Source organism: Eschrichtius robustus, chromosome 16, assembly GCF_028021215.1.
Source record: "Eschrichtius robustus isolate mEscRob2 chromosome 16, mEscRob2.pri, whole genome shotgun sequence".
Classification (NCBI taxonomy): Eukaryota; Metazoa; Chordata; class Mammalia; order Artiodactyla; family Eschrichtiidae; genus Eschrichtius; species Eschrichtius robustus.
Genome location: NC_090839.1, coordinates 36,920,234 through 38,011,894, shown reverse-complemented (window position 1 = coordinate 38,011,894; position 1,091,661 = coordinate 36,920,234). Strand labels below are relative to the sequence as shown.

The window sequence follows — 1,091,661 nt, the reverse complement described above, 5'->3', positions numbered from 1 at the left end:
ATGGATTATTTTGTGAAAATAAAGGTTATTTTGCGTCATGGTAAAGTGAATTCCTCAGTGTTTTATGCAAAACTGCAAATAAAATTATGAAATATTTCTGGATAAAAAAGGGTTTTTCCCAAGTAAGTCAAAGGACAATTAAATTATTTTTTTCTGATGCCAAAACATTTGTAATCTTTTTCTTGAAGTGTAGGGAATATGTACTGTTAGATTTAAATTAGAAAGCTTCAAATATGGATGTCAGCATTTAACCTATGGGATATGGTTTATAAATGAGTGCACTTGTTCCCACCTACCTGATGTTTATGGCAAGATTAAATAAAATGAAATGAGAGCGTATGGAAAATATACACACCACTTAATGAGGCTGCTAAACCGCTGGCCTAATTGCATGGTTTTATGTTTCTCTCCATTCTTTCAATGTTAACAAATCAGCTTTTTAAAAAATACAGTGATTTGTTCCTACCATGTCTTATGCAGCAACAAGATTAGAAAAATACATTAACTTACAATATAAATATCAATTGCACATTCAACAAGGCTCAATGTTCTTTTCTTTCCTTCACTGACTCCATGTGGTTGGAATCACAACAAAAGCACAATTCAGTTAAATTGATTGTTCCTCCATGTCTCAGGAAGACCAAAATTTTCACCCACATGAAAAAATAAATTTCTTTGATCTCCCTCTTTTAGTCATTTTTGCCATTGTGGTTCATGCTAGCCAAGATAAAAACAATGGATTTTTACAACTTTCCACCCAGAAGTGATTTAGAGGATCATGTGATCCAATCACTTCAACTAATGGATGAACATTTTAAATCTCAGAGAGGCTCTTGTGACTTGCTCAGGTCCATGGCATACCGGGACCCCAACCTCTGTGTCCTGTCTGCTAACATGTCATTGCCCCAGCTGAGTCACTGGGTTGGGTCCCATGTTGAGGGACAGGACAGGGTGATCTGTCCATGATGGGAGGGTGCTGCAAAGGGAAGGGTGAATAACTGAGGCCATCATAGCCATCTGCCACACTGCTTCACATTCTTTGAGGGTAGGGAGCATTTCTTATCTAACTTCTAATCCTCAAGGCTCAGCATGGTGCTTGGAACACAGTGAGGTAGTAATAAATGTTTGCTGAGCTAAAAATGAATGGCCCTGCAAGCCACCGAGTGGCTGGAACCAGAACCAGTGAGTCATTTTTTACTTCTTTTGCAACCTCACATTACACCGCAAGCGGTCACTAAGCGGTCATTCTTCTTTCCATTCAAGACTCAGCTTCTCTAACCCCTCCAGGAGGAATTAAGCTTCTTATGTTTCCCCAAAGCACCTTGTACATTTCTATTTTATAGCACTTGCCTCATTGTTTACAGTTATCTGTTTGTCTGTTTCACCTTAAAGGAGTGTGAAACTCCGGAGGGCAAAAATCAGGATTCCAACTCTTTTTCTTGCAAAAGAAATAGCAGTATATATTTTTAAAATAGGTAATACAGGCACAAGATACAAAATTCAAAAGTAAGGACTACTTCCCACCCACAAGGCTTCAAGTACCAGGAGGAAATCATATTCCTGTGCCTATGAGTCTTTACCATACCAACTTATATACATGTATTCTTTCTACTTCTTACACACTATACTGCTTTTTAAATTTAGTCTATTTTGGAAATGATATACACACTTGTAGAGCAGCCTTAATCTTTTTAATGATTTCATATCATTCCATTGTATGGATGTGCCATAATTTATATCAGTACAGTTAATTACTAGTCCTTGCTGTAAGCAATGTTGAAAGTAATATGTTTTCACTTCTTCCCCATTCCTCTTCCTCCTCTTCACCACCCAAAATTTAGTTACTTATGTTATTTTGTTTGTGTTTATGTTTGTAGCTTTAAATATATCTTCACTTCTGTTACTTGCTTTATTGGTCTATAATAATATCTTTGACACTGGCTGTAAAGATTATCAGTATATTTATACTACTTTCCACCTTTTCTCCTTCTTCCTTTCCTGAATGTTACTTATATTATTCCTACATTTTCAGGGTTTGGTTGGCATTTGATTTAGTCTTACTCTTATGATTAAATGGATTCCCTCGTCGTCCATTTGCTCTATTTTCTCCATTTAAAACTTGGTTTGCTGAAATTTGTCCTCTAGTATCTTTTAAACGGATTGTGGGATTCATAGTTCCTAATGATTGCATGTCAAGATGTCTGTTTGTTCACTGTATACTTGAATGATTGATTGGCTTTACCTTGGTTTACCTTGTCTTTCCTTCAGGACCTTATAGGACTTGCTTCTAGTATCTAATGTTGCTGTGACAAAGTCTGAGGCCAGCCTAATGTTTTCCCCCTGAAAGGTGATTAATTTATGTATCCACATCCACAAAGAATTCTTTCTTTATCTTTCAAGTAAAATAATCCTACTAGAATATTTTTGCATCAGTGGTAATATTTAGTGGTGAGAGATGGCATGCCTTTTTAAGCTTTAGATTCAAAGTTACAATGTCTGGAACATTTTCTTGGGTATCATTAAATATTTTATGTTCTATTATTTCAGTTCTCTATTTTATTTATTTAAAATATTTTAATTGCAGTATAATTGACTTACAATCTTATATTAGTTTCAGGTGTACAACATAGTGATTTGATATTTTTATACATTATGAAATGATCAGCATTATAAGTCTACTTATCATCTGTCACCATACAAAGTAATTACAATATTATTGACAATATTCTTTATGCTGTGCATAAATCACTGTGATGTATTTATTTTCTAACTGGAAGTTTGTACCTCTTAATCCCCTTCACCTATTTCATTCATCCCCCCCACCTATCTCCCCTTGGGCAACCACCAGTTTGTTCTCTCTATCTATGAATCTGTCTCTATTTTGTTATGTTTCTTCTTTTGTTTTGCTTTTTAGAATCCACATGGAAATGAAATCATATGGTATTTGTCTTTTTCTCTCTGACATTTCATTTAGCGTAATACCCTCTAGGTCCATCCATGTCATCAGAAATAGCAAGATCTCATTCTTTTTTATGGTTAATATTCCATTAACCACATCTTCCTTATCCATTCATTTATCAATAGACACATGGGTTGCTTCCATATCTTGGCTAGTGTAAATAGTGCTGCAATGAACATAGGGGTACACATATCTTTTAAAATTTGTCTCTTTATTTTCTTCAAAAAAAATCCCCAGAACTGGAATTGCTGGATCATACAGAAGTTCTAAATTTTAAAATAGGAGAAAGAACAGCAATACTTTCAATCTTCTAACTCAGTTTTCTTTTCATTTCCAATGTCTAATATGCTTAATAACTATTTGCTAAAAGATAAAGAAGGAAGGGAGGAATATTAGTTTCTTATTGCTGTTGTATCAAATTACTTATAATCTTAGTGGCTTAAAACAACATAAATGTATTATCTCACAGTTCTGTAGGTTAGCAGTCTGAAATGGGCCTCCCTGAGTTAAAACCAAGGTGCCAGCAAGGCTATCCCCCACTTCTGAAGGCTCCAGGGGAGAATCCATTCCCTTGCCTATTCCACCTCCTAGAGGCAGCCCACATTCCTTGGCTCATGGCCCCCTTCCTCCATCTTCAGAATCAGCAACAGAAAGTAATGCACTTTTCACATGGCATCATTCTGACCTTCTTTTCTCCCTCTCTTTTCCACCTTTGAGGACATCTGTGATTACATTGGGCCCATTTAGATAAGTTATAATAATCTACCAAATCTCAAAAAATTTAATTTAATCATATCTGCAAAGTCCCTTTTGCCATGTAAGGAAACATATTCATAGGTCCTAGAGATTAAGACATGGACTTCTTGTGGAGGGGACATTATTCTGTCTACCACAGAGGAGGAAAAAGCAGTGTAGGAAAAGGTAAGTCACCTGTTCTTATGCAAATTTAATTCTATACTGCAATAGTGAGTTCCTATTAATAAGAGCTTTAAATTTTCACAGTGATCAAGCACTTGGACTATCTGTGAGAAAAGTGAAAATCTTGTACCTTTCAGAGCAAGGTTGAAAATTATATTGTGGCTCAAATAAGCAGGAAGATGCCTTGATTAATCTTGTATCTAGGAGGAATAAAATATATGATTAAAATATATTATTTGAAAAGTCTGTTAAAGCATTTCCTAGATGTTCTGGTTATCAATGTAGTAAGTAGTATAAGAGGTTAAATATAAAATTAAGTTTAAATTTAAAATAGCATATATAGTTTAAATATAAGAATAATATGTGAATTAAAATATACCATATAATAGAAAAGCAGATAGATATAAAGGATTGGTAAACACTAAACTTTGAGAGGAAATGAGGAAATGTTTCAAATTTATGAGATGAAAAGAGGCTTTTCTAAACTTAGTTTTTGAAATCTATGTTTATCATGGGAAATAAGATGAAACAAATGGGAAACTTTTATTTTCACATCTTTATTGGAGTATAAATGCTTTATAATGTGTTAGTTTCTTCTGTACAACAAAGTGAATCAGCTATATGTATACATGTATCCCCATATCCCCTCCCTCTTGAGCCTCCCTCCCACCCTCCCTATCCCATCCCTCTAGATCTTCACAAAGCATCGAGTTGATCTCCCTGTGCTATGTGGCTGCTTCCCACTAGCTGTCTATTTTACACTTGGTAGTGTGTATATGTCAATGCTACTCTCTCACTTCATCCCAGCTTCCCCTTCACCCCTGTGCCCTCAAGTCTATTCTCTACATCTGCGTCTTTATTCCTGCCCTGCCACTAGGTTCATCAGTACCACTTTTCAAATTTCCATATATATGAGTTAGCATATGGTATTTGTTCTTCTCTTTCTGACTTACTTCACTCTGTATGACAGATTCTAGGTCCATCCACCTCACTACAAATAACTCAATTTCGTTCCTTTTTATGGCTGAGTAATATTCCATTGTACATATGTGCTACATCTTCTTTATCCATTCATCTGTCGATGGACACTTAGGTTGCTTCTATGTCCTGGCTATTGTAAATAGAGCTGCAATGAACATTGTGGTACATGTCTCATGCCCAGTAGTGGGATTGCTGGGTCATATGGTAGTTCTATTTTTAGTTTTTTAAGCAACCTTCCTACTGTTCTCCATAGTGGCTGTGTCAATTTATATTCCCACCAACAGCGCAGGAGGGTTCACTTTTCTCCACACCCTCTCCAGCATTTATTGTTTCTAGATTTTTTGATGATGGCCATTCTGACCAGTGTGAGGTGATACCTCATTGTGGTTTTGATTTGCATTTCTCTAATGATTAGTGATGTTGAGCATCTTTTCATGTGTTTTTTGGCCATCTGTATGTCTTCTTTGGAGAAATGTCTATTTAGGTCTTCTGTCCATTTTTGGACTGGGTTGTTTGTTTTTTTGATATTGAGTGGCATGCGTTGCTTGTATATTTTGGCGATTAATCCTTTGTCAGTTGCTTCATTTGCAAATATTTTCTCCCATTCTAAGGGTTGTCTTTTCGTCTTGTTTATGGTTTCCTTTGCTGTGCAAAAGCTTTTAAGTTTCATTAGGTCCCATTTGTTTATTTTTGTTTTTATTTCCCTTACTTTAGGAGGTGGGTCAAAAGGATCTTGCTGAGATTTATGTTACAGAGTGTTCTGCCTAAGTTTTCCTCTAAGGATTTTATAGTGTCTGGCCTTATATTTAGGTCTTTATTAACCCATTTTGAGTTTATTTTTGTGTATGGTGTTAGAGTATGTTCTAATTTCATTCTTTTACATGTATCTATCCATTTTTCCCAGCACCACTTATTGAAGAGGCTGTCTTTTCTCCACTGTATATACTTGCCTCCTTTATCAAAGATAAGGTGACCATATGTGCATGGGTTTATCTCTGGGCTTTCTATCCTGTTCCATTGATCTATATTTCAGCTTTTGTCCCAGTACCATATTGTCTTGATTACTGTAGCTTTGTAGTATAGGCTGAAGTCAGGGAGCCTGATTCCTCCAGCTCTGTTTTTCTTTCTCAAGATTGCTTTGGCTATTTGGGGTCTTTTGGGTTTCCATACAAATTGTAAAATTTCTTGTTGTTGTTCTGTAAAACATGCCATTGGTAATTTGACAGGGATTGCGTTGAACCTGTAGATTGCTTTGGGTAATATAGTCATTTTCACAATATTGATTCTTCCAATCCAGGAGCAGAGAATATCTCTCCATCTGTTTGTATCATCTTTGATTTCTTTCATCAGTGTTTTATAGTTTTCTGAGTACAGGTCTTTTGCCTCCTTTTGTAGGTTTATTCCTAAGTGTTTTATTCTTTTTGTTGTGATGGTAAATGGGATTGTTTCCTTAATTTCTCTTTCTTATCTTTCGTTTTTAGTGTATAGGAATGCAAGAGATTTCTGCGCATTAATTTTGTATCCTGCAACCTTACCAAATTCATTGATTAGCTCTAGTAGTTTTCTGGTAGAGTCTTTAGGATTCTCTATGTATAGTATCATGTCATTGGCAAACAGTGACAATTTTACTTCTTCTTTTCCAATTTGTATTACTTCTATTTCTTTTCTTCTCTGATTGTGTTGGCTAGCATTTCCAATACTATGTTGAATAAGAGTGGTGAGAGTGGACATCCTTGTCTTGTTCCTGATCTTAGAGGAAATGCTTTCAGTTTTTCACCATTGAGAATGATGTTTGCTGTGTTGTCGTATATGGCTTTTATTATGTTAAGGTAGGGTCCCTCTCTGCCCCCTTTCTGGAGAGTTTTTTATCATAAATAAGTGTAGAATTTTGTCAAAAGCTTTTTCTGCAGCTATTGAGATGATCATATGGTTTTTATTCTTTAATTTGTTAATATGGTGTATCACATTGATTGTTTTGCATATATTGAAGAATCCTTGAATCCCTGGGATAAATCCCACTTGAACATGGTGTAAGATTCTTTTAATATGTTGTTGGATTCTGTTTGCTAGTATTTTGTTGAGGATTTTTGCACCTATGTTCATCAGTGATATTGGTCTATAATTTTCTTTTTTTGTGATATCTTTGTCTGGTTTTGGTATCAGGGTGATGGTGGCCTCGTAGAACAAGTTTGAGAGTGTTCCTCCCTCCGCAATTTTTTGGAAGAGTTTGAGAAGGATAGGAGTTAACTCTTCTCTAAATGTTTGATAGAATTTGCCTGTGAAGCCATCTGGTCCTGGACTTTTGTTTGTTGCAAGATTTTTAATTACAGTTTCAATTTCATTACCTGTGAGTGTTCTGTTTATATTTTCTAATTCTTCCTGGTTCAATCTTGGAAAGTTGTACTTTTCCAAGAATTTGTCCATTTCTTCCAGGTTGTCCTCAAATGGGAAACTTCTGATACAGAGAGACTGTACAAAAAATATTAAGTTAACACAAGTGCCATTCAGGAATTATGCAAAGGAAAACATCTAGACTGTAGCTGTAACCTGTATTTCAAGAGGCAAGCTACTGATTACTACTTGGATTAACTCTCTGACATCTTAATGAAATAAATAAATTCATTATTAAAAAAAAAAAGAGAATGAAGAATAGTCCTGAGAACTATCATGTGGATTACTGAAAATCCCAAAGCAAATCATTTCTTTGAAACTGCTTATAGCATGGGAAAAGGTTTTTATTTTTGCTTAAATCTTATTTGAAATGTCAGTAGCTTCTGTGTTGCTTCTTAAGGTGGCCCTATTGCTTCCAGACCCAGAATGCAGATCTAGAAGCTTGGAAGTGTCATTCAGGATGGATAGCATCTATTGCCCACTGTTTCTCACTATTTTTAATACCACATTGATGCTTTTCCAAGGAAGCATGGCTCTAGTTTCATCTTCTTACTGGAATGAACGACTTTGGGCTCATTTTTCTCTTTCCTACTTTAATGTCATTTCCGTGAGGGCATAGCCACACTTTTTCAGTGCGCCAGACCCATCTCTTTATGGGCATTAAAACTGGGTTGATTCAGCATTTGGGTTAATATTAGAAAAATAAAAATAAATAGAAGCAGAAATGAGTTAAGTAAAATTAAATGTAGGTACATGAGGGACTCACCAGTGCAATGGAGTTTTCCACGTGCAGTTTCAGTGAATTTAGGTAGTGCCCATCAAGGTGGCTTCTCTTACTCCAGTTTCTCCACAATTTTGTTAATATCAGGAAAAATATTGGTTCTTTATTAGATGCCCAGACTGATGTTGAGATCTATGGGGGCTGTACAGAGCATGCCTCAGCAAGATTTTATCCTCAAGACAATCTTTATTTACATATAACTTATTTGACTTATTTTTTTCTTCTTGTAATCTATTGCAGAAGATGGCATAGTGTCTTTTTTTCTACTTACACAAGATTTCCCTCCCCAGCATGACTCACTGTAAGCTTCATAGGGACCTCAGGCAGGGCAGTCTCCTAGAATCCTTGGTATATATATATATACATAAAGATATTTATGCAAACATATATGTATATATACACATACATACATATATATATAAAGGAATTTATTATAAGGAAATGACTCATATAATTATAGACACTGAAGTGTCCCGAGATCTGCAGGCAGGAAGCTGGGGACCAGGGAGAACCAATGTGTAGTTCCAGTCTGAGCCCAAAGACCCAAAAACCAGGAGGGTTGATGGTGTAAGTAAGTTCCAGTCCAAAAGCAAGCAGGTTTGAGACCCAAGCTGATGTTTCAGGCTGAGTCTGAAGGCTGGAAAGGCCAATGTCCCAGTTCATAGTCAAGCAGGAAGATTCCTTCTTACTCACCCTTTTTGTTCTGTTCAGGTCTTCAGCAGATTGGATGAGGCCTACCCAAGTTAGGGAGGGCCATTGGCTTTACTCAGTCTACTGATTCAAATGTTAATCTGATCCAGAAACGCCCTCCCAGACTTACTCAAAATTGTGTATGGCCAAATATCTGGGTACCTCATGACCCTGTCAAGTTGAGACATGAAATTAACCATCACAAGTGCTTAACGCAGTACCTGGCACCTCTAAGGATTCAGTGAATGCTAACTCAGGAGCTCTTTTGGACTACTTCTAGTTCTCATTAATCTCTTTCTTCCTCTGAACTTCTAAATGTTTTAGTGGTAGTACTATAAAGGAATAACTCTGTACAGTAGATATAACTCTGTAATCCCCTTATTGATTGTTTATGTCCATTTTGTTTTCCTAGATAGATTGGGGAGGGAAAAAGCAAAAGAAATCATTGGCAACTTCAGTCATGGAGTAAGTAAGGCAAACTGGGATTTTTACCCCCTTCCCATCTAACAGAGAAAGGAGAGGGGTTCTTTTCCCACATCAAATCAAGGAAAGGATGATGCTCTGAGAAAACCATTCCTAAAAATTTGAGTTTGCTCATTAGAAGGGAAGACTGACATCTTATTTGATGTCAAGTTGGGCAACAGCTGGACTACAAAACCTGTAGCTCACTTTGTGCTAAGTGGGTCTTGAGGATGAAGTTCTTGGGAGAGCCTGAGATGTAGTCCCACAGTTTGGGAGACTGAATGAACATTAAGTGCAATGCCTACTTCTCACATGGACCAGTCTGAATTCTTTTAAAATGATGAAGCATGGGAAGATACCACTATCAGAGAAAACCACTAATAACAATTCTCTTCTGGGCACACAGAAAAATTGCATTTCTCATCCCTCTAAAGGGTATACAGAGCTGTGATTTAATTCTGGCCAATGGACTATAAGCAACAGTGACAAGTGTCATTTCTGATCTGAGAAAGTTAAGATCCTTGGAGACTTCCAGTGTGTTCTTCCTTTGCTGTGGTCCTCTGAAAGGTACGTATTACATTAAAACAGTCATAAGATGGAAGCAGGCTGGATCTCTGAGCCACCTCTTAGAAAGGAGATGCCATGGAGTTCTGCTGGTCCCACAGCAGATTTTCCGTAAGTAAGAAATAGACCTTTGTTGAGGTCACTGGGGTTCCTGGTTCATTTAACCAGGATAGGATATGTTGTAATAGGATAACAACCTATTCTGATGAACGTAGAAGCTGAAACTGGAAGTGGGGTGTCACCACAACAAAAACTTAAAATACTTGGTAGAGGCTTATCAGTCAACAGGTGGGTGATAAGGTAATATGTATCTGAATCTGGAGAGACAGTTATGCATGTGTGCAGGAGCAAAATATTTGTTAAAATGCTTGTTAGAGACAACCTTGGAGATATTTTAGATTTCTATCACTGATGAAACAAACTTCCACAAACTTAGACTTAAAACAACAAAAATTTATTATTTTAAAGTTCTGTTAGGTCAGAAATCCTACACAAATCTCACCAGACTATCATCAAGGTGGCAGCAAGCTGTATTTTGCTTTTCAGATCACATTTCCTTGCTTAGTTGGGTTATTGGCAGAATCCAGTTCCTTGCAAAAAAAAAAAAACAAACAGAAAACAAAAAAAAACGGGAATTCTAGTTCCTTGTAGGATTAAGGTTTACATTTCCTTGCTGAATGTGAACTAAGTGTTATTCCCAGTATTAGAGGCCTCCACATTCCATGACCCGTGGCCCCCTTCCTCCATCACCAAAACTAGCAAGGGCAAGTATAGTCCTCATGTCGATTGTCTTTGACTCAACTCTTCTGCTTCCCTCTTTTACTTTTAAGAACTCACATGACTAGATTGGGGCCATCTAGATAGTGCAGGATAATTGCCCAGGTAAGGTCCAGGATTAACAATGTTGTTCCATCTACAATCTTAATCCCCCTTTGCCATATAAAATAGCATTTTCTCAGATTTCCAGGATTAGGGTATGGACATCTTTTGGAGTCATTAGTGTGCCTAAGACAGGAGGCGTGTGAGCCTAATGGGCTTGTGCTCCAGGGGTAGAAACTGGAAAATAGAACTTTAGTTGTTGATTGCTGTTGGCTGCATTTGGTAAATGTGTTACAAGAAAGAGAAGAGCTCAGAAAACAACTGCCAATTTGCAAGTAGAAATGAGAAAAACTAGAGAGATTCCTGAAATTCAGAGCCTTGAAGGTTTGGAAAAGTCTTCTGTTTCCAGTTCCCAAAGAAAGAGATGGGTTCTCAAAATAGATCTCACGTAATAAAAAAATACCAGGATAAACTCCAATTGATTAAAGGACCTTAAGGCAAAGACTGAGTACATAGCACCCAGTAAAACTATTGAGCTTGACAAAATGACTCAAGGCAAAGATTAAAGTATGTGGGCACAGCTAACATCATACTCAATGACGAAAAACTGAAAACCATCCCTCTAAAATCAGGAAAAAGACAAGGATGCCCACTCTCACCACTTCTATTTAACACAGTATTGGAAGTCCTAGTCAGAACAGTTAGGCAAAGAAAAGAAATAAGAGTAATCCAAATTGGAAAGGAAGAAGTAAAACTGTCACTATTTGCAGATGACATCATTTTATATGTAATAAACCCTAAAGACTACACACACACACACACACACACACACACACACACAAACCTATTAGAAATAATAAACAAATACAGTAAATTTGCAGAGTACAAAATCAACATACAAAAATTAGTTGCATTTCTATATACTAACAATGAACTAGCTGAAAGGGAAATTAAATAAGCAACCCAATTACAATCACAACTAAAGGAATAAAATACCTAGGAAAAAAATTAACCAAGGAGGTGAAAGGCCTATAAACTGAAAACTGTAAGACATTCTTGGAAGAAATTGAAGAAGACACATATAAATGGAAAGATATTCCACACTCATGGATTGGAAGAAGTAACACTGTTAAAATGTCCATACTACACAAAGCAATCTACTATCAAATCCTTATCACAATCCCTATCAAAATTCCAAGGACATTTTTCATAGAAATAGAATAAAAAATTCTAAAATTTATATGGAACCACAAAAGACTTTGAATAGTCAAAACAATCCTGAGAAAAAAGAGCAAAGCTGGAAGTAATCATACGTGCAGATTCCAAACTATTTTAAAAAGCTATAGTAATCAAAATAGCGTGGTATTGGCAGAAAAACAGATATGTAGATCAATGGAACAGAACTGAGAGCCCAGAAATAAACACATGCATATATGGACAATTAATATTCAATAAAGGAGAAAAGAACACACAATAGAGAAAGGATAGTCTCTTCAATAAATGGTTGGGAAAACTGGACTACTACATGCAAAAACAATGAAACTAGATCACTATCTCACACCATGCACAAAAATCAACCCCAAATAGATTAAAGACTTGACTATAAAACCCGAAACCATAAAACTTAAACAAAAATTTTTTTTATTGAAATATAGTTGATTTACAATGTTGTGTTAGTTTCAGGTGTACAGTAAATTGATTCATATATATATATATATGTTGGCCAAAAATTCGTTCGGTGTTTTTCCTAAGATGGCTCTAGTAGTGCTTAGTTTTCTCTAACTTCATTCGAAACAATTTTGTTAGATTGTATTGTGACAACTGTCATAGCAGCATGCATTTAAAAAAAAATCAAAATTGGTGAATTTTTGTGTAGCCATTTTAATATTGAAGATGGAAGAAAAAAAGCAACATTTTCAGCATATTATGCTTTATTATTTCAAGAAAGGTAAAAACACAACTGAAACGCAAAAAGAGATTTATGCAGTGTATGGAGATGGTTCTGTGACTGATCAGACGTGTCAAAAGTGGTTTGTGAAGTTTCGTGCTGGAGATTTCTTGCTGGACGATGCTCCACGGTTGGGTAGACCAGATGAAGTTGATAGTGATCATATCGAGACATTAATTGAGATCAGTCTACATTGCACCACGCGGGAGATAGCTGACATACTCAAAATATCCAAATGAAGCATCAAAAATCATTTGCTCCAGCTTGGTTATGTTCATCGCTTTGATGTTTCGGTTCCATATAAGTTAAGTGAAAAAAACCTTCTTGACTGTATTTCTGCATGTGATTCTCTACTTAAATGTAATGAAAATGTTCCGTTTTTAAAACAAATTGTGATGGGTGATGAAAAGTGGATACTGTACAATAATGTGGAACAGAAGAGATTGTGGGACAATGAAATGAACCACCACCAACCACACCAAAAACCAGTCTTCATCCAAAGAAGGTGGTGTTGTGTATATGGTGGGATTGGAAGGGAGTCCTCTATTATGAATTCCTTCTGGAAAACGAAACGATTAATTCCAACAAATACTGCTCCTAATTAGACCAACTGAAAGCAGCACTCCACGAAAAGCATCCGGAATTAGTCAACAGAGAACACATAATCTTCCATCAGGATAAAGCAAGACCACATGTTCCTTTGATGACCAAGCAAAAACTGTTACAGCTTGGCTGGGAAGTTCTGATTCATCTGCCGAATTCACAAGACATTGCACCTTCGGATTTCCATTGATTTCAGTCTTTACAAAATTCTCTTAATGGAAAAAATTTCAACTCCCTGGAAGACTGTAAAAGGCACCTGGAACAGTTCTTTGCTCAAAAAGATAAAAAGTTTTGGGGAAATGGAATTATGAAGTTACCTGAAAAATGGCAGAAGGTAGTGGAACAAAACAGTGACTATGTCGTTCAATAAAGTTCTTGGTGAAAATGAAAAATGTGTCTTTCATTTTTACTTAAAAACCGAGGAACTTTTTGGCCAACCCATATATTCTTTTCTAGATTCTTTTCCATTATAGGTTATTACAAGATATTGTATATAGTTCCCTGTGCTATACCGTAGGTCCTTGTTGGGGAAACCATAAAACTCCGAGGAGAAAACATAGGCAGTACACTCTTTGACAGTGGTCTTAGCAATATCTTTCTAGATATGACTCCTCAGGCAAAGTAAGCAAAAGCAAAAATAAACAAATGGGATTAAATCAAATTAAAAATCTTCTGCACAGAAAAGAAAACTATCTACAAAAGAAAAAGACAACCTACTGAATGGAAGAAGATATTTGCTAATGATAAATCTGATAAGGGGTTAATATCCAAAATATAAAGAACTGATACAACTCAACAACAACAACAAAAACAACCTGATTAAAAATTGGGCAGAGTTGTTGAACAGACATTTTTCCAAAGAGGCATGGCACTGAGTGAGTGAAGTGAAACAGGCTTAGGAATCACAACCAAGAAAACCTCAATTGTGGTCACCAGTCACATGGAACTGATTGCAGGCAAATAGATATAAGCCTGCTAGTTTTTTGAGAGAAATATATTGTCAAGAAAACATAAATCTTTGACTATTTCGGATATAAAGCAACTTTTGAGCCCCTAAGGAGAGTCTTTTCTCAAATGCCAATCTCAAATGTGGCTTAAAAGGATGAGGGGATAAGAAGAAGTGCCAGAAGTCAGAGCTCATGGCCGCAGACCCCAGGAACAGGCTGCTGAGCAAGGAACATTATCCACCCAGGGCAGGGCTGACACTTGTTTCAGGCACCAAATTTGTACGGCTGCCCCCAAACTCAGTAAAGACTTATGTTTCAAAACATTTATGAATATTTAAAATTAATAAAATTGATATTTTATTATTAAAATTTAATGTTTAAAACCTTGTTTTAAATATTTCAAAATTTTCTTAAAAATAAAAAGTCATGCTGAGGAACCCATGACAAATATCAGCACTTTAAATTAAGACAGAATCCATGGACTGAGATTAGGGTGGATGAATGAAGCACTCGCTCTCAGAGTTGTACAAGTCTCTCTTCTCTGTTGGAAGCCGTGAGCTAAGATGATGAAGCCACAGTGTGGAAGCGGACACCACCTGGACATATGCTGCCTTGAAGAGTCACCAGATCCTTACTAGAGTTCACATGAGTAAAAGATACATTTTTGATGTGCTAGACTACTGAAATTTTTAAAGCTAATTTGTCACCTTGGCCTAAGCAACCCTATCCTGACTAGTCAGAAAGTAGCCAGTAAGTTTTAGAATATTTCCAGGCTGCCATTAGGAGTGGGGGGAGCAAATCAGCCCAGAACATTTGAAGTTGCACCTGGAAAAAATGGAAATCATTTCATGTTTGTACGCCTCCTCTTTGAGACTGTTCAGTTACATGTGTATATTTTTAAGAGACTGGGAGGAAAAACTATAAAAATGAACATTTGCACTTGTTACATAATGTTTAAGAAATACAGTGATGCTGAAGAAATAAAATGGATTCTAGAAGAAGGTTCTCTTACCTTGGAACCTTTCCAAATATAGTCAAGTTTCTTTGTGAATAAATCAGACGAGGTATTGCCAAATATCAGCCTTCTAATTAGTTATAAAATAAACTATCTATTTTACAGAATCTTAGTTTGAGCAACGTGATGGCCCAACATATTGTTTCATGTTGCGATGATTGAGAAGGAACACAACAAAGGCTGATTTTCCCAGTTTCTCACTGATTTCCATTTTATAGATGATTATCTTTTGAGATTCACTAATTAGGTACTAAACTCAGTGTGCAATTAACCTCTGTCATCATCCCTAAATTTCATTCCACAGGTGTAACTCACTTTACTCCGTGATATATTCCTGAAGTTCTATAAAATGTGAATTTTTTGCTGTCAAACATTTATTTATGTTTTAGAGCTGTTTTATCTTCTCTCCTATTAATCTTTAAATGGTAGCATCTTTTAAGCTAATAAATTTCTCTAGCCCCTGGTTAATCTGCTCAGGAGTTAAGGATCTAAATAAACATTTAAGTATACTAGGATGGTTCCTCTTTAATCATTATATAGTGGAATCACTGATCACTGCTGATTGATGATGATGATGATGATGATTTTTTGTTTTCATTTTTGTATATCCACAAACTTCTTAAGAACCTTTGGTATTCAGAAGCCCAGGAACAGAAAGAATTGGGAATGGTCCTTAAATATTTGGGCAGCTGCCCATGCAACTATCCAAAGCAGTTCCTTTTTAAAGTTATGCCTCTGAATTCAAAAGGGAAAAAACCTCAGTGAAGGCCTGGCTTCTCTTGAATACACTTTTCCAACAGTTTGTAGCCTTGGAAGATCTACAACTGAGGAGCCCTCAGGAAAATATATGTTATGGTCTCAAAAAAGGATAGGAATAGACAATTTACAGAAGAATTAGACAAAGAGAAAATGTTTGGCCCCACTTGTGGTAATTGAATAAACGTAAAAATTTAAAACAAAATAGTATCTTCCACTCATTGACCTGGCAAAGACTTCCTTAAATGACCATACTTAATATAGAAAAAAACAGACACTCTCTAATCTGGTTCGTGGGATTATAAATTTTCCTGAAAATAATTTGCAACACTTATTATACTCTGTCACTGTAAGTTCACTTATAAAGTAGTCTCTTCAAAATACGAGGACAATGTCTAATATTCTAAAACATTCATTTCAATGAATAATGAGTTCTGCAAAGTAAAAAACTGAGCCTATAAAGGCTAACAATAGAAGCATGCTTTTATGCATTTAAAGCAGTAAGGATTCCTTGAAAAAGCTGAGCTTTTGATGTCTCTGATCTGGACAAGTTGTAAAACCTTGAGCAAAACACTTTGTCTCTCTGAATACTAGTGTCTCATCTGAAAAATAGGAACAATAATACCTAAGAATCATAGATGTTGCATGACAAAGAGCTTCTTACAAAACTCTCTCCACTTTTGGTTTTCTCTAAGCAGGCATATTTTTATGTTCTAGAGTTATACATCTAATACAGTAGTTATTAGACATATATAACTATTTCGATTAAATTTATTAAAACTAAATAAAATTTGAAATTTAGCTCCTTAGTCACACTAGCCAGTTTCAAATGCTCACTGAGTTGGAGAGCATGCATATAGAACATTTCATTATTTCAGAAGGTTCTTTAAGATCACGTTATTATTCTAGAGCCCTATTTTGTTTAAAATACAAAAACTAATTGAAAATACTAAGGCAAGAAAAAGATAGTAGTACATGACAAGAATGCTCCTAATGTAGATAAATGTAGGCACTCAGCACACATTGTTATGCACATGTATTTATTTTATTTTATTTTATTAAAATTTTTATTGGAGTATAGAGTAGTTGATTTACAATGTTGTGTTGGTTTCAGGTGTACAGCAAAGTGAATCTGTTATACATATACATATATCCACTCTTTTTTAGATTATTTTCCCATATAGGCCACTACAGATTATTGAGTTGAGTTCCCTGTGCTATACAGTAGGTCCTTATTAGTTATCTATTTTATATATAGCAGTGTGTATATGTCAATCCCATTCTTCCAATTTATCCCTCCCCTCCCTTATCCCCTGGTAACCATAAGTTTATTTTCTACATCTGTAACTCTATTTCTGTTTTGTAGGTGAGTTCATTTGTACCCTTCTTCTAGATTCCACATGTAAGTGATATCGTATGATATTTGTCTTTCTCTGTCTGACTTACTTCACTCAGTATGACAATCTCTAGGCCCATCCATGTTGCTGCAAATGGTATTATTTCATTCTTTTTTATGGCTGAGTAATATTCCATTGTATATATGTACCATATCCTCTTTATACATTCCTCTGGTGATGGCCATTTAGGTTGCTTCCATGTCCTGGCTATTGTAATAGTGTTGCAATAAACATTGCAGTGCATGTATCTTTTCGAATTATGATTTCTCTGGATATATACACAGGAGTAGGATGGTTGGCTCACATGGTAGCTCTATTTTTAGTTTTTTTAGGAACCTCCATACTGTTGTCCATAGAGGCTTTACCAATATACATTCCCACTAACAGTATAGGAGGGTTCCCTTTTCTCCATACCCTCTCCAACATTTATTGTTCCTAGATACTTTTGACGATAGCCATTCTGACCGGTGTGAGGTGATACCTCATTATAATTTTGATTTGCATTTCTCTAATAATTAGTGATGTTGAGCATATTTTCATGTGTTTTAACCATCTGTATGTCTTCTTTGAAGAAATGTCTATTTAGATCTTCCACCCATTTTTTGATTGGGTTGTGTATTTAGACACTATACTTTGATTTCTAGAATTATTCCTAAAATTTATCTAGGAAAAAATAGTAGGTTTGATTATAGCAGAAGAATGATAATATTATAAGCACTAGCACATAAATGTGATTATGAAACTTTCATTGCTTGCCAGTAGAGCTTCTTCATTTGTCTTAAGTTACTTTGGATAGAAGTTATTGCTCAGTTACTTATGATTGACTTAGCTTAAAATACGTTACTAAGTTCTTATTGGACATATTACCCTGGTTGAATAACCCTATGAATTTGGTTCCCCAATTAACATAGAATTTTCTTTTTTTTTAAATTTATTTATTTATTTATTTATTTATTTATTTATTTATTTATTTGGCTGTGTTGGGTCTTCGTTTCTATGCGAGGGCTTTCTCTAGTTGTGGCAAGGGGAGGCCACTCTTCATCGCGGTGCGCGGGCCTCTCACTATCGCGGCCTCTCTTGTTGCGCAGCACAGGCTCCAGACGCGCAGGCTCAGTAGTTGTGGCTCACGGGCCCAGTTGCTCTGCGGCATGTGGGATCTTCCCAGACCAGGGCTCGAACCCGTGTCCCCTGCATTGGCAGGCAGATTCTCAACCACTGTGCCACCAGGGAAGCCCAACATAGAATTTTCATGTCACCTCAGTGAATAAAATTAGGTTCAATAGGGAAGTTTTTGAAATTATAAGGATATTTAAGTGTGTACCATATTTGGATGACTTCTTCCATGTTATCGACACAGACAGTATAGGAGTTATTTATATATTGGAGTTATATGTTGCTCACCCATTTTTCCATGTCTAGGTCTACCTCCAGGTTTTCCATGTAGCCAGAGACACTAAGTTTGGTTTCACAGACTCACTTACCTGGATTTGAATGGCTCAGGCTCTTTCTAGTCTGAGGATCTGGAGAAAGACTTAAATTCTTGGAGCCTCACTTACTCACCTGCACAGGGGAAAAATGAAAGCAACTCATCTGTAGATTGTTTTAAGGGTTAAATGAGAAATAAACTGCTCAACATTGTTCCTGGCACCTACAAGTATTCAATCTTCGCTGTCAAGACTTTCTTCACCCCCCCCATTTCCACCACTCATTTCCATAGCTACCATCTAGCCACTGATTTGGCTTCCCTATGATTCTGATTCTAACAAGCAGGTGTGCTGACAGTGTATAAAATATGCACACTAGAAAGACTTACCTCTCATACTCTTGTGAGTTTGAGAGCTAAGAGTCAGTCCTTTGAGGCTGAGCTATTGCATGTACCAGCAAAACTGTAAGTTCTGAAAATGCATATTTTGGACCAGCACCTAAAATAGAATGACCAAATAAGGCACTCACTATACTATCAAGCAGAGTGATCAGCCTTCCTAGATAAACCCACTCTCTTGAGTTGTCTTAGCTACAGTTGACACAATAGCCAGACAGTTTTGTGATTCATTTATATCCATCATCCTATATCCTGACTGATTTTTATCATAAGGATGCATCCATATTTACCACTAATCTTTTTGCTTTCCAAATATTTTGTATCACTCCACCACAGAAATGACCCAATAAGAGTTAAATCTCAAAAAGAGCAAAGCAAAACAAAAAAACTTTACCCATCGAGGTTAAAAGAAGCACCTGGAACCATTATCCACATTAAATGCCCCAGACAAAATTGTGGACCAAAATTTCCACACTTGTGTCCTTTCCCTGTCTCCACAATCATCTTTCTGACCCTACATCTCTATTTGGTGATTATGCTTTCTCTACTTTTCCCCTTCCCCCATCAAAGACTGCCTTAAAGGGGGGAAAAATCCAATAACCTCACTCACATTAAGATGTAAGTTAGTAATTCCCTGCAAGTCTTAATAGGGTCTCTCCCATGGGGGATTTATATTTTAATGTGGACCAAAGGACCGCATCTATAAAAGTATAATTTCAGGGATCAGAAAAGTCATTCAAGGAGGCTGTAGGTATTTCTTGGGCTTACATGTGTCAGGTCCTGAGCTGTGGGGCACAGCAAGGTCTGTGAGGAGCAGCCAGGAGCTGAGGACCAGGCAGAACATTGTGGATGCTCCTGCATGAGCCAGGGCAAAGTGGGGGGTGGAGCATGGGATGGGATGGCTCAGTGACAGGGGGAGGTCAGTGGTCCAGCTCCTCCAGGGGTGTCCTATAGAGGCACAAGAAGACAGAGCCTGTTGGGCTCCTGGCAGACAGGATGGGAACCTGGCAACAGGCAATATGCAGACATGCAGACAAGGAGACAGCAGTGTCAGAAAGCATGGACTCAACTAGGGATTTGGAATTTAAGGCAGGCTCAGTTTTTCAGAGGAACAGGATGAGAAATTCTGAAGTTGAGTCCAAGAGACATGGGAGCAACAGCCAGGAAACCAGAGTCAGGAATCACTGTGGTCTTTGTAGTACCTGAGACCTTGGCTCTAGTGCTCACTCAAAAGCAGCTAGATCCAGTTCAAATGGTTTGGAACAAGTGGGCCATGGTTTTGATCCAGACAGACACTTAACTTGCCTCATTTGCACACTCCAGTCCTCATCTGTTCTCCAGAACTGACCTCCACTCACTTCTCAACTCAGGATTTTTGGAGCATCTTGCTGCTGACCTTTCTGTGCTCTGGCTCCCATTTCTGTGTCTCACCAGCTGACTTCCATGCATTCTCGATACCTGGCACTAGTTCCAGCTTCTCAGACTCACTTCCCTTAGAGTAACTTACGTTGCACACAGAGTAATCAAGAGATGCCTCTGACAGTGTCCAAATCCTTTCCCTATTCCCAAACCAAGCTTAGCCTACTTCATCTCAGTTACCTTCAATGGAAGCCCTGAAGAAACTTACTGCAGGAAGAACCTGCTCCATGCATGGTAGTTAAAGATGTGATGAGGAAGTCTATCTAGTAGCCTGAGCCTTTTACCACTAAGAAGATAAGATGCAGAGCCCCAAATCCACTGTCTCAATCAGCCTTTCTGCTATGTCAGGGTCTACTCCAGATGCCATAGGTCTCCCTGGACCAGGCAGCAAATTTGGGGAACACTCTGAGGTTCTATTCATTTAGGGGCTTAGGGGCTGTAGTAGTCAGTTTTTAAAAACTGCAATAATGCTGCATAATAAACAGCCCCCAAATCTCATTGACTTAGAGGAACAAACATTTTGTGCCCAGATGCCTGTCCAGGAGCTTCCTGGACCAGCTCTGCTTCAGACTGAAGTATAGGATTAGATCTGCTCCCATGTCTTTCATTTTAGGACCCAGGCTGAAGGAATGGGGACTACTTGGCCCATGTTATTCTCATGGCAAATGACAGGAGTGCAAGAGAACAAACCAAACTATATGAGTACATGCAAAACCTTTGACATACATGGTATAGATTGTATCTGCTCACATTCCATTGGCCAAAGCAGCACATATGGTCAAGTCCATACAGTGTAGAGTAGTATTCCCTGCTCATAGTGAACCATGGCATGTCCCCAGAGCAAATATAGAATTGTGAAAAAAAATTAATACAATCTACAACACTGGACTATACAGTGATAATAACAACAATTAAAATAATAGGAGGAAGAGGAGAAGGAGGCATAAAAAGAGGAGGAGTATCTTTTGACCCTTTGTCGAGCACTTACTTTGGACTAGCCGGTGGCCTAAACACTCTGTATGCATTATCTCATCCATCCTATCGACAAATCAAAAAAGTAAACATCTTTTCATCCTTCATTTAATAGATGAAGAACCTAAACAACAGAGAGGCCAAGTAAACAAGTAACAACAGCAACAGAAATAATGATGAGTTCATAATTATTGAGCATTCCATCAATTTTAGACTTTTTCTGCTATAAGTAATAGAAAATTGAACTGACATAGCTTCAATGATACCATTAATTGTTTACTGTGCAAAAAATCCAGAGGTAGGGGATTCTAGGTTTGGTGAGCTCAGTGATTCATTAGTATCTGCAAAGACCCAGGGGCTTCCTTGTTTCTGTCTTATCACCCTCAGCATGGTGATATTGCTCACCTCATGTTACCAAGATGGCTGCAGCAATTCCACACTTCACATGCAGATGACAACTTCTAAAACATCTGTTATCATGTATCCCATTATTAAAGCCTTCACAGAACACGTCCCCACATATCTCGTTGGCCAGAATTACATCACATACCTATGCCTAAATCAATCACTTGACAAGAGGTAAACAAATCAGACTGATTTAGACAAATTATTTATCCCTGTAGGCTTAGGAGAATCCTGGTCTTCTAATGGTCATGGTCTTCTGAGGCAGGTGAATAAAACTGGGGTTCTGTTAATGAAGGAGAAAGGGAAGAAAGATGGTTGGATAGGCACCCAAAATATCTCTCACTATCTGTTACCATGTACCAGCCACTGTGCAGAGCATCCCTCTGTATCAACTCATGAAATACTCCCAAAGACTCTGTAATTAATAAGCTGTTATTAGACTCAAGTAGATTGCTTTTGTTGCTTGTGCTTTTGGTGTCATACTCAAAAAATTATTGCAAGACCAATGTCAAGTAGCTTCTTCTATGAATTTTATGGTTTCATGTCTTATGTTTAAGTCTTTAACCTATTCTGAATTAATTTTGTAAGTGATATAAGATAGAGATCCAATTTTATTCTTTTGCATGTGGTTATCCAGTTTTCATAACATAATCTGTTGAATAGACTATCCTTTGCCCATTGAGTGTTCTTGGCTACCTTGTCAAACATTAACTGATCACATGAGAGCTCAAATTTTGTTCCATTGGCCTCTGTGTCTATTTTTATGCTGGTACCATACTATTTTCATTACTGTAGCTTTGTAGTATAGTTTGAAATCAGGAGATATGATGCTTCCAGCTTTGTTCTTCAGTATTGCTTTGGTTATTCAGGGTCTTTTGTGATTCCACATAAATTTTAATGTTGTTTGTTCTATTTCTGTGAAAAAGTCCATTGGAATTTTGATAGGGATTGCATTGAATCTATAGATGGTTTTGGATGGTATGGACATTTTAACAATATTAATTCTTTTGATTCATGAACACAGGATATCCTTTCACTTGGTTGTGACTTCTTCAAGTCTTTCATTCCTTTGGTTAAATTTATTCCTAAGTATGTTTTATTGTTTTTGATGCCATCGTTACTGAGACAATTTTTAAAATTTCTCTTTCAGTTACTTTGTTGTTAGTGTATAGAAATGCAACTAATTTCTGTATGTTGATTTTATATCCTGCAAATTTACTTAATTCATTGATCAGTTTCAATAGTTTTTGGTTGAGTCTTTAGAATTTTCTATATGTAAGATCATATCATCTTCAAATAATGATAACTTTCCTTCCTCCTTTCTGATTTCAATTTCTTTTATTTCTTTATCTTGCCTGATTGCTCTAGCTAAGAGTAATGAGAGTGGCCACCCTTGTCTTGTTACTGATCTTAGAGGAAAAGCTTTTAAGCTTTCACTGTTGAGTATGATATAGGGACTTTTTTATGGTGATGGATGTTTCTTCTGTACCCAATTTGTTGAGGATTTTTATCATAAATGAATGTTGAATTTTATCAAATGCTTTTTCTGCATCTATTGAGATGATCATATGATTTTTAGCTTTGTGAACTTGAATGTTCAAGTTTCTCCTCCAGCTTGGGAAGTTCTCAGCTACTATTATTATTATTTTTTTTAATAAACTTTCATTCTCTCTCTCTCTCCCTCTGGAACTCCAATGATTCTGATATTTGTTTATTTGATGGTGTCCTATAGATCATGTAGGCTTTTTTTGCTTTTTAAAATGTTTTTCTCTGTTCTCCTCTGACTAGGTTTTTCAAAGTTCCCATCCTCTAGATCTTTGATTCTATCTTCTGATTAGTCTATTCTACTGCTGATGCTCTTTATTATATTTTTCACTTAATTCACTGTATTCTTCAGCTTCAAAATTTCTGTTTGGTTCTCTCTTATGTTTTCTATGTCTTTCTCAAAATTCTCGTTTTGTTTGTGTATTGTTTTCCTGATTTCATTGAATTATTTTTGTGTTCTCTTGTAGCTCTTTTAGCTTCCTTAAAACAGCTACTTTGAATTCTTTACCAGGTAAATTGCAGATCTCCATGTCTTTGGGATTGATTACTGGAAGATTATTGTAATCCTCTGATGGTGTCATATTTCCTTGATTTTTCACATTTCTTGAAGTTTTGCCTTGCTGTCTTTGCATTTGAAGTAGTAGTCACCTCCTCCAGTAGTTACTAACTGCCTTTTGGAAAGAAATGCCTTCCGTCAGCCCTGCTAGGGATTCTGAGGCTTTCCCTGACCTTCTATGGCTATACCTGCTCCACATTTCTTGCTCCCTCTTGTGGAAAATTCTTAAGCTTGTAAGCCTCCTTTCATTTGTGCAACACACCACGCCGTGTGCTGACAGCCTCCCTTTTGCCTTGCCAATGGTGGTGTCACTAAAGCTCAATATTGTGGTCTCTCCTTGACCCACATATTTGGGTTGGCTTTCTGCACGTGTTTACTAGCCATCTGCCAAAGCTTGCTCTCATCACCACCCCTATGAGCTCACACAGGGAGCTGGCCAGAGGGTGGAGATGTGTATGGATGAGGTATGTGGAGTCCTGGGGTCGTCCATGTGCCAGTTGGGGGGATCTGCAGGTGAGGTGAGTTCAGCGGCTCATAGGTGGGCTTTTTGATGGGGTCTATGATACAGTTAGTAGTATCTGTGTCACTTTAATGTCCTCCAGAGTCCTATCTGTTGCTCTTCCAGCCACTCCCTCCCAGCCAGTCGCAATTCAGCACAAGGGAAATGGGCCTCTTTGGCATCACCTGACACAGCTGGAGAAGTTGGACACTCACTCACATGCTCTCACTCCCTGCCTTCCATACCCCATGGGAGAAATCACAGGCAAAAAAGATCTCTCTGGACTCTAAGCTGTGCCACTTTGGGGGAGGGGTGATATGGATAAAGTCAAGCTGTCCCTCTTACCCTTTCCAATGCATCCAAACTGATATATATATACATATATTTTTTTGCTCCAATGGTGTGCTGGAATTTCTCCACTGGAAACCTGGACTTCCACAAAGGCTCTCTCATCTGTGGGTGATTGTCTGAGATAACGTTCTTTAGAAGTTCCCATTCCATGGCCAAGAAGGGCTAGAGCTGGTTCATGGGCCACTGCAGTGTCCACAGCCTAGACCAAGACATCTATGCCTATTACCCAATGAACACATGGGTCAGATTCCTCCTGAGTCCCTTGGCATATGGTTCTGGATCCCACAGCTCCCATAAAGGCACTTTTGACTGTGGATCGTTGCCAGATTGTTGTTGTTGGGGGTGGCAGTGTGGCACGATTGAGGGACATCTTATTCTATTGTGTTGCTGATATTTTCATTTCTCCACTAATCATTTCTCCCTAAGTCAGAGTTTTTCACCAAAGTCTAAATACTCCTGCATTATGTTGGTTGTAAGATATATAGCTTTTCACATCTTAATATCTCTGAAATCTGAATATAGCTGACAACCAGTGATGTGCTAATGTTTCACTGCGAGCATTTCCTTTCCTTTAAAGTTACAATTAAAGGCATAGCTGTGAAAAAAATATTAGACATTCAGTTCAAGACAGGGTTTCAAAAAGTGATACCAAATTTCCCAATCCATGTATCCAAGTACCAGTACCCTGATTAATCACAGCTGGGAATATATGGGAGAATTTCCAAGGACCTTTTGGCTTGTCTGTTGCCTTTCATTGATGGGGCATGGGAAAGTTCAGACACAAGTCAGCTATATAACCTAAGGACATATTCTTCCTTTTATGAGTTCCAATCCAGGATGACATCCTCCCATGGATAGTTATCTCCTACTTTATAACTAATCCCTGAAACCCCCTGGGGGAATAAGACAGGGAGCCATGAAAATACCTGCTGTCCCCAGCTGGTCTCACCAGCCTTGAGACCATGGTGCCTTTCACATAGAACCTAACCCTGATCAGGACCTGAGTACACTCTAACAGAGTCACCTACTGCCACCATGTTCCTGCCACCTGATCAACACAGGAGAAGAACTGGCTCCCATCTTCCTATATAGTAAAAGCCATCTCTGCCCATGAGTATATTGTTAGGCTCCTGCAAATCAGGACCTCTTTCTAATTTACCCTTTTCCCTATCTCCTTTGCGCCTACAATGACCATAGCTTCTTGAGGTGAATTCATCTCAACTGATCCTTCTGCTCTTCTCTGGGCTGTTGTGCCAGCCCTGCTATGGCGGAATTTAAAGGGTCTTAAGGATGTAGCTAAGGCATCCCCACCAGTGCATATTATTGGTTTGCATCCTGAAAGGAAAATTAAGAAAAACACTTTAGGGGCACATGGATGAAAGATAAGTTGTATGTACACCTTGAAAGGTAGAGGAAGAAGGTAGTTTCAATTGAAATGAAAAGTAGGAAATAGATAAGACATATTAAGGGACTAAAGATGGTGCCTTAGATGAGATTCCAGAAGCAGAACCTGAGTTGTTCTCAGGAGAAACCCTCAGGACAGTACCAGGAAAGAAGCTAGAGAGGATCACCTTCAGCTAAAGTTTAGACTCAGCCTGGTCCTACAGGGAGCTCTGGAGCATGAATGCCACTGCAAATGTTCTCCCTTAAAGCAAGGGGGGGTGGGGATTTTTTTCCGTTTTATCAACCACTGATTGGAGGCTCCTCCCAGGAAAAGGCACAGCTTCCCAGGCCATTCCAGGTAAAGTGGTTCCCATAGGTCAAGGGCAATTCTCCAGAGAATGATGCATCTGTGAACTATGAACAGCCATCACTTATGTCAACTGAGTGTCTGGGTGAGGCACCAAATTCTTAAATAGAAGAACTTTGATAAGACTTAGTGGCACACTGGATACTGATTTTTTTAAAATGAGCTTTTTATGTAATGCCTCCTTTTTCTTTCTCCCTTTCTTTGTTTCTTTCTTTGTTTCTTTCTTTCTTTCTTTCTTTCTTTCTTTCTTTCTTTCCTTCTTTCTTTCTTTCTTTCTTTCTTTCTTTCTTTCTTTCTTTCTTTCTTTCTTTCTTTCTTTCTTTCTTCCTTTCTTTCTTTCTTTCTTTCTTTCTTTCTTTCTCTTTCTTTCTTTCTTTCTCTTTTTCTTCCTTCCTTCCTTCCTTCTTTCTATCTTTCTTTCTTTCTTCCTTCCTTTCTTTCTTTCTTTCTTTCTTCCTTTCTTTCTTTCCTTCCTTCCTTCTTTTTTTTTTTTTTCTGGCTGCGCCACGGGGCTTGCAGGATCTTATAGTTCCCCGACCAGGGATTGAACTTGGGCCATGGCAGTGAGAGCACCAAGTCCTAACCACTGGACCACCAGGGAATTTCCATCCATTTCTTGTTTTTACTTATCTCTACAATGAATACATGTGTTTTAAAAGTATAAAAAAATACAAAAAAAAGGGAGTGAGAAAGGCTTACTTGCTTCATACTAAACGAAATTGCCTTTCCCCTCCCTTTCCATTCTAGTAGAGACGTTATAGAAGAATGTCTAGGACTCGATTATAAGCTACATCAGGAAAGAAGTCAAGCATCTTACCAAGGCTGTATATATGAGGACTCAATTCAAACTTGCTTAAAGCAGAGGGACCTTATTGGCTCAGGTCACCATAAAGGATGAGTTTGGAGCTGACCTGTGGAAAGTTGAGCAGACAACTGCGGTCTTCAGTGCCAAGTGTTAGTTAGTTACTAGCTCTGATTAGACTCCAATTGATCATGCTTGTGTCACATGTCCTTCCCCATAATAATTGTTAATGTCATAGATATAGATTACCAGATTCAGCTGGGCCTGAGTCATACACCTTCCCTTTTGACCAAAGGCATGGAATTCCATGATTGACAGACAATAGTCCTGGGGCCACACAGAATGGGGAAGAAACTGATCCCAGAGGAAATAGGAGCATCTTCAATGACATCATCTAAAGTGAAACCATTAATGCCCGCTGTTTGCACAGAAGAACAGGATTATCTTCAAAGAGCCTGTAATTCTTACCTAAAAATTTTTATTCAGGAAAAACCAAGTTGAATTTCTCAATATCTGAAAATAATCACCTTAACATATTGGGTGATTGCCCCTCTTTCTTTTTATGATTTTGTGTTATTCTACCACCACCATTAACTCCCTGCTCCAACCATGTAAGTTTCCACCTGTCATAACACGAAAGGCCCATCCCTGTAGCCACAGAGCAATGGTTCTCAGTTTTGCTGTACATCAGACTCACCCAGAGGGCTTGTGAAAGCACAGATTCCAGGGCACCATACCTAGAGTGTTTGATTTGGTAGATCTGGACTGAGAATTTGCATTTCTAAAAGCCTTTCAGGTGGTGCCCACTCTGTTGCTCTGGGGACCAAATTCTGAGAACCGCTGCTCTAGCGAAAGTAGATGGAAAAGTGAGCAAGTTTGTGTGTTAGCAACTGCAGATAGATTTTAGCAAGATGTTAGAAGATCACAATAGGCTTAGACAAGTAATAGCTGGTTTCAATGAAAATATCAAAGGAAATTGAAAGAATCCCTATTACAAGATTGGACTTTCACGTAGATAAAACTGGAAAGGTTTTGATTCTGAAAGTTCCAGGAAGACTTCATCATTGAACAAAGAGATTCGGCCAGAGACAAAGATCAGATAAATGGCCTTACCTTCTCACCTCGAGCCTATGGTTTCACATGGCCTCAAAGTAGCTGCCATTAGCTAAAGAGAAAGGCATGGGGGCTAGGACAAAAAGTAATGAAAAACAGATTTGAGATCTATGTTTAGGTCCAGAACTATGTAATGACGTGAGTGTACTAAATTTTTTAGGCAACTGCATTGCCAAAGAAACTGTGAGCCAAGACTGAAAAATTTTGTAGCGTTTGAACTTTAAAACAACATTCAGTCTGTCTCCTTCACTAGGAGGTAAGATACATGAAAAGAGGGACTTTGCCTGTGTTTTTATTTAATTTATGTTTTTAATTTTAATTCTAATTTTTAAAAATTTTTGTCTGTGTTGGATCTTCGTTGCTGTGCATGGGCTTTCTCTAGTTATGGCGAGTGGGGGTTACTCTTCATTGTTGTGTGTGGGCTTCTCATTGCAGTGGCTTCTCTTGTTGCAGAGCACGGGCTCTAGGGCGCAGGCTCAGTAGTTGTGACGCATGGGCGTAGTTGCTCCGCTGCATGTGGGATCTTCCTGGACCAGAGATTGAACCTGTGTCCCCTGCACTGGCAGGCAGTTTATTAACCACTGCGCCACCAGGGAAGTCCCTTGCCTATGTTTTTAAACCGCTGTACCTGTGCCTAGCATGGGGCCTCATGCAGAGTATAAGCTTATTAAGTATGTGTTGGGAAAAACAAAACAAAACAAAACATTGTTCAGAGACCTGAAAGTTGCACCAGCTAGAATCTGGCTATGAAAGCTGTGTATCCCCAGGGAAGGTATACTCTCTGGGCACCTTGGATATGGCCATGGATGTTTATGGACAAGAAAGAGACTATTTACAGATGTAGAAAACAAACTTATGGTTACTGGGGGGAAAGTGGCGGGGGGGTGCGGGGAGGGATAAATTGGCAGACTGGGATTGACATATATACACACTACTATATATAAAATAGATAACTAATAAGGACCTACCGTATAGCACAGGGAACTCTTCTCAATACTCTGTAATGACCTATATGGGAAAAGGATCTAAAAAAGAGTAGATATATGTATATGTATAACTGATACACTTTGCTGTACAGCAGAAGTTAATGCAACATTGTAAATCAACTATACGCTAATTAAAGAAAAAAAAACAAAAGAAAGAAAGAGACTCTTTGAGGGCAGATCCACGGACATGGGACCATGGACATGGGGGTTGTCCCCAGAGGGCAGAATCAAGGTCTATCAAGTACTCCCCCAACCCTCAAGGTACTCATTGCGGGATGGGGTTTCACCATGCCTGCTGAGCAGGATCTCATGATCTCTGTGTGTGTCTCCCAGTGTCCCTTTCATGAAAGGGACATTTATTCGGTCTCTCCTGGATCATTGATTAGCGTGTGTTGTGGGAGTTTGCAGATAACTTGTCTTTTCAGATAATAGGTCATTTGATTATGATAGGTCATTGGGTTCTGAATGGCGTGGTCTCTGCCATCACCTGTGATCTTGGAATGCAGCTGGCTGTAGTGATTGAATGGAGCTTTGAGTTGTCTTCCTTGGGGAGGGAATATGTTCTTGTGTGGGAAGAAAATCAAAGTAAATATTTGAGCACCAAGAGAATGATGGTGTGTTCTCCAATCTGTTTCCTCTTTTCTTTCTGGGCTCCCAGATGGCCTACATTTCCCAGTCTCTTTTGAAGTTACGTGTGGCTGTGTGACTGAAATGTAGCCAGTTCAGGCTGTTGTAGCAAAGTACCATGACTGTGTAGCTTATAAACAACAGACAGTTATTTCTCACAGTTCTGGAGGCTGGAAGTCTGAGTCAGGGTGCTAGCGTGGCCGGATTCTGGTGAGAATGCTCTTCCAGGTGGCAGACTCCTGATTTCTTGTCACGTCCTCACATGGCAGAAAAAGAGCAAGCTAATTCTCTGGCCTCTTCTTATAAAGGCACTAATCCCATTCGTGAGGGCTCCATCTTCATGACCCAACTAACTTCCAAAGGCCCCATCCCTAAATAACCATCATGTTGGGGATTCCATTTCAACATAGGAGTTTGGGGAGAATACAAACATTCAGTCCATAATAATAGACAATGGAATGTTCACAGAAGTTTCAGGTTGGAAACATAAAGATTTCCCATGTGGGTTTCTCTATGCTTTTTTTTTGTTGTTGTTAATATGCTGGGCAACTCTCAAAGCCATGTGCTGGAAACGGCAGTGCCTCCATCAGCATGAGCCCCTCAGGGACTGAGTGAAGCACCCACCACGTACTGACTGCAACACCTGCACTGGATTCTGTGAGACGGAAATAAAATTTTAAGGTGTTAAGCCATTGAAATGTTAGGTTTATTTGTTACAGCAGCTAGCATTACTGTAATTTATACCCTTATTATTCTCCTTCAAAGTTGTAAACTTTTGCTAATGTGAAAGCTATCCATCTCTGCATGGAATGAACCTTTAACATCTAACCTAACAAAATATAACAATTACCTCAAGGTGAAGTTCAAATTCCACCTGTTTCCTGAATATTTTACTAATAATTGAGGAAACATAGACCTTGTTTTTTTCCTGCCTTATATTAGTTTCCTGTGACTGCTGTGACAAATTACACAAACTTGGTAGCCCAAAATGTATTCCCTCACAATTCTGGAGGCCAGAAGTCTTTAATCAGTATCACCTTAGTCAAGGTGTCTGTAGGGTTGCCCCCCCTCTGGAAGCTCTAGGGGAGAATCTGTTTTTTGCCTCTTTCACCATGTGGTGGCTGCTGGCATTCCTTGATTTGTGGCCACATCAATCCCACCTTCAAGGACAGCATCTTCAATTCTCTCTCTGATCTGTCCTCACACTGCCTTCTCTGTGTGTGGATAATCTCCTTCTGCTGCCTCTTATAAATAAGGATTCTCGAGAATGCGTTTAAGACCTACCTGAATAATCCAGAATAATCTCCCAATCTCAAAATGCTTAATTTTATCACAACTGCAAAGACTTTTTTTTCTTTTTTTGCCTATAGTACATATTCCTCATAGAATACAAGTTGGAAACTAACTTCATTTAATTCAGAATTTCATTGTATATATCACATTGTATTGAACTCTATTGCATGTGTTTCTACCATATACAATGCTGATACCATTTAATCATGTATTCATCCAACATTTATCAAACATGTTGTCCATGACAAGACTATAATATAAGACAGTAAAGGTAAAGAGTAGGCAATCACACCATTTTAAAGGAGTTCATAAAATTGTAGGAGATACACATGACTATGCTAGACTAAGGAAATATGATGTGGTGCCCAGTCAGGGGTGAGTGAAAGATACAATACATAATGGAACACAGGGGAGGGATTTCTAACACAGACAATACCAAGCTGAGACCTGAAAGAACTACTCTGTTTTGGGGAAGTGAGTGGGAGAAAAATGTATACAGGGTGAACAGAATGTGCAAAGGCACAGTGGTTTCCAAGAGCATGTATTTGTACAAGGAACTTCAAGCAGCTCCTGATCCAGCTGAAACACAGAGAGAAGGGGCAGGAGGGTCACAAGAAATGAGGCTGGATAGGCAAGCAGAGGCCGGATCATGAAGGGAGGTCTTTGTAAACTGTGATAAGGATTTTGACTTTATTTCAAAAGCAAAGAGAGGCATCTGAAGGATTTTAAATTGAGAATTATGTGATTAGCTTGGCGCCTTGGAGACACCACTGTGGTATGATTTAAAGAATGGATTAGAGTTAGGCCATTATGGTCTCGGGAAGAGCAATGAGTGGCTGCTACCAATGACCCAGGAAAAGAATGAAGGTGGGTGAGTTGGTATGAATGTGGATTCAATAACTATTTATCCTCCTCTTCCAGCTTCTTCTCTCTAGATACTTCCTGCCATGCTCCATGTACTGCTAAACATAGAATAAGTACTCAATACATTCTTGTACAATGGGCCATTGTAACTGTTCAAAATCTGCCAAATTCCAGGACAAATTCAGTCCATTTAACATAACCCCCTTATAGATATACCAATTCAGTGTATGGTTTTACCCACGGTATTATTCAAGGTAGACTTAGTTATAATTTAAAACCCTTAAAGTCTCAGTGTCTTAACCCAAAGAGGTTTATATCTTAAGGGAGAGAACCACCATTGCCTAGGGTCTTGGAGTCCTTCCCTGGATCCTTTGCACTTGGCTGGCAGATGAGGGAAGCAAGACAACATGGAAGATATTCATCCGTTCTTCACTACCTTAGCCCATAAGTGACCTCCATTACTCTGCTCACATTCCATTGGTGAAAACTAGTCACAGGGATCCACCTGGTTGCAAGGGGGCTGGGGAGTGCAGTGTGTCTAGAAGGAAGAGGAGAACATGGACATCAGTGAGCCCAGGCTGTCTTGGCCATAATATGCATGACTCCTAAGATGACACTCATTTGATAATATAATATTTAATTAAATCACATATTTCTTTTGTCTTGAATGTTTCATATTGAAGTAGTCACAGGATGGAGTGGGGAGAGTTGCTTGTTTTCTGAATATTAATGATTTACCTCCCTGCAGTTACAGGAACCCAGGTGACTACATATAAAATTAATTCTGAATCAAACATTTCTCTTTGCTTAACATTATCTTCTACTCTCAATCATGTGGTGGATGACATTCAATAATATTATGTGACTGGATTACAAACAATTGCCAAAGGAATTAAAAATCTGGTAAAAGATGCCAAATATTATGATATCAATAAATGTGATATTGATGAATTTTGACCCCCTCTCCCAAATCTGATAAATGAGATGTTCACAGGATTAACAAGAAGAGAAATGAGAACATGATTTTGATCAAATATGTACTTTAGAGGTGAACAATTAAAATAGCAAGTTAAGAGGACCCAATGGAAAAACTGGTGAAGCCCTCAATTAAAAAAAAAAAAAAAATAGCCTTTTTATGATCATGCTACAAAAGTCAAATGTGATTTGAATGCTTAATCACACATAATTCTTTATAACTACTTATATGCTAAAGTTAGAATTTGATTTATTCACTTTCTGCTCTAAAACTAGCACAAAACTAGCATTTTAACCTGTTTTTAAAAATATATGAAATACATTTATTTTCATGACTTTTTCCCTTTCATTTCTCAGGCTTATGTCAATATCAAGCCCTTTCTTCAGTACTTCCTATGAAAATGTGGTCACTACTTTAAGTGGAATTAAGTTTTTCAGTACCAAATCTGTTCAAATAGCAAAAGCCGCCATTAATGGAAAAGCATTGTCCTTGAAGTGAATTCAGCAATTTCAAATAGAGCTTTCTGTGATGATGGAAATGTCCTGCTTCTGCTTTGTCCAACATGAAAGCCACGAGCCACGTGTGACCTTTGGTATTTGCTGGCCCATTTACTGAGTTGTAGAGGTTAAGTCACAGCTAACCTTGGTTTAAACTATCCAACACAGAGGTAAACACACGAGTCCATGCACAAGTATTCTTGAATGTTATGATATATTGCAAGGGAAGCAACAGAATCGGCTCAGGTACAGAGAAAGTGGAGGCTGATTGGGGGAGACCATGGGGCCAGGCCGGAAGCTGGGGCAAGGACCAAGATCACCCCTCCATGGGTCAATCAGCAGACCAACAGGCCTCCTTATTATACCTTGAAAATGTGGAGATGTTTAATGTCCTGACCATGTATAGTAACATGTTCCCTACAGCAGTTGTGAAGATGAATATATGATGTCAGAATATATGTAAACTGTAAAGTATTATACAAACCTTAGGTAGGTTTTAATCATTACTTTTATCTTGGAGTTTGACGTTAAAAGATTCCTCACTTGAATTCCTTTAGACTTCTACTTTTATCAATCAGTTTGAAATCTCTTTAGATATCCACTGTGATTTTTCTTTGACTGATGGGTTATTTATAAGTGAGTTATTTATTTGAATTTCCAAATATTTGAAGTTTTTCTAGCTATTTTATGTTATTAATCTAATTCCATCATGGCCATAGAACACACTCTGTAGGATTTAAATCAGTTGAAATTTATAGAGTTTTTTTTTTTTTTTTTTTTTTATGCCCAGAATTTAGTCTATCTCAAGAGATCTATGGCTTGCACTTGAAAAGAATATGCATTTTGCAGTTATTGGGTAAGATGGTTATAAATATCAATTAGGTCAATGTGGTTGATACAGACTCTTTCATTTTAGAAAAAAATTAAATGCCCAATCATTTGGGGAATGGAAATTAAATATGGTAAATTCACATATGAGATTATTTGATTCCTAAGTACTCATGAACAGTTTTACCCTGTGGATACTCTCAAACTTGGAAAGTTCTCTTACCAGCTCAACATTGCTCACTGCATTTTCCCTTCGGACAAATTTCCTGAGTAGATTAGAATGACTGACAGTATTGATGCCTAATTTTGCACAGGTCACAAGTATTTATCACCAGAACTTCTGAAGCAACAGAGCACTTTAAGCCTCAGCTTTCCAAGTATTTCCCTAAAGGGCTTTTCAAAGCTAGAATGACCCAAGAATCTGGAAATCGTTACATTTTGCTTTTCTTAATCATTGAATGCACAATCAATTGATTCAGCTAATTCCTCTAAAAGAATGAGAAGCTTGAGGGTCTGAGCAGTTTATCTTCTATGGCTACTGTTCAGCTATAAGCAATAGCTTCCATGGATGCCAGAAAGATGGCCTGATTTTCAAGGTTCAGTATAAATCCAAATACCAGGAAACATTCATTTAAAATTAAATGAAGTTTAATTTGATTGGTGCATTTGATTAGTCAGGATTTTTAGCTGAAGGCAACAGAAATGAACTCTGGCTGATGTGAGTCAAAAAAATTAGGAATAGTAGGTAGCTCACATAGATTGGAGGAAGGACAGATAGTTGGGATTTGAAGATGAACAGGAAACAGTGGGAATCCCAGGGCAAGGACAGTTCCACCACACTGCAGTTACAGGGGCCTGAGGGAACGTAAGGAGCTGCTACGTATCTTTTTGTCTCTGAAAAGTCCGTGGTAGGAGCATCTGAATAACCAAATCCACCGCCCAGCCACCAGGTAAAGGAGGGGAAAATATCCATCTGGATTTTTTTGGCTAGAAAGCTCTGCATTAACCAAACCTCCAGCAGGAAGAAATACCTATCAAATAAGAAAAGGGCTCAGACAACAGCAGGAAAAAAAGAGACAAGTCCCCACTTAATAATCCCCTCTTTCTTTGTTATTGAATATATTCACACCAGAAGGAAAAGGGAGGGTTTTTTTTTTTTTTTGGTTTGGTTTCATATTTTTATTTGTCAAGAGAAGTAAATTGCACTTCAATCTCTTGCTTATCTGCACATTGGTCTGGGGAATCAGAATGGGGTTTAATACTGGATTGCTGTGAACTAGCTGTGTGATCTTAGTCACATCACTGGTTCCTTGATCCTCAGTTTCCCTTCCTGTAAATGAGGGAATTTGAGTCCATAAGCCCTACATTATCTATCAAGAAAAAAGTCTCTATCAGCCTGTCTAACAGAACTCCTGTGAGGCTGCTTCTCCACATCTGGTCGGTCCAAACTGGAAGCCACCAGGCACGTGAGATTAGTGAACACTTGAAGTGTGGCTAGTGTGATTGAAACACTGTATCTTTCATTCTTCTTAATTTTAACCAGTTTAAATGTTAACAGCCACATGTGATTAGTGACTACCGTATTAGACAGTTCAACTCTAAATTATTTTCCCTGTAAAAGCAGGTGCCATGCCTATCTTGCTGATTTATTTATTCTTAAGGCTGAGTGTTTGGCAGGGGCTTTGTTATTTAAATAGGGAGATCAGGCAATAAGACGGTGATATTTGAGTAAAGACTTGCTGAGGCATGGAAGTCAGCCATACAGATATCTGGCAGGGAATATCCTAGGCAAAGACCCCAAGGTCATGAGCTCATGCCTGGGATGTTCCAGAAAGAGCAAGAGGCCAGTGTGGCTTAGTTTTGGGAGGGAACAAGTGGAGGGATGATAAGTAAGGAGGTTAAAAGAGTAAAGTGGTATATGAGGGGGTGGGGGAAGTGGTTCCCGTAAGGCCTGGCAGTTTTTTTAAAGACCGAAGGGAATTATTGGAGGGTTTTGAGCAGAGGACTGTGATATGATCTGATTTATGTCTTCAAAGGATCACTCTGTCTGCCCTGTTAAGAGTGCCTTGGGCCAAGTACAGAAGTAAGGAGATGCTCTGGCAGGGAGATACCCATGTAGGGAGAAACCCCAATGATCCAAGCAAGAGATGGTGGCAACTTGGGCCACAATCATGGTAAAATGGTGTGAATTACCAGATTCTGGTTTTAGAAGTAATGCCAACAGCTTAGCTAATGGATTGGCCATGGGCTGTGAGAAAAAGAAATGAGGCAAAAAGATGACTGAAATTATTTTGGTCTGGGCAGCTAGACTGGTGGAATGGCTCTTCACTGAACTGGGCAGGATTGGGGATGGGGCAGGATGGAGAGCAGACCAGGAGTTCCATCTGGCATCTGTTAAGTCCCAATCTGGAATGAAGAATGAATGTGCTTCTGAATCTCCAGCTCCAGGGATACAGATGTCTGTCATTACAGCAGAAGGTAGCACTGCCCACCTTAGGGGACACAGAGAAGCCTGAAGATCTCCTGCTTTGTCAGGATGTGGCAGTTCTCCCGAGCCGCCCCCTCCTCCCGAGGCTTCAGCTGTGTATGTACAGCCCATTTTCCAAAGAGTGAAGCATCCAGCTGGGCCCGCCACTGTTTATTCTGCCTGAAGGAAGCTGTCTAGACAATGTATTTCACTCCTTACTAATAGAGTTCTGCCTTTTTTTAAAATTTAATTTTAAGGTGGTGAATAGATTGAATACATTGTGTTTGCTTGCCAAGGTACTTACATTCCAAGACTAGAAAACATTACACAATTTTAGCACAGAAACGATTTTCAAAATGTGTATATCCTGGGGACAAAACACTGCCTATTGTTAAGTCATTTAAAAATAAATTCTCCCTTCTTTTACACAAGTTTGTTTAAAACTAGAAAGGTATGATATAGAAAATAAATGCAATTCACTTTAAAATGCATAGACACTGGGTTAAAAAAATAATGTAAAGAGTCTCTTTCTTTTTTTTCCTCCCAGAAAAAAACCCTGGAAAGGATTTTCTAGGTTTTGGAATCTTTCATTTAAGAAAGTCTGGGAGACTGGCATTTGCTGGTTCTTGGGCTGGTACCAAGAATATAAAATGTTTGTCATGTGATAGGACAGAAGTCCTCTTTGATTTCCTAGGAGAAAACAAACTGGGAGAAGGTGAAGCCAGCTAAAAGGTAACGTGAAAGGAAATCCCCACAGAAGGCCCACAGCTCTGCCAAGCTTTCTCTTGGGGAAGTCTTTGCAGAACAGGGACTTCATTGTTTTGCCAAGAGGAACTCAGGGCATCTCCCTATTTCCCCGAGTTCCTGGCTGGTGCTCCAGATTCACTTTTGGGTCCTAAACATACCCATGTTTCTTGTGTCATGAACAAGGACTCAGGCTGCCCTTTGCTTGTCTCACATCTCTCTGGGTCTCTGGTTGCCTCTAACTTCAATGTCTTTGGGGAAAATTCTGAACTGAAGCTATCTGTGTCCACTGGTGTCCAGCTCACACCCCGTTTTACCATCCTGTACACTCATCCCGGTGGTGAGAGCTGCTGATAATGACCCACAGCTGCACCCATCTCTGGAGAACTGCCCTTGGCTGATGGGAGCCCCCTTGCCCGGAGAAGCCTGGCAGGTTAACTCTCCCACCCTCAAGTGGCCAATGACTAGCCAGAGAGCACAAAAGCTCGGTCCCTTTGCCCCACGGGCAAACAACTCTACGGTGCAATTTATGCTCCAGAGCCTCACTAATGAGATTCAGGCTATGGGTCTTGAGACCACATCCTTGTTCGGTGCCCTCCCCTTCTCTAGCCTGCTTCTGGTTCTCTTACAGGTGTCTTCCAAGAGTACTCCCTGGATAACTTATGTGCAGTCTGGCTCAGGCTCTGCTTCTAAGGAAACTAAGAGAATGCTCTCCTGATTCCAGAGTGAGGAGCATTTGCTATGACATCTTACCTTGTGGGGTGGGAGACCACTGCCCTTTTTGTTTTGTCAAGCAAATTCTCTTGGTGTGTAGAATATCACAGAGAGTGACAGAAGACCACTGGCAACCATCTGTTGTCCCTCCAAGAGAGGCTTCTTGGTATTTGGCGCTCACTTGATTGCCATGGACTTGTTTCAAGGCTGAATTTATAGACAAATGCCACCTAACTATGGCCACAACATAAAGAGGGCAACATACGTTGCAAAACAAGGTACCAAGCAATCACAAGGATTTCACAGAAGACCATTACAATCTGCAAAATGTTTGACCTTTAGGAGTGTCCACTGAATCTCTGCATAATATCTTATTTTTAACAAAGTCAAAAACTGGTCTGGGTGGAGTTCTCCCTTGAAAACACCCTAACACCTTACCTTTCAAATGTGACCCACAGACCAACAGCATCAGCATCACCTGGGAGCTTGTTAGAGATGCAGAATATTGGACCCCACCCCCAGGCCAGCTGAGTCAGGATTTGCATTGTAAACAAGATTCCTCAGGAGATTCTTATACACATGAAAGTTTGAGAACACTTGTTCAAAGATGTCCTATGGGTGAGTTTTGCATGGTGGATAACTGTAAAAATTTGAAGCTATAGTCAGAATCCACAAAAATGAATGATCAAGATGGAATAAAAGCTGATTTAACTACAGGTCATTTCTCCTCTGCCTTGTACTGCCAAGAAAAGAGCCTAGAACTGGGGGTATTAGTTACCTGGTTTTAAAGTCTACTGGAAGTTTGAGAGCAATTAAGAGGGGGAAAGTGATTTCCTGGAGCACTGGATCTCCAACTACAATCCTGGACCAGCAGCATATGCATGCCCTACGGACTCGTTAGAACGGCAGAGCTCCTATCCAGCTCCGTGCACTGGATTTAGGAATACGGAGGATGGGGATCCAGCATTTGGCAGTTCAACAGGCCCTCCAGGTGATTCTGATGCAAGCTCAAATTTTGCTTCCACTGTCCTGGAGAAATCAAAGAGCGAAACAGAGGACAACAGAAAATATGGGGGAAAATAAACAAACACAGGTCCTGAGCAGGCAGAGAGAGGTCTTAGGATCATTTAAGTGTGACCTAAAGGAGTGAGAAGGAGTATGTCAATGAAAAAATTAATCAATAGTCAATCTAAGAGAGAAATGAAAATTTTTATTTGAGCCAACGTGAGGATTATAACCCAGGAGAGTCTCTCAGAGAGCTCTGAGAACTGTTCCAAAGAGGTAAAGGGGGAGGTCTGTATGTATGTGATTTTGGCAAAGGGGTACGTGCAATCAGGTACTCATCTTGGTAGAAGGTTGCCGCTATTTGCGAGGAACAGATATCTTAGTTAATGGTTTTAGTGCCTTTCTAAGTATGGGAAGATGAAAGACACTGGGTTCATAAAATTTTCTCCTGAAAATATCTAACTATCTGAGGGCCAGTTCTGTCAGTTTTCCCAGAGCACAAAGTGCCTCATCTTAATCTTCACCTTGAATTCCTTTCAGGGTGTATTGTAGGTCAGTGACTGCAGTGCTAATGCCTTGATCCTTGTAGAACTGGATGGTGGGCAACATTCCTTATCTGACAATCCCTTCCCTTTTGGTCTTAATTTCGACCAAGATTTGGGAGTCATTTCTTGACCGATTTGTCCTGTGGCGCTAAGAATGCTCATTCCCAGGTCAGGCAAGGATTTTGTTGATAGGTCACTCAATGTGCTATTGCTGGACTAGGCCCTGTTAACAGTGGCCCAAAGTCTCTGGACCACCTGTCTTATGTCTGTTATGGTCCAGGAAATCGTTCCCTCTTGTTGCTTCTTCCCATATCTAGAGTTACACTTAGAATCATTGATCTTATAGGAATATATATTTGGTCAAGTTGCCTAATCATCATTAATTTTATCTGAGGCTCAGTCACACATTTGGTAATGCAAGAAACAATAGGCAGAATACAAATAACATAGCAAGTATCATTAATAAGGTCATAAGTCAGTATCTAAGCTAAAAACTTCCATTAGGTGCAACCCAGCATCTCCCCAGGTCATCTGGCCTGTCTGTTCTCCACCAATCACTATCTTTAAGGGAAATGATAAATTGGCATTGTACATAAAGTTCACCAAAGATGTCTGCATGCACAAGGTGAGTGGTGAATCATTGTGAACATTTACAGGATTCAGAAAGGAATGCTATCTTTTAAGGAGGTAAGTGGCTGGCTCCAGAAAAAGAAAAATTGATCTTCATGGTTGAGCAGGTATTTCTGCCATTGGGGAAGTCTGGTTAATGCATAACACAGATGCACAATGCACACTAGAGGGAAGGGAGGAGGTCCAAATGGGCAGAGAAAAAAAATGATGCTTAAATTTTTCTTGTCTTGCCTTAAAATATGAATTTCATTTCATCAGGTAGACTTCAGTAAGAGGTGCCTGTGTTAATAAAGATACAGAATCATTAAACAATTGCATGGCTGGGGCATAAAGTATGGTAGAGAAGATACTAGAAAGACAGTAAAGGGGTCATTGTAGGATATATCAGGAGTTCAGCCTTTTTACTTCCAAGTAATATGGAGCCACTGAGACTCTGAGAGGTAGAGTAACATCATTAAAAAAGAAAAAAAAAAGTCTTGTAGTTGAAAGGGAGAGGATTCCATTATCTAAAGATTTAGTTTACCCAGTGATGCAGAATGAATGAGGCAATTTTATATTCAGTTAAATCACGAATATTGCTCCTAGGATAACCCGGAAGTCACTGACACAAATTTCTAAGGTAACAGGATCTGGTTGGACGAGGTACGGGGTGCCTCGGACTTTATTTTGAGACAGTAATCTTTGCAGAAAATGGAAATGGTCATGTGTCTATTTCCGGGTACCTTTCCCTGTTACATAAAGATAACTACATCTTTCTTCAAAACACTCTTCAATTTTGTTCTAATGGTATTTCCACAAAGTAAAATTTGCTTTCCCACTTTCCCTTCACACCTTTGTGTTTCTACCCATGATTTTATTATTCATTATAATACTGAATAAGAAAATGAAACCACAATTTTAATATGCATATAAACCACAGTGGAATTCAGCCCATGAAACACACTTACAGGTCAGGATTTTCTTTTACTTTCTTGAATTTTTCTCATTTCTTTTTAATGAGTTAGTTATGTAGACTGACACAACAGCACACACCAATGTTGTTCTGCCTAGCAGATTGCTGGGCAGAAATACTAGAATAAGATGCCCAAAACATCCTTCAGGATGCAGAAATACAGTGGATACATTAAAATATATAATTCTATGAGCTGCACTGCTCATAGAATTATTCAGTAGTTGCACTGCTTGGTGCTTTATGATTAAATTATCAAGCAGTAAAAAAACCTAGAGGATGTCTTAGTGGCTTTAAGAAGTTAAGGGATATCCTTTAAACCCCAGTGTCATAGGGAATAACGTTATTTTAAGACGGTCATGCTAATTTGAGGTAGACGGCAGCCAGGTTAAATGAATCCCCACACTGCAAGGGTGGGAGAGCATACTTTTACACCTATTGGGGTTTCTGAGAGAGATTTCAGTCCTGATGACTAGCACGGTCTCAGACTCATCTTAGTTTTCACTGGTACAAGTTTTATCGCAACAGAAAAGAAAGATGCAGTTGCTTTTGATGGCCTTTGCTAAAACTTTAAAAAACATTCTTTAAAAGTTCACAAAATGTTCTCAGTAGTTTCACTATCAATGTGGTCTTTTGTTGATTGCAAAATAGAACGCCCACTTGTATAACTGAAACAAATTAAAAACACATTGCTGGAATTTTTTTAGTGGTTGTATATAGCCATTCAGGGATAAACAAAATTGTGCCTTTTGAACAAGGTTACACAGAAACATGATGGATGTTTGTTTCATAATGTAAAAAAGAATATTTATATGAGTTATGGTGGGGCAGAATATATAGATATCCCTACAAAGGTATATGGGTGTGTATATATAATTACATATATATATATCACCTGGGTTTGGCCTCAGGCGTTGACATGGTGTTAAAATTCCCAAAGATTTTAAATAATTAACTCATGGGCATAAACACACATCTAACACACACACAGATGTGAAATATCACATCTTAAAGTGTTGTATTCTAGAAATAAGGAGGAGAAAAAGGAATAACCATTTCATAATCTTTATTATTCCGACATCACTCCAAAACAAGAGGGTAGTAGTTGCTAACTTTATTGAATCCAATTTAAAGTAATGGGCACATATATTCAAAATATTTTTAAAAATTTAACTTTTTTTTTTTTTTGTACTGGAAGAGAAGTGCCTGATTCTTATGCTGCCCTCTTTAACTGGACTCTTTTACTCCTCCGAAACCTGCAAACCCTCAGCTTCTCCTCCATAAGTTAAAGTCTTGTCTTCCCAGGATCTCTGATTGGAGGTCACCTCCTTCAGAATGTCTTTCCTGATTTCCTTTCTCCGGAACATCTGAACAAGGAGCTTCTCCTTTATACTCCCATGATACACGCCCTCTTAGTACTTATGACCCTGTATTTAAATCCTCAGTTTATCAGTCTGTCCTCCCTGGAAGACTGAGTCCCTCTGAGAGTTGGAAGGAAGTCTTATTTAGTCTGGTGTCCTCAGGGTCCCTCACAGTTACTAAATAAGGATTGAATTTTTGAATGAGTAAATTCCTTTATTATTAGGAGGTTCCATTTGGACTTTTTATACTCTGGTCATTTTGTTCAGACATAATCTACCGAATAATCTACTGCATGTGGCAGTTCATGGTGTTTGATTCATCTGTTTCATGGATTTACAATGAAAGCTTTGCCAACACACCTACAGAGATTAAGAGGACAAACTCTGGAGCCGCAATGCTAGGGTTTAAACCACAGTTCTGTGAGAACTTGGAAAATTTACTTATGCCCTTCATATCTCATTGCTGAGGATTTAATTAATCAATAGAGGGTTGTTCTGAGGATTTAATTAATTTATATGTGTGCAGCAATTAGAACTGTGTCTGGCACAGAGTAAGTGCTGCGTAAGTGTATGTTGTTATCTTTACTATTATTATTATTTGTAAAACAACTCAGTGGCTAATAAGACAGTTGAATATATTTTGACAAACTAGTTCTCTAAATATATACATTTATTTTCTTTACCCTTTTTATTCTGTTTCAGCTGGGATGTAAAAATACAGACTCTGGAATCAAATTTATGATCTTATTTACAGTTCCTACCTTTCAAGGGCATTTTTCGCTTAATTTTCTGCAACCATAAAATCTAAGCCCTCCCTTGTAATCCCCTTTGTACTGAAAAGACTCTTGTGCTTTGAGACAATTTGAGATTCAAACTTGACACGGGTTCCACTGTCATTTTCTTGAGCTGGAGTACTGTAGGGTTTGAAGAAAGAGGACCTACCATGTGTCAAATCCTCAGATGAATACAGTATATGTCTCCTCTGAGTCCGGTGTTGGACAATGAGGCTTGTTATCGTGATGGATAAAGTACAAATAGAATATTTTGCACGTAAGTTGTGCCTGTCCGATGCATGCTGTCCTGCATAAGGCATTTTCCTGCGGTCTCTTTGACTTGATATTCATATGAGGAGGTGTCAGTCAGATGGTTCAAACATCAAAAGTATCCATCTTTTAAATTTCCCTGTATAGTCCTATCCCGAAAACACTTAGATACCTCAGTAACATTGTATTTAAACTTTTATTCCCCTTTACATATCACCCATTGACAAGCTCTCAGAAAACTGTCTCCTGATACAGCAGCACATAAAACCACCTCTCCTGTATCCTGTCATAGATAAAACACGGCTCCTGCCATGAGGAACATGCCATATGTCCATGTGTAATGCCTATAAAATGACTGTACAAACATCCACCATCCTAAAGCCCTCATCCCAGGGTATCAACGTTTATCAGCTCCCTGCAGAGAAGCCATTGTTCCCACTTGGTACACTAAGAAGTAAGAAAGAGGCAGCAAGACAGGGAGACAAGATTCTTTTTCTCGAAGTCACAGAAAGAATTAGAGGGAAAGAAAGGTCGAGAGAAGGGCACTCCTGGGGCTTCCCTTTGTTGAGTCACTTCCTTTGTTCATCTACTTTGTCAGTTTTCAATAGTAGCATTGTTTTTTTGTCTACAAGAGGAATAAAGCTCGAGCCAAAAAGTAAGAAATAAACCTTGAACATTGAGAAGAATAACTTAAAAACTGATTTCACTTAGAGATATGAAGCTATAAGCTTACCAAATATCTAGGTATAGCCCCAGGGTTAAAACACTAAATGCACATTCAAGAGTTGCACCAGTGGGACTTCTCTGGTGGTGCAGTGGTTAAGAATCTGCCTGCCAATGCAGGGGACACTGGTTCGAGCCCTGGTCTGGGACGATCCCACATGCCATGGAGCAGCTAAGCCCATGAGCCACAACTACTGAGCCTGCCCTCTAGAGCCTGTGAGCCACAACTACTGAGCCTGCATGTCACAAGTACTGAAGCCCGCATGCCTAGAGCCTGTGCTCCGCAACAGGAGAAGCTACCACAATGAGAAGCCTGCACACCGTAATGAAGAGTAGCCCCTGCTCGCCACAACTAGAGAAAGCCCGCATGCAGCAACAAAGACCCAATGCAGCCAAAAATAAATAAATAAATAAATTTATAAAAAGAAAAAGAAAAGAGTTGCACCGTTAATATTTGTGCGCTCCTCCATTCTACCATGAATGTATGGCAAAACTTAAGAACAACACATATCAGAGGGCCACTTAAATCTGAAGCATAATTTGAGTAGAGCAAAGCTTTATAATCTATTCTTACAGGGCAGAATTCTAAAAATTAATGTTCTGTGGCTCTGATTTCACTAGTTTAAATGAAAGAATTTAACAATAGACATACATTTTGTTCCAGGAAAATGAACATTTTCATGTAATTCTCAAAGAGTTATGAAGTGCAGGGAGAAAATTCACAGCCAGAAGAATGTGACACAATGAGAATACCAACTTGGGCAACAACAATATTATCCAATAAAAAACATAATAAAAACATGCTATAGAATGTTAATTGTTACCTTAGGGTAATTTAGGTATCCTCATATGGCATCTGCAGGCCATTTTATCAAGCACACATTTTATTTGTGGACTGTCATCTCCAGGTGACAGTTTGGAATTAATGAGGGCTGGAGTGGGTGGGTCTCTATCTCTCTCCTTCATGAACATATCTCATGGTTCAGAAGTCCATGGCCATTTGGCCCAGGAGGTTGCTTTTGCTTGGTTGTAAATTCCCAGTACAATAATAGCTAATATTTACCAGGCACTGTTTTCCAAACATTGGGCTACGTTTATGTGAATTATTCAATTTCATGCTTATTACAAAAAATACCTTGAGAATTCCTGCTTTATGAGAAAATTGAATATTACAGAGGACAAGCAGCTTATCTGACGTCATGCACTTAGGAAATAACAGAGTAAGTTTTGAAGCCGAGTGGTCTGTCTCCAAAACTGGTGACCTTAACCATTGGGCTACATTGTCTCACACCTGTTACTTTAAATCAAATATGCAGAGTATAAAGCCAACTCTAATTTATTTACAACAACTGGGAATTACTCCTGAAGATAGCTAACCCTAATATTTGCCCCCTTTGTTTGGTACCTACTATACACTCTGTTCTGAGATGGTGATATGTGGTTAATGATTTATACTTTAAAGTTGTTATTTACTGACTACCTACTATCCAGCCAGTATTCTGATTATCTATAAATTGCTCCGTGTCAAACCGACTCAACCTTCGTGCCATAAAACAACAACTGTTTATGATCATTATCTCCCCTGGTTCCGGGCGTTGACTGGGCTCAGCAGGACGGTTCTGATTGCCGCCTCTCAGGCAATTGCAGGCTGACGGTGGCTGCAGTCAGGCTTCGGACAGGGTGGAGTCAACTTGAAAATTCGTTCACTCACATGCCTGGTGCCTGGACCAGGAGGATACAGACAGTTGTGGGCTGGAGCTGGTGGGTCTCACTCTCTTTCCATCTCTCCAACACGGTCACTTGAGGTGGTCAGACTTCCCAGATGTGGCTCAGGGCTCCAAAGCTGTGTTACCCCACATGGAGAGTCATGCAGGGTAATTTCCACCATATTCTATCCTTTAGAGGGGAGTCATTAGAAGATCCAGCCCATCTCTGAGGGAGAGGAATTAGTCTCCGTCTCACGACAGGAAGGGAGACAAATAATTTGCAGACTTGTTTTAAAACCACCACAGAACAATAATAAACACTTTGCATCATTACCTTATTTAATTATCAAATTATCAGCGCAAAGTAGACATTATCTTCATGTCCTGTGGAGGAATCAGACACTCAGGTAGGAAGTGATAGAACTTGGATTCAAACTCACATCTGTCTGAATCCACAGATTAATCCTATTCTCTCATCCACTGCACTCTAATACCTTAGTCCAAAAATATGCGAAGATTCCAACAGAATTAAAACAGAAAATTTCAGGATAAAAAGCAGGACCGTTCCAGGCAAGTAGAGTAAATCAATAGAATCAATTATTCATTCAATCATGAAATATGTATTAAATGCCTACTGTATGCCAGGTGCTAGGGATACAGGGATATACAGATAGGATTCAAGCAGAATAAGAATATAAAATTCTGGGGTATGTATCAGTAGCAGAATATTTCCCACATTTTCTACTTTCATGAATGTTAGTTCTAGAGGAACTGGCAGTTAACAAACAACTAAGACACAACAATATTTTACGAGTTGTGATAAGTACTCAGAAGTGAGTAAAGGGTATGGTGAAATTTGTGTTCTTTATTCTAGGTGGTTCTTTGGAATTCACAATCATATTACCTCACCCACCTTCATACAGAAAATAATATAGATCAGGCCAGGCCAAAAATAGTGCCCCATTGCTCTGGCAACAGGGATGGGTCCAAAAAATGGACATGTGACTTAAGAAGGGCCCATCAGAGTGTTTCCTGGATTCACACATGCACAGAGCAAAAAGATGTTTTCTTTCTACTAGGGTTGCCAAACGGGCAAGATGCATATGGGCAGTGGGTGGCCATACTGAGGAAGCATATCTGACTAAAGAGGAAATGATGCTGACACACCAAGAGGGAGGAATGCCTTGTGGGGTCAGGGAGAGGAGAGCAGAAACAGGAGAGGGGAAGGAAGGAAAGGAGGAGAGGCAAGGAGAGAGAGAGAACTGATAACACCCCCGGAGCTCAGTCTGGGCCACCAGGTGCCTTTGCCTTTTCCAGAGCAGTCTACTTACTCTCAGGCTTGTGCTGCCTGTTGTCTGTTACCTGGTCTGCAAAACCCACTCAAGCATGAGACTGGGACATGCTCTCTCTTGTATCCCTTGGTACAGCCTCTGGGACACACTTGGAGCTCAATGAATGAAGGGATGGTGGATGAGTGAGTGAACGACTTTGAAAACAAAAAGAAAAAGAATCTCACAGAGGAAATCTGTCTTCCTCGATCTAACTACAAGGACAGTGTCTAGTTAAGCTGAGGAGTCAGGGAACACTTTAGCATTTTCATATTTTAAAAAACTTTAATTAATAGAAAGTTTCCTCAAAAAATTAAAACTAGAACTACCAAATGATCTAGCAAACCCATTTCTGGGTGTATATCCCAAAGAAATGAAAACAGAATATCAAACAGATAGTTGCACCCCCATGTTCATTGTGGAGTTAGTTACAATAGCCAAGACCTGGAAATAACTTAAATAGTTAAAGATGAATAGTTAAAGATCTGGTATATATATATATACAGTGGAATATTATTCAGTCATGAGAAAGAAAGAAATCCTGCCATTTGTGACAACATGGATGGACCTTGAGGACATTATGATAAGTGAAATAAGCCAGACAGAGGAATACGAATAGGGTGTGGTATCACTTATATGTGGAAATCTGAAAAAAAAAAAAAAAAAAGAGTCAGACTCACAGAAACAGAGAGTAGAAAAGTGTGCCGGGACTGGGGGGGGGGGGGGGGGGTGTAGAGAAATAGGGAGCGCTTGGTAAAAGGGCACAAACTTACAAACTTTCAGCTGTAAGATGAATAAGGTCTTAGGATCTAATGTAAAACATGGTGACTATAGTTGACAGTATTGTATTGTGTAACTGAAATTTGCTAAGAGAGTAGAACGTAAATGTTCTTACCACTGTCCCCCCACCTCCCCGTAAAAAAAGATAAACATGTGCGATGATGGATATGTTAATGAACTAGATGGATGGAATCCTGTCACAATGTGTATGTATATCAAATCACCACAACATACACTTTAAATATCTTACAACTTTATATGTCAATTACACTTCAACAGAGCTGAAAAGAAACATTAATTTAAAAAACACATAGTATTGATTCAAATACTACATTATCAACAGTCATCAATTAATGGCATACAACATACAATCAGAAAAGAAGCTGTAATTTTTCTTCTACATGGACATGAATACAAGTTAGGTAATAAAACCAAATATCCCAAACCCTTAAAATACGTACATACTAAGGATCAACTTGGCTTAAGGATACTCAATACTGACAGGTAGAGGACAAAGTCATGAGAAAAGTAAGGAGTTAAAATGTTCATAATTCCTAGCTTTCTACCAGCATAGGCTTTAAGCCTGTAAACATAATGGAATTTCCTTCAGAATCAAATAATAACAACTTGAGTTAGTACAATCAGAGAAGAATCAGGAAGCTAGGGCCTCAGGACCAAAACATTACCAGATTGGATATGTCTTTGTGAAACCTCAGAGGTATAATTTAAAAATTACTGGGTTAATTTGCTTTTCTATAGCAAATGGTCCCTGAAAATGAAGGTGTAATTTATCATCAGGCATGAGGATTAAAAGTTCCTGGTGGGTAGCCAGGCCTTGTCTGGTCTCATAAATTCTGGCGTTGTGAGATTTCCTCCATGCCTGGTGAGTTTATGGACACAGTACATTTCCACGTTATCACCTTTCATTTCCAGTTCTGGCAATCCAGACCTTTTTATTAAAAAGACATCAAAACAAACATAAAAGCCAATAAACATTCAACAGTAAAAACTCATAAAGAATCCAGACATAGGGGAATTTAGTATCTGATGTTGCTGGTCATTAAATTCTAAAGTCTTTCTTCTTTTCCACCCAACTCAGGAGACTACCACCCTCATGCTCCTTCCCATCCAAACCCCTCCTAAACTAGCCTTCACTCATCCACACTCAGGAATGTATGACAGTGAGTAACTAAAGCTATTCCTCTTTCAAAGTGCCTTGGTGACTTAAGAGAGCAAAGCTTCAAGATAGGACCATGAGTTCTGACGGTGAGATATCCAGTACGAGTGAGAAGATAGAGGATGCATTTTGGGGCCCCACAGGTCTTTCCAGATACCTTTCTGGTATCTCTGGGAGAGCAGGTTTTGCAAATCAACTCAGATAAGAGTCTTATTAATCATAAAATAGAGAATAATCTCTCTACATTGATATATTTATCCTTTCATACAATTGTTTTTTCATTTTTCAATAAACACCTGGGGATCATTCTTTTTCCATCCATTCCTAGATGAATACATTTGGTAATTACTTAATTACTTTATGCATCAGTTTCCTCTTATGTAAAGTGGGGATAATGATAATGCTTGCCTGCAGGGTTATGGTGAGGGTGAATTAAGTTAGTTCACATAATGGTCTCGGACTTGTGCCTGGTACCTGGTGGTAAGTGTTCTGGATTCATTTTAATTATTATTATTTTTTAAACATCTTTACTGAAGTATAATTGCCTTACAATGGTGTGTTAGCTTCTGCTTTATAACAAAGTGAATCAGTTATACATATACAATATGTTCCCATTTCTCTTCCCTCTTGCATCTCCCTCCCTCCCACCCTCCCCATCCCACCCCTCTAGGTGGTCACAAAGCACCGAGCTGATCTCCCTGTGCTATGCGGCTGCTTCCCACTAGTTATCTATTTTACATTTGGTAGTGTATATATGTCCATGACACTCACTAACCCTGTCACATCTCACCCCACCCCTTCCCCATATCCTCAAGTCCATTCTTTAGTAGGTCTGTGTCTTTATTCCTGTCTTGCCACTAGGTTCTTCATGGCCTTTTTTTTTTTTTTCCCTTAGATTCCGTATATATGTGTTAGCATACTGTATTTGTTTTTCTCTTTCTGACTTAGTTCACTCTGTATGACAGACTCTAACTCCATCCACCTCATTACAAATACCTCCATTTCATTTCTTTTTATGGCTGAGTAATATTCCATTGTATATATGTGCCACATCTTCTTTATCCATTCATCTGTCGATGGACATTTAGGTTGCTTCCATGTCCTGGCTATTGTAAATAGAGCTGCAATGAACATTTTGGTACATGACTCTTTTTGACCTATGGTTTTCTCAGGGTATATGCCCAGTATTGGGATTGCTGGGTCGTATGGTAGTTCTATTTGTAGTTTTTTAAGGAACCTCCATACTGTTCTCCATAGTGGCTGTATCAATTTACATTCCCACCAACAGTGCAAGAGTGTTCCCTTTCCTCCACACCCTCTCCAGCATTTATTGTTTCTAGATTTTTTGATGATGGCCATTCTGACCGGTGTGAGATGATATCTCATTGTAGTTTTGATTTGCATTTCTCTAATGATTAATGATGTTGAGCATTCTTTCATGTGTCTGTAGGCCATCTGTGTATCTTCTTTGGAGAAATGTCTATTTAGGTCTTCTGCCCATTTTTGGATTGGGTTGTTTGTTTTTTTGTTATTGAGCTGCATGAGCTGCTTGTAAATCTTGGAGATTAATCCTTTGTCAGTTGCTTCATTTGCAAATATTTTCTCCCATTCTGAGGGTTGTCTTTTGGTCTTGTTTATGGTTTCCTTTGCTGTGCAAAAGCTTTTAAGTTTCATTAGGTCCCATTTGTTTATTTGTGTTCTTATTTCCATTTCTCTGGGAGCTGGGTCAAAAAGAATCTTGCTGTGATGTATGTCATAGAGTGTTCTGCCTATGTTTTCCTCTAAGAGTTTGATAGTGTCTGCCCTTACACTTAGGTCTTTAATCCATTTTGAGTTTATTTTTGTGCATGGTGTCAGGGAGTGTTCTAATTTCATACTTTTACATGTACCTCTCCAATTTTCCCAGCACCACTTATTGAAGAGGCTGTCTTTTCTCCACTGTATATGCTTGCCTCCTTTATCAAAGATAAGGTGACCATATGTGTGTGGGTTTATCTCTGGGCTTTCTATCCTGTTCCATTGATCTATATTTCTGTTTTTGTGCCAGTACCAAACTGTCTTGATTACTGAAGCTTTGTAATATAGTCTGAAGTCAGGGAGCCTGATTCCCCCAGCTCCATTTTTCGTTCTCAAGATTGCTTTGGCTATTCGGGGTCTTTTGTGTTTCCATACAAATTGTGAAATTTTTGTTCTAGTTCTGTGACAAATGCCAGTGGTAGTTTGATAGGGATTGCATTGAATCTGTAGATTGCTTTGGGTAGTAGAGTCATTTTCACAATGTTGATTCTTCCAATCCAGGAACATGGTATATCTCTCCATCTATTTGTATCATCTTTAATTTCTTTCATCAGTGTCTTATAATTTTCTGCATACAGGTCTTTTGTCTCCTTAGGCAGGTTTATTCCTAGATATTTTATTCTTTTTGTTGCAATGGTAAATGGGAGTGTTTTCTTAATTTCACTTTCAGATTTTTCATCATTAGTGTATAGAAATGCAAGAGATTTCTGTGCATTTATTTTGTATCCTGCTACTTTACCAAATTCATTGATTAGCTCTAGGAGTTTTCTGGTAGCATCTTTAGGATTCTCTATGTATAGTATCATGTCATCTGCAAATAGTGACAGCTTTACTTCTTCTTTTCCAATTTGGATTCCTTTTATTTCTTTGTCTTCTCTGATTGCTGTGGCTAACACTGCCAAAACTATGTTGAATAATAGTGGTGAGAGTGGGCAACCTTGTCTTGTTCCTGATCTTAGTGGAAATGGTTTCAGTTTTTCACCATTGAGGACAATGTTGGCTGTGGGTTTGTCATATATGGCCTTTATTATGTTGAGGAAAGTTCCCTCTATGCCTACTTTCTGCAGGGCTTTTATCATAAATGGGTGTTGAATTTTGTCGAAAGCTTTCTCTGCATCTATTGAGATGATCATATGGTTTTTCTCCTTCAATTTGTTAATATGGTGTATCACATTGATTGATTTGCGTATATTGAAGAATCCTTGCATTCCTGGGATAAACCCCACTTGATCATGGTGTATGATCCTTTTAATGTGCTGTTGGATTCTGTTTGCTAGTATTTTGTTGAGGATTTTTGCATCTATGTTCATCAGTGATATTGGCCTGTAGTTTTCTTTCTTTGTGACATCTTTGTCTGGTTTTGGTATCAGGGTGATGGTGGCCTCGTAGAATGAGTTTGGGAGTGTTCCTCCCTCTGCAATATTTTGGAAGAGTTTGAGAAGGATAGGTGTTAGCTCGTCTCTAAATGTTTGATAGAATTCACCTGTGAAGCCATCTGGTCCTGGGCTTTTGTTTGTTGGAAGGTTTTTAATCACAGTTTCAATTTCAGTGCTTGTGATTGGTCTGTTCATATTTTCTATTTCTTCCTGGTTCAGTCTCGGCAGTTTGTGCATTTCTAAGAATCTGTCCATTTCTTCCAGGTTGTCCATTTTATTGGCATAGAGTTGCTTGTAGTAATCTCTCATGATCTTTTGTATTTCTGCAGTGTCAGTGGTTACTTCTCCTTTTTCATTTCTAATTCTATTGATCTGAGTCTTCTCCCTTTTTCTCTTGATGAGTCTGGCTAATGGTTTATCAATTTTGTTTATCTTCTCAAAGAACCAGCTTTTAGTTTCATTGATTTTTGCTATTGTTTCCTTCATTTCTTTTTCATTTATTTCTGACCTGATCTTTATAATTTCTTTCCTTCTGCTGGCTTTGGGGTTTTTTTGTTCTTCTTACTCTAATTGCTTTAGGTGCAAGGTTAGGTTGTTTATTCGAGATGTTTCTTGTTTCTTGAGGTAGGCTTGTATTGCTATAAACTTCCCTCTTAGCACTGCTTTTGCTGCGTCCCATAGGTTTTGGGTCGTCGTATCTCCATTGTCATTTGTTTCTAGGTATTTTTTGATTTCCCCTTTGATTTCTTCAGTAATCACTTCGTTATTAAGTAATGTATTGTGTAGCCTCCATGTGTTTGTATTTTTTACAGATCTTTTCCTGTAATTGATATCTAGTCTCATAGCGTTGTGGTCGGAAAAGATACTTGATACGATTTCAATTTTCTTAAATTTACCAAGGCTTGATTTGTGACCCAAGATATGATCTATCCTGGAGAATGTTCCATGAGCACTTGAGAAAAATGTGTATTCTGTTGTTTTTGGGTGGAATGTCCTATAAATATCAATTAAGTCCATCTTGTTTAATGTATCATTTAAAGCTTGTGTTTCCTTATTTATTTTCATTTTGGATGATCTGTCCATTGGTGAAAGTGGGGTGTTAAAGTCCCCTACTCTGATTGTGTTGCTGTCGATTTCCCCTTTTATGGCTGTTAGTATTTGCCTTATGTATTGAGGTGCTCCTATGTTGGGTGCATAAATATTTACAATTGTTATAGCTTCCTCTTGGATCGATCCCTTGATCATTATATAGTGTCCTTCTTTGTCTCTTGTAATAGTCTTTATTTTAAAGTCTATTTTGTCTGATATGAGAATTGCTACTCCAGCTTTCTTTTGATTTCCATTTGCATGGAATATCTTTTTCCATCCCCTCACTTTCAGTCTGTATGTGTCTCTAGGTCTGAAGTGGGTCTCTTGTAGACAGCATATATATGGGTCTTGTTTTTGTATCCATTCAGCCAGCCTGTGTCTTTTGGTGGGAGCATTTAATCCATTTACATTCAAGGTAATTATCGATATGTATGTTCCTATTCCCATTTTCTTAAATGTTTTGGGTTTGTTATTGTAGGTGTTTTCCTTCTCTTGTGTTTCTTGCCTAGAGAAGTTCCTTTAGCATTTGTTGTAAAGCTGGTTTGGTGGTGCTGAACTCTCTCAGCTTTTGCTTGTCTGTAAAGGTTTTAATTTCCCCATCGAATCTGAATGAGATCCTTGCTGGGTAGAGTAATCTTGGTTGTAGGTTTTTCTCCTTCATGACTTTAAGTATATCCTGCCATTCCCTTCTGGCTTGCAGAGTTTCTGCTGAAAGATCAGCTGTTAACCTTATGGGGATTCCCTTGTGTGTTATTTGTTGTTTTTCCCTTGCTGCCTTTAATATGTTTTCCTTATATTTAATTTTTGACAGTTTGATTAATATGTGTCTTGGCATGTTTCTCCTTGGGTTTATCCTGTATGGGACTCTCTGTGCTTCCAGGACTTGATTAACTATTTCCTTTCCCATATTAGGGAAGTTTTCAACTATAATCTCTTCAAATATTTTCTCAGTCCCTTTCTTTTTCTCTTCTTCTTCTGGGACCCCTATAATTCGAATATTGGTGTGTTTAATGTTGTCCCAGAGGTCTCTGAGACTGTCCTCAGTTCTTTTCATTCTTTTTTCTTCATCCTGCTCTGTAGTAGTTATTTCCACCATTTTATCTTCCAGGTCACTTATCCTTTCTTCTGCCTCAGTTATTCTGCTATTGATCCCATCTAGAGTATTTTTAATTTCATTTATTGTGTTTTTCATCATTGCTTGGTTCCTCTTTAGTTCTTCTACGTCCTTGTTAAATGTTTCTTGCATTTTGTCTATTCTATTTCCAAGATTTTGGATCATCCTTACTATCATTATTCTGAATTCTTTTTCAGGTAGACTACCTATTTCCTCTTCATTTGTTAAGTCTGGTGTGCTTTGACCCTACTCCTTCATCTGCTGTGTGTTTTTCTGTCGTCTCATTTTGCTTATCTTACTGTGTTTGGGGTCTCCTTTTCACAGATTGCAGGTTTGTAGTTCCCGTTGTTTTTGGTATCTGTCCCCAGTGGCTAAGGTTGGTTCAGTGGGTTGTGTAGGCTTCCTGGTGTAGGGAACTAGTGCCTGAGCTCTGGTGGATGAGGCTGGATCTTGTCTTTCTGGTGGGCACATCCACGTCTGGTGGTGTATTTTGGGGTGTCTGTGGCCTTAATATGATTTTAGGCAGCCTCTCTGCTAATGGATGGGGCTGTGTTCCTGTCTTGCTAGTTGTTTGGCATAAGGTGTTCAGCACTGTAGCTTGCTGGTCATTGAGTGATGCTGGGTCTTGATGTTGAGATGGAGATCTCTGAGAGATTTTTGCCGTTTGGTATTATGTGGAGCTGGGAGGTCTCTTGTGGACCAGTGTCCTGAAGTTGGCTCTCCCACCTCAGAGGCACGGCCCTGATGCCTGGCTGGAGCACCAAGAGCCTTTCGTCCACACGGCTCAGAGTAAAAGGGAGAAAAAATAGAAAGAAAGAAAGAAAGAAAGAAAGAAAGAAAGAAAGAAAGAAAGAAAGAAAGAAAGAAAGAGGCTATAATATAGTGAAGTAAAATAAAGCTATTGTAAAGCAAAGCTATACAGACAAAATCTCACCCAGAAGCATATACATATACACTCACAAAAAAAAAGGAAAAGGGGAAAAATTAATATATCCTGCTCCCAAAGTCCACCTACTGAATTTGGGATGATTCGTTGTCTATTCAGGTATTCAACAGATGCAGGCACATCAAGTTGTTTGTGGAGTTTTAATCCGCTGCTTCTGAGGCTGCTGGGAGAGATTTCCCCTTCTCTTCCCTGTTCGCACAGCTCCTGGGGTTCAGCTTTGGATTTGGACCCGCCTCTGCGTGTAGGTCGCCTGAGGGCGTCTATTCCCCGCCCAGACAGAACGGGGTTAAAGGAGCCGCTGCTTCGGGGGCGCTGGCTCACTCAGACCGCGGGGAGGGAGGGGTACAGAGGAGGCGGGGCGAGCCTGCGGCGTCAGAGGCCGGCGTGATGTTGCACCAGCCTGAGTCGCGCAGTGCGTTCTCCCGGGGAAGTTGTCCGGGGATCACGGGACCCTGGCAGTGGCGGGCTGCACCGGCTCCCGGGAGGGGCGGTGTGGAGAGTGACCTGTGCTCACACACAGGCTTTTTGGAGGCGGCAGCAGCAGCCCCAGCGTCTCACGCCCATCTCTGGGGTCCGCGCTGATCGCCGCGGCTCGCGCCCTTCTCTGGAGTTCGTTTAGGCGGCGCTCTGTATCCCCTCTCCTTGCGCGCAGCGAAACAAAGAGGCAGGAAAAAGTCTCTTGCCTCTTCGGCAGCTGCAGACTTTTTCCCGGTCTCCCTCCCAGCCAGCTGTGGTGCGCTAACCCCTTCAGGCTGTGTTCACGCCGCCAGCCCCAGTCCTCTCCCTGCGATCCGACCGAAGCTGAGCCTCAGCTCCCAGCCCCGCCTGCCCCGGGGGGGGGGAGCAGACAAGCCTCTCAGGCTGGTGAGCGCTGCTCGGCGCCGAGCCTCTGTGCGGGAGTCTCTCCGCTTTTTCCTCTGCGCCCCTGTTGCTGTGGGATCCGCGCTGTTAGCTGTGGCTCGCGCCCATCTCTGAAGTTCGTTTAGGCGGTGCTCTGAATCCCCTCTGCTCGCGCACCAGGAAACAAAGAGGGAAGAAAAAGTCTCTTGCCTCTTTGGCAGCTGCAGACTTTTTCCCGGGCTCCCTCCCGGCTAGCTGTGGTGCGCTAACCCCTTCAGGCTGTGTTCACGCCGCCAACCCCAGTCCTCTCCCTGCGATCCGACTGAAGCCCGAGCCTCAGCTCCCAGCCCCGCCCGCCCCGGTGGGGGAGCAGAGAAGCCTCTCGGGCTGGAGAGTGCTGGTCGGCACCGCTCCTCCGTGCGGGAACCTCTCCGCTTTGCCCTCCACACCCCTGTGGCTGCGCTCTCCTCCGTGGCTCCGAAGCTTCCCCCCTCTGCCACCCGCAGTCTCTGCCCGCGAAGGGGCTTCCTAGTGCGTGGAAATCTTTCCTCCTTCACAGCTCCCTCCCACTGGTGCAGGTGCCATCCCTATTCTTTTGTCTCTGTTATTTCTTTTTTCTTTTGCCCTACCCAAGTACAGGGGGAGTTTCTTGCCTGTTTAGAGGTTGGACGTTTTCTGTCAGTGCTCAGTGGGTGTTCTGTAGGAGCAGTTCCACGTGTAGATGTATTTCTACTGTGTCTGTGGGAAGGAAGGTGATCTCCGCGTTTTACTCTTCCGCCATCTTCTCTCCTCCCCCCAATTTTAATTATTGAGTAACTGCTGTGTGCCAATGACCCTGCTAAGTACTAGGGATATGGAGAAGGAAAACAATGTTACTGTCCTCAAATGTCTTCCATTCTAGTCAGAAAAACAGTTGTGCTGACAATGACAAGAAGTGCTTTAATAGGATGAAGGTTAAGACTGGAAGCAAGGAAACCACGTAGGTGTCCATGGCAAGAGTGAAAGAGACTAATGCTACAGGTTTGAACTAAAACAATGGATAAGGAAGTGAAGGCTTAGTGGGGTAGAGGAGAGGATGGATATGCGAGCTTTTTAGGAAGTCGAATAATGAGACGTGGAAACCAACTGGATATGGGAGGTGAGAGAGATGAAGGCCTATTGGGTCACTGCCTTGGGCAACTGAGTAGATGGTGACTGTTCCCCATGGATACAAATAAAGGAGGAAGAAGGGAGAGAGGTTCATTTGTGGATATATTGTGTCTGAGGTAGAGATGTTATTAAGGAATTGGATATAGGGATCTGAAAAGGTTTAGGTTGATGACTGAGATTTGGAAAATTGTCAGCTGATAGGCAGGAGAGGACACCAACTAGATAAGTGGCCTAAGGACATGTCCTTCCTTTATTAGACAAGCTGCGTGTGTCATTTTAATTAACACTCATAACAACCCTGTAAATTAAAGGTATTAGTTAGAACATGGTTCTAGCTATGTGTGACTGAGACCAAACAACACTGGCTTAAAGGAGATACACATTTATTTTTCTCTCATGTAAAACTTTGAGCTGGATGTGAAGGCCTGGTTCCAGATATGATGTTCCATGGTCTGAGGGACCCGGGGTCCTTCTCTTTTGTTGTTCCATCATCCCTAAACTCACTTCCATGCCTACATCCAGCCAGAAGAAAGGGGATGAGGACAGAAGAACACATCCATTCCCTTAAAGGTATGACCCGAAGTTGGATATGTCACTTCCACTTTTGACTCATTGATAGGAATTTAGTCTGTGTCAATATATGGTTCCAAGGAAGGCTGGTCTTTATTCTGAGGGATCCTTTAGCGCTATCTATAAAAACAACATCAGAGACAACACATATATCCATCAAAAGGGAACAGGTAATTCTACATAGGGAGTACTATGCAGCTGTAGAAAGGAATGAGAAAAAGCTCTATAAACTCTTAGAGAAGAATATCTGGAATGAGTGTGAAAAAGCACAGTAGAGAAGAGTATGCTACCATTTATCTAAGAAAGAGAAGGCATATACATATACATATACATATACATTTGCTTTTAAGAAGTTGGAAGATGAACAGTACAATTTAAAAATTAGTATTCTGTAGAGGGAAGAAAGGGACAGGTGGAAGAGATGAGGCTAGAAGTTGACTTTTCTGAATAGATTGTATGCTAGTTTGGAAACTTGTAAATATTTTACATAATTATAGAAGAAAATTAAAAATTAAAAACTAATTCCTAAACACCAAATGCAAAATGAAACAAATCTGATTATAAATTTATTTGGTCACATACCACCCTATTTTGAGTAACTTTAAAACACAGGAACTTGATAGTACATTCCTAGTGAGCTGTACCCTATGGACAAAAACAAAATTGTAATAAAAAGTTTTTTTAGTAATCATATATTGATGGTGGTATTGATTGTTATTCTGAGTCTGTGGACAGTGGAATAAAGCAGTGAATAATTTTGCTCAGTGTTATTAAGAACCAGGATTTTTAGACAGAAAGAAAAGGCATAGGAAGGTAAAAATCAATAAAGTTAAGACAAAAAGTCTGTAGTTCTGAATTTGAAGATTTATTAATAATTAATGACACATTTTCTTTAAAAAGAAAAAGATGTATGTACACACACACACACACACAAATATTTTCTAGATCTCTCCACTGAAAAGGCCTGGCTGGATACAATGACAAACTCAGTTAAACAAGTACCTCTTATGTAAGAGTGTTATCTGTAAATGCTGTTGCTCCACTAAAGGCACCTGGAAAATGGTTAGTTCTGGGTCCAGCGCAGGAAGTGTCCAAGATGTGCCTGGAACAGGGAAGTTATCAAAGTTACTAAGTGCATGTCAAAAGTCTCAGGAATGAACTTGGAGAGTCACTGACCAAAAATGGGAAATTCAGACCTTTAATAAGGTTAGTAACTGCAATAGATTGAAATATACCAATTAGTTCAAAATCCAAAACCAAATAATAGCAGAATAAAACATCTATTTGCTTACCTTTGGAGGACGCCAGGTAACAAATGAATATTTTGAAAACAACATAATATAAACTATATTTCAGGTCGCCAAACAGTTGATTAGAGGAAGTTTATCTTTGTAATGAATTCTAGTTAACATTTTCTAGCTAAGAAATGAAGAAGAAAAAATAGAATCAGAGTATTGTCACTTCACAATTCCTAAAAATTAGGTACATATTGATTTAGGCAATGATCCTCAGTACTTGTTAACATCATAAAAAAGCAAAGTATTATGTGCTTCCCAACCAAATACACACCACCACTGTGAAGAACTCTTTTTAAAAACTCAAATCTATTTTTATTTAGTCTTTAAACCTAACTACCAATTCATAGGAAATACAGGGAACAAAGGAACATACCAAACAACATCTAGGTGATACCCATCATCAGACTCAAGACTGTGGGAAACCAAACAGGACAAAAAAACCTGGTTTACTCAATAAAAAATGTCAAGGGCCAAAAAATTCAAGGAGTAGATTATGTCAACCAAATATAATGTGTAAACCTTATCTGGATCTTGATTTAAATAAAGAAAGTTAGGAAACATTGAGGGAAAGTCAAAGACTGATGGATATTGGAAGATATGAACTATTATTACTTTTTAAGTGTGATACATTACAGAAAAGTCATTATCTTTTAGAAATACATACTGGTATATTTCTGAATAAAATGACAGAATGGATGATATTTCTGTGATTGGCTTCAAAATAATATGGCAAGGTTCGGATGAGAGATACAGATGAAACCAGATTTGTCATGAGTCAATAATTGTTAAAACTATGTGATAGGCACATAGGGGTCATTACACTAATTTCTATCTTTTAGTATATGTTTTAAATTTTCAATAATTAAATTTTTAATTGCTATCTATGGAAGATAGAAATAATGAATATTGGCAGGAAACTAGAAATTTCAACCACAGTATATATAATAATGTACATTGATTTTATAGACGAAGAAACTGTGACTTAGAAGAGAGACATGGATGGCATCCTAGGTTGGTACCTAAAATGGGCAGATTTAGGAAAAGGAACACAGGAGTCAGAGGAGAAGAGGGGCCAGTAGGAAGGTCAAGAGAGAACAGTGCTTCAGAAATGAAGTTAGAGGGAGTTTGAAAAGGAGGAGTCTCTGTGCTCATAAAAATGTGCTGTTTTTTTCTTTTTTAAAGAAAATTTATTAATCAGGCATTTATTAAGGACCTACTGTTAAAGCTCACTGACTGTTAAAGCCCTTCTGGAACACATCCTGAGTCAAATAAAATGAGCCTGAGTTAATTTGCAGCAGCAAAGGAGACCCCGCCTCCCTGAGGCGTTATGGGGAGTATCTTATGGGATGTGGGTTCATGGTGGATGATTCTACAATGGGTTTAAGGAAACAGGGGCCAGTTTTGAGGGGATGTTGTCCAAGCTGGGGTATCTGAATAATTTTTCTCTGAGAGATGGGAAGGTTAAACAGAGCTAGATGTATTGTTGGTAGTCAGGAGGGGGCCATGGTTAATGGTTTGTTGAGGGTGCCAAGCAGCCTTGCCCCTGTCCTGTTTATGTGCTTTGAGAGTTGTTTATGTTCAGTGAGAAATGTTGTGGCCTAGTTGTCATGAGGGCCATTCTTCACCTTCTGAGTCCTTCTGTGCAGAGCTTTATGCTGGGGTTTCAAACCTGAGTAGCAAGGCTCTGGCCCCTGAGGGTGTCAAAGTCAAGGCTAATCACACGGGGTGTAGGGAGAACATCTTAGCACCTTATATGTTGAGCAAATTTTATTTTGAATTTTGCTCTTTGAGAAGTACACACACAGGCATCTGAAATGATAAGGGGGAAGCAACAGAGATAAAAATGGTTCCCAAATGGTGTGAACAAGCCTCAATCTCACAGCTGAAAAGTGGAATGAAAATAATAGAATCAATTACCCAGGAAAGTCCCATGTAGAGAGAATAGATAACCCATTAGAAAAAAAATTAAAAGGAGTCTCATTAATGGTTACAGCAATCGTCTAGATTGTTTTAGAAACTATTAAAGGAAAAAAGAATTCAAGTTGTTTTTCTTCAACGCACTTCACACTATTAACTTTACATAAAGAGCAGTATCACAAAGAAATAAATGAAACAATTCAACTGGCACTGAGTGCAAGATAATTCCAGAGAATCATCACTTAAAAATAAAACCCTTAGATTCTTTAGCATTTATATTTCAGTATTGGCCATAGAAAACAATTTCAGCCAAAAGAAGAAAGAGTAAAGTAATTAAAGTAACTTCCCTTGATTTTGTAGGTTAAGTAGGTGCAGCTGCTGGACGTTTTTATCTTGAGTAGAAATGTTTTTCAAATCACTTTTGTTCTTTATTTCTTGGTATTTGGAATATAAGTTTTTTAAAAATACTTTATTTTATTTAAGTAGAGTTGATTTACAATGTTGTGTTAATTTCTACCGTACAGCAAAGTGATTCAGTTATGCATATATATACATTCTTTTTCATATTCTTTTCCATTATGGTTTATCACAGGATATTGAATATAGCTCCCTGTACTATACAGTAGGACTGTGTTGTTTATCCATCCTATATATAATAGTTCATATCTGCTAATCCCAAACTCCCAATCCATTCCTTCCCCACTCCTCTTCCCCCTTGGCAACCAGAAGTCTGTTCTCTATGTCTGTGAGTCTGTTTCTATTTTGTAGATAATTTACTTTGGGTCATATTTTAGATTCCACATAAATGTGATATCATATGGTATTTGTCTTTCTCTTTCTGATTTACTTCACTTAGTATGATAATCTCTAGGTCCATCCATGTTGCTTCAAATGGCATTATTTCATTCTTTCTTATGGCTGAGTAGTATTCCATTGTATATATATATATATATATACCATATCTTCTTTATCCATTCATCTGTTGATGGACATTAAGGTTGTTTCCATGTCTTGGCTATTGTGAATAGTGCTGCTATGAACGTAGGGGTGCATATATCTTTCCAAATTATAGTTTTGTCCAGATATATGCACAGGAGGGATCCGTGGATCATATGGTAGCTCTATTCTTAGTTTTTTGAGGAACCTCCGTACTGCTTTCCATAGTGGTTGCACCAATTTACATGGATTTTGTAATGGAACTTCTGTTTGTGGATATGACATTGATTCTAGAAGCCCCAAGTCTGGAAAGGAGAGCCCCTCTTGTTCCACTTATCACCATGGTGTGAAGCCGGCAGTAGGATTTGGCTGCAGGTGGGGGTGGAGGCAGGGCTCATTCTAATCCTGGAGGAAGCAAGGTCCTTTCTAAGGAGTAGAAGCTGAGCACACAAGTCCTCGAAGTGTGAGCCCTTCAGGCAGAGGCAGGAGAGAAAGAGAGGAGAACCATGAGGAGAAAGAAAGAGGAGAGATACAGGATGAAAATGGGGCAGAAGAGAAATGAACAGAAGAGAGAGAAAGATGTAGGAAAAATGAACCAGGATAGATTGAGTACCTTCAATGTGCCAGCCACTCTGCTATCCACTGAAGACCTGCTAACCCCATTCATTCTCACAAAACCCCTTACATTAGATGTTACTGCTTATAATTTAGAGGAAATAGAGACAGAGAAGAGGCTGAGTAACTTGTTCATCCAATGTAGGACTGGGGCTGTTGGGATCTACAGCCTGCACTGTCTAAGGCAGCAGTCCCCAAACTTTTTGGCACCAGGGACTGGTTTCATGGAAGACAATTTTTCCATGGACTGGGGAGGTGGAGGGAGGGGTTGGTTTTGGGATGATTCAAGCACATTACATTTATTGTGCACTTTGTTTCTATTATTATTACATTGTAATATATAATGAAATAATTATACAACTCATCATAATGCAGAATCGTGGGAGCCCTGAGCTCGTTTTCACTTGCCACTCACTGATCGGGTTTTGATATGAGTCGGCAAGCAATTGATTGATTATGGTCTCTGTGCAGTCAAACCTCTCTGCTAATGATAGTCTGTATTTGCAGCCGCTCCCCAGTGCTAACATCACAGTCTCAGCTCCACCTCAGATCATCAGGCATTAGATTCTCATAAGGAGTGTGCAACCTAGATCCCTCGCATGCGCAGTTCACAGTAGAGTTTGTGCTCCTATGAGAATCTAATGCTGCCACTGATCTGATATGAGGCAGAGCTCAGGCGGTAATGCGAACGATGGGGAGCAGCTGTAAATAGAGATGAAACTTTGCTCACTCGCCTGCTGCTCACCTCCTGCTGTGCGGCCCAGTTCCTAACAGGCCATGGACCAGCACCGGTCCATGGCCTGGGGGTTTCGGACCCCTGGTCTAAGGTGTTGGATTCTCACTTTAATTGCTTCTCATCAACAACCAGGGATTGCAAACTCAGATTCTGAAAGAAACCAAATAGGTAACAGGAAGGTATAATTTGGATTGAGGGTTAGAAACTGTGGCCAAACAGAGAATGTTTGCCACAATTAAAGATGTTCCATTTAAAAAAAATTAAGTATTGTGTTGACTTTGTAAAACCATTCTGAGTGCCCACTGGTAGAACTTTAACACCTGTGGACCACGCTGCTCATCCTGTGTCTATTTCCTGTCACTTGTGCTCTCAATACTCTCCCTCCCTACACTCCTCCCATCCCTGTTTCCCTCTTTGTCCACCTCTCCTGCCTCTCAACTCCAAAGGTTCATTCTCAGCTAGAAAAATTCATTTTATTCCCTTTAATCCACCAGAATGTCTGGGCCAGTTAAAATTCTATCTACTTTCTTTTTTAACTTTGTTAACATAAGTAGTAAATTTTAACTTGTTCCAGTAAAAGACCAGTTAATTTAGAGTCTGAGGAATAGAAGAAATCTTAGGAATTTTCAAATCTAGTTAAGAGGAAAATAAATAATGTGAGAGGATATGATGAAGAAATTATTGCCCACGACAATTTGATGCTGGCCTCTGCTTAGAACAGTGTTTCTCAACTGTTTTTATATTACTGCCTCCCCTAAGGAGACTTTTTAGACTTTTTTGTATATTAAGTCACCCCTCCCCTCCCCCAAGGAATTCTAATATCATGGATATACTATATATCTGTTTATGTACTGTAGCTCTTTGGAAGGCCACATGCCATTGTAACATCTAAGTTTTTTTGCCCCCCAAGAACCAATTTCCTTTCTTTTGGGGGCCATACTGCCCCCAATAAGAATGTGCAACTTAGCATAATAACTCTTACTCCACTCTATATTCTGGGCCCATTCCTTGGGAACTTTTGGATTCCTTATAAAGAGATTTGAAATGTATGAATCAGGGAATTAAAAGTTGTTTTAGTGAAATGACCAGGTACTTTTAAAACAACCCACCCACTGCTATTCATCAAAATATTAACAGCCAGGTAGGTTTTATATTTAATGGTATTCAGCCAATTGGCACAACCAACACATCTTCAAATTACCTCTGTACACAGAGATACACCATCAATCTACCAGGCAGGTGGGGGCTTCCCTGGTGGCGCAGTGGTTGACAGTCTGCCTGCCAATGCAGGGGACACGGGTTCGAGCCCTGGTCTGGGAAGATCCCACATGCCACGGAGCAACTAGGCCCATGAGCCACAACTCCTGAGCCTGCACCTCTGGAGCCTGTGCTCCGCAGCAAGAGAGGCTGCGATAGTGAGAGGCCCACGCATCGCGATGAAGAGTGGCCCCCGCTTGCCGCAACTAGAGAAAGCCCTTGCACAGAAACGAAGACCCAACACAGCCAAAAATAAATAAATAATTTTTAAAAAAATTTAAAAATCTATCAGGCAGGCAAGCAGTTTTGCAACTTAAAAAAAAAAAAAGTTTAGTGTTTGATTTGGAAGTCAGATTCCAAATGTATTATATTCTAAAACCAACTGAGTAGTTGGTAGAAACTGTGGTAGTTTGTCTATGTCAAACCTGTACTGCCAGTCCCTAAGACAAGGCTTTGCATCATTTAGCTACTGCTGCATAACAACCCACCCCAAAATTCAGTATCTTAAAGTAATAAACATTTATTATTGCTCACAGGTCTCCAAGTCAGCTGAGTGTACTTGTAGCCTTGCCTTCTCAGGTAGTTATAGATCAAGGAGGCAGCTCTGTTGATCTTGGCCAGGCTCTCTCACATATTTGGGAGTTACCTGGCTGAAGGCTAGTCTAGGATGGCCTCAGCTGGTACAAATTGGCTCTTTCCCATGTGATCTCTCTTCTTCCAGCAAGCTAGCCTGGGCTTGTTCACATGATAGTGTCAGGGTTTCATGAGAGATAGAGGACACTGCACTAAGGATACTGAGTAGTTTTTTTGATCATAAAACACAGTAACAGCAAATTAGAAGAAAAAGAAACAAAAAGAAAACAACATTAACTCTCAAAATATTAATTTCTTTATGAAAAAGAGAAACAGTGACATGTAGCCTTTAATACTCCTGGTTTCTGTTTTCCAATTTCATTCAAAATGAAACCCATCTCTCCTCATTTCTGGAGTAACTTCCAGAGTAGAATCCTTGCTAATATTTTCATCATCACCACCATCATTAATTATTTACTTTTTGTAAGGAGCCACTAGCAAACACTCTGTCTGGATAAATATATTCCATCTGCCACAGAGTTCTCTATCCTTGTTACCATGGAGTTCCCGACGATACAAGTCCTTTACACCTGGCTGATTTAGCAGCAGGTGTTAGCTAAAACAGCTGATTGGTGTACCTAGATAAGGAGGTAATAGAGCATTTTTATACTGTGGTCTACTGGGAGAGGCAAGAATTTCTACTAGAGTTAACACTCTGGCCTCTCTCCATCCCCTTACCCCTTACCCTGCAGGGAGCAACTAATAGGTGAGGTCCGAAGAAGCTAAGCATGCTTGACTCAGGTCCTGCTCTGTGGGATCAGCTTGCCAGCAAAGAGCATGCATTCCCATCTGTTCTTTATGTAAGTTTTTCAGGAACATGCCCCCGTGGGGAGGATGGTATTTCCCCAAGTACCTGTAACACATATGTAAGTTCCAAAGGAGCCATATTGGATAGCAGATAGAAGATACTTTCTTGAACTAGCCTTTTTCAATCATAAAAGTTATTCTTTGATCTCTGACTGATGCCTACATCTATCAGTTAGTTGGCTGCATATTTCAATGGGTAAAAAGATGGGTGCTAGACATTTGCTTCCTTAAATCTGCACATGAATTTCCCTTAGAAGAAGTTTTTCTAATGTTGAGATAACTTTCTCAGGTTCAACTTCTATACACTGCCCTTCAGTTAGACCATAGAATGGCTGGATTCCATAATTTATACCACCTACATGGCTAACCCCACACCCTGTGTATGAAACGCACAAACCATGGACTTCATTAGGAGTGCCACAAATGGGTCAGGTGTGACAATTTTTAGGCTAAATACCTCTGTAGGGTTCATGATTTGAGAGTCCAGGATCCTTAAAGGGAGAAGTTTTATCTTCTTTAATCTGAAATGCAATTCCCTCATACACTTATTCAACAAATAACGCATGCTGCACACATAACAACAACTCTGCATCTGCTGCCCTATACTCTTGCTGCAAGGGATGCCCATTAGACACATTTCTAAATTATGAGACTTAAACAAACTTCTGCTGTGCAACTTCTGGAAAGACTCTTGCTTTCATAGGAAAATAGTATAAACCTTGCTGGTATTTCTTCTTTTTTTTCCTTTTCCTGAATTAACTGTAGACCCGGAAGCACAGCAGCTATTTTGCACCCATGAAGATAAAAGTAATAATAAGGGTGAAATGAAATCAGTCATGAACTAAGCATGTTGAAGCAGGAAGATAGAAAGAGCCAAAATTCCTGTTGGCAACTGAAATGATAGGAATCAAAGCCACCAAGTGCATTCCTCCAGATTCCTTTTCAGTCTGTGGGGGTAATAAATCTTACTTATTAAGGCTCTGCTAGTCAGGTTTTTGTCACTTGCAGTCAAATGCTTTCCTAATATATGATACACAACAGTGGATAAGATATACTTCCTACTCTGAAGCTGTTCATAGTCTAGAGTGACCTCAATATAGGTGAAAAGCCTTATTATAAAAGGTAAATACAGGAAGGCTGCAAATAGAAAATAGGCCACTAATTTAGTCTAGGATGGACTTTTTGGAATAGTTAAATCCAAGATAAAAAAGGAGTTAGGTACAAGGTTAAGTGGACTAGAGCAAAAGTAGAAACAATAGCAACAAGACAGTAGTTAGAAGATGGGAAAGGAGTAAAGCCAAATGAGGATAGAGAGAGAGCCAAGGGCAAGATATGAGTCAAATCAAACCTCCCCCAACCCACACTGCGGCTAAAATATCACTTATTCTATGCTGAGTGGCAGAAGAGTATTGCAGCCATGATGCATTATAGACAAGAGATTATGTTCAGTCATTTATTTCCTACTTGTCTCCTTTTTGTCAAGAAATACATCTCCTTACACGTACTAAAAAATTCTGGGATGATTCAAGATACAAATCTCATAAGCTTTCCTTAATCTTAGCTGTGGGTAATCCAGAAACCAAGCTTTATCTCAGATGCTTAACAATAAATATTCTATTCAATATTCTCTTTTAAAAACATGATTTGGACTCAAATTTGTGCTCTATTTTCCTTGAAATTCTCCAAACTCTTTATGCTTTCATGGTCCATTTTCCCTTTTACCTTTGGTGATAGCTGAGTGAATCAGGGGACTTGTGGAAGGTACTGGTAACTGGGCATTCTTACTTGAAGGGGAGAAGGAGGAAGCTCAGAGTGGCCTGGTGAGCTAAGCCACACAACCCTCAGGCTAGGGGTGTCTGGAATGATCTCCTCGGCTTGATGATTCACTTTCCAGGAGTCACCATTTCATTGACTGCAAGCGTTATCTTCTACCTGACCATGATTGCTTAACAAACCTCCCCAAATCTTAGTGGCTTAAAACAACCACTACTTATTTAGCTCACTATAGAAGATCAGTTCTTGGCTCAAGTCTGGCTTATCTTTGTTGGCCTTGCTCACACATTTATGGATAGCAAGTGGGCTGGGACTGGCTGCGTTTCTGATGTTCGTGGTTGTTACAGCTGGACCACTTGGGTCTCTTATCCTCCAAGCTGGATTACACGGTGTCCCATGTTCCAAAGCAACAAATGAATAAGCACTGATGAGTAAACATGTTATAAGTCTCTGCTTACGTTATGTTTGCTACCTGTCCAAGGTCATATTCCTCCTCTTGATGGGAGGAGCAAGGAACGACAAAGGCACATTACAAAGGATACAGATACCAGGAGGGATATAATTTGTGGCCATTTTTGGCAACCAGACCACTACAGCTGCACATTAAAGTCAACTGCGGATATGTCTGACGCCTGGATAGAACATCAAACCGATTACATCAGAATTTCTGCGAGTAGGATGTGGTATCAGTGTTTACTTTTTTAATTTTTATTTTTTGCCAATGGTCTAGGGCTCTATCTCCAGCTCTGGGACACCAGTTTATAGAAGAGTTAGGCCTCCTGAGAAACTTTATTTATTTATTTTTCAGTAGGGATACAAGATTTTTATTTTTATTTATTTATTTTTTTAAAATTGAAGCATAGTTGATTTACCATGTTGTGCTAGTCTCAGTTGTACAGCACAGTGATTCAGTTTTATACATATTTTTTTCACATTCTTTTCTCTTACAGTTTATTACAAAATATTGAGTATAGTTCCCTGTGCTATATAGTAGGTCCTTGTTGTATAGTAGGTCCTATTTTATATATAGGAGTATATATATGTTAATCCCAAACTCCTAATTTATCCATCCTCCCCATCTCCTTTGGTAACCATAAGTTTGTTTTCTATGTCTGTGGATCTATTTCTGTTTTGTAAATATGTCCATTTGTATCATTGTTTTAGATTCCACATATAAGCAATATCATATTGTATTTGTCTTTGTCTGACTTACTTCACTTAATATGATAATCTCTAGGTCCATCCATGTTGCTTCAAAGGGCATTATTTCATTCTTTTTTATGGCTGAGTAGTATTCCATTGTATATATGTACCACATCTTCTTTATCCATTCATCTGTAGATGAACTTTTAGGTTGTCTCCATGTCTTGGCTATTGCAAATAGTGCTGCTATGAATATAAGGGTGCATGTATCTTTTTGAATTATAGTTTTGTCAAGATATATGCCCAGGAGTGGGATTGTAGGATCATATGGTAGCTCTATTTTTAGTTTCCTAAGGAACCTCCATACTGTTTTCCATAATGGCTGTACCAATTTGCATTCCTACCAACAGTGTAGGAGGGCTCCTTTGAGGAACTTACTTTATAGTTAGTAAACTTTTCAATAGTTCAGAACTTTTTAATATGCAAACACTATTTTGGTCCAGCTAACTTGACAGGCCAATCCAGTAAAAACAGTTAAAATTGGTCTCCGTAGCTCAGACGTCCTCAAACTTTAGTGTGTATCAGAATCACATGGAGGGCTTGTTAAAACACAGATTGCTGAACCCATCCCCAGAGATTCTGAATAAATAGTTCTGGGGTGGGGCCCAAGAATATGCCTTGGAAGTTCTCAGGTGCTGCTGCTGCTGCTAATCGGACAGGACATTTTGAGAAACCATACATGTAGACATGGCCTTAGCCAAACATAGCATCTAACCAGCAAGGCCTCATTGCCCTCTAAAAGGTCCGTGGTTATCACCATGAGCCGAAGCAACTTTTGCAGGAGTTCTCAAAATCTTTTACTCCAGGGCATTTAGATACAGCCAGAGAGTAAGTCATCCTGCCACAGGGGAAGGGTCCTCTGCTGGGACCAGAGACTGTTCCAATTGCCTGAGACTTTTCATGGACCTCTCCAGGGCACTCACTTGACTAACAATCCTTTTCTATGTCTTCCCTTCCAGCTCTCTATTAAATGATGAGAAAAGATGAGGATTTGGAGCAGCTGCAGCAAAGTAGCATGAAACCTCCAGTCCCAACAATGAAAGTCTGAGACTTTACAGTGAACTCACTCATCCAGTGAACAGTTTTCAATCAGAACCCACAAAAGGTCTCAGATGAATCCCTGGGGAGTCTATGAACCGCACCCTCTACCAACAGAGAATTAGTATAATAATAACAGAGAAAAACCACTCGCTCTTTCCAAGATAAGAGCCAATGCTTTTTAAGTGCAGTATTTGCAGCTCATGCCCTGAGCACAAGGAACAAAACACTCTGGCTTATCCTGATAATTGCAATGGAGAGTGAAGGGGCTCTTATCAGCACTGGCCAGAAAATTATTTTCTATTCTTTAATGTAATCACCCATCTAGGTATAAAATACACACTCTGTCTAAGTATTCCCACCCAGTTCTAGGTGAACCCAACTTCAAGAGTTTGTTGGTCACACAGTCCACTCTCTGTAGGAATCTGCAAAGTGAGAAGGCTGGTTTTATATAACATATAAGCCATTGTTTGATACTCACAGTGACATTACCAGCTTTGCCAGAGCTCGACATTTAACTCTAACCCCAATCTAACCAATGCTCAGCCTGGGCCCCTGAAGTGGTGCCCATCTACCCTTGGCCCCCTGCAATCATTTTTTATGCTTGGGGCTCCTGCTTTTCCTTATCCCATGTGCCCCTGAATCTCCTGGGTTTGTTTCTCTCTGTGATCACTCAGGACACACTTTCTCCTAAATTCCTTCTTTTTTTAAAATTGGAATATGGTTAATTTACAATGTTGTGTTAGTTTCAATTGTACAACAAAGTGATTCACACACACACACACACACACACACACATATATATATATATATATATACTTTTTCAGATTCTTTTCCATTATAGGTTATTACAAGATATTGAGTATAGTTCCTTGTGCTATTCAGTAGGTCCTTGTTGCTTACCTATTTTATATATAGTAGTGTGTAAGTGTTAATTCCAAATTCTTAATTTATTTCTCCCCCTCCCCCCTGCTATCCCCTTTGGTAACCATAAATTTTTTTTTCTGTGTCTGTGAGCCTATTTCTCTTTTGTAAATAAGTTCATTTGTATTATTTTTTAAGATTCCATATATAAGTGATATATTTGTCTTTCTTCTTCCCTTAATATGATAATCTCTAGGTCCATCCATGTTGCTGCAAATGGCATTATTTTATTCTTTTTTATGGCTGAATAATATTCCATTGTATATGTATACCACCACTTCTTTATTCATTCATCTGTTGATGGACATTTAGGTTGCTTCCATGTCCTGGCTATTGTAAATAGTGCTGTTATGAACATTGGGGTGCATGTATCTTTTCGAATTAGAACTTTCTCCAGGTATATGCCCAGGAGTGGGATTGCAGGATCATATGGCAACTCTATTTTTAGTTTTTTAAGGAACCTCTATGCTGTCCTCCACAGTGGCTCCACCAATTTACTTTCCCACCAATAGTGTAGGAAGATTCTTTTTTCTCCACATCCTCTCCAGAATTTATTAATCGTAGACTTTTCATAATGGCCATTCTGACTGGTGTGAGGTGATACCTCATTGTAGTTTTGATTTGCATTTCTTTAATAATTAGTGATACTGAGCATCTTTTCATGTGCCTGTTGGTCATCTATCTGTCTTCTTTGGAGAAATGTCTGTTTAGGTCTTCTACCCATTTTTTGATTGGATTTTTTTTTTGTCAGGACACACTTTCTCCTAAACTCTTTCTTTTTTGAGACTAAATCCCGATAGCAGAGATGTTTGTGCCTCAATTAATATGGCTATTTCAGTTTTACCATGAGCTCTCTCTTCTTCCATGTGCATATAGGAATGCCCCAGGGGCACCAGTTCAAGTGCATACTTGTGTAATGAGAATTATTATTAGGGAACAGTAAATTCTTACTGGTCATCACTATTTATATTGAATTAATTTGTATAGTCTAAGAGTTAGAGATTATTATTTCCATTTTATAGATGAGGAAACTGAAGCACAGAGAGACTCCTTGTTTTCCCGATTTCCTGTTTACATTAACCACTAAACCTAGGCCCGCTGCCTTTTTCTATATTCAGGACCTGTTGAGTGTAGATTATGATCTCACACTCTTCCTCAATTAAGGAAACTTTCCTCTCTAGGTCCCTTGTGGATGTCATGATGGAATGGTGGTGTGGGTAATGGAAAGCTGGCAACAAGCTCAGTTAGAAGATGAGCTATTTCTTTAAAGGCAAAGAATATGGAAACCCATGGAGATGGTGACCCAGACTTCTACAATCCCCAAGTCTGCATAAATATTTTCAGCTGCTGCTCTGGTCCCCAGTTAGGGAGGGTTCCACCAGGACTCAGAAGTTTACCTTTGCTCTTCCACCCAGCATTTTTATATATTCCTGCATTCTTCCTTTGGCTACCCCACCTGCTTTTTTTCTGGAGACTGTTTACCAGCTGTAGTAAATGGGACAAAATACATCAACTCATTCCCAAGTATTTAAGGTTTGGGCAGAAGAAGGAAAGATAAAGTTTCCCGGCACAGCACCCTCAGCAAGGCCAGGCTTAGCCTCCTTTAATTTTTTTCCATTCCTGTAGCACTCTCCCACCATTCATCTTTCACACCAACTCTGTTTTTTTCCCTCTCTAATAATCTCAAATACTTGCCTCTTTCTTAGTTGGGAAGTTTCAGTCTAGACAGAGTTTATATTATTCTCTTCATGGTCACACTGGTTCACGTATATATTAGGAGGTGTGGTTAGATGCCAGAGATGATAATGGAGCAGAGTGGAGGGTGACGGGGATTAGACTGCTTACTCCATCTTACTGTCACATCTAATCCCTGGTCTGATGCCACCAGAAACCCCATGGTGGTATTTTCTTTAAAAAATGTCAGTCCAATAAAATGTGGGTAAACCCAGGAATTAAGCTAATTAATAATATTAACATTATTTACTGTACACACTGGATAAGTGGCTGTGGGTGAAATGACCACTTGTCCGGGGACTACAAAAACAAATTTGCTGTGGGTGGATAAATAAACAAACATGAGCCACACAAACATGTTTATCTCAAGCTGGTCAACTTGGAGCTATTTTGAGTTTCATAGGAACCACACTGCATAGAACAAAACATGGAGATTGAGAAAATTGTTTCAAATGGGTTTTCCAGTTCAAAATTTAGTCAATTTCTCAAAAGAAAAAAATAGATTCAGTAATTTGGAAGATCTACCTTTACCATACCTTTCTTTCTAGGATTTCAAATTCCATATTTCTTCTTTGTCCAAAGCAAACTCAGAGGAAATCAATTTGAATATTTGATTTAAAAATTTAGTAATCTTTTAAAATATGCTTAATATGATAATATTTGTTTATTACCTGGAGATTTAGTTCATTTACATTTATTGTCATTACTGATGTATTTAAACTCACTTATTCCAATTCATTTTGCCCTTTCTACTTGACCTATTTTAAAAATATTGCTTTTATGTTCTCCTTTCTTATTTTGTTTTGAAATAATGTTCACCTAATTCTAACTTTTTTCTCTGTACTAATTTTCTCTTTCCTAAAAAAATAATTAGTATTCTTTTGTTTTAGAAAATACCCTGGAAACTTTAATATCACTGTTTAACCTAATAATAGCCTAAAATGAGTATCAGTATATTTACCTGCCTCCTGAACAATACAATAATTTTAAGACATTTTAATAATCCACTCAAATTATATGTTTTGTTGTTCAGGATTTTGGGTCTATCTTGAATTCTGTGTGTTTTCTTATTATTTTGTGAATAATTGTTTGGCTTTTTGCATCTTTTATCCATTTTTCTGGCTGACAATTCCTTCTCATATCTCAGCTCTATCTTTCTAGAATAATTTGCATTCTTCCTAGAGCACATTCTTTAGAAGATCTTTAGAGGGGAATTGTCGTGAGCAAACCCACTCATTTTGTGTATGTCTTTCTTTCTGTCTGTCTCAAGAAGTATGCCATGAATGATATAATGAAAATGTGTAGTTTAAAGTATAATATCACAAAAAACACCCACCCAGGTTAAGCTTTCTCAGTTTCTGTTTGTCTGAAAATGTCTACATTTTGCCCTTGTTCTTGACAAAGATTTTTATTGAGTATATAATTCGAGGTTGACCAATATCTTCTCTCTTTGAATTTATCATCACACTTGTTTCTCTCATCCATTATTTTTTAGAAGAAATTGGCTAAGTTTTATTCCTTTGTAAGTAATGTGTCTTTCCTTTCTGGTTGCTTTTAGATCTTTTCTTCTTTGCTTAGTAAAGTATGTCGAGGTGCTAAGAATTTATTGCACTTCATGAACTTTGATCAATTTTGGAAAATAATAGCCACTATCTCTCAGATATTGCTTCTCTCCTCACCCCCACATTCACTTGGTTTTCTCCATCTGAAACTGAGTAGATGTGTATTGGAAATTCTCACTCTACCGTCCACATCTCTTAACCTCTCTTTCATAATTTCCATCTTTTGCTCTATGAGTTGCATTTTAGATAATTTCTTTATATCTACCTGACTCCTCAATGTTTAATCCCTCCATTAGACCGGATTATTTTTCAAATCTTCCTGATAAACAGTCTCTTGTTTCATTGTCATTATTTCAGTATCCTTTTGGATTTTTAAAAATAATATTAAAATTTTCTTTCCTATTCCACATCAGTTAATATAAACATCAGCTGTTTTTGTCAGTCTTATTCTGGTGACCTCTCATCCTGCTTGGTCCTTCATCCATCCATTAAAACCAAAGATCTAAGATTCTGCTCCATCCCATAAATTAAAGACCTCTTCACCTACAGTACAGATCTACCTGTTAACCTGAGCAGTGGCAGGGCAAGAAGCCAGAACAGAGAGAGAGTACAGATGGTCTCCTTAGATAGACCCTGTCTGGTGTCCCTGCCATGACTAAACTGGGGAATGCAAGAACAAGCAAGAGGACCAGCTGTGCCTGAGTTTAACCAGGTGGTTAAAGAGAGAAAATACAGATGAGGCTTTGGGGACACAGTAACTTGGCCCAATAAAGATCAGTATACGCCCAGTTGGATTAACCAACTCTCTCCTTTGGGGAGAAGCAAATGAGGGGGAGGGAGTATTGGCAGAAGTCCCCTCCTGAAAGTGGCCTGTAGAAGACACTTCCCGTTTCCCATGTCACAGTCTCTTGGCTCAGCTCTGATTCCGGCTGCAGCTGTTGCGGATGGTTTTGTGTGAGCTCAGCCACCTTGGTGACAGCATTACATCTGAAACAAGTCTTATCTTAAGCTCTTTGCTTTGGAGTCTTGTCTTAAGCCTCAGGAAGCTGCTCAGCCTTCCAGCAAATGGTAACACTCAACCCACAGGGAGGCACAGCTGGTGGAGAATCTGGCTGTTTCTTTGGGAAACCCCCAGTGATGGTGTTTTTTGGGTCTTTTCTCCTGAGCTGCTAATATTCCCTAAAGACTATCTTCTGGTAGCTAAAGTGGGAAGAAGGCAAAGTTCTCCATATTGAATATGTGTTTATGTCATTTCCTGTTTTCAGCTGGGGAATCAGTCACAGTGATTACAAAAATCTTTCATGTCCTCAACAGTCTTTCAATACCCATCCATGGCCAGATCAGTTATTGAGCATTTTCTAGGTGGAAGTTACAGTATTAGTCTTGGTGTTTTTGTGCAAAGCAGCCCTGATTTTGAATAGCTGGCTGTTTCTTTTGAGCTTAGTTCATCTACTGGAAAAATGCAACACCTTTATTATAATCGTGGTGGAGGGAAGTTTAAATTAAACCCAGATACATGTGAAAATATCTTAGTAACATTTCTCTAGCATCAAAATTAATTATCAACTGTGCTTATATTTAAAAACCTTTTTTTTTTTATTTTGAAAAAATTCAAATGTTCAAGGAATAGTACAATGAACTTGCATATATCCTTCACTTAAATTCACCAATTAACTCTTTGCCACATTTGCTTTTCCTCTATTTCTCTGTATCTTTCTGTTTCTCTGTCTGTCTCTCTTCTCTCTATATATATGTGTTTGTGTGTAGTATGTATGTATATATGCATATATACACGTATATTTGATGAACCATTTGAGAGTAAGTTGCTGACATCACCTTTTTTCCTGAACACTTTTGCATGTATTTGCCCAGACAAGTGTATTCTCTTACATAACCACAGTACAATGATCAAAATCAGAAAATACAACATTGACACAATATTATTATCTAATGTAGAATACATATTCAAATTTTGTTAATTGCCTTGATGTGTTTAACAGCAATATTTTCCTCCATCCAGTGTCTATTATAGGATCAGGCATTTTATTCAATTGTATCTTTTTAGTCTCTTTGAATTTGGAAAACATCATCAACCTTTTTTTGTCTCTCGTGACATTGACATTTTTGTAGTGCACAGGCTAATTTTGTATATAATCTGCTGACATTAAAAAATAGTTTTAAAAATGGCTGGTTTGAGAATGGGTAGTACTTCAAATCAATAGACACAGTTGCAGTTTCTTTAGATTAAGTCAGTTTGTGGTTTGATTTTACAAAATCCCTCATCCTTTTGCCTTTAAACTACTCTGTTCTATGTGGAGACACACACACACACACACACACACACACACACACACACGTTTCAATTAGGAGAATATAAATGAATTTAGGGCTTTGAGACATTCCCTGATAAAACTGCATAATTGGGGTCAATGCTGTGGTACCATAAAGCTGTAGTTAGGAATCAGTGGTCTATTGTGAAACACAGAACATATGGATCTGAACACGTTTGGCAGATCAATGATCTCAAAAACGTTTCTTAAGAAGTCACACATCTGGAAATAAAACTTAAGGTAATATATAAAATTAAAATTGTTTCAAGAAAAGGAATAGTAAGGTCAAAAATTATTTGCTTGCCTGCTTAGAGAATAAGACTGGTGATTCTATACAGTTCACATGAACAATGATAAATGGTAACCTACTTTTTATATGATTTCCCTTTAGAACTAAAATCCCAGTTATGATGAAGAAAAAGGATATTACTTATTGGAAGAACATTCCAACACCCAAGCACAGAAGGTAAGCTACATTTCCACACAGCAGCCCAGCTCCCTGTGCTTTGCCAACCAGTATGATCCAGTTGAACCAAAGCTCAATTGTTGCAATGCCTTTGAGGAAAAATCTTCAGAAGGATTTCCCCTTAAGGATTTTGATTTTCAGAACAAAGTGAAAGACAAATATGAAACCAAAGTGGGTAAGGAAGACAAAGAGCTGCCAGTGGTGCTTAGTCTCTGGACTCCTACAAGTTAATGGACTGGAAAGCAGGAACAGGTAAGTGATAATGATTCTATAAGCCTACAAGTGTGGAGTTTCCTTGTTTGCTCTGTGTTTTGTGTAAGTGTCATATAATGCGATTAAAATCAAGCATTCAGTCCTGTCTTTGAGTAATATCGAGCTCCAAAGTAATTTTTCAGACACAGTGATTTTGAACGTTTTAAATATTTCTACCCTACTCCTCCATCGACTGTACTCTCTTAATGACATTTTACCAACTGCATTATAATTATGTCTAATTTCAGGACATTTCTGCTTTGTTTTAAAACTGTATTGATTACTCAAGGCTCTGCACTGAGTGGCTCAGAATTTGTTCCAATTGCTGGTACTAATGTCAGCAGCTGAATTAACCCAATGTCTGTCAGAAACAGGGAAATGGAAACTCTCTCGATAATCTGCACGGCATTCCAGATCAAAGGAGGGAAGGAAACTGTTGTTCACAGCCATTTCTCAAGGAGCGTTATTATTCATTTTGGATTGAAGCCATAGGAAGATGCTATATAACATATGTCTGTAGAGTGTGTAATTTTACATGAGATAGTATCATAAAAAGGAAATTACAAAGTTGAATTCAGCTTGATGTTCTTATTAATCTTTGTTACCCTTTCTTTTACGGTTGAGTTGGTTCTCTACTGGGAAGATAACATTGTTCTCTTTCTATTTTTGATTTAAATGAAAAATAGTGAAACCATTCAAAACAATTTAACATTTTTTTATGTGTGACCCTTACCTGTAGAGACAGTGCACTTAATTTAGTAAGAGACTGTGGTCACATAAGTGAATAATTCATTTGATTACCTCATGCCTGTCCTTCCCTTTACAATTTTAATGGAATTGTAGAAACCGAAATGACTTTTGATCCAGTGGATTTAATGCCTTTGAGTGAACTAAAAATACAAGTTATCTATAAAATATTTTTGGTTTGTTTGAATGGAAGGATAAAGACAGGGGAGGAACTGAAATTGCCTTTTTTCTTGAGAGCTTGGGACATGAAACTCAGAAGCATTGCAGGGTTTTAGATGTATTGCAAAGATAGCATCAATAACAGAAACTCCAAAGCCTCCCTTTTTTCCCATGAAATGTTCTTGTTTTTGGAGCCACTTTTCTCCTGTGATAGCAGTAGCATATAACTCACAATAAGCTTTTCCATCAGGTTTGGAAACTGAAGCTTTAGGAAAGTGTTCATGCACTAAAACCCAAAAGACTGCCATCCTGGAAAGGTTGTGTGATCCCCAAGTTAGGAGTAGGAAAAAACAGCTGGAGGATGGGGGAACATTGAAAAGATGTTTTCAAACCTTTTAAATACCTTTTACAACTAAGAGATGTTTTAGTTTGGGGCTCAGTTTGGTTAGTTAAAATGGTTTTTTCCTTGCTAATTCTCTGTCTTCTTTTCTCACTAACCTCTCCTGTTTTCCATTCCTGGTGTATGATAATATTTTGACAACACTGTGAAAGTACACACACACACACACACACACACACACACACACACACACACACACACACACACACACACACACACAAAACCACGCACACACATACCCTGGTGAACAAGATGGGCCTATTGTGGCTGAAACCCAGTGTAGAATAATGGAAAATGAGAATAAAAATCTCACCTAGAGACACTTTATCCCAGAGGTCAGAGGTTGGTATAGTCCACTGGCCAAATCCTGCCCTTGCTTTTTTTTTTTTTTTGATACATAAAGGCTTACTGGAATATAGTTACACCCGTTTATTTACATATTGTCTGTGGCTGCTTTCAGGGTACAATGGCAGAGTTGAGTAGTAGTGACAGAGACCGTATGGCTAGCCAAGCCTAAAATATTTATTATCTGGCCCATTACAGAAAACATTTGCTGACCCCAGCCAAAAGCCAAACATTATTTTCCAAAGGGTGGTCCCAGACCAGCAGACTCAGCTTCTACTGAATCTAAGAATTTGTTAGAATGCAAATTTTCCAGCCCTATCTCAGACCCAAGGAATAGAAGTATCTGGAGATGGGGCCCATGATCTCTGTTTTAACAAAACTTCTGGGTAATTCTGATGCATTCTCGAGACTCCTCTGGGTCAGAGCATCCCAACCAGATGTTGCTAATGGGTTGCAGGTGTGCCAAAGATATTAGTCTATAGGCCATGTGGCTGGCATCATGTAGGATCCCAAAGGATCACAATCTGGGCAGGACACAATTAAAATTGTACTTTACAAATTAATTTGGGCAGATTGATTATGATTTTCATACCGAATGAATTTCCTGTCACTCTCAGAGACCATTTTATAATAACAAAAAAATAACATTTTGATAACACTTTTTAGCTTACAAAGTAGTTCAGGGTGGTCTCAAAAGACGTTTACAGCTTGCAAATGTTACTGCACAAGAAGTAGAAGGCATGTGTCTATGTGTCTGTTTTTGTGGATTTAATACCTTTTTCTTCAAGAAAGATAATATCTTTAAGGTGGATTCAGTAGAGGGATATATAAATTTATTTTTAAAATAGCCTTAATGCAATCCTGTTATATCACTCTTTAAACATTATATATGAAAATCCAGAGTAGATAAATTAGCCCAGTTTCCCAAGATATTCAGTAGGTAATTTACTTGAAATAATAATCTCCCTGCTTACATCTAAATGGGATTCTACTGACAATAATTCATTGCAAGTCTTATTTTCAGAACATTTTTTGTTGCTTTCAGCAAGGCATGCCTATAAGCTAGCATTCATAACTGGAAAGTGCATGCTTGAATGCAAACTAACAAGCAGTAAAAGTGGCCCTCTGCCCATCCATCATAAGGATAGAGAATGTGGAATCTTTAGTGATTTGAAGAATAGGGCCAGAATAGAACACTGACCTTGGGAATTGGGCCTATAGCTTACTGATGCTGGGTCTTCACATTCCTTTCTGTAAATCTCTGCCCCTGAATTTAGGCCTGTTCCAGGATCCCCAGAACTATCTCAGGAGAAGTCAGATTATTTGGGTTGAAGATGCTCTGAAAACCTCTGGTGGCTTTTGGCTATTTGGGGATTTCTGCAGCATTCAGAGTCTTGCCCAATGGGTGGCTATTGGTCCAGTTTTGCCTGAGACAATATTTGGGCTGACACACCCTGCAAAGCCTATCCTCACCCACCAAGTACACACATACACACACATCAACATGGAAGCATGTGGGCATGTAGACCACCAGTACCTGTGGGGCTGTGAGATGGGGCTATAGGCTCTCCACAAGATAAACTGGTCAGGCCCACTTCAAACAACTTCATAGCTGGGCCAAGGTAACAAATAGAGTTTAAAGCCCCGCCATGTCTTTGCTGAAGCTCTTCCCCTCACTGTGAGGGGCTTTGTGTACACCCACCTCAGCCAGCATGCTACTTGTTGCACTTAGGGGTACATGTACTACCAAGTAGGTCTGCTTCTTTTTTTTTTTTTTTTAAGAAATTCACGTTCTTTTATTTATTTATTTATTTATTTATGACTGTGTTGAGTCTTCGTTTCTGTACGAGGGCTTTCTCTAGTTGCGGCAAGTGGGGACCACTCTTCATCGCGGTGCGCGGGCCTCTCACCATCGCGGCCTCTCCCGTTGCGGAGCACAGGCTCCAGACGCGCAGGCTCAGTAATTGTGGCTCACGGGCCCAGTTGCTCCGTGGCATGTGGGATCTTCCCAGACCACGGCTCGAACCCGTGTCCCCTGCATTGGCAGGCAGACTCTCAACCACTGCGCCACCAGGGAAGCCCTAGGTCTGCTTCTTATATTGACATTTGCAGTCAGATAATTCTTTGTGGTGGAGACTGTCCTGTGCCTTGTAAGTTGTGTGGCAACATCCAGGACTCTACCCACGAGCTGCCAATAGCACCCCAGTTGTCACAACCAAAAATGTCTTCAGACAATGTCTGTCAGACTTGGCCAAGTGCTCCTCGTTGAGAATCACTGTTCTACTCCAAATACCACTTAGTCTCAGCATGTGTGGGTCTCCCTTGATTGACTCAGAACCGGATCCTCCTTCACAGGGCTTTTAAAACAAGAATAAAATGCAAAGTGAGACAGCTCCTTTACATTATGTTCTGTATCATCATTGTGCAAAATGGTGGTTCCTAGCCTTGTTTGTTCACAATTACAATGGAAGTAAAAGTCGGAAATATGGTATTCTCAAATTTTATCAGCCTGACATTAGAGCCAAAACCATCATGCAGGTGGCCACTATTTCAGAGCCAAACCTCCAAGAAAAATCATCGTCTCATGCATTGATTCTATCAAATGCTTACAATAAAAACACAGACTTTGATTCCATTAACTCAGAAGAAAATCTATTTGGTCTTACAAGTCCAAAATTGAGAGCAGAATGCAAATGTTCAGAATAGAAATGCTCCCCACCAAAATATATCAAGAATTACGGACATTACATGCCATGCCAATTTCAACATGTAGCTAAATCACATAGACTAGAGTTCACTCGAAATCATGTTTCTATCATCCCCCCAAATAAAATAATATAAAAATAATTAACAAGCTGCCTGCTATTCCAAGCCAACCAAATTTATATTATTGAGTTTTGCTTGTCTTTTTTGCTTTTATTTATTTATTTTTTCTGTGAACGTGCATATTAAAGAAGAAATTCTGCTTGAATTAGGCAGGAAAATATAGAAAATTACACAGGACAGTAGTTAGCAAATTATAGCCTGTTGTCCAAATCCAGCCAGCCCCTGCCTTCTAAATAAAATTTTATTGGAACACAGTCATGCTTAGTTATTTACATATTTTCTAGGGTCGCTTTCATAGTACAATAGCTGTCTTGAGTAGTTGCGACCAATTCAGACTCTATGAATGCAAAGTTGAAAATATTTATCTGCCCTTTACATGAAATATTTTTTGACCCCCTAGTATAGGAGTGACAGTGGGGTGTCCCTTCAGAGGACTGCCAAATATTTAAATGCATGCATAAGTTACTTCCAGCCTCAGTCCCTTTTTCTGAATGTGAACTTAAGTCCTCATGTCATGTTGATGAGTGTTACGTAATTATTTTTGAGAATTTTCTGGACATGCCAGAATGTAAGTGATATGATTTTTGTTTCAGCTACTTGGGCACCAAACCATTGGTTGGGAAAGGGTAGGGGTATGCTGTGTTTCTCAGTGGATAAATAAATCCAGGTTCTTTATGCCCTAGATAGTTGTCATGGGGGTTTTGGTAAAACTTGTTGCTGCATTCTGATAAAATCATCTCAGATCCAATGAAATCTCCTTAAATGAGGTGTCCAACAATGTCATCGAGTGCTGAGGTGGACTTTGGAATCGGCGAGGCTCTTTCTCTCTTTTTCTTAAAAGCTCTCCTGATATTTACACACTGCTTATATTTTCTTCTTCGTAGCAAGAAATACTTTCAGATGGGTTCTTTGATGTGCTCGTGTGGAAGGAGGACAGATGGCTATTTTGAGGTCACCATTTGTCACAAGACGATTGTCCTGTTATTTCATGGCGTTTTTATATTTTGATTTTTCTTTTCCGATTCAGGGAAAGTCAGTGATAAAATTCCATTCTGATGCCTTTGTGCACTTACATTTATCTCAAGTCTTCTACAGGCTTTTGTGAAGGCTGTGCTTGAGAGGACTGAAAAACTGTAGAAAACACAAATCTCAGGGCCTCAGTCTACCTGATAATAGATATTATATCATACTTATGTATCATAGACATATGGCTCTTGTGTACTTAATATATATCACACCATTGGTATTATCGTATGCAATAAAATATTAAGTAGCCTTAGTGTATATGTGTGTGGTGTGTGTGTGTGTGCATAGACTCTGTGTTTGTAGGTGTGTGAAGGTGTGTGTGTGTTGTACAGTGTGTGAAAAGCAATAATCTACAAAGAAAATGGAGGGTGAGACCTTGAAGCAGGAAACCGCTTGCCAAGCTCAGATGTTTCTTGACGTAACTGAAGTTGTTTATACTGACTTTGCTATCTTGGCACAGCTTAGAAAATGCTGATTATGTAAAACGAAGCGTTCTTTACTGCTCTGTCTGCTTTTCACTTTTAGAGACAGATTTCTTCCTTTTCTTTTACGTTGTATTCTTCACTGGATATTTTTCTTTGGCTAACTTCCCTAAGTATTGTTCATGGTCCCCGAGCCCAGCTGTTCCTTCCTAACTCTTTCAATGGCGTCTCTACAAACCTGGCCTTCAAGGCAGCACCCTGATTCCCTGGTTGGAGATGACACAGTTCAGGCCTCCCCACACCTGTCCTTAGGTCCCAATCCCTTCTTTCTGTCTGTAGACTGTTCCTCAATAAACCACAGAGAGCTTGTCTTAGGTCACAAGAAGGGCAGAAAACATGATGAGAGAGAGTAGTTAGACCAGCCCAAGCTCACCCCCACTGACGGAAGAGAGTTCCTCCAGCGTGAGCCAAGCATTGATGTCATCTTTGATGCCCTGGTAGAGAAAGCACTTCCCTCAAACCTCAGCTCAGCTTCTCTACCCCTTACGTTTATCTCCTCCCTGGCTCCCAGACTGTGAGCTGCTGTGTGGAAGAACCGCATCTAAATGATTTCTATGTTGCCCAGAGGAGTATCTCTGGGCACAGTCAGTGACAAATGAATATTTATTGCATGAAAAAAAATTTTTTAAAGTAGTTTTAAGCAGTTTACATTAGAAATAGAGCATAAGTAAACAGTGGATTCTGTTCCATGCCAATTGAACTGACCCAATCTCTGATACTAAAATGTAACAGAGGTCATGGAATTTCGTAGCTGGAGAGAAAACTTAGGCCACACGTGCAGTCACCTCAGCTGACTGTGGAGAAGCGTGAGGCTCAGAGAGGAAAGGACAAGTAAACATTTATAGGGCACCAACTGTATGCTGGACCAGTACTTTGCAAATATTGAATTTTCACAGTAACAGCTTGTATACTCAACATTTGCTGTGAGAAAGAGGACCACACTGTGAGAGATCATGGCACGACAGACTTCAAGTGACAAGGTCAAGTCCATGAAGGCTGAGCAAAGCTGGTTTTGCTGACCTCCAAAGCCATGCTCCTTTCCTTACACCCAACCCAGGCAACCCCTAAGTGCAAGAATTTTGCATTGCCTGATACTAACTTAGAACCATGTAATAGCTATCTAACTATTTACAAGAAATACAGAGTTAGAGAAATATGTTACAAGATATCCCAAGGAAACCATCAGCCTTATACAGAATTGGGGAAATCTTATAGGGCAAATGACCCCATTTCTTCAACAAATAAATGGCATTAAAACAACAACAACGGGGAAAGGAAGGGACTACTATATAGTAAGAGACATATAAACCAGATGTGACCTATGGAACTGTGGTTGGATCCTAATTTCTGAACAAATGGTAAAAAGAAGAAAATTGAGAAAATGGGAGAAATTGAACACAAACTAGAATTAGAAGATATTAAGGACTGTTGTGCATTTTTTTTTGGTATGAAACTAATATTTTGGTTATGTTTTAAAAAATCCTTGTGGTAGAGATTCAGACCTAAGTAATTATGAGTGAAAAGATACAATGTCTGGGATTTACTTTAAAATGTTCCAGATGCATGCATATACTAGTATGCAATTAAAAGGTATGTTTTTAATAAAAGCTATAATACATAGAGCCATTAATTTGGTTTGGCTCTAAGGTCAGATATCAGTTCCACTCTGAAGTCTAAGGCAAGATTACAATTCTTCATACATGTTTACTATGACTCCATGTTAAAACAAAACCAAACTTCTGCAAAGTCAAAAATGTATGCAGCCTGATAAGCTCAGGTATTGATATAATTGAAACCATCACTCTTCCCTTGTGAGGAGACCATCATTGTGGGATCAGGATGGACCATGTTCCCTGTAAACCCTCCAAGGTCATCTGACATGTTCCACTTGCAGGCATCTCTTCAAATCAAAGCAAGGACATCTCTATACTACAGTCCTCAGGGTTGGCAGCTCTGAAGGGAGCAAAATCTGTGGGCAAATGACAGCTCTTTCGAGGATTTTTCTAGGCCTCCTTTGCACAGCTGAGGAAAGTGAGACTTCACAGCTCATTTACCCAAATGCTGACTACAGCCCCTAAGAACTGCCATCTCTTTCCCGATACTCCTTTTGGAGAGTCAGTGGGGAAAGGAAGGAAAGAAAGTGTTCACCTCCTTGCTGGCCTCTGTTCACAGACGTCCTCTAGTTGGCCAGCTCCTGTTGGAATTTAAAGAGAGGCAGGAGTTGAGGGAAAGGAGACAGACCTTCTAAGGCCTCCACAGTTTGAAGGGAGACTAGAACCTTCTCTGTCAGGGTAAAGAAAGGATATCCTCAATTTCTGCACCAAACAACCTTTTAGTGCTCTAAGGACCGGAGCCTCTCAGTCTGCAATGTACCCACAGAAAACCCTGGGGATTTTGTTAAAATGCAGATTCTGATTCAGCAAGTCTAGGATGGGCCAGAGATTCTGCATCTAACTAGCTCCCAGGGGATGTGCTGCTGCTGGTCCGTGGACCACACTTTGAATCGTGGCCACATGGTCACTTTTAGAGTCAGGAGAGCATTTTCTCATTTGTCACTTTTAGAGTCAGGAGAGCATTTTCTCATTTGTCACTTTCTAGGGTCAGGTCTTTATTATACATCATTTGTGATAACTCATCTGTTACCCACAAGAGTTCTGAGAGTGAGTCTAATGAAGACTTAATGTTAAATAATTGGTGACTATTCAAAACCAAATAAATTAGAAATCTTTGGAAAGGATTGGAGGAGGAGGTGGTGAATGGGGATCGGAGATGAACATTCTTCAACCCCTTTTCACCACTACGCTCTGGGATTTTGTTCATATATTTTTCTCACTTAAGCCTTACAAAAATGCTCTGAGGTAAGTGTTATTGTCCGCATTTTATAATAATAAGGAGCCAGATCACAAGCTTACAACCATCCAAAGCAAAATGTGGGGAATTCTACAGGAAAAATGACCTCATTTCTTAAAAACAATAAATGACATGAAAAAAAGAGGAGGGGCAGGAACTGTCACAGATGAAAGAGGCTTAAGAGACACGGCAAACACAAGTAACATCGGGATCTTTTTTGGAACCTGATTTTACCAAAAAACAAAACAAAAAAACCCATAAATAGACAAGTTTGAGACATTGGTAAAATGGATTATGGACTGAATATTAGTTACTAAGGAATTCGTACTAACTTTGTTAGGTGTGGTAATGTTATTGTAATTATGTTATAAAACAGAATTCTTATCTGTCAGAGGCTGACTGGTGAAATTATATCCTGTCTGAATTTGCTTTAAAATACTCCAGCAAAAAAATAATAAAATAAAAACAAGTAGAAGAAACAAGACTCAAGAAAAGAATCAAGAGTGGCAGAATGTTGATTAATATTATTTTTTAAAACTCTATTTAGAAACAATTTTAGATTTAAAGAAAAGTTGTGCTATTTTTAGCACAGCGTCCTGAATATATATTGCCTAACTTCCCCTAATGTAAACATCTTATGTAACTGTGGAACGATGATCAAAACCCAAAAATTAACATTGATATAACATAATTAACTGACCTACAGATTTTATTCTAATTTCTTCTGTTTTTTTCCTACCAAGTCCTTTTTCAATTGCAGGATCAAACCCAGAGTCCCACATTGTATTTAATTGTTCTGTCACCAATTGTCCTTGGCTCTTTGACAGTCCCTCAGTCTGTCCTGTTTTTCATGCCCTTGACACTCGAAGAGTACTGGTCAGTTATTTTGTAGACCATCCCTCAGTTTCAGTTTGCCTGATGTTTTCTCATGATTAGATTGATGTTATGTTGATAATTATTGAAGTTGGGTAATGTAAATCTACGTTTTCAGTATGCTGTTCTACTTTGGGGCATGTTTGAAAATTTCTTTACTAGGCGTAAAATTAAAAAAAAATAAGGCAGGGGGAGGTTACATAACTTTTTAAAATTAACTTAGTTATTAAATGAGCAGAGCTAGAATTAGGACCCAGATTAGTTTGACTGAAAAAATCTGTGACATTTACATTACGAAGAGTAGGAAGCAAGATAAATTATATCTGGTTGTTAAGGTTATTTTCATGGGTGAGCCCTGCAGACAGATTCTTTTTTACTGCTCTGAACATAATTAATCAAGCCCCATTTTCTAGGCATATACCAATAGTGGCTATATTGGATCAAGATTGAATTATCTTGCCGGATGCCTTATTACATATGAGAAATTAAAACCCAAACAAGTCAGCTAAAATAGATATTGAATAAATGGTGGAGGGGTGGTTCATGGAATTCAAGGTAAGGAGAATAGCAGGCTTCCCACAGGACAAGGATTGGGAAAAAGAAAACTATAAATATTCACTTCTCTATCTATGTCTTTTCTCTGTCTCTCTTTGGAGACATGTGAAACAGGTGATTTTCTGCTTCTCTCTGTGTCTGCTTCATTGTCCTGCTTTTCTGTGTAATCATTCTTCATCACATGTGGCCATAAAATAGTAAATGGATGCTTCATCTTGAGTCTACAGGACCTTAGATATAGGGATTCTCAACTCCCAGGCTTCTTCATTCAAACCCTCAGTCATATAATCCAATTTCCCCAATTTGGGGGGTTAAATGACCATTGAGCTAGTCCAATGAGCTGTGACCACAGAGGACACATATAGTACTCATGGTAACAAGAGCCTGTGTACTGCTTCATCTATGGCTATACGATGGGGTGGGGGGTGGGGGGCAGGCTAAGCTAAGAAGAAGCAGGCAAAGTAATATCTCAGCTCTGCAGAATCAGGCATTGATGAGTTGTGTCCACTTTTTCTTGATTCTAAACCCTCAGAAGAGGTTACAGTTGCCGATTCCTGGTTTTCATTGTTCCAGAGGGAAGAAATAATTTACTAACACTAGGTGATTTGACTTGAAAGCCACACAATTTTATGCTAAGGAACTGGCATGGTAGTAAGCTCTTTGGGTAGCTTGGCACTATTCTTGACCTTGAGGATATCAGAGGCTAGTAGAAGAGAGAGAGGTATAAATTAAAAATGACAATGTAGTGATATTAATGCTACAGTGGAAGTACATACAAGATTCATAGGTATGATATGGAAGGATATGATTAACCATATCTGGAGAGGAGAGGATGAGAAAATCTTCAGAAAGAAGGGAACATCTGAGCTGGAAGTTGAAGGCCAAGTTTGGAGGTGAAATACTTTTCTAAGATGACTCTTCTTGCAGAGTCAGCTCTCGGTCCACCATCTTGGATCTGGAAGGAGAGCTTCTGCTGTCTTTGCTGTTCAGGATTAAGTTGTAGGCATTTATATGTGTCCTGCTTTACTGATTGCTGAGGCGTTTGAGATTCAACCTATTGATTAGGCTTTTTCCTTGACTTCTTAAAAGCACTAAGTTTATTCAGCCATGAGGCACTCTTGGAGGGCATCACTGTGTTGTCTGGTTTAGGGCCACTGTGAACAGATTGTCTGAGCAATCCTGACATTTGCAGTGGAGAGAAAGGCAGCGTGAGTTGAAGAAGACCCACTGGTGATTTTATCTCTCTTGCTTACATTGTGAAATTTAAATGGGTAGGGTGGGAAGAGCTCTTCATAATTAGGTAGTTTCATCAACTATCTTGGTCTTAGCAAAGCAGATATAAGAAGAAAGCTGGGTATGGAAAAGTCTGAGCCTATGAATTCTAAGAACCAGAGTGGTTGACATGAATCTTTCATCATGTCTCAAAGCATCCATTTTAACCACAAGGCTGTTGAATTTCAGGGTGGAGGATGGATTTGGTTACTTACCAGGAATGTTGGGTAGAGGATCTGTGTGTGTATATATACCTACTACCCTTGTGGTCAACCTGTGTTTAACCAGAAGTCACAATATTTAGAGTGACTATATGGATAAAACACAGCAGGATTTATTATAGAACAATGTAATAGCTACACTTTTTCCCCCTATAATATGCACAAGTGATGCGAGAAAAGTGCTAAAGAAATTAAGTCAAAATTTTAAATGGTCATGTCTATTTACTATCCTAGGATCCACTGGCCATCTGGAAGATACAATAAAAGGAAATCCATTAGAAGGAAACATTCAAACATTGTACTTGGCTTTGGAAAGTTGAAAGACAAGGACGGCAGAACCAGTTCCTACTTGGACTGGAGTTTGTTTGTTTTGCTTATTTGAAATCAGAGCCAAAGGCCCTAATGGTTTTGACTAACTCTGTTTCTTTGTTTCGGTATATTTGGGCTGGCCCGGTATCTGCAAATGAGCCTTTGCAGATGGCATAAGACCTTCCCCTCTAGTTTTAAGGACCTTCAGAATTTCTGGGAAATCATGCTTGAAGTCATGTCTTCTCCAAAAAGCTGCCTGTGTGTCATGAGAAGAAAAAGCATTATTTAATGTATAACCATTTACAGAGTCCCTGATGTGTACAGGTAGGATTGTTGTTGTGTTGTGGAAAAGAGGTGTGAGGTGTAGGCATGGGGAGAAATAAACACAAAAAGAGTAACCCTTTCCCTCAGAAAGTCTGTGCTCTACTAGGGGAGACAACTGTATGCCTGAGTCCCTTGACTTTGCCAAGGGAAGGTGGCAGAGAAGGGCAAGGTGGGAAACCCAGCAGTTTAACTATATTACAAACAGTGCATGTTTCCATCTCATCCCAGGGACATGGTTGAGAGCAGAGAGCCTTCCCCAACTGAGTGCAGGCCACCACCGGGCCAGGTCGAGGCCCCATCATGCATTTCATCCCTTCAGTATGGTCAGCGATGGGAGGGCCTTAGGACTTAGGGTCCTCGACAGACGTTTGCCTGTGATGGTGGGAGGATGTCCAAGATGTCTTGGCTAGGAAATGGTAGAGTTGGGATTAAAAATCCAAATCTGGTTAACTTCAAATCCTATAGCTCACGTCTTGGCACAGATACAAATCAGCAAGGCATTTACCCTCTGACCCCAGATTCTTCATTGGCAAAATAAGATACTTGGAATCAATAGCTTGCAAACTCCTTTTTTTAAAGCAACGGAATACTTCTTTCAGATAAAATATTACTCAAGCCCAGGATAGAAAACAGATCAAAGTAAACTACTTTGGCTGAAGCCTGGGTGGGAGCCAGAGCCCTAATCTCCATCTGTCCCCAGAGGAGTTCTATGTGTTCTATTGCACTGTTGTTCAGAAAATACTTCCTCTCTCTTACCCCTTCCATGGGAGAGTATACTTTACTACCCCATTGAAGTTGTGCTTGCTTATGTGACTTGCTTTGGCCAATGAAATAGAAGCAGACATGACATCCTTCACATTCAAAAGGAGCTTCCATAATCAAGATGGCTTGGCATGTTGCACTCCTGGGCTCTGTTGTGAGAAAAGTATGCCGCAGGCAGTCAGTGCTCCCTAAGTCTGGAAGGAAAGATAGGTAGAGCATATGTGCATTTTACTCTTAGTCTGGAGCAGAAACTCTGTGGCCAAACTGCAAACCCATGAATGAGAAATAAAGGTTTGCTTTTGAAGAGCACTGAGACTTTGGGGATGCTTGTTACACAGCCTAATCATAGCAAAGGCTGACTAATGTAAGGTCTTAAAATATATTCTCAGAACCTGTGTGGCTCAGAGCATAGATCTAATTGGTGCAGAAAAGTGAGAATCTAAAACATTAAGCAAAAAACACAACAATAAAAACAACAACAAAACTCCACATTTATTCCACTGATAGTGCCCATACCAGGTAATGGAGTAGTTTTGCTGCTTTGATGCCTACTGTTGGCCTATTTCCCTGTCCTGTTTCCCAGCCTACTTCTCCTACATCACTCAAATGAGTCATTATTTAATGAGTTATAAAGAGTCGGTTTCTGTAGCTTGTAACAGAAGATCCCTAATTGACATATATGTACCTACTGTTTTGTTCACTACTGTATCTATATCTATATATCCAGATTATATGTAAAGAAAAGTAAGTTCGGAGGAGAAAGGGTGGTCATATTAGCTCATCTAATTAGCAGTTTCATTTCAGCAAAGCTTGAAAAGCTCACTGTTGGATACTGTTTGTGCTCTGCCTCCATCTCTGTTACCAGGCCTTGGACCCTCTCCTGAAGCTTCTGTGACAGTTCACTAGTAATGGCTCACCCCTGCCTCTTCTCTAGAGATTTGCTCTGGGTCTGATGGGAGAAAATCCTTTGCCTCCACCCCTTCACTCTACTTCTACAGCCTGCAGACAGTGACTTGCTGACACAGGGATACGTGTGGCCAGCCCCTGTCCTCCAAGTGGACTAACTCTGTGATGCTGTTCAAGGTCCAGAGCTCCTGCAGGATTGGGTTGAAGCTGCATTCCAGTGAGTCCACATCCTCGCTGCGCTCTCTCTTCTACCCTGTATCCTAACCCCTATCCCCCTTCCCCTGAGAACACTCTCTCAATAAATCATAGGCTCCTCAATCCATGTCTCAGGCTCTGACTCTAGGGAAACAAAACTAAGGTACTTTCCCTCCCAAGTCCCAGCTCCTCCTTCTCTCCCTTTACTCATGCTGCCTCTGGGGCTATAATAATATTTATGGTGAGTAAGTCCTCATTTTATTTATTTATTCATATATTTCAAAAAATTTAATTAAATTAATCAATTAATTTATTTATGGCTGCGTTGGGTCTTTGTTGCTGTGTGCAGGCTTTCTCTAGTTGCGGCAAGTAGGGGCTACTCTTCGATGCAGTGCTCAGGCTTCTCATTGCGGTGGCTTCTCGGCACATAGAACGGGCTCTAGGCATGCGGGCTTCAGTAGTTGTGGTGCACAGGCTTAGTTGCTATGTGGCATGTGGGATCTTCCCGGACCAGGGCTCAAACCCGTGTCTCCTGCATTGGCAGGCGTCTTCTTAACCACTGTGCCACCAGGGAAGCCCAGTCCTCATAGTGAAATTTTGGGGGCAAAATGGGGTGAGGGACCATAGAGACTGTGCAAAGTGATGGATGGCCCTTCATCATTCTGATGGCAGCATCTAGGCCACTGCCGCCAAGGAAAGGTGGCTTCTAGGAGACTGAGTGAGGAGCTGAGGAAGGGTGGTTGTGTTCGCTCATTTAATGGGCACCTTCACTTCAGCAAAGCTTGAAATGGGTCAGCACTTAGTGGCTTTCACACTTTGAGGCCAAGAAGCTCTTTCCAGGGGGCTTCTATTATCCTGCCTCTGAGGGCTCAGATTTTCTCAAATATGTTCTAGAAACTGGTCCCTCACCGGCATCTCAGCAGACTAGAAGGGGATCTGCCATTTCCCAGAAACATTTATAGAGCACCTACTGAATGTAGCAGTGTGTTCAATAATGAGGATGCAGCCATGAACCCAACCCAGACTTGCTCTGGGAAAGTTATGGTCTAATGGTATGAAGATATTTTAGTTTATTTTTTAAATTGCAATGAAAATAAGGGCTTCCAAAGAAAAGGACCAGAGACTGTATCATGGGGGCTCTGGAGTTCTATATGGTTCACAATCTATACTTGGGTCTACAGCATTCTCACCTTATTGGAATCCCCACTGTGACAGCCCGTGTAAATTTTCCACAACAGGGACCCACATAACGAGTACATGTAAGTATAGCCTTTTCATTTAATATTTATATTTAGCCTTTTAATATTGAACACTGTACTTAGAATTCTTATCAAAGCATATTTTCCAAACTGTAGTGTCTTTGGACATACACTCTGCTACTGGGAATTCCTTTCACATTCTTTTCTGCCTTCCAAACTCGTACTCACATTTCAAGACATAGTTCAAATAGTACCTACTCTGAGAGCTGCCACCAACTCAGCTAGGTGGATACACCATAATTTGTAATGCATTCCCTAGACGTTTTCTTCTTTATGTGTCTCACCCTAAAAATACACTATGAGTTTCTCCAGGACAAAGGTCAGCCCAGAGTATAGAAATTCAAATAATAATGAAAATAGATAATGTTTACTGAGTACTTGCTACAGAAATACACTATTTCAAGAATGTTACAGTAACTCATTTAACCTTCTCAAGCATTTTATTATCCCTGTTTTGCAAATGAGGGACGAGGCACAGAGAGGTTAAGTAACTTGCCGGAGGTCACACAGCCAGGAGATGGCTAAAACAGGTTTCAAATCAGGCAGAGTGCCTAGTGTGGCTTCCAAGTCCAGCTTTTAGTCTTATCAGGGTTTCCTCATCTGGAATCCAAAGACCCCCGAGTCCATGAATAGAATCAAGGGAGGCTGTTATACACGGATGGGGAAAATTCTGTCTTTTAATAATTTTTAACTGAATTGTAACACTTCCTTCAATCGTGAATGTAGGCAGCATACCACAGCAGTGTTTGCAGAATCTGGGAATTTGTCACCAGGACACATCACAGATATTTTTTTTATTACATGAGAGTTGTGGCTGCTCTCTCAAAATATTGTTTACATTCTCCTAATTACTTAGTAATTATGGTGGTTATTATACCCACCACTACATGCTGTTGTTTAAAGTATTAAGATATTTTAACTGTTTTAAGAAATTGTTTTCCTTTGTAATCCTATGTTTCAAATTTGTGCATTTAAAATATTCTTTTTTTATTTTTATTTTATATTGGGGTATATTTGATTAACAATGTTGTGTTAGTTTCAGGTGTACAGCAAAGTGATTCAGTTATACATATATGTGTATCTATTCTTTTTCAAATTCTCTTCCCATTTAGGTTATTACAGAATATTGAGCAGAGTTCCCTGTGCTGTACAGTAGGTCCTTGTTGGTTATTTATTTTAATGTCATTCTGAATGAAGCACTGATACATGCTCCAACCTAAGTAAACCTCAAAAATATCATATGAAAGAATCCAGTCACAGAGGACCACATAATATATGATTCCATTTATATGAAATGCCCAGAATAGGCAAATCCATAGAAACAGAAAGCAAATCAATGCTTGCCAGAGGTTGGAGGAGGGGAGATGGGGAGTGACTACTAATGAGTGTGGGGTTTCATTTTGGGGTGAAGAAAAATGTTCTAAAATTAGATTCTGGTGATGGTTGCACTCTGTAATTATACGAAAAACAATTGAATTGTACATTTTAAACACATGAACTTTATGGCATGGAAATTACATCTCAATAGAACCGTTAAAATGACAACACCGTTATTCTGATAAGGGGGGTTATAGGCTTCCCCTGAGTCTGGTGCGGTCCATCGGCAGGAACACAAACTTCAGAACCCCTGCCCGCGGCTGTGCTTGAAAAATATGCAGAGAGGTTCTGATTAAGGTTTCTATGAAGAGCTAACTATCATGAATTTAAGTAACTGACTTTATATCATGAAGTAAAATAAACCACTACGTAGAACTGACAGGATGATGTGAACATCAGGGAAAAATCTCCTAGATCACTTTAAGAGGACAAGGGGCCTGGTGTCCATTTGACCCATTGCTCCTTATCCGGTTATCAAGTTTCCTTCCACTTTTCCAATTAAGACCCTGCTCCTCAGGAAACCCTAGGGGCAGGAAACAGCGAATTCCTTTTCTTTCCAGCCTTCCCCCACCCCACAAAGATGCCTCTGTGTCCAGTGCAAAAAAATAGTCCTCTTCTGCCCCTTCACGGAGCCATCATCTTTGCTGGCAGAGTTGACTTGTGTGGCTTGTTTCCTAGGAGGTCGGTGTTGAGTCCTGAACAAAAAAATAGTTGTTTTTGTGGTGACTTTGCTTCAGGCAGCTCCAGGCAGGGGCCTCGCCTCCTCTGAGAAGATTCTCAGTGCCCATGGCCAGCCTGCCCGGGCCTGAATTTCATCCTCCTCTCCCCCTTCAGCTCCTGTCTCACTGCAGCAGCCGTGGTTGGTGAGCTGCCCGAGGTCTGCTGTAGCTCTGGGGACATGTTCTGTCCATGTGGATGGCTCCCTAGCTCAAGCACCTGCTACACAATTGGCCTGAAGGGTTTCCTCGGCCCCAGAAGGGTGCTCAGGGTGGCTGTGCTCAGCCTGGACCAGCCAGGGATTTAACGAGCTCAGAAGAAATCTGCAACCAATCAAGGACAGGAATTGGTAGATAAATAGCCCACCTTTTTCAGCCTCCAGGGGGATTATTCTGTGGTATATTCTCAGACGGAATGATCCCCAGGTGTCTGAGTGGTAATCTGCTCATCAGTACATCTTTTACCAGCTTTCCTTCCTTCCCTGTCTCACTTTGCCGTCACCACCCCTACTCGTGTTTGTTGAGAATATCTCCCACACAAACTCCTTGCACCCATGGTCCTGTCTCAGGGTTTGATCTGGGGGAATCCTAGCTTAGGCAGAGGGGCCCACAGAGTAACAAACCCAGGGTCAAGCAGACTCATCCAATGTGGGCTCCTTGGACCATTAATGCTGCCATTGTTCAGACATTTGTGGAGCTCCTATTTTGAACTGCCTTTGGCTCCCACAGAATAGTGGATTCAGAGCTCCAGAAATTTTACATGTTGAGCATTAAGCGAATTGTTTTAAACTGCCAGAAGTTAATTCAAAGTCCAAAAAGTAAGGTTGATTCAGGTAAGGTGATAGAACTCTCTTTCCTTCTGTGGATCAAAAATGGATCTGAGGGGGAGTTCCAAGAATGTGTTGTCCAATTCATACCGTCCATAAGGTAGAAACAACCCAAATGTCTCCCAAGTGACAAACAGATAAACAAATGTGGTTTATCCATACAATGGAATATTGTTCAGCCCTAAAAAAGAATACTGACTGGTATATGTGACAACGTGGATGAACTTTGAAAAAATTAAGTGAAAGAAGCCAGACACAAAAGGTCACATACTGTATGATTCTATTTATATAAAACATCCAAAAGAGATAAATACATGGAGGAAGAGAGCAGATTAGTGGTTGCCAGGAGGTGGGAATGGGGAGTGATTGATGAATGGTTATGAGGTTTCCTTTTAGGGTAATGAATATATCTTGGAAACAGATAGATATGATGGTTATATAATGTTGTGATTGTACTAAATGCCACTGAATTGTACACTTTAAAATGGTTCATGGTTAATTCTATGTTACGTGAATTTTACCTCAATTTTAAAAAGGTATGCATTGAAGATTTTATTACTCAGATGGTAATGTACTTCTCACCTATTCCTGCAGTCAGGGTTGATATTCTAACTCTTTAGCAACCTTAATATGGACCAGCCATGGTGCAGGAGGGAAGGTCTGGAGAGGCCTAGAAGGCAGGTCTTCTGTGGATGAATCAGGGGGCATTCTGGGGGTTCAGGACAGTGGTTGTTTACCACTCAGTAGGGAAGTGTCTCAAGATCTTAACAACTAGACAGTCCTCCTAAGGTACACTGGCTGAACGTCTGTTCTGCTCACAGGAGACTATTGAGAGATTGACCTCTACATTTGCCCAGTGGAGTCTTTAATTTTTTTAATTGAAGTATAGTTATGTATTTATAATATTCTATAAGTTACAGGTGTACAATATAGTGATTCACAATTTTTAAAGTTTATACTCCATTTATAGTTATTATAAAATATTGGCTATATGTGGAATCTAAAAAATATGACAACCTAGTGAATATAACAAAAAAGAAACAGACTCACAGGTATAGAGAACAAACCAGTGGTCACCAGTGGGGAGAGGAGAGAGGGAAGGGAAGAAGGGCAGTACAGGGGGAGGGGATTAAAAGGTACAAATTATTATGTATAAAATAAGCTACAAGGATATATTGTACAACCCAGTGGGGTCTTGGACTGAGAACAATTCCTCCTTCCAGCCCCATGGTCCAAAATAAGGGTGTGGCTACAGCCTGGCTGTGTCTGGGGAGGGGCAGGGCTCACACGGGAGATCCCACCAGTATCTCACACAGTGGCCACGAGGGCCTAATGTCAGAAGGACAGGCACTTTGGAGCAGGATGTTCACCTCCTCTCCACCCTCATCCCTTCTCTACAGGCTGGGGAAATCCATGTTTTGAAGCCCAGTGGAAACACAGATGGGAGGCTGGGCTCTACAGCTTTGCTATTCTGTGTTCTGGGACCAGCAACTTGGGTATCACCTGGGAGCTTGACAGAAATGCAGAAACATGGAGCCCACCCCAGCCCTGCTGCATCAGGACCCCTGGGTGATTTCTATTCACATTACAATTTCAGAAGCTCAGCTTTAGGGAACAGTCTCCTAGGACCACTTACTATTTTGGCTCAAATTGTAGGCTTATGTCTCCCTCTCTTGCTGATCTCTTACAACCATAATTTGGAATGGACATGTTTTATATCTCTTTGGATACTGTCCAGAGTTTTTCTGGACAGAACCAAAAGCAGCTCATAGAAAACCCATACTTTCTTTAACGTCTCTTGTTTCGTCATAGAAATTCATGTGAATGTTGCACTTTATTCCATGTATATTGATGCTTACCTTAACCTAAAACAGTCTTTGAATGAAATTGAGGCTTCAGGAGGATGCAGCATATTTTTATTCCCTATGGCTTTGTATCCCTAGCATTACGTGTGTGCTGCAGACTGCAAAGCAGATGTAAAGTGACTCAGGAAGTTAGTGATTCAACAGGGGAACCACTGATCATTAGGGCAAATATAAGGATGAAGAAATACGATTAGACTTTTCTTTGAATTTCTTTGAATTCTTAACTTTGGGTAGTGACCACAGGATAGAATCAAAAATTTATGTGAGGTCTTCAACTAAAGCAGGAGGGATTTAGAATAGCTCCATAAAAGATTTCTAGACTCAGTGACTGTCTTAGGTTGGCTTCCCTGGAAGCTGAGCCTGAGACAAGGGTTTGGGTATGTGTGATTTTTTGGGGGGGCCTCTCAGGAGATGGGGAGTGAAGGAAGCAGGATGAGGCTGGGACCCGAGCAAGGATGTGTCCTTAAGGAAAGTCTCAGCTTGGCCTGATTCACAGGGAGCTCTGGCGCATGGGTGGTACCACGGAGCTGTCTCACCTTGAGACAAGAGTGCTGGCATTTTGTACCCAAGTGTCATCAACTATGGGCTGCTCCCCGAGGGGATGGTGCATGTGGGTAATGAACGTGATCCCTGTTCATCCCAGGGCAATTCTCTGGAGAAAGGAACTTTCTTTGTTAGCAGCGAATCCTCTTAGCAGCCAGTAAGGAAATCTGGGTGGGCAAAAGCAGCACCCACTACTACCTCTAGTAGTTAGATACTACTACTATCTAACACTGATATTCCCATAATGCCATTCTTTCACTTAGAGATTGCCTCCTGTTTGATTTAATCCCTCCAATATATATTGATGTCATTTTCTTTTCTAAACTATTGCTGGACATGACCAGTGTGGACAGGCACTGGTTTCTGCTCTTGAAAACAAAATTCCCAACGGATCCTGGTGATTCCCACCCAGTGCCTTGCTCACTTGTCATTGCATTCAGGTGAAGTTCCTGAGGTGGCTCCCTTCCTTCCCACTTTTGATTTCCATGTGGTCCTGCCCTGGCCACACCCATCAGTTCAGGGGAGCTTTTTCCTGAGCACAGAGTCCCAAGGAAATAACAAAAGGGCAGCCCCGGCCTTATCGTTCTAGCTGATTATTTAAACAGCTGCTAGAGAGCGGCAGCTGCCTTGGCAAGAGTCCCAGTGAGGAAGGGAGTGAACCTACATGATCGAGCACCATCGCTGCAGTTACCACGAAGGGAGGCCCCGTGAGTGTACTTTAGATTGCAAGGGTCTTGCTATCACCTTGAGTGATGGGGTGTTGGGGAAGGTGGCCTACTTTCAAACTGTACAAAATCTGGAAATGGTTTAATCAGTGTATGAGTTAATCAGGATTCTTGTGTCAAAATGATCTGGAGGCCGGCGCACTGCTTTTCTTTGCCCCATTCACCCCACTTGATTTTTCACCGCACTTTCCTCTCTGCAGTCTTTCCCCTCTCCCCAGGCTGAGAATGCAGGCGTCATGACTGGTCCATGTGCCATGAGTGGACCCTACAGTAGTCTAAGCAGGCCCCAGTAGTTCAGAAGTAATTCCTGAGAATTTACAATAGAAATTATTCCCAATGCAACAGTTTTGTTTTTAAATAAATTTATTTATTTTATTTTATTTATTTATTTTTGGCTGCTTTGGGTCTTCCTTGCTGTGCGCAGGCTTTCTCTAGTCGCGGCGGGTGAGGGCTACTCTTCGTTGTGGTGTGTGGGCTTCTCACTGCGGTGGCTTCTCTTGTTGTGGAGCACAGGCTCCAGGCACACAGGCTTCAGTAGCTGTGGCTCACGGACTTAGTTGCTGCGTGGCATGTGGGATCTTCCCAGACCAGGGCTCGAACCCATGTCCCCTGCCTTGGCAGGCAGATTCTTAACCATTGCGTCACCAGGGAAGCCCCCAGCAATGCAGCAATTTTATTTCTTATTGTTCTAAGAACTCACTCTAAATGATATGCAGTATGTCTGTTAGATATGTAGATGTCTTTTCTAAGAAGATCAGCCTTTTTTTTTTTTTTCTAATTATAGTGTGTTCCAGGTTCTTTGCTATGTTGACTGATAACACTTGACCAGAGAGTTCTTTTTCCATGGAGTCTCTCATGAGTTTACTGCTTCAGAATGTATTTTGGGAAGGCTCAGATTTTGTATTCATCTAGGTTCTCCATAAAAACAAAACCAGTAGGAGATGCTAGATGATAGATAGATAGATAGATAGATAAATAGATAGATAGATATAGGGATGTACTATATGGAATTGGCTCAGGATTATGTTGGCTGAAAAGTCCAAGGTCTACAGTGGGCAATCTGGAGACCCAGGAAGGCTGAAGGTACAGCTCCAGTTTGAGTCCGAGGGACTGAGAACCAGGAGAGACCATGGTTTTGAGGTGAGTCTACGTCCAAAGGCAGGAGAAGACCAATGTCCCAGCTTGAAGACAGTCAGGAAAAAATGAGAATTTTCCCTGACTCAGCCTTTTATTCTATTTAGGCCCACCCACACTGGGGAGGGCAAATGGCTCTCTCAGTCTACCAATTCAAATGCTAATCTCATCCAGAAACACCCTCACAGACACATCCAGAATAATGTGGGACCCAATATCTGGGCACCCCATGGTCCAGTTAAGTTGACATGTAAACTTAACCATCACACATCTATTCCAATCTCCCTCAGGTTCTAGTACCCCAGGTCTGATCCTAATCATCTCCGTACTCCATGGACATGAAAATCCACCTCTTGGGGCCACAGTTTGTTCATATGTGAAATGAAAAGTTTGAAGAAGATAATCTATGAGATTCTGACTATGTGATTTCATATTCTTTCATAAAATTTAAAAAAAATGCAGCCAAAATCACATTTGATTTTTCTTTGGTATATAAGAATTTGACCTTGTTTTATATCTGGAGTTGTGTGTATTTGTGTGGAAGAGGGTCTGGAACTGTGGTGGCAGAGAAAGTAAGTTGCCACTCAATAACTGTAATTTTAATCCAAGCAAAAGACTGTATTCCCAAACCTCTCTTAAAAACTATGGGAGACCCCAAAATATAAGTAGGAACGGTTGGGTTGGACTTCTGGGAAAACTCCTTTAGAGAGATGTAAACAGATAGAATGGACCTTACTTTCTTTCTCCCTCTTCCTCCTGCTTCTTGCCTGGAACAGAGGTGTAATATCTGGATCTCCAGCAGTCATTTTGAACCACAAAGTCATCTCGAGAATGGAAAACATACACTAAGGATGGCAGGGCAGAAAAATAGAAAGAACCCAGGTTTCCTCTGACACCATGGAGCCTTCATACTAGCTCTGCACATCCACCTCTGAACTTCTTTTATATGTTGGAAAAATGAACTTCTACCTTGTTTAAGTAACTGTTATTTTGAAAGTCTTTAATGGGAGCTGAATTCACTGAACTGGTACCAGAGAGAGCTTACCTTCTGATTTTCTCAGAACAGCATTTCTCAAACTTCAGCATGTATCAGAGGGATTGTTAAAACATGGATTACTGGGTGCACCCCTAGAGATTCTGATTAAGTACATCTGGGGTGGAATCAGATAATTTATACTTCTAATGAGCTCCCAGGTGTTGCTGGCGGTGATGGGCCAGGGACGACACTTTGAGAACCACTGTCTCAGGACATCTCCAATTCATTAGAACAGGAAGAAAGAAACCTCTGCCTCTTGGCAAAATGGTGTTACAACCTAGATTATAGGGTGTCAGCAAAATGCTGTCTTACAAAACACATTTAAATTTTACTTCCAAACTCCTGATGAATGGCCTCCTGGGAAGTTTTCATTTAAATGAACAGGAGAGGATGGGTAATGAGTTCTTTCTCTGAGATCAAAATGCTGAGAAGCCAGAGTTGACATTATTTAAGCTTTAAGTTCGTGGCAGAGAAATGGCTCCATGGAAGGTTGTGTGTTGTCATATTCAATGAGTGGTGTTGCTGTTTTCTGTTACCCTAAACAAATGTCCATCAATGTTTATAATAGTCTCAAATGTTCTCTTTATTGATATCAAGATCCAGAGGGACATGTTTTCTTCCGGAAGAAAGCTGAAGAAGATAAACAATCAAGCAAATTTAACCCAGTGTTTTGGAAAGTCACCTCAGGAAGTCCTCCAGCCTGAGGAAATGTCATTTTCCCAAGTCTCCTCAGGGCAGCCTCTGTCCCTGTGAATCGTTTCCCAGGCTTAGCATCACATCAGCATCAGTCACAAGCACCTTCCACGGGGAAGTCCTGGGCTTCAAGATCGTGGGTTTGTGTTCAGGTTTTTAAGGAGAAAGGGAAGTGTGAGCACAGGTGGATTCAGGTCTCAGGAACCCCCATCCCTGCAGCCCACATGCCCCTTCATCCCCTCTTCAGACCTTTCCCAGGAGGACAGCCCCTTCACCCCCAGACAGAACTAATCCCGCCAGGTCTGAGCCCTGTGTACTTATCTATTCACTTCCACTTTTTCTCTCTGGCCGCTTGGCACAGACCAGGTGCTCAATAAGTTTGTGAAACAAACAGGCGGCAAATGTGTAAAGTGTGTGACTCAGCTGTGACAGCTCGGGGTAAACAATTGGTGACACTTTTATTTCTGTCTTTCCTTCCTCCATCCCTCCCTCCTTCTTCCTTCCTTCATGGGGTTCCATCGGAGCGCCAAGTCAATACTCTACTGAGACATAATGTACGTACGGTGAAATGGACAAGCCTTCACATACAGTTTGATGGGGGCATAACCTTCGCCTGGGTCAAGAGAAGAACATCTCTATCACCCCAGAAAATCTCCTCATCCCCTCTTCAGTCACTTGTCCCCTCCTCCCTGCCAGAGGAAACTGCTGTTCTGATCTTTATCATCATAGATGTCCCTGTTTTTGAACTTCGTATAAATGTCTGGCTTCTTTCCTTCAACACAGTGTTTTTGAGACACAGATGGCACCTTTCTTAATTTTCTTAAAAATCAAATCACCTGACTCTGAGCCCCTGTGACATTAGGCTGCTGGACATTCCTCTGAATTAGTATGAGGGCCTTCACCCCCACCTCAGCTACAAGGTCACGGCAAACCTGGAGTAGGGAGGAGGGGAGGTCTCAGGCACAGAAGCATTTGGTGAGGCCCCTCCCTTCCTCGGTCCATGATGGTTGGCCAATTGTCTGAGCCTATGTGGAGCTTTGAAACCACTGGGCTTCCAGGAAACATGGGACCTCTATGAGGCCCAGGGCCTCAGTGCCGGAAGGATGTCCCAGGCGTCCTTGCAGCAGCCCCTGGGGGTTCTTCCCCTTCTCAAGGCTCCGTCTTGGATCCTCAGAACTGGGGGCCGCCAGCCCTGCCTTTGATGCCCAGTCTCGGGGAATCTCTCCCTTCTTCCTCTCCTTCCCCTTTTCCCAGACCCAGGAATCTGCCTCCACAACCTCATCCCTTCCTTTTACAAAAGTCAGGAATAAGATTGTTTTCTTCCAGCAACTTCTCTGTACCCTGGCCTGGGTCGGAGACATACAGGCCGTGTCTGATGGGTTCTCCTGAGACTGGTACTCTCAGGCTCCACTCAGCCACTCTCTGACCTCTCAGCAAAATCTCCAATCTACAATAAGTTGCTCACTTTGGTGAATTATTAAAGTCACTCCTTGCAATCTATTTTAATTCCAGCTTCTTCATAGTCACTTGGCAAGAAAAGAAAAAATAAATAACCCAACACAAAACCCCTCTTAAAGCTAAATACCTGCCCAGTCCACACCAGCCCCAAAACCACAGAATGTTTGTGAAGGAAACATACAACCATGCTGACTGGTCTTACTTCAAATTTAAGCCACTTATATCAAATGGGCCTGGAATCCTTTAATACTTCCCAAGACTATTCAATGTCCTGGTTTCCCAAGTGACTCCTCCACACCTTCTCATCTCTTCTCTAACTTCCTACTCAGTCCCTTCCCCATCCCCAACACACATACATCTCCACCCCCTCAGCTGATGACCTGCTTTAGATTCCTGTGAGAAATCAGAGTGTTGGCAAGACTATACTCCCTCCAATGTTTCCGGGGGAGAATCCTTCCTTACCTCTTTCAGCTTATGGTGGTCCCAGGTGTTTAGTGGCTTGTGGCAGCATCACCCCAAACTCTGCCTCTTGTGTGTCTCCGTCTCTTCCCCTTTTCTTATAAGGACAACAGCCATACTGAATTAGAGACTCACCCGACACCAATATGATCTCATCTTAACTAAGTATTACATCTGCAAAACCCTATTTCCATATAAGTCCACATTCACAGGAATCAAGAGTTGACTTGAATATATCTTTTGGGGGACATGATTCAACCCAAAGCACCACCTCTCTCCCTCCACCTGTTGTGAAATGTCTCTATTCCCCTTCGTGGACAATGCTTCATTGTGTCCCCTCCTTGAATGCAGCCTCCTCACCTAGTCCACACTTGCCCCCAGTTCTGTGGAGATTGCTCTTGTTAAGGTCACCAATGACCTTGGTATCCATAACTCTTGCTATGTGATAGAAGACACTAAATCCACATCTCGTTAATGAATGAATGAATTATTCTTTCACAGAGAACAAAAGAAAAAAAATGATATTTAAAAAAGAATTACCCTGGCACAAGTAGTTGTAATACCACAGTCCAAATGAAAGATTCTTAACTGGAGTACAGTACACAAATCACACAATAGTAAGCAGTGGCTCTAGGCCATCACGGCTTAGGACAACTTTCTGTATTTAGCGTAGTTTGTTGGCTTGACTGGGGCTGTGTCTGGGTTTTTGAATACCCTCATTCTTCTACCTTAAGTGTGGAGTCTCACAAGCTGATTATTTTTTTCCATATCTATTAGAGGAAGAAAGTGGAGATTCATTCCATCTGGAAAACACCCAGCCTCCTGATGGGTCTCCTGGGGTGACTTCTTCCCAAGTTCTATCTGGAAATCCACCTACATCTTACTGTGGCCCTAGGGAGGGGATTTATTCTTTGAGCCCTGGACATAAATCAGTTTGCCTCATTCTGAGGTAGTGTCTTTGGACCAACGCCAATCCCAAATGAAACACCAAGGCAGACACAGCACCAAGGTAACACTAATCAAACAAGATGGCACTCACTGGCCTCCCTAACTGCCCCATCTGTTTAAACCATTTTTTACACATTCAAGAAGTCTCTAAAATGGCTGATCCTTGTTTGGACCAAGGGATGTCTCATTCTTAGGGAGGTGGTTTCTAACATATTTCTGTAGACATCATAAATGGTGTAAAGGGATTGTTTTCTCATTTATAATGAATAGGTTTTTGAAAACTACCGTTAATATACTCCTTTCAAGGCTTCAAAGGGAAGGAAATTCGAACCACGATAATAGTGCAAAAATTGGTGTTTCAATGAATATGACTCTCTATCTTTCCATGCATTAAAAAATTAAATTATATCATAACATCCTTCCTTTAAAATATTTTCTTACTTTCTTTGACAAGAAAAAGGAAAGAAAATTAATATCACCAATACACATACCAGCTAGATCTACCATCTGATTTTCATAGTATTAAGTATTAACATTTCTCTAAATGGTATTATTTCCCCTCATGGCCCTAGAATAATTATGGTTATTGATTATTCAGGAAGAATCTGGGGAGCCACAGGGAATAACTGTTTTAAATGTTACATGAAGCAGCAAATTATGAACTGAGTTCTCTAGGGTCTAGTGCTGGATAATGCATTTATGGACAACTTTTCATAAAGGAAGACAAAGGTGCTGGTAAGATGTGACTTCAAAGACACAGCAGCTCTATTAAAATTTCCATTGCTAATCCTGGGATAGTCAACCTAAACCCTTTTAGGTTATTCTAAGTGTCCAGTGGCCTGGAATACCTTGTCTGTAATTCTAATGTTGCTGATTATTGTAATTTGTTAGAGACTTGACTCAGAGAGTGATCTGAAATCAGGGAAGAAATGACGGACTTTCTGCTTCACGGATCACTTTTGAAAAGAGACACAAGCGGTGCAGAAAATAATGATAGAGTTTGTCCCAGTAAAACTTCATTTCTATTTTATCTCTGCAGAATTACAGGTCATTACCAGCAACAATCCATGTGATTGAATCTTCAATAGAAACACTCGGTCTAATAGCTGTACTATTTCATAGTACAGTTTTTCCAAGTGACATAAAGTAACTGAGTTATCATAGAAAATCAATCTGCCCAGTCAATCTTACTTCTTCTAAACTCAGAACAATCTTCATGACAACTTGTTTCTAAACTATTCCATCAGCCATCAGAAGCAGATTCTTATAGATTTGGAGTTAGCAAAAAATTTTTGGTAAAGAGCCTGATAGTAAATATTTATATTTTTGGCTTTCTGGGACATATGGTCTCTGTCTTGACTACTCAAATCTACCTTTGTAGCCCCAGAGCAGCTGTGGATAATATGTAAATGAGTGAATGATGCTGTACTCCAATACAACTTTATTTACAAAAACTGGGTGGCCTGTAGGTCTTTGACCATAATTGCAAATTCTTTCAGAGTCCTCCAAGCAAATGGCCAACCTTGATTGTTCTTAGCGGGGGAAACTGAGTTAGAGAATATCAAGGTTGGAGAAGCCAAAGGTAAAATTTTTGGAAAATAACCCCCCCCACAAAACAACCCAAAACCAAACCAAAAAAAAAAAAAAAGAAGAAAGGAAAACCAACCCAAAATGTATGCTAGCTTTACCTGAAATATAATGGTGCAAACTTTTTTTTTTTTAGGTCAAGAAAATATATTTTTTTCTCAAATGAGCATTTATAGGATATCTCAGTGTATAAAAGAGGTTAAAAAGGAGTTGCTGTATTTGAAAGGGGAGATCTGACTATTCATCTTCCCTTTTGCCCTCTCAGCAACCTCCAAATGTATTTCTAGAAAGTTCTAGGATCTCTTGAACAGAATTTAAAATCCACTGCTCCAGTATAATAGAAAACACACCTTGCCTCTAATTAGGGTTACAAGATTCAGCAAATAAAAATACAGGATGCCCAGTGAAATTTGAATTTCAGGTCAACAACATGCCCTTTTTTTAGTATAAGCATATGATATGCCATATATGGAACATACATATACTAAAAAGTTATTCGTTGTTGATCTGAAATTCAAATTTAAATGGTCATCCTGCAATTAACTGGCAAGGCTGTCTCTACTTCTTTACTTAGCCTCTCTGTGCCTTATCTGTAATGAGATGAAAATCTGTAAAATGGGGAAATTATAGTACATACATAACAGGATTTATTAAAAATGAAATTAATACAGTATTTGAAAGCACATAGAAGAGTTCCTGGTGTGTAGTGAGTGCTATATTACCACCTATTAACTAATATTACTTATGTTGTAAGCTAATTAACTATTATTAGTAGTGATATTGGTTATAAATGGTTGTAATAATACTTACTGACTGATGTAATTGTTATGGACTGAATTGTATTCCCCCCAAAATTCATACATTGAATACCTAAACCACCCTCCCCCTTGTGACTGTATATAGAGATAGGGTCTTTAAAGATGTAATTAAAGTTAAATGAGGTCATAAGTGTGAGATCCTAATGCAGTATGACTGGTGTCCTTATCCTTATAAAAAGAGGGAGAGATACTAGTGATGTGTACACACAGAGAAAAGTCCATGTGAGGACACAGCGAGGAGATGGCCATCTACAAACCTGGGAAAGAGGCCTCAAGAGAAAAGAAACCTTCTGGCACCCTGATCTTGGACTTCCATCCTCCAGAACTGTGAGGAAATAAATTCTGTTGTTTCAGCCACCCAGCCTGAGGTATTGTTATGGCATCTCTAGCAAACTATATAGTAATCAAACACATGACTTTAAAAATGTATTTCCATTGGCCATTTCAGAAGTTGAGATATTTAAAATATGAGTTAAAAATAATATTTTAATAAATTGTTCTGAGGATTCCTTTTATTAAACGCACTGAAATATTTCTCATTGTTGTACTTAAAAATCTTGTCCTCCTTTGACATTTGTAACACATTTGAAGTTTATTTTTGTAAGTGTCCAGTATTTTAAAATGTTCCAATAGATGAAAATAAAGTGTCTTGAGGAAGTGAGGTTTTGGCCAAAAGCAATACAATTCTAGTCCACAGATAAATTAACTTTGGTTTGCATCTTAAAATTCTATTACTTTAAATTTTCTTTTTTTCTTCTTCCTCCTCTTCTGTCACTAGGGTTCATGAACTAGATAAAGAAGAGGTGTTTATTTTAGGTATTTTTTTTGTGCTATTCATTATTCCAACTAGACCAGGCAGTTAAATATAAAACTCATCAATATTCAGTGTAAACTGCCCATGACAGCATCTTGGAATCAACTCTCAATATTGTTGAACATGTTCTTGTGCTTTATTTCATATCAAGTTAACTTACCAGTAAATCCCTTTTATTGTTTTATAAACTCTTTGAGGCCTAAGTAATCTCACATGTCCTGCAAAAATATAGATTCACTTTCTTCCCTTAAAAGGCACTCATAATATCCAGGATTTGCTTCAAAATAATGAGGGAGTGAGGAGGAGTGAATCAAGATTAGTAGTGAGAGGGTTGTTGTAGCTGTATGATAGGTACATTGGGAATTATTATGACATTCTCTCTACTTTTGGATACGTTTAAAATTTTCCATATTGTGGTAGATTTCTAATGCTTCACTCCCTTTGAGTAATAGAATTACACGTGCACACCCTTTGCTGTTTGTGCTGCGCCTCCCACTCTACTGGGCATAGTATACGTCCCGTCTCCTCAGATACTGGACTCAGCCCAAGAATATTCTTTGGTCAATGAAATGTGAATAGACTTGACATGGGATGTCCAAACAGGGCCTTTAAATGTGCCTGCATGGTTTGCCTTAGCGTCTCACGATCCTGCTCTTGACCCTCAGAAGAGTGTGCCCTGGTTAGCTGTTGTTCCTTTAGCCTCAGACCTGGAGAGAATGTAGAGAAGACCCCAACTTAACTCAATTTGGGGTCCAGCCCAGCCCAGTGCAGCCCAAAATGGCTAAACCACAGTCAGCCAGCAGACCTGTGATAGTAAAACAAATGTTTGTTGTTTCAAGCTGCTGAGATTTTGGAATTGTTTGTTATGAGCATTATCATCAGAGAAACCTGACTAGTACACATAATTTTTCTAAATAAAGAGAAACACTATTAAAAATCTATATTCTATGTTAAGAATTATATGCACCTGAATTAGTTCATATAATTAAAAATTCGTTTAAGTTATTTAGCTCGATTCCTATCTAGAATTCATCAATATCCATTTAACAAATTTGAAAACTAGTAACTGATTTCACCATTGGCCCTGAGGGTCCTGCCCTGTCCATAGTAATTGAGAGAGGTGACAGAGGACTTTTTTGTTATTGGTCTAAGGCCAGAGACCCACTCAAACTCTGTTTAAGGACAGAAAGAATGCAGTGAGAATTCTCACCAGAATCTGAGATTAGGAACCTGACCTAGCTGATCCATAGGGGAACACGAATTGACATTGGAACCAAGGTAAAACCAGAGTCACTACATCTGATTGTGAAAGCTGGGTGCTCAGTGTTAGCCTTGCACATCTTATGTATTATACATTTTGTATTTATTATGACAATTTTCTGGCAGATGACATTAAAAGTGCCTTGTCCTATATTACAAAATGTTTCAGTAAATGAAAGTAAAGTGTCTTGAGGAAATGAAACCTTTCTGAAATTTGCAAAAGGTACCGTATAGGCTTGTAGTAGTTATGATAACTTGATTTCTCTCCTGATCTCTTTGATAAACTGGCTTTCTCAGTTTATTCAGGTGGGCTGAGGCAGCTTCTGAGGCTCTGGCGAAAGCCCTCAAACAGTGAAAAAGCGAGAAGCAGATGCTTCAGGTTAGGAGCAGATGAAGCGATCAGGAACTGTCCCCACCACAGCTGCGGATGACTCAGGGGTGGGCTGAGGGGCCGTGGGGAGAGGCATACAGCTGCTGCGATAATTATTTGTTTAGACCCAGAATGACTGTATGTAGGGAAAATGCTCTTGTACCCAGTGTTTCAAATGAGTTAACATTGAGGCTTTATAGTCAACCACGCTCAAAGGATATCTCAAGCCCCCAGGGAAAGGGAAGAAGAACTGAAACGTCAAAAAACCAACATGACAGCATTCCATCCCCTTTGCTCCCTTCTCCCTCCCAGACATCCCTCTGCCGGAAGGAACAAAGGAGCAAAAGGCAGGTCTATGTAGGAGAGGCCTGGCTGGGAGCATATCCCACCCCCAGTCTGCCATTCCTCCTCTCTAATGGGGGGACCAAATGTATGCTATCTTACAGTAAGTATATGGAGTTTTATCTTGTTCTCCCTCAGTTTTAAGGTTCCTTAGCATCTGCAGCTGCCTTGACATTTTCTTGAAACAAAGAGTGCTCTGGACATGTTAATATTCCCCAAAGCAACTTCAAAATCTTTCCCACAAAAAAATACAGTGTTGCCAGTAAACAAGGAAAGGGGCACAGGACTGTCTAGATTATTTTGTGAGAAGATTGCAGAAAGGTAATGTTGACTACATTTCTCCTACATGTGTTGCACTCAGGAAGGATAGCATCAAAACATAGCGGGATGTTTAGTCAATGAAATGGGTTCCCTGGGCATACCTCATGAGTCTATTCATCATTGGAACATGGGTTGCATTCGCCAGGTTCTTACTCTGCTGCTCACTGCCTTAGTCCCTCTGTTTACAAATCTGCATTTCCAAGAATTGAATCTCACTGGTCTACTCTATGTTATCAGGCTGGGCCACACAGGCTGCTGAAATGCCAACATGGGCTGCTTTGGATCAGGATGGATGCAATAAGCTATGGTCTGGGAGACAGGGTAAGGAGGCATCTCTATGAGACTGTCAGTGGGGATTTTTCCCCCAGAGTCTTCACCCCAAGACTCATCGTGGAAACTGATTTTACTGGGGAGATGGTAAAGAAAGCCGATTCGTAATAACAGGTCTTGAGGTGGACGTCTTTGAGCATTTGACCCAAGCTGTCTACAAGGCTTGTAGATGGTTATAGTTCCACCAGGCGTCTTCCACAGCCCACACAGATTCTTCTAGTTTCCTCTTTGTTTTAGGTTAGGTTTCCCACAAGCAGATCCTGAGATAAGGATTTGTGTGCAGTGATTTTTTTTCAAAAGGCAGCATGCTCAGGAGAAACCAGAAACGGTGTGTGTGGGGGGGTGCATGACAGGGAAGGAGAAGAGTCCAGAGAAGATGTGGTTTCTGGTGAGGCCCCAGCCTCAGGCTGATCCTGCGAGGCAGCTCTGGAGCATAAAATACACACACCTCAGAGTCTGTCCCCACTGGAGGGAAAGGAGCTGGCTTTTACATTACATATAAGTCAGTCTTAGACTGATTGTCACAGGGGGCAAGGAGAGGGGTGAATGCACAGACTCTAAGGCACTTAACACTCTCGGGAGTAGGGGGAACAGCAGCTCTAGTGGCCCAAAGCACGTCTATGAATAGAGTGACAGGTGCAGGTCATTTGAATCAAAGCACGTAGAAGCCAGTGGGAAGGACAGTGGGAGGTGGAGGTGGGAAGGTACATCCAACTCTTCATATTGTGAGGAAAGTTCCAATGTTGGTGTGAAGTAGGCAGAGAACACAGTGGAGGTGGGGTACCCTATGTGTAGGGGCTCTCTAGGGACCACAAATAGTCAATAGCTGGTTTATTCTGAAAATGGTTATTAGAAAGGGTTGGAAACTTGCATAACTATATCTTCTTATTTTCTGTATTCTTGATGCTCTGGCATCTGGGACCCTGCAGATGGGGAAAGACTGCTCCTCCCAGGGCTGGCCAGTTCTTAGAAATAGCAAACAACTTACCTCTAACTGTACCTTTCAAATGCAAACCAACCTATCCAAAGCCTGTAACTGCAAACTAGCCCCTTTATCTAGCTTTGACACTCCAGACCAACATTCCCCTGCACTAATCACTGTGGGCCAGGCACCAGACAACTCAGGACAGCCCCTACACCTCAGAGCCCACGGAAATTATTCAAACTAGCTAATCCTAAGCCTGCTTACCCTGCCTTGCTCATGTCTTCCTATGGAAACACAAAAAAGCTCTCACCCACACTTTCTCCTCACTCCCTTTGCCTCCTGACTGACTCTGGTGCTTCCCCATGTGGCCCTGTGGTGTGTAGCATGGCCCCTCCTCTTAGAAACTGTGAGCAATAAACTCTTTTCAATGGCAACCTTCTCCTGATCTGTTGACCTCACCATAACTGGAAAACAACAAAACCTACATTTAAAAACAAAGCTCAGCTAGTTAGTTTTTCACCATGAGAGTAGAAATTGAGGCTGGCATCAGGAAAAACCAGTAGGATGAGGTGATTGGGGGTAAAACTCCAAATACAGAGAGGAGGTGTTCTATGTGGAGGTGGGATTGTGGTTCTGTCACAGAAATTGTAAGTAACAGAGGTTAATATCCTGTAATTGTGAGGAATATTCTACTGTCTGATTATTCTTTCCATTTGATGGGAGACAGTAAGTATAAGAAGAAGAGTAAAGTGTAGCCCTGTTCATAACCAAAACCAAAGTGAGGGTCTCAATCACATATTATCTGGTCCAGCAGCCCATACAGCCAGGTGAGCTATGAGCAATGAAGGAAGCATGTAACAGAATTGTCAGTCTAGGGAGACCCAGTCATGACATGGCAGGGATGCTATTTTGGTGACTGTATGCATAGAGTTCTGGTCCTGATGAAGAAGAGTCACGTCCATGTGAATCAGTATATTGAAGGAGCAGAATCACTGCAATAAATAAAGATGTTATAGAAATGGATAATAGATGTTACAGAAGATGTTATATACACCTCCCCACGTATATACACCTCCCCACGTCCCTCAATTTAGATGATTGTGGAAAATGTCGTTCATCAGTCTAGGGAACACAATTGGCTCTACTTTGAAACACAAAAAAATACAGCATAACCTCAATAGGCCTGAAAGTCTTTATTTCATCTGCTTCTCTACTCAGACTGAATGATAGGTCCAGTACATCCAGCTTAGTAGATGATCTGGGCAGCCCAGAGCTGACCCTGAAGGGCAAGGACCAAGCATACAAGAATCTGATCAAAAAGGCTACAGCACAAAATGGCTCTTTCAGTAAGGAAAAAGTGACTGGAATGGAAAGTCCTCACAGGCCAAGGCCTTGTGCTGGTCACATCAGGGGTTTTGCTTATGAATGTACAGCATGGTCTACAACTTCTCTCACCTTGTGATGTCATTAATGGGAAACTTTTGGAAAGAGCAGCCATTTAACAACCATTTTGTTGATTTATACAGATGGAATTGTTAGGCACCCTGACCTCTCTGAACTGCTTCTGGAGGCTCAAAGGGCAGAGTGTGAGGTCTATGGGGTCAGGAAAAAAGACTACTTAGGTCAGTAGTTCTGTTCTCATGTCTGAGTCATTCAAAAGTGACCTCAATTCTTCACTCTCTCCTGTATCTACCTCCCTGTGGAGCAACAGCCATCCATCAAATTTACTTCTCCAACTCTTGATTCTGGGCTGGTCTTTTGACTTTCTTTGGTCTATAGCATGCAATGAAAGTAATGTGCTAGTTCTGACCAATGTTTCAAAAGGTCTTACACACTTCCAGTTTCTCCCAGAACTGTATCAAGCTGCCTTATGAACAAGCCCAGGTTATCCTGCTGGAGGATGAGAAACACATGATTCATTTGCCCCCATCACCCCAGCTAACAGTGAGTCAACCATAAGATATATGAGTGAGACCATCTTAGATTAGCCAGACCTTGAAGACATAATTTGCCAGCTGATCAGCTCCAGTCTGTAGATGCCTGAGCCAAGACATAGCACCGGAAGAGCCACCCAGCTGAGTCCAGCCTAACTGCCAACTCAAAATTGGGAGGTAAAATGTTTGTCATTTTAAGCCATGAAGTTTTGCATGGTTTGTTGCATAATAGATAACTGATAGAGTTAAGGAAAAAAAAGCTTTCTGAGGAGTATTTTCCTCTCCATGGTGCTTTCTTTGCAGAGTTTATGGTTCTTCCTTAGCAGAATTCAGAGATGTTCTGAGAACTCTTTCTTGACCCCCAGGTGAAGAGGGCAGTGGGATAAATCTGGGTAAGAATGGGGTGTGAAATTTCCCTGAAATGTCACTTCCGGTCAGGTGAGTGTTAGAAAGAAGGCAAAGGGTATGAACAACTATAGTCACCAAACTGGACAGCCTAGAAGAAATGAAAAAATATTCTTAGAAATGTGTAACTTAATGAGACTGAATCAGGAAGAAATAAAAATTCTGAATAGATCAATTACTAGTAAGGAGATTGTTTCAGTAATCAAAAACTCCCAACAAAGAAAAGCCTAGGACCAGATGGCTTCACTGTGAATTTTACCAAACATTTAAAGAAGAATTAACACCAATCCTTCTCAAACTCTTCCAAAAAATCAAAGAGGAGGGAACACTCCCAAACTTTTCACAAAGACAGCATTATTCTGATACCAAAATCAGAAAATGACACTACTGGAAAAGAAAACTATAGGCCAGTATCCCTGATAAATATAGATGCAAAAAATCTCAATAAAATACTAACAAACTGAATTCAGCAGGACATTAAAAGGATCACTCACAATAACCAAATGGGATTTATCCCTGGGATGCAAGGATGGTTCAACACAGGCAAATTAATCAATGGAATACATCACATTAATAGAATGAAAGAAAAGAACCATAGGGTCATTTCAGTAGATGTAGAAAAAGCATATGACAAAATTCAACATCCATTCATGATAAGAACTCTTAACAAACTTCGGCATAGAGGTAACATTTCTCAACATAGTAAGAGCTATATATGATAAGCTACAGCTAACATCATACTCAATGGTGAAAGAATGAAAGCTTTTCCTGCAAGATCAGGAACAAGACAAGTGTACCCACTCTCACCAATCCTATTCAACATAGGACTAGAAGCCCTAGATAGAGCAATCAGGCAGGAAAAAGTTATAAAAGATATCAGAATTGGAAAAGAAGAAGCAAAATTGTCTCTATTTGTAGAGGACATGATTTTATATATAGAAAATCCTAAAGACTCAACCAAAAAATTGTTAGATCTGATTAATGAATTCAAAATTTCTGAAAAAGAAATAAAGAAATCAATCCCATCTACAATAACAGCCAAAAAAATACTTAGGAATAAAATTAAGGAGGTGGAACATCTCTACTCTGAAAATTGTAAGACCCTGATGAAAGAAATAAAAGAAGACAAAATAAATGGAAAGGTATCCTATGTTCATGGATTAGAAGAAATAATATTGTTAAAATGTTAATTTGACCAAAAGCCATCTATAGATTCAATGCAATTCCTATAATATTCAAATGGCATTTTTTTTTTTACAGAAGTAGAAAAAAAACTTCTAAAATTTATATGGAACTACAAAAGACCCTGTGAAGCCAAAGAAATTCTGAGAAAGAAGAACAAAAATCAGGAGGTATTATACTTCCTAATTTCAAGCAATACTATAAAATTATAGTCATCAAAAGAGTATGGTACTGGCATAAAAACAGAAAAATAGACCAAAGAATGGAGAGCCCAAAATAAACCCAAACATATATGGGCAATTAATATTTGACAAGGGAGCCAAGAACACTTAATGGAGAAAAGACAGTCCCTTCAATAAATGGTGCTAGGATAATTAGACATTCATATGTAAAAGAATAAAACTAGACTCATACCTTTCACCACTCACACAAATTAACTCACAATGGATTAAAGACTTAAATGTAAGACCTGAAACTATAAAACTCCCAGAAGGGGCTTCCCTGGTGGCGCAGTGGTTGAGAATCTGCCTGCTAATGCAGGGGACACGGGTTCGAGCCCTGGTCTGGGAGGATCCCACATGCCGCGGAGCAACTAGGCCCGTGAGCCACAACTACTGAGCCTGTGCGTCTGGAGCCTGTGCTCTGCAACAAGAGAGGCCGCGATAGTGAGAGGCCCGCACACCGCGATGAAGAGTAGCCCCCACTTGCCACAGCTAGAGGAAGCCCTCGCACAGAAGCGAAGACCCAACACAGCCAAAAATAAATAAATAAATAAATAATAATTAAAACTCCCAGAAGAAAACAGGTGTAAAAGTCATTGATATGTGTATTGGTAATGATTTCTTGGATATGACACCTAAAGCACAAGCAACAAAATAAAAAATAGACAACTGGGACTACATAAACTAAACTAAAAAGCTTCTGCACAGCAAAAGAAACCACCAACAAAGTGAAAAGACAACCTACAGAATGGGAGAAAAAATTTGCAAACCATATATCTGATATGGAGTTCATATCCAAAACATATAAAAAACTCATAAAACTCAATAGCAAAAAACCCCAAATAACCCAATTAAAAAATGGTCAAAGGACCTGAATAGAGATTTCTTCAAAGAGGATATAAGAAAGGCCAACAGGTACATGAAAACATGCTTAGCTTCACTAGTCATTAGGGAAATGAAATTAAAACCACAATGAGATATCACATCATACCTGTTAGAATGGCCATTATCAAAAAGACAAGAGATAACAAATGCTGGCATAGATGTAGAGAAGAAGAAACCCTTGTGCAGTGTTGGTGGGATTGAAAATTGGTACAGCCTCTGTGGAAAACAGTATGGACGATCCTCAAAAAATAAAAATAGAACTACCATATGAGCCAGCAATTCTATTTCTGAGAATATATCCAAAGGAAACAAAAACACTAACTCAAAAAGATATCTGCAACCCCATGTTTATTGCAGCATTATTTATAACAGCCAAGACATTGAAACAACCTAAGTGTTGATTGATGGATGAATGAATAAAGAAGTGGTATTACATAAAATGGAATATACTCAGCCATAAAAAAACAAGGAAATCTTAACATTTGTGACAAAATGGATGGACTTTGAAGGCATTATGCTAAGTGAAATAAGTCAGACAGAGAAAAGACAAACATTGTTTATCTCACTTATATGTGGAAGTTTAACAACAACAACAAATCAAACTCATAGAAAAAAAGATCAGATTTGTAGTTACCAGAGGCAAGGGGTGGGGGAGGGGAAACTGGAGGAAGGTGGTCAAAAGGTACAGACTTCCAATTACAAGATAAAAAAGTACTAAGGATGTAACGTACAACACAATGACTATAGCTAACACTGCTGTAAGATAGATACACAAGGAAAGCTGTTAAAATAGTAAATCCTAAGGGTTCTCATCATACACAGTGGTGTACATCAATTATTTCTCAATAAAACTGAAAAAACATACATTTCAAAAAAAGAAAGAAGGCAATGGGGAAGCAGGCCGAAGAGGAGAAAGCTGAAGATGCAGTGTTAACAAAAGAAACTAACTTCTAGCTCGGGTCAAGCCAAACCAGAAGCCAAAGGGTGAAATGCAGTGAAAGGCATTCGAAGGCACAGATCCAAAGGTGAGTTCTTACTGAGAAGAAGTTGCCCAAGGAATGTCTCTTGAGTTCACCTGAGTGCTATCTCCTACAGTTATGCATTCTTCTTCCTCTGAATTGATGAACTGATTTTCTTCAAGACACTACACTTGGCAATAATTCTTTCATTTCTTCCTTCTGAGCCCACTGCTTTCTGCCTATGTGTAGATAAATATTTGGAAGCGAGGCTGTACCGACATGCTCTACACAGGAACTTTCCAAGAAACTTCCCGATCAGGAGGCTTAATCAAGCCACTCGATGAAGTCTGTCTGCAGGTGGCAGGACCAGCAGAGGCACAAGTACCAGCCTCCCCAACAAGACCACCAACATCCGCTGCCAGCTGGTTGGAAGGAAAGCTGCATTTAAAGCCCTTCTGTCAGTGCCTAGACAGTGCCCACATGAGGTGTTCTTAAAATCTGTTCATTATTTTGGGGTCTAGGCTCTGCTTTTAATTTGAGAATAGTTAGCTAAATTATTCAGAATGTACCATAGGCAGAAGTGCCAAGTTCTTTTGCAGCTCTTGATTGATTCTGCTTCCAGCTCCCAACCAAGGGGTCCTGAGGCTTCCCACTGTTTAAAGTCTCCAGTGGGGAAAGAAATTGCTCTGCAAAATACATGCACACTCTGAATGCCACCTGTTCTGGAATTCCCGAGTCAAATTTCTAGAAAGGTATTTTACCCAGAGTCAAGATGGCAGGGCCTCAATTTTCTACTGTGCACAGTGATTACCAGTAAAGATCCTACCTAAGTCAAAAAACAGTTTTGAGAATCAAGTAAGTTAAAGGGAGAGAAAGCAAACTGAAAAGTCCAAAGTGCTGGGAAAAAATGAGATCACATGGGATTTACTCTCCAGAGGAGTCCTTTGAGAAGGCAGTGTCTTCCCCCTAGAGTGATTCAGCAATAGTAGAACTTCAAGAGCCTGGAAATAGGGTGGGCCCACAATTCTTCAGATTGTGCCTTATACCTGAATTTACCTGTTCCACCTGTTTATTTATGAGTCTGTTCTCCTCAGGGATTAAAAGCCCACCAAGATGTTGGTTAACTCAAGAGAAGACAAACCAAGAGCTACACCAGCAGGCGCTGGTCTGCTTCACAACAAAAACTCGCATACGGACTCCACTTGAATCCGGCAAACATTTTTTTAAGCACACACTCAATGCCAGATATTATTCAGAGCTATATGGGCTTAAAAGTCAGGGGTGGTTCTCAATGATCTTTCCCTTCTGGCTCAATGTGGGTTCCTACCAAGTCTGTTAGAATAAAAATGAGTCAGATAATGTCTCATCAGACTGGAGGTGCGAGAAGAGACAAAACAGATGCAAGCACCAGCCAAGGTAATCTTATATTCAAAACTGTAGCCTTAGCCACCATAACGAGGACTAACCTGCCCCCACAAATCTTATTCATAAGATAGATCAGACGTGCTTTTTGTTACATGTAGCTGCCAGTTATCCTTGGCAAGAGTGGCCAAGGCTCGGGGGGTGGCTGGGAAAGTCTAAGCTCAAGGTGATGCTGAGTGTGCTTTACGTTTGTGACAGCAGTTGGAGTTCTTTCCCTATCAGATCTCTTGCCACAGATGCTAATAAGTAGTCATATTGGGCAGACCTTTTCTTTCACTGCCTTTCATTGACTCTGCCTTTATTTCTTGTTCCATGGCAAAATAGGGCATGCAGAGGAGGGATGCGGCAGCAAGGGACTTACATAATTCAGAGCCTTCGAGAAGAGTTGATGGACTAACATGACTCGATCCTAATTATTTCCCCCTCGGGCTCCAATTACATGTCAGGAACTTTCAGGCTCTCCACACATTTATCATCTTCAAATTCCCATGGATTATAAAAACCAAAGGGCCTGATCCCAAAGATTAACATTGTTTCCAGTGCCAGCAGAAGGCTTAAAGGATTAGATCACGAAGAGCCCAGAGAGGATAGTTTCTGTCTTAAGTGGGTAAATAATGGCCTCAAATTTGGCTGGGGCTCTCTTGCTGGAAAATCTCCCTTTTCTCATCACTGTGAAAGGGCCTACAGCGTTATTATTTCTTATGATGACACCATGATCTCTGAACACAAGGCAAAGGTTGCGAGTGATTAAAATTATTATTGCTTCAAGTGCAGTAAGTATTACTAGTACTTATTGCATCAAGTGGCCATACACAGGTATGGCCACTTGATGTTAGTGTTTTGCAGGGTCCTAACTTTCTTATCCTCTTTTGATATGTTCCTGGAGAATTTGGGAAAAGTTGGGATACCTCCCCTCAGTATATTTTCAGTGTGGAGGTCCTAGACATTTTCTATGAAATGGCACAAATCTAAAACAAAGTTTCACTTGGATAATATTTGGCTTCTGTTTATGGAATGCTTCTCTAGGGCCAGGCATTATTTTAAGGTTCTCCGGTTAGGACCCCAGTGTAAAACACAGCGTACACTCAAAAGGAATGGTGGAAAGGTGTTTAGTGAAGGGACTATTTTGGGAAACTAACAGGGGAAGTTGTCCTGCTAGCTGCAGTCTTGATCACTCATTGGCCTGAAGGAGGTGGGGTTTTAATGCTAATAGGATTCTAGAAGATGGCGACGAGACAGGAGAATGTGGGCATTGCCTTGGCTGTCCAGTCTCCTGGAATCACTTCCCATTGGTCAAATCCAACCAGAAGTCAGAGGGCAAGGGAGCTGGGTGGTACAGTCATTAGAGATCAGAGTCCCGGGGCACAGAGCTGAGCTAGGCTGGTTCTCACATTCACTCTCCTGTCATCATCCTTGTTTTACAGAGAGACAGAGGGGTTAAATAACTGGCCTATAGTCATTCAGGTAGGAAGTGGTAGAACTGGGATTCGAATCCAGAGAGTCTCCTTCTAGATTCTGAACTCCTGGTTACCTTGCTATCTTGCCATTGGGTGCCTCTGGGCACAAAACACTGAAAAAATCTCAGAGCTCCTCTAGATCAGTGCCGTTCTGCTTATCACTCTTAGCAATTGTACATTTATCTGAGAGAATACCAATCCTCCCAGCAGACTCTCTGTTCCAGGAAATGACCTTAGGTCTATTTCATTCAGGGCTGAATTCCTAATACAGAGCACATAGTAAACACCCACTCAGCATCTTTTCTAAAGAATGAATTAATTTATGGAGAACCTCTCATGAACCAGGTTCTGTGCCAGGTGCCACCTTGCCCCTTTCTTTAGGTTGGCTTTCAGTAACCCACTTCTCTCGACTTGCCTCCAGGAATCATCTTTTTTTTCAAGTAAAAGTTTCTCATGTCAGTTCTCCAGGATGAATGGGCAGGAGTTTGGAGTTTCAGGCCACAGCCATGAGTGGCTGAATAAACGGATCAAAGAGGCACAGAGTTCTCTCCTCCTTCCCTCTGCTCATCCTTTGTGCTAACCTCAGGCAGCCGTGCCCTCTCAGGGATGGAGGGAGCATCTTCTCCTCCTGCTGCCTCTGGAGTGGAGAGCACGTGTGCCTTAGAGAGGATCTCCTTGTTCAGTTTGCTGGAGCCTTTGTTTTCTGCCTCTTTGTTTCCAGTTTCCTTTTCTTGACATCAAATATGCAGCTGAAAAGTGATACACTCTGACTTTGGCTAGGCCATATCTGGTTTTTATTTCTCCCATTTTTTCCAATCTGGAAAAACCCCAGCTTTGCAGAGCAACTGGACTCAAAAGAGGTTGGTGGCTGTAGTTGCGGAAGGAAGCTGGCCAGGGCAGCATGGAGAGTTTTCAGGGGCTGATTTATCCACCACCAACAGAACACTCGAAGACACAGACACCAAATCACTCATTTCCACTGGCATCTTATGTTGGAAAAAGAAGAAATCAGTAATGTGATTCCCTCTCCCACCTTGAGACTTAAGGAAATATTGTGGTTCTTTGACACATGCGGGTTATTGATGATTTTCTAAGTTTTCTCAGGCAGGAGAATATCTTGGCTTCTGTTTTGGGAGAAACACTTCAGTGTCCAATATAGTGTAATAGAGCTGATAAGCATGTGTGTGTGTGTCTGTGTGTGTGTGTGTGTGTGGTGGGACAAGGGACCCTAAAGCATCTTTTGGTCCATTGCCCTGTTTCTGGGCCAGTCCACATCATTCGAGACAGATATCTCTCACTTTTTTTTGGCAAATAAATTGTTCTAAAGCTTTTTTTACAAGCAGGCATGATGAACTGGCTTTTTGGAGCTGTTGTCTAATCAACTTAGTATATTTAAAATCTAACGTTTTTAACTCTAAAATAATTTAAATATTTTTTCTATGAAATGTTCTAATATACACAAAGTAGAACAAATAGTACAATGAACTCCCATATACCCATCTCTAGATTAGACAATTACCAAGATTTTGCCAAACTTGCTTTATCTATTTTTTTTTAAGTTTTAATATGGATTTATTCTGAAGCAAGTCCCAGAAATGTCATTTTGTGGCTACATACTGCAGTATAAACTGTACTACTCTGTACTACAGATGCATCTATAAAAGCTTTGGCCATTGAATTCCACAGCACTAATGCCAATTAATAATAATAAAAAATAATAGCAACCACTACATTATTGAACAACAGTTATGATCTGGGAACTACATAATGCTTCAGTCAGGGCATGTTTGTGACAAGAGACCGAAATTTCTTAGAACTAGGGTTTTTTTTTTTTTAATATTTATTTATTTTTTTGGTTGCGTCGGCTCTTCGTTGCAGCACGCGGGATCTTTCGTTGCGGCACACGGGCTCTTAATTGCGTTGCATGCACTTCTCTCTAGCTGTGGCATGGGTGTCTCTCTAGTTGTGGTGCGTGGGCTCCAGAGTGCATGGGCTCTGTAGTTGTGGTACATACGGGCTCAGTAGTTGTGGTGCACAGGCTTAGCTGCCCCATGGCTTGTGGGATCTTAGTTCCCCTACCAGGGATTGAACAAGCATCCCCTGCATTGCAAAACTGATTCTTAACCACTGGACCACCAGGGAAGTCCCAGAACTAGTTTTAAAAGCAGGATTTGTGGGGCTTCCCTGGTGGCGCAGTGGTTGAGAATCTGCCTGCTAATGCAGGGGACACGGGTTCGAGTCCTGGTCTGGGAAGATCCCACATGTCGCGGAGCAATTAGGCCCATGAGCCACAACTGCTGAGCCTGCGCGTCTGGAGCCTGTGCTCCGCAACAAGAGAGGCCACGATAGTGAGAGGCCCACGCACCGTGATGAAGAGTGGCCCCCGCTTGCCGCAACTAGAGAAAGCCCTAGCACAGAAACGAAGACCCAACATAGCAATCAATCAATCAATAAATAAATCTTTAAAAAAAAAAAAAAAAAGCAGGATTTGTGGGAGGCAGGTGGGAGGGTCCCTCTGGGAGGAGTGGGAGAGAAGTGGAGGGCGATTGCCCCTCCCACTCGGGCACGGGGAGACTGCTGAACTCCTAGGCGGGTCCCCTGCCCTCCAAGGCCTCCCTTCCCCCTCCCCTGTGCACATTGGTCCTGGGGGTAAAGGAGGGAGGCCTGGAAGATCAGAAGAGGCAGGTGGGAGGGGCCCTTCCAGACCCCAGACCAGAGGAACAGGAGAGGAGAGGAGGGCGTTTGCCCATCCACTTGAGCCCAGGAAGCCTGCTGGGCTCCCAGGTGTGGTCCCCTGCCCTCTGAGACCAGGGGTGGGGGGCACTCCTGAGTCCCTTCTGTTCCTTGAGCCTAATCCCTACACCCCACAGCCCCCAGGACCTTTTCCACCCTGTGGGTCCTGAGCATTGGCCCCACCCACCACCCAAACCTCGCCCTTGCTTAGGTCCTGCTCTCCACAGCCAATGCCTTTCTCCCCCCTCCGGCTCTTTTATTTTCTTTTCTTTTCCTTCCTCCTCTTTTTTACTATTGTGGTACTGATGTACTTTCTGGTTGTTGATTCATCTATATTTTTATTTTTACATTCTTTCTAACATATCTGTTAGTTTCCTAGTATAATTTTATTTTTTACTTTGTTATTGTTCTCTTTTTTTTTTTTCTGCTGTCCCATGCAGATTGTGGGATCTTGATTTGCAAACCCAGGGTTGGGCAGAAGCTCCTGCAGTCGGAGCTCCAAGTCTGAACAACTGGACAAACAGAGAACCTCAGACCCCAGGGAATATTCATCAGAGTGAGGTCCCACAGAGTTCCTCATCTCAGCACCAAGACCCAGCTCTACCCAATAGCCTACAAACTCCAGTGCTGGAAGCCTCAGGCCAAATAACCAGTAAAACAGGAACACAATCCCACTCATAAAAAAAAAAATGAGATGGCAAAAAAATATGTCACAGATGAAGGAGCAAGGTAAAAACATACAAGACCAAATAAATGAAGAGGAAATAGGTGATCTACCTGAAAAAGAATTCAGAGTAATGATAGTAAAGATGGTCCAGAATCTCAGAAATAGAATGAAAACACGGATTGAGAAAATACAAGAAATGTTTAACAAAGATCTAGAAGAACTAAAGAACAAACAAACAGAGATGAACAACACAATAACTGAAATGAAAAATACACTAGAAGGAATCAATAACAGAAAAACGGGGGCAGAAGAACGAATAAGTGAGCTGGAAGACAAAATGGTGGAAATAACTGCCGAGGAGCAGAATAAAGAAAAAAGAATGAAAAGAATTGAAGACAATCTCAGAGACTTCTGGGACAACACTAACTGCACCAACTTTTGAATATAGGGGTCCTAGAAGAAGAAGAGAAAAAGAAAGGGTCTAAGAAAATATTTGAAGAGATTATAATGGAAATTTCCCTAATAAAGGAAAGGAAATAGTCAATCAAGTCCAGGAAGCACAGAGAGTCCCATACAGGATAAACCCTAGGAAAAACACACCATGGCACATATTAATCAAACTAATAAAAGTGAAATACAAAGAAAAAATATTAATAGCAGCAAGGGAAAAACAAAAAATAACATACAAAGGAATCCCCATAAGGTTATCAGCTGATTTTTCAGTGGAAACTCTGTAGGCCAGAAAGGAGTGGCAGGATATACTTAAAGTGATGAAAGAGAAAAACCTACAACCAAGCTTACTCTACCCAGCAAGGATCTCATTCAGATTCGATGGAGAAGTCAAAAGCTTTTCAGACAAACGATAGCTAAGAGAATTTAACACCACCAAACCAGCTTTATAACAAATGCTAAAGAAACTTCTCTAAGCAGGAAACGCTAGAGAAGAAAAGGACCCACAAAAACAAACCCAAAACAATTAAGAAAATGGTAATAGGAACATAAATGTCAATAATAACCTTGAATGTAAATGGGTTGAATGCCCCAACCAAAAGACACAGACTGGCTGAATGAATACAAAAACAAGACCCAAATATATGCTGGCTACTAGAGACCCACTTCAGACCTAGGGACACATACAGACTGAAAGTGAAGGGATGGAAAAAGATATTCCATGCAAATGGAAATCAAAAGAAAGCTGGAGTAGCAATACTCATATCAGATATAATAGACTTTAAAATAAAGACTGTTACAAGAGATAAGGAGGGACAGTGCATAATGATCAAAGGATCAATCCAAGAAGAAGATATAACAATTATAAATGTTTATGCACCCAACATAGGAGCACCTCAATACATGAGGCAAATGCTAATAACCAAGAAAGGAGAAATCGACAGTAGCACAATAATTGTAGGGGATTTTAACACCCCACTTACACCAATGAACAGATCATCCAAACAGAAAATAAATAAGGAAGCACAAGTTTTAAATGACACAATAGACCAGATAGATCTAATTGATATTTATAGAACATTCCACCCAAAAGTGGCAGAATACACTTTCTTCTCAAGTGCACATGGAACATTCTCCAGGATAGATCACACCTTGGGTCACAAATCAAGCCTCAGAAAATTTAAGAAAATTGAAATTGTATCAAACATCTTTTCTGACAACAATGCTATGAGATTAGAAATCAATTACAGGAAAAGAAACTGTAAGAAACACAAATACATGGAGGCTAAACAGTGAGCTACTAAATAACTAAGAAATCACTGAAGAAATCAAAGAAGAAATTTTAAAAATACATAGAAACAAATGACAATGGAAACATGACCACCCAAAACCTATGGGACACAGCAAAAGCAGTTCTAAGAGGGAAGTTTATAGCAATTCAATCTCACCTCAAGAAACAAGAAAAATCTCAAATAAACAATCTAACCCTACACTTAAAACAACTAGAGAAAGAAAAACAAAGAAAACCCAAAGTCAGTAGAAGGAAAGAAATCATAAAGATCAAAGCAGAAATAAATGAAATAGAAACGAAGAAAACAATAGCAAAGATCAATGAAACTAAAAGCTCGTTCTTCGAGAAGATAAACAAAATTGATAAACCCTTAGCCAGACTCATCAAGAAAAAAAGGGAGAGGACACAAATCAATAAAAATAGAAATGAAAAAGGAGAAATTGCAACTGACACTGCAGAAATACAAAGGATTATAAGAGACTACTACAAACAACTATATGCCAATAAAATTGACAAGCACGAAGAAATGGACAAATTCTTGGAAAGGTACAATTCTCCAAGACTGAACCAGAAAGAATTAGAAAATATAAACAGACCTATCACAAGTAATGAAATTGAAAACGTAATTAAAAATCTTCCAACAAATAAAAGTGCAGGACCAGATGGCTTCACAGGTGAATTCTATCAAACATTTAGAGAATAGCTAACACCTATCCTTCTCAAACTCTTCCAAAAAATTGCAGAGGAAGAAACACTCCTAAATAGATTCTACAAAGCCACCATCACCCTGATACCAAAATCAGAAAAAAAATCACACAAAAAAGAAAATTATAGACCTATATCACTGATGAACATAGATGCAAAAATCCTGAACAAAATACTAGCAAACAGAATCCAACAGCACATTAAAAGAATCGGGGCTTCCCTGGTGGCGCAGTGGTTGAGAATCTGCCTGCTAATGCAGGGGACACGGGTTCGAGCCCTGGTCTGGGGAGATCCCACATGCCACGGAGCAACTGGGCCCATGAGCCACAACTACTGAGCCTGTGCGTCTGGAGCCTGTGCTCCGCAACAAGAGAGGTCACGATGGTGAGAGGCCCGCGCACTGTGATGAAGAGTGGCCCCCGCTCGCTGCAACTAGAGAAAGCCCTCACACAGAGGCGAGAACCCAGCACAGCCGAAGGTAAATAATTAATTTTAAAAAAAAAATAATACGTCATCCCGATCTGTAAACATCCATCAACATTTAAAAAAAAAAAAAAAAAAAAGGATCATACACTATGATCAAGTGGGATTTATCCCAGGGATGCAAAGATTCTTCAATATATGCAAATCAATCAATATGATACACCACATTAACAAATTAATGAATAAAAACCATATGATCATCTCAAAAGCAGAAAAAGCTTTTGACAAAATTCAACACCCATTTATAAAAACTCTCCAGAAAATGGGCATAGAGGGAACCTACCTCAACATAATAAAGGCCATATATGACAAACCCACAACAAGCCTCATACTCAATGGTGAAAATCTGAAAGCATTACCACTAGGATCAGTAGTAAGACAAGGATGTCCACTCTTGCCACTCTTATTCAACATAGTTTTGGAAGTCCTAGAGAAGAAAAAGAAATAAAATGAATACAAATTAGAAACGAAGTAAAACTGTCACTGTTTGTCAATGACACGATACCATACATAGAAAATCCTAAAGATGCCACCAGAACACTATTACAACTAATCAATGAATTTGGTAAGGTTGCAGGATACAAAATTAATGCACAGAAATCTCTGGCATTCCTCTACACTAATGATGAAAAATCTGAAAGAGAAATTAAGGAAACACTCCCATTTACCATTGCAACAAAAAGAATAAAATACCTAGGAATAAAGTTGCCTACAAAAGACTTGTACTCAGAAAACTATAAAACACTGATGAAAGAAATCAAAGATAACATATACAATTGGAGAAATATACCATGTTCTTGGATTGGAAGAATCAATATTGTGAAAATGACTATACTGCCCAAAGCAATCTACAGATTCAGTGCAATCCCTATCAAATTACCAATGGCATTCTTCACAGAATTAGAACAAAAAATCTTACAATTCGTATGGAAACACAAAAGACTCTGAATAGCCAAAGCAATCTTGAGAAAGAAAAACGGAGTTCGAGGAATCAGGCTCCCTGACTTCAAACTGTACCACAAAGCTACAGTAATCAAGACAGTATGGTACTGGCACAAAAACAGAAATATAGATCAATGGTACAGGATAGAATGCCCAGAGATAAGCCCACGCACATGTGGGCACCTAATTTACGACAAAGGAGGCAAGAACATACAATGGAGTAAAGACAGCCTCTTCAATAAGTGGTTCTTGGAAAAAAGGACAGCTACAAGTAAAAGAATGAAATTAGAACACTACCTAACACCATACACAAAAATAAACTCAAAATGGTTAAAGACTTAAATGTAAGACCAGACACTATAAAACTTTTAGAGGAAAACATAGGAAAAACATTCTTTGATATAAACCACAGCAAGATCTTTTTTGACCCACCTCCTAGAGTAATAGAAATAAAAACGAAAATAAACAAATGGGACTTAATTAAACTTAAAAGCTTTTGCACAGCAAAGAAAATTTGCACAGCATTTGTAAATGAAACAACAGACAAAGGATTAATCTCCAAAATATACAAACAGCTCATAGAGCTCAATATCAAAAAAGCAAACAATCCAGGTAAAAAATGGGGGCAAGACCTAAATAGACATTTCACCAAGGAAGACATACAGATGGCCAAGAGGCACATGAAAAGATGCTCAACATCACTAATTATTAGAGAAATGCAAATCAAAACTACAATGAGGTATCACCTCATGCTGGTCAGGATGGCCATTATCAAAAAAGCTAGAAACAATAAATGCTGGAAAGGGTGTGGTGAAAAGGGAACCCTCCTACACTGTTGGTGGGAATGTAAATTGATACAACCACTATGGAAAACAGTATGGAGGTTCCTTAAAAAACTAAAATTAGAACTACCATATGACCCAGCAATCCCACTACTGGGTATATACACTGAGAAAACCATAATTCAAAAAGAGACATGCACCACAGTGTTCATTGCAGCACTATTTACAATAGCCAGGACATGGAACCAACCCAAATGTCCATCGACAGATGAATGGATAAAGAAGATGTGGCACATATATACAATGGAATATTACTCAGCCATAAAAAGAAACAAAATTGAGTTATTTGTAGTGGGGTGGATGGACCTAGAGTCTGTCATACAGAGTGAAGTAAGTCAGAAAGAGAAAAACAAATACTGTACCTAACACATATATATAGAATATACAAAAAGAAAAAAATGGTACTGATGAACCTAGTTGCAGGGCAGGAATAAAGAGGTTGATATAGAGAATGGACTGGAGGACATGGGGTAGGAGGGTGAAGCTGGGGTGAAGTGAAAGTAGCAACAACGTATATACACTACCAAATGTAAAATAGTTGGCTGGTGGGAAGCAGCAGCATAGCACAGGGAGGTTGGCTCGGTGCTTTGGGGTGGGGTAGGGAGGATGGGAGGGAGGCTCAAGAGGGAGGGGATATGGGGACATGTGTATGCATATGGCTGATTTGCTTTGTTGTGCAACAGAAACTACACAGTATTGTGAAGCAATTGTACTCCAATAAAGATGTATTTTTTTAAAAAAGCAGGATTTGTGGATAATTATCTCCCTGAACCAAGGGCAAAAGGTATCAGGTTGAACCCAAGGGCATGAAAGTAGGAAATGGAAAGTTGTTAGCAATAGAGGGTTTTCTGAGCTGCCATATGTTTCTCTGACAAATTTGTAGCAAGAGAAATCTCTGGCTCCTTTGCTTCTGTTTTTTCTTATAAATTCCTGCATGAATCCCATTCTTAAGCAATCCTCAGACCTTGAGGGTGTGCAGTCAGGGAGTTGTTATGACAGCCTCTATCTGAAGCTCAGTTTTTAACAATATGTTTTGGGAACACCATTCCTGAGACTCACTGGTCTTGATGCTCAAGTTCCAAAGCTCTGGTTTTATGGGATTGGGGTCACCTCCCTCTCTGGGTGCAGTTGTTTTCTTTCCCAGTCTCATGTCTCTGATTCCAAAGGAAGGGGTCTGCAGTGAATGTTTAGGATAAATAGTGGAATATAAGGGACACTTTATCGCCCGTGTTTCTGTGACTTATCCATAAAGTGGTGTGGATGCTTGAGGGACCGAGATGAGTATGCAGCTTGGAGATGGAGGTGGGCATGTCTCCATGGGCAGGATTTATGACTTCAGCCATGTACTCATGAGCAGAGAATGCCAGCTGCCATGGGGAATGGTGCAGGAGGGCCCCATCCCAGCAGGAAGAGATTATTTTCATTCTCTCCACATAAATAGCTTGCTATGTGTTCATTATGCCCAGTCCTCCCACCAGTTTCTTCCACCTTTGCTTGTGGCTCAAACAGGTGGCTCAAGTCCAAGTGCCTCAAATGAACGAACTGGAATTTCTATGTTCCATTTTCAATAATTCAGGGGAAAGGATTCAGCTGGCCCAGGACAGACTTTGTATTAGTTGTCCATGCTTTGTCTAGTCAATTGTGCCCAGAGGAGAGGAGGTCGAAAGAGGCTGTATAGGCTGCCCCTGCAGTTGGGGAAACAGTTCTCAGAGAAGGACTTTTGGACGAGCAAACATACCTAGAAGGTGTCTATCTTATCTAATTTAATCACCGCAGCCTCCTACAAGGAAGATAATTTTATTCCCATTTTACAGAAAGGTTAGTTGCAGCTTAGAGAATTGCCCAAGACTACATCTATAGAGGATATGAACACAGCTCTCCATGACTCCAAAGCTCATAGTCTTGTCAAACCCTAGTCTACATGATTCTCAAACTTTAATTTTTAATTCAATAACTGTTTCCTTAATTCTAGAGAGCTGAGCACTTCCTTTCTTATAACCGTCATCTTATTAGAAAAAAAAGAGTGACTATTTCTACGGTTCAAAATGGGGACCATAAAAGTCACTTTGTTCGGTTTCAGCCAAAAGCTTAGGAATATGTTCCCCATAGATGGAACATATTTGATGAAAGCAAGATTTTATCAGAGGTTCAGCAATCTTTTCTGTAAAAAGCCAGGGAGTAAATGTTTTAGATTTTGTGGGCCATAGGGTCTCTGTTACAACTACTCAGCGCTATTGTTTTAGCACAAAAATCACTAAAGTGCAAAGGCTACATGTTACATAGACAATATGTAGATTCATGAGAATGACTGTGTTCCAAGAAAACTTTCATATAATTTTCATGTCACAAGATACTACGCTCCTTTTGATTTTTTTTAACCATTTAAAAAAAGTAGAAACCATTCTTAGCTTACAAACCAAACAAAAACAGGAGGCAGGCCACATTTGGTTGGTGGGCCATAGTTTGCTCACCCATGGTTTAAATTATTCTCATCCTAATATTAATCTATTTATTCAATAAACATTGAGGAGTCACCAGCTATATATTAGGCACTGTGGCGGACACTGCATACAGGATGGAAATAGATCTAGACCTTGCTTTTGTGGAACTCACCATTAGTGGGAAGACAATATTAGTCAAACAATCACGCCAAAATTAAAAAAAAATTCAATGGTGATAAGGGCCACTGAAGAAAAGACAGAGGAACTTTGAGTATGTATTACAACTGTGGGTGATCTAATTTGAGGGAGTCAGAGAAAGCCCTTATGTATTGAGGTAATATTTCTGGTCTCTCCCATGGATTCCACAGCTGAAACTAATATTGCTGACTGCCACCACCACCCCACCCCCATCACATGGTGCCTGTTGGCTCTGGCACAGACAAGTATCTACCACGCTTGTATCCAGAGAGTCTTATCCACTTTTGCAGCTAAGTGGATTTTCACTGAGACAAGCCATCTCCTACATTTGTTTCCACTGTATTTTATCTCATTTCTAACCAGCTGCTTTTTAATTTGTCTAGGATCACATTGAATTCTAGTCTTGTCCCTTGAGCCCTTAGGAACTCCATCTAGTTTCATCTTGCTTACCATTTTAATCCTTATTAATCCTCAATTCCTTCAGCTACGCAATTGATAAAGATATTCTACACTCAGAGTAAAATATTCTTCCCTCCTGGGTGCATAGGTCTGATGCAGTTCTAAACATCTAAAGATTGTTTATTCCATTTTCTTTGCTCAGAAGAGCAGCAAGTACTTTGCTCAGTTGGCACTAGTACAAGGTCCAGCTTAAACAAATGGGTCAGAATATCCCAGGATACAGTGCTAGGAAGTAAGATATACTCATGTCCAAAGCGTCTAGGGGCTTGGTGCAGAATATGTCCCTGAAATGATTGACACTCATGTAAACTCTATACTCTCAGGGTCATAGCCGCAAATATTGAACTTAGAGTCAGAAAACGTAAGTTCAGATTTTAGTCCTGCAACTTAACAGCTAGGAGACTGTGAGCCCTTTTAGGTTTTAGTTTCTTCAAATGGAACAAGTTGATAACAATGCTTCTCCTACAAAATTATAGGATCAAGGATCTGTTTTCATTAAATGGGAGCATCTTGTTGTTTCTTTGATAATGAATATTGAAGAAATTTTGTTAGTTGTTTTGCATTTCTATGACTACTTGTAACTTTCTAGATGAAGACCCCAGAGAACATCAGTATAAGGAAGCAATCAATTAAATTTAATATGGTTATTTCCCTGGTCACATACTGTGACAGCTTTAGAAAATAATTGAAAATTCATTGTTATTCCTCCCCTACCATGGTGGGGTCTAATCCCCTCCCCTCTAATTTGGGTGGGTTTGTGTCTCACTTGTAACCAACAGAATGCAACAGAAGCAATGTTGCACATCTTCTGAGGCAATGTCAGTTCCCCTGGGTTCTCAGGGAACACTCACTGCGGGGAAGCTAGAAGTTAGGCACCCTATAAGAAAACCGACTACCCAGAGATCATCATGCTGGGCAAGCACTTGTCAGTGCTCCGGTTATCAGCCCCAGCTGAGCCCAGCTGACAGCTTGCCTCACTGGCCAGCCATCTGAGTGAACCATCTTGGATGTCCAGCCCAGTCGAGCCTTCAGATGACTGCTACCCAGCTATTATATGATTGCAGCTGCATGAGAGATCTCAAGAGATAACTGCTCAGCTGAGCTATTCCTGAATTCCTGACCCACAAAACCAAAAAAACTGAAGCTGCTATATTTGGGGGGTAACATGTTATGTAGCAATACTGCCAGCAATAAAAATCAGAAGGTACAGACAGTCACAATACCAGGTGGATATGACTGTAACCATATCAGTATGCTTGGTAGAGATGTTGGGAGTGGTGGTGAAATAACACAGCTTTAAAATGTTTTACACTTACTGATTGTGACTTAGTTGTGTCACTAGGATAGACTCAAACAAAAAGCATAATGGAAGTACTGGGCTGAGGTCCAAGCCTTGGTTGCCTCCCATTCCCATTGGGGTATTAGTGATAATGTTTTAATTGCAGTATTGACTCTTTCGATCATATAAAAACCATGACTGCTTCACACTGTCAAGCAAGGTCTGGTTTTACTTCCACACATTATCTATGAAGCACAGACCACATTTGAACCTTAGTCACCACTATAAAATGTGATGTTTGCTTATAATAAAAAACTGCAATAGGTGAGAAGGAAGAAGAGGAGTCCAATTACAAAACATCTGTCCAAACTCCACTTTTGTAAAACGGTTTTAACCTGGTTGAATGTAATTGATGACATATGACAAAATCTAAGATGCATTTTTTTAAAAAGTATATGGGGAGTAAGGTAGTGATTCATTACCTGAGATCTCTAAACTTTGAGGGATCTCTACAAGGGTCTTTAAGGGTTTTGTTTGATTTTTAAGTAAACATTTTATTGAAGTATAAAATATATATAGAAAAATGCAGTAAATATGGCTCAGTGAATTTTTTACAAGCTCAGCACACCTGGGGAACGAGAGCCCAGGTCTGAAAACAGAACATTATCAATTCCTTAGGAGTCCCTATGTATCTTCCTCCAGTTTCTTCCCATACTTGAAAGGTAACCACTGTTCTAACTTTTAACACAGTAAATTAATTTGCCCTATTTTTTAACTTCATATAAAAAGTGTCATAAATCATGCATTGTTTTGTGCGGGCTTCTTTTGCTCAATATTATGTTTGTGAAATTTGTACATGTGGTCAGATGTAACTGAATTTTGTTAATTCTCATTGCAATATGGTATGCCATTGTGGCAATATACCATAATTTACCATAATTTATCATTTATACCATAATCCATTCTTTTATTGATAGTCTCAGTAAATTTATAATATTTCATTTAGCTTAATGAAAAATTTGCAGCTCTAGCTGGAATCACTCCACTGAAGATCTTGAGCATTTGATGTGGTAGATTTTTGGAATATGGGCTCACAGTGATCTTATTATTGATCGCCCACTATGGAGACTTATGGAATGGCAACCATTGTCTTTGATAAATTAGTTTAATGGCAAAAAAATACAGAGTTGGCTCTATGTGTACCATGTTAATGATCCTGGTTGAGATACTGTAGTCCTTTGGGCCTCAGAATCCATTGGGATACAGCTCTAAAAATGTCTGTGCTTCCTGCTGAGGGTAAGTTTATGGCATGGAAAACATTGAGCTAAGGAAATCATTGAGCTCATGAGGCTTCACAAGAATAACCAAATCAAAATTTTGAACTGCAGTTTGCAGTGTTAGTGGGCTTATGAAGGAGACGTTCACGTTAGCTTCAGAAGCCATGCCGTGAGGCAACTCTCTTTATGTGAAAATATCAAGTGACACTAGACTCATATTAGGAAATAGAATCCATGCAATTCACACCTGTTGGAAAAAAGCAAGCTCATTAACACTTTCCAACAGCAACGATGACTGCAATAAACACAGATCTTCCGGCATCAGCAAGGGTTTGGGGCAGGAACAGGCTGTGATAGGTACCTACAACTTGGACCCCCATCTGACTAGTTGACTCTTCTTTTGTATAAAACTAGGGGACATTGTGTTAAACCTAAAGATTATCTTTACTTAGACTCCTTAACACACACCTTTACGCAGTGTTATTTTAGGAGGAATTCTACTCCTGAAACCTCTAATTAATCTAGCATTAACTCTACAAGTTGCCACAGGTGAATTCCTTCTTTCCAGAGTTAGTTTTTTAAGATCTACACATTGCTTTTTGGCTTGGGTCATTTTGTGATTTGCTGGGGTGATTTTGTATTAACTGGAGTAATATTAATTGCTGTAACAAATAAGTCCGCAAACGTCAGTGGTTCAAGATAAGAGGCATTTATTTCTTGCCCACATAGTAGTCTAATGTAGGTGTTCCTGGTCAGCGGGTGTCCTTGCAGGTGACATCTAGGAGTTCAGTTTCCTTCTATTTTGTCTTCTGCGTCCCCAGAGCCTCAGAGTCCTCTGCAATTTAGATAGCAAACAAGGAAAGAGAAAGTAGGGAAGGTACTTCAGTCTGGAAAGGACACACATCACTTCAATCCACTGGTGGGAACTAATCACATGACCCTGCTGAGATACAGGAATTCTGGGAAATGTAGTCTCTTTGTGGGCAGCTGCTTTCCAGTTAAGCACAATATCATAGAGTAGGGAGCACAAATTTTGGTGACGAGCTAGCCATCTCTTCTATAGAACGTGTGGGATATTACATTTTACCTTATTTTATAAGAACCAATTATAGTAACAGCTAACATGGGTTTTAAGTAAAATGAGAATCTAAGACTTCAAAATTGGGTGTGCAAAAATATATCATTTTATTTTCTATAAGTCAAAATAATTTGCATTTTGAAGGTCTATCCCTCTAGTATAGCAAGGTCGTTTAATTGGGGTGGGGGTGGTCTCCAAGGTATTCCCTCCCCAGAATTTATGCCAGCGTTCTAGAATGAATTACTGCTATGTTAGGGAGCAGGGCTGGAATCTTATCATTGATTCATCTGTCGACATAGATCTTTGTGAGATGTCCACTGTAGCAAAAATTATTCCCTTTAGTTCCAGTGATTTTGTTCTTCTCAGGGCATGGGAATTTTCATGGATCTTCTCATAAATGAATCTCCTAGAAAAGAAATATTGAAGGGATAGTGTTCTGTTCCTCTTTGCTCTGAGATCCCAGAACCCTCTCAAGCACTGTTCTCTTAATCCTAATTCCAAATGGAGGAGTTTAGCTCAAAATCTTAGCAAGAGAAACTCTTCTTCTTTCAAGTTTCTGGCCAAGATGTTTTGTCTAAACCCAAATCCTCCCCTTTTTCTGAAGTTTAGGCTGTTCCTCAAACTTGCTGGCTATATTACTCCCTCTGGACCTTAGCACTTTCCATCAGTAATGGATCTCCAACACTTAAAAACAGTACTTGGGACATAGTCATCACTCAATAAATATGTGGGGAATAAATTACCTTCAAGACAGGTCATTTAATTAGCATTTTACAGAAATGAATTCTGTGACTTGGTAAGACTAAGAAATCTGCAAAAAGTTCTAAAACTAGTAAATGGAACGGCCAGAATTTTAACCCAGACAGTCAATCTGTATTCATATTTATTTTAAAAATATGATACAAATATATTTTCTTCTCCCAATTCATCTATAGTGCATTAGAGAGATCCCTGGACTTGGAGTATGAAAAGTCTTTGTCTTAGTATATTTGTGATTTGGGGAAAATCACTTAATCTTAACTCTGTCTCAGTTTCCTCATCTGCAAAGTAGAAATAATAATGCATCTCTTACAGATGATTCAGAGGTTTAGATGGTGGTAAATTAAGCACTGAGAAGGTAGGCAATTATGTCAGTGACCTGTGGTTGCAACAATGTACAACAGTGTAACAGACAACCACAAAACCACAGTGACATACAACAATAAACTGATTGCTTACACATATGGGGTCAGCTGGGGTTCAACTGGGCAGGTCTGCTACTGACTGGACTCATTTATGTATCTGGGGTTAGCCTGGCTGTCAGCTGATCTAGGCTGGGTTTGGCTGGGATGATGGGGTGATTTGGTTCTGTTCCATTTATGTCTCATCCTCTAGCAGATTAGCCTGAAAATGTCATCATGCTGATAACAAGGGCACAGAGGGCAACAGAAATGCATAAATTCTCTGGAGCCAAGGCTCAGAAGTAGCATACTATCACTTCCACTGCATTCTGTTAACTGAAGCATGTCATACAGCCTAGCCCAGATTTAAGGACTGGGGTAACTGACTCTGTCTCTTTAGCAGAAGGAATCGAATAGCAATTCACAAGGCAAGAGGCTTGAATATAGAGAGGAAAAATAATTGGGCCATTAACACATTCAGTCTTCCACAGTGATCAATAAAGTTTAGTTCAATCCGAGGTGCATTTAGGCATATTGAAACTTAAAATTCATGTGACAGTCCCTCTGGAATCAATTTCATTAATTCACTTTAGCCTCTTCCTTTTCTGTTCCATAGGGTGAATTTCTAGCTACCTCTGGAAAGGGGAAAGGAGGGTAGACACCTCTCAGTGGAGAAAGACCTGCTCATCTAACTGGAGACTGTCCCTTACTGCCCAAATGTCCACAATGGGTAGATTACCAATGTCTATCTCACTCTCTCATCTCCCCTGGTGAAAGGAAAGTCACTCTCTTGTTTCTAACTAAGCTTTAAGCATTTCTATATTCAGAGGGCTGGGCAGAAATTCCATCAGCATAGTTATCTAGGACAGTTCCCAAGCTCTTTCTTATACTGTCTCAGGGTATAGTGAGTACGTCCTGGGTATTCTAGTGGACTTGCTCACTTCTTGACCTTTCTCCATTTTGCTGGTTCTGAAGATGGATATGGGGTTAGGTGAGCTCAGAAGTCACGGGATGATGAGAGAGGCAGTGAGGGACTTCTACTCTGGAATCCTGTTTGTTCTCTAACAGAATATCTGAAATAAAACGCACCCCACATTTCAAGGCTGATTTCCTTCTGAAATCCGTGCCTGGGTCTGTTTGTAATCTTTCTGTTTGTCCCTGTTTGCAAAAAGAGCATTTGTATCTTACCTGTTCTGGGCATCATTATGAAGTTTTTGTTATGCTGACTTGATTTTCCTTATTGACTTGAGGTCAGTAGGTGAACAGTCCTGGTTTACAGTGTCAATGAAAATAATCAATAAACAGTCAATAATAATAGAAAAGAGTTTTATCTGAGCCAAACTGAGGACTATAGCCCGGAAGCCAGATTACTCCCAGATTACTGTGAGAAACTGCTCCAGAGAGGCATGGTTTTCAGCACAGTTTTGTATCTTTTCAGAACAAAGAATAATAAATAAGTCAGGGAAACATTTCTTCAAGGATTAAAAAAAAGCAGACCAGAATGTACACAGTGAGTCAGTATGGCCTTGGCACCTGGGAAGGGAGTCTTATTATCAAAGAAGTGCCAGCACTTCTTCCCAGGAAGAGAGGCATTCAATCTTTATTTTTAACATGGACATTATTTACTTCTGGTCAATGTGCTCTTTTCTTTAATAGTTAAAGCAGATGTACAATGTATGTTTGATAGGCCACAAACAGGCTGTTTCAGTTAGCATAAAATTCAAGTTAACTCGTGTATAAGCCAGGATGACTTCCCCATAACTTAAAATGTGAAAATTTCTTTTATCAATGGCCTGCTCCCCAAATCCCTTTCCATACAGCAGGACATCAATAGGTTAAGTTTAAAACTTAACCACATCTTTTTTTTTCCCATACATACCCCACCCATGTTATATATAAAGCTGTGTTTTTATGAGCCTGCTTTGTTGACTGTAGGCAACAAGCAATTTCCCTTTCCATTAAATTTCTGTCTATAATGTCCTAACAAAACATCCTTTTGCACATATGGAAAGAAATTCATTTAATCAAGTCTTTCTGTTGAGCACTTAGATGATTTCTGGTTTGTCATGATTGTAAACGAAGGAGAAAGTGCTGGGTGTCTTATTCCTGCAACCGATTCTTACAGATGAGTTATTGTAACTGCATTCGATATTTCCACCATGCAGGTGACAGTTTAAAAGCTATTAAACCAGACACCTGGTTACTATCCCAGAGCCTCGACTTATCCTAATGAAGCCAGGCTAAAATCCTCTACACAGGGGAGTCTTGAAATCCTATATTCACAGGAAAAGGACCTTGGGAACTCTCCAGCCTATTTCTGTTGATCAGGATTTTAATAATTATACCTCACCCATCCCATGGTGTTATGGAGAAGGGGAGACAGATACCGCTATCCCCATCTTGGAGAAGGGGGTTCTGAAAAGGTCAATGCTTGGGCCAAGTCACACTCCTCTCAAGTGGTGGGATCTGTCCTCAAGCTCAGGCTTTCTGACTCCCAGGCTGGGGTTTTCCACTGCGATGTGCTACAAGAAGTTATTTGCAATAACAATAGTTGTAATAGGTAACTTTTATTAGGCTTGTATTATATGCAAGATGGTGTTCTCAGTGCTTTACATGTATTAATTCACTCAGTCTTGAAAACAACCATATATAATGGGTGTTATTACTATTACTGTTGTTGTTGTTGTTATTTCCATTTTCCTGAGGTGGTAACTGAGAGAGATTAAACAATTTTCCAAGGTCACATGGCGGATGAGTAAAAGAGCTGCAACTCGAACTCAATTAAGAGCCCAAGCTCTTAACCCCTGTGACCCATGGATAAATATTAACTGATAAATATAACTCAGGGTTATCAAGAGGTCAACCTGGAGTTTCACCTATTAATATTATTGCCATGTTAAATCCCAGGAAATTCCTCCTCCTCCTCTTCTTCTTCCTTTTCATAATTCTCCTGTGAGCACACACACACACACACACACACACACACACAATTGGAATATTGCTTGACCTACCTTCAGATCACAACCGGAGGGAGGAATGTTCTTATCATCAAAACAAAGTAATCCCTTTTGGTAATCCTTCTCTCCCCACTACAAATCCCTTCCGGGCCAAATCTCCTTCAGTCCTATTGTCTTCAACCATAAATGATAAATTAATTGCTCATCTGGATTTTATTTCTTCTTGTTTAAAATAATATTTATTGTTTTCTTCTGATTGCAAAAGTAGTATACATTTACTAAAAAGAAAATAGGGGAAATAGAAATGTATGGGAAATAAAGTAAAACCACCCATAATCTCTCTGCTCCTGAGAGATAACCCCTGTTAATATTTTTTTCCTATCTTCTTCCACACGTCCTCCATAGAAGTAGATCATACCATAGTGCTATTTCGTGCTGGCTTTTTTCACTTAATGTATCATGAACATTCCCATGTTTTATTAACTATAATGTGACTTCTAACAACTGCATAATATCCCATTGTATTAATTAATATGGTAATTTAATTAATACACATCAGTGAGCATTCTTTTGCATACATCAGTGTCTCGTTCCTGATAATTTCTTTAGGAACGATTCCTAGAAGTGGAATTGCTGGATCTAAAGTGTATACATTCAGGCTCTTAGTAATAGTCGTCAAGTTCTTCTCTAGAAACATATACCAATTGGCACTTGCATGAGGATTTAAAAAGAATGCCAGAATCCTTTTTGAGCCTGCCTCTAAAGGACCACAGCTGCTGTGTACTTTCCAGATCTACAACTGGCCCTTCCAAGGCATGGGGATCACATTTGTAGTTACGGTGGGGCCACTTACACATAGGTCCCCACAGGCAGATAGACTCATCTCTGCTCACTCTGAGGTTGTTATTGATCCCATTTCAAAATGACAAAAGGAGACCCACCTGTTAGGCTCAGGGAATCAAACCCTCTTTTTTTCTAGCCACCTGCCACTCTACTTTGGAAGAGGCCAGGTGAGGCTATCTCCTCTGATTCTATCAGTGCCACCCAACCAGCCTTTGATTTTCCTAAGAACACATTTCATTTCTCACGATTCAGCTTTTTGACAAGTTCAGAAATACCTACGTAATTAGTTCTTAGAACCTGCCTCATCAAAACTCTTCTAAAATGAAAACTGGCAGTAAAAGTTTCAAGGTAAATGAAATCCCAATCTTAACTGGTCTGTTCACTGAAATATTTATTGATATGTTAGATGCTGGATGGTAAGACAAAATGTCTGCCTTCAAGGAGGTCTCAGTCTGGAAGGGGAAACAGACAACTAGACCCATACAGAGAGTAAATTGGGGCATCTACAATAAGCAGAGTGTTACCCAGGACTTTTCCTGTTGTCTTTGAATGGCAGGTGGTAGGAGGTAAACACTATTGATACACAGAAACTGAAGAGATGCCAGACACATCTCAGAGGGTCAGGACCAGCATTGCTCCTCCAAGCATCTTCTCATCCCTCCCTTACTGCCAGCCTACATAAAAAGACTTAGTGGAATTTGTTGGAGACGTCAGGATTGAGTTTTCAGGTAGAAAGCTACTCCCTCCTTTAAGACGTGGGAAGAGGATGCTCTTTCCTCCCCACAGCCAGGTGAGAAGGGCCCAAGAGACTGGTTACCTGGAAGGAAGAGGTACTTGCTCGCTGTGACTGACAGCTCCATGCATGTGTTGTTCTGGTTGCCGAAGCTTTTGCACAAGTGAAAGTAATTGGCGAAAGATGGAGGGGAAGTGGAGCAGCCCCAAGTCCACTTTGGGCACAGAGAAGGTTCTTAAGTTTCTGGGTGGGCCGGTTGCTCAATGAGGGCCTGATCTGGAGCCATCTTTTCATTACCCCAAGCAGATGGGTGGCAGAGGGACAACAGTGGAGGGAGGTTGTGAAGTACACTGTGGGGGGTGGAGATGGAGAGATAGAGGGGTGTCTGATGAGGCCCCCTTGGAGCAGAGCTTCTTCCTTTCAGGGAACTGTGCCCTGAGAAACATCTTCAAGGGTGCCCCAACAGGAGGTAAGCATTTGCACAGCTAAGCCATTAGGGCGGGGTCAAAGCAGCACCTGTGAAGATACCCTCCCTGCCCCCACTTCCCTGGGTGTCCCACTCATTGGCTATATTCTCAGTCATTTTTATGAGCAAGAATGACTCATCTAAATGATGTATTTCTATGTCTTATCCAAAACTGTGACTGGAGACATTATCCCCTCTATAAATATGCAGTTAAAAGTAGAGTTTGGTTCCTGGGAAGAGTTTGCCTGAAGAGACACATCTGAGATCAGGTCATAAAACCAATGTTTTCCTTCTTGACTGACTGTAGCCTCAGGACCGAGTCCTTGCCCAATGATGGCAATTAGCCCATCTGCTGTATCTAGAAACGTCAGTCTTTGCTCCTTTTAAGTGGCTTCTGCCCTTCTGATTGTGCTATTTGACAATTTGTTTTATTTTGCTAACTGCCTCAGCCACTTTGTCTGCATTGAGGAAAATTTCAGTTGTGTGTGAGGGTGTGTGTGTGTGTGTGTGTGTCCCAGTGTGAGGTGTGAGGAGTCACACACTCTGACTGGGGACCTTAGATCTACACCAAAGGGGGTGTGCTGTCTGAATAAACAAATGACTACAGCTGACAGCAGGAGCGTAAACATGACTAATCATCAAGCATAGGTCTGTATTTAAGAAATTAGCCCCAGATTACTCTTACATATAGGTTTATGTTCTAAGGTCTCTGTAGTTAGTAATAGCCCTAATTTGCAATACCTGTTTTAGCTATAATCAGAAAACATTACCACCTGAAGTCAGTCAGGGACTCAGTAAAAATTTATTTATTTCTATGATTTTTTAAAAATAATCAAAGCTAATTTATTTGAAAGTACAAGAGCAATAAAACATTTTCCAGATTTCTTATGGGCACCTGCTATGGGTTTGACCCTGAGGATACAAGAGGGAACACAGTGGATGTGGTTTTGCCCTCAGAGAGCTTACAGTCTGGCAGAGCTCTTTGCTTGTAGTGCAGATGGTTATTCCTGTTACTATTAACTCATTCCCCAGGATAACTATTTTGTCTCAATAACTCAGGAATAAATTACCACAAAATGTAACAGCCTAACATTCACTTAATTTTTGCTCACAATCTTGTGGGTCAGAAATTTGGAAAGCGTTCTCTTGGGGTCTCTCATATGGCTGAAGTCAAACATCCGTGGGGCTAGAGTCATCCAATGGCTTTTCTGGGTCAGATGTCCATGGTGGCTCACGTGCTGACAGTGAATGCTGGCTGTCAGCCACCAGCTCATCTAGGTTGATGATGGGAGCACCTCCATATGGCCTTTCCAGCATGGTAGTCTCAGAGTAGTTGTGTTTCTTACAAACTGGCTTCCCCAGAACAAGTGTCCCGAGCGAGGCAGCAGGATGTATGACTGTATGACTGTATGACTTTTTCCTACCCAGCTTTGGAAGCAGTGTCATTTCTGCTGTATTCTATTGATTTCAATCAAGCCACCATGATTGGCTCAGATTCAGGTGGAGGGGACATAGAGCCCACCTTTTGATGGGAGGGATCCCAAAGTATTTGAGGTCATGTTTTAAAACCACTGTAATCATAATCTGGAAGACAGATTTTTCAGGTGGTGTCTGTTCTCGCAAAATCTATATGACCAACTATTTAGGAGACTTATTGCAGACGAGGCTGAGGCCATACTTAGATAGGACTGGGGTTAGAATCTGCACTAACAACTTAGTTAACTTAGGATTACTTAGTTAACTTAGGATAACTCTGCTATCCCTCCCTCTACAGTTTCTGCAAAGCTAACTGAGGCAATGATTTCTCTACTTATTCCATTTAATATCAGGCTTCTTAATAGCTATTCTGGGACAAAAACCTAGGCTGTCACAACCAGTACTGGCACTAATACCTGTAGCATGTTGGAAAAGGGAAAGTTTTGCCCTGCTGAAACAAGAGCTTTCTTGTTCGGATTTGCCAATACAAAGCCCAAATGAGCATATTTACTCTTTGTCCTAGTATAAAATTACAAGCAGAGAACTTATGGTTATTAAGGACAGCAGGTGTCACATGCATGTCATATTTCAGAAACCACCCCTGAGGTCACTGAGTCAATCTACTTCTACCTGTAACCTTTCTGAGTTTCTTAAGTGTAGACTTTCTCACTGCCACTTGGCTCCTTCCACTCATGAAATGACTTTTACTGGGAAACAAGATGTTCTCTGACACAATTTTGAGGGTTCTGGTTTCTCTTTTAGAAAACCTTTTGTGACTAATATAACCTTTTGAACTACATGAGGGTAGAGATATTATTACATCACGTTTGCCAAGGTAGGAGTGTTTTGAATAATTTGGTTTCTTTCTCTCTTGATAAACTCTGGTCTATGTCATTCTAGACTCAGAGAATCTCTAATGACTTAGAATGTCCAAAGACACAGATCATGTCTAGATAATCTGTCTTTTAGAATACTTCTTGGTTCCCAGTCAAATCTTCCCACCTCTTCTAGGAAAAACACACTACAAACCAAAGGATTGAGGAAAGGGCAAACTTTGTCCGGCCAAAAGGAAATAATGATAATAGTGATGATAATAGTAACAAATAATATGTATTATCTGTTTACTATGTGCTAGGCATTGTTCTATGAACTTTATATTCCTATCTCATGACATTCTCACAATGATCCTTATCTTACAGGTGAAGAAACTGAGACATGAGTAGGGCAGTTGCTCGCCCATGGTGACATTGTTAGGAATGTCACTGGGACGTGAACCAATGTATTCTGGCTCCAGAGTCCAGGTTGTTACCACTAAGATGCACGGAATCCTTTAACAGTGGGCAAAATGTGGTCCATGGACCTGCGTCACCAGTAGGACCTGGGAGCTTGTGAGAGGTGAAGAATCTCAGGCCCTTCTTAGGCTGCTGGGTCAGACCCTGCATTTTAACCACAGGTGGTTTGGGGGCAAATTCATATTGGAGGAGGCTGCTCACCTTAAGTTTGCAGACCTCGGAGTCATCCTTGACTTCTCGCCTTCTGTCATACCTGGCATCCAAGCCATCAGCAAATTCTGGCAACTGTTGCTTAAAATATATTCAGAATCTAACACTTTTCACCTTCTCCACTGATATCACCCTGTTCTCAAGCTCTATCTCTACTCCCTGGATTTTGTCAGTAGAACCCTATGTCCACTTCTGTCTTTCTACAGTTTATCTTCCACCCAGGAAACAGCCTGTGAAGAGAGGGTATCGTTCCGCTTGAAATCATCATATGGTTTCCCAGCCTACTCAGAACAAAACCCGCAAGACACTGCATGATGGCCCCTTGCTCTCTCCTCTGTGACCTCAATACTTCACCCCATTTACCCCTGCTCACTCTTCTCCAGCCACACTGGCTTCCTTGATCTTTGATTAGGTAACAAACCACACTGAAGCTCCTTTTCACGTTTGCGGGAACCATCTTTCCTGCACATATCTGCACAGCTTGTTTTTTCATGTCTACCAGGTCTTGGCTTGGATACCTCTTCAGCCTTCCTCAGCCATCTTACATACAATAGCCAGACTCCCCCATCTCAGCTTTCCTGTCCCCCTTATTCTGTTTGCTTTTCCTCCATTGCATTTATCGGCATCTGGATACTACAACACTTAACATTTTTATTTATTATCTCTTAGACCCATTGTGATGCAAGGTCCATTCATTGCTATGAATGGTCCTGCATACAATAGGTGCTCAGTTAAATTTGTTGAATGAATGAGGGAATGAATTAATGAAAGAGGAGATACTTAAGTATCCAGGTGAAAATTAAAAACAAGTCGGAAATAGCCGCTCCTCTTTAAAAATTTAAGAAAAAAATTTCTTCCCAAGGTTCTCCATAGCAAAAAAACAGCAGATTTCATTTTAGAGAATATTGTTGGTCCCTTGGAAAATAGCAGGCAATAATAAATAATGAAATGTTTTTTCAAGGCCAGATTAAATGAAACAATTAACCCTAAGGGTCTGCCTCCTAAACTAGATGGCTCATATGGTGGTACAGAAGGCTTTGTCCTGCTTTTTAAATTCAGCTCACCCAGGGAATGCTCTGGCGGGCTGTGGTTGTTTCATCTGGAGCAGGCCCAGCAGCTGGTTACTTGTGACAATGTTTACTGGCCATAAGCTAGTCTTGGTTTCAAAATACGCCAGAGACCATGCTGCAGCCTTCACAGGGTTTTTTTGTTTAGTCCTCACCACAACTTGGTGGGGAGCATGCAATCTCTGTGTTAAAGATGAGACACTTGAGGGTGTAGTGCATCGTGAGTAACTTGGTATAAGAGTCAGGATTCCCCCTTTTGCAGATCATTTCCCATGTGCTCTTACTCGAGTCTTGTGATGCTCTGTCGGATGCCAGGGACATGTCCCCTTATCCGTGATTGAAGGTGGGAGACTAAATGGTTCCTAAAAAGTTAGAGACTGGGCTGAGATTCAGCACCATATCACTTGAGTTCTAATAGCTCATCCTCTCTCCATATACTATACCTGAAGCGCTACCTCAACAAGGAGGTGAACAGATACTACTGGAAATACTGCGCTACCAGCAAACAAGTAAAATCCGGCTGCTCCCCAAAGATCTCAAATGCAAGGCATTTATTACTTTGGAGAATTTAAAATGGCTCTGGGCTCTGAGGCTCAGACACCTGTGCTCAGCCAAGGGTGGGCTTCACGTAACCAAGTTTGCTAGTTTAAGAGGCACAGAGATCTGAACATTGTAAATTAGCATTTACTAACTCCTGCTTTCTCCCTGTGTGCAGCGACTGGGGGCTACATGCCTGGAAGGATGGAATGTCCCTGTGTCATCAAACACATCTTGTGGTGCCCGCAAGCAGTTTCCCAGAATGCAGTGCTTACTCAGGGGTTGGCAAACTATATCCAGGAGGTCAAATCCAGCCATACCTATTCCTTTAGGGACAGTTTATGGCTGCCCTCTGCTGCAAAGGTAGAGTTGAGTAGTTGTGACAGAGACCATAAAGCCCACAAAACTTAAAATATTTGCTTCTTTTAGAAAAATTTCCTACCCCTGCTTCAAACCTCGGAATGCCATAGTAGGTAGGACTTAGGCCACCTCTCTTCTCCTCCAAGGCTCCATGCCCTCTAGTGTCTGCCCAGGGGTCATTGCATACTTCCAGCTTTACATATGGAAATTTATGAGAAATCATATCTCCCAACTTCACGTCATACCAGCATACCAGATTATGCTGGAGGCAACATGCTTGCAGCACAGAAGCTGTCCTTGCTGAGTCGTTACAGGGGAGAGAAGCTAGTGCAGGGGGAGGGGTTCTTGCTTCCATATTAGTCTCAAGTGACAATGTGTGGCACCAGAGTAGCAACTCTGATAGTGGCCCACCTCTCAGCTGGGGGAAGTTTAGGGCAGGGAGCTCTCAGCCAAGCTGACTGAAGCTCCTTGGGTTCAACCCAGGATCAGGGAGATGGGCAAGGATGTGGTGCTTCCTGCCTCGTAGGCCAGGATATGTGAGGGCTGCCCTGGGTTATTTAGGAACAAGGTTGGGGGTGGGTTGTGTGTTGAATTTCTCCAGTGAAGGCTGGCCCCAACCTTGCTGGCAAAGCTGTCCATAATTTTGGTTCATGAAGTGTTGGTGGTGGTACCTAATTCCCTGTTGCCCAGCATCGAGGTAGAGCTTATGTTTCTCAGGCCAAGAAGTACATGGGAGAGAGTGGAACTCAGGTCTAAAACCTGAGATCTTAAGCAGAGACTATGAATAAGTTTTAGGGATTTAACAAAATTGTATACAAACCCCTGGATTTGTATGAACATTTCTTTAGGGACGGAGTCTGGATTTAACGAGATTCTTAAAGGTGTCAATGACCACAAACCATTTAAGTTTATAGGATTTTGTTTCTTTTTATATAGTCTCTAATCCACTGGGTATGTTGTGCTGCTTCCTATATAAAACTCTATAAGAATCAACTGAAATAATCACAGAATCATATGGAACCTCTAAAAGTGATTTATTAAGCATTAATCGAGTACATTCTGAATGCCATTCATAGTACTAGTGTTTTAATCAGTTTGGGCTGCTATAACAAAGTACCACAGACTGGGTGGCTTATGAATAACAGAAATGTATTTCTCGCAGTTTTGGAGGCTGGAAGTCTGAGATCAGGATGCCAGCTTGGTTGGGTTCTGGTGAGAACCCTCTTCTCGGTTGTGGACTGTCTACTTCTCATTGTGTCCTCACCTGGTTGAAAGAGGGCAAGCTAGCTCTCTGGCTTGTTCTTATAAGGGCACTAATCCCATCTGTGAGGGCTCTACCCTCATGACCGAATTATCTCCTAAAGGCCCCACCTCCAAATACCATCAAATAGGAGATTAGATCTCAATATATTGCAGGAGGGCCTGCATTATACCTGCTACATGATTTGTGAGGTTCAGGGCAAAATGAAAGTGTGAGGCCCTATATTCAAAAATTATTAAGAATTTTAAGACAATGTTAGTAAAGCATTAAACCAAGCCTGGGCCCTAGGTGACTGCACAGGTTGAACAGCCATGAAGCCAGCCTGCAGGAGGGAGATCTCACCAGGTGCATTTTCTCATGGAAATAGGAAGAAAGTCAAGTTACCAGAGTAGCTGAAATGAGGGAATGGGTGGAAATATGGAATTGCCCTCGAGTGAAACTGAAGACAGTACTGACTATTGACTTGAAAGAGAATCACTAGGCAGGGATAAAAGCCCAGCATTGGTCAGAGAACCTGAATTTGTAGTAATATGATTGTGATTTTTCACTATTGGATTTCAAAAGATTAGTTACAGGGCTTAAAACAACCTGAATAGTAGGAGTGAGGTGTTTTCTAGGCAAATGTTATTGAAGATCAAAAGAGCAAAAGAATCAAAGTTAATGATTAGACTGACTGGAATTACTAAATCCCCGAGGATGGGTTAGGGGAATTACCATGCATAGAAGGTGCTTATATAATGCCTGAGAATTGAACGGCCTATGGGTCAAGGTGTAAAAAAAAGTACAAGTGTAGAAAAATGAGGAGAAAGAAAGTTGAAAGATTGTGGACCGAGATGGGGTGATTGGGATTTTAGATTTTAGGTGTGGAGTTCTGGGTTTTGATAGGTCCAGGATCCAATTCTGTTGACTCAAGGCTGCTTGGAATGATCATGACTTGACTCACAGAACATCAAGCTTCAAAAATGTTCATCTTAAGATCTAAATGAGGCAAGTTATTCTCCTACATGGAAGGAGCGTCCTCAACTACACACAGCAAATTGGGTGTTGATAGATGCTGCCGCATGTGGTGTGACAGATGGGGAAAGTCGGGGAACGTGTTTTTCTCTTGTCACAGAAGGGTTTTCTCTTGATGGCTTTGCTCCTTTATGGGCATGGTTGTCCTTCTCACAGTTCTCACCCTCCTCCCCCCTCTGCTGCAGAGAAAGGACGTGCCAGGCATGGCACTCAGAGGGAAACGAGGAAACTGGCTGGAGTACAACAGTCCAGGGAACGACAACACCATTTCTACTCTAATTTCTTTAAATACATTTTTCATAAAAGTTTATAGAAGTGCTACAAGCCATGAGTTTACACACGATGGAGTCAATACAGAAGGCCCCTATGTCCCTTTCCCATCAAAACTCCTCCACAAGGGTAATGACTTTCCTGGTTTCTAACAGTGAAAATTAGTTTCTCCTGTTTTGTATTTTATAAATAAAATCATGCTTTATGTATACTTCTGTATTGACTTCTCTTGCTCAACATTGTATTTGTGAAATTTATCTATGTTGTTACATTAACTGAAGTTCATCTGTCCTCACTGCTGTATAATATCTCCTTGTATAAATACACTACAACTTAACTACTGTTGGACACTTGAATTGTTTCTAGTTTGAGGCTACTAAGAAGAGTGGTCTCTTGTATGTCTTTTGTTGAACTCTATTTGCATTTCTATTGTGTCTGCACTTAGAGTTGGCATCTCTGGGTCCCAAGATATAGCTATATATTCAGTTTTACTCAATACCAAATAGGTTTCAAAAATGGTTGTGTTAATTTTCATTCTCATGAGCACTGTGTGAGCATTCCAATTGCTCTTCTTTGCCAACACTGGTACTGTTTGTCTATTTATTTATTTTTAATTAATTAATTAATTTATTTATTTATTTATTTTTGGCTGTGTTGGGTCTTCGTTGCTGCACGCGGGCTTTCTCTAGTTGCGGCGCGTGGGCTTTCTCTAGTTGTGGCGAGCAGGGGCTATTCTTTGTTGTGGTGTGCGGGTTTCTCATTGCAGTGGCTTCTCTTGTTACAGAGCACAGATTCTAGGCATGAGGGCTTCAGTAGTTGTGGCACATGGGCTCAGTAGTTGTGCCTCGCAGGCTCTAGAGTGCAGGCTCAGTAGTTGTGGTGCCCGGGCGTAGTTGCTCTGTGGCACGTGGGAGCTTCCTGGACCAGGGTTCGAACCCGTGTCCCCTGCATTGGCAGGCAGATTCTTTTATTTATTTATTTATTTATTTTTATTTATTTAATTTTTCACATCTTTATTGTAGTATAAATGCTTTACAATATTGTGTTAATTTCTGCTGTACAACAAAGTGAATCAGCTATATGTATACATATTTCCCCATATCCCCTCCCTCTTGAGCCTCCCTTCTACCTTCACTATCCCATCCCTCTAGGTCATCCCAAAGCACCAAGCTGATTTCCCTGTGCTATGCAGCAACTTCCCACTAGTTTTCTCTTTTACATTTGGTAGTGTATATATGTCAATGCTCCTCTCTCACTTCATCCCAGCTTCCCCTTACCCTCGTGCCCTCAAGTCTGTTCTCTATGTCTGTGTCTTTATTCCTGCCCTGCCACTAGGTTCATCAGTACCACTTTTTTAATTTCCACATATATGCGTTAGCAAACGGTATTTGTTTTTCTCTTTCTGACTTACTTCACTCTGTATGACAGATTCTAGGTCCATACACCCACTACAAATAACTCAATTCCGTTCCTTTTTATGGCTGAGTAATATTCCATTGTATATATGTACCACATCTTCTTTATCCATTCATCTGTCGATGGACACTTAGGTGGCTTCCATGTCCTGGCTATTGTAAATAGTGCTCCAGTGAACATTGTGGTACATGGCTCTTTATGAATTACGGTTTTCTCAGGGTATATGACTAGTAGTAGGATTGCTGGGTCATATGGTCGTTCTATTTTTAGATTTTTAAGGAACCTCCATACTGTTCTCCATAGTGGTTGTATCAATTTACATTCCCACCAACAGTGCAGGAGGGTTCCCTTTTCTCCACACCCTCTCCAGCATTTATTGTTTCTATATTTTTGATGATGGCCATTCTGACCGGTATGAGGTGATACCTCATTGTGGCTTTGATTTGCATTTCTCTAATGATTAGTGATGTTGAGCATCCTTTCATGTATTTGTTGGCCATCTGTATATCTTCTTTGGAGAAATGTCTATTTAAGTCTTCCTCCCATTTTTGGATTGGGTTGTTTGTTTTTGTGATATTGAGCTGCATGAGCTGCTTGTATATTTCGGAGATTAATCCTTTGTCCATTGTTTCATTGGCAAATATTTTCTCCCATTCTGAGGGTTGTATTTTCATCTTGTTTATGGTTGCTTTGCTGTGCAAAAGCTTTTAAGTTTCATTAGGCCCCATTTGTTTATTTTTGTTCTTATTTCCCTTCCTCTAGGAGGTGGGTCAAGAAGAATCTTGCTGTGATTTATGTCATAGAGTGTTCTGCCTATGTTTTCCTCTAAGAGTTTTATAGTGTTTGGCCTTACATTTAGGTCTTTAATCCATTTTGAGTTTATTTTTGTGTATGGTGTTAGGGTGTGTTCTAATTTCATTCTTTTATATGTAGCTGTCCGTTTTTCCCAGCACCACTTATTGAAGGGGCTGTCTTTTCTCTTTTGTATATTTTTGCTTCCTTTATCAAAAATAAGGTGACCATTTGCATGTGGGTTTATCTCTGGGCTTTCTACCTTGTTCCATTGATCTATATTCCTGTTTTTGTGCCAGTACTGTACTGTCTTGATTACTGTAGCTTTGTAGTATAGTCTGAAGTCCAGGAGGCTGATTCCTCCAGCTCCATTTTTCTTTCTCATGATTGCTCTGGCTATTCGGGGTCTTTTGTGTTTCCATACAAATTGTAAAATTTCTTGTTCTAATTCTGTGAAAAATGCCATTGGTAATTTGATAGGGATTGCATTGAACCTGTAGATTGCTTTGGGTAGTATAGTCATTTTCACAATATTGATTCTTCCAATCCAGGAGCATGGTATATCTCTCCATCTGTTTATGTTATCTTTGATTTTTGTCATCAGTGTTTTATAGTTTTCTGAGTACAGGTCTTTTGCCTCCTTAGGTAGGTTTATTCCTAGGTATTTTATTATTTTGTTGCAATGGTAAATGAGAGTGTTTCCTTATTTTCTCTTTCTGATCTTTCATTGTTACTGTATAGGAATGCAAGAGATTTCCGTGCATTAATTTTGTATCCTGCAACCTTAGCAATTTCATTGATTAGTTCTAGTAGTTTTCTGGTGGCATCTTTAGGATTTTCTATGTATAGTATCATGTCACTGACAAACAGTGAGTTTTACTTCTTCTTTGCCAGTTTGTATTCCTTTTATTTCTTTTTCTTCTCTGATTGCTATGGCTAGGGATTCCAATACTATGTTGAATAATAGTGGTGAGAGTGGACATCCTTGTCTTGTTCCTGATCTTGGAGGAAATGCTTTCAGTTTTTCACCATTGAGGATGATGTTTGCTGTGGGTTTGTCATACATGGCTTTTATTATGTTGAGGTAAGTTCCTTCTATGCCCATTTTCTGGAGAATTTTTATCATAAATGGGTGTTGAATTTTGTGGAAAGCTTTTTCTGCATCTATTGAGATGATCATATGGTTTTTATTCTTTAATTTGTTAATATGGTGTATCACATTGATTGTTTTGCATATACTGAAGAATCCTTGCATCCCTTAGATAAATCCCACTTGATCATGGTGTATGATCCTTTTAATGTGTTGTTGGATTCTGTTTGCTAGTATTTTGTTCAGGATTTTTGCATCTATGTTCGTCAGTGATATTGGTCTATAATTTTCTTTTTTTGTGATATCTTTGTCTGGTTTTGGTGTCAGGGTGATGGTGGCCTCGTAGAATGAGTTTGGGTGTGTTCCTCCCTCCACAATTTTTTGGAAGAGTTTGAGAAGGATAGGTGTTAACTCTTCCCTAAATGTTTGATAGAATTTGCCTGTGAAGCCATCTAGTCCTGGACTTTTGTTTGTTGGGAGATTTTTAATTACAGTTTCAATTTCATTACCTGGGATTGGTCTGTTTATATTTTCTAATTCTTCCTGGTTCAATCTTGGAAGTTTGTACTTTTCCAAGAATTTGTCCATTTCCTTCAGGTTGTCCATTTTATTGGCATATAAAGCAACTGCTTGTAGTAGTCTCTTATGATCTTTTGTATTTCTGTGGTGTCAGTTGTAATCTCTCCTTTTTCATTTCTAATTCTATTGATTTGCATCCTCTCCCTTTTTTTCTTGATGAATCTCACTAAAGGTTTATCAATTTTGTTTATCTTCTTAAAGTACCAGCTTTTAGGTTTTTTTTTTTATCTTTGCTATTGTTTTCTTTGTTTCTATTTAATTTATTTCTGCTCTGATCTTTATGATTTCTTTTCTTCTACTAATTTTGGATTTTCTTTGTTCTTCTTTTTCTTGTTTCTTTAAGTGTAAGGTTAGATAGTTTCTTTGAGATTTTTCTTGTTTTTTGAGGTGAGATTGAATTGCTATGAACTTCCGTCTTAGAACTGCTTTTACTGCATCCCATAGGTTTTGGATCATCGTGTTTTCACTGTCATTTGTTTTTTTCATTTCCTCTTTGACTTCTTCAGTGATCTCTTGGTTATTTAGCAGCACATTGTTTAGCTTCCATGTGTTTGTGTTCTTTATTGTTTTTTTTTTCCTGTAATTGATTTCTAATCTCACTGTATTGTGGTCAGAAAAATGCTTGATACGATTTCAATTTTCTTAAATTTCCCAAGGTTTGATTTTTGACCCAAAATGTGATCTATTCTGGAGAACGTTCTGTGTGAACTTGAGAAAAAAGTGTATTCTTCCGCTTTTGGGCGGAATGTCCTAAAAATATTAGTTAAGTCTATCTGGTCTATTTTACCATTTAAAGCTGTGTTTCCTTGTTTATTTTCTTTCTGGATGATCTGCCTATTGCTGTAAGTGGGGTGTTAAAGTCCCCCACTATTTTTGTGTTACTGTCAATTTCCCCTTTTATGGCTGTTAGCATTTGCCTTATGTATTGAGGTGCTCCTCTGTTGGGTGCATAAATATTTATAATTTTTATGTTTTCTTCCTGGATTGATCCCTTGATCATTATGTAGTGTCCTTCCTTATCTCTTGTAACAGTCTTTATTTTAAAGTTTATTTTATCTGATGTGAGTATCGCTACTCCAGCTTTCTTGTGATTTCCATTTGCATGGAATATCTTTTTCCATCCCCTCACTTTCAGTCTGTATGTGTCTGTAGGTCTGAAGTGGGTCTCTTGTAGACAGCATATATAAGGGTCTTGTTTTTGTATCCATTCAGTGAGTCTGTATCTTTTGGTTGGAGCATTTAATCCATTTACATACAACATGATTATCGATATGTATGTTCCTATTACCATTTTCTAAATTGTTTTGGGTTTGGGTTTGTGGGTCTTCTCTTGTGTTTCCTGCTAAAAGAAATTTCTTTAGCATTTGTTGTAAAGCTGGTTTGGTGGTGCTGAATTCTTGTAGCTTTTGCTTGTCTGTAAAGCTTTTGATTTCTCTATCGAATCTGAATGAGATCCTTGCTGGGTAGAGTAATCTTGGTTGTAGGTTTTTCCCTTTCATCACTTTAAATATGTCCTGCCACTTCTTTCTGGCTTGCAAAGTTTCTGCTGAAAGATCAGCTGTTAACCTTAGGGGGATTCCCTTGTATATTATTTATTGCTTTTCCCTTGCTGCTTTTAATATTTTTTCTTTGTATTTAATTTTTGATAGCTTGATTAATATGTGTCTCGGCATGTTTTTCTTTGGGTTTATCCTGTATGGGACTCTCTCCGCTTCCTGGACTTGATTGACTCTTTCCTTTCCCATGTTAGGGAAGTTTTCGATTATAATCTCTTCAAATATTTTCTTAGACCCTTTCTTTTTCTCTTCTCCTTCTGGGAGCCCTATAATTTAAATGTTGTTGTGTTAATGTTGTCCCAGAGGTCACTGAGACTGTCCTCAATTCTTTTCATTCTTTTTTCTTTATTCTGCTCCCTGGCAGTTATTTCCACCATTTTATTCCAGGTCACTTACCTGTTCTTCTGCCTCAGTTATTCTGCTATTGATTCCTCCTAGAGTATTTTTGATTTCAGTTATTGTGCTGTTCATCACTGTCTGTTTGCTCTTTAGTTTTTCTAGATCCTTGTTGAATGTTTCTTGTATTTTCTCCATTCTGTTTCCGAGATTTTGGATCATCTTTACTATCATTACTCTGAATTCTTTTTCAGGTAGGTTGCCTATTTTGTCTTCATTTATTTGGTCTTGTAGGTTTTTACATTGCTACTTCATCTGTAACATATTTTTTGTCGTTTCATTTTTTTTTTTTTTTATGGGTGGGGCTGTATTCCTGTCTTACTGTTTGTTTGGCCTGAGGCCTCCATCACTTGAGTTTGCAGGTAGTTGGGTAGAGCCAGGTCTTGGTGCTGAGATGAGGACTTCCAGGAAGCCTCACTCTGATTAATATTCCTTGGGTCTGAGGTTATCTGTTAGTCCAGCGGTTTGGACTCAAAGCTCCCACCACAGGAACTGGGGCCCGACCTCCCACCTCAGAACCAAGATCCCGCAAGCCATGTGGCATGGCAAAAAAAAAAAAAAAAAAAAAAAGCCACACAATAACAGAATAAAAATCAAAACAAAATTAGAAAGATAAAAAATATATTAGGAGAAATAAAAATATAATTGAAACAACTACAACAAGGTAAAATAAAACAACAGAAAAAAGAAAAAAATAAAAGGGAGGGGAACAAGCCAAAAGGAGCAGAACAATAACAAAGTATAAAGAATAAAATAAAATTAGAAAAATAAAAGATTTATTAGAATAAATAAAAATATAAATGAATCAACAAGGTAAAACAGAACCCCAATCTAAAAGAGGAAAAAAAAAAAAAAAAGCCTTGGTTATGGGAGCAGAGTTTAGGTAGGGGTGGAACTAGGCAGGGGTGGGGTTTTGGGTCGGGTGGGACCTATGCGGATGGAGGGTGACATTCAAGCATGGGATGGAACCTCCAAAGGAGGGCCTCTTGAATGTGGAGTTCCAGAGTTTGGAGGTAGGGCCCTGAATGAGGGTGTGTGGGTGGGGTTTAGGCCCAGCTCATGGAGGGGGTCTCCAATTGTAGAGGTAGGGTCCTGGGTGGTGGTGTAGGGGCGGGGCTTGGGCTCTGCATGGTAGGAGGGAGGCTCTGAGGGCAGAGGATTAGGCCCAGGAACCCAAGAGGCTCCTTGGTGCCTAAGTGGAAAGGGAAAGCACTGGCCACATCCCCTTCCATTCCTCCACATCCCCCCCATGGTCTTCCCCAGGGTATCACCCATCCCTGCTGGACCCCTAACCGTGAGTGGGTCCCACTGGGTGTAGGAACTCCTCCCTTCCCCCAGCCGCCCCTCAGGGGTGCCATCCTGGAGGTCCAGCCTTTACTTTTGCTCCCCCTTCCCTCCCTCCCACTCCCTCAGGACCCACGTGCTGGAGGGGGCCTTGGTGAGCAGAGGATCAGGCCCGGGATCTCAGCAGCCTTCTGGGGGCCCAAGTGGGCAGGGAAAACCTGGCCAAGCTCCCTTTTGATCCTCTGCCCTCCCAATGTTTCCCTAATTTCCCCCTTCGGGTGTGGGATCCCTTCCCCTCCCCCAGCCGCCCCTAAGGGGTGTCAGTCCTGTCCCTCTTCCACTTCTCCTCCCCCCTCACTCCCCCCATGCCCCACATCCTACCTGGTCGCTGGGGGTTCCTCCCATCCCCTTAGCTGTCTGTGGTCCCCCACTGGTGCCTGGTAGGTGCCCTAGTTGTTCAGAGACATGAATTCCATGTCCTCCTAGTCTGCCATCTTGAGTCTGCCCCCCGGCAGTCAGATTCTTAACCACTGTACCACCAGGGAAGCCCCTGTTTGTCTATTTAAAATTTAGTCATTCTTTTAGGTTGTGTAGTATCACATTGTATTCCTTTCTATATGAATTTAACATGTATTTATTAAATAACCAGTTGTGGGCCTAGGACTATGCTGGATTCTGAAGGATATTCCTAATGTATTTGTCAGGACTTCTCTGCTTGCAGATGAGAGAAACTCAATTTGAACTGGCGTAAGTGGAAAAGAGAGATTTGTTGTCTGTATAACTAAGGTGTGGCTGAAGTAGGGACTTGATCAGTCTCAGAACTCTGTTAGTCTTTCGTTTCTGCTTTTCTCTGAGTTTGCAACACTAGTTTAAGTAGCATGAATATTTTGGGGGATTTGGGGGCCGTAGAATGACATGATAAATGGAATTTTAAAAAAAGTCTGTCTGGTGGCATTGTGTAGAACTGGGAATGTGGAGACAGGAGGCTAAGGGGTTAGAGACATTTTAGCATAAGGGATTTGGACAACATTGCAAATATAAAGTATCTGAAGACCTTGATAACTGAATGGTTAATCATGATGAAAATGGAGAAATTAGTCAAATTAGTTACGAGGGTGGAATGATGTTTGGTTTATAAGCAAAATCCAATTGCTCCCTTAGGAAATGAAAGCTATTACAGTATAGTCTAAAATTAATAGCATATACTTCTAATGATGAATTAATTATTCAGGACAGAAAATTCAGTTGAGCATGTAGGACCACAGCTTATTCTGTCCTAATAAACACAGGGTGTTAAGTATTTTTTCCATTGCTGTGTAATAAATAATCCCAATATTAGTGGCTTAAAACAACTGTAAGGATTTTCTTATTATCTCTCATGGTTCTGAGGGTTGATATGGCTCAGCTTGGCAGGGTTTCTCATGGGGCTGCTGTCATACTATCACTGGGGCTGGTGTTATCTGAAGGCTTCCTTGGGCATATGTCTGGTGATCAACATTAGTTGTTGGCTGGGAGCTCAGCTGACGTCAGCTGGAACACCTACAAGTGGTCTTCCCATGTATCATGGACTTCCACACAGCATGGCAGCTAGGTTCCAAGATCAAGTGTCCCAAGAGACCAAGGCAGAAATAAGTGCCATTTTTATCATATAGTCTTTGAAATCTTACAGTGTCACTTCCTCTATATTCTGTTGGTAAAGGTCTGTCCAGGTTCAAGGGGAGAGGGCACAGTCCCACCATTTGATGGGAGGAGTGTTACCATCACACTGTAAGAAGAACGTATGGGATGGGATTTGGTGGCCATCTTTAGAGAATTTCATCTGCCACACACCTATAGTAATAACAATTCAAAAATGGAATAATTCCTCTTTCTTCTTTTTTTTTTTTTTTTTTGGTGTGTCTAAGAATTGACAAGATCATGAAACAGAGTGAGGGCAAAATGAATGGAAAATGGAAATATCACAAGTATGGGTTTGTTATCAATACAACTTAACTTACCAAGTTTGTGATTCTGAACTGACACAGCCTTCTACTTCAGTAATAGAAAAGTAAACTCAGAATCATAGAATTGCTGTAGTGGAGTAGGTCACTAGGGAATATCTAGCACATTCATATGACTCCAGACAAAACTGAGTTTAACACATTCCAAGGAGACTTTTAAAAATCACCCTGTCCAGAATGTACCCATACAAGGAGACTCTTTTATGGAATTTCTCAGTTGTGTGTTCCAGGTTCTTTAAAGAATTTGGGACCTTTAAAATTTTTTAAATGTTATCAATATTTGTATTTCCCTCATCATAACATCTCATGGTATTGTTGAAACCTAGGTATGAATCTGAAATATGCAAACAAATTCTATCAACCACCATGGACTGAAAAATCTCTCCAAACTAAAATATATTTTTTCATTCTCTTAAATGCTTCTCTTTCCTTTCCAGAAATATCTTACTACTAGATATTCTAAGACCTAATAACTATACAACCACAGCAATAATTGAGGCCAATGACTTGTTTTAAGAGGAGAATCTTATGTTCAAATAAAATTTATTTGCAAAGAAATGGTCAGTCTTTAATATAGAAAAACGATCAGTGCAAAGATGCTCACCTATCCTCTGGATATTAACCTCAATCTGTGTGGGTTTGCCAAGCCAGCCAGCTGCTTCCCCCTTCTACCCTCCTCTCCCTCTCTGTTACCATAAGACTGAGGGCTCCATAGAACTTGGTTCAAAAATCACGGGTTCCTTAGAATTCTGAGCAGATCGGTGAGAATGATTAGGAGGGAGTTTTTGAAGTACTCTCAGCATGTCATTACCATCACTGTCATCATCATCATTGTCATCATCTTTAGAAACACGAAAAACCTACATGTTCATAAGCTCCATACAAGGTCGAATGGAGAGTATGTAGACAGTTACTTCATTCTAAGAAAAATAGCCCAGGCTGACAAGGCACAGAAAACAAAGCACAAGATGAAATAATCTCACAAATTCATAAAGAATTAATATTTTTTTTTTACCCATTCTATCCAAAGTACTTAATTTCCACAGCCAACAGTTCTGAGAGAAAGGAATGGGTCTGGGAGTGACCAGCCTCGCATCTATTTCAAATCCAAGGAGAAAGATGGAAGAGATGGGAGGGGCTGGTTGGGGTCTCCTCTTTGTTAGAAGTCGAACTTCCTTGTCTTAGGCATTGGCTACCTCTCCAGGTATAGTGGGGCAGTCCATCACAGAGGCCTGGAAACTTTTGTTTAACCATGGTCTGCCAGCCCCAAATCGTGTTAAAATGCAGATGCTGATTCAGTAGGCCTGGGGCAGAGACAACATTCCACATTTCTAACAAGCTCCCAGATGATGTTCACAGACCACACTTGGGGAGAAATGGTCTAGAGAAACATCCTCATTGTGGTTGAAAGCATGGATTTACCAGTTTATGTCTACCTGGACAGGAAAAGGAATACTTGGGAACTTCTGGCTCATCAATTGGAAACAATGACAAATTCTATCTACTTCTTAACACTTGATGGTGGCTAGACAAGGTTATTTAAGTGCTGGTAAAGAAATGGAAGATATTCTGTATTACATAAATGTGTGTGTTATATACATATAGAACATATATATACACATATACATATGAAGAATATACTACATAATGTTTAATATACCAAAAAACCACACATTTCGGTGTATATATAAAACTTTTTTCAATCAAAAATGTGCTATTTGTACTTTCCTGTTAGACTAATGTAGAACAAGTTTCACATTGGGCTTTGAAAAGAAAGACAATGCAAAATAACTACATCACTTTAGTCCCTTCATTCATTAATCAGACACTGGGTGTCTATTTCATCTCAAGCATTGGAAGTGAAGTAAGATTATGTCCTTACCTGCGGAGAGGGGGATGGTGATTCAGAGTCTAGTGCGAGACAAATATACATTTCTAAGCATTGTGTTAACTTTTATAAAAGATATCTCCACTGAAGTTCTCTTTCCATATTGAAGGAAGAGTCTTGACTCATTATCAAGCCCGAGAAGACATTTCTGTTTACAAACTTGTTATTGAAACTTTAAACAATTCAGGTACAAAATGAGAAAGAATTCTTGTTCCGGAAAGCATATGGCTCCAACAGATGGCTGTTTTCTTAATGGAGGGGACTGTCTAACAGTGAGAAGAAGTCAGAATTCCTGTTATGTTAAATAGCTTAAGTGACTGAAATGAAACCACCAATTCTTGACAACCTGCCAGATTGACTCGTCTGTGAAAGCCGACTTTTGTTGTTTTGAAATGGCATACTTCTTTCTCTTTTTCTGAGGCCCTCTACTCAATATGTGAGTTTGGTCTGTGTCCATTAGCTAAGTTTTCTCTCTCCTTGGTAGGTAATGCCTTCCATGAAAAGTCCTGAAAGCAATTAAGGATCATGTCCACATAATAGCATCTTTCCTCTAATGAGTTCTGATAAGTTTCAGTCTCTCCCTAATATTCTTAGATCAATAATCAGAAGGTTTATCAAACTCTCCAGGACTGTGGCCAGCACCTACAGAACCTCGGTGAGAATTACTTTAAAAATGCAAGCAGTCGAGTTATGGAGACGACATCTCTTCTGCTGAGGTTATGACTCAGGGCTTCATTTCATCCTCTGTTACCCCCTCGGTGGGTCCACAGACTGCGCAAGCCCACGTAGCCATCCTGAATTGCCTCAATTCAGAAAACCTCCTCTTGGATTTGACACCAAGTTGGATAAATAGCAATCTATTCTGTACTCCGGATAGCTTGGTTAATGCTCTCCATGGGCCAGACATTTCAGGCACTGTTTAGATAGTAAAAGGAGACAGAGACAAACTAAAACTCAGTGAAGTTTATAAGGGCCACCAACATAGCAAACCTCTGAGTGGGACAGAGGGGTACACGGAGAGTCTCAGAGAGCAGGTACCTGGCTCCTTGGAGTTTGTTCCTCTGTCCCAAGGATGAACCAGGGAGTCTAATTCATATTCCACCATCTTGTTAACTATAACTGTACTCTTAGTACATGGGGAAGAACTCTCAACACTAGATGTCCTGCCCTGTGAAAGCTGTACCACTTCCCAAAGACTGCTTCAGTGGACTGGCGCTATATTTCTCAGGAAGCTCTAATATTTTTCTAGGGTCAGGATATAAATGAGGAAACAAGTTTGAGAAATGGCTTATCTAGGTGATCTTTCCCACCTGGACTGTCTCACAGAATCAGCACAGGTTTGTAGAGTGCCCATTTGTCTCAAGATTTCATGTTCATTGTATCATTTAACCTTGACCATGATACTGTGAAGTAGGAATTTTTGTTCCTGTTTTGTAGTTGAGGAAAGAGGTTAATTAAAACAAATGAACTTGTCAAAATCAAACAGCTAATTAAGTAATGGGACAGTTTTGACCCAAGGTCTTCAGGCTGCAGTTCTGTTTTCTTAATCACACAGTCTGGTGTTTTTTGTTTTTTTTTTTTAATTTTTATTTTATATTGGAGTACAGTTGATGTTGTGTTAGTTTCAGGTGCACAGCAAAGTGATTTAGTCATACATATACATATATCTATTCTTTTTCAGATTCTTTTCCCATATAGAGAGTATTGAATAGAGTTCCCTGTGCTATTCAGTAAGTCCTTGTTGATTATCTATTTTATATAACACAGAGTATGGCTTTGAATGTGGCATCTGACCAGAGAAGCTCTGGGCCCGGTGTAAGAGCCAACAGTGGTCTGAGGTGTGGAAATTGACCAGAACAAGTGTGAGCAGGGCATACATTTCACTGATATGCATCCATTGCCTCTCTACCTTCCGGGGAATCCCTTGTTTGGCTGCTTAGGTTCTGGTTCTTTTTTTTGTGTGTGTGCATGTGATTTTTGGAGAAATAGATGGGAAAAATTGGAGGAAACAAATATGGCTAAATAGTTGCTGTGATATGCAGGACTTCAAGAAGCTGGTGATGGGGAGACAAGTGTGTCTTATTATGTGATCATATTTACCTCTAACTTTGACACTACTTTGAGTATTATTGGAAGATTTAAAATAATGTACTTTTAAAAAAAAATTAGGGACTTGTATTTCTTTGGAATGTGATCATGTACCAAGATTGGCCAGGAGGTGGTCCAGTTATCTCTGGGTTCTAAAGTGAATAAGGAGTCACTGGGGCGGTCCATCCTATCTGTCAATCCACTTCTGACTAATATTTCCTTCAAGGGTTTTGGGCACCTTTGTTCCAGGGTCTGCTATGAGACATTAGGTAATGTGTGTGTGTGTGTGTGTGTGGTGTGTGCGTGTGCGCTTTCACTGAGGCTCGAATTGGCAATAGGTTCACCTTGGTCCACAATTTCTTTAGAAAAAGACATCTTAAAGGAGCTTGTGCCCTATGTTCCAGTCCCATGAGGCCCTGCCTTAGTGAAATAATACCATGAAAGTGGTTGACTTTTCTCCTTAGAAGGCATCATGAGAGCAGACTAAGTAAGCAATATTCATATCAAAGAAATCCCCCCAAGGTACCACCTAATTTCAGGTTTCTTACATTAGGTTGGCATCTGTTAATGTGCCCAAAAATTTGCCTGCACAGATTACAACTGCAGAACCGGCCAAGGATCATGTTCTGTGCAGAACAGGCCACCTGGGAACAAGGACCCAAGACAACAAGGGGAACGAGAGACCTCAGAGGCAGGGCACAGACGGGATGGAAAAACCTTATGGTAACTGCTCCCAAGAAATTACTTGAACATCATATATGAGGCATTTGAATGTCTTCACCAAGGTCGTTAGCTGTGTATGGAGCAAAGGCTTATTTTTAAAGTTTGACGTAGTCCGAGGAATGCTTTGTTCCTAATTTAGAGCACTTGTACTGAGAGCTTCCAAGCCCTCGGCATCTGCTGCCACCCACCACATGTTTTGCAGCAGGCCAAAGTCCACTGTGGTGAAGTCCAAGAGTTCGTCAGCTCCACAGGGAGCCAGCAAAGCCTGGGAGAGAGGTTGTTTGGGGAGATTATTTAGAAAGAAAATGAGTTTTTGGAAAAGACCTCTTGGGTATGAGAGTTTGGATTCTATTTGATTAAGTATTCACTTCTCTCCCCTTTCGGTTGTGGGTAGAGTATTCTTCTCTGCTCTTTTGATTTTGGGGTTGGCCATGGGGTTTGCTTTAGCCCATCAAATGTTAGCAGGTCTAAGGCAGACAGAGGCCTTAACTGAACTTGTGCAGTTCGGCTTGGCTCTTGCACTCTGGTGATCTGCCAGAGAGCGTCTGGGTAGCTGCCTCTCCTACAAAGATCAAATCTGAATTCAGTGCACAGTCTAGTGGACCCACAGCCTAAAGTAGAGCCATTCAGCTGAGCCCAGCCCAGATTTGTGATTGTGGTATTAATGCTTGTTGTTATAAGCTGTTAGGATATTTGTTACATAACATTATGATAGCAATAGCTGACTAATACATGGGGTAAATGATTTTTATGTTTTTTCTGCACCTGAGTGGACATTTATGTAAACTGATATGATAGAGTTAAAACTCCTTTTACACAAGGTATAAAAAGGGAGCTTCGATCTGGAACTATGAGACAAGAAAAAACAGTGGCTTGTGACACAGTGGGCTACGCTCTAACAAAGATGACAGCTGTCCCCAAAGTGAGCCCATAGAGAGCCAGGATTAGCAGATACTGAAAGGTGGCAGCAGGATATTTAAGTTAATTTGGTCCATAAACCTGAAGAATTCATTGAAATTGTCTAGCTCATAGAGGCCACCTTAAAATTGCCTAAAATGTTTTGAATTAAGTTGAAAATTTTAACTTAGATTTTCAGATTCCTAACGTCTCTTGAAAAAAAAAATCAGAATGTCAGAAAATGGTGAGCTCACATTTCTTCCTGATAATAAATATGGGAGCTGAGTTGTTCCCTCTAGTTGTGCTTTGCAGCTTGCTGAAGTCCCTGCCATGTTCTGTTATTCATTTTCAGCTGTCTCGTGTGAATTGGTTGCTTGTCTTATCCTTAAGCACCAGGAATTGGGAATTGTGACAACTACTAGCTCAACAACCGTCCCCCCAATTTTAAGGAAATCTAGAGGTAAAGAGACACCCAAGTGCTTAGCTCAGAGGCGATGCTCAGTAGGGTAACCATACATCAATTTTGCCCAGGACAGTCCTGGTTGATGCCTATTGTCCTGGGCTAATTTATCAATTTGCATGAAAAATTCTGGAGGTCTATCTGGCAGGTAATACTGGCTTTTAGTACCTCAGGTGCACCACACATGCCTCTCCATTCAGTCTGGGTTTGCTCACAGCATCGTGGTCTTTGGTAGTTCAAAATCTTATATGGTGGCTCAGGGTGTCCCAGGGTTACAAGGCAGAAGCTGTATCACCTTGTTTGAATTGGCCTTGGAAGTGATGCATCATTACTACCATCTCATTCTATTGGTCACCATGCCACTCAGATTCAGGGCAGGGGACTTAGATGCTGCCTAGTGCTGAATGACTAGGCAGTTAGTGGCAAAGTGAAGACTAGAGCCAAGTCTGTTACTCCACCCAATGTGTATTCTTTCATTCCAAGAAGCCCTATCTGCCTGTATTATCCATTCCACTTTTTACCTTTCCACCTGTATTATACTATTACATATATTATATTATTAATGTATGAGCACCTATCTATTCTAAGAGAGCTAAGCCATGAATGGTCTTTGGAAAATTGTACAAAATCTTGGAATTATGTGGAAAATCTATTTTTTATGTGTGTATCAGTCAGAGCTCTCTGTTGCACACATAGTTTAAGAATTTATTAAAGGGCTTTAGATAGTTTTCACTGCATCCCTGAAAGTCTGAGAACCAGGCTTGGAAGCTACAGAGCTAGGAACATCTCCAGCATTATATCGCAGACTGTTCTGGGGAAGAACTACTGCCGCTACTCCTGGACAGACTCACCACACCTCACCAGCTGCCACGGAGCACAGTGCTAGGACCTCTACCCACTACTGTTTCTGAAAGCTCACAGTCTTTGCCTCTGTCCTAGCCAGAAAGAATCTGTGCTACACCTGCTTCCAAATGTCTTGTGCATTTGTACCTGAAAGGTTGAACCTAGGCCATGTGTCTGTACCATAGTTGCAACTACAGGAAGTGAATTTGTAGCGTCTATTCTAAGGATAAGGTGGAAAAATCTTCAAGCACAAGAACCGTGTTTATAAGGTGCTGAGAGGGCAAAAACACAAAAAAGTCCATCACGTGAATGTGTACATACGTGGGTTTTCTGAATCAAGGCTTCCTAGTTTTCATCATATCTTCAGAGAGGTTCCTAATCCTTACACATTAAGAATCACTGTTACATGGACTTCCCTTTTATAGACACAGATCTGTGTGTTTGTGTCCATTTGTGTCCATGAATCCATTATGCTTTTCAGAATTGAGGACTGTGAGGTCCAATTTTCTACATCTCTCTACTCCAATAATATAATCAATTAATAAAAGCCAGATGGATAATAAAGTGGTATTTTTGTTCCATTGCTAAATCTGTTTTGTGTCCCGCTTTGGGATGATGGTATAGTATAAAGTTCACTAAAGCCTTGATTAACAAGGATGCTTATTTTAATAGATTTTGTTTGTTTGACTTCTACTTTGAGAATGGAATGGCAAAATCAAAAGAAAACAAAAATTATAGGCAGCTTCCAATAAGGATTTGTTCTAAAAATATACTTTCAGGGGTGGGCGGTGGTGGCTTAGAGTAAGAACACATTAAGCTCAAGTTCCTACAATTTCCAATACTTGATACAAGCAGATTCCTTGGGGACTCGATAAATGCTAAACTATTTTAAAAAAACAACTTTTCTCACCATTTAGGCAAAATATAGAGTAAAGCATTTGGGGGGATTCCACACAATACATAAGATTAGAACTTAAAGGAACATCAAATCTGAGGCATAGAGAGGTTGAAGTGTTTTGTTCAAGATTAATAAGCTTGTGGCAGAGACTGAACTGGAACTGAGGACTTCTTATCCCAATGTTGTGTCCTCTCCTCTAAAACACCTTCGGATGTCTTGTAAAAAAGATTTTGTATCAGTTAGTTACTGCTGTGAAACAAACCACCTAAAAATTTAGCTGCTGAAAATGAAACCATTTATTAATGTTTGCAAATATGCAGGTTGGCTGGGTGGTTCTGCTGCTTTGGGCCAGCTCTGCTACCTCAGCCGGGCTCACTCATGGGTCCATGATCAGCAGCTTGTTGGCTAGATGGCTTAGCTAATCTTGGTCGGGCTCTATCACACACCTGGTGTGATGTAACATCCGGTGCTTCAGCTGGGAAAATGAGGTCAACTATGCTTCATAAGTTTCAATCCTCCAGTAGGCAACACAGACCTGTTCTCATGGTGATCTCAGAGTTCCAAAAGGTAGAGTTTTAGTCTGGGAACTGGATTATGGGAGTCATCTCACTCTACTAGCCAAAGCCCAGATTCAAGTTTGGAGACAAGACATCACCCCCTTGATAGCAGAATCTACTAAATCACATTACAAAAATATAGACAGGCTGTAAAGAATTAATGCCATTTTTTTCAATCAATCTGACACAAGTTAATTAATTCATTCAACCTTTATTGATTGTCTTCCTAGTGCTACAATAAACACTAGAGATACAATAAAGAATAAGAATCAATTTTGTGCTTATTTCTTAGTGAAAAATATCATATAACCAAAACATCTCTTTCCTTAGGTAATCTGGTGATTCAGGATCAGATTTCTTAACACTGTCCTGAAAGTCATTAGTCCTTAAATTTGATATTACACCTTCTATAAAAAAAAAATCACACAAAAAATTCAGCAGTAATTTAGTGTGCATAAATTAAAATTGGCCTTGGTGAGAATAACTGACTTCTCAGAAGTACATCCAACAGGGAACTGTCAGGCTAGATGAGTTTTTACAGATCTCAGGGAGAAACTGGAGCTCTAAATGCTAAATTTATCTTACAAGGATATCATATGTACATTTGACAATTTGAAGGTTTTTAGATTACAGGGAGAGTTTTTGCCATCTCTATATAATATTTCCCTATCTAATTGTTATTTCAGCTGAGATGTCTAAGGCAGACTGAAGAGTGTCCCCAAGCAATGAAAGAGTCACTTGATTTTTAGACTCTGATTGAGTACTTTGCCAGGTATTGACAGTAATATTTTCATGTTATCCAGATGCAGGACCTGGTCTAGTCAGGATCAAAAGTGTTCTTCAGGAAAATAGTTTAAAAATTTCAAAATATACCCAATAGAAACTAAGTAACTGTCCTGCAGAGAATAACTAAAATGCTAGATAAAGTAGAAACCAAAATATTTTCTTAGAGGTAATGAAGAGTTGACAAGGTAACAAGTCGTTACTGGGCCAAAATATAAGGGAAAGCTGGAATCTAGGGAAGTAAGCAGAGCACTGAAGCCAGTTTTATCCTAAGAATACTTACCTATTCAGACAAATGTGGACTCCAATTTTGATGGCCTCATTGGATGAGACACATAAAAATTAAAGCCTAAGAGTCCATTCAAAACAGAGAGTCTTAACTGTACGCCCTTCACCCACTAGGCTAGTGCCCCAAGGTGTTCAATGTTAGAATAAAGGAGAATCAGAAGTAATCCTAACCCTGTATTTATTATAGGACCTGCAAAAAGTTTCTTTGATTCTTGGCTGGAGGAAAAATAGTCCCAAAGAGATTGTGTCTACAAACTAGCCTTCCAAGAATTTTCATCCTTAAAATAGACCATCACATACATTAATGGTTCAGAAACATTAAAAAAAACACTCAGAAAGTACTTGGGTTGGATACTCCCCTAGACACCACGTAGAAAAAAACACCAATTCTTTCTGTCAGAATGTATCTCCATTTTAGGTCTCAGAGAATGTTCATAAATGACTTTTCAAGGAAAATAAATACTATACAGTAAAAATTAATTAAGCACAGAAGAAGATAAAACATAAGAAAGACCCAGCAGGAACCAAACTGGGAAACTGACAGATATAAAACAATTTAATATACCTAAAGGAAAAAAGACAAGTAGAAATAATCTTCAGAGAACAGACACTATGGAAAGTGACCTAACAGTTTTAAAAGAGTACCAAGTAAAACATGTAGAAATTTTAAAAAATACAATAACTGAAATAGCAAACAAGCAACTCAATAGATAAGGTATCAGTAGTTTAGACATAGCTGAAGAGAGTATCATGAATGGAAAGATGGGTCAGAAGAATCATGAAGTAGGATTATTAGTTGAAAATGATAGTTTTCTCAGAGGCCACTATAAAATCAATGTTCTGAATGGACAGGGAAGAACTTGGGATGAGCAGAGAGGATTTGGGAGGGCATGGACAGCTGGAATAACTAATTTAAGCCACATGGCTAGCCAATCTCCCTTGGGTTATGTGGGGCTTAGGGAGGTAATAAATAAAGAGCATGGCCTTATATCCCCAGAATTAGAATCTAGCACATAATAAGATAGAATAATTCATATTATTGAACTTTTTTTTCCATGAAAAGAGTACATTCTCCTATTGTTTTTGTTCATACATGTTTGTTTCAACTTTCAGTAATAAAATTCAATAAATTTGATTCCTTAATCATAAAAACTTGCTTTCACATTATTTTCATGTTGCCAAAGTCTACAGCCATTGGAATAGAAAAAGCAGAGTGTGGCATCCAGCATATTCAGGTGAAAATTCAGGTATGCCCATGTCTGGGACTGCCCTTTGCTGCAGGTAACTGGGGACTTAGGGTAGCAACTCTTGGAGGATAAAAAGGTATTAAATGTCATTTTGATGCTGAAGACCCTCTGTCCCCGTCTGGGTGAGTGTGCATACACATGCATGTGTGTAGCACTCTCATGATAAAAGAGAAGTAAACCTTTCCTTTTTAACTGTGTTGGGGTACAGACACACAATATGATTCATTTTGAGGGAGTAGCCTTAAAGATATACTTATTTGGGCACAATTATGACCAAGAAACCTGGGCTTCTAACCCAATTGAACCTGGGGTAGAACCAGTGCCTGGAACATAGTAGATGTCTATTGAATTGTATTGACTGAATGTATTACTGGAAAAATGTTGATATTGGACTATTTACAGTCTCTCCCAGTGTAAGAATAATTCTATTTTTGCCAGCTTCACTTATTAGCCTTTTGGGAGCTGAATTGGGCAACACTAGAGCATTCAGGAAGGCGAGAATGATTTACATTGGAAAGGTTAAAGGATTACTCAGAAGGTTAAAGAAAATAGAATAAATCCAAAGATGAAGTTTGGGGGGAGAGAAAGCAAGAGCTCACACAGACTGGTGTTTGAAGGAGATTTGGGGGGAAGCTCCTTTTTTTTTTGAAATTTAAATTGATTGATTGATTTACCACACAGCCCGTCTTGCGGGATCTTAGTTTCCTGACCAGGGATTGAACCCTGGCCACGGCAGTGAAAGCACTGGGTCCTGACCACTGGACCACCAGGGACCTACCAAAGCTCCTTTATATATGACAATCACATACAGAGAAACAAGAAGAAATGGGAAAAGCAATTTTAAGAGATATTGTAGTATGCTATGAATCAAATCTTATTTTGGTACATTTTATAGACATTTCAGAACAAATTTATTTTCTTTTCAACTATTTTTTGGGTCTTGGACTGGTGTTACTTTGAATACTGTGCTCTCTGGAGACTGGGCTTTCTGATGATTTTAAATAAATGAAATGTACAACCCTAGGTTCTTATGAAGCAGATACTTCTTTGAAATAAAAAAAGAAAGGAAATTATGATACTTTATTGGTTCTAAGATACACCTTTACTTTTTAAAAAATTGTTAAAAATTGTTTTAAAAATTGAAGTCTAATTGATTTACAGTATTATATTGATTTCAGGTATGCAGCATAGTGATTTGGTATTTTTACAGATTATACTCCATGAAAAGTTATTACAAAGTAATGGCTATAATTCTCTGTGCTATACAATAGGTCCTTGTTGCTTATCTATTTTTATACATAGTAGTTTGTATTTCCAAGTCCCATACCCCTATCTTGCCCTTCCTAACTTTCCTTTCCCCACTGGCAACCACTAGTTTGGTTTCTATATCCGTGAGTCTGTTTATGTTTTGCTATATATATTTGTTTGTTTTATTTTTTAGATTCCACAAATAAGTGATATCATAGAGTATTTGTCTTTCTCTGTCTGATTTATTTCACTAAGTATGTTATTCTCTAGGTCCATCCACATTGCTGCAAATGGCAGAATTTCATTCTTTTTAAGGCTGAGTAATATGCCACATCTTCTTTATCCATTCATCTGTTGATAGACACTTAGGTTGTTTCCATATCTTGGCTACTGTAAATAATGAGGTTATGAACATTGGGGTGCATGTATTTTTTTGAATTAGTGTTTTCTTTGTTTCTGGATATATACCCAGGAATAAGACTGCTGGATCATACGGTAGTTCTATTTTTGTTTTTTTGAGGAACGTCCTTACTGCTTTCCATTCCCACCAAGAGCATACAAGGCTTCCTTTTTCTCCACATCCTTGCCAACATTTGTTATTTGTAGATATTTTGATGATAACCATTCTGACAGGTGTGAGGTGATATCTCATAGTTTTGATTTACATTTCTCTGATGAAATGTTAATGAGTGTAACATTCTCTCCTTGTATTGATACTTTTGTCATTATATAATGTGCTTCTTTGTCTTTTGTTAGCGCCTCTGTTTTAAAGTCTATTTTGTCTGTTATGAATATTGCTACCCCTGCTTTCTTGTCAATTCCATTTGCATGATGTATCTTTTTCCATCCCCTCACTTTCAGTCTCTTTGTGTTTTTAGCCCTGAAGTGAGTCTCCTATGGGCAGCATATAGATGAGTCTTTTTTTTTTTTTTTTTTTTTTTTTTAATCCAATAAGCCAGTCTATGTCTTTTGATTGGAGCATTTATTTCATTGACATTTAAAGTAATTATTGATAGGTATGTACTTACTGCCATTTTATTACTTTTTTTCCCATTGTTTTTTGTACTTCTTCTCTGTTCATTTCTTTTTCTTTTTGTTTCCTCCCCTGTGGTTTGATGATTTTCTTTAGTAGTATGCTTGGATACACTTTTACTTTTAACCTTTCTGAAATTGGGATGTGCCTTTATGTTTGATGAAGAGTCAGGGTTTAATTGGCAAGATCTTTTCTTTGTTATTGATATATTTATTATTGACACATTAAGCTTCTTGACAACGTAAGTCTGATAGCATGTTATGTAATTCACTTCAATTCTTAAAGGCTATGTGGCAAATATTTCCATGGCAATATCCCATGCCACTTGTCCTTAATAAATTTCCTTCCATAAAATGTCACTGAATCCCAGTGAATTCAACCCACATTTATGAGACTTATTTTGCAGCTTGTTTTTAAAAGGAAGAAGTGAAATCTGGGAAAATAAACAAATATTCGATATTTAGTTAAAAAAAAAAAAAGCAGACAAGTGACTTTCTGACTTCACATAAAAAATAACCAGCACCGTTTTCCAAATAACCTCCAGCTCTTCAGTGGCCCAGGGAAGAATGATAACTGAGAGAGGTTTCTTAGACTAAGCTTTGAGGTAGACAGATACAAAAGGGACTGGAGGACAAAAATCAAGAAATGGGACACAGATTTTAAGATAAGTATCCACCCAATTAAAAATGCACGAAGGATTTGAATAGGCATTTCTCCAGAGAAGATACGCATATGGCCAAGTCACATAACATCATCAGTCATTAGGAAAATGCAAATCAAAACTGCAGTGAAATACTCTTCATATCCACTAGGATGGCAATAATCAAAAAGGCAGAAAACAACAAGTGTTGGCAAGGATGTGGAAAGATTGGAATCTTCATATATTGCTGGGGATGTAAAATGGTGCACTGTAAAATGGAAAACTGTCTGGCAGCTCCAAAAAATTAAACAGAGTTACCATTTGAACTAGCAGTTCCACTCTTAGGTATATACCCAAGAGAACTGAAAACATATTTCCATGCAAAAACTTATACATGAGTGTTTATAGCACCATTATTTATAATAGTCAGATAGTGGAAACAAACCAAATGTCCATCAAGTGATGAATGAAGAAATACAACGTCTACACAATAGTGTATTATTCAACTATTAAAAGGAATGAAGCACTGATCCATGTTGAAAACTGAACCTTAAAATTTTTATGCTAAATGAGAGAATCCAGACACAAAAGACCCCATATTGTATAAATCTAATCATTTAAAATGTCCAGAATAGACAAATCCTCAGAGACAGAAGATAGATTAGTGGTTTCCAGGGACTAAAGAGAAGAAATGGGGGAAAAGAAGGAATGGGAAGTGACTGTTGATGAGTATGGTGTTTCTTTTTGGGGAGATGAAAATGTTCTGGAATTAAGAGTGGTGATTGATGAGCAACTTTTGACTATACTAAAAACCATTGAAATATGTACTTTAAGAATGTGAATTTTATGTATGTGAATTATAGCTTAATAAAACTGTAATTAAAAATATATGCAGAAGGGTCAAAGAAACAAATGAACAGTGCAGGGACTCCAGGGGGCAAAGAATGGCTCCTGAGTTCTTGCTTGTGGGCAGAAAGAGGCTGTTGGTATGCCTGGAATCCAAGGTGAGCCTAGCTTTCTCCATCTGTGATCCAGAATCTACTATTTGGTGATTGACCTAATTTCATCTGTCATAAGCAGTTTTGTGCTTTGGGGTTGGTGCCATAAGTAAAAGTCAAAGAACATGGCTCTGTGTGGTCTAGCCCTATTATCAGGGTGCTGCTGACTCATGAGGTGCCTAAACAACACTGTAGCTTTGAGTTAATGACATTTATTATTCACATATCAATTGTTATTTTTTTCTACCTTAGTACTAATAGCTGGATGGATTAACAAATTTATTCACTGTAAATGTAGTATTTATTGAGAGATTTCACTATGGTGGGTTTGGGGATTCAGTAGTGAATGAGACATGACCCTTGACATCAAAGGTGTCAATGGAGGATGTATTTAAGTAAGAGGGCCAGTATGTTGTAGTTGGTATGTACTCTATAAGTGAAAGAATGTACATGGTGTTGATGGATTAATTGTATTAGTAGCCACCCTGTGTCCACATCATTTTCCCTATAACACCATAGTATCCTTTTAATCTTGATCAGGGCTGGTCTTGTCTCTTACGTTCACCAATAGAATGTGGTGGAAGTAATGGTGTATTAGTTCTGAGTTTAGACTTCAAGAGGGCTTGAACGCTTTTGCTTGTTCTCCAGATCCTGCCTTGGACATGTGAAAAACCCATGGCTAGCCTGCCAAAGAGTGGAAAAAGCACATGGAGAAGAACCAGATCAGCCCAGTTGTTCCAGTCAAGGCCCCAGACACGTAAAAGAACCCAGGCAGGATCAGCTACCAGCCAACTCCTAGCTGACTACAGATGTACAGATGAGCCCAGATGAGATCAGCCCAGATCAGCAGAGCCTGGCACTTATCTGTAGACTCACAATCAATGGAACATGGTTGTTTACACCACCAAGTGTTGGTGGTGTTTGTTATGCAGCAAGAAATAACTGATGTAGGATGCAATGGGAGCACAGATGATGGGGAGCTTGGGTGGATCAAAGAAGTCTTCCTAGAGGAAGTGACATTTAGTCTATAAACCTAAAGATGAATAAGATGAATAAGAGACAAGGAAAAGAGAGAACATGATTGTGTGTATAAGTGTGTTTTCAGGAGTGGTTCAAGGGAAAGAGGAACAGAAAGGGTCTAAGTAGTTGAGGGAATAGTATTTAAAAAGCCCAGGAGGTGAGATGGTCCATAAGGCAGGAGTGGAGAGTTATGTATGAACCAAATCATGTAAGATCTCAAACAATTATTAAGGGATTTAGACTTTATCCTGAGGACCGCTGGGGTCCATTAAAGGCTTTTAATTCCATTTTTGCTCTTGTATGATCAGTCTTGCTCCAGTATGGAGAAATGGTTACATGATTTAGGACTTGAAGCATGGAAACCGTTTAGAACCTTGGTAGGTGGTGGGGGGGATGGTGGCTGAACTTGAGTATTAGCAGAGAGGATAGAAAGTGAATGAAGCTGGGGGCTATTCCACAGGGTCAGAATTGACCCAGGTTGGTGAATTATTGGAAAGGGATGATGCAGAGCCAGCTGTCAGGGATGATGCCCACCTTTTGGCTTGGGCAACTGAATTGATATTGGTTTTATTCACTGATGAAGAAAACAAAGGATGTGGAGCAGGTTTGAGTGTAAGGAAATTCAGTTTGGTGTATACTGTATGTGGCAGATTACATTTTCCAAAGATGCCTATATATTCATGTACTTCAGTGTGAGCCACACTGCTCCCAAAGCGATATGGGGTCTGTATTTGTTCCCTCCCCTTGAATCTGGGAAGGGGCTTGTGACAACACCAATGAACGGGGTCCAGCAGAGTGATAGTATGCAATGTAGAGGTTCAGTCATAAAAATTTTGATCCAGTTTCTGCCTGGCTCTCACTTGGGAAGCTCGTACTTGGAGTCCAGCCACCATATTGTGAGAAAGCCCAGGCCATGTGGAGAGGACACATGTTGTGGTCCAGCCCGGAGCCCCAGCTAGTCTCTCAGTGATGTATCATCAACCACCAGATATGAAAGTAAATTAGTCTTTGGAAACTTCCAGCTCCCAGCCTTCTAATCTTCCAGCCGAAGCCTCAGACATCATGGCGTAGAGACACGGCATCTCTGCTCTGCCCTGTCTGAATTCTTGACCCATAAAAACTATGAGAGATTAAGAAATAATTCTTATTGCTTTAATCCACTAGGCTTTGGAGTAATGTGTAACATAGCCATAACTAACTAACATATTGCATTTGGAGACACCCTCATAACTCAAATGTATATTTCTTTTTCAAAAATCAGTGTGGCAGACTCTTTTTTTATCTGTTGTATAAGGAAACTTGCATCAAATACTCTGTCAGTTCTTGTCACATCCACTATTTGTCAAAAAACTTTTGACAATTTTGCCTTCCTTAGCTTTGGTCAAGGAAGGAGGGGAGGAAGGGAGGATCCTGAATATGGGAGCAATGGGCAAGTTTAACGCCATTCCCGGAAGGAGGTGGTGGACTGACGGAATGATGACAACTGTGCCCTCCAACACAAGTACTGCAGCCTCCTGATTTCCTGCACAGGCACTGATGTGCCCCATCAGGGTGGGCATTACTTCCCTAAAAATTGGCATCAGTGCTGCTCCCACCTTCCTGCCCGTCAGAAGAAGTTTGGCCCCAACACCACGAAATAACAGCTGGGTTGTGTTAAGAAATTTTTATTGTTTCCTTTGGATTTGTGGTGAAAGCACATAAAATTACAAGTGGAAGAAACATCATGCCACAAAATTGCATAGAATTATTACAAAAATGTGAATTACGCATTTTAAATAATTTGAGATAAAAGAACCAAAATATGTACATTTTAAGAGCGTCAAATACTTTGTCCTATCTTTTTTTCTTCTGAAAAGGCAAAAGTCACAATGTCCAATCCATCACAAACAATATTTATACAGTGCACAAGCACAACATTAAATTCAAAGTAATGCAAGCAATGGCCCTTTCTTTCGAAATTATTTAATGACAGCTTATCTATCATAGGAGTATTAATTAATGTATGGTGATATTGAAATGGTAAAATGAACTGTTAAAAACCAAAAACACATGGCATGTCATTAGAACTTTGAAAATTCTCAGTACATGGCCAAAACCACGCTATTCTCAGTAGTGTAAGGGTATCATAGGGGCATAGTCTAATTTAATACACAGCTCTACTCTCTATTATAGGAAAAACCACAGTACAGAATTCCACACATTCAACAAAGAACAAGGCAAATACAGAAAGGCACAAAACTGCACATCATAGAGACCCTTTTTCTTTATCTTAGTCTATTTCAAGTAATATTAATATTATTAAATGATAGTATCACTGTAGTAACTTCAATGATGCAAGATGGACAGTGTTACACGCTACCCCCACAACTGCAAAAAGTGTCATTGTACAGATATAAAAATGTGATTACAGGAAATGGCCAAATACAAACATATTGCAAAATGACTGGAGTCACTAAGATAATGAAATCCAACTACCAGAACAGTTTTGTGTAAGTCAAGGTTATTCAACTTTAGTCTATCTCTGGACTAAAATGTGATACAATGTTCTGTAATAATCACCATTGCGTTTGGTTATTAATGCTATTATTAGTTCATTCTTCTGCAATTTTAGCCAGTCTGTAATTTTGTTTATAAAAATGCAGCATTCTATTTTGACCATTCTTGCTTCCTTATGATTAATGCCTTTCTTTCAAAGTGCAAAAGTAGAATGATTTACAAAAGATTTCTCATTCAGTGGAAGTTAAGTTTTATTAAGTGTCTAATTAACACCCTAAATCCTTTAGATCAAAATATAATCATCTCCAAAGGGGATGGGATTTTTTTTTCCCCTTGTGTCTCCCTAGATGTGTTTTTTAATCAAACACTCCTTCCTAATGTTTGAACTAAGCCCTCATTTTGATTAAAACTTAATTGTGATCCCTAGTTATTGCTTAAAGTTAAATAGAATAATTTCCATAAAAATATTAAATTCTTAAAACACAATTTTCAGGACACAGCTAGTTTTTGCGTTTTAAAATGTTTTGCTAAGCTACAATCAGACAGGTTTAAAGTAAAATAAAACTGCACATCTTGCTTCAGGGCTTTAACTTCAATGTTCTTTGTGTTACTCTCTAAGTTATATTTTCCTCTATATAATTATTCTCTCTTACTTAAGACCTTTCAATAATGTTTTTAATCAGTTTTACCATAATATAATTTGTTTTTCCTATGCCATTTAACATAGGAACTTAACAAAAAGACAGTTAAGTGAATTAAATGTACATAGTAAATATATAATGAAAGATTTTTTTATGTGAGAAATAAATTGAAATCTGTCAGATTTAAAAATTATGGAAGATACTAATACATTTCCATATTGCTGTCCTATATATTTTTGTATATTCTGACCATTAAAACAAGCTTAAAATACTTAAAATCCAGTTTTTGATCTTACAAAATATACATCAAAGTCATATTCTAAGTTCTCAATCTACCTCAACTTGCATCAAAGGCTCCATCAATTGTTTCTTAGAATTTTAATGTAATTTAATATCCACATAATGTAGATATTTGACCATTTTCTTCTCTATCGTTGAATTTGGTTGTACGTCTTGTGGAAGAGATCTGGGTTATTGCCAATTAAGAAACTCATATCCACACTCATATGAATGTGTATGTGTGTATGTGTATGTGGTGTATATGTATGTACTTATATGGCTGAGTGTGTACATATATACATAGAGATAACATATACCATTTATATGTGGGTCTGTGTAGTCTCTAGATAAATATTGAATCTTTATCTCTATATTAAAAATAAATGAACCATAAAGAAAGTCAGACAGCAAAATAACTGCTGGAACCTATTCACTCTGATTGAATCTCTGCTCATCATACATCGGCTCAACTATTTTTATTCAATTAAAAAGATCTTTGTAGTTGTTTAATGATTTTAGGCCAATGACCAATGAATACCCAGACTTTGAGTGCAAATAGTCGACTCAGATAACACACTGCCTGGAAGTGTGTGGCCAACTTGCTCACGCAGCCAAATGTACAAGCCATGTTGCCAAGTCTGGGGATGGCTTCACTGGACAAGGACACAATCAAGGCAGAAAACCAGCTTATTTGAGTCACTATGGTATCCAATAAAGCCATGTCAGCAACAAATACACTGATGCCTCTGTGATAAATAAATTAGCAAATTGCAAGCCGCCAGTGCTTGCAAAGCAAAGGATGAAACAATTTAATATGCATGTTAACTCGATATGGTAGTTGAGGGGCAGTTAGGAAAAAAAATGCTCAAAGTTGGCTGTTCAATAGTGTTAAATAGTGCTATGCATTTCTCAACTATTTCTATTACTTTGACATACTTTACACCAGAGCTTCAACTAAAAACATGAGCTTGCTTTTCTTCAAAGAAGACACTGTCCTTCATTAAACGTTCCATGGAGCCTGGAAGTTGCCTGCTTTGAATTTATTACTGGAAAGAAAACCAAAATCCCATCACATACATGCACTCTTCACTAGTAGACCTGCAGTAGTTTCCACATAACACATGGAGCCTGGGTATGGGGAAGCTGCATGGATCCTTCTGGAACTCTCCCTCCAGTGTGGATTTTAATCTAAGGGATGCTTCTCAGGAAGATGTTCCTGGGCAGTGATCTTTGTAAGAAGAGAGAGTCCGATGGAGCTGGAGTGGCCATGCGTGTTCTGAAGGCCAGGCAGAAACAATCACAGGGGAGTATCAAATTCTTTTCCTGGGTTTTCTCCTTCCAGCTTCTCACTGGAAGGAGGCTTGTGGTTCAGTTTTCCAGGGTCTGAGGTCAGCAGGGGAGGGGCAGAGCTGTGATTGCTGTCTTCACTGATCTTCCCTTTCATGGCTTCCTGCACGAATTCCAAAATCTCCAGGGGCAGCCTTTTGAACTTGTCTTGGTACTCCTGCTCTAGCTCCACCTGCAGCTGGGAGACAGCAAGAAAGAGGATGATTTTATGTCATTTAGGTTTCTATAACCACCCATGTAGAAACTCCTTGAAAGAGATGTACAAAGAGGGGAGGAATCAATTAATTTTAATATCATGATGTAAAACTGAGGTTAGTTGGACATGTCATTTGTCCACAGCTAAAAGTCAAGTTCAGGTTATATGTGGCATAATAAAGCTAAAGACTTGATGATAATATAAATAAATACACACACACACATGAAGAGGTGGGTCTGTTGAAAAAGTTTACAGAAGTAATATGCAGCGATGTGAAGTTCTTAAGCGTAGAGATTGGCAACTACCAATAGCTGAGTGTGTCAAGGTCAGCCATGAATCAGGCTGGGAGAGCCACAAAGTAAATTGGAGTGGACAGACGGTCAAGGTGTGGGCTTTATGAAGTGCAGCCTCACTCAGAGGCTGTTTCTAACCAGGAGCTAAATGCATTTTACAAACTGAGCATGCTCATATAGCCAACCTGAACTTCTATCTTCATATCACCTGTTTATTCTGATTCCTTTTTTTCTTTCTAATTTTTATTTGCTTCATAAACTGTTTTACCGACCTTTTAAACTGCTTTCAAATTTATCTGTTTAATGCTCTGGAGAATTTTCAGACTTTTAAAAGTCACAGAACCCTTTCTTCAAATGCAGACTTATAGTGGCCTCAGCCATAAAACAAGTAAAAGCTGGGCATCTGGTAGAAGTGGGGTGAGGGGCGGTGGGTGCTGCCTGCTAGGACGCTCTGCTGCTCAGAGCCCAAATGAAACCCAGGATTTTGAATAAAATTCTCTTTGCTTATTGAATGATAAGCAGGGAGCTTAATCTTAGAAACAGCATGAGAGACTAAATGCTTTTCCTAAACGCCCAAGATCTTGCATTTCTCAGCAGCTCCCGGGTGATGGTGATGTGGCTGGTCTACTTTGGACACACTGATGATCTTCCTGTCCTGGTTCTACTCTGAGCTCCCAATTCTACTTTTGGTCTCGATCCTGGCTGTATGTCCTCTATCTGCAGCTTCAGTGCAGTCTGACCCCTGACCATCTGGGATGAAGACAGTCCTCAGGTCATCTGCCCTGTAGTGTCCTGACCCCCCTTTCTTCAGTGCCAACGGCTTGAGAACATCCCCTTTAGTTCAATTCCTTTTTGTTCTCGCTTCTATGCCAGAGAAGTTTTGCCAAAATTAGTACAGATCAGTAATCCCTTATTATTATGTATTAAGTATTATGTATTAACTTTGCCAAACTTAATAGAGATCAGTAATTCCTTATCTGCAATTCTAAAATCCCCCAAATTCTGAAATTGAGAAGCTTTTTATAAATTTGTAACAAAATCATTGACTTTAATTGATATAATGCTATTTATAACCCTTATTTAATCCCACTTCTGTGAATGTCCATACATGGTACTGTAGACATATTAATTTGTTTGATTATGAGGGTGACCTGGGCCCCCTTGGGATATAATGCTTATGGTATATGCATCATATTCCTTTTCTAAAATCAGAAAAATTATGACTTCTGAAAAACAAGAGGCCCTAAGAGTCTCGAATAATGGATTGTGGATCTGTTTGAATGAGCTTTTTTTTTTCCCACATCAAAAAGTGCCTGATAAAAATGGCTTGGCCTGAGTATTGAAAGTCCTCTATTCTCAACAAATATCAAATATTGGGTATTTATGAATATGTTGTGCTGGCATGTGAATTCCAATAAACCAAGAAGGAAACACTCTATGAGAGGGATACCCACAGGGCCTAAGATTCATATTGCCATGATGTGGTAAAGGCACCTTCACACACAGCTCCACCCTCAGCACTGGGGACAGCCCTCCGGAGCATCAGATATAAGAAGACAATGGCCAGTTTCTCCCCAGGTGGGGCTTTTACACTGACACACTCTGGCATAAGTGAAATCTCAGCCTGGTGTCGGACAGTTTCCATTTACCACCATTCAGACCTCGTCATGAATTTGCCTCAATTTTAGGTCAGCAACCCATGCAGTTAAAGTTTTATTTCCAAAAAATGTAGGGAAAGGGAGAAAAGCATGGGGCCCTATGTTTAAGAAACAGCGGATTTCATTTAGGTTAGACTGGGGAACCTTCAGTATAGGTATATTGCACCTGACCTAGACACAGATTTCTCTTAGGTCATTGGTGGACAAGACCCTATGGTGCTTGATAGGCTGTTTCCTTTTATAACTTATGAAAAAAAAAGAAAATATGAAATGTGAGAAAATGCCAAACACTTAAACTAACATTTTCTGGTAATTTTTAATAATCTAATTTTAATAATTATGATTTTGCACCCAATTCAGATATGGGTGTATTTTTCCCCACACCACCAAGCAATTTTCTGTGACACCAGCTGGGTGTCCTACAATTGAACTCGATTCTGACACTATATACCTGGAGATAGCGTCAGATCCCCCAGGTTAAAGGCTCAGTCCTACAAGACTGCCCCACACACCCCCCCCAACTTTAGAGGCCAACTGCAAGTCCAGGTTGTCACCTGTGCTTCTGCCTGACTGGCTATAGTTTGGAGGCTCCTATGATCCCCTCACTTAGATTAGTTTGGTAGAGTTGCTCACAGAACTCAGAGAAACATTTTCTTACTAGATCATTGGTTTATTATAAAAGGACAGAACTCAGGAACAGCCAGATGTACAGGACAAGGTATGGGGAAAGGGCACAGAGCTTCCATGCAAGGTCACAGAGCTTCCATGCCCTCTCCAGGTGGACCCCTCTCCCCAATCTCCGTGTGTTCACCAATGTGGAAAAGCTCTGAACCCTGTCCTTTTGGGGTTTTGTGTAGGCTTTCTACGTAGTCATGACTGATGTAACTCGTTGGCCACTGGCAGTTGAACTCAATTTGCAGCCCCTGCCCTCTCCCAGGAGGAGGTCAAGAGGATGGACGTGAATGTTTCAACCCTCCAATCATTAGCTTAGTTCCCCTGACAACCAGCCCCATCCTGAGGTGCTTCCCCAAAGTCACCTCATTAACGTAACAAAAGACACCTTTATTGCTCTTAACACTTAGGAAATTCAGGGGTTTCAGGAGCTCTGTGCCAGGAACTGGGATGAAGACCAAATGTATATTCCTTATTATAAATCACACTATCACAATAATAACAATAATAATCTAATTTTATATTTTTTTAATTTAAAAATTGACCCAGTTGTGGTTAAATTATAACTTTGGTAGGTTCTTCCTTTTATCATGGATTAGTAGTAAATTTTATCATACTCTAAACTATTTTAATACATTAATATGATTAATTTATATACTAAATTAAATGTATATTAAATGCCATATATTTCACTCTTTTTAAAAAAGTCTTTATTAATGAATGAATTACAAAGGTGCATTTATTTGAATTTCAACTTAGAGATTTTCTCTTTATTTTTTTCCTCTTATAAATGGAATACCTGTTCATTATAAGAAAATATGAAAAGTATGCAGGGCAAGATCTGGCTCTGTTTCTAAAAAGCTCCATCTATTAGGAGTCTAGAGCCCAACTAAGATCAGCTATGCTCAGCCCAGATCAGCTGAACTCTGTAAAGTCGTGAACTAAATAAATATTTATTATTGTCAGAGAAGTTTTGTGTTTTTATGCAGTATTATTGTAGCATTTCCCCCATGACTCCCATAATTTCTCTCAAAAATGTTCATGAAATTCTGTGGTGAGGGCATCCTCACCAAAATCTGAGGATGCTCAAGTCCCTTATATGAAATGGTACATATAACGTATGAGCATCTTCCCATTAAATCACCTCTAGATTACTTATACTACTTAATACAATGTCAGTGCTATGTAAATAGTTGTAAATTCAATGTAAATGCTAAGTAAATAGTTGCTGGCATGTAGTAAATTCAAGTGTTGCTTTCTGTAACTTTCTGAAATTTTTTTCAAAGATTTTCAACCTGAGGTTGGTTGAATCCATAGATATGGAACCCATGGATATGGAGGGCTGACTGTATACTAAAACATAAGGCAATAATTATGCTACTTGCTAAGCCACTTCATCCCAGCTAACGTGTGCCTTCTAGACCTTGAAAGTTTTGTGTTAGAGCTGGAGTACTCTCTCCTTATAGATGCCTGCTATTAAGGCCTAGTGAAATCGAGTCCCCCTAAAACAGAGTTCCCCCGCCAAGTTTATGACTAACCTCTCTATCCAAAACTTTATTCCCTTTCTTATCCCACCCTGGTTCCCCTTAGGATTGAGGAGTATCAAAGAAAAGGGGAGATTGAAACTGAGCAGAACCCTGTGGGACCCTCCTGGGTACAAAAGCCCCTCCATGTCCCCTGTTTCTTGTTTGAAGAAAAAGGCTTTTAGTCTCCTAGGCCTTCCCTGAGTTTCAAAGAGCAGGCACAAGCAGTTACTAATTAGGGAAGTGAAGGAATGCAGAAACAAAGGAAAAGCAGTTAAGCAAGAAAAGTAATGACAGCTTAAACAATAGTCAGTGATAAAACAGAGTCCTAGTTTCCCCTCAAGAGATATACATAACAGTCTGACACATATCTCTGAGTTATTCTACAGAAAGTAAGATTCCCCCCACCTAGGTGGAGGATGGTGACTACATGCTGACCACAAGCACATAGACCCCAAACTGGTTGGAACCAGAAGGTTGATGATTAAGATTCTGAGACACCACCCTGTTACCTCAGCACCAACCAATCAGAAGAAAGTCATGCACCCTGCAGCCCTCACCTCAAATGTTGCCTTTAAAAACCCTTCCCTGAAAGCCATTGGGAAGTTCTGGTCTTTTGAGCATGAGCTGCTCATTCTCCTTGCTTGGGGCCCTGCAAATAAATGCTGTACTTTCCTTCACTACAACCCAGTGTCAATAGATTGGCTTTGCTGTGCAGTGAACGAGTGGATCCAAGTTGGGTTTACTAACACTAGGAATTTTCTATTTTTAGTTTGTGCTTTCTGTAGGAAGACTCAGCAGGGGACTATCATAGCTGGGAATAAAAATGAATGTGAAAGAGAAAAACAATTTTGATTCTACCAAGATGATTAATCATGGTCCAGAGACACGTTGTCAAACTGAAAGTTGTTATTGTACTTAAAATACCAAAAGATGGTCGAAATCTTTGAAGACCTGTGCTCTGGGCTAAGGAAGCTAAGGGACTTGAGTGAATACACATTCTGCACATTATTAACCATTATTTGTTAAATAAGGAAACTGAAGCTTACCACCCAGGTGGTTTAGTGCAGAATCAAGATCTGAACACCAAACTCTTGCCCCCTAATCCAGGCTCCATCCCCACCATTTCAGGCCAACCCCTTCCCTCTGTAAAAACAGGATTTGTGAAGATCTTAAAAACCTGATATTCTGTGTATTGATAGAAGAATAACAAATAACTTCAGTGTATTTTCCCTATGTGTCTAGGATATGAAAGTTGCTGTCACAAATAACTGGGAAGTGTCTTTTAATGAAAAGTGATGCTGAGGAGGGGTTCCATGGCATAGGGTCTTACTGACATGCCCTCTTAATAATAGAGTACAGGCATACTTTGGAGATACTGTGGTTTCAGTTCCAAACCACCACAATAAAGTAAATATGGCAATAACAAAAGTTACATGAATTTTTTGTTTCCCAGTGCATGTAAAAGTTACATTTATACAATACTATAGTCTACTAAATGTGCAATAGCATTTTGTCTAAAAAAACAATGTATATAACTTAATTAAAAATATTTTATTGCTAAAAATACTAGCAATCATCTGAGCCTTCAGTGAGTTGTAATCTCTTTGCTGGTGGAGGGTTTGAAATATTATGAGAATTACCAAAATGTGACATAGAAACAAGAAGTGAGCAAATGCTGTTGGAAAAATGGTGCTGATAGACTTGCTTGACATGGGGCTGCCACAAACCCTCAATTTGCTTAAAAAAAAAAAAGCGATATCTGCAAAGTGCAATAAAGTGAAGCGCAGTAAAACAAGGTACACCTATTCAGACTCTTGGAAAACAAAAGGGGCTCTAATCCAGCTGCAGTTAACCTGGTCTATTTCTAAGCCTTCACTGGACTTTTATGTTTGTGTCTGTCATGCTCGGAAGACACTGGCTGTTCATTCCCCCTATGTAATTCTTCAGTTTAGGATGTGTTTATTTGGTCAGCTGACTGTTTTCCTGTTTGCCATTAAGTGCAGTCTAATTTAATTAGACAATTTCTGTAAAGAGTTGGATACTCCAAGAAACGATAAGCAAATGGAAAATTGGAATCAAAAAATCCAGTTTGAAGTTAAAAGAAAGATCTCTTGGGATAGAACTAATCTAGTAAATATTGGTAGTAAATTGCAATGAAATATAGAACCACAAAAATAATGATGGTAATACAATGAAAGTAGTAATTGCAATTTACTGTGTGTTTACTGTATGGCATGCACTGTTCTTAAGACTTTTCATGCATGAATCAATTTAATACAGGAATATTAATTTCAAAATCTCTAAATTCAAATATCCATGGGGACCAAGAAAAAACATAAATCTGTGAATTAGGTTTGGTATAAGGCAATAGAGGAGTGCCAACACCTGTGGCCAACTGGAATTGTATTTCATGTTTAAAACACTCAAATTCAAAAATGTTAACAAGTACCAAGTAACAAGTAACAAGTAACAAGAGTCAAATAAAAAGTTCAGTTTAGTTTGCAGTTTGTGGCTCCTGATTTAGCTGCTCCATCAGAAGCAAGGGTATGACAGCAAAGCTTGATTTATGTCCATTGGACGGAGGCTAAGAAGGCAATACCAGAAGAATCCCATTCTCTCAACCACAGAAACCCTAAAAGAATCAATAAAAAGCCTCAAGTCAATGGAAATAAAAGCCATGCAAGGGCTAATAATTTTTAGATGAAGTGTGTATTTTTTCTCCATCAAGTGGAATACCACCAGCAGGGAAGAATTGAACTTACATTATGATTTCAGTTCCTATGCTGACTCACATTAGAAACAAATGTTTACAGTGCAGATGGTGCTGCAATAATCTCAGAGAAGTGGAAGTCCCAGGGAAATGTCCTCCTAGGAAAGTCTTGGGCTGGGAGCCCTTCAGACCTGCCAGAGTGGCCTCCCAAGACTTATTCTCAAGGAGGTCCTGCCCTGATGTGGGCCTCTCTTCAGATCAGTGTCCTCACCTGCACACACCTGTCTTAACTCCTTTTAATTCTTAATTACCCACACTTGAGCCCCAGCCAAAACTGCTCTCCCTCTTGATTTAAAGCCTGTGCATTTAAAAAGCAAGAGACAGGCTGTGTTGTGTCCTAGGATGAACTCAGCCACATCCCTAGAGAATGCTCTTCTCCCAATCACCTAAAATTAGTTTTGGTTTTTCTTTTTCTTTTTGTAAATGTGTATTTCAAGAGTGGTTAGCCATACTCGGGTTTTATCAGGATAATTGATTTTGATGTTTAGGGAGCGAGTATTTTCTAATTAGACGGTCACTCCTTCTAAACATGATGTTTACGTCTTCTGCTTAAATTACTGTGGTTTTAGGTTGACCGTTTACAACTCAGTCTGAGGGGAAACTAGACATTTGATCTCTTGGCCTTGGAGGGGTTTGGAGCAGTCTGGTTTTCACTCCTGAATTCTCCATCTCAGGTCAAGTTGGCAACTATAATGAATTTTCTCAGAGCCAGAAAACTGAAATGGGACCAGGTAGAAAGGTAAATGAGAGACTGGGGCCAGGCGAGAACTGTGCGATTGCAGAGGGTGGTCCTCGGGTCCTTGGTTACAAAGAGGAGCCGCCCAAAATTGCCAACTAGATTGCTGCCACATACCTGCCCAAGGTTGCCGCATCTGATTTTTTAAAGGAAGCTAGCAATATGGATTTTCATGTTAAATCTTCTGGTTTGTCAGTGTTAGCACCTAAATTAGAAATTAAAAAAAAAAAAAAAAGCCACCTTGCAGGTCAATTTGCAACTTCCAGAGTATCTGGGTAATATATTCTATAGGTATGTCTTTGGACGTGATAGGCAACTACCCAGAAGTCTGCCGAGTCCTCCCAGCTCAGGGATTGGCTGCCATCCTCTTTGCTGCATGAATGGAGACATAACCACATCGCACTGGTGTTCTGAATCTGTGGCAAGGCGCTCCTCACTGGGAAGAAAAAGACACTTATACCTGGAATAAGCTTTTGACCCTATTCTAGGCAGCTCCTCTGGAAGGGACTTGCTAAATAATTTGAGATGTCTATTTTCCTATTTCCTCCTTTATCAAAATTTGGTGATGTGACTGCTAAATCCACAGGGTTTGGAATGGGGAATCTGATAAACCCAATTACAAGGTGTTTTATAGAAATGCTCTTTTTTAAGTCTTCAAGGCTGAATCCTTTCTCTGATGGATCTCTTTTTTTCATGAGGTCTGCAGAGGTGATTTGGAACATAAAGTGGTTACTCTGCTGACTTATCTTTGGGGTCTTACATGAGTGGCAGTCAATTCAGAGTAATTCTAGGTATAGCAGATTTGAATCCCATTATCTTGGTCTACATGGTAAAAAATGACTAGTTATCCCCCGAATTTACATTCACCCTTTCATAGTGTCTGCTATGCCTGGATGGCAGCTGCCTAGACAAGAACAATGTTTACAAGCCCCCTCACTATCTTTGCACCTAGGGGGGCACTTGACCAGTTCTTGCCAATGAAATGTCAGGGCCAGCCTGTTAAAAGGCATATGGGGGCATCTCTACTGTCTCTTTCCCTTTTCCAGCAAAGTCCTAGAGGATGATGGAGCCACATTATGAAAAGAATATGGTTCTCTAAATTACCATGTGGAAGCATGTTGTCTACCAACCAGAAACACCCACAATGGACTGTTATATGAAAAAAGAAATAGAATTCTATTGTATTTAGGTGCTGTTTGTTACACAGCCAGTGTTATGTTAAACAATACATTCTCAAATATATAATTTGTGTTGCATGATTTATGTTAAGGTTAAAGGAATATGTGTAGTTATGACAAGTGTTTCTCCAATTTATGATTCATCTTTATTAGGCAATTTTATGCCATAAAGATGGTCTCTTAAGGTTGCTTGGGGCATATTTGCTATTCTGGATTTTAAGTAAAATTAGAGAATAATCCTAACAATAAATCTTGAGTACTTTATAGCTATTTTATAGCTATAAGAAAGAGCTAGTGTTATGAATCCCAGGGGCATTATAATTTTCCATCAATCTTTATTTCTCTTCTACAAGAAAAGTGTTGGGTGGAAAAAAACCTCCATTTTCTTCCATTGTTATCACTGGATTAAAATGTATTGGGTTGGCCAAAAAGCTCGTTCAGGTTTTCCATACATCTTATGGAAAAACCCGAAAGAGCTTTTTGGCCAGCACAATATATAGTCTATGGCTATCATGAAGCTATTCTTATAAGGACAGAAATGGGAGACTTCAATTAAGTAATATTGCAAAACAATTTTAAGACATTATTCCTTTTTCTTCTGCTTCAAGAACAAACCTGAACTAGTCAGCTAAATCTTAATTTCTGCTTCCAACTTGCCATCAGCTGACCATCTCCTGGTGTGGATAACCCCAAGGCTGCTTCTAAAAACCTGGGTGACTTCTTCAAATCACCCAATCTAGGGGATTGAAAGCCCTTCTAATGGGTCATAGGCAACCTTACTTATACAGGGATAAATGACTTTAGGAAAAGCTACTGGTGACAGAAAAGTCTACTAGGTTCTACCAAACCTGTTCTAGTTCTCAGGTGACTTTGCTGGCCAGAAAGCCATCCTAATCCCAAATTAGGGAACATGTCCCAATACTTGCAATACTGGGCTGGATGGCAAACACCATTGATTCATGGTTCATTCTCTACATTTACTCACTTTTTTGCCTTTATTCCCTCATGAATTCTTTGATTTATTCATTCATTTATCCAAAATTTACTGAGTGCCCTTCTGTGTACCTGGCACTGTGACTAATGCTAGACATAGAGACATGAACGAGACACAGCCCTGGTTTCAAGGAGTCCCCAGGCCAGTGGGAGATGTGAAACATAAAATAATAATGTGATATGCTGAGATAAATACCATGATAAAGTGATAAGCAACATACAGCAGTAGCACAGAGGAGGAAGTGATCATCTCTCCTTGGTATCCCAGAGTAGGAATTACCTAAGACCAGAAGTACTGGACATCATTAAATTCCTGTCCCTTTGCACACTTGTTCAGGTGACTGCCACTTAAATTTATCAAAGGCTCACCCATATCATTTCCCTCTTACTCCCTGTGGCACATCCAATTACATTCCAAAATAACTGAAAAAGTAACAGCATAAGAACTCCAAATTATATTTTTAAAACATGACTATTTTGTCTAATTGTAGGCTAAGTAAAATAAAACACTGTAAAAGTTGGAAATACCCCAGAGATCAGTGGCCAAACAATAATAAAAACATTATTAAATGCATAATTTTTCATAGTGCTAAATGAAATCCCACTCAGAAAACCTATCAATCTAATCCTTACCTATGAATGACCATCTTTCTATACATGTCAATCAAATAAATATTATAGAATTTTCAACTGTGGATAGAAGATTCCAACCATGACTTCTTCGAGGTGGAAAAAACTTACTCTGCTTAACATTTCCAGTTATTTGGAAAGTGTGTTTCAAGGCTTCCTAAAATTTCCTTTCTCTAAAATGTATAGTATCCTTTTGGTATTAATGGTAAAACAAAAATGATTAGACCTGGGGCTTCCCTGGTGGCGCAGTGGTTGAGAATCTGCCTGCCAATGCAGGGGACACGGGTTTGAGCCCTGGTCTGGGAGGATCCCACATGCCGCGGAGCAACTGGGCCCGTGAGACACAATTACTGAGCCTGCGCGTCTGGAGCCTGTGCTCCACAAGAGAAGCCGCGACAGTGAGAGGCCCGCGCACCGCGATGAAGAGTGGCCCCCACTTGCCACAACTGGAGAAAGCCCTCGTACAGAAACGAAGACCCAACACAGCCATAAATAAAAATAAATAAATTAATTAAAAAAGGAAAAAAAGAATCCCCAGAATTGAAGCTTTAAAAAAATAAATAAATAAATAAATAAAATTTTTTAAAAATGATTAGGCCTGGGGCAAGTGAAGTGGGTGAAGTTACATAGAGCATCAGCATCACCTGGGATCTTATTAGAAATGCAAGTTATCAGGCCCATGCCAAACGTATTGAATTAGAACTCTGGGTGTGGGGGCTTAGTGATCTGTGTATTATTAAACCCTCCGGCTGATTCTGATACATCCCAAAGTTTGAGAACTACTGATTTAGAACTTAAGGTAGCTTTGCAGGAGAGTCTTGTATACGTGGATTCTTGAGAACCATTTGTATATTTAATGATTAAGTCCTGCCAAAAAAGTAGCGTCAGATTTGGGAAGTATTTTGTAAACCTAAACAGATTTGACTATTGTCAAGGTACATATATCAGACGTAGAGTACTGGATTCAATGACATTGAAATCTGGATTGTTGAGGCTGTAGCATTATAATCTTGGGTGGCGGGGAGGCTTCTCATTCAATTCAGAAGTAGCTATAGCAGTGATAGTCATTGTTCAGCCTAGAGCCCTTTGGACTAACCATTACAATGTAGATAGACTGTCCTATTTCCAACTGCCTGCTTTCTCTAGTAGAGAGCACAGCTGCCTGGAAGTGCAGCCCAGTAGTTGGCATAAGCATATACTCTAGCTCCCTTACCCTTTAGATGGAATAACTCTAAGGTGCATCTTCTACATAGTCTCCCAATAGGGTTAAGCACCAGTTGCCCATGGTTGTAACTTGCTTGATAACAAACACACTTTTTACTGCTGCCTTCCCTTTCCTGCCTCCCTTCCCTACCCTCTACTAGTTTCCTTGGATCACTTCTCAGAATCACTGCGTGTACTCAAATCCTTGTCTGAGGGTTTGCCTCTGGGGGCACGCAAACTAAGACATTCACTTAGTTTTTGAATTTATTAGCTGGCATATATTAGGTGTAAAAATTACAGGGATTTACTTATAGTTTGGGGATTGATGTGCCCTGACGTATAATGCAGGTTGATATTATTTGACTTGCTTATAAATTACTTGAGCTGAAGATCTACCATAAATTGTCCAATGCCTAGATTTAAGCTGAAAAACAGTCATTCCTTTCTGAATCTACACAGATCTATTTGGCCTTGAAGCACATTAAATTCAAGCAGCAGTCCAAGTAAATGTGAATTTGGATATCTTTTGGTCTCTGCTATATAGACTGTAACCTCAGTGGTCATATATAATGTAGCAAGAATCTAAAACTGCTGTGAAATTATTTCTGTGGAGAAGAGACATTGATGTACAGGAGAAAAGATAGGCTGTGTCTGAAATGTGCCCAGCAGAGTGATGATGTGTGTTTATTTCCCTCTTCATTCAGCAGCATATGGAACAGAGGGATAAACTCAAATGCCAATTGGTTTTGGTGTTTTTGTTACATAACATTTCAAGTGAAAGAAAGGCTGTCAGGAAAAATTATGCTGAACATTGAGATGAATAAATAATGTATGATGTACTGAGCATATTCAGAAACAGTTTATCCCATCAAAAGAAGATCAAATGTATTTTGCAAGAGGAAATATGTTACTGCACTGAATTTAGTAGCAGAAATATAATGATACCTTTAAGAAAATGGCCTTTGCATTAAATAATAATTGAGTAACAATTCCAGAGGTATAATGTATGTTTAAAGGAAAAGCTTTCTCCTTTAAAATAAATATCTGTTAAAATGTTTATTTTCAATGTTTCTCTAATAAATCAAGCTGATACTTTTTTCTCTTTAGCTTGCCTTCTAACCAAATGCTCTGTCTCAAAGAAAATGACCCACCTCACCAATTAATAAATTATCCTTAGTTATATTTCAAACAAACATAATAAGTGCATAATTCTTTACTAAGAGTTCCTGTGCCTTGATCACATGTCATTAATACAAACATACAAACTAAACTTGTTTGCTTTATGCAAGTATGTTAGCCGTTCAGACTTGGGAGCCAAATGCAATCAACATTTTCAAGGAGAAATGCCACTAATCAACACATGGTACCTGATTTAAAATATGGTCTTTTGGATTAAAATATAATCAGGAATAGAATTGGTGATTTGGCTTTCTTTCACCTTTACTCAGCCATAAATTTCTATTTACTCTTTTTTTAAAATGTATTTTATATTGGAGTATAGTTGATTAACAATGTTGTGTTAGTTTCAGGTATACAGCAAAGTGATTCAGTTATACATATATCTATTCTTTTTCAAATTATCTTCCCATTTATGTTATTACAGAATATTGAGCAGAGTTCCCTGTGCTATATTCAGCAGAGTTCCCTGTGCTATAGGTCCTTGCTGGTTATCTATTTTAAATATAGCAGTGTGTACATGTCAATCCCAAACTCCCAATCTATCCCTCCCCCCATTCACTTTCTTATCCTACTCCTCTAAAATATTTATTTTTATGTCTAATATTTACTTAATAAATCTGTAACCAACTTCTTTGGAAAGCATGTAACAGAATAAAATTGCAAATGCGTCTGTCATGGCCACCATGATTGTATGGACTCTTCTGAGAAAGTTGTGTCTACTATGAGGTCAAAATGATGAGTTGAAAGCCAAGCAACTGGTTGGAGTTATTTAGTTTGTCATTGAACTTGAAAATTAATGAATGGTTATTCTATTAGTATAGGAATTCTTCCTGTGAATTCTCTTAAGACATCAGGAAAATTATGTTCAAGAAACAAATGGGAGCACACTGATAATATACTAATTTCTCAAAGATAACAGCCTTAAGATGCTTTTCCTGCTTTACCCACTTAAGTCCCTATGGAGGTGTATGAATTGCTACAGTTAATCATTGAATTGACTAATGAATATTTATTGAGCACTTACTAATGTAAATGGCTGGCTCTGTGGTAGTTGGCTTGGGGAATCCTGAATGGTGTTTAACATTTGTCTCTTAAGGGTTAAGAACTTAAAATATAATTGGTGAGCCAAGGTAAAGTTACACAATAACATGAGCTAGTCATACAAAATGAATTGCCAAATCAGTACGTATTATTGATTTGGAAACTGTAAATCACTGTGGGGAGACTTGCATCTGAGTTAATCCATGAAATCAAAGCCTCCAATTACCAATCATGAAAATGAACTAATCACCAGTGTCTTAAGCACAAAGGTTTTCTTCCACTAGGCTTTTAGTAATTTATCTGTCATAGCTGTCAAATAACAATGACTATTACTATGAATATTTATTAAGCATTTATAATATGCTGGGCACTAGGTTAAGTGACTGGCATGAATTATATGCATGGATTACCTCTTTGAATTCTTACATTATTCTATGAGGTAAATACTACTATCATTTAGTGGCTATGTCACACAGCTGGTAAATAATGAAGTCAGAATTCAAACTTAGTTATTCTTACACCACAGTTTCTACTTACAATAAACTCCTCTTCTATCAAGCATTAGCAAGAAGCCATATATTTGTATTCCCTCAATGATTCACTAAAGCAGAAAGTTGGTAGACGTTTTTATATAGAATAGTGGAAGAACAAAGGCAAAATTGATATACATTGTCATGGTAGGTAGAATGGAGAACAGGATATTATGCTATTTTTTTCTTCCCTCTCGTATTCCCACTGTGTTATCCAGGTCTTACCACATCCAAGTAGACATTTATTCAGTTGAATAGTCTATACCTTTGAAAATATATGACATGGTCTAATAGACTTAGAGTCTACACTGAAAAAAAAAGACTTCAACAAGAAATATCTGACTGGGCTTCCCTGGTGGCGCAGTGGTTGAGAATCTGCCTGCCAATGCAGGGGACACGGGTTCGAGCCCTGGTCTGGGAAGATCCCACATGCCGCGGAGCAACTGGGCCCGTGAGCCACAACTACTGAGCCTGCGCATCTGGAGCCTGTGCTCCGCAACAAGAGAGGCCGCGACAGTGAGAGGCCCGCGCATCGTGATGAAGAGTGGCCCCCGCTCGCCGCAACTAGAGAAAGCCCTCGCACAGAAACGAAGACCCAACACAGCCAAAAATAAAATTAATTAATTAATTAATTAAAATTAAAAAATATATATATATGTGTGTCGGCTGAAAAAAATTGCATAAAAAAAAAATAAGAAATATCTGACCAATCCTCAGAATTAGGAAGGGATCCTGAAAACGTCCAGAGAGATTTAAAAAAAAACCCAACAGTTTCTTGAATTAATAGAAGTATGAGGTAAAAAGTTCAAAAGGTTTTCCAAAGATAGCCAGAATGCCATCTCTAGAAGGAAAAGTTCTCCGACTCAGTTGTGTGGGATAAAATCACTTTATAAAGCACTGGTACTCAAAGTACCAGGATGAGTAGTATCACATCAGGCTTACCCCAGACCCAGTGAATCAGAATTTACATTCTTAACAAGATCTCTAGGTAATTCGTATGCACACTGAAGTCTGAGAAACGGATTTAAAGATATTTGTTATTAATTTTTAAATGTGCATATGAAGGGTTAAACTGAAAAAGTTTAGGCTGTGCTATTTTGAAATATTTTCTATTCTCAGCAGATGTTATTTATAAGAAAGTTACAGATTTGGTGCTTCTTTGAGATGAATTCAAGGTATTGAGCCAAATAAGACTGAGCTCACTCTTTCTAAGTACTGGCCTTAGACGTGGATGAACAATTAGCAATAGGAAGGGGTATCTTACCAGACACAGGGTGTGTTATGGAGTTATAGTAATCAAGAGATTGGTGCAGACACAAGGATAGACAGGTTAACCAATGGAATGGAATAGGTGGCTAAGAAACTGGTCCATGCATGTATGCAAATTTTATATATGAGCATGGTGGCACGGCAGATCAGTGGGAAAAAGAGGAATTATTTGATAGATAAAGCTTTAAAATATGGTTATCTACATAAATAAATATGAAATTAGATCCTCACCACAAACCATGCACAAAGATAAACTCCAGATAGATGAAAGATTTAAAAGCCAAAACCAAAACTCTGAAACTTTTAGAAGGCAATATAAATAAATATCATTCACACCTTGGGGTAGTTAAGTATTGCTTAAACAAGCCTCAATAGCTAATGATAAACATTAGGGGCTTCCCTAGTGGCACAGTGGTTGAGAATCTGCCTGCCAATGCAGGGGACACAGGTTCGAGCCCTGGTCTGGGAAGATCCCACATGCCACAGAGCAACTAGGCCCGTGAGCCACAATTACTGAGCCTGCGCGTCTGGAGCCTGTGCTCCGCAACACGAGAGGCCGCGATAGTGAGAGGCCTGCACACCGCGATGAAGAGTGGCCCCCACTTGCCACAACTAGAGAAAGCCCTCACACGGAAACGAAGACCCAACACAGCCATAAATAAATTAAAAAAAAAAAAATTAAAAAAAAAACATTAGAACAAAAATCTTAACACTTAAAATTATGAAGTCTGTGAATCATATGATACCTTCAACAAAGTAAGAAACAGGTATGAACCTGGCAATGATGTTCACGACACACACATCTGACAAAAATGTAGTATCGCGAATATACAAAAAAATTGCTATAAAGAAATTAGATAAGAAAAAATAACCCAATTTTTTAAATGAACATAAGATAGAAATAGGCATTTTACTTAAGAAACATGTGTGGCCAAAACCAGAGACACAACAAAAAAATAGAAATGAAAGGATGGTCATTCTCTTCACTCATCAGAGAAAGGCAAAGACCACAATGAGTTGCTATTTTATTCCTGTTTTATTGGGAACTCTTAGGAAGTCTGACTTGAATATTGATTGTTGGCAAGTGTCTGGATCAAAGGGTCTCCTAGGGAAGTATAAAGTGGTAGAGTTACTTTGGAAACCAATTTAGCATCTTCTTGTAAAACTGAAGATTCATATTCCTTATGACATAGAAAATCCACACTTTGGTATACAGTCAAGAAAATCTCTTGAACAGAATTTCTGTATTAGGGGACATGTGCAAGAATGTTTGTAGCAGATCCGCATGTCACAGCAATAAACTGAAAATCCCTAAAATGCCCACCAAAAGGAGAGCGGATAAATAAACTAATATATTCATGGTGTAAAATGTTAGAAGTCAAAACAAACTAGAGTCACATCCAACAATATAGATAAACTGTATATAGATATAATTAATTTTATTAAAAATTTTTATTAGTATGCATAGTTAAAAGTGCATTATATCACAAGTGTGGTAGATTGATATTTTAAAAGACTACACTTATTCACTCCTCACTTGTGACTTCTTTTTTGTCAAGAGACTATGACAAAGGTGACACTGTCCTAGTTCTATTTCTCAAAAGGCCTCCTGTGCTTCCACTCTTGCTCTTTGAACCCTGCCACCAGCATGTGAATAAGCCTGGGCTTGCCTGTTGGCAGATGAGAGACCAGGTGAAGAGACCTGATCTTGCTGAGGCCATCCTAGACCAGCCTAGAGCCAGCTGACCCCTAACCATGAAAGAGGGTAAGGCCAAGATCAGCAGAGTTCAGCTGACACATGAGTGAGACCAAGCAAGACCAGAAGAGTCCCAGCTCCCCAACTTGTGACTAATACTAAATGTTTATTGTTTCAGGCACTGAGTTTGGAGTGGTATTTGTTATGCAACAACAGCTGATACAATAAGTGTACGGATTTGTGTTTTTTCTTTCACAAAGTGAACACACCCATTTAACCAGCACCCAGATCAGGAAAGAGACCATGACCAGCACTCGAGAAGTCCCCCTTTTGCCACCTTCCAATCACCTCATCCTGTCCCCAACCCAAGGTAGCTACCCTTTTAGCTTCCTATAAATGTAATAATACTGTGTATACTTTTGTATCTAGATCCTTTCATGCCATGTCTTGTTTGTGAAAAGCATCCATTATGTTGTGTACCGTTGTGGATTGTCCATTCTCATGGCTGTACAGTATTCAATGGTGTGAATATATTACGCTCTATTTATCCATGTAACACTTGATAGACATCAGGCTGATTCCAGTTTGGGGCTATTACAAACAGTGCACATTCTTGTAGGCGTCTTTTGGTGAATACACGTGCTCATTGCTGTTGGGGTTAGTCATATATTTTTAGTGAAAAACATAGGTCTCAAGAGATTATATACAGTGTAATATTTCATTATGATACTTTTACCTATGTCATCATAGTTCAGTATGATACTTTTAAACTCATATTTTATGAAATTAAAAACTAAAACCAAAAAAAACTGTTATAGGAATATATGCATATGATGTAGATAGACATGTGCATATATATGTATATACATATACATACATTTATGTGTATAATGCATGTATGTATATCTATACCTATGTAAATATAAAAATACAACAATTATATATACAAGATTCAGATTCATGACTACCTTGGAAGATTGAGGGTGGGGAAAAAGAGGCAGCGGTACCAGAGGGGGAAAAAAACCAGTGTTCTAGTTTTTGTGTTGTGTAATTATTTCAAGGGTATTTATTATATTATAAATAGACCAATATGGTCTTGTACAAACCAGTGAGAAGGGTGTGCCATGAACTAAAGATTATTATTTATACAATTCTGTACACCTGATATAATATCTATTAAAAAGTAGGTAGAGCTACCTAAAATGAAGTAGGCGGTTAGAACTGAAGGGTCCTGAAAAGTCACCAACCCATGTGGCAATTTTATATTTGAAAAGACCAAAGACCATGAAGTTTAAGTGACTTGGCCAAAGTCATTCAGATATTTTCATGACACGAATCCAGCGTGAAAAAGAACATTTCAAAGGTAGGTTGATTTTTTTTCCTCTATGGTTTATGCTTGGTATGAATTCTATTTCCTTACAAACGCCAACTTCTGGTCTTGAAAATGTTGCCAATGTAATCTAGCATCGTAGGTCTCAGTTGCTTCTTAAAATGTTCCTGCTTTCTTTCATTTGAAGAATATTCTTTCTTCAGATAAATTTTCTGAACTTTCCTATTAAACTTGCTGGAATGAAGAATGAGGAAATTAGAAAAGTGGGTTGTTTTGTTTTGTTCTGTTTTGCCAGTACTGTCATTAATTGCAGCATATTTCTTACATTTCTTAGAAGTTGGAGGCAATCCTGGGTGGGGAAGCATTGGTGATTTGGAGTAAGTTCTGTTGCAGCTGGGTGAACTTGGCCTTTATAGACTTCCCTCTCAAGTTTAAATCAAGAAGATTTGTCCACAGAGTTACAATGGAAAACTGGCATCGTTTTCCCATTACTTATTGCTTACCTAAAAGCACAACTCAAAATATACCCTGGCCTTCATTTCTCTTATCAGACAATCCCCTAGAATTGGTGGGGGTGGGTTGGGGGGAGGACCTGACCCCCCCATCCCCCTTTTCTGAAATGTTTGAATCTTTCTCTCTTCTAATCACAAGCTCAAGAACGTCAATAGGGAAAGATTTCCAGATCAATTCTACATTTCGGTCACATCCTTACTTAATCAGATGTTTTTGCTACTTCCAAAACAGACAGAAATTCTAAATTTCACCATGCACACATCATTTAAAATTTCCCCCTCCCTGTTAAGTTATTTAAACTTTTCCTACATATCAATTAGTTTGAAATAATAAGTCTTTAGGCTATCCATTAATTGCTACACTGTAGACATGATCTGTATTTAAAATTACGCCAGGAAAATTAAGCTGCAGCACAAAGGAGTCTTGGCTAACAGAAAAGGCTTCTTAGCCCTTCGGAGAAGCAGAAGGAGATAACCGGGACAGGGAATACACAAGGGGGCTCCTTTCTGAGTTTGTCATTCGCCAGCGTGAGATGTGAAAACAGACTGCTCCAGCTGTAGGCTCTTCTTCCTTGCTTTTCAGTTTTCATTTTGAATTCTTACTGTATTTGGTCATGCGAAGGCAGAAGAAAACGGTTGTCAGCCAAACGTCCTTTTCTAGTAGAAATTTATTATAAATAGTCTAAAGGCAACTCGCCTTCATAATTAATTTCCCAACCTTTCCTCCCCCTGCAAAGACAACACATCTCGGTCTGTGTCCTTGGTTAATTTTGTAGGAGGTAAAGGGGATGGAGAGAGGAGAGGTGTGGGCAGCTGGCAACCTTACCCACCAGTGCCTCAATTTTAGTAAACACTGTGGTTTCATTGGAAGAAATATTACTTATAAGGAAGAGGAGGTGGCAGGATTCCCTGTTGCTTGCTGAGAACCCCTAGTGCTCTGTGGGTTATGTAAACTTCCCCCTGTCCCTAATCAAGACTCTAGGTTGTGCTGAAAATGCCCTTTGAGATCTGACTCACTCCCACCCTATTGAGTGGTAGTTTCAACAACTGAGGACCGTGGCATCGATTTTTAAAAAACGGAGGGTGAAAGGAAAGACGGAAAGAAAGTTAGAAAGTGACTCACGGGTGACATTTTTTAATATCCTCCCTACCCAGGAAAGTTTAAGTGTATGGGTGTTTATTTTGCCTTCGAGTGCTCACCCATTTTCTCTCTGGCTTCTTGTTTTTTGCCTCCCCGTGATTAATCATTTTGACTTCAGGTCTGGCAAAGGCAAGTGCTGTGGAGTCATTCTTGCCCTCTAGTGGTGAAATGGTACCTTAATGGGCAGGTCTCCCCGAAAGTAGAGCGGTCCTATGAAACCTTTGTAAGCAGAAATGGCCTAAAGCGAAGAAGCTTAGGACACATCTTGCTAACAGATGCACAAAATAAACCGAGATAAAGCACAGATGCTCACAGAGTTCACATCTCTGGCAGCCTGACGCTGAGAAGCTGAGAGTAGTTCCCGGAGAAGGAGCTTGGTGGTGCCCCTCTCCTGGCTTGGGGTCCGTTGTAAGACAGATGTTGAATGCTATTCTCGCCTTTTTTCAAAGTGGAAATCCTCTTCAGATTTCTTTTTGTTAGCAAAACAGGTCCTAATATAGGTCTTTCATAAAAGTGCAGTGGCATAGAGTGAACTTTCGAAAAACAGGGCATTCTTTACTAGAAACGCTTTAAGACAAGTAATGTTTAGAGCTTGGGTGAAGCATTTTCTTTGTAGAATAATGCTTTGGGCAGAGCACACTTAATCATATAAAATGTCTCAGCACAGGAGATTGTTGAAGGGGCAGAAACATACCATTCTGGGTGTCATTGTTTAGGAGATTCACATAGAAGTAAGATAATATTTCTAGGGAAATGTTTTCATTCCCTTTCTTGTATTGAATTTATAACTTAGAGGCAGTTATCCTTAAGTCTTTACATTTTTCTCTGCAGTACAAGGGTTCACAGCAGCTCTACTTATAATAGTCAAAAGCTGGAAACAACCCAAGCGTCTATCAAGAGTGAAATGGGTAAGTAAATTGTGATGTATTCAAATACTGTATAACAATGAAATAAATCCAACTATGGCTACATACAACAAATAAATGATGCCAGATGCAGAAGACTACAGACTATGAGTCTGTTAATATAGAGTCCCAAAACTTCTAGATAAAATAATCTCTATATTGACTGAAGGTGGAATGGCCGTTACTTCACAATGGAGGTAGTATCAATTGGACTGGAGAATGAGGGAAACTTCTAGGATGCTGATAATATTCTGTATCTTGATATAAGTACGGTAATTTCATAACCATTTAAATTTGTCAAGCTGTTCACTTATGACCTGGGCATTTAATGTTTTCTCCCTGGCTTTCACCTATGGACTAATAATGTATTTTACTTCTTATATGCCCATCATTTCTTTCAAATGTTCTTTTTCTTCTTTTTTTTCTGGATAAGCTACTTTTCAGAAACTTCAATATGTATATGTTGTTGTGCCATCTTGAAACTCATGCGGTTGGTAGAGGTTGTTATTAGGGATATTTCCACTCACCAGCTGGGTGATGCTCACCTTACTTCCCTGGTCCTCATCTCCCCATTGGTCTATGGACTGTTGCACTGTAAATGACAGTGTAATTTCTGGCCACCCAGGGGCCGTGATAAAACCAGAGCTCACTTTCAGGACACTGGGGGGCTGTCTGGGGGCTGCTTAGATGTAATTGTGTTGTTGTATTAAGCTTCCTCTGACTGTGATATCTAGCACTAGGGAGATGGAAATGGCAGGTGAAGAGTATAAGAAAACAAAAAACATTACACAGAGGGGAAAGAGTGGAGGAAATCAGAAAGAAAACAATGCTTTTGGAGGTTTGTGGGGACTTCTGGCACTTTCCCATCTTAGGCTGTAAAAGTGACCCTTCTCACACTTAAACAGTCAACCCCAGAAAAAGGAAGTGCCTCAACTCGCAGTTCGCTGTTTGTCTAGGACTGAGCCTTGGCTGATATGACTTGAGAGCGAGGGAAAAGTGAGGAGAGGGGATTGCCTGGACCCACAGGCTTACCCTGAGAACACTGGGATACAGCCAGCTGGGGTCCTGCATGGGTGAGGATCTCCTCCACTACTTGGGACACGGCTGTGATGTCAGTTCCAGAGTAAGTGGAATAAAGTAATTGAACAAAGTGGGCAGTGGAGCTGTTTTCATCTCTAGTGGAATAGTCCTAGGCTGGCATTAGACCCTTGCTTGGTTAGAGGCAGTTGGCCTTCCTCGGTTTTGTCCTGGAGGATGGTTTTGTTGTTTATGAAGAGGAACAGTCTGCAATGGGACAATTTTCTCAAGTTCTTTAATTAGCAGTTAGAAAAATAATCATCCTTTCTTTTGGGAGACCTAATGAGAAGACACTCACTAATGTCAGTAGCTACTGTTTAGAAATGACACTCAGAATCCCAGGTGTAGCTGAAATGACAGAATAATTAAAAGGCAGAGCAGAAACACAAAATAAAGAAAAAAAGCATAGGGCCAATGGCTCTAATAGACAGCAGCCACTATGGTGACCATGGCAGACATCACTAATCAATTGTGTCAGTATTCTTGGGTCAGTCTGGATGCCGTGGAATCCTTATCAACATAAAGTGCCAGACATCTACCACCATATGTGGGAAGTGGCAAGCAAAAAGCAAACCATGCCATTAGGGTAGGAAACTTGGGGACTAAAGTTTGGATGGGCACTTAGTGTTACTTTGCAACCCATTATAACAATGAACAAGCAATGACTATCTCTTAGGCTAGTGTGACCTAGTTGAAGCAAAGTTTATATAGAAGCAAATACACATATCATAAATGACAAGGGATCTTCAACAACAGGAAATTTGTAGTTATTAAATGCAAATGCATATAGAAGGAAGAGATATAAAGTTAGGAGTACAAAGCAATGGTGGTGGTGGTGGTATGTGGCTGTAAGGCAATAATGAATGATGGTGATTGTGGCTAAAGGGAGCACATGCTCATCTAAAGGGGGAACCCACTCCTCTGGTCCAGCCAATTACTGCCAAGTGGTACCATTGACTCAATGCAGCTATGACTTCCAGTATTTCAAAAGAAGCCAGAAAATATTTTAAAATGAAAAATCACCTGATTTTTAAAAGTTAGAGACCAATCAAAAAGAAAATTATAGGAAAGAAAAAGCACTATAACAATGTGTGAGTCAAATAAATTGTGTTTGCTGGTTATTGCAGCCTGGTTGTCTGTTTGCAATGTCTGGCTTATGGAGTTTGCTTGGAAGAGGATTGTCAGAGACAGGCTCCAAGAGTAGGCTGGGGAATTTTTATTCCAATTTCTTCAGATACTTAGGATGACATTCACAAATCAGCTGCCCTGGGAAGTTTAGCCTTTTATCTCTTCCTGACCAAGTAAAGGGAGTCCAGCCTGGTTTCTAAGGAACGTTTGCCCCAGGAAGTTCCTGTGCATCTACAATTTGTGAGGACTATGGTACAACTACAGCCTCTTGAATGCCGATCACGTTTCCTGGTTCCATAAGCACAGTAGAAAATGTTCCTGTGGGTATTTTTGAGCAACTTGGTTCGCCCTGAAGCTACAAGGTCTGCTCTGGCTGCAACAAACATTAACCTTCACAGTGTCATCTCCTTTGGACTTTGGGAACAGAAACTCTGCTGGGAGTCACACAGCTCCCAGCTGAAAACGGTGGCACGTTTACACATGTGTGTTTTGGGGAGGCAGTGGATGGTGGTGGTTTGGAGAATGTGAGTTCCAGGGCCAGGTGCCTTGATTCACATCTCAACTCTGCCAGTGAGGAGCTGCAGGGGCTTGGGCCAGTGGCTGGTCTCTGTGTCTCAGTTTCTGTCCAGAACGTGAGGATGCTGAGTCAGCCCTGCAGACACTGTAGGGGATCACAGGAGATGGCTCAGTGCTTGGGCCCCTCAAAAGAACTCACTCAAATAAGCTCTCATTATTCAAAATCCTGAAGCCAAGGAGGACTTTACTTTCCAGGGGAACATCCAGATGAAGGCAGAGCCCACTTGGCTGTTTGGCTTCTCTTGTATTTCTAAGTCCACACATGACAACAGCATTCTAGCAGAAAGAACTCCCAGAAGCAGGGAGTGTAGCCAGCCTAAATCTCTAATTTTTTCGAGGCCTGTGGCCACTCTCCTCAAATAAACTGTTTGGAGACTCTAACTCTTTGGCTTCAAAGCCCCCAAAGCATGATCCATCTGCAAAAGTATGATGAATTCCTGGTTTGATATTACGAGTGTGGTTTCCAGGATCTGATTTTTACTGAGGACTGTTGGGCAGAAAAGAAAAAAGAAGGAAAGCTGTTCTTCTTTAGCTCTGATTCTCTTGCAGAGTTTGTCTTTCCCAGTGTACCCCGTGGACCAGCTGCTTCAGAATCCCCTGGGAGAGACTATGTGAATAACGCTCAGACTCATCCTAGACCTCCCACGAGAGCACCCTTAGTTCTGGGCAGAGGGGCCCGTTCCTTGGCCTTCACGACTCCTTCTGGCCCTCGTTTACGCATGTGCTCCTCACAGCACAAGCTCATCTGGAGACATGGCCTCCCCAGTGCTGGAATACGCAGGTGGGTTTTTGTCTCTGGTTCTTGCACAGAGCTCCTAAAACCCTTGGAATTTCCTAAGTGATAGGAGTGTCTTTACACCTGACTTAATGATAATGAGGTGACTTAGAATAGAGCCCTGGATAATCTCAGGATGGGGCTGAAGGACCAATTGATGAGACAGTTGGAAATTTCAGCCCCCAGTACCAACCACCAGGGAAGGAAGGACATAGCTGGAGACTGGGTTATAAAAACTCTTGAACAGCAGTGTTCAGAGAGTTTCTGGGTTGGAGAAATCTTGCTGGGAGGATGGCACACCCCTAGATCCTGGGCACAGTAGGTCCTGCACTCAGGATCCTTCCAGACCTCACCCCATGTGCCTCTTTATCCATTGTTCATTTGTACCCTTTTTAATAAACTGATAAATGGAAGTGAAGTGACTTTCTGAGTTCTGTGAGCTATTCTAGCAAATTATCAAACATGAAGAGGGGGTTGTGGAAACCCCCAATTTATAGCTGGTTGGTCAGAAGTACAGGTAGCCCAAGACTTGTTGTGAGCGTCTCAAGTGGGGGCAGACTTGTGGGACTGAACTCTTAAGCTGTGGGGTCTGTGCTAACTCTGAGTAGTGTCAGAATTGAATTGTAGGACACCCAGCTGGTCTCAGAAAATTTTGGTGTCATGAAACACACCACTGGGATACCAGGATTCCCTTCCCAACAGGCCCCCAGCCCCCTTTCTAGTCCCTTACAGTCTTCTTTCTCCAGTCAGTCCTCCTGAGAGCAGAACCTTGCTGCCATTTTGCATACACCTAAGTCTAAGGCATCACCAAGGGGGGGGATGTTTGATGGGAGTAAGGACAGATCTTGGACACATGTGCTGGGGTGTCCACCTCTATGTACAGAAGATCCTCTATGGTGCAAGAAGAAATGGGGTGGGGTGGGGCCTTGGAAGGGAAGGGAGAAGGTCATGTGCTCAGAATTTCCTTTTGTCTTAGGTCCTGCAAATATTAGGAAATAGGTTGTCCTGACCTTCTGAATCAGAATCTGAGGATGGTGGCTGAGAATCTTGCTGGAATGTTTGCTAAATTTAAACAGAAGTTCTCAACCTTTGCTGTACATCAGAATCAACTGGAAGCTTTTAAAATCACCAGGCCTCATGAATTCCCTGGCAGTCCAGTGGTTAGGACTCCACACTTTCACTGTTGAGGGGCTGGGTTCAATCCCTGATTGGGGAACTAAGATCCCACAAGCCACACAGTGCGGCCAAAAAAGAAAAAAAAAAAAACAAAACAAAAGACCAGGTCTCACCCAAAACCAATGACATGAGGATCTTTTGGGATGGGACCAAGGCATCAGTAGTTCTTGAAGCTCCCCTGTGATTCCAATATTTAGCCAAGGTTGAGAGCCCTTGAGGTTTGGAAGGCAGATGAACAATGCGAAGGATCATGGGCAGGGGGTCAGTGTCACAGAGATGGGGATTGTCACAGAGATGGGGATTGTCGCAGAGGGTAAATCATGGCATCCCTAAAGTGACAGCCTCTACTTGGTTCCAGCTGACTACTGCCATGCAGGTAAGAAGGCTCACTCTGGCCAGCTCTTCCCAATTTTCAAGGAAAGCTTCAGATGCTCATATGAAATTTCACACTTTGTATACGTTAGTAGCTAATTCCACACAGTAGTAGTGAGAGAGCTACTGTCATGACTTGGTGTTTGGGCTGCCAGTTTGTGCTGCTGAGTTAGTCTTCCTACTCACAGTGTGGTCCATGGACCAGCAGCATCAACATCACCTGGGAGCTTGTTATAAAGTCATCAGACTATAAAGGTAGACTTGTTATAAAGTCTACCCAGACCTACTAACTTAGAGCCTGCATTTTAATAGGATTCCCCAGGTGATTTGCATCTATATTAAAGTTTGAGAATCACTGATTAACAGGTTAAACAGTATGGTGCCAGCAAAACCCAAACTGTAGGAGTGTTTCTTTTCTGTGCCACCAGTTATTCTGAGTTTCCTGATTGTAGAATTACATACCTCCTGCTGTGTGACATCAGCAATCAATGCCTGCCCTGTGGGGAGACCTGGCATCCAACTCTACCTACTGCTCTGCCCTGTCTCTTCTATTAAAACTAATATTCATGGTCTGTTGGTCAAGTCCTCCTAGCTGTCTGAAAGGTGAAATAGAAGAGAAGCTCATTTTCATCTTTAAAAAATTAATATTTAATTGTTCTTCCTTCCCCACACTGTCCATTGAGGCCGTTAGAAAGACTTGTTTTAAATGTCACGCCCCCTGCCCTCATCAGGTTCACAGATTTACTCAGCATTCTTTCCTCTCTCAGCACTTTTGTTATCCTGATTATGCTTTTATCATTATGATTCAACTTAACTGATGAAAAACAGGCTTTAAAAAGCTGTCATAATGGAAAGAGAATTGACTTGAATGGAAGTTTAGTAAATTATAATTTCAAAGTAAACTTCTTTGTATCTGGGCAACAAATGCAATTAAGTTCCTTAGAGAGAAATCAGTCTTGGAGGGGGTGTTTATCAATTTTATTAATCATGTTAGACTAATAAACCAAACCTTTATCCCTATAGACTTTCTCTAATATTGCCTGTTTTCTGTTTTGCTGATTTCTGTTTTCATTTTTTGTATTTGCTTCCTTTTACTTTCTCTAGGTTTAAGGTGCTGTTTCCTTTCTACTTACTTGAGATGGAAGCTTAGAGCTTGAGTTTCTTCCTTTCTTCTTTTCTAATATACGCGTTTAAAGTTATGCATTTCCCTCCAAACACTGCATAAGCTTCATCTCATATGTTTTGGTAGGCTGTTCAGTTCAAAATATGTTCTCCTTTTAAGTTTGATTTCTCCTCTGACCTCTAGGTTATTCAGAAGCATGTTGATTACTTTCCAGGTATTTGGAGATTTTCTAATTATCTTTCTGTTATTGATTTTCCAACTTAATTTCCACAATGGTCAAATAACACACTGCATGATTGAAATAATGTGAGGTTTTGAGACCTGCTTTATGACCTGGCACATGGCCCATGTTGGTAAATTTTCTGAGTGCTTAAGAGAGTATGTATGGTACTGTTGTTGGATGTACTGAATTAGACCATGCTAGTTAATTGTGTTACTCAAATCCTCTATATGCTTATTGATTTTTTTCCCTGCTTGTTCTGTAAGTAAAGGAGAGGGGTATGTTAAAATCTCCATCTGTGATTGCAGATTTGTCTAATTCTCCATGTAATCATCAACCAAAAATAACGCTGCATGGTTGTTTTAATACCAGATGAAGTAGCTCTAAGATAGACCTGTCCAACAGAACTTTGTGAGATGATGGAATTGTTCTTTGCCCTATCCCATAGGGTAGGCACTAGCCATGTGGCTATTGAGCATTTGAAACATGAGTAGTACAATCGAGGAACTGAATATAAAATGTTATCTTTAATTAATTTAAATTTAAATAGACACACATAGCTAGTGGCTTCTCTATTGGACAGTATTACTTTAAGGCAAGAAAAATTACTAAAGGGGGGCATTTCATACTGATAAAAGCATTAATTTAATAGGGAAGCATAACAATACTAAATATGTATGCACCCAATAATTCTACCCTCTAACCATATAAAGCAAAAAATTGACAAGCCTAATAGGCTTAGATATGGGAACTTCTAGTATATTTCTTGCCTACAAAATACCAGAACTCTCTAGTTACCAAAAGAATTCATGATCTGTTGTCTTGGCAAGAAAGAAAGCAATTTAATGCCCTAAACCTGTGGTCTTCAAAGAGGCATGTGTATGCTCAGAGGAGAAATGATCCATTGCAATATGGGAAAAGAGTACCAGAACTTCCATTTGCAAGAGCATTTAACTTCATTTATACCTTGTATAAAGTTCAACACTGGTACCATATTGGTGTTTGTCTGATGGTTATGGACGCCACATAGTGCTGAAGGCCTTCTGAGGAAAGAGGAGGGTCTCACATCTTGAAGGCTAGACAGTGGTGCCCTTGCTTATACATTCACTTTTGGCTTCCTGCAACATGTTCTGTTCACATGTGGCCAAGTTAAGTGGATTTACAGGCTACTTTACCTATTTTAACTAACAAACCCTCACCAGAAAGACTAAATCCCTGCAAAGAAATGGAGATGAACCATATTAGGAACAATGCAAGTGGTAAAGAAAAGGAAACCGAGTTTTCATGTCCCCCTTTCATACATTAAAAGGTGAAAATAATCAGGTATCACAGGAGAATCAGTTTAAAAAAGAAGACTCTTTGAAATATAGATTTGCTTCCTCTATAGCTAACAACAAACCTTGCCTTAAGCCTATAACATGTTAATGAAAGTGCAAAGCCATTGTAATTAACAGAGCACTTAAAAATTAATCATCCACCATAAAGTCAAACCTTGACAATTGGTGAATGGAATTGAATAAAAAGGGTATAATAATGCAGTAAGCACAGCAAAGGATGCACTTCTTCCATTTCAATCTTCAAATCTATGTGAGGGATCTTTTTATTTTTTTTTCCAGCAGTGAGGGACGTTAAAGCCAAATATTGAAAAAAGCTAAACTTAGAGCCAGAGCTTTGGATTTCTGAATCAAAGAGTCAAACCAAGGGTTTTGAAAATAATGAAGTCTATCCAAACACAACTACTCTCACTTGGAGAGCAAAGAGGCATTTTGAATCATTAACAAATAAAATAAAACATGATTTTCATCTTTACCTCATCCTTTTTCACTATTTTTATTTCATTATAATTTTAAAATATATTTATATATTACATGCATTCATTTATAATGAATGTATTATAATGAATGTGTTATTCTAAGCATACAATAACTAACTAAATATGCCTGTGTGTGAGCGCTCAGTTTCTAGGGGTATAAAGTCAAAAAATTTGGATGTCACTAAACTACTGTCCTTAACATCTAATTCTGTTCCAGCAGGAAAGTAAAAGTCTTTGGATTGCCAATGTCTAACTTTAATCTTCACAAAATGAAATTTTCCAAAGCCAGGTCCTAATTTTGAAATATTGCCTTACAGAGCTTCTATAGAATTATAATGTGGAAGTTTCTCAAAATTTATGTCTAGATGATGCCATCAGGCCATGACTTATTCACAACTTGGTAAAATAAAAATGGGTGAAATATTGTCATTATCCAAATTCAAATACTCATAGTTTCATCACAGTAAACTTTATATGTTTCCTGATATTTTAAAAACTTACTGTGCAAGTTAACATAAATTAAAAAATACGTATTTAGAATTTATGATTTCTTCTCTTCCATATTTTTGCCTGTTGTTATTCCAAAATCATTTCACTGTCAACTCCAAGAATTAAACCTGATGGATGGATAAAGAAGATGTGGTATATACATACAATGGAATATTACTCAGCCATAAAAAAGAATGAAAATTTCATTCTTGCCATTTGCAGCAACATGATGGACTTGGAGGGCATTACACTAAGTTAAATAAGTCAGACAGAGAAGGACAAATACTGAATTATATCACTTATATGTGGAATCTAAAAAAATACAACAAATTAGTGAATTTATATTTTTTGTTATCAAAAAAGCAGACCCATGGATATAGAGAATAAACTGGTGGTTGCTGGTGGGGAGAGGGAGGAGGGACGGGCATGATGGGGGAAGGGGAGTAGAAGGTACAAAACTCTGGGTATAAAATAAGCTGCAAGGATGTATTGTGCAACATGGGGAATGTAGCCAGTATTTTGTAATAACTAAAAATGGAGTTTAACCTTTAAAAATTGCAAATCACTATATTGTATACCTGTAACATATAATGTTGTACAGTAGCTATACGTCAATCAGAAAATAGGGGCGCAGAAAACAAAATGCTTCAGTAGAAGATTTTGCATTGCCACAATGCACTTAATATGAGTCAAAACCACATTTCTGACTAAATTGTAAGACAAAACCTACAGATGGTCAAAACCAGTACTTATTAGCAAGTAATGATAACAATAAATAACTCTGTTTATTTGATATAAGGTTGACCAAAACCACCAAGATTCATAAAATATTGAAAATTCATATTAAAGATCTCATTATTTACTTTCTATGTAAGCATTTTTACTGATTGTTTGCCTATCCTTGTGCATGAGGCAGCTGGCCCTGGCCATTTTCTCCATGCTTTGAGAATGTTGTAAAGTAGGGTATTTCCAGTGGTCAAATTTCATTCTATTTTACAATGATGCCATCATTTCCTTGTTTTATCCTAATTTTATTACATTAGGCAACAGTGGCCACACAAGCCAAGATGCTTTCAAAACTACAAACAAAGGGTATTCATTCTAACTATGAGAAAGGTTGGACAATGTTAATGTCTTATTTACATTTACCCCCTTATTACTCCAAAACAGAGACCACATCAGATAACTAGCTCTTTGCACGAAGCAAAAGAATCTAGTTAAAGCCTCTCCAAACAAGTTCAGCATCCCTATAAAATGACTCCAAGGTGTTACCACAAGTATGAATCACACATTCAAGGACATAAGCTCAGTCAGTAGAGAACTTGAATTTGGAATTGTAGAACCTGATAGCCCCATGCATATAGATACAACCAATAGAAATCATGGCCTGCATAGTTCAGATTTATTGCCTTCATTGGCATTTACCCTGGAATTCTGATTTTAATATCTACCAGCACAAGTTTTAAGAGTGGAGATTACAAACCAGGAGTTGCCCATGTGCTGCTGGAAAGCCCCTGCCAGCAAAAGGATTTGTCTTATGGAAGAATAGAGCTAGGAAGGCAGAAAAAAGTCGGGATTCAACTGAACACAGAATCAAGAGAACTGTTGATCCCAATTCCTATGATTGAGCTGATTTCTTGTTAATAAAGATTGGTTTTAGAAGGGAAAAGGCAAGCACATTAGCCTCATGATTACCACAAGGGGAAAAATAATTTGTCTGTATTTATAACAGTGATGAGAAGACGTTCTGTTCTTTAAAATACAGCCACAGCTTAAGGTAATTAAGGTAACGTGACAAAGTGTATTATTTTAGAAATGACTCCATACAATGACTTAATTGCCATTACTCACATATTTTAAGAAAATTGCCTCATGAGATAACACCAGGCTACTTCTGCATATAAATTGCAATCATAGAAAATGCTGACGGAAAGGTTTTTATTCTTTTTTTTTACTTGTAATTGTTGTGGGATGCTATGCCTGCATATAAAATAAAAACTGATTTCAAATTTAAAAAGAAGGGGAAGTCATTCAGTACAATGGGTGGCTCAGGTCACATTATTCTTGATAAGATTTAGTCCAAAGAGGTCTCTGCTAAATTAAAAAAGAAAATGAAATCAACCAACGGTTTCATGTTCAATTTGCTCTTACAGCATTTGTGAATTTATTGCCTCCAAAAAAAAAAAAAAAAAAAAAAAAAGAAGCATACTGGCCAAAGTTATTGGGAAGTTATTATGAAGTTATGAAAGTTTAGAACTTTAAAAGAGGGAGTCCATCTTTCGCTCTGAGATAATTTGCTCAATTGCTCCGACCCTTTGCAGACTTCCCACCTTCCCTAGATCTTTGCAATATCCTTCTCCACTCAACTCACGATGTCCTTTCTCCTGTGCAGCTTCCACAGACTAATCACTCTTTTTTGTTGTTATTGAATTTTTGTCTACCTAAGGTCAATGTCACATAGCCTGGCCCTTATCTCATCTCATCATTTCACTTGGTTATATCACCCTAATGAGATGACCAGCGAACTGAAAGCAGGGATCACGTCTTTTCATCTTTATATGCTCACGCTATTTTTTGATTGGCTGATTGAGGTGCAGAGTTGTGTGTGGGCTCAGATAGGAGGAGACCTATTAATGCTGCTTCAATTCAGTCTGCGAGGTACTTTCAGGCCTTATGGCAGTGCTGCAAATGCTGGAGGATTCTCAAAAGTTCTATGAAATGTGAACAGAACACTGGGGAAACTATGTAGGAAAAACAACACACAGATCAGCCTTGGATATTTTGGAGTCCACAGCTCTAGTAGTTTCTTTCAGAAGTATGAAAAAAATCTAATAAAATAATGGAAAGAAAGTAGGCTTTAGAATCTGCCATAATCATGCCTGAAGCCTGGTTCTCTTACCTGTGTGTTGTAAGACTAGCCACTTAGCTGGTTTGAGCTCTTTGTTTCTTCATGGTGTGTGTGTTTGTGTGTGTGTGGTGGTGGTAATAACTATTTCCCAGGTTTATTAGGACATGATACATAATGTTAAACCTAGATCCCATTGGATCATCCAATCAGTTGAAGGCCTGAATAGAACTAAAGGTTGACTCTCCTCCAAGTGAGAAAGAATTTTCCTGCCTAATGGCCTTTGGACTGAAGCATCTTCCAGGTTCTACAGCAGCTTCTGGCTTTTGCACTTGAACTGGGACATCTGCTCTGCAGATTTTGGACTTGCCAGCCTCCATAAGCATGTGAACCAATTCCTTATAATAAATCCTTTTGTATCTCCTATTGGTTCCGTTTCTCTGGAGAGCCACCTCCTCAAGGTTGCCGTCTCAGTTACACCTTCCCCAACCATCCTAGTAAGGATGGAGAACTTCTACTCCCCATCCCTCCTCTTCCTTTAATTTTCTCTGTAGTTTTTGTTTCCACTCATCATGTCATAATTTTTGCTTCTTTATTTCACTTATCGCTTGCCTATGAACACTTCAGGGGAACAGGGATTTTTGTCCATTTTCTTCCCCAGTGTATCCCCACCACTCAGGACAATGCCTGACACATAATAGATGCTCAACAAATATTTGTTGAATGAATGAACTTGAGAAAAAAGCAATTCACTTGTTCAAGAGTTGCTTTTGATCAAATATTGTTTTTTGAGCTCTGCAGATTTCACACATACAATCTATAAGAAATGTGGTTGTAATGGCTTAGACTACTGCCACAGAGAATATTCCAGATGGGTGTGCAAGATCATGGAAGGGGAAAAGACCTTCAAGATAACCTCACCCAGAAAAGCAGACATTAGGGAGGGTACAAATAAATAGAGGGAACAGAATGCACTGGTAGCATATTAGTTTCTTGTGCAGGCTGTAACAAATTACCATACACTGGGCAGCTTAAAACAACAGAAATTTATTCTCTTACAGTTCTGGAGGCCAGAAGCCTGAAATCAAGGTGTTGGGAGGACCATACCCCCTCCAAAGGCTCTTGGGGAGAATTGGTTCCTTGCCTCTTTCAACTTCTTGTGGCTGCCAGCATTCTTTGACTGGGGCCTATACCACTTCAATCTCTGCCTCTGTGGTCACATTGCCTCCTCCTCTTCTCTCTGTATCAAATGTGTCCTTGCCTCACTGTTTGTTTTGTTTTGTTTTTTTAATTTTTATTGGAGTATAGTTGATTTACCATGTTGTGTTAGTTTCAGGTGTAAATTCACTTTGCTGTACCCTTGTCTCACTCTTATAAGGACACGTGCTATTGGATTTAGGGACCACTTGGGAAATCCAGGTTGACTTCCTCATCACAAAATCCTTCACTTAATTACTTCTTTGAAGGCCCTTTTTCCAAATAAGGTAATATTCATAGGTTCAGTGAATTAGAATGTGGACATATCTTTTAGGGGACCACCTCTCAACTCACTAGAGTTCTGAAAAGAACTAGAGTTCACTATGATTCTACAACGACAATTCTTGATTGTATTTCCAGCTGCCAACAGGGGGTGCCTTCTGAGGGACGTGGGCCTTTGTTCTCATCCTCTTGGGTTTCCCTAGGGACTAAGATTAATCCATGTGGCTAAATTTTAAACAATTACTTATTAAACATCTTTGCTCAGGAAGCCATGTGCTGAAAGCAAGATCAAAAGTTTTCTTTAAAACAGGGAGTCATGTGTGGGTCAGGCTTTCAATCCGGATTTTTTCCTCTCATTTCCTATAATCTTATGATAGGCATTCTTATAATCTGGCCCAAGGGCTATCATGTGCTTCAGTCCATGGAAAAGGAACACATTGCACTTTGCACTCAAGTTTATAAAATGTCAGTGGTCATCAAGATCATCTTTTAAGCAATGATGCCGTACAAGGACATGCAAAGAAATCTAAGTTCATAATTTCTGGCTGTATTTCCTGGTGCTAGCCTTTATATCCCCTGACTGCATTTTCACCTTCCCCTGACATTCAGGAGACCTGAAACTTTTAAATAAAATTTAATTTGTTTAAAGTATTATAATGGGCACTTTTTAGGACCAAGTGTTCCACAGTTTATTTAAGTATCCTATATAACTCTCCATTTCCCTGAGTAAGTATAAACAACTGTTCTATTTAAATTTTAAGACCACTAAATTTTATTATAGCCAGAAATAGTTTCTTTTTTACTATTAGAAATGGAACCACTTAAGTCTCAGTCCTTACCATCCCTAGGTCAATAAAATGTCTATTAAAAGATCATATACAAATGGTAAGTAATAGCTACTAGGTGAATTCATTAGCCTGACTTTTAAAACCCCATGAGAATTACGTTTTAACTGGAAGAATGGGGAAGTATTCATGAAATTTATTTCACAAAATTCATTTATTAAAAAATAAATTGCCATTTAAATTCTTTTATTTCGGGGCTTAGCTTTCAAGAAAAAGAGGCACATTATAATAAAAGGAACTGGTGGGATTTATTCAACATCCCAATATCTAAGGTATGTCCTGGGGTCATTAGTGATGGACACCACTCTTTTATAATGACCTGACCTTCCTGTTGATAACCCGAAGGCACAGGAAGCCAAGGTCAAATCATGCAGTGATTTGGATAAATAGCAGGGATATTCTAAGTTTTGAGAGAAGGAAAGGTCACTGGTTAGCCTGTGGTCAACATCCTAATGAAACCTGATGGGATAGCTTATCATGTGGCAGACAGTTGTGTGGGCCAGTGAAAAAGCAGGGCTGCCCTCACCCAGGCTGCTCTGAACTTGAGCAGATGTAATATACTCTGAGAGTAGTGGAGGCCCCCACCTGTGGAGAACAGCATTGCTTCTAAAGGTTATGTCTGGGACTCTGGTGTCATCCATGTGAAATCTGGGCTAGAATATACACGCTGCCTAGGTATATTGATGCCAGCCTTTGGATAGGTTTGATTACAATGAATACATGGAGATTTACATTCAAGAGGTAATCATGAGACTCAAATATTTTTTAAAAGTAATGATAAAGTTTAGTTTCATTTAGAAAGAGTGCTTGAGCTGATACATAAAGGAAAATGGAGGTAATGAGTTAGCAGTCTCCTAATTGTGTTCTTTATCTTCCTTCATGATTGGTTGTGGAATATTCTACCAAACATACATTGGGTGATCCTTACCTGTGCTTTCTTCTCAAGGACATAAACACAGAATATCACCATTTTATGGATTATAGGAATAGCCTTTTAATAAATCTCCTGGTTCTTTTTTCTAATTCATTGTCCAGTTCACAGAGAGATTCTACTAAAACAGAAATTAGACCATGTGTCTTCAATGGCTGCTACTGTCCCGTGGATAAAGCTTCAAGCCCTTATCGCTTCTTGCAATGATCTGCCTGTTCTGGCCCCATGTTCCTCCTCAGCCTCATCTCTATGGTAATGAACTTCCTCCATTTCCTCCAATGATCCCCTTGCCTCTGGGCAGCCACACCTGCTGTCCCTCTGTCTGGAACCTCTTCCCACAACTTCTAGAGTTCTCACTCTTACTCACACATCTGTTATTGCCTTAGCACTCACATCCTCTAGAAATGATGCATGGTGAAGCTAAGACTCTGTTTCATTATTAACAGGCCATTTATTGGTCCAGTAGTTATACATCAAAGACCACTGATCAAATAAGCAGTTAAAAAGAGACTTAGGATTATAGATGTAGACAATTTGAAATAATTATCAAAGACAGGTTGGCTTCATGATATTTTCTGACAAAGCCATCCATCTGGCCTTAGGTACTCTAAGTGGTGAAAAAAGATCTAGTGCTTCCAAAACTGCCACTGTGTGCTCTAGGCATCTCAATAATAATTTCAAAATCCTTTCAGTAATGAAAATTTTTACTCTAGGTTTTTTTTTGGTTTAAAAACCAAATGGCTGAAAAAAAAAAAAAAAAAAAAAAAACAAATGGCTTATCCATTTCCAAACAGTTTGTTCTACTCTCCTCATTCTTTAATATTAAAGAGAATTAAATAAATCAGTTGCATGTCAATGAGAAATCTAAATGTCAAAATGGATGATTTTTACTACCTCCTTTTTGCTATTGAAGTGTTGGTCCAATGACTCCTTCTAGGAGTGCTCCTCTTAACATTCCAACAAATCAGTGTCCTCAAATCCACCTACAAGACACTCAGAATACATCTATTGGCCAGAGGATGTAAAGAAAGAGTGCAAACTAAGGTAGGTATGTAGGGATCAGGCTCAGAAATCCTAGAGACTGAAGTATAAGTGCTCACGTTCTTTCCATTGCACAGTGGTCTTAACCTGAATTCCCCCCAGCAGCCAACAAGTGGAAGGTCAGTGGGCACACATTCCTGAGGAGGGGACATGCACTTGTGCCTGAACCTGAGCCATGCCCAGGAAAACCTGGACAGCAATCCTTTGGGTCCTGGACTTTTCCTGATGATTTATTCCTTTGAAGTCAGTTAGGCTTAAAGCTAATGCTGAGGGGTTAGAGGCTTAAACTAGAAATGCATTTGCTGAGGACTTCACCCCCCTCCCCAGATATAACCTTGTCCAGCAGCATTATCAAATGGATTGGCTGGGCTCCCTAGGGTGATCTGTCGTGGACCAGTCAATTCACAGGTACAGAAGATACAATCCTAGTCCTACAGAAATTCTCAATAGCCTTGTGGCATTTCTGATGGAGAATGACTTCATGAAGTTCTTGCATGGATTTAAGCCTGGCCCAATAAGAGACAAAATATTCGTAGTGAGCCCATTCTCAAGAGATAGGGAGGAATGGTAGAATGAGAGCAGATGGATGCTGAGTTGGCTCAGGTCCCACCACAAAATAATTTTTCATTTTCTCAGCCATTAGTCTAAGAGAAGGTTAAAAAGATAATTGGCATTGCTGTCAAGAGGGTAACTGAATTTCCTTGTTTCTTATTGTCAAGCCTTTGAGAGAACTTAATTTGCCTTTTGACAATGAGGAGGAGAGTGAACCACAGAGAGTAGTGAGCTTTAGACAGTATCTTAAAAAAATTACAAAAAGACACTGAGAAAGCTGAGGGTTCAATGAAGCCCTTTGGATTCATGTTAAAGGCGGCCTCCAGCATTTCTGGAGCCTTCACTCCCGTCCACCATCAAATCCTAAAAGACAGGGGGATGTCCCACAGCAATCAAATCAGGGCAGGAGCTCTGGACACACGTTCTCTTCCCCTGATTTCCTTTTCCAAACCACACAGAACAGTCACCAGTAAAGTGATTTGTGACCTTGCTACATTCCATCCCTTAGCTCAAAGGTGGGCAAACTTTTCTATAAAGAGCCAGAGAGTAAATATTTTAGACGTTGCAGGCTATAAGGTCTCTGTCACTACTACTCAATGGGGCTGTTGCAGCGTGAAAAGTCACAGATAGGATGTAAAGGAATGGGCGTGTTCAACAAAACGTTATTTAGTAACACTCAAATTTGAATTTCAAATGATTTTCTTGTGTTTTAAAATATTATCCTTCTGACTGTTTTTCAATAATTTCACAATGTAACATCATTCTTAGTTCATGGGCTATGCAAAAACTGGCCACAGCCTGGATTTGATCCCAGCTTCAGTTCAGAGCTGTTCAATAGAACTTTCTGTGATGGTGGAAAAGTTGGATATTGGCACTGTCCAATACTGTAGACACTATTGAAATGTGGCCGGTGTGATGGAAGAACTTAATTTCTAATTTTATTTAGTTTTAATTAATTTAAACTTGAATCACCACTTATGGTTAGTGGCTTCCCTGTTGGACAGTGCAGCTCCATAATATTCTTTCATATTATCTTGAAAAACATTCTTATTTCTTGCCTACATTAAAACAGACAGCAAAAAAAAAAAAAAAAAAATCCTTCTGTTTGCTGCTTAAGTTATATAGTTACTGCTCCTTCTGGGGAGATCACAGTTGATGTCTTGTTTTAATTACATAGTAAACATGGGCAAACACACAGAGAACATGCAAATACCCATAGTGCACATGTGCACCCATGAACACAATGAAGTTCTTCCTTGGCATGCCATCACTACCCAGTGAATAAATAATCATGGAAAGAAAACCATGCTTATCAATAAGGATCTTTCCCTCTTATGCAATGTCTACTATGAAAACACAATATTGGGCAATAATATGAACTTAAAATTTTCTGTTGTTTTCCTCAATTATCTGTTACAAAAGCCTATACTTTCTTTAGCCATTGTTTGCAATAATGAACTTGCAAAACGGACTGAAGGGATGTCCTCTTCTAAAATATGCATAGTGATCATTTCTAAGTAAATGATATTGCAAGCCCTAGGTCATTTCAAATCAAATCTCAGAGCATCTCTGGGCAGCACCTCATGCTGATCTCACAGATCAAGGACAGAGTAACTGACCATTAAAAGACAAAAGCATAAAATCACTAACACTTAAATAGTTTTGGTAACAAGCATCGTTTAGCACACATATAAAGTTCTATTCATTAAACTCTAATCCAATTACAAAGTATTCTTCATTTTAATTAAGCCCTTTTATGGTGAAACTTCTCCTATCATCCCTGGCAGAGGCAATTCAGGGTTAACAAAGGAAATTCTAGAGTGAGAGATGGAGGATAGATGTCTATCCTTGGTAAAACAAAACAAAACAAAACAAAATAATAGGAAAGAAGTGTAAGTTAGTGGTGGAAAAAAAAAGACTTGACCCTACAATCTTAGTACTGTTTTCAGAACAATGTCAGGCCAATTAGCTCCTTGAAAGCTCTTCAAGGCTCCGTCTGAGGGCTTTTCTTTCTCTTGTTATAGTCTTTCTCTTGGGAACTTCATCCATGCTTGTACGTTCCTCCATCTATATCTATATCTATATCTATATCTATATCTATATCTATATCTATATCTATATCTATATCTGATTCACAAATCTTTTTTCTCTAGAAGACTTCTCTCAATTCCAAATTGGTATATCTCACCATCTACATGACTTCTCTACTTAGATGTCTCAAAGACATTTCAGTCACGCCATGTCCAACACTGCCCTGCCCTCATTCCAAGTTTGGCTGTCTTCTGCAGTGATAGGTGACAATACCCATCCAGTTGCACACACTACACATCCAGGTCATTCCTTGACTCCTCCCTTGCCCTACACCCTATCATCAACCCAGTACTAAGTCCTACCTCTCACCTCCTTATACTTCTCTCCATCTCCAAGTCCATGCTGTGACTGTCTCTTGCCTGAACTAATATAATACCCCTAACAAATCTCTTGCATCCTGTTTTCCCTTTCCTCCCTTCTATTTGTTCTCCACTGCAATCAATAGAAATCTTTTCAAAACTTAAATCTGGTCATATCACTACTTCCACTGTGGATTAAATCTTGTTAGGATAAAAACCAACATTGCTAAGGCAGCAACCAAGGCTGTTCGGGTTTCACTTCTGTCTAACTTTCTTTCCCCATCGTATGTTCTCTTCCTTGTTCTCTGTGCCTTATCTACCATAGGGCAGTTCAGTTCCTTGAACACACCACGGTCCCTGCTTCCACACCGTCTTTGCATGTACTATTTCTTCTCCCCTGAAGGGCTTCCTCCATCCATACACTCCTTCTCACTCCACTGGACCCCACATCATTTACTCAGTTATTTCCTACTCAGCTTCAGCTCTCAGTTCAAACATTACTTGCTCCAAGAAGTACTGCCTGATCTTTACCTTTCTATACCTACCCCATCCAGACAATTCTCGATTTTTCTTCCTGGAACCATGTTCCTTTCCTACAGAGAAGGTATCTCAGTTTTTAGCTACACATTCATTTATGTGATTATTTGTTTTTTGTCACCCCTGTCACTTATCTGTAAGCTTCACTAGATCAGGGACCATGTCTACTTTACAAACCATGGTTTCTCAAGAAGCTGGCACGGTGCTGGCACATTAATACATTAAGAAATGTTTGAATGGATGAATGAGTACAACAATGAGGACTGGGGATAGTATAAGTACATGGAGGCCTCTGGGTATGGGAAGGTATATAATGTCAACCTTCTTTGCAAGCCCAAACTACTCCAAGGATTTTGCTCCTCTACAGCTAGTTTTGGCCTATAGACTCTGTGGCCCAACACCAACTAATATACAGGCTATTATGGGGTGTGTGTTGTGTGTGGTTTACTAACTCACTCCTTCCTGCCTCTAAGTTACTTTTCTATTCTTATTTTCCCTTGATCTCATTTTCCTCACTTATTCTCTATTGATTTTTATCTTTCTATTCTGCACACACTACTGTCATCTGTGTTCCATCAAATTGGAAACATTTATAATTATACTTATTAATCCCAATCCTAACTGTACCAGTAAAGCTCTGAAGTCCAAGTTGGGAACCAGTTCCGGTGGTTATGTGACAATCCAGTAGCCAGTTGGATACACAAGCTTCACTGTCTCAGTATTATTATTATTATTTTTGCCCTTGAGGCTACTTGTAGTTTCTATCACACACTCTTCCTCATTCGCTCCCTGCTGTCCTTGAATTCCCCTGAATTTCTGGGCATGCAATAAAATTAAGGTAAATGAAATAGAGATAGAGCTTATTCAGACTCTTAGCATCCAATGAAAATAATAGACAGTGAAATCATGCGGCCAGTATTTAAACCTGTGCTGTGATGTCTTTGGATTTACCTTGAAAGCATTCTTCTGGGAGCAGGTAAATGTCCTGGGGTCTGTGCTTGGTATATCAGGACTGTTTCCCAAGGTCCCCTCTCGGAGATATATTTGCATCCATCTGACATTGATTCATGTAGCCAGATGGCAGAGGACGGAGCTGGATCACTTAATACAATGTGTGACCTACTTAGAGGTCCAACAATCTGTGGTTTAATATTAAATGAAAGAATTGAGGTTTTGAGTTAAAAAATACAGATTGATTTGTTGGTTATCTTATGCTCAGCATGAACAGTCTGAATGCTGAATGCATCAGTTTGTTTTGTTTTTTTTTTTAACGTCTTTATTGGAGTATAATTGCTTTACAATGGTGTGTTTGTTTCAGCTTTATAACAAAGTGAATCAGCTATACATATACATATATCCCCATATCTCCTCCCTCTTGCGTCTCCCTCCCACCCTCCCTACCCCACCCCTCTAAGTGGTCACAAAGCACGGAGCTGATCTCCCTGTGCTATGTGGCTGCTTCCCACTAGCTATCTATTTTACATTTGGTAGTGTATATATGCCCATTGAATGCATCGGTTTTAACAAGCAAGGAGGTAAGATGCAAAACTGATTCCCCAAGGATGGGTGATGAGATGTGTTGGTAGGTGTCATTGCCAACCTAGTGTGGTGGTAACAAAAGCCATTGAGAACCAGGATTGCCCATTTAGGCACCTAAGGAGCAAAAGGTCACTAGCAGACAATTGGGATGACCTTACGACATGGTCAGAAGTGTCCCATGGTAGTTAGAATGTGCAAATTCCTCAGGGTTTTCTGAACTATCTCAGAGAGATTGTAGAGGATAAGTGCACCCCTTATATAGAAAGCCTTCTTGCTTTGAACATGTTCTCTATTAGAAATGGTATAAATCAAAAGAATATGAATGAATCAGAGAGTCCCATAAAAACAAAGATACAACTGGGGCATGTGCCCCACATCAAGACATAACTGGTTCAAAATGGCCTTGTTCAAAACTGGCCACAAACATGTCAAATCAAATATCAATATTTCAGTATGATATAAAACTGGGTAAAGTGTATATTAATTGATTAGGAAGCTAATATAACATTGTATCCGGGAATATTATAGAGAATCTCTGTTCTCCCCAGGTCACTTCTCATTTTTCTTTCATTTGGTCTTTCTTACAGACCAAAAGTAGAAGCATTATTTCATTAATGAGTCTTGGGATTCAGAAGGGTTTTCCCAGCTGGGGTTTTCCATGACATTTACGAGGAAGTATTTAGGGAGATGTAGGACCATTGTTTCAGAAACTGATCCAGTGACTCATGTTTTGTTGCCACTTATTTTTGCTTTCTGCTGGAAACTGGCATTGATGCAATGATGGCCTTTTTGTCCTAAAGCTTTCCTTACCTCTGATATTTTCATCCTTTGATCTTCATGCTGTCACTATAGAACTAGTGAAGAGAAATACCCATAATCTTGCCCTTAGCTCTTCAGTATCTTGGTCTCCAAATTACTCCATTCTTGATTTTACTCTAACCTTCATAAGCCCCTGCACCTAACAGCTGGAGGTCCGTCCATTCCCAGGATGAGGTTACTGGTTACCTAACTGTTCACTCTGCATGCCGGCATCTAGCACAGGGCCTAACACATAGTAGACCTCAATAAATACTTGCTGAATGAATGAATGAAGTAAATGGCTCTTTGAAATTTATTGGTTTTCAAATTAAAAAATATATATATACAGAGAAAGACAAAAATCATATGATATCACTTGTATGTGGAATCTAAAAAAAATGGTACTCATGAGCTTACTTACAAAACAGAAATAGAGTCACAGATGTAGAAAACAAACGTATGGTTACCAAGGGGGAAAGAGGGATAAATTGGGAGATCGGGATTGACATATACACACTACTATATATAAAATAGATAACCAATAAAAACATACTATATAGCACAGGGAACTCTATTCAATACTCTGTAATGACCTATATGGGAAAAGAATCTTAAAAAGAGTGGATATATGTATATATATAACTGATTCACTTTGCTGTGCAGCAGTAACTAATACAATATTGTAAATCAACTATACTCCAATAAAAATTAATAAAAAAGAAAAAATAAATAAATGCTAGTTTTTTCCCCCAAAATATTTAGGCAAAAAATATTAATTCATTCCATTAATTTTAATTGACTATATGTCAAGTACTTAGGGCAAGAATAAAAGGGATGTGGCCCTTGTGTGGAAGTGGGACAGGCAATAAACAAGTAACCACATGAATAGGATATTCTCAGAGTGAATGGTGCCACAAATAAAAGAAAACAGAGAAAGGAGGTTAGAGTCTATTCTGTAGTCTGGGAAGGTCTTTATATGAAGTTGATATTTGAACTGAGGACTGAAGAAAAAGGAAACCGCCACAGGGAAATCTGGAGGGATGGTGGTTGACAGCAGGAAGAGCAATCAAGAGTAGGACTTGATTTTTGTGTATGGTGCGAGGTAAGGATCCAATTTTGTTTCTTTTCCATATCAATAACCAATAGTCCTGACAGCATTTCTCAAAAAGCCTGACTTTCTCCACTGATTTCCAGTGCCAACTTTATCATAAGTGGAGTTTTCACATCTCTGCATTTGCTTATGGACCATCTATTTGTGCCAATGTTCAATTTGCCAATATTCCACCAATATCTTAATTACTATATTTTCATAATGGTTCTTTTAAAAAATATTTTATTGAAGTATGGTTGATTTACAATGTTGCATTAATTTCTGCTATACGGCAAAGGGATTCAGATATGTGTGTGTGTGTGTGTGTGTGTGTGTGTGTGTGTGTGTGTGTGTGTATTCTTTTTCATATTCTTTCCCATCATGATTTATCACAGGGTATTGAATATAGTTCCCTGTGCTATACAGTAGGACCTTGTTTATCTTCATAATGATTCTTTATGTGTGTTAAGTCTTTACACTCTGTTCTGCTTCAGGAGTGTCTCAGCAATTTCTGGGCCTTTGCTCCTCCATGTAAATTTTGGAATCACCTTGTCAAATTCTACAAATGTTGAGGGGATTTTTAAGGCATTGCATTTAATCTATAGATCAATTTGGAAGAACTCATTTTTATGCTATCGACTCTTCTAATTCCTTAGCATATTATAACAGGTCTTTGATGTTTTTCAAAAAAATGTTATGTATTTTCCCATAACCTTCGATACATGTTGCTAAAGTTATTAGTGGGTATAGTATATCTGCTATAATATTGTGAATTTTAAAGTTATGCTAGCTGCCTATTATTTATAGAAATGCAACTGATTTCTGTGTATTGATTTTATAGTCAATAAATTTGCTAAACTCATTAATTAAAATACTTCTGGAAAACCCTTCTAATAGAGATTCAGAGCATTTGCAAATTATATTTTTCTTCACTTACTATCTAAATGTTATACCATTTTTTTCTTTTTCTTGGATAGAAGGGAATAACAGGGGGCATCTTTGTCTAATAGGAATATCTTAATTATGAAGTTTTCCTTGGATTTGCTTTCATTTTGTTGTACACACACATATACATATGTATGCACAAACATTAGTGAAGTTTCTAATTGTGTTGTCTTATCCAAATCTCATATACTTTGATGATATTTTGGGGGGGTCGGCTTGAAATATTGATTACTGAGAGAAATATATTTTCTAGGAGAGGTAGATTCAATACTGTCAATATTTTTGCTTTAACCATTGTAAGAGTACATTATCACGTGCACATAAGTTTATATTCTGTTTGAGAACTGAACATTTTATCATTACATAGCAGCCCTCTTTGCTTTTGTTTTAAAATCCATTTTATTTAATGTGAACATAGCTAAAGCAGGTTTCTTTTGGTTAGTATTTGCCTGATACATTTTTTCCTTTACTTTCCTAACCCTTATTCTTCAGACATGTTCTTATTAAGCAAAGGAACTAAATAAAACAACATTTTTTTTTAATAAAAAAAAAAAACAAGTTGAGCTGACAATGTCTGTTATTTGTAAATGGAACATTTTGATGTATGTTGTATTTATTTAATTCCTCTGACTAGCATATAGATTTATTATTTCCTTTAGTGAATGTCTACTTGTGGCAAACTCTCAGCCCTTTCTGCCATACTCTCCCCCCACCATCTCCAGTCATCCTGGGCAGGGCTGAAAATGCATTTATTGCTTTCACTCTAAAGTGATACTTTCTCTGGGTATAAAACTCTAGATTGGCAAATATTTTCTTTCAGCACATTGTTGATATTATCCCACTATCTTCTTCCTTCCACTGTTACTGCTGAGAAATCAATTATCTATCTAATTGTCATTTCTCTAAAAGTAAATTCTCTTTAGTTGCTTTTAAGATATTTGCTTTTTCCTTGGTCTTCTGAAATTTTGATATGATGTATTTAGATATAGAATTGTTTAAAATGTATCTTGCTTAGGATTCCTGAATCTATGAGTTTGTGTCTTTCATCAATTCTGAAACATAACCTCTTCAAATATTTCAAATATTTTACTGCCCTCATTTTTGCTCACCTCTTCTCACTCTACCCTTCATACCTTTCAATCTCTCTATCATATTTTCCATCTCTTTGACACTCTGCTATATTCTGGGTAATATTATAGACCTTTTAAAAAATTTACTACTTCTCTCTCTTTTGTTGGAATAATGCATTGAATTTTAAATGTAGTTATATATTCATTTATAGAACATCAATTTGTTTTCAAATATACACCACTTTTTTAAGTCAATTAATCTTTATTCTCATTGTCAGTCTTAAAAATATCAATACTTGTTTAACATTCTTTTTCTCATAATTCCAAAATATTAAGTTTTTACAGGGCTTTTAATACTATCTTTTGTTTCTGCTGGTTCTCACTTATGGACTTTCTTTATATTCATTGTAATTGTTTTGATGAGCTGACATTTCTGGGAACTTTAAATGTAGTAATAGTTTAGGCCCTGATTTGAAGACAGACTCCTTTATAGACAAACTAATTATGCCAGGAGACCAGAGGATTACCAGGATGAGATAGATTTACACTAACTTCTGAGTTTGTCAGGTGGTGTGAATTGAATTCAGGCTTCAAGCCCACATGAGGGAGAGCTTGTAATCATGAATTCTCAGGAAGAATTTTTTCTACCTCTATTCGACATCTAGTTTTGAGATCAACAATTTTCTTGCAGTTCTTTGAGATGATGGGTTTATTTTTTTATTCATGACTGCTCTGAGGTTGTGTGGCCCTTTGTGGTTCCAGGTTTATGTAGTGGGTCTCTTAATAGATTCCTCACTTTACTTCACTTTCTGTTTTCCCACTACCCACAATCATGAAAAAATCTAAGCTCAATGTCAACTTGACAGATACTTTTTTTTTTTTTTAATCATTTTTTAAATCTTTTTTTTTTTTTTTTTTTGAGATTTGGAAGCATAATTGAATGAGTTTTTTATTTTTTATTATTTATTTATTTATGGCTGTGTTGGGTCTTCGTTTCTGTGCGAGGGCCCTCTCTAGTTGTGGCAAGCGAGGGCCACTCCTCATCGCGGTGCGCGGGCCTCTCACTATCGCGGCCTCTCTTGTTGCAGAGCACAGGCTCCAGACGCGCAGGCTCAGTAATTGTGGCTCACGGGCCTAGTTGCTCCGCGGCATGCGGGATCCTCCCAGACCAGGGCTCAAACCCGTGTCCCCTGCATTGGCAGGCAGACTCCCAACCACTGCGCCACCAGGGAAGCCCGACAGATACTTTTAAGCTGAAAGACAGCTTTACTGCCCTCTGGGTTCCTGCTTTCACTTGGAAATTGTCCTTTGAGCATTCCTTAATTTCTTTTCCATGGCTTGACTCATTTAAACATATTTTAAAAGTTATACAGAGTCTTTATTTGTTTTCATTGGAAACTCAGGTCTCTCCAGCTTGCTTTTTGATGTTTTCACATCTTAGATCCTATCAGCAACAGATGTAGGTTTTTATATGGCTGAGGAAAACAGGTGACTTCAGAATCACAGTAATTCTACTAAAAACCAATCAAGTTTGAAGGGCTCATTAGCAGAGATGCAATGATATCCAGGAACCATAATGGCTCCTTTTAGACTAAATTGGCTTTTTTAAAGCTAGAAATAGAAAGAAAGAGGGCACTTGAAAGAAGTGGATCCAGATGAACAGTTAGAGAAAAGCTTAAACTTTCAAACAATCTCCCATTTAGAACTAACTTTTAGCAGTAATGGAGACTTTTACATTAAAATTCAGAATATTTTTGATCACCCAGGTAATATAGAGATACATTATTTCAAGAAACACATGCAAACACACAATATAGAGAGCTGTATAGTACCCCTTGACCACCTTTCCAATCCCAGCCTCAAGTTTACCCACAGTTTAAAAGTTTGGTGTGTAAATGTCCAGAACTTCTCTATCTATTCTTCATATTCATATCTATGCATATACACAGAGAGAAACATAGAGTTTGTTCTGCATTTTAGAAAAATATATAGGTGGTATTCTATTTTGCATGTCTGCACATGTTTTTCAGTTCTACTCTCTTGCTTAAGAGTCCAGATATACAATTCTGCATTAAATCATTTAATAGAGACATTGTTTCACTCCCTCCAATTTTCCAAAGTTTCTGTAGAGAAGCTTGACCCCATTCTGACTTTCAACTTGTGACCTGTAGTTTTCTTTCTGGAAACATTTAGAAGTTTCCCTCTGTTTCTGATGTTCCAAAACTTCGCAGCTTTGGGACTTACTGTGGATTCTTCCCTTCTTGTTGCTGAGCCTTTCGATCTGGTAACTAATGTCCTTCAGTTGTGAAAAATGTTTCTTATCATATTTCTTTGATAATTTGCTTCCCTCAGTTTTCTTTCTGGTGCCCCTCTCTGCTGGGATCCTGTGCTCCGAGCACTTAGCTTTCTCCTTCCTTCTTCTGCAAAATCAGTTACCTCCCTCCCATTTGCCTTCTATCTTCCAATTTTATATTGATCTTCTAAACACCGCTATCTCCTCTTTTGTATTCTTGGACTCTTTTTTTTTTCCACTATCATTTTATGAGAAATCACTTAAATATCACTTCTAGGAATCTGTCCCACAGAAATCCACAAGACTCCTTAAGAATATCTATACTTAGTTTACATAAATTTGTTTTTAAATATATATTCTATATCTTATGGTTTCTGTGGTTTTATTTTTTACATAATTATTATATGTATATATATTATATATATAGGAGAGATTACTGCTGCTATAGAAGAAAACTTTTGACTTTTAAAATTCAAATTTCATCCAGTGTCTAATAAAATTCTTTTTTCTTACATAAGTTTTCAGGTGTCCACCTGTAAGTGGACCTCTCTGGGCCTCTTTTCACATCAGCTAAGTGAAGGTGTCAGCTCAGTTTCTTTCAAAACTCCTTGCAATTCTTATTGTTTATGTAATTTTCTAAAATTTTGTACCTTAGGATCACCAGGGTTAGCAATAGTTCTTTTATCCCACCTTTGGATGATTATAAATTTAATTTGTCCACAGCCCATCAACACATTTTTGTGTGATAATGAGAATAGCAAAGCATGACACCAGAGTCTGAACACATGATGTTGTCAGACCAGTGGAAAAATCCTCTATTAAGTCAGGGCAGATAAATCAATCAGGGGAAATGCCATTCCTGGACACGCAAGCAAACCCTCAAGGTTATGTAATCAAGTTTTCAATTAATATGCTTCCCTCCCCCTTGAACTGTGTATAAATTAATAGCAGCTGAAAACGAATAAAGAAAGGAACACAGAGGAAAGAAGACTGGAACAAACAATGCAATACAGCAGAAATCACATTTATCTGACATCTGCACAACAGAGAAGGGAAGCACATGATCTGAAATTAAAGGGGACTGGATTTTTAAAATAATGGACATTATACCTGGATAGCCAGTGCAGAGATAGCTGTGAAGCAAGCCACAGAGAGGTGTGCTCATTTGAGGATCTGTTTGTTGGTGTCATAGTAGAGGATGTGTGTAATAGCATTTACATGTGTTTTGGGAAAAAAATCAATGGATTAACAAATTTAAGAGATAGGTAATGCACATGGTGCAAAGCTCAAAGTGGGCAAGAGGCTATTTAGGGGCATTCATACCCTTATTGTATTGCATTGTAATACAATTTCACTGACAAACTATTAAGTACCAACACAGGCTTGTTTAGATTAGAGATATGTACCAAAACAATGAGTAAGTCTGCCTTTTAAATATGTTTACGTATATATCAATATATGCAATATAGATAAAATATATATTTTAAAATATATATAAAATGTTTACATATATATATGCAAGTATGTATCATAGATGGATGGACAAATGGACAGATGAAGGACTGGAGAGCTACTTTCAAACCCACTGCCCTCCAGTTTCAAGAGATAAAGAAAATTAAAAACAAAACCTATTTTCTATTTTACTCCTTGATAAGTACTATAATTTCAAGATTAGAAATCTACGTGATAAAACAGTTCTCAATATACAATCTCTAGGTTTTCCAACTAAATTAGCTTTAATCCCTAGATAGAATGTTCCTGAAGGCCAGAATTCTGGTAACACAATGACAGCAGTGCAGTGCAGTTGAGGACCATCCTAGGTGTCTTTATTCTTCATCTTGGGCTCTTGTAAAATCTCACATAATAGCTTTTTCACATTTTAGTTTGCCAGTAGGATTTAAATATGCAGGAATTGTAGTTATGTTAATGATCATGATAAACTCTGCCAACACACTGAACAATATATTTAGGCACAAGGTTTAAAGAAAAGGAAGTGATTATTTCTGAAAGCCCCAGCTGAGCCTCAGTTCTAGGGGTCATGTCAGCATGGAGAGGAGACTGGAAGGTCGCACGGAAAGCTTCGCTGGCTCTGTGCTCTCACAGGGACACACATTCACCTATGGATACACCTGTGGGATAAATCCATTGAAACAACACCAGAGCAGTGGCTGTCAAGAGCCAGTCTAATTAATCTGTCTATTAGGAATATTTTATTTTAGAGCTCCTCTTAACAGAAGGATATTCTGAGCTCTTACATGTGAAACGGACATTAAAAAACAAATTTCTGGTTATAGCTCAGCAGAACTGAGCATAATTTTCAGCCCTGAAACAGCAAAAAAGTATTCTTCTAAAAATGTGCATTTAAAGGTTTTGACTAAAAATCTTGCTGAAGTATTTGATCAGAGTTCAGTTTGGTAGAGAAAATGATAGGAGAGAACAGGAAAAGGCAGGCGCCACCAGGGTAAGGGTGCCTTTTCTTCCCATGTGACCCAATCTCCACAAAACTGTTTGTTATTCACCTCATTACAAACATCTGTGTCACAGCAGGTGTTGGGTCAGGAGAGGACACGGTGTCCAGGAAACCTGCAATCAGGTTAGAAAACTCCCAGGCGACCCATTCCCTTTCAATTGACTCTGAGTGGCTGGCACTGCCTACCACAGTCCCTGAGCTTCCTGCCCGTGAAATGGTTGTCATTTAAGTCACAGTGGAAACACTTCCCCAAACCACTCTCCCTGGAGGTGTAGGAGCTGCTTTTCCAATGACAGCAAGGGGAGCTGTCCTAGCCTTTCTAACTATTAAAGGAAATAGACAATTTCCTTAGAGTTGCTTAAAAATTCCAGCTCCCTATAGGGTTGGTCTTAAAAGTTTCTTGCATGAATCAGTCTCTTTGGGTAAAGTGCAATCTTTCAAAGATGTCCTTCCCATTTTTAGCTTCCCAAGATGGTGGCTAAGTCTCTATAGAATTCTGTGTCTTCAAAGTGGGAGAAGAGAAGGTGGCAGGCTTCCCTTACACCCTCACAGGTCTCTGCTATGAAGGGGCTGTTCTAAAATTCTCCATGGACAAATGCCTACTGGCCATTTGGGGTGATTGATTGGTAGCCACTGCTTGAGTCCATGGTCTGGGCCAATGGACCTGGTGGGACCTCTTTCTTGTTCTTAGGCTTCCACCAGCTCCCTCACCACCACCGTTTCCCATCACTGGGGCACTCAGGAATGCTCCTGTCCCTTCTAAGGCACACATGATATGGGAGCCGTGAGCCTTGTCCAGAATCTTCCAGATTTTGGCCCAGAGAGTAGAAGTCAGAGAGGTACATACAAATCTCACCTCCTGCTTTATCCTCTCTCCCTTCTTTTCCCCACATTTCCTAGGGATGGAAAAGGCAGGCTCTCCTCTTCCTCTTGTCACATCCTGAGTGTTAGGGTGGGTGTTTAGTAAGGCTTAGCCCTTCAGGTCTGGAGTTAAAAGAAACTAAAGAAATTTGGAGAAATCCTTTCCTCTCTTGAAATCTCACTTTTGCAAGATTTCTGCCCTGCTAATGAGGGTCTTCTCCTTAAGGGAATCCCAGCCTTGCCTTTCCTGGAGCCATGACTCCGCCAGGGCGGGGTGGGGTGGGATGGATGGCAGAGAGGGAAGGAGGAAGCTTAAAAGGAAAAGAAAATATATCAGCTTATCATGTGCAAAATAATTTCACTGCTACACAAGGCGGAGTGAATTCTAATTACAGGATGGTAAATGCGGAAGTCTCTTGATCTATAGATGCTTTCGTGTGGCAGCCATGCATGCTCTGTGCCCTTCTGGACCAGCTCTGAAGATCACAATCAATGTACTAAATAGCAAGAGAAAACAACCTAACCTTTAAACAGTGTGTAGGGAAGCTCCTTATTGTTCTTGATAGTTCTGAATAATTGATGCTGCACACTCATTAAGATATTGTCCTTCTGCTGAATGTTGATTCACCAGAGGAAAACACAACCCTGCCAACCAATAAATGGGTGAAATCTCTTTTTCCCCATTCTTCCCTGGCAATCATTTTATTTAGTAATCTCATGATAAACTAGACTGGACCATAGGTTAGAAGTACTCATTCACCTCTCTTCAAATGGGTTTTCCCCCGATTCCTGACATCCCTCATTACTATTTCAGATTTCTGCTTCTCTTCAAGCCTGGGCTTCGAGAAGAGTGGTAGGCAAGCTACCTCCTATTCCTTGCCTCCTGCTCATTCCACCCTTGTTTTGCTCCGCTCCCACATTTCCCGTGACCCCTCACTCACACCCAGGGCACCAATAACCTCCTGGTCACTAAAGTCAAAGGACACGTGGTCACTAAAGTAGCGTCTACTGAGTCCTGTAGACACTATGGATCATTGCCTTCATAGGAATGCCTTTTATTCTTCTTGGTTTTTCCCTCCCAACTCACAGGTTGTACCTTTTCTGTCCCTTTCAGGCTTTTTTTCCTCTACCAGACTTCTTAAAATGAAGAGTTATCTGGAACTAAGTCCTGGGATCCTTTCTCTTCTCCCTCTCTATGCCAAGGATTTTATCCATCCTATGCCTCAATTCAACCTAGATTCATGATTCTCAATTTTTTGTGCATGTAAGCTACACCTGGAGAATGGGTGAAAACTTCAAGTCACTTAATCTTTTCTGCTTGAACATCTTCTTCTCTCATCACCCTCATAACAGCCTCATACAATATGATGATGATAAAAGAAATCATAAATGAACATGGTTGTAGTCAGAAAGCAAGAGGTACTGGGGTGTTAATTTGGAGTGAAAGATCTGGGCAGGCACTGAGTGCTGCCCCTCTGTGACCTCAGACAAGTCACTTTCACCTCCTGGGCTGCAGAGTTTAGAGAACACAGGTGTGGCTTAACTGTAGTTTTAATAAAAGGTTGAATGAGAATTGGCATTTCATTTTCAAAGCCTGAGCCAATTCTTACTTGTTTGGAATAAAAGAGCAACCTTGGAGAGAAATATTTCCTACAGAAAATAAAACTTCATCTGAAAACTGTTATTTACCCCAGCAGTTTTCTATTCTACTTCATTTATTGTTACTTAAAACTTAGCAGAGAAAAAACATGGCCTCTTTAAAACGAACAAGGAAAGTGTTAGCTTAGTATTCGCTGTGGGGTAGTATTAGCAGTGGGAGGGATATTATGTTACAGCTGAGGCAATTTTCGGATGGAAGACATTGCTGAATGGGTTAGAAAAATGATGTCAATGCTAGGCTTAGGTTTGAGGAGACTTTTCTGTTGCCCACCCCCGAAATATTTTATATATGCAGGGCTTGAGAGTTCATAGGTCAGCAAGGCAGCACTGACTCTTTCTGGTGGAAGAAACCTAGAAAAAAAGGTTTAAAAAAGGTAATAAATTATGTTTCAGTAGAAAGTTTTGTTTACAAAGGACGGGTAATAATGTTTGCAAAAGGAACTCTGCACAATTCTGGGAAAAACCTATGCCATAAAACAGTAAGGTTTGTGCCAGTGGTGTACTGGTGAATGTTGAATACGCTGTTCTCCTAGGGAAAAAAAAGAGCCTGGTTTGTGGCATTTGTTGATTTCCATGGTGTAAATATACTCACTGTAGACAATTTCAAGCTACAAATGTGAGGACCCTGAACAAAGAGTTAGGAAGAGGTGTGTGGTAGGAATCCATTGCAGTGACCCTATAGGCACCACAGATGTAACTTACCTCCAGGGCACAGGCAATAGTGAAATGTCTTAATTAATTAGCAGTGGTGAGTTTGGGATATTTGTTACCTTTGTTTTTATTTTTTGTGTTTTTTTTCTTTTTCTTTTTTTTTAAATTGAAGTATAGTTGATTTACAATGTTGTGTTAGTTTCAAGTGTACAGCAAAGTGATTCCGTTTTATATATATTCTTTTCCCTTATAGATCCCTTTGTTTTTAGTATGATTTGTTTAATTGTAAATCTATATAATTTACTTTTCAATAGTGTCTGTGTTTAACAACTGGCTCACAGAATTCCTGGAAAATTTTAAATGAGTTCCTCTGAGCTAGTATGACCAGCTCCAGCTCATCAATGGTTTGTCCTCAGAGAATAAAGGAAAATTATTACTATTTGCTTAAGCAATATTTAATTACATTCGAGTTCTGAGAGGTGGACACTTTGCTTTAGATGTTTTTTTACTTGTTAATTTTCCAGAACTCTATGTTATCTATTAATAGACAAATAAAAAACAAGGATTAAAATCATTGGATGGGGAGGAGAGAAGATGGCGGAAGAGTAAGACGGGGAGATCACCTTCCTTCCCACAGATACAGTAGAAATACATCTACACGTGGAACTGCTCCTAGAGAACACCCACTGAACGCTGGCAGAAAACGTCCGACCTCCAAAAAGGCAAGAAACTCCCCCCGTACTTGGGTAGGGCAAAAGAAAAAAGAAATAACAGAGACAAAAGAATAGGGACGGCACCTGCACCAGTGGGAGGGAGCTGTGAAGGAGGAAAGATTTCCACGCACTAGGAAGCCCCTTCGCGGGCAGAGACTGTGGGTGGCAGAGGGGGGAAGCTTCGGAGCCACGGAGGAGAGCGCAGCCACAGGGGTGCGGAGGGCAAAGCGGAGAGATTCCCACACAGAGGCTCGGCGCCGAGCAGCGCTCACCAGCCCGAGAGGCTTGTCTGCTCCCCCGCTGGGACGGGCGGGGCTGGGAGCTGAGGCTCGGGCTTTGGTCGGATCGCAGGGAGAGGACTGGGGTTGGCGGCGTGAACAAAGCCTGAAGGGGTTAGCACACCACAGCTAGCCGGGAGGGAGCCCGGGAAAAAGTCTGCAGCTGCCGAAGAGGCAAGAGACTTTTTCTTCCCTCTTTGTTTCCTGGTGCGCGAGGAGAGGGGATTCAGAGCGCCGCCTAAACGAACTTCAGAGACGGGCGCGAGCCGCAGCTAACAGCGCGGATCCCACAGCAACAGGGGCGCAGAGGAAAAAGCGGAGAGACTCCCGCACAGAGGCTCGGCGCCAAGCAGCGCTCACCAGCCCGAGAGGCTTGTCTGCTCCCCCGCCGGGGCGGGCGTGGGCTGGGAGCTGAGGCTCGGGCTTCGGTCGGATCGCAGGGAGAGGACTGGGGCGGGCAGCGTGAGCACAGCCGGAAGGGGTTAGCGCACCACAGCTGGCTGGGAGGGAGACCGGGAAAAAGTCTGCAGCTGCCGAAGAGGCAAGAGACTTTTTCCTGCCTCTTTGTTTCGCTGCGCGCAAGGAGAGGGGATACAGAGCGCCGCCTAAACGAACTCCAGAGAAGGGCGCGAGCCGCGGCGATCAGCGCGGACCCCAGAGATGGGCGTGAGACGCTGGGGCTGCTGCTGCCGCCTCCAAAAAGCCTGTGTGTGAGCACAGGTCACTCTCCACACCGCCCCTCACGGGAGCCGGTGCAGCCCGCCACTGCCAGGGTCCCGTGATCCCCGGACAACTTCCCCGGGAGAACGCACTGCGCGACTCAGGCTGGTGCAACATCACGCCGGCCTCTGACGCCGCAGGCTCGCCCCGCCTCCTCTGTACCCCTCCCTCCCCGCGGCCTGAGTGAGCCAGCGCCCCCGAAGCAGCGGCTCCTTTAACCCCGTTCTGTCTGGGCGGGGAATAGACGCCCTCAGGCGACCTACACGCAGAGGCGGGTCCAAATCTAAAGCTGAACCCCAGGAGCTGTGCGAACAGGGAAGAGAAGGGGAAATCTCTCCCAGCAGTCTCAGAAGCAGCGGATTAAAACTCCACAAACAACTTGATGTGCCTGCATCTGTTGAATACCTGAATACACAACGAATCATCCCAAATTCAGGAGGTGGACTTTGGGAGCAGGATATATTAATTTTTCCCCTTTTCCTTTTTTTTTTGTGAGTGTATATGTATATGCTTCTGGGTGAGATTTTGTCTGTATAGCTTTGCTTTACAATAGCTTTATTTTACTTCACTATATTATAGCCTCTTTCTTTCTTTCTTTCTTTCTTTCTTTCTTTCTTTCTTTCTTTCTTTCTTTCTTTCTTTCTTTCTATTTTTTCTCCCTTTTACTCTGAGCCGTGTGGACGAAAGGCTCTTGGTGCTCCAGCCAGGCATCAGGGCCGTGCCTCTGAGGTGGGAGAGCCAACTTCAGGACACTGGTCCACAAGAGACCTCCCAGCTCCACGTAATACCAAACGGCAAAAATCTCTCAGAGATCTCCATCTCAACATCAAGACCCAGCATCACTCAATGACCAGCAAGCTACAGTGCTGAACACCCTATGCCAAACAACTAGCAAGACAGGAACACAGCCCCATTCATTAGCAGAGAGGCTGCCTAAAATCATAATAAGGCCACAGACACCCCAAAATACACCACCAGACGTGGATGTGCCCACCAGAAAGACAAGATCCAGCCTCATCCACCAGAGCTCAGGCACTAGTTCCCTACACCAGGAAGCCTACACAACCCACTGAACCAACCTTAGCCACGGGGGACAGATACCAAAAACAACGGGAACTACAAACCTGCAATCTGTGAAAAGGAGACCCCAAACACAGTAAGATAAGCAAAATGAGACGACAGAAAAACACACAGCAGATGAAGGAGCAGGGTCAAAGCACACCAGACTTAACAAATGAAGAGGAAATAGGTAGTCTACCTGAAAAAGAATTCAGAATAATGATAGTAAGGATGAGCCAAAATCTTGGAAATAGAATAGACAAAATGCAAGAAACATTTAACAAGGACGTAGAAGAACTAAAGAGTAACCAAGTAATGATGCAAAACACAATAAATGAAATTAAAAATACTCTAGATGGGATCAATAGCAGAATAACTGAGGCAGAAGAAAGGATAAGTGACCTGGAAGATAAAATGGTGGAAATAACTACTACAGAGCAGGATAAAGAAAAAAGAATGAAAAGAACTGAGGACAGTCTCAGAGACCTCTGGGACAACATTAAATGCACCAACATTCGAATTATAGGGGTCCCAGAAGAAGAAGAGAAAAAGAAAGGGACTGAGAAAATATTTGAAGAGATTATAGTTGAAAACTTCCCTAATATGGGAAAGGAAATAGTTAATCAAGTCCTGGAAGCACAGAGAGTCCCATACAGGATAAACCCAAGGAGAAACACGCCAAGACACATATTAATCAAACTGTCAAAAATTAAATATAAGGAAAACATATTAAAGGCAGCAAGGGAAAAAAAAACAAATAACACACAAGGGAATCCCCATAAGGTTAACATCTGATCTTTCAGCAGAAACTCTGCAAGCCAGAAGGGAGTGGCAGGATATACTTAAAGTGATGAAGGAGAAAAACCTACAACCAAGATGACTCTACCCAGCAAGGATCTCATTCAGATTCGATGGAGAAATTAAAACCTTTACAGACAAGCAAACGCTGAGAGAGTTCAGCACCACCAAACCAGCTTTACAACAAATGCTAAAGGAACTTCTCTAGGCAAGAAACACAAGAGAAGGAAAACACCTACAATAACAAACCCAAAACATTTAAGAAAATGGGAATAGGAACATACATATCGATAATTACCTTGAATGTAAATGGATTAAATGCTCCCACCAAAAGACACAGGCTGGCTGAATGGATACAAAAACAAGACCCATATATATGCTGTCTACAAGAGACCCACTTCAGACCTAGAGACACATACAGACTGAAAGTGAGGGGATGGAAAAAGATATTCCATGCAAATGGAATTCAAAAGAAAGCTGGAGTAGCAATTCTCATATCAGACAAAATAGACTTTAAAATAAAGACTATTACAAGAGACAAAGAAGGACACTATATAATGATCAAGGGATCGATCCAAGAGGAAGCTATAACAATTGTAAATATTTATGCACCCAACATAGGAGCACCTCAATACATAAGGCAAATACTAACAGCCATAAAAGGGGAAATCGACAGCAACACAATCATAGTAGGGGACTTTAACACCACACTTTCACCAATGGACAGATCATCCAAAATGAAAATAAATAAGGAAACACAAGCTTTAAATGATACATTAAACAAGATGGACTTAATTGATATTTATAGGACATTCCACCCAAAACCAACAGAATACACATTTTTCTCAAGTGCTCATGGAACATTCTCCACGATAGATCATATCTTGGGTCACAAATCAAGCCTCGGTAAATTTAAGAAAATTGAAATCGTATCAAGTATCTTTTCCGACCACAACGCTATGAGACTAGATATCAATTACAGGAAAAGATCTGTAAAAGATACAAACACATGGAGGCTACACAATACACTACTTAATAACGAAGTGATTACTGAAGAAATCAAAGGGGAAATCGAAAAATACCTAGAAACAAATGACAATGGAGATACGACGACCCAAAACCTATGGGACGCAGCAAAAGCAGTGCTAAGAGGGAAGTTTATAGCAATACAAGCCTACCTCAAGAAACAGGAAACATCTCGAATAAACAACCTAACCTTGCACCTGAAGCAATTAGAGAAAGAAGAACAAAAAAACCCCAAAGCCAGCAGAAGGAAAGAAATTATAAAGATCAGGTCAGAAATAATTAAAAAGAAATGAAGGAAACAATAGCAAAAATCAATGAAACTAAAAGCTGGTTCTTTGAGAAGATAAACAAAATTGATAAACCATTAGCCAGACTCATCAAGAGAAAAAGGGAGAAGACTCAGATCAATAGAATTAGAAATGAAAAAGGAGAAGTAACCACTGACACTGCAGAAATACAAAAGATCATGAGAGATTACTACAAGCAACTCTATGCCAATAAAATGGACAACCTGGAAGAAATGGACAGATTCTTAGAAATGCACAAACTGCCGAGACTGAACCAGGAAGAAATAGAAAATATGGACACACCAATCACAAGCACTGAAATTGAAACTGTGATTAAAAACCTTCCAACAAACAAAAGCCCAGGACCAGATGGCTTCACAGGCGAATTCTATCAAACATTTAGAGAAGAGCTAACACCTATCCTTCTCAAACTCTTCCAAAATATTGCAGAGGGAGGAACACTCCCAAACTCATTCTACGAGGCCACCATCACCCTGATACCAAAACCAGACAAAGATGTCACAAAGAAAGAAAACTACAGGCCAATATCACTGATGAACATAGATGCAAAAATCCTCAACAAAATACTAGCAAACAGAATCCAACAGCACATTAAAAGGATCATACACCATGATCAAGTGGGGTTTATCCCAGGAATGCAAGGATTCTTCAATATATGCAAATCAATCAATGTGATACACCATATTAACAAATTGAAGGAGAAAAACCATATGATCATCTCAATAGATGCAGAGAAAGCTTTCGACAAAATTCAACACCCATTTATGATAAAAGCCCTGCAGAAAGTAGGCATAGAGGGAACTTTCCTCAACATAATAAAGGCCATATATGACAAACCCACAGCCAACATTGTCCTCAATGGTGAAAAACTGAAACCATTTCCACTAAGATCAGGAACAAGACAAGGTTGCCCACTCTCACCACTATTATTCAACATTGTTTTGGAAGTGTTAGCCACAGCAATCAGAGAAGACAAAGAAATAAAAGGAATCCAAATCGGAAAAGAAGAAGTAAAGCTGTCACTATTTGCAGATGAAATGATACTATACACAGAGAATCCTAAAGATGCTACCAGAAAACTCCTAGAGCTAATCAATGAATTTGGTAAAGTAGCAGGATACAAAATAAATGCACAGAAATCTCTTGCATTTCTATACACTAATGACGAAAAATCTGAAAGTGAAATTAACAAAACACTCCCATTTACCACTGCAACAAAAAGAATAAAATATCTAGGAATAAACCTACCTAAGGAGACAAAAGACCTGTATGCAGAAAATTATAAGACACTGATGAAAGAAATTAAAGATGATACAAATAGATGGAGAGATATACCATGTTCCTGGATTGGAAGAATCAACATTGTGAAAATGACTCTACTACCCAAAGCAATCTACAGATTCAATGCAATCCCTATCAAACTACCACTGGCATTTGTCACAGAACTAGAACAAAAATTTCACAATTTGTATGGAAACACAAAAGACCCCGAATAGCCAAAGCAATCTTGAGAACGAAAAATGGAGCTGGGGGAATCAGGCTCCCTGACTTCAGACTATATTACAAAGCTTCAGTAATCAAGACAGTTTGGTACTGGCACAAAAACAGAAATATAGATCAATGGAACAGGATAGAAAGCCCAGAGATAAACCCACACACATATGGTCACCTTATCTTTGATAAAGGAGGCAAGCATATACAGTGGAGAAAAGACAGCCTCTTCAATAAGTGGTGCTGGGAAAATTGGAGAGGTACATGTAAAAGTATGAAATTAGAACACTCCCTGACACCATGCACAAAAATAAACTCAAAATGGATTAAAGACCTAAGTGTAAGGGCAGACACTATCAAACTCTTAGAGGAAAACATAGGCAGAACACTCTATGACATACATCACAGCAAGATTCTTTTTGACCCAGCTCCCAGAGAAATGGAAATAAGAACACAAATAAACAAATGGGACCTAATGAAACTTAAAAGCTTTTGCACAGCAAAGGAAACCATAAACAAGACCAAAAGACAACCCTCAGAATGGGAGGAAATATTTGCAAATGAAGCAACTGACAAAGGATTAATCTCCAAGATTTACAAGCAGCTCATGCAGCTCAATAACAAAAAAACCAACAACCCAATCCAAAAATGGGCAGAAGACCTAAATAGACATTTCTCCAAAGAAGATATACAGATGGCCTACAGACACATGAAAGAATGCTCAACATCATTAATCATTAGAGAAATGCAAATCAAAACTACAATGAGATATCATCTCACACCGGTCAGAATGGCCATCATCAAAAAATCTAGAAACAATAAATGCTGGAGAGGGTGTGGAGGAAAGGGAACCCTCTTGCACTGTTGGTGGGAATGTAAATTGATACAGCCACTATGGAGAACAGTATGGAGGTTCCTTAAAAAACTACAAATAGAACTACCATACGACCCAGCAATCCCAATACTGGGCATATACCCTGAGAAAACCATAGGTCAAAAAGAGTCATGTACCAAAATGTTCATTGCAGCTCTATTTACAATAGCCAGGACATGGAAGCAACCTAAATGTCCATCGACAGATGAATGGATAAAGAAGATTTGGCACATATAGACAATGGAATATTACTCAGCCATAAAAAGAAATGAAATGGAGGTATTTGTAATGAGGTGGATGGAGTTAGAGTCTGTCATACAGAGTGAAGTAAGTCAGAAAGAGAAAAACAAATACAGTATGCTAACACATATATACGGAATCTAAGGAAAAAAAAAAAAAAAAGGTCATGAAGAACCTAGTGGCAAGACGGGAATAAAGACACAGACCTACTAGAGAATGGACTTGAGGATATGGGGAGGGGGTGGGGTGAGATGTGACAGGGTAAGAGAGTGTCATGGACATATATACACTACCAAATGTAAAATAGATAACTAGTGGGAAGCAGCCGCATAGCACAGGGAGATCAGCTCGGTGCTTTGTGACCACCTAGAGGGGTGGGATGGGGAGGGTGGGAGGGAGGGAGATGCAAGAGGGAAGAGAAATGGGAACATATTGTATATGTATAACTGATTCACTTTGTTATAAAGCAGAAGCTAACACACCATTGTAAGGCAATTATACTTCAGTAAAGATGTTAAAAAAAAAAAAATCATTGGATGATAGATCAGTAGGTGATAGTTTTCTACATATGTGTGTGAGCTAAGTGTGAGGTATATGTCTCCTTTTCTAGGGAAAAAGAAAGAAAAAGAAAAAGATATTTGCTTATTGAAACATGTTTTATGAACTGAATTGTGTCCCCTCAAAATTCATATGTTTAAGCCTCACTGTATGTGACTGTTTTTGGAGATGGAACCTTTAAGGAGGTTAAATGAGGTCATAAGGGTGGGGCCCTAATCTGATAGAACTGGTGTCCTTATAGGAAGAGGAAGATACACCAGAGTTTCTGTCTCTCTCTCCCTCTCTGTGCATGACTGCAGGTCAAAGGCCATGTAAGGACACAGCAAGAAGGCACCACCTGCCAGGAAGCGAGAAGCCTCACAGAAACCACCCTGCTGGCACATTGATCTTGGACTTCTGACTGCACAACTGTGAGAAAATAATTTTCTCTTGTTCAGGCCACCCAGTTGGAGATATTTTGTGATGAAAGCACAGACTAACTAATACAACATGTGAATTATGAAATTACATGCAATTCTGCAGCAGTAATGTGATCCTTGCACCTCGGGCTTTGTCACAATGTCATGAGGAATTCCTTCCTACCTGCTCCTCTGCTGGATAAACTTCCACTTCCTCCTGTAGGTCAAAGGTTACCAGCTCTGGGAAGCTTTCCTTGGTTTCCCCAAGAAGAGTCAGCCCTTCCTCCCCTGTAAAGAGCTCTATTATAATAATGATCATAGTGTTTGGTCCCAACACAAATCCTTTGTAGAAAGGTAGATCATACATTAGAAATTTAGATTCAGCATCTTATCTTCCTGGGCTGCCCATATGTTAGCCATACCACTGTTATGCTTAAATTTAAATGAAATTAAATATTCAATTCCTCAGTTGCACTAATCACATTTCAAATACTAAATAACTACCTGTGGCTACTGCACTGGACTCTCAGACATGGAACATTTCCATCACTGCAGAAAGTTCTATTGACAGGGTTGCCCTAGACAGTAATTTGAGGTGGGGGGTTGGTAAGGTTGCATCTTTTTTTTTTTTTTTAATTTATTTTTATTTTTGGCTGTGTTGGGTCTTCGTTTCTGTGCGAGGGCTTTCTCTAGTTGTGGCAAGCGGGGGCCACTCTTCATCGCGGTGTGCGGGTCTCTCACCATCGTGGCGTCTCTTGTAGCGGAGCACAGGCTCCAGACGCGCAGGCTCAGTAGTTGTGGCTCACAGGCCTAGTTGCTCTGTGGCATGTGGGATCTTCCCAGACCCGGGCTTGTACCCATGTCCCCTGCATTGGCAGGCAGATTCTCAACCACTGCGCCACCAGGGAAGCCCAAGGTTGCATCTTTTTACATCCTTTTATTTCCCCAGCATGCAGCCTAGTGCCTGCTATGCAGTAGCATTCAATAAATATTAGTTGAATTAAAGGAAAAAATTAACACTATTTATCTAGTTGTAGCTACTTAAGCATTCATGGTTCCTAGAGACCACAGAAATGAACACACATATAAAATTTTATTTTTATTACTGACAAGTAAAAGAAAACTGAGCAATTTTCATTTTCCCTGGGATGAGAAAACCAACATGCAGCATTAAGATATAATTATAGAATTTCTCTCTCAGGTGTTCATATAGCAATCTATAGTTGTTAACTCAGAAGCACAATATCGATTCTAATTTATTTTTTCTAGGTCATCTATGCTCCATTGTTCTATAACTGACCCTATGGACTCATTAAATCTTTCAGCATGATATTTATGCAACCTTATTTAATGAGTCCTCCAACACCTTGAATTCTCTGGATCTCATACCTATTATTTTAGTGGCAAACTTCTGAGTTTAATTAACCGTATTCTTCATGGACTAAAGGAGATCATAAAAAGGTCACCCAGTCGGTACACAACTCTCTGCTTGCAGACAGCCTCTTTGTTGCCACAATTAAAGATCTTCAAAGAGACACAGAATAACCCTTGGGAATCCCTTTAGGTATTTAGATTTTCTACCTCTCGGAAACTTTTGTTTCTTGCTTAAATCTTTCACAATTTAGTCCAAAGCAGTTCTCCTCACTCTAACTCCAGAGCAAAAGGAGAACAGGGTCATCTGTCACATGCTCTGGAGAAGCCCCTTTCTGTGCTTTAACTGAGACGTAGATACAATCTAAAAGGAGATGTTGCTTTTCCAAATGTTCCTTTGGATTTTCTAGTAACCTCAGGGTAAATAGTAGGGCTGAGTAAATATTCTTTGAATGAAAAAACAAAAGCCATAAAAATAATTCCTTAACAAATACATATAGACCATGGCACAGAGCCTAGTGTGGACCCAAACTTCTTTCTCATAATCCAGGACAGGACTTTTCAAGTGGGAGAAGTAGGTGTTAGTTAACAAGGATGCTCTTCTAGACCTGGAGGAAGAGAAGGATTTAAGAGGGGAGAATGTGGAGAGAAAATGTGGAGGGAAGGGGATCTCAAGGGAAGAAAGCCCACTGGGTCTCTGGTTGAGCTCAGCATGTACATGTAAGCTGGGTGCCTGTGAGTGGAGATGTGAGGGGAGAAGGCAAGTCAAGGTTGGGAGGAGGTGAGGGTGTCTGACCTCAATCCCAATGCTTCACACAGGGGAGCAGTGCATGTTAAGCAGCTAGGGAAGAAGGTTGTGTCAAATCCTTTGAACCCACCCATGCAGGCACCACCGCACCTCAGAGTTCCTCCTCTGCTTGGCAGTGCTTTCCCGCTGGATGCAGTGAACACAGAAAATAGCTGCCCACCTTTCAAGTACAGATTTCCTGGAGGTGAGGTCTGTTTTCACTGGGCTGGAAGTTTTCTAACATCTAGTCCTAGGAGATGTTCTTCTCCCAGATGTTTGTTAAAAACAAGCGATTTTGAGAAACTTGAACATCCTGCCCATGATGGTTAATTCCTTTGCTCCTGTGACCAGTTTGGGGGCTAAATCCTTGGCAAGATTTGGTCATGATCTTGTGGAGGCCGGGGTGTGCCACCAGCAAACGAAACAGGCTTTGTTATATGTGACAGGTGTCTACCCCTTCTCACCACTCAGAGACCTGCTTCCTTCAACAGAGAGGCTGGGAGTCTCTCCACTCTACATATGAGTGTACTGAGGCACAGACGGTGGACCCTTATTGCTTGCCTGCCCACGAAATGTGAGAAAGTGATCTCACACCCCTGACAACTAGATCACAAAATCATAGCTTCTGATATTTACTGAGAAAACTGAAGGATACAAAACATGGGATCTCCAAGGTTTGGCACTTCTTGTATGACTTTAGTAAAGTAATTAACCTTTAAAAACTTTAGTTCCCTCAACTGCACAATGGCAAGAATAAGATGACACATGTAATGTGCATAGAAGGTGCTTGTCAACATAGTAAGTGCTCAGTAAATGCTAGTTGTTCTTGTTTTTATTATTTAAGTGTCAGGAAAAAATGTTAATGTCCTTCTATGGCCTTGAATTGCTCTTTATTTGTTTTACAGATTGTAGGAACTGTGGTTTTCATGCATTTGTACTCCCTATTGAAATAGGTATAGTTTAGAATAAAGCAAGCACTTAATACTTGACATAAATTTATGATTCTCCAAAGCTATACCATTAGCATTTTTAGAAATTGGTCATTTTATTTAATTAATTTATTTATTTTTATTACCATTATTTTTTTAATTGGTCATTTTATAGCTCTTTACCTAAAGGTTAATACATATGCACAATGAGCAAACATCCCTTTTTGTTTTTTTTTAAATCTTGCTCTACAGTAATTTGTATTTATTAAAAAATAGAAGTTACCAGAGTTAAAAGTATGACTAAGCTGTTCAGCTTCACCTATTTATCTTTAGTTGATAACAAGGAATATATTTTCATCCCTGAAGGTTTGCATTCACAAATTAAAAAATGTGAAATTTCAAGTATTTATATGATGAGTATTCTTATAATCAATTTTATAGTAAAAACTCATTATTTCCTGACAAACGTGCGATGGCTTTATGTGCAATTACATTTTATTCATTCATTTTGTTTTCAGCTTTAGTCTATCAATGGAGATGTTTAAGGTGTGGAAGGAACCTTTGGGGAAATATTAAATTTGGTATGAAATATACTTTCCTTACACTGCTATAAAAGAAGAATATTTTGTTCTTTTTCAAATACAAAATAGTGCAATTTTTTTTCTATTTTAGCAATGAGACCTATTTTTCCATGGAAAATGTGAAATTGGTTTATTTTTATGTTGTCTTTTTATATGTGGGAAGCTAAAGGGGTCAAACTAACTATGTGACTAAAGAATTTTTTATAATGTCCAGGTATTGTGGGAATATCTATCTCTTTTGAAAATAATTTTTTGCTAAGTAAGAAGGTCAGTTGACATTCTGAACGGAAAACAAGTTGTGAACCAGCCATCACAAGCCTGATGGAGTACAGTGACACAAATGTAACCTTTACGTCTCTATTGCATTTGTTTTGAAAGACAAAACCCAAGTCATGTGTCTGAGCTCCACTGTCATTTACCTCTTCTGAGAGAATTCAATACTCTACCTGGGTTGTTAAATGTTTCACAGTAACTCTCAAAAATACCAGGACGGGAACAGCAAGTGCAACAAAACACAATCCGATGATGCTTATAATGGATGACTTAAAAGGTAGCCTAAACATTGATAGCCCAATGAGGAAGACATCTTCAAGGTCCCCCTGACATCTTCCTGGGGAAATTGATAGTACTCGCCCCTCCTCCACCCCACCTTCCAATGTGAGTTTTATCACAAGGTCATCACAGGGACGAGATCATCACCGCTGGGAGGACATGGACAGAATTCATAGCTAAAAGCTAAGGGCGTGTCTTAGCTCTCAAATGACATTCTCTGCTTCTCTTTCTAGTATAACAATCAATAGTGCAAAATAAAAAGATATCAAAGGGTCAGGCTCTTAATTAGGCAAAAAAAATTAAAATACAATAAAACACCATGAAGGCAGCTTAAAGCTTTTCCTTCCAGGTGCTCCAGCCGGGAGGAAGGAATGTACTAGATCCTTGCTAGTCAAATGTGGTCCCTGGAGATGTGGCATCCAGGACATTCCCTGGGAGCGAGTCAGAAATACAAATCTCAGGTGCCATCCAGACCTCCTGAATCAGAATCTGTATTTTCATAGGATCTGCAGGTAATTCATTTTTTCATTCAAAATGAAAATAATTGAGCTAGAGCATCACTGTATGTGGCAATTGATATAAAGGATAAGAAAGAATTTACACCTCTTTCTCAGTAAAATTGTTGTTTTCACTAATTCTTCAACATGTTTCTGACCTGCACTGCTTCACAAGTCAACAAGTGCTTGAAGACAAAAACATTATAAATCTCACTACAACCCTGTTTTCATATATCAGAAGTTTTTTTTTTTTTTTTTTTTTTTATAATCACTATAAAGCCTCTTTTCTCCCTGAAATATACACCCATTGCAATGGCATAGTCCAGTTTTCTTATTAGCAAAGGAATCCAATAGATTTCATGATGTATTTCCTCTAGCAAGTTAAAGTCGTCTTTAATTTTCAAGCTTCAATTTGCTCTAGCCAGCAGCCCCTGGCCCAAGCATCCCTATTGGTTAGATATTTTCAAGAGCTCTTGATTCTAGAGAATCAGGAACTCCTGAGCTATCCCCTTAACTCAAAATACCGTGTAGGAATGCAATGACTTTTACTGTAGTTTTAAAAGGAAGGGTGTGGTAAATTGAGTGGAGTGAGTCAAGAAGACTCCCTGAGAGTTAATTTAATCCCACTGGATTTTAAGGTAGTAAGATTGGAAACCAGTACTGTGAGAAGGAGGAATTTTTTTAATGTTTCAGAAGTGGAAATAATAGTGTGAGTGTAAGAGAGAAAGATCAAGGTCAAAGGGGAAGCCAGTTCAGCAAAGAGAGAAACAAAAAACAAATGAAGAAGAAGAAAATATGGAAGAATGGAATTTATGTAAGGAGGAGAGAGAACAATGGTGAAGCAATAAATACCCGAGGAAGGCACGTAAAGATGAGGGACGCATCACCCACCCGAACTATAGCAGGAAAAAGATGGGAATGTAAAGAGAGGGGGGGTGAAGAACAAAGGAGCAAGTCCACGATGCCTGTAAACTGGATGGCTACACGCCACCCTTCTCTCAAAAGCGACCCCTCCCATCCTGTCCTACCTGGCCGGAAGGACACCGGTCTCACTGGTCATCACTTGAGAGCTTGAGGGTTGGGGGGAGTAAAGTTGGGGGAAACAGAGGGATCCTCATGGCAAGTTTCCGACAAGAATGAGGAGGAACCGTCCCCCTGTGTGGAAAAAAAGGGAGGCTGTCATTTTTGTGACATTGAAACTGATTTCTGAGTCATCTTCTGTTTCAAATTATCTGTCTGGGAGTTCTCTTGGAGTGCCTTTTAGAATGGAGATTTAAAACCTCAAGCTCCTTTATCTACTTCAACATTTCCCATCACAAATGCAATGGAATTGGCAATTGAATTCTCTTTGGTTCTTCTCTACCTTTGTAGGAATTAGATGTTAAATATGATCACAACTACTACTTTTGAGAAATTCTCCACAAAATCCCACTACTGTCAAGAAACCTGAGAAAAGACTGCACTCAGTCAAGGACAGCAGTTGAACAATGCAGCCCAATGAGTCTGAGCTTAATGGCTTTACTTTTCTCTCTCCAAGAGAGAGAACTATTTTTTAACACACAAAATTAGTTTTGTTAGCCCTCGACATGTTTCATTCAAAAAATATGTATTGAACACCAACTACGAGCCAGGCCTTGTTCCTGGATGCTTAGAACTCAAGAGCACCAGTGAACAAAACAGTCAAAGCCCCTGCTATCATGGAGCTTACATTCTAATGGGGAGGGACCAACGCTGAGTGACACACTTAAGAAAGAATTCAATGACCTAATGAGAGGCAACAAATGCTATAAACACCAGAAAGTAGAGCAGAATAAAAGGGAAAGGAGATGCCAGGGATGGGAGAGTGGTGGAGGGTGGTGTAAACTTAATAGTGGTCATGGAAGGCCTTTTTGAGAAGACAGATTTGAGCAAAGACTTGAAAGACAGGAGAGAGTTGCCCAAGCATACACTTGGGCAATGAACATTTCGGGCAGAGGAAAGAGTCTGTGCAATAGCCCAAGGTGGCACTGTCCTGGCTTGTTGGGGCCCAGCAGGGAGCCCAGGATGGCCTGAGCAGAGAATAGGTCAATGAGGAGATAAAGAGGGGCTGCAGCTGAGTGGGGTCAGATCATGTCAGACCTTGCAGACTTTTATTCTGAGAAATATGGGAGCCATGGAAGGGTCTTGAAGAGAGGAGTGGTCTGATTTATGTTCTCAAAGGATGACTCTGGCTGCCACCTTGGGAATTGATTGTGAGTGGCCACATGTGGAAGCAGGAAGACCCCTTAGGAGGCTATTTAGAAATCCAGGTGAGAGATGGCGGTGGCTTTGGCTAGGATGGTTTACCTGCAGTTGGCAGCTTAACAATTATAAAGATGTCCTAACTGCTTCATAATATTTTGCAAGTCCTAGGGTTGTTTTGATTCCATTGAAAACAAAGACCCCTGTAAAAAATTTAAGAATTAAAACAGCTCATTTTGTATTTCCCAAAACCTAGTGAAATCCTTTTCAACTAAAGCTAGAAGTTAACATATTTCCTGTTTTCTGTATGTCACAGAAAAACATGTACATTCTGCTGGCTACTATCTTAGATATGATTTTCCATATACTAGCATGATTAGCTAGGTCAAAATCTATTTTGATGCCCAAATGGTTAAACACTCTAAGATTCCCCCCAAGTGTATCAAGTTGTGTGTTTGTGTGTGTGTGTGTGTGTGTGTGTGAAATGGCCATAGAGAATATGTAGTGGAGAATCTATCTAAACTATCAGAAATGTGATGAACTATTTACTATTCTATCATAAATATTAGCAAAAGATAAAAGCAATTCTATTGATAAAACTCTTTGAAATATTAAAATATTATTTGTCTTGGTTTCAGCTACAAATTCAAATTCCTGTCAAATTCAAAGATTATCCTCAGCAAATGATTATAATAAATGCAGAAGCTTGTGTCAATTGATTTTTGTTGACAGAAAATGTATAATCAGGACTCTAAGTGGTAGATTTGTTACATTAATTTGGCTTTAGGCATAATACATGGAAAATAGAGAAACTGACTCTTGCTCTGAGAAATTGCTTTCCTATTTTGAACTGAAACTTTCATCAGCATATGCCCTTTTGCATTAGACTTTTCTCTAGTCTCCACATACTGCTTCATCAAATATTTCAAAGCACTAATACATTTCCTCTTTAGATATTCCACAGGTAAATATTTCTTGGTTTGAGTTTGGACATTCTTCCCCTTAAAATGTTGAGGGTCATAGAAAAATCAGATAGTGGTTTCCTGAGATCAATTAAATTTTTACATTTAATAATGTGTTTGACTATTTTTGTTATGCTGGTTATACCAAAGCAGGGGTTTAAAAGCAAACTAGAGATACATTTGGAACAAAACATCTAATGCGTGTTGGTAAAATTCATATAAATTGTGCACAATGACAGGCACACGGAGTAGAAACAGAAGTAAATCCCAAAGGTTTTGAGGGCTATCCATGGTTGTGGACTTCCATTTTATGGTAGGAAGGCAGATGAAAGTCAGTGAGATTGAAGTCCATCTCATCCTATCCCTGATGCTAAACTCAGTGCTTGTTGGGAAGACTCAACTCCATCAACACAAACATTGGCTACTCTAGCAGGTTGTGGGGATTGTCTTTGGATCCCCTCCCCTCCATCCAATACGCCCATCACCATACTCCCATATTTTCTCATCTTTAGCAAAGGAAAATAAAGACAAAAGAAGGGGAAAGAAAGTTAATGGGATGGAGAAAAGGGGGAGGAATCAATGGCATCCATGGGAATCTCAGTTCCAATTCTATTTAAATCTCAAACTCAGTTGTCTTGCAGGGACCAACAGATAACAGAAATCCATGAAGCAGCCTGGGGAATGCCCTGCAGGCCTAAGGAGCAGCCTCCTCTCCACTCTAGAGATTTGTTTCCATGTTGGATCCCTGTAATCATATAATCTAATTTTTAAAAAGAAAAAAAAATTAATAAGAAAATTTCTGATTTAAAAATAATAGTGTGATGATTTTGTAGTGTGCCAACTTGGCTAGGCTGGACATATGCCAGGGTTTCCTTCCTGTATGTTCCCAGTTAGAGTGGGTTACAAGGAAGACTCTCCCAAGAATTGTAGGGCTGATGAGAGAGGCAGCAGCCACTTTGTAATACACATGCACTATTGCTGATCTGTTGACTTGTCTTGTTGGGGTGCAGCAGCAACTGGGCCTGTAATCACGTTTCCTTCTCCTTGGGTCTTCCTTTAGTTTTTCTGACTCCTGGGTCAGGTGCGTTTATGTGTGTGTGTGTGTGTGTGTGTGTGTGTGTATTCAGCTCTGTGACAGAATTTCAGCTTCTGCAGGTTATCCTAGTTGCCAAGCCCATGCATGGTCCTCTCTTCCAGACTGCCTGCCTGCCTGCCTGCCAGGGTCCAGCATTAGATGGAGAGATGGCCTTGTGGAGATTTCATAGCCTGCCCCCACAATTACATGAGCCAATTCCCTGTAACACACACACATAATCTGCTACTGGCTCTGCTTCTCTGGTTGAACCCTGACTGATACAGATGTTCAAATGATGTCCAAACTGATACTAAATCAAACATTTTAGAAACACTATGTGGGAATTTTATATTTCTGTTAATGGCTGGTTAGGTTATTTGGGCCATCTTTCTCACTGAAAACAACTAGAAAAGATGAACTTGATATTAAAAACTATATTATTTAAAGAAACTAAGAATCACAAAAATTTAAAGAATGATCACGCTCAAACTCCAAGGAACATCAAACCTAGACAGGTAACAGGCAGGGAAGCTGCTTTTGTCCTGAGGGGCTTTTGCTAATGCTGGATATTTTGAATTCATCTTTTGACAGCCTTCTAGGATGAGGACAAGATTCATAGCCTGTGGCTGGCCAGGAATGAGGAATCTCACAGGAAAATTTCCTTACTATAGGCCAGACACACAAATTGTAGATTTGAAAATAAACCAAATAGAACTTCTAGAATTACATAAAATACAAAAGGTATATATAATTAACTCAGTGGATAAGTGAAGTAGCAGTATAAACAAAGAATTAGGGAATTAGAATAAAGGTCAGAAAGAAAATTGTCCACAGGTACCATAGGGAGACAAAAAGATGGAGTATACTAGAATGAGTTAAAAGAGGAGATAGAATAAGAAGGTCCATTTTATTTTATATGTAAATAATGTGATGGAAGGAAATTTTTAGAAAGTGTGATGGAAGCCAATTTGCTGACATAATAGCTGAGTTTTTACAGAACTGATGAAAGCTATCCATCCAGCCACCTCAAATGCATATTTAGATACATTATAGAAATTTGCATAAAACATAAGAAAAAATTCTAAATGCAAGCAAAGGAGGAAAAATACAAGTTATCACCAAAAGAATTACACTAAGACTCACAATTAGCTTCTCAGTAACAAAAGAGACCAGAGGACAGTAGAATCTCATCTTCAATGTGCTAAAAGAAAATAGCTGCCAACCTAAAATTTTATACCCAGTGAAAATATCATTCCAGAATAAAGGTAAAATAAAGACATTTTTCAGAAAGAAATGAAAACAAACAAACCAAAAAACCCAAGGAGTTTACCACCAGTAGACTGTATAAAAGGAACTTCCAAAGGATGTAGAAGATAATGATCCCAAATGGATGATCTGAGACACAAGAAAGAATATCCAGCTAAGAAGCTGGTGAATGAACACTGCCTGTATAACATAGAATAATAATGTCTTATGGGTTTAGAAATCTATAGAATTAAAGTAAATTTCGAAAATAAATCAAGAGGAGAAAAATGGAGTTAAAAAACTGTTTTAATATTTGAGTATTGCCCGAAGGAAATCAAGCATGTCTAAGTTTTATTTTCAAGAAAATAGTGAATGACTATATATTTTTTAAAAGGCAATTCTTCACACTGAAACAAAGGAGAAGGAAATTTCTTTCACACACACACACACACACACACACACACACAAGCAAAAAAGCAAACCACTGGCTAGGTCAGCCAAGCCTTGACAAAGAGTAAAACATAACAGGTAAGCAGCCAGTTAGCACTCTTTGGTCTGGCTTTTAAGAGAGGGTCCAATGGTTGCTGGCAGGGAGAATGCACATTTCCCCATCAAGCAGCAGAGGATTAGAGGAGGCACAAATGAATCACGGAAAAGAGAAGCATCTACTTTAAATCTCCAAGGTAGTCTCTTTCTCCCTGAGCACTGGGAAGGCAGGACTGAAATAGCTGCATTTAGGGTTGTCTCAGGACCCAGCGGTGGGTCTGACAAGACTAACTTCATGCAGAGGGATGAGTCACTCATCCTGTTACAAAGATGTAGGCAGGGAAAGGAGGAAGATCAGTCTATATTCCCCTGGTGGAGGAAAAAATAAAGCCAGTAGCTACATGATGAAATGTTTTTTGGGTAGAAATTAAAATGCCCTAAAGCTTCTTGGTATTCTCTCTTGCTGATGAGCTATATTAAAACAGAAAACCTGTGTGCTAAGAAGCATCAAAGACAAATTAAGTGTCAGAGAAAAAGTAAATTACACATTTATCGACTGTTTTACGAGGTTATGGAGACGGTTCATTAAAAAGTCCCCTCAAAAGATGATTCTTCTTGTAATGAGAGCCCGTAGCTGCAAAGTGATCAATAGACATTGGAATAATCGCAGCAGATTCAGGGCAACTCCTGATTAACGATGTTTCAACATGTTAAAATAAATCTCTTTGAAGTGTTCAGGAAAAAGGCAGAACGTCCTTTTTATAATGAATCAATTCCGAGTTGAACACAACCACAAAAGGTGTTTTTCTTTGCAGTGGCAGTTGGGTCCTTCAGTTTTTTCTAACACCATTTGTACACATAAACCCTTTCCTATTGGCTTTGGCAAACCCAGGTATGGAAATCCCAAGGAAACCAATTATGTCACTGAGTTGAAAGACTGGTTAGAGTTTATTGCGTTCATCTTAAGAACTCTGAAGCTATGGATTTCATAGCTTTGAACAAAGCTGAAAACAGCATACATTCAGGGACTGAATCAAATATCTCACTGCTAAGAAACATACAGCTGAACATTTCTCCAGGATTTAGAACTCTACTGAAAAGGAGCTGAGTATTCTCTTTTAAGGACTTTATAAATTTCAGTGGGACTTATGTACGGGAATGCACGACATAATTTTATGTCAAATTGAGAGCCAAAATGTTTATCTATTGTATAAGTTGCCTCTAAGGATCACCTACTTCCAATTTCTTCAACTCCTTTAAAAATTACATACAAAAGGAAAAGACTCACTGAATCTCTTTTTCAATGGGAAAAATGGACTCTACACAAAAACTTTCACATTGTGGGGCTGGCCTAATTTGGTCCCCTACCAAATACAGACCAGCAGGATGGAAGTTCTTCATCCATGCGTGTAAATGAAATGGACTTTTAACCTGGTTTGGATTGAGGCACATTGTTCTGTTCTGTAGCATGATGGTAAAAACGTTTGGAACTTGAGTTGATGCTTCCAGATCATAAGTATGGTTGAGTAAAAAGCTACTCTTTCAATTAATCTACATCTGTTAACTTGCTCTAAATCTAGCCAGAACTCCTTGCCACTGAAGAACTATTGTCTTTCACCAATTGGATTGTCAAATTTCTTTGTTTAAAAAAATTTTTTATACTTGTTTGTTCACTTTTAAACAAACAAGTTGTTTGGTTACCAAATGCTTGGAAAATCACACAGATTGTGATTGGGGTTCAGGACAACTGCAAATAGTGACACTAGGAGAAAACAGGAATGGAAAAAGAGCACCCTCCCTGTTTAAGAGGAGGTTAGGAACATAAAACACATGATCACATTAGTTAGAATAAGTGGATAAAGAGGAAGTAAATGTTATAATCGACAGTAAGGTGAAAGACACTGATGAATGGGAAGAGACATGATGCCATATAGTGTATGTTTTTGCCATAAGTGAAAGATTAGCCTTTCTTGGTTTCTAGTTGAAAACTGCTTATCCCACCTAAAAAACACTTGAAGGAGGAACTCTATTCCCCTCGGCTACTTCTGGCAAAGTTTGGCATGCTTTCCTCTTCATATGAAGACTGCAACTATCTTTAATATTACCTACTACAGTGTCAACTCAATTTCCTTGTCCAACACTGAGTGATGGAACAGTTCATAAATTTCTAGATGAAATAAAATCACCCTGTCTTCTCATCCTTCTGACTGAATGGAACTCACTCAGTTAACCTCTTTTATAGATACTTCTGGTCATTCATTTCCTTGAGTGGCTCCTCTTTCTATTTTGTTTCTACTTTTGTTAATTTCCCTCATATCTATGTCAGGCTTCAAAGGCTACTCCAATACTGATGTGAAGAGGGATTATTTCAAAGCCAGTGCTGTTCTATTTCTGGTCCACATCCAGTAATTATAGGAGCACAGATAACTGCTCTGCTGGCCTGGCCTTTCATTTGCTCAGTTTGCCATCCCGTGTTTTGGTCTTTCTCCACATGACCTACACGTGATCTTATTGTTTTATTCCACTGTTTATTATTGCTCTTTCTGGTCACGGTCATTTCCCTTTATTAGCCACTGTGTCTTACAATATTAACAGTCATGGTTTCTTATTATATTATTAAAGTCATGGTTCCAAAGCACAAAATTTTTAGGCCCTGAAGAAAACCTCTCAATAAATGCTTTAGTTTGACGTGGAACCAACAATCTTCAAGGGCAACCTTCAAATCCAGACACAATAAGATGGTCATTAAAAGCAGCCTCATGGGTGAAAAGCAAAGAGAAATCATTGTGGTACCTATTTACAGTCAAAAATAAAGGCAACAGAATGACTAAAAATTCATAGAAACACTTCAGATCTCTTTCTCAGGGGCCAAAAAAGAAATGGAAAATTGCTATACATATGGTAGGGTGCACACTGTTAATTACCTATCCAACTATTATCTCTCCTCTATTTTTTTGATAAGAAAACATCAGTTTTGTTCAGGTACCTGGTGATCGTGGAATTGAGGAGAAGGTGAAATCCCTCTACCCTTTTGAGTAAGTCTTAATTACTCTAAGCCAATCATGAAAATTACATTCTTATGCTCATAATTGGTTTAGGAATGGACATGGACACAATTCTAGCCAATGAGGGGAGGTCTGTTGAGGAGATTTAGGAAAGTTTTCCTCAAACCTATAATCAGTTACAAGATGAAGACACTCCTTTTTCTGGCTTTGAATAGTTTTCTGTAAGGTTATGATGCATGGAGCTAAGGCAGCCGTCTTATGACTGTGGGTTTACAGCCTGGGGATGAAAGGCAATAAACTGAGATAACACTGTGGAAATTCTGAAAAATACCCTGATTCTTGATGAGGTTATTGAACCACTAAATTAACTATTCTTCAAGTTTCAATACCTCTGAACTCCCAGTAATGTGACTTACTAAATGATATTATTGCTTAAGCCAGTTTTAATTGGGTTTTCTGTAAAGCTGCTGTTGAATACACACTGACTGATAAACTATCCAACAGTTATTAGTTCTTCTAATGTTTGGTTATATCCAATGAAGAAATTTACTACTAAATTTGATTTTAATCATGGTGAGCTAGAGCAGTAACATAAAATCTTTGTAGGGTTATTTATACTGAGATTTATGTAATTTAAACACATTTGTGATTACATTTTATTTATGAGTAAAGTAGTTGATATTTTTGGACAAAAATGAAAACAAAACAAAACTGTGTGGGAGTAACAATATTTTCCAAGAGAGATGTTTTAGAAATATAAAAATTGGATTATGAAATATCAACCATAAGTTAAGTATACCATACCAGTGTACAAAGTAATGACAAATTGAAATTCAGACAACATGGATTGAAAATGTATGTATTTGAATATATCACTCATTATTCTTAAGGTGTTTCTGAAATTTCAGTCAAACCTGGATCTTTGGCTCCAAACATTTGAGCATTTAAAAAAAAATCAATCCTAAATGGAAAATACTGCAAAGTCTAAAATTATGTTAAAATGTACTCTACCTTACTAATGCATAATCAACTTGAGAGGGTGGCTAAGAATATTTAAATTGTATTTATAAAAAAACATAAAAAACATGTATTTTTTATATAAAAATTAAAAACATAATTTTTATTTATATAAAAAACATAAAAATGAGCAGCATATCTCAATAATTATTAATTCTTAGATTTTCACTACTGTTTGAGAATCTATATTCCCAAGCCTAAAAACTTTGTGTTAAAAATATTAAATAAATGTTCTGCCCAATAAATAAGAGCAGAAACAACCACAAAAAATATATTTTAAATTAGCCACAAGCAATCTATAAGAAGTATATTGAACAGACTATACAATGAAACAAAACTAACATTTGATCTTTGCAGAAATGTAATACCAGTGTCTTTTAGAGTAGATATTTTAAACTACAGATTGAAGAACAGGAAAACTGAAAAGCACGTTTTTCACAACAGAAAAATATTCAATGATGAATCAAAATGGATAGAATGATCTAAAACTGAGATTATGCTAACCTGAAAGTATTTGATTTACAGATATTCAGTAGGTTTAAAGTTAATATTCATGGAATGATTGATTTTGACCAAATAAGCATAAGGTAATTTTAAAGTGGAGCCCCAATAAACTATTATAATGGGGGAAAAAACGTTTGTTTTTTTCTGGTTTATGAAAATATTTTGTTAGATTAAAAACCAGGGTGACTTTGGTACAAGACATCCTCTGCTGGACAGAGTCTGCCATTACAATATTACATCATCTATTTAGAGCTGAAGAAACTTGTCTAATTTCTCTCTTTCCTGGTGGGGAGGTGGTAGTGGTGGGGGGGGGAGGTGTGCTTTAAAAATATCCATGCCTGAGCTACATCCCAGACCAACTGAAACCAAATCTCAGGATCTGGGTTTCATGCATTTGCAATTTTTAAAGATGACCGGTGATGAGTGCTTACTGAATATTGTTATCAAGATTTTTACCATCATTGAGAAAGTTACATGAGTTTCACATGCAAGAACTGGTCTGAGACTGTGTGAGACATACCTGAACTAGGGAGGTTTTATTCTAATTAAATGGAAAGAAAATGAAATCACTGTGTATTATTATTCCGTTCAGTTTACCTTGGGCTTTTCGTCCAGGATCTGCTGACGTATCTCTTTGTGTTTCTCTACGAGTTTTTCTTGCCGTTTACTTTGTGCCTCTTCTAACTATAAGAAAGTTACAAAGAAAGTCATTTTCATCTAAACATTCAAGTGAATGTTTTCAGAAAAAAAAAAAAGCTTTTCAGATCTGTGGCATATGTTTATTTCATATCCTGGTCAAGAACTGACCTTATAAGGGTAGGAGACTGCAAGTATTAAAGCTGGGTGATGGGTACACAGGGGGTGGGAGTGAGGTGATCAATGGATTATACCATTCTCATATTTTTGTTAATGTTTGAAAATGTCCATAATACCAATTTAAAAATTAATGAAAAACCTTTGGAGGTTGCCACCTCGCTACCATTGGTGACAACTAAAGGTTCTTTTGCGGAAGGTCCCCTTGACATCATGTTTCTGGGTTCCTGACTCTAGAAATGATTCTTAACGTCTATCTTCAGATGAACCTTTCTACATAGAGGTTTGCAATTAAACTTGCAGAAACACTGATTACAGACTGGCTGCTCTGGGAAGTAGCTCTGCTGGGTGTTGGTGAAAAAGAGTTACAATGAAGCATGGCTTTTCTCTCCATAGGCTCACATGGTATTTATCAAACATTCATACATGGTTTGCAAAAGAGAGAGAGATTCATCGGCATGACATACCCTCTTGATGTACTGCACTACCTCCTGGATGTATGACCGGATCATCTCTGTCTTTTCCCTGAAAGCAAATGACAAAGAGATCATTATATGAACTCATCCATCATCGACAAACATGGGAACCTCAGGCTTCCAGATGAAAGTTTACAGAACTCTCAACATCATTCTTACTGCTGCAAGGAAGGTACCAATCTGCCAGCTGTGAACAAAGGTCAGGTTCCACCCAAGGCACAAGCTCTGTTTTCACTAAATGCCAGGAGGGTTGTCTGACAATATCAGAAGTGAAGATTTAGCCTTTCCCTTAGGCTGGGTTTTTACTCAGCCTTTACCTACAGGCCCTGTGGGCACCTCAATCCTTTATTGAACTGCTCTTTGAGTTCACTATGAAAAACCTTATAAAAGGGATCTTCAAAAAGGTTAATTAGAGGAGAAATTTCACAGATGCGTCTTTGTATGATTGGAAGCTGTTATTCTGCTATAGAATAATCCCCAGGTAAAAGATGGGAGAAAGGGGGTTCTTTCTACTTACTCTTCCATTTGGCTTTTGTCTTTGGATTTAGCTTCTGTTATCTTCTCCTGCCTCTTTTTATCCATTTTCTTCTTTAATTCCTTCTTCTCTCTGAAGGCAAAATGGAAGTAAAAGGGAAAAATGGTCAAGAAAATAGCAATTGGTGTTTAATACATTTACATACACAAATACATTGTAATGAGAATGAAGGCTTACTTCTCACAAATTTCTTTAAGCTTCTTTAACTGATTATTCTGACATTCTTCAGCAACATCTGTCAATTTTTGAATAAGCTGAGGAAAGAAAATGCAAGTTGGCTATTTTACATTATCACAAACAAAGCACCTTTTCCCTTCCTCTCCCTCCACATCAAATAACAGTATCTGAGGTTAGAAAATCTGATGTTTAACAATAGTTAAGGGACTTCCCTGGTGGCGCAGCAGCTAGGAATCCGCCTGCCAGTGCAGGGGACACGGGTTCGAGCCCTAGTCCGGGAAGATCCCACATGCGTGGAGCAACTAAGCCCGTGCACCATAGCTACTGAGCCTGCACCCTGGAGCCCGTGAGCCACAACTACTGAAGCCCACACGCCTAGACCCCATGCTCCACAACAAGAGAAGCCACCGCGATGAGAAGCCCACACACCGCAATGAAGAGTAGCTCCCACTAGCCACAACTAGAGAAAGCCCGCACACAGCAATGAAGACCCAATGGAGCCAAAAATAAATAAATAAATAGATTAATTTTTTTAAAAAACAAAAAACAATAGTTAAAATCATCAGACATCTTACATAGGCAATAAGGACATAATTTTCAACCATTACATTATCTAGGTTTTAATATGAAATTCTTCTTCTTATCTGTTGCTAATTAAACAGGATTTCTTAAATTATTGGGTTAGTTACTGCAGCTTGTCTTTGCCAAGTGCAAAGACAACGAACCGTGTGGACCCAGGTACCAATCCCCACTCTATGACTCACTACAACTATGACTTTTGTCATGGAGCCTATATTTTCTGAACCTACATTTTCTTGGTTATAAATGAGATAATCAATGCCTTTATATCTTGGAGGTACTATGAAGCTTAAAATAAAACTGAGTGTGATACAAATGTAAGATGTAATCAACGGTAAATTATAATTCTTGGTTTCCAGCTTCCATTCCTTGTTTAATTGCTTCAAGAATGACATGAGTTACCCATCTTAGAAACTGATGTTTGTGTCCTGTGTGGGTAACTTCCAAAGAACATTGGAAATTCTCTTCTGTGCTACCATTTTGAATTTTGAATACATTGCCATGATAGCAATTCTTTTATTGTCTCGCATCTATTTTCTTATCAGACCAAGCTTCAAGAGGGCAGTGACTGTGTTTTCATATCCTCAACCCTCCACACAATTTCTAGCCTTCAGTAGGTGTTCAATAAATGCTTGTCAATTATGTGAGGGTAATTGTGCCCTCCAGTCACTTCTCTTTCTTTATTCTACATGAAGAACTTACAGAACCTTCTGCCATTGCTCAGGCAGCAATAGCAACTGGACTCAACCCTTCCTACTGGAGCATCAAATAGATGGTGTGGGCTTCCTATGAAAGGTCCATTCTGTTCCCCAGAGATGGAGATTCTCAGATACAGCAGACTGAGTTAACCAGTATGGTAGCTATGATAGTACCAAGGCAATATAATCATAACACTAGCAAACTTTCATTGGTAATTTACACATGCCAGGCATAGTTTGAAGAGTTTTAAATGTATTAACTTATTCAATCCTAAGAATTGTCCTGTGAGGTAAGAGCTATTGTCCTCATTTTACATATGAAGATACTGACGCACGGGACTCAAGTTCTGGGCTCGCGTACTTGGTGGTACTTGGCAGAGCTGGGTACAAACCCAGATAAATCAGCCTCCGCAGCTTGTGGCCTTCACCACTCTCCCAAGCTGCCTTTTGTTGTGATTTTAGAAATTGTTTTAAAAACCTCTTCTTATCTAAGAGAATAAAAGAAATCGAGGGAGAAATTCTCTCACAGAATTACCATAAAGAATCCACATTAACTTGACATTAACATGAAATTTGATGCACTCATCTGTGAAGTGGATTAAATCTGAACAAATATAACTGGAGCTTGGGCCAGCAGAAAGCCTATTTGAAATCACTGAAAATCATTCAAAAGAGGTTGCCTGATCATGACTGTCACAATTAAAGAAATCATGAAATACTGCAGTTTAGTAATGCCATTTATCAAACCGTCTAGATTTAAAATCCCGCTGTGCAAAGACTCTGGCCATTTCCTTGAGGATTCCCGCAGCACCTCTATTCTAGCTGAGGGGTACACACAGGGCCTTCGCCTCCCCAGAAGACCTTTCTCCTCCGCCGTTCAGCCTAAGGAGTTACAGAGGGTTATCAGGGGAGCCCCAATCTTGGCGGCAACGTCAGAATCCCTTGTGAGCAACTTCTTAAAAATACACATTCCAGGACCTGTTCCTAGGCCTATGGACTCCACATGTCTAGGGGTAGGGCCTGGGAATCAGTGTTTTCAAAATCTCCTCAGATGATGTGGATTCTTTGCCAGATTTAGGGAGTCTCAGTGAGCTCGCCCTCCTTCTATAGCCACTGCTAGGTCTCCCAGCAACACTTCTGAATTCAGTGACATTCATGCTTCTATTTCCGTGTTCTCATCTCCATCATTCACCCTAGTCCAGAATCGTTTCTTGATTATGGCAGCATCTGTTCACATTTATAGCTTTCCTCCCCACTCCTGCCCTCTTCCTCAGCAACATCAACATCCAGGCAATGAAGCCACTGAGCTTGAGATCTCCCAGCCCTTCTACCCACTTGATTCTGAGTTTTATTTCCATTTGTTTTCAGCCCCCACACAACTGCCAGCACCAACTTCCCTCAAGGTTCTGCAAAAGTTTCCTGTCTGCTGCATCCCCTGGCCTTCCTTTTTGCCCCTCCCTTGCACCATCTTCACTTGTTTTTTATTCTTCTCGGAACTAATTCCCACCTCCTTTGCTCCCAGAGCACACACCTTTATCTAAACCATTCAAGTTAGCCACAATTCAACAAATATTTATCAAATGCCTACTAAAGACCTGGTATCATTCTAGAAACACTGAGCTGATGAGTTGGCTTTCTAGATCTTGCTACTCAAAATATGGTCCAGGAGCCAGCAGCATTGGCATTACCAGGGAACACAGCAGAAATGCAAATTCTCAGGGCCTGACCCAATGGACTAAACAAAAATCTGCGTTTTAACAAGATTCCTAAGAAATTCATGTGCACGTTATTGGGGAAGATGGAGACAGTTTAGAAGAAGCCCTCTGTTATGCACTGAATGTTTGTGTTCCCCCAAAATAAATATATTGAAATCCTGAACCCCAGTGTAATGGTATTAGAATGTGGGACCTTTGGGTGATTAGGTCATGAGGGTGGAGCCCTCATGAATGGGATTAGTACCCATAATTGTAAAAGAAACCACAAGAGCTTTCTCACCCCTTCCACCATGTGAGGACACAGTTAGAAGAAAGCTCTCTATAAACTGGGAAGTGGGCTCTCACCAGACGCCAAATCTACTGGTGCCTTAATTTTGGACTTCTCAGCCTTCAGAACTGTCAGAAATAAATATTCGTTGTTTAAGCCTCCCAGTCTCTAAGGCACCCTCTCAAATTCCCTCTTTTCTGTCTCAAAAGAGCTGCAGAACTTTATCTGCATTGTCTTCATTACCCCAGACTCAGCTTCCTCACCTCTGAGACAGGGATAATGTTTCCTTCCTGGGGTGGTTGTGAAAGCTGGAAGAGAAGACACGTGTGGGATTCCTAATAAACCAGGTCATAGGTTCTTAGCTTGGTTTCCTTACCCTTCCTTCCCAGAGGAAGGTTTTCCTTTGCTTTTTGTCCCATCTTCTTCTCCCTGTGGAAGGATCACCATTTCACTTTCTTGTCTCAAACTTTCTTCTGCACTGGATACATTCATTCCCTTTGCCTAAAAACACATCTCTATTTTCTTATCCTCCCAGAACCCTGAACTTTTGTTCCACCTTTGACCTTCCTTTCCTTTCCATCCCTAAAATGGAAGACCAACGGCTGCTTCCACAGCTGCAATGCCCCACTGCCACAGTCTTCAACCCCACCACCTTTTCCATTCCAACTACCAGCATTTACCTGATTTTGCTTTAAGATTACAAAAACTTTTTTGTTACTAAACTCACTGGCCATGTCTCAGGACTGAACTTTTATTATTCTAGAGATTCATAAGTTTTCTTAGCTCATTGTATCCTTAAGATCTCAGTAATTTTTTCAAGGCACCCCCTAGGCCAAAAGAAATAAAGGAACAGTTCCATTTATTTATTAAATGGTTAGGTCCAAATAACTTAATAGTAGTACTTTGCACAGAATCCAACAGATGTTGCTCTGTTTCCTTCAAAAACATAAAATATCCCACAATGCCCCTGTGAGTTCAGTGCGGTGCCTAAGAGTGACGTGGCACATGGTTTGGGAATCGTGACTTTATCCTTTTGAAAGGATGCCAGCTGCCAACCACTCTCATAAGAAGCTCTCTTTCCTTCATTTACAGTATCTCCAGCAATTCCCACAGTCACTCTTCTCTGATTCTTTTAAGTGCTTCAGTTCGTTTCTGCATCAACTGCCTTTGACCATCTCTAGCTGAGGCTCACCAGCATCTCAACATCTTTCACAGAAGGCAAGTCATCGTATTTTCCCATTAAGTATCATCACTCAGGTTAAAAGTGTGCATTACATTTGACTGCCCTCTTGGGTGCTTTCCCCATCTGTTGAGTCCTGGAGAATTGTTCATTTCTCTTGTCACCATGTTATCTCTTGGCTTTGTGTTAACAGCGCTCTGGTGTAGAACCTCATTAACTCCTGTCTGGACTTGGCAAGTATTCTCTCCCTGCCCTCAGTCTCTCCTTAGTCCTTCTGCTCCATCTCAAATAGTATTTTTTGTATCTCCCGAGCATTAACTGGCTCTCTATCTTCAAATACATTACACTCCAGCTCTAAATTTCCTTTCCTGATTAGCATTCAGCATACTCAATAAACTAGGCAGTATTTTACTCTAAGACTGTCTGGGCACATACCTGCTTCTATACTTTTTCTCATGTTATTTTTCCACCTGGATGATATTCCCATTTGAATGAGAGACAGCACAGAGGTAGGGCATTCCCATGGTTGCAGAAATTCCATTGGACTGTGCTGCTCAACTCCTGATAAGGGAGTAGGCACCAGCCAGTGTCTCCCCTTGTCTATGCCCCTTTCCTTTTTAAACCAGCCACTGGTGATTGCCCTTTGATTGCCCAGATAACTCTAGTCCTTAGTCCTTCACTGGCTTTTTCTATATCACTTATACATATTTGTCTTTGTGTGTATGTACATTATTATTGCTCTCAAAAAGGATGCCACTAATGCATCCTTTCTTAATATGGTTTTTTGGACACCAGGCTCTACATAAAATAGGCACTCAAAAATTATTGTGAATCAAATCTGTTAAGTTTAAGAACCACATTGACCTGGACCTTGGTGTTGGTTATGGTGTATCATGTCCAAGCCATGGGCTGTCTTATTGAAAATACTTCTTAAACTACATAATTTTGATATTTAACAAGCTAAGTTTTGTTCCTTTAAGAACAAATGCCTTATTGTGAAATCCAGGTATGTGTTTTTTTTTTTTAATGTGGCTTTTGCATGAAACTAATGAAAATAGTGTCTCCATAGAATCCCAAACGTGTTTAAAAAAGGACAATATCTCTGTGTTTAATATGACAAATGTTCTTCCACTCTGCTCAGCTCCCCTTGATCTCCCCAACTCTCACATACAACAGACCCCTCCCTGTAACATTCTGCCTTTTTCAGCTATTTTCAAAAGATCACTCTTACTAAAATTCTGCCCTTAAAGCATTTACTGTTTTCATTTAAACTTCCTCTGCTTAAAGTCCAGGAGGCAGAGTGATTAATATTATGACTTTGTTAATAATATGCCACTATTGTCAGACTCACATTAAACTGGCAATGAGATTACATATAGGCATTAATAATTTATCTCTTTCTTACCCTAGAAAGAGAGAGTGTGGGCCTCAACTATAGTTTTCTCTACCCAACACTACTTCAGAAAGACCTTCCTCTGCTTTCTGAGAACTGGCTCTGTGCCTAATGTGGTTTCCATGGAGCTGCTGTGTTCTTTACGCCCATCCCTGTGCCAAGGTAACTGGTCTGGGGAGGCATAGATCCAAGTAGGACCAGTCATACCCTGTCTCTAGCCATAGGTGATTGGTCTAAGGTTGCAAGCTTGGCCAATCATATCACACTAACAAGGCTTGCCCCAAGATTTTACCAACCTGTCATTAGCGAAAGAAATATAACTTGGAAGGGGTTGATGCCTATATTTTCTGACAAGGGGAAGCCTGTGTGCTGCTTTGGACAAAAATAATACTGACATGCAGAGAAAATTAGGAGAGAAAGGGAGAGAGACAGAGACAGACAAACATAGGAAGTGCTGTGAGTGGTTTCTGGTAGGCGTCTCTTTATCCCTTCCCTTCTCCTGTGTGGATGGTCAACCCTCCCTTACATGACCTTCCCCTATGTACTTTTCTAGTATATACTATTCTTGTCTAAGTTAGTCCAATATAGGTTTCTGTCACTTGTAACCTAGGGAATCCCGACAAAAACAAAAATAAAAAATTTTACTCCTTAATCCCCAAATAAGATGAAAGAACCTGTGAGCATTGGGTCCAGGGTTTCTATTTCATGAGGTGTGAAAATCGGACCCAGAAGAGGGATTTTTCACACAATAATTGAAGTGCCTTTTAACTGACCTAAGGGTACTCTCACTTTGGTGTATTTATTAGCAGACAGGCTCTACTCAAAGAACCGTTCAATCATATATTAGCCGCAAGACTCACTGAAGATAGAAAAGAACAAAAAATTAGTTTAGAATTCCTAGGGGGAAAAAAGTCGAGAGTACATGGTAAACTGAAATGCAGTAAACAACATTTAATTTTAACTTTTAATATGACTTCTTTTTCTGGCCCAAAGGAATAGACATTTCAATTATTTTGCTTGTTTGTTTACCACTCATGACAACTCTCCTAGTTAAATGTTCCAAACCTTTTATGGAATGAAAAAGAAAAGCTCTGGGGAATATAACTTCATGCTTGTTCTCAGCTCCATGCTGAATTTCACTTGGTTTAGTCATTTGAGGGTGAGGGAGTGGTTTCCAAGGAAGAGACTAATTCCTTGACTCTAACTTAAAAGGGATAAAAAAATATGTGGACAGAAATTGTCATGTTTAGAGCCTCTTCTAAGAAGGACAATTTGGGAAAATGTGCAAAGAGCCAAGTGTAGAGTGTACATACTTCAGGCAAACTCATCTTCCTTCTCCCTTCACTCATAAGTGGAGAAGATAGCACCCTCTTTTCTGCTAGTCAAAGCATCCACTCTGAGTTTTCACCATAAATTGCTTGTTTTTCTTCTACAAAGAATTAATTTATGATGCTTCTAAACTAAGAAATGATCTACTGATTAAACGCATTACTGATAATTTAAAAACTAGGTGGATTTTTATAATGGCATGTTTCCTGTCCATTCAAATTGAAAAATATTCATTCATTCATTTCACCAATATTTACTGAGCACCTATGATGTGCTGGATACTGTGTATTGATGGTCCAACTGGGAGTCGGCAGACAAGTCCTGTCCAGGTGGAGCTCATGTTCCCAACCAGCTCACTTCTTTCTCAGAAGCAGCAGAAAGTCTTGGGCTAAAAGACCAACCACCTTGATTCTTTTCTGAGATAGTCTTTCATACCTATGAAATTCATTTCTTTTTAAATTCCCATATCTAAACAGAATTTATAGCTGCTTATTTGAATCTAAAGGTTTAAAGAATCCTTGAAATTTTCTTTTTACTTGCTGGGCAAAGCAATAAATGAAAGTGAAAATCTGAGCATGACTCCTAGTCAATGTCAATAAGTTGGCCCAATGAATCTACAGCATTTAAAATTGTTTTTCACTTTTAAAATATGCCAAAGTAAATGTCAGCTTCTTAGCTTTCTGGGAAATATAAATGGGTCAATGTAGCATACTCCCTTGAATGATATTTCTGGTATCCTTTTATAAGGCTATCAACCGGAAATATCTTCAAACCTTAAAAAAAAAAATCAAGAAATTTGATAAACGAAGCTCTAGTAAAGGTGTTTTATCATCTTAGATGATGCCTGGGTTTTGCCATCTTAATTCTTGGGCCTTGTTTCCTGATTAGTAAAATATAGCAAAATTGTAAAATTATATTTATGTGTGTTTTTAAAGTTTTTAAATTTTTTAAAAAATTCAATGATGATTTTAAAATGTCCTGATAATCATAAAAAGTAGATATTTATGGCCATGAAATATTTATTTTAATGATAAATGGAATTCATTTTTATGATAAGAGAAGTTTCACTTAAAATGATTCATATATAGCTTTAAGTACAAATTTATAACAGGCAAAGAATTACCCCTTTGTAATTATAAAAGGTTAATGAAGTTACTCGTAAGAGTTTTTGAAAAGTTGGTGTAGTATCACATATGACACAATTATGGATTTTTGATTAAATTAAAAGAAAATGAGAAAATGGTTGTATAGGATCAAGTTAGTTGAGATCATTATATCTGATTAAACCAATTGGAAACAAAAATCCAAACCACCAAAATTTTAGGATCAGGCTTCATAATTCTGAAAGATATCAAGACCATTTAATTTAGAATAGATGAAATAAATATTGCTTATCACTCAGATGTGGGAAAATAACTATACTGTTCAAACAGGAGGTTTTCAAATAATTAAGAAAGGAGACCTGACTAAAAGAGACATGATTTGTCCTGCGGTTTGTAACTGAAATAGTGCAATACATCAAGGGATTAATATTTCAATAGTCTGTTTGAAAGCTAGAACCAGAAGAGCTGCCCATGAAGATAAGTAGCACAGCGTGTCAGCTTCTTTTTTCCTTAATGCAAAACGTATCGTTTCAAGCATCTCTCACTTACCAGATGGAGTGCAATGAGTCTTGTAATTCCAGAGGGCACAAACTAAATTGTCAGACTTGTGAATTCTATTTTGGAATTTTCCCTTCAGCAGAATTTCTTCTGTTCTTTAAGCTTCTTTAAGTTGATGCAAGTCAAAACTATTATTTTCTTTGCCTTTGGGGATTGGTTCTGTTTACTGACTCTTTTCCCTCAATCTTACCTAAATAGTTATCAATTAACACAAAAAATATACTAAGACATACTATGTGCACACAAAAGTAAAAACAAGATTTTTTTATTGCTTTAAACTGAAATCCTTAATTACCATTTTAATAGATCTGAGAGTTGAATCATCTCTGCATTCTATAAACAAAGTGAAACTAGCATTATAGTTAGAGGGAAACTTTACAAGCACTCTTGTACAAATTTTTATTTAGAAACAAGGATACAAACACTCAAAGAGGTGAAATGATTTAGCTAAAGTTATGTAACTAAAAGTGAAAGTCATGTCTCCTCACTTTAAATCCTGTACAAATTGTCCTTTGGTAAAGAATGATGACTGTGTTCTAGGCACTGTGTTAAGTTTCCATGGATTATTTTATTGAATCTCACATCCAAACTCTGAGGGCTATGTGTTGATTTTTGCAAAAAAAAAAAAAAAAAAAAGGCCTAATTCTCCACCATTCCCTGCATTCACTCTCTTTGCAATGTGACTTGTGGTTCCTCTAAACAAGAGATAGAGTCTATTTCCCTATCACTTGTATCCAGGCAAGTCTTACGACTTGCTTGGAGGAAGAAATTGTAAGATCTGTCGAGACTTTACCTACTTCTCTTTGCTCTCATTTGGAGTCCTTTCAAACTTCCACATGGACAAGCGCAGGCTAGCCTTGCTGGATGACGAGAGATGTGTATCAGTTATCTGCCTTGACCAGTTGACAGTCAGCCAACCTTCAGGAGCAGAGCCTCTAAGTAACTGGCAACTGAACCACAGACACATGAATAAGCCCAGCCAGGACTAGAAGATCCATTCAGTTGAGTCAAGCTCATATTGCTACACATAGAAACATGAGCTAAGTAAATAGTTGTTGTTTTAAGGCAATAAGTTTTGAGGCATTTGTTATGCAACAAAGCTAATGGATAAAGATGGGTATACTATTACTAGGTCCATCTGACTTCACAACCTGTGTTCTTAACCACAGTAAGCCCTTGAGGGCAGAGACAACATTTGGCTTGGTCCACAGGAATCCCCCCACCAGTATGAGGACCACAGTAGGCCTTCAATAACTTTGACTTAAACAATTATATAAGCATATTTTATGCTCTCTAAATTGCCCAACCTCCCAAAAATAATAAACTAAAAGATAGCATAAACTCTGTGGGTCAAAAGAACAAGACAATCCAACAGAAAAGTAGGCAACGGATATAAACAGTTTGTAGAAAAAAGGAATACAAATGGGCAATACACACATGGACATATGCTCATTTTTTTTAAAAAACATTTTTATTGGAGTATAATTGCTTTACAATGGTGTGTTAGTTTCTGCTTTACAACAAAGTGAATCAGTTATACATATACATATGTTCCCATATCTCTTCCCTCTTGCATCTCCCTCCCTCCCACCCTCCCTATCCCACTCTTCTAGCTGGTCACAAAGCACCGAGCTGATCTCCCTGTGCTATGTGACTGCTTCCCACTAGCTATCTATTTTACATTTGGTAGTGTATGTGTACACTACCACTCTCTCACTTTGTCCCAGCTTACCCTTCCCCTCCCCGTGTCCTCAAGTCCATTCTCTAGTAGGTCTGTGACTTTATTCCCATCTTGCCCTTAGGTTCTTCACCACCTTTTTTTTTTTTTAGATTCCATACATATGTGTTAGCATCCGGTATTTGTTTTTCTCTTTCTGACTTACTTCACTCTGTATGACAGACTCTGGGTCCATCCACCTCAATACAAATAACTCAATTTTGTTTCGTATATGGCTGAGTAATATTCCATTGTATATATGTGCCACATCTTCTTTATCCATTCATCTGTCAATGGACACTTAGGTTGCTTCCATGTCCTGGCTATTGTAAATAGAGCTGCAATGAGCATTGTGGTACATGACTCTTTTTGAATTATGGTTTTCTCAGGGTATATGCCCAGTAGTGGGATTGCTGGGTCATATGGTAGTTCTATTTTTAGTTTTTTAAAGAGTCTTCATACTGTTCTCCATAGTGGCTGTATCAATTTACATTCCCACCAACAGGGCAAGAGGGTTCCCTTTTCTCCACACCCTCTTCAGCATTTATTGTTTGTAGATTTTTTGATGATGGCCATTCTGACCGGTATGAGATGATATCATATTGTAGTTTTGATTTGCATTTCTTTAATGATTAATGATGTTGAGCATTCTTTCATGTGTTTGTTGGCAATCTGTATATCTTCTTTGGAGAAATGTCTATTTAGGTTTTCTGCCCACATATGCTCATTTTTGATCATGATTAAATCAATAAAAATGAAGATAAATATCATTTCTATCTATATATACATATCTATCTATCTATCTCTAGAACAAATCAATCCTATTAGGGTTACCCAATGATGATTAGGAAAATTAACAAATAAGAACACATTTTGACAAATTGTTTCATTCTTTATTTCATTACTAAAGTCTTGTATTATTTGTCATTTCTTGTTTGGTAGAGAATGTAAAGTTTTCAGAAAAGCTAAATCATTTATTTCTCAAGAAAGATGATCCTGCATTAAAGTCAGAATATTGGAGGAAGACAGATCACACTACCGTAGAGTTAGTTACTTCCTGACACTGCAATTACTCCTGGCACATATACTTCAGCTGAGCGACCATAGAAGTGAGAAAATTCAAGGTTGGCTCTCAGACAGGCTGCAGCAGCAAATGGTGCTAATAGAAATCATCAAAAAGGAAGATGGTGAGCACCCTCAGGCTGTAGCAGGACGTCAAAAACTGCAAATACACATTTATATTCGAACTCAAGATTTCCTAGCCAATTCATGTATTGTAAGAAAAAAAGTGGAGGGGGGGGCGGCTTTCATTAAAAACAATGATTTGTGCACATTATCTCATTATTCCTCCTTACAGTTCAACAAAGTGAGGATTATTCTTATCTTCATTGGAAAGATGAGAAAACAGAAATTCTGAGTGGTCACACAGCTACTCTGGGGGAGCAGTGGCCAGAAATGAGGACATTTGACTCCAGACCCTCACTCATCACCACTCGCATCTGATGGGCCATTCCATTAGTAGCTGGTCAGTACCCACCCAGAGCTTTCACTGTGAAACACAACCTTCATTCCCCAGGATTGGCAGGGAATTGGGGGCACTCAGCTCAACAGGTACTAGTGTTGGTTTGAGGCCCAGGAATGATTGCTGGTGGGACAGGCAGGAGGATGTATAAGAAGAATCCCAACCATTAAGGTCTATGTGAAGGAAAGGAGAAATGAATGGGCTTGGAACACGTGGGAGACAAAATACGAGAAAGAGGAGAAAAGGTAGGAAGTAAAGCAAAACAAAACAAGCCTCTGCAGTGGATAAAGAGTATGGTGCTGTGAGAGAGAATGAGGAAATCTTTTCTTGACGCCACTGAAAAGGAGAAAGAAGAGAGACGACAAAATGGCGGGTCAAACCCTGTGGCAACTGAGAAGCGACCCCATGGATGTCACCACAAAACCTCCTCTCCCTAGGCAGTGGATGTTGAGCCTTGAACGTGATGTTGGGGTTGATTCTGAGAGTGATCGAGAGCCCTCAGAGGGACCCCCTAAGAATTTCTATCACTTACCAAACTCACATTTAAAATTAAGACCTTACCCTAATGGTATGACAATACCCAGGGTCAATCTATGGCAGTTGATGAAAAACAGGTAAGTTAGAGTAGATTCCCCAACCATAGAGCTCTTTCCTGGAACAGAGATCCTTCACTGGGCTCCACAGACCCCCAAGATATCTATGAAGAGGTTTCAGGGGGTGCAAGGACTTCAGTGGGGTTGGGGAAACTACATCTTTATTTTCACTCACACTTAACTGAAAGTAACGGTTTCCTTCTATAATGAACACAGGCAGGAAATCACAGGAGTGATTTCCATAGGACCTCTGCCTTTGTCACCAAGAGATAACCATCCAGCTTGACGGTCAAGCTATGAAGAGTGGAGAGTACGATGTATTTCCTATTTCAACCAAGAGGAAATTTACACTTATTTTAAAATGCATTTTGAACAGAGATGAGAATCAATGGCTCTAAAACCTGATTCTTCAATGTGAATGTGGAACACGTGACCTGTGACTCCTATCAAAATGCGAATTGTGATTTAGCAGGTCTGGGGTGGGACCTGAGACTCTGCAGGTCTAACAGGCTGGCTCTCAGGTGATTTGGGGACCACACTTTGAGTAACTAGGCTGCAGAGCTGCTTGGATGTAGAGTTTTAAAGATGATGATTCTTATTTAGACAGATAGAACAAGTCCTTTGAGTCCTTTCAGCTATAGAGTCTATGAAGCTTGGTGTGCATTTGACACCTCCTATGATAACATGAAAAGTTATCTCAAAAATATTCTCTTGGTGTTTATTAATTTCTGTGGTTAGGCAAATTGTTCCCACATCTGTGTCTCCATAGCAGTTTGCTGATAGCTGTCTATGGTTTCATTTATCACATGGTATTAATGACTGTAGTACATGCTCCCTGTGCATGTGCTGACCACGCCTTCCTCATCTTTACCTCCAGTGTCTATCAGAGGGTTTGGCAGATATTAAGTTGTAATGCACATTTGGCAGGGAGTTTATTGATGCCATGGTTTCTTTCTCAATCCTTGAACTGTGGGTTCACATTTGCATTTAATTCCCAAAGCAATTTTGGGAGATAAAATATCTTCTGCCTAATTTTCCGCATCACCCAAATACTCCTTTTTACCTGGGGCCTACATGCTTTTTAATTACACTTCCACTTGTCTAATTTAGCCTAAGAGGCCTGTTTGTAATTCAGAACCACAACCAAAGATAGAACTGACACTTCTAGGTGCCTTTCAGTCAAAAGACTTCCTGGCAGAACAATTTGTAGTTATTACAAATGGGGTTGATAGAAAGTTCTGCCACATGTTAGCTAAAGGCATGTAGTGTAAGTTGTGGATGCCCTGAAATGGCCATAAAATAAACTCTGTGTGGTTCTAAATTCCAGGTGTTTGGGTCTTAGCCTTCTTAACAAAGGCCCATACAGGTATGTTCAAGGGCACTGGAACTTTATCTAAACCCAAGTCCACAATCACAGTGGCGAAGGATGGAGCATTTTGAGTAGGTTGCTTATATTTGGCTTGAAAGGGCCAGGCTGGCTTGGATGTATATGTATGTTTCTGAAAACACTTTCAAGCTTTCATTGTGGACACATTCATTCCTTCTTGGGGAAAAGGAGGCAGAGACACATGTTCTGAGATTGTCACCTCGAGTGGCAGTTCTGCCAGCTCTCCTGCTCCACTGGCCCTTCGGGTGGGATTTTCCCACCTATAAGTTCAGCTTGGTCTTCCCTAGTTCCCCGCCAACTTCCTGCTTCAGGGGAAAATCTGTTGCGCAGCTTTCCATGTCCCCATCTGGTGGGATTTGATGTGGTGCTCACCCTCACGTATGCCTCCCAGAACTTTGAGATTGTGTAGCTGTTGCCTGTGATTTCTGCCTCTAATTTCTGAAGCTCAAGCCTCCTTCTTCCCAGAAGGCCTTTCTGGGATGTCTGGGCTTCTTTGTTAATTCACACTCTTAATTCTTGTTTCGGGAATGTTCTGTGAGTACTGGGCTTCCCTCTTATTCTACCATGTCTCTTATGAATTGCCATGTTTCTTTCCTTGGGGAATGGATCTTGCCAGAGGTTGGCACTCTGAGGAAACTTCAGATGATTATGGCCGGATTGCCTCGTCTTTGAAGTAACATTGACCCTGTTAGTCAACTTCAGTCATCTGTGGGAGAACTCCAGGACTTCTAACCCTCAGGCTGCTATTCCTCTGAGCTGTGCTTCTGGATGGCACTTTCCTGGAGCCCCATTCCTCACCATGTACTCCCAGCTCAGCCCCAGAGCCGTCCTTGTGAAAGTACCTCAGATCACATCACTCCTCCGCTCAGAACCCTCCACTGGCTCCCATTGCGCTCTGAGTGGAACACAGAGGCCACAAGGGACCTATAAGACCTGAGAGATCTGTCTCCAGCCCCAGAAGTCCCATCTCTCTGACCTAAGACCCTACAGTCCTCCTCAAACACGGCCACCCTACTGTTCTTCCAACACACAGGCCCATTCCCAACCCAGAGTGTTTGTGTTTGCTAATCCTTCTCCCTGGGAAAATCTTGCCCCACATGTTGGCATGGGCCCATCCTTCTCCTCCTCACTCAAATGCTGGCTTCTCAGTGAGTACCTCTCTGGTTACTCTATGTAAAATTTCAAACCACGCTCCTCATCCTTCCCCCACACCCACTCCCTAGTTTTCCACTTGGGATTGATTTGTTTTTCCTAAGCCCTTATTACCAACTGACATATTTTACCAACTTATTGCGTTTACGCTCTCACCCCCACATCTAGAATGTAAGCTCCATAAAGGCTAGGATTGTAATTTTTATCCTCTACTATTTAAAAGTATTTGCTGAGTGGCTGTCTATTAAGTATTTGTTGACTAGATGAATGAATGAATCAGGGTTTCTTTCTGAGGTGATGAAAATGTTCTAAAATTGGTGATGGCTGTACATATTTATGAATATACATAAACTAAAAACCATTAAACTGTACACTTTAAATACATGAATTGCAAGGAATGTGAAATAAAGCTGTTTAAAAAGAGAGAGGCATGGTATCTCAGCCATCCTAATGCAGGAGTTGGCTTGTGTGTGTTCTGTGCTCTGTGTGAGTAGATGTGAAGTCGTCTGAGAACATTGGCGTGAGATCTGAATTAGGAGGCATCTGAACAATGGTTATAAAGTAGGAGCTCTAGAGTCTGAGGACCAAGTTCAATCCCAACTACTCCATTTTCTGGTTGTGGAAACTTTGGAAAGTCACTACATTTCTCTGTAAGTTTTTAATCTGCGAAATGGGCTGAAAAGAGTACCAAATGCCAGTGTTGTGAGGATTAAATCAGACAATTTCTGCAAATGGTTTAGCACAGCATATGGCCCCATGGGGTGTGTTCAATACACAGTTGCTACTTTAATTTTTATTATTGTTATTATTTTCTGGAGTCCTAGGGATGGGGTACTGAGAAAGGAAGATGGCAGTGGTTGTAGCTCCCAAAGCTATTATCTCCCATTAAAATTCACTTGGATTTTCTCAGGTCTGTCAAGGCAATCCCCGGTTTACACTAAACCTGACCTCTGCCCACATATTCTTTCACTGCTTGATCTTACTTCAGTGGTTCACAAACAAGGCAGCCCATCAAAAGCATATGGAGCTTTTAAAAATAAGTCCTTGAGCCTCACATTTAGGTATAGAGCAGTGGGTCTAAAAGTGTGGGCCTGGGACCAGAAGCATCAGCATCGCCAGCCCTACACAAGGCCTGTTGAATTGGAAATTCAGTGTAGGGCCCAACAATCTGTGTTTTAACCAGCCCTCCAGGTGCATGCTCAAGTCGACACTACCTGACCAAGTGGAATCTGATTTTTGATAAGCTCCTCTTGTGATTTTGACCTGCTCATTTGCATACTGTCATTGGGAACAAGTACTACAATGACAGCAATACCCTGATCCATCTATTACATAGTCTTGACTAAGCCATCCACTGTTTGCAACCTATAAGCAGAAACAGCCTCAGAATTCTCTTATATGGACAGGACTTCAGCAATGAAATGAACAGGTCATGTAAACACCTTTGGGAACCCATTTCCCCTGGGTACACTACTTTAATTTCTGTTAAGCTTACTCACTTGTTTTTGGCACAAGCTTGTTTTCAAGGCTACTTTATCGCTTGATTCATTTAATTTATCTGTCACCAAACATTTTTCATGTCCCTACTCTGTGTCAAGCCATCAACACCAATGCAACGTATGTTGGTGCAGCCACTATGGGAAACAGTATGGAGGTTCCTCAAAAAAGTAAACGTAGACTTGCCATATGATCCAGCAATCCCATTCCTGGGCATATATCTGGACAAAACTATAATTCAAAAAATTACAGGCACCCCTATGCTCATAGCCGATGGCTATTGGCTATTCACCCAAGACATGGAAGCAACCTAAATGTCCACTGACAGATGAATGTATAAAGAAGATGTGGTACATATATACAATGGAATATTACTCAGCCATAAAAAGAATGCAATCACACTATTTACAGCAAAATGGATGGACCTAGAGATTATCATACCAAGTGAAGTAAGTCAGAAAGAGAAAGACAAATACCATATGATATCACTTATATGTGGAATCTAAAATATGACACAGGGACTTCCCTGGTGGTCCAGTGGCTAAGACTTCGTGCTCCCAATGCAGGGGGCCTGGGTTCAATCTCTGGTCAGGGAACTAGATCCCACATGCTGCAACTAAGATTTCGCATGCCACAACTAAGACCCGGCACAGCCAAGTAAATACATAAATGAAAATATTTTTTAAAAAATAAATAAATTAAATAAATAAATAAATAAATAAATAAATAAAATACGACACAAAGGAACCTATCTATGAAACAAAAACCCACTCACAGACATAGAGAACAGACTTGTGGTTGACAAGGAGGGGTGGAGAAGGGGAGGATTGGGAGTTTGGGATTAGCAGATGAAAAGTATTATATAGAGAATGGTTAAACAACGAGGCCCTACTGTATAGCACAGGGAACTATATTCAATATCCTGTGATAAACCATAATGGAAAAGAATTTTAAAAAGAATATATATATATATATATATATATATATGACTGAATCACTTTTCTGTACAACAGAAATTAACACAACATTGTAAATCAACTATATTTCAATTAAAAAAACAATGGATTGTCACATTTCCTGAGAAAACATTTTGGAGGACAAAACTGATCATTCATGGAGATGATGGCATTTCCTTTCATAGGGAGCCTCAGGAATTGGGTAGACAACATTCCATACAGGCCACTTAAATACTGACTTTTCTAAATGTAGGAGAGTGGACTGTACAGTTCTCTTTGTATCACTGCAAAGCTACACTACTACATAAAAAGTGAACATTTATTTGCAGCATGTTCTTAATTTTCTTAAAGATAAGTGTGTAATTATCTTGTATGATTTCAAAAATCCAAAAAAACTACTATAGCCCAAACATGAGTTAGTGAAAATAAAAATAATAAAACATAGCTTCATTGGAGAACAGAGAGGAACTTAGTAAAGATACTGGAATAGTGGGGCTTGTAAAATATCAGTATGGTGGATACTATTTGGCCTATGCAATTTCCATTTCTAAGAAATGATGATTTTGTTGCTTTTTAAAACCAAAGTACTGGGGTTTGATCCTGCTTTTAAGTTAAGCACGTGTTAAATCACATGTCACAATATGGATCTGAGAAATGCCTCTTATCTCCCTCTACAACCTGGCATCAAAATAAGATTATTCAGTCAGGAAGCGAAATGAAAGTGCCAGCCAGACTTGCTGCTGTCTCCTGTTATGTTATCCAAGGGCATCAAAAATTTTCTGTAGAAAAGAGGGCTCCAGCTATAGAAACAGAAATCACATTTTTCAGGCTTACCAGTTTAATGTGTTCTCGCTTCTGGTATTTTTCGCTATAATACTGTTCTTGTCGAAGATTAAGCAGCTGCTGCTGTTGTTTGTCCTTCAAGTCTGTTGACTTTTGGGTCATTTCGGCATCCAGGGCAGCAAGGTCTTGCTCAATTGTTGATGAACCATGGTCAGGGCTGCTGGGTTCTGATCTGCAGAGACACAGAGCTTGACTCACAAAATATGTAGGTCAGAGCAAGGTGGAGGGAGGGCTGCACACCAGAGTCCCTCTTAGAGACTCTGTTTGGAAATAAATATTTCGATAAACCACTTGAGACAGAGGCTGATACCCCAAGGACAAGCTTAGCAGCAGAAGGTCTCCAAACACAGAAAGTAGATGAAATTTGTGCTGCTCTAGAAAGAGGTAGTGGCAGAAAAGGAAAGCCAGGAGGCTGGGGGCCCTGGCAGTGGTGGTGGAAAGAATGACAATCCCCCCTTGGGAAAAACAATGTCTAATAAGGACTTTTTGAGGCTTTTATTTTTTATTTTTTAACGTGGCATGTATAATGTAATTTCCAGCTACATTCCTCCTGTACACTCTGCTGCACTGATGATTCTGTAGGGGGAGTTGAAAAGGTGATGAATTTTGCATCTGAGCAGTGTAGATTGACAACAGAGAGCATGTGCGGACGTCACGGGCCAGCAACACTCCCAGCTGACACGTTCTGTTTCTTGACATCTTTTAATAGCAAGATTTGTTATTAAAATAAGTTTCTTTGGGGGCTGAACCAACTTCATTGATATCTCCACCCAAAATGGCACTTTGGTTCCAAGAGAAAGGAGGATGAATTGGGTTCATTCTAAAATATTTATCAAGTGCTCACTCTGTGCAGGGGGACTTTCTTTGAGTTATTCATAAAGAATTATACAGATATTTTGACGTTTAGGACTAATGTTGAATCAAAACAAAGCAATTCTCACTAACATTATTGTGTTAAAACATACGGTGTGATTCCTTCAAATTTTGTGCTCTTACTTCTTGTAGGACAAATAGAATGAGAGACAGTGTTGGTAATGGGGTACCAAGAGCAAGTCTGTTCTTTTCATTTATATGGAAACCGCTGCAGAAAGAACCACCTAAGATACCCAGCACATCAGATTCGGTCTCCATGTTTTCACTTGCGGCCAAGTGGAACGAGTAGAAGAGGTTTCTTGAATCAGCTGGTGCTAATTCCTCTTACTTTCTCTTTGAATTAGGCCAACACAATGGTGCCACATGGAGAGGCAGTTGGTAGAAGCTAGTGTTAGGATCCTATTTTGTCAAATAAGGGATGCAGAATTTCCTCAAAGGTTTCTAAACATCAGAATCACATGGCAGCACTGATGTGGCCCTCCATCTTGGCATGAGTACAAGTCTATTTATCAACATCAGAGGAGAGGAGCATTGGAGGGGTGACCTCTGTCTTGGCATGAACACGAGATACATTTACAATCTGCTGTAGCAGGAAGTTGGTGTAGCCAGAACATAACGTGTTGCTTCAGTGAGCCACAACCACCATAGCAGAGGCAACAGGGCAACATTTCTTGACCACTCAGCAGGTGCCAGGGACGTTCTGCTTTACTTCTGGCTTTCACAACAACCCAGCTAGCAGGTGTGACCATCTCCTGTTTACATTTGAGGAAATTGAGTTTCAGTGAGACAATTTTCCTAAGGACACAGTATGGGGGAGCAGCAGTGCAGCTTACCCAAGTACAGACATCTAGAAAACAGCAAAGTCTGTGCTCTGAGAACAACACAGTGTGTGACAGAAACCATCTTTGAATGATCTACTCTTCACATTATGTGAAAACTCAGTTGAGACTATGGATATTTGAATAAGAAACTGATCTAATATAACGTTGTACATATGAAACTTATAATGTTATAAACCAATGTTACCTCAATAAAAAATAAATCTAAAAATTATTTATTAATTCATTAGAAAATATAAGTCCATTACATATTAATATATTTTGTGAAAAATAACTATACTTTCAAAACAAGAAGAAAATCAGTGAGATTAAAAAAATCTCACTGGCAAAAAAAAAAAAAATGAATATAATGGACATTATGTCCATTTATTACTCTGAGGAGTTTTCAGGATTTTAATGTGTATCATTGGGGGATGGGAAATGGACAGACATAATCAGACCTCAGTGTCTTTGCCTCTTGAAGAAAAGTTTCTCCTGATGTATTTTTTGATACAAGATGCTTAGGGATTTTTGTTTGCTTTTTGAGGGAAAATAAAGAAAAATAACCAAGGGACGAATGTTTCTGCATCTTCTCCAAAAACAGGGTTGAAGATATTATCCCCTGTTGCCTAATGTTGCCTGTGTATGATCCAAGAGATGAATTCTTTTGTAATTTAATACCAGGAAAATGTTTGTCCCTCTTGGAAAAGCAAGTTTCCTTTAATCAGATAAGGAGAATTATCTAACCCGTATTTCCTTTTCTCAGAAGCTAAGAGCTAACTTTAGTGTTCAAGGACAGAAATTACATTAAATGGTTACTTCTGTCCAGTCGAAATACAACACGGGTCACATATTTGATTTTTGTCCACATATGTGATTTGAAATTTTTAGTAGTCATCTTAAAAAGTAAAAAGAAATGAGTGAAATTAATTTTAATAATATATTTTACATAGCTTGATTATCAAAAATATTATCATTTCAACATGTAATTAAAATCAATATACATCAATATAAAAATATGAAATTTTTTTTTTTTTTAGTGAAGCCTTTGAATTCTGGTGTGTTATTTTATACTTGAAGCACATTTCAATTCCAATGAGTCACTGTTTGTGGTTAGTGACTCATGTATTGGACAGCAGATCTGGTAACTGGTAGACAGTCTGTGTGCATATGCATGTGTGTACGGTTTTTTTTTCTATTTTTATAGGATTTTTATACATGTCGTCTATGATAAGTTACTTGAATATTCTACTGGAAGTTTGCAGGATATGACATAAATAAATGAATACAGGAATAAACAAATGACTACATACATATCACTAAGATCAAAATTTAGAAGTTTTAGGCCAAGCTTTGCCTGAACTATTTTGTAACCGTGGGTAAATGTTAAGCCTTTCGTTTTCAGATTCCTCCTTGAAGAAGTGATAACAGTTCACCTAGATGGCTTCTAAGGCTGCTCCAGGTCTAAAAAATGATGATTTTGCTGCTTTTAAAAACCCAAGTACTAGGTTTTGATCGCGCTTTTAAGTCAAGCACATGTTAAATCATATGTCACAAGATGCATCTGAAAAATGCCTCTTACCTTTCTCTTAACCTGGCATCAAGATCGGATTATTGAATAAGGAAGTGAAGGGAAGGATGGAAGGATGTGGTACAGCCTGCCTGACTCTTAGCTTCTATGCTCACATAGTTTCCCCACAATACCATGTTAGGCACTTTGGGGTGATAACTGAGTAGGTCGTGTTCACTGCTGTGTCCCCAGGGCACACAGAAAGCGCTCAATAAATATTGGTTGAATGAATGTGTGAGAAACGCTTCTCCCCAGCACGGTCTGAGTACATGGGGCTGTGGGGACTCTTAGGCCCCAAACAAGGATTATCTGTACAGGGCTTTGTGGGTTTCAGATAGGGCAGCAAAGGGCAGTAGAGGTTCTCTTTTCAATAAGACAAGTTGCCTCTTCAGCTTGGTTCTAGCCCACAGCAAAATGCCACACCCCCCAGATTGGCAGCTGCAATATGGCAAGTCAGCCAGTTGGTCTTGGGCCTACAGGCTAGAACTCAAGGGTAGGACTTCCCGCATATCTAGTCTCAGAATTTGGTCAAATAAAGAAATTCAGTCTACAAGCAAAAGTGAGCTGAGAGGACACAAAAGCTGTAGAGAGTGGAGGGAGTTGGGTGGCTTTCCTTCTTTCAGTGGTGTAGATCCAAAACGTGGTGCAAAACACTGAAAATCCATCAACTAAACTTCAATTAAAAAAAAAAAAAGAGGGGCTTCCGTGGTGGCGCAGTGGTTGAGAGTCTGCCTGCTAGTGCCGGGGGACACGGGTTCGGGCCCTGGTCTGGGAGGATCCCACATGCCGCGGAGCAACTAGGCCCGTGAGCCACAACTACTGAGCCTGTGCGTCTGGAGCCTGTGCTCCACAACAAGAGAGGCCGCAATAGTGAGAGGCCCGCGCGCCGCGATGAAGAGTGGCCCCCACTTGCCGCAATTAGAGAAAGCCCTCGCACAGAAACGAAGACCCAACACAGCCAAAAATAAATAAATAAATAAATAAATAAATAAATAAATAAATAAATAAAAAAGAACTATCAAGCAAAGACTGTGATATGACAATTTGCGAAGGAATAAATATAAATTGACAATAAATATGCCAAAAAATTCAACTTAATAAGGAAATGCAAATTAAGATACTAATGACATCACTTTTTTCTCCATCAGTTTGCACTTTCATATCTTGCTGATAGTTACAAACTGAAACAGAAAAGTCTTTAAATTGATCTAGGGATCCCACTTCTAAAATTTTAAGAAAATAGGAATATATGAAAAGATTTATACATACATATTTATTAATACATTTCTTATAATAACAAATAATCAAAAACAACACTTACGTTCATCAATAAAAAATCATTTAAGTTAATTGTAGTTTGTCCATTCAAAAAAAAAAAAAACACTGAAAATCCATATAAATGACTCTCCTCCTTTATACTATAAAACAAACAAAAATTACCCCTTCAACTTACTTTTTCTTACTATCCTTTTTGGCTGTCTTTTCCAAAGCTGCCCTCCTTCGCAAGTAGTCATTCTGGATTTCATTATATTTTGTAGTGTGTTCTTTGATAAGGTCAGTGGTTTTCTTGTGGTGTCTCTTAACCAGGTCTTTCATTTCTTTGTAGTGCTTCTTTTGAAGTTTCACAAACGACTTCTGTTGCTTTAGCTCTTCAATTGTCTGCGCTTCTACTTCTGCAACAAATGGGTATGAGAGCTGAGAGGCCTGGAAGGGCTGAGAGGACAGAGCAGTTGCTGTTGAGCAGTATTTTTCTGACCCCAGCCCACTGGATCTTGAGAGCAGAGCTTGGAAGTCAAACGTGTGCTCCAGGCTGGCTTTATGACTTGCTAACTTTGTGACTATGTTACCACATTTCTCAAAGACCCAATTTCTTTACTCATAATTTTTTAAAAAGTTTGGGTTCCCTAGAAACAGAGCCCAAGAGAGGGATTCAGGTACATGTGATTTACCAAGGGGGGCTCTCAGTAGGAGGGGAGTGAGGGCAGCAGATACAGAAGAAGAAGTAGCTAAACAAGGATGTGGCCTTGGCTGGAGTCCGGCTTCTGCCTGATCCCAGGGGGAGCTCTGGAGCATGAACTGTACTACAGAGTTAGTCTCACCTTGAGGCAAGAAAGCCAGCCTTTTGCCTATTTGGGAATGTCAGTCGTAGGGAGGCATCAGCTCCTGGAGATGGGGCTTCCTTTTGGCTGAGGGCAATTTTCTTTCTTTCTTTCTTTCTTTTTTTTATAAAAGATCTCCCGCACAATCTTCAGCTATCCCTGTGGTTTGCTAATATGTTTGCAAATGGCACTGCACCTGCTTTTGTATAAATTTTGGATGCCTAGAGCATCAAATGTATCAGGGCATTGTCAGAGACATTGTGTCATAAATAGCTCAAATGGATATAATGAGATATGCTCCATGATCGACAGAGTAGCAAGATATTTATCAGATAAGAAATCCCTCTTCATGATCAGTGTGCCTTCCATGAGGGCAATTTTCAAAAGCAGAGGAAGCTATGAGCTGTTAGGAGTCAAACTTTACTACAGCTGGGAGCTGGGTGTCACAGATGGTAAAGGGGATTTTGGTGGGCACTAACAGGATCCACTTTAAAGATCACACAATTTCTACTTTTTAGGGTTGTTATGGTGATGATGAAATAAAAGAATTAATGCAAAGTTTTTAACATAGTTTCTGGCAGTGTGCCTGTTAGAGGCTTAACAAATGATTGTACAGGTTCTACAGCACCATTTCTAAGGGGCACTATTCACAGTATAGGTATTGTAGGTTTGTATATTTATCACAACATTGCTCCAGTATAGATCATTAAGGTGAGGGAAGGTCTTTCTTTGCTGTGATTTGCCCAAAGGTACCATAAGGGTTGGTGGTAGTTTATATCACTACATAGTGTTTTATTTAATGCCAAGAAAACATTTAATGTGACAGAGCTTGATTTTAAAACAGTCTGTGTTTTACTGACTTGTTTAATCAATTGTAAGAATATGCATTTAAAAAATATGTTAACATTTCTAAAACTAAGCTGCATCGTGTAGTCAATGGAGTGTCACAATTTGTTGGTGCTTTTCTTTCTTGGCCATCCATGAGTAGTGGGGTACCTTAAAAAGGATGGTGCCTTAAATTCAATGAATTATCTTTTATTTAGACCTAGATTAAGCCATAGTTCACATGTTTTCATCCTTTGATGTGAACTTTCTGCTTCTGGAAACAAAAATAAGTTATGATAAATATTTAGAACTGTCAAGAGATTCAGAAATAATATATGCCATGAATAACAACAGACCTGAATAGCAAATGATATATCTAGTGGATAAACATTGAAATCAGAATAACAATTTATGTTCTTAAATGATAAGGTCTTTAAGCAACTGAAATATGTTTCCCTTTTTAATAATGCATCTATTCTCCTGACATTTGATTCCTTTTGAGAAAGAGGCCAGGGAGAGAATCAGGTACATTTATTTAATGGTTTCCCTCAGGCCCAGATGGACTCATTATGGTTGCATAATGACTGATTATATTAAAATTTATAATCCTAAGGAATTGCTGCAGTTTTGGTGACAGATTCAACCTCACTTCTTTAAAAATGGTGTGCAGCACATCAGCTGTGGCAAGTTTAGCAACAGGGTTCAAGATGTACCAACCTATGACTAAAAATAATTCCACGGAAAGTATTATTTTTTAAAAAGCTTGTGGATGAAAGGCTATTGTTTGAATATGTCCTTAAACATAAAGGTAATGCCCATTTATATAAGGAAACAAATACCACTCATAAATCACCCAGAGATAATCACTGCTAATATATTGATATAGACACCCACCTTTCATCTATGCATTTGCGTATTTTTAAATAATATTGGAATCATGCTCTTATTTACACTTCTGTCTCTTGTTTTATGTGTGAACATTGAATTGTTTCCCATGGAATTAAATCTTTAAACACATGTTTTCTTTTCATACATTCCTAAAGTAATTTTTGGATGCATATTTTATGTATTATTTTGGTGAAAACATAAATACACATCCCTCTCAATTTTCACAAAGTGAAGAGGTTTCTGTAGCCACCACTTAGATCAAAATCAGAATATTATCAGCGCCCCAGAGACCCTCTTTTCGGTTCCAGCCCTCCCTCCCACCCCTAAGTATAATCCAAATCCATGTTTCTAAGAACACAAATTACTTTTGCCTGTTTTTGAACTTTGTGTAGCTGGAATCATAAAGAATGTGCTCCTTGGTGTTTGTCCTCTTTTCTTCAACATTATGCTGTGAATTTTATCATGTAGTTGTGTGTAACTGCAGTTTATTTATTTCTACAGCTGTATCTTATTTTATTCTGTGACTATACCACAATGTATCCATTCTACTGTTTATGGATATTTAAGTTGTTTACAGTTTTTGGTTCTTATCCATAGTGCTGTCTTTTGTGTACACTTCTGTTGTATGTTGGGCCAACATGCTACACACTGCTACATACTGCTAATTGTGTTAAAGAAAGCTTGTACCAATTTTAGTCCCACTAGTTTAAGAAATTAACCAAATATAAAATATTCCCAAACTGTATCATCATTCTTAAACTCTGTGTAGTCTATGGTCACAAACAGTTCATATTCTGCATTTCTAAAATATGCTTTATTGTGGGCACTTTGGGAAGATTGCATTCCTGTTCACTGGGTCACATTTCCAGTATGAAACTATTCCTTGATTCCAAAATAGATCTTGTGAAATTATGTTATTTTTTTATTCCAGTAGGGTCCTATTTGCCAAGTATGGTTGCTTCTCTGTGATTATATTGTGTAGCATGGCTTGAAGTAGGATGTATCTGTAGGTGGCTTTAGAAGAGAAATATTAATGATGTTATATTTCAAAGATGAAATCTCCTCCCCTCTAAATACTTACCCTGCGTAATATTCAGCTGCCTAATTCCATAGGGAAAAAAGGTGGTATTTACCTGTTAAAACACTCTGAATAAGATCTTCTGTTTTGGCAGGTGCCTTTACAGAGCCTGAAAAAAAAAAATAGCCTCTTTTAACTTTTAAAATTGTTTTCTTCCTGTAAAACAATGTTTGGCGCTTGACTCTAAGTCTCTTTATGGAGAAATTACAAATTGCGGGAGAAAATTATCCTAAAAATATTCTAAGAAATGTCTTCAGTTTGTAACTTTGGGGCAAACCTAATTAAATGTGAATCTATATCCTCCAGTTATAGAAAGGCCATTCCTCCACTTTGAAGCAAAACTTTGTCAACAAATTCAGTTTAGGCTACTGCTACCTTCTGGCCATAACAGGAATGACAAGTGATCTTTTAAAAATCAAAGGCTGACCAGCAGGCAGGAATAAGGTTGCAGGCAAGATCCATTAGAGGGTGCCAAAATCACTGGACAAACGTTTAAGGAGAAACAGGATAGTTGCATAGTCTTAAAGTGTCTCCACTAAGATATCAATTAACTATAAAGGGGAAAATTGCAACTTTCAGTGGAGAAACCTGGCAGATGGCACCTTAACCAAGTGATCCAACATCACTGATGATGAGACACAGCAACGTCAGATACCCCCGACATAATGCTCTCAGAACAGCATTGCTTCTGTGACGTTCTTGCCAAAAATGCGTAATTTTAGTTTAATCATGAGAAAACATCAGGCCAACCCAAACTGAAGGATAATCTACAAAATAACTGACTCTTCAGAAGTGTCAAGGGCATGAAAGACAGGACAGACTGAGGGACTGTCATAGATTCAAGGAGGCTAAGGAGACATGACAATTAGTACAATGTGGGATCCTGAGCTGGAACCTGGAACAATCAAAGACATTAGTGGAAAGCAGGTGAAGTTCAAACAAGGTCTGTGGTTTAGTTCAGGGTATTGTGCCAATGTTAATTTCCTGGTCTGACTCTGACAGATGTTAATGCCAGAGAAGAGGGGTCCAGTTTTGCAATGTATTCTGTGCTATTTTAAAAATTATTCTGTAAGTCAAATGATTCCAAAGCACTCAGGTAAAAAAATAAAATGCTAAAATGCTAAATTCTCTTTTACTCTCAAAAGCACAAGGTTATATTCACTATTTAAATTAATTATTCATATTCTAGAAACACACTAAATGTTTGTATTTGGCATATAAACACTTCATTTGAAAATATCACTTCTTTTTATACACAGGTTATCTCCTTATTACTATTAATCTCAACAACCTCCTTTCTTAAGTAGTCTCAGTAGGAGCATAGAAGCTAAAGGGAAGAATTTTAGGATCGTGGAGAACTGGTGTCAGTCTTGCCTTCACTCTTCATTAGCGACTTGGCCTTCAAGAAGTACCTTGTCATTTCAAAACTGCAATTTATTCATCTGCACCATGGGGGCAGTGGTAGAATCGACTCTCAGAAGCCTGGTTTAAGAGTTAAACGAGATAATCCACGTGAAGCATTTAGCAGCGTGCTCAGCACATGATAGGCGCTTAAAATTGGTGAAAGGAAGTGGAGAAAGATGCGAAGGAATTCTTGGCAGAAACGTAACTTAGTAAGGTAGAACTAAGAATGTGCTTCTAAAGCATAGCTGCATATAAGGTGCTTGAAGAACCCTTCACACACCCTGCCAGCAGATGGACCATAATCCATCACTAAATAAAGACATGGGAAATCTGGGTGATATTTTGTTGTGGCTTCATAAATTGTCAGCAGAGCCAGATGAGCACTTATGAGTCTCTTGGCCTTCCTTCGTTCGTTCCTTCCTTCCCTCATTCATTCCCTCATCACACATTTCTGGAGCATCTCCTAAGTCCATGCATTTTTGCCCATGTGATGTTTTCGCTAAGTCAATCATGCTACCTCTTTCAGTGGTACATATAAACTAGAGGCTCCTAGTCATGTAGCACAGCTCTCTCATCAGAGTGTTTACCTGGAGCTGGTTGGTTGTGGAGAGCCTGGGAGGGTGGTTTGGGTGTCAGGGATGTAGTGTGATTCATCCCGTTTTCTGCTGGAGTTGTCCTGGCTTCACTTGGAGCTTCTGACTGTGTTTCCCCAGGATCAGCCTAAAATCATAAACATCCTTTAATTTTTCACACTTCTTATGGTTATTTTGTGACCTTCCTAAACCCACAAAGCTACATCTGATAGCATTTTCACAACTCATTTGGACTCTGAAATATCACATCTGAAACTGTGCGGAAAGCAAGGTAAAAACAGCATGGTATTGAACCATGATTTTGGCCAGTTAATTGTATTAAAGGCCCTGATATTTACGCTTTTCTATGCCCACTGCTCTTGGACGTGTCCTCCAGCACTGACTCTGGACCTGAGCATGTGATTTGCTTTGGTCAAATGAGAAAGTAGCAAACTTGATGTAAGCAGTGGATTGAAAAGCCATTTGCAAATGTTTCTTCTCTTTCTCAGACCCCTGCTATAGCCATGGAGGATGAGAGCCCACATGGAGGAGAGCTAAGTCATGTAGACAAGGATGTCCTGGACCAGCCAGCCCTGAGCTGACAATGTACACTTAAGTGAGCCCACCTAAGATTAGCTGAACCTGGTCCAGATCAACAGAACTGCTCAGCTGACCAAATGACTCATGAACAATAATAAGTAGTTGATGCTGTAAGCCACTAAGTTGGGGGATTGTTTGTTATGCAGCAGTAGTTAATTGATACACTGGTTATAAACATCGACTTTGGAGCCAGACTTACCTGGGTTCAAATTCTGGCCCTGCCACTTATTAGTATTGTGATATTGGGCAAGTCACTTAACTGTCTGTCCCTCACTTTCCTCATCTTTATAGATGGGGATATATATGTACTGGGGATCATAATATTATCTATATTGTAAGGTTGTTTAGAGGATCAAATAAGTTACTATTCATAAAGTGCTTAGAATAATTCCTGGCACAGAGTAAATTTGTGCATGTTATATAAATAGATAAAACATTTAAGCTTGTATAATACTACCAATAAATAATAATAAGATACATTAAAACTTATGAAATCTCTACTCCATTCCCTCCAGCAGCTAGTCTGCTATGCCCTGTGCAGAGCAAACATTTAATGTTTGATGAGTAAATGTCGATCTTTATAAAATAATTGCCTCAATAATTATATACCATTTTAGCGATGCTTTTCAGGGTTCTGCAACTCTTGTCTCAGAATTGCCTTCTGAGTCCAAGGCAGATTTTACTGACAATGAGGCTCTCCCAATGCTCTACTTTGTTGTACATTAAAAAAAAAATATATTAGGAAATGGCCAAGAGTCATTTGGAGCTCAATGTTGTGACATTTTGTTATGTAATTACAGACAGCAGATTGCCTTATGATAACATTTTTAGAAAATGTAAGATGAGAATGAAAATAATGACACATTGTCACAAGTGGCTTTTAATCTGTCCCCCCAAAGCATCTTTAAAACATAAGTTCCAACACTTCTTTTGGTGATGGCAGAACTTATTTTGATTCAACAAACAATCCCTGTTTACCTACCACAGCCTGCTCTGCTCAGAGCTGATGGCATTGAGATGTAAGGGATGAGCCTGGGGTCAGTGGCAGGGAAGGGGGCGGAGTGGGGGGTAAGGAACCTAGGCCAGTGACCTTGGCAGCCTGTAGAACTCACGATGCAGAACTCTGTCTTCTGAAAAATGGCTACTTCGAATGGGGAAGTTCTGGTATGTTTGTGTTGTTCAGTTACATCCATCAGGAAAAGTCTCCCTAGAATCATTATGCCAAGGGGAGGGATTGCATATATTTTGTTCAGCAAGAGATTGCAAACTGGAGGCTTAGGGTCCAAATGGAGTGCATCGAAATGTTCACCTAATGCTGCCAGATTTTAAAAATAAGGAGATTTTACATTAATAAAATGGATCTCTTGCTTCAGTTGAAAAATCAGATTGGGCAACACTGGGCCTGCATTCCCGCTCTGGATGAGAACGGAGGGGTTTCTGACTCTTTAAGGACACTACCCTTTGACTCATTTAGACTTTACCTGTCTCAGTCCTGTAGGCATTTGGGTTTGCAGGAGATACCTGAGAAGACTGAACTATCATAGATGTTTGACCACACAATTCATAAAGGAAATGCATTTACATTGAACAGGAGAGATTGAAGTAAAGGGAGTGCTGGATAGAGCACTGGGTCATTAGCAAAGTTATCCATTGGCCTTGGTCCTCTGGCTTGAATACAGTGGGGGTAAAACTTCCCAGCCTCCCAGCCATAGGGGGTGCCCATGGTCACCAAACTCAGCTGCCGGGAAAACAGGGACAGAAGGTGCTCTTGTTCCATGGGCGGCTGATCTTGCCCATTTTTTATATCCAGGCAGGTTTCTGGAAACAGGTGGGGATGAATCAGATTCTTCCCAGTGTGAGAGCTGGCTGAAATTAGCCCTCTGGAAGAGGATAGGGAAGAAGAAAATTTTGATGGAGGAAAGAATGGAGGTGATGGAAAGCCGGCTTCCATGAAGGCAATACTGCGTAGCTTCTTTTTGGCAACTAGGTGTAGTGCCCTGGGGGTCTCAGGCTGGAGGTGTATTCAAAATGAACCCAGCAAGCTTATTTTGTCTGTATCAGGTTTGCAGGCATTCCATGGGGCTGTGTGCCCTTGGGAAATCGAGTTCAATCATTAACTTGAATCAAGATGCAGGAAATAGAAGCTCTGCTTATCAAGGGTATGTAAGACAAAGCCCTTACATTCCAGAAACTGATATAATGTATGACTTCAAAGACATTTTTAAAAAAATAGATAAATGTTGAGGAAACACACTGGAAAACACTTTGTAGTTACAACTGAGGATCAAGAGATCACCAAGGTTCGGTGCTGGATTTGAGGTAAGCTTTGGAGAAGTGCTTGGTCCAGGGGTCCTGGGGATGCCTCCAGGCAGGGTGGACGGCACCACATAACCCTGGGGGGTACGGGGGCACCCTTGGCACTGTACAGTAACAGGCAGTCAGTAGAAACGATGGAAATGAGCGAAACGGACTAGATTTCACGCAACAAGGCAAAGCGAGGCTGTGCCCAGACCTGGAGGGGGAGCTCCTGGGAGGGGCGACTGAATTCCAGCCAATTATTGCCTAGGCTGCGAGGAAAGCTGGGAAACTGACTTTTTGGTGTGATATCTCCCAATTTAAAACCACTGAGAGGCCAAACAAAGCACATCTTCAGAGCGCACGTGGCCCAGAAGCTGCCCATCTGTACCCTCTGCTCAGAGGAGAGAGTTTGCCTGTATTTCCGGGATTGTGTCAGTCAACAATGTACCCAGAGCCACTGCAGGAAACGCAGTGGGCGGGGCCAACTGGTCTGCAGCCCCGCCCCGCCCCGCCCCCCACCTCCTCGCCCCAGGGACCCAGGAAAGGTGGAGAGAAGAGAGCGGGTAAGGAGGACCCTGAATGCTGGGCTAAGGAATTTGCGGCTCCTTGTGTAGACTGACCCTTGTCAGGGACCTCTTAGGATTTTCTGGAAACAGATTTTATTAATTTAGTGAGAATCTATAGTTGCAAATATATCGCACTGTTGCTTAAAATATGTTGCTAGCGGAGGGCAGTATATACAGATTTGAACTGGCAGTTCCCTATTGGAGACTGACCATAGAAGCAGCTGTAGATCACCGTGTGCCAGACACCGTTACACACGCCAGCTTCGTCTCAGCCAGACAGCGAAGGCAGCCGCTCAACTCCATTATACAGCAAAGAAGTCAGAGGCGTTATTAAAGTCTTTACTAAAGACTTGCTAGAAGCCACACCGTTAAGGGTGCGACTGGTGTTTGAATATATGTCATAGTTTAAAGTCTGAATTTTTCTACTGCACTAGTTCACCCTGTATTCTATGATAATAGCAACTTAAGGAACCACAATAGTAACTTACGTTACTGCGGAGATACAGAAATGTATAAATGTAAAGACCATTCTCAAAGAGCTTACTCCGTTGCACTAAAAAGGCATTCAGAAAAAAAAAAAAAAAAAGGCATTCAGGTATTAAAAATTAAATTTTTGATATCATCACTGAAAGGTCGAATAAGTCCCACTCTGTGGATATGTGAGATGAAATGCAAAAAACAAATTTCTTGCCCCACTCACAAGCATCAGTGGAAGTCAACACTTGTGACTTGATTTCTCCCCAGTCTTTGTCCAAATATTCTTTTTTATGCGCTTGAATGAAATAAGCCTGAAATTCTTTCGCATTGCACTGGAAATTACAATAGAAACAAAAGAACTAGAAATATCAGTTTTCTCGATTTAATGGTGAGACTCTTGGGATCCAGTTAAACAAATTTCAAGGAAAGAAGGTTCAGAAATTGATATTTCACTTGCACCAAGTTTTGCTTAGCTGGGTAGAGAAAAATCAACTACAGCAGAAGTAGGTCACTGCCCTCCAGTGGCCAAATGAAAGCATTACACTATTTTTCCTTCAAAACATGAAACAGTGGACTTTTTAAAGCCAAGATTTTATTAAAAATAATACTTATATCCTTCCTATATCAAAAATAAACAGAATGGCCTTAAAATATAACACAAGTGGATCAGTAAAAGTATAACTGGAAAGGCCATTTTTACAAGTTTTAGAGAAGGAGGAGATGCCATTTGGTATACTAGTTGAAAAGATTTCTATCCCAGGCACTGAAAATTTGGATCTGATGATGAAGCAAGAGAGAACTCAAATTTGGGGAATTTAGTGGGGTGGTTAAGATGGTAAGTTAAGGGTCTTCCAAACACCAGAATGTGTTGACTGAGCTATTGGAGGTGTCAGTGTCCTGCCTGAGTCATCTACAAAGTACAGTCCCTTCCAGATAGTGGTTAGGATGACAGCATCTTGACTCAGATACTAGATGGGTGAGGGCAAGGTCAAGGTCATCAGTGTTTCCAGAATACTGAGGGCAAGACTCATAATTTCATCATGCAGAAATTCAGTCCACTCAGGACAAATGTGGGCAGTGGATGTGGTTTCATCAAAACTAGCCTTTCCCTTAAGAAAGAGCTTGCTTAAACACATGTACAATTGGTACCTTAAATTTATATTACCTGAATGAAATTAGATAATATATCTACCCCACATTTCTAAAAATTTCAGAACATTTCTAAAAACTATATCTTGATGTATGTGTTCTGAAGCATTGAGGGATGAAGTATGCTAATATTTGCAGCCTACTTTGAAATGCATCAAAAATCAGTTGCAATAATGAAAGGATAGAGGGATTTATAGATGGATATATATGTGATAAAGAAAATGCATCAAAATTGGAATTGTGGAATCCAAGTGATTGATATACGGGTGTTCTTTTTCAACATTTGTGTATGTTTGAAAAATTTTATAATAAATTATGACAAAACTCTGATATTTTTAAGAGTTTACCAAAGTGAGTTAAAGCAAAAGACAGCTTTAAGGAGCTGAATAAATTCATCTGTTGACTTCAGTTTTTGTCATCATATATGTCATCATACAAAGAAATCATCAGCATTCACATGGTATCTCTTTGTTGAAGCCTTAGTGACAGCTGCAAGTTACATGCATATGTGTAAATTTTTATTACAGTCTTTCTCCAGACTTTAAGGACTATGAGAGCATCTGATTTTTCTCATCATTATATCTCTATATTGCCCAGCATGGTGACTGATGCAGCGTGTTAAAAAAAACTTTTATTAAATGAATGCATGAAGACATCCACAGTTTGTTTCCTCCTCATGTATAATCAATAGATGTAGTATCAGTGACAAAATCCTGAAGCTAAAGAACCATCTAAATGTTATGTTAAAAAATTTTTTTGAATGAATGAATCAATGGGTGAAAAATATGAAGATGCTGCTCTTTCTGTGTCTGTGGCTAGAGAATCTGCATTTAGTTCATAATTGCAACAGCTTATTTAGAAAGAGATTAAAGGGTGACAGGGCATAGCTCTGCTGACTATTTTGTGTTGCATATGTTACCATTCCTACCAGCTTTAATTTGTTGGAAATATTTTGATACAGTCTCCAAAGAAATCAGAAGAAATGAATTCTTTGGGTTAGGCAGAAATCAAGGATTCCTCCTTTAAAGAAAACATGGGCCAAACACCCTTCACATTCATCTTTTGGAAATGTATCTTTTATATTAACTAAGCAAATCATTTGTCAAAGACAATCATCAATCACTCACAGAACAGATTCTGGACAATTCCCCAAGGAGAGTTTCTCCTGTAGCTCTTCCCAGGTTCCTGAGATTGAGCTGACATTTTAGAGTGGATGGAATTAATGGCTTTTCAGTTCCATGTGGGGAGAGCCAGGTGCTTGTGAGAGAGAGATGTAGGGCTCCAAAGCATTGGTTCTCAATGTGTGGTCCCTGGACCAGCAGCGTTAGCATCCCTACAGACTTGTTAGAAATGCCAGTTCTTGGTCCACCTCACACCTACTGAACCAGAAACTCTGGGGTTGGGCCCAGCAATCTGTGCTTTTAGGAGCCATCCAGGTGATCCCGATACATACTAAAATCCGAGAGCTTTGCTACTCAAAATATGGTCCAGCCCAGCAGCGTCAGCACCACCTGGAATCTTGTCAGAAATGCAGAATATTGTGCCCTGCTCCAGACCGATTAAATCTGAATCTGCATTGAAACAAGATCCCTGGGTGATCCGTATGCACATTAAAATTTGAGAAACCTTGCTCTAAAGCAGAGTGAAAAACTTTGTCATTTAGTCATGCTTTTATAATCCCTACGGTATTGGTCATGGCATGGATTCTGGATTCATCGCTGTTTTAGGCAGATGAACCCAAAGCCCCTCGTTAGAATCCATTGAAATTTTAAAAATTGTTATGGAGGAGGTTTGTAAAAGCAGTGGAATTGAACTGTTTCATTGAGTAGTTTTAACTCAAGTGAATATATGGTCTTCTCTTGAGATCTCATTTAAAAAGACCCTGGTTCCTCCATTTATTGGCCATTGATACTAAGCAAGTCACTCTATCATTATAAGCAACTGTTCCCTCTTTTAAAAACGGGGACTATATGTTTGTCCTAGTTAAGGCCCAGTTTTACCCAGGGTATCCAATCAAAGTGCCTTGTCAACTCCAAAACTGTGTAGAAATGAAAGGGACAGGGTCATTATCTGAAGGCCATTACCTAAAAGGCAAACTTTCTCTTCCTATTTTATTGGATGCTTTAAAGTTCAGGGATGGTGAGAGACTATTGTTTCTGTAAGGTGGTATTTTTTTTTTCTTTTCTTTCTAATTTTTATTTTAGATCATAGCACATATGTATTTGACTTAAACCTGGAATACTACACTTCTGAGTCTTTGCAGAAAATAAATTCATGTGACTCCATAAAAATTTTCTTAAAAATGACATGACATTACTTCTGTGATATATGTGGCATATTTTTATACACATGCAAGTGAAAAGTTAGAGTGAAATGGTCCTTGATCTATAATTTAAAAATATTAAAAGAGAAAATTTCTTAATATTTTTTTATCAAACTATGGGACTATCACCATCATTATCAAGAAACATTTATTTAGTGTATGTATTTTTCTAAGTACAGAGTTTTTTTGAGGTATAATTGACATATAACATTATATTAGTTTCAGATGTACAACGTAATGACTCCATATTGTATATATTATGAAATGATCACCACAATAAGTCTAGTTAACATCCATCACCACATATAGTTACAAACTTTTTCTTGTGATGAGACCTTTTAAGCCCTACTCTCTTGGAAACTTTCAAGTATACATACGGTATTATTAACTATAGTCACCATGCTGTACATTACACCCCCAGGACTTAGAGCTTTTTTACAAGCCAAAGTATAACCCCTGCCACCTCCCCAACTACCTCTAATATCTGTCTCTCTTTTATGTAAGTTGGTATTTTGCTAAATCATTATTTGAGGAGGAAGAGAATCCAAAATGACCACTAAACCTCATCTTTGATTTTAGTGCCAAGTTCTTGGTAAAGCGTCAAGCTCCCATCTTGGAAAATTTAAACGACACCCAAGGCCTTATTAAGTTTAAACACTCTAACTTTTTGAGAGCACCACCTTGGATTTTTTGCTGTTGGATTATCCTACTGGTAAAGTTCATACCATACCATAGGATCTTTTTCTTTTCAAATAATCAAATCCCATTGAAGATGCCCACAGTGCCATACACAGAATTAGGAAATAAATTATTTTAGATAAATTTCAGCTCACTTATAAGAGCATATGAATCTGACAACTTAAAAAAGTAGGCCTCTTGGAATAAATGAAATTTGAATACTACCAAACAGCTTTCTCTTTTCAACATCAAAAGGATGTGAAGACCACTCACACACCTTCACTTGTATCATGAACACACAGGTGATAGAGGGACAGCAGGCAGTGTACAAACTAGCCGAATAGACCCCACATATATAAACCTAACTTACTGAAGAACAAGTTCTAATAATATCCAGTGATTTAAAGGGAGAAATCTTGACATTTGATTCAATATAAAATTCAATTCAAAGGATTATTATTTAAAGTAAAGGTCTTATATTCTGTGGTCAGTCATCCAGGTGACCTGCTACAGCGGACAGAAAGATGAAAAAGGGCTAGTCCTTATTAAAGGTTAGTAGAAAATTACAGTTTTGTTATTGAGGTAGTGCGATGTGGTGTAGTGTAGACCCTTGCTACTCAAGGTGTGGACCCTGGGACAGTGTTATCCCATCACCTGGGGCTGGTCAGAGATGCTGAGCCTCAGGCCCTAGCCCAGACCCATGTTATTAGATGGGATCAGCATGTTATTACGATGCCTTGGTCTGCACATTAAAATTCTAGAAGTGTTGGTGTGGAACATGAGTTCTGGAGCTAGATTGCTTGGATTTCAATCCCAGCTCTGCTCCTTAGTAGTTGTGTGGCACTGGACAAGGAACAGAATCTCTCAGTGCCTCAGTTTCTTCAACTGTTAAATGGCAATAAAAATAGTCGTTAAGAAATATGGATGTTTTAGGACCTAACGTGTTAATAAACATTAAAAGGCTCAGAATGGTGCCAGGTACATTGTAAGCACTCAGTAAAATGTTTCTGCACTCCTTGACGTGCTAAAAACAAGTCATGTTCAAATATTGCATTTGGAATATCACATAATATTTTGCAGTCAATACATTGGATATTTACTTTATTCTCTTCAGAGGTGTATTTTAAAAAAAAAATAAAAATGTTACTGATGTCTCATTAGTCATCTCTATTAACCACATTAAACTATTAGGGGTGTGGAACATTTTTTTTTTAATTAAGAACTTTTGTAAAGAAAAATATATATACATAGAAAACATGCTAGAAGGACATACACCAAAATGTTAACGCTCTCTGCAAGATTACTGAGAGGGCTTTTTGTTTCTTTGTTTATTATGTTTTTAAATTTTTATACAATATTTTATTTAGAGAAATAACTATAAATATTATAAAGCCTTTGTTATGATTCAGATTAGGCAACCTTCTATGACTTTACTAACACATCATCCTGAATTGTGACTTTAAAAGAGACAAAATAAATCCAGCAACTCAAATCTCTGTTACCCCTTAACTTACAATTATATACTGGAATTATATATATATTTGTAATTCTATCTACCTATCTATCTATCTATCTATCATCTATCTATCTATCTATCTATCTATATCACATGATCTGAAACAAACGTCTGCTGTTCAAAGCATGGGGGAATTTTCAACTTTCCTACTTATTTGGTTTGCAAAGTACTCTATGAAGATAATTTATTAGACTGTTTCAATTCTGGGAATATTTTGTAGTCCAACGAAGTCTTTCATTTTCAAATAGAAATGACCTTTATAACTACCAAGTTAAAAGGATTATACTAAAAAAGTCTTTGCTGCTAAAATAGTGTCTCCAGTGCCTGCCATGTCCTAGATAGAATTTCCTTTTGAGAAAACCACAGTTACTTATTTTCAGTGGCCTCATTCAAACAAACTTACATTATTACAAGGCAAGATAAAGGGCATACTTGTGTTCAAAGGTGTTAAATGACTTTCCTCTCCCAGCATTACATGGTAAGGGCAAATGATTTTTTTCTCAAGCTTTAAAAATGAGGTCAGTTAAGGGTTTAGACATTTCAAAGGAAAAAATTGCATTTTCTCTATTGCCATATGGAATCTATGTGATTCAGTGCCTCTAAAATTATTTCTAAAATTGAAAATGTTCAAATATTCTTTGAGTTTAATCAGCATTACTGAAAATCCTTATGACCATCATTTTTAGAGGAGAAACAAAAATAATGTTGACCTAAAATTCTACTTCTGTATTTTTATAACCATTAGTATTACATTCTCCCCAAATAGCTTTTTTTTTTAAAAAAAAAAAATTGAAGTATAGTTGATTTACAATGTTGTGTTAGTTTCAGGTGTACAGCAAAGTGATTCAGTTATACATATATATGTATATGTATATATATATTCTTTTTCAGATTCTTTTCCATTATAGGTTGTTACAAGATATTGAATTCTCTGGGCTATACAGTAGGTCCTTGTTGATTATCTATTTTGTATATAATAGTGTGTATCTGTTAATCCCAAACTCTTAATTTGGAAGTAAATTCATGTCTACCATTAGGCATAATTTTCCAGCAGTGTAAAATTTCCCTATAATACTAAATACAACAGAAAGCATTATTTATAAAACTTTCCAGTCTAACTTTAAATTTCATCAGAGAGGATGATATGTATTTATTGGTTCTATAGGATATGATGCCTGCAGTGTAAATAAGAGCCCAGAAAATTTTACTCTGATGTTAAATAGTTTTCTTTTTTACATTTCATTTTCTCTCATGTTCAATTAACTCAACATCTTAGATCAAAAATTTCTAAAATTCTATACAAAAAACAAGGAAATAATCATAAATGTGCTCAAAAACATATTTACGTGATGTTCACTGAAGATCTGTTTAAAATAGTGAAGCATTCAAAATATCCAACAATAGGAGATTGGAAAAATAAATTATGTACATATGTATGATAGAAGATTATGAAGTTATTAAAAGTCATGTCGTAGAAGAATATTTAAGACGTGCAAAATGTTTGCATTAAGTGAAAATAAAAGGTTAAAACACAGATTGTGAATATTATCCCATTTTATGAAAAAGTACTAATTGTGCATAAAAAGATGAGCTACATATATACCCCATATTTACAGTGTTATCTCTGGGTGGCTTGGGTGTTTGGATTATAGGTGAATTATTTGGGATTTTCTTTTCTCATTTTTATTTTAAAAATTTTCTATGATAAGTCTAGTTTTCTTTACTCTTTTGGAATAAGAAAAAGATGATTTAATAAATAATGTCAACTTTAACGGACTTGCTATTAGTTATAGTTACCCAAACAATTTTCAAGGTTTTTTTTCTATACTGATAACTCTTCATTTTTCTCATCTGCTTCCCTGAATTTATCCTCTGAATATTCAAATGAAATATGAAAATAGCTAGTTTCTATCACTATTTGTAATATTGCTGTCATCTCCAATAATCATTAAATTCTATTTCAGTCTACACAGAGGCTTCATATTTTTAAACTTCTAATATTTCTAGACCCTTCCTTAATTATTCTTTGCATATTGACAACTAATTTAGAATAATACACCAATTATTTTGGGAATATGTATTATAATACATAAATATACAGTAATAATAGTAATGACTTTATAGCTCACACTACACACCAGGCACTGTGTTAAGTACCTTATGTATTGTAAGAAATCACAAAAGCACTTTGAAAACCCTGTACTTTAAATTAAAGACAAAAGAAAATACCAAATAACTTGATGATCATCTTCTTTTTTAAGTGCCTTATTCACCTTTAATCAACATGAAATTATCTAGAAACTTTCCTCTGAAACAGCAAGATGTGTACTGTTTAATGTGGTCACAAAATAAGGTGCTGATGGTGGCCACAGAATGCCAAAAGAGAATGAAATACGAAAAATTCAGGGTATCATATAGATGTTTTGGGAGATGAGGCTGAACTCCATCAAAGTGGTTTTCCAATGTGCTCTTTTCTTCTCCTGAGGGGTGATGTTATGTAGGCAAAGCCAGCAACGAGATGTGGTAATCATGCTTCACGCTGTGCCCAAAACTAGAACACCCTCTCACCTCTTTCTTTACTTCTTCTTCATCTTCCAGCGTCAAAGCTGCCAGTTGTTTAGCTCTCTGCTCCATCAGATTCACATATCGGATTGGATTTGACAAAGCTTCAATCACATCTAAATAGGGAAGAGACATTTTAGATCCAAGGTCCTGGAGATATTGATTATCCACCATCCATCAATCCATCCATCCATTCAATCACCCATCCATCCATGCATTTGTTCATCATCTATTTACTTACCTATCCATTTACTGATTCACCATCCATCTTCCATCCTTCCATCTACTCATATGACTATCTACTTATCCATCCAACATTTTGGAAATGGACAAGAGTGAGGACCCTTTGCTGAACCCTCAGGAAGAGAGAACTCAAAGGAGGTCATCTCTGCGAGCCAAACTGGACAAGCTCCAACTCAGGATGCCTCAATACTCCAAATTTTATAGTTTATTTTTGACTGTTTCATCCATTCCAGCAATGACCCACACACCTGTCTTATTTGGGCCAAATGGTGTTTCATAATGGAGACATTTCACATAAAAAGACTGCTTTCCAAACTGTTGAAAAACTCAATGACTTGGCAATATGGGTCTCATTTGTACATGATACTGTCTAGCTGGAGTGAGTTATGACTGCCATCTTTGGATGGGGCATGTGCTCCAAGATTGCCAGAGTCTCCACCACTCCCCCGTATCTTGCACTCAGGCCACTTGACAGTATAAGCATTTAAATTTATGATTCCTGGTTGACATCATCATAAGTTAATTCCTCTAATTTAGGATTTCACCCATGGAAAGGATCAGGGTTCTAAAACTGGCTGAAGGCAAATTCATTGCACAGGCCTAGATAGACTGTATAGTATCAGGTAGCATTGGTTAGAAAGTACTGGGCCCATGAGAATAATATTACCCAATGGATAAAAATGGTCAATACTTTATGGGGACTTAAATTAAACTAAAATTTATTCACAAAGGCTTGATCAATTTACCTCTAAACATGCATACAAACATAGAGGTAATTCTGAGGCCAGAATCTCCTGCTTTTGTTTGGTCCACTTTGCTTTCCACTAAGTCTCAAAAATATGGATGACCCCAGATGGAAATATCCTTTTGAGTTGTTAGGTTGTTTACCTGCATATGTATCTGGGACATAGTCCTTCACCTCTATGTAGACAAAGAGAGCTGGCAGCATCAGAGGCTGGTTCCTTTCATTCCTCAGACAGATGTAGTGATAGCCTGGAGGGTGACATCATACCGTGCATCATATTTTCTTGTAACACAGGAACATCTATTTGACATGTGTGTTTATTTTAGGTGACTTTGGGTGACAAACAGCTCACTTCTTTCTCATTTTAATCATATGGTTTTGAGTGGTAAGGTACTATTTTTCTCATCAGACAGGAAAACAATGTTGATGCTGATTTTTTTCTTTTCACCATGTTTATCCCCACAAGAGAGAATTTGAAACCGTATGTCATACATTGAATTATTGGTCCAAATTTATCTCTTGTATGTGATTTCTTGACTTGGGGCTTAGCCTGCTTTGGACAATGGGATGTTAGTGATGTGGTACAAGCAGAGGCTTAAAATGCACTTGCAGAAACAGGTGTGCCCTTATGCATTCCACTGGGCTGCCGTGAGATGTCTGTGGGCGCCACTGCTCCTTCAGCTGGGGCCCCTGAATGAGCAGATGTGGGAAGACCTAAGCCCAGCCCAGATCCTAAAGCACAGCTACATGGCTGAGACATGCCCAACCCCGCCACACCACAGACCTGTGAGCATGAAGATAAAACACTTGTTATAAGCCTCTGAATCTTCAGATAGTTTGTTACACATAATTAACTGGCAAGAGTTGACTTGCCCACTGATCATAGCATGTCACAAAAATATAAAACTGCCAGATTTAAATACTTAAATTTATAGTCCTTTTTATGTAACACAACACCAAAGCAGCAAATAGCTTCCTAGATCATTCTTTAACAATCATGTAAGGCAGTGATGGTTTTCTCGACAACTTTGATAAAAAGTTTCTCACCACGCTATCCATACCTGGTCGAATTGCTTGTACTGGCAAGATTCGGTGACCAATAAATTTACCTCCTTCTTCATAAACTGCTATCCTCAAACAGGCCAGAGAAGGAAGAACTACCTATAGGACATTAACAATACACGTGGTTACAAGAAGTAGCAACTGCAAGAAAGAATTAGAAAGGTATTATTTAAACTGGCCCCACTTTTCCAAATCCAAGAAGTTTCTACTGAGCAAATTGATAAAAAGTTAAGTTGTTGGTCTATAATTTAGATTTTCAAAAAGAGAAGGATTACCAGAGATATGGCTTCATCTATGTTTCATCACCTTGTCCAAATGAGGAATCAACAAATAGACCATTTTCTTTTGACATGAACATTCTCAAGGTAGAAATGACAAAAGTTCTATGTTTAAATACAAAGAGTTGGTGGTTTTATCACCATTTGAGCATTCACTATTATATTTTCAAAGCAAATTACTTTTATACTTTGGAGCAAAAGCAAAAATTAAAAAGTAGCTTTCAAGGATAACTTTCAGAATGGGATTGATTTATATATTTGTAAATTCCCAAATTAGCCAAAAGTATTGCTCACTTTTTTTCCCCTCAGTGTAAAACATATGGAGTACACATATCCCATGTCAAGAACATGAGGCCAATTGTATCCTTAAATATTTATTTCTTTGGTAACATAAACAAACTAACATTTATTGACTATTTTCAGTGTGTTCGATATTTTCTAAATGTTTTCAGTGTATTAGGGAATACTTATAATAACTCTATGAAGCAGACAGTATTATTAAATCCAATTAGCATATTTAAAAAAACCCTGGAGCACAGAGACCTTTACCATAGATATTCTCTCCACAAAAGACTGCCTTTGTAGATATTTTGGCCAGATAAAAGCAAAGGGTATGGTAAGTATCCACTCTACTTTCTACTGGACTTAGCATCTTCCTTTGTGTGTGAAGCATGTGTGAAAAAGATTTGCTTTCTGGTGAAGGCAGAGGGAAAGCCCAGTTGAATATAAAAGATTTTAACTCTATCAGACAGACTCCAGACAAGCTACAAAGAGCAGTGCCAGTGGCTGGAGATTCTATGGAGTTTAATTAATATACTTTTTAAAGGAAATATGGACTTCCTTTCTCTTGGCTACTATATTATTCTCTACTTCCCACTCTACTTCATTTGAATTATAGTGAAAACATATCATTTATCACTTGTGTTATGAGAGGCTATGAGTTAAATTTATATGTTATTCTGGCCTTCCAAATGATGTATCCTAGAATTAATTGATTTACAATGCAATTATGAAAAATCCAAAAAAGTGACTCATGGAAAGCTTGAATAGTTTTTAAGATAGCTTTGAAAATGCTATTGCATTATTAATGTGTAAATTCCCAAATGAAGCAACACATAATTCCTCATTTTACTTTTTTCCCCAGTGTAAAACACCTAGAAGATGCAGTAACATCTCATGTTAAGGACACTAGACCAACCTTTTTGAACACAATGGGTTCTTCTTCCCAGACAGGATTTACAGCATTTCCTTGTGATGTCTTTGTCTTAAATGCCTTCCTCCTTGTGTCCACAGGCAAACCAAACATATCCACTTCCACATAAGTCCCGACTTTCTTATCAGAGAGAAACTGACCTGAAATAATCTAGAAAGTAATAAAAAAGGAACTCTTGATAAATGAATAACAATGATAGAATACTTTAGGGAGGTACAAATGCTGATGGTGAATGTTGAACCATAATCAAAATAAAATAGAAACCAGAGTACAAACGGGATTTCTTTTTCGTTTAAAGAATTTGTAGAGGAATACTGAAAATGCTGAGGTTAGAAGTCAATTAATAAGACAAAGTTTTATAGGAGGAAATAAATGAACAAGTATCAAAAGTTTGATGAGATTACGCCTTTGCATTTGAGAGATACATCTATTAAATGTTAAAGATTGATCTGTAGAGCCTTTATCTGAATATAAATGTTCTTCTAATACTTAAAAATGTTATAAGAGAAAAAAATTCTCATTTTAGCATGATTGTAAATGAAATTAAAAGGCCATTTAAGAGTACAAATTTAAAACATAACACACTAGAAAGTTTAGCATTTAAAAAACTTCCTCTTGCTCATAAAATTCAACTTGAAAGAGTGGTTATAACATCATGCTATTCCAATTCTCAAAGCTGTTACACTTTAAATAAAAAGCCACAATGATGATAAAAAAATATGAAAACAAATAATGACCTTAAACCATTAAGCCCGATTTATCATCACTCCTAACCTCACCTGGTTAGCCATCCACACAGTTGTGGGTATCCTTTGCCTAGCTATAAAATTAATGAATATTGTGGAGTTAAATGAGATTTTAAAATTACATGTTCATAAAATGTCTCCCACGTCTGCCTCTTTTTCTATCCCAATTTTCAGACTCTGAGGTGTCCTCTGCTTTAACAGAGAGGGGAGCAAGAAAGCAAGTGCTGATGGAGCAGACCCGGAGATCTGATCTGGCTTGTCTTGTTGACAGACCTTCGCTTTCTGACCTCTGGTTGGTGAAAGGGGACAAAATTACCAAGATTGTGGCTGGGCCAGAAATGAGACACAATGGTGGCCTGAGGATGGCCATCAGAGGCTGAGTGAGGCCAAAGGTGGTCAGAGGTGCCATACAAGATAGAGAGAAAGCCATGAGGAAGAGGCTGTCTGAATTTACCCTGGGACAACTCATTTCTCCTGAATGTTCTCTTTGCCTGGGTGCATGAGACCTGCAGGCAACAATCTCTTTGTTTAATTTCAGGTTCTTCGTAAGAACAACATAGCTGACATTTTACAACATGTTTGAAACTTCCAAGTTAAGCAAGTCACAATGGGAATTCAGATGCATCAAAGATGTTGTGTACTTAAGATTTTGATTAAAGCAGAGTCCTTAACTAAATTAACGACACTGAGCTTCAATGTTCTCATCAGTAAAATAGGATGATGGAACACCACTGGAGCTCACAAGTCCATTTTGGCACAATAAAGTCTATGTCAGGGGTTCAAAACAAAGTTAGTACTAGGCGGAAGTGAGCCACATCCTGGCTCCAGATGTAATGTTGAAGGCAGGACTCAGCTGCAGGTCTCTGATGCATCATGGCCTGTCCATTCAGAGGACACTGACATCTCCAGAACACTGTCTCCATTCTGTACTCAAGCAGCAGTGTACACTTGTCTGGGACTCAACTGTTTCCCCTCAACTTCTCTATGTCATTGTTTATAATCCTGTCCCTATGTCATTGTTTATAATTGCTTACATTGTCATGGTGGAATTGTCAAGAAAAAATAAATATGCAAGCAAACATATAAAACAAGATGAGCTGACAAACAAGGACAAAAGATTATTATTTTGTCAAAATATTTTTAAGTTGACTCAACTATAACTACAATTGACAAGGATTCTAAAAATAACATTTTATCAGTGTGTGATACTTAAGAGTTTATCTTAAACTTGACAGGAATTAAACAGCCTCTGCTGAAAACAATTTCCTAAACTAAATATAATCTTGAAGCTCTGATTCTGCCAAGTTCACTCTGCAGATATACAGTGTGAAATAATTTCAAATGATATCATTGTGAGACACTTCATTGCAATTTTATTTTTAATCGTTGGTGTAAATGACATAAATTTTAAAGTAAAATGGGCTCAACAAGATTAGGGTAGATATAAATTAGTGAAATTGTGACAGAGCGTTTTTTTTTGCACAGTTTTTTATATGCCTTTAGTTTAGGGTCAACTGGAAAATTGCATTTATGCCCGATTAAAAAATGTTTCTTAGTGCTGCACTTATCCAGTTAAACAGAAAAGAAATGAAACTTTAAAATGTAAATGAAACTTAAATACAACAACCACGGGCTTATAGGATTCACATAAAAAGCTCTTTATAAAAATGATTTCCCATTCATAGTATTAAAAATGTTTTCTCACAACTAAAAAAAAAATTGTATCTCCTGTAACATCAATTTCAAAGACTGCAGAAATCACTTGGAATTAATTTTTTGAGGGTCAGATGTATGCTTAATGACATGATTCTTGTATTTAATATAATTACTACATGTTATAAATCCCTGAATACGCTGATAGATTTTCAAAAGCCATGCTATGGTAACTTGAGAGCTTTTATTCAATATTTAACAATTTACTGAGAGAATACTTTTTTCTCTAATTTTGCTCAGTGTGGCTATTTTCCTAGGACTAATGGGGGGAAAAAAAAGACCAGAAGATTTCTTCAATATAAGTCAGTAATTTTCGTGGTAAATTTCACCATGGGATCTTTACACCAAAAGAAAGGACAAGCCATGGTAAATCTCACCTACTTGTTTTATTAATTTTGGGTCTGATTTTTATCCTATTAAAAGGGGGGCTTAGTCCCTTTACTTCATGCATGTAGCTTTTGAAAACTGCTAATTCAGATTTAGTCCTTAAAGAAAAAAATGTAAGAAAGAAGTGAAGACTTTGCTGGGAATTAAATTCTTCATGACTGAACTACTTTACACAAAATAGGTGATGTTGAAGACTTTTGCTGGGTACAGTTGTGTGATAGGGTAGCACATACCTTAACAGATAAAGTGTTGGCCACGATCCCATCCACAATGCCTTCGGTGAATGGATCAAAGTGCTTGTCAGGTCTCCTCATGAACTCTGGCTTCAGTCTGTAGCCACTTTTCCCATTGTATTCATACATCCCCATGTTTATTTGCATAGCCAGGTCTGCATATCAAAAACACAAACTTTATTGGGACTGTATTTATACTCGGAGCAAGAAAGCAAGATTGTATTACAGTCCACTTTTGTTCCTCCTTTAAAAAGAAAGATTTAATCATTATAGAAACTTAGGAAATACAGACAAGAAAAAGAAATTGAGCTGTCATCTCCAAATCCAGAGGTAAACCACTGCCAACAGGTTGGTATATATCCTGTTTTTCTACTTCAAATATATTTTGAAAACGCAGTATGTCCATTTCATGAAATATTCGTCTGCTTTAATTTTAACAACTGTATAAACTTCTTTTGAATAGATATATCTGAATACACGGTTTATAACAGCCCCCTCTCTTCCAAGTTTTTATCATTACGTATAATGTTTTGATGAACATCGTTGTGATGAAATCTTTGAAGCCATCATTAACGATGTTCTTAGGAGTGAAATTTCTAGGTCAGAAAATATGCATATTGGAAAAGCTTTTTGATAATTCTCGCTAAGATGCCCTTTAGAAAGTTTAAATCACTTTAAACCTCCAATCCATGTTTTTGAGGATGGACTTCTTCATACTTCACCAACAGTGGTGAAGTGGTGAAATTCTTCTTTTTTTAATTTATAAGAAAGAAAAAAGATTTTCTTTTAAAATTGTTCATTTCTTTGATTATTTACTACCAGTATCTAATCACACACTGACTAGTTTCTAATAGACAAAGATTCCTGGTCAAAGTTTTGCTAAGACTCAGTCAATGTATGAAATAAATGTCTACATTTGTTGCAATTGCTAGAGCTTAACAAACAAAAAAATACTTTCAAGTCATAAGGAATCTGGGAAACTGTCAATTTCCTCCATGTTATCTGAGTCTATTTAGGTGGACAATAAAGAGGTGATGGTAGAATCATTCCAATGTTCCATGTAACAAACCATTTTTAGAGCAGGGAAAATAAGTGAAATTTTATCTCTCATTTTTTAAGGTATTATGACTATGATACCAAAATTGGACAGAGTACCAAAAAAAGAAAATGATGGACTTATCATACTTAAAAAAAAAATTAACTTCAAAAGTCTAAAAAATTAATTAGCAAAACATATGTTCTAAAAAATAATACACAAACAAGTAGAATTTATCCTGGGAACAAAAGGATACTTACATATTAGGAGATATATTAATATAATTTATCACATTTCTCACAAAAGAAGAAATGAACATATGATCATCCCAATAGATGTCAAAGAGACATTTAATAATATTCAACATAAATTCCTAAAACACTGTTGTCACTTAAGGCAAGTGTAGATTCCTTTAGTGTGTAAAAGACTATCTGTCTCAAAGTCACAGCCAGCATCTACTCATTGGTATCACAATGTGAAATTCCCATTAGTGTTAAGATGAAGAGGAAGTGCCCACTCTTAATACTATTATTTAATATTATTTTAGAATGGTCAGTCCAAGGCACTAAGAAGGGGGAAAAAGTAGATGTGATTAAATTATTATAATTGTGTATATGAAAAAAACAATAAAATCTACTGGCAAAATAGGCTATTATGAGTTTAGGAAGATGATCATTTATAAAATACATTTATTTATGAAATAAATATACAAATATCAATATCCAGAAACAATCTGTGAAAAATGTAATGTTAAAAAAAGGATTTCATCTAAAGAAACTATACCTCTAATGAAGACGAGTGATTTTGTTGAGAAACTTGATATAATAATTTTCTGTGATTAAAAAAAAACACTAAAAATTAGAAGTTGTCAGTTTTCTTCAGATGAATTTATAAACTTAATGGGATTTTAATCAAAATCTCATTTTTTCCAGTGGGGGAGAGGGGAACATAACAATTAAACTAATATAAATTTAATGTGAGTTTAATCAAAATCTCATTTTCTTTTCAGTGGGGGAGATAATAACAATTAAACTAAATTCACTTGGAAAAAGAATCCCACTGGCAAGGAAAGAAGAATTGAACGTTAATAGCCATGAAGAATTTCCACTTCTACGTATTAAACCATATTATTAAACATTATAATAATAACAATAAGTTATTGGCTCCAGGAAGGTGAAAAATTTATTAATGGAGAAGACTATACATTGAAAAAATGTACCCAAATTAACAACTAAAAAGGCTACATTTAGGGGCTTCCCTAGTGGTGCAGTGGTTAAGAATCCACCTGCCAGTGCAGGGGACACGGGTTGGAGCTCTGCTCCGGGAAGATCCCACATGCCGTGGAGCAACTAAGCCCGTGTGCCACAACTACTGAGCCTGTGCTCTAAAGCCCGCGAGCCACAACTACTGAAGCCCATGCTCCTAGAGACCGTGCTCCTCAACAAGAGAAGCCACTGCAATGAGAAGCCCATGCACTGCAACGAAGAGTAGCCCCCACTCTCCACAATTAGAGAAAGCCTGCGGGCAGCAGTGAAGACCCAACACAGCTAAAAATAAATAAATTAATAAATAAATAAATTTAAAAAAAATAAAAAGGCTACATCTAATAAATTGTAATTTCAGTTTGATCTCTTACTGAGATTATACATGAAAATTAAATTTGTATGGATGAAAGGGTTAAATTACAGATAAAAAAGAAACTATGAAAGAAATAGGAGTAAATATGGATGGATCCTTGGGTGTGGAGCCTGTAATCATGAGAGTAAACCAAGATTCCATAAAATAAAACATTATTCAACCTGATCTCATCTGTTTCACAAAATAAGACAACATGACCTTTATATAAAAAGTACTGTTATAAATGAATAGAAAAATTGACAAGAGTCCTGAATAGTCAGTTCAGAAAAGCAGAAATCAAAAGTAAAGGAAAAGTAAAAATCAAAACACATAATTAAAATGTTCAGCCTCAACAATAATCAAAGAAATGAAATAAAAAAGAACAAGGAGGTATTTTTCTGAATTATTATTATTATTTAATGATAATACTTAACCAAGATCTCAAGTGAGAGGGAACAACTTATACATTGCTGATGGAGGAGAAATCTAGTGCAACATTTTTGATGGACAATTTGGCATTGTGCACAAAGGTTCTTAAAACTCACTTCTTTTAATTCTATTTCAGGAACTGTTCCAAAAGAACATTAGGAGATAGACTTGACAATTTATATTCAAGGCTGTTCTCAGGGCACTATTTATAGTAGGAAAAAAATACCTTAATATTCAGTGATAGGAAATGGGTTTTAGTGAATTGTGAGATGTGGTTAATATACAGCTATTAAAATTCATGTTTCTGTATCACATTTAAATATATATAAAGATATATATATTTAAACAAGTTATTAAGTGAAAAAGCTTGTATATGCATATCCCAAAAACCTTACAGATAACAATGCCAAAAGTTAACAATGTTGAATCTCTGAGTGGTAACATTCCTCGCAGTTTTATTCTTTTCTTTATAGTTTTTTTGAATTTTTTACATTTTCTATAATAAATACATATTACTTTAAAAAGTATAAAAGTTTTTGTTTGAAAATAATGCAAAATGAGTAGAAATAAAGACTTGTTTATAAACCATTGAAGACAATTTCTCAATTTTCAAAATTCACTTTTTTTTGCAATGATATTTCCTTTATGAAAATGTGCTTTTGTTTGTTTTTTCAGTCAAGTCTGGCAGTTTTTTTCTCCTTGGGAATGGTTTTTGGACATGAGGAAATGTGGCTTTATAATAGAAAGAAAATGAACATTAATTGTGCTACTTACCCACTGTTTGGAAATTAAGTGCAACCATTTGGCAGCCTGCATTCCAGAAGAGCTGGGGCATGTAGTTGGATGAATCCACACGTGTTCCTTTTGGATATATCCTGCTAAGCTGCATTTTGTTATATCTGGACCATCATGTTAAGTAGTGAATACAATTATAAAAAGAATTAGCCAATAATATTAGCTGAGAAGCTGCCTTCCATCTTTCTCCATTGGGGAAATGAATTAAAGATAGATGATCTCATTGGGCTGGTGGGTGAAATAGGTAAAAAGCTTTCTGAACAAACAGAATAAATGTGCTTTTATAATAGAAATGTAGCATCACCTTTGCAGAGCCCTGTGGGTAAAAACTAATGAGGTGCAAAGATGGTTGAGTCAATGTGATTTTGTGGAGATTATTAAGGACTGGCTTAGCAATTAAGGACACATGAGGAAGTCCAAGCATAGCAAGTCACGTGACAGGATGATATTGTGCTTGGCAGAAGCAGATATCATGAACTGTATGGCTATTTTTGAAATGCTCTCTGCTCATTTTCTTAACCTTCTCAGGGAATGCTATTGGCCAAGACTGTGGTACTCTTTATGATTGATAACAAGGTAAATATAGCACAGAAGGTTTTGACCTTGTCTCATATTTTGGTTCCTACCGTCATCAGTTTTCCATCCTGAGAACCTTTTAGTTATTGAAGGATGCTATGTCTTTAAAACACAACTGACTATTTCTATTACCAAGTTTGGTAGAGGTTAGCTCAGGTTCTGAGCTCGGCAGGGGAGTTAGGCCAAATAGAGTTTGAAACTTAAATTCTGGAACTTGTTAGCTGTATGATTCAGGACAAGTTATTTCCCTTTTCTGTGCTTCAGTTTCCTCATCTACAAAAGATGTGAATACCTACATTATACAGCTATTGTAAGGATTAAATAAGACATATAACAAAAGGTCTATCACGTAGTTAGTACTTGATGAATACTAATGATCATGATATACTGTCACTTTGCTTATGGAGTTTACACTTGTTTCCTCTATTGTTGATGAGTTTTAAAGGTGACTTTTTTATTATAGGACTTTCAGGAAATTGGGCTGTTTGGGACATTTAATAATTGTTTTATGAAAAAAATTTAAAGATCTGTGTCATTTCATTTTGATTCAGGGATAAAATTTAAAAATTTTGGTTGTCAGGACTATCAAATGAAGCCATTATTAGTAATATATATTTATATTCTCATCATCATCATCCCAACTATTTTTTGATTGGACATCTATTACATGTAAGGATGTGAGACACCAAAAATGTGTCTATATTATATACATATAATATATACACTTTATACCTATCATATTTTACATATGTACAAAGCATACACACACATTTTACATATGTTGTCCATAACCCAACAGCAAGCCACAAAGCTGGTATCATCATTTTTGTTTTACAGGTGAGAAAACTCAGAAGGATTATGCAAATTACCAAGGGATAAAGAGGTTGATGGTCTGAAGGTATCCTGGAAATCTGGACTTCCTTTACTCCAAGGCCAGTTCTCTTTTCCACATGCCAGACTATCCCATTCACCATTACATATGAAACCTGAAACTATTTATTACCCAGCTGACAGACTTAAGCCATCTCATGCACCTTTCTCCTTTATTAAAGACAAAAAATTAAACAAATAGCACAACTTCACTCTTGTCAATTCAGCAGACGTCCGTCAAATCAAGGATACTCTACAAATTCCACTGGAGACTTTGTAAGTTGCTCAAGTCCTTTGGTTTCCACAAAGGAAGACATTTCGAAGCTTCTGTTTCTTTCTGAGTTAACAACAACAACAACAAAAAGTGAGAAATAAAATTCAATATTATAAATGATAATAAGATGTAGGCAAATGTTCTGTGAAGTTGAGGGCAAAGAATCCTCAAATAACTTTTATATTTAATGTTGTTTTCAGTGGACTATTTACCTGTAACAAAAGTCGAGTCTTAATTTTGTCTCTTCTAATATTTGCTACCTGGGTCAGGTGTTGGGCAAGTTAGGGACATGGTGGCGTTAGGGTGGGAAAATGAATTTTAGACTTGGAGAGTGTGGCCAGGAAAGCTGTTTTGTCAAAAGAGCAGGGGCCCTGTGGGAATCTGTTGCTCTAAATCCATTCATATTGCTTTCTGGAAGCCATCACTGAGAATTAACAATACAGACCGTGTGTACATTCCTGCTAGATGCTGACTCTCTTTTATACCCACACTGTCATTGCCTCAAGTTTGTAGAGACCCTTTTGGTTGAAACAAGTAATTTGACATAAGAATTTTGTTATTTTAAAGCAGAAGGATCCTTGGACATTTTCCAGTCTGATGGCCTCATTTTCAGATTAGATGACAGAGGCTGTAGAGGTGAATGTACTAGAGGGCTCAATATTCTTGGACACAGAGAAACATCTTGAAAGTGAAAGCTAAGCTTCCAATTAGAGTGAGAGAAACGAAACAAAGTTATCTTAGTTTAGAAAGACTAAGAGTCAAACAGCTTCTCTGTCCTCTTCCCAACTAGAAAGACATCACACTGTTACATACAGACTAAGATGTGTTATCTGGAGCTTGGTGATTTAAACTGAGTTACCTTGAGGCATCTTTCCTCTTTGATGCCCACTTTCCATAATTAAAGCCTCATTCTTCTTCCTAGTCATTCCCAGATTTCTCCTTTATCCACCTCGTCACCTTCCCCAATTTAATCGACTCTAAAGGAAACCCTTACTTCTCTTATTTTGGTCCATCAAAATTTTACTTTCATATGACTATCTTAAGCATGACTGCTAATTAAAATTAAGTCAATTTAATAGGTTCTTTGTGAAATATGTGCAGTGTTCTTTTGAAAAAAGTGAGAAAATGATATAAAACACAGGGAGAAAAGTACTTGTTTGTAAATCTTTGGCTGGTGATGTTGTCACCAGGTTCTTAAGGACCTACATGTATCAGCTCCTTCTCAGTTTAGCTACTTGTCTGGGAGCTTTTGACTCATGAATTAGGAAAACTCGTTTTACAGCCAAAGGAAGTTATAGTAATATAAAAATAACTACTTTATAGTATGTTTCACATCGAACAGCTTGTAGTAAGAAGCACCAGTAATTATAACATCAAACAAACTGTTGAAATCTTTATGTATAAATCTTATTGGAAGTTAAATTCTTTGTTGTAGAGATCTAGATACCATATGTTATTAAGTTAAGACTCTTTGGGCAAAATTATACAATTACACATAACTGTGTTAATGTAGAGGCTTAGAGTTTGGTATATCTATAAAACTTTCCTTTATAAGAGGCTGCTGTGTTTAAGAAAAAATTCAGCTTTTAAGAGCATATGCTTATAAAAGTAGCTAAACTGTCCCAAGGATTCTCTTAACCTAATAGTATTTTACAGTTCATGCAAACACAAAGGGCAATTTGATAAAAGGGCTCCTTTCTCTAGGATGAGGAGAGATAATGTACATATATAATTTGCATCCAGTATGGATGGGTAGTTGGATGAGCGGAAAACACCAAGTAATGTGAAGTTAATGATATATTCTCCTAAATATATAAAACATAGGCTGAACAAATGGAATGTGGATGAACTGGTTGATTTGGTTCTATTTCTATTCAATATTGAGATTGATCAAGTCTCTGATTGCTTCCTTTCGAGGGGATGGTTAAATAGTTTATTTCAACACTGTCATTTATGTAATTGATGGAATGCCCATGTGGTCACAAACGAAAAATAATGTAAAATCCTCAGTTAGCTGTACTCTGGTCTAATATCTTTTAGATAACCACGTATGGCCTGTAGCTCTATTAAGAATTTTGGGAAAACACATCATGGAATACTTTCTCACATGGCTATGTGTATATATATATATATATATATATATATATATATATATATACATAAAATATACTTTTATATAGTTATATATATTTATTTAGATATATAAAAAACAGATAGTAAATTCACACATATATTCAAGACTTCATAGAATTGTTCTAATAAGGGTCTCATTTTTTGGTCTAATAACCTTGTGTTTAAAATATACTCATTATATGCTACATTAGGGGTTTCTCTCCAGGGAAAACTTACTTTTTGAAATTTCGAATGACTCGAACTTGACTGGCTGAATATAGTTCACCAGATTAGACATCTCTTCTGTGGCCATGGCCTCGCTCCCAGCGGTCCCCTGGAAGCAGGAGTAAAAATAACGTTCCCAGAGTCAGCATTATGTTTTCCCAGGGCAATGATCAAAGGACCCAAGAGAGCAGAAGATTATCACGCCTCTTCTGAAAACGATTATCGCCAACAGAATATGGAGATGGGAAGAAAGGAAAAGCAACACCTCACGTTACACAGTGAGGGGTGGGAGGAGGGAGGTTTAGGGGCAGCTCCCAGAGCACTCTGGGACCAGCAGCATCAGTACCACCCGAGAGCTTGTGAGAGATGCAGCCTCTCAGTCCCCTGTGCAGGCCTCCTGAACCAGAATCTGCATCTTACTGAGGTGATTCAAATGCACAGCAAAGTTTAAGAAGCCCTGAGCTGTGTCTCATCTGCCAAAGCAGGGAGTCCACAGGTGACGTCTGAAGTTAACATACCAATAATTCACTGTATGATACGAAAGTGAGTATGTAGGTAACCACTGGCTGAATCACGAACTGTTATAAAAAAAGGTTGCCGGTGGAAGTGGGTGGGGGTGGACAAACATATATTGCTTTTCTTTACAAACTTTCCTCTGTCCCTCCCTTTCTGGCTCCTGGGCACCTATTAGGCAAGCAGCCCAATACAGTGTAGGTCAGTCGCTCAGGGTCTAGAGCCAGACTGTCTAACTTTTAATCCCAAGCCCACCACTTAGAAACTGTGCATTCTTGGGCAAGTCACTTAACTGTTCTGTGCCTCAGCTTGCTCACCTGTAAAATTATGATAAAATCAGTCCCAACAGCATATAGGGTTTTTGTGATTATTAAATGAATTAATTTATGTGAAAGCTCAGAACGGTGTCTGGCACATAGTAAAACCTCGTGTTACTTTAGCTACTATTATGTATTACATACCACTTTGATAAAGTATTTAATAAAGAAGAAAGCCAATATTGCAGTATTCGTGTGGACAGACCTCTGTAGGCTGATCTAATATTTTCTCCCATTTTTAGAAGAAAAAATACATGGAGACATGGTTTCTTTTGAAAACTTCTGTAGCAATATTAAGGTTAAATGTTAATTGGGAAATATTCATTTGCAAATGGCCATCCAGCTAGTAAGATAGTTTTAAAATGATCAAAAATCACTGACAAAAAGTTTACACAGTTGAAATAATTCTGGAAGAACTACTCTGTAACAGTTTTCCTTCTGGATATTGAGTTGAAATTTAGTGGGGAAACATAATTAATCAAAAATTTAGACTATATTAAAGGAAATAATTATAAGAGGAAGAACATTATGTGAGAACAGCTTATTATTTGTTATTTATCTTTATTAACTAAAATGTGAAGATACAAATACTGAAACAGATACTTTCCAATATATTTGAAAGCAGATTCAGTTTAAACTTTTTGAACAAGACTAAAACAAAGTTTTAAAATTCCAATTGACCTATCCTTGATTTGCTTCTGGATTCTGTGCAATTAATATTTCTGAGCTGATGAAGATATTTGGGAAGCTTGAGCTTATGTCAGTAGATACCTCTAGTGGTTCCAAAATTACAACGGGGAATTCCCTGGCGGTCCAGTGGTTAGGACTCTGCACTTCCACTGCCAGGGACCTGGGTTCAATCTCTGGTCGGGGAACTAAGACCCCATAAGCCAAAAAAGGGTCAAAATTACAACAACGAAATTAATGTCATGTTTATAAACATTTCTCCAAACCTCATGTCTTCTCTGGATTCTGGACCATTGACAATCCATTTAATTGCCTCAAAAATTGAAGCAGGCAGTTGGAGGTAGCAAATTTTGAATTCATTCTTAACATACCACATTTGATGGAAGGCAACGCTTGTTCCTCTAGCAACCAGTTTGCATCTTCATTTTTCAAACTCTTTTTACCACTAGATGGCAGAAGGCGACCAGGAACTACATCCAGAGGGAGCAGTCTGGATGGGCAAGTTAGCTGAAAGCTTCTGTGACCAGAAGTCAAGCCCTAGAAACCTACCTCATCCATCGAAGACTTTTTACAGTCATCCTCATCGTCATCATCGTCACTCTCCGTATCAGCTTCTCCTGTCAAATTTTAATAACAGATCATGAAGTAAATAAGCATTTACAGGTTCGAAGCACATGTGACATGTGCATTACCCAAAATTTCCTTGGAAGTTGGCCTTTCACTGCTCTGAAGTTATTCTTTTGTTTTTTTTTTTAAATTTTATTAATTATACAGAATTATACTGACCTTTTGAATATGGATTTTTTTTCTAAATTTGATTTGTGAATACCATTTGAAATTTCCAAGCTCTGTAAAAGATGCTTGTCTTTACATTTTTATCTATATGTTTTACAAAACATATGGCAGCTTATACGGTTAGCTCTCTCTGGTGTACATATCCTATTTTGATGTATACCTTCTATTTTAGTGTCTCCATGACCCTAAAACAGATACACTATCACTTTACCACCTTACCCTCTTCTTCTTGGTCCTGACTCTTCTGTGTGATGCTTGGCCAGAGCTCAGTGACCTTGTAGCTATTTTTCCAAGGCCAGAGAGGACATCACAGAAGTCGAGGTAGAGGACAAGAGCTGGGACAGGAATGGAGGCTAGAGTAGCACACCTGATTCTACAAAACTGTAAGGTACCACCTGTATCCTATGATTTGCCTGCAGGCTTATTTGATGGAGGCATTGTCATCTAAACAATGCACATATCTTTAAAAATGGAGATATTCTGTTTAAGACGGCAGGATAAAATGGGTGAACTCTTAAAATAATTATGCATGTAAATCTACCTCGGTCAGATATAATGCAGCTTCATATGTAGCCAATATACAATCATTTCAATAGATGGTTTTTCTCTCCAAAGTTTAGGTGGATGATTCCACCAGCTTAAATAGTCACATTGGTATGAGGCATTACATTCTTCTCAGCTCTGGGATTCAGTCAGACCCAGTAATATCAGTTATGTAAAAAGATTTTCAAGTATAAAGTACAGAAAGCATACTTTTAAATTGTTTGATTTGACTTCTTTCAGGGTCCATACAATGCAATAGGATAATAAGCCCAGAAGATGGCAATATTGGTTCAACAATGAGGCAACTTACACGGGCCAGTACCTCCCCTCCCCGCCTTCTATAAATTAGCTGCCCTGCGCAATCTCTATCAAAGACACTGCCCACAGCACTGCCTCCAAGAAGCTTATAAATGTTTTCATTTGGCTGACAAAGTTCAATCGATTACTAATGATAGCAGTTAGCATTAATGAAGTAACCTTTAGAGGGAAAAGATGTCTGGGACCAATACGGCTTATTATTTGCAGCTTGTTTATTAAAGAAAGCCACATACAACTGCTTTATGATGTTAATATTGTGTTAGTTAATAAGGGGAATCAGTTCCACTTTGAACAGAAAACATAGCTTATCCTATTAGAGACATTCTTTTAGGAGGTTGACACAAAATTGTTTAGAGTCAAATTTGTTGCCTCAAGTTTTTGTAACTATTTATTGTTTTTGTTAATTAGAGAAGGGGTTCTTCTTATTGAGTAATTTAAGAAGTTTGGCAGGACAGTGCTTCATGTTACATTAACAACACACCAGAATTTCAAATAATCAGGCCATTCTCTAGTTTATGTGGGAAGGAAAGAATTTGTCATTCTTTGCTCTATGAGCAGGGACCTGATTTCTCCCTTACAAGTTTCTGGAGGAATCTTGTTGAAAAATAAAATTAAAAAATTATCCTAGTTCTTTAAGACAAGTGTACAGGCAAACGACTGGATCTCTTGGGGGAAGATCTGGCCAACAGACGCCATGATAAGTAGATTAGTTTTGATATAAGAAACATGTTTTTCAAGTTATTTGAGTTCCCAATACTGAAAACATCTACAAACCAAATGGTAAATTAGCAGTGCTCTTTATTCAGGGCCCTACCTACATATTTAAATGTCCAAAACTTTCCATCGAAATAAATGAAAATTGCACAACAGAGTATGGGGCTAGCTTAGGAAATCTACCAGATTAGTAACAGATTGCTGCTCTTTCTCTGAACTAAGCAATAATGTTCACTGCCTGTTAAAAATTGTTATTTGTGTTACGCATTCGGTTAATAAGAGGGAAGAGAACTGGGGAAGGCAGATGATAAAACGACAAGCTCCCACATGCAAAGGAAGATACAATTTACTCGCTAACACTCAGATAGAATCGTGCTGAGAAATAGGTGGCCTGTTAGTGACTTTCGTTCCAAAACTTCACATAGAACATTCTCACTGAGAACAAAAGTTAGTTTTGAAAAAAGAATCAGAATTGTGTAATAACGTTTGACACACACATTTAAAAACTACCAAAAAAAAAATCTTTCAAGGAATCACATAACGTCTGTGGACAAGGATGTTAATCTAAACAATAAAAGTAATTCCCTGGTGATGCAGTGGTTAAGAATCCGCCTGCCAATGCAGGGGACATGGGTTCGAGCACTGGTCCGGGAAAATCCCACGTGCCGTGGAGCAACTAAGCCCATGTGCCGCAACTACTGAGCCTGTGCTCTAGAGCCCGCGAGCCACGACTACTGAGCCCATGAGCCACAACTACTGAAGCCCGGGCGCCTAGAGTCCACGCTCTGCAACAAGAGAAGCCACCGCAATGAGAAGCTCGCGCACCGCAACTAACAGTAGCCCCCGCCCGCCACAACTAGAGACAGCCCGCGTGCGGCAACGAAGACCCAACGCAGCTGGGGGGGGGGCGGGGGGGGCGGGGGGCGGGGTGGGGGGGGAGAAAAAAGTAATTGGTAACTGTAAGGGAAAAATACAGGAAAAGATAAATCAGAGTCTTGGCCATCCTTTTTTTTTCTGATTGCCGTAGAGTTTATATTTTAATTTTTAAAAATTATTTTTAAATCTTTTAATTGACATGTGATAAGTATACAGAAAAGTACACATACCATACGTGTACAGTGCCTTAACATACCAAACAGACCTTAGGAAACAGTACCCAGATCAAGAAACAAAATATAACTGTGTCCAGAAGCCTCCTTGGGTCCCTTTTAGTCACTTTTTCACCAGGGGTAACCATCTCCTGACCTCTAATAGTGCAGGTTAGTTCTGCTGTTTTTGTACTTTATATAGATGGAATCAGACAGTGGATACTTATCTTTTGCATTTGACTTCTTTATTCAACATTATGTCTCTAAAATGAGAGTCATCCATATTGTTGTGTGCACTGTAGATCATTATTGCTACATATTCCATGGGGTGGATATAGCACATGTATTTCTCTGTTGATGGGCTATTCTGAATAGTGCTGCTTTAAGCAATTCTTCACCAATGTCTCTTGGTGAACATCTACATGCATTTCTGTTGGGTATATACCTAGGAATAGAATTCTCTGGGGCAGAGGGGGTTCATATGCATATGTTCAGCTTAGCTTTTGTAGATGCTGCCAAACAGTTTTCCAAAATGATTATTCCAAGGTTAGCTAAACTTTTTATTGAAGAACTTTCTAGATTTAAGCTTAAAGTTTCCTTTACTTGTTCACCCTCCAATCAGGGTGAACATATCTGTAATGCACGTTTAAGATTGCCAAGACTCTGACTAGAGTTGGAAAAGAACTTAGACTAAATGACAAATAATTCAAAGGAAATGGGTGACCACTTTGAATTCTTTTCTCATCAATCACAAAAATCTATTTCAACTTAAATCTAAACCGAAAATTAGTGACAGTAAATATCACCTAGTAGCTTTGATAGATCATTCAAGTAACTTTACCATTTCACATTTTAAAAGAGCTCTGTAGAATATGGATAAGTTGAATGGCCCAGAACTCTTCAGCACATCATCAATGAGAATCAATTTGATGAACATCTTGTGTCCAGACCTGTAGTTAATGTCAAGGGATCCCTGCCCTTGAGAAGCTTAAAATAACATGGTCACGCCAAAGATTATTTGGCTTATGTGGTAGCCAGAATTATGGCCTCCCCCAAAATGCCCATGTCCTATGAATATCTCCTGTGTCCTGTGAATACACTGCAAGAGGGACTTTGCAGATGAGATTAAGTTAAGGACCTTGAAATGCAAGAGATTATTCTAGATTATCTGAATGGGTCCAATGGAAAGACATGAGTTCTGAAAAGCAGAGGACCTTTTCCAGCTGTGGTCCAAGGGAAATATGATGGCAGAAGAAGTGAGATGAGACATTCCTGGCTTTGAAGCTGGAGGAAGGGGGCCACAAGCCAATGAATGTGGGTAGCCTCTAGGAGCTGGAAATGCAGGGAATAATATTGCCTAGAGCCTCCAGAAAGGAAAGCAGCCCTGCTGACACCTGGAGTTTAGCCCAGTGAGGCCATGTGGGCCTTCTGTCCTGCAGAACTGGGTGTTCATATGTTTGTGTAGTTTTAAGCCTTCAGGTTTATAACAGAAGTAAAAAAAAACAACACGTTCTAAAACTGTGCCAGGTAGAAATGTTAAAAGTCCTTCTAAGTTAATTCCAGGGCAGCAATTCTTAAATCCATACATAATAGGGGAATGAGAGCCCGCCAGCCCCTCACCAGCTCCCGGGGACGAGGGCTCAAACACACTGGAAGAGTCGCTGTACGTGTTGGAGGTTTGTTCTGAGAGCTTCTTTTTGCCGCTTCCTTCTGATGATTTGTGGGATTTCTTCTTATTTTTCACCAAAATTTTGTACATTAAATCCAGAGGGCTTGGAAGAGGAACTCCAGATTCCAGCTAACGGAAAGAAAAGACACATTCTTTAAAAACACTGTCCCTTCCTTTCAAGTTCCTTCCCCAAAACAAACTCCCAGAACTGCATTAGATACCAAGGGCTTCTAGATTATTCTTTACTACCTTCAACACAGCTCATTAAGCTGCTCTACGGGTGTCTTATGTAGGGGCTAGTTCATAGCTCTTGCTTTTTTTCACATGAAAGTTATATTTTAATTACTGTACTGTAATTATTTTTCCATGAGAAATCTACATGAATAAGACCATAGAAATGTACTGGGTGATTTGGCATGTTAACCCAAAGTTTCATGACTTTTCTGATGGACCCTCTGAATCCAACCATCGTGATTTAGGACAGATAGGACAGCCTTGGCTTGGATTTTCAAAGGATGGAAGCCAGTTAGAGTGTGGCATCTGCCAGGAGGATGGTAAAGACAGGCAGGCGTTTCCAGGCAAGCCCTTAGAATCAACTTTTCAGATGCAGTTTGCAAACAGCAAAATCCTCATCCTGGCACGAGGTAGTTAAGTGGCACATCTTAGCATCAGCAGAAGTGGACCAGGTGGCTTTAGATTTCCTGGCTGCCCTGAGGTTCAAGCTATTTGCAAGCCTTCTTTCTGGTGTGTCCAGCTTGTACATCTATGGGAAAATCAGTTTCCCTCGAGAAGGTTATTATATATTGTAACAGTGAGCATGCATGCAAGTCCCAAAACAGGTTATTTTTAGAAATCTATGAACTCCTGTAAGCAGGCCCTCTATTCTTCACTTGTAACCAGTCCGGGGACTGGTATGAAATCATGCAAGGATGTGTGGAGACTGGGGAAAGGGTTGAAGACGGAAGAGGCTACTTGACGATCTTTCTGCTGCTTTCCTTCCCAAAGCAAAGATTGTTACCACGGCAATAGGAGGTCCGGATTCTGCTGGGGGATTGCAAGGAAGTGAGGGGTGGCCAGCAGGGATAGGCAGGAATGTCATTGTGCCACCTTCAATGTCCCATTTTGCTGACCCATTTCTTTCAAAGGGGTGTGAGGAGGTTCCCTGGGAGGTGGCCAGAGCCTGTCCCTTGGGACTACCTCTGTGGGCTGATTGTGATTGTGGGAATTCTGCAGTCCTGACTGGCTCACATAGGGCAGTGAGGGAGGGAGAAAGCTGTGGGCAGAGGAAGAGGACAGATGCAGGTCTGTCCCCCTCAGGAGGTCTCTGCCGGCCTCCCCTGGTCAGAGGGCTCATTGTCAACTCATACCAAGAAACATAAACATGGAAAGGATGTAAGGAAGTCTCTCCCTAATCCAATCATAAAGAAGGTGTGCGTTCCTTCGGCATGAGACTCAAAACTGCTTACTGGGTACTTTTCCAGGGGCTCCATAAGAAGGGCGTCCCCGAAGATCAGTCGGCAATACTCTGCCATCTTGGCCTGCTGCTTTGGGCTGAGGGGAGAGAGAAGGAAAGCAAACAAGCAAGAAGGTTATTCAAAGAGGCCGGACAGGATGACTTTGTGTTATCAATTACAGAGAGAGGTCATTTCCTCCTCCTACCTGTCAGGACTGTTTTTATTATTCTAAATCCCTGTTTACAAGTCTGACTTGTGTGGATTTGAATGCCACACACAGGTGGGCAGGGGAGGCTCTTCACAAAGCTGAGCGGCATGGACATAGATGGAGAGGACAGAAGGTCATCTGCCTGTCACTGGATGTTTGAATGTCCCAGAGTTAGAGACTCAGTCCCTTTTGCTTAATTTCCTGATTCTAAGTCAAATGCCAGATACTTGGGGGGTGGAACTCATTCAACTCTACGTGAATTCTTGGGTGAAATTTGTCTAACGGACAGAGCTGCACTGCAAAGAAGTGTTTACAAGGAGGTGAGGGAAGAGAGGAGAGGGAGCTGGACAGAGAGAGGGAGAGAGAATCTCAAAATGCAGAAGAGAAAAGGCTGACAGGCAGAAGTGTGTCCACTTGGGAGGGGGCCCTGGAGGAAAGACAAGAGAAGCAGGCACCTTGGGGAAAGGTGTCTGTAGCCCTTTTGTGCACTAGAGGAAAGCAAAGGTGGTGTTAGCCTGACGAGGTGCCAGTAGGAACCTGGTTTGATTGGAAAAGGTTGGAGCTGCTGGGTTCACTGAGCTGAGCTCCAGGCTCTCAACCACTCGGGATCTATAAAACGCAGAGGAAAGTAATTGTTCCTGGAAAGGGGCAGAGGGTGCTGAGAAGATGAAGTGAAGTAATAGATGAAAACACTTTGAAATGTAAGATGATTGATCCTAGAGATGCAAGGCAGCCTCCTCCAGCTAGACCAGACAAACGAGGGTCCGCTCACATGTAAACACAGTTGATATGAGGGAACATCCTTAGTCTTTCAAAACTCCTGCTTCCCTTGACCTTTTAGAAAAGCAATTCTCATTCTGTAGGATGTTAAATATCATTATAAAGGTGTCCAATTCCATCGGGTTTTATGGACTGTGGTTTTGATCTATAGGCTGTCGGACTTGATTTCCAATAGTTGTCTCTATGTGCTGCAATGTTAATATGTTTTAGCAGAACTGGGGCTGTAGTAAGAATAGGTAAGTGATAAAAATCCTTCTTAACTACAATTCAAATCGATTATAAAATGTGATTCTTATTTTCATTCCTTCTACCATGACTGTTAAACCTGGATCGTGAACTGTTTTTTCCTGGGAAGGGGGGTGCTTTGGGGGTTCAAATCATACTGCAATGGTCCACAGGGAAAAGCACTCTTTATACCACCCTTTTTAAAAAACATATATTTTGGGGATCAGATGAATTCTCTGGGCTTCAAATATGAGCCCAAGGTCACTGCTTTCTTGGAACTGCAAGGGGAGGCAAAGGAAAGATTCAGAGAAGCCCTACGTGACAAACTCCCAAATTCTCATCATGCCTTTTTTGACCTGTAAGAGATTTTACTGGGCAGCTCATGTAGCCCTAAGAATATCCTGCAGCTTTCCCCAGCAGTATCACCGAGGGAGGAAAACCTACCAATTGGAGAACTGATCCTGGAAAGCACTGGGACTGGTTGTTTAGGAATGATGTGTTATAGTTAGGGAACTAGCAGAAAAGTGACTGAGTTAGCAGAGTAGCCCTGGGCATCCACAATTCAGACACCCTTGCTCAAAAGACAGCTGGCCCTGGGGCTCCACCAAGCCAGAGAGCTCTGTGTCTGTAGCTGAGACAAGTCCATTTGTGCTGGGCCTACACTTTCCAGGTTGCACAAAAGAAATTGTCCAACCCTCCCATTTCACTTTCATGGAATGATGCTATTAAATAGAGCTTTGCTATTCCAAGTGTGGTCCATAGACCAGCAGCATCCACAGGGCCTGGAGCTGGTTAGAAAGGCAGATTCAAGGCCTCCTAGGAAGGCAGGCAAATTGAGTAGAAATCTCTGGGGAAGCAGGGTTCAGGTGTCTTAAGAGGCCCTCTGGGGGATTCTCATGCATACTCAAGTTCGAGAACCACTGTGATGGATGAACCAAGTCACCAGGTGCTTAAGTAGATGACACTTTTCTTGAGGGTTGGAACTTGAGAGCCCCAAGTTCCTTTGATCAGAGGCCTGGAGGGAAAAGGAAGGATTGTACCCCAACACCCTACTTTCAGGATTTCTAGTGGAGCCATAGGCCCACCAGTAGAGGGATTTCAGGGTGGTGTTCCAGGTGTCCCTAAGCAGGTGACAGGCAGAGTCCTCTGTCCTCTGTCAAGCTGTCCCCAAATCAGGCCCTGAAAGATTTTGCTGGAGCAAAATCTTACTCGATTCCACTAAAGAATCAACTGGGCTGTTAATGCTGCAGGTGGCAGGGCCCTGTGCCCAATCCCCTGATACACTGAGCTGGGAGCAGAGCCCTGGAACCTGCATTTGTAACAAGCCTGCAAGTAATTCTGAGACAGGTGGTTAATGGACTACGGTGTTTACAACTGTGCTCTGACACTTCACCAAATCACCTGGGGTCTTAAGAAAATGAAGAGTCCAAGGCAAAGTCTGAGGTGGGGCTCGAGACTGCATTTCTAACAAGCTCCCCATCACGCAGATGCTGCTGGTCGATGGATCAATGTCACTTTGAAGAGCAAGCATCTGTGTCTGATCTAGACTTCTAAAAACCTGCTTCAGCATCAACCGAGTTGGAGAGAACAAGAGGCAGGTGTCCAAGGAGAAAGGAAAATGTGCTATTTGATAATCAGGCTCTTCGTGTTCTCCACAAACACACATGCCCACCTGACAGGGAACTGAATCAGAGCAGAGAGCAAACTGAATAGAAAAAGAGGAAAACAAAGCAACTTTAATTGTGGGGCCAGAACTGCAGAAACAAGACATTGCATTTGCCACGAGAGAGCAAAAAAAAAAATGCTGAAGCATTTGGAACCTCAACATCAGCTACCATGGAGATGAAGCGAGAGGAAAATATTCACAAATACATTTTGAGCTTCAGGCCACAGCAGACCCATCTGGACACATTTTAACACCTGGCAAAGTAGTCAGTTTTCTGACCGAGGAACAGGCCCACATCCTCCAAGTTGAACTAAACCAACCTCCTTCTCTATAGATGAGGGATCTACAACTCACGGCTATTAAGGAACTTGTCCAAAATCTCACATTCTCTGTGGCTGAACCAGAGCTAGTGGTTTCTGCACTTGAATTCAGTGGAGAACTCCTTTAGTGAAAATGCTAGTTCACACACTAGGTGGCCCATCAGTTAATTAGGACTTTAAAACAATTTATTTGCGGAAATTCAAATAAGGTACGGGGGTGAAGCTCAGGAATCTGCATTTTATGGGGTTCTGATGTAGCAGGTGGAGGAGGATAAGTCACCAGTGGCTCATGGCAGCTTTCTCTTTGCTGTCCATGGATAGGTGATTTCAAATATTTGGAGAGAGAAACAGAAAATTAAGAGGCTTTCTTCCTTTCTTCTAGTGTGGGTTTGTTTTGGAGTACAGCTCAAGTGGGCTGGAGCCAGGGTTCTGAATCTGGTATTTTGTATACACAGCACAAAGGAGAAAAAAAAGAACTGCTGCTAGAGGTAACATATAGGTTTCAGATATTTTGGGGGCTGTGTCCCTGTGTCGAGTAGGATTCTGAGGGTGTATCTAGTTTCGTGGGGAAGACTGCTGTTACTGATGAATGGTGTCTGCCACTGGTTCTTTCAGCAATGAGGTGGGATGGCCTGCAGGTCAAGCACAGGGTTTTATCAGCAAAGGAAAAGCTTGCAGGTTTTCTTTGGGTGTGTGATAGTCTACCCAGGAAAGAACTGTAGCTGAATGATGTTGATATGTGTGTGAGGCTCAAGGACAATGGAAATAGGAAGCAAAAACTTCCTTCCACAATAGAATTCAATATATCAGTATTTCACTGCCATTCGGTTATCTCAGTGGTTTGGGATCAATATCATGGCATCCAGGGAAGGTTGTTATCCTGTTTTCTTTTGTATTCATGCATTATTAATGAACTTTTAACAGCTAAATTTCTCACTTTTAAACCAGAAACGGCTGCATTATGGTACAATCTTTTGGTACAATTCTCTCTGTAGAATTGAGGCTGAAGACTGAAAAAACTATGCTGTGGTTAAGGGTCACGAGCCACAGAAATGTGACCATTCACAGGCAGTTGCCTTGTGGGATGCTCTGGTTGTCTTAATTCAATATTTGGAAGGCTGTGATGCTTTTGTTTAGGTGTGGGGGATGGAATTGGTTAAATAGGTGAGTTTTGAAGCCGTACTAGCCAGCTTTGAACCCCTGCCACATTTTAGCTGCATGACCTTGGGGAAGTAACTCACCCTCTTTGGGATTCAGTTTCATCATTTGTAAAATAGGGATAATAGTAATAATATTTATTCTTAGGAGCACCTGGCTTTGTGGTGAGGGTTACATGAGCTTACGCTTGGAACGTTGCTCAGCACATAATATATATTCAATAAATATTAGCTGTCATTATGTTTGTGGTAGTGGTGGTTCTTGATACCTCTCTGGCTGCATGGCAGAGTCCAATGTAGCAGGTATGACTATCAAGAATGGAAGCAGAGTTTTTCATTTTGTCTAATTTATATAGAAACATTTCTTGAAGAAAATAAATGTGCTAGATTTGGAGATATTTCTCCAAAAAGGAAATGACTGATTGTCTAGGAACTAGAGTGCCTGAAAAAAAGGTGCTAAGGCGTTGTTAGAGCCCAATTACAAATGGACAGGCCAAGATGAGGAAAGTCACATGCAAATCAGAGCTGTCACAGCAAACGAAGTACTAAATACAGTACCTAAAGAGGTTCTCCCTTTAGTTAGAAAAGACATAGTAGTGAAACAGAATACATTCTTGTCTCTTCAGTTGGCCCTCAGAAGTGGTAGAAAAACTATATGCCAAATGATTACATTATTCACTGGATGATTGTTTCCTAATGAAACAAAGTAATGAGCTGGTAAATGTAGTATGGATTTCCTGAGGGCAAACTAGAAATACAGATAGTTATAATTTGGTTACTTCAAAATAAGGTCTTTCTCCACGTATACATTAACAAATGATCACATTAAACTACTTTGAAATTCCTCAAGCTGAAACTTGGTCACTACCTAACTGGTTCTTTAAGGTTTAGTAAATCCTTTAAGAATTAGTGAATTGAAGCATGTGTTGCAAATTAGCTGGACAAAGGGAATCAGTCACCTGGGAAAGATTTTTGATAGGAAGGAGGATAAAAAAGGATCTAAGGAACTTGTGAGCCAAATTAGGATAGGTGTTGTAGGCTTTTAGTTGAGAAAACTGGCTTAGGTGTTTGAATGAAACAAAGGCTTCCCAAATGCTCTTTTGAGCAGTGATGGTCACTACTACATAGTCTTCAGACATTAATTCCAGGGACTAGAATTTTAGTTTCTTGAATTTTGATTCAGTATTGATGAGAATCTTTCATGTTGAGGCTCTTTAGATTGAATAACTACATGATAAACTAACATCCACGTGTCTGATGTAGATGTGTCTTACTCTGATCCTTTGTCATAAAATGTGTACAAGAGTTAAGTCAAAATTACCTATTATTTGTGTAGCTCAGCAAAAAGTGCAGGCTATTTTGAAATAGGAAAATATTTACAAATACTAACAAACAGGGGAAACCAACGAAAACAAGAAGGAGGGAGAATTTGGTGGTCTGAGTTCTATGTAAGTTCAAAGTGGCAGAATAGAATTTCTTTAATTTATTTAGCTTTCTCTACACCAGCTCCAGCGTGTACAGAACTGGCCATTTTAGGGTGGCAAAACGGACTATAAATCTGCACACAATAGAAGAAGCGAACGAAGGAGGATTATAAAAGTGGTCCCCTGAAATAGACACACCTGTTATACAAGGAAATGGGTTTCACTGCATTGTAAAAAGAGGAGTCCTTAATTTAAATCCTACCATGGCATGAAAATAGATTCTACAAGTCCAATGGATCTTTTTAATGTAAATGAGATTTAAATGAATGAATTCCATTATATACAGATGAACACATGCCACTTAATATATAGCATAATTGAGGAACACCATTAGTAACATCAAATAATCTTAAATCTGATGAACAATGACTAAACATGACTAAACTATTTGGGGAAAAGACTCCCTATTGAATGTGCTGAATACTTACGAATCCACGTGGTTCTCAAATGAAAGCAGAATTGGAAAAGGTGAAGTCTTAAATGCACACTCAGCAATGGCTTCTATCACTTCCTAAAAATGAGAACACCTATATTCAATAAGCCAGAATTTTAATGTGTATAGTTTTTTCTTTTGGGTTCCACCCTTTAATATCACTGTCTTTTTCATTCATAGAATTTTATCAAATGGCCTAAAATGGCTAGAAGCAGTTTTCAGGCTGCTGGATTATAAATTTTCTTACTCTTGACTTAGGAAGAAAATAGAAAGAAAACTGGATTTGAGTGGAGGGGGAGTCATAACTGTGAGGGTGAATGGTTCTCCTCTTTGGTAATTATATCTACTTTTTTTTTAATAATGAAAGAAATCAGATCACATTATAAAAATTTTGGACAAGAGAAGGCAACATTTTTCACCCATAAATTCACCCTTTGAATCAAACCACTGCTGGCATTTGGTTATATTTATTTCTAGTTTGTTTTTTGTATATCTGTATAACTTAGTTTTAATTACAGTAAATACTCTATTTGTATTTTTAAACATCGTTAAGACATATAATTCACCCACTTAAAGTGTACAGCTAAATGGTTTTTAATATTCACAGGGTTGTGCAACCATCACCGCAGTCTAAGTTAGGACATTTTTATCACCCCCCCAAAAAGCCATGTCCCCTTTAACAGTCACTCGCCATTTCCCCAACCCCACCCCACAGACTCAGACCTAGGCAACCACTAATCTACTTTCTGTCTCCATAGATTTGCTTACTCCTAACATTTCAAGTAAATGGAATCATACAATATGTGGCCTTTTATGTCTGGCATCTTTCATTGAGCCTGCTTTCAGGGTTCATCCATGCTGTAACATGTGTCAGTACTTCATTCCTCAATCTGTATTTAGAAAAAATGTATAGGTCATAGTTTTAGTATCTGTATAAAATCCTAGGGAGTGGCAGTATCATAATTGATTTAACCATTACCCAATTGTTGGACAGACATATTTTAAGAGCTATCATTCAAATAATTCTCCAAAGAACCTCTTCATTTTTTCCCCTGATATTTTGAATTATTTTCAGGGAATGAATTCTTCGAAGGGGAATTATTAAATTAAAGAATAGGAATATTTTTACAGTCTCCTCTGTTTCTCCAAATTACTTTTCATCTTAGATTGCCTAGAGTAATATATGAAGGTCCAGATTTCAATGCATATTCACCAGCTTTAGGCATTAGTGTTTCAAAATGTTTTCCTTACTGAACTGGTATTAAAGGATGATCTCATTTATTTTTAATTATATCAATGCCAATACCCCTGTGGCTTCATATCATTTTTATTTTATTTTATTTTTTTTAGTTACATGTATTCTTTACATCTTCTCCTCTCAAGTAGGAATTTTCACTCTGATTCCTTATGCCTGAGGCTTTTCCATTATCTTCTCTACCTTCCTTACACAATTCATAGTTTGCTTTCTATCCATGCCAGAAAGCTATTTCTCCAGCCCCAGAGTATAAATAAGGCTTTCTAATTCTGTACTACATTTGCATATATCCTCTAAGAAGGATTTGCCTGCATGGAGCAAAAGAATCACTCACTAAAAGTGAATCCACAGATTGCCTTTCATACATTTTGATAGTTGATACCATCAAAAATAAGTACACTATAAAGAGTAAGCAATGCCCAGATTTTAAACTCTTTATTTGATATTTTTGAGTACAGGCTTTGGAGTCCAACAGGCTTGTGTTTGAATCCTTCTTCTTATCCTTACAAGCTGTGTGACCTTGAGAAAAATAATTTAATGCCTATGTGCACTTGGCTTGCTGGCCTGTAAAGTAGGAGTGATAAGCTTCATTCCACAAGCCTGTTGCAAGGATACAGCGAGAGGAGGTAAAGGACACAGCTCATGATGGGCAGATATTCTCAAAACAACTAAGGTTACTCAGCTTGCTGGTGCTCCCCTCCCCATTCACCCTAAACCCAACTAATACAAATAAGAGCTGCCATTAAATGAGCATTTGCATTCCAGACACAGATCTTATCTCCTGCTATAAACATTACCTAAGGAAAATATTATCTGTCATCTCACTGATTATAAAATGGAAACTCAGAGATATTAACCAATTTGCCCAAGGTCACAGAGAGGAGAGTCCAGGAAACACCAGGAAAGTTTGTCTGACTCTAGAGTTTATTCTCTTAACCATTTCAGTAACTCCCATGCAGCTTATGACCTTAACCAACTAAGATCAAAGCCCTCAAAAGAATTGCACAGCACTATTCACAGTAGCCAAAACATGGAAACAACCTAAATGTCCATCAACAGATGAATGGATAAAGAAGGTGTGGTACATATATACAATGGGATACTACTCAGCCATAAAAAAAGAAAAAAATAATGCCATTTGCAGCAACATAGGATACAACTAAAGATTATCATACTAAGTAAGTCAGAAAGAGAAAGACAAATACCATATGATATCACTTACATGTGGAATCTAAAATATGGCACAAATGAACCTACCTACAAAACAGAAACACACTCACAGACATAGAGAACAGACTTGTGGTTGACAAGGAAGAGGTGGGTGGGGGAGGGATGGATTGGAGCTTGGGATTAGCAGATACAAACTATTATATATAGACAATGGATAAACAATAAGGTCCTACTGTATAGCACAAGGAACCTTATCCAATCTCCTGGGATAAACCCTAATAGAAAAGAATATTAAAAAAATTTATATATGTATAAAACTGAGTCACTTTGCTGTACAGCAGAGATTGGCACAACATTTTACATCAATTCTACTTTGATAAAAAGAAAAAAAGAATTGCAAATAGATACCTAAAGGAAGTGGGTAGTAAGTATGGGGAGAAAAGGGGGGCTAGATTTTGTTTATTTCCTAAATTTGGCCCTGTTTTATTTGCTACTGGCAAAACATATGAGAGCCATTCTTGATTCCTCTTATTATAACATCTTTCAATTCATCCGTAATCCTGTTCAAAATATATTCAGAATATAACCACATAGCAGCACCTCCACCTCTATCATCCCGACCCAAAAACCCTTGCCGTAACTGCTGGGATAGATTCTGTCGTCATTCCCACATATTCACTACCCTTCCTGTGAGATCTGTTGACCATAGGCATGGCCCTGTGTTTTGTTTTGGTTGCTGAAATGCATGTGAAAATGGCACATGGTTCTGTTGAGCAGAGTCTTCAAGAGCCATCTTGGGTTCTGCCACCTTTCTTTCCCCACTGCTGTGAGCCTGGTGATAGCACAGATTGGGGCTGTTCTTTCTGTATGGATTGCAGACAATATTGATGGCAGCAACAGTCAACATCTAACCTGAGCAAGAAATAAACCTGTATGGTTCTAAACCACTGAGATTCTGGAGTTTCTAGTTTTTGCAGCAAAACCTAGTGGAGGCTGACTAATAAAGCTTTTACCTGCTTCTATGTTTGCCTCCTGTACCGCCTACCACAGCCAGAGTGATTGCTCCTAAACATGAGTCAGATGATTTCGATTTCATTCCTTTGGAGTAAACTTTCAATGGCCTCCAATTTCACAGAGTGAAATCCAAGTTCTTTATCAGATCCTGCATCTGCCATCTCACTAAATACATCTTCTTTTCCATTGCTCACACTGCTACAGTCCACTGACCTTCTTGCAATAGAACAAGCATTACTTCATCTCTTTGTTCATCTCTCATTTCTTTGTTTATCCTTGTTACTTCTTTCAGGAATACTCTTATGTGACAGCAAGGCTTACTTCCTTAATTTTGAGGGGTGGTGATCTCTGCTTAAATGCCACATTACCAGGGTCTTCTCCCACCATCCTGCTGAAAATAGCATACCTCTAGCCCTTCTTTGCCTTCAATACTGATTAACGTTGTCTTAAAGGGTTATTTCCACATGCCATGTGGTGTGTTTATTTTGGTCTATTTCTCCACACTAGAATGTAAGCTTTTTGAGGGTAAGCACTCAGTTTTCTCCATTGCTCTGCCCCTAGGATGTAGAAACTACTATGGAGCATTCTAGATGCTCACTAAATATTTCCGAATGAATAAATGGACTCTTAAAATCATTAATAGAAGAGACACAATCTGCCTACTTGTGTTCCCATTTATTTCTCTACTGACTCTTTCAGAGGACAGCACATTTTTTTCCATAAAGGGCCAGGTGGTGAGTATTTTAGGCTTTGTGGGCTATATGGTTTCTGTGGCAAATATTCAACTCTGCCTTTGTAGCCCCAAAGTGGCCACAGATAATATGTAAACATGTGGATGTGCCTATGTTCCAACAAAACTGAATTTACGAAAACAAGTGACAGGCTGAATGTGGGCTGCAGAAGATAGTTTGTCAGCCCCTGGACTGGTCTGATCCTTGGCCTAAGCAAATCTTAAAAGTTGACTGTAACCAAAGGTAAATGTAATTTTGTATTATAGAAATTTGAATGTTGATTCCATACTCAATAGCCCGGTTAATTTTAATAATTTCTTGGACAAAATTTCCAATCAAGATCAAGTCTTAAATTTAAAAAAGTCTTTCAAATGATAGTGTAATTAGCCTTTGACAACTTTGGCTATATGCAAACTGCTCCAGTTGCTTTTAATAATGAATATTGATCGTAGACCCGCCCCATCACCGTTTGGGCCAGTGAGAGTCAGGCCCGAAGGTGAGTGAAAACCCAAGGGCCTATCTCTCTTTATCTTTAGCCAATGAAATGTCCATGTTTTTCTGGGCCTCCTCTTACAGACACCTGTAGAGAGTTTGTGCCTCTACCTGTCTTCCTAACTCTCTGGGTGGGGTTCTGTCTTCCCACAGCAGGGATGCTGGTGTGCCCTGAACTGCCACTGGGTTCTGGGGTTCCTAGACTTTCTTGACTGATGTATCCTATTTCTTCCCTTTTCCTACCTCTGACATTGTACATGTTTGGTCTTGTGCACTTGACCAAGGACCCTATGTTTGCAATGGAGCCTCCAAGCTCATTGGTTACACTCTTCCCAGCTCCCACTGGGCCTCTTACCAAGGCTGGGCTGTGTTTTCACTTGTCACATGGTTTGGGCTTCTGGCCTCTTCCTAGTGGTAAAGTGGATGCCAGGGGTTGCGCCTGGGTGTCACCCACATCCTCTACCATGGCAGCTTTACAAATGACTTCATTCAACTCCCTTCCCTCACCCTGACTTAACAGCTCCTTGCATATATAATACCCTACCATTATATTTCTAGAAGGAAAGCTAAAGGGTGGCTTTAAATTTTTCAATTATAATATCAGTAGCTAACATTTATAGAGTACTCACTGCATGCCATGCATTGTTCTAAGCCATGTCTGTATAATAAGTAAGCTCACCGAATGCTTAGAACAACAGCATTCAGCGACCCTACTTAATATGCAGACATGGCTTAGAACAAGAGGCTCGGCCTGTAAGGGAGCTTCTCCTGGCCTTGCAGCCAGTCAGTGCTGGTACTGGAACCCTGGCAGTCAGCTCCAGGGCTGCATTCTAAACTTCTATGGTCTCCCTTCTCTCTTTCCTTCCCAGCCTCTCCCTCCCCCCTCTCCCCATCTCTACCACAACTCTAGTCACCAGCTTAGGAAAGCTTTTGGAACCTTTAAAGAAAACATTTACTGAATTTCATCTAACAGTTTTAGTTGGGAGCACCTGAAAACTCTGGAAGTTCCCTTTTGGTTTTTCATACCTTTCTAATACTTTGCATGGGGCACCTGATCACTGAGGATGAGAAGGCTAGTATAGGTTTTAAGTTTGGTTCTTTCATATAAGCTGTCCTTAGTGGACAATGGATTTGAAAGTACCTTACTGCTCGACTGCTCCTCATTAAGCCAAAATCATTTTTTCAGAGACCTCTAACACTGGATCCAATAATCTATAAACCATATGGCTCAGTTACTAACCTCCAGGGGGAAAATCTGCCCTTGAAATCTCTTATCCTTGACTGACAACAGCAGGGTGTATTTGGATATCCATTTTATGTGAGCATGTATGTGGCAGTTAAATTGCATCCTAAATTATTACTCTCTCAGAGAATGACACTTTATTTTCGGAAATGCTCCATTTAACCACATACTCAAATTTAATATATTTTAATTATATATTTTATCACTTTACTCAGTTTTCCATCTTATGCAATTGCTGGTTACAAAGGAGCTGCCTGAGGGGTGAGAAAAAGGAGCAGTTCGGGGATGGAGAAGGTAGGTGGGGATCGGTGTGGGGAGGAGGAGATTGAGTGGGAGCAGAGAGGATGCAGACCACGTGCTGAATTGCTATATGTCATGACCATCGGAAAGGCTCAGGCAATGAGGCAAAGAAAGTGAAGAGCCGATATATGGGATATATAATAAATAAATCCAGAGTGCAAAATAAAAAGTCTTCCATAAAGAGGCTGAATTACAGCATGTCTGCTTTCCCAGAACACAACTTTTTATTTTGGCCCAACAATAAACAGGCGGTAAATGCCAACAGGAACTTTTGCTTTTGGGGATTTATCATAGATCGCATGGAAGCTTTCCAGATTACATAGACTCAGAGAAGATAAACTGTGTGACATAAAAATGATGAACTTTTGCAATTGGTTTATTTTGCTGCTACAATACACGCTGTGGCTATAGAATATAGTCTAATTACACTGTGAAGATCAGGTCCAAATCTATAGGATAGCCCAAACTGGCAAACATTGGGAGAATCTTTTCACCGCTTACTGATATATGGAATTTCACAGCAAAACCGGAGAAAGACAAAATTCATTTATCTGATGCACAGAGGCAAGAAAGACTAAAAATGAAGGCTATACTATAATTTGTCTATTTTCCTGGGGATGGAAAAAGTCATTAAAAATTTATTGAGCACCTACTATATGTCAGATTCTTTTTAAAGTGCTTGGAACAAAACAAAGATCCCTGTCTTTTGTGGAGCTCAATGCTCTTATTGACAGAAGGACACAGACAATAAAGAAGGAACATAATAACTGAGTAAATTAAGCAGAGTAGTAGAAAGTGATAAGTGCCTCTTGGTAAATAGAAGGAATAAAGTGGTGGGGAGCCTATCAGGAGTGTGGGAGTACTGGTTACAGTATTAAATATGTCCCAGGAGGCCTCCTTGAGAAGGTGGCATTTGAGAAATGCTCCGAGGAGGTAAGAGGTAAGCCATGCAGATACCTGGGGGAAGAGTGTTTCAGGCAGAGGGGCAACCTTGCAAAGGCTGTGAGGCAGGACCTGCCTATCATGGTCAGGGGACAGCACAGAGCCCAGCCATGTGAGTGAGGGGGAAAGGGGTGATGCGGGGAAGAGAGATCACATAGAGCTTTGTCCCCCATTTCTCTTCTCATCCTTTCTTACAAAGTCATTTTACACAGTAGTTTCTGGAAAAGCAGACTGCCTGCTGATAATCAGGCAGAAAGGGCTGGGACTTGGGTGAGGCAAGTGAGGCGCGTAAGTGCAAAATTTAAAGAGACACTATCTCAGGTGCCAAGTCCGCATTTATATGTCAGTGAGAATAAGCACCTCCTTAAATTTTGCATGATAGATGCTTCACTTGCCTCACTCTAGTCCTAGTCCTGATGCAGAGAATTCCTGCTCCGTGTATTTGTCCACAAAACAGGCTGGCATTTCTACTCCTCACACTCATTCCCACCCACCACCACCACCCCCACACACACACCCACATCTCTGCCAGAATTAGCTATCCTGCAAATGCACAATAGCAGGAAGCAAAGCTGCACCAACCAACCACCAGGATGACGAGTTTCCTGCTCTTTTTTGGCTGCCCCCCCACCCCCAATTCCAGCAGGCAGAGAGAGGAAGCAGAATTCTGGGCTAGATTTAGTCTTTCAGTTCCTAAATCTGTCAGCAAGTGTGTGTATGTGGTGGGAAGTTGTGCTTCCGGAGCCCAGGAATAGATGCTCAATCGGCCCATGACTCTGGGATCACAGATGTGATTGAAGGACCACTTGTACGGTCGAGTGCACAGGGAAAGTCACTCTAAGCTGACTTGATGGCCAAGGCCAAGAAGCCAATGCTTCACACAAAATAAACATGCCTTAGAATGTGCTTGGAATGTGCTTTATCTTCCCTCCCCACAGTCTCCCCTTCCCCCAAAGTAAATCAAAGAACCTCGAGGATTATAAATGTTTAAGAAAATATAATTGCTCCTCACAGGGACTCTTGAGGGGTTGGTGGGCGGGGTGTGGGTGGCCCTCCTGGCAGCGGGTGTGTGCACAAGGCCATCGGTCCCCTAGCTCAGCAACGGCTCCATCAGGATGTGCTGTCTCCCTTTCCAGGACCCTGTCCATCCATCAACAGACGGATGAGCACAAATTGCATCCACTCCACACAAGGGTCGCATGTCCCCCACTTTTTCAAAAGAGCCCAACAGGTTAGGCTTGGTATCTTAGCTGACGAGGGATCATGGCAGGAGCTGGGAAGGTGGGGGACTATGGAAATGGAAAAGAAACCCATTGATTTTCCATTAAAGAAAAACCAAATAACATTAAGAGTGCTCAACTTCAGAAGCAGATACAAAGATTTTGATCAGAATTAAGGTCAACCCCATATTAAACTTTGTTGAAAAATTTAATGAAGGGTGCTATTTTTCACTAATTGCTATGTAATAGCCTAAGTTTCAGAAATCATGAAAAGTCAACTTCACAACATAGTAAATATATTTTAAGGTGCTAATATTCCTTCTGAACACATTTTTATTGCTGTCAAGTATAGTACCTTTGATGAGGAAATTCAATTGTCTAAACTGAAACCTGGCTGTCCCTTGAAAATCTTGCCTCTTTTTGCGGCCCTCTCAAAAGACAGATGTTTATTTTATCACATTCCAAGTGCTCCAGGGCTAAAAGCTGGATATTGGAAATTTTTTTGCTCCCAATGCTACTTCTGAAATATTACCTTTCGATCTTCTTATCTTAAAACAAAACCAAACCAAACCCAGTTTTCATGCAGCAGCCAACCAGCTTTTACCACTTCTTCACTTCTGCCATCTACTGAATGTCACCTCATTAAGCAAAGACTTTGGAAAGTGGCTCACTTTTTCTTCATCCAAAGCTTTGTCACCAGTCTTGGTGATGTTAACATCTAACTCATCCAATATTCTGGCCTCTCAGCACTCCGACCTCCTCATTTTCAATGGCCTTGTCCCCATTCCACCTTACCTACCACCCACCTGAGCTCTGTTTCCTTGGTTACTTAAGGCAAGAGTTAGTGACCCAGAGCCAGTTCTGCCCTGAGACCCAAGTAACCCAGGTAATGGAGCTCATGCCTTGGGACCCTGTGCTCTAGAGTTATCCTCTGGTCCTTCTTTTCTGATCCCTTCCAAAGAGATGAGAAGCCTGAGTCAGTCAAGAGAACATGTCCCCAAAAGCCCACATATCCTCTTTCTAGATCTCTCTCTAGTTACCTAGGACCCCAGATTTCCCCAGCCCAAATGACCCCAAGCTCCTGTGGATGGCTCTTTGCAGGGGATGTGAATAGAATCTGGATATTTGGGCTTGGGTGTCCATATGCATGAATGCTAGGCCCTTTATGGTGTAGGATGGAAACTTGGGTGGAGAGACAAGGGAGATGACCAAATATACCCTCATTCCTGACTAATAAGAGTAGTTGATGCTTCTTTATCAATTACCACTTTAGTCTTGCCTCCTAGATAGGATTTATCAAGATACCCAATCGTAGGATTATTTCTGCTTACTGACAGCATCCAACCTATAGCAAAACCCTGTCTCCTTGAACTCTCACCCAAATCACCTAATACAGGCCAAATCCTGTAAATCCTCTCTAATACAATTTTACTGACAAACACAGTTCCCCATGACATGTGTACTCCCTTGTTGCATAAGCTGGTAAAGCCAACTTTGACCACTGGTGTATTCCTAGGGGTCTTTGACTGATAGGTATCAATGTGTCAAAAGCTGGTTATAATAGTCAATCTCCTGTATTGACTATTATATAATATTCCACAGAATGGAATAGTATGTAATAATTAAATAGTGGTGATTAATATCATCATCATCATCATCAAGAAAGCAACGAAGCTAGAGAAACATGCAATAATATTGTTGAATCTCCCAAAGAACATGGAGTTCAAAAAGCACAACACAAAATAATGCATACTACAGCATGAATCCACTTAAATCAAGTTAAAACAGCGGTGAAACTACATTGTTTAGAGCTGCACATAAACTAGTACAAATCTGAAGAAAAGCAAAATAGTGATCACTATAATGGTCAGGAAAGTGGTCATCTCTGGAGGTAAGGAGATCATTCTAATGGGAGTAGGTACATGGGTGTTTCTGGGGTGCCAGTAATTTTCTACTTCTTGCTTTAGGTGGTAAATACATGAGTGTACACTTTATATCCATTGGTTAAACTGTACGAATAAGTTGTGTGTGTTCTTTATGTATGTTATATTTCACAACGATAAAATGCAATAAAAAGAATGAGTGTTAAATAGACAAATAAATTGATATTTCCTTTAATAAGACAGTTTCTTTAGATTTTGGTTAGCAGTTCACCTGATGCCAGTTAATCATGGATGAATTGCTAAATTTTAGCCTCTGAAATTGCAAACATGATTAATAGCCTATGGACTTAATTGGGACCACTGGGACTTTCAACCTTAGCAGGCTTTACCCAAAAAGGTGTCAGGTCTCCCCAGCTTCCTCTCTTAGCAATATTCATTCACTCTACCTTGAAGGATATCTCCGTGGTCATGGTGAACCCATGGGTGATGACTGGCTCCTCTTCTGCGGTCCGTCCCTTCCAGCAGTCCAACTCCACACAGCGACAACCAGACAGGAGCACTTGGCGATACATCTCGACGGAGGAGTTTCCAGCCAGCTGGCCAGCTGTAAAACGCCAACGAAATGAAGCTCAGACTCCCACAAAGCAAGGAAGACACTGGTGGCTTCCTAGAAAAGCTCGTCAACAATGGGAAAACAAAGAGTTCAAGACCTTGAGCAGTCCTCAGTCTTTCTTCTGCCTCAACATACCAGAAGGTAGTGGCACAATCCCAGATGGAATTGTGGCTCCCTAGCAGTGGTTTGGGGATGAGAGAATAGAAGGAGGAGAGCATTGTAACAATAACAATAACTCATGTTTATTAACTGCTTACCATGTACCAATTATAGTTCTTTGGACTTTACGTATATTACTACATTTAATCTTCATAAAAATCTACCTGGTATAACTACTTTTACTTTTAAATGTTTATTTTCTGATAATGAAAATGGCATAGAGCATTTTATTTGCCCAAGTTTCCAAAGCTGGTAAGTGGAAGATCAGGATTATAACTTCAAAACTCAGTCTTTTAATTCTGACCCTCCCTATGAAGGGGTATTGTTGACAGGGCATTCTATTATATAAGTCAAACCTTCTGTCATGTTTGTCCAAGGCACAAATGCTTAGGATAGCTAAACATTCTCTTTGAAAAAGTGAAATAAATTTGTAGGAATAAATTTAAATTTGACAAATAAAGTATAAAACTTATAATTACAAGACACTGTTAAAGAAATTAAACAAGACCTAAGTAAATGAAAAGACATCCCATGTTCATGGAGCAGAAGACTCAAAATTGTTAAGATGGCACTACTCCCCAAATTGATTTACAAATTCAATTCCTATCAAAATCATATCTGGCTTTTTTTGGCACAAATTGACAAGCTGATCCCAAAATTCATATGGAAATTTAAAGGACTCAGAATAGCCCAAATGATCTTAAAAAATAAGGAAAAAGTTGGAAGACTCACACTTCCCAGTTTCAAAACTTAGCTACAAAGCTCCAGTGATCAAGACAGTGTGGTCATATATATGGAATCTAAAAAAAGAAAGGTTCTGATGAACCTAGGGGCAGGACAGGAATAAAGACACAGACATAAAGAATGGACTTGAGGACACAGGGAGGGGGAAGGGTAAACTGGGACGAAGTGAGAGAGTAGCACTGACATATATACACTACCAAATGTAAAATAGATAGCTAGTGGGAAGCAGTCGCATAGCACAGGGAGATCAGCTTGGTGCTTTGTGACCACCTAGAGAGGTGGGATAGGGAGGATGGGAGGGAGACACAAGAGGGAGGAGATATGGGGATATATGTATATGTATAGCTGATTCACTTTGTTATAAAGCAGAAACTAACACACGATTGTAAAGCAATTATACTCCAATAAAGATGTTAAAAAAAAAAAAAAAGACAGCATGGTACTGGCATAAGGTTAGACACACAGATCAATGGAATAGAATTGAGAACCCAGAGAGAACCCCTCACATTTATTGACTTACAACAAGGGTGCCAAAACAATTCATTGAAGAAAATCATCTTTTCAAGAAATGGTGCTGGGACAACTGGATTGCTAAATGGAAAATAATGAAGTTGGATCCCTACCACATCATATTAAAAAAAATAACTTGAAATCAATTAAGATCCTAACTGTAAGAGCTAAAATTATAAAACTCTTAGAAGAGAATGTAGAGGTAAATCTTTGTGACTTAAATTTGGCAATGGTTTCATAGATATGACACCAAAAGCACAAGTAGCAAAGGAAGAAAATAGATAAAATTTATCAAAATTAAAAACCTTTGGAAGCAGAACTGAAATCCTCTAGTAAAGTGATAAGAATTGTAATAATCAAGGCACCCAAGAAATCTGAGGGTGGAAAGAGAAGCCAAGCTATTTCTGTTTCATTAAGAAGTCGATGGAAGGTACTAATTTTTTGATAAGTTATTATTATTATTATTTTGTCTGCATCATGTGGCTTTCGGGATCTTAGTTCCCTGACCAGGGATTGAACCTGGGCCACGGCAGTGAAAGCCCTCAGTCCTGACCACTGCACAGCCAGGGAATTCCCTTGATAAATTATTTTTAAAAGATTAATAATAAATAAGTTTTGAGACAAGCCTAACATCAAACACACAAATAGAAGTTTTTGGTTTTCCATATTAAAGATTTTCTGTGACTTATACGCTATAAACGTCCATCATTTTTTTTTAGCAGTCATTTAAAAGATGACATATTGATGAAAACTGTCAAAATGACTTTGAAATGGACAAGATCTGTCCAGTGGAGACACACAGGACAAAGAAAATGGGATTAAACCTATTGGCTTAATTTTATTTTTATATGCATGTCACAACATCTGATATCAGCATAACAAAAGGGTGACATTTTTCGGTTCTATAGAGCCCTAGTAAATGCACTGAAAGGCTGATTAAGTAGGTTTGCATAATCACTTTTCTTTACTGGAAAAAATAGGACATTTTAAATACACAAATGTTTGCAAAAGCAGAAATGCTGACAAAATAATCTAGAAAGTTCCTGATGCTAGATAATCAATTTGCCATTTAAAATTGCTTCAGAGTTTGTTGTAATAAAGGTCTTTGCTGCATAAAGGAAAAATGGAGAGTGGTAGTGAAGGGGAAAGGATGATCATTTATATGTTATTCCTAAACTTAAAGGAGGGCTACTTTAGCTAAAGAAGTGAAGAATTCAAACAATTATCAGGTTAATTCTTTAAAAATGCTAGCTCCTTCAGACCACTGCACAGCTATTCAAGAGTGGAGCAGATTTTCTTGTGTACTACCTAGGAAATTGTTTAAGTGTATTACTGACTATATCCAATAATGTGCAATTTCATTAATATTCTGTTAAGTGTTACTAACTTCTGTAAGGGAGTTGCCAGTAAAGAAGTTGCCAGTAAGCAAGTTGCTTCAATCTAATGATAGATTGAAGGTAGAAAAATATCTAACCCACACTAGAGTGTTCTGTCATAAAAGATTCAAGAAGTTTCCAGAAACATTTCTTTGAATTTGCTTGCAATATATATATAGAATATATATAGAATAGAAGCAATTTGATGTACTTTTTGAATGTTGATCAGTTAATGTTTTGAAAGACATGGTAAGGCATGGGGTTAGAGATGGAAATGATTCTGAAAAACAAAAGAATGGGGGAGGAGGGTGTATATGAGTGTGTGTGTGTGTGTATGTGTGCGTGTGTGCCTGTGTTGTGTTTATTGCCCAACATCTAAGCCCAAAAGAATTCCTCTAAGGTAAATTTGTTCATTACTAAAATGAATAACCTTTATTAGAAAAGGAAATCTTCCAAAGAAAGCATTAGAAAACACACATTTATCCATAACTGTCCTATTGCTTGGAATGCATATTAGGTTTTCTGTATGTTTTCCTTCATTTATGGAGATTTTTTCCAAATATGTGAATTAATATTCTCCACTACTCTCTCCTTTTCTGCTTAAAGCCTCAAAGCTGGTTTATTTTTCTTGCCTAAAATTCCTAACTCCTCATTATTATATCCCATCCAACCATTATATCTCCATTTGATTAGATCCAATAAATAAAGCTTCTGGGGCCAGGGGATTGCCACAGGTTGGGATTAATGATATGTCATGAGTCCCTCAACCCTTGTTGTTTCTGAAACTAGTATCTGGCATCATCTCTGCCTGGCTGTGAACACCCTCTGGAGTACATTACAAGCCTATGATTGAACTTTGGAGCTGAAGCTCCATCTCAGATTAATTCATAATACTGCCCCGAGTCAGAGCTCTGCAACTTCTCACTTGACTGCATTCATTTTGGGCAGCTGGCTTCATTCACTTTAGCTTTGTCTCAGATTACCCAAGGCATCCATGGATGGAAGAGACCAGAAAATTGAAAATAACAATCCGTCTATTAACACAACCTTCTGAGAAATTTCTCGTCTTGTGGAGTGTGATGATTAATTGCCTATATTTATATTTATCGTTATTTATTGTCTTCTCTTCAATCTTCAGGGTAAGAAGGTTCCAGATTGTGAAACTTTTGTTAATTCAGTGGCTTTCTTCAATAAACACTGTCTCCTTCAATAAATGGATATGGGGAACCATTTCTCCTTGCCTTCAATGCTGTGAAACCAACAGCTACACTTGAGGGAACTATCCAAAATACAGAGGATGTGTTGTTAATCTTGACCGTCTCTAGGGCCATCAGTTTGATCTGATCTCTCTCTTCTACATTATCTGTCTGCTGCCCCAGTAAGACCATGAAGGTCTTTTTTTTTTTTTAATTGAAGTATAGTTGATTTACCGTGTTGTGTTAATTTCTGCTGCACAGCAAAGTGATTCAGTTTATATATATATATATATATATATATATATATATATATATATATATATATATACACACACACACACACACACACACACACATTCTTTTTTATATTCTTTTCCATTATGGTTTATCACCATGAACCTCTTTTGAACATAGATCCAATTGCCATGGGATGGCTTAGGCAAGTGAGAAAAGAACTTTAAGCATATGCCTTACTGATTACAGGAGCCTCATCCCTAGGGTGTATGCATATTCTCAAATATTCTCTGTGGGAGGCAAAATACTGGTTGCTTTGGATACAAAAATGACACAAGACATCTTCCTTACCTTACCATTTAGGTAAAGAGGCAAGTACAAACAAAGGAGAAGGCTCTTATGTGCCAGGGAGTTTACACCCTCACTGCACTATTACACTTCTGGCTGTCATTTCTTTCTCTTTTTCCTTGTCAACAGAATAATCTATTTAGGTTCTGATATGCTTCAGGGTCCCCTCTCCAGCCCTGGGATAAATCTTAATTCTTCTCAGCCAGTCACAGTGGTTCTGTGGTCCACGTTAGTGCTTATTGTAGGGCATTGCTGTATGGTGTAACTCTGGGCTACATCTAATAGGGTGTAAAGGAAAGTCTGCTGGGTGGGTTGGGGAAAACCTCACTCATACAAAGGGCCACAAGATGCGGATGTTCCCTGGGCCACATGTGGAGCTTATTTCTTATGGAGGCAATGCTCAGGGTGCACAGTCATCTTGAAACAATAAGAGGATGGGACTTCCCTGGTGGTCCAGTGGGTAAAACTCCATGCTCCCATGCAGGGGGCCCGGGTTTGATCCTTGGTCGGGGAACTAGATCCCGCATGCATGCCGCAACTAAGAAGTCTGCATGCAGCAACTAAGAAGTCCACATGCTGCAACTAAAAGATCCCACGTGCCACAAGTAAAGATTGCACATGCTGCAAAGAAAATCCCGCATACCGCAACTAAGACCCAGCACAGCTAAAATAAATAAATAAATATTAAAGAAAAAAAAGAAGGAAAAGAAATAATAAGAGGAGCAAAAAGATAGAAAGCATCTGGGTCTCTGATGGCATCAATTAATTCCTGATTTAATCAACCCTCAACCACTCTGTTTCTGGACTTCTTGCTGCGTGAGATAGTAAATTTCTTAATGTTTAAGCCATTAAGTAATAGTATCCTCTTATGCATAGCCCAAAATACCCTGGCTGTTTCAATTTACTTTCATTTTCACATGAAGATATTAAGGCTTAGAAGACTTAATTTACTGAAAGGCAAATTGAAACTTGGTCTGTTTATTTGCTAAGCTCAACTTCTTTCCATTCTACCACCCAACTTTCATAGGTCTGTGTGTACTTTAAGCCAAAAATAAATTATAAAAAGTTGCATATGCTAAGGACTAAATGAGTAGGAGAGAAGTAAAGGGAGGGAGTGACACTAAGCTTGAGTTGGTAGTGGATTGGCAAGGGAAAAACTATACCTTAAAGGATAAAACTATACCATTTTTTGAACTTTTCTGCAGCCAAGAACATACACCTTAGGAGAGGAATTGAATAATCAGATAGTTTAATTCATCAGAGGGATAACTAAAACCTCCAATCTAATGTTTTACTTCCCAAGCTGAATAAAAATGTTAATTATTCAGAGATATGCCACTTTGCTTTTTCTGAGTATATGGAGCCATTATCTCCCAAATGGTTTAGAGTATGGAAAGATTTACGAAGAGCTGAAAAAGTGTAATTGAAATGAATGCACACTGTTCAGTCCTGAGAGAATCTTGTTTTGAGTCATAAGGGTAGATTCCTCAAGGAAAAACAGTAACTTAAACCATAACCACTACCTGGTGTACTGCCAAGTCTATCCAAAACCCTAGAAAATGACCATCGTAATTAAACATCAACTCATTCTGTGCATGTATTTCTCTCAGTGATTGGATTTTATTTTTCCTTCTGGGTGTCTTGATAGTTAACAAAGGGGCAATAATGAGCAGAGAAATAGACATAACAATAATAATGCATTGTTAAATTGATTGGTTTTTATACTGTATATTTAATCTTTATGGTCCCTTTGAATGCTCAAAAGAAAACATTCCAAATATTGAAGTTCTCCTTATTTGAATTTAGACTGGCATTTCTCAGGAATACTTGTTCTTAAAATGTTCCAAGGAAGTACCTAGCGTGGTCATGGCTGGGGGAGGAGGGTTGATCATAACCTTAGTGTGAGTGAATCTGTAAGCTTTTTTTTCCTATATTCGAAACATACTGCAGTAGATGCCAACCTTTGTTTGAATCTAGCATTTTAAAAACTCATTTGAATAGGAAAACTTTTCTTTTTCCACCACATACCCCTTCCATGAAATAATGTTTCTGTAGAAAATATTTCTACTTGTTCTGGAACTGCTTGTAACATATAAAATCTAACTCATGTTCTAGGTATTGATTTTAACATTTAACTGGATTTTATCGGGTTATACCTTGGTTATAATTTTATTTTATAACATTCTTAATAGGCTTTGGGAAGTTTGAATTTCTATATTATAAATGTTTACCCAAAGGTCTCTGAGAGATAAGAGTTCTGACTCTCTATAATTAAAACAAGGACACTAATAATATCATATGAAGTAAAACCAAATTTTACCTGTTAGAAGAGGATTTTAGGCAAAACCTCAAGAACCTATATTAGAATTTATATGTAATTTTTAAAATTAATTATATGGAATTCTTGTTAGTTCCCCTGCAGAAAAATAAGAGATTTTGACTGGTATTGGGACAAGGTAATATTGTAAGAATGGAGATTTACATAATGCAAACCCTGGTATGAAAATACATGGCTCAGAAACGTGAGGAAGATAAGTTTAAAAAAAAACCTTAAAGATCAGAACATGGTCTAACATAGGTAACATAGCTTTAAAAATTGAATATTTAAAAAGATGTGAATTCTAATACTACTAGAAATTTAAAAATTGGGGACAGAGTTGGTTTACTTGGTCAGAAATCATGTATATCAGATGGTGGTAATATGAAATCATTGTACAGAAATTTGGAGACAGCTCTTTGAGTTCTTTCTTCAGCAAAAAGTAGAGTGGACCCTTCTCTTTAATAGTAGCTGAAAGCTCTACTTTCTGAAAACTATTGGCCATTAATATGGTAACACCCCAAACCCAACTGACACAATGGAGCCAAGTTCTCTACCATATTTGTGCTGACCAAGTTAATCAGAGGGAGGGCAAATGAGTGACCCTGGAAGAAATTAATTGGACTAAAAATCCTTAGTAAAATGCAGTTAAAAAACAAAAAGAACTGCCGAGAAAAATTGAACAGTATTTTGTAGTTCTATTGTTTGTGTTGATATTGAATAATTTTCTTGGAGCTATTATTGTGTTGTCAGTAAAGCAAATGAGTAATTATGTATAATTTGCTAGGTATCAAGATTGATATAAGAAGCACAGCTATAGAATCAAGAATTTAAATTGGAAGATAGGAGTAGAAATCTTTATGTGAATTCTTGTGCCTTAACAAGAAGAAAAATGTATCTTTTCTTGCTTTGTTCACTGAAATGGTCCAGAAACAACATTCCATAGCACAGGGTTCAAATTGCTGTTACCCATAGGCATATTTTTCACACTAAAAGGAACAAGGGATCATTGGGGGAAAAGTCTGATTCCATGCGTGGTGCAGAAAGATGAGCCTGGAAGATCTTTATGTGCCAGAAAACAAGGACATTTTTCAAAGATCAATGGGTCATGTCAAGAGGAGAGAGAAGCCAGCCTAAAAAATGTTTCCACTGACCAAAGCTGAGACGATTTGAACATCAAAAGGAGAATAGTGTCTGTGGTTGAGTGAAGCTATGTAAACTCTGAAAACTTTGTCCATAATGATATGCAAAAAGGGAAAAATTAATATACTCTGGAAGAAGGTAAAAAGAATAGAACGTATATATACCCAATCAGTCTTGTCATTCAGTCATTTTGGTATCATTGCCTGATTTGTTATATGGCAAATAATACAGATACTAACAGATGTAAATATATTCATTTTTGGACTTAAAAAAGACTATTGGTAAAATTATTGCATAGTGTGACTTCCAGATAGATAAAACAATATGCAATGTCCAAAATTTAACCGAACATATGTTTAAGTATTTCTAAGCATTTTGGGGTCCCAAGTACAAGATAAATGCAAGATTCAATCATGTGTCAAAGTCTTTAAAGTTGTATTTCTTAGGATCCTATCAAGTCAAAGATCTAGACTTTTACTTGAGGTTCTATAGACCTCCTCAAACTTGGATGAGAAAAACGATTACATCTTTAACGCAAATCACTATGTGCAATTTAACATTCTCTTCAATTATGAATGTAGGCCACAAATCACTGTAGTACTAGCAGGACAGTGACTTTGTCACCAGTAGAAATCACAGATATTTTCATATCATATTCCAATTGTTGCAAATATCACACGTATTATTTATACAATTTTTAAAAATTGTGTTAATAAAATATATACAATTTTATCCAAATTTGTTTTTCAATATTTGTTCAAATTATTTCAATGGAAGTTTTTCCTCTTTAATTCTATGTACATTATTTTATGCGTTTAACATTCTTAGAAGGGTCCATAGGCTTCACCAGACTGCCAGATACATCAATGATACCAAATAAGATTAAGGACTTCTGGGAAGGAAAAAATCCTTTACAAATGCTTAGCAATTTGAGTGGGAGCTGCAAAATTTTTGTAGTAAGTCTAAGAAACTGAATCCAAGAAAGTGGGTTAAGTGGACACTCTCTTCTTGAAGCTATGAAACCTGTAGTAATTTTAAAACAGGGCTAAGGGGCTTCCCTGGTGGCGCATTGGTTAAGAATCTGCCTGCCGATGCAAGGGACACGGGTTTGAGCCCTGGTCTAGGAAGATCCCACATGCCACGGAGCAACTAAGTCCGTGCACCACAACTACTGAGCCTGTGCTCTAGAGCCTGCAAGCCACAACTACTGAGCCCACGCACCACAACTACTGAAGCCTGCATTCCTAGAGCCTGTGCTCTGCAACAAGAGAAGCCACGACAGTGAGGAGCCCACGCACCGCAACGAAGAGTAGCCTCCACTCGCCGCAACTAGAGAAAGCCCGTGCGCAGCAACAAAGACCCAATGCAGCCAAAAATAAAGACAAACAAATAAATAAATAAATTTATAAAAAATAATAAAACAGGGCTAAGAATATTCTGACATTCCTCCCATTGAGAGCTGTGGTCTATGTCCCCTACCTTGAAGCTGGGTAGGTTTGTGACATTTTTGACAAATAAAGAAAGAAGTGACCGTATGGAACTTCAGAGGCTAAGTGCAAAAGGGCAATTAAGCTTCCTCCATGTTTTTTGGGGACACTTGTTTTTGCAGCTATAAGCTGCCATGTAAGAAGTCTACCTACCCTGGGGCTGCCATGCTGTGAGGAAGCCCAAGCCACATGGGGAGGCCAATTTTAGGCAATTAGGTCAGCAGTCTTAACTGAGCCCAGCTGTTGGGTCACTAGCCCAGGTCCAGACATGTTGGTGGTGAAACCTCCAGATGATTCCAACAACCAAGCCTTTTGTGTCATCCCAGGCATTCACTTCCCATCTGTAGCCCAAGACACCTGGGAACAGAAACAAGCCATCTGCTCTGTGTCCTGTCTGAATTCCTGACATATAGAATATGGTCAAAATAAAATGGTGGCTGTTTTATGTCCTTGTGTTTTGGTGTGATCAGTTATGCAGCAAGAGATGATAAGAATAGGGTTTAGGATGAGCCAAACACGAATCTAATTAGTTTTATAGCATGAATCTCTCTTAGTAGGTATGTAGTTGAAACAAAACAGGCCGCAAGTAGCATGAGAACAGTCTGATTTTCATGAAGAACATGCAAGTTGCAGTTCAACTGCCTGTAGAACTCAGAGTGTATGATTCTGACAATATGTCTCAGATGATATGGAGTCATCCTGAAATAGCTCATTCTAGCTGTCCAGGGGCCACATTGCTATCTCTGTCCAAGAGTCATTTATATTCTAAGCTATTTTTCACCAAGTGTGGGATACCAGGCTAATGCTGGATTCGACGCTAGCGCAACATACATTTGTGCCTAGAGGAATGGATCCCCTTAAGGAATTCAGAAGGCAGAACTGCTTATTTGCCAGATGGCTGAACCCTGTGAAATTCTCTTGAACACTCTCATGAATACCTAGTGCCTGGACCTCCCTGCCATTATGTGCATGGCATCGCTAGTCTATCCTGCCACACAAACCACACACCCCTAGGCAATGAGCCACAAGCACATCAAAACCTCCCCCCAAGGCACGGCAAGTACCTATAACTTACAGATACCAAATGAGACCCCAGACTTTGGTTGCACTGTGGGTCTTGAGGTCTGGCAATCTTATATTCATTTGGGTGATGGATTGTATGAAGCAAGAAAGTGATAAGGGGACTTCCCTGGTGGCGCAGTGGTTAAGAATCTGCCTGCCAATGCAGGAGACACAGGTTCGAGCCCTGGTCGGGGAAGATCCCACATGCCACGGAGCAACTAAGCCCGTGTGCCACAACTACTGAGCCTGCGTGCTAGAGCCCGCGAGCTACAACTACTGAAGCCCGCATGCCTAGAGCCTGTGCTCCACAACAAGAGAAGCCACTGCAATGAGAAGCCAGCGCACCGCAACAAAGAGTAGCCCCCGCTCAACACAACTAGAGAAAGCCCGCGCACAGCAATGAAGACACAATGCAGCCAAAAAATAAATAAATAAATTTATATATATATATAAAAAGAAAGTGATAAGGTTTTGAAAAGTCCTTTTTTTTTAACCAGTAGGCTTTTTTTTTTTTTTTTTTACAAAGTCTTTCTAAGGCTGGTAATCAGAGAGTATTCTGCAAGAAATGTATTTTGATTATAAAAACATTTTTAGTTTATTGAAATTGGTATTTATTAAAATTTTAATTCTAAACTATGTTGAGATAATATATATTATATATATGTTTTAATATTTTTTCTATTTAACAATCTACTAAAAACCATGGCAATACTCAATTTAGGGTCAAGTTAGGAAACACACTCCTTTATTATAATATTTACAACAAAGTATATATAAGTTGTCACTCACAAAGAAATTTGTTTATGTCTAAAGCCCTGTCCACCTGAGCAAAATTATTAATTTGCCTTGAGTGGAAGTTATTTAGGGCAGAACTTTCCTGTAGATGAAAACAGTCCAGAGAACTCGGTGGCTTTATAAGTGGCTTGAAGTCTATTGCAGAAAGAATTCAGTTATGCAAAAATTCCATTGGTCTGAAGATACCAGACATGAATACATTTTAGATGACTTGAAAACTTAGGAAGAGATGTGAAGAAATTATATTGTTGCTTGTGGGCAGAGCCTCTGGTCATGGAACCCCAGTTCTCAGAGGCTTTTCACAGGAAGTGAAAGGAAATACGCCTCCACTTCTGAACAACAGTAAGCAGAGGTTGGTGACATTTGGTGAGACTGGCTAAAATAATTGTCAAAGAACTATGAACTCATACCTGTGAGGTAGGTGTTGTGTGAGGAATTAATGAAATAGTGAGAAAGTGGCTGAGACATATCTTCATTCAAATCCAGTTTCTCAGGTGGAACGACTCCATTTTCTTCTCCACTCAGATAGCGCATAAATCCATCCACTGATATCTGTCCTGGAGGAAATGAAGAGTTAAGAAAAATGTGAATGTATTATTTTCATGGGTTTCTGGCATCATGTTGCTTTAACTTTTTTTTTTTCCAGAAAACTCTGGTAGCATCCAAGATGGAAGACAGTAGCCCCAATTGCAATTTAATATGGATAAACAGTAGTCTAGGATCATGCTATTTCACTACATTCATCTCCAAATGCCAGAAATAATAGAGGAAAATGTAGTTACATGAGTATCACAGACTTTCAGAGGAGTTAAATACCTGAACACTGATTTCCTGTTTTTAAATATAAGAATGCTTATCATCTTTGTGTATGGACACCAAAATGTTATTAGTGCTTATCTCTAGGTGTTAGAATTAGGAGTGCACTTCCCAATGTTCTATCATGAAAATATGTTACTTTTATAATCAAAAGAGTTATTCACAAGTGGTTTTATTATTTAAAATAAAGTGAAAATGTTTTCAAATAATGATCTTTTTTCTCTGAAACAGAAAATAAAGATGACCATACTGAGGAATAAAAATTTGAATGCTCATAAAAAAGAAGGTCTTTAAATTTCTTATTTAGAATGACTTTACTTCAAATGAAAGAAATATGACTCACACTTTATTTAGTTTATTGAGATTGTATTTAGAATTTTTCTTTTGTTGTAACCTTTCTGAGGTGACTAATACTAAATACTGAGATAATTCTTTATGAAAGTGAATTTTATATAATACATAGAGAGGGCCATCTTCATGATTTTGGTTCATCATTACAGTTTGTTTCTTCAACCTTAACAATCAAAGCCACAAACAAACAAACAAACAAAACAAACACAATCACCAGTGCATTTGTGAGCAGTAAAGATCTTGCTAGTAAATGTTAGAGGGCAGTAATTTTTTTTCCTCGTTGAAAAAGTTTTGTATTAATATAAAAGTGGTATATGTTTATGTAAGAAAAAATAGGAAATGAGACAAGCAGAGAGGAAAAGTAAAACTTTTCTGAACATGCCTAACTCTTCCTTCAGAGACAATTACTATTAAAATCTTGTTGTATATGCTTCCAGAAAAAGAAAAGTGTGTATGCGTGTGTGTGTGTAATTCTTTTATGAAGCTGCAATCCTATATATCTGTATATGATTTAGAAACTTTTGTTTATATTAACTGAACAGTATATTATGAACACTGTCATATAATTATATAATATTTATGTTTTATATATTATAAAATATATAGACATCACATGACTAAGTAATATTCCATTATCTTTGGAGTTGTCTCTCATTTTTCACTAGTATAAATGACACTGTATGGAACACTCTGGTAGTTGAATCTCTGTACAAACTTTTAATTATTTCCTGAGAATGAATTTCCAGAAATAGAATTGCTGGTTCAAATACTATGCATATTTTTAAAGCTTTTACTACACACAACCAATTTGCTTTCTGTTAAAGTTCTAGCAATTTACTCTTTCACCAGTGGTTTGCCTTCTCTTCACCCCTACGCCAAACTCATAGGTAAAAACACGATATCTAATAATTCTATTTTTTATTGATTTGAGCATTGTTTATTCTTGAATGGTAAGAGATGTGTCATCTGCAAATGGAAAAGCTAGCACTGACTGTTTCCCCACAGTGTAAATCTTTTTACATTTAATAAGTTTCTCAAAATAACTGATGAGTATGTCCCATAATTCTGGAAACATTATAGCTAAACCACCTTTAATATTTTCCAGGAATAAATAAATAGAAAGAAGTTTGGTTATTGGCTTTTGACGAGTGGAGCTGTATCTTACAAAAAGAAAAATCTTATAGATGCTATAGTTTATACCTCCAAATAACCATCACCTACCAAGGTGATCGTTCCAATCACACTGTCATTGATGAGAACACTTTGGTTATTGCCTTTGAAGCCTTCCTTTGAAATTCATTTATGGTGGAATGCATATACCCTTTCAGACCGGTTTCAATTTTTGGAAACAAACCAAAGTCAGTGCCTCTTAGGGCCAAAGTTATCTCAATAGATAGCTTTCAACAATATTTTGGAGCATGAAACATTTAGAGAGAAAGTATTTTTTAAAAAAATCTAATTTCTTCACAGTCTTCCTTTTCGTTCTTTTCATTAGTAGGAACGAAAATCATAGAGCAGGTATACAAAAGATGAAGATCTGGGATGCTTAAATTAAGCTTTAGAAGCCAGGGTGGCCGGTCCTCTCGAGCATCAGTGTTACTGGGGTCCCGGGTCCTGGGTATTTCCATGCTTTGGCACTCGAGAGCTGGCACTTTTTAAAATCGAAAAATGGGTGTTACTTTATTTACTTTTTTGTTAAGTGACGTTCAGTCTTCTGTTTGAGGTTTGGGGTGATCCTTCGTCTGCATTGTGAACAATAATCATTTTACTCTGATTTATCGCCATCTTGTCACCTTCTTCTCAAACGAGTGTCTATTCCTCCCTTCCTCTTTCCCTTCCTTCTCCCGTCTCTTTACCTTCCACTCACTTAACAAACATTTATTGAACGCCTGCAATGTGATGAATATGCAGAAAAATAAAGCAGAGCAAAGCACAGAGTATGCCTTCAAATAGCTCATAATCTAATAGAAAATAAGACCATTCACCCCTTGAACAGCAGGCATGCGCTCCTCCAGAGCAGGATGTGTGTTTCTATCTTTGTCATCCTTGGAATCTACCACGATTCTCTGTGCACTGTAGCTGTAAAATCAGCACTTACTTTTGACAATTAGTGATTCAAAAGAGAAAATAAATGGTTTTGAAACTGGGAGATCACCAAAGATGGCATAATTTTGATTCTTTTATCTGATTAGGTCAAATCATATGAAATTATTAATATTTGGTGTTTTTAACCTATGCAAATGACAGTTTCATACATCTCAATTTCTAACCACAGTTGTTCCTCAAAGAACAGACAATAAATGCAAGTGGCTTTAGGGGCCAACAAAAGAAAATAATGTGACTCCTGGAATAAAGTGTACTCCAAGGAAAACTCACAAGTATACACTCCTTCTAAAGGCATGCAAATGACAGCAATACAATATGGTGTGACCAAGACATACCACCTTTATGGTGCTGGTGGAGGCTGTGTTTGTGTCTGGTATCTTGGGAATAAATATCCCTTGGTGTGATCAGCAACTTTTAAAAGCAGTCAAAACAAAACATATGCCAATATGGCATGGATGACAAATTAATTTTAACTTTAGCATGGATTTCCATTATATTGCCTCCAGTGCCTTCTGGGCACTTGTGTTGAGAAAGATTCTGAACCATGCTTGTGAATAATTTTGATGTTGGTCATGGATGCATGACAGAAAAGTGGGGGTATGCAAGCTATATATTTGTTATTCTCAAACGAGGATATTATAATTAAGTTATGCTCTGCAACGTGCCAAAGAACATGTGTAAAAGTTTTATTTAATTCATTAATGAGAAAATCAGGACGATGACAAACCCATTTCAAAGAAGGCTATGAGATATTGATACATACATATATGTGTGTCAGGAACCTCCCCCCCCCCAAAAAAAACCCCAAACCTATTAAAATATTGCTAAATTGAATATAAACCTGCTTGAAGTCCTATAGGTCAATTAACATAATCTTTGGGTTACTTTCTCTACCTTTACTGTTTCCTAGGAGTCGAAGATTTTAACAGAGTTTTTAGCATAGATTAAAATTAGTAAAAACAAGAGTTAGGTGAATCAGTGTTTGTAAGCATTATTTACAATTAATTATATGAAATAATTTAAAAATCGCCAGCTGAGGAATTTACCTAACTTTGAATAGGAACAATATATGAGTTTGGAGGACAGTTCAGAATATGATTGTAGACTGCAAGTAGGCAGAGCAACTTTTCAACCCCAAAGCTTGCCGTGCTAACTAAAGGAGCAAATGTGCAAGACTTTTGATACATCAAATGACTAGGCAGATATACGTCAAAGTCAAGAAAAGCCAATGAAAAAGTAAAGATCAGGAGTTGGAGGTTTATAAGTTGCAAGGCATCAGATGAGGGGTCAAGAGTTCATTTGCAAAAATGTAGATGTTTTTGGCATAATGAATTAGCCTAAAAATATAGTTCTGACCAGTAAAGGCTTTTGGACGAAAACAGACCCTTAGAGGATTTTCCTTTGTTGCATATAACCTACAGCTGGAATACTGTTGTTGCTGTTGACTTAAATGCATCAGTACTTTTCCACCAACCAGTCACTGTTTTTGCGAAACTGCTTACGATTTTTTTCAGGTCCGCTGAGGCACATAGAAAAATGAAAAGCCTTGAGAACTAAGATGGGAAAAACACTGTTTTTCTAAACAAATCAGTCAAATTAGTAACAGTACAAGAAATGTGGCTTCCATTCCTGCCAGCAGTAATTGATCAACGACAAACTCTTCAACCATAGGATGAGAAAACTAGATGGGCTCTTATGTCTCTTTCAGCTCTAAAGTTCTATGAATTCAAGTGGTTTAATACACTCTGGGTGATTACCAGCTAAATTAAAACAAAATGTCCCATATTAGAATGAGATTATGAGACATCAAACCACAATTAAAAGCAATGTGATGATTTTCTGGAATAAAAACAACAGGAAGAAAAGTTAAGTTCAGAAGGATAATGCCAGATGACAAAGGCTAAAAATAAAGTCCCTTCTATACTTTCTTAATAAAAGATTGATATGCTTCCAAGTGGACATGCCACTCATATAATGACACCTAAAGATCTTTATAAGCATTTATATTGTTTGAACCACTTAGAGCCAAAGTAGGAAAAATATAAGTCTCAAGGAATGGAGAAAACACTGCTCTATGAAGCTTTTTCGTTCAAAAGAAGTTCTGGTGTATATTGAAAAAGGAAGGCTGGTGATCAATTGTGAAAAGATCTGACTTCAATGGGGAGGAACCATCTTCAAAGGGATACGAGAGGGAAGTGGCATGACAAAATGATGGTCCCCAATGGCCATTTATATGGCTTGTCATTCTTCAGCAATATCTTTGCTGCAAAGAAACGCTCAAATGTCAGGTGGCTGTACACATATACCATGACCAGGAACTGTACCTCTGCCTCCTTCTGCCTCTCTCCTTCCCGTGGGGTAGACGATGACTGAGGCTCCAATGGTGTCCTCTTGAAAATGTCAGGAAGACAGAAATTTGAAATTTTGTTGTGACAAAATGAGACCTTCCAGGGATGCTTTTAAGTCTTGCGGTATATCCAGGGACATTCAGCTGGATGCATTTCATGCTTACAAGTGCATGCCAAGACCTTTGAATATATACTGGGGAACAAGCTACTCCCTTACCTTCTTTAAACCTGGGACCATCGCATGGTCCTTGGGAACAATTAATTTATTTATTTTTATATTTTTGGCTGTGTCGGGTCTTAGTTGCAGCACGTGGGATCTTCGTTGAGGCATGCGGGATCTTTTGTTATGGTGCACGGGCTCTTCGCTGTCGTGCGGGGGCTCCTCTCTAGTTGAGGCACGCGAGCTCAGTAGTTGTGGCGCATGGACTTAGTTGCCCCGTGGCATGTGGGATCTTAGTTCCCCAATCAGGGATCAAACCCACGTCCCCTGCATTGGAAGGCAGATTCTTTACCACTGGACCACAAGGGAAGTCCCAGCTCTTGGGAACAATTAAGAAGAGGAGGATCTGTGTCCAGAAAAGGGAGCTCTGGCGAACAGAATGGAACAGTCTAAAGAGCTTTGTGGGCTGGTTCTCCCATTTTCTTAGGTCCTGACCCCTTTTATCAATTGACTTCTTGAAACCTACTTCCAACAGAACTTTCCAACTTGACCTCCTGTTCCAGGCATCTAAGAAAAGATGTTTCAGCTTAAGTCTCTCCAGGAAGAAGACACAGTTATCTAAACCTCTTTGCAATATGTTCAGGCACAAGTGTTCTCCCAGTTTCATTTTCCCGATGAAGCCTTTCCTAGAGTCTTATTACCTACTCCATTTTAGATTAATCAATTAACATTTTTTTTACTTCTATTCTTTGTTTAATCTCTTTTATTTTTTGTAAACCACGTCTTCCTCCTTCATAGTTAGCTTTTCATTTTAGTGGGAGTACATTTGTCAGTAGCTTCCTGAGAAAGGGTTCCTGAGTGTTAAATTTTTTGAGGCTTGTATGTCTAAAAATGGCTTTATGACATTTGTATACTTTATTGCTAGTTTATCTGGGTATAATATTGTACGTTAAGAAAATTTTCTTTTAGATTTTTGTGAGAAAATTTGCTTCATTGTCTTTTAGCTTCTAGTGGGCTGTTAAGAGATTTGAAGAATTACTATTTCATCATCCTAAAAGCATATGTGGCCTGTTTTTTTTTTTTTTTTTTTTTTATTTTGTCTCTTTGGAAATTTCTAGCATCTTATTCAGTTCCAGTTTCTGGAAACTTCACAGTGATGTGCATTGGTATAGGTTTATTTTTATCCCCTGTGCTGGACACTCTTGGAGCCCTTGTAGTCTGAAAGCTATTATTCTTCTATTTGGAACATTTTCATAAATTATCTCTATACTAATTTCTGTTCTCTGTCTTCTGGAATATTATTTGATCAAATTTTACATTTTCATACATTCTCCCTCCAACTTTTCATTTTATTTGTTTGCTCTAATCTCTGGGAGCTTTCCACACCTGATTTCCAACTCTTCTTTGAGTGTTTTGTTTCTGCTACCCTCTATTTAATGTCTAAGAGCCAGTTTGTGTTCTCTGACATTTCCTTAAAAAATAGCATTGTTCTTTTTTCAGTGGTTCAACATGTTCTATTATCTTTCTAAGGATATTAATGATATATGTATATTTAAAGTTTTCTTCTAACTACATAGTCATTGTTTTCCCTAAGGTTACTTTTATTATTGCTTACTTCTACTTTTTAAGTAAGTTTTCCTCATATGTCTAGTGATTTTTAATTGTCTGTTCATATTTCAAATGAGTGGACTAAAAAGCTGATTGGACTTTTCAAAGCATCTGTATATCTGATATGAACCTGCAAAGTATAAGAGTTAATAAGGCATCATTGTAGAGGGATCAGTCTTTGTCTCTTTGGAGTAACCCCTAATGTCAATACCTTTAGTTCTTCCTTCTTGAGCCGATCAAGTCCTGAGAGAAGATCTGTTTAATCACTTGCCAGGAAATAAAGGCCTGGATGCCAGCCTTCCAGAGCCAAACGGGGTAAGGGGCAGAATGTTTATGATCACTTTATCTCTTTGCTTTCAAATGGTAGCCCTGCCTTCACCTGGGATTGTGTTATCCTCAGACCCTCTGCTTTCTTGTCTCCAGAACGTAAACCTTTAGTTTTCTCCCAGGTGGGGGTTCTGACTATTCCTTAAACAGCTGTCAACCAACCCTCCTTATTTTAGGCTGTAACTCTAAACCTATGATCAGTTTTCTGAGATGCGTTATAGCTGTAAACCTATAGGTAGTTGCCAAAATTGTGTAATTATTGTCTCTTACCCTATTATCTCCACCCTTGCCAGATTATGCCTTAAAAAAGTACAATGCAATTTTAGTGTGATTTCAAGAGAGAGTTTAATTAGTTGAATATGTCTAGACTATTCATTCTATTTATCCTGATGATCCATGATTTCTCTACTATACCAGACTGCAGAATTTTGTTGATTAAGTTGAAAAAAATCAGATTTCACATGCTTTATCCTTTTGATCCTACTATTTTTAGGTAAAATGAATCAGATGGGAGAAACTGAAGGTCTTCTGCTATAGACCTGCTTTGCCTGGTCAGGGACTTATCGTGGATCTCCTTAGTTGTCTTTCATTCAGATCTTTTTGGTGAGAAGTGTGCAGTGACTAATATCTCACCATAGATGGCACTATATGGATAATTTGTCAGTCAAGTTTTCCTTGCTGTGTCTTTTCCCAGGTAGAATGTAGTCAGAGTCACAGAGGCAGCCTGAGCTCCCAGGTATTTATCAGGCGGGAGTATTTAACAGACAAGATATTTCCTCCCTTATACTTTCCAAGACCCTCTCACTCTTCTCCAATACAGGCAGCAACACAGCATTCTAATTTTGTCTCAGGGAATGGAGGGATGGAAGAGAAGGGAGAACTTAAGAGTACCATTTCGGCTTGGTTCTGAGGGCACTCTTCTACCAAGGTTTCCTTGTCCCCAAGCCTAGGGGAAGTCCCAAGTCCTGAAGAGAGAAGCCTGTGGCTCCTTTCCAGGAGATGCTCTAGAAAGTTCCAAGCCCTGGTGTTCCCCAGTGGCTGGAACAGCAGGAGAGTTTTATCTTTACTCTCTTCCTCTGCCTAGCCCCTGGCAGAAGCACTAATCACACAGCATTAAATGTCTAAAGCCATCAAAATAGAAATAGGGGACTAGGATAATTCACAACAGAGCAAATCAATCCTTAAGCAATGAAAGAGCTGATTGTCCTTCATGACACTGACATGACAAGTTACCTGCCCTGTCAATACTTTCTCCTTCTAACATCTTTGCTCAGCAATGCTAGAATTTCTTTTGAAATTCACAAGTAAGAAGTTTATTTGAAATAAATCCATAGCCCTCACCTTCTACCTAGAAGCTTATGAAAGTGACTTTCAATAAGGTTATGTAAAAAAGCTGATGCTCCTCATCGCACAGATGAGGAGCCTGATGGCAAGTCCTCAGCACCAGACTCTCACATGACACTTTACATGGGCTCTGTGACCAGGAAAGGGAAAAGGACGGCAGGGCATGGTCGCAAGCTAATCTCTAAATAGAATCATGGCACATTACTAAGGTGACTAGAAAGTTTTGAAAGTCAGGCTCTTTCCTGTTCAGTGTGTGTTTTTTACTGGGATGGTTACCTTGGAAATGACCTCATCATGGCATCAAAGCACCAACATGGAACTGCTACTTAGTTCGTCGTAAAAGCAGATGTAAGGTAACAGGGACGAAGTGCTAAAGTGAAAAATAATGCTGTGGAGAGTCAAAGAAAGAAAATGTGGCTGGCTGTGTCTACAAACATAGTACTTTAAAAAAAAATAGAATGGATTCTGACTTGAAAGGAAGTATATTTACCTATGTGCAAGCAGGATGGTAAAGGAAGAGAGAGCCAGCCTTTGAAGAGCTTCATGAATTTAGTCTATCTCCCATATATTATTTTATAAACATTTATATACTATTTACTATATGCAAATATTAACTCGTTCCATCCTCATAATGACTCTATGAAGTGGATACTATTTTTATGCTTATTTTATGAATGAGAAACTCAGGTAGCTTGCCCAAGATCACATGGCTTACAAGTGGATAAAATGGGATTTGAACCCAAAGTCAGGCTTTGTGTTCCATGCCATTAACTACTATGCTATCCTGCTGTACAGCACATAATCTAGTACTAGGAGAAGGTAAATCATCATCATCATCATCATCACCATCATCATCATCCTAACAGGAAGAGCTAGCATTACCTGTGCATTGACCATGTGGCAGGCACAGAAATCCTATAAGAGAGGTACTTTTTACTTCCCATTTTCAGATGAGCAAACTGAGGCTTAGAGAGGTAAGCAACTTGTCTAAGATCACAGGGGTACTCAGTGTGAGAGCTGGATCTGGAGGTGGTGCCAGGGCAACGGGAAGGCAGATGGTGATGAGTGCGACTGATGGTGTGTATCCACATAACTTTCCCAGCACTGGCCTGGATGAGGAACAAGGATGATGAAAAGGAGAGGATCCTGCCTCTGTAGCCATTGGCTTCAATTGAGGCAATGTGGATTAGTCCTAAAAATAGCCCTGAATGAGACCAAGGAAGAGCTTTTTCCCATGATTTACTTATTTCTTTAAAACATGTGACTTTAATCTTTTTGTTAAAAGAAGCTGGGCTCCGGCAGGACAAATGACCCATCTAGCAGAGGCATGAGCATTAGCTCTTTGATTTGGATTTGTCTATCAAGATCTAAAATTCTTTTCCAGACTCAATTTACATTCTAATCTCCACAAGTAATTCAAAGGCACCCTCTAACATTTTTATTCTCCAATCCATGAGTCTAACTTGTAGGAAGAAAAATAAAATACAACAAAAAAAAATGTGTCATGCCAATGTGAGGACAACAGAAATGCTAAACAGAAAATGTGACATTGTTTTGTGGGTTTTGCAAAAAATAAAAAAAATAAAAAATATGCAGGTTACCTTTTAAAAGGGATAGCCAAACACATGCAAATAACATGTTTCAAAGCCTGGAAGCACAGAGGAATCTTGACAAATTATGCCTTGGAAGACAGATGGCCTATAAATCCTTACAGAATCATCACACAGTTAGGATGGGCAAACTGAACAATGTGTCTGCCAGCTAGCATGGCCACCAGCCTCACTTTGTTGAGCCAAATGCCAATTAGGCAGGATCTGGCACCCACATGTTTGGATGTCACTGGGATTAGGTGTTTGAGAATCCATTCATCACCATTCAATCCTCAGTCCTAATGTAATGATACCAGGGCATGTTGGAAAGCTACTGGTCCAATGGCTTAGCACCTCCTAAAATCACTTGCAAGCACAGCTCTGAGAAGGTATGTCCTTGGCTCACATTTATTCCTGGTGCTTTGACCCTTATGTGAGCTCTGCTAGACCAGCTCAGAGAAAGCAAGTGCAGATGGCTCTAATATCCCATGGCTCACCAAAATCTATTTGCCTGCTTACAGAAATAATCTATAAAATGTTCCCTTTTCAATTCTCTTTGCTTGGGTACAGACTTTCCTATTACATTTGCCAATTAACTGTGTTTTTGTATAGTGTATAAAGTTTGCTGGTTTCTTTGCCTATTTTATCCATTTCTTTTCAATCTTGGAGTTAGTATATTCTATACATGTTCTCAGGCATTATTATTTTATCTTAGGCTGAAAAGTGTCATGCATTCTTATTCCATCTTGATTGCAAAACTGTTCAATTACCATAACTGTACAAATACAAGTCCAAGATATCGTGTAATAATCTCCACTAAATGAATATGTGCTCTTCTCAAAAGCCTTTGCAGATCAACCCCACGACCCAGCTGTCATGGCTTTTTGTGCCCCTGTAGTTCTCCCTGTATTCAGATGAACTTGTTAATGTGTTTTTGTGTGAAAGTTTTTAATAATAGCACCTAACTTTGATTTAGCACTTTCCCTTTTTCAAAGTATTCTCACATCTGCAATTCATTTACATCACACTGTTCTGTTTGGTAGGTAAGAGAGCATTTTATTATTTAACAGGACAGATAAACTTTGACCCAGTGAGATTAAACAGTCCTTTTAAGTTGACATGGCTAGATAAAAACAGAATCCAGATTGGTACCCTACTCTCTTAAACATGGGCTTGGAGTCTTTTTCACTAGATTTATGTAACGGCTGATTGATCATTTAGGGCTAGAGGTTCTCAGAGGGTAGGGAACAAGTCTGTCGCATTTTATTAGTGCACCATCACATTGTTCCATGAGAGGAGACCCTTCACAATGGTTCTTGACCATAACACAAAGGAGAGCAAAATGTTCTAGATCCTTAACGAGAATGTCATGTTCCTTGGGTAAGATGGACATTAGTTTTGCCCAGGACTGAGAGATGATGCAACATTTAATGGTTGCCTACCGTTCCTCATTCTTACTTCCTAAATTGCCTTACTGGTGCTACCTGGGATCACCTTTCAAATAAACTCTTTATATTTGGATTCTTCTCCCAGGGTCACTGTTGGGGGAACCTAAACAAAGGCAAGTAGTGTAAGCAGATAGGTTAGGGGGAGTCCCTGGAGGAGAAGGAGAACCAGGCATGGCTTTTTTTTTTTTTTTTAAACTTTGGGTTTATTTATTTATTTATTTATTTATTTATTTATTTATTTATTTATTTATGGCTGTGTTGGGTCTTCGTTTCTGTGCGAGGGCTTTCTCTAGTTGCGGCAAGTTGGGGCCACTCTTCATCGTGGTGCGCGGGCCTCTCATTATCGCGGCCTCTCTTGTTGCGGAGCACAAGCTCCAGACGCTCAGGCTCAGTAACCGTGGCTCACGGGCCTAGTTGCTCCGCAGCATGTGGGATCTTCCCAGACCAGGGCTCGAACCCGTGTCCCCTGCATTGGCAGGCAGATTCCCAACCACTGCGCCACCAGGGAAGCCCCAGGCATGGCTTTCTTGACATAAGAGAACCCATTTTGGTCTAAGCCATTTAGTGATCTAAGCCTGGCCACAATGCTTACCCTTGAACAGGTCTCAGGAATCAAGGGTATTAAGGGAACAAAGGAATGCAGGAACAAAGAAATGGCAGTCAAAGGGTAGTGCAATGATAAAGCAGAGTCCTAGTTCTGCAGGAACTAAGGCCCCCTCCCAGGTGGAAGATGGAATGATGATGTTGACCCTCCTGACTTCAGTCAATTAAAGCTTGGACTCTCTCGACTTTTGCCTCAACTTTATGCTGAATTCTCATCTGCTCTAGCCCCTTCATGAATATGCAAGTACCCTTAGCTTAAAACTTCCCCAATTTTGCTGTTAGGGGAGACACTGCTTTGGAAAAGATCCCCGGTGTTCTCCTTATTTGCTGCAAGTAATAATCCTTCCTTCTCCCGATCTTTGGCTTGGCTGTGTCTATTGGTTCAATACCCACCAAGAGGCTAACCCAGTTTTTAGGTAACAGTAACAACATTAATAAGAAGCATTTTGGACTCCTTTTCTACACGTAAGGTAGGGTGTTAGGTGAGAAATTTAATTTTTTCAAACATCCTCCGTTAAGTCTTCCTCTTAAAATGGTGCCATCCCTACTATGCAGGTAATTCTGCTTTTGCAACTGGAGTCCTACAGACTGCAGTGGTTCAGACAGGGCTCCTAGAATCTCTATAATGAATGAATGAAATTATTGGTCATTCTCAGCTTCCTGACATTTCACCCATTGCCACGGTGCATTTTTCAGCTTTTCTGTGAAGTGTTAGGTTAGACAGTCTACCCCTCACCTCATCTGGCTTCCTTGTGGTCACCGTATGTTTTCCATGGAGTTGATTCTCTCTGCATTCAATCAGCTTCCTTCCCACTTATTTGGTGTAAAATCAACTATCAACAAAACTCAGCTCTGGGAAAAGCAGATGTTGGGGTCCAATGCCTGTGGCTTCCTGGCTTTTCTGCAGCACAGTGCAAGCTGCTAAGCCGTTCCTTCTAACTGAGCCATAGCCTGTCCCCTGACCCCTGCTGGCAAGGGAAAAGGTGTAACAGTCAGTGATTATTAATGCTTTGTTCTGATGGGAGGTTACCTCTAGGAGAAAATAGCCATTATTTGCTTTGTCCCAATAGTTCTCACCCACAACGGCAAGGCATCTTGGGAAGGTATAGTCTGATGAGGGAGAGAGGTTTTAAAAACACTCAACAGACTGGGGTGGATTATGCTACCAAGTTCACTCCTGCACCTCTTTAAAACTTGCATTTGTTTTTTGCTTTTACTATATATATATATATATATATATATATATATATATATATATATATATATATATTTTTTTTTTTTTTTTCCTGACTGGTTGTTTTCTGAACAAAAGCCATTTCAGCTTTGAATGGACATGGTTGTGGCTTTCTGGCTAGATCTGTAATTCTGAGTGGACACTGAGGTCACAGAAAGAAAGGATGCAAGAGAAAATAACCAGGACTCCTGCGCCAGGCATTTGCTTTCCTCAAGCCCAGTTCCTCCCTCCTGGGAAAGGAGGAAATGCAATCAAGAAAGGAAATTCAAGGAAGTTATCAAGCCAACTGATGAACAGTGACATAATGGCTATCTTGAAAATATTTTTTTTTTTCATTTTTGTCAGTCTCAAATACTTCAGAGAAGTCTATGAATAAACAAAACACAGAGTTAAGAGGAGCCTGGAATATACTCACAGATGCTAATGTCATTCTTCTATGACCTTCCACAGAGGCTAGCAAGTCAATAGGTGGGATTTAAATGGGATTGTAATCAATAAAATACTAGAGTGGCTTTTTGGCAGCTTCCTTAGTGAAGTAACTTAAGATATGAAAAGAACTGGCTACATCGTACAGCTTTCATCTGTCTTTGTCTCTTGGGAAGAAAATCTATCTCATTTGAGTTGCCTCTGTTCACTCATTTCTGTTATTTTATTTCTTTTATTGCTACACAGGTCATCTATATAAAAATATTTAAACGGATGCCATCTTAATGGTGAGGCAGATCATTAGGCCAGTGAATATCTCCTTCAGATGTGTGGTTTTTAAACTGAGCATCTCGAATCTCCTGGGGTTTGGGCAGAAGTGCCTGCAGAGAATGGGATAGAGCAGGAGAATAAACAGGAGTAGGGCAGCCATCACCAGCTACAATGCAGGCTCCACTCATTCAACCAAAATAGTGCTTCTAAAGGTTCTTCCTACACATTGACCAATCCAGTGAGACACTGTGAGATGAAACAAACACAAATAAAAGGATGCTATGTCAAGGACAGTCTGAAAACCACTGCTATGGATGCAAATTGCTAACTTCTAAATAGCTGACATTGCATTTTTTGAGCAAGGCCTAATGGAGGGCTCCACGTGGGAGTCTGGAGTGGTGCAAAGAACTGGGACACAGAAAATACAGTCCTACTCTCAACATTGTCACTTAGCTGCCTCTTCTATGACCTGAGAGTTGGGGCTAAATGGCTAAGTCCCTTGTAGACAGGAGATCCCTTGATTTTGAGGCTACCAGCCAGGACTTCAGGAATGGTAACAGCTAAGACAACATGTGACATGTTGGAAGGGATGATCCTTGGGCACAGCCCTTCCATTTTTTTTTTTTTTTTCTCTCAATGCTCAGCTACTCTGACCTTACCCATCTTTCACTTTAGATTCTGTTAAGGCCATTTATTGAGAAGTGCTTGTTTTAGTTTTGGTTCTTCTAAAAGTAGGCTTTGAGATAAGCATTTGAGTGCAAGCAGCTTATTTGGGAGATAACCCAGGAACTAACAATAGGGGAGTGGAGAAAAGCGAAGGGAAGAAAAGCCAGCAAATAAAGGGAACCTTATCAAGCAGGTTGCAGTTGTGGGAAACTGGGGCTCAATCATACATGGGAACTCTGGGAGAATGTGAAGAACATGTATCAGAAATGTCCCACACAAGGGGCAAGGAAGAGAGGTACTACCACCTGAGTGAAAATTACTCCTGGGGCCATGAAGTCCTGGGCACTTGTAGGCTTGCTGTGGTTGGGCTGAGAGGAAGTCTCAGAGATTTGCAGAAGATGCTGTTGACTGTGTTGGAACCATGTATGCCAAGGGATACAGGATCAGCCCTGATGTTTGCTAGAACTGGTATCATCCCATTTTACAGATAAGGAACCTGAAGTTCAAGCAAGTCAAGTCACTTGCCTGAGGTTAATTGGCTTAACCATAACACAGTGCTAGTCTCTTTCCTTAATTACGGCATGTTTGATGTCTCAGGAATGCATAATACACAGTAATAAAAATAATCATTATTTTTTATAACTTCTACCTAGTAAAGGGAAATGGTGTTGGGAAAATAACGATTTTAAAAACTCTATTAGGAAAATTAAGTGATAAAGTAAATAGTAAGATTCCAGTGTAAATCTTTACATTTTAAACTATAATTATAATTCCATTTTAATAAAAATATAGATAAAATATTGATCGAGTCAGAAATGAACATTTGTGCACAGATATGACTCACCATATTTTTTCAGGTTTCATCACCAAATGAGTCTATTTTTTTATTAATTGCAATAAGTAAAATAAGCCTGTTAGCCAAGAGACAGCAGCATTCAGAAATGCCTCTGCCCAGTGCTCTGAATCTCACTTCCAGACTCATAAATAATTTGGCACAAATGCCAATTCTCATTTTTCATTAGTTCAGATCAACAAGGGTTCAATAGGCAACAATTAATACATGCAACATTCTTATCATAAGCAACTTACTTAATTCTCCCAGAAATTCTCTCAGAATATTTTCAAAGATCAGAAAACTAGGAGGTGGAACTGGTCAAAGAGATTAAATGGCTTCCTAAGGTAAGGTAAACAGAGATGATGAATTGTTGATTTGTGACCATTTTTAGTGGGATCTGCTGTTTTTATCTGCCTGGTGACTAGTCCTCCTTTTTCTAGGTACACACCCCAGGTGAATTTCAGGGAACCACCCCTCTCCCACTGTCAGTCCACATGGTTCAGGTAGCTGACTCCTTTTTGGCTCGAGGGAGAGTCATGTGACCAAAGTCTGTCCAATTGGTACATTCCATCCTCCAGGCCACAATGATCCTAGTTCAGGAGTGGTCCTGGGTGGCTTAAGCCATGTTCTGGTTTCTGGTATTTCGATGGAACTATGAGATTGGTAGGCCTGGAGCTGCTGGTGGCTTTCGTGTCACTTCAGGAGAGTCTGCCCAAGAATTACAGCCAGTGCAGAGAACATGATGGGAGATGACAGGTCTTGATGACATCATTTGAGCCCCTGGATGTAGTCATGCCTGAAGTCATTAACACCCTCACTTTTTGCTTATATGTACCTGTCAATTCCTTTCTGTGCTTCAGTCTGAGTTAAGTTTGTCATTTTTCAACTGAAGGAGTTCCACCTAATACTACAGGTTGCAAGTTTCCAAGTCCAGTGCTCTCTCTAGCACACTCTGGGTGCTTCTTGTTGTTGATAATAATGACACAGTATAATTCACTTGCATAAATATTTTAAAATAAAACAATATTAAAAATACAATAGGGTTATTTCTAGTATGCAAATCATTGTTAGCTTAGGTCTATTTGGAGCAAATATGCTTGCTATACCTGAACTTCTATTTGCTTTGCTTAAAAACAAATTGTTCTGCTATTATTAATTTTGAGTTCAACTATTAAACTATTAACTCATGGAGTACTGATCAAATACTAAAAGTTTTAGTTTCATCTTAATTGCAACAAAGCAGGGAAGCTTTTTTATACCACACTGTATAAAAATTTAAGAGGAAGAACTGCTGATAAAAAAGAAACGTAGCTTGAAACATCTGCTAATATTATGATGTTATATTAATTCAATTGCTTAACAAATTCTCATGAACACCTGCTCTTCACAGAAGAATAAACATATGAACAAACTTAACTCTTTTCTTTCAGTTTGGCAGTTTAAGCATAATTTGGCCTTCTTTTACAGACAAAGCTGCTGAATCTAGAGGTCTGCAGCCTGTTACCTAAGGCACCAAAAACTATTTCATTTTTCATGCTGATTTTACTCAACGCCTTTCTTCTAAAGAGTTTAAATTGTAAACAAAATAACTCTAAGAGACATGAGTCTTCAAACGGACATTCGTGACCCTTTTGTTTGGAAGAGGCAGGAGTCATTGTGTAGCCCTGTGTTAAGCACAGTTAGGCCTACAGTGCAAACAACATGGTAAGGAAGAAACATTTGCTGACTTGGGGCCACAGCATTTTTCAGTGTGTGATTTTAAATTGTAAAAATAAACCTAACTCCCTTGAGAATAGTATCTTCTGCAGCAAGATTCCAACTCTGTGAAACCCAAACATGTGAACATTTGGCCTTAGACTGCACAGAAACCTTCTGATTATTTATAACCAATACATACATCCACAGAAACAGAAATTCCGGCGTGGAATGTGGGTAACGTCCTCATGACAGGGGGCCAACAGAGCATCACTGTTGGTCAGCTCTTCTGGGTTTTCACTTCACACTTCCAGCTGCTATGCCATCAGTCAGCTCATTTACGCTCAGCTTTAGCCATTAGGCTTTTAGCCACATTGAAAATTTTTCATTAATTTAAGATTACCTTTTATGTCAAAATTATAGCAAATGCATATAAAAACTAAACATTAGCATAGGTCAATTTTGTGTATTGTTTATTTGTTTAACACCTACTTTAAAATATATTTCTTATATCAGATAGTATATGTATATTTATGCTATTATATATGGATTTTCTGTATGTATCTTATTCCCATGATTTTATATCAAATATAGGCAGTATGGAAGTGTCTTTCTCTGATAAATGAAACTGAGTTTGTGGTCAATTTAATTAATGCTTGGGCACATTTGAAGAACTAGTAAAAATGTAAGGTGCCACAGAAAAAATGATAATGTAATATTAAACTTCCCTACTTATTTTCTTATGTGTTTATTGATTAAAACATATTAACTAGTTGACTGAAAGTTAAAAACAGTGCTTTCTTGAAGAGCATCTTGGTATGAGATCTTAGGTAAGTCATCTGACCTCAAAGCTTTGGTCTGCTTCTTTGTAAAATGATAATGCACATTTTGAAAGTCACATGATAAGTGAGAGCTAATTTCCTTGCATATCAGTCATCATTGAAGCCATATAATAAATACTTTCTTAAATTGTACTTTGTTGCATATAAAAAGGAGTTCCTGTAAAGATCTTAAAGTCAAACATCAGATATTATAAACTGCAAAATCAAGTAAAAAATGATTTTCATCCTTGGAAAAAATATTTCAAACTTTTGATTACTAAACAATTGAGGTCTAACTCAACAATTTCTTATTCCTACAAATAAAGATTTCAAAATTGTTATCCTTTTGACTGTGAAACAACAATTGCTAGAATAAAACAATCTTCTCTAATCTTCTTTGTTCACATAAACAGAGCCAAAGCAGCAAACAAAATGACTTGGTGTGAGACATCTCAAGTTTATCTTCCTACTGGAGTTTTGGGGTTTAGAAATGAATACTGTGATTTTAAAAAATCACATCAATGCTGACAGAGAGGCTTCATGATCAATATCATATTAAGTTGTAGGAAAATAAATTAAGTTGCTATTTTTTAAATATACCTGAATTTTACATGTCTGCATGATTATGGAATTCACACCTAGTACAGCTCTAAGATGGAACTAAATACTCATGCAAATGTTAAGAGATATAGTCTTAATTTCCATTAGAATAAAAATCAGTTCTTCCAGGATGATAGAGTTTTACAATAACCTATTGTAGTATTTTCCTTTGTATCCTCTACTTTGTCCAAGTCATCAGAGTATGATATATGGGGGCATCATGTACTAGATGAAGCCTGGACCACCAGCAAGGTGGTATGAAGGGAGGAGAAAAGGGCAAAGTTTAGGTTCTGAAGTGCCTCATTGGTTTCCCAAAAGCTTTTTGTTTTCCTGGTGTCATGGGCTAACTGTTTTTAGAAGTCTTGTCAGAATTGTTAAAACACTGTGTTAGTTATTTTTGGCGAAGTGTGGATTTCAGAAGGGAACTGTCAAGCTATCTATGAGAAATCTCCAAGGAGTTCTTCTGGTTTAATGAAAGGAGAAATCCCATCTCTGTGACACCAGGGAAGAAAGGGTATCATATCTGAGGGGGCTGGAGGGGCAGGCCTGGCAAGGCCAACATGTACTGTTGGGTCAGTTGTTTCCTTTGACCTCGGCAACAGTAAGAATGATGACAACAACAAAGGCAGAGTGCCTGACGAAGAAACTAAGACTAAAACTAAAATATGTAAAATGATAAAACTAAAAACTAAAATAATTCATCTATAAATTCCCAACTAATAACATGTAAGATAGAATTAGTGATAAGATTTTACTTTGATATTTAATAAATACTCTCATTTTTCATTTAGAGGATGGTTTTAAGATAACCATCTTATTAATGACCACAAGCTTGCCAGAGTTATTTGTTACTTATAAATTACTTGCATATTAACATGCAATTTATTTCTTAATAGTTGGTTAATTGCACTTTATTTTCCTCCCTATGGAATAACTAGTCAATTTACAATAACATCAGTAATAACACACTAATATTCTCAGTGAAGGTATTTCAATCCAGATGACACTCGGTCTTAGTGGTAAAGGATGATCCAGTTTAGAGACCATGATGCCACATATAGTTGAAAACTCCTGGCAACTGAATTTTCATGATCTTATTTTGGCAAGTCATTTCTCCAGAATCAAAAATATAAATTTCTCAATAACTTTCAGGCATCTTAGTGCTGTCTTTCTGATACCAGTTGTTGTTTTTTTTTCTACAAACACTATTTTTTTTTTTAACACAGAAGGCCAAAGTTTAAAATATCTTTTCAAGTGGAAAAATTCATCAGTAGTGTAAACTAGAAACTACTATAAGATAAGGGTCTAATGGACTGAATATTCTCTTCAGTTTTAGAGATTTAGAAAAATCTATGGGTCATGTCAAAGAGCTAGAAACAGACCCAAAAGAGCAACCTTTAAGATAATGAATTTCCTGTCTGAAAAAAAGATGCATTCAGTCACTGGGAAAATTTAAAACAAAACAAATGATTAGACATTTAAAAAACAATGTTACACACACACACACACACACACACACACACACACACACACACACACACACATATATATATACATAACAACAACAAAAACATCACATACCAAACTCTAAAAAAATCTTCTGATTAAACCACCAGTGATTTAAGTCAGAAAGAAAAGCAGGCATATAAATGTGGGAAACCCTCCTGAATAATCCTTGATGTCCATGACTACCAAGGGTGGCCCACTCACAATTAGAACTCGAGCTTTGCTCTGGTGTGGGAAAAAGTGGACTGACCTTTTCTGGCAAGACTGTTGTTGGGTTCATACTTCTCAATCAACACTTGGACTTGCTCTTGCTTTAAAGGTGGGTAAAGAATTTCATTTAGCCTGGGATCTCGCTGCTTGAGGTTGATAAAATCCATCATCTGATCAACTGTAAGGTATGGTTTGCTTTTGGCACCACTAAAAACAATTAAAAACCAGGAAATTAGAAGGTTTTTCCACCAAGTCTCATTCATATATTTGCATTTAGCTATGTGGAAACAAACTCCTGCCATACCTGGCAAGAGCATGCTATACTGGAATTCCTATCTTGCCCTAAAAACATTGTGTTGTTCCATCACAAACTTTTGCAATCACTGCCACCAAATCCCAATGCCCCTGAACTATACCAAATGCATAAGAAAACCACAATAGGGAAATACTGTATCTTGTGTGTGAAGATGCACCACTCTAAATGGAACACAGATTATGGGTTGTTTTTTGATTATGATGCTAAACTTCTGGTTTAGTCATCAAATTCTCATATCCCGCTTAATCATCTAAAGATGTATTTATTTCTCATTACTAAAAATACCCAATATGTTTGGGCACATTTTTCTTTTCAATAAAATTATGCTTCAGCAAGAGTCTATAACTCTGCAATATAGTGTGATTCAAACTTCCCATTTCAATCCTGTTGACAACCCAAAGACAAGTTCAATAGTACAGATATTGCAGATGTTCAATCAATAGTCGATGGCAATTAACATGACAAAGTGAGTACATCTGATATTCTCAGCAGCACTGTTTGCTTGTTTTTCATATGAAGAAATCTTTATTTAGTCTGTCAGTTTTGGATTGATCTGTCATCACATAGATTTCAGTATATCAAGAAAGGTATCGATAAACTGCTACTTCCCCATATTTGCCTTGGTGTTTTGATTTGTTTTTCTTTTTTTTTTTTTTCATTCATTTTTTAAAAAGTAATGCCTATATGATTTCTAACATTAAAAACAAATAATTTTCAGCTGAGAAGGTTCTTAGTAATTCAAACTTCTCATTTCATTAATGTGATGCAAAGAGGTAATATGATGGGTTCCCAGGTCAGCATTCTTTCTACAACAGTCTATCTCCACAAAGTAAGCCTAGATGCTTCTCTGTTCTAGCCATAATCTTCAAACCACACAGAGCCCCCTGAGGATTCTAAAACAGAGACACCCTGCAACAAATCATAGCCAACTTCACTCATTAAAAGTGGTGGTTGAGGGCTTCCCTGGTAGCGCAGTGGTTAAGAATCTGCCTGCCAATGCAGGGGACACGGATTCGATCCCACATGCCCGGGAAGATCCCACATGCCATGGAACAAGTAAGCCCGTGTGCTACAAATACTGAGCCTGCGCTCTAGAGCCCACAAGCCACAACTACTGAGCCTGCGTGCCACAGCTACTGAAGCCCGCGCGCCTAGAGCCTGTGCTCCGCAACAACAGAAGCCACCACAATGAGAAGCCTGCGCACCTCAACGAAGAGTAGCCACTGCTCGCCGCAACTAGAGAAAGCCCGCGCACAGCAACGAAGACCCAACGCAGGCAAAAATAAAAACAAATAAATAAATTAATTTAAAAAAAAAGTGGTTGAACCTCAAGGGTAGGAATGCGTGATTGTCTCCATCAAATTATACAGAATCACTGCTATTATTCATCGTGTACAAACAGGTTCTGCCATCTCCCTCTACTGCTCAAAATCCTGCCCTAGCTAGCACCCTGAGTACCATCGCCAAGGCAGAACAAAACGAGTTAAAATGTGTTCCCTTACAATTCGGAAAAGATGTTATCAATTTCAGGTCGAGGACAAAGGTTGTTCAGGAAAACTCTGTACACTTCTGGAGTGAAATCTTCTTGAGGTATCGAATCATTCTGGGGAATAAAACAAGAGGGTCAGTAAATGGTCTTTTTCTTTGTTATCTTTCATCCTCCCAGTTTTGTCTCTCTCTCTCTCTCTTCCCTCCCTCCCTCCTTCCTTCCTCTTTTCTTTCTTTTATTGGGTTGGCCAAAAAGTTCTTTTGGGGTTTTTCCATAAGATCAATAGGAGGTCAGGGTGAACATTCAGAAAACATCTATGAGGCCAGTGGTGGAGTTCACCTGGACACTGGCTTTGAGTTATCAAAAGCCTTATTTTCTGTTTTTTCATTATATTTTAAGCTTAAGAGTTTTCTCCTTCTAAAGGGATGTTAAGGCAATTTCTGAAGTACATTCAATAAATAAGGTTAGACCTAGTGAAAACAGGGTCTGTTCAGCAGATTTTTTTTTTTTTTTAGGTTGCTGTTTTTGGTGACTTCAATCTCATTTTTAATTGTGATAAAATATACAGAAGATAAATATAGCATTTCACCATTTTTAAGTGTACAAATCAGTGGCATGAAGCACATTCACATTGTCTATGTGCTGTTTAGCAGACTTTTGAATGAATGTATTTTTTTTTTAAAGTAAAGAACCTGGAGAAAGACATTTTCAAAATGAAAAGATAAAATCCCAATTTTGTGTCTTTTTTTCAAACAACGTTCTTTCTGGTTTAAGTAATCTGGTAAGTTGCAAAACAGTTTTCATAAGTAGGACATCAGTCATCATTTCTCACTGATTCCTCTTGGTCCTATTGTTTGGAAAGCAAGTCATTGATATAAAAAGTGACTTCTATGACTTATTTTTCTGTTTAGTCGGGCTGCCATGGAAACCGGAAGCATGTATTCAAGCCTTTGTTAACAGGAAGAACATTCTTCATGCCGTTTTTCCTTTTTCAGGTATGTGTTTATATGATTATTTTTATTTTCAAGTCCTTAAAACAAAGAAAACACCCTTCCTTTTACCGTATTCTTATTTTTGGAAATGTACCTTTACAGAAATATCTAAAAATTATTGTCTGAATTATGGTCTGAGACTACACTGCTTGCTAACAGATAAGAAAACTTAGCTCACCACTTGGCAAACAGCAGGAGTCTCATATTTGAGAAATGAACGAATAAAACAATATTTTCTTTACTAAATCGATTTATAGAGCAGAAAAAAAAAATCCATTTTGCAAAACAGCATTTTGAGACAACCAAACAACACATGTATCATTTATATATAGCAAGATGCATTACACCATTAAGTTCAGTTACCTGGACACCAACTTTGAAATCATGAGCACAAGTGGCCAATTCCTAGAACAATGGGAAATTCCCATAAATTGTTTCATGGTGTTTTGTCACTCAAAAGATGGGGACAAGTATAACCTATAAACAGGGTTCCAAAATTCCGTTTAATTTACTGATACAAAATGAAAGAAAACCTTTTGGCTGGACAATGCACACTTTTTTTAGTGCCACCCTCTCTCGGAGTTAGACACCCATGTCTCTTTTAAGTAGTTTTTAAAATAGCCAGAAATGAGCCTCTCTATCTTACTCTTTGGCTGAGAGATACAGGGAAGAGAGATTTAAAAACAAATCTCAAGGAAATAATCAGTGGCTCTGTTGGCCAACTCAAGCATCAGACTTTATTGGATTTGATGAACCCCAAATTTGTTCTCCCAGTCTCCTTACTGTATAGTTACTATTTAGAGCTCACTCTACCTCCCCCTCCCCCCAGCATACAAATAAACAGATTTTTGTCTAAGGATATCAATCATTGTTTTCCGTTTCTTATTGACTTCTTTTTTTTCTCCCTTCTTGTCTTAGCTTAAAATCTCTTCCTCTTAGACCAGGTTTTGTCTTCCATTCTGTGCTACCATCACACCACACTTATCTCATATTTCAGTACTTATTTAACTGTTTTGTGCTCCCAACTGTACAGTTCTCTGTATTACTTGCTAACCTGCAGATCAACACAAGCTAGGACTTGTGTGTTGCTTGTTAACTGCTAAATTTGTAACATATAGCAGGTCCACAATAAATATTTACTAAATGAATGAGTGTAATTTATGACAAAAGTGGAAGTTGACAGCAAGTATGCTTCCCACAGAACATCAGATTCAACTAAAGCCATTTGCATAATATTCCATAAACATAATTTCATAGAGCAATATGCTTTTCTAAAACTCTAACCATGTTTACTTACCAGCTATGAATTAGAACTTCCTATTAGAGAGGACACATTGATGAAATAAGCTGAATAAATACAGTATTATATTACCAGTTGGATGTTAGCACATAGAAAATGGACAACATTTCAATACAGCTTAATTTTTGTCTTGCCCAACTTGACTGATGAGGATACCCTTTAGGGTCAGTGGGTGAAAATGGGAGAAAATATATTTTGGAGAAAAAAGTTAAAATGAGCACCACTGAAAACTCAAGTGAAAGAGTATGGGGGAGATAATTAGGGAAAAGCTACAGGCAATTACCAATTCTGAATATTTTAAATAAGGCTGAAATTCACAAAGGTCATTCACCTATTTTCTTTTCCTGGACCTCATGATTTGGTGAAGTGGATAGAATAGATTCATTGCCCTGTTTAAGCAGGAGGAAACTTAAAGTCCGATACTCTTAAGATTGTACCCAAAGTTCAAATACTCTTCTGTGAACCCTTCCTTACCAAATCAGGTAGAGATGACACATTCTTTTTTTGTGTCCAAAATCCACCTTTATATACCTTCCTTAGAGCATCCATCACACAATTTTTCCTTTATTTTTTATATTTCTGATGATCTACTAGACTGTGTTTTTGAGCAAAGTGACTATCTCTTATTTAATTCCTTTGTGTCCCAAGAATGATGTCCGGCATATAATATGCACCTAATCAATATCTGTTGGGTGAACCCGGGTATGGGACCAGACCTTAGGTCTTCGGTCTCCTAGTCCAGGACTTGGTTCACCACATCATGGCTCGAATACAAAACAGATTGTCAGTGATTATTTGTTGCCATTGTTATCAAAACTTTTTGAGGGAGAATTAAGAGACCAATACAGTCAGAATCAGGCCCATTTATTCCAGAAACTACAAAGAATTTCCATACTTTAAAAACATAGTTGCTTCAATTCCATGCTTGTATACAAAGAATCTCAAAAGAGAAAAGATTAAACAAAAAACTTGATGATAGTACTGGTGGCATTTACATTTCCAGATTCCAAAGACCAAGTTATGACATATCCACATGCCAAATTAAAAATAAAAAAAGAGAAAAAACTCACATATATGTGCATATAAAAAAATACTCAGGATAATAGGAATTGATATTTATTGAGCACTTACTGTATGTCAAGTATATAGTTCTATGAGCTTTATTTGAATGTTTTCAGTTAATCCCATGTCAACTCTATGAGGCTGTCATGGTCAGGGACCCCTTTTACAGATACATACACTGAAGAGATGGGAGGTTACAAAACTTGTCTAAGGCATCAAATTGACGGGGGGTGGGGGGCGGTTGCTACGTTCTGAAGTAAGGTCGCTTGATTCCTCAACTCACACTGTAATCCAGAAAACTAAATTGCATATCAGTTTTTGGATACTGTTTGTAGTTTCTTCTTTATACATTTGTAGATTTAAAAAACAATTCTATAATAAGCAGGTATTTAACATTCAGAGACATTATTCAAAAACATATTAATTTAATTCAGTGGACTTTAATGAATAAGGAGTCCACATACAGATTTTATCTTGACAAATCAATGAATTATTTTCTGGTAAATTCAGGATTTCAACCTATTCTCAGTATTTTTGTTCTAAAGTTATAAATCAAAAGTTGAGACAGCCAGAGAGTACACGAAATAATTACAAGTAAACTACTGATAATGAACTGAATACATAATGTGGTTTTAAAATGGAATTGTGATATTAGTGATTTTAAGAATCACAGCTGAATGAATAACTATATTTCTGATTTACATTCTGGGTATAAGGCATAGGAGAAAAGCAGCCTATTACAGTTATCCTGGGAGAAGTTCTTTTGTAAATTTTGTTCATAGCATTCTTTAGTAAAATTTATGGAATTCTTTAAATCCAAAATAATCGCTGTTTTCTTTGGTATTACATGTATGTTGATAACTATAGTAAACTTTACTTTATTAAAAAAATATGGATTTATTCTTATCTTCTTCATTAAAAGGTCAGTGCTATGCCAAGACTATAATATGATTCCAAATGTCAGTGAGCTTTTTTTTCAAGTTAATAAAGCCTTAAATCAAAGGGAATTTGGTGCATACACACTATTTTCTGTTCTCAGAAAGTTTGTGAGTAAAGTAGTAGTTTTCTGAATATGGAAAAGTCTTCAAAGCTCTCACTGGAAAATACGTTTGGATTATTAAAGAAGACAGTAATTGCTTTGTCTCTCTTTTTAGATATAGTACTACTTTTTAACAATTAAGGTAATTTTAGCAAGCATTTGAAATCTCTAAAGGAGTACCCTTTAAGGAATGTGTTATTTCAATGGATCATGTTGGTCAGGATACAAGTTCAAGTGCATTAATTATCCCTAACAATGTGCACAAAGATAATGTTTAAAAAATCTCAACAGGATATCCACAGTATTTCTGGTAATGTATCTATTTACAGAACACAATTAAATCTAGTTTGAACAACCACTGGCTATATAAGGCTCCCAGATATGTACTATTGTCTACCATTTACGTAACGTTTTCTTCTGTGGAGTGTTTAAAACACCTCTTGTCAGTATATCTTTGCTAATTAGTGGATATTTTCTAGGGCCACTGTTCTGTAGATATGAAATTACAACAAGGATTTAAAATATAGTCAGTTCAATGAAACATTTATTTCCTAGCTCTGAAACTGACTTTGGTTTTTAGATCTTTTTACAGCATTGTAATTCTACGAGTCCTCCAACTAAAGTATACTTTACTGTGAATAATGAGCTTTCAAAACTTTATGATGGAGGTTGATTATAGTTTTTAAAAAATCTCCAATTTGTTTTCAAAAAATTGTCATAACATTTAATTTACTAAAGATAATTATTTTTTTTCAATTTAAACATAACTCCTGTTATTTGAATCTCATTTTCCTTTAAAAATGTCTCCAGTTGACATTGGTTTGAAAGTGTGAACCTATAATAGACATAGTGGATTGTAAAAACTCAATTTGTATTTATCGACTGAATTGTCAGAATCCAATTGTTTAGAAAATTGCAATTTACAGAGAATCGATTGATGGATTTGATTTTCTATTCAGCTTCATTTTTTTATTCCTTCTTTCCCTTAGCTAGTTTTATAGTAATAAGTTAACATTTTTGATCTTTTTTATTTTTCACAAGATGTTATCCAGTAAAGGTCAATTCAGGAGCAACTGCAGAGGAAAAAAATTCTTTGCATGTCTTTCTAAATTTGTGTCTCACTTTCTTTTCATGCTTAAATGCAGTGGTCTTTTTTCAGTTACTCAAACCAGTAAATTTTTTCCAGCCTCAGGGTTTTGCACATATTGTTTTCTTTTTCTGGAATGAACTTCCCTTATTTTCAGTGGCAGTGCTCCATTCCTTTTGTTCATGGCATTCCCCCCCAATTTACACATGTCACTCAAAGTGTTTGACGAGCACCTCCAGAGATTATATGGTCCTTGAATCCTGGGACTGGGACATCATTTTGCTCACTACCATATTCTCAGTGATGGAGGGCACATAGTAAGAGCTCAAGAGATATCTGTTGAGTCTGAATGGATAAAGAAGATGTGGTACATATATACATAATGGAATACTACTCAGCCATAAAAAAGAACAAAACAATGCCATTTGCAGCAACATGGATGGACTTAAGATTATCATACTAAGTGAAGTAAGTCAGAAATAGAAAAACAAGTACCATATGATATCACTTATATGTGGAATCTAAAATATGACACAAATGAACTTATGAAACAGAAACAGATTCAGAGACACAGAAAACAAACTTATGGTTACCAAAGGGGAAAGGTGGTGGGGGAGGGATGGACTGGGAGTTTGGAATTAGCAGATGCAAACTACAATATTATATATAGGATAAATAAGCAACAAGGTCCTACTGTATAGCACAGGGAACTATATTCAATATCCTGTGATAAACCATAATGGAAAAAAATATGAAAAAGAGTGTATATATATATACACATGTATATACATATATATATAACTGAACCACTTTGCTATACAACAGAAATTAAGACATTGTGAATCAACTGTACTTCAATTAAAAAAAGAAAAAAAATAGGCCAAATAAAAAAAAAATATTTGTTGAGTCAAGGACAAGACCTTAACAGTTATATCTTTCCTGCTCTAAAGCATCAAATGAAAGAGCAATAATAAACAAGTTTGATCATTTTCTTTTGCTTTATTAAAGTGAAGGTTAAATGTTTGGGGGCCTTTCCACAGCTCTGCCCAGTGTTTGCAACATCAGCAGCTTTTTCCACAGATAGCAAGAAACTGATAGCGGAGAGTGACTTTTTTTTTTCTTTTCTGTTACCGACAAAAGTCGTTAATAAACTTCACTTTTCTGAAAAATATTCACAAGAATTGGCTAATGCAACTGATGCAACAGCTCTCAATACTTTTCATAACTTAACCATACATTTAAGAATGGCTTCTCAACTTCATTCAGTGCAACTTCAACGTTGCCAGCATGTTTCAAGAGACTCAACGGTTCTTCTTTGGGTATAAGTGTTATTCTTGCTTACTTGTTGCTTAGATACTGGGATAAAAATAATTCATAATAGAAAGGAGTGTTCTGCATATAGCACAAGAAAATGGTTTTATGAAACAGACCCAGCTATCCCAGAAACAATGGTAATTAGAGCCAGGTATGTAGAAATGCATTGAAATGAAGGCGAATTACTTTATTTTAAGTGGTCAATGTATATTGTGCCTCGAATGTATTGGGAGAAAAAAAAAAAAAGCATCTTACAAGCTTATCCTCTCATCTACTTGACTACCATAGAAGCAAAGTAGGCAATTTTCAAACTGTTTTGATCCTGTATTCCTCTTGCAAAAGCCTTTTGAGAACCACCCTGCAATGTACATAAATATATTTATTTATAAAATGTACTACCATTCTAATTGCTTATTAACTTATAAATATTAGACCTAGACATTAAAAAAGGGGGAAAAGACGAAATTAATATTTTAAAATACTACTAATCATAATCTATAATCATTAGCTAGTATCTCAAGGGACATCAAGAAAGGATTTATAATTACTAAGAAGCTTAAATTCTTAGTAATGTTAATATATTTTGACCAGTACTTTTTTTGTATTAATTGGTTTTTTTTTTTTTTTTTTTCAATTTGCAAAGGGTCTTTCTAATTGAAAATGTTGGAGTTATGGGAGTGAAAGAAACTAATACAGTGACCCCGTATATTGTACATATTAACAAATAAGTCCTATGGACTTCTTAGTTTTAAAAATGTTTGGATAATATTGGAGCAAGATATGTTTTAGTATGATTATTCAGGGCTATTTAGCAGTGCTAGTTTTAGGAAGGCAACATGCTCACCCGTGAAGATGGAAGACTACAAGCCTCTAAAGCAGTTTCAACTCGCTTCCGGTCTGCTGAGAACAAGCGGTATACGCTGTGAAGTGAAAGCACACCACGTGAGAGATGCTTAAAAGGCATTTGGATCACACTTGTAGATGACGCCAGCTGAAACATTCCATTCAGTCAAACCTCCTTATAATTCATCTTTAGAGAATTAAAAGATACTTATTGTTCAAGCATCAGCATATGTGTTCTGGAAGATCTATGTGTGTGCTTTTTAAAATTAAAGTGCCTAAAATAAAATCGATATTTTGAGACAATGGCGATGACCCAGTTAAAAAACATTGCACTAAATAGCCTCTGGTATTGTATTAAGCACTAAAATCAACATCCTTGACAACTCTGTCTCCTTGCTGCTACTCACTGCTCTAAAGGTGTACGTTGCTAATATTATTAATAATAAACAATTAATTAATAGTGTTAATTATTATTAATAATGTAACATTTTTATGAGCAGAAGCCCACTGGTAGCTAGTAAGTCAAAGGTTAAAGGCTTTTGACTGAACATGGTCTAGAGATGTGCTTTTGTTGGCCAGTAATTTGGTTTTAAAAAATATAACTTAAGTACTGAACAATTTAATATAACAATTTGGATTTATGGGTTCTATTGAAACATTAGAAAATCTAGCGTCCAGAGCCCACCAGTCCCACAGGGAATATGATGGAGTTGAGTTGTCCTTATCTCCTTGAGACAGGGTTTCACTCTTCAGTTTTCCTTCCTGTTCCTGGCCTGCTTCATCATGCATGTTCCCTGCCTGGCTTCTGTTGACATTTGAGTTTGCAACCCCTGCTTCAAGGCTAGTGTCATCTTGGAAAAAAGAGGCATTGTGGTTGCCCAATTTCCATTCCTAGAATAGATCTGAGTCTCAGATGGTCTTCTGGGTTTAACAGCAAGGGTCCCCCATCCCCTCCACCCCCTTCCTGCTTTGGTGTTTCTTGAGAATGATGCCACAGGAAGGGGGGAGGCCCAGGAAATCTCTATGAGAAAACCAGCTGCACTGATGTGCATATGGAGTGTGTGGGAGAACAGGGTTACCACACATTTCCATGCTCCTACTTGGACCAAAACAGAGCCATGGCACGGATTCACATCTTTGAGGAAAAAAAAAAAAAAAGAATAATGGGAAATGCTCATGAAGCTTACTTTTTGAGAGGAATGCGTCCTTCTGGAGTGACTTGCAGCTTAAGTTTAGTATAGCTGTTGGAGAAGCAGAAAACAAGTGTTTAGTTTTTTTAAAAGCATTTTATTGAAGAATAAAATGCATAGAAAAGGGCTCCTGCATATGTACAGTTTGCTGAATTTTCACCAATCGTCCAAGTTTCTGCAATCAGCACCCAGGTCAAGAAAAAGAATATTATCACCTTAGTAGCATCCCAGAAGCCCCTGTCATGCCCCCTTCCAGAGTCTATCCCCAAAGTGGGAACCATTATCCTGACTTTAAACAACTCAGATTCTTTTTGCACTTTACATAATGGAATCACATTCTTTTGTGTCTGGCTTCTTTCACTCAGTATTATGTTTTTGAGATCCATCCATATTTTTGCTTTTCACTGTAGATCTTTCACTCTCGTTGCTGTATGGTATTCTATTGTGTGAATATACAACCGCATTTTTCTCTTCCACTGCTTCTGAACATGTGGATAGAGAGAAGGGGCAGGAGAGCTTACAAACTCTGCTGATGGGTGTGTAAACTAGGACCATCAGCCGCTCATGCTATGACACAACAATCCCATACCTAGGTGTAGATGCAACAGAAATGCTTACAGTGTGTTCACCAAAAGGCATGTTCTAGAATGTCCATAGCAGCTATTCATAGGGAGATGCCTATTTGAAATGGACATTTGCAGTAGATATTATTAGCCAACTAGATGTTTTACGAGCTATAACATGCTATGTTTCATGCAAACGGACATTTGCAATAGATATTATTGGCCAACTAGATGTTTTACGAGCTATAACATGCTATGTTAAGATAAAACATCTTATCTATCTCTGTGTCACCTTCCACCAACATTGTGTGGCAAAACAGATGTTCCAGAAATGTCTGTTAGATGAAGAATGGTAAGATCAAAGACAATTTTTTAAAAATGAGGAATAAAGGAAGAGGGGAAGGGGGAGCCACATAGGAAGGGTCTTGAAGGTGACAAAGTAAGGAGATGAGATGATGACACGAAAGAGCATTTAAGTGAAGACCTGTGAGTACTGACTAACAGTAAAAGGATTTCATAGAAGAGTATGAAAGAAATGTGGTCTGGAGTCTTTGGTCTGGAATGATGGGTATGTCTTACAGAAGAAGAGAGAAGAAAGTTATTAAATAAAATAGAGGGCCACCTAGTAATGTTTCCGCTTGTGGTTTTCATTTCAAGGCTTCCCAAAATCCTGGATACCCACTGTTTCCAAACAGAACACAACCAGCTTTCCTAGCTGCTCATCTGGCAGAAATCATTATTTTCCTTGGTCAAATAAATTTCAGAAAGACTGTAATTTGAGAGCGACTGGGTAATCCTGATTTGCTTTCTTTCCTTTTCCTTTTCATTCTGCTCTTTCCTCTACATCCTCTTTCTCTTTTCTTACTAACAGTTGCTGTGATTGTCTATAAGGACAGGAATCAGGACATCAGCCTATTGATTTAAGTAGCACCTATCAGAGATCTTAGACTCTAGAGAATTGAGTCCCATATGTTGTTCATTATCTTCCTCAAATTAATAATTGATACAACACAGACAGATGTAGGGCTGAAGACTCCCTGAGATGAAAAATTTTTGGTTCTGAGCACAGCTGCCAGGATTTAGAAGTATCTGCTTACTGTGTGTCAAAGGCATTGACATTCAGGCGAGCTCAGCGTAACCCGGATGTGTGGCTCAGAGGAAAGAACGATCTTTCTTGGAAGTCTTCCAGTTTGAAACGGTGGATGTATCAGTTCTCTAACAAGTCCCAGAGGGAAATTTATGTTTATCAATGTGAGAAGCCAGTGCAGCATAAACAAAAGACTCACAAAGGAGAAAGGAAACTGACTCGAAGCAGCACCCTTAGCAATAAAATTAGAGCTACTTACGCTTTTTGCAGAAATGCATCCCTGGACATGTTTTGGGCCAGCAGGTTTGTTGCCAGACTGAAAACTTCATTTGTCCATTCCTGAAAAATGTAAATCACACTTGCATTAGCTTAACTACTGTACAGTCATTAGACACATGTTTTTAGCTAAGCTACTAGGAAGACAAATTAGTTCAATTTGTATGCCTAAGGGTTTTATTTTTTCCCCGTTTTTATCCTGTAAAAATAACATAATTAAACTCAAATCCCTGAGCGATTACTCCTTTCCTAAGGAAATATTCTTTACCCATAAACAAAATGTTATCTGCTTTTTAAAATCCCTACAGATAGAGACCTGGTATGTTGCCTTTAATAATCAAGTATATTTTATTCCTTTCCTTGCATTATAAACAGATAAAGAGTTTAAAATATAGTCAATTATCTTTTCAACATACCTGCAAATAAGATCTTCCTATTTTACTACTCAAGTCAAAGCAGCTATACCAGGAACTCCTTAAATGTTAATTACAGTTCTAGAAATTCTCTAAACTAGTTGCAGTCACAATGTCATACAATATCCAGTACTGTCTCTCCCCTGCCCCCCACCCCAGAGCTGAGTTCATTCCTTACTGCTGACCTAATCTCAATCCCTACCTCACACCATTCACCACTGATCTCTCTTGGCTTCAAGAAAATGGGAAAGAACAAATCTACAAAAAACAGTTGAAGTTCCATTGTGGGTGATGATTTTGAACACACAATTAACATTCCGGGCTGAAAAAAAATAAGAGAAGATGACATAAGAGCTAAGTAATGTAATCATCTGATGTTGTAGTTGACTTGGCTCCCTCCTCAATGAAATCATGTTTTTTTAGTTCAACAGCTTTTCCACCTAGGTTTGTTATTTCTACTATAGCTTTGTTGGTCTTTTGTGTTTTGCCTCCTGATTTAAGGCCCTGATAATATGCCGTCGTGTAATACCGTAACATTTGAGGTAGAACTTGGGGTAGAGAGTGATGGGAGAGGGAAGAGGGCACTCTAAGCAGTGTTTTTTGTTTGTTTAGGTGTTTGTTTTACCTTAAAATATTGAGTTTATTTGAAAAATCAGCACAGTAAAAACTCACACAAATTAAAGACCTTTACTTTCCCTTGAAGTCTTTTAAATTCTGAGGTTATATAAAATTAAGCAGGAAAACATTCACATTAAATGCAAATCAATTTTGCACAAATAAGTGTGATCAAGCAGCTTACATTATCACCTGAAATACTTGGACTTTAGAGAAAAATCCCAGATGACAACACTCTATGTGCTATAAGAAGATTTACATTATTCTGTGGGGTATGTTTTAGCGGCAGGACTTAGTGGCAGGACTTAGTGGGAATGGGGAGTAGCCTAAAAGGAATTGGAAGAAAGAGGGGAAGTTGCAACAAAAAACAGTAGAGCTGGGGTGAGAGTATGGAGAGCATTTAATGTCTGTTCAGTTTTCTGGAGAGAATTTGGCAAAAAAATATAATATCACTGAAGGCCTTTCTTTTAGGGTGAAGGTAAGGAGAGCCAAGGCTAGACGGTAGGTTAAGGAGGTTATCTGGCAGCCAAATGCAGGGTGGATTTGAGGCTGAGAAACCAGACGGGGGAACTCAATTAGGAAGCTGTCACAGTCCAGGTGAGATGTAGTGAGGCTTTGGATGCTATGGACTGTTGGTGGAGGGCTTGGGGAAGACAGCACAGAAGAGCTGTCAGTGAAACAAACTTGATGGACACACAGAAAAGCTTTGGAATAACTTTATAACAGATTTAAAATAAAATGTCCTCAAATTAGATTATTTTAAACTAAGAGTAATAACTACTGGCACTGATTTTCAAAATATGTTTCTGGTATAATATTTTCCAGGCTAGAGGTCGAACTTTAGACTTTTCCTGCTCCATGGCAACCTTATGCTTTGGTAAAAGTATTTATAATTGGGGGCAATGTACCATTTTGTATGTTTACTGGGGCCCAATTCCACAACAGAAATAGGTACAGAGAAGGTATTATGAAGAGCTGGGGAGATTTAATTGGGTCTGACCTTTTAGGTTGAAAGATAAGACCTCTATTACATCTAGTCCAGCAGAAATATAATGTGAACTACACATATAATTTTAAATTTCCAGTAGCCACTTTAAAAAAAAGTAGAAATAAACAGGTGAAACAAATTTAATAATATATTTTATTTAATCCAATATTTCAACATTGTAATATTATTAGTCATGTAATCAACATAAAAATTATTGAGCTGTTGTATAATTCTTTTTATGTGCTTAGTCTTTGAAATGAGGTGTGCATTTTGCACTGACAGCCCGTCTTAATTTGCACTGGCAGCCTTTCAAGTGCTCAACAGCCACACATAGCTGGGAGCTGTGGCTGCAGCATTGGTCAGTGCAGGTCTTCTAGATCCCTTGTTCTTTCTATGGGTCCTTTATAAAGCCAGCTGAAGGACTGCATCATCACCACCTTCACTGCACAGCCACAGCTGTTTCAGAAAGTAAGGCACAATTTATTTTACTACATTCTCAGAATGTGAGCATCTACATTTCCAAGTGTGAATCCATTGACTTCCTGCAGCCTTTTGAGATACGCAGAAAATCTGACCCAGGCTGAATCAAAATTCAGGGTCTAAAGCAGTAACCAAAGCAACTTGAGAAATAACTCAATCCTTGGTGGGGTACTGGTCTCAGTCTATATTACACTGAGCTAAAACAGCATGTGTCTTACTTTGAGCTCCCCAGAAGCAGACCCTGAGACAAGGATTTATGAGAAATGGGTTTATTACAAAGTGTTCCCTGGCAATATTATAAGGGAGTGAGCAGGACTGGGAAGCGAAGAAGGCAGAAAGTTGAGATACCAAACAAACTCCGCAGATGGTAATTTTGGCTTAATCTTTCCCTGTGTAGATCACTCCTGAAACCTGAGTTTTCTGATGAGCAGAAAAGGAGCTGGAGTATGGTGATCCCTGTGTCTGTTAGTCTTGGGTCAGGGCTTGCTGGAGGGGATGGAAATCCCCAGGTACTTCCTGCTTTCCTTGATAGTAGGCAAAGGGGGTTCCAGCATCCAGAGGGTGCAGACAACAAAGAGACATGGGTGCTGGCTGTTGGAAGTGAAAGCCCATCCCCATCGAGGTGTTGTATAGGAAAATGGTGAATGAATTGGAGGGGATATGGGAAGAGCACCGTTAGAATCAGAAGGATAACAAATTTCAGGACTTTTGGGGACCAGAAGTAGCTATATTGTGTAAATAGGGGATGTGCAACCAAAGTGTTGGAGAAATTGGTTCACATACATTCTAGAGCAGGGCTTCTCAAACTTTCATGTGCATACAAATCACTGGAGGTCTTGTTAAAATGCAGATGCTGATGCAGATGCTGGGGAGGGGGTGGCAGAGAATCTGTATCCCAAGTGAGGGCTATGTCAGATGATGCTATGAGTAGCAAGAGGACTTACAGCATTGACGGAAAGCTTGATAGAAATGTAGGACTTTAAGCTCCACACCAGATCTCTGACTCAAAATCTGCATTTTTTTCCAAGAAACCTTTATATATTTTATGCATGTTTAAGTGTACTGCTGGGCCAGGGGCAGAACTTTAAGCATTACTCTAATCTTTGTCTACTTGCTTCCCAAGCAAATAAATAAATATTTTGGTCGTTTGTTTTAGAATAACCAAAAAGCCCTTACAGCTGTATTAAGAACAACATGGCTAAGAGATGTGGCCAGGGCAGCTTAAAGCAGCCTCAGCCTCCGCTCATCATGAGATTATGACATATGCTTTGCTTCAGGGTAGACGGCTCCCAACCTGGCAGTGCTCTCATAAATCCAGCGCTGGGCCCTAGTTAGTATGGCATTGGAAGGACAGCTTCTTATTTAATCTGGAGGATTTGTTTTTCTACTTTCAGAGGCAAAGTTCTGATGATTGCTACTAAGCTTGGTTCAGCCCCTGCTATTTAAACCCTGAAGCTTCTTAAGTGACATTTTCTGCCTTAGGATCGATCTCTTCTTGTGATGGGGATTACAGAGACCTGAACTAGAGAAAATGGATCTAAAGATCAACATCTGTGGGATTTCTTCTGGAGTTTAAATGCACGTGTTCATATCTTCCATCTGCAAGATGATTTCTGCAATTCCCTCACCCCGGCGTCATTACTGAGATCCCAATCTTGACACCATTAAGTTTTCCAAACATGTCACAAAGTTAATGTACTTTTATTTCTAAAGTTATTTAAGTTCTGTCATTCTTGCCACAGGATTTATGTGTTTGCTTAATATTACTAACAATTATTTTACAATTTTCAGTTACTCTCATAGGTATTGTTTGAGTTTTTACTAGGTACTGAGCTAAATTCTTTGCATCCAACAACTTAATTAATTCTTACAGTAATTCTCTAGGAGGCAGGTACTGTTATTAGCCTCATTTTACAGATGAGGATTCAAAGTTTCAAAGCACTTATAAAATTTATTTATATCCTCAGAGTTAATAAGATCACAGTTTGGGGTTAGATCACTGGTTTCTTGGACTCCAAAACCTGTACTCTTAGATACTGTGCTTTCTGTCATTTTGTCCTAGAACATTTTAAGATGTCTGCTACATACAGTTCAAAAAGATAAAAAAGATAAATAAATCCACTTAACTATGCTGTGTTTAAAACACTGACTTAGCACTTACTATGGGCTACGCACTGTTCTAAGCATTTTGTAAGTAATTAACTTTTTAATACTCACAACAACCTTATGAGATGTACTCTGTTATTACCACCCCATTTTGACAAATGAGAGAACTGAGGCACAGAGGCATGCAATGACTAGCATAAGGTCCCACAGCTGGTTAGAGACACACCTGAGGTTTGAACTCAGGAAGTTTGCCTCTGGAGTCTGAACACCTTACCATTATGTTACAGTGATGAAACAAAGTGTGAAGTTCATAAAGTATACACCTTACCACTATGCTACGATGATGATGGTAGAGGAAAAATGATAAGATGGAGAGAGGGGTGAGGTCCGTCACAAAATGCAGCTCTAAAGTCTTAGAACTTTGATAGAGGAAGTCACAGATTCAACCTGAACGTGACTGAACTAATGTGAAGAGAGAGATTCAATAACTTGTAGATCTAGTTGCCTTAGATCCAAATACCATTCATAATTCTGAGAACAGAGAGAAATTTCTCCTATCGGCAATTCACACCTCTTAACTTTTTGGCTCAACTTATGAACGCAAGGGGTATACAGACTAAGACAGAATCTTCTGGAAGAAATATCATTCTTGAAGATATTTCTGTTTCCCATTGTTCTGATGCATGCTATCTTTAGTATTTTAATGTAGTTTTTAATCTTTCCTTTTTTCTAGCATTACCTATCTCTGTTACACCTGAAAATGCAGAGAACAGTGTAACTAACACATATCCAAATTTAACAAATGTTACCAATTTGTGATATTTGCTTCGGTGCTTTTTAAAAATTATATACTTTTAAGACACTGCAGTGCAGACTCATTCTATGTTGTGTTTCTCCCTGATTCCATTCTTCTCACTTTCCCAGGAGCAAGTTCTATTTTGAAAAGCAGATATCAATACCTTATCTATTTTCATGTGGATTCTGAGGACAGTGGTCTTTATCAGGGTTCAACAAACCCCTGACGGCTAAATCCAGCCTGCCACCTGTTTTTCTAAATAAAGTTTTACTGGAACACAGCCATGCTCGTTCATTTATGTATTGTCTATGGCTGCTTTCATGCTATAGTGGCCCAGTAGAGTAGTTGCAACAGAGACTCCCAAGGGGCAAAGTATTTACTAGCTGGCCCTTTACAGAAAAATGTTTGCCAGTCCCTGGTATGGACTCCTATAGTTTATTTAAAGTATTACATAAATCATATCATACTGTATGCATCCTTTGGCCAATGGCTATTTGCAATCAACATTATGTCTTTAAAATGTGTCCTTGCTTCTCATGTAGATCTAGGTCATTAATTTTAACTACTAAATTATTCCACTATAAGAATGTATAACTAATTCATTCTTCTGTTGATGGACATATGTGGTTTTTTCCTTCAAAAATGTTTATTTGCACAAACCTATTTCTTGTTGCCTCAAGCCACATCCAGAAGTTTCTCTAGGGTGATTACCATGATGTATTCTTAGGATCCATGCATCTTCAGCAGTACTAGAGGCAGCTGCTTGCTCACCAAAGCGGTAAGGACACTCTGTGTTCCTTTTTGCAGTGTAGGAGAGCTTGTATTTTCCTACATTTTCAAACACAACTTGCTATTATCAGCCTTTCAGAAAATTTTTGCAAATCTGATGTATGCAGTGTGGGACCTTGGATTGGTCTTAATTGGCATCCCTGATTCACCTGCCTGGTTGAGCCTTGTTTTATATATGTCAGGGTTGTTCCACTTTTTCTTTTCCGCAAATTTCCTGTTTACATTCTTAACCCATTTTTTCTTTGGGTATTTGTGCTCATTGTCTTTAAAAAGGGGAGGGTTTTGTTTGCTTGTTTGAGGTTTGAGCTCAAGCACAAGGTGGTGGTCAGTCTTAGTCCTATTGATAGAAACAAAATTACACATAGTAACTGTGTCTTGTAAATGTCACCCATGATCGTGGCATGCCAGGCACCCAGTCCACGGCTGTGACCTGATACCAAGCATCTAGAGTCACAGAGAAAAGGCAGAGTGTGAACTCTGTCCTCAGAAACATGTATTTGTTCAGTGAGTTCTTTGGGGAAATGAGAATATTCTAAAAGGAATACCAAATCTCTTTCTCTGTGTGTGTGTGTGTGTGTGTGTGTGTGTGTGTGTGTGTGTGTATATATATATATATATATATATAATTATAATCTATAATTATATAAGCAATTATGAGTCAATGGTTACCCTAATGAAGTAAAAGGAGTGACAGATGACAATAATCTAAAAGCAGGTATTTCCAAAGTACCTTATTTGGAAGCCTCAATCTATTGTATTTTTTAAATAAAAGGTTCCTGGAATAAATAATAGTTTAAAACAGGGTATTTTAATATTTGTGAGACATATGAAAGTCCTAACAATTTTTAATAGCTTTCCATTTATTTTTAATTTATTGGCAAACCCCTATTGCCGTCATTGATAATGGTGTCATTCCCATTACCTCTGCTCATCAGCAGGTAGCAGGTTGGGATTTGAGTAAGAAGGAACAATGCACAGCTCATTCAGGGTTGAGTTGCCTGGCTGAGCACGTTTCTCCCACCTGCTGGCAGGCATCAGAATTCATCTTGCCGTGCATTTGTCTTAATGGCACAGTAAAGAATCTTTTCATGGTGAAAGATGGTATACGAGCTGCAAAGACTTTCATTAAAAGCAGAAAAGACTGTCTGAGAAGTAACTACGTTTACAGGTCTATGTGGAGCATTTAGAATTTTGGCAAAATTTCCGGCTCAGTTCCTCTGTTTTGGGTGGCAGTGAAGATTTATATTTTATAGTCAAAATGTTGATCTCATATTCAAAGAGAAATGGTTGTCAAATACAATATAATTACCAAAACCAGGAAGCATATTACAACCCAATATTATCAGCACTGGGACACTAGAATCCATATTACTCATATAATGTAATATCAAGGAAAGGTGCATGTGATTCAAATGTCTTTAGGCTACAGTTGCCAAAAGCACAACTCAAACTAGCCTAGGAAATAGGAGAATTTGCCAAGGACACTGGGTATTTCCTGTAACTGAAGGAAAAATTTGACAAACTGCAGTTTGCAGAGCATCAGGAAACTGTGGTCTGGATACCAGGGAGGATTTCTTCATTGCTTTTTCACTGTTCTCTCTTCCTGATGTCATTACTTTTTTCCTGACTGACCAACTTCTTCCCCATGGCCACCAACTGCACTGAGTTGTCACATATGGCACCTCCTACCACCAGAGAGAGTCTGATTGATTTCTTCATATCCAGTATGAAAAATCCTGGGAAAGGTCTCTGATTGGTCTACCTCTAGAACAATCTATTTGAGTAAGAACCTAGCAGTGTCCATGAAAATCAAATTATCGTAACTGGAAGAGTATAGAAAACACTACATATAACCATTCAAAGGAGTAGCGAAGAAAAGGATGTGCATCATGCCACAACTTGTGTGAGATCTTACAGTTCTGCAGCCAGTTTTTTTTATACACTGGGGAATAAATCCATACTTGTTGACCTGAGTTGACTGCATGAATGAATGAATGTGTAAATGAAACAGAATTACATCCATGCTTTGTAATTTATTGTTTGTGAAATTAATTTTTAAGTCTTCTTCATTGTCATAAGTATTCGTTCACCATGGTTTGCTACAGGGTTTTGGATAATAGCTTTACACATTTCCTATTGTAATTTGAACTATGCTGGAATAAGTTATAAGAACTCACAGTCCTGTGTGTAGCATGGGGCTGAGGGGACTTTCCAATTAATAAAGTACAGAAACTTTAATTTTAGGGCTTAGAGCATCTGCATTGGCTTCACAGATAAGCTTTATGCTTTGTTTTATGTTTTGGGCTGTATTCTGAAGATTGTTGCCCAATTATCTTTCCCTGGATAAGTGAAGCACTGCTCTATCTTGATGGTCTAGGGAAGAGTTTACATGCCTGCAACTGCAGTGTACAAGATGTGGATGCAAGGATCCACGTTTTGAGCGCTAACTATCTAGTATATCCCTAGCCCTGTTCTAACACCTTTTGACATTCTCCTGCCCAATGGGAAAAGTTTAATGTGGTGATATCAAGTTAAAATGAACTTTAAGAGAATTCTTCAAATGGAAAGAAATAAAACACCCAAAAGAGCAACATCCTTGGCACAGAGTGGAAGAAAAGAGAAAAATGTTTGCTTTGGTTACGTTTTCATGATGAGAGGTTTTCAGTTGTATCTTTGTGAGTCTCACGTATTTTGAGCATCAGCTGAGGAGACACCCACCTCTCTCTCCAGCGAGTTTCCTGAGGCATTGCTAATTTGCACAACTGAGAAAATGTCCATCAAATGCCCCAATATGAAATCCCCAAAGCATCCTTTCCATAGCGTTCATGTCACTCAACCATATTCTTAAAGTGGTTCTGTCCAAAACCCTCATGTCACTTTCTTTTTTTTTCTTTTTTAAAATAAATTTATTTATTTATGTTTGGCTGCATTGGGTCTGCGTTGCTGTGCATGGGCTTTCCCTAGTTGCGGCGAGCAGGGGCTACTCTTCGTTGCGGTGCATGGGCTTATTACTGCAGTGGTTTCTTTTGTTGCAGAGCACCAGCTCTAGGTGCACGGGCTTCAGCAGTTGTGGCAGTTGGCCTCAGTAGTTGTGGCACACGGGCTCAGTAGTTGCGGCACACGGGCTTAATTGCTCCGCAGCATGTGGGATATTCCTGGACCAGGGCTCAAACCCGTGTCCTCTGCCTTGGCAAGTGGATTCTTAAGCACTGCACCATCAGGGAAGTCCTTGTTCTTTTCTTAAGGATAAAATATATTTAAAATTCTCTCTGAAGATACTTTCTAGTTGTTTTTTTTTTTAAATTATTTGTTTCTTTAATTATCCTTATGTGTCTATTATTCTCTTTTTGTTCACCTTGGTTTCCTTTGTCATTCAGTATTGTAGCATTTCTCTATAGTCTGTGGATATTTTATTGTTAGTTCACATCTTTGATGGGGCAGTAGGAGGGCTGACTGGGAGCTCTGGGTGTGGGAGTGGGAATGGCCAGCTTGCAGTCTTCTTTCCCAGTGAGCATGTGGGTGCCAGCCACCATGGTGTAGTATCCACAAATACTAGAATGAGAAGAGCTTCACTCTGGATCCTGAACTCCAATGCTAGCCACCATAATATTTTTCAAATAGTTTGTTCAATTTCATAAAAGACAGACACTCTGCTCTTTGACCCAGGAAGTAATTGGTTATTGACTATTCTACATGAGGATCAGGAGGAAGGAGTGGAAGGTTATTTTTTTCACCCCCAATTCTTACTCCATGTTCTGCTGGGCTGGTAGAACTCGAGTCTAGAGAATGTCTCAATTGCTCCTGAGTAGGTCAGGAGCTTCCTTGGCTGTAACTTTCTATGTAACCTAGACTGTTGTCTTCTCGACTCTATCTTATCAGACACTTTCCTCTTTCCATTTTCTTCTCCTGCAAACTTACTAAAATATGTCATGTCTTAGTGACCCATACATTCTCTTCATCATTGTGTATTTCTATTCCTTTATCACCATATTCACAGTAACTCAAGAGAGATAAGAGATCACACCTGTGCTCATTTTGCTGTTTTTGGGCTAACACTGCTTTAAATTTTATGTCTAAAGCCAAATTTCTGATTTTCCCTTCCTAACTCACTCCCTCTCTCAATAAATGAAATTCCAAAAGGCCCTGAGATCATCCCTAGCTCTCTGTTTCTCTCAGTTCATGTATCTGGTCCATTCAGTAACTCTTTTGGCTTCACATTCAAAATACATTCAGAACCTAACCATTTCTCACCACCTCTATCCCAAGCACTCTGCTCTCCTTGTTTCTGTTTCTATACCCCTACTGTGGCTTTTCAACAGAGCAACCAGAAAAATCCTGTTAAAATACGTCACCGCAAATCCATCACTTGCTCAAAATGATGTAATAGATACCTGTGTCACTGAGAGTAAAACCAAATTCTCTCAGTGGCCACCCACCACTATTTGGGTCACCTGTCACATCCCCCAGCCTCTTCCTCTCACCTCTCCCTGTTCTCCTTCCTGCTTATCACTCCCTTCCACCAACACACTGGGTCACATCTATCTCAGCATCACTCTCCTCCATGATAACCACTTGACACTCTCCAACATCTTCAAGGTTTGCTTCATCATATCAGTGTAACCTTATGTGACCAACTTATTTAAAATTGAAATAGCACCCCCTCGCAACACTTCCTATCTCCCTTCCCTGCTTTATTTCCACCTGGCACCTATCACCATCTTATTTATTTTGTTATCGTCACCCTACACCCACCATTAAGTAAGCTTCATGAAGACAATCATTTTCGTCTATTTAGTTTATCCCCAGCACTTAACATTGTACCTGGTACACAGTAGGCAATTAAGTATTTGTTGAGTGAATGAATGAATGATTATTATTATATAGCCAATAGGAAGATTATTTTAAAGTATTTTCAAAAAAAAATTTTTTTTTTTTAATTCTTAGGAGCAGCTTATTCCTTGGGAGCATTTGATGCATTGGAAACATAAGCATAACAACTGATATTAAGGCATTAGATGAAACAGATCAACATGCCACTTTCAAAGGATAGCAGGTATTTTTCCACAGTAATTAAACACGGAAGCCAAATTTTCTTAGATTTCTTCTTCCTTTCAAAAAATTATGGTGATTTTTAAAAATTTTATTTATTTATTTATTTTTGGCTGTGTTGGGTCTTTGTTGCTGCACACGGGCTTTCTCTAGTTGCAGCGAGTGGAGCTACTCTTCATTGCGGTGCACGGGCTTCTACTGCGGTGGCTTCTCTTGTTGCGGAGCACCGGCTCTAGGAGCGCAGGCTTCAGTAGTTGTGGCTCACGGGCTCTAGAGCGCAGGCTCAGTAGTTGTGGCACACAGGCTTAGTTGCTCTGCAGCATGTGGGATCTTCCCGGACCAGGGCTCGAACCCATGTCCCTTGCATTGGCAGGAGGACTCACAACCACTGCTCCACCAGGGAAGCCCATGGTGATTTTTTATAAACTTTTTTTTTTTTCTAATTTATTTAATTTATTTATTTTTCGCTGTATTGGGTCTTCGTTGTTGCACATGGGCTTTCTGTAGCTGCGGTGAGAGGTGGCTACTCTTCGTTGCGGTGTGCGGGCTTCTCATTGCGGTGGCTTCTCTTGTTGTGGAGCACGGGGTCTAGGCGCCCAGGCTTCAGTAGTGGTGGCACATGGGCTTAGTAGTTGTGGTTCACGGGCTCTAGAGCACAGGCTCAGTAGTTGTGGCGCACGGGCTTAGTTGCTCCATGGCATGTGGGATCTTCCCGGACCAGGGCTCGAACCTGTGTCCCCTGCATTGGCAGGAGGATTCTTAACCATGCACCACCAGGGAAACCCTGATTTTTTAAAATGTATCTTTGTGCCTGCTTTAAGGTAAGGTACGCAGATAATACAATTAGGGCTTTCTCAGCTGCCAGGCTCAGAAGACGGGGAGGCAGAGGAACGAGTGGGAAGCAGCTTATTTCTGTGTTATGGAGTGGATGGAAGAAAAGTGAAGATGCTGCTGCTTGAGCAGTTTCCTGTCTTTTTTCCCGGGAAAAGTGGACTAACAGTAACCCACAGTCTGAAATCACGATCATTTCTGTGTCCTTGCGTATGTACTTTCCCTTAAGTTAAGCATTAATTCCTTTTCGTGGCACCCTTGAACAATGCCTGGTTCAAAAGAAGCTCTTGTTTAAGGAATGAGAAAAGACAGTAGGGGAAGGTGGGCGAGGGTGATTTCTTCCACAGTCAACAGAATTGCAATTGCTGGTTCTTATCTGAGCGTAAGAAGAGATTACCATCTGAGTTGCCTTTTGTTTCCCCTCTATTTTTTTTTTTTTTTTTAAATGAATGTCTTTTTTATTTTATTTTATTTATTTATTTTTACTTTTGAACTTTTAAACTTTTATATGGATGTTCCAGACGGGTAACAGTTGCACAAGGTGAAAGTTTATAATGTACATCTTTCACCTGCCCCACACTCATCCAAAACTCAAGTGCAGAACGTGGGGTAAATGTCATTTTCCAACAAAGGACATCCACAATTGTAAAATCCCAAGACTAACAGTGCAATGTATTGACCTGGCAAGAACTTGGTCCTTATTTATGATTGGGTGGGGGGACTATCCTAAGATGACATAGGCATATGAGAAGGCCAGGAATAGCAGTGAATGAAGATCTCATAAAACACAATAACCAAGAGGGCTAACTTTTCACATGTGTAAAAAGCAATATATATTCAATATGGCAATATTTTTGGCACATATATTCTACCCACAAGGAGATCAGCACAGTTTTCCATTATGTACCAAAATACATTGCTGAAAAGAATATATGGTACCTCATTCTCTTTTTCTTAATCATTTTCATTTAAAGAAAAGCCAAACATATCCATTGCTCACTTACCATAAGTTGGTGCTAAATACAAAAAGGAAATGAGATCAACTTCACATTTTGTACAGAATATCTGTTAGTGTTTGAAAATTATTATCTCAATGTACATGTCCCAGAATAAAAAGAAATGTAAGAACTTTGTGTCTATTGAGGTCAGTTTTAAATATCTATATTATTAATTTGGAGGACAGTCTAAGAAAAGTCCCAAGGTTTTTGAGGAATCAAGTTCTATAGCAGGAATGGCCAGAGGAGGCTGTGGCAGGACCCTTCGCTAGTCCCTCTTTCTCTTTTCTATTTCATTTAGTAGACTATAATTTCTTTTTCTTAAAAAAAGCCCCCCCCCCCTTTGTGGCACCTTCTCTTATTCCTTCCCCTAAAAGGTTTCAATTATTTGGCCAGTTGAAGATATTTTCTCTTTTCTCCAGAAAACATGTGGTAGAGGGGGATGACAGTGACAATGACTCTGGTGGGAACAAGGTTGGGATCGGGAAAGATGAAGAGGATGGAAGCCACCAAGAATCCTGGCAAACATTGGGGAGAGTTCTGTGCTGGGGGGAAGGGATCTTGGAGCAACTAGCTCAGGAGCCTCAATTTTTTGAACTCAAAAATGAGGATATTGAAGTATATGATGTTCAAAGTCTCCATGGCTCTACAATTTTTCATGATCTATCAATTGCTTTCAAGAATTCATAAGCTTCTTTCTCCCTTTCTTGCTCCTTCCCTTCCCCTCTCCCTCCTTTTTCCTTTCTTTCTTTTTCTTTTTCTTTTTTTCCGCCAAAACACACATTTATTGAGTGCCTAATACCGGCTAAGCACTAAGATAGATCTTGGGAACACAAATGACTAAGCTATATTTTCTGATTTTAAGCAGCTCACAAATCCAGGGTTATGGTGTCAGACACACTGACAGATAATTAAAGTGTGAGAAATGCAATAGCAAATATGCATGGGGTTCATCAAAGAACAGGAAGGAACCATCAGTTGTTCATGGAACGCATGAAACAGAAGGGAGATGGATGAGTAAGCTGAGTCCCTATGGAGGCTTGGAAATTCTCCTGGACAGAATGGAGAAGGGACATCTAGGAAAGCACACACTTCTGAGGGCAAAGGATTACCATTATAAAGGAAGAAAGAATCACAGGTGGTTAAGAACAGTTGAGGCAGAATGGTGTTAGGGTCCAAGTGGTGATTCACTGGCACCTAAGGGCAGAGGCTGTTTGTTTTGGTCACGGATAAATCCCTAGTACTTGGCACATACTACACCCTCAATGAATATTTTGTTCATTAAATGAATGACTGAATGAAACGGGCAGAAAACTTCATTTTGTGGGTAATATACAATGAAAATGATTTGAAGCATGATCAGGTTTGAGGTTTTTTAGGATCATTCCTAGCAGATAGACACACAGAGTTGGAGAGCAAAGAGAGGATTCTAGGAAAGGAGGTAGAAGGCGTCTACAGATGGGACCCATCAAGAACTTGAACAAGATGGGAGGGGGCAGCAGGATGAGGAAAGAGATGTGAGAGCTAATTAGGAAATTCAGAGAGCTTGCAAGTTATTTGGATGTGGGCAAGCAAATGGTGTGGATGCTGTTAAGGCAAACTTCCAGGAGATCCCAGATCACACTCCCCAAATAAGTAAACTAGATTGTCTATGATATTCATACCTGCAGAGGTGACAGAGGTTACCCCCAAATTCTGAAATAGCTACTGAAAACTGATGTCAGTTTACAGAAAATATTTTTGGAGAGCACATTTATTCTGTGACAGTTACTTCAAAATCTAATAATTTAACAGACAGAGATCCTCTGTTAAAGAATTGTTTTTTCATGAGTGAATTAACATTTAGAAAACTAACTGGCTCAACCAGTTTGGGAAATTGGCAATATCCATCAAGGCTGGACATAGGAAGACCTATGACCAGCAATTACATACCTCACAGAAAGGCATATGTTTATAACAACACTGTTTGTTTTTATTTTTAAATTGAAATATAGTTGATTTATAATGTTGTTTTAGTTTCTGGTGTACAGTGATTCAGTCATACATATATATATACATATTCTTTTTCATATTCTTTCCCAGTATGGTTTAATCACAGAATATTGAATATAGTTCCCTGTGTTATACAGTAGGACCTTTTTGTTTATCTATTTTATATATAGTAGTTTGTATCCGCTAATCCCAAACTCCTAATTTATCCCTCCCCCACCCGCTTTCCCCTTTGGTAACCAAAAGTTTGTTTTCTATGTCTGTGAGTCTGTTTCTGTTTCGTAAATAAGTTCATTTTGTATCATACTTTAGATTCCACATATGATATCATATGGTATTTGTCTTTCTTTTTATTTTATTTTATTTTATTTTTTAAATTTTTGGACGCACTGCATGGCATGTGGGATCTTATTTCCCTAACCAGGGATTGAACCCATGCCTCCTGCATTGGAAGTGCAAAGTCTTAACCATTGGACCACTGGGTAAGTCCATGTCTTTCTCCTTCTGACTTACTTCACTTAGTACGTAATCTCTAAGTGCATCCATGTTGCTGCAAATGGCATTATTTCACTCTTTTTTATGGCTGAGTAATATTCCACTGTGTGTGTGTGTGTGTGTGTGTGTGTGTGTGTGTGTGTGTGTGTGTGTGAATATATATATATATAAACACATCTTCTTTATCCATTCATCTGTTGATAGACATTTAGGTTGCTTCTATGTCTTGGCTATTGTAAGTAGTGCTGCTATGAACATTGGTGTGTATATATCCTTTCGAATTATAGTTTTCTCTGGATATATGCTCAGGAGTGGGATTGCTGGATCATATGGCAACTCTACTTTTAGTTTTTAAAGGAACCTTCATACTGTTTTCCATAGTGGCTGCACCAATTTACATTCCCTGTAGGAGAACACTGTAGGAGAGTTCCCTTTTCTCCATACCCTCTCCAGCATGTGTTATTTGTAGACTTTTTAATGATGGCCATTCTGACTGGTATGAGTTGATACCTTGTTGTAGTTTTGATTTATAACAACACTATTTGTAATAACCCTAAACTGGAAACTGCCTGAATGTCCATCAACTATAGAATAGATAAATAAATTATGGTATACTATTTAGCAAAGAGAATGAACAAAGTACAACCACATGCAAAATGTAGAAGAATCTCATAAATATAAATTTTAAGTAATAGAAGTCAGATCAAAAAGAAAACGTAGTCTATGATTTCATTTACAGAAGTTTTAAAAACAGGTAAAACTAATTTATAAAGTTGCAGATCAAAATAGGGTGTGTTAGTAGGGTAGACACCTGGGGTGTTGGTGATGCTCTGTTTGTTGATTGGGGTGCTGCTCACATGGGTGTGTGCTCTTTTCAAAAATTCATCAAGTTATATAGTCACAGCTTGTGCACTTTTCTGTGTATATTATATTTCAGTCAAAGTTAAAAAAAATCAGGCCAAGTCCCTGCGAGCAGCATGGCTAAACAAAAAAAATAAATTTTTTAATTTTGTTTTTCCAATTTATAAATGCTCAAGAGAATTTAGTGTGTAAAAAATTAAGGATTAGAAGCAATGGCATCTTTCAATTCTTGTGCAGAGAAGTGGACACAAAATTTCCCCTTCATGGCTCTGTCATTAGGCATCTCAATCTTAACCCCCTGGATCCTTGCTGTCATAATCCACTGCATTTTAATACACTGGAACAATGTCTGGGCTGAAATTTGCCAAACTGGGTGGTGGTTCAACAATGTGTCTACCCAGGGGACCTATCAGAGTATCTAACCAGTTAGAACTGAATATCAGAGCTGGAATCTCAAATCCTGTCTCTCGGGGTGATAGGCCATCTCGCTATTATATTGGATTGAACAAGGATCTGGGATAGGAATTGGGCAGGTGGGTGGCTGCGTGAGCCTCCAGGAACCAGAACCCAGAGGGAAGACATGCTGAAAATCATTTTAGATTTCTAAATCCAAACAGGGAAGGCTCCACCTCTGTTGCTTTTGCACACAGAGATTCCTCTTTACTAATCCTGAGACAGATTCATTTCTTACTGAAATTCTCTTGATGAAGAGTGATCTCCTATGAGTTACACACTGGATCCCTGAGACCTGACAGTAAACACCAGCATATGGCAATCCTGTGAACCCTGCTCCTGGCTCAGAGCAATCTGTTTTCCAACCTACACAATGGTGTTTAGGTTGCATGGCTGCAGGAAGAAGTAGGCACAATTAGACATCTCTATGTAGCCTCCCACCTCAAAGGAAAGCACAATATTAGAAAGAGGGACTAGAACCGGGCAGGAAGAAGACAATTATTTTATCTTCAGACTTCTTGGCCAATAGAAAAATTTGCATTGACCTGATAAATCAGTTAACTTGTCCAAATGACACTGTTTTTTGGAGCTGATGTAAATGATCTGTCTTTTGCAGTCCATGTTAACCTTACCAGTCAGATATTTAAAGAAATTTGCCAACTGGTGTGGAAAAAAGGCTTGAGGATTTAATAGTCCTTACTCTCAGCTACTGACTTCTGTCTTCTTTGGCAATGAGAAAACAGAAGAAATCAAAAAAACATCTACAATTCCCTCTACTACATGGACGATTTACCAGCATCTCTACTGATGGACTCCACTTTTCCTCCTCTTATTGATTAAATGTCCTTGTTCCTGTCTGAGCACAGCCCCTCTATTTGTCAATAAGAGAGAGTCAACAATTTTTTTTTTTTTTTTTGTAAAGGACCCGAGAGTAAATATTTTAGGCTTTGTACTCCATATGGTCTATGTCATAACTACTCAACTATGTCTAGTGAAAGCAGCCATAGACAATATGTAAATAAATGGGCACTGTTATGTTCCAATAAAACTTTATTTATAAAAACAAGTGGTGGGTCAGACTTGGCCTCAGGCTGTAGTTTACTGAGCCTTGTACTAGATCCTACCACTCTCTCGCCTGCTTAAGGACATGCTCTAGCAATTCTCTGACTCGCTTACATTGTTTTCCCTCCACAGTATCATTCCCACAAGCATACATGTATTTTGTTGTTTCTCCCATCGTAAAAACTATCTCTTGGTCTCACTTTCCCCTTCTAGCAGCTTTCTCATTTTTCCCCTGCCCTTTACATCAAAACTTCTCACAAGAACAATCTCTTTTGGTTTCTTAATTTGCCTCCACTGATATTCCCCAGAGCCCCCTCCAATAGACTTTGACCCTGCTACTCCACTGTAGTTGCTCTAATCAAGGTCACCAATGACTTCTATATCCTTAAATCCACCAGTCAATTATTGGCTGTCATCTTAATTGACCTATGAGTAGTATTTGATCCTGTTGATCACTCTCTTCTTCTTGAAACACTTTGCTTACCTGGCTTCCAAACACACATACTGGCCTCTTTGCCACCTCACTGGCTACTCCTTCTCAGCCTACTTTTTCTGATTCTTTCTTATCTCCTCAATCTCTTCATGTTGGAGTATCAGTGACTCAGGTCTTGGACAACTTCTCTATCTACAGTCACTTCCTGGCTGAGCTCATCCTGCCTCATTAAATACTATCTATAACCTGATGACTTCCAAACTGTTGCATTATAATTGGCATTGAACCCCAGGTTCATATATCTAACTGCCTACTCAACATGTTTCCTTGGGTATCTAATAATAATCTCAAATTGAACATAATCAAAGCTGAAGCCTTGTTGTATACCACCAAATGTGTTCTACTTTAAACTTTCCTTATGAAGTAAGTGGCATTTCCATCCTTCCTGTCTCTTGGACCAAAACTCTAACATCATCCTTGATTCTTCTCTTCCTCTCACATGCAACGTACAATTGCAATTGTTTATGCTCTGGATTCTTCCTTTATGTAGATGTAGATATGGATATTCAGACCCCTTCTTATCTCCTACATAGCTCCCCCTTGGTCCAAGATACTAATAACCCACTTAAAATATTTCTACAGTTTTTTACCTGATCTCCCTGCTTCCATTATTGCCTCTGTCCTTGCAGTCCATTACTGACTAAAGAGTTAAGTCAGACCAAGCCCACCATCTGCTCAAAGCCCTCCAATGGCTTCCATCTTCCTCAAAATAAAAGCCAAAGTCCTTCAAAAGCCTACATCACAATACAAGAAATCGACTTCTGTTGCCTTTGCTGGTACCTCCACCTTTGCCAGGATTCACGTAGCTGTGCGTGGAGGACTGTTGGGAATTAACAGTGGGAGAGTAAAGGGAAGGATGATGGTATTCACCTCCCCACTGCAGCTCTGAGGAGGGGTCAGGGAATCCTGGAGAGGGGGACTGAAGTCCAGGAGTTTCAGGGGTAGCAAATGTGGATGTGTCCATTGGTCCTCAGGGCAGCAGGAGATGCAGGGAGAAGTGTGAGACTCAGAGGGCAAATGTGAAACAAACCACCCATTTTCCAGGTATATTAAAGGGAGGTATCCCTCGAGGGATCAGGGAAAGTCGATCTTTAGGACACAGAGAGTTGGCAAATCATGCTGCATAACAAGAAGAGTGACTTTTACTTAATGGCAAAAGATACCACTCTTTTAGTCTAACTACAGAGGGAAAAATTGAAAGACAGTTTTCTCCCAATCCACCTTTGAAAGGAGTCACTTGTCTTAAAGAATAAATAAAAAATTCAATCTCAGGTGATTTATGTAAGAAAGAAAGCACGCAAATCTGGAATAATGTATTTAGGAAAGCTGAAGTCCTGGTTCTGATGAAAAAAATTTTAATCGACTCAAGAGATTTCTCAGGAATCTATGATATTGTTGCAATTGAGCAACTTCAGATTTTTGCCTTCTCTGAGCACTCCATGAAGAAATAATCCCCTTCCCCCATCCTCATGCCCTCTCCTCCTGCTATATCCTTCCACACAGACCTCCATCTGACCCACAGTAAGTGTACCTCATCATTGTGATTTATCTATTTATTTCCTCCAGAATGCTGTGTCCCTGACCCTGGAACACAGAAGGCACCTGGCAAATGTGTGTTGAATGAATGAATGAGCCAGAATCCCTTGGTAAACAATTTTTTCTGGAGACATTTGACTTTCAAAGAAGCTCAGGTTCCTGTCGGGTGTTCTATATAATGAGGGAAACTGTTTCCTTTGGTGCTGGCGCTATGCAAGGTACTAGGTATGTTGGCTCCGGAGACTAAACAGAAGGTGTGACGTTATGAGACAGTGCTGACTATTAGAAGGGTGGAAATTAAGTTTTCAGAGTACATGGTGTTTGCAAATTTTAACCTTCTGGTTGAGCAATTTCAATGGAGGAAAAGTATCCTATAGAATATCACAGTCTGGGAAGGCAAAACATATTCTGTATCTTCATTAATTATATTAAGCAAGTAGCTGCTGGAAAAACATCTATAGATTCAGTTCTGACAGGGAATACTACAGGGCTCAGTAATCAAAATCCCTAGAGACAATTAATGAGCAGACACCTACAGAGAGGAGGAAATTAAAATGTTTTCAACTCAACCGCACAAAGGTTTAATGCAATATAAGATATGCAGATTGGTTTGTAATATAAAACTACATTCACTCACAGTAAAAGCCTCCCTGAAAGTCACTGTCATTTAGTGAATGCTTTTAACTGAGAGTTAATGAATATCATGAATTGGTCATTTTTTTAAAAAACTGAATATGACTGTATTTCAGGAATGATATTTTTTAAATATTTTAGAAATATTTAGTATTTGTTTATCTATATTCATCCATCCATCTAACCAACAATACACATATTGAGAAGTGAAGTGTGTACACTCAACAGAATACCAGCAGGTACCAGAATAAGAATGATTGCAAGGCAAGTACAATGCTGTCATGCAGACAATGTTTCATTGAACTGAAGTCTCTCTCCAAGCATAAATTATACCATAGAAGTAAACGGGTGACTTGGTTCTTAAAGAGAGAAAATAGATGGGGTTTGTAACACAGTCTTGATGAGTAGTTTCTAAAGACCCCAGCGTGTCAAAACTAGTTGGCATTTTATTTATTCCATTGTAAGAACTGAAGTTGATGTTATGCAACTTTTGGAAAAAAACCTCTACCGTAATCACTAAAGAATTAGAGGCCAGGTCAGATTATCTGGTGTAGCTCAAAAAAATGTCAGAGCACTGAGGCTTAAAAAATTATAGATCATAATGCTCAGGCAATGAACACTGGCCTGACATGACTCCATAGTTCTGATCCATGATGTGAGAAGCTGTTTCAGGGCACAGACATGATATGCAGACTTCAAAGTTTTCCTAGATTCATATTCTTAACTCTGGAAAGAAATTGTATGAAGGATCAGGATCATCACTAGTATCTTATAAACTATGAACATGAAAAAGGAAACCTTTTCTTTCAATATGTTCATTTCAGTTCTCTTCTAACGGCAGTTGGACATTTTTAGAGAAAGCATCAGACTTGAGTCCAAGGTTCCCAGAAGTTCATAGCTTCTTGTTTGATATATCTTCCCTTTGTTCTAGTTATTTCTGTATGCATCTGAAAGGCCCACTGTCTTAGTAAACTAGCAACTCCTTAATGGAGAAGGCCATGTCTAATTCATCTTTCTAGTCCATGGTTGAATAAATATTTATTACTATTTAAAATTGTTGTTTAAAATTTTTCATTCTTTCTCATATTAATTGAGCAGCTACTATGTGCGTAATCATGGGTTAAGTGTGCACATGGTGAAAGAAGTTAAATAGGTACTGAAATGTCTGCCCTCTAGGAGAGGGATGGAAAGAAGATGGTAAGGCTAAGAGAAAATGGGTTGGGATAAGATGCTTAGGTGAAATAGAATGTGGTTTCATCTATATTTTCTTTTGCAAAGAAATTATATCAAATGCCTTATTTCTAATGTAAAATATTCATTATTCTAAGCCAATGCCATTACTTGGAAGTGTTTGAATTACACTTCTACTTGGCAGCAGAATGATTTTTAGATGGAATTTTAACACATGCTAAATATGACAAAAACTCAGTCTTTCATAGGAATCAGGACAATATCATACGGATTCAGATAGAGGTGACAAGCTTCAGAAGTTTCAATCCACATACCTTGGCCACTTCTTCTTGGAAAGCCACGAGGTTCAAATGGGAGATGTTAACTAAGTCAGGCCCATACACCACTGTTATCATGCGATGTTCCAGGCGCCCGATGTTCCCCACATCCAGAAGTTCACGTAATTTGGGGTCCTGGATAAGAATAAATGTTGAAAAATTTAGTCTTAGCTAGAGATTTTAGAGCATAATTTCAAAAGAATTAGAGTTAGAATGCCTTCAAAACAAAGTTGACTTTTATTCTTTTTTTTAATTTTTTAAATTTTTATTGAAGTATAGTTGATTGACAATCTTGTGTTAGTTTCAGGTGTACAGCAAAGTGATTTGGAGATATATATGTATATATATTCTTTTTCAGATTCTTTTCCTTTATAGATTATTACAAAAACTGAGTAGAGTTCCCCATGCTATGCAGTAGGTCCTTGTTCATCGTCTATTTTATATATAGTAGTGTGTATATGTTAATCTCAAACTCCTAATTTATCCCTCCCTCCTCCTTTCCTCTTTGGTAACCATAAGTTTGTTTTCTATGTCTGTGGATCAATTTCTGTTTTGTAAATAAGTTCATTTGCATCACATTTTTAGATTCCATATATAAGCAATATCATATGATATTTGTCTTTCTCTGTCTGGCTTACTTCACTTAGTATGATAATCTCTAGGTAACGTTGCCTTTTATTCTTACTAGAAACTGGTATGAGTTGAAGTCCTTCAACCCAGAAAGGCCCAGAGAGGTGAAATAACTTGCCCAAAGGTTGTGAAGAGAGAATTTCTGCATCAAGATTTATGATCCTCAGATCCTCATGGTGTTTTTTTTTTATATTATATTATATTAATTTATTTATTTGGTTGTGCTGGGTCTTAGTTGCAGCAGGTGGGCTCCTTAGTTGTGGCATGCATGTAGGATCTAGTTCCCTGACTAGGGTTAGAACCTGGGCCCCCTGCATTGGGAGCGTGGAGTCTTAACCACTGCACCACCAGGGAAGTCCCGATCCTCATGGTATTATGCTAAGTGAAATAAGTCAGAAAGAGAAGGACAAATACTGCATGATATCACTTATATGTGATTTAAAAAAAGCTGAACTCATAGTAACAGAGATTAGAGTAGTGGTTACCAGGGACTGGAGGGTGGGAAAAATGGGGAGATGTTGGTCAAAGGGTATAAATTTACAGATATAAGATAAGTTATGGGGATCTAATGTATAGCATGGTGATTATAGTTAATAATATTGTATTATATATTGGAAAAATGCTAGGGGAGTAGATCTTAAATGTTCTCACCACAAAAAAGAAATGATAATTATGTGAGGTGATGGAGGCGTTAGCTAACAATCTGGTGGTAATCATTTTGCAATATAAAAATGTAACAAATCAACATGCTGTGCACCTAAACTTACACAATATTGTATGTTAATTATATCTCAGTAAAGCTGGAAAAAAGACTTATGGTCCTAAGTCAAGAGCTCTTTCTGTCATACTGTCATTCAGTAACACATTTTTATGTGTCACAATTCTCCCTTTATTTCCTCCAATCATCCCATGAATCACATACTGAAATGCAAAATCTCATCCCTCTCCTCAATTCATGAACACATTGAAACGAAGAGGGTGGTTTGGCAGAATCAAAACGCAACAATGCCACCTAGGGCTGGGGCAGAAATCTAGCTGAGGGTCACAGCATGGACTTTCTCCACACTGAACACTGACAGAGAGGACTGTTAAAGTGAGCCAAATGACGGTGCCTGCCATGAATATGTTATTTCAGTTCTATCCTCAAAAAGTACTGGGATTTGGACATAGAGAAATTCTGCAGTCTTTTCAGAGCAAGTTGCCTTCTTTGGGACATCATAAGTATGGATCCCTTGGAGATCTAGTCCTGCTGGGCAAAGGAGGTTTCCACACTTTCTGAATTCAAAACAAAATCTACATAGGGCTCCGTCATTTTGGCTGAATTTATTTTCCTTTCATACAGGCCTTGAAGAAGATAAGAGCTTCATGCAGAAAATTAGCATCAAATCAATCACTTAGCAAATTTTCAGCCAGCTTCTGAGCAAGGAATAAACTTACATTCTTATTTATTTAGCTAAATGCTGGGCCAACAGGGCTTAATGACTTAGGCTGGTTATTCTGATCTCCCTTCTGAGGTTTTTATATACAGCACCCTTATAAAGAAAAACGAAACCTGAAAAAACCAAGAAAGAAACAGCAGAAACTTTCCAGCTGAGTTATTTGATTTGGTGACATTAATTCTCTCTTTAGTTAATAAAACTTTCTCCTCTGTTCAGCCGAATGAAGAGGAACATTTTCAGGTAAGTTATGATGAGAGGAAATCCCATTTCAAAGCTGTGCCCAATATAATCAAAACTTCAACTTCTAACAAGCTGAGAATTTATCGAGAACATCAGGCCTCCTTGAAAGATCAAATGCTATCACAAAAGTATCAATTTGCATGATCTAGAAAAGGAGAGGAACACAGTAAAAAAATTATTAAATAAACAATCATAGCAAAAAGGGAAATGTTTAACATTTTACCATTAATGAAAGATTAAAGGAGAATGTTCCGAAAGAATGGACTTTTTGTGAAGGCTAATTAAAGAATGATACCAACTGTTCTGTGAAACAATTAACTGCCTCTCAGGTTTTGATCACCATTGAGGCAAGTTTCAAAGAGAAAATACATTTGATCAGTACTTAAAATTTTCTTGTGTGTACTTAGAAGAGAAAAATAAACTTCAGAAACCACCTGAAACTTGTAATTATAAATCCCTAGTGTTAAATCAGTGATTACAAAGTCCATCAATATCTTCAGTTCTACAACATTTAAGGGGAAAATATTTGGGATTGAATGCGCTCTATACTTTGTGTCATTTCTTTCCTTCCATTGACAGCCATGTGACTCACCCTCTGGCTCTTTTCTCTTTCAAGTATTTTCCTTCTATACTACTTTGCTGCCTAATTCACATATCCATTAAAAATACTTTTGCCCACTTATTAAATAGTTGATGGATTAAAGAGTGTCACCTCTCAGAACTTCAGGGAATAGGTGTGGGGCTCAGGGATTCATTTGAGTTTTCCTTGAGAAATAGGAAGCCCGGGCAAGTAGGGAGGACCGAGGGAAGGTGCCCAGAATAGAAGATAATTCTGGAAGAGGGATTCTGGGATTCACACTGTCCCTAACAATACTGTTAGGTAGAGTCAACAGGAAGTTTTGAGAAAGATGACCAACTCTTTGTGGCAGCTCTGTTAAGTTTTCCCACTAATCGTTTAATGGTTACATGTATATATATATATATATATATATATATATATATATATATATATATATATATATATATATATATATATATATATATATATATATATATGTATGGGATTGGGAAGATAATGCAGGCTGGCAAAATGATGATGATGATTGAATCTGAGGGGTAGGTATTTGAGGGTTCATTGTTATATATCTCTCTACATCTGAGATAGTTAACATTTATATATCAATAATAAATTTTTAAAAAGTATTGAGCATGAACTGGAGGAGCAAGAAATTTTAGAAATAAAATTTAGAAATTCAAGAGAAACCACAATATTTTAAAGTTATGTAGTTCTGAAAGCAAACAAAGAAATCATTTAAATATATAACAAGCAACTTTCTTACTAATACCTTTTCTTGGTGATGGATCATACTAATTTTTAAACTATATTTTACTTTCTTTTCCATCATTGATCATTTTATTTCTCTTTAAAATTGTACCTTTTCTTCATCTATTTCATTTTTATCAACACCAAACATGGTTATGTTAGAAATCTCTCTTAAGACATGACTTCACTTTTCTTTTTACCTGTATTCTGTTTTCTATTTTGAACACAACATCCCAAGCTGATGTGGTGGCTTCAAATCTCATTCCTCATTACTGAGCAGATTGTTATGTGAAGGGTATACTTGGAAAAGATATCTGTCCTTTCAAGTACCAAAAGTTGCCCTCAGTTGTTTTCAGCAAAGGAGACCCTCAGAGAATAGGCAAAAGGGGGAAATTATCTAGAAGAATAAACAGCAAAGGCACCCAGTGTTTGGAGAAACGTGTATGTGGAAGGATTTAAAGTAAACATGTCTAGGGAGTTCCCTGGCAGTCCAGTGGTTAGGACTCGGTGCTTTCACTGCCCGGGTTCAGTCTCTGGTTCGGAACTAAGATCCCGCAAGCCACGTGGGATGGCCAAAACAAAAACAAAAACAAACAAAAAATAAAGTAAATATGTCTAAAAAATGGTTGTCTCTCGGGGGTTGTTTCTCAGGTCTGGGGATATGAGTGGTTGCATTTCAAAAACAAACAAAATCAAAATATGTTGTAACAATAAAAAACACCTATAGACAGTTTGCATAAAAACCACCCTCTTCCCAAAATCTATTCTACTGAAGGATCTTATTTCTGTTTCTCATTGATTGAACCTCCTGACCAGTTTTCAGAAAAGGATTTACCTACGTAGGTTACTACCAAGTTCAAACATATTTCTTGGTCCCTGCAATGATATAAATTCTTTGAAAATTTTACAAAGAAAACAAGCTATCCCCACAACTCTATAAAAATGTCCAATTTCTCTGTTGCAGAACACTAAAGAATATAGCTCAGAAAAAAAAAAAAAAAAGAGGTGAGGTGAACTTGGAATTTCATAGTTTCACTAAACTGGCACTAAGGCCTGCTTTCCCCAGAGAATATCCTACATGTGTCTCCACCATTGGAATTAGCCAGACCAACTAAGAATCCTGGCAGCTATAATTTAAGTGTAATTTTAATGTTAAGTGCAGGATCATCTCTATTCATTCCCATAAGAGTTACAAAATAGAGACTGTCTGACTAAATAAGTTCATTTTCTCTTAATCATTGGGATTCGTGATTAAATTACTTCAGTTCTGCTGCAAAGAAAGCAAAGTTGCTCAGATTAATGATTCCCATTTCCAGGTAATAGGCAACTGAAGAAAGTCAAGACCCGTATACACCTGAGACACAGGTCTGCATTACTATAATTATAACATATCATTCAACAAAATAGAAATTAATAAAAAGGATAATCACATGCTAAAAGATGCTTTTTAAAAGAGTCAAATCCCAGTTTCAACCTTCATTCCTTAATATATATGACTTTCAAAGAAAAGCTATTTTATTTGTATGTCAGATATACGCAAAATAAAAAAAAAAAAATCTTTCAAGACCTTAGATTTCATTTTGATACCAAAAACATTCTTGGTGCAGAAAATATACCTCACTCACTTTTCATCCCCATAAAATATATCTTTACTGGATGTTAGGCTTATTGAACAATTTGCATATTAGGTTAATCTTATTCCCAGCACTTAATATAATATTTTTGATCTGAATTAAAATTATATAGATGTAACTTTAATCCATCATTCAGATAAAGAACAGGGTATATAAAAGTCTTTCTATTAACACTCATTACAACAGCCAGAAATGAAAGAGATAGATTCCTTGTTAGATTAAAATGACATTAGCATGTTTATGCATTATTTAAATTTGTTGTGAAGGAAAGATATAAACTTATGTCAAGGGTGGTTTTCCCATCAAGGTCTTGAATTTAACATTTGCCTTTTGGAAAATAAAACATAGATGAACAAACCCCTTGGGATCAATACTTATTCTCACACCTCTCATTGCAAAAGTTTTGCTCTTTCTTATGAACGTCATTAGGAATACTATTCTCTTCTTCAGGATATACCAGTAGTTTAAGCAGCTCACACAGCCAGCAAGCCTTTTTAGATAAAACAGTTTCCACTTGCATGGATTTTTAACTCTGAAATGCGGTGCCATGAACATTCTCCTACACAGAGGAGAAGACTCGGAGGACGTTGTTTATCCATTTTTTCCTGTAAGTGACGACGGGGGTAGACTGAATATTTTTCAGCTATTTCTTTAGATGGAGGGAAGAACAAAGTGAGAACAGACTGACTATGACAAAGCAAAGTGACTATGGGCAAATACTAGACAGAAAAAGAGCAGTACAGTCCTTCATATCTCACAGAGGCATTATCATAACAAGATTATTTATACTTGTTTGGATAGAGTGGTGATAAAGTTGTATACACAGTCTTCACTGCACTCATGGGAAGCCTCCATGTACAAGTAAAAAAATATATTGGAGAAGAAGAAAAAGTTTAGTTGGTCTGGCTATGCATCTCCATCCAAAATAAAGTGGCTTGAAGATGCCAGACATGAGTTTATTGAGCTAAAAACGAAGACTGTTCAAATCTAAAAGAAAAAAAAGAATAGTTTAGAAGAAATGTAAATGCAATCACCCTGAAAAATATTCCCCTTGATCATAGACATATCCATGCAGCTAAAATTTTGTTTATCCTTGGGAATGGCTACAGAGGAGAGAAATAAATTCAAGGAAAATCTCCAACTAGCATTCTAGTGATTAACGTAAAATTTAACTGCTTGAGGTTTTCCTCCTTTCAGTGAACAATCTCAGAGTGTGGTTTTAACCTAGTTTCAAAGCTACATAGTTTCAAAGAATGAAAAGAAAGAGGAAGTGGGTGCTGGAGGCGTTCAGCCAGCTGACACTCAGAAGTAGAAGAAAAAGGGGATTAAAATAAGGTGTCTAGATTCCTGGGAACAAGTAAGTCCCAGAATGTAGAGATGTCCAAGTGATACTTGTTAGAGCTGCACAAATGCTGTAATTTCAAGAAGTTGCATTATCTGAGCTAGGTTCCTAGGTCGCAGTACACATGCTCAGCTAATAGGATGCTTGTCTTGATGCTTCAGAAACAGACCTGAGTCAATGATCTGGGGGCAAGTATTGATACATTACTTTGGAAGTGATCACAGGAAGTACAATGAGAAAGACAAGGAGGAAAGAAAGCCAATAGATAGCATGTTTACAGTATGTAGGATATAGAGCAGATTACCACTTTGGGCAACTGAGGCTCAATCCAACCAGCCCCACACTAAGACAGTGTGAACACACCCCCAAGGATCCTGGAAAATGGAGTAACGATCTGTCAACTCCCATCTCTTGTTGATGAAGCATCTCTCCTGGGATGCCCACTCCCTTGCATTACGGCCAGAAAACATTCTCAGGACTATGTAGGAACTCTACAGGTAACTGCTGGGGTGGGTCAGTGGAATATGAGTGCACAGAAAATGTCTGTTACACTGTTGAAGGAATGACTGTAAGAAATAAAATTTGGTCCTGATATTGATTAATCTTCATGTATTCTATGGGATCTGCATTTGAAGGAATTTCATTAGGGCAAATAGATTTAGATTCCTAACTGATCAGTTCTCTATAAAAAATAATAAATATAGCCGCAGTAAGTTCTAATTAGTAATCGTTTGTCAAGCACCATCCTAGCTGTTCTATATTTTTCCCTCTGTTTCATCTGCAAACTAATGCTGAAAGGTAGCTATGTTTTTCTTCCCCTCAGTTTGCAAATGAGAACTCTGAGGTTTGGGGGGTTGGGTAAAGTAATCTGCCCAGTTTTGTAAAATGGGGGAAGGAAGATTTGCCACCAGGTACAGTGGATCATAAAGTCTAAGCCCTCTCTGTATCACGTTGTTTTTAAAAGCGTAGCCAATTTGATGGAGTTGATATAAAAATAGTGCAAATATTTCAAATGGCAGAATAAACTTAAATAAATCAGCATCCATTCAAGTCATCTCCCTTAGTGATATTTTAGGCAGTTCCTAAAAATACAAAATAATCCAAATGTGAAATTAAAATAGGAAAGAAATATGGTCTAGTGGTACCACTTGTCTTGCTAGGAAAGAATGGAAGCCAAACAGCCAAGTTCAATCATCATTTGTACAGTAATCTTCACTGAAAGTCAAAGTGCATGAAATATATAGCAGTTTTTTTAAAAAGTCAATGGGAAAAGAAGTGAGCTTCCTCCTCCTCATCGAGTCAGTATTTGTCAAACTTAAAAATTCTAAAGTATAGATAGCTTGTCATTCATGTTTCAAACTCTCCCCCTGCCTTCTGTGACACATGCAACCACCTAAGCCAGCAAAATTCTTATGCAGTCATTTCCACTCCAGTGCATAAAAAGCCACATGTCCTGAGGGCTAGCGGTGTGTGCAAAGCAGGCAATTAGCCCTCGTATGTTCCTTCCTGGTTAAAATCCCCCACAGAGCGGGTGACATGCATTACATTTTGGGGGGTGGGGTGGGTTGAGGGGGAGCGTGGTGCTTCTGGGTAAGTTTCATTATCATTGTTTCCAAGTTTTAGAATAATGAGGACTGTTTGTTAAAAGAATGCAGATACTATTTACTAAGTTCTCTCTGGTCCATGAGTCCTTTAATTGGTGAGATACTTTTTTTCCTATTTTGTTGTGGGATCTGCCTCCTTATACGGTATTTGATACAATTAGAGGGCACCGAAGGGGCTTCTGAAACCTCAGAACAGAAGTGAAAATCAAGCATATTAAAAAAAGAAGGCCCAACAATTCCTTAGCAATGACAAACACAAACAATGCTCCCTTTGCAGTTTCTGGAAAATCCATGTGCTTAGCGTAGATGCTAAGGACTTCTGATACTTTGAGGGAGACAGCAAAAATTGTATCCTGCCTATCTGACTCTGAGTTTCAGATGCACCAATTAAAAGCAATGTAACCTCGTGAGTTTTCTTAATTCTTCTATGACTCAGTTTCTTTGTTACAGGAATAAATGAATAATTACATGTGAAGTGCTCAGGGCAGCACATAACAAGCTGTGAGTATGTGAAAAATAAATCAATAGCCTGAAAATGAAAGACAATATAGGGGCATCTACTGAATAATTTAATTTCTTGTGGACACCAGAACATATTACTACAAATATATATATATATGTATGTATGTATATACATATATATACATACATATATATATATATATTTACTTACTTTGTGACTTATCAAGACATATATTTGTATTTACATTTGTATCTATTTATTATATTATATTTAAACACACACACTTTTCTTTTATATTTTCCTTAATTTGCTCTTCCATGGGAAGCATAATTTAAAGAGTGCTACAAGACATTTCTAGAACTTTTATGTTTCTGACTTCTGTGTTCAACTAGCTTTGAAAATTAGGCAACTTTTTTCTCTGAGTTTCAGCTTAGTTTTTACTCACTATGGATGATAATAATGTCTTCTCACCTTAAAACATTAGTGTGGTAATCAAAATTGAATCTGCAAACTGTACTGTGTCACGTGTAAAGAAAGAATTCACATATTTTTGTGGTGACTGATGTAATTAATGTAAGTATGACATGAAAAATAGCAGTGAAAAATTGTCAGCTGTTTATCTTTTTCTTATTAAAATTATAAAAGGGATATAGGAGCTTAAAGGAAAGAAATTTTCCTGTCAATTTGCTATAGGTAACTAAAGGAGTTTGAAGTAAATAGATAAGTTATCTAGCAGTGTCTAAATATAGATATGAATGTGTGTCTACTAAACGTTCTAAAAATATTTCAAGATTAAATAGTATTTGATTTTCACATTTATCTCTGTTTTATTTATATCTCGTTTATTTTCCGTTACTCTAGATAAATAAGTTAACTATATTCCATAATGAATAAAGGTCAATAATGTATTATTCCTTCAGAAACACAGGTATATAAAGCTCTTTATAATTCAGAGTCTGGAGGAGGTCTGATGTCTACTTTTATAAGAAATAACAAATAGCATCTAAATAAGCCCTGTCTTAAATATGCCTTTTTATGTGTGTGCTTCTCTTTGAAAGTAAGAAAATGTCTTCTAAAATTCTTTGCTATCCATCCATTAAAATAATCCAACATTACACATGAAGACCAAAGTTCTCATCTCTAAGGCCTCAACTTTCCATGAGAAAACAATTATCTTCAGAGTTATTTGAATGTGTCTAGTCAGTAAAATCAGGCAGGTTAATAATATCTCCATGCCATTACGGTATCGCCAAGATTGCTAGTACAATTCTAAACAGGAATGTAAAAAGAATTCAATGAGTATGAAGCTCTCAAAATTTTACAAAAATTGTACAAAAAAACAAGTAAGTATTCCCAGGACATTAGTAGCCAATTCTTTGCATTTTACTTGTCGACCTGCACTAATCCGTTTTGAAGTAATTTATTTTAACTTTGTTCTCAAATATCATTTACCCCTCTTTTCACCTTTTCCCTCCTTCCCACTCAGTCATCTTTTCTCTCCCCTACCAAAGTATTCCCTGGGGGATTTTGTAAAGCCTTTGGAAACTGGCAAACTAAATGTTTTTATATCATCTTAAGAAGACAACATTTAAGGCATGGACTGTTTTAGGATGAACTGTAATGTAACCCAGTTTCATATAAAGAGAAATCATCCTACTGTCAAGGATCAACTCAAATTATTCCACTTCTTGAGTTCTCCAATTCATTCAAATACTTGCTTTATGATTAATTCATAGCAAACACTGACTTAGGGACTCAAGAAACAGAGTAGTCTACAAAGTGGGAGTAAGAGGATTCATGCACTTTCCTTTCTTTCCTTTAACGATTCCCACTTGATACCTTCTTGCGAAATATACTGTAGAAGATATTGGAAGATTCGCTCAGAGTTTCACTTCAATCTAGTGATTTCCTAGCATTGTCGGCTAATTTCAACAATTAAGTACAAAAAATGGATTCCACTGAGCCATGAATAGGTTGCCTCTCATGGTATGCTGGTACATGTTTAAGGCTTTCAAAGGAAGAAAACCCCAACAAAACCCAAAAACCCAAGCAAACAAACAACAAGAACAAAACCCCCCATATCCCTGAACTGTAGCACTTACCACTTTTCATGATGTAAAAACTGCCACTATAGCCAATTTCAAACTACCCAAATAACATCATTGGATTCAGAAGTGGAAAGAGATGTACAGATGTGCTACAGATGTAGCACCCTATTATATAATATTTCACTGTACAGATACAAGAGCTATAAATAGCCTCAAGATCATAGATAATCATAAAATATAACAAAATAAATAGAAAGTGATGAGTTTTGAGTATTTATTACCTTTGTTTTTAATATAATTTATTTAGTTGCAAATTCATCTTATTTAATTTATAATAATGGCTGTGTTTAACAACCAGTAGCACATTTACCAAAAATTTAACAATTGACTATCATGAACTGGTATGAGCTGGCTCCAGCACATCACTGGTTGTGTTCAGAGGTGGTCTGTAAAAGTTAAAAGAGACTGCTATGCTTCTGGGAAATAGGGAAACATGTCCGTTTGAACAGCATCACCCCCAAATCTCTATAGGCATCAATTTATCTATTTTAGCTTCTTTCTGGTTTTCTTCCTGGCTGGAGATTGCTTCGCAATTGCTTTATTGTCATAGATCGCTCTCCTCGGGCCTTATCTGACACATGAAAGAGGACCTCACTCTGGGTCCTCCCCTAGAATGGTTCTGTTGGGTAGATCCCAGCTTCCTGGGCTCTATACCTATAGGGCTGGGTCCTGGACTCTCACTTTCAAATACAATTATAGTCCAACGCAAAGTGAAATGTAATAAGAGCATTTCACTCCAAAGTACAATGACTAGCATGGTTTTCTCCTCATTAGAGAGTCTGGTTGTCTAGAGACACTCTGCTATTGACAGATGTTCCAAAGGCTCCTTTGTGGAAGAACATTTAGAGTGTTCCTAGTGTTTGTGGGCATCTGCCACAAGTTCTTTATTCATCCCATGAACAAATGCTTATAAGTACCTGCTATTTACCTGGCATGGTGCTGGTTGATGAAGCTACATTAGGGAAAAAAACAGATACTATACACCCTGGTGATAATCTGGTGAAGACACAAGCATTAAATTAATCAAAGAGTCTCTAAGTAAACAAGACAGAGCTTGTTATGATATAATTAATGGAATAAGGGAAGGCTTCCTTAAAGAAGTATTAGGTGAACTAAAATTTGAAAAATGAGGAAGAGTCTTAAGCAGGTGAAGGAAGAGTAGTAAGAAGCCCGTCAGTCAGGGGAAACAGCATATGTAAATGCCTTGTGGGTGGAGGAAGACGATCAAATAAGACAAAGTTCAAAGTAAGAGAAAGTTCAAAGCGGGAAGGGAGCTTGGGTGAAACGAACCTGGAAGATAGGTAGGGAGCCAGACTAAACTAAGAGGTATGTATGGTCTGTGCTGCTTAGGGAGTTCTAAGCCTTTGAACAAAGGGGAGCCATTGAATGGGTTCAAGCAGAGGAAGAACAGGGTGTGATTTGCTAGAATATAGAGGACAGATTGGAAGGGAGGCACTTGCAGCATTTCAGGGGCATCGTGGTGTAGCTGGACAGATTTGAAAGACACAGAAGAGGCAAAACTAGCTTGACCTGATGTTGGATTGGGTATTGGGATTGAAGAGATGGAGGTGTTAGCAGGTTCTGAACAACTGAGACGTGGTGTAGCCAAGAGACACAGGGACACCTGGAGAAGGAATAGGTTTGGGGGGAGTAGATGGTATGGTAATGAGTTTGGTTTTTAATACGCTAAGTCTGAGGTGCTTTGGAGACTATTCCTATTTGCGGATCATAAATCCAGTTGCAAAAGTCTTATCTACCAGAGAATGGCTACAGAAACAGAGCCCCTGATTTCAGTTTTATTCTGGATAGAATTCTACATACAGCAAAAACAACCTGCAGAGTAAGATGCCAAATGGATTTGTTACACTTTCTCCTCTTCCATGGATTTTGGGTCATTGTTCTTTAATCCCTCAAAATTTTTTTCCCTTTGATTCACATCATTAAAATCATTCTATATTTATCAAAATGTAGCCCCAGGAAGCCAAATGAAGTATGTACATTTAAAGAACAGCTTCTATAGGACTTAAAGAGAGGTGATACATTTTGGATAAGTCTCCACAGAAGACAGATGTTAACAAAGATTTCTGTGCATTGTTACATTCATTAGTGGAAGTGGGTGATTGAATTATAAAGGCACTTCATCAAAAACACTGATTTCTAAGGCTATTATGTTTTATGAGGGTGGTTTTGAATAGTGATTTAGAACAAAAAAAGCATCTTCGAAGTGTGATATATTAGATGTTTATGTAACTATAACAAAAGAACTATGAATTTCATTATGAATTTGATTTCCCCAAATCCAAGTGATTTGCAAAACTCTTAAATATTTTAGTAATATTTTTTAGGGCAACATATAAAACAAAAATCACTTAAGCACATAGGATGGAATTTTATGCAGCTTTTAAAAATCATGTTGATGGTATAATATTAGGTATAAAAGCAACGCTAAGAACTTGTACACATGGTGTTAATTCTGTGCAACTATAAGTACAGAGAGCACTCAAAGGAAATATAACAAACTATTAGCAACGCTCATATCTACATTGTAAGATGCTGGTTTTTTTTCCAGATGAAAATAACTTCTGAATATGAAGATGTTGCATACACTTATAAAAAATTCAAATAATTTAGAAAAGGATAATGAAACAAAGTTAACCCTGAATTCTACCACCCAGAAGCAACCACTGAAAACATGTTGGAAAACATCTTTCTAGATCAGTGTTGCCTAATACAAATTTCTGTGTTGATGGCATTGTTCTGTATCTGTGCTGTCCAATATGGTAGCCATTAGCCACAAGTGCCTATGGAACGCTTGATATGTGTCTATTGCAAGTGAGGAAGTTAATTTTTAACCTAATTTAATTTAATCTGATTTAAATTAATTTAAATTTAACTAATCATGTGAGGCCACTGGTTGGCAAGTTGAACTGCATAGTTCTAAACATTTCTCTAAAGGGAACCCTCCTGCACTGTTGATAGGAATGTAAATTGATACAGCCACTATGGAGAACAGTATGGAGGTTCCTTAAGAAATTAAAAATAGAACTACCATATGACCCAGCAATACCACTACTGGGCATGCACCCTGAGAAAACCATAATTCAAAAAGATACATGTACCACAATGTTCAATGCAGCACTATTTACAATAGCCAGGACATGGAAGCAACCTAAATGTCCATTGACAGATGAATAGATAAAGATGTGGCACATATATACAATGGAATATTACTCAGCCATAAAAAGGAACGAAATTGAGTTATTTGTAGTGAGATGTATGGACTTAGAGTCTGTCGTACAGAGTGGAGTAAGAAAGAGAAAAACAAATACCGTATGCTAACGCATATATATGGACTCTAAAAAAACGGTACTGATGAACCTAGTGGCATGGCAGGAATAAAGACGCAGACATAGAGAACAGACTTGAGGACACAGTGGGGGAAGGGGAAGCTGGGACAGAGCGAGAGAGTAGCATTGACATATATACACTACCAAATGTAAAATGGATGGCTTGTGGTAAGCTGCTGCATAGCACAGAGATCAACTCGATACTCTGTGAGGACCTAGAGGGATGGGATAGGAAGGGTGGGAGGGAGGCTCAAGAGGGAGGGCATATGGGGATATATGTATGCATATAGCTGATTCACTTTGTTGTACAGCAGAAACTAACAACATTGTAAAGCAATTATACTCCAATAAAAATGAGAAAAAAATAAACATTTCTCTACTTAGGCACATACCCAAATATCCAAATAATTGTATATAAATGGGACCAAACTACATATATTTATTTTTAACTTGGCCACTTAATATATTAATGAAATGTTTATATAAATACAGGTATATATTGCCTTTTTAATTGATCCTGCAACCTCCCATTATAAAGATGTACCACAATTTATTTAATATATCTTTCGTCATTGGACAGGTTTTTATTATAAATGACGCTTTAACAAACATCTTTGTATCTACATTATCATGTACTTGACTGAAGATCTGTTTGAGATAAATTCCTAGGCAGGGAACTGCAGGGTCAAGGGTATCCATGTTTAACTTGTGATACATATTGCCAGATGCTCTCTAAAGAGTCTTTACTAGTTTACAGCCCCACAAATAGCAGATGAGGTCACAAACATGGGTTATTGGCCATTTTTTCATTTTGGCAGTCTACTGGAAGAAAAATAATATCTTTTTACTGTTTTTATTTGTATTAAAAATTACTTGTGAGTGTATCTCTTTATTTATTGGCTATTCACATGTCTTTTATAGTATGAACTGTTTGTTCAGGCTGTTACCCCTCTATTCCGGTAGGATATTTCTCTGTTTCTTATTAATTTATAAGAAGCTTTTGCTTTTATTGACCCTTTGCCTGGCATATATGTTGTAATATTTTTTTCTAAATCATTTGTCTTAAATTCTTGTCATGATGTATTTTTCCCCTACAGAAATTTAAAACAATTTTATATTCAACTCTGTCCGTCTTTTTAATTATTTTCTGATTTATTGCCATGTGTGAAAGACTTTCCTTATCTTGACATTACAGAAATATTCAATTTATAAGCATTTATTTCTTCAATATCCTTTATGTAATTTGCAAATGTTTACAAGGACCATGCACTTTTAATGCATTATTGTAGTATCAAGAAAAATATAATGAGGAAAATGCTTTTTAAAACAACTAAGAATCAAGTTTTCTTTTAAATGGGGACTTATGCTACTAGTTTCTTTTCAGTCTATAGATGAGCATTTACTAATGCTAGACTTTGTAAGAGAATCTTATGATATTGACTGAAGGTTACATCCTAGCACAGAAGGGAGCCAGCACTAGCCTATGTTCTGAATTTCCCCTTGTGAGGTTATTACAATACCCATAGGGATGCTTAATGAGTACAGCTAATGTCCCTGAAGTCAGTACCCAAATATTGCCATTGTTGAACTTAACACTCTTAGAAGACCTTGAAATGGCTCTGCAATGATCATGCTCTAACACCTGAGTACTTGAAGAAAAGTGTACATACATGTTGGCACATATATAGCTTTCAAGGAGAGCTGTGGGGTTTAGTGGGTCCATGATAACCCAATGCACCCAGGGAACACAGGGCATGTAATGCTTCTGTGTAAGCAGAGGGTAATGGACCTCCTATTGCTCTAGAATTCCACTTGGTCATGGTAGAGGAGAGGACTGAAGGGTGCAGGAAAATAAGGCTATGAGAAGATGGGACCTGAAATGTATAGGGCATTGGGTTGAGGAGAGACAACTAGCTCACATTTATATACCACCCTTTCCCTACTTTGCCCATCCAGTGAACAACAAATATGAGGCCTTAAGGTCAGCCTTCTTCAAAATTGCTTTTTGGATCTTTATATCACAGAATCCCAGGAAAACTGTGAATGTTTACTTAGGTGACATTTAGTACAAGAATTGATTCACCTATGTACAATTGAATATTCTGAGAGCTTTACAAATACTATAAAAATACTTTTTTTTCAGGTGTTCTTTCATTTGTACTCACCCCCCACCCCACTTTAATTCAACAAACTTTATGCTTGTATTTCCATTCTCTATACTAGGGGTATGTTTATTACCGAGGTATAATCTTTGCCCTTAAGGTTCTAATGATCTGGCAGAGGAGATATGTACATAGATCCTTAGTGTGTAATGGGATAAATGCTTTGGGAGCATTGAAGAAGGCCACCTACTTGTGTTTAAGGAAGTTAAAACCAGCTACAAAGCTGGTAGAAAAGTTTTCTTAAGACTGTATCTCTTAAGAGTTTGCAGACACATGAATAGTGCAAAGGAAATGTTCTGAAAATACCAGTAGAAATACTAGGAACAGTGATCAAAGAGTCAGTATTTCCTGCACACTCAGCCAATAAAACTCCATAAACTGTATTCGGCCAATAAAATTTCTTCTAGTTCATGTTATTAGCCCTCCTGGTAATCCTAGTCCTCATGAAAAAGTTGTTTTTACAGCTTCTACAAATGAAAAACATATGAAAATCATGTTTTCAGGGATTGAGTAACTCATAATTTTATTTATTATTAAAATATAGTCTTAATAGAGGCTTCTAACATTTTCAGATCATCAGACAGCAGGTAACTTGATGTGAATGAACTGCGTACAGTGGAAATCTCTCTTGGTAATCCCTTTGTTAAAGATACTGATGTAGTTTTAAATTTTAACCTTATATAAGGACTTTTAACACTAAGGCTTAACCTTATCAAAGCCAAAGTATTCCTCTGTATTTCATAACTGATAACTCAAGAAGATGGGGCCTGATGAGGTCCGTCTTGCATATGTGCTTTCCTAACCTTAAAAACACAAGGACTTTAACTTTAAAATAAAATTTTGTATTCACACAGAGCTTGGCACATATATGTATATGTATATATACTCCTCTATTCCATCCTAACCCTCTATAAATTAAAATAAAAGTAAATAAAAGTCAAAATTTAAGTATAAATTCCCTCAGTAATATGGAAACTAGATTGATTTTTTCTAGAAAGCCTGAAAAAATATGGCACATTTCTTAGATGCTTACAGTTTAGCATTCATTTAGGGTTTTTATTTTAGTTGTCAAATTTCTTAATTAAAATACACTAATTTAAAATGAAACTTCTTATCATTATCATAATGAAACTGGACCTAAACCTTACACTATATAAAAAATATTAACTCAAAATAAATCAGAGACCTAAATGTAAAAGGTAAAGCTACAAAGATCTTAGAAGAAAACAGGTGTAAATCTGTGTGACCTTGGGTTCAGTAGTGGTTTCTTAGACACTGAGAGCACAAACAACAAAAGAAAAAAAGAGATAAATTGGATTTCATCAGAACTGAAAACTTGGTGCTTCAAAGGACACCATAAAAAAAGTAAAAAAAAACAACTGATAGAATGAGAGATAATATTTGTAAATTCTATCTGATAAGGGACTTAATAGATACACTGCCAGTGGCCATAGAAAATGGTGCAGCTACTTTGGAAAACAGCTTTGCAGTTCCTCAAGGTGTTAAACATAGCATGACCATGTGACCCCGCAATTCCACTCCTAAGTACCTAGTCAAGTGAAATGAAAACATGTCCAAACAAAATCTTGTACGTGGAAGTTCATAGTAGCATCATTCAAAACAGCCAAGAAGTAGAAACAAGCCAAATGTCCATGAACTGGTGAAGGTAGGAACAAAACGTGGTCTACCTCTACAGTGGAATAGTATGCAGCAATTAACAGCAACAAAGTACTGTTACATTCCACAACATGGGCGAATCTTAAAAATGTTAAGTTATAGAATCCAGTCATGAAAGACCACGTGTTGTATGATTCCATTTACATTAAATCTCTAGAATAGTCAAATCGATAGTGACAGAAAGTAGATTAATGGTTACCAGGGTCTGAGTGGAGGTAGGAAAGGGAGTGACTGTTAATGAATAGAGGACTTCCTTTTAGAGTGATGAAAATATTCTAATATTGTATAGTGGTGATGACTGCACAACTCTGAATATACTAAAAGCCACTGAACTGTACACTTTGGAGGGGTTAACTAATTGGGGTGTGAATACAAATGTTCACTCATGCACCCACTAAAGCATCTGTGTACCACCACCTCCCCCCACCATACTGTGAAAAATTTGCTCTATGTCTCAGACAGAAGACATGGGTGAATCATGGAATTCAGTGTTTTTGGAGAAAGCTTCAAAATATTTTTATACTTGGTAGGTGATGAGATTTTCTTGGCCTAATGATAGGTAGTGAATTGAAGGGGAAGGAGATGCTTAGAACAGCAGAGGCCGACTAGGTAGATGGCTTGGAGTCAGCAATTATAACATGCACAGTTTTTGAAGGATACATGTAGCCTGGCTCAGTGACTTAACTCCCTTTGGCTGAACCTCACCTTGCCCACTTCTTCCAAATGCTGGGGAATTTCTAAACTTGTAATCTCCTCATTCTTATGCTCTAAGCCACAAATATAAATGCTTGAACTAGGTCTAGCTTCTTTGGGAAATGTATAGTTACAGTATATGTCTATCTAAAATCAGGAATCTAATCCCCAGTAACCAACACCGTTTTTGTTCTACTGACCTGCCTGCCGTGTAAATGAGTAAAATAATGCAAAAAAGTTGGAGGAAAAGAACACTTTCCAATCAGTAAAGTTTTTCTTATTGGGCAGGGAATCAGAGAAAGGTATTTAACTTCACCTGAGCTTAAAAGTCCCAGAAATTCTGGGGCCCGTTTTTTAAGGTACACTTAAAAGACTAGGGTGTCTGTATTTATATGTCTCAAACATTTTAGGAGCTAATATTACTGAATTACACAGCCCGTCACTTTTGTACAATTAATTGACAATTGTTGCAGTCTTCCAATTATGATAAAGTGAAAATTGAATTCATTCAAATATTAAGATCTGTAAATAAAATAGAGGTTTGTTTGGAACCTAATTACCTCTAATTTTTTATTTTTTATCCCCATTCACTTATTTATTCAGAAAAGATTTGAGTTTCTACATTGTGTGTGTCCCTGTGCCAAATGACTCATGTGAAATTCATTTATGAGACGTCTTATGAACAGCATTAGTGTCTTATGCAAGAAACCACTCTATAAATCTAAGTATCATTTTTTAAACATCAGGGATTATTTCATTTGGATATTTAACAAACATCACATGGTAATGTAAAGCTATCTAATTTAGATGGGCATGATAAAATGCTTTCTGGGCTGAAACAAGTTTGCCCTGTGGGCATACCCTTTTCTTTTAAGCCAGAGATGATTACCAGCTCATTATGAGGTCCACTTACTACCTTGAACAAAGCGAGCAATTTTGTTTATCATCCTCACGGTAGAGCCCCAAATCTTTACAAAATCCCCAACCTTATTCTCAAATAAATGTTTAATTTGCACAGGCTGTTATGTCCTAAAGTATGTGAAAATGGAACCTTCTGAGTTGGGCATATTATTTAAGCTTTGTGCTTTCTCTAGCTATTTTAAACAAATATTCATGGATTTATTTTAAGGGATAACACATATGTATTAAAGAGTACAGAGTGCATTAATTTTAAGTGTACGGCTTAATGTACATATTTTGTAGTCATTTTTATATCTAACTTTTAAATATTCTCATTCTTCAGTCTCTTAAATTCACCTGTTTTATCATCCTGACTGCATTCATTCATTCACGCATTCCCTCAATGCATATTTATTGAAGGCAAACACCTGCCAGAGATACATAAACAACACATTATCATGTTTATAATGTAGAAGAGCAATAAACAAACAACTACAATGAACAAGAAAATTTCAGAAAGTGGTTAGTCTATGAAGAAAATAAAATGAGAGAAGGTAGAATCGTGAGTGGATTGGGGATAGGGGGATACCTTTAGATGGAGTGGCAAGGGAGGTACCCATAGAACAAAACCCAGATGGCAGAAGGATGAGGCACACAAAAGTCTGGAGAAGGATGTTCCAGGCAGTGCTAATGCTCTGAGGTGGGAATGCTTTGGCTTCTTCAAGGAACATAAAGACCAGAGAGGCTGGAACACAGCAAGAGAAGGGGACAGTGATCTATGATGAGGTGGATGCGGGCTGAACGCTGGACCAAGTCATCTGGGCTCTTGTAGGGATGGAGTCTGGATTTGTATTTGAAACACAGGAAAGCTGTTAGGTTTAATGCAGGGAAGTGACATGATTTGATTTATATTTTTGGAAGTTCACACTGCTGTGTGCAAAGCTGGAAACACGGAGGCCAGTTAGGAAGCTATTTCAAAGTCTATTTCATGGTGGTTGGATTAACGTGGAATCAATGGGGATGGAAGTGGATGCATTCTAGATGTGATCTAGATACGAGGCAACTGGCCTTATTGAGGGATGGGATGTGGGGATGGTGGTAGGTGGTACTGCGGAAAGGAAGGAATTAAGGGGGCTCCCAGGGAGTCTGCTGATAGAGATGAAGGTGTTGTCATTTACTGAGCCTGAAAGTACTAAGAAAGAGATGAATTTAGGAGAGGGGACCAACATCTCCTGCCTACACTGTTAGAAAAACTTCCTTACTGCTGTCTACTTTCGGGCATGTTCCTAACAATTCATTCTAGACAAAAATCTTACCAAAGCTGATCCAAAAGAAGAGGAAGTTTTTAAGAGACCCCAAATCAAAGAAAACCCTGAAATGGTTTTCAAAGTCTTGTCTTAAAGAAAGGTTCAGGGCTCATAAGAGTTTGAGAGGAATTCTTTCAATTGTAATGTAAATGAAATGCAAATGTAATGTAAAATAAATTTTACATTTATAATATAGAAAAAAAAGTGAAATTATCAAGTCCCTATTCAACGCCTGACAAAGTTAACATAGACACAAGAAACACAGACCACTCACTTCTGAATACACATGTAAATGTCCTAGAAAGAATAGTAGCATGTTGAGCTGGAGAGGGCAATAATAATTAAATATTACATATCATGGCAATAGTGGTAATCTAATGCTGATCAAGTGTTTATTCTGTGTCAGACACCTTTTAAATTCTTCCCTTATATTAGCCTTTTGAGGGAGGTGCTGTGTCTTCATTTTGTCAGAGGAAGAAACTAAGGCACATTTGCTCTATTTTACACACCTAGTCTGTTAAGCTTTTTTCCAAATCTGTGATGAAAGCACTGTATCGTTCAATAAATGGCAATTAAATACTTTTCAATTATTTGGAAAAATTAATTTACATCTTTTTACCATCTCACAGATCATAATGATGTTCAAATAAAGTGTTAAATGTAAACAACAAAACCATGATGATGAAACTACAGGTATCTTATATAATATTGGGATAGGAAGACAATATCATGAAAGAAAATGTTGAACATAAAACAGACATTAAAACCAAAATTAAAAAGAATATGACAAACTGGGAAATATATTTGACAGATAAATAGAAAGGCTGACATTTTTAGTATAAAAAGAGATCTTACGTATCAATGTAATGGAAAAATAATCAGCAAAAGCACAAAAACACATATGTAAAGACGTTAGTCATAGTGATGCAATTATTATATTCATTTGTGGGGAATTAATCAATTAATCAAGTAAATTAAGTCCTTAGGTTGGAATACTATGCAGCCTTTAAAATTGTATTAATATTGTGGAAGAGCATTTCTTGTCAAGGGAAATATGATATGCTAAGGAGAAAATAGGTTTCAAACTGGAATATGCTGTGTGTTATTGACTGTAATCTGTGCATGCATGTGTGCTGTGTGCTCACACATACACACTTTCATGAGATACAGCAGATGTTATTTCTCAGTTGTGAAGATTCAGGAAAATTGTTTTTTTAAATATTTTTCATATTTTCTAATATTCTAAATTATAATGCATTATATCTATAAATATAAGAGATAGATACATAGATAGTTGGGAGGTGAGGTTATAGGGTTATATAATAAAATAAAATGTTATTTTAAGCCTTAATTGATTTTTGTTTTTCACATTAAGTAAATCTCCACAGAATTTTTTTTATTTACTGAAAAAAATTCCTTAATGAAACACATATGTTCAGTAGCTAACAAATCCTTTACCCACAAAAGAAAATACCCCAAGAATTTTGTGATGCACAACTGCAGGGGACACTCTCAGAGCATATTATAAAAGATAATATTCTTTACTAGATTCCATAAAGAGGATAAACAAGGTCCTACTGTATAGCACAGTGAACTATATTCAGTATCCTATCGTAAATCATAATGGAAACAAATATAAAAAAATGTAGACTCCATAAGGAATAAAACTCTACTCACAGAATAAATGAGTCATAGGGTGGAGGCCCTATAAGACATTTCCTGAAATTTAATTTTAAAAGCCTCATTTTTATTCTTTCTACCTCTTTTCTAATCCTCACACTAACAATGATAGGCAAGAAAAAATTTCCCTTGTTCTGTTTATAGTTGAAACTATGGTTTGACTCATGAAGAAATGCAAATAAGAAACTTCCATGGCCAGCACTCAAATCACAGTTTTATGGATACTCTATGCTCCATGTACACATAGTAAAATTTAGTAATTGCTCAATTAAAATATCTCATATGTGTCTAGGAAAAAATATTAAAATTAGGATGTACCCCAAATCACATGATTATAGGCTAGAGAATTTTTTAATCTGTAGGTTTATTGTCTAGACTGGCATTCCTGAAGAAGTTGCGTTTCAAAATGCTTTCATTTATATTACATCTTTTAAAACATTGTGGTAAGATTCACATAACATAAAATTAACCATTTTTAAGGTGAAGAATTCAGTGATATTTAGTACATTCACAGTGTTATGCAACTACCACCTCTATCTAGTTCCAAAACATTTTCAACAACCCAGAACAAAACCTGGTGCTCTAAGTAGTTGAAATTGGTCAGTTTTACTTGTCTAACATAAATGATCATAAAAATGAAAGCTGCTAATTCTAAATGGTGGAATTATTGGTTAGTATCAAGTTGAAACAAGTATCTACAGGGACTTCCCTGGTGGTCCAGTGGTTAAGACTCCATGCTCCCAACACAGGGGGCACGGGTTTGATCCCTGGTCAGGGAACTAGATCCTGCATGCCACAACTAAGACCCAGCACAACTAAGTAAATAAATAAATGTTTAAAAAAAAAAGAAAGAAGCATCTACAAAAGTGGTTCTCAAACTTTGGTGTGCATCAGAATCACTTATAGGGCTTGTTAATACACATTGCTGAACCTCATCCCAGAAGTGTTGATTCAGTAGGTCGGGACCTGAGAATTTGAATTTCTAAAAAGTTCCTAGAGGATGCTGGTCTAGGGACCGCACCACTGTGATAACCACTGATCTATGAATTCAGAAACAGCTGAATTGACAAGCTCTGACCCTTGTTTAAGTGTTTAAGACTCCCTCCTCTTTGTAGAGAGAGCAAATGGCCCATTTGGAGCCAGCTGGTGATGCTAAAACCCACTAGGGAGGATTACCCAAAAGGTTGTTTGAACTGCATCTCGGAGTCCCACTTCAGGGAAAGTGCAAATGTTAACCTCATTTTGGATTAGAGCCACTTTCAAAACCTTAAACATTGGGCTTAGTCATAGATTTAGAGGGGTGTATACAAAAAAAGGGCACTTGATTCTTGAAATGTATTTTTAGTGACAGATTCCTTTCATAATGAGTTAAGGTCAATGAGCAAAAATAATAATAATAAACAAATAAAAGCATCTGGAGCATTTCATGTTTTTAAATAACAGGTGAAAATCAAAATTTCTTTTTTGCTAGAGCATTTATCCTGTTTATCATAGACAATAAATCTTCTTTCATTCTCTATAGTTTCAGAATTCTTAATATAGTTCAAATGATCCTAGTACAAAAACAATGCAGTGCTTTAACAGTGAGTTTTATATATCTGGGGCTTTCTGAAACCAAGGTGTGCTGAGGACAAAAAACAAAACAAAACAAAAAATGCTGGATGCTGGACCTCTAACAGGAGCTTTAACTGCCTTTGGACCCCGGTTCTCCGACAGCAAGCCTTTAGAAAAATTCTACTGTTTGGGAAAAGCAGAAAAAGTTCTCAACAGATATACCAGCTTTTAAATGTGCCTTCAGTTTCTCTCACTTTCAGAAGGCATAGAAATTAAGCTCTTTATTTAAAAAAAAAAAAAAAGACCTACATATTTGACATGACTGTAATTAATGTAGCTTAACTTGCAGCACACAGGTTTTCTACATCATCAAGAACAATAGATCAAGAAGAGAACAATTAAGCATATTTCTAGCACTTCTTTAAAGACTCCCTCTGCTTGCCCTTTCAGTGATGGAAGCTTTTCTGTTAATGTTCTTTGACCTGAATGCATTCCTCTATTAGAATTCTGAAGAATTTGATTGGGTTTCAGCTAGAATCCATGACCTCTGATTAATTGTCGTGTATTACACATTTTGTGGATAAAATACCTTTGGACAGAGATAGATAAGTCTATTCATTTTAATTCACCATTGATATTCAGTAATTCAATTTTCAGAAGTGATGATATTCCTGGCATTTCAGTTAAGTCCGTTTTAATTAATATCTCTACACCTCTTTAAATACCATTTTGTATTTTATATGTCTGCTTTAAATTAAGGCTGTTTAAGGTCTGTTATATAGAGCTCCTCTTCTGGGATTTGCAAGAGTCAACCTTGCCTTTGTTTGATTAAAAATAAAAGCCCACAAAAGGTGTCAAACACTCTCCTATATATAGAACCTCCTTATGGATATTAGAAAATTGTTCTTTGTCTCTTATGATCAGCTTTCAAACTAGTCTCATCAGAGAACTTTAATTCTTGTCTGATCTGAATCTACAAAAGGTGGTGCCCCATGTGAAAATGTGTTTAAAATGTGTTTTTAAGAATGTGACATTAGAAGAACTTCAGGTCTCCTTAAACCTGGAACTCATACAGTCCTAGGAGATAAAATGGTGGTAGTGGCGGAGGTAGTGGTGCTAGGAAGAGGGAGGGAGGATGGGAGGGATAAACAGAACTGTGAAAGTAACAAGCCTTCCAGAACAAGCCTTGTCTCAAAGCAAGGGGAGAGCACACCAGTTAACATTAGGAGGTTTGGATGATTTTTCCTTTCAAACATGGCACTCCACAACGTCTAAAAGCTTCGGAACGAGTATGAACCCCTCCACTTTACTCCGGTACAAAGAAAACTAGCTCAGAGGCGTCTAGTTTAGAAATGAACACCTGAGTGTGTCTGGCTTTGCCCTGTACGAGCTCTGTAAGTGGGGTAAGCTCTTCCACTTCTCCATTTCCTCATCTGTACAAGCGGTCAGAAGGCACTTGCCTAAGAGGCTTATTGCTTTGCCTACTGATTAGTACATAGGTTAAAAAAGAAAGTGCTCATTAAATGTGAGTTTTTAACGTTGCTTTTGACAAGACTCCCTCCTTGACCTAACTCCAGTCAGGCTCCTCAAGCCCTGTGGGCCTCGACCTTGGCCTCCTCTTAAAGGGTCTGCATCACCCAGTTGTAGCAAAGATGGTGCTAAGTCAGTTTGGAGAGAGCCCCCCACCCTTCATGTCTGGCCACCTCAATATCCGATCAAATTCCTCATCCATACCCTTGGTATCTGACCATCCTGGCCTGCCTTCAGCAAGAATCCTGTGAAATCAGTTTAGACAACATTCACCCTTACCGCTGATGTTGACTTTTAGGAATTTTCCATCCACTGCCCCAACCCTGCTCCTTGGCTCTAAATCCCCACCTGCCCTGCTGTATTCAGAATTGAGCCCAGTCCTATAACCATGGTCTCCTCTCCCCTATTGCAATGGTTCCTGAATAAAATCTGCTTCTATCACTTTAATTTTTGCCTGGCTCTGGTTTTCTTTAACATTGCTGTTATTACCAGTATTATTTTAAAATCTGTGGTTTATATACATTTCACATTGGGAATCACAACTCTGGGAAATGAATTAAAAATGAGGTCAGTTTTATTTTTTCTCTTGTTTGGTACATTTAAGTTAGTTTTAGTCTCATTAAAAGTCTTCTTTTTCTCCTTGTATTTTTACACGGTTATGAATTGCCTTAAAAAATCTGTATAAAAGATAAAAATCTTGCACCTAGGAGTACATCCTCTTGAATGAAAATTCACAGGCACATCCTAAAAAAAGTACCAAGGTGCTAGAATATGGAATATAAAATGTAAGACCCACTTTAAAACAAATCAGAGATTAAGATAATATGTTATTCCTTTAAGAAATGCCTTTTTAAGAACCCAGTTTGGGTGAAGAACTGTTTTCTAAGAATAAAACAGACATGGGTTTAATGTATAATGGGTAAAAGATGTAGTTGATTAAATGTTTTATTTCTAGAAAAGGTAATTTATCTGTTGTTCTAGTTATAAAATTCATTTAAAGCACTGAGCTCTTAGTGATCCCATTGTCTAAAAAGTGCCATTTTTTTTTTTTTTTTTTGCTTCCTCAAGGACATACTAGGGGATTCTTGCAAATCAATGTATGAGAAAGATGCAACAATGAATAGAGAGTAAGTGTGGTTTGTGGACCAGCAGCCTCGCATGCCCTGGGATCCAGGTAGGGATCCAGAATCTCAGGCCCACCCCTGACCTACTCAGTCAGGATCTGCATTTTAATAGGATCCCTGGGTGTCTTGTTTGCACGTGAACTTCTGAGAAGCCCTGACCTAAGGAAATACAGTTGACCCTTGAACAATGTGGGGGTCAGGGGCGCCCACCATCCATGCAGTTGAAAATCCACCTATATAGTCTGCCTTCCCTATATGCAATTCTTCCCTATCCAAGGTGCTGCATCCACAGATTCAACCAACTTCAGATCGCGTAGGACTGTAGTATTTACTATTGAAAAAAATCCTCGCAACTCAAATGCCCCATTGTTTAAGGGCCCACTGTCTTGTCATGAGGTGGTCTATCCCTGGAACACCACTAGCTAATGCATATTTTCAGGAAGTGAACAAGTTGCTCAAGAAAGATTTATTAGCAGTCAGTTTTGGAAAACTAAGGGGAGGGTACAAGCTGATGTTCTGAAATAACACAGTCTGGTCTTGAATGTCACCCCCTGGAGGCAGTGTCACTGAGGGTCAGCCTCCCTTCACTCACAATAACAGAACCTTCCCCAAAGTGTCACAAGGCCATGTAAAGTCCATCAAAATTTCTGGTATATAAAATAACGTGGTAAATTTCAAGCTATTATAATTAATTTTGCAAAATACTAGTACTGTTAATGATAAAGATACCCCCTCCCAAGAAAAACCCCCCAAAATTCCAAGAAGAGTAAGGTGTATTTTAGGTGAAAGCAATGTCATATGGTCACTGGGATCATACTAAAGACTTCAAGAATGTTCAGCTTGTGTGAAGCGGGCAAGAATCTAACTGGGAGTAGAAGGGTCCATGGCAGAGAGTGGCAAGCATCACAATGGGGATGGTGGGGGCAGAAGATGGGAGGGGCCTGGGCAGTTGGCTTACTTGGCAGAGGAAAGTATCTGGGCTTGGGATCCAATATATTAGGACCTAGGCTCAACCTTGGCTGCATGTCAGAATCACCCAGAAGCTTTAAAAAATAAGATGCCTGGATCCCACCCTCGGAGGCTCTGATTGGTTGGTCTGCCTGCAGTCTGGGCTTCCGGAGTTTTACAAGCTGCCCAGGTGGCTCTAATGTGTAGTCAAGGTGAGACTGGGCGTGGTGGTACCTTCCCTGTGGCATTGGTGTCACCTTTAAATGAGATAATATATGTCTAGCACTTGGCACAGAGTCTTGGCCCTTAGTTAGTAACGGTTCAGTAAAAGGTAGTGGTTATTGTTACCATAAAGTTTTGGGTGACTAGAAGTTGCATATAATGAAATGTGTTTTAGTCACCCACCAAAATATGTGAAGAACTGTGCACAATACTGATACCTGCCTCTGAAGTGTGTACAATGTGAGGTGAAGACAGGCAAGAAAAGTGTGTAACAGCAAATGCTTCTCAAGTGGGAATTCCCATGCAGCTCTACAGTGTAGAGCACATCTACTGCAAGTGCTCGGAAGATAATGTCTCATTATCACTGACACCACCCGCCCCATACACACAGGTGGACACTACTTGAGGGAGCACTGAATCTGAATTGTGCCTTCAGAAAAGGAGTCTGTCTTCCTTTATCTTGCCTTCTAAATTATTATCTTGTCAAAATGATTAAAATGAAAAATAGAGCTCTTTGATTTTCTCTGCTCTCTAGGGCTGCAGGGTAGACAAAACTTTTTTCTTTCAGTTGGTTTCTTTTATGTTTATTACTTACTTTTTTTCCTGGTGATCAGAATATATGTAATACACTAGAGTGGTAGGCAGAGTAATGGCTCCCCAGAGGTCTCTATCTCTTAATTGCTGGAACCTGTGTATGTGCTAGGATACAAGGCAAAGGGATGTTAAAGTCAGATGGAATTAAGGATGCTAATTAGCTGATCTAGGGTGATTATCCTGAATTATCCCAGCGGGCTCAATGTACAGTTCACCCTTGAACAACGCGGGGGTTACGGGCAGTGACCCTCAGAGCAGTTGAAAATTTGCACAGAACTTGACAGTCAGCCTTCAGTATCTATGGTTCCACATCCGCTGATTCAACCAACTGCAGATCCTTTGTATACAATCTGCATATAAGTGGGCCCGCACCATTCAAACTTATGTTGTTCAAGGGTTCACTGTAATCGCAAGGGTCATTAAAATTGAAAGAGGGACTCAGAAAAGAGAATCAGAGAGAAGTCTGGGTGAGAAGGACTCAGTCCAATGTTGCTGGCTTTGAAGATGGAGGAACGGGATCACAATCCAAGGAATGCAGGTGGTCTCTAGAAACCGGAAAAGGCAAGGAAATAGATTTTCCCCAGGGCCTCCAGGAAGAAACACACCCTGCTGGCACTTTGATCTTAGCCCAGTAGGACCCGTGTCAGACTTCAGACCTTCAGAACTGTAAGATAATAAATTTGTGTTGTTTGAAGGTACTAAATTTGTGGGGGAAAAAAAAGACTATCAATTTTACCTACTACTGGACTATATTTAGTTATATAAACAATTAAATTCCTACAAAAGGAGCTAAAAATAATTCAACAGATGTTTCTTCTGTATTTTAAATTTATACAGTAAGTTGAACATAAAGAAGACAATTCAGACGATACTATTTCAGAGTTTGTGATAGCATATTGGGCTGGCTTTTTTCTTGGTACTCTCTGGACAAATGAAATCTTCAAGGAATCATCAGCTCAATCATCTTCAGGCTCCTTCTAGGTCCTTCTAAAACTCCCTGTTCAGGCTTCCTTTGCTCTATTTCTATCATTTTATTGATACCATTAGTTTAAGTGGGGCCACCTCCCCACAAGATGAACTTCTCAGAGGCAGGGGCTGTCTTATTCTCCTCCTTCCACCAGAGTATAAATTCCAGAAAGGCAAGATTTCGGTCTGTTTTGGTCACTCATGTAGCTCAAGCACCTAGGACTGGGCAAATCAAGGAATAGTTTTCAAAACATGTTCATGCCTAGTTTTCTTCTTCTTCTTATAAGGACACCAGTCACGTTGGATTAAGGCACCACCCTTATGACCTCATTTAACCTTGATTACCTCTTCAAAGGCGCTCTCAAAATACAGTCAGATAGGGGGTTAGGGCTTCAACGTATGAATTTCTAGGGACAAAGTTCAGTCTGTAACATTTGCTATGTAAATAATACAACATGAGTTCTGGTTCCACACAGAATTTAGAAAATAATCAAGTTAGAAACAAAACCCAAGGCAATATATAAGCATCTGGTGGAGAGACAGACCACTACTTTGGTGACTATTCCACCATTCCCCAAAATAATTTTGATAAATATCTCCTTTATCTCCCCACCTCCCCTGGAGGCCTCTTCAGACCAGACACCATGCCAGAAGCTATGTTTTAAATATATTTGAACTTTTCTACAATTCCAAGTGCAGAGCCTCGCATGAAGTAATACATACTCAGTAAGCATTTATTGAATCATACCTTACATAAGTCTCAACTATTTTTTTATAGTAACTGATAGTTATGGCTATTCACCCCAACACCAAAGGGACAAGCAAAGTTGGCTTCAATTTTTTTTTGGAAATTTTTATTTTGGTGGGGACTGAAGTGATTATGTAAAATCTTACAATTTCAAAAGCTAAAGTGGCTTGAGAAGTCACATGATTCAAAGTTTCTATTTTATAGTCATGGACTGGAACACTCAGAAATGTTTAATAATTAATCCATAGCCACCCAGCTAGGGAAAACTAGAACCCAGGACCTCTGACTTCATGTATTACTTGTCTCTTGGGTTTTAATTATTACGTTACATACACAGATCTCAGTATGAGCAATTCTGTATTAAAACTCCACTAATTTGAAAAATTTGTAATCTCAGGTAAGAGCGTTATAAGCTGGGACACAATGGTGACAAATGTACAACTATATTATTTCTTCCCCATGCAAGCTTGCAGGATGAATGCAAGTACTCTCAAAAATAGAAAGAAAAATTAGAAAATAGAAAAACAAAAGACTCCTAATGTCTTCAAAAAGGAATGTCTCTGCTCACACGTTTGTTTTTCTGTTTTTCCTTAACTCCTTGAAATGTCATGGAGACCTCTTTTGAATGGGCTTGAATACATTCTTGTTGGACTTCCCCCTTGCTTGGACCATAATGATATTATTATATAAGAAAGCAAAGAGTCAAACTGCCAGACCCCCTCTTGAGAGGGTCCCTGGGCAGGCTACATAAAGAGCAGTGCTGTGCATTATCAGATAATTGTTTTAATTCTTACTAATTAATAACCCAACTCATTTAGTATAAGCCCTGGGAGAATTCTCTATTGGTACTGCTCAGAGCTAAGTAGATCCTTCATGATCCCCCTCTTGGAGTTCCCAACAGTTTTTATATTTGATAGCTCTGGAATTAGTCCTCCAAAATAGCAAAGAAAGCAGATCATTTTTTGTTCTTAAAATTTTGGCACAATTTTACAAACTATATAATGCTTCTGGTAAGTTAAAATACTTTCATCTACTAAGAGATATTTTTAGGCCTGCAAATTTAATAAAAATATCATCATTATGTAACTTACAGCAAAAGTTCATCCTCTACACTTTTATGAACTCCTAAACTAAAACATACCATGTGATGCTGGAGATCTATGTCTCAAAGATTCCGCACTGTGTTTATATGTGTCCCAGTTTTTGTAGCTCAGACTTTTGAGTTAATATCATGGTTCTGGATTTTGAAATTAAAATTTGTGAGCTTTGTTTGCTTAAAAGGTATAGAGGGGTTGAGGGTAGTGCTGCATGTACAGACTATGGTGTACTTCTATGGGAAACAAATTGTTCTTCATCTAATTCTCATCAAAACAAATTTTGCAAAAAATGTGCAAAGGAGACCTGTTGAATCTGCAAATTTAAAATTCCAAGGTTTCCTATTTGAGAGTGACCACTAGGGTCTATGGCCCATTGGGATTTGTCATTGTGAGTATCAGACTATACAAGGCCATAAGGAAGTGAGGAAATTAGCAAGCCTGGCCTAGCCACTGGCCCACTATCTGCTTTTAAATGCAAATTTGTTTTTCTCTACTCCATATCATGTTGATAATAAATCTGCCATCATCACATTTAGTTGTTTAACGTGTTTCTTTGTGAAAAATGTGCCTGGAACAAAAGCCAAAGGGTGGAGTTGGTGAAGTGATCCAGAAACATGATTCTTCAGACACATCCTCTGTGATATCAAGGGCATGTCAACTCTGTAGGTCATATTGCTTTTCCAAAAGTCAGACAATGGAAACAATTTAATAAAAATGTCTTTGACCCAGTTTAACTGATGTGATCAATCAACGAGGCATGTTTATTCACTCAGGTCTGCATGCATTCAGCAGGTGTTAATTGAATGGTGCTGAGCTGGGTGCTGGAGTGGATTGGAATACAATATTGAATAAGACATGGTTCCTCTTCTCAAGGCATTTTTACAATTTGGCAGGAAATATAAAATGTGAAAACCATGAAGAGGTATTAACAAACTGTCAAATTTGTATAGAGAGGAAGCAATAAGCTTCATTAGAGAAGAGCTGGGAATTTGGAGATAGTATCCAAATTTGAATTTAAAGAATGAAGAATATTTGAACACTTGGAGCTGTCAAGGAGCAGGGGCCACCTCAAGTTTGGGAAACACTGGAAGTAATGCTAAAAAAAGCACATTAGCATGAGGACCCAGAGAAGAGGGACTCAGCTAAACTTGAGATTCTGAGATGTGACAACTCAGCCAAGACTTGAGAGAAAGAAAAGAACTGAAGTCAAGAAAGGTAAAAACTTGGTAGTTCTAAAAAGATGTAGTAATATGATTAAAGACAGGGAGACATGAACCAACATGGTATACCAGAAACTAGGCTCTGTTGGGTTATAATGGAGTAAAATGTGTATACAGCATCATGCAAAGAGAAGAGGTTGTAATTTTTTCCAACTCTACCTCATCTTGAACCATTCTGCAAGAGGCTGGTCTCCGGTTGAGCCAAACTGTGACATCTTCTGAGGTGTGCACATTTAAGAGTCAGTAAACTGGAGGACTGGCAATGGAGTCTGCCAATGCCATATGGCCCTTGCTCATATGACAGCATGGTGGCACTAGCTTGAGGACATGTCTTACCTCTGGCATGTGAGAGTTCCTGAAAGGATCTAGATACAGGTCCTAGAACCTGTAGATATGTACCTAGAACAGAAGCACTGAGAGTCTGGGGTGTATTTTGCTCCCAGAAAGTGGGCAAAAGCTCCAAGGATCACATTTAGAATGTGGCCATAGCATGGGTAAGGATGCCTAGTGGGGACAATGGGAGGGTGAGCTCTTCTGAGTATAAGTAGCAAAAGACTAATGATTCTTCAGATAATGGTGGGTTAAAGGGATGCTTGAAATAGGCACCAAGAGGTGCTATGACTAGACTCCTGCTGCTATTCAGGGAAACAATTGTTCCACAGAAACATGAAAATCTAAGAAAATCTACAGTGTAAGGTCAGATGGTGGTTACCTTTTGGTGGGCAGGTAATTGAGGAAGCTTGCTGGGGTACCAGAAATGCTCATTTTCTATATGGGTGGTGATTATGTGTGTGTGTCTATAAATTTATCAAGACTTACACCTGAGAGTTATTCACTATACTTGATGTAAGTTATACCGTAATAAAATGCAAAATTTAAGAAAGAAGAAACTAAAGATGAGGTATTCACAGTTCCTGGTTTTGAATCCTACTGTTGATATGATTTATGTATTCACATATTTACAGAATTCCTACTTGGAATGCAGCAAAGTATCCTAGCATTTACTATTCCTTCATATTTTGGATATTATCAAAATTTACCACTTGGTTTTAATCCTTCTTATATGATCTATCCTCATTTTAAAAACATACGAAGTAAAAAAGTTATTCAAAATGATTCTTATTAATAAACTAATTCCAGAAATGTTCTTCCTGCAGTCAATTTACAAATGTAGACAGAAACCAATATTGTTTTTCTCTGCTAGAGTGCTTCATTTCATTTCTCTAAGGTCTTTATATTTGTGCCCTGCAAACACTCATTTAAATACAGGTGTGAGGATTCATAAGCTTCTTAGCAGTGACTCAGAGTGCTGACGGGTCCCTTTTTATGATTTTTCCAGACAGAGAGGAATGGTTCAGCATGTTAAGTGGCTACAAATGGTATAATTCAGTCATAAATGGCTGCTACACGTGATTGCCTACTGCCACTAAATTTCTCTACCTTAAATGTCATGTGAATACACTGGAATTTCATTTCTCCTTCTCCCAATTTAGTTAAATAAAGGAGGATCCAAAGTTCACAATGCAAAACTGAAAACTGCCCTCAAAAGCATTTTGTGGTTACTACTAGGTATACACAAGGAAATGAAGGAGAATTACAAATGAGATTCCAGAAAGCTCAAGAATCAAGGGGATGCTCTTTGCTCAAAGGAAGGATGAAGATCAAAAAGTTCTCTCAACAATTCATAAGTTAGTACATGAGATATACTAGGGATCAAATGTTCATTCCTTAGAGATTCTCCTGGGCTGGGTATGTTACATCATGTTCCTTAGAAGCAGAGCCTAAGATGGGGACTCTTTTTTATTGCCCATTTTTTAAAAATTTGAAGCAGAGTTGATTTACAATGCTCTGTTAGTTTCAGGTGTACAGCGCAGTAATTCAGATATATACAATTATTTTTTAGATTCTTTTTCCTTATAGGTTATTACAAAATATTGAGTATAGTTCCCTGTGCTATACAGTAGGTCCTTGTTGGTTATCTATTTTGTGTATAGGAGTGTGTATATGTTAATACCAAACTCTTAATTTATTTCCCACCCCGCTTTCCCATTTGGTAACCATAAGTTTGTTTTCTATGTCTGTGGGTCTATTTCTGTTTTGTAAATGCGTGCATTTGTATCTTTTTTTTTTCTTTTTTAAAGACTTGACATATCATACGATATTTGTCTTTCTCTGTCTGGCTTACTTCACTTAGTATGATAATCTCCAGGTCAAGATGGGGACTCTTAAGCCAGTGATTTTTTTAAGGGAGACTCTTGGGGAAAACATATAAAGAAATAAGAGAAGCAAGATAGGGAAGGGGAAGCAGGTGGGCAAGGATGTGGTTCCATCTGGTGACTAGTCTCAGCCTGATCTCAGAGGAAGTATTGGCACATGCATGGTACCATAGTGTTGTCCCAACTTGAGGCAAGAGGGCTGACCTTTGATATCACTCCATAAGTCAGTCACTGGCTACAGGCCACCACTGGGTACAGGGTATTACGTCCCATGCATTTACAGGCAAGGCAGCTCCTGTCAGCTGAGGACAGTTCTCAGAAGAAGGGGGTGACCTAAGAGTTGTTGGCAACCAGCACACACAGCATCTGGGGGATAGATGCACTGCCTTAGAAAAGGGATGGAGTAGAGCACCAACTGCATCTCCATTGGGCTGCCAGATTTTTCAACTCAGCTTTGGGCAGTAGTGTGCTGGTAAATGTTTAAAACCCAGCTCTGGGGTTGGGCATGGGGGAGAGGAGCCCTGATTTATAGTACTATTTGCCAATTTCCATCATATAAATTCTCCCAGCATGGCCAATTCTGATCTATCAACATGACTCACTGAATGTGGAGTTGGGAAGAAATGAGCAGAACCACCTCTTGTGAGCTCGTGCGAGTTGATACTAGCACAACTCTGGCTTATAGCATCCACACTTTCTTCCCTATCCTGGCAAATCAGGATTCATGGTTAACGTAACTGAATGGTAGCTGAGATACAGAAGTTTGGAGGAGTCCAGATCTCTCTAGTCGAAATTTCTGAATTCAGAGGAGAACTACTCATGAGCCATTTTTTTTTTTTTTTAAGATTTTGTGGTTTTATTTCATGTGGACCATTTTTAAAGTCTTTATTAAATTTGTTACAATATTGCTTCTGTTTTATGTTTTGGTCTTTTTGGCCACAAGGCATGTGGGATCTTAGCTCCCTGACCAGGAATCAAACCCACACCCCCTGCATTGGAAGGCGAAGTCTTAACCACTGGACCACCAGGGAAGTTCCATCATTAGCCATTTTTTGCAGGTGGTATGACCAAGCAGACCTAAGGTGACCTACCATCCTGGTTTGCCTGGGGCTATCTCAGTTTTGGCACAGAAAATTCCTCCTGCATCCTAGAGAAACTCCTGAATCCTGGACAGGTAACCTTAAACTTTAAGCAGACCCCATAAAGTGCTACATGTTTTAACATTGTTTCTTCCTGATTGCTCAGTAAACTGTGAGCCCCTTGAGAGCCTAAATGGCATTTGATTAAAATCCCATAGCACTTATCACAGTGCCTGGCACATAGTAGGTACCAAATAAATCATCGCTAAAGTGTATTTAGTTGACACTGCCTTCTATTTATCTGACATTGCTTCCCCCCCCCAAAATTTTCATGCATTCAGAAAGCATGTCAGATATTTTTCACACACATTTAGAGTGGGCACTTAGCAGAACGCTAAGATGGTCCTACATTAATGTCTAACACTGGAAACAAAATCCTAGAAAGGAGACAGTATAGCAAGAAGTTAATGTTACACACCTCATATGGGACTGAGAAATCCTTTAAAAAATATTTTGAGAATGTTGTAGTCATTGTATCACCAGCAGGGCTTATTGACATGATTTTTTTTTTTTAACATCTTTATTGGAGTATAATTGCTTTACAATGGTGTGTTAGTTTCTGCTTTATAACAAAGTGAATCAGTTATACATATACATATGTCCCCATATCTCTTCCCTCTTGCATCTCCCTCCCTCCCACCCTCCCTATCCCTCCCCTCTAGGTGGTCACAAAGCACCGAGCTGATCTCCCTGTGCTATGCGGCTGCTTCCCACTAGGTATCTATTTTATGTTTGGTAGTGTATATATGTCCATGCCACTCTCTCACTTTGTCACAGCTTACCCTTCCCCCTCCCCATATCCTCAAGTCCATTCTCTAGTAGGTCTGTGTCTTTATTACCATCTTGCCCCTAGGTTCTTCATGACTTTTTTTTTTTTTTTCTTAGATTCCATATATATGTGTTAGCATATGGTATTTGTTTTTCTCTTTCTGACTTACTTCACTCTGTATGACAGACTCTAGATCCATCCACCTCACTACAAATAACTCAATTTCCTTTCTTTATATGGCTGAGTAATATTCCATTGTATATATGTGCCACATCTTTATCCATTCATCTGTTGATGGACACTTAGGTTGCTTCCATGTCCTGGCTATTGTAACTAGAGCTGCAATGAACATTTTGGTACATGACTCTTTTTGAATTATGGTTTTCTCAGGGTATATGCCCAGTAGTGGGATTGCTGGGTCATATGGTAGTTCTATTTTTATGAAGTAAAGTTCAGACTCCCTGAACTTCCGTCTCTCAGAACAGTAATATATTATTTGCTTTAGGAATATAATTTTGAAGTGGGGCGGTATATTAACCATGCCTTTTTATTTTCTGCTTTTCTGATGCCTTGACATCTGGGGCCTTGCTGACACTGAAGGGACTGCCCCTCCTGGGTCAAACTAATTCCTAGAATAGTAAACAACTCATGCTAAAGGTTCATATGCAAACCAACAAATCCAGAACCCCACCCTCCAACCCCTGACTTCCTCTGTTGGGCCCTTATACTTCCTGCCTTAATCACCCAGGCCAACTCTGACACCCCAGAGCCAACTGAAGTTATTCAAACCAGCCAATCCTCAGCCTTGCCCATTCCTTCCAGTGGAAACCACTGTAAAGTTCTTGCCCACATTTTCCCTTTGCTCCTTCCACCTCCTGACTGACCCTAGTGCTTCCCCATATGGCCACCTGTAGCATGGTGTGCCCTCTCCTTTTGGGAGCTATGAGTAGCAAACTATCTTTCCAATGGCAGTTGTCTCCTGATCTGTTGGTCTTACCATAACTAATAATAATAAAACCTACATTTTAAAACAGGGGTGGAATTGTCTTCCATGGGCCAGAGTGTAGGACTTACTGAATAGCTTGCAGAAATGGGCATGTAGAGCTCTAGTTCCCCATCAAGAAGATTTAGGTATGATACAAGAGGTAGACTGTTTACAAAATGGCCACCATGATTCTTCTCTCTGTAACAATGCCCTTGCCAGGTTCCCTTCCCCCCTGCCGACCCCTCGCCCCCCGACACCAACTCTGGGTTTGGCCAATGGGACAACAGTAAATGTGATGCCAGCAGAGGTTTTAAAGGTTTTTGCCCATGGGTCTTACCCTCCTTTGCTGCTGGGAACCCTTCTGCTACCAATGAACAAGCTCAAGTCAGCCCACTGGAGGATAAAAGATTTCTTGGACAGAGGTCTCAGCTATCTTAGCTGAGACCCTAGACATGTGACGAGGCCATTCTTGGCTGTTAAGCTGCTACCGAGCTACCTCAGACCAGATCTGCCTAGTCAACCCACAGAATAGTGAGAAATAATAAACATTTATTGTTCTATTCTACCCCATGCAGCTGAGGAGACTGCCTTCCAGAACATTACTAAAGTCTACTGTCATATTAACAATTGTGTATAATTCTAGAGAACTCAAGATATAGGCCAGCTGGATTCCTCTATGGTTGCTCAATTCTTGTTATGGGAAAAAATGAAGAGATCATAATTCGAACATTCTCAGAACTTTGTAAAAAAAAAAAATCCATTGTGTTTTTTACTTTAATTTGATACCATATCCTTAAAATAGAATCATGGACATATTTGAGGAATCACTGTTCATTGTCCATGTGCTTTCATACTTTCAGTTAATAAGAAACAATTAATTATATATTTACATATTGAGAAATCAAATTGTATCAGGTAGGAATTATCATATTAATGCCATGAAACAAACTGCCCCAACACATAATGGCTTAAAACAATAGGTAACTATTTGCTTACACTTCTGTGGGTCGGTTGTGTGGTTCTGCTGGTCCTGACCTGGCATGCTCACATGCCTGCAGGTAGATGTGCTGTTGGTTGACTTAGGATGGTCTTGACTGAGACAGCTGTGGGTACCAGCTCTGCTCCATGTGTTTCCTCTTTTCGCAGTTTAGTCTGGGCATATCCTTCTCATGGTGTCAAAAGGCAACTCTAAGAACAAGCCCAATTGCACTGTGAATTCATGTCTGTGAATTTCACATTTTGCCAACATTTCATTTGCCACTATGAGTCACATTGTTGAGCTCAAAGTCAGAGTACAAGGTAATTATAAAGTTACATGTCTAAGGGCATGGTTACAGGGGGTGGTGACAGTGAAGAAATGGGGCCAGTAATGCAATCAATCTTCCAACAAAGTATAAAGCAGCAAGTATACCTAAAGGAAAATGAGTACTCTGAAAACAAACTAGATTAATGTTCTATCATCTGTCATAAAGCTTGGGAATGCAGACATACGTTTATTAAATTATTTCCATTGAACTAATATTTATTCCTATCAAGATGTTGTGACTGCTACAGGAAATATCCTCAGGTCTGTATATGATTATCCATCTTATTATTGATCTACTCACTTGTGCTTATATATGAGAGGCTTAAAGAAGAGTTTGAATCATTGCTTCAAGTTACACTGGAAGATATGAAACAGTGTGATTTATTTCTCAGGAATCCAGGTCATGGTTGATTTCTTTTTTGATGACCCTGAGTGGTAATGGACAAAGAAGAAAAGTGTAATGTTTAAAAAAGAAGGAGAGAAATAACTGAGGAACAAGGAAGGGCTGTTTCCCCCAAAAAATTTAATCTAATTTCTACACTCTGGATAGTCCTTTAAACAATAATGGTTGGAACAATCTTTGCATATAACTTTCTATCTGTAACATATTGACTTCTCTTACAAATAACTTAGATATGTTCTCCATCATAACTTCCAGTTATGGTCCTTGTGACCAATCAACAGATCCTTTGTATTCCACTTCTTATTTAGGAGAGGTTATTTCTTATTCATTAATTTTTATGGGTCAATATCTTTGTTCCCTTCACTCACTGTGCTTCAACAGATCAAAGACTGTTCAGTTCTGATCATCTATAACCTTCACACACTGAAATTATGGCTTTAATCACCCTGGAGACAAGAATGTATTATACAGAAGTGACTGTCTCATGTCCATCCAAAGAAAGTTGGTTCATTCAGCAAAAATATTAATGGCAGATATAATATATACCAAGCACTGGACTGGTGTCTGGAAAACACACAGAAGCACAATGTTTGCATTGTCCTTGCCCTAACTAAGCTATTCATCAGTGAAAACAAAGAAATGAGTGCACCAAAAGTAAATTACAAAGACTTACAACAGTTAATATTATAGTTACTTGTTAGTAACTTTTATTAGAATACAGAGATGAAAGAGCTCTCTATGACCTAAAGGGTCAGATTTACTAGTTGCTGGAGCAATTTTTTAGGACATGTTCACAAAGGCGGAGGCCCCACAGCCCACATTGCGTGGACTCAGTTGTAATGAGAATCTGGTGTATATAAAAGCACAAGTGGTTTTCACAGGACAACCGAACACAGTAAGCAGTAATGAGCTCCTTGGCATTTTAACTTTGAACACAAAATCAAACAAGGAAGACAAGAGGGAAAAAAGCCAAAAGTAATTGATAACCTATAAATTAGCTAAGAGAAGAGAATTAGCATGGTTTGTTGTATATGCATTTACGTTTAGCCTTTTAAATTTATTTAAAGAAGGTTTTGTTTGTTTGTTTGTTTTGTTTTGTTTTTTAATGTCAGTTCTCATCAGACCCCTTAGATACTAAACTAGGACACCATATTGTGAGAGAATTTTTAATTATTTTTTTTCCTTTGCTGGTATAAGATTGCTTATATTAGAAGGTCATCAAAGAATATGTGAAACTATCTTATGACTGAATGTGGTTGCTTTCAAGACTTAAAAATATTTATCTGTGATACATCTACAGATAATACATGATTTGATTGTTTCCTTAACAGCATTCATTATTGCCTTTCATTCCTTTACCCTCTGTTCCTCTGTTGGGGTTCTTTACTCCCTTTCTAAGACCTGGCCTTAGAGAATTAAGGTCAGTTCTGCAATATTACTTCTTTACTTCCTACAGTACTCTCTGTTTGCTCCTCATCTCAGCTACAGGTCTCACTCACCATCACTCATAGGTTTTAAAATCTGAGAAATTTAGGGAATTTCATTAATGACTATCACTTAAAAATTTAAAACAAAAAATGGCAGGAAACATAATCCCACGTTCAATTTTAGTTCAGCTAAAGTGAAAAATGAATGAATGCTTAAAAATACTACTAAGAAAAATGAGTAATGAATTCTTTTCTGATCCTTACAGATCCATGTTCCTCAAATACATCTAAAATGAGCTTCCATTATTTAAGCGTGTGTACACATATATACATATATATGTACTTATATGTATGCATGTATATACATATACGCACTTATGTGAAAGTACATATATACGTATAATACTTATATGAAAAATTGGAAAATCATAAATTTAAATTATTGTCTGAAAATACTGTTTAAAAGTATGTCAGTGTTGTGTCATTTCCTGTTAAACTCTATTTAGAATTAAGAATGTCTAGTCAGAGAGAGTTCTTTTATTCTCCTTGGTCTCTTATTTATTGCTTTACACTTTGTTCATCCCAGACTGAAGATGGGCTCACAGGAATGCCTTTCACAGCCTAGCACAGTCTCTGAAATCTTAAACTGCATTTTCTAAAAATTGAGATATGAAACCAGTTTAAGTGTTTCAGGAGGACAGGCTCAACTACTTGCCTTTAATGAAAATTAGGTAGAAATGCCCACCAACTATCAGATGTCTTTCAAATATTAATTTGATCAATTGTGAAGTAATTTATAAAATTAAAGAAATTATATTTCATAAACAATTTTTTAAAAAAGCATACTGCCCCTGAATATGTGAGAGCATATATGATTTTAACTGGGGTAATATTTTTATTGTATTGTATAAATTAGTCTAGTCTATGACTTATTGAATATGCAAATGTTTGAAGTATGAGTGTCCTCCATGGAGCAGGAAGGTTTGTTTCCTACTCAATTTGATCAACCAGTTTCAAGTGGTGATTGATGTACGTCTCTAAGCTTGTTATTGGTATAGAATAAAGGGATAAAACAAGTGGCAGGGACCACAATTTCTGAAGGTGGGGTGGATATCAACTCTTATATGATGTTGGGCCAAAGGCAAATCAAATCAAGATGATTACAGGTCAGAATTCTACCTGAAATCCAGCCTTACTTTATAAACAAGTCAGATGAATATGAACCCCCTCTGCTAGCACTCTTGGGTGAGTTGAGAAACAGCCAAGAGTTTCCCCACTAATGGTAAATCAAATCTGTCCACCAAAGGGATGACTAAAACCCCAAAGCAGGAGAATTTATCTCCTGACAAAGTGCTAAGGTGGGGTCACTGCTTGGTCCAGGTCTAGTTCAAAGGACAAAAGGAGTAGTCTCCTCACTTCTCATGACTTCCCTTTGCTAAATTTATGTCCGAGTCAAGAACGAAAACATGGGAGTCACATGGAATCTACCTACCCACAGACATGTTCTGCAGGCACAACAGTCAGCCTCCATGGTGAGAGGAAGACTCCTGTTGGGGTCCTGATGCTGTCTACTCTAGTCTCCGTGTCTGCTTCTGACTCCGGTTGGAAGAAAGGATAAGTTAGACAGTCCCCACTTTGAAATGCTTCACTTGAAAGTCCAAGACAGCTATTTTCTTCCTCTCCAAATATTTGAAGACACACAATTTACTGATGTTCATCAGACTCATAGAATAAACATCATGATGTCTGATTTCTCTGTTGCATCTGTGCATCTTGGAGCAAGTCCCTAAATGTCACTGAGCCTCTGTGTCCTCATATAGCAGTCATTGGGTTAGACACAATGGCTGATTTCCAGTGGGGTTGTGGAGGGCCTGTTTGGAATAGTATTAGAAACAAGTACTAGAGGAGCTTTGTTTTAACTACCGTTGTGTCTCCTCCCACCAGGCCTCTGTTGGTGCCCCTCTGATGTTCCCCTTTACCATTTTATTGCATTTGGACTTGAACTTTCAACTGCCAGCCTTTGTATCTTTTTGGGTGGAGTGATTTTCCTGTGGCCAGAGACTGCTTAGTGTCTAGCAGGCTGGAAGTGCCACAGAATTAATATCCCCTGGAAACAGCCTTCAACCAATGACTAAAGGAAGTTGGTGGATAAATACCCCAGCTCCCTTGCATCTCAGGTGGGAAAACCTGAGGATCATATTCGATCCTGTCTCCCAGTTTCCAGTGGGATTGACTCTGGTTGCCCACAGTGGTAACTAGCTTGATAACATCCTATGTGACTACATTCCTCCCCTGTCTCACTTGCCCCATACCTCCAACACTATTTCCTGGAAACTCCTTCAAAATAAACTATTTCCATTCAAATCCTTGACTTAGGACCAGCATCAGGCTAAGATACTTTCCACCATTAAGTGTTTTGTGATAGAAAATAATTAAGAATCATAAATATTTATTAATTCTATTTTCTAATGACTCTAACATTGTGTCAGCTGAAGATTCCCTACTCTTAACCTTATCATTTTAAATAAGATTGCTCTTTGCCTCTTGATTCCTTCTCCTTTGCGGTGTACACTGATTGCTATGAACTTTTGAGATCGAATCTCTATGCTTCAAACATGAATCAGACTTTAAAAACAAAGTCTTAGAGGAAATTCTAAAAAGATCCACATTTATCTTACTCCTCTTTTGCCCATGAAATGATGTTCATCAACTACAGACTGCAGAATGTAAGTGCTCAATTATCCTGAAATAACAGGCTTAAAGAGGAGTGGAATTCTTGGATTTTTGTTTTGTTTACATTTGATCTTGTCCTGAAAGTCACGACAGAAACTATTGCTGTAATCACCGATTGATACTCTAGAGTTCTGCTCAGACAGAAACAACAAATGAAAACTAAAAAAAAAAACAAAACAAAACAAAACTCATTATGCCTTTGGGAGCTTAGAGTAAGGCTTGATTAGCAGAGATCAAAGTGAAACCATTGGGAACTCGATCTTTTTACAGAGGGGTCAGAAGGATCACATGGCCAGAGTCTAACACTCATGAATGAGGATGTGAATAATTGGGAGCTCTTTTCTTTATTGGTGGAAGTGTAAATTGGTACAACCACTTTGAAAAACAGATGTATACATAAACATCCATACATATATTGTTTTAAACTAGGAAAAAATATATTTAGAAACAGTTCTAATGTCCAAAAATTTAGAAAAGATATATAAAACTTGCAGTAGGTTCAAAAGAGATCTTTTAAAGAGACCTTTTAAAGATGTACAAAGAGATTTGCTCTTCCCTGCTAAATATGCTCCAATGTGTCTCATTGTTCTTTGCATGAAACTCAAATTTCTACTATGGTTTCCAAAGTTCTACATACCGTGGTATCTACGTACTGCTCCAAACTCTACTCAACCCACACTCTTTTTCATACCCTGTATCTCTGCCTCACAGGGCTTCTTGTGGTTTCTCCAGAATCTCAGGATTCCTTGCACTTTTAGGCCTCTTACACTAATGGACCTTCCTGATGTGCTCTACACTCTGATTTTTGCCTGGGAAGCTCTTCTTTTCATACAGATCTTAGCTTAAATGTTTCCTCTTCGAAGCAGCCACATAGCACAGGGAGATCAGCTCGGTGCTTTGGGACCACTTAGAGGGGTGGGATAGGGAGGGTGGGAAGGAGATGCAAGAGGAAGGAGATATGGGGATATGTGTATATGTATAGCTGATTCACTTTGTTATAAAGCAGAAACTAACACACCATTGTAAAGCAATTATACTCCAATAAAGATGTTAAAAAAAATTAAATTAAATTAAAAAAAGAGTCCTTTAACCAACCACTCCAAATATATATAAATATCTCCATCTTGTTACTCCAACAGGCATCTTGCTTTAATTCTTTCATGTCATTTTTCTTGTTTATTCATTTGTTTATTGTTGGTTTTCTCCCACAGAGATGTCAGCTCCATGAGATCAGGGACCTTCCTTTTCTCATTTAATATTGTGTCTGCAGTGCCTAGAATAGTATCTGGAACAAGACAGGTACTTAGTAAATACGTGTCTACTGAATGAGTAAATGAACAAATTAATCAGCTTGGTAGTTCAGTTGTGCTTCCTCTGGAGATGGGTGTGTATATATGTCTATATCGTGCATATATGTACCCACATGTATAAACACATATATACATGTATATTCACATACGGTAGTAGATATTGTCATTGCTTCCTCAGCACTTATGCTCATTGTGAAGCAGCCATGGATTTAGAGTAGAATTGACCCAAGTACAGTTGTAGAGGGGTACCCTAATTGGCTTAAAGCCAATCTTATCATCTGGCCATATTTTTTTATTCAGTGATGGGCATATAACCCAGAACTTTGTGATTTTGTTCAATATTTGAGGAAGAGAAGCCTTATTCTGAGCCTCAGTGTGACCAAGGCAGCACCTAGTTCTATTTTCTGCTGGTGTCAAAATGACAACCAAGAGAAGACCCTGCCTGCATATGAAGCAGCATTCCAGAAGGCAGAGTGAAGAGAAAGTAAGCAACTGAACTCAATGACCTGATTGACCTGCTGGATCAAACCTGAAGCCTTACCACTGGGCTTTCCAGTTACACAAGACAATAAGTTCTTTCATTGCTCAAGCCAGTATTAGCTGGATTTTCTGTTATTTGCATATAAAACATTGTACTTGACACTGGCACTAAATTCTAATTACTGTTAACATTTTGGGGGTATTTTCTTCCAGGAAATTTTAATGCTGTTAAAAGATAAGATGGTTGTAACCAGAATGCATGTATACTTTTGTGTATTATTTTTTCTACTTATTGTTACAGTATAAGCATTTATTTTCATTCTAATACTTATCTTCACAACCATAATCTTGTTCGATATATAAATATTCATTGATTGCATATACTATAACTTAACCATTTGTCCATTTTCCAGACACATAGGGTATTATCACTCTTCTCATGCTTTAATTTCTTTAATGCTTATTTCCCAGAAATATAATTATTAGGTCAAAATGTATGGAAATTGCTTTACTTTTTTTTTTTTTTTAATTTTTTTTTTCTTTTTTAAAGTACACCTGAATTATACATTACTTAATTTTTATTTATTTATTTACTTTTGGCTGTGTTGGGTCTTCGTTTCTGTGCGAGGGCTTTCTCCAGTTGTGGCAAGCAGGGGCCACTCTTCATCGCGGTGCGCGGGCCTCTCACCATCGCGGCCTCTCTTGTTGCGGAGCACAGGCTCCAGACGCGCAGGCTCAGTAATTGTGGCTCACGGGCCTAGTTGCTCCGCGGCATGTGGGATCTTCCCAGACCAGGGCTCGAACCCATGTCCCCTGCATTGGCAGGCAGATTCTCAACCACTGCGCCACCAGGGAAGCCCTGCTTTACTTCTTGAAATACAATGCCATATTGCTTTTTAAAATGATTTAAATATTTTAATATCATCAGTATCCTGCCTGTATTAGACTTTATAACAAACTTACTTTTTACAAATATTTAGATGCACCTAATGATTGATTTCTCGTATGTTTTAATTTGCATCTTCTCTGATTAACTGGTGTTTGGATAATTTCTGATATGTATTGATATTTATTCTTCTGGGAAACATTTGTCCCTTTGTAGTTGGAATTTATAGTCAACTTTTCAGACTCATTGTGGCAGATGCTGTCAGTGTCCTAGCAATATCTTCTGGGTCCTCATCACTCCCATGTACTAAGACCAATGACTTTCACAGAAAACAATTGAAGTTCTTTGCTCAGGGAGATCAGCTCGGTGCTTTGTGACCACCTAGAGGGATGGGATAGGGAGGGTGGGAGGGAGATGCAAGAGGGAGGAGATATGGGGATATATGTATATGTATGGCTGATTCACTTTGTTATAAAGCAGAAACTAACACACCATGGTAGAGCAATTATACTCCAATAAAGATGTTTAAAAAAAAAAAAAAAAAAGCTTTGTTGCTGGTGCCCACTAGGCCCAAGTATGGGATGAGCAGGAAATGGCTGAGTCAAACGCCCTCCCTCACAAACCAAAAGCATCCATCATTCAAAGACTGATGGGAATTGGTGTATAAATACCCCAGCTCCCTTTCCCTCATGTGGATAACGGTAAGGTCAGGTTTTTACATTCTCACTCAGAGCACCCCAGTGGGATTAAGTTTCAGTTGTCCATAGTGGAAATCTGCTTGATGACTCACATTATGTTGGCTGCCTTCCCTTCCGTGTGTCACTTCTCACTCCTACAGTGGTGCTTATTGACATGACCTTCCAAATAAATTCTGTACCCAAAACCTTCCCTCAGGCTTTCTCTCTAGGGAATGTGTCTTAAGACACATATCATATGAGATTTATTGTAGTATAATGACTTACTTAGGCTTTAAAAAATACTTATTAAGAATTTGAAATCTTCCCTACTCTATGTAAAAAAAAAAAAAAAAGAACCACAAAATTCAAAATAAAGCAGTTCACTTTTCTTTAGAAACAGACAGAAGTACTCTGTACAATGTACACCAGCCTTTTAAAATTCTAAAAGCATATTCAAGAAAAAGAAGCAAAAATAACTAATGATTTGTTATGATTTTTAAGCTAAAAGGAGTATTTATTCATTATATCATGGCTTCGGGACTTAGTTTTTTTCTCTAGGGGACTTCTTAGAGCTTTTGATAAGTAAAAATTTATTTCTCCCTAGGCCTCAATCATCATGCTTTAAGGAAATCTTTTGAAATGAAGGCAGCATCTGTTGCAATAACTAGGCCCTTTCATTAAATTTATCCTGTAAGAAAAGCCCACACAGTAACAGATTTTTGACCTCAGTTCAAATAGAACTTTGGCTAGAAAATTCTCAGCGTTAAAATACCAAGAGTAATGGGAACTTTTCATATTTTAAAGTTTTCCAACAACCACAATACACTTTTTCTAGCATATATTTGGTTTGGGCTATTTGAGGTTCACCTGGAGTTTAGATGGTGTTTTACAGATTTCATGAAGAGCCTATTTTCCCAGTATATATGACCTTCTGTTCTAAGGATTGATAACGTAAAAAGAAATTCTTCTTTTAAAAGAAAGTTTGTTGCTAAGACAATATCACAACTATACACGCATGTCCTTTCCAAACACTGCATTTTATAACTTCTAACTTCTTTAGATATTTGAGCATAAGATCTGAAACTCAACTGATCATAAATTCCCTTTAAAGTATAAATTTACTTCAAAGCCACAGCTTTGATTGCTAAGTCACAACTTCTAAATAATATCTTTAAAGAAATTTTAACAACTTCAATGGGCATTTCAACATTCGTTGTTTTTAAGCAAAATAGAAGCAGGTACCACCTACTAATAATGATTATTGCTTAACCTATTTTAAATAAAGTACCATAAAATAGTTTTTGATGTATACCAATGAAGTTACAGGTTTATGGGCATCATGATGTACACTCAAAATATTTGTAATTTGGAAGGAAGATTTTTGCCATCACAATTTAGAGAGATCTTCCATCAAGATCTTGACATTATTGTAGAATATTCCATCTATGAACATCATGAACTCAGGACTCAGGCTGTCCTACAAGGGCAAAATGAAGTGTGAAGATTGAGGCATCTGGATAATTTAGGCTAAAAGTTGTTAATGTAATTGAGGGAAACGGTTCAAGAGAAAGGGGGAGACCGAATGAAATCACCAGAGACCACTGTCAAGGTCACTGTTTTAGCAGTCCTCATTTCATTGTAATTGCAATACTTTTCCCAAACTCTAATACTTGACCCCAGATTTGGCCCATCCTACCTGGAGCTCAAGGTTAAGAACGCACAAATCAAAAGGCTACCCTGGAAACCCCTAGCACTTTAGCTGGGTGAGAGGGCTACTCCTTTCCAGTGTTTTTAAGGAAAATTTCCAGGTCCATATCACATAATGGCCCCGAATACCAATAGTACATTCATTGTGAAAAACTAGATGTAGTCTGATCAATCCACTTTGCTGTACAGCAGAAACTAACACATTGTAAATCAACTATACTCCAATAAAAATTTAAAAAAAAGAAAAGGTAAAAAGAAGAAGTGAATTAACTCTCAAGATAGTTCAAGCTAGGTAACTGAGGTCCAGAAAATCTAAAACAGGCTTCAGTATCCTTAAGTACTATAGATAAATAGTCATGTGTCACAGCCAATTGTGCACATCACTGGGAACATTCCCAGGAAATTCAGTAATATCTATTTATTAAATTTCATGTTATGATTATCAAGCAAGCAAAACAAAGCTAAAATATATTCTATGGAAGCTCCAACTGCTTAAAAGGTGTCCAATGGAAATGTTATGTTTATTTGGTGATATTTAAATAATGATCATGATCTCACTCATACTCACATGATTCCGAAGAAATGTTGTTTTTCACATTTCCAAGGATAAATCACACATCACTGCATCATTTCTCAGCCCTGTTTGACTTTGAAGGTGCTGGGATATCTGTTGTCGTGTTTATTAGAAAAAAAGCAACTTTTTGATGAAGTATGCACTTGGTTCATAGACTGAGAAAACCAATGTAAGTTGGGGTGCTTTGTTCACATATTCACTTGATACATTAAATAGACATTCTTTATATTTAATGATGTCTCCATCTATTAATGAGGCACAAACTTCATTTCAAATGAATATAGCTCACAAGCAGACAGTGGCTACTGTAAGGCAGTCAAATATATTATGTAAAATTACAAACAGGTTGGGGGCTTAAAACTAACTTTAAAAATTAAAAAGGAATGATTTTAAAATATCTGTATCATACTTTAATTATATAATTGATAACAAATAAATAATGAGATGAAACTTTTGAGGCATTGAGGGTTCTTTTTAATATATAAGAATTAATTTTCCATCTTATGGAACAAACCCAAAGTTGGGATCCGGGTCTGGTGCAGTGGCTTCATTCACTAGAGACCCAAGCCCCTTGTAAATTTCTGCTCTATCATCCTTAGCAATGACTTCCAACTGCAAGGTTGCTTCCTGGTGCAAAAGGGCAGTTGGAGCTTCAATCTTCACCTCTGTAGTATAAGGCATCAGGAAGCAGAAAGGGAGGGTGGATAAACTGCAAACCCCAGCTGTCTTTACTCTCTTGGAAAAAACCTTCCTTAAAATTCCACCTTAGGATTTTGCTTATATCACATTGCTCAGAAATTAGTCACATGACCAAACCTAGACTTTTAGCTGATTACAGTGCCACTGTGAATGTTACCGAAGGAGAAGGAGAGAAAGAATACTGGTTGAGCAAACACACTGTATATTTGCTGTGTGCCCATTCAGACCCACTTTCCAGCCTTCCTCACCCAGTTCTGGGCCCCAGGGGAAAGACCTTAATGAAGTGTACCCACCAGCCTTCACCCTCCAGCTTCCCTTTGAGTTTGGACAATGAGAACTCCCACAGGAGACTGAAAGTTGGGAGGAAGGAAATGATGGGGTTTTTATTCCTCCTGCTCTAGCTAAGGCCAGACCCCTTGTAGATGGAAACTAAATTATTTTTCAAATGAGACCTTTTAACTTGATTTGTTTTTTTCCTCCATAAAGCTATTCTACTACCCCCACACCATTTTAAGAAAATCAATTACTTGCTTTCCAATTCTTAAGCAAAACTTTTCAATCCATTGTGTGAATGCAAGTCTTATTTGCCAATTCACAGAAGGGCTATTCCAATTGGTAATTATTTACAAATTGGCTACTTTCTTGCCCTTTGATGAAACATAATATGTACACTCTTTTTTTTTTTTTTTTTTTGGCTCAGTCTCATAAGTCTACACTGTAAGCCACCAGGAAGGTGCAGTTTCATGCAAGTGGGAGAGGTAATGCCATTAATGGTCCACAGATTGGCCTCAATGATGTACTTTTCCTGGCTTAGAGTTTATTCTAGTTAGTAAAAATAGCGTACCACCCAAAATGTTACCAAAGGTAGTAATTTGAGATTAGCAGTATTCTAGAAATAACTTCATTTCAGGTTTTACTAATGTTAAGATTACCCCCATGTGAAGCCATGTTGCCTAACTGCTTAGACTTTCAGTTGGTTATATTTAAACTGGGGTTACACTTATTAAAAATGCCACCCATTTTTTTTGAAGAGCAATTTCCTGTCCATAGAGGAGTTGGTGTACTGTTTGGCAAAAAGACTGCATACCATTCTGTTAGACTGGTTGGCTTCATAAAACTAGTGCGGCCAGAGAAAATGAGATTGTCCTGGCACGGTTTCTACTTAAATATGCAGCAAGAGGGAAAAATATTTCGATGAGCAGAGGATACTTAGTCTGCTTTCTGGCTCTTATTGAGACAAGTGCCTTTCCTTTCCCAAAGTCTCAGGCACACCCTTGCTTTACCTGTTTTAGGTAAAGCACTGCTTCCTATAAAGCAGCTGCTCTCAAACGTGGCCATACCTTTAGATCACTGAACAGCTTTTCAGATTCCTAGTCCCTGGATTGCACCCCAGCCCATGCACATCAAAATCTTGGAGCGGGGCTGGACATTAGAATTTTTAAGGCACCTAAGGTGATTCCAACCTACAGCCATGGTTGAGCACCACTGCTGTAAAGAGACAAGGCTCAAGATGTGAGTAGGATATGGGTCTTAATTTATGCTTCCTACGCAGGCAGCCTTTCCGTACTTAGTTATGATGGAGTGTGGTTAAACAGGCCAAGAGCGAACTGAGCAAAGACCTTTCCCTCCCCTCCATCTTTCTTCACCCAGGGGAAGATCTGCTAAAAGGAAAATGGAAAGCACACTTAAGCAGACTTTGTTTCATCTCATGCCAGGGAGAATTACTTGCTGCAAGAATATCAAACTGACCTAGCTCTATAATTTCAGGTGATGGGGTGAGGGGGGCCAGACTTATTAGTTCATATATGTTGATTTTAGTGAATGTTCTTAGTTTTATAGAAAAAATTCTATTAACTGTAGACTTGACTTTTTTTAAAGGATTTCTAATCAATTGCACTGATGATCTTGATGTCTATGTGGTTAGGGTATAAAGCAGATTTATTCTATAAACCACACTCTCTAATTGCATCTGTTAATGAAAGTTAATCCTCGTGCAAATTGAGGCGTTGAAGCAAATTTACTGGACACAAATGAGGAAAGGTAACGAGGACGGAAAAAAGTTAAAAAAAAACTTTACTTTTATTCTTTTTTATTAGTTATCTATTTTATACATATTAGTATATATATGTCAATCCCAATCTCCCAATTCATCCCACCACCACCCACCCCGCTTTCCCCCCCTTGGTGTCCATACGTTTGTTCTCTACATCTGTGTCTCTATTTCTGCCTTGCAAACCGGTTCATCTGTACCATTTTTCTAGATTCCACATATATGGGATAATATATTTGTTTTTCTCTTTCTGACTTACTTCACTCTGTATGACAGTCTCTAGGTCCTTCCACGTCTCTACAAATGACCCAATTTCATTCCTTTTTATGGCTGAGTAATATTCCATTGTATTACTTTTATTCATAGAATTAAACCATAGCAGTTATTTCAATGTGACATCTAGACAGAATAGAAAGTGGTTTTGGACATCTACCTGAAATGTCAAACCCATTAGATTTCAAGTCTCCAATGCTTTTTGGGGCTTGGCATCCACTTGAACTAACTAAGAGAAGCGTTTTCAAGCTGCTCATGTCCCAACTGTCTTAGAAGCACAGACTAAGAATGAGGACCCTAGAATTACACATCATCCCTGTGCTCAAACTGCAAATCTTATTTACATGAGTCATAATCATATTATGTTCTAAGTTATAGATACCAAATTGTACAATGGGAAATGTAAATCTATTTCCATTCCTTTAGGCTAGAAGATATATCCACAAACTAAAATAAGATGGTAAAGTATACACAGAAGGACATCTAAGCAAAAGATATATGAATAGGCAAGTAATTTCTACCAGTAGTGTTCAGCACTCTACCTGGAACCATCCTTGACAAATCCCAGGTCGTCTCTCCATGGCCATTTCCCCATCACCCGACTTCTTAGACAGGACTCTGTTCATGTCTTCCATAACTTGATTAATCAACACATTCACCTCTTGAACCATTTAATTCTACTGACCAAGAAGTTCTTTCTAGTGACAAATCCAAATTATCCTGCTGATATGAGAGTTTATTCTTATTGTCTTTCCTCAATGAACATGGAAAGATCATTCTGTGGCTTAAAGATTTTCTTGTAGAATTTCAAATTGCACATGTATGATCTGGATAAAATATACACATATGGCCAAAGATTGGATGGGAAAAGTGTATGATTAGTTAGATTAGTTCTTTTTTGACCATGGTTTCTTTTATATTTTTGAGCATATTTAAGAGTTGATTTAAAGTCTTTGTCTAGTAAGTTCAATGTCTGTTCTTCCTCAGGAAGACTTTCAGTTAATTTCTTTTTCTTTTTCTTCCTGTGAATGAGCCATACTTTCTTGTTTCTTTGCATGCTTCATAATTCTTTGTTGAAAACTAGACACTTTGAATATTATTATGTGATGCCTCTTGAAATCTGATTCTTTCCCCTCCTCAGGGTTTGTTGTTGCTGCTTGCTATGGGTTGGGGTTGTTTCTTTGTTTAGTGAATTTTATAAACAATTTTTATTGTGGCAAAATATACATATCATAAAATTTCCCATTTTAACCATTTTTAAGTATACATAATAGTTCAGTGGCATTAAGTGAACTCGTATTGTGTTGTGCTGTCATCATTATCATCATCTCTAGAACTTTTTTATTTTCCCAAACTGAAACTCTGTACTCATTAAACAATAACTCCTCATTCTCCTTCCCACCAGCCCATGGAAACTGCCACTCTACTTTTTGCCTCTATGAACTTGACTACTCTAGCTGCCTCATATAAGTGAAATCACACAAATTGTGTCTGGCTTATTTCCCTTAGCATAATGATCCACGTTGTAGCATGTCAAAATTTCCTTCCTTTTCATGGTTGAATAATATTCCATTGTATTTACACATCACATTTTATTTATCCATTCATCCGTCGGTGGACACTTGGGTTACTTCCACCTTTTGATTGGAACAGATATTTGCTGCTATAAACATGAGTGTACAAATATCTGTTCCAAACCCTGCTTTCAACACTTTGAGATATATACCAGGAGTTGAATTGCTGGATCATATGGTAATTCTATGTTCACCTTTTCCAGAAACTGCTATACTATTTTCTACAGTGACTGCAACATTTTACATTCTCACCAGCAATGTGCAAGTGTTTCCATTTCTCCACATCCTTACTAACACTTGTTATTTTCTGTTTCTGTTTGACAGAGTACTCATTCTTATGGGTGTGAAGTGGTACCTCATTGTGATTTTGATTAGTGATATTGAAGATCTTTTTATGTGCTTATTGGCCACTTGTATATCTTCTTTGGAGAAATTTCTATTCAAGTCCTTTGAGACATTCTTTCAATGTTTACAGCTCTATCTTAGCTGTGACTTTCTGCTGGCATGGAGCCTAAAGATCAGTTGGAGGTGAAAGTTTTGGGGTCTCCTCGAATCTTTTCTCAGCATGCATCCTACTCTGGGCATCTGCATGGATTTTTAGATTCCTTGTTATATTGGGGTATTTTCAAAACAATTATTCCTCAAAGTAACTCTCTCTGCAGATTTGCCTCATAGGCTTTAGGCATGACTATTGTTTGCCCCAACTGTAATATTTTGTCCCTGGTGGGAGCAGCTTGTTCATTTGCCTTTCAATGTTTTTGAAGAATACCCTCTGCAAAACTTAATTTCTGTCCTGAGAGAACCTCAAATTAAGCAAAAACAAAAGGCAAACACCTTGTGTCATTCCTTCAGGGAACCCCCGGATATCAAAACAGACAAGCACAATTCCTTGATAACAAGATTCACTCTGTTCCTTCTAGAACCAGGAACCCATATTGAGAACATGGGCTGCCATCTACACCACCACCATGCTGAGGAGAGGTGTGTGACAAGGCTAAGGTAGAATGCCACAAAGCTCCCTTATAGTGTTTAAGTGGCCTTTTCATCGAGTCATCTTTTGCTCGTTCCTTTATTTTATTTATTTATTTTTAATATTTATTTATTTAGCTGTGTTGGGTCTTAGTTGCGGCACGTGGGATCTTTAGTTGCGGCATGTGGGATCTAGTTTCCCGACCAGGGATCAAACCCAGACCCCCTGCATGGGGAGCATGGAGTCTTAGCCACTGGACCACCAGGGAAGTCCCTGGCTTGGTTCCTTTAAACCTTTGGCTATTTTCCAGAGTTCTGATAGAGTTGATTATGACAGTTTTTTGCTAGTTTTATTGGTGTTCCTGTGGAGGGATGGATGCTTGGAGTTCCCAATCTGCTATTTTTGCTGACTTGACCACCAAACGTCACACTCATAACCTTGTATTTTTAATAAGGTTGAATGGGATTCAAAAGGCAGGTCAGCAAAGGTATGAGCTTTGAAGTAAAAGAGGCAGTTCTGACACAATCTGGACACACATTCCCTCTCTCCTCTCCCTTCTCCCCACACTTATATCATATAATCCAGAAGCACCAACTCACAGACGAAAACCATCCACCACAACCTGGAACATGGCACCTCACTCAACGTAGGACCTTGGTTTGAGGTATTTGAGGTAGCTTTTATGATTTAAGTACTTCTGAAGACATACTTTCTCCCTCCTGGTTGGTCTGAAGACTTCTCTGGAAAAGTCATACATTTGCATTTTCTATAAATCTCTGGCTTTCTTTCAATTCTTAAGTATTTCTTTCAAATGTGACAAATAAAAAGCAAGTGGAAGCATTTTGCTTTAATGATAAGGTTGGGTACAGTGTGTATGTCAGGGTAGAATATGGCATGTGCTCTCATCGCAAATGTTACAGGAGCTATTTGGTTGTCAGGGCTTCATCAAAAGCATCAGAAAATTGCTTAAGTTGGAGGGGAATAGACTATAATTTCCATATCTGCCTCAATATCAGTTACTGACAACTTAAAAAATTCTTACCAATAAAGATAGATACAATTTTCTCTATTCCATTAAAAAATAATAAATAAATATTATTTTCAGAAAGAATTTTAAAAATAATTTCTAGACCTGACTAAAATTACATGAAAGAGACAGTGAGTCATATGAATGATTTTTAAATGAAGAGAAATTTAATAAGTGGCCATGAATGTCTGTTGATATGCTGGGCAGCCCATTGTTGCATGATCAAAGATCTGTCTGGTAATAACCAAACATCTAGGTTAATGTTGGGATTGAAAAATTCTTTGAATTAAAGATCTTGCTGCAATTTATGTCAGAGCGTTCTGCCTATGTTTTCCTCTAAGAGTTTTGTAGTATCCGGCCTTATATTTAGGTCTTTATTCCATTTTGAGTTTATTTTTGTGTACGGTGTTAGGGAGTGTTCTAATTTCATTCTTTTACATGTAGCTGTCCTGTTTTCCTAGCACCACTTAATGAAGAGACTGTCTTTTAATGAAAATAAAAATAAACAAATGGGACCTAATAAAATTTTTTATTTATTGGGAATACATAAAGCTTTTTTATAGCAAAGGAAACCATAAACAAAATGAAAAGACAACTCTCAGAATGGGAGAAAACATTTGCAAATGAAGCAACCGACAAGGGATTAATCTCCAAAATATACAAACAGCTCATGCAGATCAATATCAAAAAAACAAACAACCCAATCAAAAAATGGGCAGAAGATCTATATAGACATTTCTCCAAAGAAGACATAGAGATGGCTAAAAAGCTCATGAAAATATGTTCAACATCACTAATTATTAGAGAAATGCAAATCAAAACTACAATGAGGTATCACCTCACACCAGTCAGAATGGGCATCATCAAAACACCTACAAACAATAAATGCTGGAGAGGGTGTGGAGAAAAGGGAACCTCCCTTATGATCCAGCAATCCCACTCCTGGGCATATATCTGGAGAAAACCATAATTCAAAAAGATACATGCACCCCTAGTGTTCATTGCAGCGCTATTTACAAAAGCCAGGACATGGAAGCAACCTAAATGTCCATCAACGGAGGAATGGATAAAGAAGATGTGGTACATATATACAATGGAATATTACTCAGCCATAAAAAAGAACAAAATAATGCCATTTGCAGCAACATGGATAGACCTAGAAATCATCATACTGAGTGAAATAAGTCAGACACAGAAAGATATATATCATATGATATTGCTTATATTTGGAGTCTATAAAAAGGGTACAAATGAACTTATCTACAAAACAGAAATAGAGCTACAGATGTAGAAAACAAACTTATGGTTATCAGTGGGTAAGGAGGGGGATAAATTGGAAGATTGGGATTGACTAATACACTCTACTATATACAAAATAGATAACTAATAAGGACCTACTGTATAGCAGAGGGCACTCTACTCTATACTCTGTAATGGCCTATATGGGAAAAGAATCTAAAAAAGAGTGGATGTATGTATATGTATAACTGATTCACTTTGCTGTACACCTGAAACTAACACAACATTGTAAATCAACTATACTCCAATAATTTTTTTTTTTTTTTAAAAAGAAAAAGAAAAGAAAAATTCTTTGGGTTAATGTGTCTGATCACTTGGGTGTCTGTTAGCTTCCCTCAACCTGACCCTGTGATCACATCCATCTCTTCTCTCTCAGTTTAATCATTTTGCTTTTCTCAAGTCCCAAAGAATTCTACATATTCATTAATATCAAGCAATAGGACTAGAGAAAGACACAAGCAAAGGGAATTGTGGTACATTCCACACTGAAAATCTTTCTAATGTATGAAATGTCCTAGTGTATAGAAAATACTTGTCCAGCTACTTTGAAGAATATTAAAAATGTGGGAAAAACTTTACCAATGCAACTTGAGATGATCAATATGAGGCACTACCAAGAAGGAAAAAAAAAATGCAATCACAGGAGATTTTGCCATGAAACTGGTTAATTTTTTCTTTTCTTTCTTTCTTTTTTTTTTAAGGCTTGGCACTTGAAGGGGGAAGTTTCAATAAATGGAACAGTACACATCCCAGTAATTTCACATGAATTAGATCCTGCCATATGCTGAATTTGAATTTGTCCTACAAGCTAATGTAGAAAAACAACACATAATATTGTCAAACAGGAACTCAGAAGCTGGGCAATCACTTTAGTTAATGTTAGCAGCCCTTTATTGAGGTGTCATTTACATACAGATAATGCACACTTTAAGCATACAGATCAGTGTAATTTGGCAGTTGTAGAGGACCATGTAAGTAATCATAACCCAGAGCAAGGTATAAAACATTTCATCTCTCCAGAAAACTCTCCTCGTGCTCTTTTCCAACCAACCGTCCTGCACTCCAGAGTCAATCATGCTATCACTATAGAGTATTTGCCTATCTCTGAACTTAATATAAATGAAATTGTGAAATATATTCTCTTTTGTATCTCTTCAACTCTACTGAAAAGTATATTTTTCAGATTCAATCATTTTGTATCAGTAATTCATCCCTATTTATAGCTGGGTAGTATTCTGATATATGTACACTACAATTTGTTTATTCACTCACCAGGTGATGGACATTTGGGTTTTTTCCTTTTGGGGGTTACTTTGAATAAAGGTGCTATGAACATTCTTTTACAGATCAGTATGTGGATATATGTTCTATCTCTTTTGGGTAAATACCTAGGAGTGGAATTGCTGGGTCAAGGGTAGGTAGGTATATACTGAACTTTATTAGATACTGCCAAAAAGTTTTCCAAAGTAGTTGAACCATTTTACATCCCATTGCCTGAGAGTTCATTTATTCTACATTCTTGTTAACACTTGGTCTTGTTAATTTTTTTTTTTTTTAAATTTAGCCATTTTAATGAGTATGTAGTTGTAGAATAGTTTTTTTGGGTTAGTAAATGATTTTATTAAGGCTCCTGTTTTTCTCTAGCTTCATTTGCTTGAGGTTTTGTTTTTTAAAACATTTCCACACTCCAAATGTTATCAACAATTGCAGACAAGAATAAAAGATTAGAAAAAAAAAACCAAAACCAACACTTTACTGTGTATGTGTACAAATGTCAGAAACAGGCACATGGGAGAAAAGTATACTTATATATGTATAAGAATGTGGTGTTTTTTTTTTGTTTTTTTTTGTTTTTTTTTTGGCTGCACTGATCCTAGTTCCCTGACCAGGGATTGAACCCACATCCCCCTCAGTGAGAGCGCAGAGTCTTAACCACTGGACCAACAGGGAAGACCATTTTTTTCTTTTCTTTTCTTTTTTTTTTAATAAAGAGACTTCAAGGGCTGAGAAGTTCGTGGATCTTAAAACAAGACTTCTGGGCATCAAATTCTTGCTTTATTTCAAGAAGTTATTCCACCTTGAACTTGGAGTTGTGTTGACATCATTTATTGACATTCGTTAACTGCAATTTTTGGCATTCCACTAAAACTTCAGCAGCAAATCTAAATAATGAGAAGCTGTATCTAAATCCTGCCTTACAACAACAAGAACCAAAAGGAACCCTGAAATTGCCTTTTTCACACTTGTAGGGAGTGTGTCTTTTGAATTTCGTGATTACTGTGTGTGTCATGAGAAACTATAAAATGCATACAGGTTATAAAATAACCCTAGTCCTGATATCTGATTTATCTGTGGCCCAGACTTGGGCATTTGTAACAAAACTCAGCTTCTGAAGCTTCAGCCCCACTCCGTAGAAGGCAGTTATGGATGCAAATCGGACTGTTTTCCGGGGTTATCACATCTATGAGGGTGCATCTCAGGAATAGCTGTCCTTTGGACACATGCTCCTTGCTTGCCAACCCAAGATTATCCTGAAATCTTAATAACTCCCCAAGGTGATTAACACATAATCACTATGAAATCAGCGTGAAAATACTTTTCCAGCTATAAAACTTACAACCTGGATGGGGATCTGGGAATGTAGGACCAGATGTTAAATGTCTGCTACCTGGGGGTGGTGATGTGGGTAGTGGCTCTGGCATCTGTCTCTGGGCCTGGAATTTAATCCACCACACATATCTGGTCAAAGAGCAAATATTCACTATGGAATTGTGTGTGCGTGCTTTGGGGGTGGGGGTGGAGAGGCTTGGTCTTACATTTCTTTCCTAATGAACTTTTTCAATCTAGAAAAAAAAATCAGAGGCAGAAATGTAAGTATAATCCCAGGAAAGTCCAATCCATGGTATTCTAGTAGGCATCCTGTTGTTAGTAAGGGCAGCTGAAATTGAAATGCTGACAAGATTTCCTAGAAGTGTATCAGGTATTGATTGTTCTCTCCATCCTTCCTTCTCCTGTCTCTCTCCTCTATCCACATCCCTACAAACCTAGCACGTATCAGTGGGACACCAAGGGCCAAAGGATGTCTATTCAGAGAAGTAATAAAGACTGAGTTAGGGGAATAGAACTTCAAGGTCTTCTCTACCCAGTAATCAAAGGAAGAAATTTACTTTAAATTGGGTCAGGCAGGTGCCAAATTAACTACAAATAATATTAAAATGTGTGTGTTTTTTTTGTAGTTTTGGTTATAGCCAACCTAAAGGTAAAATTCCTACCCTTCAGTTATACTAAACTAAAAACCCCTAATTTAGCAAGAGAGGAATTTATGAGTGATTTGTGGTGAAATGCAGTCACTAATATTTTATGATATTACACTTAATTCAAGTTATTCCTGCTAATCAGTTGAGAGAACCTTGGGAACAGAGGACAGTTAGCCCCAGACCTTATTTAATGCAAAGTGTTAATGTCTCTTCTTTGTCTACCCCACTTGTCATTCTTTGTTATAGAATCTAAATTGGTGTATCTTTTAATCTGCTTCTGGTAAAAATTTCATCATTCAGAGAGAGAGAGTGAGAAAGAGAAAGAGAGAGAGAAAAAGAGAGAGAGAATATGAGTGAGCTGTTAGCTGGGATTCTCCCTCTTAACTGCATGGAGTTGTTCTCTTAATTCATTATATGTGGTGAATTTCATGTAAGGTGCACAAGAAACCATAGAAAAAACTTAAAAGCAAAGCATTGGTTTAAAGTTTGACTCTAAGAATATACTGAAGGCACTGTGATGGCCCAGAGAATGAAGGGAGGTTTGGGGTATGTATGAGCTAGGGCTTATTTTAGTAATCAGAATCAAATGTTATGTATAACTGAATCACTTTGCTATATGCAGAAATTAACACAACACTGTAAATCAATTATACTTCAGTAAAATAAATTTTAAAAAATCAAATGTCCCTTTGCCATCTGGACTTTCCAATGGGTCGTGAACTGATCCTAAACTGCTTTTAATTACTAATTGGCTAAAAAAAATGAGAATACATAAAAGCAAGCACTGGCAACCTGGGCCTAGACATTCTTCTTCAATTTCACTTTATTTCAAATATAAGAGTAGCTAAAGGAAGGGTCTCATTTTTATGTGCTTTATTTACCTCCTCATACCCCTTTTAATTTCTTTTGATCTTCAGGAATTATGTCTTCCTTTTCCTCTCTGCATCACTGAAAACCATTTGCTGAGAAGTGATAAAGTACTTCATTTTCTTGGAATTTAGTATTTTGCCAGTGGTTAAGTCTTCCTGATCAACATTCAAAGCACAGCAAAACACTTTAACTTATTCTACGAATATTTATGAGAACCCACCTGTGCCAGACATTGAATTAGATGTTGAACATATAAAGTTAAGCAATGCCAGATATAACCACTGTTCTCATGGAATTTACAGTCTAGAGGTAGAGATTGTGGACACAAATAAATATAAATTTACAAATGGAAATAAAGGCTCTGAAGTACAAAGAGTCAGTCCTATTGAATATGTACATATAAAGATGGATAGATAGATGATAAATAGATAGATAGATACATAGGTTGACAGATAAAGATTGATCCTGGAGGTGGGGGTGTGGGGTAGTTAGGAAGACTTTTTGAGGAAGTGGCATTTGAGATACAAAGACAAAGGAAAAGAATTAGCCAAGAGAAGAGATGGGAGAGAAGAAGCAGTTTTGATGGAGGCGATCTCTTCCTCCCAGAGAAGAGGATAATAGTAACAAATGGTCTGGAGAAGTGGGGCTAGAACACACAGAGCCTTGAAGGTCATGATAAGGATTTTGGTCTTGGTACTCAGAGCAATGAAAGCTATTGAAGGGGTTTCAACCTGGGGCTCACTTGATGTACTCGTTAATCCAAAAATATCACTTTCACTATAGTGCGGAAAAAATGCTGGAGAGGAGCACAAGTGAATGGTGGGGAGACCAATTAGGAAGCCACTGTGAAACATCAACTGACTGAGAGGGGCAGTTGGAAAAGAGAAAAATGAATACATCTAGGACTTACTAGGATGGATTCCAGAAGTAACACTTCAGAACACTGAATGGTTTGGAAATGGGTTGGAAGGACAAAGTATAAAGGATGACTTTTAAATTCCCAGCCTGCAAAACTGGATGGAAGCAGGTGACACCACTTAAACCAAGGAGGCAGTGCTTTTATAATGCATTTGACATGTGTCCCCATGCAGGAATAATTTCCTTAGAATCAACCTTAGGTTTTATAAGGAATAACTGTCTGGTCCAAATCTGTGATGGACAATTAGATCCCTTTTTGATAATATCCATATTCAAAGGTACTGTAATTGTTTATTTAAAAAAAAATGATCCTGGAGTCAGCCGTAGGGCTTCAGTGAACAGAAAAGTAAGAGTAGACAGAATGAGCACAGAAAACAAATTGCTTGATGCTTAGTAGCCTGAAGAAACAATGAGTTGGCTTTATTACAAGTTTGGGGAAATGAGAAAGTTCTGTGAAGTGACAGCCTGCCGCTTCAGAGAAGAACTGAAGTTATTATTTTAGAAATGTATGCATTTGTTTTACCAGTGGGCCATTTCACCAGTAACTGTTAATTAATGCTAACCCTTGATTTCCAACCAGGAGCTGCAATTATATACCTTCAGATACATATAGCAAAATAGGCTATCTGGAAACAGCGGAGTAGAGATAAGGCAAAGCCATTGCCAGCAGATAATATTCAGAAAAGCACAGCTGAATTCAAAAGAAGGACTCATTTGCTGTGGCATAAAAAACTCTTATTTGCAAAATAGAAATGTGATTTTTGTTAGGAAGCTTTATGATACTAGTCATTTCCTACAAGCACACAACTTGAATAAGAAGCCAGAACACAACAATGGTAACGATGTTTATTAGAATATCATCAACTTCTAATTTCAGCCACAGACCTGAGATTCATCACCCATGTTCTGAATATACTTATTTTTGTAGCAAGGTCTGTTTAGGGGGTGACTGACCTTTGATACACAGGTTGCGTTACATTACCTTCCCCCCAGATGTTTAGTGTATTTGGATTTGCATGTAGAATCAGAGTGGCATTCTTGGCAATATAAGAATGTTCTGAATCACAGTGTACTCTCAAAACACAGTTTAGGAACTAATTTGTATGTATCATATGTTAGCAAAATACTACTGAGAAATTCACTGGAATGATTCTTTGATATACATTAGAAATTATCGCTGGACCAGGAAATCATCTCTATGTTCTAGAGTTTATAAGACTATGCAGATGTATTGAATATATTTTATAGCGCTCTGTACTGTGTCAGGGAAGGGAAAAATGCATTTTCTCAATAAAGCCACTATGTAGATTCCACATCCAGCTGTCTGCTAGATTTTTTGCAGTGGTGATATACAAAGAACACAATATTTAGATTTCTTTTTGAATGATGATTTTGCCACCTTAGGCAGGTTACTGTACCTCTTGAGCTTAAATCCCTCTATCTGTAAAATGGTATGACCTTACTCTTCTCGCAAAGCCATCTGGAAGATTAAATAGGATAATAATGTATATGTGTACAGTATAAAAGAAATACCCAATAATCTTAGCTGTCCCACTTGCATCACTAACTCAGCATGTCTTAAAAATAAATATACTATCTTTCACCCAATGCACTCTTCCAAGGATTTTCTGGCTGGAAATCTGAGCGTCTTCTTTGATACTCCTTATTGACCTCCCACACCAAGAAGTTTTAAAATCCAGCCAAATTTTTAATACCAATGTTACTTGTATTTGTGCTTATGAGACAGGAAGGAAGCAGGCAGGGCACAACCATTAAAAGAATGACACAACCATTAAGAAAAACAGGATGTCACCAAAAGCAGTTAGAACCTACTAGGCCCAAGATGGCAGAAGATTTGACTTTCAGTAGACCTTTGCCTCACTACACACTCATTGTAATACATTAGCATCTAAATGACACACCCACTGGTGCCATGATAGTTCCGAGGCCTACCATAAGAGGCCAAAAAAGTGGACGGTGGCCCAATTCCTAGAAATCCCCACCCCTTCTCCAAGATAGTTAGAACATTCCTCCTACTCATTAGCCTAAGAAATTACCCAGCCCATAAAAACTAACTACGGACACCTCGGGGCTGCTCTCCCCTTCTGAGACGGTCCCCACTCTATCTGTGGAGTGTGTATCTCCCTGAATAAACCTGCTTTCACTTTACTATGGCTCGCCCTTGAATCCTTTCCTGCGCAAAGCCAAGGACCCTCACTTGGCGGCCCATCCCAGGGTCTCACCTGAGACCTGGGACATGACCCTCCTCTTGCATCCCATTTTCCTGCAACACTTACCTTCCTATCTCTACCTACTATACTAGTTCAAAACCTCATTTTCTCTCCCCTTGATCTTTGCATTTGTTTTCTAATTGGCCTCCCTAGCAGTGGTCTCTCCCAACATGAGTGTACACAGAGCAAAGTTGCCAAATTCATTTTCCGTTGGCACACTTCAAGTCATACTACTGCTCAGAAACCTCCAGTTGTTTCTCATTTCCAGCCAAGAAAGCCTGGCACATAAAGCCTTCCATGGTCCTGTCCTCAATTCCCCTTCTTCAGCCTAACCTCCCACACTAATGCCCTGAACATAAACTCTTCCCCAGCCAAACCAGCCATCATATCATTCCAAAAATGCCTTGTATTTTCCCAATTCTACGACTTGGCTCAATCTATTCATCCAGCTGGGATGCCTTTCTTGTTCTCAGGGGATTCCTACTCACTCCTCAATGCTCACTTCAGATACCACCTCTCTCATGAAGACTTCCAAGAGACAAGTGTTTACCCCCTTATCCAACTCCATTGCACTAATTTTTTTCTGATAATATTTTCCACATATGGTTTTGCACTCAAGTTACTTTTAGACATATATGATCCATCCTTCCAGATGACAATGAATCTGTGTTTTATTTATCCTTCTCCTTGACTGTGTTTTCTTCATCTTTGTATATACTTCCAGGCCTTGCTCATGCCAGATGTTCAAAAAATGTCATTGGATACATGAATGTTAATGTCTATATCAAATCTATTTTGTGACTTTCAAATTTGTTCCATGTGCCCTTTCTTTACAAAACACGTTTTTGCTTTTCACCATTTTGTCTTTTATTGAGAAGAATCTACCTAAAATATGTATTAGAAGTGCGGAGGCTGGACCTATTTTGGAAACACTTCAGCACAGAATTTTGCATGAACATCAGTAAAAGCTGACCAGGCCTTGAAATTTTGTCAGTGTCACTAGTGCCTAATATTTGGAGTCACTTCCAGCTTCTTGGTCTCATTGACATGAATGTAAACAGAGAAGGAAATTTTAGCAATCACTTACATGTATATGGATACTTCGAACTTTCAAAGCACTTTGAAAGCTCTTATGCTGCACTTGACCCTTAAAGAGCAAAGTGGGAACAGGTGCTCTGATCACTACTTGAGAGAGAAGAAAACTGCCTTCCCAAGGAGAAGTGACTTAGCCAAGGTCACAAAGCTGGGAAGTAATAGAAGTGGAAGCAGAAATAGAATCTGTCTTCTAGTTGCTGACCAGGTGTTTCTTCATTTCAGTAACTCGTTGGATTCTCTATTCTTTTATTCTGCCAACTCCCAAGCTTTTTGGGGTCCTGGAATGATTGTTTGAAGTGCACAATCTTGTACATGCCACACATCCCGTTTCCCCCAGGTTTGGAGAGAAGTGTGGCTTCAACTTTGACATTTTGCAAAAGCTTTTATCTCACTGCTACTTTATTTTATGTTATGTTATGTTCTGTTACGTTATGATGTTATGTCATGTCATGTCATGTCCTGGTTAGGATGTGCCTAACATTTTTTTCTTTTTAACTTTTTGGGATAATTTCCCTATAAAAGAATGCATTCATTCTAACTGCACCATTAGATGGGTTTTGACAATCCATATGTATTCCCACCACAGTCAAGATATAGACTATTTCTATCACCCTTTGTAGCCCATCCCCCATTTCCAGGCCACCAGTGATCTGCTCTCTGTCTGCCTAACATTTAAAGCTGTGCTTTGCATTCACAACTGTAGTGCAGGTCAATTAATTTTGAGACTCAGTTTCCTGATCTGTACACAGGACACTGAATATCACCTCGAAGGGCCTTTTTGGCTTGAAGCATATTATTCTATGAAGTATGTGAGAACAATAACTCCCTAGAATCTGAAAAATAATTTTCCAACCAAATCAGAAAGAAAGGCAATTTTGCAAATGTCATTGAAGCTCTTCTATTTTCTTAAGTGTTGTTCTTTCCCCTTCTCTCCACCATTTCTGGTCAAGAGCTTCCAGCATGTGATTTCAGAACAGGTGTCTGCTGAAGATTATAAAAGAAAAAGGGCCCAGACCGTATTCACAGCTACAAGGATTCTTAGGCAAATCCACATAATACCCAGTGAGACATTTGACAAGCGTGAGCCATTAATGTGGAGAATGTGGGGAGGACACATTTATTGCTTAAAATGATCAAAAGTGGCTGCCAGTTTCACCAGCTCATTCCCACTATTCCCACTGACCCTTGCTTTCGTGTTTCACTTCCTGGGGTTTAAGAAATATGCCCTTTCTGTTTAGGAAAAGATTAGGTGAGTGCCTGAGGCACCAGTGGGTTCCACATGGCCAAGTTCATGTCTATGAAAGAACAGGTCATGAAAACACAGAAGCCTGGGGACCATTCACTTCTGGACTGTTGACCTGGCCATTGATACCTGCATTCGTCATGGAGGAAAAAAGAGGAAGGGTGACCGTCTGAGGCCACTATATGAGTTAAGTAAATGAGTGCCTGCATTGACAGAGCATCTTGGGTGCAGCACTCCTGCTATAGAACGTGCTTGCAGCCTATTCAAAATTCTACCTCCGATTGGGAGGAAAATTACTCACAGCTAGGTAATGAAGTCGCATCTCTGTTCTGCAGCTAGCCAAAGCCACCTCATTCCTCTTTATCAATCTAAATTGTACTGCTATTTCAAAATCTTATGCAAATATAAAGGGAGGGAAGTTTGAAGGGAAAATTACATCTCAGAACTCTTTGTGGCTTCTGGATTTGAGACATTGCTTGAAGGTCAGTGTGGATTCAGTACTGGGTTATTAAACCATTACATGAGGCATGGAGCAAATTATGTCTTTTACTCAGTTAATTCTCAAAAAAAATGAATATAAATTATTCAAAATAAAAGTAAATTATGGACCCTGTCCTGAACTCTCATCAGTCAGTCTACATGTCCCCATTTCATCATCTTTCTTTCTTTACTTGGATTTGTTGGTTAATTATTCAAACGTCACAGTCATTTACAGCAACTTTTGTTTGTTTGTTTGTTTGTTTATAAAATGAGGAGAATCAACAGTGCCAGACATAGAGCACGTCTGTGTGTCCAGAAGGAGAATGGAGCTTAGCAAGCCCTGTCATTGCCATCTCTCCTTTGCAATTTATCTCAAGTCTTCCCTCCTACCATGTTACTCTTCTGCAAAGGCTCTCTTCTGCCTGCAGAAGAAAGTCTAAACATCTTGGAAAGACCTTCAAAACCTCCCTCGGAGTTTGAAGGGGGTTAGTGGTTTCCGAGCAGTCACATCACTACTAAACGGTGGAGCCCACATTTTAGAACCAACCCTCATGGGGCTGGTTCCAAAGCCTTAACTCCTAATTTCTACTCATACAGCTTCTCATACAATCTATTCTTAAGCCAGAAGTGCTTAACTGAGGTAAGAACCTCATTACTTAAAATAGAAGAGACAGAATGAAAACAATGATGGTGTCTTTTCCTTTTCTACTTGAACGCAGGATCTGTATGCTTTTTCTTTCCATGAGTTTGTGTGTACGACACACGTGCACTGTTCAAAGCCAGGCAGTCATAATAATAATAACATGCTTCATTGCATGAGCAGTAGGAGAATTATTTAAAAAAATAAATATAGGGAATCAGGGCTCTAAATCATTGGCTTAGAACAGCCCTGGAAAAAGGTGTTATTTTCATGAGTCAAAAACAAGTCCTAACTTCAACAGATCAATTGTAGGTGTAACAATGCTGCCTTTATTCGCTGTCTGTCAACAATGTGGAGAAGGTGGGAATAATTCTAATCATTAATTATATCTGGCACAACCTCCATCCTGCTTTTCATCAATGGGGGTCTATGACGAGGTGTGCGCCAGTGGTTTGGAAACATTTTAAAGGAAAACTAAGGCTTGTGGTGTCATTGAGACTTGTGGGGTAATTTGAGAGACGAGAGGGAGGAGTTGTCTGGCGGCTCCAAATGAATCGGAAAGGTTTGTGTGAAAGGAGCCATTTAGCCCAACAGGTACAAGGGACAGGCTTTCTGAGATACAATGTGCTTCTGATTGCTGGCTGACAAGTTATTTTCTTTTCTGTCTTCTAAAATATGCAAGACTTTTTCCATGTTTTGATTTACAACTGGGTTAGGTTTCAACAACCTGTGGGCTTCTGCAAACTGCGGAGTGTGTTCCCAGTGAGAGAACATGTTTTGACAGAAGCTTCACCACGTCAAGAAAGCTAGAGAAATGGGAAATCTCACCCTGCTCTCTAGATGAGACGGTTATTGACAAAGCAAGAGAATATCAAGTAATCGCTCATTCATCAGGCACCAAAGCTAAATAAGGACTTCAGTGTAAATGAATTTTCCAGATGAATGAAAAAAAAACTTTAAACCTTTTTTTTTTCTTTGAGTAGAGTATAAAGAGCATCATTTAACATTTTTTCAACAAACTGATATGATTCTTATGAGCATCCATGAGTATGCTGTCCTAGGTGGCAAATATACTGAATCATTTCTTTCAGTATCAATTATTAATTGATTACTTCTTTTGTCAAGTCACTGGGGTAATGTTGGAGGTTCACTGGGGAGTAAGACTGACATAACCTCAACCCTACGAGGGCTGCTAAGATACGGAAGACCATTTGGTCAAATCTCGGTCTGCTAAGCTTGTTATCTTCTTATCTCTGTGTATTTCCACTGGTGTTTGTGTTTTAAAAATGTCACTCATTTAAAAAACAGAAAAAGAAAAAAGGACAAGCAGAAAGAAAGAGAGAAAGAGGGAAAGGAAGAGATAAGGGGAGGAAAGAAAGAAGGAAGGAAAGAATGACCATTGTGAGTGCCTATTCTGTGTCAAGTATAATCTCAGGCATTGGGGATACGACAGCAAACAAGACAGGTGAGGCCTGCCCTGTTCTCCAAGGGAGAGACTGTAACTTATCTTTAATTCTATAACCTCAGCATCAGCATTGCACCTAGAATAGTTAATAAATATGTATTCATTGGGTGCCTGATTTGGTCGTTGAATAAATGAACAGGAACAGGTATGTTTCAGGTTGGGAAAACATATTATACAAGTTCATTTGAAAATGCATCCAAAATCAGAGACATATGATTTAAAATTATTTTCCCGGGAGTATTTTTTTAGAGTCTTCATGACATCAAGCCTAGCACTCTCATAAGTGGTTCCTTTTGCCATATAAATGACTGAAGAAATTGTTCTCTATTCATTTTAAATGGCATTTCTGCTCCAGCTGTGAGAATTAAGAGTATGGTGAAAATATTTGATGACTTTTTTTAGGGCGAGGTGGTTAAGAAGTTATCCATCAAATAAAATGGGGAATGGAAAGTGTAAGGTATTTTAAATTATTCTCTTATAGTCACAGATTTGAGGCATTGTACTTTGATATCAAGAAATAGGATTGCTGGAGATCTTTGACAAAAATGTCAGATGTAGCATGAAATGTGGGACAAAGAAAGGAAAATAATGCTAAATGCTGATTAATTCGTGGCATGCTTCTAATAAGTGGACTGAGTCTGTCCTTCTGTGTTGATACTTGCAAATTGTCTCTTTATTTCATCAAATGTGTACATATTATAATTATCTTGACTATTTGCTCATTAATTGCAAGTAAGACTAACTGAATCCATGGAATATCAATCCCCAAGGCAAACAACAGCCCTGATCACTTACTCATACATTTAGAAACATAACAAGAATTCCCAGTGATCCAGCAAAGAGGGACACTAGCCAAGAATCCTGATTAATTCAGTGCTGATGCAGGTGGCCTTTAGGGAGCTCTGCTTCATCCACTAGTTACTCTACCAGGTACTCCACAATTATGGAAAGGTAGTCTTTTTAGCTTGAGACACTTTTCTTCAGTAGAAAGTAGTCTGTATCTTCTCTTTTAAAGAAGTTTCTAATCCAAATATTAGTTTACTATCCATATCTATCTATATATATCTATGTGCTATTAAAAGTAAATATTTAGAAATTTCAGCTAGATGTAATTGCTCTATTGTGATTAATTTCCATAATAGAAAATTATACTGGAGGATTTCAGGAAGGTCCTTTTTTTTAGAGCATTCTACTTGGAAAAATGCTGCTTAAGAGTTTTTTAGTTTCTATAGCTGATGGTGAGATATTCTTCATGTTGTAAGTATGGATATGTCTTGATACTGTTTTTTTGAGAATGCAATTCATTTCCACATGTAATTCATTATTCCCTCTGAATGCCCAGGGGAATCTGCAATGCCCATCAGTCAAAATTCCTCACACTGTTGCATTACTAAACACTTGAGGAAAAGGGGAACTGTGAATTCCAGTGTAAGACTCACCCATTTTCCTTTATAATAGATCCATTAACTTTTAAAGATGTTCTCATATGTGATGACAGTATAACACAGGCTTAAGAACAGAATCTTCAGGACTGGCATGAGTAGAAGAGTAAATGGTGCCCAGCTGTGAAGTCATTTCCTAGTAATGGGGGTCTTATTTTGAGAAACAAGAAATGGGCATGCTTAGGATTGCTAAGACAAGTGATATTTCAAGTGAATGCAGAACATCCAAATTTATTGAGAAATAAGGGAAGTCTGACATCTGTTGAGGTTACTCCCAATAATCCTGAATTTTTTTCTTAAGAAATGTTCCTGGACTTAAGGAAGAAAAGTTTTGAACTTCATGGACATGAGGATATCACCATATGGTAGGAATTTTCATCACATCCCTATTTGTAGGGAAGGTCCTTGCTCTATATTGCAGACCCCTCCCTATATTGGGCCAATTCCAGAAACCACATGTCCCTGGCTGGTGCTCAAAGATGGCTGCCATCAAGCTGTTCCTTCTTTATATGCACATGACAATCCGCCAGGGAGGGAAGGTGTCTATTCTTCCACCCTTTTCAATCTGGGCTAACTTATGATTGTGTTGAACCATAGAATATGATAAAAGTGATGCTCTCTTAGTTCTGGGTCTAGTGGTTAAGAGGACTGGCACTTTCTTCTTCCTGCCTCTTGGACTACTGATTGCTATGTAGGGAGACCAGGCTACTGTACTGTCCAGAGAGGCCACAGGCAGGAGCACTGAGACACCAGACGTGTGAGTGATGACCATCTGGGATGTCTAGCCCAGATGAGCCTTCAGATGATTCTAGTTCCAACCACCCTCTTATTGCAACCACTTACCCAAATGAGAACCACCCTGCAAATCCCAGACAATCTGTTAGGCTGTGGGGTGCCTTGTTATATAGCAATAGGTGACTGGAACACATGCCCTCTTAGGCCAAGAGTTGAACACTAGTATGAGTGACAGAGACCAGGGTGAATTATACGCCAGAAGGGGCAGCATGAGAAGATCAAGATTTAAACCATAAAAAACTCATAAGGAGCTTAAAATGTGGTTTTCCTCCACATATTTTTCTTCTCATATGTCTATAATTTTTCTTTCTCTTAAAAATAATTTCTTTCATTATAAACTAATACAACAGCTTTGCAAAACATTCGGAAACTAGAGAAGAAAAAAACATTCCCCTGACCCCACCAGCCTTACATTATTGCAGTTAGCTATTTTGGGAATTTCCCATCAGGTTTTTGTTTTTGTTTTTTCCTTGATCATGTGCATTATGTTATATTAAAATTATAACCAAAAGGGGATCTAGTTTAGTGGTACCTGAAGCTTGTAAAACATAATGGGGGAAAAAAGGAAAAATCTTAGTTCAAGAGGAAATTTAAATAATCTAACTTGAAAAATTTCTTTTAAAAAATCTATAACCATATGAAACACATTGTACAAAGTCTCTAAGAGCTTTTGAAGGGGCTTATGTAAATGAGAGGCCCTTCATCTTAGGTCTTATTAGCTTCATGGTAAATTGCTGTTGACTGTAATGAATATATACATTTATATCTTGTTTTCTCTCATGTTATATCAAAATGATTTTCCATGTCAAAGCCTATCCTTTATGATATGACCTTTAAAGATTGCATATTTTTCTTTTGAGTCAGTGTCCTCTAATTTCCCTGAGGTAGAGTTATTGAAACTTAGAAGAACTATTTACATTTTGGGGCTGGTAATTCTTTGTTGAGGGAGACAGTCCTGTACATTACCAAATGTCTCCTAGGGGACAAAACTGCCCCTCCCCTTGAGAGCCACTGCCCTAATAAACCTCCTACTCTGGTAACTTATATTATTTCCTTTCTCACCATTATAACTGAAGCCTTTTCATGAATATTATTTTATTCAATTTTTAACGTTTTTCTTTAAGTTGAACTCCTAGAAGTGGAATTATTATGTTAAAGAGAATGACATTGTCATGGCTTTTGATGTATACTGCCAAATTTCCTTCCCCAAAAGGTTTACCTGAATTATAGGGCAGCAACACATTTTAGTATAGATGTAGGTATATTTAATATATTATAAAGAATTATAACAAAATAGTATATTTAAGCTATGTAATATACTTAGGCTGTTATATTAAGGTCATTTATTTTGCTAATTGTAATTATTGTCTGAGAATCTACCCTCCTATAGAATGGTCAGCAAAGAAATTCTGAACTGCATCTATCCTTTTTTTTTTTTTTTTTTTTACTTTAAAAGTTGAAAAATTATGTTTTCGAAAAGAATTGTTCTATTTCCATCAACCAGGAGAAGGGACTTGAAAATATCATTCTAGTTTGCTGTTTTTCTCAGTCTGCCCAGTTTAGCCCTTCATAAGGGAAGTCTGTATTTGAATTCAGAAGGCAAAGAGTGAAACTGTTTCAATGTAAAGGATTTGCTGGTTTGGGAAAATCGTAGGCTTCTTGCTCTGGTTGTTCCTTGAACAGGGAAGACAGAGCAGGCTCCCCAGACTCTGTCTATACTGTCATGATGGATAATTAACTGCAGCCCTCTTGTTCCCTTGCATCACTACCAAAGCCCCATTATCCCCTCCGTGCCTGCCACCCCCAAAGATAAACAAAGATTTCAGTTTTTTGTGTCAGGAAGAGAATCTAAAACATGGCTTTTTTGCTCTCTCTGATGCCTGCTGTGAACATCCCCTGTCTTTGAGAGAAAGCTATCAAGCATGACTCTCTTTCCCAGATGGTTGGAAACATGGCCTCCTGTTGTTTTACTCCAGTTGCATGATGTTCAAGGAGTGGGGCAGACCTCTCTCAGTGGGCTACCTCAACTGGCTTTGCTTTCAAGGAATCTACAAGCCCCTCCCACAGGCCTGCCTCATCCACTCCATTCCTGCTCAGGGTATGATGGCCAAAGCTCTCAACCACTAGGTGGGTGAGGTTTGTCCAGTGAAAACTAAATGGAGATGATGTTTGTCATTGATTTAAAATATTCCCATAGGTGACTATTAGGTAAGAGTTCAGGGAATCATTCTCTGTATTAAAATAAGACAGTCTGAATTTTAAATGGTTGTGCCATTTACTTTTTAGTATGAAAAGATGGCAGTTCATTAAAATCCTGATAAATACTCATAAAAGCAACAGATAGAAGTCATGAATATTAGTTAACATTGTTGAAAAAAAGACATATTCACATATATCCAAGAAAAGTATAGGTAACACTTCCCTAAGAGGTCATAGAATTAATGTGCATCCAAGTTTACTAAATAATTAGCCTCTGTTATGTAAACCATAAAAATTACAATTCTCAGATCATTATACCAGAAGAAAAAGAATGTTCCTGAATTCTTGTAATCTGAATTTTGATTGAGAATCAGACAACGAATTGTGAAAGGCTTTATTTAGACTATAGGTGAACTTAATGTATGTTTATTAATAAAACTGAATGGTTTTTAATATGTTTAAAAAAAGGAATTGACATAGTACAGGTAGCCAAGGAGCATAAAAGGTCTGCCACATAGGGAATATTCCATGACAGCTCACATTCACATACAGAATTTATCGACGTATTAAAAGGTGCATTTTCTCCTTTCATTTCCCCCACCCTCCTCCCTCCCTTCTTTCCTTTCTTCCCTCCCTGAATCCCTCTATTCTTCCCTTTCTTCTCTCCTTTTCACTGTCCTACTTTTTCCTCTTCTTCTGAAAACTTTCTACCAAATTTCACGAAAATAGAAGTGTAACACAGATTGCCTTTTAATTTTAATATATTCTCATACACATTCTCAAATTCCACAGTGGCTTTATGGCTTTGTTCTATTTCTGTTCAATGTGAATCTTCAGAATCAGTTAATATAAATTTACCATATTTACCTCCCAGAAATGTCCCTGATAAAAGCTGACACACAAATGGTGTGCTTATGACAGGGAAATGACAAACCTCTCTAGCAACTCTTTGGCAAGTTTGGGGAGGTTGGTGTGAAATGCAGGCCTGTGAGCCACAGGTCTGGAAGGGATTACTTCTCTAACAGCTGCCTAGCAACCAAAATGTGTACCTGACCTGGCTTTTTAATGGGCAAGATTATGCAGTGTTTTTTTTGTTATTGAGCTGCATGAGCTGCTTGTAAATCTTGGAGATTAATCCTTTGTCAGTGCTTCATTTGCAAATATTTTCTCCCATTCTGACGGTTGTCTTTTTGTCTTGTTTATGGTTTCCTTTGCTGTGTAAAAGCTTTTAAGTTTCATTAGGTCCCATTTGTTTATTTTTGTTTTTATTTCCACAACCCAATCCAAAAATGGGCAGAAGACCTAAATAGACATTTCTCCAAAGAAGATATACAGATTGCCAACAAGCACATGAAAGGATGCTCAACATCATTAATCATTAGAGAAATGCAAATCAAAACTACAATGAGATATCATCTCACACCGGTCAAAATGGCCATCATCAAAAAATCTAGAAACAATAAATTCTGGAGAGGGTGTGGAGAAGAGGGAACACTCTTGCACTGTTGGTGGGAATGTAAATTGATACAGCCACTATGGAGAACAGTATGGAGGTTCCTTAAAAAACTAAAAATAGAATTACCATACGACCCAGCAATCCCACTACTGGGCATATACCCTGAGAAAACCATAATTCAAAAAGAGTCATGTGGGGCTTCCCCGGTGGTGCAGTGGTTGGGAATCTGCCTGCCAATGCAGGGGACACGGGTTCGATCCCTGGTCTGGGAAGATCCCACATGCCGCGGAGCAACTGGGCCCGTGAGCCACAACTACTGAGCCTGCGCGTCTGGAGCCTGTGCTCCACAACAAGAGAGGCCGCGATAGTGAGAGGCCCATGCACCGCAATGAAGAGTGGCCCCCGCTTGCCACAACTAGAGAAAGCCCTTTCACAGAAACGAAGACCCAACACAGCCAAAAATAAATAAATAAATAAAATTTAAAAAAAAAAAAAAAAGAGTCGTACCGAAATGTTCATTGCAGCTCTATTTACAATAGCCAGGACATGGAAGCAACCTAAGTGTCCATCAACAGATGAATGGATAAAGAAGATGTGGCACATATATACAATGGAATATTACTCAGCCATAAAAATAAACGAAATTGAGTTATTTGTACTGAGGTGGATGGACCTAGAGTCTGTCATACAGAGTGAAGTAAGTCAGAAAGAGAAAAACAAATACAGTATGCTAACACATATATATGGAATCTGAGAAAAAAAAAAAAAAAAAAAAAAAACGGTCATGAAGAACCTAGGGGCAGGACAGGAATAAAGACACAGACTTCCTAGAGAATGGACTTGAGGATATGGGGAGGGGGAAGGGTAAGCTGTGAGAAAGTGAGAGAGTGGCATGGACATATATACACTACCAAACGTAAAATAGGTAGCTAGTGGGAAGCAGTCGCATAGCACAGGGAGATCAGCTCGGTGGTTTGTGACCACCTAGAGGGGTGGGATAGGGAGGGAGGGAGTGCGGGAGACGCAAGAGAGAAGAGATATGGAACATATGTATATGTATAACTGATTCACTTTGTTATAAAGCAGAAACTAACACACCATTGTAAAGCAATTATACTCCAATAAAGATGTTAAAAAGAAAAAAAAAAGATTATGCAGTGTCTGTGTGTTTAGCAACTGATAAAACAGCTTTCTTGCTGAAGAATCTGATATTACCAATAGCTCAGAAGAATTCAGTAAGTTTCCAATTTAAATGCTTGTTTTGTTTTATTTAAATAGAAATAAATGCAGGCAGCATAGAACTGGTTCATAAAACATTAGATCGGCAAATAAGGCACTTTCTACACTACGGAAGGAAAACATAATAATGTCCCTAAGAATGTAATAGGCCTTTCCATACCCCAACTTAATTGGTACTAGGGCTTTGGATATTAGGTTAAGCAAAGCCCAGTAGATCAGATTTCACCATTAAATTCACTATTAACATTGCTATATATATTATTTTTAATTTCTAGTTTTTAAAAATACAGTCAAGTGAAATTAAACTAAAAGTTATAAAAAAAATGACTTAAACTTTAAAAAATTCAGAGGTCCTAAAACCTTGTGTGAGTGGTAACAATTTTGTTTTTGATATAACATTATCACAACACTTTCAAGATATATATTTTTTATCCTGGAAGAATTTGTAAAATCTTGGTGAACTACTTTTTCTATCCCTCTTTCCCTTCTACCCAAGCCTCCTGGGGTGGTCAGGATGAATTCTTTTAATGCATAAGAAGGGGAGACCTAGAGGTGGAAGAAGCATCAATGAAATTATGTAAGTGAGCATTAATTTGTATGAACACGTATCCTAGAGAATAGATTATAAGTACAAACATGAAACACTGGCTTAATTTTCTAGGAGGGTGTGTTTTAGGTATAAGGAATACAGGTATATTAACTTTAACATCACATTCTAATTGCAACCATCATGTCTTGCCATTTTTGTTCAAAAAGTAAATTTCTTTAATCTAGTTGGTTTAGACTAGAGTCAAAACAGCATAAAACATGCATTAACCGTAGTCACCCGTTTCTCTGGAGACGAGTACGTGCTACAAGTATAATTTAGTGTGATGTTTACCTCCATAATATGATGCCTTTTACAGAGCAAAGCATTGCAGAGTACTTTGTTACACGATTTAAATAAATCGCTAACAATGTGCACTTCCCTCTGATGAAACTTGCATTTTCATCCATTCTAGGCTTACTCCTCTTTAGGCAAAAAATACTATGATCCTATCCATCTTTCTAAAGTCTCTGCTTCAGTTGTCTGCCTTTGGCCCTTCAGTATATCATTCCATCAAGGCCCAATTTTAATTTTCATTGCTGATTGTCATCTAATCAAAAAGACTCATCCTTATATGAATAGACAGATCAGTGGAATAGGATAGAGATCCTCAAGTAAACCAAAAACATGATAAGTTGGCATATAATAAAGGTGACATAACAAATAGGTAGTGAAAATGATGAATTATTCCACTATTGTATAAATATATTTTATAAATATATTATTTATACATAAAATATATTAAATAAATACATATTGATATGCATTTATTTATATATTCCACTATTGTATAAATATATATTATAAAAGCTGTTGTTATAATTAGAATCTGGAAAAAACAGTTGGATCCCTACCTCACACTTTATATCAAAATAAACCCAGAACAAACCAAATGTTTGTATATAAAAACTGAAAGCATTAGTTATACTAATAATAGACAAATAAGACTCTTTTGTAATTGGTGGGTCTAACAGTAAAGATATAGAATAGTTGAAAAGTATAATTTAGAATTTTGATTTAGTGGACAATATACATTATGTTCAAGCATATGTAGGCCTTTTTGAAAGCTGATTACATAGCAATAAAGCTAATGTTATCAAATTTCAAAGTATTGGTATCATACTGAACACATTCTCTGATCACATGCAATTTAATTTAAATAAATAATAAAAAATTACAAGAAATAGCCCATCTTTTTTTTTATTAATACAAAAACGCACTTCTAAACAATTTATAGGTCAAAGCAGAAATAATAATGGAAATTAGACTATACGTATTGAGATGAAATACAGCACACATACCATGCATCTAAGTTTGTAAGATTAAGATAAACCAAAAAAAAAAAAAAAAGATAAACCAATACTTTAAGAGAAATCAACTAGTCTTAGATATTTATATTAGAGAATAAGACAGGTTTGAAATTAGAGAGTGCTGCATCCAACTTAGGGATTTAAAAAATATATAATTGACAAATACCTAAATCCAAAGTATATAAGGAACAGTTTATGAGTCAATAAGAAAAAAATTACCAACAACCCAATAGAAAAAAAAAAAAAAAAAAAAGAATGGGCAGGATACTTGAAGTGATAATTCATGGAAGCAAAAACCTGAATAAGCATCCGAAAAGATGATCAATCTTATTATTATCCACAATATGCACATTTTAACCACAGTAAGATATGATTTTGCACCCACTCCATTGAAAAGCCTGACTTCAGGTACCAGCAAGTTTGTGGGGCCACAACAACCCTCACCCACTCCTGATGGTAAATTAGACCATTTGTTTGGAAAAGTTAATAATAACATAGCTAGGTTGAAAATACCTAGCACACACAGCACACACAATGCAGAAATTGCACTACAAGTTATACTCCAAGAGTTACAGAACTTTTGAAAACGTGTAGGAGACATTGACAAGAAGATTCATAGCAATGCTGAAATAGTAAAAATGTTAATCAGCACAAAAACATCTATCACTAGAATGGATAAATGAATTGCAGCGTGTTCCTACAATGGCACATCACACAAGTGAAAATGAAAGATCTACTGTTATTTGGATCAACATGAATGATCTCAAAACTGTTATGTTTTGAGGAAAAAGCAAATTACAGAAGAATTTATACTGTATGGTTCTATTTATGTACCTATATTTAAAAATAGTATGCTATTTAGGAATCTATACATATGTCTGTGCTACTTAGAAATATACACATATATGGAAGTGGTAAAAGCAGAAAGAGAAAAGGAGGATCATAAATAAAAATTCAGGACAGTGTTTATCTCTATTGGAAGTGGGAAGAGTGTTAGGGATGGGTTTTTAAAGGGGCCTCCAGGAAGTGTCTAGGGTTCCAGGAACATGCTTTATTACCACAGTAACCTCTACAGAGAGCAAGGTGATATCAACTAAAATTGCCAAAGCACATACTCTTATAAGAATGAATACTGCAAAACATACTTAATTATCTACATCTAAGGTTATTCCCTGCAGCAGTATTTGTAAGAGTAAAATATCAGAAACATTCTAATCCTATCACTAAGGGATTGGTTGATTCAGTTATGGTTCATCCATGCAATGAAATACAATGGAGCTACACAAAAGATTGCTCAAGCTCTTTATGACAATACATGAAGATCTCAAAGACACTGTTAAGTTTAAGAAAATGTATAAAACATTCTGTATAATATGTCAACAACATATGTATAAACTAGGATGAAGAAAATACGTATATATGTATGTAAGTTTCTATGTTGAACTATTTGAAAATATTATTTCTGGGGAAGGGAACAGAATGACTGGAGAAAGATGTGAGGTTGACTCACACCTTTTTTATCATTCATCATTTATTTGTTCATTTTGAATTTTGTGACCGCAACACAATGCTTATATTAACTATTTTGATAAAATAAACAAAATAACTTTAAAACAATAGAAAATAAAACCACCCAGTTCTCATTCAGTAGGGCTCTGCCAAGAGACTGAACCAAAAATCTGGCAATGACTAGTCAAATGCCATAGAAATAACACTTTCGTAAAAGATGGAACATCTCCTTATCTTTAAAAGCATATCACAAGAAGCAACAGGGTTATTGAAAACACCTACAAATATTCCTTGGGCATATGTGACAAGTTGTGGGGGTAAGTGTTGCTGTTCATAGACTCCTGGAGGAGGAGTTGTAGAACATATTTAAATAGCACGGGAGAAAATTAAATCATCTTTTTCTCATAGATAAAGGAAACTGTTAATAATGCCATAAAGATCACAGGGGCATATTTGTGCATATTTTAATTTTTTTGGAAAATGATAAATGGATATATAATTAAATACAAGCATGAAATTACTAAAGATTTTCATAAATTTCGTGATGAGAACACAATTTAAACTTATCATCAACACTTCTTAACATAGAACAAGAATAAACAGGTAAAAAAATTCAGTGAAAAGTAAAATAATCAAGTGTGTGACTTTGAGCTATGATAAATATCTGGTACTGAAGGGACTGGACATGCAAATATCCACACATGGATCCACCTGTGCCTAAACAATGAGACATCATTAGGAGACTCCTGTGTAGAACTATATTTTCAGTGTCAAAGCTTCTCCTCAAACTTTCTTATCTTATATGTTGTGCTATTTTAGAGTTATATAGGAAATACCCTTTCAGTTTCTCTGGGAATTGTCACAGTTCTTTTAATCTCTTTTTTCTCATATGGGAGACTGAGAATTGGATGTTATATGATCTAAACTTGGCCATATGTGTCCTTGGGCAAAACACATAACCTCTCTGGGCTTTGGTGTCATTTTCTATAAATGCTAATGTCCCTTCTATCCCTATCATTCTATAAGGCCAGAAAGACTTCCAGAAGGCTTCTGGAATTCCTGCAGCCCTCATTAATAACTCCTTGTTACATTGACATAAATTAGAACAGCATTTCCTTGAGTCTTCTCTTATAGGATGTTATCGGTTACAGTGGTTGAATAAATATGACTTTACCTTCTTTTACATTAAGAAGTATGGAAGTATATGAGTCCTGGCTTTGGGTCACCAGCTCAACTATTTTAGGACTGGTATCTTTAAAGTTCTACTGGGCAAACCCTCAAGGTCACAAGATGGCTGCTGCAGATCCTGCCAAACAAGATAAAGACTATGTCCATCACCAGGCAATTCCCCATCTTCCAACTATAGGTAACCACTGTTCTAGCATCTATTACTATATACTAATTTGCCTCTTCTGGAACACATATAAATGGAATCACACAGCATGTTCTTTTGTATCTGGATTCTTTACCTTTTTTTGAGGTTCATTCATGCTATAGTAATTGTTAAGTAGTATTGCATTGTATGGATATACCACCATTTCTTTATCCATTCTCCTATGGAGGGGTGTTTGGATTGTTTCCAGTTTTGTGCTACTATGAATAAGGTTGCTATGAACATTCATGCACAAGTCTTTGTGTGGACTCATATGTCTTCATTTGTATTGTGTAAAGATCCGGATGTGGAATTGTTGGGTCATAGGGCCAATGTATATTTAGCTTTATAAAACACTGCTAAGGAGTCCTCTAAAATGGCTGCACAACCATTTTGCAATTATTTTGGATGACTGCATAATTCTGGAATTGATGCATCACCAAATAAGTAATTTTCTTCTAGATTATTGGACATTTAATTTATATTGTTTTCAATACTACTTATTTTTAAAAAATAAGAAATTTTACAATTAACATTTTCATGCATTTAATTTTTAGCTGTTGTGGGAATATTTCTGCTGTTGGAATATTTATTTGAGACAAAAGGGGCAGAGTTAGAGTATTATCATGACTCCTTACTTTCCCAAAAGTCTGTAGTAACTTATAGTCCCTCAATAAATTTGAGAAATGTACTGTTTTTAAGCCACTTCTTTCTATTTTAATGAGTTTTAACAAGGATAGATCTTAAGTGTACAGCTCGATAAATTTTTACACATGTAAAATTCAATAGCTATGGCCTAGATCAAGAAAGAATATTTTTAGCACCTTAGAAACTCCGTGCTTCTCCCAGACTCTACCATGCCTCACAGAGGGACCTGCTACTCTGATATTGATACCATAAAATGACTGTGCTTGTGTTTAAACTTTACATAAGTTAAATCATACCGTTATACCTATTTATTCTCATATGCAAGGTTTAAAAGACAAAGTAGAGCTTAATTTCTCATATTGATTGGAATGAGCTACAACACAGTATTTAATAAAAATAAAGGTCACCATTTGTTGAGCTCAGGAATGCACACCAGGTGCTATCTAAGGAATTTACATGCATAATCTCATTTGATCTTTTCAATAACCCAAGAAGAAAGATACAATTATACCCATTTTCTGATAATAAATCTGAGGCTAAGACTGGAAACTAGATTGCCCGACTTACAAGGCTAGTATGTGCCTCAGTAAGAACGAGTACCCAAGTGTGTCTAACATCACCCAGCTGTGTCTGATATCATAGTCCTCGCTTTAACAATTACTAGAGACCAGTCCTTTAGAACTGTAAATGCTTGAGCACCAGGTAAAAGATCTAAACAAGCATCAGAGGATGTCTGCACTAGCGCTGCTTTTCTCCCCTCTTCAATAAAAGCTAAATGCAAACTGCTAGAGATGAAGCATCAAAAGTCAACATGATGACAGATACAGTTGCCAGGCATGATTTTCTGAATCCACTGTGTTCTTCAGTCATTATCAGCTTTACTAGAAAACTGAAACAGTAGGTGTATATTAACACTGTAGATCACAGCTCCTCATATTACTACTAATCCAGGCCATTTTTTCATTAAAATGCAATTATTACTCCCCAAGACATCAGTATACAAAATTATACAGAATGTAATGAATTGAGTATCCAATGCCAGAAAAACAGTATGGATTCAAAAGTATACTGTGAGTAAAGAGGACTCTTACGCTGAACATTTTACCATACTGGAGGATAATAAGGATGCTCACTGCCCAGGAACGGATGCTAGAAAGATAAATCAAAGCTAGGGTTTATATTTGAAGGTAGCTGGGAAGCTTGGGACACCATTAAAACCAAGTGATTTTCTAACCCCAACTGGGAAGAAGATATTAATTTTATAATATATTGGAAACTGCAAATAGGTTTTGCATTACGGTATCAAGGTCCCAGTAAAAAAATCAAAGAAAAATGTTAGAATACCTTTGATAAAAATGCATGTATCCAGGAAACATGCCATCATCAAAGAAAATAATGCAGCCAGTACTTGAATAAAATTTCAGGTCTGTGTGACAACTTCGTCTATAGGAAGGAATATAGGAACCCAACTGGTTTTTTAATAATTCCTTTAACTGACCGACAGATGAATGGATAAAGAAGATCTGGTATATATATATAAAATAGAATATTACTCGGCCATAAAAAGGAATGAAATATTTTCCATTTGTGGCAAACATGGATGGACCTAGAGATTATCATATTAAGTGAAGTAAGTCAAACACAGATAAATATTATATGATATCATTTATATGTGGAATCTAAACTATGATACAAATGAACTTAGAAACAGACTCACAGACATAGAAAACAAACATGTTTAAGTTTGGGGAAGGGGGGAAGGGATAAATTAGGAGTTTTGGATTAGCAGACACAAACTACTATATATAAAATAGATAAACAACAAAGTCCTACTGTATAGCACAGGGAGCTATATTCAATATCTTGTAATAGCCTATAATGGAAAAGAATCTGAAAAAGAAAATATATATATATATATATATATAACTGAATCACTTTTTTGTTCGCCTGAAACTAACACAACCTTGTTTAATCAACTATACTTTAATAAAAAAAAATCTTTTAAAAAACTTTTGGAATATAAAAGAGGTAAAACTGTATGTGCATAAATCATAAGTGCACAAGTCAATGATATTTCACACAGTTAACACACCAGGTAACCTCCACCCAGATCACGATATAGAACATTTACTGTGTCCCAGGAGCTACCCACATACCCCTACTCGTTACTACACCACTCCAAAAGTAACCACTGTTCTTTCACCTTAAGGATAATCATTCATAGTAATGCAAGACTTCAACTGATACTTTAGGAAAAAAATAATGAAAATCATAATCTAATGCCAATTTGCATTTGAGAAGTTGAACAAGTTTCATAACGATTTTACAGAATAGAGTTACTGAAAGAAAACTTGACATCCCTCTTCAGCCCCCAAGTAAAAAGAAAATTTCATTTTCCCTCATTTTTTACTGATTTTTCTCAATTTCACTTCACTTAATTCAGGTGTTATTAATCGATCACACAACCTATTTTCCATTGAAGTTCTACTTCATCTATATACGACAGCAACACAACTGACTGTTGGTAAGACGTGAAAATTGAGTTTGTTTTTCCAGTATTTGTATAGAGTGATTACCCTGAGATCTGCTTTTCACGATCTCCTAGGGCCCAAAGGCACAACACGGTCAGCTAGAGGTGGAGTGAACTGTGTCCCCTTGGTACAGTTTTTAGTGTGAAACTAACTAGCCTAATTGAGATTGATTACCTGAACTTGGCCTTATCAACATTATGATCAAATTAACTAGAATATTACCACGCAGACAAATATTTACGACATTTCAACCCCAAATAAATACAAACCTTGAAAATGCTTATGAATACATAATACTAATTATAATTAAAGAGCATCCATTTCTGCCAAGGTTAAGCTCCTTCTGTAATTGGTCTGCAGTTAGCTCCTTTCCTCCTATCTATGTGTGGGTGAAGCAGATATTTGATAATGAATTTATGCTCGCCTCTCCATCCACCAGCATTCAATCTGAGATTGAAAAATTACTTTTTTTCTTTTTTGTTTTCATTTACATAAATGTCATGGTCATTGGAAGGCTGTCAAAGCAGCTGAAGGGATGTATGTTGCTAATCATGATTTCCTTTTAATTTTTTTTCTGAAAGCAAGTGGTCAAACATTTAACCTCTGCTCACATCTCTCCAGATATTCTTAGCAAGCCCCAGAGGTGTCTATGATAGCACTTTGGAAGAGGATGCTGCAGTGTCCAGAGATGTGACAGTAAAACATCACAGTCACCACTTCCCTCTTACACCCCACCCCTACTGGGGAAGAGTAAAACTATTTCTGGAGAAAATGGAGAGGGCATAAATTACTCAGTATTTTTAGACAACTTCGGAACATTGATTAATAAATCTTAGAAATCACTGTTCACTTATCATACCAAACAACCCAACTCTGGCTTAAAAACAGTGCCCAAAGTTTTATGATACCAATGTTTTATATCATGTAAATAGACCCTGCAGTGTGACACTTGATTTTACTTCTTAATTGCATCTTCTGCTCCATTTAACTTTACCTAACTGGACTTATAAATATTTAATCAGATCGTTGCTGCTTTCTTAAAAGAGGAAAAAGAAACCCTGGCTGATACTGTCTTGGCCAAACATGACCTTGAAAAGACAGACACACAATGTTACTCCCATCCTGATTTGCATTTAAGAAGGGAAACAAGTGCCATAACTTATTAGCAAACTTGAGTTATTAAAAAAATTGACCCAGGCTTGGGTAGCCTGGAAAATCATGTTTAAAAAAAAAAAGTGTTCTCATCCCTTCCAAAAAAGCCCAGAGAGATTAATTTTCCTCATGATTTATTGAATTTTCTGAATTGCCAAAGTCATACAGTGGTATTTAAATATTTGTTTTTATTAAATGTCTTCTCTAATATTAGTTTACAGAATATTACAGTCGTGACTGGAGTATCTGAATAAAACAATCTTTCCACTCTATGGATAAAGGCTTTTAATACATGGTACTGAAATGAATGGAGATTTTTTTTTTTTTGTCTTTTGTAATTTTGTTTGGTTGTCATTTTTCAAATTTTACACAAAACATTGAAATGTATGTTGGAAGTTTTGGGAATTTTAAAATGAATTAATTAAACAACAAACTAATTAATTATTGTTAAATCTTGAGCAGTAACACTGTCCTGCCTTATTCCATGTAATAGGTGCTCTGCATACTGGCCTCTGGGCACGAGAAGCCATAAGCGTAGTCTTCAGATCCCTCAGAGTCGATGCGTCTTTGTATCACTGGGCATCTCGCACACACTCAGAGTCTCACATAAACTCTCATAACACACAAGGATCTCCTCCCCCTCCCACTGCACGTTGATCTGAGTGCCATCTCCACCCTCTAGACGCTGAGCAAATTCCATTTGTCTCCTTCCAGTGGATCTAAAACCTTGGGTTAATAACGCAAATGATGTTCACTGACACCATCACTGTAGCCAAACAAATCGCTCTGTCTCACACCTTCCCGAGACTTTCAATTAAATTAAATCCTCATAATATTCCATTCTATCTGCTGATGATCATGTGCTTTTCCTTCCTTTTTTGTCTTTGAGGGTGGTATTCATATATATATATATATATATATATATATATATATATATATATATATATATATATAATATGTATATATTTATATATATATATATATAAATATATAATATAAAAAATATATATATATATTTATATATGACCATTTACAAAGCCTCCTCTTGAATCTAATTCTTGTTCCATGGACATGCTGATCTTTTTTCTGAACCCTCACAAAATCACAAGCTTTCTGGGCCTTATCCATCCTCTTTCCCACCATATCCTGATTGTCTAGACTGATACCTGGCACATAGCAGGCACTCAAACATGTAAGGTGTCAGTACCTCACAATGGACCATTTCTTTCTGGTAGAGGATGATGAGAATCTATAGTGATATCCTTAACTGCTTATTCCATTGAGAACCATAAACCATGTTTTATGGCCAACATTCTACCTGCTAGTTTGGCCTGCATTTCAGCCAGTTTGACTAAAATGCCAGCTTGATTCGGCCTTGCTTTAATTTGAGATGTCCTCATTTGAGAAGCAGAGGTATCCCCCTATCTTTCTTGCTTCAGTAGATTTGTCTCAAATAAATATTAAACTTTCATTTCATATTCTTGTCTTAATTATCCTCTTATGTTTAGAATAATGTACAATATTTTTCACCTTTTTTGTGGTTTAGAACATTTTTTTAAAGCTTATTCTTATATTTATTGTGATAAGGAATATTTAATTCTTTGTTTTCAAATTGCATGTGCTTACAACAGCAGTGTCTGCTTTCCACGCACGGAAGACAATCTGTTTCATCACTGCAGTCGCTTTCCTTAAATTGCCTTTGCCTGTCTTTGGGAGAAGACAGCTGTTAGTGTAGCTTCAGGGCAGCATGAGGACTACAACATAGATAAAAGTCTAACTTAAGCTGGGTTCCCTAGAAGCAGAGCCTGAGATAGGGATCCTTATAAAGTGATGCACCCTTTATAAGGGATCCTTATAAAGGGTGCTCTCAGGAGAAGCCAGTAAGAGAGTAAGGAAAGCAGGCTAGAACAGGAGAAGAAGCCTGTTCCCAAGGGGAACTCTGGAGTGTGAACTGCATCTCAGAATTCATCTAGCCTTGATGAAAGGTGGCTGGGTTTTCATACCACAGGATTGGATAGTCTTTGCTTATAAGATTTAGGAGGCATGGGGATAATAGGAGACTCCCCACCGCCTCAACAGAAGGTGACTCCAGTCGCTCAAGGACAATCTTTCAGAGGCATTTGCAAATCTGAGCTTTAGCAAAGGCACACACAGCAGCTGGGTGATTTAGACAGGGCACCAACTACATTTGTTACAGTGGAGACATCCTGTATTAAGAGAGAAGATCTAGTTTGCACTCTTGAACTCTGCTTGGTTTCTGTGTGGTTTAAATAAAAATGTCACCCTTTCGTGAAGGTTTTTGTGTTTCCTCTTCCTTTTGGTTACTATTATTGTTGGTTCAGGGCAGCAGCTGAGTCTCCCAGCATCTCTTTACTTTCCTCATTCTGCTGCAAGTGGTTTTGAATGAATATTTTCACTGCTCTGAGCTCTTGATTCTCCTCCCCACTTCAATTCTCGATTCTTGGCTATATTCTTGATTCCAGTTCTACACAAGTACTGTATTCCATTAATTCTAAGACATATTTGCACATTTTAACATCTCAGAAGTTAAATGTGATATACCATAATAACTGGCAATTTTTTCCGTTTAGTGCTGGTTACACGAATAAGGGTGCCTTTTATAGTCAGCAGCTTCTTAGATTTGATAACATAGGTTCTATTATCCACATAACGGTATATTGACCATTTTAGAAAAGTAGTCTTTACTTATATCTGTGTTTTAATGGTAAAATATTAACATTCAGGTGAACTGTTAGAATGCAGCTCATGCTTAAGTACCAATGATTTTGAACTAGTACTCCACTGGGTGTATCGCCTTCTGTGTATCACAATTTATTGGAAGGATTTAATTTATGAATGTAGGAGAAAGTACCCTGGATCATGAGCACACAGTAGGCCCTCAGTATGTTTACTTTATCTCTTTCTCTTCCTTCTCCTTCTTAAGATGAATCTCCAGGACTCCACATATATATAACCACCTCACTAATTTGTACAAATGAAGGAGGGCCTGACTGAATTAATGAAAAGTTCTGAGTTAATAAAAATTATCAAAAAAAAAAAAAGAATTTTTGAAATTCAAGAATAAGTAACTGATACAAGGTTGATGAAGCATTGCCTAGGATTGGCCCTTAAGGGAGTAGTCTTAATACATGGATAAGAATACTTTATAGTGTCTTTTCTTTTGCACTTGAAAAGTACTTAGGATGAGCTTATCTCTAAGAAGATTAGATATCTTCTACTGCCTGCAATTTTATTTCTATTTTTAAGTTGTTTCAGGATAGTTTTCTTCGATAGTGTGTAACTAACTTAACAAAGTCCCTGCCTAGAGTAACACGTCATCATAATCAGAAACTTTCAGGTTAAGAAGTATTAGGTTAATTCTTACAGGTATAGATAGATGAAGTTGTGTATGCATCCCATGTTTATGGAAGCCCTGGGTATCTTTAAAGCTTCAGAACTCCTCAGAATGCACAGATTTTGAGTAAAAGAAGCCAGACCCCAAATACTACATACTCTATAATTCTATTGATATGAAGTTCAAGAACAGACAGAAGTAATTTACGGTCGTACAAACTGAATGGTAGTTGCCTTTGGAGGTGGGGCGTGGTTAGCTGGAGTAGGGCAATATGGAACTCATGACGGTGATATCCCACAACTGGGTGATTTTTAAATAGGTTGGCACGTATGTCAAAGTTCTTTGAGCTGTACACTTAACACTTACAGATTTTACTGAAAGTAAATTATACCTTAATAAAGTATTATTAGCAAAAAGATGCATAGGTTGTGACTTGAATCTTAGAGCCAACTTTAGAGAGATGGTGAACACAGAAAAAAAAAACAAAACAGTTGGGTACAGATAACTGGAAGAGTAGTTAGATAACAGTGCCCTATGTTTCTATGATTTATCCAAACTGCAGGCTTTGTCCCATTACCTAGTACAAATTTTAGATATTGATTATGGTGGAAATTGCAATTACAATCTGCTATCTTTGCAAACTGGATGCTAACTTTAAATAAACCAATGGGATATCCTGAAATTCTGAAAAGGAAATTCCAAAATAAACTTCTCCTTCACCAAGTCGTTGTCTCACTAAGAACTTTTCAACAGTGTATTTTGTTTTGTTTTGTTTTTAACATCTTTATTGGAGTATAATTGCTTTACAATGGTGTGTTAGTTTCTGATGCCTCTGTAACTTAAAAAGTGAAGAGGATCCTCCAGCAGTTTTTCTTCAGGCAAAGTGCTAATAATCACTACAGGGACTTTTGTTACCACCCTGTTGCCTAAGTGTGATTTTCTAAGTAGCTTTTCTCTGTGTCTGCCAGGCTTGAGAAAACCCAAATTCCCCCTTGACTAAAACATGAACTCTAAAGCATTCATGATTTAAAAAGGAAACTATATATTAAAGAGCTGAGTCAGGCTGTCTTATGATACAGAAATTATAAAGTGGTTGCTCTGGCCAAATACCACATCCTTTTGCACATTATGGGTCAGGAAATATTCTACAAGAAATTTGAGAACTAAACATTCTTCAAGATTTAATGAATGTCGTTCTAACGGTACCATAAAATTATTGAGCTAAATGAGATTATAGATACAAAAATTAATTCTCAATATGGGATTTTTTGGGAAAAAAGTAGGACATCTACATAGTAATATTTGTATATCATTTTGGTGGGTTTCTGGAGTTGTAGAGTTCCATGTTTGGTTCCTAGTGTGTCTTCATGTCTTCTGTCTTTATTTGCTCTAGTAAAACTAGGCAATTATACAAAATGGAAGCAATTATACAAAAATATTCAGATTGCTAAGAGCAACTCCTTTCCCTAAACATTTAATCATCATTGAGTGGGGAAGGGGTTGCAAAGGATGAAGAGGCTTTGCTGTTATTGATGATATTTTGTATTTTGTTTCATATTTTCTACTTCCTACTTCCTTTTTCCCATCCTGGTTCATCTAGTTTACTTTTACTTTTTTTTTTTTTTTTTTTTTTTTTTTCAGATCTCAGCTCCAAGTCCCTTAATCAGAGAAGCTTTTCCTTATCTTTCCCTCCCATAGATTTCTTCCTCTTTCATACTAAATGCACTCACATGTTGCCCATTTCCCCTCTGCAGTATTCATCACAGTTGTAATCTCTTTCTTTCTCTACACACCAGAAGCTACTGAGAAAAGGATTGTGTCTATTTTTGCTCATTTTGCAATTTCAGCCCCAGCCGTATTGCCTGGTGCATTGTAGTAAATGCTCAGTAAGTATTTACTGGATGCATATATGTCTGAATAAATCAATGAATTAATGAAACTTCCCTCTGAAACCGACAAGGTTCTGAACTTAAACTGGGAGAAGAACATTAACTGCTCCCTTAGTGAAGAGCCTAGTGGCCACCTTGTGATACCCAGTCTCCATTCGCCATTTTCTCCCCAGCTGGGTTTTCTTTCTTCAGTCCTATCCTGCCTCCCACCTCTTTGAGAGGATCCTCTGTGATATATGGGAAAGTTTTTTATTCCCAGACACGTAGTATTTCTGAAGCTGGGAGAGAGGAGACATAAAGCAAACTCAGTATTTCTGATTTTATTAGTCAATGTAGGCTAATAATGCTAAGAAACTTCTAGATCTAAGTGGCACAATACAAGTTAATTTCTAAGATCACATTACAGTTCACGTGGGTGAAGAAAGGCATGCTGGGACTTCCCTGGTGGCGTAGTGGTTAAGAATCTGCCTGCCAATGCAGGGGACACAGGTTCGAGCCCTGGTCCGGGAAGATCCCACATGCCGTGGAGCAACTAAGCCCGTGCGCCACAACTACTGAGCCTGCGCTCTAGAGCCCGCGAGCCACAACTACTGAAGCCCACGCGCCACAGCTACTGAAGTCTACCCGCCTAGAGCCCGTGCTCCACAACAAGAGAAGCCACCACAATGAGAAGCCCGTGCACCACAACGAAGAGTAGCCCCCGCTCACCGCAACTAGAGAAAGCCCGCACGCAGCAACAAAAACCCAACACAGCCAAAAATAAATAAATAAAATAAATAAATTTATTAAAAAAAAAAAAAAAAAAAGAAAGGCATGCTTCTCTCCTCCACACAGTCATTCAGGGACTCAGACTCCTTCCATCTTCCCCTCTGCTCTTCTACTGGTCTTGGAATCTTCTGTTTGAGATGAGCAGATGGGCTGGCGCTAGAGGTGGGTCCACCACTTCCACTCACATTCTGTTGACCAGAGCTCGGGTATATGGCCCCCTAACTACAAGGCAGGCTCCAAATGCAACCTAATGTGTGCCCAGGAAGAAGAGGGAAGAACATGAATGTTGCTGGAGCTGTTGAAGCTGTTTCTGTGACACAGGAATCACTGGATCCTCTAACTTCATTTCTCTCTATCCTGAATCAAACTAACACTGCTCATAGAAAGGTGAACTCTCACTGGCTGTCAGACTCCAGTGGCTCTGACTGATGACCCCATGGTCTCATCAGCCTGGCACTGGTTCCAGTTTTAAACATAGACAATGCCTTTTAGAGCATCTACTTCTGCTTCATATCTTTCCATGTTCTGGCAATCCTGTCTTGTTCCTGTATCTTCACTAGGCTCCAGGCTTATGACACAGACCCCTTCAGGGTCTAACACCCTTGGGACAGGATGTCAGGGAGAAGGTATTGGACACAAGCAACACTCCTAACCCATTACTTGCAGTTCTCTGAATGGAGCATGAGGTCATCTGTCTATGCAGAATGCCTAACTCCTCTATCCTCCTGGTGAATTTTTTCTCATCCGTCAACATTCAGATCCAGCCCACCGCCCCCCCCCCCACCCCTCCATCAGGTGGTTAAACTCACTGTCTGTGAGAGGTGGCATACACACGGTATATAGAACCTACCACCTTCTACTGAATGTTCTGTTCATTTGTCTGTAAATAGTGTAAGCATTGTAAAGCCTGGAACTGTGTTGAATTCACCTCTGCGGCCATAACAAAGGGTACATGGAAAAGCTTTGATGAATGGTTTCTTGGTTGAATGAATGCCCTACCACCTTGACCATGACTCGACTACTACATCTCTCTTGCCCAAGACTTTAGTCACCAGACTTTTTGAAAGTGGGAAGCAGACGCATAGCACAGGGAGATCAGCTCGGTGCTTTGTGACCACCTGGTGGTGGGGGGGTATAGGGAGGGTGGGAGGGAGGGAGACGCAAGAGGGAAGAGACACGGTGATATATGTATATGTATAGCTGATTCACATTCTTATAAAGCAGAAGCTAACACACCATTGTAAAGCAATTATACTCCAAAAAAGATGTTTAAAAAAAAAAAAAGCCCTTATTTGTGACTAGTAATATATAAAACTAAACTGAAAAAATAATGCATACTCAGATGTTAGGACCTTAATTTCTCCCTGCCTATTAAAACCTGAGATTCTTAAAGAAACAAAGCAATCCCAATGTTTCTGATTTGGCTAAATATAGCTATGGCTATTTGGCATGTTATAAAAATAACTGACTCACAGACTTTAGATATCACTTGTACTTACACATATAAAAGGAAAACTGCCTCTGGTAGGTTAGACTGTTATCCTGAAAGGATCACTCATTCCCCTTCTATCCCATGGGAGGATGACATTTCTCTGCTCCATGTAAGTTGGATTTGGTCATGTGACTTCCTTCAGCCTCATCAGGAGCAGAGTGATTAGCCATTGGGCTGACCTGTGTGACTGGCTTTGGCCAATGTGATAATATTAGCAGATATGACGCAGTGGAGGCTTGCAATGTGCTTCCATGGTTGGAAGTGCTCCCGTAGGCACGGGCCATCGCTAGGAGGAGGGCATGGCTCAGAGAAGGTGTGTGTAGAGCAGACACCCCCCCACACACACACCTAATCCCCACGCTGAGCTGAGTCTAGGTAAGCATGACAGGCTGACCTGACAGGAGTGAGAAAAATGGTTTTTGGTTTAAGCCTCTGCACTTAGGGGTGTTTGCTATGCATCAACACTTAATGTGTGCATTTCTTATTTAAACTTTTCTTCATTTGGTGCCTCCCTCAATGCCATGCACAGCCAGACACCAAATTATTTCCAATTAAGGCCCTAAACATTGACCTGACCCACACTGTGGGAAGTAGAAATTGGGGAGAAAGTTCTAATTAACTACTCTCTAAGTTGGTGACACAAGTTTCTGGACAGACCATGCATCAGTTTGAATAGCTATATGAGGTACAGGAAAACAGCTACAACTAAAAGGTGGCCTACACTGACACAAATTCAGAGTGTGTGACAGCAAGAAAGCTGTGGGAGAGGTAAATAATAATTAGGGTAAAATTTCTAATAATTATATACAACCTGAGTATATTTACTGTCATAATTATAAATATAATTTACAGTAATGATGTCTTCATGCTAACAGTTATTAGTTTAATAAAACCACTGCTCTAATAAAGCAGATGCTATTACTGAAACAGCTCTCTAATTGAAGGGCTATTATAATAGTCACATGAAAACAGAAACAGTAATGAAGTAGTGGTACTATTAAAACGTGTGGGGCTGTTTCTCCAGGGCTGAATATATTTAAACTTATACCATTTTCTATAGAGCAATACAGTTGGCCCTTGAACGACACAGGGGTTAGGGGCACCCACCTCCGCAGTGTCAAAAATCCTCGTATAACTTTACTGTGGGCCCTCCTTATCCACGGTTCTGCATCCATGGATTCAACCAACTATGGATGAGAAGTTGTAGTACCTACTCATTCACTGAAAAGAAAAATCTGCATATAAGTGCACGCAGTACAAACTCATGTTGTTCAAGGGTCAACTGTATTTTGTGCCTTGACTAACAAACATCTTGCCTTTCATTCTCCCCCACCCTCATCTCTGACTTTTATAAGTTAATCAGTATCAGTGAGTCTAAGCATCTTTTAATCTAAGACCTTGTTACTCAAAGTGTGATCTGTAGGTCCCAACCCAGAACTGCAGATTCAGAATCCAACTTTAGCAAGATTCATATGCACATTGAAATATGCAAAGCTGTTATAAAAAATAGCTCCTTCATATCATAAAAATGTATTACAATCTAATATCCAAACTTCTATGGTAAAACTCAGGGGGTATTTCTACATAATTGAATCAAAGTCTAAATACTCACAATGTGGTCTATGCAGCAGTTTTAGCATCACATGGGAATTGTTAGGAACCCAGCATCATAGCCCACCCCAGCAGTACTGTAGAAGAATCTCAGTTTTAACAAGATCTTCAGGTAATTTGTGTATATATTACAGTTTGAGAAGCAGGGCTCTAATTTCCTTTTCTAAAGAACTTCTTCACATGTGAAGCAAAAGATAATATGAGAGTATTCATTCATGCACACTATATGGAATATATCATGAATAAACTAAAATACACTGTTTTAACTTTTAACCTTAGTTTTCTTTGTTATGGCAGAAACAACATTATGGGAGAATAGAAAGGGCTTTACTCTATGGGGTACAATATTGATTAGGGATAGGATTTTTTTAATTTTATAATAGGTAATCTTTCTTTTTAATAATAAAGTTTAAAATGATTTTGTTTCCTCAGCTCTGGTAGCCCTTTATCATTTGTTTGAAAGTAGTTTGGCCCTATCCTCACCCAGTAAGTTTTAGGGAACACCATCTTATTTCACAGACTATTTAATAACAGCAACTGGCAGAAAGGGAATAGAATTTTTACAAGACTTTAACAGGGATGTAATTCTTTTGTTTTCAGCACTTGCTGTACATGTAGTATATGTCTTCATTTTGAATTGTCCAGTGTATTCTAACACACTTAGTGCATTTAAATGAAGATAACTGTTTACACTGTAAGAAAATATAATTTGTCTTATTGCAACTTAACATGAACTAATGTTCATTCTGTACCCTGATGTTCACTTACTAGATTTCTTTCCCTGAATGTAAATGAGTGAGTGTATGTGTGTGCCCTTCATTACTGCCAGGGCTCTAATACTGAGTTCATAGCTGAAGAAGTTTGTCCCCATCTATATCCCTGTGTGACCTCCTCTTAGATAAAAGACTATTTCCACTACTCCTGAAGTTTTCCTCTGGTCTCTTCTCTTTGATTAGTTTTGCCTGTTCTTGTACATCATATACATAGAATAATACAGTATGTACTTGTTTGTGTCAGATTTATATATTGAATCCTTTTGTTTAAACATTTAAAAAAAGAAACCACAAAATTAAAAATAAAAAAGAGGAGAAAAGTTGACAAATTCTTCAAGAATCTAAAGCAATTCATTTAAAAAATATTTTGGAGTAGTTGTAGTAGGTTTATATTTACAAAACTTCAATACTTTCCCCAAACACAGCCACAGAGGAAAAAAACCCCAACTATTTAGTAATATTAGTTTAAAAATCTATGAAATGTATTAAAAGTACTTAAGAATTGTAACTAAAGCACCTATGTCTAAACGTGATTTTTGGTATGAAAGAGTAACTTATTTACAGCTTATTTACATAGTTTTTTCAGTAAATGCTCACACTATCTCAATGAATAAGAAATATACTAAAAGTGATGATTGCACTCTTAACTTTATAGATTTCTGATTAAAACTTCAATTTTTAATTCCAAAATAACTGATCATTTAATCACAAATCCAATAAATATTTCAATCATATGGACTGAAATTTCAGAATACAAAACTTTTTTACTGCTTCTATTTAAACTAATGGTTGTCTTATCTAAAAAAAGTTTAGGTAAAATCATGGTAAAAAGTCTTCTCCTTTACAAGTAGTCCAGCTGAAGTTTAATTAACTTCTGCAGAACAGTAATTAAAAATCAATTCACTTCTTCTGTGAGAACAGTAAATTTTAAAATTACAGTTTAAAAGAGATCAGTATTATCCTAAAAAAAAAAAAAAATTCACACAATTAACTTTGTTATGAATATAGAGGATTCAATTTGGCTAGTGGGAAATTCTTCACTTGGAAGCAACCTGTCCCAGTTCTGAAATCATTCGGTTAATAGAATAAGCAAGATCCTCATTATATTTGACACTAGATTCACTCTGACATTACCAAATCTTTAGGTCTGAGACATAGTAGACAAAATGACGACTTTCACATTCCTAGAAAATCTTCTCAGACTCATTGCCCCTTGTTAGTCACAGAATCTACATTAATCAGTCAATCAATCAAGCATTATGCAGTCCTGAACTGTGGGTCATAAAATTATAATCACTGCCAGAAATGATGGAAAGTGGTCCATAATGTAGTCCCTCAAAAGAAAGCAGAAATATAAGCAAGGACACCAGCAACAAAAGAGATGGCAATGCTTTTTCATGCCTACACAAGCCCTTCAGTGGCTTAATGGACCAATATCGTATCAAGCAGCCACTTGAAAATGTACATTTACTCCTGGGTCTTCAGAATGAAAGCTAGATTGAAGTCACCTCAACTTAATAGTCTTAATATTGCCAAAATAACATTTTTTTAACTGACCTCTAATATGTTTAATGGTTTTTCTCATGCCAGTGTCTTTCCTAGAGGGTGCCATTGTCTAAGAACTGAAACAACTTTAGGTTAATTAACTCATCTAGCCACTCTTCTCTTTACTTCCTCTTCATTGTATTTTATAAGCAGAAAGAACAATATAGTTTGATGAATAACATTAACCAGCTTTCTCTTAGAATACAAAAAGAATGGTAAATATCAACTGCCTTTGATTAGACCTCACTGAAGGATTTTTCCTTTGAATTTGTGTTTATTTCCAAAGCACATGGAAAATATGTTCAATAATCTCCCTGCTTCAGCTGAAATTGATGACTTCATTTCCAAGTTGTCTTACAAGGATTAGTGCTCTCTCCTGTGACATGTGGTTTGGAGGCACTCTGAAGCAAGGCACCACTTCCATTGTCTAGCCAGACCCAGGCAGAGGACTTGCATGATGTCTCTGCTGCAGTACAGCATGAAGACCCCTAGGATTATTAAATACCAGTGAAGTTTTAACACTGAATTGCTACTACTAAAAAAGTGTAAGGCTTTGGTAGCCAATGAGTTATAATTTTTTTAACTGAAAGGAAAAAATAATTAAAGGAAAAAATATAATTAAAATATAAGACTGTTTAGGAAGTCATGTAGACAAGGGTGGGCTGGATGGAGTTGTCTGCTCCAGGTGCAGATAACAGAGGAATGGATTATCTGAAAGAACTTCTAAGCATTTATAACTACAAGTTGGTTGCTTTTTATTATCATCCTTCCCTGGCAATTCTTAATAATGTCAGTGATAAAATACCCCCCCACCCCCCCCACCCAAAAAAAACCTCTTTGTTGATTTAAACAATTGCTGAGGGTACTACTGAATTTTCATTATATGCATATGAAATACAATTCCCTCTCTCTCTCACTGTATTTATTTACTTGGGACTCATACATAGTGACAAAATGATGACTTTTACATTCCTAGATAATCTTCTCAGACTCTTTGCCCCTTGGCAGCCATGAGATCTACATTAGTCAGTCAATCAAACAAGGCATTATGCAATCCTCCACTGTGGGTCAGAAATTATAACCATTGCCAGAAATGATGGTAAGTGTTCCATAATGTAGTCAAAGCACTTATTTAAATATAAATGCCTATTCTACCTTGACTTTAATCATTGCTTACTGTGGATTGTAGCATGTGGGAAAAACATACTCCCTAACACTTTCACTATCCTAAAGGGTTTGCAACTCATCACTTACTCTGATCTTTGGCAACTGTTACTTCCCAGTTACTTTCTCACATCTTGACAGTCATGAAGTAACCTCGAATTTATTGAAGTCAAATTTCTACCTAGTGAGACTGTGACCTTACAATTTATTGTTCAAACCATGACACTTGTAAGACTAAAAGGTTTTTGTCTAAGAAGTAAATTTTATTATATTAATAGGCATATATAATAGTTTTATTGAAGCTATTTTAAAAACAAAATTTCCATAATAGCATCCTATTAAAAATTAAAAATCTTGGGCAAATGATAAACTGGACAACAAATGTCATCTGAGATTATATAAAATAAAATGGGGTAAAGCATCACTCTTTTCATAACTCTTTTCATAACTTTCCTGGGTTTATAGAGAGCATTTTTAGATTAATTGTGGTTATTTAGATGGACTGATTTTTTGAACTCTTCTTTGGCAATTCACCCTATAAATAACCAGCCAACATATGGAAATTCTGGGCCTAGTGTCCTTTTAAACACATCTACAATTGTAGCTTCATTAAAGTTGACTGTTCTTGAGATGTGCTTCAGCTTATTAAAATGTATAATTTTCAAGTTCATTATTCATGGAGAAGGTCTTTGCTAGTTGTTTGGCATGTTAAAATATTAAATTTCCATGTTCCATATAAAGAATACCATCAAAAAGTGTGACATAGATAATCTCACACTGAGAAAGAATGAGTTGCTTAAAAACCTTCTAATATCTCAAAGACAATACTAGGGAGAGAAAATGATTTATTATTAGATAAAGAATTTCAGTTGAGTGACTTTCAAACCCACAAAGCTAAAAATACCAGGTTAGAATTATGGACTATATGCTCATATATATATATATATATATATATATATATATATATATATATACATACATATATATATACATACATATATATATATATATATATTCTTTTTTTAAACAAGCTTTTCATTTTTTTTAAGGTAAATGATTGTTTCTAAAATTCCTGCAAACCAAAGAAGGCAACTGAAAACCACATAATGCTCTGTTGGCTCAAGTGTTACATCAAACCGAGTTATGAATGACCAGCACCCGAGTAAGAAAGAAAGAAGGAAAGAGAAAACAGGGAAATGCACAGACTGGGTGCAATGATCTCCATCCACACACCGGAGTTAAAACTTACATCCAAAAAAGGAAGTTAAATTCTCCTGCTGTGTCAACAGTTGTTCCGTCAAGAAAAATGGAAAACAGTGCTTTCCCAGTTGTCTGTTTTAACAGATTTCTCCAATAGTAATAGCAAGTAATTTTCATGTAATCTAACCCATCTTTAAGTTGCTACCCCATTCACTCCCTTAAAGGCCAACTTGTATCTCCAAACAGATGTGACATAATTATCAGCTCCAAAGGATTGCTTCTCAACTGAGCCAACTGTATTTCCCCTCCTCTCTCTTTTAGATGCTAAAATTTCCAGCGGTCTCTTGAAGAGTTAATCTCACTGAGCAATTTGACAATTTCAGAAAATTGTCTCCATCACATCTAGCAAAACAGGATATATTTTACAGAGCATTTCACTTGATATCCCAGCAATGAGAAATTCGTCATTGCAAAGATTTCAGAGGCTTTTAAATTTATATTTGGAACACACCAAACAGACTACTAGGTTCTGTTTCTTTATTCTTTCTACTCCTTTCCTCCACTAATTGGAAAAGGACATAAACATTCCATTGCTGTTTTATGCACCAGTTGCATTAATTCAAAATGCCTCCAGAGGGGTAACTAAAACCAATATCCATTCCCTATATCCCAGCCCATGTTTCCCTCTTAGTCACAGTGGGTTGACATAGAGCAAGCTGCTGAGTCTCAAGAGTGTGTTCTCCTCATTGAGAGAGAAGGCAACAGACACAAGAAAAAGAAACGGCCCTGCTAGAACTGTTGATGGAAGAGTAGGGCAAAAAGAATTGCCACTGGTCCTCCTTGAATAAAGGCTTGTGTTTTCTTCATCACAGTAAGAACAACCCTGTATCTTCCTTCTGGAGAGAAAAGGTACCAAAGAACACAACTGCCCATGTCTCAATGCCACGCTGGCGATATTGGACAATCCAGTGGTATCCTGCTTTCAATATTTTTGGGGTACCAAATATTTCAGAGGGCATCCAGGTGGTATTATTTTGTTTTGTTTTGTTTTTCTGGTGACTTATAGGAAAGAAAGAGAACAAGAATAGAGAAAGAGGAGAAAGCCTGGGCCGGGGGGTGGTGGGGGAGGGCTGAGGCATAGTCACTTATTATTTTTTAGTTACATGTGTAACCCAAAACATCTTGGGGCCCAGATTACAACTAAATAAGTACTTAAAAGGAATTCCACTCTTGACTTATATTTCTCAGAAAATATTTATTAGTGTGTTTGCCATCATTTTTGATATTTCTGAACACATGGAGGTATTGCATCTCTCCACCCACTTTGAAGTTAGGTGTAGCCCTGTGGTTGGTTTTGACCAAGGAAATGTCAGCTGAAGTGGCTTGTGTCACATCTGGGTGGACACTTTAAGAGCTAGCACATGATTTGTCACTTGTCCTTTCCTTCTGCCACTAGTAATTTGCAACAAATTGATGCAACAAATGGTGGCCACTCCCATCACAGGGACTTCAGAGTGAAGATGATATGGAGCACAGCACCTGCGAATTTACAGCGGAATTTGACTGCAGTGGAGCTTGACTGAGAAATACGCTTTGTATTAAGCCCTTCTGCCAATACCCAATTAAAACTATGCCTTTGAAGTAAAATCTTTATGCCCCTGAGTCCTCTCCCTGTCCTGGCTCCAGCTCTAGAGACGTCAGAAGTGTCATACTGAGTAATGTAGGAAAAATAGACAAAGGTGGAAACAGTAACAAAGCCAGCCACATTATTTTCTCCCCTGTAAGCTTATGAGTCAGGGAATTTACAGACTACTTGAGTGAATAAAACCTTTATATTAGACTCTCCCAGACTTTTAAAATTTTACGTTAAATGTTTGTTATTTAATACTTAAATGAGAAATATACTCCCGTGATTCAAAATTCAAGAAGTGTATACAGTGAAGTCTCTCTCCAACCCCTAATTCTATCAGCCCAGTCTTAACCCTCAATTCCTTTTTGTTTGTTTGTTTGTTGTTTGTTTTTTAACACCTTTATTGGAGTATAATTGCTTTACAATGGTGTGTTAGTTTCTGCTTTATAACAAAGTGAATCAGCTATACATATACATATATCCCCATATCACCTCCCTCTTGCGTCTCCCGCCCACCCTCCCTATCCCACCCGCCTAGGTGGTCACAAAGCACCAAGCTGATCTCCCTGTGCTATGCGGCTGCTTCCCACTAGCTATCTATTTTACATTTGCTAGTATTTATAAGTCCATGCCACTCTCTCACTTCGTCCCAGTTTACCCTTCCCCTTCCCCATGTCCTCAAGTCCATTCTCTACATCTGCGTCTTTATTCCTGTGCTGCCCCTACGTTCTTCAGAATCTGTTTTTTTTTTTTTTTTTTTAGATTCTATATATATGTGTTAGTATACGGTATTTGTTTTTCCCTTTCTGACTTACTTCACTCTATATGCCAGACTCTAGGTCTATCCACCTCACTACAAATAACTCAATTTCCTTTCTTTTTATGGCTGAGTAAGATTCCATTGTATATATGTGCCACATCTTCTTTATCCATTCATCTGTCGATGGACACTTAGGTTGCTTCCATGTCCTGGCTATTGTAAATAGAGCTGAAATGAACATTGTGGTACATGACTCTTTTAGAATTATGGTTTTCTCAGGGTACATGCCCAGTAGTGGGATTGCTGGGTCGTATGATAGTTCTATTTTTAGTTTTTTAAGGAACCTCCATATTGTTCTCCATAGTGGCTGTATCAGTTTACATTCCCACCAACAGTGCAAGGGGGTTCCCTTTTCTCCACACCCTCTCCAGCATTTATTGTTTGTAGATTTTTTGATGATGGCCATTCTGACTGGTGTGAGGTGATACCTCATTGTAGCTTTCATTTGCATTTCTCTAATGATTAGTGATGTTGAGCATCCTTTCATGTGTTTGTTGTCAATCTGTATATCTCCTTTGGAGAAATGTCTATTTAGGTCTTCTGCCCATTTTTGGACTGGGTTTTTTGTTTTTTTCATTTTGAGTTGCATGAGCTGCTTGTAAATTTTGGAGGTTAATCTTTTGTCAGTTGCTTCACTTGCAAATATTTTCTCCCATTCATACTCACATATGATTCCAGAGACTTTTACACTTTATTTCAGTGGTAGCATACTATATACACTGTCATGTTAAATATCTTTTTAAAAAGAGACTATGTGTAAATATGTGATAGCAATCTAAATCACTGTAATTTATCAGGGAAAGGGAAAATAAACCAATAGAACTTGATTAAAAGTTTGTGAGACAAGAAATTAAGTAACTTTCTTTTCTCTCCATATTCATCCAATAAATTGTCCATGTGTCTGATTTAATAGGAAAGAAAGGAGAAGGGACAAAAGCTGATATTTTGGAGATTTGGTCAGCGAAGTATGTTTCATGTACATTCATATAGCAAAGTGTCTGCTAACCCTTCAGGTAAGAGAGAAATGAACAGAGTTGGAGGGAAGAGGTTGTGAAAACAATCTTAGTAATAAAGAAGATATATAACTTAAATTCATTCAACAAGGAAGGGAAGTCATAGACTATAAATTTTATTTCTTTTTATTTATTTATTTTTGAATTGCATTCTTCGTGCCTTAGAAGAAAGTATCAACCTTAGAAGAAGTAAAACACAGGCATAAATAGAAGCAAGAGAAACCCAAAGTATGTATATAACTCCCCCCCACCCCGAAATAGTAGCATATGATACACACTGCTGTACTTTTTAATATCTTTTAGAAAGGAGACTGTCTGGAACTGCATGTCAAGACCTTAAAACTGCACAGTGCCAAGCAAAGACCACTAATTTAAGGGAAACTTAGCTCCACAGAAGAATCATGCAGCAGACCAGACCATGGCATGGAATTTTTCACAGATTGACATTTCCCTTGACCCAGCCTGAAAATCTAGTGGGGCCGGGGTTACTGTCCGGTAGCTGAAGAGAGACTGTGCAGCAAGCTGGTGCGGGCTTCTCTGCAGAGCAGCCTCAAGCCGTGGGAGAACGTTCAGAAGGCTTCATAGGGAGGCACAGCGGAGGTGACCTGGTTGGAGCACGCTGCTTCCAACGCAGAGGGCACTTTGCTGGCTTGGTTTCTTCAAGGAGCACACAGAGGGCCTCAGGCACTCTGCTAGGAACCTGCTGTGTGCAAGGCACGTCCACTGTCTCTCCCAGGCTGGCTGACTGCCGAGAAGACAGTTACTAAGCGAATAAGTGAAGAAGTGAATTTGGAGTTGGAAATTGTGCCAAGTGATTTGGTTTGGCAGAGGTTGGTCTCTGCTGTGGAAAAAGCATTATCTGTCCCAGGCTGTGAATGGAATGTGCCCACTGTCTGGTTGGTCCACGTTACATCAGAGCATTTTTTCTAGGACAGCTGGCAGTGTGAGAATGGGGGATGGGACTGATCAGTCTCGGGTATCCCAGTGGGTTGTCTGGACCTGAACTGTTAGGATATCTTGGAAATCTTTTTTTTTCTTTTAATGGAGGTATAGTCAATTTACAATGTTGGGTTAGTTTCAAGTGTACAGCAAAGTGATTCAGATATATATATATTCTTTTTCAGATTCTTGAAAATCTCAAAAAGAGGACATTGTCCCTGAACTAAGAGCAAGAAACAGAAAGGAAACCCTTCTCTTTTATTCTTTCAAGCTACATGAGAAAACAGTGGCACATTTTATACACATATAATAGAACTAATGCAAAAATGAATACAAATACAAATAGGAATAAAAATAGCCAAGATTTGGGGAGTGCTTGTGACGCTCCAGGCTCTGTTGTAAACTATTTCAGGCATGATCTCATTTAAGCCTCATGATCAGCCTACCAGCAAGTTAGGGCCAACCCCATGAATTCCACGTTGCAGAGGAGGAAACTAAGTCTTAGAGGTTAAGCCACTTGCCCAAGGCAGTAAAAATAGTAAGAGTGACTCTAAGACTTGGATTCAGACAAGAAAACATCTGCACATGGGCTTGTAATCACTAATAAGAGATACATAATAAAGATGAGGAACGAAGATTTGGTAAAAGTTTACTCTCCTTCATTACAAGAAACAAACAATGTGTAAAGACTATGAACTCTTTGCGCACATAGAGAATTCTCAGTACGACTTCCGTGATCCCTATCATTTTGTGATTTCTACCATCGTTGCTCATATGACAAGGGAGCATGCAAAGCTCTAGATGTCAGCAAAGATGTTAGCATTTTAGGCAGGACCGGTTTCTCACATATCTTAAATATCTTTACAATTCTATAGCCTAGAATAGTATATAGAACCCATACCGAAACATTTGTTGTATAGGTTGTAAATATCTGAATTCTCGAGAGACCAATTTGTATGGTAAGAAAGAGAATTTAAAGGTCTCTACCATGTTCTGTGCACTTGCTTAGACTCTGCTTCTTTTCCTTTAGCTTCTTTATACCTCATGGGCTGAATTTACAGATGTTTCAAATCAAAGTGACCTCTTCCTAAATGAATAAACTGCTAAAAAATAAAATAAAACCTCTCTAGAATACTGGATCCAGCTCAATTGTCATGTAATGTTTTTTGAATTCCTTTGGTAAATTTCTTATTATGATTTTTGTTAAAAATATCAGCAGCTTGTTTTTAAAAAGTAGAAAAACTGAGTTGTCCATGTAATATCCAACATACTGTAAGCTCAAGGGGAGCAGGGCCATTCCTGCCTCATTTATCAATGTGTCCCTAGCACCTAGAACAATGCTTAGCACATAATAAGTGTTTAATATATATTTGTTGAGTGAATTAATGAAAAATATCAGTAAAGAGAAAAACTTTGTGAATCACATAGAAATCTCTACAAATATTTACTTTTATGTGTAGTTCTGTTTTTGTTAAAATGCAGCAAATTTACATACTTATTCCCTTATTACGAGTGTAGGAGAGTTGAGTACTTTAATTCAACAGATTTTGAAAGAGAGATGTTGGCACACATACCAAGAATACAAGATTATATGAATTTATTCTTTTCTGATTAAGCACTTGATGGTATTTAATGAAAGAAATACATCCAAAAATTTATTTTAGATATACCATAGACTTATACATAAAAAGCAAAACTATAATGCTTTTAGAAGAAAACATAAGAAGAATATCTGTATATCTGTAACTTACTGGTAGGCAAAGGTTTTTGGGGCAAGACACAGAAAAGCAATAACTATAAAAGGAAAAAAAATGGATAAATTGTACTTCATCATAATTAAAAACTGCTCATAAAGAAAATAAATAATACAGCCATGGAATCAGAGAAAATGTTCACAAAACATATCTGATAATGAACTCCTATCCAGAATACAGAAAGAAATCCTTCAACTCCATCATAAGAAACACAAACAATCCAATAAAAACAGGGAAAAGATTTGAGCAGACACTTTACAAAGGAAGATATGCAAATGACTAATAAGCATATGAAAATCCAAGATGGGGTGCTAGGTCTGCTACTGCTACTGGAATACCATTGTTTAAATGATTAATGGACAGAAATAAGAAGCAATTTTTTTTTTTTTTTATATCATGAGTTGATATTTCTAATTCAAATGTAACATTATAGCATTTTTCCCTACTTGATTTCATTTTATATATGTTATGTGAATTTAAATAAGAACCAAAATACTCTAAATTTTATGGACCAGAGTATAGAAATATGGGTCTCTGCTACATGACGACCTTCTTTACCTTCTCTTCACTGAACACCTGATACAAAGTATCTGGCACTGACTCTGTACAGTCATACCTCCTTGCATTGCATTTCTCTTTATTGCCTTTTTACAAACTGAAGGTTTGTGACGGCCCTGTCTCGAGCAAGTCCTATAAGCGCCATTTTTCCAACAGCATTTGCTCACTTTTTGTCTCTGTGTTACATTTTAGTAATTCTCACTGCTTTTCAAACTTTTTCATTATGATTATATTTGTTATGGTGATTTGTGATCAGTGATCTTTGATGTTACCATTGCAAAAAGATTAAGACTCATCGAAGGCTCAAGATGATGGTTAGCATATTTTAGCAATAAAATATTTTTAAATTAAGGTATGTAGATTGTTTTTTAGACATAATGATATTGCACACTTAATAGACTATAGTATAGTCTAAGCATAACTTTCCTTTTTAAAAAATTTTTTGATGTGGACCATTTTTAAAGTGTTTATTGAATTTGTTACAATATTGCTTCTGTTTTATGCTTTGGTTTTTTGGCCATGAGGCCTGTGGGATCTTAGCTCACCGACCAGGGATCGAACCCGAACCCCCTGCATTGGAAGGCGAAGTCTTAACCACTGGACAGCCAGGGAAGTCCCTAAGCATAACTTTTATATGCACTGGGAAACCAAAATTTTTCTGTGATTCACTTCATTTCAAATTTGCTTTATTGTGGTGGTCTGGAAGCAAATCCGCGGTATATCTCCAAGGCATCTCTTTCTGTATATCTTTCTGGCTTCCTTATGACACTAACAAAAATTGCATAGCTGTTTACTTCCCCCAGTGTAACTCCTGCTCAATGTTTTGTTTTCATATTGCATTTGTGTTTGACAGGCCAGGTGGATAGATGAGAAAGCATCTCTCCACGACACGTACAAAAGAAGGAAGCAGGAGAATATTATAAAAAAGCAATACTTGTATTTTCCTCCGAATCATTTTTTTTTCACCCTTACCTGAAATAGCCCATAAGTTCCTAAGTTATTGTAAGTCTTACTCATTAGGGTGGTCATAGTAAAATAGTTTTTCTCTGAATGAAAATCACATACTGGTTCAAAATTCAAAGAACATACATCTTGGCTTGTGGGTAGATTTTGAAAAGCTCACTACTATCACTCCATCAGCAGAATGAGTCTTATTTTTCTCATGGGTTTTCAATCCTGATAAGTGATACAGGAAGGTTTGTGGATAATCTGATCAATTTTTATATGGCATACACTCAGAAGAATGAAGCAAAGTCTGGAACGTTAGCTTTCACAAGGATCTCTGCTGCGTTTTGGAGCCATGTAACCACCACCACGTGAAAAATCTGGGATCAACTGCTAGAACAGGAGAGACCATGGGAAGCAGACACAAAACATCTCAGTTGAGGACACCCTCGGCCAGCCTCGAACTGATCTGGAAGCTGAGAATTTGCTCCAAATGAGATCAACTTAGCCCAACCTCGATCAGCAGAACCAGCCAGCTGAGCCTAGCTGTACTGCAATCAGCTGAAATACGAGCCTAAATAAAGAGTTGTCTTAAGTCACTAAATTCTGAGGTAGTGTGTGATGAAGTAAAAGCTCACCTACTGTCCATGAGTTGGTCACTATTACAGTGTCATATGTCCTTTGTAATGCATCACAAACTGTGACTATCCTCTTTATTGGATATTTCTTCCCCTTCAGAATGTAATCTCTATAAGGGCAGAGACCTTTGACAACCTTATTTTACCACGTGTCCCAAGGTCTTAGAAGAGTTCATACTTATTAGTTGCTCAATAAATATTTGTGGAGTGAAAAAATGTATCTATTTCATGGAATTATTTTGAAGTTTAAATAAAATAACCTATAAAATGAATATTTCAATTCTTGGCAGTTAGGTTACTATAAGAATAGATGTTTGTTGTGGACTTTAAGATAACCTAAATGATAACTACTGACCAAGAAATAAAAAATATGCAGAAAGTCACTATCACATAAAAAGACAAATGAGGACCTTAAGTACTTGTGAAAAATATTATGCCCTAGATGAGCAAATGAATGCAGTGATTAAAGAGAAACACTCCTTAAGAAATAAGGCTAAAAGTCTGTAGTTAATGAGCTTCTTGCTTTTTTACTATTTATTAACTGATTTTAAAAATTCATGAGGCATTCAGGTATTTTTCCATACGTTATTTAACTTTATTTATTTATTCAAACATAGTCTGTACCTTTACCAAGAAAAATATCTTAATCTTATTGGGGTTTTTTTTTTTTGATCATTCACACAGATAATCATCATAATAATCAGTAAGTCAAAGTAATGCATGGATCTACATAAAATCGTCTGAAACTATAATCCAGCAGTCACAACCAATCCATTTTATGGTCAAGTGCATGGTTAAATCTTTTATAATTAATTGGCTTCTAATTGCTGTGAGCAGCCTTCAAAAACTAAAAAGAAAATAAAATCTTTGTCCTGTTTTTCAGAAAATGCCAAGATAAGATGGGTAATTTGGATAGTAATTTTCTCCTCAAAACATATTTAATAATTGTTGCCAGAATTGTATTCAAAATATTATCTTCTAAATTACTTTCTAAAATTACTTTTGGACAGACGGTATTTACCTAAACCCTCATATACCATTTTTAAGTTCAGTAACAAATATCATATGGGTGTTTCAAGTATTCAACAATGCATTTAATAAATTAAAATACTTAAAACATTTTGCAATTAATATATGGGCAGCAGGTATATACAAAATAAGATGCAGATTTGCTATTTGCTTCCAAATTTCAATGTTTTTTTCTACATAAAATGCATGACCCTAAATAAAAATTTTGTAGATCTTTCCCTTCATTTCCAAGCAATTAAATTCATTAGCACATCTAATGTATAATTATTTATCACATTCCTCAGACACACATATATTATATATACCATTCCCTGTAATTGAAATAGTCCTTTACAACTTTATGTCAAGCAAGCTTCTAATATCTTCATAGTAGTTCAGACCTAGTACATAGAGACCCCATACAGGCTAGTTTATGTAAGTTTCTTACTTCTGTGACTCAGTTCTTTTATCTGTAAAAGATATTATCTGTTGACTAACCTTCAGCATTATTATAAAAATGAGCATGAAGGCTAATTTTTGAAGCATCAATATGAGTGTGAAAGTTTGTACTGAACAAAAGACTATATTTTGTGGAGTTCATGCATTAACTTAGGGTCCACTTTACCACAGGCTTTGCCTGACCGATTGCCAAGTTACATCAATGTAGACAGCATTTAAAAATGTCCTTAGTCAACTCTGTGCCAAAAAGTACCCCTGGAAGAAAATCTACTTTTATAAGTGGCTTTAAGGTGTAGTCTGTTGACACTGTCCATCAGCTTCTCCTTAGAAGGCCCACAAGAAAGACAGAACTGAGAAAATCTCTAGTTACTAATCATGGCAAAGTTGGGATACATCTGAATGACCCCACATTTTTGAAGAGTAAATTCTCTTTAAATGTTGTAAGTCTGGGACAAATCTTCACGGCAGTGTAAAATACAAACCTCTCATTTGTTCATTCACAGTACACATTTATTATATGCCAGCGATAATACTTGGCACAGAAAACAAAGCAGGAAGTGAAAAAGCAATGTCCGTGCTCTGTTACAGCTTACCTTCTTCAGAGGACAGACAGAAGACAAGGAATAAAACCTAGTAAATATAGATGATAATATCCTACTGTGATAAGTATTCTGAACAAAGCAAACCATGGAAACCCAAGAGTGGTTGGTGGGAAAAGACTCTGTTACTTTGAAGAGAGTGATCACAGAAGGTTCTTTGTGGAAGTAATATTTTGCTGAGCTGGGAAGATCTGGAAAAATTGCAGAGAGAATGAAACAGCATATACAAAGGCCCTGAGGTAGGAAAGAAGTTGGATTTTGAAGCCAATGCAGGTCAGTGGCATGACTGATAAGAAAGGCAGTAAGGCCAGACCAAGTAGAGCCAGATCACATTTTATGAATATCGATTCTGCTCCAAACTTCAGCTGAGCTGAGATAGCAGGGTCTGAAACCAAAATGCTACATTTTGACTCCATTAGTTACTGGTTTACCGTCTCTAAGACCTTATTTCCTTAAGTATAAAATAGACATAATGATAACCCTTATTTAATAGGATTGTAATGAGATTAAATGAATTTATGCAAGTGAAGGGCTTAAAATGACAACCAGCTATAATAAGTGCTCAATATTCTCAGTTCATTTTTGTTGATGGTGCTCTTTTCCTTCTGTACATGGATTCATAACCCTTCCTCTCCTCCATAAGATTTTTTTTAAAGATTTTGAACTAAATTTCAGGTGAAGAAAAAAATCTCAAAGTAGCATAAAAAAAGAGAAAGGGAAAAAGAAAAATAATATTTATTGAGTATTAGATACTAAACACCATGTTTGGTCTTCTCACGTATTGTGGTATTGTGGCTCAGTCATTATCATAAGAACCTTATGACATAGGTAAGTATCATCTGCATTTACAGATCAGGAGACTGAAAGTCAAAAGTTAAGTTACTACTCAAGGTCCAAAAGAATCTAGTAGTAGAGCTGGTATGTAAACCATAGGATGTAGAGATGGAAGGAAGGAAGGGATGGTGGGATGAGGGAGGGAGGGAGGGAGGAAGGGAGGGAAGACGGAAGGGCAAGCGAGCAAGTTAGGGGGAGAGTAAGAAACTTGTTTTGGAGGGAAAAGAATTATAGAACTCTTCGAGCAATGAAGAAGGAAGTAGAAATTTACACACACAAAAATTGACAAGGGGAGCATTTTGACACATTCAAAGAACACCAAGAATTACAGACTGAGAAAAGCCTATTTTCTCTCCTCTTTTAGGTCCTAAAGTACTTCCTTCACTCTGGCAGCTGGCTTTTGTTTTCTGATTTAAGAGCAGACTAGATTCTGAGATGAAAGAAAATGTTCAAGTATTTAAAAGACATTACTAATTTTAAAATATTGTGATGGATCCTGGCATTTCCCCCACTACAACAATACAAGACCTATCTTGTTTAGAATACATTCTTATGTAATTTGAGTTAATTTCCTGGTAATTATTGTCTTAGAATTCCTTAAAGACATAATAATTCAACCCAAAATACCTCCAAACATCTACCGAAAAATCTAGAGAAAAAGAAATAGAAACGTTTAAAAAGCAGAAGGAAAACAATGCTCCAAAATGTTTTCTTATAATCTTCTAGTTTATCAAATGCTCAAGACATTATTATTAATTCATTTTCAGAATCTTCTAAAGTGGAAATGCAAACCAAGGTAAGGACTACCTGAGGTTCACCTTTTAATCATGCCCAAACAAGCAGCACTCTGAAAACTTTACAAGAAATGAAGTATTAAAAGCTTCCCATTTGCTAGGTTCTGAAAATCATACAGAGATTTAATAACTTTTCCAGAGACCAAAAAATAAACCAGAGCCCTTCATCTACCCTAAATAGAGCCACATTTGGAACCTGCCATAAAATCAAACCATTAGTTAAAATCTAGTGATGTATGATCTTGGAATTAGACAAAAATTAAATTCATTTAATTTTGTTCTAAATTCAGAAATTGTTTTTGGAATATATATATATTTTAAGTTAGTGTTCATTTTTTACCACTTTATCTTCCAAGCAATAGAACAAGTAGTGACCTTGATGACCAGAAAGTTTGAGAAATCAATGAAAGATGAGTGATGCATAGGATTGATTGAAACAGAAAATCATAGTGCATGGGTAGACTTTTACAAAAGAAGAGAGCTGTCCATGAGTGTTCACACGTCAAAGGTGGCAGGTATAGGTGCAGAAGAGGATTTGGGGACCATCATTGGGAGTTATTCACATCAAACTCATTTCAATGATTACTTCCTGGGAAAGAAAGAGATTGGAGATAAGAAGATACCAGGGGAATTTTATTTTATTTGAATTGTTTGACTTCTTTACAATGAAAATGCTGTCATTACTCATGTATGTATGTAATTAAAAATACTTCAAGAAATAAACAGAAAAAATGAACATATATAAAATAATCTTTGTGTTATAGAAATTGAGGAATGAAAACAAATTTCCAAATTCAAGACTAAGTCATTACATGAAAAAATCTACCTCTGGGAATATCTGTGCTTATATTTAATCCTATTATGTATTCCAAGGCAGATATTCTTAGTTCCTGACTTAAGTCTACATTATAATTCAAGCCCAAGCCCAGAGGAAATGCATCATTTTCCCCCATTTTATCACACTGAAACTATAAGCTGCTAAAATTAATCCCTAACATAGGTACAAGTGGAAATCTGACTCAAAACAAAAAACCAAAAAACAACAACAAAAAACCGCAAATATTTCCTGCTTAAATTATTTACCATTATGCCATGTTATTTTTAAAAAGGTAAGAAAAGACAGTTATGCCAAACATGCCCATAAAACTTTCTTCGATGCAAACTTACAAAAGACCTATTTGAACAGTTTATCAACATCACCAGAATTCCTTTTGGAAGATACAGTTAGCTATTCAAACTACACAAAAGTGAGTGACTCATACATGCAGTTAAATACGTTCTTTACACGACAGAAAGGCTGTTTTCAGAATCCTAAATAATGGAACTCTACATAAGTCAATAGGAAGTGGGCAACAAGTTTTTAAAAGAAAAACAAACAGAGAGGTACTGGTTGGATAAAAATGGTTGGCAAAGCAGCTATTCATTAAAAATGAGCAGGTTTGCTAGTGTCAACTACGAATTGGCATTTTCCATTGGCATTTGCCATCTACCTCTACAAGGATTAAATCATGCGCTGCTGCAGCTGCTGACTTTCAACACCCCCTGAAAGGAGTTCAGGTGGAGAGCAGAAACGAGGCATTCTTTGCTCTGGGAAAAACTGGCAGAACAGGTCTCCAGATAGTTAGGTATTTTCAGGAGCCAATTTTATGAGCCCAATTCTTGTATCTCCTCATATCTAGAAAAGCACTAAAATCCTTCATGGTGACGTCTGCTCCTCGTGACTAGCAGTAACCCACATGAGACTAGCAGAAACCTTCTGTAAAAAAAATATGTGCTCAGTTGCATGTGCTCCCCCTTCACCAAAATCACATATATACTGACCTTCCCCCCTGCCTCTTTGGAGCAGTTCCTCAGAGCTATCTGGGATGCTCTCTCCCGGGCTGCAGTCCTCATTTTGCCCCAGATAAAACTTAACTCGCAACTCTCACGTTGTGCATTTTTTTTAAGTCGACAGTAGTAAGTGATGTGGCCAAGATAAATAATAGAATTTGGAGACAACTTCTTTAGCCCACCAGACTTTGAACCAAGAATATGTACTGATTTCTAAATCAATTTAGTTATTTCTGCTTCTAGTCAGAATGGAGTAACAGAGATCAGAATAACCCTCCTACCTGAAACAACAACGACAGCTAAAATGTATGAAGCTACTCTTTTCAAGACACAGAACATCAAATCACAAAGAACAGTGATCTCTGGGTGATGGTTAAACAAATGAGGTGAGTCCTACGTGTGACCCAGCTATTGTCTAGAGAGAGTTGGCAGTCTGAGGTTCGGAGAGAAGGAACCCAGGCAGATTCCAGGGATTCCCTGAGGTGAGGAGGTGGAGCTGAGAATTTAGGCAGACTAAGTCAAGAGGACTGGAGAAGAGAGAGCTGCAGAAAGAAAGAACTCTGGAGAGACAAAACAAAAAGGTTTTGTCTCTGTAATGAAAAATACTTAACAGTAGGTTGAATGAACACTGTTGTGGTCTAAAAAGAACTTAAATGCAAGACCCACAAGGACTAAACAGTTTCTTAGTAACTTAATTGTGTCCAGAACAAAGCCAAAGCCATTGGAATAGAAAAATATCCAGTCCCAACAATGTAAAATTCACAATGTCTGGTATCCAATCAAAAATTACCAGATTTTCAAATAAGTAGAAATATAGAATACATAATGAGGAGAAAAATCAAGCAATTGAAACTGACCTAGACCAGATACAAATGTTAGAATTAGCATACCAGGACATAATAAACAGTTTTCATGACTCCATTACACATGTACAAAATGTTAAGTAAAGACATGGAGGATATAAAAAAAGACCCAGTCAAACTTCTAGAAATAAAATTACACTAGGTGAGATGAAAAATCTTCTCACAAAGGACACTTGAAGCCCAGATGGCTTTCCTGGTGAATTCTACCAAACATTCAAAAAAGAAATAATATCAATTATTTACAAACTCTTACAGAAAATTAAACAAAAATTGAATGTTCCAACTCATTTCATGAGGCCAGCTTTACCCCAGTGCCAAAATCAGACAAAATCATGGGAAAAGAAAATTGTAGATTGGTATCCTTCATCAATATAGATGCCAATTCGGAAACAAAATTTTAGCAAACTGAATCCAATAATATATGCAAAAAACAATATTGAATGATCAAATGAGTGTTCTATCCCAGGAATACAAAGGTGGTCTTATCTTTTGAAAATTAATCAATGTAATTCATCATAATAACAAACTAAAAAGAAAAATCATATGCTCATCTCAATGGATGCAGAAAAACATTTGACAAAAACCAACATACATTCCTGATAAACACTCTCAACAAAATAGGGATTTTCTCACTTAGATAAAGAGCATCTATGAAAAGCCTACAGGTAATATCATATTCAATCATGAAAATATAAACACTTTCCCTTTAAGATCAAGAACAACACAAGTAGATCCACTCTTGCCACTACTATTCAGCACTGTCCTGGAAGTTCTAGCCAATGCAATAAGGCAAGGCAATTAGATTAGAAAGGAAGAATGACATGACTGTCTCTGTAGAAAATCCAGTGGAATCTATAAAAAGCTATTATAACAAATAAACAAGTTTAGCATAATTGTAGTACTCAAGATCAATATAAAATTCAATTTTTTTTCTATAAATTTTATTTCTGTATATGGCAACAAATAACTGAAAATTGAAATGAAAAATGTAATAGCATAAAAACATGGACTATTTAGTGATAACTTTGAAAAAAAAAAAAAGGTTCCAAAATCATGTACACTGAAAACCATCACTGAAAGAAATTAAAGAAGAACTAAATAAATGGGAAGACATACCATGTTCATAGGTCAGGTAACTCAGTACTTTTTAAACAGTAAATTTTCTCTAAATTCATCTATATGTTCAACATAATCCCAATCAAAATCCAAAATTCTTTGTAGAAATTGACAAAATGATTCTGAAACTCCAGACTCTGGCTGAATGACCAAAGAGATTGCATGGCTGAACCACTAATGTCTCTTTTGCAAGAAAATGGATTACATTGCTTCTCTTACATATCAATGTTCAAAGCAAGACATATGTTCCATCCTTACAGCAATGGGGCATGAAGGATAGTCCTTTAGAATGGAGGGGCTCGATAGGGAAGAACAGATGGAAGGGGCCGCAAATATTTTGACAATAATTCAACCCACCACAGTACTAGAGTCCTCTCTTGCCTGGTTCAAGACACTTTATATAGTGCTCTACCTGGATTCCTTTTATCTTACCTCCAGAGATGACTGGATCACTGTGAATGAGCCCTCAGATGCCAGCAAGGAAGAAACACTCTTAGTCAAATAAGCCAAATATCTACCCCAATGGAATCACTGGGGCCCCAGAACATCCTAGAGAATCCCAAATCTGCAGAGAAGAAAGAGTTCCTCTTTAGATTCAGATGTGGAAGGTTCCAGGGTGAACATGATCACCCTAGAAAATTCTCTTTGAAACCAATACTTCCCCAAAGTGACAGCTTTTTAGAATTATCCTGGTACTCTGATTAGCTACATTGCATCTGTACTCTGGCCAACTTTAGGTCACCAGGACCCTACCAATCCATGGCTTGGACCCACCAGATCTCTGGAGGCAGTTATGGTTTTCATCACTTCCCTCCACCAAACCATAACTTGCTACAACATAAACATCTTGAAAAACCTACTAAATCAAAGATACCTTTTGGTAGTGTATATATGTCCTTGCCACTCTCTGACTTCGTCCCAGCTAACCCTTCCCCCTCCCCATGTCCTCAAGTCTATTCCCTATGTCTGCGTCTTTATTCCTGTTCTGCCCCTAGGTTCTTCAGAACCATTTTTTTTTTTTTTTAGATTCCAAAAAATGTGTTAACATATGGTATTTGTTTTTCTCTTTCTGACTTATCTCACTCTGTATGACAGACTCTAGGGCATGGACATATATACACTACCAAATCGTAAAATACGTAGCTATTGGGAAGCAGTCGCATAGCATAGGGAGATCAGCTCCATGCTTTGTGAACACCTAGAGGGGTGGGATAGGGAGGGTAGGAGGGAGACGCAAGAGGGAGGAGATATGGGGATGTATGTATATGTATAGCTGATTCACTTTGTTATACAGCAGAAACTAACACACCATTGTAAAGCAATTATACTCCAATAAGGATGTTAAAACAAACAAACAAAAAAAAAGATACCTTTTGAACTCCAAGAATTTAGTGGAGGAAGGGGGTGAAAAGAAAAGGTGTGCCACCAAGTTATGCGTTCTACAAAATGAACAGTTGTATAAAGATATGAAGATGTTTTCATTTCCCATGACTGTTTATTTTTCTAGGTCATTCAGCTGAAATATTTTAGTTATGTAATACTAATCTTAACGAGAAAAATAATATTCAGTCTCAGCAGAGCTTTCCTCAGAGTTCCCTTTGTACTTTGCTCATTCCCTTGGTAAAGTCATATCCTGTGTTCTGCCATGCTATAGACAGGTCTGGTGTACATATGTTTACTTATAAGTTATTTACAGGTCTGAGCTCACCCTCAACTACCGTGCCACCCCATCCTTTCCCCAGAATAGACTGTGCTGTCTTCTTGGGAGTAGGATCCATATTCTACTACCCTGGGTTCCCAGTCCCTACCAGAGTGTACATACTTTTAAGGTACTCAATGAGTACTAAATTATTTCATGCTGTAAATTCTGCTTATCAGAACCACATAAAATGAGGTATTGTATTTAGGAAAATGTTTCCTAATATCCATTTGTCTTCTTAACATGCCACTGCTGAGATTAAACAGGACTATGAATCTTCGCCATGTTATATTTTTCATAATATAAACCATGAATTAAATGTTGGTCTCTATGACAACACTGTCCAGAACAGAGTCATTAAATCTAGGAAATTTACATAGATACACTGAATTTCTCCATTTGGAATTTTACTATGTTTAATGGCAAACAATATAGCTACAAAATGCAGTTCGATAAATTTTGATACTATGTTATGATGAGGAGACAGACAAATTCTAAAAATGCCCATTGGTTACTTACAGAACAATGAAGTTTTAAATGATCTGGGCGGGGGGTCTAGCTGAGAGCTGGGTGCACCAGCCTAGAGAAAGGGATGTGGACCGGGCACCAACACATTTGTTGTTAAAAACCCCACCTTCTGTCTATCACAGTGCTGTTTATAACAGTAAGGAACTATCAGCAATCTAAATCTTTAATAAACATCTGCATTGAAATATAGTGTAACTGCTCAAAACAAGGCTTTACATTGTTTTATCATAGAAAATATCAAACATATGAAAGTATACGGAAGAAGCACATTAAGATCTCGTAAGTACTCACCACTCAACCTTAACAAATATCACCTAAGTGCTAGCTTGTTTTATCTAGATCTCCTTCACTGGCTTGACTCCCCTTCTCTGATTATTTTGAAGTAGTCAAACATATTGTTTCATCATAAATACTAGTATAAGATTTTTGAAGAATTTATGATGAAAGGTTAAATTTTTTGTATTTTCAATGAAAACTCAAATGACAAAAATCTATATCAAATATTATCCCAATTACTTTTATGTATATATAGATCAATAAAGGAAAAAATTGGTGTTAATAGACCAAATTTTTAAGAGGGGATTATCGGAGAATTCTGAGTTCATATTTGTTTGTATTTTTCAAATTTTTTTTTTATTTTTATTTTTTTTTAAAGATCAAATTTATAGAGAGAATGTTTTGCTTATTTCTTTTAAATTTTATTTATTTATTTATTTATGGCTGTGTTGGGTCTTCGTTTCTGTGCGAGGGCCCTCTCCATTTGTGGCAAATGGGGGCCACTCTTCATCGCAGTGCGCGGGCCTCTCACCATCGCGGCCTCTCTTGTTGCGGAGCACAGGCTCCAGACGCGCAGGCTCAGTAACTGTGGCTCACGGGCCCAGCTGCTCCGCGGCATGTGGGATCCTCCGGGACCAGGGCTCGAACCCGTGTCCCCTGCGTTGGCAGTCGGATTCTTAACCACTGCGCCACCAGGGAAGCCCCTGTATTATTCAAATTTTCTACAATGAATAGGTCCTTCATATTCTGCCCTCAAATGTTTCTACAAAAATAAATATGTGTATAAATTATACCTTAAGAAAGCTGTTTAAAACATAAAACGGTTATCTTTAAAACATATATATATGTAATCTAAAAAAAAAAAAAAAGGGTCATGAAGAATCTAAGGGCAGGGCAGGTCAGGTCAGGAATAAAGACGCAGACCTACTAGAGAATGGACTTGAGGACGCAGGGAGAGGGAAGGGTAAGCTGGGACAAAGTGAGAGAGTGACATGAGCATATATACACTACCAAATGTAAAACCAATAGCTAGTGGGAAGCAGCCGCATAGCACAGGGAGATCAGCTTGGTGCTTTGTGACTACCTAGAGGGGTGGGATAGGGAGGGTGAGAGGGAGGGAGATGCAAGAGGGAAGAGATATGGGGATATATGTATATGTATGCTGATTCACTTTGTATATGTATATACATGTATATGTATGCTGATGTATATGTATATATATGTATATGTATGCTGATTCACTTTGTTATAAAGCAGAAACTAACACACCATTGTAAAGAAATTATACTCCAATAAAGATGTTAAAAAAAAAAAAATACTCCACCTTCTTCAGGCCAACCTCTGAAATGGGTTATCTAGTGAAACAAATAATTTCATCAGTGTCTCTTTTATCTAAACAGATAGACCTTGGGTTGCTGTAGAAATTCTCTGAGGAGCTCAAGAAGAGACCCGACCTGGAAGTTCCACATTCCGCTTGTCCCCTCCCTATCTGATTCAAACCAATTAAGAAGGACTTGGTACCTGTCCTGTGTTAAAAATTCCAGTCATCCTAGAGGAAGTGGAAGACAGCCAATCCCATATTACAAAGTAGTTCTTACAAACCCTTCTAAACCTGAGTCATCATCACAGATGATTATTGCGAGGCAAGTGCTGATCTCCTGGAGGAGGTCCAGGACAAGAGTATTTGGAGTCATTTCTATGTCTTCTGGAAGCATTGATAAAGGTGTAGCTGGAAAACCTCCACTCCTTACTTCCAGAAATCCAACCAAGAATGGCCAAACCAGCACCCAAAGGAAAAAAAAAAAAGTGTTATGCATGACCTATTTTGAAAATTTTAGGATTTATTCACAAAATATCTCCAACATGTCTTGTATAAGGATTTATACTTAAATTTAAAAATACACATATGTGAACAAAGAAAAAAATAACTTGAGAATAGCAAGAACTCCATCTTCTGATTCTATCTTGTAACTGGATAAGCCTTTGAACTCACACACACACATATCCACAGGTACACAAAGTCACATGACTCATTTGTGATATGAGAAAGAGGGAAATGTTAGGAAGAATTTGTGAACTTAAAGCAGTTGAAACGTTCACATTTCTGTCAAGATGTCTGTTGCTGTATATGTGACAAGATTTCTTTCCATGTAGTGTTTAGAGGGCGAGGACTTCGTGAAATAGCAAACCCGATGTAAGTTGCATCCAGTCCTGATTAGGATGCAAAGATCTATTTCTACTGTTCACATCAGAATTACTAAAGTGCTTAGAAGGCGCTTTGATAGAAAATGTTCATAAACAAATACCATTTCTCTTTTACATACCTGCACAAGGGTCAGCAACTCAAGATTTTGGGATAGGAGCAATAGAGAGGAAAACAAAGAAAAATGCATTTACTACATGACTATTTTATCTTTCTGAATCTCAAATGTTTTTCCAACTTGAAAGATTAAACTAGGAAAGTAACTGTGGCATTGGACAAATGTATAGATTTGAATGGGTTAGAATCACAGATACCTGAGATACTCGGTTGGAGTTTGCCTTTTTTCTGCTTTAACTGTCCTGAATAGATTAAGATTCTTTTTAACTAGTGGACAAGGACAGCTTGATCAACTAACGTGCTTCCTTGTGTGGTGGCTAAATTATAGAGTTAGAATAGCAATGTCCAGATTTCACAACTGCCAGGACATTGAGTTTCATTCATTCATCCAACAGATAGTGAGCACTTAATTATGTGTCAGGCACTGGTTTAGGTTTTGGAGACACCGTAGTGGATAAACCCCCCCACAAAATCTCATTTTTATGGAGTGTACATTGCAGTGGTTTGTTCAAAACAGGTTAGACTATATTATTTAATTTCATAACCAATTTCTGTGTTCCCAGAAAATCATTCAGAAACTCAAAGTAATGGGTATATAGACACCATCAAGCTACTTCTACGTTATTCATTCCTATGGAGAATGGAAGTTTCATTTTTATTATTCATCAAAAGAAGCGTCCTTCTAAATATGCCACTATTGACAAACATCAGGACTAAAAGGCTACAGTTCCTTGAGTATTTTACATAGAAGGTCTTTGAGAGGACTTTAATAAGCATCACCTGATTGACTATTAAGTGCTCATTGTATTGGATTTGATCAGCAAATTAGATGTGATGCCAGTCTGTTACCATCTGGGAGAACTGTACATCTTTCAAGAACATGTTTAGTTTATGCCATAACAGTGAATAATAAATTAGTTTACTTGCTTATTACAAAGTAACTGATGGAGAAGTAGATGATGTAAAAGGTTTGGGGTAAAATGGGGAAGCCAGTTAGAGAAGATGGATTTGTTATAGATAATAGCAATAATTTGAGCTCCAGTATGAACAATCAAAATCTAAACTGTATTTGGCACCTATTCCATAGTGAGTCAGTTCACACTGACTCTTCCTAAATCCAAGTCATATGTCCTTATTTAGAAAGCCATCTGCATTACCAAGCAGCACATCATTTATTTCCAAATGATGAGCATTTGGAAATAGCATTTAGCCACTTTTAAGAAATAAATAACAGTACACAAAAACTTCTTATAAAAGTCTACAACTAATTGCATTTCCAGTGGAAGCAATGACTGTTTTGGTCTAACCCATATAAATAATCCACTTCAATGTTTCTTTTCTGGTTTTTAATATCAAAACCACACAGCAAGTCTTTGCCAGTTACAAAACCATCATTATTTAATATAAAACAAAAAAACAATATACCATACAAGTCACCTACAGTTAAAGACAGGAGAGGTATAAAAGTGGTGAGTCAGGTACTTAATTGGGAATCTAAGAGTGCTCTAAAATACATTCTTAATTAAAGCACTAAAATATCAACAACAAAAATCAAAACAAAAGTCTCCCCATTATAGATGGCTAATCTGATAAGAGACTAAAGTGTGAGAAAGTAGACTAATTTTCAGTTAGCTAAAATGCAATGGCCTGGGGGAAACCACCCCTACTAGAACATTTTGCTGAGTTAAAAGTATGTATCCTGCAAGTTTAAGACAATAGATGATTATTCAAGCTTGTGAAAACTCTGAGAGCATAGGTTTAAGGGACAGCGAGGGAACTGGGTAGGACAGAAAAAAAAGGCTAGCAACAATGGCTTTCTCATTGGCCTTGAAATGCTTTGGCATTTTATTTTCAGTATAAAATGCTCCAGAGATTTTTATGCCTACACTGAAATTAACTTTTCTAACTCCACCCAGATTATTGTTCCACTTGACACTTATAAACACTGAATGTGTTGACATTTGCATTCAATTCAGTAAAGTTTAATTTCTATATTTTATTTCCTCATAACAATGTAACATTTTTTTGGCTTTAACAATAACCAGAAAAACTCCTAAAATAGCTACACTAAAGAAATTTCCATTTCCTAACATAACATTGAAACATTTTATCTATCATTTAAATTTTCCTTTCTCTAGTACATATTCAAATAAAAATCAATCTATAATAAATTAACACAGGACTAATTATACTGCAATCTTATATCATATATATTTATAAAAAAAAATTTTTAACAAACTTCTCCAAGTCTAATTTTAAAAGCGTTTTAAATCCCACATATTTTAGGGTTTATGGTGTCAAATCAATATTTTGTATTGTTAGAAAACTTTCCAACTCTTGCTCTTGATTTGGTGAGCTAGAAAAAAATGTACTGCTACAATTGTGAAGTCAGACTAGGATTTCTCAAGGTTGTACTAGTTTAAGATATCTGTTGTAGACTGAAGGTCATGAAATCTTTGACACACCTCCCAAGGAGGGGAGGTGTTTCTGTCTCTCCCTCCCACCCCCAATCCTTGGTGGGCTCTGCTTTGACCAACAGAATGCAGTGGAAGTGATGCTGTGCTAGCTTCTGAGACCAGGCTTTAGGAGATTGACAGGTTCCTCTTCGAGTCTCTCAGAATACCCTGAGCCCCAGGAAGCCTGTCTACCTGACATCGCCATGCTGGGAGGGAAGGTCACGTGAGAAACCCTTAGACAAGTCTGAGCCTCCAGGAAAACAGAGAGATGCTAAGCACCCCCAGCTGTTTCCACTCTCTGGCTCAGGATGGAACAGGCATTGTGGAGCTGAGACAAGTCTCTGCCCACAGTGCTCTGCCCACCACCATGGCAATAACAATAATAAAATGGTGGTTTCAAGCCTTTAAGTTTTGGAGTAGTTTTTTTTTTTTTTTTTTCTTTTTATTAGATCCCTCTGTCTTGGTTTCTCTACTTTTCCCAGATACCTCAGTTATTCTCCTTGAATCTCAGTGTATCCCTCCAAGATCTGAGGAGGGCTTAAATAACATCCCTGTGCATCCTGCATATGTATGGAGTAGACATCTACATTTTTAATGCTTTCCCTATGTAACTGAGATAACACACTAACTTTGAAGAATCACTGGTATTAAATTAATTAAACAAGGGGCTTCCCTGGTGGCGCAGTGGTTGAGAATCTGCCTGCTAATGCAGGGGACATGGGTTCGAGCCCTGGTCTGGGAAGATCCCACATGCCGCGGAGCAACTAGGCCTGTGAGCAACAACTACTGAGCTTGCGCGTCTGGAGCCTGTGCTCCGCAACAAGAGAGGCCACAATAGTGAGAGGCCCGCGCACCGCAATGAAGAGTGGCCCCCACTTGCCGCAACTGGAGAAAGCCCTAGCACAGAAACGAAGACCCAACATAGCAATCAATCAATCAATCAATCAATAAATAAATCTTTAAAAAAAAAGATTAATTAAACAATAAGGCCACTAGACTGAGATGACCTTAATGCCTTAGCAGCAAACCAAAAACCTAAGCCTCAAAGTTAAGAAATTGAAATCTAATTACAACCAATCACAAACAGCCAAATAGACTTTCCCAAATAAGGCAATGGCTCATGCTAAAGCCCATCAAATAATTTCCTTGCTTTGCTTCCACATCTTCTCTAGAAGAGTCTTTCCCCAGCTCCTGTTAGTGGAGTACTCCTTACCATTTCCAGTTGCTGTTGCTGATTCAAATTGATTTTTGCTCATAACATCTTAGCTTTTCAAATATGTTCCAGTCTCTCTTTTAACACCAGTATAGCAGAATGAGGCTCTGCCACTAATTAGTTGTGCTCATTCAGGCCCAAGTTCCCTGGCTGAGGACCTCTGACTCTGAAGTTCTGTGCCCCACTCTGGCTAATGTTCTTTCTCAGAACTTGCCTTGAATGGGTACGGATAATAAAATTTGTTTATGCACATAATGGGTGTCTGTGTGACTAATGAATCCATATAATAGCATTAGCATCACGAAACCTTGATTCTTAATTAATACCTGTCTTGTAGAGGGGCCATCGTATGTCCTAGGGATAAGAAGAAATATTAAGTATGCTATAGTTTCTGCCCTTAAGCAGCTTACAATTTATTTGAGGAGTTAAAATGAATCATGAATACAAGAACAAAAGGAAACTTAAAAAAACAAAAACAAAAACTACTGAATAGCTATTTTTTTGTTTTTGTTGTTATTGTTGTTTGTTTGTTTCCCAGCTCCTATCAAAATTCCAATGGAGAGAAATGAGATTTGTGGTGGGTTAACTGAGGAATATGCTATTATTTACTCTTTTAACCTAAGTTCTATGTTCAGATGGAGCCAGCCTAGCAGAAAGCTCCAGATGCAGATCATATAAGTTTGTCTCCTGCACAAAGTTCTATTTGACAATTATGCCTTTCACATTCTTTTTAATTTTGATTGAAGAAACCTTAAGAAATAGCTGTAAGGCTTCTGTTCCCAAGTTTACTGTAGGAATATAAGGAGCCTTGCTCACTGCATCAGTCAGTACCCACCGAATGGGGTCCCGTGCAATACAAGCACTGGGAAGCATCCTCCTCTCTTCATTTTGACTTCCAGAAAGCTTAGGGCCACATAACAACGTCATAAGAACACTTATTCACTTAACATTATTTATAAAGAGTCCTCTTATACTGGGCATAATTTTCAAAGTTGGGGGATACAGTAGTGAGCAAGACTCTTGCTCTCCTAGAGTTGGTATCAGAATTGGGGAAGAGAGATAACAAAATATAAACACATATGTGAACAAGAAATTACTTGATTTTGATGAATGCTCCAAAGAACATAAAGCAAAGGGAGGTGACAAAAGAGATTCGAAAGCTTGTTCAGACAAGGTGGTCAGTGAGAACATCTTGGAGATAGTGAAATCTCAAAAAGAGACACACAGCATAAGAAAGAAGAAGCTATCAAAAGATCTGGGAAAGTGGTCCACACATAGGAAAGAGCATATGCAAAGGCCCTAAGATGTGAGCCAGCTTGGGTGTTAGGTCTGTGTATTTGTGTTTCGTTTTCCTTGCTCTTGGTTTCCTAATTTATTTCTATTTTGGGGGTTCCAAATCTTATTTTAAAATTATTTTATTGAATATATAATACTTTGTCTCAGTTGTCTTTGATCCGTCATAGAATGAAACAAGACAGCCAGAAGAATTAAATGGTTTTAGCAAGATACAATTCTTTGTTTGAAGTGCTAGTGCATTCTCTGCAACATTGTTTGCCTAGAAAATTTTAAATTATATATGTGGTTGGCATTGAATTTCTATTGGACAGTATTGTTCTAACCTGACTCAAATCAAATGTCCCAAAGTTGCTTATAAATTTAAGGTACTGACCTCAATACTTTTAATTAGAAAGACCCCAAAGAAGAACCATGTGTTCAAGTGCTTTTGATCTGAAGCAGAGGAAGGCTGATCAGGCGAGTCACTTGGCAGGCATTTAGGAGGATAATATTGAACAATAAATCACTGTAAAAAATGTGTTCCATATTTTTGAGGACCAACTTCATATCACTAATGTTAACTTTAACAATTTGATGAAACAGTTTAAGCTGGTATGTTAGCATGTGGCATGTGATTAATGAAACTATGAAAATATATGTGTGTGATATCACTTATATATGGAATCTAAAATATGACACAAACAAACTTGTCTAGGAAACCAACTCAGAGACATAGAGAACAGACTTGCCAAGGGGGTGGGTGGGAGAGGGATGGACTGGGAGTTTGGGCTTAGCAGATGCAAGCTATTATATATAGAATGAATAAACAACAAGTCCTACTGTATAGTGCAGGGAACTATACTCAATATCCTATGATCAGCCATGAGAGAAAAGAGTATTAAAAAGAATGTATATGTATATATGTGTAACTGAATCACTTTGCTGTACTGTAGAAATTAACACAACATTGTAAATCAACTATATTTTGGTAAAATAAATTTTAAAAAAAGAAAATATATGTGCATTTATAAGGTATGTGTGAGTGCCACATTATGGAGTAGGGGAGACGAAACAGTGAGAAAGGATGGAACAAGAATAATCAGGAAACTCTATGCTGAGACAGAGGGTCCATCAGCCGTAGAGCCCTACTGTATACCAGGTAATTTGTACCCATTATCTTCAATGCTAACTGCAGGTAGAATTATTATCCTCACTGTATGGTTGAAGAGACTGAGGTACGAGGCTAGTTCAATGCCAAAAGCCACACATTTAGGAAGAGTAAGATCAGTAATCTCAGCAGAAAACATTTCTGGAGGGTCTTCTATGGATAGAATATTGTATCAGCTGTTGGTCAGGAGGACAAAGTAGAAGATAGAAGACTTTTGGCTCAAGGAGCTTACAGCAGAATTGGAAAGAGAATAAATATGTTTTTATGTATTTGAGTTTAATGTTTAGTAGATGAAAAAAGAGGGCTGGGGTAGAGAATTGTGATCTCAAATAATACTGGTCTGGTTAATCAACTAAGGTTTTATTTAGCCTGTCTCATTTCTTTTTGTTACTGTAGATGACTACAGTGATGTTACAGGTTTCAGATAAGTGGAGAGAAAAGCTTCTCCCACTACCATTTCCCCACCCTCAAACAACTCTGTTCAATTCAGTAGAGGACCTTTAGAAAAAGAGGTAAAAAAGAAAGTCAGACTGCCTGCTCTGCTTATATTGGCCAAACATCTCTATGCTATTTATAAGAGTCTCACACTCTTGAGACTTTCTGATTATGTTTTGAGCATAAATTTTTAAAACCCACTTTATTACACACAGTCCAATTTGGCAAGCAGTCACATTTATATATTTTTTCCAATATATAAAATCGAGTCCTTTGTAATTAAATTGCTTTTTATTTTTCTGAGTGCAAATGAGACCTGCAAGAAGCAGTCTCAAAAACGGAACACGTTTCCCTACAATCGAGACTGTATGTGGTTGACTGGAGAGCTAAATAGTTTTGAAAATATTGCTTTTATTATTTTCAGTAAGGGTGTAGTATAAGATGTTATACAAATATATACTTCTGAGAAATGCCCTTTTTATTCACTACTTCAGGTTAATGGGTATGCTGCTTTGTGAAGCTAGACAAAAGACACACATCTCACCCTGGGCTTACAGAATCACAGTTTTAAAATTTCCTTCAAGCACAAAATAAATTAAGCTGTAGAAAAACACAGATTTTTATTAAACTGTGAATAAATGACATACTTAAATAACTTCTTAGCTGTGGCTGCTCATGAAAATTCACATCACTATTAAGCTTTTTTTTTTTTTTTAATTCTAAGCCTGAAAGTTTTCCTATATTTAATTTTTCCTCTTTCATAAGAGAGGGATATTTAAGTAGACACCAACTCCAACTTGGTTAAAATAAAAAATTATTCACAGAAAGCACTGGCTTTCAGTTGCTTTTATTATCTGTGAATTTCAGATCAAAGAACCAATTCAAATTATTTATTTGTTTAGTGCCTACTACATAATGTTCAATGTAATATTATCAAAGTAAAAGACAAAGAAGTATAAATAAGGCACAATCTAGTGGGGGAAAAACAAATAGCATATAAAAATAGTTCCCTCTAAAATGGTAATTAAGGACTATTACATATAAGCTAATCTATGATTCCTTCTGAGAAAATTAACAAAAATGAGCTAAAATAATTGTACAGCCAAGAAAGAACAATACAAAATGTTTATTAAGCATTCACTTTGGTCAGACTAAATGCAACCGCCACTAGTAGCAACAGAGCTTCCCAAAGCCCTACCTTTTAAGTACAGGACAAATAGCATACAATAATCAGCTATAAATGAAAGATAAGATGGATATTGAGTGTTAGTATTCTTAGAGAAAAAAACCAATATTTTCAAAATAAAATATATGTATTGGAAGTCATCCAAAATAATGGATGACTAGTCATCACGATAATTAGTATTTTCAAATTAGTTCAATTTTACTAGGAATTCGTTAGCAGTTACATCAGAAGACACCTCGAGACCCTTTCAAGGTAATATCTGTGGAGATTTTTGTTATCTGCCTGGTGATAACATAGTATAAAAACTTAATACATTACAATTTAATTTTTCAAATAACAAATACATTTAAAATTGGACTGTCTGCAAAAGTAAACTTTCAGTTTCAGTTCCCTGAACTGAAATAGCAGACAGTTTAAGTCTCCTATTTTTTTTCTCACCAATTGATCAGTCTTTTTTTTTTTTAACTTTTTATGTTATATTGGAGTATAGTTGATTAACAATGTTGTGTTAGTTTCAGGTGTACAGCTAAGTGATATACATGTATCTATTCTTTTTCAAATTCTTTTCCTATTTAGGTTGTTACATAATATTGAGCAGAGTTCTCTGTTTTTACTTTTTAAAGCCAACTTCAACACCATTCCTATCGTGGTTCTCAGGCTGTCTTCAGAAGCTTCCCTCAGTCCAGGCACTGTCGGATTCCCTGGGATTATTGCCTGGTTAGAATTTGGAGGACATGATAGGAAACCTCCCTTTTATAGCAGTTATCAGTAGATATGGAACCGTGCCCTCCCCATTTGTGACACAGGTTGCACCCAAAGGCTGTAATCTGTCCACATGAAAACTACCTTAAAATTGCAGTCAGATCCCAGAGCACCCATTCAAGGATAAATACCCCTTTCTCAGCAATCTCCTTTGGAACGACTCCTCCCCACTCCCTTTCCCAGTGCTTCAAGTTTGTTCCTCATTCCTTTTTTCATTCCTTGAACTACCTGTCGTCAGCCAAACTTGTGTTGGTATTTTCCTGTTCATTTTGTACTGTTGAATATGAGCTTAATCATAACCCCGATTTTTTACCCTCTGCCCAGCTTGAGCATTGGACAGGGACCCTGGCTCACCACCCACTCAGGCACCAAGTCATGGCTTGTGGAAACTTCTGGTAGCACTTGACCCTAACGCTGCCCCTTTGTATCTCTGAACTACTTTGAACCAGTATCTGGAGCCCCAGAAATGGGGAAGGCTGCTGGCCTAGCTGATTTCTCCTCTGTTTCTTGGCTACTGTCCCACTACTCGGAAAACCTCTAGAAACCAATATTCAAATATTTCCCCACCAGCATCATATGCTGGAGCTCAGCTCAGGGGATGCCCGTATACAGAAATCCCAGAACTAAGACATGACAGCATGGAGGTGCTTTGTGGGTACCGACTGGTGTCTGCAGGAACTGTACTATGGTGGGGTCTGCTACCGTTTACTTGACCCACACCCAGCCACAGCAAAGATGGGGAGCAAGAGAGCTGTGAGCACACGATGCTATTCATATGGCTGCTCGGGCTACGAAAGTGAGTAGGGTATGGCCGTGTCGTAGACAAGTCTGCAGTCTAGTGAGTTGTGCACATCTGATAATATCTTGTATCAGTGGAGGCATATACAGCACACAACCATTTTCCTCCTACAACTTCCAGTGCCAGTTAATAGCCATAGGTTTTATAATATCAAAGCTGACAGAGCATAGAAATTATTTCATGGAAGGGGGCGTTTTACAAGTTCTTGTGAGGTTTAGAAATACTGTATCTTCTGTAATACATTTCAGCACTACCTTATTGTTGAGAATACACGGCATTTATCTACAATCTAAATAAAAATGTTTCCATACAAATGTTCAGTTTGGTGGCCTACACCTATTCTATAATAGTATAATTTGTTACAATTAGCCTTCTAAAGTAGATAAGGTCAGATAAGCAGAGTTGATAATAAAAGTAAAGATATAAAACAAATACGTGAATTTATTGGGCATATCATTCTGTACTATTTTGAATACATGCACTTCTTATTAGCACATTAATATTATTACCCCAAAATAGAGAACACTTATTTAGACTGGAGTTATAAATCCCATTTCCCACATGGAAAAGTTAATGACAACAGAAATTCCAAATAACATTTATCTATAGAATTAGGCATAACTACTGCCAGACTGCAAAATTGCCTCTATAAACCACATAGTGAAGATTTTACAAGTATAGTTGAATGAAGTTCATGAAATATCAGTCCATAACATCCAAGCAATTTTGAGCATTTTTAATTTATGGAAAGAACCTGCTCAAATTAACACTTTTCAGTTTTTAGATCATTACTAGCAGGAAAACTTTTTAAAATATTAATATTTCATTAAACCTTTATGCTTTCCATTTTGAAGTTAGCAAAAATTACCAGGAAACACCATAATCCATACCCTTGAGGAAAAAAATAATGAAAGTTATAACTATTGAAAATATGTTTAATTTCAGAACTAACTACTTTCTTTAATAAGAATTAGAAAAACAGCTACAATTTCCCCAACATATGTAAAATTCTATGCGCACAATTTAAAATGTGTGCTATAAAATAGCACTGCATGTTTAGGAGCAAGTTCTCATTATTTGCTCCCTGTCATCTCGTGCCATTTAATTTTTTTGCCTTTGTTCAAACTGTCGCCTCTAAATGGAATGCCTTCCATCTTGTAACTATTCAAGGTCAAGGCCCACTGGCTCTGTGAAGCCTCACTTCAAACTGACATTGCCCTTCTCTAATTTTTTTTTGTTGTTGTTCAGAATATCTATGTTCCACTGTTAAGCCTTTAATTGATGTTTTTTCACTACTTCAGAACCTAATAACACACAAATTGCACATTATTTGTGAGTTAAATACATGTGACTACAACAGGTTTCAAGCAACTGACTCTTTCCATTTGTCACCAACATCTTTAGCATGATGCTAGGCACAAAGTCGTTCCTCAGTAAATGCCTGATCATTCCTTCCCTTGCCTGGGTTTTAGCCCAGTGACAAGAACTGCCTCCCTGCAAAGTAGCAAGAATATGAGCACAGCCGTCCCTATGGTCAAGCAATTCCAGACTTCAACTATCTATTTGGTTTCCTTTGGATTAATTTTTACTCAATAGATTTGAAGCTAGAAGCAAGTGATGAAACTCTGCGAAAAAGCTGAGGAAAAACCATGATAAAGAAGAGCTAAGAAGAGATGGAATTGCTGATGTAAAATGCTCTTTACAGGGAATGGGGTACACTTTCTGTCCCTGCTCCCTATTATTTTACACCATCCCAGATGCTTCAGGTTCAGTCAAAGTACCATTATGTCTGTCTGTCTTCTTTTGGTCTTCATATCAGGCAGAGGCCCAAACTATCAGACAGGAAAGGAAGTGTTTAATACCTTACAATTACGTTGCTGTGGCAACTATCCAGGTTTGCCTCCCACTCAGCACTGTCTCTGGAAATTGAACATGGATTGGAATGCTTGGGGAACTTTCTGAACTGCACATTTGTATTCAGTAGATCTGGATGGGGCCTGAGAGTCTATATGCGCAATAAGCTGCTGATGTTGCTGGTCTAAAGATGACTCGTTAGATCCAGGCCCAAAGATTCTGATTTAGTTGGTCTGGAGTGGGCCCTGAGTATCTATGCTTTTAGAATCTGCTGAGTGATCTAAAATAGAGCTTGACCTCAGAAAAATTAAAATGGACCATCATCTTACTGAAAAAAATCCTTTCTTGTAATGTTGGTGTTTGAATAGTCCTTCATGGTAAGGAAATAATGTGACTGTGAAATCTTTGATAACTGGCCTGTGTGATGAGGAGGATGCCTCCTTTCCAACATTTCAAGCTATCTGTCAATATATAACTTCCTCCCCACTTTGAAAACCTCACACACACACACACACACACACACACACAAGTGCCATCTTAGTGCAAGACAAAGTCAAGCATTCTAAGGCCTCTCTACTCAGAGTGGCCCAAGGATCTGCTGTGTCAGCCTTACCTAGGAGCTTTTAAGAAATGCAAAATTTCAGTCTCCACCCCAAACCCCCAAACCCACAGAATCAAAATTTATATTTTTAATAAGAGTCCAAGGTGATTTGTTTGCTCATTAAAATTTCAGAAGCAATGCTCAAATGAAATTTTCTTGCATGTTTTCAAATGATTCACATTAATCCATTTCATAAAAGGGATAATTTTAATACAGTAGCCAAAGCACTTAAGAAAATTAACTTTAGCATCCAGCCAGAATGAATAATATGAGGGAATGTACTATTGGCTTTTTTTTTTTTTTTAAACTATTGGCTTCTTTCTGTTTTGTTTCAGCAAGATAAAACTGAGCTTCTACCAAAGAGCAGAATACTCATTCCTCAAGGTGACCAACGGCTTTGCTGCCTATGACCTTCATAACAAGAAGTAAATGATTGGCTTGCGGTTGCTTTAGGAATGAGGTACAGCATCCATTGGAACACTTACTTCTTTCCTTTTATCGCCTACTATTACTCTACACCTTCTTCAAATCCTGTAAACTGCTCTACTGGAAGGTCTGCCCAGCAAACACTCTTGCAAAAGGAACCAATGGTGGAGATGGAGTCCAAGATACAGCTTCTGGTTGGTGTCAGAAATGACTGTAACAACTTTAAACTCAAAGTGTGCAGACCAGCACATCTGCGTCACCTGGGAGCTTGTTAGAAATTCAGAATCTCAGGCCCCAGCCCAGACCTGTGAATCAGAATCTGCAGCTTAACAAGATCCCTAAGAGATTCATATGCATCTTAAAATTTGAGAAGCAGTGGTATGAGACATGGTGTTAGATATTGTCCAAGGAGAGGTGTGGAGAAGCAGCCATGTGCATGATTGTAAGTCACAGAATCACTGATATAAAGTACCACAGGGGGATGAAGACTTGCTCTTAAAGACAAGATCATATATTCTCTACCATTTATCCCAGTATTAATTAATTCTGTGTGAGCAGATTCTACTTCTATTAAATTATCTCATTAATTGTTTTTATACTGCATATAAACATTGATCTTGGGCAAATATTAATTAGATCTTCTGGGCTTCCTTGTTGGCACAGTGGTTAAGAATCCGCCTGCCAATGCAGGGGACACGGGTTCAAGCCCCGGTCCGGGAGGATCCCACATGCCATGGAGCAACTAAGCCCGTGCGTCACAACTACTGAGTCTGCGCTCTAGAGCCTGTGAGCCGCAACTACTGAAGACCATGCTCCTAGAGCCCGTGCTCCACAACAAAGAGAAGACACACAATGAGAAGCCCGCACACCTCAACGAAGAGTAGCCCCCACTCGCCGCAACTAGAGAAAGCCCATGTGCAGTGACGAAGACCCAATGCAGCCAAAAATAAATCAATAAATAAATTTATATTAAAAAAATTAGATCTTCTTAGATGCCATCCATCCAAATAGTCCATGTGGATAGCAATATTTCACACATGCCAATTATCTCAAACAATTAAGAATAGTGCAAGTATCTGAACTTTGTTTTTGTTTCTTTTTCAAACAAGAGACAAGGTGTAGAAAAAACAGCATTTGACTTCCAGCTGTTTGTTACCAGCTCTGTGGACCGAGCACAGGTTGAACTCCTCCAAACCTCAGTTTTCTTGTTTGTAAAATTGGAATAGTCAAGCCGTACTTTGTGGTTTGTTGCAAGCATATCACTTTTGTTTTTCTTTATTTCTTCAGAAGCACAGGTAAGTTCCACAAAATGGTTTTTGAACAAATGAAAATGTAAGAAAAAAAACAGCCTGGCACATAATAGGTACTGAGTATATATTAGTTTCTCTACCTTAATAATTTAACATTTTCCATGTAGGATCTTTTGATTCCAAATATTTTAAGTTTAAATTCAAATTTCATTTTAAATCTATATACTCCATGATTTGTCCTTGCTATATATGTTAAAGAATATGTATGTATGTGTGTGTGTGTTTGTGTATGTGTCTGTGTATACGTGTAGTCTTCTTTTTTAAACAACTATATATTATTATTAGATGTCTGGAGGCTTTTGTTTAGTCAATGTTTGATTGTTCTCAGCCAACTTCAAGGCGAAAGCAGTGGTGGTACCAAGGGATGCGGGAAGATGAAGGTACTCTGGCCCGGGGGGGAAGAGTATTTTATCCCTGAAATTGTTTAAGCATTATGATAAGAAAGAGTAGATCAACTTTAAGATGACTTATAATTGTTTTAAAGTTATTTATGGACAATGCGTCTCCTCATTGCCTGAACTCAGGACCTCCTAAACTTAACCAATCACCCAGGGCCCAAAAACGGCCAATTGTAGTCCCCAGCCCAATGCAGAGCTCAGTGACTACAGAGGATCATTGCTCGTGGTGCTTCGTCATGAAAGAGACGCCTCAACGGCACAGCATTATGGTTCTACATACAATCCCTTGTGATGGTCAACAGCAGCGCTGTGCAGGTTTTGCTCCCATCCTGCTGCCCCCCAACCATACTCGCTACCTCTCCCCCTCTCCTTCACTTTTTTTTTTTTTTAACATCTTTATTGGAGTATAATTGCTTTACAATGATGTGTCAGTTTCTACTTTATAACAAATTGAATCAGCTACATATATACATATACATATAACCCCATATCTCCTTCCTCTTGCGTCTCCCTCCCACCCTCCCTATCCCACCCTTCTAGGTAGTCACAAAGCACTGAGATGATCTCCCAGTGCTATGGGGCTGCTTCCCACTAGCTATCTATTTTACATTTGGTAGTGTATATATGTCCATGCCACTCTCCCACTTTGTCCCAGCTTACCGTTCCCCCTCCCCGTGTCCTCAAGTCCATTCTCTATATCTGCATCTTTATTTCTGTCCTGCCACTAGGTTCTTCAGAACCATTTTTTTTTTTTTTTTTAGATTCCATATATATGTGTTAGCATACGGTATTTGTTTTTCTCTTTCTGACTTATTCACTCTGAATGACAGTCTTTAGGTCCATCCACCTCACTACCAAAAACTCAATTTCATTTTTTTTACGGATGAGTAATATTCCATTGTACATATGGGCCACATCTTCTTTATCCATTCATCTGTCGATGGACACTTAGGTTGCTTCCATGTCCTGGCTATTGTAAATAGAGCTGCAATGAATATTGTGGTACATGACTCTTTTGGAATTATTGTTTTCTCAGGGTATATGCCTAGTAGTTGGAATGCTGGGTTGTATGGTAGTTGTATTTTTAGTTTTTTAAGGAACCTCCATACTGTTCTCCACAGTGGCTGTATCAATTTACACTCCCACCAATAGAGCAGGAGGGTTCCCTTTTCTCCACACCCTCTCCAGCATTTATTGTTTCTAGATTTTTTTGATGATGGCCATTCTGACAGGTGTGAGGTGATACCTCATTGTGGTTTTAGTTTGCATTTCTCTAATGATTAGTGATGTTGAGCATCCTTACATGTGTTTGTTGGCAATCTGTATATCTTCTTTGGAGAAATGTCTATTTAGGTCTTCTGCCCATTTTTGGATTGGGTTGTTTGTTTTTTTGATATTGAACTGCATGAGCTGCTTGTAAATTTTGGAGATTAATCCTTTGTCAGTTGCTTCATTTGCAAATATTTTCTCCCATTCTGAGGGTTGCCTCTTTGTCTTGTTTAAGGTTTCCTTTGCTGTGCAAAAGGTTTTAAGTTTCATTAGGTCCCATTTCTTTATTTTTGTTTTTATTTCCATTTGTCTAGGAGTTGTGTCAAAAAGTATCTTGCTGTGATTTATGTCATAGAGTGTTCTGCCTATGTTTTCCTCTAAGAGCTTGACAGTGTCTGGCCTTACATTTAGGTCTTTAATCTATTTTGAGTTTATTTTTGTGTATGGTGTTAGGGAGTGTTCTAATTTCATTATTTTTCATGTAGCTGTCCAGTTTTCCCAGCACCACTTATTGAAGAGGCTGTCTTTTCTCCATTGTATATTCTTGCCTCCTTTAACAAAAATAAGGTGACCAAATGTGCGTGAGTTTATCTCTGAGCTTTCTATCCTGTTCCATTGATCTATATTTCTGTTTTTGTGCCAGTACCATACCGTCTTGATTACTGTAGCTTTGTAGTATAGTCTGAAGTCAAGGAGCCTGATTCCTCTAGCTCTGTTTTTCTTTCTCAAAATTGCTTTGGCTGTTCGGGGTCTTTTGTGTTTCCATGCAAATTGTGAAAGTTTTTGTTCTAGTTCTGTGAAAAATGCCATTGGTAATTTGATAGGGATTGCATTTGAATCTGTAGATTGCTTTGTGTAGTATAGTCATTTTCACAATGTTGATTCTTCCAATCCAAGAACATGATATATCTCTCCATCTGTTTGTATCATCTTTAATTTCTTTCATCAGTGTCTTCTAGTTTTCTGCATACAAGTGTTTTGTCACCTTAGGTAGGTTTATTCCCAGGTATTTTATTATTTTTGTTGCAATGGTAAATGGGAGTGTTTCCTTAATTTCTCTTTCAGATTTTTCATCATTAGTGTAAAGGAATGCAAGAGATTTCTGTGCATTAATTTTGTATCCTGCTACTTTACCAAATTCATTGATTAGCTCTAGTAGTTTTCTGTTAGCATCTTTACGATTCTCTCTATATAGTACCATGTCATCTGCAAACAGTGACAGCTTTACTTCTTCTTTTCCAATTTGGATTCCTTTTATTTCTTTGTCTTCTCTGATTGCTGTGGCTAACACTTCCAAAACTATGTTGAATAATAGTGGTGAGAGTGGACAACCTTGTCTTGTTCCTGAACTTAGAGGAAATGGTTTCAGTTTTTCACCATTGAGAACGATGTTGGCTGTGGATTTCTCATATATGACCTTTAGTATGTTGAGGTAAGTTCCCTCTATGCCTACTTCCTGGAGGGTTTTTTATCATAAATGGGTGTTGAATATTGTCAAAAGCTTTTTCTGCATCTATTGAGACGATCATATGGTTTTTCTCCTTCAATTTGTTACTATGGTTTATCACATTGATTGATTTGCGTATACTGAAGATTCCTTGCATTCCTGGGATAAATCCCAGTTGATCATGGTGTATGATCCTTTTTATGTGCTATTGGATTCTGTTTGCTAGTATTTTGCTGAGGATATTTTCATCTATGTTCATCAGTGATATTGGCCTGTAGTTTTCTTGCTTTGTGACATCTTTGTCTGGTGTTGGTATCAGGGTGATGGTGGCCTCATAGAATGAGTTTGGGAGCCCTCCCTCTGCTATATTTTGGAAGAGTTTGAGAAGGATAGGCGTTAGCTCTTCTCTGAATGTTTGATAGAATTCACCTGTGAAGCCATCTGGTCCTGGGCTTTTGTTTCTTGGAAGATTTTAAATCACAGTCTCAATTTCAGTGCTTGTGATTGGTCGGTTTATATTTTCTATTTCTTTCTGGTTCAGTCTCCGAAGGTTGTGCTTTTCTAAGAATTTGTCCATTTCTTCCAGGTTGTCCATTTTATTGGCATAGAGTTGCTTGTAGTAATCTCTCATGGTCCTTTTTATTTCTGCAGTGTCAGTTGTTACTTCTCCTTTTTCATTTCTAATTCTATTGATTTGAGTCTTCCCCCTTTTTTTCTTGATGAGTCTGGCTAATGGTTTATTAATTTTAGTTATCTTCTCAAAGAACCAGCTTTTAGTTTTACTGATCTTTGCTATTGTTTCCTTCATTTCTTTTTCATTTATTTCTGACCTGATCTGATCTTTATGATTTCTTTCCTTCTGCTAACTTTGGGGGTTTTTTGTTCTTCTTTCTCTAATTGTTTTAGGTGTAAGCTTAGGTTGTCTCTTTGAGATGTTTCTTGTTTCTTGAGGTAGGATTGTATTGCTATAAACTTCCCTCTTAGAACTGCTTTTGCTGCATCCCATAGGTTTTGGGTCACCGTGCTTCCATTGTCACTTGTTTCTAGTATTTTTTGATTTTCTCTTTGATTTCTTCAGTGATCTGTTGGTTATTTAGTAGTGTATTGCTTAGCATCCATGTGTCTGTATTTTTTACAGATATTTTCCTGTAATTGATATCCAGTCTTACAGCATTGTGGTCAGAAAAGATACTTGATACAATTTCAATTTTCTTAAATTTACCAAGGCTTGATTTGTGACCCAAGATATGATCTATCCTGGAGAATGTTCCATGAGCACTTGAGAAGAAAGTGTATTCTGTTGTTTTTGGATGAAATGTCCTATAAATATCCATTAAGTCCGTCTCATTTAATGTATAATTTAAGCTTGTGTTTCCTTATTCATTTTCATTTTGGATGATCTGTCTATTGGTGAAAGTGGGGTGTTAAAGTCCCCTACTATGATTGTGTTACTGTCAATTTCCCCTTTTATGGCTGTTAGCATTTGCCTTATGTATTGAGGTGCTCCTATGTTGGGTGCATAAATATTTACAATTGTTATATCTTCTTCTTGGATTGATACCTTGATCATTATGTAGTGTCCATCTTGGTCTCTTATAACAGTCTTTATTTTAAAGTCTATTTTGTATGATATGAGAATTGCTACTCCAGCTTTCTTTTGATTTCCATTTGCATGGAATATCATTTTCCATCCCTTCCCTTTCAGTCTGTGTGTGTCTCTAGGTCTGAAGTGGGTCTCTTGTAGACAGCATATATACAGGTCTTATTTTTGTATCCATTCAGCCAGTCTATGTCTTTTGTTTGGAGCACTTAATCCATTTACATTTAAGGTACTTATTGATATGTATGTTCCTATTACCGTTTTCTTAATTGTTTTGAGTTTGGTATTGTAGGTCTTTTCCTTCTCTTGTGTTTCCTGCCTAGAGAAGTTCCTTTAGCATTTGTTGTAAAACTGGTCTTGTGGTGCTCAATTCTCTTAGCTTTTGCTTGTCTGTAAAGGTTTTAATTTCTCCATCCAATCTGAATGAGATCCTTGCTGGGTAGAGTCATCTTGGTTGTAGGTTTTTCCCTTTCATCACTTTAAATATGTCTTGCCACTCCCTTCTGGCTTGCAGAGTTTCTGCTGAAACATCAGCTGTTAACCTTATGGGGATTCCCTTGTATGTTATTTGTTGTTTTTCCCTTGCTGCTTTTAATATTTTTTCTTTGCATTTAATTTTTGATAGTTTGATTAATATGTGTCTTGTCGTTTTTCTCCTTGGATTTATCCTGTATGGGACTCTCTGTGCTTCCTGGGTTTGACTGAATATTTCCTTTCCCATATTAGGGAAGTTTTCCACAGTAATCTCTTCAAATATTTTCTCAGTCCCTTTCTTTTTCTCTTCTTCTTCTGGGACCCCTATAATTCAAATATTGGTGTGTTTAATGTTGTCCCAGAGGTCTCTGACACTGTCCTTAATTATTTTCATTTTTTTTCTTTATTCTGCTCTTTGGTAGTTATTTACACTATTTTATCTTCCAAGTCACTTATCCTTTCTTCTGCCTCAGTTATTCTGCTATTGATCCCTTCTAGAGAATTTTTAATCTCATTTATGGTGTTGTTCATCATCGTTTGTTTGCTCTTTAGTTCTCCAAGTCTTTGTTAAACGTTTCTTGTATTTCCTTCGTTCTATTTCCAAGATTTTGGATCATCTTTACTATCATTACTCTGAATTCTTTTTTCAGGTAGACTGCCTATTTCCTGTTCATTTGTTTGGTCTGGTGGGTTTTCTGCTGTATATTTCTCTGTCTTCTCATTTTGCTTAACTTACTGTGTTTGGGGTCTCCTTTTCACAGGCTGTAGGTTCATAGTTCCCGTTGTTTTTGGTGTCTGCCCCCAGTGGGTAAGATTGGTTCAGTGCCTTGTGTAGGCTTCCTGGTGGAGGGGACTGGTGCCTGTGTTCTGGTGGATGAGGTTGGATCTTGTCCTTCTGGTGGGCAGGACCACGTCCAGTGGTGTGTTTTGGGGTGTCTGTGACCTTATTATGATTTTAGGCAACCTCTCTGCTAATGGGTGAGGTTGTGTTCCTGTCTTGTGAGTTGTTTGGCATAGGGTGTCCAGCACTGTAGCTTGCTGGTCATTGAGTGGAGCTGGGTCTTAACATTGAGATGGAGATCTCTGGGAGAGCTTTCGCCATTTGATATTATGTAGAGCCAGGAGGTCTTTGTTGGACCAGTGTCCTGAACTCGGCTCTCCCACCTCAGAGGCACAGGCCTGACACCCAGCTGGAGCACCAAGACCCTGTCAGCCACACGGCTTCCAACGGGGTCTGCTCTCAAAACACCACACAGAGCCATCTGGATGTCTTCGTTGAATCTGCCTCAGGGGCCAGGAGGGAAGTAGCCCAGCAAGGGGCTCCCGGACTGTGTTTGGAAGAGGCTCATTTGCTTGTCTTGGAGCATCAGCCTGAGATGTAGGCATCTGCTTTGACTCACATTTGGGGACTGCTGTGGTGCCCTTAGGGATGGAGACTGGCGGACGCCATCCCCTCTCCTTCACTTTTGCTGATCTGTAAACTTGTCAAGCATGCTCCCAGCCTCACAGCCTTTGCCCCTGCTGTTCCCACTGCTTGCAATCTTCTTCCCCCAAATTTCCACATAATTTTCCCCTCACTTCCTTAGGTCTCTCTCTGCTTAAATGTCATATTCTCAGACCACCTTTTTCCATGACATGCCATTACTCCATCCCTCTGTAGCACTCCACCCATCTTTCTTCCTGGCGTTTAGCTCCTACCTGGTATTAGATTATGTTTTTATTTGCTTATTATCTATAAGAAGAAAAATTTTATTTTATTCATGGCTAAATCTCCAGCACCTAGCTTACTACCAGGCACATAGCAGGTGGTCAGTATTGCTAAATATGTAAATAAAAACCATCTCCATATTCTGCCCCTCTTTGCCACTCAGGATTGGCATAAGCTGAAGACCATCATACCTAGTCTAGAATACATGCTCAGACCAACAGAGACAATTCTTTAACCCAACAAGTTCTCTTAAGGGTATCAATAGTGCTCTGGAGCATATTCCTTGTTTTTAAAAATAACCCGCCATGTTTCCATTTAAGAAGAAAGTCACTACATTGTACAAATGAGATTAAAGCTCTTCACCAGTTTTACGTACTGCTGCTGGCTCCAAGAATAAGGCTGCTAAGCACCCAGCTTCCCTGACAGTCTGCTTTGGGAAAAATGACATCAGGCCTTAACTCCTCTGAATCACATTTTCACCCTCTGAGCAGTTCAGACAAAACCAATTACATGATGTCATTTCTATTTCAAAAAGGAGGCAAGGGAACTTGGATAGATCTTTACTTCCATTAGCATATAGAGCTATGGCAGACGGCTTGATCTTCCTGCTAATGGTACCCGTTTGAATGAAAACTAACAAGGCTGGGCTGTCAAAATCCATTCTCTAGCCAGGTGTGATGCTTAAGTATTCGGTCTTGATGTTGTAAGGCGATTCCAGAGATATAAAAATGAGCTGGTTATTTGTTTTGTAAACTGAGACCAGATCCTTTGCTCAATAAAATTTGCCTTCCAGGAATGCCAAAAACATCTTTGAAGGAATTTGAAAAGAACTTATTAAGGAAATTACTTAAAATGTTATATATTAATTATTAGGCTGGTTTTAAATGTATAATTAATGTGCATGTGTAATTTTATTTCCTTTGGAGATAACTAACTCCATTTCATGACTCAAATTAATTTCAACACCATAAATACAAAAAAGCAAATATCCTGAGAGAGTTGTGGCAGAGATAGTTACATGTTCAAAAGAACCCATTTCCTCTTTTAGGCATCAGGTTGGACCCCTTGTCCCAGAAGGAAGATGTGGTCGAGTGACACTAACTTTGAGCCAGTGGAATAACAGCTAAAGTGTGTGTTCACAACAACCTTCTATTGGTAATCCTCCATGTTTTTTCCCCTTTTGGCCTGCTGCAGCCTAGCAGGGTAAATTGGAAGTCCCTATTTGAAGATGATGGACCTACAAAATGTAAGAATCCTGGGTCTGTAAATCATGGCCTGAAAGAGAACAGTCCACCATAAGGAGCATTTTGTAAACAACAAAACAAACTTCTCTAGTGTCAAGTTCCTGAGATTTGGAAGTTCATCTTTTCCAGCATCCAGCATCAGAGGAAAACGGCTCCCTTCCTCATTCTTGTCCTACATCCTGTCTTTATAATCCAGTGCTTTGATCTGTCATTCTTCAATTATCCAAAATAATTGAGTGATCACTATAAGATCTGTGAAAAAGGTTGCCTGCCATATCAGTAAAAAAGGATGTTACAGCCATCAAGCCACTATAGCCGCCCCATGGTGAGCTCTGAGGAAACTCAGGATGGAGACAAACCGCTGCCGCTGCCAAGCCCTCAGCCACTGCAGCCACCCCCAACTGTGCACCCTAAGGGGACTCAGGATGGAGAGAAGCAGGATACTGGCCCCAGGTAGCTGAGGTACATATCAAAGGGATGATTTCAATGAACCCAGACTCTTGCATCTTCCCATACATAGAAAAGTACTAAATTTATTAACTTGAGATATCTGGTTTTCTTTAATTAACAGTACTCTTTTGATGTTCCAACTACCTGGTCTTCATTGCAAAAACTCCTATATATCCTGGCTCCCCCCTTACCTCTTCGTAGCAGTCCCTCAGAGCTATTCTGAGAAGCTGTCTCCTGGGCTTGAAGCCCTTAGAAAGTTCACCGAATAAAATATAATTCTCAACTTTTAGGTTGTGCATTTTCCTTTCAGTCTACAGATCTCAATGATTAAGAAAACTTCTCTGTTCCAGAGAAAGTCATTCTATAAAATGATGGTGTATCTGGGGTCAGACTAAGTTTTATCATATCAGTGTAGCTGGTGGAGATAGCTTTAACTATTACATCAGGGGTTGGCTCACATACCATCTACCTTCTACCTAACGATAAAACTAAGTAACCACCAGAACACCATCCCTGGTACCATGCGCACAAAAATAAATGAATAATAAATGAAAAAAGCAAAATATTAAATAAAGTAAAATGAAATAAAATAACAATGAAAGAAAAAAAAACACTTTTCTTTTGAGTTATATGTAATGGTTTATTTTGGCCCAAAATAAATTCCACAGAGGTTTGCAAACAATAATATCTTTACAATCAAGTTATCTATGCTTAATTTGCCTTGAAACAAAAGTTCAGCTACTTCACCAAAAGTAAAACAAAAAATAAAAGCTAAATTTCCTAAGGAAGACATCGCTAGTATCTTTAGGGGAAATTTGTTAAATGATCATTTTTTCATGTATTATGAACCTGGAATCATTTTGAAATCTTTTATATCTTATATCTATATCCCACAGCAATGGGAACTGGCAAAGGCTATTTTGTTTTGGTTCTGATAAGGGCAGTAAGAGAGTCAGGAACAAATAAACTCTCAATTCATATTTTCAGAAACAGCTCCATTCCCTATACATTTATGAGAAAACATCAGAGTCACCAAAATATTATGTAAATGAGAAGATTCTCCAGAATTACATTAGCTGCATTAAAAAAGTTATTGTTCTAATTTAATAGACAGAGAAACTTTCCCAGGTAGACTACAGGCCATAAATGGAGGGCTGGTGAAAGCTTACACCTATGTGTTGAATTTAGAGCTCTTTGAAATACCTAACAAAGAAGGCCTGCAAACTCCAATTCACTTAGCAGGGGGTCAATCATGAACTCTAGTGAAAAATAAACATGCCAGCTAGTGGAGAGGAATCACTGTCTCAAATATTCCCAGGTTTTTCCTCTTTCTGTTTAATTAATGTTAATTTTCATTTGGTAAAATGTCAGGCTCCTTCCAATGTTAATTCTGACCTTGTAACAGGCAACTTATCAATTGCTGCTTCACCTGACCATCATCCCTGTCCTATTATCACAATCAGAGCTCACTATGGCAAGTCTCTCTCTCTTAGGGAAATTAATGTCTTTAAAGTAATGCTTTCCTCAGTATGTTCCTTAGAACATGAATCTCAAAACAAGATTATTAGGGAAAGAAGAGAGTTTTACAGTAGTCCCCTCTATTCGCTTTCTTCGGTTTCAGTTACCCTTGGTCAACCTTGGTATGAAAATATTAAATGAAAAATTCCAGAAATAGACAGTTCAATAAGTTTTAAATTGCTGCTGTTTTGAGTAGTGTGCTATCTCAGCTGTTCTTGTTCCAAGGGAGGTTGTGAAACCTCCCTTTGTCCCCTGCCCCCCTGCCCCCGTTAGTCACACAGTAGCCAGTAGCCTCCACGGTTACCAGATTAACTGTCATAGTATCTCAATGACAGTGTCCAACTAACCCTTATTTTACTTAATAATGGCCCCAAAGCACAAGAAGTGATGCTGACAATTCGGATTGTAAAGCACTTCCTTTAAGTGAAAAGGTAAAAATTCCCTACTTCATAAAGAAAGAAAAAAAAATTGTAGGCTCAGGTTGCTAAGATCTACAAAAGGAAGGAATCTTCTATCTGTGAAACTGTGAAGAAGGAAAAAAAAAAATTTGTGCTGATTTTGTTGTCAAACTGCAACAGTTATAGCCACAGTGCATGATGAGTGCATAGTTAATAGTGAAAAAGCATTAAATTTGTACAATGAGGCATTTTGAGAGAGACAGACCACATTCTCATAACTTTTATTACAGCATATTGTTTTAATTGTTCTATTTTATTACTAGTTATCGTTGTTAGTCTCTTCCTGTGCCTAATTTATAAATTAAACTATACCATATGTACGTATATATGGGAGAAAACATTGTATATATAGGTTTCAGGCGTCCACTGGGGGTCTTGGAACGTATCCCCCAAGGATAAGGGGAGACAGCTGTAGACTGAAGCCCAGCCTCCATCCAGAACACTTACATTGTTCATTTAAATATTAAAGGCTCAAGGAAGCCCTTTAGTAAAGACACTGCATTCTATTTATCAATTCTGAGTTTCTAGGCTTATTAAGCTATAGAACCTCTCGCTGTTAACACCTAGTAACATTCAATGGAACAGTTAGGGAAATGGTGATAGTAAATATAGCATAGAAGATATGAATTAATTACTATATTAAAACCAACATGTAGGTTGCACATGATATCTTTCTAACTAGTGATGGGGTTCAGGACACACCATCCCAAAATATGGCACCTTGGCAAATTGAATATTTTAAACTAAAGGAGTTTGAGAAAAGAGCAGAAAGGGGAAGGTCATTCTGACCTTCCCTCTGCCCTTCTTCCCTGAAACAGGTCAAAGAACCCTCCAGAAAGAGGTACCCTCCCTACACCTGGAGGAAAGGAGCAACCTTAGGTCCAAAGATAAATGGATGTCAGGAATATTCTGAAAAAATAGGCCTTGCTAAGTTTCCCCCAGTTTATCACACTTATCTTGCACTCCTTCATCTATCATATTACTCTACGACTGTCCACTCTTCATCAAATCTAGCATAAAAATACTCAGGATCAACTATTTCTTCAGGTTTTCATTTTCTTATGAAGGCTCTTGTGTCAAGTAAAACTTACATTAAATAAATCTGTATGCTTTTTGCCTGTTAATCTGCCTCTGTCAGTTTAATTTTCAGATCTAGCCAGGGACCCTAAGAGGGTCAAAGGAAACTTCTCCCTCCCCTATGCTAGTAAACCAAATATTAACCTGTTCCTAATTGGTGAAACTTAGTTATGTTTGCAAGTATTTCACACTATTTAGTTCTCTCTCTTCTCCCCTCACGCTTTCCTTTATTTTTTCATTTTTTTTCATTAATTACTCACTTTTAACCAATAGCAAATGGTCAATCAAACAAGAACAAAACATACAAACCTACAAAAAAAATGACAATTTTTACAACTCAATTATTAAGAGACATGTAACCCATTTTAAAAAAAAAAATGAGCAAAGGATCTGAATAAGCATTCCTCCAAAGGAGATATAGAAATGACCAATAAGCACATGTAAAGATGCTCAACATCACTAAGATTAGGTAAATGTAAATAAAAACCACGATGAGATACCACTTCTCACCCACTATAATGGCTATAAACAAAAAGACAAATAATGATAGTGTTGGTGTTAATAATGAAAGTGTTGGTGAGAATATGGAGAAATTAGAATCAACATGCACTGCTGGTAGGAATGTAAAACAGTGCAACTCTTTAGGAAAACAGTCTGGAGCTTCCTTAAATTTTAAGTATAGAGTTACCGTATGATGCACTCCTTGGTATATACCCCGGGGGAGAAATGAAATGGGAAAGAGGCAGTGAAGACAACACAGCTGTAAATGCTTCAGAACTGATTGACCTAGTCCTCATTTTAGGAAGCTGAACAAATCCTGAGAGGGATACTTAAAAGGAAACCCACACCTGGAAACATTACAGTGAAACCGCAGAACACACAAGATAACATGAAAATATTAGAAGCAGCCAGAAGAAAAGGTAACTTCAGGAAGAACAACTGGACTGACAGCTGGCTTGCCAACAGCTCCAGTGGGTACCAGACTGTGGGAGACTCTTGTCAATGTGCTAAGACAGAACCAGTGTCAACCCGGAACCAGAACCCAGTGAATCTAACTTTCACTATAAAGGATAAAAGAAAGTCATTTTCATTAAAAAAAAAAAAAAAAAAAGGAAAATGTTTAACAACAGATCCTCACTAAAGGCATTCATACAGAATACTCCAGGCAGAAGGAAAATAATTCCAAATGCAAAGTCGGAGATGCACGGAGAGGTAAACTAAGAAACTAGTAAACATGGGAGTGAATTTAAATAAGCATTGATTATATTAAAATATCTATTTTGTGTGGTTAAAGAAGATAAAAGTAAATACTGGATAATAGCTGAAACTTAAATGCTTAACACATTTTTATTACTTAAGACAAATATAAAGGTATTGATTAAATAAGAATTAAGTATTAGGCTAAACATTTCCGGGTAACCAAGAGATTAGAAAAAAGAGTACAGGGGAATTCCCTGGAGGTCCAGTGTTTAGGACTCTGTGTTTTCACTGCCAAGGGCACGGGTTCAATCCCTGGATGGGGAAAAAGAGTACAGTATATCATTTCAAACTAGCTCAATAGGGAAAAGAAAATAAAATTAAACCTGGAAAAATTGAGACAAATATAGAACAGTGAAACATGAATGACAGTAGCTAATTGCACCAACACAAATAAATTTCAAGTAGTGATACTGAATGAAAAATCAAGTTTCACAAGAACGTATACCATATGATTCCATTTATATTCAGTGTGATTTTTTGCTACAGGATCCTAAAACATGTAAAATTTAACAACATATTTTTAGAGTTGTTTGGTATGTATAAAGAGAAGGATGTTAAAAATAAGCACGAAATTCATAACAGTGGTTACTTTGGTGGGAAAGAAAAGCAGGGGATTGGGATGGGATACACTGAGGGTTTCTAAGGTAGGGCAAGCTGGTGGTAGTTATACACACGCTCATTTTATTATTCTTTGAATCTTTTATACATATTATAAACATTTTAGTATATATTCAATACACAAAAGCATGTGTGTGCATGTGTGCGTGGGTGCGTGTGTGCGCACGCACACACACACACACTAATATGCTGCTCTGTGCCAGGTTAGATTGCTGCTGGAAAAATGCCTTCATTTGTAGAAACCCCACTTTAAAGAGACAAATGAACACAATCTGAAAAAATAAAAAACATCAAGATAGGAAGGTGCCTAGAAACCAGAGTGCACTGGAAATACATGAACTAACGGCAGTTTTTCCATCAGAGAATGAAGAAGTTAAATGACTTCAGGAAAATACTCTTCAAATATTTGGGTGCCTTTTATACAATCAACTGGTTAGACGGCTCCAAGGGAAAAGTTAGTACTGATCCATGGCAGTTTACGGAGACATACAGATTCAGGTTCATTAAAGGGAAAACATTCTGCTCTCTTTCTCAGACATGGTCCAGAGGTGAAATGTGGCGCTCAGGAAAGGGTGACGTCTTTGCATGAGGAAACATTTAGCCTTCTTACAAGGATTCTGGTGTTAGGTAACTTTCAAAACATCTTATAGTCAATCCGCAGATATAAAAATTTCCCTTTGGGTCTCTTTATACCTCATGGAGACATCTCTCTTGCTTTAAAGATATCAGGTTATCAGAGGCTGTCCAGAACTGATTTTTACATTTTTCTGGTCATGTTTTACAACATATGGTCATTTTTTACACCATATTTCTACATTAGTAGCCTGCAATTCTCTGGTTTCCACTTCAATTGCGGAACTCCTAGTTAAGGATGTTTGGCTCCGAGAAAACAGCAAACATATAGGGTTTTCTTTTTCTTACATAATGAGATGTCTGCAGGTTTGTAGGGATGTTACAGCCGCTTAGGGTTCTGGGTTCTTTATGTTTCTCGGCTCTGATATTTTCACCCTGTGGATTTGGTCTCCATGGTCACAAGATGGTTACTAGACCTCCATTTCTCATTTATTTGAGATTGGAATAACACAGAAAGGTGCTCTCACAATTCTTTGCCTTTCTATTCATGGAAGGAGGTTCTCCCTAGTTGTTTTCTGCTTATCAGTAGTTCATGGTCTATCACATTTGAGAAGTGATTAGGAAAATCAAGTATTTTGCATCTAAGTCTTACTGTGGAGTGAGGCAAGGAAGAAAGCACACTGCAGCGGGGGTAAGAGAGTCAGAGTTTAGGTCTTTTTCCTGCCATAGAAACTCAGACCTAAGACAGCATTGATTCAGTCTTGAGAGATTGTTAACAGTTAACACACCATGTTGGCTTTTACCTTTAACCAGACTGGTTGATTTACTTTAAAATGTAATCTAGAACGAAGGTAAAATGTCTATAAAGAAACACTGATGAATGCAAAGAGGAAGTTGAATTCACTTGCAATATCAAGTTTTAAACAAAACATTTAAATTATTTAATAAGGTCTATGGAGCTTGTTTAAGAGTATATAAAAGCAGACAGCTGCATTACAAGCTATAAACACTTTAACTAAGAAACATAAAATCAATCTGTCCTTTTTCAGGAATGCCTTGATTTGTCTTAATCAATCATTCTTAAATCATTCTGGTGAAGCTCTCAGTTCAACCCATTTATAAATCATGATTGTACAAAGGTCACTGGATAGCTGTTCCATGCCATCACCAGTAATAAGAAGGCCATCAATATTTTCAGAACTCACCACATTCGTAAACAGTAAAAGAGCTTAAAAGGTTTATTCAGTCTCACGACAGCTCAATGAGTTTATACATGCAAAGTGTTTAGAATAGTGCTTTGCACATTTGCTAAATGTTAATTATTGTGATTTTTCTTATGGCCGTGAAGCTGGCAATGCTTTATCAAAAGAGGATGTGAAAAAATAAAAAAGCCTATCCCAAAGCCAATCTGCTTAAGAAAATGTCTGTTGTTTATCACTATAAACAAGTGGGAAATTAGGTATTTGGCAGGTTAGAATGGTGTATTTTTAAGATAAGATGGACTCGGACAATTACAATTAGACTTAGCAAGACATTTATGACCCCGATTTTATTAGGGAATTAAATCAAACCACACAAAATCCTGAAACAAAAATGCTATATTTATTTCCACATAAATTAAATTGCAAGGCAATACAATAAGAGAAACTTGCTAAAGCCTTCTTCCTTGACCATCAGAACTGTTTTCTCCACATGAGGAAACATACAAAACTGCACATGGGTTTGTGTGATTATTTCACCTCCCAATTAAGACTGCAGTCCTGTCCACATAAGGCATATTTCTATATTGCTTCACCAAAAATATAAATATTTAGGGGAGGGAAAGAACATATGATAATATAACAATAAAAACTAGCATTTGCAGAGCAAATACCACTTGAAAAAGTGATTTGGCAAAAATTTCATGTGAATAACACAGCAACCCTGTGTGGTAGGTATTACCATAATCATGACTGCTATTTTGAGATGAGTAAATTGATGTTTAGAGCGATTAAGTGACTTACCAGAAATTATCCCATAATTGGTGGAGGCAGAACTACCTACCCACTATGTGTTATAGCTTTAAAGTAGAACCTTTTTTACTATATGACAGTTCTATGAATCTGTTCCCATAACTGGAGACTAGATCTCTTACTAGGAATGCCATTTATATGCACACATAATGTTCTTGGCCCTGTGCAAGATCCTGGAAGTTCAGAGATAAGTAAGAAGACTCCCTCAATCTCGAGATCACCCTTCTCGAGACTGGGGAAAGCCAATGAACTATAAAAACCTTAAGTCCTCTGACATAGTCAAATATGGTAGGCAGCTATTGAAATGTAGACTAATTAAAATTCGAATAATAAAATTTCAGTTCCTCAGTTACACTAGCCACATTTCAAGTGCTCAATATCCACATGGGGCAAGTGACCACTGCTTTGGACAATGCAAATGTGGAATATTTCTATCGCTGCAGCAAGTTCTATTAGAAGGCACTGCTCTAGGGCTTTGCTACTCGAGGGGTGCTCTCAGCACCATCCTCATCACTGGGAGCTAGTTAGACATGAAGAATCTCAGGCCCCAAACTAGACCTACTGAATCAGAACAATAGCAAGAGCCCTCAGTGATCCATGTGAACATTAAAATCTTAAATGGGTTCTTAGGGAAAAGCTTTAAGAGCTTTCCCCAAACACTTTTACCAAGTAAAATATGTGGGCTGGTGGATGGGTGCGGGCAACAGTGAGGAACATTTAACAGGATACAGAGGACTTTACATTCAGAACAAACACTAAAATATCAATAGTAAAGGTAATGGTCATCAAATATGGGTGACCTACATGCCAGGCATCAAATAGAGACTTTGCACATGTTAAAGTAATTTCATGGACCTTGAATATCGAACAGTGATTGGTGCTGATAATGCATTCACTTTGTGTTTTGATAAATGTTTGAGAGGAGGGAATGTTTCCAATGAACCTTGACTAGGCAGAATAATCTACAGGAGTCATTCACAGGGCTGAGTGGGGTGCACTTAAGGCAGATGCACTGAGTCTCAGCAAGCACATGGTCATGTATCTAAAAATGATACTCTAAGCCATGTGTAAAATGATCCCTTCCCAGCTCTCAGGGGATGCCAGGAAAGTAGTTGTGGGGTCTCTTCTGATCGATACTGGATAATGTCAATATGTAACTGTAGCTAAGAAGCCTAGAAAAATGCTATGAATGCTATGACTAAGAAGGATTCAAGAAAGTACCAGAAAACAGAACTCACCCTGGTAACGTCTCTGCCCTTGCCTCATTACAATCTTGTGTGTGGTAGAATAATTTCTACCATTCTTCTATTAACAAAGAACAACAAAGAAGATCTGCACAAATATGTCTTTTCTTTTCACAGAGACCAAACTGATCCAGAAAGACAAAACATTAGTTCACAAACAACTTCTGGGCTAAGAATTGCCACTGAAATTGGCATAATATGAGCAAAAATTCAGTTGTCTCATGTTGACATTCATCAATTTGGGGAAAAATATTACATAGTAACTTGTTTACACCTCTTTCACTAATTCTGGGAAATCCTGTTGGTGAACATACCCTCATTCATCACTCCAGGGTAATTTCTAGAAACCCTGATAGTTGTGCTATTCAAAGTGGTGGTTTGGGAAATAACCTTGAATACAGTGGGGACATGTAGAATGTTGTGGCCTCTATGGCAGATAATGGCATGCAATGGTTTCAACGATCTGAGGTCATCTGAGGTTCCTGGAACAATCCCATTAGATAATTCACATGGTCATATTTTTCATGAGCATCGTAACAGTCACAATAAAAATGTTAGTTTAAACAATGCCACATACCTCTTTCATAAAAGCATATTTAACTATCATTCTCTAATAATATTTGAAACCTTACACTATGTGAGGGCATTCATTAGTGCCCCTAAACCAAGCCCACACACAAAATTCAAGTGACCATTACCTGGTAACAACAATAAAGGCAGGTGCAACACATAGCAGACTAGAGTCTCAAGCATCAAGTTATAAAGGACCAAACCACAAAAGTAATTAAGCACTCAAAATCAATAATCTACTATATAATGATTCTCTAGGAACTATATTAATCCCTGTCCAAAGAATGTGATTGAAAGAAAAAAAAATGATCTCCATGCAGATGCACATTCAGGCCCAATACAATTACTATGCAAATGCCTTAAGACAAAATTAACTTGCTCAGCCAAAACTTTCCCTTGGAGATGAGTAGACAGATTTCCGTGATTTAGCTGCATAAGTGTTTTTTGGTTCACATTGTAGCCCAATTGTTTTTCTACAAAGATGGATGTAAACAAATACCACCATCACCTTCTCCCCTCCAAACCAATAACATTCTTCAGAGACTTTGCTTGCTAGACCTCAGCTTTGAAACTGTCGAATGGCATCAATGTAGCCTTATGCCTCCATGAAAAAGCATGACAGGCGATTTACATTTTATCCTATGTTGGCTTTTAATTCTGTTGAAATAGATCTAAACATTTCTTGGAGTGGACACCATGTTATTAGAATATTTAGTAGAGCGCCAAGCTCTGTACAAACATTATTTTTTTCATCTGCATGATCTCCTTTCTGGAGTGGACGGCATGTTATTATCACCGTTTTTAAGAGGGAAAAGTTAGCTTTGAAGGTCAGCTTCTTTACCTGAAGGAAGAAGTTACATAAGAGTCCAGAACTACAATCTTAACTGTCTTTTACTCCAGGCAGGTAATGCGAATGAGGTAAGCAGGCCAAATCAGACAAGCAATAGGAATGGGCAGAGTAACAGAAGAAAACATGTGCTCCCAAGTTCCTGTTTCATCGAAGGATGGTGGGATCACCTAGTGTTTAAGGGTAAAGGCTTGGGACATTTCTCTGGACAAGGAAATCTGCTTTCCCTTGGAATCAACACATCTAGACCTATGTGGAAGACCAACACCTTAAGAAAAGAACATATAATTTGTTGAGAGATAAGCTAGGATATTGGAATTTTATCAAGTTGGAAGTGGCAGGAATGAACAGTTACTAAGCTGAAATGTTCATCTACTCATTCAACAAATATTGATTGACCATGAGAGACTGAATATAGAAACAGATAATGACCAGGCCATACATGACAATAGAGACAATAGAACTCTGACCACAGCCTCTGTGGTAACCAGACCAGGAGCCACACCACAAACTCTCCAGTAACTAGACCAGGAAGCAAAACCAGAACCTCTGCAGCAACTGGACACAAACAATCATGATTTGGTCAATGGCTTTCATCTTTCCTATTTTTCTCCCCACTCTCCTTCCAACTCAGAACCAACCAGAGAAAGCCAAGTATGCTTCCCAAACCAAGCGCATCAAATGCCCACTTCTGGTTAGCCCAATGTCAGCTTCCCCATGCCAAAATCCTCCCGGAAAAGCCCACCTGCAAATTTCTGTTTGTTTTACTATAAAGGTTTCTTATTCTTCTGCTGGCCTTTGAGTCTCTGCCAAATGCAAGTAATTGTTGCTGATACCCTTGCAAGCTCTAAATGAATAGCTTTTGTTTATTCACATTTGTGTGGTCTTCATTTATTTCCATAAACACATATTAAAATCAACTTTATAAAGTGATCCAGTAAGTGAATGGAGAGGGAGATTTTACAAAGAGCTAAGGCACTGAGAGTTACGCACAGGATGGCATCCCAAGGGTAGTACTGGTGGCCGAGTGTGTCTGGAGGGTAGAGTGGTGTGTGCGTGTGTGTGTGTGTGTGTATGTACTTGGAAGTATAAGTGTGACATGACTTTGAACAAAGAGGCCAGGAAGATGATGAAGGACATTAAATGGCAAACTTGCAAGTCTGTAAGTTTATCCTTTAGTTATGGACAACAGTGAAAACATTTAAATAGGGAACTAATGCGATTTAACTTGAATTTTTGAAATGTTACTCTAGCAGCAGGATGGAAGATGAATGGATGGTAGGCAAACCATGAGGTGAGTTTGCCTAGGAAATCATCACTGTGGCCCAGATGAAAGATGCTGAAGACCTAAACATTGGCAGTGGGGACAGAAATGAGGACAGAATAAGAGAGATGATATTTATGTTACAGACACACAACTTACAAGATGTGGTAGAGACAAGAAAAAAACTGAGAATCACTCCAGGTTTCTAGGTGGCATGCTCATGGAGTAGAACAGGTTAGGAAGTAAATCACAGTAATAACTAAGAACACCTGCTAAGTGGTGGACCTGGGACACAAGGTCAAGATGACTTCTGGAAAGCTCACATTACTCCTATTGAACATGTCATGTCCCAGGTAGACTTAGACACTGAATGACAGTGGACATTGCTCCACACTTGAACTCTCTTGGTACATTTACAAAGAAGCATGACCTCATTAGTAGATCCTTTTGCAAGTGGAGATGATGTGCATGTAAAAAATACGTTCTTGTATAAAACAACGATAGGTTAAGAAATCTAACGACCTCTACAGAAGTCCAAGGAGGATACTTTTGGATAAAATGCACCATAGGTGAAGACGGTAAAATGATTTTGTCCCTCCTATGCATGTTAATTCTTACCTTTTATATTAGAATTTAGGTACTTTTCCTTATGTGAATTATGAACTTTTAAAAGCAGAAAATGCATCCTTTAAAAGATAAACCTATTCCTTAACTGCTATTGTTAAGGGGAGGGTCAGGTAAAAAATATCAACTCTTTAACTTGTGAAGATAAGACGGTGCCACCAAATAAACTAATGATGTTGTCACTTCTCAGAAAGAAACAAAAAAATCACCCCAACTCTTTTGTTCGTAAAGCACAGCAAAGATAGGAATCTGCTTACTGCTGCGGAATAAGCACATTAGCCATTTTTTTTCTGATGCCTATATCATCTCACTTGTAAAGAACTTCTTTTGGTGGGGGGTGGGGCAGGTCATTCTGCAAGGCACTACGTAAAGGCAGATACTAAAAGTTTTTTCTTTTACGGGTTTTTCTTCTTTTTTGGTCCTCATGTGCCAAAAGAGAATGGTAGCATCGTGAGACATACAGCAAAATCTTATTACTTAAAAGTAAGTCTTAACAGGCTAAGTTTATGAGATAAATTCATAATACTTTCCTCTTGGCCACTTTTAAACCTAATCTTTGATTTTCTCTGTATCACTCGTGAAAGCAAGATCGGAGTCATTGATTAAACCATAACACGTATTCCTCTAATTTTCCGTGTGGTTTTGATTTTCATGTAAAAAGCTTTGATTTTGCTGTACACAACATTTTGATGACTGCCCCTGCTTGATTAAGATCCTTGAATGCAGATGAGAATTAATACTCAGCACAAAGATGAGAGCCTATGAAGGAAGTAGGAAATCTTCATAAGCGTCCATTTGTGTGATGGTGGCGAGTGGGTGGCTACAAAAGGACAAAGGTGATCTGCAGCCACTTCCCTCACCACTTTCTCCCCCACCACATACCCACAGAGCCACAGAACTAAGAATTACAGGTCTTAGATAATTTCAACCAAAGTGCAGTAAGAGGCAGATGCAGTGGGCTTAGAAATAGAATTATAATACTTGTAATAATAATCATTACTACGTGGCAGGCAGGACACCACACATTGCGTGTGCCTTATCTCAATCACACAGGTGATGACACACTAGATATTTCCATTTGGCTGTTTAGTAGGCATCTTGACAGCTTTCTTGATTCCTCTTCCTCAGGCTTCACCCATTCATTCATTCATTCATCTGTATAGTCAACAGATATTTACTGATTACCTGTTACGTGCCAGACAATGTTCTAGGCACGATGAACCAAAAAGCAGTAAACAAAACAGACAAAAATATATACTGTCATGAGGTGTACATTCTAGAAGACAAACAAAATTGGTGAGTAAAAGATATAATATGTTAGATGGGAATAAATGCTATAGAGAAAAGTAAAGCATGAAAGTAAATGAAGAGACAGTGCAATTTTAAGAATGCTGGTTATGGAAGCCTCTATTCGTAGGTGACGTTTGGGTGAAGACACACAGGAGGGAGTGAGCCATGCTGGAATCTGGAGCACAGTGTTACAGACATGAGAGCAGGAATCTCCAACAAAGCACCATCACTCACCCGATTGCTCAGTCCAATGACCTGTTAGTCATCCTGAATTGTTTCTTATCACTTCCCAACCGATCCATCACCACATTCTGACACCTCCATCTCCAAAATTTATCCCACCCACTTCTCTCCATCTCTACTCTAGGCTCACACCCTCATCCACCCAACTGCTCTCCCCAAGGCCATGCCTTCCCTGTCCCAGAGTCAATTCCACACAGCCAGACTGACCTTTTAAAAACATACATCACATCCTTTCACTTCTGGAAGCTTATCTTCCAACATGTATTACCTTTGGCGTAAAATGCTCACTCCTCGTCAGAGCAGAGGGGTCCTGCATCCTGGCTCCTTCTTCACCTGACTTCCCAGCTCTCTCTCCCACCACTGACTCTGCTGCAGCCCCCTGCCAACTCCTTTCAGCCTCAGAACCTGCATTAGTCTACTTGGGCTACTATAACAAAATACTACCACAGACTGGGTGGCTTAAACAACAGAATCTTATTTTGTCACTGTTGAGAAAATAAGGCTGGAAGTCCAAGATCAAGGTGCTATCAGGGTTGTTTTCTAGTGACACCTCTCACCCTGGCTTGTAGACGGCTGCCTTCTTGCTGTGTCCTCACATGGTCTTTCCTTTTGCACGTGCAGACAGAAAGAGAGATCTCTTCTGCTTCGCATAAGGACACCAGTCCATGGATTAGAGTCCCACTCTTCTGACCTCATTTAATACTAATTACCTCCTTAAAGGCTCTATCTCCAAATACAGTCACATTGAAGGTTAGCGCTTCAACGCAGGAATTTTGGGGACACAATTCAGTCCATCACAGAGCCCTTGCATATGCTGTTCTCTCCGCCTAAGATGCTCTTCTCCCAGGTTTCTGCATGGCTGGCTCCTTCCCTTCATGTGGATATGAGGCCTTCCTTGATCACCCTTTGCAATAATATTACTCTCATTCTTCCTCTCTCTCTCTCCCTTTACCCTTTGTTATTCTTCTTCCAGCCTCCAATCCCTACCTGATATTACATTTCCTGTCTGAGTCCTAGAAAGCAGGGACTTTGTTCTCTGCTGTATCTCCAGGCCCTAGAATAGTAACCTATATATAGCAAGTGTCCCTATTAGTTGGATGAAAACTCTCAGAGCATTTATACCAAGTGGATGCTATTAGCCCCATCATACAGAGGAGAAAAATGATGATCAGAGAAGTTCAATAATTTGCCTTGGCTCCCTCGGTCAGAACCAGGATTTAAATCCAAGTCTGCTTACCTCTCAAGTGAACATGTTCCACGTATTATCAACTCTGCCCTTCACAACAGCCCTATGAGATGGCTACATGAGTTACTGTAATTGTTGAGCTCCCATCAGAATCTACAGGGCACGGAACTGGCTTGATGAGGGGACCCTGGGACTCAGAGGCAGTGGGCTTCTTGCCCAGATATTGGAGGCGAAGTGTAGCTGCAGGAAGAAGCATCCTAGGAAGGATGCTGTGCCAGAAACAGAGTTATCTTTCCACAGTTGGGTTATCTCACTCACAGAGGAGTAGATAAGATGAAGAAACCAGGATGCAAAGTCTAGCAGGGTCCTGGGTGAGCCAATTTGTGCCTAAGTTCTGAAATGAACAGAGGAACATTCTCATCGCTGGAATTCTGGTGTCCATGACAGCTGGTGTGCTCAGGGGCATTTAATGGGGAAGCAAAGATGGTGTTGTTGATCACAGATCATCATTATGCCAACAAAAGTTCCATCTCATACACTCTACTCACAAGCCCTCCTTCAGTCCTGAGTTATTTAACTCATGCTGCATCTATGAGGAAAGCTTTTCTCCAATGTATTCATCTGGTATAATTCTATTCATCCTTCAAAATCCAAATCAAATATCATTTATTCTCTTTGACTTTTTCTGCTCCCTGTCTCTTTGTACAGAAACAAATGCTTCTTTTCCAGGGTTCACTGAGCAGTATTAACAGAGCTCTTCACTGTAGAAGCTGGCTCTATTCTGGCACACAAACGATTATTTGTTTTAGCTCATACTGTCTTCTGTGGTGTTCCTGAAGTACACCACCTATATGTTATTCATCTTACATCTCCAGCATGCCAATATATGCTTAGTATTTTGGAGAAATGCAATAAATGTTTGGAAATGGAACTTCAATTTCCAGATGAGGATCTTGATGCTTGCCCAAGATAATTAACTAATGGCAGAGCTGAGAAATGAATCAAATTTTTCTCCCTAAAAGTTTTTCCAGAGGCTGTATTGAATCTCTTTAAGTCATTTTAGCATATATTCTCTCATGGCTAACAAACTCCCAGGAGGGGCCCTGCTCACCTTTCTCTTGAACTTCTGGCTCTGGCAAAAAGGTTAAGAGATGAGTAAAAATGAAAATATAAAAGAAACTATAAAAAAGGAAAAATCTCTTTCTACCAGAAAGTATTTATTTCCAGCAGTGGCATAAGAGTTAAAAATTAAAACAGAATGTTGGTTTGCAAATTAAGAACCATCCAAAGTACTGTTGTTTCATGAATATTACCACTTAACAAAATACTCACAATTGAAATTGTTTCAAACTTTCCTAGTAGATCTCTTATTATAGTTGTAGCAATTTAAAAAATAGGACAGAATTCTATGACTGAGTTCCAGGGAATCTTGTAGTGGATATCAAAACTAAAATAATTCTGCCAAACATCTATATTACAGGATTTTTAGATGAGTGAAAGAAAGAAGGAAAGAAGAAAGGAAAGAAATTGCTTGTAAGAAGTAAATGCTTTTTTTTAAAGAAGGCAAGCTGAAAGGGGTTCACAGGATGAGTCAGAAATAAGCAAGTCCACTTAAAATTTGTATCCAAATACAAATTACAATTTTTTTCTTTGAGCTAATTCTTTTATTTCTTACCACAAAGATAGAGTGAATTTTTAACCTGAAAATAACCTTGTGATATGAACATATATAGGTATAGCTGAATATAGAATCCATGAATGAGTACCATGTGTTTCAAAAATGAAGATTGTGTTATCACTGGTGAAAAATAAGCACACAGTTTCTATATTATTGTAAAGTTTAGCATTCAGCTCACTGCTAGTATAGTTCTTGAGCATAGCAGCAGTGAGAATCTTATCTCTGCTTGCTCTTTGTTGCATATCCCCCTGGCATCGCATACAAATTTGCAAAAATATTTTCATCAGGTACAAGCCCACTCTTTACAACTTAGCAGCAAAGTGATGAAGTCTAGTTTGGGGGCTTCTACTAGTTGGTGTTTGTTCTAATACCACAGTTCTTTCACAGAATGTTTGTCAACTGTCCATGCTTCCAGGAACCAGTACTTATCTTTAGCCCAATAGTATTGAGTTGGTCATATGTCATCAATGGAGGATGGTAGAATTCCTCAAAGAAAATCCTGCAGCTAGATTGGTTGTTGGCACAAAATGTGGAATCTCTGGTGGATGCTTCACTAAAAACAGAGTCCTTAAAAAGGGAGCACGCTTTCTATAAGGCTAAGGAAGAAAGGTATGCATAATCCCGTACTCTCCTTGAAGCATAAAGTAAATCCACCAGATACTTGAGGAGCAGAGATTAAAGAAAGAAGAGATGAAAAGAAAACAGTAGTACATTGGTAGAATTCTGATGAGACAATTGTGGACAAGTCTTATCACTCCTGAATTGCACTGTTTTCACATAAAAAACACCACCAAAAAATGATCCCAACTAATGGGCATTTCTACCTGTCCATTAATTTCAGAGATTGACAAGAAATTGAAAGAAAAATGTATGTGATGATTTTGTTCACTACAGTCACTTCCCCAAATTGATGTAGCTGTTTTAATCCATTAGAGCTAAATATTAGGGTTGAAGTAGGTGTAAGAGATTTGGCATTAAATTTTTCAAAGGGAATGGGAACACAATCATTTCACCTACAATCTCTGGCTCATCTAAGACCACAAAGGAAATAAATAGCAGACACTTCCAGGAGTGGTCTGGGAGGAAGCCTAGGAAAAATGATCTTGAAATATTCATGCTAAATCATTAGGCTTTTTGAAGACTTCAAAGGGTAAAGATTCTTTTATTTTATTGAATAATTGAATTCCAAAGAGCAAAGTTCAATATATTATCATTAACTTCCATTATATAATTAGCGATTTGATGCCATGGAAACATTCCTCCATTAACTTAGGTTTTGTGATAGTCTACCCCATGCTGCAATGGACATTGTAGTCCATTAGTGGGGTTATGCCTATAACAAATACAGTGGTTACACATATTGTACTTAGGGAATGTCTTAGTGTGGCTTCCCCTGATAACGGCATCTTAGACAAGGATGTGAGTGCAGGAAGTTGATTTAGGAGGTGATCCCAGAAGCAGAAAAGAGGAGTATGGACAATGAGATAGGGAAGGAAGAGTTTTTAATGAAAGATACAGAAATGAGTTTATTACCACTTTTCACTGAGTGGTGGCTCAGTCCTGCTGGGGGCACCCTCAGAAATTGTGCCTCGGGCTGTGTGTTTACCCCGAAACTACCCCCTATCATTCCATTGGTTAAGGGCTGTCCACTGAGGATGTTAACTCCCCTGTATTCTATGTTGCACCTGCCCACTGATTGGTTTTCCAATTTCCCTCCCACGTGCACTAGAGGTGAAGTGTTGGCAATATGCAATGAAGTGTCTATGACATTTGCTCCAATATCTAGGGGCCAGGGGTGCTTGATAACTCACCGTCTGTTATAGAGATGCAGGATGACATAATATCTGAGAGAGTATTTGTTTAGTGTCAGCTCCATGACACCATTACAGATAATCTACAATCCTTAGTTCCCTCATCCATAAGATGGTGATAATAATAGAATCCATAATGCATATAAAATAAAGGACCTGGCATGTAGTAAGCATTCAAGGGAAATGAATTGTTTTCATTTTCCTAAAGAAATATTTTTAGACATCTTTTTTATTGTCAAAAATGCTCACCAAACCAAGGAAATATATCCAATTTCTGTTACTCTTTTCATTTAATTTTCATTGAAGACTATTCTACTCCATTTCTCACTTTAGTTGGCATTTGAAATAGCCCATTGATGAGTTATGAAATGTCACATTCCCTGGTAGTTGCTATGCTCATGGAATCAGAAAACATCAGGACAGGAAGGGACCTCCCAGTTCAGCCCATCCAATTCCCTGTGCCATGCTTCTCAGAAGACATAATTTTCTTTCTTAACTAGGAGCCACCTATTGACCTTAAATAATTGAGACTGATTTGTGTGAGACTCATTTCTTTACCTTGTTGTCATCACCACTCATATAAATGGCTAAAATCCAGACAGGGCAGGAAAGCACAGTTTGAAAAGCTAAAAATGTCCCTCCAAAAAGAAGTAGTCAGTAGAAAGGACGCCCATTTTTCAAAAATGAATTATCCTTGAGCTATTACACTGACATTTTCTCCAAATTTGCTCAGAAATGGTAGACATTGCTATTTCTGTCCCAGTAGGAGTCCTGACGTTGAAACAAGTTTTTATAACACAGGATGTTCACAATCTTGGGTGCACTATTTGTCTTCAGTGGCGCCCTAGCACAGCAATTACTCTGCCAGCTCAGCCTTCTTCCGCTGCCTTCTAAACATAACACATCTACAGATTTACTTAGAAGTATATCAGCCACTTTTCTACGCAAAGGCTCTGCTCTCACCAAAAACATGGCATGTGCTGAGTATCTTTGAAAAGCTGTAATTATCAACTCCTAGTGGTACAAACAGAAATAGACACAAGACTGATGTGTGCTGAAGGTTTCCAGAGCCTGCTCAATCAGGGTAAAAATACCTGGCAGGGCCAAAAGAAAAGCACAAACACTGTGAGGTATCTTCCCCCACTCAATATATTTTTCATTCTGGTCAAGAAAAGAAATCCCTTCTGAAAGGGGTTTAGTCCAAGTTAGTAAGCTTCTAGCCCCAAAAACAGTTTCTTGAAGAAGTCTACAAAGCTGGTGACATAGAAGCCATTGTGTGCCACCCAAAGGCAAAATCTGGCAGGCAAAATCCTCTCCACAGGAAAATATAGGTGGGATTACCAAGCCTAACTGGGACAACATGTCTCAGGGCTACTGCCAAAGGGCTGGTTTGAAAGAGGCAACATGAATACAAGCAAAGGTTGCAGCCATTTTCCTGATATTCTGTCCAACATACACAGAGTCGGAAAGCATAGAGTCCCAAAAGTAAATTAAAGGTCATTTTCTCACCTTTTCCTTCTGTCATGCCCCTCCCCCAACACTAGCCTTCATTGCAGGATTTCCTGCTAAAATCATATTCCACATTGTAATTCTCCAGTTTTGTTGACAAATGACTCAAAAAGACTTGCTCGTTAGCCTGTTTCCTTGATGGACATGAAGAAACTAGAAAGGTATTTCTGATATTGGGCAAAATTACATTTCCCTGTAATTTGCACTGAGTGTCTCCTTCTGACTCCCTAGGGCAACTCTCTTTCCTACTGAACAGTCTTTCACATTTCTGAAGAAGCCGAGCCCCTTCCTCAGCATGTCTTTTCTACTAGAAACAAAACCCTCCCCAGTTTCCTGGACTGTTTGTTACTCATGTAACTTGGTTTCCAGACCAGTCACACCCTAGTGATTATCAGTAGCATTCTAGGTATTATTTGTAGAGCATTTGGAATGTGGTTGGCTCAGCTTTATGTACATTTTCTCAATGACTATTACCAAGGTCTTGGGATCCCCACTTAAAAGACGAGGAACATGAGGTATGCAGCTGTCCCAAATTTCACAGCTAGTAAGTAAAGGAGTTGAGAGTAAAACCCAGGCCACTAAAATCCAGCCACTCAAAAGCCTGTGCTTGGAACCATTTGCCACACAGCTCTCCTGTTTGTTTACCTGTTCATGGTAGTGCCCCAAACTAGAAGCATGTCTCCAGGTGGGGTCTGATTGGTGCAGAGTACAGTTGGCCTTTGACTTCTTTTAATGATGTCTAGAACGTGATGAATATTTCTAAACAGCCAAATCACAATATTACCTCACACTGAATTTACAATCAAAGCAAATCACTCAGTATCTTGACATTCATACATGCATATTGTAATTTGTGTGCAATTTCAATGAAACTCCAATTCTGCACATCCAGGATTCCAGATCACTGGGACCTCTTTGAGTCTTCATGCTATTATTCAATGAATCAACCATATCTCCAAATTGTGCATCACATAACATTTGAAAATAGCAGCTTCTTATTTCATTCTTTTACATGTAGCTGTCCGGTTTTCCCAGCACCAATTATTGAAGAGGCTGTCTTTTCTCCATTGTATGTTCTTGCCTCCTTTGTCATAAATTAAGTGAAAATATGTGAGTGGGTTTATCTCTGGGCTTTCTATCCTGTACCATTGATCTATATTTCTGTTTTTGTGCCAGTACCATACTGTCTTGATTACTGTAGCTTTGTAGTATAGCTTGAAGTCGGGGAGCCTGATTCCTCCAGCTCCATTTTTCTTTCCCAAGATTGTGTCCATCAACAGATGAACGGATAAAGATGTGGCACATGTATACAATAGAATATTACACAGCCACAAAAAGAAACAAAATTGAGTTATTTGTTGTGAGGTGGATGGACCTAGAGTCTGTCATACAGAGTGAAGTAAGTCAGAAAGGGAAAAACAAATACTGTATGCTAACACATATATACGGAATCTAAAAAAAAAAAAAAAAAGAGGTACTGATGAACCTAGTGGCAGGGCAGGAATAGACGTAGACATAGAGAATGGACTTGAGGACACAGGGGGTGGGAGGCGGAAGCTGGGGCGAAGTGAGAGTTGCACTGACATATATACACTACTGAATGTAAAATAGTTAGCTAGTGGGAAGCAGCAGCATAGCAGAGGGAGATCAGCTTGGTGTTTTGTGATGACCTAGAGACGTGGGATAGGGAGGGTGGGAGGGAGGCTCAAGAGGGAAGGGATATGGGGATATATGTATGCATATGACTGATTCACTTTGTTGTACAACAGAAACTAACACAGTATTGTGAAGCAATTATACTCCAATAAAGATCTATTTAAAAAAAAAAAAGAAAAAGAAAACAGCATCTTCTGTGATGGCTTCATAGAATTGCTTAATAAAAATAATAGATCAGAAGAAGAGGAAGGCTACAACACTGAGATATAATCCATCATAAACACCCATTCATTGGGGATGACTATACAAAGAGACACTAATTTGCTTGACTAAATGACCTACTCATGCAGACTCCTAATGCTCAACCTGTTCTTTCCTAAGTGTTCCCAAACCAGGGACTTAAAAACCCCATATCAGTCAAGATCCTAGCCCCCCACACCCTCTAAATTTTAATGAGAAGATATATTAAGTGAAGAGGCTTTAATGAAGGTATAGAACTCAGAGGTATAGGGCAAGTTAGGACAGCCAATAAGGGAAGCTGCTTCATGCAAGATTAGCCACTGTGGGGAGCTGTCATAACTCCTGGGCCTGAAGTGGAAGTAAGGGGGTGTGATGGGAAGAGAATGACTGACTGTATATGGTCAGAGCTGGAGCCATAAAAGAGGGGCTGCCTTTTGGGAGCTGTAGTTGAAGAGATATTCTGCCACTGCCAGAAATGTGGTGCTGAAGGAGAGGGGAGTAGAGGATAAACACCCCACATCTCTATCCCTCCACCCTCTAATAGCCTGACTGGGTATCCCACTGGCCAAACTCAAACTTTCCCCGAGAGTCACCTTCCCAGGGCACCCATGGAGCAGAGAAGACAATGGTAGAAACTGGATTTTGGGGGAGAGGGAGTGATTGGGAGGCAGCAAAGAGTGAAAAATAAGCATATGTCCCTTCTCCAGTTTGGCTAATGGTCTCTAAGCTTTCTTGCCAATTTCTTTTTCACATTGGTAAAAGTGATTTTTAAATTGATAGTGAATGGTATACTCTTCCATTACCAGGTAAAAATCAGAGGTCTCATCCCATTGAGATGGAGGAACTGGCCTCTTCCACACCAGCCAATAATTTTTGAGAAAAATGTAGTCCAAGGCCAGGACCCACCATCAAGTGTCATTTGCATTAAACTTCACAGTACAGTTTTTATATCAAAATGTCAAATGCAATTTTTTCTACTCTCTGGAAAACTGGGCTTTACTGAGTCTTATTGCATTGTACTAATGTTCAAGAAAATAAAGATGACTCAGTAGCTATTTCATAATTAAACAGTATTATCTCAGCATGCTTGGTTTTTATGTTTGGCTGTTTTACTGGTTTTTCTACAACATGGCAAAAGTAGTTGAATCTCCTGGGTTTCTTCAATAAAACCAAGAAGAATTGAATAGATAGTATTGTAAATCTTGATAATTGATGTCAAGTATATCCACTGAATTACTTGCAAAAGAAGATAATTTTGATTTGGGGGTTTCACTAAACTTTTAATGTAGCTATTCATTGAACTGGGCTTTAAATATATTTTTTAAATCAGGAAAATTCTTAAAAAAATAAAGAGGTAAAATTAAGTTCTTAAAACATATACAGACTTCTTTAGAAAACTCTCAAAATAAAAATAAAAGATGACAGAATCATTAAACTATATCTTCTGCACACAAACATACACACAAAGGGAATGTTATTTTATTTCTATGTATATTCTGGATTCAGTTATATTCAGTGTGCCTTATTTTCTTTTATGTGAAATTAGAACTAGACAAAATATATTTCTTGAAACCAAATCTTTATTTTGTCCACATTCATTTATCTTGATACAATGCTTCTTTATATTAATTATATAACAGGTAGAGGTAAGGTGCCTTATTGTTGCTGTCAGTTAATCCTCCTGTATTGATATTTAAACTTGCTTAAGGAATTTTTCCAATACAAAGAGCTTCATAGTTGAGCAAGCCAAGGGGAATGGTCATCCTTCCTAAACAAAGTTTGAAGAGGCAATGGTCCACTCCCCCTCCCCCATAGGAATTCTTACTTCTGCTGGAAGCATGAATAATTTCAGAGACATCTTCTGCCCTGGTCAGTCATTGCTCATGTTTCATATCTGCCTGGTTCATTAGTAAGCAAACATAGCTCTCAGTGTTCATGCAAAACCATCTATATTTAGATAAATATTAAGTCACTCAGCAAACCTCCAGAATAAGGAGTATTTATTATTTCTTACTGACATGAGTTGGAATTACACTGACCAAATTTCTTATTCTGTGATCAGATTATCTTGCAACCAGTACAATGCAAGGTATCAAAAGCCTTGGCTGGAAAATGCATTCAAAGCAATTCTCTCTTGTAGTGAATCACTCTACCCTTCAGAAATTTATATCATATTCAGGAAGTCTTTGGCTGATGGTCTTCATTATCAGGCTCTTCTGTAAGTATCCTATTATGGTCTGTAAGTTTGAAATTGATACTTTCACATAGATTTCAACTACGACCATGTAATTCTGAATTTATTTTTTATTAAAGAGAATCACATGGGTAAAATTATCACTCAAATTCGGCAGAGCTAACCATGCTTGACTTCAATGAAGAAATGGTGACACTGCTTTAATTGGAATATCAACAGTTGGAAACAATGATCTACCTTTAATTGTGTACAATAATAATAATTGGAACATTGTTAAGAGATGTAGCTACTTATTTGCAGGGACATAATCAGATTTCTTGTGATGATGCCTTTTGGAAAAGATTACTCTGCTGAATGACTGCAGTCAAGTCGTTTGAATTTGTTCTGTTTCAAGTCCCTTCTACTGTAAAATAGTGCGTCTGTGTTAATTTCTTAGCTGTGTGCTAGCTGTAATATACAAACTTTCCAGATATATGGAAACATGAGTAAGCCCCCAAGAGACAAGTGTTTTACCAGTTAAAAGGTGTGAGACGGAATAACATATAGCAATCAATTCCTGCAGAAAGTCCAGAAAACATAAGGAATCTCTGGGGACCCCTTTGCTCTGAGTTTCCCTTCTCCTTTCAAGGTCCCAGCTATAACTGTTAAGCAGTTTTCCTAGACAATAAAAATGTGAATAAAAAAGTCCAAATGTTTTTGAAGAAAGAAAACAGAACAATAAAATTAATGTGTCCTTATTTATCATCACTCATATCAATATTAGCTATGGGCTTCTCAAATGTTTAAGCCTTTTTGCCAGCATAATATTGGCCAACATTAAAATGATTTTCCAGCCTTAGAGATATGTTTTCCAGTCACTGATTGATTGCTGGCTTTCAAGCTACAAGGTATTCCTGTCCAAACACAACTAGTTTAAATCATCCTACTTCATGGTGACCTTGATGTGATCAGCTTATATTTCAAATGCTCTAATGAAAGAAGGTCTGAATATGTGAAATTCTATTATTTAGGATTCTTATCATTTCTTTAGCACAAAATTCTTTGAAACTAACATAATCTTTTATATGCATCACTCCTGTATACTTAACAAGATAATATATATGCACCCACAAATAAGCTTGCAAATCTCTAAGATATTGTTAATTAAAATAAAATAGAAAGTAAAGGTCATAATAGTTTCAGAAGAGGACAAGGGATGATTTAGTCAAAGGGCATTTTTAAAAATTTAAGATTTTTGGTACATGATAAGTGGAGTTTTCTATGCCTATATAAAGGCCAATAACATAGAGGAAAAAAAGAAAAAATCTAACCAGTCAAAAAAAGGCAGGGAAAGGTATAAATCAAATAGAAGGCAGAATTTAGAAAATACTGTAGAAGTAGGATAATATTAGAAAAGATCCAAGTTTTACTTATAGATCTGCTACCCACATATCTATCCAAATACCTAAATGTCATAAATCTAAATATCCAAATGCCACACAACTTTAAAGAGTAATAGATGCCTGTTTGGGATGTGGTCTGAATAGTATGATCCATATAAGACTTCAAATAAAAATGTGACAGAAAACCCAGCTCCCTTGGTTAAGTATCTGAGTATTTCTGTAGCACAGTTTTTCTTATGAAATAATAACGGTTTATGCTACTTGTATTTATGAATTTTAGGGAAAAATACATCCTGTCATCACTTGAAGGCTTTAAAAGAAGAGGTTTTTGTTTTAGGTATTGTTTGGAAAGGGTCAATAAAAGAATCCCTTAGTCTTAAGAAACATGCCAGTGTGCTAATGTCCACTAGATACCTCAAAGCTTGACATCTTTACTACAACTACTTCAGTCACCAAACCTGAATCCTGTGGATGGAAAAGATAGAGGGAGTCGGCAATTTGCTCTCTGTCGACTGTTAAATCCTTTGCTCATTCTTGCCAAAATACTTCCTGAATGCCTGCTCTATGCAAAGCACTGGGGATACAAACGTAGTTTAAAGGAACCTTACAGGCTCTCAAGAGATGCTCAAAACTAACTACAGAGAGGGGGATTCGGAGGAGATGGCCTTCTGAGAGTATGTTCCTGACCCTCTTTTCGTCTCAATTTTCTTTCTGGAGTGAAGTCAACATCCAAAGAGTAAATAGGCAGTGCCTGGAGGGCACATTAAGGCCAGGAGTGTGCCAAATCACCAAAGAAGAACAGGGGGTGTGCTTCTTTCATCATGGGACCAGGTGAGATAGCCTGTGGCCAGTGATTAAGGAGATACTCTCCTTGTGGTTTGGGGTGAGGACTGAGAATGTTGTGGCTCTGTTGAGAAGGGGGGTGAGGAGCTGGGTCCCAAGGATCCTCTGGGAAGGATTGCTGTACAGAAGCCATAGAGAGGCAGACCTCAGAGCACCCGGCCAGGGGCAGTAGGAATTGATTCCTGAAGCACTCTAGACCTTGTAGATAGGAGACAAGTGGGGCTTATATTCAGAGATGCCCAAGAACCTCATTTCATGTTGATTTGAGCCATATATATATATATATATATATATATATATATATATATATATATATATATATATATATATGATAGTTATAAATATATATCATATGTGTTTTCTTTCAATCTATAACTTATCTTTTACCTTTGTTGCATCTTTGGCCAATCAGTCAACAATGCTAAACAGATAATCTGCCTATGATTTCCTTTCTGGTTTCTGGGTTTTGTATCATGTCTAGAAATGTCTTCTCTCCCTCCACAATTATAAAAAGTATTTTTTGCATATTCTAGTAATTTTGGATTTCCTTCAATGTTTTAGATATTTATGCCATCTGGAACTTATTTATTTATATGGTGTAAGGCAGGGTGCCAAAATTACTCACATTACATGTTTATACATTGTCCCAAAACCCTTACAAAAGATACCATTTCCCAATTAATTGGAAATGGCACTTACACCTGGGGCTTAATTACCAAAAATAAACATATATGAAATTACTCATACACATTAAAAATACCAAAATATAAAAAATAAAGTGTTATATAAATATATAAAGTATATAGAATACAGTAATTACATAAATGATAAATATATGAAATAAAATGTATTTATAAATATATCAAATGTATAAAATTATTCATGTAGATTTATTTATGTTTGAGTGCATGACCTCCTCATTATGGCATAGTCTCTATAAAGAGATGCAATCTCAGTATCACTTATTGGCAATTTCTTTTTCTCCAGCTGTCCTCTGAGGCTGCAGCAATGTGTATATGACCTATTAAGTTTTCAAAGATCTTCCCTAATACCTAATAACTATATAATTGGTAATTTTACCTAGTATTTCCTTGATCATCATCTTGTGAGTGCCCAGAGCCCCAGTAAAAGTGGTATTTTAACATCAAATTGGATATTTTTCTTTGCCATTCTTGTGCACATTGCCACAGCTAACATACGCACATTTTTATCAGCCATCTTGGCTCAGAAATGTTCATGATAATACAAAATACTGCTAGAAATAGACACCACATCAGAGCGAATAAATTGATGTGAATCCAATAAGCTGTCACTCTCCTAGATGACTGGCTATTTGAGAAATACATATTAAGTGCACTAAGGACTGTAAGATTTTGTGTTCATGTGTTTGTGTATAGTTTATTAAAAACGTCTCTAAAACAATAGCTTTATAATGAAATAGCATTTCATGCAGCCATTCTAAATGAGTCATGCCTATTTGAACAGCTTCTAATCTTTTCTATTCCACTGATCTAGTTGTCTCTACCTGTACTAGTAGGTGACATTTTAGTAAATAGGTGCTTTAGAATGTCCTTTCTTCTATCCCCAACTCCCTCCAATCTTCAGATGATTCTAAATGTGTTTCTCAACTTCCACCCCCTGGAAAAACTTCTGCTTTTTTTTGGAAGTCGTTTCTGTAAAAGAAACTTTTCATCCATTTCCCTTGTTTCGAAAACAGAACTCCAGTCCACATGATTTTGATTAACTAACTTTGCTCCTGACTATAGGGAAGGGCATGAATTCCAGGCCTGGCTACCAGATCATCAAAGCCCATGGCCAGGGCGACTAGGTCAAGGGTTGGCCCACAACATAAGTTGGTCCAATGAAAGGTATGCCAGGGTTCTTGCTGGAGTATATGGAACCAGGGCTCTCTCTTGGATTTGGAGCTAGAAGGATGTAAACTTAGAGTGGGGGTGGGGGGTTGGATTATGTGGAGGGGAGCTAACAGATATTAAGATATGAGAAATGATGGGGGAAGAGAGAGAGGAGAGGGAGAGAAGGAAGAGGAACAGTGTTAGGTGATAACAGATTTGTTTAATTAAAAATCTCTTCCCATGTAGTAAGAGTGTGAAAGCTTACATTGAAGTGCTTGCTTGTTTTTCTGAACACAAAGTGAGGTTTCTAGATTTAGTGAAGCAGTAATAGTCATTGATCAAAAAAATTAATGTATGTACTCACATATTATATTCAGTATCCTTAATGATGGAACTTTCAAAAGAAGTAGAGAAACACATCATTATCTACTTCATATGGAGAGGAAGTTTAGCATAGCTCATCTAGGGATCACCTAGCATTTTTCTAATTTATCCTTAGAGATGCTTGAAATCTTGTTATAGTTCATCTTTCCACCTGGAGTTATTCAACCACGATAATGGTATTTTAGAACATACAGCTTCCTTGGAAAAACTCTTTGTATTTTAGTCTATCTGATAAGGGGAAATGGAACATTAATTTTTAACTGAATCCAAAAGTTTACTTGTGAGAAATGAAACCACAGGAATAAGGCCAGTGACATAATGGTGGCATTAACTAACCTTTTGGGATTACAACTGACGTGTCACTAAGGCACCAGTATTAGTTTTCCATTGCTACGTAAGAAATTACCACCAATCCAGCAGCTTAAACAGCACACGTTTTCTCTGTGTCCACAGATTAGACGTCTGAGCACAGCCTCGCGGAGTCCTCTGTCAGAGGCTCACAAGGCTGCAACTAAGGTGTCAGCTAGGCTAGGCTGTGTTATCACCGAGAGACTTGACTGGGGAATAGTTCTCTTCCAAGATCATTCAGGTTGTTGGCTAAATTCAATTTCTTGAGCTGTATGACTGAAGGCCCTGGCTTTTTACTGGCTTCCACAGATCCCAGAGGTTGGTTGCTCGCAGTTCCTAGAACCTGCCACGTGTCCTCGCCATGTGGGCCCCTCCAACATGGCTACCAACTACATCAAGTCTGTGAAGACAGTCTCTCATCTCAGGAATGGCCCAGTCTATTTTTTAAGGGCTTCCACTTAATTAAGTCAAGCCCATCTAGGATGGGAGATCTCTTTTGATTCACTCTAAATCAGATGACTTGGGACTTTAATTATATCTGCAGAATTCCTTCACCTTTGTCATATTCTGTTTGCTAGAAGAAAGTCCTAGATCCTGCCCACCCTCCAGGGGAGCGAATTATGGAGGGCGTGGACAACACAGGGTGGGGGTTAGGGGGGCCATCTCAGAATTCTGTCTACCACATCTATGTTCCACAATTCTCTATGGCAAGAATAGAAACTGCCTTAATGTTTAGAGGATATCTATACAAGAACTAAGCACTGTAGCAAAGGGTGACCAATGCAAATCAATGGGTAGCTTGTAAGTTTCATGCCAAATTCCATCACCAATGGGTTAACTTTGTAGCTCAACTCAACAGGTATTCTACATCAGGCATGTCACATGTCATGGAATCAAGAACTGTGACTACATGACAAGGTCCCAGTACAATGTGTACAGACTTTCATTAGAACATGTATATGTCTAGTTGTCTACGTGCATGGGAGGCTGGGTGGTATAGTGAAAGGGTGTACACTTTGGAGTCCTGAGAGTGTCAGTTTGAACATGACTTTCACTAAGCAGGTCCTGCATTAGGAAGTCTCAGTTTGATTACCCATGAAGTGGGGGAAACTATCTCTCCACCTCTGTGGTATTAGGGTAAGACAGTGTAAAAGATGGAGGTATTGGTTAAGGGTACGGACTCTGGAACCAGGCAGCCCTCTGTCTGACTCTTATTAGTTGCGTGACCCTGGGCGAACTATATAATCTCTCTAGACCTTAATGTTCACTTCTGTTTCAAGGTATTAATAATTATTTATCATGGTATTGTGAAATGCCAAGTATAGTGCTTAGCATATAGATATGAATTACTCAATAAATGTTAGTTCTTATATTTTTAATATATGTAAAATGCTTGGCATAGTAATTTATTGAAGAAATATTAATTGAGCATCTAATCTGTTCCAGGCACTGTCTTAGAAGTAGAGATAAAGCAGTGAATAAGAAAGAAATTCCCACCTTCCTGATCTTATATGTTCATATAGATAGTAGATATTATTATTATTATTATTATTATTATTATAATTATTATTTTATAAATTAGTCTTCTGCTCTATGTTAAACAGTTAAAGATAGAGACCAGGTGTTTCACCACTGTGAAACCTTAGTGTCTAGCGCTTTGGACATCTTCATCCAAGTTTTTATGAATGAAAGAATGAAAAATAACAAGATAGAGACCATACTTCCAAAAATGTTTAAATTTCAGAAGGAAGTGCAGACACTAACTAACTGGAATGAATACAGGAATTAAACAATTGTCAACTAACTTCCTGTCTCTTCCTGGTACACACATTTTAGAATGTGTGTGTTTTTTAGCTTATGAATAGAAAATCAAATTCATAAGAAAGGAAAGAAATAAACATGTTAGTCACAGAAACTAATAGTCACTGTGATTGAAAATCATCTTGTAATTTTCTGGTAATAAGGGCAAGAACAAAAAATATGATGGGTTGACTAATTCATATTTTTCAATAGAAGGAAGTATACCCTTCTTCCAGAGAATCAGCTTATCCTCTGATACTGTTAGAATCAGATACTCCAGATATCATACTGTTAGAATTAAACACTTTCAGCACCTATGTACAGACTTCTTTCACACCACTCCTGGGGCAATTAGCAGTGGAACATTATCAGATGGATACAACGATTATCATCTGATAAAGCCCATCCATGATGATGATGATAATGGTGCTGACACCAACAATGTCACTCCACAGTCTATGCTTGACTTTGCAATTCATAGGTCCCCTCTTTTCAGGAGACCTTCAGAAAGCATGGGCAAAAACAGCTTTCATGTTGCAAATCAAAATAACTATATTCTCCCCAAATTTAAAACCTTCAGCACTTTAACAATTAATTTTCCAGCAATTTTTCTAGAATCCATTCTTCTGCTACAGTTCTTAGAAAGTTATATATTCCTTTACAGTTATTAGAAAGTTTACATTTAAAATTTTACAGTTATTAGAAAGTTAAGTTCCTAGATGTTTACAATTACACTCCTGATTCTGAGGTTTTCCTCTTGATCAACTAACATTGCTCAAAAAAAGACAGGATGCTGCAAGGAATTTGCTTCCTGTTGTAACTGTCCTCCAGAAAGTTAACTGTGTTACTAAACCGTCCTGGGTCTAATTAGAAGTTTGTTTAACCTCGGCTGACTGTACCCATGATGCTGAATCCATTCACTCTGGGAAACTGGTTCTAGCCAGGACTGGTGAATGGATCCCATGTGTGATGAGAAAACCTACAGATGGCACAGGCAGAAAGGGTCACACAGTGCCGGCCCCTACGGGCACCCCTGGGAGAAATCATCCAGAAATGGTGGGTTCAGTACTAAATTTAACTCAGGACAGGAAATATTTTCCATGCCAACTGGATTTCTGCACCTCTGCCCCGCGAATTTAGATGACTGAGTGATCTCTCTCCTCCTTGCTCTACTGGCAACTAGGCTCCATCGATCAAAGGTTTAATGTTGACAACTTCAAATGCCACTTTTAGGTTCCTGTCTCTTTGATCATGTGGGAAAGAATTTCTTAGAAAAGAAGCAAACATGGAATTGAAAAAAAATAGGATTTAAAAAAAAACTGTCACAAACCAGAGCACATAATCATCTGGTAAGCAGTGAAAGCCACTTCTGAATTTCAGCCTATGCTACAGACTGAATTGTGTCCACCCAAATTCATATGTTGAAACCCTAACCCCCAATGTGACTATATGTAGGGAAGTAATGAAAATCCAATAATCACAAGAGTGCAGTCCCAATATGATAGGATTAGTGGTCTCATAAGAAGAGACACCAGAGAAGTCTCTCTCTCTATCTCTCTTCCTCTTTCTTTCTCTTCTGGTACACACAATGGAGAGGTCATATGCACATATAGGGAGATGTCAGCTATCTACAAGTCAAGAGAAAGAGCCTCAAAATGAAACTTATCTTACTGGCATCTTGAATTTGGATTTCCCAGTCTCCAGAATATGAGAAATAAATTTCTGTTGTTTATCCATTCTCTGGTATTTTGTTAAAGGCAGCCTGAGCAGACTAATTACAGCATCTACGCCCCTTCAAATCAAATTGTTAAATTAAATTTCAACTAATACTTTGTTCTTTCCAAGACCCTCATGTGAAAATGTGACCTCCAAAGTAACCTTTGCTGACACTAAATTATCAGGAGAACTTTACACCATTGTGCAGAATGTGCGACACAGACAGAAACCCAGAAAGGGGACATCAGAATGAATACTGAAGCCCCTCGCCAATACTCTGCATACCAAATACAGGTCTATAATCCCCCACCCATAATCTGGAAATCCCAAAACCTCTGAAAACCACAAATCTGTCCATGAGTTTGCAGTAAACTCATTTGGTGGCAAAACTTATCAAGAAAGAATGTGAAACAATTTATGGTATTTTAAAATCACTTTTGGATTCATACATTTGTTGCATTTTGTTGGAAAGATTTTTTTCTTTTTCTCCTCCATCTCCTTCTGCTTTTCCTCTGCTTCTGTTTCTTTTTCAAAGCAAAAAAGAGTGATGTTTCTATTCAGGTAAACATTCTTCTAGTATAGCTTTCAGATCATGACCATAATCCAAGCTTCATGTCTACCTAGTGACAATGAAAATAGCCCACTGATAATAATCTTAGAGGTTCTGTTAATTCCCATAAAGAACTTCAACATTCAGAATAGTGCTTAAAACTGAGTAGAATTTTTGACTGTCTTGCTTTCTTTTCTATCTCATTTGGAGCTTAGAATTAATTAAATTAAAAAAAAGCTTAATAATACATATTGATGCAAAAATCCTCAACAAAATACTAGCAAACAGAATCCAACAGCACATTAAAAGGATCATACACCATGATCAAGTTGGGTTTATCCCAGGAATGCAAGGATTCTTCAATATATGCAAATCAATCAATGTGATACACCATATTAACAAATTGAAGGATAAAAACCATATGATCATCTCAATAGATGCAGAAAAAGCTGTCGACGAAATTCAACTCCCATTTATGATAAAAACCCTCCAGAAAGTAGGCATATTTACCTCAACATAATAAAGGCCATATATGACAAACCCACAGCCAACACCGTTCTCAACGGTGAAAAATTGAAACCATTTCCACTAAGATCAGGAACAAGACAAGGCTGCCCACACTCACCACTATTATTCAACATAGTTTTGGAAGTTTTAGCCACAGCAATCAGAGAAGAAAAAGAAATAAAAGGAATCCAAACCAGAAAAGAAGAAGTAAAGCTGTCACTGTCTGCAGGTGACATGATACTATATATAGAGAATCCTAAAGATGTTACCAGAAAACTACTAAAGCTAATCAATGAATTTGGTGAAGTAGCAGGATACAAAATTAATTCAAAGAAAACTTTTGCATTCCTATACACTAATGATGAAAAACTGGAAAAGAAATTAAGGAAACACTCCCATTTACCATTGCAATAAAAAGAATAAAATACCTAAGAATAAACCTACCTACGGAGACAAAAGACCTGTATGTAGAAAACTATAAGAAACTGATGAAAGAAATTAAAGATGATACAAACAGATGGAGAGATATACCATGTTCTTGGATTGGAAGAATCAACATTATGAAAATGACTATACTACCCAAAGCAATCTACAGATTCAGTGCAATCCCTATCAAACTACCAATGGCATTTTTCACAGAACTAGAACAAAAAATTTCACAATTTGTATGGAAACACAAAAGACCCCAAATAGCCAAAGCAATCCTGACAATGAAAAGCGCAGCTGGAGGAATCAGACTCCCTGACTTCAGACTATACTACAAAGCTACAGTAATCAAGACAGTATGGTACTGGCACAAAGACAGAAATATAGATCAATGGAACAGGATAGAAAGCCCAGAGATAAACCCATGCACATATGGTTATCTTATTTTTGATAAAGGAGGCAAAAATATAGAGTGGAGAAAAGACAGCCTCTTCAATAAGTGGTGCTGGGAAAACTGGACCGCTACATGTAAAAGAATGAAATTAGAACACTCCCTAACACCATACACAAAAATAAACTCAAAATGGATTAAGACCTAAATGTAAGGCCAGACACTATCAAACTCTTAGAGGAAAACATAGGCAGAACACTCTGTGACATAAATCACAGCAAGATCCTTTTTGACCCACCCCCTAGAGAAATGGAAATAAAGACAAACAAAAAAAAAAAAAAAACAAATGGGACCTAATGAAACTTAAAAGCTTTTGCACAACAAAGGAAACCTTAAACAAGATGAAAAGGCAACTCTCAGAATGGCAGAAAATATTTGCAAATGAAGCAACTGACAAAGGATTAATCTCCAAAATCTACAAGCAGCTCATGCAGCTCAATATCAAAAAAACAAACAACCCAATCCAAAAATGGGCAAAAGACCTAAATAGACATTTCTCCAAAGATTGCCAACAAACACATTCTCCAAAGATTGCCAACAAACACATGAAAGGATGCTCAACATCACTAATCATTAGAGAAATGCACATCAAAACTACAATGAGGTATCACCTCACACCAGTCAGAATGGCCATCATCAAAAAATCTACAAACAGTAAATGCTGGAGAGGGTGTGGAGAAAAGGGAACCCTCTTGCACTGTTGGTAGGAGTGTAAATTGATACAGCCACTATGGAGAACAGTATGGAGGTTCCTTAAAAAACTAAAAATACAACTATCATACAACCCAGCAATCCCACTACTGGGCATATACTCTGAGAAAACCATAATTCCAAAAGAGTCATGTACCACAATGTTCATTGCAGCATTATTTACAATAGCCAGGACATGGAAGCAACCTAAGTGTCCATTGACAGATGAATGGATAAAGAAGATGTGGTACATATATACAATGGAATATTACTCAGCCATAAAAAGAAGGGAAATTGAGTTATTTGTAGTGAGGTGGATGGACCTAGAATCTGTGATACAGAGTGAAGTAAGTCAGAAAGAGAAAAACAAATACCGTATGCTAACACATATATATATGGAATCTTAAAAAAAAAAAAAAAAAAAGGTTATGAAGAACCTAGGGGCTGGATAGGAATAAAGACGCAGACATATTTAATGGACTTGAGGACACGGGGAGGGGGAAGGGTAAGCTTGGCCGAAGTAAGAGAGTGGCATGGACTTATATATACTAGCAAATGTAAAATAGATAGTTAGTGGGAAGCAGTCGCATAGCACAGGGAGATCAGCTTGGTGCTTTGTGACCACCTAGAGGGGTGGGAGAGGGAGGGTGGGAGGGAGGGAGATGCAAGAGGGAAGAGATATGGGGATATATGTATATGTATAGCTGATTCACTTTGTTATAAAGCAGAAGCTAACACACCATTGTAAAGCAATTATACTCCAATAAAGATGTTAAAAAAATACATATTAAATCAATATATAATTGTATAGTAATACAGAATATGTAATAATAACATAATATAAATTCTTTTTATGTTTTAAACCAATAGAGATAAACAATGGGAAACAATGGGAAAAGATTTTGTTCTTTAATTTCCACTTTCTCTTCTTTCTTTTGATGAAAAATAAAAATAGAAATTTTCATCATCAGCACTGCTATAGTTCTGTTAGCTTAGTCTTTGAAAAGGAAATTCTCACATCAGAACCAGTTTGAATCCTAACATCCTTTGTTCCCTAATTCTCTCAGCTAGATTCATTAAACATGCACCTGCAACTTGCATTCTCAGCCCAGCTTTGGGCCCATCTTGTTCCCAGGCAGGGTGATCCTGAGGCTACTGTCCACAGATGCAGCAGCTCAGCCTGCTCCAACCATGCGCCCAGTTTTCCTAAGAAGTATAATCTCAGCCTTAAAACTGACCTGGGAGAACTTCCTTCCCATTCCCTTCACTTCTCAACATGCCTGGCTTTCACATCATCTGCAGCCTCTCTCCAGCGACCTCAGCCTTTGCTGATCACCTCTACCCTCTCTACTTACGTAGAAATTCTTCCATCGTGAACTCAGCTTTGCTCTTTTGCAAATGTAACTCAAACTCATGGCACATTTTCCTACTTCTCCCATGGGCTTATCTTCTAGTTTCAGACCTGTCTTCAGATTCACACTTTTACTTGCCCAACCACAAAGTAAGAAACCCTTGACTTTACTCCAGGGTTCAGACTCTCAGCCTTCATCATATGCTTACAGCTTCTCAAGCTGACCTGCCCTTCTGTTGCTCAACCTTGAACTCTAACAAACATATGTATTTAGTGTGGCTAATGCAGATTCATGTTCGGATTCAGGCTCTGACACTTACAAGCAACAGGGAAGACTCAAGGTAACTTATATTTTTAAGCCACTGAAGTTAATTCACCTTTTTAGGCCATTGAGAGTTCATTCATAAACACAGTAAAACATAATGCTTAATAATCAGAGGTTGAAAGGATAAAAGTGCCTTTGTAGAGTAGATCCTCAAAATTTTGTGTTCTTCTTTCCTTTTACCATAAAGAGCTTCATTTAAAAATCTTTCTAACAGAGATACATCGATGTTTGTCAGTGGTTTTACATTTTTCTGATCACGCCCCTCAGTCAAAATGCACATCATCACTCAGTACACTCATACACACAGGTATATACATAACTGAAACATACACAGACCAGCACTTAACCTTATTAGTTGTGATACGCTCTGGTGTTTTCCACTATATTATACTTGACTTTATTATATTCTATTTCATTTTTTAATATTGTAGTTCCCAACCCTCAAAATGGAATTCATAACTATTCAGGTCAAGGCCTGAAAAGCACTGATTGATAACCTCATTGTATCACCTTAGCCAGTGACGGCACTGAAATCTATGAGCTCTAGTTTAAAAGGTCTACAGGAAATTCTCTTATCTTCCCACCACAAGTTATTTCATTTAGTTATTACAGAGTTTAAAAAGTTAAAAAATTCAAGTCAGTTGTTCCTACTCTGGAAATTAAAATTGACTGAGTAGTTACTTGCAGCAGCTATTTTGGTGTTCCCAGCTCATACCTAATATGTCCAAGACTGGCAGGAAGGTGGTCTCTCCTACCCGGAACATGTTCCCAGGAGAGAAGAGGATAGGAAACAAGTGAGTAAAGGGATCCACAGACAACGCCTGGAAAGACACAGAAACTCCTCTTTTCTTACTGGGTGTGATAGTGGTTTCCTGGAGGCTTTTAAGAAGCCTTCTCTTTCAGGAACCATCAATGGCACATGAATCACAAATCTAATCCATAATCCGCAAGTTCTCTATTAACTGTCATGAGATAGAATGAAAACTTTTTTCCACTTAATTCTAATATTTCTGAGAAGTATTTGACAAAGATGCCAAGCAAAAGTCTAGATGGAAGTCAAGGAAGTTCCTAACTTCTGACACCACATTTTTTCTCCATCATTTCCCAAAGACAGACTGGACTACCTGAGTCCACAGTCACATGTTTCCCTGAGATCTCTGAACTCATCTTTCTTATCTAATCTGTCACACTTTGTTCTTCATGACACTTGGTACATCTTTGCAGTTTAAAAGTGATTTTTGGTGATGGAGTATACAAACTAGAAGTGAATAATCCTTCCCATTCTACTGACACTACATTTTTTTCCCCTGTGCATTTTTCTTTTCTTTTATCTAAACATAGCCATAAAAACCCTTACCGTCAACCTCAGATTTAGTTTTTTGAGACTAAGGTCAAAGAAGCTTTAGTTGAGTATGTCCTGAATCATCTGGGCCGAAACAGTCTTTTTAACTCTCTCCCTCTCCAGACAGCTCTCTGTGCAACCCTCCCATCCCCATTCAAGATCCATCCCACCCCTGTATTTTCTAACTTAGCTAAGACCAATTATGATTAGAGAATCAAATTTCAAGGTTTAAATCTTCAAATCCTCAGATGCCAGGTTTCCTATTAGACTCTCTAGTTGGGGGAACAAACTGGACTTTCATCTTCCATGAGTCTATACTGCGAATCTGGGTATATCCAGATTCCTGATCTGCACTGTTATCTTGTTATAATAATCTTTTTCCACTTTTGGCACTTTCTCATCCTCATCCAGTTCATTATTTTCCTCTGTGCTCTGAATAGCTCAGCCTTTATAAGGGTCTGAAGCTTAGACTGTAAAATAGCTTAAATTTATATTCCATTTTCCTCATCAATTTTCTATTCTGAACTTCAAGTTTGTGTGTGTGTGTGTGTGTGTGTGTGTGTGTACATATGCAAGCATATGTGCGTGCAAACAAATAAAGAAAACTAGTTAACTTGCTTGGCTTTCCATGAATGGAGTGAAAATCAAATTGTAATAGACTTCCTATTTTCTCAAACACCACTGGAAAGAAATAGAACTTTTCTTTCCTTAGGATTATGATTTATTTTAAGCCTTGTCCAGAAACTACTAAGAGTTAAAGTACCTCATTGCTCATGGACTTGGCCCCCAGTGAAGAACGATGGCTGTGCTATGTTTCATTTTTGCCAATCATCCTTCCACATTTCAGGGAAAGAAATCACATTGCCAGCGAGTCCCTGAAATTTCCTGAGATAAAAGAAGCAGTGCTTCCCGTGGTCCTTTCAACTCCACATAAAAGCAGGATCTGCTGACGATGGTGCCAGAAAAGTGTCACCATGAAACTCAAAGTGAAAGAGTGGTGAGGTTAATCAGGTTTCTCCATTGCCTGCTGGAAGATACCAGAAAAATGAGAAGTAGGTTTTAAAAAGAGCAGAGATGTGTTCTCTCTTGAAGAAAATTGCAGAAACTTTCTTTTTTCTAAAATTGAATGCAGCGGAGACATACACACCAGCCCACTGCAAGGGAAAATCCAGAAATTAAGGACTCAGCTCTCCTGGACATGGCTGCTGATGGTGTGTAAGACTAGCTTCTTTGGCACTCATTGCCTAGGAGGTTTATATCCATCCATTTCAGTGGCAAAAGATATGCAATGATGTTTCAAGGATTAAAACCAGATTTCGTAAAAAAAAAAAAAGAAAGAAAGAAAAAGAAAAAAGGGATCAGTTCCAGAAGACACATGGATTTCCTTCTAGACCTTTGCTACTCAGAGTGTGGTCCATGAGATCACCTGGGACCTTGTTACAGATATGGAATCTCAGGTCCAGCCCAGTCCTGTGGAATCAGAAGGGCCTTTTAAAGGCTCCCCAGGGGATCTGGATGCACTTTGTAGCTTGAAAAGCACTGTCCTAGCTGACTTGATTGGGTCTCTGAGTGTTGGTAAGTGTACAGGTGGACGAGTTCTGTTAAATGCTAGACAAACATTGTTTTAATTCAGGCTCTGAAAATGATGTTGGGGAAGGTGGAAGGCAACTCAGAGGGCTAATGTATACTTATGATAAAAAAAATGTAGAAGTGCAGGTCAGAGGAGATAGTTGAAAGAGACACTCATCTGGTGTTGTATCAAATATTTTTTTTCCTCTAAAATGTTCTGCAAATGCTAAAACGAGCCACCCCTTGCAGCCCCGTATCAAAACAGTGTTGCACAGTGAAAATCAGAGAAGGTAAGTTCATCTCAACAAAACAGTAAATGTGTTATTGAACAAATATCTTATCTTTCAAACGTAAGTGTGTTATCTGAGCTCCTTGGAAATAAAGGTTTGAGTTCCCATCCTTTGACTCAAACATAAATCTTCACAACATATTTTGCAGTGTTGTAAACTCTTGCTCCCAGCAGCTTATCTTAAAACTCATGGTCCTGGAAGCAAATCCATTGTTCATTACTATGTTCTGGAGGTTTTTTTTTTTTTTTTTTTTTTTTTTTGGCGGGGGAGATAAACTGCAGGCCTAGCAAGGTCAGTAAGGAAATTGTGAGCTATAAGGAGTGGGCCCAACTTCTGGATTGTGTGGTGGCCCCTCTGTCCTTCCAGCAGGCAAAGTCTTAGTGAAACACTAAGCCTTTCTTTAAATCCTGTGTCTCAAGCTCTTGGACATGTGGTCTACATTTTTAAATTCAATTCATATAACTTGATTATATATTAAGTGTGCTTATGAAGTGCAAGTTACTTTGGGAAGCTTCTAAAAGGTACACAGAGGAACATGATTAGGTCCCTACTCCTTGCAGTTTGAAGCCAGGTGCAGGGGTTAACAGAAATATGGCACTTGCCAAATTTGAAGGTCAAAACTTTCCTGTTGTTAATTTGGCTTTATTCCCAGTCATAATATAAACTGCCTTAATCTTAGTTGATGTATATCCTAAAGGGAAAAAAGATAAATCTAGCATAATTAGATGCTGTAATAAATGTATTAGCTAAGCTTTTAAGTTTCCTGAAAAACAAGTTTTTGTTTCTCTGGAGACAAAATCTTAGTCTAAATATTGATATTCACACCTTCTTCAGATTCTGGGATGAGCTACAACCATGCGATATTCAGGGCTTGGCACTGGCATTTCCCTCTACCTGGAAAGCTCATGTCTTGGTTTTTCCAACTGTTGACTCTTTTATTCAAGAGACTTTCTTGATTCTATCAAGACAGACACCTCAGCTCCAGGAATCTATTTACATATCACTAAGTGCACATGATAGGTCCACGATAATTTATTCAGTATTTAAGAAAATGAGATTACATCTCAGAATTCACTTCTTTAAGAACTGGTTTTGTTTAAACTTTATTCACATATTCATTCATTCAATACATTACTGATCATCTACTGTGTGTAAGGCATTGTTCTAGTGCCGGGTGGTGGGGCGGAGGGTAGGTACAGCAATGAACAGTACAGATTGGTTCCTTATATCTTGGGGCTCATGGAATAGGTGGGTGGGTAACTGACAATAACATGGAAAAAAAGATCCACAACAGGATCGTTTTAAACAGTGAAGAGTGCTATTAAGAAAATAAAACTGGCGAAGATGAGGGTAATGGTGGTTGTAGTAGCTACTTTATTGGAGCCATTTTACTTACCTAATAAACACATATATAGTGTTTGCTATGTGCTAGGACTATTCTAAGTTCTTTACAAATATTAAATCATTCAGGCTTCAAAACCAGCCGTCCAAAAGACAATACATTTATCATTGCCATTTTATCGATACTCTACAACCCCTAGGTATGGCTTCCCTGGAGAGCTGGCACCCTGATTGGCCTGCCTATGAGGTCAATGTAAACCAGCCTACACAGCCCACATGGCTATGCCCTCCAATGCAATACTATCCCTATACCAAGTAAAGGGCATTTCCAAATGCACATTTCCATCAAAGGAGTTTTGACAGCCCACACTGCTGCATCTAATACCAATTGTACTCAAATTTCATAAAAGAAAATATTCTACTTTTTTATTGAGGTATAATTAATATACAGTACAATATACAAATATTAAGTGAACAATTCATCAAATCTGACAAAAGCATATACCCATGGAACCTCTATCAAGATACCATTTCCATCACCCCAGAAAGGTCCCTTCTGCCCCTTCTCAGTCAATTGTATCCATTTTAGTTGCTTCTGGTAGAGATACTTCTGCAGAAGTTTTGCATAATGAGCAGTGTTTTGATTTCTCATAAATGTTTCACCTTCCAGGATAAACCAGTAATCATATTTGAAAGTTATAACATCCATTGCAATTTTCAACAGCAAGCTGCAATTCTGTACTTTCTTTCCTTTTTTGTGCATATGCATATCTTCTTTTGAAGTGTTAGTCATGCTCTGATTTCAGTTCAATACATCTGGTTCTATACACTCCACCAGCTGACACCATGCCTAGGCAAGGGCATGGGCTCCACTGTTCGCTGTTTGTAATCTAGAGATTCATCACTCATAACACACTGAACAACAGAGCAGGTCTCCAAAGACATCTCCCAGAATTACAGAAACTAGAGAGAAGGCGCATGCAGACACTGCTTGGGTTCAACAACTTCCCTGTAGTTCCCTAATTATTTAAATTCTGAGTGAACTGATGAGGATGAGTATAATTTTTGTGACTTTCTGTCTGAATTAAAAAAAAAAATCCCACAAGGTCTCAGAGGCAAAGAATATACAAATCAATTTTCACTGCAAAGTAAAGGAGCTGTTACAGTGGAGGATTACTGGACTGAATGTCAATATTATGACATAGTATGAGTGTGTTTCATGTTTGGTAATTGCAATCATTGTTGCTTTTGTTGTGGTCATCCATGTAAAAAAAAAAAAAAATTCTGTGCAGGAGGTATTTTCTCAGTAGGCCTCTAACTTCATGGAAGTGAAGGTGGTTAACTAGAACGGAAATAGACCTGTGCTTCTCAAACTTGAACCTGCCCATGAAGTACCTGAGGATCTTGTTAAAATGAAAATTCTGATTCAGCAGGTGTGGGGCTGGGCCCGAGACTCTGAATTTCTAACAAGTTCTGGGTGATGCTGATGCTGCTGGTCCCAAGATCACAGGTTGAGTACTCAGCACATAGTCAAGGTCGGATTAAATAGACATTTACCCATGTGCCAAGGTTTTAGGGCATAAAAAGGACTCTGGTCAAATAAATTTGGGGGTCACTGGGTTAAACTTGAAATGGTTTCTTTAAGACAGGACTCATCAGAACCTTTAACATGCTAATGTGAATTGTTACTCTCCAAGAGAGCAATATGGTATATGAGGATTCCCACATTTATTATATCAGGGAGCACTTTTTTGAAGAGCATCTGATGGGTCCGTTACCCCTCCAGTAGGGTGAGGGGACCTTGTAGATTCCTTCTGAACCTAAACTTGTATTATTTCCAAGGAAACTCTCTCAAGGATTTGATTATCTTAAAAAAAATAAATAAAACACGAAACTTCCCATTGTTTTGTACTCCTACTTCTGCTTTTCCCTTTTTGAAATGACAGGTTCCACAAACTTTCAGAGCCAGAAGGCTACGTTTGTACATTATTGGCGATTTATTGCCTAAAAACAAGGACAAGTGGATGCATATAAAGCTGTGTAACATATAAGCTATCTAAGAAAATTAATGGCATCAGTGAGTTTCACAAATAATTATAAGGTTATAGGATTCATTTTTCCCACATTGTAACAATGCTGTTCATTCCTCTCACTAGCTTAATTGGGAAAGCTGAGTCCTGTGTCATTTTTCTAAGTTATATCCTTTCCTCAGTATGCCTCTTGCTAGGGACATGATATTTGCCTGACAGCTGAGTTTTTAAATTTCTTTTTCAGATTGTCAAACTGGTCTATTCCATCAGGGTATTTAAAACACAAACAGACAAAAAAATATGCACTGCCAGTAAGCTTAAAAAATTCCGAACGATGATGGCAAATTTTTCTTTCTGATTTGGATCTTTCTGTTACTCTCACAGATACACTTGGAATTTTTGAAGTACAACCTTGCATTGTGTTATGACTTTCTTGTTTTAGCTACTTAAGTGCAATGATTTAATGTACAGGGTTTTCAAAATTGTATCTACTGAAGACAACATTAAAAAATGTCACTATAGCTATTCAGTAGAATCTTGCCACTCTAAGATTTCATATTTATGGTTTCAAATAATCCCGAACAAACCTGGGGGTTCACAAAATATTTAAAAATTACAAACTGGAGTCGTGTCCTCTGCAAGGATCATAGTCAGGAACAGGATGTGTAGACCATTGAAACTGACTAACTGATGGCCCAGTACGTGCATCTCAGCTCTGCTTGCTTGTTCTCATTTAGCTAATTCAGGAACCTCTCTCACTTTCATTATAATACATAGGGCAGATATTTATTACCCATACTTTACAGGTAAGGAAATGAAGGGCATTTTCTGTTATGAAAGTGTATATTTATAAATGTCTTGGAAGTATCATCAGAGCTGTCAAGAATCAGCTCCATTAATCAGAATTACTGCTGTGACCTTATTTAATAATGGAGCTTTGACAGGCTCATTTCTAACATGCAAATCCATTTATAATAATTTCAGATACAAACTGCTGCTTACGTAGATACCTGAGGCCTACAAGTCAAGGACAATGACAAACCTACCACAATGTTAAGACCATAGAGTTACCTCAAAATTTTCACACATTATAAGCAAACTGGACATAAACATCTGAGTTACAAATAAACTGTACTTTTGAGCAAATGGTCCCATTTCCTACTATTCCCTCCCTGTGAAATTATCCTAATAATCACTCACATTTTGGATGCTTTTTATAAGCCAAGCACTGTCTCAGACCTGTGACTGAAGTCACATTTCTAAAAATATAAGCTGATTCAGTAAAAAGACCTTTCCCATGACAAATGCAGAAGCCCCATAAAAATATTACAGAAGTGCCAACAGGCTCATGAAAAGATGCTCAACGTCGTTAATTATTAGAGAAATGCAAATCAAAACTACAATGAGGTATCACCTCACACCGGTCAGAATGGCCATCATCAAAAAGTCTACAAATAATAAATGCTGGAGAGGGTGTGGAGAAAGGCAACCTTCCTACACTGTTGGTGGGAATGTAAATTGGTGCAGCTACTATGGAAAACAGTATGCAGGTTCCTTAAAAAACTAAAAATAGAGGTACCATATGATCCAGCAATCTGACTCCTGGGCATATATCTGGAAAAGACAAAAACTCTAATTCAAAAAGATACATGCACCACAGAGCTCACAGCAGCACTGCTTACAGTAGTCAAGACATGGAAGCAACATAAATGTCCATCAACAGATGAATGCATAAAGAAAATGTGACATACACACACACACACACACACACACACACACACACACACACTGAAATACTACTCAGCCATAAAAAAGAATGAAATAATGCCATTTACAGCAACATGGATGGACCAGGAGATTATCATACTCATAAGTGAAGTAAGTAAGTCAGACAAAGACAAATATCATATGATATCACTTACATGTGGAATCTGAAAAAATGATGCAAGTGAACTTATTTACAAAACAGATAGACTCACAGACATAGAAAAAAACTTATGGTTACCAAAGGGGAAAGAGGAGAGGGTTAAATCAGGAGTTTTGGATTAACAGATACATACTACTATATATAAAATAGATAAGCAACAAGGGCCTACTGTATAGCATAGGAAATTATATTCAATATCTTGTAATAACCTATAATGGAAAAGACTCTGAAAAAGAATGCATATACATATATATATATGTATATATATATATATATGCATGTATAACTGAATCACTTTGCTGTATACCTGAAACTACCACAACACTGTGAATCAACAATACTTCAATTAAAAAAAAAAGAAAAATAGTATTACAAAGCTGTTAAGCATTGTGTGAAGTTCAAAATGAGTGTCACATGTTTAATTCTGTACACCAAAGACATGTTAACTTTGATTTTTAAAAGATTACATTTAAAACGTTTTCAAAACTTATACATCTTATAAACAACCATTACTCACTAATATCAGTGTCAATATTTTAATTTAGCATCTTTAATTTCCCACATGATCAGGGATGCTTACATAATCATTAGCTGCAATAATCATGTGAAAATTACATTATGAGCTTAACTGCAATAATCATGTGAAAATTACATTACTGAGCTAATGGAAACATACTCAAAGTATTTTATACAGATGGGTATTTCACAAAGGTTCTCCTGGGACTCTGAGAAATTTCAGTGTTGTCCCCTTCCCTTTGTGCAGGCAGGAGGCTCCAGAGGCTTTGGAGAAAGGGTATCATTTCTTCCAGTTTCTCCCCAGGATGGTTGGGTAAGATAAACAAGGTCATCAGTGTGTTTGAGTCAACCCATGCATCAAGAGTACTTAGCAATTGTATGAAAATTAGACTATAATTAGGTAAGAAGTTCACAGACAAAGTAGTTACCCTTTTTCTAAAATGTAAAGATTTTAATTTTCTCATTACAACATACTTTTGCAAAACTCAAAGATCATCTTTGAAAAAATAAAGAAAAAGAGAGAACAAAGAAAGCGTTTAGAAAGTGCTCCATTGAGGGACTTCCTTGGTGGTGCAGTGGTTGGGAATCTGCCTCCCAACGCAGGGGACATCGGTTTGAGCCCTGGTCCAGGAAAATCCCACAGTGCCGTAAAGCAACTAAGCCCGTGCACCACAACTACTGAGCCTGCGCTCTAGAGCCTGCGTGCCACAACTACTGAGGCCATGTGCCATAACTACTGAAGCCTGCACAGCTGAAAACCATGCTCTGCAACAGGAGAAGTCACCACAATGAGAAGCCTGCGCACCGCAACGAAGAGTAGCCCCCACTCGCCGCAACTAGAGAAAGCCTGCGAGCAGCAATGAAGACCCAATGCAGCCAAAAATAAATAAATAAATATATTAAAAAAAAAAAAGTTTAAAAAAAGTTCTCCATTGATAGATAAGGGATTGCCATTCATCACTCACTGCAGGTTTCAACAGCATTAAGAACTTACATATATTCATTTCTAAGGCCTTTTTAGGGCAGGTGAACAAAAAGCCATGATCTTCATGTTCTGAAGATATTCAATCACAGAGGTATGTCATGTGACGCGTTAAGGCTTGGAGGTGGCCTGATGAAGGGGGTGGAGTGAACAGGTACTAGTGCAACGGGCACAGATCAGGGAGGCAGAGCCACTCAGAGTGACATGGAAGTAGGGTGTACTAGAGCAATTCCATCGTACAAAACCGTGGGAGCTGGTCAAGACATCTGTGGAAGATCAGCATGTTTGCATCTACTGGTGGGACCCACACAACTGTACATCAAGCAATTTGGAAAGAAAGATGGGAATGAAGGGGGGAGCAGTGAGGGCAACCAGGAATCTATGTCTGACTCTCACCACCTCCAACCTTCAATTCAGCTGACCTGCAGAAGACCCTGGCATCCTTCACCAGAGAACTGCCCAGGAGCCTCGGCCTTGGACTTAATGGAAAGGATCCAGCCAGAGTTCAGGGACTGCAGGTTGCTGCCCACTCCAGCAAAGTGATTGCAAATGAGTGACACCCCATGTATAATGCTTGTGGGCAGCCTGGCTTTCCTATAGGTAGGTCTGCAGGCCCATTTCAGCATGCATCAGAACATCCTGCTAGAAGAACTATTATGCATGAATAAAAAACGGGCTTCTAGTGTCTGACAAATTGTATTTTCTCTTGTAAGATTTTCTGCCAGACTTTCTGTCTTCTTACAAAGTATATGGGACTCCACTGAAGATAAGAATTAAATAACAAATCAATTAGAGAATCTGATTAGACCGTATATGGTTTCATGAGCACTTTTATTAAGATTTATTGCATTGAACATTTATCTACCTGTAGGGTGAGCTCTTCTGTTCAGTGTTGCAGTTCTAGTCCAAGGCACTCAACAGAAGCAAATAAATGGGTGAACTCTTTAATGAATAAACACTGTTCTTATATGGGACTAAAAAGAAAATGAAGTATCGGGGCAATAATGTCCTATTGCCATGATCAATTCCACTTTGCAAAAAATATATGTATACCGAACCTAGTCTGTTCAGCTGTAGAAGAGATCCCAAGGATTATGCCACTAAAGTTCTACCCCTGGCACTCATGTTTCCCCCTGGCATATCCAACTGTGTCTTCTCTTTTCTGCCAAATATTCTTCTTCAGTCAGGCAATCTACACACAGTCCCCTAAACCCAACACAATCAAACCCAGCACTATTTGAATCATCCCCCTGGAAGTCTCTACACCTATCAGTAATTCTTCAAGGCTTGGTTCAAATGCTCCCATGTCCAAAAGAGTCCTTGCTGAGGATGCTAAAAGACGGCGTTGTGTCTCCCCTGGGCTTTCCACACACATTCTCCCAAATATATACAGAATCTCCTTCTAGTCCTACACATGTGACTGTGCATAAAATGTGTGTCCTTATAAGCTTATGTTCCCTATTCTTGGGGATACAGCTTACCTCCCAAAGGGACACTAGGTTACTTAAGGTAAGTGAATGTACCTTTGCATCCTCTGCAATTAGTGTGACCATTTGCCCTGGATTTTACTGTAGAGCCTTTAGAATTTTGTTTTACGTAGGAAAGTCAACTCGGTAATATATAACTAAATCTGATTTACTGTAATATTTTTAAATCTAAAAGACTTATTTTCTATAAATACTTGCCCTTATTTTCTATCCATCCAGAACTTATTGTACTAGGCACCTATGTAAGTGGTTTTAAATCATTTTTGAGATAAACATAAATGAAGCCATACAAAGAACAGAAAATCTCCTTTATCATACCATGCATGCTCATTCTCTTGATTCTGCATATATAATTCAAATACTCACAATATCTTGAACTTAGAAGTAGCTAAACACACATGGGCCAAATGGAACTTCTAGCAAATTGTACCTGTGTTTTTGAGATTCATTAGCCTATAGGTTATTTTTAGTGTTCTCTGGAGGAATAGGGAAGGAGATGAAAAAGGTAAGTTTCAGTAAAATAGAGATAACAGATATTGGTAAGGAAGGGTGCAGAAGAATATTGACCTTAGAGCAGGGAGTAATCTCTCTGATTACAAAACCCAATGCCTCTGTTGTACTCTGGGGCCCAGAGCAATGTACCTAAGCCAAATAATTAAACAATAGGAGACCTAGGTGAGATTTGTGTGTCTCACTCGTTCTTCGTTCTCACTTCCCAACAGCCCTTGATGTCTTTCTGCAGGGTAGCACCCTATTACAGAAACAATTTACATTATGGTGGAGAAGACCCTGCAGGTGCTCCACACCATCACCACCACTTAGGAAGTCACCTGAAGCTTAGGTGGATAGTTCCCATACATGCTGACGTCTTCCTCCCTCAAATACCTATAGCTTCTCAGATGTCCCCCAAGAGGGACTGAACCCCAGTTGCCCACATCTATGACACACACAGCAATGTGCCCTTTATTGTCCTTCTTCCCGTCCCTGCTTCACTCTCACCACTCCACTCACTGTGGTTCTTGGGATTATTGTCAAATAGACTTCTTGTACCCAAGTTCCTATCTCAGAGTCAGATTTAGGGGAATTCACATTAAGACATATGGTAAAGAGTCAAACACAATACACTGTTTAATCAACATCATTCTCCAATTCTAGCTCTGAAGATGTTTTCTTGCTTTAAAATTTTTAATGGTAATTTTTAAATCTCAGTACCAAGAATGAACCTGGTAATCTGTTTATTTCCTCCCCTTTCCCTTCACTGTAGAGAAATAAAACACATGCCCAAATTTAACTAGAGATGCTCAATAAATCTCAGACAGCACCTTCCACGTAAGGACTCTGTGTTTCTTTCATAAGTGGATGAATCAACGGATCAATCAAGGGGGTGCATTTTGTTCACATTTGGAAAAGATTTAAAGTAAGCAGTTCCAACAGGATTACAACTCACTCCTACTGCATCACATACTCTTTGGAGGGTAAAATGAATATGTTGCTAATGTTTGTTAGTGCATGGTAAAAATAGAGAATTCCCAGTTTTTTTCTGAATGGGTGATTAATTAGCAAGTGAAAATTGCTCTAGGGCGGTGCCTCTCAAACTTTCATACCACTTGCCTTGGGATGTTGTTAAAACACATATTCTGGATCAGCAGGTCTGAGTGGGAGCCAAGTCTGCATTTCTAATAAGCTCCCAGATGTTGTTGATGCTTCTGGTGCAAAGACCACACTGTGAGTGGTAAAACTGCGAACCTGTGTTTTCCCCTAAGGCAGCCACTAGCTACATGCGCCTATTTAAATTAGAAATTAAATAAAATTAAAAATTCAGTTTCCTCAGTCACATTAGTCACGTTTTAAAGCGCTCAATAGCCACATGAGGCTAAGTGGCTACCATATTGGAGAGCACAGACAGAGAATATTTCCAGTAGTGCAAAAAGTTCATTGGATAGAATTACTTTAAACATGGGAGAGATGTTCTCAGATATTTTATTTTTCTTTGATTTTTCACTCTTTTAATCTTTCCTTCCTACTCCCCTCTAATTCCCTACACTGTTTGTGGAGTTATTTTTTACACTTTCATAAAAATTCTGCAATGGGGGACTCGCAGGCACCTTGTGGATACATTTCTTCTAAAAGAATTGGTTGAAACTCCAAGGCCATCAAGACAATGGACCCTCCATAACTATCCTTATTTCTAGTCTGATTTTTGTAGATTTAGTGAATAACATATTCAGTCAGATAGTTTGGGGCAAACACCCTAAATTTGATATGGCTTAAATGTCCTCTTAGAATACGAGCTACAGCAATAATCTTTCACAATTTTATTAACCAGAATATGTGAAGAAGTCATTCATCTCATAGTGTCAAGATTGAGAAAATAGGGCACGTCTAATAAAAAAAAAACAAAACAGATTTCTGCTTTTGTCCTGATAGTGTTCTCTCAAATTACCTTTTCATAAAAATGATAATTTTTATTGACTCACATAATCATTTATCTCTCTAATAGCTGAAAATGCTTTAGAAATATACTTGTTTGTTTCTCAGTTAATCTATTAACGTCTCAGGAAGTCAAAATTGGCTGTTAGATAACAATTTTTCTAGAAAATAAAGATACACCCAAAGTTCAAATGCAGCATGAATTGCTTGATTATAATGAAATGCAATTAGGTTTAGAAAACTACAGTTGATGGCAGAATATGCTGTGGCAAAACTTCCATGGAAGGTGCTAGAAATGGCACCACTTCAATCATTGTAGCTCTTGAGTTTTAAAATCGAATTTGAGACAGGAATAGTTGCAAAAAATGAAAGATTTAGAACATGTTACAATGCTTCTGATACTGCAAATAGAGAAGGATCTAGAACTGGGCTGTCTCCTGGTTGTCCTTTACCTTCGTGGTCAAACAGCAGTGATGTGAACCTTCCAATCTTACTCCTTTCGTATTTAGCTAGAGTACTTTGAAAGACTGTCTGAAAAGTAGCACGTAGTGATTGACTCAACTCCAAGATCTGGAACAAATTCAGCAAAATACTCAGCTTATTTCAAATGTTTGATAAACCTTCTGCACATAAACTACTGAAACTGCTAGTGGAAGCAGAAGCTCATATTTTCAAATGCCCTAACTTATTTACACTGACAACTTGAAAACAGAAAAACCCAGATTGTTCACTGTTCTGTGTTCATGCCATTAAGTTTTAACAATTAAAATGAACCTGGGAGACCCTGCATATAATGAGTGTTTATTCTGGTAGTACACACCCATCCTTGTCCAAGAGAGGAAATCAAGTAATACTTGAACATTTTAAACAAGAGGGTAAGGCAAGAAAGAAATGGATGATTTTATTGGTTACAGAGTTTGAACAGATGTAGTATTAAAATAAAATTTGTATCAATTATTAGAAATCAAATTCACATATATACACATTAAAAATTTTCTAAAGAATCCAAGCGATATCTATGAAAACAAAACAAGCTTTAATGTTTGCATAATTATCTACATAATTTGGTGAAAGTCTTTAGGAAACAAACAATTTGGAGCTGGAATTTCCCAATGTGATCCAGTACACTGGGTAAATTACCTTTTAAAATGTATATAGATCATTGTAGACATTTTTTAAACTACTTAAATGCATAAGAAGAAAAAAAAATCCTTCCTTATGCCAAAACCCAAATGTAGGCACTATTAACATGCTGGTGTGTTTCTTCCATGTTGGTTTTCTTTGCAAAGTACATATAAATACAGATACATTTCATTCTTTTAAATTAAGGTCAAACTAAGTAGCTAAATGGACAACGAGACAGATACAGACAACAGCTATAATCTTTATGTGCCAGGTGCTGTGCACACTCTTCATAGGTGTAACCACATGAATTTTCCTGGTAACTGTACAAAGGCAGGCAACAGTGTTATCTCTGCTTTACAGATGAGGAAGCAAAATGTGTTAAATAATGGACCTGTGCTCTCCATTAGACTATAAAGTTCTATAAGGCAAGGCCTGGCTGTTTCCTCATCTCTGAGTCCCACGTTTCCTGCTGAAGAATTTGATCACCTATTAGATAGTTGATTAATGTAAACCTGATATTGAAAGGAAAGGCAGAAGAGGAAAACAGTGTATGCTTGTGTGGTAGATGGGATTATTGTTCTCAGTTTTTCACTCCCTCACTACTGGGACCCCATAGTGGGGTCCAGTAGGTAGAATATACATCCCTGTCCCACTGACTTTGGGTTTGGCCATATGACTGGTTTTCACCAATAAAATGTGGTGGAAGTAGATTGTGCCAGACATGATTCAAGGTTTTAAGTGGCAGGGAGGATTTTGCTCATCTTTTTCACTTCCTGGCACGGCCATGGAAGAACAGCCTCAGGTAAGTACTACTTCACAGAGATTACAGAGACCAGAAGAGAAAATCTGAACCCAGTTTGAGATCTGAGCCACTCAGTCACCACACAGCATAGCACAGCATAAATAGCTGGTTGCACATCCTTAGATAAGAAAATAAATGCATGTTTTGTAAACTATTGATTTTGAGGTTTTTTCTTTTCATGCAGTTTTACTGCAGCAAAAACTGACTAATAAACCTTGCAATGTATTCATTAGCATGCAATAACTAGGGTAAGCTGATCCGTAGTTTTCTCATTAAATTTGTCAATTTTTTAATGAGGAAATTGCCTTTCTACTTGATAAGGTCATGAGGGAAAATGCCTGTTTGTCAGGTAAGAAATCCACATGCTTTTGCTAAAAGGATTGTCTTTACAGACTCAGTTTAACTACAAAAATGAAAAACAGGATGTCTGAGTTTATACCCCAAACAAGCTGTGTTACAGAACTTGAAAACAGCAAAACAATAAGAGTCTTTATTCTTTTACAGGATGAATAAAGAGTAAAAGGATGACTTTATGGTGAACTGGCAGTGGCAAGGTTGTACTTCTTACAGACAGACCTCTACATGTTTTCACTGTTGTATTTGAGTAACTCTGTCCAATAGAAATATAATGTGAGCCACATGTGTTCTTTTAAATTTTCTGGTAACCACATTTTTTAGAAAGGCAAAAAAAGATGAAATTAAGTTTAATATTATATTTTATTTAACCCAATATATCCAAAATATTATTTCAATATATTAATAACATAAGATGCTACTAGTGAAATACTTTACATGCCTTTTTGTCATACTAAGTCTTCAAAATTCATTGGGTATTTCATATATACAGTACATCTAATTTGGACCAGCTACATCTCAAATGTGGCTAGTGGTTACCATATTGGATGGTATGGTTTTAGATAATGTGATAAATTGTCTATTTCAATGTATTAATTTCCTTCGACTGCAGTAACAAATTGCCACACATTTGGTGGCTAAAAACAACAGAAATTTATTCTCTCATAGTTCTGGAGGCAAAAAGTTCAAAATTAAGATGTCAGCAGAGTGTGGTACTTCCCCTGAAGGATCTAGGGGAGGTTCTGTTCCTTGTCTCTTCCAGGTTATGGTGGTTCTAAGCATTCCTTAGCTTGTGGCTGCATCACTCTAATCTCTGCCTCTGTTTCACATTGGCTCTTCTTCTTCTGTCTATTTCAAATCTTCCCTGTGTGTCTCCTACAAGGATGCTTCTCATTGGATTTAGGACCTACCTGGATAATCCAGGATGATCTTTTCATCTCAAGATACTTAATGACACCTTCAAAGACCCCTTTTCCGAATAAGGTAACATTCACAGCTTCTGGGATTCAGGACATGGACAGATCTTTTTTGCATCTCAGCTAACTTAGCTGGGACCACGTGGTGAGTGGATGTGGGTATGATCTCTCCCCATCAATCTAAAACACACTACAATGTTACTTGTTTCCAAAAATTTTAAATTTCAAAGCTCAACACTATGTAAAATATTGAAAATTAGATTTATTTGATAGAAAATCAACTGTACTTTGGATTCTAGAGGGTTTATTCACACAGAACACAAAGGATTAATATTAGTAATGAAATTGCATGGTTATTAGTAATAGAAAAATAGTTATTATTACTATTACTAGATATACGGGGTTCTCAAGTGTCCTGAACAGGTTGTAATATGTGCGTGGCTTTGGCAGAAAGGCTGATGAGTGTGAGATGAAGAAATTTGTCTCAGTTGCCATGCTGGATCGTGGCATAGCTAGAAATAGACTGTAACACAGTTGACTTTTTTACAGTGTGATTTCAGCTAATTAGATTAAAATGTTAATATGCTTCAAGGTGTAAAGCTTTCCAAAATTAAGCATCATTGTACTGAGCATGTCTTGTCATCTACTACCTACAGATTTACACTACTGACACTTGACTTTAAAACCAAACACCATAATATATCTAAGCATCTTCTTTAAAATATAAGAAAATTTGGTAAGGGAAATCTAGCATTTATGTCATTGTAATTTTTTAATAAAATTTCCTTCATAATTTATATAAATTTCAAATCATTATGCTATACACCTAAAACTAATAAAATGTTATATGTCAGTTATACCTCAGTAAAATAAAAATGATATATTTCCAACTTGGAATGTTTTTACAGCAACTATACTAGATTTCTGTCAACAGATATACAATACTGTTGCCAAGATGGTAGAGAGAATCCAACTACACCCCACATCCAGTTTCCCCAGTTGTAACTTACAAATATATGATACATTTGTTACAACTAAAGAACCAATACTGATACATTATTTTGAACTAATGCTCATACTTCAATAATTTTTCCTTAGTTTTTAATCTACATTTTTTTTTTCTGTTCCAGGATCCCCCCCAGGATACTGTTGATACATTATGTTTAGCCTTTATGTCTCCTTAGGGTACCCTACTGTTGCTGTTTCTTAGACTTTCCTTGTTTTTGATGACATTCACAGTTCAGAGAAGCACTGTTCAGGCATTTTGTAAAATATCCGTTAATTTGGGTTTGGTTGATGTTTTTCTCATGACTGGACCGGAATTATCAGTTTTAAGGAGAAAGCCACAAGCTAAAGTGTCACCTTTATGACATCATATAAAGGTTACATACCGTCAACCTGACTCAGTGCTGATATGCTGACCTTGATCCCCTGACTGAGGCAGTGGCTGGCAGGTTTTCCCACCATAAGGGTACTCTTTCTCCCTGTTTCCATACTGTTCTCTTTGGAAGGCAGGCACTATGTGAAGTCCACACTTAAGTCTGGAGGTACAATCCACCGTATTAAGGGGGCGTTACTTACATCAATTATTTGGATTTTTTCCGTATGGGAGAATTTTCTATTATTGTCTATTATCCCCCATTTAAAATTTTTATTAAATCACATAATTACATCAGCATGGATTCATGGATGTTTATTTAATACTTTGGGTTACAAACCAATATTAACTTATTTATTTTCTTGCTCACATGGTTCAAGCATGACCATCGGGAGATATTTCAGGTGGCTCTGGTGTTCCGCTGACATACCCACATTTTTTAGTTTTTTGAGTACTTACTTACTTGCTTTCTGGAACCACAAATGATCCAGGCTTATCATGTAAATTCCCTGTCACAGCTCCAGAAATCAGCCACTTCTCCAAGAAGCCCTGGTTCTTTTTATTGGAGAATGGTATTAGAAACCATGATCTGGGCATGAGATGTGCTTATTGCTCCTGGGTGGTATTGTTGCTCCTAAGTTTTGTTAAGGGGCAGAGCTTGAGAATATATAGGTGTGTGAGTGTGTGTGTGTGTGTGTGTGTGTGTGTGTGTGTTTATTATATACATATATATATATATATATATATATATATATATATATATATATATATATATATACCTGTATATGTACACATATCTATAATTATTTCCCTATTAATCCATCTGTATATATATTAAGCTAAACAGGTGTTCACACTGATGTCTCATTCTAGTATCACATGATTCATTCTACCTTTCACCCCTTTGTTGTCTGTAACAATTAAAATATCAGGAGGCTATGGACTGAAAGTTAAGAAAATGACCTTCTTAGAGCTACGAGAGGCTTAGAAATAGAATCCTGATTCTTTACTGAGTTACCAGTCTAATTTTTCCCACTCTGAAACATCATATCATTTATCCTAAGTTCCCACCATGCCATACCATCGTCCAACAATTCATCAAAGCCCCCCCTAATAAATGGATTTTAAAAATAAGAAACAGCTCAGCCAAGCTGATCCCTCACACAGAACTGCTGCAATTCTTGCTTTTTCTGGGAATTCATAGTGAAGTTGGTACAACAAAAGAACAGAATTAGAGTAGCCCTACTTTTTGTATTTTATCTATTTTCTAGTGCTTCTTCAGAGGGTTTTCTTTCTGAAAAGGCTCTCTGCTTGACAGGCTTTTGTGTAGATGGAATGACCTTTTGCTGTACAGGAATACTGGAAGGCAAACGTCAACCCATCTGACTCAGGAAAGTAAATAAGCCCTGGTCTCCATTAACAAGGAGATAAAACACAGTAACTCACTTGCTTTTTGTTGTTTCTCAAGACAAAAACTCATCCTGAAATTAATGTGTTGAAATCACTTAATATAAGGCAATTATTTTCCTGCATGTATCTACCCTATGCTATGACCATGGCTATCATGTGAAATACTGCCTGCCTTATCCTTCCATATAAGCTTAAGGTTAGGCTTGTACCTTAACACTAGTAACTTGAATTAATTTATGTTTTCAGTTACAAACATTTGAGTTTACCAAAGAAAGAGAAAAGCATTTTTTTACCACCATGGTCCTCACTGATTTAAAAACTTCACGTTTAGGAGATTTCGTTGCAGTAATTACTCCATCCATACCTTTCCTTTCTTAAACCAAAGCAACAGAACATAAAAGAATAAATAAGGTGAATTTGTGGCAACATGGATGGGCCTTAAGTGTATTACGCTAAGTCAAATAAATCAGACAGAGAAAGTCAAACGCTGTATGCTCTCACTTGTATTTGGAATCTAAAAACAACAACAACAAAACAAAAACCCAACTCATAGAAAAAGTGATCAGATTTGTGGATACCAGAGGTGGGTGGTGGGGGGTGGTGGATGAAATGGGTGAAGGGGGTCAAAATGCACAAACTTCCAGTTATAAAATAAGTCATGGGGATTACTGTGCAGGATAGTTACTAATGCTGTACTGCATATTTGAAAGTTGCTAAGAGAGTATCTCTTAAAAGTTCTCATCACAAGAAAAAAAATTCTCTAACTATGTGTGGTGATGAATGTTAAAAAGACTCGTGATGATCATTCCACAAGACATACAAATACCGAAACTAATGTAATGTTTATGTCAATTATATCTAATTTTTTTAAAAAAGAATAAATAAGGTGAATCTGTAACTCATGCTACAAAGTCCAGGAAGAACTTGACTTAAGCCTCCAAATCCTCACTGTCACTGATGTGTTGGTAAACGTTAACAAGCAGATATCAAAACAAGAAAAAAGGGCCCTGATTAGTAGTGTTTGCCAATTCCAGAATCGTAAATACTCCCATGACCAGTTTCAAGCTACCAACATGATAGCACAGATTTGGGCAGTGATACGCAATAGTGGTCCATTATATAGCGTTTCCACCATTTAGATATTATTGTTGTAAATAACCTTGAGAACATAGATAATAATAAAAATAATCAGGAAGTAGTGGGGATTTAGCAATATTACCTTTTTTCAGTGTAATGTATTTACTTTAAAGTTTATGTAATTTAATAGCTTTGTTTAACAACTGGCTCTGTAAGCTAGTAAAAGCCAACTCAAAAATACTAACATTTACAAAGAAGGTTTTTGGCCACTGATTGTCCAGGTTTTAGCTGGCTTTGATATCGGTGGAAGCAATCAAGCTTGACTGATCGCAAAGCTGGCCAAAATTCCCCACTCTCCCTGTATCCACACCATTTTGCAATGTGACTTTGCAGTTCTTCCTATTGAGAGGTGGTCTATTACCCCACCCTTAAATCTCGGCTGACCTTGAGACTTGCTTTGGGCTAAAAAATGCGGCATAATTAATGGGATGCCCATTTGGGGTCTAGACCTCGAGAGGCCTTGTGTGCTTTTTTTAGTCTCTCTCTTAGCCTTCTGCTTCCACCTTGAGAATACTCCCAGGCTAGCCTGCTCTGGCACCCTTGGCTCCACCATGAGAACAGGTCGAGGCTAGACTGACTCTGAGGGATGCAAGACACACAGAGATGGGTGGAGGCCAGCCCAGATCAGCCTAGAGCCAGGTGACTCCAAAACATGTGCAAAAGCCCAGACAAAATTTGGCAGAGCCATTTCTCCAACCCACAACTGACCATAGACATATAAGTGAACCCAGGTTAAGCCAGAACCATGGAGCTGACCTGTAGACTCATTTGCAATAACAAATATTTATTGTTTTATGACCCAGAATTTTGGGGAGGTTTGGTAGAGCTTGAGAATAAGACTGACTTCTGCCTTCTGTATTGAGAACTAAGAAAAACATGATAATCATTTGGACAATTGCTGGAAGCAAGTAGAGGAGTGCTGACAATATCAGAGGAAATCAGGCAGCAGGTTGATTCGCAGTTGAGAGACACAGCTTTTTTTGCTAATCTGGACATGTGTATGGTTTGGTATATTGTTTAGATTCCAAATTCTAGTCATAATCAGCAAGAATTCTTCAATTTTTAAATGTTAGAGTATATTTCCAGAATATTCTTACTATGGTTTATGGATTCAATATTGAATATATCTTGTGAAAACTAAGACTTGCTTTTTAAAAAATACCACTAGTAAATACTAGTATTTCGGGGGGAAGGATAATTGAAAGGATCTTTATATTTTTAAATTTGAATCTTCAAATCATAGACTGCTACCCCAGCCACTATAATCAGATTGCCACTGATGTATGGAATCAAATGGCCTCACTATTTCAAAATGCACCATTTCCCTTATTGGCAGTAGAAATAATATAATGGCAAGAAAATACTTCATCCATTCTTTTTTAATGTGGTAAGATTTTTGAAGAGTAAGACTCCTATGATCTCCTTCATATAATACACATTTTCTTATCCTGCAGAGTATTCGAAAGGAAAGGGAAACAAGTGACGAGGGGTTTTAATTTAGTACAAGGAAGATTAGACGGCTTAAGCTTTGAAATAAAGAGTGTGATGGGAAATAAATTCAAATATCTAAAGGCAAAGTCCTCGAATGCTCAGGGTCCCTTCTATGACTGGATCTTTGCGGATTCTTACACACAGCTTTGCTAGGGCGTCTTTCTGGAGAAACACAAAGTATGTCTTGAACTGGGAACAACACTGAAGAGCCTTTATCATCAAGAGATACAGTGGGCTTCCCTGCTGGCGCAGTGGTTGAGAATCTGCCTGCCAATGCAGGGGACACGGGTTCGAGCCCTGGTCTGGGAAGATCCCACATGCCGCGGAGCAACTGGGCCCGTGAGCCACAATTACTGAGACTGCGCGTCTGGAGCCTGTGCTCGGAAACAAGAGAGGCCGCGTTAATGTAGAGGCCCGCGCAACGCGATGAAGAGTGGCCCCCACTTGCCGCAACTAGAGAAAGCCCTCGCACAGAAACGAAGATCCACCACAGCCATAAATAAATAAATAAGAGATACAGGTGCCCTGGAGAAGACTCCAATGTATACAATAAACCAAAGATATAATAACTTATCATAATGTTTCAACTTCCCAAAGAGCTTGATATCTTGCTTCTCTGAGGAGTAAGGTGAAAAAGGAAAGAAGGAAGGGAACACAAAATAATCTTGGGAATCATCTCTTGTGTCCTCTGTACTAGGTACTTTTTAATCTCTTATCTTTAGGTCAGCACCAGAACATGTGCTTTGCATAGAGAAATACAAACCATTGGACATACAAGGCAAAATTGGGATTGGTTAAAACCACTCAGGACAGAAGGAACCTAGGAATGTTATGATCCCATATCTTTATTGAACACAATAGGAAACTGATATCAACTGGCTTACAGATATACAGATATTTGACCAAAGCCCTGAAACAAAAACTTATGTCAGTTAACTCTTAGCACAGAGTATTCTTCCCATAAAATCATAAAACTCTTTACTTTTAATGAAGGTAGACCGGCATTAAACTAAAACGTGTCTGCAAAGAAAAAAACAATTTTACTCTTGCTACAAAATGAATGTTGCCTTCTTCACTTACTAAAAATAGATAAAAAGTAGAAAACCTCTGTCCATATATAAACACTTATGAGCCAAAAAAAAAAGCCTGCTTTATAAGTCAAAGTCTAGGATAGATTCTGAACAATAAATGAAATTATAGATATGTGTCTCTATTTCTGCATTGCATCTTCTCGATCTTTGCGAACCTGCTGTATAAAAAATAAATAAAGGAAAGAAAAAAATAAATTATAGAGAACCCATGAAATTAATGAAAAAGAGATTATCCTAATTTCTAATAGAATGGACGTTTAAATGAAGACAAATGAACTACCAGTGTCTTATTTCCACAGACATGCAGTCTCCAAATGATATTGAATGTGGATGGGCATATTTATTCTAGGTGCTGAATAAAATTAAGCTTCGAAAATGAGTCCAGATTGGCCCCTGGATCTCAACTGGCCACCTGAGCTATGCACCTCCTGTCTCCTTTTTGAACATCTATTGAGATTCCATTGAAATGCTACTTTTGCAGTGATGCCTTGCCCATCTTTTCCTATTCCTGACATCTCAGTTCCCAGCCCAACTGGGCAAAATTAAAATCTTGTTATCCCCGAATGTTTCCTTGCCTTCCAATTGTATCATTATCCACATTTGAATCTGAATTATAGATATTTGCATACTTCCTGCTGCTTACTTGTTTCAAGTATAAGAACTATGAGAGCAAGGACTTTGTTTTATTTCTCTTTTTATATCATTTGGGACAAATCAAAGGGATTTTCCTGTGGGAAATATTCAATATTTTTTATTGAATTAGTTCTAATTCAAAAAGAGTTCAGAATCCAATAAAATGATATTGTATACAGTATTGATTAATTTTTGCCCAGCCATAAAGGGATAAGAACTTTACCAAATCATCAAAATACATAAACTTAAGTTCAAAGATAAAGAAAAAATAGATATAAAATTTAGAAATGAGGAGACAACCTTACCATTTGTTATATAGGGTATGGTTGTATACCTGTCAGAATGAAAACATCAAGTGAAAACTATTGCAAAGAGATTCAATGAAGTTCCTGGGTATACAATGATATACCCCAAATCAGTTTTCCTTCATTAAATAGAAAGCACTTAGAAATGTAAATGAAAGCTCTACTTAGAACAGCATCAAAATGATGGAAAACTTAATTTTAAATGTATATGATCACTATTATGAAGACTTGAAAACCTTATGAAGGGATATAAAAGACAACTTGAATAAAAGTAAAGACATACTCTTTACTTGGATGGAAATACTTAGTATGCTAAAGATATAAACTGTTACTATATTCATCTAAATATTTAAGTAATACCAATAAATAATCAACCGAAATTTTTGGAAAATAATATAAATTGATCCTGAAATTCATATGAAAATAAAAATAAATGAAAAAAATAAACTAATGAAGTAGGACTATCTCTATTAAATAATAATATATTATAAAGCTATAGTAATTAAAACACTTTATTACTAGTCTAAAATATATAGAAAGGTCAATGATACCAGAGGGAAGAATGGAAATATAGAGAGGCTTTCAGTATATAATCAGGATAGCATTTCAAATCAGTGAGAAAAAGAAATAGATTATGCAATAATTAATGTTGGACAATGGGGCAGCCATGCAGAGTTCAATAAAATTGGTATTGTAGTAGACATTACCAGTTCACTAATATTTAGTTTTCCTTTCTTCCCTGGGCATATTGGAGACTACATTTCCCAGCCCACATGCAATTGAGCTGGGCCATGTGACTAGATCTGGTCAATGAAATGTGAGCAGAGGGACAGGTGTCACTTCTGGCTGATCGATTGAAACGTCCCTCTTGATTCTCCAGCTGCTTCTCTTCTCCTTACCCAGCAAAAGCAAAGGCCTCTTGTTGAGATGGCAGAGCTCAAAATAGAAACAGCCTACATTGCTGAGGGTAACTTGGAATGTGTTTCAGACCTTCAGCAAACAGAGGAGGAGAGAAACTTTTGATGTGTTTTTCCACTGACATTGAGCAGTTGTTTGTTATTAGGGACTACCTTAGCCTATCCTGACTAGTGAAGATCCCTTTGTCACCGTCATAAAATAAGGTCCAGATGGCATAAAGACACAATCATAAAAATTAAAACATAAAAACATCGGAAGAAATCACAAAATTATCTTTATTATTTTAGAATGGATAACTTTTATAAGTAGCACTCCAAATTGAAAACTCATAAAGAAAAGGATTAATAAATCTGATGACCAAAAAAATCTGGAATGCAAAAATTCCACATAGTCAAATTAAAAAGTTGGAGATAACACATGACAGACAGCTCTTAATATATCAAAATATCTTATAAAGCAATAAGTACAACAATCCATTGGAAAATGGGCAAAGTTTATATGAAACAATACAAATATATTGCACAGGAGAAAAAGGTTCTTCTTCACTCATAATGGGAGAAATACAAATTTAAATAATAAAGAGCTACCAATGTTTCATCTACCATATTTACAAAAATCAAAAAAAGGTTAATGAAACACCATGTTGGTAAGAATGTGACCAAATAGGTAATTTTGAATGCTATTGATGGACGCATAAATAGATCCAATTTCTTTGTAGAGCAATTTGGTAATATATTTCAAAATTTAAAATGCATATGGATGCAGGAATTTCAGTTGTAGGAAATTCAAAGGTACCCATATTATGTCCCAAAATATATTTAATAAATCTATATTGAAGCATTTTTGGAGCAGCAAAAAAGTGGAAATAACAAAATACCTATTAAGAGATGACTCAATAAATAAATGTTGATGCACCTATAAAATAAAATATAGCTTCTAAAAAAAGAATGAAGTAGATATATGTGTAAAAATATGGTTTAATTTCTGAGACACATTGTTGCATTTAAATAACATTTGATAGTATGCCATCATTTATATAGAATTTAATTTTTTTTAATTGGGCTGGTAAATGCATAGATTTCCTGGGAAATTAAAAAAGGAAATAACTATGAATTGTTGTTTCTGGGAAGGGAACAGAAGAAATGAGGGTAGAGTGTATATTTTTTAATGATAAACTTTAACACTGTTGGAATTTACCTTTTTAGTAGATGCATAAATTATTTTTTTCCAAATATAAAAACAATTTAAGTACATTAAACCAGACCAATTCCACTGCTACCCAAATGGCTAATATCATTTGAAATTTCACATCTCAAAGGTTATAAACGGTAAGAATGGTAATCACTGTCAAGAAAAATTCTGACTCAAATAGACAGGTCACAGACACTTGCTATTCCTGACATTCTTTTAAAAGAAAACTTAGTCAACCTGGAACATCGTTCTAACAGTTAGGAAGCAAAACTGACAGCTCTCACCTTCCTTAGATAAAAAGCCAATCACAAAATGTGACATTTTCACCCACATAATGCAGCTCGGGTACTTCCCTATGCCACCACAAGCAATGGAGAATGTAAAAAAACTTCTGACATTATGCAAGATTTCTATCCCATAAAATTGATAGACTTAAAAAGCACAGGGCAGATACAGCATTAATCTGCTCCCACGTTTTATATGGCTATTTAAAGGGCCTGTCAACATGAATAATGCACAGGAGTTATTTTTACGTAAAATGTGCTCAGAAATTATAGAACAGACAACTCAACGATGGCATAGATTTCTAAAAGTCAGATTGGTAAGACAGATAAAATAAGCACACATGTTCTCTTGTTTTTATTTCCTGGACCTCGTGGTTAAATTTACAAGATATCAATGTCAATTGCTTAACTGATAATGATTTTGTTTTTTGTTTTCTAAGGATTTTAAAAAATAAAATTAAAAAAATTAATTTTTTTAAAATTAGCAAAGGCATGCCGTAGCTACATAAAATATAAGAAACAAACAAAAATTGCCTTAGAGAAAAATAATTTTTCCATGAGGGATTAAGAGTAAAGGAGAGAATAGTATTGAAAGCAAAATTCAGCAGACATGTGGGTTGATAAAAAATTATTACTTCCTATTTTTTTGTTGTTATTCTGGACTAAAAATCCACCTTTCCCTTGTAGAATCTGAATTTAAAGTACTACAGTATATATTAATAGTCAGACTGAACAGTGAATAGAATATAGTCCAGAAATAGGCTCAGGCACATGTGGAAATACTATATATGAAAAGAGTAGTATCTCAACTCACTAGGACAAAAGTTAGACTGCTAAATAAATTGTGCCAAAAATGGACTTTATAATAAACGGTTTAGGCACAAGTGTATAGCAAGTTGAAAAAAGATACAATTCAATTTTTAAATGATATTGAAACACCTCAACACCAGATTAGGGCAAAAGATGGTCTTAAAAAAATAGTATTGTAATAAAAGGATATCAAGTTAGAAAAAGATAAAATTGGATCCATACCTCACAACATACAACATAAAAATCTTCTAGATGATCCAAGATTGAAATGTAAAAACATGAAACCATACTAGGAAAAAACTATCGGTGAATTTCTTCATAAACTAGATATGGAAAAAGACATTCTGTGACTCAAATCCAAAAGCAATAATTAACAAGTTGACTACATAAAAATACAAACAAAAACTTACATGGCAAAAAGCACCATAAGCAAATTCAAAAGGCAAAAGACAAACCAGGAAAACATTTTTGCAGCTCTATGATAGATAAAGAGATAATTCTCCTAAAGAGCTGTAAAAAAAAATTAAGGAGGCTAAAAGACCAGGTAGAAAAATGCAAAATATATGAACAGAAATTCATAGTAAAAATACATGTGGCTCTTAAACACATGAAAGGATACTTAATTTCAAGCATAGTAAGAGAAATGCAAGTTAAAACTATATTGATAGCATTTCTTACCAAACTGACAAAAATCTAAAACTTGACAGTATACTTTGTGTTAAGGCTGGGGGTGAGGGGGCAAAGATCATCTTATACATTGCAGGGGGAAGAGAAAATGATAAAAACAAAACGAAACAAAGCAAAAATCCTATGAAGGAGAAGTTAGCAAAATCACCAACCCTAGGAATTTACCCTGAAACTGAACCTCTGCATATGTATGACAAGACATACATAGAGCTGTTTTCTGTTTTGTTTTGTTTTTTAAATTGCAGCCTCATACGCACAGTAAAATATTGGAAACAACCTAAATGTTCATCCACATAAGACTGTTTGAATAAACTACAGTACACCACGCAGTGGAATAATATACTGCCATATAAAAGAATGAAAAAGATCTCCAGGACCAATATGGAGTTCCTTCCTTGGCTGTACACCAGGGAGTGCATGGCCTCCCCACAGGGTGCCCTAAGGAGAGAAAATGAGGAAGAACCCTATGATAATGGGTTAAATCAGATGCATTTGAACAAGTAATTCCATTGCTAGGACTACAATTTAAGGAAATAACAAAAGAGAAGAAAAATGCAAAATGACAGATGTTTGTTTCAAAGTTACTTATAATAAAAATAAAATGGAAATTGTGTAACTATTCAGTAGTAAATTGATGGTAAATACTCACATGATTTCAATGGATTATTATTCAGCCATAGAAGTAATAAATATGAAAAAAAAATAATTAGCACCATGGCTGTACTTAAGCTGTTATGTTAAATAAAATAACTTTACTATGTCATGTATGCAAATGCATAGATGAACACAGTGTGATCTTCTGGAAGATAAACACATGACCGGGTTTTTCTTTTGCGTATTTGGAATTATTCAAGCTTTAAGGCAATTTAAGTATTTTTTCAAAGGAATTTTTTGTAATAGCTTCAATGTTGCCAAAATTGAGGACAGAATCCCTTTCCATCACTTTCTCCAACTTGTTCCTTTTTTCTTTTTTGTAATTTTTTAAAAATTTATTTTATTTATTTTATTTTTTTGGCTGCATTGGGTCTCTGTTGCTGCACGTGGCTTTTCTCTAGTTGTGGAGAGCTGGGGCGGTGCATGGGCTTCTCTTTGTGGTGGCTTCTCTTGTTGTGGGGCGCGGGCTGTAGGCCCGTGGGCTTCAGGAGTTGTGGCGCATGGGCTTAGTTGCTCCGCGCATGTGGGGTCTTCCCAGATCCGGGCTCCAACCCGTGTCCCCTGCATTCGCAGGTGGATTCTTAACCACCACGCCACCGGGGAAGCCTCTCCAACTTGTTCTTAAACTATTCTTTATGCAAGCTCCCTTTATTGGTGACTGAGCCTGTATTAAGGCAATAATTCAGGACTGGCCCCTAAAATAATTGGTTTTCTCTTCTCAGTCAGAGCCAAGAGGATTTATTTAGAGCCAAGGCGGCATAATTCTACTGTTCCAATGTAGGGTTGGAATTAATAGTGCATGAAAAAAAAAAAAAAAGAATTAATAGTGCATGAAATTTTTGCCACATGCAACTAATACCAACAAACGCGATTAAAGCAATATGTTTTGTTATGATTAAAGGAAATATTGTGAATGGACTTGGATTCACCACAGCCTGAATTTCTGCCCTTGAGTTAATGAGCCCACACCTTATTCACTGTGGCAAAGATACCATCAACAGAAGTCAGATGACAGCCCTGAATTTCCTGCTCCTCACTGCCTCCAAAACTATATGGTTTTTGATACATGATTTATCATGTAACATCTTGTTGCCAGAGAAACTAGCTCAACTTACAAAGGCAAGGTCTCGTTCAGCACAATATATTATTTTTCTCTTGTAACTTTATAGTTTCTCAATTCATAATCTTGAATTGGGTATAAATATTGGTAAATTAAAAGCAGAACATTTTAAAATGTGATTAAAAGAAGCTTGATGAATTTCTTGGTTCTTAGAACATTTGTAAGAATTTACTTAAAGAATTTAGAGTAATGTAGCAAACTTAAGTATCTGGGGAAGGAGAGGAGAGAAGATGGCGGAAGAGTAAGACGCGGAGATCACCTTCCTTCCCACAGATACAGTAGAAATACATCTACACGTGGAACTGCTCCTACAGAACACCCACTGAACGCTGGCAGAAAACGTCCGACCTCCAAAAAGGCAAGAAACTCCCCCCGTACTTGGGTAGGGCAAAAGAGAAAAAAGAAATAACAGAGACAAAAGAATAGGGACGGCACCTGCGCCAGTGGGAGGGAGCTGTGAAGGAGGAAAGATTTCCACGCCCTAGGAAGCCCCTTCGCGGGCAGAGACTGCGGGTGGCGGAGGGGGGAAGCTTCGGAGCCACGGAGGAGAGCGCAGCCACAGGGGTGCGGAGGGCAAAGCGGAGAGGCTCCCGCACGGAGGAGCGGTGCCGACCAGCACTCACCAGCCCGAGAGGCTTGTCTGCTCCCCCGCCGGGGCGGGCGGGGGCTGGGAGCTGAGGCTCGGGCTTCAGTCGGATCGCAGGGAGAGGACTGGGATTGGCGGCGTGAACACAGCCTGAAGGGGTTAGCGCACCACAGCTGGCTGGGAGGGAGGCCGGGAAAAAGTCTGCAGCTGCCGAAGAGGCAAGAGGCTTTTTCTTCCCTCTTTGTTTCCTGGTGCGCGAGGAGAGGGGATTCAGAGCGCCGCCTAAACGAACTTCAGAGACGGGCGCGAGCCGCAGCTAACAGCGCGGATCCCACAGCAACAGGGGCGCAGAGGAAAAAGCGGAGAGACTCCCGCACAGAGGCTCGGCGCCGAGCAGCGCTCACCAGCCCGAGAGGCTTGTCTGCTCCCCCGCCGGGGCGGGCGGGGGCTGGGAGCTGAGGCTCGGGCTTCGGTCGGATCGCAGGGAGAGGACTGGGGTTGGCGGCGTGAACACAGCCTGAAGGGGTTAGCGCACCACAGCTGGCTGGGAGGGAGGCCGGGAAAAAGTCTGCAGCTGCCGAAGAGGCAAGAGGCTTTTTCTTGCCTCTTTGTTTCGCTGCGCGCAAGGAGAGGGGATTCAGAGCGCCGCCTAAACGAACTCCAGAGAAAGGCGCGAGCCGCGACGATCAGCGCGGACCCCAGAGACAGGCGTGAGACGCTGGGGCTGCTGCTGCCGCCTCCAAAAAGCCTGTGTGTGAGCACAGGTCACTCTCCACACCGCCCCTCCCGGGAGCCGGTGCAGCCCGCCACTGCCAGGGTCCCGTGATCCCCGGATAAATTCCCCGGGAGAACGCACTGCGCGCCTCAGGCTGGTGCAACGTCACGCCGGCCTCTGACGCCGCAGGCTCGCCCCGCCTCCTCCGTACCCCTCCCTCCCCGCGGCCTGAGTGAGCCAGCGCCCCCGAAGCAGCTGCTCCTTTAACCCCGTTCTGTCTGGGCGGGGAATAGACGCCCTCAGGTGACCTACACGCAGAGGCGGGTCCAAATCCAAAGCTGAACCCCAGGAGCTGTGTGAACAGGGAAGAGAAGGGGAAATCTCTCCCAGCAGCCTCAGAAGTAGCGGATTAAAACTCCACAAACAACTTGATGTGCCTGCATCTGCTGAATACCTGAATAGACAACGAATCATCCCAAATTCAGGAGGTGGACTTTGGGAGCAGGATATATTAATTTTTCCCCTGTTCCTTTTTTTTTTTGTGTGAGTGTATATATATATATGCTTCTGGGTGAGATTTTGTCTGTATAGCTTTGCTTTACAATAGCTTTATTTTGCTTCACTATATTATAGCCTCTTTCTTTCTTTCTTTCTTTCTTTCTTTCTTTCTTTCTTTCTTTCTTTCTTTCTTTCTTTCTTTCCTCCCTCCCTCCCTCCCTCCCTCCCTCCTTTCTTTCTTTCTTTCTTTCTTTCTTTCTTTCTTTCTTTCTTTCTTTCTTTCTTTCTTTCTTTCTTTCTTTCTTTCTTCCTTTCTTACTTTCTTTCTTTCTTTCTTTCTATTTTTTCTCCCTTTTACTCTGAGCCGTGTGGACGAAAGGCTCTTGGTGCTCCAGCCAGGCATCAGGGCCGTGCCTCTGAGGTGGGAGAGCCAACTTCAGGACACTGGTCCACAAGAGACCTCCCAGCTCCACGTAATACCAAACGGTAAAAATCTCTCAGAGATCTCCATCTCAACATCAAGACCCAGCATCACTCAATGACCAGCAAGCTACAGTGCTGAACACCCTATGCCAAACAACTAGCAAGACAGGAACACAGCCCCATCCATTAGCAGAGAGGCTGCCTAAAATCATAATAAGGCCACAGACACCCCCAAAATACACCACCAGACGTGGATGTGCCCACCAGAAAGACAAGATCCAGCCTCATCCACCAGAGCTCAGGCACTAGTTCCCTACACCAGGAAGCCTACACAACCCACTGAACCAAACTTAGCCACTGGGGACAGATACCAAAAACAACGGGAACTACAAACCTGCAGTCTGTGAAAAGGAGACCCCAAACACAGTAAGATAAGCAAAATGAGACGACAAAAAAACACACAGCAGATGAAGGAGCAGGGTCAAAGCACACTAGACTTAACAAATGAAGAGGAAATAGGTAGTCTACCTGAAAAAGAATTCAGAATAATGATAGTAAGGATGATCCAAAATCTTGGCAATAGAATAGACAAAATGCAAGAAACATTTAACAAGGACGTAGAAGAACTAAAGAGGAACCAAGCAATGATGAAAAACACAATAAATGAAATTAAAAATACTCTAGATGGGATCAATAGCAGAATAACTGAGGCAGAAGAAAGGATAAGTGACCTGGAAGATAAAATGGTGGAAATAACTACTACAGAGCAGGATAAAGAAAAAAGAATGAAAAGAACTGAGGACAGTCTCAGAGACCTCTGGGACAACATTAAACGCACCAACATTCGAATTATAGGGGTCCCAGAAGAAGAAGAGAAAAAGAAAGGGACTGAGAAAATATTTGAAGAGATTATAGTTGAAAACTTCCCTAATATGGGAAAGGAAATAGTTAATCAAGTCCTGGAAGCACAGAGAGTCCCATACAGGATAAACCCAAGGAGAAACACGCCAAGACACATATTAATCAAACTGTCAAAAATTAAATCTAAGGAAAACATATTAAAGGCAGCAAGGGAAAAAAAACAAATAACACACAAGGGAATCCCCATAAGGTTAACATCTGATCTTTCAGCAGAAACTCTGCAAGCCAGAAGGGAGTGGCAGGATATACTTAAAGTGATGAAGGAGAAAAACCTACAACCAAGATTACTCTACCCAGCAAGGATCTCATTCAGATTCGATGGAGAAATTAAAACCTTTACAGACAAGCAAAAGCTGAGAGAGTTCAGCACCACCAAACCAGCTTTACAACAAATGCTAAAGGAACTTCTCTAGGCAAGAAACACAAGAGAAGGAAAACACCTACAATAACAAACCAAAAACATTTAAGAAAATGGGAATAGGAACATACATATCGATAATTACCTTGAATGTAAATGGATTAAATGCTCCCACCAAAAGACACAGGCTGGCTGAATGGATACAAAAACAAGACCCATATATATGCTGTCTACAAGAGACCCACTTCAGACCTAGAGACACATACAGACTGAAAGTGAGGGGATGGAAAAAGATATTCCATGCAAATGGAAATCAAAAGAAAGCTGGAGTAGCAATTCTCATATCAGACAAAATAGACTTTAAAATAAAGACTATTACAAGAGACAAAGAAGGACACTATATAATGATCAAGGGATTGATCCAAGAGGAAGCTATAACAATTGTAAATATTTATGCACCCAACATAGGAGCACCTCAATACATAAGGCAAATACTAACAGCCATAAAAGGGGAAATCGACAGCAACACAATCATAGTAGGGGACTTTAACACCCCACTTTCACCAATGGACAGATCATCCAAAATGAAAATAAATAAGGAAACACAAGCTTTAAATGATACATTAAACAAGATGGACTTAATTGATATTTATAGGACATTCTACCCAAAAACAACAGAATACACATTTTTCTCAAGTGCTCATGGAACATTCTCCAGGATAGATCATATCTTGGGTCACAAATCAAGCCTTGGTAAATTTAAGAAAATTGAAATTGTATCAAGTATCTTTTCCGACCACAACGCTATGAGACTAGATATCAATTACAGGAAAAGATCTGTAAAAAATACAAACACATGGAGGCTACACAATACACTACTTAATAACGAAGTGATTACTGAAGTAATCAAAGGGGAAATCAAAAAATACCTAGAAACAAATGACAATGGAGATACGACGACCCAAAACCTATGGGACGCAGCAAAAGCAGTGCTAAGAGGGAAGTTTATAGCAATACAAGCCTACCTCAAGAAACAGGAAACATCTCGAATAAACAACCTAACCTTGCACCTGAAGCAATTAGAGAAAGAAGAACAAAAAAACCCCAAAGCCAGCAGAAGGAAAGAAATTATAAAGATCAGGTCAGAAATAAATGAAAAAGAAATGAAGGAAACAATAGCAAAAATCAATGAAACTAAAAGCTGGTTCTTTGAGAAGATAAACAAAATTGATAAACCATTAGCCAGACTCATCAAGAGAAAAAGGGAGAAGACTCAAATCAATAGAATTAGAAATGAAAAAGGAGAAGTAACCACTGACACTGCAGAAATACAAAAGATCATGAGAGATTACTACAAGCAACTCTATGCCCATAAAATGGACAACCTGGAAGAAATGGACAGATTCTTAGAAATGCACAAACTGCCGAGACTGAACCAGGAAGAAATAGAAAATATGAACAGACCAATCACAAGCACTGAAATTGAAACTGTGATTAAAAACCTTCCAACAAACAAAAGCCCAGGACCAGATGGCTTCACAGGTGAATTCTATCAAACATTTAGAGACGAGCTAACACCTATCCTTCTCAAACTCTTCCAAAATATTGCAGAGGGAGGAACACTCCCAAACTCATTCTACGAGGCCACCATCACCCTGATACCAAAACCAGACAAAGATGTCACAAAGAAAGAAAACTACAGGCCAATATCACTGATGAACATAGATGCAAAAATCCTCAACAAAATACTAGCAAACAGAATCCAACAGCACATTAAAAGGATCATACACCATGATCAAGTGGGGTTTATCCCAGGAATGCAAGGATTCTTCAATATACGCAAATCAATCAATGTGATACACCATATTAACAAATTGAAGGAGAAAAACCATATGATCATCTCAATAGATGCAGAGAAAGCTTTCGACAAAATTCAACATCCATTTATGATAAAAGCCCTGCAGAAAGTAGGCATAGAGGGAACTTTCCTCAACATAATAAAGGCCATATATGACAAACCCACAGCCAACATTGTCCTCAATGGTGAAAAACTGAAACCATTTCCACTAAGATCAGGAACAAGACAAGGTTGCCCACTCTCACCACTATTATTCAACATAGTTTTGGAAGTGCTAGCCACAGCAATCAGAGAAGACAAAGAAATAAAAGGAATCCAAATCGGAAAAGAAGAAGTAAAGCTGTCACTATTTGCAGATGACATGATACTATACATAGAGAATCCTAAAGATGCTACCAGAAAACTCCTAGAGCTAATCAATGAATTTGGTAAAGTAGCAGGATACAAAATTAATGCACAGAAATCTCTTGCATTTCTATACACTAATGACGAAAAATCTGAAAGTGAAATTAAGAAAACACTCCCATTTACCATTGCAACAAAAAGAATAAAATATCTAGGAATAAACCTACCTAAGGAGACAAAAGACCTGTATGCAGAAAATTATAAGACACTGATGAAAGAAATTAAAGATGATACAAATAGATGGAGAGATATACCATGTTCCTGGATTGGAAGAATCAACATTGTGAAAATGACTCTACTACCCAAAGCAATCTACAGATTCAATGCAGTCCCTATCAAACTACCACTGGCATTTTTCACAGAACTAGAACAAAAAATTTCACAATTTGTATGGAAACACAAAAGACCCCGAATAGCCAAAGCAATCTTGAGAACGAAAAATGGAGCTGGGGGAATCAGGCTCCCTGACTTCAGACTATATTACAAAGCTTCAGTAATCAAGACAGTTTGGTACTGGCACAAAAACAGAAATATAGATCAATGGAACAGGATAGAAAGCCCAGAGATAAACCCACACACATATGGTCACCTTATCTTTGATAAAGGTGGCAAGAATATACAGTGGAGAAAAGACAGCCTCTTCAATAAGTGGTGCTGGGAAAATTGGACAGGTACATGTAAAAGTATGAAATTAGAACACTCCCTGACACCATGCACAAAAATAAACTCAAAATGGATTAAAGACCTAAGTGTAAGGGCAGACACTATCAAACTCTTAGAGGAAAACATAGGCAGAACACTCTATGACATACATCACAGCAAGATTCTTTTTGACCCAGCTCCCAGAGAAATGGAAATAAGAACACAAATAAACAAATGGGACCTAATGAAACTTAAAAGCTTTTGCACAGCAAAGGAAACCATAAACAAGACCAAAAGACAACCATCAGAATGGGAGAAAATATTTGCAAATGAAGCAACTGACAAAGGATTAATCTCCAAGATTTACAAGCAGCTCATGCAGCTCAATAACAAAAAAACCAACAACCCAATCCAAAAATGGGCAGAAGACCTAAATAAACATTTCTCCAAAGAAGATATACAGATGGCCTACAGACACATGAAAGAATGCTCAACATCATTAATCATTAGAGAAATGCAAATCAAAACTACAATGAGATATCATCTCACACCGGTCAGAATGGCCATCATCAAAAAATCTAGAAACAATAAATGCTGGAGAGGGTGTGGAGGAAAGGGAACCCTCTTGCACTGTTGGTGGGAATGTAAATTGATACAGCCACTATGGAGAACAGTATGGAGGTTCCTGAAAAAACTACAAATAGAACTACCATACGACCCAGCAATCCCAATACTGGGCATATACCCTGAGAAAACCATAGGTCAAAAAGAGTCATGTACCAAAATGTTCATTGCAGCTCTATTTACAATAGCCAGGACATGGAAGCAACCTAAATGTCCATCGACAGATGAATGGATAAAGAAGATGTGGCACATATATACAATGGAATATTACTCAGCCATAAAAAGAAATGAAATGGAGGTATTTGTAATGAGGTGGATGGAGTTAGAGTCTGTCATACAGAGTGAAGTAAGTCAGAAAGAGAAAAACAAATACAGTATGCTAACACATATATACGGAATCTAAGGAAAAAAAAAAAAAAAAAAAAAGGCCATGAAGAACCTAGTGGCAAGACGGGAATAAAGACACAGACCTACTAGAGAATGGACTTGAGGATATGGGGAGGGGGTGGGGTGAGATGTGACAGGGTAAGAGAGTGTCATGGACATATATACACTACCAAATGTAAAATAGATAACTAGTGGGAAGCAGCCGCATAGCACAGGGAGATCAGCTCGGTGCTTTTTGACCACCTAGAGGGGTGGGATGGGGAGGGTGGGAGGGAGGGAGATGCAAGAGGGAAGAGAAATGGGAACATATTGTATATGTATAACTGATTCACTTTGTTATAAAGCAGAAGCTAACACACCATTGTAAGGCAATTATACTTCAATAAAGATGTTTAAAAAAAAAAAAAAAAAAAAGTATCTGGGGAAAATATTTACAGAGCAGAAAATCAATCTATATGACTTTTTGTAATTTTTGCACTGGAATAATAATTTACTTTTTTTTTTTTCATGGAAAAAAATGAGGGCTCTAGTTATACCTCTAGAGTATTTCAAATGCTCTACAGTATCCTTCAAATAAATTATTTGACTAAGAACTATCAATAGGAACCATGAAGTTTTGAGCAGGTAACCACAAAATTAGATATCCAGTCTAGTTTGCTATTACTGACACAATTTATTCTTTAACACACTTTCCAAAATTTCTATCAACCACTAACTCATGAAATATCTCACTCAATCATCTTTTAATTTCTGATGTTCTAAGAGCTTCTCTTTTTCAATATTGTACATTGATAATTTATTTGAAAGCATTATTGACTTTAAAAATGTGTAAACGAAGAAGTTGATTTTCAGTTTTCAGCTATTCGACATACTTAAGCATATGTGTGAGACAAAACTAACGAGATCTTAATTTTATTTAGATTTTCATCTGGTATCCATATTTGTAAATAAAAATATGTAGACAATGCCTTCTAAATTATTTAATCTTTAAATAAAACTGCATGAGTGGAACTTGATTAATATAGAAGCATGTTTTCAGAGTACCCAACAAAAAAAAATAAATCTCGCTCATTAATTCCTATTTTAGACAGTAGGGGTTTACCTATGGCAAAAATAATCAAGTCAATAGTTAATTTCTCAGATCTTTGTGTATGTCCCAACCCATGAAACTTCTTTATTAAATTCACACTAAGGTACTCTAAGGATGAAAGCAAATGTAATTCATGCACAGATACAAAAGGACATAGTTAATTTCAACTAAAAACAATGAAATTTAATTGTTAATTAATATCTGTAAAAAGAAAAGTTATGCTTGGCAATTTTTGACCAGATATTACAAATCCTGAAAACTTCTTGTAAGGAAATGTCCAATTTAAAAATTAAATATTTGAAATATGAATAATGAGCAAAGTTTTTTTTAAATGTTGTTCAAGATATGATTAAAATTGAAAACTGCCAGAAAGTGAAAAGACTGCATAATATAGACGGCAAATGTAAGTACTAAAGGAAAAAATTGAAACTATAGCGGATCAAGCAAAGTGTCTAATTTGTCAAATAATGACCCTGAGTTCAAGTCTATTAAATGTATGTGCCAATGACCTTTAGTTTAAGGGATAACGATAGCTAGGGTTACAGAGCCCTGACTATGAAACATATATTATGGCCTTTAATCCTCACAACAACCCTGAGAAATAGTATTATGAACTTCATTTTATGAATAAGGAAATCAAGATATGAAGAAACTGATGACCGACTGTGGACACAAAGATAACACTGGTTGGGGCTCTGAACGACTGCTGTCCCTTTAACACGAGGTTCCAGAGTTAAAGCCTCATTTTCAGAGCATTAAAGTCAATTCATGTGATCAGAGAATCAGCACTGCCCCACCCACCCCCGGCCCCAACTACACACACACACACCCACAAGGGAACCAGGAAGAAGCGATGGTTTTAAAAATTATTGCTCCCCAAGTAACTCTTATTTACTTTTTTTTTTTTTTTTTTTTTTGGCTGCGTTGGGTATTTGTTGCTGTGTGCAACAGCTCGGCGAGCGGGGGCTACTCTTCGTTGCAGTGCGTGGGCTTCTCATTGCAGTGGCTTCTCTTGTTGTGGAGCACGGGCTCTAGGCACACAGGCTTCAGTAGTTGTGGCACGCAGGCTCAGTAGTTGTGGCACACGAGCTCTAGAGCGCAGGCTCAGTAGTTGTGGCGCACGGGCTTAGTTGCTCCAAGGCATGTGGTATCTTCCCGGACCAGGGCTCGAACCTGTGTCCCCTGCATTGGCAGGCGGATTCTTAACCACTGTTCCACCAGGGAAGCCCAACTCTTACTTACTTTTAATTTAACCTCAATTCAAGCTTTATCTTGACTTCAGATCTTTCCAAAAATCTAAGTGGTATCAGTTTTAAACAAATGATAAGATGCAAAGCTGTAGGAAACTGATCTCCAGAATTATCAGTAGACCTGGAATCCCAACCTAGCATTGCACCATGCATTAAGCTGGCCTAAATGCCAAACTACATCCCAGATACTGTAAAAATAAATTAAACTCTTGTGTTTTAAATGAGGTATTGGCAATGCTGATGACCTTCTGTCATAAGCCAAGGTCTATGTTAAACAAACAAAAAAAAAGGAGTGGGATAATGCTAATAAAGTTTAAAATTAAAAACAATACACAATATAATACAAGATAAAATTCAATTGTATATCATCAAGGGATTTTTACCTAAAGAAAGGTAAAAATATGGTTTAGATCACTCAAGAATTTGGTTTTTAAACATCTCTAATTAGGTATCTGCATTATTGTAGGAACAAGCACCACTCTTAAACTGGTGTTCCAGTCCCAATATGGAGTACGATTAACTTCATAAGAACTGACTATAGAAACACTCACCAAAGCTAATTCAGCAGAACAGTAGTCCTATGAGATATGCTTGACAAAGGGGCCTGTTGTCCAAAAAAAAAGGAAAATGGCCCTGATCCATGTCTAACACATCATAGGCTCTGAGAAGTCCTGTAGTAAAGAAACAACATCCACAAAACTTATCTGACACTTTTATCTCATAACAGCTGTTAGTATTTCAAGGAACTCACTTAGAGAAATACTGAGTTAATTATTTTTTTTTTTTAAAGTTTTCTCTGTCCCTAAGAGAAAATAAAGTGAATCATCTTCACATTACATCCATTCACAGCCAATAGTGATCAACAAGCTCTTCTTCCAGCTCCACTGGTCTTTCCTGAAATCGGTAAAGCTTGAATACAAATTACAGTATCAAGAAACATCAGGATGGCACGGAGAAAATGTGTTGGTGTGTGAGACTGAAATGTGAATTTTCTGACCTGTTAGAACCAATGATCCTGTTTCACAGGCAAACAACACATATTCTGCTTAATTAGTTAGGCTACTCCATTTCCTATAAATCTCTATGGATGTTAAGTTCAGTAGCCTTAGAAAACTTTATTTCTGCCCTTAACAAAGATCTATCAAGTAGCAAATATTTCACTATGTTATTTTGTCCTTTAAATGTCACTCTTTACATAAAATCAAGGCTATTTCTTCAGGCACTTGAAATTTCACATTTTAGACAGCTAAGAATGTTAATTGTGTTCACATCAAGGAACGAGAAAAACTACGGTGAAAGTATTCTTTCATCCATGAAAATACCTTACTGTGTGTTAGGTATCACATTCCAAGTCCGCAATCTGGGATTTTATGCTTTTGTGGTAAATAGAAGGAATTTAGGAATTTTCAGCCATTTTCCATTGAAGGATGATAAAAATGAATTTCTAGTACATATTCTTTTTTATTTTTATTTATTTTTTATTGAAGTATAGTTGATTTACAATGTTGTGTTAATTTTTGCTGAATAGCAAAGTGATTTAGTTATACATATATATACATTCTTTTTTAATATTCTTTTCCATTATGGTTTATCATAGGATATTGAATATAGTTCTCTGTGCTACACAATAAGACCTAGTACATATTCTTAAATTCCTTCCATTCTACCAAGCTGCTCACAAATTAATATTACTATCTAGCACACTGTGGCTGGCGAAGTCATTTCAGGTATATGCATCATTTAATTCTCACAATGACTCCATGGTAGTCATAAACATTCCTTTTACTCCCCCAACTTTTTCTTCTCTTATATCATGAGTCAAATTACATTCCAGTTTTTTTCCCTGTTGGGCATGTGTCAAATTACATGAAAAATACTACAGAACCTAATCTCCAACAAGAAGGTATTTCAAGTAATATATATGCTTAATTACCCATCAGACTCACTGAGTGCTAAGAAGAATAAACCAACATTGAACCCAAGGCAGGCAGGCAGTTAAGTCACAAGGAGTGAGCTCCCAAAGTGTGTCCGATATTAGGATGTGTGTCTTGTTACCAACTATATTCCAACCTACCAGGCAACCCTATCTACTGGGTATTATTCCCACAGAGAAGCTAAGAAACCTTCTTGGGATCCCTCGGTTAATATGTGCACTGGGATTTGAATTTGGGTCTCTCTGACCCTAAGTTTGGTCTTCCATTTCCAAACAGTGTTTCCAATTTTACTTCAACAGTTTCATTGCGCAGAAAAAGATACCAACATGTTCTTAACTGTTCTTAACTGAAAGTAAATTGCTCTAAAATTATTCTGATTGTTGGGAAAATCTATTTTTAATCTTAGTACAATGGGTTGCTGTGATAGTTCACTGTGGACAGTGGTTTGGCTGCAAAGATAAATGTGTTTTGAGTTTTCTACAGTTAATATATAAAAATAGATGTTCACAGGTAGGTTTAAGTAAAGCTACAAAAGTATAAATCTCTCATGTGGAGTAACCCATAGCAGTACCTGAGTTCTACTGTAAATAGGTAAATTATGCAACTCTAACATGCTTTTGCCTACTACAATACATCACATGAGCATCAGTTATACATTTTATTTACTTACTAAAAGTCATTAAGGATGATAGCTAAAATGTATTTAACACATACAATAGACATGAGAGCTGTGTTAAGGGCTTTACATGCATTGTAACACTGAGTCCTTATAGTAACCAGATAAGATAAACATAGAGATTATTTCCATAATTCAAATGGAGCAACTAAATCTCAGAGATATGGAATAACCTCCTGGGTTATATAGCTAGTAATTGGCTTTGAGGCTTGGGCATCTGACCCAAAAGCTTGTACACATAATGACTACACTGTATTAGGCACTTAGATGTGCAAAGACACTTATTGGGGGTCTGGGGTATAGAAGAATGGGTATGAATGTGCTGATGAAACAAAAACAACATAAGCTGCAATAAAGGCCCTCTGTAAAAGCAATAAATAATGTCTATTTCTGAAATGATTCCAGCTACACATTTATATCCACTTTGACTATTGATTAAAAAGAAAAAAATCTACTTATTTATATTAGATCTATTGTGAAATAATCCTTTGTAATGTAGTGAGAAAATACTGTTATGGGCTGAGTTGTGCTACCCCCACCCATATTCATATGTTGAATCCCTAACCGCCCCTGCCAGAGTGTGATTATATTTGAGGATAAAGTCTTTAAAGAGTTAATTATGTTAAAATGAGGTAATTAGGGTGGACCCTAGTCCTATGTGACTGGGGTCCTTATAAGAAGAGGAAACCAGGACACAGATAGGTATAGAGGGAGGGCCATGTGAAGACAAAGGGAAAAGACAGCCATCTACAAGCCAAGGAGAGAGGCTTCAGAAGAAACCAAGCCTGCCAACACCTGATCTCAGACTTCAAACCTCCAGAATGATGAGAATATAAATTTCTGTTGTTTAAGTCACGCTGTCTTTGGTACTTCGTTATGGCAGCTGGAAACCTCTCATACAAGTACTATGGCACACTTATTATATTAAGTATAGCTGGGCAAGTTGAAGGAAGACTAGACTGAGAAGTAGTCCTTTTGACAAGAGAATGTTGTAGGAAAGTTCTCAATGCCTTACTGCATAAAGTCCTTATTTTAAAAAGAGAAACATCCATTTAAGCTGATACTCTTTTTACTGAGAGCAATGGTTCTCAGACTTGGTTAAACACAGGAATCGCTGGGGAGCTTTAAAGAAAAAATTGATGCTTAAGCCCCACATCAGACATTTTCATTTAATTGATATGGATGTGGCCTGGACATTGAGATTTTAAAAACTCCTCCAGTGCCTCTCATATCTCTATATTAGAACCGAAGTTTGAAAACCCTGGCTTAGAGAGCAGTTCACTATTTTGAATTAACTTAAGAAATTAATATCAAGTATATCCACAAGGTGGCGTATTATTTCATTCAAAAGAACTAAAATTGAGAAATGTTTCCAAAATGCAACTCTGTACCATTGTATGTAACACAGATTGGATTTAGATTGAAATTACACCAGATAGAAGCAATGATAGAATGAGTCAGAACCTTCTGAAAGGACCTGGGGTTTAGTTAACGCATGGAACTAATCCTGTCTTCAACAAGGGGTCCATCGTGAGAATGCTCTTAGTTGCCATGTCTTTCACCTACTCTTCACCTTTGCCAGAACTGTGGCCTCCCCCTTCCCCTTCCACAACTCTTCAGGTGCCTTTTGAACTCTGTGGCAGTAGATACTAAGGCAGATGCTTGCTATTATTAAAAGCAAAATGGAATCTTTATTCAGCCATACACATGTTTAGTTCACCATATTTTACAGATGGACACACACACATATATATATACTGAGTAATGGCGGCATCACTCAAATGCTCAAATTTAATTGTTGATAAGAGACAATCCAACGCCTTCTCAAATTTGGGAATTTATATCAACATCCCAGACAAGACTTAGCTTAGCTGCAATTGCTTATAAAAAAGTTAAAAGTTTTTAACCGTTAGAGAAGATATTCTATACCTTAATGGTAGCTTTAAAAATCTTCTCTTGTTCACTATTGAACAGCCATGAGGTTGAGGGGCAGGTGGAAAAGACAGAAGAGTTTTAAATGCAAAGATCTACTAAGAGAACCATTCCTTAACCCCCTCAGCATCCTGATATTTCTGCTATCAAATCTCCAACTAGTTATATAAAGGTTTTTGTTTCCAAGGAAACCACTCACATCTATGGAATTTAATGAACATGAAAAAGGAACTATGCCATATAATTTACATCTGGAGATAAATGTGAATAGTTGTCAAAACCATTACACACACATTGATAATTCTGTGGATTTTTAGCCCTATTTTTCTCCATTTTGTAAAGATGTAAATAAACATTTATGTAAACAAAATGACCCAAAAAATGCACACCCCACCCCCCCCAAATCAGCTATTGCACCATGTCAGGTAAATTAAGACACAGTTGGCACCAAGATTATGGGCTGAAGGTAAATCTCCTCAGCAACTGAGTGGAAGGAGAGAGAAACCTTTATTTTGTTGTATAAAGGGTTTTCTTATTCTTTAGTAAACCTCAAATATCTACACCAAATTTTATGACTGCGGCTTCACACAATGGTGAAATCTGTTCAAAGTCAGGGAAATAGCTTATAATCAGCAAAGGGGGACAGTAAATAAAGCACAACTCCAGTACTCATGGATGATTCATTGAAACCACTGTTGTATAACATCCAATAACAGCTCATTATGAGATTTACATATTGGCATTCAGATCCTATGATGAGCTATGAAGATTTGACAGCCCTTAAATAAATAACCTATTTGATGCTATTGATATAGGGAAAACATTTAAAGCATATATAAAATGGTAACTTCAATAAAGTTACAGGTATGTAAAAGTGAAAAAAAAAAGGACTAGAAGGAAATTCCACTATTTTATCCAAATGACAACTCCCTCCTTCTTGAAATACTTTTTTAGGTGTCCAAGATATGCTCTCTTCTGATTCTCCTCCCTCCTCACTGGCTGTTCCTTCTCAGTCTCTCTCTTTTTTTTTTTTTTTTGTGGCAAAATATATACACCATACAATTTATCATTTTAATGGTTGTCAAGTGATGCAGTTTAGTGACATTAAGCAAATTTAGGTTGTTGTGCAATATTACCACCATTTATCTGCAGAGCCTTTCATCGTCTCAAACTGAAACTCTGTCCCCAGTAAACAGTAACTCCCCTTCCCCCCTCCCCCCAGCCCCTGGAAACCGCCATTCTCCTTTCTGCTCTATGGATTTGACTACTCTAGCTGCCTCATATAAGTGGAATCACATAATGTTTGCCATTTTGTGTCTGGCTTATTTCACTTAGCATACTTTCTCCTAGGTTTATCCATGTTGTAGCTTGTGTTAAAATTTCATTCATTTTTAAGGCTGAATAATATTCCATTGTATGTATCTAGTACATTTTGTATATCCATTCATCTACTGATTAACATTTGGGTTTTTTCACCTTTTGGTCACTGTAAGTATTGTTACTATGAACACGGGTATACAAGTATCTTTAAGGTTCCTGCTTTCCATTCTTTGGGGGAATATACCAGTCTCAGTCTCTTTTATTGGTTCCTCCTCATCTCCTCAAAGTCTAAATGCTGGAGGTCCCAGGGTTTAGATATCAGAACTTTCTTGGACACCTACGTTCCTTAGGAGACCTCCCTTGGCTTTGAGCTTTAAAGAATCAAAGTTATCTATAACTCCATGGCCCACATTTCCCCTGACCTCCAGATTTGTAGATCCAAATATGATATCAGGTAGAAGTCTAATAGGCATCTCAAACTTTAAATATCCAAAAACCAAACTGAATTTTTCTGTTTAAATGTGCTTCTTCCTTCCCATCTCAGGATATGGCAACTCAGTTCTCCCACTTTCCCAGGTCAAAGCACTCAGACTTGTTCTTGAATCCTTTCTTTTCCCCGTACTTCCCATCCAATGCATTGACAAATCCTGTGGTTCTGCCTTTAAAACATATTCAGATTTTGGTGTTTTTCTACACCTTTTGGTCAAAAATCATCATCAACACTGACCAGGATATTTGCAACAGCCATTTATTTGGTCTCCCTGCTTTTTTCTTTGTCCTCTGTGGTCTGTTCTCAAGGCTGTGGCCAGTGATGCTTTTAAAAGCTAGGTCAGATCTTTGTCTCTCCTCTGCTCAGAACATTCAGATCCTTTCCCATGTCTCTCAGAGGAAAAGCCAAAATCATTAGCATGGCCTACGAAGCCCAAAATAATGTGGCCCTCAGCCGCCTCTCTGACTTTCACCTTTCTTTGCTGCACTCCACTGTAGCCACACTGGCCTCATATTTGGTCTTCAAATATGCCAAGCTTGTTCCTACCTCAGGGCCTTTGCTCTTGCTGTGCCCTCTCTGCCTGGAATGCTTCTCCTTCTCTTAATTCATGTCTCTGCTTATACGATCTCATCTTATCAAGAGAGCTTACTCCACTAGGGCTCAATAAAACAAGAAGCCTCTTTATCACTCATGGTCTATGGTCTCCTGTCCTTGCTTTATTTGTCTCCGTGGGACTTATCAGTTATCTGTTTCCCTCACCCAGAGAGGTGCTGGAGAGAGCCTGCTCACAGGGCTGAAGGCTGTGGTGTACACTGCTTTCCAACTCTCGGTGATGTCAGAGTGTGGTTTGAAACCCATCAGGTTCGGAATATTCACCCAAAGGAAACCAGGAAACACAACAAATCAGGGATTTCCTTCCCTCCTTCCCTTCTTCCTTCCTTCCCTCCATCTCCCTCCCTCCATTCCTTCCTTCCTTCTCCCCTCCCTCCCTTTCTTCCTTCCTTCCTTCCTTCTTTCTCCTCTCCCTCCCTTCCTTCCTTCCTTTCTTTTTCTTTCTTTCTCTTTTATTGAAAGCCAGTTTACCACTACCACCTCTTCCCTACTCCGAAAAGGAATGCAATATGAGAACAGAGTTATTTGTCTTTTTTGTTCATTGCTGTTTTCCTAGTGCCCAGAACAGTGCCTGGCAGAAACAGGTACTCAATGTCCATTTGTCAAAACAATAATGAAATTGAAAAGCCATCATTTTTATATAAGGATTAGGAAAACAAAACCTGATCAGCTTTTTAAATTTAGTTTTACTCTAATCTACCTTATGTGATTGTGGTGATATTATATACAGATTTCCCCCATTATCGAAAAGTAGAGCATCCCTGTGAAAGTTTTCACAAGCTGAAATGGCATAAAGTGAAGAAGCAATTACCTTAGGACACATCTTGCTAAGGGAGGCACAAAATAAACTGAGATAAAGCACAGATGCTCACAGACACAGCACAAAGCTGGGGTGGCTTGATGCTGAGATGCTGAGTACAGTTCCCAGGGAAGGAGCTTGGCGGTGCCCCGCTCAAGGCTTACCTCTATAAGCGCTCCTCCGCCGCAAACAAAAACTGAATGCTATTTTTCTGCTTTTCGCTATGTTTTGTAAAAGTGAAAATCCTCTTCAGGTTTCTTTCATTTAGCTAAAATACATACTAATGTAGGCCTTTCAAAAAAAAAACGAAGTGGTGTAAAGTCAACTTTCGAAAAGTAGGGAGTACCTGTACCACCTAGAATTTAATTGTGACCTGGACCTATACAAGGTATCTGTGTTCAAATTAATATCACACACTTGAAATACACTGCCTTTTACCGATAGGAGGAACTAGGTAATTGTCAGTTAAGCAAAAGAAGCAGTTTTCTTTGCACAAAATACAGCTTGAAAGTACTACCATAGACATATTTTTCAGTGACACTGCTGCATGCATATGGAGACTTGAATACAGGCAGCACATCGTTTTCATGGACTAAACCTGGGAGGGCCTCTGTAACTATGGTATTACTCCCTCAGGAGTCCAAAGCAATCCTAGAACTGCTTTCAAGAAGACACGTGCAAAATCTGACATGTCTTTCTTCTTTTCTTTTCTTTTTGTTTGCATAAGACCTTATCTTGGTTCAAATGTTACCTGACTTTTTTTCTTAAGTTCACCTGATTTGCTATGACCAAAATAAGAAGTTTTAGGTTATGTAAACCTGCTGGATATCAGTTTTATAATCTGTAAGATGGAGTGCCTTGGCTTGATTAACTGCCCTTAAAAGTTGGAATCAATACTTAACAAGACTTACACACCTAAAATCATGTGCTCCCCCGACACCCATTTCATAGATGAGGAAGTAGAGGCACAGATAGAAAGAACAACTTAAGCTCGTTAATGGCAGAGTGGACACCCAAAACCACATCTCCACTTTCCTAGTCCCATCTACTTTTCAACACTCCTAAGGATGAAATAATTCCTAAGAATCCTGAAGATAAAGAAACTATCTTTTTCAGCAGCATTTCTGAAAACTTTCTGGGATAGCCTATAGAAAAAATACACTTCTTGTTGTGTTCTAGAACATACACCCACGCACACACAAAAACAGTATCAGAAAACTTGCTCTGCACAAGACACTGATATTTTTCATTCTAGTTAGGCCTAATTCATTTTATTAATGCTATGCCACTAACAGATCAGAAACCACAGTGATAAACACTCCTTTAAAAAGCAAAGATCCTTTTGAAATGAAGATCCAGAGAGCATGTGTATATGGCATAGACAAGATGTATATAACACAGAACCTTTCTCTTTATATGTGCTTCATAAATCTGGGGGCGGGAGGGGGAGTGGCAAGGTAGGGAAGGTGGAAGGGGAGACAAAGGAGAGAGCAAGAAAGGAAACATAAATACATTTTCGATTTCAAAGGATAAGATTTTTTTAGTGTGATTTTTCCTTTTGGATAAAAATCTCCCAATTTCTCTCCAGTGAGAAATTTCAAAACTGATAACTTGAACAAAAGCTGTGTACAGAAAAGCAGATCTGGAATCGTATGCATTGTGTTGGGAGTCTACATTTAAAATTCATTAACGGGGCAACACATAGAAGCTTTTTCATGTCCTATAAATGTTATTTCAAATCACAGCAGGCATAGAAAACAGTTCATCTTCAACTAGATTGTGAATTTTTATATAATGAGATGCTGTGAAAAACAAAAATAATATGAATACACAGATAAATATTTTCAGGGTGCCTGGGTATTTTGATAAATAGTATCTGCTCCACACATGTTCTGCCTTCCTCTCAGATCTATAAGCCCCCGCAGAAAGTCTTCCACTCAGTCTGTCTTCATATTACATTGCCTTCTTGTCCTAAGTTTCCAAGCTTTTCTCACTCCATACTGGTTGGTGTCTTTACACTTTGTAATTGTCCTGCTGCTTCTGTTCTAGCCAACACAATGGTCCCCTCTTATTTAGTTTTCCTCCTCTGGTCCATATGCCCCCTTCTATGAGATGGCTATGCTGCAATCATTCTGGAATACTCTGGAGAAAACTAGCTTCTCTTTTGGTCCCGGCCACATAGAACTGCTGCCACATGGGAAGCTGGGAGCTGCAAGGGATGGTGTGCAGAGGTGGCCACCACGGGGACCCTGAGGATGGAAAGGGAATCCCTTCCAGCACCTTGGAAGCCAGTTTGGTGAAAGAAAGAGGCACCTATTCTTTGGTGACATTTTTTTGAGCAGCTGAATGCGACTTCACCTAAACCCAGAAATTCCACTGAATTGTTCAATACATTCCAATCATTTTTTAATAAATTATCTTTTTATTTATCCAGTTCAAGCCAAGGTTTTCTTTTGCAACTTAAAGATTTTAGAACTGGTATTAATACCTACTTCTTTCTTGCCTGTCCATCCACCAAGCCCCTTTCAGCCAAGACCCTGCTCCAATCTCTCTTTATAACATCAACTTTTCCAAGTTGAGTGAAATGAATCTGACTTCCTGCAAATCTGAATTGTAATTTTAATAATAATAAATACAAAAATAATGATGATAATACCAACAACAGTGGCTACTACTTAATGGTTGCTTATTATATAGTGGTGATGAGTTCAGGCAGCAGTGTTCAAATTTTGTGGCAAATTTACTTTTCAAAACCCTGATGCCACACTGCACATTTAATTAGATTCTTGTAGCATCTCTGGAAGTAGACAACAAGGATCAGCCTTTTTTTAAAGCTCTCCAGGTAATTCTACAAGCTCTTAAATTTGAGAACTTCTCTGCTAAATCTTTGCCAATGAATTATTTTATTTAATCCTTACAGCAATGATATGAAGTAGTCATTTATTATTAGTAGCATTAGTATTAGTATTAGTATTAGTATTATCACTATTTAGCCAGTGAGGAAGAAGTCTCAGGAATTTCACACAGGTAACATGTGACAGAACCCGGCTTTGAAAATATTAAAATAGATTGAGGTGCTTGAACCCCAGCAGGGAATAGGAAGTGAAAAAAAGCCAAGCACATGGATAATCCACAAAGAAAGCAAATCTTAGTGGAAAAAACAGTAAAAGCCAGAGCATTCTGAGTGTTGAAATCTGTCCTCAGTAGAAGCCTTTTAGAATCTAATAGTGGTTTATCAACTGAGCAGAGTACACACCCTAGTTCTGTTCATTTCTCATCATTCAATAGACATTTATCAAACCACTTACACAAATGAAACGCATAACTGATAAGCAGGCTGTGGGCTGCAATAAAAGAGTCAAGCCTGAAAGAAAGTCTCCATGTGCCAGAAGAATTGACTTGAATTCCCTAAGCCCAGAAACAAAGGGGGTCTGATAGAGGGTAGGCAACTGTCTTTAACCAATATTGACAATGAAACTTCAAGTTAGGCCAATAAACTTGCGTTGAAAGACAAACTTTATAACTGTTATCAATACAGTTCTCGGAACTATCAATAACAGGCTTACATGAAACCTGGCTGAAATGTTGTTGAGAGAAGAAGAAAAAAATTTGTTTTCTACCCTGCAAATTGAACAATTTTGAATCATCAACAAAGCATTAATGATGATAAGCTTGATACAAAACCGAAAGACCTAACCATTGAAATACCATTGTATTACTATGAGATGAATGTAAATAATGGGCCATTTTCACATGAAACACTTATAGAAACCTTCTTGAAAATAATTCTGATTTTTCTCTCTTTTCATTTTCCACATTTTCCTGTAGATCATCTTAACCCCTTCAGCAATAAAAGCAGTATTTGCCTGTTTGCTCTATGACAAAATTTGCCAGCAACTACTGCACTGTTAGGTATCTGAAGAATAATCACTGTAGGTGACTTTTTCCCTTCCTGCATCTCCACAGCAACAGTTAATTTTTGATGTCAAAGAAAGTGTTTTGACTTTTAAGGAATAAAACAAAAGTTGCAGGTAGATACTCAAATAGAAAATCGCTAGTTTTATATCAATTATGGAAGGAGGCAAGAGTCCCTGAATGGCACCTGTACTTCCCTATTTGCCAATATTCTCTCTGTGCTACAAAAGAAGTCTTTAAAGTACTAAAATTTAAATAGAGTAAAGAGTAGTTTCCCACTTTGATGGCAAGTCAACACATCTTGCTACTATACCCTACCAGATAATCTAAATTTTTAAAATATATGTATGTTTTATTCAATATTTTTTTTTGACCGCACCGCATGGCATGCAGGATCTTAGTTCCCCGACCAGGGAATGAACCCATGGCCCCTGCAGTGGAAGCACAGAGTCTTAACCACTGGACAGCCAGGGAAGTCCCATATTCAACATTTTTAAACCATCTTCCAAAACTAAATAAACTGCAAACACTGCTTTAGATATTTCTTCAGTAAGTTTTTCAAACCCAAGCTAGTTGACATTCCACATAACTGATCCCAAAGTCTGCGGGTGTTCACTAGGAACATTTGCAAAAAGATTTGACACCCCCTGGCTTCATGGATGGAATGATTCCAACTGCAAAGCATTTGAGCTAAAGGGTCTTGTTTATCTGTCTACAAGGTTAGTTCACGTATGCTTACGAGGCTCAAGGAATTTTTCAAAGACTTTTAAGCACGTTTTTAATATTTAGAATTACCCAGTAACTTTGGCACTGTTTTTTTTTGTTTTTTTTTCCAAAACAAAAATAAGATTCGAGGGCATAAAGCAAGCCCCATGTCCAACTGCCTCTATATTTGCTCGTTGTTTCCGTCTTTCAACAAAAATGGTAGTGTTTAGAGCATACTGGTCTCTGAAAGGACTGGCTGTTTTATTGCGTTTTATAACATCTACAACAGAGAACCTTTTAACTGGGGCAATTAATTGATACCAGGACACAGCTAAATAATCAAGGCAGCATCTGGTGTGCGTACTACACTCCACTTCCTACCTTGGGAGCCTTGGCGTGTTTCCCACATCTGGCATCTTTGACAAGGCTGAGATCTAACAGCTCCGTCTCCTGGAAGGCAAAAATGTGAAATCGTTAAGCATACACACAGATCTTTTTTCTGTGTTTTATAGCATTGAAAACACTTTAAAAAATAATATTATCTTAAGACTTGCCTGAAAATTTCTCTGCTGTTGGGATATTTTTCCTCTCACTTGCATTGCCTATCAATCGAATTGGAATGGAAACAAAAAGACAGCTAACTGCTAGTTCTTCAGTTTTATATATATATATATATATATATATATATATATATATATCATAATACATTTTGAAATGCATATTGTGTGTGGTTTGGGTCCCCAGTCTATCCTACAAGCCATTCCTAAGTCATGATGAATCAGGCCTTCCTGTTCCCTTGTTGAAAAATAATCCTGAGTCACTCTGAGTGTAGGTGAGGATTTGTGAGTGGGGTGGGGGATTAGGATGGGGAAGTGGAAGGAGGTGCTCCCCTCAGCTCACAGGATACCCAGCCCACCTGGCCAAGGTAAAGACGCAGACCTGCCTCCGCTACCTGCACCCCAGCCTTTTGCACACATCCCTTATGCCCTGATCTTCTCATTTATTCATTATATATTATTGAACACCTATAACATGCAAGTTACTCTAGGGTACAAGACACATAAGATATGGCAGCTTCTCTGGATGGACCTGTGGAGTAAAGTATATGCATAAGACAAGGGAGAGCGTGCTAATGCCAACTTTAAAGTTAACTGCTGGGGTGTGGGGTGCGGTCAACAGAGGAAAGATCATTTTTCCCTGAGAGGCTCAGAAAAAAGTCTGTGGAGCATAGAGAACAGAAGTGGGGAGGGAAGGGGCTCACCCAGCTGGAGTGTACCACATGAGCAAATATCCAGACAAGAGAGGACCAGAGGTTCGGGCAGAACCTTGAGGTCTTCATGACCCTTAGTGCTCGGAGCAGGAGAATAATGCATGGGAAGCGGGTGGGAGGAACAGGGGGATAAGGGGGCATCCAAGAGTGAGGAAGACCACAAGGGAAGGCACAATGGCAGTGGGGGAGGGGATCCACATGGCCGACATTCAGAATTCCATTGCTGGGGCACAGAACATATGAAGACAAATCATGGGAGATGAGACCAGAAAGGGATTTGGGCAAAAGGATGGAAACCCTGAAAGTCTGGCTAAGGGCACTGAGCCATGAAATTTGGGACACACACGTCACCAAGTTGTACGGTGAACTCTGCCACCAGCCAGATGAGACTGTGGTGCAATAAGCAGAGCCATCCAACCTGTTTTCTAGACAAAGAGCCAGTGGGATTCAGGCATCTACCCCCTTCTCCCAGCAGGAGGAACTGTATCTGGACAGGAGTGGCTGTAATTTCTCATAGGCCCCAACATCTACAAGGACTGGCACCACGGGTTCCCAGACAATTCCTTCAAACAGCTGCCCCTGATTCCAAATGTTTGGTGCAAAATGGTCTATTTTCCTGAGCCTAAGGTTGATTTCATGATTGCAGCATGATAAGGGTCAAAGATGAGATGGAATCTCTCCACTGGGGTGCAAACCACACAGCAGGTCCAATAGAACACCTGGCCCTGCACACCACTCCGTGGGCTGCAGGGAGGACAGGAAACAGTGTCTTCTCTTCTTTTGCTCACACTGGTCTTGTAAGTTTGCTTTCCCCCATTTTAGTGAATTCCTTAACCCATTCTCTATTGTTCATGACTCTGTGGAAACCCTCCCAAACCCTGGGGTGTGATAGGTAGCAACCCAGCAAGGATATTGCAAGACAGAGTAACGGGTGCCATGGTTCCCCCAAGGACACACCATCCACAATATCAAAGGTCACCTAGTGAGTGTTAGAAACCAATGGTATCAACTGCTGGACTCAAGGCCTCACTTAGGCAAATGCATACAAAGCATTCAGACGTGAGGAGGTGGAGCATTTGGCCCAGGTTTCTTCATCTCCATGGCAATGGCAGCCAAAACATTTGTTGAAAGAGAAGAAACAGGAAGAGAACCAAGCTTGAAGAAGCTTAATCTAGAAGACCAGAACTGAGAGGAGTGTTGAGAGACAGGAGACCAAATGAGGGTAGAGGTATTAGGGACAAAGATGAGAGTGATGATACGGAGGTAGAATTGACTAAAGGAAAGACAGGAGGCATCTACAGCTCTAGGGGTTCCAGCTTCCTTGCTGGGACTTGGAAGTTTGGGCAAAATGATACTGCATTTTGGAGATGCTGGCTTGAGGGCTTTATCCAAGTGGAAATACCAGTCATTAATTCAGTCGAGCATTACTTATTGAATGCTGCAATGTGTTAGGTACAGGCTAGGTACTGAGGAATGATATCTCAAGATACAAAGAGCTCATGCACAAAGCCAATGATTATACTCTAAAGGAGACATTTCAAAGTGCACTGCAGACGTGGACTACAAAGGGCTATGGCATCTTTTCAGCTGACGCACGAGGAGGAAAAAGAGTTTGCCAGCCTTATAATTCTGTGTGTTTGGTGGGGAGGGTTCCAGGGAGAGGAAACAGCAGTTACAAATGCACAGTCAGGAGTCCTGGGCAGAAAACAAGTCACTCTGGACACACAGCAGAAGCGCAGGGAGAGTTATCAGTCACTTCTGAACTTAGCAGCCGTTATCTGCACATCCTCTTTGTAATTATTCATAAAACACTGACATGAATGTTAGATGGTTTGATGCACTTTTCCATAAACGTGGCATGATGTTTTATATATATGCAGAATAAAAGTCACGCACACATACACGGTACATTTACCTAATTGTATAACATTTTCTATTCAAGGAAATTCCAGTTGAATAAACAATAGACTTAAACTTTACTTATTTGTTTTTACACACAAAGCCCAAATTGAGTTCACAAGGAGATAGACCTCAGCAGGCAGCATTCTATAGACTTTTCTATTACAGATCATGAACGCTGTTTTCTACTTTCTGCTCAAGAGGAAACATTCATTTCCCAAGTCACAGGGGGGTAGTTAGCGCCAGCTGCCCTAGGGTTTCATTCTGATACCACAGCGACTCTGGAGCACATGTAAAATTGTGCGTGCAGGAAAACCACCGCAGGGCACTCTCAGCGTGGGTAACGTGGCATAGGAAAGACCCAGGTGGAAATCTATCCACGGACTCATTCGGTTAGAAAGCCATGATTAAAATAGTCTCCCACTTCTATTAACACGCAACATCCACCCCTCTGGGATTTAACTACATGCTATTCGCTCCTCCACTAAAAAGAAAATGAGGAACTCAATGCATGGGACCACAAAAATGTTACTTATGTCATTAAAACTTTTCTAGGTTAATTTTCTTGTGTTAATAGTTTTAACATCCCACTTTCATGATGAGAAAGCAGGAAAATGGTCCCTTTCTCAATTCATTTAAGAGTTACTGTTTTCCAGTTTATGGGATTTACTATGCCTTTACTCTTTTCTTTAAGAAAGGGAGGCCCCATGATTTTTAAGTGGAAAACCTGGGTTGGAGGAAGGGCCCTAAAATTAACTAGTCATGTATTGGGCCAATTATCAGACCACACTTAGCATTAATTGTATCATCTATAAAATGAGTATGATAACACTTTCTATATCAGTGGTTCTCAAAGCCTGCGTTGGAGTCACCTAGAACACCTGTTAAAACATAGATTGGCTGAGCACCATCCATCAGAGTTTCTGGTTCAGCGGGACTGGGGCAGACCTGAGGATCTGCATCTCTCAGGTGATGCTGTTGCCACTGGTCCATGGAGCATACTGAAAAGCACTGATGTACTCATTCATAGGGTTGTTATTATAAGGCTTTTTAGATGAACATGATTGATAAAACTATACACTACTTATATTATGTTGTATGACAAACTTAAAACAGTCATTTCTTTATATAGGGAACTGTCAAATAAAAATTTTACACCTACTGAATGCAAAAGTGTGCCTAATGGTGAATAACCTAGGCTCAGATTTGACTTATTAAACATAAACTGTCGAATGACAAATGCCACTAACTCCTATTCTAATGTGTCCTTAGCATTAAATTTTACTCTGTAGAATAAATGCCTCTGCTCAGAAATTCAAGCAATCATTGAAATTGTTTTATTTTTGTTGAAAATGCTACACTATATATTTTTTGTGTTACACTTCATAACATTAGAGACATTTAGAAAAGTGAAAGGAGGAAATTTGTTTTCTCTTGCCTCTAAGCCCATCCAACAAGGAAAGGGTGTTGGGGTGCCCAAAGGCCTGTGGGCTACCTGGACCAGCAAAGGAAGAATGAACTAACAGACCCCCTTTATTTCCAAGGCCCACAATGGCCCCTGCAAAGCTTGGAGACCACATTCCTAGGACCCCCGATACATGTCCTGAAGTGTTGACGGATGTGCCTTCTCTCTAGGTCAGTATGGACAAAAGTGAATTAACAGTAATCAAGGATTTACTTTTGATACTTTGAATGAGTGATGAGAAAATTGAGACAGACGAGTTAAGGGAAGACAAAATTGTCTCTGATGTTTACTATTTAGCAGAAGGATTTCAGTCCATCAGCCACCAACACACTGTTAAGTAGATGATCCATGAAATGCACTGAAAACTCAAGAAAGAATACAATTTAAAACTCAACTCTCTTCCAGAATACCAATTTCTGTGCATTGTCACCAAATTCCATTTGTCACCCAGTATTTTAATGTGCTTCAAGTTCACACAATATGTAATCAGAGCAGCGATTACAGTCATAAACACTACACAGGGAAGATATTAATGGCTGGGTATGTATACCTCCCCATGTGGTATATTCATTAAGTTGTTCAACCTCGATTTCCCTAAAGTAGAAGACATTAATATGTTTTATTAAATGTTTAAATGTCCAATGTTTAAATAAAACAACTTTAGAGTCAGTTAATGAAGTGTTTTATTTTAAAGAGAAGCAGATAAAATAGACTCTTTGTTCCTTAACTTGATTCCACTTCTGAGGGAGTGAATATGTATTTAGTATACCTCTCAAAAAATCCTTGCACCCTGTTTCACCTGGTCTCTTGTTGTCTTTGTTCCCTAGCCTCGATTTTTCTCTTTTTTTCCCAGTCTGCAATGGAGACTCAGAGTAGGAAACATCCAAGGAAATGAGATGCCCAGGTCATCAATACCAACGCAGCAGAGAAAAAAGAAAGTTGATACATCTGGATTTCTTTATTTTAAAAAATTCTAGGTTTAATATGGTGCAAATTTCATAGAACTAGAAGGCAAAACACTTAAGTTGTCTCTCAGAATTATCATTTGTAACCTATGCATTATTAAGCCGGTTACCACAGATGTCTGTGCCTTGAATCCTTATCTGTCAAACAGAGATGCCAATGCCAGCAATACCTTTCCCAGTGGGCTGCTGTTCAATCAACTGAGATATTAAACTGAGATCTCCACTTAGCAAGCAGGGAGTCCTGCGTACATATAAACCCTTATTCTTGTAATAGTTCCCATTCTAAGTGAAAGGGAAAAGACCCCAGTAGAAAAGCCAAAAATGGATAGGTAAAGAAAGCATCTAGAAGAAAAGCACAGAATGCAAACAGAGAAACAAACAAAACGTGATATGAAAATCTAGTACTCCAGAGATAGTTCATAAAACAAAATAAGAGAACAAAGTAAGGGGCAACTTGTAGAGGAAATTGGTTTTACTTTTAATGTCACAGTTAAATGCGAAATATCAATAAGATTAATATTTGAAATGGAGAAAAAGCAATGAACTAGTTCATGTGTTATGAGCTGTAACTATTGACAGTTTTGAGCCAATAAAATAAAACTGAAAAATTACTGTAATGAGATAAAAGGTTCCTATCACTAAAAGAGGCAAAGTCAAATAATATAATTAATAATAACAACAGCAATAATACTTTTAACTATTAACAATAGAGAACCAACCACGTACCAAGAATTGTAAGGTAATTCGTCCATATTATCTCATCAGTCTTGGCAGCACCACTGTCATGAGTATTATATTCCTCCCCTTTGCAGATGAGAGAACTGACAGACACCTTCAGTGACAATTGCTAGTCAGTTAAACAACTGCATCAGGAATCCAACATTTTGCCCACCTGTAGCAAGCCGAATTCCAAGCTGGCCATCATGACTCCTGCCCCTGACATCCACGCCTCTGTGCAATCCCCTCCCGCTTAGTGCAGTCAGGACCTGCAACTTGCTTCTAGCCAACAGAGTATAGCAAATGAGATAGACTATTCCTCTCATGATTATGTAACCTTATATGGCAAATGTGAAGGCATCTTGCAGGTGTCATTGAAGTCTCTGAACAGATGACTTAAATTTAACTGAAAGAGAGATATCCTGGCTGAGTCTTTCAAAAGAGATCCAGCAGCGAGAGACTCAAAGCAGCAGAGATGCTTACGTGTTGGCTCTGTCCTGTATTGTCTATGAAAAGGGAAGTCCTGTAAGAGCTAAGGGCTTCAGTCCTATGGTGACAAGGAACTGAACTGTGGCAACAACATGAATGAGTTTGCAGGAGGAACTCCAGCTCCATAGAACACAGCCCAGTAGACACCTTCACTGCAGTCTGTGAGAACCTAGGCAGGTGAGACCCTAACCCACCTGAAACTGTGAGATAATAAATGTGTGTTGTTTCAAGCCACTAAGTTTGTGGTCATTTGTTATGCAGTGATAGGTAACTAATACACTACCCCCATTGTTTCCATGTTCTAATGCATTTAATTAGAATGTAAATGACTTTACATATGTTGGCACTCTTCCCAGTATAAAAATGACTGCAACGCTATCATCTTTTTTGAATATGTCCTACAGGAAACAATTACTGTAATGGAACCACAGACTTTGGGAACTGGGGGAGATCACAGATGAGGAAACTGAGTCCCAGAGAAAAATATATCCATTGATCAAGATCACTGAGACTGAGTACAGGATAGGAAAAGAATTCATATTCCCCCCGACCGATTTTTTTGCTAAAGAATTTTTTTTCAGTATTAATAAAATAGCATGAATATTAACTGAATGATACAAATAGAAAAAAACATTTCTTTGTTCATGTACAAGAAAAAAAAATATCATGATAAATAGAATGTAACAGTAATTTTAAGAGGCTGTGAGGCTGGGTCCCCACAAGGCAATGTGAAGTGTATTGGCAAATATCTACTTAACTTTTCCTTTGCACATAACCAGCAAGACTGTTCAGCTCCTGGTTATACAATAGCCAAATTTCCTCCTTCTTACTTCCTTCTTTAGCGCCCTGAGAAACTTTTATATATTCATCTAATATTAAAAAGTTGCTTAAGTTGAAAGTAACGCAGCTGAACATAAAATTATGCCCATAGCACCAAACCTTTTATTAAGATATAATGTTAATAAAACTTAATTTTAACAACATGTATGTTTATAACGATACATTTATAACTCCATGCATGTACGATTGCGGAAGGAAAAGTTTCTAGACCATATTACTTCAGAAAATATCTTTTAGCAATTTTTTAAAATGATAAATGAAAAACTGGGGAGATTTAAAACAATAGTAACTGGGTTTATTTTAAACTTATTTGGTTATCGTTTTAGAAACTGAGAAAAATACTCTATAATCAACATGGAAGGTCTATACATATGCTAAAGATAAATTCAGAAGTATAATGAAAGTTGATGACCAATGTTTTATTTTCCTAGTTTGTATTTATTAACAGGCATCTCATGGAGGGATTCATGGCATTTTTATGGACAAATAATGATATTGCATTTGTTAAACACTCAGAGTTTGTTTTTTAATTGTATTACGGTGATAAAGATTGCATTGTCACATTTTTCTATTATGCCTGTGCTCAGCAAAAGTCCTGATTTCAGTCTAATCAGATTAACTAGAAACAGCATTCATCATTTGGCAAATAGTGTCGTAAATGTGGAAAACTATCTTTGTGGATATTTTGGGTGAGAATAAAATCCAATCTCCATAAAAGGTCTCTTGAAAAGAAATATGGAAATGATATCAATTAATCAGGCAAACAAGCTATTTCCGCTTGAAAAGTCCAGATAATTTAAACATAGCCAGACTTTCTCCTTAAATCATCTAAAATGTTATTTCTGGTCTACACCTATTTCTCTATGGCTGAACAGCCAACCAAGTTTTTTTTTATCTGGTAGTGCAAGCTGCTTCTAGTCTCTTAATACTCTCCTACTGTAATATTTGAGCATATCACTTATCTGCTTATATGACTTAAATTCTTTCATTTCCCTAGACCAGTGGCTCTTAAAACGTGGTCCCTGGGCCAACAGGCTCAGCATCAACATCACCTTGGAATATGTGCAAAATGCAAATTCTCAGGTAATACCCTAGACCTACTGAATCTGAACTTCTGGGGTGGGGTCCAGCAATCTTTATTTTAATTAAACTTTGGGATGATTCAGAAGCAATCTGAAGTTTGAGAACCTCTGTCCTAGATATTAAAGAGAAGACAACAGCTGCGCATAGAGATGGCTAATTCACCAGGGCTAGAACTTGTTGTAGGACATTCTGTAGGATATTGGACAAGCTTCCTAGATCCATTTAAGAAACAATTGCATCAGAATCCTAAAAACAATGAGAGAACTGATAATAAGACTGTTTGAGAAAAGTCTTCTTCAGACTACTATCTTTATTGGTAGCATCAATAACATTATAGATTAAAGCAGTGATTTCCTCATTGTGCCCTAGAGCCCAGACAAAGTCAAGGAGAGGTTCTAAAGATGCTTGGCCTATTTCCTGATGTTGTGATTCAACCTTGTGCATGAGACAACTGAGCTGGCAACTGATGTATTTCCTTTTCTTTTCAATCACACAATCATGGAATGTCTGATGACTTCCAAATTTTCTGAAGTATACAAAAATGGCATTTATCCTTTCCTTCTTCCCTGGTAGCCACAAGGTAATGTCTAACCAGGTAGTCTCATTTTTCTCTTTCAGCTAATCATTCCAACATATTATCACAAATGTTTCTGCCCAGAAGTTTGTTTTTACCTTGCCATGCCTCTCCCAGGGTTCTGGCAACCACAAGATTTTTTTTTTTAAGATTTAATAAAATTTTTACTGCTTAATCAGGACATTCTAAGGCTTTTTTAAGACCTGTGATTTATGGAAATTAAACAACATACTCTTGAACAACCAATGAATCAAAAAAGAAATCAAAAGGGAAAATAAAAAATATCTTAAAACAAACAAAAATGAAAACACAATATACCAGAACTTATGGGATGCAGGAAAAGCAGCAACCATAGGATTTTGATGACCTTTTAATCTCACATGACACCCTGAACATGCAAGGAGTTAATATAGCTTCTAAAATGAGATATTTGAAGTTGACAAGTATGTAATAACATGACATTTTTTTTCTTTTCAAAGAAGACTTGCTTCTTAAGATCACTTTTTGCTTTCTGGTAAGACAAAAGGAATCCAACTGAGCTTCTTCCAATGCTCATTTGTTGGGATAAGGACTGGATATGTCTAATGGGGAGTACCATGCTTAATGAATTGTCCCTAGAAGAATAGTCACTTAGTCAGTGAACACATCATTCCCAAGGTCCTGCCTGGGTGCTGTAATTTCACCAGAGGTAAACTCTTTTTCATTCAACTATTGATCAACCTCAACCCTAATGTAAGTACACATAATGAGGCCAGCTGTTCATGTCAAGAACTTTATATAATAGAAAGTTCACTAAATCCAGGGTCATTTTCTAGTTTCCAGGAAACTTTAATAAAGCTCCTGTAGGAAACTCTATTAATGCCCACCCTGATGCCTGCTGGTCCCCTTTACTGGCTGTACATCCATTCCCCAGTGACTGCCTGATTCCCTCCTAACAACTGACCCTCTGACCTTTGACTGTCTTTGGCCTCCTGGAGCACTTGACCCCTTTGCACAGAGAATGGGAAGTGCCTGGGAGGCTATTTCTGCTCAGAGTGCTACAGCTAGGAGTGACAGGTGCAGGAGCATGAAAGCCCAGCTACCCTGCCTTGGGGCAGAACACACTCCCAGGCTGAGGCCGGGACTTCACCTGAAAGCTCACCCTGGGTTGGCTTCTGTTCCTTCACTGTCCTGTTTCTTCCACTCTCTTACTGTTGTCTCCTGGAAACCCTTCCTTAATAAATCTCTTGTGTGCAGCCACTTGTATTTGGGTCTCTTTGGAGAACATGATCCAAGACAGCTATCATTTGCAAATAATCAACTGAGAAGTTATTCTTAAACTCAAAAGCATTCTGAATCACATGCATACAATTTTTTGAATCACATTTTTATATTTATTATCATCTTTGGCCTTTGATATATTTCTGTATATATTTGGTATATTTATTATTGTCTTTGGCTTTTGACATATTTCTGCAGATTTTTGGAATCCTTAAATTTTCTTTGAAAACAGTCTTAATCATTATGATACATCTACTAAATGAGCATTTTTTGAAGCAGTGAGTTCTCGGTCACTGTACACTGTATTTTATCTTGTATCATCCTTAATCAGGTTTCAAAATATTTTGACTATTTCCTGGGAAATACATATATGAGTATATATCATCTAATTTAATGTGCAAACAGTTTTCTCTTTTTATTAGTGAGAAAAAACTATAAAAAACATCAGCTTACCTAATTCCAAAACGAGAGTTCATTTTTGTGATATTCAGGGCTAAAAAGAAATATTTTCATACCCACTATATTTTAGGTCACTTTCTTTTTGATAAGGATTTATTCCATTTTCAACCAGCTACTCTGGCTTCCCTTCTTTAAAAAAAATATATCCCTAAACATACAAATTTTACTCCAAAGATGAAGAAAAATAATTCATTTCATAATTTCATTAAAACTTTAAAAGTGAATAAAGATGACATTTTTAAAAGCTTTTATATAAGTAACATCACTTTTCTAAGTGTTCTTCACAAACGCTATTAGTTTAGTATTACTACCTCTCTATGAATGGCGAGGGAATTAAGTGAAAAGAAGACACAGTCAGGCCTAGTGTGGGACAGATTTGAAAGGCAATGTATGGGAAGACTGTGAAATTGAAGAGTTACAGCTCTTGAGGGGAGAACCCTGTAGGAAGAGGGAAAAGAAAAGAGCTGATAATCATTAAGGGGTCAAACAAGGATAAAGTTCAAGAACAAGTCAAGTGACTTCGTAAAGGTTACCCAACAGGAATTTTGGGATAACACAGAGATGGCACAGATTTAGACTACAGAGATGAAATTGGGGCTTACAGTTTTATAGTAATCAGACTTTAGTAGCTAACGTGGAAAGGAGGGAATTTCATTAAACATTAAGTTTAATGAACTCTGTAAGCTCGTTATACACTAAAATGTTTTAAAGAGGGAATACAGAACTTTAAGTTGCCAGAGTAAGATGTGGACAGAACTGGGAGGTGGGAAGTGAGCTACTTGTCAAGAGGAAGCTTGAGTGAATGATTTTGTTGGAATTCTTCAGCTTGGAGCCGAAAAGGGAAGGATGGGGTGACATACCTATATGCTCTGCATTTGCACTCCACAACAAGAAAGGAAATCATACTGTGTAAAACTTCTTTTATGAGGCCTTATGTTTACTCCAATTACAGCTTCAGAACAACAGGTAGAAACAAGACAGAAGGACAGTTAATAGAAGACACTGTCTTTTTCCCACCCATCCGTGTCTTGACCTTCACGAGAAATTCATGGAGCGTTCCATCTCTGGTAGCTTTGTGAGGTGATGGAGCAAGAATACGAGGAAAGCAGATATGCTGGGGTCATCTCATAGGCTGGCCATTCCTGGACTGAGTCAGGGCAGGAAGGACACACACAAGACTGAAAATGGGAGAGAGGGAAAGAAACAGTGGGGCCACAGGGCCACCTCCCTTCCTGATGACGCTGCTTGATGACAATGGATGGCCGGTGTGCCAACTTGATTTCCTGAAAACTCACTCTGAGGGCCCTGGGAGGGGCACCGGACCTTGGGTTTCTGTACATGCTTAGGCATGAACTTCACCTCCTCAAGGCAGAAGAACACTCTGAATACACAGAGAAGCCATAGAATGGTGCCAAGAAAGACAACCACAAGAACCCGTCCTTGGATAACTTTTCTGAAATATTAAATCGGGTGATAAAAGAAGGAGCAATGGAGAGTGGAATTGCTCCCAAATAAAACTGTCACTGGCAGCAGGCAGGACAGAATTTCTTTGTATCCTCTCCTTTCTTCAAATCAAGACATTCTCATTGTTAATGCCTCCTTTGTAGATATAACTGAGAAAAAATAGTTGTATTAAAATTTTTCATCAAGGGCAGAATAGTCAGAAGAAATAATCATTAGCTTCCTTGGCTGCCTGAATATTACCTTCCTGGTATGTGAATTATCTTCTTGTTCCAGATCATCTCCTAGGAAAATCACATTATTGATCGTCATCACTGCTCACCTTTTGAAGCGAGCACTGTATGCTGATTCCAGGCAGGCTCCATACTTACAAAAAGGGACCCACTGTAATTCTTGTTCTTTCATTTCACAGTTTTTCATGTTAGGGTGAACTACTTTACTCTCCAGAGCATAGAACAACTGAATTTTATAATTTCCTATAAAGCCTAAATTTTGACCAGGGTCAATGTCCCTGGGTATATGATTTTCTAAATAAATAACTCATGAATCCTTAACATAAGTGTTGAACACCCAGAGAACAGACCATTTTTTTTTCATTATTGCACAATAGATTTCTTCTTGCTTAGATGAAAGTAAACCTTAAAAATAAATCTTCCTCAGAATTACTTCCCCTGTATTACTAAGAAAGTAAATATTCAGGAGAAAATTCTTAAATCTGTATAGCTCAGACCCTGGACTCATGTTTAGTGAAAATATTCTACCCCGCTTGTTTATAAAGTTTCCATAATTTTCTTGTTACTTTGCTTAATGTCTGAGCAACTTACTCCCTGTGTACCTTTGGCCAAATCACTCCTATCATTCTAATAACCAATTTGTCTCTTTTTAGGCCCCATCATAAAAATATATTGTGTTTCACAACCTAGGTTATTTGGGCTTTCAATTTTAAGTCAGATGAATCACATTTGCTCTATGTGGGTCAGTCAAAATTAAGTACAGAACTCTCCATGTACCGAAATTGGTACTGTTCTGCCTTATGATTATGGAATTAAATTAACTTGAGTCTTAAGCACTGTATGTCTTTTGGCATTATTTTTTTAGTACAAAAGCTGGGACACATCAAATAGTCCAAAGGTATAGATTCAATGTCTTTATTCCTACCTCTTTGGTATTACTTGATTAGAAAGGTCATTGGTTCTCAAAGTATGGTCCCTGGGCCAGGAGCATCAGCATCACCTAGGAACTTGTTAGAAAAACAAATTCCTGGGTCCCATCCCAGACCCAATGAATAGGACACTCTGGGGGTGGGATCCAGAAAGCTGTGTTATAACAAACCATCCAGATGATTCTGATATACTCTCAAGTTTGAGAACCACTGGCATGGACACACATAAATTGGTAACAAATAGCATGTGGATATGACAGGCTTTCTTGTTCTTAATAATTCCCTGACTTATAAAAGCTCATATTTAAATTAAAGCACACAGAAAAAGCATCTCATCTTCTTTAAAGAAAATCACTGATGTTAACAATGACCAGATGCTATTTTAAAATAAAATACATGAGTAATTGAAAATCGAGATATGAGGGGAGAGAGGAAGAGAGAGAAAGAGGGAAAGAGAACTTATCAGTACAAATATAAAGACAAATAAATTTCAGACATGATGGTCCTCATTTTATGTCATATCCATTCTGCAAGTCTATTTTTAAAGAAGAAAAATACAGCATGAAGGGGTTCTTTGTAACATAAAGTATCATTTAATGCTGAGACTGGAATGAGTGATTCCCTTAATATTATTTTAGTAATATGTAAGCATACCCAAGTGCTTTTGAAACCTTTTCTGATAGAATTAGTATTAAGTCATTTGTAGGGCACAGAAACCTAAGGGGTTAACTGCACCATGGTACTTGGTGATTTCTGAAGGACTGTATTTTTATGGTGCCACTGTTCCCTGTACCCAGGTGGGTGGGCTTGTGCAGTTCAGCACTGATGGGCAGTGCAGGCTTTAAGGCAGAGGTGACTAACTTTCCATCACAAGTTTGCACTTTGCCTTACACACTGTAGAGAATTACAGCAAAATCACTGCCTAGTAATAAACCACATTTCACAGCATGCCTTTCATTTAAGGAGGGTCACATGACTAATTTTCATAAACAGAACATAAATAGAAGGGATGAGGATCATTTCAGAGCCTTTTTCCTTCCCCTTCTTCCTTTACACAGTGGTCAAAGAGCCTAGGTGCCTGAATCACCAGGTAGAAAAACGTCGTCTCCATACCAGATACACCCACACTGGACTCTTAAGTGAATGAGAAATACTTGTGTTAAGCCACTGACATTCTAGAGTTTATCTTTTATAATAGTTAGGCTACTCCAGTTAATATAGGGCTTATATGACCTTTTTTAAAAAAGACAAATTCCACTATTTTAGGTTATAAAACATCACAGACACATTGTGATTGTTAATTTTATGTGTCAACTTTACCGGGCCATGGTATACCCAGATATTGGTCAAACATCTGGGTGTGTCCAGATGAGCGTGTTTCTGGAATGAGATGAGCATTCGAATCAGTAGGCTGAGAAAGCAGGCTGCCCTCCCTATGTGGGTGGGCATCATCGAATCCCCTAAGGGCCTGAATAGAACAAAAAAAGCAGAGAAAGGAAGAATTCCCTCTCTGCCAGACTGTCTGAGCTGAGACAACAATCTTCTCCTGCACTCACATCGGGACTTATACCATCAACTCCCTTGGTTCCCAGGCCTTTGGACTTGGACAGCAGATCGTGGGACTTCTCAGCCTCCATAATCATGTGAGCCAATTCCTTACAATATATCTCTCTCTTTCTGGATAGATAGATCTGTTTCTCTGGATAACACTGAAAATACATACACAGAAAGTTAAAAATGGGAAAAAAATTGTAAGTAAGTGAAAAACTAATTTTATCCCCATTTTATAGATGGTGAGACTGAGACCCCTAGATGGCTGAGGATTCTAATACCCCAGAGATCTCAACATAGCTGGCTTAACCCAGTTCTCTGACTTGGTAGACAGAATCTCATTGACGTTTCAGCAAACATTCTCTAATACAGGAGTCTTGATTACTATAACTGTATAGTAAGACTTGAAATCTGATAGTGGGAGTTCTCCAACTTTGTTCTTCCTTTTTAGTACTGAGTTGGGTAACTCCCAGTTCTTTGCATTACCATATAATTTTTTAAGTGTGTTGATATCTTAAAAAAATGGTTTCTGGGTTTTTAGTTGGGACTGCATTGAATCTGTAGTTTAGTTGGAAGAACTGTCATCTTTACCATATTGAATTTTCCCATCCATGAGTGTGGAGTATCTCCCAATTTATCTGGATCTTCTTTGACTTCATTCATCAGTGTTTTGTAGTTTTTCACATGCAAGATCCTTGACATAGATTGTTAGACTTCACCTTAATTATTTCAATTTTTGGTGTGATTATAAATGGTATTTTTTTACATTTCAACTTCCAGTTTTCATTGTTGGAATATAGAAAAGCAATTGACTTTTTATATTGATACATTAACTTTGTATCCTGGAATCTTACTGGACTCACTTATTATATCCAGATGGAGTTTTATCGTAGCCTCTTCGGGGGTTCCTACATAAAATATCATGTCATTTGTGAGTGAAGACAATTTTATTTCTTTCTTTATTTGTTTGTTTGTTTTTTTAATTCACTGATTCTCTTCCTCCTCAACTGGGCCATAATTGGTACTTTTTCCACAGCCTCCACCAACCCCATATTTCTTCTCCTCAGAGTACTGACTCTCTCCATCTGATCCCATCAAACCTCCTTGTCGCATTTCTCCATCTTACTTAGCTCCTCTCGCTTCATCTTTTTAAATTCCCTAACTTTCCAATATCCGTGAGAAATGCTGCCAACAGAAACCAAAGCATCCTGTTGTACTTTTCTCCTTTCCAGACACAATCACCACACTGCAGTCATCCACTCGTCTCTTTGACCACAGAATTGCCAGTTGAAATGGAAACAGTAAGGATTCTTCATAGAAAGAATCCAGACACCAACTGCACAGTTTTCCTGAAAATGCCACCAGTGGAACTGTGCGGTCTATCATGGCAGTGTTACATTCCACCAAGACCAGCTGAAAGAAATGAGCATTAGCAAAAGAGCCTTTAACCAGGATTCTGACTGCAAATATGTCATACTAAGATAACATAAATTCCTTCATTTTGTTGACAACATATTCACTGTATCCCATTTCCTCGTCTTGTCACCTGTCTAATCTTTTCTTCTAATCTTCAAAATCTAGTTCTCTGCCCAAACTCTCCAGTCACTCTCAGTCTTTTTCAGCTATTTCCTCTGAACTGCTGAGGATTTTATTGTCTGTGCTAATCTTTTGCTCTGTGCTCCACTGGTTCTATTGGATTGAACTGTTACACAATGGGATGTTTTATACTGTTTTGTATGTATGTATGTGTGTGTGTATGCACATTTTTAAATGTTTCTTTCACTTTAAAGAAAGTCTCTCAAAGGCCAAAATCCCATTCATACTTCTTTTCAATCCATATAAAATCAAATACAATTAATTGATTAATATTTGTTTTTAATGAAAGATACTGCCCTAGTTTTAGCATGAACTGGGGAAATAACTTAAATTTCTAAATATAAATGTCTTTTAATCCTACTTATAATCATAATGAATGTGCAACAGTTAATGTATGTTCAGCTATAAGTAAAAAAAAAAAAAAAAAAAGGCCAAGATAACAGTAGCTTAGACAGGATAGAGACTTACTTCTCTCTCAGATAAAAGAAGCCCTGGAGGTAGGAGCCCAGGCTTGGTAGGGCTGCACCACCAGGTGGTTTGTGTCCCAGCTTTTTCTATCTGACAGTTTCTCAATCCTCAGCATATGACATCAACCTCATGGTAGAGATGGCTGCTCAAACACAATTCATATTGGCAACATTTCAGCCTACAGCAAAGGGAGAAGGTTGAAAAAGCACACGCCCTCCCTATAAGAAAATGATGTTCCAGAAGTCTCACAGGCTTCTGCTTATACCTCTCGGCCAGAATTTAGTCTCATAGGCACACCTAGCTGCAAGGGATGCTGGGAAGTGTAAACGGGAATGGATATGGCCCAACTGCTAGCAGACTTCCTCTGTCTAGTGGAAGAACATTTATTTCTGCATATGTGTGTGTGTATCAACACAACTTGTGTATTCAACAGTACTGAAATAAGCATTTGCTAAGACAGTGAAGTCACTGGATGAATAATTCCTCCTTTCTTTGGGATTGCCCAATGACCTTCTCCAGAATATTCTCTCTCAGCCATGACTCCAAAGACCTCTTTTTCAACAGAAACTTGCAATGTTCCTACAATCACATCTCCCCCCAGAATACTCCCATCTTTTTTCTCCTGGGGAATGATTTACCACCTTACCACCTGGCTTCTTAAGGAGCTGGGACTTCTTTGTCTTCTAATGACTTGAAACTAAGTAAATTTGAGATTTCATAGATCTCTCATCATAGAATTAAATGGAAATTTAACTTTAAAAATTCATCATCCTTAAGTTTTGTCTTAACTCTAAGGTCTAAGTCAGTCCATTGTAATGGTAACATTGTAAGTAAAAATTATAAGTAGCTCTAAAAGAAACAGTAGGTATAACAGTATTCTGAGGAACTATTCTACTTATATTTTTTGACCATTCCAACTCCCCTAAAATAGCCACATTCTCAACTAACAGCAAATAAACTAAGTGCCCCTGTCCATTATGTACCCAGTGTCACCCAACTAATGGAAATTTACATGATAAACAAGCCAAGGAAATAAAAAAGAAAGTACACATGAAGTGTGCTTTAGATACGTCACCTAGCTCCAATTAGATTCTCCCTTCATTCCCGCTCTACCTTCTGGTTTGGTTTCAGTCCTGCTCCTCAGAGTTCATGGCCATGGTTTCTTTCCTGGTCAGCAAGGATAATTAAAATGAGGCACCTACTCTTTTAAAGCTCCACTGCAACAGATTGTGTAATAGGTATTCCGAGACAATGGATGGTATGCCATTTCCCCTCCACATACTCTAGAATTTTAATTATATAAAAATGCTTGCTCTGACATTCTTGTTTTTTATTTCATAAATAGCAAAATCCAGAGGTAAAACATATTTGTTTCTCTTAATCAGCTGATTCTTAAGGCTTTCCTGTTTACAGCTTTAGGCAGGAACACTTTCGGAGCTGCTTTACTGCTTAACATCAAAGCTAAGGCTATCCAGGGAGCATGGGCTATTTATTTCCATAGTTTCTATATTTAGCTCTTGGCTTTGTTTACAGTCATCTCTCCTCCACCCCGCAGACACTTGAAAATTCCCTTTCCTCTCACAATTCTGTATCCTCCGTCTCTCTCTCTTGCTGGCTAGCTTTCTACCAAGCTGTGCAATTTCTTCTTGGGTTCTCTTGCAGATGATTCTTGCCTTTCCTCTTTGATTTCTCTCTGGAGAGTATGGAAATTGCCTTTTGGAACTGAAGAAGTGTTCCAAGGACACAACTCCTGCTGTTGCTCGTCTCTTTTGGAGAAGGAACACATTCCAAAGGCAACTGTCAAGTGCAATTTGAGCTCCCGAGATAGGAGAATATTTTTCACCCCAAAATTCAGCGGATATGTTTAATGGCTCATTTAAAAAGTGAACATTATTTTTATTTTAAAGCAGGTTAAGATTTTGGGACAATATTTTGCTTGTCACTGCCTTGATTAATGGAACAACATAATAAAAAATGAAGGAGGTGTGTGTTTAATAGTTCAAATAATAGCTAATGATTACTTTGGGAAAAGGCACAATGTGGGCAGTGTAAACCAAAAAGAAGAGAATGTTAGGAAACATTATAAATTAAATCTTGATTATGCTAAAGGCCCTGCTCTGATGCACATCTCTTGCATTTAATTCTCCTCACTGAGCAAAGTACAAGGTCACCATAACATTCTTAAAATGTCAAAATCATAGTAGTTAATTATTCAAGCCTTGAAAATCAGATTGGCTTAATTATCTCTATCATGTGTAGGCCTTCCATCAGGGATAAATTTGAAGGGTTGAGCTGCAAAGGCAGAGAAAAGAAGGGTGAAATTTACCAGCAAGAAAAGGTTAAAATTAGTTTAGTCAGGCCCATGATTTGGGGGTAACATTGAATAGTGTGTCTCCAACTTTATGATGTCAAGCAGTTATATTCAATACGTTATTTTCTTTCAAAAAATATCGTAGAAGTCTGGGACACTGTTAAACCTCTTTTAAAATGTTGTATCCTTTCACAATCTAATGTTAAACACGAATATCCTTGGCCTCCCTACTTTAAACCAGAACCGTTTTTAACCTCTTTGCATTCTTCAAAGTAGAAAGCATCTTATCTCTCTTCTGCCATTTTGGACGTTTGAGGAAGTCTTCCCTGTAAAAGTTCAGTTAAAATTGGAGGGAAGGGAAATGGTGATACCATGTGAACAAAATAAAAGAATGTAGTCTTTGTTTTGTAGGATAGCTCTGCTCTCCTTTGTTCTTGGAAAAGTTTTAGGGAAAGACCTAGCTTTTGCCCAGCTCACTTTTAGATTCTCAGAAGACCGATGGTTCCCCACAGGGAGTAGTTTTGCTGCCCACTGCTTCCCCTCCTCGAGCCCTGGGCATTTGGCAAAAGTCTGGAGACAATTTGGTTGCCACTCTGGTGGGGCGTTACTGGCATCCATGGGTAGAGGACGTGGGTTCTGCTGATCATCCTCTAATGCCCAGGCCAGCACCTGTAACAGCAGAAGGATGGGTGCACTGACCCCAAAGGGGTCTGGTAGAAGACTGACATCATCTGCTATTCAAGGCTTCCAAATTCATAGTCCTAAAGAGGGAAGCTGCTGCTCATTAATAGGTGCATAATTAAAAAAAATACTATCTTAAAACCTCAGACATGATGAATTTTTAGCTCCCTTTTACGTGTAAGGACATTCTGCCCTATTCCCTGAAAACATCAAAGTCCTAAACCCGTGGTCTGTTCCCTGACATGAACAATATATAATATCAATCAAGGGTACCAATGGGTGAAAACACAAAACAACATGAAGAGTAAAAGGAACTCAAGTTTCAAATTGCAATTCATTTCAAATCCTTCAAATGCATCTGCGTCAACGCATAAAAAACCTAGGACAAACAGCCCAGCTCTTTCCTTTTGCCTCCTAAGGCATAGTGAAGAGAGAAGGAAGAGGTGGCTTTGACAGTTTTGAAGCTTTTTTACTTTTCAAAAACTCTAAAAATATGGAGAATGAGTATACAGTGTACCAAATATACTGAAAAATAAATATCAGTTTGGTTAGAGCTGTTTTCTGCTTTTAATTGCCTTAGGTCTTACTTAAAAAAAAGAAAGCAGAGATCATTAAGGGGCAAAAATTCCTTTCCGTATGCCAAGTCTGCATCAGCTGTGCCCACACTGACAGACTCTTATATCCTGCTCCCCTTAAATCTGCCTGGATGCTCAAATATTTGCCTGCAGCAAATACCCCCTTCCCTCCCTCACACACATTCCTAGGAAAACCAGACAAAAGGAAAACCGAGACAAGTTAGAGGCCTTCTGGGGACAAACCACCTGATTTTCATTGGGCTTAAAAAGATCAGTGTATGGTCTGAGTAGGCCTGCATGTGTGGGCTTCACCAGGTTGGGGTGGGAACCAGAGGAGAAGCCACTGCAGAGGACATTTTGGGAAGAGGGAACTAAGTAAATAAGCAGAGGCAGGGAGGTATCAGTTTGTGACTTTCCTGAGGGACCCTGGGGTAGAGGTATCCCAGTGCCAGGAGCTGAGGCTGAAGAGGAAGACCGAGGTGACCAAGGGCTCAGATGTTCTCAGAAGCCTAGAAGAACTTGGCCATGAAATAGCAAAATAGTAATTTACACAGATAAAGCCAGAGCATCACGCAATCAGGAAATCAAATTTTAGTTCAGACCCCATAAAGTGACTGTTTCCACCCAAGGGAGAGAAATAACATGTTCTCTTTTGTACTTGTGTGCAGAGAAGAAGGTGGACCGAGCACAGGGTGCCCAGTTGGCACAAACCATGAGACCAGACAAAACCACAAAATCCAGCTCTCGGGTTGGTTAGTAAAGCTGGAAGCCAGCATCTGGCAGTGTATTCTGGAGGCCAGTCAAGCCTCTTTATGGACTGCACTTGGAGTATTTACAGATTCAAAGAAAAGGAATTAGGACCAAGATCCCCACAACAAAACAAGCAGCAGCAACAACAAATAATCCTCGCATCTAGAAGCCTGGAAAAGAAATGGCTTGGGTCTCACAGGAGAGAATTAGTAAAACTATTGTGAAGCACAGGGCAGCTCAGGTCAGGAGAGAGTGGAGAAGCATCTCTTGCTGACGCTGGCCAGTTTCTAAAGACATTGGACATGGGGTTGACAGCAGAAGTCTGATGTATGGTCTAATGAGCCCGTTGCTGGTATTATGTTTTGATTATGGATTACTAAAAAGTTTGTAGACGTCATTCTCTAGTGTATGTTTATTCATTCTCAATAAATGCTTCTGTTGTCTGCAGAAGTCCCTGAAATAAAGAATTGCTTAAAGCCCTGATAAACACAGACATGAGCACTGGCTCACAGTTGCCATTAGCTACAGAGAGGCAGGCTTATGACAAAATTCTGTCTCAGGGATGCTTATTTCCAGCTGTGTGTGATACCATGCCGAAGCATCTAGAAGTGCATTAGATGGCCCACTGAGATTCATTAGCAGTTTTATAAACAAGGTGAGAAAGTGTACAAAATTATCACTTTCAGAATTTTAGGGAGAATTCAGGTGGTAGGACATTGATAAAGGAAGTAGAAGGGGCAGAGAGACAAGTCGGGGGCTGCTATAATAATTGAGGGCAGTGGTTCTCAAAGAGAGGGCTCCAGCCAGCGAGATGGTTAGAAATGCAGAATCTCAGGCCCTACCTCACACCTGCTGAGTCATCATCTGTGTCTTATCCAGAGCCCAGGTGCTTGATAGGTACATTAGAGTTTGAAAGGCTGGACTAGGAGGTGAATAAGATGGGAAAAGAAGGAGCCGCTGTGGGTATGGGGAAGAGGTACAGCCTGGAGGGATGCTTGGGAAGGTTAGTGAACAGCTCTGACACTTCACTGGTAATCCAATCATATGAAACTACCCTTCAGATACCAGTGGGGACTCGCTTTGCTGGCCTCTTGGGATTTGAGGGTTCTCAGGGTCTACCATAGCTGAATGACAGAGATATTTCATCCTGTGGGGTTCCACAATCAACCTTTCTAATTGTCCTCTCCACCCCAAATGCAAACATTTCTGGGAGGGGGCGGGGGGTATATGAATCCATTAATATAACACTTCCACTGAGTTTTTGGTCTCTTTTTTGGGAACCACAGGCAGGAGGTGAGGGTGCCATAAGGAGCCACCCAGCAGGCAGAGATGGGATTTGCTGGGATCAGGTGAGCCCCAGTTCAGGGTTTCTGGGGGGCTGGCTCTGGCCCAGGGCTACGCAGGCTTGCCAACCACAGATCAACAGTTTACAGGAGCGCTAACGATCTGTGCTGCAGATTGGGGTAAAGGAGGCAAAGTTCAGCTTGGGAGACAGAACCCAACAGGTGGGAGAGGCCTGCTCTCTCTAGCTGCAGAATGCCTTATTGCCAGCTGTCCCTTGCCAATAATGCGAGAAGGCCTTGGCTTTAATGATTAAGTGGAGAGTCAAAGAGCAGAAAATAGAGACCAGCTCATCGTCTTTATTTTGTTTTAATTGGGAGCTAGTTCCGGTTCAGCCCAGATTACTGATTCATTAACAAGTAAGCTAACATATCTTGTTATTTATAAACTACAAGTTTCAGAAAGGTGTATTCGTATTCTAAGACATTATTACATGACTTATAATGCACTTCTTTATCACGTAATGAATCTCTGCCACACTCAGTGCAAAATGTGATGAATACTTTACTGTGTCTGATCTATTACTTTTTGAGTCATCACAAAACCAAATCCTGAAATTCTCAGTGCTCCAGAGGAAACATAAAATGTTGGTTCTCCCCAGTTGATGTCACTGAAGATGTTCTGACCCATGTCTTCCTGTGTCCGCTCAGAAAGCATGGGGAAGCAGCATAATTCAGTAGTTTTCACCAGTGATTCTGCTCACAGATCCTGGAGTAAGAATGTCCGGGTCTGAATCTTTGCTCTGATACCTACACTTACTGACACCAAGTACGAGTTATTGAACTTCTCTGTACCTCAGTTTCCACATAGGTAAAATGAAGATAATACTTCCTACTTCACAAGGGTATCATGAATATGAAATGAACTAACGTATGCAAAGTGCTAAGTGCACTAGCATGGTCATCATAAATGTCACCTATCATTATTGCCAAATGTGCGATTTGATAGTTAGAAACTGTCCCATGAAATGTTAACATGCATATCAATCAATGAGAGTGTCAGGTATGGATAAATGCTGTTTTTTTTAAAGGTAGAAATTGAGGCAAAGGAGCAACAGAAGTTGCTCTGGTTAGGACAGTCCAGGACTAAGCAGGCCTCTGCAAGCAGGTTAAATCCATGAGAAGTGGCTTCGCCATGACGATCTAGGAGAAGAGAATTCACTAGGAAAAAGCAGCAAGGATGGTGCCTCAGAAACTACAAGAAGAGAGAATTTCAAGGAAGAAGTAGGTCTGGGAGCCATGTCCCATATCAAGTGATGCTAAGGGACCAAGTGAGATGAAAACGGATGACAAGATGTTGGACAAGGGTGACTGTGAAAAGACCTTTTTCAGCGGTGAGTTGGGGAGAGAAAGGAAGGGGAGCAAGTAGAGACCAGGAGTGGAGGGCTCACTAAAGAGTCCTGCCGTGAAGTGGACAGCAAAATCAGGTGATCCCAAGATAGTGAAAAGGAAGCACTAACCAGAGAGAGGGGTGGGGTGAGTAAAGGCACAGAGAAGAGAAGCATGGGGCGTGTGTTCCGGGGGAGGGATCACGGTGCATGGGGCAAGCAGGCAGGTCCACGTGCAGGCTCAGGGTACCCAAGCGGGAGCAAGAGATGGCAGGGAGTGACCACATGAGCCAGACTGGGTACGGGCATCCTGCCTGAATGCTGCAAGATGGAGAGCTTGGAAAAAGGGAGCCGCTATTAGATGGCAGCAGAGTTTAAAATAAAAGCAATGACCTCTCTGTTCCCAGGACTCACTAAGTCCCCTCTGTTGTCATCTGAAAGGCACCCCTGACATCCATGCGATCCTAGGGAATAGTGTTCATGTGCTCAGCATATGCTAAGGGGGAGGCACTCTACATGTCAAGACCAGAGCGTACCAGTCTATTAAAATTCTCGAAAATGCAATAGGGAGATCTAGATTTAGCATAGGATCCTTAAAATTTACTCCTCATCCTGAGAAATAGGGAAGAGGAAATCCACAGGGCCCCAGGTCAAACTGGCAGGAACTCTAAAGTCTGCAGTAGAAATGGTTCCTGTTTCATCTTAACTGTTTCTCAGAGTGAGTTTCTGGCTGAGCCTTGGAAAGGCAAGGGAATTGGATAAGTATTCGTAAGACAGTTCCAAGGAGGGCTTTTTACTAGAATTATCAATTAAAGAGACCCAGGGGAGTGGAGAGACCCTATGTAAGAAGCACAGCAGGAGGGGTCGTGCAGGCATCAGCAGAGTCAGCATTTACTGAGCACAGGCTACGGGCACCAGAGCCTGTGCAGCGCCCTCTGCAGGCAGGAACAGCTGCATCAACTTTCTATCACTCACAGCATCCCCATCCCCATCTCACAGACAAAGAAACAGAAGCACTGAGATGTTAAGAAACTTGCCCAGAGTTACACACTTCTTATTAAGTGAGAGAACTCATGACTCCGACTTTTCAGTGATAAGGCCAATGAAGTTAATTACCAAAAATAGAAGGACAGAGGTTTTGTGAAGCTGGATGAATGCCGTGTGGGTGTGGAGAGAGAACAAGCAGAGATGAGGTCAAGGTGCAGGTGGGCTGAAAGCCAGTCCCGGAATTAATTCTGTAACACAGCCAGTCTGCCGATGGCGTAACTCTTAATGGAAGGTTGGAAGGCATCACTGGGCTGGGGAGAGATTCTGGGAGCAAACGAGCTCGTCCTGCTGGCAGGGGAAGGATGGCTAGCTCTCCAGTGCACTAACTCTAATTCCAGTGCCTCCCATCCCCAGCCCGTTACTCCATCCTACTCTCTCCAGCTCAGGGATACATAAGACTGAGGAGCTGCCCACATTAGGAGTGGAGGAAGCTTCTCACTGTGATCTGGACCATCCTTGTCTGCTCATACACTGCTAGTAAGAGTATAAGTGACACAGACACTTTGGACAACTGCGAGTTTCTAATAAAGTTAAATAGACACCCACCTTATGACTCAACAAGTCCCTCCTAGGTAATTACCCAAGAGAAATGAAAAGGTATCTTCACAAAAAGTCTGTATGGTGTTGCTTATAGCAACTTTACTCACAATAGCTCAAAACTGGAAACAAAGCAAACATCCATCCACTGGAGAATGGACACATTGTGGTAAAGTCACACAAAGGAATACTACACAGCAATAAATAAGAGCAACACAACATGCAGCTACACAGATGAATCTCGAAAACACTGTGTTGAGTGAAAGAAGGCAGACACACAAAAACATGCTGTGTGATTCCACTTAGAAGGGCAAGAATAGGTAAAACTAAGCTGGGTGATAGGATAATAGTTGTCCCTGGGTATTCCTGTATGTGCAAGAGTAGCAGGAGAGATACTGCCTGGAAAGGGCAAAAGAGAACTTTCTGGGGCCATGATAATATTCTATCTTGAGCTACTCTATACAGGTGTACACATTTGTCAAAATTCATTCAGTGATATTGATATATTTGAGGTTTGTGCATTATACTGTATATAAATTGTGTCTTAAAGAAGAACCACTAGTGTACAAAATAAAAATATTAAAAATTGTCCTTGTTCTGAGGGCTGGGGAAAGAAAACCTCTTCACTGATGACTTTTAAGTTTATCACCCTTGTCCCAGGTCTGCTAATCAGGTTCTTGACCATCACCACACATCACAAAAAGCAAAGAGAATCAACGCATCAGAGAACCCACACCAGAGTTACTCAACAACTATCCCCGTAGTGGACCATTTTATTGCTTTCTTCCTGTAAGAGGGTATTGATAAAAAGGCATACATACCATTAACGTTAACAAAATAATTATAATGCTGGAGCTCCATTGGCAGGGTATCCTCCCACAGAGAAACAGGACAGTACTTGAGCTTTCTTTAGGAATGTGCCAAGCTCTGAATAATCAGCAGGTCTCTCATTGTTAAAATCCTGCCTTTCACGTTTTTGGAATCATGGGAATATATTATATATTATTAAAATTTAATAAACTTAAGTATTTGGAAAATAGAAACAAACAGTCCCTGCTAATTCCCAGAACTGCGAACCACTCCACAAGGAACACCAATGCCCCCACGTCACTGACATTCTAGTGTCTCTAGATTCTTGGGCACCAGAATCTCGGTCACAGGCACCTTTGGGGCATTAGCCCTATTTCACTGCTCATCTTCCTCTCCAGCTCTTAGCAATGGACATCATGTGCTGAAATGGGCAGATCTCCTAACTATGGACACCTGTGTGGCTTGAGATACCAGGAACTCACTCTTATTCATTTAATTATTCCTTTTCATCTTGCTTACAGGAAAAAAAAAACAAAAAAACAAAAAAAACATAAAGAGTAAATACTGACTTAAGCATAGTTAACTTACTAAGAAAATTATCCTCTTTGGAAAAAAACTGCATATCTGAAATAACTTCCCTCTTAAAGATGGTGTAATTTTGCAAAGAAAAAAATTAAATTACTCAAACCAATATTGAAACGCAGGTATCCTTTAATTTCAGCAAATGTCATAAAATTATAATAATAAATTTACAAAAGTCTCATATGCATCCTACAAGTGTTATTTTAAGTTTTACTTCATGAAATTGGTTAGTCCAACAGATTCCATGTGTTTAAGACCATTTCAGGAATAAGTTAGAATTTACAAAATGCAGCATGGATCTCTCAAAGGCTAAGCAATGTATATTTAAAAGACTAAGTTATCACAAAAATGGTACCCTAACGATAATAAAATGAAAACCTACACTTTGATACAAGTTTAAGTTACTATCTTATTTCACATCACCCCAATGAATTTTCCCAATCTGGCTGTAATAGTTGAGATCGCCAACTGGGGGCCAATCTGCTTGGGTTCAAATCTTAATTCTGCCACTTACAGCTGGGTGACGTTGGGCAAATTAATTAATTTTTCTGTACCTCACTTTCTTTTGCCATAAAATGGGTTAATAATAGTGCCTATTTCATCGGTCTGTATTTTAGATTGACTCATTTAATGCATATAAAACCCTTAAAGCAGTGCCTATGATGTAAGCTGTGCTTAATTGTTCTCAGCCATTAATATTTATTATTATTTTTATTCTGGTTCCTTCTATTAGCATTACTAGGGACAGCACTTAAATATAACACTTCTACAGACAACACACAATAAGTAATAAGCTCACAAAAGATGCACAAATCATTAGTAACCAGACAAAAAGCAAAGAAAACAAGTGGTCATATTATATGCATTAGACCATAAAAAAAATGATATCTGCATGGTGCCATGTACATCAAAGGAGTGATATTGCTGATGTGCATATCCTTAGTTTCACAGTGAAGTGTCACACTGCTGTCCAGGAGGGTAGCCCAGCCCACACGCCCTCCAGCAGCTTTGAGGATTTCTATAGCTCCATACCCTTGCCTTGGCATGATTCAGCTACCTGCTTTTCCAGTCTAAAAGCTTCCATCAACGAAGAATTTTGCTTCAAATACACAGATTAATGTCTAAATAATAAATAAAATATTACAGGGTTGCTCTCACAGGAAAAAAAATATAACACTTCTATTACTATTGGAATTAACTTAGACACATAGAAATAATCCTAATATAAATACATATTTTTTTCTAAATAAAGATATATGGAACCAGTGGAAGTTAAGGACTATAATGCTTGTTTTGAATGTTAAAATAGGAAAGATGATAAACCTGATTATCAGCACAGTGGTGCAGTCTGTACTAGAGAAAAGAGAAAAGGAGAGAAAAGAAAGCTGATATGTGATGGTGAAACAGTAAATGAAAACACCTATATATAACAAACATTCTCTTCCATAGATGTATATGTAATCGAGATAACATACAACCTTCCAGTTTGAAAGGAACTTAGAACTATTTTATCCCAACCCAAGACCGGCATCCATTCTAAGCATCCCTAGAGATGTTCAGTTAGAATCTTGCTACTCAAAATATGGTCCTAGTACTAGTACCACCTGGGAGCTTATCAGAAATGCAGAATCTCACACCCCACCCCAGACCTACTGAATCAGAACGTGCATTTTAATAATATCCCCAGGGGATCTGCATGCTTATTAAATTTGGAGACGAGCTGGACTATATTATTCTAATTACCTGTACTCGTGGCAAGCTCACTACACATGAGGCAGCTGTTCCACTCCTAGATATTCCCAATTCTTAGAAGGTCTTTATTATATGAAGTCCAAATTTGCTTCCCAGTTTAAGAAAAATATATAGACCACAATCTCACTTTTTAAAATATGCTTAAATATATAGGCACGATATAAAGCATATATGTGTATATATATATGTATGTAAGTAGGTAGGTGTATGTTTAAGTTTACATAGAAAAACTTCTGGAAGGATATCACCCGATTGTAGCCACTAGTATGCAACTTTTATATGCTTTGTTTGAATCTGTGACTACTTTTTTTTTTACCCTTTACTCTTAGTTCTTGTCAGCTGGAAAATTCAAAATCAGTTTTATTAATTCTTCCTCAGAGAGCTGAAAATAACTCCCTGCCTCCCCTTGGACTTTTCTTCTCCAGGTTAAAGTCTCCGAATGTTCTCAGTGGCTCCTGCTGTTCTACCACCCTTACCTCCCCCTTCTAGATCCCTCCACACTGTCAACAGGTCTCTTAGGAGCAGTGCCAGAACCCAGATCTCCCTGACCAGCACTATTAATAGCAATCAGTTGATCTCCAGGACTGCTTTCTTCTTGGCTAATAAATTCTTCATTTTGAAATGTCATTTTAAAAGTCATGAAAGAAATTAGTCCATAAGTCACATAAATTATTATAGTCTTTTTCTTCTGAGATGCCCCAAATGTATTGGAAATGCTAGGAAGGGCTCTGTAATGGCAGTAATTGCATAGAACAGAAACAAAAGAATAACTATCATGTGTATAGTCCTTGAAGGAAGACCATGCAGGGGCACCAAGCAATTCCCAAGACAGAAGGAGAACAAGCATTGGGGGAGGGGCAGGGGGTGTTCTGGTCATATGCATACAGACACTCAAGGTTAGCCTACATGAACAGTCGAGAACCTTGAATTGAGTTCCTACAGATAAGGTGACAACTGATATAATAGCCTGGAAAATATAAATCAAGAATAAGACTTTAATAGGAAATATTTAAGGGGCTGAGGGTTAGAACTTCGTGTGAAATTGTCTTTTTTATAGTTCCATGTCAAGGAAGTCTAGAACGACAAGTCAGTGTGACATGGATGGGTTGTGACAGGTCTGCCTCTTGGCGTAACTGAGTGAGGCCTGGTCAGCTGAATACCCCAGCTGGTCACCTCCAGCACTAAGGGAACTGCAGACACATTATATTTTTCCTATGTATGTTGATCCACTTCTCCCACACAAAAATATTTATTCAGAAGCCCTGGTATAAAAATATATTTTTTTTCTTGTCAACTTCCATGGCTATTTTGAAAACATACATCATCGCAGTGGAGCAAAGAAAATATTCTCCATGCAACAGAAAGAGACATTTATAGTGCAAGCATTGATAGGCAGACCCCTGTTCATTAAGTCTGAACACTGCATTAATCTGTGCTGACATTATTTGGTTCAGAAATACCTATGGTTATGGGAAAGTAGATAAAGATTCTAATCCAATGTCTGAACTTGGAGCCACTGCAAAGAACACCTGAGCATATTCTGCACTGACCCATCAACCATGATACAAGAACATGAGCAGCCATGCACAGAAAAGCATGGAGCAGAGGTAAGTATGGGGCACAGACTAGCTTAGGATGTGAAAGAGAAACAAAAGAGCAAAAGACTACAAAGAACCAGAATGACCACAACATAGTGGTCAGCATAGTAACATTTTTCCAACTCACTGCTAATAGAGGGTTTCCCACTTCTTTGTCAAGAAGGGCCTGGAATTAAAACTAGAACTATATGAGTTACAGCTGAACATTAAGTTTAGTTTAGTTTTTTTTTGGAAATGAGTTGTTTATTCAACCAATAAACTGACATTATATAAACATATGGGTCGGAACATTATGCTGTTCAGTAAATTATTTCTGATTTATACCACTGTGTGGTTTCAGATCTTGTTAACAAGTTATTTTTCTCACATTTATAAAGTCCTGGGAAGGAAATGAATACTGACATTGAATGCTTGTTATAAGTCAGAGATTATAACAAATGTTTTAATATGTATCATTCCATTTAATGCTTATAAACTATGAGATTATTCTCACTTACAAATGAAAGAAGTGAAGCTTAAGGAGGTTTATTAACCTGCCCAAAATCATACAGCTATTAACAGAAAGATCTAGCTTTAAAGTCAAAGTCTTCTACTCCACCCAATGTTTATTCCCCCACAACACGCAACCTGAGGACCAAAAGACTCTTGTCAAGCGTATGTGCCCTGAATGATAGACCTAGAAAACAGGACCCCAATGGAGTAGGAACTGGACAATATCTCCACCAGTTCTTGTGAGCTACATATCACAACAGCACTATAACTGTTCATAGCTGTGGCTCCAAATATGCTTCTAAGGTTTCTCAATCTCAGCACTATTGACGTTTGGGGTCATATGATTTTTTTGTTGTAAGGGGTGTCATGTGCACTGTGGGATGTTGAGCAGTATCCTTGGCCTCTACCCACTAGATGTCTCCCCTCAAGTTGTGACAACCAAAAATGTCTCCAGACATTGCTAAATGCCCCCTGCAGAGGGAGGGCGAGGGCAAAATTGCTCTATTTGAGAAACACTGCCCTGAGCTGATACTTGCTCAGCAATTTAAAGGCTGGACAATAATAGAATCCTCGTTTTTTAACTCTGGACCTAGACTGAAGCAACAGTACTTTTGTTCTGGGCCTTTATGGTAGTTAGACTAAGTAACTCTAGCTGCTATAACAGATAAAATCTCAGTGCCTTAATTCATTGCAAGATTATTCCTTACAATCCAGTATAGGTGTGCCTGTCAGATGGCTTAACTCCAGGTGATCACTCAGGAACCCCATCTCCTTATGTCTTTGGCTCCATCATATTTAACACATGACTGGAATTCCCTCCATTCCATTCGGCCAGGGGCAGGGTGGTGAGGGGAGATGGTAAGGATGGCACATCCTCTGTGTAACCACATCAGCCTGGAAGCATCACACATCACTCCTCACATTTTTTTGGTGGAAAATGGTCAGGCAGTCCTGCACTGAGAAAACTTCTTCCAACAATAACCCTACATTTTGGAAAGGGGTAGGTATTTTTAGTGTTTTTTTCCAGCCATCTGTGCCACAGCTCTGTATTTTCCAAAGCAGCTGCATAAATATTCCAGCCTAATAAGAACACTCTAATTTAGGCAAATATGACTGCAATTGTATATGTGTTATTTTCCCATTTTACACATGGTGAAGTTTGTACACGAATAGTTCCTGTGACTTGAGGGTGATATCCTAGAGACAGAACCCCAGTCTGAATCTCAGTTAACAGTTTCCAACTACAAGGCAAGTGATGAATATTAAAGAGCAGAGAGTGACATTAGCTACAAAGAGGGATGGTGTTATAAGCACTGATGCTGGAGTCTGACTTGTCTCTGCCACTGATGGTTGTATGTGACATCAAAAAAGAATTTAGTCCCTCAGAGCCTCCATTTTCACATCTGGGGATAATGAAGTTTAAATGAGATGATACATGGAAAGTACTGAAGACAATGTACAATAAATTTTGGCTATTGATATCATGCCACAAGGAATAAATAATACATTATCTATAAGTTTACAGAATTTTCTGGCTAATACACATTACATTTAAGTTCTATGAATTTGGGGTGTCTTTTAGGTTCGTCCACATTAGCCTGATTACAAAGAACAAATAAATGCTCATTGACTTTAGCAGATTTGTTCCTTTCTACAATAGAAACAGGGAGAGGAGGCATCTGGGGAAGAAAGTGCCAATGAATCAGCATAAATCTATCCCCACTGCTGGAAAGCAGCCCAGAGTGCAAGCCCCAATGACGGCAAGGCGGTAGAATCATGTTCATTTAAATACCAAGGGCAGCACGGAGCATCATGAAAGATGGAAGCAAGGTCAAATACTTTGTGTGTTCTTCTGCCAGTTCAGTGGCCAGAAACTCTAGGGCCAAGAACAGAAACCCAGCACCCAACCTCACTTTCCAATCCATGGTTTTGAGTCATCTTCTTTTACAGATTACAAAACAAAGGCCAACAAGATCGGTGGTTTAATAGGAGACATGGGGGCTCCGGCCATGCAAGGCAAAGGCTGTGAACCCACCTCAGGTAGCAGGCAGGACATCGAGTCTGGCCCCAACACTAGCCCTCTATCTGCTGTGGCCATTCTCAGAGAAGAAGTAGAGGGCCCTGGCTGAGCCCTGGCAGGTCCAGAGAGTGCAAAGCCCTTGGAGCCCAGCCGTGTGGCTGACAGGGACTTGGTGCTCCAGCCAGGTGTCAGGCCTGAGCCTCTGAGGTGGGAGAGCCAAGTTCAGGACAATGGACCACCAGAGACCTCCTGGCCCCACGGAATATCAAACGGTGACAGCTCTCCCAGAGATCTCCGTCTCAACGCTAAGACACAGCTCCACTCAACGACCAGCAGGCTCCAGTGCTGGAAACCCCATGCCAAACAACTAGCAAGACAGGAACACAATCCCATCCATTAGCAGAAAGGCTGCCTAAAATCATAATAAGGTCACAGGCACCCCAAACACACCACCAGACGTGATTCTGCCCACCAGAAGGACAAGATCCAACCTCATCCACCAGAACACAGGCACCAGTCCCCTCCACCAGGAAGCCTACACAAGGCACTGAACCAACCTTAACCACTGGGGGCAGACACCAAAAACAATGGGAACTATGAACCTACAGCCTGTGAAAAGGAGACCCCAAACACAGTAAGCTAAGCAAAATTAGAAGCCAGAGCAATATGCGGCAGAAACCCACCAGACCAAGCAAATAAAGAGGAAATAGGCAGTCTACTGGAAAAAGAATTAAGAGTAATGATAGTAAAGATGATCCAAAATCTTGGAAATAGAATGGAGAAAATACAAGAAACGTTTAACAAGGACCTAGAAGAACTAAACAGCAAACAAAAAATGATGAACAACACAATGAATGAAATTAAAAACTCTCTAGAAAGAATCAATAGCAGAATAACTAAGGCAGAAGAACGGATAAGTGACCTAGAAGATAATATAGTGGAAATAACTATCACAGAGCAGAATAAAGAAAAAAGAATGAAAAGAATTGAGTACAGTCTCAGAGACTTTTGGGACAACGTTAAATGCACCAACATTCGAATTATAGGTGTCCCAGAAGAAGAAGAGGAAAAGAAAGGGACTGAGAAAATATTTGAAGAGATTATAGTTGAAAACTTCCCCAATATGGGAAAGGAAATAGTTAATCAGGTCCAGGAAGCACAGAGTGTCCCATACAGGATAAATCCAAGGAGAAATATGCTAAGACACATATTAATCAAACTATCAAAAATTAAATACAAAGAAAAAAATATTATGAGCAGCAAGGGAAAAACAACAAATAACATACAAGGGAATCCCCATAAGGTTAACAGCTGATCTTTCAGCAGAAACGGCAAGCCAGAAGGGAGTGGCAGGACATATTTAAAGTGATGAAAGGGAAAAACCTACAACCAAGATTACTCTACCCAGCAAGGATCTCATTCAGATTCAACAGAGAAATTAAAACCTTTACAGACAAGCAAAAGCTAAGAGAATTCAGCACCACAAAACCAGCTTTACAACAAATGCTAAAGGAACTTCTCTAGGCAGGAAAAACAAGAGAAGGAAAAGACCTACAATAACAAACAATTAAGAAAATGGTAATAGGAACATACATATCAATAATTACCTTAAATGTAAATGGATTAAATGCTCCAACCAAAAAGACATAGACCAGCTGAATGGATACAAAAAACAAGACCCGTATATATGCTGTCTACAAGAGACCCACTTCAGACCCAGGGACACATACAGACTGAAAGTGAGGGGATGGAAAAAGATATTCAATGCAAATGGAAATCAAAAGAAAGCTGGAGTAGCAATTCTCACATTAGACAAAATAGACTTTAAAATAAAGACTATTACAAGAGACAAAGAAGGACACACATAATGATCAAGGCATCAATCCAAGAGAAGATATAACACTTGTAAAAAATTATGCACCCAACATAGGAGCACCTCAATACATAAGGCAAGTGCTGACAGCCATAAAAGGGGAAATGGACAATAACACAATCATAGTAGGAGACTTTAACACCCCACTTTCACCAAAGGACAGATCAACCAAAATGAAAATAAATAAGGAAATACAAGCTTTAAATGATACATTAAACAGGATGGACTTAATTGATATTTATAGGACATTCCATCCAAAAACAACAAAATACACTTTCTTCTCAAGTGCTCGTGGAACATTCTCCAGGAAAGATCATATCTTGGTTCACAAGTCAAGCCTTGGTAAATCTAAGAAAATTGAAATCGTATCAAGTATCTTTTCCAACCACAACACTATGGGACTAGATATCAATTACAGGGAAGATAAACTGTAAAAAATACAAACACATGGAGGCTTTAAAATATGCTACTGAATAACCAACAAATTGAAGGAGAAACACCATATGATCATCTCAGTAGAGGCATAAAAAGCTTTCAACAAAATTCAACACCCATTTATAATAAAAACCCTCCAGAAAGTAAGCATAGAGGGAACTTGCCTCAACATAATAAAGGCCATATATGACAAACCCACAGCCAACATCATTCTCAGTGGTGAAAAACAGAAACCATTTCCACGAAGATCAGGAACCAGACAAGGTTGCCCACTCTCACCACTATTATTCAACACAGTTTTGGAAGTTTTAGCCACAGCAATCAGAGAAGAAAAATAAACAAAAGGAATCCAAATCGGAAAAGAAGAAGTAAACCTGTCACTGTTTGCAGATGACATGATACTATACATAGAGAATCCTAAAGATGCTACCAGAAAACTATGAGAGCTAATCAATGAATCTGGTAAAGTAGCAGGATACAAAATTAATGCACAGAAATCTCTTGCATTCCTATACACTAATGATGAAAAACCTGAAAGAGAAATTAAGGAAACACTCCCATTTACCCTGCAACAAAAAGAATAGAATACCTAGGAATAAACCTACCTAAGGAGACAAAAGACCTGTATGCAGAAAACTATAAGACACTGATGAAAGAAATTAAAGATGATACAAACAGATGGAGAGATATATCATGTTCTTGGATTGGAAGAATCAACATTGTGAAAATGACTATACTACACAAAGCAATCTACAGATTCAAATGCAATCCCTATCAAATTACCAATGGCATTTTTCACAGAACTAGAATAAAAACTTTCACAATTTGCATGGAAACACAAAAGACCCCGAACAGCCAAAGCAATTTTGAGAAAGAAAAACAGAGCTAGAGGAATCAGGCTCCTTGACTTCAGACTATACTACAAAGCTACAGTAATCAAGACGGTATGGTACTGGCACAAAAACAGAAATATAGATCAATGGAACAGGATAGAAAGCCCAGAGATAAACCTACGGACATATGGTCACCTTATCTTTCATAAAGGAGGCAAGAATATACAATGGAGAAAACACAGCCTCCTCAATAAGTGGTGCTGGGAAAACTGGAGAGCTACATGTAAAAGAATGAAATTAGAATACTCCCTAACACCATACACAAAAATAAACTCAAAATGGATTAAAGACCTAATTATAAGGCCAGACACTATAAAACTCTTAGAGGGAAACATAGGCAGAACACTCTATGACATAAATCACAGCAAGATACTTTTTGACACACTCTTAGAGAAATGGAAATAAAAACAAAAATAAAGAAATGGGACCTAATGAAACTTAAAAGCGTTTGCACAGCAAAGTAAAACATAAACAAGGTGAAAAGACAACCCTCAGAATGGGAGAAAATATTTGCAAATGAAGCAACTGACAAAGGATTAATCTCCAAAATTTCCAAGCAGCTCATGCAGCTCAGTATCAAAAAAACAAACAACCCAATCCAAAAATGGGCAGAAGACCTAAATAGACATTTCTGTAAAGAAGATATACAGATTGCCAACAAACACATGAAAGGATGCTCAACATCACTAATCATTAGAGAAATGCAAATCAAAACTATAATCACCTCACACCAGTCAGAATGGCCATCATCAAAAAATCTACAAACAATAAATGCTGGAGAAGGTGTAGAGAAAAGGGAACTCTCTTTCACTGTTGGTGGGAATGTAAATTCTTACAGCCACTATGGAGAACAGTATGGAGGTTGCTTAAAAAACTAAAAATAGAACTACTATACGACCCAGCAATCCCACTACTGGGCATATATCCTCAGAAAACCATAATTCAAAAAAGAGTCATGTACCACAATGTTCATTGCAGCTCTATTTACAATAGCCAGGACATGGAAGCAACCTAAGTGTCCATCGACAGATGAATGGATAAAGAAGATGTGGCACATATATACAATGGAATATTACTCAGCCATAAAAAGAAACGAAATGGAGTTATTTGTAGTGAGGTGGATGGACCTAGAGTCTGTCATACAGAGTGAAGTAAGTCAGAAAGAGAAAAACAAATACCGTATGCTAAGACATATACATGGAATATAAAAAAAAAAAAAAAAGTTTCTGAAGAAACTAGCGGCTGGACAGGAATAAAGATGCAGACATAGAGAATGGACTTGAGGACACAGGGAGGGGGAAGAGTAAGCTGGGATGAAGTGAGAGAGTGTAATGGACATATATGCACTACCAAATGTAAAATAGATAGCTAGTGGGAAGCAGCCACATAGAACAGGGAGATTAGCTTGGTGCATTGTGACCACCTAGAGGGGTGGGATAGGGAGGGTGGGAGGGAGATTGAAGAGGGAGGAGATATAGGGATATATGAATATGTATAGCTGATTCACTTTGTTATAAAGCAGAAGCTAACACACCATTGTAAAGCAATTATACTCCAATAAAGATGTTAAAAAAAAAAAAAAAATAGGAGACATGAGTCCCAAAGCCACAATTGCCAATTCTTGGGCCAGTTGTCTTACCTGTGCTGCTTTCATATCTGTGTTACTTTATATTCCACAATTCTACAAAGTGAAGTGATATTAAGCTACCTGAGGCAAATACAGAAGTCTACAGAGTATCTTTCCAGAAGCTGTCAATTTTTCCCATACACAAAACGCCTCTTCCAGTTTAAGAGATATTTCCCCCAAATTGAAGGTAAGTCCCCACCTTCTGTGAGCACTTGACCTTATTTGTTTAATAAAAACAAAGCTGAACAAAAACAAGCAACTTTACTCCAATGACAAGCTCTTTGTTTAGGATCAAAATACTCCAAAGCCCTTCTTTCCGTTGGAGGCTTGATGGCTAAAGATGAAATGGTTTGGTGGATGTGGACATCACACCTCAGTAACTTCTGTCAAAAAGATGAGGCATGAAAAATCGCTCCCATCACTTTGGCACAGACATGCCCCCAACCACAGAACCTCATGAACGGCATCAGCCTGCCAAGAGCAGAGTCTTCGTCTTCAGCAGAATAGTGTAAAACAAAAACATCTCAAATGTCAGCTCTGGTTAACGTGCTTCTCCTGATTTTAATAAGGAAAAAAAATTCACATGGATTGAGTCTCATTCTTTTAGGGTATAATTTTGGGCTTGCGAATATGATGGCAAGCATGTTATTCCAAAAGCAAGTCTCAGTCTCAAAAACATTCTTTTCAGATAGAACCCTAAGAATGGGTTCTCAGAGCTAACTCTTAATTTCAGCTATGCAAGATTTTAATATCATCTAGAGGTCAAGCAAAATTCCACTGGGTACTTCTGAGCTTTGTTTATTTGTTTTATTGACTGAGTTGACAGCGTAAGTATCCTTTGATATGTATGTACATGTGAGTCTGTGTATATGTGTGCATGTATGTGAGTGAAATTTCTTCTAGTCGACTGTTTTTGACCTTCAAAAATGGCTATTTCTTAGGGTTCAACCTCATATATTCAAGAAGTGCCTAAGATATATGAACTACGCAAGGTACATCAAAAACCTACTTTATGCCCTGGGAGAATATGACATCATATTTCCTACTTCTCTCCTTCATAGTTCGTTCTATTTTACATCCATCCTTTATGACACAGCAAAGGACTTAAGAGGCTCTTATCATAGACCCAGATAATATTCCTTCAACTCAACCAACAACAAATGCCATCAAAATGCCCAGACACAGTCTTTCAGAATCTGTTACATGCCAACGAGTTTATCCTTAAAATAGGCTTGTGGAACATTGCTGACTTTGCAGGAAACCTTGAATGCTATTGAGAAAACAGAAATCCTGAACCAGTCTCTTCTACAGAAACAGGAAAACTCCATACAATGACAGATGTTCATCAGAATTACAGAACTGAGAGCTGGTCAGTGGATATGAGATATGAGTGATGGTCTGATGCAACTGAATCAATGAAAGGAGGTTGGATAATCCCATCCAGTCAGCTAGAGTAACATTCAAGAGACTTTCAATGAACACTCTATACTAATGCAGCATGGCTCTTCTATGGCCATAAAATGCAGCCTCTTGAACATTTACATACAACACTTGGAAGAACTGTGTCCTTGTTAAGCATACAGGCTCAGGAATTATACGGTCTGGGTTCACATCTCAGCTTTTTGGTTGCAGCTGTGAGACAGTGCAAGTTACTTAACCTCTCTGTGCTTCAGTTTCCCATCTAAAACAGAAAATGGGAGTAAGATCTGCCCCCTCTAGTTGCTGTAATGATTGAGTTAATACAGTGTACAGTTCTAAGGACAAGGCCCAGCATAGGATAAGCAATTAATAGATGATAGCTATTCTTATTGATTCAATGTAATTGTTTCCATTCATTCTAAGGCTCCCAAATTGTATCCCACATTTTTTTTTTTTAGCAGGAGTGGGGGAGTTAGTCTTTAACTAAGTAGGTTTTGCAACCAGGAAAGAATGATTCCTGAAGACTTTGTCACCTACTTATTTTCCTATTTTAAATGCAAAAAAGCATTTTATGACAAGAAAGCAACCTGAAACACATCTCCTTTACAAACACTGAAGTAATGCTTATTTTACTGCACATTTCAGCTGTAGGAGATTTCATGAAATTCATCATGCAAGGTCCTCATGAGTTGGCACTGTGGTGAGCCAGTCTGGAGTTAAAGAGACCTAACTCTAACCAAGTGCATGCTGGGGCAGAGCTCTGAGTAATGCACTGGTCGACTCTGAAGCAAACTCTGTGAGTGAACCACAACTCAAATCAAATGATGATTTTCATAAAAGAACGATGCTGAACAGTCTCACTGTAAATCTAGCTTTGGGCTCCACTAGCAGAGGAAGATGTCATTGCCATTGGTGGCATTATCATTGCACATGGGACAAAATACGGTAGCTTCAAGAGGAAGGTGGATCACTGACATTTCTTGCAGATGAAAGAAGCCAACATTCCAGTTGTCTGCATGCAAGGGTGGAAAGGAAACAATGGCTGCAAATGTGGCAGATAGAAAACGACTCTTTATTTTAGGGTGATGGGACAAAACGCTGTCTGTCTTCTAAGATCTGGCAGCTCTGGTTGAGAGACTTTCAACCATTTCCAAACACATCTGGTAGAAAAGCAAGTAAACATTTTAGAAATCTTCTCTGAAAGAGGCTGAGATTAATAGGAACACATATAAAACCAAACTTATCTTTTATAGAAAATACTGGTTGGGACTTCCTTGGCAGTCCAGTGGTTAACACTCCGCGGTTCCACTGCAGGGGGCACAGGTTAGATCCCTGGTAGGGGAACTAAGATCCCACATGCTGCTCAGCACAGCCAAAAAATTAAAAAAATAAAATAAAATACTGGCTATAAATACAGGAATACAGAATTAAATTTTGCTATTTAAGACCTCCCAAAGCTAGCCAATTGAGTGAGGATACCACTTGAATCTTGCATTCTTTTTTTTTTTTAACATCTTTATTGGAGTATAATTGCTTTACATTGTTGTGTTAGTTGCTGCTCTATAACAAAGTGAATCAGCTATATGTATACATATATCCCCATATCCCCACCCCCTTGCACCTCCCTCCCACCCTCCCTATCCCACCCCTCTAGGTGGTCTCAAAGCACCAAGCTGATCTCCCTGTGCTATGCAGCTGCTTTCCACTAGCTATCTATTATACATTTGGTAGTGCATATATGTCAGTGCCACTCTCTCACTTCGTCCCAGCTTACCCTTCCCCCTCTCCGTGTCCTCAAGTCCATTCTCTACATCTGCATTTTTATTCCTGTCCTTCCCCTAGGTTCTTCATAACCATTTTTTTTTTTTTTTTAGATTCTATATATATGTGTTAGCATACGGTATTTGTTTTTCCCTTTCTGACTTACTTCACTCTGTATGACAAACTCTAGGTCCATCCACCTCGCTACAAATAACTCAATTTCGTTTCTTTTTATGGCTGAGTAATATTCCATTGTATATATGTGCCACATCTTCTTTATCCATTCATCTGTCGATGGACACTTAGGCTGCTTCCATGTCCTGGCTATTGTAAATAGTGCTGCAATGAACATTGTGGTACATGACTCTTTTTGGAATGTTTCATTCTTGTTTGACACTGAACTTTGGAAATTTTGGCACTGTTCAAGGTTGAAAGCATTTTCTTGATTTTTCACTCAATGCTGTGTCTTATGTATCTGCTTAGTTGACTAAATGTCCAGGATTAGTTGTCAATACCATAATGTTATGCTTATGGTTCATTTTTCTTTCTAAGCAATCCCCTTGCTCCTTCCCCAAGGGAGTCTTCTAGGAACCCTGAAGCAGCAAGAACTCTCTTGAGATATTTTATTTTGGGGACTTTATCTCAGAGCATATCAAAACTTAAAACAGCTTCAACTTTAATATGCTCAAGGTAGAAAAGCAGTAGAGTTGTAGTAAGCTATGGTTTTATGTGTCTATATACTTATTTGATTCATAAAATTATATAAGTCCTATATAATAATACCTAAAATATATATGTATAAGTCCTGTAAATAAATAAATAGATAAAACATACCAATAGAAATGATGTAGAACAAAAATTAAAATCAGAATGGAATGTTTAGGACCACTATCAGACAATGCACCAAAAAAAAAAAAAAAAAAAAAAAAAAAAACACGACTCATATGCTTAAAAATTAGGATAATAAAAGCCAACACAGTGACAAGAAGGGCTGGCTGCAGACACCAGCAATTCCTGCATCTGCCTCCTCTTTCCATTTTGAATGGTCTGCAGGAGCAACAGAATTCAAATTTAAGCTATGACAAAGAAGTTCAGCAAAAGAAATGAGAGAAAAACGTTCTGGTGAACAGTATAAGAAAATTACCCCTAATCACTTTCTCATGTGGGTGTTTGTGTCTGCACGTATGTGTATTACTACATATATGTTTATATATATCACTATGTATGTATTATATATAATATGTATTTGTTGTTAGTGAAACGAATTAAAGATAACTAGTTTTATATGGTGAAAAATAGAAGACAGTATACTTTTTCAACAATGTGTGAAATAATTTACCAGACAGAAAAGCCTCAGAAAAGTATCTGGAGGCCTAAGTATACCACAAGTTCATTTAAAAATTGGAATACAGAATGTGCATGAAGTGAAATTAGGAAGACCCTTTTATCCACCAAACTAAACTATGTTGAGCAACCTTCTTTGGCAGAGACTGCTAATTGCTCTCCAATATCCAAGCTACCTTTCTTCCTTAAGGTAAGTGCAACCTCTAAGTGTTGGATGGACTCTTGCCCACTGAGCTAGAGACTACATTTCCCATCTTTCCTTGCAGCTAAGCATGGTCATCTGACTCTGTTCTAGCCAATAGGATGTAAGCATCAGTATGTATAACATTCTACCTCACATCTTTAAAAGGAAACTGCTTGTCCTCCACTTTCTTCTCCCTTTCCACAGCTGGAATGAGGATATGGTGCTGTAACCCATGTTCAGCCACAGAATTACTCAAGCATATATATGGCAGAATCTAGATAAAAGAAGCCAGGGTATCTGGACAACCACATAGGGTAGGGTCACCTTAAACTGTCCATAGGTTCAGACATGAAATAGAACATGGAAAAGAAATAAACCTTCCATCTTGTTTAGATCTTCTGTTTACATACCTTGAAAGTAGCCATGTCAACATTCAACTTTTATTGAATATCAAATATGAACTTTTGTTTCAGTGTATGTTTCAGGCTTGATAACCAGGTATACGTTTGAGAAATTTCTGGAAAGCCACAGAAGTAAAATAGAAACAAGATGTGACCTGGCTCTGATTTCTTTTTAAAGTTTGTTTTTAAAAAGGAGAAGACATTGGGGTTACCTGGACAGAAGGTATGTCTAATGACAGGCACTTTGTGGCTTCAGAATGTCATTGCTTAGTAGTTGAATTAAGTAAGTCACCAGTAGAACTTTGAAGATGTAAATAACCTACACTAAGAACAATTTTCTGAGTCATGAGAAAGAAATGTATTTTTCAGGACTGGTTTAATCATAGGCCAAGGAAAACCATAACCTATCATTCCTAGAAAGCTTTAGAACAATTGCAAATTGCCTACTCTGGCCATCATTCTGCTCTGCTTCGGGAGCTGGGCTGGAATGCAGACCTTCCAGCTCTGTAGTCTTATTCTTGGTACATGGGTGAACATTTACAAGCTGACAAATGAGCAACAACACAAAATTAAAACCACATAAATTACTTTGTATTAAAAATCTATTCCTTAGAGGTCAATACTTACTCCATAATTTCCCAGAGAATTAATTCTTAGTATCAAGAGTTTTAAGAAAATAGGTTAGGAATCTTTTTGAAGTTAGAGACCCAGGTAAACACATCAGCAGATATTTACACTTCCAAGCAGGAATACTTAACAAGGAGCAAAATATTTACTTACATAATCATAAAGGGTAAATCTCTTTTAAAAGAATAAACATTTAATTACTCTTAACTAGAGTAGAAAAGTGGGTATAAGTTCTTTGTAGCTTCATACACATTTTCAATATATTCTAAAATATTTTGCTCCCTGGAAACAACAGCTTCTTCAACGAACTATGTCCTTTGCAATGCAGGTCAAGGTTGCTGTCCTCGGTGGAGCTTCCAAATCCACCAGGCAAAGTCAGCCTTTCATCCTCTGCACTTTCTAGCACTTCCTGAGCATTCTACTATATCACTTAATTCTGTAATTATTTGTTTCTCCACCGCCTTCCCATTTAACTAGGAACTCCTTGAAAACAGCCCTAGATAGAACCTCACATATGTTCAAGAGCATGGACTCTAAAGACAGGCAAGGTTCAAATCCTAGTTCCACCAAATCATGTGCACATGACCTTAGGCATGTTACCTTACTTTCCTAAGCCCGGTCTCTAAAATAGGCAATAGTATTAAATGGGCAAGCAAGTCTGAGGATTAAATGAGTTAATACACAATAAATTTCTCAGACAAGTGCCTGGCACATAGTAAGTGCCACGTAAGTGTTTTTTCAAGTCAGTTCCGGATTCCACAGGTGCCTAATAAGAACTTATTTAAACAGAAAGGTGGGTTAACACCATGACACACCAGCTTCAAGCATAATATGAATCTTACAAGCAAGTATTGCTGTTAAAATATTTAAAACTTTTCCAGTGGAAACATAGCTTCATGAAACGCTGGGATGGCCACAACCCAACAAAATTATCTCAAGAGAAGATTCCAGAATAATGGTCTAAAATGCAAAATCTTAGCTCAGAATGGCTGTCCTTCCTTTGAAGACCTGTGTCTGGAAATCTAAAATACTGCTTTAAAGAATATGCATTAATTTATCTAACCAAGAAAACTATGTGTAGTTTTAAGTCGTCTATTTATTACAGAGAAAGTCTGAAATGCCTCTTCTTTTCCATCTCACCTTTTAACGCCCATAACTTCCATTCCTGTGAAGAGTTGGTGTCTCTAATTGCGTATATCATGATTGTTACATGAAAAAAACTTCTATTTAAAGGCACTGTTTCTCAAGAAAATACCTGAAAATATGTCTCCTTACTGTGTCAGTGTCTAATAGCATCAAAAATTTTAATGTAACATTTTCATTCTTTGAAAATCATTTAGAAAATTCTGCTTACGTGGAAAGTCCCTATGAATACCTGGCAAATACCTAGCACCCCAGTCATAGCATCTTAGTTTGGGTTTTCAGAAGCAGCGGTTGTGACAAGGATTTGAGCACAGTCATTTTTTTGGAAGGTAAAGCAAGAGAGAGAGAGAGAGAGAAAAGGAGAGAGAGGGAGAGCGCAAAAGCCAATGAAAGTGTAATATCAAGAAAGGCAGCTCTGCAGACCTTCGGGAAGGTCTCATTAGAACTCTCAGAGCCAGAGTAAAACACGTGTCACATTATCATGCCCAAGGCTGGAGGGAGCCCAGGCATTTATACACCAACTCACGAAAGTCATTGTTTAAGGACTGCTCCTGTGGTTACCAACATTCGATGGCACATCCAGCTGCTACACATTCTAACAGAGCAGCAGTCAGAATTTTGAGAAAAAATAAAAGGAGCAGCATTCAGACACACATTGTAGATCCCAGCAGTTGGAAAAGGGCTGGAGCACAGCGAAAGGTTTGAGGGAAATGGGAGGGGATGCTGATGGCACCCGCTCTACCTAACTTATCCTCTGTCCATTTATAAACTCTGAGAGGAAAAGAACTTAAATAATTAAGAGAAAGAACCTAACAAATAAACACAACCTGTGTCTGCTCATTGAGAAAGTGATTCTGGAAATAGGATGGGATACTGATGTTTACGCATTCTTGATACCAAAATAACACTGAACACCAATGAGAAAATGTCTCTTTATATCGATTACACTTTTATAAAATGAAGTGAGAGGAAATTAGTGCTCTTATTCCCTTTCAACAGTTCTCTCTCAAAACAGCTCAGGAAGTCCCTGGTCCCCAGATAGAAGACCTCTCAATGGCAGGTTTTGCCCAATGATACTAGGTAAAGCCTCATTAATTCAGCAAACATTTGCATGATATTTATGATACATAAATCATAATTTGTAGGACAGAAAAAATATCAACCAGGTAATTATTACCAGATGTGATTAACCTTTTTTGTACACTCTCTAACAAAGCCTATTGTTTAAAATGTCCTTTGGATTGATTATGGATTTGGGAGAATGTTGGGAACTCTTGCCTGATGCTTCTACAGAATATTAAGACATACCTTTCCATAATATTTCATTAGCACAACTTCTGCAATGATGGCTAAATAATCTTTGTTAATAAATTTTGTGCACGTGCACGCTTGTGCGCATTCACACACACACACACACACACACACACACACACATGGCTGTGAGCTCCTGAAAGACCTGGAACTAAGTTCTTTCATAATTTTATTTTATTTTTATTTTTTCTTTCTGTTCCCCTATCCCTCACCATCATTCCTTTCTGTTTAGTTCCTCTATATTATAAATACTCTTTGAATTTAAAAAAAATTATTGAAGTATAGTTGATTTACAATGTTGTGTTAGTGAGCTGTATTCATCACAGCAGCCTAGCACAGTGTTACGCTTATAGCGGCCACTGTAGATGTCAGCTGAATTCAAGGAAAAAAGCAATAGTACATATTTCTTCTTGATTTAGAAGTCAACATCTTACTTCTGAATCTCCAGTTCTCCCACTTAACCCTTCCCTCTAGATAAATATGTTTAAAAGAGCAGCTGGACTCCACATTCAGGTTAGCAAAAGTATTGCTGTATGATAATTTTGATATATTAAATTAGCCAATTTTTTTCAGCAATGACTGAGCATGGTATTAGGACAGATGCTACAAGCCAGTGGGCTTACATAAGGCCCTGTAATGATGAAAGGTTAAAAAAAATTGTCTTCAAATTCTTTGATAATCCTTCCCTCAAGAGATGGAGTCTCTTTCTTAAACACGGGGCTTTAGTGACTTGCTTCTAACTTACAGAAGCCTAGGTCCCAAAGGGCAACCCAGCTCGTTGTCTGGTTCTCTCTCTTGAGACATTGCCCCTTTGGAGCACTGAGGCACCAGTGAGAAGCCCAGCTATCCTGAATCCATGCTGCTCAAAGACCACATGGAAAGAATAGACAGCCAAGCCCAGGAGCCCCAGCTCTTCCACACCCCAGCAGTTGGAGTCTTCCCAGCCAGACAACAAATGTATGAGTGGAGAAGGAAGCCTTTGAGGTAACTCTGGCCCCAGGTACCTTCTGAGTACCAATTCCTGAGAGACCTCCAATGATGACTACCTACATGAACCTGGAACCATAACATATAATGATAACAAGTGATTATTTCTGTTTTACAAAACTAAGTTTGGAGTGGTATATTATATATCAATCGATAACTGTCATATTATGTACTTGTAAATAAATTGTCCTACTTTAAAGTATCCGAGACTATATTTTAGAAAGGATGTAAAACATATTAGAAAGAAAAGAAGGGCCAAATTCTTCAGGTGTGTGTGTTACAAAGTTCATTCTGGCGTCAAATCCATCTTGGGACTGTGTTTCCAAAGCAATCGGTGAACTGGGTTGGATTTTAAACCCTTTTCACTCAGTGGGATGGAGCTCTGACTGAAGCAGGCAGTTTGTTTGAAAAGTTTCACTTCTCTAATGAACACAAACAGTTTCTTTCAATTCTAACACAATGTGAGGTATATTTTTTATGTCAGTTCTATCACACTTGGACGTGTGGTACAGCCCTAGACAATTCAACACCTGTCTGGTCAGTAGCAGCTACTTCCTCTTCCCTGACAGACCACGTAGGCTGCCCACTCTACCCAGAGAAGGAGAATTTGGAGGAAGCGTTTCCAAATGTACACCTTCACCTGCCATTTTTCATTCAAAACATTGGAAGTAAATTTATGGGCTCCTCTACTTTCTGAGAAGTACCATGTGTTGATTTAGATAAGTGTTTTTCTACTTTATGTCTGATGATCTAAAGCTCTTTAAAAGTAGTTTAAGAAATGCTTGTAGAATATCTCCTATCTCTTTATTCTATTTTTATAACCACCTTCTATCTTAGAATTTAATGTTTTGTTTTATCTTAAGGGCATCATCATCCACAAGAATTATTAAGATTCCAGTGTTGCATTCTACTTACCTACTCTCTTACTTTATACATTATTCCTTCTCTGGTGCGTTCCTTATACATTATCCCAAAGATTTTTACCTTGTAGGATGGGGCATAACCTTACAATGCAAGGAAAAAGGAGAAAGGGAAAAGGGTTGACAGAGGAAAGAAAAGGACAGAAAAAATTAATTTAAAAATTAGGATGGCTTCAATCATCTAACTGTTGGAATATTATGGTAGATGTCTTCAGTAGGGCTCCCCACGAAACACACCTGAGATAAAGGCTGGTGTGCAAGGAGTTTGTATGGGAAAAGTGATCCCAAGAAACAATGTAAGTGGGGAGGCAGGGCAGGAAGGCGAAGGAAGCCAGAAGTGGGTTTTTTATTAAATAGGTAATTGTTGCTGGTAACGGGTCTCCGTCCTGCTGGGAAGAAAGTACCACAGATTTATTCCAACTGAGACTTGGCTTCTACCAAGCCCATCTGTAATTGGCAGAGCGCTGCTTCCAGGTGCTTTAACTCTCTACACTTTCAGCCTGCCCAGCACATGCTGAGAACATTCTAGAGGCCAGAGAGATCTCTTAGTTAGAAAGTCACAAGTACTTACATCAAGAAGCTAGCAGCAGAGATACTGCCAAGGGAGCATGGGTGGGGCACCGACACACCCGCTACAGCAGCCCATGTCCTCCCCAACGCCATGCTCAGGGTAGACCAGATACATGATGGTTGTTTTTAATTAGGGATTTTCACTTACATGGAGACATCTTGATGACTTGCTTAACACAGCTATAGATCATTTATCATTACCAAAGCCAGTCTAATTTTGTTGTTAACCCTGCACCAACAGAGTTTATTATATGTGCTGTTTTGAGAATCACAGAGTACTGATAAAATATTTAAAGGACCCCTTGCCCTCTTTGGCTTATTATCAGAAGCCTACTGTTCCCATCTCAGGACCCATATCATCCCTCCAGTTGCTTCAGATTCTCTCCTAACCTCCAGGGAACCAAAAGTGTTTATTGAAAAAAGTTGATTTTCACTAACAAATATACCAAACACATAGGCAACAGAACATGAAGGCTTATATGAGGAAAACAGAGGACTGAAAAACAAATTTATGAAATGCTTAGAGAATGACAATAAGGGGTCTGATGAAAAACAATTGGGAGCAGGCAAAGGGCTGCCTGATTTAAAATCTGTTTTGAATCAGAATTTTTCTCACGTGTTTACATTTTGTTATAAAAGGGAACAAGTACAGAACTATACAAACAAAATAAAGAAAGAAGAATACTTTTGTGAGTTGTGAGATTGTGTACCGTCTTCTTTTGAACATAGAAAATTAGCTTACTACCTAAATAGTTTATTTCAATGATGGTGTGCTCTCAGAGAAGTTCATAGTGATGGCTGGATGAGCCCAAAACTGCGGACAATAGAAAAATATCGCAATCCACTCTGCTTGCTTTTTCTCTTTTCTTCTCTTGTCTTTTCCTCTCCCTCCACCCCTTCCTCTCTTTCTGTCCTTTTATTTTTCCTTTTTTCCTTATTTCTTTCCTTTCTATCTTTACGGAGCTTACCAGAAACTAGGAGGTAGGGAAGAAGGGAAGTTATGGATCAAAGGATATAAACTCTCAGTTACAAGACAATTAAGTTCTGGTGGCCTAATGTATGCATGGTGACTCTAGTCAATAATAATTTGTAATTTTAAATTTGTAAAGAAAGTAGGTTTCAAATGTTTTCACCATAAAAAAAGGCAATTATGTGAGGTGATGGATTTGTTAATTAGCTTGATTGTGGTAACCATTTCAAAAAGTATTTGTATATCAAAACATCATGTTGTACAGTGTAAATATATTCAATTTTTATTTGTCACTCATGTCTCAGTAAAGCTGAAAAAAACTACTTCTCATAAAAATGATTTACATTCCTTGAAAAGATAACATGTGAATGGATGGCAAAGGAAAGTCTTATTACTGTAGTTAGGTACCGAGTGGGTATCAGGGCAAAGCCAGAGTTGGATGAACAATGCCCATGGAATGATCTGCAAGTCATGGTTTGGTTTCCCTGAGAGTTGGCTTGAAGGAAAGGGGACCGCATAAGGAAGTCCTCACTGAAGCAGAAGCTGCAGAGCAATGGTTTAGGGCTCTGAGCCTGGAACAATCCTGTCTGAGGGCAAATCTCACCATTGACCTTTATTAGCTGTGTAACTTGGAGCAAGACAATGTCTATGAACTTGAACTTCATCATCTGCAAAATGGGGAAGTTCATGATGCCTTACATGTACCTTCTAAAACTCAAATGTGCTAATAGAAGGGAGCTAGAACAGAGTCTGTCATATTAACTGCAGTTACACAGACTCTCAGATGTTTGTGGTTGATTCCCACAATCCTCAGTTTCATATGTATGTGTGTCCATGTTCCTATGAAAGATCCTAAAGTTAAAACATATTTACTTTATTAATGACAACTCAATAACAACACAAAGAGAAGAACATTTATTCATGCATCATATACTTATGGAAAAAGTTCCATGCACTGTTCTAAATCCAGGTGTACACAGGCAGCCACAATACCAAGTCACACATCTTACCCTGTCACTGCAAACCTGGTGATAATACCTTCACTGAGGTTGCTCCTCCCCTCATCTCATTCGTAGTGACCCTAGGCATGGGGCTCACTCCGTGCCTTGGTTGAGTGAGGAAGGTCTCTATTTCATCAAAGTAATGCGCCACCCATGAGGTCACAATAAGGAAAGGAAAAGCGTGAACCCTCCTTCCTTACCCAGGCGAGGTATGAGGAAATTGCTCCAAGCTGGTTTGTAAATAGCTGTGGAAAACTGCATAAATGGCCCCAGGTCACCAACCTCCCTGTAACCATACCCTCTACCATCAAGAAATTGGGTCTCTTTCCACAACTCTTGAATCTGGCTGGCCTTGTGATGTTCTTTGGCCATAAGAATGCACCAGAAGTGACAGTGTGTCATGTGGAGCCTAGGCCTACACTTTTTCTCTCTGTCTCTGTCTCTGTCTCTCTGTCTCTCTCTCTCTCTCTCTTTCTCAGAGCCCAGACCAGCCAATGTGTGAACATGCCTGGGCCAACCCACTGGAAGTAAGACCCATGACCCAGTCACCCCTGTCACTGTAGTCAAACAACCACAGACATACAGGTGAGACAGACCAGAAGACCAGAAGAACTGTCCAGTTGATCCCTGCCCATCTCCAACCTACAGATACAGAAGCTAAAAAATGCTTATTGTTTTAAGCAACCGAGTTTTGGAGTAATTTGTTACGCAGCATGATTCAGCAATAGATAACTGATACAATAATGGAGGTAAGATTCCAACATTAGTTTTTGTGACTCCAAGACCTATGTTCTTGAAGCTGTAAAAAAGCAGTCACTGCATAATTAAAATATATGTGTATGTGTGTGTGTGTATATATATATATATATATATATATATATAATACATTACATTACAAAAAAGATATATTGAGTAGACATAGATATAATACAGTACAACTAAACAAAGCCTATTTTCAGTAGGATAGATTAGCTGTTGGAAGGAGGGTAAAAATATATCACCTTGGCCAAACAAAAAATAAATGACAATTTTATAAAAACAAGCGGGGAGCACCACTCTCACTTTTAATACTTAACGGATTATAAATCATTATTTTTTAAGGATTTTACTCTTTGACTCTCAATATTATTTGAAAATCAGACCACAAAATTATACCCAAAGGTAAGCATTTTATTGGTTCACTGAAAACATCTTTTTTTTCTAACTTTTTCTTGTCTGCTTTTCAAGGAACAAAATATTGTCATGCAAACCCACAAAATATACACACAAGGAAACACAGTGCCCTTGGGTAAAGAAATAATAATAAAACTTTGTTAATGGCAATCAGTCAACAAACATTCACTGTGCGTCTACCATGTGGAAGGCACCGTGCTAACCAGTGGGAACCCAGGGATGAATAAAGCAGCCTTGGTCCTTTGCTAATTTATCTGTGTAACTGTGTATCAACACAGAATATTACTTTAAAGAAAAAGAATGAGGAGTTTCTATAAAACAACATCTAGCCTAGTACCTTAAAAATGTTCTGAAATGAAAGGTTCAGAAGATCTGCATTTGACTAGTCAAAATGGTCTTAATTCAGGTTCATTATATTCAATAAAAGTATTTTCCCCTGGAAAATCAAAGTAGGAGTTAATAATGAACTTGAATAACTGTAAGGTCAGAAAACAATACAAATATCTATCTCTGATATAGTTAAAGAATTTAAAAAAAAAAACCCGAAGGTCATATAAACTATACAAAAAATTACAAACTTTTTTTGATTAAAGCCCTAGGATGAACACTAGTATGTATCACAGAGATCAGGTTTTAGAGAAATAATGTCTGTTTATAACTGCCACTTTATTTATGAATTCCAAGCTCACTGTTGGTCTCTGCATTCTAATATAGGAGTTGAGATGCTAAATTTAAAAAAAAAGAAGAAGAAAAGAAATAACTCTTAACGTACTCTCCATGGAAGGAAAATAATGCCAATAGTGCTCAAGAGGAGATAAGAAATAATGAGAGTTTCAAACAATCTAAAAGAGAGCAGATGAATGGGTTATTTAATAATTATCTTTAAAACTATGAAGTTTTATTGTTACCAGGTGAACACTAACATTTTACTCCTTATGTCTACAATGAACAAAATAACCAAAACCTTATTAAACTGAACCCAGATGGGTAAACAATAAATAGTAAAAGCAAGTACCAGAAGAGGCTGAGGATCCTCTCCCGCTGTACAGCTTTAACAACAGTCTGGGTTGGATGTTGAGCTCTTTTCGATATCGAATCTGGTAACAATTCAGGTATAGGAATTGTTATTTTCATTTTACGATACAAAGGATTTGCAAGTTCCCCGATTTCACATATTTGCATGGGTTTGGGGCAGGGGGTAAAATTGCTCATTCAACAAATACTTCGAGAGTGCTCACTTGTGCCAACCACTCCAGTAGGTAAGAGGAGAGAGCGTGTGTGATAAGCATGACGCAGCCCCCGCCGCCATGGAGCTCCCAGTCCATGATGGTGGACATTCCTTAAAGAAATCATTACCCAAATGAGGCTGGGATTACAAATTGCTTATTGCAGTGACTCACAGAAGGTCTTATGCTAGCCTGGGAGGCTCAGGAAGGCTTCTCCAAGGACTCGCCAAGTGAGCGCTTTGAGTGCTTTGGCTTTGAGGTCTCAAAGATGTGAACATCTCAAAGCCAAAAGAAGATAAGGAGAAACAGTGATGAGTCTGATGAACTGGAAGGAGACTTTTGTGAAGGAAGCAGGGTGGGTACAGGGGACAAGGACAGGGGATAAGGCTGGAAACCCAGGGGAAGCCAGAGGCAGGCTCTTCTAAGCTGGTGTGAACCCAGATGAGCACAGCAGCATCACCTGGGAATGTGTAAGAAATGCAAACCATCAGTCTCCATCCCAGACCTCTAGAATCAGACACTCTAGGGGTGGGGCCCAGGAACCCCTCCAGGGGAATCTGATGCACCCTCAAGTTTGAGAAGTTGTACTTCTGTGTACTGTACTTCTGTGTACAGTACTTTCAGTACAGTACAGTGCTGTGTAAGCACTTCTGTGTACTGTACTTTCCCCAAATCCTTAGAATATTTCCGCTTCTTCTCATGCATTCTTTAGTGTCATTCAGCCTCTTTCGCCTCTCACCTACCTTATTGTCACAGCCTCCCAACTGGTCTCCCTGTCTCTATTTGTCTTTTCACTCATTCATTCATTCTTTCTTTTAGTATTTATTGACACCACTATGTGTTTGTAACATGTTAGCAAACAAAACAAAGATGCTTGTCCTTGTGAAGTTTGCATTCTTGTTTGTGGGTGTGTGGGCAAAGGGGAGGGTGGACAGAAAGTAAACAAAAAACATAAAACATAATACATGAACAAACTGGATAAGCTAGAAGGTAATAAGTGTTGTGAGAGTGTTTATGTTCCCAACAGGGACCAGAGATCTGTACTAAGTGAGTGGCCTTTAATCCTCTCAACAAAACCAATTTATAAATTGGAAAAGAAACGCAACTTCCAAGATCTATGAGTTAGTCGGTAGCTTCCACCCAGGTGTCTCTGCCTTCCAAACGTTAATGTCTCACCATGTCACTGCAGTTGCAGCTTTGGTTCCCTGGAAAGCAGACACTGAGATAGAGATTTTTACACAAGCATTTATTAGGGAATGCGTGTGGGGTCAGCACCTATATAAGGGAGGTGAAAGGAGAAGAAAGGGGAGGGAAGGGAAGGGAGCCAGTGGGGGCAGAAGGAGAAGTTAGGCTGTGATACAGTCGCTAAAGAAGTCTCAGCCAACCCCACTAGGGATCTGAATTGAGATGGCCCTCCAGAGTCGTCCTGAACTGGACAGAGGGAGTGGGGTCTCATGTACTGGAATCAACACTCATTGGATGTGCGTGGCAGGAAAGGACGTAACTATGGACAAGATAGCTCTCTCCAGGCAATGCCAGTTCCTAAAGAGGGGATTGCCAATAAGAGATTGTGAACCAGTAACTAGAACCTTACCAGGACTGGTTAATTCACCAATTTGGGCAGGAGGGGAAAGATGTAAGAGCCCCCAAAACAGTTCCCTTCAGCTTTCTTGGAATCTTCTGTTCCAGAGTATTCCATGATAACATATTCCCCCAGAATGCTCCGCAGTGTGGTTCTGCAGTGGGAGCACTCTGTCAAGTTCATGTCAAAACCCTAAGTGAGTCTCTGCGTGGAGGGCGTCAGCCCTGCCAGACTTCAAGAAAGTGTGCACGTGCTTATTCAAGGAGAGTAAATCTGCCACGATGATAATTGCTCGTAACTGAAAGGAGGCAAAGAAATTAATGTTGCTGAATAGCGTGCAGCCCTCTGACAGCTGGCAAATTTAGTCAAGATTGCACATCATTAGAAAAATTGGAGTGAAACGTTTCAGTAAGTATGGTCAACTTCCCCTGAAATCCATGAGTGGTCATGGTTAACATGGTAAATATTTAATTCCATCACTGACAATTGCCCTTTGTCCCCAGCGTTTACCTCGGCAGCTCTGAGAGCTTAGGCAAATACACGGGCTCCTTCTACTTGTCTGGAGCTCCTTCTGGCTTAGCTGACTGCCCTAGGACAGAATCGCAGGAAATGTGTAAACAAGACTGGCAGACACAAGAAACATAATGGAGGTAGGATGACAAAGTATAGACTTAGAGCTGGAAGGGGTCTTAAGGATGAAAAAGTCCACCCCACACTCACTATTACACATGAGAGTATTAAGACCTAAAACCCAGAGAGAAAGGTTACATGGTTTTGCCTAAAGTCACACGGCCAGATTTCCCAATCTGAAGGCCAGTTCTCTCTCTACTGTAAAACATGGTCACTAGAGGTATGTGGTGACTCTGTAATGTGTCAGCTTAGCTGGGCTGAACAAAATTCCCCAGTTTCCTTCCCTGTATGTTTCTGATTAGGGTGGGCCACAAAAGATGCCTTGTAGGAGTCAGAAGAAGAAGTGAAGCGGCAGCCATACTGTTCCTCACACTTAGAGGGTCACACCGTGCTTTGTAGTTCATGCTCACTGTCACTTATTTGATGGCTCACTTAATGGGCAGGCAATTGCTCTGCCTTTTCCTGCTCTCACGTTGTCCACTCCTGGTAAGTCACGTGTTCAGCTCCATGATGAGACTTCTCCTGCAGGACACCTGTTTGTCAAGGTCGGAGGAAGTGAGAACTGTCACAGGTCCAGTCTGTTTTAGTGGCATCCATCCCATTCATACTCATGAGGTCCAGCCTGTCCTGTTCTCCCCCATGTTACACCCATCTTCCCTTCAAGCTCCGGCTTCAAATGTGCAAACAACAGACCTACAGAGACTGTTTAGTAGCTCCCACAATTGTGTAAGTTATAATTGTCATAAAACCCTATAACAAATCCATATTAGTGGTTTTCCAACTGGAATTCAACTTGACTGAAACTAGGTGCTGATGGAATCATTGCTCAAAGTGGTTCCTGGTATGTTGAGAATGGCCTGAAGCAATGTTAGACCCAGGGTCACTAATCTTCCATTCTTCTCATCAACTACCATCATCTAAGATTTCCAACTTCAGGAGTTATATTTATTTTCATTTTAAATGTATATTTTACTTCCTTGTAAATTTTACTACTGCTTAATAATAAAACAGTAGCTAGTTTTTATTGAGTGCTTACTAGGAACCAAGAACAATCCTAAGCATTTTGTGTCACATGGTGTCATTTCTTAGCATATGGGGAAACTCAGGAAACCTAAGATTATATAGCTTTCCCAAAGGCACAGAGTTAGAAGTCAGCAAAACCATAATTTAAAGTCAGGTTGGGGCTTCCATGGTGGCGCAGTGGTTGAGAATCTGCCTGCCAATGCAGGGGACACGGGTTCGAGCCCTGGTCTGAGAAGATCCCACATGTAGCGGAGCAACTAGCCCCGTGAGCCACAACTACTGAGTCTGCGCATCTGAAGCCTGTGCTCCAAAACAAGAGAGGCCGCGATAGTGAGAGGCCCGCGCACCGCGATGAAGAGTGGCCCCCGCTTGCCGCAACTAGAGAAAGCCCTCGCACAGAAACGAAGACCTAACACAGCCAGAAATAAATAAATAAATAAATTTTTAAAAATAAATAAATAAATAAAGTCAGGTTGGTTGACTGAAGGCCTCATTCTTAGCAGTTTACTAATGCTTATGAAGATACTTTGATTGAATGTATGGTTTTTGAATGACTATTGCTACTATTTTCCTCCAGAGTTTAGAACACGTAATGCCACTCAAAGAAGAACTAAGAACTGTTTTGGTACCAAATATGAATGGCCTATCCTCTTCTTGCATCCATGGCAGACATTACTAATCGATGATGATGCTCATTACAACTCCTCCTGGTTATGGAGTTCTCAATACCACAGCTAAGGCAGCTGGTACTAATTGACTGAAGATGACACTCAACATGCTAACTCAGAGAAGTAGATAATGTTGGTAGAGAAAAGGAAGAGGAAATTAATCAACATACTTATTAAGCTCTTACTATAGAATAAGCACACCTGGGGGACACAAATAATTATAAGACATGGTCCCTGACTTTAAGGAACTTATTGGAACTTATATTGGAGTAATCCAGACCTTTACACACATAAAAATAATTATTAAATAAGGTAGTTTGTAAATGTTGAGCAATGACACAGGCATTTGGTTTCCAGGAAAGTGAATTTGAGCTGGGTTTTGGGAAATAGTTAGGATTTGGATAGATAAAGGGAAGAGAAAAAAAGATAATCCACGAAGGAGAAATGATGGGTGCAAATTTTCTGATGATAAATGAAAAAGGTCAAAATGAGTAGAAGCAGGTGTCTGGAAAGGAAAAAACAGAAAATATCAAGTTCTTTAGGGTTCCAACTAGGGAGGTTTCTATTTCACTTGATAAAATTATGTATTTGTGTAAAGCTGATGCTTCAATGCATACAATTCTTTGTCCCTCTCAGTATTTACACCTTTGGTCACTAATCTTATAGATTCTCCTACAGTGATCCTAGACTTGACTGTGCGACACAATTTAGCCAATGGAATCTTAGCAAATGTCACACAAGCAGGGGCACGAAAACTGGGTAAGCGAACTTGCTTGCTTTCATCCTTGCTTTTCAGGAGAACATGTTCAGGCTGGATGCTGGAGAATGAGAGAGAGATGGCTCAGTTGTCTCCATGGCTCCAGCCATGAGACAACTACCAGCTGACCACCAGGCACATCAGTGAGCCTGGCCAGGACCAGAAGAACCACCAGATGAGCCTCGTCTCTCCTGGTGAACCACAGACTCCTGAGCTCACTACACAGCACTATTCTGCAAACAAATATTTGATACATTTTTTTGTTTTTGTTGCTTCCCCTTACTTAAAAAAAGAAAAAAAAAACTGCTGGGCAGGGGGAAGGGTAAGCTGTGACAAAATGAGAGAATGGCATGGACATATGTACACTACCAAATGTAAAATAGATAGCTAGTGGGAAACTGCTGGTATTTTCTGCTTTAAATAAAATTCATACTGCAGGCAGGCTGAGAAGCCCTCCAGGGCACCCAAATTTTACTCTAAAGAGAAAGAAATGGATTTCCCTTCCTTTCACATTTCATGAAAATACAAATATGCATAAACATCATTTTCAATGTAAAGTAAGCAGAATAAACAGTTATACTTTTTCTGTGACTCTATAATCACAGTTATTTTGAAGAGAACAGTCACTTTGCAACAAGTGGTGGCCCTTTCAATACATGGTAGAGCCATCTGAAGGGTGGAGTCATTTTTTCCCCCAGAGAGAAAACATACAGGCTCTTGGCTCCGAGGAGCTACAAAGTATCTGGGATGAATATTCTAATGGCTCAAGGTTAGGGTTTATATTTCTGTATGTGTCCCTCCTGTTAAAAGTTCTACAGATGCAATGAGCATAAGTGATGCCCTTTCAGATATGGTAGGGATGCAAGAGAAGTAAAATGTTAAAAACATGCTTTTCCTGGTTTTCCCTCCAATATTAACATGTGGGAGGTTAATTACTCTTGGTTTTGTTTCATATAAGAATTGTTGCTCTCCCCAAGCACAACAATCAGCTGGTTTCAGGGCAGGAAAAACATGAAAATGGCCAATACCTAATTACATGGACCCAACTACGCACATGTAAATTCATCTTAGAGGCAGTCACTGCTGCTGCCTTAAGGTGGGTGCCTTGGTCCCGAGACAGACTGGGGCCTGGGACCTGGGACCCTTGGCTGCAGAGCTTGCACCTAGACAAATGTCTCCTCGAGCAACAGAATACAAAGAAACTATAAGGGAGTAGAAATAACTGTGTGCATGCTCAGTTGGGGCAAATTATGGATGATAAGTTACAAAAAGACCAGAAAAACCCCGACTGCCACTTCTGAAGAGGCGAGAGCAAAAACAGGGTGTCAGGAGCAAAATCAGCATACTGCACATGCCCCCTGCACTCAACACCACCAAAGGGGTGGGCAAACCACCTAAGCCACACCTCCAGCCCGACCCCTGGACACACCCCTACCATCACCCCATATAAGGAACCAACTTGCTCCCCTCCTCCTCCTCAGGGATTGAGCAAGGGAACCTGTTACTTGTTTTCGCTCCCTCCTGCAGCTGCAGGGGCCCCAATAAAGCCTTGCCTGAATTTCTTGACTGGCCTCTGGTTAACGTCTATTGATTGGGGAAGGCCAAGAATCCTGATCTGAATCAGTCCCTTTAGAGTTCTGCTGAGGATTTTCACCATTTTCATGGGGAAGATAAATAGGAAGACAAGTGTTTGAGTGCAGTCTTTGCCCCAGTCCCATAGGGAGCTCTGGAGCATGAATCACACCACAGAGTTATTACTACTTGTGGCAACAGGGAGAATTGTGTGTGTGTGTGTGTGTGTGTGTGTGTGTGTGTGTGTGTGTGTGTGTGTGTGTGTGTGTGTGTGTGTGTTGGGGGTGGATCTGTATTTCCCTGACAAGACAGCTGCCATTGGCCAAGGGTAATTCTCTGAGAAGGGAGGCAGCTGTGAGCTTCAGAACCACTCATAGCTAGGATGGAGATGCACAGCCTTGTGAAGGGAATCTGGGTGAGCCGCCACAGTGATTTCTACAGCAGCATAGACTCGGAGGTTGAGTGCGGAGAGGAGAGAGAGGCATCAACAGAGAGAAAATCCATCAAGCAGATGGGGATCAAGAACTCGTTCTCCTCCCACTTAGACATTAGGTGTACTTCGTTGCTCACATTCTAAGCCCACATCTATACTTTCATGTTTCTGTCACTTGTGTAATATGGATCAACCATAACTTCAAGGCGGGACTTCAGAGCCAACTTCCATCAGATTCAACTGCCTCAGGTACCACTTCCTCAGCTTCCTTGCCAAGTTCAAGTGGCAACTTAGAAAAGTCAAAGCATTGGTAAAAGCAAAAGATCACTCCAGAGTTATAGTAGTATTTTAGAAAGCCAAGACTTTCTGAACCATCAGACAGGCCACTGTCTGAGAACTGATACATTTAAAAGAGATAAAAACTAAGCTTGCCCTGAGAAACTGGGTTACCAAATGCTACTCAGTCAAAGGCATGGTCACTGATACCTTTCCTCTCATTTCTAAAAAGGAAGATGGATCAAAATGAAGTCCAAATGGTCCACTTTCCAATCCAATCAAATCATGGCTGACCAAACAAAATTATAAATCAAGGTAGTGCTTTCTGGAAGCAGACTCCTTTCCACATGTATCTAGAGATTCGGGTAAATATTTGAAATAGCAGAATGAACATAGCCACACATAATTTCCAAGTACTACTGGCTGATGCCACTTTTTATCAGAGTCGAGTTGTTGTGTACAAGTACCACATGCTAACCAGTTGTGCCATGGAGCTCCTAGGTTTTCTAAATATCTGATACCATAACCCCAGATTTTGCAATGGAGAACCTTATTGTTTTATTCTTTTGAGGTAAAATGTATGTAGGGTGAAACACATAAATCTTAAGTATACCTTCCTGAGTTTTGAATGCACACACATGTAACCCAAACCCCATCAAAATATGAAACATCTTCTCACTCCAGTCCTTACCCCCCCACTACCGAGAAGCAACTACTGTTCCTTTTTTCCCCATCGATTAATTTTCCTTATTCTAGAAGTTCATCTAAATAGAATCGAACAGTATAGACTCTTTTGTCAAAGGCTTCTTTCACTCAGCATCATGTTTTTGAGATTCATCCATGTGGTTGTATCACCTTGTCACTCCTTTGAGTTGCTGAGTGGTATTCAATGGAGAAATTTTAGAACCAAACTTCTTCCAGCTTTAGTCCTGATGATTAAAGCTGATTAAAAATGCTGATTCAGATAATTTGGATAATTTCTTAAAAAAATGATGTCTTTTAAGAAAATATTTCGAAGTGAATTTGGCAATATTTTTCCACTAGAGAGACCCACGGCCACAAAAACAAAGAAAATCTCCAAAGTTAATAACCTTCCAGAAATCCATTCCTGCTCCACAATAAAATCACACACACACATGCACACACAAATTCTGTTTTAATCATTTGCAAACTGCTTAAAAGATATAATAAGAAAAAAAAAAAGAAAAGAAAGAAACCACTACAGATCTCACTGGAGACATTTTATCTTTAAAACTCAGTGCTGGCCTAAGAAAGCCAATCAACCGTTTTTCTGTTCTTGGGCATAGCAGCAGTAATATAACCTGAAGAATAATTCCCTGGGTGCTTTATTTCTGGCATACTCTCTTAATTGGCTAGCACGCTAATCCCTTTCTTAGAAGAACACTTAGCACTGGAAATGTGCGAGGCAAACACAAAAATACAAGTCCTGGTTTGGTATGCACATCAGCTCCATGGAAACCAGCCTGGCAATGCTGAGCTCCGGGCTATCGGGTTATCTGCAAGGAGCAGATGAGCTCTGAATCAAAGCCTGAAGAAAAGTGCTGTCAACAGGATTATGGACACAGATTGCTTCTCACCCTATGGCTCCCTTTAATTCTGAACCAGGAGACTTAAACTTGGCACTTGAATGGACTAGGTCATCATGGGGCCTCTATTTCTCATTCGTAGCCTCAGCTGACAAAACTCTTAGCCATTTAGAATACAGACATCAATGTGTGACATTATTTTAGTTACTGTTTCCAGATCTAAGGAATATATTTGTAGAAATCTTCAAATGTTATATTTTGTGTTCAAACAATAAAATAAATGCTTTTCTATGTCAGCTATTTCGTGGGCACAGGAATTCCCTTGTCCTTGGTTCTATTGGCATGACCCTTGTGGTCTAGGAATGTCTTGGGCGTTCTTCTGGGGGCAGAGAGAATTTCCCTCTCAACGCCTCATGGAGGGATATTTCCAAGGACTAATCAAAGCTCTCTTAGAAAACCATACCCTCTTGTTCACAGAAGTCCTTCTCTTATCCCAAGTGCCTCCCTGAGTCCACTCAGAGAGACAGCCTAGGGCTGTATGAAAATGGAGACCTGAAAAGACCTTTTGGCTAAAAGCTCCCATTCCACATGTAAGAGAGGAGTTGGATGAAGCCAGCTGTCCAGCCCCCAAAGACTTTATTAGAGATTTCAAAGGCCAAAAAAGTGAAAGAGAAGCAATGAATGACTCAGCCAGGAGAACCCTCCCACGTAACAACCACAGATCACCAGGGTTTACAACATGGCATCCACGGAATTCAGGGGGCCAGTGATTAGGATGGCAAAATATCTTTATTTTTACTAGCCTCTAACAAAGTAATTTCTTTAATTAAGAATGTAGATAATAAACCACATTAATATTGGTAATATTTGTTATTTTGCCACCAATAAAAACATGACAGATGTTTTCATATGACATTACCGATATGCCAGATGTCCACTGCATATGTTCAGTGCTACTTCACAATTACAGTAGTTACTAGACTATTAGACCCATGGCTAGAGTTTGCTATTAATGCATTAATAAAGAGGCATACATACAAAACTACATAATCAATGTTTTCCAAAAATATGCTGACAATTGTATTTCAAAATAGTTTCCTTTGCATGTATAGAATTATATACTAAAAAACCTTATGTAATTATGTAGTAATGAAAACAAACCACTGATATGCACAATAACATGATTAAGCTCAAAAACATTATAAGGAAGGAAAGAAGCTATACATAAAAGACAACAGTATGAAGTTCACAACTATCTGTGCTGGTAGAAACCAGTCGTGGACTCTAGGGTAGGGAAGATTAATTGGGAAATGAATGAGGAACCTTTCTAGGATAATAGAAATGTTCTTATTTGGGTCTGGATGACGGTGACTATGTTTACATTTGTCACAACTGTACATAAGATATGTTCATTTTATAATATGTAAATTTATCTCAATAAAGTACTGAAAACAACAACATTATTCCAAGGGTTTCGTCAAAGGGGCCAAGGACTCAGAAGAGGTTAACAACCCCTGATATCCTAACAGTACCTTGGAGCTTCAGGAAAGCCAAATCAGCACTAAACTGACCCTTGACTTGCCACCCACAATCCACAATCAGCCCAGAGCTCATAAATTGCCCAGTATGAGTGCCCGCATCTCTGCTCGGAGAATCTCTCCAGGCCCCCATCCAGTTAGCCAAACCCACGTGGACAATCCTCAAACGTAGCCCAAGACACTCATCAGACTCACGGTGCCATCCACTCCCCAGCACAAGACAGATGGGAGGAATGCTTGGACACCTTGCAAGGCCATGATGGCTTGAGAGAAAAGCCCCCCTCCAGTTAAGGCAAGATGACATCCTACACTGAGACAGGCAGCAATGGAGCCCCCAACCCTGCAGTGGTCTCCCAACCTCTGAAAACTGGCAAGGGGCATATGGTAATTGTGCTCCACCAAAGGGTGTCCTCACTCCGGTTTTTCAAAATCAAGCACCAGTCAGGCTCACTCTAGAAGTTCATCCAACACCATCATTGATAGGTGGGGAAACTGAGATTGGACCAACTTAAAAAACTCATCATCAATTAGCACAAGACAAGTCCAGGTGATACTCATCGGCTGTTCACCTTTTCAAAAGACAGCTGGCTCCTTCCTGCCAAAGAGTCAGACAGCCCTTGCACCCACCTTGCTCCAGGTCCTATGGAAAAACTGTTAAGTTGCTTTAAGCTGCTTGGGGAATACAGAAAAGACTAAGGGCAACTGCTGGATTCAGACTCTGGCATGTCCTTGACCTGGCTTCTGGGCTGTGATGTCTGAAGCTATTTCAGGAAAATGGTCCAGCGGAAAGGCTGGTTTAGGAGCTGGGAATCATGTGCCCAGATGGATCTCTGTCACTAGTGGGACGTAAAACCCTGGTCCAGCCACTCTCCCTTCTACATCTCAGGTTCTTCATCTCCAAAAACAAAGAGAAAAAAATACTGAGCCTCCCAGCCCCATCAGGTGATGATCCCAAAGACCACACTATTGACTGAAACATAACGTTTTTCCCAGTAACACTTGGTTCTAAGTCTACAATGTTTTCTCCCAATAATACTTGCTTCTAAGTCCACCTTCTGGAAATTTTCTATTTGGATCTTTATTTTAAATCCCCAAATTTGAGGCTATTTTTAATACTAAAAAGAAAGCTTCTATGAGAATTTCTATCTGGGATTCTGAATGAACAGCATTATAAAAGCAAAAGAGGGCTTCCCTGGTGGTGCAGTGGTTGAGAGTCTGTCTGCCAGTGCAGGGGACACGGGTTCGAGCCCTGGTCTGGGAGGATCCCACATGCCGCGGAGCAACTGAGCCCGTGAGCCACAACTACTGAGCCTGCGCGTCTGGAGCATGTGCTCTGCAACGGGAGAGGCCACGACAGTGAGAGGCCCGCGCACCGCGATGAAGAGTGGCCCCCGCTTGCCGCAACTGGAGAAAGCCCTCGCGCAGAAACGAAGACCCAACACAGCCATAAATAAATAAATTAATTAATTAAAACAAAACAAAACAAAACACTGCCTTAGAGGCTGAACTCCATAAAGGCAGAGGCCAAAAAAAAGGCAAAAGAGTGACAATGCTTATGTTGGCAGGCTTTATTATTGTCATTATTATATCTTTTATTACACTTAATCAAGAGGTGTGAATAAAAGTACAGATAGAGTGCTGACTGAGCTCATGAACACTGCCTGGGTTCAAATCCCACCTTTTCCACTTACTACGTATACAGTCTTGGACAAGTTACTCAACTTCACTGTGTGTTTTGGTTTACTCATCCGTAAAATGGGAAAGTTCATCGTATTTCACTCATTTAATCCTTATGAAGATTAAATAATGTTTGCGAAGAATATAGATTACCTGGTGGATGTTAAGTGCTATATATGCATGTATTGAATAATAAATTGAAAGCAAATGTTTTGCTCAGAAAAAAATTGTGTATGGCCTTCCTATCCGATCTGGCTTTTCATTGTTGGCTATGAAACACTGTCCCCTTATTCAAAGCAGGTCTTGTGCAGAAAACAGTAATGTATTTTGCTTGTTCAATCCAAGCAAAAAAATTCTGGATTAATCACTTTGATATTTAAAGCTCCCTATAAAACAGACAATAAAGAGCTCTACTGTATAATCTGTAGAAAAGAAATAAAGCTCCATGAGTCAAGTACACATGTTCTTAACTAACAACATAATTAACGATTAGCAGGGCAGGGAGGGGAATCTGCTGAACCAAAAAAAAAAAAAAAAGAAGACAAAACAAAAAAACAAACAAAAAATCTCATTAACATTGAAATACTGTCTGAAGGATAAAGGGGAGCAGTCTCGTCTTTGCAGTCAGGTCTTCAGTGGACTATTGCAACTCATAATCTGTAGTAAATCAATGGATCGTTCAGTTCTCCCACTAGATTTACCTCTGTAGATTCAGTCCATAATTCAGTTCAAGATGACATCAGAGAGAGAAGAAAGGCCATTTTTACTTAATTTTATCCAATTAAAGTTGAATCCAGAGACTAAGAACCTTTTAACTGACCCTCGGAGTGCCCCTGCCCGCAAGCACTTCGCCCATTCCCAGAGGCACCCACTCCCACCGTGAGATCTCCAGGAACGCTGCAGTTACAAGAAACACTATTTTTAGCCACTAAACATGACGCTTTTGTTTATTCTATTTAGAGACCATTGCAGGATGCCAGCTAAACGTCCCATTTTACATCATCCCTCACCAGAACTGACAGTTGGAAACAGTTAGTTCTGCACTGCTTCTATTGTGTTTCTGAAGTCATTTGAATGATTTAAATCAGAGATAAGTATTTGCAAACGAGCTAAAGGAAAAAAGATGTGTCTGAAAACTCCAAACTGCCTCGTTAAGAAAGCACTCAGTTCTAGTTTAATTCTTGGGGATTTGGTTAATGCTTATAAATCGCAGGGGCAGTTCTCAGATGGTAACATTTCATGGTAACTTGTAAGGATTCCCTGTTTCCAAATCAAGTATTTATTTAAACTGAAAAGAAAACTGTATAAGAGGAGAGCCCTTCATTCACTTTTCAATAAGTCCACAACCTAATATTCAAAAAACAATAATTTTAATTGTATTATATTTTATTGAGCATCCGTCACGTGTCAGCACTAGTCTGTCTCTGATATATAAGACATTAGCTCAATCTCTAAGTCTCAAAAAGTTAGTATTATAAGCTTCACTTTCAGATGAAAACACTGTGGATTGCAAACATTAAAGAATTTGCCCAAAGTGAGAAGCTGGCCTAGCATTACATCCAACACTTGAGTAAATGTGATCAAAAGGTAATGAGTTTCTTTCTTATACTTGACTTGTGTACAAGATTCCACAGATTGGCATGACCAGTGACCTGCAGGTGGTATTTCTGGGACATTCCTTCTAAACGTGTCCAGGAATCCAAATGGGACCTCCCAACCCTAATGATTCATAACTAAGATGGGCCTTTGATCTTTCCACCCTCTTGGGTTCCTTCTTTTCCAACAAATCACTTATTCCCTAAAGCCAATCTCTGTAAATTGCAACCCAATGAAGCAATTTATTCTATGAGATTTATCCACTGCTTCACATCCTCTGAGAGTATTTACGCTCCAAAAGAAGAATGTGTTAATCTCCACAAACCCCTCACCGTCCTGTCTGTGGCAGACATGGAAGAATAGGCCCTCATTTAGGCTCCTAGGGTTCACTCCAGGGAGCATCCCTGCCCACCCTCCGCTACTGGCCACTCATCATTAGGGGGCCACATTCACAGACCCAAGTTATTTTAGCAACCCACAAATCAAGCTTCCCACTCTCAGACTCTCTCTTTGCATGCAGCTCTATAAAAAGCAAAGCTAGCCATTGCACTGGCACAGAAATGAGCATTTCAGTAGATAATCTGCACAGTTGCTAAAGGCTGAATCTACATGGCAGTGCATGTGAGGTGAGGACCTCAGGATTAAGGAAAAGATAAATAACAAGACTGAAGGGGGTTCAGGGAACCAGCTTTGTGGTGATTTTGCCTCTGAATGCCTGAGGTCAAACCATAAACTAGAAGTCCCCTCGCCCCATCTCTCACACCACTAGGGGACACTAGTCGAGACAGCCTGGCTCCACTTTGCAGGAAGTAGCTCCTCATTCATTCACCACAGGTGGCTGAAGCTTGTGGCAAACCTCAACTGGCTGTGGACCTTAAGGCAGACAGTAGAATGGAAACTCCATGGTTTTGACCCAGAAGTGCCTGGGTTCAAATCCTGACTCTACTGCATTGTTATCTTTAACCACTTTGAGTCCATTTCTCAGCAGGAAAAACGGGGCCCATAATGTTTGCTGAGTGTTGAGAGGCTTAATCAAGACAATAAATCTCAAATTACAGGCACACATCCAGTGCGGAGCAAATGTTAGAAATATCAGCTTCCCACAGGAAACTGTGAATGGCTCCTGTCTTCTGGAAAGGTATGGTTGAAATAGACAAGAGCATGGGAAATGTTGAAATGTCATGGTTAGGAGTGTAAATTCTGGATTCAAATCCTGGTGGGCAAGTTACTTAACCTCTGTCTCATTTTTCCTCATCTATAAAATGGGATAATCCTAGTAACCAGTTCATAGGATTGCAGTGGAGAGTATGTGAGCTCTTAGAACACTGCCTGGCCCGCTGTAAGTGCTATTTATGATTATAATGATTATTATTATCATTTGCCCAAGACCAAGTGGACATACACTCACACACAAATCATGCCCAATGAAGCCTGTTTGAAAGATTCAGAGATGTTTTGCCCATAAAGGAGGCACCTCAGGGGGAGTGCGAGACCTGCCTTCCCTTTTATTAAAGAGCTATCAAGCACGACAAGGGTTTTGATTCATTGTGTTTGGCCCTCAGGGATAAATCAGCCTCGGTGGATTAAAGCAGTAGGGGATACATTTTGGCTCCAGTTTAGGAAAAAATGGAAACTGGCCGAGTTGCTCAGAGATGAAACAGGCTGTTCCTAGAGGAAGGGAGTTTCAGGTCACAGGAGGATTCAAGCAGCACCTGGACATGCCTTTGGCACAAGTGGTCCCTACAAGCCTCCACTGAGTGATGGGAACAGACAACCTTCACGAACCCTCCCAAGACCGAGGTTTATGACGATATGAGAAACAATGAGTCCAGGAAAATAAATGCTCCATAAATATCACAGCTATTACTGGTGGGGACACTAACAAAATGCCTCTGAGTCCATCAGGCGTGTTCCCCCTTTTCTGCTGGACCAGAACTTACTTCTTTGCGTTTGCCAGTACTGCTCACCCCTCACAGTTGGAGAGCTGGCATGGAAGCTTGCTCACCTCTCCGTCTGAGATGATCTTTCAAGAAAACAGCAAGAAATGCTATTCATTTGAGATGAGAACCTGGCCTTTGGTGCACCATTCCATTTTAATTCATGGCTTATTGGCAATCGCTCATCTCTTGCTGGAAATTAATTAAGGTTTGTGTTCCACAGGGGCTGGTATTTGCTTTGAATCCTAGACCCCAGTCGAAACTTTGAAATGACAAAAACAGGTCTCCAATTTGGGGCTCGAAGAGGCATATTTCAAGAGCCCCCTGTCGTTCTCAGCTACTCTGCTCTGAACAATGTGCTATAAATGTTCTCTGCAACAACATGCGGGGTGGATTTTAGCCACCTGGAAGTTCCTGCTGATTTTGCCAGAAAAAAAAAAATTCTACCTAGGACTGGACATAAAAGGCCAATTTGGAGGAAAAAAAAAATTAGAATGTTCTCTGTTTGGAGATTTAAAAATGGCCCTCTTCATATTGTGTTTCTCTGGTTCTTTATGAAGGAAGTAAGATACCATATATAAGAAGGGTAGTAAAAAAATGATTTATCACCCTTGAATTTCCCTTGTTTCTCTCCCAAACTCCTTTTAAAATTTATATCCATCTTTGTGATATTCTTCTAGCTTCCATCTGCTCAGGAGGTGAAGCCCAGCCCTCCTGGCAGGGTCAGGAAGTAGCGGCTCCCCTTGCTGTAAAGGCAAACAAACCCAGAGACAAAATAATCCAGGAGATAAAATCATGACCTTTCATCTGAAACCCCAGATCTATATAAAGACTAATGTAACAAAGAGGGAACAGGAAACATTCTTTCAGCCCAAATGTTCTTCTCATATTTTCAGGAGCTGTTCATGGGAGAAGACCTTCCATTTCAGGGATACACGCAGGACACTGAGATGGGGTCAACCCTGCCTGGTCCAGGAAAGAATATTCCTCATCTCTATTTGTTCTCCTAGGAGGGACCACCAACTCTTTCCATGTACACCAAGCCTTGTAATAGATTCCCTACCTGCAATCAATGTAATCCATTGTAATTCTATTTGTCTATTTTCCTTTTTCATCTTCTTACACCAAGACTGTCTCCTACCATCTTCAAGACTCCATCCCATTGTCCAGATACTACATTAATGACACAATATGATATTTGATAAATAAAATTGTTCTTTGGAAAATAAAAAAGGACCCTAGGTTTTACTTGAAAGGGAAGACAGAAATAATTCATCTCAGACACAGTTTGGATATGAATAAATAAGAGTGTTAAAAAATAAAAGAAAGTTAAACATTGAAAGAGGCATCAGAGCATGCAACTAGCAACTTCTCTCAGCAGCTGTGATTAGAATGCTCTTTAATCGAAGGAGAGAAAAAACTAGAAAGCTACATTCTGCACATGCAATGAGAAGATGTGATGCATTGCTATTACATTTCTAATTGAAAGCCAAAGTTTTAAATAGATAGCACAACACTGACTCCTGATGTTAGATACAGTATAATTAAAAGGCTAATTTTGACCCAATCAAGCCTGTTTAAATTGGACTCATAGTAATTTAAATTGACCACATATCTGGGCCTATTATCAAGTTGCCAGTGTCTTGAATAACTATCATGACATCTTCAGATGCTATCATAAAAGAGAAGTAGTTTCTCCAAATTAGAGAGTTGGTATGTGTTCCTCTAAGAGAAATTAGTTTAGTTTAAGAATCTTCATTATATTTCTTGACAAGTTAACAATTATTCATGGAACATCTACACTAGCTAAAGCCCCAGGTAAAAGGCCTCAACAAAGAGTAGGATCTAACTCTGCTAGTAGTAGCAACGGCACAAGAAAAAGGAAGAAAAATCCAAAAATAATGGAAACAATTAGTGCTCATATGCACCGAGTTCTTACTGGGTGCCAGGCAGTGTTCAAAGTACATCACGTTTACTGATTCTTCAAATCTTCCCAACAACCCCTGGAAGTAGTTGCTAATATTAATTCCATTTTATGTATGAGATACTTGGGGCAAAAAGGTTAACTGATTTGGCCAAGGTCATACAGCCGGCAAATAGTGGAGCCAGGATTTGAATCCAGGCAATGTGATGTCAAAGCCACGTCCCTGGTCACCAAATTCCCACCCCTGGACATGACAGAAATACTGTTGATGTTCTGGAGTCTTGCCATGCAATCTCAAAGCACAACTTCAATTCCATCCTTAGAATAAATCCTTCAAAACAAATTCACTGGGTCAAAGCATATGCCCGTTTTGAATTTCCATAATACCTAGTGCCTAGATGTCGCACAGACTCTGGGCTGGCAGGAAGGGAGGAAGACGGTATTCCAGATGGTGGAAACAGCATGAGCAGCAAGATGACGGGGATCCAGGTCCAGCAGCAGTGGGGGCTTCATTTGTTCAGCATGTGGAGGACGGGACGGGATGCATAATGGCAGGCCTTGGTAGAGCAGTGGGTGGGGGCTCTCTTTACCAGAGTTCTGGCTGCCTTTTCTCTCAAAGGATATAGATTCCTCTTGAATCCATGCAACTGTACTCAACTGTTCTAATGAACCTTGCATTCGCTATTTGGTCAGAAAAAAAAAGAGTATTATGGATCTTTCAAGGGCTTCCTAGTTCTTAATGAATTCTCTTGAAAACTCTTTACAAGACAGAGAATGACTTAACTATTAAATTGTGAAGTACCAAACTCAGCTCTTTGAAGTGGCCTATTTTTGAACTGCAAGAAAGTTTCACTAACAAAAATGTTGCCCTTTGAATGGAAGATGATACTGCCTCACCTGCCACTAGCAGGGTAAACATTGCCTTAGGATACATTCCTCGAAGGAGAGTTGAATATCCAGGGAGTTGAATTTTCAGGGAGTGGTAGGGTTTCTCCAGCTCCCCTGACTGGTTCCTGTGATTCCAGGCAGGAGTCTAACAGGAAGAAATAGGCAGGGAAGGTGCCTCTGAGTTCAGTGTTCTAGTAATGACTCCTGCCTGCATCTCTGGTCCATGGAGAGAGGGACATCACAGCCACAGCCTCAGGAACTGGGGCATCTCTCAAAAGGCTCATGATATCAGAGGTCTCATGGTGGATGGGCCAATTCACTGATCTGAGGTCCTTCTCTCTACCTGCAGATGTAAACAGCACCCTAGTTTGGGGCACCCTGAGACCCCCACTGCTGATTCTGCTCTGTCACATATTCCACATCCATCAAGCACTTACCATGAACTAGGCATTGTGCTAGGCTCTGAGAATGAAGAAACAAAAGGGACCTCCTTTCTCTCCTTTCTCAGAAGGATAATAGTTTTAAGTAGTAAATAGGTACTGAAAAATAACCACTTCCAAACATATGGATCTGATGTAATTGAAAGGGTGCTGTGAGACAGTATAGATGGGGGAGGTGAGACTCTAATTTGGGGGGAAGAGCATCTCTGACCCAGTGTGGTAGATTGATTGCTTTAATGGCCCCAATTCATTGTCCTCCTTCCATCCATGCCCCTCACCATGGAATTTGCAGATTTTCACTCAGGAAGCAAAGTCTAATACCCTGCCCCTTGATCCCAAGTTCAGAAATGTGATTTGCTTCAGCCAATAGGATGTTAGGAGATGTGACAAACCAGAGCACTGAACAGATGTGGGGTGTCTACTTGTGCCATTGTGTCTCTACCATGCACCTGGAGAATATTCTCCAGCTGGGCTGCTGGAGGATGAGTTGTGGATTAGGACCAAGCCATCCTGGTCTTCCTAGTTGAAGCCATCCTAGATCAGCCAACACGTTGTTGGGCACCAGACAGATGAGTGAGCTCAGCTAAGACAGGTAGAGTTATCAAGGTAGATACCACCCCCCAAAATGTGTGAACAACAAATGCCCACTGTTGTATTGTATGCCAGGGAGGTTTTGTGGTTATGACACAGCATTAAGTGGCAAGAGATCACTGATACATAAGGTGACATTAGAGTTGAACCCTAAGGAAGAGGCAGCCAAGAAAATCCAGGGAAGACCTTGAGCCTTGAGAGAAAGTGCAATTAGAGGGTCGTGCGTGGATTCTAGATGGATATTGGATATAAATCAACAGGACACTGTGATAGATCAGATAGTGGGAGACAAGGGTTTAAGAGGTACCCAAGGATGATCCCTACGTATCCAGTTTAGGCAACTCAGTAGATAGTTATGGAATTTATTAAAAAGGAAGGAAGGAGGAGCAGCAATTTGGGGGTGTATGGAAACTGTGGGTTCAGTGGCAGATGAGGAATCAGGGTGCGTGACAAATATGCAAGTGGCAATGTCAGACAACTTCAAGATCAATGGAAGCATAGAGAAGGAATGGTGATATGAATTTGGGAGTGGACAGCAGGTATATTTCCATCCATGAGATTGAATTATATGACCTTGAGCAAGACTATTCATTGAGAATAAAAGAAGGCCTGGGCATAAAAGAAGTGTGTGTGTGTATGTTGTTCATTTGTACCTTGAGGTAAATGATAGAATATATTTTATTGGGACTTCATCAAAAACAAAAACAAACAAAAAACCTCAAAAACACTGTTCTAAGGCATAGTTTTTGGGTCGCTTGTCTCCTAAGCCTTTATATGTTGATCAGCATAATGGATAGAATAGTCTAAGAAAAGAGTCCAAATAGATTTCCATCAGAAAAGTCATGGAGACACACCTGGAAGAAAAGAGATCTAGAAAGCAGTGGTTGTGGGAATGAAGAATGGGAAGAACAGCTGCTGTAAGATTAGGACTTTGCCTTAAGAGAATTTAGGAAGTTTTACAGTCTCCCTTTAGCTATTTTGTCGGCAAAAAATAAATAAATGAATAAATGTAGTTTGTCTACCCCCATCCCCTCGACTTTCCTCCTTCCCTCCCTCCTTCTCTCTGTCTCTCTCTGTCCTCTCTCTGTCTCTTTGTGTTTCTCTAATTGTACTGAAACATGTTTATAGTTAGGGTGGTACTTTAGATATCTTTTCCTTTTAGCAGAACACATGCCCCATCCCTCTGTTGGGTCCTTTGGGATGCTCCACAGCATTTAAATTCCTGTGTGCTTATATAAAATGGAATATTACTCAGCCATAAAAATAAATGAAATTAAGTTATTTGTAGTGAGGTGGATGGACTTAGAGACTGTCATACAGAGTGAAGTAAGTCAGAAAGAGAAAAACAAATACCGTATGCTAACACATGTATATGGAATCTAAAAAAAAAAAAAAAATGGTTCTGAAGAACTTAGGGGCAGGACGGGAATAAAGACACAGACGTAGAAAATGGACATGAGGACACAGGGAAGGGGAAGCTGGGGCGAAGTGAGAGAATGGCATGGACATATATACACTACCAAATGTAAAATAGACAGCTAGTGGGAAGCAGCTGCACAGCACGGGGAGATCAGCTCAGTGCTTTGTGACCACCTAGAGGGGTGGGATAGGGAGGATGGGAGGGAGATGCAAGAGGGAGGGATATATACATATATATGTGTGTGTGTGTGTGTATATATATATATATATATATATATACACACACACACACACACATATATATGTATATGTATACCTGATTCACTTTGTTATAAAGCAGAAACTAACACACCATTGTAAAGCAATTATACTCCAATAAAGATGTTAAAATAATAAATATAAATAAATAAATAAATAAATTCCCATGTGCTGTGTAATACCATCAAAGCTTGCAATACAATAAGTGCTGAATAAATACTTCTGAAATTAAAGAACAGATGGTTTTTACATGCAATTATTTATTTTTCTGACCAACAAAAAAAATACCACATACAAAGAGCGAAAACAAAACAAAATTCAAATACTCAAATGAATAAAGAATCAGTGCTTCACACTGGCTCATTCCATGGTAAGGGGAAAATAAGCCCAGATTCCACACTTCTAAACAGAAGTCCTTGTTCAGTCAGTGAATAAAGCCTTTTTCAGTACTTTAAAGTATATCAGATTAAAAAACAAATATTAGAAATATGACTAAGTCATATTTCTTAAAATAATGAATAGTTTGAGGAACAGGGAAACAAAATGTATTTTTCTCTCAGTACCTGTGAGCTGCAAGGACCCTTGAACAGAGAATGGAAACTATCAATGACTCTTCTGGGTTTTCAGCTTTATGATCTTGATTCAAATTCTTGCTTCATCTTATAAAAGAGCACAGGCGTTTGGTGGGATTTTGATTTAAAATGGCAAATGAGCGTGTGAGTCTGCCAAATCACACAGGGAAGCTTTGGGCAACAAAATGGAAAAGAACGCCAGTAGCGTAGTGAGACAGAAAATGAACGTGGAGGTTCAAGATCAAAGGTGGCCCCGCAGGGGAGCTGCTCATAGAACACACACAGAATGCATTGAAATTAATAGCTCTTGACTGACCAGAATGCCTCGAACCTTCCTGAAAAATGTCTTGCTTTTATTTCTAACGACTGTGTCTGTACCTCACCTTTTTTTTTTTTTTTTTTTAAGTTTTCTTTCTTTTTTTAAATTAATTACTTAATTAGGCTGTGTTGGGTCTTTGTTTCTGCGCGAGGGCTTTCTCTAGTTGCGGCGAGCGGGGGCCACTCTTCATCGTGGTGTGCGGGTCTCTCACTATCGCGGCCTCTCTTGTTGCGGAGCATAGGCTCCAGACGCGCAGGCTCAGTAGTTGTGGCTCACGGGCCCAGCTGCTCCGCGGCATGTGGGATCTTCCCAGACCAGGGCAGGGCTCGAACCCGTGTCCCCTGCATTGGCAGGCAGATTCTCAACCACTGCGCCACCAGGGAAGCCCTGTACCTCGCCTTTTAAAATCCTTCCCCATGGTTGTGCATTAATGATACTGACATCCTCAGAGTTCCAAGAAAGCTTTCTTCACCCAAAGAACAGCATCCTCACTCAGCCGTCCCGCAGTGGTTATCATCATTATGACTTGCCATTAAATTGCCCTTCCCCATTTTCTCCCATTCCCCTTCAGAATTTTTATCAATAAACAGTTAAAGAGAACATGTTATTTAGCGTGTTTTTTTCCTATGTTACTTTGGTATTGCCTGTATGGGACATCAATGTACTCAGCTGATCTCTGCATATTGGACATTGTTACCACTCACATGACTAATCACCCTTTCTGAGTTTAAATTTATCTTTCCTGCAGATAAGGAAAAAGGCTGATAGTTTTCAATACAAGGAAAAAGTCCTCAAGTGATACAGTTCCATATCAGAGCCATCTAATTCTTGATTAATATATATATGTATATATGTGCATATATATACATGCACAAACATATGTAATATATATACATAAATTATATATATATCATATGTATATGCGAAAGTAACACAGCATAGGCTGTATCTGAATAAAAATTATTTTGTATCAAAAAAGTCAACTTTTAAACCCTCTCATTTTCTATATATATGGTTACTCCAACATATGATTGCTTCATCATCTACAAGTCATATCTGGATGAAGCTACAGCACATGCAAAGCTACTGTCATTTTTATAACCTTTCTCTGTACCTGCCCCATGCTTTATGAAGAAGCCCAATTGCTCCAGAGATCTTCCATCTGTGCCATGATTTGCTGGTGGGAGAACAGGATCAATAAAAGTTGGACACACCTTGGCTGACTTAACAAAACACCCAAAGGAAGGAACACAAAACAAGGAGACATAATTCAGGAGAAAATAACTCTTCACATCTTCCCTCCCCTTCCTCCCTTGTTTTCCTCAAATCACCTTTCCTCCTAACCTCAAGACTAGTGTTTACAACTAAAAAGTTAATGGGAAAAGGGACCTAAAAGAACTTTTCTAGGCCAATAAACTTGTGTTATTGCCTCAGCTGGACAAGATGTAGAGAACTCACAGTCCTTGGTGAGCACATATTTGTTTCTATGCCCCACGGTCATGACTATATGAAGGTTTAAGGGGAGCAGGACACAGTACGGGAAATGGGGACAATGATAATCCTTATGATTCCCTAAACGATACTGATGGGCTATGGGAAATGACTTCAGATAATTTTGCAGGATAGCTGAACACACTATACACACATACACACACATTATTAAAATACAACATTGCACTAAATAAATGTGTATGTTTCTCATGTCAAGCCACAGCAAGGCTTAACTGATGTAATTAGATTCACATATTCAGTGGCTGGTTACTACATATTTGTTTGTAAAATGTGGCATTGTTTGGACAGATGGTCTTTTTTTTTTTTTTTAATTTTTATTTATTTATTTATTTATTTATTTATTTATTTATTTATTTATTTATTTATAATTTATGGCTATGTTGGGTCTTCGTTTCTGTGCGAGGGCCTTCTCCAGTTGTGGCAAGCGGGAGCCACTCTTCATCGCTGTGCGCGGGCCTCTCACCATCGCGGCCTCTCCTGCTGCGGAGCACAGGCTCCAGACACGCAGGCTCAGCAATTGTGGCTCACGGGCCCAGCCGCTCCGCGGCATGTGGGATCTTCCCAGACCAGGGCTCGAACCCGCGTCCCCTGCATTAGCAGGCAGACTCTCAACCACTGCGCCACCAGGGAAGCCCAGATGGTCTTATCATGAAAATAACTGTAATAACTATCTTAGCATAGATGTCAATTCCCTGTCTTAGTTGGGTGAGGCAAACTCACTCAATAAACAGTCAAAATCAGCCCAGCAATCTTTCTCCTACTTAAAAAAATATAAAATTTATTCATCGCTGCATTAGGTTGAACAACTAGTATTAAACCAAATACAAAAAGACATTCCTTCTTGTGTGAATGCACATAAAATATAATCCTCAGAATATTTACCTAAAATCCTATGTAGGAAAAATAATTGAGGATTTTATATATATTCTGAATACAGCCAAATGAAAAGTCAGTGAATTTCTTGCTTACAGATCAATACAGAAAGTAGATTCCGTTTATTTATTTATTTATTTATATTAATTCTTTTTGGTCAGCAAACAGATTTGGTGCCTCACATATCCTAAAAATTGGTGTTTTTCTTTATGGCAGGATATAAACGTGACTAAAATTAGGTTTTTGCCCTGGAAGCTCTGGTAATTATAAGGAAACATGCAGATAAACTCATATTCACAATACAATGTGAAAAATACAAAAATGACTAAATAGTGAGGAACAACCTTAACAAGGAAACTTTTCCTTTATTTCATGTTAATACTACTTTGTTACAAATATATATATTTGTATACATATTTTATTACAAATATATATGTATAAAATTTGCATATATTTTGTTACAAACATATATATACTATATATATGATATATGCATATATTCTAAATCATTATAATAAAATAAACACTGATTTACCCACCTTTCTAATATAAAACATAGATTACCAATACTATTGCATGACCTGTATTTTCCTCCCATATCACATCTCTCTGTCTACACACCTGCCAGAAGAAAACATTTCCTTAAAATTTTGGGTTGATTGCAGGCCTGTGTTATTTCTTGTATAGTTTTATCAAATAGGTACATATCCATAAATAACACATTTAAGTTTTGTTTGCTTTGAACTTTATAAGAAGTATATCTTACAGTATGTAGTCTTCTAGAGTTTTCTTTTTTTTGAGCTTGTATTTCTAAGATTTCCAGATATAATTGCATTTAGCAGTTCATTCCTTTTAACTGTAGTATAGTATCCTGATGTAGGAATATATCACTAGCTCCAACAGATGGTCATTTATTTTATTTTATTATTTTTTTAATATCTTTATTGAAGTATAATTTCTTTACAATGGTGTGGTAGTTTCTGCTTTATAACAAAGTGAATCAGCTATACATATACATATATCCCCATGTCTCTTCCTTCTTGCGTCTCCCTCCCTCCCACCCCTCCCCATCCCACCCCTCTAGGTGGTCACAAAGCACCGAGCTGATCTCCCTGTGCTATGCGGCTGCTTCCCACCTGATGGTCATTTAGATTGCTACCTCACCTTTTTTTCTTTTGTCATCATGAACATACTATTATCCATTTTCTTTTAGAGTTATCTTGGTGCACCTGTGCCAGACTTTTGGTAGGGTCTCTCCCTAGAGGATTCTCTGGATTGTAGGGAATATAATGTTCAATTTCACAAAACATTGTGAAATTGTTTTCCAAATGGCAGTACCCATCTCCTCTCCCAACTGGAAGACTACGAGCAGTCTTGTTAATGCACACCATCCTCAACCCTTGGGATTGGCCAATTTAAAATTTTCACCCATCTATTGAGTAGACACCATTTTGTGTGATATTTGCATTTCCCTGATTAATGACGAGGGTTAGAATAGCTGTGTATATTAATCTGACCAGGGATAAAGGAAGGAGGAAAACTGTATGTTATTGTGGGGCGGCAAGGAGGAGAATATTGTCTTTGGCAAACTGGCATAACTTGTCATTGTCTTGCACCATGATCGGGCCATAACAATTTTTTTCTAAATGTACAATTTAGGTCATCCTCTAAGGAAACTTACAATTTCACTAAGAAAATGACTCTTGCATGAAGAAAGTTCAGAACGAAACACAGTATTATTGTCCCTAGCACCACTGGGTGCTCCAGAAATCTTTCATGAATGAACAATTGCACAAGATGTCCTAAAATGAACAACTCAAAAAGGATATCTTCCAACCACCTCATGCCCCAAAATGGAAATAATCTTTTCTACCCCAAACCTATTCTTCCTCTAGTCTCTGCCTTCTCTGCAGTGACATCTGTGCCCACCCCCATTTTCAGAATGGAACACTAAATCATTCCTGACTCTTTTATACCTTTCATGCCTTCATTCATTGAAGACAGAATCCTGCCAGTTTTACCTACTGAATGTGTCTACAGCTCAGTGATTCTCAAAGCATGGTCCACAGATCACTGGGTTATCCTAAGACCCTTTTCAGAGCATCCCTGGAGTCAAAAGGATTTTATAATGATCCTAAGAGGTTATTCCTTTTCTCACTATGTTGACATTCACACTTTATACAAAAGCAATGGTGGATATAACTGCTGGTAAATTCACATGGATCAAGATGACAGTACCACACTTTTAGGGTACCAGAAGTCACTGGATTCTTCATTCTCACACACTGTTAGAAAATATGTCCTTCTTGAAGCAGTAACAATTATCAATTTTCTTAAATCTTGATTCTTAAGAGCATGTTTTAAAAAATATTTTGTGTGGCAAAACAGGAAGCATGCAGAAGTATTACTCCTGCAGGATACTGAAGCATAATGGGATTGTCTGAATTTTGAACTAAAGTTGTTCTTCCCATGTAAACCTTTTTTTACTTGAAAAAATGCCTAACAGGGAAATCAGGGTTATTCAGACTTGGGGACATGGCAGACATTTTCTTGAAAATGAATGAAGAGAGTCTGTCACTTCGAGGTAAATAACTGACAGTATTTGTTTCCAGAGATAAAATGCAAGCTTTTAAGCAAAAATTATTTTGGAAAACTTGTATCCATCACTATGAGCTTGACAGCTTCTCAACACTTACAGACTTTTCTGATGAGATCAGTGGTAGTAATAATATAAATGAATGGGCCCACATATGAAATCAGTTCATGCTAAGACCACATAATATGTCCTGGGAACTACAACTAAAGATGACACTTTAATGTGAAAAGTTCTGCTCTACTGTGGCTATTGATTCATTATTGAGCACCTACTCTGGGCTAGGTTCTGGAATAGAGTAGTAATAACAAAAAGACAAAAATTCCAGACACTGTCCTAGAAGTTTTGCATATATTAATTAATTTAATGCTTAAAATAATGTTATGAGAAAAGCAGTATTAATAATCCCATTTTGCAATTGGGGAAAATGAGCCATAGGGAAGTTGAGTATCTTGATTATGTCGCAAGCTTGCAAGTAATGGAAACAAGAGCTTATTAAGTCTATTCATCATAGTACTATTATGCAGGACAATATGATAGAGTTAATCTCATCGCAAACACTTTAAATTACCCTCTGACTCTAGAATAATAATAGCATCAAACATTCAGAGCATCCTTACTAAGTCCCAGATACCCTTCCAAGAGCTTCATGGAAGTTAATCCTAGGAGGTAAGTACAGATCATGTGCCCATTTTACAGACGAGGAAACTGAGGTTCAACACTTTATGTAATTTGCCAGTGTTAAATATCTAAGAAGACAAGAGTCAAACTCAGTCCTTCTGCTCCTTGAGATCCTTTTCTTAGCCATTAGGCTATACTTGTAAAGTACAATTGTGCTTGAGCTCACATTCTCAAAGGTAACAAATAAACCAATTACCAGTAATTAAGATTTAGAAGCTTGATGTGAAAATAGAAAGGAATCTACTTGGCAGGCAAGCAAAACCTTTTGTGATTCATTCATCCAACCCTCATTTATACTTAGGGATTTGATGGTTATCTTAAAAGTTGCTGATTTGATAGCCCAAAAATCTATCTAGACTTTTTGTTCCTTTCTTTAGTCAAGCTCTTTTGTTCTAGAATTTCAGCATCCTTAGAATTACTACAGAGAGTTGTGCACAAAAAATCATATAGAAGTGTCTTGGAGATGTCTGGGAGCATTTTCAAGGGCAATTTTGACTCTGTGCCATTTTCTCCCCTATGGACTGACTTTAAAACCATCCTTCACTATAACTAAACCAGGGCAACACTTTTCTTACAATAATCTCGAGAGAACACAGAAAAACCCTCTAATATGTATTGATAAATAACATTCCTAAAGCCATCTGGAGTGGGAGCAGGGAGGGGTAGAAGGATTAACCTAGGAGTCAAAATGAGTTAATACATAACATTTCATCAGTCTTAATGCTGTTTTCATGAGAATACCACCATGATAACTTCTCAGTGCTTCAATTTACACAACTGCAAAATGGGGATAAAAACAGCACTTACGTCATGGCAAAGTGATGAAGAGGAAATGAGGTTAATTTGCCAAATGCTTAGGATATTGTCTGGCATATGCTGAACAACTACGCTTTGTTAATTAAAATAAAATGAAAATGAAAATGTGTTATTGGGCTTCCCTGGTGGCGCAGTGGTTGAGAATCTGCCTGCCAATGCAGGGGACACGGGTTCGAGCCCTGGTGTGGGAAGATCTCACATGCCGCGGAGCAACTGGGCCCGTGAGCCACAACTACTGAGCCTGCGCGTCTGGAGTCTGTGCTCCACAACAAGAGAGGCTGTGATAGTGAGTGGCCCGTGCACCGCGATGAAGAGTGGCCCCCGCTTGCCGCAACTAGAGAAAGCCCTCGCACAGAAATGAAGACCCAACACAGCCAAAAATAAAATAAATAAATAAATAAAATTTTTTTTTAAATGTGTTACTGAGTTATGTAATGAAGCACACAAAAATGGACGTACATTTCAGCATCAAAGAGTAAATCAGAGAGAGGTTGTGAATCATTCTCCTGGTCTGTAGGCCCCATAAAGCACGTTATTCCTAAGGAAGTGGTTGACGCCTACAGGTCAACAACTAGATGCTCCCGGGCCTCTCTGAGTAGCTTCACACTGAGGACAATAGAACCAGAGGGCAAAGTCTTTCTTGAACCTTGAGTCTGGTGTCAGATCACACTGTTTCTGTTTTGTTTTTCTTCCTGTGGGCAGGACGAAGGCACACAGGTGGGCAAACAGCAGCTGGGTCTGAGAGGTGGTAAGACGGCCTGTGTGGTGCCAGTCCAAAGACCGAGGTAATGACACCACAGAGGTAGCAGCCCCTGGGAAGGAGCCAAATTTATTTCACCTTGGCCTGGAATGCACTTTGTTATTCTTCCTTCTCCTCTGATAATGCTAAACATAAATGTTGCATTTTCAAGATTAATTTTTAAACCCATTAAAAAGTATTGCAACATAGAAGCTTCTATTCAATTTTCAGTTTGGCTGGGAATTCTTTTTTTCTTTTTTTTTTTCAAAACACTGTTACTGAGGGTCCACTCCAGGCCAAGTCATCATCATGATGGCTTTCTGAATAAACTGATGAAAACAATCCCAAAGCACTTTATAGTCTGCATAACCTCATCCATAGCTGTAGTCTAATTTCTATTCTTCTAGACTGGGATACAGCGTTGTACTATAAAATGTAAGACAGGTAACTGCCTTAGTTAAATGTCTCCAAATCAGTGGCATAGTCTAGATTCTGGGATCTATGCGAGGTTAGGTGCAAGAGGCTGGGAACTGGGGGTGGGGAGTGGGGCGTTTCTTGTGCACAAAAGAAGATCAAAGCAACACAACTGATTTATGGACATTGTAACAGGTGCTGTAGGTGCCCTGCCCACATCCCCTTGGCATTGACCACCCCTCTGCAGGCCCAACTCTATGACTTCAAGTGAAAAATCACTTCCATCTCTTTGATTAAGGGTTTTCTCTGGCTGCCTTAGCCTGCCAGGCTTATGGCCAGAAGTGCAGGGGGTTCATGCCCTTTTCCCCAAGGCACAGCCCTCCACCCATGACTGATGGGAGGGTTGAATAAATATCCCAGTTTACTTGTCCCTTCGTTGGACTTACTCTGAAGTGGAAGGTCTACACTGTGTCCCAGGGAAGCCCAGAGGCGGAGCTCCCACAGTGGTAACTAGTTTGACAACGCACCCACCATGAGTGTTACGGACTCTTCTTTCCCTGTCTCTCCTCCCATTCCTTACAGGGGTTTTCCTGGCACTGCCTTCCAAAAAAACTACTTGCACAGAAATCCTTGTCTCAGAATCTCCTCCTGGGAGAACTCAAACCAAGACAGGGTAATCCACAGTGGTCTGTTGAGTTTTGGAGTCAATTTTCTTCCTTTATGTCTGGACCTCAACAGTAAAATCAATTTCTATTTAACTACCAAATAAAAGCCAGGTCTCAATTTTTCATAACTGTGATAACAGCTGCCTTCTAACAGCTTTCAGGAAGCCTACTGCACCATTTTAGGTACACAGGAAAAGTTAATTAGACCCAAGGAAGCCAAGAAATCAATTAGAGTGAATCAGGTTATAAATCTCCAGTTGCCTGCTGTTTAACATGTTGAAATATCACAAAAGACAAATCAAATGATCTTTGAGAACTTATTTACAACTGTTGCCATTCACCTCTATTAGGCACTGGCACTCACTCATTAGCTACTTTCAAGCAGTTGGGAAACACTGTCAGAACCCAGCACCTAATGGGTCCAAGTGACGGGAGGCTGGAAGAGAAAAATGGTAGAAAAGTCTCTCTTTGAGTCACACAAGCTCAGTGACTCTGAGTTTCCTGGGATGGTATCAAAGCTTTGTTCACCTTGAGATCACTGGCTTAACTTATTGGCCTGATCAACCCCACTCATAACTTCATCTTTCAGCAGAGACCTTCCTTTATAGCACCTAAGATGATATATTTGCGAGTCGGGCTGCCCGGGTTCAAACCCTGGCTCCACCTCTAACCAGCTGTGCAATTTTGAGCAAATTACTTACCCTCTCTGCGCCTCACTTTTCTCATCTGCAAAATGGAAATAATAATAGAATCTACATCGTAGAGCTGTTATGAGGATTAATGAGCTAAGCTACATCCAGCAGCATCAGCACTGGGGAGCTGGATAGAAATTCCTCAGGCCCCATACCAGACCCCCTGGACCAGAGTGTGCATTTTAACAAGATCCTCGGGGCGGGGGGGTGTGCACATTAAAGCCTGAGAAGCACCGACTAACACATGTCCAGTGCTTGAAGCAGAGCTCGACAGGATGAACGTGCCCAATCAGTTTTCGCTATTATTATCTCAGCTGATGAGACACTTCCCCAGGAAAGTCTTTAGTGATCTCCAAGAGTCGTGTAAGTGCTTCTATAAGACCATTCTTTTGTGGCACAAGCCACAGTCATCCTTTTACATATTTTTCATAGCTACTTGATTCGCGTCTTTCTCATGGACTTATTACATGATATCACAGATCTGATTTCCTAAAAGGAGATCCTTGTGGGAAAGGTACATACACACGTGATTTGTGACTTAAGGAGAAACAGATAGTGGAGGCAGGAAAAAACAGGGTAGAGAAGAGAAAGAAGCTGAGCAAGTTATGATTTCAGGAAAAGCCCTGGCCTTAGCCTGATCCTACAGGGAACTCCAGAGGACAGATTAAATCAGTCTTTCCAGCCTTGAGGCAAGGGAGCTGGACATTCATCCTCATACCCCAGTCAATCACTGGCCAAGACTTCCCCAGGAGGAAACTCCCAGGCCCTCCTGGCAGCTTGGAAGAGGAGCCAAGGGCTATCTTCTAAAAAAGGGAGCAGGTGTTAGGAGTGAAGCATGTGACAGGTGGGGGATGGGAACCCAGCACCAAGAAGTAGGGATCTGCGGCGATCGGGGCAGGGAACTGACATTGTCCACTACAGCTGGGCACTACCCAGATGTCTGATGGTCCCAAATGGGCCCCTTTGCCATCCTACCTCATGCCACTCCCAGGCACTCATTTCTGTATTCAAAAAATTATGTCCTGATTATCTACTAAGTGCCAGGCACTGCTTTAGAAGCTGGTGATAGAGTATTGCTGAAATATGGTATGGGGTTTATGAAATCTAGTGGAGAAGAGAGAGACAATAAGCAGTAAACACATAGATATATGAGATATTTCCAGCCACTGATACGTGCTAAGACTATATTCACAGAGTAATAGAGTGACTGCCGGGGCGGGGAGAGGAAGGTGAAGTCGGAAACTATAGCTGGTGCTTCAGTGCCCCACTTAGGTCCCCTGTGCTGGGCGGGAGCCCCAACTCCGCAGATGCCGCAGGTGCTTGCTAACAGCTCCCACCCACATTCTTCTCAGGGGGAATTATCCTTTTCTGAGGAGTACCACCTTGGCTGGAGGTGGCTGGAACCCACCCCTGGGTTGGGGAAGCTGCTGGTAGCCAAGGATGGGCTGAGGTCCACGTGGGGCAATTCCTGCTCCAGAGCTTCCTGAGGGACAGGCTGAGGTGAGACCCCTCCGTTGCCTTCTTTACTTCCTTCCAGCTCTACCCTATTCGGATTCCCTCACTCTCTTTCTCCTGAGAGGATTCACTCAATACATTACTTGCAGGAGAATCCCACTCTCTGGCTCTGCTTCTAGGGGCCCTGACAGAAGACAGTAACTTCTCTTTTCTTCAGAATTCTCTTTCCCTGCAGTGTCCCACGGCCAGAGTCCCAATCTATATGAGTAGCCACTTCTCTCTCACTTCCTTGTAGCCTCCAGGCCCCTCCAGGAGAGGAATCAGGGTAGCAAAAGACCCCATTTCCATTTGCACTGGCCTCCTGATGGGAATGCAAGAGTAGGGAAGGGCAGACCTATAAAACAGACTTCAAGATCTGCCAAGAATTCTCAACATACCAGTTGCGAGGGTCCCCTGCTGTCCAACTTCCTGGCAACTAGCCTGAGTCATGGAGAGACACATAATTGACAATTACATCACGAATAGAGAAATCCTCTAGTTTATAGTGCACTAAATATGTACAGTTGCCAACTTCACGTATCAAAACAGCCAATCCAGGACATACCCTTGGTCCTCTTCCTGATGAAAACATCTAAACTCTTTCATAAGAGTGACATCAGTAAAAGCTACCTAACCCCCAATGCTTAAGCTTCACTGGTCATAAACAAATTTTTAACTGTCCAATGTACTTAAGGTTTCTGAGGCAGTAATGACACAAAACTCATGGTCACATGTAAATGTCATAAATTCTTTGAGCAATTACTAGTCTGTGTAGGTAACGCTGATGAACAAGCCAAGAGGGTCCATGCTGATTCTCTGTACATCCATCAGGCGGATGCTATGATTCTGTTGGCTTAATTATTACACCTTGTAGAGATGAATGCAGGGAACATGCTTGCCTTGTCGGCAGCTTCCCAGGGGACCAGTGCTGAGTAATTGCTTTCCATCCCTGTAGGAATCATCGACATGGAACCACAGGCACCATCTGGCTCTCTGTCCCTCCCCCACATGCCCAGCAAGTCTCCTGGGGTCAGAATGAAGTATTTTGGGTGGCAGTACTCATCAATAAGCTGGTGGCATCCTGTCTCCTTCTTTATTCTAATCACAAATTTTGTATTATTAAACATCCCTGACACTTGCAACACTATGCTAAATATATATGTGCAGAAATATATAAATTTATGTTCATATTATATCAAATAATATTATATCATAAATGTATTATATGCCAGTATTATATAACATTATACAAATATATGTATACATAAATATAAACATATATACATATACTATATATATACACATATAAAATATTGACGTGTGATCCATTTGGGTACAGGATAAAGAAAGTCACATATGAACAGGTAAGAAATACTTAATAAACAACATTGTAAAAATTGGATGGTGATTTCTGAAGTAAATACATTCATTTGAATCTCACTTATCACAAAAATTCAAAATAAATTCCTGTTGGATTTTAAAAAAGGTAAATATTAAAATAAAAGATGAAAAATATGGATCTGGGTATATATCAGCCTTATTGATCACTTGGATATTTTTTCACACATAAAACAAATGGAAGAATTAAAAACAAAACCACTGATAATTTCAACAGTAAATTATCAACTTCTTTAGGCTAAAACCATCATATATCTTACAAAGAAAAGAGAAAACTAGGAAGGCATTTATTAGAAATAAAATAGATACAAAGATAATGGCCTTATTATGAAGAGATCCTCCGCTTAATATAAAGAGCTCTGATCAGTGGATCTCTGGAGTTTCACTGAAGGAAATCTCTTACAAATATTCAAGATCTCTAACATATAATAGGCACTATATAACTATTTGTTCAGTAATTAACAATTAATTAACAAACAGGGAAATGGATAAGGAGCATACACATGTAATGCACATGGAAGGAAATGCACAGGATTCATACATGAGACGCTGTGGGTGCTCCTCCTGATACCCATCTTCCAGCTCCCGAGTGTTGGCTGCTAACAGCTCATAGTTACCCTTTCTGAAAACTGCCTTCATCCAAATGGGAGCTGCCTCACCTGGAGCCTACAGGTCTATCCTGGGGTCAACCTTGGCCAATCACTGACTCTTATGGGTGGAACTGGGCCAGGTAACAAGAGAAAGTAGAAAAATTATGTATGATAATTTCATGGACTAGAAGGAAATCATCTAAATAATTTTTGTCAGAATATCAAATAATATGGAGATATGGTCATTATATACTATGCAGGTCATAAAAGTCTTTATAGGCTAAGTTAATGGCATTGACATAAACTTGGCACTTAGATGGCAGCCTAAGAAAACACACTTTACTATCTTATGCTATGCCTCTCAGATCCATTCTGAAATCACCAGTGGACTATAATATGCAGGAAATAATAGATTAGCCCTAAAACAACACCAACAATATTCAACATCAAACTTCTGCTACACATTCTGCTACACAGAAGGGAAACTGAAGGAAAACGCCAAGGGCTACCTTGCATGCTTCCATCTTCAGAAATAAACACAACATGATTGAAAGTAATCCTTGCAGGATCTTAGGAAACCACCCTCCCCCAAGTGGTGGGTACAAGTGAGGAGGCTGAAAGTAGCTGGCCCAGTGGAGAGGCCCTGGCCTTGTGAACCAGCTATCCAAGAAAAATTTTGATCATCTTCCTGACCCGGAGTATATTTCAATGATGCAGCAGGTAGAAGGAGGTCATGTCTGGTCACATTGTATACCTGATAAGGAGGCCAGGCCAGGAAGAAAGTTAAATACAGAAAACCACCATGTCTTTCAAGTAGCTAGGTCACTGAACTAGCAATATAAATATATTAATATAACACCCAGAAAAGGATTCCTTTAAAATTTTTCTTTTACTATAGATACATGAAAGGATCCAAGAATCCAACCATCATTATTTCATGGTTATGGGCAAATGTCAGGCCTACATCTAGATGACTCTTTGTTCAAAGATGAATAAATATTAAAAAGAATAAAAAAGTTTTAAAAGCTTGAGCCCTAAAGTTACTGCACTATATATAAATAAAACAAAGAGGAGGAACATATATTTGGAGAAATATTAATAGAGCAAAACAAGTGAGGAATCTGTTTTATAGGATCAATAAAATTCCTTGAAATAAGAAGCATATAAACAATGAGAGGATAGGGCCAGAGGATGAGATAAAACAGGAGCTAAGACACAGGCAGAAACAAAACAAGAGCTGAGGGCTTCTGTGGTGGCGCAGTGATTGAGAATCTGCCTGCCAATGCAGGGGACACGGGTTCAAGCTCTGGTCTGGGAAGATCCCACATGCCGTGGAGCAACTAGGCCCGTGAGCCACAACTACTGAGCCTGCACATCTGGAGCCTGTGCTCTGCAACAAGAGAGGCTGCGATAGTGAGAGGCCCGCTCACCGCGATGAAGAGTGGCCCCCGCTTGCTGCAACTAGAGAAAGCCCTCGCACAGAAACGAAGACCCAACACAGCCAAGAATAAATAAATAAATAAAAACATGTCAATTCATTAAAAAAAAAAAAAAAAAACAAGAGCTGAATAGCCAAAGAAGACAACATCAAGAAAGGAAAATAATATAACAAAATTAAAGTCTTTATTAGAAATAGGGCACATAATTGTCAGAGCAGAAAAATCGAGTCACTGGTGCAGAAACAAACCTTTTAAACTCTCACAGTATGGGAAGGAAAAAAAAAAGATAAAAACAATGAGGAACACATATGAAAAATACACCCAAATAGTGCAAACTGATACTCCAGAGGCTAAGGCCAGACAGACTAAGCAGAAGTAAGAATTAAGGACAAGGCAGAAGGAAACATTTCCAAATCTGTCCCTCTAAAATAATTCCCAAGATTCTAGGCAAAAGTTATGAAACATTATCAATGTCAACACATATTATAATGATTTTTTTTAATATTTCAAGGGGAGAGAAAGAGTCCTTAGAGCTTTCAGGAAGATAAAAACAGCAACAATCTTTTACAAAGGAATAAAAATCAGGATGCCTGCACCTCTCCTATCACATACCAGAAGATAAGGGAAGAAGGTCAACAGAGTTTTGAAGGGAAATGGCTGTAATGAAGGATTCTATAAAATCATCCAAGTATTTGGGTAAAGTCAATAGAATGGTATTTTGATATGCATGAGAACATCAAGCTTAATATATATGAAATCTTTCTCTAAAGTATCACTAAAATATATATTCTAGTCAACCAAGATACAAACAAAAATTAAAGCTTCAGAATGGGGGAGTCCTGATAAAAAGAAGAAAAAACTAGCAGTAGAATCAAGTACCATAAAACCTGTTAATAAATCTAATTGCTTACTCTTTCAGCCTCTCATTAAATGAACATTTATTTTTTTTAAACACAATGTTGTGTTTAATTTCTGCTGTACAGCAAAGTGACTCAGTTATATATATATATATATATATATATATTCCTTTTCATATTCTTTTCCACTATGGTTTATCATAAGATATTGAATATAGTTCCCTGTGCTATACAGTATGACCTTGTTTTTTATCCATCCTATATATAATAGTTTACATCTGCTAATCCCAAACTCCCAATCCTACTCTTCCCCACCCCCCTTTGACAACCACAGTCTGTTCTTTATATCTGTGAGTCTGTTTTTGTTTCATAGATAAGTTCATTTCTGTCGTATTTTAGATTCCACATATAAGTGATATTACATGGTATTTGTCTTTCTCTTTCTGACTTACTTCACTTAGTATGATAATCTCTAGGTCCATCCATGTTGCTGCAGATGGCATTATTTCTAAATAAACATTTATTGATTGCTTACTAAATGTGAATAAAAACTTGTAAATATGGTAACAAAACAAATTTCCAAGAATATAAATACTTAATGAAACAGTAGACTAACTTGAAACTGGGAAATTATTTGAACATAATTAAAGACATATTAATAATATTTTTATCATACAAAGAACTTTCATAATCTAAGTAGGGAAAGAGATAAATGTCATACGCAGGAAATTTAAACTAGATGCTCAAATTACCAAGAAAAGTTTTTAAAGGTTCAATAGTGTTCACTGGCATTGACATATATACACTACCAAATGTATAATAGATAGCTAGTGGGAAGCAGATGCATAGCACAAGGAGATCAGCTCCGTGCTTTGTGACCACCTAGAGGGGTGGGATAGGGAAGGTGGGAGGGAGACTCAAGAGGGAGGCGATATGGGGATATATGTATTGTTATACAGCAGCAACTAACACAACAATGTAAAGCAATTATACTCCAATAAAGATGTTAAAAAAAAACAATTATAAGAGACCACTTGTTAACTCTCAAATCTTAAAAATTATACTAGTTAGTAGTGGGAAATGCTTGGTGCAATAAGTACTCTTAGACATAACTATGGGACTATAAGTTTGTATAACCTTTTTGGAATTATTAATAACTTTAAAATGTTCATTGTATCTCTAAGTTAAGGATTTTGCCACAAAAAGATTTATAAACACTGATGACTTCAGAAAAATCTAAATATTCAAAAGTATGACTTCAGTTAAATATATGATACATATATAGTATGTAATACTGTGCAGCCATTAAAAAGAATGCAGTGAAGGTCATTAAATTTGGGGGGAGGTGTTCAATGGTAAGCGCTCACAAAAAACAAAAACAGCTTACTTTAACATACAGTGTAATTCTGTTTTACAATATTGAATGCATTAAAGTAATGAAAGGAAATGTGCCAAAAGTTAAAGGTGAGATTATCTTTAGGTGGTGAGTTTATGGGAGATAATTATTTTCTTCTTTATACTTTTATGTATGGCGGCAAAGATTTCCAGCTGTTTCCCAATATTCAGTCTTCCTTCTCTTCCTGTAGTAATAGGACCACTAATTTTATCTGAGCACATGACTATCTGAAATTAAGACTAAAATTTTCAGTTTCTGCTGTGTGACTAAGCATAGACTAATGGAATTTAAATGGAAGTGATGTATAAGGCTCCTAGGAATGTCCAGAATATTCTTTTCTCTTTTCTGCTTCTTGCTGAAAGGTGACTGTGAAGGCTGGAGTGGAAGCAGCCATATTAGACCTTAAGGCAAAAGCAATGTTTGAGGAGGCTAGTATAATAACATGGAAGAAGTCCAGGTCCTCGATACGATGGGACACCACATCAGCTCTTGACTGCTTATCTCAGAGTAATGTGGGACAGAAATAAACTCTAATCATAAGACACTTGAATCTTTGTTACAGTAGCTAGACGTTTTCCAAAATTTCTACAATGATACCTTACTAATTTTATGGGGGAAAAAAGCAGTATTAAAAGAAAGAGAAATGCAGGTTTAATTGAAAGCAGTTTGTTTGACCTAATTGGGAAGTACATAGTCAAAAAAATAAAACAAACTATTGGGTTGGCCAAAAAGTTCTTTCAGGTTTTGTACGTTATGGAAAAACCCGAACAAACTTTTTGGCCAAACCAATATAACCATTTTGACTGACTATTTTCCCTTATTTTGCTCGTTTCTTTTTTAAACAAGTAGATTTGAGGTAATAAAATCTACTTATATCCTGTCTCCATATTGCTGCTGTCATTTTCTTTGCTGCATATAGCACAAAGTGAAGATTATTTCATTTTTAACCAGATATCTGAACAAACAGTTGACTTAAAACAGCTTCCTGCTGAAGGAAGGAACACAGAATATGGGTTATACGCCTTCATTGCCTCCCAATGCAAATTTAAAACATCAGATGACTAAAAGCTGAGAGCCAAAGAGTTCTCTTACCCAATACGGCCAGCTGACCTAACCTAGGTCTAATAGCATGGGTATACATAACCTTGTCCCCAAATGAGGCAATAAAAGCCAAGATTAGAATCATAAGGGGAGAAAGCATGATTTACACACTTTAGATTGCTTCTATTTCATCTTTATCCTCTTCCCCTTTTTACCATAAACTAAAACCAGTAGGAAGGACAACATAAATGCTGGATGTACAGCTGATCCCCATAGTAGGTATTCTCCACACTGCCAGAGAAACTGTACTACATAAAAATGGTACATTCTAATAGGAGATCACGGTGACTGTATTACATGTAAACCAATGTATATAATAATTACAAGGTATTAAATAAATATGAAATGATAGCTTGAGCATTTGAACACTTGAATTTTTCAAATGTTTTTTAAAGGTTCCAGGTCAGATTTTCCTATGATAGTTTATCCAAAGTTTTCTTTTTAATGAAAATAATAAGTAGATGCAAAATATACTAGGAATACACAACAATAAAGTGAAAAAAATCAAGCATCTCAATTTCTGAATTACTAAATAGACAGCATTTAGAATACTGCCTGTTATTGTAATATATATGCAGTATCTTCCACAACTAGAATGTTAAAGGATAAAAGGAAGGGAGACTTCTAAATGGAAACATGTATTTGTTGAATGATAAGCATAGCAGTTATTATTTGTTAATTTAAAAGAAAAATTAGGAAAAAGGTAAAATGCAATAATTAAAAACAACCATACGAAGACAATAACACTAGGCAACATCTTCATCCAAATTCTACCTACACTTTTGAGAATTTTTTTAGGCCAAAGACACAAAGTCAATTTGGAAATGAATTAAGGAGCAGAAAGAAGGGTTACCTAATTGAAACCTTTGTGTAGATCTTTGTTTTTTGATGTGTGAAGATTTATTGGTAAGATGAGTCTAAAAGTTTAAAGGTATCTAATAAACAAACATCCTCACTTCATATGCACTTTTAAAATCTGATCTTTGTTGCTGAATTATTTATTGAATATAGTTCATGGTGTCTACAACACAGTAAAATGATTTTCAAAAATAATTTAATAAAACACATAGCACAGGAGAAAAAAAGGAAGAAACTGCTCTAAAAAGAGTCCTACATAGAAAACAAACTTATGGTTACAAAAGGGGAAGGGGGGAAAGGGATAAATTAGGAATTTGGGATTAACAAATATACACTAATGTATATAAAACAGATAAACAACAAGGACCTACTTCATAGGACAGGGAACTGTATTCAATATCTTGTAATAACCTATAATGGAAAAGAAGCTGAAAAAGAATATATATGTATGTGTATATATATATATATATATATATATATATATATACACACACACACACACACACACACACACACACACACGTATGTATGTATAACTGAATCACTTTGTTGTACACCCGGAGCACTGTAAATCAACTATACTTCAATTTAAAAAAAAAGGGTCCTAGGTTTACTCACATGACTTTTTTTAAACATAAATAAAAAGTCTCAGTGATTTTAAGTAAAGAATGGCTGCCCAAATATAACCCATGAGCTTCCTAAAGTATATACCTTTTCCTAAACTGGCTGTCCTTGATAAGCCATTCTCTGGATTTCCAACAGGATGCTGCTTTCAGAGCTAAATGTATTTTTTCAAATGAAACATGCTAACATTGTTTACCCTGATTTTTTGTTCAACTTTCAATGCCATCTTACCCCAAAATAAGACTTTTACTTTTAGACGGGGTTATTAATTTTTTGTGTAGCCATTCAGAAGGACACCTGAACAAGGAACATAGACCAGGGAAGAAGTAGCCGCCCAATGGACCAAGGGTAACATGATATTCTCAACTTGGAAGCCTAACCTTTTGCACATCAGCATTTTCTAATCTTCGGTAGGGAAATGGCTTTATTCAGAAATGTAATGTGTGATCCAAACAAGGAAGTTAATTTGGCTTGCTGTGAGGCCTCTCTGTGGGGAGAACGTCTACCTTGGTACAGGCCCTGGCTAAGCGGTGTTTGGTCTGAAAATGGAACAAAGAAATTCATCTTTCTTTAAAGTTTTCCTTTTATCTGTAATAATTAAATGCCTAGTGTTTAATGACCTAAGTCAAAAAGTAGGGTTTCCAAGTGGAACTTAATACAGAATGTTGGATTTTGAAGAGAAATCAAATTTCATACTTACATTTAAGACATGTGTATTTATATTTGCACAAAAAGTCTTTGTATTTTCTGGAAGGTGATAGAGGTTGAATATGTAAAATCAAGATTTTTTTGCAGTTATCTAATCCAGGTCATTTGATGGCTTATTGATATAGTATTTCAAATTAAAAAAATAAATGTAATAACCTCATAGTTAAAAACATTAAATAGAAACGATACAAAATTAAAAGAATCATACTCACTCCATCCAGTTCTTCCACTAGTATCCTTACCACATAACCACTTTTATAATTCTTCATTTTATTGTGAAATATAACACATACAGAAAAATGCACTTAAAATGCACACTGAAAATTTTATCAAGTGAATACCTAAATAAATAGACCACTGCCAGCACCCCAGAGGACGTTTCATTTGCCCTCCTGATCCTTACCCCCCTCACTAAAGATACCCAGATGTCACCTCACTAAAGGTAACCTCCAATCTGCCTTCTATGGTAATTGCCTCAGTGCTTTCCTTTTTACACTAATCACTTCACTTACAACCCTATACTCTATATTTTAGCTTTGCCTACTTTGTCATTTATATAAATGAACTTACATACATTTAATGTTATACATTATGTTCTATATAACTTTCTTTACCCAGCTTTATATTTGAGAGATTCATCATACTGAGTGTAGCTGTACTACCTTTATTTTCATCTCTGTTCTTTTCTGTGAATATACTGTAATTTGTTTTTTGTTTTGTTTTGTTATGGTAAAACATCCATAACATAATATTGACCATTTTAACCATTTTAAGACTACAATTCACTAACATTATCAGCTTCTGTGTCATATATTTAAAGGTCTCTTATATCCAGGTTTCTTCTGAGTGTTATGACTTCCCCTAACAAAGAAGGTCTCAGCTACACTGGTACTATAACATTGAACATTAATGTCCATGTGAATTTCTGGCGAATCTTGGAAAAATGAAAGTTTTGATTCAGAAGGTCTGGGCTGGGGCCTGAGCTTCTGCATTCCTAACACAGTCTCAGATGGTGCCCAAGCTGCAGATCCAAGGACCCACCTGAGTATCATGGATGGTATAAAACAGTCGCAGCAACTTAACGAAGAAATTCAAAGCAAATCAAGTAAAATAATCATTTATTTAAAATAATCCAGATTTAGAATGCTATAATCAAAATACCTTCTCTTTTGTCGGTGGCTTGGTACGATGGCATCCTCATATATAAATGAATCCGTGTATAATTTTCATGTGTGCAAAGGGAGTAAACCTCTTGGAGAAATGCAACATAATGAACGGTGAACTACGCTTGAGTGAGGTCAAGATTGAAGTCAAGGATATAGCAATCCAAATCCTCAATTCCAGTGACATTTTTCATGGAAGGGCTATGGGTGTGCTGTCGTATATGTGGTTTCCTTACTTCCATGGGCCTGGACACAGGTTAAGAAGACTAAGCCTGTTGCTGGGGACCATTATAAAAAGTGCACCTGAGGCCTGTCCTCAACAAAACCCATCAACTTTACTTACATCGTGTTTTAACCAATGAAACCAACATGTTCCAGACAAAAGTTCAAATGGAAAACCAGTAGATTTTACGCTTTAAATACTGTGCAAAATCTCATTTAAGGCCAAAACACCTCAAGGAGAATGTTCAATAAGAACAAAGACAAATGAGGAAACTCCCATTGTTGCCGCTGCAGATAATACTCATCAAGCATTTACCAAGTGCTTTCTAAATATTTGCTCACTTAATCCTCATAGCCATGGTATGAGGCAGGTTTCTCAAGCAGTGCTCTTCACAGTGACGAATACGGAGGAAAACCTAACTCCACCTCGTTATTCTCATGCATGAACGAGATGGATGCTTAGGAAAAATTTTTAATATTATTCAATTAATAGCATTTGAAAGTAAAACAGAAAGCTAGCTCTCCACCTGGAGATATTAACCTGATATAATTCTGCCTTTCAAATCTGAGAGAATTCCTGCAGAAACACATTTTGGAAAGGAAAAGGCCTTTCAATTTTAGGCTTACTTTATTTTAGCTACTTCTTTTTTAAACTTTTGCTTTCAAATCATTAAAGATGCTGGAGTTTTAAACAATCTTGATAGTGTGTCTTATCTGATTGCTCCCCATTTCCCTTTAGGGTTGTAAATCTCAGAGCAAAGAAGAATAAATCAAGAGGAAATATAAGAATTTCCCAACCACAGGGAAGTCAGGGAGGTGTGAGTCTTCTTTCTTATTCAGCTTCTAAGCGGTAACAACAACAACAAAACTGGGAAAAATACAGGACCCTTGACACTGGCGAGAGCTAAGAGTAAAAAAATAAAAGAGCCTATTGGTTAAATATCCTTCTCAGAAGCTTAGCTCACACAGGAGGCTCTACTCCTCCAGAGAGTTTCCCCACAGGGACAACACACCACCTTCAAAGACCAGAGGAGAAGCTTTCTGGGCTTAGGTCAAAATCCTGTACTGATTTTCAGGTTAAGATGAAGGATGAAAGCTGCCTTGCAGAATACATTTTTAAAAAGAGCAAAAACAGTTAAACACAAAATACAACCAAAACAAACAAACAAGAAATGAAGCTTGACCCAGTGCAGTAGCTCTGGCAGCTAAGAAAATAAGAGAAACTTCTGGGGCAGAGAGTTGTTGTGACTCACTGTCTGACTTCAAACACTGATCCCTCCCCCAAGCCAATGGTTGAGTCCAAACTTACTAAGAATTCGCGTCCATAACCACAAATTGAGAAAAAAATAAGTTGAATAGGTTTCCTTACAGTTTCCCTTGTCTGAGAAATACGGGCATGCCTCTGAGTGAGGAATGCGGGAGAGAATGCTTCTCTCTGAAATAAGGGAGGAATCCAACCAGTGCTTCATAATGAATTGAGAAAGTTACCTCAAGACTGAGGATGTCTCCCTATAGGAAAGGGAGATACCCCTCCTCCCTGATACAGGACATTTACCAAAATGTCAGAAGGGAAAACAGACCCTAGTATTCTAAGAAAGAATGTATATGGCCATCAGTACTCCCTCCAGCCTTCTTTCTGAAGAGAAACAGAAAGAACTAAAAACTCTCAGCTCTCAAACCATAGCCTGTGAAGGGAAAGCACTCTGGTCTCAGATAAAGGGAGACAGTCAAGAAGTCAGCAATACTTTATTAGGAAAAAAAAAACCAGAATGTTTGAAAAGGGCCATTCAAACAAGATGAAGAAAAAAAGCAGAGCAACTATGCAAAATATCCCAGTCTAGAGGAAAATAAAGAAAAGAATGTTTAAAGCATCTGGGCATAAAAAACAAATAACTCTTTGCAGGGAAAGTTCAGGTTCTCCTTAGACTTTTGTGCGGCAACATCTAGTGCTAGAAGACCATGCAACAATGGCTACAAATGTGACCCAAGAATATCGCATTGAGGTTTAGTATTATTCATGTTTAACGTAAAAGAGTGACATTGGCAAACATGGAAGACCTCATGATATACAGGCACTTATGAGCCCTTCTGAAATTTATCTTTACATAGACTTTGACCATGAAACAGAGCCAATTTAGAGAGACGATAAACTGTTTAGAAATGCAAAGCCATGGTGAATGATGGATGGAGAACACTGATTTCATTGAAATATGCTCTTAATACTAATCAAACATGGAAATTATGGTTCTAGGACAATGTGAATTTTTTTGTTTGTTTTTTTTAACTTTTTACTTTACATTGGAGCATAGCTGATTAACAATGTTGTGATAGTTTCAGGTGCACAGCAAAGGGACTCAGCCATACATATACATGTATCCATTCTCCCCCAAACTCCCCTCCCATCCAGGCTGCCACATAACATTGAGCAGAGTTCCCTGTGTGAATGTTTTAATGTAACAATGGAAACATAACACAAGTAACAAATATGGAGGCATGGGGCCAGGTGGAAAGGGTGAGACACACTAGGGGTGAATGTTTTCATGCTTCATAGAGAGGCATTCAGTACAAGATCGAAATTTTAAGGCTTCATGTTACAATAGTACCTTTGGAATGATCCTATTTTTATAAAACTATTTTTAATCCTTTTATCTATATTTTTATCTGCATATATGCTTAGAAATATATTTGGAATGACATTAACCCAATGTTAATGATGGTTATTTCTGGGTATTAGGATTTCAGGTGATTTTTTTTTAACTTGACTTTTGTCCGATTTTCATTATCTGAAATACACATACACATATACACATACGTGAATATATGTGTGTGTGTATTACAAAAACAATGCCACTTTTAAAAAAAAAAGACTGAAAGTAAATATGGAAAGTTGCTAACACTGGTTATTTATCATTTAAAATAAGTTTTTGTATTGAAAGTCCCAATCAGTTTCTCCTGTCCGCACTCATAGCATCTATTAATATATGATTTTCCTCCTGTACTTCCCTTTCTAACACTTTCAACAGTGTTTATATATGGAGACATCTTTACATCTTCTATGTTGCTACCTTTCGAACTATTGGTATCTGAATGTTACAGACCAGGAAACAGCTTTCCCAAGTACACCTTACACAAAAGAGGTGACATCAGTACCCAGATCCGTCTCAAGCCAGTGCCCGCAGTATTTACACCATAACATTTTAGGAACAATTTATTTTCTTACTCTATTTTTAAAAATGAATCTATGTAGAAAAGTAATACCTTTGAAGTCTACTGGAAATCAACTTCATGAAATAAATGGAAAGTGTTACCACTCCTAAAATCCAATATTTTGAAGGAGGCTTGAAAAATTCATATATAAGGGAACGCATGGGAGGCAGTTCTTTACCTCGGTTCAGCCAGTGGGCAGTTTGCCTGCTTATAAACATTCTCAGGCTGGATGCTCTGAAGCAACAAAGAGGTAATTTCACTGATTTAGGGCCACCAAGTTGGTGATTTATTTTCCACTGTAAAAGTTTAGAAGCAAATAACTGTTGCCAAATGACATATACGTAAAATATAATCCCATCTTAAAACAAGTCAAATTAACCATCAGAAATGAGTTTAAAAAGCAATTCAATTCACTCTTGCCAAATTCAATTTTTGAGACATTCAGATTTAAGTCGATCAGAGCCAAAAGTAAGTAGTTTTTGGTTAATATTAATGAAATAAAAAGCCAAGTCATAAAATGAGAGATAAATACTATGAAATGATTACATTACCCACCAAATGTCTTTAAATATAAACTTGGTTACTGGCCAGCCTCCCTTGTTAAAATTTAGTTCATCCAACATTAATGATGGTAATTTCTAAAGGGTAGAATTTGAGACAATTTTTCTCACCTGTTTGATAACATTTATTTTCCATTTACTGCTACCTCTTTAGCTGGTTTCAGGAACTGTTACATGTTTATTGTCACTGGTTAACTCCTATTTGTTCTTCGAGTTTCAAAATTCTATTGCTGAGTGAATAGTTCCCTTGAAAACAGGGAAGTCACACATGCATTGCATCTTCATCACCAGATGTTTGGCATTCAGAGGAAGCATAAATGTAGGTAGCAAAATAGCTATGTATTAATTACAATGTTGTCAATTTCAGCAATTACATTTAATTCATCAGGGACTTTAAGTTGCCACCCCAAATTTGAGACAAGCAAAAGTCATTAAACTCCTAGTGTCTGACAGAGATGGTATCAGGACATATTTCTAGCTGGTTTATCACTGTTGACAAGCTCCAACATTGGAGAAAATAGTAGAAACAATATGGAAATCAGTTCAGATTTTTCCAATTTGGGTGCACTCAAGGACAGTTAGTACACTTCTTCATCAGGAATTACTGTTGTTTCAGATTTAATAGCACAGGAGAGAGAAAAGTCTTATTAAGACTGCTATTGAATAAGAGAACTGGAAACAACTGTAAGCATGGTGGTTGGAATGATTCTGCTGTACTGATTGCCCCTTAGAACCAGAATCATTGATTACTATAATAAAACCTCTTATTAGCATCTTCCTTTTCCTTCTCTCTTTTGTACCTTACCATGATACTGTTGAACTAACAAAACATACCATATTACCTGCATTATCTTTAACTGTGCTAATAATATATTAGTCCAATTTTCTAGCTCACACATCCCGTGGCACAAAAGATGTGCTCTCTACACACCTAATAACTCTCCTTCTCAATACTAAAGACAATCTATCCAAATAAATATGTTCTTAGTTAGAGGTTCTTGCCTTCTTTCCTTAGACTCAGTTCTTATAGGGCAAGCATTGGTTGTTTCTCAAATCACTGAGCTCATTTTTTTTTTTGCTCCAAAGACCATCTTGATCAAGAACTTTAAAAAATGAAACTGTAGGTCATCAGGCACCTGTGTGATATTCTGCGTGATACCAAAAAAAAAGTTTGAAAGGATGAAACCAATGCACATATCAAACTGTTCTTAGTCATTATTCCTTAGAAATCCTTTCCTATCCACCTCCTCCCTATTTCTTCAGAGCCTATGTAGGAGGAATGGGCTGCTTGATAAATGCAGACTAATTATATAACTTCACTTCTTCTTTTACAAAATGTTATACCATGGTTACCTCATTTTGTCCCTGTTATGTAATTGGGTTGTAGGATGCTTAAGCCCATACACCTACATTAATATTAATTTTATTTCTGTCCTTTGATTCCAAGACACTCAAGCTCTAATTTTACACTTTTAAGGACAACTTTATCTTTGAATGCAAGACACTGTGCCTTGCCTCTTTTCTCTATTAATCAGACAATTTATAAGTCAAACTCTCGTATGCCCCAGCTATTTTATATGTTATACTTCTTAGATAATCTTATGCAGAAATTTCTCTGCCTTAGATCAAAAGAGAGTCAGAAAGTAATAACAGTGTAGGGAACAAAGAATAACCACAGGTTTAAAGCAATATATATTGTTTTCCTTAAAATAAATTTAATCTGATTTTCAGGTTTTAATTAATTTTAGAATATGGTTAATTCTCTCAAGGGTGACAATGAAACAGCGGGATTTTGTGATTATACTGGGGAGGGACGTAGCAAAAACTTCATGAAAGCTCAAGGTATATGAGTCAGATGGCCAGAAATTTCAATCATATAACCTGCTATTGAATGCCTTAAAGGTTAATATTATACAATCAACAAAAAATGATGAGGAGATTAGACCAAACCCCAGGGGGAAAAAGGGGAGGAAGCCAGAATCATCCCCATCTCTCTCTTTCTCTCTTTTTTTTTTTTTTTCTGACATTTCTTCTAAGCAAACCAAAGCTTCAAGGGGAATGATTCCTACCACTTTCAGTGAAACTTACTGTAAAGAAAAATTTTTAAATAGCAAACAAAACACAATGGTATGACAAGTAACACACGGCCATGGTTGAAGAATGTTCAGTATTTTCATCTTGAGTTTAGGTAAAACAATGCATTCTACTGTGTGGCACGGGGGTTGGTGTCTGCTGTGGATAATTTCTTCCATATTTGCATAGGTATGTTTTGCTATATCAGCAGAAGGGGTACAAGGTGTGATTGAGGCCAATTATATAACAGCAGATCTATAATTTTTAAATGCTGTTATATGACTGAGGCATTTCATCCAAAGACAGATGACTTATTCCAAACATTACTGACAGAAAGAAACAAGAATCTTCCACCAGTTTTCACTTTCAAAAAGTAGAAGAGCAAGAGTTGGATTTTAATCACAGACATCAAGATTAGCACACACCAGAGGGCAAATTCAAAGAAAAAGAATTTTAAAAATCTTAATCTTAATAATTCTCATCACTACGTTTTCTTTGCCAAATTCCATCCTCTTATTTTTCCCCAGATTAAGCAATCTCTTACTTGATCAATCAATCTATCAATCTAAACACATATTTTTTCCCTCATTAAATGAAAGTGCAGTAATACATGTGAACATCTGTGTCCAAAGTTCCCCCAAACACTAGCCAGTATCAACAGTCTTGGAGATTTTCAAGCCCATTTATTATACACCCACCATTACATCATAATCAGCATCAACCTTTATTGGAATTTAAGTCTACTATCATTTTTGCCTTCCCTTGAATTTTTCAAATTCCTAAAACAAATTTTTGAACAGAAAAAGTATTTAAGAAAGGAAATACAGTGTGTATTTCACCAAGTAAAAGGGAGGAAAAAGAAAGACGTGAATAAAAATGCAGTGTGATTAGAAAAGTGATTGTAAGAGGGGATTTGTCTGCAGACACTAGCATTCTGAGTGTGTGAATGTGATTCACAGTGTTTTGCAAAATCCCCATCAGCATTTTATTTTCATTAAGAAAAAATGGTTGTTTTGGTAGATTGTTTACTAATCATTCTGGCCACAACCCTAAAAAAGATTATTTTCAATTTAACCCTACATTAACTCAAAGTACACGTAAATTTTACCACTAATGTGGTACCAAGAAAAGTGTCATTTTCAACTTGAACCTACAATCTGCCCATCTTAATATACAAGAATTATTACAGCTCAGTAGAATTAAATAAAATTCACTGAATTTTGTTTTTACAAAAATAGGAGACCTTCAAGATGGTGGAGGAGTAAGACGTGGAGATCACCTTCCTCCCCACAAATACATCAGAAATACATCTACATGTGGAACAACTCCTACAGAACACCTACCGAACACTGGCAGAAGACCTCAGACTTCACAAAAGGCAAGAAACTCTCCACGTACCTGGGTAGGGCAAAAGAAAAAGGAAAAAACAGAGACAGAAGAATAGGGACAGGACCTGCACCTAAGGAGGAAAAGTTTCCACACACTGGTGGAGATGGGGGTTGGGTGGGAGGGAAGCTTTGGAGCCATGGAGTAGAGCACAACAACAGGGGTGCAGAGGGTAAAGCAGAGAGATTCCCGCAGAGAGGATCAGAGCCTACCAGCACTCACCAGCCCGAGAGGCTTGTCTGATCACCTGCCGGCGCGGGTGGGGGCTGGGAGCTGAGGCTTGGGCTTCAGAGGTCGGATACCAGGGAGAGGACTGGGGTTGGCTGTGTGAACAGAGCCTGAAGGGGGCTAGTGTGCCACAGCTTGCCGGGAGGGAGTCCGGGGAAAAGTCTGGACCTGCCTAAGAGGCAAGAGACCATTGTTTCAGGGTGCGCGAGGAGAGGGGATTCAGTGCACCACCTAAAGGAGCTCCAGAGACAGGTGCAAGCTGTGGCTATCAGTGCGGACCCCAGAGACGGGCATGAAATGCTAAGGCTGCTGCTACAGCCACCAAGAAGCCTGTGTGCAAGCACAGGTCACTATCCACACCTCTCTTATCAGGAGCCTGTGCAGCCCGCCACTGCCAGGGTCCTGTGATCCAGGGACAACTTCCTCGGAAGAACACACGACACGCCTCAGGCTATTGCAACCTCACGCTGGTCTCTGCCGCTGCAGGCTCGCCCCACATTCTGTACCCCTCCCTACCCCTGGCCTGAGTGAGCCAGAGCCCTTAATCAGCTGCTACTTTAACCCTGTCCTCTCTGAGTGAAGACCAGACGCCCTCAGGCGACCTACACACAGAGGTGGGGCCAAATCCAAAGCTGAACCCCGGGAGCTGTGAGAACAAAGAAGAGAAAGGGAAATCTCTCCCAGCAGCCTCAGGAGCAGTGGATTAAGTCTCCACAATCAACTTGATGTACCCTGCATCTGTGGAATACCTGAATAGACAATGAATCATCCCAAAATTGAGGTGGCCGACTTTGGGAGCAACTGTAGACTTGGGGTATGCTTTCTGCATATAATTTGATTCTGGTTTTATGTTTATCTTAATTTAGTATTGAGAGTTTATTATCATTGGTAGATTTGTTTATTGATTCCTTTTTTTCATATATATAGATATATATATCTTTTTCCTTCTTCTCTTTTTGTGAGTGTGTATGTGTAGGACTCTTTGTGTGATTTTGTCTGTATAGGTTTGCTTTTACCATTCGTCCTAAGGTTCAGTCTGTCCGTTTTTTCTTTCTTTTTTTGTATAGTTTTTAGCACTTGATATCGTTGGTGGATTTGTTTTTTGGTTCTGTTGCTCTCTTTTTTCTTTCTTGCCTTTTTTTTTTCTTTTTAATAATTTTTTTACTCTTTATTTTATTTTATTTTTCTCTTTCTTTCTTTCTTTTATTTCTCCCTTTTCTTCTGAGCTGTGTAGCTGACAGGGTCTTGGTGCTCTGGCTGGATGTCAGGCCTGTGCCTCTGAGGTGGGAGAGCCGAGATCACGACATTGGTCAAACACAGACCTCCCAGCTCCAGATAATATCAAAGGACGAAAACTCTCCCAGAGATTGCCATTTCAACACTAAGACCCAGCTACACTCAACAGCCAGCAAGATACAGTGCTGGACACCCTATGCCAAACAACTAGCAAGACAGGAACACAGCCCACCCATTAGCAGAGAGGCTGCCTAAAATCATAATAAGGTCACAGACACCCCAAAACACACCACAGGACATGGTCCTGCCCACGAGAAAGGCAAGATCCAGCCTCATCCACCAGAACACAGGCTCCAGTCCTCTTCACCAGGAAGCCTACGCAACACACTGAACCAACCTTAGCCACTGAGGGCAGACACCAAACACAGTGGGAACAAAGAACCTGCAGCCTGAGAAAAGGAGACCCCAAATGCAGTAAGTTAAGCAAAATGAGAAGACAGAGAAATACACAGCAGATGAAGGAGCAAAGTAGAAACCCACCAGACCAAACATATGAAGAGGAAGTAGGCAGTCTACCTGAAAAAGAATTTGGAGTAATGACAGTAAAGATGATCCAAAATCTTGGAAATAGAATGGAGAAAATACAAGAAACGTTTAACAAGGACCTAGAAGAACTAAAGAGCAAACAAACAATGATGAACACAATAAATGAAAATTAAATTTCTCTAGAAGGAATCAATAGCAGAATAACTGAGGCAGAAGAATGGATAAGTGACCTAGAAGATAAAATAGTGGAAATAACTACTGCAAAGCAGAATAAAGAAAAAAGAATGAAAACAATTGAGAACAGTCTCAAAGACCTCTGGAACAACATTAAACTCACCAACATTTGAATTATAGGGGTCCCAGAAGAAGAAGAGAAAAAGAAAGGGACTGAGAAAATATTTGAAGAGATTATAGTTGAAAACTTCCCTAATATGGGAAAGGAAATAGTCGATCAACTCCAGGAAGTGCAGAGAGTCCCACACAGGAGTAATCCAAGGAGAAATATGCCAAGACACATATTAATCAAACTATCAAAAATTAAATACACGGAAAAAATATTAAAAGCAGCAAGGGAAAAACAACAAATAATATACAAGGGAATCCCCATAAGCTTAACAGTTGATAGTTCAGCAGAAACTCTGCAAGCCAGAAGGGAGTGGCAGGACATATTTAAAGTGATGAACGGGAAAAACCGACAACCAAGATGACTCTACCCAGCAAGGATCTCATTCCGATTTGACAGAGAAATTAAAACCTTTACAGACAAGCAAAAGCTAAGAGAATTCAGTACCACCAAACCACCTTAAAACAAATGCTAAATAAACGGCTCTAGGTAGGAAACACAAGAGAAAGAAAAGACCTACAATAACAAACACAAAACAATTAAGAAAATGGTAATTGGAACATACATATCGATAACTACCTTAAATGTAAATGGATTAAATGCTCCAACCAAAACACATAGACTGGCTGAATGGACACAAAATAAAGACCCATAAATATGCTGTCTACAAGAGACCCACTTCAGACCTAGGGAAACATACAGACTGAAAGTGAGGGGATGGAAAAAGATATTACATGCAAATGGAAATCAAAAGAAAGCTGGAGTAGCAATACTCATATCAGATAAAGTAGACTAAATTACCAAGATATCACTGAAAAATCAAAGAGGAAATCAAAAAATACCTAGAAACAAATGACAATGAACACACGATGACCCAAAACCTGTGGGATGCAGCAAAAGCAATTCTAAGAGGGAAGTTTATAGCAATACAATCCTACCCCAAGAAATAAGAAACATCTCAAAAAAACAACCAAACCTTACACCTAAAGCAATTAGAGAAAGAAGAACAAAAAAACCCCAAAGTTAGCTGAAGGAAAAAAATCATCAAGATCAGATCAGAAATAAATGAAAAAGAAATGAAGGAAACAATAGCAAAGATCAATAAAACTAAAAGCTGGTTCTTTGAGAAGATAAACAAAATTGATAAACCATTAGCCAGACTCAAAAAGAAAAAAAGGGAGAAGACTCAAATCAATACAATTAGAAATGAAAAAGGAGAAGTAACGACTGACACTAAAGAAATACAAAGGATCATGAGACGTTACAACAAGCAACTATATGCCAATAAATGGACAACCTGGAAGAAATGGACAAATTCTTAGAAAAGCACAACATTCCGATACTGAACCAGGAAGAAATAGAAAATACAGACAGACCAATCACAAGCACTGAAATTGAGACTGTGATTAAAAATCTTCCAACAAAATAAAGCCCAGGAACAGATGGATTCACAGGCGAATTCTATAAAACATTTAGAGCAGAGCTAACACCTATCCTTCTCAAACTCTTCCAAAATACATCAGAGGGAGGAACACTCCTAAAGTCATTCTACGAGATCACCATCACCCTGATACCAAAACCAGACAAAGATGTTACAAAGAAAGAAAACTACAGGCCAATATCACTGATGAACATAGATGCAAAAATCCTCAACAAAATACTAGCAAACAGAATCCAACCACACATTAAAAGGATCATACACCATGATCAAGTGGGGTTTACCACAGGAATGCAAGGATTCTTCAATATACACTAATCAGTCAATGTGAGAAACCATATTAACAAATTAAGAATAAAAAACATATGATAATCTCAAGAGATGCAGAAAAAGCTTTTGACAAAATTCAACATCCATGTATGATAGAAACTCTCCAAAAAGTAGGCATAGAGGGAACTTACCTCAACATAATAAAGGCCATATATGACAAACCCACAGCCAACATTGTTCTCAATGGTGACAAACTGAAACCATTTCCACTAAGATCAGGAACAAGACTAGGTCGTCCACTCTCACCACTATTATTCAACATAGATTTGGAAGTTTTAGCCAAAGCAATCAGAGAAGAAAAAGAAATAAAAGGAATCTAAAACAGAAAAGAAGAAGTAAAGCTGTCACTGTTTGCAGATGACATGATACTATACATAGAGAATCCTAAAGATGCTACCAGAAAACTATGAGAGATAATCAATGAATTTGGTAAATTAGCAGGATACAAAATTAATGCACAGAAGTCTCTTGAATTCCTATAAACTAACAGTGAACAATCTGAAAGAGAAATTAAGGAAACACTCCCATTTACCATTGCAACAAAAAGAATAAAATACCTAGGAATAAACCTACCTAAGGAGACAAAAGACCTGTATGCAGAAAACTATAAGACACTGATGGAAGGAATTAAAGATACAAACAAACAGATGAAGAGATATACCATGTTCTTGGATTGGAAGAATCAACATTGTGAAAATGACTCTACTACCCAAAGCAATCTACAGATTCAATGCAATCCCTATTAAACGACCAATGGCATTTTTCACAGAACTAGAACAAAAAATTTCACAATTTATATGGAAACACAAAAGACCCCGAATAGCCAAAGCAATCTTGAGAAAGAAAAACGGAGCTGCAGGAATAAGGCTGCTGGACCCGGACTATACTACAAAGCTACAGTAATCAAGACAGTATGGTACTGACACAAAAACAGAAATATAGATCAATGGAACAGGATAGAAAGCTCAGAGGTAAGCCCATGCACGTATGGTCACCTTATTTTTGATAAAGGAGGCAAGAATATACAATGGAGAAAAGACAGCCTCTTCAATAAGTGGTGCTGCGAAAACAGGACAGCTACATGTAAAAGAATGAAATTAGAACACTCCCTAACACCATACACAAAAATAAACTCAAAATGGATTAAAGACCTAAATGTAAGGCCAGACAGTATAAAACTCTTAGAGGAAAACATATGCTGAACACTCTATGACATAAATCACAGCAAGATCCTTTTTGACACAACTCCTAGAGAAATGGAAATAAAAACAAAAATAAACAAGTGGGACCTAATGAAGCTAAAAAGTTTTTGCACAGCAAAGGAAACCATAAACAAGACAAAAAGACAACCCTCAGAATGGGGAAAAATATTTGCAAATGAAGCAACTGACAAAGGAATAATCTCCAAAATTTACAAGCAGCTCATGTAGCTCGATATCAGAAAAACAAACAACCCAATCCAAAAATGGGCAGAAGATCTAAATAGATATTTCTCCAAAGAAGATATACAGATTGCCAACAAACACATGAAAGGATGTTCAACATCACTAATCATTAGAGAAATGCAGATCAAGACTACAATGAGGTATCACCTCGCACCAGTCAGAATGGCCATCATCAAAAAATCTACAAACAATAAATGCTGGAGAAGGTGTGGAGAAAAGGGAACCCTCTTGCACTTGTGGTGGAAATTTAAATTTATACAGCCACTATGGAGAATGGTATGGAGTTTCCTTAAAAAAACTAAAAATAGAACTACCATATGACCCAGCAATCCCACTACTGGGCATATACCCTGAGAAAACCATAATTTGAAAACAGTCATGTACCACAATGTTCATTGCAGCTCTATTTACAATAGCCAGGACATGGAAGCAAACTAAGTGTCCATCGACAGATGAATGGGTAAAGAAGATGTGGCACATATATACAATGGAATATTAATCAGCCATAAAAAGAAACGAAATTGAGTTATTTGTAGTGAGGTGGATAGACCTAGAGTCTGTCATACAGAATGAAGTAAGTAAGAAAGAGAAAAACAAATACCATATGCTAACACATATATATGGAATCTAAAAAAAAAAAAAAAAAAGTTTCTGAAGAACCTAGGGGCAGGACAGGAATAAAGATGCAGACATAGAGAATGGACTTGAGGACACGGGGAGGCAGAAGGGTAAGCTGGGACGAAGTGAGAGAGTGGCATGGATACATACACACTACCAAATGTAAAACAGATAGCTAGTGGGAAGCAGCTGCATAGCACAGGGAGATCAGCTTAGTGCTTTGTGACCACCTAGAAGGGTGGGTTAGGGAGGGTTGGAGGGAGACACAGAGGGAGAATATATGGGGATATATGTAAATCATCATTTATTCCTCAAAGCTTACTAATTTTGAAAGTTTATTTTGCCATAGGCTTGAAGTAACATTTAGAAGAGGAAGTTAAAATGAAGTGAACATTCCTTTACCTTACTAAACTGATGTGATTAAAGCCAAAAATCTGTCTTCATATCCCCTGGATAGAGATATAAAACTTATGTTTCAATTTCTACTAAATGATAGAAACAGTAAGCAACAAAATCATTTAAAAAAAAAACAAACAGTAAGCAACAAAATCCATTTTTGAAAAAAAATAGTAAGCATAAAACCAGTTTTCTTTATTACTCCATTACTCTATTTTATTGGTACAATACAAGTAAAAGTAACATCTCTGTTGCCCCTTAACAAAGTCCTTTGATGTGCATTATCACATTTAACAATTCTCAACATAATCTCTCACAATAGGAATATTATTCCTATTTTTCATATGAAGATATTGAGACTCAAGTTGAATGATCTACCTATGTTCTCAGGTGTCAATGCAAAGTCTGAGTACTCCTACTCTCTCTTTTGCTGCTTTGTGGTTGCCATGAAAATATAACTGGGCTAGCCTGAGAAAACGGCAGAGCTAGCCTGCTGGAGGATGAGTTGCCACGTGGAGCCGAGCCTAATCCTCTCTGATGAGGCCAAGCCATGTGAGCACCTAGCCAAGAACAATGACACCACCTAGCTAACCCACAGCCGACTGCAGACGCTTGAGTGCATCCTGCTGAGACATGCTCAAATCAGCAGGACCACCACAACTGGACTGCAAGAAGCAATAAGTGGTTGTTGTTTTAAGCCCTGAGTTTTGGGGTTGCTTGTTACACAGCATTACTGTGGCAATAGTCAACTGATACACAATTCAAAATTGCCAACACACAAAGCCTCAGCATTGTCTTTGGCTGTCCAAGGGGAATCTGGAGGTTCAGCAGCATGTAACCCAGCATTAAAGTAAGGAGCTTTAAAAGTTAGCCAATCTTACTTATACTCTACATAAACATCCAGGTCAATATGGCTATTCTTACAATAAAAAATGAATTCTCCACCCTAATCTGATGACTTAATTTCTACCAAGACACTCATATGATTTCCTAATGGTGATTGTAGAAAAAATAAAAATAATAAAACAGTGGTTCAAAAATCACTAAAAACTGTTATTTCTGTCTTGGCACATGCTCTTTCTGTTAAGTCACTGTTGCAGTGAAAAGATTATGATTTCGTTAATAATATTGTGTTGATATAGCAAACATGATTGAAAATGGATACATGTATTTATGCTCCACAATTCTCTATTTTAGAAATTACTGAAGTGCAGGCAGTGCAGAATCAAAGAAGTTTAAGTACAAGACAACATTAAGATGTAAACTTGGGATATACCCACAATAGTATGTGCTCCAAAAACATTTTTTAAAGCATAAATGAAAGGATGAAAATACTTATGAAAGAGCTGGCTTCTACTAAAAGTTCCCTTGCACTAAAAATATGGAATGACCTCAGGTTAATTAGAAATTATCAGTGATATCATTACTTGGATATTAAAGAGCTCTCCCACCCTTTGGCAAGTCTTAAATGATACTTCGTCATTCCCTTGTAAAATGAAAATGTTTCGAATCAGACAATTCCAACAATAATAACTACCTTAGTGCTACCATACACCAGATACAGGACCAAGTGTTCTATATGCACTGCTCATTTAATTCTCACAACTGTCCTACAGGATAGACAGTGCTATTCCCATTTTATGGATGAGAAAACTGACACTGCCCAAAATCACACAGCTAATGACTGGTAGGATTGAACTCAAATATGCCTGTCACCAAAGCCTATGCTCTTAAACATTCAGAATTATGTATAATGTTAGACAAATAAGTTATTCTTGACATGGCCAGGTCCTGGACTTATGAGGAATTTCCTCTCTAAGAGCTGGAGAATTTGAGTCCAGCTTTTAAGACTTCCTTGTTAATCATTTCTCATAATGCATCCCCAACTATACATGTTGGTGAGTCATGCAGAATTGCTAAATTTTTCTTGGGAAACAGGAAGAAAGTACAAAAAATTTTTAGCATGAGACTTCATATCTGGCTCTTGCTAAAGTGAAAACATGCTTCGATGCCAATAAATATTGACCTTCTATATCACATTAATGAAGAAACCTAATCATGCATGAGAGAGTGAGAAATATATATATACACATATTATATATTTATATATATATATAAAACTAGAACTGAATTCTCAACTTTTGTGTTACATTATGTAGGCACTCACCTTTCTTCGGAATTGAGTCAACTGATGCTGTCATGTTTAAGGAAACAACCTCAGGGCATTTAATGTCACTATTTGAAATATCAGATCAACAGAACATTTTGTTGACAGTATGATGCTCAGCATCTCCTTATTAACGAAATAATTGTTATTTCTCAATTAACTACTCCAGAGTTTAGTCTAAGCTAACATTTAACAATATTGAATATTTAGTATGTGTCAGACACAATTTTAGGTGCTGTAAGACATTAGCTAATTCTTCCCCATTTAACAGATGACGGAATTAAGTCTTAAAGAGATTAAATAACTTGTTCAAGGTCACTCAGGTAGTCAGTTTACAATGCTGACTCTATCACCTCTATACTGTATTAGAACCAGAAATACAGAGGAACATAAGAAATTCAAAAAATGAAACTGGGCTTCTAGGCATCTAAAAGCATCAGTCACACTGAAGGTTTTCCAATGACTGAAGGCAATTCTAAATTTGATTCTCTTCTGCTCAGTCCTGTGCTCTAAGCTGTGTCTTCCTGTTTCTCTCCTTTCACTGGGGTTTTCATAAAACAAGGACTTCATGGTTATGCACTCCCCACTCTTTCTTTCCTCCAGGTATCTGGGTATTTCTTGTGCTAAGCAAGGAAGGAAAAAGATCCACCTGCTATCAAGAAGAAAGCAACTAAGAGTGCCCTGTCAGTGCCTGTCATTAATAATCCAGCATTAGATACTTGAAAGTTGAAGAGCAGATCTTAAGCATTCTCACCACACCCACAAAGAGTTAATGATGGAAGGTGATGGATGTGTTAATAATGTTGATTTTGATAATCATCCCACAGTGTATATGTAAATCAAATTATCATGTTATGTATAACTGTATTTGTCATTTATTCCTCAATAAAGTTGGGAGAAAAAGAGTTCCCTGTCAGAGGTATCTGTGGGGCTGCCAGGATGAATAAGACATAGAGACTTGTGTGTTTAATAGAATATATCTCACTGAGAATTAATCTCAGTACTAATTAGAATGCTCATACCCTCAGCTTAAGAAGGAAGGCAAGTTCTCTGCCTTCATCTTTCAGGGTCCAGCAATTTATTATATTTTTGCCCTTTCAATTATTCTAGGGTAACAAGTAACCAAATGGACAAGACTCATGAGATACAATCATTAAGCACTTTTCCCCCCTCTCTCCTTAAATGGACTGGGTGAGTTGGTTATTCTCTAGCTCCTAGATGAAAACTTAGGCAGACCCCATGAAATTTTTGGTTACACTTTCCCAGGTCCCCCAATCAGTATCCTGGATCGTGGAAAAGTCATGTTGCTTTCGCATTAAGGCTTCTCCTCCTAAGGCACAAGGCCAGTGAAAAAACCGGAATCTTGGAGGAAGGAAAGGTCCATGATTGACTTATGCTCTTTCCCTAAACAGCTTGGTTAGGCATCTCCTTCTTGCCCTGCTATCATGGTTTCTGACACTTCGAGAAACTTACTGAAGAGATGGGGGAGGCAGGAAAGTTCTTACCTGACTGCTATAGTAGCAAGCCGAAATTAACCTCCGTAAGCTCGGCAAATGTTTAAAATGCATGATCCCTATCCGTGTGTGTGTCTCTCTCATTCTCAATTTCTCATGCTTTTGTGGATTCTTCAGAGACCCCTATGTTAAGTTAGGTGCCCTAGGTATAGAGCCTGAGACAGGGATTCTTGTGCAAATAATTTTCGAGGGAGAGCTCTCAGAAGAAACCTCTAAGGGACTGAGATGGGACAGGAGAACGAGCTTGGCAAAGAGCTTATTTCAGCTGAAGTTTATTATCAGCCTGAGCCATGGAGAGCTCTGGAGCATGGCTCTAATGCCTTGAGGCAAAGATGCTGAGTTTTTACACTTTTGGATTTTTCAGTCAGTGGCCATGGGCAGCCTCCAGATTGATGGGAGGTATAAAGCACAAGGCATCTCTGGGCAAGGAGGCTCCTGTCAGCCAAGGGCAGTCCTCCAGAGCGTAAGGTCAGCTGTGAGTTGTTAGCAGCTGGTACCCACAGCCGCTTGAGAATGGATGCACCGCCTCAGGTAAAGATATGGACAGAGCACTAACACGTGCTAACCTCACTCCCCCGACTAGAGCCCTTCTGTCTGTAGCTCTTTTGATAGGTACGATGCATTTTCCTGTAGCTCATTTTTCATTCCCTCCTCAGCACTAAGCATAGATAATCCTAGCTTTTCTCTGCTAGGCTCTGGCTGCCCCTCCTGGAAGCCCCATGGAAAGGATAAAAGGAGACCCCATGCTAGCTACAGGCTATCCTGAAAATAGTCCTACTGAACCCTGTCTCACGACGCCAAAGGTGTATGATGGGAATCAGAGAATATTAAGAGCTCTCCCGCAAATCCTCCACCAAGCTCTAGTCCCCACTTCCTCATCCTCTCCAAGCCTCTCTGCTGTTCCTGGTGATCTTCATGAAGCAGTGTGGTGGCCATTGTCTTTACTCCTTGGCCAAAACTGGCACAAAAAGAGTCCTATTTTAACACCCTGATAGATTAATTTAGAATCATTTCCATATGGCATACTCTTTTTGAGGGATGGAGCACCTGGCAGTTACATGATTATATGGTACACCCCCAAATTACTTGATTCAATTTCAGGAAAATCAATGTAATGATTTTATGCCAAACCAGGTATCATTTTTTGCTCTGTGAGTTACTAAGGTATTTCAAACAGTTCATTAGAGAAAAACTTAAGATTTGGAAAATGCAAATGGACTAAGACTTCCCCACCCCTACCCTCACCCCTGTACACACAAAGTACTTCTTTCACCATCTTATTTGACCTTTTCCAAAATGAGTAAAAACATAATTAAGTGATAATACTTGTTATTAACAAAACCTGGAAACAAATGTCTCTCAAATGGGGAATAGATAAACGAACCACGTTGTATCCATACAATGAAATACTACTCAGTGATAAAAGGAATGAATTACTGACAAAAGCAACAACATGGATGAATCTCAAATTCCTTATGCTACATGAAAGGAGCCAGACTCAAAAGGCTGCATGCTGTATGATTCCACTTATACTACATTTTAGGAAAGTCAAAATTATAGGGAAAGAAAACAAATCAGTTTTTGCCAGGGACTGGGGTAAAGGGCTGATTACAAAAGGGTCCGTGGGAATTTGGGGTGGGGGGGTGACAGAAGTATTCAATATGTTAATTGTGGTGATGGTTACAAGACTTCAACATTTAACATTTGTTAAACCTTACAGAACTGTAGACTTAACAGAGGTAAATTTAACTCTATACAAATTATACCTAAATTTAAAAAAAGAAAGCACAGCTTACCAATAAACCTATTGTTATATAAGCCAAAATAACAATAAAATTAAAAACATAATTCATAAATTTATTGATAGCCTTAAAAATTTCTGCCCATTTTTAATTTGCAAGCATCAGAATCTTGAATTCTAAGAGAAATTTCAAAATATTGTGTCCTCAAAAAATTAATTTTAATCTGTAATGAATTCTCCTTCATAGTTAGTCAAATCCATTCATAGTCAAATCCATTGCAGATCAGATTGTTAGAGTAAAACACATTCAAAGTAGCCCTCCAAAAAGTCAATCCCATCTAAATATCTGTTTCAATACATCTGTTTGACAAGGAAGTCGCCCAGACGCTGCGTGTGCTGGACCTGTTCTAATGACCCAGGAGCAGATAAAAACCAAAGTGAACCCATCTCTGATTTCTCTACAGGCTTGCAGTTATGGGAGGTCTTTGTCGACTCTACATTTTGGGGACTGACCCAGGGCCTGGGACTTGGCAGGAAAAGGTTGAACTCAAGACCCATTTCTTCAAAAAGCAAATGAAATTCATACACCATAAGTTTTCCTACCACATAGCTCACCACGCTCAAAGCAAATGTGAATCCACTGCAGGGAAGGGGATGGAACCGAACCAAGAGTAGCAAAGTCGGTAGTAAAGATTTTATGGTGTTGACATAGCCTGTTCTCCAGGCAAGCTCCACAACCAACCAATGCTTTTTACAGGATCCCAGGATCTATAAAGAGAATTATAATCACTTCCTTTCCTTTTTGGAAGAATTCAGTCAATGTTAAGGTTGGCACGGAGGGGTCATTTTCAGGGGACAATTAGGAACCACCAAATGAAGATTAAAATCCTTAAATACTGCAAGAATGAAAAATTGTGCCCCTTGTCTAAGGCTTAATATACTCTATCTACAAAGCATGCCTTACATAATATTGGGACATTTCTGTATAATAATTTAAGATATTTAATAATATAATATTTAATAATATACTTTATGTATATTTCTGAGAAATATAGAGGCTGAGTGTAAACTTCAGTAAATCCAGCTAATTCAATACACTTTAGTTAACAACTGAAAGTATGCACCTTGGTTCAGGGAACTGTATGTGTAAAATCTTTTTTTAAAAAAAGAAACAAGTCTCATGGACATTCTCAATGAACTTCAAGCTTGATATCCCCTTTATGGGTGCATCATCATGTAAACATCGGCGGGGGGGGCACTCATCTAATGCTTCCAGCTACTTGGCGGAATGCCTTTGTTTTTCATCTCTGTCTCTCAGGCCCCTGGCACAAGACAGAACATGTGAGTCCAAACAAATCTGGAATGAATCCGTGAAGATACATGAAGTTTGAAATAAAAACGAACTGTAAGTATTGATAGTGAGAATTAACATTTATTGTTTACCATGCATGGTCATTGCCCTGTGCCTTATTGAATCTTAACAATAACTTATGAATTAGGTACCATTATCATCCCCATTCTACTGGGAGGTGTAAAAAGATAAAGTAATGTGGAACGCAAAGGTAACACATGATGAAGTTCAGATTCAAATCCAAGCAGTCTGTCTTTGGAGTCAGTCATCTTCTAACTACTTCATAATATTAGCTTGCTAATTATAATAGACTACAGTATTCACAGGCAAGATAGGTATATACAAATGCCATATTTTGCTTAAGTTTTCCTTATACTGTAAAATTATTACCATATAGATAGGTATTTAGCACCACCCTTTCTAATTTTCCTTCTAGATTCCTCTAATTTTCTTTCTAATTTGTTCAAAATGAAACAAATGATTATGTAAAAATCACTCGAGTACCTAGTTATTTCTAGACTTAGTTGATGAAACTATTCTCAGCAGATTATATTCATTTTATCTGCAAGTTTTAAATGACACATTAGCCCTTCTGGCCCAAGTTTTGGGCTAAATATAGCAATTATGTTCTACAGGTGAAGGTCACTTTGGGGAATGTGCCATCTAAAAACTAGGACTTTCAGAGACACCTATGGAAAGAGAATACATGTAAAAGTATCTCTTTAAATTTTAGTCTCAATATACAAAATCTGGTTTGAGTTACAATTTTATTTACCCACACCCTTTTAGGAAAGCATTTATTAAGTAAGGCGTGCTTCATAATGTTCTCAGAGCAAACACAATCCTTCTGTTAGCAATATTAGACTTTTTAAAGCATAATATTTATTACAATCAAATTGAGAGAAAAATTGACCAGTTTAAGTAAATGTCTACTTATTAATGCATGGATTAGATTAATTTCCACATTTATCTTGTTTTTACTAGAAGCTCAGACAGAAGCAGGAAAGAGGGTCTTTATAGACATTTGTCTGAAGAATTCCTTTATATTGCACCAAAGAACAGGATGGCAAGGAAAAAACAATGTTAGGTTGACTGCACTGATGGTCCCAATTAATGACTTTCTTGTATCTCTATCCTTTGCCCTGTGACTACTTTGCCATTTCTCTTATCAAGAGGTAGAGACTATCTGCCCTCCCCTTAAATCTGGCTGACCTGTGATTGCTTTAGCCAGCAGGATGCAGCCAACGTAACACCATTCCAGTTCCAATTTAGCCTCAGTATGCTTTCTATTCCCAGTCTCTCTCTCTCTCTCTCTCTCTCTGTCTCTCTCTCTCTCTCTCTCTCTCTCTGTCTCTCACTTTCTCTCTCTCTGTCACTCAGGGCCCTGTCTCTGCCCTCTGAAGAGACTGCCCTCTTGAGGATGAGAGATGATTGGGGTAGGGGTGAGCTGAAGCACCCCAGCCAACAGCCAACCAGCTCTTAGAACCAGAGCAGCTTAGCAGGCTCAGGGCTGACCATGCACATAAGGGAGCCAACCAAGACCAGAACAACCCAGGATAGCCCAGCTTAAATTACTGACCCATGGAATTGGCACTAAATAAATGGCTGCTGTTTAAGTTGCTATGTTTTAGAATGGTTTGTTACACAACAATAGCTAACTGATACAGGAAAATATTTGTAAAAATAATTCAAATAATATTTTAAAATTTGTGTCAGCCTTTTAAATATTGACTATTTATGAAATATTTATATCTCACAGAAGAAACTAAATTGTCATTTAACATATAGTATAATTACATAATTATCTTAATTCCTCTTGCTTGATGTAACTTTTATATATGCCTAATTCTCAATAAACTTGTTGAATCGAACTGGATATCTGGTTGTCCTTTATAACTCAATGATTTATGAGAAAAATATTAATTAAAAAACCTTTATTCTGGATTCAGAAATAATGATCTTATAATGTACAAAACCCTTAAGATTTTTTGTCACAATTTAAATTTAATAAAATAATTGTCAAGTCTAAGGACAACTGTAATGTTCTTAAAATTCTGAAACAAGATTAGGGCAATGGTATTCATTGTTATAGGATTTGTTTTGCTTTGTTTTCAAGCAGTGATTCTCAGTAAGAACATTTTAATTTCCATCCAGTGTTTGTGTAAATATATACATCAAAACAATGTGTCCAGGGGCTTCCCTGGTGGCGCAGTGGTTGAGAATCTGCCTGCCAATGCAGGGGACACGGGTTCGAGCCCTAGTCTGGGAAGATCCCACATGCCGTGGAGCAACTAGGCCCGTGAGCCACAACTACTGAGCCTGCACGTCTGGAGCTTGTGCTCCACAACAAGAGAGGCCGCGACAGTGAGAGGCCCGCGCACCGTGATGAAGAGTGGCCCCCGCTCCCCGCAACTAGAGAAAGCCCTTGCACAGAAACGAAGATTCAACACAGCCAAAAATAAATAAATAAATAAATAATTAAAATTAAAAAAAAAATATATATGTGTCCATACAATCTCTAGTATTTATTGTCTTCTATGTTCTGTTATATTCTATTCTCCTGTTCTTTTTCTTTTCTTTTTCTTTTAATGCTGGTCTCTAACCAATAAACTGATTTCACAACCTACTCATGGGTCAAGACCTCTAGTTTGAAAACACTGGCTTAGGAGTTAGTTTCCATCTGCTATGAATCACAATCATTGGAAAATGTTTTCATGATAAAGTACTTGTCTAAGGGTTGAGCTGTTCTTTGCTCACAGTTAAGACTTTTTCTCCACTCTGAGTGGCCACAGGTAGTTTTCCCAATATAGTAATGACAACGATTAACAACTGCCTAGTGATTTTGAGATTACAAGGCAGTTTTCATATATATTACTTCAAACCTCCATTGGGTTAATTGGCAAAGGAAACACAATATTATGCAATTAAGTTTAATTCTAGGTAGATCTGTAATTTCATTATTCAAGATAAAGTGAAACTTCAGCAAGTAAGACACCTCACATCATTTTCCCATGTCCTGGTAAATTAGTTAGTTTTGAATGTGTGATGTGCAGGGATTTTCTGGAAAAGGTACACATTATTTGAACCAAAAAGCTTCTCATAGCCATATAAAATAAGGCAACCATGTTAAATTGCAGTTTTCAAATTGTTTAGAATTTACCACTTCGAACCATGGTCAAAAGAAGTTACAAAGTCAAAGATCTGTAGTCAGAGGCTTGTGGTTGCCAAAGGGGAGTGGGGGTAGGAAGGGATGGACTGGGGAGGATGGGATTAGCAGATGCAAACTAGTATATATAGGATGGATAAACAACAAGGTCTTACTGTATAGCTCAGGGAACTATATTCAGTATCCTGTGATAAACCATAATGGAAAAGAATAGGAAAAATAATATATACATAAAACTGAATCACTTCGCTGTACAGCAGAAATTAACACAACATTGTAAATCAACTATACTTCAATAAATTTTTTTTAAAAAGATCTCTACTCAGAAAACAATTAGATAAGCCTGCCTGTGTATAAGTGGCGACGTTTTATTCTTGATAAGTGTCCCTCAGAAACAAAGGGCCTGATTTATATAGTCAGGTTTTAATAAAGTCACTAATGTTACCAGGTTTTCTTAATTACTTTATTTTGAACAACAGGATAATATTTGGGGATGATACCTTAGCCTGAAATTACTTCTATTAATCCTAGTTTAGATACTTTTTAGAGGTTTACATAAACAGAACTAGCATAACAGAAAGTAAGAGGATTATTCCCAGGTGGGCATGACCTCACAATTGCAAATGTTGTAGATAATTTAAAGGAGCCTTTTCAGGATCACTTTAAAAATAAATACAATAAGTGGTTTCACAGATCTCCTCTAATATATGCAGGATTAATGGTCAAAAAACTATCATACTTTTTGCAAATGATATTTATGGCTTGGGCTAAAATTTCCAGTGGCTGTATCATATAGGGTTTCGAAAATTGCTGCATTTCAAACAATATAAATGGAAGTGGATAGATTTATCCTGGAAAACTCTATTAGATGACTCCAAAAGATGCTCCAGTGGTAAAAAATAAAAAGGCAATATGCCCAAAAGTCATGTGAAGATTTGGAGGGTGGGAGAGGTTCTGTGAAATGAGTAAGATAAAAGCAGTATTCATAAAAAATATCGCTAAACACAACATATGATTTAAGTACATATGTAGCAGTCACTGTTATCTGTCAATTCAATACTTATAACTTCTTTGTGAATAAAATCCCAATTTCATTTAGATCAGCAATGCATTTAGCCCTAGGCAACGAATCATGATTTATCTTAACCAGTGATGCTCAACTCTGATGGCAAATTATAGTCACCTGGGGATAAATACAGCTATCTTGTTTCAGTATAAAGGTAGATCAATGGATTAGAAGGGAGTCCAAAAATAGACCCACACATGTAAAGTCACTCAAATGGGACTGTCCCAGATAAACCTGAACATGCGGTCACCTAAATACAAGCAAGGCAAACGAAAACTATAATGTTACCATAGATACTGTTTTATCTCATGCCTGTTGAATTGATACTAATTTTAGCCTTGAGAGGAAGACATGATGTAGATAAAGGTCGTTCCCTACATGCACTTCTCCATCAAATGCTCAGTTGAGTGGCCAGTGAAATTCTACACTCAGTGCTCTGTACTGCAGAGGTAAATGAGGGATGGTGGGAGGGTTCATCAAGTGAGAATTCAATTTGCCTCGGTGTGCTAATGAGGTATTATTAAAAGCAATCTTTGGAATAGTGTGGTCCAGCTGTATTGCTTATGCATGAAAACAGCTATTTAATAAAACTGAAATGTCTTCAAAATGAAGCTCACATTTACTCTAATGTTATATGAGATCACTGGATCAGAATTAGTCATTACTGATTTATAGGACCTTCTTCTCGTTATTTTTCCCTCCATCGCAACACTCAGCAGGCATAACAGAAAGGAGTTACCATGTAAGGTTTTCTTGTTGTTAGTGACCGTTTACACCTGTGTTGAATTAGACAGTTTTTCCAAGTGAAGCCGGTAGTTTCACACCATCTGAGAGCCCTGGGTATCATTCATTACAAACTGGAAGAGCTATATTCCCATTGGACGTGGGACCAGCAGCTGCCTGATTCCAAGCAGTGACCCTTTGGAGTCAAGCTTGGCCAAGGACAGCATCTCCATGCCTATTTGGGAAGCTGTATCAGGAGGCCCTCAAGTTCCCCTGAGGTTTCTTTTTTTCCTTTCCAGTCTATGGTGGATGTACCACTCTACCCTTGCTCTCTCATCATCCATAATTTCTTACTACCTTCCTCTCTCATCTTGAATATCGATCTCTGATTGAGCTCTCAAGCAACATCATCCAGGCCCTTCAGAGCCTCCTGCCTTTTCAAAGAACTTGCAAAGGGCAGTTGTCAGTGCTGACCCAACAATGAGAAAACACTCATACCAAGATCCCTAAGTCTACAGCAATAAATATCCTTCATTTATGGCCATTCTCAATTCTAATCATCACTACTGCAACAAACAAATGAGCGCAAACTTTATCATCACAAAATCTATTCCAACTCTAAAGGTTTGGGGGGCAAGAAGATCTGGGTTTGAGTATCACTTGCAAGTATGTAATTTCTGCTAATGGGAAATTCTCTTTCCTGTTGTCTTAACCATAACAGTTGCCTCCTAGAAGGATGCAGGTAAGATATGAACCACTTTGAACAGCATTTACAGCTGTTTATGATCTGACCTCCACCCACCCATGCCTCTCAGCTGCAGCTGCTCCTTGACTTACACTTCATTCTCCAATAATGCAGAGTCACTGGTAGATCCTGAGGGCTCTGGCAGGCTTTTGTGCTTTTGACCGTGTTGTTTCCCCTGCCTTAAATGCCCCTCCATGCTCTTATGCACCTGGCAAACTCCTCTCCATCTACCAAGACTCAGCTCCAAGGCTGTCTTCCTACTCTCCCTGGCAGATATAAAACCTTTCCCTGTGAGGACTTCACTGTACTTGGCCTAGCCCTTCATCAGAGTATGTACCTTAAGTCTACATTGTCTTGTTTGTGTCTCTTCTATAAATTCTGTGAAAAAAGGGAACTATGTCTTTCCAGCTCTGAATCCCCAGCAGCTAACAAAATCCCTGGCATATTGTTAGGGCTCAATAAATATTTGGGGACTGACAGCCTCAAAGTAAGATGAAATGCATCAGTGTTCTTGCCCCGTGACCCAGCAGCCAGCAATGCCTCCAGTATATTGTTGGGCTCAATAAATATTTGTTGACTGACAGAGAGAAAGGAAGATTAAATGCATCAGTTCACTAAAAATTTAAAATGGAACTTGTCAGTATACTTTATAGGCAGTTTTTCCTAATTTGCTTAGACTATACATTTAGGGATTCTTTTTAAAAAAGGTTTAAAAGACCATTCAAAGATGGCAAAAGGTATGATGAAGAGTATCTAATTACTAAGTACTTTACAAATGCAAAAGCATTTGAAGCACTAGGTCACAAAAGCCAACAGATCACAATAATAAAGTAAAAAAGACATTGTGTCACAGAAGGTGAGGTATTTATAGCAGCGATATATGCTATATGATTAGACAATGATCTTCTTTTTAATCAACTAAGGAAAACTTGCAAAGTATTAAATGGGGAACAAAAGGAGTAAGACAGCCTTTGAGACACACCTTGAAAGCATCCATCTAAGCCTGAACAGCCCTAGCGTCAGATTTTCACAGATATGGGGTGATGCCCATCAGATACAGAATAACAGACTTAAACTTAAATCCTATTTTTCAACAACTCCTTATTTGTTTGATTTTCTGGTGTGTCAGAGAAAACGCACTCTTTCTCAGATAATTCGACACTAAATGTACCAAAAGCCAGGAACAGGAGTGACTTGGCCTGCCTGTTAATACACTGCAACTAAAACAATGACAATAAATCTCTGGCAGCAGACTTAAGCCTAAATTTCTCAGGCTTCTAATCCACTGTCCTTATGGTCATACATTATGAACGGGTAACACTGGAAGCATGAATAATTAGGGAGGTCATAGCTAATATGCTCAAACAGTCACATCAGAGAGACAGCACAGACAGCAATCTGCCAATAATCAAAAGAAACAAATTGAAGCTTAAGGCCTTCTGGTTATGGGACTCTACAGAGTCACATACACAGACAAGCGGTCTCGTCTTTGCTGCTTCAGACTGACATACATGAAGACATGGCTTCCATGAAGGCTCAGATTTCAGAGTGATGAGACCCAAAATCACAGGGAAGCAAGGGGAAATGGAAAATGAGCTCTCCATTTATGATACCTCTTGTCAATCAAAATAGGTTGAAAATGCCACATCATTTCAATAGCCTTCATAATTAATTTTGGAATCTTGCCACCATTCACCGTTTAAGATTCTCATTCCAGTTCTCAAGCAGCTTCAGGCAAAGTTTTCTTTCCAATTGCTTCCAGTGATGGACAGGTCCTTAACCCAGACAAGAATAATGTAAGAAGGATAAAAAGCCATGAATCACAGATAAAGTGTTTTATTAATTTATCTCCAAAATATTCAAAATCGGTTATCAGCAATTTCTAACTTCTCATGAGACCCCAAAATAAGGAACATTAGAAATAATTACACTTAAAATAGTTCATTTTTTCACAAATATAAGTGCCCTTTTTAATATGTCAAACACCATGAGCAGCTTTTTGGAAATTTCCTTTCTAATAACTCTATTTCTTATTTAAATCAAGCCCTTGGATTTTTTTTTCATTATTACATTTCCTCAACTAAAAGACTATAATGGAAGATTTGTGTAACCAGAATATTTCGTTTTTATTTTAACAAATATCCATGAAACAGTTAGTATTTCATTTCCCAAAAGAGGAATTTCAGAATTCCTTCTCAATCCTGAAACTTTCTTTGCTTTCTTTCTAAGCTGCTCTTTCCTAAAAGCTCCAGTTGAAAGTTTACACTTTTAGAAGTAAATCTCTCAGTTTAGCCATTCTTTTAGGAGGAAGAGCCCTATATGGCCTGAAAATTAATCACCAGTTGTTTCCTTAAAAGGGATAGTAGTAAAGCTGATTCTTGAACACTATAGTAGAGTTGATTCTTGAACACTATCTGCCTTTATCACTAATGCACTCATCAAATACCCCTAGCCACACTCAGATCATGTCCGGCGGAAGATTAACAGGGGAAACTGAAGCTTGACACACATTTCCTGGGTGTTTGATGTTCAGATATGGACTTATTCTTGCTGATTGATATTGCTTTAGTAGCCGCTTACAAAAATAAGGCGTGACTTTGACCTAAACGGTAGCCTTGCCTTTCCCACTGGAAGGCCACCATTTAACCAGAGACTGGTTACCTGGTCCCTATAAACTCCGAGAGGGTGCAGTGGACACTGCTCTTGCCCACCCAGATATGCCACCGCCATCCTTTTTTGCAGCTTCTGTGCACCTATCCCCAGCTTCTATGTGCTCTGTTTCTAAATGCTTGTACCCATAGCCTTCTTCAGGGGTTTTCCTTGGGCCACTGGGACTGCCCATTCAGTATGGAGAGCTGGAAGTGTCTGGAAGTTACACCAGGACGGCCCATGACCAATAAGAGACGGGTGCAGGAATATGAAAGGAAGGGTCTCTTGCCTCAAGGCGGGGCATATTCTGAGGCGTATTTCTGCTCTAGAGCACCCCACAACATCATGCTGAGGCCTGGACTGCCCCCGAAATGGAGCCCTTATTTGGCTTCGTCCCCATCCTTGGCCTGTTCCCACCACTCCTTTGCCATTCTCTCCTGGGATCCTTCCCTAGGATTCCCCTGCACAAAACCCACATCTCAGAGTCTGCTTCTGGGGAACCCAAACTAAGACAAAATGCTGGTGTTAAGGACTGTTCAGTCTCCAGGAGGAGAGGGAGTAAAACAGGAAGGAAGCTAATATTTACAGACCCTGCACTAGGCACTTCATATATATTATTTCATAGGCTCTTACCGAAGGGTGAGAGATGGATCGTCTAAGGTAGAGAAACACAAGGAAGTCTGCACAAGTGATCCTTTGTCCTGTGGCCTCCACATCAGACGTCAGAAGGGTATATACCTATTCCGCCCCTTGTTTTCAAGAGCAAGAATACTAAAGACATACAGATGGACAATAGGTCCATGAAAAGATGCTCAATGTCATTAATCATCAGGGAAATGCAAATCAAGACCACAATGAGATATCACCTCAGACGTGTTAAAATGGCTATCATCAAACAGACAACAAATAACAAATGTTGGTGAGGATGTGGAGAAAAAAGAACCCTCATGCTCTGTTGATAGGAATGCAAATTGGTGGAGTTACTATGGGAAACAGTATGGAAATTCCACAAAAATTTAAAACTAGAACGACTATCTGATCCAGCAATGCCACTTCTGAACATTTATCTGAAGTCAAAAACACCCACTAACTCAGAAAGGTATACACACGCCCCTGTTCCTTGCAGCATTATATACAATAACCAAGATATGGAAACAACCTAGGTGTCCATCGATGGATGAATAGATAAAGAAAATGTGGCACAGATATACAATGGAATATTATTCAGCCATAAAAAGGAAACCTGGCTCTTTGTGACAACATGGATGGACCTGGAGGGCGTTTGCTAAGTCAAATAAGTCAGACAGAGAAAGACAAATACCATACACTCTCACTTACATGTGGAATCTGTAAAACAAAAATAGCTTATAGATACAGAGAACAGATTGTTCTTTGCCAGAGGCAGTGGGTGGGGAGTGGGCAAAATGGGTGAATGGAGTCAAAAGGTTCAAACCTCCAGTTATAAGACAAATAAGTCATGGGATATAATGTACAGCATGGCTAATATAGTTAAAACTGTACCACACACTTGAAAGTTGCTGAGAGAGTAAATTGTAAAAGTTCTCACCACGAGAAACAAAACTGTAACTATGTGTGGTGATGGATGTTAACTAGACTTATTGTGGTGATTATTTCTCAATATATCCAAATATTGAATCATTATGTTGTATACCTGAAACTAATATAATGTTTTACGTTAATTATACCTCAATAAAAATAATAATAATAAACATTTATTGAATTTTTACCACAATGTGCCAGCCTAATATATGCTAATATATGTGTGTGTGTGTGTGTGTGTGTTGCCTAATGTCACACATCTTGTAAGTGGTGGATCTGGAATACAAATCTTAATCTGGTCTATTCCTGAATCCATACTTTCATCTACTATGCCATGTGACTAAAACAAAAAAAGGAACATTCACTAACCAATTTTACATGGTTTTCTAAGGCTCCTTATGCAAAGACACCATCATTTCTCTGCAGCTAGGAGAAATATGTTGAAAAGATGAGCTAAGCAACATATTTTAAGCCTTCAAAAGAAAAAAAGAGGTGGTCCCTAGAATATCCTGGAACAACCTGAAAATCACATTAGACAGTGCATATGGCCAACAGCCAAGAAATGAGAAAATCTTGCATCTCAGTCCATGAACTCTGTATGAAATTGACAGATATTTTCCTGTGTCTCAGGTTACTTATCTGTTGAATGCGTGTCCTTCTTTAACACAATGGGGCAAGGATGCTGGGAACTGAGAGTATTAAGAGAGTATGCTGAAGGTGTAGGAAGGGTACCTGTCTTGGAAAGAAAGCATGACGGTGCTCATTGTAAAATGTACAACTTACACATATTATAAGCCATGTGAATTAGAAAATTTGGTTGTGATACATTGATTATGTAGCCAAATAGTCCTGCTCTTTGAAAAGCCATAACGTAATATCATGTCCTCTGGCTGCCTGAGAAATACAGATTAAAATCATTCAAGACAGAGGGACTTTAATCAAGAACATGAGGATGGCTCTAAAGCGTGGGAGATTTGATTCAGCTTAGACATTCAGAGTAAGCCACTATCTCAGGAAGAAATGTCCCCCCAAAAGAAAACCAGCTATTTGCAAGCCAGAGGATAATATATAGGAGGCATTCTCAGCAGAAACACACACATACACAAACACACGCATAGTATTGATACTAATAAGAAACCAGTTCTGGGGCTCTGTGGGTTGAAAATAGTAAGACATTTTTTTCTTTCTTTCCCACATTGGATGAGACAGAAATTTTTCATCACCCTAGATCTTAGCCTCTCTGCCATGTGAGTTGGTGGTTAGTCCCATCAAGGGGCTGAATCTAGGTTAGGCTTGTGACTTGCTTTGATTTAGAGAATGTGGTAGAAGCCAGGGTGAGCCAGTACTAATTGTTAGCCTCAAGAATTCCTGTGTGTTTCCATTCTCCCTCTTGAAACCACACTATCACTGTTTGCATAAGCCTGACAAAGCCTGCTGGAGGATGAGACCCCCATGGTCCAACTGTCCCCATTATCCCAGTTTATGGTCAGGAAATCTCCAGGCTGCGCTGCCCTGCTGACCCAGCAGCTAACCACAGATTCTTGAGTGACCCCAGATAAAACCAGAAGAAGCACCCATCTAAGCCCAGCACATATTGCTGGCTCACAGGATCATGACCTATATACATGGTTGTTGTTTTAAGCCACTACATTTCTGATGGTTTCCTACACATAAATAGCTATCTGATACACGCCTCTGCTTTTGTTTTTAAATGTTGACAATTGACAATGTAATTCCATCATTTTTTGAGAACCATTCTATTTTATGTGTTCTGTGAATATTTATGTATAAAATAAAATGTCTAGTGAGCATCACATTTGACAGGCACTGTTGCATGGTAGATAAAATCAAAGTGGGACATGCAGGATTCGAATCTGAGATCTCCTGCTGGCCTTGCGTAAGTTACCTCAACTTTTCTCATCTGGAAAATGGGAAAAATAATAACACACAGTGCCTCATTTGGTTATCATGAGAATTAAATGAATACACTTAAAGCCCTTAGAATGGTGCTTCATACATAACAAGCACTAAACACAAATACTTTGTGATGGTTACAATGACAAAGCTCTTCCCATCATGTCAAACATGTATATGCCTGCATACCATCTTTCTGATTCATATAGTTTCCCTGTATTGTGGGTGGGCAGGTATAAATGCATCCCCCTTTGGTGGATGAGGAGACACAGGCTCAGACAATTTAAGTGACATAACCCTAGTCACTGTTTTTGAGTCCAAAACTCTCTCACCACAGTACACAAAAGACCTTGCCCAACCAAAGTCCATACACAAAGGACTGGTTGAGTAAATTATGGTATATAAACCCCATGGACTATTAGGCTACCATGACATACCACTTGACTTGCAGGCATTTTCATGGAGTTTTATTGGGAGAATTAAAGCAAGATGCAAGAAAATGTGTATGATATAATACTACTTTTGTAGCACAAAGACAAAGACACTTGTATCTATGGACGTATACATATACATACATACATATATCTATGTATATATAATAAGTGTGCCTTATTACATGAGCTTAAAGAAAATTATGTAAGATACACAGTAGGTTGTAACACTAAGAGAGGAAGTCACATGAGAAGAAACAGGAAAAACATCCCCCCAAAAAACTGCACTAAAGAATCCTACAAGCATGCATATGATCTTATTTATAGGAGATGGATATATATGGATATGTAGATATAAATTTTTTTTAAATATGCTTAAAATTAAAAATATTTTTTCTCTTTTTGAATATATCTGATGTGATGTGGTATCAAATATAAAAGTGTAATTACTTGTTCTACAGGCCAAAAAAAAAAAAAATAGGATCTCTCCAAAGCCACACCATTTTACTACTTTCACAGTAGAACTCTTTGTAATAAACACAGGGACGTTAAAGCCCCCTGTATTTGTCTCAATATTTCAGTTGCATCCATCTCCGCCCCAATTTAGCTGAGGATCAATGTTTTACATTAGAATTAGCCTCTGCATTCTCATTAGAATTGGAAAGAGGAAAATAATTTGTTGTGAATCATCCTGAAACATACAACATGAATTCTATACATTTGCTGAGGTATAACATACACGTGGTGAAGTACCCTAAAGCAGAGTTGGGTGAATGTTTACATATGTTTACACTCACTCACGGAGGCACCATCCAAACCGAGATCTACATTTCCATATCACCCCCAAATTTCTCAGGTGCCACTTTCCAACATTACCTTCCTCAAGAGGAAAGTAGATTACTATTCTGATCTCTGTCACCAGAGATTAGTTTTGCCTCTTCTTGAACTTCATACAAAAGGAATTTTCTGTATCTTTTATATCTGGCTTCTTTCATTCAACATGACATTTATGAGATTTCATCCCTATTGTAGCATGTATTAATAGTTCATTCTAACAATGTGTTTATGCATTCTCTTGTTGATAGACAATTGGGTTGTCTGCAGTCTGGGATTATTACAAATAGAAAATATTATGAACATTCTAATAACTGTCTCCTGAAGAACATATAGGCTCATTTCTCTTAGGCTTATATGGTAAACACAAACATTCCTTTAATAAATACTAATAAACAGTTTTCCAAAGTGGTTGTGTAACCAATTTACACTCCCAACCAATTTGCTCTCCCACTGCATGAGAGTTCCAGTTATCCACATCTTTGCAAAACTTAGTACTGTTGGTCTGTTCAATTTTTGTCCTTCTGGTGGGCATGCAGCATATCTTTACACTGGGTAAAAGTATGTGTCATTATAAGTTTGCTATATTAATTTTTACCATAAAAATCTCTGATACAGAGGAGCATAAATCTGATCTTAATTAGTAAAAACCAGCTCTTTTAATTCTTCAAAAATTAGAGGACTGTGGTTGAGAATCTATCTGCCTGCCAATGCAGGGGACACGGGTTCGAGCCCTGGTCTGGGAAGATCCCACATGCCACGGAGCAACTGGGCCCGTGAGCCACAATTACTGAGCCTGCGCGTCTGGAGCCTGTGCTCCGCAACAAGAGAGGCCGTGATAGTGAGAGGCCCGTGCACCGCGATGAAGAGTGGCCCCCGCTTGCCACAACTAGAGAAAGCCCTCGCACAGAAACGAAGACCCAACACAGCCATAAATAAAATAAATAAATAAAATTTAAAAAAAAAAAAGAAAGGAAAATGCTCCCTACTAAAAAAAAAAAAAAAAAAAAAAATAGAGGACTAAAGCATTTGCCACATTTAATTTTGAGATAATGCATAAAAATGATGAAGAAATTGAAAGTATACTATATGAATACATTATTAACAGTATACTACTTTTGGGGAACTAGATAACATTTGTTTTCAATTCTAAGAGAACAGCTAAAAACAATTATTATAAGCCTTTAGTGTTTGACCTTATTACAAGTTTGGGGGAGGAAAGTATTCTTGGTTTCTGATTCCACAGCCAAATTACAAAGCATTCCTATGTGCAATGCATACTCTTAATGAATAAAATTGAGTGGTTTAGGGAATTAAAGTGATTGTAAATCAGATCTGGAGTTAAATAAAGTAACCACTACAAAGCATATGGTTTGTCTCCTTAAAGGTTCTATTTATATCCATTGGATGACAACCATTAGGCAGTACATAGTTCCCTTAGCTCAAGTTATAGAGACCTAAAAATATATTTCCTGGCTTCCACCAGGAACTGGCAGAATCTCAAAAAGGAGTTCGTGGCTTGGCGAAAACACAACCATTCTTTCAGACCAATGTTGACTGCATTAGGCTAAGTCCCATTAGTATTGATATGAGGAAGAAATATTTATCCCCATATTTGAAAATTTAACCATTTCCTGTTTGCATTGGTGGTCTAAGGCACACTTTGGGAATCACTGACCATCAGCCTAGCACAGTCTTTAAAGCAGGTTCCGGCATCGGTCTTATCCACAGTAAAACTGGACTTGCTTCTAGAGTTTTCCTCACTGCAGGGACCTCATCTATCATCACTGTTTCAGCACAGTATTAGGTCATGATATTTTTCAGGTGTTTCAGTCTTAGAAAACCACCTCATGACCTGACCTGTCCACCTGGAAGTTCAGTCACAAACCCAGAGACAGCTTGTCCTACAATGATGCAAATTTGGATGGAAGGCTATTGGCCACGGATTCGATTCCCCTTTTCCTCCAAAGTCCATCCCCCATCTCAACTCTTTAACTTCAGATTAACATGACTTCACATCCTATCCAATTCCCTTTGCCCACAGCACCCGTAGCCTATGGCTGGTGTTTACACACCTCAGATGAATCTGAGACAACATTCCCCCAAATAGATGCACTCTTCCTCTCCTTGAAATTACATTCCATCTCCTCCTTCTTTATCTCCCAAAGTCACACACCTTGTCCCTGTCCCTGGCGGTGAAAGCTGCCTTTTCTTTATACCCAGTCAATAAATCCTGCTTGGCCTTTCAAAGTAGGTCCTGTCTCTCTGCCATCACCGTTCCTTTCCCATCCCTCTAAGTCTAGTTACTATGTCCTATGACATTATCTGTGCCGCAGTCTCTCCACCCTTGCAACTTGCCCCGCACCAAACCTCTCCACCTTGCAAACCTTCCCCTCTCAATTAGAGAACCAAGTGCATGTGTTTCCACTGGCCTTCGAGATACTCTATAAGTTGGACCCTATTGATCTCCCATTTCTCTTGCTCCTGTGATTCAAATGCCAGTCATTCCTTCTTAGAGAAGCAGCCTGAGCCACACTATCAAAGACCCTGCTCCCAGGCCAAGGGAAGTGACCACTGAAAGCCATTCTTCTCATCACAGCTGACTGGACCAGAGATGGACATCTGGCCCTTGAAATCTGGCATCGAGGCTCAGTGATGCTAGTGCATCTCTGCTGTAGTGAGGCGGCCACACACGAGGCAAAGCAAAAAAGCCCTTCTAAAGAGACAAAGAAGTATGTAGTAGGAGGTCAAAGAAATAGGGAAGAGACACTAAATTTCCTAGAGAGACACAGGTAGTTATCTGAGCTCCTGACTCCTAATTTCTGGCTGCTATTTTTCATGAGAGCCTAATGAGTTTCTTGCCAAAGCCCTTTATCCTCCAAAATTATACTGCCCAAAGCCAGTTGGACAGGGCTCTGTTCCTTGTGGATAAATCTGCCTAAGCCTTATTTGAGCACCATGCCTGCCTTCAGCTGTGTGTCTTCACATAGACTCCTCCCCGTCCTTAAATGCTACCCGCACTCCCCTCGCCCCCACATCTGACTCTAGGCCACCTTTTTGGACTTAGACTCCACTCCACTTCTTCCAGGAGGCTCTCTTTGCTCCAGCTTTCACTGACTTCTACCAAGATGGGAGTCAGGGAAGGCTTGGGAAACTTTATATTTACTTTCCCCTCTCAGGCTCCATTTCCTGATATGGAAATCGAGTAAAATAAAATTTACTATATAAGTTTCTTGTGAGCCTACATTAGAGAACATACATGAAAATGCCTAGCCAGTTCCTTGCTCTATTCCGTGCCCACTGAATAGTCCATTGCATTTCTTCTATTTTTTGATTCCTATAGAACTTTGCTTCAACATCAAGCTGCCACTAGGTAGCAACAAAGACGTGTCAGTTATTCAGAAGTACATATGATGTGGGTCCAATTATCTTCAGATATCAGAAAGTTCAAGTGATATGTTCTTCCAGATCAAGAGGTGAAGAGAACCCAAGTGAGGTTAACTGAATGCCTAGCCTGGATCACTAGATGTTTATGACCCATCCTGACCCTAGGATATGAAAGGACTTCTGGAGAGTGAACCCAAACTCCATTAAAATGATTTTTTCCTAGAAAGTAAAGGTTTGATATTTCAAGTATATTGTTTGTATGTATTTTTCCCATCAACTCACTCTGCATATTTTATTACTTTTGGAAACACATCAAGTGAAGAAATAAAGATGACTCGGTTGATAAGTATATGAAAATGAAATTTCTAAACCAGAAGAATTTCAATTATATTAGGAAATACCTCAACCATGAAAATTTTAGCAGATATAAGATTACAGGATCACACAACCCGGAAAACATAAATTAAAGCCAACAAGTAAAGAATCTTGTGTTTTTAATAGTTTCCCATAACCCCTAAATTGAAAATTATATTCCTATTATTCTTCAACTCATTGAGTTAAATGACCAATCAGAAATGGTTTTTCAAAGTTAGTAAAGGAGAGGAAAAATATAAAGCAAAGTTTCAAGGAAGCTAGCTTAATATATATTCTTTTCTTCTTTTATAAATTTGGAGAAGATTTGGTGCAGGTATTAGAAATCTATCAGGGAGATGGGATATCTGATTCCTATTCCTTAGATTTGTATGATATTTGGCAAATTATATAATTTCTGTTCCTCATTTTCCTCATTCATAAAATTAAAAGATAGCTGATGGGAGAGAAAATTAGTACAATCCTTTTAAAGGGTAATTTGGCAATGCCTACTAAAATGTGAAATGCTTATAATTTCTGGCCCAGCCTTTCCCTTCTCTATGCATCCTAAAGAAAGCCAGTGCAAGGAAGCGCGTGCATTCCAGCATTATTTGTCATAGGGAAAATTCTGAAAGAAGCCAAATATCCATCTGAAGAGAATGACATGAAACAAACTATGGGGCATCCATATGATGAACTACTCTGCATCTGATAAAAAGTGTGAAGTAGTTCTATGTCTATTAATACGCAAAGGTCTCTAAGACATATCATTAAATATAAAAAGCAAGATACATAAAACATGGTGCTATTTGTTGCACATACACTAAATGATATTACATATTTCCTGCAGATACATGTATTTGTATGTCAATGTTCGTGACAAGTTTGGAAGGTTGCACAGCAGACTGACCACTGGTGCTTGTTTAGGAAACAGAAGTGCCAAAGAGGACGCTGACCTCATTTGTGTTGTTTTTGGTTTTCACACGAAGAAGATATTCATAGATTGTATGTGTAATTACAATGAATTTTTTTAAAAAATTAGAGTCCTAGTCTAGATAATCTCAAAGTCCCTTCCGAGTTCTCTGTTTGTTGAGAAAGTATGGATGATTTCTTATTTGGAAATCTTAATTTATATCTCATATCGTAACATACCTACACTTAACTAGTCTTTATTACCTGTTAGTCTAGTATTTTGTAAACCCATATCTGATTTACAAGCAAACAGTTGGGAATTACCTATCATTTCAAAAGGAAGTGACACAAAGGTGAAATAGCTTTATAGATTTGTAGCCAAATCCTCAGAGCCTTGGGCAGGATATTTAACATGGCTTCCAAGTCAGCATCAACAAAGGACCCAATTTACAGTGTGTTAGTGGCTACAGTGCTGGGCTCTTCTGGACTAAAAGAATTCAAAGTACTCTGGTGTTGCCAATTCTACCACAAAATTCTAAGGCACAGAATGAAATGCTATTCTCTGTGTTTAATCAAAAGGATCTGCTATAAAGCATCATACCTTTCTAAAGTGTTAACCAATCAACTCAATATCCCATTCAATATTCTTTTCTCAAGAGTTATCTCAGAGTATACCTGACCTGGCTTTATCTTTTTTTTTTTTTTTTTTTTCAAGTATTAGAGAGAGGAAACACAGGTATAGAAAACACCGAAGCACTGTTTGGTAAAACTAAACACAATTTACTGGAGGCAAAACGTAACACTTTTGCAAACTGCATTTGGCACAATGTACCCATGCCCATCACTGGCCCATTTGCAAAACTGTAAATTGGTCGCCCATGTCTTACATCCGATGATGGTGACACAGTGAAAGAGTATTATTAGTACTGCATATAATGACTTAAAAGTATTTCCGCATCTACCACAAGAAACTTAGTGACTGCGAGCTCGCAAGAGACCTTGTTCGTGACTTCAGGTCTCTCCCTTTATTTCACATTCCAACTAGATTTTAAGTTGGATTCCATGACTTAACCCATTTCTCTTCTGGAAAGAGTTAATTGCTCATCTACCTCAGTCTCATCCTGAGAAATGGGCATTCCTTTTCTTTTCTAGGGCCAATCCTGGCCTTGGTATATTGATCCAATTCCATCCCTCTTTCCTCGTGACTCTGTTTGATTAATCTTCCCCTCTTTCTCTTGCACCTCCAATTTCCTCCTTTCCCCTGATTCCTTTTGTTCTACATAGAAATGCTCAGGCTTCTCTAAATAGAAATAAAAGTCCTTCAATCAGGGATACTACACTCGGAACCCAGAGTCTTCCTTTCTCCCCAGGGACCGGCCTCTGCTTCCCGGTGACTTGATGTCTTCTCCGTTGCTCAGTGGACTCCACTGTGTCCAGGATTTTCCATTTCTTTATACTTTGAGGCCCAGTGGTCTGCCTCAGTTCTTACTATCTATGGTGTATCTAGAACATATGACACCATGGGCCTAACACTCCCTGAAATTTGCCCCTTTTCATTCTTCCCATTTTTTACCACTCCACTGACTCCTGTTTTCCCCTCTCTCATTTTACATGTAAATGTGAGTCCTTGTACATCTTGTCTGGCTCTGCTGAGAGAACTCATCTAGTATGTGCCACCTTGCATGATGAAGGCATAAAAGGGGCATTGTTCTTAATACAGTTTATGTGAGTGTCTTGCCCTGGAGCATAACTTCAGAGAACAGAATAAGAAGAACTATTCCCGGACTGGGAATTGTGCGATCAGGTGCCTCTGAACCCACCTGGAACCCATACTTTCACTGTGCTTCAGCTTTCACTTTTGGCAATTGCCTCCTCACATCAGGATCATCGCCCCTGACATGTCTGATTCAAGGGCCAATTCCATATTCCCACATGCCTGTTGGATATTTCCACTGGGTAACCTGCCAGCTCCTCAAGTCATCTTACCTGAAATCACAGTCTTACCTTGCTTATTCCCACCTACACCCTCCAAGCCACCTCTCTTTCCAGTAAGTGTCTCAAGAGTACAAATTATCACTTATTCAACTCATTCAACTCTAATTCCTACAGGGGGCACCCTGAGGGCATAACTCATTTAGAAAATATTTTGTCAAGTCTTCAGAGCATTCATTTTCTTTTTGAAAAAACTTTTAAGTCCTTAGAGAAGAGGTAAATATTGAATTCAAAGCTACCCATTTTTCAAAGGTCATCTTCAACTTGAGCATTCTAAATCTTTTCTCAGGACATTACACAAGCTTTTTATAACAAGTTAACAGAATTCATTTTACAGGTTGGTACTTCACTAGTTTTGCAAAGAAAAGGACATTCTTTGCATAAGTATGATTGCTGAAATTGGGATCCAGTTCAAGTAAACAGTTAACTAATTAATTCTATGGTTGGTTCCTAGATTATACTGTTAATGTTATTTGTGTCTGCACTGAAGTTAATGAAAAAGCCAGTTTATCCAAAAAAAATAGTAATGGAGAAACCAGTGAATAAAGATTCCTCTTTCAAACTCTGAATTTAATAGTTCTAATCATTCAATTTCTGATTTCTATTTTTAAAAACCAAAACGCATCTCTTGTAAAGTAAAATATGATTTTATTACGATAAATTATGAAAGTTATGTATAGTCACTGTAGAGAAAATTGCAAATGTGAGGCAACTACAAGTAAGTAAGTTAAAATCATTCATAAGCCCACCAGCTACAGAAAACCACTGTTATTTTGGTGCTTATCCATACAGTTTTTAAGCATTTTCTCTTTTTTAAAAAATAAGATATTTTTGTTCATTTTCCTTTGTAGTCTGCATATTTCTCTTGACATTAGAACATGAACATTTTTATGTATTAGTTAATTTGGCAACATCATTTTTAATGCCTGCATAAGGTTCCATTATAGACATATATCCTAATTATTTAACTGATTTCCTATTGTTGAATATTTATAGTTTATTTTCCAGTTTATTATGCTATTGATCAGTACCACGATGAACTTCTTTATAATTTCTACCCACTTTCATGAAAATTTCCTTAGAATAATGCATTAAAAGTGAAACTGTTGGATCAAAGGACTTGAGGGTTTTTATGCTTTTGATAAATATGTCAAAAGCTACCCAGAAAAGCTGAATCAATTTAAATTCTCTGCAAATAGCTTAGAGTGGTATTTAACCTCATCATTGCCAACCACCATCTCTCTTAGTTTTAGAAAAAAGGAAACTTTATGGGTGAAAATAACTGCTGTTTTAATTTGTATTTCTTTGGTTAGCAGTAAAGTTAATAATTTTCTTAAACTTATTTATGCTTGTATTTCTTTCTTTCTTCCTTTCTTTCTCTTGCTTTTTTTTTTCATTAATTGCCCATTTGTATTCTTTGCACATTTTTCTGTTTTTCTTATATTCTAGGTACTGAATAAGGATCTAAATCTTCTAAATGTCATTTATTTTGCAAAAAATATTCCGTCTGCTTTGTTTTGTTGTGCCTTTGCATTTTGTTTGTTTAATGTGTGAATTGCTTTATGTGGAAGTATTTTTAATAATGCTGTCAAATTTAACTTTCCTTTTGTAGATTCTGCCTCTTTTTGAATAATCCACTCTTACCTAACTGATTTAGTACCTCTATTATGTGTTAGTTTTGTTTGTCTGTTTGCTTTATAGTCATTAGGTATGTTTATGAACTTTCTATTCTGTTTTACTGATGTGTTGGTTTCCATTGTCAATAAAATGCTGCATTAGCTGTCTTACACTGTGTTTGAAATTTTGATTGCCAATATTCCCTCTTAGTGTTTCTCAAGTAGTTTCTCCAAAAAATTTCAGATTAACTTGAGTTGTTTTCCAAATTTACAAAATAACTTTCCATCTTTGAATTTGCATTAATTTAATTTGAGAATGATGTGTGTCTTTAAAATATTATCCTATCTAGAAATAGGGCATCTCTATTTATTTAAAACTGTTTTTTATTATTTTGAGGATGTTTTAGATTGTTTTTAATGTATAGATTCTATATACGCCATAAGATTTTTTTAAATGTAGGTATTTTATATTTTGGGTTGGGTTGTTGTTTTGAATACCATTTTCACAAACTTTTTATTACCAAACATAGGAAACTTCTCATTTCATAAATTTATTTTGGAAATATCCTCCTTATTGAATTCTTTATTAGCATTAATCTTTTCAGATGATCTTGTGTTCTTAGGGTAGACAATCATGTCATATGCAAATTATAAAATGGCTTTTTTTCTAATATTTATAGTCCTTATTTCATTTTTTGGGGCTGTGTTCACTAATACGAATGACAGTGAAAAACTTGGCTTCTTCTTAATTTAATGGGACTATGCCCCCAAAATGTTACTATTATGTATGATGTTGGTTGCCAGTTTGACATTAGTATCTTACTATTCTTAATTTGTAAGATCTCTTAAAAGTTATTAGGAATAGATGTTGAACACATGTCTTTTTGTCACTTTATCAGTATGATCTCGTGGTTCTCCTTTTGTCTGTTAAAGTAGTGCCAATATAGATACATTTTCCAATATTAGAATATTCTTACATTTGAGGATCAATCTCTACTTTATTATGGTGTATGTTTCTTATAATGCTAGATTTTATGTATAGACACCTTCAATCTTATTCACCCAGTAGAATAATTCTTCAGGGTGGTTTATAAATGGAATACATTATATGAATTAATAGGAAATAATGCATGTAATATTTTCATTTTCTCAAAGCTCCACCCATATTTCTACATGGTTGGAAGAAAGGCTATAAAATTATCTTAGGTAATGCTTTCCAAGAAAATCACATATAGAGCATATGTTCAGAAACGTCCAATAAACAGCCTCTTAACCTGAAAAGAAGTTACACGAATTGCACTTGGCAAAAAGGCACTTCTTTGCTCCCTTTTAGGGGAAATGACTTTTTTTTTAAATGACTACCTCAGAAAGCATTATTCATCTGGCACATTCACTATGTAATTCTGAAGCCCCCAAAGGTAGATTCTAACAAAGAGAGAAAAGGAATTCTAACCATAATATTGTAGACAAAAAGGGGTTAAGCTGTCAGCATTACATTCCCAGTGATACTTAACATCGTGGTAAATAGAAACAGACACTCACTCACATTGTCTCTTGAGACACTAATAGTCAGCCAAGAGGTCTATTTTTAGTAAAATACTGTTTAACCTAATAATCCTCTACTCCAAAAAAAAAAAGTATCAATTTTTGTCAGATCCACAAAGTCAAAGCAAAGACAACTGAGGCCAAAAAAACTCTGGATTTTCAAACAAAAAATTTCACGTTCACTAGATCCTCCCATGACAACGAGTATGTGTATGTCTTTGAACAGGAGTAGCATTTTGAAGTATCATATCCGGCTCCAGGAACAGGATTTAATAGGATGTGGAAATTTTACAGTTGACCTTTAATGTGGTACTGCGTTGAGAAGGAAGAAGTTCAAAAAGGGTAAAGTGTTACATTCCATTAGTGGCTGGAAATTTCAGGCAAGAATAAGCAAGGCGAGCCTGTGGCAGGATTTCAAATTCATGCACATGGCTAAACCAGTAACAACCAATTTTGACAATCGCACACTGTGCATTGCTGGAAAACTATTTCCTGCTTTCTTTTTAACCCTCTGGCTCTTACTTGCTCCTCGAAACTGAGCACTGGGTAAAAGCACTTTGGAAAACTGTTTGTTAGTATCTCCTAAAGCTGGACATATGCGCTGTCTGTAAGCAGTGGTGTGCCAAGCTGGCACCCACCAGCTCATAAGCCCACTGTACACAGGTCCTCTCCATTCTGCAGTTGAGTACACGACTGCTAATAACTCAGTAATTTCACTCTGAGGTACATGCCCAGAAGACAAGCTTTCACACACACAACACAGATGTGCACTAGAAAATCCATTGCAGTACCATTAATAACAGCTCCAAACTAGAAACTAGCCAAAGGCCCATAACTTTACAATGGATAAATGAAATGAATGTTGGAACATTCACACAACGGAATACTTTTCAGCAATGAGAACTGCAATTGCATATGACAATATGGATGAGTCTTCCAAACACTTTGTTGAGTGAAAGAACTCAGCACAAAAGAAGACCTGCCTTATGTTTCCACTCATATAAAGTACAAAACAGACACAGCTAATCTACGCTGTTAAAGTCAGGAGATTACCCTTGGGGGGAGGGGCAGTAGCATCTGGAAGGAAGCAGGATGAGCGGGGCAGGGGGAGAGAGAGTTAGGTTGGGGGCATGTGAGGACTTCTGGGATGCTGGGAATGTCCTGTTTCTTAATCTGGGTGTCAGGTTGCTGGTTACATGGATATGCTCAGGTTGTAAAAGTTCAGGAACTGTGTACTTTTCTAAATGTATTTTATATTTCAATAAAAAAATATATAAGAAAGGAAGGAAGGAAGGAAGGAAGGAAGGAAGGAAGGAAGGGGAAAGAAGAAAGCTCAGACAGGTATCAATTTCTAAAGGGGCTTTCCCTTATCTTGGATACCTGTCCACCTAACCAAATGGTTGTGAGACTTTAAACAGAAGTGTAAGTTTTTTTATAAAATGACTAGAATAGTGTCTGGCATAAAGTCTGCCCCTCCAAAGAGTATTTATTCGTATCATCATTCTCTGACTCACCCCTTATCTGTGTTACCATATCACTTTGTATAATTATTCCACACTGTACTGTAATCATGTTTTTGCTTCACTTCCGGTCCTACTGGATGACCAGCAGCTTGACGCACAAGAAAACATCTTAATTGTATCCACAGGGGCTAGAACAGAGTGGGTATTTGATAAATATTTGATGGGATTGAATGAAAGTCTGTAACAAAGCTCCAGGACTGATGAGTAGGTCCCAGGTGACTTGTGGGTCTTTCTCTCAGTCCATCTAACTGACCATGTGGTTGAGTTACAAAGGAAGCTAAAAACAGCTACCCAGAGTTGAGAGTGTGCTAGGGCTGGGAAAGGCATCTCCTGGGCTAGAGAGAGAACTCACTTTTGCTGTGAAGAACTGTATACACATTTCTTCAAGACAGTGATTTTATTTCCTTGGATCTCAAAGCAGTATCTGCACTCCCACATTCACTGCAACCTTCACAATAACCCAGATATGAAAACAAACAAAATGTCCATTGACAGATGAATGGATAAAGAACACACACACACACACACACACACAATAGAATATTATTCATTCTTAAAAAAGAAGGAAATCCTGCCATTTTCAACAATGTGGATGAACCTGGAGGATATTCTACTAAGTGAAATAAGCCAGACATAGAAAGACAAATACTGCCTGATCTCACTTACATGTGAAATCTTAAAAAAAAAAAAAAAAAAAAAAAGTCAAATTCATAGAAACAGAGAGTAGAATGGTGATTACCAGGGGCTGGGGTAGGTGGTAGGAGAAAAGGGGAGATTTTTTTAAAAAGGAAGTATAGTGGTGGTTGCCAGGGGTTGGGTGGAGGGGAACTTGGTTAGTTATTGTTTATTGCATACAGAGTTTCAGTTTTACAGAATGAAAGGAGTTCTGGAGATGCATGGTGGTAATGGTTGCACAACAATATGAGTGTACTTAATACCACTGAACTTAGGATAAAGACAGTATTTCATGTTATACATATTTTACCCACCACACACGAAAGAGAAATGATGACACATTTCCATTTCAAGCCCAGACTCAAGGCAATGTCAGAGTGAGATGCTAACATAAGCTGCTACAAGGGTATCAGACGTCTGTGGGGATCAAATGTGATCAAGCTCTAGAAAGGCAGTGGCAAAAGTGATGAACCAAGACAGGGGAGAGGACTTCACCATCTTCCCGCCAGTCCAAAACAAAAGAATGGCAATGCCTTGACAATCAGAGCCTGGCATAAAGACACACAGGAAACCCCTGGGCAGAAATGGTACCCAGCATGAAGGACAGACGTTATGAAGTCCAGGTTTTCAGAATGTGGAGGTGGGGGTTCAGTCTTCTCAGAGGATCCTAGAAAGAAGAGCAAAGCAGAAAAGCAGACCTCAATAATGCTGGAGACCTGGGATATAACTTCTGGGTCCTTTCTGCTTGGCTGGAGCAGTACCATAGAGCTAAGCTGTGTCACCATCCCATAACACTGTTCCAGTGCCAGGGGACTTCCTGGAGAGCAGCATGCAGCAGACTACAAAGCTTAGGGATTTCAGGTCATGAACTACACTGTCCTGCAACTTTGCATTAATTGGCTGTAAATGATGGAGCCACAAAACTCTATGTTCATCCAGGATGATAATGATGACTGGAGTAGGACCCAAAAAAACATCCACATGTAGATATGAGGCTACTGGAATGCATGATCTTTTAGGTTCCTCCAAAGTCTAAAATCTTTAGTTAATAGCTGCTTGAAAAGCTAACAGATCTGCCAACTCTGACTCACAGTTAAAACAGTAAAACTGAGCATCACGGGCGGGCTGTCACCTCCAATTCACTCCCAGCCCAAGTCTTCAGTTTAGGAGGTTGACGATTTTTGTCCATCCTCTACTGTGGATCAGCCAACCAAACCAACTGACTGTGGGAGACACACCCGACCAGAGATGGTCCTTTCTGTTGAACCCTCCCTCCTGGTTGGTGAGTTCACTCAGGAAATCAAATTAGACATGAGAACACATTGCTTACTGTGCAAAGAAATGGAATTAAAAAAAAAAAAAAAGAAGAAAGGAACAAAGCAAGGAAAGACCTGATGATGACAGATTTTCCCGACAATCATTCATTTAACATTTGTACCAACATAATGCCAGTTGTGTGCAGAAACTGAAGTGTTATGGATTCAGAGTATCTCATACACCTTGAGAGACTCCCTTTATAGAGTCTACAGGTCTAAGTAGTGGTTCTCAACCTTTGGCGATTTTGTCACCCAGGAAATATACAACAATGTCTGGAGACACGCTGGGGGTGTTATCAGCACCCGGTGGGTAGAGGTCAGAGATGCTGCTAAACATCCCACAATGCACAGGACAGCTCCCTACTTTCCTAGCAAAGAATTATTTGGCCCCAAATGTTAAAAGTACTGAGGTTGAGAAATGCTGATCTAAAGGGAGAGAATAAATCAACCATAACAAAGAATGTGATATATGCATACATGGGCTTCTACCTAAGAAATGAAAGGGGACAATCTAAATTGTGTGTGTGTGTGTAGGGGGGGTGGGGTGTGGATGGTTTCTAGAAAAGCTTTTTGGAGCAGATTACCCATGAGATGAACATACAGATTAATTGAAGAATATGGGGAGGTGGGTAGAGAGAAGGAAGGGGAACAACTGTGTTCAAGACAAAGGACCAGCAGGTGTGAAGACACATGAGAACTAAACTACATGATCATTCATCTCAGAGAGAAGGATCAACCTGGGGCACCACAGGATTTGAAGCTCAAGAGGTAGGCAGGGGCAGATGATGCTGACCTGTGGATGCTGTACTAGAGACTAGATCAGCATTGTCCCATCAAGCTTTCCTCCACTGAGTGGTCTTCTCCACTGAGCATTAGCGAAGCACTAGCCTAGAGGACAAATGTGGAGGTAGGGATGTAAACATAAGGCAAAGAGACTTGCTAGGAAGCCATTCCAGAAATCAGGTGGACAGTGACACAGAGAAGCAAGTGCAGCTCCAAGAAGAACTGAAGGGGCATAATCCACAAGATTTGGTGACTGAGTGGATGCATGTGGGTGGAGGGTGTGTACTTACATCAAGAATCAATGCTGGGGCTTCCCTGGTGGTGCAGTGGTTAAGAATCCACCTGCCCATGCAGGGGACAGGGGTTCAAGCCCTGGTAGGGGAAGATCCCACATGCCACGGAGCATCTAAGCCTGTGCACCAAAACTACTGAGCCTGGGCTCTAGAGCCCACGTGCCACAAACTATTGAAGCCCGCGTGCCTAGAGCCCGTGCTCCGCAACAAGAGAAGCCACCGTAATAATGAGAAGCCCGCACACCACAACGAAGAGTAGCCCCCAGTCGCCACAACTAGAGAAAGTCCACGCGCAGCAACAAAGACCCAAAGCAGCCAAAAATAAATAAATAAAATAAATAAATTTATAAAAAAAAAAAAAAAAAGAATCAATGCAAGTCACTAAAGCCAACATCCTCCTCCAGGGGCAGAATTATTTTCCTTTTTTTTTTTTTTTGGTCATTAGAGTAATGCCACACTCCTAGGGGATGTAGCTGACTTAATTTTTCAATTTATTGAAATACATTTAATTAGAATTATCACTTTCATATATTATCATTAGACATATTTTTAGATAAGATTTGGAGTTAATCTAGCCTCATCCTTCTATTGATAAATCATCCTTTTGGGTGGGTTGTTCCAGAAAGTTTCCTAATCCCATATACTTTACTTGTATTTTTGTGAGTGTGAAAGTCAAAGTGACCATTTCTGACTCTCATTCTTAAATCTTTGAGGCATGCTTTATTCGAGTCCTACAGCTTCCACTTTTATTGCACAGCTTCCAGTTCTCTTTATTAACTCCCAAATGCTGCATAATGAAATCTTCTTCAAGTGTGGCTGTATGAACCTTAAACTAAAAAGGGAGGGTGTACAGAATTGGGGATCTGGGGTTAGATAACTAAAATGTGCTCACTCAGAAGCCAAGATAGGCAGGCAAAACGGCACCATTCTAACTGCTTAGTTTACTTATTGTTTGTTTTTCTTTTAAAATTATCTAGCGGATTTCCTGTATAGGACCTTGGATTGCCTAGACCTGGGCTGTCCAATATGGTGGCCACACTAGTCCTGAATGCTGCTGGTCTAAACTGACATGTGTAAAGTATAAAACATATACACTGGAGTTCAAAGACTCTGTACAAAAAAAGAATGTAAAATATCTCAATTATTTTTATATTATTTACATGTTGAAATTATAATATTTTAGATATATTGTGTCAAATAAAAATAGTTTTACATTAGTTTCATTTGTTTCTTTTTATTTTCCCTTAATGTGGAAACTAGAATATTTAACATTACCTATATAACTTAAAGGAAGGCACCAAATCAACCTTGGAAGACTGAAAAGCACAGAGCTTTACTACAAGTGCTGGAGAAAGACGTGGGAGGTTATGACATAAAGGAGATAAGGAGGAAAGAGCTCAAAGAGTCCTGGTTACTCCTCCAAAGACACCTAGAAGATGAGGGAGAAGCACTCATCCAAGGTTCAAAGATTTCAGAACCAATGCTATTGGTTCCCTGCTTCTCCATATGTGTATAATCTAAGCTCAGCCATCACCCTGACAGCGTGCTCAGTGTGACTCCGGCACAATCAAATGGCAAAGGTGAGGGAGGTGACTGGGCTTCAGGGTGGCCTCACAGAGTCAGCACACCACAGCAGGTGAAGAGAAAGCAGCCAGGAGGGTACAAGTTCCAAGGATCAGTGGACAGATGAAGGCCTGGGGTTGGGGCAAGGAGTTCATAATGGGAGGTGAGCTTGTGACTAGAGGCGAAGGTGAAGGTCACCAACAAGGGGTGCCAGGATGACCTCCAAAAGATACTGAATTCTCAGTGACCACAGAAAACTTGGCTTGACATCAAACAATATGATCAAAGAATAGATACTTGTATATGTATAACTGAATCACTTTGCTGTACACATGATACTAACACAACATTGTTAATCAACTATACTCCAAAATAAAATAAAAATTTTAAAAAAAGACAAGAAGAGAGCCCTCAACCGACCTGTGACAGTTGTTAAGGGAAAGATGTCCCTCCCCCTGCACCCAGATGCCATCTTGTGATGGAAGGGACAAAAAAGCCAAACTCTTGCACAGGTGACAGGTAAGGAAGCAGAAACTTAAGGCCAATGAGTGACCTGAGGCTTAAATGGGAAAAAACTGAGAGATATTTAATTGGAAACTTCAAATGTTTTCTGTGAAAAATCATTTGAACCAACATCTGATTGTGTCAGCTTTACTGTTAAATTCCAGCCCCACTTGGAGAAGTGAGAATTTGAGGGTGAGAACACTCTGGCTTTCTCTATAGAGCTCCTTTCAAGGAACATTCTCAGGGCTCAGTGATGCATTTCTTCAGATGAGCTGAGCTAAAATAGCCCATTGTGCTTGTCATTTTGCAGGTAAATCAAAGGAATAAAACAGCAAAAAAAAAAAAAAAAAGGACTCTATAATACCAAAGGCAAAAAGATAGATCAGCCAAAAAGTTCACCTCCAAAGCCAAAGAGGGATCTGAAGGATGCCAAGACATGTCAGGAAATTAAAAGACTATCTCAATTTTTAAAACTCCCCAGCAACCAATGTAATTTGAATATATTCAGAATTTCTCTCTCTTCTTATGTGTCATAAAGAACCATATCCCCACTCAAATATTCAGTGTATATAAATAGAACACAATCCCCAACCTTACACTGGGCATTTAAAAGAAGGTTTACGCATACTTTATTCAGACCCTGTTGTGAAAAATCTAACTGGAAAAAAAAATCGCTTCTGAGACAATGGGGAAATATTTGGTTCCTAATAGGATACTGATAGAATGTAATTACTGTTAAATTTTTAGGTCTGACAAAAAGAATCCTTTTCTTGTTGAGACTCATACTGAAATATTTATGATAGAATGGTTGAGGAAAGTCATCCAGTGCTTTGGGGCAGTAAGAAATTAGGTGGCTGTTCTGATGAAACAAACAAAGTTTGGTTTTAAACAGTTAGTGAACATGTTTGGATTCATTGTGCTTTCTCTTTATTTGTGTACGTTTGAAATTTTCCATAATGAGTAAATCTTTAAAAATAAATGTCAGAGAATGGATAAATAACAAGGTCCCATGGTCTAGCACACGGAACTATATTCAATATCCTGTGATAAACCATAATGGAAAAGATTATGAAAAAGAACGTATATGTATGTATAACTGAATCACAGTATAGCAGAAATTAACACAACATTGTAAATCAACTATACTTCAATAAAATAAATTTTAAAAATAAGTAAATAAATATCAGAAACATGATACTGAGCTGAAGAAGCCAGACATGAGAGAGTACACATGATATGATCCATGTATAAAAAGTTAAAAAACAGGCAAAACTAACCTCATGTATGAGAAGTCACATTACCCTTGGTGAGGAGAGGATAGAATGGGGGGAGCATATGGGGATTCCGGTTGGTGTTGGGAATGTCCTATTTCTTGATCTGGACAATGGCTACAGGATTTGTTCATTTTGTGAAAATTATTGTGACTTGTACACTTATTACTTGTGTACTCTTCTATATGTATAACTCCATTAAAAAGTTTTTTTAAAGTTTCCTCAAAAAGCTGAAATATTGAGTAATGGTTACCATTAAATCTATTAACATACATCTATGGTTTATGCATTGTATGTGCGGTACATACTTAAGAATTAAAGAGATTTTAATATAAAGTCTCAATTGTTTCAACCCAGCAACATCACTATAAAAACAACCTAGAAATTATTAGTCATAAGTAAAATGCTCTCATTTTCTGGTCTTGTCTATTCCCAATAATAATAGCATTTGTTGAAGACCCACTGGGTGCTGGTTGAATCTCTTACCCCTTAATCCACCCTAAAAGGTAGACATCATTTCTAACGTATAAAAAAGGAATCTGTGGCTCAAAGGAGTTAAATGACTTGATCAAAGCCACAGAGCTAGTCATCCAGGATTCAAACCCACACTTACCTGGCTCAGAAAGCTATGCGACTATTTCCATTTCACCACAATGATTTCCAAAACAAGCATCCAACAAATGTGCAAATTACGTTACATGTTTATTTTACATTAAGCAGGATGTTTGTTTAAATTTGGGTTTCTGTTTTTAACCAAAATAACTCAAAATGAAAACAATTTGAAACTGTAAGCAATGGTTTACTTTTAAAAATCCCATTAACCTCACACGTGCCAAATCTCACTATAATTCACATACCGATTCTATGCCTCTTGTGCTTTCTAAAATTTAATTGCCTCCCTCCAAGCAAGTACTTTAGGGGTGATGCTAATTCTCCCACCTGAACGGAAGGTGTATTTTACTCTGAAGAATAGGAGTTATTTGAATCAGGCTTGGAAAAGTCATTTTCAAAACTATTAACACAATATGCCTCCTTGAAAAAGAGGTTTAATCTACATGCATGTGTTTGAATTGAGTCACTGTTAAGAATGTATGCTCTTTCTGAATTTTACAAGAATTTGGTTAGATGTTTATATATCCAGAACTTAATCCTTTCCCATGGAATTTAACCAAGATTTTATGCCCTGGGAAATGAAGAGACCTGGACTTAATTCAACAAAAGCAAATGTGCACAGTAAAACAAGTTTACTGCTCAACTGCTGAATTTTAAAAGTTGATACACGTTGTAATCAATAGTAAGCAGTCATTCTTCTATTTTCTTAAGAAAAAGAAAAGAAAGAAAGACTAAAAGGTCAGTGTTGGGACTCTACCAAGCCTTCAGGCTTGAATGTTCAATTAGGGTTCCTCCAAATGGCTGGCTTCCAGGGTATTTGCCAATGTGATGTAAGAATGAGTCTTTAAGTCTTACTCAGGACAGAGAGGTCTCACAGCCTTGTTCTAAATAGAGTTGTGAGACAATACAAATGTTCAAAGAAGGCAAGTTATTTGAATAACAAGTTCGCTAAAAGGGTAAGACTCCTCAGAACTGCCCTATGGTTTCTTTTTTTTGTTTTTTTTAATTTTGAATATTTAAACATTTATTCATGTTTTCTATAATTTTCATAGTTTATTTTCCTCAGGGATGAATCATTTGAAGTAAATAAATCTTTAAGTTGTAAAGCATTCATTTAGTCCTTAGTCATAAAATACACTTAATAAAACACTTAAATAAAAGCCTACTTTCATCTGAAATTCCATACTGTTAAGTAACATTAATGTTAAACTGTGAATTATGTTATCACTTTTTTTTTTTAACATCTTTATTGGAGTATAATTGCTTTACAATGGTGTGTTTGTTAGTTTCTGCTTTATAACAAAGTAAATCAGTTATACATATACATATGTTCCCATATATCTTCCCTCTTGCATCTCCCTCCCTCCCACCCTCCCTATCCCACCCCTATAGGTGGTCACAAAGCACCGAGCTGATCTCCCTGTGTTATGCGATTGCTTCCCACTAGCTATCTATTTTATGTTTGGTAGTGTATATATGTCCATGCCACTCTCTCACTTTGTCACAGCTTACCCTTCCTCCTCCCCATATCCTCAAGTCCATTCTCTAGTAGGTCTGTGTCTTTATTCCCGTCTTACCCCTAGGTTCTTCATGACTTTTTTTTTTTTTTTTTTTTTCCCTTAGCCCTATGGTTTCTATAGTAGAAATGTAACCAAGTTCTTATATGGGTCATAAACAAGAAAGCTTAATGAGGCTAGAGCAGAAGAGAATTCCACTTAAAAGAAGCACTGCTCAGTGCTACAGTAAGGTTGGAACATTTACCTATCAGTGGAAGCTTGATCACTGTAACTGAACGAAGCTGTTTGATTTGAAATAGTCAATAAATATTGACCTATAAATATGGCTCATGAGTAAAATGGTGATCTAGCAGATTTACATAAAGGCCTGGTCACACATACTTGCTGCACAGTTGAACAGTATTTTTTTAAACAAATAATAACCCATATGAAAAGGATATAGTGAAAGCATTGGATTTATTTCACCGAGAATGCCACAGTAACCAAGGTTGAGAAAGCCAATTTATTTGTATCTGATTGTAATATTGAAGATATATGTTGAATAAAATTATTTAAAATAATGTAAGGTGGGGCAATATAAAAAAGTCTAACATACATGCAATTGGAGCCCCAGAAGGAATGGAGAGAGTGGAACAGAAGATATTTAAAGAATAATAGCTGAAATTTTGCCAAATTTGGTGAAAGATATGAATTTGCAGTTAAAGACACCCAACAAAACCCAAATAGAATTAACACAAAGAAAAACACACCTAGACTCATCATTTTGTAAATGCTGAAAACCAGCGCTATAGAAAAAATCTTGAAAGCTGCTAGAGTAAAACAAGATATTTCCTACAGATGAACAATGATTTGAATGACTGCTATGGGTACAAGAGTTAGACGAACACCTTTACAGTGCTGAAAGGGAAAAAATGTCACCCTAGAATTCTATAACCAGAAAAAGTATCATTCAGGAATAAAGAGAAAATAGAGACATTTTCAAAGCATAAAACTAAGAGAATTTTTCTTCAGCAGACCTGAACTAAAGCAAATTCCAAAGGAAGCTCTTCAGGTTGAAAGGAAATGATACAAAATGTAAACTTGAATCATCAGAAATGAATAATGAGCACTGGAAGCAGTAAATATGTGGGTAAATTTTTTTAAAGATAGTTTTCCTCTGAATTTCTTTAAAATATATAATACTGCTTAAAGCAAAATTATAACATTGTCTTGTTGGGATCAGAATGAATGTAGATGTAACTAACATACAACTACTAAGGAACCAAGAACCACATAAATGGGCCTATAGGGTTGCATGATTTCCATAAGACATGGTACAATATTAATGATGTTTTGAAAACTTTCAAAATAAACTGTTTGAAAAATAATGTTAAGCCTAAATTTCCAGACATTTGATCTTTTCACTTCAATTCAGTCTAACAAAACATACAAGCAGATGTTGAGGAAGTACAGCTAAATATACAAACCTATGGAATACGGAATTTTCAGGTCTCAAATACTGAAAACTTTTGTGAATTTGAATTTTGAACTTCTCTGTAAGTTTCTCGTAATACCTGTTTTGTTAATGCATTTGGGTTGCTATCTGAGATTTTAAAGCTAATGAAGAACCGTTCATTGACAGAGGACAGGAAAGCCCAGCCTGACTTCACAGAAGGTAGTGATAGTGTGTGAGGAGGATCTGGCCTGCTTGTCTCTCAATCAAAAACACTGGCAAAATAGCACAGGGAGATCAGCTCAGTGCTTTGTGACCACCTAGAAGGGTGGGATAGGGAGGGTGGGAGGGAGGGAGATGCAAGAGGGAAGAGATACGGGGACATATGTATATGTATAACTGATCCACTTTGTTATAAAGCAGAAACTGACACACCATTGTAAAGCAATTATACTCTAATAAAAATGTTAAAAATTTTTTTTTAATTTTTTAAAAATTAAAAAAAAAAAAACACTGGCAAAAAGCCAGTTTGGAAGCTAACATTTAAAATCTTGCTCTTAGGGACTTCCCAGGTGGCACAGTGGTTAAGAATCCGCCTGCCAATGCAGGGGACACGGGTTCGGGCCCTGGTCCGGGAAGATCCCACGTGCCCCAGAGCAACTAAGCCTGTGCACCACAACCACTGAGCCCGCGTGCCACAGCTACTGAAGCCCATGTGCCTAGAGCCCGTGCTCCACAACAAGGGAAGCTAATGTAATGAGAAGACTGGGCACCGCAACAGAGAGTAGCCCCCACTCGCTGCAACTAGGGAAAGCCCACACGCAGCAATGAAGACCCAATGCAGCCAAAAATAATAAATAAATAAATAAATTTTTAAAAATAAATAAATAACATAAAATCTTGTTTTTATTTTGAAACATAAGCCAAGACTTTAAAGCAATTGCAAGGTCAAGGACTTTTTCAAATTCCTGCTTTCTATTCCCGGGTTCCTATTAAATAGTGGCAAAATGTTGTTGCAGTTACTTAAAAAATGTAATAAAAAGACATCTACAATTGGAATGGACGTTAGCCGAATGAGGTTAATTTATCAGTTCTGGTTATCGTCATCATGACAAAGGCGAATTCTGAGGCTTTGAGGACACGGTGATCAAGAATACTGAATCAAGTTCTTTGTTGATACCTTGGTAGAGTAGAACTATATGGAATTGGACTACGGTTGCCTCAAGTTACCTAGTTTATAGCAATAACCAGTAAACTTTAAAAGGTATTACTCAAAGTTACATATACACAATATATTCCAAGCCACATTTAATATTCAGATCAGCTACTACCACCTGGATTTTACAGCTGGAAGGTGGAGTGTGCCCAGCCTCCCAGAGTGCTGCCAATGGCAGAACCAGATCCCAACTGAGTCTGTCTCAAATGCCCTGCTTTTAAACCCTGTGCTAGCTGCTTCTCTTTCCACGAAGGTCTGATTAATGATAATGATGCCAAGGACACCAGGCAAATTTCCAGAAGCATGATTTCACCTCTGATCCTATCCAATTCTTCACAAGAGGAAAAAACGATTACCCTTTGTATCAGTTTCCTAGGGCTGCCATAACAAAGTACTACACACTGGGTGACTTTAAACAGTTCTGGAAGCTAGTGGCCCAAAGTCAAAGTGTCAGTAGGCCATGCTCCTCTGAAAGCTCCAGGGAAGAAGACTTCCTTGCCTCTTCCTAGCTTCTGGTGGCCCCTGACAGTCCTTGGCATTCCCTGGTTTGTAGCTGTATCATGCCAATCTCTGCCTCCGTCTTTACGTGGGCCTCTTCCCCTCTCTCCTCTTTATAAGAACAGCAGTCATTGGATTTAGGGCCCACCTTAATCCAGGATGACATCATCTTAACTAATTAATCTGCAAAAAACAATAATATTTCTAAATAAGGTTACATTCTGAGGTTCCAAGCAGATGTGAATTTTGTACACTCTTCAGCCTACTACACCCCTCATGAATGCACCATTCCTCTGTGAATAAACCCAAATTCGATTCCACACTTTTTGTGAGCATTATTAAAGTTTGCATTTGGTTCGCACTTTATGGTTTTCAAGTGGTTTTATCTGATTTCTCTCTTTTGATTTTAAAAACGTTATACATAATCTGGGCAAGAAATATATTACCTCAGCTTTTGGATGATGAAACCAAAATTCTAAAATTTGAACGCAAGTTCAAAACTCACTTGAGTGACAAATCTGGAAGTAAAACCTAGAATGTATGACTCCAGCTCAGTTTACCTTCCCAAACTCACCAGTGCCCCACATAAGGGTTCATCCACTCCTCAAAGATGTACTGCATTCTTATTCTATGCCAGGCACTGTTTTAGTTACAAGGTTCACAAAGATATTCAAAATTGACTCCCTGTCTGCAAATAGTTTGCAACCTCGAAGAAAAAAATCACTTGTGAAATCCAGATTCTTTAAACTGACCATATACACTTGTTAGGAATAACAATGTATTACACTTGTGAAAGAGTAAGTTTTTAATATATAACAATTCAAATTCTTATCTATCTGTGTAATAATGTCACACTCGTTGGCAGAAGGAAGGGGTCTAGGAAAACAATCTCCTGTTAGCAACCGAGCTTAAGTCCAGAAGTGAGTGAGTACGTGAATGGGTTTAGACATAAATTCAAGGCTGGTTTAGGTGTAGTGCCTGTTTTCCACCAGAAAGATATTAACCTCTACCTTGTTTATAAAGGTTCAGAGAGAAGTGTCAATATCCTCTTCAAGTAAACAGAGCTTGGCAAGCTAAGACTACACTAAATCCCTCATGGGACAATTTGTGCCCATTTAACAAATACCTTCCTCATGGACAGAAGCCATGGTCCAGCCTGCAACAACTGCCCAGGCTCCACACCTCTCACGGATGCTTCCCCAGAGCACTTTCTTGTACCAGTGGATCCCACCCATATCAGTCCCAGTTCTGCCACCGTCTAACAAATATTGGTAATAAAATAAAATTCATTGAGAATGTAACCATTATCTAGCCATCCACTGATATGATGACTTAAAGACCAACATAATGCTCTTATTGTAGTACCAAGAAATAAGAAGAAAGTAAATTACTCCAAAAGCACATGTATTTCAATATATCAATGCTTGGCCACAGCTTCACTAGAAGACATGGGAAGTCTCTGGATTTTTGTACAAATAAGGAGAACCACAGTGAGTGCTTCGGGCTGACAGAGTTGCCTTGCATCGGGACTCATATGCTGGGATTGATGCTGAATTAGTGACATTCTGAAATGGTGAATAATTCTTGGTAATGTTCTGAACCAAGTAAAGTATGATCATCCCTCAATTTACAAGGCAGTTGCAGCCCTGGAAAGTTCAGTGCATAATGAAACTCTGTAACACCTTACTCTTGCAATTACATGTAAGATGGAGTTAATGGAACTTCAGAACATTATAAACTTTTTTTTCACCTACTTGAATGTCTGCTAGGAAATTTGAAACTTGTGCAGGATGTGCTAGCCCTTTCCCATTATATTCCCCAGTCAATTGAACAACCAACCCCCCACAAAATTCTAAAACATAGTCTAGATCTAGAGCATGGTACTATCTCGCACCCACTAGTTCATGCTCTATGTTCTCTATTATATTCTGAATTTTGTCTAGCTAACTACCTATTGTTATTTATCAATACTTACATTGTGCTTATCATGTGCCAAGACATTTTATAAATATTAATTCAGTTAATCTTCAAAGCAACTCTATGAAGTAAGTAGTATTATTCTCCTTACCAGTTTAGGTAAGGGAAAATAAAGATTTTTAAACCTGCCCAAGACCACAGAGCTAGTAAGAGGTGGAAGCTGAGATCTGTACCCAGGCAGTATGGTTCTAGAATCAATACCCTATACCAACGCTACCCACTTTAATGTACATCGAGTTGCCCATCTCTTACATCCTCCCAGGGAAGCAGATGCTGCTCATCTGTTCATTAGACCTGGAATAGCAAGGTACCACACCACATTCCCCACTGACGTAAACAAGGACTACGCCTGCCTTGTTCACTGCACGTGTCCCTCTGAGCCTTGGGTATGTAACTATGAGAAATCTAAATACTGTTGAATGGATGGATGAGTAAGTGTGAATTAAACATTCACCTCCTTCAGCAGTTAACCCAACCCTTTCCAACTCTCCTCAGGACCTTCAGTTTTATGCCTCATGCTATTGTCAGATGACTTCATCTCTTACTTTGGCAAGAAGTTTATAGTCATTGATATCAAATGCCCACAAATTCCTTTCTATCTCCTCCAGGTTACTGCATATCTCCACCCATCCCCCCACCTGCAAGTTCCTCTGTACTGTTCTCCCCCTACCCACCCTCCTTCCACCCTCAGGGAGAGATGGGGTGCTCCATCTCCTGTCACTTTTTTTTCTGCTTGACTCAATCCCTTCAATCTCCTCTGAGCTTTCTTCCCTGTCAGCTAATCGATCAGCTTATTTTCAACTCTTTCCATCTACTAATACCCTGACCCTGTCTCTTCACCCCAACCTGCTGTGGAGACCCTCTCCTAACACCAAGCTGGACCCCTTGCATCCCAAGGGGTCTTTACTCAGAATTATATAACACACTTTGGTTTCAGTGTCAAGGTTCCGATTGCTTTTAAAAAGATGTGGATGAGGAATGTGGTCTTGGAATGACTGGGAATAATGTCACCTTTAGTAAAGTAGGGTGAATCTGAAACAAGGTTTAGGAGGGGTAGACCAAGGCTTCACGGCAGCCACTCACCATCGTGTAGACTGAAATTATGTAGAGAAAGGGAGTGAGTCAACCCACCTCAGAGGTAAGTTGTATACAGATGACACATTAGGAAGAATGTCTCTGGGGACGCAGGAGGACAGGGAGTCTCTGCTCCTAATTGTGTCAGGTCAGAGGAACTGGCTGACTTACCATTTTGGTTTATTCTGGCTTCTGAATGTTCCACTAGTAGACTTAGAGCTCTAAGTACTTGGGTTTCTATATAGTAGATAACAGATATTTTTGTGTTCATGTATAGTAAGGGAAATCATCTGAATTTCTCTCTTTTATGCTATATCCTTTTTTGTGTGTGGTTCTGTAAAGGACGTTGACCTCTTTGAGGGCAAAGATCTTCTACTTCCCAGAAATCTACCCTGAGCTGAGTGGACACCATATACCTTGATCAGATTTTTACTTCTACTTAAATATACCCACTTCCTGTCTTTTCTCCAAATTTTCTTTTGAAACTCAGATGCATCTCTGAAGTCTGTCTTGGTTTTAGAAATCCCTTTAAAACTGTGAAGACCAAAACAGAACATAACAAACTCTGCTTTGGCTCTTTGGAAGATAACTTCACAATTCCAGTGTAGTCCCAGGTTCCTGTCTGTTTCAAATGTCAGGAAAAAATCCTACAGCCTGGTGCTGAACCTAAGACCCACCATGCCCTTAGGTCTGTACAGTACTCTTTCCTTTCTCTAACTGCAAATTCTCCTTTCTCTGATTCAAATTCTATCTTCCTCAATAGATTTCCTATATTCATTCTGTGGCTAGAAGTCTATGTACAAAGTATGGACTTAGTTCCATTATAAAGACTCCCTGGGTCAAAAACATACAGTTTACATAAAACTTGGCCAAGAACTCCCAAATATGGCAGTTCTGTGACTACGAGAGCCTTCCAGTTTTTCTGAACTTATGTCCCCATGTCCTATAATCATGTAAAATGTCAAAAGGATCTTAAAATATCAGCTAATTTGAACAAACCCCTCAAAATCACATAAATAGCTTTTTAAATGATAAGAATAAAAGAAAGAAAGCCCAACACTGAATTATTGAGTGGTTAGGGTATCAGCAAATTAACTCTGCATAAACTAGATATTTCTCTTATATTCATGGTGTGTGTACTGCCCCCTTCAATAAATGTAAATATATATATATATGTAACTATATACTACATATAAAATTTAAAATATGGTAGATTATCTAATATTCTGCCCCATTTAAGTACTCCTCAAAGATTTTCAGGCTTCTTTCCAGGGTTGATCATTTTGTTCAAGTTTTGGATCCGAGCCCAGAGCACTTGGTCTATATAACCAAAACAGAACATCCAACGAATTCAAGTTTGTCAAGACAGACCAAAGCTCTCAATGTTCACAACCCAGCCTGAGCCTCAAACTAGGACTGCTGAGGGAGAATTCCAAACGGATTGCATAATCTAGGGCTGTAGTGCTCCAAAGGGGGCAGGGGCAGTGAACTGTCAGCTATCTGAAGGGGAAAAAACTGGCCTTCACCACCTTACAAAACAAAGTATGGCCTCTGACTGGCTATAAGTCAAAGGGATTGTATGTCCTGCTCTGTGACAGGACTCTGTCATTTCTAAGCCCTCAGCAAACAACAAAGATGCTCCCCAAACATCCTAGCTTCAAAGGCATCCAGGAATTTGTTTAACATTTTCTTCTCTGTTAGCTATTTAAGTTTAACATTTTTATGACCTTTTGAGATTCACAAACTGACTTAGAAATGTAAAACGCCTACGGGCTGGCTTCTACTCATAGTGTGGTGGCAGTAGGTGGGAGAGAAAGGGATGATGGGAGCTTTCTGGGAGTCAAGAGATCAGAAAAACAAGTGGCCTTAAACTCACATGGCAAACACATAGCTTCTGCATTAGGCCTAGTAGATGAGATGTAAATAGTCCCGAAGAAGCTGGTATGGAGCTGGTAAGGAAAGCCTTTCTTAGCCAGTAGGACACAAAGGAATTAGTTGGTGGGAGACATATTTTAGCCATAACTGCACCATTTTCAAGTTAGCTTGGCTTTTTCTATAGTCTTAGCAACCCCACAGACACAATCCTCAAGCGAGAAAGGGCAAACAGTCTCCCAAATAATTCAGGAGTGGTGCCTGGGCCCTTTGTATCTGAGAGAATAAAAGACAAATTAAATAGCACATTACCCCCAAACCACCATTCCAAACCCCACAATTTCTTAATGGTCAACACAAAGGCCACATCAGAGAATATTATCACATAAAAAAGGAATGAGGCTACATTCGTCCATAAAACAAAAGACATTAGTCCTAAATAAGGGAAAAGCAAGGCTGCAAAATGTAGTATGAGGTACATTTCAGGAGTCTTTTAATGAATGAAGACACAGCTACTTTCATCAGCGTATACTGGACCCATTTCTACCAAGTCATTATTTGTACATCGTTCCCAAAGCTGAAACATTCCATCTAAAGCTGTTCTTTACTTCCACCACATTTGTTTAACTTTTGCTTTTTAGCAGCCTTAATGACGAGGATTTTAAAAACATGTTTACCATTGTCCCAGCTTCGGTCGAGTAGTTAAGGATAAATTATATTGAAACTGTTAGTTGTGGACATTAAATTGGACTGGGACTCTCTGCCCAGTAGGAAAATGACTTTATTAGTATTTCTTTGCTAACTCTGGAAAATCACTGCATTGTTGAAAAGAACTACTTCCAAAAGAATTATGAACTATCTGCTTACATGGGTAACTGGTACAAGGTAAGCAAGATCATAACTTTTTAAAATCTAAGTGTTCTTTTCATATTTTATTACAATTTATGTTAATGCATATCTAATCATGTTACTTGCCTGTAAACACACACACGCACACACACACACACACACACACACATAACACCCATCCCTGCCTTGACTTCCACCTTTGCTTAAATTCTTCACCGGCTTACTACTGCATTTAAGAAATAAATCTGACCAGCAGGGCAGGCTTAATTCTTGCCCCTGTTCTGGCATTACCTTTCACCAAACTTCAACTTGTGTTCTGAGCCCAGCCACAGACCTTTCTTTCAGCTCCTCAAACTCGCTTTGTTGCCTCCTGCCACAGGGGCTTTGCATGTTCAGTCTCCTCTAATTACAAAGCTCTCCTTCCCAGCCCATTTACTACCCCCACCATGATGAGCAATTCGCTTTTATGCACCTTCAGAGCTAAGATCTCTTCCCAGTGAACTCTTCCTTGCCAGCCACCACCATCAGACTGAAACAGGTCCTTCTGTACTCACAGGTCTCTTCCCACAGGTGCAAAATCCACATGCATTCCTGCAACTATCTCAGTGACACCTGTGTCCTGACCACCTGGACTGTAAGTTCCATAAAAGCAACTATGGGAGATACTGCTTTTGTTCACTACTGTGGCCTCAGCCTCCAGTGCAATACTGGACCCAGTAAATTCTTGGGTGAATTAGTGAATATACTTTTGATCACCATCAAGTTTTGAGACAATATAGAGTCTTCGAGTACCAGCAGGAAACATGGTGTACAATCTAAAGGGCAGCTGGAGAGACTTTAGTGGGTGGAAGAAGGGACTCAAGAAGGGAGAGAACTTGGCTTCCAGTTTTCAAATGTGCAAACAATAAAAAAATTCATAATGTTGATTTTTGGCATGGCTTTTCTGGTAGCACAGGTAAAAAATTAAATTCTCACATACTTTGATGAAGCATTTTCATGTAAGAATTCTAAACTGTACAAGAATGTTCTTTAGGAGTCTCTGCGTGTGGGGTGTAACTGAAACTTTAAAGTGCTCTAAATGTCCTTTAATAGGTAAATAAACAATGGTGTACTCATGCAAGGGCACATCAGTCAGTCGTCAGCAAACAGTGAACAGTGCTTTTATCCAAGGTTGGAAACTGTGGAGATATTTTGCCTTTTGTGTTATGTATATCTATATGGTTTGTGTTTTCTATATGATATTACTTTTATAATCCTAAGACACAATAGCAATTAAACTTATTACTCTGTGAGGTCCTAAAATACAGGACTTGGAATAAGAATAATCACCATGATTCAATCATTTCATTTTATAAATTGGGACAAAGAGACTCACCAAGAGACCCAGAGATGGGTTCACTGGGCAAAGGCCACAGAACTGAAGGAAAAGCTGGACTCTTACGCCAGTGCTTTTTCCACCTATCATATTTCCTTGATATGAATTTTGTTTAGAATAAAATATATTTAAAATGTATAGATATTCTTTTTGAAAAAACTGCATATCAATTAATATAATGAACCACAAATTCAGATGCTGTTCTGAACTTTTTAAGTCGACTTCTCATTTATTTATGCTCAAGGTTTTTATGTTCTTGAACATAAAGTAGGATAATAAAGTTTCAGCTTTTCCAAATGCACCAATAACTAAGTGTTTGTGTGACAATTCTGCATTTTGCTGTCATACAAATTATAGAAAAGAGGCATGTCTATCATCAGAAGTAAAATAAAAACATAAATATGTATATATACATATACATACATAATACATATGCATAAATATGTATAGTATATATATATATTTACTGTATATATGTCAGTAAATAAAGACCTTGTACCTGTGTGTACTAGGCTGAAGGTTGCTGACATCAGAGCAAAACTGCTAAAGAGAATTCAAATATCAATAAATACTCAAAGCAATGACATTTGTATTTCAGTGGCTTGCAGTTGCTAATAAAGGAAATTAAGAAGTCTTATAATATGAAAAGGATATTAATAGCTTAATGAAGATTGACCTAGAAAGCAGATTTTTATTTTAACTCAGGATAGAATTATAGATAATGAACTGCTTTGAATAATTTATTTTAGGAAAATTGATACAAAGAGATTTTGCAATCTTTCCCAATCATAATTCATGGAAGAATTGCCATAGATTTCAACAGCAATTGGAATAAACACATCTACCACTATAAAATACAAAATTAAGAAAAACTTAAAGAATTTCAGCAACCAAAGACAACACGGTAAATATTTTCCTCATTTATTTCATCATTAACACCCACAGTTCTGCATCTTTTCCTTTTTTGAAGACCTTTATAGACCAATCCACACCCCTGACAATTTCATTTGAATATAATTATGTGTAGAGAATCCAAAAGTTCGAATTCAGGAAAATTAGTTAATGCTCATCACTGGCATTTTTCTCTTAGTAACCAACTAACTCTTCTGACACACCATCTAGAATGCTCTTACTCAAATGGAGATGTAAGGGTACACCAACATTTTCCAAGAAAAACACAAGCGTGGAGAGTTTTCAGGGAATGAGATTCCAGCAAGTTTTGATCTTTCTTAAGTCTGATCAACCTGAGAAGACAGCTTAGTAACACTGGCCGCTCTGTCTCTCCCACGCACCCTTTCCCTGGCACCCTTCACACTCCTTACCAAGCAAAGCCTGCCCCTCATCCAATCCGAATCTTACTAAAGGGCATTATCCCAGGGGCACCCAAATGAAGGGATGATAACAGGCTCCTTTATCCAAACATCATACATAAGCTTGTAATGGTGCTTTGGACCATCCATCATGAGTACACTCTGAGTTCAGATATATTGTCAAGTAAGGCAATGGGAGGGCTAACAATTTTCATTTAACACACTTGCCTCTCCCATCCCCTACTCTGGAGGATGAATGCACCCATCCTGAGGGGGAGTCCCATGAGAACAAATGGAAACAAAGTTGGAAAACATCTTGACAGCAGCAGAGTGCTACAACAACGCATGGCAAAGCTTTGGGCCTCTTCTGTCTCCCACTCAGAATTCAGAAATGAGAGGCAGATCATTGCAGCACGATGGCTGTTTGTATTAACATGTTTATTTGAATTATAAATGAAATCAGACTTTTTCTGACAATGACGGCTAGGTTTCCTAATTAGACTATAGGATGAACATTTCCCATAAATTGAATGAGTTAAGACTGTAGCTCCAAGGTTTGGATAGAAATAAAATTATGATGAAAGCTTTTCTCAGAAAATATTATATAGTCAGAGTGTACTGAGATTACCAATATTCCGATTCTTCTGAAACCTACAAAGGTTTCACATGCTGCCTCTATGTGAAAGACTAACTGGTATAGAGAATGATCTCTTGATGCCTTTCCTAGAAATTCAGAAAGTAAAAGACCTCAAAATTGGCAAACAAATCCTTTTACAAGTCAAATTGTTTCCAATTATTTAAATTTAACAAAATTTAAAGAAAGTTTAAGTTGTCAGCCAATAGATTAATAAAATGACTTTTAGTGATATATCAATGATGATATTTTTTGATACATAGCTTAGGAATCCAAAGACTTGAGGGGCATTGCTATAAGAAAAGTATTTCCATTACCATCCATTTATTTATACAAGCATACTTCTCAGCATGTGCATTAATAAAAAGAATACACTTGATGCTGAAGCTTATTTCATTTTAGCAATCATAATTTTCACCCCAGATGCATGAATTTTTAAAAGATAGCCTTGTTTGTCTCACTAAGAGATATAATTCCAATAAAGTTTTACTTTTTATTTTAGAATTATAATATATAAATTATAGAATATTAAATAATTATTTACCAAGAAATAGTTGTGTTTGTCAACTGTAACTAAAAATAATTAAAATATTCCATCCAGAATAATGTTTTCAACACTTAGAGACTATGGTCACAGAATTTTTTAAATTCACATATAAATACACACATACATATATGCTTTTGCTGCAGAAAAATGATAAAATAATCAGTACAAGAATTTCAAGCATAAATATGTTAGGTTAAAATTCTATGGGAGAAGTAGTATGGAGGTTCAAGTTAAAGCAAAAGCCAAACATAAATCTCTTGTTAAAAGAGAACTTAGGTGTTTTCTAATTGGATAATGTTGGCATAATAAAACTATGGCTTTTGGATTCCATGGGAGACATTCTGGGTGATCAATGTTTTTAATGTTCATATTTATAATAAAGGCAGAATTTACATCTTTTGTGGCTATCTAAACTTCAGATTTAAAAATTGTAGATGTTAAATTAAACATTTGTGAAGAGACATATAGATTATCAAGATTATTTTCAAGGGTACATTAGCTAAAACTTTGATCACCTTGGATCTAAAAGATCAGGCTAAGTGGAGTTCAAGTCTCTGCTACCCATGATGTGTGTCCCTAGAAGGAGGTCAAAGTTAAGAGACCATGAAACAACATTATCTATGGAATTGCTTGACTGCAGAAATTGCCTGTGTCAGTTTGACTGTATTTCTGGCCTATGTAAATGAATCAGAAGCTTCCAGAGGGAAAAAATCATGTTTTGTTCTTCTTTGATAGTACTCCTGAATTCATGGCATATAACTCAACTAATTTACTGAATAACTGATTACATTTCTCTTGGGTGGTCCTTCCTGCTTTATTACAAACTGCCCTTTGGTGGGAGTGTAAGGTGGTAGAGTATTTAGCAGTACGTCAACACAGTTTTTGACTCAACAACTCTACTTCTAAGAATCAGTACTACAACAATACCTCCACATGAGCACAAGGATGTATGTAAAAGAATGTCCATCACTGTTTTCACAGGACTCAAAGAGAAGCAACCTAAACGCCTTCAATGAAGAGAAGATCTCTAAAACAAATGATGGTGTATACAAACTATGGAATTATTAAAAGTCATAAAACTTTTAGCAACAATAAAACAGCTATGTACACAAACATGGAAAGATGGGCTTGATTTATTGTTAATTAAAAAAAGGAAAATGCAGAAAATGCATAGAGTAACCCTATTTTTTATTACAAAAACAAGTATTATACATCTGGACATACATAGATATTCAGTTTATTTATTTAGGGTTATATGTGGTAATTAAGCATTGGAGTACATACTCCCAGGTTCGAATCCCCATTCAGCCTTTTACTAACTGTGTGAGTTTGCACAAATTACTTTTAACTTCTCCCTGTCTCATTTTCTCCTTTATAACATGGAGGATGATATCTGTATCATAGAGGGCTGTAAAATTTAAATGGCAAATGTGTATAAAAGCACTTAAATAGAGGCAGGGCTGGGATAAACACTCATGAATGCTAAATATGATGATTATATGTATGTGTAAGTTTTCCTCTTACTTACAATAACATATTAAAATGCTACTGTTACTTAGAATAAAATACTCTGTATAGCAACACACCAAACTGACCCCAATCATGACTTCTGGAAAGGCCAGGAAATGAAGAGAAATTATACTTTTATTTCACATACAGATACATTTGGTTTTTCTTTTCCAACTGGGATTTTGACTTTGGAGTTTGACAATCATCAACTACTTTCATTAAGCAAGTACTACTTTTGTAATTTAAAAAATGACAAAAACAAATTTTTAAGTTTAGAGAAGTGAAACAATATAACACACCACAGCAAAATTACCATAAAATTACACATTCCTTTTCTTTTCCTAAATTACATTTTACATATACCCATTGTTTTAAGACAATAACTCCTCTGAAAACAAATGCTACATTTGCCAAGGAAAGTTATTTCCTACTTTCAGTTACAATGGAAAAGTCATTTTGGTGGCTGACCTGTAAAACTGCATACTGGTTTGTTCCTGTGAACTGTTCATTTTATTCTACAACTGTTGACATACCTTAAGGTTAAACACATTGTGTAACCTCAATACTCATTTTTTTTTTTTAAAGGCTCTTTTCTTCTGCACTCAAGTTTAATTAAATGGCAATCAGAGTTCCTATGGTCAGGGCAGCTGCCCCTCAAAGACCATCTGTACAGTCCATAGAACCAATTTTTCTTTACTGTTATCTCTGCCAGTATCAATCATACTCTCCAAAGATAACGGCGAGCAAAGCACTTTTAGAAACAAACATATTAATTCAATCTTGACCACCTGACCATAATCTTCACTAAAAAAGCCAAGACAAAAGCTGAGGAAAATGTTAGTATCATGCAGGACCAAAATCTCTTCTGTGCTCCATTTTACTTCATTGATCTGTGGCTTTGGTTAAACAAATTAAGTTCATCAATAAAATGCTTATTTTGCACACTAACTTATCTGAAACAATATTTTCATTTTTTATTAAGTTATTTTCAACAATCTCATGAAATAAATGAAAAACATTACTTTAGTCCTCATTGCTAATTTGATTTGCAAATTTCTCATATTTGATATCTATACAACATGTATGTCAAAAAGCACATATAAACTCCTTGGCACAGAGACCATATTTTCACACTCTAAGAAAACTACATCTTAAAAGAGATGTAACGATACTAAGCATAGGTCTACATTTTATTAAGACTTCTGTGTGTTTAGTGAAATAATGCCTGTTAAACCCTTTAATTAACTTTTTTAAATGTACTGCATAAACAAGAGAGAGGGAAATATTTGCTTCCCAGTAGCAATATGTGAGTGGTGGAATGAAACAAGCATGTCTGTGTTTACTAATATACAGAAAAATGACACCTCCTCCCTTCCTCTTCCATTGCCAGCCCTTATCAAAATTTGTGTCCATAATCTCCTTTCAAAAAGAAGCCAGCTTTTCAGAGTTTCTAATTTTAAGTTAATTGTACAGTAAAAAGGAATTAGCTCTAGAAACATTCCAAAGCATGATCTTGCCTTCTGACCCCACGTTCCAAGAGTTTCTTTAACTCTATGGGACAAAACCTTAGAAGAGGACCCACAGTGTCTGGGGGGAAGAAAGAGAAAAACAAAAACAGTTTTCTACAGTTTGGTTCAAATGCCTGTCTACTCTTTGGGATCCTGACAATGGGAAACAAACAACCAGATGTTTTGAAAATGCCTGGCACTTCAATAACCCCCAGCAAAAAGTCAACTCCTTCCCCAACCTCTTCCCTCCATCAGCAATGCAAATACCCCTCAAGAATATAGGGAGAGTAGGACTCAAATGCCAGAACTGTTAAACTTTTATCTATAATTCTAGAGCTGTAATGTAGGTGGAAAAGGGAGGCAGTTATTGAAAAAGGAACTTGAAGAGAAATAAAATGTGACATTGTTGAAGAAAATATTGCTTCTGGGAGGCAGGGACTCAAGAGCATCCCTTCAACCACTCCACTAGTGTTTTGTAAGTGACGACCTGGGGCCAGGCACTGTACTGGACACTGGTCATTGCTGAAAATGGATCAAGTTCATCTTCTTGTTGATGCAATGATTCATTAAGAGTATAGAATGTACAAAGCACTTCCCCTTTCTGTTTAAGAAGGACAGAGCTATGAGATGTCCTGCATTGTCTCTTATAATATAAACTAGACTTAAAATATGTGCCAGTACATTGCAATTTATTTATTGTATTTCTTAGGGTTGACTTAAAATTAATCTTCCATTTTCTTCCCTTTAGAACTGTATTTGAAATAATTAGAGCTTTTCATAGCAGAATTTTTTGTTTTCTGTATATTTGTTTCATTACAACTTTTTTTTTTCATTATAACAACAGAAGGGAATTTTAAAGAAAAAAAAAAAATCACCCTTAATGGCACCACTATAATGCAACAGCTGGCTTCATTTTTAATATACTCTTCCAGTCTTTATAAATGAACATATTTTACATATTTATTATCAGAGTGAAAGCATAATTTTTATTCTGCTTGCCTTTTTCCATAATTTCATATCTAAACATTTCCATATTGCTTCATTTTAAAAATCCATTTCTCATAGTAGTTCAATAATTCAATTTGCTGAAATACCATGATTTACTTTTACTTTTTGCAACTTTTTATCATTCAACTCATGTCTAATTATTTTAGTCTAGAAAATACTATAGTGACTATCTTCGTGTACATTTTCATTTTTGAAATATTTTCTTGGGATACATTTATATGATTCAGCATAGCAATTCTGATAATTTTTCATACATACCATTCTTAGGAATAAAAATAATTAAAAACTGTGCTAGTGAAGACACAGTATAATGCATTATTTATTTTGTATTTCATATTTTAGGCAGAAGCAAAATCTAGATGCAGCTCCAAAAATAAATTTTATTAATTTTACCAAATTACTCTATTACATAAGCAACTGTAACAATTTCCAACTCAGATTAAGGACATTTCCTTTAAAAAGGTAACAAATACAGCAATACTTTTATACTCCATTATTAAATTACCTATCATTTCTACCACATTTTATTGAATTATGCAGTTCTGAAACTAAGCAAATTTAATGCAGGAACAGCATATAAGATTTAGACATCTTATTCAAAATACTGGCAATGTATGGTAATGATTAAAATTTAAAGAAGGGTAATAGAAAGATGGGAGAAGGGTGAAATATCTTCAGAAATAAAAACACTGTGCTAACATCTATACAAGCCATGAGTAAGGGAAAGAACATGCACAAATGTGTGATTTTCATATTCTTTTCTTCTGTGAACAAAGGTCAGAGCTGGATTTGCAATGAAACTTATCATAGGATGATTTTAATTGATTCTTGAACTGGTTAACCTTATTTCTATCAAACAGATGAATTTAAGAAACCATGGTATTATATAATAAAACATTTTTCATAGAAACATAAATCATGTTCTGTTCACACACTGGAGGTGATCTATTTTTATATTATTAATTTAATTTTCATGTTTTTATCATGTATAATTTTCAACATACACAAAAGTACACAGAAGAGTATAATTAACACTCAGAGCTGTAAACCACCCTCAAATTATTCACCCATGGCCCATCTGTCCCATCCACAGACCATCCTCTCCTCCCACTGCTCTGTTCTATTTTAAATTATATCCCAGGTATCGTGTAATTTTATCTATAAGCAACTTAGAATGCATCTCTAAAGATGTGGATTCTATCTTTTAACATAACAAAAACACCTTTAAATTAGCAACAATTCCTAAATATCATCAAATACTCAATGTTCAAGTTATCTCATAAAGGTCATAATTCTTTTTTAAACCACAATCTTAATAAAGACTATACATTGCAATTGGTTAAAATAACTGTACAGTTTAAGTATTTTTTTAACACTTCTGTTTATTATTATTCATTTTTTTTTTTTTAGCTGCACCAGGTAGCATGTGGGATCTTAGTCCCCCAGCCAGGGATTGAACCCATGCCCCCTGCATTGGAATCATGCAGCCTTAACCACTGGACCGCCAGGGAAGTCCCTATAGTTTAAGTATTTTAAACTATAGTTTCTCCTTCTGTTTTATTTTTTTTTTCGTGCAATTTATTTATTCAGTAAACCAGGTTGATTGTCCTAAACAGTTTCCTATTTCCTGTAATATGTACTGTGCCTATGTATCCCCCATGGACTAATCATATGCTTCTCCTCTTAGTATTTCCAAAGAGTCAGTAGTTGGACCTAGAGGTTTCACAAATGTCAGGTTTGATTTTTTTTTGGCAAGACTACTTCATAGGTGGTGTATCAACAAGACTTTTAATTATATAAATGCAATATGTGCACACTAATACAGTTAGATTGCAGAGAAGAACCAGATAACAGAATGAGATAAGAAAAATTCATTTTTCTTTATTTCAGCAAGTTTTAGAATATTAACTACCTTCTATAGTCCCACTATATTTCACAGCAACACTCTTAAATCACTATTTTAAATAATTTAAATTTTTAGTTTTGTCTTTCCTGATTATTATGATCAGTGGATTTTACCACAAAGAATTTTTTTTTTTTTTTTAAACTGATAGAAAGGATATACTGCCATGATAGACATTTTTTTTTTCCGTGATGAACGTTTTGCATTTAATTATATTTATTTATTATTTATTTATGGCTGTGTTGGGTCTTCGTTTCTGTGCGAGGACTTTCTCTAGTTGTGGCAAGTGGGGGCCACTCTTCATCGCGATGCGCGGGCCTCTCACTATCGCGGCCTCTCTTGTTGCGGAGCACAGGCTCCAGACGCGCAGGCTCAGTAGTTGTGGCTCACAGGCCTAGTTGCTCCGCGGCATGTGGGATCTTCCCAGACCAGGGCTCGAACCCGTGTCCCCTGCACTGGCAGGCAGACTCTCAACCACTGCGCCACCAGGGAAGCCCTACCACAAAGAATTTACGGCAACTTCGAGATGGATATTCCATTTAAATGCAAAACGCATTTCTAGGATAATAATTTATTATCATAGGTGGCATACGTAGCATAAATTTAACTGAGTTCGATGTCAGAAAAGTAGAAGCAACCAGTGTTATCAAATAAATGGCAAGGAAGAAAAAAAAAAAAGATAGAAGGGGAACCTGTCTTTAAGACAGAAAATCACAAGTGTCTCACATAGTATGTGCTTTATACCGATAAACAGTATTTGTTGAATGAATAATGACCATAGACATTGAAACGAAGGGACTATCCCGGGGTATGCTTGAAAACAAGTCTGTCTCCTTCTGTAGGAAATGATAGAATGAATGATCAAGAATGACCACACCTCAAACTTGATTCATTCCAATCTCTTCGTTTGTGGCTCAAGGGATGAAGAGCCCTTGATCCTCCTCTGGTCTGACTCTTAATCAATGGCGTCTCTATCCCATCACATCCAAGTTCTCTCTCTCCTCAGCTTATCTATTTCCTATAGTATGTATTTGTGCCTTTGTATCCCCCATCGACTAGTCACATGCCTCTCCTCTTAAAATGTCCAAAGAGTGAGTAGTTGGACTGTTTCAGCCTTTCATTTTGAGGAAGGAAAAAACCAAACTTCCATTTTGCTTTAGGTTTGTTTTCCCCCAGAAAAAGACCCCGATTCAAGGATTTGACGGCAGGTTGGTTATACTGAGGTGACCCCAGGGAGGGGAGTTGAGAAGTGAGACAGGAAGGGAGGAATGTAATGAAAGGTGTATTCTAATGAAAAAGTGACTCACTGTGAGCAACTGGGCTGAATCCTGCAGGAGAATTCTTGAAGCCTATGTGGAACTTGCTTCAGGGTTGTACCAATGAAAGGGCAAAGAGCTGAGGGACTTATTAAACAACTCCCATCTACACTCTTCTTGGCTATTCCCTTTGGGAACCACTTGTCCTTCAATTTTCAAGAAAATATTCTCCAACTTTTCTCCCTCATTTCACTGACTGTTCTTCAGCAAGAGGCTGGCTCCTTCCCATGATAAACCTTAAAAGTTTCTACTGATCAGAAACCTGGTTTCTCTGTGCATCACTCTCTGGACAAGTTCATGTTCTCCCTTTTCTACAACTATCACCCATGTCCTGGTGATATGTACATCTCACTCTTTTGAGCTCCAAATTCATCGTCCCCATCGTATACTGACATCTCCATCTAAATAGTTAGGTAAGCTCCTGTTCAAAACCAAATTCACTATCTTTTTACTCTTCATCACCACACTGGAAATCACTTAAAAATAAAATAAAACAAAATAAACAATTTCTTCTTTCTAATTCTCCATTCCATTTATGACATCACCTTCCCTCTGGTTTCTCAAACTAGACACCTCTACATCATCTTTGCTTTCTTCTCTTCCTTATTCTCCACATTAAACTGCCATCAATTCCACCTCTCGCCCACGTTCCTATTACTATTACCATTGTTCAGACTTTGAACTGCATTCTCAACTGTGTAGTGATTTTTACTTTCTCCACATTGTACATGATCCTCCATATAACTGCCAGGTTAATCTATATAAAAAACACAGTGGATAAACCCATTCAGCCTAAACTCTTCTGGTCCATAATCACCATTCACTGCTCACCACATATACCCTATATAATCTGCCGTTCCCCAAGGAAGCAAAGAGCATCCATGATTCAATGCTTTGGTCCCCTTCTACCTGAATTACACCTCCCTTCAAGGCCTAGACCAAATTCTACTTTCTCTTTATGTCCTTCCTCATCTCTGCTCTCACATCCACCCCCAAACCTCTGAAAAACTGATTGATTTCTCCCCTGTGCTCCCTCAACACATTATTCATGATACTGGATTGTCAATCATCACATTATCTGATGTGACTGTTGTTGCAGACAATCTCCCCCTCTCTATTATGAAATTTTTATCTGTGCGTGAAATGCCAGAACACAATGCATTGCCTGGCACACAATGTACTCTCAATATATGTTACTGAATTAAATAGACACACAAGCAACCTCCCGTGTATGATATCAGAATTATTTAGTCCAACAAATAGTTGAATATCTTCTGCATTTTAATGTCTGCATGTATGTCTTAAATATCCAGAGACAGATAGATACCACTGTAGAAACAGACTTTGTAATAAGCGTGAGCAGTATGCAGGCACACAGCAGCTGAAGTAACAAATAGTATAATATGAACATTAACGAGAGTCAAAAAATAAGTAAGCAAATACCAATAAATAAAGAACAACATCCCCAAATACTGCCTTCCTGAATATACTGGCTGAGGAATAAAATTAATATTAAGACTAACCATGTTGGAAATTTTCATTCTAACATACGTATTAAATACGGGGAAGAATCAAGAAGGACCTATAAAACCCAACACAGGTAAAAACTCTGTGAGTCTTCATTCATGTGAAAAGTAAACTGTGTTATTCATGCATCTGCTCATTTTTTAAAAAGTTATAATTTTCCTTCAATGTTAATCTAAAATCATGTCAATGGTATCATCATTGATTGCAAATCCTTAAGAGAAAATTTAGCTCCAGATGTGCAAAACATCACATTATTTTTTGGCGCTATTCACCTTGCTTCTGTATGCTTGGGAATTCTAACTGCTTGCAAAGTAAATCCTTAGCTCTGGCTGAGTAATAGTCTATATGAGTTAAGAAGATTTCCCAAGCATATTTTATTCTCTGTTATATTTCGAGATGAAGGCTTATTTCTGCATTAAGTAGGGAATCATATTGTTGAATTAGGTAGAGACTTAGATTTATTTTAAGCCTGAAAACTATAGCAATTCTCTTGAGCACCCCAGCTGGTACCATGAAGAATATATTTGAGGCTTCTGCTAAAAATGGCTTTGGACTTTTTTCTCTGGTTTTAAAATAAGAATTGCATAACCCCATCTTGGTCATGTATATAGAGAAGGAAATCCTATAATAGATAAGGAGCAAACCTCATTTAAGATTTAAAGGTTAACAAACAAAATACTATATCTAAAATATAAGATAAAGGGAGTTGACTCTTTATAACATTGGCAAGGGAGCCCCTTCTTAGTAACACATTAACCAAGGACTAAAAGGAAATAACTGAGAAGATTTGGAAACATAGAAAACATTAAATAACTGATACAGAAACAAACAAATAAGAACATTTCTCAAACATTTTATGAAGCTATATTATCTTGATATTGAACAAGGACAGTACAGGAAAGAATAATTCTATGTCTGTCTTGTGAATAAAGAAGCAAAGTAAAATATTAGCAAGCAGATTTTAGCAATGAGCAAGTAGGGTTTATCCTAACATGAGAAGAGAAAAGTTCATTTCAATACATGCAGAGAAGTCATCTGACAAAAATTAACACATATTTATGATTGTTCTAAAGCCCTCAGCAAATCAGATATAAAAGGGAATTTCCTTAACTTGTTAAGGAGTATCTTCTAAAACTCTAAAGCAGACATCATGCGTAACAGTAAACATGAGAAGCACTCCCTCTAAGATCAGGGAAAACACACAGATCCAGACAGCTCTGCCTTTATTCAGTATTGTGCCAGAGACCCTAGATGATTCAAGAAGACAAGAAAAAAGTCAAATGGTAAAGAGGTTTGGAAAGAAAAAATGTGGTTATGTATAGATTATATACTTATTACTTTTCTACATGGAAAATCCAAGAAAATCTTCAGAAAAGATGATTAGAATGCAAAAGACAGTTGATCGAGGTTAATGGTTAATAAATCAACATTCCACGACAACAGCATTTCCTACACACTAGAATAACCAAGGTAGTAAACAAAATGAGTTCATTCTCTGTAACAAGAAAACTTTAAAAGCACCTAGAAGTAAATAAAATATGAGGTCCAAGCCCTTTATAAAGAAATTAGATTAACAAATATTACTGAGACTATAAGTTTTCTATGACAAAATGGAAATGATGACGTTCCTACCCCATACCAAACGGAATAATCAATTCCATGTTGATTAAGGCTCTGAATGAAATAAATATTGGAGACTTTTTGAAGAAAGTATTGGAGCCTACCTTTATGATACAAGAGTTGGGATGGGTTTTATTAAGAATGTCACAAAAAAGCATAACCCACAAAGGAAAAGATTGATAAAACTGACCTCATTATTATGGTCATACAACAGTTATGACATACTTCTTCATGTCAAAAGATAGCATAAGCAAATTAAAAGGGAGACTTCCAAGTGGAAGAAGATATTTGCAGTGCAAATGATTCAACAAAGAATTCGTATCCACCATAAATAAAGATTTTTTTTTTAAATTAATAATAAAATGTAGTGATAAGAGCATGAACTCTAAAACCAATTGTCTGACTTTGAATCCCAGTGTCTCCATTCAGTAGCTTTGTGAGCTTAGACAACTTATTTAACCTCTCTGTACCTGAGTATGCTCATTTGTAAAATGGATATAAAATCAGGACCTCTCTTAAATAATTTTTATGAGCATCAAATAAGCTAAAATTCATAAATTCGTGGAGAAGTACCTGTCACAGTAATCACAAGTATTGCTTCATTATTATATATTAAATATGAGCCATAGGTACAAAGATGCCCATTATGTTATTTGTGTTTTTAATTATTTCATAAGTAATATTTAAGTAATTATGAAGTTAAAAAATAAGTTACAAAATAGAAGATTTATTTGCAGTATAACTGATACATCACTAATACGTAAATCTATAAAATCAATAAGACATACAACCTAGTTGAAAAATAAGTAAACTATAACTAACAAATTACAAATAAATGATAAAATAAAAGAAGGTAAAATATATACAAGGAGGTTCAACTTCAAAGCAATCAAAGAAATAAAACTGAGGCAACAGTGAGATATCTTCATATGTTGAAATCTTCTTATTTTGGCAAATGTTCACGGAAATGGACAGTTTCATATTGGTGGGAGTTAAAATTGGAACAATCTTATTCTGGAAGTCAATTTATATGCAACCAGACTCAAATGTTTATAAGGCTGATTTAATAATTCCAATTCTAGACTTTTATCCAAAGGGAAATATCTGGGCAGAATGCAAAATCAACATACAAAGATATCCATTGCAACAATGTTGAGAATGGTGAAATTTCCAACAATATGAGACCAATTCAAGCCAGTATGGAATATAGAATACAGAAGGGAATACTGTTGAGCCTTGAAAAATGATAATATTGCTCTGTATTCATAGTCAAGGAAAATATGTCTATTATTAAAAGCAACTAAATTGTGTGTGTGTGTATAATTATCCTACTTTTGGTAAATATAATTGTATATTTGTAAACAATTATGTATAAGCACATAGGAAAAAAAACTCAAAATATACTCAAAAGTTAACATGTTTCTGTCCAGATAGTCGGGTCTGGTGCTTCTGCCTGTCTGTGCCTGTCCGTTTGTCCATTACCACTGCTTCTTCCATGGTGTCACAGCCTCTGCAAACTGGGATGCGGAAGGGATTCCTTGGAAAGGGAGCAAAGGTTCTGACCGACAGCAAGACTGAAAGGAATACCTTTGAGGCTGTTTGCAGGGGTAGGTGCACTTGAGCAGCACCCCCCTCCCCAAGCCCACTTCAGTGCAACTGTCTTTACCCCTCCTCCTACCCCAGCTTATAAGAACACTTCGCAATATTTGGGTGTGCAATTTTAGTTTCCCATTTCAACATATGTAGGAAAAAATATCAGACTAAAATGCTAAACTGTAAAGTATAATTCCATCTTTCCCTCCTTATTCTATGCATTTGTGAGTAAAATGGAGAGTAGGCAGCTAAAACTGCAAGCCATCAAGAGCTTGCTCAATAATGATGCAGAGCTCAAATTAGAGGCAAGTTGGTCAAACAGCCCATTGTCAAATGATACTTCAGAAGATCATTTTCTCCCTGGTTATGATGCACTGAGGAGCGCACAGGATCAATTTTGTGATGTTCTTGCCCAAAACACATAACCTCCATCTGATCATGAGAAAACATCCCAAATCTCCAAACTCAAATGGAGATACAGTCTACAAAATAACTGGCCAATACTTTCCAAAAGTATCAAGGACGTGAAAGACAAGGAAAGATTGAGGAACTGTCACAGATTTCAGGAGGCTGAGGAAACATGAAAACCAAACGCAACACAGGATGCTGGACTGGATTCTCGAACAAAAAAACATCAGTTGAAAAATTGGTGATGTTCAAATCAGGTCTATACATTAGTTAATAGTATTGAACCAATGTTAATTTGCTGGCTTTTAAAATTATACTGTGATGATGTAAGATGTAACATTAGAGGAAGTTGTACTATTTTTGCAACTTTTACATAGATCTAAAATCATGTCAAAATCAAAGGTTACAAAATATATGGGGTTGTAGGATAAAGAAGGTAGTCCTTAAAACTCAGTCTCTCTCTCCCTCTTTTCTCACTTGTTTTTTCCTCTTGCTCTCTAAGCTCTAGCCGCATTGGCCTCACATTGTAAAGCTCTACAGGTGGCAGAGGTAAAGCTTCCCCACACTGCAAAGCTCCACAGGATTCATCCACCTAGAACATGAGGTGCACCCCACTTTTACCCACACTTTACCTAGCTTCAGCTCCCACTTGCTCAGGGCTTTCTGAGCCCATGCACTGAGTCAGGTTCCTTTGTCATGCACTCTTGCAGGATGGCCTACTCTCCCTCCCTAGCACCTATCTCAGTTTGTAATCACCAGCATTTATTGAGGAATTCATTCTTGTAAGACTACTTTACACAGCTCTAATGACATCAGGGACCAACTCTATTATCTCCAGCTCCAAGGTTCTGGCACAAAGTAGATGATCAATAAATACCTTCAGAATAATGAACACAGAAATGAATAAATAAAGAATATACTTGGTATAAAGGCCATATGACCTTTATCTGTGTAAATTATTGTATTATGATGAGGAGAAGAAGCCTTATATTGCATGACATAAAGACAAATGATTGCTGTATCTTCTAAATTTCTTTCCAAAAAAGTATTTTCTTTTTGCATAGTTTCTTCTTTACTTTCGTAAAAGATTTTTTACTTAATAGCATGTGGGAAAGCCTATCTCCATAATGTAGAATAATTATGTAAAAATGTGTTGTAGAATATTTTTTTCTACTTAAAGCAGAGAAAGAGGCTGCTAAATTGTGTGTGCAAATTAGAATCAGTATAAGGGCCCCAGAAGAAGTCATTCGAGGTCTAAGGGAAATTAGATATTATGAAACACCAATTGAATTTGTTTACTTCTTCAATCTATTAAGATTTCTCTTTAGTGAAGTTATTACATCACTTTTCAGTGAGCAAATCTTGATTTAAACAGATGGTACTGTGCAACCGTGATGGAATTGCCTGCTTCTAATATGAACAAACTGTGAGTCTTCTAGCAATGAGATAACAATATATCTTTTTGAAAAAAAGTTAATGTTTACTTAATAGATACTGTTTATTTAGTCACATTAAAGGATGTCTTGCTGAAAATACATCAGCCCTTCCCACCACTAGACTAATATCCCATGAATCTAAGAAATAAATTTCTTCCATGTCTCCATGTCTTTTTCTTTATTACTCATTATACTTTTTGTCTGAATTATAGGTATGGCAATAACACAGACATGTCCCTTTCCAAAAATCAATGTATTTCCACATACTTAAGTCCACGATTGAGAATTTGAACATTTATTCTGACATGACAAGTATGGTTATTTTAACTGCCTATTAAATATTAAAAATTCAGCTGTACATCTATATTAAAAAGAAAAATGACATGATACACTTATGGGAATTTTTCCAAGACCAGTACTTTGGACTGTAAAACACAGTGACAGATAAGAGTCACATCTCATGATTCTCTGGAAAGATTTATCACAAACCATATTATTTCAACCCAAAGAGTGACTAAATTTGAAGAAGCAACGAAGGCAGAGGCTGAGAGTGCCCTAATGAAGTTCACAAAAGAAAAGATCTTAAGGAAAACAGGATTCTCCTACACTGAGGGTAAATACTGGATTCGATTGTAATGTATAATCCACAAAGTAATGGTCAAAATAAGAGTGATGCACACAAGCTAGGAGCTAGTTTTTTGTTTTGTTTTGATGTTTGGATTTTTTTTTTTTTCATATAACAGAAAACAGGAAGGAGCCAATACGTTGGCTCCACAGTGCCCACAGGGACTCATGATTCTATCTTTCTGCTCTGCTGCCTTAATACATGGTTTCCAATTTCAAGGTCATTTCATTGTCCAAGGTATCTGCTGAGCCTCCAGACATCAAATCTATATTTAGGAAGAAAAAGCCAAGGAAGAAAGGCCCTCCTGGATGAATAGATCCATGTAAAAAGTATGAAAATGTATACAACACTTCTCATGGTATCTTACTGGTCACAGAGCCACACTTAGCTGCAAGGGAAGCTGGGAAAATATTATTTTAAGCCTAGAGGACAATGTTCTGGTTTAAAATCAAAACAATTAGGATAGATGTTTGGGTAGAAAACTAGCAGTCTCTGCCATTCCTATAAGAATGCAATAGTCCTCTTTTTAATTTTTTTCATTAACTAGTATGTAAACACAGTTCAAAATTTTTAAAGTATAAAAAGGTTTACACAGTGCAGACTTTCACACCCACCCCTGTCTCCATCTGCCAGTTTCCACCCACCACACAACACTTGTATTCTTTTTTTATATATTCTTCCAGTTTTTTTATGTAAATACATGTAAATGAGATTATTCCTGCCTTCCCTCTAGCAGCTATTTCCAAATCTGCACATAGAGCATGTCTTCATTCTTCTTCTTTTTTATTTTTCTTTTACAGCTGCATAGTATTCCATGGCTGGATCTACCAGGGTTAATTTGTCCAGTCCCCATTTTCAAACATTTAGTTTGGGCTTCTGTCTTTTTCTGTTACAAACAACGCACAAAAGTTCTTCTGCATAAGTGAATCTGTAAGAAAAATTATAGAAGCTGGACTTCCAGGACAAAGAGCATATTTGTCTTGTTGATAGATATCACCAAGTTGCTCTATATGTGTATTGTAATGATTTACACTCCTACTAGCAACATGTGAATGTGTCTGTTTTCCCACAGTCTCTTCTACAAAATGTGTCAAGTTAACAGTCCTCTTTATACTGGATATTCTTTGTCAGCATCTTATTCTTCCTGTGATTTTTGTCATAAATTCTGTATGCAAAGGCAGAAATTCCCAGGCTGGACCTCACGTTGGTAACGTGCATGAACAAATATCATAGCAGAGTTATAGATGTAATAAAAAAAAATATATATATATGTATATATGTATATATAGTATTAAAAATGGATATTTGAAAGCCATTCACCCATTAGGGACAGTCTATTCTACTAACTGGATGTTAGAGACCATTTCCTTTGCACCCTATTTTCATGAGAACTGCCATCAAACTGGAGATCTCTGACATACACATTCACCCCTAGCTCCCATCATATTTAGCTACACTCAGCAGCTACCTGCTTCTCTGCAGCGATATAATTTTATTTACACCACTTCTTAGAAAGTTTTCTTCCCACCTTTGTCCATGTCCAATTCCTTCCAAGTCTTCTCTATTTGTCTCTAAAACGCTCTCTTCACCCCCTGAATCCTTAGGTACTTACACTGGTGCCACTCAGATGGCATTTACTCCTGTCCATGATTTGAGTGCCATCCTGCCTCCATACTTGGCTTGGGACTGATGTACATCATACCTCCATAACTCACGTGATCATCCAGGTGATGCTACATTCGTTTTTCAAAAACTCCCAATGCCAACTAAGAGGCTTGCATGTTAAGATACTCTGGAGGTATAGCTGAAGATGAGCCCTCCTTCTGCACCTCTAACTCATTCTCACAGGCGGGTAATCCTCCTGGCTACACCTGTCTTTATGTGGTTCTTCAGTGTTCATCTTAACCCCACCACTTAGCAGTCTACACTTCAGCCATACATTTTTTGAATTAGTTTCTAAGGCAAAAGAACTCCACTTGGCATAATACCATTTCTTGAAACACAGACTTGAAAAATGAACATTGAGAGAGTCAGGTAGGAACAGATAATTCTAACAGGCAGGCATCTGCCTAAAGTCATCAGGAAGAAGGATTTAAACTTCTTAATTATTACTACAATAGTGCTACACTAGAAAGTCTGAATACATTTATGACATTTTAAAAAATCTGATTTCCTACAAGTATGCTTTGTTTGTGTTACTTATATTGTTACACTGACTATCCCATAGGGTACGTTGTTAAATTAGCAGTTCTCTTTATTTTAGATGGATTTTGCCAACCTTTTTTTCTATCTTCATTATATTTGTACTAAATTCCATACTTAAAACTAGAAATCCAATATGGTGATCAAGTTCAAGGATGCCAGCAATGAAGTTCACCTAAAAATCCAGCTCCAAAGAGGTGCAGTTATGGCTGAATATTAAGGTCAAAGTCAACCTTCCTTGATTTTTAATTCAAACCTGCTATACAAATACAGTGTAAACTGGTGCTTAAGTGCCAATAATCATTTCCTTGGTAAGTCACTGGGAAAAAAGAGAAAGCTTCGAAGTGGCTAAAAGACGCAAAGGAGTTATTGAAAAAGTGACCCTCATCTAATCAGGTTTTGGATCATCTAGCAAGTTTATAACTGAAATTTAGCCTAGTATGTGACCATTAAGTAATTAAGTCCTCTATATTTCACAGTGATGTAGCATAACAATCTGCTCCAGTGCAACTAATGTGGGAATTGTAGTCATTCACTTGCATATTCTTGTTTCTCTATATAGCATATAATTTATCAAAAAAAAACACACCCACAATTAAGCATGCATCATTATTAAATTTCCTGATTTTGAAAATTATATACTCTGGTAATGTTAAAAATGTCTTTGTTCTAGAATATATACACAGAATTACCTAGAGGTCAAGGGACATAGTGTCTGCAACTTACCTCCAAATGGTTCAGAAAAAAAAAAAAAAAATTCATGTGGATTGATAGCTTGGTAGATAGAGAGAATGATGAAACAAGTGGGAAAAATTAGACACCATCAGTGAATATGTGTGAAGGATATATAGCTGTTCCTTGTTTTAGTCTTACAAATTTTCTGTAAGTTTGAAATATATCAAAATTAAAAGGTACCCAAAAGAATCTCCCAAAAGGTATTCAGCTCAAAAATCCTTATGAATATATACACTCTTATCTAATGAAAATTGTTATACCTCAGATTTATTTTAGCCTCTCTGAACTCCTATTTCATCTGATGATCAGCTTTTCCTTGCCAGAATATAATAATTATGTACTTGATTTGCTGACTATGTACTGGCCGGCTACAAATAAGGAATCAAGCAGCTTGTCTACCAGACCTGGGTCACTCACTTGGGAAAGGACATTAAATATTTGAAACTGTGGAGTGACCTTCAGTGAACCGCACCTTAACAAAACCTGGGTATTTAGAGAATTACATGAACATCTCCAGGCCTCTGGTTACTTATTAAATGGTTCCCTGGTAACCCTGGAGAGTTAATGCTCACCCTTAAATATCCAACTTACACCAGCCAGTGACTTGGGCACTGAGAACAAAAAGCCATCGGAGCATTATGTACTTAACAGGTTATCTGCAGACAGCCCAGCGTCCAGCTTGCTTTGCCTATAAACACAGCAGCCAACCAACCCGGAGGCCTGACTGTCAAGATGATTGTCTGAAACCTTCACTTTGCTGTGCCATCATAAACACAGAGCTGTATGCGGGTATCAAGCCCATTAAGTACAGAATTTGTGCATGACAGGAAAGGCCAGGGCGTTTCAAACTTCAAAATTATTAGTTAGGAACAATTGGTTCGAAAAGAAAGTGTAGAAGTGAACAATTTCACAGAATCAAGCAAAAACAATGCTAACTTTTTTTAAACAGTAAATACAAAGGAGATATTAAGAAACAACTTATCTGATAATTTCAGGTAGTGTGTACACTCTGACCTATTTAATAATTAACTGGGTTTCACAAAAAGGGGATTAGGAATGTGTGCTATGAACAAAATGGGGAATGTAGACCATACTTCAAGAACACAATGGTACTGGTGTCACCTGCCATTTAGAATGTAATTTTTCAAAAAAATAACTTACAGAGACTTCCCTGGTGGTCCAGTGGTTAAGAATCCACACCTCCACTGCAGGGGGCACAGGTTCCATCCCTGGTCAGGGAGCTAAGACCCCGTATGCCACATGGCGTGGCCAAATAAACTAAAATAAAATAAAATACTTAAAAAAATAAATAAGAACTCTGATTTTATTGCTTGGTATGGAATCTGTATTTTTCATATATTTATATATCCATACATGGGGAAAAAAAGATCAGTGAAGCCACATGTTCATTATTAATTCAGGACATGCTAAGAATATGCTATCTGGTTTTCACATCATAACCTTTTCTTGACTATTTGATAAAATTTGTATTTTTTTCTCTTCCACACTTGTGCAATTCTTTTTCTAGTAAAACATTCCCTTAACTCATGGTAAATGGTTAAGTATTGTGGTTTCTAAGGGAATTTAAGAATGACAAATATGAAAGAGGTGGGAAGTTGTCACTTCTTGAATCCTTTCAATTTGAAAAAGATAAATTTATTGAATGAATTTCACCATGAATAACATGACTGTAGAAAATCTGAGTGACTGAGTGACTGAAATTAAAGACATTATCATATCCATGTTTCTTAAGAAGACATAGATGATAATGCATTGCAATTTTGACAAATTTCACAACTTGATAGAAAATTCTAGCACATTCAATCACAAGTTCATTGTGTTTCCTATGACTGGATAAAAGTATACCTGCCAACATTTCCGGTATAGAAGGAAGAGACTCATTTTCTGTGTGTAATATCTTTGCTTCTATATAAAATTCAAATGAAAGAGTCTTTTGCTTACATAGAAAATTAAAATTCTTCCTAATATTAGTAATAGAAAACTTAAATCATGCTCATTTAGGCAACATTATGTTTAAATATTACAACTACTCACCTCTTGGGACAGGTCTCGTTTTAATTTCTAAATCATTTGATTTATAGAGTCCTTCTCCTCTGAAACACTTATCAAAATATTTTAATTACCAATCAAATCACAATAGCACTAATTATATACTAATTGTAACAGTCAACTGCACAATGCTTTAAGAATTATAAATTCACCTTCCGGGAATCCACTTCCTGGGAATCCATATTAAATGCTTATGTGTTAATGTTTGACTATTTAGCTCATTTTATGAGACACTAACATAGTTGGTTGAGACTAGTTTTGAAAAGTGAAAACCATCACACTATACTTAGCTCTTTGAATCGGTCAGGGAATACAAATGTGAATGAAAATAAACAATTCCCAGGAAGTCTCCAAAGGAACTGTGAAAGCTGTTTGTCAGTTGGTGGCTACACTTATCAGAGAATTAGCATGTAATAATGTCATAAATCTACTGTCTAAAAATACAAATTCTTCTTTTTAGTTTCCGATTTAATTTTCACAGGAAAATGGATCTCTCCTCCCAATGAGATTAAACATACAGCATGAAAGGCATGTACACACAACAGAGCCCAGGTTTTTTATATCTGTGTTCTTTTTATGGAAAGCAATAATTATAATTGGGTTAGACTGCATTATTGTTCCCTGTACTTCACCCCTCCCTATGCCTATTTTCTTTGCAGTTCCTCTCACTGGACCCTCTGAGGTTGGGTTTGTTCATGTAACTTGCTTTGGCCAAAGGAACGTTAGTGGACATGATAAAGCAGAGACTTCAAATGTACTTGTTCAATGGGTCTTGCTTTCTAGCACTTCTGCTATCACCCTGAGAAGAGCCTTCGCCAGATGGCTATGGGCTTGGCTCTTGAGCCTGGGCTCCACAACGAAAACATGTAGGAAAGACCAGAGCTTAACCCACAGCCAGAGCTGGGAGTAGACTTGAAGTCAAGCCTTGCTGAGCCAAGCCTAGATCAGCTAAACTCCAGCAACCCACAGACAAGAGACCTAGAAATATTGATCATAGTTGTCTGCTACAAAGAATCTGTGGTTGTTTGTTACACGAATAACTTACTGATACAGTAATTAATTATGTAATGCTTTATCTTGTCTATATATTTATACACACACACCACCACCACCACCATAAAATGTGTAACAGTCTTATACATTTACTGATTTAGTTACCAACTTTTGATATTTTCTGTACTTCTATACTGGATTATGCAGTGTGGGCTGTAGCATCTGGAACTTTCCCATGACACAAGAAAATTATCATTCATGATACCAATGTGACAAGCAGAGGTAGAAAAATCGCCACGACTCTGCCAGCATTCCTCATTGCAGATTTTGGCTTTTCATACAAACATAAGTGATGAAGAACTGTCAAAAAAGAGGTGATCAACTATGAGAATTCTAGGAAGAGGAGAGATGCCTCAGTCACTACCATTAGGTAATGGAGTGGCAGGCCCTATCCATTCTATTCTATTCACTTAAGCAGTAATTTGGGAAATGGAGCACTCATGAATCCTCCTTTAAAATTAGCTAGACAACAAAATCTAGCTAAACAAAAAGTGCATCAAATTACTTAAATCAAATTAAATTAAATCTACTTAACCATGAAGAGAAACTTGTAGTCTAAATTAGGACTGTTACAATAGAAATGGAAGGAGAGACCAAAGTCTAGAATTTTAGATACACGAAAGGTCATGGCAGCTGGTTGGATATTTGAGGTGAAGAGGAGGAAGAGATACAGATACCTCCAAGGTTTTTAACTTGGGAAGGGGAAGGAAGATGAATTGGTGAATTAAGACAGGGATAGAGAGATAGAGGAAATGGGGGAGGGATGAAGGGACATGAGTTCATTGTAGGGTGTTGAGTTGGGAAGGTCTTCATGGCAGCAAGGTGGAAATATACAGAAGGCAATTGGAAAATAGTTTTGGCATGTCAGATAGGATAGTTATCAAAACTACAGACTGGGACTAAGTGACAGACCACATGCTAGGAGTGGATGAGGTCATCCAAGAACAAATACAAAGGAAGAGGTCCAGTGTAAGCCTGGGAAAGATGGAATCAGCCTGCTCAGCTCCTCTGAAAGCCATCACCACACTTATGCTGAGGCCACAGCCCCTACTGGTGCTCCCAGGCAATGAGTAATCCTTACGAAGAGATGAAGGCAGGCCCATTCCTAAGAGACATGGGACTCCTCTGACAATTGACTTTGCCTCAAGGATTCACCTTCAAGTTTGTTGTACCCTCCTTAAAAGGCATGCCAGTCTAGGATACTTCCAACCAACCTCTTCTCCCTCTCTCCTTCACTCTGGGCCAAACTTACATCGCAGTCAGAAGGCTCTCCCAACCTCCCCCAGCTCTCTGCCTTGTTTCACTCACACACGTTTCCCCTAATTAAACCTTTTCACATTTAATCCCATCTTGGCACTTGCTTCTCAGATCACCTGGACTACTACAGGCACATAGAGGTACCCAGGTGACTTTCCTCCCCTTATTGTTTCAATCAGATTGTTTTAGCATCGCACAGGCAAACTCATAGAGGTTTGCAAGACATTTTGTACCATCTGCACATAGAAAAATTTTTATCTACAATGCATATATCACAGTCAATAAAGAATAAAGCTATTAAGTAACCTACCTCTCTATTAAAGAGCACTCATACAATTCAAAACCTAAGCAATATAGTAAAGAGTTAAAAACATTAGCATCAGTTTCATGATACAGGCAATTCAAACAAGTACAAAACTTTAGATTATTCTTGTATTTCATTCACATACTCATGGAGAATATAGGAATAATTTCACAAAGAAAATTTTGAATTAAACCTCTTAAGAGCTAAAATTCCTCCTTGAATGTATTTTATACTCAAGAGTTAGAGATAAAGCTAAGATTCACAAAATAATGCAACATTAATAGATATCCTAAAAAGAAATCCAAAATTCTGGGTAAAATTAAAGAGTATGAGCCATTTTTAGTGAATTCCTCTACCTTAAAAAAAAATCTCCAAAACTACAATAACAACAAAAGTAGAGGTAAAAAAAACAAAAAGATCCACCTTGGTGAAAATGCCACAGTCCCATTCCAGAAGAAAGCGAAATGATGCTAACAACATTTTGAGGCAGAAACAAGTGAAACCAAAGGATTGTAAGTGTTTTCAAGTAAGGATTCACGAACAAAACTGTGATAGACAGATATTCTCACTCATGCAGCAATTTAGGACATAGAATACTCATGAATCTTCCTTTTAAGTTAGCTGCGTGACAAAAATCCAGCTAACCAAAAACCAAATCAAATGAAAGAAGTCAGAAATGAAGAGTCTGAGACAAAAGCAGTGCTGCTGAGAACTGAATCCATTCAGTTAATGCTTTAATTTTCTTTTTGTAGTAAGTAATGGTCACTGATTAATAAAGCAGAATAATTCAGAGAGCTAGAGTCCACCAGTACCCCTTCTGCCCCAGCCCCTCCCACACCAGGCAAATACTTTCATTAATGTCATACATAACTGTCTATATGCAAATATAGACAAGAATATTCTTATCATTTCCCCTTATTATACACCTTCTGAACATGAACAGTTTACTGATCAGCGATCTTAGAGATCTTTCTACATTAATACAAAGAGCTCTCATTTCTCCTATCCCCTCCCTCCTCCTTAGCTGCAAAATATAAATGAATAAATTATGTCAACAAGTTCCCTATTGATGGACACTTAGGGTGTTTCTAAGATATGCTTTTCTAAGCAACTCTGAGATGAATAACCTTGTACATATGTCATTTTGTACATGTGCAGATATACATAAAAAGGTAAATACCCAGAAGAGAAATTACTGGGTCGAAAGATAAATGCATTTATAGTTCTGGTAGATATTACTGAATTACCCTCCATAAGAGTGGTTCTTAATTGCACTTTTCCCAGCAATGCATGATAAGGTCTGTTTCCCCACAGCCTCACCATTAGAAGATGTTGTCAGACTCCTAGATTGTTGACAATCTGACAGGTAAAAAATGGAAATTCACTGTGGTTATAATTTGCATTTCTACTATTATGAATAAGTTTGGGTCTCCTTTTTCATATCTAAGTACTTTTTGCATTTCCCATTTTAATTTGATTGATGGTTTTTAAATTAATTTTAAATAATTTCAGGAATAATGACCACAGAGTATCATGACATGGTAGAAGCCTTAAAAATGTAAAAATAATATTATAACTAATACATTTAGGGGCTGTGAGAATAAAGTGAAAAAGAAGCATACGTTATCTAATGTATTAATCATTCACAGCAAGAACTGCATATGGTTAAAGGGCAAAAGTTTGGTTACATAAGTACTGACTTGAACTTCAATTTCTTTATAATCATTTTTTTCCTTAATTTTAGAGGGATCCTTTAGAAACAACTTATCCTGCAGTGAAACTGTTATCTGGAGTTCACCCTTTAGATTATATTCAGCTTATTTTTCATGCTTAACTTGAACTAAAATGAAATCTAAAATGTTAATTGAATTAGAATGTATCACATATTCCAGTTGTTCTAAAAGTATTCCTATTTATGTGTTACCTTTCTATATGTATAGATGTACAGGCCAGTATCTGAAATTATATTCTCTAAAAGTTAATGTGTTTCTGGGTGAAGGTATCTGAAGAAAATTTTATTTTATTGTATATTTTATTATTATTTTAAATTTTATAATGATTATATATCATTATTAGAAAAAAGCCATTATTTAAAAACTAGAAAGATCCAGAATTTTCAAGATGATAGCATATGCAAAGAATGTATTTTACAGCCAAACCAAGAAAACCATTTTCCTTAGTAATATTTTTTGGTTATTCTAATAATAAATTAAATTTAATTAATTAAAATGAAAAATTATTTTAGAAATTTATTTAAATTTTATTCAATTTTTGTTTAAAAATAAATTAAATAAATCAGATATCAAGAGTCACTTTATCTCTGTAGCTGCAAATAAAACAACTGAATATTGTTGAGATTTAATTTGAGAAATTCTTTCCTATATTTCAAAATCCTACAGGGATCTGTAGACCGTGAAACAAAAAGGTGAAAATGCATTTAAATAAAGCCAATTTTTAATTAATTATCTCTTTGCACATGCCGTTACCTGACTAGAGCATGCAAATTATACCTCAAGGGTGCAGCAGGTTCACACTCTGACGTGCCTGGATCCTGACAGTCATATTCGATGTTCTGAACTAAAAAGTTGCCTTGAGTAAGCCAAAGCTTGTTTTGCTTTGTTTTATTTAAAGATCACCTTCTGTAAGCCATATTTATAAAAACTAAAAATTTTTTCTCCTCTAGCTAATTTCATATTTGATAGTGAGATATCAAAACATGCCTGGATTAATCTAACACTGATTGGCAAGGCATTAAAATACTCTTTATGTTTGTTTGTTTTATTTAGCAGGTGAAAGATCAACTGCATTGGAGAAAATTTAAACTTCGTGTATTACTGTAGAGCAGAGAGTTTCAAATTAACCTAAATTTGAATTGTACTTCACAGCTACTAAATTCTTTCACAAATACTTCATTTCACACTAGCAATTTTGTGAGTTAGACAGATAATCTTTTTTCTTTCCCATTTTACATATGCCACTCAACAGAGGTTAAAATATTTGCTGAAAGTCACCTATCTAGTTAAATGCAGAACCAGAACGGGAACCCTAAAGGCTATATAGTCCATCTCTTTCTCTGTAATGGATGAAGCCAGATGTGTTTGTTATCTATTACTACAATAATGCTGCATGACAAACAACTATAAAACTTCAAAGGCATAGAATAAATATTTATCTTTGCTTATGAGAGTATGGGCCAGATCAATGGATCTGCCGATCTGGGCCAGCTCAGCTGAACTCAGCTTGTCTTGCTCACGCACATGCAATCAACTAGCAAGTCACGTGGAAGCCGGATAGTCTAGCATGACTCAGCTCTGTCCCACGTGATCTGCTGGCTTCTATCAGGCTCACCTGAGCTTGTTCTCTTGACAGAAGAAGAAGCAGAAGCACAAGAGAACTCTTGAGGTCTAGGCTCAGATATGACACCCCATCACTTCTATCACATTCTATTGGACAAAGAAAGTCACAATGCCAGCCCAAACCAAAGAGTGAGGGAATAATCTCCATCTTTTTATGGGAGGACCTACAAAGTGAAATTACAAAGAGGGGTGGAGACAGGGAAGGGAAAATTTGAGGCCACAAAAAGTATAGCTGCTGCACACAAGGTTCACATGGTTTATTTCTCCTAGAACTGCTAGTGCTGAGTAGTTTTTGACCTATGTTTCAGAAAGATATGAGACAAACTCTGTGAATGCTATTGCCTCTGTGTCTTACAGAGATGTCACTGGAGGCATCATTCACTAAAAGAAGAGATGGCATGATCTTCTTTATAGGGACACACCGGAGAAAACTCTTAGGTGTACGTATCAATGGTAGTTATATTATTAGCTATGGTCACCGTAAAACTTCTGAATAGCTAAGTCTGTTTGCTCTAATCAGCACTGAGAATCTTTGTATGTGCTGCTAGGAAACTCAGAGTCAAACTGTAAATCGCTTTGAGTTATTATGCGGGCACTTTTTGGTGTACCAGCTATACCTCTGGTTTCATCTTTTTTTTTTTTTTTCTTTTCTCATATCCTAGTTTTCTCTTTGCTCTGACATTTGCCTTAAAAAGAAAACCCCATTTATTGTATTAGCTTCTGGTTTCAAAAATAATACAAAGTCATCATAAGAAAGTCTGAATATGAATGGCATAAGAAAGAAAATTAATTCCACACATATTCCTATCAGCACCACTACTGGTAACTGCTAACATTCTAGCATATTGCTACGGACTGAATGTTTGTTTCCCTGCAAAATTTATGTGTTGATACCTAAAGCCCCAACAGGATGGTGTTTGGAGATGGGGTCTTTGGGAGGTAATTAGGTAATGAGGGTGGAGGCTTATAAGAAGAGACAGGAGAGAACTCGCTTCCTCTTTCTTTCTATGCCATGTGAGGATACAGGAAGATGGCCATAAACCAGGAAGAGAGCCTTCACCAATATCCCAATCATGCTAGCACCCTGATCTTGGATTTCCAACCTCCAGAATGGTGAGAAATAAATATTGTGTTTAAGCCCCCCAGTCTGTGGTATTCTTGTTATAGCAGCCCAAACTGACTAGTTTTTTTTTCTTCTTTTTATATATACACATATATACACATTTATTGATATGTATACAACATGTAAAAGTGAAAGTCCATTTTTTAAAATTTAATGTATCATAGTTTTCCATTGTACTAATGATACACCTATAGCATGAGTTTTAGGGCTGCATTGTTTATAAGTACCATGATTCAAGCAACCCCATGTCACCAGACACTTAGAGACTTTTAGCCTCATTTATCGTTATCCTGGGTAGTATATATTCTGTAAGCTTCCTCAAATTCTCACTTGTAATAAAGAAGAGAATTAACAAATAAACTTTTTTTTTAATAAGCTGGACTTTGGATTTCAGAAAGTATATCACACACATTTTGTATTTCTTATTTTGGGCCTACTACAAACCTATTTCCAAATTCAACCAGAAATGTATATTTACATAGCATTTTGTACTTGCCAAAATTTTTATCCTGAACTCATCTTCCTGTTAGAGATAAAATATAATTCCTGATAAGGATATGAAGAAGAAGACGAAGAAGACGAAGAAGACGAAGAAGACGAAGAAGGAGGCGGAGACGGAGAAGGAGAAGGAGAAGGAGAAGGAGAAGGAGAAGGAGAAGGAGAAGGAGAAGGAGAAGGAGAAGGAGAAGGAGAAGGAGAAGGAGAAGGAGAAGGAGAAGGAGAAGAAGAAGAAGAAGAAGAAGAAGAAGAAGAAGAAGAAGAAGAAGAAGAAGAAGAAGAAGAAGAAGAAGAAGAAGAAGAAGAAGAAGAAGAAAGAAGAAGGAGAAAGAAGGAGAAGGAGAAAGAAGGAGAAGGAGAAGGAGAAGGAGAGGGAGAAGGAGAGGGAGAAGAAGAGGGAGAAGAAGAAGGAGAAGGAGAAGAAGAAGGAGAAGGAGAAGGAGAAGGAGAAGAAGAAGAAGAAGAAGAAAAAGAAAAAGAAAAAGAAGAAGACGACGACTTGGGCATTGCATGGCACTTTTCATGAGCAGAGTTTGGAGTTGCTAATTTCTGCCGTCGTGTTTTATAGAAGGGGAGTAGCAGCCTAGAGTAGGATCACACAGCATAAATCCATATTGTCTAGAATCATCTCTCTCATAGCAGTCATATATATTTAAATATTCTTTTCCTAAAATGTAGACAACACCCAGATAATTAAGCCTGTCCCTCATTTGCATATTAGTATGCAATAACAACTAACATTTACTGATATACCATGAGCTATTTTCCTATGAACATCATACTTATTATTGAGAAGGGAGTAGTAACATTATCACATTATGAAAAATGCCTCAAAAAGGGAGACTCACTCTATTATTTTTGTTTAAGGATGTCCTGAGATCAGGGATATTACTGAAAATCTTCAGGTGCTACTTTGGGTGGTTCTTTTTATTTCATTGAAATTCTTATTGAGATAATTATAGATTCACAGGCAGTTGTAAGAAATAATACATAGAGATCCCAAGTACCCTTTACACAGTTTCCCCTAATGGTACTATCTTGCAAAATATAGTGAAATATCATGACCAGGGTATTGACATTGATGCCATCCACGGATCTAATTCAGATTTCCCCAGGTTTACTTGTACTCATTTGTGTATGTGTGTGTGTATTATGCATGTGTGTGTATTTAATTCTGTACAATTTTATCATGTGCAGGTTCATGCATCCACCACCACAGTCAAGATATAGAACAGTACTATCATCACAAGGATCCCTCATGTTACCCTTTTGCAACCATACCAACCTCCCTCGCTCCATATGCCTGTGACTAACACCTAGCAGCCACAAATATGTTCTCCGTTTCTAAAATGTTGTCATTTCGGAACACTTATGTAAATGGGATCATAGAGTATATAATCTTTTTGGAATGGCTTTTTCCATTCAGCATCCTGGAGACTTATCCAGGTTGCTGTGTGTACCAATAATTCGTTCCTTTTTATTGCTGAGTATTATTCCATGATCTGGAAGTACCAACATTCACCTACTGAAGGACATCTGGGCTGTTTTCAGTTTGAGGCTATTGTGAATAAAGCTTCTATGAACATTTGTGTAAAGGTTTTTTGTGTGAACATACATTTTCACTTTTCTGAAATAAGTGCTCAAGACGTCGCTGTGTCATACAGTAGTTACGTGGTAAGTTTTATAAGAAACTGCCAAACTCTTTTCGAAAGTTCTGTACCACATTACATTCCCACCGGCAACGTGTGAGTGACCAGGCTCCACATCCGTGCCAGCATTTGGTAATGTCACTATTTTCATTTTAACCAACCTGAGAGGTATGCAGTGATATCTTATTGGAATTTTAATTTGCACTTCCCTGATGGTCAGTAATGGTGGACACCCTGTCATATGTTTATGTGTCATCTATATATCCCCTTTGGTGGATTATTGGAGCATCTTTTGTCCATTTTCTAATTGGATCGTTCAGTTTCGGTTTTTAACTGCTGAGTTTAAGGTTATTTATGTATTCTAGATATAAGTTCTCTGTCATATAAGAACTTGTATTATTTGTATTATTTGCAAATACTTCCTCCCAGTCTGTAGCTTGTCTTTTAATTCTCTTTTCAGAGTCTTTCACAGAGCAAAAGATTTTAATTCTAATAAGAGCTAACTTTTCTTTCAATGTATCATGATTTTGGTTTCAATTCTAAGAATTCTTGGCCTAGTCCTTGGTCCAAATAGATCCCTATGTCTTTTCCCTAAGTTTTATAGTTTTATGTTATACACTTATGTCCATAATTTATTTATGTTCATTTTTGTGTAAAGTGTGAAGCTACATTGAGTATTTATTTATTTATTTATTTACTTATTGCCTATGGATGTCCAATTTCTCCAGCATCATTTGTTAAAAGATTTTCTCCCATTAAATTGATTTTGCACCTTGTCAAAAATTGTTGTGCACATTTTTGTACGTTTGTTTCTGGGTTTTCTATGCTACTATCTTTGAGTTAATTATTGATATGCTGGACTTTAACTCTGCCATTTTATTATTTGTTTTCTATTTGTTTACTCTGGTTCTCGCTCCTCTATCCTCCTTTTCTTGCCTTCTTGGGAGTTACTTGAACACATTTCAGGATTCCATGTTTATATATATGTATTTTTTAAGTGGACATCTTTGTATAGTTTTCGTAGTGATTGCTCCGGCTATTAAAATATATGTATGTGTCTATTATATGTTTGTTTTATTACATTTTTTCAGTTTTATCAGTTCCATTTGGTTCTTTTTCTAAAACTTCAATTTCTTTGCTGAGGTTCTCTTTTTGCATTTATTCCAAAAGAAGTCTTAATTGATTGTTGAAGTATTTTTATCCTGCGACTTTAAAATCCGTATCAGATCATTCCAACCTCTGATTCATCTTGGTGTTAGCATCAGTTGATTGTCTTTTCTCATCCACGTTTTCATTTTCCTGGCTCTTAGTATGATGGGCAGTCGTCAGTTGTATCCTGCACATTTTGTCTATTATGGTGGAAGACTCTGAAGCCTCTTCACATCTTTTATTCTAGCAGGCAATCACCCTGTTTAGTTTATCATGAGGTTCCTGGTGTACTTTCATGGGCTATGGTTCCAAGGACAGGTTAATTTTCAGAGCCTTTGCTGTGTTACTTTGATCTGCAGGGTTTATCTGATACTGCAGGGGCTCCTTGTGCCTGAGGGGGCAGAAGGGGTTTGCTTCCTCAGTCCTCCTCAGGGAGGGGAGCCTCCGGCCTGTGGGGACAAGTAGACTTTCCAGACCAAGTGCTCCCTGCAGTGGAATCTCTGTTCCTGGAGCTGCCCAGCAGTCCCAGTGTCCCCGGGCAGAGGAGGGCAGCCTCAGGCCCATGGGAACAAGAGGTTTCCCAGGCCAGGGCTGCTTGTTGCAGTGGGTTCCATTTTGCCAGTGCCTCAGCCACCCCCTGGTTGAGTCTCATGACGGAGAAGAGTTTCAGGAGTAGGGAGGAAGGAGCACTTCTTCCAGCCTCGGTCACTAGCTGAGATCCCAGTTGGTTCCCCTTGCCAGTGGTGCCAGGCTCTCCTGGTGACAGTGGAAGGACTCCCACTAGATTCATGGAACGAAGGAGCTTCCTGGGCCACCCTGTGTTTCTACATCAGAGCTCATGCAAGGCAATGTGGGACCCGGGTCACCTTCTTCTGCTGGTTGGGAAGAACAGGAGATGCCCTGCTGCCACCGTGCTGGTCCTCTAGTCCTGATGTCACAGACCAGTTTCCTTCCTGTCAGCACCTGTCAGAGTTCTCTGCTGGTTGTCTCTTGCATTACTTCCAGGATTTATGTTGTATTTAGTGGAGAAAAGCGGAGAGACACGAATCTATGTCATTTTGTCCAAATCATAAGTCACAGGGATCCATTTTTGAAACACACTCATACCTTTGATCAAAAGCTTATAATGGCTTCAGATTTCACTCAGAGAAAAGCCAAAGTCCTTAAAATAGTCTATAAAACCCAACATAACTTGACCTTGCCTTACAGTGACCTCTCTGACATTGTCTCCTACTACTGCCCCAGCCCCCATTTACTCTGCTGCAGCCAAACAGCCACCTTTCTGTTCATCAAACTATCCCAGGTCACACACCTTCACACTTACTAATTCTTTTGCCTAGAGTATTCTTCCTTCAGATCTCCACCTGGCTTGTCCCCCAGCTCCTTTAAGTCTCTGCTCAAAAACTCAACTTTTCACAGAAACAGACTCAAAGACATAGAGAACAGACTGATGGTTGCCAAGGGAAAAGGGGTTGGGGGAGGGATGAAGGGGGAGGTTGGGTTAGCAGATATAAGCTTTTATATATAGAATGGATACACAACAAGGTCCTACTGTATAGCACAGGGAACTACACTGAATGCTATGATAAATCATAATGGAAAAGAATATTTTAAAAAGTATATATGTATATATATATAACTGAACCACTTTGCTGTACAGCAGAAATTCACACAACATTGTAAATCAACTATACTTCAATTAAAAATATACTGATTTAAAAAAGCTTAGCTTTTCAGAGATGCCTTCCCTGAGCACCTACACAGTCACCACCACTCCTGCTCCCAGCTCTTCCCAGTGCTCTCAGCACTGTTGCTAGCATGCCATCTGACTTACAATGCAAATAAGGCCGTTGTGTATTACCTAGAAGAACGCCTGACACTTAGTAGGTGTTCAGTAAAACTGTGCTCGATAAATGAATGAATAACAGGATGCACATGCATATAGTACATAGACCCAACCATCACTTACTGCTCTGTGGGTAAGAAGACACCTGCAAAGAAATTGTACTAGAACATTCGTAAGGCACCCACAGGTGGGGTAGTTCCCAGCCATGTGAATACTCAGAGCAGTCTACTCCCACCAACCAATCCTCACTAAATGTCAACTGATTAAGGAAACCCCACCCTCTAGGCTCACCAACTTGTGTGGACTTTCTATTGACAAAGTGACACTCCTCACAGATGAATTTCTGGTACTACAGGAGAATTAGGATGGCTTCTGATGCCGAAGAACAACTAGTCAGTCTCCAGAAAGCCCAGGTACAGAAGTTTCATAAAGAAGACTGCAGTGAAAAACAATAAACACTCACGCTTCCAATATGCGCTTCCAATATGGAAAGCACTGATCTACACATCTTCTGTTAATTCATGTACTCCTCACAGCAACCTCTTGAGGAAGTGTTATCAGTATCCTCTTTTTATATCTGTGAAAACTGAGGTACAAATGGATTAAGTCACACAGCTCACAAGTTAATGAGCTGAGATTCAAGCCCAAGCAGAGGGGTTTCAGAGTCTGTACTATTAACTGCCAACCTATACTGCAAAGGAAGCAAACTAAATCAGTTTTTCTCCTACACAACAAAAAGAGAACATAACTCATGAGCAAATAAAATGATAAATATGTGGGAAGCTAACTCCAAGTTTATTTTCCCCAAACTTGAATCGGAAGCTGACCTCTTAAGCAAAAGTTACGCTTGCACTTAATTACATGCATATAATGAAATATAAGAAGCCTATACAGAATCGTAAAAGTAGCGTATTATCTCCTGTAATTTGTGAAACGTTGCACTGTGTACTAATCTATTAGAATAAAATCAGATCCATTAACAATAGAAGAAGTGAACTCATATTTGCTGCATCAATGTTGGCTCTACACTGTCATCATTAGATGGCCAGTTTAGCAAAAGTAACACTTGCTCTTCCTAATGACTGGCTTGTTGACTATGTGAAACTGCCCATGTTTGACCATTTTTGACCTACAATTATGGCAATTTCATATGGCTCAGCTTAAGAGATTCAGGGCTCCTTTGTTTTTCTGCTTAGAATCAGTCATTTCTATTCATGTTTTTTATGTCTATACAAAGTCAGAGATTAAAGGCTGCCTTGATTCTATGTACCTAGCTTACCCTTTTAATATAGTATGTTTTTCCAGGTCAGAAAGCAGAATAATGCCTACTGCATAGGCTACTTCTTACTGATGTACTGATTTGTTTTCCTAAGAAGTTCTAAGCAATTACATTCTTTTATCCCGCCCAGACCTTGCAAGACTAAAAATTTAAATATGATTTAAAATAAATTTGTAAGTGGCATTATTTCCTGTTCCAATTTTCCCACTTACATTTGAATGAAACTGTGATTTACTGCAAAGTTATACTTTCAAATGCTTCCCCTTTCTTACCTCTGGTTTTTAAAAGAGTTTATTACATGTGTTCTTTAAATATCCAACCGGAGCTACTTTAGACTTTGAGATGTGCCAATTTTTCCTCAGAATGAGTATGACTTTCTATTTATCCAAGGTGGATAAAATAATGTATTGATCTGAGCAGGCCTCCCTAGCTAGAGTTCAGATACAACAAGAAGAGCACATCATAGGCACTCAAAAGTAATGGGCACACAGGGATCCCAGGGAATCTGGGTGCAACACTGGTTGACATTGACCAGTAGAGGGACTAAATCAGTTTCCCTATAACTGCCTCAGGCTGTCTTGATTGAGACCTTAACGCCATTCTTTTAATATAAGAAGCCTTGCTAAAAGCTGCCAGAGACACAAAGAGAAATCAAACATGGCTCCTGTTTTCAAAAACATAGAGAACTGGATCTCATTTTCCAGGGCCAACCTGGCAAGTGGGCCCATCAAGCTTGTCCAGATCCTTGGTTTAGGTGACAAACTGTCTTTTCCCGCTCAGCCTTCCATTCCTCACGTCCACTGATGCAGGTCACATGCCCCATGTCCTCTCTGACTGCAGGCATCTAGTTGACGTACTAATTCTTTGACAGCCTCCCAATGTACACTCATTTAGGAGAACATCTGCAACCTGGGACACTGGCATTCCTCGGGGATCCCAACTTTTTAATCAAATTGAGTAAAAAAAAAAAAAAGATTTAAAATATGAACCAAAAGTACCTGAACACCTGCCATAGTTCAAATTCTCTCTCTCTCTCACACACACACATACACACACACACACACACACTGAATATATATATATATATATTTTTTTTTATATATATATTCTAAATGTACTAAAATTTCTACTAAAGGTAGCTAGCAAGTGTGGAGCATTTACTCTGTGTGCTGTACCAAGTGTTTCAGATGTGTGATCTCATTTAATCCTCACAAGATTCCTATGAAGGAGATGTATTATTCCCATTTCAGAGAAGAGGAAACGGAAGCTCAGAGTGGTTAAATGGCTTCCTCAGAGACACACAGAGTGCTGAGCTGGGTTTCAAACCCAGAGAGTTGGATTTCAGAGTCCATGATCTTACACAGGGTATCTTGCAAAAGAACAATTATGGAGGTCACGGACTAATTCTATAAAATACAAATAAAGAGATGGCAATAAACTGAATGTTTTAACCTCAGTGTCTCCCAGCTCAATATATATTCGCTAGATAATGGCCTTTCTTCCCTTTCACTGCAGCTCTGTTGGTTTGGTCGGATATAAATGCGCTGATGCCTGCATCTTCCCAGAGCACACTCAGCTTAAAAAAAGATGAGCTCAGAGTAAGGACTGATCCCTTCCCATGCTTCATTGACAAAACCTATCAGACTCTCCCTTGGTCAAACTCATGTGTTTTTCATCCCAGAAAAATGCATGTTGTGGCCCAGGCTAGAAGAAGAGATCTAGAAAGATTTCTCCCTCTCTACTATGGAAAATCCCCCATGATCATTTTCCAGCAGTAAAGAATCCTGAGGTTTAATTTCCACTTCCCCAGTGTTCTTACAGATTTTGAATTATTTCCATGTTCCCAACACAGGAATACTTAAAAAAAAAAAAAAAAAAGGCTATATTAGGCTCAGAAAAATCACTTCAAAATCATTTAGGAAGAGGAAAAAATAGCACAGAAAGCTGCGAGATTTTTTTTTTTTAATTTATTCTTCTTATATTTTTTCTACTTTCCATTCATTTATTCTTCGTATTATTTTTTTAACATCTTTATTGGAGTATAATTGCTTTACAATGTTGTGTTAGTCTCTGCTGTATAACAAAGTGAATCAGCTATATGTATACATATATCCCCATATCCCCTCCCTCTTGTATCTCCCTCCCACCCCTCTAGGTGGTCACAAAGCACGGAGCTGATCTCCCTGTGCTATGCAGCTGCTTCTCACTAGCTATCTATTTTACATTTGGTAGTGTATATATGTCAATGCCACTCTCTCACTTCATCCCAGCTTACTCTTCCCCCTCCTCGTGTGCTCAAGTCTATTCTCTACATCTGCATAAAGAAGATGTGGCACATATATAAAACGGAATATTACTCAGCCATAAAGAGAAACAAAATTGAGTTATTTGTAGTGAAGTGGATAGACCTAGAGTCTGTCATACAGAGTGAAGTAAGTCAGAAAGAGAAAAACAAATACTGTATGCTAACACATATATATGGAATCTAAAAAAAAAAAAAAATGGTTCTGAAGAACCTAGGGGCAGGACAGGAATAAAAACTGAGAGATTTATAACAGCAAACTCATACCCTTGAAGACTAATTAAAAGTTCCCTCTCTTGTTGCAATTGCCCGCCCCCAGCCTCATTCCTCAATACACTTAAAAACACTCTGGTTTTAAGAGCCGTTGCTAGCAGGGTGCTGCTCAAGTGCACCCTGGGTTGGAATATGGCTCCACTTCCCCATCACCTCACAGGGATCCTTTCTTCTCTGAACATCAATGGAGGACCCAAAGTCTAGGGTATGAAGAGAGGACCCTACCTCACAGCAGTATAAGGCTCAAATGCTGCATGTATGCAGTTAACACAATTGTCTGGCTAGGGTATTTAGCACTGCCTTGATATTTCAGGAAGCTTCGGAAGCCATTGGTCAGTTCTGCCCCATTGAGACACTTCACTATAACGGAGAGAATCTCCTATGATTTGAGGAAACAATTCCTTTTCTGTATTTGATTGCAAAAATGACCACAAATCATTCCATTATGTGTATCCAGGCCTCTTTGCAGAACTTGATATAAAGAGCTGGCATCTATTTCCTCACCCTATGAATGATTTGGTTTTGCACATAAAATGGGGCAGAAGTGTCAATATGGCAATTTTGACTCTAGGGCCTTGCAACTTCCATTCTGTCTCAGAACCCACCACAGGAACAAGCTGGAGGATGAGGGACCACCTGGACCAGATCCGAGCCAGCCCAGCCATCCCAGATGCAGCCTCAGACATGAGAGGCCAGCCATGATCAGCAGAGCCTCGCATCCTTCCCCCAACTACCTACAGATGCCAGAGGAGCCCGGCTGAACAAGAAAAAGGGTCTGCCTGAGCCCACACCAGACTGTCAGCCCACACAGGAGTGACTGAAATAAATGGTTGTTGTTCTAAGGCACTAAGTTTTGGGGTGGTTTGCTGCACAACAGAAGGTGACTGATATATTGGGGTAACTGTAGATATTCTGTAAATAACTACAAGAGATAATTAAGGGAGGAGGAGAATGATAAAGGGAAAATCTCTCTCAACAGACAAAATTTAATAAGGAATGATCAAACATTGCTTTTTCTTTTGTAAAGTGGGTTTATTTACCATATGTTCAACCACACCACTATATAATAACACAACCTGAATTAATCATTAGTATTAGAAAATTTTACTTTTTTGGGAAATGATGGTGTGATATAGTGGAAGGAATATGCGTTGGTAATTAAGAGATGTGCATTTTAACTAGGGTTCTTTTACCAGCTAGCTATGTAATTGTGCCAGACCCCATTCCCTGTCCCTCGATAACAAGAGAGAAAAATGAAGGGATTAGATGTGATAACTTAATTAAGGCCTGGTCCAATTCTAAAATGAAAGATTTTATGCCATTTTTGTCTGAAACATTAGCATTTTTTACCACTACATTTCTGTGATGGAATAAAAACACTGCATTTAACCCTCCAACTAAGAGTCATTATCTTCAGGGTGCCCAGCACTGCCCTATGTCATATACACATATATACACACATATACACACAGCACATATACAGCTGTGAAGAGTACAGCCATACCCTAGTGCTTATGCTAGAGTTTTCTTCCTAGCTTATGAGAACCACTTGTGTCCTTCTCTTCCCAAATCTGGGTTCAATGGCGATGTGCTGGTATCTTGAAATCAGACACAGTGGAAGTATTTACACCATGGAAATCAGCAAATGTCAACAAATCATTTTTCCCAGCAGGAGAGCCAGTTGTTAAACATTTACCAGGACAACACTGGACTCTTCTCTCATTGAGTCAGCTTTCTAATAGGGGAGCTAGACATTGCATAACTATATGCAAAATATTTTATTACAGCTGTGAGAAGTGTGGTAAAGCAAGGGAGGGGGTAATGCATACAGCAACAACACATCTTCCAAGCAGAGGGAAAGGACTGAGAAGACTTCAAGTGGAAGGAAATGGGAAGGAGGCTAGTATGGTGAGTGTGGCTGGAGCACAAAAGGCAAGAGGCCATGAGCTTGAAGGAAAGGTGGAGAAGGAGATGTAAAGGAAGACCTCCAGGGTCCACATGGTGCAACTCTGAAGGGTGGTGCCTTTAATACGGCAGGAGGACCAGGTCAGGGGTGAAGCAAGGAAGAGAACAATACCAACCTTAGAAATGCTGGGCTTCGGGTATCAAGGGGACAGGGTACTGAATGGTGACATAAAACTGGGAGCCACTGTGTCCAGTTGGTAAATAAAGCTATGAGCACAGATGTGATTCTGGGAGTGGAAAAGGATGGCAACTTAGAGCCAACAAAGTAAACTGGGTGGCTGGGGGAAAAGGAAAATGTATGAGAGCAAAGAAGTCAAGAAAATCAAATGTTTCAAGGAAAATATGGCCATCAACAATTCTAATACTATTCTGATAAAAAATCAAGCACAAAGAGAGCTAAAAATGGCCAATATGTGTTGAAATATGAAGGTCATTGGTGGCTTTAGAAAGAACACTTCGGAGCAATGGGTACAGAATCCAGGCTGATATGGACAAAGGAGGTGGTGAAAGGTGAGCAGAGAGTACAGGCAGGTCTTTGAAGATGATTATGTGAATGAAAAGGAGAAAGAAAGTAAAGCAGCCAGTTGGGGTCAAGAGAGCGTATGGAGCTTTCTTTTTAAGATGGGAAAGGCTTTTCATGCTTAATACTGATTGTATGGATCTGGTTAAAGGGGAAATATTGATAACACAGGAAATAGAAGGGATAAATGTTAGTGTAAAATCTTTGGGAAGTCAGGGTCCAGGGTCAAAGAGGTAGGAACAGCCTGGGAAAGGAGAAGAGAAACAGGAGGAGAGAGCAGTTGAAGATAAAGGTGGGTTTCTGGGACTCATGGCAGGAAGGAGGTAGAGAGACCCTCCAGTGCTTTCTCTCTCTTCCAGGAAGTAGGTCACAGAAACTATTGGGAGTAAGGCAGCTGGAGATTTATACAAGGAGAAGGTGTTAATAAATGAGAAATAGTCAGAAAGTTCACTGGCTTTGGATCCTGACAGACTTGGCTTCCCACCCCTTGGTAGCCTGTAACCTTAGATTAGCAGCACAGCCTTGCTAAACCTCATTCATCTGACCAGCAATGATTGAGCAATCACTGTATACTAAGAGTGGACTAGAAATGCCAACCATATTGGATAAAGTCCTTGAATTCAAAGACTTCCTCATGGATAGGCAAGTAAAATGCGTCAGGCAAAATTAGCACAGCATGGCAAGTGCTAAGGTGAAGGAAAGCATGAGGTATCCTAGCAGATCAGAGGAAGGGGTTCCATTCTAGACTGGCAGGACTATAGATGGCCTTCTGAGGAAATAGCCACCTTAGCCATAGCCTCAGTTTCCCCAATGCAAAATGGGGAAAAATCAATCCATTGAGTAATTAACAAGATGGGCTACACAAAGCACCTGGGCATGATGTCTACAACACAGTGGTTTATCAATAAGTTCTACTTTCCTTCCCTAGAAATCCTTCTGGTGCAATTGAGACTAATTACTAAACCCAGTTCGTATATTAGACTAACATACAAAGTTGTCACAAACTTCCATTTGGTGCACAAATTTTCACTTTCCCCCTGTTTCTCAAGACATATTCTTCTCAAATGCTGGCTGGAAGCCATCAAAACTGTCACCGAGAGCTAAAGTCCAACATGGAAAACATACAAAACAACATATGATGTCTTGCATAGGGAATTGTAGCCATATGTAGATAAGATTACACTAATGTTATCCCCTCTTTTATTTCTCTTTCATGTTTATGGGCCAGATGCAGCTGGATCCTAGATATCTGAGTCCCTGTTTTCCTTCAAATAAATGAATGCCCTATCTACCAGTTAGCAATCTTGACTGCAAAGGGACAACGTCCCATCTGAAACTGGCTTAGACAATGAAGGAGACTGATTAGCTCATGGATTTGAAATGGTCTGATCTATATCTCAAATGACATCACTGAGGATCTGGTCCTTCACTGGTTTGTCTTCTGCAGGGTTAGCTTACCTGTTAGGCTCCCAAAGTGGTACCCAGAGCACCCGAACATCTTCATCCATGGGAACAAAATAACAAAGTCAGGTCCATACAACATCCTTGCAGGACATGATCCATCAAAAGAGAGAGCGGTTCTTTCTCTATAAATTCAAGGAAACTTTTGCTTTGCACTGGCTCTGACTAGACCATTCCTGACCCAATCTCTATGCAGTGACGTCCAATAGAACTTTCTGTTAGTGATGGAAATGTTCTTTAACTGTACCTGTCCACAGGTGACTACATAGCACTTGAAATGTGGCTAGTGTGGCTGAGGAAATGCACTTCTTATTTTATTTTAATTAATTACAATTTAAATGTAAAACGCAACATGCATCTAGTGGCCACCATATGGGACAGTGAAGCTCTATAATGGGGAAAGGGCAGATTACAGTAGTTGGCTAAACTAGTCAGTGCCCACTGCCTTGGACTGGGGATGCAGTTAATGCCATTCATTCCACAAAAAGAAGTTGTTCTGCCTGGTGTCCCAGAGCCCACCATTTTTATTTCCCATAGATTAATGGCCCAACTCAACATGAAATCCTTTGCCAAGGAGTCATATTGATAAATCTAACCTAGCACAATGCCGTGTGAAAATCACTCTGGAATAATAGCCTTTTAAAGCTGAGAGTGACCTCAAGGCTCACACACTCCAAATCCATATCTCACAGAGAAGAAATGGGCTTGGGGTATCAATTGCTTTGCTTCTGGCAGTTATGAGCAGGGCCTGGATTTGCTGACCTTCAGCCATTTTCCACTGTAAAATCAGTCTTTACGCCACAGCAATCCAACAGGCCTATTGTGACAGAACTGACTTCATTCCACAGGAAGCTTCGTAATCATTAGCTTATTGAAACTTCCAGTAAAGGATGTTGCCATAGACGCCTGATACTCTACGCTCAAAAGTCTAAATGAGCCTAAGTGATCGTGTCAATGAGGCAGGCAGGCTGGCCTGGTGGGGACAGTGGCCGACTGGATCCCACATGCCCTGTCTGATTGCAGGTGGCCAAATGTGACCATGGGGGTATTGGTGACCAGTGTTGCCAGGCCTTTAGATTTTCTGAGAAATCCAGATTTGCATGTTAACTCCCCAGATTCTTTAAATGCTGGCCTTTACATTTTAATATGTCATGCAGGCCAAGCAAGATCTGTCTGCCTGTGAATGGGTTCAGCCACCTGTTTGCACCTGTGGTAGAGATTTATAAAGTCTGACCTGAAAATTAAGGCCTTCAGAGTAGTCGCTGCTGCTGGTGCCCATGTGTTCCTATGCGTGCCCACTGACAACTTCTAATCACAACTGTGTCTGAGCGCTTTCTTGAAACCTGGGGCCCATGGATCTGGAGGCCCCTTGGCCACGGAGAGGGGCTGGCAGAGTGCTGAGGACACAACAGCCCAGGGAAGAGCTGTCCTCAAACACTGACAGGCGGGAACTGATAGGTAAATACCACAGCTCTCTCACTGTGGTGTGTGCCACAATGTCCCCCAGGGCTCCCCAGTGGGTTGGAGCTTCAGTTGCCCAGAGTGTAACCTATTTGATAATTCAACCATTATGGGCTGTCTTCCCTTGCCTGTCTCACTTCCCCACTGCTCTGTCCATGCTTCATGAGGTCACCTTCCAAATAAAGTACTTGAGCTTGAATCTTTGTCTTGGGGTCAGCTTCTGGAAGAACTCACCCTACAAACACCAGCAAGCTGAAATCGTTTTAGAATTTTGTTTGTTTTTAACATCTTTATTGGAGTATAATTGCTTTACAATGGTGTGTTAGTTTCTGCTTTATAACAGTGTTCATTGCAGCTCTATTTACAATAGCCAGGACATGGGTTTTTTGTTTTGTTTTGTTTATTGAAGTATAGTTGATTTACAATGTTGTGTTAGTTTCAGGTATACAGCAAAGTGATAAATTTATACATGTGTATCTTTTTTTCAGATTCTTTTTCCTTATAGGTTATTACAACATATTGAGTATAGTTTCCTGTGCCATACAGTAGGTCTTTGTTTGTTATCTATTTTATATATAGTAGTGTGTATATGTTAATCTGTTTGTTTCATTTTTAATTTTTCCCTCTAGTCATGAACTCTGTCAGGGCTAAAATAGATGAAAATTTCACAACCTAAAGTCCCACCTCTTCTGATCATCTAATGTCTCAATATTCACAATGTAGTGCTGAAACTGCTGGCCTCTTGCATAATGAAGCCAGGCTATAGGAACACATGCTCATCTAAAAATAGAATCCATTATGTATATCAGCACAGCCCTTAGTTTCTTAGCATAGCAACTAGTTCTGCCCCATAAAACTTTTCATTGAGGCATTCACTTCAACCAGGTGCATTGTTCACCGTGTAAAACCCCAAAGAGAAATCTCATGCAACATCATTCCCATCACAATCCACATAGAAGACAGAAGTGAAAACCAAGAATTCTTAAGGGAGAAACACGAATTTTACCACTCAAATGTATCACACAGAAGTGATTGTATCACAAGCTTCCTGTCACACCTGTATATGACCTGGCTCTCTCTGGTTTCCCTGCTGGGCTTATGTATCAATAAAGGAAGGATTCCTACAAATTAATAAGAAATGACATGATGTCATAATTTACCAAGATGATATCTGCTTTTGTACCTATAATACAAATTTAAGATATGAAGTAATTATATAAAATCATATTTAAAACCACATTTGTTTATTCAAAAGTGCAACTAGTTTAATGAAATATGGAATTCAAACAGTAACTTGGTCTACTAGGGGATCTCTAAAACATAAACGTAAAGGTTAATAAACAGGGCTTGAGTGCTGAGGACATGTTCAGTAAAAATAAAACAAATAGCTAGTACCTGGAACATTTGGGGAATGAAAAATTAAATGAGTCTTAATCAACCGCATATAACAAAAATATCTATTTTGATTCAATCTTGGATACTGAGAATCTTTCTAAAAAATGCTAGTAATTTCCTGCCTTCCTAAGTACAGTATAGGGGATATTATTCAATCATAGCTAAATAATTCAGAGTCTTGTAGGGCCTCTGGGTTCTCAAGCTGAGTCTGACTTCTGATAGAAATGAGGCCACGGACAGGAAAGGTAGAGTGAGCACAACCCCTCAGGATGTTCACTGAATTGATTTGTGATGTCAGCTTGCTTCCTCTCAGTGTTCACCTTGGCTGCACATTACAATCAAATGAGGAGCTTTCCAAAACAAAAAAAGAAAATCCAATGTCCTGACTGCACCCTAGAGAAATTAAATCAAACTCTCTGGGGCTGGGGCCCAGGCATCAGCACTTTTTGAAGCTCCCCCAGTGATTTCAGTGTTTCCATGTGCAGCCCAAGTTGAGAATCACTTCATATTTTTTGCCTTTTCCATGCACATGCAGTATGCCTACTGAGGTTTATTTTCAGACAAATCTGAGAAAAAAATCTCAGAGAGACACTTAACTTTCCAAATTAAACAGAGTCTTTAAAAAGCAAGAAGTTAAGAGCCAGGACACAGAGCCAGATTGCCTGGGTTCTATTCCTGCCTCAATTCACAAACCGTATGACCAAGGTCATTACTCAACCTCTGTGTGCACGTCAATGTCCTCATCTGGAAATGGGGGTGATAACAGCCCTAGCCTCACAGGTTCGTGGAAATGATTAAGTGAGTGTGTGTGTGTGTGTGTGTGTGTGTGTGGGCATGCCCATGTACATATGTATCAGAGCAGTGTCTGGCATGCAGAAAACACCATATATGTGATTGCTATTATTGGTGATTATGATAACAATGATAATTAAAAAATAATTAAAAAGAATGTGCATAAACACTACTATAAATAAAATAGATAACTAATAAGAACCTGCTGTATAGCGCAGGGAACTCTACTCAATACTCTGTAATGGCCTATTTGGGAAAAGAATCTTCAAAAAAAAAAAAGAGTGGATATATGTATATGTATAACTGATTCACTTTGTGGTATACCTGAAAATAACACAACACTGTAAGTCAACTATACTCCAATAAAAATTTTTAAAAATAAAATACTGAATTAGTGCATATGAAAAAAACGCCTTAAAATATGTGACACCAACTACTTAATAAATCAATTGCTTTTTTTTTTAACATCTTTATTGGAGTATAATTGCTTTACAATGCTGTGTTAGTTTCTGCTTTATAACAAAGTGAATCAGCTATACATATACATATATCCCCATATCTCCTCCCTCTTGCATCTCCCTCCCATCCTCCCTATCCCACCCCTCTAGGTGGTCACAAAGCACCGAGCTGATCTCCCTGTGCTATGCAGCTGCTTCCCACTAGCTATCTATTTTACATTTGGTAGTGTATACATGTCAGTGTTACTCTCTCACTTTGTCCCAGCTTACCGTTCCCCCTCCCCATGTCCTCAAGTCCATTCTCTACATCTGCGTCTTTATTCCTGTCCTGCCCCTAGGTTCGTCAGAACCTTTTTTTTTTTTTTTAAGATTCCATATATATGTGTTAGCGTAAGGTATTTGTTTTTTTCTTTCTGACTTACTTCACTCTGTATGACAGACTCTAGGTCCATCCTCCTCACTACAAATAACTCAGTTTCATTTCTGTTTATGAGTAATATTCATAATAATATGAATATTACTGAGTAATATTCCATTGTATATATGTAATATTCCATTGTATATATGTGCCACATCTTCTTTATCCATTCATCTGTCGATGGACACTTAGGTTGCTTCCATGTCCTGGCTATTGTAAACACAGCTGCAATGAACATTGTGCTAATGACTTTTTTTGAATTATGGTTTTCTCAGGGTACATGCCCAGTAGTGGGATTGCTGGGTCGTATGGTAGTTCTATTTTTAGTTTTTTAAGGAACCTCCATATTGTTCTCCATAGTGGCTGTATCAATTTACATTCCCACCAACAGGGCAAGAGGGTTCCCTTTTCTCCACACCCTCTCCAGCATTTATTGTTTGTAGATTTTTTGATGATGGCCATTCAGACTGGTGTGAGGTGATACCTCATTGTAGTTTTGATTTGCATTTCTCTAATGATTAGTGATGTTGAGCATCCTTTCATGTGTTTGTTGGCAATCTGTATATCTTCTTTGGAGAAATGTCTATTTAGGTCTTCTGCCCATTTTTGGACTGGGTTTTTTTTTTTGATATTGAGCTGAATGGGCTGCTTGTAAATTTTGGAGGTTAATCCTTTGTCAGTTGCTTCATTTGCAAATATTTTCTCCCATTCTGAGGGTTGTCTTTTCACCTTGTTTATGTTTTACTTTGCTGTGCAAACGCGTTTAAGTTTCATTAGGTCCCATTTCTTTATTTTTGTTTTTATTTCCATTTCTCTAAGAGTGTGTCAAAAAGTATCTTGCTGTGATTTATGTCATAGAGTGTTCTGCCTATGTTTCCCTCTAAGAGTTTTATAGTGTCTGGCCTTATAATTAGGTCTTTAATCCATTTTGAGTTTATTTTTGTGTATGGTGTTAGGGAGTGTTCTAATTTCATTCTTTTACATGTAGCTGTCCAGTCTTCCCAGCACCACTTATTGAAAAGGCTGTCTTTTCTCCATTGTATATTCTTGCCTCCTTTATCAAAAATAAGGTGACCATATGTGCATGGGTTTATCTCTGGGCTTTCTATCCTGTTCCATTGATCTATATGTCTGTTTTTGTGCCAGGACCATACTGTCTTGATTACTATAGCTTTGTAGTAGAGTCTGAGGTCTGGGAGCCTGATTCCTCCAGCTCCGTTTTTCTTTCTCAAGATTGTTTTGGCTATTCAGGGTCTTTTGTGTTTCCATACAAATTGTGAAATTTTTTGTTCTAGTTCTGTGAAAAGTGCCATTGGTAGTTTGATAGGGATTGCATTGAATCTGTAGATTGTTTTGGGTAGTATAGTCATTTTCACTAGATTGATTCTTCCAATCCAAGAACATGGTATATCTCTCCATCTGTTTATGTCATCTTTAATTTCTTTCATCAGTGTCTTACAGTCTTCTGCATACAGGTCTTTTGTCTCCTTAGATAGGTTTATTCCTAGGTATTTTATTCTTTTTGTTGCAGTGGTAAAAGGGAGTGTTTCCTTAATTTTTGTTTCAGATTTGTCATAATTAGTGTATAGGGATGCAAGAGATTTCTGTGCAATAATTTTGTATCCTGCTACTTTACCAAATTCATTGATTAGCTCTAGTAGTTTTCTGGTAGCATCTTTAGGATTCTCTATGTATAGTATCATGTCATCTGCGAACAGTGACAGCTTTACTTCTTCTTTTACGATTTGGATTCCTTTTATTTCTTTTTCTTCTCTGATTGCTGTGGCTAAAATTTCCAAAACTATGTTGAATAATAGTGGTGAGAGTGTACAACCTTGTCTTGTTCCCGATCTTAGAGGAAATGGTTTCAGTTTTTCACCATTGAGAACGATATTGGCTGTGGGTTTGTCATATAGTTTAAAGTTTATGTTTTTGCCTCTTAAAACTATTTAAATGAAACAAACAAAGATAAAATTGAAAAATGGAAAATAATTTTTATTTTAAGTCTATTTTTATTTTGGTAAATGCTTAAATGACTCAACTGTAAGTCTCCATTTATGTTACCAGAAGGAAAAAAGAGGCTTGTCTTGCTATTAAATATAGAAGGAGTTTGACAAGGACCCCATCAGTAGGATCACACAATTTTGAATTGGCAAGAAAAGGAACTAGAGGTCAAACAAATATGCTCACTCTATCTATAACATCTATAATTCAAGCAAAGGAGCAAGACATTGGGTCAATACCAATGTATTTGGGAATTCTACTCACAACAAGCACAAATGGGTGTTCCACATAACAAGAAATAAAATTATGAACAACATACAAAATGTATTTCCTCTACACATTCCTTTAATCCAGCGTCTCAAACTAATTTTGTATCAAAAGGTACAAATATCCCATTATAATAACTTCATAGCATGGAAAGCATCCAATTTAATTTCTACTACAAGACTAGGAAGAGCTAAATATAAGCAACTCATAAAACTGAGGCATAATTTTGTAATTAAATTATATTAGGAGTAATAAACTCTGGTTACAGTGTATTCAAACAAGCATTGCTGTTGTTATTTGCCTGATGAAGTGCTATGATGGAGACATGAAAATCAGGTTAATGCACTTACACCCTAGAAATGATTCCAAAGAAAGAACAACGATGCCATTTCATAATAATCAGCTTGATTTTAAAATGCATTTACTAAAAAACCATGATTCATAACCTTGTAAAAATGTCCATTCTAATAACATGCTTTCTTCTATTGCATCTGCATAGGCTAAGCAATCATATTAGCTGTCCTACAGTAGCTAGAGTTCATTGAGGCAAAAGTTTTGGGACTCAAGGCAGTGAAAAGAAGGAAGTGTTGATAATAAATAAAGCTTAATCTGGAAGTAGAATTGATGAGAAGAAGTTTGTTCCTCAGCAATCCAACAGACCACTGACTAAATTATTCTCACAAACACTGAAAGTTTAATCTCTAAGGATATGATCAGTATGGAGGAGGAGGAGCTCCTGGTGCCGATATAGCAGTGAAAATCCAATCCCAAAGTGATTATCTTAGGAAAAAAGACACAGACAACCATGGCGGAGCCCAATTCTTCTTGTGAATATTAGCATTTTCTCCTATCCAAGACTTTTTAATCATCTTAAAGCTTATTTCATAAGATGCTTCCGATTCCCGAGGGTCAAAAACCTTTCACCTATGATGCAGTATTTATTAGCAAATTATCCTCAGTGGGAAAGTCTTCTCAACAATAAATCCCTTCTTTTGCCTTGTATAGTTCTGTTCCCAAAGCATTACAAAATACATAAATAAACATCTTGTTTGCCCAAACAGACCTAAGTTTCAATGCTTTAGATCAAAAGACCACAGCAGAGTGTAAACAGAAAACAAGTCACTATTACCTTGAAGAAGAAGAAAAACTCTTTTAAAATATTTGTAAATAGATGGTCACTTGGCTTTCAGAACAGCACATTTGTGGTCCCTAACAATTAGTTAGGGACTAATTGTTTAGTCAGAGACTAACTGTCCATTATATACCAATAATAGAAGCCACCACAGTGAACCTTGAGGGCATTATGCTAAGCGAAATAAAGCCAGAGAGAGAGGGGCAAATATGACACGGTATCACTTACATGTGAAATCTTCAGAAAGGGGTGAGGTGTCAGACTCATAGCAACAGAGAGCAGAAAAGTGGTTGCCAGGGGCTGGGGTGCCAGGGAACTAGGAAGAGGTTGGTCAAAGGCTATAAACTTTCAACTATAAAATGAATAAAGGCAGAGAATCTAATGTATAGTATGGTGACTACAGCTGACAACACTGTATTATATAAATGAAATTTGCTAAGAGAGTAGAACCTACATATTCTCACACATACACAAAAATAAGAAAAATAAGTGAGGTAGGTGATGGATGTGCTAATTAACTAGATGGGGGGATCATTTCACAATGGATATGTACATCAAATCACCAAGATGTACACTTTAACTATCTTAAATTTTGTCAATCATACCTCAGGAAAGCTGAAATTTTTAAATTAAATTATTTAAATTAAATAAATTTATTTAATTAAATAATTTAATTTAATTAAATAAATTTAAATTAAATTAATTTTAAAATTAAATGTTTTCTAAAAAGCCACCACAAAGAGTGAGTTTACAAAGTGCCAGGCATTGTGCTACACACATACATCATGTTTACGAGCAACTCTGAGAAAGTTATACCCCATCTTGCAGATGAGGAAACGGAGGCTTAAATGGTTGAAGAGATTCACCAGACATGACTCATGGAGTACAAGGCAGAGCTAGAACTCCAACCCACATCTGTCCAACTTCAAGTTCTGGCCTCCCAAATCAGGACTCTTTTAAGAGAAAGAAAAGAAAACCTCCCTGGCTTAAAGTATTTACCTAACAGTTTCCAGTGCCTCTTACTAAGGAATCTTTTTAATGCCCTTAACTATGGGGCATCTATATTAAGTTGTTAGGTACAAAGCATCCATGTTAAGCAGTTGCTAAACAAGGATTCTAGTAAAATGAGTTTATTTTAGAGGTGGTTCCAGGATACATGGGGAATCGAGACAGGAAGGGAAGGAAGCCCATGAAGGGTGTGTTTTCAAGCCAGTTACCACTGAGGGTAAATGGGCTATTAACCCTGGAGGGCACTAGAAGAAAACAAAAAGCTAGCACCTTTGAGTTATCCCATCCAAGAAGTGAGGGAGCTGTGGTATTTGCCCATCAAACTTCTTTGGTTGGGTGGGTGTTAATTCAGGCAGTGACATGAGCTCCAGAGGCCAGAAAAAGCAAAGGAATGCAAATGCTGGCCACTGGGGTCCAACTCTCGGCCTCAGGAGTAGTAAGGACATGGGTTTAGATTTTGGGCCATGTCTGCTCTATTAATTTCTTTATGTGAAGGAAATTCATGGAGGATCAAAGAAAAGACTTAGTCCATAGATGCTGCTGGTTTGTTGGCAATGATTGGTGCACTGCTGCAGGCCAAGCAATGATCCCAGCCCTCCAAGAGTGATACTCACATGCATTTTGCTGTTTTCTAAGGTAAATCAGTTGTCGTTTCAGGGTTTGGGGAAAACTGCCAAATAAAAGTGAATAGAGTTGATCTTCTTAATTTATAATCACATCACCGCACTCAATTGACTGTTGAGTGTCTTACCCCATTCACCATAGACAAGAAAGTCCAAAATTGATGTTTCTGGGATATACTAGGGAAGTGTGTGTGAAAGAGGAAGTGCCATTGCTAAATGATGATTAATGAAATCTGTGGTGCCTGGTGGTTCTTTTGGAGGCCAGACTATTTTTTTAACATGATATTTCTAGATTTTCTTAGAGGTTTATGAGGCATCATTTTAAATATTTTTGAATTCTGGACTTTTATGCTGAAAACGTCACTGTGTCTTATGTAAATATTTAATTTTTAAACTTTGCTTTTGAACGCTGTATAGAAATTTAAGGCTACCATAAGAGAATGCAGTCTATAGTTGTCATTAATAGAAACTTAATCATTGCTCTACAAGGATCCCAAACGGTTGTCTCGTGCAAAATCATAGGCCAGAAAAAGATGGCATATGGTGCAGATGGTGGATCCCTCCTCTGGTCCTGGGTCCCTAGAAATGACTGGATATGCAGGTGTAAATATATGTCTATCATCTAGGATCATGGGTACACAGAAAGGATTGTACTTGTTCAATCAGAAAGAATGGAAGACAAAAGATAAATGGAATAAAAATGAAGTAGGAAATGACATCCCAGAAACCCACAGACATTAAAACATAGGAGTAGATCTGGGCCACCCAAACAGGTGGTGAAGTTATCAGCACTAGGAATGAAATGAGAGCATCAACTCAGGTCAACCCACCATCGCAGCTCCCACCTCCCACACCCTCCACTCTCAGCCAGAAGAAAGCTACAGAAGAGACGGTGCTATCAGAGCTGGCTCCAACAAGAAAGAATGAGGAGCCACCCACAGACAAGACTAATCATTTGAAGAAATTAAATTTAGAACCAAACTTCACATCAATGTTCAAAATACATTATATGATTGCTATGGTCTGAATGTTTGTGTCCCTACCCGCCAGGCCAAATTCGTATGTTGAACACCTAATGCCCAAGGATGGTATTAGGAGATGGGGCCTTTGGGAGGTGATTAGGTCCTGAGGGCAGAGTCCTCCTGAATGGGATTAGCACCCTTATAAAAGAGGCTCCAGAGAGATCCTTAGCCCCTTCCACCACATGAGGACACCAGAAGTCTGCAACCCAGAAGAGGGTTCTCACTGGACCATGCTGATACCCTGGTCTTGGACTTCCAGCCTCCTGAACTGTGAGAAATAAATATCTGTCATTTATAAACTACCCATTCTATGGTATTTTGTTAGAGTAGCCCAAATGGACTAAGACAACTATACATGAATTAAAAATCTAAACTAATAATAATGATGGCTATGAGGATGATGAATAAGAAAGGCTTTAAATAAAGCAAAAAGCAGAAAAAAGGTTGAAATGTGAATACATCAAATTTGAGAATGTCAAGTCATCTTTTGTCATGCATAAGTTAAAAGTTAAGAAATTCAAAGACAAGCCACAGACAGGAAGAAAATATTTGCAACATCCCTAACAGCTAAAGGATTAACATCCAGAATACCTGGACACCTCTCAACACAAGGCAAGGAAATTCAGCAGGTAACTCCGGTAAGAGAAAACAGAAACTGTCCACACGTGTAAGAAAATGTACACAGCTCACTAGCAAATCAGGCAATAGCAAATTAGAGCAGAGATACAATGGTTGCATCAGATTGGCAAAAATTAAAATGTTTCTTAATAGTGTTGGTGGGGATTGAGGAAACAGTTCCTCTCACACAAGACTGGCAAAGTTATAAAATGACACAACCATTAACTAAAATTTAGGATATATATAGCCTTCAATCAGCAATAGTACTTGTCAAAATTTACCTCAGGGACGCCTGACCCATATACTCAGAGAGGGATACACAAGGCTGACTATTACTCTATTGTTCAGGATTGTTTTCTGTGGACTAGAAACAGACAACTACCAAGACTCCATCAATGAGAATTTTTTATTGTTAAATGAAATCTGGTCATCCATTCTATGGGATATGTAGAGCAATTTAAAAGAATAAAGTGGATTCACATGTACTTACACAAAAAGTTCTGTAAGACATACTGTAAAGTGAAAAGCCAGTTTGTGGAACAGTAAAAATAATATGATGTTATTTAGGGTACAAATGGATATAAATGAAACAAAATGAAATATTTCCATAGTTAATGTATGCACAAATTCATTAAAAAGAGGCCTGGAAAGATACCATGAAGCTGTTATCAGCAACTGACTTTGGAAGAGACTAGGATTGGGTCAATGGTGGGGAGGAGTCAAGGGCATCAATACTGCTTTACTCTCTTACAAAAAGAACCTATTAGAGGATTATCCACAAAATAAAAAATAAATAATATCTGTAACAAAAAAGATAAAGTAGTAGGAATCCTTCCTCTAAAATGTGTTTTTCCTCCTCTTCCTTTTTAATTTAATTATATGTTCCTCTTTCCCCTCCTCCAAGCTCCTGTTTTAGGGATACAAGGAAGAGCTTACTCAACTATATTGAATTTCTTGGATCTAGTAGTGAGTAGTTTTATTTTTACACCAACCTTGGCACAGAAGCAGGGCATCAGCTTACTATGTTTCATGTTCTAGCAGGATAGGTTTTTGTTATTAGCCTTTTACACTGACCCTCTTTTCTTCTTTAGCTCCCATACAGATTCTTCTTGTAGTTCGCATGGTTTTCACGGCTAACACTTCCTGTGTTGGTTTCTGGTCCTGATATGGCAGAGCTCCAAAGGAAAGTCATAGCATAATGCAGGCAACCTCTTCCATACTCACGCTGTACAGGAGCCCCTTCTCACTCATGATTACAAATAAACTGATCCTCTTTACATAACACACACTGACATAAGAAAAACAACCATGCTTAAAATAGTCATATTCAGAAACTCATTCTTGCTAATTACAGTCAATAAGATTTACAGAGCCAACAATAAAAGGGAAAGAATGATTAAAATAAGCCCAGAGCTGGTACAAAGTATGAACATTTACCCTTAAGATGATGTTCATATTTATCTGCTCCCAACCAACCCCAAACATTCTTTCAATGTTTCATCAGAGCACATTTCTGCTACCTAAAAATGACCTGCCAGCTCTGGTTTTTAAGTTCTTAAATCATCTGGGCTGTCTGTCTTCTTTGCCACCTATCATTTCTATGGTGACAAATCAAAGGAGGGGTTACAGAAGGAAGCATGTCAATGTTCACAGAGAGTGGAACCAGTGGCTTGAAATCAGTGGTGCATGGTACAATGTGGCCATGACAGGAGAGAAGACATGGATGAGAAACTGTCAAATGTGAGGATTCTCCTCCAGGGCTATAAAGAGAAAGATCTTGTAACAATATTCTTTACCAAGAGCTTCTTAAGCCACTCAGCTCGCCTCTGAGCAGAGTAGGCTTCAAGGGATCACTAATCAAAGGGCTTCGGCACAGGCTTCATGGACCAAGGAGAAACATGGACAAAGACAAAGGAAAAAGCTCCAGGGAGAAGAGAGGCACATCACCCAGATACCAACGCAAGCTTCCAAACAGCGGCAGGGAGGGAATCGGGATAAACTTAAAAGTATCACATTTTTTCTTTGAGACGTAACCTCTGTAGTACATGTGATAGATTCATATCAACAAGACTGATTGTCAGAAAAAATATCTTAAAGAAACTGGGCCTCTAAGCACCATCTGACTGCAACATTAGGCCCAACCCTTCAAATGATTTTATGCAAAAACATGGACTTAAAGCTTGTGTGCCCTCCCCACTCACTTGCGGGTACCATCTCTGCTTGCATACATTTATGCTCCTAATATATCACTTACAGGAGTCCACCTCCTAGAAGTGGATTCATCACTCGTTCTGACTCCAGGACTGGGCTTAAAGCCAGAAGAAAATGACAAACTTAGAATCATGGAAACTTTAATTTTTTCTTAAATCGTCTCATCTTTTAGATACTGATATATGATCATTAACTAAAAAATAAACCTCAAAATTCTGACACATGACTGACCATTGACTTAAAAAGTGAAAAATTAAATTCCCATCTCTTGGCTAGAACTGGAAGATTAATATCCATGAAAAGAAAAGTAATAAAGAGACAGAAGTATTGCTACCACAGTATTTGTTTAAGTTGGTCATAAACAGCATTACAACCAAGAGAAAGTGGTTAGTATTAAAAAATTGAGATTTTTCTACATTTGAAAATAATCATGAGTTAAAATACTGGGTTCACAGAACAATAGAGGTACATCAAAGAGCCTCTGGTCCTAAACACTTTCTCTTTCTTAAGCAAAGAAATATTTATGATTGGTCTTAAAGGGGAGCTTAACTGAGTTGCTATGGATTGTTTAAAAAACCCCAAAATACCTTCTGTTGCTTTTATAGAAGCTTGATTTACAAGTTGAAAAATCAAACTGACAGTCTAGTCTCTTGTACAAATACCCAACCTTTAAAAATGCTCTAGGCATTATAAATATATCTTTCATGAATATAGCTTCAACAGTTCTAAAAATAGCCTTTAGGAGGAAAAAAATAAAAACCTCTTTCAAGCCATTGTTTTATACATAACAGCAGGAAACCAAACAGAATGTCAAAGCCAAAGTGATTAACACACCCAGTAATAAACATGAACAGTCAGTATGAAATCTTACTCAAATACGGTTTTCGACATTAGCTCGGGGTCTATGCTTTAGCCCCACGTCTGTGGCCAGACATGATTGCAGGGCACCCGTATTCAGAAAGTAACTCCAGGACCACAAAGCTAAAATCTGCCTTTTGGATAACGTGTTAACAGACCCATTCAGGACTGGCCCTGGGGGCCAGATATTACTGTCTAGCACCCTAAGAGTTTCCCCAGGCTCTACTCTGACCCCAAATATGCCACTGCACAGAGCAGTTTCCATACCACTACTCACTGGTGAAGTCCAGGTTGCCCCCAATGGCCGAAAGCTAAGCTGACAAACACCAGTAACCTTGGATATAGAGAACTAACACCAGAACGTGAAAAGGCACCTCACAGTTTGATGCCAGGTATTTTATTGGTTTCAGTATGGATTTAGCACTCTCAATAAAGCCTGTCCCATCTTTCCAAATATCAGAACTTATAGGACCAGAATATTCCGTGGTCTGTGGCCTTGTATGTTCAAGTGCAGAACCATAGCATCGTCTATCGAAATGATAACCTAATTTTTATGAATATTCTGATCTAACTACCCATTAAACTCCAAATAAATCCTATGATCTGCAGACAGTCTACTTTTTAATAATTCAATATGGAATCATCTCAATTGGTTTCATAATAAATGAGATTCTAAATTCATGGTATGGTGGACAGAAAGCTAAAATGGGAAGAAATTCCTGAAAAAGTGAAGGTATAGTCTAAAGGGATCTTTTTCCTGATTTTCTAACATAAAACAAATTATCAAGGCCAAATTCCTGCTGAGGCTGAGAGAACCCTTAATAAGCAGCAAAGGGGAGAAGGAAGAGAAAGGGAAAGCCACAGTTACAGTCATCAGGATCAAAAATGACTTTCTCATCATGTTTCTTCATTTTTTATGGGTAGAGTTGGTAGGAGACTTAACAGCAGTAATACTGGCTAACTTCCCTCTACAACAAATGTAATTCACAATTCCATGTTCTTATCCTGAGAAATGCCAATTGTTCTAGGATTTAGCACATCTAATATTTCAGACCTTGGAAAATCCCAAGACATTTCTTAGATATTCTTTTTAAATAGAATCTTTAAAAAAATTACAGAGTCATCCATGAAATGGATAGAAAGCTAAATACTTTGCAAATCAGCAACTAACTGGAAAATGTAAGAAAGACATATCTCACTTCTTACCTTGTTTTGATCTGTCCAGTAAAAGAAAAATCCCTGAGGGTCGGTCCTCAAAATAATTGGAGTGACAATAGTGGAGTCCTAGAAATGTAAGAAAATACACGTATATCAACATATGCCACTATAGAAAGCCTTACCTGCGAATTACTTAACAAGTAATAATTAAGTTTCTCCAAGATCATCAATTATTAGTAAAACTAATAAAAAATTAAACATGATATCTTTAACATCATAGGATTATTAATTACATAACTGAGGTACTTTACTAATAATTAGAATATTGGGACATTACTTAAAAAGGAAAAGGCCAGTGATGCACGTATTTATTGATTAAGGCAAGTTTTTAAAGGCACTGGCATGTTTTCTAACAAAAAGCTATATTTGGTTTTCCAAATAATTTTAACACTAAACATCATTACATATTTTATATGATTAAAGTTAATTAAAATCCATGCTTCAGGATATTATTTTAAATTACATTTGCTCTATAAAATGATTTTTAATTGTACTGAAGAGAGTAAACACAGCATTTAGGTATTGCTGTTTCCAAGGTAACAGTAAATAAGGCCATCTTCTACATATTCAGAAGGCTATACACAAAATTGTTGTAAATTTAAATTTCACACAATAAAATAAAACATCATAGACAGTCTTCTGAGTTTAAAGCATGCATATTATAAAGCAAAAACTGCCTGTATTGTAATTACAATATTAAACATTTCTAAAATATGTGTTCTTTTCTTTTGGCAATTTTCAGAAAGGCATACCATCTGCACAAAGAAACACGTGTCACTGGATATGGATTTTCATACTGAAATACTGGGACCTTTGCAGGAATTGCATTTTTTAAAGAGACATAAATAACCAGTTTATTTCAACTTTTTCATACACATTGTAACTCTGGTATGTCATATCCTCTATCTGATCAAAAAGATTTGTAATAAATTTAGAACTTTCAGAGATAATTTTGGAATTTGGGATTGTCTTCCTGATGGGTAGAGCAGATCTAAGGCTTTTGTACACATGGTAAGTTTTATTATAAGAGCCAGGTTCTGGAGGCCAACCCCTCGGGCTCAAATCTCTGCCTGTCCCCTCCTGGTGCCTCATTTTGCACAACCACAACTGGAAAAAAAAGACATAATAATCATACCTCCCACAGAGTTTTTTTGTGAGAATTAAATAGGATAATTTGGGTAAAGCACCTGGATCAATTCTTGGCACATAAAAATGTTCATTATTATTATAGTGGATTATGTTTAAAACCTGATTTATTAAAATATTAAATGAAAGTTTATCATGGCATTCTTTTTTTATTGTGGTAAGTATATATAACATAAAACTTACCATTTTTAAGTGTAAAGTTCAGGGGCATTAAGTACTTTCACATTGCTGTGCAACCATGACCACCATCCATCCTCATCTTCCCAAACTGAAACTTCACACTCATTAAACACTAACTCACTACTCCCTCCTCCCCTTAGGCCCTGACAATCACCATTCTATTTTCTGTATCTATGAATCTGACTACTCTTTGGTACCTTATATAAGTAGAATCATACAGTATTTTTCCTTTTGCATCTGGTTGATTTCACTCAGCATAATGTGTTCAAGGTTCATCCATGTTATAGTAGGTGTCAAAATTTCCTTTCTTTTTAAGACTGAATAATATTCAATTATATGTCTGTATCATTTTGTTTATCCATTCATCCACTGATGGACATTTGGGTTGTTTCCACCTTCTGGTAATTGCAAACAACGCTGCTATGAACATGGGCCTACAAATATCTGTTTGCGTCCCTGTTTTCAATTCTTTTCCATATATACCCAGAAGTGGAATAACTGGATCATATGATAGTTCTATATTTAATTTTTTGAGCAACTGCCTTGCTGTTTTATCCTGATAGTCTTAAGATTCATTCTTAACATGCAGTCTGAAAATATCTTTTACAAGGCTTGTGCTGTTACATAGAGCTTCAGCTGGAATTTTTAAATTCCAAAATTACTTCTAAATGTTAAAAAAAAGACATTTGGAAAAAAATTTGATATTATAATGGAAGAATAATTTTTAAAATATTTGAAGCTTCTCCTATGAGATTACATGCTTTTGTTCAGAGCAATATTTCCAGTAAATCATAGCAATATTTTCAGTTCTGTTTCATCACCTACTCTTCCAGAGTTGGGCGAAATAAGTTTCCAATACGCTTCACAGAACACACATCCCAATTTCCAGGTAAATTTGGAATTAACCTGGAGGTGTAACTTATCATTTTCACGACAGTTCCTTTTCTAATCGGAGTGTCTGACAAGAGCATCTGAAAAGATTCTAATCAAAATCTTAGTGACAATTCACTTCAAGGATCCCAGACAATAAAATATTTAAAGTTAGCAGAGCAAAACAGCTCAAATTTATATGTTGGAACATTGTGTTAGGCTACCTCGTTGTTTCGGATACTGCTTTTTCTAGCTTATTCCTTTTTCTCCTTCAAAATTAAAGCTCCTTTGTTCAGTATTTTCTTGACCCCACTCTTTCGGCCACAGTTCCTCTACTAAATGATCATTTATCTCGGCTCCCTGCCTGTTTCCTCCATAATCACCTCTGACATTCCAAGATCAGCTGGAACTTGGCATTTCTGCCATGCAAGGCAGGGTTTGACCCAGAAATACATGAATATCCATTTTCAACTCCACCTCCTTTTTTCACACCTCTCACATAGCTGCAAGTGCCTATATTCTCCCCCTACTCAACCCAGATCTCAAGTATTCTTGTCAGAATATATGCTGTAGTTTGAAGTTTGAAATATATGGCCATCCTTCATTTCCAAGGCAACTGCAGCGTTTTACTGCAGAACAATGGAGATAACTCTCAGATGGTCTATGTTTTATTCTTTCTCCCTCCATCAATATCCGTAAGATGTGTATTCCATAAGAAGGTGGTTTTCAAACTTTTGGGTGCATCAGATTTACAAGGAGGACTGGTTAAAATGCAGACTACTGAGCCCTTTCTCTGGAGTTTCTCACTTAGGAGATCTGGAATAGAGTCTGAGAATCTGCATTTCTACTTAATTTTCAGTGATGCCACTGCTACTGGTCCAGGAACCAGACTTAGATCCACTGACACAGGCCTACAATGGGTGAGGCTTTGAATCGGGAATACAATGATGTAAATGCCCAGGAGCACCAGTGAGCTTGAAATGTAGACATCCCTGTGTCTTATAAGTACATGGCTTCTAACTAGGAATTCAACTTTAATTTGCTTACTTAAAGTTATAAGGTATTTTTTCCAATAAACATCTACCTTGAAAAGAAGAACACTAATAAACATACCTGTCTTAAGTTAGTAATTGTAGATAATGTACAGTAAATCTCTATTTACTCCTCTTTCGTTGACAGAAACCATTTTACTCTCATCCTATCTTATCAAAAATGAAGACTAATATAATGATATAAGAAGCTGCTGTTTTACAATTTACATGAATCTCCAAAAAGATTTTAGGTTAAATAAAGGACAGTCAAGGAACAAAGTAAAGGGACTTCTTAAAACCTAAACATCCAAAAGAATGAGAGATATTTCAGTAAGAAAAAGAGTCACTGCAATCAATATTAAAATTACAAAGTCCTATAACTTCTTTATTATGATTTGTGCATCAATGTACTGATATAAATCAATAACATATACTAATGCAATGTTATATGATAATTACATCTCAAAAAAAAAGATGAAATGTGAAAATAAATGAATCACTATAAAACAAATTATATACCCTGGAGTATAATCTATAAAAATATTGAATCAATATGCTGTACACCCAAAACTAATATAAGGCAACTATACTTTAATAATAAATAAATAAATAAAATGTCCTAAAGAAACTGGGAGGAAATGACAAAACAGTCCAAACTCCCTCCCAATACCAGAATATTCTTTACAAAACTCCCTGACCAAATAATAATAGACACATCCTAAATGTTTGGTCTGAGCCAATCACTGCAATATGAACTTGAAATGGAATTTCTCCTTTGATATTTATAATATTTTAAGAGGTAGGCACTTATCCTGATTTTACATATAAATAGACTAAGGCTTAGCTTAAATAACTAGGTCCAAGGAAACCTGGCTAAGCTAGTAAGGGAAGCACTGGAATTAAACCTCAAGGACAGACTCTACACCAAGGTCACTCAACACTGTTTCATTACTGATCTGCTAAATTAGGGCTTTTTTTGACATTTTTTTTCCTAATCATCTTCCATGAAATGTTAATATCACAGATATTCTGTATATCTATTTATATGCTGTATGTATACTGTGCTTTATACAAAATAAAAAGTAAAGAATAAGAAGACGTTTTGTCCCTCAAGAACCATTTTTCACTTCTTTGGAGATGATCTGGCCCCAACGGAGAAGGCAACGCTGTCCACCTGCACTGTTGAATATGGGCTCACCTGAGACCACGGAGCCCTTGAAATGGGGTGAGTTGGCTAAGATGTGCTATAAGACTTGAAAGACTGACAATGAAAACAAGAATGTAAAGTAGTTCATGAATAATTTTTGATATTAATTATATATGTAAATAAATATATCGGGTTAAACAAACTATATTGTTAAAATTAATTCCACCTGTTTTTTTGTTGTTTTTTTTTTTTTTTTACTTTTTTAATGTGGCTACTAAAAACTTTAAAATTTCCAGTGTGGCTCATTTTATATTTCTACTGGGCAGTGGAGCTCTAAATCTTCATGAGAAAATAAGTTTTCTCCTTAACAGGGAAATCTTTTTCACAAAGCAAACTTGGTCAGATAATGCCAGCTAGAAAGTTTTGGGATTTTTTTCCATATATGCAGCTACCATTTAGTTTTAACACCTAGTTATTGGGTTGGCCAAAAAGTTCATTTGGGTTTTTCCGAATGAACTTTTTAGCTAACCCAATTATACAAAATAAATCTAGTTGCTTCTCTAAGTATCAACTCTTCAAGTATCTGAATAGAGCCAATACGTTGCTGCCCTCTGAGTTCTACTTTACCAGGTTCAGGTTAGTAATGAGCTAAATTGTGCCCCACCCCAAAATCCGTATGTTCAAGTCCTACCCAGTGCTTCAAAGTGCAACCCTATATGGTTAACAATCTTTACATAGGCGATTAAATTAAATGGAGGTCATTAAGGGTGGGTCCTAATTCAATAGGATTGGTGTCCTTATAAAAAGAAGAAATCTGGACACAGACACATACAGAAGGAAGATGATGTGACAACACAGGGAGGCCAGCCACCTACAAGCTATGGAGAGAGGCCTGGAACAGATCCTCCCCTCAGGGTCTTCAGAAGGAACCAACTCCACCAACACCTTGATCTCAGACTTGCAGCCTCCAAAACTGTGAGAAAACACATTTTTGTTGTTTAAGACTCTCAGTCTGTGCTACTTTGTTATGGACACCCTATAAAACTGATACAAGCTATAACCCATTAAGGCTTATGTCGAGGACCAGCTCACAGACCCACAGACCCACAGCCCACACATTGGTGCCACTGTCAGAAAGTCTACTGGCCAAGATTGACCACGATCCTGACTCCACAGTGATTTTGTGTCCTCATGTTGTTAAACAGAAAACACACATGGCTAGAGATGTGCACTTCTCAACTAATCAATGTTACAGAGTCAACAAGGGAAAAAAAAAACAGCCATGCTCCACAGGGATTGCCCAAGACTTGCCTCAGAAAGCAGCAGAGCCAAAGACGGCAAACACATACACAAACAGCTATGTAAGGAAAAAAAATTCCAAGTGTCACAGAAAATCAGATGTGATGCCTAACAAACGTCAGCAATGCAGCCCTGACTATGAAACACACACACATACATACACACACACACTAAAGGCAGTCTTGGATGACAGATTGTGAGATTAAGATCAGTGAAATAAATCTTCTATGTGCATCAGCATGGAAGAGGATTTTCTTCCCAGGGCCTGTCCAGTCTGAAATTTCCCCGAGGAAAGGAAAGCAGAGGAGGGAAGAAGGTCCAGGGTGAAGGATGAAAAACAGTGGAGAGAAGTACCATTAAAAAGTTGCCTTTTACTGACAGGTATAAAAATCTCTTTTAACAAAATACAGCAAAAAGTTGGAAGCATGCTCCTTCAAATACCATGCAAGATACTGCAGGCCTATACTAGGGATTCAAATGAAAGTCCAGATCCCCCATCATACAAGGTGCTCACTGTTTAGTGGGGGCATCGGATGAGTAAACCAATCATTTCAGGAAGCTATAGGTCTGGTGGGCTGTGGTTTTAATATACATTTCCCTGATGACTAATGACTAATGTTGTTGAACATCTTTTCATGTCCCTACTGGCCATGTGTGTGTGTGCGCGCACGCGCACGAAGTGGCCCAGTACTTTTTAAAATCAGTTAAGATTTAAATCAGTGGTTTACATTTTAATCAGTGGTTCTGGACCAGGGGCAGTTTTGCACCCCAGGGAAATGTTGGCAATGTCCAGAAACAATTTTGTCTGTTACACTGGGGGTTTTGTTACTGGAATCTAGTAGATAGCCAGGGATGCTGCTAAACATTCTACAATGCACAAGCCAAACCCCATAACAAAGAATTGTCTGGCCCCAAATGTCCATAGTACCGAGGTTCAGAAACACAGTTTTAATGGCTTCCTACTGACTTCATGAAAAAATTTTGCAGTGGCCTAAGCAGCATATATGCGCCCTTTGCCATCCCGCCTCATTATCTGAGCCACCAAGTGCCCCATTTGCTTATTCTTCCCTGTCCTTCGAAGTCACATGTGCCTTCCCTCCTTGGGATGCCCACATGTCCTGTACATTTGACCTAATACACTCCCCATCCTCATGTTGGCTTAAGTCCTACTTATAACTCAGGTCTTTCCTTAAACAGAATTTCTCCATGGAAACCTTCCAAACTTCTTATACTCACTTGTACTTTTGTACTTTTTTCTGTAGTACTTATCACAATTATAGTAACATCATTTACCTTTATTTGTTATGCATCTATCTCCCCCAGCAGAATACCAACTCTGTGAGGGCAGGAACCAAATCATTTACCATTGTAAATCCACAACACTAGCAAAATGTCCGGCTTATAAGAGGCATCAATACAAATTTAAAGTATGAACACTGAACGGGTAGATGGAAGAAAACTGCAGAAAAAGAATCAAGGTAGATTCTGAAAAATATCAATTGGGCTGGCACCCAACAGGTTGCCAGAAGCTGTGGCAAGAGAAGTTTCAAAGCAATGGCAAAGGCAGAATAAGGCTTTGGAGGGCAGAGAAGGAGTGAGTGGGATGTGGGGAGAGGAGAAGGTGGGTAGAAGCTGCATGTTCCTTGTGGAGGGAAAGATGAGGAAGAGGGCAGTAACCATAGGAGGAAGGTGGGGGGGGGACGACATTGTGCTGCATTCTATGTTGGCATTTGTATGGCTAAAAAGCATATTTCTATTTTCTCAGAAGAGCTTCAACAGAAGGGAATCTTTCACAGATACTGTCAAAGGGGAGGATAATTATGAATCCTGAATCCAAAGAAACCAGGAGGCATGGGCTCCAGGACATGGAGCTTTCCCAGGGACAGGAGGGAAGGTGGGACCATAGAGGTGGCCCAAGTATATTGAACTAGGAGTGGGGAAGGGAGGATGTCAATAATATTGTCCCAGTAACTTCCATTCCCTCTATACAGAAGAAATAGTGTAGGTAGAATTTTTATTATAAAAAAATATTTTTTAAACTATATGTCTTTAATATTTTTCTCATTTTGGCAATAAATCTCATATATCCATTTTTCTCCTTGTGAATCATTATCCTGATAGAGCGGATGTTTTCACAACCGTCAGTCTTTTGCTCTGTCACTCCCAACACTTCTGAATTTCTTTAAAGGCAATTTTCCTTGCAAAATCTCGGTATATGTGTATCTTTTTCAGAAAACAGAAGCCACTTGTAACATTCAGAATAAGAGATGTAAATACATTAAGCATCACAATTTTCAACCAATATCGAATCACAATTGATTACACACTCAACCTTAAGCTATATTTAGCCCTTATGGGAAATCCGTGCTATGACAGCAATCAGCTCTGTATTGACAATAAATATTTTGCTTCTTGAACTCACATGGAGAAACCAAAGTTAAAAATGCCACAGGGTCCCTCAGACTCTGGGAGATGTCAGATGGAATGGAAGGATGGAGGGCAGGGCTTTCTAATCAATGCTACACACAGTGTGTCATGCAGGTGTCTTGGGAGCATGACCACCCTCCCTCATGACTGCACACTCCCCCCTTCCCATGAACCCACTGTGACCCAGAAACACACCAGATCATTCCTTCATTCCACAAAGATTCCCTGAGCACCAACTCAGTGCCAGGTCTATGCTTTGCCCTAGGGAAGATGATAAATAACACAAAGCTACAGTCTTTGAGGAGCCCTGGTCCAGTTGTCCTATAGACGAGGCATAACCACCTCCCTGCATGCACCCTCCTGCACTGGCAATCTACATCTGGGCTCTCAATTGACAGTACCTTGAATTCCAAGCCATTCTGCCTCACTTTTGGGTGCAAGTGGCATCCTCTGCACTTCCTTCATGCCCACTTTATCTTTCATCTTCCAACATCAAAGCTTTCCCATAGGAAGCCATGGGACCAGTCTTAATGGGCATCCAACAAAAGACAACATTTGCAAGTATGTTTGGAAGAGAAAAAGATGGAAAAGCACATGTAATGTCTTGCTAGATACAAAAGTGTCACTTATTAGGTAATGAAAAAAATGACCTTTGTTTTAACACCATTCCTGAATATCTTTCCGTGAGCATGTTTTACACTGACTGACTGATGTAGAACATTTGTAGACTAGACTGTACCCTGGTCTTTGTGCCTCAAAGCAGCAATGAAGTTTTCCTATGTTCCCACATCCTACATTGTGGAACAAACATGGGCTTCGTATACACATCATAAAAATAGCTGTTTTTGAAGACACCAGCAAAGAGGAAGGCATTTGTAGGGTTCCAAGCGTCATTTGTACGAATCCTAAAATCAGGGGGATTCTTTGGAAAAGTCAATGAATCTCTTTCAACTGGTATTCATTTGGATTCGATTAAAAGCCTTTTGTTACCACAAGGATCCTGTTTGGGGATATCATGGTAGACTGGAAATGGTCTTGAATTTAACCAGAACACCTAGTTTTAAACCTGACTTTGGCTCTAACTAGTTGTGTGCCTTGGGCAACTCACCACTCACTAGCCCCAGTGTGCTTCTATGTAAGATGGGAATAATAACATCTGGCCTTTTCCTACCATTCCAGGTGGTCTTGAAGACTGAAGGGGCATGACTGTAAATAAACAAGAGTGGTTTATAAATATCAGGGCCTGTTATTAGGACTCACTCTCAGTATTGAACTTGAGAGGCAGCATTATAGCAAAACTCCATTTTACTCAACTGTAATATTGAAGGAGAAAATTACATAGGATGTGTGGGTGGTCATTGCACATTAAGACTGAAATTCATGGAATCCTAGAACCGTATTGGGTAAAAGGCGGTATTGGGTAGGGGTTAATGAAGAAAACAAAAACCTCTCTGGAAACTTTGAACATAAAGGAGTTTAATTACAGGTACTTGACAGTATCACTAGAAGGATTGGAGATGTAGGCTTCAGGAGCCTCTGTGAATGACCCCAGAACATGACACACTGACCCTTGAGGAGAGCTGTTGCCTCCACCACATTCAGAAAGGTGAGAGAGAAATCAAGGAGGAACTGCTAGGGTCAAACACAGGCCAGCTTAGCTGAAGACAAAGGAAGAGTAATCTGAGACAGGGAGCAGCCACTGTCCCCACTGCCTCTTTATAACCAAACACAGAAGAACGACTACAGAAGATCATACTTCATCCTTCAACATCCCACACGTCTGTAGAGACAAACCAAAGAATGCAGAGAAGTGGCCTCCTTCACATATCATATAAGTGCATCTCATACTGGTGGAATGAATTTACAGCCAGAATATTAGACGCTTCAAGGAAGTCTAGTAAATGTACCTTGAGATTCCCTGATTCTGTATTATAAGAAGTCGTACTAAGAGGGTGTGGGGATGGAGACTAAGTGAGATTCAATCAAACAGCAAACCTGAGAAAGCATCCGGTCAGTACCCTTCATTTTTTTTTTTAATCTACGGGACCACTTGCTGACTTGCTCTGGGGTCTTCCTTTTTCAGCTTATATAGCCTCTTCTATAAAATGAATCAAATTAACTTTCCCTTATCTACTTCATAAACAAGTTCCAATGAAATTTTGATTTTTTAACAGCAAAATAACTTCTTAAACTCCTATGTATCAATGATATATATTAATATCCACAACGACTAGTTCAGGTAAAAGTGCTTTGTTAACTAATTCATTTTCCTTAAACTTGTTCATAAAACTTCATTGTGATGAAAAGAAACAAAACACTGAGCAAGTATTGGGAACTAAAAAAGTCCTTGAAATGAAAACCATATGTAGGATGCTTTTAATTCTCTTTAACACTAAATATTTTTGCTTATTTTATAGAATAATGTTTCTCCACTGACAACAATTTAGTTTCTTGATAAATGTATATAGATTTAGTCAACATCAATTATATCTAAGCATATACCTAAGCATTTTTTCAGAACAAAATTAAAATAAAAATTTCCCCAAATTGAAATTAACATATGAAGAAAATAATAAAATCAAATATCAGAGCACAAAGAGATCAAAGGGGAAGCCAAACAACTCTTCAAGAGTCTAGCCTTCTTTATATGCTATTTCATTTAGTTTTTAACAGAAATCGATAGCTTCTTTAAGAGCTCATGTAAATTTCAGAAATATGTCCTAGTTCCTTTCCTTACTGATATACAGGGGCACTGGCTCTGACTGTGGGATCGGACATGGAATAGATGGGGGAAGGGGAGCATTATGAAATCTTTCTGGGCAGATGGAATTTATGATACAGTCTGAAAAGGCTGCTTGAACCTCATATTAGCTCCAGTAACAGGAAAACTAAGGTCTTCAGTTATGAAATATTTGTTATTTAGGTGAAGACCCACAGCATTAGTCAACAATTCACAATCAATCTCATTCCATTTTCTGTCGGCACTCCTTTTTCAGGATAATGTGAAACAATCCTGATAAAGAAACATTTAACTACAGATTAACAAGCTCAACGTAAAAAAGCAAAATGTTCCTGTCCCATTTAAACAGTCATTGCAGGTAAATATCATTTGAAGCTATTTACTGATAGGCTGAACTTTCCTAGGAAGGATTAGAGATATGCTAATAGCCAGAGTAAATTATCCTACTGCACCATAGGTGGGAATATCAAAGTCAGGCAAGATGAGAGAGAAAAACTACTAGAGAAAAATATATTCCAGAAACAGCACTGTACTAGTCTGCTCTGCTATGCCAATAACAGCCTGTAGGCACTACATTTCCTTGCTCAATTACTACCGTTTTGTTCAACTGCTTTCTCCTTTGGGGCATTTACTACACCTGCTTCACTTCCCAGGCCTTACCTTAGGCTAGATAAGGACCTAATCAAGGCCCATCTAAACCCAGGATAAGTCATTTTTGTTACTGTTGAAGAGGGTTCTAAAGCAATAATAAAAATGCTTTAGGCTTTTGTTTTCATTGAAAATAAGAAGAAAATAGCTTTCTTAGATCCAAGACAGGCAAAACCAACCTACGGAGCTGTAAGTCAGGAGAGCGGGTGTAGGGGCCAGAAGGGAGCGCTCAGGGGCTTGGTGGGCTGGCGATGCTGTTTCTGCATCTGGTGCTGATCACGTGAGTGTTCATTTTGTGAAAACTGACCCAGCTGGACACAAGATTTGCGTGTTTTTACTTCATGAACGTTACACTCTGATCAAAAGTTTAAAATAGCTTTATTGACTTACTTTGGAAAAGTGATATTCTTACACTTAGATTACAGTAATCACTGTCGATGAGAAATTCACAAAAGCTCTTTGGACATGAAAAAGGGACAAATCTGGACATATTTAAGTAGTATTTTAGAGGGCACCTGCCAGCCCTCTGGGGGCTGCGTTTGGATCCACCACCTACCAACCAGGGCTGTTTCTTCCCTCTTTCCCCTATAACCTGTCCAAAGTGAATGCTGCTGACTGCCCACCTTGTAAACCCTTCTCCTCTGCTCCCTCATTAATCTTGTCAGTGTCACCTTGTCATCATTTTGGAAACCGCAACTACAGATTCTACATAATGCAAAAGTTCTAACTGAGCTTTTGTGTAGGATGCTGGGAAATGTGCAATATACTAACATGATTTTTTATTATTAATACCTGTTTTAGCTGTGGCTTTTTTGGTGGGGAGGGCAGAGTGGTGGAGAGGGGTGAGGGAGTTACTTGTTCAAATCCACAGGGCGCTCAACACATCCAAACCTCCAAGCTTCCTCAGCCTTCTTCTCAAACAGCTTAGCCAGTCTAGCAATTATGACCTTTGAATGCAAGATTACGCTTCTGAGACATGATGTATGATGTGAGACTTACATATATCTATCTATATATAATTGTTTTCTTTCTAAATTACAAAAGTTTTTTTAACTGTTTCCTTTTCCTTCTGGTCATCATACTTGTGCACTTACTCTGTGTGTGTGTGTGTGTGTGTGTGTGTGTGTGTGTACTTTAAGGTTTTTAAGTAGAAGTAAAACTTTTGGATGCTTTGGAAACTGACTTCCTTTAAAGAGAAAGAGTCCTGCATTTTTTACATAGATTCATTTTCTCTGAAATACCTATATTTTTTAAAAGGGTAAAAAAACTTTTTTTTCCCTTTCAAACCATAAAATATGAAAATCAAAACACACTTTAAAGGGAATGGAAGGAAGGTCTGGATCTTCCCACCTATAGAATAAAAGAGTCATCCAACACAAACTGACCACCTTGATAAAGTTCATGGCCCTCTAATTATTGGGGGAACCATCGCTTTTAAAAACTTATTTTATTGAGTGTTGTATGTCAGGCGCCACACAGAGCAATGCATGTGCCTTCACTCCTTTACTGGTAACAGCGGTTCTGTGCAGTAGGAGATACTACAATCCTGACATTACACATGAGGAAACAGGTTGAGATGCATTAAGCAATTCACCCACAGTGAGCTCTGAATTTGGAGGGTGAGAGTGGAGAAAAAGAAAACAATCAAATGAGGAGCCCTCCATGCCCCAGAGGCTGTAGAACAAAGACACAGATCTTTAAGAGGAAGGATGGGCAAACTCAGAAAACAGATTCTCAACAGCCCATTAGAGAGCATAATGGTACATTTGAAAATGATGAGTTTGAGGCAAATCAGGGGTTGGGAAACCTTCGTCTTTCCCTCCACATCCTGTCCAACACAGAGAAACGAGAGGGGCCAGGCTCACAATCTCCCAAGCTCCCTAGCTGAGATGGAGAAAGATAGCTCACTCTCAAACACCCCAGTCCTGTACACCCACCTCCTACTACCAGAGACTGATCGTATACAAATGCTAAATGAAAGCTAAGATACAAACACACAGTAAAAGCAAGGTGCATCCTTTCATATCACTGGTGAAACACATAGCCACCATAGGTCAGTCCTTTATCTGTTGGCCAAGTTCTGGAGGACAAGGCTTGGCCTTGATGTTCAGACTGTATATACCTATACACCATTACTAGTTGTTCAAAAATGGAAATATTTCCACATGCCCCCACAGACACCGGGGACCCGCAGACCTTCCCAGGATCAGGCAAAAGCATGGTTCATGCCTGGCCCTGGTGGAACAGGATGTCTCCAGGACTCCACTCCAGCTCCACTGCCCCCCTGCTGTCTGTTGTGATTGGGTAACGCCAATGTCAAAGCTTTTGGCTACCACCCTTAGAGCATCCACAGCTTCACCATGACATTGGTAGGTAGCCAACAGACTATGAAGGGCACTGCACCCTCTGGGTGACACCCCCCATTCTATATGGTGGTCAGGACAACAGGACTGGTGATTATGGCGCTTTAGCCACTCAAAAAACAAGATAGAATCTCTACACAATTCTAAGTAGCCCCAAACTCATCATTTTCAAATGTACCGCTATGCTTTCTAATGGGCTATTGAAAATCTGTTTTGAGTTTGCCCATCCTTCGTCTTAAAGATCAGAGAAGAGGGTATACAATTTTTAAGTGAGATCAGATATTTGAGATATTTTAAATTATTTCCAGCATTTACTTTTCCTCACTAGCAGACGGGGCACACACTTGGGGCAAGGGTGTGGGCAGCAGGTATTTCCCAAAGTCAGAGCCAAAAGGAAAAACACAGCAGCCTCCCCTGCTCAGAGGCAGGAAGTCAGACTAGACAGCTTCTCAAGAAGCTTCTCTCCTTCCTTTCCTTTTCTAACACTCCCACTAGAAGCAGATGAAAATGCTGAAAATGTTTCATTGCCTATAAGAAATTCAAAAGAAATGCATGAATGTGAGTGAAGTCAGCCTGGGCACCAGACACTTCCTAAATATCCCAGAAGACCTAAAAAGATTGTCCACGATCATGTCACTGAGTTTTTTCTACCTCCTCGGTAGGTAGAAAGGTAACAATTGGAAGAATTTCTCAAAATACAAACACAGAGATAAAATTAAACTTACAAACCAGTGAAAATGTACACAGGCCAGCAAGACTGTGCTCTCTACCACACTTTCCAAGTTTTTTTCACAAACCTTATCTCAGTGGTTTCAAAGTGTGGTTCCCCAACCAGCAGCTTTAGCACTACCCAAGACCCTATGAGAAAGGCAAATTCCCAGGCTCCATCTCAGAACTTCTGAATCAGAAACTGAGGGTGGGCCCCAGCAGTCTGAATCTTACCAATCCCCCCAGATGTTTCTGATGCATGCTTAAGTGTGAGAAGGGCTGCTTTACCTATCAGCTACTGCCAACTTTTAGATGAAATAGGTAGGAAATGTAGCATTCTCACAGTCTGAGCAAGAGGCAGCAAAGATTTACAGAGGTTAAGTGATTAAGCTAAAGTCACACAGCTGACTGGTAAAAGAATCAGCAGGTATACCCAGGCCTTTGGACTCAAGATCTAGCTCTCTGTGTCTTCAACACACAGTCTCACTAATATGCAATATAATTAGCCAGATAACCTAAACTGGCTTGATACTAGAAGGACAAATATGAACGGGGAAGAGTAGAAGGGTGACACCTGGGGAGGAAAAAACCATCCTAAGAAAGTCTGGGTCCCTCTGACTCCACAGATCACCATGGAGACCAAGAAGGCCAACCAAGGAACTTGCAGGATAGTCCATTGCATTCCACATAACCTGACTCCTGGGTGCAGTCTGGTTTCTTCCCTATGAAAGATCTGAGATTCCCCTGGCCCTCTCCTTAGTGCCCATAACCTTCCGACCAGACTGCCCTAGAAACTCACTGTTCAATGCTCAGAGGGAGCCCTTCTCACCTTTTGCAGGTGGCGTTTGACTAGCAGCCTCTCCATCACTCTCCCTGCAGCCCTCATAATCTCTGTATCACTGGTGTTCTTGATAATTTTCTGTCTCCTCCACCTAGTATGTAAGGTCGGTAACAGCAGGGGGGTTGCTGCTTTCTTCATCACACCAGGCTCTAATCCAGGGCCTGGCATTAGTAGGTGAGGAATAAATATATGTGACATAAATGCACATAATAAAAGTCATCTACCTGGATGTACCAAAAAGTGTTTCCACAGAAGAATTTCATTTTCAAAGTGACACTCATAGTTTCTTCCAAACAAGACATTCTACAGAATTATTTTTTCTTCAAACATTTTTTAAATTTTATTTTATTCATTTATTATTTATATTAGTAATCTATTTTATACATATTAGTGTATATATGTCAATCCCAATCTCCCAATTCATGCCACCACCACCACCCCCCGCCACTTTCCCCCCGTGGTGTCCATACGTTTGCTCTCTAAATCTGTGTCTCTGTTTCTGCCTTGCAAACCGGTTCATCTGGAGAATTATTTAAAATGCAGTTTAAAATCATCTCTGTGAATAAATCCAGAGCTTATCCTGGAATAGCCTTCTTTATTCTGCATAGTTTCTTCCTCTCTCTCTCTCTCGCTCTCTCTTCCTTCTGATCTTCATTCTCTTTCTCAGTAAACCCATCATCACATTAGCTTTCTATCTGAGGACCTCAAGATGGGCAAGACTGTTTTATTTGTTGTTGAACTGCATTTTCTTTGTTTTTCCTTGACACAGACAGAGCATTTCACCTGTGTCTGAACTTATTGTTTAGATTCTGGAATAATCCATTTACAAAGCATCCGGTCATTAGACTAGGACAGAAGGAGAAAAGTGTAAAGTCCATAGTAAAAGGATGCCTACAGCATTTAATAACTGGTATGAGCTTTCAAGGAAGCTGTGGCTCAGCCTCCACGTCCTGTTTGCACTTCCAGATGGACAAAATATAGACACAGACCCGCTCAGCTAAGTAATTGGATTCGCTACCTGGAATATTTAAATTGTTTTCAGACACTGGAAAATGGCTTAAGAAGATTAAAGAAAAATACCCTGGAGAATAACAGGCTATAATTTACAAGGTGGAAAATCTTTTCAGCAAGAAGAATGCCTCATTCTCCTATAATTCCTCCTGTTTAAGAGATGTCTTAGTCATCTGGACCCAAATTTCCTTAGATCCAGCAGCTCAGGTTTTTTTCCGGTGGGTTTTTCTTATCAAACCTGTTGAATGACATCTAGGCCATAAAATTGATAAACTAGTGTCCTCCATCCGAAGATCCCCATGTATGCAGCAAGATTATTAAAGTGTCTGAAGGCAATGCGGGGTGGGGTTGGGGGGCGGGGGGTATTCACTTGAAGTCCTAGGGTCCAGGGCTCCTGTAAAGTACTGGACTTAGCCCAGCCCCTCCTGGCATAAGATGAAGGTAAATTGAGGTAATGTCTTGTATTCTATGTCTATTTCGAACTGAAGACTCCAGCCAGCTCAGTTCTCAGAAACTTGCCCTCCCGCTTAGCCTGCAGGCCCACTGAGCCCTCATCGACCCCTCAGTGACCCCCTTCTGCTCTCCAGCCCTCCCCTGGTGTGTCCTTCCCAGCCTTTCTCAGGGCCCTTCTCTGCGGAGCCGGGCGCTAAAGTTTGGCATCACCGACCACCTGTCGGCTGGACCGCTGTGTCCTCTGCCTCTGCCGCGTGGGCGCCCAGAAAAGCGCTAAGACGCCGAGCAATCATTCAACAGTTTCGGACACCCGGGCAGTTCCTTCTCGAAAGGGACCAAAGGAGGTAACAGGGGGTGCGTCTGCGCGCGGAGAGGGGCGCGACTTGTTCACACCGCAGCGCTTTCCTGCGGGTCCCAACTTCACCCTCCCCACTTTCCAAACTCTCAGGACCCGTCACCGGCAACGCCGGCCTCTTCGGCTCCACTGGCCCAAAAGATTTCAGACCTCAGGGGGCGCTGACCAGACCCAGCCAGGACGTCAACTACTGAACCCAAGGACCCAGGAGCGGGCGCCCAGCCGCCGCTGTCGGCCACCCGCCCGGGGCGGCGGCGACTTGAGCGCTCCGAAGCCCCCGCGCCCGCCCGGGTGCGCCCATTGCATAACGCACCCCTCGCCCCACCCCCACGAGAGGCCCGCGCCTGCCCCGCGCCCCGCCGGCGCCCCCGCCAGCCGCCCCGACTTACATCATCCCACTTGACGAATTTGGTGCCCTTCTTGAGGCTGTCGGACACGCACACGGGCTTGAGTTGCAGAGCGTGTACTCCGGGCTGAGCCCCGGCCATCAGGGCTCATCGGGGCTCCGGGCAGCCCGGGCGAGCGCTGCAGGGACGGGGCGCAGGGCGCGGGCTCCTTTCCCGGCTACAGAGGCGCTCGCCTCTGCTCCCGCGCCGGCCTCCGCACCTCCTCCGGCGCGGCTCAGCAGGCGGGGCGCGCGGGGGCGAGGCGCCCGGCCATGCTCTGGCGGCACGCGGGGTCGGGCGCCCGCGGTGGATGCGGAGCCTCGGAGGGCAAAGAGCCGCCAAGCAGGGCTGCCAGCCGCCGCCGGATACTGCTCCTCGGCCGCCTCCGCCTCCTGGCGTACCATTCAGCACATCCTCTAGACATGGAGGGAGAGCGCGAATGACACACGCTCGGCGCCCCCCCGCCCTGCTCCTTCCCCTCCTCCCTCCTCCTCCCGCCCCCCTTCCCCGCCACCAGCGCTCGCTCAGTCCCTCCTTCCCTCGGCGGCTTCCAGCCCAACTTTGCGCACTGGGTCAGGCGCCTGGAAGCGGGGACGCAGCGACACCTCCCGGCTCCCGGGCTCCACTGCAGCCAACGCCTGCGCCGCCGCGCCTCTGAGCATGCCTCGTGCCCCGGTGGCGGGGTGCTGGGGGTGCTGGGGTGTCCGGGGGCCAGGCGTTCCTGGGGGTTTGCTGGGGAACGTGAGCTCGAGCCTGGAAATGTCCTTGGGTCCAAACGGGGTGAGAAAAGGGAGCCGTCGGAGGGAGCGGAGAAGCGACCCACTGCTTTCCCCTCTAGCTGGAGCTCTCCAGCGCTGACCACAAACCAGCTTTTTGAAAAGACAATTATTATTTATTAGTAGAGGAGAGAGCATTTGAGAGGAATGGAGTGAGAGCTCTTTGGGGAAACCTTGCCAGCCCCGAGAATTCGCAGCGCGCTGGTCTTGAAGCCCGGGCATTCTTCGGTTAAGTTGTGTTTCTGAGAAAGCAAGCCCATTCTAAGAGAAACAATGCTTTTATTTCCCACGATGACAGAAGGCGCCTGTGTGTGTGTGTGTGTGTGTGTGTGTGTGTGTGTGTGCGCGCGCGCGCGGGCGCACGCGTGTATCAGAGACAGAGGAGGAGAGAAAGAGAGAGAGAGGTGTCTAACTGATAGAAACTTGCTCATTTAGGAACATAGGTGTAAGGATGTTTGTACTCATTCAACAAACATTTCTCATTTCTTTTAAAACAAAGAAAGAGATAGCCCCACCAGAATAGATCAAGTTTAAAAGACCGATAATACCAGTGTTGAGAGGATGAGGAGCAACTGGAAATTTCATCCACTGCTGGAGAGAGTATAAAATGGTAAAGCCACTTGGAAAAACAGTTTTTTAATGAAGTTAAACATTTACTTATCATAAAACCCAGAACTTCCACTTCTACGTATTTACCCAATAGAAATGAAAACATATGTTCTCACAGACTTGTTCAGTAATGCTCATAGCTTTCTTCATCATATCCCAAAACTGGAAACCACAAATGTCAATCAACAGGTAAATGGATAAACAAAATGTGGTATGCCAAACAATGGAATACTATTCAGCAATAAAAAAGGAATGGGCATACAACCACACAGATAAATCACACAGACTCTAAGCCTAGTGAAAGAAGCTGGACACAATAGACTACATACTGTACAATTCCATTTGAGGAATTCTACAACAGGTAAACTATATTGACAGAAAGCAGATCAGTGGTTGCCTGTGGCCAGGAGTGGCAGGGATTGACAGAGAAGGTGAACCAGGGAACTTTTGAGAGTGACGGAGATGTTCCATATTTGAACACAGTTGTCAAAACTATAGAACACATATTTGTGCACAGTTGTCAAAATTATAGAACTGTATACCTAAAACAAGTATGTTTTATTGTAAGTAAATTGTACCTCAATAAAGTTGATTTTAAAAAAGAAGAAACAGAATATGAACAAAGAAGGAGAGAAACATTCTTTTCTCTTAAGTGTTTGTCTTTTTTCCTCTGCCCCAGAGGCTTCCAAGGCCCAATGTTTATAAACTCGGTCAAAATATTACCCAAAATCTGATGGAGAAATTTGCTGTTAAATATTTCAACGCACCCAAAACATATGTGTTGATTAGCAGCTGTATGCTAGGCACTATGATAATCACCAAGGATAACCTGGTGAACATGACCCCTGACTCCTGCTCTTTTTTGGGAGCCTTACCTGGCCCTTGGAAGCCACTTGCCACAAAGAATCTCTTTAAAGACTGACTTGTTTCATTTTGATCACATGTCCCTAAACTAAAACCTGAGTATATTGTCCAAAGACCCTCTATCCAGTGGCCTTGGCTTGCTAAGTGCAGAAAGCACCATCACATTTTCAAACTGCTTCTCTTGAAAACAGCAACACGACTACTTCCAGCGTTCCTGCCCTTCTCAATTGTGCTTATAATTCATCCTACCAGACTTGTTCTTTTCTCTTCTCTGTTCTCTCTTTTATTTCTCCATTGCCCTCAGTTTTGTACTGAAAAGATTATTGGCCAAATAGGCTTAACACTAGAATGACATAGGAAGGCAAGATAGACCAGATATGTGCCCTCTAGAAGACGAGTTTGGAGGATTAGAAATGGGCTCTAGGCTAAATGAGAAGGTAGATTGAGCCTCTTGTGGTGGCTGATTGCATCATCTCTCTCTGTTCCTTGTCCTTCTCTGTATCCACACACTTTGCCATGTGACCTTATGGTGACCTGTGTGTTTATTCACCCCATTGATATTGGCCAATGAGATGTTAGAAGATGTGACCTAAGAAAAGGCTTGAAATATACTTGTGAGGATGGGTGGGAAATATACTTGCCCTCTGGGGTTTCTGGTTATTACCGTGAGACAAACATGTCTCAGAGAGCCATAAGGGGCAGATGTAGGCCCGATCTGCAGCCTAGAGGCAAATCCAACAGAACCCATCTGAGATCTGCCAGAACCCAGACAACCTGCAGACTTATGAGCATGACAATATATGCTCATTGTTGAATCCACCGATCTGGCCAGGGACTGGGGGATCATTTATTATGCACCATTATTGTGGGAAGTAGCTGGTTGAGTCACTCATCTAGTATTCTTGATCCTTCCCAGCTGTTGTTTGTTGCTGTGACTGTAAGGAGAATAAAGCTGTAGAATTCTGAACAGTGTTTGTCTTCAAGACAAACATGGACTGTGGGAACTCCTTCTGCCAGCAGAAGGATGCAGTTTGAGCCAGGAGAGCTGTGGGATAACCCCCTTCAACATGTAAGATGAGGCTTGAGGCAGCTTGGTTCAACTCCCTCATTTTCCACACCTCTGGTTAAGATACAAGACAGAAGTAGTTTTAATGTGTGGGGATTTTTGCCATGCAAAGGGACTGGTAAGAACATCCAAAATTGTGTGAGCCAGGCCTGTGATCCATCAAGTTCAGTGCTCTGTTCTGTTTTTAAAACAATAAAAAGGTCTGTTTTATGTGAGAGCACAGAATTGCCCTCGGGAATGTCAGCCTCAGGGAGTTGGCAAAGCTAACCATTACTGAGAATTAACTATAGGCTAGAGCACTAGGCAGAGCACTTCCCAGATACTCGATAACATAGCACTTACTGTTCAACAGCACCCTCCCATCCCCTTTTCCTTGTTAAGCAAACCCTGATTTGGTTCAGCTAGCAATGTGCTTAGGAAAGGTGGCTCCTCCCTCTTCCCAGGAAGTGAACTGCGATTGGTCTATTGGTCTAAAGCAATTATAGAATCACATTCTCCTTCTCTCTGATTGGTTTAAGAGGTCATTAGGAGACCCAAATCTGCCCAATGGATTAAGGGAGGTAGGGCCTGCTCCTCTCTCTGTCTCTCTCTGACTTTGTCTGTCTCTCCCTCTCTGTCTCTCTCTCTCTGTTACCCCCTAAAGAGGACAGCCAACTAGAAACATGCAAAGAGCCTTAATCAGTCCTTCATGAGATTGTTAGCCCTTTGCAAGTCTGTAGACTTCCTGATAAGTGAGGCAATAAGTGTGTTTATTGCTTAAGCCTTACTATCAGTCTCAGCTGATCTGGTGGACCATATTATTATCCCCAGTTTTATTGATTATAAAATTAAGACTTGGAGAGGTGAATTAACCTGCTTAAGGTTACCCAACTTGGAACCAGGTTTGACACCTAGGATCTCTGATTTGATAACTTAACTCTCAACCACCATGCTAGGCACCTCTAGAACTTACAACTCAGATCTGATTAGTCTTTCCCTACTTTTAACTGCAATATAATGTAAATATTCCCAATTCCTCTAGAAAACTGTGGTATGTAGCCCTGTCTCTTAGCAGTTCATCACTCACTCGAGGCCTGCCACAGTGGGAAGGAAGGGTGTTTTGATTTGAACAGACATACTTTCTAAGAGCCAGCTCTACCAATGACTAGCTTTGTGACATTGGGAAAGTATCTTCCTCCTTCTGAAATACAGAAGCCTAATATATTAATGGGTAAATAATAATGATGATGAAAGCTATAAGGGTTTTACAATTTTAATTCATTAATCCTCACATTAACCCCATAAACTGGGTTATCATTATCATCTGCATTTTATAGTAGAGAAAACTGAGTCAGGGAAGGGTTAAATACTTGTACAGGATTTTCCAGCTAGTAAGTGGAAGAACCAGAATTAAATCCCAGGCAGCTTGGCCCTAGAGCAGACACGTTTAATCACCACACTACGCTTTCTTGAAGAGTTATTGTGAAGATCAAATGAAATCATGTATGCAAGTCTCTGTCACATAGTGCTAATCAGTAGTAGTTAATGCACTTATAATTATTCTAAAATTGTACTATATTGCCTTTATGTGCCCTAGAATAACTTTTTATGAGCAGTATTCAAAGGCAGCATCCTAATTCTGTGTTCTGTGATTTAGTCAACTTCTTTCTGCCTGCATTGATTCTATAAACTTTAATCATATCCATTTTCATCTTTAACCTTCTAGAATTCAAAATTCTTTTCCATTACCAATAAATGTGTTCTAATTGCATCTAAGCATCAGGGTTCCTCTAACTCTATCTTTTTGGAAATAACAGAGAGATGGGGAGAAAAAACCACCCAGAACCAGCTTTATAATAACCACATCTGGGTTACATTAAATAGTCTTTGGTACATAAAACCCTCCATCTGTGCTGCTCCATAACCTTTCCCTGCCTGACTGTCTGGAATGAAGATGATCCCTACGGTGACCTTGAGGGCCGCACACTGAAGAAAGCAGAGCCTCTGTTAGCCTCGGTCCCTGAAGGGACCGCAGGGTGAGGGTCACGTGATCACCTGCACAGTATAATTCTGTGAACAAGAACTATACTTTGAGAGTATTCAAGCTAAGAAGTAAATGTCATTAGCAACATTATTACCATTATTACATTTCACATCAATATAAGAGATAGATTTATACATCTTAGATGGTGAATAAGAACGGGCATAGTGATGACATTGCCAAGTTCTGACTCAGTGAGTTCTATGATCAAGTAAAACCCTGGGACAGGCGGGGACTCAAAAGAAGACAACTTAAAATTATCACTGGTGCATGGAAAAAAGCTATGCTTTCCCTCCCCAGAGGCTCTCCTTTGAACCCTTTCTTAATAGCACAATGCATTTTCTCTAAATTCTATCACACAAAAGAAAAAAGCTTTCAGATTGCTTTAGTTATGTTACAAAAATGGTGGGGTTTTTTTTTTCTTCTTAAAAAAGAAGAAAAATGACCTGATATTCATTTAAGCTCTGTTTTATCCTTCATTTAAAGTAAAAGCTTTTATTGAAATCTGTCTGATCACCTTAAACACCATTTTGAAAAAAAAAGAATTTGGAAGCGCAGATCCAAAAATGTCTAAAGAGAGATGCTCTAAGAATCCAATTTCACAGAAAATGCAGGTGTTAGGGAGTGTGGCCCATGGAAACAATGCCTCAGGACAAGAAGCATCTAGGAAAGACCTCTCCACCTCACGCTGCTTCCCTCCTGCCATCGCCAGACCCTCTGACAGAGTGATGCAACACGCAAGTGTCACAATATAATCTTCATGAGTCATTCTGTCTTCTCTATTCTATAAAAATAAATATCAGCACCCCCCAATCCTCTCTCACTTCAAATATAACCACCAACCTTTGGGTCTCTAGTGATATCTCACCAGAATTTAAAGGAAATGTATTATTATTTTTGAGCTTTTGAACATATGAATGAATTCACACTTTTAAAAAATCTTTTGGCCTATTGACTAGTTTCAGATAATAATTCTCCTCCTAATTAAACTGAAGTTAAATTCCCCAATTTTGAACCTCTTCTTATGCAAAGACTTCAGTCACCATTTACTGGTACACTAACATCTATAAAATATGGATAACCACTTTTCACATTTTCTTGGGCTTTAACAAATAAGAACATGACTTTGTTTCCGATCAGGACTTCTCTTTTCTGGCATTCTCTCATTTCTCTATAGTTGCCCCACCTTAGTGATCTAAGAGCAAACACTTTTGTTATAACCAATCATATTATTATGTAAAACATACAAAAGCAGTGGGGAAAGATGCTCATCAGGGAGTCCCTGTTAGAGAGAGTCTGGTTGCCTACCCAGTATCCATTCTCCTAGAGGCCAGTGGCAGTAGGATTCTGTTGGTTTGAAACCTCAGAAGTTCCCTGGGGGTAATTCGAAACTGCTCCAGGTACACAGAGGGCAGGAAGAGACCAAAGAAAGAAGCAGACACTCTAGACTGGTAGATGACAGGTTAAAATCAAGGGAATTTACATACCAGGCTTTTATCGGGCACCGGCCCGCCAGAATCTTAAAGTTTATACTTAACGTGGTTCAGTCACGTATCCCATCCAGGTGGTCTCAACAACTCATGCTCTCTCAAGGATGCATCCTTGACAATGGCTCCCACTGTGAAATATTGGGCAGAAGGTACATTTCAGGGACAGGGGATAGGTGAGGAGCCTCCAATTGCCCAGATCAAGCTCGTGGGACAGCATGTCACACCCTCTCGATGACCTCCTCCAACAGACTCCAATCTAATTTGGGACGACAGCATGCTTTGTTCACCTGCCCTCATTCCCCCTTCTTGCTCCATGGAATGCCCACTTGAGGGCTGAACTTTCAGCCCTGAGGTGACCTTGAGAATGGAAGTCAGAAGTGAGGTGGGTAGAGCAGGAAGACAGAAGTTCTTGGGTCTCCCAACAATCACATCATCCTGGATCACCTAGATTTTAAATCAGAAAAAGGTTTCTATATCGTTTAAACCCCTACAATTTGGGGGGGGGGGCGGGTTTCAACCCATGCAGCCACAAACAGCCCTAACTGATACTAAAGCAAACACCGAACACTCTTGTGGCTTCTGATGCTATTGTTTTGTTCCACTTCAATTCTCTAAATGCCTTTCAGTGCTCTGTGCCAGCAGGTTATGAAAAATGCCTTCTGTTTTTTCATGTATTTCCCCGGGGTTTCTGTTCCTGAAGAAATTGCTGGTTTTCAGTCATTCCACCAATTCAGGATCAGGGTAGAAACACTGGTTTTCATGGAAAAGAATTGTACTCAAAGTATTTGTGAGGTTAAGTAATGAGGGAGCTGGCATAGTGTTGTATTTTATTAAAAATAGGCCCCAATGCTACAGTAGCAGCTACATAATTAGAGATAGATGTTGCCATGTATGTCAATCTATGATGACTTACAGAGACTGTGAACTTGTGTTTTTTCTCACTTGAATACCATCTTTTACTTTAATGCTGACATTATAATATGCTAGATAATTGACAGAATAAGGGTTTGGACGATTTCATTCTTTATCTAACTAAATAGCATGACTAAAAGAGAAGACATATATTCCAGTTTCCTTCTGATTTTAAAGATGGAAATAAATAAATAATCTCACATCTTTGTTGACCCAGCTTTGTAATGCCAAACTGAATCATATAGATAAAGAATAATATTGAGCTGGGATTTTGCATTCACAAAAATAGTACCAGGTTAGCAATTTAAGACATTTTAAAAATTGAATCAATTTGTACATATATTTATTGGGTAAATACAGATATTTTATAAACATGTATGCATTTCCCCAATATAGGTTACCTCCACTGGCACATATTAAATATCAGATTCCCATGTACAAATATGTACAAGGAGCAGAGAACAGCCAAGCCAAGCAACAGATGGCAGTGATTATGTTACAAATCTAAAAACAAAAATAACTTGGAAAATGGTTTACTTAAAACTGTAGTAAAAAATTTCAGGTCATAAATATGAAGATGCAAAACACCCTCTTTTCTTGACTACGGAGAAAATAATGAAAATACCCTAATAACAAGTAGTCACTTTTGTTTAGGGGAGTGGTTAAAAAAGAAAAATTAAGTTGCAAATAGACAATGGAGAGAACCTCCCCCCAAAACAGAATATATACACTGTTATTTGAGCTATGTTGTTGCCACTGCACCTTCCAAAGGAGGAAACAATGCAAGATTTGCATCACCCTACATTCTAATTCTGGTCTGAGTGAAGATAATAATGTTGTCTCCTGTTACCTATTCAATTTAGTTTATTATAAAGAATATACTCTTTAACTGTATGGCAGAATGAATAGGCAAACTTTTAAGGTCAGAGAGTAAATATTTTAGGCTCTGCAGGTCACATGATCTCTATCACTACTCAACTCCACCACTGTAGACTGAAAATAGCTATAGACAGTATAGACACACACACACTGAGTGTGTCCATGTTCTGATAAAACTTTATTTACAAACAGAGGTGGCAGGCTGGATTTGGTCCATAGACTATAGTCTGCAAACCCCTGTTCTATAGGAAGAAAAAAGTTCAAGACTTCTCGAACCTTTCCCTTAAAGTAACTGAGAATTTATTGCCTCATAAGTGTCCTATTTCTTTATTTCTCTATGGCATGGAATGTGTAGGTCCAATTAATTCTACTAGTAAACTATAAAGAAGTAAGCCCACATAATATAGCAGATTGGAAGCAAAATATGTTTTATACATGAAGACAGGCAACTGTCTGAACTAGGTGAATATAAGTGAATATAAATTTTGGCCCATAACAACCCCTAGCAACAAAAACAGCCTGACAACAGCAAAACCTACAATAAAGAAAAATCTAAGGATATCATCTTGCAAAATCACGTTCCCCATAACATAATGTTTGGTGTATAATTTATAATTATTCAAATTAATCTTTTCTGCAAATATGTGAGAAATTCAGTTATTAAAATAGCATTTCTCATTATATTATTTGTATAAATGAAATATAAAATTGCACCAAGCATATAGAGATATAAAATTTAGTTCTCATTAAATATGCCTAAGATATGTTCTCTGGGGGTTCTCTTCAACTCCATACTTATCTGAGGATAGCATAGTCTCTCAAAAGATGTAAATTGAATTCCTGCTGTGTGATAGGCAATCTATTAAACTCTATAATTAGTTTTCTCTCTTTTATGCCAACATAGGAAACCTAGCAATCTAGTCAATGAGAAGCTTATGGTATCATTTAGCACCTAACCACTCAATCTGTGGTCCACAAACCAGCAGCATCAGCATCCCTTGGGAGTTTTTTAGAGATACAGAATCTTGGGCCCCACCTCAGACCGACTGTGTCACAGTGCGCTTTTAGCCAAAAGCCCGAGGGCTTGGTGTGCACACAGGAGCTGAGAAGTACCTGTGCAGTGTATTAGTGCCACAGGCAAGCAAGTGATTCTCCAGTGTCCTGGAGTCCTGATTCCAATTTCCTAAGGAACTAATTTCTTCTCAAGGAATATCTTGGCATTGAGGAGAATCTATTTTATTACTTATAAAATAATCATAGTGCCTTCTAGGCGTACATCTTAAGCCTCATCTCCTGAGATGTACGCTCTTTACAAAATAGCTGAAGTCAACTCCATATAATGGAGTCACACGCTAAGCTTTCGTGGACTGTTGAAGTTGGGCAAAAAATCCATGTTGACTCCACACTCCACGGGTAGCATACCAACTGGCTAGTTACTGATATTAAAATATGTTTTTATGTGCTGTGGTGGAAAACTAAGATTGCACCACAGGAGAAAGCTAACATGCTGCTTAATATCTATACTCAGAAAATTTGTTTGTTTTAATGCCCTCTCTCTTTTTCATCCCTGAATGTTGAGAGAATAGATTTTTTTCCTCATAGTACAATAACCAGGGCTACTACAAAAAAATGCACTAAGTTGCTAATAGTTGATATTTGAATTTTTAAATATTGAGATTTTCTATTTATATAATGATTTGTCTCCTTTGTATTGATATGTGTTTAATTTCTGATCCCTCATTTAGGCAAAGACATAAAAATTTTGATGAGACCAATTATCTAGTTCTATTTTTAGAAGCATTTTTTAATAATAAAATATGTTCTATATTTGTATAATTGCTTTTTATTCCAGAGGAAGGGACAGAAGGAGAAAGTTGGTCACTGCTTTCTTGTGGACTAGCCTTAGCTGTAAAGTTGCTTGGCAGGTTTGAGTCTCAAGAATGTGAGGTTGAATCTACAGATAAAATTTAGGCAAAGAACTGCAGTACTCACACATGGGGGAAAAAATCATCTCACATTTATTGATAGAAAATAGTTGCTTGGTGACAGTGATGGATGTCTGTGTGTGTGTGTGTGTGTGTGTGTGTGTGTGTTCATGTTTAAAAGTTCTCAAAAACCTGTTTCTTTGGGGAAATATTTGTCCTCATTTTTCAAAAAATTGTATCAGTAAAAACAATGTCATAGATACATTGCTTTTTAGATTTCATGTTTATCAAATATACAAACTCTTAGTTTTTAAGTGCCAAATAAATGTATAAAGCTTCTCATAAATAGATGAAGCTTCCTGTCCCAACCCCACCCAATTTCCCTCTCTTCAGTTTAAGTACATTTAATCACGTTACCTGATTCTTTTGCCATTTAGCTCCATATCATTAAATAATACATTTAGATCACAACTTACTGATTCACTCTGTTCACTATCTGTTGATTTCTCAATCAAGAATTGAGAAGATGAGGAAGATGAGGAATTTGTTTTTAGCATCATCCTTTCCTCATCTTTCCCCTGCCCTCATTATCCCACCATAGATGTAGATTTATCTTAATTTTGGTTAGCTCTATATTTCATATTTACATGTCATTACTAAACATACGTGTATATATATAGTATATTCATAGTTGAGTCATGCAACTGTCATAATTAGTTTTCATTTCCTGCACAATATTTTGTTCTCTATACCTTGTTTTCTCAGTTGATCAGATTGTTTTGTACTTACTGTTAATTCCACATAGCTACAGTTGTTGAAATCTCCTTGTCTTGGGGACATGTTGATATTCTCTCATCTTTTTCTTGAAGATGTCTTCCCGGGCACTTCTGACCCTCTCCAACCTGGATTCTCTGTCCAGATTTTGTACCACTGTCTTCTGGGGCTTTTTCTTCATAAGGTTGAGAATGGATTACCTTTGCCTTGTTACTGTGTTGGAACTCCCAATTCTTCCTCATTTTTGCTTAACCCTTTGATTTCAAGGATTTTATCTTTATGTGGCCTCCTGAGAAAGTATGCAAGGGAGGTATATTATTTGGGACCTGATATGTATGAAAATACTTTTATTCTGCCCTTCAAAATTAATTGATATTTTGGCTGAACAGAAAATTCTAGTTTAGAAATGATTTTCTCTTATAATTTGGAAGGCTTTCCTCCATTGTCTTTTAGCTTCCAGTGTTGTAAACCTAGTTCTCTTTCTTGATCCTCCATATGAAAAAAAATTTTTTTTCTCTGAAAATTTGTTGGACTTTTTCTCTGCCCTCAATGTCCTGAATTTATATGAATTTTGGACTTTGGTTGGAGTTATTTTTATTCACTACGCTGGGCATCCATTGGGTTCTTTCAATTTAGAAAATCATGTCGTAATTCTGGGAAATGTTCTAGAAATTATTCTCCAGAAATATTTTGTTTATTACTTCCTCTTCTTAATTTTCTCTTCTTCTGGAACACCTCCTGTCTTGGGTATTGAACTTTCTGGATTGTTCCTCTAATTTTCTTATCTTATTTTTCCTGTCTGCCTGCTTTATCTTTCTTTTTTTTTTTAAGAAATTCACGTTATTTTATTTATTTATTTATTTATTTATTTATTTATTTATTTATTTATTTATGACTGTGTTGAGTCTTCGTTTCTGTGCGAGGGCTTTCTCTAGTTGCGGCAAGTGGGGACCATTCTTCATCGCGGTGCGCGGGCCTCTCACCATCGCGGCCTCTCTTGTTGTGGAGCACAGGCTCCAGACGCGCAGGCTCAGTAATTGTGGCTCACGGGCCCAGTTGCTCCGTGGCATGTGGGATCTTCCCAGACCAGGGCTCGAACCCGTGTCCCCTGCATTGGCAGGCAGATTCTCAACCACTGCGCCACCAGGGAAGCCCTGCTTTATCTTTTTGTTCTACATTCTGTGGCATTTTCTAACTTTACCTTCCATCTCTTCTGTTTCAGTTTTCCTCTCTGCTATCATGTTTTGAATTTTAAGGAGCTCTTTTTTTGTTCTCTGATCATTTTTATAGCATCCTGGTCTCATTTCCAATTCCCTCCATGATGTTAATTGACTCTTTATTTTTAAAGTCTTCTTCCAATGGCTAGTCTTTGTTCCCACCTGTTTGCTTTCTCCTGCTTGCTTTGTCTCTATCTTTCATATCAGACACTTCCCACAAATATCTGGTGATTTTTGGCTGCTAGTTTATTTAAAAGAGTAGAGCAAAGAAAAAAACTGATTAAAAGCTCTAAAGACATGGACAGAGCTTATTAAATGTGTTTGTAAGATAATCAGACTGGAATATTTCCTTGAGTAACTTCAATAACAGCATTTATAGTCTTTTCTCTTATGTTGGTCAGATTTCCCAGCAAAGATTCTTCCAGGGGTTAGGATACAGGTGTATTTTAAACAAAGCGTGACTTCTAGCTATCATTATTTATTGAAAGCTCACTACATTTTTACTTTATGCATATTACCTCATTATTATTATAATAATCATATGAGATCAGTAATATTACTATCTCCAATTTAAAGATGAGAAGATGAGGCTTAGGAGGCGAAGTCAAAGTCATCTCATTAGTAATGTGGAGCCAGGATTTGAATCTTAAACTCACCTTTCTCCACCATAGCTTTAAAAATGATTATTATTTTAAAATGTTATAAATACCCCACTTAATACATGAATTCAGTGAACAAGAGGTTACAATAGACAGTCAGTTAACGTTCAGTAAATAAAGCCAGAACAGAACTCTGAAACAGAAGACTAGCACAGGATTTTAGTCTCCACACATAGCCTGTAGATTATCACAGGCCTTTGGGTTCAAAGGCAGTTCAACAGGCTAAGGAGAACGAATACTTGAAAGAAACAAGAACTCTAGTTAGAACTTTGGACAATGAAATATTGGAGTAACCATAAATTTACCATGTAATCTCACTACGTATATATTATATACATTAACTGACATTTTTAATCCTGACTAGAAGTAGTAAAAACATTGCAGGTTGCATAATAACGTGAAAGATTATTTTCCTACTTTATGACTAGTTAGAAAGCGGTTGACTCCTCTAAATGCATTACGGCTACATTTTATTATAACTTCAAACTTTCTCTTAGGAATGACCATGGCCAGGCTGTATTCTGAAATATCCAAAACCATCCATGGGGTTATAGTCACCGTTTTCTCAATTATATAATTTAAAATTTTCTGTTTTGATTTATTTTTTAAATTTTATTGAAGTATAGTTGGTTTACGATGTTGTGTTTAATTTCTGCTGTGCAGCAAAGTGACTCAGTTATGCATATATATATTCTTTTTCATATTCCTTTCCATTATGGTTTATCACAGGATATTAAATATAGTTCCCTGTGCTATACAGTAGGACCTTGCTGTTTATCCATCCTATATATAATAGTTTGCATCTGATTTAACTGGTTTTATTATAATTATCTGGTTTTACTTTCCCAAATATTTTTAATTCTATTTTTTCCATATTCATGAAGATACAGGCAACAAATTTTGTTATTAACAAAGGCCAAGCAAATATGTTATTTTCATTGATCTAAATTCCTCTTTGAAGCTCCATGTTTAAGTAAAGAAATAATCTACACTGCAGAAGCGAAGAATTGTAAATACTCCCCAGCTTCCTCCCTCTACATACACCCTTTTTTGTGTTGAGTTACAAATAAATATGCTATATCAGGAGTCCCCAACCCCCAGGCCACAGACCGGGACCTGTCCATGGCCTGTTAGGAACTGGGCCTCACAGCAGGAGGTGAGCGGTGGGTGAGTGAGCAAAGCTTCATCTGTATTTACAGCCGCTCCCCATCGCTCGCATTACCGTCTGAACCATATCCGTCCCTCCCCACCCCCATGAAAAGATTGTCTTCCATGAAACCGGTCCCTGGTGCCTAAAAGATTGGGGACCGCTGTGCTATATAGCAGCCCTTTGTACAAAGGCCCACATTCCCAAATATTATTAAGTAAAGATAATTTTCCTCCCTCTAAAAATATAAGCAAATGAGATGGAAGTTTTCAGAAAATGACATATGTTTATTCTGTAAATTAAATCCAATACGTAAAATAAATAGCAGCCTAAGAATTATCCTGTTATAAGGGTGGCTGAGAAAGGTGTCACACCACCAGTTACTGCATCTGATTTGATTGCTCAAGTTGCACAAATGGGATATTCCAGATATTAAAAAATGTATGTCAGACAAAGTTGTACATTCATAAGAATAGTCGGCATGTCTTATAGATCCCTTTAAGTACAAACTTGATTTGCTCTATGCAGATGGCTTGTTGTAGTGACACACTGATATAGCAATGGCCAAAGTTTTGAAACCTCCCAGATGTTTATAAGCCCTTACCTACTGCCCACAAGACAATTTAAGTAGAGAAGTGTGATAGGCTGAATGCAAAAATGGCCCCAATCCTCTACTTCCCCCTGTATCCATACACTTTGCAACATGATTTTGTAGCTTCTCCCATCCATCAGTGGAGTCTTTGTCTACTCCTCAAATCTAGCCTGGTGTTATAACTTGGTTTTCCCAGAAAAAAATGATGCAGAAGTAGCAATAGACTGCTTTTGAGCCTAAGCCTCTACCACGTCTAGCCATCATGAAAATAAGCCTCGGTTAGCCTGCTAGAGGTGAGTAAGAAACCAATGAAGAAAAGCTTAGTCATTCCAGCTGAACCCATCCAAACCAGCTTAGAGCCAACCCACCTCCAAATATGCGATAGAACCCAGCCAATGTCAACAGACTTGTCTCCCAACCCACAACTGACTGCAGACATGTGAATGTGTCCAGCCAATAGCAGAAGACCTGTCCAACTCACCCCATACTCAACAGCAATCATAATGTCTGCTTTTTTAAACCTCTGGGCTTTGAGGTGGTTTATAACACAACATTGTAGCAGCAATAGATAAATTATGAGTATGGATACCCCTAGTTATTAAACCAAAATCTTGCTAAACCTATAAAAGACTTTTTAAATAAAAAATCAGTTCTTTAGTGTTCTTTCTCTTTGCAAATCCAGGGTTTCTTCCACTTGACCAGAGTCACTTAGGTCGTGACTTTCATATTTTCTTTTTAGAAATACTGAAATATTCCATTTTCATAGAGTAGAATTCTGACTCTAATATTAGTCAAGAGTAGCAAAACACTATTTACGTAACAGGAAAACAAATTGACCTATCAAATATTATGACTCATCTAAACTAAACTAAAAAGTAACTTTCACTTTTATAACACTTCATTTTTTTTAAAGCACTTATTCTTTTAGTTCCAGAGAAAATTCAGAAAGTAAATTCCTATTATCCACATTTCTCACATAGAAAGTCTGACTCTTAAAATTAATAAGTGACTTTTCCTTTTTCATGCAACTTTTCATGATAGGTTGAAATAAAAGCACATTTCCTCATTTTAATTAAGACATGCTACTTCATAAGCCCCAGCAACTATTCTGGAGAAAACAAGAGGCATATGTAAACCCTTTAAAATATTTTAAATTAATGTTTATCTTTAATAACTACATATTATGGGGTTATAATATCTTATAATTAGGCAGCACTTCAGAGATTTCCAAAATCTGAGGATGTAGGAAGGGGAGATAAATGACTCCTTTCCATAGATGGAAATACCAAAGTTTACAGAGGTTAACAAGTTCACAGGGTCATACAATGGTGGAACCAGATGTGGTTCATCCCAGTTTTTAGACACTGTTACCAGAAGCCTGATTCTGACCCTTTGCTTGAAGGAGATTTATTCAGGTCATTTCCTTAATATTCTGCATGTACAAGTTGCACACCAACACAGCTGAGATCATCATGGCCCAAGAGGAAAAGCCATGCCAAGTAAGTTAAAGGGAGACTACTGCTGGGTGAGCAGTGTTGAGAATTTGCAAGCTAGGACTCACTTGGACACACCACACAGAAGAATCTATTCATAAAGAAATAGACCAAACTGAGTCATTGGCTTCTGTGGTGTGTGTTGTTTGGAGCTCATAGTCAGAACAATCTTTGAATCAGTATTTTGTTCTCTAAAAAAAAGAGGGGTAAATGCACTGTCACATTCAATTAATGAAAAATATCCTTTGATTCTAGCAGTGTGGATAGATTGTGCCTGTACTTACTGGGCAGAGTATGCCAGTAGTTCTCTGGAAGATCTGGGGTACAAATTACAGCCTGCAACCCTCTAGAACCCAGGACTGTAGCCACAACTGACAGCTGCACACAATGGAAGTGGTGAGCTAAACCACAGACCCCATCTGTTATGCTTCTTGGCAAGAATGAGTTACTCTTCCAAAGATTGGCAGCAGCCCTGTTAGCACACCAGGTCCTTCCAAGTACATTAGCTTCCTCAGTCTCTAGTCAAGCGTAGGCTAAGTACTCAAGGGAGTTTTCACTTCTGTCACTGAAGGCTTGGGGTAGCAAATCCTCCATGTTAGATGTCTTCTGTTGACCCCTCCACTCTCCATCCTTTTCCATCCTGCTCTCTGCCCTGGCCCTTGCGATGCTAATCTGGATGGATTTATCAATAGGAGTATCTGCTCTTTGTTTTCTGGTTGGCTTCAGCCATGGTATATACCAGGATGAGATGGGAGGAAGGTAAAGTTAGGGTATTTATTCTCCTGGCTCACTGCCTTCTGGATCCCTGTAAGTTAGCTGGTCCCATCTCCTGCGGACCCCAGCTCCCATCAAGTTGCCCTTATGTAATGCTCTCTCCGTGGGTTCCTGGAACTACTTCTCCTTACCTCTCCAGGTCTAGGAGTGGTAGAAGCTCCCTGCTGTTATCACAAGTCCCAGTGTCCTGCACTCTTCCTTGTTTTCTTCCTTGACCTTTATAATAGTCCTTTTATTAACCTTTCTCATTTACTCAGCTTTAGTGTGTCATCTTCTTCCTGCTGGGACCCCTGACTCACACTTTGCTGGATGGCATCTCACTAGACTCACTCAAGGTTATTATGTTCCTTTATTTTAAAACATATGTGACACATTGATTGCAATTTAATGAGCAGTCTACATGCTGTATTGAAAAGCACAAGAACTTGGTTTTCATCCCAGCCATACATGACTTAGCTTTGTGACCACAGGCAATTAAATTCTATTTTGAAAACTTTTTTCTTGTTATCTGATATATGCCAGGCTCTGGCTAAGATCTGGGACTACACAAGTAAATAATACAAGATATCCACCCCCATAATGCTCATAATCCGAACAGGTGATGTAGAGACATAAATAAAGATCTCGAATACAGCATGAGCAAACTGTGTGATGGCTTGTATAAATGTTATATTTACCTACTTGACCTTCAATTTTCTTGTTTGGTAAATGAACACAATGATATCTGTCCTGCTGATTTCATGAGATGAGAAAACAAGTGATTCGATAGTATAGGTGAAAATATTTTGAAAGACTTAAGAATATTCAACAGTAAAGTTATTAGTAGAAGTATTACTAGTGTTACTTATTATTATGTTATTATTATGTTACTTGCTTTACTCCTTATCCTTTTTTTTAACCTATTTCCTTTTTATTCATTTATTTAGTTAGTTATTTTTGGCTGTGATGGGTCTTTGCTGCTGTGCATGGGCTTTCTCTAGTTGCGTCGAGCCAGGGCTACTCTTCATTGTGGTGTGCGGGCTTCTCATCGTGGTGGTTTCTCTTGTTGCAGAGCATGGGCTCTAGGCATGGGACTTCAATAGTTACAACACCCAGGCTCAGTAGTTGTGGCTCGCAGGCTCTAGAGCACAGGCTCCATAGTTATGGCAAATGGGCTTTGTTGCTCTGCAGCATGTGAGATTTTCCCGGGCCAGGGATCGAACCCATGTCCCCTGCATTGGCAGGCGGATTCGTAACCACTGCGCCACCAGGGAAGTCCCTCCTTATCCTTTTAAAACGAATTAATTATAGTGTTTGTTCCTCCCCAGCTTTATCAGAAACTTAGGTATTACTTCTCTCCAGGAAAAATTTTGCCTGGCATGATTTTGAAGAAATAAGAATAAACATTTTGCATATCTAATCTTATGAATTTAGTCTCAGATTCAGCAAGCAGTATTTATGATAGACTATAAAAATTAACTCACAAGGTCAATGGAATCCTGTTGATTCCATTGAGCCAAAAATAAATCTGTCCAGATAAGAGTTGAAGATACTACTTCAACTAATTTAAAAAGCAATTAATAAAATAGTTTGCTGGTTGTACTCAGGTGGCTTTCCCTGAAGATAAATGCTCTTCTATATCTTTAGCTAAACTTCTAGGTGAAACTAAGCATCAATTGTTTTCCTCAAAATGTGTGGAGATTATGACTGATGCACAATTTTTGTCTCCCCCTTCTTACAGCAATATTAATATCTCTTTGTTTGGGAGAACTTTATTCATGTAGTTCAGGTTAAGCTGCTCATCTTTTACCTCTTTTCACCTTGGGAACACAAGATCCAGGTCTAAAAAAATCAGAGAATCTCAAATACCTGACCACAAGTTGGCTTAAGATTAGTCATGTGACCCAAGGCAAACCAATCAGAAACTTCACTGAAACTATTCTGCTGTGACTACTTAGAAAGGCTCCCATGTATCCCTGGGCATCTTGCCCTCATGAATAGAGGGCATTCAAATGATGGAGAGTGAGATAGATGATTCAGCAATAAATTAAGACAGATAAATCCATGGATTTTTCAATTATATCAGCAAAAATAGGAAAAAAAAATCCTTTCTTTGCTTAAGCTAATTTGATTTACATATCCAGCTGTGACAATCAAGTCTTTTTTTTTTTTTCTATTTTAAACAATGAGCTACTTATATTCACTCCCAAGTTCTTTTTTTTTTTTTTTGACAATCAAGTCGATTATTGTATACTGCCATATAACTTAAAATGAAAATGACTGAATTAATTGGAAATTAGGATTCACCGTTTTGCTTAAGAAAATTCGAGGAAAAAAGAACTTATAAATATTATTATTTTCAAAGCAATATGAGATGATGCTGTGATTGTAAAAGAAAAATAAGAAGCTATGATCAAGGAATAATTTGAGAAAAAGAAAGGATTAATGTAAATTCAAAATAGAATTACTGAATAAAATGTTTCATTGAGGAGCTGGAAGATAAAAATCATTTAATATTCTAGGACACAAAGTTATTTATTCAGTCAAAGAATATTAATTAAATACCTACTATGTGCCTGGTTCTGATAGTATATACTAGATTCTTCAGTTATACTAGTGGAAGCAGACACAGAATCCTGTCCTTCAGAGCTGACCTTCTAGCTGCTGGAGAACAATAAATATAAACATAATAAATAGATAAATGTCAGTGTATTAGGCAAGAAATAAGAACATGGGAACAAATTTGGGAATCCTCTGGGACAGGCAGGTTTTGGAACTTAAATGGGACCACTGGGGCCAGGCTTACTGTGCAATTAAGATATAAGCAAAGACTTGAGAAAGAGGAGGGAGTGGGTCAAGAGAGAATCTAGAAGAAATGGGAGTTCCAGCAAGAGGGAATAGTTTGCACAAAGTCTCTAAGGCAGGCGTGAGCCTGGGGAGGTAAAGATAGAGCAAAGAGGCAATATTGCTGGATTGCAATGAGCAGGGTGAAGGTAGCAGAAGATGAAGACAGAGGGGTGCAAAAGGAAGATCATGTAGGGTTTTATTGGCTATTGCAGGGACTTTGCTCTCAGAGAAAGGGGGAGCCACTGCAGGGTTTGAATAAAGAATGTCGTGATCTGACTTATGTTAAGGCCAGTTCACTCTGGCTACTGTGTTGGGTAAAATGCCAAGACTAAAACCACAGATATAAGGGGAAGAAAAGAAAAAGTATTATATTTTATTTTTTAACACATTTATTGGAGTATAATTACTTTAAAAAGGTGTGTTAATTTCTGCTTTATAACAAAGTGAATCAGCTATACATATACATATATCCCCATATCTCCTCCCTCTTGCATCTCCCTCTCATCCTCCCTATCCCACCCCTCTACGTGGCACAAAGCACTGGGCTGATCTTCCTGTGTTATGCGGCTGCTTCCCACCAGCTATCTATTGTATATATTGTAGTGTATATATGTCTTTGCTACTGTCTCACTTCATCGCAGCTTAAACTTCCCCCTCCCCGTGTCCACAAGTCCATACTCTATATCTGCATCTTTAATCCTGTCCTGCCCCTAGGTTCTTCAGAAACTTTTTTTTTTTTTTTAGATTCCATACATATGTGTTAACATACGTTATTTGTTTTTCTCTTTCTGACGTACTTCACTCTGTATGACAGACTCTAGGTCCATCCCCCTCACTACAAATAACTCAATTTCTTTTCTTTTTATGGCTGAGTAATATTCCATTGTATATATGTGCCACATCTTTATCCATTCATCTGTTGATGGACACTTAGGTTGCTTCCATGTACTGGCTATTGTAAATAGAGCTACGATGAACATTGTGGTACATGACTCTTTTTGAATTATGGTTTTCTCAGGGTATATGCCCAGTAGTGGGATTGCTGGGTCATATGGTAGTTCTATTTTTAGTTTTTTAAGGAACCTCCATACTGTTCTCCATAGTGGCTGTATCAATTTACATTCCCACGAACAGGGCAAGAGGGTTCCCTTTTCTCCACACCCTCTCCAGCATTTCTTCTTTATAGATTTTTTGATGATAGCCATTCTGACTGGTGTGAGGTGATACCTCATTGTAGTTTTGATGTGCATTTCTCTAGTGATTAGTGATGTTGAGCATCCTTTCATGTGTTTGTTGGCAATCTGTATATCTTCTTTGGAGAAATGTCTATTTAGGCCCTCTGCCCATTTTTGGAATGGGTTGTTTGTTTTCTTCATATTGAGTTGCATGAGCTGCTTGTAAATTTTGGAGATTGATCCTTTGTCAGTTGCTTCATTTGCAAATATTTTCTCCCATTCTGAGGGTTGTCTTTTCATCTTGTTTATGGTTTCCTTTCCTGTGAAAAAGCTTTTAAGTTTAATTAGATCCTATTTGTTTATATTTGTTTTCACTTCCATTTCTCTAGGAGATGGGTCAAAAAGGATCTTGCTGTGATTTATGTCATAGAGCGTTCTGCATATGTTTTCCTCTAAGAGTTTTATAGTGTCTAGTCTTACATTTAGGTCATTAATCCATTTTGAGTTTATTTTTGTGTATGGTGTTAGGGAGTGTTCTAATTTCATTCTTTTACATGTAGCTGTCCAGTTTTCCCAGCACCACTTATTAAAGAGGCTGTCTTATCTCCATTGTATATACTTGCCTCCTTTATCAAAAATAAGGTGACCGTATGTGCATGGGTTTATCTCTGGGCTTTCTATCCTGTTCCATTGATCTATATTTCTATTTTTGTGCCAGTACCATACTGTCTTGATGACTGTAGCTTTGTAGTAGAGTCTGAAGTCCAGGAACCTGATTCCTCTAGCTCCATTTTTCGTTCTCAAGATTGCTTTGGCTATATGGGGTCTGTTGTGTTTCCATACAAATTGTAAAATTTTTTGTTCTAGTTCTGTGAAAAATGCCATTGGTAGTTTGATAGGGATTGCATTGAATCTGTAGGTTGCTTTGGGTAGTATAGTCATTTTCACTAGATTGATTCTTCCAATCCAAGAACATGGTATATCTCTCCATCTGTTTGTATCATTAATTTATTTCATCTGTGTCTTATAGTCTTCTGCATATAGGTCTTTTGTCTCCTTAGATAGGTTTATTCCTAGGTATTTTATTCTTTTTGTTGCAATGGTAAATGGGAGGGTTTCCTTAATTTTTCTTTCAGATTTTTCATCATTAGTGTATAGGAATGCAAGAGATTTCTGTGCATTAATTTTGTATCCTGCTACTTTACCAAATTCATTGATTAGCTCTAGTAGTTTTCTGGTAGCATCTTTAGGATTCTCTATGTATAGTATCATGTCATCTGTAAACAGTGGCAGCTTTACTTCTACTTTTCCGATTTGGATTCCTTTTATTTATTTTTCTTCTCTGATTGCTGTGGTTAAAACTTGTAAAACTACGTTGAATAATAGTGGTGAGAGTGGACAACCTAGTCTTGTTCCTGATCTTAGAGGAAATGGTTTCAGTTTTTCACCATTGAGAACTATGTTGGCTGTGGGTTTATCATATATGGCCTTTATGATGTTGAGGTAAGTTCCCTCTATGCCCACTTTCCAGAGGGTTTTTATCATAAATGGGTGTTGAATTTTGTCAGAGGCTTTTTCTGCATCTATTGAGATGATCATATGGTTTTTATCCTTCAATTTGTTAATATGGTGTATCACATGGATTGATTTGTGTATATTGAAGAATCCTTGCATTCCTGGGATAAACCCCCCTTGATAATGGTGCATGACCGTTTTAATGTGCTGTTGGATTCTGTTTGCTAGTATTTTGTTGAGGATTTTTGCATCTATGTTCAACAGTGATATTGGCCTGTAGTTTTCTTTCTTTGTGACATCTTGGTCTGGTTTTGGTATCAGAGAGATGGTGGCCTCATAGAATGAGTTTGGAAGTGTTCTTCCCTCTGCTATATTTTGGAAGAGTTTGAGAGGGATAGGTGTTAGCTCTTCTCTAAATGTTTGATAGAATTCGCCTGTGAAGACATCTGGTCCTGGGCTTTTGTTTGTTGGAAGATTTTTAATCACATTCTCAATTTCAGTGCTTATGATTGGTTTGTTTACATTTTCTATTTCTTCCTAGTTCAGTCTCAGAAGCTTGGGCTTTTCTAAGAATTTGTCCATTTCTTCCAGGTTGTCCATTTTATTGGCATATAGTTGCTTGTAATAATCTCTCATAATCCTTTGTATTTCTGCAGTGTCAGTTGTTACTTCTCCTTTTTCATTTCTAATTCTATTGATTTGAGGCTTCTCTCTTTTTTTCTTGATGAGTCTGGCTAATGGTTTATCAATTTTGTTTATCTTCTCAAAGGACGAGTTTTTAGTTTTATTGATCTTGGCTATTGTTTCTAGCTTTGGGGTTTTTTTGTTCTTCTTTCTCTAATTGCTTTAGGTGTAATGTTAGGTTGTTTATTTGAGATGTTTCTTGTTTCTTGAGGTAGGATTTTATAGCTATAAACTTCTCTCTTAGAACTGCTTTTGCTGCGTCCCATAGGGTTTGGGGCATCGTGTTTTCGTTGTCATTTATTTCTAGGTATTTTTTGATTTCCTCTTTGATTTCTTCAGTAATCTCTTGGTTATTTAGTAGTGTATTGTTAAGCCTCCATGTGTTTGTATTTTTTACATATTTTTTCCTGTAATTGATATCTAGTCTCATAGCGTTGTGGTTGGAAAAGATACTTGATACAATTTCAATTTTGTTAAATTTACCAAGGTTTGATTTGTGACCCAAGATATGATCTATCCTGGAGAATGTTCCATGAGCACTTGATAAGAAAGTGTATTCTGTTGTTTTTGGATGGAATGTCCTGTAAATATCAATTATATCCATCTTATTTAATGTACCATTTAAAGCTTGTGTTTCCTTATTTATTTTCATTTTGGATGCTCTGTCCATTGGTGTAAGTGGGGTGTTAAAGTCCCCCACTATGATTGTGTTACTGTCAATTTCCCCTTTTATGGATGTTTGCCTTATGTATGGAGGTGCTCCTATTTTGGGTGCATAAATATTTACAATTTTCATATCTTCTTCTTGGATTGATCCCTTGAGCATTATGTAGTGTCCTTCTTTGTCTCTTGTAATACTCTTTATTATAAAGTCTATTTTGTCTGATATGAGAATTGCTACTCCAGCTTTCTTTTGATTTCCATTTGCATGGAATATCTTTTTCCATCCCCTCACTTTCAGTCTGTACGTTTCCCTAGGTCTGAAGTGGGTCTCTTGTAGACAGCATATATATGGGTCTCCTTTTTGTATCCATTCAGCCAGTCTATGTCTTTTGGTTGGAGCATTTAAACCATTTACATTTGAAGTAATTATCGATATGTATGTTCCTACTACCATTTTCTTAATTGTTTTGGGTTTGTTATTGTAGTTCTTTTCCTTCTCTTGTTTTACCTGCCGAGAGAAGTTCCTTTAGAATTTGTTGTAAAGCTGGGTTGGTGGTGCTGAGTTCTCTTAGCTTTTTCTTGTCTGTAAATGTTTTAATTTCTCCATCCAATCTGAATGAGATCCTTGCTGGGTAGAGTCATCTTGGTTGTCAGTTTTTGCCTTTCCTCACTTTAAATATGTCTTGCCACTCCCTTCTGGCTCGTAGCGTTTCTGCTGAAACATCAGCTGTTAACCTTATGGGGATTCCCTTGTATGTTATTTGTTGTTTTTCCCTTGCTGCTTTTAATATTTTTTCTTTGTATTTAATTTTTGAGAGTTTGATTAATATACGTCTTGGCGTGTTTCTCCTTGGGTTTATCCTGTATGGGACTCTCTACACTTCCTAGACTTGATTAACTATTCCCTTTCCCATATTAGGGAAGTTTTCAACTATATTCTCTTCCAATATTTTCTCAGTCCCTTTCTTTTTCTCTTCTTCTTCTGGGACCCCTATAATTCGAACGTTGGTGCATTTAATGTTGTCCCAGATGTCTCTGAGACTGTCCTCAATTCTTTTCACTCTCTTTTCTTTATTTTGCTCTGCAGTAGTTATTTCCATTATTTCAACCTCCAGGTCACTTATCCGTTCTTCTGCCTCAGTTATTCTGCTATTGATTCCTTGTAGAGAATTTTTAATTTCATTTATTGTGTTGTTCATCATTGTTTGTTTCCTCTTTAGTTCTGCTAGGTCCTTGTGAAATGTTTTTTGTATTTTCTCCATTCTCTTTCCAAGATATTGAATCATCTTTACTATCATTACTCTGAATTCTTTTTCAGGTAGACTGCCTATTTCCTCTTCATTTGTTTGGTCTGGTGGGTTTTTACCTTGCTCCTTCATCTGCTGTGTATTTCTCTGTCTTCTCATTTTGCTTAGCTTACTGTGTTTGGGGTCTCCACTTCACAGGCTGCAGATTCGTAGTTCCCGTTGTTTTTGGTGTCTGCCCCCAGTGGATAAGTGTGGCTCAGTGGGTTGTGTAGGCTTCCTGGTGGAGGGGACTGGTGCCTGTGTTCTGGTGAATGAGGCTGGATCCTGTCTTTCTGGTGGGCAGGACCACATCCGGTGTGTGTTTTGGGGTGTCTGTGAACTTATTATGATATTAGGCAGCCTCTCTGTAAAGGGTGGGTTTGTTTTCCTGTCTTGCTAGTTGTTTGGCATAGGGTGTCCTGCACTGTAGCTTGCTGGTCTTTGATTGGAGCTGGGTCTTTGCATTGAAACGGAGATCTCTGGGAGAACTTTCACCCTTTGATATTACGTGGAGCTGGGAGGTCTCTGGTGGACCAATGTCCTGAACTCAGCTCTCCCACGTCAGAGGCACAGGCCTGACACCCTCCCGGAGCACGAAGACCCTGTCAGCCACATGGGTCAGAAGAAAAGGGAGAAAAAAAGAGAGAAAGAAAGAAAAGAAAAGAATTGAAATTTAAAAAAAATTTTTCAAAATAAAAAAAAGTAAAAAGTAAAAAAAAAAAAAAAAAAAAAGAAAGAAATGGACAGACAGAACCCTAGGACAAATGGTAAAAGCAAAGGTATATAGACAAAATCACACAAAGTAGCATACACATGCACACTACCAAAAACAGAAAAAGTAAAACTATATATATATATCTATATATTAAAAAAAAGGGAGGGAGCAACCAAATCAATAAACAAATCTACCAATGATAATAAACTATAAATACTAAACTAAGATAAACATAAAACCAGAAACAAATTAGATAGAGAAAGCAAACCCCAAGTCTACAGTTGTTCCCAAAGTCCACCACCTCAATTTTGGGATGATTCATTGTCTATTCAGGTATTCCACAGATGCAGGATACATCAAGTTGATTGTGGAGATTTAATCCACTGCTCCTGAGGCTGCTGGGAGAGATTTCCCTTTCTCTTCTTTGTTCGCACAGCTCCCGGGGTTCAGCTTTGGATTTGGCCCCGCCTCTGCTTGTAGGTCGCCTGAGAGCATCTGTTCCCACCCAGACAGGATGAGGTTAAAGGAGCAGCTGATTAGGGGGCTCTGGCTCACTCAGGCTGGCGGGGAGGGAGGAGTACAGAATGTGGGGTGAGCCTGCGGCGGCAGAGGCCAGCATGGCGTTGCACCAGCCTGAGGCACACCGTGTATTCTCCCGGGGAAGTTGTCCCTGGGTCACAGAACCCTGGCAGTAGCAGGCTGCACAGGTTCTCGGGAGGGGAGGTGTAGATAGTGACCTGTGCTTGCACACAGGCTTCTTGGTGGCTGCAGCAGCAGCCTTTGCATTTCAAGCCCGTCTCTGGTGTCCGCGCTGATAGCCGCAGCTCATGCCCGTCTCTGGAGCTCGTTAAGGCAGTGCTCTGAATCCCCTCTACTCACACACCCTGAAACAATGGTCTCTTGTCTCTTAGGCAGGTCCAGACATTTTCCCGGGCTCCCTCCCTGCTAGCTGTGGTGCACTATCCCCCTTCAGGCTGTGTTCACGCAGCCAACCCCAGTCCTCTCCCTGGGATCTGACCACCTAAGACCAAGCCTCAGCTCCCAGCTGCAGCCACCCTGGCTGGTGAGCAGACAAGCCTCTCGGGCTGGTGAGAGCTGGTTGGCACCGATCCTTTGTGCGGGAATCTCTCCGCTTAGCCCTCTGCACCCCTGTTGCTGCGCTTTCCTCCATGGCTCTGAACCTTCCCCCTGGCCACCGCCCCCCAACCCCGCCCCAGGTCTCTGCCAGTGAAGGGGCTTCCTAGTGTGTGGAAACTTTTCCTCCTTCGCAGGTCCTGTCCCTATTCTTTTGTCTCTGTTTTTTCTTTTGCCCTACCCAGGTACGTGGGGCGTTTCTTGCCTTTTGGGAAGTCTGAGGTCTTCTGCCAGCGTTCAGTAGGTGCTCTGTAGGAGTTGTTCCACATGTAGATGTATTTTTGACGTGTTTGTGGGGAGGATGGTGATCTCCACGTCTTACTCCTCCGACATCTTGAAGGTCTCCACTACTCAGAAAAAGTATTTTAAAGCACAGTTAAAATTGTCAAAGGTCAGTTTAGGAAATTTAACACCTATTGATACATAAGAGAAGTTCCAAAAAAAGAAAACAGAAAGTTGGGTGAGGGGTTGAGGACTGGGGGAAATAATCACAGAAGTCATAGCAACAAATTTCTCATTGCCAAATTAAAACACATGTCTTCTGCCTAAAAGGCTTACTGGGATTTGGGTAAATTAAAAAGATCAATTTCTGAAATCAATTTTTTTAACTGAAAAGAATAGAACCCAGAAACTTTCAAAGAGGAAAAAAACCAATAAGGTAATTTCCCAAGAAACTAGAATAAGAATGACATCAGATAGATGCCAGAAAATGGTGTAATAATGCCTTCCAAGTTTGGAGAGAAAATTATTTTAAACGAAGAATTCCAAATCAGTCCAACTATCAGCCAAGCAAGTATAAGAGAAAAATAAAGATGTCTCCTCACATGAAAAGATTCAAATTGATTTTGTGGAAACACTACTTGAGAGTAAACCTTAACCAAATACAAAGGAAATTCAAGAACTTTGAGGACATTAGAAGTAAGAAAATAATAAGAATTGGGAATAAATATATTATTTGAAATTATAAAGATAACCAATGAAACAACTGAAAATTAAAACAAGACTAACAAAAGTTGAAAAGAGAAGGAAGTAAATAGGTCTGGGATAGAAATGAGGAAAGTTACTTTTTAAAATCAATGCCAATATACAGTTTAAAGTTTGCAAAGCGAAATAGAAGAATTAACACAATTATTTAGAATTAGGAAGTAACTAATAACAATTTTTAAATGATTCTCTCTGAAAATTGGGGCTAGAGAGTCAGAAGGAAGGAGACAATTACTTTTCATTTGTACTGTTCCATTTTGTTTAAACTTTTGTTTCTATATGTACATTTTACTTTGATAAGAAATAAACAAAATTTAAAATTTTGGTTTTCTGTTTCTCATTTTCACTGAAACTTAAAGAATAAAGTAGAATGCCTTAAAAAGAAATCCAAAAAACCATTCATGGGTGATGTGCGAATATGATAGGCACTGATGAACACCAGAAATGTCATCTGTTATAATGGAATGCAAATAGAAAAGCCTGTCTATTAAAAAAGCAACTTTTAAACTTTCCCCCAAGTCAAGCTGCAGTCTAGAATATAATAGACAATCAGGGCAGATATAACTAGTCATTTGAACTAATAGCAAATTTTTAATTCTGTAATTAGTCTATGAGGTTGCAACTAAAACAATACAGGTTTAAAAGATAAACATACTACCCCAATGCATATTATACTTGTCACATCTAACTGTAGAAGATAATTTCACGGAGAATAACTCGAAATATTATCAAGTACATATAAGATCAGGAATAGAGACGATCTCTCAAAAGTTCTAATTTTCATGTATCAGTCACTGTCATAGGGAATTTGTGCATGTTTTCCACTTTTCCAATAACTTTATAGGTATTTTACAGATGAGGAAAACTGATCTTGGAAATAAGTTCACTAAAACAGCAAAAACAAGATATGAACACCATATGAGTATTTGCAGTGTGAATGTGGTTAAAAACACTTTCTAATTTTTCCCACTGAATTCCACCTTAAAGTCAAAGATTCCTGAAATGTAAGGAAATTCCTGACAGCTGGTGTGCACTGCTTAGTGAAGGAGCTTTTAACATGGTGGGCTAGTTTGGTTGTCCTTGTAAATCATCTTCTACCAACAGCATCCTAAAGAGTCCCCCTGAAATTTCCTGTTTCCTTTGCAGCACTTTTCTGACTGACCATTCTCTTTGACTGAAAATGACCCCTCTTTCTGTTCTGTGTACAATCCCTGTCATGCAATATCAGAGGGGCTTTTGTTGTCCTCAGCTACTGGGAACTAAAATCTACTCCATTCTCCCCTTTCCAAGCTAAATGTCCCAATGGGTGGCATCTTCAGAGGAAAAGTCTGTTTTGTTCACACACAAGCCTTGCACCTGTGAGGCTACTGCTTACCAACTAGACACCTGCCTTCTGGAAAGCTTAGTTCTTTTTCCTCTTTTGCTTAACGGATTGTTCTGTAGTAACAAATCAACAGCATCATGTCATCCTGATGCTATCATAATCTAATCCAGGCTAAAGTGTCCTGCAATTCTTCTACTGAGGGTGTCAGTTCCATCTTTATATTTTTTAACTTTAACTTTTTATTTTGATATAATTGTAGGTTCATATCCAGTTTTAAGAAATAATATAAAGAGATCCTTTGTACATTTTACCCAATTTCCCCCAAAGGGAAAACCATAATACAATATCACAACCAGAATACTGACATTGATACAGTGAAGATACAGAATCACCACAAGAATCCCTCAAGTTGTCTTGCTATAGCCACGCCCACTTACCTCCTAACCCCAACCCCTCTTTAACCCTGACAACCACTAATCTGTTCTCCATTTCTATAATTTTGTCATTTCAATAATGTTATATAAGTAGAATCATATAATATAAAACGTTTGGGGGTTGGCTTTTTCCCCTCAGCATAATTCCATGGAGATCCACCCAGGTTGTTGCATGTAGCAATAGTTTAATTGCTAGTAGTATTTCATAGTGTGGATATATAACAAAGTGTCTAACAATTTACCTGTTGAACATCTGGCTAATTTTAAGCTTTTATGAATAAAGTTGCTATATACATTTGTGTACAGGTTTTTATGTCTTTATTTTTCTGGGATAAATACCCAGCAGTAAAATTGCAGGGTTGTATGGTTGTTGCATGTTTTAGTTTTTTAAGAAACTGCCAAACACTTTCCTGGAGTGGCTCTAGTATTTTACATATGATTTAGCAATGGCTGAGTGATCTAGCTTCTTTCCATCATTGCCAGCATTTGGTGTTATCAATATTTTTTATTTTAGCCATTATGCTAGGCCTGTAGTGATATTTCATTGAGGTTTTAATTTGTATTTCCCTAATGGCTAATGATGTTGAACACCTTTTTATGTGCTTATTTGCCATCTGTATATCTTTTTTGATACAATTTCTGTTGGAGGAGGTCATTGAGAGGGCGTGGCTGCTGGGTCAACCTCATGCTGGACCTGGGCAATCTAAGGCTCCTTACTCCCTCCTTTATCCTTGCAATGTAGATCCACCCACTATTTCTGCACTAGGAGCCACTTCAAGGACACAACCTTGAGAGAGCAATGTGTTATTGAGTCCATATGGGCTGGATTCATGACTGAATCCAGTTAAGGCCTCTATATAAACTCTTACAATTCTGGTGGGTGGGTGCAGAAATCTACTTATCTTTCGACTGCCCAAGAAAAGCTTCATGTGTAAGTTCCCTTGCTTATTAAAAACTAACAGCTACCTGGAGAGGGTGTGGAGAAAAACGAACCTTCCTGCACTGTTGGTGGGAATGTAAATTGGTACAGCCACTATGGAGAACAGTATGCAGGTTCCTTAAAAAACTAAAAATAGAGTTACCATATGATCCTGCAATCCCACTGCTGCACCTATATCCAGAAAAGGTGAAAACTCTAATTCAAAAAGATACGTGCACCCCACCCCAATAGTGCTGTTCACAGCAGCACTATTTACAATAGCCCAGAAATGGAAGCAACTTAAATGTCCATTGACAGATGAATGTGGTATATATATGTGTACATATATATATACACACACACACACACACACACATACACACACACAATGGAATATTACTTAGCCATAAAAAAGTATGAAATAATGCCATTTGCAGCAACATGGATGGACCTAGAGATTATCATACCAAGTGAAGTAAGACAGACAGAGAAAGACAAATATCATATGATATCACTTATATGTGGAACCTTAAAAAATGTTACCAAGGAACTTATTTACAAAACACAAATAGACTCAAAGACAGAAAACAAACTTATAGTTACCAAAGGGGATAGCAGGGGGAAGGGGGGAGAGATAAATTAGGAGTGTGGGCTTAACATATACACAATACTATATATAAAATAAACAACAAGGACCTACTGTATAGCACAGGAAATTATATTCAATATCTTGCAATAACCTATAATGGAAAAGAATCTGAAAAAGACTATATGTATGTATATGTATAACTGAATCACTTTGCTGTGCACCTAAAACTAACACAACATTGTAAATGAACTATACTTCAACTAAAAAAATTATTAAAAAAAAACCCTGACACGTACCAATCTGGAGTGGTCTATCTCTTCTCCTTGCCCTCCTAGAACAGGAGAGAGTTTCAAATTTCACTGGGGGAACTCCCAAGGTTGCAAAGCAACAATGTTTCTTCATGTCTTTAGACCATGTTCTAATTGGATTGCTTGGTCTTTTATTATTGAGTTTTGAGTGTTCTTTATATATACTAGATACTAACTAGTCTTTTGTTTCATATGTGACCTGACCATACTGGCACCCTGATATCAGACTTTCAGCTTCCAAGACTATAAGCAATACAGTTCTGTTTTTTATAAGGCACCCAGTCTGTGTTTTTTTGTTTTGTTTTTTGTTTTTGTTTTGTTTTTGTTATAGCAGCCTGAACGGACAAAGACGTGTGGTTTGCAAATATTTTCTGCCATCCTATAGCTTGTCATTTCATCCTCTTAACATGATTTTTCATAGAACCAAATTTTTTAAATTTGATGAAGTCAAATTTATGATTTTTTTTTTAAATCATGCTTTTGGTGTCAAGTCTAAGGACTCTTTGCCTAGACCTAGATCACAAAGGTTCTCTCCTGTGATTTTTTTTCTAAAATTTTATAGATTTACATTTTATATTTGTCTGTGATCAATTTTGATTTAATTTTAGGATAAAGTGTGACATTTAAATTGAGGTTCTCATATCATTTTCTTTTTTTGCCTATGGATGTTTTGCCTATGGCTTCAACACCATTTGTTGAAAAGACTTACTTTCCTCTGCTGAATTGCTTTTGCAAATTTGTCAAAAATCAGATGGGCAGGGGCTTCCCTGGTGGTGCAGTCGTTGAGTATCTGCCTGCTAATGCAGGGGACACGGGTTAGAGCCCTGGTCTGGGAAGATCCCACATGCTGTGGAGCAACTAGGCCCGTGAGCCACAACTGCTGAGCCTGCGCGACTGGAGCCTGTGCTCTGCAACAAGAGAGGCCGCGATAGTGAGAGGCCCGCGCACCGCGATGAAGAGTGGTCCCCGCTTGCCACAACTAGAGAAAGCCCTCGCACAGAAACGAAGACCCAACACAGCCAAAAATAAATAAATAAATAAATAAAAGTCTCATTAAAAAAAAAAAAAATCAGATGGGCATATTTGTGTTGGTTCTCTTGGGTCTCTATTCTGTTCCATTGTTCTATGCACTTATTCCTCTGTCAATACCACAGTCTTGACTATTGTATCTGTATAAAATTTTAAAAAACAAACAGGCCAATTCCTCCCACTTTAATATATTCAAAGGTTTCTTTTTGGTATGATGAAGATATTCTGGAATCAGATAGTGGTGATAGTTGTACCACTTTGTGAATATACTGGAAACCACTGAATTGTACACTTTTAATGGGTAAATTTTATGGTGTGTGAATTATATCTTAATACTTTAAAGGAAATGTGCAGAGCTGTAGGAGAAAGTAACAGGTCTCCTACAGTCAAGAAAATCCTAACTTGCCAGGACTGTCCTCAGCGCTGCTTCTCAGCCCTCGTTTCCAGTTTGGAGCATTACCTACCTACTTCTGCTGCCTCACTGACCTGAAGTTTATTTCTACCCTAATAGATGTTTCATGAGAGCTCTTGATGGGGCTGAAATTTTCCTCTAGGTCTCTAGGTCACCTCAAAGTATCTGAAGTATTTTGCCTACTTCGCCTACGCAATTGCATTTGTTTTATATAATCTCCGTGGAGTCTTTGATTCTTGCATTTGTCCAGTTGTTTGATTTCTGACCACTTGTTTGGCCAATACGCTGTATTTTCTCTCTGCTGTTCAGCTCTATACTTGGATCAAACTAGGCTATCTGGTTATGCAAACTTCTTATCTTTAGTTTCTGTATGCCTATGATCACTATCTAAGGTCTAGCTTCAGTAGTCTTTAAATTTCTTGACCTTGCACTCCATCAGTAAAAATTATTTTTTCATATACCATCACAACATATATCTATCCATGTACTAGTATATTTATACATTTTTGTTCAGATCACTGTTATTGCATTAAAAAGCATCACAAAACCTAATGATATAAAACAGCATTTTCTTATGCTCATGTACCCTGTGGATCAGGAACTCGGACAGGGAATTATAGTCTAACTTTGCTCCATAATGCCTGGAGCTTCAATTAGGAAGTTCAGTTGCTGGAATCATCTAAAGACTATTTTACTCACACGCCTGGTGCCTAGACTGGGCTCGGCTATACGTTTGAAGTATCAGGGTGTTTTATAGCATGGATTCCCACACAGCATAGTGGTTTCAAGGTATTTGGATTTCTTACATGGTGGCTCAGGGTTGCCAGGGCAAGTGTTTCAGCAAACAAGATGAAGGCTGCATGGCCTAGGCTGGGAAGTTGCACAGTCTTCCCTCTGCCATACTCTATTAATGCAAGTATATTCAAATTCAAGAGGAGGAGACAAGGACCTATCTCTTCATAGGAGAAATGCCAAAGAATTATGGCTATGCTTTAACCCTTCTGCATGTGACATTACATACACTAAAAACATAAATTTAAAACCATGAGATAAAAATAAACATCAATATAAGTTGTAATATTTTCTTTTTGCCCCATTGAATCACCTTGCTCATTCCTTTGGGTACGGACCCCACACTGGGGATACATTGGTCTGAATAAGTGAGAAGCAACACTTGTCTGCTAAAGCCTTAATGATGGTTGATGTTCACATATGGGCCACACTCTCATGGATGAACCACTTTTACACGCATTTCCCAACACACTTGTTGCAACTCTACCCCTCTCTCTTCCACTCTAGAATTTATATTACAATGCAAAGAAATAAGAATGACATTTTTGCAGGAGTAACTTTGAATCCATCCTCATTTGGTAATAAAGATTATTCACAGTGTGATAGTAAGAAATTACTTGCATCTCACTTCACAATAGATTGTGACACATCAGTGTAGTGACACAAGGATCAACAGTTGTTGTGTGAAGTACTGTCATATAGGTATGGTCTTGCCCCCCTCCCCTTGTTCTGGAATTCATCTCTGAAAAAGATTTGCCCAAGATAGTGGGTGATGGATGGATAATTTTTTTTTTAAACATCTTTATTGAAGTATAATTGCCTTACAATGGTGTGTTAGCTTCTGCTTTATAAAAAGTGAATCAGTTATACACATACAATATGTTCCCATTTCTCTTCCCTCTTGCATCTCCCTCCCTCCCACCCTCCCCATCCCACCTCTCTAGGTGGTCACAAAGCACCGAGCTGATCTCCCTGTGCTATGAGGCTGCTTCCCACTAGTTATCTATTTTACATTTGGTAGTGTATATATGTCCATGACACTCTCTTACCCTGTCACATCTCACCCCACCCCCTCCCCATATCCTCAAGTCCATTCTCTAGTAGGTCTGTGTCTTTATTCCCGTCTTGCCACTAGGATCTTCATGGCCTTTTTTTTTTTTTTTCCCTTAGATTCCGTATATATGTGTTAGCATACTGTATTTGTTTTTCTCTTTCTGACTTACTTCACTCTGTATGACAGACTCTAACTCCATCCACCTCATTACAAATACCTCCATTTCATTTCTTTTTATGGCTGAGTAATATTCCATTGTATATACGTGCCACAACTTCTTTATCCATTCATCTGTCGATGGACATTTAGGTTGCTTCCATGTCCTGGCTATTGTAAATAGAGCTGCAATGAACATTTTGGTACATGACTCTTTTTGACCTATGGTTTTCTCAGGGTATATGCCCAGTATTGGGATTGCTGGGTCGTATGGCAGTTCTATTTGTAGTTTTTTAAGGAACCTCCATACTGTTCTCCATAGTGGCTGTATCAATTTACATTCCCACCAACAGTGCAAGAGGGTTCCCTTTCCTCCACACCCTCTCCAGCATTTATTGTTTCTAGATTTTTTGATGATGGCCATTCTGACCGGTGTGAGATGATATCTCATTGTAGTTTTGGTTTGCATTTCTCTAATGATTAATGATGTTGAGCATTCTTTCATGTGTCTGTTGGCAATCTGTATATCTTCTTTGGAGAAATGTCTATTTAGGTCTTCTGCCCATTTTTGGATTGGGTTTTTTTTTTTTTGATATTGAGCTGCATGAGCTGCTTCTATATTTTGGAGATTAATCCTTTGTCAGTTGCTTTGTTTGCAAATATTTTCTCCCATTCTGAGGGTTGTCTTTTGGTCTTGTTTATGGTTTCCTTTGCTGTGCAAAAGCTTTTAAGTTTCATTAGGTCCCATTTGTTTATTTGTGTTCTTATTTCCATTTCTCTGGGAGCTGGGTCTAAAAGAATCTTGCTGTGATGTATGTCATAGAGTGTTCTGCCTATGTTTTCCTCTAAGAGTTTGATAGTGTCTGGCCTTACACTTAGGTCTTTAATCCATTTTGAGTTTATTTTTGTGCATGGTGTCAGGGAGTGTTCTAATTTCATGCTTTTACATGTACCTGTCCAATTTTCCCAGCACCACTTATTGAAGAGGCTGTCTTTTCTCCACTGTATATGCCTGCCTCCTTTATCAAAGATAAGGTGACCATATGTGTGTGGGTTTATCTCTGGGCTTTCTATCCTGTTCCATTGATCTATATTTCTGTTTTTGTGCCAGTACCAAACTGTCTTGATTACTGAATCTTTGTAATATAGTCTGAAGTCAGGGAGCCTGATTCCCCCAGCTCCATTTTTCGTTCTCAAGATTGCTTTGGCTATTCGGGGTCTTTTGTGTTTCCATACAAATTGTGAAATTTTTTGTTCTAGTTCTGTGAAAAATGCCAGTGGTAGTTTGATAGGGATTGCATTGAATCTGTAGATTGCTTTGGGTAGTAGAGTCATTTTCACAATGTTGATTCTTCCAATCCAGGAACATGGTATATCTCTCCATCTATTTGTATCATCATTAATTTCTTTCATCAGTGTCTTATAATTTTCTGCATACAGGTCTTTTGTCTCCTTAGGTAGGTTTATTCCTAGATATTTTATTCTTTTTGTTGCAATGGTAAATGGGAGTGTTTTCTTAATTTCACTTTCAGATTTTTCGTCATTAGTGTATAGAAATGCAAGAGATTTCTGTGCATTTATTTTGTATCCTGCTACTTTACCAAATTCATTGATTAGCTCTAGGAGTTTTCTGGTAGCATCTTTAGGATTCTCTATATATAGTATCATGTCATCTGCAAATAGTGACAGCTTTACTTCTTCTTTTCCGATTTGGATTCCTTTTATTTCTTTGTCTTCTCTGATTGCTGTGGCTAACACTTCCAAAACTATGTTGAATAATAGTGGTGAGAGTGGGCAACCTTGTCTTGTTCCTGATCTTAGTGGAAATGGTTTCAGTTTTTCACCATTGAGGACAATGTTGGCTGTGGGTTTGTCATATATGGCCTTTATTATGTTGAGGAAAGTTCCCTCTATGCCTACTTTCTGCAGGGCTTTTATCATAAATGGGTGTTGAATTTTGTCGAAAGCTTTCTCTGCATCTATTGAGATGATCATATGGTTTTTCTCCTTCAATTTGTTAATATGGTGTATCACATTGATTGATTTGCGTATATTGAAGAATCCTTGCATTCCTGGGATAAACCCCGCTTGATCATGGTGTATGATCCTTCTAATGTGCTGTTGGATTCTGTTTGCTAGTATTTTGTTGAGGATTTTTGCATCTATGTTCATCAGTGATATTGGCCTGTAGTTTTCTTTCTTTGTGACATCTTTGTCTGGTTTTGGTATCAGGGTGATGGTGGCCTCGTAGAATGAGTTTGGGAGTGTTCCTCCCTCTGCAATATTTTGGAAGAGTTTGAGAAGGATAGGTGTTAGCTCGTCTCTAAATGTTTGATAGAATTCACCTGTGAAGCCATCTGGTCCTGGGCTTTTGTTTGTTGGAAGGTTTTTAATCACAGTTTCAATTTCAGTGCTTGTGATTGGTCTGTTCATATTTTCTATTTCTTCCTGGTTCAGTCTCGGCAGTTTGTGCATTTCTAAGAATCTGTCCATTTCTTCCAGGTTGTCCATTTTATTGGCATAGAGTTGCTTGTAGTAATCTCTCAGATCTTTTGTATTTCTGCAGTGTCAGTGGTTACTTCTCCTTTTTCATTTCTAATTCTATTGATCTGAGTCTTCTCCCTTTTTCTCTTGATGAGTCTGACTAATGGTTTATCAATTTTGTTTATCTTCTCAAAGAACCAGCTTTTAGTTTCATTGATTTTTGCTATTGTTTCCTTCATTTCTTTTTCATTTATTTCTGACCTGATCTTTATAATTTCTTTCCTTCTGCTGGCTTTGGGGTTTTTTTGTTCTTCTTTCTCTAATTGCTTCAGGTGCAAGGTTAGGTTGTTTATTCGAGATGTTTCCTGTTTCTTGAGGTAGGCTTGTATTGCTATAAACTTCCCTCTTAGCACTGCTTTTGCTGCGTCCCATAGGTTTTGGGTCGTCGTATCTCCATTGTCATTTGTTTCTAGGTATTTTTTGATTTCCCCTTTGATTTCTTCAGTAATCACTTCGTTATTAAGTAATGTATTGTGTAGCCTCCATGTGTTTGTATTTTTTACAGATCTTTTCCTGTAATTGATATCTAGTCTCATAGCGTTGTGGTCGGAAAAGATACTTGATACGATTTCAATTTTCTTAAATTTACCGAGGCTTGATTTGTGACCCAAGATATGATCTATCGTGGAGAATGTTCCATGAGCACTTGAGAAAAATGTGTATTCTGTTGTTTTTGGGTGGAATGTCCTATAAATATCAATTAAGTCCATCTTGTTTCATGTATCATTTAAAGCTTGTGTTTCCTTATTTATTTTCACTTGGGATGATCTGTCCATTGGTGAAAGTGGGGTGTTAAAGTCCCCTACTATGATTGTGTTGCTGTCGATTTCCCCTTTTATGGCTGTTAGTATTTGCCTTATGTATTCAGGTGCTCCTATGTTGGGTGCATAAATATTTACAATTGTTATAGCTTCCTCTTGGATCGATCCCTTGATCATTATATAGTGTCCTTCTTTGTCTCTTGTAATAGTCTTTATTTTAAAGTCTATTTTGTCTGATATGAGAATTGCTACTCCAGCTTTCTTTTGAATTCCATTTGCATGGAATATCTTTTTCCATCCCCTCACTTTCAGTCTGTATGTGTCTCTAGGTCTGAAGTGGGTCTCTTGTAGACAGCATATATATGGGTCTTGTTTTTGTATCCATTCAGCCAGCCTGTGTCTTTTGGTGGGAGCATTTAATCCATTTACATTCAAGGTAATTATCGATATGTATGTTCCTATTCCCATTTTCTTAAATGTTTTGGGTTTGTTATTGAAGGTGTTTTCCTTCTCTTGTGTTTCTTGCCTAGAGAAGTTCCTTTAGCATTTGTTGTAAAGCTGGTTTGGTGGTGCTGAACTCTCTCAGCTTTTGCTTGTCTGTAAAGGTTTTAATTTCTCCATCGAATCTGAATGAGATCCTTGCTGGGTAGAGTCATCTTGGTTGTAGGTTTTTCTCCTTCATCACTTTAAGTATATCCTGCCACTCCCTTCTGGCTTGCAGAGTTTCTGCTGAAAGATCAGGTGTTAACCTTATGGGGATTCCCTTGTGTGTTATTTGTTTTTTTTTCCCTTGCTGCCTTTAATATGTTTTCCTTATATTTAATTTTTGACAGTTTGATTAATATGTGTCTTGGCGTGTTTCTCCTTGGGTTTATCCTGTATGGGACTCTCTGTGCTTCCAGGACTTGATTAACTATTTCCTTTCCCATATTAGGGAAGTTTTCAACTATAATCTCTTCAAATATTTTCTCAGTCCCTTTCTTTTTCTCTTCTTCTTCTGGGACCCCTATAATTCGAATGTTGGTGCGTTTAATGTTGTCCCAGAGGTCTCTGAGACTGTCCTCAGTTCTTTTCATTCTTTTTTCTTTATCCTGCTCTGTAGTAGTTATTTCCACCATTTTATCTTCCAGGTCACTTATCCTTTCTTCTGCCTCAGTTATTCTGCTATTGATCCCATCTAGAGTATTTTTAATTTCATTTATTGTGTTTTTCATCATTGCTTGATTCCTCTTTAGTTCTTCTACGTCCTTGTTAAATGTTTCTTGCATTTTGTCTATTCTATTTCCAAGATTTTGGCTCATCCTTACTATCATTATTCTGAATTCTTTTTCAGGTAGACTACCTATTTCCTCTTCATTTGTTAAGTCTGGTGTGCTTTGACCCTGCTCCTTCATCTGCTGTGTGTTTTTCTGTCATCTCATTTTGCTTACCTTACTGTGTTTGGGGTCTCCTTTTCACAGACTGCAGGTTTGTAGTTCCCGTTGTTTTTGGTATCTGTCCCCAGTGGCTAAGGTTGGTTCAGTGGGTTGTGTAGGCTTCCTGGTGTAGGGAACTAGTGCCTGAGCTCTGGTGGATGAGGCTGGATCTTGTCTTTCTGGTGGGCACATCCACGTCTGGTGGTGTATTTTGGGGTGTCTGTGGCCTTATTATGATTTTAGGCAGCCTCTCTGCTAATGAATGGGGCTGTGTTCCTGTCTTGCTAGTTGTTTGGCATAGGGTGTTCAGCACTGTAGCTTGCTGGTCATTGAGTGATGCTGGGTCTTGATGTTGAGATGGAGATCTCTGAGAGATTTTTGCCGTTTGGTATTACGTGGAGCTGGGAGGTCTCTTGTGGACCAGTGTCCTGAAGTTGGCTCTCCCACCTCAGAGGCACGGCCCTGATGCCTGGCTGGAGCACCAAGAGCCTTTCGTCCACACGGCTCAGAGTAAAAGGGAGAAAAAATAGAAAGAAAGAAAGAAAGAAAGAGGCTATAATATAGTGAAGTAAAATAAAGCTATTGTAAAGCAAAGCTATACAGACAAAATCTCACCCAGAAGCATATACATATACACTCACAAAAAAAAGGAAAAGGGGAAAAATTAATATATCCTGCTCCCAAAGTCCACCTCCTGAATTTGGGATGATTCGTTGTCTATTCAGGTATTCAACAGATGCAGGCACATCAAGTTGTTTGTGGAGTTTTAATCCGCTGCTTCTGAGGCTGCTGGGAGAGATTTCCCCTTCTCTTCCCTGTTCGCACAGCTCCTGGGGTTCAGCTTTGGATTTGGACCCGCCTCTGCGTGTAGGTCGCCTGAGGGCGTCTATTCCCCGCCCAGACAGAACGGGGTTAAAGGAGCCGCTGCTTCGGGGGCGCTGGCTCACTCAGGCCGCGGGGAGGGAGGGGTACGGAGGAGGCGGGGCGAGCCTGCGGCGTCAGAGGCCGGTGTGACATTGCAGCAGCCTGAGTCGCGCAGTGCGTTCTCCCGGGGAATTTGTCCCTGGATCATGGGACCCTGGCAGTGGCGGGCTGCACCGGCTCCCGGGAGGGGCGGTGTGGAGAGTGACCTGTGCTCACACACAGGCTTTTTGGAGGCGGCAGCAGCAGCCCCAGCGTCTCACGCCCGTCTCTGTGGTCCGCGCTGATTGCCGCGGCTCGCGCCCTTCTCTGGAGTTCGTTTAGGCGGCGCTCTGAATCCCCTCTCCTTGCGCGCAGCGAAACAAAGAGGCCAGAAAAAGTCTCTTGCCTCTTCGGCAGCTGCAGACTTTTTCCCGGTCTCCCTCCCAGCCAGCTGTGGTGCGCTAACCCCTTCAGGCTGTGTTCACGCCGCCAGCCCCAGTCCTCTCCCTGCGATCCGACCGAAGCTGAGCCTCAGCTCCCAGCCCCGCCTGCCCCGGCGGGGGAGCAGACAAGCCTCTCGGGCTGGTGAGCGCTGCTCGGCGCCGAGCCTCTGTGCGGGAGTCTCTCCGCTTTTTCCTCTGCGCCCCTGTTGCTGTGGGATCCGCGCTGTTAGCTGCGGCTCGCGCCCGTCTCTGAAGTTCGTTTAGGCGGCGCTCTGAATCCCCTCTCCTCGCGCACCAGGAAACAAAGAGGGAAGAAAAAGTCTCTTGCCTCTTCGGCAGCTGCAGACTTTTTCCCGGGCTCCCTCCCGCCTAGCTGTGGTGCACTAATCCCTTCAGGCTGTGTTCACGCCGCCAACCCCAGTCCTCTCCCTGCGATCCGACCGAAGCCCGAGCCTCAGCTCCCAGCCCCGCCCGCCCTGGCGGGGGAGCAGAGAAGCCTCTCGGGCTGGAGAGTGCTGGTCAGCACTGCTCCTCCGTGCGGGAACCTCTCCGCTTTGCCCTCCGCACCCCTGTGGCTGCGCTCTCCTCCGTGGCTCCGAAGCTTCCCCCCTCTGCCACCCGCAGTCTCTGCCCGCGAAGGGGCTTCCTAGTGCGTGGAAATCTTTCCTCCTTCAGAGCTCCCTCCCACTGGTGCAGGTGCCGTCCCTATTCTTTTGTCTCTGTTATTTCTTTTTTCTTTTGTCCTACCCAAGTACAGGGGAAGTTTCTTGCCTTTTTGGAGGTCGGACATTTTCTGCCAGCGTTCAGTGGGTGTTCTGTAGGAGCAGTTCCACGTGTAGATGTATTTCTACTGTATCTGTGGGAAGGAAGGTGATCTCCGCGTCTTACTCTTCCGCCATCTTCTCTCCTCCCGCCCGGATGGATAATCTTGAGATTGACATATCATCATAGTGAAAGGCCAGGGACATGTAAGAGGAAATTCAGCACAGAGACAGATAAGGACTAAGGGAATCTAAAAGTAAAGATCACAGGATAGTAATATGATAGTAATATATAATTGTAAATATCTGCTCTTCTGTGCCATGATGTAACACCCTCTTCAGCTGTTACAATTGTGTCCCATGCTGGTGTCCCCTGTCCTTCCCCTGAGTGGCACAAGCTGAGAGAAGAGAACCCTTGCTGGGTGGCAAAAGTAAACAAGATAGAAAATTTCAAAGAATAAGAAAGTGGAGGGAGAGCTAACCGTGGGGATATAAAACCACCCTGGAGCTTGGGGAAATCTTAGAGAGGGCAAGAACATTTACACAGGACTCAGAGTGGGAATTCAAGCCAATTTTGTAAATCTCAAAGGACACGATGTAATATTTGATTATAAAAGCATAAAGCCAAAAAAAAAAAAAAAAAGGTTGGCTGGCAATGGGCCAAGAGTCCAGTTTCCTCCAGTCCTTGTTGACAAAGTAAAGGAACCTGACTCAGCTCCCTGTAAAATAAGATCAGGAGAACCTGCCATGCCATAAGTACGGCCGACAGAAAGCAACGTTAGCCTCCATCATCCACTGCTCTGCCTCATGTATGCGCCACCATCGTGTGAGATTCAACAGCAAAAACATCCTGTCTCAAAGGAGAGGCACACCAAGGAAAGTACAAGATGATCTATTGGAACATGGCAAGAAAAGATTGGAACTTCCATTTCTACTTGTTTTTTATCTATGTTTTTAAAATGTGCGAACTGCCTTAGTATAGAAGAACATATATATCATTTATAAATACATGTATTTTAAAGATGGTATGCACAAATTGCTTTTACTGATGAGCATTTGGGGATCAAAATGTTGGATATTGCAAATTTAGAAGATAAGATGTGGTTTTGGGGCAACCTAGAGTTGAATCAGAGCATGCCTCTAGGGTAGACTAGCAAGAATCAAAGAATCTGCTAAGCTCTAGATAAACTAATAGGTTTTCCTCCAGTTTTTTTATATGTATCACAGCAGTTAGTTGCCTTCGGGACTGTGATGGGTGAGAAATGCTAAGATGAATTACACAAGTTCCTTGGGAAAAAATCTGCTAAGAGAGGACAAAATCCCTTATAATATTAAATTGGCTCGTATATCACTGCAAGCCATAAATCCTGGAAGGTACGTATTGATACTTCCCTGATTCTTCCACTGTTAGCAGTTAACAAGATTCAAACTCACAGTAGGTGTTTTACCGTGAAGACAGAAGGAATTGATTTTTTTTTGGTGAGGCACTTTACATATGTTAATTCATCTAACCCTCATTGCAGCTCTGTAAAAAAAATAGCTAATATTACTCCCATATTACAGGGAAGGACCCAGAGACTATGTAATTTGTCTATTATCTCACAGCGAGGAAGGGAAGAGCTGAAATTCAGATCCAGTTTTTCTTGATCCCAAATGTCCTGGTCTTAGACTGTGTTTCCTCCCATCTAGATAAAGATAAAGAAGTTCTTTGAAGGCTTAGGATTTCAAAAAGATATTTTCCCCCTGTTTTTGGAGCAAAGGAGAGGCACAGCCCACAGCCTTAATATTTTGAAAAGGAAGGAGACACATTTAAAGATTATCAAAATTCATTTTAAAAAGAGAAAGTGAAATCATTAAAACTCTGGTCACGGAGTTTAATTGTTGACCCCTGAATGATTTGTGGAGCTCCCTTTGACACTCAGCAACCGAATGTTGAATTAGAGAAATGATAACTGGAAAAAGTTAATTGCCATCTCCTTCCCATTAAACAATTTTGTGAGACAATTCAAGAGAGTAGATGGCTTTGCAATATCCATGCATCATTTGTTTGCTAAGTCACTCAGCCCTGCATACTATTTATTTTCCAATTCAGAGCTAAATACATCTATGACCAAAAAAATAAAATGGGTCTAGAAAAAGAGTTGATGTGGGTTTGTTGAAAAAAGGTCAGTGGGGGTCCTCTCAGCAATAACCCCACTGGACAGAGACCATATCTCCCCTTAAAGTGTATGCACTTCAAAGTATGCTATTAAATGATAAGAAGGAGGAGGAAAAATGTAATTTCTCCAGAATAACTTTTGCAACCACAAAAATATCTTGCTCATATGGACACTCAGTTCTTATTAGTTCATTCCTAAATGTACATTGGTGGGGCCTATGATGAAATACTTAGAATATCTAAGGAACTGTGTCTTCTGGGAGTTGCAGATAACAAAACCATTGTCCGTAATAATCATATTTCTATTGTCTGAAAAGGTGAGGAAAAAAACACATGGGGACTACAGATGTGAGTAAAAATTGATTCAGTACAGTGGGCTTAGAAACAAAACTACTAATAAATTACAAAAGAAAATAGCAAATCTCATCTGAAGAATTTCGTGAGAGGTGTTGTTATGAGATATTGGAAGGTGTTTTTTTTTAAGCATGTTTTTGGTTTTTTAAAAATATTTATTTTATTTATTTGGTTGTGCTGGGTCTTAGTTGCAGCAGGTGGGCTCCTTAGTTGTGGCTTGTGGGCTGTTTAGTTGCGGCATGCATGTGGGATCTAGTTCCCTGACCAGGGATTGAACCCAGGCCCCCTGCATTGGGAGCTTGGAGTCCTAACCACTGCACCACCAGAGAAGTCCCGAGGTAGTTCTTTTTTTTAAAAAAGGAAAAATACGAGGTTTATACTCACTGTATAAAATTGTCTGATAAAATACGTGGATAGTCCATTAAATATTTGCAGTATTTTATATACTCAAATCCTGTTTCAATGATGTTAAATATGCATAACATTTTTAAAAATTTGAAGCATTAGTAATTAAATTAGAAAAAAGTCACTAGAGTCAGCATAGAATTACCAAAGATGGGGAAGGCATTTGTTGTCCAAGCCTGACATCACTTATCCTGGAATATCTACTTTTAAAATATAATTTTCTCTCCTTCATCCTCCGCAATCCTGTTGAAATCTTCAGCTTTGCTTTGCTTTTCTTGATTCAGTAGCCTCAAAACTTTCTTGAAAATAAAGTTTGTCCCACGAGTCAGTTGATATGGTAGTTAGCTATGCTTATCACATGCTTCATCCCTTTTAGGGCCTTTGGATAAGTTGTTAACTTGACCTTGATCCAAAAGAAAAATAGATTCCTTACGTTCTCCCTTATTTTATCTACCCCTTCTACATATTTTTCTATTTCTGAGTGAATGTAAAATTATTCTGAGCACCATGCTACACTATCCTCTCTTATTCTTTTCCTTTCTCTCAAATTCCACATTATTCTCCCCCCAATAATATTTTTATCCCCCCAAATGTTCATTTATAGAAACATAGGAAGCCAGATATTAGGCACCTACTCTGTACCAGGCACTAGGCCAGCTTCTTTAGCTGTATGGAGGCAGAGAGGGATGAAGAAGAGGAACTATTTCATATATTTTCCCACTTCAGGGTTTGCAATAGACATCACTTTATCAGCGGCCAAATACAGAGTATTACCTGCCAGCTTCAGCAAGTAATGAGAAATGGTTAGAATTAATCAGGTAGAATCATCAGGCTAGAAGAGATTTTAAGATGCCACTTCTAGGGTTATCAGCCTTTTGAGGTTTGGGAAATATATGTATTAATTCAGTACAAACTTTTAGATATATGCTTCAGAAACAAAATGATAAAGATGCCCCCTTTTTAAATATAAAAAAAAATGTGACAATAGGTTATTGGTGAAGTCTACCTTCTTTTTTTCCTCTTAACTCAGACATAACGACCTGGGCCTCTCATTCACATATCTCCAAAAAATGAACTAATTAGAAATTTTGGCCCATTTTTCATGAATCAGTTCTGTTAAGATTTAAGGCAGTGGCTTTCAAGGGAAAACTCATTGGAGAAATCCGTTTCAGATCCATGTATGCATATCTGATTCACAACTTTTGGTAACCCAAGTAAAGAGTTCTTAAATGTTCAAAAATAAAACTTCTTAAAGTTTAATCTGAATCCATTGCGTTAGGATTTAGATCTATTTCTTCTCGGTCAACCTTAGCTATTCCAAACAACCTTTTAATGTCTATACTTGAATTACTTTTGTCACAAATTTCACATAATTAGTTTATAAAATCTAGAGTTCCTTGCTTGTGTGTAACTAATCTGATCCTTAAAAAAAAATTTCTGGTTCCATTAAAATTTTTTACTTCAGTTTAATAGCTTTGTTAATATATCAAAATAAGTAATATTTATTGAGTGCTAATTAGGTGGCAAGTATTGGAATAGTATTTACATAATTTGTAGGGAGTAGTGGTCAAGAATTAATGCTCTGGAGTTTGAAAATCTACGTTTGAATTCTGACTTCACCACTTGAGGAAGTTACTCCCTTTATTTCAGTTTACTCATTTATTAAATTACAGTAAGAAGTTACTTATTCTTTATTCTGCTTCCAGAAAAGATGAAATTATAGGGACTAGATTTATCTTTACATCTGAAGTAATAAAACAACTAGACAAAATATACAAGCAATGGTTTTCAAGACAGTGGGCATCAGACTCCCAACAATGGTAATCCTCAAGAGACATGAAACAAAAAAACAGATGAGCCTTATAATGGGCCCAGTTTTTAGCCTTGAGAGAATTTCCATGTCCTGGCACAGAGAAGGAGAAACCCAGGAGGGCCCAACAGATTCCATGAGTTGGTGAGAGACAGCTGAGTCTAAGGAGAACAAGTTGGCAACAGATCTCTTGACAGAGCACTGGAAAGGGGAGAGCTAAATAGAGGGAGAACTCTGGAGGTATGTAGAGGGCCTCTCTGGAATATTCAGCAGAGCATCCATCAGCATGTGCATAAAAAGAAACTACCCAAGGGCAGGAAAAAATCATATGTAAGGATTAGAATCACTGTAACATTGTTTGGCACCCATTCAGCGCTGGTAATTGTGGCTGTACCAACTACCTCCAACTTCACAGGACAAGACATTGGATTTAATACCCAGAAGGTACTCAGTAGTGGGTCTCAGTAGTGGGGAATATTTAACCCTAGACTAAATATCCCCATGGATCCACCCAAAAAATTATAAAAGCAAGACCCTAAAAAAAAAATCCAACCGTTTCCAAGTAATTTATCTCTACCAGAATAAAGCTGAAAGATATTTATAGTAATATAAAAATATTTAGCACTCCAAAAAGGTAAAATTTGCAATCAACACCAAGCATCCATTACAATTACTAGGTAGGAAAAGAATCAGGGAAGTAATATTCATGACAAGAAGAAAAATCAATCAACTGACATGGATCTAGAACTGACACAGATGTTATAATTAGCAGACAAGGACATTGACATAGTTCCCATACATTCGAAAAGGTAAGTAGAAAAATGAAAGATTTTTAAAAGACTAAATTAAATGTCCAGGAATGAAAACTGTAGTGTTTGAGATGAAAAATACACTGGATGGGATTAATAGCGATTGAACACTGCAGAATAAAATATTAGAGATTTAGAAGACATAGCAATGGAAATTATCCACGATGAAATACCGAGACAGGATAAAAAAGCAAACCTGAAAATAGCATCAATGAGCTATGGAACAAAGTCAACTGCCCTGCTTATATGTGTAAATAGACTCCAAAGGTGGAGGGGCTATTTAAAGAAACAAAAGTTGAAATTTTTCCCAACTTGATGAATACTGAAAAACCAAATCCAAGAAGCTCAGTGAACAACAAGTCCAAGAAACATGAAAAAAGTATGCCTAGGTACAGCATAATCAAATTGCTCAAAATCAGTAATAAAGAGAAAATCTTAAAAGCAGCAAGAGAAAAAAGACATGTTTTAGGTAGAACTAAAATAAACATGACAGCAGATTTCTTGTCAGAAAAAACACAAGAGGGAAGACAACAGAGCAACGTCTTGAAAATACTGAAACCTCCCTATCCAACCCCCACCCCTCTTGACCCCCCAAAAAAGAAAAACCCTATCAACCTGGAGTTCTGTACACAGAGAAAATATCTTGCAAAGATGAAGGTGAAATAGTGACATTTTTTCAAATATACAAAAGCTGAAAAAATTCACCACCAACAAACCCACATTATAAGAAATCTTAATGAAATTCCATTGGGCAAATGAAAAATGACATAGACAGAAATATAAATTTACACAAAAGAGCAAAGATCCCTGGAAATGGTAACTACATGTGTAAATATATGGTGATCATTTTTCTTATTATTTAATTTCTTTAAAAGATAATTTACTGTTTAAACAAAAATAAGTACAATGTAATGTAGGGTTTATAACATGTTTAAGTAAACATGTATGGCAATAATCATAAACTCTGGGAGAGGAAAAATGAAAGCATACTTTTGTAAGAGTCTTAAACTCTATGCTAAGTGGTATAATAACAATTGACAGTTGAATGTGATAAGTTAAAAGGTTCAAGTTTTAAACCCCAAAGAGACTATTAAGCAAACAAAACAAAAAGTTATAACTAATAAGCCAACAAAGCAGATTAAATAAAGTCATGAAAATACTCAAGTGACCTCAACCAAGGAAAAAGGAAAAGAGACCAGAAAGCAGATTAGATGAATGGAAAACACATAGGGAGAGGATAGTCTTAAACCTAAGCACACCAGTAATCACATTAATGCAAATGATTCAAACACCCCAATTAAAAGGCCTCTGCCTTTTAATTGGGGTATTAGACTGAAAAAAACACAAGACAAAACTGTATGTTGTATACAAGAAACAAAATATAATTTAATATGAAATAACAAATAAGTTCAAAGTAAAAGGATGAAAAAAAATGCCACACTAGTCCTAAGCAAAAGAAAAGTGGATAGGCTATATATTAGTATAAGACAAAGGAGATTTTAGAGTTGATATTACAGGCATAAAGAAAATCATTTCATAATAATAAAAGGGTTGATCCATCAAGAGGGCATAATAATCCGAATTGTTTATGCACCTAACAACAGAGTTTGAAAACACATGAGTGAAAACTGATAGAACTGTAGGAAAAATAACAAATCAATAATTATAGTAAAAGTTCTCAATATATCTCTCTCAGAAAAATGATAGAACAAGAAGACAGAAAGTCAGTAAGAATATAGAAGATTTGAAAAATATGATCATCCAAATTGATTGACCTAACTGACATTTATAGAACACCTCATCCACCAGAGGAATACACATTTTTGACAAGTGCACATTTGTAACAGAGAAGAACAAACCTGACTCCATATTGAATCTATTCCTTTAATTCTAACCTGTGTGCTCTGTTGCCTGTGCTTAGTCATGCTGACTCTACATCTTTGTAAAAGAATGTTGCATATAACCTGAAATATATATATATATATATATATATATATATATATATATATATATATATATATATATAATAGCCCTTTCTTAAGGCTCTGCCTCCAAGGCTCGACCTCTAAAGGTATTAACACTTTTCCATTCATGTAGAGAGAAAAAATTGCAGAACAGAGAATAGCATTTCTCTTGTTGGAGGTTTACAGGAACCTCATAACCAGATCTACATGAAAACTGCAAGAACAAAGGATTATCACATCCCCTCCACACCAAGTTTGCAACAACCCTCCCCCTTCTTTAAAATTAATTAATTAATTAATTAATTTATAGCACTTTTCTTTCTTTTTTGTAAGCAAGCACTTTTATTGTGGTTTCTTTTTTTAAATTTTATTTTAATTTTTTTATTGAAGTATAGTTGATGTATAATATTAGCTAAGTTACAGGTGTACAATGTAGTGGTTCTCTATTTTTAAAGGTTATAGTCCATTTATAATTATTATAAAATATTTGCTATATTCCCTGTGTTGTACAATATATCCTTGTAGCTTACTTTATACCTAATAGCTTGTACCTCTTAATCTCCTACCCCTATCGTGCCCCTCCCTCCTTCCTTTTCCTCACTGGTAACCACTAGTTTGTTCTCTGTATTTGTGAGTCTGCTTCCTTTTTGTTATATTCATTTGTTAGTTGTCTTTTTTAGATTCCACATATAAGTGATAGCATACAATATTTGTCTTTCTCTGTCTGACTTAGTTCACTTAGCATAATACCCTCCAGGTCCATCCATGTTGCAATAAATGGAAAATTTTTCATTCATTTTTATGGCTCAGTAGTATTCCATTATATATATATATATTATATTATATATATATATATATGGTGTATCACATTCATTGATTTGCATATATTGAAGAATTCTTGTGTTCTTGGGATAAACTCCCCTTGATCATCGTGTATGATCCCTTTAATGTGCTGTTGGATTCTGTTTGCTAGTATTTTGTTGAGGATCTTTGCATCTATGTTCATCAGTGATATTGGCCTGTAGTTTTCTTTCTTTGTGACATCTTTGTTTGGTTTTGGTATCAGGGTGATTGTTGTCTTGCAGAATGAGTTTGGGCTTGTTCCTCCCTCTGCTATATTTTGGAAGAGTTTGAGAAGGATGGGTGTTAGCTCTTCTCTAAATGTTTGATAGAATTCACCTGTGAAGACATCTGGTCCTGGGCTTTTGTTTGTTGGAAGATTTTAAATCGCATTCTCAATTTCAGTGCTTGTGATTGGTCTGTTTATATTATCTTTCTTTTGAATTTTTGTATTTTGTTTTATTTATTTTTTTATATAGCAAGTTCTTATTAGTTATCCATTTTAAACATGTTAGTGTATATATGTCAATCCCAATCTCCCAATTCATCACACCACCAACTCCCCCTCCGGCCACTTTCCCCCCTTGGTGTCCATACGTTTGTTCTCTACATCTGTGTCTCCATTTCTGCCCTGCAAACGGGTTCATCTGTACCATTTTTCTACATTCCACACATATGTGTTAATATGTGATATTTGTTCTTCTCTTTCTGACTTACTTCACTCTGTAAGACAGGTTCTAGATCCATCCACCTCTCTACAAATGACCCAATTTCATTCCTGTTTATGGCTGAGTAATATTCCATTGTATATATGTACCACTTCATTATCCATGCATCTGTCGATGGGAGTTAGGTTGCTTCCATGTCCTGTCTATCATAAATAGTGCTGCAATGAACATTGAGGTTCTTGTGTCTTTTTGGATTATGGTTTCCTCTGGGTTTAAGGCCGGTAGTGGTATTGCTGGGTCATATGGTAATTCTATTTTAAGTTTTTTAAGGAACCTCCATAGTGTTCTCCATAGTGGCTGTATCAATTTACATTCCCACCAACAGTGCAAGAGGGTTCCCTTTTCTCCACACCCTCTACAGCATTTGTTGTTTGTAGATTTTCTGATGATTCCCATTCTAACTGGTGTGAGGTGATACCTCATTGTAGTTTTGATTTGCATTTCTCTAATAATTAGTGATGTTGAGAAGCTTTTCATGTGCTTCTTGGCCATCTATATGTGTCTTTTGGAGAAATGTCTATTTAGGTCTTCTGCCCATTTTTGGATTGGGTTCTTTGTTTTTTTAATATTGAGCTGCATGAGCTCTTTATATATTTTGGAGATTAATCCTTTGTCCATTGATTCATTTGTAAATATTTTCTCCCATTCTGAGGGTTGTCATTTCGACTTGTTTGTAATTTCCTTTGCTGTGCAAAAGCTTTTAAGTTTCATTAGGTCCCATTTGTTTATTTTTGTTTTTATTTCCATTACTCTAGGAGATGGATCAAAAAAATCTTGCTGTGGATTTATGTCAAAGAGTGTTCTTCCTATGTTTTCCTTTAAGAGTTTTATAGTGTCCGGTCTTACATTTAGGTCTCTAATCCATTTTGAGTTTATTTTTGTGTATGGTGTTAGGGAGTGATCTAATTTCATTCTTTTACATGTAGCTGTCCAGTTTTCTCAGCACCACTTATTGACCTGACTGTCTTTTCTCCTTTGTATATACTTGTCTCCTTTGTCATAGGTTAGTTGACCATATGTGCGTGAGTTTATCTCTGGGCTTTCTATCTTGTTCTGTTGATCTATATTTCAGTTTTTTTCCCAGTACCATATTGTCTTGATTACTGTATCTTTGTAGTATAGTCTGAAGCAAGGGAGTCTGATTCCTCCAGTTCCTTTTTTCCCCCTCATGACCACTTTGGCTATTCGAGGTCTTTTGTGTCTCCATACAAATTTTAAGATTTTTTGTTCTAGTTTTGTAAAAAATGCCATTGGTAATTTGATAGGGATCGCATTGAATCTGTAGATTGCTTTGGGTAGTAGAGTCATTTTCACAATATTGACTCTTCCAATCCAAGAACATGGTATATCTCTCCATCTGTTTGCATCATCTTTAATTTCTTTCATCAGTGTCATAGTTTTCTGCATACAGGTCTTTTGTCTCCCTGGGTAGGTTCATTCATAGGTATTTTATTATTTTTGTTGCAGTGGTAAATGGGAGTGTTTCCTTAATTTCTCTTTCAGATTTTTCATCATTAGTGTATAGGAATGCAAGAGATTTCTGTGCATCAATTTTGTACCTGCTACTTTACCAAATTAATTGATTAGCTCTAGCAGTTTTCTGGTGGCATCTTTAGGATTCTCTATGTATAGTATCATGTCATCTGCAAACAGTGACAGTTTGATTTCTTCCCTTCCAATTTGTATTCCTCTTATTTCTTTTTCTTCTCTGATTGCTGTGGCTAGGACTTCCGAAACTATGTTGAATAATAGTCATGAGAGTGGACATCCTTGTTCCTGATCTTAGAGGAAATGCTTTCAGCTTTTCACCATGGAAAATGATGTTTGCTGTGCGTTTGTTGCATAAGGACTTTATTATGCTGAGGTAGGTTCCCTCTAGCCCACTTTCCTGAGAGTTTTTATCATAAATGGGTGTTGAATTTTGTCAAAAGCTTTTTCAGCATCTCTTGAGATGATCATATGGTTTTTATTCTTCAGTTTATTAATGTGGTATATCACATTGATTGATTTGAGTATATTGAAGAATCCTTGCATCTCGGGGATAAATCCCACTTGATCATGGTGTATGATCCTTTTACTGTGTTGTTGGATTCTGTTTGCTAGTATTTTGTGGAGGATTTTTGCATCTATATTCATCAGTGATATTGGTCTGTGATTTTCTTTTTTTGTAGTATCCTTGTCTGCTTTTGTTATCAGCATGATATGGCCTCATAGAATGAGTTTCAGAGTGTTCCTTCCTCTGCAATTTTTTGGAAGAGTTTGAGAAGGATGGGTGTTAGCTCTTCTCTAAATGTTTGATAGAATTCACCTGTGAAGCCTTCTGGTCCTGGACTTTTGTTTGTTGGAAGATTTTTAATCACAGTTTCAATTTCATTACTTCTGATTGGTCTGTTCATATTTTCTATTTCTTTCTGGTTCAGTCTTGGAAAGTTATACCTTTCTAAGAATTTGTCCATTTCTTCCAGGTTGTCCATTTTATTGGCATAGAGTTGCTTGTAGTAGTCTCTTAGGATGCTTTGTATTTCTGTGGTGTCTGCTGTAACTTTTCCTTTTCATTTCTAATTTTATTGATTTGCGTCCTTTCCCTATTTTTCTTGATGAGTCTGGCTAATGGTTTATCAATTATGTTTATCTTCTCAAAGAACTAGCTTTTAGTTTTATTGATTTTTGCTATTGCTTTCTTTGTTTCTATTTCATGCTTTTCTGCACTGACCTTTATGACTTCTTTCCTTCTACTAACTTTAGGTTTTGTTTTTTCTTCTTTCTCTAGTTCCTTTAGTTGTGAGGTTAGATTTTTTATTTGAGAAGTTTGCCGTTTCTTGAGGTAGGTTTGTATGGCTCTCAACTTCCCTCTTAGAACTGCTTTCGCTGCATCCCATAGGTTCTGGATCATCGTGTTTTCATTGTCATTTGTCTCTAGGTATTTTCTGAATAGTGGTCAGAAAAGATGTTTGATACGATTTCAATTTTCTTAAATTTACAGAGGCTTGATTTGTTACACAAGATGTGATGTATTCTGGAGAATGTTCCGTGCACAATTGAGAAGAAGGTGTAATCTGCTGTTTTTGGATGGAATGTTCTATAAATATCAATTAAATCTATCAGGTCTATTGTGTCATTTAAAGCTTCTGTGTCCTTATTTATTTTCATTTTGGATGATCTGTCCATTGGTGTAAGTGAGGTGTTAAAGTCCCCCACTATTATTGCATTACTGTCAATTTCCTCTTTTATAGCTGTTAACAGTTGCCTTATGTATTGAGGTGCTCCTATGTTGGGTCTATATATATTTATAGTTGTTATATCTTCTTGGATTGATCCCTTGATCATTATGTAGTGTCCTTTCTTGACTCTTGTAACATTCTGTATTTGAAAGTCTACTTTATCTGATATTAGTATTGCTACTCCAGCTTTCTTTTGATTTCCATTGGCATGGAATATCTTTTTCCTTCCCCTCACTTTCAGTCTGTATGTATCCCTAGGTCTGAAGTGGGTCTCTTTGAGACAACATATATATGGGTCTTGTTTTTGTATCCATTCAGCGAGCCTGTGTCTTTTGGTTGGAGCATTTAATCCATTCATGTTTAAGGTAAATATTGATGCATATGTTCCTATTACCAGTTTCTTAATTGTTCTCAGTTTGTTTTTGTAGGTCTTTTCTTATCTTGTGTTTCCCACTTAGTGAAGTTCCTTTAGCATTTGTTGTAGAGCTGGTTTGGTGGTGCTGAATTCTCGTATATTTTGCTTGTCTGTAAAGGTTTTAATATCTCTGTCCAATCTGAATGAGAACCTTGCTGGATAGAGTCATCTTGGTTGTCGGTTTTTCCCTTTCATCACTTTAAATATTTCTTGCCACTCTCTTCTGGCTTGCAGAGTTTCTGCTGAAAGATCAGCTGTTAACCTTATGGGGATTCCCTTGTATGTTATTTGTTATTTTTTTCTTGCTGCTTTTAATATTTTTCCTTTGTATTTAATTTTTGATAGTTTGATTAATATGTGTCTTGGCGTGTTTCTCCTTGGATTTATCTGTATGAGACTCTCTGTGCTTCCTGGACTTGATTGACTATTTCTTTTCCCATATTAGGGACATTTTCAAGTATAATCTCTTCCAATATTTTCTCAGTCCCTTTCTTTTTCTCTTCTTCTGGGACCCCTATAATTCAAATGTTGTTGTGTTTAATGTTGTCCCAGAGGTCTCTGAGACTGTCCTCAATTCTTTTCACTCTTTTTTCTTTATTTTGCTCTGCAGTAGTTATTTCCATTATTTTTACCTCCAGGTCACTTATCCGTTCTTCTGTCTCAGTTATTCTGCTATTGATTCCTTGTAGAGAATTTTTAATTTCATTTATTGTGTTGTTCATCATTGTTTGTTTCCTCTTTAGTTCTGCTAGGTCCTTGTGAAATGTTTCTTGTATTTTCTCCATTCTATTTCCAAGATTTTGCATCATCTTTACTATCATTACTCTGAATTCTTTTTCAGGTAGACTGCCTATTTATTCTTCATTTGTTTGGTCTGATGGGTTTTTACCTTGCTCCTTCATCTGCTGTGTATTTCTCTGTCTTCTCATTTTGCTTAACTTACTGTGTTTGAGGTCTCCATTTCACAGGCTGCAGGTTCGTAGTTCCAGTTGTTTTTGGTGTCTGCCCCCAGTGGGTAAGCTTGGTTCAGTGGGTTGTGTAGGCATCCTGGTGGAGGGGACTGGTGCCTGTGTTCTGGTGGATGAGGCTGGATCTTGTCTTTCTGGTGGGCAGGACCACATCCGGTGTTGTGTTTGGGGTGTCTGTGACTTATGATATTAGGCAGCCTCTCTGTAAAGGGTGGGTTTGTTTTCCTGTCTTGCTAGTTGTTTGGCATAGGGTGTCCAGCACTGTAGCTTGCTGGTCGTTGAGTGGAGCTGCATCTTAGCATTGAGGTGGCGATCTCTGAGAGAGCTTTCGTCATTTGATATTACATGGAGCCGTGAAGTCTCTGGTGGACCAATGTCCTGATCTTGGCTCTCTCACTTCAGAGGCACAGGCCTGACACCTGGCTGGAGCACCATGACCCTTTAGCCACATGGCTCAGAAGAAAAGGGAGAAAAAAAGAGAGAAAAAAAGAAAGAAAAAGTAAAGTAAAATAAAGTTATTACAGTAAAAATTATTAAAAATTAAAAAAACTAAAAAATAAAACAACAAAAATTAGACAGAACCTTAGGACAAATGGTAAAATCAAAGCTATACAGAAAAAATCACACAAAGAAGCAAACACATATATACTCACAAAAAGAAAATGGAAAAAATTATATATATATCTATATATTAAAAAAAAGGAGACAGCAACCACATCAATAAAATCTACCAATGATAATAAACTCTAAATACTAAAGTAAGGTAAACATAAAGCCAGAAACAAATTAGATGTAGAAAGCAAACCCCAAATCTACAGTTGCTCTCAGTGTCCACCACCTCAATTTTGGGATGATTCATTGTCTATTCAGGTATTCCAGAAATGCAGGGTACATCAAGTTGATTGTGGAGATTTAATCTGCTGCTCCTGAGGCTGCTGTGGGAAATTTCCCTTTCTCTTCTTTGTTAGCACAGTTACTGTTTTCAGCTTTGGATATGGCCCTGCCTCTGCATGTAGGTCGCCTGAGGGCGTCTCTTACCTGCTCAGACAGGACGGGGTTAAAGTAGCAGCTGATTGGGGGCTCTGGATAACTCAGGCCTGGGGGACGGAGGGGTACGGAATGCGGGGTGAGCCCGCAGATGCAGAGGCCAGCGTGGTGTTGCAACAGCCTGAGGCGCATCATGTGTTCTCCCAGGGAAGTTGTCCCTGGATCACAGGACCCTGCCTGTGGCGGGCTGCACAACCTCCTGGGAGCGGAGGTGTGGATAGTGACCTGTTCTTGCACACAGGCTTCTTGGTGGCTGCAGCAGCAGCCTTAGCGTTTCATGGCCGTCTCTTGTGTCCACGCTGGTAGCCGCAGGTCATGCCGGTCTCTGGAACTCGTTTATGTGGTGCTCTGAATTCCCTCTCCTTGTGCACCCCAAAACAATGATCTCCTGCCTCTTAGGCAGTTCCAGACATTTTCCCAGACTCCCTCCCAGCTAGCTGTGGTGCACTATCCCCCTTCAGGCTGTGTTCACGCAGCCAGACCTGGTCCTCTCCCTGAAATCTGACCTCCGAAGCCAAAGCCTCCGGTCCCAGCTCCCTCCCTTCCTGGCCGATGGGTGAGCAAACAAGCCTCTCTGGCTAGTGAGAGCTGGTCAGCACCAATCTTCTGTGCGGGAATCTCTCCACTTTGCCCTCTGCACCCCTGTTGTTGCACTCTCCTCCATGGCTCCTAAGCTTCTCCCCCATCACCCACTATCTCCACCAGTGAAGGGGCTTCCTACGGTGTGGAAACTTTTCCTCCTTCACAGCTCCCTCCCAGAAGAGCAGGTCCCATCCCTATTCTTTTGTCTCTGTTTTTCCTTTTTTCTTTTTCCCTACCCAAGTACGTGGGGATTTTCTTGCCTTTTGGGAAGTCTGAGGTCTCCTGCCAGCGTTCAGTAGGTGTTCTGTAGGAGTTGTTCCACGTGTAGATGTATTTTTGATGTATTTGTGGGAAGGAAGGTGATCTCCACGTCTTACTCCTCCACCATCTTGAAGGTCCCTCCTGTCTTTTTGTTTTGTTGATGGTTTCCTTTGTTGTGCAAAAGCTTTTAAGTTTACTTATGTCCCACTTGTTTATTTTTGCTTTTATTTCCTTTGTCCTATAGCAATATTTTTTTGGATCCATCACTATCTCCCCCTTTAGTATAAAAGAAGTCTGAATTCTAACTCGGGTAAGATGGTTTTGTGGAGCAATAGTCTACTATTCCTTGCCCTAACACCTCGTCTTTCAATTTATTGGCCTGTCGCATGGTGAGCAGTATGAGTTTGGACTTAATAACACATAGAACACTTACCAGGATAGATAATATTCTGGACCATAATACAAGTCTTGAAAATTAAAATGTATTCATATTACACAAATTATACTATCTGTCAACAATGGAATAAAAATAGAAATCAATGAAATAAAATATCTCTGAAAAATCCACAGATATTTAATTATAACATACATATATTTAATTATAACATATTTAATTATAACACACTAATAACCCATAAGTTAAAGAAGAAATCAAAATAGATATTAGAAAGTATTTTCAACTGAATAAAAATGAAAACAAAACATTTCAATATTTGTGAGATGCCTCTAAAGCATTATTTAGTGGTATTTTACAAAAGAAGAAATGTCTTGAATCATGACCTTAGCTTCCACCTTAATAAACTAGAAAAGATATTACAGATTAAACCCAAAGTATGCAGAAAAAAGGAAATGATATGAATCATGATAGAAATCCATAGAATAGAAGATAGAAAAAAATAGAGAAAAATCAATGACACCAAAAGTTGGTTTTTTGAGAAGGTTATTATAATTGACATATCTCTTGACAGACAACCCACGAAGCAAGAGAGAAAACACAAATTACAAGTATCAGTAATGAGAGAGGTGATATTACTCTAGATTCCACAGATATTAAAAGGAGAACAAGAAAATTTTACGAACAACTATATGCCAGTAAAGTCAACAACTTAGATTAAATGCACAAATAATTTGAAAGAAGGAAATTACTAAAGCTCCTTTAAGAAGAAACAGATAAGCTGGTTAGTCCTATATTTCCTAGAGAAATTTAATTTGTAGCTAAAAACTTTCCCACAAAGAAAACTCTAGGCCTAAATGGCTTCACTTGTGAAGTCTATCAAACAGTTAAGGAAGAAATAATACCAGTTTTATATAAACACATTCAAAAATTGATACAGAGAATATGTCCCAATTCTTTCTATGAGGTGGAATTACCCTAGTACAAAATTCAGAAAAAACATTATAAGAAACTAAAAACCAATATGTCTCAGAAACACATGAAAATATTTTACACAAAATTTTAGCAAATCAAATCATTTGATAAATAAAAAAGATAATACCTCATGACCAATTAGAGTTTATTCCATGAATGCAAGTTTAACATTTAAAAAACTATCAATATAATTTATCATATTAATAGACTAAAAAAGAAGAGCCCCATGGTCTTCCCTATAGAGGCAGAAAAAGCACTGATAACATCCATAAATTTATATTAGATAAAATCCAGTATAAATTCTTAGCAAACTAGGAATGAAAGGGAAGTTCCTTAATCTGGTAAAGTACATTCATGACAAAACTATAGCTAACATCATAGTTAATGGTGAAAGAGCAAGACAAGGATGTACACTCTCATCACTTATTTTCAACACTGTACTGGAGATTCCATCCACTGAATAAAGCAAAATAAATAAATTTAAATCATCCAAATTAGACAGAAAGAAGTAAAATTGTCTTCATTCAAAGAACACCAGATAATCTATATTGAAAATCCAAAGGAATGTGCAAAAAAGCTTCTCAAGCTAAATGAGTTTAACAAGTATACAGGATATAAGATCAATGTACAAAAACTAATTTTATTTTTATATACTAGAAATGAATAATCATAAATTGAAATTAAATAACACCATTTACAATAGCATCAAAAATATGAAATACTTAGGGATAAGACTGATAAAATACGTGGAAGGCCTAATCACTGGAAACTATAGTTTTAATGACAATATATTCCTGAGAGAAATTAAAGAAGACTCAAATAAATGGAAAGACAGATATCCCATGTTCATGGGTCAGGAGACTCAATATTGTTAACATTTTTTTTTTTCTAATTTGATGAATAGTTTCAATACAGTCCCAATCACAATCTCAGCAGGTGGGAATTCCTTGGTGGTCCAGTGGTTAAGACTCTGCACTTCCACTGCCGGGGTGCGGGTTCGATCCCTGGTTGGAGAACATCCCGCATGCTGCATTATGTGGCCAAAAAATTAAAAATTAAAAAAAAAAAAAACTCAGCAGGCTTTTTTGTAGAGATTGAAAAAGTGATTTTAAAATTCATGTGGAAATGTAAAGGGTCTAGAACAACCAAAATAACTTTGAAAAACAAGAGCACACTTGAAGGACTAACACTACTTTACTTTAACACTCATAAAGCTATAATAATCAAGAGAATCTCTAGTGTTTGGGTTAAGACAGGCAAATAGATCAATGGATTGGAATGGAAAGTCCATAAATAGACCCATACATATATTGACAACAGATTTTAAGAAAAACTGAGAAAACAAAACAGTGAAGAAAACATAGTGTTTTAACAAATGGCACTGGCTCAATTGGATATTCAAACAAAAAAATAAACCTTGATCCATATATAAAAATAAACACACAAAGAATATACAAATCAATTTTCACTGCAAAGTAAAGGAGCTGTTACAGTGGAGGATTACTGGACTGAATGTCAATATTATGACATAGCATGAGTGTGTTTCATGTTTGGTAATTGCAATCATTGTTTCTTTTGTTGTGGTCATCCATGTACAATGCTTGGTGTCAGTCTATTTATCTCTTGTAAAAATAAAATACAGTGTGTGTGTGTGAAAAAAAAAAAATTTTTTTTAGCATACACTGAGCTCAAAGAAGAGAGAGGACTACGGGCTGAACTGTCATCATTCCAGAAAGGCAAAGACAAATGAAGCAAGACAAATGAAGCTAATACTAATAGTTATTTGGAAGGAAATATATAATAAAATAACTGATGCTTTCCTCTAATTAAAGAAAGTAGGCAATAAGATTCTAAAACTCAAAAAAAAAAAAAAAAAAAACACAAAATGAATAGACCTCAATGATAAATTTAAAACTTCTAGGAGAAACCACAGGAGAAAATCTTTATGATCTTAGGTCAGGCAATGAGTCCTTAGATAAGATGCCTAAAGCATAATCCCTAAATGAAAACATTTATAAATTGAACTTTATCAAAACTAAAAATTTTTCTATTCAAAACACAGTGTTAAGAGAATAAAAGATAAACCACAGACTGTGAGAAAACATTTGCCAATTATATATATGATAAAGGATTTGTATGTAGAGTAAGTAAATAACTGTGAAACCCAAATATGACAATACCCTACCAAATAAAAATGAGCAAATTATTTGAATAGACACTTCACCAAAGAAGATATACAGGAGACACATGAAATAAGTACATGAAAGGACGCTCAACATCATTAGTCATTAGAGAAATGCAAATTAAAACTATATTAGGATAGCACCACACACCTGTAAGAATTGCTAAAAATAAAAAGTCTAACCATACCAAGTGTTGATGAGGATGTGAAAAAACTGGAATTCTCATACATTGCTGGCAGAATATAAAATGATACAATGACCATTTTTTAAATTGTGACACATACACTTGCCATACAATCCAGTTATTCCAATTTTGAGCATTTACCCAAGAGAAATGAAAGTATAAGTGCATATAAGATATTGTATATAAATGTTCACATTTGTAATAGTCAAAAGCTGGAAAGAGCCCTAGAGTCTTTCAATAGGTGAATGTATAAACATATTGTAGGATATTCATATAATGGAATAAGTTCAGCAGTGAAAATGAATGAATTATAGATATATACAATGATATGAATGCATCCCCCAATAATCATGAGTGAAAGAAGGAAGAAATAAAAGACTATATTTTGTATTATTTCATTTATGTAAGATACAAGGAAATGTGAACTAATGTATAGTGACAGTTGCCTAAGGAAAAGGAGAGGTAAGGAATGGAGAAGGATTGTAAAAAAATCATGAAGAAACGTCCGGGGTTTTGGATATCTTGATCGTGGTAATGGTTTCATGGGTGTAAACATTTAGACTTACAATATGGTAAACTGTAAATATGTGCAGTTTTCATGTAAACAGTAAATTTGTTACAAAAAAACAAAAAAAGCACAATAAGAACAGTACCTAGAGTTTAAGGTTAATTAGACGTAGAATGGATAAATATATATAAAGTACTTAGCACATTTCCTGACCCTTAGTAAGTATTCAGTAAGTTATGGTTATTATTGTGTTGTGAATCTTTCTTTGTGAATCCACTGTCTTCTTGGATTGAGGAATGCTATATTTCAACCTCAATTTCATGAAAGTTTAGAAACCGTGCTGGCAAACGAAGTATTATCCCCGTGTGGACGAAATAAGTGACTGAAACCCATTAAGGCTTCTATACAAACTTTTAAAATTCTGGCAGACAGGTATGGAGGTCTCCTCGCCTAGCAGCATCCAGGACAAGCCTCGGATACTCCTTTCCTGTGGAGACTTATGGATATACCTCCCCTACACACTGTCATTTTCAACTGCCACTAGAAACAGCCGTGTGGCTGACAGGGTCTTGACGCTCCAGCCAGGTGTCAGGCCTGTGCCTCTGAAGTGGGAGAGCAGAGCTCAGGACATTGGCCCACCAAGACCTCCTGGCTCCATATAATATCAAACTGCGAAAGCTCTCCCAGAGGTCTCCATCTCAACGCTAAGACCCAGCTCCACTCCACTCAATGACCAGCAAGCTACAGTGCTGGACACCCTATGCCAAACAACTAGCAAGACAGGAACACAACCCCACGCATTAGCAGAGAAGCTGCCTAATATCATAATAAGGTCACAGAAACCCCAAACACACACCAGATGTGGTCCTGCCCACAGGAAAGACAACATCCAGCCTCATCCACCAGAACACAGGCACTAGTCCCTCCACCAGGAAACCTACACAACCCAATGAAAGAAGCTAACCCACTGGGGGCAGACACCAAAAACAACTGGAACTACAAACCTTCAGCCTAAGAAAAGGAGACTCCAAACACGGTAAGTTAAGCAAAATGAGAAGACAGAGAAATACACAGCAGATGAAGGAGCAAGGTAAAAACCCATCAGACTAAACAAATGAAGAATAAATAGGCAGTCTACCTGAAAAAGAATTCAGAGTAATGATAGTAAAGATGATGCAAAAGCTTGGAAATAGAATGGAGAAAATACAAGACATGTTTAACAAGGACCAGAAGAACTAAAGAGCAAAAAAACAATGATGAACACACATTAAATGAAATTAAAAGTTCTCTAGAAGGAATCAATAGCAGAATAACTGAGGCAGAAGAACGGATAAGTGACCTGGAAGATAAAATAGTGGAAATAACTACTGCAGAGCAGAGTAAAGAAAAAAAGAATGAAAAGAATTGAGGACAGTCTCAGAGACCTCTGGGACAACATCAAGTGCACCAACATTCGAATTATAGGGGTCCCAGAAGAAGAAGAGAAAAAGAAAGGGACTGAAAAAAATATTTGAAGAGAATATAGTTGAAAACTTCTCTAATATGGGAAAGGAAATAGTCAATCAAGTCCAGGAAGTGCAGAGAGTCCCTTACAGGATAAATCCAAGGAGAAACACACCAGGACACATATTAATCAAACTCTCAAAAATTAAATACAAAGAAAAAATATTAAAAGCTGCAAGGGAAGAACAACAAATAACATAGAAGGGAATCCCCATAAGGTTAACGGCTGATCTTTCAGCAGAAACTCTGCAAGCCAGAAGGGAGTGGCAAGACATATTTAAAGTGATGAAAGGGAAAAACCGACAACCAAGATGACTCTACCCAGCAAGGATCTCATTCAGATTTGACAGAGAAATTAAAACCTTAACAGACAAGCAAAAGCGAAGAGAATTCAGCAACACTAAACCAGCTTTACAACAAATGCTGAAGGAACTTCTCTAGGCAGGAAACAAAAGAAAAGGAAAAGACCTACAATAACAAGCCCAAAACAATTAAGAAAATGGTAATAGGAACATACATATTGATAATTACCTTAAATGTAAATGGATTAAATGCTCCCACCAAAAGACACAGGCTCGCTGAATGCATACAAAAACAAGACCCATATATATGCTGTCTACAAGCATATATAGGTCTGACCCACTTCAGACCTAGGGACACATACAGACTGAAAGTGAGGGGATGGAAAAAGATATTCCATGCAAATGGAAATCAAAAGAAAGCTGGAGTAGCAATTCTCATATTAGACAAAATAGACTTTAAAATAAAGACTATTACAAGAGGCAAAGAAGGACACTACATAATGATCAAGGGATCAATCCAAGAAGAAGATATAACAATTGTAGATATTTATGTACCCAACATAGGAGCACCTCAATACATAAGGCAAATGTTAACATCCATAAAAGGGGAAATCGACAGTAATACAATCATAGTAGGGGACTTTAACACCCCACTTTTACAAATGGACAGATCATCAAAAATGAAAATAAATAAGAAAACACAAGCTTTAAATGATACATTAAACAAGATGGACTTAATTGATATTTATAGGACATTCCATCGAAAAACAACAGAATACACTTTCTTATCAAGTGCTCATGGAACATTCTCCAGGATAGATTATATCTTGGGTCACAAATCAAACCTTGGTAAATTTAAGAAAATTAAAATCGTATCAAGTATCTTTTCTGACCACAATACAATGACTAGATATCAATTACAGGAAAAAATCTGTAAAAAATACAAATACATGGAAGCTAAACAATACACTACTAAATAACCAAGAGATCACTGAAGAAATCAAAGAGGAAATCAAAGAATATCTAGAAAAAAGTGACAATTTGTATGGAAACACTAAAGACCCCGAATAGCCAAAGCAGTCTTGAGAAGGAAAAATAGAGCTGGAGGAATCAGGCTTCCGGATATTGGACTATACTACAAAGTTATGGCCATCAAGACAGTATGGTACTGGCACAAAAACAGAAATATAGATCAATGGAACAGGATAGAAAGCCCAGAGATAAACCCATGCACATATGGTCATCTTACTTTTGACAAAGGAGGCAAGTATATACAATGGAGATACGACAGCCTCTTCAATACGTGGTGCTGGGGAAACTGGACAGCTAAATGTAAAAGAGTGAAGTTAGAACACTTAACACCATACACAAAAATAAACTCAGAATGGATTAAAGACCTAAATGTAAGGCCAGACATTATAAAACTCTTAGAGGAAAACATAGGCAGAACACTCTATGACATAAATCACAGCAAGATACTTTTTGACCCACCTCCTAGAGATACGGAAATAAGAACAAAAATAAACAAATGGGACCTAATGAAACTTAAAAGATTTTACACAGCAAAGGAAACCATAAACAAGATGAAAAGATAACCCTTAGAATAGGAGAAAATATTTGCAAATTAAGCAATTGACAAAGGATTAATATCCAAAATTTACAAGCAGCTCATGCAGCTCAATATCAAAAAAACAAACAACCCAACCCAAAAATGGGCAGAAGACCTAAATAGACATTTCTCCAAAGAAGATATACAGATTGCCAACAAACACATGAAAGGATGCTCAACATCACTAATCATTAGAGAAATGCAAATCAAATCTACAATAAGGTATCACCTCACACCAGTCAGAATGGCCATCATCAAAAAAATCTAGAAACAATAAATGCTGGAGAGGGTGTGGAGAAAAGGGAACACTCTTGCACTGTTGGTGGGAATGTAAATTGATACAGCCACTATGGAGAACAGTATGGAGGTTCCTTAAAAAACTAAAAATAGAACCACCATACGACCCAGCAATCCCACTACAGGGCATATACCCTGAGAAAACCATAATTCAAAAAGAGTCACGTACCACAATGTTCATTGCAGCTCTATTTAGAATAGCCAGGACATGGAAGCAACCTAAGTGTCCATCGACAGATGAATGGATAAAGAAGATGTGGCACATATATACATTGGAATATTACTCAGCCATAAAAAGAAACGAAATTGAGTTATTTGTAGTGAGGTGGATGGACCTAGAGACTGTCATACAGAGTGAAGTAAGTCAGAAGGAGAAAACTAAATACCGTATGTAACACATATATATGGAATCTAAAAAAAAAAAAGGTTCTGAAGAACCTACAGGCAGGACATGAATAAAGACACAGACATAGAGAATGGACTTGAGGACATGGGGAGGGGGAAGGGTAAGCTGGGACAAAGTGAGAGAGGGGCATGTACTCATATATACTACCAAATGTAATATAGATAGCTAGGGGGAAGCAGCCACATAGCACAGGGAGATCAGCTCGGTGCTTTGTGACCACCTAGAGGCGTGGGATAGGGAGGGTGGGAGGGAGACGCAAGAGGAAGGAGATATGGGGATATATGTATATGCATAGCTGATTCACTTTGTTATAAAGCAGAAACTAACACAACATTGTAAAGTAATTATACTCTAATAAAAGTGTTTTTAAAAAAAAGCACATTGCCTCTGGCATCACTTCAAAATTAAAGATAGGAAAGAGAAATTGTAACAAAAATTCACAAATACATTAAGGTGACATCCCAAGTCTGGTTTTGGCTCCGAAATCAAGGAAATTTACTGCTCTTTATGTGCTCTATTGTTAAGCATTTCCGTGTGTATAAAACTTCCCCCAATTCTTTCAGAATATAATACCTGATTTAAATGTACAGCTGCTAAGTTAGATGTCTTAGGTTGGGTTCCTGAGACGTGATCTGAACCCAACCAGCAACTGAACCTGAGACATGGATTTGAGTCCAAATAATTTATTTGGGTAGCCCCATGAACGCTGATTGTTATTACATGTTATCTCAGGAAACACTGGTAGTGGAGTAGGAAACTGACACCACGGAAGGGAAATCAGGCAATGAAGTTTACATCATCAAGCAAGTTACCACCATGGGTAATTGCTGCTTCAGTGCAGCTGGGGAATTCTGGGAGACAGTGTAGACCATGCATTAGAGTTATGCCAACAGAGCAGCAAGGGAGATTGTGTATCTGTCTTCTAACCTCTGCTCCAACATTGGTTGGACCTTGCATCCAGAACATTATCCTCCCTCTGGCATTTCTGGTTTGCCAAGAGCATGAGCCAAAATGAAAGCTCACAGGCAGAGAGCAGCAGGTGTTTGCACTAAGTAGCCTTCCTAGTGTAGGGTTGAGTCACAAGGGAGTAAAAGCAGGCTCTCAATAGCCTCAGCTACATAAATCACCCAACAATGTGGCCTTCTTTCAAGTGTCCTCGCCAGTTAAATTATCTTTAGAGTCTATTTAAGCTGACCAATCTTTCCCAGCTGCTATTGAATGAATTGCTTCACCACATTTGGATGTATGACTTCAAATTGTTAGTAATGCAGTTGGGAAATGCTGTGGGATTTCAAGATGCACTGCAGCTGTCCTATGCTTGTTATTACTGACGACTAGTACATAGGGTAATTGTATGATCTGGATTATTACTGTACAGGTTTTCTTCCTAAAGAAGCCAAGTCATTACATCTAGGCACATTTGTCACATGTGTTTTATCTTTTGAAAAAATAGTTATGGGTATTATTACAACTCTGGTGATAATTCATTTTTCACTCTTTATCATGTTTTTAGAGCACTATTATGTTGCCATTTTCCATTTCCATTTTCTGGAGATGACATGTTTTACACAGGAAATGTGACTACAGAAAGACTCATTAGACCAGACATGCATTAGACCTTCTCCTAAATAACATGCTTTTTCTTTTCTATCTCTCTTAATCAATAATATAATTTTCCTATCCCAAATGAGAAATCAACATTAATGACAGTTGATCACAGAGATAAGAAATTTTATCATTATCAAGTGACTATTACAGGGGAATTTCCAAACCCAATTGAAAATTATATTAAAATGTTCAGAAGAGGGGAGGTGTTCAAGTATGCCTTGAGCATCATTAGCAGGAATTTTATGAGAGTCTCAAACATCTAACTGGGCATGGAGCTAGTTGATTTTATAGTCTCTTCCTATCCCAAGAGTCTGGATTGCTTACAATACCCATGGAATTTTCTGTCATTAGGTGGCCTGTGTTGGTTATCTATGCTGCATAACAAATTATCCAAAATTTAGGCAATAAGGCTTAAGGCAATAAACATTTATTATCTTACAGATTCTGTGGATCAAGAATCTGTGTGTGGACCGTCACAGCAACAGTCAGCTCTACCCACCACCAGAGCCTCCCATCAAGCCTCTTAGATAGCCTCAACCACCAGAGGGCAGTCAGCAGAAGCAAGAAAAACTACAATCCTGCAGCCTGTGGACCAAAAACCACAGTTACAGAAAGATAGACAAGATGAAAAGGCAGAGGGCTATGTCCCAGATGAAGGAACAAGAAAAAAACCCAGAAAAACAACTAAATGAAGTGGAGATAGGCAACCTTCCAGAAAAAGAATTCAGAATAATGATAGTGAAGATGATCCAGGACCTCGGAATAAGAATGGAGGCAAAGATTGAGAAGATGCAAGAAATGATTAACAAAGACCTAGAAGAATTAAAGAACAAACAAATAGAGATGACCAATACAATAACTGAAATGAAAACTACACTAGAAGGAATCAATAGCAGAATAACTGAGGCAGAAGAACGGATAAGTGACCTGGAAGACAGAATGGTGGAATTCACTGCTGCAGAACAGACTAAAGAAAAAAGAATGAAAAGAAATGAGGACAGCCTAAGAGACCTCTGGGACAACATTAAACGCAACAACATTCGCATTATAGGGGTCCCAGAAGGAGAAGAGAGAGAGAAAGGACCAGAGAAAATATTTGAAGAGATTATAGTCGAAAACTTCCCTAACATGGGAAAGGAAATAGCCACCCAAGTCCAGGAAGGGCAGAGAGTCCCATACAGAATAAACCCAAGGAGAAACACACCGAGACACATAGTAATCAAAGTGGCAAAAATTAAAGACAAAGAAAAATTATTGAAAGCAGCAAGGGAAAAACGACAAATGACATACAAGGGAACTCCCATAAGGTTAACAGCTGATTTCTCAGCAGAAACTCTGCAAGCCAGAAGGGAGTGGCATGATATACTTAAAGTGATGAAAGGGAAGAACCCACAACCAAGATTACTCTACCCGGCAAGGATCTCATTTAGATTTGATGGAGAAATCAAAAGCTTTAGAGACAAGCAAAAGCTAAGAGAATTCAGCACCACCAAACCAGCTCTACAACAAATGCTAAAGGAACTTCTCTAAGTGGGAAACACAAGAGAAGAAAAGGACCTACAAAAACAAACCCAAAACAATTAAGAAAATGGTCATAGGAACATACATATCGATAATTACCTTAAACGTGAATGGATTAAATGCCCCAACCAAAAGACATAGACTGGCTGAATGGATACAAAAACAAGACCCATATATATGCTGTCTACAAGAGACCCACTTTAGACCTAGGGACACATACAGACTGAAAGTGAGGGGATGGAAAAAGATATTCCATGCAAATGGAAATCAAAAGAAAGCTGGAGTAGCTATACTCATATCAGATAAAATAGACTTTAAAATAAAGAATGTTACAAGAGACAAGGAAGGACACTACATAATGATCCAGGGATCAATCCAAGAAGAAGATATAACAATTATAAATATATATGCACCCAACATAGGAGCACCTCAATACATAAGGCAACTGCTAACAGCTATAAAAGAGGAAATCGACAGTAACACAATAATAGTGGGGGACTTTAACACTTCACTTACACCAATGGACAGATCATCCAAAATGAAAATAAATAAGGAAACAGAAGCTTTAAATGACACAATAGACCAGTTAGATTTAATTGATATATATAGGACATTCCATCCAAAAACAGCAGATTACACGTTCTTCTCAAGTGCGCATGGAACATTCTCCAGGATAGATCACATCTTGGGTCACAAATCAAGCCTTAGTAAATTTAAGAAAATTGAAATCATATCAAGCATCTTTTCTGACCACAACGCAATGAGATTAGAAATGAATTACAGGGAAAAAAACGTAAAAAAGACAAACACATGGAGGCTAAACAATACGTTACTAAATAACCAAGAGATCTCTGAAGAAATCAAAGAGGAAATCAAAAAATACCTAGAGACAAATGACAATGAAAACACGACGACCCAAAACCTATGGGATGCAGCAAAAGCAGTTCTAAGAGGGAAGTTTATAGCTATACAAGCCTACCTAAAGAAACAAGAAAAATCTCAAGTAAACAATCTAACCTTACACCTAAAGAAACTAGAGAAAGAAGAACAAACAAAACCCAAAGTTAGCAGAAGGAAAGAAATCATAAAGATCAGAGCAGAAATAAATGAAATAGAAACAAAGAAAACAATAGCAAAGATCAATAAAACTAAAAGTTGGTTCTTTGAGAAGATAAACAAAATTGATAAGCCATTAGCCAGACTCATCAAGAAAAAGAGGGAGAGGACTCAAATCAATAAAATCAGAAATGAAAAAGGAGAAGTTACAACAGACACCGCAGAAATACAAAGCATCCTAAGAGACTACTACAAGCAACTGTATGCCAATAAAATGGACAACCTGGAAGAAATGGACAAATTCTTAGAAAGGTATAACCTTCCAAGACTGAACCAGGAAGAAACAGAAAATATGAACAGACCAATCACAAGTAATGAAATTGAAACTGTGATTAAAAATCTTCCAACAAACAAAAGTCCAGGACCAGATGGCTTCACAGGTGAATTCTATCAAACATTTAGAGAAGAGCTAACACCTATTCTTCTCAAACTCTTCCAAAAAATTGCAGAGGAAGGAACACTCCCAAACTCATTCTATGAGGCCACCATCACCCTGATACCAAAACCAGACAAAGACACTACAAAAAAAGAAAATTACAGACCAATATCACTGATGAATATAGATGCAAAAATCCTCAACAAAATACTAGCAAACAGAATCCAACAACACATTAAAAGGATCATACACCACGATCAAGTGGGATTTATCCCAGGGATGCAAGGATTCTTCAATATACGCAAATCAATCAATGTGATACACCATATTAACAAATTGAAGAATAAAAACCATATGATCATCTCAATAGATGCAGAAAAAGCTTTTGACAAAATTCAACACCCATAAAAAAAAAAAAAAAAGATTCTGTGTGTGGCTTAACTGGGTCTTCTGTCTCAAGATTTCTCACAAGGCTGCAATCATGTTATTAGTCAGGGCTCCCCTGAGGGAAAATTTGCTCGTATTGTTGCTGATAGGATTCTGTTCCCCACAGGTTGTTGGGCTGAGTCCTCCTTGAGTTCTTCATTAAAGTGAGCAAGAGAGAAAAAGCCAGAGTGGACAAGCAAGTTGAAACAATCTTTTGTAATTTAACCTCAGAAGTGATATCCCATCACTTTTGCCATATCTGGTTTGCTGGAGGCAAGTCATGAGTCCAGCCTACATTCAAAAAAGTGATTACATTGGGCATGAAATCCCAGAGCGAGAAGTCATTGGGAGCCATTTTAGAGGCTCCTACAGGACCTGAAACTCCCCTGAGATGAAAGTATCTCTCTTCCCAGGCTGCCCCAGAAGCTGAAATTGTCACATGCTTTCTAGGAAAGGGTTTCCCATCTCCTGATCCCCAAATTATGTGAAATGCACATGTATTTCATGGAGCGTTACTTTCAGGAGCAGATGTGAGAATCCAGGATATAGATCGTCTTCAGATTCATTATACCTGTGGCAGAGGCCATTTAGTTTTTCTTTAGGGTTGAAAAGTAGAGAAGAATAGTTAGTATTTCTCGAGGGTCCAAAATATGAAAGGACACTATGGCAGTAGAGAAGGTTGGCCCAATGACACAGAGCACATTGGGGAGAAGAAGGGACTCTCAAAGGAAAGTAGAAGTTAAGACAGGCTTAACTTAACAGGTGTCAGACTGTCCTGCCTTCAAGATTTCCAGGCATGTCAGTTCTATGAAACCCAAGGTGATCAAGTCCTCCTTCTGCTTAAAAGTTTTCTTTTGGTTTCCCTTGATACGTATAACATATAACCAACACTTCTTAGCTATTTAAAGTTCTCTCTCTTTACTGCTTTTTTCAGCCTGTTCTCTAATGACACATTTTTTCCATTTCAATAAAACTGACACAAGGAATTGAGGAACTCCCCCGATCAAGAATGCCATGCCACTTGTGTCCACGTACTTGCATTTTCATAGTTACGTCAGAGTTCAGCGTCTAGCTCAATCTTTCCAGAGCACATTAATCTGGTTCCTCAAACTGGTGTGATTTTTATGGTTTATCCTATTAATTTGAAAAGTAATGCTGTGCTATCTTGAAGCCCTTCATTTATTATTGCTTTTACCTATTCATGTTATATCATTTTTCTTGTTTATGTCTCATTTCTCCAGATATAGTTTAAATTGTTTTGGGGAAAAGAACCTGCCATATGCTTTTTCTGTAGTTTTAGAGTTTTGCACGTTGATTGTTCCTGAAGTGAAGTTTAGATGTGGGCTCGTTAAAACAAGCAAACAAAACAAAACAAAACAAACAAAAAGTATCTTACGTAGACTTTGGTGTAGCTATAATGGATCTATATTCTTTAACACTACCTAAGAGGAGGTCAACAATTTTTAAGCTTGACATCTTGCAGATCTGCTGTATCATCATGCGTTGGTTGTGTGGTGCCCTCTGGCACACCTGGCCCATACAGAACACAACAGCCATGAGTGCAAGGATTTGGCCTGTTTCATTCACTGCTTTCTCCCAGGGCTTAGAATAGTGTGACTGGCAAATAATAGGCACTCAATAAACTCTGTTAAATGAATGAAGATCATGATTAATTGTTGCCAATAATAGTTAAATTCCTGACATTTGTGTTATAATTTTAAAAATTGAGATGTGACAAACGAGGGGGTCAAGAATACATTTATATCTGTGAGAATTTCATGTATTAATTAGGTGGCATCTCCCATCAGTGAGGAAATGAAGTATTCACTAAATGATTGGGACAATAGATTTTCCCTCTGGAAAAAATAAAATTTGAACCCTACCTCCCACCCACTACTCACAAAAATTATTTCCAGATGGGTTAAAATCTAAATATATAAACAAAACCTTAGCAAAAATGAGAGAATATATTTATGAGTTTGGGAAATTCCTGAAAATGCTATAAAGAGAAAGTTTGATAAACTTTAATTATAAAATTTCAAAGTTAATTATTAAAATAATTATAAAATATATCATTATTAAATTTAAAATACAAGTCAGAAAATAGGGGAAACGATTTATCACACAAATTAAATAGATATCCAGGGCTTCCCTGGTGGCGCAGTGGTTAAGAATCTGCCTGCCATTTCAGGGGACATGGGTTCGATCCCTAGCCTGGGAAGATCCCACATGCTGCAGAGCAACTAAGCCCATGCGCCACAACTACTGAGCCTGCACTCTAGAGCCCGCGAACCACAACTACTGAGCCCGAGTGCCACAACTACTGTAGCCTGCGTGCCTAGACCCCGTGCTCCGCAACAAGAGAAGCCACGACAATGAGAAGACCTTGCACCTCAATGAAGAGTAGCTCCCGCTTGCCTCAACTAGCGCATGCGCAGCAACGAATACTCAACGCAGCCAAAAATAAAAACAAATAAATAAATTTATATAAAAAAAGATATCCAGGATATATAAATGACTTTTTCAATTCAACAAGAAAGTACTTTCACAAAATATAGCTAAAAGATAGATAAACATAATACCATAATAAACTTCAACAAATTTATTACATTTCCTCTTTGAACGTCAAAAATAGAAAATTGAGAAGGAGGGAATGAATACAGCTGGCCAGTAACCATACGGAAAATATGTTCAACTGCACTTGTTACCCAGGGAACTAAAAATTCAAACAAATTTAATGCAATGATTTGTGCCGGCTTGGCAAAAATAAAAACGTTTGTTAATACCCTATTGACAAGGGTAGGAGATACATTAACTTTCATGCATGATTAGTGAGAATAATTTGGCATGGTCTTTTTGGAGGATAATTTGGCACAATTTCTTAAAAATTAAACTATGTACCCCTTGGACTTAAAAATTCTGCTTCTGGTTATGCTGGAAAAACCTGACAAGTCTGGAGAGAGGCACATACAAGGAAACGGTTAAATAAAACCTTTCCAATCTCTCCTCTGGAATAACTATACACAGCAGTTAAAAAGCAATTAATAATTCCTTATGTTCTACAAGGAAAGATCTCTGAAACATTTCTAAGTGACCCGTACAGTGATAAAAGCATGTGAAACTATTCATATATCAAAAATCCCTATATATTTACATTTCTATAAGGTCTTCCTTTGAATTTCCAGTAGGAAATTCATAGAGGAGGAAATGCAAATGTCCAATATATGTAAAATATGTTCAACTGCACTTGTGTTCTATATTCTTATAAACATCTGAATGCATCCACACACCCTCACAAACCTGCATATACACATCAAAAAAGCGATGAAAGAATACATACATGGTGGAAGGGTTGGTATTGGTGACTATTCAAAGCGCTTCCATTTTATTTGCTATTTTAAACACAAAATTTGGCAAGAGAATCCATGTATTAATCCATAAAATAAAAATAAATTAATTTAAAAGCCTTGGGGGGATATAAATGAATTATTACTTGAAAGCATTCTACTAAACAAGATTTTAAATCCCTATTACTCAGTTCCCTCCAGGCCTGCCTATGGGAGATCAGACAGGATTTTCCAGAAAGCGGGAAAGATGGAGATGCTTATGACATCAGAATTTTTTCTCCCTCAGTGTCTCAGGTCTTTGATAACTGTCTGCTCATGCTCTGACTGTAGTCAGTGATTTCCTAGGGCTGGACAGACGTGAGAACGCAGCTGCTGGACCTCTCTGAGAGTCAAAAGAGTTCATGACCAAAGTCCTCCAGCAGAGCACAAATTGCCCAGGAACTAACTAGTCATAACTAACTAAGTCATTTCTGAAAAAGTAACCATTTTTCATAAATGGACTTAGAATGCCATCCTTTCGATTGAAATTCTATTTTTAGAATCTTTGTATAATAAAGGAATGTCTTTTCAATGACAAAAATTCATTCTGAATAATGATTTAATTCCCAATTTTCCTATTGCTTGCTGGAATAAACATATAAAGACAAAACAAAATTTTCATTTCAGAAAATTACCATATTCATTTTTAAAGACTTTTAATGTGAAATATCAAACCATGTGTTCAAAACCCCTCTAAAAATGTAGGCCAGATCTACTAGTAAGCATCCTGAAGGTGCTCTTTTTGACAATATAAAGTTGTCCATGAATGGCTGATCTCTGCCTTTGTTTCTTTTTATTTTTTTAAAGTAATTTTTGCCAAGTGCATTATCAATTACTGGGGACCAGTTTGTACCAGTTCCCAATTCCTTACAGGTTGAAATCAATTCCTTAAACATTGAGAACTGATTCTGCTTTATGGTTTGCATTCTTTTGTAGTGTCTCATGCTTTCTAAAGTGTTTGTATATGCTTTTAAATATAATGCTGCTTCAGTCTTTTAAAATAATGATAATGGATTTTTTTTCCATATATCAAGGGTTACTCAAGTGAGTGGGAAGAAAAAGTTACTTGGGTCCATGACTTTTCTCCAGAATGGCTGCTTCTAGTTGGCATTTATAAAATTTACCAAAGTAGGAGATATAAAACTTACACTTCATGATAAAGAAAATGTGTTTCAAAGGCCTGTTGGCTATTTATAACTTTGGCAAAATCAGATATCTGAGTTATATCAAATGAAAAAACCAGGAGCTGACTAACCTTGGTTATCTCTTCCAAGTGTGCAAGAGGCTTGCTTCTGATAAATTCTGTCCTGAAACTCATTTAAAGAATCCTTGCAGGCCTACAAACTGAGTTTGTTTTGTGAGTTGCACACAAATTATCCATGTTCTTACTCTAAGCTCCTCTGATAATGAACAATGGGTGTTTATATTTGTGTAAAATTAGAAAAAATATGCTCATGGCAAAAATCTCATATTTTTTTCTACAGCTTTTCCAGCCTAAAAATTGTACATGAGTTCCATAACAACAGTAATATCATTTTTGTCTTTCTGTCCTGGTACTTGGCACTGTGTCTGGCACGAGGTGGGTACTGAGCAAACGGATATTCATGATGCATTAATGCTGAATATGCATTGTTCACATGTATGCACATATGTGTATTATTATGTACATGTGTGTATTATTATGTGCCATGATTTTTAGAGAATATGGTATAAACTGAGATTTATATGTGGGAATGTGGGCCTACACCTACAAGGGGGCTAACTTTGGAGATTGAATCAAGCCCTTTCAGCCCTCTAAAGTCTATCCACCTAAGCTTCAGAGAGCATGCAACTTGGTTTTCTCTGCCAATCCAATGCCTGGACTGATAAAAGTGGTTTTTGAAAAGTGTGTTTTAAATACTCATCACTGAGGCAAATTTGCAATGCTCAGTCAAAGGAAGGTGCTTCAAGAAGGGAATTGCTTGATTATCAGAGCAAATTGAAGACGGAAGAGGCAAACCAATTTGTATAAGGTACAGGTCTCCTGGAGGAAGGAATCCAGACGTTTTATGCTAAGTGAGGTTCCAATCAGAGAGAATCAGAAGGCTGAACCAAGGTGACAGCCACTAAGACCCAGTAGCAGGGGAGGGCTACAGATAAGTTGAAATAAAGTTACAAGTCTGAAGAGAAATGGATTCACGGGTCAGCTCCAATGTTTGAGTTTAGCAAGTGATCAGTGTAGGAAGAGTCTAGGCTAAGAGTTCTTTAAACAGCAACACTAGCCCTTCCTTAAGCCAGAGAGGTCACTGTGCATGAACTGAAAGGGGTGGTCACCAAGAATCCTCATAGCCAGAACTTATGTCTCTTCTCAATGGATCCAGCTATGGACTTTGATGGTCGCAGCAGAACAGGGCTCCTCCCCAACCATCAAGGATCCTTTTACTAGTGTGGATAGCATCTCACCTGCCTATGTGACATCCGTCTGCACAAGAGTATCACTAAAGACTTAGTCACTCCTAGAGTCTTCATCAAAGAACATCCAACAGCAAGTCTCTCTCCAACACTCTGAATCTAATGGCACCTGGAGAAAACTTTTGAGTAAGGAGCTAAAAGAACACCAACCCTCCCATCATGATGTGAATTCAATCTTGAGGAAAATCTAGCACCAGTGTCACCCTACCACCGATGGTTGCTTCAAAATTAGAGGATGGAACTTCTACTGGCAGCCAGCACTCCTCCAACACTGTAAGGCCAAAATGGACAGGACTGCTCTCTCTCTTTTTATATTTATGAGCACCATAGATTCCTGGTCTCAATGGAGTGGACTGGAATTGTGAAGGGAAAGTAAACTCACTTCAGAACTTCTATTGTTGACAGTGGGGAATAAAACGTAACAGTCCGGTGACTGAATAAAGAATGTTATTTGTAGTCACCAATTTAATAATAATAAGATGGTTTTTAAAGTTGCCCAATTTAGTAAATTTTATTAAAAGCCTACAAGAAAAACCATGAGTTTTTGTAAGTATGTATGGTAGATGAGTTCTGCTAACGTCCTGAATTTTTCACACTTCCTGGCATCTACATACTGTGGTAGTGCATGCTTGCATTGATTTTGGCTTTGGACAGGTAGTTATTGACCCAAGCTCTGCACTTGGGTATTTTCACTTCCTTGGACCCCTGCCACCACAAGAACATGTGTGGATTAAACTGGGGAGGATGAGACATGTGGCTGTACCTGATCTGTCCCACTGAAGTCATGTTACATCATCCAGTACTCAGCCAACCCAGAAGTTGACATCAGACACAAGGGTGACCCTGGCCAAGATCAGCAGAACCATTAAGCTAAGCTCTACACCCATACGAAATAACAAGTGGTTATTGTTTTAAACCACTAAGAGTTGGAGTGGTTTGTTAACCAGGAGTAAGGGATATAGCATGCAATCAGATTACAACAATGAACTATGAAGTTATGAGTTAAATAAAGAAAGCTGATAGTGAGGATTATTTGTCTTTGAGTCTATATTTACATGTGAACAAAACGACTGCTAAATTAATGTTAAAATAACTTTAATGTTAAAATAATTAACATTAATTCATTAATTAGTGTTAAAATAGCCAATACTCATAATACCACCTTTCCAGCCTGACATGTGACATGTGATAAGACTTCTAAGCAAGGAGATTTCCTCACAGACATTTTTACTGACAACAGTCAGAAATGTTGTCATATATTAATTTAGGCAGTTTTCTGAAAATCTCTCAATTTCTCTCTTCTGCAACCCTCATACATTGAGGAAACAATTGCCACACATGATCATTTTTATTTTTAATACTTTTTTATTTTGGAAAATTATACTAAAAAATACAAGGACAACAAACATCTTTGCACCCATCACCCCACATTTAAACATGCTTACATTTTGTATAAATAATAATTTGTTTAAAGAAGTAAAATATCAAAAATATGCATAAAAATAAAATAATAAAATTTGGTTTCTTCTGGAATCACTTTTCTCTCTCCTTTCCCAAGATGATAGCTATCATGAATTTAGTGTATATTTGGTCAGTTTTTAAAAGAATAATAATAATTAGTAGTATTATATATTATAATATGATTTAATGCATTTTATTTTTGAATGGTGTTTTAAAATATCATTAATAAATTACATAAATAATATCATATTGTGTATTATGCCTTTCAACTTGGTATTTTCCTCAGTGTTCTTTTTTGAAATTTATCTAAATATTATAGATCTCATTCATTCATTTAACTGCTGTATATAATTTCAAAGCATGACTATAACATTTGACTACTGATGGACATTTAGGCTGTTTCTTATTTTTCATGACTGCAAAACATACCAAAATATGTACCTTTGTTCATATCTTCTTGAGAATTTACCTAGAAATGAAAATTCTGGGTCTTAGTTATGCATCTTTTAATTTTTACCAAATGGTGATTTTCAGAGCAGTTGTGATAACTTACACTTTTACCAGCAGTGCGTATGAATTCTCATTTCCATAGGCCATACTAGACTTTATCAAATTTTTAAAGTTTGTGTCAGTCAAATAGGTATAAGATATTACTTGTTCTTTAAGTTTCATTTCCCTGAATGTTAGTGAAAATAACCATTATTTCATCTGTGTATTGTCAATGCAGGTTTCTGTTCCATGAATTACTTGATCATTTCTTTTGCCCCTTTTGAGTGATCCTTTTTATGTTAATTGGTATGACTTTCTTATGTACTACCCTTTCTAAATACTAAGGCTTTGACTATTATATGTGTTGTAATGTCTTGTCTCACTCTGGCCATGTCTATTTGTTCATGGTATCTGTATTAGCTATCTATCACTGTGAAACAAATTACCACAAACTTAGTGGATTAAAACAACATGTGTGTATTATCTTACAGTTTCTGTGGGTCAGGAACCTAGACGTGGCTTAACTGAGCTCTCGGCTGCAGAGCTTCTTACAAAGCTACAATTGAGGTGTCATGCAGGGCCTGGGTCTCATCTGAAGGGCCAGCTGAAGAAGGATCAGCACATTGACATGGTTTTTGGCAGTATTCAGTTCCCTCTGGGCTGGAATAAGGGACTCACTTCTTTGCTGGCTGTTGAAAAAGCAACATGGCAACTTGCTTCATCAAAGCAAGCAAGGGAGAGAAAGTACTGGCAAGATAGTAGTCAGAACATGTGTAATCTAATCACAGAAATGACTTGCCCTGGATGTTGGGCATTACGATTTGTTAGAAGCAAGCTACTCCAGAACAGTATGGAGGTTCCTTAAAAAACTAAAAATAGAATTACCACATGACCCAGCAATCCCACTACTGGGCATATACCCAGAGAAAACCATAATTCAAAATAAGTCATGTACCACAATGTTCATTGCAGCTCTATTTACAATAACCAGGTCATGGAAGCAACCTAAATGCCCATTGACAGATGAATGGATAAAGAAGATGTGGTACATATATACAATGCAATATTACTCAGCCATAAAAAGGAACGAAATTGGGTCATTGTAGAGACGTGGATGGATCTAGAGACTGTCATACAGAGTTAAGTAAGTCAAAAAGAGAAAAACAAAGATCATATATTAACGCATATATGTGAAACGTAGAAAAACGGTACAGATGAACCGGTTTGCAGGGCAGAAATAGAGACACAGATGTAGAGAATAAACGTATGGACACCAAGGGGGGAAAGTGGTTGGGGGAGGTGGTGTGATGAATTGGGAGATTGGGATTGACATATATACACTAATATGTATAAAATGGATAACTAATAAGAACTTGCTATATAAAAAAATAAATAAAATTAAAAAAAAAAAAAAAAAAGAAGCAAGCTACTCCAGGGGATTACCCAAAGTGATGAACACCAAGAAAAATGGATATTAGGGGACCATTTCAGAACTTACCTACTGCAGTGTCTTATTTGTAGAGAAGCTTTTAATTATGATGCAATTCAACCTGTCAATCTATTACTTATAATAATAACTTGTTTAAGATTTTACGTTTTCTTTCATCTCCTTATTCAAACATTACTCTATATTCTGAGATAATAAAGATAATAAGCTATACTCTTATAGGTTTACTTTTTTCCAAGCTAGTGTTTTGTTACATTTTATGATATGAATTTTAGATTAATTTTTTCCATATAGAAAACCAAATATCCTAATACACCCTGCCCCCCAAATTTTCAAATCCTTATTTTTTCTCATATCAAAGTCCCATGCATGATTTTGTTTCCTTCTGTTTTATTCTATTTATTTATTTAGTCACCACTACTACACAGTTTTAAAAGAAATTATCTTAATTATTATATCTTTCTCATGAATCTTAATAATTGACAGTCAAGTCATCTTTCTCTTACTTGTTCAAAATGATCTTAGTTATTCCCGTACTTTTCTTCTTCTACACAAGTTTTAAAATGAGTTTGTCAAATTCCTTGATGAATTGCATTTACTATTTTATCGGAATTGATTGTATTACCTGTTATGGCTAGCACAAGAAGAACAGACATCTTTTTATACTGGATTATTTCATCCAGGATATGATATATCTCACTATTTAATAAGGTCTTTCTTTTGGTCCTTTAATTTTTTTAAAACAATTTTCTCCAAAAAGGGCTTATACAGCTTTTTTTTTTTCAGATTATTTATTCAAATTTATTTAGATACCTAGTAACTTTTGTTACCATTTTGAATTATCTTTTAAGTAGATAGATTTTACATACATACATATATCCCAATCCTCTGTTTGAGTAAAGTCTGGGTTGTCACAACATTGGTTTACAAAAATAGAAAAGAGACATTGCCTGTATAAGGTATCAGCTCTCTTCAGTTTGGCCCAGTTTTCTGGTATGGGAAGACTGATTCAGTGTAATTTCTCTTATTAACTGGACAGAAACAGATAAGAATTGTTCCATGAAAATGTGAGTACAAAGAGTATCATTTTAATTTATTGCTAAAATTAAATTAGAATGTGTGTTAGGCCCTCTCTAGTGGAGATTTAGTATCAAATTCTTGCGGCTTCATGAACATTCCAGAGATATGGATCTCAGATTTCCCCTCCTGTGTGAATAGGAATCATGGGGTTTTAAACTTTGATTTGGTTCTTGCTGCTGTTTGTCCTTAATGCAAAAGGCACCAATCCGTTGAGCCATGCTGTGTTGGGATTCTCTTGGCCCTGCAAAGGCCTATACTATACTCTTTCCATGCTCAGATTGATTATAGGGTCTCTTAGGTTAGGCTTCTAAGGATTCAACCCATAGCAGCCAGTCCTTCTCCCCAAAGCCCTGTCACTGCAGAAGTAATTAGCTGCATGCACCCACCTCTTAGAAATTCCAAAACATTTCCTCCTCTCTGTTCTAGTGAGACATTGAAAACTGACACCACTCTCCTTCCTTGGCCCTCTGAGAGTTTATTAGATTCCATCAAATTTCAAAGCATGATTTGATGGCTTAAGTGGGCAAGCCTGATTTTGGTTATGCTAAAGACTTGTCCACCTTTCCAGAAGGTGGGTTCATTCTTGATAATTCACATTTCCCTATCTCAACTCTTGGCCCCTCACACACAGAGCCAAGTGTGGGATCTTCCTGCTACCGAACAGACACGCATACACACACACACACACACACACACACACACACACACACACACACGTTCACAAATTGAGTTCTTGCTGGGTCTTCTGTCACAGTTTTATTTTTCCACATTCTTGCTGATGATAAGTGATTTGAAACATTTAAAGAGGACCTAAAATCGTCAAAATTAGCATGAAATTTTAGAGACAACAGACTACAGTCCAAAGAAAGCGTGTGTTTGTGGAAGATTGCGAAGATTGCTTTTGCTTCTACCCAGAGATACACATTCACGCTCCTCTTCTATTTGGGAAACTTTTGTGAAATATTTGGGAATCACTGGCATTAGTGATCTCATGCTCTTGTTTTAAATTTCAAACTAACTCAAGGCAAAGGTGATGTTACCCTTTTTTCAGATGAGGAAGTTGAGGCTTTAGAACTGTTAACAAACTAGCATCCTAGGTTGAAGTGGTGAAATTAGGCAGTCCTCTTGACTTTGAAGTCCATGTTCAAACCCATTGTGTTATAATGTTTCCTTTGCTCATATACTCTGGATTGTAAAGCATAAAAGTATTAAAAATGATAGTATATTTATTATTTTTGTATTGGGACCTTGGTTGTTTAGAATTGGATTAATCACAACCCTTGGTTTGTGACAGTGTCATGCATAGCTTACTTTTATGGTTATATTATTTACTTAATAATAAATCAGCCAACTACCAAAACAAAAGCTAAACTTCTGATAATAACCTATCCAAATATGATCCCTTCCCATCCCACCATTACTTCTCATCACAGCCGATAACCATCATCCTGAATCCTATGTTCATAATTTCCTTTGGTTTCCTCTCCCTGACCCAATATTTAAAAGATATTTACTGATGGTTTTCAAACTTTCAACCTTTTTTTAAACATTTAAGACTTTAATCCAGCAGAAGTTTATTTTTGAATAGGGTATGAGATAGAAATCCAACTTCATTATTTTCCAAATAACCAACCACTCTTCCCAGTTCTGTTACCGAACAGTCCATTCATTTCTCTTCTGTTATAGAGCAAAGTTCATTGTTTACTGAGGTCTCTTTCTGTGTTTTTGTTAAATTTCACCATTTAATATTTCTCTTCTTATGTCATTACCTCCCTGTTTTAAATTCCATAGCTCTAATATATATCTGGATTCCTGATACAGCAAGTCTGCTCTCTGCTTCAAAAGGATCTTCAAACAAGTCCTTAGTATTCCTGGCCTATTATACTTCCATGTATATTTTAGTATTATCTGTTTCCAGGAAAAGCTCTGTCAGGATCTAATTGTATTTGCATTGAATCTGTAGGTAACTGGGGGGAAATTAGAATATTTATACCAACTCTTTTTAATCATAAAAATAAATTCTCTCCATTTATTTATAACTTCTTTGGTATATCTTAGTACAACTTTACAATTTTCTCTGTGGAGGTCATGCATATCTTCTGTTCAATTTATTCCTAGGTCCTTGGTATTCTCTGATGTAATTGTATATGATATCTTTTTTTAAAATTATGTTTTCTAGGTATTTGCAACTGTTGTATAAATATGCAAATGACTTTTGATTATTAATCTTATAACTGATGACCTTAATCAACTCTATTACATCTAATAATGTGTTTGTGAACTCTTTTGTGGTTTCTATGACCCATGCAAATAGTGAAAGAAACATCCCATGCAACTAGTGAAAAATGTAATTCTTAACTTTCAAATCCTTGTGTCTCATTTCTTTTTCTTCTCTTACTACACAAGACCTCCAATATAATTAGTAAAAGTAATGATAGTAGAGATCCTTATAATTAATTTTAAAGAGGATATTTTAAATGTTCCTCCATTTAGAATGATAGTTTGTCTAGTTTTAGTTGTTTTTTTCAATTTTTGGCAGAACTTAAAATTGTCTTCTACTCCAATTTTAATGAATAGTTTTTTTTTTTTTAAATCATGAATGGTTATATATTTTGCAAGTGCTTATTCTACAACTATTAAAATGATTATGTATTTTTTCTCTTAACGTGATGAAATATATTTATATATTCTTATAGCTTAAATTCATATTGGTCATGGCATATTATTATTTTTATACACTGATTCAATTTGCATACATTTTGTTTAGGGTATTTGCAACTATAATCACAAGTCAATAGATTTGTAAATTTTCTATATTACTCATTCATAATAGAATCCACCAAAGTGTGCCCAGGGACATTAGTCTTAAAATATGCCCCATACAATAAAGGTTACACTGTCATCTCAATATGACAATTTTGTATTTAGTATCACCCTTCTTGGGGATTTACAACATATATTAATAGTGCTAAAAAGTCTCATGGTAGAAACATGTGTATTTAATTCTGTTTCCCTATCCAGTTTGACTCCAAAACTCTTTCTCCTGCAAAGTACCCTGTTGAGAGTACAGGGAAATGCAAAGTTAATGGGAACAGGAAATTTTAAAAAGAAATAAAAGGATTCCTTTGAAATTTATGGACTGAATTTCTATTTTTGGTGCTATGGGCAATACCCCAGCAATGGGGGTAAAATAGTAGATTTGTCTTGTTTTAGCTTAGACAGTAAAATTCTAATCCAGTTCAGTATTAACACTGATACAATTGCACAGAAAGTTTATTTCATACCATTAATTTTGATCAGGGATCTGTAAAGTATGGCCCAGAACACGGGCCAAATCCAGCCCTTCCTGAAATAAGAGAGCCAAACTGGGTTTCTTATTTAACCAAGACAGCTGGCTAATGTAACACAACTTACCCCAAGTATAAATGGACACAGTGGCAAGTACTATCATGTCCAACACAGTAAAACTACACATTAGTATGTGCAGTAGGCATTGTTGTTCTCCCCATCTCCACCCCTACAGATCTCCTGTACTGGTTCTGTGTGTTTTGTTCCTGACAGCTCAACTTTCCTGAAAGGACCACCATTAGGCAATTTTATCAGGTCCTTGGGGAGTCAGAAGTCATTGGGTTTTCCTGTTTCCCTAGAGACAATCTGTAACCAATAACTGCCTGACACAGGAGTATAAAATCCACTTCCTTTAGAACATTTATTCTGCAAAGACAGAGAGACCACCAACTATGATACAACCTACCCTAAGATTTGACTAAGATTCAAGGAGAACACCTTACTTAAGCTGTGGTCCTTGAGACCACAGTGATCTCCAGAGAGAGAGAGAAATTGCTGGATTAAATGTACAATGTGTGTGTACAGTTATCTTGAGCAGGGGTCAACTCTAGTGTGTGACTTAAGCTCCAGAGTTCCCACTGTGATCAGGCCAAGAGTTGGACTTTACCTGAAATCATACGTTTGCTTAGGTTTCTCCCCTCTCTATTCCATTTCTACCACTGTCATACTAGTTTCCCTTCAGAATGCTCACTTAATAACTCATCTGCCTATGTATCCTGGTCTTAGGCTTGCCTATGGAGAAGACAATCTAAGACATGTCAAGACACGGTGTCAAGTGTCATTACCTAATAGGCTTCAGTCCCAGCTCCTAGTTTTTGGCCCTGTGTCACTTGTTGATGCCATGGCTAATCTGACATGTACTCCAGATCAGATGTACATGGATCTTTGTGACTAGTCCTCCTGTCACTAGGGGGGGAAATGGTACCAGGAGAGAAGACCTACAAAATTGTTCCTACTTTAAATAATTTTAATATGCTTCTTTCTCTGACTCATGTGTAGCTCCTGCTAGATAAAGTTACCTGAATTTATGAAAATTTTGATATGATTTAATCCATAGATTTGGCACAACTTCATTACCATCTGTTGCTCTTTACAAGAACTAAGTAATATCACTAAATCACAATGCATTCATGGCTTGTTCCTTCCCAGTTATTTATCTTTCAAAGATATAGCCAAGTAAACAAATGGGAGAAGAAGAATGGAACTAAATAAAAATATGAGCTACTGTCCCTTTTGATGACTAGTTAGATGTTATAACGGTCAATTCATTAATGGAGAAACTCCCATATAATCAGATGAGGTTTTGCTTTCAAGTTTGACCTAAGTAATGAAAGGTTGAAAAATAACTGAGCAGAGAGTTTCTGGAATGAGATTCCCCTCACTTGTTTGTGTTTCCCAGGAAATATATATGATTGGCCCCAGAACAAAGACACAGCAAAGGAAGTAAAAATACTTATATTCTCAAAGACTAATAACAATGTCTGTTTTGAATTTTTATTCTTTTCATAAAATGGAGAATAGTGTATAAATTATGAGTAATCTAATGAAATTAAGACTGGTTTCTTCTCTGTTCAAAAGAGCTGCAACAGCCTATGAGGGCAGTACCTCATGTTCTCAATCTCCACTTTTTCAAATGAACAGATCTTATGTCACATTTGTCCTGGGTCCTGTTTCTCCTTAGTCATCATGTAGTGGTAAAGGGCAGTTTCTAGATCCATACTTACCAGCTTTGAGACTTTGGGAGAGTTTCCTAATTTCATTTTCTATAAAATGAAACTAGTTATAGCAACTTTATAAATTGGGCCTCTGACAGACATGGCTCACTTCTAAAGATAATTTGTTTAATTAGGTTACACTATATAACAGTTACTAATATTTGCAAATTGTTTCTTCACAATTTGATTTGAGGTAGGCAGTACATTTTACAGCTAAGGAGGAAGTCAATCCAGTTTTTGACAGGAGTACTCTTTTTATTTTTAATAGATCTTTATTGGAGTATAATTGCTTCACAATACTGTGTTAATTTCTGTTGCACAACAAAGATAATCAGCCATATGCATACACATGTCCCCATATCCCCTCCCTCTTGAGCCTCCCTCCCATCCTCCCTATCCCACCCCTCTAGGTCATCGCAAAGCACCGAGCCGACCTCCCTGTGCAATGCTTCTGTTTCAGTACTCTTGATGTTCCAGGGATAAGAAGGAAGTCATCACACTTTTTATGGATCATCCTTCTCCTCCTTTTTTTTTTGAGGACACAAGTCATGCTTTTTTTTTATCATCTTGGTCATTTTAACGAGTGTTCTGTTTTCTAGCACTTAGTAAGTCTGTTCATCATACACTACTATTGTGTGTGCTTGTGTTAAGGGAGCTGCAGAGTGCTGGTAATAAAGCAAGTTGAAATGAATATGAGTTTTATTAGGTAAGTAAATATGATTTGGGAATATAATTTGATGGGGTTAATTTTTTAACTAAAAGTCCATTTCCTACCTGTTATGTAATCTGGAATCCACAGGTTATAATTAACTAAGACCACTAAATAGGCCTTCTCATATCTGCCTCTGTAATAGCTTCTGTCTTTAATTCTACTTCCTTTTTCCTAATTTTAACATGAGATGAGAGAATTATTATAATTTCACACAAAATTTAAAAACATAATATTGTTACTAAGTGCAATCTGAGATCATTCATATAAAATGAAATTTGTGACACTCTGGAAATCCACTGGCTAAAAGAGAAACACTATAAAACAAGTCAAGTACATGGAAAACGGCCTTTTCCTCATGCTAATGGCTCTCTCTCATCACCGGTTATTGAATATATCTCCTTCAGTCATCATATTCCACCTTAAGCTTGGTAATGCCTGGACCAAAAAAAGCAACACAAAGTGAATTGTGGTTTTTTCAGACTGCTTCTTTCTACATTTTAAAATCACTTCGATTTTATAACGAGCTAAAATGAAATATCATTGACCCAGAAAATGTAATATTATTCTAAATTTATCAGTGAAGATAAAGCAGAGCCCTAAGCATCTTAAGAGAGAAAATTAATAAAAGTGTGAAATTGTAGGGCTTTTGCATTTCCGTAAGATATTCTTTAGTAATTCCTGTCACTTATATATACACACATGCATAGTTTTCAGTGCTGCTCAAACATGATTCCGTTGGCTAACACGAAATCAATTAAATGTACCCCATCCCATCTGTCTTCATCTGGGTTTCTGCCTTAGCAGACTCTATGACAAAGATTTAAGTGGAAGAAGTTTATTTGGAAGGTGGTCCAGGAGGTAATAGGGTACTGGTGGCATCTACTCCACAATCCAAACAGTCGTGTCTTAGGATGTCCTAGAATAAGTACAAATGAGAACTAATGTGATTCACTAAGAATTTAATCCGCAAGACCTCTCTTATTAGTGATGCCGAAACTCTTATATGTACCTCTATCACATAAAATTATCACAACATATTTTAATTATTTGTTTTATCTTCAGTTCCTGCTTTCTCTACCTTCTCCATAAAACCTTCTCTGACTGCCTGGCACCAAGAAATCTGTCTCCTTTAAATCCACATAGTACTTATTGTCTGTATCAGTTATTTGCAATAGCCATGTCCTACTTTGTAATATTATTTATACATGTATGCACCCATTTTCTCACATTTTGATATATACTTCTACAGCCCAGTACCTAGCACTTAGTGGACATTCAAAAATACTTTGCTTATCCTACTGTAAATAAAGGAAATGGTTGGTTCCCAAAGTTTAACATCTAAGAATTATAAATTTACTTGCCCTTAATTTTAATAAAAAAAGTTAGAGTTCTTAGACAATAAGAAGGAAGCCAATATACAATGAACAGTGAGTAGTAGCATTATAAACATTTTTATGAAAAATAAGTTTTCAAAAATTAAGAATGCACAAATATATTTTTGTGCTTTGCAATATTTATTTAAATCTTCTAAAATAATGCATCTGCAACTACTCTCTGAAGTTTACCTATGTTGACATTTAAAAACTGAAAATATTGTCTTTATACTTAAATCTGATTATTTCCTCAAAAAGTTTACATCCCAGTGAAGAATATCTTTCACTCCAAAGTCATTCTCTCCAGTTACAATATCATTTTATGGCTCTTGCTTTGGTAAAAATGAAGTCTGAGAGTTTCTATTGTGATACATCTCAGTTTTCTTCTGAGATGCTATAGCTCCCACCTCCCATGCCCAGCTGAAAGCCTGTTACCTTCTCCAGTGATGTAAGCTATGGAAACGAGTAGCTGGATTGCTACTGATCTAGGTCTTGCAGCCTCAAAATATGGTGGCCTGGCAGGAACCCAAAACTATGGAACACCTTCTTGGCAGCTTCGGTCAACCAATGTGATTGTTTACAGGACTAGGATGGTTTTAGCCCACTCTTAAAATCCAAAGACATGGCCAAAAGTTATGTACCTCAATATTTTTCAGCTATTTCAAATATGAAAGCCACTTGTTTTTGAAGACTGTGGAAACTCCACTCACACGATCGACTTTCACTCAAAGAAATACCACAGTGTTGCTCATCTCTACTGCACTCTTGGTGGTTTATTTTTTAAAAGGTTTGTTTATATCTTGCAGACTTCAGTAGAGTGAGAAATAAATTCAGAACTTCAACAAAGTGAGAAATAAACTTTGAACTCCAGTAAAGTGAGAGAGAAACTCTGCATGCCATTCCTTTAATCAAGACCATGAAGTGTTTTTTATGCTACCATCACATGTAGACACAGTAAGCCTATAAAGATATATATATAGTGTGGTGTTAAAAATAAAAGTGCATATGAGCCATCTTAATCATGTGTTTTGAAAAATTAAGCCAATACTCCAAATAAAATCTTGGAAGTATAATGTATAAAAAGATTCAAGATCTAATCTGAAGACTGTGGAATACATAATGATGAGCAATAGATTATTTAGTGAATGTATAACTAACATTGAAATATGGATGTAAATTCCTTTTATCTTGGAACACATCATAGAGGAAGTTTTTCATGCATAATAAATTTAGCAAGCTACCTTATTTATAATTTTATTTTATGATTTCCCCTACTGGAACCTTTTCAAGAGAAACTAGTCAGTGCTAAGAAAAATAAAAATCTATTTATTCCTTTTCTTTTTTTTTTTTCTCTTCACACAGTTTTTTTTAAACATACTTTTTCAAGAATTCCTGTAGATATTTAACTTTCTTTATATTCTCTCAGAAGAAAAACACATATTTCAAGGCATCTGTAAAATCTATAAATACAATGAACAGAACCTTATTGCCCAGAAATGATGCTTATTCAAGGTGAGAATATCTCCCTAAATTTTGGATTTCTTTCAGATGGTTATTTTGAAAGGTTTTGCTTTATTTCAGTAAAATTTTAGTATTTCAGGCAACTTGTACATCTGTGAGTCTTGAATTGTTAATCAAAGCAGCAAAAAATAAGTAGCGATGACAATGAATCTTCAAAGCAAGATTTATAACACAGAAAGGCCGTAGTTCAAATAGGACAAAATATGTCTGAATATGATTTTAAAATAAGTATTTACTAACATGCCGGTAGTAACTATTTTGATTTTTAGTGACAACTGAGGAAAGTATATATTTACTTTCAAATCCTGGGAACTTTTCTGGGACTAAGATAAAACATCAGCCAGTTTTAACAATGTGAGTCAATGTTATATAAGGGGGTTTCTCACAATGATGAAGTGTCCTCAGTGCCTTCTCTTTTATGATTTAACTATGTAGGATTCCAGAATCAAATTCAAAGGGGAAAATAAAAGTAAAAAGCAGCAGTAGAGTTTATTTCAAATATGCCTTTTATCTTTTCTCAGTGGAGACCACTTAGAACAAGATCCATGCTTAAAAGATGGAAGTAAAGAAGCAGAAGTGTGCCAAAGCCTATTAATACAACGAGTACATCCAAATTTTTACAGTGACAGCAGAGCCAGTTCACTCAGAGGTTAGTTAAATAATTACTTTAAGGACTCACTGTCCTTTCTGGGAAAATGAACTGTGTAATGTCAAAAGCTCTCATGAAGTGAAAAATTGGAGCAGTCATGAACATGGATCAATACCTATTCACAAAATACTGGCTTCACTTACTGAATTACAAGAGGCACATTAAATGTTTATTTAGCATTTTACAGTTAGCATAGTTGTGCTGAAATCACAATACCCACATCTCTGTTAGACAGATGTCACTTGGCCCACTGCGATTGCCAAGTCTAATGCAGGTTCTACATTATAATCGTGGGTATGTTTGGCTGTGCTTGCCTTTGATGATGGGAGGAAGAATGTAAATAAATAGGGAAAAAGTTGCTGTAAATTTTTTTGGGGGGGGGGTTACTTTTTGGATAACCGTTCAAATGTTCTTGAGGAAAACTGAGATTTGGGGTTGATTGTGTGCACTGCTGTATCCCAGTGCTTAGAACAGTGCCTGAAACAGTTAAAAGAAATTTTAAAAAAACTTTCAAATGAATGAATTATAGTAATACGAAGCATTGATAAAAGAATAACTTAAAAAGACAATCTATTTGGAAGATCTCTTTTCCAATTTTAAGAGTATTCAAAAATACATAGAAATATTATTCCTTTTACTCACTTATTATGGTGCTGATAACTCCTCATTCATTAGGTTGGAATGAAAATACCAAGAGGGAGAATCTTTGTATTCACAGAAAAATCTATGGTATGTTTTAGATGTCTATCATAAATCATGTCATCAATAGAGTATCTCTATCATTTCATTGTCCAAATTTGTTTGGCTCATGAATTTACCCCATAGTTGTTACTGTTTATCTTTCTACTCCTTCCTCTAATTTATCTTTTCCCCCACAAATGCTCCCACCTTTGGTTTTACATTAGTTTTCATTACTATTCCTATTACATTAGCAAATGCAAAGGAATAAAATTATCAAATTAAAAAGTCCCAGAGTAAACTCATTATCTTCTTCCCAAATTTGGTCCTATCCAGTCCTGTTAAGACTTTGTAAAATTAGAAAGTACTAGTACTAACCTAAAATCTTCAGTGTAATCTTAGACCAGTCCTTCATTCTCTTCATCCAACAGATCATCAAGTTTAATCAAGTTATTTTCAAAAATATATTTCAAATTAATCACCTCTTTCACCTTTTGTCTCTTATCACCTATGGTCAGGCTCTCATCATATACCAACTCTTCTCTTGCAAAAGTCTTTATAGTTTTCTTGCTCCCAAACCTAATGTCATCCATTCTTTTCAAGGTTTCTAAAGTTACCTTCCCAGATTATAGGCATAACGTTCTCAGTTCAAAATCATATCCCAAGCCCGTAAAGGCTACAAAACGAAATCCAGCATGACAGTCAGGATCCATCATAATCTTTGCAGCCTGCATCCCTCTACTTACCTTTTGTGTATCTGTGTTTCCAGACCTCATGATCCTCTGAACATTACATGTACAATATTTTGTCAATTATTTTGCTGTTATTGCTTTAATGACTTGATGTGTCCTTTTTGCCTTCAACTTCTATAAATCCTACTTATCCTTTAAGGTTTACATCAGGTGCTAGTTCAGTATTAACATTCATCCATGATGATTTCTGTTTCTTCTACCTGTACAGTAGGTTAGCGTGAATCCAGTCCATACTCCATTTAATGACCCAACTGACAGCAAAAAGTGACAATTATGGAAATAAGCCTCACATGAATTGTGCTGAATATTACCAATGTATTTTATAGATCTTAAAAGAATGTTAATTCACAGACTAAAGATGAAAATATCTAACTCAATGAAATATGTCAATAATCAAACTTACAGTACATACAAGTTGTTAAAGATGAAGCCTTTTAATGTCAGTATTTTGACTCTCACACTTTGACGTTTAAGACTGTATTTATCATTGAAACAAAAATAGTGCAGCCTCTGAAGTGACTTTGATTAGTTTATTTCTGTTCCAGTGTCCTTTCATTTTTATTGGCTCTGTGAAAGTGATTCATCTTTTCTTTCTTTTCACTCAGCAGTGCCTCTAGATTTCATCTTCAAATGGAATATTTAGTAGCAAAGATCATCACAGGTTTTAGGCTATTCTTTATTTAGAACATAAAATAATGTCATTAATACATAATATTAATTGTGCTCTTACTCTCTACCAGGCGTCATATTGAGAGTTTGTACATGGATCCTTTCATGCAATTATCTCCCACCCTGTGATGTAGACACTTATCATCTTCATTTATAATTCCCATAACTACTTTTAAAATGACTTATAAGCTGTTTTTAAAATAGAAACATTTAATTACCAGAAGAAATATAAAGTGCTAAACTTCATTAATCATCAAGGGAATATAAATTAAAACTACAATCCAATACTGCTACATAGAATGGCTAAAATTAAAAGGACAGACATACCATCTGTCTGATATAGACCAACAGAAATTCTAATACACTGCTTAAGGGAGAAAAAAATTGGTCAGTTGCTCTGGAGAACTGTGTGGCAGAATCTACTAAAGCTAAAAAAAAAAAAAAAAAAAGCATTTTCTTTAACCCAGCAATTCAACTCCTAGTTAAATGCCACCAAAAAATGTGCACCAAAATATACAAAGATATTCACAGCAGCACTATTTGTATTGATAGAATCCTAAACTAAAAAATACTAATGCCCACCAATAGCAGAATGGATAAATGAATTGTATCGTGCATTCAACTCAAATAATTCACCCACAGCAAGGAGAACGAACAAAATACATCTACATACAACAGCACAGATGTATCTTATAACTTAATGTTGAACAAAAGATGTCAGATACTAAAGAATATATATGATTTTATTCCATTTACATAGAGTTCAAAAGAGATAAAAGATGGTGCTAGCATTTAGAATAGTGGTTACCCTTGGAAGGTTGATTCATGTTCTATTTCTTGGTCTGGTTGTTGATTACATGGATGTGTTCAGTTCGTGAAAATTCGTCGATTTGCATACTTATGATTTTTGCACTTTTCTTCATGTTGTCATTTTTCAATCAACATTTTATGTATAAAAGTAAACATTGGCTGTTTTTCCTAAGATTGTGGCCTGAGGCTGGAGGACAGCAGCCATCTTGTGACAGCAACTTCATCGTAGATTCTTTCTTCAATTAATGCACGATTGTCAAATTAATTGACTTTAGGCCAAATAAAGATGATTTGGAAATAATGGAGAGTTTCAATTCCACATCAGAGGGTCTTTGCTCCATCTCTGGTCCCATCCCCCACCATCTCACTCTCCCGCCCCCAGACTCAGAGTCTCCCTGCAGCTGCTTCAACTTGCCAAACAGGCTCCTGCCTCATGGTTTCTGCCATGAGCTATTTCATCAGCTTCAAGTGCTCTCCCTCCAGAGGTATCTGCAGAGTTGCCCTCCTCATTTCTCAAATGCCTTCTCATCAGAAGACCTGCCTTTACCTCCACATATAAAATAGCAGCATTTCTCCCTACTCTCTTACGTTTATTTTCACCACTGATATTATTATCTATGCCACTTAAAAACGTTGCTCGCTCATTGAACTGCCTCTGTCCTCTCAAACCTAAGCTCTATCAGGACAAGGGTTTTGTACTGTTTGTTCATGGTGATAACCTCAATGCCTAAAACAATTCCTGGAAATATATAATAGGTGTATGATAACTATTTTTGATTGAATGATATTAAATATGACTTTATTAAAGCCACCGACAATCTCCAGGAAATCCTAATGTCTCTTTTTCTCTAAGTTGAAGCAGAGAAAGTTTGGTGGAGAAATACTGCAGGACGATGGCAAGGTGGGAAGTTCCTAGGTCCCCTGAGCCATGATCCTCACTCCCTGCAGTTTAGCTGGTCCTCCTCTCAAAAATCATATCCTCAACTTTTCAGAAACATTTTTAAACGTCAACTGAGAATCCCAAAAGTCTCCCATTGTCTTTTCACTTCTTCTGTATGCTTTTGTGTTTTCTCTTCAATACTCAGGCTCCCAGGCAATAAAGAGCTTTCTTATATTGGGAGATAGGCAGGGCCTAGGGTCAGCGGCAAAGTTTCTTAAGATAGCCAAATCATATCCTACCGCATATACATGCGTACAAATGTAATCACTGACTCATTCAACAAATATCTATCCCGTGTGCGAAGTGGGGGCTGGGGTGGGGAGTGTGGGGTGTGGATATAATGGCAACTAGTTTCAGATGTTTCCTGCTTTTAGTGGAGCTTACATTCTAATTTAGGGAGTGTCTTAGGTTGGATGTTTCAGAAGCAGACCTGAAACAAGTACATGGACACTAATGGTTTACTTGGGAGATGGTGGGGAGAGGGGAGCGGGGAAGGAAAGCAGGGAAAAGTGTGTTGAAGAGCTATTAGTGCTCTGGGCAACTGGGGCTCAATGCTGCTCTGGCTTTCTAAGCTATGTCACAAAGTACACCTCAGAGTTGTCCCACCCAAGGGTCCATCAGCTTTCAGCCGTCACTTGATGAGGGCTGCTCCTGGGACATGAACCCGCTGGTGCTTTGGCCAGCCCCCTTGTGCAGGCTGAGCGTGCTTTGTGGCTAATGGAAGCCTCAGACAGAGAAGATCGGGTGCTTCAAGTGGGAGCCCACCGAGTGGGAGCCATGGGAATGAGGGGCCATTAGAGAGGCACTCACCCTCTGCTGCAGAGGACTGGTAGTACGCCAATTAGGAACAAAGGAAAATCCAAGAAAAAGATAAGAGAACTAGAATGACTGGGTAGCTCTGTTCAATTGGCTAAGAAAAGTCGTTCTGAGTGTGTGATGCTCAGCTGAAATATTCAAGATGAGAGGGACTTGGTCCTGCTTGCGTCAGAGGAAGAGCTTCCTGAGGCCAAGAGAACATCCAACACAACCAGGATGAAGGAATTAGTTTGGTGTGTTTAAGAAACTAAGAGGCCTGTGGGGTCAGAGTGAAGTAAGCAAGGAAAGGGAGGGAAGGGATGTAGTCAGAGGCATGTGGGGACTGGGGCAGGTGCTGGGCACCACTGGGGGTTCAATCATGGGAATTCCATGAGCCTACATTCACGTAAAAGTTATATAGGCATTATATGTACACATATGCATGCCTGTATATCTGGGTATTCATTAGATATACATTTCATAAATATAGGTACAAATTATGTACTTATTTATAAACACCAGTCTAACGGGTGATGAAAATAATGGAATCTGTTTTCATTCCCAGTCATTGTGCAGAAATGAGCAGTGTAGATGAGTGAGTGTATATTTTGTGAGCCCTGGTTGAAGTCTCTGTGAATAACTCTGTAAATGTCTAGTCACATTTAACCAGGACACTGCTGGTGAGAGTTACTGAGAAAGCTCTATCGGTGAGGAGCCAGTTGGGAGAAGAAAAAGGAAAACAGATGGTTGACAGGTAAATGTAAGTTGATATTTCATTTCTTGATGGAAACTCCTTAAAGGAAAGAAGTATTATAAATGAAAGGGACTGAAAATAAATTTTAAAAAAAATCGAACTTGATGGTTAACTTTTTTTCTTTTCCTATTATTTTTCTTCTTTTTAGTAATATTGGCTGTCACAAAACCAGGGATCTTGAGTTTTGAGTGACTCACTCCAGGACCCATCTCTAATTTTTCAGGTCTTGCTTTTTCCAGCTTCAAAGTTAGCGGGAAAGGCAAAGGTATGATTTGACTTAAATTCAGTATGCATTGGCATTACTTACAGTGATTTTGAGAGCCTTTTAACAAAGGAGAAAAGATTACTGCGTTGACAGTGAAATTAGAGAATTGTGCGGGCGCATTGTGTTGAGTTGGCAGGGAAAAGTTTGTGGTAACCCTGTTTTATGCGAACGATACAATAGCAGGAAAAAAGCGAAGCAGCTTTGTTCTCAGTTGTTTTAAAGGCAAGGGGTCATGGAGACAATGCTGATACGGGCTTGTTTTTAATGGATTTAAAATTCATTTCTAACCTATTGAAATCTTGCATAGCATGTGCAATGACTCAGTCTGAGTTATTGCTGAGAGGGAGTTGGATAATGGAAAAAGCAGAAATATCCACGTTCTTTCTCCAGGGGCCCTGCCATCGTCCTTGCCATCACTCTCCATCCTGTAGAAAGCTCACGATTGCCTAATCAACATCATCGTTGAGGACTGAGCCTTAAAAGTCAGCCAGAGAGGGCGTTCCATCCCCAAACCCAGCTCCTGGCCCAATTTTTATAAGTTATACACTTGGATAATCCCTTTGTCATCCAGTTGCTATGAGGCCAGCTGTTCCCCACTGAAACATAATCATCTTTCAACGCTCTCCATAAACATACTGATTGGGAAACAGGAGCAATTGCATCAAACCAGAAGGAATTCAGGGGGAAAAAGGTTGATTAGAAAGAGACCATTGCTCCCCCCAAAACTTGCATGATTCCCATCAGATTGATGATTTCTAACTTTTGCTATAAGAAACTCAAAATGACCTGGAAATATGAAGACAGTTAAGAAATGAAAGACTCTCTGACAAGATTAATTTTTACCCTTTTCTGCTGCTTTTAAAATGTTGTGTGTTGAAATCAACCCAAATTTCCCTCATTGTATAAATAGATTAAAAAAAAAAATTGTGGTGTATTCTTACAATGGAAGAATACTCCACAAGAAAAGGAAATGAACTATGGATAAACGCAGCAACATGGATGACTCTCAAATGCATTATGGTAAGTGATTCCACGTACATGACCTCTTCTGAAAGATTCTAAACTATAGGGGGAAAATGAGATCAGTGCTTGCCAAAAGCTGGGAATGGATGAAAAGAATTGACTATAAGGCGCAGTAGACTATCATTTGAAGTAATAGAATTGTTCTATAATTTAATTGTCGTGGTGGTTACCTGACTATGACTATATGCTTTATTTTGTCAAAACATAGAATGGCATGCCAAGAAAGGGTGAATTTTACTGTATGTAAATTATACATCAATAAATCTTATTTAAAAAGTGTTCTTGGGGGCTTCCCTTGTGGCACAGTGGTTAAGAATCTGCCTGCCAATGCAGGGGACACAGGTTCAAGACCTGGTCCGGGAAGATCCCATATGCCGTGAAGCAACTATGCCCGTGCGGCACAACTACTGAGCTTGCACTCTAGAGCCCGTGAGCCACAACTACTGAAGCCTGCGCGCCTAGAGCCCGTGCTCTGCAACAAGAGAAGCCACCACAATAAGAAGCCCACACACCGCAACGAAGAGTAGCCCCTGCTCACTGCAACTGGAGAAAGCCCGTGCGCAGCAACGAAGACCCAACGCAGCCATAATAAATAAATAAAATAAAATAAATTAATTTAAAAAAGTGTTCTTGGTTGAAAACTACATTTCCTTTTAATTTTTTTAGAAGAACTGCATGCCATTCTTGTTTTCTTCCTGTAATATGGCCTGGTGCATGTTATGAGGTGCTATGGCTGAATAGTCCTTCTGCATTTGCAGGTGTTACATGTTGCTTTGATTTGGTGATGCAAGAGGAAGAGAAGGTCATAAATAGACTTTTTCTGCAGCAATAAAAGGCAGTTTTGTTGAAGACCTGCCTGCTTGTTACCAATACAACATATTCAATGTAATTAAGATTTTTGAAATATATTTCTTATTCTTTAGAGCTCTTTTAACTTAACTAACAGAAATCTGCTTCAAGGGAGATCAGCTCAGTGCTTTGCGACGACCTAATGGGGTGGGATAGAGAGGGTGGGAGGAACGCTCAAGAGGGAGGGGATATGGGGATACATGTATGCATATCGCTGATTCACTTTGTTGTACAACAGAAACTAATACAGCATTGTGAAGCAATTATACTCCAATAAAGATGTATTTAAAAAAAAAGAATGTATATCCTTAATAGTACTCATTATATACAACACTATTCATAGTTCACTTCAAATGTTAGCCTTAAGCAATGGGAATATTCCTTGAGCAAAACAAATAAATCACTGCAGTGGAAAAAAAGAAAAGAAAAAGAGAAATCTGCTTCAAGCTGGAGTTATAAAAGAAAAATTGAAAGCTAGTAGGGTAACTTGTGAAAGAAATAATATGTCATGATGTTAGAAATGTATTTAACTGGCTTGGATTCTTCAAAGAGATCAATGATATTTTGGTGGTTTTAGAACATGGTGTAAAGTCTTTGACACTATTTCCATTAAAAGGTAGAAGGTCTGTTTCCCTTCCTCTGTGACTGCTTTGATCAGTACACTAGAGCAGCAGTGACATTGTGTGACTTTGAGCAAGATCACTGAAAGCCTTTCAGTTTCTACACTATGGAGTTAGAACACTTGGTGGTGGAGCCCTGAGCCTAACTCTCCAGAGGCTGCCATGTTGTGAGGAAGCCTAAGTTACATGGCAGGGCCATGTGTACGTGTTCCAGTTGACAACCACAGCTGAGTCCAGCCTTTGAATCATCCCAGCTCAGGCAGAAGATATGTGAGTGAAGAAGGCTTCAGATGATCCCAGCCTCCAGCCATTTAAGTGCTGAGGCATGAAGCATCATGGAGCAAAGACAAGCTATCCTCACTGCGCTCTGTCCATTATTCTGACCAACAGTATCTGTGACCATAATCAAAGGGTGGTTGTTTAATGGCATTAAATCACTAAGTTGTAGGGTAGTAGGGTAGTTTGTTGTGCAACAGTAGATAACTGTGAAGAGGCATGGGACAAAAATCCAAACACAACAAAACACCTTAAAAGTCAGAGACTATTTTAGATTTAAGGTGACTAAAGGAACCTGACAACTAAATGTAATACATGATTTTCATTACATCTTCAGTGGCAAAAACAACCTAAAGAAAATATTAGGGACAAAGAAGGACTTTTCAAAATAAAAACTTGTTGGGAAAAAAGAAGCAGATTTAAAATAAAAGTTAAAAGAGAGAGAGAAAGAGCAAACTTAGGCTCTGGAGTCACTCAGCCTGGGTTCAGATGGTTGCTCTTCTAATTGCAAGCTCTGAGACCATAGATAGATAAACTCTCCTTCCACTTATAGGATTGCTAAGAGTATTTAGTCATCTTACTGGTATATGGATTGAAAGAGACTGTATATCTTGTGTAAGAGGGTTGGAACAGTTGCCAGCATAGAATAAATTCTCAAAAAGTATCATTACTAATAGGAACTATTTTCAAAACAAGGAAAACCATTATGAACTCAGGCAATTGCTCCCTGTCTCCCTCTCATCTCCTCTCTGTGTGTCTACTTTAATCTTCCCCCGTCTTTGCAGAATGGTTTGCCCTCCTTCTGAATGCATGTCTTACTTTGCTGCCCTGTCTCTCTTGAGCTTCTGTGTCCTCTGTTCAAGCAACCAGTCCAGACTCTTCAGTGTCCTTCAAGCTCACTCCCAAATATCAGGAAGAGATAGTCCGATTATAGATCTTGGGTCATTCAGATCCATTCAGATTTAGAAACAGGTTAAACAGGATCCTGTAGTAGAAACATGGTTGTGAGGCCCAAGATCTCTTAGAAAACAGCTCTAAGAAAGGAAAAATGGGCTCGGCAGACTTCTCTTAATTAGAAGATAATTTTAACATAAATTGGCCATGGAAATTAAATTATTTTCATTTTAGGTCCATGGATACCATTTTAACTGTGAAAATTAGAGTTGTATCTGGTGTTTATAATCTTAAGAGAATGTAGGAGATGGCCAACTGAGATTGGGAAACCAGGGCTTAGAGGAACGTCTTGACCTTCTAATTCTGCCATTTTTAAAATCATTACACTGCAATAAAATGATTGTGAAAAAAGTGTTTTTTATCTTCTCTGAAACCAGTAGCCTGGAAAAGAGCAAAAGAGAGTGTATTGGTGACATCATTTTATGTTGTGAAGCAAATGTTGTATCTGTTGTACTTAAGTTATGCAAAACAATAATAAACTGTTTTATAATCTCTTAAAATATTTTAAGTGCGTAGTATTATATAGAATATATTCTTGTAAACACTCCAGTAAAGCATATGCTACAGATAGAACTTTGATAGTCACAAATCAGATGTGTACCAAAAAAAAAAAATCTCTATTATACAACTGTACATATTTTCCTGATCTCTGATAATCCATTTGCACTCATTATTGCAAAACTTAATATAATCACTTCTGGTGGAATTGCTACATTGAAGACTGTGAGGGTTTGAAATTTTAATTATATAGCTAAATTACCCTCCATCGTTGTAATACATAGTCCTTGTCCAATTGCCAATTCACCACTGGTGTGAATGAGAATATTTATTCCCCTACATCTTTGTCAAGCTAGATGCTTTGAATGTCTCTGTTTTTGATAATCCAAGTGCCAGTTGAGTTAAATTCTATTCTGGTGATTATCAATGAGTTTGGAAATCTTTTCTTCCTTTAACTGTTCTTTTGGATTTGTCTTCTGTGTCAATAAATTGCCCATATTGATTTGTAGAAGCTCTTTATATGTTCTAGATATTAATCACTTTTCTGTTATGTATTGTGAAGGGATGTTTTCAGAGTACATTTGAACCTAAAGCAAACAAACAAACAACCTCATTCACAAGGGGCTGAGAAGATGGGCAGAGATTTGTAAGGGATTTCTTAGGAGGGCCTCTTCCCATGTGAGTTCCATCCCTGCCTATCGCTGGCCCCATGTACATGGTTCTCTCTCCTCCTCACACCTAGTGTTGTCCATGAGGTTGCAGTTGGGGAAAATCTGACTGCTGTTTGTCTCCTGATCAAGGTGTCTAGAAGGTGACAGATGGAAGAGAGAAAAAGAGTGTAAAGGGCTGCATTGGGGGAGTAATTTCTTCCCACTCACAGGGGGTCCAGGAATGTGGAAGTCTTTTCCAACAGTGCCAAAACCACCTGGGAGATCCGTGGGGAGGGGTCCACAAGTTACTGGAGGCATGGACCAGAGAGGCATGAATGCTATGGTTGGTGGGGGGGGGATCATCCTGGTTTCCAAAGACCACACCAAATTTCCCATGAGTCTCCTTTGAACACAGCCAGGCCCAGACATCAGCTGTGACAGAAGCCATCCCCAGCTAAGCAGAAACTTTCCTGCTCTATCCTTTTACCTCTCCTTCCTTCTTTCTACCCTTTACCACCAGGCAGGGTCTAAAACCACAGCCAGCTAGAGAGCATAAGGTGAGGAGAGATAAAGAACCAACAGAAGGCAGCCACATCCCCTTCCCTAAAATCTGGGGCCCCACGAATGCCACACAGAGCTGGAGAGGAGGAGGAGGAGAAATGTGGATTAATACCTTGGACTGAAATGAGAATGTGTTTTTAATTTAACATGAACTTAGTACAGAAAAGTCATGGTGCCCATCAGAGTTTCTCCTACTTAAATCATCTTTAGGATATCCATTGGGAGACAGAAGTAATGTTACTTTTTGTTACATCCCATACATCATGCCTTGGTTAAAACACACTGCAGATATTTTTTCCCAGTCTGTCCTTTGACTTTCTTTGTGTTATAATATGTTTCTAGGCATTCTCAACTCTAAGTCATGTAGTCCACCTATCATTAGAAGGGCCTTCTTACCCTAGGATTATAAATATTTTATACTTAAAAAAAATTCACATCCTATATTTTAGTTTCCTATAAGTGGTTTTTAGATACATCTGGAATTCATTTTGTGTATATTGTTGTAGTGTCAACCTTCTGTGGAAAAATTGCCCTCAGCTGGGGAAAGCTGCCTTGCTCAGGGTCATGCACCCTTCCCAGGGGCAGCCCACATCCAATGACTGTTCCCTGTGGACTATTGCACACCATCCCGATGGACACCCAGCTTCAGAGGCTCCACTTAGGGTTGGCAGAAGCCCCTGAGACTAAATTGCAGCCCAACTTCTCCCTCTGTGCACTGCTGCTTCCTTCACATATCCCTCAGGTATTTGCTCCAGAGAGCAAATCCTCAATAAACGTCCTGCCAACAAATCTGTCTCAAAAATTGTTTCCTGGGGAAACTGATCTGCAGCAAATTTGAAATAATTAACTGAATTTATTTTTCTTCCAAATGCAGAATTCACAACCTTAGTACCTTTTACTAAACAATTAATCCTTTTGATTTAAATGTCATCTTTACTGTATACTGACTTTTCCATTGAAAATAGGTCTGTATTTGAACTATTCATTCTATCTGATTCCTCTATTTATATTTTCTAAAATTATTGCCACACTGTTTTTATTCTGTAGATCTAGAATAAACTCTTTATCAGGCCAGGCAAGTTACTCATTATTTTGTTTGTTTGTCTATTTAATGAAAAGTATATATTGGCTATACTTTTGTTTGTGTATTAGTTTTTCTTCTCCCAGATGAAATTTAGATATATTTTCTTAAGTTTACATAAAAATTCATACAAAAACTCCAATGTGGATTTTATTTATTATTGCATTGAATTTAAGGAATAATGTGTGGAGTGAAATATCTACAATATTGAATTTTCTCATCTAAAATTTGTGCATGTTCCTCTGAATGTTAATGCACTTTTCCCTTTTGTAAAGTTTCTTCTTATATATCTTACATTTATATCCTGGTAGATTTATTTCTAGACATTTAAGAACATTTATTACTGTTTATGAATAGTATCTGAGATTTGTACGTTAATCTTATGTCTGACAACCTTGACAAATTCTTTTCTCGGTTTTAATGATATTTTGGTTTCTACTCAGATTTTTGGGGCAGATGATATCATCTGTTAATAATGCCTGTTTTGTCATTTTCTTTCTAATCAATGTACATAATTCCTTTCTTGTTTTATTACATTGGCTATGATCACCAACACAGTGACCATGAAAGCTATACTTGCTTGTTTAAGACTTTGATAGGAATTCCTCTTACATTTCACCAATAAATATGATTTTTGCTGGAAGCTTCTAATAGATACCAAATACCTACCTAAGGCTGAGTCCTAAGAGTAAGTCATCCATGAGTAAGCAGCAAAATAACCATAAAGTGGGCTGAACCCAGAAGTCAGAGAGAGAGTGATGGGTCTGATCACCCTGAACAGGTGGCTTCTATCAGAAAAGAACTCCTGCAGGGAACTGATGGCAACCTTAGATAACTAATTCACTAACAAACTAAATGGATGTAAAAGGATTCAATTATAAAACATAAAGTTCTTTTGGGAACATAAGCAAATGATTTTCTATTTTATGATTCAGGAGAGATATTGAAAGGGAGTGCAGGCATAGCTGAGATTAGGTAACAACTGGCAGGAAGATCCTGGGTAATAAATATCTCTAAACACAAAAATTAATTACAAAGATTTGGAAATCATGAGGAAACCCAAAGCCATTTGAGTACAACTCCAGACATTCTAATATGCAATTACTAAGAACACCAAATAGAGATAAAGGAAAAGATGGAGGAGAGTAACAATTAAATAATGGGAGAAATTTGCTCTGAGTGGAGGAAAGATAAATTCTTCATAGTTAAAGGGCTAAATAAGTTCCTCACAGGACTGATAAAATGAGACTTGGCATATCCTGGGAAAATTCCTGAACCTCAAGCATAAATAGAAATTTATACCAGACTTAAGAAGGAAAGAAAATATTCCTTTAAGGAGAAATATTCATATTGGCATGGTAGCTCCAAGGTAAACAAAACTAAAAAGAACATAAGTTTTACAATATAATGTAAAGAAGGAGAATTTAAGGTTGAAAGTACTAACAACATAAAGGAACATTATGTAAAATAAAAGGCACAATTATTGATGAAGATACAAAGATTATAAACCAATGAATATGACAGCTAAATCTGCAAAACAGAAACAATCAGAAGTGCAGGGAGACCTTAATTAAAAAACAGAACTATGGTGAGATATTATAAATACCACTTTAAGAATCAGTAAGCTCTTGAACAGGAAATGAGGAACACAATCAAAAATTGATTTTGTGATACAGCAAATATTAATATGTAGAGAATATGCAATTCTTCCATATCTATGGGACATTTATAAAAATTGATTATATAATTGACCACCCAAAACAAAAACAATCAATTTTATAAGCCACATCTTCTGATCATAATATCCAAACATAATAAAAATATGTCCAAAAACTGAAGAATTAAAATTATTAAACATAACACCAAATCACCTTTGAGTTAATTAGGAAAGCAAAGTTAACATGAAAATCTACCAATAAATGACTATAAAGAGTAAGACTTTGCACCAGTCGAGACATAGCTAAAGCATAATCACAGGAAAACATATAGTCTGAAATGCTTTTACTTTCCAAGAGAAAGAGAATAAAGGAAAAAAACAGTACTTCATAATACTTAGTATATGGTAGATAATCTTCTGTGTTCTTTATCTATATTATATTATTTAATTCTCACAAAATTTTAGGAGGGAGATTATTATCCCTATTATTTAGATGAGGAAACTGAGGCAAAGAACAGTTAAACAGCTTGACAAGTGTAACATAGCAAGTGGTAGCACGAGTTTTCAAAGCCAGAGAAGTCTGGTTCCAGTGTACACTCTGAACCACCATGTTAAAACTCATCTTAAGAAGCTGGAAAAACACAGATATAAATGAAAATGGAAAGAGGGAGTGGATAAAGATATATAGTGAAATTTTAAAAATAGAAAATAAAAAATAACAATGGATAAACAAATCCTAGACATAAAATAGATAAATATAACTAGTGGATAAAAGGGAAAGTAAAAAAAGATTCACTAATAAGAACGAAAAAGAGGATACATAGGTGAAGAGATGAAACAAATGAAATGATTATATGGAATTCTATGACATACAATTAGAAAGTTTAGAGAAAATATATACTTTCTTAGAAAAATGAATATTATCAAAACTGACATCCAAATTTGTAAAAATCATGAAGAAACCAATTGCCTAAGGAGAGAAGGAGAACAATCATTCTTTAAAAAATATGAAAATGGCACTAAAACCAACTGAATGATTGCTATGTTTTTCAGAATAGAGAAGTTTAATGTTAACTCCTTAGTAGAGGAAAAAACTTGGAAAGCTCTCCCCTCTTCATTATATTAAGTCAGAGATTCAAAAATAATACACTGAAAAAATAAGGTGGGTTTCAGGAATACTTCAACAGTACAATATCAGAAAAATCTTTCCATTTTTTGTATTGTCAACAAATTAAAGAAAAAGCAAAAACACTACATATAGACATTAAAAAGGAATTTGAGAAAGTTCAGCAGCAATTGACCATAGAAATCTAAATAAGGAAAAATAAACTAATATTCTCAAACTTCAAAAAATAATGGCTGCCATTCTGATAAAGCACTAAATCCATCCCCATTAAAATAAAAAATAAGACAGAGATGTCTGCCACTGTCATTAATCACCACTACTTTATAATACAACCTACTGAAGGGGAAAAGATATTTACAAATGATATGTCCTGAGGGGTTAATATCCAAAATACATAAACATCTCATACAACTCAATATCAAACAAATGAAAAAACCAACTCAATTAAAACATGAAGAAGACCTGAATGGACATTTTTCCAAAGAAAACATACAGATGGCCAATAGGCATGTGAAAAGATGCTCGACATCACTAATCATTAGGGAAATACAAATTAAGACCACAATGAGATATCACCTCACACCTGTTAGCATGGCTGTCATCAAGAGGACCACAAATAGCAAATGTTGGCAAGGATGTGGAGAAAAGGGGCCCTTTGTACACTGTTAGTGGAATTGTAAACTAGCGTAGCCATTGTGGAAAACTGTATGGATTTTCCTCAAGAAACTGAAAACAGAACTACCATATGACCCAGGAATTCCACTCCTAGGTATATATCCAAACAAAATGTAAACACTAATTTGAAAAGACATATACACCCCAATGCATTATTTATGATAATCAAGGTATGGAAGCAACCTATGTATCCATCAGCAGATGAATGGATAAAGAAGATGTGAGATACACACACACACACACACACACACATACACACATATACACAATGGAATATTACTAAGCCATAAAAAATGAAAACTTGCCATTTGTGACAACATAGATGGACCTGGAGGGTATTATGCCAAGTGAAATAAATCAGACAGAGAAAGACAAATACTGTATGATGTCACTTATATGTGGAATCTAAAACTTAAAACAAACTAATGAATATAACAAAAAAGAAACAGAATCACAGATATAGAGAACAACCTAGCTAGTGGTTACCAGTGGGGAGAAGGAAGGGGGGGAGGGGCAAGAGAGGGGTAGGGGATTAAGAGGTACAAATTACTATATATAAAATAAATAAGGGGGAGGAGCTTCAAGATGGTGGAAGAGTAAGACACCGAGATCAACTTCCTCCCCACAAATACATCAGAAATACATCTACATGTGGAACAACTACAGAACACCTGCTGAACGCTGGCAGAAGAACTCAGACCTCCCAAAAGGCAAGAAACTCCCCACGTACCTGGGTAGGGCAAAAGAAAAAAGAAAAAACAGAGACAAAAGAATAGGGACGGGACCTGCACCAGTGGGAGGGAGCTGTGAAGGAGGAAAGGTTTCCACACACTGGGAAGCCCCTTCGCGGGTGAAGACTGCAGGTGGCGGAGGGGGGAAACTTCAGAGCCACGGAGGAGAGCGCAGCAACAGGGGTGCGGAGGGCAAAGCGGAGAGATTCCCGCACAGAGGATCAGTGCCGACCAGCACTCACCAGCTCGAGAGGCTTGTCTGCTCACCCGCTGGGGCGGGCGGGGGCTGGGAGCTGAGGCTCGGGCTTCGGTTGGATCGCAGGGAGAGGCCTGGGGTTGGCTGCGTGAACACAGACTGAAGGGGGCTAGTGTGCCACAGCTAGCCAGGAGGGACTCCGGGAAAAGGTCTGGAGTTGCCGAACAGGCAAGAGACTTTTTCTTGCCTCTTTGTTTCCTGGTGCGCGAGGAGAGGGGATTAAAAGCGCAGCTTAAAGGAGCTCCAGAGAACGGTGCGAGCCGCCGCTATCAGCGCGGACCCCAGAGACGGGCATGAGATGCTAAGGCTGCTGCTGCAGCCACCAAGAAACCTGTGAGCAAGCACAGGTCACTCTCTACACCGCCCCTCCCGGGAGCCTGTGCAGCCCGCCACTGCCAGGGTCCCGTGATCCAGGGACAACTTCCCCGAGAGAACACACGGCGCGCCTCAGGCTGGTGCAATGTCACAATGGATTCTGCCAACGCAGGCTCACCCCACATCCATACCCCTCCCTCCCCCCAGCCTGAGTGAGCCAGAGGCCCCAAATCAGCTGCTCCTTTAAACCTGTCATGTCTGTGCGAAGAACAGATACCCTCAGGCGACCTACATGCAGAGGCAGGTTCAAATCCAAACCTGAATGCCGGGAGCTGTACGGAAAAAGAAGAGAAAAGGAAATTTCTCCCAGCAGCCTTAGGAGCAGCGGATTAAATCTCCACAATCAACTTGATGTACCTTGCATCTGTGGAATACCTGAATAGACAACGAATCAACGAATTGAGGAGGTGGACTTTGAGAGCAATGATATATATATATGTTTTTCCCTTTTTCTCTTTTTGTGAGTGTGTATGTGTATGCTTCTGTGTGTAATTTTTGTCAGTATAGCTTTGCTTTTACCATTTGTCCTAGGGTTCTGTCTGTCCGTTTTTTTTTTTTTTCTTTTCTTTAAATACTTAAAAAATTGTTTTAATAATTATTTTTTATTTTAATAACTATTTTATTTTATTTTATCTTCTTCTTTCTTTCTTTCTTTCTTTCTTTCTTTATTTTCTCACTTTTATTCTGAGCCGTGTGGAGGACAGGCCCTTGGTGCTCCAGCCAGGCATCAGGGCTGTGCCACTGATGTAGGAGAGCCAAGTTCAGGACACTGGTCCACAAGAGACCTCCTAGCTCCACGTAATATCAAACGACGAAAATATCCCAGAGATCTCCATCTCAATGCCAAGACCCAGCTCCACTCAACGACCAGCAAGCTAAAGTGCAGGACACCCTATGCCAAACAACTAGCAAGACAGGAACACAACACCATCCATTAGCACAGAGGCTGCCTAAAATCATAATAAGGCCACAGACACCCCAAAGCACACCACCAGACGTGGACCTGCCCACCAGAAAGACAAGATCCAGCCTCATCCACCAGAACACAGACACTAGTCCCCTCCACCAGGAAGCCGACACAACCCACTGAACCAACCTTAGCCACTGGGGACAGAAGACACCAAAAATGACAGAAACTACGAACCAGCAGCCTGCAAAAAGGAGACCCCAAACACAGTAAGTTAAGCAAAATGAGAAGACAGAGAAACACACAGCAGATGAAGGAGCAAGGCAAAAACCCACCAGACCTAACAAATGAAGAGGAAAGAGGCAATCTACCTGAAAAAGAATTCAGAGTAATGATAGTAAAGATGATAGAATATCTTGGAAATAGAATGGAGAAAATACAAGAAACGTTTAACAAGGACCTAGAAGAACTAAAGAGCAAACAAACAGGGATGAACAACACAATAAATGAAATTAAAAATTCTCTAGAAGGGATCAATAGCAGAATAACTGAGGCAGAAAAACGGATAAGTGACCTGGAAGATAAAATAGTGGAAATAACTATTGCAGAGCAGAATAAAGAAAAAAGAATGAAAAGAATTGAGGACAATCTCAGAGACCTCTGGGACAACATTAAACACACCAACATTTGAAATATATGGGTCCCAGAAGAAGAAGAGAAAAAGAAAGGGACTGAGAAAATATTTGAAGAGATTATAGTTGAAAACTTCCCTAATATGGGAAAGGAAATAGTTAATCAAGTCCAGGAAGCACAGAGAGTCATATACAGGATAAATCCAAGGAGAAACATGCCAAGACACATATTAATTGAACTATCAAAAATTAAGAACAAAGAACAAATATTAAAAGCAGCAAGGGAGAAACAACAAGTAACACATAAGGGAATCCTCATAAGGTTAACAGCTGATCTTTCAGCAGAAACTCTGCAAGCCAGAAGGGAGTGGCAGGACATATTTAAAGTGATGAAAGAGAAAAACCTATAACCAAGATGACTCTACCCAGCAAGGATCTCATTCAGATTGGATGGAGAAATTAAAACATTTACAGACAAGAAAAAGCTAAGAGACTTCAGCACCACCAAACCAGCTTTACAACAAATGCTGAAGGAACTTCTCTAGGCAGGAAACACAAGAAAATGAAAAGACCTACAGTAATAAACCCAAAACAATTAAGAAAATGGTAATAGGAACATATATATCAATACTTACCTTAAATGTAAATGGATTAAATGCTCCAACCAAAAGACATAGACTGGCTGAATGGATACAAAAATAAGACCCATATATATGCTGTCTGCAATAGACCCACTTCAGACCTAGGGACACATACAGACAAAGTGAGGGGATGGAAAAAGATATTCCATGCAAATGGAAATCAAAAGAAAGCTGCAGTAGCAATTATCATACCAGACAAAATAGACTTTAAATCAAAGACTATTACAAGAGACAAAGAGGGACACTACATAATGATCAAGGGATCAATCCAAGAAAAAGATATAACAATTGTAAATATTTATGCACCCAACATAGGAGCACCTCAATACATAAGGCAATACTAACAGCCATAAAAGGGGAAATCGACAGTAACACAATCATAGTAGGGGACTTTAACACCCCACTCTCATCAATGGACAGATCATCCAAAGTGAAAATAAATAAGGAAACACAAGCTTTAAATGATACATTAAACAAGATGGACTTAACTGATATTTATAGGACATTCCATCCAAAACAACAGAATACACTTTCTTATCAAGCGCTCATGGAATATTCTCCAGGATAGATCATATCTTGGGTCACAAATCAAGCCTTGGTAAATTTAAGAAAATTGAAATTGTATCAAGTATCTTTTCCGACCACAACGCTATGAGACTAGATATCAATTGCAGGAAAAAACTGTAAGAAATACAGTTGGAGGCTAAACAACACACTACTTAATAACCAAGAGATCACTGAAGAAATCAAAGAGGAAATCAAAAAATACCTAAAAACAAATGACAATGAAAACACAGTGGCTCAAAACCTATGGGATGCAGCAAAAGCAGTTCTAAGAGGGAAGTTTATAGCTATACAATCCTACCTCAAGAAACAAGAAACATCTCAAATAAACAACCTAATGTTACACCTAAAGCAATTAGAGAAAGAAGAACAAAAAACCCCCAGAGTTAGCAGAAGGAAAGAAATCATAAATATCAGATCAGAAATAAATGAAAAAGAAATGAAGGAAAAAATAGCAAAGATCAATAAAACTAAAAGCTGGTTCTTTGAGAAGATAAACAAAATTGAAAAACCTTTAGCCAGACTTATCAAGAAAAAAAGGGAGACGACTCAGATCAATAGAATTAGAAATGAAAAAGGAGAAGTAACAACACACACTGCAGAAATACAAAGGACCATGAGAGATTACTACAAGAAACTATATGCCAATAAAATGGACAACCTGGAAGAAATGGACAAATTCATAGAAATGCACAACCTTCCGAGACTGAACCAGGAAGAAATAGAAAATATGAACAGACCAATCGCAAGCACTGAAATTGAAACTGTGATTAAAAATTTTCCAACAAACAGAAGCCCAGGACCGGATGGCTTCACAGGCGAATTCTATCAAACATTTAGAGAAGAGCTAACACCTATCTTTCTCAAACTCTTCCAAAATATAACAGAGGGAGGAACACTCCCAAACTCATTCTACGAGGCCACCGTCACTCTGATAACAAAACCAGACAAAGATATCACAAAGAAAGAAAACTACAGGCCAATATCACTAATGAGCATAGATGCAAAAATCCTCAACAAAATACTAGCAAACAGAATCCAACAGCACATTAAAAGGATCATACACTATCATCAAGGGAGTTTTATCCCAGGAACGCAAGGATTCTTCAATATACGCAAATCAATCAACATGATACACCATATTAACAAATTGAAGGAGAAAAACCATATGATCATCTCAATAGATGCAGAGAAAGCTTTTGACAAAATTCAACACCCATTTATGATAAAAACCCTCCAGAAAGTAGGCATAGAGGGAACTTTCCTCAACATAATAAAGGCCATATATGACAAACCCACAGCCAACATCATCCTCAATGGTGAGAAACTGAAACCATTTCCACTAAGATCAGGAACAAGACAAGGTTGCCCACTCTCACCATTATTATTCAACATAGTTTTGGAAGTCTTAACCACAGCAATCAGAGAAGAAAAAGAAATAAAAGGAATCCAAATTGGAAAAGAAAAAGTAAAGCTGTCACTGTTTGCAGATGACACGATACTATATAGAGAGAATCCTAAAGATTCTACCAGAAAACTCCTAGAGCTAATCAATGAATTTGGTAAAGTAGCAGGATACAAAATTAATGCACAGAAATCTCTTGCATTCCTATATACGAATGATGAAAAATCTGAAAGTGAAATTAAGAAAACCCTCCTATTTACCATTGCAACAAAAAGAATAAAATATCTAGGAATAAACCTACCTAAGGAGACAAAAGACCTTTATGCAGAAAATTATAAGACACTGATGAAAGAAATTAAAGATGATACGAAATGATGGAGAGATATACCATGTTCTTGGATTGGAAGAATCAACATTGTGAAAATGATTCCACTACCCAAAGCAATCTACAGATTCAATGCAATCCCTATCAAACTACCCCTGGCATTTTTCACAGAACTAGAACAAAAAATGTCACAATTTGTATGGAAACACAACAGACCCCGAAGAGCCAAAGAAATCTTGAGAAAGAAAAACGGAGCTGGAGGAATCAGGCTCCTGGACTTCAGACTATACTACAAAGCTACAGTAATCAACACAGTATGGTACTGGCACAAAAACAGAAATATAGATCAATGGAACAGGATAGAAAGCTCAGAGATAAACACATACACATATGGTCACCTTATCTTTGATAAAGGAGGCAAGAATATACAGTGGAGAAAAGACAGCCTCTTCAATAAGTGGTGCTGGGAAAACTGGACAGCAACATGTAAAAGAATGAAATTAGAACACTCCCTAACACCATACACAAATATAAACTCAAAATGGATTAAAGACCTAAATGTAAGGCCAGACACTATAAAATTCTTAGAGGAAAACATAGGCAGAACACTCTATGACATAAATCACAGCAAGATCCTTTTTGACCCAGCTGCTAGAGAAATGGAAATAAAAACAAAAATTAAAAAATGGGACCTAATGAAAGTTAAAAGTTTTTGCACAGCAAAGGAAACCATAAACAAGAGGAAAAGACAACCCTCAGAATGGGAGAAAATATTTGCAAATGAAACAACTGACAAAGGATTAATCTCCAAAATTTACAAGCAACTCATGCTGCTCAATATCAAAAAAACAAACAACCCAATCCAAAAATGGGCAGAAGACCTAAATAGACATTTCTCCAAAGAAGATATACAGATTTCCAACAAACACATGAAAGAATGCTCAACATCATTAATCATTAGAGAAATGCAAGTCAAATCTACAATGAGATATCTTCTCACACCAGTCAGAATGGCCATCATCAAACATCTACAAACAATAAATGCTGGAGAGGGTGTGGAGAAAAGGGAACCCTCTTGCACTGTTGGTGGGAATGTAAATTGGTACAGCCACTCTGGAGAACAGTACGGAGGTTCCTTAAAAAACTAAAAATAGAACTACCATACGACCCAGCAATCCCACTACTGGGCATATACCCTGAGAAAACCATAATTCAAAAAAAGTCATTAGCACAATGTTCATTGCAGCTCTGTTTACAATAGCCAGGACATGGAAGCAACCTAAGTGTCCATCAACAGATGAATGGATAAAGAAGATGTGGCACATATATACAATGGAATATTACTCAGCCATAAAAAGGAATGAAACTGAGTTATTTGTAGTGAGGTGGATGGACCTAGAGACTGTCATACAGAGCGAAGTAAGTCAGAAAGAGAAAAAGAAATACCGTATGCTAACACATACATATGGAATGTAAAAAAAAAAAAAAGAAAAAGAAAATGGTCAGAAGAACCTAGGGGCAAGACGGGAATAAAGATGCAGACCTACTAGAGAATGGACCTGAGGATACGGGGAGGGAGAAGGGTAAGCTGGGACAAAGTGAGAGAGTGGCATGGACATATATACACTACCAAACGTAAAGTAGATAGCTAGTGGGAAGCAGCCACATAGCACAGGGAGATCAGCTCAGTGCTTCGTGACCACCTAGAGGGGTGGGATAGGGAGGGTGGGAGGGAGGGATATGCAAGAGGGAAGAGATATGGGGACATATGTATGTGTATAACTGATTCACTTTGTTATAAAGCAGAAACTGACACACCATTGTAAAGCAATTATACTCTATTAAAGATGTTAAAAAATAAATAAATAAATAAAAATTAAAAAATAAATAAAATTAAAAAAAAAGAGCTCAGAGACCCAATGTCCATCGTAGTTCATCCACTAAGAGGATTCCCTTAAATCTTTTGATTCTCAGTTTGTTGTAGTGCCTGATACATTGTTGTGTGTTGTATGAATAAATAATGTTGTATGAATTTTCAAAATAAAGGTAGTCTTGAACTTGAAATAAATAAATAAATAGATAAGATACAAAGATATATTTTATAGCATGAGGAATATAGCCAATATTTTATAATAACTTTAAATGGAATATAATCTATAAAAATATTGAATCACTTAAGTTGTAAACATGAAACTAATATAATATTGTCAATCAACTATACTTTAATTAAAAAATTAAATGTATGTAGTTACACTACACAATATTCAAAGAGCTGTTACAAATTAATAAAAAAATAAAAATTTTTTATTATGAAAAAATTCATAGGTGATATGAAAAGGCAATCTATAGAGAAGCAAATACAAATAAACAATAAACATATGGAAATAAAGTTCAATTTCTCCAGTCCTTAGAGAGTAGAATTATCAGTAACAGCAAATAAAACTTTATATCTTTCAGGCTGGAAAAGAAAGCAGTGTGACAACTGCCACTGGCATGGTTGTGGGAGAAGGTATCCCCTCCCTTGGCTGATGTGGATGTGTACTGTTTAAGGAACATTTGGAATGCAATCTGCAATACTTATTTAAATTCAAAATACACATATTCATACCCCCTGAAATCCTACTTTGAAAATATATCCCACTGAAATAAAAGGTCTGGTACATAAGAATGTATATACACGTGAGTTTATTGCAGAACTGTTTGAAATGCAAAAAGATTGAAAACAAAAATTCCCATAAGTGGGGCAACTGATGAACTGAGGGACATCAATGCCATCAGATGCTGTGCAGCCATTGAAACAATGGGTTAGATCTCTAAGGTGAACTTGGAGCCAGAGCCACACTATCTTAAGTGACAAAAACAAATGAATAGACTTGTGATATCGTCACACAGTTTTTAAAGTAAACAGTACTAAACCTTCAAACGTGTGTATTTGTACAAAATTAGGCCAACTGGAGAAAATAGGTATTTTCATTGTGTCCACTGGGAAGCAGATGTTGAGATGGGCTTAAGAGTGCAAGTAGTTTTTGGATAGCTAGTACCTATGAAAGATAAAAGGGGGAAGATGCAGGATAGGATAGAGTAAGCCATAGATTATAATTCAGCTCTGTCAAAGTCTTGGTCTGTCCAATGGGAAGCCCTGAAACAAAGATCGCCCACTGAAGGAATCTCACATTGGGCACAAGTGACCAGTCATTGGCTCGGGTCTGCCCCAAGTGATGTGTAGCATCAAACCAAAAGCTGAGGGGGGGGCTTGAAGTCCATAGCTTTCAGCTGACTGCATTCCTTGCAGCTGAATGTCTAGTTCCTTCTTGAAAGGAGATACAAGAAGTGCATTTCCAAGGCTGCACATATGCTGGGATTTTGGTAGGGGTGAAAATATAAGACTGAAGGGTGGGGGCAAGGTAGAGGTGACAAAATGGGAGAAGATTATGGTGCTTTATCATTCCCTTGCTTTTGTTTATAGATTAACTATATATCCCTAAACAAAATTGAGTTTCACTTGTTTACTATCTTCATAAAAATGGAATTACATTACGTGTATTCTTTTGCAACTTGCTTTTTTTCCTTTAAAAATTATGTTCTAACATGACACTTGTTAATTTCTTCTGGATTATCAGATATTAGGTCAAATATCATTTTTACTAGTTTTCAACCTGCAAGAGTCTGTATTTAATTTCTTCAATGAATATAAAAATGAATATTATATAAGTATGACATTTAACAAAAAAAAATATGTTTTAAGATTCATCCATGCTCATGAGCAGAGTAGTCTATTCATTTTCACTGCTGTATAATCTTCTAGTTATGATTATACCACAATTCATTGTCCCCACCTCTGTTCATGAACAAGTGTGTTGCTCTCTCTCTCTCTGGGGGGCTATTATGAACATCCCTGTCTATGTCTCCTGAATTTCCCCATCGTATATACTGAGGGCTTGAATTGCTGTATTCCAGTCTATGCCTATGGTTAGCTTTACAAGATAATGCCAAGGTGTTGTTAAAAAAGTTTCTATCATAGGTTTTACATAAAAGTATGTAAATTAATAGTGAGGTAGGATGGTGAGATTTCAGATGAGTTTTACTTTCCTCCATGTAATTTGATGTATCTCCTGAATTTTTTTTAAGGCAAATATTATTTACGTAATCTGGGAAAAAAAGCTCAGTAAAGGTATCTTCATGATGAGAAAAAGTCGAATCTTAAAAAATACAGTAGCCATGGTAACACATGCTTTAATAAGAAAAGCAAGCCAGGACATCTCATTAAACAAACAAATAAACAAACTAAAACTGAGCCATCTATCTGGGAAATGTTACTGATAAACAAAAGCTATCAAAACAGATAAGAAATAATGATCCTTGTATCTTAATCCTAGCTCATTTAACTTTCCTCTGACAGGACTCTTTCCCAATTAAACTGGAGCGGCTCTTTGAGAAAGGCATGAAGGCATGCTGTTGAATGAGAATGAAATATCCGAATGGTTTCTTTCATCTCTGAGAAGCAAGTTGTATAAAACACAATGTGTTGAGCTAACTTTGTGGACACTGTAATAGCCAGAATTCCTCAAATATATCCAGTTTTTTGGGTTTTTTTTTTTTTTTACTGTTTTATGGGATACTGATGCTTCCGTTTCAGGGTCAAAGTGTCTTTCCCATTCTTGAAGTCATTGAACTGTATTTTTCCAGTCAGTTTAAGTAATAGTATTTGCAAAGATGTTTTTGATGTAGAATCAAGGTATATACTTTGCAAAAATAGCTAGTATGTTTGCTAGATGTCCCTTTGTGTTTTTTCTATATTGTTATAAGAAATCTCTCTTATTTTCATTTTAGAATACAGATGAAAGTTTGCTAAGTATTAATTCACCTCTCATTGCCCTGGATGAGAAATTTACCAAGTTTTCAACAGAGAAGATTCAAAGAGCACTACAGGCCAACACAAGGGTTTATCAGTCAGTGTCTACTCAGAGGACAGAAGCCATGCCAGTTTTGTTCACGGTGAGAATTCAACATAAAGTATTATTAACCCAGCACTGAAGAAATAATAGCAAAAAAAAAAAAAAAAAAATCACTCAATTAACAATTACAGGGAACAACTAGCACCCCAAGGGCTAAGGGGAAAAACGGAAAGTGTTGGACTAATCAAAACTGGAAATTTAGAGAAGGTATTCTGTGGATGTGCACCTCGGGTCTCTGCATAGGGGATACTGGCGAGTTGAACTTGGAGGAGGGGGCCTGTGAGCCTGGCACCCAGACTCCTGAGGAGGAGCAGGGCAGCTGCTGCTGGGATCTCTGGGCTCAGAGAAGGGGCCTCAGGGAGTGAGAAAAACTTGGGCGCATATTAAAGTTCACTCCAAAATTCAGAACTGGGTCAGAAATGGCCTCTCTATGGGGAGGCAAGGACAATATAGGGAAAATGTAGCCACTGACTGAACATAGTCTGTAGGTCTCTCATCTCATTAAGTGAGCCTCTTCTGTTACATGGTTATTGTGTGATGCTGAGTGACTTTTCCAAGTTACACAGGAAGTCACAAGAGCCAAGCAGATGTGGGATTCACTCTGCCTCTCGTTTATAATCACACGGTCCATTTCAGCTTCATCTGATTTTAGACACTTGAAGAAGGATAGTTTTTTCTTTCTCCCTGTGTGTTTGATTACTGTGACAGGGGAACTTTTAAAATAAGTGTAGGAAACACAATTCTTTTAGGAGATGCAACAAAGTATTGATTCAGTGTAGTAATTGTCAACTGTCAAATTTAATAGTCATTTAGTTGTGATTTTAAAGAAATAGCATATTTTTGAAGTAATGATTATTAGTTTAAGTAGAATGGGGGAGAATGAGAGCCGAGTGACGACATTCATTCATGTGACAAATATTTATTAAGTTCTTGCCATTTGTCAGACTTACTAAATGGGATAAACAAAAACTGCTTCTTCAAGTGTGAAGGGCAGCAAGTCCTTATTTATATGACTGTAACAAAGGAGAATATATTGTTGTTTAACACCTACCTGTATGTTATAGTTCATATTCATATATAATTTATATATTCAATATATATTATTTAAAAATATATACACTACTGAAATGAAGTATTAAAGATTACACAAAGATATAGAGACGACTTCCGTCCTCTAGAAATTCATAGTATCTTGCAGTTATCTGAGTAACAATTATATTTGAATAATAAAGAATAATCTAAAATAAATAAATCAATGCACGAATAATGGAGCACTGAAAAGATCCCGCAGCATCCAAGAAATGACTGCGTAGTTATGAACTCTATCGCCATCTAGTGGCACAAATCTTAAAAGCCAGCTAGAACCAATCCGCAGAACAGTTAGAACCCCACCTGCCTGGGAGCACTCAGTAGAGAACCAAATGCCCTAGAATGAGACTTTCTCTCTTTGTTCTCAGCCAGTATGCAGTAAAGTGAGTGATATGGAGAATTAACATATGAGCTATAGGTTTACAGGTTCCTTATTTCGACTCTAAAGGAAGGGTGTGGAAGGAAATGTTATCAATGGAATACAAAACATGTTTGTGCACCATTTCACTTAGCGAAAAAGCTAAGTTATTGTTTTAGGAAATTTTTTATTTTCCTCTTATCACATGAAAGGTACTTGCTGTATCAAAATAGGACTTAACAGTATTTTCTTTTAAATAAAAATAGGAGAATTATCAATGATTTTTATTTAAACTATTTGAAGGTATGACATTTTTTCCTAAGCTTTGTTTTCCTGATTTTGATAACAGATGACCATCAGATTCAGTGAAAATCATCAACCTGAAAAGCTAAAGGAAAGGTAAGCTTTTTTAAGGTATTGTAGCATCATATTAAGAAGACACCCATAAGCTTTGGAAGACCCATAACTTGACCTTGTGGGAATGGCCATGTGCATGAGTCTCCATGGGTTTCCTAACTTATGTTAAGATTACAAGCATGTGACCCTATGTTCATAGCAACACTATTGACAATAGCCAAGACATGGAAAAAAACCTAAATTTCCATGACAGATGAATGGATAAAGAAGATGTAGTACATATATTACTCAGCCATAAAAGAGAACGAAATAATGCCATGTGCAGCAACATGGATACAACTAGAGATTATCATACTAAGTGAAATAAGTCAGAAAGAGAAAGACAAATACCATATGATATCACTTATCTGTGAAATCTAAAATATGACACAAATGAACCTACCTATGATACAGAAACAGAAACAGGGACATAGTGAATAGATTGGTGGTTGCCAAGGGGGAAAGGTATGGAGAGGGTTGGATTGGGAGCTTGGGATTAGCAGATGCAAACTAGTATATATAGAATGGATAAACAACAAAGTCCTACTGTACAGCGCAGGGAACTATATTCAGTATCCTGTGATAAAACATAATGGAAAGGAATATGAAAAAGGATATATATATATATGTATTGTAATTCAACTATAGCATTGTAATTCAACTATACTTGTAATTCAACTATACTTGTAATTCAACAGCATTGTAATTCAACTATACTTCAATAAAAAAATACATTTAAAAAAGATTACAATCATGTGTGTCAATGATTATAGTAAAAATGATTTTAAAAAGTTTTCTGAGTATAAAAACAGACGATGTATAAGGTATAAACTTGTTTTGGCCTTAGCTTTTTAAAAAAAAAATTATTGGAATATAGTTGATTTACAATGTTGTGTTAGTTTCAGGTGTACAGCATAGTGATTCAGTTACACATATACAAATATTCATTCTTTTTCAGATTCTTTTCCCATATAGGTTATTACAAATATTGAGTAGAGTTCCCTGTGCTATACAGTAGGTCCTTGTTGGTTATCTATTTTATACATAGTAGTGTGTGGCTTTAATGTTTATCTATCATGTAGACGCCGGACAAAATAAGACATGTTGCATATCTGCAGTGGAGAAAAGTGCAGAAATGTTTGCTTTAGTTTAGCTGGTTGCACAGTTAAAATAATCATGCACCCAATTCTTAGGATGCTATGATTATTTCATACAAAGCCTCTCTCTCATTTTATTTTACTTTATCCCTCTCCCTCTCACCACCAGTATTTTGCTCTAGATCTTATTCAATTTCTTACTATTTTCACTCCAAATTCTTTTTAGAATCCTCCCTTTGCTGTTTCTGCTCTAGTTCTTTGCATCTAATCACTACACAGTATCCATCACTTTTTTGTCTGCATGTGTTTCTAATGGTAGTCAATAGGATTGCCTCTATGCTTGAGACCTTAGATAAAAATCCTTACATATGTCCTTCATGCAGGAATGTCTCTGATTTATCTTCTCAGAGGTATTTTACAGGTATAATTTCATAAAATAATGAATTATTTCTCTTCTCAATGTTACACTGTCCAAACTTGTACCTGAAGTGCAATAAGGCTCCCGTTTCCCTGTAGCCTTGCTATCACTTGGTATAATAATACCACTGGGGTTTTCTTTTCTTTTGTTTTGTTTTCTTTTTTGCCCAAAAGATAGGGTCATTATTGTCACATTCCATTTTTCTGATCTCTAGGGTGATAAAGTATCTCTCCATAGCCTTGCTAGCCATTTTTGTTTCTACTAGGAATGGCTTAGTCATATTTTTTGCCTATTTTTCTATTGGGTGCCCATTCTTTTCTTATGTCCTTGCATATTACTGGTATTAATACCTTATGGAATTTTGGCAGTGCATTTAACTTCTCCCAGACTTTGTCTATGATGTGCTACATTGAACAGGAGCTCTTAATTATGTTGTAAGTCTAATTCATCCATATTTTTACCTTATGATTTATAATTTTTTAGAGTATTTCTTAAGAAGTTTTACCCACTCCAAAACTTGTTGAAGGTATAGTGTGAGGAAGGGATCCAACTTTATTTCTATTTGTTTATCCAGTTTTTCCAAAACTACATCTTCAAGTCATCATTTCCCTACTGATTTGAGGTACCACTTCTATATTATACCAAGTTTTTTTATATATGTGTGTGTTTATTTTCTGAGTTTCCGATATGGTTCCAGAACTTTGTCTTTATTATAATGGCTTTGTAGCATTTCTTCATTTCTGGTGAAATAGCATTTTTCCCAGAGCCCAGAGTCCTAGCCCTTGGGAGAATTCTTGTCTAGAACAAGACCCTTTTGAAGCAGCAGTTTATGGCTAGTTTGGCAAATTCTTCCTCGTATCTCTTCTTTTTCAAAATCAACATAATCATTTATATGTGTCAATTCTGCCATGTAAATTTAAGAATAAGTTTTTCAGTTTCTTGAAATAATGGGATTTTGACTGGAACTTCTTTGAGATTTTAGAGTAAGTTTGGGAGAATGAACATTAAAAATATATTAACAGAGATTCTTTTTTTAAGACAGAGATTATCCCTTCACTCAATATATAGAACTCACCTGACAGCATGGGGCATTTTTAGTGCTTCTTAATGGTTATTTTTCTAATCAAGTTTTCTATTTATTTGTCCTAATGTTGGTATTTTGTGGTTTTTTCCAGACATATATCCATTTCGAAGTCTGCTGAAATTTATCCATTTAGAAGCATTTGGCAGGGTCACCTCATTGTCTCCACTGTCAGCCAACCCAGTGGTAAGATTTGTGATGAAGCCATGGCAGCCCAACCCCAGCTGACTAGGACACAACTGTGGAAACTCCCTGTTGACCCTCATCCTCATGAACAATAACAAACAGTTGTTTGTTACACAATGAAAGACAACTAACACACTTTGATTATTTCAGGGATTTCTGAGGGTTGAATTTAGTTTTTCAGATTTATTGGTCTTGCTCTGTGGTTGTTCAGGGTTGGTCTGGGGAGTGGGGCCAGCAGATCTTGCTAGTTTGTTCTTTTTTATATGTTTTCTCTCTGAGTAGAGAAGAACACATCCTTTTATGTGATGCAGAAGGAAGATGAAATCTGATTTCACCTAGAGCCCAGAGGGCCTACCCTAAGGAGCAGTCTAGTCAAGAGCAGAGAGGCAGCAGACACAAGGCTGAGAAAAGAGTGCCAACACTTGTGCCATCAGCTCCCGGTGATGCGGGATCAACACCAGTTGATCTAGTTCTAGATCTAGATCTAGAGCTTAGAACCAGAACTTCAAGGAGAGGACTGAAAGAGAAATGAGGATGGGGGATGGGGACAGCTAACCAATGCTTAGCCTTGCAACTGTTAAAGAAGAAAGGGCTCATGACATCTTGTGATCATTTTGTCCCTGCCATCACATTTCTTTGAAAACATAAAAAAATAAAAAGGAATCAAAGTATGTTCTATCGCAGAGAAGGGAGCCATCCACAAATTTAACAAATCTTATAACCAAAAGAACCTGAGCAACAGAAGATTGGAAATTTAGATATTTTCCCAAATTTTTGTAAGTATTTTATGCAAATAAAGTATTTAATTTTAATATTATAAAGTGTCCAAATGTTATATAAAGTCAAATGTGTATTACTTTTTAAAATCTTCGTTGCACCTCTCTTTTTCATTTACTTTTCTCCCCATTTACTGTGCTTTAGAGCCATTTAAATTTCAAAAAATGTCTTTCTTTTTTTTCCCACTCACTTTGTTGCTCTTCTCATGCTCATCTGTTTTCTTTATGTATCATTTGCATTGCTCCTCTGCATTTTTCTTCCTTACTTTTCTCTCAAAATCCACCATCTTCCTTCTCTTTGGAAATTAAATCTTTTTTATTTCAAGATAAGTATTTGGCTTTTGCAAATCCCAGTCCTTTTTATTAACCGCATGAAAAATGCTTTTCATTTTAAATGAAAAGAAAGAGAAGATCTAATTTTAAAAATACAAAATGAGCTGAGAACCTCTTTTGGTGCTGAAAATAAGGAAATGATCAGAAAAGGATGTAGGAATGTCAAGGGAACCCAAGCTTCAGCTGGAAGAGGCCAAAAGCTATATCAATTTGAGCAATGAAATAAATAATGAGAATATGTATTGGCTTCTAACCCATAGAATAAAAGAAATATGCATGCACTCATGGTGATAGGACAAATAGCTGAACAAATAAATAAGTGGGAGAAAATGGAAAGCTCTACCTAGAGAAGGATTCTACTTAATAAATGTAGAAAGAATGAGGAAATAGAAGATCGTGACAAGGCAAACACCAGAGAAACAATTGTTGCAGGCAAGATCCACTGATAAATGCTGAAAGAAGTGGGCAGAGTTTGAGAAGCAAGATTTGTGCATAGTCTGAAAGTGTTTTCACTTTGAGGTATTAATTAAGTATAAAAAGGAAAAATGGTAACTTTATGGAGCAGAAATCTGGCAGACACCACCTTAACCAAGAGAACAGGGGTAAGTCATTGATAGTAAGAAACATTTTCATCTCAACTCCCTGATAGGATGCCCTGAGAAGGGTACAGCATCACTTGTGTGGTGTTCTTGCTACAGATGCAGAACCTCAAGTTAATCCTGAGAAAATATCATATCAACCCAAATCGAGGAATATTCTGCCAGCCAAGGTCATGAAAAACAAGGAAAGACAAAAAATTCCAACTTCAGCAAAGCAAAAAACAAACAAACAGGGGAAGACTGTGGAATGATTACAGACTGGAGGAGAACAAGCAAACTTGGCAGCTAAATATGATGTAGGATTTTGAATTAGATCTTGGAACAGAAAAATGAACATTAGTGGGAAAAGTGGTGAACTTCAAATAAGGAAGCTTAGCTAATAATATTGTACCAATGTTCATATCCTGGTTTTGATAACTGTAAGATGTTAACATCAGGGAAATCTGGGTGAGGGGTGAATGGGAACTGTATTCTTTTTATAATTTTTCTGTAAATCTAAAATCATTTCAAAATTAAAAGTTATATATTTTGATGTACTATACATATGTATGTGTCTGTATTAAACATTAGTTTTCTCTTTCTTGGAGTCACATTCTGTGCTTGTGTCAGCTCATATTATTTTTACTTAACAAAGAAGAAAAGGCTCCTTGGTTTTCCATGTACCTTACGCTGAACTCCACATTTGTACTTTAAAAAGAACAACAGCAGTAAAACACTGAGACTTTCTAAATCTCTTATATATTATCCATAAATGTGCAGCATGTTTTCTTGCCCACACCAGAGAACTAAGAGAAGAGGGAGGTTAGAGTTTAGAATTTTTATGGCTGCCTTGATGTTTTATTTCTCAGAAACTGATAAGGAAAGAAATGATAAACATCACCCGTCTCTCCCTAAGCGGGGCAAACTGCATCCTTTTCCCAGGGTGATTTATTCTGTGATGGTGGTACTTTTGTGTTGGTGGCTATGTTGGGAGAGGGGTGCGACTAAGAAAGTGAAACTAGAGCTGCAGAGAGGACAGAACCCTCCAGGGAGGTGGGAAAGTCTTCCCCTAATCACCCTATTCGGTGGCTCCATTTGGTTGCTCCAAAGGCCCCTGTGCTATCAGGTATCCTGGTATCTACTGCTGCACTTAGAATAACTCCCTTGCTCCCCAGTAGTGAAGCATCTCTCCTTAGCATTTCTCAAAGGCAATAGTCCAATTAGGTGACAATTAGACCACTATTTTGAATCCTATTTATCTTTATTATAAATGAGTTAAGATATAAACACCTGTATATACAGCAGGGGTTCTCAACCAGGGGCAATTTTGACCCCCAGGGAACATTTGGCAAATTTGGAAATATTGATGATTGTCAGAACTGGGGAGGTGGTACCAGCATCTAGTGGGTAGAGGCCAGGGGTGCTGATAAACGTCCTACTATGCACCAGACAACCCCCCACAAAAAGAATTATCTGGTCCAAAATGTCTATACTGTTGTATATACTAATAACACCATTTTTCTAGGAACTACTTTAGGTATCGAATCAGAGTTCTCTAGTCCTAAAACCAGCTAGAATCATACATATATAAAAAAAAAAAAAACACACTGCTAACTTCCTTCTTAACATGTTTGTACTAATGATGCAAGTTGATGCACTACTCAGCCTGATTGTATCATAACAATAATAATAACAATAAATAATATTTATACAGAACTTTAAACTATCTCAAGATTTTCTCACATGTTACACCATACGAACCTTGGCTTAGGGATGTTATCATATGAAGTCATTCCAGGGTAGAGTCCCTTAATCTTTGCTGGTAATATCCAAATTCATGTGTCTAGGGGTCTTAGCAACAATCCATGTTCCCAGAGAAGGCACAGGGGCATCTAAGTAAGTTAATTCTCAGAACTAGCTTTCAAAAGCCCATGGTTCCCTAGAATAAATAGACAAATTATTAATGATCATGGATTATGTATCTAATTAAATTTTTGGCAGTAACTAAAAGAAAATCAAATTAGGTTGTTGCTATGAAGTAGCACAACAACGTTAACTCTTTGACTTTTTCCATTTTGAGAACAGTCAAGAAAAGAATTATCTCCACCATTAAGAAGGATGCTATTTTCTGTTAGGTTTTTTTTCCAGTATAATGTAATCATATTTATTAGACTGGAAGAGGAGCTTAAATTTTCCTAAAATTGTCTCAAGTTTTAATTATCATTATGCTATTTTTTTCAGCTACCACTAAATGCTAATGATTTTCAAATATTGATTTCGCCACTGTCTGGAATCAAATTACCAGTACCCTGTAACCATCTCAAATTTAACATAATCAAAACCCAAGGAACAATTTCCTCTCATTCTCATAATCCCATCCCCCTTCTTCCTACATGCTCAGTTTTGATAGCATGAATAGCCTCACAGCCCATGAAATCTTAGGGTGCCCACCAATTCCTTCCCTTTGTTCACTTCCTAAAAACCAATTTTAAAAACTCAGTAGTATTAGCACCTTTTATATTTATTTTTTTTTAATTATGATAAAATATATATAACAAAATTTCCCATTTTAATCATTTTAAAGTGTACAATTCTATGCCTTTTATTACACCCACGATGTTGTATAACCATTACCATTATCTATTTCCAAAACTTTTTCATCACCCCAAACAGAAGCTCTATCCATTAAACAGTAACTCCCATTCCTCCCTCCTCAGCTCCTGGTAACTTCTAATCTAGTTTCTGTCCTTACGAATTTGCCTATTGCAGGTATTTCATAAAAGTGAAATCCTATAATATTTGTCCTTTTGTGTCTGGCTTATTTCACTTAGGTTATTGCTCTTAAGTTTCATCTATTTTGTACTATGTATCAGAACTTCATTCCTTTTACAGCTGAATAATATTCCATTGTATGTATATATCACTTTTTGCTTATCCATTCATCTGTTGATGGACAGTTGGGTTGTTTCCATCTTTTGACTATTTGAATAATGTTTTGTGAGCATTTGCATAAATATCTATTTTAGTCCCTGTGAGTCATCTTATAATTTTATATTTAACTTAATGAGGAACCTCCAAAATGTTTCCCACAGCAGCTGCATGATTTTACATTCCCACCAGCAATGTACAAGCATTCCAATTTCTTAGAAATTGCATTCATCTTTATTTCTTATTTTTATTTAAATTGTGATAAAATATATATGACATAAACTTTATCATCATAATCATTTTTAAGTGTGCAGTTCAGTGGCATTAAGTACAGAACTCTTTTCATCTTGCAAAACTGAAGCTATGTACCCTTAAACAATAAACTTCCTTTTCCTTCTCCCCCTAGTACGGGCAATCATCATTCTACTTTCTGTCTCTATGAATTTTTCAGCTCTAGGTACCTCATATAAGTGGAATCATACTGTATTTGCCTTTTTGTGACGAGTTTATTTCACTTAGCATAATGTCCTCAAGCTTTATCCATGTTGCAGCTTGTGTCAGAATTTCCTTCCTATTTAAGGTTGAATAATATTGTATTATACACCATATTATGCTTATCTATTTATCCAGTTGATGGACACTTGGGCTGTTGCCACCTCTTGGCTATTGTGAATAATGCTGCTATGAACATGGGTGTGAAAATATTTTTCAAGACCCTGCTTTCAATTATTTTGGATATAGAACCAGAAGTGGAATTGCTGGATCATATGGTAATTCTATTTTTAGTCTTTTGAGGGACTGTCATACTTTTTTCCACAGTGGCTCCATTTACATTCCCACAAATAATGCATAAGGGTTCCCGTTTTTCCACCTCTTTGCCAACACTTGTTATTTTCTGTTTTTTTGATAGTAGCCCAACCTATAGGTACGAGGTGGTATCTCCTTGTGGTTTTGATTTGCATTTCCCTGATGATAAATGATGTTAAGCATCTTTTCTGTGCTTATTGGTCATTTGTATATCTTCAATGCACAAATGTATATTAAAGTCCATTTTGCAATTGGGTTGTTTATGTTGTTAAGCTATAGGGATTATTTATATATATTTTTATATTAACCCCTTACCAGATATATGGTTGGTAAATATTTTTCTCCCATCCCATGGGTTATCTTTTCATTCTGTTGATTGCGCCCTTTGTGCACAGTTTTAAATTTTGATGTAGCCCAATTTATCTATTTTTTCTTCTGTTGACTATGCTTTTGGTGTCGCATTCAAGAAACCATTTTTCCTGTGTTCTTTTAAGACTTTAATAGTTTTAGCTCTACGTTTAGGTTTTTGATTCACTTTGAATTAATTTTTGTAAATGGTGTAAGGTAAGGGTCCAACTTCATTCTTCTGCATATAGATATCCAATTTTCCCAGTATCATTTGTTGAAAAGATTGTCTTTTCCCTATTGAATGGGTTTGGCCTTAGTATTGCATTCAAACTTTTTTTCAAAAATCATTTCCTTTTCATCTTTTCTCACTGTTCTTGTGCTGATTTAGTCTTGAAATATAGCTAGCTTGTTTGGACTATCTCATATGTTTAGAAAGAAATGCTATGTGTATTCTATGTTTTATATATATATATAGAGAGAGAGAGAGAGAGAGAGAGAGAGGGAGAGAGAGAGAGAGAGAGGGATTGAATTTTTCAACATTCTATATCCTTGGCCAGCGCTGATCCCTGGGCAGACTATAGCAGGATGTCTGGGGAGAAGCATCAGCTATCTTGTGCTAGCCCAAGAAACTCCCCCGGGTCCTCCCCTCAGAGATAATTAAGTTAATGGATAGACAAAAAATTGAAAGAATTACATCAAAGGCTTATAGAAAAATTTGAAAGAGATTTTCATTTTCATTATTAATTTGATCACTTACTTTTATAGAACACAGCTATGATGGGGAAATGTATAGATATTGAGAATAATTATGATGGTAAAACTGTAGGGTTTTTTAATACAATCACATAATACTTCTCACACAAAACATGGAATTCCATGTCTTACCTGATTTGATGTGACGGAATTGAGACTAGATATCTCCAATAAAAATAATCTGTGATAAAAAAATATGTAGCTCATATGATTGTGACTCTATTCATTCAAAGATCTTGATGGCCCCATTACAAGGAAGTAGTGGAAAGTCAAGCTCAGAGTCACAATATATTTATAAAGTAGCTGAAATCTGATGGATTGTTTGCCAAGATTTGTTGGGTGTCTACCAAAGTACCAGGCACTATTACAGGAACTTTACATACATTAACTAGTTTAGTGTTTGTTAGGTCATCTTACAGATCAGGGAACTGCTCTACTGTGAAGCCGGACAATTGTACCAGGGCCTCCTAGTTCATAAGAGGCAGTGTTGGTTGGGGTTTGAAGCTGGAAGTCTGGCCACAAAGTGCATAATCTTGACCCGTACACTCATAAAGATCATTTCACTATAGTGCTCACTGAGGAAAGATAGATAGTGCACTCCCAACAAGAGTGCATGTTAATGAAACTCCTTTGCTAGTGATTTCTGGGATGGACCATGAAAAATTTAGACAGAGTTGGTCCAGGAATCCTTCTACTTTAATTCTATATTCATTCTCATTGACCAAATATTCGGATGCATTCCTCCAGGGCTTGGTTGAGTCTAGTTTTTAACTTCTAAATTGTTCTTTGATGATGCCTTAAGGTATTTACCATATAGGAGTATTTTAATTTTAATTTGAGAACCTCAAAACCAAAACCTCTTTAAGACCAAAGAAAAGAGTACCTAATGCTAGAATTTTAAGCATTACAATAGGTTAAAACACCTTGTTTAACATCCCTAAATTGTATAAGTCATTGCTCTTTTTGTGGAGGAACAAAAACAGTCCTACTGCCAGCACAGTATTGGGGTGATCATGAGTGAGGCTCATCTCCAGGAACCTCAGTCACCTTCCAAGTCTTACCAGCTCTACTCTGGCTCATGCCTACCTCCTGGGGCTGACAGTCACTTGTTGCATGAATGCTGGAACCTTCCTCATGGCCACCCCAAAGCAGCCAGGCAGGCCATCCAGAGTTCTGACTCCTCCAGACACTTGAGGATTTCAATAAAACATTACACCTCAGGGCTTGGGTTACAGCATCCCAAGAGGCAGCTGAAAGGGCCAAATGATGCCACTTGGCAGTGCAGGGCATTGAATCCCATTTTATGAGAACTTTGGCCAGTGGGAAAGAGGGGATGCATGAAGCCTAGCCAATAGATTCCCTCTTTTTCCTCCCTCTGATGGACTGGTCTGGCGCATGGATTCTCTTCTCTGTTATCCAGGATATCCTGTGCCAGGTGGATATATCTGCTGATGACCATGGCTCTGTACCTCCTGGTGTCTCACTTTCCTTCTTTCCCTCACTATTACTGCTCCAGACTTTTACACACCCCACACATTAAGCATCATTGCTGTCAACCTGGCCTCAGGCTCTGTTTTCCAGAGAATCTGGGCTGAAACAGTTGGCACTGACATCCCCATTTTACAGATAGGAAGAATATTACTGAAACTCAGAGAAGTTGAGTGATTTTGAAGTCACATAAATAACAAGTGGCAGGCCAAATGCAGCCCAAATTCTAGGTCTGTAACATATTACCTCTGCTCCTAAGACAAAAAAGTTGTCTTGCTAAGGCAATAAACTGACGAGGACAGGGCTAGTATAATATCCTGAAGCCTAGCCATTACTTCAGAAAGCACAATAAAATACAATGGTCAAACCTAAAAATGGAAATGCTATTAATTCATTCAGAAATCCCATAAAATCCACTAATATATTTCAGGAAGAAAAAAATAGGCTCTTATTAGGCAAAGCTCCAAAACCAAACACAAGGATCTGTATTGTTCTTAGCCAAAGGACTTTAATCTTGTTACACTCTCTTCCTCACTCTCAGTTTTCTCTGTGCCAAATATTCCATTACCAAAATTAAATTGGCAATATTTAACTATAGCATAGAAGCATATAGCATTTTTCCATGAATGTGCACAAAATAAGGATTCAGAAATATCATGTTCTACTGGTTATAAACTGCATGTTTCTAATTTACTAATTTTGCTATTTGTATTTATATAATCATTTTAATAGGTAATACATTCACATGGACAAAAAAGATATTCAGTTTAAAATCTCTATCTTACCCCATTCCCAGCTATCCAACTTCCCTAAGACACTGTAGTGTATCCTTCTGGGAGGAAGGAGTTAAATCAGCTGGCTGAGACCTACTTGTTCCTTTACAGAGAATATGCCCCCAAGGGAAAGGCATCTGGACCTCTAGGTAAATAGACTTACTGATGTCTGTTAGGAGGCAGAGACACTGTTTCTAAAAGGTCCCTGGGGGGCAGTCCTGGCTAAGGGTAACCTATAGTAAATAGAAACCAGTATCACTGAGGTGGGCATCCTGGGAGAATGGTCAGGTAGGCTATACCTGGGTATAAAATGAAGATGCTTCCTAATTAAATGCTCCCACTGTGGCAGGTTATCCCGTAGACCTCACATAGAGAGTGCAGCTCTAGCTGATGTGGGGTGGAAGGGGAGGGGTTCCATAACTTCACAGACCTCTCTGTGCTTCATCTGAGCATTTTGGTTGTGTAGGCCCTTGCCACATTTAATAAAGCTCAGGACTGGGAAATATCTCTCTGATTCATGGGAATCTATGTGTTATTTCAACTTGTAAAGAACTTCTCTGCACATACATAAATACATACTTCTATTCTTTTTCTAACACTTTTTACACCCCTAGTAGTATATTATACATACTGTTCTGTAGCGTGATTTTTTTCTGTTAATTGAAAATCTAAAAAAAAAATCAAAGCCAGAAAAAGGAGCGGGGGAGAGGGGATCACTTTTAATACCATCCAAAATATTTGTTTGTTGTATAGTTTTTACATTTTCTGCATTAAGCAAGTTTGCGGGGGGTGGAAATGGAGTAGATACAAATTGCATTGACACAGAAGTACTTTCATACGTTGTGGGATGTGGAAACAGGTACTTTCATACATTGCTTATGGGAGCATAAAACTGAGATAATCTCTTTGAAGGACCATTGGGCCATGGCTGTCAAAGGTACAAATGCATGTTTCCTTAAGTCAGCAATTCTACTTCTAGGAAACTCTTCTATATATAGACTTGCACTTAGGCAATTCATTGTGTGTAAAAGATTATTCGTTGCAACACTGTTTAGGAGGGTAAAGCTTAGAAATAAACTAAATGTCATCAACAGAAAACGGATTAAATTATACATAAATACTGAAGCTGTAAAAAAATGAGGAAGCTCTTTATATACCTACATAGCATTATCTATAACTAGACTAGTTATAGCTACACACTACAACACTTTTTCATTCGCCCCTGGGAAATTGTTGGTGTATATATTTCAAGATTTTTGTGTGCATGAACATTCTTGTGAATTTTTCCAATATGATATTATACTACTTGTGCTATTTTATAACCTACCTAATTTATTGATTTTTCCAATATGATCAACATTATCTTATGTTAAACAAACTGCAAGAATATGAAATTTTCCAATACTTTAGGTAAAGTAACACATACATGTAGAAAAGCACACAAAACACAAATGTATAGTTCAATGAATTATCATAAAATGAACAAACTCACTTCACAACACCATGGCAATCTCTACATCCTCTCTCCTGACTTGTTTATGAACTCATAATCAGTCCTTTTTGGAATAAAATCCCATTTTAACAAATGGAAGTGTTTATATATATTACAAATTTTGTATTTTAAATATTGCAAAATAGTTTTCATCTGCAATATAGGGTCAATGATAACTTCACTTTCTGATAACAAGTTAACTGAAACTTATTTCACAGTGTCCTTCTTACTAAAACAGCAACTGCTCATTTACGAATCTGAGCTTGTGAAGGGTCTATAATGTGATGATACGGGTGACGTGAAACTATTCATATAAACTCACTTGGCTAAACATGATGAAGGTTTCTAATGAATTAAGACCACAAATTATTTCGGAGTCTCTTTTCTGTGGTTGACACTAGGCTACATGCCACACCTACCAATTTTAGTATCTAGTACACTTTCGACAAGGACTTATGTAAGTCACCTTAAAGATGGTGATTTGAAAAAAAATGATTAAGAAAGACATTTAAATACTAAATGATGCTTTAAAAAACCAGTAAATTTTGTGAAAATTGTGTTTCTTGCACACCTAGTATTCCATAGAAAACTGATAGATGTACCATTGGAAGAAAAGAAACAAAACATAGGAAAATTTTTTCTTAGAAAATCTTACAAATATAAGTGAAAGTTACCACATATGTACATATAATTGCTCTTATTAGTACGTGGCTTTTACAAATGGCGGGGTCTCTCAATGTGTATCAGGAAGCCCCCAGACCCCACAGTTTATCAGTGACTTTCCAGTTTTCTCCTTTTTTGCTGTTGTGAAGTTGGCCTTGTCTCCTCCAGTCTCACTATCTCTCATCCTTGAGTGGATCTGTAAATTTAGGGGCCCCTGTTGAAGGAAGAGAGGAACAGGAGGCCAAGATATAAGAAAGCTCTCCCTCAGAATGAAAGGTTGCTTTAATATAAGAATGTCAGTTAATATAATACAACACATGAATCTTCTGAAGGAAGAAAACTCTATGATATTTTTGAAAAGTGCACAAAATGTATTTGATAAAATTCAACCTCTATTCTTTAAAAAATGTCTTAGCAAACTAGGGATCAACAGGAGTTATTTAAGCTGATAGTGTCTACAAGTTTGTGTGACAAATTACCAAAACATAATGGCTTAAAAAACACATATTTATTATCTCATTGTTTCTGTGGCCACGAGCCCAGGTAGACATACTAGAGCTCTCTGGTCACAGTCTCCCATGTCTGAAATCAACATGTTGACCCCAGTGTTCTCATCAGGAGAGCAGGGCCCTTTTCCAAGCTCATTCAGGTAATTGATAGAATTCAGTTTCTTATAGTTGTGGAACTGAGGCTCTCAGCTTCTCGAGGCCAGGCATATCCACAGCCAGCTCACCATATGGGGGCCTCCTTCTCCAAGGCCAGAGGGAGAGTGTCTTTCCTTAGGAAGGGCTAAGACTTTTAAGCCCTTAGCCCTTAGTAGCTTAAAGCCCTTAGTAAGGGCTTTAAATGCTTTCGAATGATTGGAGACTTTAATGACATCTGCAGAATCCCTTCACCTATGCCATATAGCTTGACCTAATCATGGGGTGATATCTCATTATATTTACAGGATCTGCCCACACGCAAGAGGAGGGGCTTATACAGGGTATGTACACCAGAGGCCACCTTAAAATTTTTTCTGCCACAAAACTTCAGACAATTTTTTTCCAGAACTGAGTTTAACAATTAAGTGTATACTAAATCTATATTTAAAATCGTTTGCAGCCATATGTCCCAGAAACAAGTCTTAGAGAGGGAAAAATAAGAGAGACCAATTAAAACAGCACTTTAAAATAGAGTAATTAGGGACTTTCCTGGTGGCCCAGTGGTTAGGATTCCTGGCTTCCACTGCAGGGGGCACGGGTTCAATCCTTGCTGGGGGAAATAAGATCCCGCCTGCCATGCGGTGCCGCCAAAAAAAAAAAAAAAAAAAAAGTAATTAGTAGTATACATGACAAAAAACTGTGTTATCTCTATGGAGAAAATCATAAAACTTTAGCCAAAAACATTAAATAAGATGTATTTAATGCTATACCTTACTGATAGATTAGAAAATTCCATATTGTTAAAATGTTAGTTCTTGTAAATTGATTTATATATCCAGTAAAATCACAATTTAAAAAATCTCAGCAGTTTAGTTCGTTTGTTTTTAGGATTGGCCCAAATCAAATGATTCTAAAATATATATGGAAAAATAGAGAAATAAGACTATCCAAGGAAATTATGAAAAGCATAGACAAAGGCATACAATTTTCTCTACCAGATATCAAGGTGTGTTATAAGATACACTAATCAAAACAGTATGGGATTAATGCAGCAACATGGATGGACCTAGAGATTATCATACTAAGTGAAGTCAGACAGAGAAAGACAAATATCATATGATAGCACGTATATATGGAATCTTAAAAAGATGATACAGATGAACTCATTTACAAAACAGAAATAGATTCACAAGCATAGAAAACAAACTTACAGTTACCAAATGGGAAAGGGTGGGGGAGGGATAAATTGGGAATTTGGGTTTAACAGATACACACTATTATATACAAAATAGATAAACAAGGACCTACTGTATAGCACAGGTAACTATATTCAATATCTTGTAATAACCAATAATGTAAAAAAATCTGAAAAAGAATACATATATCTGTGTATGTATAACTGAATCACTTTGCTGTACACCTGAAATATTGTAAATCAACTATACTTCAAAGAAAACATTCAATGATGTGTGTGTGTGTGTGTGTGGGGGGGGTGCATTCGCAGCAACAGATGCAAACAGTAACTCAACACCAGGTACATCTTTATGTGAGGACTCACTTGAAAACATACGTGTTCTTTGGTTATGTTTAAAAAAATTTTTTTTAAAGAAATTTAGTAAGTGCCCAAAAGCATGGAATTGAACCAAGGGTAGTATTTTAAGTTCATAAATTTGCAAAACACATACACACAGTTATATCCATATATTTTTAAAGTATTTTAAAGTTTTTAAACCCCTATCTTTAGTATTTAGAACAATAAAGGGTAAGCAATTGTATTGAGTGGTAGTAGAGTATTATCAATGTTTGCAGTGGGACGCTGGAGTCATCTTGCACCAGCTTGTAAGAGCCAACTGGCAAATTTTCAGAAATGCTTCTAGCTGGTGAACATCAAGTTGGTAGTTTGAAATCAGTCACGTGGGAGTACTTAGCACACAAAAATTGGCAAACTCAACAAATCTGGGCTTCTCAGCCTCAGGGATGTGGGTTGTTGATCATTTACCAGCAAGTCACTGGCAGTTGGGCAAAATGGTGTTACACAGAATCTATCCTACTATGTTTATAATCTTTAAGTGTTATGTTTATGCTTTAATAGTAAATTGTACTACTGATTTATGTGAAATATGGACTTTTGTTTTAGTTACATTTTAGTCATATTTTCTCTTGTAAGACAAGCAAAATTGTTTTCTCAGCTTCTATCAGGAACGTATAAGTTACTGCCTAGTGATTATCCCAAAGTATTTTATTAGGTAAAATGAGAAATGTTCAATTCTTGTCCTGTACTATCTAATATTTTAATGCCTATCTGTGTCTAATTTTGGATTTCAAATATGATGACAAAGTGAGAGGAACTTGAAATATGGACAAAAATTATACTTAGGAATATAAACTTAAGTTTATTAAATGGCAAACTGTTGTTCTTTACCTTCACTGAAATGTAAATAAGACAAAAGGAAAATTTTTTTAATGCATGATTTAAGTACCTTGGGAAATATTTGGTTCAAATATCAAGAAATATTTACTAAAATGAGATTTGTAAAATGAATTCTTGTATAGATAACAAGAACTGATGATTTAGTTAACATGTTTTATTGCCTTGGAGCAGAGCAATAAACTCAATGGACATCTTTGTTCCTTCCCAGTTTCTTCTCTACGATAAAAGTAAATCTTGACTAACTGTGTTAAGTACACGAATACAGTTAGCCTGATTTCCCAACCTTCAAATGCCAAGACAACAGATATTTGTTCATAATAAACATGGTTTAGATTTTTTTTTAAGGTTGAGAGTTAAATTTGGGGGTTCTTATGCTTTCTTGTTATCAGGGCATCTTCTCCATCTGGAGTTTTCTCTGCTTCTTTTCTTTGTCTGTTCTATTCCTATCAGAGTAGCTCTAAAGCTCAATATCTTCTGTGGCATATTCTCAACCTTCCTATTCTGAAATGCTCTAGACCATTGAATGCTTAGTGTTTTCTGAACATCATTTAACTTTTATTATGCCTCCTCATTAAGAATGGAGACTCATGCCTCTCTTGATCTCACAGAATCTAGCATAAGGCCTGCACATAATATATGCTCCATAAAATTTGCTGAATGAAATGAAGAAACCGCCTGGTATACTCCAATATCCAGGGCCTGGTGATTATTAGAGATTACCAAACATTACACATAATATTTATACTTGGATTCCTTGACGGTTTTGTTTTTCCCCTTCATGTACAATTTGCCAGACTTGTAGTACACAATTGCTTTGAATAAAATTTGTGCCTCTCCCTTTTCCAGTTCCCATTTAATCCTACTTTAAAATTGACACTTACTGGCCAGGTTCCCAAATATCATGTAATCAGACAATATAATCAGAAAGTGAGGGGGCAAGTAGTTACAGAAAGGGAACTATTGTAATTAGAGTCCAATGAAGACTTTATAATATTGGGGTGGCTGGTCCTAATAGCAGTTGACTGGACTCCAAGGGGAATCACAGGGAATTATCAAATAAACTGTATTTGCAACTGTAAAATGTCCTGTTTCTGATCTGCAGTACGCAGGCACAGCTTTTCATATTCATCTGGCATTTGGATTTCTTCTTCTGTGGGTATTTATTTTCTTTTCTATTTTCCTTATTGGGCGGTATATTTTTTTCTTAATTATTTGTAGAACTTCTTGAATTTAAACCTTTATGTGTTGTGTGTATTTCAGGTCATTCTGCTCAGTTTGGCTTTACTTAAAAATTGTTTTTATTGGGTGGCAAATTTACCAGAATCCCTTTATGGCTTCACTGTTCCTTGTGTTACTCAGGAAGGCTTTGCCCATCAGATGATTATAAAAGTATTCCCCCCAAAACTTTCCAAGAACATTTGTTATAGTATACTTTTTCACTAGAGGATCTGAAAATTATTTTGATATATAGATTGAGGTAGAGAGATTTTTTTCTCAATGAGGAGGAAATTGCCCTAACACTACTATGCATCAGTCCAATTGCTCCCACCTATTTGAAATGCCATTTTTGGACATTATTAGTATGCATCAATATTCATTTCCCATGGATGACCACCCTTCCTATAAGTGATGCAGTCTTATGATTAGTTCTGGCCAGTGGACCATGAGCTGAATTGGGATGTGCTACTTCTGGCCTAAGGAAGCCAAAAGCTCCTTGCGGCCTTTTACTTTTCCCTTTCCCTGCTATGATCATGGGGAAGGTCTCGTGTTGAGGTGGCAGAGCCATAAGACTGAAGCAGCATGTATTACATAGACCCTGCCTAGTGTTCAGCTTCCCCAGAGTCTCTTAGGCCAAAGAGGATTTTGCATGACAGAGAAAGGAACTTTACGAGTCAAGCCTCTGAAATTTGGGGAGTTATTTGTTACTGTAATCTAAGTCTACTTTATCCTGTCAACTACACCACCTTTAACATATATAAATATCCATATACATATAGTTTTGTTTCTTGAGTCTTTACTCTGATCCATTTTTCTATTTGCTTCTTCTTATACCAATACCTCCCTGTTTTATTTTAACTATATAGCAGATTTAATACCTGAGAGAGCAAGACCTACATCATTGGTCTTTTTCAAAATGCTATTGGCTATACTTAAGCATTAACTTTTTAAGATAGATTTTTAGAATTCTAAATGAAAGAACTTGGTTGGATTTTGGATCCTATTGCATTAGATTTACAGATTAATTTGGGGAAATTGACATCTCCACAAAGTCCTCTAGCTTTTTTCATATGTCTTGCATGTTTCTTTCTTTCTTTGGGTAGTTTTTGTTGCTCTTGAATGTGATGTTTGTCTATATTTTAAAATTAATTCTTACTGGTATATAGGAAGAGGATTGATCTGTGTATATATCTCTTGTATGCAGCTTTTCCTGAGCTCACTTATTAGTTTTGAAAAAAAAATTAGTTGATTCTCTTTCCCCAGGAGGTGGTCCTGGGGTTGCTGTTTCTTAGAGGCTTATCACGGCTCCTTTTGGATTCATTTCTAGCCACTAGCCTGGAACAATTCAGTTTATTTCAATCATTTATGGTTTCTTCTACCATCTGTTCTAGGAAGTGTCCTATTTAATAATTCTCCCTCCACCTCTTGTTCCTGTAAGGCATTTAGCAAATCTGTTTGTGTAATTAAATTCCTGTACTATTATTACTTTATGGACTAATTTTACAGCATTGTGTGGCTTATTTAATGTTTCCATACCAGTTTCTCCATCCTCAATAGGAAAATCAGTGCATATTACTTCTATACCCTATTACTATGGAGTTTTTAATCTGAATACAATCTCCTTATCCCTCATTGATTATCTTAGTAATATTAAGTCCCACATTGCCAATTTTATCAAGGTCTTTGCTTGTTACTATGTTTTTAAAGTTTCTACCATTGGAATATTCGTTGTTATCTTGCTTCCTTTTCCTACTAGGAACCATGTGTTTTTGTGTAACCATAGCTGCCCACAGTGCCACCATTGGAAACTGCTCTAGGGACAAAAGTTCTTTCTCCCAGTGCCAAGTACCAATCTTCTATAAACTGTGATTCCATGCTTTAAACATGAAAAGGATGGAGCCCTGTCGTAATTATCTAGGCATTATATTTATCTCATTTAATCTTTATAGTCACCTTATGCAGTAGGTTCTATTATTACCTGCATTTAAAAAGAAAATTTGGTGTTAACTGGTTTTAGCCCCAAGTCATATAGGTAGAAAGTGTCAGGCCAATGCCATAGCCTAGTCTGTGCCACCCCACCACACACTTGCCCACACATTCTTGCTATACTCCTTCCTAGTGACCCTAGTCTGAAGGCCAAGAAATGCAATCCTTGAACACTCATTTTGTGTTAGAAGTAAGGAAGAGCTTCAGCAATGATACTCTCCTTTCCTAACTTTTCATTTTGCAAATTTTCCAGCCTACACAAAAGTAGAGAGAATAGCAAAAATGAACTTAGCTTCAGCGTTGATTGATGTTGTGCTACTTTTGTTTCATACATTTTCCTTCAACCCCCCAAATTTTATTTTTGGAGTAAAGAGAATTCTAGACATCATATTATTTCACCGATAAATATTTCACTATCTGTAACCAATAAAGGCTTCTAAAATATAATCATAACACCATTATCACACCCAACAAAATTAACAGTAATTCCTTAATATCAGATCCTATTTTAAGAATTTTTTTTACCAATCATATATCATATACTGAAAAGAATGATAGACTTTCTGTGTATGTCATTTCTTTCTAAAAGCAAAATAAAATATTTCCCACTGAGTTTATAGGACTGATCTGTATAAAATAACTGACTTTTGGTAACATTTATTGCAAGGCCACTTTCCAAGTTTACAGTGTCATCTGTGCAGTCAAAATTCATCTTTCTCACCTGTAAGTACTGATTGGAGATTGATCTCATGTGCCCTGCAATACTCTTAGTTGCATAGCTGTCTTTGTTGATTTGATTTCTGCCCAGGACAGAAATCACACTTTTTCATGATATATTGACCACACTACCCAGTTTTATGCTTTGCGCATCTAATGAATTCTTGTAAAGCAACACTTTGAAAAAGCGCACCCGACCTCTGATTTTAATTCAGTCTTACATACTAAGGGTGTAGTGATCTCAAGGTACAGATGCATCGAATGGGTATCTGGAAAGAGATTTGGAAATCATTTAAGGCCATTCTCATTTTAGATCTGACAAAAGTGTAGCCAAGAGAAGCGAGAAGTCCATTTAATCGCAACTGGCACTATTCTTATTAACTGACTCATTTTATCTGTTAGTACCCATGTTGTAAACGTTTTTTTGTGAAATTAACATTTTTGTAAAAAATACAATTGCATGGTCTAGTTTCATTATCTCCAATTAGGCAGTGCTACTTCATTATACACAGGCAAAGAGTGCTTAAAATTTCCTCTCCCATTCAGTGAGATGCCCAACACGTCCTTTTGTTTTTCCATTCAACAGTTTACTTGAGTCCATTGCTGTTATTTTTGCTACCATTGAATAGGTGATGCATTTTTTTATTACTGGCGACGTTCCTCTTTAGAAAAAGCCACACGCACCAACCCGCCCCCCACCTTACTGGAGCCCAGGCACACACCGTACAGGTTCTAAGTTAAGCAACAACGGCTCATCTGTTTATTTTCAACGCAGCGCTCAGGAGGGGGAGGGCGGCCGTTGCCAAGGCAACCGACGCCCCGGGCAACAGCGAGTCGAGGCGGGAGAGGGCGTGGCCTCCGCGGCCCGGGCCGATAAGAGGCGGCGACTGCCACCCCAGTCTCGAGCTGGGCTAGTCGGCGCGGCAGGGCGGCGGCGGGGCGACCCGGTCTTTCCTAGCACTACGTGGGAAGGCCCGGTCCGCAGGCCGGCCGTACCCTCTGCCCCAGCCCCTGCCGAGGAGCCTCGTTCCGCGTAGCGACATGGCGGGCGGGCGCCGCGGCCCGCTGCTCACGGCGCTCCTGGTCGCCTGGGTCGCGGCGGCGGCAGCTGCGGAGGCGGAGGCCGGCCCGGAGCAGGCCGCGCTGCCGCAGGAGCGGAGCCTGGTGCGCCCCATGACCGCCTCCAACTGGACGCTGGTGTTGGAGGGCGAGTGGATGCTGAAATTGTGAGTGTGCCCGCCCGCCCCGCTCGCCACACTATCCTCGCGGCTGCAGCCCTCCAGGAGCCGCGCCTCCCTCTCCCGCTACCGCAGTGCCTACTGGGCTAGACCTCGGGCCGGGACCCGCCCAGCCAGCTACCTGCAGAGCCGGGCCGGGCCCCCGACGCTGCGCATGCGCGCCCGGCCCTCCGCGGTGAGGGCTGCGGGTGTAGCGCATCCTCCCCTGCCTGGCTAGTTCCCTATTTTGGGAGGAAGTGTTTTAGGGATGTGGTGGATGAGCGGTTTACCAAGGGGAGGAAGGGGAACAGAGAAATCTGCAAGAAAATCTCGAGCTTTTGATAAAAGTGTATGTGGAGGGGAAAGGGCTGTCATCCAGTGACGCTTCTGTACAGAACAAATAACGTAGCCCTGACTAGTCAAGATACTTGCTGAATGAATAATTGCAGCATGGTAAAGGGCAGACCAGTCCGTACAAAGTATCTCAGTCTTCATTTTGAAGACCCGGAGAAAAAAGATTTCAAATAAATGTTGATATTTGTTATAATTTTTGGAGGTAGAGATTTCTGGGTAGGTATCATAACTTAATTGTGCTAGTGTCATAAAGAAAAGGATATTAATAAATTGCCCCTTTTGAACAATAGAAGGTAAATATTGGATAGTGCCTTGGCTTGAGGAGAGGTGGGAAAATGCTGTTTTGAGTTAGGAGCAGGGAAGATTTATTCATTATAGTTTAAAATTTAGGAAGGAAGTAACCATTTGAAAGATGGCTTGAAATAGGCAGTGGGCAGATGTCTCAATAGGCTAGAGAGACCATCGTGGGGGGCTTGTAAGGAAAATGGAGAATGGCTGAAGAAATAATCACCGAGACCACATCTCCTTAGCCTGTGGTTTTCAGATGATACACATACTTGATTGCTAATATCTGTTAACTAATTTTGCGTTGAGGACACAGACTCTCACAGAATTGAAATTTTCCTTCATTTGTCTTAAGACTAAATTTTGATTCTTTGAATTTAGATTGCAAACAGATTATTCTATAGACTGAAAACCTCAGTTTGACTCAGGCCCAAAAGTTGTAAGTCACCTAGTAGATTACATTGTTCAAAGAACATAATGCACAGTACTGCTTCAAACAAGTATTTACCTTTTGGTCACAAAGCAGGGGATATTTTAGACCTCAAAGTACAATGCCTTTGGTATCATAATAAATCAATGAAATTATTAAAGAGATCTGTAGACATGAAGCACTGATTAAAATTAACTACTTTGAATAGAGATGAGGTCATTTTCTATTTAAGAGAGAAAATTTTAAAGTAAGCATGACAGGACTGTCATGTTTTTAATTGCAAGAGTTTTAGAGAGACTGTTTTATCAGCTAGTACTACAGAAAGTTGTTTTTTTAGTAGGTGCTTGTACAATGGAGGTTTTCTAGATGTCAGTTTTCTGATTAAAACTGAGTTTCTGTATGTGCATGACGAAGGTCAAAGCAGAAAAGACTTGTTATGTTTAATGGCCTCAACTCCTTTATATTCCTTTTGGAGTAGCTATGTTCTTTTTTTTACTTTTTTTTAAGTAAAAACTAAGAACACTAAAGCTCCGGTAAGTGTAAGCCAAGTTAGGATTATAAACAAGCAACAGCCAACAACTCATGGCTATGTTGATGGTTCAAATTTTACTTCATAAATGTACAAGCTGAGGTGTAGTAATCAATTGTTGTAAGCTTGCTATGTGTCCATTGTATGGAGTTATGTTTGGGCTCTTGTTCAAGATGATACTTGTAACCGAAAGTAAGCTGTGTAGATACTTGAGATCTTAGAAGTTCTTTTCATTGAGTACACTTCAGAATAGGTTGATATAAAGTGCGGCTAGAAAGGAAAGAACCATTACCTCCAAATTCCAGAAGCTAAGTGCTCGTCCTGAAGAAAATTGTGGCTCTTTATTTGTGATATTCCTCCTCCCTTTGACAAAATCCAACACTTTAAAAAAATAAAATTTATATCTTCAGTACTACTATGAGCCTATAAATTTCTAGGAATTCTTTCAAACATCCAATAAGTTATCAGATTTTTTTTTTCTGGTGTCTATAACAGGAAAACAAAATGTCTTAATACTTTCTCCCATGTTAGTACTTTGTTCAGATGAACTGGTCATAATAAATGGAGATTGTTAGGGATCCACAGGTGATGATATATTTAACTTCTCAAAAGAAGCAAGTTAGGAGGCTTTCTGATAATATTAAAATTTTAACATTACTTTGAATGACAGTTCTTTTCTTGTTCATTTGTTTATATGCTACCTCTCCTCTGGGGACTTTTTCTTTTTGATCCCACTTCGTACGAAGTTCCTATAATACAATTCCTGGTTAGATTGGTATCAATAATTTATTTTGAAGGACATAGCAGTGTTTCTCTGCTCTGAGACATGAAAAGTCCTTAATGTAAAATTTAATTTGTTATGTTTTCTTTGTTTTTCAAACAATTTTTTGTATTCTTGCAATTGAATTTTCAATTTTTAAAAAAACACTTCTCTGTTAAGGAGAAATATCAGCTAAAACTATATTTGCAGTAATTCACCATTTTTATTCTGAAACCTTTTAAAACCTGAAAAATTCTCCCATTACTATTAACATTTTCTTTAATTCAGTGGATTTTTTGTACACTCAGTTTTTCTCTTCTTATTTGCTTTCGTACATTCTTTTATACTTTTTACCCCTGTTTCTGCCATGTCTCTATAATTGGTTTGCTGTGCTTTCTTCCTCTTAACCTCTGTTGAAAAGTTTGTCCTTTCTTGGGTTAGGGAAGATTATCTAATCTTTAAAAGGCCTTCTGATGTTTTCTTTTCTCTCTTTCCATTGTTTCATGCTATTCTTCCTTCAGTTGCTTTGTAAACTTTTGCTGTTTTAAACATTTGCTTGGTTCCCATCATATCAGTGCTTGAGAATACTACTTTTGTTCTTTTGAAACACAAAAATATACAATATAATGCTGTTCTGGTGGCTTTTTTACCCCAGACATAAGTAGATATCTACAAAGCTTAATTTTGACCCACATACTTTAAACTGTTACCTAGAGGAAAAATATGTCTTTGGGTTAAAATAGTTTATCTCTAAGGCATAGAGATCTTTATAAAGCAATACTTTTTCTGACTTTGTTCTTGGGATGATGATGTTTCAAAATTGAAACTAGTCATCTGGTGATGGAGAAAGGCCTCATTTATTTCCCTAGGATCTCTTGGTTTTAGCGTTGTGTTTCTAGTATCCTTCTTATACTTGCAGAGAACATCATTGCCTTAACTTGCCCATATCAAATAGTTATAATTTCTTGCAGTTTCATCGATAGTGGTGATTTGTTGATTGAATGTATAAGAGATAGTCATTAAATGCTTGTTATGTGTCAGGTTCAGGGTTGGGGACTTGGGAAGATGAAGGTGAATAAATTACATTTCTTGATTTCAAGGGACTGGCAGTCTGCTGTGCTGTGAAGGAAATAAGTAGCATAGGTAGCATTTGTTTATTTAGCAAATGTTTGTTGAATGCTTCCTCTCTCTTGAGCATTCCTCAGTGGTTCTCACCAGGGTACTATTAGCATTTTGAGTTGGACAGTTCTTTGATATGTGGGAATGGCTCACACATTGCAGAACCTTTGGCATCCCTGGCCCCTGCCCATAACATTCTAGTAGTCATGTGACATCAAAAATATTTAAACCTCCATCCCCTATACACACTTCCAAATGCCTCTGATTGGAAACCACTGCCTTAGGTACTGTTATGGGTATTTAAAAGCATGCAAAAGAGGAGCTTATGGGCTAACATAGAAGTATTTGATTTCAGATTGTTTCCACAAAGGGTAATCATCCACATCTTCTCCATCGTCGTCATCATCACTTCAATCACAGTAAATAGTTACATTGCTTATGTCAGTGTAAGCAATTCAGAATGCCCTCTTTCAGAATTTGAGCATCCCAGAAATCTGGTGCAGAATTATTATTCTCATTCTCATTAACTAAAGGAGACGAAAGCTTGGAAGGTTAAAGCTTTAAACCATATCCTTAGTAAGTGGTGGGCAAGACCAGAACTAGAATGCTGGCCTGAGCTTTGCAATCCCCAGTGCAAGCTGAGGAGAGTAGTTGTATAGTGGGGGAGCCTGGAGGAAGGCACAGAGCCTGGCTGACTCATGCTTACGCTCTCAGCTGGCCTGCACACTGACCCATATAAGGGGAAGCCTTTTCCCTATGGGATTCAGAGGTCCACCCATGACTTAGCATCTCTGTAATTTCTGCAAACGAAGAACATCGCTTTGAGTTCATTCCTGACACTCCTTACCATTCATACAGGTGCCCTGCCTTCTCTGTACCCCAACCACCCAGGAAAATTCTTTCTTGTTTGTATCTAGCATGGCCTTATCACAACTTATAATTATAAATTAATTTATATGTTTTTGTACTTGGTTTTTGTCTTACTCCTCCTCTAGATGATAAGCTTTTAAGTAGAGGAACAAAGTTTTTCCTCCTCCTGTTTAGCTACAGAACCTTAATAACTGTCAAGTTCTAGGTGTTCAATAAATACTTTTTGACTCAGTGAATGAATGAATAATAGACTTTAATTGTTCTTTAATCAAGAGCTAGTATATCACTGAAGGAAACAGCTGTATATATTTTCTTAGGTACTAAGGATAATCACTATCACCTCCCCTTTGTTCATTGATGTAATAAATATTTACTGTGACCTAGAACGTTCCAGGCTCTCTTCTGGGTACAAGCAATGCACCAGTCACTGCCTTCATGGAGTGTTCATTCTAGTGAAATTTCTCTAGCAGGTGTCATAGTAGATTCTAAATGACTATCTTTTAGATACAAAAGAATACTAATAGTTTAAAAAGTTGCAACAACAATGGACCAATTCCCACTTCTGAGACTCAGGGCTGGTTTATCTCCATCACCAAAAGAACACACTAGGTTAATGGATGACCTTGGTACATTCCAACACAATAAACTCTGATTAAATCTTAGAAATAATGGCATTAACAGTGCCGCAGACCAGTGGGTAACAGCTGCAAAGAAAATGGAGTATCTAAAGTTATCTCAGTGGCATTTGTATATTTTAAGGGTCAATTTCACCAAATTCCCAATTTATATAATAGTCTGTCTAGAGATTAGGGACTAGGATTTTTTAAAATGATGATATTTGCATGATTTAATCATTACTGATATAGCAAATGTGTTGTATGCAGAAACAGTTCTAGGGAAACAAAGCAAAGAGGATCTGAAGTTCATTAAACTGTACCTCAAAATTTCTTCCTTTTTTTGGTAATGTATTTCTTATTCCTACTGTCTGTCTTTCTGTCTTTCTCTGTTGGATCTTATTTTCCTTGGACATTTTTATCACACAAATACCTCCATCTGTGTTCCTGCTCTGTGTGGTCTGAAGTGACCGTCAGCAAGTCTCTCTGAATCTGCCTTGTTGCCTTACAACAGTGAGGCCATAAGGTTCAGATGAGCTAATGCATCATAAAAATGTCTCTGAAACCAGGTGTATATTACAAATGTCATTTACATTAATGATTTTCTTAATATGTGCCTGCTTTACATGTGTCATCTAATCTCTCAATAACCTTCTAAGGTAGCTGCTGTTATTATCGCATTTTACAGTTGAGAAAGCTGAGGCATGGAAGGATTATTAACTTGCTCAAAGACACATGGTTAATTTGTAATTGGTCTCTCTGATGCCTCCGGCAGAACTCTTATCCAATATATTGAAATGCCTATTGAAATGTACTTAATAATAAAATGTTCCTTTTTTCCCTAGAGTTTACCAACTGCTTGCCCCAGTCTCATCTGCCATTTGGATATTTAGAAAATATGTAGAAAATAACTATTTTCTCAGATGAAGAATATAATTTTCTTTCAAGTTTGTTCATTTATGTATTCTGCAAACATTTATTGGGCACTTACTGTATACCAGGATGTACTTTGCCTTGGAAATGTAGGGATACAAGTGTTTATAGAAAAATCCACATTCAAAGATGTCATGTCAGCAGATTGTTCTCGGACCATGTTCTCTGGTCCATGTCTCCTGGACCTCAGGGATTGGACAGTGAGCTATAATGGGAAGATTAATGACCTTTTAGAATGATCTTGGAATTGGCTATACTAGTCTTTTTTAAAGATAGAGCTAGAGAGGGCCAGCCTTCCACCTCTTCTCTTTGCTTCCATCATATTCTTCCCTGATCCATTATCCACAGAACTGCTGGGTGAGTTTTACAAAATGTGAATCTGATCATAATTCTCTTACCTCTTTAGGGCTAACCCTGGAGCTTCAAATAGAGTGCTAACTCTTTATACAACTTTATTTAAATGCTCAGTACTCTGCACCTTCACACATATTGTTCTCTCTGCTTAGATTAGAACATTCCTTGATCCCTCTCTGAGTGTTTCTTCTCCTTTAGATCTTAGTACAGTTGCTCCTTTCTCTTTGGGCCCTTCTGAGATCACCCAGCGTCTGTGTCTCTATAGCATCTTTTCTATACTCACATTTGCCACCTGGTTTGTAATTACCTCTTTGGACTGTATACTCCCTAAGGAGAGGAGGCACATCTGTCTTGTTCACAGCTGTAGCCTCAGCTTCTTGGTTGGTGCTCAGTTCATGTTTATTGAATGAAAAAAATTAATGTAAAAAGCAGAGTTCTGATTGAAGACACAGGTTCTTCTAATTCTTAAGTGTCAAGTAGAGTTGGTTTAGCCTATAGCTTCTGCTTTCTTTCTTGAAATGTTTCAGAACTGCCACAGATCTTTGGAAATGACTCATTTTTGGGGACCCACTAGCAGATCTTGTGGTCTTTGCTCATCAGATTTGTAGCTTTGATGGATTTGAAACTGGTTTGGCTAGTTTAGGGGCACCCTTGTGAAAATTGTTCTCCTTTAGTAGCACTTTCAAAACAGTGTTCACCCTCAAATATCAAAAACTATCTGGAAGGTGATAAAATTTGGGTTGATTGTAGCAATAACATTGAAATAAAATACTTTTAAGTATTACAGTAATTTGTGAAAAATCTTAAACTTTGGCTAATTTTTTCCCAGGGAATTGATATTCATAATATTTATATTAAATTCTAGGAGGGAAATGTGCTTCTGTTTTTCTTTGTCTAATGACTTTGGGAAAACTTGCATTTGTGTCTCCCTTTAGTTAAGAATTTATTTTGTCAACTTAAATACTCTATTTCTCTATTTTGTTTTACAGATATTTTTCATGTATGTATATTGATTAGCTATTATTCTTTTATAGTTATGCCCCTTGGTGTCCATCCTGTCAGCAGACTGATTCAGAATGGGAGACTTTTGCAAAGAATGGTGAAATACTTCAGATCAGTGTGGGGAAGGTGGATGTCATTCAAGAACCAGGTACTGTAAATGTTGAACATTAAATGCAAAAGTTAGTTGCTTTTAATTTTAATTTTTTCAAGCATGCAGAAAAGTTGGAAGACTAGAATATTGATTACCCATGAACTAACCACCTAAAATCAAGATAATATTTTAGCATATCTGCATCTGTCTGTGTTTGTATTTACACATACATATGTGTATATATATATATTTTTTGCTAAGTCATTTGAAAATAAGTTGCAGACATCATGAGACTTCACTCTTCAATACTTCAGCATATGAAAATCTCCCTAATTATTTCCCACATGACTTTTTATAGTTTTTTAAACCAGGATCCAATCATGGTTCACCAATTACGTTTGGTTGTTATGTGTTTTTCGTCTCTGTCAATCTAGAATAGTCCTCCATTTTTTCTATGCCATTGTTATTCTGAAGAGAACAGGCCAAGGATTTGCCTAGATGTTTCCTTATGATGACATTTAACTTGTTCTTATATTTTCTGTAAACTTGAACTTCAGTGTAAAGGCATGATTTGGATTAGACATTCATGGAAAGGTGATGCTGTGACTTTATATTGTATCCCATCATAAGACATGTACTGTCACTATTAGTGATGTTGAATTTGATCATTTGGTTAAGGTGATGACACTAAACATCTCAATTATAAAGAAAAGACCCCACTTTGTAGCTGGAAAGTAATCTGTGGGGTGATACTTTGGGCTTTTAAGATCTGTGATGATCTTACCTGAATCAAATATTTTATTAAGAGCTCCAGAATGGTAAATTTCTAATTCTGTCACCATCTACATTTATTAGTTGTTAATGATATAATTTTTCAAAAGAGGGAGATAAAGGAGACTTTAATTCTGAAAAGATACACACAATAAATTTGTATTTATAGTTTAAAAATAACTTTGTGTAACTTTGTGTATTATATATAAATTGAGAAAAGTTGGGTTTTTATGATTTAAATCTCAAATTTGACTATTTTGAAACTTTATAAGTAATTGTTTTCCTATCTACATTTAATTTCTACCTATTGCATCCTTTCACAAGGGGGTAAAAGATGGTAGGTGTGGAAATGTAGCTATTCCTTCTCTGTAATAACTGTGAGTTCAATAAACACAAAATAACGAATTACCAGTTACTGGGACAACAAAATGAATGGTGTCCGTTAAGATCTATGTGTTGACAAACCCATGGAGAGAGATTTCTACTACAAGCCATGAGTACTCAAGCCTCCACCTTTTTAAGCATTTAAAACAAAACCACTTCTGCCTATCTGCTATTTAGAGATGGACAATTATAGTTATTAGTTCATGATTTGGGCTATTATAATTAGTTTTCCTGCTTGGAGGTCAAATCATTGCAATGACATATCTGTGGTAAACTTGTTTTTGTGTTTTTAATAGTTTGAGTCCAATGAAATCAGGTTAATTTGTGGGCACCAGACACATTTTATGATGAATTTCTTAGAAATGCAGCTGGCCTATTCCCATTTCAGCTTTTTGGCATACCTGCCGTGAATTCACAGCATGATTTGAATTAAACGAATTAAACAGTTAGCTTTGTGATGGATTCACAGATCTAAAGTCTAACTGAATACTGTCTTTCCTCCTAAAATGTAGACTTATAAACTATTTTTCCATTGTGAATGGATGAAATGCTTTTTCGATAATGAAGTAAGAGAAATTGATTATGACAAAATATTTTAAAAGCAAATTTATCATTGACTCATAGTATTTATATAAGTATAAAACCTAAGAAGAAGAAAAAAAGTCTTTGGTCTGATGTCCTATGAAAATAGTGAAGAAACAAAGTCCAAAAAACAAAATGTGGTTTTATGTCTCAGTTTTTTTAAAGTAGAGGCTCTAGAATTCTTTTAAATGATAACAACTGAAAACCTGTAACTGATAAGTAAAAATTAGGAGCCAAAATTCTACACACATGACTGAGTGGCCTAGAGAATATTTCACTTTAGATTATACTATTTTATGTTTATAATTTTACTTTAAATTACAAACCTAATGCTTTCAAATAATATTTTAATAACATTTAGAAATAATATGTTTATGCAGCCAATTTTTGAGTTGATATCATGCACCAGACCCTGTTCTGGATAGCAGTGATACAGACGAATGATGCAGGTAAATAATGGTGCAGGTGAATAAGGAAGAAAAGACCTGGCTCCTCATTGAGCTTACATTCTAGTGAAGGGGATAAACAATCACAAAAGAAAAATGGAAATAATGTCTGGTGGTAGTAAGGGCTATGATGAAAAAGAAAGCAGGGTAAAAATGTAGAAAATGGTGGGAGCCACTATTTTAATAGAATGTCCAGGGAAGGGCTGTTTGACTGTAGGTCTTGACAAATTAAGGAAATGAATTTCAACAAGGTGTAGGGGAGGAGCATTCCAGGCAGAGCAAACAGCATGTGCAGGTAGGAGTACTTGGCTTATTTGAGAAACAATATGATAGCCAGTGGGGTCCTTGAGACAAATGGGGCTGGAGAACGAGCTAGGGACCAGACCATTTAGGCTGTTGTTGGCCATGGCAAGGAGTTTAGGTTTTATACCAAGTATGGTAGAAAGGAAGCTACTGGAAGGTTTTGAGCACGGGAGTGACATGATTTGATTCATGTTTTAAAAGTATTCATTTGGCTGTGTGAAAAATTGTCTGTAGGAGGTTGGAAGTGTAAGCAAGAAGAGAAGTTCAGAGGTTAATGCAGTAGCCCAGAGTGGAGAGGATGGTGGCTTGGACTAGTTGCAGCAGTGGTAAGTGGCTGGATTGGAGATATGGCATTTGGGTGGAATATCCTAAAGGATTTCCCAGTAGATTGGTTGTAGCACTTGGTGAAAAGAAAGAAGATGGAGGAGACTGAAGGAGGATCAGGTTTGGGACAGGGTTTAAGTTCGAGATGTTTGATAGAAATCCAAATAGAGGTGAGCTAGAGATAGGCATTTAAGGATCATCAGTGTAGATGGTATTTGAAGCAAAGGGACAAATTGAGATTACCTAGGGAGTGTGTGCAGAGACGTGTTCTGAGGATTGAGAACTGGGGCATACCAACATTTAGAAGAAAAGAAGTTCCAGCAGCAGAAAAGGAGAAGCCAGTGAAGCAGGAAGGAGATAGAGAAGTAGGGGGTCCTGAAAGCTGAATGAAGAGAACATGTCTTATGTGGCAAACCTCTGGGGCAGCTTGTCCCTATTCTTGGAAGCTATTTAAGTATTTACTTCATTTTTGCAAAATCTTACCTACTGAATGAGTGGGAAACCGTCGAAATTATATTATTTTCCCCATGGCTGAGCTCTTTACTAGATATTTCTGTATACAGATTGATATTTGGATACAGATCTGCATTACTGTATCTTTCATCAGGGCTGCTGTGCACAGGAATGCTAGTAAGGGATAATTTCATTCCTTTTTTAAGAAGAAGGGAAAGCAAGAATTTTTGAGGTGTTCATGCATACTCTTTAGTTATGCCTGTAACTCTTCCATTGGTATATCTAATAAGAGATTTTTTTAGGTATTTGAAATAGAAAATAAGATTTCAGGATTATAAAGACACTGCATTTTTACAGCTGAGATGTAGAAGTCAAGGAGAGCACAGGCCTTAGATTAGATTGCATTATATTGCCTGTTTAATACTGCATAGGCCAGATGATGTTTCAGTTGAGTTGACTTTGGAAAATTAAATTTAATGAGTATATACTTGAACCTTCTGTTCCATGCGGATAAGCTTAGTTGTCCAAGACAGGAAAAGAGCAGCTGCTCAGAGAACACCCATGGCTGTTGCACTAGATGAGAGGTAAACCAGACCCCTACCATGGCCAAGAATAACTGTTGTCTTTAAAGCCACTAATTTATTATAGAAGACAATTTAGTTTACTGTACTTTAGTTAGTGTTGATATTTTAATTTTATAAGTGTAAAACTTAGTCTTTTGTATTCTATTATACTGACAACTTTATTTCAATTTCAAAGGTAAGATTAGTTCTAGTTTTTTTTTTTTGATTGTTTTCCTTCTACTTCTCTCTTTGGTGATAATAACTAACATTGCAGAATATTACTCAGCCTTAAAAAAGAATGAAATTGGGTCATTTGTAGAGACGTGGATGGACCTAGAGAGTGTTATACAGAGTGAAGTAAGTCAGAAAGAGAAAAGCAAGTATCGTATAGTAACTCTTATATGTGGAATCCAGAAAAATGGTATACATGATCTTATTTGCAAGGCAGAAATAGAGACACAGACGTAGAGAACAAATGTATGGATACCAAGGGGGAAAGGGGTGGGGAGAGAGGAATTGGGAGACTGGGATTGACACATATATGTTATTTATACTATGTATAAAACAGACAACTGCTGGGAACATACTGTAAAGCACAGGGAACTCTGCCTAATGCACGGTGGTAACCTAAATGGGAGGGAAGTATGAAAGGGAGGGGATATCGGTATGTGTATGGCTGATTCATTTTTTCTGCAGTGTAGGCTAACACAACATTGTAAAGCAACCATACTCTAATAAAAATTAATTTAAAAAATAATAACTAACATTTAGTAAGCATTTACTTCAGCCTGTAATTGTGTTAAGCACTTACATACATTTTAGCTTCATTACAATCCTAGGAAGAGCAAACTATTTATATATTATTACTCATAAAACTGAGGCTCAGAGAGGTTAAGTAACATTCCTAAAATAGCACAGCTAATAAATGATAGAACAAAAGCTGGTAGCTGTCCCCATTTTCTTAATATTAAATTTAAATAATTTCTGTTGTGCTTTTGCATATGAAATTAGTTCCCTGCCATAAATTTTATTTCTCTAATCTTCAATTCTTCTTTTTCTTTTGCTATATGTGTTTAAGATAAGCTTGCTAATAAGAAATTAAAAATTTTTCTGCATTTTGGATTAATGCCATTTTATGCTGCAGTGCAGTCTTCATTTTAAAGTGGATGTTACCCTTAAAGTATAAAAGGTACCGTAGAAATTTTGGGAGACCTTGCAGTCAAACTTTGTCTCTTTAAGTATTTGAGGTGTGCTTGTTTCTTCCATACTTTCTGAAGTTTGTGTCAGTGAACCATTATGCAAACCTTGAAATGAGCTGCTGCCCTGTTATAATTCTTTAAGATCCATACTTGTTTTTAAATCGTAAAGCCACAACCTCACATGGTGCTTCTCTGTTCCAGGGTGGTCATGGTTTAACTTTTCAGATGATGAAAGTCTCCCTTAACATTTCATAGTATCAGTATTAAAAGTTAGAAGACATTCATATCAAAAACTATAAATTTCTTATACCCTTTAATGTAGCCATTTGGGGAACAAGTGTGCTGTTGTACCGTCTAGCCTGAATGAGAAAGGTGCAGAAATCTCAGAGACCATCCATCACTGTGTTTCTTTTTTATTTTCGCATTGATTTTCATGGGTACATTTATTTATAAAATTTTAAGTTATGTTATCCAAAATAAGGCACAATTTCCAAAGCACTTAAGACTAAATTAGTGTTTGTTACATCCTCTTATTTTATTCTAACTTTGAATCAGAGATTTAAATAAAGAAATTAATAGCATTTATTTAGTGCTTATATATCAGACCCTGTTTTCTATGTGCTACATAAATATAAAATCACTTAATACTACAATACTGCAAGATAGAAATTGTGATGCCCGTTTATAATAAGAAAACTAAAGCCCAGAGAGTTTAAATTAACTGTCTCATATTAAAAACTAATAAGAGACAGAAGTGGAGTTTAACCCCAGGTAAGCTGGCTCATGAATCTGGAAATTCATATTGTATAATTTAATGTGTTTTATGAACTACTTTTTTTTTTTTTATACAGCAGGTTTTTATTAGTTATCTATTTTATACGTATTAGTGTATATATGTCAATCCTGATCTCCCAATTCATCCCACCACCACCCCTGCCCCCCAGTTTCCCTCCTTGGTGTCCATACATTTGTTCTCTACATCTGTGTCTCTATTTCTGCCTTGCAAATGGTTCATCTGTACCATTTTTCTAGATTCCACATATATGCGTTAATATACGATATTATTCTCTTTCTGACTTACTTCTCTCTGTATGACAGTCTCTAGGTCCATCCATGTCTCTACAAATGACCCAATTTCGTTCCTTTTTATGGCTGAGTAATATTCCATTGTATATATATACCACATCTTCTTTGTCCATTCGTGTGTCGATGGGCATTTAGGTTGCTTCCATGAGCTGGCTATTGTAAATAGTGCTGCAGTGAACACTGGGGTACATGTGTCTTTTTGAATTATGGTTTTCTCTGGGTATATGCCCAGTAGTGGGATTGCTGGGTCATATGGTAATTCTATTTTTAGTTTTTTAAGGAACCTCCATACTGTTCTCCATAGTGGCTGTATCAATTTACATTCTTACCAACAGTGCAAGCGGGTTCCCTTCTCTCCACACTCTCTCCAGCATTTGTTGTTTGTAGATTTTCTGATGATTCCCATTCTAACTGGTGTGAGGTGATACCTCATTGTAGTTTTGGTTTGCATTTCTCTAATAATTAGTGATGTTGAGCAGCTTTTCATGTGCCTCTTGGTCATCTGTGTGTCTTCTTCGGAGAAATGTCTATTTAGGTCTCCTGCCCATTTTTGGATTGGGTTGTTTGTTTTTTTTAATATTGAGCTGCATGAGCTGCTTGTATATTTTGGAGATTAATCCTTTGTCCGTTGATTCGTTTGCAAATATTTTCTCCCATTCTGAGGGTTGTCTTTTCGTTTTATGAACTACTTTTAAGATTTTGTATAATTTAATGTTTTATGAACGACTTTTAAGATTTATTTTTTTTTTATTTATTGCCATGGCCAGTGATGACCAAGATCACATGAAGGATTTTGAAGAACAAGTTAAAAATACTGCTTTCAGTGATACCTAACATTTATTAGGAATCCTATTTATTCTGATAAAAATAAAATCTAAATAGAAACTTGAGGTAGTGATGGGATGCTATTTGTCTGTTCATTCTACTTTAAAAGGCCATATAAACAAAGCATAATTCCTTAATACTGTAACTCCTTAGATAAAATTTTTGAATGGTCATAAGAATCTCTAGCTAGGAGAGAAATGAGATGAAACTGTTTGCAATAATTATTTTAAGCTTAAAGCATATAATAGTTTAGGATTACCAATGCTTTTTCCCCTAGTAATTTAGCATTGGAAATTTATTAAAAGATACCCTTGTTCCCCTGCTGGGCTGTATTTCCAAACAACGTTAGAGGTGAACATGCTTGTTAAACCCTCAGTGGACTTCTCAGGTCACATGTGTTTTTGTAACTGCCAGTACAACCTTTTTTTGTTTTTCCCCCAGATGTACAATGATAAGTGTATGTAGTAAATGTTTCTTTTTGTAAATTGATTTTTATTACCTTCAGAATACTATCTTTTCTTTTAAGTGCCATAGGGATGTTTTAGAGTCTACTTTGTTTGATATCAGAAAAAAATAGTAATTGTTTTTTGGGAAGACTCATCATTAATTAATAAATTATTATACTGAATATAGATTTAACTTATAGAATGGGTATAAGCAAATTTCCCGTGTTATTAAAAGTAAAGCTTCAGTGTTTCAAATTGCAAGTGAGACAGGAGAGATGTAAAATTTGAGCCACTTTATTTGAATAGCTATTTGATTTTGTCCAGATTGTTCTTCAATGGGAAAAGCAGAAGTGCTGAGAAAGGTGAAAATAATGTCTCATTTTTCCACGCTGGCCAGAGAGGGCCTTCAGCTTTGCTTCTCTTTGCCAGAACCAGGCTTACTCACTTTTGGTGCCCACATAAATGTTATTTATTTGTAAACATTTATAGAGCATTATGCTCATTACTCCTATATCATTCAGGGTTTTGTTGCATGCCCCTTTTCTTAATATCATCAATCTCTGTTTGTAGTCATGGTTGTGATTATTTTGATTAAGTTTTTCCCTCTGCCACTAGACTGTACGTGTTTTTGTTTATTTATATCTTGAATAGTTATCACAGTCCCTGGAACAAAGAAGGCGCTTAGTAAATATTTGCTGAGTGACTAAGGGTTTTCTTTATCTTTGTCTTCACGTGTACCTGGCATAACAATTGATATGTAGTTAGTGTTCAGTAAAGGTTTGCCAAGACAAATTGAAAAAAATCTATTTAATGTACATAGAATCCCTTGACAGTACTTGCAATTTTATAAATGTGCAAAGATTATACATAACTTATTATTTCGTATTCCTTATTATTTTTTAAATGTATGACTGATGTAATAATACCTATTATTATTTATTGAGTCCTTTACTATGTGCTACACACTTGATATAATGATCTAATATAACTTCAGAACAATTCAGTTAGGCTTTTATATCCCCATTTTACAGATGAGGTAACCAAGACTCAGAAAGGTTAAGTAATGTATCTAAGAACACAAAGCTAGTAAGTGGAGAATTTAGTTGTTTAACCCAGATTGCATGTCTCTGAAACCTATCCTTTCAGCCACCATATAATTCTAAGTATTACACAAGCCAGAAAACTCCAGTTTAAAACATCGAAGATAAGCAAGTTGTATGTCAGTTACTAGAAAGTATTAGGTAAATAAAAATGGGTAAAAATTTATTTTAAAAAAATATTAAATGTGATTCAGTAATGGGAAAGATTTTACTAATGTGGTTGTAAAAACAAGCTCAAGGCTGCTTGTTCTTGCACCTTAGGTTAGATGCTTGGTTTAGTCTGAGTTTGACTTGTAACTTTTTTGTCTATGCTTCTTGTAGGTTTGAGTGGCCGCTTCTTTGTCACTACCCTCCCAGCATTTTTTCAGTAAGTTCAAATAATTTTCTGGTTTTGCAAAGATTAGAAATAAGTAGATGTGTACCAGTATTCTAAGTTGTTTTCCATAACTGTCACTCATTCAGCTTAGCATTTGAAGGGAGAAAGACTGGTCTGCACTGAATGATAGTGATTAGAAGAGAGGGATGCTTGGGGTGCTGCAGAGAAAGGAACCTAATTTCAGGTAGCAGATAGGTGAAGAGGTCAAAGAAGATTTTTCTGATGATGTAAAAGATGGGATGATTTTTAATAGATAGGAAGGAATAGGCTAAGCAGGCAAGGTAGAGAAGGGCTTTCCAGATAGAGGATGTATCATGGAAAAGCCCAGTAGAAAAGGAGATACCTTCAGAGAACTGTAACTAGTTCTCTGTGGCTGGCCCGTGGGATACAGCTGGATCATCCTGGGTGATGGGGCTAGAGAGGCTTAGGTAGTGGGGGTGGGGGGCGGGGAAGGAGAAAGACAGGAATGGATTCCAGAGATACTTAGGAGATGGGATCATTGGAACTGGTGATTGATTAGCCATAAGGAAGAAGGAGCCTGTGATGACTTACCAACGGGCCATTCTTAACTAGTGAAAGCTTTTGAGGAGCCGTTAGAATAAGGTGAAGTTTGGAAGATAGAGGCCAGAATAGAGAAGATAATGTGAAGGGTTTATGCTAATTCCAAATGGGGAAGTTTAGGTGATAGTTTGATGTCAGGATCTAAAGCTCTTAAGAAAGATCTAGGCTAGAGATACATACTGGGGTTTAGATAACAGTAGAAATATAGACAATGAGAAATAGATACAATGGGAAGAGAAGCAGGTCAAGGATAGAACCTGAGTTGACCACCATTAGGACATCTGCAAAGGAAAACAGGGAGTGTGGAACTGAGAAGGGATGGACAGAGTAGTAGGAAGAAGTCCAGAGAGCCCATGTCATAAAAGCCAAGGGAAGGGAGGAAGGAAGGGGGGCTCAGTAGTGGACAGTGCCAATGACACACCCCGGAAAAATGGCAGAAAAGTGCTCCGTGGATATGGTGCTTAAGAGTCATTGGAGACCTCCAATATGAGCAGTTTCCATGGAGTCATGAAAGCAGGACCCCCGAGTGCAGGAGTATTGAATGAGTAATGTAAGAGGAGAAGATGGCAAGTGTAGACTCCTCCTCTAGGAAGCTTGACTGGCAAGAAAGGGAGAGGGAGGGAAGACCAAAGGCGTATGTGAGACTAAGAGGCGTTTTGTTAATTTTCAGAGGAGGGACTTGGATGACAGAGATTTGGAAATGTGGATACAATTTTTTTAAAACTTGATAACAATTGCTATTTTGCTGCTATTAGAGAAAAATCGGAATAATTGGTAGCAAAAATAATAAAAAGTAACTTGGCAGATTAGACGGTGCCAAGGACTTTGCTTATAGTCTTTGCAGTTTATTACTGCACAAATTGTGCAGTAATAAAATAGAATATTTAATACTCTCTGTTTTGGAATTCCTCATTTGTACTAGATAAGTATTTATGCATGCTTTCTGACTTGTGCCTAACTATAATGTTTCTTTTTCTTCATTTGAGCCAAGTTAAAATTCAGAGTGGAGTTCACATGTAAAACCAATAGTTATTTTGATTTTCATTGTCTGTAATACTTGATATTTTAATGGATTTATTTTCTATTTGTTTTTATAATTTATAGTGCAAAAGATGGGATATTCCGCCGTTACCGTGGCCCAGGAGTCTACGAAGACCTGCAGAACTATATCTTAGAGAAGAAGTGGCGATCAGTTGAGCCTCTGACTGGCTGGAAATCCCCGGCTTCTCTAACGTAACTTGTTTTTTAATGACAAGGTGTTATTAATAGAACAGAAGGTCTCGACAACAATTAACAACCCATAGACCTTGACAGTCTACAGTTTTCTTCATATTCACTTCTGGTTACCCAGACTACACATGTCCATGCTTGGCCCATGTTGTGTTTCTGGTTTTGTGACCCACATACGTTTCATCTGGTTGTTAGGATACTGGCAATTAAGTACCCAGATTCAGGTGGGTTACACAAATCCTCTCTAACTTTTGCACCATGTCACCTGTTTTCTCTTTACAAAATATGGTACTGAACACCATTTACCATCCTTCCTTCCTTATAAATTATTCATAAGATAGAGGAGCAACTGTTTCTTGAATTATAGTTCATGAAGGAATTGCTCATGTATCTGTGTGGAAAATAAGACTGATGGTGTCTTTGGCTGCCTAGCAGAATACCGCTGGGGTAACTTTTGGCCATAATGGCAAACTGTATAATGCTTGGTGAGACAGATAAGGCCAAGCCATAATAACTTTTTCACAGTTTTACTTTTGAATGAATTGTCATATTTGTAATTAATTTTATATTAATATATTATAATAATATAATTATTAGTATAATTATTTTATATATTAGTATATATAAGTGTAAGGACTATCCCTGCTGAAATAGGGTCAAATCATGCCATATTTCAGGAGTAAGTAATCTGGTAGCATTTATAGGAAATACATGGCTTATTCTAAAAGCAGCTCACCTGTGGCATTTAATTCTGCAAATATGTGAGCACTGATTTTATGCAGATACTGTTCCAGGTGCTAGATGTTCAGCAGTGACCAGGACAGATGTGACCCCTCCGCTCTCCTGGGGTGACTTAAAGTAAGACAGATTAAGAAGAAAACTAAGGATGTAAAGAATCATAGTCTAGACAAGGACTGTTCAGAAAAAAACAAACCTTTACTAAGCCAGGGACTAACTGTGGGAGCGTGGCCCTGCATTAGATGGGGGCTAGGAGAGGTCACTCTGAGGGGAGGACTGCAAGTGAGATCTAAAGACAGCATGGCCCAGCCAGGTGATGAGCAGGGGAGGAACGTTCCCAGGAACGGGTATAGCATCCGCACAGGCCCCAGATCGGAAAGAGCTTGGTGTGTTGAGGAGCAGAAAGGTGACCAGTGAAAGGGAGGGAGAGTAGTGTAAACTGAGAAAGCGAGGAGGGCAGGAAGCAGGTCATGCAGGCCTGTGGCCAGCTGGGATGTCAGCAGCGCACGTGGTGAGCAGAGAGTGGGGAAGGCCGCGTGGAGAGGTGAGACAGGTAGAAGGCTGTCTCAGAGTCTAGCCCAGGGATGGTGGCAGTGCAGATCAGCGTGGTGGCAGTGGGGATGGAGAGAATGGGTGGATCCAAAAGATGTTTTAAACATCTGCCCCACGTGCTGGAAGCCAGCTCGCGCCGGTGGCAGCACGCCCGCCACTCCACGTCCCACCGCGCCGGGCCCCTGCGGGGGTCATCGTGAGACAAGCTTGCCAAAATGGCCGCAGCCAGTTAAGGAGACTTTGAGGGAAATTTTGAGTCACTGGACCTTTCAGACCTTGCTAAAAAGAAGCCATGGTGGCGCAAGGTGGTTGGGTAGGAATCTGGGCCTTCAGCCGAGAAGCATAGCGTGGCAACCCAGGTGTTAATTGGAGGTGTCACTGGATGGTGTACGGGTTTCATATTCCAGAAGGTTGGAAAGTGGGCTGGAAAAGGGACTGATCCACAGGATTTTTGAGACTTTATGAGTTCTGAGAATGTAGAAAACTTGGAATTAATTCTTAAACTTGCAGGTGATCCTTTGAAAAATGTATGTTTTTCAGACCTTCCTTTTAAAATGTTTGCCTTTTAACTTATCTTGGGAATGATGTATTGAATTTGGAAATTGTAGCTACCAGTGGATGTGTGGCATTTTTAGGAATTCATCCATCTGCATTTTTCTCCTTATTATATTCTGGTAGTATTTTAAGGCAACATGTTATTTTGCTTGTAACATGTATAAATCATACACAAATCATAATGGTATGAGCCACTTTGTTCTATATTTTTGTACAAGAACTCAATTTTTTTTTCACTTTTTATTATGGAAACTTTCAAACATACATAAAAGTACAGAAAATAGTACAATAAGCCCCATGTACCCTTTACCCACCTATAATGATCATCAAATTATAGCTTTTTTTAATCAATTGTTTTGAAACAGATACCAAATGTGTCATTTTATTATATTTTTGTATGTGTCTGTTAAAGGTAAGAACTCTTTTTAAAAATCATAAATACAATGCCCTATTATTATACCCATCTGACCCCACCCAGACCAATGGAATGGGGGCTGCAAAACCTAACTGAAGTGCCTTGTGCCCCTTTGGGCTGCAGGTAGTGGGAGTGGCCTCTCTAGTGGGGTGGGGGTGGCCTTTCTCTCCCTGTGATTATTGGTGATGACAAAAATTAGCAGGTTGCTCTAAGCTGCTTTGGGCGGGTTATAATAGATAATAGACTGAAATAAGATTCTGACTTCCTCCTGTGGGACATGGTTGAGGTCAGCATTGCAGGTTGGCCTCATCCTGTTGCAGTGAGAATGGCCTTGAGTTTTGCCTGTTGAGCGGGGCCACCACTGGTGGCCGTGCAGAGTGGGTGCTGAGGTTGAACAGTGGCGGTGCTGTGGTGCACATCACTGGTGGCATTTAGGAGAGCCCCCTCAGGCACTCAGGGGAGCCTCTAAATGGAGACCCTGTTGCCAGCAGCTTTGCCTCAGGTGGTGAAGTGAGAGAGATTTCCTCCCAAAGAGCAGCTGCCACCGCTTCATGCAAAACTGCTCTGTTTCCTTGTGATTGGCAAGGCCTCGCTAATGAGGCACGCATTTTTCTCCAGTACCCAGAATCCAATAATGTGCTGGGCCTCCTTAGTAATGGGGGCTGAAGACACAGCAGCTTTTCTTTGACTGACTGAGGGATTAAGCGTTTTCAGTCATCACTTTGACCGTGTTCGGGTGTCAGCTCCCCTTGCTCAGGGCTTCCCTACCTGTAGTTTGGCCTGGCCTGGAGAACCTCTGACAGCTGGTGGCCGGAGTGCCTGTGAGGCTTTTCTCTCTTTTCACTCCTCACCCCAGAGCTCCTTCTGTCCCCTCCTGGCATCCCTGCCACTCTGGGCCACCCTTTGACCCAGCCTCCCTCCTTATGATGGACCAGGTAAGATAGGAGCTGTAATGCAGAGGAGAGGGAGAGGGATCCAGTGGCACTTTCACTTTCCGGCTGCTGCCCGCTCAGGGCCAACAAATAGATTCTCATGTCTTCAGTCTTGCTAAGGCTCTGTATCCTCATTGTTGACACGGTTTGAGCTTGAGCAGTCCCATTGTCATGAGCGTCACTGTCATTGTTATACAAACAAGACTTTCCTCCCGCTGCCCACCTGGGCCACTTGTCTGCTCCCGCCTCTCAACACTCAGCCTCAGGGACATTCATCAATAGGCAGGGGGCCGGGGGTGGGGGTGGGGGAAGGAGGAGCTTGACTGTCACACCTGGCCTACCAGCTGGGTGAGACCCCTCCTTACTGGACCTGGCAGGACACAGGACATGATTAAAAGGTGAATCTTACATAATTCTAGCTAACATGCCCTTGGGTTGGGTGCTTGTGGTTTTGAAGTGTGTAACTGTTGTAAAGATGTTCTCTCCATCATCCTTTTGTGTGACTTTTGCCAGAAAGATGGACATGACTGATGGTTGGGCTCTTATTTGAAACTTTTACTTTTGTGTAGTTTGGGAAATGCAGTAAATTTCTGGTTGAAAAAAAATGGCTTAGGGGTAGATTTGAAATATCTGAGTATCATTAGTATTTCATGCTGATGTCAGTTTCTTCTCTGAGGGAAACTTACTTGAGGCCACTTTTGGACCCCGTAGGCAAAATTAGGCTGCTGCCGTCTCTGCTCCCTCCACCAAATTATCAGCTTCATTTCTTTGTCGTGGATTCCAGGTCTGGGCCCTTCTTAATCACTTATACAATATTAGTGTGATCTCTTTGAGAATTGGGCAGAAAACATGCCTTATTCTGGACTCGATTTCCCAAAAATCATGCAGTGTGGCTTAACGTCTGTGATGTTGGATTCTTCTTAAGGAATTATGAGTTTCAAGAGCACTAGTTTTCTAGTGGAAACTGACAGTGTTGCAGTTTCTTCACATTTTCAGAGAACTGTAAAGCCAGCTTATTGACTCGCCAAAGCTCTACCTTTCTGAATTTGAAGTGGTAAGAAATGCCATTACTATGATTGAGAGCAGTGGTTCGCATCCTTGCTTGTCCAGGGGAATCACCTGTGGACTTTTGAAAACTACTGCCACCTGGCTGCCATCCTAGAGACTCTGATTACACTGGTACTGGTGGGGCAGCCTCGTGTGCCTGAGGAGCAGCCAAAGTTGGGAACCACTACAGACTTGGAAGCTGGCGCTAATAAAATTATAGTTCTGCTGTTAACAAGTGACTGCTGAACAGGCCATTAAAGCCTTTTAAATTAAGTGCCATACAACTTCAGATGCCTTCCGAATACCGAACATAAGTATAATATTACAGTTTATTAAATGTTATAGGAGTCGTGTGGAGTGGATGCATGAAAGTAGCATGATGGCCGACCAGGGCCATTGTCATCAATAGATGTAAAACTCTTGGGCAGAAGATTGTGGGGTAATGGGTATTCGTATGGTGCCAACATATCACCCCACAAATGACCTACCCATTACCAAGGGAAAACTGCATTTCCACTGGAGAGGTCTGTCTCAATCACTGGTTAACCAGGTGATTAAACTTAGCATCACTCAGAGCCCACTTACAGCAGGCTTTTTAGTCTCTAAATGGAAGATGAGATCATAGTTTTCACTTTCGCAGCTCTTCCCTGAAGACTGAGATTCAGTGCTAATCTTGGCCCCTAATAAATAAAAAACACTTGGTAAATGTTAAGCTTCTTTGATGCCTCTTTTGTTTCCCAGTATGTCATAATAATAGCTAAGAAGAATAAGATTGAAATCAATGTCTGCTAATAGATGTTGAATTAAACTGAGACAGGACTGAGTTTAAAGATAGGAAGGAACAATTGTTTGAAGCTTTAGGAGCCCTAAAGAAAGGAGTATACCTGGAGAAAAAAAATAAAGCAGTCTGAAACTTGAGTAGTTAACTCAATAAAAATAACTGTGTAATAAAGCAAAGGAAAGCACTCTCTTTGATCATGTAGTGATTGCTAATGTGAATCCAACACCACTATCAATTGATACTTCTAAATGAAATTTAGATTTGTATATGATGTAAATGTAGTTGTAAAATGTTTTAATAATTGTTTTACTATTAAAAATAAAATATGTTTTAAAGGTAGACTTTGCTCAGGTGAAGGAGAGGGAAGATTCATACACACACACACACACACAAAACTCCTTGGTTTCTGGTTTGAGAACTTGATGGTCTTGGTACCAGTTACTGATTTGAGCAAGAGAAAATCAAGGGTTCAGTGTTGGACATGTAAAGTTTGAGATGCAGACTTCCTTGTAGAGCTGTCAAGTTGGATGCATGGAGCTGGGTCTCCATGGAGAATTCAGGAACACAAATACAAGGCATATAGATGGTATTTAAAGTTTTAGAAGGGAGGGGATCACCTAGAGGGAGAGAAAAAGAAAAGGGCTTGGGCCTGAGCCACAAGACACTCCAAAGTTAAGAAGTTGGGTAGAGAAGGAGTCAGCAAAAGGAAATTGAAAATGAGTACCAGTGAGGCAGGAGGACAGGCGAGGGTACACAGTTTCCTAGAAGCCAAGTAAAAGGTGCTCAAGAAGGAGGGAATAGTCACTTGTGCCCCATGTTACCAAGGGGTTAAGGGAGATCAAGTCTGAGACAAAGACATTGAGTGAAGCAATGCGATGTCATTGTGGCCTTGACAAGGAGTGATAGTGCAGTAGTGGGGATGGAAGCCAGATTTGAATGGGTTAAAGATACGGTGAGGAAGAAGCAGCAGCAAGCGTAGGCTTCTCTTTGGAGAAGTTTGTGAAGCTAAGCTGGAGGGCCATCTGAGGTCCAGTGATGCTCTTTTCAAAAGATGAGAGAGGGTAGAACATGTTTTCATGCAGATGAAAATGATCCAGCAGAGAGGGAGAAATTGCTGATGCAGGAAATGGGATGACGGGAAAAACCAAGTCATTAGCAAGACAGAAGGGATGGGGTCCAAGGCACGAGTGGAGGGTTTGGACTGTAGTCAGGCAGGTAGACTTTCTCTGTTGCAATAGGAGAAGGTGGATGCAGTTGTACACCAGGCTCAGATTTGCTGCTGGGAAGATAAGAGAGATCACATAATGGCTTCTGATTTTGCAGTGACAGACAAGGAGTGTTTGTTAGCTGAGAGTGCATGGGGAGGGGAGGGTGTGTAAAGTTTGAAGGGAGAGAAAAGGATATGAGCTCTCATCTCAGGTAAGAGCCTAAAAGATTACAGTGGGACTGGGCCGTATTGAGGGCTCGCTGAGGTTTGTGGCTGTGAGGGGAGATCGTGATTTTTCCCCAGAGACATTCAGCTGCTCAGGGTTAGGGATTTCGCCAGGCATGCACCATGCAGGGAGAAAGGATCAGGGACTTGACCGTATTTGCAGCAGAGTAATTCAGATGGTGACCATGGGGTCTAAGCTCTGTAAGGATGGAAGTGAATCCAGGAGAGAGGGCAATGTATTGCAAGAAGTGGAGGAGTAGTCCTTGTGACTTGAATCTTGTGTTTGTTTTTTTTAATACTATACATCACCAGTGGTTCTCCTCTTTATTTTTTTAGGATGTCTGGAATGGCTGGTCTTTTTAGCATCTCTGGCAAGATATGGGTGAGTAAATATGCCCTTTATTATTATATTGGCAGAGGGGTTTTTTAAGAGTGAGAAGGTAGCTTCTAAATAATTGGAAAATAACACTTATAAATGGTTTTATAATTTCCGTTTTCTTTTTAAGCCACACAACTACTCTTACATGGGGTCACAGTGGAAATGTGTCTTTGTATCCTTCTAAGGACATAAATTGGACAGGGACCTGTAACTACTGTGTCAAAGTCATATTTTCTTAGATTGGTAATGAATCCTTTTAACAAAGCTGAAAGGGCTTATGTGGTTTCACTTCATCTTATTTTCCCATTGTTGTAATCTCCCTACAGATCAAAGATTTGTCAGGGATCAGCCAACTTGTGGGAGGGCCGGGCCGCCCTTTTTGGTAAATAAAGTTTTGTTGGAACACAGTCACATGCACTTATTACTTGTATTCTGTGACTGCTTTCACACTACAGTGGTAGAGATGAGTAGTTGTGAGGGAGATCATATGGCCCACAAGCCTAAAATATTTATGATGTGGCCCTTTAAGGAAGAGAGCCCCTGATATGTGTGATTGTATCATTTCACTGAGTCCTTTCAGTGACTTAGAATTTATTTAGGTTAAAATGTTGAACTGTTAACATAATCTTGAATGTATCACATAAGCTTTTGCTCCTCTTTACATGTAGGGTGAACTAATAAATCCTACCAGATTTGACAAAATTGCTGTGGAATTAAATATATATCCTTAAAGTATTTCAAAAGATCTTTAGAAGTGAGTCCCTGCCTATATTTGTCTTTTCTAAGCTATGATTATAGGTCATGCATCATATTTGGAACTTAATATTCAGGGAGCTCATGAAGACTCTCTGTTTTTCATGCATGTTACTGTATGTTTAGGGAAATTTAAGAACAATTTTTTGTGTCCCAGTTTCTCAGTTGTATTACATTTCCTGCCTTGTGAGATACCTACTTTAGGGTTTTTTTTGTTTGTTTTTTAAAATAGAGAGAAAATTGGTGACTTAGATTCAGTCTTTTTTGGTTAAAATTTGTTAACTGTTTTTTTTTGACATTTGTATATCATATTAAACAATAACTAACGTTTTTCCTCTTTTCATATAGTTTGAGTTTCATATGGTTTTCTTCTGATATTTTCATAATATTGGCAAGAAGTTTATTCAAAGGTTGAGAATTACGAATTGCAAACCAGGAACTGAGAGTAAGGGATTCAGCCTATTGCAGTATTTTGACACTAAAGGTCAATGGAGTCATATATTCTGATAGCTATCTGAAAACCTTATAACCATATAACGTCTAATCCAAGAGGATAATTTAATAAGTGTGAGGAATCATCATCAAGATCTTAGCACAGAACCTATTATAACTGCAGGTCAAGAGATGAATTTGTTCTGAGGGTTAAGAAGAGCTTAGATGGAAGCTGATTGTGACCTTCACACATTGTTAAAGAGTAGTTTTATTTTCAAAGATAGTACCAGGGAAAATAAATGATTGCTCAGACCTCTTATAGCTTGGCTGATAAACAAGGAGTTGCAATTTTTCATCATGTCATGCAAATGATTACAATGTGTGGCATTTGGAGCACATCGAGGCCAGGAGTTGATGTTTTATCTTTGTAGGCACAGTGCACAGCCTTGGGCAGCGTGGATGGATTCTGTGTGGATGTACTGGACTGCAGAGAAAAGGCCATTTGGAGAATAGAATATGATCCATCTCTGAATAACCAATTAAGATGTTCTTATTAGGATTGAGAAGTAAAGTATATATGATATTTATATATTTTATATATATGTGTATTTAGACTTTCCAGATATTTTTAAAAAGAACAAAAAATACAATTTTATAAGATAAACTATAGAATTTGACACACAGCAATTGCATTTTACCTTCTATTAGGTCATTTTGTCTAATATTAATACCTTATTTTTTCTTTCTGGTTAATGCATACATGGGATATTTTTTTCTACTTTCAACCTTTTTGTTGTTATGTTTTAAGTGAATCTTTTAAAAAGCATATAGCGAGTTTGGCAAGATGGCGCCAGTGGGGGTGGAGAAGAAGCTGCTGCTGGGCCCTAACGGGCCCGCGGTGGCGGCCGCCGGCGACCTGACCACTGAGGAGGAGGAGGGCCAGAGCCTATGGTGAAGATCGTTCTGGTAAAACAACCCTCATGACTAAACTTCAAGGAGCTGAGCATGGCAAAAAAGGAAGAGGCCTAGAGTATCTCTACCTCAGTGTCCACGACGAGGACCAAGATGATCACACACGCTGCAATGTGTGGATTCTGGATGGAGACTTGTATCACAAAGGCCTGCTGAAATTTGCAGTTTCTGCTGAATTCTTGCCGGAGACCCTGGTGATTTTTGTTGCAGACATGTCTAGGCCTTGGACTATGATGGAATCTCTACAGAAATGGGCTAGTGTTTTACGTGAGCACATTGATAAAATGAAAATTCCACCAGAAGAAATGAGGGAGCTGGAATGGAAGTTTGTGAAAGATTTTCAAGACTATGTTGAGCCTGAGGAAGGTTGTCAAGGTTCCCCACAGAGAAGAGGGCCTCTGACCTCAGGTCCTGATGAAGAAAATGTTGCCCTGCCTCTTGGTGACAACGTGCTGACTCATAACCTGGGGATCCCAGTGTTGGTGGTGTGCACAAAGTGTGATGCGGTGAGTGTCCTGGAGAAGGAGCATGATTACAGGGACGAGCACTTTGACTTCATCCAGTCACACCTACGGAGGTTCTGCCTCCAGTATGGAGCGGCCTTGATTTACACATCAGTGAAGGAAGAGAAAAACCTCGACTTGTTGTATAAGTACATTGTTCATAAAACATACGGTTTCCACTTTACCACGCCTGCCTTAGTTGTGGAAAAGGAAGCAGTTTTTATACCTGCAGGCTGGGACAATGAAAAGAAAATAGCTATTTTACATGAAAATTTCACAACTGTGAAGCCAGAAGATGCATATGAAGACTTTATTGTGAAACCTCCTGTGAGAAAGCTGGTCCACGACAAAGAGTTGGCAGCGGAGGATGAGCAGGTGTTCCTAATGAAGCAACAGTCACTCCTTGCCAAGCAGCCAGCCACACCCACGAGAGCCTCTGAATCCCCTGCAAGAGGACCCTCTGGCTCTCCAAGAACCCAGGGCCGGGGAGGGCCAGCCAGCGTGCCTAGTGCGGACCCAAACATCAAAAATAATGCAGCAAGTGAAGGGGTGTTGGCCAGCTTCTTCAATAGTCTGTTGAGTAAAAAAACAGGCTCTCCTGGAAGTCCTGGTGCTGGTGGGGTGCAGGGCACAGCCAAGAAGTCAGGACAAAAGACTGTGTTGACAAATGTTCAGGAAGAACTGGATAGAATGACTCGAAAACCAGACTCCATGGTAACAAACTCTTCAACGGAAAATGAAGCCTGATCCTCCTTAAAAAGTGCATATGTAAAATGACCAAATAACTATATTGATCTGCTCTAAGACCAGGATTTTTCTGATATGGCACATGCTATCAGTTTTTTGGGGCAGGGGAGATGAACTTAAAAAAAAAAAAAAAAAACTTCAGTGGCTTGTCCGAGTGTGAAATGCACCTTTAGGAAGGTTATGTGTCAGACCCCTTTGTGAAGGATAACCCTTGGACTCTCAGGCATGTGGCTCTCTCATGGGCAGCAAGTGCAGCTGGGCTTCTTGGGGAGGGGAAGGTAGATGGAGAGAAAGAGGGCCCACTTACTTTCAGGGTGGAGCCAATGAGACCAGGAAGTCATTGATCAGATGGTGGCTAGTCCGACCAGTTGCGTGTTAACAGATTCACTTGTTCTTGGGAAGCAGATTAAGTAGCAGAAAGTCCAGGAAAGAGAAAGACTGAAAGGAGGAATGAGAGAAGTGTTGGTAGGGAAGCTGAATGTTGCAGGAAGTGGAGGAGGAGGAGATGAGCAGTGTTAGTAAATACTGTGTGTTCAGTAGAAGTCGAATAATCATTTTTAAGACTTAAAATCAGAAGCATTTCCAAACTAAACACTAAGCAAAATGGGAATTGGACTTGTTCTGAATGCATCTTTAACTTATGAAAGATGTGTTAAGTGTGGGGATGCCTGAGTCAGGTGGAGCCGGTATGGGGGTGGGGAAGATGGCAGCTGCCCAGGACGCACGTGCTTAGCCCAGGCCATGTCCTCGTGGGAGGTGTTGGGCTCCACGCATGTGCGTCGTGGGGCAGTCACTGGGGGGTATGTTTAAAGTCAGCAGTTACAAAATTAGTTTACTTTGAATTGTTTTCTAAATAGCTTCTGCTTTGTTTTTAAATTTTTTTTTTTTTTAACTACCACAGGCTGGCCTACTAGTAGAGAATGGGTGACCAACCTCTCATTTTACCATAATGCAGTGTGCTACAGAAAGTTTGAAGGAGGTTTTTAATGTAAATACACTCCAATTAATTGGCTTACACCAGTCCCTGCCTTATGGTCATTGGAAACCTTCGTGGAGTTCCATTGATGCAAAAGGGTTTTGTCCTAGCTCCCTGGTCTGATCAGTGCTATCAGATGGACAAATAAGTGTGAATGTTTTATACTGAAAATGGAAATGATACATTTCTCTTGTTTTATGTTTTTCATAAACTAGCATTTTTTTCTTATGGAAATAAGTGTTTCAGGTGTCTCCATTTAGGGCAAATTCATGCACATTGTCATGTCACACCATCATCCTGGAAGTGACTTCTATGGATTTTAAATGGCACTTTTAATTTTATACATGACACAGAACGTTGAAATGCAAACACTACCATTAATTTAATGTATAAAACATTTGTTGTCAAATCAAGGGAAAAACTACAGTTCACTTATGTGGAATTTACTTTTTTTATATGAATGTTTGTTGTACTGTGTCTAAGCCTAACTTCCCTAATGTCATTACTTTTACATGCCAGATTTGACTGACCACTAACCATACTGGGCATAACTTAATATCGTATGTTATATAACAAGACTCTAAGACTGTCTTGAGTTGCTTTTCTGTAAAGGTCTGAACACTGTTAAGGAGAAAGCTGAGTATTTACTTGCCTTTCTGACAAACATAAAAATGTGTTTCTTGTGCCAGTCTTATTGTTGAAAATACACTTTTTCCCCCCTTTTTAATTCAGTTTTTTTTTTTTTTTTTAATGTATTATGGCTTCCAGTTACCAGATTTTCCAGGTAATGACAGTAAACTGACTTGGAATGATGGTTGTAGTATAATGACCAACAGATGCCGAACAGCTTGTGACCACACGAATGATGGGGTTACTTAATCCCTCCATAGCAGCTGGCAGGGGCAGGGGGCACAAAATGAGTGACCTCAGAAATAAGAAAGAATTCTTCGAACGGCACATGCCTAAGAGGGATACAGTGTGATTTCAAATTTTAATGCAAAACTTTACTTTTTGTTTATTTTTTATCATTTAAACTGAGAAGCACTTTTTGGTGTCAATATAAAATGTACTAAAACCGAAGAAATGCTAAGACACCTGTCTTGTGAAGGAAGGTTTCTTGGAGATCACTTTAGTTTCTCATAACAAGTGGATACTCCTAGGGTCAGAAGAAACTGATGTATAGATAGTGTCATGTGCTCAGTGGTTGCCAAAGTCTACCAACTTTGGGGAGCTGCAGGGTTCTTTTTTGGGAGGGTGGGAGGGGGGAGCATATTTTTTGTTATTTTGGGATTTTCGTGCATTGGAACCAAAGGCCAAACAATAAACAGCCTTTACTTTTTAAAGTAAAATTCATTTCATTTGCAGAATACACTTGTATGGTAGACTGTTAAAGATAATTTTATGACTATTTATGTACATTGTAGTGGTTACATCTGCTGTTTGTCTTTAAAATGGAAAAGTCAAAGAAATAAGCCCAACCTTGAAGATATGGCCACAATAAAGGCCATGAATTGGTCTTTCCTAAAAATGCAACGGGTATGCTGCTAGAATTATTTAATTTTGTTTGCACTTTTTTTTTTTTTTTGGATTGGCATTTTTAAACCAGTATTTAAACTGAAGATGTGTTTTATTAGTTTAACAAAGTTGAAAGTGACTGCTCTGTACATCATGACCTTAACAATGTTGATGCTGTAAGTGAAAGTTCACTGTTGTCTCTATACTAGGTTTATTGGTGTTTTTAACTTAAAATTAGGACTGCAGATTATTCCCCCACCAGCCTTAGTCCAGGGGTGTGGCTCTATCCGAATGAAGTATGCAGTCATGTGGAACCTTGCTTTCTAGTGCTGGAAAAGAAGATGTCTCTCATTACTGGCTTCAATAAGCATGAATCCAGACTGCTTAAAAAAAAAAAAAAAAAAAAAAGCATATAGCAAGAAGTAATTCTTTTCACTGATAAACTTAGTCCATTTATATTTATTGGGGTCACTAATACATTTGCCCTGATTGTAGATTGTGTGTGTATGTGTGGTGGGGGACGGGGTGGGGATGTACATGACTAAAAGAATGTAGATGGTAGGTTTGTAGGTTATTTTAGTCTCCTCATATGTGTACACATTACCTTAAATATCTATAATAGAAATCTGGTATTACCCTCTGTATCAGCATCTGGTTTCCCCAAGCCTCTTGACAAACTTTTGTAATTTCTTTTGTTCTTAGAAACCAGTCCCCAGCCTTTCATCAAATCTCTGGGAAGGGCTCTCACCACCTGTGTTTTCAGAATTCAGCCCTTGTCCTCTTATTCAGAGGGTATGATCTCTGGCCTGGTGTGACCCAGTTCTCGGCTATGCATCAGTCTCTGATTCCCACTGCAACCTCTAGGTATAGTTTGCCTTGTCCTTACAGAACTACTGATACTTACTGAGCCCGTTCTCCTAGCTGACCACCTGGCTGCTCAGTTAGCTTATTTAGCTGGTTCTTCCCCCGTGCCCAAGATCCTCACATCAATGTTGAGTATGTAATTGTGGGGAACATAATCTGTTTTTAACTCAAGTCTAGATAATATAAAACTGTAGTGCAAGTGTATTAACAGTGAACAGAAGAAACACAGCACTGGAACTAAAAGAGTGTAAAGACTCTGAGGAAGAAGGTAAAAACAGGGAAGAAAGAAAGACGCAGAGGGGCTAATGCCAGTGAGGCAAGATTGTTGATGCCAATCCACAGTCTCTTTTACCATACTGAGGTTTTTGTGGATGCATAGACAGATAGGAGTCAGTCTTTTCTCAGCAACAGTGTCCCGTGGATGGGTTGCTAGTTAGATGTAGATACTTCCATAGGGAAAATTGCATATTATTAAGTGGGGGAAGAGATGACAAAGCAGTTTGTGTAGTGTTTTGTTTATATGGAGTTTGTGTGTATATAGGAAAATGCCTTAGGGAGAAATTCATCAGATATCAACAATGGTTACCTCTGATATTGAAATAGTGGCTGATTTTTTTAAATCTCTTTTTCTGTATTTCTAAGTTTTCTCTAATGAAAAAGAGAAAACAAAAAGAAGAGCAATGTCTAGAAGAAGATCAGAGCCTACTGAACTAGTGATTCCTTAAAGTCTTTGAGTTTCTTCCTTAGGACTGAAGCCAGCTTGCTGGGTCTGGCATCCTGGAGATAAAAGCTGGTCCTCAGGATGCCAGGTCACCTGGTGATGACACCCACACAGCTGAGTTCTGATGAACTCAGGGATTTTGTTGGGTCTGAATTTGGCTTTCTTAACTCTGTATTGATCTCTCATATGTTCTTGCTTGAATAAACCCTTGAGGTGAGGAAGTTCCTTGAACAGCCTTATAAGCCAGGTCCTGTGAGTTCCCTGCTGTCACCTAGAATCCTAGGGATCCTTGATAGGTAATTTATACCACAGTGTAGGGCAAGAGTAGATAATCTGGAGGGTTCTTTCTGTCACCAAAATTCCAGTTGTCTTTCAAATCCAGTCATGATGGTATCCACTTATATATTTTAATTTTTAAATAAACTCATAGAAGTCATTGCCACTTTAGCTCTAATTCCTATCCTCATGTATAGTCTTGACATTCTGCCCACCTCACAGGATTCACTGAAGCCTGCAAGATGTACAAGAGAAGTTTCTCAAAGAGTAGACATCTTCTAGGTACAGAATTGATACTGATATTCTGTCTGTAGTAGCAATATAAAATGTCATTAAAATTTTAATCAACTTAAAAGTGACTCAACTTAATGAAAAATGTTAATAGTCTCAAAGATAGTACAGGCAGGGCTAATGCCATGAAAATGATGTGCAGAGATTGAACGTGGGAAGCACCGCTGTTAAGGCTGGTGCCACAGTCATGGTTCGGAATCCTGTGTCTAGAGCACATGTGTGCACAGGCTGCCCAGCCTTCGTGTCTTCTCATCTCTTTTTACAGTTGGCTGCAGAGACTCGAGAGGTAGTGTCTTTCTTCCAGGAAATAAGTCACTGTTCTCCACCCGCTGTATGTTTCCCAACCCATTTGTTTTCCCTGCCATAGACAGTTGTTCTGTGCTTAGCATAGAACCTGGTACCTATCGTGTACTTGAGAACTGTTTTTTGTTGCTTATATTCATTAATCATTGTTGTCATCATTATTTTACTTTTTCCTCTGATTAGACAACAAGAAATACTTTATCTTTTTTCACTTGTTTTTTAACCACGGTTGATAGGATTGAAATAGGGTTTTATGACAGTTGTACAATGTGCACTTTTGTTAGCTAGGTTTAGCATTTGAATGTATTTAAGCATGACTTTATCTGTTGAATTTGTGCTGCTTACTGAGCTAATATAGGATGTAAGTTAATACCTCTCCTCAGTGTTACTGTTGTTCTGAAAAGATGCAGGCATATGGCAAATTTTAGTTCCAGTAAGGTGTGCTACAGTCTTGGGAGGACACTCTGTGTGATGGAGAAGATTTAATGCTTTATAAATGTCTCATGATGAGAATTAAAGGCCATGAATGTTTAGACTGGAGAAGAACCAGAGTGAATTATAAAACTCTAAAACATCCCCCTGTGTTTTAGATGGTGGTGTCTCTTCTCTTATTGTTTTTGGATTTTTTGTTCTTTGTAAAAATATCTGGAACCATATTACAGTGAGATGGTGCCCATCCACAAGTCATCTCCCCTCGAGCCTACAAGAGGCTGCAGATTTGTGTCTTGTTGGAGGTATTGAGAGGGTAGAACATAGAAGGGGAAGTGAGCCATTGGCGATCACTGGAGAAGGCTTTCTGAGCTACTCCCACACAGGGAGGATATTTTGAGGATTCTAATCTGTGTCTGAAAGGGGTTTAAGGATCGTCCCCAAACTCCTCAGGGTATATCCTGTGATGCAGATGGGATTTAAATTCAAAAGGCTCTCTGTCCTTTGGGGCCAGCCCAGCTCTGAATGAGACTGTGCAACGCTGGGCTGGATGGTTGGTGCCCTTGGGCGGATTTAACCTGACCTGCAGTAGTTCAGATCCCAGAGGGCGTGCTGGCCTCCCTGGGGAGAGGAGGCTCCACCTCTGACCCCTGGACGCCTTGGCCTGGCTCCATTCCTTAAATCCATCTGACCACTGGTTGGAATGTTCTTCTCGTTTATTCTTCATTTAGTTCTCTCATTCAAATGTATGTAGCCAAAATGTATGTAGCCAAAAATTAGCTCTAATTCAGTTACCTATTGCAAAAGTATAAGGTATTGGGCCCAGCAGGTGACATCTTCGTGCATAAGTAAACAACAGGATGCTTCCTTGTAATTAGCACATATAATATTGAACTAGGTCAGTATTTTCCACAAGTGAAAACTGTTACTTTGCCTGGCAACGAAAGGAAACACAGAAATCTAAAATTGAACTAGATCAGTTTTAATCAGTTATTACTTGGAAACATATATACAGCAAAACTTCAAGTGCCTAGTACCAGGAACCCTAATACTCTTAAAGGTACTCCGAAACCATCGTGGACTCAGACAAAGTAAACAGGTAAAGATTTGTGGCTGCAGTTGTGAGAACACCACTTGATTAATGAGGCTTTAGTAATAATCACCTAAAAAGACCACAAGATGGCAGAGTTTCTCTAAGAAGCTCAAATAAACCCTTTAAAGAGTAAGTTGATACCAGAAAATTGAAGTGGAACCTATTATAATAAGAGGATGTTTTTGAAAGCACTAAGACTGTGGCTCAGAACACAGTGATTCAAAGGCTCACAATTTACTGAATCCTAGAAAATAACTTAGAAAATTTCTTGAGGATTTCTTAAATCATTTAATTTGCAAAAGGGCACAAGACAGTGTCCAGAAGGACTTATAACTGGATGCTGTTATTCATTCCAACTATATGGACAGATATTACTTGTGAAGCAAGTGCCAGAATTCATACATCCATGGATCAGCACAAAGGAATACTGGCTTTCCATGTCTTCTAATTCTTTGGCACATTACACAGTTTAATCTTTTTTTTTTTTTAATAATTAATTAATTAATTAATTTATGGCTGTGTTGGGTCTTCGTTTCTGTGCGAGGGCTTTCTCTAGTTGCGGCAAGTGGGGGCCACTCTTCATTGCGGTGCGCGGGCCTCTTATTATTGCGCCCTCTCTTGTTGCGGAGCACAGGCTCCAGACGCACAGGCTCAGTAGTTGTGGCTCACGGGCCCAGTTGCTCCGCGGCATGTGGGATCTTCCCAGACCAGGGCTCGAACCCGCATCCCCTGCATTGGCAGGCAGGTTCTCAACCACTGCGCCACCAGGGAAGCCCCCACAGTTTAATCTTGATGATGACATTGAATAATCAAGAAAAGCATAAATAAACTATGTTCAATATACAAAATTTCCTAAAGTAGAGAACTGTGCAATGCATCTTAAAACTTCCATTGAACAGAGTCTGAATGAAACAACCTTTTGTATCCCAAATACCTCTTTTGCCTACTTGGGCTGCAGAATACTAGATTATTCTTAATAAATAATTGCCCTGGCTGAAGACAGAGTGACGACCAGTGCCATCAACAGAGGACAGATGACAGTTTTTCAAATCAAGAGTTGTTTGCGTTTCTTATGAATAGTTTAAGGATTTGCTAGTATCTTTTCCTTATTCAATAAATATTTATTGAACACTGATTATGTGTATTTAAAAACTTGATGAGTCTTTAGATATATCTCTACTGCTGGGTAAAAAATTGGAGAGAAGAGATCTCAGATTATTCTAGATCAGTTAACAAGCTTTTTTGTTTATTATTCTGAATTAAGCCAGAATAAAATATATTATTTAATTGTATTGACAGTTATAAACTGAGAAGCCAATGGGAGATAGTCGAGTAACTTAGGTTTTGAGAAATATTAAATTAAAATAGAATCTTGGCCTCATTTTCATCAACCTTATCAGTTCTAGGCAAGTCATTCAGTCATTATATCTGCTTGCTGGTGGCATTTAGCTTGAAGCCATTTCATCCTGTGCTCAGTAATTTTATAGATAAAACTATCTATAGACATAACAAAATCATGAAACTATTGGTTTTTTAGTGAATGTTTTTGAAGCTGTAAGAGCCTAAAATAGATGATCACAAAGCCATCATGAGGCAGCATGGCTCTTGCAAGTCCACATATAAATGTGCTTTGACTCCAGACTAGCAGGTTGATATCTGTAATTCCTGTATGATTTAGCATGTAAATAATTTCTAGCTAAGATTGTATCTCCTCACTTAGTTTTTAGTGTTTGGCATCAAATAGAGTCCCAGGGGACAGTAAACAAGAAGGGATGTGCACTCTATTCGAAGACTGATGAAATCTTATTTGTTCATAATGAATTAACTGGAAAATTTCTTCTATTATTACATTCAGGTTTTATGGTGATTAGGAAAGTTGTTAAGGATGGGTGAGGGTAGAGCAATAAGAGTCTGATTAGAAAAAGGAAGCACGGAGACATTTTAAATGGTTGATGTTCCGTAAGTAGTAATTTAGCTCTACTTAAAAATTGGTAAAGGCCCAAGAAGTTTAATTTTTTATGGATGCCATATTATGAGTAAAAATTAAGGTTATAAATTATTAGGGCAGAGTGACCAAAAAAATCTCAGGATGGAAGAAGGGACTAGATAACCAGTTCTACCAGAGTTCTATTTGATCACGAACTTCAAGGAAGTATAACTCTTACTAGATATGACCTTGATTATTACTCTCAGATTCTCAATGTTGTAAAATTTGACTTGTTCTTGAAGAATCATATAGATGCATAAACCGCTGGACGACCTTTGTGGGAGCTCATATAAGTAGAAACAATTTGCAGACTTGAGTTATAGGTAAAGAGGGAGATTCAAACATTCTTAGTCCTCATTATAAATATATTTCTTTTTACTTTTTTCTTCTGATTACAGCATCTTCACAACTATTTCACAGTGACCCTTGGAGTTCCTGCTTGGTGTTCTTATGTCTTTTTCATCATAGCCACCTTGATTTTTGGCCTTTTCATGGGTCTGGTAAGAGATACTGCCAATCTTTTTCTTGTCTTTAAAGCCAGTTGGTTTCATGCAAAACTGGAAAGCAGCCAAGAAAGAAAAAGCTCATAAACAGACATCATTTTGTGTGTAATCTAAGCAGTTAAATAACATTTGCTTGTTTGATACTGCTATCAATGGAAATTTGAGAAATACTGGAAAATTCATTAAATTATTATTGCCTAATCCTCTTCCTTAAATATTCTGAAGTCATGTACTACCCAAAATATAGGCAGTGATGAAGAAAGAAATAGAGACTTACTTGAATTCATAGTCAGTTTCCAAGACAACTGAGTCAGCTGTGAATTCACAAATTGCCTACTTGATTAGAACACTGTGGTGGTAAGGCAAAAGCTGTGAATTTGTTCCTTGGGTGAACAAGATGATTTTTCCTGTTCGTATACTCAAATTGAACCTCTAAACTCACCAGCTGCTTATACATACACTGCAGTTTTCCCATGGTGAAGTGTGTAAGATAATGTGGATAAAAACACAGTCATTATTATGTGAAAAAATAAGATGCAAACCACATCACTATGTCTTCTTTGGATATGAAAATTACTGTCCATTAGGTATGTGTGTATTTTCTCCCTAGAGTTTTAGGTAAGTGTTGGAATAATACATTTATTTACTTAACTATATAGGCAACTATAAATGTTTGGGCATGTTTTACTCTTGGTTGTATATATTTTTGAAATCTTTCTCTCTACCTACACTTGATCAGTTTGAGCTTTAAAGTCTAAGAAGTTCGTAAAAGTTACTATACTATATACTAGTCACATAACCCTTAAACACTGTATGATAGGAATAATTGATGATCACTAAAAATTTGTATAAAAAGGACAGCCCTTTAGGTAAGATTGTCTTAAAGTCTATCCTTGCATTTTGTAATGTATTTCAGCTCTTTTGCAAGGTCTTCTAAAAAATAAGCTTAAAATGTTAGCATTTTATAGCAAGTCACAACTTGGTACTACAAAGTCATATTCCAAGGAGCCAAGGAAGCTCGATTTTATTTTGCTATGAACATGCTTACTTCATATTATGGTTTATATTTGTCATTTGATTGCTGATGTTAACTTCATGGGTGAGGATAGAACTTAGATATGTCATTCATCAGGTCCTAGGTATGTTCCATTCTGCCGCATTAATCTTACTGCTAATTAACATTTCCCTAATGCTCTGGCCTAAAATGATTTGACTTTGGATATAACTTGGACTTTGGATATAACTTTGACTTTGGATATAAATGTGCTTCTCCCATCTACCGTCTACTCTGGAGCTGCATGAGTGTGAGGCTTCTGTAAGGGGAACAGTATGAGATCCTGGGCGATTCTGAGATGGAGTTATGGAGAATGTAGTTTGAGTGTGGGCCTATTGGAAGATCATTGAAAACTCTTCTCACATAAAGAGTTTTAGAATTTTACTTTTGAGGTTGACCTTAAGTCCAAGAAGTCAGGCCTGCCTAAGCCCTAAGTTATTTGGAAACTTAGAGTCAAATAATCAGTGTAGGAAGGTTATTAGAGGCTTGACCTGAAGAAAGAAGAGAGTTGATTCTAGACTATTCAAGTGACTAAGTGACAGAGATTACTGTTCCTTCATAAGAAGTTGGGAAGAGAACGTTATTTAAGGAAATAATAATTTCAAAGCAGTAATAGACTCATACGTTTTCTGTTAATACATTTCCATAAAATAGCAAACACATGTCTCTGCTCAAAATGCTTTTTCTACAACTGTAACATGTTAAAAGAAACACAACAGCTAGAATTTTTGCCTTCAATGAGGTCTCCAGGTGAGCAGTTCATTGCTCTGTGTCACCTTTGCCATTAACTGGGGGCTGAAAGCAAGGCCCAGTGTGCAGTTACGTGAAACTTGGTCTTGGTGACCTTGGAGGGTCTCCTTCCCTCTCTGAGTCTTTATGGGGTTTAACTTATGCAGTGGCCAGGAGGGGCAGGATGTTTTCCATAGCAAAGTGATTTCCTGATCAAGTCATTGTTTCCCATAAGCCTGACTGTTACATTTCCTATTTTTCCTTAATTTTAAAAGATGGGAAGTCAAAACAAGGCTGCTAGTTTGATTTTTGTTTGCTGTCTTGATTGAGCCTAGTAATGGTTGAAATATTTTACTAAATGTTATTTTTCTCATGTAAACAAAGGGCTCAGTTTTAGAAATCAAGTATATATTTTGCATTTTAAACCAATATGGGAAAGATCCTTAAGTGCATAGTCTGTGTATCAAATCACTCAGGCCGCATCATTTTCTGACATCAGCAACTCTCCTTTGAAGGATGGAAGAGAGCAAAGCTGTAGACAGGCAGAAAAGCAATGGAAAACACAGGTAGCAATCTTCTGCCTCTATTATCTGGTCTCCATTTCGGCTGGTATGTATAGACACTGTCTGGATTTTGCAGCTTGGGTGGACTATTTTTCTACATGCTGCTGACCAGTTCCTAGTGGAAGAAAGTTTCATCTTTCCTGTGAAAGATGGCAAATCTGTCTACTCTCCTCTTTTAGATGCCTGGCTGTCTGCTAAGCTGAAACCTGAAAATCTAACCATGGAAGGGAAGATGAAGATGAGGACACCAATCCTATATAGACCCTGTTTTTAAACAGTGCCATTCTTAGTGGCTCAGAAAGTGACTCATCCCAAGAGAGTGGTCCTTGAGACTGGAAAATAGATCCTGAACTGATAGAATGAGAGGGTTTTCCTCCCAATTTCTGGGAAGGAAGACAGTATAATGGAATTATGTACTCTTAGAGACATAAAACAGCCCTTAGTGATAGATTAGTCCCAAGCCTGTCCTTTCAAGAGAAAGTGCAAGTGAGAGAACAGTTAAGTGACTTGCCCAGGGTCACACAGCTGACAAGGTTGAGGCTGGTGTCCCATAAGTCTTTGCTAGGCCCCCTTACCTAGCACTCTAGATGGCCCAGGTATCTCGCAGGTGGGATTTACTCCCTCCCAGGCTTTGTTGTAAATGCCAATTATTTGTCACTGGCAGGTGTTTCTTCTTTCCCTTGCAATGTGTAAGGACCAAAAATTTCCCCTCCAGTTGGTATTAAGAAAGCCAAAAGGAAAAAAAAAAAAAAGTCACAAAGAACATTATGTCCAGTGAATAGCTACTATAAGCAGGTGACTGTCATATTAGAAATAGGTTTTCAACCTCAGTCTTTTCAGATGGAAATGTTTTCCTCTTTGCTGTTCAAATCAATTTGATGGCTTGGAGCTTGTTCCTTCCCAGGGAGAAACACTGCCCAGCACATGGGTCTCCTCAGCCTGGCATTTAGGCCTTTCTCTGGATCCAAGAGCCCCTGTGGTCCAGTTTGGTGTTGCTTACAAGAGCCAGATAGCTGCTGCTGCCCATCCGCTCCTGACCATGCCCAGGACCCTAAATGCCACCTTTCAAGTGGTCATTCTAGAGGCTTCCCCACCCCCATAACTGGTTGTAATCTCTGTATCTCTTAAGTATCTATCAAAGAGCTTTCTTCATTTTTTATGAGACTGCTGTTCCATATTGCTTTATAATTAAACTGCCATTTTTTTTCTCTTTTTGAACCCTTCCCCTCAGAAGTTAACATGGTATCTTGAACCTAATGAGCCAAATATTAAGTAAAGTAATAAGTGAATATACAGATGGTAATAATCAAAGTGAGGTTCTCATTTGATGTTTATAAAATTGAATCAAAAGGATGATGACTTTGGGTTTTTAAAATTTTAGAGCCCCTTAAAAACACATTTATTAAGTACTATTCCTATTTTAAAGACTGGGCAGTTGTTCAAAGTGTAGGTGAACTCCAGGAGCTAGCTAGGTACAAGAGGAACTGTGGAGCCCTTCTCAGTGGGCAGCTTCCTCCTGTGCTGGCTTCTCTGTGTTGTGCACTGTGTAGGGGAGGACATGGGGAGGGCGTAGAGAGCGAGGGGCTTCCGCTGACTTGGCCCCGATTCACACGTCGTCCTGTCAGTTTCATCACCACGGCCCACACCATCCAGGCCTGGAACATGGACTAGAATGAACCTGCCTCTTAGGAGCTTGTGGTTTATCAAGGGAAACAGCATGTTTATAGTAAGTAGCAAGTGACTCAATGCTGCATTCAAGGTCAGAGGTGTGAAGCCAGTCAATCACTGTTTAAAATGGGATTTAGTTCACATCACTGAAGTGTTTTCTCACAGTTTGTCCCTGTAGTAATTTCTTATAGGACTCTTAAGAATTCTACACCCTGAAGTATTCTTCCACGCAGTCGGGGTTACCCACTGGTGAGGGACAACGCATGTACAGACTAGTTTTATTTGTCAGAATATGTTTTCTTCTTTAAAGATCAGTTTAGACTTGGCTGATAGTGTCTGTTTGCTTACACTTGCTTGACTCATCTATTTTTAGTGGGCTGTGTGTATACATTTGACTTTGTGACCCCTGTTCTAAAGTTAATAGTGTTTTCCTACATTATATCACATTTGAAAAATAGAAAATTCTTAATTATACCCTTGTCTTTTTTTGAGGACTTTTGACCAATTGCTATGTATTGATATTTGTCTATGAATGTCTGGTTATAGAAGCAGGACCTAACTTTGAGGTTGTTTGGTAACAAATGTCCTATCCACTCACTGTGAAATCACTTTTTTCCCTCCAGGTCTTGGTGGTCATATCAGAATGTTTCTATCTGCCACTTCCAAGGCATTTATCTGAAGGTTCTGGTAAGTATGACAGATTCATGAGATAGAGTATTTTTGGAATTCTGTGGTGTGCCCTTTCATGCTCATATAGATAGTGGATTTTTCCCTTGATTTGCTAGGTGACCAAACCATCACCATTACCAAATTCCTTTGAAATATGTTCTCTAGATAGATTTGAGCAAAAATTTTTTTTTTCTCCTCTCTTAAATTAAGGAACATTTCATTTTGGCAGTTGCTTTTTCCCTTGAATTGTTTGCCCTTCATTAATCAGTTGACATCTTTTCCTTCATTGAAACTGGAATGAGCAGGGAGGGAGGGGAACTGTCACTTACTGAGTGTCTACTGTGTGCCACCAGTAACTGTCCTGAGTCCTTTAAAAGCCATCTCCCCAAATCCTTTCACTATTTCACACTGCTCCTGGGACCAAATACCCTTGGATTTCCATGCTTTTATTCCTACTGTTTGCATGAAGACTCTTTTTTTTTTTTCTGGCTGTGTGATGAGGCATGTGGGTTCTTAGTTCCCCGACCAGAGATTGAACCCGTGTCCCCTGGAGTGGAAGCGCAGAGTCTTAACCACTGGACTGGCAGGGAAGTCCCCATGAAGACTCTTAACGAGATTTCATAATTGTTGAATTTTACGTGGGAGTTCAACTAAACAAGCTTATATTTCTTTTTAGTTCTTGACGTTTTTAAGGCTTTGAGACTTCCATATAAAATTATAAAATATGTTCCTTTGAATTCTTAAAAGTAACAGAATCCCATTTTAAAACAACTTAGGGGAAAAAAGAAAATTTTATTAGCTCACAAAACTGAAAAATCCAGGGATGTTCTGGCTTCATGCACAGCCCAAGGGATGATAGGTTTCTATTTCCATGAAGCTGATTCAGTAGCTTTCAACAGCCCCAACTCACATTTTATCAGCTTAGCAGTCCCTGTAGAAAGAGAGAAAGCTTTTGCTCCTGACTCTGGCCAAAAACTCCTGGAAAGTACTCTGATTGGCTTGGCTTAAGTCACAGTTCTGAACCAATCACCATGACCAGTGAGTGGGTCACTGCACATTCTACAAGGTATAAAATACAGAGCACAAAGGAACCTTTGCCCTCCATGCCCCTGGGCTCTGCCAAAGTCAACATGGTTAGTGAAGTCTCCGGAGAGAGGTGGAGAGGCCATGGGTGGGGCTAGGATGCCATCCAGAGATCTGTCCTGTGTGATAACATAGTTCCAAGATGGAGAATACTGTCATATGCCCCATTGTTTCATTTCACAGCTACATGTACTCAATTGCTGAATGACCTTTCTTTAATTGAAGTATAGTTGATGTGCAATGTTATATTAGTTTCAGGTGTACAACAGAGAGATTTGATATTTTTATAGATTATACTCCATTTTAAGTTATTATAAAATATTGCTTATATCCCTATGCTATACATTACATCCTTGTGTCTTCTTGATTTTGTACCTAGTAGCTTGTACCTCTTATCCCCTTCCCCTATCTTGCCCCTCCCTGTTGGTAACCACTAGTTTGTTCTCTGTATGAGTCTGTTTCTGTTTTGTTATATTCATTTGTTTTATTTTTTTAGATTCCACATACTAGTGAAAACATACAGTATTTGTGAATGTCCATTGTTTATTCAGAGGATGTTCCCCTCTCTTCCCTCCACAGAGCAGAATCTTAGGTCAGAGGAGGCTCATAAAACTGAACAGTTGCAGGATGCAGAGGAAGAAAAGGATGATTCAAATGAAGAAGAAAACAAGGACAGCCTTGTAGATGACGAAGAAGAGAAAGAAGACCTTGGTTATGAGGAAGAAGCAGAGGAGGACGAGGAGGACAGCCCGGCTGCTGGCATGGACGAGAAGAGGAGTGATGCCTGGGACCAGGGGCCCCTGAGGGAGGTCCAGGAGGATGAAGGACCTGGTGGGACTGAAGACAATGCCCCAGAGCAGCCCGGTCCAGCTGGCGCGGAGGCAGCGGAAGACACAGTGAGACAGCGCAGAAGTCAGCATGCCGACAAGGGACCGTCGGCCTGATGACAGTGTTTCCAAGGATACAGACCAAAAGAATATGTCAGCTTCCTTCTGGTCTGCAGTTTAAACCAAATCCTTATTTTTTTTCTTGAATGAGCAAGCTTCTCTTAAAAAATGATCTCTAGCCATGTAGTCTTATGGCATTAAGCCTCAGATATGTTAAGGAGAATCTTTCAGGCATGACAGTCAGGATACAGAAAAACAAACATGCTGTTAGGGTCTCTTTGGGACCTGTGATGAGAACAAATTCATTTCCTTGGGGCTCCAGAGTTTTGACCAGAGGAAGCAATCCTCAGCCATCATGAGCACTGTTCATGGGCAGTAGACAAGGCTGCAGGCCCCTAACATGAAAGCAGGGCGAATGAACGTCCTCAGGGTGTAGCTGATATCTTGCTTCCTCTTCTTGTATTGAATATTTATTATTGTCAAACTGTAAGAAACATCAGGTACCATAGTACAAGGGTACTTTTTAGAGATAGAAATTGAGAGGGCCTTGGATATTATTGTAGAAAAGAGCTTGGAAATCTTCCTAACTCTCTAAATCTCCCTTCTTATGTTTTATTTCTTACCTTTAACATTTCCAACTTTCCCACCATGGGCCTGCAGGCTCCTCACACTCTTCACAATACGTCCTTAGTGAGAGGACTCAGACAGCAGTCTGCTTGACATCAGCTGCGTTTATTCCACCTTAAGGGTTTAGATAATCAAGAAGCACAGCCCATGAAGCCATGACTGCCAAGCATCTCAAATGAAATGTTGTAACCTTTGGAGATTCAAAAGGAAGTAGGGGTTTTACAAGAGAGATTTTTCTTGTTGTTTTTAGCCAAAATGTAGTCATTTTTTTTTTTCCAAAAAGTTCCTTTAGCAATATTCTTTTTGAAGCCAGAAGTCTCCTAAGTCTTGCCAGTACAAGGTAGTCTTATGAAGAAAACTTGAATACTGTGTTGTTTTGTTTCCATCTCAAGGGGTTCCCTGGCTCTTGAACCACTTTAATAATAACTGAAAAACCATTTCTGGTTTTCCTTCAGTGATGTGCTTTTGGTGAAAGAATTAATGAAAGTGTATATCTGGAAATGAAAGATTTGGTTTCGTTTCCTTCTTCCTTAATCTTGTGAAGAATTTTATCCCTGTAAATCTCTCAATACTCAACCTGCTAAAAGTACCCAGGGGGCCCAATGTCTTTTTAAAAATCCATCCATCTACCTGATCTGCGTCTTAGAATAAATTCATAATATTAGATTCCAAGCTTATGAAAGATGTCTAAAGTTGATCCTACACCCCTTTGGGTCCAGACAGAATAATAAGTAGTGCAGGTTTATGAAATTCAAAAAGCTTCTGTCATCTTTAAAAAGAAAAACGCAGTATATGCCTATCTGGCTGTTTCAATAACCCTTACGTTGTACTGACTTTGAACTCTGGCTCACTGGAGGAGGGGGAGGTTCTGAAACTCTACCCTGGTGTGGCTGAAGGAATCTGTTGCAAGCCTCATACAAAGGGAGTTTTTATTCTGATGGAATCCAGTTTTCAGAGTTGGTTGTTTTTCATCTTCCCAACTCAGTGACCTGACAGTCTCATCCCCCAGTGCAGTGACATTCATTAAGAGTTGCCAATAATTTTTTTCTTCAGACAGCAGCACGACCTCAAGTTTGAGGCTATCACAGAACCGACAGACTGGGAAAACCTTGACTTGTGCTCATTTCTTGCCCCTCCCACCATCTGGGGCTCTGATACCTCCTCACACAAAGCACCATGGTACTGAGGGAGGCAGCTCCGTGCCTTTCTGGATCAGAGCTGAGCTGGATCTGCCCTCCTGTCACTGGATTTTCTTTCTTTTCTAATCAGCTGAAACAAAGTTTTCAAAGATCATTGAGTTCAAGTTCAAGGGTATGGAAAAAGAAGGGTTTCATAGTTTGGCTTTTCTGTACAATACCCCCTCCCCCGCAATATTGAAATATTTTTTTTTTTTAAGTGAAGTATTTCACTAAAGGGGAAGGAATGAAGAAGTAAAGTCTACTTTGGCTTTGTATAAATTTAAGGCCAATTCCCAGTTGGACTCCAAATAGTATCTGATTATATAATGTAATGAGACAAATGTATTTTCTTTCTCAGCAATACTTAAAAAAAAAAAAATTGGAGGAAGAGGAATAAAACAGTTTGGAGAACCGGATCCATTAAAAGTTGAAGTATCTGGCTACGGGGACTGTTTTTCCTGTTTTGTTTTTGGCTTTTTTTAATATTCTGATGAAAGATGTATATATCTAATTTAATTTCTTTCCACTTCTAGCCTTTAGGTTCATTTTCAATACTTACTGAATATAAAATTAAAGGAAAAAAGTCAACCCAAAATAATTTAAAATTAGATTAACATTTCAATAGGATTGATAGATTTTTCCTGTAGATAATATATTTAATCCAGAAGTCAAGTGCGTGGAAACATGATTTTGATTGAAAAAATAAAAAATAATCATGCCTCCCTATATTACAGTATCATTTAGTTACAGAATAGTATTTTATATATATCAAAATTAGGTAAATTAAATAAAACTGTTCATTTGGGAATGGGGGTGCAGTGCTTTATGTATGAGTAGTGGGAATGGGGTGCCTGTTCACTGATTAGAGGGAAAATCTGAAACTTCTAGCTACATTTTCCTTAGTTTCTTTCTTTTATTATTCATCTCTTGCCAAATCACCCCAACTTGCTTAGAGATCTCATGCTGAAGCAACATATAGGCAATCCCACTTCCTTTCCCTTTGAAATGTAAGCACGAATGGGGCAAGACCCTGCTCATTCAGCTCACAGGGCCTGGCACCACATGGGCACGCACCCCCAGCCTGATCTCGGGAGCACAATCCCTGTTAGCCACGGGCCTCTCTGACTACAAAAAGAAATCCAAAATTACTAATGTGACAAAAAGCAGACAAGCTTTGGTCAGGTTGATATTGATGGTGGAGAAAGCCAAATTTTGACTCTCTTATGGCCCAAATCCTTGTTGATAGCTGTGGTGTTCTCCAGGATTTGGTTATGTGTAATTTGAGTTGATGATAAAAGTGTCCTTTAAGGCAAGTACTTGGCATGTGACTTTTTATGGAGCCTGTTTTACAGAATGGGAAACATTAAAGAGTCCAAAAAAGGGTAGAAATGATAGAATGTACCTGAGCTTTTAGCATAAAACCTTAAATTGGCATGAAGTGAGAGAAAGAAGGGGAAGATTGGTGCTTTTGCTAATGTCTCAGTAGTTTCGATATGTCCTTCATCTCAGTGTTAAAGTGTTATTTCTGCCAGTATTCTAAATGTGTGGTTGATCCATTCTTTCAATATAATATTTTGGGAAGTATTCATGTAAATCTTTTGCACTAATAGAAAAGTTCCTTCTTGTTTAGTATCTGTTTACCTCAGTCCTACGTTCTGATCCCTCATAGCTTGTTTTGAAAACCAAACATGGAGTCATCAAATCTGATGAACCCAGATGGGGCAGTTTTTTGAGCATGTTTCCTGAACCAGGAGGTTTGGTTGAAAGGCCTTTGATAGTTTCAGACCAGGACTTGTGGCCTTCAGATGGCTTATTTTCAGTGAAGTTTCGTGTGAACTGTGACATATGTGACTCATACAACTTTAACATGTTTCTGATGTATTTTAATCATATTTGTTACTAAATAGCTTCTTCGTGCAAATGCAGCTTTTATACTAAAAATACTGTTTATTTGTATTGTAATACATTATAAATTTGTTATTTATATTCTTGTAATGGTCTTAATCTTTTAGCCTAGTGATACTTCATTATTTTTTTCTTCATCTCTGTATTTTTTGCTTCTGCAGCAACTGGAGTGGGAAATCAGGATATGAGTCTCAAGCAGGGCATTGCCTGAATTACAAATCACCTTATCACAGAATTGTATATCATCCTTGATGCTATTTGTTTTCATTTTATTGTAAATTTCCACTTGCATCGAAACCTAATGATAGTGATAACTAAGTAAAAACAAAACAGTGTATTGCTTTTCATATAAGAATTTCACAAAAGTCATTTGCCTAGGCAGTGAAAAATATTACTTCCTTAAAAAATAATTTTCGTGTGTCCATCCTCCATCCTGTCTGTGCATTTTCCCTCTTTCTTTCTCCCTCTTTTCCTTGACTTCATGAAACCTGAACCCTTGCCTTTAGCTGCTCTGGAAGGTTCACAAAACCAAGAATGAGTGCAGAGAAACCAGGCTTCCTCCTTGTCACAGTCGTTGTGTTGCCTATAGAAGCTCACTGCCCTCAGGTCTCCTCTGTCCTGAGGTCTGGAGGTGACCAGGGCTGGAGTGGATGGCAAGGGATGTTGCTAACCCTTCAAGACACTGTGAGTCGACCTGGTCTCCTAGGGCGTTCAGAAGACTCTGACCTACACCTGACCCTTCCTATCAGTATAGCAGTGGAAAAGCACAAAGGACATGAGGCGATTCTTTTATTAAACACCCTCAGGGGCTGAAATAATGGATATTGGATTTTTCACTTTTGAAAGATGGTGGGGGGTGTAGTAAGAAAAAAATGGTTAACTTCCATACCACCAAATCCTTCCCCTCTGAGAAACCGGCTCAGAAGGCTAATGGAAAAATATCCATTATGTGGTATCTCAGCCTACTTGAACTTGGTCATACATCTTGGGAGCAAAACCTGCATCTTTTGAAGCCAACAACACTGAGGTGCAAAATGCAATCCCTGCTTTGCTTCAATCTCGGAGGCTCTTTGGAACCTGTTCCACAATAATAGGACACGTCTTTCTTAGGACGTGTGATCCTCTTGAGACTGAGAACTGGATTAGGCTAGTCTAGGCGGTGTTAACAGACTCCCGAATCTCAGGGACTTTGAGAACGAGAAATTTATTATTGTTTCACTGAGTTCAGGCATCCCAGAGAGCAGAGGCCCTGCTTCATGCAAGTTTTTCTGGGACCCAGGTCAAAAGAGGCTCTGCTGTCTAACTTGTGGCTTCTGAGGTGACTGTGTTCATTTCACCCCGGTCACTGGGAAGTGAAGAGAGCACGAGGAGTGTTCCTGGGAGGTGTTATAGCTGGGCCGCGTCACTTACGTTCACTGGGAGAGAGGTCACGCCTAACCTAAAGGGGGACTGGGCTGTGTAATCTTGCGGTGTCCTTAAGAAAAAGGGGGATTGAGAGCTAGCATCTCTGCCACAGTGACTTTATCTTACCTGCCTTTGTAACCTGAGTGCCTCACGAAGATTAGTTGTATGAATGCACATGTCGCAGGAGAGGGAAGAATACATACGGGCCCAGTGCTGGTTGTCTTCCTTCTGCACTTTCCTATAATTGGTCTTCAAGATACCAGAGTTTTCAAACTGTGAGTCGTGTGTTCTCAAGGAGTTCGTGTTTTGTTTGGAAAGATGGACATTAATAAGTGCAATAAGAATGACGGGGGATATACGTATACATATAGCTGATTCACTTTGCTGTACAGTTGAAAATAACGTTGTAAAGCAACTATACTCCAATAAAAATTTTAAAAAAGGAAAGAGTAATCTTAAAAAAAAAAAAAAAAAAGACAGAAGAGTTAAGAGCTGCTATGTGAGGTTATAAGAGAGGAAGCTGATCTAGGCTGAGGGTTTGGATGGTACATGTGACCAGGAGGGCAGGATTAGGGGTTTCTGAGGCAGAGATGGATTTGGAACCCCTCTGATGCACGCAAGCAACCTTTAAGATGCACATACGGAAAAATAGGACTAATATTTATTTCAGTGGGAGGTTCTTTGCTGAGCATTCAGAGTGGGTTCTAGACCTCATTTTCCTTTTGTTTTAGGGAATGAGAGAGGAACAGTTATTAATCTTTGAGCTTTTTCTACCATTTCAATGTCTTTGATATCTAATCAGTAATTTATAAACTCCATAAATCTCCCTAAATGGTTTCTAGTTAATAGACATCTGATTAATCATGTTAACCTTAAAAATTATACTTTGGAAAGGTTTATACCATCAGAATTCTTTGTGTTCTGTTGTCCCTGGTGGGGCATATAATTCCTAAAGTTGTAATTAGTTACTCTGTAGAGTCCATAGGATAGACCCAGACTCAAAGGGACAACCTGCCAGGTTTACAAAATTACAGAGCTGTCACTCTATAGGATTGTCCCTCAATCGTTAGTTCTCTGTGCAATAAATTCTGAGCATGAGTCTCGATCTAATAAATAGCATTAGAAACCAGCTTGTTATGGGTTAACCATTGACTTTTAACTATTCCAACTAGTAACAATATTGTACAGAGTATTCTAAGACTTTTCATACCCTTGACTCCTCCATAGATGGGAGCCAGCTGTGGGCAAAGCCATATGGTTATACTGTGGCATCAAGTCCTTTGACCCTCCTTCAGAGCCTTTATTCTATTGACTCTGGAAAAGTGTTACCTCCTAACAGAGCAAACTGCCCTATTAATTGGCATAAAATAGGGCGATTTTTTTCTTCTATGCCTTTAAACACATGTAAATAGTATTGGCATTTGTTTTAAAAGTGCATGCCTGCTCTCGTGCTATAGCAGAAAGACAACCCCCTCACCCCCTCCATCCTGTGAGTACAACACAATCCTAGTGACAGGTTAAAGTAGTGGCCTCAAGAAACAGTTAAGCCCATGATTATTCCTGAGTTCTCCCATGAGGGAAACTGCCTCATTCAAAATATGCAAACAAAATAGTGATTTAGGGGCAAGCCCAAGTTAAGAGAGATTTTAGTGTACATTGTTCCTAAAAGGGTTAAATTTAAATTGTTGTCCTTTAGCAGGCTAATGATGTGACTCTCCAAGGAAGAGTTGAGTTTAGCATTTCTGAAACTTATTTGACAACTGATATTGAGGGAACAGAAAATTTGAAAACTCTCCCACCACAGAAACTAGAAATGTTGGCTAAAATACAACTGACATCTTTTAAAGGCAAAGCTAACTACAAAAGAAAGAAAAATTCACAGGGGCCAAAAATCATGAAGTAAATAAACATGACCTGGTACTGGGACTGCCCCAGTGGGAGTGATGGTGGTGGGGGTGATGGTGGTGGTGGAAGCTGCTGTCCTAGGTAACCAGAGGGTGTGTGTTTTTTTGACCACATAGTTACAGGGTACAATGTCTTGACTATAGCAAGGTGGGAAGTTGGAATCAAAACTGCCTAAAATTCCCAGCCACATCCTCAGTGAAATGAAAAATCTGTTCACTAGCACGTGGGGAAAGCTTATCTGTCTTGGCCTGGTCTGTGTGTTGAAAACAGTAGTCTTCCCTGGGAAATCATAACCACAGGCCTGACCTTTACAAACTGAAGTTTGAATTTACACAAGCTTCATAGTCTCAAAAGGCCCCAAATCAAGAAATTCTCATAAAAAGTGGGTCAGGAGGGTATACTAGCAAAAGTGAGCACAAAACTAAGTACTATTGAAAACACCATCAACCTGGCATAAAGATTCCCATAGATAAAGCCCACTTAAGATGAACTCACAATTCAAAATTACAAAATACACAAGAAAACTATTCATCAGACAGCAGGATTCGATTTGCCCTAATCCTTGAGATAATAATATCAGATAAAAACTTCAAACTTTTAAAAACTATTAAAAAGATAGAAGGAATATAAAACACAAAAGGAGGGCATTTTTTTCCCCTTAGAATAATGTTTTAGATTCATCCATGCTGCATATATCAGCAGTTCAATCCTTTTTATTGGTGTGTAGACTTCATTGTATGAATATACAACACATTGTTTATTTTTCTGTTAATAGACATGCAGAGTATTTCTAGCTCTTGGCTGGTCCATGTTATCTTCTGAGTATGACACATTCCTGAACTACTTTACTAATAATCTGTGGTAGAAATATTGGAATGAATGTTAGAAATATATTCCTAAGGATTTTCCAAGATTTGTTCTTATGTCACCAAAAAGCAATGTATTTCACCCTCGCAGGGAGCAGATGCTTGAAAAAACAGATACTGGAGCAAGTCTTCCTGGGGGTGAACCATTTGCCAGTGGTGTGAACTTGAGCAAGTTATCTAACTTCTCTGTGCCTCATCTTTCCAGTGGGCATCATAAGGGACTTCCACATCCATTAATGACATTCTAGACAATTCTAACCAACCCTCCTAATGAGGACAACTAGAAAAGCTGCTTTTTATATATACATGTATATATATGTATATATATTGATATTTATGTATATAAATGTTAAAATGGTAATATATTACAAATTTTACATACACACACACATCTTGCTTAAGGACATCAGAGTTTATAAGATAATGAAGGATTACCAAGTCAGGGGAGATGGAAAGGTCAGGAATGTGATCCTGGTGTTAGGGTCAGCTTTTCTACTGAGGGCACTTGCTATTTCTAGAAGTGGAGGTGGTGAGTGTAGTGAAAGGCTGAGTGATGTTTTTGAGAACTTTATCTCATTGAGGAGACAAGGATTGGCTAAGGATGGGATGGCCTGTGAAACCCCCTGGTTTGGATTAGATCTCTGAAAGGGCTCATGCTAGGGATGAGGATGAACCAGAAGTAGGCACAACCTTGGTCTATCCAGTTCCTGAAAGCAGGATGAGGTGATCCTGGAAGTAAATGCAGATGCTGGGAGGAAGAAGTTGGTAATAACTGGGTTCTTAAGTTGGGTGGTGGATTCTCTTACATTTTTCACTTTGCTATGAGGTAGGATTTCATGGTTTAAATAAATCCTGGGACTAACATAGCCCTGTCTTTGTGGATTATTGAATTCAAAGGACCATAATCTAGCAATCAAAAGTAAATATTGATTTTCTTATATTCCTTTCCTTTTCTGCCTCCTTTAGTCCCCAAAGCGATCAACCCCCTTCCCCGAGCCAGCACTATTCACTCCTTTTATTCTGTAATCTATTCCTGAAAAATTCTCTCTGGTGTCCCCAGTGTGAACATTCACCGGTCTCTCTCCACCTCCATTTTCCTCTCACCTACTACCTCTCCATTTTTACCCTTTCTGGAGACAGACCCTTTCTCCACAGATCCTTTCTGATATAGATACCCTATCTCACCTCCTAAGTTTCTTTCACTGTACAATTAAGCCACAGAGCTCCAGGAAAGTAGTAAATACAAAAATGACATTGCCAGAATTCTCTTTGATTGGGAGGGGAGATGGGGGAGAGGCCATGAATGCCCATATGTCAAAAGTAACTGCGCCTATTACACTTTCCATCTGCTACCCCCCAAATTCTCTAGTTTATTCCAGGCAGATCGAAATCCCTGTCAGGGGTCTCTGTCAGGAGAAGCTATCAGGCTCAGCAGCTTCTGCCAAAATTCACTATTGTCCTTTCCAGAAACTTTGGAAGCAGAGAATGGGAAAATGCACTAATGGAGTTTCTAGAAATATATCAGATTTAGTAAATAATACCCCTGCCTCCCCAGAGAATCTCAAGCCCTCTGCTCCAGTCCCTGTTCCTCAAATAAGGAAAGATGATTCATCTGAAAAGACCCCTCGAGGTGGAGGCCACCACTAGACTCCCCTCTTCTCCAAGGCAGACGGGGACAGTGGCCACGCCCAGCCTTCTAGGTCCAACCACACAGGCCGAGGGTGAGCCCTGCATGGACTCACCCCTGCGGGTTTTTTTCAAATCTCCACTCATCATAGGAAAACCACCTGCACTGGAAGCAAATTAGTGCCCAACCTGCAAGAAGAGCTGTCTTTTGGGGTCCCTGATTGGGATTTGGGTCCTATTAATGACCCCCTGAGAAGACTTCAATAAGAGGAAATATCCCTGCTGTAATTTCCAGTTCCCTAGATGTGCTCAAGGCCTCTGACATGAACCCCATTAGGTGATGATCTTGAAGGCCATTAATATCCATTCTTTATCCTCCTCAGCCTAGGTCTACTTCACCAGTAGTGAGAATTCATGAGGCTCTTGCTTCAGGATTAACATCCAGCAAATCGTGTCTCCCTCACCTAATTGCACCAACAAGTAGGTTTGCCAAGCCTCATTCCATCACCCCTGGCAGATGGTCCACCTTGGGAATTCTTTCCGCCACTTACTTCTCATGGGCACGTCCTCTCAAAGCCATCCATAACATTAATGGCAGCTTTTCTAGCTTTGACTTCATAAGTCACCCCTGGTGGAGGATGTTAGATGCTAGCATCTCGTTATTTCTGTGTCTGTGCATCTTTGTATCATTTTGGTGGAATGGTCAAATCACAACTCGTTTTTTTATTTGGCCCTTCCTTGGCATGGTATTTCCCACAGATTTCTCAAGTTTCTGGGAGCTATTATTTTGTTTTGGTGGTTCCAAAGTCTGCTTGAAGTCGACTTCCATGACAGCAGCCAGATCCCCCTGGAATAAATATGTTCACCACCAGTGGAGCAAGGCAGCATATTTTGTGTGTTCCAAACAAGACTGACATAGGCCTTCTTTCTCTGTTGAGAAGGGAATACAATTCCTTAAGAAGTTAAGTGGCCATTGAAGCTGTCTTAAAACAAATGTCCAGTTTGCAGTTTCACAAGAGAAGTTTTCCTTTTAAAGACAATCTCAATTTCATTCATTATATTTGCTTCATAAATCTGATTTCCAAATTGGAAGTACTTTTCCTTCTTCCTCTCCCAATTACAGTTTCCATTTCAGCAAAGCCTCAACCACATTGCTCTGCCTTTCTAGAATTATTTCAAGAACCCACTCCTCAGTTCCCACTTTATTTCATTGTTCCAAGAGTCTGGTCTTCATACCAAAATGCACTGTTGACTCAGGTGATAATTTAATTCAAAGCACAGTTGGATGTCAAATCACAAATCCAAAGACTTGGAGATTCACTCCCAAAGTGTAACCCATCTAAATTTAGTGAGTCTACATGGTTCAGTATTTCCTGCCAACACAGCTCAACCCAGGAACATGAATAATTAATTTTATCTCTGGAAAAGTACTAAGGAGCGTCCAATTCATTATCCAGACTAACAGTTCTCAAAAGCTCCAACTCATTTCTTTTATTCTTCTACCATCTCATATGAGGGTGCATGGGCTACCCTTCAACCTCAACCTCTTTCTGATATTCCATTCTTTTCCCCACAAAAGTTCCCCTGGACTCTTTTTGCATAAGCTCTTGATTTTCCCTCCTCCTTCCATGTCTCATTTTTTCCTGATTTCATAAATAAACTTCACTCTTTTCTTCTAAAAATCTTTTATCTTTTATTTTCTTTTGTTCCCCCCCTTTCCACTGACTGCTCTGAATTTGTGTAATAAAGTCTAGGGGATAGGAGAAGGACAAAGGAAGAAATGAGAGACAGCTATGCTATTGCCTTCTGGGGGAAATCATCAAATACTCATAGGTTAATATACTATCCCTGTCACATTACAAGGAAATAACAATAAATTACAGCTGATACAATTTGTTGCCTCTCTGGACCATATTTTTGCCCATCACCTTCCTCCCTGCTCCCATCTTTTTTCTCTCTCTTTGACACCTTGAGCATTCAGCCTAAAACTAGAAATAAAACAATAGTTCTTCCTTCCCCAACATTTACTTATAGCAAATTTCACATCTGAGTGAAAAATGTTACAGTGAGTTCCCAAGTTAGTGATATTAATTCCAGTCAGTGTTTTCTGTTTACCTGGAAGTAAATTAGCCTTGAGGGTGTAGAAAAAGAAAATCTCACACCTGCTGCTCCGGCATAAGAAGAATTTTCCCTCTGCCTTTCCTTCCTTCCATGGCTCCACCATAAATTCCCAACAAAGAGTGTGCAATGATCACAGCAAGAACCTTTTTGACCCACCTCCTAGAGAAATGGAAATAAAAACAAAAGTAAAAAAATGGGACCTAATGAAACTTAAAAGCTTTTGCACAGCAAAGGAAACCATAAACAAGACGAAAAGACAACCCTCAGAGTGGGAGAAAATATTTGCAAATGAAGCAACTGACAAAGGATTAATCTCCAAAACATACAAGCAACTCATGCCGCTCAATATCAAAAAAACAAACAACCCAATCCAAAAATGGGCAGAAGACATAAATAGACATTCCTCCAAAGAAGATATATAGATTGCTAACAAACACATGAAAGAATGCTCAACATCATTAATCATTAGAGAAATGTAAATCAAAACTACAATGAGATATCATCTCACACCATTCAGAATGGCCATCATCAAAAAATCTACAAACAATAAATGCTGGAGAGGGTGTGGAGAAAAGGAAACCCTCTTGCACTGTCGGTGGGAATGTAAATTGATACAGCCACTAAGGAGAACAGTATGGAGGTTCCTTAAAAAACTAAAAGTAGAACTACCATATGACCCAGCAATCCCACTACTGGGCATATACCCTGAGAAAACCATAATTCAAAAAGAGTCATGTACCAAATGTTCATTGCAGCTCTATTTACAATAGCCAGGACATGGAAGCAACCTAAGTGGCCATCAACAGATGAATGGATAAAGAAGATGTGGCACATATATACAATGGAATATTACTCAGCCATAAAAAGGAATGAAACTGAGTTATTTGTAGTGAGGTGGATGGACCTAGAGTCTGTCATACAGAGTGAAGTAAGTCAGAAAGAGAAAAACAAATACCGTATGCTAACACATATATATGGAATCTAAAAAAAAAAATAAAAATAAAATAGTCAGAGAACCTAGGGGCAAGATGGGAATAAAGATGCAGACCTACTAGAGAATGGACTTGAGGATACGGGGAGGGGGAAGTGTAAGCTGGGACAAAGTGAGAGAGTGGCATGGACATATATACACTACCAAACGTAACATAGATAGCTAGTGGGAAGCAGCCGCATAGCACAGGGAGATCAGCTTTGTGCTTTGTGACCACTTAGAGGGGTGGGATAGGGAGGGTGGGAGGGAGGGAGATGTAAGAGGGAAGAGATATGGGGACATAGGTATATGTATAACTGAGTCACTTTGTTATAAAGCAGAAACTGACACACCATTGTAAAGCAATTATACTCTAATAAAGATGTTAAAAAATTAAAAAAATAAAATAAAATAAAATAAAATAATTTAAATAAAAAAAAAAGAAAAAAGAGTGTGCAATGGCTGATGATGCTTGTTTGTTTGCTTTTCTGTATGGAATTTAATTTTATATGTAAAACTGTCTCCAGAGGGTTATACAGGTCCTCTCAGCATTACACCATTGGCAACCCAAGGAAACAGTCTCTTCATCAAAGAAAGCATCATTAATTAGTTCTCTTTAGAAAAATAGCTAATGCCAATAGGAAATTAGATAGAATTTATTGTAAAAGTCTGCAAAAATATGGGCTTATTTTTCAGAAAAACAACTTACCTAGTTTAGGAAAAAATCAATAAAGACTTCTTTTCTTGGTGTAACTCAGTGAACTCAGAAAGATGGGGATTTCTTGTAAAAGTTTCTAAAACATACATTGCTGCATTATTTGAAAAAAGGAAAACACTTAGACTGAAAGATTGAGATGTGTTTCAATTTACAGTAACAGCCATGAAATAGTAATTTGTGAAGCCTTCTCAAATCTGATTCCTGAACCAACTCAAGTATTTTCAGAATCAAACTTAAGATGCACAGATATATTACATATGTGGCATAACAATTTTAAAATCCTCAAAAATGTTCTCATAATTTACTTTTGGATTTGAAACTATTATCTTTTTAATGATGAAAAAGTAATCCTTTGAACTTTTCTGTTATAAAATCCAATTATATTTTACTCTCTTACAATTTTCTGGAAGTTTAATACCTATTGTGAATACTGTCTTTGAAATATGATTTGTGAGAATTCTGAGTGTAACCTGAGAGATGTTAATTAGATGGCTCTACAACCCATGGTTCTATAGAAGCAGGCTGTGAGGTGGTATAAGCACTATCTTCAGAATCAGAAACTTAGTGTCTAGCCTGACTCACTCACTACTTGAGTGATACTGTGCCAATCATTTAACATTTCTGGGGGAGAATCCAGACTGTCTGCACAACTTATTATCTATATGAACATTATTGTATTATTCCATTGTCTTCATCAATTTAACTTTACTATTCCTGGAAACACTTACACAGGACTTTAAAAGTTACAGATAACTTTTAAATAAGGTATTTCCAGAAGCTTTCTAAAAGGCCCAGCATACTCTTCAACAGAAAGCATCAAATGGTAGTTTACAAGTCTTTTCCGCTTACTGTATTCACTGATTCTAAACTATTGTTTCCTGATTCTTACCCAGTCCTAACCAAGCCTGTCCTTACTTGTGAGAAAAACAAAACAAACAAAAATTAAAAAACCATAAACCTTAAAGGAGACTTGCAAATTTCAATCTATATCACAATTTTGTCTCTCCCTCTCTGAGATGTTTCTGGAGTGTTGAGGTAGTGCTCATCTCTCTGCCTTACCAGAGTGAGCAATAAACTCAGCTTTGTCTTAACAACAGGCTGTTTTAGTGATGCTCTGGAGAGCCAGCACAGGACATAGGTCTCAGCATTTTTGACTTATTAAATGATAATTTTGGACTATATCAGAGGTTCTCAACTATGGCTTTATGTAGAATAACTTGACTTAAATATTAGAGATACCAGAACCACCCTAGATAAATTTTCAGAACCTTTGCACAAGGTAGGTTGCATGGGGATGCAACTTATGCAGTGGTACAGGGCCCCATACTTAGAAGGGCTGAAAGCTCAGTTTAAATGCTATGCTGTTGCTATTTTGAAATTCTTAATAATTTATGAATAAGGGGCTCCATATATTATGTAGCTGACCCTGTCTTGGGAGATAAACATGAGCATTTTAAACCTCTTCAAGCGATTTTAGTATACAACCATGGGTTAAGGAACATAAGACTAGGACTTATCTTTGGACTAAAACCACAGTAATAATAACACAACTGACATTTACTGAGTGATTGTATTGAGTACTTTGCACATACTATCTCGTTAATCTAACAGATTAGATTTGAATTCAAGAAAGTCTTAGTTTATAGCTGTGCTCTCAATCATTGATTATATTGCCTCTCTAAGGAATTTATTCATTAAGAAAATATCTGTTAAATCCATCTATATTAGTTTCCTATTGCCGCTGTAACAAATTACTACAAATGTAGGGGCTTAAAACAATGCAATGTGTACTCTTACAGTTCCAGAGATCAGAAGCTCAAGATGGGTCTCAGGGGGCTAAAATCAAGGTGCAAGGCTGTTTCCACCTGGAGGCTCCAGGGGAGAATCAGTTTCCCTGCCTCTTCCAGCTTCAAGAAGTTGCCAGCATTCTTTGGCTTCTGGCCATATCACTCCAATCTCTACTTTTGTCCTCACCTCACCACCTTCTCCCCTATTGACCTCTCATAAAAACCTTTGTGATTACATTTAGGGCCCACCGGGATAATCTGGGATAGTCTCCTCCATTTTAAGATCCTTAATTTAACCACATCTGTAAAGTCCCTTTGCTGTTCAAGATAATATATTCACAGGTTCCAGAGAATAGAATGTGGACATCTTGAGGGATGAAGGGGGGAAGTTATTGAGCCTACCATAGCATCCTATAGGACACACTCCAGTGTCCAGTTCTGGACGCTGGAGATTCAACCGTGAAAAAGTGAGATGAAACTGTGATTTCAGATAGTTTACATTCTAGTAGGGGGGCACCAATACTCTAAAAAAAATGGTAAAAAGTTTAGTTTCAGATTTTCATAAGTGATGTGAAGAAAATAAAGCAGGACAAGGGGCAGGGTTAGGGAAGGAGGATGCAGTAGGGCTGTCAAGGGAACCCTCTCTGAAAAGATGCCATTTGAACAGTTTTTTGAGTAAGGATCCAGCTATAGAAAAATCTAGAAGATAAGAGTTTCTTGGAGAAGAAAGAGCAATTATAAAGTCTCTGGGGCTAGAATAAGTCTGATATCTTCAAGCAAAAATAAGAGGAGAATTGCTGGAGATGAAGCACAGAGTGTGTGTGGTAGGATGAGCAGATTAGTAACACCTTGAAAGCCACCTGGTAAGAGGTACAGATTCTATTGAAAGTGTGATGGCAAGTCACTGGAGGGTTGAAAGCAGAGGACTAACATGATCTGACTTGTTTTAAAGTTCATCTTGTGATCATCAGTTCAAGTGAATGAGGATGGTGGCTTAGACCACAGTGGTTGAAATAAAGGTGTTGATTAGTGAGGTGAATTGGTATATAATTTAGTATTAAGCCAGTAGGAATTGCTACTGGATTGGATGTGGAGGTCAAAGGGAAAGAGAAGAATTAGTAATGTTTCCTAGGTTTGGGCCTGAGCACCTGGGTGAATGATACACGAAAGATAAAATTATTGGATTAAGCTATTGTTCTGGACCGATTGTGTCCCCCTAAAACTCATATGTTGAAGCCATAACCCCCAAAGTGTTTGGAGATAAGGCCTGTAATGTGATAAAGTTAAATGCAGTCATAAGGGTGGGGCACCAACCTGATAGGTCTGGTTGCCTTAATAAGATGAAGAGATATCAGAACGTGTTCCTCTCTCTCCCTCTCTCTCTCTTTCGTGTGAGGACACAGTAAAGAGGTGGTCATTTCAAAGCCAGGAAGTGAACTCTCTCCAGGGACCAAAGCGGCTGGCACCTTGATCTTGGAATCTCCAACCTCTAGAACTGGGAAAAAATTAAACTCTGTTGTTTAATCCACCCATCTCTGGTATTTTGTTATAGCAGCCTGAACTAAGAGAGCTTCCAACCATTAACAGTGAAGAAATTCCAGCTCTTGATTCCAGAGTGCTTCCTAATGGCTTGTATGTTAGAGGCAACTCTAAAGATTTGAAATGAATGTCTCTTATGTTTATGACATTGTAGAAACATTCAGACTCTATTTCAGTAATTGCTTGTGCATTTGCGGTATAGTCATTTTATAGGACTTCTTGAAGTAGATCAATAGTGAAGCAGTAGCTCATCTTAGGAAAGCTGACACCTAAAAATCTAGAAACACGAACACATTAATGGGAGGCGCTCAGTCAAAATTATTTACTGCTCATTTTCTTAAAGTAGTAGTTCACTGTGGCACATTTGAACAAGGGTTTGGTTTCTAAAATTTCAGAGCAAGCTCAGTGTTTCAGAAGTGTAGCCACTGCATAAAAGCAAGATATCCCCAAAGACATATTTTCAAACAGTGCAACAGAGATGGATGGGGTCTTAGGTATTTGGCCTCTCTTTGCCAAAGAAGTACCGTTCAGAGCCAGCAGATGACTTGTCAATAGATTACAGTTTGAAAAGTAACTGAATTATTTCATGATTTAAAGGAATTTTTGTTCAATTTCAGGTGTGATAATGGTATTGTGGCTATATTTTTTTTAAAAGAGACTTTATCTTTTAGAGATATGCAAAATGATATGATATCTAGAATTTACTTCAACATAACCCCACGAGAGGATAGAAGAAATAAGCTTGACCATGAGTTGGCAAATGCAAAAGCTGGCTCATGGTTAAATGGAGGGAAGCTCATTTTACTGTTCTTTCTGCTTTGGAATCTGCTTGAAATTTTCCATAATACAGAGTTGAGCAATAGTCATCTTATTATTAATAGAAGTCTAGAAAAGACTCAGGCCACCAAGTCCCAGCTCAGTGCCTGTCCTCTGTACCCAAACTTTCCCCAAACTTGTATTATTAAAAAATATATATACATGTTAAAAGATCATTTTTATACAGGGGTAAAATGTCTCTCACACAGATATAAAAATGAATATACATTAACGATTTCATTTAACTCATAATCAGTGAGAGAACCAGACAGAAAACATTGACAGACATACTTCTAGATCAGGAGCATGAGATGAATGTGCAAACAGAAGTAATACTGGTGTTTCTACAAGATGGTGAGGGAAGTCTATTGATTTCCTATGGACAGGACTGAATTTGCTTGTCTATAGTCAAGAATTATATTGCATTTCCTTCAGTTGTTTACAACCTACATGGTTGTAAAATTGTTCAGTGATGGTGAGATACTATAATCAGATAACCTGGAAGGTTGTCATCTAAACAATCATAATTTTTCATTGAAGCAATATTTTTTCCATATATATTTCTATCAAGGAATATTTACTAGTGACCCATGGAACCCACTTTGGGAAATGACTTTAGAATCTGCTGCCTTTCTGTGCGTGTGCCAATCACGGGAAATGAGAAAAGGCAGATACAAAATAGATTATGTGTCTCATTAGTTGAACTTGAATTCCAGGTACTGCTGTTTTATATTTATCCAAACATTTTGAGAGCTTACATATCCTCTGTGGGCAGGAATTATTTAACGTTATCAAATATTGATTTTTGGAGCAATAGGTAATGACTCAGACTGGGAAAAAAAAAAACAAAACACATTTTATTTCTGCTGAGAAATATTGGCCCAAAATAAATAACCTGCCCACATGACCATAATTTTAAGTGTATCATTTTATATTTCCTGTGTTTTTTGAACTTGGCTATCCTTTGAAAAATTGTTTCCTGCACATTGAAAATGATGCCATCTCCTTTCTGGAAAATGTAGACGTCTATCAATACTGAAATCTTATTACCAGACACTTTCCTGGTACTGAAAGCTGAAGGGGCAGACTAATTTGTATGCTCCATATCCACATGATTTCTGGAAAATCCTATTAAGATAAAAGGGCTGAGAATTATAGAGCTGGCCTGGTTCCCAATATTCTCTAACTGTACTGAAGAGATGAATGTGGATACTAAGAGAAGAAAAAGGTAGATGAGGATGTGCTGAGGACTTGTGGAAAAGCATCAGAGGCTAATTTATTGTTTTCAGAAGTGATCTAAGATCTCAAAGGGGACAAGTTTTGAAAGCTACTTGATGTGGGGAAGGTTAAGATAGATTTTTCCAATTGTCATTCTGCTGCAAATTCACCATGTTTTTTTCAACAATTCGTATCATTTTTTTGTAATTTTCTCCCTGTTAGACAAGGCTTACATACAATAGGCTTTTTAAACACATGTGTATTTAATTTTTAGGAGTTGATTCACAGTGGGTAAAGCATGGCTTAGAAAAGAAAAGGGCTACAATGTTTCATTAAAACATTATCTCATTCTAGCTTAGAAAGAAGGACAGCCATGAAAAAAATACTCTGATTTGTCTTTTCACTCAAGGTGCTGGGGCTTAACAGAGATGCAAAGAATTGAACACCTGAAAAATCATCTGCTTTTATTTTCTGTAATGAGCCGACTGGTAGACTTCACTCAGGTGCTGCACAGAAGTTGAAAGCAGCCTTTGTTTTCCCGATTATAATGAGGTTATTGGCAGGAGGTAAATTTATAATAACCTACAGAAGCTTGGGAACATTCTGTTGTTGTTTATTATTGAGGAGAGAGCTGGGATAGTAAAGGTCTCATTTAATAGATTGAGAGCCTTTCTTTGAGCCTGACAGCTGCTGGATGGGTTCATTAAGAGGCAAGAGCCATCACTCAGGCCAAAATCCCATTAGTGCTACCCTGCCTCAGCAGTGAGGGGTAATGTCTATCTGGGGTGCTGGTGTTCATGACCAGAATATATGTATTTTATATATTTTCTTATACAGAGCAGAACTTTTCTTCTGTTGAGATTTCAATAAGCAGAGTGACTGGCTTAGTCATTGATTACATATTTTATCTGATTGCAATCTAAGAAACTATGAGGTCCTCCAGTTTGGGGGCATATAGCTTAAAAACAGTACTGATAGTTTATAAAGAAACTGGAGAGGAATTAATCATTCTACTCTTGTGGCATCAGAAACTACAGTTAGGCACTATGAATATTCTTGTAGTTTCTGTCCTGCCCTCATTGATAGTGTTTGAATAGACTGGGAAATTTCAGTTGATAAGAACCAAAACAGAATTTCCAAACGGAAATTTTTTTTAATGTTCAGTGTCAAAATCACAGAACACACACACCCATACACACCCCCATATTCATCCCAATAAATTTGTAGGAAGAAAACAAAACAACTGGAAGTAATATTTTAATGAATGCTTCTGGGATTATACTGAGACTAATCTCAATGAATTCTAATTATCTCTATTCTATAGATTTTTTATTAAGCTACATTTAATTCTCAGTTAATTATAGCTGCAATTTCATCTATCTGTATAAACATAAAAAATTGTATGTACATATGTAACATAGGTATGTATATGTGTATATATAATATGTTATATATCTTATTACCTTATTAAATTCTTTCCTGGGCATTCCAATGAATTGAGGTCTGGGTCAATTAGGAACTGTGTTTGGATGCTAGTGAAAGATGCCCCAAATATAAAGAATTTAAATAAGATAAAGTGTTATGCTCCATTATATGAAAGAAGTTGGGAGGCAGGTGGTTTGGAGTTGGTAAGGTGGTTTTGTGAGCCTCAGGACCCAGGCTCCTTGTCTCTTTGTCTCACCATGTTTAGCTCCGACTCCCATCCTTGTCTTATAATTGCTGGAGCTTTCTGCATGTCAGGAAGAAAGAGGGAAAAGGTTGGGAAAGGCAAAGAATGGACCTGTCAGCTGAGTTATCCTCCATAGGAGGGTATTTAGAGGGGAGGACCATGGGGAAGGTGAGAGGTGAAGGGTAAAGTTTTTCTTTTAACACATAAAACATACCATTTTGGCAGCGTAGGGTACCAACATGAAATTTAACCATTGTTTCTTTTTCCTATGACCTGACAATGTAAAATTTGGTAAGAAAGAGACAAATTCTTGAAAGATTCCTGTGGTACCTGTATTTAATATCAATTCAGAAAATACTACTTGGTAATACACTAGTATTGAAATTACCAGTGGAAGATGTTGCTGAAGCACTCTATGTACAGACCAAGGTGGTTGGTAGTTCTGGTTTTGCACTACACATTCAAGAAAGGGGACCTCAGCAGTGCCAGGACCTGGCACCAACCACCAGCGAACCAGCGTCAGCTCTGGGACACCCTAGGCCAAGCAGCCAGTTGTGTGGGTTCATAGCTTCACCCACCAGCAGCTGGCACCAGTCCTGGGCTCCCCTAGCATCTGCAGCCAGCCACACCAGGACCTGGCCCCCACAAGTGGGCCAGCACCCCTGGGCCCTACAACCAACAACTCCACTGGCACTGGCACTGTCCACCAGCAGGCCAGGACCAGCCCAGGACTTTCAAGGCCAAGGCCCTGCCTATTAGTGGGCTGACACCAACCCCAGGTTCCCCTGGGCCATGCAGCCAGCCACATCGGGACCCAGCCTTGCCCAGCAGTGGTCAGCAGTTTCTGTACAAGGCAGGGCCTGGCAGTCAACCAGGCCAGGGGCCAGCACCACCAACCAGTGCACCCACAGTATTTGGCCCCATTAAAGAGAAGGGCCCACTCAGCCAACACAGGGGACACCCCTAGATAGCATATCTCTGGTGACCAGAGGGGAGTGTGCTGCTGGGCTCCATATGATGTCTCCTATACAAAGCTACGTCTCCAAGATTGAGAAATGTAATCAATCTACCTGATATGTACAATGCTCCCCCTGCCAGAGACTTAGGCAAAATGAAGTAACAAAAGAATATGTTCCAAAGAGAGGAAGATAAAACCACAGAACTAAGCAAAGTACCCAAAAAGAGTTCAAGGTAAAGGTCATACAGATTCTGAAAGAACTCAGGGGAAGAATGGATAAATACAGTGAGAAGTTTAACACAGAGATAGAATATATAAATAAGAATAAAACAGAGCTGAAGAATACAATAGCTAAAATTTAAAAATCACTAGAAGGAATCAACAGTAGATTAGATGATACAAAGGAACAAATCAGTGAACTGGAAGACAGAATAGTGAAATCACCCAAGCTAAACAGGAAAAAGAATTTTTAAAAATGAGGACAGTTTAAGAGACCTCTGGGACAATATCAAGCCTACTAACATTTGCATTATAGAGGTTCCAGAAGGAGAAAAGAGAAAGAAAGGGGCAGATAATTATTTGAAGCAATAATAGTTAAAAACTTCCCCAACCTGGGAAATGAAACAGATATCCAGGTCCAGGAAGCACAGAGAATCCTAAACAAGATGAACTCAAGAGGTCCACATCAAGACACATTACAATTAAAATGGCAAAAATTAAAGCTAAAGAGAGAATATTAAAAGCAGCAAGGGAAAAACAAGTAGTTATGCAAAAGAGAACTCCCATAAGAACATGAGCTGATTTTTCAGCAGAAATTTTGCAGACCAGAAGGGAATGTCATATTTTTTAACTGATAGAAGGAGAAATTCTACAACCAAGAATACTCTATTTAGCAAGACTATAACCCACATTTGAATGAGAGATAAAGAGTTTTACAGACAAGCAAAAGTTAAAAGAGTTCAGCATCACTGAACCAACTTTAAAAGGAATATAAAAGGAACTTCTCTAAGTGGAGAAGAAAAGACCACAACTAGAAGTGTGAAAATTATGAATGAAAACCTCTCACTGGTAGTAATGGTAGTAGATCAACCATTTATAAAGCTAGTAGAAAGGTTAAAAGACAAAATAATTAAAATCTTCTATATCAACCATAAGTAGTTAAGGAATACACAGAACAAAAAGATGTGAAATATGATGTCAAAAATATTAAATGTTGGTGGGGGAGTAAAAATGCATGGTTGTTAGAATGTGTTTGAGCCTAAGAGATCATCAACCTAAATATATATACATATATATATTGCTATATATAAACCTCATGGAAACCACAAACCAAAATTCTATAATAGGTACAAACATAAAAAAGAGAGGAATCCAAATATAACACTAAAGATAGTCATCAAGTGACAAGGGGAAAGGGCAAATGATGAAGAAAGGAACAATAAAGAACTGCAAAACAACCTGAAAACAATTGACAAAATGGCAAAAAGTACATATCTATCAATAATTACTTTAAATGTTAATGGCCTAAATACTCCCATCAAAAGACATAGAGTGGCTGAATGGATTAAAAAATAAAACTGCCTACAAGAGAGTCAATTCAGTCTAAAGACATACACAGACTGAAAGTAAGGAGATGGAAAAATGTATTACATGCAAATGAAAATGTAAGGAAAAGTGGAGTAGCAATACTTATATCAGACAAAATAGACTTTAAAACAAAGACTGTAACAAGAGACAAAGAAGGACATTACATAATGATAAAGGGATCAATCCAATAAGAAGATATAACCATTTTAAATATATATGTCCCAAACATAGAAGCACATAAATACCGACAGCAAATATTGACAAACATAAAGGGAGAAATTGATAGTAACACAATCATAGTAGGGGATTTGAACATCCCACTTACATCAATGGACCAATAATCCAGACAGAAAAATCAATAAGGGAACCCTGGCCTTAAATGAAACATTAGATCAGATGGAATGTATTTATAAAATTTCATTCTAAAGCAGCAGAATACACATTCTTTTCAAGCACACAAGAAACATTCTCCAGAATAGATCACATGCTAGGCCACAAAACAAATCTCAATAAATTTAGGAAGATGGAAATCATATCAAGCCTCATTTCTGACCACAGTGCTGTGAGACTAGCAATCAACTATAAGAAAAAGTCTGCAAAAAACAAAAACATGTGGAAGCTAAACAGTATGCTACTAAACAACCAATGGGTCACTGAAGAAATAAAAAAGGAAATGAAAAGTGTATCTATTGGCAAATGAAAATGGAAACCACAATAATTCAAAAATCTATGGGACATGGCAAAAGCAGTTCTAAGAGGAAAGTTTATAGTGATACAAGCCTACCTCAGGAAACAAGAAAAATCTCAAATAAATAACCTAAACCTATGCCTAAAGTAACTAAGAAAAGACAAACAAACCCAAAGTTAGTAGGAGGAAAGAAGCAATAAAGATCAAAGCAGAAATTATGAAATAAGCTAAAATATTAGAAAACACCAATGAAACTAAGAGCTGGTTCTTTGAAAAAATAAACAAAATTTATAAACCTTTAGCTAGAATCATCAAGGAAAAAAAAAAAGACAGATGATCCAAATAAATAAAATCAGGAATGAAAAAGGAAAACTCACGAACAACACAGAAATTAAAAAAATCATAAAAAATTACTACAAAAATTATATGCCAATAAAATGGACAATGCAGAGGAAATGGATAAAGTCCTAGAAACATTCAATTTCCCAAAACTGAATTAGGAAGAAATAGAAAATATGAAAAGACCAATTACCAGTAATGATATTGAATCAGTAATAAACAACTCTCAACAAACAAAAGTCTAGGACCAGATGGCTTCACAAGTAAATTCTACCAAACATTTACAGGAGAGTTAACACCTTTCCTTTTCAAATATTTCCAAAAAATTGAAGAGGAAGAAACTCTTCCAAATTCATTCTACGAGGCCAGTATCACCCTGATACCAAAATCAGACAAAGATATCACACACAAAAAAGAAAATTATAGGGCAATATCACTGATAACCATAGATACATAAAACCTGAAAATACAAGTAAACCGAATTCAACAGCACATTAAAAGGATCATACACCATGGACTTATCCCAGGGTGCAAGGTGGATGATTCAATATCTAAAAATCAATCAACGTGATACACCACATTAACAAATTGAAGAAAAAAAATCATATGATCATCTCAATAAATGTGGAAAAAGCTTTTGACAAAATCCAACCTCCATTTATGATAAAAACTCTCAGCAAACTGGGTATAGAAGGAATATAACTTAACATAATAAAAGTTGTATATGAAAAGCTCATATCTAACATCATACTCAGCTGTAGCCTTTCCTCTAAGATCAGGAAAAAAACAAGCATGTCTACTCTCACCACTTTTTAATTCAGCATGGTATTGGAAGTCCTAGCCACAATCAGACAAGAAAAAGAAATAGAAGAAATCCACATTGGAAAGGAAGTCATGTTTGCAGATGACATGACACTATACATAGAAAATCCTAAAGATGCCATCAGCAAAATACTAGAGCTCATTAGTGAATTTGGTAAAGTTGCACAATAAAAATTAATATAGATAAATCTATTGCTCTACACTAAAAACGAACTGTCAGTAAGAGAAATTAAGAAAACAATCCCATTTACAATCACATCAAAAAAAAGAATAAAATACCTAGGAATAAATCTAACTAAGGGGGTAAAAAGCCTGTACTCAGAAAACTATAAAACACTGATGAAAGAAATTGAAGATGACACAAACAGATGGAACAATATCCTGTTTTCATGGATTGGAAGAATTAATATTGCTAAAATGACCATACTACCCAAGGCAATTAACGGATTCAATGAAATTCCTATCAAAATACCACTGGCATTTTTTTCAGAATTAGAACAAATAATTCTAAAATGTGTATGGAAACACAAAAGACTCCTTATAGCCAAAACAATCTTGAGAAAGAAGAACATATCTGAAGGCATCATGCTCTCTGAAATCAAACCATACTACAAAGCTACAGTCATCAAAACAGTATGGTCCTGGCACAAAAACAGACCCATAGATCAATGGAGTAGAATAGAGAGCCTGAAACGATTCCATACTTATCTGGTCAATTAATCTACAACAAAAGATACAAGAATATACAGTGGAGAAAACACAGCCTCTTCAATAAGTGGTGCTGGGAAAACTGGACAGCTACATGTAAAAGAATGAAATTAGAACACTTAACACCATACTTAAAAGTAAACTCAAAATGGATTAAAGACCTAAATGTAAGGCCAGACACTATAAAATTCTTAGAGGAAAACATAGGTAGAACACTCTATGACATAAATTTCTCTTCCTTTTCTTCTGAGCTGAATGGCTGGCAGGGTCTTGGTACTCCGGCTGGCTGTTGGGCCTAAGCCTCCGAGATAGGAGGGCTGAGTCCAGGACATTGGACCACCAGAAACCTCCCAGTCCCATGTAATATCAATCGGCGAGAGCTCTCCAAGAGATCTTCGTCTCAACACTAAGACCCAGCTCCACCCAATGGCCAGCAAGCTCCAGTGCAAGATCCCCCATGACAAACAACTAACAAGACAGGAACACAACCCCACCCATTATCAGAGACGCTGCCTAAAGTCATACTAAGCTCAAAGATACTCCAAACACACCACTGGATATGGCTCTGCCCAGCAGAAGGACAAGATACAGCCCCACCCACCAGACCACAGGCACCTGTCCTCTCCACAAGGAAACCTACACAAGCCACTGAACCAACCTCACCTACTGGGGGCAGACACACACAAAAAAACAGGAACTATGAACCTGCAGCCTGTGAAAAGGAGACCCCAAACACAGTAAGTTAAACAAAATGAGAAAACAGAGGAATATGCAGCAGATGAAGGAGCAAGGTAAAAACCCACCAGACCAAAAAAAAAAAAAAAAAAATGAAGAGGAAATAGGCAGTATACCTGAAAAAGAATTGAGAGTAATGATAATAAAGATGATCCAAAATCTCAGAAATAGAATGGAGGAAACACGAGAAACGTTTAACAAAGTCCTAGAAGAATTAAAGAGCAAACAAACAATGATGAACAACACAGTAAATGAAATTAAAAATACTCTAGAAGGAATCAATAGCAGAATAACTGAGGCAGAAGAACGGATAAGTGACCTGGAAAACAAAATAGTGGAAATATCTGCCAAACAGCAGAATAAAGAAAAAAGAATGAACAGAGTTGAGGACAGTCTCAGACACCACTGAGAAAACATTAAATGCACCAACATTCGAATTACAGGGGACCCAGAAGAAGAAGAGAAAAAGAAAGGGTCTGAGAAAATATTTGAAGTGATTATAGTTGAAAACTTCACTAACATGGGAAAGGAAAGAGTCAACTCTAGGAAGAACAGAGAGTCCCATACAGGATAAATCCAAGGAGAAACAGGCCAAGACACATATTAATCAAACTATCAAAAATTAAATACAAAGAAAAAATATTAAAAGCAGCAAGGGAAAAGCAAAAAATAACATACAAGGGAAACGCCATAAGGTTAACAGCTGAACTTTCAGCAGAAACTCTGCAAGCCAGAGGGGAGTGGCAAGACATAGTTAAAGTTATGAAAGGGAAAAACCACAACCAAGATTACTCTACTCAGCAAGGATCTCATTCAGATTCGATGGAGAAATTAAAATCTTTACAGACAAGCAAAGGTTAAGAGAATTCAGCACCACCAAACCATCTTTACAACAAATGCTAAAGGAAATTCTCTAGGTAGGAAACACAAGAGAAGGAAAAGACCTACAATAACAAACCCAAAACAATTAAGAAAATGGTAATAGGAACATACATATCAATAATTACCTTAAAGGTAAATGGAATAAATGCTCCAACCAAAAGACATAGATTGGCTGAATGGACATGAAAACAAGACCCATATATATGCTGTCTACAAGAGACCCACTTCAGACCTAGGGACACATACAGACTGAAAGTGAGGGGATGGAAAAAGATATTCCATCCAAATGGAAATCAAAAGAAAACTGGAGTAGCAATACTCATATCAGATAAAGTAGACTTTCAAATAAAGACTATTACAAGAGACAAAGAAGGACACTACATAATGATCAAGGGATCAATCCAACAAGAAGACAGAACAACTGTAAATATTTATGCACCCAACATAGGAGCAGCTCAATACATAAGGCAAATGCTAACAGCCATAAAAGCGGAAATTGACAGTAACAAAATCATAGTATGGGACTTTAACATCCCACTTTCACCAATGGACAGATAATCCAAAATGAAAATAAATAAGGAAACTTAAGCTTTAAAAGACTCACTAGACCAGATAGACTTAATTGATATTTATAGGACATTCCATCCAAAAACAACAGAATACTTTCTTCTCAAGTGCTCATAGAACATTCTCCAGGATAGATCATATCTTGCATCACAAGTCAAGCCTCAATAAATGTAAGAAAATTGAAATCATATTAAGTATCTTTTCCGACCACAACGCTATTAGACTAGATATCAATTACAGGAAAAAACTGTAAGAAATACAAACACATGGAGGCTAAACAATACGTTACTAAATAACCAAGAGATCACTGAAGAAATCAAAGAGGAAATCAAAAAATACCTAGAGGCAAATGACAATGAAAACACGACAACCCAAAACCAATGGGATGCAGCAAAAGCAGTTCTAAGAGGGAAGTTTATAGCAATACAATCCTACCTCCAGAAACAAGAAATATCTCAAATAAACAACCTAACCTTACACCTAAAGCAATTACAGAAAGAAGAACAAAAAAAAAAAACCCAAAGTTAGCAGAAGAAAAGAAATCATAAAGATCAGATCAGAAATAAATGAAAAAGAAATAAAGGAAAAAATAGCAAAGATCAATAAAACTAAAAGCTGGTTCTTTGAGGAGATAAACAAAATTGATAAACCATTAGCCAGACTCATCAAGAAAAAGAGGGAGAAGACTCAAATCAACAGAATTAGAAATGAAAAAGGGGAAGTAACAACTGACACTGCAGAAATTCAAAGGATCATGAGAGACTATTACAAGCAACTACATGCCAGTAAAATGGACAACCTGGAAGAAATAGACAAATTCTTAGAAAAGTACAAACTTCCAAGACTGAACCAGGAAGAAAAAGAAAAAATGAACAGACCAATCACAAGCACTGAAATTGAAACTGTAACTAAAAATCTTCCAACAAACAAAAACCTAGGACCAGATGGCTTCACAGGTGAATTCTACCAAATATTTAGAGAAGAGCTAACACCTGTCCTTCTCAAACTCTTCCAAAATCTAACAGAGGGAGGAACACATCTAAACTCATTCTATGAGGCCACGATCACCCTGATTCCAAAACCAGGCAAAGATCACTGATGAACATACATGCAAAAATCCTCAACAAAATACTAGCAAACAGAATCTAACAGCACATTAAAAGGATCATACACCATGATCAAGTGAATTTTATCCCAGGAATGCAAGGATTCTTCAATATATGCAAATCAATCAATGTGATACCCCATACTAACAATTGAAGGATAAAAACCATATAATAATCTCAATAGATGCAGAAAAAACTTTTGACAAAATTCAACACCCATTTATGATAAAAACTCTCCAGAAAGTGGGCATAGAGGGAACCTACCTCAACATAATAAAGGCCATAGATGACAAACTGACAGCCAACATCATTCTCAATGGTGAAAACTGAAACCATTTCCTCTAAGATCAAGAACAAGTCAAGGCAGCCCACTCTTACCGCTATTATTCAACCTAGTTTTGGAAGTTTTACCCACAGCAATCAGAGAAGAAAAAGAAATAAAAGGAATCCAAATAGGAAAAGAAGAAGTAAAACTGTCACTGTTTGCACATGACATGATTCTATACATAGATAATCCTAAAGATGCCACCAGAAAACTACTAGAGCTAATCAATGAATTTTGTAAATTAGCAGAATACAAAAGTAATGCACAGAAATGTCTTGCATTCCTATACACTAATGACTAAAAATCTGAAAGAGAAATTAAGGAAATAATCCCATTCACCATTGCAACAAAAAGAATAAAATACCTAGGAATAAACCTACCTAAGGCGACAAAAGACCTGTATGCAGAAAACTGTAAGACACTGAAGAATGAAATTAAAGATGATACAAACAGATGGAGAGATATACAATGTTCTTGGATTGGACAAATCAACATTTTGAAAATGACTATACTACCCAAAGCAATCTGCAGATTCAATGCAATCCCTATCAAGCTCCCAATGGCATTTTTCACAGAACTAGAACAAAAAATTTTACAAATTTTATGGAAACACAAATGACTCCGAGTAGCCAAAGTAAACTTGAGAAAGAAAAACGGGGATGGAGGAATCAGGCTCCCTGACTTCAGACTATACTACAAAGCTACAGTAATCAAGACAGTATGGTATTGGTACAAAAACAGAAATTTAGATCAATCGAACAAGATAGAAAGCCCAGAGATAAACCCACTCATATATGGTCACCTTATCTTTGACAAAGTAGGCAAGAATATACAATGGAGAAAAGACAGCCTCTTCAATAAGTGGTGCTGGGAAAACTGGGCAGCTAAATGTTAAAGAGTGAAGTTAGAACACTTAACACCATACACAGAAATAAACACAAAATGGATTAAAGACCTAAATGTAAGGCCAGACCCTATAAAACTCTTAGAGAAAAACATAGGCAGAACACTCTATGACATAAATCACAGCAAGATCCTTTTTGGCCCACCTCCTAGAGAAATAGAAATATAAACAAATGGTACCTAATGAAACGTAAAAGCTTTTGCACAGCAAAGGAAACCATAAACAAGACAAAAAGACAACCCTCACAATGGGAGAAAATATTTGCAAATGAAGCAACTGACAAAGGATTATTCTCCAAAATTTACAAGCAGCTCATGCCGCTCAATATTAAAAAAACAAACAACCCAATCCAAAAATGGGCAGAAGACCTAAATAGACATTTCTCCAAAGAAGATATACACGTTGCCAACAAACACATGAAAGGATGCTCAACATCACTAATCATTAGAGAAATGCAAATCAAAACTACAATGAGGTATCACCTCACACTGGTCAGAATGGCCATCATCAAAATATCTGCAAACAAGAAATGCTGGAGAGGGTGTGGAGAAAAGGGAACCCTCTTGTACTGTTGGTGGGAATGTAAATTGATAAAGCCACCATGGAGAACAATATGGAGGTTCCTTAAGAACTAAAAATAGAACTACCGTACAACCCAGCAATCCCACTACTGGGCATATACCCTGAGGAAACCATAATTCAAAAAGAGACATGTGCCACAATATTTATTGCAGCACTATTTACAATAGCCGGGACTTGGAAGTGTCTAAAGTGTCCATCAACAGATGAATGGGAAAGAAGATGTGGCACATATATACTATGGAATATTACTCGGCCATAAAAAGAAATGAAATTGGCCTATTTGTTTTGAGGTGAGTAGACCTAGAGTCTGTCATACAGAATGAAGTAAGTCAGAAAGAGAAAAATAAATACCGTATGCTAACACATATATATGGAATCTAAAAAAGAAAAATGGTTCTGATGAACCTAGGGTCAGGATAGGAATAAAGACGCAGAGGTAGAGAATGGACTTGAGGACACGGGGATGTGAAAGCATAAGCTGGGATGAAGTGAAAGTGTAACATTTACATATATACATTACCATATGTAAAATAGATAGCTAGTGGAAAGCAGCCGCATAGCACAGGGAGATCAGCTTGGTGCTCTGTGACCACCTAGAGGGGCAGGATAGGGAGGGTGGGAGGCAGGTGCAAGAGGGAGTGGATATGGAGATATATGTATACAAATAACTGATTCACTTTGTTATACAGCAGAAACTAGCACAACAGTGTAAAGCAATTATACTCCAATAAAGATGTTTTTCAAAAAAGAAAATATAGCCATGAACAACAACAACAAAAAAATAAGTTTGAGTCTCTGTCTTATACCATATATAAAAAAATGAACCCAGGGACTTCCCTGGTGGTACAGTGGTAAAGAATCTGCCTTCCAATGCAGGAGACATGGATTTGATCCCTGGCTGGGGAACCAAGATCCTACACCCCGCAGGGCAACTAAGCCCACATGCCACAAGTACTGAGCTCACACACCTCAATGAGAGAGCCTGTGTGCCACAAAACTTCAGAGCCCACACACTCTGGATCCCGCGTGCCACAACTACAGAGCTCCCATTCCCTGGAGCCTGTGTGCCACAAGTAGAAAGAGAAAACCTGCACGCCACAACTAGAGAGAAGACCATGCGCTGCAATGAAAGATTCCACATGCCTCAATGAAGATACTGCGTTCCGCAACTAAGACCCAAGGCAGACAAAAAAGTAATAATAATAAAATAAAACAATGAACTCAAAATGGATTAAAGACTTAAATGTAAGCTTAAAACCATTAAACTCCTAGAAGGAAACATGGGACATAAGCTCTCTGACATCAGTCTTAGCAATTTTTTTGGTTATGTCTCCTCAGGCAAGAAAAACAAAAGAAAAATAAACAGATGGGAACACATCGAACTAAAAAGCTTTTGCACAGTGAAGGAAACCATTGACAAAACAAAATGGCAACCTACTGAATGGGAGAAAATATTTGCAAATCACATATCTGATAAGGCATTGATATCCCAAAATATACAAGGAACTCATATAACTCAATATCAAAAAAAATCTGATTGAAAAATAGGCAGACGACCTGGATGGACATTTTTCCAAAGAGGACATGCAGATGGCCAACAGTCACATGAAAAATGCTCAACATCACTAATCATGGGGAAATGCAAATCAAAATAACAATGAGATACCACCTCACACCTGTCAGAATGCCTGTTATCAAAAAGACAACAAATAACAAGTGTTGATGAGGATATGGAGAAAAGGGAACACTTGTGCACTGTTGGTAGGAATGCAGATTGCTACAGCCACTATAGAAAACAATATGGCGGTTCCTCAAAAAATTTAAAATAGAACTACCAGAAGGTCCAGCAATTTCACAGCTGGGTATTTATCCAAAGAGAATGAAAATGCTAATTCAAAAAGATATATGCACCTCTATGTTCATTGCAGCATGACTTACAATAGCCAAGGTACGGAAGCAACCTAAGTGCCCATCAATGGATGGATAAGGAAGGAAGATGTGGGGTGTGTGTGTACAAACACACCATGGAATACTACTCAGTCATTAAAAAAATGAATGGAATCTTGCCTTTGAGACAACATAAATAGATCTAGAAGGTATTATGCTAAGTGAAATAAGTCAGACAGAAGGACAACTACTACATGATTTCACTTATTTGTGGAATCTAATAAAACAAACACATATACCAACAGAAGAAAACAGAGACAGACTCATAGATATAGAAAAACTGGTGGTGCTAAAGGGAAGGGGGGTAGGGAAATGGACAAAATAAGTAAAGGGGATTTAAAAGGTACAAACTTTCAGCCATACAATAAATAAGTCATGGCAATGTAATGTACAGCATAGGGAATACAATCAATAATATTGTAATAACTGTATTGTGACAGATGGTTACTGGACTTATTATGGAGATCATTTCATAATGTACATAAATGTGGAACCACTATGTTATACACCTGAAACCAATTTTGTATGCCAACTCTGCTTCAATTTAAATAAATAAATAAATGTCAGTGATGTTAAAAAGAAAAATATATTGAATCACTATCTTGTACACCTGAAATATAATTGTAGGTCCATTAAAAAAGAAAAAAAAAGAGTTGAAGTCTGTGTCTCCTTTCCTTTGAATTTGAGATGGCTTTGACCAAAAGCAGAGGAAGTGGTGCTATGTGACTTCTGAGTCTGGGTTGTAAAGAGCCATGTAGCTTATGCATTGTTTGCTAGAACATTCACTCTTTGAGTGCTAAACCATCATGTATGAAGTTCAATCACCTGAGCTACCTTGCTGTGAAGAAATCCTAGTGACATGAAGAAGCTTCATGTTGTAGGTTCTCTGATTGACTGTCCCAGCTGACTCTAGCTTTTGAGACATCCCAGCCAAGGTGCCAGATATGTGAGTGATTAGCCCCTAGATTATTCTAGCCCCCATATATTCATGTCATATCATCTGAGGTAACACATCATGGAAGAGCATAAAGCCATCCCTGTTCGCCTTGTCCAGATTCCTGATGTACAGACTCTGTGAGCATATCAAAACAGATCTTGCTTTGTGTCACTAAATTTGGGATGATGCAGGACTGGGTCATAACTTGGATATCTCAGCCACTCCTTTTTACTCTTTTCCCTGTCATGCTGTCCTGCTGAAAGGATTTATTGAGCATCATATTCTTTTTTTTTTAATTAATTAATTAATTAATTAATTAATTTTTGCCTTTGTTGGGTCTTCGTTTCTGTGAGAGGGCTTTCTCTAGTTGCGGCGAGCAGGGGCCACTCTTCATCACGGTGCGCGGGCCTCTCACTGTCGCAGCCTCTCTTGTTGCGGAGCACAAGCTCCAGACGCTCAGGCTCAGTAGTTGTGGCTCATGGGCCTAGTTGCTCCGCGGCATGTGGGATCTTCCCAGACCAGGGCTCGAACCCATGTCCCCTGCATCGGTAGGCAGATTCTCAACCACTGTGCCACCAGGAAAGCCCTTGAGCATCATATTCTTATCTGGGTCTTGCTCTGAGATGGCTTACTTCATTCAGTTGTGTTAACAATGAGTGTGAGGGATGTGCCCTAGATTTGATCCTTGCACAGAACTGAGTTTGAAAAGACCTTTATCACCCAAACATCTTTTAAATTTTTTATTTTATTGACAGGGTTTGGGAACAAGTAACATCTGCAAGCCTTTCAAATCTCCACATTTCTGGACTCTCTTTTTGGGGAATCTTTTTTTTTCCCTGTGTATAAATCAGCCAAGTCTTTGTGAGCTTGTTTATTTTTTCTTGTAGTAATGCACCCAACTCAGCTAAATAGTAGCCAACTCATGCTATATATTTGCTTTCCAACTCTCTCCCTTAAGGGGTTCATTAAGTACGTGATCTGCCTTCCAAGTTATTGCTAGTGATATGAATAATAATGGTTTTGCCACTGCATGACATGAATTTTAATCCTTCTTAACTTTAATAGTTTTCCTACTGCTCACCCCCTAACCAAATACCCAACATTTTTTCTTTTTTGTTACTCTTTCTCTAATACTATTTTTTAAGTCACTGAGGGTGTACTGCAGCAGTAAAAAACTTCAAAATGTCGGTGTCTTAAAACAACAGAAGTTTATTCTTGCTCACACTCCATAACCATTTTGTACTGGCTAGAGTCTGTGCTCCATGATGCCCACATTTGGGAACTCGGGTTGCTGGAGCAGCCACTATTTGGAAAATTGATGCCGAAAGCTCAGCTTCTCTGTACACCAGTGCCGAATCGCATCTTGGAAACAGAGTTTGGGGTGAAGTAGAAAAGGATAACTTTATTACTTTGCCAGGCAAAGGGTGACACAGCGACCACCTGCCTCAAAAAACTATGTGTCCCCACTTGGAGAGGATAGTGAGAAGTTTTACAGTAATGGTTCAAAGAGGGCGTGATCAGCTCATGGACATTCTTCTGATGGGCTGGTGGTGAGGTAAGTAGGAGTCAGCATCATCAACCTTCAGGTTCCAACTGGTCTGGGGTCTACTTGCTTGTGGGCAGCATACCATTGTTAATCGTTAACTTTTCCCACCTGGAGGGGGTTTCAGTATCTGCAAAACAGCTCAAAGATATTGTTGTGTATATCCTTTGATGGGGAACAAGGACCTTGCCCCAAGGCTGTACTATTGTTTCTCTTGACTGTTTGTTTCTCCCTTGTCTTGCATCCCCTCCCTTCCCGAAATAACAACTGCTTGAATCTGCCCCTTGGAACTCAGGGAAGGTCACGGAGGCGGAATGAAAGCTATTTCCTGTAATCAAAGAAAGGGGGGACACAGAAAGCCTTTGTGCCCAGGAGCCCCACAGGGCCCTGTCTGGTATCAATACTGTTAGTTGTCATGGCAGAGGAAACAACAGGCCCAGAAGGTTTCAGTTCCAATTAAATTCTCTATCCCAGAATTGACACTACATTTCCACCCATGATTCTTTGGCCAACAGGTCTTATGACCCTACCATATCACATGTAAATCAGGACATTCAATCCTAGGATGAGCCTGGAAGACAAGAGATCTATTTGCTGAAGAGCAATAATGACTAGCACAGTGCACAAGGCATTGGCATCTTCATAAAATAGTAAGGAATAAACAGACCAAAGTTGAATGAGAGCAAGAGCCCAGAGAGGTAAGCAGAGCCACTTTTCCTCCAAGGGCATGTGCTGAACCCTTGAATTGGATTTCTATTTTAATTGCTTCATGGACCTTGGGGAACAGAAGATAAACCATATCACTTTCAAGGTGG

General features: G+C 38.3%; 3 protein-coding genes across 7 annotated transcripts; 2 read left to right on the top strand and 1 right to left on the bottom strand.

Annotated features, from left to right (window-relative positions):
• Positions 1-177,230: 177,230 nt before the first annotated feature.
• Positions 177,231-871,649, bottom strand: PLCB1 (phospholipase C beta 1). Of its 5 annotated transcripts, none has more exons than XM_068565593.1 (33): positions 871,206-871,649; positions 853,586-853,663; positions 637,259-637,327; positions 406,026-406,163; positions 383,920-383,999; positions 382,008-382,061; positions 380,822-380,897; positions 373,197-373,297; positions 371,419-371,585; positions 350,826-350,972; positions 338,878-339,035; positions 328,177-328,259; positions 321,921-322,005; positions 320,406-320,583; positions 315,877-315,944; positions 313,823-313,919; positions 311,452-311,536; positions 309,733-309,857; positions 305,877-306,031; positions 302,783-302,947; positions 301,306-301,405; positions 300,388-300,492; positions 299,263-299,372; positions 287,103-287,235; positions 285,167-285,220; positions 281,675-281,894; positions 276,952-277,132; positions 258,471-258,547; positions 258,276-258,365; positions 257,750-257,807; positions 257,067-257,153; positions 246,984-247,110; positions 178,592-178,750 (listed from the first exon to the last, which is right to left on the bottom strand). In XM_068565593.1, exons 1-32 carry the CDS (start codon positions 871,302-871,304, stop codon positions 247,015-247,017), a joined length of 3,519 nt encoding a protein of 1,172 aa, XP_068421694.1. In that variant the 5' UTR covers positions 871,305-871,649; the 3' UTR covers positions 178,592-178,750; positions 246,984-247,014. The 5 variants fall into 5 exon arrangements, with proteins under 5 accessions (XP_068421693.1, XP_068421697.1, XP_068421694.1 ...); XM_068565595.1 differs by lacking the exon at positions 178,592-178,750 and adding an exon at positions 226,264-226,316; XM_068565594.1 differs by lacking the exon at positions 178,592-178,750 and adding an exon at positions 243,191-243,217.
• Positions 871,650-1,011,673: 140,024 nt separating this feature from the next.
• Positions 1,011,674-1,059,656, top strand: TMX4 (thioredoxin related transmembrane protein 4). The gene is made up of 8 exons (XM_068565669.1): positions 1,011,674-1,012,037; positions 1,019,311-1,019,426; positions 1,028,173-1,028,218; positions 1,029,893-1,030,021; positions 1,036,807-1,036,852; positions 1,049,110-1,049,211; positions 1,053,852-1,053,915; positions 1,055,560-1,059,656. The coding sequence occupies exons 1-8, from the start codon at positions 1,011,853-1,011,855 to the stop codon at positions 1,055,922-1,055,924; spliced, it is 1,053 nt and encodes a 350-aa protein (XP_068421770.1). The 5' UTR covers positions 1,011,674-1,011,852; the 3' UTR covers positions 1,055,925-1,059,656.
• LOC137750153 (cytoplasmic dynein 1 light intermediate chain 2-like) lies at positions 1,038,879-1,042,247 on the top strand. Its single transcript, XM_068524497.1, is given in 2 exon segments — positions 1,038,879-1,038,985; positions 1,038,987-1,042,247. Coding segments are annotated over 2 exon segments (1,377 nt in total). The 3' UTR covers positions 1,040,257-1,042,247.
• Positions 1,059,657-1,091,661: the final 32,005 nt, after the last annotated feature.

Excerpts from the sequence above, each read along its gene's own strand:
- TMX4 (XM_068565669.1), top strand. The coding sequence starts at position 1,011,853 with ATGGCGGGCGGGCGCCGCGGCCCGCTGCTCACGGCGCTCCTGGTCGCC. Across the intron at positions 1,019,427-1,028,172 it reads GGATGTCATTCAAGAACCAG|GTTTGAGTGGCCGCTTCTTT; the intron begins GTACTGTAAATG and ends TGCTTCTTGTAG. Across the intron at positions 1,049,212-1,053,851 it reads TTGGCCTTTTCATGGGTCTG|GTCTTGGTGGTCATATCAGA; the intron begins GTAAGAGATACT and ends TTTTCCCTCCAG.
- PLCB1 (XM_068565592.1), bottom strand. The coding sequence starts at position 871,304 with ATGGCCGGGGCTCAGCCCGGAGTACACGCTCTGCAACTCAAGCCCGTG. Across the intron at positions 322,006-328,176 it reads TTTGAGAACCACGTGGATTC|CCCAAAGCAGCAGGCCAAGA; the intron begins GTAAGTATTCAG and ends CTCTCCCCTCAG. Across the intron at positions 311,537-313,822 it reads GTCATTCGAAATTTCAAAAA|AAAGAAACAGAAGCTTCGAA; the intron begins GTAAGTTTTCCC and ends TTGTTAACTCAG.